This window comes from Lissotriton vulgaris, chromosome 4_1, assembly GCF_964263255.1.
Source record: "Lissotriton vulgaris chromosome 4_1, aLisVul1.2, whole genome shotgun sequence".
Lineage (NCBI taxonomy): Eukaryota > Metazoa > Chordata > Amphibia > Caudata > Salamandridae > Lissotriton > Lissotriton vulgaris.
Window position 1 is genome coordinate 571242759 of NC_141691.1, and position 1153433 is coordinate 572396191.

General features: G+C 44.8%; 1 protein-coding gene across 1 annotated transcript; it reads left to right on the forward strand.

The window, feature by feature from the left end:
• Positions 1 to 29830: 29830 nt before the first annotated feature.
• Positions 29831 to 914887, forward strand: ITGA9 (integrin subunit alpha 9). The gene is made up of 28 exons (XM_086964777.1): positions 29831 to 30295; positions 103219 to 103346; positions 121152 to 121258; positions 179354 to 179477; positions 187548 to 187615; positions 194449 to 194578; positions 199532 to 199617; positions 201131 to 201199; positions 204594 to 204731; positions 211727 to 211832; positions 219997 to 220091; positions 233469 to 233559; positions 242888 to 242933; positions 244277 to 244431; positions 255538 to 255692; positions 460148 to 460297; positions 503170 to 503246; positions 581544 to 581694; positions 665565 to 665651; positions 699519 to 699598; positions 721909 to 721998; positions 722988 to 723096; positions 734827 to 734934; positions 806577 to 806702; positions 814658 to 814777; positions 827730 to 827831; positions 858481 to 858600; positions 910452 to 914887. Exons 1-28 carry the CDS (start codon positions 30117 to 30119, stop codon positions 910545 to 910547), a joined length of 3093 nt encoding a protein of 1030 aa, XP_086820903.1. The 5' UTR covers positions 29831 to 30116; the 3' UTR covers positions 910548 to 914887.
• The last annotated feature ends 238546 nt before the right edge of the window (positions 914888 to 1153433 follow it).

Sequence of the window (1153433 nt, forward strand, 5' to 3'; positions counted from 1 at the left end):
GTTGCCTGAAAGCCCACGGAGACTCAAACGGAGAAAGAACGATCCGCTGCATTGCAGGCTGTCACAGCAATCTCTCAAGCGAAAGGAACGGCATCGTTGGGGGCAACAGAATGGGAGAAGGGCTCCTTGGGGTCAGAATCTGACGAGTCGGACAAGGGAAGTGTTCGATTGCCTCACATGACACCTGGAACAGCAGACAAGATTGCAGATGCTTAATGTCGCAGGATTTATCTATAAGTGCATGCAGGGGGTTTGTATTGTTATTTGTTGATTCCCCTCCCTCATGTGGGTGGCTATTGGATGAAGGTTGGGAGGGTCGGTAGGGACGGATGGGTGCTTGCAATGCGTGGTTCCTTTATATAACATTGTCTCAAGAGCGGTCAAGGCTTAATTATCACTGGGGGTACGGCGCAGGTTAATGTAGGACTGGTAGACAGGCCCTTTACGGCTCTAGGCTGCCTCCCCTATTTTTGTGTGGTAGTGGTTCCTCAGTAATTAGCGGAGGAACAATTAGAGTGTTAGTTTGGATGGGTACCAGAATTGTAGAGCCTGATCTGGGGTGGGGATGTTGGGGAGATTTTGGGTTGTTTTTGGGGGTAGCTCGAGCCACCGGTGTGTTTGAACGTTGTGAACAGTTTTCTTGGGGATTTCGGCTTTAGCATGGGAACGTTACTTGACTTAAAATGCATTACCTGGAATGTACGGGGGCTTCACACAATGATACGATGCCATAAAGTACATGCTTATTTGGTGCAAAGGGGTGTTCACATGGCCTTTCCCCAGGAAACTCATATTAATCATACAGAGGGGTTAGCATTGCAGCGCAGATGGAGGGCAACTTTTTTATACGACATACTCAGCTTTTGCGAGGGGGGCTCTGATATGGGTTAGAGCGGGAGTCCCATTTCAGCTGATCCAACAGTTGGTGGATCCACACAGGAGGTTTGTGGTAGTGTTGGGTCGCCTTAATGGAGTAGATGTGATGCTATTTAGTATATATGCCCCTAATGTGGACCAGATTTCCTTTTTTAGTCGCCTATCAGGGAGATTAGCACCGTATCTGACTGGTCCAGGATTGATGGAAGGGGACACTGAGATGGATAGGTCCCACTCCCCGTTGCCTGAAGCCCCTATACATAGACTCTCCAAGGATAGGCGTGAATGGCTAAATAGTTGGGGGTTGGTAGATACATGGCGCGTGCACCATCTGGAGGAGCGGGTCTATTCTTACTTTTCTGCTCCACACAAATTGCATGTGCGGTTAGACGCGATGCTATGTACCCCTGACATCCATGCTAAAATGGGCCACAGTGAATTGCGCCAGAACATTGTCAGATCATAACCCATTATTTGTTAAGATACACTGAGTTTGGGAGAGGTCCGTGGTACCGACCGGGCAGTTACAACCGGAGACACTAGAGGACCCTGTCTTCCGGAAGGAAATTGGTTCCGGTATAGCTCAGTATTTTACCGAGAACAAGAGCACAACATCAACATTGGCGCTGGAGTGGGATACCTTTAAGGTGATAGTACGGAGCCTATACATCACTAAAATGGTGGGGGTGAGGAAGACACTCTTTAATGACATAGAGACAGCAGAGCAGCGTTTGCGAATGGCCAAGAGAGCCCACCCAGAGGACCTGGATGCACAAGGGGAGGTTTCAGAGGCTAGGGAGGCAGTAGCTGCGCAGGTGGAGAGGTTGCGTCGCTTTGACAACAGGTCATATCTGGCGAAGGTGCATGCGGAGGGGGATAAGGCGGGCACGCTATTGGCATGGCTAGCTAACCCGAACCCCCAGGGCTCACCTATATTGGGTCTGATGGCTCTGATGGTAGAGTTGGTATATACACAACAGGGGATTAACGGGTTGTTGTTCTAATATTATGCTGACCTCGACTGCAGCAAACTGCAAGACACCAGAGATGCCATAGGGGATTTCTTGTCAGAATTGACGTTTCTATGGCTGGTTGAGGAGCAAGCGGACCAGCTAGGACAGGAGATCACAATAGGAAAAATACGAGGCGCAATTAAGCATATGGCACGCAACAAAACACCTGGGGTGGATGGGCTTCCCATAGAGTTCTATTCTGTGCACGTTGACTGTTTAGCACCACAGCTGTTAGCGGTATTCCAAGAGGCACGGAAGGTGGGGAAGTTAACGGCAACTACTCGGGAGGCTATTATTGATCCGCTACTGAAGCCTGGGAGGGACCCTTCTGATAAGACGGCCTATCGCCCATTATCAATGTTAACCACTGACTATAAAATCCTGAGTAGGATCCTTGCGACCAGACTCCTCCCGTACATGGTGCAGCTGGTCCACCAGGATCAGGCGGAATTCATCCCCCCATGGAATACGTCTATTAACGTGCGACGTTTACTTCGTATTTTGTGGGAAGATCACAGTCATGTTCCTTCTGCAAAGGTCCTTTTGGTTGATATTGAAAAGGCCTTTGATAGCCTGGAATGGCCGTATTTTTTTCAGGTTATGCGAGTCCTGGTTCTGGGGAAAGCTTTCGTGGGGTGGACAGAGATCCTTTATAGGTTGGCGACGGCTCGAGTGCGGACGGGAGCAATGGTTTCCCCTTCCTGCTCGGTTGAGCGGGGGCAAGCAGCAGGGTTGTCCACTTTCTCCTCTGCTATTTGCATTGGCCATTGAACCGCTAGCCACACAAGCCAGGTCCGGGAGGCACTACCTTGATCTGGAATTGCACGGGGACATGCAGTATATATATTGCTTTATGCAGACAATTTACTCATGTACTCAAGTGAAGTAGTGTGGCTCACTGGTTAGAGGCGGCAGACCCGAGAGCAGAGGACGGCCCGGGACCAGGGTTCGATTCCCGACGCGGCAGGTTTCTGGACCAGGGTCAGCGGACTCGATAATTCTCTCGCCTCGGTGCCCACTCTGATCAGCGATCACACTCGGCAACTCTGGGCATTAGCTTGCCTCATCTTCACTAACGGCCCCACCAGACTGCCGGGGATGCCTGGTCTCACCCTGGAGATACCCACTAAGGGACCATCTCTCAGGGAAGCCAGGAAAGGTTTCGCAGCGGTCGAAGCGCGGAGATACTCCTCCGGGAGTCGATCCTAGCGCTATATAAACCTGCAATTAATTAATTAATGTTCCTGGCCAATACGGGGGAAGCTCTGAAGGGGGCAACGTCTTATTGTGCACATTCAGCGCGGCTTCAGGGCTGTGGGTGAACTGGGCAAAGACCTGCCTGTTCTTTGTGGATGCATCGATGACGGGCCCTACTTGGATGGAGGATAGACGATGGGAACCTCGCTGCTTACCTTACCTTGGAACTAATATTTATCATACGCAGGAGGACCTGCTAGAAGGTAATATAGGCAGAGTTATGAGAGGGATTAAGGGTAGTCTGGCATTCTGGAGTACTCTGCCATTATCAGTAGCGGTCGGGTAGCACTCCTGAAGATGGTGGTTCTTCCCCGGTTGCTGTATTATTTTAGAACACTGCCGATCTGGATACTGAGCTCATTGTTCAAAAATGCTCCATTCTCTGGTAGGAGGATTCCTGTGGGGGAACGGCAGATGGCGGGTGGTTTTGGTTACAATGATGCAACTGCGAGCTGAGGAAGGGTGGGCGGTCCCAGACTTTGAACTGTATTATTTGGCAGCCCAACTGCAATGGCTTACTCAAGCAATGGCTAGGGAGTTTAGGGGCCCGGATGGCCTAGTGGGTTGATGGATTCCACATCATGTAGTATCCTTTATTATACTTCATCATCAGCGATTGCACCTTGGATCGCTATCTCATGAAGAGCGGACGCTGAGGCTGTGTTGGATCCGGAGCCGTTACAGAGGTGGGATTTCCCAACCATACGCTCCGGAAATTCCCTTGGGTGTGTGTACTGCTCTTCCACATGGAGGGGATTGGAACGCTCTGGCCTCATGGGAGGAGTTGGGAGTACAAGTATTGGGAGACTTATATGAAGATGGTGCTCTTTTACCATACCAGGCCCTGCAGGATAGCTTTGGCCTTCCTAGGGTAGATTTCTTATTGCATTCAGCCCTCGTGGCAGCAATTCAACGTTATTGGGGAGGGGGATTATTGGAACCGCATACGTCTATGGTGTGCCAGTATGTGGTGATGGCAGTGGGGACCTTCAAAGCTATTACATGTCTATATAGACGAATGGTGAGCGAGGGGACGAAACCCTTAAGCCAATTACAATGGAAATGGGAGGCAGACCTTTGTAAGAAGATTCCTGAGACAACGTGGGCCCGGCTAGTTGAGAGAGCGTGGAAGAGCATGCGCAATGCCAGGTTCCAACTGATTCACTTCTATATATTACATAGGGCGTACTTAACTTCGGCCAAGATCAATAGGTATTTTAAAGTGGATACAGCCCAATGCCTTCATTGCAATTTAGTAGGGGCGGAGTTTCACCATATGATGTGGAGTTGCCCGCAGTTGGGAACATACTGGGAAGAGGTGGTTGGCATGCTCTGTGAGATTACAGACAGACGATAGAGCCGGACATGGGTACGTGTTTATTGCACTGGTTTCCACATACATCTAGAACAAAAGTCACAAGTTCGTTTTTGGACTTAGTCTGATGCTAGCCAAGAGGGCTCTCACGATGCATTGGAAATCCAGGCAAGGGCCCAGCATTGCAAGATGGAAGGCAGAATTACTTAAATGGGCAACCAGTGAGAGCACAGTTTGGTTCCAGTAAGAGATCTAACAATGATAGAGCGCTGGAGACTGCAAAGGCATGGGGGCCCTTGGTTGTCTTACTACAGGCTCCTGGGGCGGAGTCAGATGGAGACTCGGTGCTGGATATGCTGATAGGAGCACCCTGAGCAGATGAAACACAGGGGAGGGCTCCTGACATTTCCAGGTGGGACTGCTGTAGAAATGGGAAATAACAGGTTGGGTTCAGCAGTCCGGATGTTGCTGAGCTGCATTAATTTTAAATAATACAGAATATTGGTTTTCTCCTTATATGCAAGATGGACACACCAGTGGCAAGGGGTGGGGAGGGGAGTAAGAATGGGACTGGCTTATTTCTATATTGATGCGAATTTTAGTCGAACCCCCGAGGCCTGTTTTGAAGGTGAGCATAAAATGACTCTAAATGCGATTGTAGAATATTACAAGGAAGAGGGGAAATGAGAAATGGACTTATGATAGTGGAACGTATTGCCATATAAAAGCATAAACAAGGATGCCAAAAGACAGTATTAAGGAATTGTGGTCATGGTGTGTACTGAATCACATTATTGCAATGTAAAATGCCAGATGTTTGTTGTTGAAAATAAAATACACAACAAAAAGAAAAAGAAAAAAAGTAAATAATATAAACAAAAGAGGACCTTTTAGGGGGGGGGGGGTTTCTCCCACATGCTCCCCTACCCAATGTGATTCTATTTTTTGTTTTCTTTTAAGTTTTCTTTTTTTGGCAGTGACCCTCCCCACCCACCCTGGGGAGCCCTCCCTACTAACTTGAGGTATATTATGAATACCTCGTATGAGCTCTCCTTTAGCATTGCGGTCAGAATAAGAAAACTATTATATTGATTGTGCCTTAATCTGCTCAATGAAAACGCTCACCTCGAAGTTGAGTGATTCGGAGGTTATTCTCATTCAGGAATGCCATCTTCTAAAAGAAGAATGGTTGGATATTTTAAAAAGTTAACAATGGATAGTGCTTTGTATGTGCGCTACGCAATCTTGTGCAGTAAAAGGGGTGGCTACCTTTTTTAAAAGATCCTCCCAAACTATTTTAGATGAAAGCATGGTAGATCCATTAGGTAGATGGGCAATTGCTAAGGCAAAAATTAATGGTGTGTGGCTCGCCTTTGTTACCTATTATGGTCCAAACCTGGACGACCCTACACCTTTGCACAACTTATTTTTGCACTTAGTTGACTTAAATTAACCTATTATTCTGGGTGGTGATTTTAATGTTCTTATAGATCTAGCTCAGGATACAACCTCCAAGAGGGCTTCAGTAGCTGTTCCCAAAATGAGAAAAGTCTTGAAACACCTAATTCAGGATATAGGCCTGGTTGATATCTGGAAATTTATGGGCGCAAAAAAGAGGGCAGAGGGGGGAAAATGTACCTTTCATAACAAAAAACACGTTCACCGATCTAGTATCAACTTTTTTCTTGGTAGCCCCTATCATCAGCAATAACACTAAGAGAGGCTCTCATATTCCAGAACATCTATCCAACCATTCAGCAGTCACACTTGAGATTTTGTTCAAAGATAAGGCACCTGAGAGATGCTGGACTATGAATCAAACCTTGTTCTCAGATTCTTCCCTAGATGATAATCTGAAAAATTAACGAATTAATTATTTTCCTCTAATCATGATTCTGCTCCATTAAGTATGGTATGGGATACATGCAAAGCTTATCTTAGAGGCATTTTAATAAGTTTAAGTACATTACAAAATAAAAAGGTTAGGGAGGAAATTAAAACCCTTGAAGAATCGAATAAAACATTACAAAGCAACTTAGGGTATACCTCAACCAAATCGCGATTAGAAGCGGAGCTGATAAAGCTGATAAAGGCAAGTACTAACCTAGCTGATTATCTGGAAGTCAGGGTGAAATGAAAATGGGAAGCCAGCAGACATGTCAATTATGAATATGGGGAAGGGTGTGGAAAACTTCTTGCCTGGAAGATCAAAGCTAATCAGGCCAGAAATGTCATCAAAGAATTAAAATGCCAAGCCACTGGGAATATTATCTTTGAGGATGGGGAAATTGAACTCGCATTTGTGCAATTATTCCATGACCTATATACAGAAGATATTGCTTTGAGTAAAGAACAGATTGAATCGTTCTTTTGGGATTCAGATCTTCCCTCCCTTAATGAAGAAACGAGAGGTGAATTAAATGCTCCTATCACATTAGAAGAAGTTTATAACATACTACATAGCTTAAAAAAGGGTAAGGCCGCAGGGCCGGATGCCTTACCCAATGAAATCTACTCTTTACTGAAAGAAGAGCTGGTACCAATCTTGCTTAAGCTTTTTAACTCTGCTTATATTCTAAATCAGGACCCCTCTTGGGACCTAGCCACCATAATAATTCTTCTCAAACCTAACAAGAACCCTAGGGTCTCAGAGTCGTACAGACCAATTTCTCTTCTTAATAGTGATTATAAGCTATATACGCAGATTCTCACTAAAAGGTTAGATCTGTTGGTAGGTCCATTGATACATAGCGACAACTACATGATTTGACACACGAGTTATTGGGCACAATAGATCTAGCAACAGAATATGGCAAACCCTTGATGTTGTTGACATGCGACGCTGCTAAAGCTTTTGACAGGGTCAGCTGGCCTTTTCTTCAAGAGGTGATCCAGCGTTTCAATTTAGGACAAACTTTTGTATTAGCAATTAAGGCTCTTTATAAAAATCCGATGGCCAGAGTACTGGTTAATGGGAATCTTTCCAAATAGTTAAAAATTGGTAGGGGTTCCAGAAAGGGTTGCCCTCTCTCCCCGTTGTTATTCAATCTTTATATTGAACCACTGGCATTAAAATTAAGAACATGCAGGAATATACTACCATTTTCATGCAATAGGTGGGGAAAAAATTGGGCTTTATGCCAATGACTTGTTTCGGCAAAATATCTGGTTATGCTGTCAATCAACAAAAAAACGAAATCATGCAATGGAATACCAACTACCAGGGAAATTGATTTAGACAAAATATCAGATATTTAGGGATCCAAGTGGTCCAACATTTGGAGAAATTAGCAAAAGATAACTTCAATCTAGTCACTTCTAAAGTAAAGAAACAACCTCAGCTTTGAGATTCCTTACCCTCATCCTTTTTAGGCAAATCTAACCTTCTAAAAATGTCTACTCTACCCAAATATACCTTCTTATTTAGCACCATCCCCTTTGAATTCAAGAAGGATTGGATTAAAAAAAAGGACAAGGACTTTTTTCTAGCTTTATATGGGGGAATAAAAGACCCAGAATTGCCTGGAAAGAATTAAGGGCGAAAAAGGAAAACGGCTGTGTAGCAAGCCCAGACCTCGTCCAATATCACAGACCTTTCCACCTAAAAATATTCAGGCAACTCTTGAGAGATACTCCTGACCTCTCACTACTTTTTCGTGCACTTACATTTGGCCCACCAAACATATCCAGTTTTTTTTTCTTCAAATTTGGTGACACTAAGTATTTTAAAAAAGTGAGACTAAAGATTCTCCAGTGGGCATCCAAAATCTGGCATCAAATAAGAGTTTTATTGCAGGTACCGTATTATAGTCACTATGCGCCTATTTGGAAGTCACCTGGCGCACCAGCCTTCTTACAAAACTACCTTGCAGTGCCTATGTCAATCAACAAAAAAACGAAATCATGCAATGGAATACCAACTACCAGGGAAATTGATTTAGACAAAATATCAGATATTTAGGGATCCAAGTGGTCCAACATTTGGAGAAATTAGCAAAAGATAACTTCAATCTAGTCACTTCTAAAGTAAAGAAACAACCTCAGCTTTGGGATTCCTTACCCTCATCCCTCAAAGGAATTCTTAGATGGGGCCAACTTTTTGAAGAACTGGATCTTATCTCTTGCCAAAAAATGCAGGAGATATCAGAAGGTTCTGTTTCTAAAGTTAAGTATTATCAACTACTAAGCTGGGCCAAAATGCCAAGGAAAGGTGGAAAGAGAAATTTGTTCTGGGAACCTAATATCGTCTTGCGCCCCCCCTGCGTGAAAAGAAGTGCCTGTATGGTACTGGATGCGGATTCAATCCGTAGATGACCCACAAGTCTGGTTGAAAGCGATCTGGAGGAAGGATCTGCCGGTGTACGACCTCCATTTATTATGGCAAGTATCTTTATTTCTCTTATAGTCTTGTGTGAAATCTGCACCACTAAGAAAAAAAAACACCTTATTACGACCCACAAGGCATATTGGACACCTCGAAGATTGGAAAAAATGAGATCTCTAGCTGTGAGGAGTTGTCCAAAGTGCGGAGAAATAAATACGGACGAGACACATATGATCTGGCAGTGTTCTTCCATCCAAGTCTTCTGGCAGAAAGGGGGTATGACATATTCAGGATTGTGGGTCAAGAAGTTAAGGTGAGCCTGGCTTTGGTTATTTCGGGGGTAATAGCGGTTGAGGAGAGTAATAGGATTTTGTCTAAGACATATAATGCGCTTATTTTTATTTTTATTCTTCTGCCGCGTAGAGAGTTGTGTATTTAAATGGATTTGACCTATTCCTTCTCTTTAAAGTGAGTGGGTAAACTCGGTACAAAGAATAGCTAAAATGGATAGGGCAACTCAGAACATGAAAAAGGCAGAATTCTGGAGTGTGTGGGATAACCGGGTTAAAATAGCTTATCCCTCCTTAGGCACGGTATAACGTGTATTGCAAATTTCTTTAACTTGTTTTACGTTGGTTTATTCTAAGTTGTACTCAGTCCAATGATTATCAACCAGAAATACAGGTTTTCAGGTATTACACGAGTGCTCGAGATTGATCGGCATTCTTGCTGGGGCAAATCTATATCTTTTCAAAAAGTATAATAGAAATATCTATTCAGCATTTCCTATCCAACCGATGGCAGGAGGGGAGATCAAAATCCAGGACAGAGAGGATGAGGGACAAAATTTGCTGCTTAAATTCTCCACTCCACCAGGAGAAGACCTGATCAAAATTTGCAAATCAGTAAAGTCAGGTTCCCCACGGGACCCATCATCTCCCAAACGGTTGGGCGATAGCTTGTTGACACTCGAACCATACATTAGGCATCTGCTGGATACTTCTTTCAACTCCAGCAGTTTGCCTATGGAATGGAAACAAGCTGTGGTGCTTCCCCTCCGCAAGAAGCCCAATATCAGCTTCGATAAGCTGGAGAATCTGCGTCCCATCTACCTTCTACCCTACTTCTCCAAAGTGGCAGAGAAGGTGGCCAACTTGCAACTAATGCAATTTGTGGAGAACATGAGTCTCCTACACCCTACCCAGTTTGGATTCCGGCCCCGACACTCAACGGAGTCGGCTCTTCTTATGGCAACCGAAACCATCAGACAGGGTGTTGACGAGGGCCACACCATGGCCCTGATCCTATTAGACCTGAGCGCCGCGTTCGACACTGTAGCTCATTCCATCCTGCTACAGTGTCTGAACAATGGAGGGGTAGGAGGCGCAGCTCTAAAATGGATCCAGTCGTTTCTATCCGGACGTGGCTTCCAAGTCAGACTGGGTGACTGTTACTCAGAGCGAGTGGCCCTCGATCAGGGGGTCCCGCAGGGCTCGTCTCTGAGCCCGACACTTTTTAATCTCTATGTTGCGCCGGTTGCCACCATAGTGGAAAGTCACGGCCTGCGCATGGTATCGTACGCTGACGATACACAGCTCGTCATCTCCCTATCGAGAGCGCCCGGTCTGTCGGCAGACATCTTCAGAGCATGCATGCAAGATCTCGCTGCCTGGATGTCTGCCAACTGTCTCAAGCTCAACGGAGGCAAGACTGAGGTGCTGGTGGTGGGGGGAGACCAAGCAGCCTGGACATCAGAGTGGTGGCCACCCTGCCTAGGACCCACACCAGTCCCATGCCAGGAGGCGAGGAATCTCGGTGTTTGGTTCGACTCTAAGCTCACTTTCGGACCTCAGGTCAACCGTGTGATCGGCTCATGCTTTGGGACCCTCAAGACCCTGAGGAAGGTCTTGGAGTTCCTTCCCATCAAAGCCCGCCAAACACTTGTGCACGCCTTAGTCACCTCCAAAATGGACTATGGCAACCTGCTCTACTTGGGGACCCTTGAGAAGAACTTAAACCGTCTGCAGGTTTTACAAAATGCCGCAGCCCGGCTGGTCCTCAGACGGCCTAGAAGATCAGCCTCAAAATCCGCGCTCCAAGCACTCCACTGGCTCCCGGTGAGAAACAGGGTGAAATTTAAAGCACTCTGCACGTGCCACCGGATTATCAACGGTAGGGCACCCCTCCCCTTGCAAGATCTTCTGACACAATATGAGCCTGTGCGTGCCCTCAGATCATCCGGCACGCGACGCCTGGCCATACCTAGGGTGTCCAAAGCCAGGATGGGTGGTAGGTCCTTTAGGTACCTGGCAGCATCCAGTTGGAATGAACTCCCTATGGAGCTCCGCCTGGAACCCTCAGAATCCACCTTTAGAGCTAAACTGAAAACACTTCTCTACTCTCAATAGTGTTCCTCCTCCCTCCCCTCCAGCCTGCACCAGGATCTCAGCGCGGGGACACGCCGTCGGCGTCACCATGCGCTCTACAAATCTCCCTATTATTATTATTATTATAAGTACCTGTATAACTAGAATAAAAGGATGGGCATTAAGGTTCTGGGAATCCAGAGATGTGATACATCCCCTCCTTTTATGGAGTGACCTGGTGTCTCCCTCTAATGAATCAAGAAAGCCCAAACCCCTTTTTATCTCCAACTATATACTGATGTGGACTTAATAAAAAAAAATTTAAAAGACAAAGCTCCAGGAACTCTTATCTGAGTAGTGATGCATTAGACCACTAATAAATCATCTTAAAGCCATCTTCCTATTCTCCATAACTTTCATCCTTCTTACCTGTGTGATAATATTTGACTGTTCTAATTGCTGACAAGAGACCAGTGAGCAGGCATACAGCTACATTATGCATTCACTGCTGTGTACGGAAGGATTTTTCTGATGTGGCATAGTAGATAGCATTGTGGGTGACCACAATGGATTATGCCAGGACATTGTCAACTGGCAGAGAGAACTTTTCCCTACAGAGCAAATCACAGTGATGATTCTAGTGCTAATGTATTTATGGACACTCTATTGCCTCCACAATTAAATTGAACATGCATCCCAAATTCAACCTATCCTCCAAAACTCATACAGGCAACAATCAGACTCTTTGTGCTCCTTTCTGTCGTGATGATCAAACAATCAGCAAGACTCGGACAGAGCATCTAATCACCAGTGAGGGTATCCAAGTGCTGAGGATTTTGCTGCAGCCATGTCTTGAGTCCTCTCCTGAATTCCAGCAGTGAGGGCAAGGTCTGAAAGTCGAGAGGGAGGTTGTTCCAGACACTGGCCATGAGGTAGGAGAAGGAGCAACCTCTGCTGTGGCTTCGACCTATATGAGAGATGTGAGCGAGGTGAAGGGAAGCGGAGTGCAGGTGTCTAGAGGGTTGATGGAAGTTCAGGTGGTAGTTGGTGGAAGTTCAGGTGGTAGTTAATGTATGCTGGTCCTTGGTTGTGCAGGGCTTTGCATGTGTGGAGCAGTATCTTGAAGTGGTATCTCTTCTGAATGGGAGCCAGTGAAACTTCCTAAGGTGGGGGCGATATGGGTCTTCTTGGGGAGGTCAAGATGAGCCTGGCCACAGAGTTCTGTATGGTCTGTAGTCTCTTCAGGAGGAGCAAGGTGAATCCTGCATAGAGTGCATAGCTGTAGTCCAGCTGGCTGATGACTAGGACTTGGGTGATGGAATGTCTGGTGTTGATCGAGAGCCAGATGAAGATCTTGCAGAGCATGCGACAAGTGAGCGAACAGGCGGAGACTGTGTTGATCTAATTTTTCATGGTGAGCTTGCTGTCCAGGATGATGCAAAGGTTGTTGGCATGGTTTGTTGGTGTGTGTGATGGTCATGGTTCTGAAGGCCACCAGGAGTCGTTCCACAGGGAGGCATTGTTCCCGACGATTGGTTCTTCCATTTTATCTGTATTGAGTTTCAGCCGGTTGTCTTTCATCCAATCGGCGATGTTTGTCATCCATATGTGGAATTTTGATCTCATGATGGAGGGCTCTTCTGATAGTGAGAGGATAAGCTGGGTGTCATTGGTGTAGGAAATTATGTGGGGTCCATGGTTTCTAAAGATATCACGTCGGTATTGAACAGGGTAGCTGAGGAATGTGCCTTGTGAGACTCCGCAGTTGATGCACTTGTGTTCAGAGATGTATGGAGGAAGACAGATTCTCTGGGTCATTCTGGTGAGGAAGGAGGTGATTCATCTGAGGACATCCCCTTGACTTCTAATGTGGTGGAGTCTCTTGATAAGGGTGTGGTGGGACACAGTTTCAAATGCTGCTGAGAGGTCGAGGAGGATCAGGGCCACCGTTTTCCCTAAGTCAAGTAAGTCTCTGATGTTGTTCATGGCAGCAATAATTGTAGTTTTCAGTGCTGTGGTTGTCGTGGAATCCAGACTTGAAGATGTCCAGAAAGTTGTTGTTCTCAGATGTTCCGTGAGTTGGTGATTGGTGGCTTTTTCATGGACCTAGGCAGGGAAAGGGAGCAGAGAGATGGGACGGAAGTACTTGAGTTTTCTGGGGTTGACAAACGGTTTCTTGAGGAGGGGTTTGGCTTTAGAGTGTTCCCATTCATCTACTGAAGAAATAAGGGCCACTCTAGATCAAGGAGGGAATGGAACCTTGATCATGTTGGACCTCTCTGCTGCGTTTGACACGGTCCATCACAATCTGTTGATGGACCGGCTGCATGAGATTGGTGTCACAGGCAGGGCATGGAAACTGATCAAATCATTTTTAGCAGATAGAATGCAGACAGTTACTTTTGGCAACTTCTCTGCAAACTCATTTTCCCTCCCCTGTGGAGTCCCGCAGGGATCATCAATGAGCCCCACTTTTTTTAATGTTTATATTCCCCAGCTTGCCCCCCTCATTGGATCCTTTGGGTTCAAGCTTACCTCATATCCCGATGACACCCAGATTGTTGTCTCTATGCTTCCAAATGAAACTCAGGAGCCAGCACATCGTTTCCACAACTGTATGACAGCTGTGGGTGGCTGGATGGCCCGGAATTGTTTAAAGCTCAACTCTGCCAAAAGAGAGGTGATACTGTTTGGAAACAACCCCCAGCATGGTGGTCAGACTCTCTGGGCCCTCTTCCAACACCAGTCAGGAAAGTGAAAAACTTAGGGTTCATAATTGATAGCAAGTTGTCCCACAAAGATCAAGTAAACTCAGTCGTTTCAACCACCTCTTACATTTTAAAATCATGCAAAAAAGTATTGGCCTATCATCCTACAGAAAGTCAGAAGACGGTTTTCACTGCCTTAGCTATGTCCAGGTTGGACTATTGCAATGGCCTATATGTTAATGCGCCGGAAGGTCTTTTAAGGAAACTACAACTCGTACAGAATGCAGCAGCTAGACTGCTGTCAGGCACTCCAAAACATGAATCGATTTCGGCAGAAATTAGAAAGCTACATTGGCTGCTTGTTAAGAAGCGAGCTTTATTTAAGGCCTTATGCGTGAGTCATAAATCACTCCATTCCATGGGTACAAACCATCTGATCCAAAACATCAACTGGTACGTTCCTACAAGATCCTTGCGCTCTTCAGAAGCCAAACTCATTCGCATTCCATTGGCAAAAAAAGCCAACTGGGGTGGCAGGAATTTTTCCGTAGGCGCCGCCAAAGCATGGAATTCCCTTCCTCTCTCTCTCAGAGGCATAACAGAGATGATTGTTTTTAGGAAGGCCCTGAAAACCTGGTTGTTCAACTAATAATGCTCAAAGAAACTCCATGACAAGGCCCTAGGTGGACATCTTACATAGCGCCAGGACGCACTTGGGTAGCAGCGCGCTTTATAAATGTCATTAACATTAACATCGCAGAAGGTGGCCATGGCGATGGATGCATTGAGGATGATGGTGAGTTTGTTGCTGATTGACTTCCTTCCGAGGTTGAAGGTGTGGTGGAGACAGGGGCCCATCGGTGCTCCTGAGTAGATGGAGTTCCTGATGTCAGTGATGCTTGAGTGGTGAACTGATTCCAGGTGGTTGAGGTTTGCCTTTGTGGTAGCAAAGACATTGAGGAGGTCAGCATTGGAAGGTTTAGACTTGAAATTTTTGTAGATGTCGTAGATCTTGTCATGGAAGAAGTCTGCCAGGGTGTTGCAGAGTTCCTGGGAAGGGGTGATGATGTTTTTGGAGCCTGATGGGTTGGAGAATTCTCTGACGATGTTGAAAAGTTCTTTACTGCAATTGGCACTGACCTCAATGTGGTTTTCGAGTATTTTACTTTTCATCTTTTTCAGGATTTGGTGGTATTAGTTGAGCAAAGTTTTGTAGGATGTTCGTCTATGGTGTGCTTGCTGGTATGCCACCTTCTCTCATGTTGCTTGCAGTTGCGCTTTGAAGTCTTAGTTCTGCGGTGTACCAGATGGCCTGTTTGGGAGGTCTCCTTAGTTTTGTAGGCTTGATGAGGGCAACTCTGTCGACACAATCGGTGATCAAGGTGGAGAAGTTCTTGACAGCCTGTTCTAGGTTGGTTGAGGTGTCCGTGTGGATGGAGTCGAGGGTGTTGGTCCATTGTCTTTGTGTTGCTTTGTTCCAGCTTCGGTGAGAGGGGCTGGGAGGTTTGGTGGTAATGCTGGGGGACCTTTGATGGTGAAGTGGATGATGGCCTGGTCTGTCAGGTGAGTTTGATGACGAGGCTGTATTTGACTCAGTCGCTGGCTGTAAAGATGGGGTCAAGAGTGTGTCCTCAGATGTGTGTGGGGTTGGTAACTAATTGAGTGAGACCAAGGGTGTTCATGCTTTCAAGGAGATTGGCAGTGTTGGTGTCATCAGGAATGTCGAGTTAGAAACTGAAGTCTCCAAGGAAGAAGTAGTGCTTGCAGTCGATGGCGAGCATGATGCTGAAGTCGAGAATTGCATTGCGGAAGCTGGGACGATATCTGTAGGTGAGTGTGCCTCTGATGGTAGTTTTGCCATCAGTGTGTAGTTGGAATTTGAGATGCTCCATGATTGGGGTGGCGTTATCTGTGGTGGTGGTGCAGTGGCTGGATTCCTCATGGATGATGGCTATCACACCTCCGTGTTTGTTGGCGCGGCCTCAATGTGTTATCTTATGGCTGCTAGGTGTAGCTCAGGCTATGATGGGCACCGATGCTGGGTTGAGCCATGTCTTGGTCAGGAAGACGATGTCGGGTGAGGGAGGAGATGGAGTCCCAGATCTCTGTGGCGTGTGTGCAGAGAGATTGTGTGTTGAGCAGGAGGCAGAGGAGATGTTCAGGGGTGGTGTAGTGGTAGCCTTATGAGCGGGTGCTCCGGTGTCGCAGGCGAAGAAGCAGTGCCGGCAGGTGAAAGGTTATTACCTGTAGATCAAGGTGAAGTTTGGCATCAGGGGTTGTTTGGCATTTCATGGTCAGGTGCTCGTGGCTCGTGGTGGGTGTTGTAGCTTTGGGTGGTGGGAGAGCCAGGGTTCCTGGAACTGGGTGCACTCCAGGCATGGATGATGACCTGTTAAATTATGAAAGGTCTAAACGCCATTGACAGAATCCTGGCAGAAAAAGGTATCTATTGTGCATGAATATATGTGCGTGGTAGGTGCTTTCACAAATACTTCTGGTATACCGGTTGTTACGTTTCCGCATAACACATTGAGAAAATGTTTCTTTAGAAGAATATCGGTCGCAAGATAATTGTTGCCAACAGAGAACAACTCCATACCCACTTTTCTATCCTCTACAGTTCTTTGTTTACAAATCTGTCTGGAGGGAAAACACACTAAGTCCCCACTGGAGCAGCACCCTCTTTTTGCTTTATTCTTGCCTTGTTTCAGGTATTTGTGAAAATGAGGGTCACAAAAAGTAACTAGTTTGTCAGCTGAATTGTGAACCCTCTATTTTGAAAGATCTTGACCGTGGTCATCTAGAAGTCACGATCATCTCTCAGTGTTACCACAGACCTTCTACTCTACCAAACAAAACAACACCAACAACAAGTATGAAGCAGACGCAAAAAAATGATGATTTACAAGGATGGCATTTCACACAACCGAAAAGGTAGAAAGAGAAGTGAGTACAGCTACCCCAAACTATTTACATTTAGCTGGTAATACAGTGTTCTGAACAGGGTGGCCAGGAAGGGAAGTTCCATACAAAGAATCTACTGGCGAGGGAGTAGTATTAACAGAACACTCCAAGTTGGAAATTGAAACATCAAAGTTACTAGCAATATATTTCTTTGCATTCTTCGCTACATTCCCAAAGGGATCCTCTCTGGTAAATTCTGTTTCATCTGGTTCATAGCGGTCAGAACCTTTTCCACTGGATTTTGTCTAGCTTGACAAACTCCACCATGTGCAATTATTTAGCAAAGCTGACGTTTTCCAAACACACATATTTTTAAATATGTTTGAAACCTTTGTTTCCCTCTTTTACTTTTGTGGGTTTACATACTTTAACAAAATCTCCCCCTTGTAAACGGTGACCTTTGCATTCCACAGAACAATTGTTCCAGTATTGTTTCCCTGGAACATTTTCTTTATCTTTGCTGTACATGTCATCTACGAAATATATCTGATGGAGTTAGTGAGCTATTCTGGATTCAGACTTGTGAGAGGCTTCTTCCAGGTAAATGAAATAGAGAGAAGCCAGTGGTGTCAAGTGTTGTGCAATGATACACCCAAATTAAATTGGAGACATGTTCTTCTGCTTGTAACCCAACTTGAGGGCAAACTGAAGACTCTCCACAACCTCCCTGTTGAATCTCTCCATCAATTGCTGTGCGGGTATGCACAATAGCCAGTTCTTTTACAAAAAACATATACAACTTGTGTGAGATTAATTGAACCCGATTGTCAGATAACACGCATGATAGAAAACCTTCCCTCCAGAAACATTCCTCCGAGAACTCTATTACTGAGTCTGTATTGGGATTGTTCAGCCATTTAGGCTCGATCCACTTTGAGAAATAGGTAATGACAGTGATATCATAATCATTTCTAGAAGATCAGCCTTTTTAAGCCCAAAGAGATCCATGGCAAGCCTTTTCCACTGTGCAGTGGGGACTGCATGAGGAATAACCTCAGAGGAAACCAGATTTTTTACACTGCTTGCAAGGTCCCATAAAAGTCCGAACTTGGTCATCCATAAAAAACACCTCCTCTTTTTAGTACCCACCTCACAGATAAGACCAAAATGGGCCAACGATATAAAGTGAGACCGGGTGGAGGCAACTGGAATAAAATAACACTTTAATACTATGTTTATTTACAAACAAATCTCTTCCTTCATCTTCCGCATCCAACTAAATTCTGTGTTAAAAAAAGGGTTCCCTTAGCTGTCCCGAAAGTATAAAATCCCATAGCTTTTCAACATCTCTTCATCCGTAGAAGCTTTAATCGGGATTTCTCAGCAATGACCTAATTCAAGTACAACCATACAACACAGCATATTGCACAGAACACCCAACACTCTCTTGATCTTCAAGGAAGAGCCTTTCCTGCATATTTTGTAATGATAACCTGAAAAGGAAATCAGCCATGGCATTAAGGCTACCTGGAAAATATTGCACTGTAAAATTATAGTCATATGTCTTTAATAGAATCCAGATCAAACAAGAAGCCAGAAAAGGCATTTCTGATCATGACACACTTTTTATGAGAGACATAGAAAAGTCTGAAAAGACAAGTGAAGAAAATAGAAACGTCAGACGAGATAAATGGTGGAAATAATAGAATCTAAAAGGAAACGATCGTAGTGTTTATGACATCCCTGGAATAACTCCTAAAGTAAACAGTAAACCTAGCACATCCAAGTGTTTGTGTACCTACTTGTTGAACATTTCTAAACTAAACAATCATTTAAATATTTATTCATTATTAATGTATTTTTCAGAAGCTTAATTATCAGCACTTCGTGACACTTTTACAGAACAGAAGAATATGTTTCAAATATGCATTTGATGGAATCACAGTTATTCACTTGATGCATTTTCAATAATTCACGTTTTCATTCCAAAACGAAAACGTTTCACTCTTGAAAAATATGTGGTCATCACAATTTGACCCCAAGCTACTATTAAGTAGGACCATATACTCTTAAACTTGATTGGTGTTCTTTTTTGGGGAGGAATAAAGTGTTATGCTATTCTTTTATTCATTCTGATCTTGCTACAAATGGATTCATAGATGTTCATTAAATTCATGGTGCCAGATTCACAACGATTCTGTTGTGAGTCTGTGTGACTTGCCCTCGTAGTATTACTGGCTTACTCCTAAATATCTTCTCCTGGCATACTCCTATCTTACTCCTGAAATGCACGGGTAAGGGAGAATTACTACAAGAATGGAAAATAGCAGCATCTTTGTGACTAGTGTTTATTTGAATATATTTTTTTAAACTTCATAAACATTGAAAGTGAGAAACTATGGATGCAATACAAACAATGTTGTTGGTGAACAAATTCAGACCACAAAGGGTAATTGCCATTGTAATTGTATTTATATAGTGCTTATTACCCCTGACAAGGCATCAAAGAGCTTTACGGCGAGTAGCACGCTACTCCAGAACCCAAGGTTAGTGGTTAATCTAGTGGTTATTGGTGCTTATTGCGGATAGTCATGTGCTCTCAAGAAAACATTGCATGCATTTAGTCAGTTACTTTGTGATAAATTAAAACCAGGTAGCTGACTGTGAGGAAGAGGCCGCTGGCCGCAGAGCTGAAGTCCGGAAGCAGTGTGAGTCCGGGAGACCTCTCTGCCTCAGTCGCTGCCTGGCTCTCACTACACCCTCTATATGCAGCTGCTCGATAGCTATACTGGTGGTCCCATGTTTGTAAGTCTTTGGACCCTATCTGACTTCATTTGCTGAGGCCCAGACCACGTGTGGGACCGTTTTTCACGCGTCTGGTCCACTACCAACAAAGGGCATGCATCAGGCCGCTTCAAGGGGGATAAACAGTTCGCCTCTGTCATGAAGAGGTGAAAGAGGCCCCTAGTTATGCTGTGCAAGGTGAAGGGGCTGTCCTTGATTACACTGTAGTGAAGGTCTATTTTGGATTATGTGGTGAAAGGTCTGTTTACAATGTGGATGAAGAGAGAGATGTTCTTGGGTACACTGCCGAGGGAACTGTCTCTCTTAGAGGTGAGGACCCTGTCCCTGATTATTCTGTGATGGAGTTAAGGCGTCAGTCCGTTATTAAACTGTGGGAGGTGAGTGGCTGTGTCCTGTTTACACTGTATTAGAGTTTGTTCCATATTACTCAGCGTGAGGTGAAAGTAAGTGTTCTTGAGCGCACAGAGAGAAGAGCAGTCCTTACTCTATGTGTGGTGAGGAGTCAGTAACTGATGGTCGGTGTGCCGCTGGATAGCCCCCGCCTCATGTTGGGGCCCCCCCTGGGCGATGACTTTGCTGAGGGAAGATGTGGACTTGCCGCTCTGGAGCCTGCTGGTTCTGCGAGATGTTGCAGAGGGTGCACACAGATTTTGTGGTAAATCTGGGGACACTGGTCATGTAAATGTATTGGCATTTATATAGCGCACTACTTACCCGTAGGGTCCCAAGGCGCTTCGACCGCTGCGAAACCCTTCCTGGCTTCCCTGAGAGATGGTCCCTTAATGGGTATCTCCAGGGTGAGACCAGGCATCCCCGGCGGTCTGGTGGGGCCGTTAGTGAAGATGAGGCAAGCTAATGCCCAGAGTTGCCGAGTGTGATCGCTGATCAGAGTGGGCACCGAGGCGAGAGAATTATCGAGTCCGCTGACCCTGGTCCAGAAACCTGCCGCGCCGGGAATCGAACCCTGGTCCCGGGCCGTCCTCTGCTCTCGGGTCTGCCGCCTCTAACCAGTGAGCCACACTACTTCACTATCGCTACACGCTCTTGTTACACAGCCCCTTGTCGGATTGAGAGCATCCCTTGGGCTTTGGTTATCTCACCCCCTCCCCGGCCCGCTCCTACATTTGAGCGTTATCTGACCACCGGGGCTACTACATCACCAACATCGTGGCCCCCTAGTGATGCGGTTTTGGCCTGGCATAATCTGAAGATAAGAAGCCGCCCGCAGCCATAAGGAATATAATTAACCCCTTAGCTAGAGGGTTATCCTGCTGCAACATAACTGTCCCTAAGCCATAAATAAATCGTTAACCCCCTACCTACAGAGTTATCCTGCTGCAACATAACTGTCCCTATTGGCCTGGCAGATGTGAAGAGGAGCGAGAACTGCCACTGTGGGCGCCACAGCGACGTGGCCGCCAGTTTTAACTATTTTTTCCCCCAGCTGAAATCTTCCTAATAATCCTACCAGAACTGTCCCTGACCTAATGATGGCGTCTGAAATTCATTCAGTCCATGGTTTCTCCCCCCCTGAAATCTAACAATCTCTAAGTACTCCTGATCTCCATCCTGACAGCGGAGTCCAAACACTATGTCCGACGCCCGGTGGAGCTGCTCTGTTCAGCTATTGAGGAGATCAGCCTGGGTTCATCCCATGACCGTCACCTACACAGCCGGACGTTGGGCACAGTTTTTCTACCCATCTTCCTGCCTCGCCCCCCCCCCCCATCGTATTTATGTAACTCTGCTTTTTTCCTTGTCTCCAATCTATCTATCTGTTCCCATTTAGCAATTTTTCTTTGTCCTACTTCCTTTACTCCTATCCCCTATCACCTGAATCTTTCCCCCTGCCCGCTACACCGCCTAGCCCCCTGTCCTTTTGTGCCCTTTGACTAAGCACTCCTTCTCCCCTTGTTGGGGAAAGATCCAATATTTCTACTCTGGAGTCTCAGCGAACCCATTAAGAGAGTCCACAGCGCCTAGGGAGCCACTCACAGTTGAGGTATGGTATGGCACCCCTTGCCAAAGCACTCCCTCTCCCCGCTTTGGGGAAGGATCCAGTATGTAGGCCTTGGAGTCTCAGAGACCCCTCTGAGAGAGTCCACTGCGTATAGGGAGCCACTCGCAACAGAGATGGGGAAATGATACCACTCCCTCTGGGATCACAGATTGCGGGAGTTTGGACGTCGCACTGACTCGTCTATCGCTCGGTTTGTATTCCCGTCACCCCTCCCTCCTCTTTTCATGCTGTGTCTCTCACCCTCCCCTCCTCCATTCTCTGTCTACCTCGCCCGCTATTACCCCCTCTTCTACTGAATCTCTCCCCTTGCCTGCTTTTTCCTTTACGTATATGTCCTTTTTGTTTGTCTCAACCTTACTTGTCACTATGTTGCCAGGCTCCAATAACTGTGTAACCTTTGTAACAATGTAACCTGCAATTATGGTCTGATACTCATGTAAAGCACTCTGATACCTCCGGGTCTAGCCAGCGCTATATAAAACCTTTAAAATAAATAAATAAATAAATTAGTGGGTGGCTATGTGTTTGAGGTGAATGGTTGGTGATATACATGGGCTGGTGGAGATTAGGTAATGTTAGATTTCAGGAATAGGCTTTTAAAGAGGAGCGGTTGTGATGTATGAAATGAGGTATCAGCAAATTGCAGAATTACAATAAGACTGATTGAGGCAGGCAGGCGTGAGACAAAGAGGAGGATATCCTCAGAAATAGAATGTATGCAGAGGATGGAAGGCAAGAAGCGGGTCACTCTAAAGAAAGAAAGCACATCAAGGTCAATTTTTCATGAAGAGTTTCAGGGGTATAGTGGGAGGAGGCTTTCTTAGATAGCAAGTAATCGGAGAATTTAAACCTTAGAAGGAAACAACATTATAAATAATACTCCATATCCGGGGCAGATGGCTTAAGCATTTGATTCCGAGTGTACACATCATTTATATCTGAAGAACCCTTGCCAACAAGTAGCTGCAAGAACACTCAGATGCATTATAACTATTATTTATTTTAGGCATTATTCCAGTGATGTCATAAACATCTGACTGTAAATGACTGTTCCCTTTCATATTCGATCAATTTCATCATGTGTCTCTCCCGGCTCTTTTATTTTCATCCCTTGTCTTTTCAGACTTTTCTATTTTTTTCATAGAATGCGGGACATGTGCAGAAATGCCTTGTCATATTTTTTCATTTCTTTTTAGCAGAAAGTGTAAAGCTCTTGAAACACAGACATGAAATTATGATATCACATGGGTATTCACTGTTTAGGCTGACATGAGTTTTTTTTAATGAATAATGGATGTGGACATTACAATATGGACCCTTACAGTGTAAGGTAATAGTTTACAAAGATGGATGCTTAATGTCAAATTTTGGATAAAACTGACACACGTTGTGCATGTTAGTTTAATCTTATAGAAGATTTACAGTCTCCAAACCTTATTTTATTTTGTAAATATTAGAAAAATCATTGGTCAAACCGTATGTAAACCTCGGAATTGATCATTATTAGGAGAGAAACTTTATGCGGTTGAAGATCAAGATGGGCATAGCACCAGCTTCTACTGCTTTACTATTTAATATTGTATGCACTAAATTAGGATTTTTAAAATAAATATTTTAAAATACATATATCATTTCGAGTGATCCTTGAGTGAGTTATATATTAATTAAAAATTCTTTGGAGTTCCACAGCTGACCCTGAAATTATCTTTTCAGACCTATCTACACGTGATTGCGGAGTCGGTTGTGTCTGCATCGCAGTCCAACTGGATTTGCTGGTTCAAGTTGGTGCGCTGAACGAAGTCCTTCCACCAGGGAGCTAGAGATCGGACCCTGCGACTCTGGGAACACTCTGCCCGCCCAGAACATGACTAGATGGAATGTTTATCACATCTGATCAAATATGACAGCTTCCAGAATTTGTTGGTTGCGATAATTATTGCCTCGCTTGAGTTTTGCACTGAAAATGGGTCATAACGTATATATTTTGATGCTTTTTTCCTGGTCCGTTTTACTCTTTATATTCTGGCAGATTTTACCTGCTGAATTTTAATGAGGGATGTGGACTTTATTGCACCCGCTAATTACTGGATGCGATAAACATTGCACTCATGTAATTGCTATAACTACTCTTACGTGTTTGTGCGGGGTTTGCAATTTACTGGGCAAATCATAATCAGGCCTTTAGTCCCACAGACATATTCACTCAAATCTACTCATTAATTGTTAAGTGCAAGGGTCAAAGAGCCAGATGTAGGTCGCCAAATACCAGTTGGTAACGGCCGATTTCGGCCGTTACTGACCGGTATTTGGGATTTGACATGTAGGGGGCCTCATATTTACAGAATCGGTATATTTACAGATTCTGTAAATTTACAGAATCGGTAAAATACTGAATCGTTAAATATACTGATTCTGTAGATCCATATGTAGGTGGCACTGTAATCAGTGCCACAGGCCCTTACTGAATAGTTATTTACCATAGAATACTATTCCATGGTAAATAACGAATTCCAGTGTACATGCACATCTGTGCATGTACACCTGTGCCATGTGGCACACAGACATTTACATTTTTTTCACGGTCTGTGGTCCTATTGAAAAATGAGTGCTTCTATTAGCGTCATAGCATGGACACAGAACAACCAACAACAAGATCCAGAGGACACATTTTAAAAACCTATCCTGAACTGAATTCTCACTTTAGTAACCAATCTACAAGATACTTGCATGAACCAAATGAGCTCTCGTAAATCTGTACAGACCTGTATTGATCCTGTACAATGATGCTGTACCAGGGGATGTCCATAGAGCCATATTAAAGGATAGAGAAACAGACAGGAAGTGATTTGACCCTATTTGAAAATCAGTGATGTGCCACTCAGGCCTAATTACAGGCTCATTCAAAAAGGCAAATCCACCTGCTTTTGAAACCAAATTGAACTACAATTGAACAGTGGTAGAAAATATTTCTTAAGGATAATATAGAACACAATTTAAAAAAAGTGACGTAACTGTGAATTGCCACAGATGCCCCACAGAATTATCACACCTCACCTTTCTTTGAGGAGTATGCCCCCTAAAAACATAAGCAGCAGAAGTTTTTCTTTTGCACTGCAAATATATGAATTTGGACAAATGCCCAAAAAAAACTGACACAAAAAATACCCATAAAAATGAATTAGGTGGAAAGACGCCTTTGGCATCACTGTAACAAGAAACTCATGAACCCTAGTTGTAAACTATGGTGTAGTTATATGCAGCTTATGTAACACACTTTGGCCCAGATGTAGGTAATAGCAAATTACCGAATGGTAAATACCGAATTTTACCGATTCAGGGCCATATGTAGGTAAATGGCATTTACCGATTCGTAAATACCCAATTTTACTGATTCAGTATTTACAAATCGGTAAATGCTATGTAGGTATATTTACCGAAATACTTACCGAATCGGTAACATTCGGTAATTACCAAATCGGTATTTACCGATTTGGTAATTGCCATTGATTCCTATGGGCCTTGAGGTCCATAGGAACCAATGGCAATTACCGAATCAGTAAATACCGATTCGGTAAAATTACCGATTTTACAAGAGGGACAGGGTGTCACTTTGACACCCTGTTGCAGCCCGGATTCAGGCTTGTGTGCCCTTAGGGCATGTATGTGTGTCACATGGCACAGGTTGACACACATACATGCCCTTAGGGCATGTATGTGTGCCACATGGCACAGGTGTACATGCACAGATGTGCATGTACACAGGAATTCGTTATTTACCATCAAATAGAATTTGATGGTAAATAACAAATTATTTAGGGCCTGTGGCACTGTTTTCAGTGCCACCTACATCCCATATTACCAAATCTGTAAATTTACCGAATCAGTATTGATTGATTGATTGATTCCTATGGGCCTTGAAGCCCATAGGATTCCATCTGCAAATACAGATTCGGTAATTACCGGATAGGTACTTACCGAATCTTACCGATTCGGTATTTTTACCGAATATTTTACCTACATAGCAATTACCGAATAGTAAATACCGGGGGCCATATGTAGGAGGCCAAATACCGGTCGGTAACGGCCGATTTCGGCCATTACCGACCGGTATTTGGAGTTTCAGATGTAGGGGGCCAAAATATTTCCGAATCTGGAAATTTACAGAATCAGTAATTTTACCGATTCTGTAAATTACCGATTCGGTAAATTTACAGATTTGGTAATATGAAAACAGTGCCACAGGCCCTAAATAATTCGTTATTTACCATTAAATTCTATTTGATGGTAAATAACGAATTCCTATGTACATGCACATCTGTGCATGTACACCTGTGCCATGTGGCACACACACATGCCCTAAGGGCATGTATGTGTGTCACATGGCACACAAGCCTGAATCTGGGGTGCAACAGGGTGTCAAAGTGACACCCTGTCCCCCTTGTAAAATCGGTAATTTTACCGAATCGGTATTTACTGATTCGGTAATTGCCATTGGTTCCTATGGGTCTCAAGGCCCATAGGAATCAATGGCAATTACCGAATTGGGAAATACTGATTCGGTAATTACAGAATGTTACCGATTCGGTAAGTATTTCGGTAAATATACCTACATAGCATTTACCGATTTGTAAATACCGAATCGGTAAAATTCGGTATTTACGAATCGGTAAATCCCATTTACCTACATATGGCCCCGAATCGGTAAAATTCGGTATTTACCATTCGGTAATTTGCTACTACCTACATCTGGGCCAAAGTGTGTTACATAAGCTGCATACAACTACACCATAGTTTACAACTAGGGTTCATGAGTTTCTTGTTACAATGGTGCCAAAGGCGTCTTTCCACCTAATTCAGTATTTATGGGTATTTTTTGTCAGGTTTTTTTGGGCATTTGTCCAAATTCATATATTTGCAGTGCAAAAGAAAAACTTCTGTTGCTTATGTTTTTAGGGGGCATACTCCTCAAAGAAAGGTGAGGTGTGATAATTTTGTGGGGCATCTGTGGCAATTCACAGTTACGTCACTTTTCTAAATTGTGTTCTATATTATCCTTAAGAAATATTTTCTACCACTGTTCAATTGTAGTTCAATTTGGTTTCAAAAGCAGGTGAATTTGCCTTTTTGGATGAGCCTGTAATTAGGGCTGAGTGGCACATCACTGATTTTCAAATAGGGTCAAATCACTTCCTGTCTGTTTCTCTATCCTTTAATATGGCTCTATGAACATCCACCTGGTACAGCATCATTGTACAGGATCAATACAGGTCTGTACAGATTTACAAGAGCTCAGCTGGTTCATGCAAGCCTCTTGTAGATTGGTTACAAAAGTGAGAATTCAGTTCAGGATAGGTTTTTAAAATGTGTCCTCTGGATCTTGTTGTTGGCTGTTCTGTGTACATGCTATGCCGCTAATAGAAGGACTTATTTTTCAATCGGACCACAGACCGTGAAAAAAATGTAAAATGTTTGGGATTGTTCAGTGGCGTAATGCAAAATGATGCCCCCCCCTGCAGAATGTGATGAAGGGGCCTAAGTCTCCCAAATCTCACAGATATGAGCTGATGGGTTTGGGGCCCCCTGGAAGGTTGGGGACCTCCCTGCACAGCAGGGGCTGCAGCGGCCTACGTTATACCCTTGGAGTTGTTGTATATTGTGGTGTAAGTGGTCATTATCCATGTATTAGTCTGTGTCCTTTTCTCTCTCCCTCACAGTGACGAACATACTTTCTACAAACTAAATAATACACCTCACATTTCAGGTGATCTTTTTTCAAGTTGGAAGAAATATAAGTATTGAGTCACGTTTAATTTAATTCTTTCACTTCACTCTTTGCAGTAGCATTTATACGTTTTTCGGTCCTGATGAAAGCAATGGACTTGTTAGTCCCCAGAAGTTTGCTGAAACATGTCGACCAATTTAATATCAGGGTAGATATTTGTTAAAACTACCTATGCTGCTTTTTAATGTTGGCGGAGCGAGCATATGACCTAATAAAGTTTTCTTATTATTGCTCACTCACCCAATTTTATACATCTTCACTCACCCTATCCACACACCCCTTTTCACAGCACTGCAAATCAGTCACCCACCAAACGAATTGATGGGTAGTTTGTGACACTCTACCACTATTTGGCCGCCACTTGGCTCTCAGGAGGTTATACCAACTGACCTCCCCTTGCCTGAGCCAGTGACGTACCAATGATTGTGAACAACAGGAATGCCAAATGATGAAGGGCGGTTCCGTGTGGTGACTGATGGATAACCTGTAAGTGATCACTGGTATCCAACAATTCTTCTTTCTGTTTTGGTTAGATGATTTGACACGGTTCTGTTAGTTTAATGACCCACACATAGATTAGCTAGACCCTCTGACACTCTTTTGTTTTTCTGTATATTGTGATGTACCTTCTTGAAAATGTAGCTGCTTTTGGAGCATTCAGATGTATTCTTGGATTGACATCAACACTGAAACAAAACATACTCATGGCAAAAAAAGACATGTTTCCTAACTTTTATGGTTCATATTTAAGTATGCAGGGTTTCATTTGTAGACAAAGGCAGTTGCCTGAATCCATCCATTAGGAATATTATAACTAGCCGGGTGAAATGTCTACTTCTATAGTTAAAGGTAGCTATTTACTTCTGAAAAGTGTAAGCAAGTATACCACCTCCCTCATCCCATGCTGCGATCTTAGTAAATTTCTAGCAGCTTGGGTTAAAACATTTTTATTGAAATGTGTGGTTCGTTCAGCTGATGCTGAGCCAAGTGTGGCAATTCCATAGTCATGCAGAAAGCACCGCAGCAATGCATACATTTAGATGGAAATGTTATATGTTTTTGCTAACGCATCCAGTGCGGATCCAGTTTACTGAAAATAGAAGATGCTTCGTGTCAATGCTTATCCAAAGCAGACAGCCCCATATCCCTGTAGATAGAAAACATCCGAGAACACAATGTGTGGTTCCGAGCGAGGTTTTAAAATGTATCTCTGAGGTCACATCTTTGGCCCATTCGTTACATTGAGATGTCCAGCAATTTCAGCTGGATTCCAGCAATCGAGCAAAACCCAGATTACCTCTGGCAAAACATTGATTTTTAAGTGTATTGCCAAATTTGCCACAAATATGAATAAATATCCCTTTTATGGCTTTTGTACGTTCTCTTTTATGAAATGATCTACCTTGTTGTACTTTCAACCTTTGTAATTACTTAGAGCTGTACTGTCTTTCTTAGATCATCTGTAACTTCCATGTAACAAAGTATTTCTCCTGTAGCGCGCTCTAGCACCTTAGGATAATGTCCACACTATATAGCTATATAAATAAATGAATTAACCCTTTGCGTGCTCGTGACGGAAGTGTTCCGTCACGAGCCTCGGGTGAGCTGTGCTGGTGACGGAACGGTTCCGTCACGGGCAGCTCGCGTGCCTGTGCGGCGTGAATTCCGCGCCTGCATTGACGTTCCAAAGAGCGGGCGGGGCCGTGACGGAACAGTTCCGTCACAAGCACAGCCCACCCGAGGGCCGTGACGGAGCGGTTCCGTCATGAGTACGGGAGCGCCGCGAGGCCCCGCCTCCCCCTTAGCGCTGCGGCGGAATAGCCGCCACAGCTAAGGGGTTAATTGGCAAGCAGTAAGCATGCGTTTTACAGTGCAAACTGTGAATACTGTGACAGCATCCCAATATAACTGCATCCGCACTGCCCTGTGTGTCTGTAGACATCTAGGCCCAGATTTACGGGCTTTTGGGACAGGGCAACACACCAAGTCACCTTGTTGTGCTGCCCTGCATCAGAAGGAAAGGGCAGAGATGCTCTGTATCTATGCAATACGGTGCATTCTGCAGCACGCATAGAAAGAGGAAAAAAGGATGAGAAATTGAAGTTCTGTCCCTTGACATTTTTGATGATGGGTTCATGGAAATTTGCATCAAAATTGCCCTGTTGACACTATTTAAACCACATTAAGACATTTCCATCAACCTGCACAGTTATATGTTATGTCGTGGTTATTTCTACAGTGCTACGTACAATGTGCAGGCTTTATATATTGAAATGTCTAAGTAATTGCAAGATGTTATTATTGGGTCTCCTGCCAAGTAAGTTGTAATGTCTAGCCTCTCTCTGTCCCCGCAGTCCCCCCGATGGGCACCAGAGGGCGCCAACGCTCTCGGGCTGAAGAAGGCCAGCAGGGTGGGTAGCTCTGGAGAGAAGCCCTCCCATCCGCAATCCGGACCACTGCAGACAGAAGTGAGGCTTTCAGAGAGTACGCGGGGAAGGGGCAGAGGAGAAAAGCCCGTGCTCACCACTTCAGTGAGAAGCAGCCAGTGAGCTCAGACACACCTCCCGCTCCTGCAGAGGCTGCGCATCCTCACGCACACCCCATCGGCTGCATTTTGGGATTCCTTCTTGTCTTCTTTTGCTGCTCATCCCCGCTCACACCTCGAGTGCACACTTTTCAGGGTGCTCAAGTGGTCTGAAGTTAGTTTTGAAACTTTCTGCTGCGTCTGCGGGGCTCGCGGTACAGGATGGCCGGGGCGGTGAGCGGGGGCCTCGTGGGCATCTTTGAAGTGATGCTGGCCGCGGTCTGCCTGGGAACGGGATATGCCTACAACATCGATCTGGAATCACCCGTGATCTATCAGGGGCCGAACGGGTCCTTCTTCGGCTACTCGGTGCTGGAGCACTATCACGACAACACCCGCTGGTAAGTGACGCTGCCGGGACACCCCTGCGCCAGGGAGTGGGCGATTCCTTCCTCCTCCGCGCCGCGAAATTCCACAGGGGCGTAATTCGCGAATGTGTTTTATCAGACTTGGTTATTTCGCGAACTAGCGTCTTCGCTGCCTGCTGCTGTGATTGAAGAGTAAGCAATGAATGGCAGATGTGCGTAGGCTCCTATCTCTGTGTGCAAAAGAGTGCTTATAGTGTCTGCTGAAAGGTAATTTCTCATTTCAACATGTGGGTGTGTTAGTGGGGAGTTCCGCTCAGAATCTCTAAAAATTGTTTTCGGCACAAGGGGGCTGACGCTCTTCTGGTGCCAGCCAATGATGACATGTTATCACAAGACGCAGGAGCCGCGCCAGGTCTAAAACACATTAAGTGATTGCACTCGGCCTGTTTTTTTTCTATTTTAGCATTTTAGATCTTTTATCACCTCCATTAAACCGTCCAGCGGCGCGTGACAGTTCGTCAAAGGAGTGCGTTATTCTCTTGAACCAAAATGTAATATATATAAATGTGGAAAAAAAGTTACAAAAATAATAGCTCTTCATGTAGTACTTGAGGTTGAATCTGTTTTGAAGACCAGGGTCTATGCAGTGACTTCTCAGTAGTACACCCTGGCAATGTTGAGATAGCTCGTTGGGTTAAAGCGCCAGTTGAAGAGATGTCGGGTACATTTATGTTTCTTGGCATTTAATGATTTCAGGTTATTGAAAGAAGGTACAGTGGCTTCTGTTTTTGTGGTACAGCACAATTTTAGCTCTATATTGTTAGGTTGTTTGTTGTTTCTGAGATGCAGTTGGGTGGATACTGCTTAGCTCCACACTGCTTGGCATTAGGGGGCGGGGATTTCAACCCACAGATAACTTCCTTACCACCTTCAATGTTATTCCCAAGAATGAGAGCGCCCACAGCTTTAGACACCATATAATAATGTTTACGTTTTGTAATTGTAGTGTGTAAAATAACAATCGTGATAGCCTTATTAGTCAAGGATGCCACACGTGTACCACGCTCTTTGTTTTTATAACGCCGTTTATTCCCAGCTGTCATTTTGAGGGCTAGGTGCCTGTGATAAGTCAGGTCCGCGCCCCTCCCACAACGCAGAAGCGTTGCTTTATGCTCGGATCTTCAAATGGCTGCCGACTCAGGCGTTAATGCTTCCTATGCCGATCAAACGGGCGGAGAGTAGAAGAGCCCCAGCTGCCCTTGGGAAACTCCCGTCTCTGGCGCATGCTGCATGCGTTGCTAGCAGCGCCGGTAAAAGTGCTGTTTGGAATGTGACAGGCATGGGTACCGCGTTGGCACAGGTGGCAGCCCCGCTGCGAATGTAAGGGAGCATGCACACACTGTGTAAAGGCACTTTTGACCCGCCTAGCTTCCAAGCGTCTACCGAGCACGTTAGGTCAGCTGACGTCACTCGGATGTGATGACGCTTGCACGCCCGACGTCTGAATCCAGACCAAAGACATTAAACCCACGCCTGACCCCGGCACGTCACCGTTTCGCCGTAGATGGAGCCCTATACCCGCCGTCAAAAACATGCGAAAGCCGGACAATAAGTGTTTATTTAATTGGTGTTAAAATTGAGAATAGGGATGCTGGGGTGCTGACTGAGCTGCCCTACATACCTGCAGAGGGTCCCAGGTCACGCTTGCAAACTGTCCTGCCCTTTCTGCTAACAACAGCAACAGCACCCTGAATCTTTCAAGTGCGGTCTTAAACATCCCAGCATGCAAAGACACTTACTCCCAGGCCACTTCACATTAGGTGGCACCTCGCTGCCACCCAAACGAGTGTTATGTAATAGTTTTGCCCTCTGAGAGAGCATGCACGCACTCTGACTCCTGGCCAGCCCCAAACATTTTAGTTCAAAATCTGAAATTAAGGCCTCAAGCTTTAAGCTAATTTATTTAAAAAAACATCTGTTTACTAGGTTTTATGCCACAAACAGACAAATAACCAAGCCATGACTTAGAAACCACGTTGTCCCCCAACGTTACGTTATCATAGTATATTTGGATCCACCAGGCGTCTAAATATATGTGGGAGTCTGGTGGGGGCGAGTCCCCATGTAGGGTCACTCCGGAAATGGTCATCCAGCCCCATACACTAGTTGAGGCGTGCCTCACTCCAGGCCTTCTCTTGTGTCCGGTCATGGCTTTCTCAAATGTGCAGGGGCAGCTGCAGGCTAGGTAAACCAACTTCTCGTTCATCATACACCAGCCCAAGTTCGTCTTCCCAATCAGCCACTTTTGGGAACATGGCAGCCCTCCAGTACCAGATAATGTCTCTCCGCACCCCCACCAATGGCACATTTCAGAATAGTAGGGCAGACCTATCCAGGGTGAGTTCCTCCCCCATTCCCAGCATAACCAAGCCAAGGGTCAGGACCACAGTACTACTGATGCCACTTTTCCTTCCCCAGTATTCCCTTATCGTGGGGCAGTCCGACTGAGTGTGTACGAGGGACCCCCATATGCACAGGTCGTCACCGGAACTCCCCATCGTTAACAGGCGTGTCTTGTTTGAAGTATGCCCTGTGGAGTATTTTCAGCTTTATCAGCCAGAAACCAACTAGTATGGCCATCTCCCTGGGATATCGGCAGGCCTCTTCCTATGCGTCGTCTTCCAGGACACCCCCAGGTCACCTTCCCATTTGGCTGTAAGCGGGTGGGGCTGACTGTTAGCCAGAAGGGTGGCGTAGATTTGGGAAAGTGCATGTTTGTGTAGCTGTGATCCTATAAGTCTATGTACCAATGGCGTCTCCTCCACCACCTCATTGAGTAAGGCCCCATAACCCAGGAGTATATGTAGCACTTCCAGATACTGGAGACATTGGCCCCAAGTTGAAACAAATTGTTGCCTTAGCTCTGCAAGTGGGATCATGTCCCTATGGTGGCAGATGCCCCCCAGCTTTGAGATGAAATGAGACCCCATTTCCCAAGTCACTCCACTGCCTGCAGCTCCCTCAGCTTCTGAGTCCCAAAGGGGCGTCTTTAACATTATCTTCCCCTTACACCCTACTAGGGTCATCACCCTGAAGAACTATAGCTTTCAGGGTTGGCCTATGAGGTGGCCCAGGGGTCCACTGCTCTCTTGCCTGCTAATAGAGAGGATTCCTGCTGCCTCACCAAAGCCAGTCATTCGCTACCACCAGCAGTTGTGCCGTCCAGTGGTATAAACGCAGGGTGGAGATGGCTATCCTACCTCATGGTCGTGTGGTTTTCTGGTCAAGGAACTCAAGGCAATATCCTGCTTTCATTTGTTGTGTTTAGAATCTACACACAAGAAGCAGAAGTGGGATAAAGCTCAAGACCAGGAAGCGTATGAGTGAATGGACCTGGTAATGATATATATAGAGCGCAAACCTAGAGGAAGGTCAGCACAGCACTGCGGCGAGTCGAAGGCAAAGATGCAGCTGTGTGGAGGGGAAGCTGGGCTCGTCCACAGGCGGTGGCAGTGGCCATGGTGCAGTGTAGTGGTGTAGTGAATGTTCATAGTCTTTTAGACACATAAGGCAGATGAGCTTTACTAAAGTAAACTTACCCCTAAAGGGCGCTGACGTTAATGAGACAAGCCACACTCAAACCATAACTAAGCATTTTTAACATAATGAGATCAGAGGGAAAACAAACCAATCTTTGAAATTAACCCCCATGTATTTTATGTTCTGCATTAGGTCATTCTCATAACCATGCGCTACCAGTCCTGACTAGTGCCATGTGCTGAATTTCATTATTTCCAGAGGCATGGGTGGTAAGATTCTGAGAAAAGAGGGCTGGACTGACCTCTGTATGTATGGGACAGTCTTCTAAAATCCAGGTTTATCTATCATACAGTAAGGGCTAAATCACAAGTTGAAGCGGTATTTATATCCCCTGATAAATACCTATACCATGGGGTATGCTTTTAATCGGGTCCAATAAATAACACCTATTATGACTTTATGGGGAATAACATGCAGTTTTTGGTGTTTAGTGCACCAAAACCCACATAATACAGCACATTCCGTATGTTTTCCCCCTTTTTTAATTTCAGCAGGTTTGACTTGCTGAAATGTAAGAAATGTTGGCTTATTTAACGGATTCGATAATTAGTGGATGCATTAAATAAAAACCAACTCGTAATTCCTTACTGACCCTAAACAGGGGTTTACATGTGGTACGAAATTAACTTCCCAACTTGTATTCAGGGCCATAGTGTCATATGTACCTCTGAAGTAGCACTGCTATAAATTTCCAGCAAGAGGCAATTGCCTTCCACAGTCAACAGAGGAAACTTACGCACAAGCCTAGAGACAGCCTCTTTACTACGCAGTGCACGTGGTGCCAAAATAGGCCCTGGCCCTCCTTATTGAGTTAAAGAAGTCGCAGTTGACGCAGGAGGCGAGAATGCAAAGTTTCTCAGTATGCTGTCAGGTATATCTCAGGTTTAAGAGCAGACCTCCTCCAATAAATGTTCTCAGGATTGAGAGCACGTCTTCTCCAGGATATGTTGTCTTAGGGTCCTTAGGATTGGGAGCAGGCCTAATTCAGGATATGACGTCAGTGAGTTTTCTGTGAGTGCTCAGGATGAGGGGCCAACAGTTCAGGCTAAAACGTCAGTGGGTTCTCAGCATGAAAGGAATAGCTGGGATAGGATACAGCATCAGACTCTTCTCAGGACAGAAATGATGCCCAGTCAGGACAAGATGTCAGTGGGATCCCAGGAAGAGTGAACACGCCTGGGCCAGGATATGATAGCGGGTGGAAGGGCACAATGCCAGAGTGTTCTCTTGAGGAGGAGTGTGGTTGGGTGATGTTAACACTGCTGGTGAGTTTTCAGGGCACAGGTGGTGACAGATACACTCATCAGGTTTTCGATGGAGAGAACAAACCTGGGTCCCTGGTATAACGCAACTAAGTCACAAGAGGGGGAGGATGCCTGCTCCAGGATACAGTTTTCATAGACTTTCAGAAATTAGACCTCAATAGGTCGGTTTTCAATGTCACCGGTTTCTAAGAAGGTGGTGGCGCACACCTCGATCGACGTGATACAATGTCGATGAGTTCTCAGGAAAAGAAACCATACATGTGATATGAAGCCGTGGGCTCTCGGAGTTGAGGCCACACTAGTATATGTCCCAATATCAGTAAGTTCAGGATGAGAAAGCCTACCTGGCGGTTTTGAAGAAGGTGCAATACAATGTCAGTAGATTCTCAAGAAGAGAAAGCAAAGTGTATTTGATCAATGATATGTCAGTGTTTCTTTAAGGAAATAGAGACCAGTCTTGTAATAAAATGTGAGGGGGTTCTCAGGAAGAAAAGCGCACCTGACCATAATAAAATAAGTGGTCTTTTAGGAGGTATAGACCTGTAATAAAATGTGAGAGGGTTCTCAGGAAAATAATGTACCTTTGATACAATGCCAGTGGGTTCTCAGAAGGGAGCCCACCCTCATATAGGTCACAAAGTCAGTGGGTTCCCTGGGAAGAGAACGCATTCCTGGTCTATGATACAATGCTAGTAGATGTCATGGGGGGAACCAACCCTGGTATGGGTTACAATGCCATTGGGGTCTCAGGAGTTAGCGCACTTGTCTCATGATACAATATCAGTGGTTTTGAAGAAAGAGAAATCCGATCTGTGATACAATGTCAGTGGGTTTCTCAGAATGGAGCCAATCCTGATATAGGTTACGATGCCTTTGGGTTCTCAGGAAAAGTACGGCGCACCGGGACAATGATGCAATGTCAGCATTTTTAAGACGGCACAGACCTGTCTTTATTAGTGCCATTGGGGTCTCAGGAAGATAACGCACCCTTGGGCAGTGATGCAAAATATATAGGTTTCTTCTAAGAAAGTCCACCTTGAGTACAATGTTAGTGGGTTCTGAGGATGAGGAAGTGTACTTGCTTGATGATGTGTCAGAGGTTCTTAAGGACATACAAATCTGTCATGTAATAAAATGTCAGTGGGTTCCCAGGAAAATAACTTACCTCTGCTATAATGCCAATGGGCTCTCAGAAGGAAGTAATAACAAATAGGAGGTTCCCCTGTAGTTTATAGCAGGGAGGGGGATCGTAACAACAGAAAAGGTTTAGAGTCCCTGTCTTGAAAGTAGCAGATTGGAATTGCTAAATTGATGTTCATAGACGGGGTCTAGCTTCAGTAGGATAATTCTCTATATCACAATACAAATAAACACACGCAAGGCAGAGTGAACAACTGAACCAAAAAATAAATTAAATTGGAACCACCAATGAATATACCAGGGAAACGATTTTTGTCATGTTAAAAATGATCATGACATTTATTCTTTACCTCCCAGTTGGGTTACAATCTAAAACATAATCAAAAAAAAAGTTATTAACACCTTAGCTGCTTGTAAACATTTCTCCCCAGTGCTGCGCTGTCCATTAGAACTAGTGCTGAATGGACGTTCAATGGTCGTGCGCAGCACTGGGGAGGTAGCGCTGCTGACGACCATTGGCCGTCAGCAGCACTTACGGGGTTAAAAACCACCAAACGTGGTAATACAATGGATATCTCAAACAGTCAAAGTTAAAACAGTCGACGCAGCGTTTCGGTGCTTTTTCACTCTTGACACCTTCCTCAGGACATTTAAAACATTTGACTCCGTATCTATAAATTAAATAGGGGTATTTTAGTGTTTGTTGTTTATTTTATTAGTTCATCACACTCGCCTTGTTTTTTTCTTTAAACCATTTAATGCCTAAAAGTGTTTAGACATGCTAGAACCCCTACTTTAAATCACCAGATCTTTAAAGAATCCAATATTAAGGAGCTAGTTTAGAGATCACACATGAGGTTCTCATTATATCTGAGACATATTCCTCTAGTCTGTTCACATCCACTATCTACATGAGTTCAACCCTTTAACATTTGGATGCAACTTATAACTCGTACTTGTATTTTAAATTTGATGCGATTCAAATAGTTTCCAATATGCTACGAGCTTCTCAGGTATTTCATGTGTCCTTGAGCTATATAAACAATAAGCACAAGAAGGCTCAACATAGTCATTTATCTACATTTGATCTTAGCCCTTAAGTTTGTGAGCAGAATCAATTTACCTCAAATGACAGAACTAAGATCTTCTGTGCGCACGGAGGGGCCACCGTTGGTAAGAAGGAGTAGCTTCTTTGGATCTTTAGACCTGAGTATATAAAGATCATACCTGTCTAAGTTATCTTCACATATATGGTGTTTTTAGAAAGAAGGTGATATTTGTTACCATCATGTCATAGACATGGTATACTAACCTGTTTTAATATCAGGCGAGTCTTTTAGTGAATGGGATTCATGATAGTTATATGATTCTTTGATATTTATCCAATTCTTCTCTTTATGGGTGGAAGCAGAAATCTGTAGATATACGACAAAGAAATACGTGAGGGGCTTATCAAATGACTAAAACAAGAAGCTAAATTTAAGAAATAACTAGCAGTCAGTCTATTTGCACAAGATGTATTTTAATTGTTTAAGCTTGACTCAAAAAAAGCCCAATCATCTGTTTGTATCTAAAGCTCCATATGGAAAAACAAAGATTTCAAGGGATCACAGGGATTATACTGACCGCTATTATCCAAATCTCCCTTTATATTGGTCCAGGTTGTTTTTACCGACTATCAATAGATTATGGGCAAGGCTCAACCCAACCCGCTTGTAGGGTTGGGTTGAGCCATATATGTGAAGATAGCTTAGACAGATATGATCTTTATATACTCAGGTCTAAAGACCCAAAGAAGCTACTCCTCCTTACCAACGGTGGCCCCTCCGTGCGCACAGAAGATCTTAGTTCTGTCATTTGAGGTAAATTGATTCTGCTCACAAACTTAAGGGCTAAGATCAAATGTAGATAAATGACTATGTTGAGCCTTCTTGTGCTTATTGTTTATATAGCTCAAGGAAACATGAAATACCTGAGAAGCTCGTAGCATATTGGAAACTATTTGAATCGCATCAAATTTAAAATACAGGTACGAGTTATAAGTTGCATCCAAATGTTAAAGGGTTGAACTCATGTAGATAGTGGATGTGAACAGACTAGAGGAATATGTCTCAGATATAATGAGAACCTCATGTGTGATCTCTAAACGAGCTCCTTAATATTGGATTCTTTAAAGATCTGGTGATTTAAAGTAGAGGTTCTAGCATGTCTAAACACTTTTAGGCATTAAATGGTTTAAAGAAAAAAACAAGGCGAGTGTGATGAACTAATAAAATAAACAACAAACACTAAAATACTCTTATTTAATTTATAGATACGGAGTCAAATGTTTTAAATGTCAAGGTGTCAAGAGTGAAAAAGCACCGAAACGCTGCGTCGACTGTTTTAACTTTGACTGTTTGAGATATCCATTGTATTACCACGTTTGGTGGTTTTTAATAACTTGTTTTTGATTATGTTTTAGATTGTAACCCAACTGGGAGGTAAAGAATAAATTTCATGATCATTTTTAACATGACAAAAATCGTTTGCCTGGTATATTCATTGGTGGTTCCAATTTAATTTATTTTTTGGTTCAGTTGTTCACTCTGCCTTGCGTGTTTTTATTTGTATTGTGATATAGAGAATTATCCTACTGAAGCTAGACCCCGTCTATGAACATCAATTTAGCAATTCCAATCTGCTACTTTCAAGACAGGGACTCTAAACCTTTTCTGTTCTCAGAAGGAAGCCCACCGCCGTATAGGCCACAATGTCATTGGGTTCTTAGGATGAGAAAGCTTGCCTGAATGAAACAGTATCAGTAGTGCTCAAGGCGGTGCAGACCTGTCTTTTGATACAATGTCAGTGGGTTCTCAGGAAGAGAAAGCGTGCTCGGTCAACGATACACTCCTATTGGGGTTCCCAGAAGGAAACCCATCTTGGCCACAACATCAGCGGAGTCTCAGGAGGCAGAACACACACCTGGCTCGTCACACAATGTCAGTGGGGTTCCAGGAAGAGAAAGCATCCATGCACTACAATGTCAGGGAGTTAGTCATTAGGGAACCCACAATCACCCAGGTGAGCTTGTCTCTAGGTTCTGAGGAATGGAACCCACCCTGGGATAGGTTACAATGTCAGTGGATTGTCAGGAGGAGAACGCGTACCTCTAATAACCTGTCAGTGAGTTTATCAGCATGGAGCCCACCACGGTCCACGCTAGCTTATCATGAGCTTCTCAGGAGGGGGCCCACCCTAATAGAGTTGACACTGTCAGTGGGTTCGAAGGCAGGGAGAGCCTGTCTTCAAAGGATAAGATATCATTTGTAGGATCTCAGAGAGGAGAGCACGTCTGCCCCATGACACACTGTCAGTGGGTTGCTAAGGTTGGAGTCCACCGCGGTCCACGCTAGCTGTATTTTGTTCTCAGAAGGAAGGCCGTGCAAGTCTGTTCTTGGGAAGGGAAAGCATGGCTGTGAAAGGGTAGGATATCATTTGTAGGATCTCATAAAGGAGAGCTCATCTGCCTGATGACACAATGTTAGTGGGTTCTGAGGCAGAGGTTACATTTCTGGAAATTAGACCATCTTTGATCCCTTCGTTGTCAAGCATTTCTCCAAAATTTAGGTGGTTTGTCCACTTGCATGCGTCACTATGAATCTAGAACAGAGGTCTTCAATCTGGGGGACACCCCTCCTTTGGGCCCCTTAATTGATCAAAGGTGAGGACGGTGCCAGGCTCTGTCCAAGAAAAGCATCATTCTGATAACAACGCTTTGTTTTAAGTGAATAAAGATGAGGGGCGGTAAGCCAGTCTGTAATGGGCCATCAAAAAATGTATTTTGTCATTTATATCCTGGCTGAGAGGGTGTCAAGGGAGAAAGGGCTCCAAATATTCCTCAAACCCTCACTCATTTCATATTCACACTGTGGATACTTTTAAACTAGTAAGGTCTAACTGACCAGTATATCATATTTGGAAATCATGTATGTGATTGCAATTTTTAAAAGATTAACATAACTAAAGTGCAATATTTAAATATGTTTAGACATATTTAAACATTGCCAGGTTTATAGAATAATTATGAATAATTGTGATTGGAGGGCGATATATATTTTTTTTTACACAGGGGGGGATAGCATTAAAAAGTTTGAAGACCCCTGATGAATGAAAGCATGCCGTGCGCTCTTGTGTCTGTGATTTTTTTGCTTAAGTATGAACCAGGGCACTCCAATCTATTGAGTTTCAACGTTTGCTGCTATTTTAAAGCTGCACATGCCGGTGCAGAAAGTGACCTAAGATCACACAGACTGTTGGCGAAGAGCAGGGACTCTTAACCATTCATTCAACCGCACCTCAGGGCTTTAAGTGGGATGAAAAAACTGGGGGGGTCTCCCAAAGGGGCGTGGCCAATGTAATTAAGGGCGTGGCTTTAAAACATGCTAAAGATCTGTGTTCAGCATAGTGTGCCGCCCGACTTGTATTTTGATGCTTCAGTCATTGCATCCAGATATGTGGTACAACAAGTAACATCATACCTACAACAAGTCAGGACTATTGGCTTTGTCAATGGTTATTAGTTGCATAAGATAAATAAGCTGCAACTATGGCTTGTATATAATATTGAAAAAGCTTCCAATTAAAGCCCTGGTTACACCACGACAGTGTTGCTGCTGTTGCGTTTTAGAAAGAGAAGGGCAATCCAGAAAGAAAATGACTCTTTAAAGGTTCTCCCTTCCCCCACAGCGCTCACCTGGCATGACGTTATGCCGTAACTTCCACTAGTGAGAAGTGAGCAGTGCACATCGATGTGCTTGCTGTCTCGAAACGGGTCTCTATCCGGCTGTTTTGCCCCCTGGCATTTTTTCAGGACTGCAGTGACAGCAAACTGCTGTCACTAAAGTCCGGGGAAAAAAGCTTGTTCCTGGGCTCAAAACAGAGCCCGATAGAGACCCGTTTCGAGGCCCCCTTAAAAAACTGCTGGTGCTCAGACCCCTTGAGACCCGGCCCACTTAAAGCCCTGCCGCACCTGGAGCCAGGCACGCCTGGCAGAGGTCTATAATAATGCATGTCTGAATGAATCTGTCGATGGGCAGTCATGAAGCGCAAGGGCTATGGCTCTCCGAAAGCAGAGGCCACGAGCAAGGCGGCTTTTCTTCCAGGGTGGGGATGTTCCTGTTATTGTTACCATGGTAGCGGAAAACAGTGGAAAAAAGGATAATGTGCAGTGACGTAACCCAAGCACGGATGGAGCACACCCCTCAGAAGGGACATCTCTAACTAGGATTTCTGAAGATTTATATGAGCTGGGAGCAGAGGGCCAGATGAGCAGCAGCTCTTCTGCACCATCGCCTCTTCTAACAGAGGCGCTGCTGTTTGGATCGAGGAAGAACACTACCAAGTGCATGGCAGAGTCAAGAATGTGTGTATTGCCAGCCTTCAGGGCCGGGCATTTCCCCTGGTGGGCTGGAGCCCTTGGAGGCCAGCTTAGAAAGCCCTTGGCCCTCCTGGTGCTTCTGTCGCTTACGCTAGCTCTTGAGATTAGGCACTGGGAGTTTCAAGGGAGAGAGGGGGAAGGTAGAGAAAGAGCGATCAGAGAGGAAGAAGCGAGGAAGAATGGACGGATGGAAAGAGAGGGACTTCACCAGTGCTTAATTTGAGCCGGTGGTTTCCGGGGCTCGGCACAAGCACTTATTTATCAACACAAGCGCTTCTGACAGTCTGCCACAAGGTGGTGCTGTCTGGCTGATTTGGACCACAACAGTTAATTATTAATTTAATATACATTATTAATGGTTCTCACTTGCAACCCAAGCCATTCTTTGGGTACGTGGAATAGTCTGAATTGTCACAGGTGTGTGTGATGGTTAGTAGTTGTGTTGTTACTATCATTGGCAGCACAGCAGTGATAATGTGTGATACAAGCTGCAGTGGCCTTGTAATGAGAGACCTGGCATTTTTTTTTTTTACAAATTAAGCACTGGACTTCACGAGAAAACAAATGGACCTTGGCTGGTTTGAGCACAGGGCCGGACTGGCTACTAGGCGTTTTGCTGGGGTGGCAGGGTGGGGTCTAGGTTCACTGCGGAGGGGCCGATTTTGTTGCTGGGGCGCTGCAGGCGCTTCTAAATGAACAATGCAAAACAAATAGCTTAAAAGCATACTTTTTAAAACATTTGTTTTGCATTGTTTATTAAGCAAAGCCCGGAAGCCAATCCGGCCCTGTTTGAGCACTTTTGCCAGGGCTACTTGTGGGTTCTGAATCTGGCCCTGCTAGCCTTAAACAAATCACTCAAACAAATACCCTGATCCTGGGTCGGTCTGAATGCCGCAAGCCAGGTTATTGTACTGCAATTCCATTTACACCCCTGATAAGATCCCGAAGCACATATGAGGAAGGATAGCACGCTACTCTGCGTGAGTGCAGTGGAGCTGAGATGTCCTCTAATTGTGATTTTGGTGCTGTTCTTAGGCGTGGAACTGAAGCAAAAAGGAGCGAGGGATGGGAGGCTGAACCATTGGAGCTAGTGCCTGGATGTGTAGAGTGTGTGACTGCGTAGTGGCCTGTGTGGGAAGGGTTTTCGTGTTGCATGCCTATGGCAAAGACTGCACACGTGCAGTTGTGAAAAGCAGCGAGTCTTCTAAGACCCCCAATGCTGCCCGTTGCAGGGTTCACCTTTTAATTCACCTTGGGTTCGCTATCAAAATAATGAGGCAAGCGCTGGAAACTGGAAGACAACAAAAAGGTTTATTTCTCATGAGGAGACCATGTCAACTGCAGACACCGGGATGTCTGAGGGAGGTGTTCTGCTGGCATCTCTTTTGGCAGGTTTTACACAATGCATTTGTTTCATCAACATGGTTTCACAAGCTTGGAATCCCCGCCCTGGGCAGGTTTCCACACAAGCCCAACAGTAATTCTCTTCCCACCCAGGTCAAACAGACAATCTTATCTTGCGGCTGGACCTTGCTTCAGGGTCTAAAACATGTGAGACCGGCCAGATATAAGAGTCCGATCTGTTGATAAAAACAGGTCCCATTGTTAGTAAAAGCAAGGCTCGCTGTTTGTAGTGCAATAAATCATGTTTGCAAGGGGCCATTTTAGTGCCTGGAACCGGTTTGAGTAACTAGGTGCGGTGAGAGGTAGATTGTTCAAAGGTTTGCCTGAAAACAGAGATGAAAGGAGAGTTTGTGGCAGCAAGTGGCGCTGAGGTTTGTCGTGACAATAGGGTTTATAGCCCCCAGCACACATATCTGGTTTGGTCAGAGGGTCAGATGGATGCTAGTAAGGGCAGGGTGAAACATAGGTGACCAACAGAGTACAAAATGGCTGTGATGGATAAAATGGCTGCAGCTTATGTGCACATAGAAATTTCCACTGAACAAGATGGCACAGGCAATGTTCACAATTGTCATTTCACTTTTAACAATTGCACGTGTAGTTTCTAGGCCTACAAAATGTGCTGCATTGATAGTGTGGCAAGCTGAAGTCCACCATCTATCTACAGATGATGTAGAACCTTCTGAAGAGGCAGTGCAAGCTTCCCAAACCATGATTTCCAGCTATGGAGAGGAAGTGAGTTTGACTCCTCCAGTAAACATTTTCATTCCAATTGGTCTGCCTGGTGATAGTGACTTTTGGTGGCATAGGTACCAATCTCTAGAAACTGGTCGAACCAGGGGACAAGCTGTCAGGAGAATTTGACCCTTCAATGCTACTAGGTCAGATGAGAATCTGGAATGTAGTGCAGTTGAGAAGCTCCCTTACTCCACTGACAATAATTTTTAGGTCTTTCCTAGAGACAGCTAGTTGTATCTTTGCAAAAGACCTCCTATGGACCATAACCATATCAAAAATGTACAGTGGGCTAGAGCCCGCCCATTGCTTACCCTTGTTTGGCTATTTTGTCACTCAATTGATTGCTTCTTATTGGATAGCTTTCCTTCCTCTTGTGTTTGTCTCTCCCTGGAGCATAGCCTCTTTTGCATCCTTCTGATTGGACGAAGTGTAACCTTCCACTGCTCACATCCAAGGAACTGCTTTTTTTTCTTTCATCACTTCAAGAGAGTGCATGTTTTTTTTTGCACTCTCCTTCATGTTTTGCTCCCCCTTTAAATACCTCCCCCACCGCAGGTGCTTTGTGTTACTCCATCCTACTCCCACCTCGACTATTGTATTCCCCTTCCCGTCTTTATTTCTTTTTAACATCTTTTTATTCCCAAATGCACCTCCATTGCCCAGGCTCCTCCATTGCGCAGTGATTCACTGGTACTTCCCACTCCCACCATCGACTTCTTCCAACTCGCTCTTGCCCACCAGACCCTTCATTACTCATCACCCACGATACTTAGGTATTAAAAAAAACAATGTATGGAGAGCCTGGCAGCATCAATTTCTTCCTCGCTGCTCCATTTCTGAAATTAACTTTTGTGCATGATGACATTTTTTTTTTACATTTACTGTTCCAAGTGTCATCTGCCATTTTGGATTGGTAAATTTGAAAGATGGAGGCTACATTATGCTGTATTGATACGTGGTGATGCATACACGCTCATATTGCTGCCTTTGGATTTGCGGTATTCTACGATTATCTGCAACCGTTTGGAATCGCTACGGTCTGGTACAGCCTTGTGTCTCCAGCATACACACGTTTTCAAGTCTGCCATTTTGTATAAAAAAGGACAGTTCCCAACTCTTCATTAAATTCTTTGGGCACACAAGATACGGTGGGGTAAGGGGGGCGTTGTTGCCGACCCCCGCATTAAGTTTGTCGTTCAGAATTAATATTTGGGAGGGACAATCAAACAAACGCATATTTCGAGTAGCCAATGCTAGCTCTCTAAAGTATGACTGTAAGTCAATTGAAACAAGGGTTGGCAGGTAGCCCAAGGCTTTAAAATCCTCCATGTTGTAGGACCCGCTGCAAACTGATCATATGCCTAAAGATAGTATAGTACATAACTTGGAGGTGCCAAGATATTGGTCTAATAAATGTTTGGGTCGAAAGGTCCTGTAGTGGCAGATTTTAGAAAATACATTTATTAATACACCGCAAAGAGCAACAGTATGTGCATGGGTTGTTTTTGTTGTGCATTCAGGCGCTCGTCCAACAATAATCACAGGGGAAAACGATTAAACCAACAAGGCATCTGGGAAACTCAACTAAACTAAATACAATGATGCCTATGGTACTATTTTTGCAAACTTCCTAATTTAGGACCGATACCAAAAATTATCTATCCTCTGTTTTTTTAATTACTTCTTGACTAAATCTCTATTTTCACTTCATTTTTATTCATCTAGTAAGTGAGAGAAAAGTAAAAAATAATTTTCCTTATGAAAAAAAGACTTGGTTTACTTAAAAAAAGGTATGCAAACCACTTTTTTTGTCTGTGTTGATTTGTTCAAGTGTCTAGATAGCTACTAGATGAATATTAATGAAGTGAAAATGGAGATTTAGTCAAGAAGTAATTAAAAAAACAGAGTTTGCAAAAATAGTACCATAGGCATCATTGTATTTAGTTTAGTACAGGCGCTCGTCCAGCAATATACACCAACCACTCTGCAGAATTGAGTTTTCTTCTTAACCAACTTTGAACTCATAGGTATAATAATACTGGCACGTGTCAGGCGCGATTGGCCAAGCGCATGCAAAGGAAGATGTACACTGTCAGCATGTAAGCGGAAGGTGTATGGTTTACAAATGGTAAGGAGTAAACAGGCCTTATACGTTTCATTGTGTTAAGGGAAGTGTTTGGAGTGCACATTGCAGAACAGCTGCATGGTCATCGTGGATAAGCTAGGCTCAAACAAAGGGAACGCAGGGGCTTACTGCCTCTCTTAAAAACTATTGGTGGTTAAGCGCCAATGGCAATAGCTTTACCATGCCCCGCCTTTAAATGGAGTGACATAGCCAACAAGCATTGGCATAGCCAATAGGTCTCGCTTTGGGGTCCTTATTGGCTATGCCAATGCTTGTTATGTCTCTGGTTGCTTAGTTTTGCCTGTGGTGCTGTGTCAAAAAAAATCTACAAAAGGCATTGATTTATAATATATTAGCACACATAATAACATGGGGATGTTACAGATGAGCAAGCTGAAAACGTGGCCACTATGACATTTAGACCTCACAAAACCGTTCACGTAGTTGTTCGTTTCGTCTTTAGAGCCTTCCAGGTCCTTGGTTGGACTCTTCAAATTAATTCTCTGGATGGTATTCTTCACACAGACAGTAACTTGCATACTTACCTCTAAAATGGTCACTTGCCAGACACAGTAACAGCTAATTATGCGCTCTAGTTGTTAAGTTGATGTATCTTCAGCAGTGGGCGGGCGAAGGAGGAGGAAGGCTTTCACAGAAGGTGAAAAATATGCTTAACCTACACCTTACAGAGGTGTATGTCCCAGAATGAGGAGGGATGGGTGAGCTAAGGATCGCACAAAAGAAACCTCCTTGGGAGTCTTGAGCCTCTGCCATGTTAAGATCAGGCAACAGAGGAGTTTACTGTACATTTGAAACATGAAAGTAGTGCCAAAGTGGCTGTTCATTCCATGCATTGGCACTGCCTCAATTAAAGAAGAAGCCAAGACCATTGATGCCTGAACACGGGTGTGATTGCGATATTTAGCGAAACGCTGCAAAACAGTTCAGTGTTTTAAACGGCAAACTATAGGGATTCAAGTGCACTTCAAACTATAGTTAAAGGAAAATGGGGAGTCAGGTGAAAAGTCGAAACGTAAGTGGGATAGAGGGTCTTGTGTAACATGGGATAAACGTGCTTCTAGGCAAACCCAAGGGGGTTTGAGTAAAGAGGGGCCGGCAACGCACTGTGGGGAACGGGGGCATGGCTTCGAGATTCTGTGTACAGCATTTACCTCGCGGGAGCGAGCAGCAGCGCCATCTGGTTGCAAGCGCGATCATTGCAAACCTTCCTCAAGGTAAACGCCGTACATGCACGAGGGCTCATTGGAAACTGTGTAGAACAGGCCCGCGTTTCCAAAAAAGTCCGGAGTGATTCCAAGAGGTCACTCCAAAGCAGAGTAGGCGAGACCTAAAAATGGCAGTCATTAGTCTGTCTGATTACTCTCTGCCAGACAACTTCTGCTAGATGATAGGCATAGCAATCAAGGGCAAGGGCAGAGCTGAGTTAGTCTTGGGCGCCATCCCCAGTCACAAAGTTGTTTCTCGTCATATTTTGTATTCAGACCTCATGCTCACCGACTGGCCTCCGCATGTTATTTCTGAGTGCCTCTTGCATGCGCTTATCCAGTACTCAGTACACAGAAGCAGATACACCTTATCCAGAAGTACACCCTGTGCCTATATGAGTTGGGGTTTGACATTCCATACTCAACTTCTGGATGTCGCACGGCCGGACAAACAGTGGAAGCTGCTCCATCTCCCATCTGGCGGTCAAGACTGGGAACGACCTCCCCTGCACCCCACAGCCTCACCATCACTCCAGCAATTCAGGAAGGACCTCAAGACCTGGATGTTCAACCAATAGGAGAACAGGCAGAATGATCTGAGAGTGCCTCGAGACCCTCATGGGTGAAGCAACTGCACTCTACAAATCCTGATTGATTGAATTAAAAAACTGTTTATCATGGTTAAGTGATGGGGCTCAATGGACCATACTTGCATCGTTGCTGAGGGAAGCTGAAGAGGTTTCCCCATTACAATAGGAGGTGGACCTGTTCGGTGCTCACAACCACTTCTACTTTGAACATACTGTGCATCTTTGTTGAACACCCTGCTTTGCGCCTCTTGAGTGACTGGATGCAGAACAGTGGCAGTTCGCTGGCACCATCTCTCGCTTCTACTAGGGACGCGCTCAGCACATTCTGTGCCTCACCTCTGAATGGCAGATGTGGTGACTCTAGGGCTTCCAGTGTTGCGCTGGTGGTGCTACCACCTCATGTTTACCGGAAGTCCTCTACAAGGCTGCCAGGGTGTTGAGAGTTGAGCCTCTTTCTCAGGGAGGACGTATTCAAATTCTTAAATGTTAAACAAGCACTGGCGTTGCCAATAGGTCTCGCAGTAGGAAAGTTGGAGCTATTACAATTGCAAATAACAATGCCTTTTATTTTTATTTTGCATGTTAAAAACATAAAGGGCTTTGTCATTTACAAAACCAATATCTCCAACTTTCCTACTGCGAGACCTATTGTGCACTGCACAGTGTGTGTGAAAGTGGCACTGCGTGGGTGTGAGTGGCTTTGAGTGAGTGTCGTTGCGTGGGTGAGTGGCGTTGCATGTGTGAGTGTTGTTGCATGGGTGAGTGGCGTTGCGTGTGTGAGTGGCGTTGCGTGTGTGATTTGCGTTGCGTGTGTGATTGGCATTGCATGGGTGAGTGTAGTGTTGCGTGTGTGAGAGTGGGCTTGCGTGGGTGTGAGTGGCGTTGTGTGTCTGAAAGTGGTGCTGTGTGGGTAAAAGTGGCACTGCGTGGGTGTGAGTGGTGTTGCGTGTGTGAGTGGTGTTGCGTGTGTGAGTGGTGTTGCGTGCGTGAGTGGCGTTGCGTGCGTGAGTGGCGTTGTGTGTGTGAGTGGCGTTGCGTGTGTGAGTGGCGTTGCGTGTGTGAGTCGCATTGCATGTGTGAGTGGCGTTGCATGTGTGAGTGGTGTGCATGTGTGAGTGGTGTGCATGTGTGAGTGGCGTTGCGTGGTTGAGTGGCGTTGCGTGGTTGAGTGGCGTTGCGGTGTTGAGTGGCGTTGCGTGGTTGAGTGGCATTGTGTGGTTGAGTGACGTTGCATGTGTGAGTGGCGTTGCATGTGTGAGTGGCGTTGCATGTGTGAGTGGCGTTGCGTGGTTGAGTGGCATTGCATGTGTGAGTGGCGTTGCATGTGTGACTGGCGTTGCATGTGTGACTGGCGTTGCATGTGTGACTGGCGCTGCGTGGTTGAGTAGCGTTGCATTGTTGAGTGGCGTTGCGTGGTTGAGTGGCGTTGCGTGTGTGAGTGGCATTGCGTGTGTGATTTGCGTTGCATGTGTGAGTGGCGTTGCATGTGTGAGTGGCGTTGCATGTGTGAGTGGCGTTGCGTGGTTGAGTGGAGTTGCATGTGTGAGTTGCGTTGCGTGGTTGAGTGGCGTTGCGTGGTTGAGTGGCGTTGGGTTGTTGAGTGGCGTTGCATGGTTGAGTGGCGTTGCATGTGTGAGTGGCGTTGCATGTGTGAGTGGCGTTGCGTAGTTGAGTGGCGTTGCGTAGTTGAGTGGCGTTGCGTAGTTGAGTGGCGTTGCATGTGTGAGTGGTGTTACATGTGTGAGTGGCGTTGCATGTGTGAGTGGCGTTGCGTGGTTGAGTGGCGTTGCATGTGTGAGTGGCGTTGCATGTGTGACTGGCGTTGCATGTGTGACTGGCGTTGCATGTGTGACTGGCGTTGCATGTGTTGCGTGGTTGAGTGGCGTTGCGTTGCTGAGTGGCGTTGCGTGTTAGAGTGGCGTTGCGTGTTAGAGTGGCGATGCATGTGTGAGTGGCATTGCGTGTGTGATTTGCGTTGCATGTGTGAGTGGCGTTCCATGTGTGAGTGGCGTTCCATGTGTGAGTGGCGTTGCGTGGTTGAGTGGAGTTGCATGTGTGAGTTGCGTTGCGTGGTTGAGTGGCGTTGGGTTGTTGAGTGGCGTTGGGTTGTTGAGTGGCGTTGGGTTGTTGAGTGGCATTGCATGGTTGAGTGGCGTTGCATGTGTGATTGGCGTTGCATGTGTGAGTGGCGTTGCATGTGTGAGTGGCATTGCGTAGTTGAGTGGTGTTGCATGTGTGAGTGGCGTTGCATGTGTGAGTGGCGTTGCATGTGTGAGTGGCGTTGCGTGGTTGAGTGGCGTTGCGTGGTTGAGTGGCGTTGCATGGTTGAGTGGTGTTGCATATGTGAGTGGCGTTGCATGTGTGAGTGGCGTTGCATGTGTGAGTGGCGTTGCATGTGTTAGTGGTGTTACATGTGTGAGTGGCGTTGCATGGTTGAGTGGCATTGCATGGTTGAGTGGCGTTGCGTGGTTGAGTGGCGTTGCGTGGTTGAGTGGCGTTGCATGTGTCAGAGGCTAAATGTAGCACAGGGAGACCTCCAGCGGTAAGACAATCAAAAACAACTTAGAAAACATTTCACAGTATGAAAAGATCAAACTCATGAACGAGCGTGATACACCTCAGCTAAAAATCATGATAAATAACAACACACATTAGGAGTGAAACTGCAAGTACAGAAGGACCAGCTTTGCTTGTTTAAAACTTAGAGGCAAAAGAAGAGGACATATGTGCTTATGACATATGCTCTCCCACTTCAGGCAGATGAGTGTAATGTGTAAAGCGTCTTGTGGAGCAACCATGTCAAATGAGCAGATCGTGGAGTCTGAGGACTTATGCCATCCCGCTAAGAGTTGTGGCAACAAATGAAATCAATAAATAAAACGCATACACCATGAAGCAGACACAAACAAGCAGCAATTGGCCACGGCCTGCCTGCGAGGCTCAAAGTGTTAGAAGGCAGGTCTTGGGCAGAGGCAGAGTACTGACTTAGGAATGCCTGTGAGGCGCATTGGTGTGAAGCACATCAAAGGGCTTCTCCTCCCCTAATTAGGTGAGGAGAAGCCGTTTCGGGAAACTGAAAGTACGGCCGGCCTGCGGCCGGCCATGAATAATTAGGGGAGGAGAAGCCCTTTGATGTGCTGGGCTGGCCCTGAATGCGCGTGCATGTTTAATCACGTGGTTCACGTGAACTGCATGAAAACCGCGGGGCTGAAAGCCCTTTGGTTTGACGATGTTTTCGCCACTTGAATTCTCGCTCCGCTCGATGCGCTTGCGCACATCGATAGGTAGCGAGACCTAAAAATGTATCGTAGCTATACGAACGTTCCAGTTATATTATACTTTATTCTCCTGCATATTCGTTTAAATCTGTATTTTCACTGGGGAAAGAAGGTTTATTTAACCCTTACATTATGGAGTGAGTTCAGAGCAGGTCTCAGCAACATGCCATGAAACTGTCTTTATCAAAAAGCATTCCTACGACCCGGATACAGTTTATGTTCCATTAACAATTGACAGTCTCTGGGAGACACTTTTTATTATTTTACAGCACTTCTCTATCCCAAAGGTAGTTATAAACTTAATTCGGAGTCTCTATTCAGGGGCTAGGGCTAATATTATAATCAATGCAGAGTCTGTGGGGCTAGTATCGGTTAAACGTGGTACTAGACAAGGCTGCCCACTGTCTCCGGTTTTATTTGCCTTCTTTATCGAACCCTTAGCAACTGCAATTAGGAAAGCTCCTCTTTTATTCCCCCCAATTAATTTGATGCCTAAAATCAAACTTTATGCAGACGACATAATTTTGTTAATTAAGCCGGAATTGCAATGCCAAACACTTGCACTTCAAATATTTGAAGAGTTTGAGGCGTTGGGGGGCTATAGGATAAACAAAAAAAAAACCGAAATCTTAGTATGCGGGGGTATTAATCCTGTAATTCACCCTGATTTAAGATCATGCATTAATAACAAACCGAAAAGATATTTGGGGGTTATGTTCTCTCCCGCAGTTTCAGATCTTTACAGCTTGAACTTTATACCATTGCTGCAGAAGGTACGAGCAATGTTCGAAAGATGGAATCCCCTACCATTAACTATTATTGGCAGGGTCGCAATAATTAAGATGTCGGTCCTCCCTTTATTTAATTTTTTATTTTCAACAATTCCTTGTGCTCTGCCGGCATCTTTTTTTTCCAAAGCTGAAGCCTTGTTCTCTTCATTTATTTGGGCCAAAAAGACGCCTCGTATTGCATTGAATACGTTATTCGAAGATAAGGGACAAGGTGGGCTGGCCCTTCCCAACCTTAAAGACTATTACAATGCATATTTGGCTCAATTCATGACCAGATTCAAGGATAATAATCAGCAACTCTTTATAAATTTTTTCTTTTATTTGATTTGTGAAGAATCCCAGATTCCCTCCCCACTTAAATTATTTAAATCTCCAAAAACAGTCAGGTATAAGGTGCTGCACTGGTTTTTTAAGAGACTCTCAGCACTCCTAAAGAGATACTCCCTTTCGTTTCTTAATACATCCTCTTCCCTCTGCTCGGCTTTTTCACTCTTCGGAGTGGATATCAGCATGGATCTACTAGAAAAATGGCAGAAGATAGGGTTTAAGATATTAAGCGATTTTATGAAAGATGGCGCATGGATTAGGATGTCTGATATGTCAACCTTGGTTCAAGGTAATTTCCTATTGCTGGGATCATATAAGTTGATTTATGGAATCTTGATCCAACTAGACCCTTCACTCCTCTTTTCCCCTGCTCCGTTATTTAATGATTTATTTTGTTTAATACAAGAAAGAAAGCCGGGGGAGTGGAAACGATGCTTAACCGTGAATGGGGACCCGGATTTGTGTCTAAAAGCAATCAATAAGTGGCAAGGGCAGGAAAACATGGTATTAACCCCAGCTATATGGAAGAGAATTAATGTTCTGAATTTTTCCGTATTAAGAGGTGCCAATTGGCGCAGAATGCTGTTTTTTAGTAAATGGCTTCTGTACTTCACTCCGGCAATGGTTAGTAAAATGTATCCTAACTGCTCTTCCAACTGTTATAGATGTCTGCATTATAATCCTGCTAATTGGTCTCATATTGTTGCTTATTGTACCAAAATTGTACCTTTTTGGGAAGAAATATTTGCATATATACAAAACCAGTGTAAAATATCAATCTCGGTTAATGTTAAATTGATTTTGTTTGGATTTGATCCTGAATTGATGTTAGAGGGGCAACTAGTTAAACTAATATACATAGCTATGGCTGTAGCGAGATCGCTAATTCTACAAAACTGGCGTTCACAATATTGCCCCAATCTATATGAATGGTGCTATAAAATGCAAAAAGTCAGAAATAGTGAACATTTGTATGCTCAAAGAGTTGGGGCGATTCGTAAATTTGAGAAAATCTGGGGTTCGTACTTCGATCTTAATGATTCAAATTGATTATGTTGGTTCCTTTTCTTTTTTCTGTGATTCATCTTTATGAGATGGCCTGTTGTGTGTCTTCTGATTTCATTTTGTTATCTGTATATTTTGCCTAGCATATGATATGTTAGTGTTTGATTTTGCTTGATTATCTAAGTCTTCAATAAAAAAATAAATAAAAAAAAAAACAATTGACAGTCTCCACTGGCACAGACGAACTCTATGGTCAAAGCAGAGAAGGTAACGCCCTTCATCAGTGCCACAAAGCACCCATTAGACCCCAGGGCCAAACCCACTAATTTCTGCTTGATATTAGACACTCATTGGCAACCACAGACTGAAGTCGAGCTCGTGGACTCATCCTCGTTAAATATCCGGGTGACCTCTGTAGTATTCTATAGTTCTGCATAAAATAAACACACTTGCGGTTGTACATCTGCTTTAAAAGTGCATTTGTGCTCTGGCCAGACCATGTGCTGGCAGCCTGCAGTGGAATTAATTGTAATTCATACCTTACAGTGAGTCATTCCATAGTAAGCACGGGTCTCGTCCATGCCAAAGAGCTCAGGAGAATGGTGCCTGCTCGCAGTATTCCTGGAAAGTCGCAAAAATGCCCCCCCCCTGCTTTTAATGCGCCAGAACCCCGCTGTGCGATGTGGCACAGGGTTCTAGAAAGCCTGGTTTATGAGTCACTGCTCTCCATGTCTAGGCAGCAGCATGTGTGTTACTGTAGGAATCCAGCGGCCACGGTGGTGCTGGAGTGCCAGCCAAGGTGGGCACTGTGCCAGCAGAATATGTCAATATATAATGTACCAGCTTGTTTTACCTCCTTAAGACCGTCGTGCAAACTTCTAATTATATTTGTTAGTATAGTGCAAACTGCAGGACTTAATTGTTTGTAGGCGCTTCAGAGAGCTTTAATCTGGGGTTAGGGGTCATTGTTACTATAACTGACCCTGAGCTTGAGTCTCTAAAATGAACAGCAGTTGTAGTTGCATCGAGAACACGTGTTTGGAGTGTGCAGACTTATTGTTACTACTATACAGCAGCTACAGATGTTGCAAAGAAATACATTTTGCATGGAAACATAAGACCAAAGGAGTCCGTGGGTGGGGGTGCTGCTGGGGCCCGGCTTGGGGGACTATAGTAAAGTAGGCGACAAATGCTTGTCCAAATTGAATAAGTCTGCAGGACTTTACCACATTTAATTGTTGTACTTATTTCCGCTTTTTATACAATTCTGGCAGCGACATATAGAATAGTTAATGGAATAGGTCTCAAAACAGTGGTTATCTGAGTAACAAATGGCTGCTGGGGCGAGAAAGCAACATCTGCATTGAGAAGAGAGGAAGTTGGAGACAAGGGAGGGACAGGAGATGGATGCTCCATGTGGGCCTGTGCGCACAGCAGGTGGTGGCTGAGATCTGAAGCGGAAGCAGGGGCCTGGTTAACAATGGCTTCTTCTGCATCTTTCAGCTGGGGCATGCGCAGTCTGATGTGGACTCTTGGGAGACAGCCAGAAAAGCTCTGATAGGGACACAGTATGCTGTTGTCCTAAAAAGAGTAAACACTGGAACTTGGCAAAAGGATGTTGTCAGTTTTGTTCTCTGTTTTGCTATTGGAAATGGATGATGGTTTATATCTGGGTGAGATGAATGAGGCCATTGGCCGAAGTCAGTGGAAAGTTAGTTGGCGCTCATGCTGCATGCTTGTTCTAAGAGGCGAGTATTTTATCCGTGCAGTCCTTTCTGAACTCTGCCTCAAGTCACAAGGACAAGTTACCTCACTCTTTAAATTAGTTAACTTCATTTGACCATCTGCCTAATATTCAAATTTGTTTTGCTGGGTCATTGGTGGTAAATCATGACTTTAGCATATGGACTGTGCGGGTTCAAGATTCAACTTCGAGCCTTTAGGTTCACAGCATAGTCAGCCTGTTGGTGTCTTACTCATCTCCAGGCCTGGGAAGTGGTCCATTCTGAGCTGAATGAGCCTGAAAAATAAGTCTTTGAAATACGCAGCTGGTGTGTTGGGATACACAGAAGAGAGGCTGCTGTTTGTGGAACCTTTAGGGTAGCCTGAAAGGAGTGGTTCATAGGTCAGATAGCAGAACAAAATGGCTGCACTTACGACAATTGATAAAAATGACAGTTCAATAGATTTCCCATTCTAGTTGCTAGCCCCCCACAACCACCATTCCCCTAAAAAGCACTTTGAATTGGTAAATTAGATAAGCAGGCTTCACTTTTTGCAGTTTGGGTACAACTTGGACTCACGAGTGGAACTGTGCAAATAAGTGAACATTATTTGTTACTGCCATTCAACTGTCCCCTCCCACACTCAGAACTCACTGACTTTGGGGAAAGGGCACTGGCTGCCTCTTGTGAAGCCTGAGAAAGGGGGCTTTACAATAGGCACTTGTGTGAAATCTCAATCGTTTGTTCCATTGTCCCAGCCTACACTTTTCTCGCACTTCTAAGGCCTTTTCTTGGAAGCCTGGGGAAGGCGGGGTTACTGAGTGTACGAAATGTCATTTAGTACTGGTGACCCTGGGCTACCAATAATAGTGTAATCCAACTGGGCAACCAAGATATCCCTTTGAGCACTTATCTATTTTCCTATATTTAAACTTGAATGTTGCTTTAAGCTGTCATTCTCTGGCAGCGCCATAAGAAACTGAATTCACTACCAGCAGCTCTTCATTCACGCACTGGTATTGCTACTTTGAAAAATGGACGTAAAACCCTCCTGTTCCATAGCCATTTGAGTGTTTAGTGAGAAATCGACTGTGCTTAAGAACTCCCTATACTTATTTAATCAATTTAAGTATCCATTATATGAAACATACTCCGGTCCTGTTGTGAAGCACTCCAGTGCCCCGAGGCCAGATGCACCATATAGCAAACCATATAAAAAATAAATGTGTTAGCAAAGGAACAGTGATACCTAACTAAAAGAGGCCGTGGTGACGGGAAGCTCGGATTCAGTAGGCCACAGTAAATAATACTGAAAAAGATCAATGTCCTGCCAGTTGGTTAAATAATGGGGTGTTATTTACAGGTAGGTAAACAATAGTAGTTAAAATGTGATATAAAGAGAAAACCAGAAGTTGTTAGCACCTGCTCATGAGATATGACCTCGAATGTTTTATAGCACTATGTACTAAGCACTATATTTTATATATATAAAACTTTATAAATAAAATAAACATTAGCTGGGGCCAATGATATCCTTCAACAGCAGTATTCACGCCGACTCTGAGAGCTTTGATATTGATCAAGTCTTTTACTACAGTCCTTTCATTATTTTGATGCGTCAGTCAATGGGAAAGAGACATCAGAAAAGAAATGTCAAAAGCAGCAGCCTTGCTCTGATATGTCGGACTCTTCATTTCATTGGTTTTGTTTGTGTATATAACAATGTTTTGCTGAGGTTCGTATCACAAAAATAGTGAAAAGATCCCAAAACACACAAGCCAAACAAACAATGCTCCCACCCACTGGAGACAGTGGTCACATTTCGAGTTCCTTAACAGTATTGGTGCCCCGGTCAATGGTGACCAGAGGCCTGGTTACTGGTGCCAGGTCAGGAAATAGTTCCAGTGTGTCTAAAACCAGTTAAGAACTATCTACTGGCTTTTAGTCTTTAGTAAGAGAGAAAATGTACCAGTGGGTAAGCAGCTGCAATAAAGTAGCTGTCTTTGGGACTTGTATCAATGAAACAAAACGTCAATGGTATGTTCTGATGGTGGTGTGGCACACATAGCACTGAAAGCATCTATTGGACTCCAAGACTTGTCCAGCTTCTTAGGGGAGATTGCGTAGACGCATAGGGCAACTTAAGGGTACTGGATGGGCTTAAAATGTGGAGTCACATCAGAAAAGATCGCTTAAAGCTTCTTTGCTGCCCAAAGGACTGTACAATGCTTGTTGTCTTTGTTGCATTAGGCTAGCTGGACTTAGGAGTTTTGTGGTCCTGGACAGTCTTGGTTGCTTGAGTCAACCTCCACTCAGATTTACTAGTCATCTAGACCTAATTGCACATCTTCCCAGGATTAGAGTATATAAATATATTTGCAGAGATCACCCAGCTCCATCCTCTGGCATGTACGCATCAGCTCTCTTAACAAAGTCAGTCCAGCAAAGCTTTTTCCAAGAGCCCAAGCTTTGGCCCCATCCTTAGTTGGAGACATGGAAACTAGCACAGGTTTGATTCCTGGTAATGCATTTTATCTGGACTTGTGCACAGGGTGTCATGGATGTACGCATGATTCACAAGTGACTGGGTCCCAGAAGGCATGTCCCTTTTCCCATACAATATGTGTGCCAAATTTGATGTAGATTGATTCCATTTGACAAAGTTATAAGCTGACCTAATTGAAGCAGAAGTGATTTTTCCCTCCCCCCAAAATTGTTTTTAAATTTGATACCTATTTCGGGGAGGGCGAGAGGGTGGGGGCAGTGGCGGCTCGCACAGGTAACGCTGGGGAGTCGGGCCGGGTGAGGGATAGTGGAATTCACATACGACAGGAAAGTAGAGAGTAAAGTAATAAATGAATAAAACCACTTACCTTGCGCCCGCAGACACTGTGATGCGGCAAGCGCAAGGTAAATGGGCTCTTTCTTCCTTTAACTTTCTGTCTCTTGACTGTACATTCAGGCAATCCCATCAGTTGTGCTTGCACGGCAAGTCAATTCAAATGTGAGTATTGGTACTACTTTGAAATCTTGGTAGCAAAATGAACATAGCTCATTCACGCCGGAGGCTCTTATGTGATGTTTTTGCAATCACCTATCTTAGCAGCTCCTTTTTTAAAGTTTGGAAAGCTGCAATAAATGGTATATAATTCAGTATGATGGGCCATGCTTGATAGTATCATTGTATGTAGACTTGGGTGATAAATGACATTTTCGTTTTGCTAAATTAAATTACAGTCTAAAATGGGACTGAACATGAAGCTCCCTCTGTGACCTCATCTGTGTAACCAACAAAGAAGGATTCTATGTTAAAAATAAATGTGCAGCGCTCTCCATAGATGTTTGCTTGAAGCACCCTAATTGTTGATATTAACAGCCTGGCAGAAGAGCAGAAGGCCAGGACAAACCATGGGTTCGGCAGAGTAAAAATAGCTGCATACTTTCCATTAGTAGGAGTACTATGAACCATCACGAGAAGAAATAGCTATAAGTGGCTTTCAGATGTTTTTCCAACTGGGTGGTGCATCCACTGGGTCTTCGGAGATTTCGACCACTGCTGTGTTATATCTTATGTCATAGTCCATGCCTCTTGCGTTAAAAATGCTTGTTAATGATTGTGGAGAGTCACCAAATGAAGCATTTGTGTCTGTTGCCCATCAAGCATTTTACAACACCTGGCTTAGTTTATCGCAAAGAACTTAGCACATTATTACACATATGTTTACATACATTATGAGGAAATCTAGTGTAGCTCCATTCTTTTTAGATCTCGCCTGCGGCAGCTCATGCACTACTTGCACATGCGCTCTCACTTGTGAGGTGTACTGTGTACAACTAGGGGCTTGCAACCTGCCCATTGCTTACCATTTGTTGGCTTCTTTGTCACTCTTGTTTCCTGCCTTGCAATTGGGTAGCATGTGCTGGCGTCACCTCCTTTTCTTGGGGTGGAACATGAACCAAGTACAGTTTGCTTCAGCATGATTGCTGTCCTTCCGTTGATCAGGGCACTATTTGTATCTTTTTTCTCTGTGTTGCTTCTTCCCCTTCCCACCCTCCTTGTGCTGTCCATGCTGTTTTTTTTTCTTTGTCCTCATTTGCCTTACCCTCTTTAAGGAAACACCGACCACCTTACGTGTCTTACATAGAGAAAACCAGGGATTTAAGTTGTTCCTCATTCCGGGACACGATTGACAGATTGGCGGAAGAAGAATCCAAAAAAGAGAGGGAGATGGAGGGCTAGCGAGATTACTCCATCAAGGTGTCCACAATCATAAGACCAGGGGGAGGAGTGTGTGGGGGCGGGGGGGGGGGAGGACGGAAATCCTACCTCCACTGTACCAAAAAGTCCCAAAAAGCCATTTTTTTTTGCTGCAAGATCTAGCCAAATCCACCTTAGATAGTTCATATAAGGACGTCAGCCAGCCTAGCCTGAGTGTGTTGGAACATCAGTGTCTGCCCAAAACTTGCAGATTTGTCTTCTTGCCAGAAGAATTGCATAGAAAAGAAAGGATCTTGCATGGCCGAAGATATTTTCATCTATGCCAAAAATAATTAATGGGAGAGTAATATTCAATGATGTATTAAGAATGGAGTCCAACAACGACTTTACTTCCTCCCAAAATAGGCAAATGGGGGGGGGGGCAATCTTTAAACATATGCACATCTGATGCTTCAAGCAGGTTACATTTATTGCATGTCTTCCCTGGCTGGAATTTTGATAACCTTAGGGGAGAGAGATAGGCACAGTGTGCTGTGAAGAAAGTGATTGCGCCTCCATTTTTTTGTTTGAATATGTTTATTGAAGTTTCAGTTTACTATCACAATGCAGTGCAATACATTGAGGATGACATTGGGTGATCCCTCCAAGTCCCAATAATGATCATATACAGCAATAACCTTAGATTTTACACATGTCTCATATCACAACCATTAGTGCGGGAGGGGGAACATTGATACTTAAGACAAAGATCATTTCCTCATTTCACGTATAACAGTAAAAGTGCTTCCCATCTCTACAGAGCAATGGGCCATCAGCTAGCGATATGTTAGTGCTCTGGAATTGGACGCGTGGTTCCCTTCGCAGTACCATGGTCTGCTACGTGGAGTAATCGCGCGCCCATTATGGTAACAAATGATGTAATGCCCCCTGGGTCAGTCGCAGTTATGGTTCAGGTTCTGCGGATGTATTAGGTAGGGCCCATCCTCTTATTTATGTGACAGCTCCGCTTTTCACATATCGTGCCTAAGAGACCCTTTATGTGGAGTAGCCCCTCAAATGCTGATGCAAGCATTGTGGATCGATAGATACCATTTTGTTCCAAACTTTTTAACTAACGTGTCCGCTAAAGAACTTGTCGGTGCATCGGTAACTCGGTCAACTGGGGGGGAGAACAAGTGTATAGGTCGGCAGTGAAAGGGACCTATAATGAAAAGAAGAAGAGGGAGGGGGGGCAGATAAAAAGGAAAAGGGGAAGAAAAAAAAGAGCTTTGTCTGAAGATTTTCTATAAATTGCGTGGGCGGGTAAAGTGTTCATACGTGCCGGTAGGTGTGCGTTATTGCTTCCAGGTGTTGGGGTCACATGGTGGTGATTGCGCCTCCATGCTGTTAATTGCTCCCTCCCTCCTCCCACTAGTGCCCATATATTACGAGAAATGCCACAGGTAATTTGTAACCAGTACTCAACCCAGCTGAGAAGTGCTCGTGCCCATACATTACCAGAATTAAAATCCTGCTAAGAAATGCTTGTGTCCATATATTACCAGTATTAAAATCCAGGTAAGAAGTGCTACTGCACATATATTACCAGTATTCCAGCCCAGTCAATAAGTGCCCAGGGGCGGAGTCTCCATAATTGCGGAGGAGCACAGCCCCTATGGTCAGAGCCTGTCACAGAAAAATAAAATGATATTAAAACAACAATATAATTAAATGTTTCTGTGAGGGACTCTGGCTGACGGTGCATGAGTGCGGGGCCGGGCCTTGACAGGCAGGAGAGGTGGGCACTTAGAAAGTGCACATGTAAGTTTGGCCGGCCGGACGTTTTATGCGGGCCAAATGGACATGCGCATTTGTATTTCTCCAACCTGACTTAGGTCACAGCCGGGTTGGTGAAAAGTTCCCAGGCAGTGTCTGAGCGGCAGACCAGGCCACTCAGACCAATCCTGACAGAGTCAGCGAAAAGCATTGGTAAAGCCAAAAGAAGAAACCTATTGGCTTTGCCAATGCTTGTTCAAGAACAATTGTGATGCCCATGCTTTCTCAATGCTACACCTCATTCTGAAATTCTATGGCAAGTGCCTTCTTGTAGAACTGTTACCTTGAGGAAAATCTTACAAGAGGAACTAAGTCCTTAATAACTATCCAAAACGTTAAACACTAGAAAGTCCCTTTTTACCTAACCTAACCTAACCCAACCCAACCTATCCTAAATCAGGTTATCAACTACAGCTATGTCTGTTTTGATGTCTAAGGGCAGATGTAGGCTTTTTCTACACGTAAGTCCAACATACATTTGGAAGAATGCGATTCCCAAAGTAGAAATGTCTTGTGTTTGCGCAAAAGCGGAACTTACTTATGTGCAAAATATCCTGACTGATTAACTGACTGGTATCACTAGTAAACATCACCCCACCTGGCTCGGACTTTTAGTGCTGATCTTACTGGCACTGCCTAACCACACCTACTAGTCTACACTTTTTGAAGATAGTCAAAAATGGAGCGAGCCTTCCATCCAATGGCAAGGCGTTCCAGTTTAGGGGCTTGAAGCTAAAGACCATCCTACCTGTGTGTAGGAAGATTACAATTAGAAACCCTTAGATGCGCGTGCCCTTGGGTATAGCCAGGATGATATGGACATAATGTAGCGGGTGGGTATGCTGAGACCAGTGGCTGCAGACATATTTGTAAGGCTGACAGACAACCCAAGAGGATGCGTCCTGCTGCAGGGAGCCAGCACAGAGCTCGCCAGGCTTCTGAAATCTGATCTGTTTCCCCTGAACCAAGGATGCTGTGAACTGCAGCATTTTGCACTCCCTGCAGCCCCGGAAGTGACGTTCTAGGGAGGCCAGCATAGAGTGTAAAGTTCTAGTGGTCCGAGGGTCTCGGCTGAGCCCCGGAACCACTTCCACACATTGTTGCACCTTCAGGCCAGGCGTGGCCTGAAGGCTATAAATAAATGGTCGGAGGTCGCTCGAGACTTCCGGTCCGACCAGAGCAGCCTTGTGTCCGTGTCCCATTATTTGCATTGAATAGCACGAGGCCCCTATGCATGCCTAGCCCCTGCCCCATCACCAAAGTGCACCTAAGCTAGAGCAAACCTACACTGGCGACGAGGGTGGGATAGCCCTGTCCCTACCTGAACACGACGTCTGCTACAGGCTCGAGAGCGGAGCATCGAGCAGGACACGGGTCCTTCCCAGGACCAACGGCGAACCTGTCCCCATCCAGGACCGCACAGGAGGCGACCAGAAGCTCCAAGCCCAAGCCCGGTAAGCAGCGGGGGAACCAAAGCTGCATTAGGCACCGGGAGGAAGGAGAAAGCGAGCGCGAGGCCCGAGAACGCTGCGGAGGCCGCCGCAGAGCCCCGCGCATGTGCACACGCAAGCCGGCACCACGAAGAGCCGAGCACACGCAGACACCGCGTGTGAGTCCCAGCGCAGGCCCAACAACCACAGGAAGCATCGGCAGAGCCGCCGATAGGCAGAGGAAGGTCGCGCCCTCACAACAGGCCTAAACGGCAGACAACCGAGAAAAAAAAAGAAAAAAAAACAAGCAGTGGCAAAGCCAAACGCCATCACGAGGGATAGGCACACAAGCCAACAAGCATTGGCAACAAACTTGAAATTAAACAAGTGAGACGTCGACACAGCGTGCAACACCACGCGCCACCAACCAAATGTCCAACAATCCAGACAACAATGCAGTGCAGCAACAAGCCGCAGCACCGGGCAACAATGCCGTGCAACAACAGGCTACCACAGCACAGCCTCCACCCCTGCAACATGCGCAACACGCTCAAGTACAAGCATTGCCACCCTTCAGTGGACTAGCAGACCCCTCAACTGCCGCGCCCAGGTGGGCTGTATGGCTAGGGAGATTAAACAACTACTTCATAGCCACGAGGGAGAAGGACAACGAGGTAAAACGCTCCCTGCTAATTCACTTCGGAGGTGAGGAGATATACAAGGTGTTCAAGCATCTCCCGGACACCGGAGAATCTGATGACTATGACGCAGCAGTCCAAGCTCTCAACGCGCATTTTGATCCTCAACTAAACCCACATTACGAAAGGTTCAAGTTTCGACAGTCTCGACAACGAGAGGGCGAAACCATGGATGCATTCCACGCTCGCCTGCGGGAACTCGTCAGCACGTGCACCGAAGACGATCAGAACAAGGAAGTCACCGCCCAACTGATTCAAGGATGCAGAAACAAACCACTGAGGACGCTGATCCTCAGACAACCCAAGATCACGTTAGAAGAGATCCTCCTACTGGCAAGATCTCATGAATTGTCCGATGTACGATCATCTGCGATGGAGGCAGCACTCAACACCAGCACAAGCCCTGGAGTGACGGTGAAGACGGAAAGAGTTGACGCGATCAGAACATCCTCAAGAAGCGGAAGAGGCCGATGGCCAACCCGAACACAGAGGAAATCACAGTGTGGATACTGTGGACGAGAAGCACATGACGCAGAAAGCTGTCCCGCACGTGGAAAAACCTGTTCAAACTGTGGGATCCCGAATCACTTCTCTAGCGTGTGCCGAGGGAGAGCCAGAGGACGAGGATCGTCCAGCAAGAAGTCACTGTCTGGAGCAGTCCGACAACTAGAAATAGAAGAGAGACAATCGCCACGAGACATGAGGCCACAATACCGACAGTACGACAGACTCGATGATTCATCTGAAGAGGAAGACGACGAATGCTACCTCGTCTCGTTCACGAGTGACCTAAAGCGGCGGCGAAGACCACAACCGAAGTGCAACATCCTAATAGACGGTTCCCCAGCCGTCGGAGTAATTGACACTGGCGCAACAGTCAACGTCATGGGAATCCAGCATTACAAGAACTTAAACCCAAAGCCAAGACTAGTTCCGTCAAAGGTCCGCATATTCACATATGGCGGGAAAGAGCCACTTCCGCTGCGAGGCAAAATGGTGGTCCAAGTGAAGGCAGAAGAACACGAAGTAACCACAACATTCCACGTGGTAGACAGAGAGGCAGACCTCCTCGTCGGCAGCCACACGGCGGAAGACCTACAGCTCATCGCGTTCGCCAACGCTGTCAAGAGCACTCAAGTTGACGAACTGTTACTGCAATTCCCAACCTCATTTCAAGGATTAGGCATGATCAAGAGACCGCCAATTAAACTACATATCGATAAGACAGTACAGCCCATCGCTCTCCGGCACAGGCGGATACCATTCCATCTCAGAACAGCAGTGGAGGATGAGCTAGAGAAGCTAGAACAACAAGACGTGATTGAGAAAGTCACTGGCCCTACCCCGTGGGTTTCACCGATGGTGATCGCCGAAAAACCCCGCCAACCAGGAAAAATCTGCATCTGCATAGACATGCGCATGCCGAACAAGGCCATCAAACGTGAACGACACCTCACACCGACGGTAGATGACATTTTAGCAGACCTCAACGGAGCCCAGTGGTTCTCTAAACTTGATCTTAACGCCGGATACCACCAACTCCGGCTGGCAGAAGAAAGCAGATATATAACGACATTCTCCACGCATCTTGGGCTGCGAAGGTATAAACGATTACATTTTGGCATCTCGTCAGCTGCCGAAATATTTCAGAACACGATCAAAGAGGTGCTATCCGGACTACAAGGGGTACTAAATGTCAGCGATGACATCCTCATCCATTCTAAAACCAGCGAGGAACACCACCAAAGGTTACGTGCAACACTGAAACGACTTTCAGAACACGGTGTCACATTACACCGAGAGAAATGCAAGTTCTTCCAAAAGACAGTGGAGTTCTTTGGATACATCTTTGATAACCAAGGAGTGAAAGTAGATCCACGCAAGTCCCATGCCATCAAGCATGCACCAGCCCCGTTAACAGCGTCTGAGGTGAGGAGCTTCCTAGGAATGGCGCAGTACTGTGCACGTTTCATTCCTGGCCTCGCAACACTCGCAGAGCCACTCCGTGCCCTAACCAAGAAGGATGCACAGTGGAAGTGGGGTTCCGAAGAGGAGCAAGCGTTTGCAAAAATCAAGGCAGCCCTGTTGGACACAACGACTCTTGCATACTTTGACACAGCCAGAAAAACTGAAATCCTAGTCGATGCCAGCCCAGTAGGGCTTGGGGCCCTACTCACTCAAGAAACAGAGCCGGGGGTATGGGCACCCTTAGCATTTGCTAGCAAGGCGCTGACAGCCACCGAAGCTCGCTACTCACAAATCGAGAGGGAGGCACTGGCAGTAAAGTGGGCCTGCAACCACTTCCATCTGTATGTGGCCGGGTGCCCGTTCCGACTAGTCACCGATCACCAGCCGTTAATACCTCTTTTCAGAGGAACCGCCCCACATCCGCCTCCCAGAATCGAGAGGTGGGCAATCCAAGTACAACAGTACCACATGGACCTGGTTTACCGGCCAGGAGAAAAGAATCCAGCGGATTTCCTATCCCGTCATCCAGCAGCGGAGACCATGGACTCAGGAGAAGAAGAAACGCTGTTTGAAGAAGAAATCAACCTCCTAGCACAGAGCGCGTGCCCCCAAGCCATGTCAATCCCATTGATATTGGAACACTACCGCCAAGACAAGGTACTACAGAAGGTGACAAATACCATCCAATCTGGAACGTGGCAAGGATTTCTGAAGGACAACCATGACTGGCCAGAAATCGATCGCACCAGATTAGGACACATATGGAAGATCCACAACGAGCTTAGCGTGGCTGAAAATGGACTAGTCCTCAGGGGACGCCGCATAGTGATACCCCTAAGTCTGCAAGAGCACGCCACCACGTTAGCACATGCGGGGCACCAAGGTATACGAAGGATGAAGAGTCGAATGAGGGAAAAAGTGTGGTTCCCAGAAATGGACGTCAGCATTGACACCCTAGTAAAGAACTGCCGAGCATGCCAACTCACCAGCAACCAAGAAACTCCGGCACCCATCGTCACTGAAGAACATGCCCCAACACCATGGTCATGGGTTAGCATGGACTTTGGGAGCTTCCCCGATGGGCGTACAACAGTCGTGCTCATAGACTCGTTTTCCAAGTATCCTATTGTGGAGCTAGCGGAATCCACCAGTTTCAAGAATGTCCAGCCCATCCTAGACAAAGTGTTCGCCATGTTTGGACGCCCTCAGATACTCAAAACGGACAATGGGCCCCCATTTCAGGGAGGTGAATTTCATGACTTCTTGAAGAACCTAGGAATCAAACATCATCGCATAACACCGCAGTGGCCGCAGGCGAATGGTGAAGCCGAGAGATTTATGCGGACCATCAACAAAGTGCTGAGAATAGCCGGAATAGAGGAGAGGGACCCAGAAAAAGCGTTACAACACTTCCTCGGTGAATACAGAAGTACACCACACAGCACAACACAAAGAACACCGTGGTCATTGATGTTTGCAGGAAACCGACAGGATAGTCTCCCGATGACTGATGGGTGGACAGCAGAGCAGTACAAGCCCGAAGACACCCAAAGGAGGAGGAGAGTAAACAACGACAGAGCAAATAGAAAGAGGAGAACACGTAGCCGAACACTAGCGCCAGGTGACACAGTGTTGCTGAGAACTCGACGGCCGGGAGGCAAATTCAGAACACCATATGAACCCGACCCCTGGGTCATCAAGACCACGAAAGGCACCGCAATCACCGCGCAGAGAAATGGAGAAGAAGTAACCCGCAATATATCCTGGTTCAAGCGGATCCCTGCAACGTCAACAGCAGATGAAGGAGGCCTTGAAAGCTACATGGACATTACGCTCACTGATCAACACGAGAATCATACCCAAGCAGCACAACATGAAGGGGATAAGACTCCAGCGACTGCAACATCACCAGTGCAATCCCTGATGCAAGCAATAGCCCCAGCGAGAGGAGGAAACATGTACCATCTGAGGCCAAACCCCAGGCCCAGTCAGAAACTGGCGGACTTTGCGTATGATTCATGAACAGCGTTGAACTTTGAGAAACAAGAACTAATTTGGGAAGGGATGTAACGTTCTAGTGGTCCGAGGGTCTCGGCTGAGCCCCGGAACCACTTCCACACATTGTTGCACCTTCAGGCCAGGCGTGGCCTGAAGGCTATAAATAAATGGTCGGAGGTCGCTCGAGACTTCCGGTCCGACCAGAGCAGCCTTGTGTCCGTGTCCCATTATTTGCATTGAATAGCACGAGGCCCCTATGCATGCCTAGCCCCTGCCCCATCACCAAAGTGCACCTAAGCTAGAGCAAACCTACATAGAGGTCATTGTAGAAGTCAAAGTGGTCCTCTGCATGGCGGCACTGACTGCAAGGCAACTAAGGTTCGGTTAGAGTGGGGTAATAGATTTCAACCTCCTTAACAAGAAACATATTTACCTCATCGTTTGCTTTAGAACGATGGAGGCATCGGTGCCTCAAATAACGCCAAGCTTCTGAAATCAGCCGCACCTAAGTGACGTCACTTTAGGGTCGAATAGAAACGTGGAAGCCCAGAAAACATCGGAAAGGGCAAAAATACATATATCAAACAAGGGGGATACAACTTTCCCCAAAGGGTCCAGGGTGCTTATTTACTGTCCTAACACCATTCATAGAATATTTTCCCCAAATGTGTTAAACAGATTTGAGATGTTACAATTTAGTGCCTCAGTCTAACTTTGTGAAACGTACTCAAGTTGAATATTTTACATCAATAAATGGTAAATTGAGTAGGCAACCACAACATTCATTGCACAAATAAGAAATAACTAAACGGGTAAATATTTGAGATTCGATTTTCCATTCCATGCTATTGGACTCCATGCCGGATACCACAATGTGTACAATGGGCTTTGTCGTGGTTGGGAGAGAACATTAACCCTTTCTGCTCTGCAGTGAGAGGCCATTGCTTATCTGTGATACAATACTGTGGCCGGAGCAGCAACAATCAGATCTTTGTCTTGCAATTTCGTGTAGAGATGCGCATTTGTGGCAAGAGTGGGTGTTCGCGTTTGCAAAGTGATATAAAATATATGGACATTATTCCTGTAAGAATGCTTGGCTACTGTCAGGGCCATTGGAATTATGCGGCAGGAGAGAGACAAATTATGCGGCTGGTACAAGTGCATTATGCGGCAAGAAAACACAAATTAAGCAGCATAATCTGCAGCACATTTTTAAATAATATTATTTCATATTTCATAATTTTTAAACTTGGTAACACTGTCTAGGCATTGTTTGCACCTTAATACCAAAATTTCGCAATGAGCAGCAGAAAGGTGACCAGTCCCGTTTTGCAAAGTGCCTTCCAGAGCGTGGCAACACCGGTCACTGCATTTTTAGTAGCTTTTGAACAGTTTGAGCTACAAACAAAATGTTACTTTTTTGGGGTGGGGGATCTGCCGCTTTTGTGGCAGGTAATGGATTATGTGGCAAATGCGGCAAATCCATATTATTGCGAAAATCGCCTGGGCATCACAGCAGCACAATTCCAGTGGCCCTGGCTACTGTGCAGCACTATGTGGGCGCGCATAACAAAGGCAATAAACCAGTAACTACAGTTATTTTTCAACAGTTGTAAGGATTACGACTTGCCCCGAGTCACAGGGAGAGCCTGGGCTATCTAAGGATCGCTTGCGTGCATTTGAATAGCAATTTCGATATATATGATCTGTTATTGAGAGTTCTTGAAAGATTCGGGTGTCTACGAACGTCATTCAGCTGCAGCAGAACTGATATTGGCGCCCTACGGAGAGGCAGATGCACAGCTGACAGGGCATGGTGCTCCTGGTGAAGTAGTGCTTATAGATGCATGCACCGTTTACGTCCTGGTTTCTTCGAGAGGGCGTCTGTGCACAAAGTGCTGCTTCTTCGCTCTAATGACTCCTTTGAAAGCTGGAGTCACAGGGGTCGCGCGCAGTCACAGGCACGTGAGCAAGGGTCGCAGTGCAACCCCAGGCAACCCATAAAAAAATGCTCTTGGAAAATGGCTCAAGTTAGTGTCATAATAGTTCTGTATTTATATGTAGCGCCTCGCGTTTTACTTCTACCGTTTCTAAGCTCTGTAAATATGAGGCATTGGTGTTGCCCAGTTTAATGACACTCAACGAATCGACATGTGAAGGGTGGAAGGCTGAGCCTGCCTTGCAGGATTTGGACTCACGGCCAACCAGCCACCACATGTTTCAGTCGCGGGTGTTTAGCAATTGCCCCATCTTGTCATGAATGACTGCCCCATTTGAGATTGTGAGGCATGTATGGAAGTCCTCGTGGTGTAGCAGGCTGCAGCGTCCCCATTCGTTCCCACACACACACCTGTTGCGGCTAAAGGATGCATTTTACATTCATATGCTGAGCTCTCTTTATAGTAATTACAATTTGTATTTGTCCACAAATCCGCAGAGCATCAATCTGTACATGATTTGTCTGGTACATTACAATTGTGATACATGGCACAGCATGATAAGCAATAATCATATATAATCATATCATGGGATTCCTCCAGCCCTGGTAATCTCTCTCTGAAGTCTGGTGCAGGCGCCTTCATGTGCCTGCACCAGCCATCAGGCAGAGACTGTTGTCGGACCCGAAGGAGGTCTGCAGCGTTCTATACATGAGTGAATAATACATTTTTATTTCACTCTTGGCATAATAGAAACAAACGACCATAAAAACAAGGAGGGCGTAGCTCCTGAGCCCATTAAGAGGAGCCGCCACTGCTATATGTTACGCCCATCAGCTCGTGCCTACTTCACTTCACTTTTGATTGAAGATGCGTAAACTTATTCTTTGTGCATTTTCATGTATTGTATAAACTAAAGAAACAGAAAATATTTTTGGACATATGCAAAGGAGACTAAAGAATTTTTTTGAGGTCATAGGATTAAATGAAAATCAGTTTTTAACATAGATGTTATGCTGCCACCTGTAAGGATCGCCTACAAGCACCTATTGATGATTATTTGTTCTTTATTTGATGGGTTAATGACTGTGAATTGGAACAATTTTCTTTTTTCGTTTTAATTTCAAAGTATTTAATTTAATTTTTTATAGCAAAGAAATTAGCATTTGTGTTACAATGTTAGCCAATCACAGTTTGTACAACAGCGTCTTGAGATACGTTGGCACATGTACTTAGCTAACCCCACATGACGTAATTGGCTGAGAACAAGAAAAAGGGTGAAAGAAAAAGGAAGGAGAGAAAGGGGTGAAGGGAGAGCAAGAAGACAGGCTCTGCGGTTATGAGTCTTTTGACATGCGACTAGCTTGCTTGTGGAGAGATTGGGAAACATGTTGGAACACCTACTGACCCATGGGGCCATACTAGTTGCGCTCAGTTACATTTACTTTACCACACTTAAAGGTGGACAATTGTAGGCACGGACTGAGGTACAAATTGACAAAGATTTTGCATCAGGGTTGCATCACTTTTTTGCTGCTGCGCGACGCAAAATCCTTTTTTGGTAATTACAAACTTTGGAATAAAAAGTAAAACAACACAACTTTGCATTATGCAGACATTCCCTGGGTGTTGCCTGGGCATTCCCGTGCATCCATCCATGTATTATGAAGCAAACACATATTTACAAAAGACAGGTAGAAATGGGTTTGTGTCAAAGTGGTAAAGAAGCTGGCATAACAAGGTGAAACGATTTTATTTTTCCTTGTTATGCCTCTTTGTGTTTGTGCTGCATTCTGCATATCTCTGCCAGCAGAGGGTGTGGACAGCCAGAAACGTCGCAGTGTCAGGAGAGAAACGTTGCAGTGTCAGCAACAGGACAGGATGGGCCTGCAATGAGGTTAGTAGGGGCGTTAAAAGAGGTTTGCGCTTCAAAGCAGGGAAGTGTATACTCTTAGAGGAAAAGGGTCATCACAGTAACTCAGGTACCAGGCTTGACAATGGTCAAATGATAAAGTGGTCCCATGGGGAAAGTGTAGCCCTTGACTTCCACGCAGGGCTTTAAGTTGGCCGGGTCTCACTGGGTCTGAGCACCAGCAGTTTTTTAAATGGGGCCTCGAAACGGGTCTCTATCAGGCTCTGTTTTGTGCCCTGGCACAGGCGATATGTTTTTTTCTGGACTGCAGTGACAGCAGGCACATCGATGTGGCGTGCTTACACTGCTCACTTCTCCCTAGTGGAGAAGTTAGAGTATGAGCGTTGTGGGGGGAAGGGAATACTTTAAATGGATTTTCTCTCTGGATTTCCCTTCTCTTTTTGAAACTCAGGAGCAGCACCATTGTTGTGGTGTCACCAGGGCTATAAGTTGAAAGCTTTTTAAATATTATATACAAGCCATGGTTGCTGCTTATTTATCTTATGCAACTAACAACCAATTACAAAGCCAATAGTCCTGACTTCTTCTAGGTATGATGTTACTTGTTGTAGCATATATCTGGATGTAATGATAGAAACAGAAAAATACAAGTCGGGAGGCACATTATATTAAGCACAGATTTTTAGCTTACACGTTTTTAAGCCATGCCCTTAATTACATTGGCCAGGCCCCTTTGAGAGACCCCCTGTTTCTTCATCCCACTTAAAGCCCTGCTTCCACAGCAATAGTGTTAAAGCAGGAATAGTAAATACTCCTCTAATGAGTGTGATTCATTTGTGCACTAACCACACAACCAAAACTTACTCATTAGAGGAGTTTCTTCTATCCTGCTTTAACACTATTGCCTTGGAATTCAAGGGCTACATGTCTCCCATGGGACCACTTTATCATTTAATCAAAGCAGGGAAGGGCAGGTGGGGAAAACTGCTGCGGATTGTGGTAGTTAAAGGGCATGTAGTGAGAGAGGTTGAGGAGATGGAGAAATTGGCACACACATCCTCAGGGAATAAAGGGGGCGTGGAGGAGTTTCGCACTAAACAGCCCAAATGAAAAAGTGTTTGGAGTGATTTCTCACACAGAGGTAAATGCGCGGAGGGGACGGAACCTAAGGCAACCGCCCTCTTCACACATTAGTGCTTCACTTTTGTACCACATAAAGAGATGAATGTGTGATGCAGAGCTCTCATTTTGATTCATGAAGCCATGCAAAGCCACCCTGCGTGGCTTTGAGTGACCTCATAAATCATGATTAAGGATACACAGTGCAAATCGCGGCGTCATCTTACTCCGTACCCGGGAGGCGTTCCATGGGCGTTGTGGTGGGTTTTCCCATGCAACACCCATGGAATTTGATGCTGCTCCAGATTCACAAGGTGATGCTAATCTGGGGAAGCATCAAATCCATACCTCTCCTGAGGTGAGGCGGAACAAGGAGTTTATTTCTCCTCGTTTTTAAGGTCTCGGCCTGATCCAGCTGGTCTGGCCGAGACATTTAGTAGCTGCTTTTAAAAGTTCTACCCTGCTGGCCTCCAGCTTGCTATTACGTGCAAAGCGCGCGTGCGTGCGAGTAATAGCAAGCAGGTGGCCGGCAAGGTAGCACTTGCGGTGACGCGCGTGTGCACCACTCGCGGTCGTAAGCTGTTCATTTCCCTTTCACTTTCGCAGTCCTAGCATTGCCTCATGTCTCTGGTCTCGGAGAGCCTCTTACAGGACTCGCTGTAGCCCCCTCACACTCTCCACATGCAGGTTCAAGTCTCCAGGAAGCGAGCCAGGCCGCCACCATGCTGTGCCGGTAAGGGCAGCTGACGCCCTTTCTCTTGAAGAAGTGACGGTGTTTCAGCCCTGAGCTGCTCCTGCCAGAGGCTCCTCTGGCGCTCCAGCAAACGCGCAGCTCTGTCCCGGTTAGCCCTCCTCTGCAAGTCTGTCACTGTGACCCATGAGACGTACTGAGACACCCATTGAACCAGCATCTCTTCTAGTACACTCACTACCCAGCTTTGCTCTGCCAGTGTGCATTTAGCCTGGCCCGAGCACTGCCTGCCTCCGCCCTGCGCTGCAGAGTCCCTCAAGGTGCAGCCCTGGAACCCACGGACAGTGCGCCAGTTCACCTCCAAACTGACCTGCGCCTCCTCCGCTTCCGGGAACCATGCGCAGGTCTGCATTGGATCTCAGGCAGCCACTGCATCAGCTTAGTGGAGATGTAGTATGACAACCACAGCTCTGTCCCTACTTCTCAGCCCTACTCAACAGCACAGCCATATTTGTGGTTCTTACTTGCCTCACCTGAATTAGTGCCTCGATTTAGCTGCCTACTTCCACTTTAAAGTAAGGAATAAGTAGGGTAAGTAAGGTAGTGTAAGTAATTACGGTGGCTCTGTCAGAAGGATTGTGTTGCATAGTGAGAATGTGAACAAATAATGCCTGGCGCCCCCAAGCCCCACGCCCTTTTTGCTGTTTTGTGAAAAGTCTGATCATCAGGTGAGGTGTGATATGAGAATGTAAGTATATTACTGGAATATACTCTACTGGCATTTTTTAATGAACGTGGAAGCGCAACCGTAAATGGATGTGTAAACAGATGGTCAGAATCGTCACAGCTGTACGTCACGTATTTTAAAGCCGACAGGTTATCAGGAATGTACTGCGCATGCCCATGAACAGCAGATATAAACAATGCTGGTGTGAAATACTCCCCTATTGAGATAATTATGGGTAAAGACCCAGCTATACTGCCTAGCCATATGCACTGCTGACACAAGCAAGTTTTTTTTTGTTTTTTTAAAAAGCTTTGTATTGTTTTTGCACTTGTTGCAATCTGCAAAGTTGCGTAAGGCTGCATGAGAAAAAAACTGCTGAGAGGGGAAAAACACTTCCAAAAAATGTCCACATAAACTTTTGTCTCGCTGAAATTTCCTACCAAAAACCTTTTATCAGGAGAAAGAATTTCTGAGATTTTGTTAGTTTTTCTTTAGCAAAACCATCCCTGGTTAGCCTTTTCACCATTTTTTTTATTTAAAAAAATATCTCATTGCAAACATTGTGAAGTATCACATAACATTACAACGTTGCCAAAAGGCTACTTGGTAAATTTCATCCACCACCAACAAATGCAGAATACTAATATATATATATATATGTTTTATTCGATCCAAAAAATCTGATCATCGACATCATTAAAACACAACACATCAAAATAACAATTATGTACATAAAAAAGTTATCAAATTATCCATTAAAACAAAGTTTTAAATTCCTGTAAAACACAGTAGGCTAAGTCATCGAATTAGACAAATTAAGGCTATGTAGACACAGTCATTTTCGTAGGCTAGATTACACATTTTAGCCTCCACCTCCACGCAAATAGCAGGAATCTTGAGATGGAAAACACTAGCCAACGTGTGGTTTCGGATTTAAAAATATGTATAGCTTTGGAATGACACCTAATAGAAAGCATACGACAAACTGGGGCTATCCAGGTTCTTCAATAGTCAGCAGAGGACGGGCAGCAAAATGCTCAAGTGTTTCGGGTACAGCAAGGCAGGGTGGACACAATACATTAACCACCACATTTCCCCAGGAACTTCTCCTTGTGTTTAAAGGAATCGTTCCATATCTAAGTGGGGTATACAGAGCACAAGCCTGTGGTGGCTCGATGTCGTCCAAGAAGGTCTCAAAGCCATAGCTGTCTTTAACATTTTAAAAACCTCACTGTTAAAGTGCCATGTGCAAAATGTTCAATGCTTTCCGAGATCATCAGTGCCCAGAACCTTTTTTTAAAAAAAGGGATCAAAGATTTAGTAATGGTCCAAAGTTCCTCCCAAAGCTGTCTGAACCCAATTAAAAAAAAACAATCCTTCATCTTTTTGAACCACTTGATTCGACCAGTTTGCCTATGCAATGCAATCAGTTCAATCATGTCTTCCTTCAGTGGGACCTTTGTGTTGCTTGTCCACACCCTTATCCAGAATAGGAGGGCCAGGAGAATGGCAAAGTGTTCAATAGGTTTTAAGCCAAGGTCTAACCTTAGTGGCAAAAGTGATGTATTCACTGGTAAGCTCGTAATAGCTCTAATTAATTTGTTCTCAGAGGTAGTTAGGTCTGCAATCCCCATAACTCGGCCTCATAAAGAGTCGCTCCTAAACCTTTTGCCTTATGCATTTCTAGGATAGGTGAAATGGGCCGGTAGGGGGAGGCCCTAGCCCTGCATACTAGGGCACAATCTACATGCTGAAAGGTCAAGTTGCTCTTTGCCAGCTGCACATTCCAAGTCAGCCTATTACTGATGCAAACCCCCAGATAATTAAAGGACTTAACTTGCTCCAAAACTTGCGTACCCAACGCAAGTTTGCCCTTACTGGATTTATAGGATTAAAGGACATATACTTAGTTTTGTAGATATGTATTTCTAAGCCCTTTTCTTTACAGATCTTAGCAAATTTATTTAGTAGGTTTTGAATTCCTCTAGGGGTTTTAGCAATAAGCAGAGTGTCGTCTGCAAGTAGCAGACACAGCACTGCTCTACCTGCCAGTTTCAGAGGTTCACCGTCGCAATGAAAGAGTTCACCAATGAAACCATTGATATAGAGGGTGAACAATGTCGGAGCAAGGACGCAGCCTTGGCGTAAGCCTTTCTGTACCAGTATGTTATTGGTCAGGCTGCCATCGGAGTTACTAATATTTTGCCAAAGGATATTTCATTATGCAGACACAGACTTAAAATAAGAAGTGAATGTGGCAGCAGTTTGTCGGAGAAGCAGAGCTGGGGGGAACGGATTGGCACAGCACTAGTTCTGTAAACTGGTGAGGTGACTTTGCACTTTGCATGTCATTTTGGGATTCTCCTGTTCCGGAAGTGTTTGACAGCCCATCAATCGCCGTGCATTCCTACACTGTGCACGCAGGGGGTAGAAGCTGTCCTTTCAGTTTCTACCTCCCAAGGGGAACCTCAGAGTGTATAGTGACAGGCTCCGGCAACTGTGGGGGTAAGAGCAGGCCCTTCAAGGGCGTCCTGCCGGAACAGGAGCCCTACCGAAGGCATCCGAAATATGAAGCAGAACTGCAAGGCTGCAGCTGGCTCCATCCTCGACGCACGGGCACTAAACCTGGTGCAAGCTCGACTCCGCGGGCCCTGGGCGGGCTTGGCCACATCATGGCCTGTTAGGATATGCTATATCATGTTATTGTTACGTTTTTTTATAGGTGTTTATATGTTTCTGACATCAACATGCCTCGGAGCATCAATCGGATTCGATGCCACACCTCTCTGTTTTTAAGGATTCCTTTGCACACCAGAGCCTGCTTTTTTATGAGCTGAGGTGGGTAGCAGGCTGTGTACGGGTTATAGGCCTTTACCCGGCTCTCCCAGACCTGCACTGGACACCCCTCAGTGTTAGGACAAACTCAAAAAGTATTTTTCCCCTTTTAACACAGGCCCCTAATAAAACAATCATTTGCAATGCAACAGGTCTCGCATTCGCGAGAGTTTAAGCTATTGGCATTGTAAATGACAATGCCTTTCATTTATGTTTTAAAAACCAACATGTAAATAAAAGGCATTGCCATTTACAATGCCAATAGCTCAAACTCTCACAACTATGGCATTGTAAATGCATGTTTCATCTTTCGATGTGTGTTGCAGTCAGTAGCACACATAGAAAGGGTAAAACAACTCTTAGGATTGTTTTTGTGTAGGAAGGTGCCTCTTCCTTCATAAAAACAATCCTGAATGCAATGGAGGCACCGTGCACCACGGTGCAAGGGTGCCTACTTTGGCGCTAAGCTGCCAAAATGGCTCCAGCGTAGGGAGAAAGGACAGGAATGGACTGTATTTCTTAACACCTTCCACGCTGGGCTAATTCCCCTGCAGTGCAGGGGGGGGGGAGGGGGGGGGGGGCGTGCGCAGCGCCGCAGTGCTCGTGACAAACCCAGCTCGTCATGCTGCACGGTGGAGCTGTGCTCATGACGAGATGAGCACGTCACGACTCCGCCCACTCCCATGGAACGCCCGCACAGGAGGGGAATTAGCCCCACGTGGGCGTTCTGCGGCAGTTATGACTAGCTCAGCTCGTCATGAGCACATCTCCACTGTGCCTTATGAGGAGCTGAGCTCGTCATAAGCGTCGACGAGGTTAAATGCAGTGTATTCATATCCTTTCACTTTAGTGTAGGTCAGGGCAGCAAGGTACCTTGCTGTGTTGCTCAATGCGAAAATCCCATAGATAAGCCCCAGGGAGTTTTGGAGAGAGACATGTGAGAGGGTGCGGGTAACCATGCTCTAATAATCAGAGCATGTGCAGAGGGAATTCCCTTTTCCGCTGTGTAATGATGGCACATCACCCACCCTTGTACAGGAAGGTTTTATGGATGCAGGCAGAGGGATGGAGTTTGTTCAGTTGAGATTTTAGAGTTAAATATGGAGGCTGTCGCTGGAGGCAAGTGGTAAAAGAGAGCTCAGGACAAGGCAGGGGAGCAGAAGACACATATAAAAGGGATGGAAATAGAGATACCATGGCAATTCAAGGGTGGGGTTGTCTGGGTCTAGTTCAGGCAGGCAGAACAGGGCGAGGTGGCAGGGACCAAAAATAGGAAACATAAGGTGTTAAAGTTGAAATGTTTTATAAGGGTGCGGGTGGGTGTGAGGGTAATTTTTAGGGGTAGGGCATGGGGTAGACTTTCTTTTGCTAGAACATTCGTAGGGAGGGCTAGAGTGTATGGCTAAACTGGAGGTTATCGACACAGCTCTGTTTGCTTTCAATCTAGTGCCCTTTATCATTAAGCACAAGGGCCCAGATTTAATAACATTTTCCTTCGTTGTTGCGCCACTTTACTAAGCAACACAAGATGTTCCATGGGTGGAGCATGGACGTTCCCTTGCACCCACTCATGGATTTTGAGCATCGCAGATTTACTAACGCTAGTAAACTTGGGAATGTGTCAAAATGCTATGCGTTACCCAGTGAGACGTAATGAGAAGAAATATCTTTATTTGTCCTCATTACGTCTGCTTTTTATGCGTGTAGAAAGAGGAAATTGCCTTATATGATTGTTTTTGTGAAGGAATCAGTCCCTTCCAAACAGAAAAAAATCCTGTCCATAACGCAGGCACTCCTGAAGCCTGGGTCAAGGGTGCCTGCATTGGTGCTAGGCAGCCACAAGTGTGCCAGCACCTGGCAGGAGCAGAAGAACACCATATCTAAGTGGATATGGTGCCTTTCAGCTCTCTCTCATTCTTGCAACGCAGTGCAGCAACTTTGCTTATTTTCCTACGTTGCATGAACGTTTGATAAATATGCCCCGAGGTGTCAAGAGCGGTTCCTTTCCAAATGATTAGTCAGTACAAATATAAAAGATGACAAATTACTACAAGGAATTCTGAGGCTCCACCGGATCTGACGTACACACATCCTACTTTCTTGACCCAATGTTCTATTGGTTTCTCTTATGTCCTATTCTCTCCACATGCAGTCACACACGGGTGACTTAGACTTGAGGTTATTCTCAAAGTTTTTAAAAATACATTATTTTTTATGTATCTTTTACTTACTTAAGTGTTGGAGTTTTTGTATGGCAATTGTTTGGTGTACCACATTGACAATAAATACAATCATTCAGGTACATAATCAGATAAGCATAAAACATTCAATGCAAGCTCATGTTTCTAGCTATACACATCATTTGGCTTAAAGATTGTAAACGAACACAGAGCACCTGGGATAGCGCATAGAAGTATAACATGGGTTTAATACATAATTAGCCAGGAAGCATTCACAAATTAAGCAAAGCAATTGCTATTTCAACAACTGATTTGATATCGGCATTACCTAAAATAAGGGTCTCCAAACTTTGTCTTTGAGCAATATTTTAACTTTGCACTTTGGGTTGACAATCTAAATTTTGAGAGTTGGCAAGCATGAAAATTTAAACCTTGAAGAAGTTACATTAGTAACGAAACATGTGTCGGCTGCCATCTTCGTTTGCCAACAAGGAAGATTCAATAATGGGACCCCCATCTGCCAATCTGTAACATTATTGTCTGATGTGAAACAATATATGTTTTTGGATTGTATTGTACAAAACTGGCTATTGCATTTTGAGTGAAACATTGTCATTGAGAAATAAATAGAAGTTTTGCAGAATTTATTTTCTAGACAGGTTTTCGTGTGAGCTGCCACTTTGTGTTTTTGATAAACAATGTGTTTTACTATTCATGAATAGAGATGTGAAATTTGAGAGTGCAGAATACCAAAACTATAGTTCATTTAAATGAGACTAAGTATACATGATTCTACGGCTTTAGTGGCCTTTAGGTTGGTGCAAAAACGACACCAGAAATGATTCATAAAATATGACTGCACAATTTAAGACATACATAAGCATTAGTATTTTCTTAGTAAACATAGCAGCATTAAGGCATATATGAACATAACTTTACTTTCTCAGGATGTTGCAATTTATAACTGTTAGAAAGGGGAGCTTAGGGGGAGGCAGAGGCTGTCTGGCCGACCACCCCAAGACCCACCTCTCCTTCTAGAATTAGCCGAGCGAAGTCGAGAGGCCTGGCGAGGTTCCTCTCCTAGGATCGTACAGACGAGTAATCACACTACTACAGATGGACACCACACAAAGTTAGATTCTTAACGTCTTTATCGGTAATCAAGGCAGGTTATCTCAGCAATACAGGTACAACTGGATCGAGGGATCCGTTAGGTCTTAGTCACTAAGGGAAGGGGGTAGCGGGACAGTCTTGGTACCAGCCTGGTACAGGGATACCCTACGCTCAGCTCTCAATCCTCGAGCTGGGGGGTTCCTCGGGGTCGGGCTGCGGCAGCGCCAGCAGGGCTCCGAAGATGGTTACAGCGAAGATGGGCCGCGGCAGCGCCAGCAGGGCTCCAAAGATGGTTTCAGCGAGGTTGGGCCGCGGCACCGCCAGCAGGACTCCAAAGATGGTTTCAGCGAGGTTGGGCCACGGCAGTGCCAGCAGGGCTCCAAAGATGGTTACAGTGAGGATGGGCCGCGGCAGCGCCAGCAGGGCTCCAAAGGTGGTTTCAGCGAGGTTGGGCCGCGGCAGCGCCAGCAGGGCTCCAAAGATGGTTTCAGCGAGGTTGGGCCGCAGCAGCGCCAGCAGGGCTCCAAAGGTGGTTACAGGTTCCACGTAGATGAGTTCGTCTTGGGGTCTCTCGACTCCAGGATACAACTGCCGACCTGCTCCAGAGCTGCCCCAGATATAGGTCTGGAGTCCTTTGATGTCCGGACCCTCGCACCTGGGGGTCGGAGGGGCCGGGATGAGAGTGTCCAGACACCCAGCAGGGGTGTGGAGCCAGCGCCCAGGGAGGCCGGAGGTGATCGAAACCAGGCGTCGGAGGACGGCTGGAGGGCCATCGAAACTCTTCTCCTCATTGATCCGTCAAGTGGCCGCTTTACCACCTGGTCGGATCTTGGTGCCTCGATGTCGGGGCTTTGCTGGGTCCAAGGCCGAGGTCGGACCGAGGCCACGGGGCCTGGTCGTGGAGGGTCCAAGATGGAGTCGGGGTCTGAGATGGTGGCCCGGGATAGGGGTCGGACCAGCAGAGTGGGGCGAGTAGGGGTTGCCGAGTTCCAGAGGGGGAGAGCCGGTGGTCACCAGGAGGGGCGGCTCTCGTGAAGTGTGGAGGGTGTTGCCTTAGGCCGGAGGACAGGGGTCGATGTCGTCCAGGTCCCGCCATGCGGGAGGAGTGGGACCACGCCACGAGGCCGGGTCCAACAATAACCTTTCAGAGAGGTACTCTGGTGCCATGTTTTATGATATTATATACTAGACAAATTGCTTTGCATTAATTTATCTCTGGGACTGCAATACATCAATATTATTAGGTAATATTTTCGGGAATCAAGAAAATTATATAAATAATAATAACTTGAAAGGACCTATGTGGTGGATATTAATGTCAATTTTCTACAACACAGAGAGAAGTGGACGTGAAATAAGACCCGCCCCCTTAGTTCAAGATGACATCACAGGATTGATCCATTGTCTGACCGCTAGTTCTCCATCTGCTCTCTCTTTGCCACTGAGTGTCTAGAGCAATGGCTCACAAATGTTTTAGAAACTTAGCCCACTTTTTAGAATGACTAACTTTTGCATCCCACCTAACTTTAATGGACTTGAGGTGGGGAGATATTTTAATGTAACAAATGAATTGTGTGGTAGCACATTGTCATTTACAGACAGCACATTTTCTATTGAAATAGCCTCTGTACAATTGCCTTACCTCACTACTTGGCCAATAACTGTCTTGAAGTGCACTCACTTTCAGATCTTATTAGAAATCGTCAACCGACACACAGGTCTTCTGCCTCAGGAAGTAACCATTTCTCAGTATGAGATGGAACTGTTGGGTAATTTGCAGATACTGCCTTTTCTCATCAACTGGCGCTTGGCGCCATTTTTCAGGGATCAATAGATCTTTTATACGAATATAGCCTATAAATAGCGGAGAAGGATTAGCCTGCTGGACAACACAAGCAAAGGATAGTGGGTAGAGTGGAGGGAACACGGGAGGGGTCGTGTTTCGCGGCAGGGGATGTTAGTAATAAAATATTATTTAAAAAAAGAACTTACCTGAAGCCGACGCCCGCCTCGCCTCCCGTGCTTTCTCTTATCTTCCTCGCAGCCTCGTTGACAAACTCCCATCCAATCCCAGCGCTGGGATTGGCCTGAGAGCAGTGCGGGGATGGGCCTGAGCGGGCTGAAAAGACGCTCCGCTCAGGTCAGGGAGTTTGTGGGGTTTCTCCAGCCTGGCTGCTCAATGCAGCCGGGCTGGAGAAACCTAAGTGTGCATGTGTGTTTTGATCGGCCTGAGATGGCCAGCTAAAATACATATGGGCACATAGCACTCCACTTCCCCATGCCATGCCTCGGCCCGTCCCTTCCTACAGCGCTGGCTCGTAGCCGGCGATTAAAAATCAAACGATGCTACAACATCGTTTTATTTTTCATTTGCTGGCTCTGAGCCAAGTGGTGAGGCGATGCTCCTCCACCATTTTGCTACAGAAATAGTAGTTTCTGTAGAGTTCAGATTGGTATCATAGCCTGTAGGCACTGTCACTTTATTAGTGTCTCTTATTGGCTGACAATGTCTTGCGTGCAGTCATCCTTCTTGTACATTGTGAAGAATCAGAAATAATTTGGCATAAGGTACATTTTCTGTGCCAATTCATGATGTTAATCGTTTTTGTATTATAATATTTGGAAATCAGTCTGCAACTAGGTAAGCCATCACCATTCGCACTCTCAATTCTTGATCACTTCATAATCTGATATAATTGGTTTTTGTTGTCACTCTACAACTTGGACGAAGTTTACAATGTATATTGTCTCAGGTTCACAGTGGCACAGGAGATGATAGTCCAGGCCTTCTTTGCAAAGGAAAACTCTCACTTAAAATGTGTTGTTTCTCAAAAGCTTGTTTTTAAACTGAACAATTATCAGCTTTGCTTGCATAAATGTTAGTCGATGAAACAATGTTTTCCAGAAAGAGTTATTACAAGTTTTCAGCTCGCGCCTGTGGTGGTGCTTCATTGTCGACTCTGCTGTGTGTTTTATCCCCAGCTTCCACCTATTGTCTGCTTCCTTCCTCAATTGCCAGCGTGTCTGTATATCCAAGCCTTGGGAGAGTTTTTGAAAGTATCCAGCAAGGGGAGTCTGCATTCATTTCTAATTTTGCCCTTATTTGGTCAATCAGATTGTTCTTCATTCAAATTGAACCTTTTATCCGATGAACTGTAGGATGCCCATTAACTAATTACTGTCTCTCTTCATTTTATTCAAATGCCAAATCCTTGTGAATAGTGACACTCCGAGGCAAGTATGAAAGCCCTGGTTCTTTTCCCAAAATGTTCACCTTCCTTTAAAAGCCTTTTAAGCTCACCACTATCTCTGCCTAGAAGCTGCCAGGGCGGTATTGAGATATTTTGGCAGCCCAGAGGTGGTACATTTTTTGAGCTCCTCACTTATTTCTGGCAGTCATCTTACTATATCCCTGCTGAATGAGTGTATGAGTGGCATGCCACAGCAGGTGGCATCACATATTACTGCCCTTGTGGCCTATGCCTAGAACAGGCCTAGACACCGCCTATGTGTATAGTGCTGCAGTTCATCAATACTGCTATTGGTTGACCCTGGAACACATATCTAATTCTCCTTATACTGCCTGAGATTGTGAGATTTGTGTACTCTTCAATTTTTCCACCTTGCACCTTCCAAGAAAATTCTCGGCCATAGCATATGAAGTGGTAGAGTGTAAAGGAAATGTAGAAAGAGGCCATGAAAAATGCTCAGAACTTGCCAGTAGCACCGACTCTTTTTAGGAAATTGTAAACCAGCTTGTTTAGGAAAATGCTCCTTTTCACCACCAATCCCTCTAAACGTTTATTGGGGAGGGCTCTCGCGGAGGGTCTCGTTTGTTCAGAACTCCATGAACTAAGTGGAACACTTTAGGAGTGAACATTCACAACCTATGGCTTTTTAGTGAAAAGCTGTTCTCTAATATGCACCATTTGCCTCATATTTTGCAACATTTACTCAGGGTGAACCCCTCCCTCACAATCCCCTTCCCAGATATATCTCGGGACAGGTTTTATGCCCTATCACCTTTGAAGGTCCTCAGCCACCATCGCATGTTTGCAAAAAGATACACCTACCTTTTGGATCCGTCTTGTCTTCTGTACTGTTACTGTGTTATGTCTCTTTTCTAGTTGCTGCAAGGTGTACAAACATTGGCAACACCACTTGGTCTAGGTGTAATGTGCTAACACATGCAGCATTTGCACATTAGAGCTGGACACTGAAGAGGGAGCAAGCTAGAGCGAACAGAGAGGCTTATAGTAATAAAGTATTACCTCATGCACTACAGTGCAAAAACAGTAATTGGGGAAACATCGTTTACATCGCATCCCATACATCGAAAGCCATCACAACGTGGTCATTACAACGACTGGGTTGTTACATCGCAAACCATTACAATGCAAGTTGTTACGACTTGCTGTAGGGGGCAGAAGGTGTTGGATTTAAATTCCAACACCTTCCCTACTGTTGCACAGACTGGAGTTGGAATGGTAAATTATACGATTCCAACATCCAGCGCCCCCTACAGCAAGTAATTGTAACAACTTGCGTTGTAATGGTATGCGATGTAAAAACGCTGTTGTTTTTTTATTTTATTTTTTAAACTCTGTATTCATAGCTGTACAGACAGTCGTTAGATTTGACCTCATTAGTTCGACAGCCCTTTTTCCGGTTTTCTCCTTCATACATAACTTCCCATCCCTGCAGGGTAATCATCAAGACATACACCCGGTAACGTGCAACCCACCAACATTGTATGCTTTCAACATGTTACATCAACTTATCTCGCGTTACAAATCGGCTGCGTGCCTTATTCAACATTTCCGTTGGAATAAACAAATAACTCACTCAACTTCCCACCTCCCTCCCTCCACCCCCACCCATGTTCTAACCCCTCCCCGTCTCCTGGTGGGCACGGAATCCTTCACGACTAAGCTCAGTCATCTCTGTCTCATATGTACCGTGTTATGTGCTGCATCTTAGTTTGTTGTGCGGGTACTCGGAAACTTCCAGATCCCTTCAGAGTAGCCCCCTTCCTGCCCCTCTCACCCCTGCAATCCGCGCCCGAGTCCCAGGGTTAGGTCTATGCCTTCCAGTGCCAGCAGCATAACCTCCCAGTCTTGAGATACGGGATATTTCCGTTGGCCCCGTGCCTCCTCCCTGCTGAGAGCTAATCCCTTTACTCTTCCCCATTTTACCACCTCCGCTTGCCACAGGGGTGTCCCTGGTGGTCTGGGGAATTTCCACCTCATTGTTATCGCCCTGATGGCCAATAGGAGGGCTAGGTGAAGTGGTTTTAATTGGGCCTTCAGTGACTTAGATCGCCTACGCAGCCCCAGGAGGCAGGGCAATGCTTCTTCCGGCACTGGCAAATGCATAACCGTCCGCAACGTCCGGCACAATTCCGACCAATACCCTCGAAGTCGTGTGTAAGACCAAACCATATGGAGGAATCCAGCCTCGTCCTCTCCACAGCGTGGGCAGTTGTGGGGGGAGTCCGGAAACATTTTATGTAGCCGTTTGGGTGTCAGGTATGCCCTGTGCAGAACCATCACTTGTATAAATCTGAACTTGACGTTTCGTGAAACTCGCCGGGAGTGTTCCAAGATCAGTTGCCACTCTTTCTCTGTCAGTATTATGTCCGTGTCTTGGACCCAAGTGTGCATAAGTGTTGTGATCGAGGCTGCAGCGTGCGTCCTAATCCCCAAATACAGCCAGCGGACCAGGTGTGCCCCTGCTCCCATGTAGTATAATAAGCGAACTAATTCATGTAGTGGAGGTTGAAGTCGTTGCGGCGCCCAACTGTTTCTGATGTAATGCGTGACAGTGGCATACAGTAGGTAGAGTCAGGGGGATCGCCCGTGGCCTGTAAGAAGGTGTCGTGATTGAGTAGGTTATCATCTCCAAAAAAGGCGCCTACTCCCGTTATCCCAGCTGCCTACCAGGTGTGCAATTATCTATCCGTGAGCCTGCCTTGCGGTGTTGGGATTCCCAGCAGAGGAATATTAGCCGCGTAGGCCACAGCCGATGACGTGTACGCCAGGGATTTCCGCCTGAAAAATGCTGTCGTTTAACAACTGCGTTGTAATGGCATGTGATGTATCGCATGCATAGTAACGTGCCATATTTCTGGAATTTCGGTGGAAGGATACATCCATATAGCTAATAGCACTAGGTTAGACATGAACACAGAGATGAGCTAAAACGTGATTGGGAAAGTCCGCTGTCAGTGGCTGAAAGAGGCTGGTCGAAGAACGCCAGAGGTTTAAAGGGGCGGATCCAAAGCTCGCTCTATGTTTATTGTTAGCAATAGGTCAATTTGCCAGCTGTGGTGTCAAAACGCAGACCTAAAAAGGCTAAATGTGGATAAGTACGATGACCTTATCTCTTTGCCATTTGAGAAGAATGACTTCACTGTTTCCACTGTGTTTCTAGTTTGAGATACAGACCATAACTTAGTCTCTTGCATGCTTGTTGTAAAAGCTTTCCTTAAAAATGCATAATAACTAAATAGCGTTCTGGGCTTGGAATAATCACCTTATATCAATAGGGGGATGTCATTATCTCTTTTTAATTGCAGGGACATTATCTATTGTAAATGGAATGATGTTGTGCAGGATATTTCAATAGCTGTTTAATAACGTAGGACCAACAATATTGAAAATGTCTGTGATAAACTTCCTTGCAGGTATCTGTATGTTGTTTTGGTTTGAGAAATAAACCATTTTTCACCTGGGCTCTGTTCAGGGCTGGACATACATAAATGTCTGGGGAGACACATAAAATTAATTTGAGCAAAAAAGTTGTGAACAGAGGTATAAACAACTTAAACGCATCAGTTCAGAACTTAGCATCAACTCCGAAAAATTAAAGCAGACAACCAGAATAATTAATCAACGATGGTTGTAAGTGTGTTCCAAAAAAACAGTGTTGGAGATGATGAGGTTGTCGACGTTTCGGTCTACATTGCTGTCGTCGAGAAGACCATCATCAGGACCAAGCTATTCATTGCTGGTAAACAGACCCCCTTATTGAGCAAAATAGAACCCTTCTGATGAATATGTGAGGTAGCAAACGTAGGTGGCAGAAAATCAATCTTTGCTTATGATGAAACAAAGTATATGATGTTGGGCAGTGGTCACCTCGAGCGTAATACTTGAGCGCAATTTAATTTCAATCGGTTCTTCGACGCGTATGCAGTCAGTCAACAGCGGGTTTCCCCAACATTTATGTATGATTTATATTTTCTTAAACTTATAAAAATTTTCTTTGAATACAGGTTCACACCTTCCGTGTTTCTTTGATTCTCCTCCTTCCAGAGATTTATTTCATTAGTTTAGAGTGCTCTTTTTTTATGATATCGTGTTGATACTCTGGAGTGCGATATTTTCCATACGACTCCCAACTGAGTGCATTTTGCTTTTTTAGAATCAAGTCCCTTGTAGCATTCTCTTGACCTCAAAGACAAACTGCCCAAGCCTACAAGGGTATATTGGGTTTCCCCTGCCTGTTCAACATTACAGTACTGAGGCTGTTTCTTTAAGGTTTATGGACCATATTAAGGTGTTGGTGGGGGAGGTTTTCCACAATGATGGTGCCCCCTATTGTCCTTTAAATCCCATTACAGAATAGGGAGTCCCATCACATGGATCTGGGAAGCAAGCAATGCCTTTTTTTGTACTTGTTTTTTAAAACCAATAATGTAGCCCCGGAGCTGAACGCTCACTCATCGGTAGAGCAAAATGAGGTACATCAGAGGCTTGCTTCTATCTCACCACAATATTCTCTGTCTTATAGGTGCACAATGGGAGCCTGTTGATGTAAATCAAACCCAATAATAGGGCTGAACATAGCTTGAAAGATACACTCTTACCTCAATTCCCACTAAAAATAGGATGCATGTGTATCATCACATGTCATGGCGGATTGAAATTGCAGTAAAGATAGTCCACAGAAAGAAGAAGAGAAGGGGGAGGGAAATGGCATGGGCGAAAGATGAAAGAAAAGACCAGAACCAGGAAGGAAGTAACCTCCTATCTCAATATTTTGCATGCAGCCAACTACGATATCATGGTTGATGTTGACAACTCCAAATGTTGTGTCCAGAAGGGCTAAGTCACAACCATCTACGATCGTCACAAATTGAGAGCATGATCAGTCAATAGTGTAGAAGGAGCCAACATGAAAACACCTACACAATCGGATGATAACAGGCAGACACAGAGTTGGACTGTGGGCACATGTTCCATATTCCTGACAGGAACAGAGACATATGTTGGCTTTTACTTCTAGTGAAAGGATTGATTAGACAGATCGGACCACGTGAGTCCGAAAGGATGAGGTCCCTATGGAAATAAAGGAGAATCCACTCAAGAAACCCCACAAGGAAAATCCACACAGGGTATGTTTCAAAATCCAAACAATGAAAGTGTATTTAAGATTAATAATCATTATAGAAAGCAACAAAAAAAAGACTAGTTAGGCAATAACATCAGCAAGAGGATAACAAAAGGTCAACCTTAAAAAGTATTCCAAGTACAAAGTCAAAGGGTAAACTGTCAGAGGGACTGCTCAGTTCAAAAGGCAAGGGACGTCTAAGTATGACTTTTACATAGATACGGATCAGGATGAAAGCAGGAGTAAGTTTGGCAACCTTCCCAAAACAGAACTTCTTATATGTTTACAGAAGTAGAGAACCATGCCCTTTGCATGGTGTGAAGTGGGACCATGAGCTGGACTAATAAAGAAACATTGACAGAAACCAATCCACACTGTAGAAATTATAATACGCAAAGCAGGCTACTCTAGAAACCCTCCTATAAGTAATAGTGTGCGGATCTCTAACCTACCTACTAGTGGAAATGACATTACACTACTGAACAATAGCTGTTTGTGGAAATGAATAAAGCACAGTTCAACTAGCAGTTGCCTGTCAACTTGAGCATTGAACCATTATGTATGTTCCTCCAGCAGGCAGGCTTCCTCTGAAGCATGTTACTTGTTACTGCACAAAATAAACAGTACTATGGCAAGAGTACAATTTCGTCTGTTTTATGAAGGAAGGAAAACACAGAAAGAATGAAAACATGCACTCAGTGCAACCTTTTAAAAGCTACCTTTCTTCAACTGTCAGTGCAACCTGAAGGCCCAGTAAAATATCTTTCAGCCTACTTATGCTAACTTAAACACACGGAAATGAACATACAGTTTTATTAATAGATCTCTGCACACAAGTGGCACAAAGGTAGCTGGATCCTGGGGGTCAGTAGAGACCCTTTTCAGAAATGGGGGAATTATAGCTGGCCTTTGGCTGTTAAAAAAATAATCATATGTGAAAAATGTAAGTGTAGTCATTTTCGCTACTGACGCTGACATTCATAATAGAAACACTTACTGTGGATTAAGAAAATACAGTGAAAGCAGCTGGCTCCCTGGTTAAGGTTAGAGAACAGCCCCGCTTTCAGCAGCAGTCTTTATTTTATTCAGCTATGGTAGAAGTTGTTTTTGTCAAAGGAGTTCAGAATAGGGTTCCCATAGGAATATAATATTATTATTAGATCAGGGGCAGCTGGGCGATCTTTAATATTTTAGCTCAACTGCAGACAGAGACATTGCATGCAAGCATTTCTTCTGCTGTTTCTTCACATGGCCCCAATTCTCGAGATTTATGTGTTTATTTTATGAGATTCTACACACACTGAATACTGGGATGTCAGTCCTTCATCACATGCCAGAGGAGGAGTGACTGACATTTGAATCTCGATCTGCCACAAGCCCTGTGGGATTTTGAAAGCAGCGGGGGGCTATTGTTCAATTCTCCATCGATCTCTAATGTGTTAGTGTTCAGGGCCTCGGCACTTTAGGTATTCCAGGCAGTAAATGATTTTCAGTTGTGAAAACAATTTTACCCCCCAGCCTGGCTCCCTTAGCGCCTCCGATTAGCTCTACATATGTGAGAGACCGCTGTTCCATCATGTGAAATTCTCATTTCTTGTCCCCACGTGGTTCGCATGTGTGTGCACAGATGGGGAAATTCAGAAAGATTGTAACAATAAATTAAAAGGGTTTATAAATACTTTTGAAAATCAAGAATAACAAAAATAACATTAACAATAAATAAACCTAATTTATGTTCTTATTACTGATGCATTCTATGGACCTTCTGTGACTCTTATAAGAAAATTATATCATTACTCATTTGTAATCACATATTACAGTTGAGTGTTAACATCACAACTTTTAAGTACTTTCACCACTGCCTGCTAGGTTTGGGAACTTCGCTGTTCTCCTCTGCTACCACACCCACGGATGGAAGGAGATTCCCAAGAGTAATCTATTTGAGATTCCCAACAGTAATCTGTTTTACAGACCTGGACTGTGGCTCACAGGGTCCAGGATGTAGCTGCTCTTCCCATTGTTTGGTAGCCAGGATCAGTGAGCGCTTTACCTGTGGTGCTCACGTGTCCTCCTCTCGGTCAATTATGATCATGTGAGAGGCTAGAAGGCTGGGATGAGTTGCTGGATGCATAAAGGACACAGGTCCTCCACCTGGAGGAAAGACAGAGGTGCTCTGCGAACATTCTGGGTTGGGGAAACAGATGTTGTGGCTCACCTTGGCCACCAGTGCCAGGGAGAGCAGACAGTATCCTCTAGGTCTTGGGAAGGCCAGGAGAGTTCAGGAACATACAACATCATCAGGGTCGGGCTGGCTTTAGCGGGCATCAGGCGTTTCCCCGGGAGGCTGGCAGCGCGGGGCCCGGTTTTGGCGTAGTAGGGCCAGTTTTGCAGCAGTGATGCAATATAGGCCCCTAGTAACAAAAGCTGCAGTGCTGGGGGCCGATTTAGCTAAACAGCAGTGCTTCCCACTTGCACACTCGCCCACCTCCTGCCCCCCTCCCCCGCTCGGGTGCTGATCTGATAATATTTCCGCGGCTGCTTTGTGGTCTCAGTCTAGCCCTGACCATCATGAAACAATGGCTTCCACTCAACAGCCCAAAGTCACGTCCCACATAGCCCCTTGGCCAAGAGGTCATGGGATTCATGGGATTAGATGTGATTAAACACCCCAAACTCTAGATTACAAAAATTACAAGTCCCCTTGGGGTACCTTGACTTTATAAAGGATATCTACCTATAACCTCTATGCAGTAACAGACTTCTCGATGACTTGCAGTATCCTTATAATGCACTTTTAGTATATACTGCCCGGTATATGATATAACACCTGAAACGAAGTACTGATACACCTCGGTTGCTGTCTGGCTGAAAGAAACTGATAATAGATGATCCCTGACATCTTGACTGAACTGTTAGCAAACACATGACATTAGCGTAGTTTTGCCACAGCATCGCAATACAGTCCTGCTGCACGGTTTGTAGAAGTGTTATTTATTTGGAGTCAAAGTACTCCTCAAAGATGTGTTTACAAATGAAACGACAACATTTTTAAGAGGAGGCAGAAGTATATGCAAAATAAACCTCTCAGAGCATTGCTGGCAGAAAAGCCTTGTGACATAAGCTGAACTGACCTTGCAATAAAGGTACTTTTCGGTCTGCATCTGGCTGGCTGTAAATGTTTGATCGTTTTTATTTGGTGTAAAGCAGGGGATGCTTAAGTACAGCAGCGGTTCCTCTGCTAAAACGGAGGAGCGCCGCCCCTTATCATTTTATATTTCTGTAATAAGTCAGTTTTACCGGGCGGGGCTGTCGTCACAGCCAGAAGGGGGGGGGGGGGGGGGGGGGTTGGAGTGGTTGGGGAACTTAAGTGCAGATGACGGTTTGGCCAGCTGTCTTGGGCCCGCTAAACAGTCATGTGCACTTAGCATGTTCTCCCTCCGGCTGTATTGCACAGCCTGGGTGGAGAAATGCACAGGCTCCCACTCCCTGTCTGAGTGCCGAACCAGGGAGTTCAGACCAATCACGACGCTGCTCTCATTCTGGTGACAGCAACGTTGTTACTGGCTTAGAGGAGCTTGTGTGCTTCCTCCTTTTGAGAGGAACAGAAGAGGATGGGGCGGGGAGGGGGAGCGGAGGCCGGTAGTCTATTAGATGTAATTTTGTTTTTCTACCCCCGCCTCACCTGTATTCCGTGGCAGCCGCCACTACTTAAGTACCACCCTAAGTAGAGGTGAATCCGATTTCCGTCACAAATCTCTCAAATGTCTTTTAGAGTAAATTGGCAACAGAATGTTTCGCAGAGAAAACATCTGATTCCTAGTATTATACAAGTGGGGAGGGTTTCCGCACTGGTGCAACGAAACTTGAGGCCCCCCTGCAGAGTACATGGAGGGGCCCCCCTCCGTACTCAATCAGGAGCTCTAGGACAGTGCTGAGGGCCCCCTAAAGCTTGTAGCCCTCCCGCACTGTGGAGGCTGCAGCCGCCTTTGCTACGCCCCTGAGTTCCCGTACCTATTCCATTCACCCCAGAGTCCCTGTCAGCGTCGGATTGGTAACACGGGCACTCCGGCAATGCCCGAGGGGCCGGTGTCCGAGCTCCAGCTGTGGGCTGCTTTTTTGAGCAGCCTAGGGGGCCAATTTGAACAGCTCTGCGTTGTTTGATGCCGCCAGTGGCCCAGTGAGTACATGGGCGTCCATTACCTCCCTTTTATCCGGCCCATTAATATATGCATATTGAGACGGGCAAGGGGGCCTGATCAAATGTGGCTTTACTTGTTTTCAGGTGTATTTCACCAGTATAAAGTGATCCGTGCAATTTTTTTAACGCCCCGTTCCCTCCTCCTCCCCCCCCCCTTTTTAATAAAAATTTCACTGAAGCAGTGTTTTGCAGAAAGTCAATATGCAAATGTGGGCCACTTTTTTGTGCGTGTCCGGGCCAATTTTTAATCCCAATCCGACCCTGGTCCCAGTGATGGAAACTAAGAAATGACACAGCACCGTCGATTTTTGAACTACTCATTCATGAACATTTCTAGGAAGCAGACGTCGTGTCTTTTTTGAGCACCTAGAATTTAATAAAAACAGTATTGGCATTCTTATGTTTATATAAATGTAAGTACATTGACACCATAACAGCATGTGTCCATATTCATCTATGCAGTACCATAGACCACAGAAATAGAAATATGATGAAGTGTAAGAACATTTATTCCCCACAAATATGTTTTCTGAGCACTATGCTAATGCAAATCATTTTAGGAACTTAAGGTTTACTGTGCTAAAGATGCTACAGGGAATGTGCATTATCTTCAATATTTTTATATTCTTTCATCAAATATAGAAGAAGGGGAGAAAAATGAATATGTAAGATGGGGTGTGAATTCAACGATGACGTGCAATTGTAGAATTTAAAAAAATGTATTGAATCACAAAGGGACTGCTGCGAAATTTGGAAATGTTCTAATACGTTAGTGAGAAAATACTCAATTTTCTTGGAAGTCCCATAGAATTTTTTTTCTATATAAATCTTTTTATTAGAGTGAGGCAGTTTATTCAAGTTCCATACAATTTGAAAAGTCTGTAATTCCAGTAGTATTTGAGTATAAAAATGTTCTGTATGTATATTGTAACTGGCACAAATTTCCTGTGCATTAAGACTCCGAAAAAAAATCCCCATAGAAAAACCTCACTCTTCTGCAGCCCCCAACAATTTTAGAATGAAGTGCACTTAATTCTGTTACTACCAGGAGTAAATGTGCATGCCTACCCAGAATGGGATTTGCCAACAATTAGCTGGTGACTATCCACAAATACAGGTTTGGGGGTGTTCATTAACTTTTACAGGTGGATGCACCCAGAAACACCCACAAAACTGCACTATCCCTAGATGGGAAAATTACCACTTACTGGCAGAATTCCCATGTAATCAATCCCTGTTTGGCAAAGTAAAACTCTGACCGGGTTCTGTGAATCAGGGACGGGGCTGCACCCATTGATATGTTTTTGGCGCCCCTAGGTTTTTGTGGATAAAAAAGGATTGTAAAAATGTAGCCAACATAGACGAGAACCCTCCATCTAAACCCTGGGCCACACCAACATGTAATCACTCTTGCTAGCTGCTTTCGGTTTCAGCCCACTTGTTTATGCATTACCTGTAAACAATATTGTTGTTAATGCTGGATTTAGCCTGTGTATGATAATGTCTACCTGCTTGGTATATCATTATGTTATTGTATTCAGTCTTTGCCTATAAACATGTACTTGTTTCATGTAAAGCATCATGGCATCCTTGCATAAGACAATGATGGCGCATCGAAAAAAAAGATACATAAATTACATTCTGCTGGGGACAATTACCAGCACCTCCATCTTCACTGAGCTATAAAACAAACATACTACCTCCCCGGCTAGTAACATAGGCAGGTCAATGACTGCCTCATCCACTTTCACCCACAATGATGAGGCCACATTTACTGAACGCCAAGCTCAATGACAAAGAGCGTATGTCTTAAATTAGATGGGCAGCACCTGTCCTATTTGTAGGATACATGTACCTGCATCCTTATGCGCCTGGCATGGCGTAGGCCCCTGCAGCCTGTGCAGCGCATGGGAGCCCCCAAGCCTTCTGTGGTCCCACAACTCTTCAGGGAGCCCCCTTTCAGCCCAAGGCCGGTAAATATATCTCCCAGGTATGGAAGACTCGGACCTCTATCACATTGTGCAGGGTGGAGCTGTTATGTTGCCTTTCGCCAACACTTATGCGCGACCGAGCCCTGATCATGGAGGAACTCTGTGGAATTAACATCATTGGCCACTGCCAGGGAGCATACTGTAACCTGCCTAATGCAGGGACATTAAAGCGACTACTGGGCAGACCTCAGATGCTTATGAGCTGGGAGCCACAGTGCCAGCCCACGTGACACCCACTCGCCTATGCTGCAGTCACTGTTTTTCCACTTGGCCAGAATTCCTTAAGGGCCCTCTTACCCAAGCCTTACCCTTTTTGATGGAGACCTGACAAAACGGTGTGAGTGGTGTAATTATTTTCCTGCCCCCACTCCTTAGGTTACTTAGGGCTTTGTTAATTTACCTGAGAGGTAGATAAACATTTCACAGCTCACGCTGCCATGTGATCCATTCTAGGCGCTCAACATGAGTTATAGGGGTTCGTTCATATAGTGGAACATAAAAGAGGTACATTTCAAAGCCAGTCTTGTTGAAAGAAAGGGAGTTCTTCGGTTGTGTGGCGACAAGCTGCAAACTTCATTCTGGGGCTGGAGAAGGTCTGCTTCAGGTCACTAGACACTTGGAAGACAATCTGTATCTATGACTAGGAGGTAGGGGCACGTTACAGTCAGAGGCCAGAAGACAGACATATAATGGTGGCATCCCCCACAGAACAGCCAGCCCTCTAGCCATGTACTGCTCCCCATACAAACCACAGGCACTTAAACCCAATGGAACGGGGTGAAGGGAGAGGCTGTACATGTATTCAGCTTGGGAGTGAAAAGGAGGGATTTTGTACCATACATTGCATATTGCTCTTTGAAATTCGCCTTTTTATTACTTGAGCAGCCAGGGTCAGGTTTTGACCTTGCAATAAAGCTGAAGGACGTGACTTTTCAGGACAGGGTATTGTTTTCTGCTACATTTGTTAGAGGGGGTAGAAGGCAGTGAATCTTTGTTGCTCTGATTTATTTTCAATCTGTTTTTGTTTGGGTTTTCATATACAGTGACATCATTACAGGACCAACATGAGTTACAGTAACCGTGAGCGGCCTCAATAAAAGTGGTCATATAGCAGTAGTAAACTCTACGTTAATTAGTTGGTGGGCGTGGGTGCAGCCACTATGGTCTTCCTGGGGAGGAATTATTTGAAAGCGTGGACGGCAGCTGCCTACCGCTGTGGCGACCCGCGCACATGGGGCCTAACTGTTAAACTGGGGAAGGAGCCTAGTGATTCGGACTTGGGGGCGGCACTCTTTGTTGCCCTAAGTACCAGCTCATATGGGGTTCATTGTGCATCCTCAATGGTCCCTCAGACGCAGCCCTACCAATGTCTATGCCTGCCTGAAACACGAGCATACATCACAGGTGCCCAAAGCACCTTCATGGAATGTTGTGTCATGTGTAGCGCCGTATTGCCATCAGGATTGCTACTCTGTGTTGAGTTTGGGTACCCTTGCACACTTGTGCTGAGGATTCCTTCACAGACATGAGTCTGTTTTCTACTTATCTGAGTTGGATGATTAGTTGTGAACTTGTGGTGGTGTGTTAAGCATACTGCTTTCATGTACGTGTCTTGTACTTGTTCTGGTATTTATTGTTGTTATGTGTCTTCACCTGGATGTCTTCACCAGTTTGGATGCTGGTCATCTGGGAGGATTGCTGTGTGCATTTCTTGAGTTACAGTATGTGTGTGAAGTGAATGAGAGTTGGGTGCATCCTTGGTGGTCATAGCAGGATGGGTGGACGATCGTTTTGTTTTCTAGCAGCCCAGTTGTGGGATTCGCTTCCTCAGGCACTCCGGCTGGAGTGTTCTGAATCCATCTTTAGGAAAGGTCTGAAGACGCACTTATTTCCAGCTTCTTAGTTATTGCCAGTTTTGGTTGCTGCTACTTTTTCTTTCTTTGATACCGCAGCGCGGGGACACACTGGCCTCAGTGTAACCAGGCGCTTTACAAATGTAACTATTATTATTATTATTATAGCATCACTTTAAACCAACGCTTTTTGGGGTGCTGGCTCTCTCGATTATGTTGCACTGAAATCCGACTGTTCGGCTCACTTGCTTGTACAAAAGGTATTTTAAGCAATTCAATTCACTGAACTGAACAACTGCAGGATACAACTTCCACCCAGTTCCACCAGCACTGTCATTGACTGGTCTGACCTTGCTTGCTGCTTCCGGTGGTTTATTCTCCTCTTCACTCATCGTGTTATTTCTTCTCCTCACATCAGTTGCCATTAGTAGCCACTATTTCTGATCTTGTCAATTCTGTGCAGTCAAAAAATAGTTGTACAATTTAAGCGCTTCTCTGATCCTGGGCCAACATATGTGCATGAGATTGGCACGACTCCTGCAAGGTCTATTTAGAATGCAAATGGGAAGAACTCCGTTTCCGCTTAAAGGACATAGCTTGGAAAATATCCCACTCATCTCCCTTAAATTCTTATTCTGGGCTGTTCTGGTCACATCTACATCTTATGCCGGCCATGTGGGTCTTCGGTAAATACTGTGGGGGTGCGGTCACGTCTCTTACGTCTTTTCCTCCCTTGGGCTTGGATCCTTGTGTATTAAGTCTTGGAAGGCAGTTCCTGCGGAGCTAGGAATCGAAGGGAGCCATCCTTACTTATGGCTTTGTCACATGACATTGGATGCATAGAGAATAGAGCTCCATGATATGTAATGGGTGGACTCTACTGCCAGCATGGTTAAACATTGATTAAACACTGAGGGGCTTCTTTACAAGCCCCTTGTGCTTGTAAATACGTTCCTGAGTATCAAAAGGTGAGCTCCCTGGTACAGAGGGTACTGTGAATGTAGCACATACACCCGTTGCTGGTTCTTCATTTCTCTTTTTCTTTAGAGGAAAGTAACTTGAAAGTCTACATAAAAAGGTGTTTCAGCCACTACTTTGTAAGTTATAATTTGATTTGGGTCACTCTAGACCATAACTAGACGTAGAAGAATGCAATCGAATAATAAATGCTCCATCCAGTATAACAAATGTGCCCAAATGTGTCATAAGCAGATCTGCAGGCTCGCGTGCATGCATATTTAGGCCCAGATGTAGTTAAAATAGATTTACCGATTTTTAATTACCGAATTTTACCGATTCGGTAATTAAAAATCGGTAAATCTGAGGGGTGGATATGTAGGTATTCCAGATGTGCTGGAATAACGATTCGGAAGAATTCGGTATTTACCGATTCGGTAAATACTGAATCGGTAATGCCCATTCATGCCTATGGGCTTTGAACCCCATCGGAATGAATGGGCATTACCGATTCGGTATTTACCGTAAATACCGATTGTCACAAGGGTGCAGGGGGTGTCACTTTGACACCCTCTGGCACCCCCAAAACAGGCTCGGGTGCCATGTGGCAGGCATACATGCCCTAAGGGCAGGTCTGCCTGTCACATGGCATAGGTGTGCATGCACACATGTGCATGCACACCGGAATCGGTATTTTACCATCAAATTGGATTTGATGGTAAAATACCGATTCGGTAAGGCCTCTGGGACTCTGAAGAGTCCCACCTACATCTGGGTGCCTCAGAATTGGTAAATTTACCGAATTTTTATTTTACCGAATTGGTAAAATTACCGAATCGGTACCGATACCTGTCACCCATTTACCGATCGGTAACGGCCAAAATCGGCCGTTACCGATTGGTAAATGGCCTCAAACGGCCACCTACATCTGGCCCTTAGTCTTATACAATTCTGCTCCTATGCAAATCTGCCATTGAACAAATATAAAACAACAGGCAGTATGTATAAAAAATCTTTCCCAGGGAGGGAGCAGGACAGAGGCAGCAACGCCATGTGCTATACCCTCTCTCAATTGCACTTTTACTCGCAAGTAACCCACCACCAACACCCCCTCCTTGCTGCTTGCATCCTGAGTCTGGAAGCCCACATACACTCGCCCACTTATGCAGGAACCACCTGATATGCGAGCCAACTAACAAGCCTTTCCTCAAAATAATTCAACATTAGTGTACTCTGAAGGGGAACGCCCATGATAATGAGGTCCAGCCAATGACTGAGCACTCTACCTCAAATTCCGTTTACGTACATTAGGATTAACATATTATACGGGAAATTGGGAGGGATCACCAATGCCACTGAATGTGTCAATAGAAAGGCTGGGATAATAAAACATTTATTGTGCTCTTCCAATATTGGGTTAGAGGCATAAGGTCCTCTTTTGTGCACTGTATTCTTAATGCAATTGGGACTGTTTAGAGCGATCATGTGCACATAGAGAGCACGGTAACGATTTATACTAATTTAATCATTATAATCAGCTTATGTTTTGCTCTGTTGATATGGTTGTCATGGGTTTACCCAGTAACATAAACTGAAACTGACTTGAAATAAATGCCTAAATAAATGACTTAATGTTTAATTCCTCAAAGCATATTCAATACTATTAAAATGCAGAAAACACAAGGGTACCTTCATTTGAGGGTGGGTGATGAGCGATAAAAGCTTCCTGGCACTCAAAACTTGTTCTGAAACTGCTCAGGTTCTGTGATTGAAGAATGCCCCACTCAGCTGGACTCATACGGCTTGTTTATACTCCGGACTGCATTGGATATATTTGCCCTCATTTGTTACATATGTTCGAGTGCTCTGAGGTTATCGTAGGATAAAATCGCTGCTTCATAAAACACCGAACTAAATAAACCTAATTGTGACTCAGCATCTCTATGAAATGGACCAATTTTACCAAACCTGCTTCAGAAACATTGTGGTTACCTTACATCACAAACATATTGCCACAGGTATGCCAGATACACCCATATTCAAGGAAATATTAAAGAGATATTATTTCTAATTGGACGTAACTATGCGTAATGCCCATTAGTCCAAAGTGATCATGGTCTCAAAGTGATCATTGAATCAGTTGATCAGGGTTGGCCTATCTTGGGACTTAGGATGTCTATCTATCTATCTATCTATCTATCTATCTATCTATCTATCTATCTATCTATCTATCTATCTATCTATCTATCTGGGCCACAGGAATCCTTTTACAGCGTGTTTATTTCTTTTTTAAGTCAAGTCACTCGACGTGTTTCGGAGGCGACAACCTTGTTCACGACGATATATATACACACACACACATTTAACTGTTTAGGTTTAAGGGTGGGTAGGGGTATAAGGTGGTAAAAGTTTTTTAGGGTTTAGAGATGGGTGGGGTATAGGGTGGTAATGGTGTTTTTAGACGTTAAGGGTGGGTAAGGGAATTGGGTGGAAACTGTGTTTTTAGGGTTTTGGGGTGGGTAGGGGTATTGGGTGGTAAGGATATTGGGGGGTTTAGGGGTGGGTAAGGGTGTTGGGTGGTAAAGGTACTTTTAGGGTTTATGGGTGGGTAAGGCTATTGGGTTGGAAAGGTATTTTTAGGGTTTAGGGGTGGATAAGTGTATTGTGGGAAGGGTAATTTTAGGGTTATGGGGTGGGTAACGGCATTGGGGTGTTAGAGTGATTTTAGGGTTTAGTGGTGGGTAAGGATATTGGTTAAGGGTGTTTTTAAGGTCCAGGGTGGATAGGAGTATTGGGTGGTAAGGGTGATTGAGGTTATTTTGGGGGTGGGTGGGTGAAAATGTATTTTAGGGTTATGGGGTAGGTAGGTGACAAAGGGTGGAAAGGGTAGTTTAGGGTTGTGGAGTGGGTAGAGACATATGGTGGTAAGGGTAGTTTAAAAAGCGGGGTTTAGGGGTTAATAAATATATAGATATATATACATATATATATATATATATATCCGCAATACCTCGCAGCGCTCCACCACTCAGGTGAGAAACAAGGCATGGACCACTTACTGTGTAGCATACAATTTATTCACCCCAACAGCTAGTCATGACGCGTTTCGGCCGTCCCTGCGTCCTTGGTCACATGACAATGCCATATACTCAGCCCCTTTTAAAGTGCAAGTGCATCACATGTACAAATGGAAATAGAAAAAATACTTTCTGTTTAAATACATTGATAAGTCTCAAGTATGCTGTCTCATTTATAACCGCATGAATACGTATACATAGAGAAGACAGTTAATCAACTGCTTGAATTGCGAATTTCTTATGTTTCGGACAAAGACAGTTTTCCGCCGAAAATCAAATTTGAACTAATAGCATAAATGCTTATTTCATAATCCAAAACATAATTCACAAAAACGATAACCATTTGCCATGTCTGTTAATTTTAACACGTGCTCACCCTAACGTGCACAACCTATAAAACATAATAAAGAAATCTTTAAGAAAATCATAAAGTTGCTCAGAATTAAACCCTATGTGATAAGGAAAAAACTGCACAGGAAATACCTTTGTAAGTATAGTTTGAGTCACTAAACAATATGAACGAGTCATTCTCAGTAGTATACATAAATACTTGTTATGTCTAATACATAATTGTTTAACTCACATAGGAGGGTCCCCTCCTATGATATTACTAAAGTGACCTCGTGCAAAAGTGCAGATCAGCTAAAGTGACTCATGCTTACGAAATTAATAAAACCACATATAACTTATCAATCGTCAGTTCATAATGGTATAAATTTAGTTCATTATTCAGTGTAACTTCGGATACATTTGGAGGGAAATTCATAAATTTGATATTCTTTTCAAGGACATGTTCAAATTAATTTATACAGTACTTCATGTGATTAGCAGTATGTTGAGTTTGCTGCTAAAATATAACACCATGATTTACCAAAATATAGTTGAGTTAAAACACATTAATACAATAAAAGGGTATCGGTGACACAATTAAAACCAACTATCTAAAAGACACACTGGATAAAACCTACCCTGATATCTAAAAAACAGCCAGAGTTAATTATGGGCCACTGCTAATAAATATTCTACACATGTACTGTATCTAAAAAACTGTAATAATTTAAAAGAAATAAATATTTTTAGTACAAAAATTGTGCAAATCTAGCTAGTTGATATCCCAATTATCCTAGTTATACTATACTCTATATTGGATGTTTATGTTGCTTAACTTCCCAACCCATTTCCTATTAGTGACCTCACATATAACTTTACTTGATGGTCGTTTACAAGTATGTGTGAAGGTCTTCTGTGGTGTTCAATCCCCCAGGCCACTTAGAATCGAATTCCAGGATGTAGTTGGTTTCAGTTTTTCGCATGTAGGCCTCCCTATCCCCTCCACGTTTCGTTGCCGGGATAGATTCAATTGCGTAGTAATTTAGACATTGAGGTTTACTGTTGTGACATGCCTCAAAATGCCTTGCAACTGGATAACTTTGATCTTCATTAGTTATAGCACGTAGGTGCTGCAGGATTCTTTTATGAACCGGCAGCTTAGAGCTGCCTACATATTTCAACCGACACTCGCATTCCTGGATGTATATACAATATTCTGTTTTACAAGTCAGGTGTTGTTTGATCTTCCTAGTTGTCTTTGGGATGACTGTGGTATATTTTTTGGTGTTCACACCATACTGACATACCTTACATGTAAAAAAAAAATATATATATATATATATATATATATATATATATATATATATATATATATGTCACTTACCTTATAATAAGATTTTTTTAAATTGTATATATATATATATACATATATGTCAAAACAATAACTTTTCAGGGCTAGAGTGCTGCATACATTATGCAAAGAAGAAGCAGAGAACTCTGGTTAGTGTCCAAATTTAGCTGGAGAGCAGCTCCGTTACAGAGCGCCTCACCAGTGACACTCTGAATCTGCTCACCTCAAGTGTCTGTTTCACTAGCAAAGTTTTTAAGCATGGGATTACCTCAGTGCCATCCACACCGAGCTAGAAAGGGACAGAGTATTTTGACATTTCTACAGCAAAGGCTTTAAGCTTAGGATTAGCACACTGCCATCCACGCCGAGTTATAAAATGACAAAAAGCCTTTTCCCACTTCAGGCACAGTATTACAGCTTTGGATTGGTACAATTCCATCCAAGCCAACATGGAATAAATAAAAGCAACCCCTAACACGTGTTTTGCTATCGTTATAGCTCTTCACAGAGGTTTCTCTCTGTCCAGACACTAAGGTGCACCAAGTATAAGTCAAAACAATACCCTTTCAGGGTTACAATGGAACTTAAATTATGTAAAAAAGAAGCAGAGAACAGGGTTTGCTTTTATCTCTTTCAAGCTCAGCGCAGGCAACATTTTGTAAAAATTGCGTGGTAAAGGCATGCATGGCAACTGACAGCGTTGGAACGTTGATCGACCGCCTATCCTATTGGAGTGGAGTGGTGTGGCTCACTGGTTAGAGGCGGCAGACCCGGGAGCTGAGGCCGGCCCGGGACCAGGGTTCAATTCCCAACGCGGCAGGACCAGGTCGTGGACCAGGGTCAGCAGACTCGATAATTCTCACCTCGGTGCCTACTCTAACCACGGATCACACTCGGCAACTCTGGGCATTAGCTTGCCTCATCTCCACAACTGCCCCCCACATACGCCGGGGATGCCTGGTTTCACCTTGGAGATACCCAGTAGGGACCATCTCGCAGGGAAAGTCAGGACGGGTTCCCCAGAGGTCTACTGCGCAGAGATACTCCTTCGGGAGTCGATTCTAGTGCGTTACAAACCCACAATTAATTAATTATCTTAAAACATAGTTAATCAATTTGTTTAACAATTTATGAGAATTAAATTCTTATTAAATTAGTTCCTTGAAGAAGAAATGGGATAGTGTAGCTTGGGCATAGAATCCAGATAGTCATATTAAATCTCTTGCAGTCAAAATAAGAGACTCCGCAACAATGTTCTATTGTTGAGCCAGTGATATAGCAACTTGTTTATCAATATGTGTTGCCTAGTTACAAAGCCTATTTGTTGTTGTGGAAGCTAAGGTTTTTGAAAAGAGATCTGTAGCTCAACATGCCAGATAGATTCAAGAACACAGGATGCCAGAGCTGCTTTTGTCAGTGTGTGTGTGTGTGTGTGTGTGTGTGTGTGTATTTAAAATGTTTACCGGTTTAAGATTTTAAAGCTTTTTTTTCCGAGAATGTCTCGGTAAATTGTCAAAGTTGTCGACTTGCTCTTTTTTTTAACAATGTTCTTTCTGTGTGTTTTATTTAGGGTGCTTGTTGGTGCCCCAAAAGCAGAATCTAAAATCAGCTCTTCCATGGAGTCTCCCGGCGTTGTCTTTAAATGTCGAGTCCACACCAACCCTGAAAGAAGGTGCACGGAGCTGGACATGGGAAGAGGTAGGTTTGGTTTAAAGAATCACCATGGTTCCCAGCGTGTCAACAGACAGCACTGCAATTTAGCACATCATTGACAAGCTCTTTGAATGAGGAGCACAATCTACTAGTGTTATCGGTGAGACCACATCTAGGACAGCAACAACAGTGACACACTATGATGGCCAAAAACAAGATGTTTACAACAAGGGGTGGTGAGGGACAGAGTCTCTGAATTAAGCAGAAAGCTCTCACCCAGTCAAGAGATCAGGGCTAGATCCAACACCGTTTTTTTAGCTCACTGCACCATCCCAGTTTCAGAACCTGGCTGTATGCAAATTAGTCTGTTCCTGTCCCAGTGCATGATGGGAGCAGGGCAAACCAAACTACAAAAGCCAATTCTTACACTGGGAAGGAAACAAGCTCCCGGGGACCGGTTTCTGGCATTACAGCCGTCTTCGGCCCGGTTTGCTTGAATCCTGATGGTGCAATGAGCAAGGGTCTCACATCTGAGAATACCCTTCCACGCTTAGGGTGGACAAAAATATTTACAACAAGGGGTGGTGAGGGACAGAGTCTCTGAATTAAGCAGAAAGCTCTCACCCAGTCAAGAGATCAGGGCTAGATCCAACACCGTTTTTTTAGCTCACTGCACCATCCCAGTTTCAGAACCTGGCTGTATGCAAATTAGTCTGTTCCTGTCCCAGTGCATGATCGGAGCAGGGCAAACCAAACTACAAAAGCCAATTCTTACACTGGGAAGGAAACAAGCTCCCGGGGACCGGTTTCTGGCATTACAGCCGTCTTCGGCCCGGTTTGCTTGAATCCTGATGGTGCAATGAGCAAGGGTCTCACATCTGAGAATACCCTTCCACGCTTAGGGTGGACAAAAATATTTACAACAAGGGGTGGTGAGGGACAGAGTCTCTGAATTAAGCAGAAAGCTCTCACCCAGTCAAGAGATCAGGGCTAGATCCAACACCGTTTTTTTAGCTCACTGCACCATCCCAGTTTCAGAACCTGGCTGTATGCAAATTAGTCTGTTCCTGTCCTGTGGCAGGGTATACTCAGACATGAGTCCCTTTCTCACTGCTCCATCAGGATTCAAGCAAGCCGGGCCGAAGAAGGCTGAAATGCCAGAAACCGGTCCCCGGTCGCTTGTCTCCTTTCTGGTGAAGAATTGGCTTGGTAGTTTAGTCTGCCCTGTTCCCATGATGCACTGGGCCAGGGACAGACTGATTTGCATATAGCCAGGTTCTGAGCTGGGATGGGGCAGTGAGATAAATAACGGTGATGGATCAAGCCCTGATCTTCGGACTGGGTAAGAGTGGTCTGTTTAACTCAGACACTCTGTTCATCACCACCCACTTTTCTAAATCGTTTTTGGCCACTATAGGTGTGGCAGGGTATACTCAGACATGAGTCCCTTTCTCACTGCTCCATCAGGATTCAAGCAAGCCGGGCCGAAGAAGGCTGAAATGCCAGAAACCGGTCCCCGGTAGCTTGTCTCCTTTCTGGTGAAGAATTGGCTTGGTAGTTTAGTCTGCCCTGTTCCCATGATGCACTGGGCCAGGGACAGACTGATTTGCATATAGCCAGGTTCTGAGCTGGGATGGGGCAGTGAGATAAATAACGGTGATGGATCAAGCCCTGATCTTCGGACTGGGTAAGAGTGGTCTGTTTAACTCAGACACTCTGTTCATCACCACCCACTTTTCTAAATCGTTTTTGGCCACTATAGGTGTGGCAGGGTATACTCAGACATGAGTCCCTTTCTCACTGCTCCATCAGGATTCAAGCAAGCCGGGCCGAAGAAGGCTGAAATGCCAGAAACCGGTCCCCGGTAGCTTGTCTCCTTTCTGGTGAAGAATTGGCTTGGTAGTTTAGTCTGCCCTGTTCCCATGATGCACTGGGCCAGGGACAGACTGATTTGCATATAGCCAGGTTCTGAGCTGGGATGGGGCAGTGAGATAAATAACGGTGATGGATCAAGCCCTGATCTTCGGACTGGGTAAGAGTGGTCTGTTTAACTCAGACACTCTGTTCATCACCACCCACTTTTCTAAATCGTTTTTGGCCACTATAGGTGTGGCAGGGTATACTCAGACATGAGTCCCTTTCTCACTGCTCCATCAGGATTCAAGCAAGCCGGGCCGAAGAAGGCTGAAATGCCAGAAACCGGTCCCCGGTAGCTTGTCTCCTTTCTGGTGAAGAATTGGCTTGGTAGTTTAGTCTGCCCTGTTCCCATGATGCACTGGGCCAGGGACAGACTGATTTGCATATAGCCAGGTTCTGAGCTGGGATGGGGCAGTGAGATAAATAACGGTGATGGATCAAGCCCTGATCTTCGGACTGGGTAAGAGTGGTCTGTTTAACTCAGACACTCTGTTCATCACCACCCACTTTTCTAAATCGTTTTTGGCCACTATAGGTGTGGCAGGGTATACTCAGACATGAGTCCCTTTCTCACTGCTCCATCAGGATTCAAGCAAGCCGGGCCGAAGAAGGCTGAAATGCCAGAAACCGGTCCCCGGTAGCTTGTCTCCTTTCTGGTGAAGAATTGGCTTGGTAGTTTAGTCTGCCCTGTTCCCATGATGCACTGGGCCAGGGACAGACTGATTTGCATATAGCCAGGTTCTGAGCTGGGATGGGGCAGTGAGATAAATAACGGTGATGGATCAAGCCCTGATCTTCGGACTGGGTAAGAGTGGTCTGTTTAACTCAGACACTCTGTTCATCACCACCCACTTTTCTAAATCGTTTTTGGCCACTATAGGTGTGGCAGGGTATACTCAGACATGAGTCCCTTTCTCACTGCTCCATCAGGATTCAAGCAAGCCGGGCCGAAGAAGGCTGAAATGCCAGAAACCGGTCCCCGGTAGCTTGTCTCCTTTCTGGTGAAGAATTGGCTTGGTAGTTTAGTCTGCCCTGTTCCCATGATGCACTGGGCCAGGGACAGACTGATTTGCATATAGCCAGGTTCTGAGCTGGGATGGGGCAGTGAGATAAATAACGGTGATGGATCAAGCCCTGATCTTCGGACTGGGTAAGAGTGGTCTGTTTAACTCAGACACTCTGTTCATCACCACCCACTTTTCTAAATCGTTTTTGGCCACTATAGGTGTGGCAGGGTATACTCAGACATGAGTCCCTTTCTCACTGCTCCATCAGGATTCAAGCAAGCCGGGCCGAAGAAGGCTGAAATGCCAGAAACCGGTCCCCGGTAGCTTGTCTCCTTTCTGGTGAAGAATTGGCTTGGTAGTTTAGTCTGCCCTGTTCCCATGATGCACTGGGCCAGGGACAGACTGATTTGCATATAGCCAGGTTCTGAGCTGGGATGGGGCAGTGAGATAAATAATGGTGATGGATCAAGCCCTGATCTTCGGACTGGGTAAGAGTGGTCTGTTTAACTCAGACACTCTGTTCATCACCACCCACTTTTCTAAATCAAAAACAAGATGTAGCATTGATTAACACTGTCACTACGATACAACACTACCCACCAAGGTCATTGAGACACAACCATTATAACACGGGGCCTGATTCACAAATGGTCTCTACACTTGTGGCGGAGGCCTGTAGTCATGATGGCCCCCCCAGTCGTGGCGGGACCTCTGCAATGAGAACCAGCAATGCTAATGTTCCGCCACGAGTGCGAGCCCCCCACCAGGACTGCGGGACTCCGCCACGAGTGCGGATGCCCTTTGTGAATAGGGCCCTGAGTTACCCATTACTATCATTGATACACAACACATACCAGAACTCTGACATAAAACAATGTCAGGCTGGGTAAGTGAATCACAGAGCTGACCAGCACACTATCTGGGAAACCACTGACCAGCCCTACCGCTAAGACACAACTCGGGTAAACACTAGGTAGCTTTACTACTGACAAAGCACTATCACTGATACACAGCACCAGTCCATGCAGGCCCTGGGTCACAACATTAGCCAGCGCTGTCCCAGCTACGCAACTTTACTCCCCGGTGGCTCTGAGGTACAGAGGTATCCAGCACTATCACTAAGACACACGGCGGATGAGAGAGTAAACATCTAAGATGCATGTTCATTATAAATGCTGTTCATCTCTCGATTCTGTAGATTAGTTATGTTCATTGATTTGTGTCTGCATTACTGCATTTCTTACTTTGATGCACTTCTCTGTATGTATGCTTGTCTTTTTGTTGAACGCACAAGCTGTAGAATGCAATGTAAGCATCTCAAAGACAAATCAGATTTTGTGATCAATGTTAATGGTATTTCTTTTTTAAACTCAATTCAATTAATTGATTCTGATTTATTGATTTTCATGTTTGATGGTAGTGTCAAGCAAGTAAGTGGAAGGGGGAATCAGCTTGAAGTGACTCAAGAACCCGGAGCAGTATGTTAGAGGCGATCTCCTCATAGGGTAGACTCACGTGCTCTGTTCCCTTACACATGCACACTTTTTGAGCTTCTCATAACCAGTCAGAATGTCTTTGTCAAATAGCATGGATGACCTTAGCGCGAGGTCAAAATAAAGCGACACTTCTAGGTTTTAGGTTTAGCCACTCATATTTGTTAAATAATGTTGCATGTTTTTGAATCTCTTCCGCTCACCGATTACCTGCATATTTCCAATGCTGAGCACTTTCTTTTGCAGAACATGGATCTCCAGTGTGGGATATGCCAGAGGGGGCCCTCCACTGAGGATGGAGTTGAATGCTGTGTTCTCCTTTAACAGTCTTGGTCCAAGTGTGTGTGGTTTGCACTGAGAGAGTTTCCCTTACAATAGTGCAACATATGGGGTGGGTCTTGTGACCTTCAGGCCAAACCTATGTGTAGATAAAGCTTGATGTGTTTTGTTTCTGTCATGTGGGTCGCTGTTGGACCTCAGGTTTCTGACACTCCACCTAGCCCATGTTGGCTGTGAAGCCTGTCGTTGGGATGCTTTTCTAATTAAATTGTGTGTGTGGTTATAAGAGTACTAGGGTGTTGTTGATGAATTGGCTTTAGTGTGGATGTTCTCTGACTGAGCTGTCATCAGGAGAGTGTAGGTGGAATCTGGCTGCTCATACAAGATCTGAACTATGGTTTGATGACTATGGGACATTATCGTAGGTTCTGCCTGGTGTGCTTTCTGAGTAATATGTCTCAGTATCCCGGTTCCAATGTTCCAGCATGGATGTCTTTTGCGTAAATCACTCTCATCTTTCTGGTACCCAGGCTCTCTGCTTTGATTATTCAAGTCCCTGTTGTATATTGTATATGTATTTTCTTTGGTCCATCTTTCTGGCACTCAGCTAGTTCCTGGGTCAAGAGGCCCCTATAGTTAAATGTAATATCTATTGGTGTCAGATAGGGCAAGGTCATATGCTGTTGCCTCAATAGATGTTACAGAATGAGCTGAAGAGCTGAGAATGGTCAAATGGTGTTTTCGATATGAAGTGTGTGTTGTATGGTGGTTACAGTGGTATTGTTTGGAATACTGAGCTGTAACTGTGTTGTGAGGTGACATGTTGTGTAGTGAGAGGAAGAGTCTTGTAATGGGGGACGTGTGGCGTGCTGCTGTGGTGCTGGGTGAGGAGTTGTCATTAATGTTGGGGTGTATTGGGAGGGGTGTTGTATTGACAGATATGTGGTGTGCAGTGTGATGATGGATGCTTATGTATGTTGTGTATCATGATGAGTAGTAGAATGTTGTGGTATAAAACAGGAAACTGCATCATACAAAAATCATCACTTCACCCATTCATTTACAGAATAAAAAACACAGCAGAATATAAAGGTTTATAATACAGCAGCAAAGCCCTCCACTAGAACGACATGCACCTGCATACTAACTCTTGCGCCCTAATTCAGTAAAACAAATACACGCCCACCACGATTCCACAGGTCATCCGTATTAAAGTGCAAGTGCTACAACAGCCAACCCTACATTAAAAGCAAGTTATAAAACCTTCTGTAACTAAAGATAATATTCACTATACACATAAATCCGCAATTACATTATATAACGAAGCCTCACAGGATGGACATGGGACACATAGTAGGATTAAAACAATGATACAACAGTTCAAGGGACAACACAGGCTGCTAGGGGACAACCACCCAGGTTGTATCCGTATCTTCCACCTCTGAGTGAGCCTGCTGCAAGTTGGTTTCATGTCTCAGAACACGGAAACAAACATAATCTATAGCGACGGGCGGCCCAAGTGTTTCCTGGTCACTCCCACTGCAAGTAGAAATCTACTCAAGCAAAAAATCGTCACCCTGCTCGTATCTGAACTGAGAGTTCAGAGTCAGAGAGCAGGGAATAATGCAGGAAGCCCATATTCCGACATAGGGTTTCAGTTATTTTGTTCCAGCACGTAGATACAAGGGGCAGCAAATCAAAATGATTTCAATGGTTTCCATCTGGTCCAAATATGAAATAATTTTTTTTTTGTCAGGGACCACCTTCTTCCATTTGCAAGTATAGCTGTTCAGTGCCAGGGTGCCACCACTAAACTTAATAAAGAATTTTGTGTCCCAGTGCGGAGTAACCTCATGAGGGTATACTTCAGAGAGGGTTTTTTTTAATTCGAAACCTGCGGGTGAGGCTATTACTATCAGAGTTCCATGTGTATTTTTTTGTATACCCCCAAAACGATTTCTTCGAAAGGAGTTTTGATGATAAGTTAATAGAGGAAAGATTGATCCTCATAGCTTCCAGGCCCAAGATATAGATCCATTTTTTATGTGGGGCAGCCATGGAATAATCAGCCGGACAAGTTACCCGGAGGCCTTGTCTGTAGGATTCCAATTCCAGGGTAGACCATATCCTAACCCAATAGACCAATCGTCTCAAAGCTGCCAGCTAACCTATCGGATTTAAGGTTAAATCAAAGTATACTGGGATAAGTGGTCTAGACTGAGGTAAACAAAGTAATGGTCTAATAAACTGTTTTTCTCTGGCTACAAGGGAATCTAGAGAAGCCACATCCCAAACCTCAGCCCTATACAGTTTAGCGGTCTGGGCAGCAACCTTGTACACTTCTACGGCTGGAGAAACTGTCCTCTGGGAGGTGGCCCTATGTATTCTTCCTTTAGAAGCTGATTATGCGAATGTGCTCTACTTGGGATTGCCAAAATTCCTTCTTGCGCGCCTTCAGCTGGTGCAGAACTCCGCTGCAAGGGCCATTTATGGCCTTCATCGAAGAGTGAGTGCAGCGGAGTTGCTTAAAATGCTTCACTGGCTCCCTGTCGCAAGAAGCATTACTTTTAAAGCTCTGACTCTTGCCTTTAAGGCGCTTCATCTCGCAGGGGCCAGATACACCAGGAGGCGCCTAGCCTTTTATCAGCCCTCAAGATCTCTGAGATTGTCGTCCCTTGCCATGGCTTCTGTTCCTTCCATTAGGCGGGCGAGAATTGGAGGCCGCTCTTTTCGATACTTGGCACCTCGATGTTGGAACTCCCTGCCCGTCTCCCTTAGGAAAATCAGTAATCTACTGGTTTTCAGGAAGGAGCTGAAGACTTGGCTTTTTACCCAGTAATTTTCTGATGCCCTGCATCTGCCCTGGATTTCTCTCTCTCGGGTCTTTGCTAAAGCGCCGGGACACTCCTTGGAGTAGCCGTGCGCTATAAAAGAGCCGCACTAACATAACATAACATTTATGCAAAGTAAAAGAGGTCCTCAGGTGAAGAAAAGGGTTTTCTGATGTATATTAATATGGAGATTGTAATACAGTTTGCTCGTTAGCTCCTGTGTTGAGATAAGCTGCTTCAAATGTATATGCAATTTTGAAATTGACATTTTACAAAATATGTGGTAGATCTAGTAGAACTGCCTACGAAAAATACAAGGGGGCCTGATTCCAAAGAAACTTTTGGAAATTCAGAAATCTACACATATACGGGCTCCTCCTCTGATTTGCATACATCTCTGGCTTTTGAGGTGTTTAAAAATAGGTCCCAGTTTTACCCATGATATTTTTTCCAAATAATGGATTTCCATGCAGCATCTTTCTCCTGCATACTAATTTTTCAGGCCCTCATTCCGAGTGAGCCAGAGTGCTATACCCAGACATGCAGGGCAAATACCAGAGTGGTATACCTAGACATGCAAGGGGAGTACCGCTAAGTGTGCTCCTGAGTTTCTGCACTCAAACTTACCAGTGACAAGAGAATTGGGTCCAATTTCACCCGACACCTACGGTCGGACTGGCCTATATATATGATAATCTGGCAGTGTCATAAGGGCTGGTCTGACAGGCCAGTGTGTGGGATGTTTTTGATGTTTGTGGACCGGTTTTATGGTCTGGTGGGCAAGTTTTTACTATTGATTTTTCTGATATTACCACAGACATTGCTTGCAGCAAACACAAATGCATGCAGTATCCCTTACTTTGCAAAACAGATTTTCTTTACAAGTTATGGCCCAATCTGCAAATGTAGCCTACTTTTTGGGCTATCTGATTCACTCATGGATGCCACATTTATTTTGGTGATTAGGTCTATTTTGTATCCCAATTCGACCCTGCATGTACCAACGTCTTTCTACAGCAAGAGTGTGCAATGTTTCTCCAGCAGCCTCTGAGGCTGCCAACCCCAAACACTTCCTTCACCCCCTGATTCACCCCTCATTGACCCCGCTCTATTTTACCATCTGTTTATAGCAGGCGGTAAGCAGGCGGTAAACAGGAGCAGAAAATCCTCCATAGTCAAGAATAACTACATACCCTTGCATAACAGGACCACTTAATCCTGGGTCCACAAGGCTATTTCCCATTCCAAGGACAGGAACTTTCAGAGATGTTTTAAGGTGGCGAGGCTCTGGCCAGAACCAGTAATTCCGTCTCTGGTATCTCCCATGAACTCTAAACAACTTGTAATGAGGCCCTAACTGTAGTCAGCAAGGAAGACAATCAGTAAGAGTAAGAATGGCAGAAATGTTCATTACCTCTCACAACTTTCTTCTTTTTCTTCTCCTCTTGAAAAATGTTTTTGGGTTGCAGACACCCCCTTTTGCCCAGTTCAATAAAATATGGGAGTGTTTGGGTGTTTAACACACTTAACTGGCATTATGTTTCCTGCATAAACTTGTGTCAAAACATTGTGAAGGTTTGTGAATACTCTGCAGATTTCAATAGCTGCCAACTGTATTTCCCCTGGGAAATCCCTCGTTCCCACCCATGACCCAAGTTTTCACCAGGGCCGGATTGTAGCCCAAAATGTGGCCTACCAAAAAAATTTAAATCAACCCCTCAATTTATAAGCAGTGGCGGCTGGTGACATTTGAAAGTGGTGAGGCGGAAACTGCTAATCATACTGCACCGTAGCGAGCGAGCGTAGCGAGCGAGCCCGAACCCCCTAAGGAGGGTTCGGGGGGATTTCCCCCCGAGAAAATTTTGAAAAAATCGTGGCAAAATGGTGCATTTTCAAGCAAATTTGAGAAAGCCGGAAGGTTAATAAAGCAATTGTGAAAGTGCAGGTATTACATTATTAAAGAGCTGTCATATAACATAGGTAGCTGCTTATTCAGTATAACCACAGAGCTTCATAACAGACTTCAAGATACAATGCTGAGAACCTCACATATTGTTTTGATTTAAACTGCAAACAACAAAAGAACCAACTAAACAGGTTCAGGTTGTCAGGCTTTTTTACCAGGTGCTGTAAATAAAAATATAACAATTTATTTTTGAGACATTGGGTAAATCAAACAAAGACTGGGGGGGTGAAACATAACGGTACCATTTTTACCTTGCAGTATTCAATAGCTAACTGTTGTATGTTAGGATTTTAACTTACGAACTGCAAGTGACAAAATGATTTCTCTGACAAATGCAGTGACTCACTGACCTATTTACAGCATTTTGTGATCTGCATCAGGTACATGTTTGGGCCTGATATATTTTTACTAAAGGGCTGCGATCAGTCTGTTACCCAAGCATTGAAAATGTAATAGGTCGCGCCTTTGATTAAGTTAAAGGCATTTGCTTTGCTAATGGTATTGTATAGCAAAGCAAATGGCTTTAACTTAATGAAAGGCCTATATTAATGCTGCTCTGCAAGCTGCAAGGGTGAACAGTGTGCCCCTCTATTAATTTTACATGTAAGCTAATGAATGAATGATTATAATGCTGCCTTGCATGCTGTGCTGTAGTACACACTGCTTCTTCATCAATATAAAAGTTAAACTAATGGATGAATGATTATTAATGCGGCTCTGCAAGCAATGGAGGGCCCCTCCATTAATAATCCATTTAAACTCATGCAAGGATGAATATCGAAGCTGCCCATCGGCTGGAGATGACACTGGGCCTCGTCGTCAGTACTAAAAGTCAAGCTATTCAATTAATATTAATGTTGTACTGCAGGATACCCTGGATGAATGACTAGGACAGTGTGCGTCATCATTAATATTGAAGGCTAATCAATGATTATTACATGTTCTCGTATGAAAATCAGTGTGTGCAGCCAATGAAAGCTATTGTAATCAATGCATATTAACGCTGATGTGCAGGACGCCCCACTCCTTCATGAATAAAGTTGGCTAAACCATGAATATTTATTCGCTCTTCGGGCTGCACTGGCCGGCGTGGTGCCCCTTCGTGGTAGAGGTCTGTGAATATTCGAGTGACCAATGAGGCTTAATGTTGCACTGGAGCGGTATGCCCATTTACTCAGATGCATCAATCGATATTAATTATATGATGGCTGCACAGGAAGGGTATTATCAATAAATAACAAAACAATGCATAGCAAATCATGTTTTCAGGATGCAAAGGGACAGTAGTGTGCCCAGATAGTAAAAGAAAAGGTGTGCTAATCATTGGGTATAAATGCAGCCCTGCAGGGCACACAGAAAAACGCTGTCATGAATAATATTTTAGACAGAACAATAATATGTATTCTGCTCTTCAGATTGTCTAGAGAAGACATTGCGCCCATCACAAATATTAAAGGTAGGCTAATCAGTGGATAATAATGCTGCTCTGCAGGCTGCATTAAAGGACGCATCAGCCCATGCACTAGTATTAAAATCAGACAAATGAATGAGGATATTCATTCATTCAGCCAAGGCTGCACAGGGATGAAACTATGTTAAAGTCAAACAATGCACATTCTTCTTTAGGCAGTGAAGAGACATGATTACAGTCACTAGAATAAAAGTTAGACTTATGGGTGGCTGCAGCGGTCACTGTGACTGGTGCGGTTTTGTGCTCGCGTTTTTTGTCAAAGTTTAATTTAACCTAAATAGACATTTAATTCGAGGCAAGGCGCTGGATAGAGTTCAAGTTCCGCTTGCCTTGGATGTATTGTCAGATTGTGTGTCTGCTGAGACAGGGCTGGTGCCAACACGAAAACAAACATGAGGGCAGCGGAGGGGGCGGTGGCACTCACTGGAGAGCATTTCTGCTGCTTGAAATAAATTGCTGTGGGCAACGGTTGACCTCTTTCACATCAGGAACAGGGATGATCATGTGAATCATATCATCCCTGTTCCCTCGGTTCAACTTCAAGGAACATATAATGCATTAGATGCATCTCGAACAGTCCAACTGGAGCTTCCTCGGCTGCCGGGGAAAAAGGACCACCACGTCCCCGAAGATTTCTCCCCGAGCAGCTCTCCCAGGAACTCCCCCTGCTTCTTCAGAAAGTTGCTGAGCATCTTGTAGATAAAGACACATCAAACATGGTCACTCTTTTAAATAACTTAGTCAGGTGCGATTTCCCCAAAAGTAAATACATTTAAAAAGCAAGCATTTACAATGCAATAGGTCTCGCATTATTAAAGTTTGAGCTTTTGGCATTGTAAATGGCAATGCCTTTTATTCATTTGTTTTTAAAACCTACAATCCGTGCATAAACACGCACTTTGAACATATAGTCCTTGCTTACAATGAGCAAGGCTGGCAGTAAAAGAGACTGCCAGCCTTGCTTCTCATAAGCATGGACTATAAGTACAAATCGCTTGTTTACGCACCAATGCAAATGAATAAAAGGCATTGTCATTTACAATGCCAATACCTCAAACTTTAATAATGCGAGACCTGGAACACGAGGGACTATTTTACTTCTGAAAAGTACGTGCCACCCTATGTTAAAATCGCTCTCCTTAGTACATTATGTACACAAAGGAACCCTTATTTTAATTGTTTTGCACTGCAGCAAGTATTTTGTATTGCTATCATTAGTGCTCAAGTGTGAGTGCCAAACCTATTGGCTTTACAAATGTTTGGTGCACAGTGAAAGCATAAGAGAGGGAGAGTGAGGTGGAGTGTGTGTGTGGAGTGTGTGTGTGTGTGTGTGTGTGTGTGTGTGTGTCATGAGTGTCTAGTGTGTGTCATGAGTGTCTTGCTTGTAACGGTATCTGGGCCTGTCAGAGGCTTTAAATTAAAGGCATAGGCCCTGTAGAGTCCCGAGGGAGTAAGTAGTGATGCCTCCTCCACTTCTGACATCACGCTGCCCCTCCCTGTGATGCGAGGGGTCAGTGGGAGTCAGAGCTGGATTTACTAGCACTCTCCCATTCATTCCCCTAGGTGTTATGACGTCAGAGAGGGCAGAGGTGTATGGGTTTGAGGATGAGCTCCAACAAGCATGCTGAAAGCACTCCATCAGCACTCATCAAATCTTAATTTGGACCGGGGCTAGACTGCTACAGTGTAGGAACTTGTCCTAGGTGGCCTCAGTGTGTGTGCAGAGTCTCGGGTGCTAGGGGAGAATGAGATTCTGGTATGTAATTCTGCGTGAGAGAAAGAGTGCAGATCTAGCGCTCTTCATCCAATACTGGGTCACAGTCAAATAGAAGCATTCTAGAATGTTATTTTGCTTGATTGCATCTGGTTCTGATCCGAGGCCTTCTGTGACACTAACATTTTAAAGGATTCCCCCGGGGAAAATATCCAAAGAGGGGTCTTAGTCCAGCACATCCCCTGCTTTTAATGTGTCTGGTTGGTTTTGAGGCCTCCTTTACTGAAGCGTCCATCCACTGAAAAAACAAGGAAAGGTGAAGCAATTTGCCTGGAATCACAGGGTGCTAAGCCAGCGCCAGGACTCCTGTCTGATTGCCTAGTTCCAAAGTCATCAGCTCTGTAATGACCCATCCTCTCCCAGCCAATAACATCGAGGGATTCTAGACACTGAGTCTGAGCACAGCCATCGCTCACCACAGCAAGAGAAAACATACCAGAGGGAGCACTTTACACAAGCACCAGTTAAATAATACAGGGACGCATTCATATTGTGAACAAGGGAAGGTAAAGCGATTTACCTGGAATCACAGGGTGCTGAGCCGGCGCCAGGACTCCAGTCTCATTGCCTAGTTCCACAGACAGCAGCTCTGTAATGACCCATCATCTCCCAGCCAATAACATTGAGGGCTTCTAGGAACTGAGTCCGAGCACAGGCAGCGCTCACCACATCAATGAAAACAAACTTGTGGGAACTTTTTACAAAAGCACCAGTTACATAAGACAGGGATGCATTCATATTGTGAACAAGGGAAGGTGAAGTGATTTGCCTGGGATCACAGAGTGCTGAGATGATGCCGGGACTCGAATCTGATTGCATAGTTCCAAAGTCAGCAGCTCTGTTATACATCCTGTCCCAGCCAATAACATGGAGGGCTTCTAGGGCACTGAGTCTGAGCACAAGCAGTGCTCACCACGTCAATAGAAAACAAACCAGAGGGAGCGTCTTACATGAGCACCAGTTACATAAAACAGGGACGCATTCATATTGTGAACAAGGGAAGGTGAAGCGATTTGCCTGGAATCACAGGGTGCTGAGCCGTGCCGGGACTCCAATCTGATTGCCTACTTCCATAGTCAGCAGGTCTTTAATGACCCATCCTCTCCCAGCCAATAATATTGAGGGCTTCAAGGCACGGAGTCTGATAATAGGCAGCGCTCACCACATCAAGAGAAAACAAACCCGAGGGAACGGCTTACACGAGCACCAGTTGCATAACACAGGGACGCATTCCACCCATTTCAATGTTTCTGTGCGCGGGGCCTGGTGTTAAAAGGCTGATTCATCGGACCGTTCCATCAATGTACAGGAACTGAAGGAATAACATGGGGTCGTGTCACAATAGGCACTACTGAGTAATTTAACACTCTATGTATGCACTTCTCAGCACCCTTGCAATACATTTAATGGGAGAGTGGCACTTCTCAGTAGCAGACAGGTAATCGAAATGTGAGCACCTGCACTTTTCTATGTCCATTTAAAACTCTGAGACTCGTGTATGTAAACTGCCATATATTAGTAAACAATGCCTTGCATGTTAATTGGCCTACCAGAAACCATGGTCTTTTAAAGCACAATTTAATACAAAAACTTAGCTGATGTAAACACAAATCTGGGCCGAGCAAGCATCGCTTCATTTTTAAACACGCACAAAGTTATCACACTCTGTGAATGACTGTGCTCAAATTAAATACATGTTTTTTCCATCACTGCACACAAATCTAAAGATGCCAGCCCAGCCACACCAACAAAAGTAAGAATATCGGGTCCGAAACCCCTGCACTTTCTGTCCCCGGTGCTTAAAGGGTGTTCAGGTGTTGGTGGAAATACATGCGAGTGTGATTCGAAAATTTGAGCAGCCAGCATTCGCAGTGAGATCTGCTCGGAGCGCACAATCCGTGCTGTGCATTGCTTATTCCAGCTAAATCCACAGAGCCGGGGTCTGCAGCGCTGCTCCTCGACTCAAGCTCAGGACGTGCCCGTAAGCCCCCCCAACACCCCCAACTCAACGAAGCTGCCCTCCTGACCCTGCCCGCGAGTCCCCCTGAGATCAACAGTTCAAGACTGCAAACACGGCCACGGGCCACCGACGAGCCACACTCAGGCGAGGGCCACACTGACACTTTGGCTAGCGGCACGCACGGGCACAGTCACTATAAAAAACTTACGTGGTCCGGACCCCCATAGCAACTGGGCACTGACTGGGCACACAACACAACTGCACTGGTCAGCAGCAGCAGGCAGGAGCACACCACAACGACGACGAACTGCGGAGCAGCGGAACTGGTCACTCACGCGTTGACTCTGTGTTTAGTTCTACAGTCTACTTTCACTTACTACTACTTACTTGTTGTAGTTGTGTTCTGGCACGCGCCATGCGCGGTGACGTCGAGACAGCGTTCAAATGGCCAATCACCTCGATATGGCTGGATATAGCCATATGGTGATTGGCCATACAGTGCGGCCCCTCAGCTGCCAACCAACACCCACACGCGGCACCATCCTGCTGCAGCAGCCAATCCTGGCGCAGCGTTACCAGCAACACTGCACCAGGATTGGGCTACGAGCAGGACACTATCTGCCCTTTTAGAGACCGGGGACCCCGGGTCCCTGCCTGACAGTGCCTGTGCTAAAGAGGGGGGGAGGGAAGGTCTACCACTGCAGCGCATGCGCGGGCCAGTCAAAATTGTGAGTACTCCTTCATTCCACATGCGTAGTCTGAGTCTCACTCTCCGACACTGCTCCCTCTGCCTGTGCGCTGCCTGTCACTCTGCCGCAGCCCCGCCCCCACCCACCACGGCCCACTTCCATATACCATGCCCGATTCTGTCGGGCTTGTCCCGGCCGGTAGCGCGCAGTGCGCTCAGAAATTTAATCAGACAGAATGCCTTTGAGAAAACATTCTCAAATGCTTGTATTGATGTAGTGCGGTCGTCCATGGCTAGTGGGGCAACGCCCCAACGCCCCCAATGGACGCACCGCCACTGTTTATAAGCAAAGTACGACATCTGTCCGAAGAGTAAGGGAAATTTGCTGGAAAAAAAACAGAATGTGCACAGCTTGCTCAGGTGTGCAGAATCTCTCTCTGTGGGGCGTGCCACAGGACAGCAGTTTTCAGCACTGTTTGATTACCTTGCTTTTATAATAGCAGACTTCAAACTAATTAAAATAAAGCAACACGTTCACATATCACTGGGTTTGAATTTGTTGGCATCTAGGCATCGTGGAAAGTTCATTTACTTGGAAAAATGTGTTTACTAGAAAAAAGCAACCGAACATGTGAACTGATATTAAAGCAAAGTGGTTTACGTTTTTGGGTATGGTGTCGCCCAATCTCGCATTTTTTGAGCCAGGTATGAACATAAAGAAGCTTATTTACAATCCCCTTGGGCTGCCTGTGCCTCACTTTTAACCCCTTTAGTGCTGCCGTCGGCCAACGGTCGTCGCGAGCACTACCTTGCCAGTGCTGTGCACGTCCGTTGGCCGACGCGGCCGCACCTGTTTCTTCGAACGTTCAGCACTGGCGCATAACGTTCGAAGCAACAAGCGGTTAATATGGGAAATAGTGACCTATCGACAGCGCAAGGGGCTTGTAAATTAGCCCCAAAAAGCCTTGCCTTCCTAAGCGTCACTGTAAACTTATATGTATTCTTATATACGTACATCTCTCAAGCAGACAAAAAGCAAGAGGATTTCTACGGGTAAGCATTCATTTTGATATTTTAGTCTTATCCAAAATGCTTCAATACTTATCCTCGTGCAAAAGAATCTTCTAACTAGCAGCCATTTTTGCCTAAAATTGGCATTTTTTTCCCCGGGGCATTTCCTCTCACCACCAAAGTTCCTGATACAGGGCCCCCCTTAATTCCAGAGAAGTGGAACTTGCGTCATTTATCAGATTTTGAGGAATACAGCGCAGGAATCAGTGTTTTTGCACCAACTTCTGAGTTTCTCATATCTTGTTGTCTCCATGATAGATAGAAGGGTATGCCGAATCTGGTGCCTCAGTGGAGTAATGTGCCCACTGCAGGGGACTGTATTTGACCTCATAGTCACAGGTTCAAATCTCTGAGGGTCCACTCTGTCTTTCATCCTCCTGAGCTCCATAGCATTTGTACCATTTAGTTGGGTAACAATAAATATCTGTTATCCAACACCAAGATACTAGTCTGGATGAATATGCGCCCTACACAAATGCATATGTTATGGTGTATACCATTCTTGAAATTATTTTTTATGACAAATATTATAGTTTGCGTCATTAGTACGTTGTTTCACAAAACAATATATGTGAGATATATGTGTGCATATATTTGTGCGACATGTATTCTTCGTGCAAAGTGGCCATTCGAATCGCTGTGTGAGGCTTCCAACTACTGGGAATCCTTTCTGAAGAGCCACCTCCATTATGCCTGCTTAAGAGTTAAGGACTGAGTTCTAAGTGTGACATCTGTAGCTCGACCGCAGCTTTGCTACTGCACACCTTCACTGGATCCCAGGCATGCTGGGTTATTGTGTTGGTCTCTAATGCTGCTGATGGATCAAGCCAAAGAAATAGCAATATAGGGATCCCTGACAAATATCTGTAACTAAAACATGATGTGGTCAGACTATCATGTCAAAAATATCGAGGACCAATATATCGGCTAGGTAGGCGCAAATAGGTAAGTATAAATGCACTATTCTTAACTCCACATCTACGTGGCATGACAATATATATTGTCAAGATGCATGTATGTGGAGTTACATATAGTAAAACTCTGCTTACCCATAGAAACGTACTTCTTGATATTTTTGTTCTTGATATTCTTGCAAACTATTTGGTCCACACGATTTTATGTCCCTGTTATTTTATTTAAACACCCAATATAACAAGTATTTTGAGCAAATGGTTAGTACTAAATGGAATTTGCAAAACTTGGCAAGATATGATTTGGTAATACAGTTGACACTACACATATTCTGGAGATATCTGTATTGTGTTTTACAATTTAATGTTATGAAGGTACGTTAGCTTCAGGTTCTCTCTGCATGCCTCTGTAGATAGATTTGTTGACCTGGTGGGCAGGCGCAGTGCAACCATCCTATTAATTTCCTACTCTTGTCCTGCAGGCAATGATCGAGGCACAACCTGTGGAAAGACCTGCAAGGAAGACAGAGACCATGAGTGGATGGGCGTCAGTCTTGCCCGACAGCCCAAGGCTGATGGCAGTGTGCTGGTAAGACTTAGTTCTCCTCAGTGTTCATCTTTCTGCTACAGTTTTTGTTGGACAAGTCAGACTTAATGGCTACTCAAGCGTCTGCCAAAGTGCTCCATTTGATGCCAATTCCAGCTTCACGTGAATGCCAAAGACTTCATTTAGAGATAGCTAAGGAATGAAATCACGAAAATGTACCACACTCGGATATATAATTGGCGTCTGATTTTGTGCACCTTGTTTATTGGTGTGGAGCGTTGCTCATGACGTTGCCCTGACACTTACTTCACCGCCTGTCCTTCCTTACCAAGAACAACCAGGTGTAATTTCTGGTGGGTGTTATTAAATGTCTTTGTGCAGTAACATGATTTGTCTGTGGCCGGTGTTACACTGTATTGTTCTCCGCCCAGGGTGTGGATGGAGTTGACATAATGCTTTGGCACTGTCTAGAGTGTCCTTCCCAGGTAGGCCCTGGTCCAAAGCTGACTCAGCTCAGCGTGGCTCGAAAGTCAGCAAATGTCATCCTGCTCCAGCTGCTTGCTTGGTGGTTGTTGCAAAATGTATGAGGGAACTCCACTGCAAGAGGGCGGGATGCCCTTCGCCGGTGCTTTTCACAGTATGTGATTGAACCAATCTTTTGCAACTAGCGCAAAACATACTCAGAGGCAATGTGAAGCCAGTTTGCAATGTACAAAAAGTACTTCAGCTAGTCTTTTGCCATGTTCCTTCTAATACCAGCGTGCAAACCGTGCTTCAAATGTTTGTGATTATTGCTGCAGTTGCAAACATGGAACGGCTGGTCCTGCATACGGTATGCATTAACTCACGGAGTGAAAGTTGACGCAAAGGACCTCTAGCTCTGCATTGTCAGCTTGTCCCTTTATGGATCACAGGGTGTATTAGTGGGTGAATTGCATAGTCCGAGCAGAAATTGAGGTTTTCATGGAGGCTTCAGCCCTGCTATAAAAGCTGTTGTCATAATCCGGCTTATAATAATTAATGATTATTATGATTATTAATGGTAAACATTTTGGCAGCTGTTCTCAAAAATTACTATCTGTACATTAGTTGTTACTAGTAACCAAGACAACCTGATGAAGGGAATAATAACATAGGTGTTAGCACTTTCCAAACCTATATACTCACAATATACCCAACTATTTGTAATTGCATAGGGATCTAAGTGCAAACAGTGCCTCTGTTTGCAATGAACTGATGAACACCTGCATTCTGTTGAAGCTGACAAATGATTTCTGCGCTCCTGTGCAATTTGTTAAAATAACATGAATGGTATTTGTCATCTTTCCTCTTTTGTCCTATTGTTCTTTTTGCATTTGTCACCTATAGTGGGGTGGGTATGCCCATACGTGTCCAGTGCTCACCATGCCTCTGGAGGATTGAGGGGTCATACCTCAAAACCAGTCCTAGGATGCTTGTTTCCGGTCTAGGGAGAACCTGGCTGGCAGTTCGGACTAGACTGTTCTTATGAGGAGCTAGGAGCAGGGTCAAGACTAATTTGCACATGACTGAGCCCAAATTAGAATTGCATGGTGAGCAAAACAAAATGGATTTAGGACGGGGTTGAATGTTTGACATTGTTCAGCATTCCGTCCATAAATTGTTCTTTTTGTTCTATCACAATGACATTAGATTTCAGACTATAAAATTAGGTGCAAAAAACTTGCTGAGCACTCTTAATATTACCTGAGACTTGAATATCGTGTCCATCTATAGGCCCATTCCAAATTGTATCACATTTATCATTGCATTTTCTTATAGCAATGACCTAATTGAGCTTCCAGAGGGTTTGGATCAGTTAAGGGGTAAAGCATTATAACCACACGGCTACCATAAAAACCTTAGGCAATCAACAAACATAACCTTAAGATGCAGAACTTTTCCATGGTTCTAACAATCTGAAAGCCCATGTCTCACCTTCAGGAAAACTGCAGCCATATTGCTAATTGGGGTGATGTTATTGTGTAGTAACAGACTAAACATTTGCCATGAAAGGCTTCTTAGGGCTACTCACGGTTAGCTAGTGTTTCGTTTCTGAATAATGAAGAAAGAGTCTGTTCAGCACACAGAATCGGTGTAGATGGTCCTCAAAGTTATATCACCAGTACTGACAATGCAATGGGACCATGTCTAGTTTATCTGCAAGAAAGTAGCAATTCGCTGATTTTAGAATATAATTCGGGCAATAGTCTATGAACTTCTGAATCAAGAACGGAGAACCCTTTGTATATTATTCCCTATGCATATAGATGAGTGTTATGTGTTGAATTATTTTCTAGGTGCCTTGCCAGAGTAGAGTTGCATAGTAAGGGAGATCCTCCAGTTTCAGAGTCAGTTATTTGTCAGATATTGTCCCAGAAGCATTCGGAAATTGGATTAATAACAACATTTCACTGTAGTTGTAACGCGTAACTATGAGCAAGTGTGCATTGGACTGGCGTTTCACAGGTGTATTATGGGGAAGGGTATGCAAGTTAGGTACTGGCACCACCTCTACAATGACGTCTATATAACCAGTACTGTAACCCTTTATTGACTGAGGATAGCCCTTGTGGCTTTGATGGTGATAAACACTTTGAAATCCTTCTACGCCTAAATCGATACCACATTATAAGCAAGCAGAGCTTTCCATGGTGCCAAAGTGCAAGGGGAACCTTTCCGTATGAAGAGGAAGACCTCTTACCCACAACAAATATCCTGTTCAGAAAACAAAGCCTGTTTCAGGCAGTTAGAACAAGTATAAAAACAAAGCTTGACAAACCTTTCAATGTTTATACTGCTCTACTGAGAAGTGAGTAAGTCGAGACAGCTCGTCCTGCTCCACACCACACGCACAATCCCTCACATATACCCCCTCTCCATATCCATTCGGTTCACAATCTTATCTTCCTCTTTTAGCATAACTTGCAGCAATAATGCACCAATCCCATATTTCTAACTTCCTCATCTTCTACTTGCCAAACCCAGCAAGAACACTCTGGGCAGGGCTACGGGAACATTCTTGACAGCTGTTAAAATATAGTATTGCAAAACCCCAAAATCTCACTAAAAATATTTTATTAAAATAAGTTGTGCTTGTCTACTGAGATCACTTGCTAGCCAAAGCAATACAAATGGCTTATACGCTCCAATTTAAGATACATTGTGGTGCTGATCTGAAACCTACAAAAGACAAAGATCTTTTAGTTATGGATAGCTGTGCAACCGTAGCCACTCCACCTGGCACTGCTCTTGACCTTACATGACATCAAAGTGACTTCTTAAATAGCATAGCTGATGTAGGAAATGACAAAACTATTGTGCTTTCAGAAAGGCAAGAAAATCTTGACTTGTTCCAGATTCAGACCCCTGCACGGTCTCTGATTCCCCTATAAAACTGCTCCAATTAATCAAACACGACAACCTCCTTCACAAACATTTATAGTTGCTGACTTTGATTGTTGTCTTATGAGAGGGCACCATTGGAATCACTGATGATGTCAGTGTGACATTGTGTGTGATGTCATCTATGAGTAGTATGCAGGAGACTGTGGTTTCATAGCCTGGAAGTTTTTGGGTGAATCAGTTCATAGTGTGTTTTATAGGTCGCCTCCTGCCTACCTTCACTGTGATCGCTAAAGTTGCCTTATAAGACAGTATGGTTTTTGGCAGTATGTGTGGCTAGTGATCAGCACCAAGTAGTATGATCAAATCAGAGGCCAGAGGAGGTAAAACGTAATACATCAACAATATGCCTAACATTCCCTTTCATAGATGCAAATACTATTGCTTACTGTTCCTGACCAGACAGAGCATCCTATGGTTACATATACTCAGGGGTGGCTCCTCTGTTGTAGTATAGGAGTGTCGCCCCACTTAAACCCCAACCCAAACTGCAATCTCCCAATGACATCCTGCTCCTGAACTCAACGATCAGATGCACCCAATCCTGGCTTGCCGACAATCACCTCAAACTCAATGCCCTGAAAACAGAGTTCCTTCTGATCGCACCTCCATCGAAGATAACCACCACTCAACATTGGCTTAAACTCCTAACCGCACTCAATGTCCAACCCACCATCGTGGAATCAGCAAAATCTTTAGGCATAACACTCGACACCAATCTCAACATGCAGCAACATGTCAGCAAAGCTACTAAGGGAGCGAACTTCCAGATCAATACTTTGAGGAAACTTAAACCCTACCTCCCAGCCAAAGACTTCCAAACAGCGGTGCAAACACTAGTCATCCCACGAATTGAATACGGCATCACCTCCCTCTGCGGACTCCCACTAACTACAACTGCACCACTAAAAGCATCTCTAAATGCTGCAGCGAGACTTATCACGGGGTCAAAAAAGCACTCCCACATCACCCCTGACTTGAAATCCTTGAATTGGTTGCCGTTTGAAGCCAGAATACATTTGAAAATAGCCTGCATGACACACAAGGCTGTACACCTAAACTCACCCGGCTACCTTGCTCAGAAATTGACAATCTCTGGGGGAACCAGAAACACGAGAGGCGCAAACAATCTTCTGTTGAAACCTCGAAGATTCCGGAAGGAGAAAACATACAAGCGCTCTTTCTCAGGAATGGCGCCTAGGATTTGGAACTCACTCCCTCCCGAAACCAGGCTTCTCTCTTCCACTACACTCTTCAAAAAAGAAGTAAAAGCTATCCTCATGGCTAAATTCACCTGTACTACTATCTCGAACCCTATCAACACCCTGCGATGATCTTTATTACTTGCTTGACCACTTATCTATTTGTACGAGCTGTCTTATCACCCACTTGACTGCTTTGCAGCCACCCAATTGTATTATTTGTATTGTATGATCTACTGATTTACGTATTTGACTTTGTTCCCTCATGTTCCCTTCTGTACTCTGTGAACTATCGACCTACCTATTTGACTGTGTTCCCTCATGTGCTCTTCTATGTAAAGCGCTCTGATATCTGCAAAGATCTTGTTCGCGCTATATAAAACTCTGAAAATAAATAAAATAAAATAAAGCCCCAGAGATGAAAAATAAAATAGTAATTTTTTACCATTTTAATTTTCGTGCCCCGTTCCGAACAGTGACAGCTGGGTTACAGCAAGCCAAAGCCTCAAGAGCGCTGTGAAGCGCCGAGTAAGGCCTCTCCCACCAATCCTAGGGCTGCTGTCATGCTGGTGAGAGCAGCCCTAGGATTGGCCAAGGGAGTTGCTGCTTCCGGTTCCAGTTCCAAAGAAGAGGTCGGGACCTTAGGATGTCGTGTTCGTGCATGGTAAGGTAGTTGTTTAGGTCTCGCAGACATAGTGCTGGAGCGTGCGTGCGCTCCTCGCTCTGCGAGTGCTTATTGTCATCAATACGCTTTCCGAAGGGGACTTGAAGCCATGCCCCTTCTACCCATTGGCTTGGGTCATAGTTCAGGGTAAACGCTGGCTTTCTATTGTAAAGGAGGCTCTTTAGTCCCTCCTTGATACCGCCCTGTCCACTTTTGGCCCCGCCCACCTGGACTGGATCTTTCATTTGCGGCGTTACACAGTGAACTTCATTAGTCACTACATTTTTTTCAGTCAGTCCCGTCAGCCCTCCGTCTCCTCCGCACTCTGATATCCCCTAGGGCCTATTTCTGCAGTTTGCTGTATTCCGGTTTGAATTAAACCAAAGTCATTCAATATTCTGAAATCCGTTGTGTGTTTGACTTGCTCCGCATGGAGATAAGTGCTATGTGAGCTCGGGACTGCCTTCAAAATCCCTGCAAACGGCTTGCTAGTTTGTGTGCACCCGTTGTGTCTGTGGTTAGGTTGTGTCTCCTAGACCCTTTTTTAGGTTTCGCCTGTCGAAAGCTGCGCACCACGCAGGTTTTCGGCGCAGGCAAAATCTTATGTATACAGTATGTGTGTGTTGTCCCGCCCCTCTGTTCGATTGGCTAGCTCCATAAATGGAGGCTAGCCATTGGAACAGAGATCTGTCCGTCAATGCCGGAGCAGATTCGTGGGCGTTCCCGAGAATTTTAGGCTTTTGCCCATGTCATGCGGCTGTGGGCGTGTTTTTATTTTTATTTTTAAAGCTTTGTTTTCGCCATTTTGGAAGTGTCCTTTGCAGGGGTGGGTTGCGCGATGTCCCGCTGTCCGTTCCCGCCCCCCATCCCACTGTCCGTGTGCCCGTTCCTGCCCTCCCTCCCACTGTCCGTGTGCCCGTTCCTGCCTGTCCGCAACCTCTGTAAGAATGGTTCAACAGGAAGCTGTAGCTAAATCGCTTATCTGTGAAGGGGTGAGAAGTACACACCATCCCAATAGCCCTTCCATCTGGCGGGCATGGAAGTGAGTTTGTGCTTGGAAGCAGTTGAAACCCCAAAATCGCATTACTGCAAGAAATTAGCTTTAAATAAATGTTTACGTATTGGAAAGCGGTTTATAACTGGGTTCAAACGAGTTTAAGCTGCCAGTTAGTATAATTTCGAAGCCACGTACTCAATTTTGAAACCTTGCCGTGACATAAGTTTAAAAAACGAAGCCAAAGTATGTTGCCATTTTTTTGTAAAATTTCTGATTTTTGAAACGTACATTAGAGTGTCGAGGCCACACAGTAGAAAAAAAAGTGCGCACTTTAGTTATACCTTTATATACCTACGATAAAAAAAATCGCGGGTAGCGGTAATCAGCAGTGATGGGTAAGAGCACTTCAGTGATGCGGAGGTGGTATGATGGGGGGCGGCACGTGATGGGGGACGCGTTTCACGCAAGATGGACCATTATCGCAAGGCAGGAGTTTCCATTACATGCTGGTGAATTTTGTACAGAGCGAGACATTGTATCGCCCAGGAAACATTAGTTTGTAGCAGGGAGCACTGTCCTTTTCCGCTATAATTTGGTAGGAGTGTTTACCTGCAGCCCGGTAACTCCTCCTGCATCCATCCCGCAGCTCCCGGCTCCATAACTCCGTTGGGCTCAGCGAGCACCAGAAAAGAGCGACACCTTCCACACCTTTATAGCCTTTGGTGGGTGGGCGGGGCTAGTCATTACACTAAAAGCCGGCTCGAGGACAAGTTATGTATTGTGGAAGAGGCGTGGTCCTGGATGCTAATAACACGATAAATGCCTTAAGGCATTTAGACGACTCTGGAGCACGTCTATTGGCCAAGGGCGGGGGACAAGAAAAACCGGAGCCCCCAGGCTCTTACCTTTACAGATCCGACTGCCTGTGATACATTGAATTTGAAAAGCATCCACCTGAAGATAGGCAATGGAAACAGTAAAAGGACTCGGCGGTGTACACCCAGAGAAATAAAAGAAGGAAAATAGGGCTCGAGCACCAGTTCTGCTAGAGAGCCGTGGGGTTTTTGAGCTCATTGAGTGTTCCAAGTCTGCGGAGCATGCTGACCAACGAAACCGGTTTCAACTAGAGAGAGCACTCTTTATTGTACAGATTGATGAATTTGTGGCTGAAAATAAACACATATTGTCAGTGCTGCGGCAACCAAAAATAGACCTAGAGGAGTCACTCAAGTTAACAAGGCAAATGTTGTTCAGTCTGCAAAAGTCGTTTTAAGTCGTGGAAATCAGTAATATTTTTAGGTTTCGCCTGGCGATCCGCTGCGCAGCAGCGTTCGCGCAGGCGAAATCTTTTGTTAGAACAGTTGTTGGCTTTGCACCGCCTCTCTCTTCCATTGGCTAGCTCCATAAATGGAGGCTAGCCATTGGAAGAGAGATCTGTCCTTCATTGTAAGAGGCGATTCGTGGGCTTTTCAGCAATTTTTTCTCATCCCGCCCCTTTTTTGCCATCACGAAGAGGTGGGTCCATTGTGGGTGTTTCCTTTTTTTTTCTTTTCAGGTTGTTTGCAGCCGCCATTTTTTTCTAGGAGCTAGGGCGAGCGGGTGGGTTCACTTAATGCTCCTTTCTCATCAGGAACCTCCTGCAGCTTCTGATCCGAGGACACGCAGCCGCGGCATTTCTCCCCGTTCCTTCCACCCCCCTCCCAGTCCGATGCCTTCTCGCTGATCACGCAGCCGCGGCATTTCTCCCCGTTCCTTCCACCTCCCTCCCAATCCGATGCCTTCTCGCTGATCACGCAGCCGCAGCATTTCTCCCCGTTCCTTCCAGTCCTGGAGCTGTGAACACTGCAGCCCTGGAGCTGTGAGAGGAGCTGTGAGAGTCACACTGCAGTCCTGGAGGTGTGAGAGTCACGCTGCAGTCCTAGAGCGGTCGGATGGAGATGTCTTGACCTACGACCGCCAGTCCATCGTTACACGTTCGTAGCGACGTTTACCTATTAAGTGTTGGGCACGTGTATAGCGCTGCCTTGAAGCGCTTACGGATCTGGGCGCCCATAATGGACTGGAGTCAGAGGGGTCATGTTACCCGCGATGGGATCCTGGCGCTGAGACGAGCATTATGTTTGTTTAGTGACGAGTCATATGGGATGTGATAATCTCTTTGCGTGCCCCCTAATCCCCCCATCCTGAAGACCTCTGTGCGCAGTCTGCCCTTGGTTCCAGGTGAGCGGGACGCCAGCCCATGTCTACCTGCCCCATCAGCGCGGCCTTATGTGCACTGAGTGCTTGACTCTCACTCGGGCTTAGCGCCAAGTGTCAGACTCTGACGGCTGTAGTCGCTCTCTGAGCAGTGCCCCGTGTCTCCCATTGCACCGGGCCTTGGCCAGCCCGGCCCTCGGTGGTCCCGTGGTGGGCAGGACACGGCCTGCCGCGCCTCTCTGGGCATTCCTCCCATCTCTCTGGCACAGTTGAAGCACCTAGCGCCCAGAGTGATGTCTCGGCCCCTCCTCGGAGTGGGAACCCGATCCCGGGGCGGCTTCTTCTTCACGCGGCTTCCAAGTCGTGCCACGCCGTTGGCAGGAAAAGTGAGAAGAAACACAAGCCAGGCTCTGAATACTGCCGCCCCTTGTGTGCCCCTGTGGCCCCCACGCGCTCCCCGCAGGGCATCCTTGTGTTGGACGGCGGCAGGCGCGTGCCTCTCATGCAGCTGTTTGTATTGCATTCTACTGTAGCATTTATGTAGCGCTGCGTACTCCGCCGAGGAGGCGGGGGCTCTTAGCACTCTGCAGCACGCGGAGCGCGTGGCTGGCACAGTGGGTTATGGGCTGTGCCTTGTGTAGGGATGGTGTTACCGTGGAGCGTGGGTGACCAGAGAGGCGTCTTTAGTTTTGTTTGATTGCCCCCATTCTTGTCTCTTTCGCCTTCTCCCCCCTGCTGACACAACCACCATCTGCGTGAGGCGGCCGGGCTACGGGGATGTAGGTGTGTGTGGCTCTGGGTGTGTGTGTGTGGCTCTGGGTGGGGGTGTGTGTTTGTGGCTCTGGGTGGGGGTGTGTGTGTGTGTGGCTCTGGGTGGGGGTGTGTGTGTGGCTCTCGGTGGGTGTGTGTGTGTGTGGCTCTGGGTGTGTGTGTGTGTGTGTGGCTCTGTGTGTGTGTGGCTCTGTGTGTGTGGGTCTGGGTGTGTGTGTGTGTGTGGGTCTGGGTGTGTGTGTGTGGCTCTGGGTGTGTGTGTGGCTTTGTGTGTGTGTGGCTCTGTGTGTGTGGGGGGGGGCTCTGGGTGTGTGTGTGTGTGGCTCTGGGTGTGTGTGTGGCTCTGTGTGTGTGTGTGGCTCTGGGTGTGTGTGTGTGGCTCTGGGTGTGTGTGTGTGGCTCTGGGTGTGTGTGTGTGGCTCTGGGTGTGTGTGTCTGTGGCTCTGGGTGTGTGTGTCTGTGGCTCTGGGTGTGTGTGTGGCTCTGGGTGTGTGTGTGTGTGTGGCTCTGGGTGTGTGTGTGTGTGGCTCTGGGTGTGTGTGTGTGTGTGTGTGGCTCTGGGTGTGTGTGTGTGGTAGTAATTGCTGTCTGCTGAGCTTGTCCGTAGGGTACAATAGGTCTCACATTTGCGAGAGATTAAGCTAATGGCAATGTAAATGACAATGCCATTTATTTATCTGTTTTCAAAACCAATACATAAATACAAATGTTGTCATTTACAATGCCAATAGCTCTAACTTTTCCAAAGGCGAAACCATTGCATTGTAAATGCTTGTTTGCTTTTTCTGCTTGTTTTCGAAAAGTCATAGTAACATGGTTTCTAAGGGAGTAAAACAGTTTCGGACATCTTAAATTTCGGGAGCTGCACGGTGGCGCATTAATTGTGCATTGCGGACGGAGCCTTGTGTGTCACAAGTGTGAATCCAGCAAGGCAAACCCAGCTCCCAGGCAGCATGAGCACTCTTAAAATTGGCGATGCCAAGACCTCAGGTGCACAGTGCTTGTGAATTGCACAACTGCCAATTAATGACTGTTTTCAAAAGCTAATTTTTAGTAAACCACCCTGTGTGGTGGGGCAAGAGCAGTACACGCATGTTCTGTGTTGCTCTGGTGGTCTCCAGTGACGTGATGTGTTATCTTGGGGAATCTCGCTGGCATGCTGTAAATGGATACTTCTTCTCTCAGTACATGCTGTCCTTCCCTGTTAATGTCTTCCTCTCCCTGCTCGTGTTGTTTTCAGTGTTTACGCACCGGTCCGCCATCAGTGTGCACTTGTGGCGCCCTTGGCTCTCTCAAACGCTGTTCCGGCTCTCCAGTACGTCTGAACTAGGCCTTGTGATGGTAGTTCAAAGTGTCCGGTCCAGGCCGAGGCCTGGTGGGGGTGATTTGTCTGCTTGAGTGCTGCGGCTGTTTTTGGTCGAAAGTGCAGAGAATGAGCATTCGTTTGGGGGTGATTTAAAATGCTGGATGGCCTCTGGGTGTACCACAGCAGAGAAAATAAATTGAAACCGTTTGCGCGCTAAAGCGCAACATTACCTTGAATACGTGCTTGTCTCACATTCTGAGCGAGGGTCTCTAAGATGAGAGAGAAGGGTGAGAGGAAAGCTTCTCAGCAGTAGCAATGTTCCCAAATCGCGTTAACTGTATTTATCTTATAAATGCTTCCTTCACCTGCCCCACCTTCAAAGCACGGAGCCCGGGGCAGTGCCCTGCCACACCTGCCCCGTAGGTGTGTGGTGAACAGGCTGACAGCAGCGTCTTTATACCCGATTGTGGAACTTTTCAGGGCTATGTGAATGGGAGTGCAAAATTACAGAAACTCACATGTTCGATTCTTCAAGAAACTTCACAATTTCATGAATTTTTCAAACTTTATCAGCAGCGAGGGTTAAAACGAAAATAGCTTTGTAAAACTGTCATAGGCTTAATTGTTTGAAACAAATGCTGATGATGTATTTTGCATAAGAGCTGTAGTTTCGCGCAATCCTAAATGTGTATATTCCTTTTTATGACGGGCACATGCTGATGAGCTTTGCGGGGGTCAACTGGGGGTAAAAGACATTGTCATTTACAATGCCAGTTACTACGCCAATAGCTGTAAATAAAGCAAATACGAGACCTATTGCATTTCCAATGCTTGTTTTATATATTATTTGCATGCTTTTTATATATATAATTTGCGAGCACGCCCGCCTCTCCTCCCTGTAGATGCCACCCGCCACTGCGTATACTCAGAACAGGAAACTTGTTAGCTCAAAGTGTGAGATAAATCCTATCATCTTCATCACTTCATGCACAACTATACGCTTGAGTTTGTGACTTCCTTCTCATGGCTGCTTCCTATTCCGGTCATATGAACATCAGTGTTGTCATGTATTTATGCTTCACAGCATTGCCATGGCACAGTAATTTTTAAATATTTTCATGGCCATTTCGCGCTAAGGTTCCTTGGTCTAATGCTTTGATAGATTTCTGCCCTTCTGCCTCCCTTTCTTTGGCATGAGAAGACACTCGAAGGTTCAAATAATTTGACACCATTTACAGTTAAGGGGCCTATCCGCAGACCTCTTCACTATTTCTCTTTCCCCTCTGACATCCCATGTGGCAAGGGTAGAAGCTTTAGCATCCTGTGTCATGTCCATGGGCTGCTCTGTTTCTTGACACTTACATATCTGTTCAACAAACAAAAGTGTAGAATTTGGTCCATTTTCTGGAGAACACTCTTGGTGTTTCCTGTGTTTCTGGAACACTCCCTTCTAGTAGAACTGCATGTCCTAAGTGAGTTTTACTGAGTTATGTAGATTCTTTTAAAATATGGATTACGTACAACAGGCATTGCAAGGCCGTGACGATGAGGGGTTTATGTCACTATGTAAAATTAGATCTCGATCCAAATATCCTTCTTTGGTTTGTGACCAACAGGTTCTCACCAGGGGTCACTGTTACAAAGCCCCTGCAGCAGTTTTACGCTGCCGGAGCGTCACTTTTGTGTGATGGTCCATATTTACAAGACCACGGAAAGCCACCCAGCATCGCTTTTCATGGCCTTGTAAATATGGAGTAAGCAATGCCTTACTCTGCATGGAAGGGGGGTTCCATGGGTGTTGCTGTGGGTGTTCCCACGTAACACCCATGGTTTGTGACTCTGCCCCAAATTTACAACATAGCATAACTCTGGGGCAGTGACAAAATTAGCACCTTCCCAAAGCAGGCATAACGAGGAGAAATGTTTACATTTCTCCTCGTGTTTTCCTCTTTCCATAGAATTATGCAAACACCTCCTTTGATTGTTTTTGGGCAGGAAGGTGTCTGTGTTGTTGGTATAATTGGTTTTGCACAGGAAGTAACTTCCTGTGCAAAACCAATCATGCCAACAACATATACATGGTGCAAGGGTGCATGGGTTGGTGCTCAGATGCAGTTTGTGTCCCAGCACTGGCAGAAAGGACAGGAATGTGCCATATATTGTAGATACGGCTCATTCCTGCCCTTTTCTTTTGACGTAGGGCAGTGCAGCTAGTAGGCTTGCGGCGCTGCCCTACGCCAACGTATTGTAAATATTACGCAAAACGAAAGCTGACTCAGATTGTGATGTATAGAGCTACAGGTCAAGGTCTGCTCCTGGACCAGTGAAACACCTGGTGCATGACGGTGAGGAGGTCTCCGAATACATTTGGACGTCTGAGGAAGAGACACTTAAACAAAGCACAGAATAGTGAGTAGCGCTGGTTACTGTGAGATAAAGTCTATAACAATTACCCAGTAACAAATAATTGTGTGTGCTTATTGAGCTACGGAGTTTGGAGGACAGACATCAAGCTCAAAGTGAATCAAGGAGTACGCTTGCAAACATACCAGAATTGTCAAATCATAGGAAGAAAACAAAAGTCCATGTGAGCAAAGGCAACTAATTTGGTAACAGGTCAAACCAGTTAAAATAAATCATGAGATTATTTATATGGTGACAATGACGTTTTGGATTCGTCCTGGAGTTCTAACCACGGGGAAATATATCTGTGTTTTGAATGGATGCTTAGAGGCAGTTTCAATATGTTGAATAATGCCAAAGAAACAAGTTGGATGGTGGAACCTTACTTTAAGAAGCACCTGACCAATATAGCCCAATTAATATTTCCCCTCTAAATTTCAACGAGGGAGTAGTGTGCACACTGACAACCACCCACCATCACAATGGTAGTTCTATATAGAACTTCGGGATACAGACGTACTTTTAAGCAAAGGTGCACCACAACAGGGACATGTGAAAACTAAGGTCTTCTAGTTTGCACAAAAGATATTTACAAAAGAAATTTCTCATATAAAACTGGACAATTATTTTCTCAAAAAAGATTTTTCTTTATTTATTCCAAATGTTAAAGGACACAGCCGACGCGTTTCGTCCCTACGGGGACTTCTTCAGGGCGAGATAAGTAGAGGAATCTCCTTTAGCGCGACGATATTGTGATGGAGAAGTCCAGACATTTGGAATAAATAAAGAAAAATCTTTTTGGAGAAAATAATTGTCCAGTTTTATATGAGAAATTTCTTTTGTAAATATCTTTTGTGCAAACTAGAAGACCTTAGTTTTCACATGTCCCTGTTGTGGTGCACCTTTGCTTAAATGTTGAATAATGCCATTTGAGCAGTCACAGTCTGATTTGCGTGGGAAATTGTTGGAAAAGTCAACAACATATCAGTGTTTTTGAAGGTTTGAAAGTCTTCTGCCAGTGTGTTAGCTGGAGTACAGTAGCTTTAGAGGGTATATAAGGTTTTAGATTGACAGATTCAATCACCAGCCTGAAATACACTTGCAGTACTGGGTTTGGTAAATGAATAACTCAATAATTGGAATTCAGTCTTTCCATATGAGAATCAGCCTATGGAAAGACAGGCTTGCAATTGAAGCCTTACATCTTGGTAACTCTTTGATACAGGCATAGGGCGGGGTAGCCACATGAATTGATAAAGATTTTAATTCCAAATTTGAATACAATGAGATTGAAGGACCTGGCTTTTTTCCCTAAGGTGAGGGATTTGATTAACCTGATTAAATGTGTGGTGTGAACGTGTGCAGAATCTGAATTCATGTACATAACTTAAAAGTTTGACTTTGTGATCTAAAATGTGTTATGTATTCTGTTGACTTCAGTAAAGTATAGTGTGAATGTGACAGCCTGTCTTGAAGGCTGAAATCTTTGGTCCCTACAATCTAAATTGATATTAGTATGAATATTTTTGTTCAGGCTTATTTTTCAGTTTAAATAATTTTTACTAGTTTCATTAAATAGACCTTAGTGCAACAGTGACAGGCATATAATACCGATCAAAAATTAAGTGCACTACATATACAATAATTTTATTTAAAAAGATATACAGATAATTATAATAAATAGATTAAAATATAGGTTCAAAATGAGAAATACCCAGGTAACTATAATTTACAGATTAAAAGTGATATCAATATATGTCATATGACATGCATCTACAAGCATTCAAGCATACTCCAACTGCTATATATTTCATACATATCTTAGGTCTACTAAAATTAGTACAATAAAACTATAAAATCCATCCCCCCACCCACAGTTACCCCTAATCAAGAAAAACAGTCATAAATAAAGTATAAAAATATTCCACATCAACTAGCATGTCACAGTAGTACCCATTATCACCCAATTTATCATTATTAAATTAGATTTCCCTTCCCTTCCCTGCAAGTACTCGGGAGCTAGTTGATGAATCCGTGTCTGCTTCCGGGGCCAATAAACTATCCACCAGGTGTTCCATGCTTTAACCCTTTCAATTTTTCCTCATCCTCTTTTTTAGGTCTCGCCTAGCGATGCAGCGCATGTGCTGCTTGCCTTGGCGAGACCTATTGTTGTCGGTGGAAGGGGAACAGGACGTGTGTAAAACAGGAGATGTGCACTCGTACGGCTCGCGGTGTTATCACAACTCCTGCTCGCAACATACGCGTGCACATCTCCTGTCCGACGTGGCGCGCTTACGTCAGCTGGACTGAGTAAAAGAACACACGGCGAGATGTGTGCCAGTGACCCCTGCTGACACCCCCTTGGATCCGCCAGCAGGACCCCCATGTGCCACCGCTGACTGCAGCTCTCCCGGTGACCTGCATGGACTGGTAGCCCGGGTCGCCGCCCTGGTGAGTCTCTGTAATCGGCGCTTCCTTCTGCGTTCGCATCAGATGGACCAACATTGCCATATGGAGCATAATCCAAGAATGGCACGTTTGCTGGTACTTGGCAGAAAACACATATCAATATCAATATTAAAAAGAATGTACAATAGGCCAGTTAGATTACGTTTCTATTAAACCACCTGTTTCACAGTGTTTGACCCCAGTGTTAATCCTCCACCACATAACCTACGGTTTTGCGGATTGAAAAATGTACAGTAATTGGGTGAAGCATGCATGATTTCACGATGACAGAACTCATTTAGACTGTAAATGTTGCATTAACCTCCCCTCCTAACCCGTTACCCCGGCTGTGCTTAGGTAATTCCCTTTTAAAAGGAGCACAAAGGACCATGATGTTATATAAATACCACTATGAGTAAATACAGCATTTACATCTATAATGCCTGAACTGTTTACCCAAAAAAACACACAAGATGATGGACGGAATGTTGCACAATGGCAAAACATTCACCCCCAGTCACAGATCTGGGTTTAATCCATCGTTATTTTGCTCACCAAGCCACCCCAGTTCAGACATGGCCATATGCAAATCAGTCTTGACCCTGTGCCTCATGGGAACAGTCCAGACCGAACTGCCAAGCCATGACTTCCCTGGACCGGAATCAAGCATCCTAGGACCGGTTTCTGGCTATCACCCGTCTTCAGCCAGGATAGCTTGACTCCAGTGGCCTAGTGAGCAAGGAACCCACGTCTGGGCATACCCTTCCCACATAGGGTGAACAGCAAAACACACAAGATGATGGACGGAATGTTGCACAATGGCAAAACATTCACACCCAATCACAGATCTGGGTTTAATCCATTGTTATTTTGCTCACCAAGCCACCCCAGTTCAGACATGGCCATATGCCAATCAGTCTTGACCCTGTGCCTCGTGGAACAGTCCAGACCGAACTGCCAAGCCATGTCTTCCCTGGACCGGAATCAAGCATCCTAGGACCGGTTTCTGGCTATCAGCCGTCTTCAGCCAGGATAGCTTGACTCCAGTGGCCTAGTAAGCAAGGGACCCACGTCTGGGCATACCCTTCCCACATAGGGTGACTGGATGTGAGTGTTTGATTGGTTCAGATGCTCCGTCCACCACCACCCCCTTTTGTACCGCTTTGTTTGCCATAAGTTGGCAGGGTATGCTCAGACGTGAGTCCCTTGCTCACTTTGCCACTGGAATCAAGCAAGCCTGGCTGAAGACGGCTGGAATGCCAGAAACCGCTCCTAGGAAGCTTGTTTCCGGTCCAGGGAAGGCAAGGCTTGGCAGTTCGGGCTGGACTGTTGCCATGAGGCACAGGGTCAGACGGATTTGCATATGGCCATGTCTGAACTGGGGTGGCAGAGTGGGCTAAAGAACGGTGATGGAATAAACCCAGATCTGTTGATTGGGTGTGAGTGTTTGATTGGTTCAGATGCTCCGTCCATCACCACCCCCTTTTGTACCGCTTTGTTCGCCATAAATTGGCAGGGTATGCTCAGACGTGAGTCCCTCGCTCACTTTGCCACTGGATTCAAGCAAGCCTGGCTGAAGACGGCTAGAATGCCAGAAACTGGTCCTAGGATGCTTGTTTCCGGTCCAGGGAAGGCATGGCTTGGCAGTTCGGGCTGGACTGTTCCCATGAGGCACAGGGTCAGACTGATTTGCATATGGCCATGTCTGAACTGGGGTGGCAGAGTGGGCTAAAGAACGGTGATGGATTAAACCCAGATCAGTTGACTGGGTGTGAGTGTTTGATTGGTTCAGATGCTCCGTCCATCACCAACCCCTTTTGTACCGCTTTGTTCGTCATAAGTTGGCAGGGTATGCTCAGACGTGAGTCCCTTGCTCACTTTGCCACTGGATTCAAGCAAGCCTGGCTGAAGACGGCTGGAATGCCAGAAACCGGTCCTAGGAAGCTTGTTTCCGGTCCAGGGAAGGCATGGCTTGGCAGTTCGGGCTGGACTGTTCCCATGAGGCACAGGGTCAGACTGATTTGCATATGGCCATGTATGAACTGGGGTGGCAGAGAGGGCTAAAGAACGGTGATGGATTAAACCCAGATCTGTTGACTGGGTGTGAGTGGTTGATTGGTTCAGATGCTCTGTCCATCACCACCCCCTTTTGTACTGCTTTGTTCACCATCAGTTGGCTGGGTATGCTCAGACGTGAGTCCCTTGCTCACTTTGCCACTGGATTCAAGCAAGCCTGGCTGAAGGCGGCTGGAATGCCAGAAACCGGTCCTAGATAGCTTTTATCCAGCCCAGGGTTGGCATGGCTTGGCAGTTCAGGCTGGACTGTTCCCATGAGGCACAGGGTCAGACTGATTTGCATATGGCCATGTCTGAACTGGCGTGGTAGAGTGGGCTAAAGAACAGTGATGGATTAAACCCAGATCTGTTGACTGGGTGTGAGTGTTTGATTGGTTCAGATGCTCTGTCCATCACCGCCCCCCTTTGTACCGCTTTGAACTGTTTACCCAGCAGCTGCAACAATATTCAAGAAAATTGATTCAGAAGTGGAAGGCTAGCAGGGCTCAGGGTTAAGACAAGAAGGCTGAACTGTTGTTTCCAATTAATATGCCATACGTCCAGAGCATGGCGTAAGTGATGGAAATGGGTAGGCTGGGACTGGAGTAATAGAAGAGCTACAGAGATTGAAAGTGGCACCCGGGGATGTAACAGCTTCAGTGCCTCACTGCTGTAAATAATTTTTAAAATGTACATTATTGTCGGCCAAAGGGATGTAACTGCTGCATCAGATACCTGCCAGTATCATTAGCATAGCTTGACATTGATGGAGAACTCAGCTTCACCCCCCACCAGCTGCTTTAAAAACACTTTTGAGAAGGACTTTTTGGGATGTATGCTGTTTCTGTATATACTACCCAGGTTCTGTCAAGTTACCCAATCTGGTAGTAAGTGGATTTATTTTAAAAGCTGTTGTAATAGATTTTAGTTTTCAGAATGTTTAGTTTTTTGGCATGTGTTTTTTTTCCGTCTGTCCTGTGTGACTTCCACTCTTTTAAGTAACAAACACGTCCTCCTTCCTTCTTTTCTAAGCACACTGCAGGCTCATCTTGTTAGCGCTATATATAGACGCAATTATAATTACAGTTCACCACATCCAGCCACAACACTTAAAACAAATGCACATGGGTAAAAGACATTACCATTTACAACGCTAATAGCTCTAACTCTCGCAAATGCGAGACCTATTGCATTGCTACTGCTTGTTATCTCATGAAACAACACAGCGTTGTCCTAACTTGACCATTTAACCATTTCTTTATGCCCTCTTGTAATTTGAGGACCATGCACTAATTTCCAGTGCATAGTCAATTCTTGTTTGTTCAGTCTTATACATCTAATACTTGCATACATTCTGGACTTTGTCCTCACCTAAGTTTGAAATGGTGCTTATATTGTGGGAGGAGAGGAATCTTGGTTCAATCTTTCTTTATTGATTGTCCTGGACTGTTCACCGACGTCCATCTGTCACTCCTTCACGATCTGATAAAATGATCAACTAAATAAAGAATCAGTTTAGGTGGTAGGGTTTTTTTTTTCAACTCATAAAAAAAAGTAGATGAAAGCAATCACAGTTTACAGGACCTTCATTCAATTCAGAATCCTTACCCCTCTAAGGCACAAAATTTGTGTTGACTTCTTCTGTTGACGAACTGTGGATGATGGTGGATGATTGATGGCACTGGAGGAATCCAGATATTCTTGGACCTCTTCTACGCTTAGGACACAATCGACTATTCATGTCTCTTGAAATGTCTGGCCACATTTGCAACTGGAGGCTCTGTTCTCACCTGGATAACATACTTTTCACAAACAGATCCTGTCTATTCAGCCTGGCCACCTATGTTCCAGGTCTAATCCCTTCTGTGAAGTTTCACATGGTGCTATAATTTCCATGTCACTGTTTCATCTAAAGGTATCTCCTTTAGGTTTCTGCTTCAACATTTCAAGGTAAAATCGTGTTTTTATTCTAATGACACCCGACTGATCTGTTGGTTTCCGAACTCAGCATCTGTGAACACCTTGAATTTCCCACTAGTGCGAGAGTGGATGTGCTCAAACTTGCTGAAACTTAATCCAACCAAAAGTGATGAAGCAAAGGGGAAACACTTCTCATCTATATTAAAAACAACAAATGTGAGCAATCTCTGTGGCCCTTGGCATTAGGTCCCTGCTCTGACCCAGTCCCATGAGTGTGTAATCTGAGAATCATCCTGAATTATAAATTCTCCCTGGAGTCACAGATTTCAGCACTTACCAAGTCATCTTTTTCATCCGCAAATTTTACAGAGAATTTTCTCTTTTCCATTCTTTCCCCATAATGTCAGTAACGAATGCTTTCATTAAATCCCAGGCGGGCATTGTTATCTCTGTCAATTTAGGCCTACCTAAAAAAGCCTAAAAAAGTATTACACATGGTGACACGGAGCAAATATTTTACCTCACTACTACCAATTTAACAGCCAGATACATTAATAAACTACTCTAAAATAGTCAGTCAACCTTCCATTGTGCCACCATATTTTTAGTAACTTTTCATCCGATTAAACTAGAAACACATTTTTTAATTGGTAAAATCTGCAGATTATGCAGCAGGAGATGGATTACGTGGCAAATGCGGCAAATCCATATTATACGGAAAATGCAGAAGAATCGCATAATTACAGTGGCCCTGTCTATTCGGTGTTTAATCTTGCGACAGTGCGGGTCTGAATAAAATAACACACTCATCCACCTCTGCATAGTTTTACTACAGACTGCCCTTCATAGAAAAAGACAGGACCAGACAGACGAGCAGTAACCTTGTGGTGATCAGCCAGGAACTTTGTGTGAGGGAAGGTTTGCGTTGTTTATAGGAGATAACTATGTGCAACAGGACCTATGCAAAATCACTAGAAGAATCTAGTGGATTCCATTTTATGTTGCAGTCTGGCGTGGGGTACATGTTTGTTTTCACAAAACCCTGGCATGAGACCATTCATTTGTATTTTCGACATCAAAAGTCCAATAATAAAAGGACAGAGAATGCATTCACACGCTGTAAAAAGAAAAAACAAATTCACTGTAACTTTAAATAACAATAAAGTAAATAGAAGGCTGAATAGGATAGGCTATTTTGAATTGTCAGAAGATTCCCGGTTTCTGAGTGATGGTGGAACCAAGGGAACGCCATAAATTCAAAAGCAGACGGTAGTAAATAACAGTATATGGAAAGCATGGTCTCTTTCCTTGTATAATGTATACAAGTTTAGAGTATATTTGGAGCAATGTAACTGAAAAGTCATTTTTTTTCCATTTGTAAAGTAGGTAAGGAAATTTCAGTGAGACCAGATGAAGGAGGGTAAAACCTCCCTCCGGTCAGTGTAGTGCTACTGGAGAGGCAGGGTACAAAGTGCCTAACAAAAATGAATGTGTCCTCATGTAATGGAACTGGTGCTATGTAAAGTTCTCTGATACCCGATTTGGGTCAAGTTTGCGCTATATAAAACTCGCGCGTAGCTTCGGGATGTAGGTGGTTGGGGTGTTACACCCCCTCTAATAGATGCATCTTCTGATAAATAGTTGGGCACATGTGCTTTAGTAGGGTGTGGTGAGGTGTCTGTCGGATTTCACCTGGGATTTGTGCATGCACATACTGACAAAAACACAACCACACTCTCTCTCTCATCTCTGTTTTGAAAGTCCTTAAAAATGTTGATTATTTTACAAAATATTGTGTCTCTCACTTAGTACTCATACCAATCCGCATTCCTCTCCCTTTCTGCTGTCCCTTAAGCCCCTCACATGCACCCTGCTTGCCATATAATGTATTTTTACATTATATGACAGCGTAATTGTCGGGAAATCTGAAGCTCACAGCCCTCTACTCTTACCGACCAAGATACACCCCTCTTCTTGCGGTCAAGTCAGGCATTACTTCCTGAAGAGGTCAAGGGCAAGAGCCACCCGTAGGCCGGGGGTGTCTCGCTGACCTGCCTTCCCCTTCCCACATATTGGCCATATTTTGATCAGCAAAAATGTGTCTAAGTTAGGGCGGTGCTGTGCTCTTATAATAACACCTGAATATTGGGTGCCAGTGTTGTGAGTTGGCATGGCCTGGCTTGCAAAGGGATGCTTTTATGTAAATCGGGCGCTTACACATCTGTGGGAGATGACAGATTGGGTCCTCAACAACCACCGTTAATTTTCTGCTGGCAGGAGGCCTTGTCTATCACCATTCAGGCGTCTGGAACAGGGTGGAAATGTCTGCCTAGCCATTGGCGTTTCATTATCTGATAATCGCCACTGCTCCTTTGCATAATTTAAAAACAGGAGTTAATCGTTTCCCAAGCTACGTCCAAATTAGATTTTTTAAATAATTTCAGAAAGGACAAAAGGTGGTATGTCACCAGACATTATTCTACCCTCTTCTATTACTTGCTGCCATGTTTGTATAACCAGGGCCGGACTGGGAACAGAAACCGGCCCGGGCACACTGTCAGCCAGCCCCCCCTGGGGTGAGGTGGAGTGCAGCAAAGCAGTGTGCGAGGGCCGGTTTCGGACGATTTTGTTACTGGGCGCCGATATTGCCGACCCCCGTAACAAAAAAACGGCCCCCACCCTAGCGGCCCACCGGGGAAACCCCCGGTGCCCGCTATGGCTAGTCCGGGCCTGTGTATAACCCGGCTCAGGGTGATCAAGTCAGTTGTCAATTTGAACACAGAATAACGGTGAAGAAAGAAGTAAGGTCTCAAACTGAGAATGGGGCAACGAGTTCAGTGAGAGGAAAGGAATGCAAGTGAAAATGGATTCAAATTTCATCATTTTCCTCTAGATTTTCAAGTAGTTTCAAATGTGTAAGTATGGAGGTGCTTCTAAACCCTGCACTTATGTATGCATAAGTGCTGTTTAAAAACTAAACGTGCATTTCAAATTTCAAAGTGCAGTGTGCACCAGGAGAAGATCATGGCTGATTTATTTATTTTGAAAATGCTCACCGTTTTGTATTATCCATCTACAGTTTAATGTTTGTTGTGTCAAATATATGAAAATCCTTATGTTGTTAGTCCGGAAGAATATTTCAGAACTGGTCAGCTTTCCATTCTCATGGAGGTGCTGTGAATAATCATCAAATCGACATGGGCGTCCGCAGACATATTTCCAGGGGGGGGCAAAATGTTAACTTATCCTTATCCTCTGACATGATGTGTGCCAGGTGGGGCACAAGAAACACTTGAGCGTGGAACTGGGATTGACTCAATTAAATGCCAGGAATCCAGGACATGTAACTGACCCTGCCACAGGCCAACAAACACCGCCTGTAGGGAAAACGCTAAACTTTCTGACAAGCTGCTTTACCTCTGTCTGCGAGGTGTGCACACTTCCGGGTCCTCGATCCAACACCAATCAAGGCTGTCTTCAGCATCGAATACTTTAAAACAGCCTATGATTAAAGCACCAGATTAAATATACTGTATGCACAGTGTATGTTAGGGATTATTTGTAGCGCACATATTTACCAATATTGGCTTCTTGGCACTAGAATTCATGATAACTTTTATCCAAAGTTAAAGCACAACGTCAAAGTCAGTAATAAACAATGCAGCAATCACACACGCTAGTGATTCGCCAAGGGGTGCTCCCTTTACTAGAATTCCCAGGAGATTGCTAAATTTTACACGCATTCAATTAATTTATGCAAAATAAAATGTATAGGTTCAAATTGTAGCTATATTTTTTTAAAGAAACCTAGTGTCCCTCTACTTGTAGTCAATGTCAAACTGACAACGTGCGCACGTTTAGGGATACAATAATGGCCAGCTCCCTTATGCGGAAGCCCTGCACCGTAAATGTGTGGCTCTACGGCGCCCACAGCAGCGGCACATCACAGGTCCAGGGATGCTGAGTCTTACACAGTGGTCGAAGTGGGGTAAAAAAAAGTAGGGGAACAGTGGGCGGAGAATCAGAGGGCCGGAACAACCCAAGGATTGGATCTGTGGGTGGAGCCAGAGGTGTGGCCAGAATGCGTAGACATCCCAATTTTTTGTATTTGTTTGGCATTTCACTGGCCAGTTTAATCAACCAATGGATACACATGATTATTTAAGGTGATAATGAGTTATTGGCATTAAAATATATTCACAAAGTGGGATATGCTTCTAATCACAGAATGTACCAAATACGATAAAATGTGGAAACACAAGCCATTTTTCTCTCAGCCATGGAGTTTCTGTCATCAGCACTTCTCCCTTTTTCCACAACAGCAGTTCAAACATGAAAGCAAAATATCCTAGTTTGCAAATGTTTTCTCTAACATTATGGCTCTGCCATATTTGCCTCATAATGCAAGATCTGAAAATTTAAACTAATAAATTGTTTGTAGCTCAAACATATCAAAAGTTAATAAAAAAGGTGACTTGAGTTGCTGCGGAGTGGATGGCCTATTGCAAAGGTTGACTGGTCACTTTTCTCACTGCTGCGTTTGTATGTTACACTGGTACTAATAAGGCAAAATCTTTCCAGATACTGTTAGCATGTGCACACACGTCAAAATATTAAAATATCGGAAAATATACTGCTTTACAATGCAGCCTTTTTTTTTTAAGCATAATTTAGTCAACACTACGGCATACTTTTGTCATCCTTTGCTGCATAATTAATTCTAGTAGCTCCACAGCAGGCAGCACATGTTCAAAGTGCTTGTAAATGAAGTAGGGAGACTGTGAAGTTTGCAAACCTAGTTTGGTGTGCGTGCAAATCCTGCATTGCCAATCCCTGGTGAGTTTACGCTACTACTGCTGAAACAAGGCCAATGGAGCTACCAATGGGTGAGGCAGACTGGCCTCAAGGGCAGGGCCAGCCTCAGAACTGGTGGTGTCCTGTGCATTAATGTTTGTTAGTGCCCCCCAATGACCACCTCTGCCATGGATTCCCTCACTACCACCCTTTAACTGTGCCCCCCAAGTCTCCATAACCACTCTCTCTTAGATGCATTTAATTTGATTTACAGCGCCACTCATACCATTGTAGGGTGTCAGAGCACTTTACATCACACACATTACACAGAGACAATCAATATGTGTGTAAATCACTGTATAGAAAATGTTACATAAGACTAAGGACTACAAGGTGTAGGAGTCACATGACAACCATACTTGTAGCCCGTATAGTTTTATAGTGATTGGTCTAGAGAAACACAATACCCGGAATTTAAAACCTAATACCATGGTTGGGGGTTCTACTTAATAATCAGAATTGATTTCTGTCCAAAAGAACACTTTTAGGGACATTAGGATGATCAAAGACTGGGAGGGGGGGGGGGGGAACAACGCTCTAATTTATACCTTGCAGTTTGTTTGCAACTCTTAGATGACAGTTAATAGCTCACAGTTCTAAGTTAGGATTTTAACTTATAAACTGCAAGTAACAAAAGGATCTCTCTGACAAAAGCAGTAGCCCACTGACCTATTTACATTATGTGCACTTTGTGATCTGCATGGCACATGTTCTTTGCAGCCAGTACATTAACCCTCTGAGCTACCTTTCCATGAGTCAAAACTTCCACTAGGCAAAATTCTGATCTCTCACTAGGAAGAACATTAATCACCAGAGTCATCATGACATTTTTATTGTTGCCGAAAATTGCTGGCAGCCAGGAAGGAGGCAGCAAGCATTTTTAAAACCATAACATACTTGCAAACATGATGCCTCCACCTAAAGTCAGCACCCGGTGCGGTCACACTAGTTGCACCGCCCTAGAGCTGGCCCTTCTCAAGGGTCCTGTGACCTCATTGACTGTTGTTCTAGGGTGTTCTGCTTCCAGGCCTGCCCGCAAGACTGGAGGTAAACTTTCGTATGGATAGTGGTGGACAAGCCTTGAAGGTTAACCTACACTTGCCATGCTAGGGTCCACCTGCTGGTGTGAAGACACCAGGGTTTCTAAGGTGTTGTGAAGCCTTCTAAGGTCTAGCATGTGATTGTGCTCTCGCAGGAGAGTGGTCTGGTGGACTGGTTATTAAGGCTGAACCTGGTTCCCAGTTCCAAATTCAGCAGCTCTGATCATAGTGCCACATCCTCTCCCCCACTGAACACCGTACTGCCCCACTGAGAAAAACTCCCACTGTCTTCAACTACAACAAAATTGTTGCCCGCTATAAACACCTGAATGCGGCTCAATTTAAATTATGCACTAGACAAGAGCAATATGCGGCCTACAAAAAAAAAGTAACAACATCCTGGTAAAAGCAAACACTTACAGGGAATGCAAAATTTAGCAAACCATGGGAAATGTAAGCAGGAACAACATGGTTACCTTACTGCTTTTACACTCACTATTCAGAAATCAGTGAGTGCTTTTGCCTGAAAAGTTAAGGACATGACTACAGGGCCCTGAATGGACCCATTTCAATGGCCATTGCTTATATCCTTACAAAACGTAAACAGTATGGTAAAAACACTGCATCCCTGGACGCAGAGCCGCCGCCCGCAGCACGCATTTTGTTTTTCAATCCACACATTGCAGTATCTCCAGGATTGGTGCACTAGTTTCAAGTCCAGGGAAAACAAAGACAAGAAAACAAATATAGTGCTTCACTGGCAAACTCTGTAATAGTGGCGCTAATGTGTTTCGGTGTGAATAAAATCAGTTTAGGCAGTTTGCTACCACTCTGTCTTACTTTATTTATTTATTTATCTATTTTTCATATTTTTAGCCTTTTATTCCCAATGCTGCACTTTGGAATTAAAATGTCAGAAAAATACTACATTTCCAGCAAACGCATCTTTCTTTTGTGGATCCATTTCACAGGGAAGCAAATAAAAGAAAGGAGAGGAAAGAGAGTGAGAACCCCGTCTTGAGGTCACGGTTTTCATGGGCGTCCGCAGGGGGGGCAAGGAGGGGCGCTCCGAGAGGGGAAAGGGGGGGGGCACGGACGCCCCTTCTTGCCCCGCCCCTGCGGACGCCCAAGCAAATCGACTCACCCAAAAATGGTGTTCTTTCATGCCATGGTTTGCACTTGAATACAACATTGTCCTCTATTGATATTCATTCTTTACATGTGCTCGAGCGCGAGCTTGCTCTCATGGGAAACAGATTTCACCTCACATGTTTTGTTCCTGAAATTTGGTGCTGTATTTGGCATATTTGGAGTGCTTTGGGTTTATAAAAATGAGAACAAAACTCACATTTTTTGTCTGCTATAAAAGATGCATGGAGTGATACACAAATACTCCCCCTGTAGCAAATAGGAGAAGTCCAGAGCATCTCAGATGTATGCTAGTCGCCCGTCACCATATTCATACTGAATTGCAGAACAGCAAGTGCAAAGATGCTTGGAGCATGGCATTTGCATTGCACGTGTGAGAGATGCACCAGTTATCTCTGGATTTGCTCCAGTGCAAAACTTTGCAAATGTAGGGAAAGATTGCTGGTGTAACTTGAACATGCTCACTGGCGTCTTCGAATCTGTGCCACAGCAAATCTTTGTGAACCAGAACCCTTATATTTCCTTTTGTGGTTTTCTACACCATTTGGATAAGATGTTTTTTCAAAATAGTTATTAGAGCGCCAAACACAATTACTGTAAACTACCAGTGGGATGAAACAGAACAATCCGAAAAATGTCAAGCGATTGCAAATCCATGAAAGTATGTCCTCTCTCATACTCCCACCCCAGCAACGAAATCTCTTTGGATACGTTGCAGGCAAAGGGCAGGCTTACGTTTCCTGGTGAAATGACCTGCTTTGTTGGGGGCCTGTAATTGGAGTCATGAGGCTATATATAAGAAGTAAGGCATCATGGGAACAGATTTGTTGATTTAAATCACTGGGCTGCATCTCAAGGCAGCGGTGGCCGTTTGATCCTTCAACTAACAAGCATGGCTTGACACTAGCCATGCCGACCACCTACTGAATGAGCTGCTGGAAGCTGTCCTGAATTAAAGAACTAACAGTACAGCTACATTCCAAGCGGACGTGCCTGCTCTTTGCACTTATTAGCTTGAGACAATAGTTTTGTTGGCACTCTTCGAAACACGTGTCTGTTATCCGGTCAACATAAGCCTATGGCTGTACTGGACAAATCACAGCTCTTGTTAATGATCTTACTCAACTTTAATTCTTTGCAGAAACAACTGCGACTGAAGAATGTTATATAGTGACTCATGGGAATGCACATAAGGAAGATAGAGGATGTAGCTTTACGGCTAGAGCGGTCGATCTGGAAGCTGGGGAACTGGGTTTGAGTCTCGGCAATGGAGCTCAACATCCTGTGATTCTGGGCAAATCACTTAATCTCCATATTGCCTAAAAAATGAATGTGTCCTCATGTAACGAAACTGGTGCTCATGTAAAGTGCTCTGATACCCAATGTCTCGGGTCTAGTTCGCGCTATATAAAACAAAACAAAAAACGTTAAAAAAAAAAAAACTAACGCCATGTTCATAGGTATCTTGTTTTATGAGAATCCCAACAGTGTTAAAGACAGTAGCAGCAGGCCAGGTCTAGCTAGTTAGCAAATAGGTGCCCATCTTGGGGAACTGTCTTCTAAATCCTACCTTATGAACTGGTTTCTGGTTTCTTTATACAGATGTTTGGACAGGTGTTTCACAAATTCCCCATTTGTCTTTTTTTGCTGTGAAAAATTGCATGACGGTTTAATGGATGTGGCCTAATGGCTAGACTGGTCGTCCTCGAAACTGGGGTTTGAGTCTCGGCAGGGACGCTCAACATCCTATGATTCTGGGCAACTCAGTTAATCTCCCCATGCCTTACAAAATTAATGTATCCATCTGTTGCGCAACTGGTGCTCTTGTAAAGTGCTCTGATACCTTCTGGTCAAGTTTGCTCTAAAAGAGCACCTCACCGGATTATATTTATTGCCTTGTTAATTTATGGTGATTTTCTGTACGTGGATATGGCCCTTAGGCATCAGAGCCCGTTACCGCAAAACAGACTGTATCAATAATATATAGGAGATATACATGCAACATTAAAAGTGGAGAGAACCCCCTAGTTACCCTCCCTGTGAGACAGATCACTTCATTCGTTTTCAACGTAAAACATTGCAGTGACAAGCAGGTCGTATAAAATTAGTGCTTTACAAAAAGCAGAACGTATCAATCAGTGGCGTAACACACGCTCCCGCAGCCCCTGCGGTGCAGGGGGGACCCCAGAAGGGGCCCCTCCATGTACCTTGCAGGGGGGGCCTCAAGTTTCGATACACCAGTGGTATCAATAACAAATAGAAGATATCCATGTAACATTAAAGGGGAAGAAAACACCAGGTTGCCCTTCCCATGAGGTGGATCGCCCTGCAATGTATCCTTTTAGGGCAAACAAACAAGGGCGTTTCCCATGAGGAACAGAGTAGCAAAATGGCTCCAACTCTTGCATAGGTATCATAGGAGCAATAGCTAATTAATCAGGGTCGCGCTCTCCCATGTTGTGAGGTAGCTGTCTTCCAAAAAACACACCCTTCTTAAAAAAGATATGCCTGTCAACGTTTCATGTCTGCTTGACAACTGGCCCTTTGGTTCTTGGAGAAAAAGTGGCCTTGTGTAGGAGGATACTCTAGACCTATCTTTCCAAGAAATCACACCCTGTCAATGCAATAGCATGAACACATAGTGCCTACCAATATACAGCATGTCATGCTTAATGTATGGTTTTCCCAGGAAACCTCAGAAAAGCTTTGAAAGCTGCTATTTTTCATTTCTGTGGGTGGGAATATAAAATATTCTCAGTTGGGCTGCAAGACAACTGAACTTTTCACTTTCTCCATAGCACGTTTACCTCTCTTTGCAGAGCGTACTGCTATCTGAGTGACACAGTTCTACACCGGACTTTAGATTCCTAAATAGAAACATTCTCTCTGTCCCACTGCCTCGTCGCCCTGTGTTCCAGGATCCTCTCTATATGTGTCCACATGGCAGACTAGCCATTATCATGGAGATTAGACCTCCTTCTGAAAACCAATGCCCGCCTTCACACATAGCATTGATTATTTTATTTTGTTATGTGCTCCTCCCCCTCTCAGCTGCGTTAAAGCATTTCTGGTGTCTTCAGCTCGATCCAGAGACTTTACACCAAGGAAAAAGGGAGGGCCATTAGTGGAAGCCAAGTCAGGACATTCGATCGATTGATCGATGAATTCATCCTATTTTTGCACTTCACGGAGACAGCTTCCAGGTGGATGGGAAGTGGGATTCACTTCAAAAGCTTGATCCTGTTTGTGAACGGATCCTCTCCCACTATTCCTCACAGGGCACATCCTTACTTTGTAATGGGCTTCTTGTATTGAGCATCTGCAAGGCTTAAAGCGAGGCCACTGGAAATATGCAACAATGGAGGATGATAGGATACGGGGAGGTTGACTACATTATGCATCAATCAATGCAAATTATGCAACATATTTGTCACATTTTGTGGAAGTACTATTACACTGTTTTGTCATTTTACATATATTAATATTGACTGGGAAACGGCTTAACTCCAGAATACGTAATCAGCAGCGGGAAAGTGACAAGTTAACCTTTGTGAGGCACCACTTTTTGCTATGTTTTAGTAACCTTTGATCTGTTAGAGCTAGGTGTCTTTTTGGTTGAAATTTTCAACTGGAGTTGGATTACATAGCAGGGGCAGTAAATGCTTGATAAAGCATGAAATCTCAGTTGCATAATTCCTGTGACCCTGATTATATTGCAGCAAATCCCTGTAGATGCATTTAGAGTAGTCTATAAAATGCTTTGTGCAGCAAATAAAGTTCATACATTTCTGCTTGTCGCTTGATTGGAAGCCCCTGATTCGAATACAGAGCTTCTCACGACGTAGAAGAGAGAACTGTGTGATTGCCAACTCTATGCAATCTGTCCAGATTCTTGGCAGGAAGCTCTGCGTGGGGGCCATTGCTGTCGTTGTAGTGAAAACATGAACAAACCACTTCTAAGGTACGAGTGACCTAGTTGGGAAGGCGCAGTGGGAGGAAGGGTTAGAATCTGTTTTTGTGACAGCTTAGAGTAAAATGTGAGGCAAAGGTTGAGATCTTTCACCATAGGAGTTTAGGGGCGTTGGGGTAGGTTACTGTAGTAATCACACTTCAATAGTTTATTGAAGATCTTGTTTATTCAGAGATAGCAAGATACATCCTATCAGTAACCTCCAGATTACAACTGCTCTCATTTAGAATTTCTGGTGATGTCACCACCTACATCATATAGTTCTATCTTAAAGTTAGACAGTAGTGCGTTGAGACTTTTTTGGCCATAGAGCAGGACTTCTATTTTTGATGTACTGAGACAGATACCGTTTTGTTGTACACACTCCTGGCCATGTGTGCATTTTTGCAGTAGTCCCGTGTTTTGCTTTCCTACAGTGGGTCTGTGAGTAGGAAGTTTACATGTGGCAGCAAAGGATGCAGTGAACAAGTCTGAAGGCCATTGTTGGGATGTAAATGTTGTTAGTGACACCTGAGAGGAAGTATGTAAACTTTACCTGGTAGATCCAATCACCATTGAGTGCCTTTCCTCAAATGTCAAAGGCTGTGACATGGTGATGGAGAGATACTTTGGGTTTGATGATATCAAAGGCTGCTGATCAGTCAATGAGTATCAGATCCATTCATTTCCTCAATCTCAGGATATCAACAGCTCCTGTCTGTTTTCAAGAGATTGGTTTTAATCCAATGGTGCGGCTGCAAACCGAATCATTAGGCACTAAAGGTGCCATTTACTCCAAGGTCAGAGGACACTCAGGATGCTACTCTCACTTGGAGAACATTTACGTTATATGGAAGTCTGGAAATCAGTCTGCAGATCAATAGACCCTCGGAGGAAATCACGAATTTGAAGAGGTGGTGATGATGTACTCTTTGACCTTCTGATGTAAACATCATAGTGCACAAGAGAATGCGTGCAGGTGTATTAGTCTAGACTTCCCAAATAAGCCCAGTGTATGCAGGTCTGTTTCTCTGTCAAAAGTATGATGAATCTGACACTCAAGAACAGCTCCAAAGAACAGTTCCAGGGGTACTGCCACTGGTGTCTGGAATGCGGTTTGAGGTGGCTACTGGGGCACAATGCTTAGTACTATTAGTGAAACATCCATAAAAATAGAAGTCATATCACAAAAAAGTAAAATATATTTGAATCGTTTCTTATTTTTTATTAATTCAATAATTGACTGACTAAAAATACCAAAATAAACACAAACACAACACCCACACACACCAATCAACCAAAAGAGCATCAGTCATCTCATAGAGGGCATTCACTTGATCTCTCCACGGCCAAAATGGAGGGTAGACAACTAACACATCCTTTTAGGTTATATGATCACCCAGGCTGCTCAGTATGAAACATCCACTGGTCTGTGAATGATGAACTGGTTATTGTCCTAGTTAGAAACTGATTGTACAAATCGGAATTTGGAGATAGGGGGAAACATTGTGGATCTGTTTACTTTGTATCCGCTGAACACAGCAAACATTCCAGGTGAAAGCCTGGCTAAAATGTGGAATTGCCGGGGGGAAGTAATGATCAGCCTGATAATTCCTCTTTTTTTAGTGGTACCTCCATGCCGAACTTGTACTCTGCCCCACCAAATTCTGTTTGTGGATGTAAAACAGTGTCTGCTAAATGAAGTAAGAACATTGAGGACAATATACTGTGGTTAGAGGTGGCAGACTCAGTGTGAATGAACATCTGAAAGGAACGTGTACCTAAAGAGAAACCACTATCTACAAGCTTCTATTATAGTAGTTGGTTTAATGGTACATGGGGAGCCTACCGTCTATGATGATCCATTCAAGGCTTTCAGAAACTTTTCAAAGCACTTAGCAAGCATGGACTCTTGCCTAACTCCACAAAACTGTGTCAGATGTGCAGAGATGAAACAATTTAACAGAGACTAGCTGGTCATTAAGGGCCACTGACAGCTTCAGTTATTAGCCCACAGGGCACGTGATTGATTATCATGGAAAGTGAAAAGAAATGAATTACGGAGCCGTGTACTACACATAATTACTATGCCAAGGACGATAAGTAACTACTGACATGAATGCCTTAAATAATCTTTGCAGTAACTGCCTGCATTAATGCTGGGTCAATGATCTGAAGCAATCCACTTGACAAAAGTCCTAATTTATTGAGGTATTAAGTGGCAGGAGGCATTAATGTTGTGAACTAAACGTTTAAAGCAGAGTGCAGTGTCAAACACAACCTCAGAAGAAAAAATGTATTAACAGATATGGTGCTGTGGCAATAAGTCAGAAAATATCTCTCACCTTCAGTGCTGAACTGTGGCGCCCGCAGAAATGGGTCAAGACCGACAAATACCTGATGAGTAATGTAGTCACTGAGAAACCTTGGCCATACATAGGGCACCCAAATTAAATAGAAACAGAGCAAAGATCAAGTGTCAGCAAATAGCAGATTTGTTAAGGGTAGTCAATTGCAAGCAAGTTCCAGGACTGTGAGTTAGCCAAGTGGAGAGAAAAAACAGCAGAGATAGTCATTTCGGCTCATGTCTGAAGTAGTCATTTAATCAATGTTTGTCATCGGAAAACAATGGAAATATTTGAAAGGATTCAGCGATACCCCTCTTCCTTCAAGAACCTTAAATGTGACATATCCACAGGAAAACTCAGGAAAATCATTAAGCCTTGTTTAGCTCATAGCCAGCCAACAGTACATATGTTATAATTGTACTACCCGACATATTGCTAAATCACAGTGCTACTTTACCTTACCACACAGCAACTAACTCAAAAGCATTATGACCAGGACCACACATTAAAAAATCAGTCATCTAATTAGAAATATTCATCTGAAATCTCCACCAGTCCAATACCGTGGGCAGATATACTTTGCACCTCCTTTAAGATTATATGATCACATCCTGGCTGCAATTTGATGCATCAACTTTGTCTTTGGAGGATGAACTGGTGATTGTGATAGTTTGAAATGAATATATTACAGTATTAGATGGTTGGAATCATGAGTGATTTAAGACTTCAGACTAAAATATTACCTGAAATAATAACCGTAACATACCTACAATTGATTAACAGGTGACTTTTAAATAGGCAAAACAACTTTAGATTTGTCCAAAGCACACGCTCAAATCATCCACGTAGTCATAAGAATACTCAATAGAATAACAACAAAACGAAAAACATGCAGAACATCAGAACAGTACAGAGAAATGTGGCACCCTACCAAAACCATTGTTATCTTGAACGTATATCATAGTTCTAACACCACAATGTAGTCTAGTAACCAGAGAGAGTCCCATTGGAAGCACTTGCGACCGGCAGTGACTGTACCAATCGATGATGTGTCCCCCTTACACTTGGGGAGTTTTTACAAAACCTACATTTGCAGTTGTGAGTAATCTTGCTGGCATTTGACACAGGCCTACTACTGATGTCTATTTTACTGAGGTATGGAGCAGTTTTTTAAAAACTTGCCATCCCGTTCTTGGACGGTGGCCATGAGCTTCTGCATCTTATGTATATTACAGACCTTGGATCATAACAAAGATATTGAAGAGGGCTCAGGTGTTTTCTATTGTGCTACAGTTAGGCAAAACACTGGAAGCAGTTGTGCTATTGGCCTCACTTACACTGAACTCATGGAATAAATGCTATTATCATTTTCACCAAGAGGGATCGTGCAGCAGGTAAATGTTAATCAATGTCACTAAGATCACGTGGATCGCGTGGATGCTGACAAATCCCTTAATATCATGTTCAGAACGTCTGCATTTATTCTCTAAACTGCAGGTTATTTCCTCAAGACCTGTTTTATACATCAGCACTCCAAAAGAACCTTTTGTTGCTATTTAAAAGCAACCACTTTCACCATCAGTTCAGAGGCGTCATGCTTCCACTCCATGGACAATAACTCTGTCTGGTTTACTCTTGTTTCAACTTTCTGCAGCAAGTGCTCTAGGTCAGTGAGAGACTGTGTGAAGCCTTGTACTAAGGCTGCCATATATTTCTTGAATTTGTGCATCATACTTTTGATATCAACCTTCATGAGGCCTGCAGATGTGTAGTGGATAATTTTGCCATCCGTGGACTATCATCATGCATCAGGTGTCCTGGATCCTAGCACCGCTTGTCATCAAATAGTGAGAGAGCATGCTGATCCCCTGTGCCACAACATCGCTGAGTGGGCTTCCAGGGGAGGCCTTCCTCCACCCATCGGTACCCATGTAGTAAATCAAAAACATCAGCATCTAGATACTTAAAGAGCCAAGTGCTTCGGTAGAGCTGCCCTCTTGTAATACATGCCCCGTGGAAGCAACAATTTAAATAATTAGGAATACGAAATATTGGTTATTCCTACTACTTGACTTGTTCGCATTTTCTGGAAAAATGACCCCATTCTATTATGTTATGTGCTATGTTCCGTTATGTTGTTATATTAATGATACATCATGCAAATGTCTGCCACAAGCGGCCTCTTGACATCTCGTGCTACTACCCTCCAGCTACCCGAGCACGAATACACTCAATTCTGAACGTGCACTTCGAGGCCTTCTGCTTTTCTCGGTAATGGTGTTCATTTGCCACACTCAAACCAGATTTCAACAGGCCCACTTGGAACAGGGGGGTCTTATTTCACAAATGCACCTTTTGAGGTTTTCTGCAGTCGTTGCATTGTCACTGCGGCGGGCACAGTGTACTTTCAGAGCAGCCGCTTGTTGTTCTAAGGCTCTGCTGGTCTGAGGTTTATGGTTTTTGGTTTCCTGGTTGAACTGAGCATGTGGGTCTCTCTAATCCCGCGTGTGTTTATCCTACGCACAACGTGCACTTGTGTGTGTGTGTCCTTACCACAGAACAGCCATTCCTGTTTAAGGAAAGACAAAGTGCGCCTTTATTATCCTCGAAATGTGATACATTTTTCATGTATGCAGGGCAGGTCATAATACAAAATCTCCACATTATTCCGAGAGTCAAGAATCTCAACTCTCATAAACAGTCTTTGCTTTGTGGCTCAAGATGTCTTTATCTTTGGGCCGCGTGCAGACAAAGGATGTGGTTTTTAATGGCATTGCCTCTCTTCTCGGCAAGTTAACTGGCAGTAGGATTTCAGACACAAACATTTTGTTAATTGTACTTTAATTTTAAAATAGTTCTTAGGGCTACTTAGCGCATTCTTATAGGCTTTGCGATTTGGCACAACGGGGTATGGGACCACTCATGCGGCTGCAGACCAGGCCGGGTGGACCCTATTCCATGCTAATGAGACCTGACTTGCGCAAAATACCCACTGTGCATTAAGTGTGCGCGCCGTATAATGTATTATGAAAGCGGTTCAAAAATGGAGGGAATCACGTTTCTGCAATTTTCAAAGGTGTACAGCAGAGTGTATTTAGTGGCACAAAGACGAGAACCAGCCTCTGTTGTGTAATAGGTTCTGTAGGCGTTTTCGACTGGTGTTCGAGACATGCGTGCTGTCAATGAGTGGCAAGAGCTGATCAAGTAAAGTGCGCACCTCGCCCTCTGGGAGCTACATGGATACATGGTGTCAAATGGAACATCGAACATCTGCCAGCCTGCAGTGATTTTCTGTCCCCTCCAGCATGAGCACGGTAGAAAACAAGTGGGAAAAGGAAGCTGGCTTAGTCCATCTCAGAATCGCAGACTACTCAATTACCCCGGTGACCATGTCCCTGTGGCTGCTGCCAATTAGTTTACTGGCTTGATTCTAAACAAACAAAAATGATAAACTTGCACAGAATACTCTTGAAGTTCAACATTGAGATTGAGCAATATGGCCGAAGCCCGGTGGAGCTGCCTAGACAGCTATAGAGGAGATCAGCTCTGGTTCACCCCCTTGGCCGTCACCTACCCAGCCGGACTTTGGACACTGTTTCTCCCTATCTCCCTGCTGTGTCCCCCTCCCCCCCCTTCCTCTGACTAATTACTGTCATATTGCTTCTTTTTTCCTTATGTCTTACTATGCTCTTGTAACGTATGTAATTTGAAACTTGTAACTCTCTCGGAGATTGAGCAATATGGCCGAAGCCCGGTGGAGCTGCCTAGACAGCTATAGAGGAGATCAGCCCTGGTTCAACCCCTTGGTCGTCACCTACCCAGCCGGACTTTGGACACTGTTTCTCCCTGTCTCCCTGCTGTGTCCCCCTCCTCCCTCTTCCCCTTATGTCTTACTGTGCTCTTGTAACGTATGTAATTTGAAATTTGTAACTCGCATATCCTCATGTAAAGCGCTCTGATACCTCAGGGTCTAGTCAGCGCTATATAAAACTCTTTAAATAAATAAAATAAATAAATCTGTCATAGAAACACTTGCCTTGCCGGTGTACGTGCGCTTTACAAGTTCTTTCAACATAACATTGGTAATCTGTGCTGTAATCCGTGCAGTATCCTAGCCGGCATCTATAAAAGTGATAGAATTTAGCAAGAGACCTGAAACAACTCCTGGGAACAATAACTGTCAGAAAGCATTGGCACAGCTGCAAGCCAAGGAGGGCTGGTGGCAAGAGCTGGCAGTAGAATGGGCATTCTAGCTGGGCATAACATCATCATCTGGTATTAGCATTTTTCAACTGGAGATCTTGCCATATTGAGCCGTTACAAAAGAGTGATCATTGAAACTCACCCATCTCCCTCTATGATGACGTCTGGGAGAGCCCCTCTTTCCGCCTTCAGCTGTAACTAGGAGAACAGAAACTGGGGCATTTTTCCTTAAGGGCCCTCTTCGCTCCTGAATCCAATGCATTTGGAGACCACTCTGAGAAGGCTGTGGTCAGATCTTCCTCCCTTGACTTGCCGCTCCGTGGCCGTGGGAGAGCTGGCTGGGTGGGTTTGTGAGTACCATGAGGACTGAGGTGCTCAGAGCAGATGGTCAGCGTGGCCTTGGCTGTGGTGGCACGTGGTCATTCACACTGAGTGTTTGAATATATGGCCATAATCCCATTGCTTGAACACTTAGGTAGTGCTTCAGATATTTACTACGAATCTCAATGGAGGTCTTAAGCAGAAATTGGAGTTATTAAGGAAATGGTGGCTGGAACATGGCCCACAGATTAGCAGTAGGAGGACGAAAAAACAAACGTGAATAAAAAGTGTGTCTAAGGCACCAAATTACATTGGGATTACTGTAAAAGAATAAAGGAAGATGTGGCACAGATTAGAAAGAAGGCTATCAAGAGTGTGTGAGTTACTGACTAAAACAGGTTTCACTACTCAGATGAGGGCACATGCCAACAAGGGAAACACAGTACCGATGCATAAGGTCAATTCCCAAAAGAAAGAATGCTGAGATATCGACCTGAGGGTTTAAAGGCTCAATTATGACGTGTGAGTTACATGTTTATCTTACTGCAGTCATCAGAACATGTTCCACCCTAGCCTTTCAGGTGCCCCCTTCCCACGTTCTCCTGGGCCCTCATTACAGCCACATGGCTGATTCCATTAGCTAACTCAATTTTAGGTGCAAACTTCCATTTGCGTCCAAAACAGAATTCCCAAGCTGGCAATATTTGGCCATGTACAAATTGCACATGGGCCTTTTGCCGAAGTACACACTATGTACTCTGCACTATTACCTATGGCTTAGACCTGAGCTTACTCGCAGGCCTATAGGTGACCGATACACACTCTCACTTGCAGAGACAGGCACTATTATATCCCGGGATTCTCTGCCCTCTTCTTAAGCTCAACATCAACCAGGCAGCATCTGATTGACAGTTGATTTTATCGTCGCAATTTTCACCAAACTTCTCACATTGTAGGACACACCATTCCCTGTCCTACTGTTCTCAATCAGTAAATGTATTAAAAAGATGTCCTACAAAGAGACCTCTTGTGCGGCCCGCCAGGCGTTGCAGCGCCAGCCTGGTGAGGAGCACTGCCCAATGATGAAGCATGTCACCTTTGGGTGAGTGAGGGTAACTGTTCCTAAAAGGCTCATGCTTCCCAGGGTACCTGCATTCAGCTAGGGATAATTTCTCCGGGGCTGAATCTCCTCGGAAATGTATACTGTGATTTGACTCTGCACTATTAGCCCACACGTTGCCAGTAGGCACAACCTGGTGAGAATCATATTGGCAAATGGGGCAGATTCCAATTTGCGCTCCCTGGCATGTATTCCTGAGAGTGCACATTGCAAAAAATGAGTTGGTAAATTCCATCCGATTTTGAATTCCTTTTCAGTTGCAAACAAGAGACAATCCATTACTTGCTATCAGCTCCTTAATTTAAGAAATTGCAGAATGTAGGCTTACTTTTCTGAGCAGTGACTAAATATGCTGTGTGGTAAAAGTATTTACTATTTATCATAAGTATTATCTTGCAGGAAGCAGATATTGCCAAGTGAACCATAGTGAAATATGTGAATTTGCTGCATCAATAAATGAAATAATCAACATGCACCATAAGTTACTTCTTTTTTTAAACACGGTGATACAGATGTCACACAAACACGGAGTTGCTGTACAATGACATGCTCCCACTGATTTGTACACACAACCACTGAGCTGGTGCTGCAATGCAGTGCTTAATTTGTAAATAAATATACGCCAGGTCTGTGATCAAGAGGCCCCTGCAGCTTGCACCACCCATTACCCCGCCCAGCGCTGCCCGTGACAGTACAACACACCAGGCCCGGCTCCAGGAATTTTTGTTTGGGTGGGCCAGGGGCGCATTTGGGTGGGCCACTGCGGGCTCAATGTGTCGCTTCTGGAGGTAGCCTACAAATAAAAAAAACTGTACTCCTACGTGTGATAGAAGGGGATAACAGGAGATTCAGGGCCCTCCATTATTTTCCAAATCTCTTTCTAATCGTTAACACTCTCAAAAAGTGTTTTGATCCCATGTAAGGTCCTTTTGATGGGCAGAGGAGGTTTCTGAGGTGGGAGTATCAGGCAAGTAACACCACTCAGCCTGCCTCGTTGCCAGCCTTCAGAGAGAATCTCTCTTCATTATTACCTCCATCTGACCCCAGACTCTGCAGTACACTCCCATCCAGGCCTGATCATCAATTTTCTACAATCTCTCTACCGTGCACCTTAACTCACAGCTAACCTTGGTCCCCAGCCCCATATCAGGCACCACCTGGTTTCATTCTCCATAATCCCACTAAAAAGATTTGTAAAATCACCTTCAAACTGAAAACCCTGAATATAAGAGTAAATATAATTAGCACACACTTTAAACTATGTTACACAGTGGCCCTAATGACCCAACTGCTAATTAAATAAGCAAAAACATTCCAGGGTCTATTATAGCGCCGGTGCAAAAGTATTTATTGGTGTCCCACCACTGACCTCTTACTCGATAGACAACTTTACTACCACCCTCCAACAGTGCACTTCATCTCTCCTTAGCCCCTTTCAGTCATGACCTCCTCATCAGACTCCCTCCCTACCTGCCCCCCACCAGTGTCCCTCATCACTCCAAAGCCCCTCCCCATGACCACCTCCTCAGACTCCCACACAAATACCCTCCACCAGTGCCCCTCATCGCTCCATAACCCCTCCCCCCATTGACCTCCTCCTGAGTCCCTCACTGCCATCCTCCACCAGTGTCCCTCATCGCACCAAAGCACCTCCCCCATGACCTCATCGGATTCCCTCATTGCCACCCTCCTCCCAGACTCCCCCACTACCACCCCCCACCAGTGCCCCTCATCTCTCCGTAGCTCCTCCCCATGACCTCCCCCTCCTTGGATTCCCTCATTGCCATCCTCCAACACTGGCCTTCCTCTCTCCGTAGCCTCTTCCCCTCATGACCTCCTCCTCAGACTCCCTCCCTACCACCCTCCACCAGTGCCCGTCAGCGCTCCATAGCCCCTCCCCATTACCTCCTCCTCAGACTCCCTCCCTACCACCCTTCACCAGTGCCCCTCATCACTCCAAAGCTCCTCTGCCTCATGACCTCCTCCTAAGACTCCCTCCCTACCACCCTCCACCAGTGCCCATCACTCCAAAGCAACCCCCCTCATGACCGCCTCCACAGAGTCCCTCCCTACCACCCTCCACCAGTGCCCATCATCACTCCAAGCAACACCCCCTCATGATCTCCTCCTCAGACTCCCTTCCTACCCCTCCACCAGTGCCCCTCATCACTCCAAAGCAACTCCCCCTTATGACCTCCTCCTCAGAATCCCTTCCTACCACCCTCCACCAGTGCCTCTCATCACTCCAAAGCCCCTCCCCCATGACCTCCTCTTCAGACTCCCTCACAAACAACCTCCACCAGTGCCTTCCATCTCTCCGTATCTCCACCCCTCATGATGCCCCCTCGGATTCCCTCATTGCCACCCTCCAACAGAGCCCATCATCACTCCATAGCCCCTCTCTCATATGCATTTTATTTCTTGTATAGCGCTACTCGTAGTGTAGGGTATCACAGTACTGTACATCACACACACATTATGCAGCCACAATGATTCATAAAAGTATCCAAATCAGCCTATAGGGAATGTCACATAAGCTAATGAAGATTACCAGGTGTAGGAATCACATCTCATCCATGCTGCTGGGCAATATGTATTAAGAGGGTTGGGTCTGGAGAACCACGAACAAAGGATTTAAAGCATACCCCAGTGGTTGGCTGTACTGATTAGAAATTATATCTGCCCAAACTCTGTATTGCAACATTAGAATAATGAAATACTGGGAAAATTCGAACTAACTAGCAATACAAAAAAAAATCTAATTATACCATTCTGGTTTGTATACACGTCTTTGATCACACTGTCCTATCTCTGTGACAAAGGCAGTAACCCACTGAGCTATCCACGTTAACTACAGTTCTATTGCATTTAAATACTACAAACCAAAAAAAGAACGCTCTCCAGCAAGATCAACAATCCCCAAGGTTATTTGGACATTTAGTTGTCGTGCATCCTTGCAGAAACACTCATGAATGATACCAACGATTTAAACACACGATGTAAATGAAAATGAAATACACACGGCGTTCTAAGTATGTCTTTCTCACAGATTTAAAAAACATAATAGCCACACATTCTCTTAACTGCTCCTTACGAACTCTGTCACAGCCGGATCGGATACACAAACAGCTCAAGGGGTCAGGAAGGTCAGGAAAACGAAACGGCAAAACAAACTCCTCTTTACCAGCAGAAAATAATTAATTATCCACAAATCCAGTTCCAACGAAAGGCTTTGTCCCCTTCGCAGTGCCCCTAATGTACCTGCACGAGTCGGCGGGGACACAGCCCACCTGCCTAATAGGAGACGCGTGATTGGGGGTGCGAGCCCAGGCCCAATCACGCAACTCCTAAAGAAAGATAACGTTCGAAGAACGTTTTAACTTGCAGTGGCCATATTCTGCTGGCCTTGCTGACGTCACTGCCAGGGCCAAAGTTTATGTTTGGGTGGGCCAGGCCAAAGTTTGGGTGGGCCCGGCCCACCCGGCCCACCCTCTAGAACCGGGCCTGCAACACACACCTACGAACATCAACTTCCCTCAAGTGTGGCACTTCAGACTATTTCAGGCCCCCAAAGCTATAAGATGCAACTCTTGTTGTGCTCATTTCTAAAACACACAAACGGCGTACCTATGTGGCATACTATCATAAGACCTGGTGTTGGCAATTAAGTGCCGGTGCTAAGCACCGGAAACCATCAGCTCAAATTATGCACTGGTGCAATGGTGGACTCAATCTAAGCTTTCTAAAAACAGAGTGATTCTTTGGAGCAGCAGACATGCTATTGGTGCCCGACTAATAGCATGTCTGCTGCTCACAGCAACACAGCCAGTCTGCTGGAGTCAGTCTCCTTACAAGTGAGGTTACTACTAAATGCAAGGGTGGAGCTCCAGGGGCGGTGTTTGAGGTGTTGCACCCTCCTTAAAAAATAATTTCTTAGCAAATAGTTGGGTACACGTGCTTTCAGTAGGGTACTGTGAAGTGTCTGTCGAAGTTCACCTGGGATGTTTACATGTTCACACTGACAAAAAAAACACACACACTCGTCCCTGGTTTGAAGGCCGTCAAATTGCTGATTAGTGTGCAAAACATTGTGTTTTAAGTACCTCTAACAATCCACACGCCTCGCGCCCCCCCGCCCCCATGTGCTGCTTCTCATATAATGTATTTTATTTAACAAGATATGCCAGCGAGATTTTTGAGGAATCTGAAGCTCACACCCCCTCCTTCCCCCAATGTTATGTGGTCTTCAAAACGTGCCCTGATAGAGCCCGCATGTCCCAAAACTGTGCTTGGAAAACAAACAACCGCAAACCGGGGTTTAAATAACTAGCGTTCTTCACTTTAAGAAGAGAGAGACATTAAGTGAAATGAAGTAGGCGTTCCAGTTTCACATGTACATTTGATAGCCGGAGAGACTGCCATGAAAAACATCCTCTTCAGCCTTTATGAGGGTTCGCTCCCTGCGGCATGGAATTTACAGTGCCTTTTCAGAAGGATTTGAGCTCTTTCTACTCGAGGATGTCAATTAGAAGCAGCCAGGGGTCGCACAGCCTGCCTCCAATTTATTACGCCTGGCGCAGCTCTTGCGCCCCCCTAGTCTCAGGAACTGAAAGTAAACATGGCCTTCCCCTTCGCTAACCACTTAAAAGCAAAAGGAAGCGGCTGGTGGCCTACGGGTGAGACAAAGAGTCAACCTGTGACGTCACTCGTACTGAAAGGGTGTGAGATGTCACTTTTGCTACTCCTCGCATTTTTGTAAATTGACAAACATTTTACACCGCTGCAGCTATCACTGGCACCAAAAGGGGGGCTTGTGAACTACACAATTACTCACGTCTGTTTAACAACATCAATTCTATATCATCAAATATGAACAGTGAGTAAACACCTAATCATTTCCAGAGCACGGTGATATCAGCATACAATATAAAACCTTTCTATGAAGATTACTCTGACTCCATAGCATGCACAATTAGATTCCATAGATTACGTTTAATCCTTCATGTATGTGGCATCATCATTCAAGGCCTCGTTTATGCTCAGGTGCAAACATGTCTTTGAGTTATTCACAGGGTGAAAATATTCATAATCATGGGTCAGAAAAGGTGCCGTGTGGTTTTTCTGCACTTCTCTTTCTGAAGATTAGTTGAGTAGCCTTGCATGGGGTTTCAGTGGCACTGCACCACCAATACCTACAACAGGCTCAAGTTTACCAAACTTGGTGTAGTTAAAGATGTATTGGCCACACCCTTAGTTTAATTAGGCCTCACCCCAAAGATTCTGAGTTATACTTCATGGCCGCAGCCCCAATAAAGGACATCCACCTTAGTCATCCCACTTGAAGTTCTACGTTATTGTGTGGGATTTGTTTGAAACCTCTATAAGCCTTAGAGCTGTATATGTGTGACTTGTGAACCCTGGAGCAGTCTCCCAGGTCTTAATTTGTAAAACAATAAGTGCCAGGGCCCTCATCAGGAGGCTACTGCAACTCGCACTAGCCATTGCCCCTGCCAGTGCTTCCAACAACAGTACCAACACAACTTCTAACAATCACAAACCTACAAGTGTGACAATTCAGACTCAGCCAGGCCCAAAGCTACAAGAATAGCTGGAACGCAAGGTATTAGTCATTTGTAATGTCTTTTAAATTAATAAACAACTGATGTTGTGCTCATCTCTAAATCATACAAACAGCGCCACCATGTGCCAGACAGACATAAGTGCTGGTGTTGACAATTAAATGCTGGTGCTGAGCACCACAAACCACCAGCACATATTAAGCACTGCAGTCTCCTATCATCGCTTGTACCATCTACTGTCTCACTAAGCAAATATTTAGTAGATCATGAGTTGTATGCAGCGGTGTCAAGCTCCAGTTCTTAAGGATTAGAGTGATGCTCCCTTTTCGGATACCCAATAAAAATACATTCGCATACAATTAATCTTAGAAGGAGTCATTCACAGAGCCAGTGGTGGCCCTGAAAGTTGCTCACTACATAAACATAATGTGCAGCATAATGTCCAAAGTACTGGGCATCAAAGGGACACTTGCAGGGTCATGGCGGCATGGCTGTGGCTAGATCTTCTTGTCATTATGCACAGTAATTGAGGTGGGCGGTCATCGATGGTAAAAGCATTTGGAAAGCATTATCATGTAAGCATCACAAGTGGAGGTGCATTCATGTTTTCAAAAACATTCTAAGATTTTTTTTAGAACAATTGATTTTCTTGGCTCTAAACCTAATTCCTTTAACCTCTGTCCCATATAGGTAATTACACCCCCTTAACTAATTACTGGAATATTATTTTTTGTAATCAACATCTTTTTAAAGCTAGACTATTCAGTGCAATAATGTTAAATATTTAGGTTTAAATCACTATTCTAAATGATATTGTCCTTATAAGGGCACATTGACATTTTGGCAGTGGCTCCTGGTCTACTGATGAGGACCAGAAGCAGAGCCATGGAGAAGGATTAATTACAGGGCACGTGTAATATAAGTGGGGTCCCTCCTATGAACATAGGGCACCTCCACCCACTTCCGCCCTCCTCTCTCTGCTACTATGGAGATGAAACGAGGCGTCTGTTCCCAGGGTTCACCGGGCGCCTTGGCCTCACACGACTGGACGAGGTCATAGAGCAGCATTACAGGGAGACGACCAATCACAGACCTTCTCCATAGCTGGTGGTGATAAACACTGCACACAAATTGTCACCAGGCACTTGAATAATAGGCGATATTAGTAATCAGCTCGAAGATAGTCCTTACAATAATATTGAACCGATGAAAGTCTTAAGTGGTCTCTGACCGGATTTAAACCTTTTGGCATATACGTCTCAGGCGCGTGTTTGCTTACAGTGCTGTCTCGTCAGCACAGCCCTTCTAAACTTGAGACTGCTGCCTGATTATGAAGATTATTAAGATTATGAAACTATGCATAATTTTAACAGTATGCTCTTGTGGGTTATGAGATTGAAATTCTTGGAATTGGTTTTGGCTTCCATATATTTCTAATCTCCTCCCGGCGACTGCAAAGGGTAACACAGATGTGACTGGTTTATATACATTCCTAATTCAATTCTCGATACCCAGAGAGCATCTCGGTGCAGTGTATATTTTGCTGAAAGCAGCAAGCTCAGCATTTGTGTTATGCATTAGATCTGCTCTCCTTTCAGAAGAAGCAGCCATGCATAATGCTCCAGGCACTGGAACAATGCTTTGAGGGCCACCATTTGAGGGCACTCCTCTTCAGCTTGTCGACATGAAGAAAGTTTAGATCTGCTTGAATGATGATCATTTTATTTTTGGGTATATTATTTTATATAACATAAACTTTTATAATTAGCATGGCCTTGTAGTGTTTTTTGCTACCTGTAAGAGCATCTAACAGTTCTGGGCGAGGTCACTAGAACCAGTAATGGGGCTCTGTCAGGAGGCAGCTTGCACCAGCCCATTTCTCCTGTGAGCGCCCCCTAAAACTCAACCAACTACTAATCATGAAAGTGGGAAGAGGATGTGGCATAATGGCCAGAGCCGACTGCTTCAGGGCTGGGGTACCAGGTTCGAGTATCGGTGTGGGCTCAACATCCTGCGATTTGGGGCAAATCACTTAATCTCCCCGTGCCTACCATAAATGAATGTGTACTTAACATGTGCTCATGAAAAGCGCCAGTGTTGATGATTAAGCGCTGGTGCTCAGCACCGGAAACCACCGGCTCAAATTAAGCACTGAGCTATACATTACTCTTTATAGTGTGGCTGCTCAGTTTGGAAGCTTCCTTGACAATGATGTACCTTTGATGCAGTGTTGTACACACCAGGGTGTGCTATATTTGAGTTACCTTTTTCTGAATGGTTAATATGTGAATTGATGAGATGTTATCAATGTGTTTTTGAGGTGGCAACCTCCTAGCCAACTACACAGCATACAGTTTTGAACTGGAGGAGACCGAGGCTGCACTAATTGCAAATTTAACCAAAACCAAACACTCAGAGAGCTTTTAGAATAGCCTTATAATATGTGTATACTGCCAGGCCGATGTCATGACAGGCAATATTCTGGGTGAGGTATATAACCTCTGTAATAAGTTTAATATCAGCCCTAATGCTATGGAGGCAACAGTCTGGGTGAGGTATATGACCTCTACAACAAGTTTAACATCAGTCCCAATGCTTTGGAGGCAATAGACTGGAGTGATGTGTATTGCCTATACAGTATATATAATGCTACACTTCATGCGTTACAGGCAATAGTCTGAGTGAGGTATATTACCTCTAGAACAAGTTTAATATCAGACTCAATGCTATGGAGGCAATAAGTATGGGGTGAGGTATATTACCTATACATTATATATAACGCCACACCATGCATGACAGGCAATAGTCTGGGTGAGGTATAGTCCCTCTACAACAAGTTTAAAATCACCCCCAATTCTATGGAGGCAGTAGCCTGGGGTGAGGTATATTACCTCTACAACAAGTTTAATACCAGACTTAATGCTATGGAGGGAATAGACTGGGGTGAGGTGTATTACCTATACGGTGTATATAATGCCACACTTCATGCATTACAGGCAATAGTCTGGGGTGAGGTATATTACCTCTACAATAAGTTTAAAATCAGACCCAATGCTATGGAGGCATTAGTCAGGGGTGAGGTGTATTACCTATACAGTATATATAATACCAGACTTAATGCATTACAGGCAATAGTCTGGGGTGAAGTATATTACCTCTACAACAAGTTTAATATCAGACCCAATGCTATGGTGGCAATAGCCTGGGGCGAGGTGCATTACATATACAGGTTATATAATGCGAGACCTAATGCATTACATGCAATATCCTGGGATGAGGTGAGCTATTTTAAATGTCCCTCAGCACTGTCTAGCATCCCCAGGAAAGAAAGAAGTTTTTCTTATGAGGTGTTTGTCTAAATTAAAATGCAAACAATGTTAAAAAAAACCTAGAATGTGCACACCCTTCAGACAGCACATTTTGTGTCTCTTTCTTATGGTACACACTTGCCAAACGTTCAGATCAGTCAAACTCCAGTTGATCACACAGTTCTGACCCCTGACGACGTTTTATGTTATGTTTGCCTTATCAGCATTTGCATAGAGCATATAGAACAGTTGTCTGACGCTTTAGTGCCTTCGGGCTCTGCACCCACTCACATGCTATTGTGGGTTATTTATTGACTGCTTGTGTTTGTAGTAGCGGCTCCTACCGGGCAGTAGTGGTGAGGCGCGGGGAGGCAGGGGCAAATGCAAAAAAAAACACTTACCTTGACAGCCGTTGCTTTTCTCCATTACCTCCTCGTCAGCCCTCCCCGTCCCAGTCCTTACTAATGAGCATAGCTCCTCCCACCAGAAACTCCCAAGCAACTAAAAACCCATCCCTTCCCTCCAGGCCACACCCACACCCTAAGGCATATAATCATGTGACCCGCCCATCCACATCCTGTTTGTTTTTTCTGCGGAATTCATTTCCTGGCAACTTCGTCGTGGGGGTACTGGACCATGCCTCCTTTCGGGTGAGTGTGAAACGGCCTGCTGGGCGGCCGTTTGTTCCCCTGTTGTACCTGTTTTGTCATGTACTTTTGAGTCCCTGCTTTAGCGGGACCGTGGGGTTGGGGGGCCTTGACTGCCTGGTGTGGGGTGGTGTCTGCCTGCTGCGGCCTCCCCTCTTCCGGGTATGTTCCCTGCCCTAGCGGGTACACCCGGGGAGGGAGGGGGGGGGGGGGGGGGGGGGTGTTGGGCGCGGCTAGCTTCTCTGCTCGCCAGTGGCGTGCCGGTTTGGCTCCTCCTGGGAGGTGTGTTTGGGGGCTCGGTGCTCGTCTCGGGCCCGTGTTTCCCTTTTTTGTTTTTGTTACCTGGGAGGCAGTACACGATGCAGATGTCGTACTGGATGCGCACAGAGCTTTGTATAAAGCGGCCGCGGGAACAGACTCTGCAATTTCCCTGCGGGGAAACGCTTTGTTCATTTAAAGGACGGGGCTCTGTCTACCGGGGCTTCGTGTCCTCTGGCCGCGGGTCGCTCCCTGCCCCTTTTTAGGGGGCGTCGCTTTGGTTCACACAGTGGGCCGTGGTGGCAATGCTGTGCCTGTATGCTTCCTTTGGAATGTCCGGGAGTTCGTGTTCCCGTGTCTGTTTGGAGGCAGGTTGCTTTACATGTGGAAGCTGCTCTCTCTTTCGGTCCTGTTTTGGGTTGCCTGTTCTTTCTAGGGCCCGCCTCGGCGGGTCTTGGGCTCAAACTTCCACGGACCCGATAGTTCTTGCCTCAGTGCCTTTTCCAACCCTTGCCGGTGCGTAGTGCGCTATACATGTGTCCTTATGCATTTAATTGCGTTCCGTTTGTCCTTCAGTTTGGGGGCGCCCTGGTGTTCTGGATATATTGGGCTGCGCCTCATGACACATGCATGGGGCTGGTACTTTTGGGGGTCGGGACTCTATGTGCTGGGGCTGCGTGTCCTTGGTTCCTCCCCTGGCCTCTTTCTCCTGCCGTGGGTCGCTCTCTGCCCTTTTTTGGGGGCATTGCTTTTGTTTAAGGCGGTGTCCTGTGGTGGTAGCGCGACTTGTCTTCCTGCTGGGGCCTCCCCTCTTCCGGGTTGGTTCCCTGCCCTGGCGTGTTCGCCTAGGGTGGGAAGGGTGGGGTGTTGTGCACGGCTGGCTTCTCTGCTCGCCAGTGGCGTGGCGGTCTGGCCTCCTTTCAGGTACGTGTGTGTCGTTCTGATTGGCGACAGTTTTTTTTATTTTTTTTATTCCCCTTAGATGCCTGTTGTTTCGGGTACATTTGTGTTACTGCTTTGGCGGGACCATGGGGTTTGGGGGAGTCCTGGGCTCCCTCTTTCTGTCTTGTTTGGACTGGCCTGCTGGCCTGGGGGGGGGGGTGTGGCATTCCCTGATTGGCCCTTGTGGATCTTGCATTGCTTGGTCTGGGCACTGCTTTCTCTGTTCTGGGCCCCTGTTCGAGATGTGTGGTTTTGGCATGTGTGGGCTCTGCTGTCACGGAGAGGTGGTGGTCGCTGGGTCTTCCGCTGCTCCTTCCTTTGGGCATGGTCAGGTTGCTTCTGCCGCGTGGATCCTGTCTTGGATTGGTTGGGTCTGGGGGGGGGGGGGGGGGGGCGAGCCTTCGTGGTTTTCTGTTCCGTGTTCGGGTCGCTTTTTGGTTCCATAGGCCCTGGGCGGGTGGTCAGTCTGTGGACTTTTTCACCATTCACCTGTTGTTGGGGGCTTGTGGGCCTCCCCTTTCCTCGATCTCTGTGTATGCTGTGCGGGGGGGGGTGTGGGGGATGTTTGGTGGACATGCCTTTCCCCGGTTTCTGGACGATTGGGGTTTCATTTACGGTGGTTCGCTGGGGTATCCTGGCTGGGTAGCGAGTGGATCCCGGTGGCTGGTGTGGCAGATCGGTGCCTGGTGGTGTCCGTGGTTGCGGTTCCTTCTTCTGCTGTGGTCTTGCGGGATGGGGGACCTTGAAGCTGGCTTGTGCTACCTCTGGTTTTGCGGTCCGTGCTGTGTCTTGCCCTGGCTTTTGGGTCGGTCACTTCGTGTGTCTGTCCGTTTTTTCTGTGCTGGTTTGCTGGTTGTGGGTCCCTCTGCCTCTTTTTCCGGGTTGGGTCTGCAGTTGCATTTCTGGGCAGACTTTTTCCTTTGAAACCCTTGGTGCGATGGCGACGGTGGCTGGGTCCTCTGTGTCTGCTCGCTGGGTTTTGCCTTGGAGGACGGTACTGCTTGGGGGACTCCCTTAATGGTGCTTCCCTTCGTGGGCTCTTTACTATTTTGGGATCCGTGGGATTGTGCACCTGCTTTTGGGCGGCGTTTCATTCTTATTTGGTGGCCCTGCCCTTTGGTGGTATGGAATGGGGCCGGGGTGTCCCTTCCTTCCTCTTGTCCCAGGGTCTACGGGGTGCTTCCTCTTCTCCTAGCCCTCCTGGTTGGGCTGGGCTACTGGCTGTGTTCTGTGCTGCCCCTTTTTCCCATTTCTCAGGCACTGTGGCGGGCTCTTTGCTCAGGGCTCGGGTCTCGTTTCTGAGGGGGCGGTGTTGTGTGTGCAAGTGTTTTGGCAGGGTCGGGGGTGTACTCACTCCTGTTTCTGTTCCGGGGCCCTTCTGGGGTCTGCTGTCCGGTGCTGGTTTTGGCAGCTGCACGCTTGTGTCTCCCTCGTTGATCCTTCTAGTTCTCCGGGACACGTTCTTCTTATGCCGGTTCCCGCGGCTTCTTTGCCTACTAGGGGGTTCCGGGTGTTCCCTGCCTTGTTCGGTGGGTTGTTTCTTCCTCTTCTTTCCTTCCGGTTTAGGCCCTTTCAATGGGTGTTTGCTGACCTCCTGCGTCGGTTTGGAATGTGCTGCTGTTCGTGGGGTGGTTTTGGCGCCTCGGTTGGTGGGGTTTTCCTGACGGTGCCCCGCAGACTACGGTGGTGGTTGGGGGCTCGGTCTTCCTCTACTCCCCGGCTGCTCCTTGTTCGGCGGCTGTTTCCTGCTGCTGTGAGGTTTGTCCTTGGGCCCGGTGGCTCTTGTTCCCCCTGGCGTGTCTTGCACTGGGCCTCTTGCGGGGCTGTCCATTTGGGTCCTGTGAGAAGTTGGTTCTCTGACCTGGGTTCTAGTGCTCTGTGGAGTGTTTTGTGCCTCTGCTGTCGCAGGCTCCCGCTGGACGGTGGGTTCATTTCCTGCCTCTGCTTTCTTAGTGTCCCATGGGGGTTTTGTGCCTTTGGCCTTGCTTGCCTGGGTGCACCTGTTCTTGTTTGAAGGATCTGGGGTTCTGCCGTTTCTGGCCTGGTTGGTGCCTGGTTGGGAGGTCGCCTGGGTATGCCGGGTGCTGTTGCGTTCGTGTGGTGCTTTCATGTGGCCCGGGGTGCTGTTGCTGCTCTTGTGCCTCTGGTGGCGCTGGCTCGCTCTGATCTGGGGTTGAATCCTGATTGCCTGTGCTTTCAGTCTGTCCCTTGGTCGGTTCGGTTGGCCTGGCCTCTTTCTGCCTTGGTTCCTCCTGAGGTTCGTGGAGGTCTAGTCGGGCTGTGGGCTGGTGGTGTGTTTGGTCGTCCGCCTTTGTTGTGCTGGGCTGGCTTCACTTGACGGTTCGGCTGTTCGGCCGGGAGGGGGGGGGCGTTTTCTTCCTTGTGGCCCCTTGGACTTTGTAGTCTCCCGGGGGGGTTTTCTTCCCGGGGCGGCTCTCCTGCGTGGGGTGTTTCCCTCCCTGTCCGAGTTATGCCTCTTGCTGTCCAGGTTCAGTGTCTCGTGGTTGGGCCTGTTTTGCTTCTCCGGGGAGTGCCTTGGGTTGAGGTTGTTCTCTGGTTTGGTCAGGCTCTGTCTGCGGGGTGGTTGCCCTGTCCTTCTGTTGTACGGAGGCTTGCTGTGTGCTTTCCCCCGTTTGCGCTGGTTCCGTGGGTCCTGCTGCGGGTTGGACTGGGTCGGGCCTCGTTTGTCCTGGTGGCTCCGGTTTGGTCTGGGTGGCCTTGGCTCCCTCTGTTGTGGTTGGCGGTGGGGCCTTGCTGGTGTTTGCCGGTGGTCCCTTGTTGTTTCCCCTATGTCTCGGGGTGTCTGGTCCACTTGCGGGTTGGCTGTGGTGGGTCTGGACCTCCTGGCTTTAGGGTGTTCTGGCTGAGTTTTTTCTCAGTTCGGGGGCCCTTCGCCTCTCCTGTCCTGTGCCTGTCATGGGGTTTTCTTTCCTGGTTTGCTGTCCGACACAGGGTGTGTCTGCATTGGATTCCGGGGCTTGTCTTGGGTTTCTGGGTGATTAGCTTCGACTTGGGTCGGCCTGTTTCCTCCCTGCGAGCTCTGTGGGCGGATGGTTGGCTTTTCGGGGTTCGGGCGTTGGGCTGGTGCGCCCCTTGGCGTCCGGATGGTTGTGGGGTTGTTTCCTCCTGGCGCCGTTCTTTTGTTCCTTTGCTCCTTGTTGGAGTTTCTGGTTCTGCCTGTTTTCTGTCCTGTACCTCTTACTGGGGTTTGGGTGCTGCTGCTCTGTTTGGCGGTTGTGCGGGCTCTGGCGGTGTGCCTCCTTCCTGCTGTGCCTTTTTTTATGGGGTGGTGTTCCCTTTTTGTTGCCTTTAGGCTGGCTGGTCGTGTTCTGGGGCCTTCTGTGGCTGCTCTCCGTCAGTGGCTGTGTTGGCTGTGCGGCCTGCTGTTGGGCTTGTGGTGTGTTGACGCCTGGGTCGGTTCGAGGTTCCTTGCCTCTGGGGTAGCTGCTCATTGGGCTTGCTTCCGGGATGGGGCTCCCTGGCCGTGTTCTGTGTGGATGCTGCTGGGTGTTCTCCTCGTGCTTTTATGTCCTGTTGTCATTGAGTGATATGTGGGGCTGTGTCTCCTGGGTTTGGGAACGCTGGCTTGCGTTCTGCTCGGGTTGTGTGACTTTCTGCTTGTGCGGCTTGAGTCTGTTTTTCTGCTGTGTGAAGCCGATTCTTGCTTTGGTATCTGCTCATTAGTAAGGACTGGGACGGGGAGGGCTGACGAGGAGGTAATGACCGTTTACTCACCGGTAATATTCATTACTACGAGTCGTAGCCCTCCCCGTCCCAGTCCTGGTTCCCATCCCTCCCTCCCTGTTCGGCTTCTTGTGCTTGGTAGTACAGGATGTGGATGGGCGGGTCACATGATTATATGCCTTAGGGTGTGGGTGTGGCCTGGAGGGAAGGGATGGGTTTTTAGTTGCTTGGGAGTTTCTGGTGGGAGGAGCTATGCTCATTAGTAAGGACTGGGACGGGGAGGGCTACGGCTCGGAGTAATGAATATTACCGGTGAGTAACCGGTCATTCTCGTGCTCTTCAGGTCGATGAACCAGGAAGCACCCAGGCTTCTGATTCCCCTGACCAATCACAATGCTGCAGTGCAGCGTTGTGATAGGTCTGAGCACCTTGGTTCATCGATCAGCCAGGGAATGGGAGGCTGGGCATGTTCTCCACCGGGCTGTACAAAATATTCCTGGTGGAGAACATGCCAAGCACGCATGAGGGGTTTGACCGGCCAGAGACTGCCGGCCTAACCCCTCATGCGCACTTAGGAGAGTGCCAGCACTCCTTCCCCTGCGAGAAGCGCGGCCCCTCCCCGCTCGCACCGGCTTGGCAAAACCGACAATGAAAAATAAAATTATAATAAAACTTTATTATCATTTTATTTTTCTTGTGAGGCGACGCTCCTACGCCTTAGCGGAGGAGCCGCACTGTGTGTTTGTGGTTGGTTAGGGAAGATTGGTTTGTTCAAATTACTACTCGATTACGGTTCTCATATTTTAGTTGCTGGAGGTAGAAGGGGCATATCTAGAATTGGCACTTATGAGAGGAGGACATTGAATCATTCAGGAGTGCGTGTTGCACTGTAACCCTGTGTTAAATCTCCACAACAACCCAGTAAGCCCGGTCACCTCGACTCAGGGCCGTACTGGAAACCAAACTGAGCCCTGACAAAAATGTTCAAGCCAGCCACCCGTTGCAGGACTCTGCAGGGGCGTCGCCTCTGTTATGTCAGAATAGCTTCACCACACTGCTCGAACCAGCAGACACATGTAAAATAAAGTGATAATAAAGCAATTAATAAAACTGCTGTTTTATCATTTTGTTTTACACCGGAGTCGCAGCCGAGTCTTGAGGACGGGCCATACTCTGAGAGACAGCAGCAGTAGGAATGGTGGGTACAGGGCACTGCAAGTGTGCATGTTGGTTTGTCCGGCCGACGGGCGGCAGGCTGCAGCTATGTTTTTTTTTTGTCCCCGTGCCGCCCACCACTTTTCACTGCTAATGGCCGCACTGGGACTCAGCAACGAGAATGGGACAGTGGGGGTCTTTCATGGGTGGATCAGGGTGGCCCATAAAGGGTTAAAAGCAGGTCCCCTAGCCAGCAGCCCACAAGAGTGGCAGAGTGGCCAGTCCAGCCCTCCTGCTAATTGACATAGATTCATTTGAGTTTTTTAAAAAACGGACTGAATGATGGCAGGTTCTGCTCAGATTCGCTAATCAGATTTGTAAATAAGCAGTTTGAAATGTATAATTTGTATGTTTACATGTTTATTGTTATAAATAAATACAAAGCATACCAAGAGTTGTCTTTTGATATGCTGCAGAAACCCCAAAACTCCAAAACACTTCTAATGATGCCTGCGCATCACATGAGCCATTTTTTAGTACGAACATTTTATAAGCTTGAATGTAAACTCCTCCCATGGCCCGAAGCATCTTTGTGAGCAGCATCGGATCACCACAAATGTTGATTTTTTTCATAATTGCATGTTATTTAATGTCATATAAGCGCGCACACATCATCACGCATGCTAGCACCTTCAAAATACGGCCGTGAATAACCCGAAAGAGGTCTGCTTTCAAGTCTTTGGCATTTGTAAAACCTCAGCACAGTATATTTTCATACAATAAATCAATAACTAATACGCCATGCAGGCACATCATCCAACAAGATGTTGCCAAGTGAATGGTGCAACGCTAGTTATTGTTTTTGAAGCAACCGTTTTGACTATAGACCCTTTGTAATGTTTGTAGAAGCAAATTGTAATTATCATGATTAGACATCCTGGCTCCTGCTGCAAAGGCCTTTGGACATGCGGTGCCTATAGAAGAAACTCTCGTAGTGTATTATTATTTTTTGTAACTTGTTTTTATTAAAGTTTTTACAGTTTACAAAGATTTACAGCAAAACTTGCTAACAGTATAACTCTGCTCTAATGCTTCATTGGTAAGCCATGTAATTTTCCAGGAGTCCACAAGCCTACACGACAATCACAGGAGGTGGGTGAGGAGGAGGTGGGCTCAGAGACAATCCCCTACACTCACACACCCTCAGCATTCACACCCCACAAGCAGCAGGTACAACCTCTCCTAGCCCCCGTCACCAGCCGCCACTCACACACTGCCCCCCCCCCCTCCCCATCGACAGATGCACTCTGTGGTCCTCACCGTTCTCTGCCCCACCAGATGTATCCACGCTCCCTCCAGAGGGATCAGGATCTGCACGGCCTCCCTGATCATCCCATGCCAGGCGCAACGGCATTTCACCCCCAGAGCTCTAAGTCACACTCTGCATGTTCATCCACTCTCACCTTTTCAGCCTGCATTGCTCTGCCACAGCTCACTCCCTGAGGTCTGCCAGCCAGTTCGGTGATGGTGGCGTAGGTCTAACACAGTGCATTGCAATACGTCTCCTTGCCAGTACCAGACCCAGTAAGGCAAAGCGATACCTCATCTTCCTCCCCATAGCAAGGGTCAGCAACAGCCCTAGCAAGCAGCTACTCGGGTGCTCATCACCCTGTGCAGGCTGTCTGCCACCTCCGTCCAATACTATCCCAAACTGGGGCATTCCCAGCACCATATGCATGAAGTGTGCCGGAGTCCCACCGCACCTAGGGCACCCACTGGCTCTAGTTGGGAAAATCCGGTGTAGTCGCTGTGGTGTGAGGTAGGCTCAATGGCATTTTGCATTTTTAAGTGATTTGAAGGCACCATATGGGCTTAGCCTAATCCTACCTTCCAAAATGGTTCTGGCATGGAGGATCTCTGAATTCAAACACTGTGCATCCCATTTGCTTAACAAAATGTAGAAGAATGGGCAGATAATTACATCTCTGACTGAGTGTATTTTTATGTTTTTTCTCTTCAGAAACATTCCTAGAAGTATGCCTAGAAAGCTGTGCCAGGTGTACTTTTCCAGGTGCATTAGTGGGAAAGCGATATGACATCGCCAAAGGGTTATTTTGTTCAAGTGCAGGATTATTCATAGCATAGAATTCTGCACATGGGGAACAGAGCTTCCACTTGCAATTAGACACTTTTTAGGTTTCGCCTAAGCAGCACTTGCGCTGTCTCTTGGAGACATGCTGTATTCAAGATATGGGCATGAAGCTCCACCCACTTTCCGCCCATCTTTTTAATTGGCTCCCGTCACTGTCCTTTATAAATGGTGGCTTTTCATTTATCAATAGGCTTAGTAGTCCCTCCTTAGTACTGCCTATTCTCTTCTTGTAACCTACCAAGAGGAAACCCCCTGTTACATGTGTTATTACTCAGTACTTTTTAATTACAGCCTCGGAATACTATTTTCTTATATAGCTTTCGCCTGCTTGCTGTTGAAGGCAGGACACATTATCCTGCAACGCTTTTTTTTTATTTAACCAGCATGGCACGCTGGAATAATGGTGGTGGCGCCTTTCTTTTGTTAGTTGTGATTGCCGAAATGTGGCTGCATGCATTTTTTTTCTGTTCATGTACTTTTGTTTTAATGGTGGCACCCGCCTTAACTTTAAACATCTTAAGCTAAAGCGCGGGAGCTGCAGTTGCTTAAAAAGTACAGAAAAAGAAAAAAATGCGTCGCCATGCCTTTTTTTCTATTTCTTTACTTTTAAACGAATCGCGGCACACAATTTTGAGCTTAAAATGTTTAAATCTAAAGCGTGGGTGCTGCCATTTTAACAAAAGAAAATAAATAGAGGAAAAAAAAGTGTGCTCCCACCATTTTCCATATTTGTTTATTTTGTTGCAATTTTACAATTAAGATATTTAAAGTTAAAGCGCGAGTGCTGCAATTGATTTGCAGTTCAATAACTCTTGCGTTACTGAAAGTTTGAGCTATTGCCGTTGCATTATTATCAGCAACGCCAATAGCTCAGACTTCAGTAATGGGAAACCTCTTGCATTGCAAATGCTTGTTTATTTTTGCTGCAGGGAGACCTTTTTTTCTTAATGGAGAAGGCCCTTCCTCTACACTGATACCAAATATGGGAATAATCTGTTCCACTTCCCGCCCTGGAAGGAGATTTACTTCAACCGTAAATTTATAACCATTTCTAAGGTGGGAAAGAGTTGGATTGGAGTTTGTGATGGGCCAGATACAAAAAGAATTGTGTCCATTTGCAAACTAACAAATCAAGCCAATCCTGGAATGCTTGCTTCCCACTCCATGACTGGGATTAAAGACTGTGGGTTTCTAGACCCTCCTGTCTAAGAAATCTGCAGTAGTAAATCCATTTATGCCTGCGAGGAATTCTTTTGTGAATTCCTCGCAGCCTTGATGGTGATATTTTCAGCCTTAACGCAGGTTACAGACCAAGATACCTTTATGACTAGTGCGCTGTATTGTATTATAGTGTATCATTTGTATAGCGCTTTGAATCACTGTTGCAGCCCTGAAGTGCTCTCCTTGTCAGCTGCGTAGGAGGTTATCCCATTTTATTGCGACTGGTTATATAGGGTTACTTTATAGTGTGAGAGGTGGAGGGGTGCTCTAAATGTGATACTGCAAACATGTATCTATGCAGAGGCATGAAGTGAGGCAGAAGGGTGTGAGGCAGATCGGGCTATGCCTGGGGATATACATTGCCCTCCCCTTGTGCAACATGTGGTTGAAAAGTTACCTTATGGATGAGTCTGCGCCTTCAGAACTCAAAGCGATACAAAAGGGGATGATGCTTGTTTTCGGTCCAGGGAAGACATGGCTTGGCAGTTCGGGCTGGACTGTTCCCATGAGGCACAGGGTCAGACTGATTTGCATATGGCCATGTCTGAACTGGGGTGGCTGAGTGAGCTAAAGAATGGTGATTGATTAAACCCAGATCAGTTGACTGGGGGTGAGTGTTTGATTTCCTCAAAACGCTCCGTCCATCATCCCCTTTTGTATCTTCAGAACTCAAGGCACTTGTGAAGGAACCTTGCATTTGCTCTGGGAGCTAATCATCAGTAGAGAAACATGTCCACATGTATAACTTTATAAGAAAGGAAAGGCAGTGGAATCAACAAGTCATATGGATAGTGGTTGTTAACATATTCAACTTTCTTTCAGGCCTGTGCGCATCGCTGGAAGAATATCTACTATGAGTCAGAACACATCCTCCCTCACGGCTTTTGTACCATCATCCCACCGAACCTGCAGTCCAAGGGGCGGACGCTCATACCGTGCTATGAAGGTAGGATCAGCCTTTCTGGCACACACATGTACACAGTGATATATACACCCCACACACACACGGAGCATGGAGTCCTTGGTGGTCTGACATTGAACACATAACAGATTAATAGCACTCAAATACCCCTCTTCGTGAGTTTTAAGCCTAAGTATGCTAATTTTGTGCATATTTACGGTCCATTTTAAAAATCAACTGTGCTCAGTGGCAGGTGTTGGGGAATTCAAGCTCCACCTCTTTTTTTCTTGTATTTTTTCTTGAGGTTTCCCACTCCCTGACCATAAGCAAAACAAATATAACAACATGTAATGCAAAAGAAGTGTTAATACTAAATTGCATTGTCATATTGACGCATATATATTTAAGGAAGATAGAGCAGAAATGGGAGCTAGAGAAAAAAAGAGTAGAGCAAACATGCTACTTCATGCATAAGATGCTTATGAGTGGAAGGATTTAATGCGGGTTACTTTTATCTATAGTTTTGGTAAGAGCAAGACGGGCTCGTGATAACAGTAGAAGAACTCTGTACAAATGCGGGTAAAATACAAAAAATGCGAACGCCCTATGGAAAAGTGCAAGACTATATCCAACAACAGTTACACCGAGGGTATTGAAATAGTACGTAGTCTTAAAAAGCACAGAAGTTTGTCGGATGGGGGATACGCCCTCATAAACTGTTTGCTCCATCTACTTACAACAGGGTAGCTTGGGGACGGGGCATACTGTCACAAAACAGACATTTATTTATTGTATTTATTCAAACAGTGATAAACTATTGCTTCTCCAACTGTTCTCTGTACAAAAACAGTATTCTCGTGCTGCATAAGTAAATGAATGTATATATCGAAAAGGTCTTGAAAGGGGTTTGGCCACAATATGTACTGAATGAAGCTGTCGCTGTTTCTCACCAAAACAGACCTCTCATTTAAACTTTGCACAGGCCTGTTTTGTATAAGCTAGTGCTATTTTTGGTCTGTGCTTTAGCATCATTTTTACTGTAAGGATGCATAATTCTACTTCCTTTATTTTGCAATATTTGGTGCTGCGTCAGCGTCAGAAATATCATTGTTCGAAGTTTGAGCACAATAGACTGAACATAGTGTTGATGCTACAAATTTGCACTGACACCCACGAAAAGAAGTTGATTAGAACAGCACACATCTTATAAATATCTAACATGTTGCTAAATAGCACCTAGGTGCAAATTAGCACAGACATAAAAACAAAATAATAATAATTTGCCTGGGCAGGATAGCCTGCCTGGCTGGCTTTTCGTCCTTTGTGGCTTAACAGAAAGGCAACTTCTTAATACACTCTATGAGCTCTCAAATACAGTTTTTCAATCTAACCAAACAATTGAAGAGTCACTCCAGTATAGGGCATAAAGGCACACAAGATAACACTGTAGTGCGGACAACGCTCACGTGGTTCTTTGTGTCAGATCCAATACTACAGAAAGAACATATCAGACATGTTGTCTGTATATTTACTTTCTGTGGTCAACGCTGCTTTTACCAAAGTAACAAAAAAAGTCTACCACTCAAAATCTCGTCACTGTGTTACATGCTTTTTGAACAGATAATACTTTCTGTCCCTCTGTTTTGCATTTTGAATTACCAGTCTTGCTGTTACTTTCTTCCACGCGTGATTTTCTGTTGAAAGAACAATAGAATGTGTGTAAATATTAACTGGACAGAAGCCATTTGCCATGATTGACAATTAAGACATTATCGTGCTTTAATCACTTTTAAATCCTGGAGTCTGTTCGCCTTCACTGACAAAGGAGCTTTTGATCAAAACATTTCCAGTTAGGCATTATCACAACTCCCCTGACAGCAACTGATAAGCACGTCCTTCCTGTTCCAGTCTGTGACTTCATTTCCTGTCACGTGACCCAATGCCTTAAATAATATCTGAAGCCCCATCGAGTGTCCATGTCATCTCAGGAGAGAAAGACAAGTCCAAAATGTTTGATATTCTGAAAGAATTCTGTTTTTTTTTAATGCATACTTTTCTTACATGAGAATATTTTTTACTTTTGTCTTCCTGTGAAAACGCACGTCTGTGTCTGTCTGATTTTTTCCCAATAACTAGGGAGATAAACCTGCGTTAAATGAACAATTTGCAGAGTTCCACGTTTTGTGGTGTGCAGGATGTTAGCTAGTATTTTTTAACACACCGGTGTGCACTGTGGAGAGGCTTCCGTGACGATGTAGGTCATGGCCGCTCATGTGGTTAAAGATAGCGATAGGCAGTGAGCAAAGGATTGCTTCTGTGCGTGTTTTCAGCCGGCAGTAAGCATCTTTGTGAGACTGCTTTGCAGTTGTTGCTTTCCCAATCGGCACTGTGTTTCCCTTAATGGCCATTTGATTTCTAATGTTGCTGCTTGCAAATGATGCGTGTGAGAGACCCCTCTGGGGGCCTCTTATGTTCGTCATAACTTCCTAGTGGGACCGCCGTTGTCGGCCAAGACTTTTGGCGGGGCTGTTAAAGCGAAGACGTCTGAGAGGCTGGGGCTGGACGCAGGATCGTGCCAGCGGAAAACCGGCCATTCTGATGACGTGCAGCACGGCCTCCAACTCAGCACGATCACAAGCAAAACCTCTCCCTGCTCCAGTCCAGTGCTAAGGACGTAACTTTTATGGGCTATGAGACTATATGTTGGACGGGCTTTGTGCTTTGACCTTCTCTTCTAGTCGTCACTCTCTTGTAACCAACCCTCTATCATTCAAATAGGTCAGTATTTCCCACCACTTTCTTCGAAACATCCTCTAGGAGGCAGGATACAAACGGTTAATGTTGTCTACATAGATTTTAATACGTGAGGAAAGTCTAACACGGCGCCCGATTATTGCCCTTCATATAGTTCCTCGAGTTTTTTTTTCTTCATTTCCTCATGTTTGTCATTACGCAGTTTTCCCTGCAAAATGACATTATTATTTCTCAGTGCAAGTTGGCACTGAAAGTGGTTGAACTCCTTTCTCGCAATTTTACTTCAAGACCACTTGCCTCGCGAATTTGAAGGATGTTGGAGATCTTTATTTCTCACGACATTTTAAAGGGGAAGCAAAAGTCCTGATTTTAATTGGAAAACACAAATGTAAAAAACTCTGCGTACTCCAGGTAGCAATCATGCATTCGCAAGTATTACGAAAAGTTTACTAGAGAGACATTTTGGTTTTGCACATCCCTTATTCAATGCATGACTACTGCAATCAAGTCTAAAGCCAGTTTCTGAGCTGTCATTGAAATAGTCAATTGTTTCAGAAACTAAAGCATGTAGTTGAGTGTGTAACATCCATGTCATTCAATACAACAGCCATGCTCTAGATCAGAAGCTTGCAATCCAAAAATCTCCCTTGATCTAAACCAATACAATGAGCTAACAGATCACTAAGTTATAGGTGGAGTGTGAAAAATAAAATATCAAGGAACCAAACCCTTATTACGCCTTGAAAATGGAGCAACACCCTTCTACACATAATGCTTGCACATCCATTTCTATAATTCAAAAAAATCTGAATACATCTTTCTTGAACATTTTCAAAAAATATTTCATCCATTATCCATGATTAAAAGAGCACCCATTTGCCACCTCGGAATCCACTTAGATTACATTTACCTTTCTTCTGCTATCATCTGTATTATGCACAAAGTCATATCACCTCTTCCCCAAGTTCTACATACGTTCATTTTTAGGCCTCGCGTAATGACAGCTCCTGTATGCACTGCTGAGAGGTGTATTGTTTACTATATGGGCTTGGAGCCCCCCACCATTGCTTACCATTGAAAGGCATTATTGTCACTTTTTGCTGCCTCCTAATTGGCCAGAGCATGCTGGGAGTCACTTCCTTTTCTGTCTGTGGAACATGGACAACCACAGATTGCTTTATTTTAATAAGTGTCTATCTGCTGCTCGCCCTGTGATTGAGGTACAATTTATTCTTCCCCTCCCACTCCCTTGTCCGTAATGCTTCTTTCCCGTCCCATCCAGTCCCTCCTCCATGTTGCTTCTCTGGTACGATATATGTTGCTCCCTCACCCACTAGCCCTCCCGGTCTAAAAAGCATTTGTAAACAAACCTATTCTCACAGAAGCATCTGCTTTCCAGATAATGCCACTGCACTCCATTCTAAGTCACACAATACCTCTCCACTCCACATAATGTCACTCCACGCCACTCAGTGCCACTCCATTCCACTTCACACAATGAATGAATGACTGCATAAATGAATTTGTAAAGTGTATGTAAAGTGTAAAGTGCGTGGCCACGCAATCAGAGCATCATTGCGCTAACTCACACACCATTCCTCAATTCAACCATCACAAAATAAATCAATCACAAACCAAATAAAAATAAACAAATGTAGAGGACAGAAAGAAAGAAGGCACCATAAGCAGGAACGATTTAAATTAGGCGATGACACAATTCATCCGGGGTCGAAAACTACCATGTTTTTAGGCTCTTCTTAAAGGTGGTTTAATTGAAGAGAACCAGGAAGTTGCCACTATACTTCACTTCACAGCACACAATGCTACTCGTCTCCACTGCACACAATGACACTCCACTCCACGCCACACAATACCACTCCACACAGTGCCACTCAACTCCACTGCACTCAAGGTCACTCCACTCTACTCGACTCCACTTCATGCTGCTCCACTTAACTTCATGCCACATAATGCTACTTCACTCAATACCACTCCACTCTAGTCTACGCGACTCAATGCCACTCCACACCACACAATGCTATTCGTCTTCACTGCACACAGACGCTCCACTCAATTCCACTTCACTCAATACCGGTCTGCTCTACTAAGTGCCACTTCATTCAACTCTACTCCACTTCATGCCTCACAATGCCACTCCACTTACTAACACTCCACTCCACTCTACTCCACACCACACAATGCCACTCTACACCATAAAATCGCACTCCACTCCTCACCATAAAATGCCACTTCACTCCATTCCACTTGACAGTGCCACTCCACTCCATGCCACACAATGTTACTTCACTCCACACAATGCCACTCGACTCAATGCCACACATGCTACTCACTCAACGCCACGCCACCCCACTCCACACAATTCCACTCCATGCTACATATTGGCACTCTACTACACACTACACAATTCCACTCCACTCCAAGCCTCACAATCCCACTCCACACCCCACAATTTCACACCACACAATTTCACAACATCCATGCCACACAATGACACATCACTCCACTCAATATCATTCCACGTCACGCCAAACAATGCAACTCTACTCCACACAATCTCGCTCCATTTCACGACACTCAATATGATTCCACACCATGTCACATAATGCCACTCCATGCCACACAATGCCACTACACGCAATGCCATTCGACTCCATGACACACAGTGCCACTTAACTCCAAACTACACCATGAAACTCTTATCCACTCCATGCCACACAATGCCACTCCAAACAATGCCATTCCACTCAATGACACTTCACTCCACTCCACTAAATGCAACTCCTCTTTTTGTAATTGTATTTATGTACCGCTTACTATTCCTAATGAGGCATTGAAACCCTTTGTGGCATGCCCACTCCTTTCCACTCAATGCCACTCCACTCAAAGCCACTGCATTCCATTCCACTCAATGCCACTCCACTCCACTTTATGTAACACGATGCCACTCCACACCACTCCATGCCACACAGTGCCAATCCACTCCACACAATTCTATGTCACATAATTCCACGTCACTCCACGCCACACAATTCCACTTCATGACACACAATTCCACTCCATGCCACCAAGTTCCACTCCATGTCATACAATTCAACTCCACTCCACATAATACAATTCCACAGCACTCCATTCCACTCCATGCCGCACAATTCCACTCCAATCCATGCTTAAGAATTCCACTCAACTCCTCACTGCTTTAATCCACAAAAGTCCACACCAGTCCATGCCACACAATGCCACTCCACTCAATGCCATTCCATGACACACAGTGTCACTCCACACCACACAATGCCACACATCATACACTGCCACTCCATTCAATGCCACACAATACCACTCCACTCCATGCCACTCCAATCCTTGCAAACAAAGTCAATAGATCTCATATAAGTGAGACCTATTGGCTTTGTTAAAGGTTGCTATTTAACTAGGCGTATGCTCTATAGATTACAATATTTATAAATGCACAGAGATATATTCAGATATCTTACGTTTAGTGTCTGCCACTAATATATCATTTATATGGCTATTAAAACCTGGCCATCTAGTGTCCATCCATGTCATAATGGCAAAAATGTGGCTTATTGAAGATGGCAACATCTAACGAGATTTCGGTATGGTTTTGAAAAAGGATTGTCATCAGCGTGCATGTGTAAACTGATATACAAAAAACCATTGAAGAGGGTGTCTCAAACACCTTAAAGTGAACAAGGACAGAAATAGAGTTTTGAGGAAATCCGTATGCGGTTCACCCTTTTAGTGCAATAAATAAATCCAAAATAATGTTATTTGACATGATTTACCTACTAGGTAAAATGGAATGAGATTGCTGATGCGAGTAACTGATTACCCATTTTCATTGCACGTCTGGTGGAATAATTATGAAAAAGTCTGAGTAATCTACGGAAGCCTGAATTTTGGCATCACTGAGGAAGATCCTTTCTCCCAATAGGAAATTGACAAATATTTTTAAAGAAAGGAATTCAGAGAATCGCTGTATGGGAAAGAAATTCTGCTTTCTATTGTCATCTATTTTGCACAGTACCTAAAGTAACCTATCTGTATCCAGTGTATGTTGTTGTGCGTGGAAGGAGCAACGGTTATGTGCCTGCCACATGATCCCTTTCAATCACTCTGATGCCAATTCATATTTTGTAGTGCTAGAGTGATGTGTACAGGATTGCGTGGTGTCCATGTTTTTGTTGGGATCCCGAGGCAGAATGTAGGAATTATATCACTCAGGCCCTCATTACAAGTTGGCCAGATATTGTCGCGGAAATGCCAGGAAACCAGAATCATAGATTCCAGCTGGTATCATTCCACATAAATTCAGCCATTAGTATTTTTTTATTTTTTTTATTAGGTCTTTTTTTTCCGTGCACATATACACATAAATAAAACACATATACATGAAACATATAGCTTTCACAGGTTATCTTTTTGATACAAGGCCCCCAGCCTGTGTTAGGTGGCTGCTGAGGGTCAGTACATATTTATACATTTCCCTGAAATAGGACATAATCACACGGATCCAAGAATACTGGGTTTAAATTTTGTTTGTTTATCCCCAATGTCAGGGACATGTCCTGCTTGCTCAAAGCAGGCAGAAAATGCCAACCTTGAGGGTTGGGAGGCCTTGGGGTCAGGATCGTGCAGGGCAGGGATGGATTCGTTGGAAAGAGTGATGTCCTCTCCTCGGGATAGCTGCACAGGTTGGGCAGAGGCTGGTTTTACTCCTGCCTTTGGCCCATGCAACGTTCTCGCCAGGTGTGCATCTGCACCCGGTGAAAACGGACCAGGTGTCTCCAGAATAAGATTTATCATGTCTAGAGACTCTAGGCTACTGTTAATGGCCCAGGGTAGTATTCAGTGGAGGCTCGCCGAGGGAGTGCTGTGGGGTGTGGTGTGGGGGGGTGGGTAGTGGAGTCCGACTTTACCTTGCACGCACTGCATCTCTAACTCGGCGATGCAGCGAGCGCAAGGTAAAATTTTTATTTATTTAATTACTTACCTTACTCCTGTCCGTCTTATGTCGGACTCCACTACCCCCTCACCCTGCCCCTCCCCCGCCCACCGCCCTGCAGCACTTTCTGGGCGAGCCGCCACTGGTTGTATTCGCCCCAGAATTACCCCCTCCAGGTGGGATACAGCTATTTTTCTTGAGGGTTTTCTGTGGAACAATGAACTTTTGAGATTGTACTTTCTGCGATTAGGTTTGTTGTCTTGAGGCTGAGCATATGAGGAAGTGTCCTGGTAGAATACCACCCTCAGAATCATGAGCCTCAACTGACTGGGATTTGTTTTCTCTCCCTCCTCTTCCCCCACCACACCTTCCTTCAGAATACAAGAAGAAGTATGGAGAGGAGCATGGATCGTGCCAGGCCGGCATTGCAGGTTTCTTCACTGAGGTTGGTCATGGCTGCTTCCAGGTGTTTCCTGACATTGTTGATTGTGTTTCCATGCCTGCTCTTGTTTTACATGTTGCACGTTGGGAATTTATAAATGGTTCTTCATGGCTACTGCTTTGGCCATTGTTTGTACAACAACCATTTACTATCAATGTGCTATACATTTGGGAAGCGCTATATTGCTATTAGTATGGCCAGCAGCACTGCTGGAGTTTAGGTACCTTCACACTGTGACCTCAGGGATGCTGTCACCGGCCTGAGTTTTTTTGTGATAGTTTGAGTTGGATCATCAGAATTGTGGATGTGGCTAACATTTTGCTTTCGTGGATTGGCTTTATTGCTTGTGTGTTTTAGTTATTAGGCGTGTGTAGCCAGAGGTCTTTACCAACTTGGGTATGAGCTATCTGGTAGAGTTGGTATGTGCATTGCCATGTTTGATGTATGCGTCTGAGGCAAATGAGAGTATTGTCTTATTAGGGTCCAAAGTATCTCTATAATTAGACGAGATATGTGATGTATGTGTGTTGGTTTAGTGTATTGTTTAGTTATGAGTTTTATATATTCTGGTGAGTGGGCACCTTTTGTCAGCTTGATGATTTCCAGCTATACGGTGCCTCTGAGCTATGTTTGCTGTGAGCGCGTTGTTTTGACTGATGTCTTTTGCAAGGGATTGTAATTGTTTATTGTTAATGATGGTTATTTGTTGTGATCTTGGTGCTACCCAACAATATCTAACATCTGAACTGTGTTCCGTGTGTCCTTAGTTCTCTAACATGTCTTGTCTGACGTTGTGTGCTTTCTAGTGAGTGTTTTCTTGCACTCATGGGGCAACCTTGTCCAGTACGCACTTTTGTATGCCTGTGGGATATTGCGTCTGGTTTGCACTTCAGCTATGCGGGACCTCATAGTACCTTGCAACAAATGCATTGGTCTGCAAGTCTTTTTTTAAACAAATCTTTTTCTTCGGCTTTCACAAACAGAATTATGAGGTGAAGTACACTCGTATACTTGAACTTTCATTGGCCACTGCAGTTTCAGCAAACAAATCATACCCACAGGGACCGCCTCTTTGCTGGGATTGGCAGCTACGAAGATAACTGTTTAACTGTTCATGCAGCACAGATAAGATAGATTCACACGTTTGAGTTCTTAGATGGCAAACCGTTTCTTTAACTCCCACACATCACTATCGCCTGTCTACAACCCAGCGCCCCCCTCTCCCCGGAACTCCTTACTTTTAATACTTCTGGATGAAGTCCATAAATCTTGTGTCCTTATCAAACTTCACTGACGTAAATCTCTTCATCTTACCCCACACTCTTCTGATCCCTGAAGAACCTTATCCCTCTGCCCAGCCTCTCCCCCTCCAGTCTCTCTTTATCAGGGCGTGAAGCCAGGAATGTTGAGATGGGTCACCCATTGCAGCCTCCCTGATATGTCCATGTACTCCTCCCAGATACCAGGAAAAGGCTTTGACAAAGTCAATAGATGTGGGTTTTGTACAGTGGAAATAGTTTACCAAGCTCAATTAACATGCACAGCGCATGGCCAGCATAACAGAAACAGTGCAAACTTTCCTGACACACAGGACATGATCGGCATCAGCAACAGTGCAAGCTTCCCTCACATATACGTTTGCAAACAAAATGTACAACGTGTAGCTGCTGTGCAGTATTACACTTTCTGCACAGAGCATAGACATGGGTTTGCATTATGTCATGGTTGTGTGGTGAACAAAAAGAATGTTGGGGTGCTGGATGAGAAATGATGAAAATGAAAGAGCCATAATCTTGGTTTTGTGTCAATGGGCTCAAGCCCCATTTGCAGCACCAGATTGAGTTCTGGGTGCCTTTTCTGGAGGCTGCTTCTTGAATACTGTTTTCCAATCTGCAGTCCAGGTTTGGGATATTGTTTCATACTGGAGGCCACACCTGTGGTGATGTATGTTGATCTGGACTCTACAACCGAGATATTAAGCCCGGATCTGGATAATTCTGGAGACCTCCTCGTTGGTATTGTGACCTGCTCTGGAGGTCTTATCTGGGGTGATGTGTTCAGTTCTAGAGGTCACTTCTTTCCATTGTGCTCTAGTCTGAAGGATTTTTTGGGGGCATTGTGTCCAGTTACGGAGGCCTCATCTGGAGTGCTGTTTTCAGTGCTAAAGGCCCTTACTGGAGCACTGATATTCATGAGCTCCACATCAAACAACAGTGTGCTACAAAAGCAACACAACCTTACAATAAAAGCAAATATGTTTAATTCTCTAGTTTCAATCTGTCTATTTAAGTAACCGCAGCAGGATGCCTGCTCTGTGACAACATCCCAAATGGGCAAATGGCAGAAGCTTTAATGTGGGTCCCTAAAGGGGAGAAAGATGGGGCAATGTCTATCTGTCCAACAAGCTGATACATTCTCTTGTCTCAAAGGAATTAATAAGGCACATTTTTCAAGGTGGGTTTAGGCAAAATGCATTGCTATTGGGCGCTATTTTATTACCTTCGCATCGGTCGAAGGTAGGGCCTGGACCAACAGCCCTGTCATAAACGTAAGCAGGATCCTGTTAAAATGGCTGTCCCTTTCAACGGCGAAGTAGATTACATTTATTTATTTGGATTTGTTGGGACTCTTCTATTCAAAGCGCTGCGAAAACACGAGAATGAAACAACAAACAGCAAAGAATATGACAGCAACCTGGCACCAGATTCAAGCATGCTGAGCAATTCCAAGATGGCGCCTTAAAATGGCTTGCATATAAACAGCGAGGGAGAGAGTCACGGGTCAGAAGGCCAGAGTGTGGGCGCCACACGTGTAAGAGTGGATACAAGAAGCAGCACAATGCGGCAGAGGCACAGATAAACTGTGATCGGCAGAGCGAAAAGGCCACGAGGGTGTAAACAGAGATAAGGGAACACAAACAAGGAAGGGTCAGGGATTCCAAAGAACATGAAGCAAAGAAAGTGAACTTAAAACAAAAGAGACATCGATCTAATCCATTTGTAAATACAGTGGTTGGGTTGAAGATTATAGCAAACTGTATAGCAAAGACTCATTCATTCTGCACAGGTAGGGCGGTTATGCGCTTCAGTAAGTCAGTGTCAGATGAGCAGTGACACAATGGATAAAAGACATGAGTTTCGAAAAAGTATTTTGTAGTTGAAAAAGGAAACAAAGTTTTATTCTTGCAAATATTAAAGAGGTGGTAACAAAATACCTAAGCTACAGCAGAGTTTTCATCAAAATGCTTCCAAGAGGAATTACAAATGGAATCTTGATTGTGAGTAGGAGTAGCAAAAGGTAACTGGTTAGCAGAAAAAGTAATGAGAAGAGAGATCTCAAAAGAAACTGGGAAAAAAGAACTTATGTATTCTTTGCACTGCCTTTAAATTTGAAAGACAGGTAGAAATATGATTATGAAGTGATCGGAATAATAAAGTAAGAAACCCTCAGTGAATCATTGGCATGGAAAGAATGACAGAGTAGAAAGGCATATGTACACCACAGAGAGTAAAGAACCCAGGAAAAACTCCTGGAAGCAGCCTGTCAGCCTGTCGAGGAGACTGATGCAGTGTACTGTGAAAGACAAGAATGAATCCATTCAGGCAACACTGTATTAGGTCTATGGGACCACCAGAAGCAGGAATGACAAAACCTAAGGATAATCACAGACACCACAGCAGATGGTGTATGGATTCCTTCAAGAGCCGAGATGCATATTACAAATTTAACCACAGAGGTGGTAACGGAGTCCAATCAGAAGCAGAGATGGCACAGCCCAAGGATGACCACAGACATGTGCCAGAAGGGCCACCAAAATGCAAAGATGACACAACCTAAGGGTAATCACTGCCCTCAAAGTAGTTAGTGTATGGGTTCCAACTAGAAGTTGAGATGTACAACCCAAACTTAACCACACAAGTGGGTCTGTGGGGTCCATCCAGAAGTAGAGATGACACAGCACAAGGATGACCTTACAGACATTACAGTAGTGTGCTTAAACACAGCTACATATCCACTGCAACCAGTTTGGAGTATACCAGCGGGTATCATGCACAACACTAAAGTTCTTCACACATAGGCCACTCTAAAAACCAACAAATGACCAACCATACATAATAAATGCAGTAGCTACTTGTTTGACTTTCCTGAAAGGCCTGTGTGCTTCATAATATGTAGGAAAACCCTATATGTCAAGTCAACATGGGACTTTGCAATTTGTTTGCTGAGAGTTTGGGCATTTGTTGTTGATAGAAAATGTGTCAACCAAACATTGTTGGGCATTTTTACTACTGAGCGAATAATACTTTACTGTTTAAAACGAATTGGTGAATGGCTGTGCGATTGATATCAAGGGCAAGCTTCTCCCTGCAGCCTCTGGTGTAATACATGAGCGCACACCATCTAACTACCTTACAATAGTCTAATGAAATTCATTCTTTGTCTACACTGCAAGATTGTTAAAGCGAAACACTAAGCTGATACTTCTCGCCTCTTTTTTCCTGCTCATAAATACTGGTGCCAGTGTATTTCTCTGTTGAGGGGAGCATAGAGATTCCCTCCCGGGGCACATACCCACGCTGTCTGCACACTTTCTGTGGATGTACTTCAAACCAGTTTGTGTGGACCCACTTTAAAGTACCCTATTCCTTTCAGGGTTATCACTCAAGCGATCTCAGCCTGCCTTATTCAGCTTTCCTTCCATCTTCCATTTGCCTTGTAGCCAGCCGCCATCTTTACAAGGTACTGTACTTGTGAACAGTGCTTACACAAGTGTGCTCTCCTTCATTCTTCTGGTAGATTAAAACTAGACTTGCTCATTTGAGTTCCCATCCTGGTGATGCTCTGACCTTTGGGCTGCACAGCCAGGAAGTGACCTTTGTGAACCTCGGGCTATGACTTCCGGTGCTCGTGAGCCTTTTCAGAAGTTTCTGCTGGCATGCAGAGTAGAGATGTTAGGCAGTGCTGTGTATTTGCAAGCCTGTAAAGTACCACGGGTACTAGTGCATCATTTCAGTTGGTGTTGTTTGCAATTTTGCATTCAGCTATCTAATGTAACATTTTAAATGAAATTCTTACAGTGTAAGGCGCAGAATACGTGGTTTATTATTGTCAAACAAGCCAATGGTATCCTTCCAACAAACGCATACCAGGCCTGGCCTGTAATGAGGGATGAAGATAATGACCCGGAAGGAAGGGCACGGGTGCCAGCCCGTGTTATTCATTAAGATATGCCCGGTGGTGCACTCACTGCATAGCGCTTCATGCCTCCTTATGAGGTTACGACGCACATTATCGGGCGGATCGAACTCCTTCATGTTTCAGTAAATGTACAGAGATGCGTGGACTCATGCCACGGCACAGTGAATATCTGCAAGGCCTTGGACAGGCACACCCAGGTGGGGCAGAGTATTTCGACCAAGAGTAACGCAGGAAGCAGGTGTGACTGCGGTGACCATGGTACATTGGCAGATAAGAGTTAGACTTGGTCAGCAGCAGCTGTTTCCTTGTCTGTGCTTGTGCAACTCTAGTACATTTATTTTCCTGTGCTTTTTATTTCCTTGTGTAGCTTAATTATGAAAGAAATCTGTGCTCCCAGTCCCGAGCCACAGAAGTATCACCTTGTTTGTCTGAATAGAATGTGTGAGCGCGCGCACACACACACCTACACACACACACACACACACGCGCACACACAAACACGAGCGCAAAGCCCCGCAATCCAGGGATGGCCTTTCTCATTTTTTGCCCCACGTTTCATGAAAAGGTATCTTGCAGTCCATGAAGTTCCTATGACAGTGTAGTCTTACCAGCTCCCGACGAGCACAGGCCACGAGTATGGTCCGAGGTGTCCTACTGTGTGCGTTACATTCTGTGGGACTTTCATGAATGAAGGAATTTGTTTACTTGCAATGCATCCCTCTTGGCGGTTAAATGCATGGGTCGCTTGCAATGCTCAGAATAGAGGGTCTCAGTAACCATTTTATGGATGGATGGACGGACGCATGGATGGATGGATGATTGGATGCACAGATCAAAAATGGATGGCCAGGGATGGACGGATGGGTGGATGGATGGGCGGATGGATGGATGCATGCGCAGATCAAAAATGGACAGCCAGGGATGGATGGTTGGACGGACGGATGAATGACTGGATACGCAGATCAAAAATGGATGGCCAGGGATGGATGGATGGACAGATGCATGTGCAGATCAAAAATGGACAGCCAGGGATGGATGGTTGGACGGACGAATGACTGGATACGCAGATCAAAAATGGATGATATGGAACGGATGGATGGATGGATGGATGGATGGGCGGATGAATGGATGGATATGCACATCAAAAATGGATTTGCCAGAGATGCAGATACACAAATGGATGGATGACAAATGGATGATTTGGATGCATGGATAGTTAAGAGCATTGCTAAAAATTATCATCCATATTGTTGTATTGCATTGCCTTCTTCCGTCATCCACTAGTGCTGACGTCATTTGTAAGTCTCTAGATTTTGAGTTGCTGTTGGAACAAATTTCCTGTGGATTAGCATCAATGCAGCAGCTCAGGTAGTCTTCACTGAGTGATCGGCTCTTGTGTGTCATTTGGTGAGCAACCAGGATCTTTTATTGCTTTCGGGACTGTGTAGCCTGTGGCGGCATAGGTTGGATTGTTTGAAGTCCACACGCCTTCCACTGTTGATCAATGCAGTTCCCTTTGTATCCGAAGTGAGTGGCTGAATAAATAATGTGCAATGCGAGAGCAGCATTTACCTTCTTGCCCGTCTTTAAAGTCACCATTTTGTTCACTATGTTTTCCTCTTTGTGTCTTTTTCCAGGAATTGGTGGTTATGGGAGCACCAGGATCCTATTATTGGACCGGCACAGTTAAAGTGTTGAATCTCACTGATAACATGTACTTCAAACTCAACGATGAAGCTGTGATAGCCAGGCGCTATACGTACCTAGGTAAGTGCTCCTGAGGTCCACAATGAACAACAAAAGGGTGTGCAGACTAGACCTTCTGCACTGAGCATTTGATAATTTTAAGATGATTTGTATGCCTGTTTGCGATAGTCGCTCTATGCATAAAGGTGATGGTAGTGGGAGAAGAGGGTAGTGGGAGAAGGAGCCCATCTCTTGTCTTCAGAAATCTTCTAAAACCTCACACAAGCAGAGGGGACTGTACTCCTTTAGCGGCATGCAGTGACTGCTTCTGCACATGGGCTGTTTACGGTCTTGGTGTGTTGTATTTATGAAACCACCTTATTGGACACATGTATACATTGTTTAAATTGTATTCCTGTAGCTTAAACCAGAAGGGATGAACCAGTCGGTCTGGCTCAGTGATAAAGTGTCATTTCTCCTCAGACTCCCAGATGAATAAATTGCATTACCCTCTGGTGATTGAGCGCTAGGACATGTGAAATGAGTTTGTGCTGGCCTACTTACCAGTGAAAAGGCACCAAGCATCACCATCTTATATAAAGTATCCCAAAACGGCGGGCTAGGTTGACAAACCTTCACTGGACTTCTCTCACCAAGAAACCAGAGATCAAGGTAGATCCCTGCCTTTTGTTTTTTGGAACTCTCTGTGTGTCCCAGGGGACACTAGCTTTTTTGCCATTAGGAAAAACAAATACAGCTTTTGAAATCCCGAATGTACTTTGGAAGAGGGCACTTGACGTAAACACATGCTTTTGCCGTTAGCTCTTCTCGTAGAACTGCATGCATGTTCCCTAGTTGACTACTCTTAAGATTTTTAAAAAGGGTGCCTGATGCCAGTAGCGGCTCCTATTGGGAGTGCTAACGGCCGGTGACGTGGGGCGGAGGAAGGGCAGGGTGGGGGGTAGTAAACACCGGAATACGGATGAATGCAGGTAAGTTGACAATAAAATCAGTAAAACAAATTCCATTGCGCGAGCTGCATCGCCAAATGTAATTCAGCGCACACAACGAAATTTGTTTTATTGATTTAAATGTCAACTTATCTGCATTCATCCATATTCCGGTATTTACTACCCCCACCCTGCCCCTTCCCCGGTCCAAGTCACCTCCCGGTAGCACACCCACCAGGAGCCGGCACTGCCTGATGCGAGAACAACACCAGACAAGTATTACTGACTCACCACACAGGCAGTTTTCTTCAGGCTCCCAAAAGCACACTAGACAATTGATTCCTACCAAACATGATGCAGCTGATCTGTAGGTGAGCTGGTCTCCCTACCATGCTTTAAGTGCTCAGTATTTCAACCATCTTGGAATTACCTAAAGATCAGGACTATTCAAGTTGGACATGGGACGCAGAGACTTACCATGCCTTGCACCCAATCTTACCTTCTACTTTGTACCGGAGCTCTTCATAGCTGTTTGGACAATGCTCTTTTTAAGAGGGATTTTGTGCAGTGGCAGCTGATGACATTGTGAAGTGGTGTGGCTAAAAGTTTGGGATGAGGGCACTATGGTGAGCGAGCCCGACCGTTGTAAGGGGGATTCTGCAGGTATCACCCCTACCCCGCCCCCCCCCGATTTTTTTTTTAAAAGAGTGGGCAAATTGTGTATTTTCAATTACATTTGAGAAAGCAAGGTTAATAAGGCAATTGTGAAAGTCTAGTTATGATATCAATAAGGGGATTTCATATGATAATGACAAAGGTACAGCATGAGGCCTGAGTTAATTACTGTTGCGCTAGCCACATTCTCACATTTACATCACAATACAAGCTACACTACCAGTACAGTGGCAAAGGTTTGCATTAATCAATAGAAAGTTCACCTTGAACCACAATTTCAATGTCAGAGGACAACGTAGGATATCCATTAAACATTTTACATGTTGAAGCCGTGCCAAAAACACCTGCCAATTAATATTGCAAAATTAAACCACCTAAGGGCAGTATGCAAGCACAGCAGCAGTCTGAAGTTAGCTGTATTGTCTGTAAATGGCATTCTAATGCACTTTTGAACAGTTCATGCTCTGCTGCTCAGTGGCGCTTCAAATATAACCCATATATGTTACCAAAACCAACATTCCCAATGCACAACTTTTTGACCTCCGAAGGTTGAATGGGGTTAGTGCAGGCTGGAAGCTGTCCTCAGCATGAGTGAATAACTCACTGTGATATATTATTAGAAAATATGGTGACTGCTGCTGGGTCAATATGGTGACTACCTGCTGGGTCAATTTTGAGTGAAACCGAAACTAGGAAATTGTTACAGGTGAAACCTGGCTCTTCGCTCCCGCAGCCAAATGTTACAATCTCAGCATGCGTGTGGAAAATTAATGTATATCAAAGAAAAGAGTGCGCCCTGTTACATATCGACTTATAGTGACCCTTTAAACGGATGCACTGCTGAAGGCCGATTAACTATATAGAAGAAAACTACCTCAGCATTTCGTTAACTACGGCCGCAGGCAAGCCCATTCCTGGAAATGTAAAGACTGGAGTGTGAACATTTTCATCAATTTATTTTAAAGGTTCTTCATAAAGTTTGCACCTTTGTTGCAAAATCTTGATTTTAATCCAAATCTGTTTAAAAAGGCAACACCATTTCCATTTGTATCACTGCTTCCATGCTGCTTATATTAAAAATCAGCATGAAAGCAGCGCCAGCGTTGGATGGAGCAGGCAAAGTAAGCGCCCCTCAGAAGACCAGTATGGGTGAGGCTGAAATCCTCAGCTCACTAACAATGCGGAAATAGAAGAGGCTTCAAGTGCGCATGTCGGGTTGGACGTGGAAAGACACCCATCCAACCTGACATGCACACTAACACTGAAGTTAAATGCAGACCCAGGCAACATGTGTCTGCTGTCAATAATTAAGCCCCACCCATGCACGCATAATGCACACTCATTAGTAAAAGTGTGCACCCAACCCAGTTAGCGGCAGTGGGAATTAAAGAAATTAATACAGCAGTCAAGGGGACAACAAACACAGGGGTGCGACGCTCCTACGCCATCATAGAGGATCCGCCCTGTGTCAATTTGAGATAATTTCGAACTATTCCCCCTCGCCTGATGTTTAGCAGAAACAAAGAATTGTGCCAACTGACCATTAGTTTTGCTTAGATGTGTATGGTTTACGTTTCCCTTAAAAAAATGCTCATATATGTTAAAATTCAGAGGTCCTCCTGTTAGGGAATTTTGTCAGAGTCTAAGGACTGTCCTAGGTAGCCAATGGCAGAGGAGCAGGTCGGAGAATGCAGTAATGAGGCTGATGGCCTATCCATTTGGAGTATTATCTCCAACGAATATTTTTTTCTTTATTATTAACTGGATGCTCACTCCAGAGATAGACAGGAAGGTGGTTTATAATGGCAACAGAGTTTGCTCTGCACACTGGCCCTGGCCCTAAGCCCGCCTCCAATAGTGACTCCTCCCCCACAAGCCACTACAATTACAAGACTATGAGGTGAGCAGTAGGCCCTCCAGGTACAGGGGGATGTATGACGTTAGAACGCATACGTTTACCACGACCTACCATTACAACGCGGTCATAACAACGAAAGTTGTTACCACGCATTGCGCTGGGGGGCGCTCAAGGATAGGAAATGATTTAATTTACTATCCCAACACCTTCCCTACTATCCACGGGGACTGGTGTTGGAATAGTAAATTAAATCATTTCCTATCCTTGAGCGCCCCCCAGCGCAATGCGTGGTAACAACTTTCGTTGTTACGACCGCGTTGTAATGGTAGGTCGTGGTAACGCGCGCGTTGTAAGCGTTGCATACTGGTACAGGGGATTGGTCAAGAACTTTTCTCTATCACAAGGACCACGATCAACAACTGCTGAGTTCTCGCAAGGTGGAGGAAGAGCGACCATTTTCTTTTATGCGCCACAGCAGTGGTATTGAAATGCCCCTTGCTTTAGAAGCTTAAGCTGGGGTTCTGTTATTACTATAAACACTGATTAGTTATTTATGAGCCTGTTTTGACTGCACCTCTACAAATAAAAGTGCTACAAAAAATGTAGGGAACGCCATAACAGAGGTGAGTGCTGTGAAGCCAACCAAATAGTAAAGGGGACCCAGAATGTGAAAAGATGAAAAAGAGGGAAAGTGAGAGAGAAGGGGAGTGGCAGGAAGGAAGAGTGAACGGAAATACAAATGTAAAGAAGGAAGACACTCATATGAAGGAAGGAGCACAAGGATGAAAGGATGGATGCAATGTAACAGGATTGATGGATGGAAGGAGAAAACAACATTTTCAAGGATGGCTGAAAGAAAGAATAGCCTGAAATATGAAAGGCTGGATAGATGAGTGGATGGATAGAAAACTGGATAGAGGCGTGAAAGGATGGATTACTAGAAGAGCGTGAAATGATGGATGAATGGCATAGAATGGATGGATGGGCAGATGTATGGATGAATGGTTGGAAGCGTGAGTGGAAGGATGGAAGTGTGAAAAGATACATTGATGTATGAATGGATGGATGAAAGGATGAAGAGATAGATGAACAGAATGAGCCTCTTCTAGGCTGCGTAGAGCTTGCTCACTTCGGTCACCTGATTACATTCGAGGTATTTTTGGCTACTAGTTGCTTCACAGTGTCATGGAACAAATTAGCAGGCAAGGCCCTTAAGCCTTCCTGGTAGATACCTACAGACCAATCAGAATGCACAGCTGGGTCGGGTTCTATTCAGCGGTATAGCAGGGATCATGACAATTCCATATACCGACCTGACTGTGTCCACATGGGTGCTCTCACGGAACAGTTGCAAATTGACTGACCTTTTGCCTGGGCTAGCTGCTGTGAGTTCTGGGTGGAATCACACCACCTCCTCCCTCTCCCTTGATGTTGGGATCTTCTCTCCCAGGGGACAATGAAAACCTGATTAGTGACATCCAGATGTCTGCTGTCTAATCTCTTGCCTTTCCTTTTGTCGTTTTTCTCGCCACCCCCACTTCCTCTGTGCAGGATACGCGGTGACAGCCGGCCATTTCTCCCAGCCTACCACCACAGACGTCGTCGGAGGAGCGCCGCAGGACGGCGGCATCGGAAAGGTGGGGTTCTGAGTCGCGCGGTATCAACCGTCCTCGAGCGCGTGCCCCTTGCGCTCCCATGATTCCTAGCGGCGATGCTGTGTTTGTCTGCAGAGGGATAGCCGCCCCGGCCTGACATGGCTGCCTGACGCCGTAAATGAACTGTCGCAGTCATGACATAAGCAAGTCTAAGGTCCCAGTTTAAACATTTCTGTGTTATTGTCATTCTGCTGTGGGTCAGTGCGAGGGGCCAGACAGAGCACCCGATAGGTTGTAAAACAGCGACCAGGAAGGAATAAAGCGATACTTGGGGCATTTTGAGACACTTGTAGTAACTGTCAGAATTTTTTTATAATAATAGTATTCTAATATCTGATTTTCATATACATTGTTTTTTATACTGCATTGATGCCGTTTCTCATTTCAGTTTATTATTTCAAATTAAACTGTATTCAGTTTATCTACCTGTTCTGCGTTGTCCATGTTGGAATTCAAACCTATGACAAAGAGGGCACAGCAGACATCAATGTTTGAACCATCTTACTAACTTTTGTGGCACAAAAAACTTTGTGGGAGGCAAAGGAACAAATAACTTTAGTGCTAAAAATGCAGATCGCCATAGCATTGTGCACGGCACAAAAGCCCATAATATAAGCATAACATTTAAGAGTAATTAAGAAAGATCTTCTACAAACCCTACGGGTGTCTGCAGCGAGACAGCTGCTTTCAGGCAGCGCCACGCAGTAATAAACATGGTGACAACACAGTGTCCCAATCAAGTCAAGGCCCGATGACCAGGGGTGTAACGCCTGGGGTGTAGGGGGTTCCCAATTATTTAAGAGGGACCCCATTGAGCCCAAGGTCAATGAATATCTTTGAGATATATGTGAGACTGGGGGGCCCTCACCATATCCTGCAGTCGGCCCCATCATTATGCCACTGCTGGTGACGTCAGTGGAGAGAAGATGCCCTCCAGGGAAGTCTCTTTTCGGCTGACTGGGACAGTTGTGAGAGCACCATGGTGCTGAGTTCAGCCTTTCTCAACAAACAACTTGATGCAAGAGAGATGAGCAGAGGCAGTATGCGCGATCAACATGTCAAAAACGAGGTGGACACAAAAGAGAAAAGTTCAAGTGTGATGCGAACACAGCATCCAGTAAAGTGACACAAGTTTATAAAGTAAATAATTTGCTAGCACATGTCTCAAAGTTCTGTTTTCTACTACCAGTTGGCATGCAAAAGAATTGAGTATACACACAGCTTTTTATGTGGCTAGCTGTACAGCTTGCATAAGTACTTCATTACGCTGCTTTTCTCTAATGTTTCCGTACATTAATTTAATGCAACCCTTGAATATACATATTAAATCAGAATAGTGTGATTTATGTGGCAGCCACATAGAATGAAGTGTGTAAATATTAATTTAAAATAGTGGCAATGTTGGCTTGGTGCATCTCTTATATGAAGGGGGCTTGTGTCTAGACGCTCACTAACAGCTCTGTTGATTTATTTAACCTCTTCTCATATTTTTTAGGTTTATATTTTTAGGCCTGACAAGCGCTCTGGGTCACTGATTAAGATCTTCCAGGCATCGGGCAAAAAGGTGAGTCATTTTTTTTTCAAGTAGTCACCAGTTCTATTAAACCTTTTGTCTTTAGGAACATTTGAGTGGGATAGAATTGCACCTGCAAGGCTCTGTTCTCCCACAGCAAGTGCTTGAATACTGTAAATAAATAGCTATTCTGCGGCTGCCTGTCTACTTACTGCGATGGTGAACACTAATTCCATTTAGGGCACAGATACTCTTTGGGGCTGAGAACTATACTTACTAACTTGTTGAGGGATTCTGCTCAGGAACAGACCTATGCTTGGGACTATAGAACATCAGTATGTAGGGACTGCACCACCATACCACCTCAGTATCTATAAGCCTGAGTCCGACTAGCTATTGTGCCTCACTTGCCCTCCTAACCTTTCCAAAGAAACAAGTGATTTGGCACCCCAGACCACAACACTTACGACCCTCTCAGGGATTGTGTAATAGGACACACCCTTCATTCTCTCACTTGTTCACAATAAGATAAAAAAGAGTCACAAAGGAAGTTTACAATGTTTATTTAAACTGTTGTGCTCTAAGATGCAGTAATTGTGCTTATCCAATGCTCTAACCTATTTCTCACCCTATACCACTCTCAATATATCCTCTACCTCAACTCTGACTCATCTCAAACCTCTTTCTATTACTCTTTCCAATGCACTACCCCATTTCTCACCCTATGCCTCTATCAGTATATCCTCTACCTCCTCTCTCTCATTCATATCAAACCCCATACCATTACTATGATCCCAAAAATTACCCTTTCAAGACTCTTCCCTGCTCTACCCCTCCTTATATCTCATACCGCTTTTACTATTCCTATCTCCCAAAACAAGCCTTTCTAAACCCTTCCCTCTGACTCTCCCCCTCTCCACCTCCCTTTTACTCATCCCTTTTCAATCCAAATAACAGGACCCTTCATGGGTAACAAGCGCTATATAAATGCAAACCTTTTTCCTTCTTCTATCCTTCCGCTATCCTTCTCAATCCAAATAACTGTCTAACATATCCACCACTCAAATTATTTTAATATTTCACTATACTAATTTACCACTAATACTTTATAGGTTCTGGAGTAGTGTGCTACATTCCGAAAAAGCGCTTTGATGCCTCATCAGGGGTAGTAAGCGCTATATAAATGCAATTACAATACAATACAATTAGAAAACAAATACATGTCAATAATGTCATCAGCATGGTTAATAAACTATACAATAAAAAGCCCTGTCATGTTATCTGACAGATCTGCCTAACCACCCCTGTTCTACTGAAGCTAAGTGGTTATATCTTATAGATCTCTGGGTTTAGTGACGGACCCCGTACCTTAACATACATAGGTGGATGTTCTACATCTCAGCTGACGCAGCACTCTTGTCTCAAGAACTTCGTTCTGTGTGTGTGTTTTTTTCAGAACCCCTGTCCTTAGTTATATGCCAAGATATGTGTGTTCAAAACAGCAGCTCCATTCTTTTATTATGTCTATGTGCTAGTGTCTGATCAGAGAGAATATCAAGGGGCTATGTTGTTTCACCTTCCTAGACTGTTCAAACTAAATCCCAGGAAAAGATGAGAATACGAAAACATGTCCTGGTTCTGTGTAAAAATACAATGTGGCAAAAAGGGAAGCTTGATATTTAGTAATGTGTACAAAATAAAAGCAGCCTACAAGGTGCACAATTAGGCTAACATAGGGAAAACGACAATGGGCCATACAAGAAACACACAACAAACTCATTGTAATTATTTGTGATGTATATTAAAATAGTGGCATCGTTTTAAAATATGTGATTATCGATGAGAGCATTTTTGAAGATTGATTATGTCATTGCTAAATTTCTTTAGTGTCTATGTGGCTCCTATACAGGAACTCTGATTGGTGCATCAAAATAATAGCTGTGCTAGCTGGGATGATATAAGATGCTGATAAAGCAGTTTTTTTCCCATGTGTTGCATGCAGTGTTTATAATATTTCCGCCCCAGTTTTAAACCTGGCTACTCTCTTACCTTATGTTTCGGTCCAGGCAATGTAACAACAGTTAAGTGTTTAACATACAACCACAACATACAACCACTAAGGCACTGATTACAAGTGCAGGGATAAATTCCTTTCCTTGCGGGGAGGGGAGAGGCCCGTAAAAAAAGCAAGTCACGGGGTATTCAGTGTTTTAAATACCAATTCTGCATGTTATGCTTCATTTGCAAGTTACAAAAGTCAGAACAGGAGGTATGTATCATTCTGGTAAATACCTGACTCCGTGTTAAATCTTCTGTTCATGTATGGTGAATACCTCACCTATTCCGCCTAACTTGTAATAAGGGCTCAAATATTCAGATACTAAGTAACAGCACGCCCTCCTGTCATATTTATAGGCACAAAATGCTAATTAATCTTCAAGGGGCTAGGGTACAAATGTCAGGAGCGGACAAGAGGCCAAAGTGAGAGGGTTGTTTACTAATTGGGCCGCAGGGGTTGTTGGGGCAGCCTTTATCCGGTTTTAGCCACATGGAACCACGTGTGGCGTCTACACTCTCATCAGTAGATTCTACTTTATCCATCTGCGGGCTCCAGAGGGTGGCAGTTTTTATAAGTCCCTGGGTCCTCTGTTGTCCTCATGCTCCAGGGCATCACCAAAAAGAAACATTTTCCTTGGCTTCATGCTGAGGAAGACTTTCTGTATGACCTCTCCAGGCTCCTTCTCAACAAGAAAGTACACACTGAGCTAAGACTCTGGTACAAAAAAACAACAACTCCATTAATAGTAGCGGCAGTATTTCTTAAATGAGCAGTACCAAAAATTCTCATAATTATCATCATCTTTTTATTCTTCAATAGCACTGAAAGCCAAAGATTGGCACCATAGTGCTCATAGTACAAAAAGAGAGTGCACATGAACTAGATCAAACGTTTGCCAGCAGAGTGAGATGTGATATAGTAGATTATTCTACTCTATGATCTCCTGAAAGACATTACACATAATTAGACATATGGTTTATTTCCAGCCTGTCTGAGCAGATACAACACAGGGCTGCTCGGCTACTTCTGAGATTGATCAAACTGTGACCCAACATGCCTGACACATCCAAAGTATGAAGATACCATAAACAGAACATGTAGGATGGGTGGGTTATTTGGCAAATTTGTCCAAAAAAGGTATGACCTGAGGGAATGGAATTATCAGCGGAGAATAGGATGGGTGCCCAGACTGAAGCTAAAATAGGAATTGTGAACATAATGTATAAAGAAATGCTCTGGAATCATTCCCACTTGTGCAAACGTTATTGTAATGAAATAAGATGGCTGCTAAATGTGAAGTGCGGCAGGGCCTGATTCTGAACAAGACGTGCGACTTCCTGTCTGGGCTGATACTGAATGCTTTGTTGTGACTCGGCTTGGTTACAGATGGGCTCTTACTTTGGCTCCTCCTTATGTGCAGTTGATCTGAACTCTGACGGTCTTTCAGACCTGCTGGTCGGGGCGCCCATGTTCTCCGAGGTGAGGGACGAGGGGCTCGTCACCGTCTACATCAATAAAGGAAATGTAAGTACTGCCAGTGGGCATCTATTTTACTCCTATGATGCATGGCTTCTTTGCAACAATGACCAATACATGTCCTTGTTATTGAACGTTATTAGAGGAGATGCTGGGAAAGGACTAAAATGATATTATTATAGCCTTATAGCCCGCCATAGAGGGCTATACCAGCTATTAATGGCCCTCGCCAGCGTTAAAGGCCCGAGCCGAAGGCGATGGCCTTTAACAAGGGAAAGGGACTTTAATAGCCGGTATAGCCCAGCTACGAAGGGCTATAAGGCTATTCGAATATTCTGCTACTAGAAGGCAGAATGTTATAACAAAAAAGAACAAAGCCTTATGGGAGCGTGAGGGGATTGGAATCCCCTCAGGCTCCCTGAAGCCTTTGTTCACAGCCAGAGCTGTGAACAAAGAAACATTGGAATGTTGGAGCTCCAGGCTTATACCAGCCATTATAAGCCCGGAGCACTCCATTGTTTTCAATGGAGCTCCCAACATTCCAATGTTCTAATAATGGTTAAAACTGTACTGGCTACTCTAGAGGCACAGTACAAAGCCTGAAACAAAATGGTAGTTTTGACTTGCCAAGGTTTACTTGTAATATAAAATTGCACATAAGCCAGCATTGCACAACTGTTCCGATAGCTATGGATAATGCACCATCTCAAATACAAATACTTAGGGTCTCGGTCAATGGCAGCTGACATGTCCCGAGTGGTGGGGCAGGGATTTAAAAAAATAAAAGGCTCTTACCTTTTCTAAAAGTGCATCATCCTCCTCGATCCTTCACTCCATGAGGCAGGCAGGCTCCGACTCCCAAGCCAATCATGGCTCTGCTCTCATGAATCATGAAAGCAGCAGTAGGATTGGTGGGAGCGGCCTCTATCAGCGCTCACAAGATCACTGGAGACCTTTGCTTTCTCTAGCTGGGTTAGAGAGGTTTAAAACGCGCATGGCTGGCTGGACATCGCAAGATGTCCGGCCAAAGAGACATGCACTTTTTAAACTCAAGAGCACAAAGCTCCCTGCTGCCAATGTGCAGCAGTGGCCCTGCCCCATTAAGACACTCAGTTTGGGATGGGTGGGTTGGTGAGAAATAATAAATAAACTTTATTGCCATTTTATTTTTCAGCTCTGGGGCTTTTGTTCGGGGAGCGACACTCCCCTGCTCAAATGGACGGGCCGTCTCTGGCCTCGGTGTCAAAACAAAGAAAGACACAGCAAGAACTGCATGCCCTAGGGGTCACCATTTGAGATTTTTGCCCTCACTGCCCAGAATCCTGTAGAATATTACCAGATGAGTCTTGATGTCGGAGCCTCCTCTGAGGGGTTTAATCAATATGTTCATCACAGCAATGCACACTGTCCTGTCAGTAACTCAGGCCAGATTCTGCTGTCTGGAGGGTTTCCAGATAAATCTGGCATGTAAGTCATCAACAAGGTATCACAAATTGGTAGTATAATTCAAAGAGCAGTCCATTGGCTCTCCTTTCTCAAGCTAGATATTGGGCACAATGTATTTGACTGCATCTCTATAACTACAGCCTTTTCTGCAGAGAGTACCAAAAACCATTTATAGCAATGGAGAATATGCCGAAGCAGTATCAACGGCCTGATGTATGAAGTGATTTAGCAGTCGTAAACCCTGGTTTGACAACTGCTAAATCGATTTTTTCTGATGTACTAACCCAATTTTGCAATTCAGAAATCTTTTTCCGATTCTCAATATGGGTTTAGAAACTCATACCAAAAAGCATTTATGAAGGGGTGTGCTAAGGATGCCCCTTTCAAATTGTGAGTCGGTAAGATACATATCAATAGTTTGTGACCATAATTCCAGTCACAAACCGCTGATCTGTTACTGATTCCCAATTTACGGAGGTAACTGATTAATAATAAGGGTCCCCTTTGGACTTCTTCCTCGTTGTGACTTGGGGTGTCAGCCTCGTTGGGAGGAGGAAGCAGTCCAAGGGACCAATGACTAATCTTACTGAAGTTTTCCAAACAGGGTTACGCTTTATCTTTTCAAAGGAGCCAGGCGCCTTTAAGGAAATCAGGTTTCTTTAAAAAGAATTGAGACCTATTAATATGAATTAGACAGGTCGTTCTGAGATCCTCCCGCGATTCAATATTTTGTGAACTGACTTATTTGTGCCTAGATCGATTCACAAAATCAGAGTGCATTTGCAATAATTTTGTGCACAATTTGCAACCCCTTTTTGTGAATACAATCTTTGTACACTATTCTCCCAGTGTGGCAATGATTTTCGATCATTACTGTAGTGAATATTGGCATGCACTACACCACTCACAATAAGACTTAAAAACAGTTCACTGAACATCAGCCCTTGCAGTTCATTTTGGCGCCTTAAAATAAGCTTTGCACTGCTCTCTTGCATTACTGGGAGTTTGCAACATCCGCTTACTGCAATATTTTCCATGTTCATGCAGTGGTTAATATGAGGATTTTCGAGTTAGGTAGTCCCAACGCCTTTATTTAAATTTAAAAAACTTCTTTGAGAAACATAGTTTATCAAGAATTCGTTTGTATATGGCTATATGATTGCAAAATATGTATCGTATTTGTCAGTTAAGTAATTTGATAAGATGACCACTAAGATAAGTAAATAATAAAAAATGAAATAAAACATACACGAACTAATTCCATGTAGTTATTCCTGCAGTAGGAGGTGGTTGGCACAGTGGATAGAACTATTGTTGTAAGTAATACAGGTCAGGTGGGAAATGTTGTTTCAAGATGTTTTGTTTTCCCCGTTTTCTGAGACCTAAAACAAATAATTTTTAAAGGGTACCTTATTTCCTTTTGTAGTCCTAGCGCCTTCACAAGACCCATTATGTGATTCTAGACACACGCAGCTTTACTTTCCCTGTTCCTTAGTGAGAGCTGCAAAAGGAATATTTTGAAATTGATCGATGCTGCTGTGCAGAAAATTATATAATGTAAGTTCCTTCCCTTCCCATGAGTAGTTTATCGGTACTTTCACACTCATTGTCTGTGCAAAATAGCGGCATATAGAGCAAACGTGCGATTATTCTTTCCACTTCATACAAATTTCTGCTCCCACAATTGGTACTTCAGGTATCAGCTGCAGTGCCACTTCCTGTATTCTCCATTCTTCCGAAGTCAGAGTCAGCTGCAGTATTTGGCTAGCTAGCAAGGAATTGCTAAGGTCATGAGAAACTCTTAATATGTATACCATATATTGCCCGAGACATACAAGGAATCGTGTTTTCCTGCCTTAGTTCATTGGGCACGTACAGGACTCTTAAAAACTATAATACAAATAAACACAGCTTGTGTTAAAGGAAAACCTGAATATAAACAAAGAAAGCATAAGATGGGCATTGCAGGTTGACTTGACCAGCAGCTCATCACCTCCCTAGGAACTTGCACCGACACTCTCTCGCTCAATATAACCACCAGTGAAAAGAAAAATAAAATTACTATACGTGTGTTATGTTACCAGCCAAGGGTGCCTGGCTCTGTCTAAAAGCAAAAGTAATGCCTGGGAGTCGGAGAGATTTCTGCACTATAGTTCAGCATTATACTCATATTTTAGTGTTCGACCGTATTTCCTTGTTTCCCAGAATGAAACTGCTCTTGTGGTCTGGCATTTGTAGAGCCCCTGAAATTGTTAATGTGGGAGGCCTGCGCTCGGAAAGCTGCAGCTCTGCAAAATGGACACCTGCACTTTTCACTCTTGAAAATAAATCGACGTCTGAGGCTAGAACCTCCAAGGAGGTGTAGGTGGAGTTAATAGACAGATCCCCTTCAGCATTCCCCGGCAGCAAAGCCTTGGAATGGGTCTGGTGGCCCAGTGCAAAGAGGTGGAAGTGTTAACTTCCCTTCCATTGATTTTGCATGCTCTGGCAGTCCCTCTATGTGAATCTCAATCCATAATAAGCCAACCAGGGTACAGAAAGAAGGAGGCGTCCTCAGCAAGGTTTCAAGAGGACTAGTCGGGCACTGGGTCCTCTTGCCATTTGTTCTAGGGACATTTTGGTCCTCTTTTGCCTTTCCAGGATACATTGTTATGATGGGCAGGTCCAGCATCACAGAGCGTATGGAATTTCCTGTGAACTTTTCTTTACACTAATAAGCATTATGAAACCTGAAGAATTGTTTTGACGCTTCCTCTAATAGAGGCAAGCTGAGTAATAACGTGCACTGTAACCTCCTTTGAGGAGACATTGTGGAGTGGATCAAGAAAGGGTCGGTCATTTAACTGGCAGATGTACGCAGGGCTGGTGTTTGTGGCCGGGATAGTCAAGGAGTGATGGGCCACAGAGGTGGACCAAGGCGAGCTAGAAAACTGGGTTTGAGCTGTCATCCCATAAAGTGCAGAATTTATTTTTTGTGGAACATTTAGGTAAACGTGCAAATCACCATCAGATTAGGTGTTTTGTAGTGTGATCTCGAGAACTTTTCCCTGGATCATGATATAGGTAGTACTTTCTGTGCGGTGTTGTGGTGGGTACTGCCATTTACCACAGACATTCCAAGGTTTCTGGCATTAATGTACTTCAAATATAGAACTGATTTACTCCTTTCTACAATTGATGCTCCAAGGGTAACTAAGTTGAGCAGTAAAGACCAGTTGGACTAGGACAGGAAATAGGCCCGGGCACCAAAATAAAAGTGGCCCCCATTTGGGAATTAAATATTTAAAAAGTGGCCCCTGTCTGCAAACAGGGGCAGTTTTGAACTTGTACAGTAAGAACAGGCCCACGAACATCAAACTGTAGTTCACACTCTTCTCTGTCAGACCAGCTTGCTGGGCACCACCTGATGGCCATATAGTCCAGTCTGACCCTGATAACGACTTCAGAAGGAATTAATAGGTTGGAACTCAGGCACAATAGTCACCGTAAATACACCAAATGAACTAAAGGTCCAGTCACAGTTATAGATTTTTTTAAACAGAAGATCGTTATTTACAAATCAAAAACGAAGATTCCAGCAAAGGTATGGCTCCTCTCCTTTACAGAGCTTATGATAATCTTTCACACTGTAGTTCAAGTAATCTTGGGACCCATAGGCTATGTTATCCAATGAGGGAGTGTTTCTGAGCTCTTGATTGTCTTCAGAATAACTCAGCTTTGTTTAAAGTGAGACAGTGTTTTTGTGTGTCATGATATGTCTGTTTTTATTCTGATTTTTACATATGACGATAGTGAAAGGGAAGTCAGCTCAATGTGTTTGAGCCCGTGCTATTGAGAGTCTGTCAAAATGTCACCAAGTCTCCAAATGTATAAATACCCCAAAAATGAACAGTTATTCCTAACCACAAAAGAGTTACAGTTTTGGGTGCCAAAGATCTAGCCCAAAGTCATAGTCAAGTGTTTAATTATCATGGTGGTCGGTGACAAGGGGTGTCTGGAGAAAGTTCAATGGGAAACCAGTTGCTGCTAAACTGATCTCCAAAATCAAAGATCTAAAGAGGATGTCTATTGCGTCTGGAATTCAGATCTTTAAGTAAGTCCTGAGGAGCGACAATACTTTAGATGTTTGCATCTAGTGAACATCTGGCTGCAGTTGGAATCTTCAGACGGTGTAGGAATCTGAATGATTGTAGGCACTCACTTCACCCACAGGTTTTTGGTAGGTTCTAGACTCAGGACAACTGTTCTCATTTCTCACTACACTACATTGACATGAAAGGTAGAAGGCAACATCTATTCTGATCCTGTTCAGTGGAACCATCATTTTGTGCTACATGCAACATGTCCTTGCAAACAATTATGGATATCAAGTGACTCCATGTCATCAAGGGTGCAGTGCTCCAGTCCTGGGATTTTTCTTCACTAATTATTATTTTTAGATGTGTTAGCGAAGTTGCATTAACTAGAGCAAACCAGGACCACAACTTCTAGAAAGCACACTATTGTTAAACAAAAATCCAGGCTGGGAGTACTGCTTCCTTGTTGACTTGGGCGTCATCTGACAACTTTATCCAAACCTGGTCTCCATTCACAATACTTATGAGCCAGAACTCAGAACACAAAAGCATCTTATATAACGCACAGCTACCTAGATACCTGCGGGTGGAGTAAAGCAAGCCATAGGTGGTGCACTGAGCCTTTTGTAGTACAGAGAGATGGTAGGTCTGCTGATAACCAGGGGTTCAGGCTGAAATAACCTGTGGCTGTGAAGTATTGGTTCAGTTGCCGCCAACCTTTGGTTTTCAACAAACCTGGTTTGAGGGAGTGTTGGCTGTCCTCTACTTAAGAGTATGCCCCCCTGGCAGCCTAATGTCCTGTTTTTGAAAATAAAAGAAAGAGCATCAGTGGTTTCGAAGTTTGTCGTATTCACTGTTAGAAAAACACAGTGCTGATATTGATATTGGGAACAGCTCTGCTTGCCATTCAAGGACATTCATCTCTGCAGTGGTCAAAGAAAACAGCAATTTCTAAGAATATAAAGTAATTTTATAGATTGGGCGGCCAAGGCTACCACTATTCTCTGTGTAAAGCAAATAGCAGGCTAAATCACTCTCAATGACAACACTGGGGTCTTCATTTGAGGGGTGTACTCTGGGATCCACCTCTATATTTATCAGAATTCTAACTTAGTGGAACCTTTCATAAATTAGATATTGAATAGACTTATCCAGCAATGGTTGGATATTGTACAATTTATTTTGGAATTGAAAACCTTCCAAGCATTCTGTGTGTAACTCATTGAACCCTACCAAATGACTCTCTTCACCAGTCATAGCTCATCTCCTAACGCCTTTAGAGTTTTCCGTAAAAAAGGCTGATGGTGAGAGAGTTGACTGTGCGACTGCCAGTTAGAGCCTTCAGCTGCCCAGAGGCTCTGGGCGGCGAAGGGGTGTGGTGGCAGTGACCAGGTGCTTCCTGAGATGTGTTTGTGCACTTGCTGTCTGGCAGCAAAGGGGAGGTATTCTTTCTCTTAGTATTGAACGTTCAGCTGCCCGGTCACAGTGTTTTTCTTAGCCTGTCCTATTTTCTGTTGCTAGGGCGTCCTGGAGGAGCAGCTCGTTCTGAATGGTGACAATGCATACAATGCTCACTTTGGAGAAAGCATGGCTGCTCTTGGCGATATCGATGATGATGGATACCCAGGTGAGCACCTTGTCTCGAACTGATGTTTGTTTGGGAATAAGTAGGTACACACCTTGAAATATAATACCTACAATTAAAAGTGTCAAATGGCTTTGCCAATAAGTTTTTTCCATTTTGAACACCAGCTCGGGTGCTGTTCAGCATGGCTAAAAGTTAGTGTGGTAAACGAGAGTGGCAAGGAGTGTCATAAAGTGGATTGTCGTGGAGTACACTGAAGTGTCATAGAATGGCGTGGAGTGGTGTGAAGTGGTGTAGAGAAGCGTAGAGTAGAGTTGAGTGGCATGTAGTGAAGTGAAGTGGAGTATCATGGAGTGACAAAGAATGGAGTGGTGTTGAGTGTTGAGGGGTGTCGTGGAGGGTGTACAGTGTTGTATAGTGGAAGGGAATAGAGTGGAGTAGAGTGGCATAGAGTTGAGTGGCATACAGTGTCAGAATGGAGTAGAGTGTTGGTGAGTGGCACAGGGTGTTGTGGAGTGGCATAGAGCAGAGTGTAGTGCCATGGAGGGTGTTACGTAGAGTTACGTAGAGTGGAATAGAGAGTTGTAAATTAAAGTGGCATAGAGTGGAGTAGATTGTTATAGAGTGGAGTGGCACAGTGTGGACTAGTGTAGTAGAGTGGAGTAGAGTGTTTGAAATTGGAGTGGCGTAGAGTGGAGTAGAGTAGAGTGTCATAGAGCAGAATGACATAGAGTGGCGTGGAGTGGAGTGACATAGAGTGGAGTAGTGTGCTGTAGACTAAAGTGGAGTAAAATGGCACGGAGTGACATAGAGGGAATTGCGTAGAGCGTCGTTGTAGAGTAGTTCTGTAGAGTGGCACAGAGTGGAGTGGAGTGTTATAGAGTGGAGTGGCATAGATTGCAGTGGCGCAAAGTGCAATGGCATAGAGTGGAATGGCACAGAGTGGAGTGGAGTGGCACAGAGTGGAGTGGAGTAGCATAGAGTGCAGTGGTGTAGAGCAGAGTGGTGCTGAGTGAAGTGGAGTGGTGCAGGGTTGAATGAAGTGGTGTAACGAAAGTTTAAGGCCCCCCTGCAATCTACACGGAGGGGCCCCCGAGTACTGTGCTTAGGGGGCCCCCTGCAGCTGTGGCCCCCCCCGCACCGCGGGGGATGTGGGAGCCTGTGGTACGCCCCTGGTTGAGTGGAGTGGCGTAGAGTGGAACGGCACAGAGTGGAATATAGTGGCCTAGAGAAAATTGTTTCAGAGTAAAGTGAAGTGGCGTAGGGTGCATTGGCACGGAGTAGATTGTCGTAGAGTGCAGTGGTGCAGACTATAGTGCCTTAGAGTGTAGTAGCAATTCATTGCATTGGCGTAGAGTGCAGTAGAGTGGCGAAGAGTAGAGCCAATCTCGGACTCAAACAACTTGTCGACACCCCCACCCACACAGCCGGACACACGCTAGACCCAATCTTCACTTCCAGCAAACACATCTCCTTCGATCGCACCACAGCTCTCCATTGGACGGACCACAGTTGTGTTCACTTCAGCTACAAAACCACCTCGACCCACAACACCCCACAACCTATTCCCCGAAGAAAATGGAACAAAATCACCACCGACCAACTCCTCACATCGCTCAACCAAAACCCACCGCCCTCTCATCTGACCCTAACCAAGCTGCCATCAAATTCAAACAATGGATCACTCACAGCGCTGACTAATTAGCACCCTTGAAAAACCATCACACCAAACAAGACAGCAAAAAGGCCCCTGGTTCAACGATGACCTTAAAAAATCCAAGAAACTTTACCGTACGCTCAAGAAAACATGGAGAAAAAACCCAACCACCGACAACATGACCACCTTCAAGGCAGCCACCCGCAAACACCACCAGCTGATTCGATCCACCAAGAAATCAGCTTTCAAGAATCGACTCGACAACAATGCCCATAACAGCAAGGAACTATTCAATATTGTCAAAGAATTTACCAACCCCACCGCAGCCTCAAACGACATCACCCCCTCCCAAGACCTCTGCGATTCGTTATCCTCCTTCTTCTACAACAAAATTGCCGTCATACATAACAGCTTCGAAAACAATACCAACGAACAATCCTACCCACCCCCCTCAGAACCTATACCGCCCTCCAACAATCTCAACTCCTGGAACCCAATCACCACCGAAGACACCATCCGCCTTATGAATTCCATCCACTCTGGCTCGCCAACCGAACCACGTCCCCACCACATCTTCAACAAAGCAGACTCCATCATCGCACCCCACCTCCGTGATGTCATCAACTGTTCCTTCAACTCTGCTACCTTCCCAGAAAGCTGGAAACATGCCGAAGTCAGCGCCCTCCTGAAGAAACCCACAGCAGACCCCTCTGAACTCAAAAACTACCGCCCAATATCCCTCCTCCCTTTCCCGGCAAAAGTCATCGAGAAAGCCGTCAATAGCCAACTCGCCACCTTCCTCGAAGCCAACAACTCCCTCGATCCCTCACAGAACGGCTTTCGAGCCAAACACAGCACTGAAACCGCCCTCATCGCAGCCACAGACGACATCCGAACACTACTGGACAACGGAGAAACAGTGGCCCTCATTCTACTCGACCTCTCCGCGGCCTTCGACACAGTCTGTCATAGCACCCTCATACAACGCCTCAACAATATCGGAATACAAGGAAAAGCATTGGACTGGATCGTCTCCTTCCTCGCCGGAAGAACCCAAAGAGTACGACTTCCCCCATTCAAATCAGAGGCTACCGAAGTCATTTGCGGTGTACCACAAGGATCATCACTCAGTCCCACCCTCTTCAACGTTTACATGAGTCCACTCGCATCCATCGCGCGTCAACACAACCTTAACATCATCGCCTACGCTGACGACATCCAGCTGATCCTTTCCCTCACCAAAGACCCTAACTCCGCCAAAACCAATCTTCACGAAGGTATGAAAGAAGTTGCCGAATGGATGAAAACCAGCTGCCTAAAACTTAACTCAGACAAAACGGAGGTGCTCATCCTAGGATCATCCCCCTCTGCCTGGGACGACTCATGGTGGCCTTCGGCTCTGGGCACAGCACCCACACCCACAGATCACGCACGCAACCTGGGCTTCATCCTAGATTCCTCACTCTCGATGACCAGACAAGTCAACGCCGTCTCATCCTCCTGCTTCAACATACTTCGTATGCTCAAAAAAATCTTCCGTTGGATCCCCTCCAAGACAAGAAAAACTGTCACCCACGCACTAGTCACGAGTCGACTGGACTACGGAAACACCCTCTACGCCGGAATTACAGCCAAATTACTGAAAAACTCCAACGTATCCAAAACGCATCAGCGAGACTCATTTTGGACATCCCTCGCCAAAATCACATTACCGCCCACCTGAAAGACCTCCACTGGCTCCCCGTCAACAAGAGAATAACATTCCGTCTCCTCACCCACGCACACAAGGCCCTCTACAAGCTAGGGCCCGAATGCCTCAACACTCGACTATCCTTCTACACACCCACCCGCCAATTAAGATCCTCCTATCAAGGCCTCGCCGCAACTCTGCGCATCCAAAGATCCACCATGGGAGGTAGATCCTTCTCCTACTTGGCTGCCAAGACCTGGAACTCACTCCCCACCCACCTCCGCCTTACACAGAACCACATCTCCTTCAGAAAAGAACTTAAAACCTGGCTATTCGATAAATAATGAACCCCATCCCAAGCGCCTTGAGACCCTCTGGGTGAGTAGTGCGCTATATAAATGCTTGAACTTGAACTTGAACTACTGGAGTAGAGTGCAGTGGCATAGAGGGCAGTGGTGCCGAGTAGAGTGACAGAGAGTTCAGTGGTGGAGAGTGCAGTGTTACAGAGTAGAGTGGCGTAGAGTGAAGTGGCATAGAGTGGAGTGGTGCAAGGTAGAGTGGAGTGACGCAGGGTAAAGTGCAGTGGTAGAGTGAAGTAATGCAGAGTAGAGTAAAATAAAGTGTAGTGGAGTAGAGTGTATTGGCATAGAGTGGTGTAGAGTAAAGTAGTACAGAGTAGAGTGCATTTGCATAGAGTGCAGTTACATAGAGTGCAGTGGCATATAGTGCAGTGGCATAGAGTTGAGTGATAGAGAGTGCAGTGTTGCTGAATAGATTGTCATAGAGTGCAGTGGTGTATGGTAAAGTGGTGTAGAGTGCATTGGCATAGATTGGTGCTGAGTAGAGTGGCATAGAGAGGAGTGGAGTACAGTGGTGCAGAGAAGAATAAAGTGGTGTAGAGTGCAGTAACATAGGGTACAAGGGAGTAGATTGCAGTGGCGTAGAGTGTTGCAGAGTAGAGTATATTGCCAAGTAGAATGCAGTGGCGTAGAGCGCATGGTTTGGAGTAAAGTGATAGGGTGCATTGATGTAGAGTGCATTGATTAGAGTGGAGTGCAGTGACATAGAGCAGAATGGTGCAGAGTGGAGTGGTGCTGCGTACATTGGAGTGGTGTAGAGTGCAGTCACGCAGAGTAGAGTGCATTGGCACAAAGTGGAGTGGCACAGAGTTCAGTGGCATAGAGTAGATTGTTTCAGAGTAGAGTGAAGTGATATAGAGTGGAGTGGTGTAGGGTAGAATGCAGTGGCATAGAGTGGCATAGATTAGAGTGGTGCAGATAGATTAGAGTGGTGTAGAGTGGATTGGCATAAAGTGCAGTAGCGTACAATGGAGTGGTACAGAGTCGAGTGGTTTGGCATAGAGAAAAATGTTGCAGAGTAGAGTGGCATAGGGTGAAGTTGCATAGAGTGGAGTGATGTGGCCTAGACTGGATTGGTGTAGAGTGCAGTGGTGAAGAGTGCAGTGGATGCATGGTAGAGTAGAATTGCACAGACACGGTTTTACTGATAAAAGTATACAGTGCCCAAATGATAATGGGTAGAAATGACATCACCTAGTGTATTGATTTGTTTTGATCGTATTAAAATATTTTTATCCACCACACTTCAAAATTATCGAAAATGTGCTTCATTTGTGCTTTCCTAATTCTGATATATTCTGCAACATCAGCACAGTTCATTTATAGACATTTCACTTTTGTTGTGTGCTAGAAAAAAATAACATCTTACAGCCTTCCTGCAGCACACTCCCAGTAGCCAGCATGATTGTCACTTAAATCCTCTCACTTTGAAGTCAGAGAAAGAAAAGTAAACACCAAGCTCCCTAGGAAGACAGAGCCTGACATTTGACCTCTGTCTTTGAATGCACAGCAAATATGACAAGATAAGAACAAGATTTAAAGGCCTGTTTACAGGAAGTGAGCTGTGGAAGAATACAGTAAATAAGGTATGGCCACGGAAGGGACAAACTCAAGCTGGACAGCCTAAACAAATAAAGCGAGCAAACAGAAAACAAGCAAATGTGAGTTACACACCACAAAGCCAATGGTAAGCAATGGGCGAAATTCATTCCCAGGGAAGCTTTCCAAATGTCCCCAAGATGTCATTAACAAACATGGCAGCTGGTCTGTCTGGTAGGCCTTGACCTAAAAATAGCATTCCTTTACATTTTATATATATTACATTTATATATTAATCCTTAATGTAACCTATGAACGACTGAAGATGTCCCAGTAACAATCCAGAGGTTTAGAGGAGCCTGTGTTTCTAAGGGAATTCAGAATGGGCATGGTAAAATGTAATTTCTGAAATTCTATATGCTTAGTCATTAAATTCTTTCAGAACGTTTTCCTAATCATCGCACAAAGAAAAAGCCCATGTTTGGCATTCTTTGCTCATCACTGCACTCCACCGTTCTGCTGCCACTCTTCCTTCCCAAAACTCTTCAAGGCTCGCGCACCACCCAATTATGTGACTGTGAGCATGTAAACGCCAATTCGGTCTAGGCACCGAGTACCCTTACCCACACACCAAGCAAAGCATCACCATAAAACCTGACTTCCTGAGCAGAGAACAACCTTCTCTTGAATGCCTGCAAACTTTGGCAAGCTGTCACCACGGATGCAACATGATTGCAGGTTATGAAATAAACCTCCATTAACGTTGAATTAGATATTTTATTACACTTCTGTTGCATAATTGTATGTGATGAGAATGAGCGAGATCTCCTGTCCACCTCTGAATAATTTAGAGCAGAAGCTTCCATCATACCGACTATTTCACCAGGGCAACATTTTATGGTGCCCTCTTGGTGCCAAAGAGTGAAACAAACACTTGCTTTTTCGTACCATGTTGCAATAACGTCCTAAACCAATTCCAGTTGAAATTCCTGGGATCTGAAGTTAAATCTTGTGTCTATATTCCATGCAATATCACTCAGTGGTAACGGCATCTAAATGTTTTATTGACATTTGTAAAGTGGGCATCTGCCGCTAGTAGTGTTCTTGATAACATGAGAATTACTACCAAATGGTTACAAGGTTTCTCTCGCAGAGGGGTGTCTGAGACCATTTTGTGGATGTGCGGTGAGTTGAGTGAGCGAGAGTGGACCTCTGTTAGGTGAATGTGTCAGATTCAATGGGCTGTGCGTTTCTGCAGGCTGAGACTGGAGGGAGATATCAAACGGCTTACACACCAACTCAACTTCAACACACACCTATTGCCAGGCAATGTATATGTGTTAGTGCAAGTGGTAATATGCTTGACTGGTGAGGTGCAAGACCATCTTTGGAAACCCTTTCAACATATGGTGATCATACATATAGTGATCAAGTAAGATCAAGTCACACTTAAATGACTAAATGAATGAATAGGCAGCTTCTAAAGCGCTTGTTTAACAGGATGTTGGGTCAGTGTTTCCGTAATGAACCAGAATGTAAGGTGTTTGCTGAGAAGAGTGCCTGGTTTTGCTCACTCTTGTCCTTCATCTGAGTCTTCAAAGGCAATTTAACGAGATTTAGGTCAGACTTTACAAAATTACTTTCCCCTACAAATCTTTATGTTAACGATCTACCAGAATGAGGAAGCACTGCACAACCTGCAAACTGAAGAATGAAAACAAAGCGACCACACCAGCTACCTTCCTTAGCCATGAAAAGACAAGTCCCACTTTCTCAGAGGCGTTGCCATTGCTTCTGTGTGGTTGTCGCTTGCTGCGCGGCCAGAACATGTCACAGATCTCCTCCGTATCCTGAATTTGCACTTTGCTCTGCTTTGTCCTCGTTATCTCCTCTCACAGTTTCATTCGTGCGCTCTGTTGTACGAGTGTCCCTTTTGATAAAAACCGGGTGAAAACGAAGTGATGACACAAGTCTTAAGAGTTTCCGAAGCTAATTCTTCTGGTTCTGGCTCGTTGCCCACTCTGACTCATGTCCCTGCGCGCTTTCTGAGTTCTCCCATTGTGTTCCTCGAAATCTATTGGCCCCAGTTTCCACAGTGGCACAGTGAATGAATGGTATGTTGAGTAATGCTACCCTAAGTTGTCTGAAGTTATGTGAAGTTGTGATAAGTTAAGTAAAAATATAGATAAATCGCACGGCTGTATGAAGTGATCATGACACTAAATTCAGATAACAAGTGCCCTGTTCACTAACAAATGCTGATCCTACAGGACTTTGATGCCCAGTAGGGTATGGCATCTCAGCATAGATAATCATTTCACAAGGGATGTGGTCGAAAAGCAAATAAAGAGTTTTTTTTTTACTGGAGTGCAAATGCAATTGATTGATCCTTGTGTACAATAAATCAGCTGACAAGGGGCAGAGATGGGATTCAGGCCTCGCCTTAACATATACATGTATGTCTCCTGAATTTCCTTTAGTATTACAGGCATGTGACTAAGCTCAGAAGCCTGTCTCGCATTTCACCCTCTTGCATGGAACTGCTTTTCTTAGAGGAGTGATGAAAGCTGTAGAGTGTACAAAAACCCAGATCTCTCCAGAGTGAACTTCATTCGCCCAACGTCAGCTTACTCCTCATCCCATTTGGTTTGGCATTTTTTTGCAGCACAATCTATTTCATTAGAGCCATAAAACGTAAAATATAAGGATATAAGAAAAGCCACATCAATCACCAGCTCTCTTGAAGGCCTGAGCAAGAGTACTGCTGACTTATGCCAAGACAAACGAGCAGCTCTTGGCAACAATTCTGAATTCAGCTGAACTGACATTTCCGCCCTCAAGCTTGTTATTACTTTTAAGGCACGGGATGGGAGGGGTGGGAAAGATGGGCGCCAATTGAAGGGTGCAAGGCAGCATGAATAACTGAACATTTCCTTTTGGTGGTTTTTAATGTGTATACAGATGTTGCAATTGGCGCCCCAAAAGAAGACAACTATGCCGGAGCGGTTTACATCTACCATGGCGATGCGGATGGGATTGTTCCCAAGTACTCTATGGTGAGCTTTTCCATTTTGGCAATTTTATGTATAAACTATTTGTTAGATAAATAGCTGGATAGAACGTAGATGGATGAATAGATGGATGGATGGATTAATGGATGGATGGATTAATGGAAGGATAGCTACAGCAACTGCGAGTTACATATATGAACAGGGATATCCACTTATCTCCGGGTAACAAACACACTATGTTTCTTATTTTACCTTAAGATCTTCGGGAAGCATTTAGGAAAGTCAATCATAAATGTGTAGCAGGTAAAGTGCATTTTGAATTGGAGTGTCTATGCTGAAGAAGTTTCTTTGATCTGGTGATCTTCCTCTTCTGTGACCATAAATGATTTTATGACATACAGTGGGCGATCAGGCAGCATCTCTTTTGCCAAAGATTTGATGCTGGTTCACAGGTATTGCCATTATCCTCCAGCTCATGCATAAATCTGCACGCGTCCTGAATATTTGTGTCATTGAAACTTTTCAAATCTGGTTGTAAAAAAATAACAAGCTTGTGGAAAGGCGATATAAATTACCCCATGCCACACATCTGTTCTTCTTAAGCTAGTGAAGTGCATCCTATTTACCCTGCAGAATCAAGCTGCACTAAAACTCCTAAATAATTTCCCCAAACCAGTTCAAAAAGGATATGGCATAATTACAAAGGACCTGTATTCAAACAAACAGGTTCAAAAAGTCAAAAATCTATTGCTAGAGGATTTCATCCTGTTTTGGTTTCGATTATTGATGTTCAGGCATTCACAATCGTACTCAGGACCAGTCCTGAAAATAGACAGCGGTCCTAGATTTGCCAGATTGCTCCTACTTGACCAATACTTACTTGTGCAGGTTTTTCACTATAACACAAACTCTTCTCACATCTTCATGTAATTTTAAGGTTGTTCACCATATTTCCTATCCCAACGAACACATTTCCTCTAGTATTTTTAGAAGCAACTTCAAGGGTGATTCCAGAGTGTGAAAAGGCATATAAAATATTTGTTAATGCCCACAAACATACGTGTTAGCCGTGTTCATATGCATTTTGTAAGAACGTCCTCCCTAGTTCTGTCCTGACAATCTTCCTTTCTTAGCCATAGCCCTACAAAAGCGACAATAAAACATTTTCCAATCTGCAGATTTTCTCCCATTGTAAATATTTTTAATGGTCCTAAAACTCCACTTATCCTGAGCCATGGAATCAGGACTTAGACTATAGAGCTCCCAAAGTCTTTCTTGGTCTCCGATTTTATAGTTAGGACCCCTTTTGCAAGTTGGCTAGTAACTGGGAGTGGTGATACAGAGCCCGGAGTTAATGATGCTGGATTCTCCAGCCATTTAGCAGCTATCACAGGTTTTTGGCCAGTATAGGGAATAACACATGGTCCTATATTTACCAAGCCCTTTCCTGATTGTGACCTCTGAATTCCTGTTCAGAGACCTGCTCTCTCTCCCCCAGCGCCTCTGCTGTTGTGCCGCTGCAGCTGACCCCGCCTCTGCACCAGTCCACGGCCCCACCGCGCCCAGCGCCAGGGGCCCTGGTTCCTCAACCTCCCACCGCATTGACTGAGCCACCCTCCTCACACTCAACCCCGGAAGGAACAACAACACCCACGGTCAGTTCTCCTGCAGACACTGCAGACAATCTTTCACCATCCTCCACACCCCCAGACCGCCGCACCCTCGCCAGACGCCAGCTCTACCAAAGCACTAATGTGTATTCTCTTCAACGTGCGCTCACTGTACAGACATGCCGTAGAGATCTAGGACCGCCTCGACACCTTCTGATCAGACACCGCCTTCTTCACAGAAACCTGGCCCAATGCTTCCTCCGCCCCAGACATCACCACCGCCATTCCTGATGGTTACAAGATCTAGAGGAAGGACCATCCTAACCGCCCAGGAGGAGGACTTGCCATTGCACACAAGGACTCCCTCCGACTCTCCACCTCCAGCACGAGCGACTCCCGCTCCACCACCGAACACCTTCACTTCCATACCAGACCTGGAACAACGTCTCATGGCACCCTCGCATACAGACCTCCAGGGCCTCAAACAGCATTCACCACTACCATCGCTGACCTCATCGCACCACATGCCAGTGCCTCCATGGACTACATACTCATTGGAGACCTGAACTTCCACTTCGACAACTTCAGCGACCCCCAACTCCACCACCCTCCTGGACAACCTTGCCAACATTGGACTGACACAGCTCCTCACCACCCCTACCCACAAGGCAGGACTCACCCTCGACCCCATCTTCGCAGGAGGGAACAACATCCACTTCAGCCACACCATGCACCCCCTCTGAATGGACCACCACTGCGTACACTTCTCTTTCAACACTGCCAAAGCTCACAAACCCATCCCACGCCCTCCGCAAAGGTACTGGAGCATGGTCACAGAGGAGGACCTCAACTCCACCCTCATCCACGATCCCCCGCCACGAACTATGCCACCTCTGTAGCCAAGAAACTACACCGTTGGATCACCAACTGCGCAGACAAGTTTGCACCCCTCCGCACCATCGAAAGACAACACCCCTGAAGGCCACTTGGTTCACCACGACCTCCAAGAAGCCAGACACTCCTGCAGACGTCTCGAGAAACAATGGAGAAACAACAAAACCACGGAAGACTTGACCACCTACAAGAACACCATGACAGAATACCACCAACTCATAAGATCCACCAAGAGGACCTTCATCCAGAACAAAATCCTCACCAACTCCAGCAACTCAAAGGAACTCTTCTGTATCATCCAGCAATTCACCAAACCCCCCAGCAAAGCCACAGACGTCACACCCTCACAGTACCTCTGCAACAAGCTTTCCTCCTACTCCCACCTGAAAATCAAGGCCATCTATGATAACTTCAATGAATAGACCCCAGAAACCTCCCTTCCCTCCAGCGACGACAGCCAGCCCACCATCACTGCCTGAACCCCGGTCACCACCGAAGATACCATAAAAACCATGAAGAGCACTCACTCAGGAGCACCCACAGCCCCCTGCCAGCCCCACATCTTAGACAGACCCGCTGCTGCCATAGCGCCAGAGCGACAACGCACCATCAACGCCTCCTTCGAATCCTGCATTTTCCCCAACTGGAAACGTGCAGAAGTCAGCCCTTCCTGAAGAAACCCTCTGCAGACCCGATGGACCTGAAAAATTACGACCTATCTCTTTCCTTTTGCAGCCAAAGTCACAGAGAAGATCGTCAACACACAGCTGACAAACTTCATCGAAGAGAACCCCATCCTCCATTTCTCCCAATCCGGATTCCGCAGTAACCACAGCACCAAGACCTCCCCCCTCGCTGCCACAGCCAACATCTGCACACTCCTTGACCAAGGACACACTGCTGCCCTCATCCTTCTAGACCTATCTGCAGCCTTCGACACCGTCTACCACCGTACTCTCACAGACAGACTCCAGGACGCCGGTATACACGGAACCGGCCACACATGGCTTCACTCTTGCCTCGCCAACAGAACCCCAAGGCTCAGACTCCTTCCTTTCCTCTCCGAACCCATAGAGATCAACTGCAGAGTACTCCAATGATCATCGCTCTGTCCCACGCTCTTCAACATCTAAATGGGCCCCCTCTGCGACATCGTCAGACAACATGGACTCAGCATAGTATCCTACACTGACGACACCCAGCTCATCCTCTCCCTCAAGGAGGACCCCAAAACCACCAGACTCAGCTCCTGAGAAAGAGTGAAAGACATTGAAGCGTGGATGAGCAGCAGCTGTCTGAAACTCAACTCAGAGAAGACAGAAGTCCTCGTCCGTGGACCCACCCCATCAGCTTGGGACAACTCCTGGTGGCCCACCGCCCTCGGCAAACTCCCCACCCCCATGGTCCATGCCCGGAACCTTGGCATCATACTTGAGTCCTCCCTCATCATGACCCGACAGATCAATGCCGTCCCCTCAACCTACTACAACACCCTCCGCCTCCACCCTCAAGACCTTCAAGTGGATCCCCCCCGAAGCCAGACAGACGGTCACCCACACACTCATAACTAGCAGACTGGACTACGAAAATGCCCTCTATGCTTAAATCAACAAATCCCTGCTACACAAACTCCAGACCATCCAAAACTTTGCAGCCAGGCTCGTCCTCGGCATCCCACGATATGAGCACATCACTCAACACCTGCGAGACGTCCAGTGGCTCTCCGTCGAGAAGAGAGTAACCTTCAAGCTACTCACCCACACCTACAAATCCCTCCATAACACCGAACCCAAATACCTCAACGAAAGGGTCTCCATCCACGTACCCAAAAGAAACCTCCGCTCTGCCGATCTCACTCTAGCAGAAACCCTGCGCATCTGGAGCCAAAGCCTGGAACGAGCTCCCGGTCAACATCACTGTGCACCTTCCGGAGGAGCCTCAATACCTGTTTCGGCTAACTCTGAGCTGCACCTCCCCAGCACCTTTTGATTGATTGATTCCTAAATCCAGACCCTTTTCAGTATACATTTTCCACCTGCATTGTGCAGGTGCAAAATGTGCATGGAAAGATATTTGGCTTTACTAGGTGAGTTTCAGCAGCCGGTGTGAGTGGTACGTTACTGAAAACCTTGCAGAATTAGCACAGCATAGTTTATTTGTATGAAATCATACATGAGGTCCATACGGTGCAATATTCTTCTAGTTACAGGGAGTTCTTTCACATTCCCAGCACACGTCTACTAGGGCCAGAGGGAAAATTGTTTTCTTATGAGAACATCATATACTAAAAATAACAATTATAAAGGGAACATGGTGTTTTGTAGGACAATTTAATCATTTCAGGATTCAAAGCCATACACGGCTTCAGACATGATATCAACCACTGGCTTAGCAGGAATGTAGTAAATGATGTTCCATCAACCTAGCTGGAAAGCGTTGGAGGAGGTAAAATTGATTTTATGTTGTGGACCTCCAACACAGATAATGGTCAAGAAGACGAGAGCGAGGGCCAGAACTATGTCATAATTGGGGAAGCGTTCAAAAACTCCGGGGAATACATTTTGAATGAGATTTGTGATATGTTGTAACCCTTCCATGACCAATTCTGAGTACTGTATGTGCATTCCTGTTAGCGCTGAAATTACATTTTGGGAGTTACAGAAATAGTTACACTAACTTTACCCCTGAATTGAATAATTTGTCCACAATACATAAAAAATAGCTATCCTGTGATATATGCTGCTTTAGTGTGGAATGGTTGAGAGCATAAGAGGCATAAGGGTACAAATCTTTGGGATACTGACTGATATTACTATTTCTCGATATTATTGTGAAACCATCAGATCACTTATAGAATTGGGGCCTCATATCTGACCCACCTGGGACTCTCGATTCAAACACAAATGGGAGTTTAGATCCGAATGGGGAATATGAGTTTTCCGGCGATCACCACACATTCAGATGTTTCCCCGCATGTTTTTATGAACAAAATGTATGCAGGAAAAATACTGCACATTCCGAAGTTTCAACATTGGCACAAGAGTAAAACATGTGGCATTCGCCCCATTTCTCAGTGCAGACCTCGAAATGATGTGGGAATGCTGCACATCATGCATTTCTACGGTGCAGTAAGGCTGCATCAGACGACAAGGCTATTGTTTAATGAGGCGCTAGAAAAGAATTCATAGTACATGTCTAGAGTACATGTAAGAAAACATAGCATTCACAGGACTGAGTGGCACAAAGATAGCATATATATTTAAAGCAATAAGCAGCTGTAGCCATACATTTCCAAAATGAGGACACAGGCAGTGTGAAACCTACAACTAATGTGAAAAAGTATCATAATAGTTGGAACTAGCCCCATAGTTGCATTTTGTAGTTAAACTGTACCTCCCCGTGTGTGAATATTGACTTTAAACCGAAAACCCCCCACCAGAAATGGTTTTAATTACCATAGAAAACAGAGTGGCGTGCAAGAAGAGGGGAAAGGGTGCAATAAGGGCTGATAATAAACTGCCAGCAGTGGCAGCCGGTAATGTGAGCACGTGGGGCGGGTGGGCACAAACTTCAATACTTACTCTCGCCTTTCTACGTTCACACCACTCATACCCACACACTCACAACTCATGCACACATACACTCACCATTCATAAGCACGTACACGAGCTCACACACCCATTCACAGCACGCAGGCACTAATACACATACATTCATCCTCACACCCATGCAACAAGCATTAAACCAAAAGAAATACTTACTGGGCTGCAGCGGTGATCTCGGGTGGTGGGACTCAGAGAGCACTGTGGAGTGAGGCTGCACAGTGGAGTGGAGAGAGACTAGGCTTTTTTTTGATAAAGGACTTTTGGATTACTAGTGTAAAGGGATGTCATGGGAACAGTGCGCGGGCTGAAGATGCACCAGTGGATAGTCTGACACATGGGTCAGAAGCTGTGAGCACTAAAGGCCCTGGGAGAGAGAAGAAGAGCCAATAGGGAAGCCGGGCGCAAGTTTGTAATGTCATGGAAGGTGTGGGGGATCAGAAAATGTCTATATGTGCTTTCTTGTACCCTTTCCTGGGGCTTCAGCCTATAGGCCTGATTCACAAGGATTTTGCTGGGACATCCTCATGGAGTACTTCTAGCTCACTCCTGAGTTTGATGATTTTGCCAGGAGTACTACAAGAGTAAGTCAAAACTACTCGCAATTAAATCTTTGTGAATCAACCCTGTATGTCTTGTGCAAAATTAAACATCTAGTGTTATGTGCCGTTTGAAATCATTTCACGTAGGCATAGAAATTGAACTTTCTGGATAATAAATACAATCTATTGCATAGTTGCTTGCTCCGACTAAACCAAACTGTAGACATCTGTTTCTCTTTTTGCATTGCCGAAGGAACATTAGAGCCTGCCAAACATTACAGGTCTTTCAGTGCTGTGAGGTAATTGCATTCAGTATTGAGGCCATCAAGAAAGCATGCATTCTACTGCAGATAACAGAGCAGTAACCCACACTGACCCGCAACCACACCATTGTATTGCACTGTGATTGACTGCTCTCAGTACCACAGTTCAGATCATGGAATGTCCTCACCATGGCACAGAATCTGCATTTCTATTTGGGATGGTTGTATGTCACTGTACTGAAGTCACCAATATTGACCTACATAAATATTGCATGCACTGCATTGCCTACTGCTATATTGTTGGTGTTACTACAAATGTACCATTCCTAACGCCACATGTGCTTATGTTGCCGATATCACAGATGCAATATTTTTGTTATGCGATATATCACTTGCGAGATAGTTACTCCTCCCTCACCATTATGGACGGATATATCCCAGGTCACAAGAATAGCGATAATTGAAGAGCTTTACCTCCACCCTGACTTTTTGAAAGGAAAGGAGTCCCAGCTCAGCTAATATTTCTTTTTTAGGAAGTTTGATATGGCACAACGAGTATCCATTAATTTACTCCAGAGCGCTTGACAGAGGTCCGGAATTGAGACCATTATGGCAAGGAGTTAGCAGTCCAGACAAATGACTGGTTACCTGTGTCTGAAAATCACCAGTCACCATCCCTCTTCTGTGCTCAGTTTAGTCAAAGACAGAATTAATAGTTTGGTTTTCTGAGGCCGCCTGCACCACATGTACCTGGCACGGATGTTCATTCACCAAAATGCCTGGGGTAGCATAAGTGACATCCAGCCGTGGCCTCAGCAGGTAAAAGTGATGGGGCTGGCTGAGGGGGGTTTCGAGATATGACCACAAGGGAAAATTAAATAAATACATGATTTTCCCTTGTGGTTGTCTCTCAAAATCCCTATGTCTGGCCCGGGCCATTGTCCAATGGGGACTGGCGAGCCCAAATAGAGCGAAGCCAATAATCCCAGGTCCTGCAACCCTCGATGCTTAATGCAGTTTTCCTAAAACAAAAACTGCTAAAGCACAGAAGATCTGAGAATATTCGAAGATAAAAGTGTGTTTTGTGTTGTAAGTGATTCTGTAGAAACTGGAGATCAAACACAGTGACAGAACAAGTGTCTGATGCCTTGCCGTACATTGTCTGCGTCTCACTAACGCGCTGTAACCAAAGGAACAAACTCTGTGGGGGCTCCAAGACCTCTGTCTTTTCTTATTTATTTAATTAAGGTTATTTAGGTGTTGATCATCCCCTAGAATCAGTCTGTTTGTGAAATTCAACTCAGGCACGCCAGCCTTACCATACGCTTACTATATTATATGTATACATGTATAATTATATCCAAAGCAACTTTATTCAGTATGTCCAGGGTCCAATTTCCTTTGAAGTGGGACACCCTGCTTGTAAATCGTCCTTTTTTATATAAAATTAAGTGTAAGGGAAAGCAGGCGATGGTATTTTTATGTTAATGGTACTGCTTGCTCGCCTGACTTGACAAACAAAACTATTTTGGGAGATGCTCAACAGCTCAGTGACTGCAATTAAATAATGACCAAACCACAGAGGTCTTGGAGTCATCCAAGAGTTTTCTCCTTGGGTTGCAGTTATCTCTTCAAGGAATAGTATGAGATGTACAGTAGGATTCAGACAGATATGTTCTGGAGAATCGTACCAAGCAAAAAAGAATGAACGCCTTTAAATCTTATGACTACCCACAGATATAAATGAATGTATGTCTATGGTGTCAGATTGACTTAAGGGTGTGATAAGTGTATTTATTAAACTCCGTTTGCTAATACTAGTTCATGAAATAATTGAACACAAAGCATTGACCTTTTTTGTTAAATGGAATAGAGAAGGATGTAACCCTACAGGGGCTAAACTGCAGAATATGGAACCAGGAAACTTGAACTCAAATCTTCACTTCTTTACTTCACCAAATTGTGTGATCAAAGGCAAATTGCTTTACTACATTATGTATGATTTCCTTAACCAATCGCTTAGCAAGCCCGTTGAAGTAATTCAGTTCAGGATCTTCACTACACAAAAAATGCACTTGTATATGGTTCATTTAAATAATGTTAATTTATATTTAACTAGCTTACCCGTCGCGCGTTGCTGCGATCTCAGAAGAAAGGAAATTTAAGGAAACTTGTTATGATAACATTCAATTTACATTGTGTCATTTGTATTGAAACATATTCATTTTAATATGGAAAACATTTGTTTTTAATATTTCTTTTTATTGAAACAACATCTCGTCAGGAGAAAGAAAGGGCAAGGGGGGGAAATCGGGAAACATGATACACAAATACAAAAACAATCAAGGTGATGTAGGAACATCAATGGGAGAAGCAACAGGTGGCACACATATGTCTCCCCTGTATTGATTCCACAGCCCCCATACAGATGCCCACTTACGTGGGCGGCCCCGCGCCACATAAACAGTTTTTTCGCGGAACATACACCAATCCATGTTCTCTTTCCATTCTTCGATGGTCGGTGACCTCTCTGATCCCCACCGTTGTGCTATATTCCTTTTCACTATCATATCACCCAGAGTTACCCGGGCTGTCTGCGCTGCATTAAGATCAGTGGGCTCCCAAACATTTAGGAGGCATCTCCTTGCTTCCGGTAACACAGCCACCCTCAAGACCTCTTGCATGACATCGTGAACCCCCCTCCAATATTAGGCTACAGAACGACACTCCCAAATAATATGGAGGAACATACCCACAAGACCACACCCTCGTCTGCACAAATCAGTGTCCGACAGCCCCATCCGAACCAGGCGGGGTCCCGTGACATAAATCCTATGCAATATTTTCAACCAAACAAGTCGAAGGCGTGCTGGGATCGCGACTACCCTCGGTGATGACACAGCCGCTTGCCAGTCCTCATCATCTAATTCAACACCATATTGCGACCATTTGTCCCTTAATGCAACCAGGAGATCCGCCCTATGATTGATCAATTTTTTATAAATGAGGGAAATAGTTTTTTCGGGCAGATGTCCATCTAAAATCCTATCTTCAAGAGGTCACGCCTCGGGCAGGTCCGCTGCCTCCGACATGGCCGCCGTCAACGCATGTCTGACCTGTGCATAGCGAAAATACTCAGTACTACCCAATTTGAATTCGGTTTGTAATTCCAGGAACGTTTTGAGCCTCCCCTTAGCCCAGACATCGCCGATAGTCGAGAGCCCAATCAAGTCCCATTTGTCAAAACCCTTCATATTCCAGAGCTTGCCTAACATGTCAGAATCCAACAGTGGAGTGGCCTGCGTCAAACAACCTTTCCATCCCAAAGAGCTAGTAGCATCACGCCAGATCTGCACCGGATGCTTAGTCGGCCCCGTTAAATTGTTTCCAGCCGTCCTAGTATACAATGCTCTGTTACAATTGCCGCCAGGAAGAAGCATCTATCCATCGCATATCCAGGGTCAGAAGGGGGCCAGTAAGTGCTAAGATTAACTCCTGCCAATTGAGAGGCCCAATAGTAGCGCCGTATATCGGGGAGCGCAATCCCGCCGTCATACCACGGAAGCGTCAGTTTGGCTAATGCGATCCGGGGTCTACCCTCCCACAACAGACTACGTTGTAACCCGTCGACCTCCCGAAAATAGCTAGCGGGCACTACATCTAAAGTGTTTTGTAGAGCGTAAAGAAAACGAGGCAGAGACATCATTTTAAAGAGGGTTGCACGCCCCAGCAGGGAGAGAGGGAGCTTCTTCCAACCCGCCACATCGCTCCTAAGTCTGTCCAAGGGGGGAAGGAGATTCCTTTCATTATGGAAAACATTTTAAAGTGTTGTTTTAATTCTGTTTATTTATTCAAGTGCTTGTGGATACACAGTATTTTTTGTTTTTCCGTCTGGTGCGTACACGAATAAATCAGAAGGTTTTCCGACGCGTGAGCTGGCCACATGCAGTTGTCCATGTGAGAAGCACGGATTCTCCAAATCTAGTCCACACACTTGCAGCGATTGTCCTTGTGCTTTGTTGATGGTCATTGCAAAAGCTAGTTGCACCGGAAACTGTAAACGTTCAGTATTGGAAAGATTATGAGGGCCCTGGGGGGGCCGGGGAGCCGATATTTAACAAATGTTTCTTTTTTTTTTGCCAGAAACCTTCGCGGGAGTGTACTCAACAACTTTTAACACATTTCATTTTGCTAGAAACCTTCGCGGGAGTGTACTCAACAACTTCCCAAAGTTTCATGGTGATTGGATGAATGGTGTAGTAATGCATAAAGGACAAACAGACATACTTACGTTTTTATAAATATAGATAACATAATAAGTCATATATACAGAGAACATGACACACTGGAACACATCTTGGGTAATTTGTGGCAACTGTTGTCAGGGCTTGGGGATAGTGTTGAATGTTTATTGTGTAAATAAATATTACTTTTAATAACTGTTGCTCAATGCACAGAGGATGCAGCCTAGCGGTTAGTGCTGGGGAACCTGGTTCGAGTCGCGGCAGGGATGCTCAACATTCTGTGATTCTGGGCGAATCACTTAATCTCTCTGTGCCTAACAAAAATGTATGTGCCTATCTGTAATCCAACTGGTGCTCATGTAAAGCGCTCCGATGCCTTCAGGTCGAGTTCACGTTATATAAAGCTCCCAAAATAAAAATGTTATCATATTGTATATAAATGAGAAAGTCAGAAATGTTGCCTTTTTATTTTTAAGTCTTCATCATATTTTTTCATGACATTTGTTGCCTAATTTAAATGCAGAATCTTTGGATGGGTTGGATTGTCTTCGGCCCAAAGTCAATCCAGCCCCCAAATGTACGCTGAGCCCAAGGCTGCCACAAGGATAGCTGTACAAAAGACTTCTGCCCCTTTCTTCTCTCAAAGGCTATGGCTACTTTTCCAAACCCAGAGAAAGATTTAGGTTAGATTGCTACCAGCTAGGGGTATGCCCGGGTACTGACTTCCAGACACGCGAGAACATAGTCTATCTAGGAAACACTTGCTCTGTGAGGATTAACATTGAACATAGTGTGAAGTGTTTGCGCTCTTAGTATGTACCCGTGGTTGCAGGTGGTGGGCACCAGCACTTATTTTTGAGGACCAAGACTTACATTTTATCATCAACTTTTAACCCAGAACAAGAAAGAGGAAGGCAGAAAAGAAAAGGGGAGAGACAGAAAAGGATGAAAGCAATTAGAAGAGAAAAATAGAAAAACATTGATAAAAGGTAGAAAGCAGGGGGTGAAATAGAACCAGCAAAAGTGAGATATGTGAGCATGTGTGCTTGTTTATGGGTGGAAGCGAGTGAGCGCCCGTGTGCTACCCCACTACTTCTTCAGGTTACCAACTGCCACTGATTAAAACAGCTCCAGTAAAATCTGCCTTTGAATTTCTCTACTAAGTACGTCCCAAGACCATAACATAGATTCACATACATTTAGATAAGGAAAAAATGTTATGAATGCCATTGCTCTTTAGAATGTGCTCTTAGTTACATAAAAATTGAAATATTTTGCAAACATCATTTGAATTCGAACATATAAGTGCACCTTCTTCTCGTCAGGCAGGGGTGTGCACACGTTATATGGTAGGATAGTTAATACCTGCTATCCTATATCTTTTATCTGAATGGTGCCATACTATTGATGTGTTTTTGTTGCACTGTACGGCAGCCATCATAACAATCCCTTATTATCGATGTAATGTGCCCTATAGTAACTGCTCATTGAGTTTCGTCTGGTAGTATAGAAAGATCTAGATGCATATAAAACCATATAACAGAACTATAAATGTATTTTTAATGCTTCCTAATCCGAACTTTGATTTGTAAACAAATGGGCTTATAATATTTGAGCACCTTTAGTCATCCAGACTTGAAGTTGTATTTATTTATTAATGTATTTATATTGCACGACCATTTCAAATCAGACACCAAAGCGCTTCCTAAATGTAAAAGGAAAGAAAAGAAAAGTGTGCTGGGCACATTTTTTTTTAAGCAGTAAGAGTGGGTAGGTAGTGCGCCCTGTACATACACATTCAGTTCACTGCTATGTCGAAATAAAAAATATAATGTATACATTAATGTTTTAAGGGAAAAGGCGGGCTGTATTACAGAGGCTTGAATTCAAGTCAGTTAAACACATAGGCAGCACTTCCGGTCATTGCATGATTGATGTGGCCTATAGCTCATTCATCCAAAGTAACGTTGGCTCCGTGCAGTCTCTATAAACACACTTTATTTTCCTGCTCAAGGTGGCATTACTTGTGTAATAAGAGCAGAAGTAAATTGGTAAGATAAAGTATTCCTAAAACTGCAGGATCAGCCCAGTGGTCCTCCTGCCGTGATTGCTTTTCCCTCAGCTGTTGCTTTTTAGGCGGGCATTAACCCCGCGCGCCTGAGCTGGGAAATGGCTGTGCTGATAAGCGAGATGTGACTGAGCCACTTTGAAGTGTTCCCAAAGCTTTGCTTCCTCCCGTGATTCGTGCTCTGCATTATCTGTTTCAGCGGCTGTCCGGACACAGCATCGACCCTGCCTTGCGGATGTTTGGCCAGTCCATATCAGGAGGGGTGGACATGGACGGAAACGGGTACCCCGGTACGTACAGAGAGGTCACTGAATCATGGCACTGCTCGCCACGCCCTCTCCGAGGAGCAGCTTTCCGTTGTTGAACATTGCTTGGTGTGTGATGGTTGTTACAGCGAGGGTGCCTGGGTGCGGGCCTGCTGTGAGTTTCCTCAATCAAGTGAGACAACATGCTACTTACAATCACGACAGGTGGTCTTCACCTCTTGGTATCATCCTGCCAGTATCATACAATTGCAGGTTGAATCCATCGGAATGGGGAATAACTGGGTGGACACGGAATTATAATGCTGTTTTGTGCATGGAATTTAATTTTCCGAGGGGTTTAATGCACACATTTGCCACCTGCTCTGAGCAAGTGGTGAACATGCACAGGGGTTTCTGTGTGGGATGGGGAGGAGGAGGGCTATAGATAAGGCGGGGGTGGAGGCCATGTTAAGTCCTAGTGGGGGTGGGCAGCACTGAGTGCTCTCCCCTTGCCAGAGGAAAAAGTGCAGCGCAGGGGACGTGGCTTGGCTTCTGTTGCAGCTAAATCCTGATATATACTGGCTGGAGTTGTAGGCAGTTAAATTAGTATGTTTCTTGCATCCAGGAAAATTGGGATTGGGAACAACGGACCAGTAGTGATCATGGAGCGGTGTTCCACCAAGGAACACAGCTCCGCTGGACTCGTAGTCCCACCAATTATTGTAGGACACTTCGGGCTCTATCTGGAGTTAGGCGGATGGGATACTCTGTCAAAAACACGCAGGATACCCTTTCCTCTGTATGACAAGAGCATTAAAGCCAAGGCGCTTGCAGTACGGCTGGCAGGCGATCTTTCACATCAAGATGTGGCAGCCCGTCTGCCAAACTCTGAATAAGGCCCTCTGTTTCTAAGAAGAAGAAGGTACATTAGGGCTCCCTTTGTAGAATGTCTAATTATTTATTTTGGCATTTTCTTTAGTGTCAGAGTGTGACCTTACACAGACGCATCAGAATGTTTTTGCACGTAGTAACATAGGAACACAAACAATCATCCAGTGATTACTTGTGCGCATTATAACGGGGCAATGTGACATACTACAAAGAGTGGAAGGGTGAATCTATTGGGATGTATGTCTGATGAGAAGAGGTTAAAAGGACAGATTGGTCGATAAATGAGCTGGAGAGCTCAAGGAAGTTCATGGTGCCTCCTTTAGGCGAAAGGCAGCTCTCACAAGTCCACATGAAGTCCTTAAGTATTTGCACTACTACAATGAGGGGCCTAGACTTCCCAGCAACTCTCTTTCCCTCGATTATCCGAGATAGCAATTTCTCTCTATACTATATTGTATTCAGTCTTTCAATTTGTCTTCAAAACTTTGTTGTACTTAAAAGAAAGTCCATGAGCCAGGTATATATTCCATGTAGGTTTAATCAAGCTTAGTTTCATAGTTCAGATTAAGATGTTAAGTCAAGATGAATATAAATATAACCCCACCAGGAGTGGCCTCCCTGCCACTCAGCCTGCCTGCCATCAACTGCCACTCCACCTAAGCCAGGCACACAGGATTCTACCATGACATCAGACATTCCAAGAGCCACACCAGCTGAGTAGCAGGGAAAACACAAATCTAAGTATAACAAACTTGTGATATCTACCTATAAGAGAGAGCAAAAACACAGGTCACGGTTTAGACCCCAAGTTTTTAATCTAGTCCGTGATCTGTTGTGTAATATTGTTGGTATTTATCAAATGGTCCAAGACTGATGCTAACTGGGGTGAAAATGGTGTTTTCGTCTGTTTGCAGAAAATGTTTTTCACAATTCCATTTGTTTGGTTGTGAGATTTGTTTGTGTTACAAAAATGTTCTCTAGTCAATTTGGTCTTCAGCACATATATTGCTTTTTGCGTGATGTGAATGAAGAAACGTTTGATCGCACACACCAGGGAGGAGTTCATTGCCCACAAAGAGGTATGATTTTGTGGAACAAGGAGCAGTTTAGAGAGTCCAGGGCATGCCCTCAATTTGCCAGTGGTACAAAGAGACAACACCCACATAATAGTCGCAAATTGCACGCCGACTATTTGCGACCTACCTCTGATTTTGTGATGGGACTAATGTGCATTATGTTGTGGCACGCTACATAATCTCCAGTCTCGCAGGGTTGCAGATCGACCAAGAAAATCCATTGCTAGTCAGTCGCTCCTGCTGAAAACAGATGCGTTACTAAAACAAAACAATAAAATCTTGCTTGGACCATCATGCTTCTTTAAAATGCTACTTTAATGTCTATATTTTAATTATATATGTATATACTTTTTTAGTCCGGCTCAGGAACTGTTCTATTTGACTTTCAAATATTTCAATCAAAGAAGGCCAATAAGGATCCCTTATGCTGAATCTATATTATTTTACATTTCTGGGTCGAGCCTTTTACCGTGTTTGACTAGTGCAACCTTCTGCATTTTCAACTGGCGACTGCAAATGCCACATACAGTAAGATGACTTGCTTTGATCAACTCTACTACCTTTCTGACTGACCAAGTACTTGGTTGTTGCAACCATGTGCCTAAAGTCACCTCGTAACCACTCTACAACGGGTCTTTGCACTTTAGACCACAATTATTGATTTTAAAACATCACAAGTTGTAATAAGGCAACACTGAAAACATTCACTATAAGAGCTCTTGAGGGATTCTGGAGGGATTGGCTGACTTTGGTCTTAATGTGGAGTGGTGAATAGAAGTAATGAAGCTGGCGACCGGGGAGGCCCGATATGAGGGTTGGAAATTCAATATTTTGACAATGTCCCAAAGCCTCTGCAGTACCTGCTACTTAACATACCCAGGTCAAAGGCAATGCAGGATTTATTGCATTGGGCTGCGCTTTGTATAAACAAGGTGGTATCATAACTCCTGATATGATTGTTTTCATAAATTAAACATACTGTGTGGCGGATTCCTCTTCCATTTGTGCTTGATTAAAAGGTCTCGACTCGCCAACATGCATCATTCGCTTGAAAGTGAAGTGGACATTTGATAATTAATTCATAACCCACGGAACAGGCGCGTGCTTCTTCTTTGGGTTGATAGGATTACTGTATGTGGCTCAATGGATCTGTAGTGCGTCTCACAGCTTCCTTCATTAGTCATTAAATGAAATTTTTAAGTAAGCTTAAGTCAGGGCTTTAGGTGGGCCGGGTCTCAAGGGGTCTGAGCACCGGCAGTTTTTTAAAAGGGGCCTCGAAACGGGTCTCTATCGGGCTCTGTTTTGTGCCCTGGCACAGGCGGTCTGTTGTTTTTCAGACTTCAGTGACAGCAGGCACGATGGACGCTGCTCACACTGCTCACTTCTCACTAGTGGAGAAGTTACGGCACGACGTAAAGGGAAGGGAAATCCTTGCTTTTTACATCTGTCGTGTCTGCTTTTTTAAACACACGACTCCGAGCGCTGGTACGAGTGAGGGAGCCCTATAGAACAGCGCATATTGCCACTTATCTTTTTGAAGGTCAGGAATAGCAACATTGTTGTGGTGTCACCAGGGCTCTAAGTGAAAGCTTTTTCACTTTATATGCAAGCCTAGTTGCTGCTTATTTATTCTATGCAACTAACAACCATTGACAAAAACGATAGTCCTGACTTGTTGTAGGTATTTTGTTACTTGTATCTTATATCTAGATGTAATGACAGAAACAGCAAAATACAAGTCGGGCGGCACACTACGCTAACCACAGACTTTTAAGCTTATGTGTTAAGCCACGCCCCTAATTACATTGGCCACGCCCCCTTGAGAGGCCCCCCCCCCAGTTTTTTCATCCCACTTAAAGCCCTCCTGGCTTAAGTTACGTGATGTTATTATGTAAGAGAGCTCTTGTTCTTTGATGCCTCCAGCTATGAGAGTGTGCTTAGTGTTGGTGGGGAAATTACACTTTTACCTACACAAATATTGCACTATTTGTATCATGTGTTCAGTCTGACCATGCATATTCAACGTTACTGATTACAAGTGCAGGGCTAAATTCAGATCCCTTCGCAAACACCTTTGCACAGAGATCGGTCAGAATTATGAATTGTGTGATATTTATCACGCCCTCTCAGTTTTTCCCTGCTCAATTCCTACTGGTCAAACATGCCGAAATTTATAGGAGAAAAAGGCCCATAAAAAAGGCAAAACATACAGAATTTGATGTGGTAAGTATCAATTAGCATGTTGTGCCTCGTTGGCAAATTAAAAAGTCGGAATAAGAGGGAATTACCACATGTGGTAAATACCTCACTCTGGGTTAGAAGGAAATGGGGCCACATTTGCAGGAAGAGGAGGCTGTATGCAAAAATGGCCAGAACCTCATGTCTGGCTGCTGTGGTCACAGGCGTGGCTTATCCAATTGAGCGGGAGAGCGTCGGCCAACAAGCCCCAGAGCTAAAAAATAAAATGGTAATAACGTTTATTTATTATCATTTTATTTTTCAGCAACCCGTCCTGAACTAAGTGTCATGACGGGGTGGAGCCAGCACTGCAGAGTGGCAGCAGCAAGGCGCTGTGAGCTTTAAAATGCGCATGTCTCTTAGCCCGCCGTCTTGGGATGACCAGCCAGGCATGCACATTTTAAATTTCTCTAACCCAGCTGTCCAAAAGCTGGGTTAGAGCATGCACAAGCCTCCAGTGCTCTTAGGAGTGCTGAGAGAGTCTGCTCTATCTGATCCTGGTGCTGTTTTCATGCTGTGAGAGCAGCACCAGAACTGCAGTTTACTGGTCCGGAGCTTCCAGGAGGAGAGAAAACACCTGAGGGAGGACGACATTGTGCAGCATGTTAAAAAGGTAAATCAATGTATTTTTTTTTTGTGGTGCCCTACCACCCTCGAGATTATATTTAAATGGGTGTTTTACGCTCTTGAGCACATCTCAAAACTATGGCTCTGATTCTAAAACACACATGGAAAGAATACCTACACCAAATAATGGCCCTTAGATGTTACTGACCCCAGAATGGGGAATAACATGCTGACCTGGGAATACAAGACCCTTTTGATCATGTCACTCCTAATTCTGGGGCAAATAGCAACCCTTTACCAATCAATCAATCAATCACGGCATTTATATAGCGCGCTACTCACCCGGGAGGGTCTCAAGGCGCTGGGGGAGAGGGGTGTGTCACTGCTCGAACAGCCAGGTCTTGAGTTGCTTCCTGAAGGAGAGATGGTCTTGGGTACGTCGAAGGTGAATGGGGAGGGAGTTCCAAGTCTTGGCTTCCAGGTAGGAGTAGGATCTTCCTCCGGCGGTGGCTCTGCAGATGCGTGGTACGGTGGCGAGTGCGTGGCTGGTTGATCGTAGCTGGCGCGTGGGCGTGTAGAAGGTCATGCGGTCGTTGAGGTAATTGGGGCCCAGGTCGTGTAGAGCCTTGTGTGCGTGGGTGAGGAGTCTGAACGTGATTCTCTTGCTGACGGGGAGCCAGTACAGTTCTCTCAGGTGTCCGGTGATGTGGCTGTGTCGGGGGATGTCCAGGATGAGTCGTGCGGAGGCGTTCTGGATGCGTTGGAGTCTTCTCTGGAGTTTGGCTGTGGTTCCGGCGTAGAGGGCATTCCTGTAGTCCAGTTTGCTGGTGACGAGAGCCTGGGTGACGGTCTTCCTGGTTTCAGTGGGGATCCATCTGAAGATCTTGCGGAGCATGCGCAGGGTGTTGAAGAATGAGGAAGAAACGGTGTTGACTTGTCTGGTCATTGACAGGGAGGAGTCCAGGATGAAGCCCATGTTGCGTGTGTGGTCCGTTGGTTTGGGGGCGGTGCCCAGGGCCGGGGGCCACCAGGAGTCGTCCCAGGCGGAGGGTGATGATCCCAGGATGAGGACTTCCGTCTTGTCTGAGTTCAGTTTAAGGCGGCTGCTCCTCATCCAGTCGGCGACGTCTTTCATCCCTTCATGTAGGTTGGCTCTTGCGGTGGTGGGATCGTTGGTGAGGGAGAGGATCAGCTGGGTGTCGTCGGCGTAGGAGATGATGTTGAGGTGGTGTTGGCGTGCGATGCTGCGAGGGGGCTCATGTAGACGTTGAAGAGGGTCGGGCTGAGAGAAGATCCTTGTGGTACGCCGCAGTTGACTTCGGTGGCGTCAGATCTGAACGGAGGGAGGCGGACTCTCTGGGTTCTTCCGGTGAGGAATGAGATGATCCATTCCAGCGCTTTCTCTCAGATTCCGATGTTGCTGAGGCGCTTCGCTAGGGTTCAGTGGCAGACCGCGTCGAACGCTGCAGCGAGGTCCAGGAGGATGAGGGCCTCTGTTTCCCCGTTGTCGATCAGGGTTCTGATGTCATCGGTGGCTGCGATCAGGGCGGTCTCGGTGCTGTGGTTGGCCCGAAATCCGGACTGCGAGTGGTCGAGGGATCCGTTCGTCTCGAGGAAGGCGGCAAGCTGTTTGTTGACGGTCTTCTCGATGACTTTGGCCGGAAAAGGAAGGAGCGAGATGGGACGGTAGTTCTTGAGGTCGGTAGGGTCCGCCGTTGGTTTCTTCAGGAGGGCGGTCAATTACCAATTACCACTTGCTCTGAGTAGGTGGTAAATGGCCATGCGTTGAGTGCTCTTTGTCGGGGCTGGGGACAAGGGTGGGGAGACAGCGAGAGGGATCAGCAGGACAGGGCAAGGGGAAAGTTTTATCTTCGTCTCCCATGATGCTTCACTGGTGGACTCCACCTATCCATGCAGTTCTTGCCTAAGTCATCTGTTTTTGGACTAAGTGCAAATTTGCACAATAAAAAATGTCACTTGTAGTTATCACTTGTAGTGGCCACTTCTAGTTGCTGGGAACAGTATTACCCTTGATGATATCACGCTGAGCAACTAGAGATGAGCTCACAATAATACTAGATCCTTTGGCACCATATTCTTTGTCTGTATGACCCGGCAGTGTCATGTAGTTCCTAAAAATAGATAGGATCTGCAAGTTTAGACAACATAAACTAAGGGATTGGTGTCTAGACTGATTCCGGACTCCCCCAAAGTATATGTAGGCCTTTAGACCAGCTCAGATGTATTTTTAGGAACTACATGACAAGGTCCGACGTTGGGTGCCATGTTGTGCATTTCCTAAAAATACATAGGATCTGCAAGTTTAGACAACATAAACTAAGGGATTGGTGTCTAGGACTGATTCCGGACATCCCCAACAGGTATGTTAGCCTTTCGACCAGCCAGCTCACAGTGCCACTATAGGCCCCCTAACCTTACCAAGGAGTGATAGTTTCTGGCAACCATCAAACATGACAACCCTTGATCCTTCAGGGATCGTGGAAACCGTGCAGTACCTTTTGCTCAGTCAATCAGACTCAGTCTCAGAGAGATACACAGAATAAACGGTGGGGACATTTTCAATAAGCATTTATTGAACCAGTGTCATTCTAGTATAAAACATGTCTGCTGCGAAAATCTCTAGGCAGAAGCAAATGTATGAGATTACAATCACCAACAGAGTAAATAGAAGGTAGAATTCTACCATGGTGCTAAAACAGTGAATATATGCAGGCATATATACATGACAGTAATCAAGCATACTTCTATGATGCTGATCCTACCTAAGTGTACCTAGTGTCACAGGGATCCTGCTCCTACACAGAACTGTGCATAGAGACTTGGAACCTCAGTGAATTAGGGTGTGCCAAAAACTCACCTTAGTATCCAAAATCCCCTACCAGACTAGCAATCAGTATCTCATTGGTTCTTACACACCCCCAATGATTAGACAACCCAGAACATGGGCTTAGAACACCTCAGGTAACGTGGAACACATGAACACTCTTTTGTTATACTAACATATCAGTCCAGAACGAGGAGTAAATGATGACACGTGCAAGTTTGAAATATTTATTTCTAATGCTGTGTTCTCAAGCGCAGTATCTTAGCTAATACAAGCAAACATATTATAAGGAACAAGGTTAGCAGCATAGTTACTATTCCATAAAATACAAAGGGTGAAAGCATGTTAAAATGCTAAAGGGAAAAGGTCTAAATAGAACAACAGTTTACCCTCCCTAGCTAGTATATTATATTATATCTACAGAAGGTCTCTTTGGGTTTAGAAGGGCGGGCCCATACCTCTGGTCTTAGCAGAAAGGGATCACATCATCTCCTGCACCAACTCTCTACATGCCAATATTCATCAAGTGTGTGTGTTCATGCTCTGTGCAGTGCATTATTAATCGCGCCTAAAACCCAGAGTTGGCCACAGCTGCATATGTATTATGTCTAGACCGTGCGCTGATCAAACCGAACAACAAGCGCTGTGTTGAAATAACCTTGAAGGCCTTGGCACTCACTGTTCAGACATAGCTTACCAAGCAAGGCTGATATTATAAGCAAACATATTATTCTTGTGTGAAGCAAAATATTCTACTAGGCAAAAAGTTTTAATAACAAAATGTGGCGTGTGCAGAGGCTGCAGAAAAGGAAAATGGCGTTTAAACTTCTAATAAGCTTATGCTAACATAACACAGTGTGAAGGCAAAACCGATCTACATGAAACTAGCATGTATGTGGGTGTAAAGCCAAGAATCCCCTAGGAAAGAGCCAACCCCATTACCTGTTGGGAGAGAACGAACGGCCCCGTCTTGGTCTCGAGTTGGACAACCCGCAAGGGATGTCAGACCGCTGCGTGTTGTAGCTTCTGCAGGCCGGGACCCCAGTGTCTTGTGTCAGCGTGGAAGCTTCTCCTCTGTCTATCTAGTGTAGGTATGGTTCTTTTATACCATAAAGCTGGCCTCGAGTACCTGACACAATCGATGTGTTGTGAGTACGATTATGTAAAAGTGCCTAAATCAATACCTGTAATCATGCAAAGCAGTTCTTCCACCCTAGGATAATGATGACCATGACTTTTATACAGAGTATGTTAATCCTGTTATGTACATCATGTGTAGGGGACTATTCTAAGAATCCTCATGCATATTAAATGAGGCAAGTTTCTAGGAAATCGATCGACATTTATTCAGCACATAACTGGGTAAAAGGTCAGTGCTAGGACCCTAATGCAGAGCAAGGTAGGACAAATGTAGGTGAAATGTCATCTAGCTATTTAGGCCTATATTGGGGTACATAATAGCAAGGCACCCAGCAAGGCATGAAACCAAAGCACTGTTCATCAAGTGATCCTGCTCCCTATTGTCAACTATTGAAGAGGCACATACGTGCACCGACTGGCTGACATACAAGCCTTCCCTAAACTGAATTGGCCAAAAGTTCAATAAGTCTGAAAGCACCAAAACTTTGCAAGCGTGGCTTGGTTGTATTAGATTTGAGTTTGAACATCACTTGTCAGTGCTCCATTGAAAGATGTGTGGACTGTATGCTCTCCTGCTGTTGTTGCACAACACTTACATAATTGTCTTTTTTTTCAGATGTTACCATTGGTGCATTCATGTCAAACAATGCAGTCTTATTGAGGTGAGATGGGGCCTGCACTCCTTATCTTATGTTCCTGCCCCTTTTTCTACTAATTCTTTTTTTCAGTTTCAGTGATTGCCTTGCCTTAGGTTTTCACCTGGGCCAAGTGAAACATTTAAACGGAGCAGGGTCATTACTTCCAACTTGATAACTTCAAAAAGTGCATCAAGTATCTTTAAGAAAATAAACTAAGCACAGTACCATAAAAATTGATATGAAAGCCTGCCTTCTCATTATGCATGGTCATGAAGTGATTAAATAGGGCTGTGTGCTGTACATCTACGACACAGGTAGTGTCAGTTCCTTGTGATTGCATATCATGCCATCAGCAGTGGAGTATGACATCTGCATTGCAGTCATCACATTGCCCACTCTTATCTTTTCACGCATAGTGAAGTACAGAGCTGAGAGTGGTGTATGCGTGGGCTGTGCTTCACAAACCTAGAGAGCTATGTAACTCATCATAATCAAGGCCACTGGAAATATGCAGAAGGGGAGGACCAAATTATGCGGCAGGGTTGTGTAAATTAAGCAGCAACAAAAAAAAAATTAAACCGCCTGATGCGGCGCATTTTTGGATAGTATTACCTAATTATTTTGTCTTTTTTGACATGGTAACACTGTATGGGAAAATATCTCACCTAATTAGTAGCAGTGTAATATCAAAGAATTGCAATGAGCAAGCAACCTTTGTGAAGGGCCTCCACTGCACAGGAAGCTGTGTTGCTGTTTTTAGTAACTTTTGATCCGTTTGAGCTAGAAAGATTTTTTTTTTGGTAAAAGCTCCAGATAATGCAGCAAAATATTGTTATGTGGCAAATGCGGCAAAGTCATAACTATGCAGAAAATGCTGCAGCCGTAAAATCGCATTATTCCAGTGTCCCTGGCAATAAAGACCATAAACTTGTTACTGAAAAGCTACTCTTATCAGTTGCAAATAGAACTGCTGTGAAGAGCACACACCTGTGCATACATTCACTCCTTAGGGACACCTGATGATGACTGAAATGCATATGGAAGCCCCCATCAATTATTAGGGATTTGAATGGACTTGCACGTCTGGGCAGTGTAGTGTGATGCCTGGGACCAGCCGCATGGATGGACCTCAACAACTGTTTCTGGAGTTTGTGTCTGTGGAATGAACAACTCATTCACTTGAGTATATTTTTCAAGCTACCTTTTCATTAAATGAAGACGCGCCCAAGCTAATATCCATCTTGGTTTCATTGCTTGTGGGTGTTAGAGTCCTATCATTGACTGCTTCAGAAGTTTAGACCATGTCCTGTTTCACCGTAATTGATGTGCTGTTGCTAAAGTACTACTGTTGTGTTTGTCTGCTTCAGGGCCAGACCGGTCATTACTGTGGATGTCTCCATCTTTCTTCCCGCTTCCATCGACATCACAGCCCTGCAGTGCCAGGACGACCTACAGAAGTACAACTGCCTCAACGTCACCGTCTGCTTTCAGTTCAAAGGAAAGCATGTACCAGGGGAAATAGGTAATGTACAGTGTTCTGGTGAAAAGCTCTCGAGTTTCCGTCACCTCTTTTAATATGATGAACACCTATGAAAGCTGGTATTCTTCCATCCACCATTTAACGTAGGCCTGTGTGTTTAAAATGGTCATTCAGCACAGCCAAAAGCAGATGCTCTTTGCAGATATTAATGTATATGTGCTATGGGCCAACTAAAACATCTCCTTATTAACGACTGAAATGGTGGCAAGCATGCTTTTTAAAGTTATACCGGTGGCCATCATGGTAAAGAGGAATATTAAGTAAGTGTTGTAGACTGTATTTGACTTTACACTCTCTTTTACTGCCAGTGGTATAATTGCATTGTCACTGCCACACCAACCCTCCCTTTTTGTGCTGTTTTGGAGGACAATTCTGGTCATTCTTATTTTGATCACACAGGCATCTGGTAATGTTTCCTTCATCCACTTTGAGTCCTCATAAGGCGACATTTTGTTCCTATGCTTTTCATCTGCTTAGTGCCTTTACTGTGACTCATTCCCTGCTCCCAGCCCTAGCAATTGCACCTGGACAAGTTTTGATATTATTGTATTTCCCCTTTTTTGCTGCTTCTGAGGGGTCGTGCGGTGAAAGTGGAAAAATAGCTGACTGTTGCAAATGTATTTGCCAGTTTAGTTTTATAGTGAGGAGCGTTGAGTTTTATTGCACCATCTATTAGGCTTTAACTGAAAATGTGTGCTGGCGGCCCCACTGGTGACCACCAGATTACATTAAGCACTGCTCAGCTGAATACACTTTGTCGAGCTGGTCTTGCTAAAATAAACATGTTCTCTGTCAAGTGATGCACTTCCCTTTGGAGCTCAGTTTAGGCCTCATCAAATAGGCGCCATATCTAATACAAATCTGAAAAATGTGCATGTGTTGTTGAACTTTGCTTCTTTTTTTGGTTAATATATTATGCATGTGTTGCTGAATTCTGCTTCTTGTATGTACTTCGTATTGTATGCATGTGTTGTTGAATTCTGCTTCCTGTTTTTTGTTAGTATATTATGCATGTGTTGTTGAATTCTGCTTCCTGTTTTTTGTTAGTATATTATGCATGTGTTGTTGAATTCTGCTTCCTGTTTTTTGTTAGTATATTATGCATGTGTTGTTGAATTCTGCTTCTTGTATGTACTTCGTATTGTATGCATGTGTTGTTGAATTCTGCTTCCTGTTTTTTGTTAGTATATTATGCATGTGTTTCTGAATTCTGCTTCTTGTATGTACTCGTATTGTATGCATGTGTTGTTGAACTCTGCTTCTTGTTTTTGGTTAGTATATTATGCATGTGTTGCTGAATTCTGCTTCTTGTATGTACTTCGTATTGTATGCATGTGTTGTTGAATTCTGCTTCCTGTTTTTTCTTAGTATATTATGCATGTGTTGTTGAATTCTGCTTCCTGTTTTTTGTTAGTATATTATGCATGTGTTGTTGAATTCTGCTTCCTGTTTTTTGTTAGTATATTATGCATGTGTTGTTGAATTCTGCTTCTTGTTTTAACTTTGTATAGTATGCATGTGTTGTTAAATTCTGCTTTCTACTTTTTGTTAGTGTTTTATGCATGTGTTGCTGAACTCTGCTTCTTGCTTTTCTTAGTATGTTATGCATTTGTTGTTGAATTGTGCTTCTTGTTTTTACTTCCTATAGAATGCATGTGTTTTTGAACTCGGCTTCCTGTTTTTTAAAGTATATTATGCATGTTTTGTTGAAGTATGCTTCTTGTTTTTACCTCGTATAATACACGTCGTTAAATTCTGCTTCCTGTTTTTTCTTGGTATATTTCCTAAATACTTTTAAAAGTGGCTATAAAAATAAATCAGGATATCTAAACTGTGACCTACCAACAGCATATAACACAAGGTTATAGATTAATTTTGAGTTAATCTCCTCTTCAGATTATTTGTAGTGTCTGAATACTGACGGTGCATTGTATATGTAGCTAGTGCCTGGCTTTCCCATACATTTGTGTCTACATTTTGAAGGAACATTGTAACTGTGTTCAAATCTGCTTGTTTACCAAGGCACTTTTATTGCCACTGTATTTAGTCCTCTGGGCTTGAAAGCGCAGTTTACATCTGTTATGCATTTCCTCTGTGTCAATGATGTTTATCCTGGCATTTCCTGAAACGAAAGAAGAGCTCGGTAGCCCAACTGGCTAGCAGGCAAATGCATCCTGATCAGGCTGGAAGAAGCTTATTCAATACTCTCCAGGCACCCTCAAGCCACTAATATTTATGACAAAGTGGTTCTGGTCCCCTCACCCACCGACTTGGAAACGTTTCTGGTGCAGAATTCCTTACCTCACATGCAGCCCCTCTCGTATTACCCTTTTTGTCTTGGACCGTGCATCTTACATCACAAGCAGTCCCATTTGAAATGTCTATGTGGGAATGAATATATGTGGAGTTATTTTGGGGTTCTTTGGTCTGATGTCTAGGGGTGTGCGGCATCCACATTTTAGACAGTAGATACTCTGTTTATGATTCTATGTTTGGTTGTCCAATGTTAATGTGTAACATGCCTGAGAAGCCAAGGCAGCAAGTTTTCAGAACAATCGCTGACTGCATAAATGTTGCTCATGTAGTTTTATTGCATTCCTGGAGTTGGAAAGAAGAAATGTGCTTTGTAACCTGACCATGGAGGCTGGGGCGCTGAGAGTGAGTGCTGAGGAGCATGCGCAGGGGGTGTGTCCAAGGGCGGGCAAGTAGGTCATCCTGATTGGCAGCAAATATACAGTGGGCTTCAGGAGCCCATCAATCTCAATCCAAGTGCATACTATACATTAGCAATATTTCACACCATGGCTGATAGATATGTTAGTGCTGGACAGTATTTGCACTTCTCAGTTGAGGTGCTGCACTTTCAGTGGGAGAATGCTGACGCTTTTTGCACGGCTGTCGTACTAGTGATAAACCGTCTCAGCACGTCTCCACGGGGATGGGTATGTCTAATGGGTCAGCAGGGGCTCCTGGCTCAGGACTGCCATACTTTTAGTGGGACTAAGAAATCACTTTCTTTAGCTCAATGGGAAAGTTTCAGCACTTCTCTGCACACCTGCAACACAGTACCAGTACCTTTCTGCATCAAGCGGGTATTTAGTGACCAAGTGATATCATTAATCTCCCATTTGAACGCCTGCCATGATCATGCACAAATATGACAAATATTTAAAGACTACATGTCATCTGAAGTATGATATCATGCGAGCTGTTTTGTAGATGGGCTCTTTTTAAAACTAAATCGCATTTGTTCTTAATTGGCATTGGTTTAATAAAACAGCAGAATACAGAAACGGAGAGGACCCGCCTCCCCAGCTCTCATTTGACTCACACTCCAGATACCTCGGTGGAATTAAACCAAAATGATCAACACCCTAACACCCGCTCTCCCAACCGCTTCAGGACTCAGGTACTGTACTGGGCAGCGAAGGCTCAAATATGGCCACACTGTAGGTAACTGTGGAGAGGACCGCGTCATATATTATTATTTCTCCATGACAAAGGTCTGGGTGCTGGAGACTGCTTCACCAGTCTCGTGGCCCCTATGTAAGGGAAGGCTCCCCGCAAGCAGGTGCGGCTCCTCCGTTTGAGCAATGGAGTGTCGCTCCACTTAAATGCCCCCAGTGAGAAAAAAAAATGGTAATGAAGTTAATGCATTGCCATTTTATTTTTCTTCACCCTGTCCTAAACAGAGCTTCAGGATGGGGGTGGGGCTGCTGCTAAATGACAGCGGCAGAGAGAGCAGGGCACTTTCAGTTTAAAGTGCGCATGTCTTTTTGGCTGGCCGTCTTGCGACAGCCAGCAACACATGCACACTTTAAACTTCTCTAACCCAGCTGTCTTAAGACAGCTAGGTTAGAGAAAGCAAAAGCCTTCAGAGCCCTGTGGAGCACCGAGTGAGGCCGCTCTCACCAACCCTACCATTGCTGTCATGCTGGTGAGAGCAGCGCTAGGACTGGTGAAGGGAGTTTGGAGCCGGCCTCGAGGAGAGAAGACCATCGAGGAGGAGGACGTCGTGTCGTGCTCACAGGTAAGTTATTTAAAAAAACATTTTTATGTCCCACTCATTCTACTACCCTCGGGACATGCCAGCCTCCACTGCCCGCAAGGCAGTATCAGAAGTGGACTTAGTCTCACCGTCAGAATCTTCCGTGTCAAGGCAGCCCTGTCCAGGACTAGCAGAAAGGAAAGGGCAGACTCAGTGCATTGACACTGTGCTCAAAGGAGGGGCTGTGTTTTCATCTCTAGGCTGTACTGGCATACAGAATGTGCAAGAACTGTTGACACATGCTGTTTGCTGGCACAGTTCTTGCACATGTAGTGGGTGGACATTTGGGCTAGCTGTGGAGGAGAGTAGTGATCACTGTGTGCCCCATGTCGGTTGCTAGCCACTGGGACAGTCCTGTGGACCATGTTGTGTCAATGTCTTTTGCTTCAAGTGTTTTTGCAGTCAGAGGACCTATGTCCTGCCTGTTCTGGCATGATGCCAGCACTGATTTGATGCATTAACTGTTTTACATGTTGTTATACTGAAAATCTGATATATCTTAAAATTGCCCGGCGTTCCACTTGAAGATTACTGGCAACACAATCAGGTTTTTTCTCAAAATACTATTCTTCGACTTACTTTGAAACTTTACCCACTTCTGATGTGTGTTGTGCAGTGCAACACGCACGCAACATGGGAATAGTTAGGAGAAATAAATGCATTTCTCCTTTTAAACACCTGCTTTGTGTCATAATTTTCATAGTGGCATTATTTTGTGGTGCAAAAACGTTTCTATTATTGTTAGTTAATAGAGTTTTGTGTCAAAAACCATGGGTGGTTGAATAGGAACCCCCATGTACCACCCATGGAATGCCACCTTGATTTTACGTTGAGGTAGTTTTCCAGCTGAAAACTAGTTTTGCAGCCAAAAGTAAACCCACAAAAACATTTTGTGCATGTTAGTGTCACATTTTGGTTGCCAACCCAGCGCAAAATGTTTGTAAATGTGAGCCACAGTCCTGGGGTCCAAAAAATTGGCACCTTTTTGCTTCTTGTGTTGCAAACAGAGCAAACTCACCTTGTTTTCCTTTTCAAAAGTGACATATGTGAGTAAGGTTTAGGCAAATTCATTTTGCTTCATTGCCCATTACGTATTAGCACACAATGTAGTAAAGTGCTCAATAGATAAAATAATATGTGTGCTAATTTTTTCCGCTTTGCATATCTTTATTCTTTAAAACCCCTTGCAAAACGTCCTGCTCCACTCCCTGTTAAAAATGCATCAATATAGTGCGAAACTATATTTGAACTAGTGGGACATGGTCTTTGTCACCCAGAATCCCACAGCAGACATCATGTTTACCTCGACTTAGGTATTATCCCAAACACTTCCATTTGTTATAGTGAACTGAGTCAGGGAGACATCTGTACCCTCCCTTAGAAAACAATGAACTCCGCACTGCTATTAATCACAGCGACATGTTAGGTTAGACATTCCAAATGTTTGTCTTTTTCTTGGGTTCTGTATATATTCTTTTTCTAGGGCGCAAACCTAATGGTCTTAGGAAAGGTAGCTTCGAATATAAATAGACTGCCCTACAATGCCCAATCACAGAGCCGTGCACAGCATGGCTGCTATTTATACTCGCTTCCAAAATTCTTCTTCTTAAAGTTTTTGGAAAGAGCCAGCTCTGTTGACTTTCCAAGCATTTTGAAGTCTGGCAGCCCCGAGCATTCTATTAATAGCCCTAGCTCTGTCTGAGCAGGGGATCTGCAGCCTGGTCTCTAGTTCTCTGTGAAACAGGGTTCAGATCTTTGTTGATAGCGCGAAGGGCGGTGAGAAAGAGAGGCTGGACGCCATGTTGGACCAGCACTAAAATAAAAAAAATCACAACCCGTAATCAAAGGCTTGTGCAGAAGACGGCGATCGCGATCCAACTTTGCCACCCCTTTTGACTTCCAAGTCTGAAATATGTAAACTAGCTTTGAAAATTTTCATGTGCACGCACATGCGCACATCATACACATGAATGTGTGGACTTGCAGTGTGTGTTGGATTACATGTGCTTCACAGTTGTCTGCTGCATAATCCCTACAGTTTGATATCCCTCACCACAACGAGTCCAGTGGTCTTATCGTAGCTCCATGATGGTGCGCTAGACTGCAGTCTGGAGCATCTTTACACACGCCTTCTGAGAGGAGGTGGCTCCAGGTCCTGTTAAGTGCTACAGGTGCTGGTTTTCAGCCTTGTTAATGTTTCATCGGATAGGGACCTGTGTGGACCCCTTCCCTATTACCAAAGTGGGGTCAATAAGGACCTCCGGAGCAAACAGTGCAACTTAGCACACTTTCAAGATCGCTTAACCCCTCTGTGGCATCAAACTATCTTTAAAACATGCATGGCTGAACTTCTCCTCCGCTTCATTAGCATTTGTATCCTTGCACATGTTGCGTAACTTGTGCTAGGTGCAAATAGGACTCATTTACCTGAGGTGCGTCTCGTTCTGTAATACTAAACACAAACCAAAGCAAGTTTGGTCTGAAAAACCTGCGACTCTCCTATTTTTCAGACCAAGCTATTTATATATTACAGTCACAAATGAAGGTATTGCTTTTTTAATTAAGCAAGGCACTTTATTGGAACATGCTGCCATCCTTCGTACTTTTCACGCTTAGTTAGAGTCCTTCCCCAAAACAACATCCTTCTACACCTCAACACTTTGACTAAAATCCAAAAGTGAATGTCACTCCACCAGCTACTATTTAACCCACGGAATTCCTATTAATCTCACTAAAAATCCAGCCTTCTTGTACAAGAGTAGAGTGATTCTACTCCCCATTTTCACCCCAGGTTACAAACCGACCACGTGGAGTGCTAAATCTCTGGGTTTCTTTCTGGATACCTGGCTTAACCTCTAGGAGCAAATCTCTGCCAAAGCGCCTATCACCACCTGAGACTTCTTATGGGTATCAGGCACTTCATTCCAGAGTCTGCAGCTCGGACACCTTTCCTCTTCAAGAGTAGATTATAGGAACTCACTTCTCTCTGAAATAACAAATATCAGTTTTGGATCCTTAGAGCAGTTGTGCATGCAGCACCATGATTTGTCACAGGCCATAAGAAATGTGACCACATCATCACTATCTCACTAACTCTTAAAAGACTCCCCATGGAAGCTATAGCTCAATTTATGACCACATGTATCGCTTGCAAAGCCTCTCAGTTTTCCTCCATCTCCTGCCTGACTGAACATTTTAAAATCTCTGGAGCCCAACAGAGATCCAGGAACTCGGAATCCCTTTCTCCTTGAGCCTCCCACATTCAAGCACAAACATTATATGAAACAGGCTTTCTCGTGAAGTGCAACAAAGAGCTGCAACTCCCTTCCACTACCCCTTTGTACATCCCTTTGTCCTGCCACTTACAAAAATGAATTCAATATCCTCCCGTTTGAAAAATGCTTTGGCTCACCCTTTAAACCTTCATCCACTTGAAAGACACTTTGGCTAGGGCTGTATTCACTTCATCTCCTTCCTCTCTTAGATCCATTGCCTGATTTCTTGTTGAACTGATCTGAATTGCCCCGCTTTGTTTGCTTATCCATTTATCCTTGACGATTCTTCCCTTTTAATGCATCCATATTTCTCTTGTAAAGTGCTCTAATGCCCATGGGCCATGTTCACATAACATAAAAACGCAAAAATCAATCAACAAAAAACATTGAAAGGAACTACCTACTGCAGCCTTGCGTTCCCCATTGGCTCACTGCTATTTTATGCTGGAATATGTTTTATGTTGTACTTCTCAGCACTCTTCATTATAACAGTGCTGCACAAGTCCAAACTGAAGAACAAATGACTAAATTCATGCAGTCGAACCCTTCTGATCATTGAGCCTTCCAGTAATCATGTGAAATGAAGATCTCATGGTCGTCATTAACATGCATACGGCACAGATGTCGTCCCTGTCTACCAATAGAAGTTATTCAACGCAACGAGGATAGATCGCTCTTCACGTCAGTCCTATGTTTTCCACACTCTCTACTTGATTTACTGCTCGTGGGAAACAATTTTCAAAGATGGACTCCAGGTGCTGATGACTGCTTGGAGTCCAGCTGACTGTGAAACAGGAAGCATGAGCGACTGAGAGGAATCCACACGTGACCAAACAACCAGTGTGGCGGTGTGCGACACAAGCGTGGGAAACCAGGCAGCGGATTCCGCCTTTCCTGGAAGATGACATCATTGCCATTAAACATGACGCTCAACTTCCCCAAATCTCATAGATGTTCAAACATGCTGTTTTAAATTTAAATAAAGAATTAGCTGAGAAGGCAATTTATGTCTTCTTACTACCTACTATAGTTTCATGCATAGTATCTGTTCACTGAATCAGTCACCTCTTGAAGCCTTATTTAGGGACTATTTAACGTCATCTTTAATAGGTTTGTGCCAAAAGGCAACAGTTCTTCGCTGTAGTAGTTGGAGTGGAGCTCCAGTCATGTTTTTTTTTTGATTTAAGAATGTAATCTGCACACTTTTACAATGCAAGCAGTGTTTTTTTCTTTAGGACCGAATTCTTTCTTTTTGCAATCTTCAGGTCTTGGAGTCTGTAAATAGCATCATTTGCAGAGTTTAGTTTGACTCTGACATGTTGGTTTGTCTACATGAAGCCACCATGATGCAATAACAGTATACGTATAGATCCATTGTAACTCTTGTTGCTCGACACTTGGTAATACAATTGTCTAGTTATTTCTCCTGTTGCACATGCTGGTCCTTCTGAGCGGCATGAACATGAGGTGCATGGAGAGTGTAACGAGATGAATGACGAGAAGAGTAAACAAGCATTTGCAATGCAATAGGTCTCGCATTTACGCACGTTTAAGCTATTGGCATTGTAAATGACAATGCCTTTATTTATGTTTTAAAAACCAAAACATTTGTCATTTGTCTTGGCCAGCCACGAGCAACAAGCTGTCTGTGTGAAGCCGAAGGGGGGGGGGGGGGGAGGGAGGGAGTGGGATATGGCCAAAGTGAAAGTGCACTGTGTGACGCCAGCCCTACACGGGGACAAAAGCAGCCCAGTTTCTTCATGTGTTTGTTTAAACGCATTTCAAGTCAGAGGACGTTCATTGTTGAGACCTATTTGGCTCGGGCCCTGAGTTCCGATTTCCATCAGCAGTTTAAATAAGATTATGCATTGAGTCGCAAATAAGAAACAACACTTGTTCCCACATACAAAATAGCACAAGTGAGGATAAACATGAAACTGAGGAGATGAATTTAGGAGATTATGAAAGAATTGATTTAACTGGGAATGATGACTTGACCCCCACCCCACAGGCTATAAACTAAGCATCATGCAGTTCTGAGCGAGCATTGGTCACTGGATGAACCGCAAGCAGGCAAACAGCGAGCGGCCGAGCAGTAATAAATCAAGCCCGCGGTGGGAGACGTCATGCTCGTGCACATCGCCTGTCCGGCGTCGGGCATGCACATGGTTTGTCTCCCTTCGCGAAGGAAAGCGACGATAATAGAGTCTCGCTGCATTCGCTAGGCGAGACCTAAAAAGACTCCTATGAGATTTGGTGGGATGCTGTGTGAGTGCAGTGCGAGTGGTGTGGGAGTGAGTGATGAATGTGTATCCGCTGGGAGTGCACCACACATCACTCATAATGCATCGGAAAACACACATGTCCACAATTCTTGCATTCATTCTTTGGAAAACTGCCACTGAAAAAGTTTGGATTGTGCAAATGAGTATTCGAGTCACAGTAAAAATACATACATGTTGGGTGCTAAATTCCCTAGAAGCACCATTTGCAGAGCCTATCTTTAATACGGTGTTTTTCGCTACATCCTACATCCGATAGGCGACGTTTATTTTGCATGTTTTTCTCACCTTATAGAACATGAATATTTTTGGTTCATTCGGCTGTGCTTCCTCCTGACAGGTAGAGTCGAATAAGCTGGAGCCAGACAACAGTGCAGGATGGCTTTTTATCAGCTATCTGACGACGCTCCGATGAGCCACTCTGCCTTGTTTGTGCTGCGGACACATTGTCATGGCGGATTTCTAAGCTTTAGAAGAGCAATTAAGCATACAGGGCCTCATTTATGAAAGCCTTGCGCCACCAGTGCGTCACTTTTTCCCATGTTAAAAGTGACGCACCGGCGGCGCAAGGCTTTCATAAATGAGGCCCACAGTGCGTAGAGCTATCAGGCATCAATCTCTGAGCCTTTTCGCCAAGAGGTGCATTGCCTCAGTGAAGGTGTCCTTTGTAATAAGGGTTTCCTGTTTTCAGGGTACCTGCTAGTTTCCTCTGGTACTTAAATTTCACAAAGCTCAGGCATGCAATTCAAATAGAAAAATATTTCAGAACAGGTGGTCGAAAAGAGAATATCATGTACCCAGTATACCTTCAGACAGCAAATAGTTCATGTATAAAAAAATGTGTTGGACACAATTTAGGCGTGGTGTCGTTCGAAGATGTGCCAGCCAGGCGCGGCGGGGCGGGGCTGGGTGAGGGTGGGGGGAGGGGGTGGGTTTTATTTTTTTTAATTGAAGTTAGCCTCGTCGTTGTGTGTCGAAACTCCCCCCATCCTGCGCCCCCTGCCCAACAGCTCTCACCTGCACGGGCTGCGCGTGGCTGGCACATCTTGGAACGGCACCACACCTCAATTGTGTCTTACACATTTTTTTATACATAAACAATTTGATGTTTGAAGATATTTCCTTCTTACCTGCACGGGCGGCGCCTGGTGCCAGCTACCCTTTATGACAATCATCTTGTGTTCACTTACTACTGATCATATCTCAATAAGGAACCTTTCTGGTTTAAAAATCGCAACCTACGATATACCATCCCATCATGAACACTTGTGTGTTTGCCAATAGACATGCACCAATCTGGATTTAGGATTTCCAATGTAGTATGTTCCTTGACATCCCAACCGGTGTTATTAGCCAATGATAACTCTGTACTCCGCCTCATACACATCTAGTGATAAAAGCAATGTGTTGATGTATGGTCTACGTAACACCAGGGTGGTGGTGAGTGTGGCGTTGACATTGACAGGTCTTTTGTCTGTTGCAGGTTTGCTGTACAACCTCACTGCTGATATAGCCCAGAGGGAGAAGGGGCTGCCGCCCAGGATATACTTTGCCGCATCTGGAGAAATGGCGGGCCAAGGCAAACTCCAGCTCTCCTACAAGGAGGAGAAGTGCGAGCACTACCTTGCAAATGTGAAGGTACGGTGACGTCTTCTCATCCCTCAAGCTATGCTGATTTCCATCTCACAACCAATGCATGCGACGGTCCCGTGCTGTTTCTTGTCCCTAAAAAGAGAAGCACAGTTAGTACAGGCATGGAGCTTTTGGTTCACTACATTTTCAGCTTGCACATGTAAATTGTGCACACATTCGTCAGCTCTGAGCTCGTTTGACTGATTTTACCAGTGTATGTTGTGTATTTCCCACTTCTGGAATGCAGCACTGTTCAGTGCAAACTGGGGTGCATTGCTGTTTAATATAATGTTGCTCATTGATCATGGCTTCTGAAATGGGGTGGGGGACTGTCTAATGATGACTGAAGAGTTGCTTACGTTATATCTCAGTTTCTCTGCCAGTGTTGTTTTGAATGTATTGCATGGTAGACAAGCAAATATGTCATACATAAGGGCCACGTGGTGCTGGTAATTAATAGGAGCTTAAATGCTGCCGGATCCTGCTATGTTGCAACTGTGGTTGTATTTACGGTTGTGTTTTCTGTGCCCATGAGCTGGTTCGTGGTTTGTTGATATAACTTTTCACTATGCAGATTGCCTGCACAGCGGCCTCGGTTACTAAGTGGTGGTAAATATGCTGTGTGGGAAATCCCTCTACAGTCTACATCATGGTGCACCATCCACCATATTTACAATGATGCAGCTCAGGGTGTAAGCGTACACCTTGAATGACGCTGACTCGGTAGGGATCAAATAATTGAATAAGAAGGTGAACCAATTTAAGTTAACACAACACATTAATACATACCAATACGAAATGTTTTTCCTCATCTGATCTGTCTAAAAACTCTGGGGTCTGCACGTTTTAAATGTAAATTTAATTGAAGGACATTTTGTTACATTTTTCAACAAGACGCATTTGCCCACTTCTTCCATTTTTGCATAAGACCTATTTTTTAAGCCAAAAGTCAGATTGCGTTCTTATGGAAAATTGTGGCTGTGGAATTGAGGCTTCTGAAAAAGGGAACTGTATCTGCGGCTAGCTTGCTACCATATAAAGCATTTCTACCAGAGCCTAATAACCAAGGCCCATGTTATAGGTTTGTGGTGTGTGTAGATACTTCACTTTCTGTTTTTCTAGAGATGAGCTGGGTAGCCACAGACCAAAAAAAAAGGATGTGGGCCCTGACCCACGAGCCACACCTAGATTTGCAAGAAGCTTGATGTGAAATGTTTTCAAAGTGCAAATGCAACTGCAGCACTTACACAGACTTGTAGGAAGCTCCTTTCATTGGTTGGAAAGGACATCCGTGATATAGTCCATGTGGCCAGTGTATCGCTGACCAATGGGCAGGACTACCGGAATTGTGCCGTAGGGAAAGACCAAATTATGCTGCAATGTTATCTAAATTATGCGGCAAGAAAAGCAAAAAATTGCAGAATTATGCATCACATTTTGTGATAGCATTACCTCATTATTCTGCCATTTTTTACATGTGTTTACACTATTTGGACAAAAGTTTCCCCTCACTAGTACCAGTTTGACACCCAAATACCGGAATATGCAACAGAAAGGTGACTAGTGAACCTTAGTGAAGGACCTTCCACTGCGCAGCAATATGTGTCAACACTTTTTTTTAAAAACTTTTGATCATTTTGAGCTGCATATTATACCGCAGATGATGGCTTATGTGGCAAGTGCAGCAAAGTCATAATTCCAGTGTCCCTGTCTATGAGATCCTGAGAGTGCAGCGGTTGCTTTCGCAGACATATTATAGTAGCTTTTCAGCTGCGTTTTACTTGGTTTTAAATGGGCCAGTCGGTGAATTGGTTTGCAGGCACAAGGGTTGTGCCTGGTGATTGAGCTATGAGAACTATTATGAACCTCAACACAAACATGCATAGGATGGATTTCATATGATATTTATGAATATACTTACTGCATCATAATCATTTTAAAACTGATTTATTTGTGATTGCACTTTCTGGGTCCCTGTTGACAGCATAAGGTTGATTTTGTTTTCAGCCTCTGTATTTTTCCTTTCGTAATGGTTCTGTCTTGCATCTGTTGGCCTTTGCTTTCCATGCTCCTCCGTGTCAAGATGCACTCAGCGTATTTTGGGGCTATTGTGTGGCCAACATGGTTTAAATTTAGAAGTGTTTATTTAATTTCCTCTGTTCTGCTCCGGTGGGTGGCCATGTTCTAGGAATATACAGTGATGCTGAACGTGCTATTGGGCCTGATCAAATCTTATTGTCAACAGCTTGGTGGCGAGCTTGTTTTTGTGAGCAGCGCCTCTTTAACAATAGGCCTTTGACGCGCTGAATCGTAGTTACGAATTGGAAAAAACGTGTCTATTTCTTTCTGAAGTGAATTTTTGCTACTGCTGTGTAATTATCTTCATAAAATGTTTTCCCCACTAAAATATGTAAACATGAAAGAAGGACCCATGAAGGGTCTAAAGTGTGTGTTTCATTAACAATAAGTTTGGTTGTTATGTGTTTTTCTTTTGTTTGACTTCATCTGTGAAGTATTTCTATTTGCATTATGCTTTTCTCGTTTCTTGGGTACTTCTGTCTTGAGTTTTTAAAACAATTTTCAGTATCCATTTGAGACTTTGTGTATATGCTGCCTTCCAAGATGGGAGATCTCCTGTGATATCCCTCCTGTGATAACCACCACCCCCGCCACACCACACTCTCTGCTGTTAGCCGCAATTTTTTCCCAAAGCATTGTAAGTGGTCCATTCCTTGCAGCGTCTTCCTCCCAAAACCTTTGTAAGTTTCAGTTGTAGGATTTAAATAATTATATCACTCCAGCTGAAAGTTTTTCCTGGTCATACTGCTGACTTTCGACACCTTTGCATTTGGGTTCACTGAGTTCACTGCCCTCCTATGAACAGGAGGGTACCTTGACTAGAACTTTAAGTGCTAATACTGGATATTGATGTGTTATGCTCAGGGCATAGTCACCATGACTTTGCAGTACACTGGGAGGTAGGGGGATTAAATGTGGCATCTTCTGCATCGCCTTGTGATGGTTACTCCTGTGTGTATAAGTCTCGATGTATATGCAATACCATACCTTGTGAATGGCTTTCCACTGAGTGTGAGACATCCTCCAACATGAGCCCCCAGGTTTCCTCGCGTTTTATGTTGTGTGCTTTTGTATAGCACAGTTACACCATGTAATTGACGTGAATGTTCCTGTCACGCATTAGAATCTGGTCACTTTTTAATGTTCCGAGGTTTTTGTTGAACAGAGTCAATGCTATGATGAACTTGTTTTTGGTTGTGTTTCAGAATGTTTCAAGGTGAATTATACTGGAAAGTAGCCAGCCAAGTTAGATTATGCTTATATATTGTGTGTTAAAGCATTATTAGATTTTTGGAGAATGGATTGATAGATCCTCCTATGGATCCGTCTAAAGTAGTACGTATATGAATAATTATGCCATTTATTTTGTTCTGCTCAGCTGTATGGTTGTCACTCATCTTGGAAAGGCTGCTAAGCCATGATGCAACTTGTGGCATTGATGCAGTGTGGTACATATGTGAGTTTAATATATTTAGGTTAAGTACTGAGTGGTTGAAATGTAGTTTGGTGGGAGGATAAGCATGTGTAGTTGAAGTGGAAATGCTCGGAGATGTGTAGTGGGTCAGATGATGCCAAGTTTATGCTGAAGCTATACTATTGGTGTTTGGTGAAATATGAATTACATGTTATTAGAAGTGTTGTTGAGATATGAATGGTGAGCCATCTCTGTGGCTTTGAACTTTTCTTTAGCTCTGATAGTGCCAATAGTTATGTTGAAAGTGTACTGTTGATGGAGGGTGAACTGTTAAAGCGATCACTGGAAAAACGAGATTGTGCAGCCGCAGGGCTTTCAATATAACTATAAATATAATGAATCACGTGCTGCATAAGTTGAAGGTATTAACGAAAAAGCTTTTGTTTCTACTTCAAATGGATCAAAAGCTATTAATGTTGCTGCACTTACGGGACAGTGCTATTCCAATAATTCCACTTAAAATAACTGGACACTTTCAGCTGTTAATTGCTCTATTCAGCCATTTAAAGAGGTGATTATGTTCTTCAGATAGTGTTTGTCACCGTTTTCCCACCCTCATATTTGGAAACGCTTCCCTTTCTTAGCCCTCTTGATCATTCTTGGAAAACTGACTGAGACGAGCCTAAAGGTACGCACGCTGTTAACCGTAGGTGCCACGATTCACACCTTTCATTTGCGCTCCCTTAATCCGAAAACCCTCAAAAATGGCAATGGAAAACAGTGCTGAAGGGACTGGCCTCAAACTGTGTGGCTGATCCATCAAGAGTGTCGTTTGGTGACTTGCAGGATTGGACAATCTACAGGAGCCCTGGTGTTTGACCCCTTGCCCTGAGTATGAATCCTTCAGTCAGGTCACCAGTTCTCTTTGCCCAGTGTGGTGGACGTGCAGCAAAATGTGAAACACCCCCATGCTTCAAGCCCATAGGATGAATTACTAGATTCTGATTTTTTTTTTTTATTTGCAAGAGTTTTATATAGCTCTGGCTAGACCCGGAGGTATCAGAGTGCTTTACACAAGGATCAGTGAGTTACAGGATTACAAAAACTACATCATTTTCCTATTAATAAGTGTAGGCATAAAATAAAAAAACATGAGATTACAACATCACAAAAGTTTTTAGCACGTTGCATAGCCAAGAACAACACATTTTATGGGGAATGGAAGGTATAAGGGGAAAGGTAAACAGGGGAAAGGAATGCAGATAAAATCAGGCAGATCAGAAGGGAGAAAGAACTTTGGGGTAGACAAAGTAGATGCCTGATGTCTTTTGTTTGGGGAAACTGTGGTACGACACCCATGAACTATCCTAGTATTACTGGGAACTTGTTTTGTTACTAATGCAGATGCTGCGCCCTGAATCGTGTCATCCAGGGTAACTATTCCTAAACCTCCTCCCTAGGGGCGCACATCACCTCTTCCACAGCGGGCCATGCTGCTCGGACTCTTGCCCTCTGGAAACAGGAAATTGTGTCTGCCACGTTGTTCTTCGCTCCATGACTTGCCGTGCCCAGACCTCCCTGTTCTGGTGTTAGCAGCTCCTGACTTCATCTACTGGAGGAAAAGGTGGAAGCTAGTCAGTGACCATTCAGGAGTCAGGGTGTGAAACTTTTGGCTGGATTCAGGGGTGAAAACTACCAGTGTGTGGTGGCAGGGGTGGTGGTGTGTGAATGGTCACCTGTGAATGTTTCCTGCGTATGGGGGCGTTCATCCAGACTGGATGTAGGAGATAAAAGGACATGCTTTGGTGGACAAAAGAAGGGCAGACATTTTGATTACTTAGGAACTGATAAGCAGCAAGAAAGAGCCCTGCAGTCAGGGTCTCGTGTTTAGAATTCTTGGCCAGGGTGTTGAAAGTGCAGCACAGCGTGTTTACACAAAAGGACACACCACTGGCCGCTTGACACTTAACAGTTGGACAAACAGCCTGCTAGGTGATCAGAGCCAGGAGGCCTGTTATGATTAGATAAAGATGAAAGTCTTTTTCTGAGTTTTGCTCTTCTTTGAGCTTTCTTTTCTGAAAACTCTCTTTCAAACATGGACATTACTGTCCATTGCAGCTTGTTCACGCAGCTCTATGAAACCTTGCAGCCCGAATTGTACCGGCTCACTTTTGAACACTACACTAATGGTGAATGTTCACCAAGGATGGGCTTGACATATTTGGCTTTCAAAATAATATACATCTGTCTGGCCATGTAGTTTTGAGCTGCCTCAGTACCACCACGGGAAGCACATGATGTGGCTCACCACACACATTCATGGGAAAAGTACGGCTTGGCAATCCCTATCATTGACCTGTACAGCGCTTCTTTGCCTTTTGGCTAGCTATGCTCTATCGAAATAATATATACATACATACATAGCAGTAGCGGTCGGCAGTAGGTGTTTCTATAGGGCGGTGACGTGGGCAGGAGGAGGGGCAGGGTGGGGGGAAATAATGTATGGATTACGGAGTTTTACAGGTAAGTAAACATTTAAATACATAAAACGAATTTCGTTGCGCGCACTGCATCACCAAATGTGATGCAGTGCGCGCAACGAAATTCGTTTTATGTATTTAAATGTTTACTTACCTGTAAAACTCCGTAATCCATACATTATTTCCCCCCACCCTGCCCCTCCTCCTGCCCACGTCACCGCCCTATAGAAACACCTACTGCCGACCGCTACTGATACATAGATACATACATACATACATAGTCCTGGGCACCTATAGGCTGGAGGGTAGCATCTAAGATTTCATGAAAGCAGCGCTTGACACATTGGATTAACGTGGTGTTGTCAGTCTGTGTGATGATCAACGCATCTCCAAGGGTGCTCTTGGGGTAAATTGTAATAACGTTTTCCTGCACTATTTTAAGAGGAGGTCAAGAATGGTCCATTTTAGGTGCTTACCGACAAGTGGAGGGGATACGAACCAGATCTCCAATCTCAGTGCTTACCTGAGTGAAAACGAAAGTGGGCAATGATAAGGAACACTTATTTTTGAGTGTTTTATAGAGCGCAAACTTGACCCGTTAGGGTATCAGAGCGCTTTACAGAGTCATAGAGTTGTACAAGAGGCATGGTATCACAAGAGTATAAAATATAAATTAGGGAGGGGGAGGGGTACTGAGTACAAGAGGGATGGGAGTATACAAAAACAGTCAATATTACAGTTGCTGAGGACAGGCCCCAGGTTCCTTGGTGGGGCGAAGGTCGAAGGAGGAAGGCAATAGTCTCTATGGTGGTTGTGGGACGGGGTTTAGCCGAGGAATTTACCCATGAGGAAGGATTTACCCTCCTTTTTGAAACGTGCGAGAGAGGGGATTCTTCTGATGGCGGGTGGGAAGGAGTTCCATATTCTTGGTGCAGCCCCAGCGAATGCCCGATTATAGGTTTTTTTTTTCAAAAGCGTGCAGGCTGGAGTAGGAGGGCACTGGCATATGGTGAGTTTCTGATTCCTCCGGATATCACAAGTTTCTGTGCAAGATACACAGGGGAGTTTGAGTGTAGGGCCTTGTGCGTGATGCATGCCAGCTTAAGTTGTATTCTGGCCTCAAGAGGAAGCCAGTTCAGTGCTTCAGATGAGGAGAGATGTGATCAAATTTCCTTGTGCCGGTAAGTAGTCTGGCGGCTGCATTGAGGCAGACTTTTAAGGGTGCTAGGGAGATCTTGGGTAAACCAGAGAGGGTGGAAACACCATATTCCAGTCTAGAAATGACTAGTGCTTGGACTGCAAGATTTAGGTCGGGAGGGTCAAGGAAGGGTTTCAGTTTCCATAGGTAGCTCAGGTGGAATCTGGCAGATTTGGCCATTGAGTTGAGTGGTTTCGCATGTTCAAGATGCAATTCAAGGTTATTCCCAGAGATTAGGCCGAGTCCACAATGGTCGGGGGACAGTTTAAGGCTGTGATGGCTTTAATCCATGTAGGGATCTCCGAGTTGGTTTTAGGCGGGGAAATTAGAAGGAACTCTGTTTTCTTTGCATTGAGTTTGAGTTGGTTGGAGGAGAGCCATTGGACGGTCAGCTTCAGGGCCTCATTCAGGGAGAGAATCTCCTCGACAGATGAGATTTTTATGTAGATCTGAGTGTCGTCGGCGTACATATGGTAGGAGATATTTGCGGTGCTAAGGACTTCGGCAAGGGGTTCTTAATAAAGGTTGAAAAGGGTGGGGGACAACGTTGATCCTTGAGGGACTCCAACCGTGACCAAGGAAGGAGCGGACAGGTTACCGTTGATTAGGAATCTCTGAGATTGGTTTTGGAGGAAGGATCTAAACCAGTCAAGTACAGGGCCATCTAATCCCATCCTAAGTTTGAGGCGTTCAAGTAGCTTCCCATGGTTGACTGTGTCGGAGGCCGAGAATAGATCAGGGAGGATTAGGAGACAGGTTTTGCCTTGGTCAAGGGCTTGTAGGACATCATTGACGATGTGGAGCATTGTGGTTTCAGTGCTGTGTCCAGGCCGGAATCCAGATTGGCAGTCATCAGGTAGGTGGAAGTTGTTGATGTGGTGACTTAGCTGCAGTTGCACACACTTCTCCAGCACTTTAGCTATATAGAGGAATGTTGGAAATAGGTCTGAAATTGTCTGGGGAGGCTGGATCCAGCAACAGCTTTTTCAGAATGGAGAGGACTTGGCCCGCTTTCAGAGAGTCAGGGATTGATCCCTGCCGGAGAGAGGCGTTAATTATTGCAGTCCAGCTAGGAATAATGGATCGGGATTCATTGGGGGTACCAGCTGATAAAACTGGCTTGCCCTTTGTTGCCTCGGGCACTACCCATGCGACCCCTGTTTGCAAGTGTGATGAAGGCAGTGACACAAACAGAAAACAAACTGGTCTCTATGAGTCCACCACTCAACTGTTAAGTGTGGGGGGCGTGGGTTCATGACGCTCCTGTACGTGATAGGAGTGTTAGAAGCCAGACGGGTGTGTGAAGGGGAGCCTGCTGGATAAGGTAGATAAGGACATGAACAGGTGGTGAAGGGCTGTGGGTGGTGTTTGAGAGAGAGACATACAATTAAGATCAAGATTGTTGCCTTGTAAGTAGTTGGCAAAGGGTAATGAGCGCTGTGTTTAGTTTTTTAGATTCAGGTTCAAGTTTCCACCTTGAATGTAGGGTAAATATGAGTTGACAAACTCTTTTTTTCCATGGGAGAATGGTTGCTGTGTAGGCAGCATGGGAAATTTGCTCTCACCAACAACAGGCTTTAAAATGGCCCTCGGTTTCCTGCGACCCAGCTATCATGACCTAGATATGTGAGAAGGTTGCTGAGTCTATGGAGTATAGGATTAGACTAGAACCTAAAAGAACCAACCCAGTGGATTGTGTAAAACTCCATGATGATCTTTTTGACCAGCTGGGCACCTTCGTGCATAAAGAGTATAAGGAACCTCCCATGGTCGGAAAAAAGAATCCATGATTTTCAACCAATGTACACTATCTAAATCAGCTGTAATCAACTCTTTAAAGCAAGAAGGGGGTATAAATAACAACTAAAAAAAGCAAGACTTGGGAGTCTGATGTGTGGGATGACCATGTTACCGCAGTGAGAGCTAGGGACACAAAATCTTTTTGGAACATAATAGATATTGGCCGTAAATCTGCTACAACCCATGTTGATTATTTCATGCAGCCTAAAGCGTGGGTCGTCCACTTTGAAAAGCTCTATTCCACTAACGATACATGTTTAACTGATGCCTCTTACCTGGGTCTATCCCAGGGATCAGCAAAACCTTCTTGAATCTTCTCTTGGTGAGTCACTGAGGCCATAGCTGCCATGGTCCCTGGGAAACTCCAGGCCCCGATGGCATTCCAGATGACCTATTTGCTGCAGAGCCCCAAGTTTAGGGCCCTTACTTAGGCATGTTGTCTGTCAAGGTACCAGTCACTCTATGCCAACTTGATGTTGGCGTGTCATAATGGTTTATTATATAGACATGCAACTGTTGTTTCCTTTAATAAGATGGTGCTGGACAGCTGTAGTTGGACTCCCAAAAATTGTCCACTTCAGTGATTGGATGTGACTATTAATTGAAGGATCACTGCAATGTTGTGTTCTGACATCCACTTCTGTGAATTTGTTTTTAATTAACGTCGTAATTTGTTTTTACCATGTACATTTTATTGCAATTTGAAACAATCAACCTGCTGCTACTTACTGCACTGATGTTTTAATATTTCATCTTGTTTTCTATGTTTTTTGTTTGTGTATTGTATGTGGTATTTAGGGATTCTAAAATCCAAAATAAGAGTTTTTGATTTGATTTGCGTTGGAATTGGAATTGCTAATAAAGGATTCTGTAGGACCAGGCAAGCCCATATCACTGAAAGAGGCCATGATCTTTGACAATGAGAAGTTTGAGAGAAGGGGAAGTAGGGCCAGGAAGTGAACTTTGGCTTAATCTGATTGATTTAATTATGAGGACAATATCACAATCCTACGGGAAAAGAAAATGGTCATTGCTTATTGCACTGGTGCACCAGGCTGATTAGTTCGTTTCTGAAGTGGCACACTGACCAACAAAATGATGAAATGGAATGCATCCAGAGTTATAACCAGTGGTTAAATTAAACATTAATTTTAACCTCCCATAACAACTGGACTTTTTACTCGTGTTGTTACAAGGTTTGAGTTTAGTGGCCGGAGAGCACTATTTTCTTGAATGATCTTCTCCTATTCCACCCACAACATCGTAGAGCATTGTACACTTTTATATTATTAGTAATGTATTTATTTAAATTACTGCATGGTCTGCTTTAACTATATTGTCTGCACTTATTTATTCATTTAATTTACGGCTCAGTTCACCTTCACTTTAGCGGCCACGCTTATTTAATTTTCAGCGCAGGCCTCTTTCACTTTAGTGAGTGCGTCAATTCATTTATTTAATTTACAGCGCACCGGCTTTCATTTTAGCGGCTCCGCTACAGAATCTCTCTTATACATTTTTTTTTTACTTTGGGAAAGTGTCCCATGCGTGCATTTACTTGAATGTTGGCCGTGTCCCTTTCTTTAGACGCTGCTCACTGCAACCTTAATACAGCGAGCAGTGTCCGATGAAAGGGGCGCGGCCACCATTAAAGTGAACTCACATTTGCGAGAGATAGAGCTATTGGCATTAGAAATAACAATGCCTTTTATATGTGTGTTGATTTTAAAAACGCATAAATAAAATCCTTTGTCATTTACAATGCCAATAGATTAAAATCTCGCAAATGGGAGACCCATTACATTGAAAATGGTTGGTTTTTTGATGTTGCTGTTTTTTGTGACACAAACCTTTGCCTGAGGGCTTTACAGCCCTTCTTTACAAGGCAACATTATGCATTTTTAGACACAGGGAATTTACGCGATTTACACACAATCCCAGGACGTTGAGCTGAGGCTAGGATTCGAACCTGATTATTTATTTCGAAGGAGAACAGCTTTAGCATTTAGGCCACACCACCTGCCTTTGCCAATGCTTGTTATATTTAAGTTTACTTGTGTCGCCAGAGGTGCCTCAGGCAGTTTTGCCGAATGTGTTTGTCTGCATGGAGCAGTCTCTGTTGCAAGTGACAGTGCTGATGACACAACACAGTGCTCAGGCACTACCAGGGTACTTGCCCAGTCAGCTGGCTGCAAGCACTGCATGTCTGCGCGAGAATCAAATGCACAGCACAGGAAATGTTTTAGTCTATTTTATTATTTTAAGGAATGGCTCCTTAAACAGCCGACTGAGCAAAAAAAACATAGCAGCCTATTGATGAACAGAAGGGCCGTGTGTTCTCTCTCAGTTGTTGCGCTATCAGCAGTTCTTATGCAAGCATTCTATACGTCTTTCTGCCAATGCAGGAAATGGCACACCTTCTCTTGAGAATGGCTGAATCTCCCGGGACAGGAGAAAACAAGCCTTTGCAATGCAATAGGTCTCGCATTTGTTAGAGTTAGAGCTATTGGCTTTGTAAATGACGATGTCTTTTACCTTTTCGTTTTGGTTGGAGTGCAGTGGCCTTTGGGACTTTATAGGTGTTTAGCGATGCCAGGAGGCCGTGTGGGGGGGGGCTACTGTTGTGCTAGTTCTTTACAGACCTCTGCCTGGTGAGGAGTGAGGATTCCCCCCGTTTACTGTCTTCAGCTTGGGGACGGAGGAGAAGGGCAGACTTATGTGAAAGGAAGATGGGGAGATTGCATGAAGAGAGAGTTAGGTGGGGTGAGGAGTGAAGAGAGGGTTAGGGGGTGAAGAAAGGGTGGGTGAGGAGATGGTAGAACGGAAAAAGGAGAACACGAATGAGCAAAAAGGTGGGACACGGATACAACCATTGTGGTCAGAAAGAAAAAAAAAAGAGAAAACACACAAACCCGAGGAGGGCCACAAGAGGCAGGAGGATTAGAAAGAGAAGAGACTGAAATGGAGAAGAAGAGAAGACAATTGAACAGAAAATGAGAGGAAGAGTGTGACTGAGTGACATCATGTGCACACGCCTAGGTGCCTCGAAGCCAGCAGCAGGGCAGAGATTGGTGACTAGCGGTCTCCTTGATGGCTGCAGTGCGTTTGTAAGTTAGTAGTGCACACTGTGACCGAGTAGCTGCCACACACTGCACAGTGTACTTCGTTACTGCCTCTAGGCACTGTCTAGTGAGTGTTGTGGCTTCCACAGCACGCTGTGGTAGTGACATTTTGTGCAGTGCCGAGAGTGCAGCTGTCATTACCGCAAGGTGCCGTTAATACCATGGGGCTTGTATTAGGGTGCTACGAAGGCTGCCTGCTATACAGTACATGACTGTCACTGATAGTACAGTTTAAATACTCTGATTTCTAAAGGGGGAGAAGTGAATCAGCTATTGGAAAATATTGAAGATCGAAGGAGTGCTTGAATTAATCTGAGCCATTGGTGATCACTCGGAGCTACATCCCAGACTATCATTTTTTTACCCACTGTGCCACTCTTGATGGTAACTATATGTGAATCAGTCTTGATCCTGTGTCACTAGAAGCATACAGCTCGAACGTTTGAGGCCTAAGTAGGCTGAAACTGCTCTGGTGTCTGGGGGGGACCTGGTCTGGCAGATTCTGCTGAACTGTTCCTATTTCAACAAAGCCAAGCTTGATTTGCATATGATGGCAGGCCTTGCCTAAAGTGGTTTAAGGTATGACAAATGATGGGCTGGCATGGAGCTCCGCATGATTGCTAGTTGCTGGGATTAATTCAAGGATTCCATTCATCACTATGTTCTTGTGGCAGTAGACACCTTAAGTGCAATGGGTATGCCCAGACGTGGGTCCGGTGCTTGCTGTGCCACAAGAGTCAAATTATACCTCACTGACAAGGCATAAGTAAGTCAAAACTGGTCTGGGGTTGCTTGTGTTTCCCCTGGAGGGGAACATGGCCTCGCAGCTCAGGCTGAACTGTTCTTATAGGAGTAGGACCAGTGCTGATTTGCATGTGACCGGTCACTGTGGCATAGTGTGTGAAAAACAATTGACTGGCATGGGGCCACGACTGATTATCAGTGGCTGAGATTAATGCAAGCATTGCATCCCTCACTTTGTTCTTTCAACAGTTTGGGTACTGGCAAAAGACATGAATGCCTGACTCACCTAGGCTACATAGTAAGAAGAGTCTGATAATTAGGGTAAAGATTTACTCATCCATGGATGGTGTGGTGTTTGTGACGTAAAACTTTCCCATAGGCCATGATTTATTTTTATTTATTTTCAGAGTTTTATATAGCGCGAACAAGATCTTTGCAGATATCAGAGCGCTTTACATAGAAGAGCACATGAGGGAACACAGTCAAATAGGTAGGTCGATAGTTCACAGAGTACAGAAGGGAACATGAGGGAACAAAGTCAAATACGTAAATCAGTAGATCATACAATACAAATAATACAATTGGGTGGCTGCAAAGCAGTCAAGTGGGTGATAAGACAGCTCGTACAAATAGATAAGTGGTCAAGCAAGTAATAAAGATCATCGCAGGGTGTTGATAGGGTTCGAGATAGTAGTACAGGTGAATTTAGCCATGAGGATAGCTTTTACTTCTTTTTTGAAGAGTGTAGTGGAAGAGAGAAGCCTGGTTTCGGGAGGGAGTGAGTTCCAAATCCTAGGCGCCATTCCTGAGAAAGAGCGCTTGTATGTTTTCTCCTTCCGGAATCTTCGAGGTTTCAACAGAAGATTGTTTGCGCCTCTCGTGTTTCTGGTTCCCCCAGAGATTGTCAATTTCTGAGCAAGGTAGCCGGGTGAGTTTAGGTGTACAGCCTTGTGTGTCATGCAGGCTATTTTCAAATGTATTCTGGCTTCAAACGGCAACCAATTCAAGGATTTCAAGTCAGGGGTGATGTGGGAGTGCTTTTTTGACCCCGTGATAAGTCTCGCTGCAGCATTTAGAGATGCTTTTAGTGGTGCAGTTGTAGTTAGTGGGAGTCCGCAGAGGGAGGTGATGCCGTATTCAATTCGTGGGATGACTAGTGTTTGCACCGCTGTTTGGAAGTCTTTGGCTGGGAGGTAGGGTTTAAGTTTCCTCAAAGTATTGATCTGGAAGTTCGCTCCCTTAGTAGCTTTGCTGACATGTTGCTGCATGTTGAGATTGGTGTCGAGTGTTATGCCTAAAGATTTTGCTGATTCCACGATGGTGGGTTGGACATTGAGTGCGGTTAGGAGTTTAAGCCAATGTTGAGTGGTGGTTATCTTCGATGGAGGTGCGATCAGAAGGAACTCTGTTTTCAGGGCATTGAGTTTGAGGTGATTGTCGGCAAGCCAGGATTGGGTGCATCTGATCGTTGAGTTCAGGAGCAGGATGTCATTGGGAGATTGCAGTTTGAGGTAGAGTTGGGTGTCATCGGCATACATGTGAAAGTGTACATTGGATTCTTGTAGCAGAGTGGTGAGCGGTTCCATGACTAGGTTGAACAAGGTTGGGGATAGAGAAGATCCTTGGGGGACGCCTAGCGTTACAGGTACTGGCGTGGACATCAGGTTGTTGCTCTTGAATTTCTGCGTCCTGTTGCGGAGAAAGGAAGTGAACCATTTGAGGACAGTTCCAGATAAGCCCATTCTTTTGTTTAGTAGTTCTGTTAGATTCTCATGTTTAACGGTGTCGAATGCGGAGGAGAGATCGAGAAGGATGAGGAGGCAGGTATCATTTTGGTCTAGCATTTGAAGTGCGTCGTCAATTATGTGAGTCATAGCCGTTTCTGTGCTGTGTCCTGCTCGGAAACCTGATTGGTGAGGGTTGAGGAGATCGAATTGTTCAATGTGTTTAGTCAATTGTAGTTGTGCACATTTTTCCAGCAGTTTGGCGAGAGTGGGGATATTGGTGATGGGACGGTAGTTGTTGAGATCCGCGGGGTCGGCTGTTGGTTTCTTTAGTAGAGGTGTGACCTGACCAACTTTGAGGGAGTCAGGTATGCTTCCTTGTTGGAGAGAGCTGTTGATGATTTTAGTCCAGAGAGGGAGAATCAGTGGGGTAAAGTCTTTTACTGCGAAGGCAGGGAGGGGGTCCGTGAGGTGATTGGAAGGTTTCAGGGTGCTAAGTAATTTGCCAATTTCTTCTTCCGAATATGTGTCAAAGGTTGACCATGTCGCATTGTTTTTTGGTTCAACGGGTGCTGGGCATTTGGGTTTGGAGTAGAGGCTTGCGTCAGTGAGGAGATCGCTTTTTATTTTGTCGGTTTTTTGGGTAAAGAAGGCAGCGAAGTCTTCACATGAGGGTACCACACTCCCAGTGTTGAGTGGTTGTGGTGGCTCTTTGGATTGTGATTTGATTAGCTCAAACAGTTTTCTCGGGCGGTTCTTTGCTTGGTTAAGTTGGAGGCGGAAGAAGTCCGATTTTGAGCGTTTTATTTTCCTGAAGTAGGCGTTTCTCTTCTTCTTCAACTCTTTTAGGTGCACTGCAGAGGGGGCTGATCTCCAGGCCCGTTCTGCCATTCGCATGTCTCTTCTATCTTCGTTGAGACTCCCGTCGTACCATGGTTTGGAGATTTTAGTGGCGACTCTTTTTAGTTGCATAGGTGCAGCCTCATTGATTATCGAAGTCATAGTGTTGAGATAGTGGTCAGTCAAGGTTTGGACGTCCGAGGCGCCTGCAGGAGGGAGTAGGAGATTGCAGCTGTTAGGGGGCAGAGAGCCAGGGTTGAGCTTTTTCGTGTTTCTTTTCCAGACCTTGGGCTTGGAGAGCTGCACCGGGTTGACTTTGATTTTTTCGTTGATAAAGAATGTGATAATGTGGTGATCCGACCAGTCACAAGGTTGGATGGATTCAAGTTGGATAGATTGCTCCTTGGAGATGATCAGGTCGATGATGGAGCCTTTCTCATGGGTCGGACTGTTGCATATTTGGGTGAGGTTCAGGGCATCGAGGAAATTTTTTAGACTGTTTACCACTGCGTCGCTGCTGTCATTCCAGTGGAGGTTGAAGTCACCAAGGTATATTTGGGTGAGCTGGCGACCGGAATTGGTTGAGATCATATCCATGATTTGTTGGGAGAAGGTGAGGTTGTCCCTGGGTGGGTGGTATATGCTGTGCAGAGTGCATATCGGTTTGCCCTCACTGATGATGTTGAGGCAGATGTATTCACAGGATGTTGGGGATGGCAAGGATGTGGAATTGACTTTCTGAACAGAGAGGTTGTTTTTGTATATGCATGCGATTCCGCCACCTATTTGGCCTGTTCTGTCGTGCCTAATAATGTGGAAGTTGGGAGGAACCAGAATGTCCATTATGGGTGTCGAGGATTCAGTTAGCCACGTTTCAGTCAAGATGATTAGGTCTAGGTCCTGCGATAAGAGGAGTTCAGCAATGGCTGCTGAGTGTTTCGTCGCCGATCTGCAGTTGAGAAGCGCGCATTTGATGCGGGGTGTGTAGAGGGTGTTAGATTGTTCTAGCGAGAGAGGGACTTCTCTAAGGTTAGTGGGGATGGAGGCTCTGCTGTTTGATGTGGGTGGTCTAAGGGGATTTGGGTGTATCGTGGGAATGTTGCGGTGTGGGGTGCTTGTGTGAGTTTGGGGGGCTGGTTCATAGGAGCGGAGAAGGGTGAGTGTGTCGAGGTCAGAAGAAGAGTTGTGGGTGCGGCGAGGGCGATTGTTGCGATTAAGAGCTGGGATTGATGTCAGCTTGGGGCATAGCTGAGTGCGAGAGTTGGCCTGAGAGGTGGGGGACACATTTGGCGGGGAGGTGTGGACGTGTGAGGCGTTGCAGGGGCGATGCTGAGGACTACGGGAATTGCTGCGCCTATGAGCAGGGTTTGAAGCCTGGTGTGGGGCGTGGTGAGGGTGGGGGACCGCCGGGGGGGAAGGAGGTAGGCTGGGATGGGGGGTGGAGGTGGCTGGGTGGTGTGTAGGACATGTGGAGAGTCGTTCTTTGATGTCCTGGATGTCTTCTTTGATCTGAGTGAGGGTGGCCATGATGAGTTCCATCGTAAGGTAGGTGGTGGGGGTGAGGGTGGCAGTCAGGGGTGATTGGCTGGCCAGGGAGCTCGTGTGCAGGCGAGGGGGAGGGCTGGTGTTCAGGCAGGTCTGCGTTGTGTTGGAGCGTGGGATAGGGTTAGGGAGGTGAGAGGTTCTGGACTGTTGGGGAGTGGATGGGATAGGGAGGAAATTGATGTTATGGGCGGGGGCATTGGTGGTAGGCGTGGGGGACAGCGTGTAGGCTGGGAGACTGGTAGCTGTGTTGGAAGGAGGATAGTAGGGGCTGAGAGTAGGAGGGGGAGTGTGAGTGGAGATGATCCTGTTAATGGGAAGGGGCGTTAAATTAAGAGAGGGAGTACGTTCTGCGCAGTAGATTGGTGGGTAGTGAGGACTGAGAATGGGGGGGGATAAAAGGGGGGAATTGTCAGAATGCGTGTGATTCTGGTGCTGGAATAAGTTGGGAGTGTTAAGTGTGGGGATTGTGCTGTCCGCGCCGAGCGAGGTGTTAATGCCCGCTGTAGGTGTGGAAGGTGTGTTGAGGGTATGTGTGGAGGTCCGGACGTTGGTGGAACGGGCGGCGTATGAGGGGGAGCGATCTATGTCTGAGATGGGGTGCTGAGTTGGGTTAGTGTGGTTGTGGGTGGGGGATGGGAGGTCAGGGGTGGTAGGTGTGTCCCTGATTGAGAAGTATGCAGCTGAGAGGTCATGGTTGGTGGAATTGGGGTAGATATGCGTGTTTGTCCGTGACTTGGAGAGGTGTTCTTTGAAGGTGGGGAACATGTTGTCTAGCAGTTCCAGGTTCTTGTCTGTGGATTGTAATAGGACAATCCCGGTATTGTAAATAGTGATGGTGGCTCTGCCTGGAAAGACCCGGGACGGGGAGATGGAGAGAGTTTGGCTGTGTGCGGATTTTCTAGTCGAGGAGACGGTGAGTAGGGTGAAGAACGCTTTTCTCCATTGAGCTCTGCGTGTGGTGTGGAAGATGATATCGGTGTGCAGGGATCCATTAACCGGTGAGAAGTAGGTGTCAGCGAAGGGCTTTTCCGAGTGTGACCTAAGGAAGTTGTGTTTAAAGCGTTTGGCGGCTTTTTTGGTGAGTGATGGTGGATAAATGATTTTGTATGTATGTTTGCCGATGGGGTCCATGATGCGTTGCAGGATTAGGTGGGTATGGGAGGATGCAGTAGTGGACTATAATAGTACCAAAGTGCAGAAAGACAAGCTTGCAGAAACGGGCGCAAACAGTTGGAAACACAATGATAAGTCACAGTAAGCAAGATGTTATAAAAAGTGACACTAGTACTCAGCCAGCCTTTCCCGGCTATGAGAGTGAGCAGTAGGGCAAATACATACGGTAATTAGTAAGGTACGAGGTGTAATAATAGGCATAATACTGATAAAATATAAGGGTGGGGTACAATGGGTGATGTGTTTGGTATCTTGTGTGGTCTACATTTAGGGACTGGAGCTAAAAGAACCCCTGGTAAACGTGTTATCCCTTTCTCTTCTGACAGACCTTATTTGTTTCATGAGATGCATCATCAGTGGAATCCCTGCCCTTTGCCAGTGCTTCTTTCTGCTCTATGAGCTATACCACCTTTCCGCTCCGTCTGTTCCCCTGCAGTGCTGCTTTGTCCCAGAAATGCTTCCATTTCTAACGATAATGGCATTACTTCTAGTCCTACTCCCTCGCCTTCCTTCAGTACAAGTGAGGCCCCGCCTCCCACCCAGACCCACCCCCAGCATAAAAACTCTGCCCGTCCCCACCTCCACCTGTACGTAAACACGCCGAGCTAGCACTCAGTTGAACCGCACCAGGAGGGAGGGAGGGTCCTCGAAGGAAGGCGAGGGAGTAGGACTAGGAGTAATGCCATTATCGTTAGAAATAGAAGCATTACCTCCCGTCCCTCCCTCGCCTTCCTTCAGTACACAAAACAGAGAGTGATAAAGAACACCAACATTTAATACAGTGCCCCAAACACAGCAGATCAACATCCCTGGTCCCGCATAGAGGACAAGACCCTGTGGCCCAGAACATTATCCAAATGCTCCAGACTCGCAATACGATAGTGACGGGGAAAAGTAGAGGGAGAAGACCAGGTCGTCGCCCTACAAATCTCCACCACAGAAGCCCCCTGCAACTCAGCCACCGTAGCCGCCATACTGTGCGTGGAACGCGCCTGAACCCCCACAGGAGGATCCACCCCCTTAAGATGGAAAGCCATCAAGACCGTGGACCTAATCCAACGACTCAAAGTAGCTGTGGAAGGCTTATCCCCCTTCCGAGCCGGACCAAAGTTAACAAAGAGTCCCCCACACGGAAGGACTCCACAAAATGGAGGTACCACACCAAGGCTGGTCGGACATCCAAACAATGCAAGCGAGAATCCTCAGCCGAGGAAGGAGCAGGACAGAATTCAGGCAAAATCACCTCCTGACTGAGGTGAAAAGCGGAACTGACTTTAGGGACAAATGACGGAACCAGAACCAGAACCACCCGATCCGAAAAGACTTTACAGAAGGGAAACTTGCAAGACAAGGCCGCCAACTCCCCCAAGCGCCTCGCAGAGGTGATAGCGACCAAAAAGCAATTCTTAAAAGTCAAGAGACGCAACTCAAGACCCTCAAGGGGCTCAAAGGGAGGACTAGACAGGACATCCAACACCAGATGCAAATCCCACTAAGGGAAGAGACGAACAGGGCGGGGAAACAAGTTGAACAGACCCTGAAAAAAATGAGGCATCAAAGACCCATCATCCCGCAAATCACGCCAGGAGCCCCGAAAGGCCTGAATACCCGCCCACTGCACCCGCAGAGAAGCCACCGACAACCCCAGAAGAGCCCCATCCTGAAGGAACTGCATCACCAAAAAGAGGTCAGCAACCGTGGGGTCAACACCCTTACCAGTACACCAGACCGAAAAGACCCGCCAATGCCTAGCATAGGAAAGCAGAGTGGAGGACCTACGCGAAGCCGGCAAAGTAACGGCCAACTGGGCAGGAACCCCCAACCCAGCTAAGCCCTGCCGCTCAACAGCCAGGCTGTCAGGTGTAAACTCTGCAGAGAATCCAGGGGAAGGGCCGGAAACACCAAAGGGGACGGAGCCACCGGAAGGACCCACTCCCGGTCACAACACAACTCGGTCAGGAGAGGAAACCAATTCGCCCGAGGCCAATAGGGAGCCACCAACAACACCTGAGCACAATCCCTCTGGACCCGTACCAGAAAGGACCGAAGCAGCGGAAAGGGGGGGAAGGCATACAGCAGACCCCGAGGCCAAGGACAGGTCAAGCCGTCGACCCCCAGAGACCCGGGACACCTGCCCAGAGAACAGAACTGGACCACATTGGCATTCCCCAGATCCGCAAACAGGTCCACCAAAGGGAGGCCCCAAGGACCAACCAACTGGAGAAACACCCCGGGAAGGAGAGAGAAATCCCGAGATGACATAATGGCCCTGCTCAACAGATCCACCCTCACATTGTTCACCCCCCAAATGTAGAGAGCAGACAGACCCAGCACCCAGACCTGAGCCCACTGAAAGAGGATGCTGGCAAGCAAGTTCAAGGACCTGGACTGGGTCCCCCCTTGACGGTTGACTTAGGGCTTCGCCACCAGATTGTCCGTCTGAACCAACACCCAACGACCCCTCAGAGAGTCCTGAAAGTGCACCAGGGCAAGCCCAATCGCCTTCAGCTCCCGCCAGTTGGAGGACCTCCGGGAATCAAGCAGGGACCAGAACCCCCGAACCTGCTCCGACCCCAGCCAAGCACCCCACCCGGACAGGCTGGCGTCTGTAGTCACCACAATTGGAGCCGGGGGAGCCAGTGAAATCCTCGCCAGAAGGTGACATAGGCTGGGCCACCAGGAGAGCTCCCCCCGGATCCCGTTCCGTCATGGGCAGCAGTGTCAATAGAATCTGAGACCCCGGGGACCAACCCATCAGGATCCAGTTGGCCAGGCGGAGGAGATGAAAACGAGCCCAGGGAACCAAAAACACCATGGAAGCCCCTGCACCCGTAGCCACTGGACCGCCGAAGGAGCATCCCGGGACATCAAAGCCCGAACCTACGACTGAAGAGATACCAGGCGATTGTTGGACAAGGTAACATGGCCGAGCAAAGTCTGAAAACGAGCCTCGATGAACACCATGTCTTGAGACGAGACCAAAGAACACTTTCGCCAGTTCACCAAAAATCTGTGTCCCTGAAGAACCTCCAAGGCCCTTCCCGAGGTGATAGAGCAAAAGAGACACCCATGCAGCATGCAACAAGAGGTCGTCGAGATAAGGATGAATGAAAACCCCTTCCGCATGAAGGTGAGCCATGAGAGGCGCCAGGAACTTTGTGAAAACCCGGGGCGCAGACCTGAGGCCGAAGGGAAGCACGCAAAACTGAAAATGGGCGTCTCCCACAGCGAACCTCAGGAAACGGTGAGAAGCAGCGGCAACAGGGACGTGGAGATAGGCGTCCTCAAGATTCACATGCCATGAAGTCGACAGGCTGAACCAAAGGAATAATGGCCTGAAGGGTCAACATGCGGAAGTGAATGGGCCGAACCCAGGAGTTGACCCACTTGAAATTGAGGACAGGCCGAAAGCCGCCTCTCACTTTCTGAACCAGAAACAATATGGAGTAGGTCCCTGTCCCCACCTCCTCGACAGGAATCCGGCAGATGGCATCCTTGGCAAGAAAACAGGACACCCCGTCCAGCAGAGCTACCCTGCGGGGACCAGAGACAGGCAGTGGAATCAGCCGAACCCCAGAATCCGGCGGAACCTGTATGAAGTCTATCACGTACCCATGACCCACACTGCTCAGGACCCAGCCATCCGAAACGTCCAGCTGCCATTGAGGAAGAAACTGCTGAAGACGACCACCCACCGGCAGGGAACCGGCCAGACAGCAGTTGTCAGGGACCCTTCTTGGCAGGGCCTTTAGGAGCAGAGGCAGCGTGCTTGGGAGAAAAACAGTGCTGATTACGCCGCCTGCGGAAAGACTGACGAGAATCACGCTTCGGGGAAGATCGAGGAGCCCTATTCCAGGGTTTACCAGATGGAGCCAACCCACCTTTATAGGGCAAGGCATGCTTCCGCTCCTTGAAAGTCTTCGAAATCATGGCAGGCAATTGGTCCCCAAACAGAGCCAGTCCATCGAAAGGCAATTTCAACAGAGCCGCCTTCTCCCCAGGATCAGCCTTCCAGGACCAGAGCCAGAAGGAACGACGTGCCACCACCAAAGCCCCAGTGGACATAGCCGAAGACTTAATCACGTCCGATGAAATGTCCGCCAGCAGCCTAGCCCGCAGCTCCATAGCAGCCAGGAGGTCAGAGCACTCAGAGCCCTCCTGAACCGCTGCAGTCAATTTCTAGAAATCCTGAACCAAAGACTGCGCCGAGTAGGCAGAGAAAAGGCTAGCTCTCAGTGCCAGGTTCCCAGCAGAAAAGGAGCGCCTAAGGCCAGAGTCCACCTTCTTATCCGTAGCATCCGCCGGGGTACAGTCCTCAGGCTGAATCAATCAATCACAGTATTTATAAAGCGCACTACTCACCTGTGAGGGTCTAAAGGCGCTGAGGGGGAGGGGGGGGGGGCTTGAAGGTGAACCTCTTGTTGACGGGGAGCCAGTGCAGGTCTCTTAGGTGGGTGGTGATGTGGCTGCGACATGGGAGGTTGAGGATCAGTCGGGTTGAGGCGTTCTGGATGCGCTGTAGGTGTTTGGTTGGAATTGCAGCGTAGAGTGCGTTGCCTTAGTCCAGCCGGCTGCTGACGAGGGCTTCGGTCACCGTTCTCCTGGTTTCAACCGGTATCCACTTGTAGATCCTGCGAAGCATGCTGAGGGTGTTGAAGCAGGAGGAGGAGACGGCGTTGACCTGCTTGGACATGGAGAGGGAGGAGTCGAGGATGAATCCCAAGTTGCGATTTCGACCACCAGGAGTCGTCCCAGGCAGACTGGGTAGGGCCAAGGATGAGGATTTCCGTCTTGTCCGAATTTAGCTTCAGGCGGCTGTTCCTCATCCACCCGGCGACGGCCTTCATACCCTCATGGAGGTTGGTTTTGGCGGTGTGTGGGTCCTTGGTAAGGGAGAGGATGAGCTGGGTGTCGTCGGCGTAGAAGATGATGTTCAGGTCGTGTTGGCGGGCCCCTTGTGCGAGAGGGGCCATGTAGATGTTGAACTGCGTTGGGCTGAGGGATGAGCCCTGGGGTACGCCGCAGATGAGGTTGGTTGCTTCGGCTTGGTAGTGTGGGAGGCGGACTCTCTGAGTTCTGCCAGAGAGGAAGGAGGTGGTCCAGTCCAGGGCTTTGTCCCGAATTCCGGCTTCTTGGAGGTGCGTTCTTAGTGTGCGGTGGCAGACCGTGTCGAAGGCGGCCGACAGGTCCGGGAGGATGAGGGCAGAGGTTTCGCCATTGTCTAGTTGGCATCGGATGTCGTCTGTGGCGGCGATGAGGGCTGTCTCGGTGCTGTGGTTCCGTCTGAATCCGGATTGTGACGGGTCTAGGATGTTGTTGTCCTCGAGGTGACGGGTCAGTTGTACTTTGGCGATTTTCTCGATGACCTTCGCCGGAAAAGGGAGCAGGGAGATGGGCCTGAAGTTCTTGAGGTCCTTGGGGTCCGTCTTGGGCTTTTTGAGGAGGGCGTTGATTTCAGCGTGCTTCCAGCTTTCCGGGAACGTCGCTGAGTCGGAGATGTTGATGACCTTTCGCAGTTGGTGTGCGATGGTAGCGCCTGCTTTGTTGAACGTGGTGTGGGCAGGGGTCTGCTGATGATCCTGAGTGGATGGAGTTCATGATCTTGCATGTTTCCTCGTGGTTGACGTTGGCGCAGGAGGTCAGTAGGTTGGTGTTGTTCGGGCTGGTGTCTGTCGTGGTCGGAGCTGGCGGGACGTTGAAGCTGTCATGGATGTCAACGATCTTGCGGTGAATCGCAGTCTTGCCAATCTGAGTGGCCAGGATAGAGTCCAGCTTCAAATTGTGAGGCAAGGGGTCCTCCCCCTCCAAAAGGTAAAGCTTCTGAAGCAACTTAGCAATCTCACGCCACTCCCTCAGCACCATGTCCTTGACCGGACCCTGAAAGGGCATGCCCAACCTGGAGGGAGAAGCATACTTGGGAAAGAGATTCCCATCCGTCTCCCTAAGCTGGAATGGAGGAAGACCAAAATTGTCCCGCACATGAGCCAGAACATCCCACCTCTCCTCCCTGGAGATATACTTCCCCCCCCGAGGAGGTAGAAGGACCCTTATCATCCGACAAGGAAACCGCCCTTGCAGGATCCAGCAAGCGTGGATGAGAAGAAGCTACAAGCCTGGAGAGCCTTAGCCACAGCCGCCTCAATCATGCCCTGCACCTCCTCCTTGGACATGAGAGGCACATCAACCCCAGAAAGGCCCTGACATCGAGGGCGCTTGGAGGGAACAGGAGAATCCTCAGGAGAGGAAGAAGAGGAAGAAGACACCACATTGTTCCTCTCAAATGCCTGCTTGCGACCCATGGTAGAAGCACAAAGGAGCAGAAAATCCCCTGCCGCTATATGAAGGGAAAAAACACAACTGGCAACCAATGACACCCCCGGTCTGAAAAACCGCCCAAAACAGGCCCATAAACCCCATCAAGCACCAAAAAGACAAGAAAACAAAGAAAACTGGCATAAACCTGTCCTACCAGGTCTTCCAGAAGAGTGCAATCCGGGAGGAGGCATCCACAACAGCCCGACCCAGAAACACAGCCCCAGCCACAGGAGGACCGCCCAACAACGCTGCGGCTTCTTGAGCCACCGCTCCGCCCCCATACCAGGAGGGAGACGAGGAGAGGAGGCACAGCCAGGAGAACGCTGCTGAGGGCACCGCTGCCGCAGAGAACCAACACGAAGACTCCCCGGCACCGCCACAGGGCGGAACTGAAGGTAAGTCTCACTAGGGCGACAGAAAAAAACAGGTGGAGGTGGGGGCGGGCAGCGTTTTTATGCTGGGGGTAGGTCTGGGTGGGAGGCAAGGCCTCACTTGTACTGAAGGAAGGCGAGGGAGGAACGGGAAGTAATGACCTTATTACTCTCTGAGTCTTCTCTCTCTGCTTCTTGTGATTGAACTCCATGGTGTATCCTCCCTTTCTTGCTCCCCCTAACAGACACCCCTCCCCCCACCTTCCTCTGCCCACCCAATGCCTCAGAGCCTAGCTTCTTGTCATCGAGTGTATCCTTCATCCACGGTAGGGGATTCTTGAATCTGTAAAGGGTGCGGTTGATTAAACGAGACGCTGATTGGTCGAGAGCTCACTGCTTCCTGCAGAGGCGTAAGGAGACTTGAGGGGGGCCCCTCTGCAGCGTGAGTACATAGAGGGGCCTACTTCTGGTCTTATTCAGGAGATCTCAGGCCAGGGTACTTCGCAAAGGGCGCCCTTTGCCCTGGATTCGCGCCGCGATGACCTTTGAGATCCTGAGCAGAGCCAGCCGCAGCTGGGCCGGCAAGGCACGTCAGAGCCTGGTTTATGATGCCGTCTCCGAGTCAAGTCTGTTCCTCGCGCTGGCTCGACGCAGCGCCGTGGGGTGAAGCCTCACAGCTGGTGCTGATGCTACAGAGGGCGGATCGGGTCCACATCAAAGGCCGAGACCCTGCAGAGCCGGGCACCCGCTGTGACCCCTGACCCCTGGCAGGGCTGACTTGCACACAAACAGAGCAACATAAACACACGCTTGACGGGACGGTGTTTGTGTTAGAGAAACGGTGTTAAAAGAAGGGGGTAAATAAATTACACATCGTGTCTCGCAACCAGATGCTGATTACAGTTCAACACGTGGGCTGTGGCGGCAAGGTGATAATACACATACATTGTGCTCATTACAGAGGGGCATAACTCACGCGGGACATTGAAGCCTCAACCTCTCTCTTCCCTCCTTTCTCTACAGAGTGGCAATTATCAGGCAGGGACTAAAAGCAGTCCTGACAAAAATGCTAAAAAGAACAGGCCCCTCCCTTCATCTCTACTCCCAGACTACTCTCGCTTACATCCATCCACCTTCTTGTCCTTCTCCAATCACTCCTTCTCTCTCCCTCCCTCCCTTTTTCTGCTGCCATTAACCTCTAGGATCTGCACCAGCAGCGGCCCTGGGCATTCAAATCTGAGCTCCAAGGGCTCCAGCCCACTGTGGAAATGCCTGGTGGAATAAAAGTTCTGCCTGGCCCTCTTTACATGTAGGGGCAGCTGGTATTCTTTGAAAGTGGTGAGGCAAGTGAAGTGCACCACCGCTTCCCAAAATACATATATAAAAAAAGCATGCAGAAAAAATAAACAATAAATCACTGGCATGATTTACAGTAACATTATCAATAAGATAAATGATCTTTACCTGGGCAGCGTCTTCTGTGTCCTCTGCAGTCGATGACCTAACTTCCCTAAGCAATCCAGATACTGCTCCCATGCTGTTAAACAGCATGAGAGCAGCACCAGGATTGGCTGACATAGACTCAAGAGTAAATCTGTGCCGGTCTGAGCTAAGTGGTTTCTTAATGGAGCCCACCAAAGCTGGATCCCATAGGTTGACCCTCCCACCTGGTCAACTAAATGTCAACTAAATTCACAGTTACTAAGTGGTAATATCTTACTCCTGCCTGGTGCTAACTGCTGCAGCTTTAGCTCTTGAGGTCTCTCTTCTCTTGGTAACTGTATCAGCGTCAGGTAAGGGGGTTACTTTCCTATCAGTGAGGGACGGAGCAGCCATTGAGGGTGAGATGTATGCTTGCATGGACACAGGGGAACTCTAAATATGCCTCCATCATGTTCAAAATCCTCAGAAAATACATTTGGGTTCTTGCTTGGGCAAATGGATCTCTAACAGACCAAAAATTCACGCTACAATATATTTTGTGCAGCTGGAAGAGAAAGAATATCCCATGTGATGAAGGGGTGGACCTTTCCATGCCTGCTTTGAATAAGAAGTGCAATGGACACATTCTGCTGGAACTACTTTCAGAACGTGGGCACCTTCTCACAAAATGTTTGTCACTGCGCCCAGCATACATAATGGAGATGACGTGGTAGAAGTGAGCCCCTGATGGGTTGTACGTGGAGGCCATTTTTAAAGCAATGATAAAGCGGAACAGTACCAGCAAGGCTAGGATTAGATCTTAGATTTCGTCCTGTCACAGACTGGCGCCAGTGGAGGCTTTTTAAACACACTTGGACTTCTTTTGCTGGTGGCCCGACCAGTGTGTGTTCTTTTATCACTTACATTCTCTTACTCTATATTCACTTATTCAATTGGGTACACGTTGCAGAGCTCACAAGCTGTCCTCACTTGAATGTACTCTTAATTTCCCTGGAAAAAAAGAGCAAATGCCATAATCAAGACGTCCACGGCATTTCAAGTTGAAGTGGGAACAGCATCTTCATGTCAGAGAAATCTCTTCAGAGCATTGACAACCTGAGAGCTGTGACACACTAGCTCTCTCATGCTCTCTTTGACTCTTTGTCTCTGACACAGGGCCTCCCTCCCTCTGACTCTCTCTTCCCATGACTCTTTCTTTCATACTTTCTCACACTCTCCCAAATGAAACCTGTCACTAGTCGAGTAAATTTACGAAGCCAGATCTCTCTTTCTCTCTCTTTTTGTCTCTCTCTCTCTATATATATACCTCTCTTTCTTTCTTTCTCTCTTATCTCTCTCTCTCTCTGTCACACACACACAAACACACACACATATACACACACCCTTTCCTTCCTCTCGACCAACCAGTAGACTATCATCCTTAACTCTGCACTCTCAGGATTGTATTTTTGGCTGTATTCTCACAATTCCCAGCGTTCTTTCCTCACATACCCCAGCTCCTTTCCAGTCTGCTTAGGAAATCAGCGGTGCAAACAAAACAAAAAAACACAACAAAAAGGAATAGGGCTGAGGAAAATACGGTAACTCACTATTGACTGGCATGCTGCGACAAAAAATGAACGGGTACACAATTTCCTCAAAGAAGACAAATGATTCTGGTTTAAAGTATTTATTAGTGCATGAAAAGATGGTGGTGGTGTGGACTGCCTGGCCTGCAACCTCATCCCAAGCAACACAGTTATCCCGGGCATCAGAACAGTGTAGGGTGAGTAGCCAGTGTGGTCTCAGAAAATTCAGTGGTGGGGAAAATCTCTTTCAACATCCATGCATTGTTCCCCGCTGTCATAGCGAAACCCTAGGGCAGGGGTGGCCTTAGGCATGTGCAAGCTGTGCACCTGCCACTACGCCAATATATATCCTTAATATAATAATCCTCTGAGGATGGATACATATTTGCGTGGCGGCCCCTGGGAGGGATTTGGCGGCCTCCGGCTCTGTTCCACTTCCAAACACCCTCACCCCCCACCCCGCCCACTTCGCTGGCCTCCGCGCTCCGCCCCACCCAGACCCCCTCTTCCGGGGCCCCCTACCTATGCTCCCTGCTCAGGGTCCCCATGAGCCTAGAGCCGCCCTTGCCTAGGGAGGTGATTGCACATGCACGGTCCTACTTGTTTAGTATCAGGAAGTTACATGTACTGCAGAGTGCACTGTAGCAACATGTACAGGCAGGGAAACCAGGGCCTTTCCATAATATCTATTGATTATAGAAATAATATATAACTGCGGGACAATGGTGTTCTTGATTTTATATTACGTGTAAGGCGAGTTTGTGAGTTTTAAAAAATCGGTATTGTTGAGAGTTGAACCTTTATTGGTAGTTTTGCTCCACAGCCCCACCCTCCCAGACGACCTCCAGGTAATACATAGACAATGAAAATATGATGACAAATAATGTATATTCTCGGGCAACGCACAGCAAAACTATCATTCTGGTAACAGATCTTAAAGGTATCAGCTCGTAGACTGTAGAGCCATAACCCTGGTTTTACAAATCTAACTGGCTCAACATCAAATAACAGGCTTATCCTTCAAGTGATCTGAAACATGCATGATTTGATTTTAGGCTACAGATTACAGACTGCAACTACTTAGATCTCATACTTAGAGAGCAGTGCTGTTCCTCAGGTTACACTTCTCCTACCGCTTGACTTTTTAAACATGACACAGAGCAGCTGTGTGTGTTTCCCAAGATAACACCAGGCTCCTGAAAGAGACAAGACTGTGCTACCTGCCGCCCTGCCCTACCTTACCTGTTTTCTCTCCTCTCCCCCCTGCCCACTCTTTAATGGATGCTGCACCTGGTATTTTCAGTACTCTTATAATCAATTATATTGATTATTTTAAGTAATTGTAATAATGCAGCAAACCTAGTTCTTGCATAGTGAGTTGATGCTAATGCTCAATGCACAAACCCTCTTCAGTTTTTCTCATCTGCCTGTTTATCTTCTCTCATTTTGTTTGACTCTGTCGACGAATCCGAACATAATGCTGTAAAAGATAAGGTTCTTTGCATCATTTCCCCCCTACACCTCTGCCTATGACCAACCCCTTCATGCTCACCATGGATGTTATCAAGTGAATTCCCAGGATCCACAAAACGCGACATTATTACTATGCGTAATATGGAGACAAGCTGATGGGAATTTTGAGAGTTTTCACATAGCCCTCAGTTCAGATTCACACTGGAGAGGCTACCAGCCCCCTGCCAGCTGAGTCGGTAATGCATGACGATCAACTTCACATAACTGTGTGTTTTGCACAGGCCCCCTGCCATGTTGCCTTAAGCAGCGTACGCCCTTCAGTCAAGTGAGGATAGCCAAGGCCTTATAGACCCCAAATATATGCAGTATTTGTGACAAACACATGTAAAGGGCAATAACCATAAAATCAAGCCTCGCTTTGAGTTCTTGACAAATTTTATGAGGTGGAAAGTGAGGCATGGTTGATCTTTCCTTAACTCAATGCATTCATAAATTAAATAGAGACTATGTCTTAAAAGTGGACATATCACCTGGGAAGTCTTGCTTCCAAAAGAATGTCTACTGCTGGAGGGCACATCTCTAGAGCAGTAGCGGCTGGCAGGTAATTGCGGTGAAGGGACTGAAGTGTGAGGGGGAATACTACTTACCTTTTCGCTGGCCACAGCCTCTCCTCCATCTTGTTCAGCTTCCTTCTTCCTGCAGTCCTGTCAGCAGGAAGCACCCAGCTCCCGGGCTCCCCTGAGCTAATCACAATGCTCCAATGCAGCATTGTGATTATTCTGAGTGCCGTGGTTCGGCTTTCAGAAGCGGATAGGGACGCTTTGCATGTTAATCACTGTGATGTGTAATGCAGCCTGGTGGGGACCATGCAAAGTGCACATGACTATTTGGTGGGCCCAAGAGGGCCAGCCAAGCAGTAATGTGCACTTAGGGAGTGCAAACCGCTCCTCCCCTGTGCCATCAGCCCGCCCGCCCGCCCTAACCCAGCCCCTCAGCTACGAAAAATAAAATCATAATTACGGCGTTATTATCATTTTGCTTTTGCTGCTGTGCTCTGAGAGCAATGGAGCAATGCTCCTACGCTTTAGGGTAGGAGCCGCCAGGGCTTTAAGTGGGCCGGGTCTTAAGGGGTCTGAGCACCGGCAGTTTTTTTCAGGGGGCCTCGAAACGGGTCTCTATCGGGCTCTGTTTTGAGCCCTGACACAGGCAGTCCGTTCTTTTCCCAGACTGCAGTGACAGCTGTTTGCTATCACTGCAGTCCGGAAAAAAGTGCCAGGGCGCAAAACAAAGCCTGATAGAGACCTGTTTCGAGACAGCAGGCACATGGATGTGCGCTGCCCACACTGCTCACTTCTCAGTAGTAGAGAAGTTACAGCATGACGTTATGCCAGGTGAGCGCTGTGGGGGAAGGGAAATCCTTTAAGAGTCATTTTCTTTCTGGATTTCCCTTCTCTTTCTGAAACTCAGGAGCAGCAACATTGTGGTAGGGTCACCAAGGATTTAATTGGAAGCTTTGTCAATATTATATACAAGTCATAGTTGCAGCTTATTTATCTTCTGCAAGTAATAACCATTGACAAAGCCAATATCCCTAGCTTAATGTAGGTATGATGTTACTTGTATCAAATATCTAGATGCAATGACAGATACAGCAAAATACCAGTCGGGCAGCACACTATGCTAAGCACAGATTTTTTGCACAAGTGATTTTAAGCCACGCCCCGAATTACACTGACAACGCCCCTTTGAGAGACCCCCCAGTTTTTTCATCCCACTTAAAGCCCTGGGAGCCGCCCTTGCTCTAGAGGGATTCTTAGGGGCTGAAGACACTTCATGGAAAGTCTAAGGGAGCAACGCAAATTTTAAGCCACAAGAACTGTAAAGGGATCTTCAACAAAGTAGGAAATGAAGTACTGAATAAGACAGAGACATTAAAATGTCTCGGCAAACAACACTAGCACCTTTAAGCCAAGATTAACCAGCAGTTTGAAACCAAATATATGGAAAGAGAAATTGCCCCACTGCCAAAGACCATCTCTTTTTTCCATGTTCTTCTGTCCCCCTGGAACACAGATTACTGCTATGAACTGGAATAAACCCAGAACCCTTATTGCTAGTGTTTCCTTGTCCCTCTTGTGTGTCAACCCTAGATGTTTACAATGTATTTACTCTTTTAGCTCCCCCGTCACTCTAGAAGATTCTTCCACAAATTACATTCTTTTTCGTGAAAACACATTTTGTTTATTTTTGATTCTTAACCCCTTCCACGCTGATGACGAGTTGGGCTCGTCATGGCGTAGCCTCCTCGCACGCTGATGACGAGCCCAGCTCGTCACGTAACATGCGCGTTTAAAAATCTCAGCGTACGAGCGGAATTCCGCTAGCGCGCATGAGGTTAATGGAGTACTTCTCTTTACCAAGGAGGTTCCATTGTGCTTTACATAACACACCAAGAGAGCAGAGACAGTAAAAAGTTCTAAGAAAAAAGATAAGTGAATAGGTAGGGGTGATATCAAGAATTTGGGTAAGAACAAAAATGAGATATGCAGAAGAGTCGAACAATGATACCTACATACATGGCCCTGACCGTTGACGTGCAAAACAGAGATGAATATGGAGGGGGGTTGGAAACATGAATCTTACTTCTAAAGCACACCCCAGTCACTTACAGGGCACAATTTCAGTCCCTTTCTTGTAATTTGATGCCACCTATTGGTCGAACTCTAAGGCTGATGCCTTACCTCTGATTTTTATGGAACCACTGAGCCCATAAACCACCATTTTCGTTTTTCTTGCTCTTTCTTATCTTTACACATGTGAATGTTTGCATCACTGTGTCAGTAAGTCATAAGATCAAAATTATCAAATATTGACTCAAGAAAATGGAAGGGAGGGTCTAGGGAAAAGGTCAGAGAATTGGTGGCAAGAACAAAAACACTAAATTAAATTAAAAGACCTGGCACACATAAAGGGAAGCAATAGCGTTACTGACTATTTTTAAAGCTGTAGATCATGGAGCTATATTATATGCAGATGCTCTGGACTGACACTGATCAACACATGCAATAAGGACATTTGTGCCAACTGTTCATTGCAAAAAATGCTGCATTTACGATTGTCCGTCTGTGCAAAGTATGTTTATTTGCTGGTCAGTTGGTGAAAATGTCTGTGTAGATTTGCCATACAGAGGGGCAAATGTATGTAATCTGCATTGCCCCCTCACCCCTCAACTACCTCGACTGACTACCGGGCGTTTTGGAATTCTGCCGAGCTGGGGGCTCATTTCACTGCGGTGGGGGCTGATTTCGTTCATGGAGACCTGCGTGTACTTCGAAATAATTAAAGCAAAACTAATTCTGTTCAGTACACGCTGGTCCCCATCAACGAAATCAGCCCCCAGCTCAGCAGCATTCCATATCGCCCGGTAGCCAGTCCGGCCCTGCTCAAAACTCTATGTATTGTATTGTATTGTAATTGTAATTGCATTGATATAGCGCTTACTACCCCTGACGAGGCATCAAAGCGCTTTTTCGGTGGGTAGCACGCTACTCCGGGACCCATAGAGGATTAGTGTTGAATTAGCATAGTGAAACATTCGAGTACATTTTAAGTGGGGGTGGATAGGTTAGTCAGTTATTTGGATTTGGAATGATAGCAGAAGGATACAGGAGGAAAAAAAGGTTTGTATTTATATAGTGCTTGTTACCCCTGATGGGGTGTTGAAACATGCTATTCAGGAAGCCCATAAAGGATTAGTGGTGAATTAATATGGTGCAATATGAAAGTAATTTCAGTGGTGGATATTAGTCAGTTATTTGGAGTGAGAAGGATAGCAGAGGGATAAAAGGGGAAGAAAGGTTTGCATTCATATAGCACTTGTTACCCCTGACGGATGTTGAAGCGCTTTCCTGGCGAGTAGCACGCCACTCCGGAACTCTTAAAGGATTAGTGTTGAAAATTAGTATAGTAAAATATGAAGTAATTTGAGTCGTGGATATGTTATTCAGTTATTTGGGTAGAGAAGGATAGGTGGAGGAATAGTGAAGGGAAAGAGGTTTGTATTTATATAGTGCTTGCTACCCCTGATGGGGTTTTGAAGCGCAAGTAGCACGCTACTCTGGAACCCATCAGGATTAGTGTTGAATTAGTATGGTGAAGCATGAAAGTAATTTTAGTGGTGGATATGTTAATCAGTTATTTGGCTTGAGAAGGGTTGGAGAGGGGTAGAAGGGAGGGAAGAGTTTAGAAAGGTTTGTTTTGGGGGATCGGTATAGTAAAAGAGGTGTAAGATGATGCAAGGAGGGGTAGAGTAGGAGAGAGTCTAGAAAGGGTTATTTTGGGGATCATAGCAGCGGTATGGGGTTGGGGTTAAATGAGAGAGTGGATGTAGAGGATATATTGAGCGAAGTATAGGCTAAGAAATAGGGAAGTGCATTGGAAATGCTAAATTAGAAGAAAGTGATAAACATATAGATGCAAAGTACATTAAAAGTATATAGATGCATAATGGAGGTATATATATATTGGGCAGCATTTCTGGCCCTGGTCAGTCTTGAACAGGCTCAAACAGGTAACTGCCCTTGACCTCTGTGCCCTTAACAGGCTCAAACAGGCAACTGCACTTGTCCTCTCTGCCCTTAACAGGCTCAAACAGGTAATTGCCCTTGTCCTCTCCGCCCTTAGCCTCGACGCCCGGGTGGAGACGCCTTAAGCCTGGCCTTTTATAGCCCTAGTTATCAGGTGACCCCGTCAGCCAATGGGAACCCTAGCCCTAACACTATCCAACCACAACACTAGCCCTAAAAATCTAGAACCAATAGGAGACTAGGACCTTACAGCCAATCTTAGCCCTAGTCCAAGCACCCAATCAGTTCAAAACCCTAATCTCTACGTACAATAGAGGCCCTAGCCCTACCAGTAGTCCCACCCTAAGTCCAAGCAACCAATGGCACAGGAAACCCTTGTTCTTACTTCCAATAGAAATGTAAATGTAAATGTATTTGAGCTTATATAGCGCACAGCTACCCACAAAGGGTTTCCCGGCGCTTGCTTAGGGAACCCGTCCTGGTATTCCCCTGTGAGATAACCCCAGCAGGGTATCCACAAGGTGAAAGCCAGGCATCCCGCCGCGAGGGGCCGTTGTGGAGATTAAGCAAGCTATTGCCCAGAGTCGCAGAGTGTGAACCCGTGAGTTGAGAAGGCACCGGAGCGAGAATTATCGAGTCCGTGGATTTTTTTGAGCCCAAGACTCGCCGAGGCGGGGAATTGAACCCTGGTCCAGGGCCGATCTCCGCTTCCGGGTCTGCCGCCTCTAACCCCTGAGCCACACTTCTCCAATACACAATAGAAAGCCTAACCCTACTCTTAGTCCCACAACCAGTTCAGCAACCAATCACACTAGAAGCCCTAATCGCTACTTCCAATTAAAAGTCTAACCCTAGCCCTAGTCCCACCCTAGTCCCAACAACCAATAACACAGGAAACCCTAGTCCCTACGTCCAATAGAAATCCTAACCCTAGCTCTAGTCCCAACCCTACATTGATTGAATCGCAGACCCAGAAACCAATCAGAACACTCAAATACCCAACCAATGAGGACACTAACCCTAATTTAATAGAAACATCAGATACAACCACCAATCAGTGTACACATGTACCAAACAACATCAGACCATATAAGGTCACAGCGACTTCAGACAAGGTTTGCTGGCCAGGGAGTTGGAAGCTGCTTTTCCTGTTCAGAATCTCCTGGGAGGCAGACAGGCTCAATCCACACGTTGGACTTCTGCAGGTTAAGTCCTCACTAACTTGAAATCTAACAATACTGTTTGAATAAAAGTTTACTCCCTCTCCTGGCCAAAAAACGAAGTGCACAGTCCCTAGTAAACACAGTTTAAACAGCTCACAGAAGCACCCTCTGATGTGGAATATCCCTTTTGCTGGGGGGATGCGTGGGGGCTGGTTTCACTGGCTTGTGAACCCAAAATGGTTGCTGGGGGTTCACTGTTTTAACATACAGGTCTTAGCACAGAGCAAAGGAGAAATTTGGAGGGAAAACTGAAAGTCATCAGCAATGAGAGGGAAAAACTACAGAGTTTGGACTGCAAATCCCACAATTCAACACGTTAAATGGAAGCAATCATGGGCAGGAAAAACTCAAGTTTAAAACACAAAACAGGTGATAAAATATCCAATCACAGGCAGGTTAAAACTACAATTTTTAAACTGTAACAACCACAGGCAAAGACAGAAATCATATGAAAGGGAAAATCGTTTTTTAAAAACTTTTGTTTTGGGGAAGAGACAGCACTAGTCTGCCTCCTTACCACTTCCTGGACTCTGCTCACTGCAATCATATAATGGTATCTAAAACATGTAATGTATTTTAAACATACCTGGGAGCATCAGGGGTTCAACTTACCCTCTCTTAGACCATGTTAAAAAAAAAAAGCAAACACGGCGTTGTGCTTTTGCAAAACTTACTTGATAAGCTATGTCGGTTAACAGACACGTGAGGGGCTACAATGACTATCTTCAGAAGAGTTAAGTAGCAGAGGAAACATTTTTGAGAGACATTCCGATTGGCCTGTGGGGCATTATGACATCACAAACCTCAGCATTGTGGAGGGCAGGCCGTTATTGCCAGTTAGTGCCCCCTTTCCAAGCAAGCTATTTGACTAGTAGTGCTGGATCATTCAGTTTGATGTTATCATGTAGTTCCTGCTTCAACCTCAGAAAGGGGCCCGTCGTTGGATGCAGACGATTAAGTTATTCATTAAGAAGTAAGCAAAGAACGCACGTCATTACATCACCATAGGCTGAATAATGTGCACCAGATTGACCAATACATATACCTCACATTTTTCGCCGGAGAGGACATGATGGATTCAGGTGCGGATGGATTGGTTTGTGCCCAGATAGCTTTCTGTAAGATGTGCATTGTGAGATATATTACTGTGTTTAACTTAATGCCTCGGGCTGCTTTTTGTGGTAGTTCCATTGATCAGCGGGCGCGTGGGTGTTGTCACTGGCGGCAGCGGCTGCACTAAGCTACTGTACTAAGAGGATTGCCCCTGCTGTCCGTAAGCTGAATAGAGAACGCCAATAAAAACATATTCGTACAGGGAGCATAGGGGGCTTCAGTGCCGTGACTGACAGACTGGCACTGAATTACCTCACCTCGAGCATTCTCAGGATAGCTGCAGCGTTGGCAGCGAAACAGCACACAGGGCCCTGCTTTGGTGTGCGCTGGCTACACAGTGCACTCTTTGAAGAGGTTGTCAATAACTTCATTGCCTAAAATGTCATATGTATTCGTTTCTTAGAAGTTGAAACTTTTCGAGGTTTAATTTGTGGGGATAGCTAATTCCCCCAAAATGATTAATTTAATACTTAACTAGAGTGTCACACACATTACCTTTTATTTATTTCTAGGCACAAAACGCATCACCGAGTAGCCAATCCGAATCGGATTCAATAGTGGATCTCCTGGAGGTATATAAGGAAAACAATTGACCGTTGCAAATGCACGCACATCCCTGGTGGCCATCTTTGAATGCACTTTGAATTAGTTTAATAAATCCTGTTCAGCAATGGCTGTCTGACGATTCTGCCACAGGTGGCAAAAAGTGAAAGGAACTCAATCTGGTGGGGGGCAGGAGGAGGCTGGTTGGGGAAAATGGTGAAGAGAAGAGGAGAAGGGGTACAGAGGTAGAGAAAGGGACCGCAAACCAAAGCTTGACGTTAAGCAGTGGAAGGATATTTCATTCAAGCAGTGGAAGGATATTTCATTCATTCATTTAAAACAACGTGAGAACAAAATGTTCCTTGGCAGGACAAATATAGAAATAGGGAGGGAAACCATCAAAGCAGGCGCAGAGAAGTGAGATACACAGCAAAGCCATTCAGTCATGAGCAATTCACTCTTTCAGTTCATGTATTGTAATGCAAACTATAGGTCTTACCATTATGCGGCTACAGCTGTCTGTAGCCGAAAGCGCTGGAAGAAGAGGATATCAACGAAAGAGTTATATGACATATTAGAGAAGGGTGATTGTTAATGTAACCTTTAATATCAGCTATTGACACTTGGTTGAACGCTGGGAAGAAATATTTCACAAACTTTCTACACCCAATATTATTATTGAAAATTACCTGCTGTCCACATCCATCCATCCCTTTTGGTAGTAAGTGGGGTTGAAGAGACTCAAAGATGAGGCCAGCAGGAGGATTTGAAGAACATGGCAATGGGTTATAGTGGCTCTTGGACAAATATTGTGAAAAAAGGGTTTCATGAGGTTAATTAGGGGTGGAATGGGGTTTTTATCTAATCTTTCAAGCTTAATTGCTATTTAAACACTTTGAAGTAGTGAACGTTTGTCACTTTTAGTACTGATTTATAATGTTGGCACATGGGTGCATATATGTGGTATTTGTGTAACACACACTTAGATGAAAGGGAGTGCTGTACAGGGTGAAAGGCATACATAAAGTTGCCAACTGACTGAAAAGGTAGCTGGTTTCTTCTTACTGCGTCATGAGGTAGTTTTCTTTAAAGAAGTGTATCTTCACCTCTTTTCAATGGTTTAGCAGACCTAAGGCAATACTGGTGGCATTGGTTAATTTTTAAAATGAAATAAGCGCTAGGGCTCTCGTCTGGCGGTAGCTTGCACCAGCCCATTTCTTCTGTTAGCCCAGCCTAAAGCAGAACCAACTACTAACTATGAAAGTAGGTAAAGGATGTGGTGTAGTGACCAGAGCTGCCGACTTCGGACCAAGGAAACCAGGTTCAAGTCTCAGTGTCGGCTCAACATCCTGTGTTTCTGGACAGATCACTTAATCTCCCTGTAAATACATGTGTCCTTAACTGGTGCTCATGAAAAGTGCCATTGTTGATTATTAAGTGCTGGTGCTCTGCACCGGAAAACACCGGATCATATTAAGCACTGCCTGGTAGATACATGGATGTTGTTCCAGATACTGGCTTTTTTGCACTTTTTTGTCTCCTGCCTGACGGGGTCCTACCAGTGAGTGTGCCAGGATACTCCGGAGATAGTGAGCTTGTTAGCCAGTCTGGCAGTGTTACCGGTCATTATGGCTGGAGAGAGAAAGCTGGTTTTGAAGTTAGAGCAGGTCAGTACGGGGAGCTTGTGGAGTTCCATCAGAGTTGGGGTGATGTGGTCATATTTCTTCAGGGCCTTGGTGAAGCATACTGTGGCATGGAGGATCCCATTAAAGGGGGCTAGTGTGGAGGGCATGAACTGCAATTCTGAAGTTGCTCTCTGGGAGGAATGATTTTATGTTCATTGGTATATGGAGCTGTCACCAGGCTGTCTTGGTTTTGTTGGCGATGTGTTCCATTATAGTAAGGTTGGTGTCCAGGATGAATCAAGTGTATACAATTCTTTGGTTAAAATAGAAAGGCAACCTTTCTCATTGTGTATACACATGGCTTTTGCCCATTCCACAGATGTCATTTTTATCAGAAGGCAGACAGAGGCCAGTCCATAAAATTTGGTTTGGCTCCATCTCTATAAACCATCAATCTGTTAATTGCTCCATAAATTGAAAATATTCATAGTCTATTATTGTCAGAATTTATATAGTGTGTTTTCCGGGAGTTATAGTGACCACTAATACATGGTACTCAAACTTACATGCTTTCATTATTCTGCCTATCTTATTCACAAGGGGAGGTCTTTGGAAATCTAATGACAGCGACGTTGCTGTACTGGATGCAGACTATGCTTAACTCTTGTTCGTCTATAGTCTCAAACTGGATATTTTTCAGGTTTCGCTGGTCGAAGTACCATGCAGTTTAACTTTTTCTGGACTTAGCTCTCTTTACCGGAAAAAAGCAAAATTAGCTATCCTTCAAATGATGCATATTCAGTACTTAATTTCTCATCCTCCAGAAAAAGCATCTGCCTTCTTCTTCTGTTATCTGGGAGATGAATGAAACTCCTACTAACAAAAACATAAAGTCCGGTATTATCTCTTAACGCCGGGTTAAAGCAATTTGAAGGGAAATAAATCGGACAATGGAAGACTGAAACTCCTACTAACAAAAACATAAAGTCCGGTATTATCTCTTAATGCCGGGTTAAAGCAATTTGAAGGGAAATAAATCGGACAATGGAAGAATCAATTATATAGTACATATTCTTGTCTGTTTCCCCCAAACTTGCAAACTATGGATCTATCAGCTCTATCCATCCATTTTGGTTCCATTTTTAAGAAGGAATGTCAAGAGTTGTGCACAAGCGGTTATGAGGCTGCCCCCCTAACTGTGCACATGCACTGGATATTTAAGTCTTCATCCTGTCTGTTTTGAAGGTTTCCTGGCCTTACAGTTATCTAGGTATTTTTCAGTACACCAAACAATCTGTCCCAGCCTGTAACTGGGGCCTGACATTCCATGTAAGGTATTATATTTTTCTCTGGTTTGCTTGAGCCGTGTGAGCTCCAGACACGTCTGGACTGTCTCTGCATTTCCATGTTGCTGAGCTGGAGCCAGTTTGTGGAGCAGAGGTAGGCCTGGGTCTGCCCCCATATGCTGTAAACCCAATGGCATGTTATGAAGATCAGTGTGGCAGCCAGACAAGGTCCTAATTACAAGATGCTTTGGTGCCATAAACAAAAAGACTGCTTGTTATCTCGCCATGGCCACTGGTACTGGGTTGTCTCTGTGAGCACAGTGGGGCTGTTTTTTTTAAATGTATTCTTTGGAATGATAATGCAAAACACATGTTGCCTTGAGGTCAGAGGCCTCAACCTTGCTCTGCCGGAATCAGTGGGATACAGATTTTATGATTTTGGGTTTGGGGGCATTGATTGTCTATGATTCTACTCTTATTATTGAACTTTTGAGTTCTAAATCGTTCCCAGAATTATGTTCGAGAAATAGCTATGTCCAAGTAACTACAAGAATGGTATTAAAATTGAGAGAATACACATATTGATTCTATCGGTAGTGTATGGGTTCCATCATGTGAAAACCTTAACTACAAAACAGCTTTTGCAATAACGACTGTCAAAATCTCCATTAATATTTCCTCCTACAACAATTTCCAGATGTACTTAGTTCTCCCAGCAAAATTCACTTCAATACATGTTAGGGACAGGTTAATTTACTATTCCAATTCCAGTCCTAGCATATTTGGGTGCAAGTGGTTGATAGAGGTATGGAATACAGATCGAAGTTGTGTAGGGGTATATTTGTGTAAGGCACAGATTTTGGTAGTCTATGCTTTGGAGTTGCACGGTATATATTTTGATGTCTGTTTTCACGTACTGGTGGGGTGTGAATGTGGCATGAATCTACTTTAGGGGTGTGCGAAATTCTTGTAATTTGCTTTTGTGTAATTAATGCACAATTCTGGAGAAAAAATTACGCAAAAGTGCATGTAATTGCGCGAAATGTGAAACCGTTATTTGACTATATTTTAGCACGAAACACACCATTGCATTAATTTTGGATGTAAAGGTGCATTTGATACAAAAACAAAACTTCAAAAACACAAGGCCACAAACAGCAGCTGTTCGTGTAATGGTTGTTCACATTATTCTCATGTGCTTGTATTACATTTCTACCACAAATTAAGTGTAATAACGTGATGTGGCGCAACAGCAAAATTTCAGGAATTTTGCATAACAAGTGTAATACAAAATTACAGAAATCACAGGACAGTACCGCAGCGTAACAGAAATTTTGCCTGTGCCCAATCCATTTGACTATATGTTGCAAAGGAGATTTTCCTCTGTTGTAACAATTTTTTCTGCTTGCCAAATCATTGTGGTTGTTTGATTGTAGCTAACCTGCAGCCTCACTGATCTCAGTGTATTCCAGCTACACCACACTGAGATCCATGCAGGCCAAAATGTGTCTATGAATGTTGTATCTCTTTCAAAGATGCCTTGTTTTGCCTGGCAAAGTAACCCTGCCTTTTGACTGTGCAGTCAATAAAAAGAGAATAAAAAGTGGGCATTGTTTTCTAAAATTTTGTATACCCATAGCTTTTGCCCTTGCCTTGAATGTAGTTTTACAGCCCCGAAAAACAGTTGTAGGGAGCGCAGCAATGGATGGAAATTTACTGTCCTTAAGTTGAGCCTGTGGTTTACGATGCTCTGCACTTAATTGTCAACACTTAGTCTGCCACATGTTGGTGGCCTGTTTGTCCAATTTAGAGACCAGCACAACAACAGCTCTTTGTTACAATATACCATAACGTGATTAATGCCTGTCTCCCAAGCTATTCTTATAGCTTTGGGGACCTGTACTAGTCTGAATTGTCACAATTGTTAGGTGTGATAGTTAATACTTGTGTTGGTACAGTCGGCGGCAGTGTTGGCAGGGCAATGGGTGGTGCAAGCTGCAGTGGCCTCCTGACAAGGGCCCCCCTTATTTTTTCACAAATTAAGCAAGCACTGGGAATTTATATTTTGTACCTGCACATTACAGAGTTTATGTATTCCCTTTTTGGGCAATTTATTTCTGACATTGTATTGTCAGTGTGAATTTCAGTGAAGGGCACGACCAACCAGTAAACCGGGGACTTCTACTTATCGTTTTGTCCTTGGCTGATTGATTATCTTTGTTCGTTCTGATTTTTTAAATGTCGATTCCGATCTTGTAAGGAAAGCATCCTGACTGAATCGGATCTGGAACGCTTTCCGGACGACTCGGGCGCTGGAGTCCCACCGAGCGAGTTCTATGCTTCTGTATTCTGACGGACTCGGTTCTTTCGGACTCTTGATTGAAGTTTATGGGAGTCTGTATACTGAACTTGTACACAGGCTCCCATAGCAAAAAGGGTGGGTGGGGAAAAGCGTACATTCTGTGGCGTGCACCTCATGGTGCCTGCCACACTGTGCATGGTTGGATCGGGGGACCCATGGGCACCCTGCTGTGACCGATTTGGAGGGCCCCGGGTAAAGGTGGGCCTGCTATGGGCCCCCGAAGACCGATTCCCACAGCAGTTTCGGCAGTCCGAATTGTGCATCATATTTACTTGTTCGGAATACGGCTCTCCATTGTGTGGCACGATACGGCTACGAATGAGTTGTACGGACAGAATCGGGTTCGGAAGTGATTCGGTCGGAAACAAGGGCTACGAATTGGATCCGGGAAAGTCGAATCTGATTTGTAGGCCTTCCAAATGACATTTGAATCAGGCCCCTAATGTAGGAGCATTGCTATTAAAACACAAATGCAGTAAATTTGTTAATTTCAGTCAGTGTTAGGTTTCTTCATTAAAAGCAAAAAAAGAGGTGTGCAGATTTCACTTAACATGATTTTATCAGTCTTCGGCCTGGTGCTCTGTAGTACAAAAGAAGTCATCATCTTATTTATTTGTGTAGTTAAACTGGCCCAAAGGCATTAGAACACTTTACTTGATCACTGGATTATGTTACATGTTTTTTAGGCCCGGGAAGATTATGTGATTTGCCCAGAATCACAGGATGTTGAGTCGACGCCGGGACTCTCCAGTTTCACAGTCAGCAGCTCTGGCGCTTAGGCCACATCTCTCTTATCCATGTTTTACATTTTGGACCTTTTAGCACCCTAACCCCTCTCAGCATAGTGTACAACCACCCTAGTAAAATGGAAACATCTCCATATCGTAGGTTTCCTCCTATGATTTCTGTAGATTTTTACATTTGGGAGGATTTTCAAATATCTCTCTAATACTCATAGAAATCTGCACGCAAATCATACATTTCCAGGTGCTCTCCTGCTGTTCTAAAATGGCTTAAATAGGTTGTCTGTGTCATAACCAATTAGGAGAAATGCGCATTTTCAATGTCTGTATACTCACGTACTAAGTTTTACTATTTTGTACGCCTTGTATTCTTGTGATGTACTGCCAGACAATATCTCGGTGTTTTGGTCTATTTCACTTCTAGTTTTACTAGGCTACACTTACTCCAGTCTTTTTTGGTTCTAAAGTTGTGAGTACAAATTGGATGTGAAACACCACTGGAGAATTGTGCGATACTCACAAAGGTATTAATGTGTGGATGTTTATCACCGTTGCAATAGCTGCCCTTCTTATCCTCCTATGGAGGCACCCATTTTCCAACACCTAATCCTACATTTACGTCTGCGGAAATGGTATCACATAAGCATTCCACCTGTGAGGGTGAATCCCACAAGATCTTGATTGTTTTGGAATGGAACTCCCATTTAATCCCCAGGAGAACTTTTTTCACAACTAAGATTGATGCACATTCACCAAAAATATTTTGCTGCTACTCCAAATCTATCCAATGAAAATATGGCTATTTAATTATCTACAAAAGTGCACACAAAAATGCTGAGCGCTATAGGTAGCATTAGACATACTAAAATTATGATAAAAACATACATATAGTGGGATAAATATTATAAACCAAAGGCATCGTTCTTATTATTACAGCCTGTATCAACAGTAAGGCCTCAACAGAAAATCTGTGTTACAGGCAGGGCCACTGGAATTGTGCAGCTGGGGAAGACCAAATTATGCAGCAGGGTATACTACTGGGGAAAGAAAAGACTAAATTATCCGCCATAATGCATCTTATTTTGTAATAGTATTACCTCACCAATCGTAATTTTTACCCAAATAAAGCTATAAGCAACAGAAAGCAGCCCAGTCAGCCTTTGCTACTTCCACTGCACAGCAACACATGCTGATGAGTTTTTAGTAGCTTTTGATGCGTTTGCACTGGAAACAACTTTTTTGTTAAAATCTGCAGATTATGCGCTGCCCGATCTCACTGCGACAGATGCTTGATTGTTTTTGTTGAAGTATAGGGTAGGGGGTTGGTTGGGGGGGTTTGTGGGGTTGGTTGTTTGCACTACACCACGCTGACGGGGTCTACGTATTCCTATCGGGCTTGTCCCTATGCCCGTGCAGTCGGACACAACATCACATGGCAAGTCGCCATTATAGTGATAGTAAGACACTGGGTTCAATTTGTATTCTTAGTTGGAATGTGCGGAATACCCTCAACAAGATTAAACATGGGGCCATACACCAACAGGCCAAGCAAGTTGGGGAAGATATCATTATGCTAGAGGAAGCACACCCGTTGGGGAATAAGGCTCTTTGCTTTCAGAGATATGGCTATCAACAGGTTTTACACTCTGGCTTTGTGAGGGGGTCGCGAGGAGTGGCTATACTAATTCATCGAAGGGTTCCATATGTACAGGGTAAGCAATGGATCGACACGGAAGGGTTGGAGAGGACTCCCTAGTGCTAGGTAGCGTATATGCCCCTCCTCCGTTACAGTGGAACTTGGTGGAACGTATTGTGACTGTTTGGGTGGATGTGCCAGATGGGGTAGCAGTGGTAAGGGGGGATTGGAATGATGTGATGGACATGGCCGCAGATCGATGAAGGGAGAGGGGGGGCACAGTGACTGGCGTAATCACAAAACTTCATTCTCTGACGACAGGTTTGACTTGGGTTGATACATGGCAACATCTACATCAGCATGATCGAGAATACACATATTTTTCGTCAGCGCATGATTCCTATTCCAGGCTCGACTATATTTTTACCTCACAAGTGCATGTGGGTAGGGTGGAGGCAGCAGAGATTCTCCCAAGAGGCCTATCTGATCACTCCCGGATAGCTCTAACAGTTCGGCTGGGGCGGAGAAGGCAGCCATTCCGGTGGCGTTTGTCGGTGTGGCATTTGCAAGATGCTGATTACAGGGAGTGTATGGGTACTGCCATAGATGATAATCTGGGGGTGAATGTTGGGTCGGTTGCGGGGGCCGATGTCGTGTGGGAGGCAATGAAGCCGGTTTTGAGAATAAGGGTTATAGCTTGGTGTCCGGTGGCACATAGAAAACATGGCGAGGTGGTACTCCGGGTGGAGATAGACATTGGAGCTCTTGTGTAGGGGTCGGACAGCCGGGGGCAGCTAGGCGACAATTGTTACTTGCACAGCAAAATTACACGGCGCTCCTTCTAGATGAGCCTCGGCAGGCGTGGCTGGCAATGCGAAGTAGGGTATACCAATGTATGTATGTATGTATGTAAATGTATAGGCATTTATATAGCGCACTACTTACCCGGAGGGTCCCAAGGCGCTTTGACCGCTGCGAAACCCTTCCTGGCTTCCCTGAGAGATGGTCCCTTAATGGGTATCTCCAGGGTGAGACCAGGCATCCCGGGCGGTCTGGTGGGGCCGTTAGTGAGGATGAGGCAAGCTAATGCCCAGAGTTGCCGAGTGTGATCGCTGATCAGAGTGGGCACCGAGGCGAGAGAATTATCGAGTCCGCTGACCCTGGTCCAGAAACCTGCCGCGCCTGGAATCGAACCCTGGTCCCGGGCCGTCCTCTGCTCTCGGGTCTGCCGCCTCTAACCAGTGAGCCACACTACCTCACTACCAATGGGGGGATAAGTCTGGTAGGATGCTCCATATACTATGTCTAGGGATATATCATTCAAAGATGCTCCCGGGCATCTTGGACGAGGCTGGTGAGCCACTTAGAGAGCCGCTGGCTTTGGCCAACAGTTTTGCAGCATATTATGTGGACTTGTACGCCCTCAAAGAATGCCTGTCCCCAGCGAGATTGATCGGTTTTTGGCTGACCTCCCGCCCAGGGCCCTGATGGATGCAGCAAGGGAGGAATTGGAGCTCCCGCTGACCGACGAGGAGCTGGGAACCGCCCTGGGGGAGCTCAGTTCCGGGAAGGAGCCGGGCCCCAATGGGTTTCTGAGCGGATTCTTTAAACATTACTTCTTTCAGCTTTTTCCTCTCTACCGTGGGGTGGTAGAGGAGGCGCAGGGACGCGGTTCTCTCCCCCCGGACTGGCGGCATGCGGAAGTGGTGGTGTTTCATAAACCCAGCAGGCCACCGGATCAGCACGCATCATATAGGCCCATTTCCCTGTTGAATGTAGAGGCCAAGGTGCTGGCGAAGGCTCTGGTGAATCGCCTGTTGCCTCATATAGCGACGCTGGTTCACCCAGACCAGGCGGGCTTCATGCCTCAACGGGCGACTAGGCATCATATTAGGTGGGCCCATGTTGCAGTGGCAGCCATCCAGAGTCTGGGCTCATCGGCGGCGTTGCTACTAGCGGACATGGATAGGGCGATTGATTCCCTCAGTTGGATATATCTGTTTGCATTGTTGCGTCGTTTGAATCTTGGACCTCGGTTCCTCTCTTATTTGACCCTCCTATATACAGACCTTATGGCTTCGGTGCAGATAGCAGGCGTGATTTCCTCTGTGTTTGCTATAGGTCGGAGAACGAGACGGGGTGCCCACTATCTCCGTATTTATTTGCTCTCGTGTTGGAGCCATTGGCTGCGTGGGTGCGCATAGACGCGCAAGTTCACAGTTTTGAATGGGCCAAGGGGTTGTCGGATAGAATTGCCCTACACAGAGACTATGTCCTCTTTTTTCTCAAAGAGGTGAATAGAACGGGACCTGGGCTCCTGCGCATCATGCAGATATTTGGGGAAACATCTGGACTGTATATGAATCCCTGCAAATCTACGCTGTGGGTACTTGGGGGCCGATGCGACCTGGGTGGTTGGGCCTCAACGATTCAATTGGCAACTGGGGCTTGAAATACTTGGGCGTATTTATAACACATATACCTGCAGTAGCTTGGGAGCGCAATTTGGTGCCGGCTTGGGAGCGAGTTCACGATGACATTAAGATCTGGGCCCGTATGCTACTGACCATCTATGGCAGATCGGCTATTTTTAAAATGGTGGCCCTCCCTCGCCTCCTATACCAGTTGCAAAATTATCCGTAACCGATCTCCCCTGTTTGTTACAGCAGGTAAACGCGGTTCTTGGACAGTTCCTATGGGAGGGGTGCAAAGTGTGTGTGGCCCTACGGACGTGTATTCTTTCTACATATAGTGGAGGGCTTGCGTCGTCCGATATCCTATCCTATTATCAAGCATCTCATCTACTCGTGTTGAACGAATGGTGGTACGGTGATAGGGGCGATCCGGCATATGCAGTGGAGAGGCGACTTATGGGGGACCATTCGCTACATGCGGTATTGACCTCTGCATCCCTGCGAGGGCCATTGTCCCCGGCAACACAGCTGATGTTCCGAATTTGGAGGCAGTCGCTGCGCAGAATGGGGTGGTAGAATGAGCTGAGGTAAGACACCTCCTTTTGGGATAATGGGCGTCTGCTGCAATTGGCTGCCCAGCAGGGGTTCAGAGGATGGGATCTCGGTCTTGGGGGATGTCATGAAAGGTTCAACACTGAAATAGTTTCGGGACCTGCAGACGGAGTTTCATATACCACAGTCCCAATTCTTTAAATATCTCCAGTTTCGGCACGCCCTGTCGCCTAGCCTGGTGGGGCTAGAGTCCGTGCCTGAGTTCAGCCCCTTGGAGGCAAAGGTCTTTATGGGGGATCTACAAGACCGTAAGATATCTAGTTATTCACTGCTCCTCTAAGAAGCAGAAACTTTGGGAGGTTTGGGAGGGGGATCTGGGACCCTTAAAGGAGGAGGACTGGGTGGAGGCCCTGGCTGCCTCGCGGGGGGCTGCCATTTCGGTGCGCCTATGCCTGGTTCAGTTTAAATATCTGCATAGGGTCTACTATACGCGAATGCGGCTGTGGAGGGCTGGGTTGTTGGCCTCCTCGCGGTGTCTTAGGGGCCAAGAGGGGGAGGGTACGCTGCTGCACACGGTTTGACAGTGTCTGTCCCTGGAGCAATTTTGGAGGGGAGTCTTCACCTGTCTGTCAGAAGTTTTGGGCTGGGATCTCCCCCTCTCGCCGAAATTCGCCTTATTACATGTCTTGGAGGGGATAGGAGGCAATGTCTACAAACGTCATCTTTTACTGTTGGGGCTCACATTGGCAAAGAGGGATATAGTGAGGGCATGGAAGGCTCTGAGGCCCCCTACAGTGACTGCATGGAAGAATGGGCTAGACTTTTGCATGGGACTTGAGAAACCGATTTTCCTAGCCAGAGGATGCCCTCTAAAACATTTTAAAATATGGAAAAGGTGGGCGGACTACCAGGGTTTATTATTGGATCCGGTTTCTGTAGAATGCGATTAAGGATTATAACAACGGGGATGCTCGGCTGGGACTTGGGGAGCACAGTGGGGGATGGGGTCCGGATTGGCCTCTTGACTCTCAACTTTTATGCAGCTTCAGTCGGGGCGGAAGGGTAGTGCACTTGGTGGGAGGGGGGTGGGGTGTTTAGTTTTATGTTGTATTTCCCTTACGTTCTTCTTGGGCACAGTGGTAGAAAATGTCAACGTCAATTCTGTATGTCATAATTGTGCAGAAGTCGCTTGGTTGCATGGCTTTGCTTTACATGTTCCATTTGACTAATAAAATTTGTTTTAAACAAATCTGCAGATTATGTAGCAGATGATGGATTATGTGGCAAATGCGGTAACTCCATAATAATGTGGAAAACGCTGCAAAATCACTTAATTCCAGTTGCCCTGTTTACAGGTAGGTGCAATGGAATAACACTAAAAAACAAATTTTTCTTTACCGAATATATTAAATCACATCTCATGGCTTTATTCTGATTTCCATGATAGAATCACATGGTAAAATCACCTGGTATTTCCAAAAGGAATTTGTATGGCCAAAACTGTAATTTGTGCCTGATTCATGACGTTTAATTAAGAGCTTGATTTCAGACTGAGTGTGGAACCTCAAAATTACGTCTTTATTAGAACTGTTGGAATGTAAACGAGTTCTTGTTTAAGAAAAAGTAAGTCAGAAGTTTACTCTCAGATGCTTTCACTCATGCTGGAATAAATGTCTGACTACGTGGAGTGGTGTGGCTCACTGGTTAGAGGTGGCAGACCCGGAAGCAGAGGTCGGCCTGGGACCAGGGTTCGATTCCCAACGCGGCAGGGTCTTGGGCCATGGTCAGCGGACGTGATAATTCTGGCCTCGATGCCTACTTCAACCATGGGTCCCACTCAGCAACTCTGGGCAATAGCTTGCTTAATCTCTACTAACGGCCCCATCAGCGCCAGGGATGCTTGTCTTCACCTTGGAGATGCCCAGGAGGGACCATCTCACAGGGAAAGCCAGGATGGGTTCCCCAGCGGTATACAGCGCTGGGACGCCCCTTTGCTGGGGCAGCTGTGCGCTACAAGTATACAACATTTAACATTTGTGAATACCGAAATAAATTCAGGCACGTAAACAGGTGCTGATGCATTAAATACTTGCCCCGAATATATTCACTCATACAGAAATGTAGCAAGTGTACCTTTCCCTATATGTAATAGAATTGCACCTGATAGTTATTCTTTGTTTTGTTCTCCTACAAATCACAGATTTTATGGTCTTGCCTCCCCTTTTATATTCTGAAACCTGTTTTACTCCTGCACTAGAGAAGAACAATTTCACAAATGTGCTCAGTGGGGGAAACGTGCTGCAAAACGTTTGTGAGCACCCATACAGTTGCAAGTCTGTAGGTATTCACCAGCTTTTGCGGAGTGTATACCACCATTCCTATCAGGAGATTTTCTCCCACAACACTGATCTAAGTCCATGTGCGAGTACATCCATTTGTGAATGCAAATGTACATATAGTCAATCTTAAAATTGAATTTATATTCACATAGGAAGTTACTTGCGAACATCAGTGCCAATTGGGTGTGCAAACGACTTTATGATTCGGGTGCTAAATGAATTAAAAAATGCCCTGGCAATCCTTAGGGGAACAATAACACTAAATAAACAAGCATAGTGCTGGAAAAACGTGGACTATGTTTCAAGAGGCAGCATAGTGGGGGAACTTGCTAGGTTGGTCTTATATGCCTTCACACTGTATGTTTCTCCATTGTGCTTTGCAGGAAAGATTTGATGACAGCTAGGAAAACACAAGATATTTTCAGTCCAAGGCCTCCTGCTGATGTAAATAGTTCTGCCCCTTCACTTCTCCCTCTGCTCCTCCGGGGCAGAACAAGCTGCAAAGAAAGTTGGGTTTGTGAAGCCCGGTGTGCTGATCTGAACCCATTGGAATGAGGCCGCTTAGTTTTGGTTAGCTGGCTCCCCTTACTGAAGCAATAAAGCTGTGTGGCAGGAGCTCGCCATCATGAATGGTAGCTGTTGTGTTACAGCATCTGCTCTTTACTGGAGCTCTCGAAGGCATTGTAGCCATAGGTTCCTTCATCTGTCAAGGAAAGCTGTAACATGGGCCATTGTTCTGTTCCATAAGGCTGTATAGTAAAAACTGTTTTGTGTCGGTCGTGTTTGAAGTGATAGGCGTCATGTCACATTATCAGATGTATCTCGGTGGTATTTGAATTTGCTGGTGGTATTTTAATTTGTCAGTAGTAAAATGCTCTGTGGTTGATGCTACTGCAGTACTGCACCATGCACTGTATTTTGTATTGTTTTTAGTGGTATTTCAATAACATTTTACTCACCAAGTTAAAATACCACCAACACATATTCTGCATATCTGTGAGACAGTATTCAGACCTGGAAGAAGCCTTGTATCACCACGAATCTCCCTCTAGAATGACCACAAGAACTCCGTTAATAGGCTCCAATTTACTTATCGACTTCTCATCGGTTTTTGAGCCAGTAGAACGCCAACTATTAGCACAAACAGTAAGGCCTATATTTACTAAGCCTTTATGTGGCCTGGTGTTGTACAAGCCCACGCAAGGCAACACAAAGGCATATTTGGAATTTACAAATCCACAAAGGCCTGATTTGCGTGGCCTTGTGTTGCTTTGTTAGGAAATATAACAGAATCAGCTGCTTGCACTGCATTATGTTACATTTAAACTTGGTTAGGCATTCCGATACTGGAGCATAGAAGTTCCTATGCATCCACCCATGGCTTTTGGCGCATTCACTGATTCACTAAAGCTAGTAAACCTGGAAATCTTGAAATGCTACACCTTCCCCAGTTCAGTGTAAGAAGAAGAAATATCTTTATTTCTGTTCGTTATTTCCTCTTTCCACATTCTGCAGCACTTGTGGAAATAGAGAAATTCCTGTAAGGATTGGTATGTACAGTAAAGTGTCCCTTCCTGCACAAAAACAATCTTGCCAGTAACGTAGACCCCCTTGCACCATGGTACCCAATCACAAGGAGAGAGGAGAAATGCTTATTTTCTTTGTAAATATGGAGAAATTCTGTTCTCTTTCTTTCACACAAACAATGCAGTCGTTTTGCTTTCTGCCCTGCATTGCGTGAAAGATGGGTATATATGCTGCTAAATGGTGCAGAGGTCTAGCGCACAGTCCTTAACTGATGATCGATTTGAAATTATTTCATTACATCTGTTCATCTATTCATGAGTCACTTGTTGGGTGCTAGACCCACATGGCTCAGCAATCACCCTCTCCTGTTCAATGCATAGCTATCCCCGTTTCATGATTTGTTAACCCCTTCAAGTTCACCTGATAGAAATATGCTGTTGACGCTGAGATCATCCTAAAGCTGGAAAGACCATCTAGGGTTAAAATATCAGAACTTGGAAAATGCCTTCTGGCAATGCACAAGTGCATACTAAAGAACCATTTTAAGATGAAATTCTTCAAAACTTAAGTACTCACCCATAGATGCTAACTCTTCAACCTCTCAACCAAGCCTAGGTTCACAGAGAATGTATGTTACTAAAATTGCTAATATCTTCGCTATAGAGCGCCATGCTTTTTGGGGTAATTGTATATTCGTATCATGTGTTGGCTGCAGACACACATGCTATGCACACTCCTGCTATCTAGTGTTAGGCCCAGACTCTGCACATTGTTTTTCCGAGGAAAGTCTTTATGGTCGACGTGCCTCGAATCCTCTCCTCCTCGAGGTATTGTGCATGTTCAATAGCTTCTTTGTTAGACTATTTTTTCCCGCCATCGGTCTAAGTTGGATTGTGTCGGAGCTCTACAGTTTCGTCACCCATAAGGTCTGCGGACAAAGATAAAATCAGTGATCGAGTATGAAGACCGACACATGGATCCAGCACATATTGGAACCATGCAATAAAAAAACTGAAAAAGACAATCTTCCAAATTGTCGACAGCCACACCCGTCAAGAATGTTAGTCTCTGGGTGAAGGAGGTGAATTTGAAGGCCTATTCAGGAAGTCCCTCGGTGGGGGGCGAAACATGCACATTCTGATTCACATAAGGTCTTTAATCTGTGTCTGTCACCAGAACATAAAGAGCAGGACTGCATGGCGTGTAGCCACTTTAAGGACAAAAAGGTCCTTCGAAGTAGAATAGATTGATGCATAGCCCACATGATTTAGATGGCAGCCAAGGTGGAATTCGCCCAGAACTAATCTTTCAGCGAGGGTGAGGTAGATGCTGAGGTACCACTGCAGCAGGGGTATGTCATTGCAAGCCACCACTACATCACCTTGGATGAAGACAAAGGGGAGGCAGAGCCGGACGTGCGGGTCTGTGACGATATGCAGCAGACTTCGCATCCTGGGAAGTGTCCGAAAATGAAGACCACGGCAAGGGCTGTGAGTACTTTTGCCCACTCCAAAGTTAGAAAATGTTACACCAGTTTCCCCCTCCATGCCAAGGTGCGCCACAGCCCTCGGGCTCTGGTCAACACAAAGAGCAATACTTGAGCCAAGAAGGCACAACATCATTCTCAATCCCAATCGGGCAAAGAGGACAAAAGAGTGAGAGGAAACAAACACGCAGCAAACATTGCTGCTGTTAGACGGGACCTGGAGGGTCGGCCGAGGACAAGGGGAGAGGCCTCCGGGGAGAGCCGTCTCCTAGCGATCGTATAGACAAGTAACTTCCCCCCCCACAGATGGACACCACACAGAGATAAGGTTTAACGTTTTTTATATATAGTTCTTGAAGTAAGGTAAGACGGTACAGTGAGATCAGGATACGAGGATCCTCTCAATTCTAGTCTCTGGCAGGGAAAGGGGGTAGCGGGACAGTCTTGTTACCAATCTGGGATGGAGGTGGAATGATGATAGCTCACAATCCTCGAGCTTGGCGTTCTAGAAGGTCGGGCCGCGGCAGCGCCAGCAGGTCCCGAGGAGGTCGTAGATAGCAACGGGCCGCGGCAGCGCCAGCAGGTCCCGACGAAGATGGTGGTTGCAAGGGGCCGCGGCAGCGCCAGCAGGTCCCGACGAGGACGTAGGTTGCAAAGGGCCGCGGCAGCGCCAGCAGGTCCCTACGAGGATGAAGGTTGCAGAAGGCCGCGGCAGCGCCAGCAGGCAGGACGACAGTTCACAAGGCAGGGCTGCGGCAGCGCCAGCAGCCCGTCAAGGATGAGTTCTTCACGGTGTCTCTCGACTCCAGGATACAACTGCCTTCCTGCTCTGGAGCTGCCCCAGTTATAGGTCTGGCGCCCTTTGATGTCCGGACCCTCGCGCTTGGAGGTCGGGAGGTCCGGGATGAGGGAGTCCAGACACCCAGCAGGGGGGTGGAGCCAGCGCCCGGGGAGGCTGGGGGCGATCGGCACCTGGCGGGGGAGAGCCATCGACACTCCTCTCTCCCATTGACCTGCCAAGTGGTCCGTTCACCTCCTGGGTGGATGGTGGTGCCGGGATGTCGGGGCCTGGCCAGGCCCAGGGTTGGGGTCGAGCTGAGGCCACGCGGCCTCGTGGTGCAGTGTCCAAGATGGCGGCTGGGCCCGGGCAATGGTGCTGACGGTGGCCCGGGCCAGTGACACCGAGATGTTCGAGGGCAGGCGTCCCGTAGGGGACAGGTTGCAGGTTGCTTCTGTGGGTAGCACATGGAGAGCCGGTGTCCGGGCTCCGTCATGCGGGGGGGAGCGAGCCCTTCCTAGGGGCCTGTCCAACATGCGTCCCCCCCAGCTGAAGGCGGGGAGAGTCACCCATCCTCTTGGGGACTCTCCTCGTCGAGGCGGAAAAAGCGTGACAGGCCATCCGCGTTGGCGTGGTCTTGGCTAGGGCGATGCTCCACAGTGAAGTCCATCCCCTGCAGGGAGATGGACCAACGCAACAGTTTGGGATTCTCCTCCTGCATCTGCATTAACCATTGCAGGGGGCGATGATCTGTTTGTACCCGAAAGTGGGTACCGAAGAGGTAGGGACGGAGCTTCTTGAGGGCCCACACTACTGCAAAGGCCTCCCGCTCGATAGTACTCCAGCGCTGTTCTCGGGCCAGCAGGCGTCGGCTGATGAAGGCCACTGGTTGGTCGACTCCCTCGAGGTTCAGTTGGGAGAGGACGGCCCCAATGCCATGGTCTGAGGCATCAGTCTGGACGATGAACTCACGGCTGTAGTCGGGGGCCTGGAGCACAGGGGCGGTGCACATGGGCGGCCTTCAGCTTCTCGAAGGCCGCTTGACAGTCCGGGGTCCAGTTGACTATTTTTGGGTGTTTCTTGGATGTGAGTTCCGTGAGGGGCCCCACAATGCTGCCATAGTCCTTCACAAAGCGCCGGTAATATCCGGTGAGCCCCAAGAAGGCTCGTACCTCGGTTTGGGTGACGGGGGGCTGCCAGGACTGGATGGCAGCGATCTTGAGCTGGAGAGGGGCCACCAGACCGCTCCCCACTTGGTGCCCGAGGTAGGTCACGGACCCCTGGCCAATTTGGCACTTGCTGGCCTTGATTGTGAGGCCGGCTTGTTGGAGGGCCTGGAGGACCTCTCGGAGGTGGCGGAGGTGGTCTGCCCAGTGGCGGCTGTATACCGCGATATCGTCCAGGTAGGCGGCGCTGAATTCTTCGAGGCCCGCCAATACCTGGTTCACAAGTCGTTGAAAAGTGGCTGGAGCGTTTTTCATGCCGAATGGCATCACGGTGAACTGGTAGTGTCCATCCGGGGTGGAGAAGGCGGATCGTTCTTGGGCCCTAGGGGTGAGGCCGATCTGCCAGTAGCCCGCTGTCAGGTCGAAGATGCTCAGGTAGCGGGCAGCCCCCATGCGGTCAACCAGTTCATCTGCTCGGGGGATGGGATGAGCGTCGGTTCGGGTGACAGCGTTCAGACCCCGATAGTCGACGCAGAATCGGAGCTCGGGGGTGGTGCCCGGGGCAGCCGCTTTGGGGACCAGTACGACTGGGCTGGCCCAGGGGCTGTCGGAGGGCTCGATGACTCCGAGTGTGAGCATTTTGGCGACTTCTTCTTGGATGCAGGCGCGCACCCGATCTGGTACTCGGTATGCCCGGTGTCGGATAGGGGGACTGTCCCCGGTGTCCACGTCGTGAAGGCACCAGGGGGTGACCCCGGGGTGAGGGAAAACAGGCCTGCAAACTGCAGCAGGAGGGCCCGACAGTCTTGGCGCTGCTCCGGGGTCAGGGCATCGGAGAGTCGGACCCCGTCCACTGAACCATCTTTCTCACGGGTCCTCAGCAGGTCAGGGAGGGGCTCGGAGTCTTCTTCCGCCCCACTGTCTGTAGCCATCAGTAGGCTGAGCTCTGAGCGCACGAAGTGTGGTTTGAGTCTGTTGGCGTGGAGGACCCGGAGGGGGTTCCGGGGGGATTCCATGTCGATGAGATAGGTGACAGGGCCCTTGCGTTCGATCACCTTGAAGGGTGCTGTCCATTTATCTTGCAGGGCACAAGGCTCGGTGGGGGACATCACCCACACCTGCTGACCCGGTTCGAACTCGATGGAGGAGGCATGTTGATCGTACCATTTCTTCATGTCCTCCTGACTGGCCTCAAGGTTGGCTTTAGCGATCTCCCTGAATCGCCTGGTCTGATTGCGGAGGGTCAGGAGATACTTATAGACGTCTGGAGGGGTTTTCAGGGGGGTCATTTCCCATTCTTCTTTCACTAGGCTGAGGGGCCCTCGGACAGGGTGTCCGTACAGGAGCTCGAAGGGGCTGAAGCCGAGGGACTTCTGGGGGACTTCTGGGTAGGCGAAGAGGAGGCACAGGAGTAGCACGTCCCACTGGCGGCGTAGGGGTTCTTCTAGCCCCATGATCATCTCCTTGAGAGTGCGGTTGAACCGCTCGACCAGTCCGTTTCCTTGCGGGTAATAGGGGGTTGTGAATCGGTAGGTGACTCCGCACTGCTGCCAGAGGGATTTCATATATTTGGAAATAAAGTTCGTGCCCCTGTCGCTGACGACCTCCCGGGGGAAGCCCACTCGAGAGAAGATCCCCATCAAGGCTCGGCCTACCACTGGTGCTGTCACAGTTCGAAGGGGAACGGCCTCGGGATAGCGGGTGGCGTGGTCCACCAGGACCAGGATGAATCGGTGCCCTTGTGCTGTTCGGGGGTCCAGGGGCCCCACAATGTCTATTCCCACTCTTTCGAACGGGGTGGTGACGACGGAGAATGGTTGCAGGGGTGCCTTGAGTTTTCGGCCGCTCTTTCCGCTGGCCTGGCAGGTGGGGCAGGCCCGGCAGTGGTTGGAGACGTCATTTCGCATCTTTGGCCAGTAAAAGTGGGTTACCAGGCGGTTGTAGGTTTTGTCTTGCCCCAGGTGCCCAGCCAGGGGGACATCATGTGCCAAGTTCAAAAGGAAGTCTCTGAAGCGGAGGGGCACCACCAGCACCCGACTGGCCCCTAATTCCGCTATTCTTTGCTCGCTGTACAACAGGTCATTGTCCCAATAGATCCAGTGGGCCCCTGCGGTGTCTCCCGCGCTCTGGGCGAGTGCTTGCTGCCGGAGTCCCTCGAGGGAGGGACAGGTCTTTTGCTCCTGCCGGAATTGTTCCTGGGTGGGCCCCCCCTCTTGGCGCCACTGAGCCAGGTCTGGAAGGTCTTGGGGCTGAGCGGGCCCTTCTTGGGTTTGTTCTGGGGGGTCAGTCTGGATGGTGTCTTCTTCTGGAGCGATCGGGGGAGGAGGTGCTGGCCATTCGGGTTCTTCGGGTCTGGGGATGGTGCGGGCGGCCATGGACCGGGTTGTTACGCACGCCCAGTCCGGGAGGCCCAACATCCCCAGGTGCTCTCTTCTTTCAACGGCCACCCACGGGGAACTCTCGAGATCGTTCCCCAGGTGGCAGTCCACGGGGGCATCATCGCGGACAGTCACTTTTAGCATGCCGGACACTCCTCCCCATTCGAAGGGGACGCAGGCCATCCGACACAGGCTCTCAGAATTGTCGGCCGATCGGACGGGGCAAAGAACGTTTGGCAGGATTTGTTCTGGGGTCACCAGGTGACAGCGGACAGCCGTCACGCTGGCCCCCGTGTCACGCAGGGCTTCGGCCTTGCGCCCATTTATGTTCACCCACTGGCTGTATTTTCTGGTGTTGGCGGGTAGGGGGACCCGCGGGATCATGTCTCTTCCCCCTAGGCAAGCTAGGACCATGGCGGCGGGTTCCCACTCGGGCTGCTCCTGCTCGTACTCTTCATGTTCTTCGGAGATTTGCTCTTCTCCTAGGGCGGCGGCAGCGACCTGGCGGGGTCCGGGAGTCTGGTTCTTTGGGCAGTTTGGGTCGCTGGCATAGTGGCCGATTCGCTGGCACCGGTGGCAAGTAACGTTGGCTCGGAACCCCGGGCGCATCGGGTGGTTTCCCCGACCGGCCGGGGGCGGGGTGGTGTTGGCGGGAGCGGCCTCCTCCTCCTCCTCGGGGACGATGGTGACCTTGGTTGGTTCTGTTCTGCTCGTTTGGCCCACTCTGGGCCACTCGGGTGCTTTCCCATCGGTCGGCCTCAGCGGCGAGCTGCCGAGGTTCAGTCAATTTACTGTCGAGGAGGTGCTGCCTGAGCTCGACAAAGCAGTTGTTGGAGAGGTGCTCCCACACAATGAGGTTGAAGAGTTGCTCGTAAGTGGTTACGTGGCTCCCCTTTATCCATCCCTCGAAGGCTCGACTGAAATAGTTCACATATTCTACCCAAGTCGTACCCGTGTGCAGTCGTGGAACCTCTGGCGGTACATCTCGGGCGTGAGCCCATATCGAGTGAGGAGAGCGGCCTTCATGTGGTCATAGGACGTCATCTGATGGTCCGGGAGCTGTAGCAGGGCATCGCGGCCTTCATTGACGAACCTCCCCCATAGACCGGCTCCCCAGTCACTTTGATCGATCCGGTGGGAGGTCATGGCGATCTCGTAGGCCTTGAACCACTGTTGTATGTCGTCGTTCCGATAATATTCTCGGACAACATCTTTGGGGATGTGGACCTTTGGTTCGGTAGCGCCTGGAGTGCGCAGTTGCTCGGGCACCCCTAGTTCTTTGTTCTGTTTCCACATTTCTATCCCTGCAAGCTTGCGCTCGTGTTCGTATGCCAGTCTTTTCTCTTCAAGTTCTCTTTGTCTTTGCGTTTCTTCTCGCTCTTCTCGGAGCCGTAAGTGTTCTAAGTTTATCTTTTGTTCTGCCAGTTTCAGTTCTCCGTCCAACTTGAGCCGTGCCAATTCTAATTCGTGGAGTCTACTTTTTTCTCGTTCTTGGATCTCTTCCCGGGAGAGACCCACTCTTCTTCCTTCGGTCGGAGTGGTGTTTGTCTCTGGTGCTTCGGCGTTTTGGTCCCGGGGTCTGGCGGTACCTGTTTCTGCCCAAGATTCTAGGGCGTGTTTGAAGTCCTCTTTCGTGCTCAGACCGGTGGTAGCAATGCCTAGTTCTATGCAAAATTGTTTTAGCTCTCGATGGCTGTACTCTTCTAGTTTTTCCATCTGAATTTCTCTGTGGATCCGCTCTCTTTGGTTGACATTGTGGTTTAGTCGTGGGGTGAGTTACCCTCTGTACGATTACGCGTTGGTTCGGATCGCGCCGCTGGCCACCAATGTTAGACGGGACCTGGAGGGTCGGCCGAGGACAAGGGGAGAGGCCTCCGGGGAGAGCCGTCTCCTAGCGATCGTACAGACAAGTAACTTCCCCCCCACAGATGGACACCACACAGAGATAAGGTTTAACGCTTTTTATATATAGTTCTTGAAGTAAGGTAAGACGGTACAGTGAGATCAGGATACGAGGATCCTCTCAATTGTAGTCTCTGGCAGGGAAAGGGGGTAGCGGGACAGTCTTGTTACCAATCTGGCATGGAGGTGGAATGATGATAGCTCACAATCCTCGAGCTCGGCGTTCTAGAAGGTCGGGCTGCGGCAGCGCCAGCAGATCCCGAGGAGGTCGTAGATAGCAACGGGCCGCGGCAGCGCCAGCAGGTCCCGACGAAGATGGTGGTTGCAAGGGGCCGCGGCAGCGCCAGCAGGTCCCGACGAGGACGTAGGTTGCAAAGGGCCGCGGCAGCGCCAGCAGGTCCCTACGAGGATGAAGGTTGCAGAAGGCCGCGGCAGCGCCAGCAGGCAGGACGACAGTTCACAAGGCAGGGCTGCGGCAGCGCCAGCAGTCCGTCAAGGATGAGTTCTTCACGGTGTCTCTCGACTCCAGGATACAACTGCCTTCCTGCTCTGGAGCTGCCCCAGTTATAGGTCTGGCACCCTTTGATGTCCGGACCCTCGCGCTTGGAGGTCGGGAGGTCCGGGATGAGGGAGTCCAGACACCCAGCAGGGGGGTGGAGCCAGCGCCCGGGGAGGCTGGGGGCGATCGGCACCTGGCGGGGGAGACCCATCGACACTCCTCTCTCCCATTGACCTGCCAAGTGGTCCGTTCACCTCCTGGGTGGATGGTGGTGCCGGGATGTCGGGGCCTGGCCAGGCCCAGGGTTGGGGTCGAGCTGAGGCCACGCGGCCTCGTGGTGCAGTGTCCAAGATGGCGGCTGGGCCCGGGCATTGGTGCTGACGGTGGCCCGGGCCAGTGACACCGAGATGTTCGAGGGCAGGCGTCCCGTAGGGGACAGGTTGCAGGTTGCTTCTGTGGGTAGCACATGGAGAGCCGGTGTCCGGGCTCCGTCATGCGGGGGGGAGCGAGCCCTTCCTGGGGGCCTGTCCAACAGCTGCCAAAACCAACATCGACCTCAATAGACGTAAATAATCACAAAACACAAGACCTTGGCATTGGACAAACATCTGGAGTCAAGACATTGATTGGAATCAACAAATTCCAAACAGAAGTCTTCCCGACAAAAGACAAGGGACACTCTTTGACATCGAAGATAACCTTGCAGACAACAACAACAAAAAAGACAAAGTTTTATTTATTTTTTTATTTAGGAGATTTGTAGAGCGCATGGCTGCCCGAGAGCGTCCCAGCGCTGACAAAATCCACCGAGGTCTCCAAGAAGGGGCCGGAGGGAGCGGGGAATCAAGGGAACAGCCATGTCTTCAGGGATTTGCGGAACGTTAAAAGATTAGGTTGAGCCCGGAGGGCCTGTGGAAGAGTGTTCCACAGCTTGGATGCCTGGACTGAGAATTGTCGACCTCCGGAACGAGATCTTTGGAACTTGGGTATCTTGGTCAGGTGGGCATTGGTAGAGCGTAGTGTTCTGGTTGTCGTGTGGGGGGATACGAGATTTTTGAGAACCGGGGGTGCTTTTCCGTGCAGAATTTTATGGGTTAGGCACATGGCCTTGAAATGCACCCTCTGTTCCACCGGGAGCCAATGCAGTTCTTTAAGTGCAGGCTTAGCAGAGCAGCGTTTTTTTGGTGCCAGTGAGGATTCTGGCAGCCGCATTTTGCACCACCTGAAGCTTAGAGATGACTTTCTTTGGGGATCCGAGATATAAGGCATTGCCGTAGTCCAGTCTGGACAGTATAAGGCCCTGGATGACCAGTTTTCTGGACTGGAATGGAAGGAGTGGAAGAATTTTGCGAATGGCGCGGAGCAAGCCAAAGCAAGTTCCTGCGGTTTTTTTGGCCTGGGTACTGAGAGTGAGTTTATCGTCTAGCCAAATCCCCAGACTTTTAATCTCAGTTTTGGGGGTTGGTGGTGGGCCCATACTGGGCGGCCATAGAGATTCCGGGCGGAAAAGGGACTGGTTGCCTAGTACCATAAGCTCCGTTTTTTCCCCGTTGAGCTTTAAATGGGAGTTGCTCATCCAGCTGACTATGTTCTCCAGGCAGGAATACAGATCGATGGAGGGGGGTTCTGACTGGCTCAGAGAAACGACCAGCTGTGTGTCGTCCGCGTAGGTCAGGAGTTTAATGCCATAGGGGACGACGATTTGTTCTAGAGGTGCCATGTATACGTTGAAGAGTGTCGGGCTCAGAGAGGAGCCCTGGGGCACTCCGCAACGTATCGGGGTTTCCTTAGAGATACAATCTCCGTCTGCTACCTGAAAGGAGCGGTTGTGGAGGAAGGATTTTAGCCACTTAAGGGCTGTCCCGGTGATGGCAAGGTTTCCTAGGCGTTGGGCAAGGATGTTGTGGTTGACGGTGTCGAATGCTGCACTGAGGTCCAGGAGGATCACTGCCACTGATCCTCCTGCATCGATGACTTTCCTGGATTCTTCGACTACCGCCACCATTGCTGTTTCTGTCCCTTGGCCCGGGCGGAAGCCCGTTTGAGAGACTTTTAGCAGTTCGTTGGATTCCAGATAGTGTGAAAGCTGGGAGTTTATGTGTTTTTCCGCCAGTTTACTGATGCCTGGAAGTAGAGAAAGGCACCTTCCTTTGCAACATCTTCGGTAATCAACCATCATTGTGTTCCCCCAACTGGTGGCCTCAAGAAATGGGTGTACTCCCCACTCATGTGCCAAAGGTAAAAAATCTGGGAGTACAGTTGAATGGAAAACTTTCCTTTGCAGGTCATGCCAATGTAATCACTTTTTCATGTTTCTTTACTCTTAAATCCCTTAGGTTTTTCCCTTCAACCCTTTGGACCTACATAAAGCAGTGAACACTGCACTGGTCTTTTCTGAAATTGACTATTGCAATGGGCTCTTTCTGACTGCCCACAAGAAAGCCCTGGACAAACTAAAAATAGTCCAGAATGCGGCTGCCAGGTTGCTTCTAGTGATCCAAAATATCAGTTGTCTCCAGGTCTCTTCCCTTACTCCACTGGCTTCCGATTAAAAAAAGGATTATGTTCAAATCCCTGTGCATAGCTTATAAGGCCCTCCATACTGAGGGTCCAGTCTCTATTAAGCAACTCTTCCATAGTTACATCCCTGCCAGAAACTTAAGATCTGCCTCTCAGGCTAATTTGGTTGTTCCAAAGTACAAAAGAGTTACCTGGGGAGGCACGAGCTTCGCTGTGGCCACCTCCAAACTCTGGAATACAATGCTGCTAACACTTAATACTTCAAAAAATCTGTTCACGTTTCGTAAGGCTTTTAAAACCTGGCTATTTAACTATTAGCTTAGCATCCCTTTCCATTTTTTGTGTCCCACTGATGTCTAGTGTTTCTTTCACTCTGGTCCACCCTTTTCTTGGAAGTCAGCGCCTAGACACCTGCGGGTAGTAGTGTGCTTTAGAAATCATCATTTCATTAAAGATGCCAGAGAAAACGGCAAATACATCACAAAAATAACCTCATATAGAAGAAGAGAGAATTGTTTTAGAAGGCTTGCAGAGAATTATGAAAACAAAATTCAAAGAGGCAACCAAAATACAAAGCCAATTATTAGGTGATAGACAGCCTAAATGGGTAAAACAATAAAAATCCCATGAAGAAAACACAAACTCAATCCACAGCACCTATATCTACTAAAAGAAGAAGTAAAAGCGCTAATACAAAAAAGGGCTATAGACCAGTTAAACATAAACATCAAGGGAAATGAGTATATTTCCTAATCTCCAAAAAAGGACGAACAATATGCCCCATCCTAGATTTACATACCCTATACCACTGCATACTATCAGAACACTTTCATGTGGTAATATTACAGGATATATTACCACTACTACAGGAAGGCAATTCATAACTGCTTTAGATCAGAATGATGCATACTTTCATAACCTGATCCATCTGACACACCCCTGATACCTACGATGAAGAGGGGATTCAACGCACAACATTGACCAAAAAGACTTTCCTTGAGAAAAACAACTTGCAAAGTTCAGGCCCAACACTAGATGACGGGAGTGTGCATAGCATGTGAATCTGCAGCACTACACACTATGAATAGATGCTTACAGGGTAAGTAACATACTCCCTTTGGAGTGTAGAATATCTAATACAACATTTCTGTAGGATTGGTCAGCCTAAAATAAAAGCTTTTTTGGGCTGGGAAGATGAATAGAGGACGTTTAAACACACGTTTAACAGAAACAACAAGATGCTGATTAAGGTAGGTTGCAGGTAGCATTATTTTCTCGTTTATGTATATTATGTGTACATTTTATTGCCCAGTCTTGTACCCCACTCTCTTCATGACACAAATCGGCTTCACCAGGGGCAGTTCTAGGCTCATGGCGGCCCTGGGCAGGGAGCGTAGGTAGGGGGTCCCGGAAGAGGGGGTCCGGACGGGGCGGAGCCCCCCCGGAGCTCAGGAAGGTACCAGTGGGCAAGCAGTGGGTAGGGGAAAAAAGAAGCCAATCAGGAACCAGGAGGAACACAGGCGTGGAGGCCAGTGAAGAGGGGTGGAGGGGGTCAGGGTGTTTGGAAATGGAACAGAGCCGGAGGCCGCCAAATCCCTGCCAGGGGCCACCACGCAAATATGTATCCATCCTCAGAGGAATATTATATTAAGAATATATATTGGTGTGGTGGCCCCTGGGGTTTGGTGGCCCTGTGCAGGTGCACAGCTTGCACATGCCTAAGGCCGCCCCCGGCTTCACTAATTTCACAGCTTCTACTTCATACTGTCTTCACGTCACGTGTACTTGTCTTTTACCTCTCAATTTCTTCGTACACAGTGTTAGATTTACTGCTTTGTGCTCTACCTCGCTTTCCCCTCACACTTTTCGCTTCTCTTCTTTAGCATCTTCCATCATGCTGTCACTCTTCTCTTATACCACGTGTCAGCATTGATAGCTTGTCATATTCCACACCTCTCTTTCTCCATACCATTCACCAGCTGCACACCCATATTTAGCTCAACCTTACTAACCCCTCACAAACGAAGTTTTTCTGACTTAACTTGCTGTACCTCACTAGCTCCTCAAATACTGTGTGTGTCTGCTTCTCGATTTCTTCTCTGGCTCACTGCCCCCATACGTCATTTCCTGCGGTATCCTGCCGTGCCCTCTCTAGTACAACCTTCTCTGCCTTGTAAGATTTTTATCTGTCTCATTAACACGTGCCACTCCCGCCCGTACAAAAGCAGCCAGTGTTGAAAGTCCAACAAGATTAAATCAACAAATTGCTTTTCCTCCTGGGAGCTCCGAATAAAAGTGCTTTTATTTTTCTAAAAGTTCGAGAATATACTTGCTCTAATGAATGCTTTTATTGTAACTTATAGTTTTAATGTACAACACGTGCTTCTCTTGGCTTATAATTCTTGGGCGCTGGCTTGGTTCCAGCAAGTCATTTTCGGTTCATCCTTTAGAGGCAATTAAACGGTTGGATTTACACTCACATGGCACCCCCTGTAACATCCACGCTGGGGGCCTGCAGGCTATATCTCTCTCTCGGTTGGCCTTCTGCTGCCCAGCTGCAGAGCGCCTGGAGGCGCCCTGTAGGAAGCAGGCGGGAGCTGCAGTCAATTATCACTCTTGTCAAGCAGGCCTCGCTGCTGGTATTGACAGAACAGGCGCCCTATGAGGGGCCAGCATGCCGGGCACAAAGATCAGTGCTGTGGAATCTGCTTCCTGCAGAGGGCTCCTGTGGCGCGAGGCCCTCCCACCCCCTTGCCCCATCAGTGCCCCCTTTGTCCCGGACCCCCTTAAACCGTGAAATGGGATTTCAGAGCCAATCCTTTCCAGCGTTTTGAAACAATTACCCTTATAGTTGGACTTTTTTCTCCTGTCACAGACGCTTGATCTTTGTATTTTACTGCTTCATTAATTCAGACAAAAAAGGCGTTTTACACCATTTCACGAGATGGGATTTACAAGGCTATGGTACATAAAATGTAAATCTGGTGCCAAAATAGAAAAATCCAATAGCTCTATTTTCGGACCTAATGTCATAAGCAAATAAAGTTAGATAGACTGATGGGCTGATTTTAAAGATAAATCCGTTCACTTCTGTCCTTTTTACATAACAAGTAAATATCGAGTAAAATTAATGTGTTCCATTATTGCCCACTGCATATTATTTACATAATATTTACATGACCTTCGGCTTCACCTCTTTGCTCCAGTCCATTCCATACACACAAAAACAGCAGAAAAAAAGTAAAGACTTGAATCTTGCTCCATATTTGCCCCAGTACAATCGGTAGGTCAGATGTCCCACAATATTTGGGTAATAAAAGAGAAGGGGTGAAAGGGTCCTCATGCAGTGGTTGTCCTGGGGCTAGACAGGAATGGCCCATCTCCCTTGTGACGTACAGGGACGATAAAAGAAGCGACACGCACAATGGCTCTCACTGTTGTCTGCCTGACGTCATGAATGGACAAAGTACCTTTAGATGGAGAGCTTTGAAACCAGCATTCAATAAAATAGAAAAAACAAAAGTCCTTTTGATTTTATACTGAAGAATAGTCTCGAGACATCGGATGTGTGGGTGCTCTATGACTTCCATCGACACCCATGTTCTGGTTGTGTTTCAGAGTTTGAGCTGGCATAGAGCCACAATGTCCCGGATGATATGTACCCAACACCATACCATGCGGGAGGGGGGGGGGAGGTGAGGAGTTATCGTCTAGTGGTGAAGCACAAGACTTAGGAACAGAAGTTTCTGAGTTCAAATCCTGGCTATGAGTGACCTGAGGCTCGACGCCCGTTCATCATGTGCCTTCTTTCACTGTTCTGCACTTGGTTCATATGTGGGGTAATTGCACATTCCCAGACGACAATCAGTGGCTTTAGTCAACTTAGGCCCATGACTAAAAAGCTCTAAACCAAATATGCACACCCACAAACCATCGTATATGCTTCTGTTTTTTTATTGAACGCGTTATATAGCGGTGGCCTGGCTCTCTTTTTTGTGGACCAGAACTTACTTTTCTTCTTCAAACTTTGATTTAGAACAGGAAAGAGAAAGGTAGCAAAAAGAGAAAGAAGGAGAAAGATATTAAAAGTGTGACATAGTGGAAAGCAGGGATAACAAGCTTTTGCAAAGCCAACAGTCTGTGCATTTGGAGCATATTGGCTTTGAGAATACCTTTTGGTGATGGGGTACAGCATTCAGGAAAAAGCTAAATACTTTTTCCAGATGGTGTGTACCATCAGGAGAAATAAAAGGACAAAAAGGAGCGATGGCAACAACCGTTGCTGGCGGTATCGTCTTTACTCTGGTGTGTGAATGCATGAGGATGTATGCACATGCATCAGTCATAGTGCATGTCAGCAGAGTGACACAGGCGCTATTTGCTTTGTTTTTTTATATACTGATTCAAGATGGAAGATGGTAGACAGTAGTTGGATCAGTAAGTTAAAAAATAAGGATTTATTTAGAGTGTAAGCTCGAAACAAAAAAATAAGTATCAATGTTGTGGGAGGGTTGAGTGAATAGCTTAAGGGGAGAAAGTGAAGGGGATAGCAATTAAAGAGAGAACAACCACAAGGGTCCGGGAAGAAGCATACGATGGAAAGAAGAACATGGAGCATGGGGCAGGAGAGAAGCGCACAATACAGAAAGAGCTAGCAGCATACAAGGGTGAAAGCAACACAGTGATGGGCGGAGAAGCAAACGGTAGTGACATCAACACTGAGGCAGGGGAATGAGTTCATGAGGGAGAGACCAACATGGAGCATGGGGATAAAAGTACATGACGGAGAGAGCAGCACATGTGTGAGAGAGCAACACAGATCGCTGGGGCGGGGAGAAGAGAGCACATGAGGGAGAAGGGTGGAAAACACACGCATGCTCGCTGGAGTGCTTAACCGAAAAGAAAAAAATTCTTCCTTAAAATGAGCTATGGTAGGGTACTCGTCATCCCCTCAAAGGGATGGTATAGAGGCTATTGCTGCAGCCGAGAGACAAACACAAAAAAACAAGGAAAGCCATGGAATAAGAAACTGGCAAATGAATGAAGATAAAGCCAACCAATGATAAGCAATGGATGTTCTGTAAGCCCATGTAACTCGTTGGGAAGCCCACAATAGGTATTTCAGAACCAGACCGCTTGCTCTGTCTTGTAGGTGAGACCTTAAAAACAACCTGCAAGAGTGGGATGTAGAATCAGAAAGTGTAGGTGGTGCAAGAAAGATTAATTTGGTCGAATCAAGACTAGGCAACCTTTGCATTTGGCAGTGCTGGCACACAACAGTACCGACAGTGGTCTCATAGGAAAATACTCTGTGTCCCTCCACGTATTATTATTATTATTTTTTACAATTTAAAGTGTCTGTTCCTTTTGGGGCTCATGCATTCTGAAAATTTTAATTCGTTTTTAATGATTTGAAACTGTGGAAAATTGTATTTTGTGCACCTGACCGTAATAGGTGCTTGCGACCCCCCTGTTGACCCCCCTTGCGCTTAACAGTAACTGAACCCCTGCTTTCAGAATCGGACCTGCTCTCGGCCGAGTATTGACGCCGAGAGCAGAGTACCGGTTTTGGCGGCCATCTTAGGTCAGGCAGCAATTTGTGACGCGATTTCAGGGGCCATAAAAACGGGCAGAGATGACTCCGCGCAGCGGACGCGATCAGCGGGGGCGCCGGATCTGCGCCGGAGTCGTGCCAGAGTCCTGCCCGTCTGCGCCCGTCAGCGCACGACCGGGCACAGGGCGTAGGGACTCTGGTACTCGCACCAGCTACTCCTCTGGGGATCTCCTAGTACTGAAATCCGGCAGCTATGCATTATCACCTGCTATATACGCCACCTTGGAGGAACATAACATCTTGTACACACCCAGTGGTAAGAATTCTAATCCTTCACCCCCCCTTAAGCTAGCTACCCTTAATACCAGGTCATTGCAGAAACATCACCTAGAAATCTACACTCTTTTACAAGACGAGACCATTGACTTCCTGACACTCACTGAAACTTGGCTGAGCGATGCCTCTTCCCCGGATATCATCGCCGCCCTCCCTAGTGGATATGATATGATCTGGCACAACCGACCAGAGGGGGCCCGAGGTGGGGGTGTAGCAACGATCTTTAAAAAGCAGTTTACGGTAACTAGAATCTTATCGGAGACTATAAGTACCGTCGACATTTTGGGGATAAAAATCACCATGAACAACTCCTGTTTTACCATTTTAACAGTGTATTGCCCACCCCAAAGCACCTCAAAATTCAATGACCTTTTTCTTCCTATACTATCAGATTTATGCACACGCTATAAAAACATCCTGGTAACTGGTGATTTCAATATCCACTGGGATAAAAGCGATCAAGATCCGCTAGCCCAGAAATTACAGACTACTATGACCTCTCTTGGTTTAGTACAACTTGTGGAAGCTCCAACCCACAAAAAAGGCCATATCCTTGATCTTATTTGGTCCTCCATGCCAAAGGTGGCCATTGCAAGTATTACACCCTGTATTTGGTCGGATCACCATTTAATACTGTACGACGTTCCGCTAATTAATATCCAGGCTAAACTCCCTTTAAAAACCAAAAAAGTACGCCAATGGAAAAAAGTAAACTCTGACACCTTGGCCAAAGTTCTGCCCAAATACAAACAGACTTCCATAGTCTCTCAAGGTGTCTCTGACCTTGACTCAATGTATGATGCGATTACGACTACTCTCAGGAAATCAATTGATGAGTTAGCCCCTGGAAAGGTACAAAGAGTAAAAGGTGCAGAGAAAGGAGCCCCTTGGTTCACCCAAAGCCTACGTGAACACAAAAGAAAACTCCGTTGCCTCGAAAGAGGCTGGAGGAAATCCAAAAAGGACACTGATAGGGAACTATATAGAATGTCGCTTCAAACATACAAAAAGTTCATCGTCTTAGCTAAAAAGGACTATTATGAGACACGCATAAACAATGCCACAAATATTCAGAGAGAAACCTTTCAAATCCTGAAAGAGCTAAGTGTGAAGGAGGAAAAGAATGACATCTCGATCGACTGTGATACCTTTCAAGGATATTTCCTCGAAAAAGTTGCGATTATCTTGTCCGATATTAAGAAGGATAATCCAATCTCACACATCGAACAACTGCCCCCTCTAAATTCCCCAAACCTTATTTTTACCAGTTTCCCTGAAATTGACCCTACCATCTTGAGACAACTGGTAGCATCCATCAAGTCAGGCTCACCTGCTGACCCGTGCCCACCCGATATCCTCCGATTAGCAATCCCGATCCTAGAAGATCAGATCTTACACCTTCTAAACACCTCACTAGCTACTGGCGCATTACCTACCTCCTTTAAAGAGGCACGCGTCAGACCCCTGTTAAAAAAGCCCGGGGCAGATCCATCCAGCTTGAAGAACTACAGACCTATTTCTCAGTTGCCATTTCTGTCAAAAGTGTTGGAACAGCACGTGCTAAAATCTTTGTCATCCCTCCTGGAATCTCACCATCTTCTCCAGGAGCGGCAGGCTGGCTTTCGTGCCCACCATAGCACAGAATTGGTAATGTTGTCTGTACTGGATGAGCTCAGATGCATGGCTGACAGTAAAAATCCAAGCGCCCTGATATTACTAGATCTTTCAGCGGCGTTTGATACTGTCAGCCATGCATTGCTTCTGGGCAGACTGGCTCGGCTCGGGATAGGAGAGCGAGCCCTCGAATGGCTAACAGCCTTCCTATCTGGGAGGACGCAGAGAATCCAGGTTGCAGATCAGGTCTCCGGTGAGGGTGTTTTATCTTGCGGAGTCCCGCAGGGCTCCGCGCTCTCTCCACTCCTATTCAATTTGTACCTGCAGCCATTGATAGAGTCCCTGGCAAATATGAACTGTAAAGTTTTTAATTATGCCGACGATACTCAGCTGTTGCTGAGTATCGACAATACATCATCGGCTCAGTCCACGGCCCAAGACATATTACGATTTACAGTAAACTGGATGTCGTCCAACTTATTGAAAATCAACCCAGACAAAACAGAGGTTCTCGTAGTTTCAACCTTGACCTCTCCCTGGAACGATCTGTTTTGGCCACAAGAACTCGGACCCACTCCAAGACCGTGTCCTAGCGTTAAGAGCCTCGGCATGAAGATTGATCAGGAACTCTCGATGGCTAACCAAGTGTCCGCTGTAGTTGGTTCTTGTACCAACCTTATCAGGAAATTGCGGAAGCTCGTTCCCTTACTCTCATGGAATATGCTGCGAACCATTGTCTCGGCTACAATAGTGTCGAGAATTGATTATGACAATGCGCTATATCTTGGCCTCCCAAAAAATCTATCCAATCGTCTTCAGGTTACTCTGAATGACGCAGCACGCCTGATATTTGGTGTGCCAAGGCGGACTCATGCTTCCCCCTTGCTCTACAGGCTTCATTGGCTGCCTGTGGTGCAAAGAGTTGAGTTTAAGAGCATGTGCATCTGTCACAAAGCAATCCATGGACAGGCGCCAGCCTATATAAAAGAGAGACTTGAATTATACAAACCCAAGCGCGCCCTACGATCCTCCGGTTCCTTTCTGCTGTCCTGTCCACGCTTCAAGCTGGCAACTAAAGGAGGCAGATCTTTTTCAGTTCAGGCTCCGATCATCTGGAATAAGCTACCGGAGGTGCTTCGTAGAGAGCCCAACCTTCTTCACTTCAGGAAGTCTTTGAAGACTCTACTCTTCAAAGATGCATTTACTTCCTAGTATCTGGTATTCTAGAATCCCTCTATAGTCATCTTGCTTCTTGTTGCTGCACTTGGTTAGTAGCGCTTTGAGACCTGTCGGTGAGCTGGCGCGATATAAAACCCAGTACAAATGGTAGTCAAGCCTTACGAGGGATGTGCGGTAGGTTGAGATCTTCCCTGACAATCCACTAAATGTTTCTGTGTCTCAAATGCTAGCCCACCAATTGAGTGGCTTATTTACAGTATTTGTTGTAGATGCTGTTGCTGTGATTGCTGTCCTTTCCTTCATTCATGATTCAAAGTACTAATGGCAATCAATAGTAAAGTAGCACCTCACAACTCACAGGATATTCTCATCTAATAATGTTTTGTGTTTAAATACTTCTATTGATTTAAACATAATTTTAAACGTGGCTATTATATTCAACATAGTCAAAGTTTCAATATTTTGATTGTGGACATTTACAATTGCATTAGCAGTTTGGGTACCAAAGGGAGGAGGCCATATGATGCAGCAAGAAAGGGAGGTTGGAAGAAGCAAAGGAAGTCAAGCAGTTGCCAGAGGTCTTTGAAAATGAGTACAGTAAAGACAACACCATTTGTCACTGAGCCCCTCCCAGATCTACCTTGCCGGTCAACTAGAATTCCTGTAGACCATAATCCTGTAAATAGTAACCTAGGTTGAGTTTGCAGAGACAGTTTATACTCCAGGAAAAGGTTTGGTAGTCCAGTCAGCCATGATGCTAGGAGCACTCTGGCATAATAACTTGCTAACAGCTATTGGTCATTTGGGCTGATTTGCATGGGCACTGTTTTGGCTGTTGATCTGACATTTCTACTCCTGTTCATAAAGTAGCTGGTATCTGGCTTTCTGTCAGGTCTGCAGCTGCGAAGGTACTGCCCTTAAAAGGAAGTCAGGGACTGCATGGCTTAGCTGACCTTATAGTCAAATGAACAATGGTGCACAATTCACCCTGCCTTCCATTCTAATAAAGGGACAGTCTTGGCACTCCTCAGCTGGCCTATCCTATCTTGAATGCAACAATAAGCGCCCTTGTCTTCCGGCCTACCTTGAATAGTAGGTAGGGATACTTTTCATTGGGTATGCTGTTCGATGATTGGGACTGTAGCTGCACTTCCTTTTGCGCCTACAGTATAAAGAATATTTTGAAATATTTATTGGGACAGTAAGAGCACTACTCATCACACCTGCTGTGGCAGCGCTTTTTGGCTACTCAATGATATCTTGAATGGGGCAGTAGAAGCACTTTTCAGCCAACCTATGATATATTGAATAGGACAGTAATGGCACTTCTCTGATTCTCTATGATATCTTGAATGTAACAGAGGCTTCTTATCTCGCCTGCTGCACCTTCATTGGGACAGCAGCAGCACTTCTCTGCTAACCTATGATATCTTGATTGGGACAGTGCCTACAAGACTCAGCTAACCTATGATATCTTGAACGGACAGTGGCAACTCTTTTCAGCTAACTTATGATATCTTGAATGTAACAGTTCGAACACTTTTTATTTGGCCTGCCGTACCTTGAATGGGATATTGTGGTACTTCTGACCTAGATTGTGATATCTTGATTGTGGATACCAGGGCACTTCTCTTTACATCTTACACCCCTGCCTGGATTTTTTTGACTATTTTATTTTGATCCCCTCCCCACACAGTTGCCTGCATTGCTCCCCCGGCAGATCACTCCCGGTAGTTTCCCTCAGCCTGCATTTTCTTCCAACCCAAACCAACCTCCATTGCTTCACCGTTCCTTGCGTTGTGTTCTTTCTTTTTGGAGGCCCCAGCAGCTGCCATTTGCTGCCATGCTGCTCTTTTTTTCGGAGTCGCTTGTGTGTGCTTCTCTCCCCTAGGCTCTGTATGGCTCTTTCTCGCCTGTTTGCTTTCCCTCCATACTTTGTTTTGCTCTCGCCCATGTGTTTCTCCATTCAACCCATGTTGTTCTGTGCTTTGTGTGTGCCTCCTCCTCCTACCCTCCCTGTTGCTCTTCACGTCTTTCTTTCCCTTCCTTCCTTCACCCGCAAACCCGTTTGCCCCTTACCACTAAATGCAATGCAAGTTTCTAGCCTTTTTAGGTCTCATAGAACCAACGCGCATGCGTTGTTCTGCGAGAGTTATAGTAAGGGGCATTCAAAAATGCTCCCAAAGTCTGCAGGCGGATCTGGCACAGTGCATTGCGCCAAGCGCGCGCACCATCTGTCCACCTGCAGGCTTTGGGAACATTATCGCAGCCGCTTTGATGTTCTCAGTGAGCCGCGCGGCCACTGAGAACATCAACGCGGCCGCGAAATTGCTCACCATTGGCCACCCACTTCCTTATGGGCTCCAACAACAAAGGTTATCAGTTCGGCTGGCCAGCCCGCAGCCAAGCACAGTTTGCCGTGGTTGCATTTTCCACTGACTTGTTTTTTTTCTCGCGTTTTTTTTTGTTCTTTGAGTCCCGGCCGAGCGGCTAATGCTTGTTTTAAGACGGTCCCCTCTCGCTTTTATAAGTGTACTGAAAGGTTGAGCCGACAACAGGATAAAGACTTGAAGTGTTCTAAAAGCAAAGTTTGCAGTCGGACAGTTAATTCTTTTAATCTTTAATATTTCTATCTTAACTTTTCCAGTAACTCTTTTGGGCGACTTCCTATTATTTAATTACCTGCTTCCCTTTACAAGGCCATAACCCAGAGAGAAAAAAAACATCTTGTGCACGATTTTTCATGCTTATGTACAAATGTACGTGTATTTGCGTGTGTGCCTAAACATGTGTGTCAATGCGTGTCTGCTGATGTGCGTGTGTGTAATTGCATGTCCGTATAAGCATGGTTGTGCGTACAGACATTTAATGAAGTGCGTGTATATATGCAGAATGTACGAATACGAGGGCACTAAGTATGACAACGATGACAAGTCTCATGTTTTACTCCCAGGTGAGTGGGGTGAATAACCTCAAAGTGACAGTCTCTCTGACAGAACATAATTCAATTTATATTCAGCCCCCTCTCCCGCCCGCACTCTGTGGATTTTGTCACCCACGCCCCCTCCCACCCGCACTTCGCTGACCGTGGATTTTTGCACCCCGCCTGCACTCCCTGGATTTTCGCAACCCCCTTTCCCCACCCGCAGTCCACTGTCCGTGCATTGTGGTTTCTTGGTGAGTGTCCTTTCAGTGTTTTTTTTTAATGTATTTATTTTAACTGCTCTAACACTTCCTATAGCACCAGCAGCTATAATATTGCTCAGTATGCAAAAGTATGCTAATTTATTTTTTAGCTTCTATTTTCGTTGCTGAAGTAACATGCACCTAGGTTTCCACTTTATAAGTAAATAGCTACCAGTTAGAGAAGCCATGTTTCAGATCGTAGCCCTGTTACTTTTGACACGTCGTCATTCGAAGCTTGGAAGAAAGCTGGCTGGGGTTCGGAGTGCTGACGAGGTGGTGTTTGCAGTCCCTCCTGGGCTGATGAAGGTGTAGCTCCTGTTAAACCATCTGCTTGTGCTCTTTGGCTATAATTCAGGGGTGGGAGCTGCACCCGCCATATTGGCCACAGATTGTGACCTTTTGAGGCTAGAAATACGCCAGCTATTTCCCATAACCTTAGCCGACCGTAAACTCCATAAATTGGTTTGTTATAACTTTTATTTCATGCTGAAAGCTGGGTCAATTAATAAATCATGCAGTGGATACACAATTAATTCCACCACCTACTGGTACCGAAAAGGACTTTTGTAACATTCGACACAGTGGTCGTTGACACACATTGGAGTGGTACACACAACTCTGTAAATTGCTTTCACTTTTTACATTGTTCATTTTTATTCGTTTATCATCTGTTGTACGAGGATATCTGAAAGAACGCTGACTGGATATCACTCCAATATTCTGATGAGCACTGGCTTGCCAGAATTCATAGGTTTTGTTTCAATCTTTGGAAATAAAACAAATTAAGCATTGCCTCAGCGTGCTTACTAATAAAATGTAAACACTGTGCTAATGATATTTGTTATCCCAACATCATACATCTTTTCTGTAGAGCTGGTCTTTGCCACATTAAGCATGTTCTTGCATTTTTACACTATTGAATAGCCTTCCTTTGGTGTTGCCAGGAGGAAACAGGGCACGCATGACGATATCTGCAGTTTCCTTAGTTGGTGGACTTGCCAAGATTGCTATAGTAATCTGCAGCCATACAGCATTTCCTGAAACCCTTGTGCTCTCCATAGCACGTCTGTATCTCGTTTGCCTTTAACCTCATCAGAGCGTCGAACGTTCAGCGCCCTGTGCTGAACGTTCGGATAACGAATGCTGGCCCGTCGGCAAACGGTCGTGCGCAGCACTGGGGAGGTAGTGCTTGTGACAACCGTTGGCCGACGGCAGCAGTTAAGGGGTTAAGTAACATTTATGCATTTCATTGTTGTGGTTGTAGTTTTCATGCGCCCCATGCTTCACTTTTTTATGTTAATAGAGGCCACGCCCCTTTCTTTAGAGGAGCTGTGTCTAAAGAAAGGTCCGCAGCCGCTAATAAAGTGAAACCGTGCATTGAGTACTTTTATAAAACAGTATTTGTTTGCCTTACGGCCTGTACTGCGCAACCGAAATGAGGTGAGTGGAGAGAAGCCCCCGTGTGCCGATGGCAGATGCCGAAGGGGGGGTGAGGGGGGGGGTCAGTAAAGTCAAAGGCTCCGCTGTCTCTGGGCAGCATTTCATGCTCCTATTTCTATACGTGACTTGGGCACAGAGTGCAAACAGGATGGAGGCAAGCAATAATGCAAACACGCCTCAAGACGTATCTTGTATGGGAACGGAGCTTGATTTTATAACCATACCGAAAAAATGTTGATCCGGTTTCATCCGGTGCACTCTCGTGTTTTTGTGCTTTGTAATTTAGCTGGAGCAGCAGCACTGTGTCCTTTATTCTGTTGTTCAGTGTATGCGAATAAGTTTATATTGTGCTGGTTCCTAACACTCCAATGACCCATTCCATCTCCCACACACACAAACACACCGGTGCCACGCCATCAGCTCCGCCATGATTTTGCTTCTCCACAGAGTAGAACCCACAGGGGAATTACACAAGCGCACAACCCTATTATGGCTTTTGGGTGTTACCCTGCGACGTGTGCCTAGGTTTCGGAAAGAGGTTCTGCTCACTGGCTCGAGCTGGATTCTCACAGAAATTAACACCTAGTGCGTTTTTACGTGTGACGTTTCTCTTTACAAAGATAATGGTGCGCCTAGTCATCACCTGAACACAAACCCTCCTCATCTTCCTTCTCACCAACCAGTGCTTAATTAGTGCTGGGTTCTACCGTAAGTACAGAAAATGTTCCGAAACCATTGTTTGGCCGTAGAAAATATAAAATAACAAAAAACTGCTAATATTTGGATGAGGTGCACACCTCATTGCCCCCTCCACTCTGCACTATTGATAGCTGAGCCACTGGTCCAAATATCCAGTAAACAAGCACTTAAAATACAATATGTATGGCCTTTTAGTGGGTTTCATGAAATAGCTCCACTAGGAGAAACAGCTGTCCATTCTGTATTTGTTGGGTGCGCTGCAAACAGTGGCAGCCACATGCTGATGAGCTTTGCGGGGGTCAACAGGGGGTAAAAGACATTGTCATATACAACGCCATTACTTGTTACCCTGGCCACTGGTTGCACTGCATTAGTACTAGTTGGACACCGAATATTGCACTAAGCAACAGAGGTGACCAGTGACCCTTAACCTGCCACTGACTGACAGATCAGATATGTGGTGCGTGATGAGCAGTACTTCCACGCTCGTGGGGTTAAGCAAGTAGCCTTCGCTGGCTGCCATCCTGTATTGTCTTGCACTGGCACTTTGTTGCTAAATTTTAATCATTTTATTTAGGGAGGAGGGGCAGTTTCTGTTAATTACATCTGATGCCTTAACAAATGTCTAAATAGAGCATGTTGTACTATTTCTCGAGTCCATTATAGGAATGAAGGAGGTGGCATTTATAAACGCCCAGTTACCTGAGGGCATCCCAGCACTGATAGTGACGCAGATTCAGACTTCGAGCATATCAAGGGAAGGGGAAAGTTTTCAGTTGCTTTCGGAAGTTCAAGTAGTTTAACTGTAGACTAATGCGAGGGGTGAGGTAGTTCCATAGCTTAGCTGTATTGTACGAAAAGAGGCAATCTCAACTTCGGGTTCGTTTTATTTTTGGGACTGTAGTAGATGTAAAAAAAAAACAAGCATTTGCAATGCAATAGGTCTTGCATTACCCCCAGGTCCCTTATGTCCTCGGCCCATTCAGAAACTTATGGAGATAATCATCTTCCAGACAGAAAATAAAAACGAGAGGAATGCTGGGATATCCCTACTGCCCCTCCCCCCGGGAGTATAAGGGTAGGATCTACCCAGCAGCCCTCCTGTTCTTTTTTTCTGTCTTCGACAGAATGGCTGATGGATGCTGTACTTGATGTTCGGGGCTGCACCGACTCCTGCTGGGCTTGAGTGGCTTGCAGTGCTCGTCTGGCTCCTCCTGCCCGGCTGCCTGGCTTCTCGGGCAGGGGTGTGGTTCCTGATGTGTCTCCCCCCCGGCCTGCCGGGCTTGCTGGGGGGGACTGACTTCTTTGCAGCCTTTTACCGGGTTTCCGGCCCTTTGCGGCTGGTGCGCCGCCTCCTGGTTCCTTCCGGGTCGCTGAGCGCGTCTCCCCGAGCCTGGCCGGGTGGGAGACGCGCTGCGCTGGTGTTTCGTTCCCGGATCCGGCTGTGGGGGTGGGGGCCTTTCTGGAGCTGCTCGGGCCCCCGCTCCGGGTGAGTCCCGCTTTGCGGTGTTTTTTTGCTCCCCCTGTCCGAGTGTGGTTTACTGTTCACTGCTGCAGCCGAGTTTTGGCAGGCGGCTGCAGCGTGTCTTGCCGGTTGCTCTGTTTCTGCAATGCTGCGCTGCTGGCTTTGTGTCTGTCTCCTTGCAGGTTTTGCTCTCCTGCCTCGGATGTCTCGTGGCTGCCACTGCGGAGTCCTGCCTGGGGAGACGGCGTTTCTCGGGAGATTTTTCTTGGGGTGCCTATGCAAGATGCCTCGGATGTCTCATGCCTGCCAATGCTGTGTCCTGCCTGGTGATGCGGCGTTTTTATCGGCAGTTTGCTTGTGGTGCCTGTGCATGTAACGTTCCTGCACATGCTGCCGGCTTTGGGGCTGGTGTCCCGAGTTCGGTCCTCGTTGGTTCCACATCCTGTGTTTTGCTGTTGTCATTGTGCTGGATTTACCCCCCATCTTGAGTTTGTCGTGTTGGCGGGGTTTCCTGTGTGTTGCCACTCTCTGCTCCCGACGTCGGTGTGATGTTGGCCTGTGGCTTTCTGTCCAGGGTGCGCACTGTACAGTTGATTGCTTTGTACTGCCTCACTTTTGTGGCTATGCACTGTTGGGAGCTACCTCTGTGGTGGGGCTGCTCTGTCCCTGACGCTCTGCCTGTCGTGCCCTTTCGGATTGGTCGGACGGCTTGGCGGTGGGTGGTCCAGGTTCTGGTCTCGGCGGGGGAGCTCTTCCTCCGGTGTTTCTCGGCGGTTCTCCTTTCTCGGGGTTCCTTCCGACTTGGCAGGGGTTCCTCGGAGTCTGGGAGTGGTTGTGTTCTGTAGGCTGCCTCTGCCGTCTTTGGTGCTGCCGCCCTTTGTTCGTGCCTCCCTTCGACTCGCCACGCTTCTTGGTGGGACGCTGGGCTTTGGGTCTCGGTTTCTGGGGTGATTTCCTGGGCCCGGGTCTGGAGGGGTGTGTGCGCTGCTGCCTGCCGTGGTGCCTGGTTGGGCTGTTCTTTGGCCCCTGTTTTGTTCTGGGTCTGGTGGCTCTGTGGTCCTCTTCCCTTCTGGGTGTGGGGTTTCCTTTGACCTTCCTGTGCACTTGTTGTGCGGGGGTCTGTGTGTGTAGCTGTGCGGGGTGCTTTCCTTGTTCTCCTTGCTGCCTGTTCCGCTGCGGCTGGGTGTGGGTGCCTTTCTCCTTGTCGTGGGCTCCTCACTGCCGTGTTGCTGCTCGTCCGCCTCCTGGGTTGCCTTGGCTGGCGCTTCCTTTCGCTGTGTTGGTTGGCACTTTGCCCTCTGTCGGTCCTCCGGTCCCCTGTGCGGCGTTTGGTTGGCCTCTGCTCTGGCGGTTTTGCGCCTCTGTTTGGTGTCGGGGCTTGCTTGTGGGCTCTGTGCTACCTTCCCTTTTGGGGTTTCCTGCTGCTGCTGTTTCGGGGGTCCGCGCTCCCTTCGGCTGACCCCGGTTCACCAGTGGTGGACGTTCCGTGGGTCTGTTCCCTTGGTTCTCTTCTTCGAGGGTTCCCCTGCTCTTGGCGCCTCTGGGGGTGTTTGCCCTTTCTGTTTCTGGCTTGGGTTCCGGTCGCCTCTGTGGTGGCTGGTTCTTTTTGCTGCTCCTGCCTTTGCTTGCTCGTGGGTTCCCTGTGTGGTTGGGGTTTCCCTGCCTGCTGGTTTGCGCCTTGCCCTCTGGTGCTCTGGTGCCGGTGTCTCTTCTTTTTTTGCTTCGGCGGCCTGTTTGGGTTGCCTTCTGCTCCGGCTCTCTGCCCCGTGTCTGGTGCTGGGTCGTTGTTCCTACTTCTTGGGCCGCTGCGCGGTGGGTCCTGTGGGCTCCCCTCGTTCCGGTTGGCCTGCCGTCCTGTTCTTCCTCGGTGGTCTTGCCTCCTCTGCGGGCTGGCTGTTGTGGCCTCTGCCCTGCTTGAGGATCCTGGTTCTTCCCTTCCGGGTTCCTGGTCCTGTCCCTCCTTTGCCTTGGCTGCGCCTGGTTCCTCTCGTGGGTGCCGTTGGTTCTTTGGGGTGCTCTCTCCCCTCTGCCTCTGCTTGGGTGGCTTTTGCTGCCTTGGGTCCGGCTGTTCTGCTCCTCCCGGCCTGCGCCTGTTGTCGGGCGTGGTGCGTAGTGGGGGCCTGCTTGGTCCTTCTGGTGCTGTGTCCTTCCCTTTGCTGGCTGTTTCCTGGCATCCCCTCCTGTGTCTGCTGTGCTGTCTGCCTGGGGCCTCCTGGCGGCTGCAGGGTCCTGTCATGCCTCCTGCTCTCGGGGTTGGTGTGTTGTTCCCACGCTCCGCTATCTGCTCGGTAGCTTGGTCTGGCCTGGTGGGTTTCTGCCTGGCGTCCTGGAGCTGCGGGGTGCGCTTGGCTTCTTCCTTTGGTTTTCTTCCCTGCCTCTCCTGGTTCTGGTGATGGTGCGGGGTGGCCGTTGTTGTTGCCTCTCCTGGGCCTGTGGGTTTTTGGCTCGCTAGTTGTCTGCTGGGTCTGCCTCCCGGCCTGCCGGGCTTGCTGGGTGGCATGGCTTCCTCCTGGCCGGTATTCCGGTTTCTCGGCCCTTTGGGGCGGGGGTGCCGACTCCCCGTTGCTTGGCCGTGTGGGAGGCGCGCTGCGCTGGTTGCTGTGGCCTGCGTTTGCTTCTGCTTGGCTTTCGGCCGTGGCTTTCTGTGGTGGCCTGTTGCCTTGGGCTTCCTCCCTGTTGGCTCCTGTTCTGGGCTGGTCTGCCTTCTGTTTGTGCGTCCTGCTCTGGGTTGCCTGGTTGTGCTCTTTCTGCGGTCCTGGGCTGCCTGGTGGAGTCTCTTCTGGGAGTTTCATGGTTGGCGTGGCACTTCTTTGCGGGTGCCCTGTATGCCTGTGGGGTGTCGTGGGGTTCCGGTGGCTTGTGGGTGTGGTGTGTTCCGGTCTGGTTCTTGTTTCTGGCCGTCACGCTGTTGCCTTCTTGTTTTCCCTTCTTGCCACTGCTGGGGTTCGTTGGGGCTTCGACTGGGCTGTTGGCTCTCGGGCCTGTGCTCTGTCGGGGTCTTGCCCTCTTTGCCCTTCCCTTCTTTTGGGTTGGTTCTCCGGGTTGCTCTGGCTTCGGCTTTGGCTTCCTGTCTGTATCCTTGGTTGCGGCTTTCCGCCGTGCGGAGTTCATCCCCTGTGCTGGCCCTGCCTTGAGTCTTGCCGGGCTGTGGGTTGTGGTTTGCTTGTGCTTTCCTCCCTGGCTGCGGTTGCTTCTGTGAGGTCCTCTGGGGTGGTTTTGCCTCTGTCTCTCTGGCCTCTGGGTTTCTGCCCCGGCCCTTTGCTTGGGCTGTTTGGGGTCTTTGTGCCTGGCCTTTTTCTGGTTTGGCTTGGCCTGGCTGTGGTTGTTGTGTCCTTCGTGGGTCCCTTGCTGTTGTCTTGGGTCCTCCGGGTCCTTGGCCCGTCCGGTTGCTCTCCTGATTTGGTGTTCGGGTTTGCCTTCTTCGGGCTGTTGGTTCCTGCTCCCGTTCCTCCGCTTTAGCTGGAGTTCTGTTTTGGGGTTCCTGGGGTTCCTTCGGTTCCCTTTCCTCTTTTTCCGGGTCTCTTTGTCCCGGTTGGTTGCCCTTGTTGGTTCTTCCTGCTCGGGTTTCCTGAGGGTGCTGGTTCCCTTTGCCTTGTGTCCTCGTCTTGCGGGACCTGGTGGCTGGGCTTCCTGGGGTTTGCTCTTCGTTCCCTGGTGTCTGGGATTTCTCTCTTTCCCTGGCCTTGGGCTCGGTCTTGCCTTCCGGGTCGGGGTCTGGTGGGCTTCCGCTGTTCTTCTTGGTTGGGCCTTTGGTTCCTCTGGTCCGCTTGTCTCCTGCCGGTTCTGGGGTGGGTTGTCTTCTCCTGCCCGTTTCTGGCTTTTTGACCTGGTGGTTCTTGGCCTTTCTCTTTGTTTGGCCTCTCTTCTGCTGTTGTCCCCTTGCCTGTGGTGGCTTGGGTGTCTGTGCTCACCCTGTCGCTGGTTGGCTGTCGGGTGTTCCTGCGGTGGGCTGGTTGGCCTCTGTGGTGGCCGGTCTGGTCGTCTGGCTGTGCTCTTGTTGGGTGTCTGCGGGTCTGGTGGGGGTCCCTCTTGTCGGGGGCTCGGCCTGGGGTTTCCCCGGTTCTTCATTTTTCCTTCTGCGGTTGCTGCCTTGGTGTGGTTTCCTGGGTTGGCTTCTGTTGGGTTGGGAAGGCCGGCTTTTTCTGCTTTGGTATTTCTCCATAAGTTTCTGAATGGGCCGAGGACATAAGGGACCTGGGGGTAATGCTCTATTACTTACCGGTAATCTTCATTACTCCTGGTCCCGTTGTCCTCGGCCCATTCATACGCCCCTCCCTCCCTCCCGGGCGGCCGGCCTTCCTGTCTGGGCTTGTTTATACAGGAGGGCTGCTGGGTAGATCCTACCCTTATACTCCCGGGGGGAGGGGCAGTAGGGATATCCCAGCATTCCTCTTGTTTTTATTTTCTGTCTGGAAGATGATTATCTCCATAAGTTTCTGAATGGGCCGAGGACAACGGGACCAGGAGTAATGAAGATTACCGGTAAGTAATAGAGCATTACTAAATGTTTCAGTTATTGGCTTTGCATTATTATCAGCAACGCTAATAGCTCAAACTTTTACTAATGCGAGACCTATTGTATTGCAAATGCTTGTTTAGGAGTATCCTGCAGTAAATTGCTGCCTGCCATTCCATTTTATTAACAAAAGTGCTTTCGCTGTACTTCATTTAAAAACTTTTTTACATTTCCGCTCCATTCTGGATCGGTAAATAAAAAAAATGGTGCATTCGTGTGTCTAAAAAATGATGAACGCAGCCCCATCATCTCGCCTTTTTTCCCTTTGTTCATGCAGTAGTATCATCATTTTGGCCCATTCTGCACGCACAGCACGTACAAAAGGCACTTACAGAGCCAATAGGTCTCAAAGGCGAGACCTCTTGACTTTGCAATGGTGTCAATACCACTAAGTCATGTCAATGATTGGGCCTGCATAGTGACATATGCACATGCATATGTCATCTGGGTGGGCCTTTATAGCATCATGACGAATTCATGCGTGTGTTACGAGACATACGCGCGTGCAAGTCATCGCTCTTTGTTAATTTTTAATTTTTAAACGTTGCTTCTTGGTTATGCTTAACAGTATGGGCAAAAGAAATGAAAAGTATAGATTGGGGGTCAATAGAGTCATTTTGTGACACGCCTGTTATTCCTTTAATGGAAGAATACTCACTCTAATTTCTTTGAGTTTTTCACCAAAGCACTCCTTTAAATGAACATGATCCAGAGCTATAAATGGTACAATGTTGGAAACTTGGAAACTAAATGTGCTGCGATGCATTTCTCAAAGTAGGCTGTCATCGCTGTAAATGAAAACGCGTTTAACTGGCATAAGCCCATTCTGCCTGGATAACTGCAGTTTTTGAAATCTTGGCGAGTTTAACTGTACTTTTTGAAATCTTGGCGACCCACCTCGCGGCCTGAAATCATGCAACCTACACTAGGAACAATATTATGAGCCATCTGTACTCTTTTTCCATGTGCATAGTTTCCAGTACATGAACAGACCTACAGAAGTATCACTACAATGATACCTTTGATTCCTTTTGGAACATTCCTTTTTAAAAACTGAAAAAACGGTTCCATTCACGCTCATTTCCTGTAAACCTGTTTTTGAGGCATGGAGAAAGCAGTCTTCAGAAAGTGTTCCTTCCGGGTTATGAGGGTGCCACGTGCCAGCGTGGGAAGTGGACTACAATCCGCGCATTTGAGACGTTTCCCCACCGCAGGTGTGCCGCGGTCGCGAGGACCTCGCTTGTGACGCACCTGCACATCTGTGGCACCTGGCACCCGGCCCTTCCTCGCCACTCAGCTGCAAATGCCATTGCGCGAGGCGGCTGCTTTGCGCCTGCGCACTCCGTCTCACACCTACTCCCCAACGCTGCCAAAATGAAGTGGAACGAATTCCATGAAAAAAATGGTCTCACGTATGAAAGCGGCTTTGACATTCTAGACATCAGAAGTAGGAAATACATTCTGGGGGTGGAGAATAACAGCTCCAGTCTGCGCGCCTCTGCTAAAGGAAACCCAGCTGTGTGTCAGCGCTACTTTTTCACACATTATATGACCAGTTTAAATATTTTTCATGGCACGCAGCAGTTCTGGGTTTCCCTCAGCAGAGTTTTCTTATTTGGAGTGAAAAACGACCATTTGATTGTTCAGGTTGTGTTTTCAGACAACCAAACCTAGACAACCAAAACCCTGCTGGGAATTCCAGTTGACCAGCTTCAAATGTTTTCTAGAGGATCCGGTGTACAACATGTGGATTTTTAGGCAATTAATAACTGGCCATCATCAAAATTTCAGTTACCTATTTGAAATGGTTACTTGTGTCCATAGGCATTCCTCCTGCTGGCTCTTTGAAGTCAGCAAGTCTTTCTTTATAGATCCCTCCTACAGAGAGTGTTTAGCTGCCTGTTGTCGAAAGACCTTGTGGACCATACCAGAACTTACAGTGGCTGTGGGCACGCCCCTTTCTATCCATTGATTGGCTGTCTTGGTACTCTTATTTGCTTCTTTTTCGATCCCTTTTCTTCCTTTTCTTGTGTTTGTCCCATCATTTGAGAAAAGCTTATTTACTATCATTTTGATTGTATGACTTGTATCCTTCCACTAATAATATTCTTTTTTTTTTTTTATAGACAGAGCAAGTTAGCTGGCTGCAAAAGACCTATTGTGGTCTTGCCGAGAATTTGCAGGGGCTTACAGCCCATCCAATGCTTACACGTGGTTGGCTTTATTGTTACTATCATCTGCTTGATTTTTTATTCGGTGGCGTTCTTTGTCCCAGCTTTTGGTTGTCCCTTTCCTGGAGCATAGCCTCTTTACCATCTCTCCCATAGGGTGGCTTCTTTATTTCCACTCCTCACTTTTAATAAACTACTTGTTTCTTTTTGCTTGAACATTCCATGAGAATGCATGTGTTTTCCAGCTCTCTCCCGCATGTGCTTTTCCTCCACTCACCAACTGCGTACCCCACTATCTGCTTTGCTGTCTCCCTCGTGTAGCAAGCTCTCTCTTGTTTACTCTTACCTCCCCGTGATCTGCTACTTTCTCACTCATGTGCTTCTCACTCTGCCCTCTTTGTTGCTTTCTCGCATGTGTTGCTTTTACTCTCTCCTACCACTCCACTTTCCTTTTTTCCTTTCCTCCACCCTTTCCTCTGGTGCCCCCCAGGCCTGGGGGGGGGGGGGGGGGGGCATAGACAGCAAATTGCTGTTTACTCCTCCGCCTTAACAAAAGTTGGTTACGTCACATCATCACACCTTTTTTCCTTAGACTCTGCTGCGCAGAATCTTGCCAATTCTGTACAGCATCTCCAAACTTTGTTGGCAAAGCCAACAGGTCCAAATGGTGAGACCTATTGGATAATTTGGATTTGCCAGTGCTTGCTTCTTTTCTTTCTCCACTCTATGAGAGTGCATGTGCTTTCCTGCTCTTTCACTCGTTTATTGCGTTCCCCCTAGAATATCTGAGCCTTCTCTGCATTGTACGAGTTGCTCCCCTCCGCCTCCCCAGCAGCTCTTCCCTAGCTTTTTCTTTCTCACCTCTCCACCCTGCCTCAAAGTACCTCCACTGTACTCCCACCTGGACCTCTCCTCGTGGCTCCTTCCAAGGCCTTCCAGGTGAACCTCCTGTAGCATCCTTTCTTTAAAAAAAAATAGTTTGACATTTTTTTACGGCCTACCAGCTGTCTTTTGCTTCTGGGACACTTATTTTTTCAAATGTGGATTTACACGTTGATTTAAAAAAATATATATATGTACAGCTTCAAGAGTGGCAAATGTCATCCTTGAATGAAGAATAGAATTAACGTGGGGATGCACGCATGGACATACACCAGCATGATGGGGTGCCTTATTGCCAAGATGCATCCGTGCATGCGTCATCATTCCTACATGATTTTAGTCTTGTCATGGTACTTTCCGCTGGTAACAGCTTTCTTTAGAACGAAGGACATTTGCTCAATAACTGGAGACATTTTAACTTTAAAGGGATGAATTTCCCTCACTTTTTTTTTTCGAGTGAGTGATGTAAAAACAAAGCCGTGGCTGTTCAACTGACAGCACAAAAAAGGCAAGTGTGGTAAACCTACGTGGAAACATGAAGTCACACACATGTCACATTTTACAACATACTTTGACCCAATAGAAAACACTGCGGCCTGCGCCAGGAGTGCTTTTATGATGAGAGGCTCGTGGCGCGTGCCGAAGATTGAGATTCCAGTCATGTTTCATGCAAGCAAAGCGGAAAGGTCAGTCAGAGGGGACAGCCTAGTCAAGGCTGGCGAACTTGACGCTACGCCTTTCACGCACTTCTGGGCGGCGTGAGGCCCCCGTACAGCGTTTCCATATGCAATGCGCGTCCTTGTGGAATGAGCCCACTGAACACTGATAAGCACATAAGACCCTCCCCCCCCCCCCCTCCCCCTCTCCCCTCCGTCTGAGGCTTTCCCTCTGAAGTTCTTTCAGGGATCGTTCATTCTTAAAGAACCTGTGACACTTTGAATTTATGGTTCCCGTGTTCTTGTATGAAAAATTGTGTGTGTCGAATGGCTGCCGCGTTTTGAGCAAAGATAGGCTCTCGCTTGGAGAGTCTGATAGATATGGAGAAAGAGGTCTGACATCCGGAGGCTATTCATTCAAGTAACCTAGAGGTTGTTTGCAAATGTGCTACATCTCTGGAAGCATTTTTATGCGTATACATGCCATCCTATGCTTCTACTGCGGGACCAATAAAGTGCAAGGATGTCGGCCATTTTAGTTCTCACTAGACAGAGCAGCTGTCTCCATGACCTATTGTTATCGGTTCTTTAAAATATGAATAGAGTGGGCTTTGTCGCCGCCCAAAGGAGTACTTCTCTTTCACCTCATGCTATGGTGTGCTTGGATATCTTCTTCCACCATTTATGAAGTATTTCCATTTGAATGCATGAGGACTATTTAACATCTAAAATGTAAACTCAATCACCACACTGATTGCCACTTTGCATTTTGTGCTCCTATATGCATTTGGTACAGAAAGCAATCTTGTATTGCTACTTATACCCACACTATGCCAAAGCCAGTCATTGCTAAATAGCATTTCTGAAAGTCTTTATTTATTTGCTTTTTACATAAAGGCAGCCCTACTGACTTTGGCCATGCTTGTTTGTGGATAATGTCTGTTTGGTATGGTGTTAGCAAATTACTTCAAATTTTCAAATAGGGGAATAACTTGAAATTAGTCATAATTAGTTGTGTGAAGCATGCTGTCCTTCTGCATAATGCAACACCAGCACCAGCTGCAGTTAGTGGTAAGAACATGTGTACCTGATTTTAAAGGTGCAGTGAAATTGCAAGGATAACCTGCAATGGGATATATTTTTGTATTAAACACGGGTGGTCCACAGAGACTGGAGACTGATTCATAATGTTTTTGCACACTGAAGTGGAATTTATGAGCACCAAAGTAATCAGTGAGCGGAAATTCCCCCATACTAGTTCACAGAATCCGAATCAGTGGACATATATTTCCCGTAGACTGGATTTATTTCTGAAAATAATTTGCCAATTTGGCAGATTGTTTGCTGGAGTAAATCTCGCGACCAACACTTCCTCAGCAAAAAGTTGTTGAAAACCCACTGATTGCTAAAATTGTAGAATTCATGACATTTCGCAAGTCCTTTCCCACCCGGAAAGATAGTTCAGCAAACAGCAAAAAGGAATTCCCTTTCCAGAATGAAAAAGGAATGGATAGATATGCATATTTCATACAGATGTAAGGAATTTGCGTAAAATAGGGAAAACAAAAAAGAATAGCACTTTTACACAGTTAAGGCGTGTATACTGAGTAATGGGATATAATGACACTCTAGTGTGTTTGAAGATCTGTGTTTTTTTGTAGATTTGTATGTGTACTTCTGGAGAGTATGAGGAATCACAAAATATTTGTAAACATACTTAAACCGTAGGCATAAGTCTGCACAGCATACTTGTACATTTTTGTGGTTTGTGTTGTATGAGCCTTGTTAGCATTGAATATGCACTGCTTCTCTTTTGAGGGCCAACCATTCTGCCATAAAAGGCCATTGGTGTTCTAATTCTGGGTCTGATTTCCTGGTGAACAAAAAAAGTAATGTGCATGAGATACATTGTTGTGCAGTGGTGAAGTTACGGGCACTTGACCATGCTTGACTGAATGTTGATATGACATAAAACAGAAAATTAGTACCACTGTTGCCTCAATTTACCTCTTCTTTGAGGGAAACAATATTTGTGGTTCTGATTTTTAACCATGTTTTGATTGTGCTATTATCTTCTTTGAAATAAGTTATGGGTTTAGTCCACTCAGGCCCATTTCTGAGACAATTGTTCTTGACTATTTTCTGAGGGGAGCATAATGTGTGAATGGGGTGAGCTAGTTGGGTGAGATGGAGATCAGATATGGTATGAATTAGCAGCGACACAATAAATAGACCACTAAACGACCTGGCCTTAAAGGATACCCTTTGCATAATGATGTGGGTAGTCTTCATCAGAAGCTATGTGATACCCATTCTTAATCTTGACTTTAATGGTGTCAGTGGCATACCAGAATCAAATTGTAACTATGCGGCAAAGCTTTCATGTGATCCTAAAAACCTACCTTCCCCCACTGGCGACCACATTGGCCAAGGAGAGTGATCTTTCCCTGACCTGAACAAAACAAGCAAGTTACCCCTACTGACCAAATCAAGCAAGTTACTCCTATGGGCTAGGAAGAAGGACATTAATGGCTCCTGAGAACAGCATCTCCTCCTCTTCGGTGTATGGCCAGAAAGTCCACCTATGAGTGTTGTGCCTCTGTGAATTTTCCTTCAACAACAGCTTCTCTGGTGGTGTTGCCTGGTGACTCGAGGACAACAAACTGAAAGACCTCTGGGTGCAGATACAAATAGCAACTGTTCTTCCCTCTTACATTCAGTTCTGATGTTAATGGCTGTAGACTCAAAACATCCCCAGGTGAGAAGTCTGTGCAGCAGCTTTAAGCGGAGTACTTATAAGAAGGCAAAAAACGGAAGCTGAAAAATGCTTATAGTGGGGGAAAAAGGGGTGTACGCGAGTAGTGAGGCATATAAGTCTTTCATTACCCCAAATGTGAGATCAGACTACATTCCAGAAGGTTTTCAGATAAAGTATGTCAATGTTACAGTTAATTATGTATCTTGGAGTAAACTGCCACTGAGGTATAGAGAGCAGACAAGTGTGGCCACCCATGGAGGATAGTTTCACGGAATCTGTGGACAGCGGTTGAGTTCACAGCTGGGAAAGCGCACCGGTATGGAAACCTCAAAGGCAAATATTAAGCGAGCCAATGTTTTCTTTCCCACTTATGGGCTTCTCAGAGGAATCCTTAAGAAGCACCAAAGGGTACGATTTGCTTGTTAGAGGACAGTATTTTTGGTTTGATAAAGCAGATGCTTGGGATGAAGGGCTTTCCTAGTAGGTACAAGGTATTTTTGCTGCCAGATGTATTCAATGGTGAGATCTTCTGGCTGCTGACAGATATTCGCTTCAGGCACGTTTCAAGAACCATGCAAGCTTATTTTGAGCTCGACTGCTTCTTCTTTTCTTTTTATTATACTGCTCTGATATAGAACATTTAATCATAAGGTTTCTTTGTCAATAAAGATTCTTTCCACTTGTGGTGTGTTTTATCTCTGTAGGTATTGAAATCCAATTAAACCTCTTCTCTCATACCTTTTTTACCTTCCTGAATCCCCTTTTGAATCCTTTTATCATAGCACACGTGGTTTCAATGACTAATAAACTAATCCATGTCCGCAAAAAAGAAATCTCCAGATTGTCTCCTGTCTGGAGATGACACCCCAGAGCTAAATCCAGTGCTTCAGTGTCAGTCGCAGCCGCACCCAGCCGCACTGCCCCACCGCTCTTACCTACACGAGCCGTGACTGGGCACTTAACATCACTCTCTCTGATGGTTGTTCTCTTCTTAGATGTTAGTCAAAAAGGGAGATCCCTGGAGTCGAATGGTCGACTAATAACTATTGGCCCTTCCTATTAGAGGAGAAAAGGTCAAAGAATACAATATGTATTTGAACGAACACAAGAATAGGTTTCCACACTGAAATAGAATCGTTTACACTCTATGTTTATTAAAATTACAATCAATTAAAAAACGCAAAGTAAATTCATATACTTTATACAACACAGTTTAAAATCCAAGTGAAAAATACCTTGGAGGGTTAAAAATAAACATAAATGTTCCACAATGTTACACAAACACAATATAACGATACACGATAACTAGGGACACAATCAAAGCATATTCACAGTAAATGGACAACAAACTGCACATAATCACAAAAACCCCTAATTCTTATGTGGCCAACCAAATATCTATGCCACTGTATTTCACCCGATCCAAAGGCCTGAATCCGTTTTGTTGCTATAAAGCTCTAGTGGAAGAATGAAATGCCCATCTAGAGTCTTATACGGCCCTCACTGGATTCTATTGGAAAAAACAAACAGTGCGTCAACGCGTTTCGGTGCTGTACTCTTGATTTGGTTGCACCTTCCTCAGGACTTCTTTTTTTCTGGGGTTTCGGGGAACGGATGGTTACACCATATCCTTTGAGTCGTGTGGGGGGTGTTTCAGGATGTGGTCAGCTTAAGATTTCAATTGACTTCTGCTGATAATGAAGTCTTCTCTCTCCTACAATGGGAGCTCCTTGTCTTGGGTTTCCTTTCTTTGAAGTTGTCAGGCGTTTGTTCAATTTTCGCGTATCTGGTAAAATTTTAAAACGTTCTTAGAACGGGCATGCAATTTCTTTGGTCTTCTCCAGAACTGGATATGTTCGGATTAGCGCTACGTCTGTGCTTCTGCCTCGTTCGTCTAATAGCTCTTCTTAGATGTCCCAATACTCCTCTTGATCATTTCTCATTGTTTAGCTCCTTTGTGGTGATAGGCTATGCAAACCTCAAGTTTGTTCTCCTTCTCGCCCACCTTTAAAGCCTCCTCTCCCTGCGTTTATTGCACCTTAAGATTGCACTGATCTCTATTCAAGTATTTGCACTTTCCAAGCTGCTGTACAAGCTATTCTAATTCACAGCTCATTTTTGTTATCCCTACTCTGCAATATCCAACGTATATCAGATCTTCACATCTACTAGGTACACCTTACCTACCGGTGCCTTACAAAATCAGTAATGGATGCATCAAAGGGTACTGCACCAAGACCCAAACAAGGTGGCACATCGCTTGTTTCCTCCTTGTTCTTGATCATACATCTGTCAGTTACCCATCCCGTCAGGACTCATCAGTCCTTGCCGCACTTCTACTTGAACGAGCACCTGACCTTTGTGAATTTAGTGAAAAATCTAAGGTTTAGTTGGTGGCTTCTTCTGACCACAGGATTCATGGCATGAGGATACCTGAATGTGCTCTGGTGTTCTGTATAGGAACTTGGACCAGGGCCAAGAGAACTGTCAGTACAAAAATGGATTTCTGTAGCTCCCTGTTACTAGATGGAAGCTTTTATGCTTTCAAGCAAACCCTTCTCTGCGACCTGCATAGGTAGTACAAGAAAGAGACCTTTCTCAGGGGGCGCCGCAATATTGAAAAATTTACTTTTGCATGTGGCTCCAAATGTTCTTGCACAGCTCCTGGGCTGTTCATACGCACCCCTAGAGTGACAGAGCAAAACAGAAGCAGAGGATTGACTCCACTGCCTTCAGCTGACAACCTAGCTCACACTGAAGCAGCCTCTCCACCACCGGCTGTTCCCACTGCTTATTAGTTTTCATTGAGTGACGGCGTTGACAGCTTACTGTTGCCTGTGTCAGATAAAATTACTTTAAAAACACTATTCGTTACTTCAACTTTGACCATTGTCAGCTTTGGAATGTGTCAGTAATCCTGAGCTTGGAACCCGTAAGATCCGGGTTTGTCCATTTTTTATATACAAAGTTTGGTAAACGTAGATTGCAAAATTGTAGCAAGTAAAACATATATTTTCCATTAATTTAAATATAAAAAGCCGTATTATGGCTGCAAATTCATTTAGGAAGTAGGTGGTAAATTATTTCCGCCTCAGGTGCAATCACAGAGACTCTTGCATGCTTCGTTACCATAGAGTGCAACGACCTTTAATGGCAAAAGTAGTACTGGGTGAGGAAATCCTTCAGTAATGCAAGTTCAGTGCCAGCTTTAGGAAACACTGTGTACGACCCCCAGCTAGGCTCTGTGAATGCCAGGTCATTGCTGAGCCACCAGAGGACAGCAGGCCTGCCCGCTCTGTTTACAGTTAGCAGCCATTATAGAGTATGAAACTTGGTGCATTGCCAAAAGCTTTTGACTGGGCTCGAACATGTCATGGACTATTAGGAGACAGATATATAATTTCAGAGCTAATGCAAAGATTACTATTGCTTTTCCAGAGGCTTTATGATAGCTCGAAAGGCACAAAATGGATGGCGTGGCTAAACATGATTGAGCTTGCTCGGGAATTGCACCAGTTGAATAAATTCAATTTGACTCGTTGCAATTGAGTCTTCAAAAGTCTGTTCCCTTAGGATCACACACGTGGCACATAAAAATAATCTGTAGTTTTCTTCGTGTATCAGAGAGTCTGGTTATGATAAGCACATCTCTGTCTTGTCTGGATATCTTGCTTGTGGATTACAGCATTTGATGATATCCTCACTAATCCAGTTTGCGTTATGGAGTAGCATGCTACCCGCCGAAAAGCGCTTCAGCTCTTCATCAGGGGTAGCAAGTGCTATATAAATGCACACCCTTCCCTCTTCTATCTCTTGACTATCCTTTTTCAATCCAAATAATAGACTCACATGTCCACCGCTCAAACTAATTTCATATCTCCCTATACTAATTTTCCGCTAATCCTCTTTGGGTTCCGCAGTAGTGTGCTACTCCCCGTACTGTTGCTTAAGGGATGCAAAGGTATGTATTGTATCACCCCCCCCCCCACAATCCCCAAACATCCTTGACTTGAGAGATTCCTATGAGGTTCCACTTATCAAATCCCTTGGATTTCCACAGGCTCCCAAGTTTCTCCGCGTTCCACAGGGTGGTGGCCAATGTTAGCTTCCCTTCCCAGGCGAGATACCTATTGGCAGCATCCCGTACATGGACTGCATGTGCCATTGGGCCCAGTAGCGTAACTGGCCGGGTCGAGCATAGAGCGCCCTCGTGATGTCTCCGCCTGGCGCCTGTACTTTCTTAGGTACGGCAATCCAATCCGGCCGTCATACCATGGGAGAGTGAGTTTGGCAAAGGCTATTCAGGGTCTCCCGTCCCAGAGAAGCTTCCTCTGAAGGGCCTCTATTTCTTTAAAAAAGGATACAGGCACCGAGTCCATTTTATTCTGAAACAGGTATAAAAATCAGGGGAGTGCCATCATCTTAAACAGCACTGCCCTACCAAGCAAGGACAGCGGGAGTGCCTTCCAGCTCTCCACATCCTTACGGAACCAGTTTAAAGGGGAACCCAGATTGTTGGCATACCGCAGTTTTGGGTCAAGTGTTAATTAGATACCGAGGTATTTGAACCCTACTGGCTCTATCTGGATCGGGCACGACGACGGGATCACCGGCGGCTCCCCCGGGAGGACGAAGAGCACCGACTTAACCCAATTTGTAGCAAATCCGGAATACCTACCAAATATGGCAAGAATATCCAGAAAATTACTCAAAGACACCCTTGGGTTGGTGAGATAAAGTAGGATATCATCTGCATACAGTGAGATTTTATCCTCCCACTCCGGCGTCCACCACAAGCCCCGTATTGACCAATCCCACCAGACCCACGCCGCCAGAGGTTCCAGTGCAAGAGCGAAGAGAAGCGGGGACAAAGGACATCCCTGTCTCGTGCCGCTCCCCAGCGGAAAGTCAGCCGACTTACAGTTGTTCACAACCACCCTTGCCAAGGGGTCATCGTACAATAGGTGTACCCAACCGATGAACCCTGGTCCGAAGCCAAATTTTGTCAATACCGCAAATAAGTAAGCCCACTCAACCCTATCGAAAGCCATGGTGGCATCTAACGACACCAGGACCGCAGACTATTGTATATTCGGTGAACTGCCCAGGATACCATGTACCCTCTGCAAATTCAGAGCCATGTTACAGCGTGGCATGAAGCCAGACTGATCGGGGTGTACCAAGGTACTGATCACTTTTCTAATCTGGTAGCGAGAAGTTTCGCCAGGATTTTAGGCTCAGCGTTGAGCAGCAAAATGGGTCTATACGAGGAACAAAGTGTCCTAGGGTTGCCTACCTTGTGAATAACCACAATATTTGCCACCCGCTGATCATATTAACATGGCTCAGACATAAAGGGTGAGTTTATAAGCATTCAATTTGTACAGCTCTATTGGTATTCCATTGGGGCCGGTAGCCTTCCAAGATTTTACCCCCCTAATCACCTGCGCAACCTCATCATTTGTGAAAAGGGAGTCCAAATATCCCCTATCATCATCCGACAATTCAGGCATTCCAATGTCTCCAATCACTTCACTGTTTTCTGCCTCTGACAGTGGTTTATACACCCCCCTATAGTAATCCGAGAACGCATCTGCAACTGCCTGCGGATCCGTAACTTTAGCGGAATCTGTGCCCTGCAACTCAGGAACCAACCTCAACACCCAATCCTCACGCACAAGCCATGCAATCAATTTACCGGCCTTGTCACCGTGCTCATATATCCGACTCTGGACGACATTGTTCTGGGCTATCGCCCTATCTCTAGCTAAACTTTTATATTCATCCTCCCGTAGTTTCAAAAGATGCAGGGCCTCCGGAGTAGCGGTTCTCACCACCCCCTCCTGTGACCGAATCACCTTTGCCTCCCCCTAACCACCTCTGCCTGATGCCTCTTTTTCTTTCCGGTCACCAGAGACAGGACCTCACCACGCATCACTGTCTTGTATGCCTCCCACAGTGATATCGCTGAGTCAACAGTGCCCACATTTTCCCGGAAATAGCGATCCGATGTCTCGACTATCTCTTTTTTGGTGGCTGGGTCTTTTAAGTGCCATGCATTGATGGGGGCTACTTTACCCACCGCAGGCTGCCCGAGTTTGACATGCAACCACATTGGGGAATGGTCAGAAATATCCCTACCTAGGTAGCACGCCTCCCTAACCGTTGCTGCAATTACCGCCGGTATCAACACATAGTCCAGTTTGGACAAGTTATGATGGCGGCAGACACGTGAGTGAAATGTGACTGCGTTGGATTCTGTACCCGCCAGCTATCTACAAGCCCCATGGTGTCAAGAAGATCCAGGAGCCACCTCTGCGACAGTCTAAGTATCCGCGCCGGATGCCGATCGATCTCACCGTCAAGTACAGCATTAAAGTCACCCCCCAATACCAACAGTCCCAAAGGCAGGGTCAGGAAGACTGCTGCCAGATCTCAAAACGTATCGGATTGGAGGCCCGGGGGCACATATATCGTCAAAAAGGTCACAGTCCTCCCTCCCCACTGTCCCGAAACACCAATATAGCGTCCCCTCTGGTCGGACCACGTCGCCTGGATCACCAAGGGGAAGGAATTTTTCATTAGAATGCCAACACCCTGTGACCCTGTGGTAAACCCCGCATGTGCAACCAATTTATACCCTCCTTTATGAAGGGCCATGCAGTGGTTCCCAATGAAATGTGTCTCTTGCAGTAGTACCACGTCCGGGGAGTGTTCTCTAACAAGCTGATTCACCATCCCTCTCTTAATTCTGTCATCCAGGCCGTTAACATTCCAGCTATGCACCTTTATCCCCGATCCCTGGCTAGCGTGCGACATTTGACTTACACAAGCATCTTTCAACTACCACCATGCAACCTGATGAATTAAAAAAAAGGAAATTCCAAGAAAAAACAAACAATGTAAGCAATGCTACGTACAAAAGGTTTTCAAAACAAAACCACAGCTCCCCCCCCCAAGTTGCCCCCCAGGAAGGGAGACAAGCCAAACAATACAAATAATACTACAATCAACAAAATCTCAAATACAAACCACACCTACCCCCCATCTCCCCCCCCTCTCTGCACCCCTGCATATGGCAAACGCCCATCCCCAACTCGCATTGTTCCTGTCGCCCAGTACCCCCCTATTGATTAACTAAAGGTAGTAACGAGGAGGTAACCGTTGCCCCCCCAATCCCCACCCCCCGGAGTAACATCTCGTGCCCTGGGCATAGTAACAACCCATATTAGGTCTGATGTGACAAAGAAAGCACTGCTACAAATTATCCCCAAAAGAGTTGAATCTCTCCAACAGTGCGTAAGACCCTGCGGCTACTACTTTACTGTTCTGATCCGTCCACCTCCACACTGATCTCGCGACCCTCGGCCCCAGCCGCAAATCTACTATCGAACCAATCAGACGCTACTTCCGGATTATCGAAGAACCAGGCCTTTCCCTCAAGTTCCACTCGTAATCGGGCCGGATACATCATACCATACCGCATTCCCCTGTCCCGAAGCTTCTTTTTCACCAGGAGGAAGCTTTGTCTCAGCCTCTGCACCGCCTGGGTGAAGTCTGGGAAAAAGGAGAGAGTCGTGTTTTCGTATCGCAGTGGGGGCCCCATCCGCGCTGCTTGCAGAATAGCATCTCGATCCTGAAAATTAAGCACTCCAGCGATCATCGAGCGAGGCGGGGGCGCACCAGGTCTAGGTCTCCCCCGACACCCTGTGGGCCCTTTCAATAGTGAAAAAGTTGCTGAGTCCCTTTGGCTTGAGATGGTTAAGGATGATATCTTCTATGAACAAGTCCTGCGCGGGAGCTTCTGATCTCTCGGGAATTCGAACATTATTGCGCCGGACTCTGCCTTCGTAGTCATCGAGCTTCCAGTCCACGGCGTCTCGAGATGCCCTGAGGGTGCACATCTCCCGCTGCAATTCTGCCACGTCGTCTGTTAAACTAGCGGTCTTAATATCCAGAGACTTTACTTTCTCGCTGGCCTTAGTGAGGTCAGCGCGGATCAGGTTTACCTCGATTGTGACCGCATCCAGTTTATTGTCCATGGACTCCATCTTTCCCCCTAGGGAAGTTTGGACCCTGTTTATTGCTGCCATGAGATCAGTCAGCGTTGGCTCTGCAGGGGTTCCACTCACGTCTCCCCCGACAACTGAGTTTTCCTAAGTTCCACCGGGGACCCCTTGGGCATCATGTAGCGATCCAGCTTATTAGATTGCACGTTTCTCGACCCCTTCGAAGTCTTGGCAGCGGACTTATCGGAATCGAGCTTTGTAGACATTGCTGTGCGTGCCACTCGCCCGCGGTATGCTGCGAACTTGGACTGAGCGCACCGTCTCGGACCAGCTATGTTCCGCCTTGGCTTTGCTTATACTGGAGACCCCGCAGATGCATGCTCCTTGGTTCTTGGACTCCGCCCCCACTGACACCAGTAAACGACAGACCACAGCCCAAATGTATCACCAGATGTCCCTGTCACCCTCCGTATCAGACATCTGTATTTCACGCAGAGGGGGACGCGGGCCTCCACTTCTCAGAGCCACACTCGCAGGAAAGAGATCAAGTCAGTTCCAGCTGGCTCCCCCTACCATCAATACCATGGCAGTTATCCCAGATCAAATACAGTCTGCCAGCTCTCTGCCAGCCGCCACAGTCTGCAAGTAATTCCAGACACGTCTGCCCCTTGCCAGTTATTCAGAGCACCTCTCCTAGCCCGGTCCGGTCCATGCCCTGTACCAGTCACCTCTTATGCTTTCACTGGGTTATGACCACAGCCAGAACTCGCCTCTCTGCCCCAGCGCCCTCCCTGCACAGTGGGGGCCTCCACTCATGGCCGCTCTCCTCGGTATCCGCTCCTCAACCGCCGGGCGTCCCTCCGTGCTCCGTGATTCACAGGGACCTGGCAGCTGCGGCACAGTTTATCTCGACGTCTCCTCTCCCCAATGGCAGCGCCTCTCCGTCACTCCGGGCGGCTCCGAAGCAGCACTCGCCCCTTGTATGCACCGCCGGGTAGTCTTTGTGCCGACCGCCGCCCTGCAGCAGGGTCAGGCTAAGGAAGTTCCGCGAGCGGGGCCGGACCAGTGGCTTCCGGGTGCCGGCCCCGATGTTGTTTCACTCGCTGCCGGGGTCCTGGCACACTACAGGTCCCGGCTCACAGGGTGGCAGGCCTCGATCCGGCGGACGGCAGAACTCCAGGACCCGACCTCAGATTCAGGTTGGAGTCGCCGCGCCGGGCATCGCTTCTCATCGGCTGCAATATCCCCTGTTCAGGGCTCAGGATGTCGGGCAGGATAGAGCGGGAGGTGGCTGGGGTCTCGGGACCCGAGGGCTCACGCGGCCATCATGGACTCGCGAGTGACTCCTCCCCCCCAGGCATAGACGTTTTAAGGCATGGGCAAAGTGGGCATTCGCCCCCGGCCGCCCCAGGGTTTTAGGGGCCCCCCTGATGGAGCCAGCTCTGTTCCACAGAGAGTCTTGCCTTGATGGCCTTGAATAATTGTTAAACCAATTGCTCTGAATACCTTTTTCCTTTTATTTATTTTATAGTGTGGGTGATGTGTGAGGGTCTATTACCAAACTTTTGCACAGAAATGTTGTGATATTTTTCATGCAACATCTATAATAAAGATACTTTAAAAAAATGGAGGGTGTCACTGAGATTATTTGTGGTAATGTTAGTGAGCAGTTTCTGTATTACAATGTCGATAAAACACATCACTGTCCCTGAATTTTAAAGGTAAACACATTTAGAATTTGGAGGAGTTTGTCATTGCACTGTCAGTGACCTAGCCTAAGAGCGCATGAAACAGCTGAAAATCGACCATAAATTCAAAGTTGTTCCGAACAGGGGTTCCCAAATACCGTTTGGCCCAGGGCCCCCAAAATCCTTAAAATGTCCCTGTTGCCAGGGCAGTACAGAGGCGCACAGGCAGAGTATTGCCACTGGTGCTGCCATCTTCTGAAGCTTTCATGTAGTGTATGGGGGTTAGGGGGACATGGGTGCAAATACTCAGTTTGACAGCGTGACCTGAAATCTGCTGGTTGTCTAGACTCCATTTAATTTAAACAATTTAGACAGACAAAACTGGGCAAATCTCCTGGTATTAGGTGGTACTAGAACTGTCCAATCTCGAGTAAAGACCATTAAGCTGAAAAACTGTGGAAGACTGAAGAAGTGGGGCAGTAAAAACACTTAATTTTTTTTTTTTTTTACATTTTACATTCCTTTACCCTCTGCTTTCTTTTATCTATAGCTCTCACCTATAATCTTTAAATGAATATATAGGACCTGTAAAGAGAAAGGCCCATTGGGAGACATCGTTTACATCGAATGAACTACAACGCATTCCATTACAACGTGGTCATTTCAACGACCGTGTTGTTATAACACGAACCATTACTTCACATGTCATTTCATCGACTTGCTGTAGGGGGCGTGCTGGTGTTGGATTTACAATCCAACAACTTCCCTGCTGTTGCACAAGCCGGAGTAGGAATAGTAAATGATACTATTCCTAAATCCAGCGTTCCCCCTACAGCAGGTCGTTGTAACAACTTGCGATGTAATGGTTCGCATTGTAACAGCGCGGTTGTTGCAACGACCGCTTTGTAATGAAATGCATTGTAGCACATTTGTTGTAAAGAGATATATTCGGCCCTCATCCCAATTATTCCTGGAAATTACCAGGCAAATTCAGCTCTTTACATGTTGGACCTCGAGGTGTCCAATAAGAAATCAGGTGTTAAGGGGAAAATCAGTAACTCCAGGGTTAATTCTTTCAGCAATTTCTAATTTTTTAACAGTCTTTCAACTGAAAATGTCGGCTGCTTTAAGCATCTGAAATCTCCAGGTGACAGTGAAGAGCTCTACGGTGTACCGCAGAGCTCACACCACGATGGGGCTGGTACGGGCCAAAGGGATTTCAGACCTGTAAAAAAGAGACCGACAAAGCTCTTGGTATTGCTATGGAATGTGCTATGAGCTGGGTGAACTGTGCAGTGTGATGTGCTGCACAAGCGCCCGCCCTCTCCAAAGATGCCCCCGTGACATTGGGAAAGCAGCTGCTGCTTCCGAGAGCTCAGCCTCGTACACATAGACCTCATGCCCCAAAATAAGCAGGGCCTTAAAATACTCCTCCATCTCTAAGGGTGGGAAAGTTCATGCAAGGAAAGATTCCTATTTATGTAATTTTGCAGCAACTAAAGTAACTTGGCAGCAAAGACCAAGGCTGTAAAATTCTAATTTTTTGGTTTGATTCTCAGACCGTGAAAAACTTTTCGCTTATGTCTTTTTTTAGTGAAAAATTCAGAAGAATTACATTTTTTGTTTCTAATGGAAAGATGAGAAGATCTACATTTACTGTGCAAGTCTCCATGTTTTCTGTTGGTGACGCCTGTTATCTAAGCTTATACGATCCAATCATCTGAGCAAAAAATGACACGAACATAAGTAAAATTCTATCCACTTCTGCTCCTTATAGTCATTTGCTTGCCTCCTCTGTCTATTCACCTGCCTGTCTTTCTCAGGCTATCGTTTTATCTGTCAAATTATCCACTCCAAACGTTTATCTGTCTGTCCGACCATTTAAGCGCCCGCCCTTCCTGCTTACCAGCCAGTGCTTAATTTGAGCTGGTGGTTTCCAGTGCTAAGCACCAGCACTTAGTCATCAACACCGGCCCTTTTCATGAGCCCCCGTTAAGGAAACATTCATTTATGGGTAGATTAAATGATTTGCCCAGAATCACAGGATGTTGAGCCGACGCTGAGAATTGAACCTGGCTCCCCAGCTCTGAAGTTGGCAGCTCTGGCCATTACACTACATCCACTCCCCACCTTCATGGTAAGTAGTTGGTTATGTTTTAGGTGAAGTTAACAGGAGAAATTGACTGGTGCAAACCCTCAGAGATATAAAAATAAAATGGTAATAAAATCCATTTATTACTATTTTATTTTTTAAAACCCTGTCGGGAGTGTCAGGACGGGGAGGGGGCTTTCTGCTAGTTAGGCTGCAGCAGAAAGCACACACCGGCACACAAGCAGTCAGTGTAGCTCAAACCCTTTTATGAAATACATTTGGATAATTTTTTACTTGCGTTGTGAGAGATTAAAACATACCACACCTCCAAGAAGTGCCACATGCGCCAAGCTGCACTAGTTTTCTAGCGCATCTTGTGTGTCAAAATAATCTCTAGAGACCAGTAATTCACTCTGACAGGCAGCATCGCTCAGTGCCCAGTTTAAGGTGGATATTCCATTAGCAGATGTGTGAACATTTTGTGTGATTTGTGAAGCATTTACTACAAATTTCGGAAATGCAACATAAAGCTTCTATTTTACAGGAGGAAACACTTTTTTGTAAATTGAAGAAAATTGGTAAAGCTAGAACTAGAGCATTGTGCAAAGCTGCTGGTGTTCGGTTCCTTTTCTGTGGACTGAACCATGTTTTAAAATTTTAACTCTCGTTTTCAACCGGGAAGTACAACTATTTTATCAAAAGTTGGAAATGTCTAAGTTTCCATTGTGTATGGTTTATTCAAATTGTCATTGTCTATATCACGAAATCTCATCTTTAGACTACGGAATCCTCTGATGTCCATAAAATAAAAAAAATGTTATGCTAAGAGTTTGTAACAATATGTTTGCCCCGCTTGTAGACTGATGGTGGATAATAGGAGTCTAGTCTGACACATTTTTACCTGAACGTTTGGCCCTGGCAAACGGTCTGTTCGAAGGGAGAAGAGAGCGGGTCTGGCCTGGGGGACATAACATTGTGGTGGCACAGGGCCAGGCCTCATTGGGTGCAGATGGCTCCTAGATTAAAAGATGTTCTCTCAGATTTGGTGCACTGGCACAGCTTTGACAATATTATTTTATTCCTGGCACACAAAGTGAAGGACACAAAGTTCATATAAATTATGTCTTTTAAATTTCCACCACTATGAACTCAAAAGTCTACACCCTGGCTGCCTTTGAGACCTGCGCATCTGTTGTTGACGCTGCAGTGACGTCTCCATCAGGTGTTTGATGCGTCCATCATGAAAATATTTGTGCAAGTCAAAGCTATAGGCAGTGTGTTATAGGAATGAAATTGATGTGGCCTGCTTACATTCACCACCAAAATCATCATTGGACCTGGCTGAGGGTTTCACCCTTGCAGCAGAATCTCTTCTGAGAGTTGGAACTAGCTGTTTTTCTTGGTGTCCTCTTTCCTCTGGCACACCTCATACTGAGAAGCTCAAGTTGCCTTATGAGTACAGCAGCCTCTCCCTTGATTAGAGTTGTACATGACCTCAAAGTCCAAGCACCAGCCACTATTGGCATAGAAGAGTAACCTGCCGCTGGAACCCTTGGCTACCACTTCAAGGCAGGGCCCAGAGCAGTAGGCCAGGTCAGCTCAAGGATTTGTTCCGTTTGTGTGATATTTTGCCACTTCCTCTACTTGCACTAAAGCCATGCTTTCTGTTTGTGGATCAGTGTGGTGCAACTGCAGATGACATTATGTTAGACTGCTGAGGGTTTACTTGCTATTTACTGCTAGTTTATAAGGCTAACACGCTCATGCCTTGTCTGAAACTGGCCCTGTAAGCAGAATTCCTAACGTAATAGATATGAAACAAGGATAGGTAAAGCCAATAGGTCTAGTCATTGGGACCTATTGGCTTTGCCAATGCCTTTTGGTAGTGCTGTACAGTTTTTGCAAAAAGCATTTTTTGCCGAAGCTGTGCGGCATGGTCAAAAGGAAAAGAAAAACGGTGCGATGACACGGCCGTCAGTGGCTTTGTTATTTTGTAGGTGTGCACATGTGTGATGAGTTATGCATGCACTACATCATCATGCAAGGTTGCCCTCCAAACTGAGGAAGAGACAATTTTTTATTTTCCAATCAGAGATGAATTTGTAAATAAAAATAAATAAAAATGAAGTAATGTGAAAGCTCTTTTAAAAAAAATGGATGGGTCAGCAGCAAATTAGCTGCATGCCCCGCCAAAAAATAGAAATAAGACGTGTACGTGGAGGGTTGACAACAGAGGAACAGATCAGGGGAGCAGTTGTGGTGGGTTAAAGTAAAGGGGAAAAAAAGGTGGTGGAGAAGTGGAAGAGGATGTACACAAACATTGTGGTGGCACAGGGCCAGGTCTCATTGGGTGCAGATGGCTCCTAGATTAAAAGATGTTCTTTGAGATTTGGTGCACTGACACAGTTTTGACAATATTATTTTATTCCTTGAACACAAAGTGAAGAACACAAAGTTCATATAAATTATGTCTTTTGAATTTCCACCTCTATGAACTCAAAAGTCTACACCCTGGCTGCCTTTGAGACTAGCTAAGGGAATAAAACGAAGTATGCGGGAAAACCATATGAGGGGGAGAACAGCACAGTGATGAGGGACGAAGCATAGGATGTATTGCACATGACAAGGGGTGGGGAAGAAGCACAAAGGTGATAGAGAGCAACATAGAGTGCGGAGAAGAGGGGGAAATGTAGCACATGAGAGAGACTCGCACCGGGATGCTTAACAAAACAGCAAGCGCTGTCTTGTAGGCATGACCTACAAAAATAACAAGAAAATCTAAGAATGTATTCAAATGCGAGGAGCAAGATAGAGTTGTATTCCAACACATCCAGGTTTGCCAGCTGATTTCAATCTGCACGTAGAAGTAGCACTTAAAGGCGCAGGATATCTGGTGAAAGGGCTTTGTTGATGTCATCACTTTCTTGGGCAAGCAGGGAGTTTCATTTTCCCTTGATAGGTAAGATAAATGCTCTTTAATTTTATTTACGCAATAGGGAGATTTCTTTATGACGCACCCCGAGTGCTTAGTTTCACAATCTTCTATATGCAGGAGGTGAGCACAGTTTGATTTACCAGCGTGCTCTAATGCTTCCTAAAGTGTGTCTTGCAGTTGAGGCAAGCATGGAGACTCATACCAGGTGCCAATCATCTGCAACTCTCTTAGTTATGCAGTTTTAAAAGGTACAGATAACCTGGCTCTTCGTATAGGTATTTCCGATTTGCCTGGTGATCACTGTATGATCTTCTAAGCTATTATTGGTTTCAGTTAAGAATAGTTGTACGGCGCTTATAGACTGAAAGCTCACCCACACATTTACATAAGCCTCTATATATGTTAAACTGGGATCATCAGCCTTCAGAAAGGCTGGTGACAAAAATATGGTGGACCAAGCGAGGCACTGTGAGACCTAAGACCAGCTTGTTTGTAAGTATTATGCTTAAGTTTAAGAGCACATCTGCATAATGTGAGCTTTGTCAGCCCAATGTGGTGAGTGTTGTAATACATGAAGCCTGCGGCTGTATGGGGCTCTCACAATCGTTGACAGATTTACAAAAAGGTATTAACAATAACATTATAAACAAATTCTAGTCATGGCGGAATGCCATGTGCAAGATGTGGAACGGCGCTCTCTCTCCTAAACTCTGAGGGAGAAACAGTGACTCCTTTGGGAGCCATGCACGCAACCTGACTGGAAATAGACCGTGACTTGGAAATCCGAGCGGATCCAGGGAAGTGTCCCCCGATCCAGTGACAGCAGCTGTGTCCTACAGGACCAGGCCGCACAGCTTTTGACGAGAGACGTCAACATATAATTATTTAAGGTAGTTCCGAAATCGTAGCATTGGTATTTGGGATGTAAGGGTTTGCGAAGACACAATATATAGAATTGTGCAGAGATGTGGGCTAAAATATGGAAGTTCTCCACTGAGAAGTTCTGGGAGTCATCACAGCTTGCAATAGAGCTTCTTGTTATTATACTCTGTCCCCTAGATAGGAGATACCTACCTTGTTCATATGTTCAAATTTATTTTATACACTGCACCCTACTCTGTGTGATCTTTTTGTGGTCTTTCTTTGGTAGCTCCTCGAGAACGCGACAGTTCTCCTGCTAGGGTCAGTTTGCTGCTATAGGCTGTTGGAGAGAGAGCTGAGGGTCCCACTTCCAGCTTACTTTGTGACAGAGAGAGCTGCAAAGGCCTAGAATAAGAGCTGAGTCAAGATCTGCAATTCATGTTGGTTCGACTTGTAGTGATACTACTACTGCTAATACTAGAACAATGATCACTACGACTACTTCCTCAAGAACACAACTACTGCTTCTAAAACAAATGCTGCCAGCTCTCCTGCTAAAGGTATAGTAGCCTTACAAGCGCTACTTTTAGTGCTACTACAAGTACTACTTTTACCAATGTCGATATTAGTGTCACTGCTGCTACAACTGTTTACTCAGCTATTAGGACTGCTACTTTAACTATCAAGAAGTACTTTTTCTGTCACTACTAAAATGCCTCTAACCACTGATTTCACACCCTAAAATACCACTGGTATCAATTATGCTACTTATAAGGCCGTATTAGTCATTACAAGTGGCATGGATTTTGTCCTGGCATTCACCCCACCCCCCAAATTAACACCTTGGCTGCTAGGTGTTTTCCCCCCCTGTGCTGGAAATTGCTCTTAGTATGTATTCATGACGAGCTCAGCTCGTCATCAGCACAGCTCAACTGTGCATCATGACGAGCTGAGCTCGTCATCAGCATCGAAAGGGTTAATATTCTTAATTACAGCGGTCACAAGGTTAGAAGGTTACAAGGCAATGGGGAATTAATAGGGGAAAGAGTACTTCCACATATGGTTCCATGGGTTCTTCCTAGTTTCGACCCGGAGTTTCGTTTTAGTTGTTTTTAGCAGTTGAATTACACACTGGATCTGTGGAGTACTGTGGATCTCGTAATTCCAAAAGTGTCAGTAACTCTTGCAGCGGGGCCCACCGGGATTATCTTGGCGCTTTGGCTCTCATAATGAGGTGTAGAATGTTGTGTGTTGCAGAGTTTGGAAATATGCCAACTGCACAATTGTTTCACCTACAAGTCTTTAAAAGTAGCATCCCACCATGCCTGTTGCCCAAGACAAAGGCACCTGATGGGCTCAGCATGACATGCATCGGATGCAACGCACGACTAGACGTTAAGAATTGTAGGAAAGTGAAGACCAGGAACCAGGACTTCTCTGTTATTCTCTATGGGCATCAGTCGTCAGTTTAATAAAAAATCTGCCACAGCACAGTCCCTCCCCATGGAAATCCATCCAGTATCATCTCTCTCAATTGAAATCGATCACGCACTATACCTCACAATCAAAATCTGCCAAGCCCTATGCCTCTCAATCAAAATCCACCAAGCACCAGCCCTCAATCGAAATCCGCCAAGCAATCATCCCTTTCAATCAAAATCCACCTAGCATCGTCCTTCGTAACCGAAATTTGCTAAGCACCATCATTAAGCACCATCCCTCTCAATTGAAATCCACCTAGCACCGTCTCTCTCAATCAAAATCTGCCAAGCACCACCCCTCTCAATTGAAATCCACCTGGCACTCATTCTCAACCGAAATTCGCTAAGCACCATCCCTCTCAATCGAAATCCACCTAGCATCGTACTTCTCAACCGAAATTCGCTAAGCACCATTCCTCTCAATAGAAATCTACCTAGCACCGTACTTCTCAACAGAAATTCGCTAAGCACCATCCCTCTCAATTGAAATACACCTAGCACCGTCCCTCTCAATCGAAATCCATCAAGCACCATCCCTCTCACTCGAAATCGGCCAAGCACCATCCTTTCAATCAAAATCCATCTAGCACCGTCCTTCTTAACCGAAATTCACTAAGTATCACCACCAAGCACCATACCCCCGAATTGAAATCCACCTTGCACCGTCGCTTTTAATCGAAATCTGCCAAGCACCATCCCTCTCAATCGAAATCCACCTAGCACCGTCCCTCTCAATCGAAATTCATCAAGCACTATCCCTCTCACTCAAAATCCACCAAGCACTATACCTCTCACTCGAAATCCGCCAAGCACTATCCTTTCAATCAAAATCCACCTAGCACCGTCCTTCTAAACCGAAATTCGCTAAGCACCATCCCCCTCTATCAAAATCCATCATGCACCATCCCTCTCAATCGAAATCCATCACGCACCATCCCTTCTCAATCGAAATCTATCACGCACCATCCCTCTTAATCGAAATCCATCAAGCACCATCCCTCTCAATCGAAATTGGGCAAGACCCATCCCTCTCAATTGAAATCTACCAAGCACCATCCCTCTTAATCGAAATTTGCCAAGCAACATCCCTCTGAATTGAAATCCATCTAGCACTGTCCTCCTCAACCGAACTATGCCAAGCACCATCCTTCTCAACTGAAATCCGCCAAGTACCATCCCTCCTCCAATTTAGCGCTTTACAATTTTTATTAATAAATAAATAAAATAAATAGAAAAAATGATTGCCGTTCTGATGGTCATTCAACATGTTGCTGTGTAAACATCTGCTACTGGACAATGTGAAGAGTGCCCACACCAGAGCTCGAAAGCTCCATTGCCCACAATACTGCACAGTCTCCACACACCCGTCAGTGTTGGCATCTCAGGCTCCCTTGCTGCTCTCCATGCACCTGGCATACCCCTACTATCCTCGCAGTATATCCTTACACTATCTATTCTGAGGCTCATGGCCAGTACCTTGTGGTGCTTGTCAGGCAGATCTGTTGCCTCTCCTACGTTGCATTAAGCAATTAATTTACCACTTTCCATACCTTATTTCTTCTTTCCTCTGTTACGCACAACATCGTGTTTCACATGTGCCACCCTCCTCTCTCCTTGCTTACCCTGTACTCTCTCTCCCTCTGCTGCTTTTTTAGCCCATTTTCAACTGCTGCACCTCTTAGTTTTATTCTACATTCCATCCTGGTCCCGACCCTCTCTCTTCCTCCTTCTGTTTTGCCTCTTCTCATGATCACCATCTGTTATGATGTTTGCACACTAGTAGTTGGGCGTGGGAGGAGTTAGGGGGCGAGAGGAAGAGGAGGAGTAGAGGCAGGATATGGTCAGTTAGAGTAGGGACAGGGGACAGAGAAGACACGATAAATAAAGCGCTGTTAGTAATCATCCCAAGCGTCTGTCTTTCATTGTAGCTGGACGCTACAACTGGCGACGAGGGTGGGATTAGGAGTGCCTGCCACCCGCTGAAGCCTGCAAGCCTGCAGGAGCGCTCAAGAAGTAAAGCGCCCGTCGGCGCCAAAACGCGAACCACGCGTGACGCGTGAGAGGTGGTGTGCCCCGAAAGAACAGAAGTCGGGAGCCCACTCCGACTCTGCCCTGAGCCCTGTCGTGGCGAAAATCGCCGTGGAGAAGAGCGCTGCCCCGGGGAAGTTTTGGCGCGCTGTCGCCGAGTTTAGGAGGCCATCGGCGGAAGAACGCGGGACTGCAGAAGCAAGTCGGGAGCCCACCCCGAACTCACCTGGTGTCCGTGGTGGTGGTGAAAAAAAAAAGAATCCTGGCGTGAGCTGCCTCAGAAACCGACCGCCGGTGAGTCCTGAATCCCCCAGAGTGAATGAGTCTGGAGAGCCAGCCTCGTGTGTGCCTGCAGGAGCGGCGGCCATCTTGAAGTCAGGCGCCTAATAAGGACAACTCTGTGCAAATCAACGGCGGCCATTTTGAAGTCAGGCGCTGGTGAGAAAACAAGCATTGGCACAATAAACAAGCATTGGCGACCACAGGAAACAAGCATTGGCAAAACAAACAAGCACTGGCGACTACAAGCAACAAGCATTGGCAAAACAAACAAGCACTGGCGACTACAAGCAACAAGCATTGGCAAAACAAACAAGCACTGGCGACTACAAGAAACAAGCATTGGCAAAACAAACAAGCACTGGCGACTACAAGAAACAAGCATTGGCAAAATAAACAAGCACTGACGACTACAAGAGACAAACCTTGGCAAAATAGATAAGCACTGGCGACTGCAAGAAACAAGCCTTGGCTAAATAAACAAGCATTAGCGACTACGAGAAGCAAACACCGGCTATTAGCGATTACAAGAAACTAGCCTTGACAAATAAACAAGCATTGGCGACTACAGGGACCCAGCATTGGCAATACAACAAGTGAGATCGCTGCAGAATGGGAGACGAAGATGCTCAACTTCCACCCAGTGGATCGCTCTTGCGAGCACCCGCCCCTCTCAAGGTAACAACGGAAGGAAGCATGGGCCCCAAATGGCAAGAGTGGCTGGAAGAGTTTGAGGACTATATTGTAGGTTCAGACGTCACTGATGAGGCAAAGAAACTGGTCATTCTGCGCAATTTGGCGGGGCGAGAGGTAGTCAAGATACTCAAAGACCTGCCTGCGGCTGACGTAGACACTTATGCTAAAGCGTGTGGGGTCCTGAACAAAAAGTTTCTTCACAAGAGAAATGTAGATTATGAGCGACACACCTTTCACTCCGCCAGGCAAGGAAAGGAGGAGCCCATGAGTGCCTTCATGGTGCGTCTGCGGAGACTAGCCAAGTACTGTGAATTCGATTCTTTCTCCACTGACGATGCTATCAAATCCCAAATAATAGATGGATGCCATTCGGATCAACTTAGGAGACGACTACTGAGAAAACCACATGGATTGGACGAAATAGAGGAGATGACACGAGCTTATGACCAGGCAGAGAAGTACGCCGCCATCATGAAAACGGAAAACAAAGGGAGTCATGAACAGGCACGACGTGTACACGCCCGGAATGACAGTCGAAGACACTCCAGAGACAAACAATGGAGGTCGCACGCATCGTCACGTCAAGAGCAATCAAGCTATCAACGTCAAGAACCATGGAAGAAGGAGAGACGACAGGAAAGAGTGCGAAAATGCTACCGATGTGGGTATGATTTCCCTCATGCGGGCAGTTGCCCGGCCTCGGGCCAGAGATGTCGAAAATGTGGTCGCACTAACCATTTCGAAGCAATGTGCGGGGAGTACCACAAAGAGCAACGAAGTAGCCACTCGGGTGCTACCCGATCTGACACCCGAAGCAGAGCTCCAAGAGTGTCGCGGTCTGACACCCGAAGACATCATGCGCGAGCTGTCCAAGATCAGACGGACCGGTCCCCTGAATCGTCACACTCCAGCAGGGAGTCACGTCGGTCTCGGTGGGAGAGGAGGTCGCCGTCCAGAGAATCCAGACCCTCATCCCGAGACTCTGTTTATACCATTGAATACTTGAACTTAGCAGCAGACCCGGACCAACTTAAGAGATACCCTCGGCTGGACATCAAAGTCGGAAATCACGACTCAAAGTTTGTACTAGACTCGGGTGCCTCTCTAAATTACATTCCAGTTACTGAATACGAGAGAATGAGTCCACGACCCCCCTTGACATTTGCACCTGTGAGAGTCTACACGTGGATGGCTAAGAAGCCCCTTCCTTGTCTAGGGAAATTCTCTACGACACTTACACACGACGGCACAACCATATCAGCAGTCATCCATGTCATCAAGGGCCCTGAAGCAGACTGCCTTCTGAGTCTACCAACTGCTGAACGACTCCACTTGGTGGAAATTCTCTTCAAAGTCAGCGACGTCCGGGACGTGACCCGCCTATTTCCCAGGTTGTTTCAAGGTTTGGGCAAGTTGAGAGACTGTCAAGTACGGCTTCATATCAACGAACAAGTCAGGCCTGTAGCCCAACACCCTCGGCGAGTACCATTTCACCTACAGGCCGCTGTGGAGGAAGAACTACAAGATCTATTGGCTGCGGACATCATCGAACGCACTGATGGCCCGACCCCATGGGTTTCGCCGGTCGTCATTGTTCCCAAAAAGGGCACGGCCAACAAAGTCAGGCTCTGTGTGGACATGCGGTTGCCCAACACTGCAATAGAACGAGAGCGGCACCCGGGGCCACACTTGAGCGACATGATCGCAGCATTGAACGGAGCCACTGTGTTTTCCAAATTGGATTTGAACAAAGGTTATCATCAACTGGAATTGGAAGTGGGGTCCAGGTACATCACTACTTTTGCAACTCACATGGGGTTGTTCAGATACAAAAGACTGAGCTTCGGTGTGTCCTCAGCAGCTGAGATCTTTCAGGAAATGATCCGGCAAGTCATCCAAAATATTCCAAACACGCTCAACTATAGCGATGACATTCTTGTCTATGGTTCTGATGTCAGAGAACATGACATTGCACTTAATCGTGTCTGCCATGCCTTAGTAGCAGCCAACTTGACTTTGAACAAAGAGAAATGCGAGTTTCACCAGGCTACGCTGAAATTTTTCGGTCACATCTTCTCGGGTGCCGGCATGAAACCTGATCCCGACAAAATCATGACTCTAAACAACACCAAGAGTCCCCAAGACGTCAGCGATCTCAGATCGTTCCTGGGAATGGCCAGCTATTGTGCTCGCTACATTAAGGACTACGCTACTATCAGCCACCCCCTCCGCATGCTAACCAAGCAGGGTCAATCGTTTGAATGGACTCCCCAATGTGAGCAGGCATTCAAGGAAATCAAGAAAGCGGTTGAATCGGCAAATCACTTGTCATATTTCAACCCGAAACGGAAAACTGAGATAACTGTCGATGCGAGTCCGGTGGGACTAGGAGCAATCCTGGCACAATATGAAAATGACTCGGATCAACGCCGCATCATTGCCTACGCGAGTCATAGTCTGACTGAGCCGGAACGAGCCTACTCCCAACCTGAAAAAGAAAGCCTAGCCGTGGTATGGGCATGTGAACATTTTCATGTCTTTATCTATGGGAAGCATTTCACTTTAATCACAGATCATCAAGCCCTCATCACCATCTATGGAAATCCAAGATCCAAAATGCCCCCAAGGATTGAAAGGTGGGGTCTACGGCTGCAGGAATACACCTTCACCATACTTCACAAACCAGGGAAGTCTGAAAATCCAGCGGATTACATGTCCCGGCATCCTGTCCCATCATCAGCTTCCAGATCCTCCATTGCGGAAGAGTACATTCACTTTGTAACAGATCAAGCCCTTCCTCCAGCTATCCCTATGGAGACCATTCGGGAGATGACAGCTCAGGACGTCATATTGCAGAGAGTCCTTCACAAAATCCGCAACAATCGATGGAAGCATGATCCTCAGGACGGTGTAACCGATTCATCGACTCAACGTGAACTACAAGCCTTCAGACATGTGAGTGGTGAGCTCTCCGTCACGACTGATGGTATATTGCTGCGTGATCAGAGGGTCGTGATTCCTACTCAACTGAGACAGGGAGTGGTCGCTCTTGCACATGAAGGACATCGAGGTATAGTATCGACCAAACGAGCACTAAGGGAGCGAGTGTGGTTTCCGTTCCTTGATCAACTAGTGGAAGTCACCTTGAAAGATTGTCATCTCTGCCAACTCACCAGCAAGAGTGATCCTCCCGCTCCCCTACACATGACCAACTTGCCTGGTGGCGTATGGCAAGAAATCGCCATAGACTTTTATGGACCTTTATCGTCTGGCAAATATGTGCTGGCCATCATTGATGAGTATTCCAGGTACCCCATTGCCTGTTTTGTGTCGTCCACGAACGCTGCCAGTACTCTCAAAATTCTTGATGAAGTCTTTGCAGCATGGGGAGTTCCCAAGGTCGTCAAATCAGACAACGGGCCCCCTTTCAACGGAAACGACTTTGCTGCCTTTGCGAAACACCTTGATTTTCATCATCGCAGGATCACGCCTCTCTGGCCACAGGCAAATGGGACAATTGAGAGGTTCATGGCTACTCTTAAAAAGACCTTCCAACATGCCACCGTGGAAGGGAAAGACTTACAAACAGCACTCAATGAAGTCCTTCGAGCTTATCGTACAACTCCTCATGCCACGACTGGCCAATGCCCGGCGACCCTCATGCTGGGACGCCCCATGAGGAATCGCATTCCCACATGGGATGGAGCCCTGGAAGCGTCATTATCTGAGATGGACTCGCGGGAGATGAGAGCCACTGATGAGCGCAACAAAAGGAAAATGAAGGCCTATGCCGACAACAGGAGGAGAGCACGGTCATTATCATTAAGTGAAGGGGACAATGTTATCGTCAAGCAGGAGACGCAGAAAAAGACCGACTGTCCATTCAAGGATGAACCGCTGGTTGTCACCCGAAGAAAAGGAACTATGGTAACTGCGGAGTCTGAGCAGCGGCGAGTTACGAGAAATATCTCGCACTTCAAGAAACTGCCAATAGACACCTCGAGAACCATGATGAGTGACCTAACCAATCCCCGAGTTGGGGAAACTCAATCAAATGATCAAGAGAACATTGCTCCAACCACTGATGCAGTGAGCACTGATGGTCCGAGAGTCCGGTCGCCTCGACCTCATCGGGACATACGTCCACCCAAGAGACTGATCGTGGAGATGGACTAAGAAGTCAGTATGTTCTGTTTTGTTCTGTTACAAAAGGGGGAGATGTTATGATGTTTGCACACTAGTAGTTGGGCGTGGGAGGAGTTAGGGGGCGAGAGGAAGAGGAGGAGTAGAGGCAGGATATGGTCAGTTAGAGTAGGGACAGGGGACAGAGAAGACACGATAAATAAAGCGCTGTTAGTAATCATCCCAAGCGTCTGTCTTTCATTGTAGCTGGACGCTACACCATCCACTGGCGCAAACTTCACTGACTCCACCCAAAGCAGTATGATGCCTTGTTGCTTTGCCGTTAGATTTCACTGTACAAATCCGCAAGTGCACTGCACTGAATTGCGACATGGCGATGCCATATGACTGTGACAAATTGTGACAGGTCTAGATTTCTTTTACCTAAAACAACCAAAACAGGTAAATATGGATTTCGTAGGCCTAACTGGCACTGTTAGGACTTTAATTTATTTTGGGCAGGTGAAAAACCAAGTTTTGATCTGTTGTTGGCAGGCAGGGCATTCCATATACTCGACGCAATGATGGAAAAGGTCTGATTGCCGAAACATTGCGGTGCAGGTCTTGTCACGAAAAGTTTGTGTATGTGTGGAGAGCGGGCCGATTTAAGGGATGAGCACCATTTGAATGTATGTGCAAGCAATTTAGAAGTACCCTGGAACCGTTTAAATAACCAGAACTTCAAATTGTTGATGATGTAAGTTTGGGTAATGACCCTTTTTTGTCACTCACTGGACGGCTCCTTTCAACAGACACAGCAGACTCCTCAGCTTCCCTGGTGGCTCCACCGTGGCCCACTTTGCAGAATTTATAGTTCTGTTTGCACTCTGTGTTCGCACTCCTCTCCCCTGTATAAACATTTGTCCTGCCGCGTACTGAAAACGATAAGCCAGCGCATACTGAAAGCGAGGCTCACAATACTGTCGTGGCTGCTAATTTTGGAACCGGGAAAGTGATCTGTGCATCTGTGACCCAGGGCGTGTGACGTCTCAGTGATATATCTGCCGCCGGTTACAGGCGGGCTTTACACCTGCTGCCAAATGTAAACTCGACTTACCTCAGAAAGTCCAGGCCGGCATGGCAGGCCTTTGCAACTGTCAGGACGTTTATATAGACGTGGGGCTGGGTAGCGTTACCAAAATACATGCAGCCCGTTGCCTGTTGACAATGGTAAATAATTAGGCCTTTATTTAGCCCCTCGCTGAGCAATCTCTTTTCTACGGAAGCTGCAGTTGGCCTTTCCCTCAATGGACCTTGCAAATGTGCCCACGTCACAGCACCGTGCATCAGTGCTCTTCAGTTTGATTGCGACATTAAGATGTTCTGGGTCAAATTATTATAAATTCACCTACATCTTATAAGGTGCAGAAAAAGTGAAAACTCTGCATGCAAAATTCTGATTCACGAACTCACAAGCGGCAGAGTTACAGCCTGATTCATCAAAGACCCGGTTTGCGAGTCTATAATAGCGATTCATAAGGAATCGCTATTACAGACTCGCAAAACGGGATTCATGTAGGAATCGCAAAATAAAATGCGATTCCTACATATTCCTTATTTGCGATTAGCAAATTGCTAATCGCAAATAAGGAATACTCCCCATTCATTCCTATGGGCCAAAAGGCCCATAGGAATGAATGGGGAGTATTCCTTATTTGCGATTAGCAATTTGCTAATCGCAAATAAGATAGCGATTTAAAGGGTGCCAGGGGTGTCCAAAGGACACCCTGTAGCACCCCTTAAATGCAAATTGAAACAGGTGTTGCGCACACACATGTCTAAAGGACATGTGTGTGTGCAACATGCAACTTAGAAAAATGCTTTTAAAAGCATTTTTCTAAGTTTTCGCTATTTACCACGAGGTTTGACCTCGCGGTAAATAGCGGGCCGAAATTGCGAATTCGCAATTTAAAAATGGATGATGAATTGCATTTAAGGAATCTCAAATAGAGATTCCTTAAATGTAATTCCTCGCAAAATAGCGAAATCGCTATTACTGATTTTTGCATTTGGGATGATGAATCCCAAATGCAAAAATCGCACTCGCAAAGGGCCAGATTCTCAGAATCTGGCCCTTTGCAAGCGCAATTCAGCTTGATGAATCAGGCTGTTAGTTTTCCATGCTACCGCAAACTTGCACGAAGCATCTAGAATTTTCTGTCACCATAAGACTTATGGTGACAGAAAATCACTCATCATCGCTTATGGCATAAGTGATGATGAAGTGATAATGAGGTTAGGGAAGAAGCAGTTTCCAATTGTGATGAACACCAACAAAACTTTGCTTTTGCAATCAATGACCAAAATATGCATTGTCTTTTGGACTTGCTTGCATGCCTGGAGGATGGGGCGATTTTCTCGAGAAAAATCATTATCCACGAGAAGGAAAAATAAAAATCATTCAAATTTCACATTTAATCTAACTCTATGCCTGAGGTCTTTTCTGCAGTGCAGGTATTCTGCACCCGTGATGCTAGGTAATACTGCTGCACGCTAGTGGACGTAAGATAATCATGGAATTATCTGCCTCATAGAAGGCCTTCTGTGAATAGGGATAGGAGTAGGAAATCTCGAGATGTTGCAGACGTACTCCTATGCCAGTGGGAAATTCCGATTTCTTTGTGAATTGCTCTTTACACCTGTCTGTGGGCTCATTCAGACGCCTTCCATGCTGCTCTGAACCTCTTTGTTCATAGGTGTAAATGTGTCTCCTTCTTAGAGGAGTTTGATTGGCTAACTATTCAACCTGCTTGGAATATAATATCAAGTTTTGGCTGTGGTTTCTGGCTTCAAATATTAAGAGAAGGCTGCAAGCCATAACCTACCATGATTGCATTGTGACAACAGAACGAAACAAGATTCAAGAAATCACACTTCTTCTTACAAGTCAGATGTCATTTGTCTCTTATCAATTATTGTACTTGCTGTTCTTGATTATAGTTCTATATTTACATGTGCATATGTTTCTGTATGCAAATCCTATCTATTAACCAGGAGGGGATGAACATTTCCTCATGGAAGTCGTATTAGAGAATTTAAATTGCTCTTCATAATCTTGATGAGGCAGCAAAGCGCTCTGATTCATATCGGGTAAGGTTCCTGGGCGCCCATTAAGTGGTAAAATATATATATTTTTTAAACATAACATTTTAGTGGTAATTTTATAAGACATCATCAATTTCTAAATATATACAAAAATAAGATTGTAATTATGTATGTACGATATCTGGGCTATACCAGCATTTCATAAGGAGATAGGGGCAACATTTTGAAGAAAGACACCGGACATATTCGTAGCATTTACCTATGGTGTCATGCAACTGTACTGGGTGCATTGTTGGTACAGTGTTGGTTTAAGGAGGATAGGATACGCAGTAGGTATTTTTCATACAATAACAGTGAAGTACATTTCTTCTACTGAATAGCACTTCATACATACATACGTTAACATAGGCTTATATTAATGGAAATCTCATCTTGCTTTTTAACTCCCCATATGCTGGTCCATCTGCTCAGCTGCTAGCCAGGATTTCAGGAAAGAAAGCACAATTGTCAGTATTTTTCCACTTTTGAAAATAAATACCAACAGAAAACACATTGTGTCCTTTTGTATTTATCTGTAAAAATCAGTAAAACCAGAAAACTGGGAGCCTTAGTCATAATCTATATTGCAACCCTAGTAGATTTGGCCAGCCAACAAGTGTTTCACCCCCTGTGTGGCATGCAGACCGTGGCCGTTTTCAAAGCTGTGTGATGTTAAAAACCAACACCAACAAGTATATATATTACATTCATATTCGATATACTGGAATATCAGGATATAAATAATAATGACAGGTGAAGCATAAATACGGAAGAGAAAAATGAAATGTACAAGCAACTAGTGTAGAAAATAAATTATTGGCACAATATTAGTGCTAGACAAGAAGTGATACAGAGCCGTGGGTATAGTGTATGGACCCTTATTATAAGGTATGTTGATATTGGAGTTTACATCTATGTAAGAACTGTTAGGTGCTGTACCATTACATCCATATTTAGGAAGGGGCCTGATAGATACCTAAAGATTTCTGTTGTCAATAATCGTACAAATTTGATACACTTGAGAGTGAAGTATAGCTGAGGTAATGCTGCAGTCCTGATAGTCAGAGAAAAGACACGTAAGCATGGTCTATAAAGTTGCTAAGGCTGGAGTGAAACAGACAGCAGTCTCTATGCCTTCCTCAGCCAATCATTCAATTGTAGTCCAAGCCATTTAGAGCAGAAGGGGTGAAGGGCATCAGGTAGTGGTATGATTATGATATGGAGTCTAAGCACTATTACACTATGGACGGTTTAGGCTGCGATGCTGCCGTTTATCTCCACGACGAGGATGACTATGAGGATGAGGTTGTCTAGCTCAGACTGTAGTCTTCCATACTTCACCTGTACCCTTGCAGCATCCATGGACGTCTGGTCTTAACGTTTTATTCTATTTCTTGTAAATGTGTACATTGGTCAAGCGTCTCCCTATCTATTCAGCGCTTCATACAATGAAGTAAATAAGTATGTGATTGGTCAGAGACACATGCGGGAAGAGCAGGAGCCCCGCCTCCAAAGCATTAAAGCTCCATTGACCAGAGGACAGCGTGTCTGTGTGCATGCGTGTTGCTCCAGTGAACATAGCAACCTGCTTGAGCGTTTCAGCATGCTACACATTAAGTGCATCAAAGCAAACTGTCAGAGACCTTGACACTTTTTTGATGGACTACAACAAAATACATTCCAAGCATGCTATCTGTATTATAGTAAACGATTAGCTAAAGAAAGAGGTCTTTTTGACTTTCGTGGGTGGCCTAATATAGTCTGAATAAAATAGGTTTGCTGTCATGTGACTATGCGCAGCGTGGCTGTTTTGTACTTTAAGTCGTGTTTATTACCATGTTGTCCCTTTTAGAGCTGAGTGTGAAACGGCTGGGCTGTTTCTCGAAAGTGGGGCAGGGGGGATGATATCATCGTAGGAGATGAATTTATCTTTTTGACGTTTTCATCTGTTTAACTTATTTAATTCTTATTATTGTCTTGGTAATGCTCTCTTTAGCAATATATCATTTTCTCGGTTTCGTCTTCTTTCCACAAGGAGTTTCCAAGATTTTGCTCAGCTCTGAGTGTTTTTTTTAGCAGAATGACAAGCGAAATGACACATTTTTCGGAGGAACGCAGAGCTGAGAAAAATCGCATCTCACGATGAGAGTGGCTTTGGGACGAACTTGAGATAAAAAGGGGTTTATTTATATTGCTTAAACTTCCCCTTCAGGTCAGGGCGAGGGAGCTGCCTTTGCACAAGATCCCGGCTGTCTGAATGCACTGCACCATGTCTTAGCTGCTCGTGCTTGCTTTGCATCTAATAGGGACAACCTCTCTAGTGCTCAGCCCCTACGACAGCCTGCAGGCCTCGGGGCATTGGGGGAGATAGCCTTTAGACTATGTTTAAAAGAGCAGCCTTCTTGGTGGCATCTTCTTGAAAGTGTCTCTAAGGTCTGATTTGCTCTTAGCCTACTTTGAGTCTGATTTAAAGTTCCCTTACGCCATATTGCAAGTGCCATTTTTATTCAATGCACTAGTAATATGGAAGACTGGACGGCGACCCGTCTGCAAAAGTCTATATCAGGCCCTTAGTTTGGTAGATGAAGGATGTATGCTGTTGGTTGGTCCTAAATACTGGTTGCTCTATATGAGCTTCATGCCAATCCTAACCCGCTGTTCAGGCATTTTATATTCTCTACAAATACATGAATAAAATGTCAATCGCGATTCAGTTCATACTTCAGTGTGATATGTGTAATGTTCAATTTCTGCAAACACTATTCAGAAGTAAAGCTGAGCCTTAAACTTCACTATTGTGTCTGACCAGTGCTTTCTTCATGACACTAATCAGCAATTAATTGGACATATGGATAAATAGTGGCGGCTCCTCCGCTATGGCGGAGGAGCGTCGCCTCACTGGTCGCAGAGCAGTGTAAAAATAAAAAATGATAAGAACAGAAGTTAATTCTGTTATTATCATTTAATTTTTTGCCAGGTTGGGCGGGTCTGGCACAGTGACGTCTGGGAGGAGGAGTTGGTTTGCACTCCTTAAGTGTGCATGATTGCTTGGGCGGCCCTCTCGGTCCGCCAAGCTGTAATGCGCATTTTGCATGTCCTCCACCAGGCTGCATTACACAACCTGATGAGGAACATACAAAGCCTCCCAGTCCCCGTCTGAGCGCCGATCCATGACGCTCAGACTAATTACTACGCTGCAATGCAGCGTAGTGATCGGTCAGGGGAGGGAACCTATGTGCTTCCTGGTTCCCGAGAAACAACGAGGGACAACACAATGGGGGAGAGGCGGCTGCGGACTAGGCATGGAGTTAAGTGTTTTAAAATTTTTTTTATTACCTCTCACCCGCGACCCCCTGTCCATCCGCCCATCCACTCTAATTCCCTGCCAGGCACTACGGTGAATAACCAGTCTAATTTAGAATGGAGACCAATAGTGCACTGTATATGTTTTTCTCCTACCTTACTAGTACAGCTGATTGTGTGTTTGCCACAAATATATAACACTCTTGAAACGTCTACACCGGAACCTACATCATCACAATACCTTTGGAAGATTGAGTGTTGGTTCCCTGGATGCTGAATTTTGGCATCAACATTTGGAGAGGGACTTTGAGTCATACCATCTTGCATAGATCAGTCTTAAAATTCTTAATTTGTGTATTCATTGCCATTGATGAACCAGATTAAGTAAGGGTATGACCTGTCCAACCATAAGCATTATCAAACATCAGTTTATTTTCGAACATGTGAGACCACACCTATGTTATTTTATAAGTATGTGTCGGAAGTATTAGTTCAAGACCATGTTTTGAAAGTCACATAATTCATGGCTCGAGCAGACAACAAATCCTCTAAAGGCACAAATGCATCAGAATCCAGGCAGGTAGAGACCCACATATCAGGGTGAGAGAGGCACCAGTAACATGTATCGCCTGAACGTATGGTTCTCTCAGGGACTGATATCCAACTGAAGCTGTGGATCTTTCAGTTCTTTTTCAGTTTCCAATTCCTGCATCCTTGCGCTGATGCTATGATAGGTTATCTTTTGCAGCGTGAATCTTTCTGGATTCACTATGCTGTGCATATTCCGCAATCTGGTGGTTGGGTCCGGAATCTGTAGGAACATGCTGCATTAACTACCCAGTTCTGGGATTTTTTCACTGCGCAGGCTACCAAAAGAAACTATATCTACACATCTGTGGGACCCTGCTTCTGTGTTTGTTTTAGCTTCATGAGATCTGAGTGTGTTCACTACTCAATGTTCATTTTACTGCCATAGCGCCATAGGCTTTTGAGCATTCACGACCCTTGTCATTCACTCGTGACTTTTTTTCCCACACATTGGTTCAAACTTATATTTCTTCGAAGTGACACTTTTGGACCATTTTACATCTCCTGTGGCAGTGGTTGTGGCCTTACTGTTTAAGAGCCATGGCCAACTTACATACACCACATACTGGTATGTCACGCCTCAATTTTGATTATATGAACATATTTTGTAGTCTCAGCCTGGCCTGTTCTCCTCTCTTTTCCGCGCATATCCTAGAAACGGATCTGAACTATTAGGGATTATTCAGACTGCGTCTTTGTATGTACAATATGAAGACTCCTCAGGAGAAGTTAGCACCCCCCTTCAGCTTTAGTCGGGCCACGTTAGTAATGTATTTTCCTTGCCCATGGTTAACCAGCTATGTGAAGTGACTTCTGTCGAGCTCTCTTCCATACGTATATTCAAGGCTACTGTTCAGTTAAATTGCGTAATGCAAGGAGGCCCCAGACAAAGGTGTGATATAGGATGACGTTTCAGTATTTTCAATAACCTGAGCCTTGTCTTTAACCCCACAGTCCTCTTCCCCTCTTTCTGGTACATGACCTCTCAGTAGTTATGAAATTTTGTACGTCACAGATATCAGGTAATGATTATGGTATTGCTGATCACGACTACAATATCCAGAAGTGTTTAATCTGACAGTTTTGGGTTTACGGATATTGATTGATCCCATGTTTGCTTTTCTCAAAGTTAGGATTTGGCTGAACGAGGCGGGTTAATGCACGTGGGAGTGAGTGGAATTTGATAAAAGATGCAGTCAAGCGAGGTTATAAATCTAATCATGTACATATATTGTTTTTGCGAGGATACCTCCTGTTATCCTGTGTTTGGAGCATTTATCACTATCCTTCATGAAAAAGGCCAAGCCAAATTATTGTAGTGCAGTAGCTTGAAAATAAAATAAATGGTCACTCATTTTTTTCTGATCATTAATTAAAAAAAAAATACACACGTTATCTCCAGTTTCCTAAAATCAGTAGGAATACAATTGTTTGTGCCAACCTAAAACATTCCCAGGGGCAAGGCAAACAAAAGATGTCATTCCAGTGCGTGTCTGGCAAATCAAAGGGAAACAGCTCCAAATAGGGGAATGTGCCTGGAATGACAGCACGTCTAGGAACGTTATCCTCATAAGAAATCAGCAGCCCCTAGACGGGCTTTAGAGCATGAAAAAAAGATTGCAGCAGAGGTCACCTCGCCCAAGCGTTATTCAAAGAAAAGCTTTCCGAAAATCTAAACAAAAGAGACAGACCACCAGACCACCGATGCCTGGTGTACTGTTGCTGCCTCAATTCAGGAAGGACCTCAAGACCTGGCACTTCGACTGAACCGCAGCTTTACCCCCACCCCTCAGCGCCTTGAGACCCTAACGGGTGAGAAGTCACGCTATACAAGTATCCTGATTGATTGAATATAAAATTGAACCCTTAAAAAAAAAAAAAAAAAAAGCATTGGCAGTAGGCTTGGCTTTTGTACAGAGCATACACACGAGACTCACCACATATACATATAGGCAAACATTCACACACAGGGGTCTCAGATCTTCTATGCACACTCATCAACAAACATGCCTATGTGAAGACTGACAGACATACAGGCACAGTGACTAAAAGACTGACAATTAGTAGAAACAGGTAGTGAAGAGCACCAAGAAAGAGGCATACAAGGGAATATTTCAAGTCTATATGGGCTGACACTCTTTATCCCTAAATCCAAACAAATATAGCCCAGTAGACTTTCAGTACTACGTTCGACTTCTTTAGGTTACAAGCCGACCGAGGTCGTTAATGCATCACGACTCAATTATGTAAATATAAAAACCATTGTTATGCCACTGGTGTACATTAATAAAACAACAGAAAGAAACGAAAAAGAGAGGCCAACCAAATGAGTAGTGATCACCTCACTGGAGCAACACCAGATGGGCTTCATCAGTAATCTTGGTCGACCACCTGTGTTTCTCAACATCAATGTTCATACAGATAGCAAGAGAAAGAGGGTCAGTGAGGAATTGCAATGGCTTATCTCCAGTGCTTAATTTGAAAAAACATAAGTGCCAGGGCCCTCGCCAGGAAGCCACTGCAACTTGCACCTCCCATTACCGCTACCAGCGTTGCCAATGACAGAACCCACACAACTCCAACCATCACACTGCTACAAGTGTGACAATTCAGTCTGTTCGAGGCTTCCAAAGCTTTAAGAATGGCTTAGGCAGCAGGCATTTGTTGTTTTAAATGTATATTAAATTAATAAGCAACTGTTGTTCTGCTTGTCTCTAAATCACTCAAACAGCACCACCATGTGGCAGCTGTCATAAGTGTTGGTGTTGACAATTAAGTGCTGGTGCCCAGCACAAGAAACTACCAGCTCAAATTAAGCACTGCAAATCCCAATATAACCTGCAGTGCCACTTCCTTACATTGGACCTGTCTATCCAGTGCCCTGTTCAATGTTTTTTGTGATGTTCAGTATAGATGTTTAGCGCCAAGACGCCCAAGGGTATATGCTGCGCTTTATAAATATTAAAAATAAATAAATAAATAAATAAATAGATCATACTGCCATAGTGCTGCCTGCCTTCCTCAGTCCTGTTATTTAGGTTGCCATATCAAAGTACTCATTTTATAAACTATTTTAATATATAATATATAATACAAAAAAGCAAAACTCAGAGTTTGCAAAGTAGTAGTGGCAGCTCCTCCGCTATGGCGGAGGAGCATCGCCCCACTGCTTTTAAGCAGTGCGAAGCAGAAACATAAAATAATAATAACTTTGCGGTATTATAATTTTATGCTGCTTCCTGCTGCTTTGTGGGCGGATGGGTGAGCGGGGCTGCACTGCTCTTGGGTTATGATTGGTCAGTGGGGCCTGCTTCCTGTTTCTCGATGTGCATGAGGAGAGTAGGAGCAGACACGTGGGACCCGGCCGGTGGCAAGGTAAGTTTATTTACAAAAAAATATATATATTTGTCCCAACGCGCGAACCCCCAGTGACCATCTCCCCCACGCTATCCCTCCTACCCGCCACCCGCGAGCCATTCCGTCTGCCCGTGCAAAGTAGCCGCAATGTATTTCATATCAAAATGTTCTTGAAACTCATCATCTACATCCTTTCAGATGTAGTTATGTAAGCGGACACATATAGTAAAGGTCAGTATTAGTTTGAACAAGATTTTTTTTAAGCGCAGGCCAACATTACTGTTGTGGGCCTATATGAAGCGGGATATTAATATCTTCATTGCAGATACTTCACCACACATGAATGAGATACATATAGAGTTGTAAAATGAAATGCAAAAATATTTAAAGTAATAGGAACAGTGTTTTAAAACCCGTAGGCCTTATGTAGTTATGTTTCATTCTCTTTATGCAGTGGGTGGCCGCTATCATACAAACATCTCAGTTTTCATAAACAAGAGATAAGATCTCCTGCGCTCTAAGTTTCAATGGCAGGTTTGGCATATTTTTAGTGGCTAATAGGCACATTTTCCTTGCAGATATAAACTTATGCTTCATGGTGCTATGACGAACCCAGGATGGTGATACACGTGCATGCGTCACCATGCATGAGCAATCTAAGCATTATAAAGACGTATCTGTCATTTTTTTTCTTTTTCATTCACTGTACCAAGGTAGTGGAAAAGCATCTTGGAGCTGAATATTAACAAAATATAAAGTGCATTATTTAGAAGGGAGTAATCCAGCAGGAAATTGCAGCTGCCAGGCCCTCCTAAAATTATTTTACTTTTAATTCACTGGACCAAGGTGGTGGAAGCGCATCTTGGAGCTGCAAATTAACAAAATATAAAAAGTGAGTGAAAGCGCATTATTTAGAAAGGAGTGGTCCAGCAGGAATTTGCAGCTGCCAAGCCCTCACTAGAAGATATAAAAAATAAAATGAAATACAAAAGAATGCAACAAGGATGGGCATAGGACAATGGTGTAATTGACAGGGTATGGGGAGGAGTAAATTGAAGTAATGGAGAGAAGGGAGGGGAGAGCAACAGAGGACATTGGGACTGTTTAAATATATAAAACAAGACAAAATAGATCAGAAGGATGTGGAGGGCTGGAGAAAGCAATGGATAAGCTTTAGGGGAGCAACATGGGGAATGCGTAGGGAAAGAGATATGATGGGGAAACAGCTCTTGGGGAGAGAGCAAAAACACATAGAATGAGGAAAGAAAAGAAAAACAAGCAATAGGCAAAGCTAATAGGTCTTGACTATGCAAGAGCTATTGGCTTTCCCAAAGTGTGTTTTAGCCATATTGCACCAGTGTTGCTGTTGTTCACCATGGACAAATGTTAGTGGTGGAGTGTAGTGTCATAGATTGTGGTGGCAAAGAGTGGGATAGAGTGGAGTGGCATAGAGTGTCATGGAGTGATGTGGAGTGGAAGGGCATCGAGAGGAGCAGAGTGTCATGAAGTGGAAGTGGCATAGAGTGTCATAGAGCGGGGTGGCTGTTCAGCACGGCTAAAAGTTAGTGGTGCAGACGGGAGTGGTTTGAAGTGGAGTGTCATAGAGTGGAGTGGCAAAGAGTGGGGTAGAGTGGAATGTCACAATAGTGTGGTACAATGGTGTAGAGTGTAGGGGCATAGAGCCGAGTGGAGTGGCATAAAGTGTTGTAGAGTTGAATGGCATAGATTTCAGTGGAGTAGAGTGGAGTTGTGTGTCATGGAGTAGAGTGGAGTGGCGTAGAGTAGAGTGCCAAGGCATGTTTGGCACGTTTTCATCGACAAAAAGGCAGATTTTCTATGCAGAGGTGAACTTATGCTTCATGATGTTATGACGATCCCAGTGTGAAGATGTTTACACATACATGCATCACCATGCATAAGAAATCTATGCATCATAAAGATGATGTTGTTTTTTTTTCTCCATTTACTATACCAAGAAAACTCATCTTGGAGCTTTAAATTAACAAAAAAATTAAGTGCATTATTGAGTGATCCATCGGGAACTTACACCTGCGAGGCCCTCCATAAATTCTTTCCCTTTTATTCACTGTACCAAGGTGGTGGAAGAACATCTTAGAGCTCTAAATTAACAAAATATAAAAATGGAGCAATAGTGGAATTGACGGGGATGGAGGAAAGAGTAAATAGGAGCAATGGAGAGAATGGAGGGGAGAGCAACAGAGGACCTTGGGACTGTTTACAATATAAAACAAGACAAAAAAGCTGAGAGGGATGTGATGGGGTGGGGAAAGTAATGGATAAGTGTGAGGGGAGCAACATGAAGAGTGCACAGGGTAAGAGATGTGAGGGGGAAGAATCAAATGGGGAAAGAGCAAAAGCACATAGAATAAGGAAAGAAAAACAAGCTTTGGCTAAGCCAATAGGTTTCGACTATGCAAGAGCCATTGGCTTTACCAAATTGTGTTTTAGCCATGTTGCACCAGTAAAGCTGTTGTTCAGCATGGCTAAAAGTAAGCGGTGGAGTGGAGTGTCATAGAGTGTGGTGGCAAAGAGTAGGGTGGCGAAGAGTTTTGTGGAGTGATGTAGAGTGGAGTGTCATAGAGTGCTTTGGAGTTGTGTAGAGTGGAAGGGCATCAAGCGGAGCAGTGTGTCATAAAGTGGAAGTGGGATAGAGTGCCATAGAGTGGGGTGGCATAGATTGGAGAGGTGTAGAGTTGAGTAGTGTGTCATGGAGTAGAATGGAGTGGCGTAGAGTAGAGTGGAGTAAAATGGCATGGGATGGTGCAAAGGGAATTGCATGGAGTGGAGTGGAGTGTTGTAGAGTGGGATGGTGTGGAGTCTCGTAGATTTTCCTAGAGTGTCGTAAAGTAGACCAGAATTGAGTGTTGGGGAGTGGAGTTGAGTCGAGTGGCTTAGAGCAGGGTGGTGTAAAGAGGAGTGTCATAGAAAAGAATGTCCCAGAGTGGAGGAACATGCCAGACTGCCTAAAACAAATAAAGCCAGCAAATAGAAATCAAGCAAATGTGAGTTACAAACCACAAAGCCAATGGTAAGCAAAGGGCAGATTGCATTCCTAGGTAAGATTTCAGAATGTCCCCAAGAAGTCTTTAGCAACCAGCTGTGCTGTCTGGGAGGCATCAACAGAAAAAATAGTTCCCTGAAGTAGAGCCAATGGAATGATGCAAGTCATCCAGTCAAGAGAATGGTGAAGAATATTTGCTCCATGGGAGGAACAAAGACGAGAAGAGGGAGGGAATCCATTGATTACGAAGCAAGTAAATGAGAGTGACAAGAAAGCCAAGTATGTGTAAGCAATGGGCTAACACATGTCTATGTACTGATACTGTACTTGATTGGTCTTGGACCACAAAGACCTGTCTTTATGAGAGACCTGAAAGTTTAGGATATCAAAATACAATTTTTGGCAATAGAACTGCCAATATGTGATTTTATTAATACAAATTTACATTTGAGGTGTGGAGAGTGTTTGGGTGGTGTGAAGGGGGTTGGACAAGGTCACATTGGTAGTAAATGATAATAGCAGATGAGAAGATGCAGCAAGATCACACCTTTGTCAAACATAAAGTGAAGGGATTAATTAAAACCTCCCTTGTTACGCCAAAAATATATTCGTTTTTGATTCAAGATGTAAAATCAATCTTTCTATTATCAAAGTTACTGCACCAAGATTTTAACATACATCATCTTAGCAATATTCAATCACAACACCATACAAAACGCCTGAATATGTACATGCATTTTGAGCACTGGCATCTTTTTCCATACTGAACAATCTGCTTAACATTTTGTCTTTTCGCTATTTAAGCTCACTATTTCCAAATTAACCTAACTGAGAAAGAAAAAATGATGACTCCATATAAGACAACGGGAAGTTCAAAAGTAAAATGCTGGTAAGGAGCATCAATTTAGGACCGGATATACTAACATTGGGAATAGTGATTTCCAAATTGCGATTTTCTCCGTATCCCGAAAGGAAATTACTATTCCCAATGCCTGAAATGCAACATGTATGCGCCTGCTACATTCTCAATGATCTACATATCTTGTGCTTAGGGAAGACAAGGTGGACATGCAGTTTTTGCAGAAGCTGGGGGTTTTTTAGTACAGGGCTGGTAACAGCTGCAAAGTATAGGAATAATGACGTAGGCAGACATCTTAGGTCTTCGTCTTCTTTTAGATCTGTAGCTGTATTTGGCAGTCTGCTACACTGTCTGTATGGCCAAAAATGGGCATAACGTGAGAGCATTTGGGGAGATTTGATTGATTCCTGCTGACGACCACCCTTGCAATAAGTACAGGCGAGCATTTACAGATGTTCATAAGGTTCATTTCATTCTTTGTTTCTCTGTGTTCTATTTAGTTTTATCAGTACCACTTTCTTGATGATATGGAGCAAGAATACCTCCGTTAAGTAACATGAAGTATATATTTAGAATAAAGATAGGCACCACAGAAAGAGACAATCTAAATAGTTCAGTATGCCCACAATTACGTACACAGCTTGTACATTCATATGTTTTTCTCAGAGCTTTTCCCAACATATTCTTCAACATTTTTCGAACGTCAAAATGTTTATTTATATCAATATTCACCATAAAGAATTATGGACCAGATGTGCAAAGTATTTTTGAGGTCACAAACCCACCCAGCGACATAAAAAATGCTTTTTTATGCACCAACATCAAACTGCGATTTTGCAGAATAGCAATTTCGATAATGGTAGTGGTATGTATCAATGATTTTGCGACCGAATTCTGGTAAAATAATAGATCTTTTACCACCTCCTAAAAGGAGATGGTAAGCCATTTGCAAACAGAAGGGGCCTTTGGGACCCCTTCCCCATTGTTATTGTTGACAAAACATGTTTTAACTGTCGACAGTGGACCTACAGATCCCTATGGACCACAACCTACTCTTAAAAAATGCAACTTACACTTTTTAAAATTTTCATAATGGATTCCATTTTCCTTAAAGAAAAATGGGATGCATTTAAAAAAAAAAAAGTTTTATTTATTTAAAAGCAGTCACAGACATAGTAGTCGGATGACCCCAGCAGCCAACATCCTTTTGATGGCTGTCACTCCTAATAGGTTGCAAACAGCGACCTACCTCATCAATGTTCATGATTAATTTCAATTTGTGACCCAGAAAGAATCCAAAAATGTAAAACTAAAAGTTTAATGCATTGGGAATTTCAATTTCCTTTTGGGATGCGGAGAAAATCGCAATTTGGAAATCACTATTCCCAATGATAGTGTATCCGGCCCTAAATTGATGAGCATTACCAGCATTTAACATTTGAACTTCCAGTTTTCTTATATGGAGTCTTCATTTTTTCTTTCTCAGTTAGGTTAATTTGGAAATAGTGAGCTTAAATAGCTAAGAGACAAAAAGTTAAGCAGATTGCTCAGTATGGAAAAAAATGGCAGTGCACAACATGCATGTACACATTCGTCTTTACAAAAGCAGAATAAGAAAAATGTGAGGTGAGCACTAGAGGGGATATTTATGAGAAAATGGCAGAGCGCGGAGCTTCGCCAAATTTGGCAGCACCGCGCTCCCAACATTTTCAGGGATGCAGCATATTCACAAGAATATGGAACCCCCCTGTATTTTCCCTAGTGATGGTGCAAGGGTGCCTGCGTTGCAGGGAATGATTGTTTGTAAGCTGGAAGGTGTCCCTTCCTGCACATAAACAATCACTAACGGCGATTTGTTACATCTATGTGTGCTGGAGAGTGCTGGAGAATGCAGCACACATAGAAGTAGCCAATCATCATTATTTAATGATTGTTTATGTGCTGGAAGGGAAACCTTCCTGCACATAAACAGTCATTATTGTAATTTTGCTCACTGCTGTGTGTGCTGCAGAATGCAGCACTCATAGAAAAAGCAAAAACAAGGAGAAATAAGTGCATTTATTCTCGATACACCATTGTAATGCCTGCTCTTGCATGCAGTTGGTTGGCAGTGCCTCAGATTTACAACTCCTTGTACACCTGTGGCAACTTAAAAAACAATGGGTGTTGTGGTGGAATGCCCACAGCAACACCCATTGTACGCCCCTTTCACACTAAGTGTTTTGTGCAAAGCGGACATATTTGCAAGGTGGCGTTAAGCCTCCAAAAGAGGCTTAAGGGCGCTTTGTAAATATGTAGAAGGGCATATCGCCACCAGAACATCACTAAAAGTGACGTTCTTGTGTTAGTTTTGCAGAACATTCCACTGGAGTGCTGGGTGGAATTACAACCACTGGGCAGACAGCTGCTTTGGCCATTCACTTATCCTGTGCAGGAGACTTTTAAGGCGCGCAGCGGACGCACATGAGGTAGCTGTACTGTGGTACTTGTGTTATACTGCTACACTACCAAGCACTAGTTGCTGATGCCTGCTTTCTTTTAAAACTGCTATTACGATGAGTAATTACCTGCCTGTTCACTGAGCCTCTTCTGCATAAACTCTTCCGGTCGCTACCCCGGTCCACCACGGGTCCCAATCCTGATTGAGTGGCGGGAGGCTACTTCCGGTAATGCGAGGGTTGACGGTCTAGTCCCCACTCCTCCCCACCACATAAAATCAGATGCAGAGCGGAGTGCGCAGCGGGCAAGCCCAGGGCCCAGAACCCCTGCATCATCCCCTCCACCCACCCTTCAATACTTCGGGGAAAAGCTGTTCAAAATTGGGGAAACCTCTAACCCAAACTGCAATCACTCCATTTCTATGGTGAGACTGCAAGACAAATGTCCACACTGCCCATATAAACTGCCTTTATTGGCAAGTCGCCACCCACCGGCAGGGAACCAGTTCAACATGATTCTGCTGATTTGCAGATCCATGCCTCAACAAGCCACGGAAATGTATTTACTATTACAAGATACCGAACCAGATGTTCTGTTCCTCACGGAGACCTAGTTATCACTGAGCTCAGACCCAGAAGTTGTTCAAGCACTCCCCCCTGGCTACCTTATTCAGCGCTTAGATAGAACTTGCAGAATGTGCGGAGGGATCGCTATCGTCTACAAAGATCATTTACTCTTCCACATTCTTGATAGCCCCCTTCTAGATTACGAAAACGCCCAATTTTGTATCGAACTTACCCACTCACTTACTTTTGCTGGTATTCTTCTCTATCGCCCCCCAGGAGCACGAGGACTATTCTGTAGCTCACTACTGGAAACTGTCCTAAACCTAGCTAGTGTGTCGCCCTATTTTAACCTTCTTGGAGATTTTAATTTGCATTTTGATGACGCTTTAGACAATGTGGCTGATGACCTCGCCCATGATCTTGCAGCCTACCAGCTGCACCTAAAGATTCATCAAGCCACTCATATGAAGGGCCATCTTCTCGACCCTATTATTTCAAGCATTTTAGAATTAAAAGGAAAGTAGCCCTTCCCCCTCCCTTGGTCAGACCACTTCCATGTCCCTTTCTCATGGCACCCATCCTCCCCGTGCACTCATCGGTTGGCATCACGCATCCAAGCCCGCCACTGGGCCAAATTAAGCAGAGGACTGGACCAGTGAATTGAAATCAACCATACCCACACACGACCCTGACCCGTCAATCGCCAACAGAAACTTCTCCTCGTTCATTGAGAACTCACTAGATGCAGTACTGCCCAGAAAAAACAGACTACAAAAAATTGGACCCAATAAATCTCCCTGGTTCACCCACAATCTTCACAAATTGAAACAATAATGCAAGAGATTAGAAAGAGTATGGAGGAAAGACTTTGCAAGCGAGAAAAAATTAGACTACAGGGCATCCATTACCTCCTATAAAGCAGCACTAAAAACAGCACAAGCTGCCTATTTCGAGGATTTTTTTTATCGTCCAACTCCTCTAAAGGAATAATTCTGATCGCAAAAACACTTTTGAAAATTCCCGATCCCCCCAGCTCCTGACTTGACTGGCTCCCGCTGTGAGGAATTCATTCAAAATATCCTTAGTATCCTCCCACCTGCTAACAATGAACACCTCCTGGAGCCCCTTGAAGTAGAACCTTAGAATAACGCCTTCCATCTAGAGTCATACGCCCCACTCACTGAGGAGCTCGTCCCTTCCATTTTAGACTCGATTAAGAGTGGCTCCCCGACTGACCCTGCCCCCCTTCAATATTCTGAAGCTGGCAACACCCACTGTCATCTCTTCCATCGTTAATTTAATCAACGCCTCTTTAGCATCGGGAACAGTCTCCCAGGACCAGAAGAACGCCATGGTGAAGGTGCTACTAAAAAAAAAACACCTAGATCCCATGGGGTTGGGCAATTACCGCCCCATGTCCCTACTCCCTGGAATCAGCAAGGTTGCCGAAAAATATGTTAATTGCCTACTTTCCGCGCACCTCGAAACCTTTAAACTGCTCCACTCCTCCCAGACTGGCTTTCGTCCCGGCCAGGGCACTGAGACTTTGATACGGTGAACCACTGCACCCTGATACATCGTCTCACAAAAGTGGGAGTGACAGGCAAGACCCTGTCCTGGTTGAAATCATTCCGGAAGAAATATTCTTCAAGGTATTTGAAGGCAACACCCGGCCCTAACCAGTGTCACTCCAATGTGGGGTTCCCCAGGGCTCCTCTCTGAGCCCCACACTCTTTAACGTGTACATGTCCCCACTAGCAGAGATAGTAGCCCCTTTTGGAATTCCAACTAGTCACCTACGCGGATGACACCCAGCTTATCGTGGCATTGAACCAGGAAAAGCAGCTCCCCACGAACCTCTGTTGCTCTCTCTAATAAGTCGCCAGCTGGATGAGCTCTTTCCACCTCAAACTCAACGGTGACAAGACTGAGCTCATGCTGTTGGGCAACCAAAGCGTTTTTTAATTCTAATATCCTGTGGCCGTCCGGCATGGGGCCTGCACGACGCCAAAACAGGAAATAAAAAGCTTGGGCATCTGGCTCGACCATGATCTTACCTTCAGAACCCAAGCCAGGAAAACCGCCGCCACCTGCTATGGTTTGCTCCACACCTCACGGAAAGTACTTTCTCTTCTACCCCTCCACTCTATAAAGCTCCTAAATCAGGTGCTTATTCTCTCCATGCTGGACTATGGAAATGCCCTTTATTTGGGCACCCCCAATTCAGTTATTTCCAAACTACAGGTGGTCCAAAACTAAGCAGCAAGGCTCCTTACGGGCACAAAGAACCACTGTTCAGCCAAGCCTGTCCTAAGAGCACTTCACTGGCTCCCAATACAGGAAAGACTACATTTCAAAGCCCTTTGCATCGCACACAAAAGTCTTCAGGGCAAGGATCCTACCATCATTAAAAAGCTCATCAAGTCATACAAAGCCACTAGAAGCCTCCCTTCAGACGAACTCCACCTGGCTGAGGTCCCCAGAATCAAGAAGGCCTGGACAGTATTCCGCCTTCTTTCCTATAACACCTCCAGACTCTGGAACTCCATTCCTCTTTCTATCCGCAACGACGCCAATCACTCTACATTCCCCAAACATTTGAAGACATGGTTTTTCCCATAATTCAACCTGCTCCTCTAACCACCTCTGCAGCGCTGGGATGCCTCCGGGTAGCCATGCTCTATACAAAAACATTTTTCATTTCAAGGCTCACTTCCTCAGTGATTGGTAGGGTACTACCGGGGAGACCTGCAGGTGCACCCTGCAAACTCTGCCAGACAGCACAGTAAAATGCTGTTTTCACTCTGTTCGGAGTAAGCGCAAGCATTGTGGTACAAAATGTGATAGCAGCACCAGGGAAGGAAGCACTCATCTGCAAGAGACACATGTCCATGCAAACAAGCTATGTCTGCTTTGCACCAGAGCAGGCACTGATAGAAGATGTGCATAACAGTTACCACCTGACACTACTGTTCTAACAAACCCAAAAAAACTTACTAGTCAACAAAATGGCCTTGTGCCACTGTAGCACTAATTGTAGGTGTCGCATGGACAAACAATCTAAACAGGAGGTTAATGGCGGTTCAACAGGAGGGTAAATTCGTGAACATCAATTCTCCAAAATGCCAGAGGTAGCTAGCGAAAGTGATATTGCATGCCCTTTGACCTTTACTTTGACTCACACACACACATGCTTACACCTACTAACACATTCAGACACTCAACGCACATAAGCACACTCTCACTGGCAAGCATGCATACAGCATATATTTAACAACTTTTTCACTTACTTTAGCTTCCAGATAGGGTCATGTTCCAGCTAATGTAACTCAATTTTTTATTGCACTAATGAATAATATTATTAACTATTTGTATAATAAATGTTTTACAGAAACCAGACGAGTGGGCCCCCAACCAGCGTCCATGAGGATGAGCTGCCCCTGTGTTCCAGGCAATGAATGTGTCACTTCTGAGGCCAGGGGTCGCACAAGCAGTGCCAGGGGTAACACGGGGCAAGCCAGTGGTTACAGCTGCGACCACCAAATGATGTCCATGGATAGTAAATTTCGGCCAGGGCCACCCTTGGTGGCTATCAGAATGATAACATAGAAGAGATAGCCTTCTGCACCTGCTTTTTTACACATGGACCGTGACTACGAATCTCACATTCCGAAGCCCAGACTGATTCCATGCCGCCATATTGGCCTTACTGATGAGATTGGACAGGGAGCCACCTGCTGAGGGAGATAGTAGTGTCCACCTGTCAGTGGGTGGACTTCACGTGCTTCAATGAAGGTTTCATGGAGGACACTGACTTGCAAGTAGAGAACGGCTGAGAGATGACATGACAGTGTCATGTCACCTTGGTTTATGACAAGAGATGTCTCGGCGTTGGAGATCTCTGCCTTAATTCAATTGTTTTCTCCCCAGCTGCTCTGTGTGCTTCGGGCGCTCATGCGCAGCACAGTGCAGGGGGTTTAAGGAAAGGAAGGGGGAAACAGGGTCACCAGCTGCTCTGCAGCCAGTATTAAATGCCCAGTTAAAGTCACTGTGTATATTCATGATCAATAAAATAAACAGCAGCTGCTCCCTCCAAATAAGGAGGGCTCTGCTTTTTCTCGCAGGCCTGGTGTCTCCATACTCAGTATATCAGGCATTCTTCCATAGCACTGCTGTGGAAGGCTTGGCCGCCAGAATGCTTAGTGTATATATAGCTTCTTGCTTGCTAGATAAATCATACAAAAAACCTCACTGAACGACTTTTCTGGAAATTCCAGAGGGAAAGCTTGACGGATCGCAGCCCTGTCCAAGGGTTTTCATTTTACGGCAGTCACCCATCACTTTGGGCTGTTGGCGCCTTCTGTGCAAGAGAAGCACTGCTGGGTACCGGCCCATAACTGCGAAATCACAGGGAGTCGACCACATGGCTTCATGACTTGGTGGAAGAAGATGTTTGAAGCATGCATGAAATCCAGGGTCGGCCTTCAGCATGGGCGAGCTAGGCCCAGGCCCAGAGTGCCAATATTCTCTGGTGCGCAAGGACCGGAGCTGTGTGCATTAAGGTTATGCCAACAGCAGCACCCTTCTCATCTTGCTTCATCCAGCCTTGTCCTTGTCCCTGCCTGTTCCTTTCTGTGCGCGTAGCCAGTTTAAAGTGATTTCAGTCCTTCATTGTTATAACGCGGCGATGTTTTTTGTTTTTGACACCCCTTTAGCCCACTTCCTTGCCCTCCCTTCACCCTTTGACCCCCGCTGGCACACATCAACAAAACCATCATCTGCATAAGACAGCGAAGCTATCGATGATTTGGGTGCTCTGGGGGAGTCCGGGGATGTTTGTGTTCGGGGGCAGTCCCTGCTTGTCCAGGTACTTACCAGTGGTCCAGGTACTGAGCAGTTAACACAAAAGGGGCCCGGGGCCCCCTTCTGCCTCATTTAATTCACCACCATCAGCAATGGCGTCAAATTTCTGTCCGTCCACGCCCAGAGCACTATCTTAACAAAGGCCAGCTCTGAGGAAATCACTGGCGGCCCCCGGGGGCAGCACCCGCATCTCCTGCTGCACTTCTTCAGCGGAGGGAACTTCACTGTCGTGCTGTAAACGGGGAAACGTAATCCCACCACGTTCTAGGCCAATGAAGAGTGCGGGAATAGCGGTGACAGGACATTATACTTCCGATCTCAGCACCTTTAGACACATCTAACTAACGTTTGCTGCTTGCATTGTTTTGGTAAATGAGGCAGTCTTCTCTCCCACTGGGCTGTGTAACCTCTCATTGCGCACAGGAAAAAACCAAGAACACCAGAAACCATCTTTTATTTTGCATTTCACAACTCTCCACATTGGCAGCAGGACAGAGGATATTATCTTCTATTTTTGTGTTTTTCCAAACAACAGCTGGTTGCATTGCGGGTCTTCTAGTTTTGCTTTAATCAGTTTCATCATGGGCCGAAAACCTCAGCATACAAAGTTCTGTTTGATAAAATCCCAAATTTGGCCACTTGTCAGCTATGTTTTAAAATTTTTACAGTTAGATATGTTTTAACATTTTGCAAAGTCGACTACTCCATTAAAAAAAAATGCTCTTTTCACACGTTAATTCAAAAGTAAACTCAGCTCACATATTTTGCTAGGGTTTACTCTTTCACTCACATCATACATTTAAACAAACATTTGCAATATGAATGTTTTTTACATTTGTCTACCTTCACAACACAATTGAGACACCACACCGCATGGATAGCACCAGCACATCCTTCTCTAACACTTTATAATAAGTTAAGTACACATGGCAGTAGTAGAAGGAACATAACACAATTCTCTCATACATACAGGACAGGTAAAATACAGGTAGCTAAGACACTAAAGAGTTAATGAGATGTTTTTCCATAAACATACAAGAAGTACAAAACATCAGGAAGAAACAGAAAAACCTCTTATGGAATTAACATACATTCATGAACTCATCCACGATGATTAACACTCACGTAACTAGTGTGATGCTCTTCATCAGTGAGCTCCTTATTTTGCTCTGAGAAGCATTCACAAGTACTACAGTTCACTGTTTGTACAGTCTCCTAGCTATGGGTTCCCTAGTTTGTGTGCAGTTATGTCATTTATGCACCAGGACCGCACCGGGCGCAGGCCATGCTGCCCAAAAACATCCCGTCCTCAGATATGACTCTAACGCGCTGCTCTCAATGCGCTCCACAATAGCTACCCATACCTGCAAGTGTCACCTCCCCACTGACTGTCTTTGGGGCCCTTTTTCATGCCGCTCTTGCAAATGGTCCTCCATGGGATCTTCTAGCGTAACTTCCTGCCCACTCCCCCCACCCTCACACAAGCCTATTACCTTTAATTGTGGACTCATTAATGCTAGATCCTTAGCTTGTCATGGACAAGATATCCACGACCTCATTCTTTTTCATGACCTCGATGCCCTCTTTATCACTGAATCCTGGCTAAATGATGCGTCCAACCCCGATCTGTCTACCGCTCTCCCTCCTGATTTTACCATTCACAGGCGGGATAGACCCGGTGGCAGGGGAGGAGGGATAGCTATCATCGTTAAGAAATCATTTATAAGCCACACTTTCGATTTGGCCTCTCTCAAAGACTGTGAGGGCATAGGCTTCGTGGTACAAATCAACCCCTCCTCCTCCTTTACAGGAGGACTCGTCTACCGACCCCCTGGGAATGCCACAACTTTTTTGGACTCCCTTGACGAGACTTTGGGATCACTTATGACTCACTACCCCACTTTCACCCTTCTTGGGGATTTTAACCTTCATTTGGAATCCCACACTGATCCTCACACTTCTAATTTCCGACAGTCACTTGACATTTTCGGCCTCTCACAACTGGTCACTTCCCCCACACACCGGGCCGGCCACACGCTAGACGGCATCTGCACTAATTCTGTTATTCTAACCGTTTCTCCTCCGATCCCACAAATATGGTCTGATCACTGTTTCATTCCTTTCTCCATCAAGGCAAACCCTTTATCGCCACCGAACACTAAGTGCGCCCCCACCCCCTTTTCAACCAATTGGAAGAAAGTGGCTGAGCGCATCAAGTTGAACCCCCAGCCCCTTGCCCCTCCACCTAATATCGTCGGAGACGTATCCCAAGACTCTAAAAACTTCCACTCATGGATTGACAGTGTGGTTTCTGCCTATTCCAATCCAACTAATCAAAAACCAGTTCCCCGCAAAAGTAAGCCCAATGCCCCTTGGTATACCCAGGCCCTCTCCGAATGTCATCTTAAGTGCAGGATCCTAGAAAGAGAGTGGAGGAAAACGTACGATCCTACTGCTAGATCCTTATATACCCTGCAGAGGAAACAATACCTCTACAATATAAAAAAAGCCAAAAAGGAATTTTTTACCACAGCTATAGAGGAAGCTAATCAAAAACAACACACTATCTTTAATATAGTCAAATCTTTCACCCACCCCAAGGCCCTTGCACTAGAAATCCCCCCATCTCAAACCCTCTGTGACCAAATTGCCGACTTTTTCATTGAGAAAATTAATAACATCCATAAGGATTCCCCCCCCCCAATAATCCATACACACGATGCCGAGACTACTCCATACTCCTTGTGTAATTTCACTACAGTCTCTCTGTCACAAACACAGAAGGCCATTATGACCTGCAGATCGGGAGCCCCCACGGACTCCTGTCCTCCGATCATTCTTCACCATCTCATTGAGGCTGTTAACCCCTCTATTAATGCCATTGTCAACGAATCTCTCAATTCAGGCATTGTCCCCGCTGAATGGAAGAAGGCCATAGTCAAGCCTTTAGTGAAAAAACAGAACAAATCCCCGACCGACCTATCAAACATGCGCCCAATCTCCCTTCTCCCGGCACTTGGAAAAATCACTGAGCAGTTAGTCCACGAGGAATTAAAAGTCTTTGTGGAAAGCAATCACATTCTACACCCACAGCAATCAGGTTTCCGCCCGGGCCACTCCACTGAAACCGCCTTGATTGAGCTATCGGATACCATTAAGTTCTTGCAGGATGAGGGAAAACAAGCTGTACTCATCCTGCTCGACTTAACGGCAGCATTCGACACCATCTCCCATGCCATCCTCATCAACAGAATGCGTGAAATCGGCGTGTCGGGTACTGCTTTAATATGGATTACATCATTCCTATCCGATAGATCACAAACTGTTTCTTTAGGTCCTTTTCTCTCCGGCGAGAGACCCACAACATCTGGAGTGCCCCAGGGGTCCATCCTCAGCCCTCTTTTTTTTAATATATACATGGCCCCCCTCCTCTCACTGATTGAATCCCACGGAACCCTTGTAACTTCCTATGCTGACGACACTCAGCTTGTCGTCACCATAGATAAAAAGCACCCCGACACGGCCCTCAGATTCCAGAATTGCCTCTCCCAAGTCTTTTCTTGGCTTAACCATAATCACCTTAAGTGCAATAGCGCCAAAACTGAAATAATACCTTTGGGCAAAGACATTCTTTTTTCCCCAAAAGATTGGTGGCCCCAAAACTCTGAAGCACCGCCTAGTGCGGTCTCCTCGGCCCGCAATCTCGGTGTCCAATTCGACTCGTCCCTCAGTTTTGACGATCATGTGCGCATTACTGCTGGGTGCTGCTTCAGCCTCATCAGACAACTGAAGAAATTTTTTGACTTCCTTCCTATTTCAGCCAGGAAATCAGTCGCGGTGGCCTTGATCCTATCCCGGCTGGATTATTGTAATGGCCTCTTGGCAGGAATAAAAAAGTCTTCCCTTAAGAAACTGCAGAGCGTCCAACACGCAGCAGCCAGGCTTGTACTTAAACTTCCAAGAAGGTCCTCGGCCTCTGCAGCCCTCAACACTCTCCACTGGTTGCCCCTCCACAAAAGAATTCTTTTCAAGCTTCTTGTCACGGTCTTCAAAGCCACCAGGAACACTGGCCCTTCCTATCTGACCAAGCGCTTTCCGCGCTATATTCCATCTCGCTGCCTGAGGTCATCAGGAGCCAATTTGGTTTCTGTCCCTCGAATAAAGCTAAAAACGAGAGGGGGTAAAACCTTCTCGTTCTTGGCGGCTAGGGCATGGAACGGTCTCCCTCTCGACCTCAGACACGCTCCCACTGAAAGCCTTTTCAGGAAACTCTTGAAGACCTGGATTTTCTCTCAGTCTAATTCATCGGTCCTCGCAGCCATTTGATCTACGCCTCGCTATGCGAGTCTCTCTGTTCTGCTCAGCGCCAAGATGCTCCTCCCGGAGCGATAGTTGCGCTATATAAATTTCAATAAATATCAAATATCAAATATCAAATATTATGTCAACATTTATGTTTTTCCTTTGTTACACTGTTAGATTTATATTAAAATTATATATGGGTGAGGTAAAATGTTTACCACAAGGTTAAATACAGAAAGGCAGAGCAAGGGACCCCAATTCTATTTTGTATCAACATGTTTTGGTGCTCAAATATTTCCCCTATCGAGTTAGGCTTCTTCCCCAGCAATATAGGTATCTCACATAAGGTATTGTGTAGGTAGAGTGGGGTGGGGGTAGAGTGGGATTAGAGTGGAGTACATTAGGCTAGATTGTAGTGGAGTCTAGTGGGGTAGATTGCAGTTGAGTAGCGTGGGGTAGATTTGGGTGGAGTGGGATGGATTGGGGTGTGGTAGAGTGGGGGTAGATTCAGGTAGATTGGGGTGGGATAGATTAGGGTAGAGTGAAGAGAAGTAGATTGGAGTAGAGTTGGGTAGATTGGGGTTCATCGGAGTGGGGTAGAGTAGATTGAAGTAGATATCGGGTAGAGTGGCGTGGCGTAGAATACCGTTCTTTGGAGTGGAGTGGATTGTGGCAGAGTGCAATGGTTTAGAATGGGGTAGACTGAGGTGGGGAGGAGTGGGCTAAAGTGCAGTTGTGTAGATTGGGGTAGAGTGGAGTAGAGTTGAGTGGGGTAGATTGGGTAACTTGGGATAGAATAGGGTGGGATGGAGTGGGGTAGATTGGAGTGGGGTAGATTGGAGTGAAGTGGAGGTAGAGTGTGGTAGATTGGAGTGAGCCAAATGGTGTCGATTAGCATGGAGTGGAATGGGGTAGGATGGAGTAAGATAGATTGGGTAGAGTGCAGTGGGGTAGATTGAGGTAGAGGGAAGTGGGGTCGATTGGGGTAAAGTGGAGTTGGGTAGATTGGAGTAGAGTGGAGCAGAGTGGAGTGGGGTAGATTTGGGTGGAGAGAGGTGGGGTATATTAGATGAAATGGCTTAGAGTGGGGTAGAATAGAGTGGGGTAGATTGGGAAAAATTGTAGTGAAGTAGAATGGAGTGGGGTAAATTGAAATGTGGTAGATTGGGGTAGAATGGAGTAGGGTAGATTGAGGGAGATTGAAGAGGGGTAGATTGGGTTGGAATAAAGTTGGGTAGCTTGTTATAGAGTAAAGTAGAGTGGAATGGGATAGATTGGGGTGGGGCAGATAGAGGTACACTGGGGTAAAGTTGATTGGGGTAGATTGGACTGGGGGAGAGTTTGGTAGATTGGAGTAGGATAGACTGGAGTGAGGTAAATTAGGGTAGAGTGTGGTAGATTTGAGTGGGGTAAATTGGGATAGATTAGTTTGGCATGGGGTAGTCTTGGGTAGATTGGAGTGAAGTTGCGGTAGATTGGAGTGGAGTCAAGGGGTATATTGGAGTGGAGTGATTTACATCAGAGTGGAGTGGAGTGGGCTAGATGAAGGTAGATTAAAATAGAGTGGGGTAGATAGGAGTGAAGTGCAGTGAGGTAGCTGCTTCAAGAGTGCGTCTCAAATATGCAGTCACACAGACTGCGTTAATAGCCTGTGTCATTTATTTGTTCCTGTAAAAGGAAGTGCTGAATTTGAAAAGAAATCAGGCAACCCAAAGTTGTTGGTAAAAGAAATCACGGGGAAAAAAATGAGTCCAGTAGAACAAAGTCAAAGGTAGAAAAAAATGCTGGTCACAAAAAAAAGTTTTAAAAAAATGCCTGAATCACAGCACGAGCAGTGGAAGGACACACATTCAATTGATACTTGGTCCATGCTCCAGAGAAATAAAAATAAGTGACATGGGGCGTATGGTGGCTAATTAGGAGGCAGCTAACAAGATTGACAAGCAAGCCAGCAAACGGTAAGTTATGGGCAGGCATCAATCCCTGCGTTGTTTACAATACCCCTCACAGCAACAGGCAATGCATGCTGTTAGGAGACACCTAATACCTCTGAGTGATATTCCTTTAACTTATGGTTCAGGATCATAAACCCAATGCGAAAGAGGTATTTCCTTCATTTGAACACACAGAGCAAATATAAATTCAGTGCTTTAAAAGGTAAAATTCACTTTCTTTGTGTCAAATGGTTCAGGGGGTTGTTTCACTTAATGAGGGTTAAATAACACCAAATGTGTTCTCAGAAGTTTCCTACAGAAAAGTAAAAAAGGTAGAGAATATAAAGCATAAGACAAAACCTTTGATGACTAACACTGGTCTGTGTTGTTTATTATAAATGTAAATGTCGGGGGAAATATACCTATTCTAGTCAACAGATCTGAGAGTCCTGACTGTGTAGTAGCAATGAATACACTAACCCACTCAGCCCAGAGGTCTGTTGAGTAGGTAAGAAACCCGTAGCCTGTATAGAGTACATGGATGACTATCCTTCCCATACACAACTATATTTTGGCCACATGCTCGGTTTTGAAATCTACATATTTGACATTTCTGAAGGCAAACTGATAGAATATTGAAGTGATCCATTTTAGAATTGAGTGGAGAGCTCAGCACAGGTTCCTTGTCCGCCAAAAGAGTAAAAGATATAATGCAATGCAGCTGGCACAAGTGAAAAGAGAGTGACTTCACAACTCCACAGATATAACTCAATATGGTTGTAAAACAAGACAATCATCCCTGGGCTGAGTTTGAAGGGCTGGAGGAGGCTACGGATGGGATAGGCAAGGAGAAGAGATATGTTGTAAGCAGGTTCTGACTATCAAAAAGGAGAACAGAAATTCAAGGGGTATAACATGCCGGGCCCTTTGTGCGCTTGTTTGACAGTCCGCATCGTTCGCGCCATGGAAGAATCAGAACACAAATTTAATGATAGCCCCAAAGATATGAAGACACTCACTCATAGCTGGATGGAAGCAGGAGAGAGACAAATAGCATCTTGCAGCATACCAAAGCAATATTTAAAGTGCTATAACATTTTTCAAAGGTTAAAAAAAACATTGGGTTGCTTTACTTAGGGGTGCTATTGCAGCTCTGATGCTGAACTTGCACTGCTACTTTTGAAGCATCCATGAGGCGGTTGAAACCACAGGGACTTTGTCTCATTTTTTATGGCTCAAATGCTGTAATGCTAGGGATTGTGATCGCGTTTAATAAGCATTGTAGGGCATTTTACATGAGATATCCCTAAGTCAACCAGGATCATTCCTCAGGGCACCTTTGAATCTGTTGGATTACCTAAACTGCTGGTCACAACTTGACTGGAAGCTTTATCACTGAAAAAGAGTGGCTACCAGATAATGAATGAGCTACAGAACCAGCATGAGCCCTAGGAGACTGTGTTGGGCGCCGCACGGCCATTAACAAATAGTTGCTTACCTTAGGCCTGAGTAAATATCAAAAAACTTCAGTGATATTTGAGTAAGGACCTCTAGTATGAGGGCAACCCAGCACCCTTGGGGTGAGGAGGTGGTTCTGTTGGTCCTCTACCCCTTTAAGAGTGACCACAGTGGCTGGTGTGTTCGTTGGAGCAGTTTGGCAGTATCCTGGGAGAGATAGTGCTACCCTTGCTTCTGGAAAACAATGGAGAAGTGTGGCTCACCATTTAGAGGAGGCAGTCCCTGATGCAGAGGTCCGACCCGGGACCAGGGTTCAATCCCCGACGCGGCAGGGCCTTGAGCTCAAAATGTCCACGGACTCGATAATTCTCGCCTTGGTGCCTACTTGAATTGTGGGTTCAGACTCTGCAACTGTGGGCAATAGCTTGCTTAATCTCCACTACGGCCCCACCACGATGGGATGCCTGGTCTTCACCTTGGGGATGCCCAGTAGGGGTAATCTCACAGGGAAAGGCCAGGACGGGTTCCCAAAGCCAAGCGCCTTGAGATCTTACGGTGAAAGGCGCTATACAACGTGATTTACGATTTATATTTACTCTGAGGTGCCATTTATGTTGCACTCTGGAGTGTGCAGATGTCAATATTTCAGCAGTCCGGAAAGACCTGCCAGTGAGAAGGGGTGTGGCGTTGATACCTTCGACCAATCTCAGAGCGTCAGCCAGCGCATCATCCGGCTGTCCTCTGTTCTAGAGCGAAGTTGACACATCCCAGCTATGCAAAGGACGTGCGCAATAGACATGGGAAACAAGCCACAGCTGGGCCATGTGTTAGTGAGAAAAGAGGCGGGTCAGCATGGTACCATCACGAGATGAGCAGGGCAGTTGCAACAGAGTCAGCAGGGAGCGGACAGAAAGCGATAGGGAACGCAGTGGGAGGAAGAGCAGAGCTGCACTGTGGGGAAGAAAAAAAAGGGGATTGTGTGGGTTCCCATGGGAATTCGCACAAGAAATGAAATACAAAGAAAAAAAATAGATTGACTCGCATAGGTCTCTTCTGTGAGGGAAAGTCGAATAAAATATGCTGTAGAGCAGGGGTCTTCAAACTGGGGGTGGGTGCTAGAGTTGCTTCAAGTGATCCGGGGGAGGGAGGGCGCCAGTCTCTAGGCAAAAGAAGCATTATGCTGATAACAGTGCTTTGTTTTAAGCTGAAAAAGATGAGTGGTGGTAAGCCACTATGTGACGGGCCATTACTAACATCTTTTGTCATGTATATCCTTGAAGGGAGAGAGTGTCAAAAGAGAAGGAACTCCAAATATTCTTTGAAACCCCCACCTCCATTTCTATTAATCACACTGAGGCCAATTTAATAGAATAATTGTAAAATATTGTAGGGGGCCTGATTTGTTGTTTTTTTACTGGGGGTGGCGGCAGCATAAAAAAGTTTGAAGACCACTGCTGTAAAGGGGCCTGAGAAACCAGTGGCCTGGAAATGCAAGATACCAGTCCCATTACGGCACAACCACCACGATTTGTCTCTGTTTAGATCTATCTAATATATAAATATATAACAGATTTCCTAATGCCTACAATATGCTAATATTGTCAGAGTTTATATTCCACAGGTGTGTTTGCTGATTTAGTAATGTTCCTTCCCGGGTACTGGCGGCGTTGAATGAAATCTAGACCTCATAAAGCGATCCATTCATTTATAAATCAGTTTGTCACAGCGGAAACGTGGCCCAGGGCATTACACTGCTTACTTTTAAAAGCAGTGTTCCAGGTGTACAGTGATAAGGGCATCAGCACACACCTACACACCCACATACCTGTCATTATGTTGGCACATGTTCGGTACAAAGGTGACTGTGTCCTCCTAGGGCACTGGGTGGGAAGTGAGCTCGAGGTTTGTGCTTGGAGTAGGCGATGCAGTGAAAAAGACAAGAATGAGCCAAGGCACCTTTCTAAAATTATTATTGAGTTTGTAGAGCGCATAGCTGCCCCAATGGGCGTTCCCAGCGCCAAGCAAACACAGGGCAGGAAATAGAGTTAGAAGAGCCCGAAGTTTACTAAAAGCACAGAAAGATTTACAGGCTCTCAAAAAGTCAGGTAGAGTATTCCATAATATGGGACTCGGGTAGGAGAAGGACTTCCCACCCTATGTGGCCGTCCTGAATCTGGAAACTGCCGAAGATTCAGATTGCTATGGTGATTGGAATAGAATATGAGAAGAGAAACAGAAACAGAGAACAGAAACAGAGGGAGAAAGCATCAAAAGCATACTGTTTGAGCAGGAGAGGGAAGATATTGTATTGACATAAGAAGAAACCAACATATTGGACTTGTACTGTGAGAATGGCTACATGGAACCTGAGCTGCATGCTGAGAACTGGATTTATACTATGAAGAGGAGTGACGCAGTGGTGAGGTGTGGTGTATGAGGATCGGACATGCGCTAAAGAGAGCCCAAACTAGGTCTTGGAGTTAGATGATCAGGAGGTCAATAACTCCAACACTTTCCACTTGGAATTCACATGTTGCAATGTGTACAACTACATATAGACAGTGAATTCTAAGTTATAAAGTGTAGTTCTGTGCTTGGTCCGAGTACTTCTGGTTAGAGCTGGATGCTTTATATATTTGTCCAAGTTAACAATATTCAGTACCCGTCTGTGGTTCATTGGTCTGTCCAAGCGCTTAGTTTTATGTACCCTGAAAGTTCGTGTGAAATTCCCATTTGGCTGGTGTAATTTTGCATCAATTTGTGTTTTTTGTGTTACGCAAAATTCCTGAAACTATGCCATCATGCAGGTGATGTAATTGTTTGTGGCACAATCTTAGCATACTAAAATATAGCACTGAATGCTATTTTTGTACTTTGCTTCGTTTTGTGCAAAATGTTATAAATGTTGCATAATTACACGTAAGCAAATACTATTATGACTATTCTACGTAGCTGTGGTGTCAGAACCTATTTCGAGGCAGCACAAGTCACATACTAACAATTTTTTTCTGCTTAACTACCAATATTTTTTAACGCTCCTGCACAGTAGCACCAGAAAGTGCTAGACTTTCTACAAAAAAATGTGATCCCTGTTTTGAATCTGCTTTCTCAGGCCCCCTCCTCTGTTTCATTTGGAGTCCTGCACCTTATGGTCGAATGTTCTCCTGTGTTAAAAAATAGGATAAATCCCTTAACGCAGGCAGAATGAGTTAATGAATACATTTCATATCAAACAGGTTTTTACACACTCTGAGCCTAATCTGCCGCTTAGCCCCTGAGACTTGCCCACGCACGCATTGTTCTTGCCAAGTTGTTCTCTTCCAGGTTTTAAGCCCCTGTGGTTGCTCAGAAGGATTGTTTGGTGTTGGCAGGTCTGCTGGAGCTCTCAGACACAGCTACAGCGCTGATCCAGCACTGATCTCTCTAGTACATGTTTAAAACTAAACATTTTATGGGTAATTAACACCTATATAGCCGTACCATTTTAACATCTTCTACTTACGTAGCCTAAGATGTACTGAACTTACTTCAACAGCAGTAAAACCCCATGAGATCTGGTCACAAATGGGTTGGAGTGTACATCTGCTACAGTGGTCCACACCAGTGAGCTCAAGTACAGCAGGGGTTTGGTTGTTGGTTTGAGTGGGATGTGCTGATCATTTGAGGCACAAAGTGTGGAGATTGACCTGATTTTCCTGTTTGCGTCAGTAACCTCCGGTCTAGGTCGAAGAGCCTGCCTGACAGTATTTCTGAGTCGAGGTGGATGGAGAGTTCACGATGGGTGAATTTTATAATAGTGAAGTGATTTCGTTCTTATGTGTGAATGTATCATTATAAACATTGGCACTCGAAATTGAGGCCTTAGTAGATCATGGTTGGGCTGCCTAATCAAGTAATGACCAGGTTGCTGGCCAGTTTTCCTCAGGAAGTGGTATCTAGAAGGGAATCACTTTCAGGGTAGAGACAGCCTGAAATTGAAAGGGAATGATGCAAATGACCTTCTGTTTTACTTAAAGAATTAGAACATGTGTTAATCAAATAAGGCCCACTACATGTTTACAATTTGTTTCGTGATTAGAGCTTTTTCCAGGTTTAACTTCAAGTGCATAGGGCCATATTTTCCTCTCCGCTGCTCAGTACCAGCCTCTGCTTTTTGACTTATTAACATCCATGTTCCACTTTTGACATTCTAAGCAGATGTTTTCCTGGGTTTCACTTATAAGCATTTGGGATCACAGGGGGTGCTTCTGAACTAAGTGTGCTTGCATTTATAAATCAAAAAAATTGACGTGTGGGTATGAAACCTTCGTGCAATCGCATGATGAACTTTCTTTGAGAAAATTCAGAACTTTCAATTCTGATTTGTTAGGTGAAGGTTTCGGCAAATACTTGGATCAACTGAAGGATATTGCTGCAGGTTCCTATCCTCTGCTGCAACCATTTAAACAGCATGACATGGTCTGATACATCATTGGACGCAGAGAGTTTGAGGAATCTCCTTGCTGACTGGTGTTCCTTGTCTAGAGAGATGAGTAGATCCTGTGCTACTCACTAGAGCCCTTCTGTGCATCTTCGTTGAGTAGGCAATGTGTTGCTGCCCAGTCTTTGAGGTGTTGCGTTACATTTCTAAGATTTGGTTTGAATATGGTCAGTGTAAGACAGGGTGTTAGCTGACTAGTAGCTTGATGTAAGTACTCAATCCCGTCTGGGAGAGGAGTAAGTATGGACTAGACCTCTGACTTCCTGGTTCCCTAGTTTTTAATCTGTATCAGTGCCCGGACACGTACATTAAGGGATGTAGGCTTCAGATGTAAGCTCAGGGTGGAAGCCATGCATGCAAATCCATGCAATGAAAAATGGCTTGCTCTGGTGATGGATTTGGTTCGCCTCTTCTTCATAGAGCCGGAGAGGAGCTTGCAATAAGAGATCTGTTAGATTCCACATAGTCCGTGCTAGATTCGATCTGCAGCTCCAAGGTGGATGGTTACAGCATAATTTATTTGAAAGGAATGGTGATTCAGTCTGCTCTGGGCTCTGCTCCCATGCCACTTTGTCCTTTCCACTAATTTCGAAAACGACCTCTCTCTTGCCCACTCACTGCGATTGATAAGACACATTCTTGAGTTCTTACATGTTGCAATCAACACTGTGCTTATCAGAACATATGTTTTTGGCGCAATGGGTGTGGAATTTAGTTAAAGTTGACTATTAATTGCAAGTCAGTGGTGCTACAGCCAGATTAGAGTGGTGCTGCAGCCAGAGGATTTCAGCAAATACTATTTATATACGATTTTATCCCAGAAAATAACAGCTATCTTGATTTTTCTTCTGGTTTCTTTTAGTTTGTTTACGTATTTCTGGCTGATGCATGGGGTTAAGAAATAGTGAATCTGACTTTGTAACTTAGTCTAGGTAAAGAAAGCCTCCCGAAATATTTCCATGTATGATTCAGCTCCTCAATATAAGACTGAAAGACTTCTTAAATCCCAGACACATAGTTAACATTCACATATTCAACGACTTTGCTCCAAACATAAAAGTGTATTATTGTTTGCTTACATGCGATTCTGGTTGGTCTTTCCAGTATTTGGCCCAGTGCAGAGAAACATTAATTTCTCTTAGGCCTCAATTTCCAGTGCCGTGGATTTTGATCATGACTGTACAAACATCTATTTGCACAACTAACCTTGCATCTCCGCTAATTACTGGGTGCGATAAAGTTTGCACCCCTCAATACATTTTGGTAGATCAAACTTGCTGAAATGTACAGTGGGAAAATACCCAGTAAATAGCAATACATGCTGTAGTTTGTTGTAGTGTGCACCAAAATCTGCTTGTGTGCACCAAAATCTGCTTGTTATGCCCCCTCTATGGGCAAACCTCAGAAAAGGTGCTCTTTTTTGCACCCCAAAATTATGAATCCCTTGGTGTAGGATTTTACCAAATGTGTTCCAGTGATCAAGGTTTGTAAAAATGAATGCATTATGTATCTCAGGGGTGTGCAGGACCCCTAGCTGTGCCGATGAACCCTGAGTTGTGAAGCTACATGCGCCCAACAACACATACCAGCCTTATCCAAACATTCTGTGACTTAATAGTCACCCAAGGAATCACTATTGATTACCCATCAGATGGTCAATACCGAACATGAATAAAAGCGTGTGATACTTTGATGATCTTTCCCAATCCACTTCATTCCGTATTGTAAGTCTTCAAACGTATTTTTTTTAGCATCCTCATTCTTAGTAGGCCTGACTAAATGAGGCCCTTCAATGACGTGGCATGAGGATTTGATGATTGAATCAGGTGGAATGCAGAGGGTTTGGGAATCCCAAAGAGCCGGAATTCTGCAGTGTGTAATTTTTCCCCCAACCCAGTGTGGTTTGCAACCACTTGCCCAACAACCCGAGCTTGTTAATGATTGTATGTTTGCAGATAGCCACTTCCCTTGGGACCTATACAAATGGCTTCCCATTGCGCAGGGATAGCAGTTCTTGAATGTATTATTCAAGTATTATATACATTAAGAGTCAATTTCACAAGGAAGATTTGCTGTTTCACTTATAACTAATTCCTGTACTACTTCAATCATGAGTACAGCCTTGTTTCAAGCATCCTCTCCCTTGGGAACTCTAGCTCCAGTAATCCGGAACTCATCATATAACTCCCTTTTATATGCAATTACCCTCAATTGTGGTTAATTTTGCTATTTATATACGCTGTGCCAAGTTCCTGGTTTGCCCTAAGGTTTGTGTAATGCCCCCCTGCCTTTCCCTAAGACAGTATGTGTTTACAATACATTAGTATTTTGATATAACCACTGTGTCTGTTGGTCTCTTTCAGCTGCTGGCCGTCTTTTCTCCCTGTAAGTTTGAACCCACAATAATTGAATTTTGCATTAAAAGCAAAGTATTGTGTGTTTGGTGTATTAGGTTTAGCCATATTTCACCGATGAGCCAATAAAACGTATGACAGGATAGTACTTAAATTGGCAACAAAATCTGGTAATATGTTATTTTCTTGCCATTTGGATTAGTGAACACATCTTGATTTTCAAAAGCCTAAAATAAAATTTCATTCAGGATGAAGTGAATGTGTAGCATATTGCAGTGACCATATTGAAATGATTTTTTCTTTTGCTTTACGAAACACTATTCCAGGGTGACAGCTGTGCTTGCTCATACTCAGGCAGCCATATTGGAATGGTTGAAAGCCATTCCAATATGGCTGTCAGCTGATTCAAAGGTGGAGCTGCAAAAGGAGTAAGGCAACTGGAGAGGCACAAGGGTGTTGGGGGATACATTTTACAATATAAAGAATACGAGATGAATTGTAAAGGAGGTGGCAGGAAAGGAAAATAATCCCTAGTGCACTGCAATGCCAGGTTGTCATGTCAGCAGTGAAAGTTTACAACTCACCCAATCAAGAAATTGTGACCCCGAAGTGGTCCTTGGCTGGAACAAGCACAAGAAAAGGGATGAAAGCCACTAAATCAGGAGCATGGAACTTAGATACAGGAAAGTCATTAAATCATAAGCAAAACGGACAAGAAAGCCCTTAAATCATGCATAAGGGATGATCATAAGCACACTCTTGCCAACAGTTAAATCTGTATGAAGCCAATACCTAAAAACTGTTCTAATCTTTTTAAAAAACAATAATTCAAAAGTATAACTGGGCCAAGTATCAGTAAATATTGACATTTATTCAGGTCTTCAGCTCTTTGGTAATGAATACGCATGAAATGATTTTCGACATATTGAATTTCTGTGGATCTATTTGCATACTGATTGGACTATTCATACACTTAATTCGATATTAGTATTTAGTGCTTCAACAAGCCAGCCCTAAAATGAATAACCACTCTGAAATACATTACCATTCCTACATTGCCAACATCTCTATTGCTCACTTCTAACATTATGATCCCATGCTCGAAATAATTTCAGAAACATGTACAGGTTCCTCGGTTTTGAGGACTTGTAAGTGGTTTTGTCATTAACACCAGCACCAAAAATATTTTGTTGATCGAGAAGCCAGACTAAAAACCGAGTATCTGACTCAGATAACGTACTTTATTGTTTTGCAATTCCGTATACATTTTTTTTCTAAATTGATTCCCTAGCAAACTTTGTTGAGTTGTATTGTAGTATTGACAGTATTTGTGTGGCACTTACTAACCCTTTATCGGGTGCTGAAGGTTTTATTCAGATGGTAGCACCCAACTCCACGTGGGTGTGTGGTGGAAAGAGTGTTGTCTGTGCTTTGAACCTTTCTGGGAAGTGTTTCCATGCCATACATGATGACCACCGTGGTATAGTTATAGTGTTATGGGATGCAGTGCTTAGCAATATGATGTATGAGAAAGTGTGAGACAGACACACATTTTTTAATTGTGTGTTATGCTGGCACCTATGTTTAGCTATGCATCTCCTTTTGTTTTGGGACTAGTGAATTATTCACGTTCTGGCCCTGATATCCCATGGTGTTTGGTCAGGAGGTCGTCCATTCTGTGATCTGATGCATTCACAAGAGGTGACAGGAGTCGTTAAAAATAAAGGTGGATCAGAGATCTGCCCAGGAAGACTGTGTTACAGTCACCCTTTATATCTCATAATGATGACCTCTATGAGATATTAGTTGAAGAGATTTGCCAGATAAACTGTGCTATTGCCATACGTTTTGTCATCATGGGAGGCGAGTGCTCAGAGTATGGGACTGTTTGGGACCTGCAGGGCTGACTTTGTTATACGCCTCTGTTGAGCAGTAATTTGTGGTAGATCGGTCTGATCTCGGGAGTCCTGTTTTGGTTAGTATTCAGTTAATTAATTGTGCTGGTATAGGCTGTATCTGTGCCATCCCGCCACCAGCTAAGTTCCACTTGTCCTTTCACACATCGTATGCCTTTCTTATTGACAACTAGGGACCAGGTAATCAATCGGAATATTATATTGTGACATGGATTAACTGTTGAAAGTCTCAAGATTGGGCGCAGAACAGTAGATCACTCACTTCATATTTTCAAAGAAGAATTTTCCTATTCGTAGCGAAATGCTCAAGTTTCAAATTAAAGCAATTCTAGTATAACAAGTAGAGTAACCAGCATAGTGCTGTGCCTTGATCACTGTATCTCTGATACTCTGATTGTGGCACGGCACTATGCTCGTTGATACACTGGTCGTGGCGCAGCACTATTCCGGTTCCTCTTCTTGTTATACTAGAGCTGCCCTTAATTTAAAACTTGAGCATTTCACTCCAGCTAGGAAACCCTTCTTTGAAAGTATGAATTGAATGTTTTATTGGACTACTCGAACTGTTAAATAGGACCTGATGAAACGATTATTATTGTGAAATGCATGTTTGCCAATTCATGCATGGACAATAAATGTATTAGAAAGAAATTTTTTTTTTGCTGATGATTTTCCTGTGATTGCCGCCCAGCGGCAAACACATAGAAAACCGTGGAGGGGTAAGGTCGTACCTAAAATTCGTGCAGTCAGGGGCGGACATCCCCACCGTCCCCCTTGCTACGCCACTGAAGTTCTAACCAGCCAGCGTTTAATGGTGACCTGCGAGGCTGCAACCCGCTGACGGATGGGCGGATGGGATACTCTGTCACAAACTTGGAAGATATCCCGTCCACAGTATTACAAGTGCCATAGGATATAATGCACGGGGTATCCGTCACATTTGTGAAGGAGCATTCCCTCTGTTAAACTCTAAACCAGGCCCTATGTATGTTACTTCCCAACTTCTGTTTTAATGTTTCACACTAAAGGCTGCACGAAAGCTTTACAGCTAGTAACGGCAGATGGAAATTTTCACAGCGTGACATTTCATGGCAGCGAACAGTTTCACGTCAAAACCAAGTGGAAAAAGAGAGTACTTCAGGACGTAGATTACCGTATATTTATGGTAAGGGGTTGTAATAGCTGCTTATCAATCCTTGGCTTTGTGGTCCAAACCTACTTCATAAAGCCGTTCCATGACGAATACAATTATGAATGAATGGATGAATAAATAAAAGAATTGTTGGACAGATGGCATGCTTTAAATTGTGCTTCGTCTGGCAGCGAACGTAGAGTGCATTGCCAAGCTGAAATATTACGCCAACTTCTACAAACCACATACGCAATGCGCCAGAACCAAGGTATATTTAAACTACTCCCTAAAATGGTTTATGTTCAATTCATATATAAAGCTATTCAGCAGCTCATTCTCCACACGTGGTCCTGTTTATGCCTTTTGACATGCCACCATCTGTCTAGATTTGGGGACTGAAAGCATTTGCACATTGATAAATGTAATAGATCTGGAACTACTGTCTCACCTTACAAGGTCATGAATGCAGTGCTAGCCAAGACCAGGTAGAGCATCGTAAATGTAAAATTAAAGTCCTCCTTTTCACTTTAACCTGTCCACGGATGTGGAGCACTGTATTGTTGTCTGATGAGTCAACAACCCCCAAGGTGGTAAACTGAGTCCCTAGCACATGTCTACCTCTTTGGTGCCTAAGTAGGACGGGCACTCTTCTCTATCATTGATGGTATATCTACCACAGGGGAATAGTTTTTGATGCATAATCCCTCCCTTCGAGTTTTTGGGCACAGTCTGGTTCCACGTACAATCGGGCGGTGCAGAAGTGTCCCTGCCATGTCCTTTACCAGCACCAACACAAATAAGACCTACCAGCAATCCAAATAAGACTGAACTAAACACTCACATAGGCACAAGACAAGCTTCAAAAGATAATGTAATTCAGTGTAGTAGGCAGGTTTGTTCAAATATGTAGATTAATTTAACTATCACGAGGGGAATACTGCACGTTGGCACACAACACAGCCTTTGCATATTCTACAAATAACAGTGGTAGATCACTGGTTTACTTTATGTAACACACCCATTCACCTTTCACCGATCAGGTACTGACTCATAAATTCTAGGGGATAATGTTGCAAAGCCCTTTACGCTTTTACAGACAAGGGCGTGGAAGGCTCACAAAGAACAGATACAATTGTCACAATATCTTGAATTGGAGAAAGTTCAAAGCTGTCCCTATATTGTTTATTATTGTCTCTTGTAGGTCATTTGTTCGAGTTGATTTCAATCCACTGACAGGTCAAGATTTCTATTGAGATACCTGTTGTCCACTCATACCTTATTACTTTGCAAGCAATATATAACTGTGTCTTTCAGTTCAGCATTTCTAACAACATGCAAATGTACACAGTTCATGCACATTGTCATCTTTTTGACATAAGTCCATCCCATGTGAATCCATGTTTGTACCAGGCTTTGTAGAAGAACCTGATGTATTTTTGATGAGTACAGCTACTTGTGATATTTTAGGCATTACATCCTATTTGAAAATAGGGATCTCTGCAATGTCAAAGCTGTCCATGAAATGATAGGCTCTGACTAGATTTTTTTGAGTTCTGGCGTTTCAGATGGAATTTAGTCGCAGGGTTCTAGAATTGCCAGCCTTTTTATTTGTTCCTCAGCTCCTATCAAAAGTCAATCATTCAAGAGTATTTTTTAAAGATGTACTTATGAAGAACCATGTTGTAATATTTGTACTGCAGAATAGTGGGAGAAGCATAAGGGAGGAGAACCAGAATCCACCCCTCAGACAAACAATTGGGCTGATGCACAGTGTAAGAAATTTGAAGTATTAGTTGAGGGGGGTGGGAATCCGCCTCACATGAAGATCACAATCCTTGTCAGGGTGAATCAGCAAAGTTGCTAAATAAATCTGTGCTTAACCTTCTGACAGTTTCTAACAAAGCAGTTGGGCTTAACGTAGAGACATTGCATTAAGTATTCATGCAGTACGCAAATAGTAATAAAGCAAAAATCAAAAACAAGAAAAATCAAAAACCAATTTAGAAAAATAGAATAAATGTTAATCTGTATAATGACACCAACACAACAGAGATCCAACAAGTAAACCCGAAGTTATGAATTAAAAAAGTTTGAATTGAAAGAGCGCCAAAAAGCACAAATCACTAACTGCGGTTATCTGGTCCCGCTGAATGGGGTAAAAGTTAAATTTTCAGGCCGACCACAATAGAGCATGGGCCAGATAACGGGACCAAGTTCATCCGGTGAAAAGTTTATCTTCAGACTTGGAAATTTTTATGGAAAAGAAAGTGCTCTTCAATGAGTTGTTGGCGGGACTGGCAGCAAGCTTGATCCGAAGTGGAGCTCTACAACAGCAGGTTGCTGAAGAGGTGTGTCCCGGTGCAATCATTGACAAAGGTGGAAAATATTCAACTGGGCAAAGTCTGAAGTCTGTGCCCAGGAAGGCCTCAACATTGACGAGTCATAGCGTCGATCTCAATGAAGCGCTCTATACGGACTTAGAAAAGTTACTGGTGGCCAGAACTCCATCACTGGGGCAAACCAGCAGATTGGGGCCAACTGGGGATTTATTGTCAATGGCTCTGGCTTTGACGGCGGTCCTGATGTCCAATGGTTCTCCAGGCAGAAAGTTGGCAAAACTTTCTAATTCCCAGATCTTGCATTTTGGGAACAGGAGGAATACACTCTAACACCAGCCAATGGTCTAGGACTTGTGGGGCACCCCTTGTGGGTTAGAACTCACTCCAACTGATGCCAGCAGCAGGCCCAGGGTCGGGCCAGTTGGTACTGTTCAGTTGGGCCGTTGCAACAAAAGCGTCTCTTGAAGTTTGTTGCATCCCTGTAGATCAAACAGGTCAACCAATGCACACTTTGACTCAATCCTGGGTTCAAGGCAAACAGGTCTAATCTTCCTTCAGGTTCATCAGACAGCAGGGCAGTCCTTCTCCTGATTCTTCACAGGTCCAGTAAGTGTTCTGAGGCTAAAGGCCTAGGTTCTTGGTGCAAACTACATCTGCTAGTGACCGGGTAGAAGGGGCTGGCATAGCTGGCAAGGTTTCAGAGTGCTTATGTGTGACATTTTCATAATTTCAGTGTAATTATGAGTGACATTCAAAGGCTATCAGTGGCACTCTGGCGAGCAAAAATCAAGCAATGAAGATGAGGGTAATATGTGTATATATATATATATATACATATATATATATATATATATATATATATATATATATATATATATATATATATATACATTACAGCCATTTCAGCAACAAGAAACTCTACGAAGATCTTAAAACTATTGCAAAGCTCCAGAAATGGAAGGGCACTATTCAACATGAAATACAGACTGCATAGCTGCCACGTTTTAAGAGTGCTTATGTGTGACATTTTCAAGGTTTCAGAGTACATATAAATGACATTCAACTACTAAATGTATGACACTAAGAGTGACACTTTTTAGTGAGCATATCAAGAAATTAAGTTCAAAGAAACAGTTAAACAGAAGAAATGACACTCATTTGAGCAAGGACAAGCTATGAAAAGAACTTGAAACGGCTGCAAAGCACCTGAACCTACTGACAAACAATTGTATACCCCCAATCCTACATAATTTTACACTTGTGTACACTACTGCTGCTTTCAGAACTACAGAGAAATTGCATGGGTGGTGTAAAACTGCAAGACCATGACTGGGGCAGAAAGGGCAAATGCTCTCTGCAGCAGTAGAACTTATGTAACAGTGTGCACTATGTGTGTCTTTTCAAAATAGCCTCAGTGTGACAGGAAACAAGTTGAGTAGTTCATTTTGCCTATGCCCTGCCAGGGTCACAGCAATGTCTTCCTGGGGCCCGGCTGGACTGATAAAAAAAATACTTGATCCTGTCTGGTGTTAGACAAGCGCTGTGCACTGACAGAGCCAGCCAGGCTGTGGAGGCATGAGTACATTAAAAGGAGCTTGACCTGCCAAAATTACCAGCCCCATATTTAACAGTGCCATGATTTACAAAATGAAAGAAGAGAATACCTCACTCCACTTACTCTTTACTGCAATTTAAAGCTGACGAGTGCGGCAATTCATAAGGGCTGCTCGTGGCCTCAAGCAGGACTTTGACTCGGATTCACCCGCAGGCCAGGGAACGCCAAGCGGGTGAGCTGCATTCAGGGTGGCTCACCGTCCTCTGCACAGGCTGGATTGTGATGTGCTAATCTGATGGTGGGCTATCGAGCCTGGATTCGCTGCGGTCGGTTCAGGCGCTCCCAGCTGGCCGCTGCCGGTGGGGTGACGGTCGGATGGGTCTGGTCGCAAGATGAGAACCATTTTAGACTTCTGGGGCCAGATGTATCAAAGGATTTTGCCCATTCTGCATCTATGGGGAAAGGTGTTGATACATATGGCCCCTGGTGAGCTGCCTGTACTGCTGCATTGCTAGCTGCCAACGAACTTATACTGACGCTTGCTCTGCACGTGCCGTGCCGTGGACTGCAATTTCGTTGCGCGCACTACCTTGCATTTGGAAATGCAGCACATGCACTAAAATTCGTTTTACTTATTTATTTGTTTACTTACCTCTGTTTGGCCGTATGCTGTAGTTTACTACCCATACCCTGCTCCTCCTCCGCCCCACCCTGCCTTACCGCCCCGCAGCACTCTCTCCACGAGCCGCCACTGAATGAATTCTAGGTACAATATACTGCTATGATTTCTTACTGTGTTTCAAGTGGAGATAATTCTTTTTCTAGCCATGACGCCTGGGAAACTGTTACTTTAGTTTAGAAGACCAAGTGCAGCCTTTTCCCCTGTGCTTACCAGCAGTGTGCAGTGACAATTCAGATTGTGATAAATGAATTTCATGCTGGTGAAATTCAAATCCACTGTGTGATTGAAAACAGGCTTGTGAATCAAGCCAACATCGCTACCTCCCTTGACCACACTTTTATCTTAATTCAAGAGTATTTCATGTGCCTGAATGGAGCTAAGACAGAAGTTTTGATGGAGGAGGCTGGCAGAATCCGCCAACAGCCACCAACACCATTCAGCTTGCCCTCCCAGACTACAGTAGCCCCACTCCTTTGAAAGTAATGAAGCAGGGACTCTTTTTGTACCCTGAAGTCTCTTTCACTCTCAGTCCAAATTGGGTAGTTGAAGGCTTCAAGTTGCACCACTCCATCTTCTGGGGAATTTTTCAACTCCTTCGAATTGACAAGAGTACTAGAATATTATAACATAATTAACAATGGGCTTCAAAGTCCTGATCACATACAAACAGCCTTTAAAATACCCGATTGGCTCGCAGGAGATGCATGAATGTTGTTTAAAGTTCTTCATGCCATACACAAGGAATCACCAGTAACTCACTAGGCAACCATAAAGCTTTGGGATATGTCATCAGAACTGGCTGTAAACCTATAATTTCTTTAATTAATGTCATTTCGCAATTAGGCTGTAAGATGCTCCATGTGGCCTCACTTTAAGCACTATATTTTCTTTGTTTCTCTGTATCCAGGAAGCATTTAAGCACTTTGTATTTTTCTAACATGATAATCCCTGGGCTCACATGTAACTGTTCTTCCCAGCGTGATGCCCACAATGGTCCACTTTTGTTGTATAGTAGACCATATTCATGGTTTTCTGGCGCCTTGACTTTCAATGAGTCTGACCTTTAACCCGGGATTTGGGTGAGCCCGGGGAAAATGATACATTTGATGGCCACATTTCTCATATATTGCATTACGTTACTTAATGAACTTTCTATCCGTAGGACACTTGTTTATACAGAAATGTCAGTTAGATAGTCTTTCACTGCTCGAGCCAGCCTCCTGCTAGTATCTGGCCTGACTATTTAATGTGAGGTATGTCCTCATGTAAAAATAGTCACTCTAGACTCAGTCAGACCATGTATTCATGCTAAAGGGCTAATCGCATGAAACTTTCATGAAACTATATGAAATAATACGTCATTTCGTAAAACCTCCAGCTTTGGGAGCTGAAGTTCATGTTAAATTTCAGTGGACCACTCTTAGATTGCTTCTATTGACAATGGTCTGAATTTAGCGGTGTTCAGGCGTTCATGGCCTCCCGCAGCATTCTTGACATTGCCGTGCAATTTCAGTTATGAAACAGTATTATAGGCAGTGACATTTGGAACATGGCTGTTTCCCATTAGTGCTCCCCCTTGTTCTAGGCACTTTTGATGAAGTGATTATTGCAGCAGCCATAGGCAGGTGTTGTGGGAGCAGATTGATTGATTTCTCAGATGTTAACCACAGTCTTTGGAACAGTTTTTAAGATGACTTCTGGATAGTCAGACTTCTTTTGGCAGATGGAAAATAATGAAATTGAGTGTTCGGAATGAGCAATGAACGGCATTAGGTTAGGCGCTAGCCTGACTGCTTGGGTTGGTTAAGTGAATTTCCAGCAGCGTTGCAGAGCGAGCTTTATTGTCAAGAACACTGCACTGTGCCCTCTTCTCAGCCAAGTAATCCTTTGCTTTCAGAGGAAATCCTTGTAAGTAAATGGATAGATGTGTTCCACCTGCCCTCTTCTGAACTTCCCTACTCAAGTTATAAAGGGCTGCAAACGTGTGAGATAATTAAATTAAATGCACAAAATCCACCCACCCGCTGCATTAGAGGCTAGTAAAAATGCAAAGCTGGTGCAGTGAAAAATTCCCACTTTGCCTGGTCCGAAACGGTAAACAGTCATAATATCGATTCCAAAATATAGAATGGACATAATATCGAAGTAAAAATATAGAATGGACAAAATATCGAATGGACACAATATAGTGGTTAAAAATATCGAATTTAAGGTAAGTAATATCGATTTTCAAAATATAGAAGTCAAAATATCGAAGTATACAATATAGGCATTAAATATATCGTTTTTTAATAATATCAAATTTTTTAAAGTGTTTTGTATGTTAGTATATGTGTGAAAAGTGTATATTAATTTTTGTAATGTATGTTTAATGTATTTTAAGTAATGAATTTTATGTTATTTCATTTTTGCGTAATTTAATTCTGTAGCGGGTTGTGGGTTTATAGGGGAATGGGGTGGGAAGTAATTTAATTATATTAAATTAAATATTAATTTATAGCAATTATTATTCATTTTTAATTAAATTTTGCTTTTTAGTTCTGTAGCGGGTTGTGGGTTTATAGGGGAATAGGGGGGAAGTAATTTAATTGTAATTAATTAAATATTTTTATTTATTTATTGGTATTCATTTTGAATTTATTGTTATTTTTTAATTGGTAATTAATTTTTATTAATTGCCAATTAATTTGTATTAATTGATTAATTGTTAATTATGTTAATTTTCTAAATGTATTTTCTGTAAATTGTAATTAAGTAAATCATTTTTTTTCATTGGTATTGATTTTAAATTTATTGTTAATTAATTTGTAATTGGTAATTAATTTCTATTAATTGACAATTCATTTTCATTAATTGGTAATTATTTTGTATTAATTAAACATTTGATAATTATAATTGTATTAATGTATTTTCTGTAGTGGGATGTGGGTTTATAGGGGAATAGGGTGGGAAGTAATGTAAATGTAATTAATTAATGTTAAAAATACTTTTTGTGTATTGATAATTAATTTACTGTTAATTTTTAATTGGTATTAATCTGTATTATTAATTAGTTTTTGTTATTGAAAATTAATTAGTTGTTAAATAATTATGAATAGGTTATTAATTTTTAATAACTAATATGTAGTTGTATTTCTAATTAATTATTGCATAATATTAAATTGGTTATTAATTTCAATTAATGTTTTATTGGGATTGATATTTAATTTATTTTTCATAATATATGAAATCATTACTTTCCCTACTGTTAAACTCACTGGAGTGGGAATAGTAATTTTCACCCTCCCGCTATCCAATGCTTTGCCTACTGTTGCACTCTCTGGAGTGGGAATAGTATTTTTTACCCCTACGCTATCCAACGCTTTCCCTACTGTTGCACTCTCTGGAGTGGGAATAGTAATTTTTACCCCTACGCTATCCAAAGCTTTCCCTACTGTTGCACTATCTGGAGTGGGAATAGTAATTTTCACACTCCCGCTATCCAACGCTTTCCCTACTGCTGCACTCTCTGGAGTGGGAATAGTATTTTTTACCCCTACGCTATCCAACGTTTTCCCTACTGTTGCACTCTCTGGAGTGGGAATAGTAATTTTTACCCCTACGCTATCCAACGCTTTCCCTACTGTTGCACTCTCTGGAGTGGGAATAGTATTTTTTACCCCTACGCTATCCAACGCTTTCCCTACTGTTGCACTCACTGGAGTGGGAATAGTATTTTTTACCCCTACGCTATCCAACGCTTTCCCTACTGTTGCACTCACTGGAGTGGTAATATTAAATGTTACCCTCCTGCTATCCTACAGTAAAATATTGTACATTTTTTATTAATAACTTAAATTAATTATATCTTAATTTTAAGGTTATTTGAGTATTTTTAAGTATGTTTTAGTTAATTATATTTATTATTTCATTAATTTTAAATTACTTTTAAGACATTTAAAAAAATTCGATATTTTGACTGACTATATTTTTTACAGACTATTTTTTGGATTCGATATTTTTGTACTTACCTGTTTGTAGATAGGAATTCGATATTTTGGCATTCTAGATTTTGGTGACTATATTTTGGTAAGTCTATATTTTGTCATTCTATATTATGTCAGTGATCCGTCTGAAACATGTCTTGCTTATTTTATTAGATATTTGGGAGTTTGAAAATGCTGTTTGACATGTGTTTATGGTCTCTATGAGAACGGGTTTGGGCACCAATTCAATAATACTCAATGGTTTTATGGATCGCTTTGCAATGACTAGTCCCATCTCAAAGGTGTCTTTCTCTAATTATTATTGGATCAGAGGAAGATCTAAGCAGTGACAACATTGTGGTCCAATTTGGGCTAATTCGAAGTTGTCCTGTGGCTTGCCAATGTAGTGGTCCGTGCCCTACATGGCTTATTTAAAGACTCATCCTATGTCCCTATTGCCTGACCCTTCCCATCAGAAGTCCTTACATGTATATTGGTTTCATCACACATTTAGGCTTTGGCATTACTGAGAGGCTTCAAGTGTAATATGAAATCAATTTCCCAGCCAAAAAACCATGTTACAGACAAGGGTAATGATGGGATCATCTTAGAAGATTCCGAAATATATTTTAAGAGGTAATGTAGAGGTACATATAGTTAATGGAAGAGCCTTTTAGGTATTTATAATAAATCATTGGTATCGCCTCAAGTTCTAGAAATAAGACCATGTCCTCCTCTGTTGGGAAGATGATACTGACATCATCTTCATGTATGGGACAGCCACTGAGTGATACTTCTATGTTCTCTGCACGTGTTGTTCAGTATGTTGCAGGAAGTAGAGCATTGAATGAATGTTGTCTCTCACTATCGCCCACCGGCTAATTCCACTATGGTTTACGAGCAGTGGTAGAAGAACCTTTTGTGCTGGTGTCTCATATGATAAAGGCCTTGAAGAACTCTGCAGGGCAGTAGAAACTGACTTCCACAGAGGATAAAAGAGATGCAGGGCAACATGCGTCATTCTCACCCCACTATCCAAGCTTTTTTAAATGAGAAAATGCTGAGCATTTAGAACTAGTATGTGGAACAAAACAGATGATGTCTGCTTTTATTCAGCCAGTAGCTGAATATGGCTCCTTACTGTTCTGTTAGTTATGCTCTTATCCCATTCTTTCTCTCTTCCTAATTCAGCCACAGTCACTACTTCTGCCCAGGGGAAACGTTCTTAGCACCAAGAAGCCTTTTTTTGTACAGGTGACATATGAAACATGAAACATGATAGCCTGTATGCCTGTTTCTTACCGCTGTTCCGATGAGCATCATAACAATGTTCTTGACTGATTGCCTCTATTATGCACCCATCACTCCATTTTCAAGTGATGGATAGTAGATAAACCTTCATGCAATAATTTGCTGTTTATTTGACTATTCTCACACATGACTTGGACATTACGTTTTACCTTCAAAAAATTTCCAGACTTGAAAAGGTCCATTGTTAGGAAACACGTCACCTATACTAGGTGTGGTACCTTTGGCTTGAACAAGTATCGAAAATTACCTATGTCATGTCAGTGTCCTATATATGACTAAAGTACAAAATGTATTTGTGTGTTTCTTTTGATCACAGCAATATTACAAAATGGCACTGCTCCATCACACGAGCTTACTGAAATGCCTATGTGGATCAACAAACACAACAAAGTTTGCAAATATTTTATATCTGTTGCCGATTATCAAAAACAAAGACTGTACCGGCTCAATCAATCAATCAAGACATTTGTAAAGCGCGCTACTCACCCGTGAGGGTCTCAAGGGGCTGGGGGTGGGGGGTTGGAGGGGCGTGTGCTGCTACTGCTCGAACAGCCAGGTCTTGAGTAGTCTCCTGAAGGTTAATAGGTCTTCGGTCTGCCGTAGGAGGATGGGGAGGGTATTCCAGGACTTGGCGGCGAGGAAGGAGAATGATCTGCCACCAGTGGTTGCTCTCCTGATGTGGGGGACCGTGGTGACGGCGAGGTCGGCGGAGCAGAGCTGGCGGTTCGGGGTGCAGAAGGTGAGCCGTTTGTTGAGGTATACTGGCCTGGTGTTGTGGAGAGCTTTGTGTGCATGGGTGAGTAGCTTGAAGGTGATCCTCTTGTTGGCGGAAACCAGTGCAGGTCTCTCAGGTGGGGTGGGATGTGGCTGTGGCGAGGGATGTCGAGGATCAGACGGGCAGAGGCTTTTATATTCGTTGCAGTTGTTTCAGTAGTTTGGCCGGGGCTCCCGCGTGGACGTTTCCGAAGTCCAGTCTGCTGCTGACGAGGGCCTGGGTGACCGTACTTCTGGTGCCGGTGGGGATCCACCTGTAGATCTTTCGGAGCATGCGGAGGGTGTTGAAACAGGAGGGAGAACATCGTTTACAACGCGGTGTTTACACCGCACTACCTTCACCACGCGGCCATTACAACGCAAGTCGTTACTAAGACTTGCGCTGGATGGCGCTGTTGGTTAAGGAATTTTGTCATTTTATATTCCAACACCTTCCCTACTGTTACGTGGGCTGGTGTTGGAATATAAATTTATAATGAATCCTCAATACGCGCCCTCCAACGCAAGTCGTTGTAACGACTTGCGTTGTAGAAACCACGTTGTCAAGTACCGCGATCTAAAAGATCGCGTAGTACTGACATACATCCAACAGGGGGATGAGATGGCGTTGACTTGCTTGGTCATGGAGAGTGTAGAGTCGAGGATGAATCCCAGGTTGCGAGCATGGTCGGTGGGTGTTGGGGCTGCTCCCAGGGCCTTCGGCTACCATGAGTCGTCCCAGGCTGAGGGGGTGGAGCCGAGGATGAGGACCTCCGTCTTGTCCGAGTTCAGCTTCAGCCGGCTGTTCTTCATCCATTCGGCGACGGCTTTCATACCTTGGTGGAGGTTGGTTTTGGCGGAGAGAGGGTCCTTGGTGAGTGAGAGGATCAGTTGTGTGTTGTCGGCGTAGGAGATGATGTTGAGGTTGTGCAGTCTGGCGACGTGGGCGAGTGGGGCCATGAAAATGTTAAACAGCGTTGGGCCGAGGGAGAATCCTTGGGTACGCTGCAGATAATCTTGATGGCTTTGGATCGGAATGGAGGGAGGCGGACGCTCTGTGTTCTGCCAGAGAGGAAGGAGGTGATCCAGTCCAGTGCTTTGCCTCAAATCCCTGCGTCGTGGAGGCGGGTGTGTAGGGTGCGGTGGCAGACAGTATCGAGGCGGCTGATAGGTCCAGGAGGAGGAGGGCCGCGGTCTCGCCGTTGTCCAGCAGGGGCCTGATGTTATCTGTGGCGGCGATGAGGGCTGTTTTGGTGCTGTAGTTGCTGTGGAACCCGAACTGGGACTCAGGCACCCCTGCACCACCGGAGCTGCGGGGGCTGTTGTTACGCCACTGGAGGTAGCATCCAAGTGATACTCTCCTGCTTGAGGTACTTAGTGAATGAAGCCAGAACATTTAACTGGGCAACACGTTGGCCTCAACAACGTTGAGCAATGTCATGGCCGTCAATATAGGCAATATCTGTGCCCAGAGTGCAAATGCCGTCAGGGAGTTTGCATCTTTCCAGGTTTCATAATCATCTCGTTTGAGGTTCAGTATAGGTAAGAAGTTCCTGACACTCAAATTAGTCAGACTTAACTAGGCCTAATTTGTCTTTGAAACCATCCGTAACCTATCCCAATCTTGGTTCATGAGATTCTTATACAAAGGGAGTGACTTTACTAAGAACCTTCATCTTTGATTTTCTCAAGATGACCAGAGGGGCAACCTGGCCCTTCCATACTGGGAGCAGTGAAAAGGTTGGTTTGAGGCAAGCATTCTGAGACAGGATTTTTCTAAAAAGCTATGCAGTATACAAACATAATATGTATCCATTACAAACATATGTAGTAATGAGTGGAAATTCCCACCCAAGTAGACTTTTTTTTATAGTCCTCATTAAATCTGTATGATGATATTGGTGTGAAACCATCTGTTCAATATTGCAAAAGAGGTCTAGAAGTAAACATGGTCCCTGAATATTCTTCTAACTATTTTATTTTTCAAGCAGGGTTTGCTCAAGTAACGGGCTTGATATAAATATCATATCCACTTCATGAGACCGTTCATGTGGCGGAAAGGCTCGAGTGCTTTCCATCATATTCGCCAGAAGAGTTAGGAGAACCAGGAAGCAGACTGAGTGAACTGGTGAAATGTTTATTGTAGACGTTTGGCCAGTATAAAAATAATTCCTTAAATGTTATTCCATTCCCACGGCTTTTGCGATGTCATCGTGACAGGCGCTTGAAGAGACACAGTTTGTATGTTGTCCAAGGCCCAAGTGGTGCAATAGTGATCCACAGATTTCCCTCCACACTGGACACAAAACAAAGAAAACAAAATGGCGATGATGGGTTTAACGATGCGTCAAAGACATGGCTGCATGCTGCTATCCAGGGGCCTTGTACACGTTGTCCCAGTGTTTCCTGCGAGACATGTTGCATTATCAAAGTAAAGAGACGAGCAGGGAGACTACTATATCAGCCAGATGAAAAATAAAGTATGTTTTAAAAAAGTACCCTAACTGTCTGACCAACCAAAAACACAAGTCTGCATAGCGAAGGAAACATTCTTGCATGGGCACACGTTGTCATATGATTATGGGAACAACAATGTGAACTAGTCATGGGATCCTAGTGTTGAACTATCACAGCACGTCACACTGCTAACTATATATTTTTCGTATGCTCTGTGATTGCTCAACCCTCCTTAACCTCACAGTTTTCAGGCAGGATTGCAGCAAGAGCTTGCATGACTGTAGCGCAGGAGCGTATGTAGTCCACCACCGCGACATGCCTTTAGCTTTTCCTTTCTTTACAGATGACAGAAGATATTGTTTAGAGAGTATAAAATTGCAGGCCCATTGCACAACAAGGACTTTTCTGATGGGATGCTCTTTGCTTTCCACCCTGTATCACCCATTGTAATGGAGCATAATGCAGGTGTATGCAGCAGGGCGGGATATTGCTAACCTCTGAGGATAGGCTTTCAGCCATGCTAGTATGTCTAGTAGAAGCATCCAATGTTAAAGCTCAATGTTTGTTCCCAAGCGAAGATACTTTACAGATTTGTGGTATGACATGGACCAGTACACCTCATGACTTTGAATGTATTCACCTTAAAATATCTGTGTAGTGACCTAGTACTGACCTGATGCCTTCTCTGACCAGTGATGAATGAATTCACCTTAATATATCTGTGTAGTGACCTAGTACTGACCTGATGCCTTCTCTGACCAGTGATGAATGAATTCACCTTAATATATCTGTGTAGTGACCTAGTACTGACTTGATACCTTCTCTGACCAGTATGTTGAAATTCCTGAACACTATGCAATGTCAGCAGCCTTGATATTCAAACCCTGAAAGTGTAAACACATTTAGCAAACCATGATTAAAAGTGAAGTATGTAATGCACCGTGGACCATATAATAAGTGGTCATGGGTCCTGGACCTGGTATTGAAGATATTAGTACAATTCTTGTATTTAATTAATTGTGATACACTAAGGCTTATCTTTCTTGAAGAACCAGAATGGATTGACACATTTGTAACTAAAAGGCATTGTCTAGTTCAGAAATAAAGATGGCTGCTTCATTCACGCTAACGTTAAAATGGCATTATTTAGATATATACTGTATGTAGGAGTCCTTTCAATGACTTATAGCAATTATCTTTGCATGTGAATCCAGAACTGAGAGTCCAAATTCTGACATGGTGCTGCTGTGACTGTGCTAGCATCACAATTACACCAAACAGGTCACATGAGCCACGGTATAATGCCCAGGAAGAGGAGAAGACACCTGTAGTCTTACAGATTTCAGAATAACTGAATTCCTACTCCAGGAATTCTGCTCACCTTGTTCATGCCCCAGAGCAGAACCGCTTCTATAAGGGATTCTTCCAGAAACCCTCCTTTCAACATAACTTGTGGCTGAGGCCATGAAATTATTGAAGAAGGTAATATAAGTGATATGGTAGGCTGCACAAATTGTTGCAAACACATTTTGATCTCATTGGATTGACCTAAGGAGGAATAGAGGCCAAATCAGCCTTGCCATGGCTGATAACCCTTATATCACGTATGGCCTTCTCCAGTGGATGCTCAAGTAACTGGGGCGTTTTACTGTTTGGAAGACAGGCCAAAGGGAGGGAGCAAACTTATCTTGTCTCACGTGGAAATCTTCTGAATCTTCTCTTCTCTATTGTGGGCACTAATGCGACTGCCTTCTAAGCCTCCCTGAAACAAACAGAAGAGACCTTCACAAATTCAGCCTGGGGGAAGAAATGCTGCCTTTCCCGCCTGACCTGGGAAATAACTGCAATTTGCATCTAAGTCTCAGATGTTGAAAATAGCACTAAGGATTGTGCCAAATCCAGCTGGAATCACCAGATGCCAGAATGTATTACGTAGAAGCGTTGTTATGTGGCTGACTGATAGTGACACATACTCAAGATATTGGATTAAGACTAGGATGAGTTAAAAAATAGAGGATCAACATTACCAGCAAATACTTTTTCACTTTCTTTGCTGGCTAGGTGCAGAAAGTCAGGTTTTTATGCCATCGAGCTGCTTTTTGAGGCTCTTCACATCTGGACTGTATCAGTATGTCAAGAAGGTAAAAGCGCACTTGGACAGAGACAAATGTGATACGCTTAAGAGCAGCACAGAGAAACTAAATAAAAACCACATCTTCAGCAATTTTTTTTTACCTTTTCTGCATGTAGGCTTTTATTATTTGGGGGGAGAAGGTACAGCGGAATGTAAGTAAAGGAATAGCCATGATTTGTCAAGCTTTAACCCGTCACGGTTGCTGTGGTCTCCAACCTTCATAGGAGAAGCCACGTGTTGCAGTGCCCTCTGATGCTCTCCAGAGCTGCGGAAGCGTTAAAGAGTCAAGGGATACAATTGAGTTGTAGGAGTGGATCAGTTCTCTTGGCCATGATCATGCTTTGCCAGCTCGTTGAAAGGATCTTTGCATTAGCAATAGGCCACATAATGGCCTCACTTTTTTGCCTCTTTCTTGTGATGCATTTGAAATGTGAATATAGAGTAACGCAGTTTTCAATTGACTTTCCTTGATGCGTAATTGTAGCAGGTCTATATACATTATCTTATGTTAATGAGATTTGTAGAGCTCTGGTTGACCAATGGCTTATTAGTGCTTAAATACCGGTGTTGTATTGAATTGTCAACATGAATCAACGTAGCTTGAGAGAAAATCAAGGTTTTCAAAGGAGCATCTTAAGACTTTGACACCGGTCACAAGTTCTCTGATAGCTCTTCCACAATTTGGCTGAACATTTTGGAAAACTTCAGCAATCTATTCTTTGTTTAGGGAATATAGGAATTTCCCAAAGTTGGTGATAGAGGAGTGAAGTACTTTCTCTAGCTCATATTTTCTAGCATAACCCCTTCCCTGACTGTGAGCCAATGAAGTTGAGTTAGTAGAGGGTGCACATCTCAAGGCCACAATGTAAGAAACTAGCTCTATATATACTACACCAAAATGAGGTGTAGTGTGTATAGAGTCCAAGTGTCCCCAGAGGCAGGCAGAGGTTAAAGTTAGATAGAACCTTACTCTCTAATAGTGGTAGCTTGGTCGAGCCGTAAGGCAGTATCAGAGGACAGTGTTAAGCATTTGATGTACACACTCAGTTAGCAAATGAATTCACACACTCAAGAACTGAACTCTAGGTCAATTGTTTTTGTATAAAAAAATACTGTTTATTTTTAGAACCAAGCAGGACTGGTACCGGTAAGCATTAAATATTTTTCAGTAAAAAGTTACTGGATATAGAACAGTTTGAAAATACAATAGAAATTGTAATTTGTTTGATTTACAGGGGAGCAGTAGTATGCAACACTTAGCAAATACAGTACAGTGAAATGAATAGGCTTTTTCAATAAATTGCAGGTAAGTTACTTTTACGTTACTTTTTCTAACTCAGTGCTGGATGCCTAGATTCAGCACTAGGACGTTTCCTGTAAACAGGTGAGTAAATGCGTTTTTGTTATTTGTGCGATTTTTAAAGAATATTTTCAGATTTCAAAACTCCACACGTAGAAACTTTTTGCAGCTGTACATTGAAAAAAATAGAAATTGTCAACAAATTTGAGGTAAGTTACTTTTACGTTACTTATTCTAACTCAGTGCTGGATGCCTGGATTCAGCACTGGGACATGTCCTGCAAACAGGTGAGAAAACACGTTTGGTTATTTGTACAATTTTTAAAGAATATCTTTAGTTTTCAAAACTCCACACAGTCGTTTTTTGGAGGGAACATTGTCAATGTTATCCTAAGGAGGAAAAAAAGGTTATCAGTTTGCAGGTAAGTAAACAACTGTGGGAGTTAAGGTTCTGGGGTTAGACTCAGGGGTCTCCCAAGGTCAGCGATGCACTGGAATTGCACCCTCAGCGGCACTAGGGCGGTCGGGTTCAGAGTGTTGAGGCCCAATGATATCCTATTGAAGATAGGTGGTCTCCGGTTGTTGACTGCTGACAAGCAGGCCACGAGGCTGTGGGAGCAAATCTCCTAGGGTTTAGCTCAGGGCAAGTTGGGGACCAAAGTAGCAACAAAGGTGCACCCTTAGCGGCACTAGGGCGGCCGGGTGCATGGCGCTGTTTTGAGGTCGGGTGCCCTGTTGTTTCCAATGGAGAACTTCTGGCACAAAGAAACACTGCAGGCTCGGGGAAGAGGGTCTTCCAGGCGCGACCACCACTTCGAGGGGTAAGTTGGGATGTTGAGGGTTGGTTAGGTACCGTTGGTTTGGGCACACAAGGCCGTGGGGCGTCGGGTGCAGGTGTGCCTTGGGACGTCATATTTTCTTTCCCTCTCTAGTCGTGGTAGGGGGGGTCCTCTGGATTGAGGCTGCATGCGTCGTCTGGAGGCTTGAGGCAGGTCAGGGGTCGCCGGATCTCGGGTCAGGATTGTTGGGGGGACCTCCTTATGGTATTTTTCCACTCGAGCTCGGGCCGGGTTTGGCCGGTGCAGAGTGGGCTGGATTCGCAGTTTCTGGCTGGCACCAGGAGCTGCAGTTTGAACAAGTCCGGTGTTCACAGGAGATTCAGTTTTTGAAGTGAAGGCAGGCAGGTCCTCTGGGGTTTTTGAGGTTGCTGGCTGCAGGACTTACCGGGATTTCACAGGAGCAGGTTCGAGGGGAGACAAGCCTGTAGGGCTGGGGCCAAGTCAGTGGGCGTCGTCCTTTTGTTATCTCTGCACAGCTTTTTATCCTTCTTCTTATCTTCTTTTCTTGTCATTTCTGGATCTGAGGAAGGGTGGTTCAGGGTACCCCTAAATACTTTAGGGGCTTTACAGGTAGGTAAAGGGCAGGGACCAATAGGTCCCTTCCCTGGGTTGGGTACACCCCCTATTCTGCCACTCCAGTGGGAGGGGGGCAGGAGCCTGCCCCTAGTTGGCTGGGCCCCCCCATCCTCAAGATGGCAGGGACTCAAGGTTGTGCTTCACCTCACCTCCCCACCTTAGGGGTGGAGTTGGCAGAGGTAGGCACACCTCTCTTCCTCACTTGTTTTTCCCACTGGTTCTCTCACCCAAAGTGGGGGTATAACCAGTGGGGACCAGTTGCTGAAAGCAGCAAATGGTCTGTAGAGTTTCACGACGGCAGCATGCCTTTGAAGCTTCTCCTTTGTGAACCCTGCCAATCCTGGGGTAGGAAGCTTGGCACCTCGTCCCAGGATGTGCATTGTTTCAGGCCCCCCAGAGAAGCAGCTCTCGACCCAGGGGTCCAGAAACATGTCTGGTGATGGCAGCCTAAGCAGCCACTCAGTCAGGTCACTAGAGGTTGGTTGAGTTTCAAGGGGGCATCTCTAAGATGCCCTCTGGTGTGCTTTTTATATTAAATCACACACTGGCATCAGTGTGGGTTTAATGAGCTGAGAAGTTTGATACTAAACTTCCCAGTCTTCAGTGTAGCTATTATGCTGCTGTGGAGTTCATAATGACAAGCTCCCAGCAACATATACTCTTAATGGCAGCTCTACACTTACAGTAACCAGGAATGGACCTGGGTACTGTAGGGGTACAGGGCTCATACACCTGTACCCTCACCACTGGCATAGGGTACCCAGCTAGAGGGTGACTGATGTATGCCAGGGCAGAGATTTGTGGGCATGGCACACAGGGATGTGCGCCATGTCGACTCTTCACTTTGTTCTGCACCAAGACATGCAGCCTGCAAAGGCAGTGTGTGAGTGTCAGGGTACTGGGCCTCTGAGGGTGGCACAATAAGTGCTGCAGCCCTTAGAGGCCTTCTCTGGTCACAGTGCCCTGGGTACCTGTTGTACCATTTACCAATGGCTGACATGTGGCCAGAGATGTCATTTGGGTTAGTTTTGGGGAAAGAACACAGGCCCTGGGAACTTGATTGGCAGGTACCCAGGGCACACCAAGAAAAAGTGCATCAGTAGTCTCGCAAAAAGTGGGGGGTTACTGCAACAGAAACCCACTTTCCTACAAACAAGCACCGATTGGGTAGGATGTTCAGAACCACCTGATTTCAGTTTAGAAGATGGGGAAGGAAGGCAAATCTACTAATCTTCGATAATCTTACACAAAAATCTTGATAGTACCTACCTTTATGAAAGCCCGCTGGGGAGGAAACAGTTTTGTGACCAGCACTATAAAGATCTGGAACACCCCTGCTTTTAATCTCGAAGCAGCCCTAAATCTTCTTCAGTTTAGGAAATCCCTGAACACCTGGCGTTTTAATCAGTAATCTCAGGTCTTTTTGCCCCTCTTATCTGTTCCCGGTCTTTACTCCAAGGCAGCGCCAAGACACCCTCGGGTATTCGAGCGCTTTACAAAAAATATTAACATAACATACAAATTAAATTCTGGTTCAGTGGCATTACTAGGATGGGGCACGTGGGGACCCATCAGTCACTGCCTGGGCGCCTTAACATGAGCAACAGCCACAGCCAGCAAAAACACAGACGCTGGCCTCTCAGCACGGGAACAGCAACATTGTTTACATTTCACGTTTTACTTTCCTCTTACATTTTTTTAAGAGTCTTTGCTTTTTTCAGGCTGATGTGTTTCTGTAGAGTTATTTTCATGCAACATGTCACTTATGTATGTGTATAGGTCTACTGTGAAAAGAGTCGCCTCTGTGTCTGTGTGAGTTCAGGTTGTGGGTTAGTGTTTATAAAACGAGCCACGATTGGGAGCTGTACTTTTCACAGTGCCTGCTCATCCAATCATTAGCCTTTCAGTAGAGCGCACAGACCAGGTTGCCCAATAGTAATTATTATCCAATATGTAAGTGTGTGAAGAAGGTACACAGATGTCACAATATTGGACGGGCGAAAGTTAGAGACAATGAAGCGTTTAAGAAGTGAGTGGATGAGTTTTTATGTGTGGGGTGGTGGTAAAGGACAGAGATACAAGGACGTGCGTGCTGGAGACAGTGAAAAGAGGGTGCTGAAGAGGAAAGAGATGAGGTGTAATGTATGCATATTGAAGGTTTTTGGACGGTACGAGTAGAAAAATAGCATAAAAGTGTCTGACGAATATACTGCAGAAGAGACCGGTGTGAAGAGCAGATCGAGACACTCCCATGACCACTACCTCTTCCAGTTTGCTTAAAATATTTAAATTACCTTCAGGTATGCGTACACACACACACACTTTTTATCACACACATGCCTACAGTCTGCATGATTGTCCGTTGTAGGTGGCCACACCAGTTTTACCTGTGACCCCATATGAGCCCCCCTCAAAGAATCGCTTCGAGTGATACCACTCAACGTAATGGTCACAAAGCATATAATACCTTTGAGGGCATCTTCAAAGCGCCACACGCGTAGAAGAGAATTAACCACATATGTATTACCCCCGTAAGAGCAACCGAACAAACACAGAATGCCCTAAGGTAAGTTCAGGGTAGCTACAAGGGGTTGCAGCAATCTGCTGATGCGACTGCCTCCCATTCCCGCTTAGCACTCGTTCTATACTTCAGGCCTTGCTGTGCAGAGACTGAGGTAGGGGAAATTCATGCCTGAAATCCCAGAATATTATGTGTTATTGTTTTACCACAAAAGTCAGGCTGCTATGTAAAACAATGTGGAAAGAAGTCATCGAAAACTGCCCTGGAACATTCCAATTGACCATTTGCAAAGGGTTGGTAAAAGAGATCAGTTTACTGATGTGCGAGGCTTAACCTCAAAGTTAATGGCTCGAATCCAAGAAGGTTTAATCAGCTTCTCATCTGTTTGGTCAACAAAATGAGTGCTGTTGTGTAACGGTAAGACCTATGAAGACAGAGCACTGACTCTTCGATAATATATCACTACATAAAGACCAAGTTAATAATTTCATAAATGGTTTCTTTTGAATGCAATTGGAGAATCTGGATGTTTCCAAATTGATTTATTTTTTTAATGCATACAAAGAGCAGAGTTTTTTTAATCTTCAATATTCTTTGTGTGTTTGTGCAGTGGAACAAACAAGGCGACTTCTTGTAACAATAATAACAAACACCCTTGAACACAATAACCATTTGCAAGATGCAACTGGATTCGAATGGGCTTTTCTCCTTTGCAGTTCTGCAAAAGTACAAAAACACACATCTAAGCAACTGGATTCGCTTCAAACCATTTGTCATTAGTCTGCCAGAATTTCACCTGGATTGGACTGATCAGGACCGTGCAGCCTCACACGGGGTGAAGTGTAGACTGCATTAACGCTCTGGGTGGCTTAATTTGTGACCTGCAATAGCTACTGCCATTAGTCTAGGATGGAAAACAGCGAATTTCACAATCTTTAGCGTGTGCCCTTCCTTTGACCACAAGACACAATCTCAGTGAGGCAAAAGTCTGTCCAAACTGCAAGCATGGGCCAAGGCCGCGGTCAGCAACCTTTTATCCACACATTCCGGGAGTCCAGAAATACTCTTCAAAACAGCAATGTAACATTATCTTTGTAAGGCAGGCAGACATTAAATGACTGCAATTTCACAAAGACCTCTTGAGACAAAAAAGTGGACAGGAGTGAGACAAAGACAGACGCATGGAGGGAAATACAAAGGACCGGCAGCATATGTGGGCGGATTTTTAGAAAGTTAAAGACAATGAGAGGGAGCTAGTACTAGAGAGTGCACAAGGAGTAATGTAGAGAATTGGAAAAAAATAAAATACAAAGAAATGAGAATCAGACAGACGATAAGACAGCTATTGGTGTTGTGCTTAATTTGTAAAAGAATATGTTCCGGGCCTAAAGTTTTGCTCAGGAGCCAGCGCTATCGAATGCCAGGGATGCGGAATCAAAAGCTGCAGACTCCAGATCCCACCTCATGCCTCTTTCATCCCCTGCCTGACAGTTCCTGTCTCTTTATTGCGCTCTTGCTGGTTCTTTTTCATCCTTGCTTTCTCTGTCACTGTTTTTCTGTTTTTCTCTTCTTCCTTCTTTCTCGCTTTTGCGTTTTTCTTTCTCTTGCTTTGGATTAAAGTCTGATGAGCTCACCTAAGTGCTGGTCCCCAGGAATGAGTGTTGGTGCCGCCCACCTACAACTCAAACTAAGCACTGTAAGGATGGAAGTTGAAACATAAGTAAAGAGAAGATGCGCAAAATAGATGGAAAGGGGATATAAAAAGCAGAAAAAGAGGTAAAAAACACAAATCTTCATTTACAAGACCTATCCAGCCAATAATGGAGATCTACAGCATGAAAGTGTTGGGCGCCTGTCTTTACGGATCAAAATTATGGGGCTTCACCAACTTGAGCTCATTAGTAGTTGCAGAAAACAAATTTCTTCGTCGAATAATTGGTGTCCCCCAGAGTACCCCCTCGACCCCGCTCCAATATGACCTCGGGAGGAAAAAGATCGAGGATACGGTCAGACTGCGTCCCCTCCTCTACTGGAGGCGCGTAAAAACTACTACTGATCTGAGTCACTACTCAGCTGCCCTTTTGGATGTTGTTAATTCTGACAGGTTTCATAAAGTACCCTGGCTCAAAGAAGTAAGGAAATTACTTCAAAAACTGCACCTTGAGCATTTGTGGACTGCAGTAGACCCACATGCTTTTCCATCTAAGACTTCATTGAAAAAAATGTATTGGGACATGATAAATAACACTGTATTGATTTCCAACCAACCATCCGTGTTGACATCCCAGTTTCTGGAATTTAAAACTACTCCAAAATTTGAACAGTACTGGGATTTGATTGCTAAGCCTCTAGACAGGAAATTGTATTTTCAGTTTAGAATTGGCTCTTTACCCCTCAATGCCTTCACGGCCAAATGGTCTTCCGGTAATGTAAATACTTGCTTTTACTGCAAAGCACATGTAGAGGACATCCCACATTTTCTGTTTGTTTGCCCATTATATGCTGCCCCAAGAAGCAGATGGTTAAAGCCGGCTTGCAGGGAATTTGGGGAAAAGGAAATATTCAGAGGCGCTAAGGATTTTAAAATCAAATTGTGCCCCCAATCTTGCAATTGCTGTAGCCAAATATATGGGGTGGGCTTGGATAATACGTACGCGCACTTTAAAACTGTAATTAACTATCTACAATGACAAACTTATTTTGCTAAGACCTTGTGCTGTGACTTGATTTTACAATGCATAATTTTATTGAGTTATTCGTCAACAAAGTATAAAATGTATGAAATTTAATATGTATCTTAACTTGTTCTTAAAATTCTAGCGTAGTATTTATTCTGTTTAGCTTAGGGATATATGCTTTTATGACAATGTTGTCGAATAAAGTATTTAAACTTGAACTTGAAAAAGAGGTACAAGAAGTTGTAGTTACATTTGAAACCTTGACACTTCCAATTCACAGTACCATTTATTCTGTAACACCATCTCTATATCATTCAGGAAGTAATGCACAATTACCTTATTATAAACGTTGAACCGACATTAGAAGAAAATATGATTGGCTGAAAGTATTTAGAATAAAGCAAGCAGAACTCTTTAAAAAAAAAAGTTTAGACGTTATTGAAAATGTTATGTTAAGTTCATAAACCTAATTGGAAAATATCAAGTGTAGCTTTTCACTACATTGAGTCTGATTACAGTGTTGGGCGAACGCCGTTGAGGACTGGAGCTGCCGCCGTTGAGGGCTGGAGCTGCCGCCGTTGAGGACTGGAGCTGCCCGACCATAGGTTGTGGTTTCAACCGCACATTCTGATGCGACTGCCCTACAAGCGGTCGGAAACATCCATTTTGCAATGGCAACTGGTGCGGAGGGTGGAAAAGGCCAGCAGCATAAGCTGCCATTGAAAGATTTATGTTTTTAAACATCCCTAACTGTGTGGCAGGCACCACGCAGTGCCTGCCACACGGCACAGGGATGTTTAGGGGGCACCGTAGGTGCCCCCCAGGCCCCATAGCGGAGGCCACAGAGGGGCAGGGCTTTGCTTGGGGCCCCCAAAGTCACTTTACAACAGCCAAGGCTGTCGGAAAGTGACATCATAATCCCGACAGTGGAACCGAGGCTGGCGCCATTATTATTTTTTTATGGGCCCTTCTGATGCTCCAGAAATACAGCGGAATCCAAAAAGCGGGTTTCCCTTGGACCACCGGCATCATAATACCACGGTCAGAGGGAAATCATTGATGTCTGACGGAAATCATCCGACAAGCTGTCAGATGGCTTTCTGCCCGACATCGAAATCGGGCCCACAGTGTTTTTATATTTTAAGCCACTCGAAGCCTAAAATTATATTTTACATTTGGTCATGATTGCCCGAGTTGTGATTCCAGATAGACATTGATTTGTAGAGAAATAGATTCTCCACTGACGTTTTTGTTCTAAGGTTCAATGACATCCATGGGTCACTGTGGATTGAGCATGAAAGAAACTAATTTCATTGTCAGAGTGTTGGACTTGGCTTTTTTCCCCCAAAATTTTTCGCTTTTGACCCCCTTACCTAGGATGTCTCCCCCATGGGATTAAACCTGTATAGGCCATGAGTGGTGTGAGACCCCTTTTGAAACATGTAATTACCTGACATAATGTGAGCACTTGTAAATATCCCCCATTTTGAAAACGCACCTGACTGAAATGTATTGCTTTTAAAATGGATGCCATGGCCATGGGTTTTGCCACTGGACTGACATAGGTCAGCGGTCTAGATAACATTACCCAGCTACCCCTAGCTTTTGGAGGGAAAGCCTGGCACCCAGGGTGCTCACCCCCTCCCCTAGAACCAGTTTAGGCTAGATGTGCCAACATTCTAGAAGGTCCTAGCACTGCCTGGGAGGAGGGTATAAATAGGGGGAAGTGTCACCAGAGGTTCAGTCAGCGCTGGGACAAGGAAGAGAGGGGACCTGCTGTGAGGTGCTACCGCCACATAGGCCTGTGAGCTGGGCCCTGCACCCCTATAAACCCCCTCCTCTGCTGTCCCCATGGGCCCCTGACAAGGGAGGGCCCCTACCCAGGTCCCTGACACTGTGGGAACCGGGAGTTACGCCAGCGCTGCGATGAAGAAGCGCCCAGGAGGTGAGAAATAGGATTGTCCACTCCCCCTGCTGAAGCTGTGACCCTGTGGAAGTACTGGGTCGTGAGGAGCTGCCTGAAGGAACTGTTGCCCTTGTGAGGTACTGCCCGGCAAGCGCTATTCTGAGGAGGAGTGTGCCCTCGAGGAACTGTGTCTATTAGACTGCCCCTGGACTGCCTATCAAGCGCTATCTGGGGAAGAGTAGGCTCCTAGGAACTGTCACCCCCCCCCTTGTAAGCACTGCCTGTCAAGCGCTATAATTGAGAAGCGCTAGGAACTCGAACTGTGCCCTGCATAGCGCTGTGTGGTGAAGCGCTGAAGAGCAGTGCGCTGTAAATAGCGCCATCTGCTGAGGAGAATCGCGCTGTGTGGGCTGAGGAAACTGTGAGGAGAAACAGCGCTGAGGAGCCTACCCTCGTGTCAGCGCGCTGTCTGCCTTATTATTAATTAATTACAAGGGAGCCTACCCCTTATCGCCGCTGGGATTCACCGCCGCGGTCCGGCGTGTGTGGGACCCCCCCCACTGCTGAGGGCCTCGTTGCGGCGGCCCCCGGTGCCAGGAGAGGGCCGCCGAAGTGGAGTGAGGGCCGCGCTGGGCCCTGAAGCCGCCGTCTACCTCGTCACGTGACGGGGGCCTGACCGCGTCATCGGCCCGCCCCCGCCGCGCACTGATTGGCCTGCGCGGCCGTGACCCCTGAAGGCTGCGCAGGGATTGGTTATCGGCCGAGAAGGCCGGGAGAAGGGAAATCGAAGCCCCGGGTCCCCGTGAGGTAGGAGGGGGACCCGGGTGAAGCTCCGTTGCGGGGCCCCCGTGACGAGGAGGGAGCCCCGAGAGAAGCGACCGTCGCGGGAGGCCACCCCGCTGGTCTGTGCCCCACGCGAGGGGCCGGTGAGGAAGGCGGGGCCGGGGCACGCTGTCGGTGCCGGCCCGCCAGAGCGAGGAGAGCGTCGCCAAGCCCTAGGTCCCCGTGAGGCAAGGGGACCCAGGTGAAGTGTTGGTGCGGGGCCCCCGTGCCGAGGAGGGATCCCCGAATTGGAGCGACCGAAGCGGGAGGCCACCCCGCCGGTCTGTGGTCCTCAGTGAGGGGCCGGGGCACATTGTCGGTGCCAGCCCCGCCCCCTCCAACGAAGCCGTCTGCAGGAGCCTTGAAACGTGGGAGGAAAGCCAGGCAGGCTTCCCCCACGGGTGCCCAGACACCGTGTTGAAGCCCCAGGCCCCTCTGAGAGAAGGAGGCCCGGGTGAGGAGAGAGTGGCCGTCCAGAGGCCGTTTTGGAACCCCTGGGCCCCGGGTGACGCCGCGGAAAGGGGGGCCTCGAGGCATATTGTCGGTGCCTGGTCCCCCCCTGCAGAGGAGACCCCAAAGGACGCCCCGCAGAACCTATTGAGCCTGGTGAGTGGGGCTTGGATTAAACTGTGTGGAGGTCGGGGCACAGGGTCGGTGCTCGCCACAGGACTTGTGCTAGGCCCTGGAAACTGTACTGAGTTTCATTGGCCCTATTGATCCCCTTTTTAAGCCTCTAGACTGGGCCGGGACATTACTGAGGCCCCCCCGGGATGGGTACAGGGACAAGTTAACCCCTAGCTAGGTGTTAGGCCCTGCAGAGTGAAGGGCTGGGTAATTTAGCCTGGTTGTTAGTGGCTTGTTTCTCCCTGGGTCCTGCAAGGGTTAATTGCCATGTTTAATCCTAATTAGGATACTGGTTGCCTAGGGTAACGCAGCGTCTTCATGTTACCTGTCAAGGTGTGGTGCGCCACTGCGCCTAGTGTTATGGTCTGCTGATTACCCTGCTAAGGTGGTTATGCAAATGTTATGCCTACACTAAGGTTATTGAGGCCTAGGTATACTGTGGTTTTACACCTGATGGGTGATCGTATGCTTTTGCGCCCTGTTAGTGCCGTGGTGCCCCTATGCTGGCCTGAAGAGTTATTCCAGGCCCCTGTTATGCCCCTGGTTAATGAGCCTGCCGTACTGATTTCTTACAGGTGCTCCTGACTAGTATGTGCTGTAATGCTTTGTTGTTGTTTTTCCCTTACAGGGGTGGGGTTGGCGTTGTCACGCATGAGGTATAGTTATGCTAATATGCAACTTACAATTTCAGCCAACCTCTCAAGGATGAAGGCCTGAGTAGGCCCTGCCTGATGTGTAATTCCCTAGGTGGAGGGGGGAAGAAACCTGATGTTTTATTACAGGTGTTCCTGCTTAATGTTAATGCCAGGTGATTCCTATTCTCTTTGCAGGAGTCGCCAATGCCAGCTATTTTGGGTTCTTACCCCTAATGTTTGGTTGCATGTTTAATGGGCGAATACGCCAAGTGCATTTTTCCCTGATATAGGTGTCATTGATGTTACGTGCCAAATGCTAACCTTTTGATATTACAGCATGGACTTTGGACTACTTCCTATGTAAATAATCCCCCCTTTATTTACTTGGCTCTGGTGCCAGTTGGCGCCGTGTTATGATGACACTGTTAATGCATTTTTGCCTTGCAGGTTGGAGATACTAAACTGCTTAATTTTCCAACTCAAATTGGTGTCCTGCCTCTTTTGTAGTGTGCCTGGTGTGTTGACTGTGGGTACTGCGTGAGTGCTTCACATGTCCTCCAAGTTTGGCCTGCCCGCTTGATGCCATGCTACCCCCTTTGAGACTTGGGCAACCCCCAATTCCAACATTTGGTGGCAGAGCGGTGGGATAGGACTTGTGTTTGCGCAGTACCACAGCGGCCACGGGTTACACTGCAAATAGAGCTTTGGAGGTAATCCGAGCCTTGTTGTGGGGATTATTGTGTTTTTTGATTGCTTCCTCCTGAAGAGTGTTCTGAATTGTCCCTTTGTTCCACTGGGAGGGTGTGTCCCGGGTGTACCTCGCCACGATGGGGTTGATCTACCAGGATGTGGAACTGATGGAATACACCGAACAGGAGGTGATAGACTTCCTCCTGGAGAGAGGGATACCCCCAGTAGGGAACATTAGGAGGAACCTGTTTCTCTATGAGGCCCTCAAGAGGGGAGAGCCCTTAGAGATTGATGGGGACTTATCTGACTACCCCCCCGAGGTGTTGAAGGGTCAGTGGGTTAGAGACCAGAGAGAGGGCTCCCCATCCAGAACCCTGAGAGGTAGTTATTCCGATGAGGAGGAAGAGTTTGAGAGAGCGGAGACGCCAGTAGCTGTGGAGGACACCGAAGATAGGGAGTCTCGCACTGGGTCCAGTCCCGGGGGCACTGCCCCATCCCTTTCCCTGTCCCCAGAAGAGTGGGTAGATAGGCGAGAAGAGAGGGAGTATCAGCTGGCGCTGGCAAAGCTCAGGCATGCCGAGGGCTTAGCGCAGCTGAGGGTAGAAGAGCAGCGCCTAGAGACTGAAAGAGTCCTAGCGCTGGAGAGGATGGCGGAGGCGGAGAGGGCCTTCGCCAGGGAGAGATCAGCTCAGGTGGGTAGTTTGACCCCTGAGAGTGGTTTCAGGAGTCTGGATTCACCGAGGTGGGTGGGATCCAGTGGTGGCAGCGAGTGTAGGTCCAGTGCAAAGAGTCCCACTCCCGAAGCCCGAGAGACTGTGCCTGATTCCCCGGAGGAGGAGGACGGGTTAGTGTTTAGGGGCAGGGGAAAGCTGTCCCATCAGTCCTGGGGAGAGTTCGAGGAGGAGTGTTGGACTGTACTGGAGGATTGGGTGGTGAGGAGAGCAGTGGAGGATTGGGAAGGGCTGTGCCATGCCGTTATCCGGGAGCACATGCTGAGGAGTTGTTTCCCAAGACTGCGTCACCATCTGTTGCAGTGCGGGTTCTCAGACCCCAGGGAACTTGCACGGGAGGCAGACCTCTGGGTAAGTGCCAGAGCGTCTGGGAAGGCTGAGGGGAGTGAGGCGGGGAGGTGTCCCAAGGTGCCCCAGCTGCGGCCACCAGGCCTGGAGTGTTCTTTAAGAGAACCCCAGCTTGGGAGGCTAGGCTGCCCCGATGTGTCAACCCGAAGGAGGGATCCCCTTATGTCAGGAGAACCCGGAGCATCATTAATCAGAGCTCCAGGGGTTCGGGGTACTGACCAGTCACAGGGTCTAGATCCTGGACTGGGGTTCCAGGTTCAGGGGTTGCCTGACCTGGGGGTGGGGTTCCTGTAAAGCAGGTCCCTACCAAATTGACTCCCAGGGGTACCACTTCCAGTGGGAGGGTGCGGAACTCTGGGAGGGGGTGCAGGGAGAGGGAGGACTCGTCCCTGTCACCGGTTCAGCCTGTGAGTTTCGACTCCAGGTTGGGGAGAGAGTTGTGTGAGGGTGTCCCCAGGCGTAAGAGATGGAGGAACCCTAGGAGGAGAAGTAGGGGGAGGGGAGCCTCGCCCCTAAGGGCTGGTCATTCCGAGGGTATAGACCCCAGGTGGGTGGACCAGTGGAAATTTGGAGAGAGGAGAGTGGTTCAAGAGAATTCCAAGCCTGAGGCTAGAGCCTCCCACTCTAGGAAGGAGAAACATCCCACTAGGGAACACCAGTGGGGTGGTTCTGTTGGTGAAGGGAGGGTTGCGAAAGAGAACCATTGGGTTCCAGAGTGGAGAAGAGACTGCAGGTGCTCCTGTAGTTGCAGGCCTGCGTCCACCTTTTTCCGCCCCAAGCAGGGAAGCCCATCAAGGCATTGATCGGTCTACCCTGGCTTTTGGCTGGGGGGGAGTCGTGTTGGACTTGGCTTTTTTCCCCCAAAATTTTTCGCTTTTGACCCCCTTACCTAGGATGTCTCCCCCATGGGATTAAACCTGTATAGGCCATGAGTGGTGTGAGACCCCTTTTGAAACATGTAATTACCTGACATAATGTGAGCACTTGTAAATATCCCCCATTTTGAAAACGCACCTGACTGAAATGTATTGCTTTTAAAATGGATGCCATGGCCATGGGTTTTGCCACTGGACTGACATAGGTCAGCGGTCTAGATAACATTACCCAGCTACCCCTAGCTTTTGGAGGGAAAGCCTGGCACCCAGGGTGCTCACCCCCTCCCCTAGAACCAGTTTAGGCTAGATGTGCCAACATTCTAGAAGGTCCTAGCACTGCCTGGGAGGAGGGTATAAATAGGGGGAAGTGTCACCAGAGGTTCAGTCAGCGCTGGGACAAGGAAGAGAGGGGACCTGCTGTGAGGTGCTACCGCCACATAGGCCTGTGAGCTGGGCCCTGCACCCCTATAAACCCCCTCCTCTGCTGTCCCCATGGGCCCCTGACAAGGGAGGGCCCCTACCCAGGTCCCTGACACTGTGGGAACCGGGAGTTACGCCAGCGCTGCGATGAAGAAGCGCCCAGGAGGTGAGAAATAGGATTGTCCACTCCCCCTGCTGAAGCTGTGACCCTGTGGAAGTACTGGGTCGTGAGGAGCTGCCTGAAGGAACTGTTGCCCTTGTGAGGTACTGCCCGGCAAGCGCTATTCTGAGGAGGAGTGTGCCCTCGAGGAACTGTGTCTATTAGACTGCCCCTGGACTGCCTATCAAGCGCTATCTGGGGAAGAGTAGGCTCCTAGGAACTGTCACCCCCCCTTGTAAGCACTGCCTGTCAAGCGCTATAATTGAGAAGCGCTAGGAACCCGAACTGTGCCCTGCATAGCGCTGTGTGGTGAAGCGCTGAAGAGCAGTGCGCTGTAAATAGCGCCATCTGCTGAGGAGAATCGCGCTGTGTGGGCTGAGGAAACTGTGAGGAGAAACAGCGCTGAGGAGCCTACCCTCGTGTCAGCGCGCTGTCTGCCTTATTATTAATTAATTACAAGGGAGCCTACCCCTTATCGCCGCTGGGATTCACCGCCGCGGTCCGGCGTGTGTGGGACCCCCCCCACTGCTGAGGGCCTCGTTGCGGCGGCCCCCGGTGCCAGGAGAGGGCCGCCGAAGTGGAGTGAGGGCCGCGCTGGGCCCTGAAGCCGCCGTCTACCTCGTCACGTGACGGGGGCCTGACCGCGTCATCGGCCCGCCCCCGCCGCGCACTGATTGGCCTGCGCGGCCGTGACCCCTGAAGGCCGCGCAGGGATTGGTTATCGGCCGAGAAGGCCGGGAGAAGGGAAATCGAAGCCCCGGGTCCCCGTGAGGTAGGAGGGGGACCCGGGTGAAGCTCCGTTGCGGGGCCCCCGTGACGAGGAGGGAGCCCCGAGAGAAGCGACCGTCGCGGGAGGCCACCCCGCTGGTCTGTGCCCCACGCGAGGGGCCGGTGAGGAAGGCGGGGCCGGGGCACGCTGTCGGTGCCGGCCCGCCAGAGCGAGGAGAGCGTCGCCAAGCCCTAGGTCCCCGTGAGGCAAGGGGACCCAGGTGAAGTGTTGGTGCGGGGCCCCCGTGCCGAGGAGGGATCCCCGAATTGGAGCGACCGAAGCGGGAGGCCACCCCGCCGGTCTGTGGTCCTCAGTGAGGGGCCGGGGCACATTGTCGGTGCCAGCCCCGCCCCCTCCAACGAAGCCGTCTGCAGGAGCCTTGAAACGTGGGAGGAAAGCCAGGCAGGCTTCCCCCACGGGTGCCCAGACACCGTGTTGAAGCCCCAGGCCCCTCTGAGAGAAGGAGGCCCGGGTGAGGAGAGAGTGGCCGTCCAGAGGCCGTTTTGGAACCCCTGGGCCCCGGGTGACGCCGCGGAAAGGGGGGCCTCGAGGCATATTGTCGGTGCCTGGTCCCCCCCTGCAGAGGAGACCCCAAAGGACGCCCCGCAGAACCTATTGAGCCTGGTGAGTGGGGCTTGGATTAAACTGTGTGGAGGTCGGGGCACAGGGTCGGTGCTCGCCACAGGACTTGTGCTAGCCCCTGAAACTGTACTGAGTTTCATTGGCCCTATTGATCCCCTTTTTAAGCCTCTAGACTGGGCCGGGACATTACTGAGGCCCCCCCGGGATGGGTACAGGGACAAGTTAACCCCTAGCTAGGTGTTAGGCCCTGCAGAGTGAAGGGCTGGGTAATTTAGCCTGGTTGTTAGTGGCTTGTTTCTCCCTGGGTCCTGCAAGGGTTAATTGCCATGTTTAATCCTAATTAGGATACTGGTTGCCTAGGGTAACGCAGCGTCTTCATGTTACCTGTCAAGGTGTGGTGCGCCACTGCGCCTAGTGTTATGGTCTGCTGATTACCCTGCTAAGGTGGTTATGCAAATGTTATGCCTACACTAAGGTTATTGAGGCCTAGGTATACTGTGGTTTTACACCTGATGGGTGATCGTATGCTTTTGCGCCCTGTTAGTGCCGTGGTGCCCCTATGCTGGCCTGAAGAGTTATTCCAGGCCCCTGTTATGCCCCTGGTTAATGAGCCTGCCGTACTGATTTCTTACAGGTGCTCCTGACTAGTATGTGCTGTAATGCTTTGTTGTTGTTTTTCCCTTACAGGGGTGGGGTTGGCGTTGTCACGCATGAGGTATAGTTATGCTAATATGCAACTTACAATTTCAGCCAACCTCTCAAGGATGAAGGCCTGAGTAGGCCCTGCCTGATGTGTAATTCCCTAGGTGGAGGGGGGAAGAAACCTGATGTTTTATTACAGGTGTTCCTGCTTAATGTTAATGCCAGGTGATTCCTATTCTCTTTGCAGGAGCCGCCAATGCCAGCTATTTTGGGTTCTTACCCCTAATGTTTGGTTGCATGTTTAATGGGCGAATACGCCAAGTGCATTTTTCCCTGATATAAGTGTCATTGATGTTACGTGCCAAATGCTAACCTTTTGATATTACAGCATGGACTTTGGACTACTTCCTATGTAAATAATCCCCCCTTTATTTACTTGGCTCTGGTGCCAGTTGGCGCCGTGTTATGATGACACTGTTAATGCATTTTTGCCTTGCAGGTTGGAGATACTAAACTGCTTAATTTTCCAACTCAAATTGGTGTCCTGCCTCTTTTGTAGTGTGCCTGGTGTGTTGACTGTGGGTACTGCGTGAGTGCTTCACATGTCCTCCAAGTTTGGCCTGCCCGCTTGATGCCATGCTACCCCCTTTGAGACTTGGGCAACCCCCAATTCCAACACAGAGTAAGAGTGAGAAACTCATATGCCCCTTAATAGAGCATCTGGATCGTAAAATGAGTACGGTTTATTAGTCTTAACAGGAAATGTAGCAGCTTCTGTCTGGTGCTATGTTTCAAAGTGACACCTCCACAATGACAGCACAGTAGGTGTGAAGTGTGCTTTAGGAATCCGAACTTGGCGACCATCCTCACCCAGTGGTGGCTCCTTGAGGGAGTGCTGCGGGGCGGTGGGGCGAGTGAGGGGTAGGGTGGGTGGTAGTAAACTCCGGAATGCGGACAAACGGAGTTGTGTATATAAATAAATAAAACTAATTACATTGCGCGCTGCAACGCCGATTTGGCATTGCAGCGAGCGCAATGTAATTCGTTTTCTGTTTATTTATATACACAACTCCGTTTGGAGCTCTTAAAGTGCAGATATTCACTATCCTAGAGCAGTAGTTTGCTACTTAGTCATGCTGGTACTCTTTGTACTCGGAAGTTAGCAGGAACTGTTCATTTAAATCTCTGGTGTGAGTACCTGTTTTCGCAATCACGGGCCTCAGTTGTGATTAGTTATGATCAATGTTTTGGATTCCTGAGACGCCACAGCTGACATACACTGTAAACCAGATCACATGACATATCACCTGTACTCCAATAAGTTGCTGATCAGACAGTGTCTGGGAGTGATCTAACCGCTCTAGTCCTGGTAGATATTGAGGAGTAGAAATCAGGTGTATCCCTCATCACCTGCACTCGTCATTGTGACAGGAGCAGGTTCCTACATTGCTGAAGGATGTCTCTGCTTCGTCCCACTGGTGCACAAGGAGGTGCCTGCTCTTGCGGCCTGTTGATTTATCCGTCCAGAGATGTGTTCTAAGCCATGGCCTACACCGACGTATGACCTTACCCAGTGGTCTAGGGCGCCGTGGCATAAGCAGAACATGCAGTTGATAAGATGTTGCATTCTACATATGTTATCCCTATGCAAAAGGAGAGGTGCAAACTGTGTTGTGTAATTCTCATAGAAGTTATAGTTATGCCTACCAAAGGAGCAAGGGTATGCATGCAAACCAGCCAGTTCTTCTTTCTCCAACCGCCACAAATAGAACAGACACAATTTAAGCAGTGGCAGCTGCCACATACTGAGGGTGGTGGGGATGAGGGGACACAAAAAAATTCAATAAAAATAAATCACTTACCTAGAGACACGACGCAACGTCCTCCTCCACCGGTCATCTCTCTATTAGGCATGCGGGACAAGGAAACTGTACTAACCAATCCTGGCACTGCTCTCACAGCATGAGTAGTGCCAGGATTGGATATAGCAGGCTCTCTCAGCGCTCCTAAGAGCACTGGAGGCCTGGGGTTTCTCTAACCCAGCCGCCTATCACAGCTAGGTTAGTGCACTTTAAAATGCGCATGTCTGGCTGGCTGTTCCAAGATGGCCGGCCAAAAAGACATGTTCATTGTAAAGCACATAGCTCCCTGCTACTACTTGGCAGCGCTGGCCCCGCCCTGTCCTGTCACTCAGTTCGGGACGGGTCTATTGCTGAAAAATAAAATGGTAATAAACTTGATCAACATTTTATTTTTCAGCTCTGGCCTGTCGGGGGACGCTTCTCCGCTCGAACCGAGGAGCCGCCCCTAAAAGTACTGTTGGTCACAGCACTCCAAATTCCACTCCACCTCAGCACTCCATTCATTATAAGCTCCACAGTACCTCACGGTTCAGCGATGGTGCTTTCTCAACAATCATGAATTGTTTTTATTTAGACGTTCTGTATATTACAATTTGCAACACATACTTAATATGCTAAATGCTTTCATGATCTCATGGCATGTGCTTACCCTTTTACAAACCTTTTGAAGTGTCCGATCTAGCATTTTGTTTTTATTATTCGCGATGCATCCATGCCTCTTGCATCTGCCAAGGAAAAAGACAGCCCTCGTGCCCTTGAGTTACTATGTCCTGTCGCCATGCATCAGGAGCCAGGCAGAAGGCACGTCATTTATTAGCCAAAGACCTGAACTGAAAGCCAAGTATCCCACACTTCTTCAGTGGTCTAGTCAGGAAATGGGAAAATCGCCCAAGTATGCTTGTGAATTTTTTATGAGAGATCTGGCAGAGTTTTCAAGGAATGGCACTTTTAGACCTCTGCCAAAGAAAATCAGCACACCTAGAGATTCCTGAAATAGATTGTGCAAGCACCCTGGGCTCACAAGGGCTCACTGTGCAGAGCTGAAGCAGCTCCTTAGGAAACAGGATTCTTGGAGGATCTGATTCACAATATTTACAGCTCAAGAAAAAACACTGTTGCAGGGGGTAATAAATGTAGGAAACCGTGCATTTATTTAGAATAAATATATACATCTCTGCGAAATGCATTGCAATTTTTCTCTACAGGTATATTTCATGGTGGAAGGGGAACTAATATGATTGTGGGAGGTTTCAGGATTACGTGGTAATTCTGTTCGGAATTCGAATCTCTATTTCCCCTATGTTTTTTAATGTGAAAAATGATCAGTTTGTTTGCACATTCTCCAGGAAAATACACAGTATGTCCAGGTCCAAGTGATTATACTGATGGCAGAGCTGTACAATATAGCCCTATCTGGGGCCTCGTTCTGGTGGTGCTATATTACTGAAAATAAGTAAAAGAATGGACTTTTTTTCTCAGTACGGAGGGGTGCTCCACCTGGCAAAATCCTATTTTGCCAGTGGTGCAGAATGTACTCAGACATTAACACTGATTGCAATATCAAAAATTACCCACTTAAGATACTATATACCGCTTTGTCATTATTTAAGTTAGTTGGTGGCTCCCTAGTCCTTTCAGTTTTCAGTGCTGTCTACTGTGACTTTGTGCACAAGACAAGGTTTGTGGTAATCATTCAATTGTAGAGGGAAAATAAGTGATGGCTGAGTATTGAAAATAATGAGTGTTAAGTGTGTGAGAAGTAGAGGTACGTTGGTGCACAATCAGGCATGACCATCACATATAGATTTTGAATTGGTTGTGATGGGCATGTGCACCAGTGTCAAAGCCTGTAATGTTTAGTAGCTCTTCTAAGTATATACATTTTTAAACATCTTCCTAATTTGAGGTTGACAGAAAGCTAGTGTGAGTGGCCATAAAGTACAAGTACTCTCCCTCTATTTATGTCTCTTCTTCTCTCCTCTCTCAATGTATTGAGACTGAACTATTTTGTCTGATGCCCGATGGAGCTACTTGTTTTAGCTATAGGGGAGATGGGCCATGGACTCCCTCCTTAGTCGTCACCTACCCAGTCGGCCTTTAGACAGACTTAATTTTGTCTCTCCTTGTTGTCTCTTCCCCTATCCTCCCTTTCTCCCCTTCCCTGTCCCCTCCCCTCTACGCTCCATTTATTTTGCCCTTTGTGTTCTTTAATTGTTTCCCATTGAGACCTAGCTATTTGTCCAAAGCCGGATGAAGCTACCCGATAGCTTTAGAGGAGATGGGTTTTGGGACTTCCCCCTCGACCGTCACCTGCCCAGCCGGACTTGGGGCAGACTTTCCTTCGTCTTTCTCCTGTATTCCCTCCCACCCCTTTACCCTTACCCCCTTCCCCTCTACACTTCACTTATCTCGTTTTCTATGCTCTTGTAATTGTTTGTCTAGCAACTGATGTAAATTGGAACTGATGTAATCTTGTAATTTTGTGGAACCTCATGTAAAGCGCTCTGATACCTCCGGGTCTAGCCAGTGGTATATACAACTCTTAAAATAAATAAAACATTTGCTGAGCCAACAGGACTGGTTAGCATATAGAACCCTGACTAAAATAGGCAAAAACAGGGGTTATGCATTGAAAAACACACAAAACTATTGTTTTCTGTAGACAATTTATCTATGAGATAACCAATTGAATGTGTGGCAATTCAACATACTTATAAGATGAAAAATAGTCTGCTATAAATTGCATTACAAACACTCAAGAAGAAGTGGACGGACACACTGACTAACGAATAGCTTAAAATGAGGAATATTTCATCTTATGGCTCTAGCTAAAGCTCGCTCTATGTCCATTCTAAATAATTGGTAACACTGTCACACCGGACTTAGGAGTTTGAACTTCATACACTTTGTTTTGAAGGAAGTGGTTACTGGTGGCTCTTGGATCAATTTCCCTGATCCTCCTAGTGCTGGTAGGCTCATCAATGCAAGTAACGGCAATAGGTTTTCTATAACATTTCAGCACTTTAGACTGATCTTTAATCGATATTGCTCTCTATTGTAAAAGAAGCCATTCCACCTTATGTGAGAACGCAATATTGATAATCTTAAAAATTTACTTTGAGCTGCAATTTAGAGCAGGCTACAGGTCACCTCAGATTCTCTTCCAGGGGCTGTATTACATAAAGTGCCCCAGGGGCACCACAGGCATTTGCGCCCACTGTGCACGCCCCGTGGCACTTTGGTAATACAGAAGGGGCTGCAGACGCTTGTGGGGCCCCTTCCGTAATACTGAAAGTGCTGATGTTATACAGCGCCAACGCTTTCTCAACAGGGCATTCCTGTATTTGAAAGGGGCGTGGCCCCATGCAAACAAGGGAATCCCTTTGCCTCTGCTATCATGCCGTATTATAGATGTGGGCGCAGAGGCAAAGAAGCTGTCAGGGGGCGCACTGACAGTGCACTACCTAAACGGTGGTGCATTGTCTATGTGCCCCCTGATAGCAATGCTCTGGAGACCCCCCAGACATCCCCTTGCGGACGGGTGCAGTCACTCACTGAACCCACCTATAAGGGGATCACTAATCCCCTTTATTAGTGAAGGCAGGTTGCTGCCTGCACAGTGTAACTCGGAGCAGCTATTTCAAAGCCACTCCGTTTTTCACCTGAATGCGCGGCCCCCAGGGCAGCTCGAGTTCGTGGCTGCCCTGGGGGCAGCACATTCTATGTAAAAGGGTGCACTTTTTCCCTGTTTACTGCCGGCGCACCTGTTTTAAGGTGTGCAGGCGCGATCAGGGAGAGTGTGCGCTATATATATTAATAGGCCCCATTTTGGCCAGCAAAAGATCAGTTGCAGGAGTTCCTGCAGCATCCTGTTAGACCCTCGCTTTGATATCAGGGACATGATTGTTGTAGAGCTTTGGAGCATGGAATGAAAGAATCATGGAATCAGCAAAACATTTGCTGCCACTGGTCAGAGAGAGCGGAGGACAGAATATCTCTGCAACGTGTCTTGTCAAAGAAAACAGACCTGTGAAATGTGCTTCCTTGGGAGACATGCAGAGACTGTTAAATTACATTATATTGTATACAGGCAGCTTGTATAGTGGGACAAGGTGACATCAGATGTGGCCTCCACATGCTAAGCCTTAAATGAGGTGCTGCCATATGTCATGGTTTGAACAGCATATACTTGAGAAGCCTCCAAGTATAATGCGTTCCCTACGCCATTAAAAGGGCTGGTATGGCTTAAATGACAATTGCATGGTGTTTTCTAGTTAAAAACAGAGGATTTTGCAAAGCATTTTTAACTAGGAGAAACAAAGAGGTGTTGAGTTTGCCAACATGTGATTATGAAGACAAAGTATTGTCCATAATATACCCATGGTAGTGAATGGATATAGAAGGTGGTGAGCTGTGCCAGTTGCTCGGCCATCATGAGCGCATTCAAGGATTAGACAAGTTGACTATAAAAATGACTTTCCTCTTATTAGCATTTGGTTTAAATTATTCAGACTCATCTGGTAAGACACTAATTGTAGGCAATTTTCAAAGGGGGTTTAACACTCAGAAAGTTGAGCATCCATGCTGATAATTAGTTGTGTGACGTTCTCATATCAATAAAATAGTGTCCCAAAGAAGTTGAACAAAGGGGATGAGCTGGATGATGTAAATATTAATAGAGCTTGGCTAGGGAAGATCCCTGAGATGTACCACATGTAGGTTTTTTATAGACTTGGACAGTAGTGCAAAAAACAAAGACATGTTTTATTTTCTACTTGAATTATCCTTCCTTTCTGGCTATTGAGGTAGTAGACTGTCTATAAATCAGTGAGCAGGAGAAGAAATACATTTATATTTCTTGGCTGATTGTACTTAAAGCAGGCAATATAACTGGCCAACTTCTTTTTCCTATATAAATATTGAAGCTCCTCTGGCCATATGGTCCATGTCCTCTTCTGTTGTGAACAAATCTCCTCTCTGCTAGACCTCAACCAGATTATCTCCATTATCACTCGAGACTCGTCTGATCAGGCTCCTTAAACTGCAAATCTGCTTTAATTTATTTAGCAGTACTAAAGGAAAAGCAAAAAGCCTACACAGTGCCTCAAAACTGGGTTTCCAAGAGTCATGACTGCCCTAATTTTGGCAGATGTGGTAATATGCAGATAAAAACTGTGCATTTCCCTGATTCCTGTATGTTGGCTTACTTCAAATATATTACGTGCCCAAAGCAATAGTTAACCAATATGATGTTGCAGTGAGAAACTCATCACAGTGAATGTTTACCAAGATCATAAAAATCCTATTCAAAGCAATGGTTTTCAGAAAAATAAGGATGTAAAAGTGGTTAAATTAACACACGTGAGTGATCCCTGATCTGCAACACTTTGACGTAGATTTAGTAAGATGCAGCAGTGATTAAAGTTTTGTTGCAGAAGCGAGTTGCATTATTACTTGCTAATTCATTCAACCCATTACCTAACTGTACTCTAGAGTTCCTTTCACTAGAAATATCTTTCAAAGGCACGTTACGTATTGACTGTAGACATGACTGTGAATTTTATTATGGGTCAGGCAGAGTTGTCTCCTAGTATTTCATGGATTTCCTCAAATAAACTGTTTGCAAGTTGACTATTCTCCTTTTGGGAATAGCACAGCCTGCAAACACAACATTTCTTATTTTCATTACCTTTACCATTGACCTTGAATTTCACATAGCTAGATGCATTAAGTTCAGAAAAGAAACTTTTGTAAAATACAGCAGCTTAAGTTCCTAAATTTGAATATGTGTGACACATATTACATACTAATAAAGCACAAAGATTGTGTTATTAGCATACAAAAGCACAATGGTGGCTATGCCATATGTTTGCACCTCAGTACATGAGCCAAAATAGGGGAGTGAGTGTAGTATTGAGCAGCTGCTATGATTGTCTATAAACTGGTGCTCCCATAATACAATCACCTCGCCACCAATGGTGAGATGCCCAACCTAGAACAAATACTCCCAGGTGGAAACATATAGAAAAAGTGTACCGAACTACACATATAAAACCAGTCTGATTGATCTGTGAGTCCAAGGACATAATCCAAGACGTAAGGGTGATCAAGAATTGTTTTCATTCTACAAAGTTCTCCAAAATCTTTGTTTTATGGTACACATGAAAAGAAAAGGCATCCGACACGTGTTTCGTCACTTAGACTTTTTCAAGGCTGGAACAAGTAGCAAATGTCCATTGAAAAGTATTCAAAGAAAGACTGCACAAAGTTCTGTACAAATTTCACTTTCGTGGAATAGTATCCACTTAAAATGTATACGATTACGTACTGAGTCTTTGGACTTTTGACTTTCTAAGGAGAAGAACACTACACAACCAGTGTATTTCGGCCCGCTCACATAATCAGTACGTATTGAGCAATTTACTTGTATGCCAGTTTCTGTTGTGGCGGTTGCCTTCTTTCATTTGCCAACAGTTTGTATAAATTTTATGTGGTATACCTCTCCAGGAGATTGAAATCTGTACAGAACTTCGTGCAGTCTTTATTTGAATACTTTTCAATGGACGTTTGCTACTTGTTCCAGGCTTGAAAAAGTGCAAGTGACAAAACACATGTTGGTGCTCTTTTTCTGTATTGCTTTATTAGCATTTTAGATGCAAACAAATGGATGTGACGCAGGCTGTAAGAATAACTCAGGCTGAGTAATAGGTTGCGATGCTGAGCACTGTCCTTGACTTGTTGTGTAGACCGGCCGCCAATTGTGTTCATACAGTTCAACCATCATCTGCTTTGGATTCCCGCATTTGAATGCTCGAGGGCTACTGCTACCCTGCAGATAGAATGGAAACAAGTCTTTCCATTTTTAGCATACAAACTCAGTGGTGACAGCTGTTATCCTTTTTTAATATGTATGTTTTTGTCAGAATGGGCGACAGTGGTAGGGTTTAATGTCCTAAGAGGGTGGGAACACAGTGTGTTTCTTTGTACTGAGTGAGTCCTCGTAAATGGACATCCGAGGCAATCAGTCATGTGAATATGGGGCTGGATATCCACCCCTCCCATTCTTACAAGGAGTGAAACATAACAATTTATTCTTTCTCAATAGACAAGTATCCTCAATCTTGTACAACAAATGCCGGCATCAGGAGCTCATTGTGGCATGGGTTAGGAAAACTTGGAATACCTCTGCCCATTTCCCCCCAATCAGCTCATATGTGTGCAACCAGTTAGCAAGTTCCAAGTGGGACTTCATACACAAAGACTCTAATTCACAAACACAACTTCAACTTTACCTTTGACTTCGATCATGCGTTTAATACCTCAGATGCTCTCAGTCTATCACTGTTCATCTGATGCATATCTCTGTTGTGACTTTATCATTTCTCAATTCTGTGTGCATTTGTTAAATGTATATTTGAAATGAATTACACTTTTTACTGCACTTTACAGAGTTTTCATTCACTATGTTACAAAAAACAATGCAATTAGAAAGAATTTTTAGCCACCCAGTAACATCACTATAAATCACACCTCCCATGAGTTTGCGGTTTTGGGTGGCAAATTTTGCAGCCATGCCAAAGAGAGAAGAATACAATATGACTCTTTTTGGCATCAAACAACCTGTGTTTGCAGGGCAGTGGGGTGGGGGGGGGGGTGTTAGGAGGTGGCAGTTGGGGTTGATGGTATATAAAAAAGGAATAAATAAAAAGAGGAGACATGAGGGAGCTTAGGGTTCAATAGGAGACAAGAGGGGGACGGGGGAGAGGAGTGCAGTGAGGACTTTCAAGGGCTTGCAGAATCTTCAGGGGGCACACAAACGTATGAGCGGCTGCAGGCTAATTGCACAGGAGGTGGCTCTGTGCATTTCAAAGGCAGGTGACAGAAGGAATTAGCACCTCTGCTGCCTGCTAACCGGTTGCTTACCCTCCCTTTACTGGCTCCAGTGCCTAATTTATAAAATATTAAGTGCCAGGGCCCTTCTCCGAAGACCAGTGCAGCTTGCACTACCGTTGGATACCCTGCAACATAACACCTAACTATCGCACTACAAGTTTGACTATTGAGACCATTTCAGGCCACACAAAGCTAAAATGACGACATGAAAGTCTCGTATTAGTCATTTTAAATGTATATTGACTTAATAAACATGGTTGTTGTGCTAATCTCAAAACAGCACCACCATATGGTGGACTGTCACTAGAGCCGGTGCTGACAGTTAAGTGCCGGTGCCGAGCCCTGGAACCCACGGCACAAATTAAGCACTGTCTGGCTCAGTGGCAGCACAGAGCCAGTAAAGAGAGGGTGAACACCGTGGTTTTAAAAAAATATATATTTTGAGAGCACTTGTGTAAAAATCACTGGATTTTTACAAAAGTGACGATTTCGCGATTTGTTTGAAAATTGCAAAATCGCAATATCCTGGGGGGTCTGGTAATTGGATGTCCCAGAAACCATTTGAAGAAAACCAGAGCCAGGGTCTGTGTATAAACAAGAGTACACCAGCCACGGCCGTCAGTGGGAGTACCTGCAAGGAGGTGACGTGGGGAGGGGGAGGGGCAGGGTGGGGTGTAGTAATGTATGGATTACGGAGTTTTACAGGTAAGTAAACATTTAAATAAATAAAATGAATTTCGTTGCGTGCACTGCATCGCATTTGGGGATCTATTTAAATGTTTACTTACCTGGGAAGCTCCGTAATCCATACATTCTACCCCCCCACCCTGCCCCTACCCCTCCCCACGTCATCGCCCTGCAGGTACTCCCACTGCCGGCCGAGGCTGGAGTACACTGCCACCTGTTCATCTAACAAAATTGTTTTCATCGACTGATCAAATAGCAGAGATATTAATTTATCTAAAAAATATTTGATCCATTTTGGTAATCTGCTGTGGACGCATGATTCCAAAAATGATAGAGAATGTATAGCCTAATTCACAAAGATTTCTGATTAACAAAGATTGTATCAATGTGTAGATGCATTTTAGTCCTTGAAATTCTGTAGTAAGTTAGGAGTAGTGTACATGTACGGGCGGAAGTACTTTTATGAGGCTCGGCCATTGTTATGAATTTGTAAAATGTGTTAAATTCACAAACAGGCAAATCTCAAATTAACGTTATATAGTCTTCATCCCTCTTTCTTCATTGATATTAGCAGATTTAGAAAATTAGAAGCACTCTCCAAGTTATAAGACTAGGTCAAATGCGATACTCAAATACAATACTTTCAAAAGCAAGGAAGGTAATAAATAACTGGTAGGAGAATACGCGACTGTGGCAGAATTTATATTCGGCTCAACTCTTTATGTTATTTTCATCTAAGATTACAAAGTATAACTCATATTGAAGTGGGTACCAACCATATTGCATTTTCTCTTCGAAATTCTAGGTAAGTTCAGTGCTTTCTTATTTCTCCAGGGTGCAGATTGTAGAGTTGATGGTCTGTCCTGTAAAGGTCTCCCAACCCATGGTATATGAGAATGATCAGTAGAGGAGCAGTTTTGATTTGAAGGCCTTTCTTTGTGGGAGGTTTTGAGCTTGTGTGGTAGGCACGTCTGGGCCACACCACATGGTATGCAATGTATAGGGATTTGAAGAAAATATGTCTTGGCATAGGGAACCTCTGTTGGCTTGAATGGCCGGAGTAATGTGATCCAAGTTTGAAAGTGCACTATAAGTGTGTCAAGTGGATCCACTGTAGTCTGTGCGGGAGAGAAGCTGGTGCCCAATATATATTCCATTGGTGTCATTTAGTCAGAAAAACTAAGGGGTATTAGAGTGTTGAGCATTGTTCTTTATATTTGAAACCATATTTGTCGAGCTATAAGGGCTCCTTCTATGAAACATGATAATTCCTTCCTGATTTATCTGGATGTACTTCTGTATCCTCATTGTTAAAATCTGCTTTTCCTTACAGTAAAAATTATTGTGCATTTCATTGTTGTTATGGCTTATAGTGTAACTGCTGAGCTGTGCTCTGCTACCCACAAGTCTGGGTTGGATTATAGAAATCTCTTAAGCAACAATCTAGGGAAAATAATTTATGTAGCACCATTGAAATGCTTTGTGGGATTGCTTTTTGAACCCAAAGGGCTTTTATAGTCAGGCAACAAGTCATAGTTCTGAAAGAGTTGTACTGCATGCATCCCTTCTTGGCAGTAGTTCCTGCACTGAATTATTGCCTAATTCTTCGACTGTAAATCTAAGCCTCTAAAGAAATGTATGGATTTTGCATGACTCTCTGCCTGGCTGTCAGCATATGTGTGTTATTTAGCACCTGTGCTTCCTTCAATCAGAACAGGAAGTGGGAAGGATCACGTCATTTCTATAGGGTGTACGCCCTACACTTCAATTCGTCTTTCTGTGGTGGTGACTCTGCCATTTTGGATTGTGCCTTGCACACTCTGAACTTTACCCAGCTCTCTGCTGCTCTGTCTGGGATAGGTCTTGGATTATTCCTCAGTCAGTGAATTTGGGGAAATCTGCAAGCACTCATAATTTAAAATGTCTGCACTCTCAGTTGTATTAAATTAGAGAAGTGCGGGGGCGCATTCCAGAAGCTGTAATGTCCCACTCAAGCGCTGCTGCACAGTCAAAGGAAATTATTCTTTCAAACCTAAATATTTTTTTCTTTATTTTGGGAGGAGTTTTCACTATTCTAGCAAAACAAAGAGGGAGACGTAGTTTTCCAAGAAAGCTTAAGATTTACTGGTTGTCAGGCATCTTTTAACGTTTACCTGGATTTCACAGCTCCCTTTGTGAAAAGTTTCTGAAGAGGAAAAGGGTCTTGTTTTCATCCCTGGGAAATGTTCTAAGTACTGGAACTTACGGGCAGGGGACAATCTTGAGCCGACACACCTTTACAGAGTACTGGCTTGTGGGGTTTTCTATGCTCTCTATTCATTCATGTTGGAGTTTTTCAAAGTATATATAACCAAAAAGAGCAGTGAAAAATGAGAACCAGGAGTCTGATGAACATTTGTATGTATATAGTATTTCTAGCCAGAAGGCAGCAGAGCGTTGCGCATGGTCAAAGACAAGCATAAAGTCAGTGAGCGACAGGAGAGGGATCTGGGTTGTGCAGGGTTATTACATTGTGACGTACTGTCCTTTAATGAGGCAAGTCGTCAACTCTTTCTTAAATTGGAACATCATTGGGGGGAACGCTTGGATATGGGGATAGTGTTCCAGATCTTGGGTGCATAGATGAAAAAGGCCTGCAACCTTTTTTTCTTATATTACATTTCTTAGTCTGCAGTCTCGTGGTGTCCTGGCTACTAATAGCCCTAGAATAACCAGAGGTGGTGAGCTTGTCTCTAAGATAAGTGGGGGGTTCTGGTCGTGTAGACTTTGTAAAGGAAAACATCGTTTACATCGCGGTGATTACACCGCGATGCATTTAGAACGCAGCCATTACAATGCAAGCGTTACATCGACTTGCGCTGGATGGCGCTATAACCTAAGGAATAGTAAGATTTACTATTCCAACAGCTTCCCTACTGTACGTAGCCTGGTGTTGGAATACTAAATCTTACTACTCCTAAGTCCAGCGCCCTCCAGCACAAGTCGTTGTAACGACTTGCGTTGTAAAAACTGCGGTGTTACATACTGCAATCATTTTGATCGGGTTGTAACATCACATATTCCTTTGTAAATGATGCAGCCAGATTTGAAGATGGTGCAGATCGGCTGGGGGAGTCATTGGAGTTCCATCAGGATGAGGGTAATGTGATCATATTTCTTCAAGCTCTTGATAAGTCATTCTGTGGCATGTTGGATGTCCTTTGGGAGATTATCCTCAATTCATACCAATGTGGAGTCTGTGAGTTCATGTAGCAGGGCATTACCACTACCCAGGTGCAAGAGTGCCTGAATAGCAGTTCTCAAGTCGCTTTCTGGAAGAAGTTTCTTTAGAAGAGAAAGCTTGTACCAGCCTGCCTTTGTTTACTGGCAATGTGTTCCTGGAGGGGGAGGCTGGTGTCCAAGGTGAATCCTACGAAATTATCAATCTGTGAAAATATTGGGGTTCGGAGCTATCAAGGTTCAAATCATTGATCCAGGTTTGTACTGTTTCTTGTTTGTTGTTTTTGACAAATAACAGGAATTCTGTCAGGGTTGTGTTGAATTTCAGGCACGTGCTGAACATCCAGATCTGGATAATGTGCAGGCAGTGTTTAAAGTGTTGGATGTCTGATTCAACAGAGAATTTCATGTAGAGTTGTGTATCATCGGTATATAAGTGAATCTTGATGATGTTTTCTGTGAGTAGAGCACCAAGCGGATCTGTGTAGAGATTAAAAATGACAGGAGACAGTATGGAACCCTGGGGGTCTCCCACATGTGATAATGTGATAGGTATCTTTTGGGACCTCGAGATGCCCATGTTAATAAGCCAATGTCAGAAAGATAGCTGGCGAACCCGTGAAGAACATTGTTTGTGAAACTCATTTGACACTCAAAAGGGTGTTTGACGGCGGGATGGCCAACTGTGCCAAAGCTGAGGAGACATCCAGCAATATAAGGAAGCAGAGGGTTAGCTTCATCTCTGTTTCAAGGGGGCATCTCAGATGTGTACGATAGCTGTCTCCATTATGCAGCGTGATTTGAAACCAGACTGGTAGTTGTGGAAGAGATAGCATTGATGTGATCTTGGAGTTGAACAAAGACCTTTCTTTAAATTATTCCTGCCCATGAATGGTAGTCGAGTAATGGGCTAGTACTTGGTGTAGTCTTCAGGGTCTAGTATAGGTTTCTTTAGGAGTGGGAGGACAAGGGAGAGGAGTTGGGTACACTGAGTTTGAAGAGGATGTCTTTTGTGTTTTTTTAGCTTATTGTGTCTGGGAAGTTGAAGATGATGATGTGGGCATGTCAGATGAACAAGGTGTGATGAGATCTGAGAATTCGTCAAAAAAGTCCTTGTTCTCCCGGGAGGCTAGTGGGAGAGATGGAAAATTTGACTTCCAGAGGGTGGTAAATGGCATGTCAGCAGCCTCATCAAGTTGAGTTTTACAAGGATGTGGGGTGAGCCATTTTTCTGTGATGAAGAGCGCAGCAAACGCGTGATGAGGTTTGCGATGTCTGGTGCATGGAATAAAGCAAAGGGAGTGTTAATGAACATGAGATGGAATGTGAATTCTGTAGTTTGAGGGTGTGTGGGAGTTAGTGGAATGTCTACAAAGTTGTGCCCATGTGTTGCATTAATGCTATGTGAGTGTCTGTGCCATCTAGACCTGGATGTGATTGTGGGGATTGGATGCTGGTTAAGCCCATGATTATATTAGAGCTTGCAAGTTCAGCGGAATAGGGTCTCTCTCCAAGAATCTTTCCTACCCTAACAAGCCCAAGCAGGCAATACCCTTGTCTATGTTCACTCTGCTGTGAATGCCTTGCTGGTGGGATACCCTGAAGAGCTAACTGAAGTAGAGAGAAGGCAGGAAGTAGTCACTTCCTGTTCTGATGAATGATGGGAAAATTAATATAAGGTAACAAGAGATCAAACGTTGAAAAACCTTTTAACAGGGCTTAAATAAGAACTTTAATTTGCAACTACAACTGCTGTTTGTAAGGCTTGCAGTGGCAGTGTCATTTTGAAATTGCCATGCTTGTATTCTGACATATACTACTGAAATCAGCACTGAATCCCACAGTATGAGCACTTAGAACCAGGTTAGATGATGAGGAAACCAGGAGATTGCCCCATAAAGACAGTGTCTCCAAAGGGCCAGTTGGGATGGACATCTGATCCTTCAGAAGCACTGGATCTTTGATACCTTATCCTAAATAGTAGAATCAAAGAACCAGTGCAGACCTTGACAGAAGATAGCTACTGATTCACAAACATCTGGGCTTAAGAGTTAGGAATTTACTCACATTGGTGTCTGCACTCTCAGTTGTATTAAATTAGAGAAGTGCGGGGGCGCATTCCAGAAGCTGTAATGTCCCACTCAAGCGCTGCTGCACAGTCAAAGGAAATTATTCTTTCAAACCTAAATATTTTTTTCTTTATTTTGGGAGGAGTTTTCACTATTCTAGCAAAACAAAGAGGGAGACGTAGTTTTCCAAGAAAGCTTAAGATTTACTGGTTGTCAGGCATCTTTTAACGTTTACCTGGATTTCACAGCTCCCTTTGTGAAAAGTTTCTGAAGAGGAAAAGGGTCTTGTTTTCATCCCTGGGAAATGTTCTAAGTACTGGAACTTACGGGCAGGGGACAATCTTGAGCCGACACACCTTTACAGAGTACTGGCTTGTGGGGTTTTCTATGCTCTCTATTCATTCATGTTGGAGTTTTTCAAAGTATATATAACCAAAAAGAGCAGTGAAAAATGAGAACCAGGAGTCTGATGAACATTTGTATGTATATAGTATTTCTAGCCAGAAGGCAGCAGAGCGTTGCGCATGGTCAAAGACAAGCATAAAGTCAGTGAGCGACAGGAGAGGGATCTGGGTTGTGCAGGGTTATTACATTGTGACGTACTGTCCTTTAATGAGGCAAGTCGTCAACTCTTTCTTAAATTGGAACATCATTGGGGGGAACGCTTGGATATGGGGATAGTGTTCCAGATCTTGGGTGCATAGATGAAAAAGGCCTGCAACCTTTTTTTCTTATATTACATTTCTTAGTCTGCAGTCTCGTGGTGTCCTGGCTACTAATAGCCCTAGAATAACCAGAGGTGGTGAGCTTGTCTCTAAGATAAGTGGGGGGTTCTGGTCGTGTAGACTTAGTAAAGGAAAACATTGTTTACATCGCGGTGATTACACCGCGATGCATTTAGAACGCAGCCATTACAATGCAAGCGTTACATCGACTTGCGCTGGATGGCGCTATAACCTAAGGAATAGTAAGATTTACTATTCCAACAGCTTCCCTACTGTACGTAGCCTGGTGTTGGAATACTAAATCTTACTACTCCTAAGTCCAGCGCCCTCCAGCACAAGTCGTTGTAACGACTTGCGTTGTAAAAACTGCGGTGTTACATACTGCAATCATTTTGATCGGGTTGTAACATCACATATTCCTTTGTAAATGATGCAGCCAGATTTGAAGATGGTGCAGATCGGCTGGGGGAGTCATTGGAGTTCCATCAGGATGAGGGTAATGTGATCATATTTCTTCAAGCTCTTGATAAGTCATTCTGTGGCATGTTGGATGTCCTTTGGGAGATTATCCTCAATTCATACCAATGTGGAGTCTGTGAGTTCATGTAGCAGGGCATTACCACTACCCAGGTGCAAGAGTGCCTGAATAGCAGTTCTCAAGTCGCTTTCTGGAAGAAGTTTCTTTAGAAGAGAAAGCTTGTACCAGCCTGCCTTTGTTTACTGGCAATGTGTTCCTGGAGGGGGAGGCTGGTGTCCAAGGTGAATCCTACGAAATTATCAATCTGTGAAAATATTGGGGTTCGGAGCTATCAAGGTTCAAATCATTGATCCAGGTTTGTACTGTTTCTTGTTTGTTGTTTTTGACAAATAACAGGAATTCTGTCAGGGTTGTGTTGAATTTCAGGCACGTGCTGAACATCCAGATCTGGATAATGTGCAGGCAGTGTTTAAAGTGTTGGATGTCTGATTCAACAGAGAATTTCATGTAGAGTTGTGTATCATCGGTATATAAGTGAATCTTGATGATGTTTTCTGTGAGTAGAGCACCAAGCGGATCTGTGTAGAGATTAAAAATGACAGGAGACAGTATGGAACCCTGGGGGTCTCCCACATGTGATAATGTGATAGGTATCTTTTGGGACCTCGAGATGCCCATGTTAATAAGCCAATGTCAGAAAGATAGCTGGCGAACCCGTGAAGAACATTGTTTGTGAAACTCATTTGACACTCAAAAGGGTGTTTGACGGCGGGATGGCCAACTGTGCCAAAGCTGAGGAGACATCCAGCAATATAAGGAAGCAGAGGGTTAGCTTCATCTCTGTTTCAAGGGGGCATCTCAGATGTGTACGATAGCTGTCTCCATTATGCAGCGTGATTTGAAACCAGACTGGTAGTTGTGGAAGAGATAGCATTGATGTGATCTTGGAGTTGAACAAAGACCTTTCTTTAAATTATTCCTGCCCATGAATGGTAGTCGAGTAATGGGCTAGTACTTGGTGTAGTCTTCAGGGTCTAGTATAGGTTTCTTTAGGAGTGGGAGGACAAGGGAGAGGAGTTGGGTACACTGAGTTTGAAGAGGATGTCTTTTGTGTTTTTTTAGCTTATTGTGTCTGGGAAGTTGAAGATGATGATGTGGGCATGTCAGATGAACAAGGTGTGATGAGATCTGAGAATTCGTCAAAAAAGTCCTTGTTCTCCCGGGAGGCTAGTGGGAGAGATGGAAAATTTGACTTCCAGAGGGTGGTAAATGGCATGTCAGCAGCCTCATCAAGTTGAGTTTTACAAGGATGTGGGGTGAGCCATTTTTCTGTGATGAAGAGCGCAGCAAACGCGTGATGAGGTTTGCGATGTCTGGTGCATGGAATAAAGCAAAGGGAGTGTTAATGAACATGAGATGGAATGTGAATTCTGTAGTTTGAGGGTGTGTGGGAGTTAGTGGAATGTCTACAAAGTTGTGCCCATGTGTTGCATTAATGCTATGTGAGTGTCTGTGCCATCTAGACCTGGATGTGATTGTGGGGATTGGATGCTGGTTAAGCCCATGATTATATTAGAGCTTGCAAGTTCAGCGGAATAGGGTCTCTCTCCAAGAATCTTTCCTACCCTAACAAGCCCAAGCAGGCAATACCCTTGTCTATGTTCACTCTGCTGTGAATGCCTTGCTGGTGGGATACCCTGAAGAGCTAACTGAAGTAGAGAGAAGGCAGGAAGTAGTCACTTCCTGTTCTGATGAATGATGGGAAAATTAATATAAGGTAACAAGAGATCAAACGTTGAAAAACCTTTTAACAGGGCTTAAATAAGAACTTTAATTTGCAACTACAACTGCTGTTTGTAAGGCTTGCAGTGGCAGTGTCATTTTGAAATTGCCATGCTTGTATTCTGACATATACTACTGAAATCAGCACTGAATCCCACAGTATGAGCACTTAGAACCAGGTTAGATGATGAGGAAACCAGGAGATTGCCCCATAAAGACAGTGTCTCCAAAGGGCCAGTTGGGATGGACATCTGATCCTTCAGAAGCACTGGATCTTTGATACCTTATCCTAAATAGTAGAATCAAAGAACCAGTGCAGACCTTGACAGAAGATAGCTACTGATTCACAAACATCTGGGCTTAAGAGTTAGGAATTTACTCACATTGGTTAACACCTATTTTGGTAAATTTCAAATTGTCCTGTGACTTTCAAAGAATCCCAACAGTGATCCTGGGAACCCGTGACTTCTGCGGATACCCAAGACTACTTATATCGGGACACATTTCCGTGATCAGAAATGTAATATGTCGATATTTCCTCATGTGTAAGAGACATGTAAATGCACGATGGACCATTAATGTTTGATTTCTTCAAGGGGAAAATATTTCCCCAGTTTAAAGCGTAAGCCTGGCAATTTTGAATGTGAACCCTCTATGTTCCGACCCTGAATCTTTACCTGCTTCTGTCACTGACAAAAATACATCTTCAACATTGTTGATGGCAATGTGCCCCACAAACATTGTGGCTACCTATTCTGATTATTCAGTATTCTGGGTCCCCTTAATTGAATCCTCATACATTCATGCAGCACCTCTCTCTAATAGTAGAAACTGGTACTGGAAGAGCATAGAAACTTGATAAGGCAGAGTTAAGACAGCCACATTACACTGTAAAATCTATACTTTCTTTTATTATTTTATATATTTAATCTTAGCGAAGTGTATCGTAATACTTGCATGTTGTTGCTTATCACAGAGTTACAACTATATACCTCTGTTGGCACTGTCTGAAATGTTCCTGTTTGAAATGTTCCGATGCTGAGTAAATAAATAAGCATATACATTTTTTCACCATGTCAATCCTTTTTTCTTTTATATTCAGAGAAGAGTCAAAGATGTGATCTCCCCGATTGTGTTTGAAGCAGCCTACAGTCTTGGAGACCACGTTGTTGGGAATGAGGACCTGGAGCTCCCTCCTTTGAAGCCCATCCTACGGTGGAAGAAGGGACAGACGATTGCCCAGAGGAACCAGGTGAGAACCAATGCTGCATGCAGATGTGTACCTTTTCTCAGGCTTTGTCTGGTAGGCTACCATTAGTAAGGAGCACATGTATGTTGGTCATTAAAACAGTGTGGATATAGAGCTAGAGATCATCTGAACTATGGTAACAGAGAGAGGGGTAACACCCCACCCACCTTAAACAATCAGCAGCATAGAAAAAACATTTGCAACGAAAACGACACCACCACATTTAGGCTAAAGCATAAAAAGTGGCTATTTCCTGGCTTCGTCTGTTCACTAAATTTTGCTTTAGCCTGGGTTTTCTTTTTTATTTAATTTGCAATTATCTTTCTGTTGGTTGAGTGTTTACTTTGCGGTGGAATTATAAGGGAATGGCTTTTCTTGTGGTCACTATCCTGTTTTATGTTACCTTCTGTTTGGGGACTGGTTGTCTTTTACTTGGGATTTTTCTGCCATCACGTTTTGTATTTTGCAGACTTAGGTCAAACTGGTTTTCTGTCAATTTCTCTAAGCTTCATAATTATTTTCCGATATTGTCGGTGCTATGTTTAGATGTTGCCTACCAGATAGTTCAACATGTCTGCTGGTGCAAATAATGTCAGCTTACAGTGGGTTTAGAGCAAACCCAATACCTATCATTGATTAGCTTTACTTATTTGATTTCTTCTTGCTTATTAACTTGTGCGGGCTTTACTTCTTCTTGTATTTATCCCTTCCCTGGAGAATGTGTTGCTTTACTTGTGTCCTTCCACTGCTAACTTATACAGTCACTACTTCTTTTTAGGTTTCGCTGGGGGACGGAGCCGTTAGGCTCCGCCTCCAGAGAAATCTATTGAGTACAGTAAGCACTCTGGAACACGCCCCCCGTCCCATTGGCTAGCTCCATAAATGGAGCCTAGCCATTGGACGAGGGGTCTGTCCATCAATGCCGGACCAGACACGGGGGCGTTCCCGAGATTCTTTGGCTTTTGCCGACGTCACGCGACGCCGGGAACGCCCCCGAGTCTCCTCCGGCCGGGCCGTGCTTGCTGCTGTCCTGCCTTGTGTCCCTCCTCCCGCCGTCCCCACGTTTCCCGCCTCCCTCCCGACGTCCGTGTCCTTTCCCGCCCCCCTCGTCCTCTCCCGCCCCCCCCGTGTCCTCACAAATTGTGGTATCCCGTCCCGCCCGGGGGTCAACCGGCCGCTGCTCGGCACCTTGGCCGAGGCACGAAGGGGCTGCGACCGCATTGGTGGCTTTTCGGAGGCTCGTCGGCAGAGGCGCGCTCTGATTGGCCGCTGCAGTGGGCCTGTCCCCGTGAGCTGCGCCGCCGTTGGTTGGAGCCTCGCCGCGTCATCAGGATCTGCCCCGGGAGCCGCGCTGTGAGTGGCTGACTCCGGGGGAACCCTCGACGTCAGCGGAGGCCAGTGGGAGCTGCGACGGGGGCCGTGCCTGCGAGGGCGAGTCTTCGGCCCAGAAGCTGGGGGAGATCGCCTTCCACCCCGCACCCGGTATTGACACCGGCTGAAGAGAGGAAGCGCTGGGGGGCTGTGCGCTCGCTCGCCAAACCGTCACGGACGTGCGCCTCGCCTCCCGAGTGCCCCGCATTGCGCGTGGGACCCGGGGATAACAGCCCAATACCCGATCTCCCTGATTTGAGGGGAGAAACCAGCTGAGGCAGGAGCGCTGCTTCTACAAATGAAGGAGGACGTTGCCGGGCAGGTGTTGCCGAGTAGGACAGCTGCAGCCCCGCGCCTCCGCCCACGGTGAGTGCTGTGTTGCTCGGGTGTTCACGCCGCCCTGGGATAGGTTTTTATAGTTATTCATGCTTCCCTGTTTAAGATGCTCATTTGGCTTAGAATTGAGGGTTAGTTTATTTCTCATTGTGATGTGTCTGACCCCTTATAAACGTTGTCGTGCAATTCCATCCCTGCACGAAATAAATATGTAGACTATAAACTCGTGTGTGCGGTCGTTTAAGGCGACTCATTACCATGGGGTTTAACACATTTTATTGAAGGGCGGGTAGCAGGTGTTTTAAGCACTGTGTTTTGCTGGGCTGTTTGTTTCTAGTCAGTGCATTTATGTAGAAGTTCGTTTCATCCATTCGTGCTCTCCAATATTACTATCGGTTGTACAGCAGACGAGTGCCTTCTTGGGAACTAGTTCGCATCTAAGTGTGTTTTTTGGAATCGTTGTTGTGGTCTAAGGTGTCCGCCCACAGTCGGCCCTATTCGTACACTGCACGTTAATCTGCTTAATTGCTCGTGGTCTTTCATCCTATTCATCTGGATAGTTTACTTTATGGTTAAGTTGTGTGCGTAGGCAGTGGTAGTGTTGCACACACACCGCTGTCAGAGATATGGAAGGAATCCTATGCCTTCAACTCTGGATGTGTGTAATCTACCTACCGATTAAGGGGAGGGCCAACTGCTTCCTGATTGTATTCAACTGTGCCTTTAGAATACAGGGGTTCACCAGCAACTCTTCAATTGGACGTTCATACACAATGCATTTCCCCCTGTACCCCAGGGATGATACTCAGTAACAGGTTCTCCAATGAGAAACGGCGCCCATTCAAGTGCAGCACGCACTCTTAGTATGATCGCTTTTATATTCGGCACCGCAGTGGAGCTTATTGTTGTATATTTATTTGACGTTACAAGCATTCCGTGGTGATATGTGGCAGGTTTCTATGTTTAAGTTAAGAACGCAGACTTCCCACCGGCAGTAAAGCACTTTGGTCGACGTGGCCTTTTTCGGAACGATACTGTGTATTCTATATATATATTTTCCTCACAGCAACATTAAAGGTTTCAGAAACGCCAATATTTTCGATACAACGTACTGCATAATGTTTCCTCATGCATGCATTGCATAGGCATCGCTAAGGTGTATGTTTTCGTTGAGGACCCCTGCACAAACTACTATCGCAGCTAAAACTCAGGGCCCCAGATTAAGAACACACTTCCGTGGAGGCGGCCACGCCATCTGCCTGCCTCTGGAGGAAGTAGCAGCTACAGTAAATCAGCCCCTTTGATGTCAGCCAGGGATCCTGGGATGGCATTCGAGCTTGAGCTTGTGACCTGGTAACCATAGAGACATTAACCCATTGGAATTATTTTGTCCTATGCTTTTCATGCACGGAGGACGTTAAACGGAACAAACAAATTCTCCTGAAAAGAGCTTCCTAGATTGCTGGAAGGGGCAGTCCCTCGAATCTGGGGTACACCTCCTCCACCTCTGGCCAAGTTCGACCCCCCGCCCCACGTATGGAGCTCTCCCTTCATTGTTTACCTCCTCTCTTTCATCACTTCTCCCTTACCCTCCCTCTATTTCCTCCACCTCCTCCACCTCTGGCCAAGTTCGACCCCCCGCCCCACGTATGGAGCTCTCCCTTCATTGTTTACCTCCTCTCTTTCATCACTTCTCCCTTACCCTCCCTCTATTTCATGCTAGAGGCTTCATGCGAGCCTCAGCTGGTGAAACTCTGCTTCTGTGCCACCCCTGACCTCTGCGTGGGGCTCTTTGCATGTGTTTGGGGCTCTTTGCGTGTGTGTGGGGCTCTTTGCGTGTGTGTGGGGCTCTTTGCGTGTGTGTGGGGCTCTTTGCGTTTGTGTGTGGGGCTCTTTGCGTGTGTGTGGGGCTCTTTGCGTGTGTGTGTGTGTGTGGGGGGGCTCTTGCGTGTGTGTGGGGGCTCTTGCGTATGTGTGTGGGGGGCTCTTGCGTGTGTGTGTTTGTGTGGGGGGCTCTTGCGGGTGTGTGTTTGTGTGGGGGGCTCTTGCGTGTGTGTGTGGGGGGCTCTGGTGTGTGACGGGGGCTCTTGTGTGGTGTGTGGGGGGCTCTTGTGTGTGTGTGTGTGGGGGGCTCTTGTGTGGGTGTGTGTGTGCAAATGCAATACGTCTTGCATTTGCGACAGAGTAAGCTATTGGCATTGTAAATGAGAATGCCATTTATTTATCTGTTTTCAAAACCAACACATAAATAAAAAGTTTGTCATTTACAATGCCAATAGCTCAAACTTTTCCGAAGGCGAAACCGTTGCATTGTAAATGCTTGTTTCTTTTTGTTTAAGCACTCCATGATAGTGCATGTATTTTTCAGATGTCTCCCACGTGTGCTACTCTTGCCCCCTTCGCAGCTCTGTGTTGCTCTCTCTCACTGTGTACCTCTCCTCTGAACTTCGATGCATTTGCCCAGGTATCCCCTGCACTGCTTTATTGCCTACATGCTTCTCCCCTAGCTCCATGTCTCTCTCTCTCTCGTTTTGCTTCCCCCACCCACCTCATCACTGTCGCTTCCCTCTGCCGACTGTCCATGTTATTTCCACCCTACTAACCTCTGTGTTTCTTCCACCCATGCCCAACCTGCTTTAAAAATATCACTTTTGCGCTACTTTTTTTTCTTTTTTAGTCTTTTTACTCCAACTCGGATTGGGAACTAAAAAAGAAAACAATCCACTTGTGTCATTTTGAAGACACGTGCATGCATCATAGATGCTGTTCAACATGGCTAAAACCCACTGGAAAAGCCATTAGGTCCCAAAGGCATTACCTATTGGCTTTATCAATGACTGTTTCTGCTGGGGCTCACCTCTGCCAGCGATAGGAGGAATAGTTCTGGATTGCAGAGGATGAAAAGGTTTAACATCTGTTCCAGCTGGGCAGGCAGTCCCCGTTTTATTGCTAAGAGAGCTGGACTCTGATGCATTTGTCTCTCAGACATGATGATGTGAGAGCTATCTCCACATTTTCCGAATAACTCTGGAACTAAATACTGCAACTTCATCTCTCGAGGGTCCCCTGCCAGGTATAAAGTTACCATTTTCTAATAGCTCTGTCTGCAAAATCAATTACCCACGAAGAAGTCTGTACTTTAAAAATGACATATTATAAAATCGGTGAAGTGCACCGCTCACACTCAGGAAAGACACGATTTATCACACTTACAGCTATAACTCGTCTTCGTGATTTTGATTCTTTCAGTGAGTAGCTCTCTACTTAGTCCCACACAGATGTGTTGCGCTTTGCAACTCATCCGCAGCAATCAGACTTGCTTTAAAGTGCTTTCTATATCTGAATGAGTGCTTGACAGGGCACCCCTGATGTAGTGGCCTTACGCCTTCAGTAGTGTGAACTCAGCTCGCGCACTCATTGCCTGAGATACATTTTATAGAATAAATGAACGGGAGATGTTTCTGACAGAGTTCCAGTGCAATGATTTGGCAAAGTGACATTTTGATGTTTTAGTGCCCTTTATTCGCTTGCAAAAGGGCCCTCAGGTCTTTTGTTACACTTCAGTGTCATGGTAAGGCGGGTGCCTTAGTCATTTTAATGTAGCACTGGCCATGGCCATACAAGCAGATACATTATGTCTACACTGGTGAACTTCTATTAAATGGGAGGCATGCAGAACAACCTTTCATGCAGACATATAAAGAGCTAACACTCCTGCCACTGTGGTGAGGCACTGCAGCTGACGCAGGCCCATTGCTTTCTTTTAGTATGTCATTACTTGTAGTATCAGGAAAGCCTCTGCGGGCTCATGCCTCTGACATGGACACACATTGTCCTACAATGTGAAATGTATGTGCCTTTTTCCGTTGTACAAAGCTAACTTTGGAGCAACGTCCTATTGTACATGGATGAGGGATTGGAAGACAATTCGGGGTCATGTGCTATATTTTTGCATTAGACACCTTTTTTTAAAACATTCTAAATGCTTACTATCTGAAGGACATGGAGATTCAGATTAAGTAATTTACCCTAAGTGACACGATTTTTGTCAAGTGACAAAAGTTAGAAGTAGAACACGGGTCTCTAGGCTTTAAAGTCAGCAATTTAACCACTAGACCACATCTCAGGACCGAGAAAATAACCACAATATAACTATAACAAGTTGTCTGATGAACACCATAAATTAAGTTGTCTCTTGCTGATATCTTAATGTGTTAGTGTTTTTACTTTATAAAAAGATAAAATGATGAGCCGGCTGTGCTAGAGTTTGAACCTGTGACCTACCGTTTAAATTTGACCCTCTAAATGACTTATGACTTGAGGAGAAAGTGTACGTAGTCCTGAACTAAAAAAAAAGTCTTACGTCACTGACCTTGAAAAGATTTACTGCCACTAAATGTAATATAGTATCTCCTTAGTCAGAGCCAGCGAATGCCACAACCCGTGTCCGGCCACATCCCGCCTCCAGCCCATGTGTCCCTGATGCACAAGGCTCTAGGTACTTTGGCCCTCAGTGCTTGCTCCCCAAGAATCTGTGGTGGACTCCAGTCACACCCTGCAACCTGCTGCACTATTATTGTTTTAACAGGTTGTACTTAGTAGTTGTGCTGTTGTTATGTGCATTGTTGTGCTTGTTTTATTGTGTTGCTGCTTTGGTGCTGTGTTGTTGGTTATGTGTTTTTGTATTCTTGTTTCGATATTGGGTCGTTATGTGGTGTTATATTGTTTTGTGGTGTATTATGCTCTTTTGCTCTATGGTTTTGTATTCTTGTATTGTGCTATCATTTGAGTTTATGTTGTGATATTGCATTGTGGAACTATGCTATTTTGTGTTTCGGCTTTGTTGTGGAGCTGGTGGTCATGTGATTTTTGTTGTTGTTTTTGTCTTGTTTCGATATGGGTTTGTTGTATGGTGTTTTATTGTGTTGTGGTGTGTTATGCTGTTTTGCTCTATTGTGTTGCGTTTTTGTATTGTGGTACCATTTGGGTTTGTGTTATGGTAGTGTACTGTACAATTGTGCTATTTTATATTGTTGTAAAGTTGTGTTCTGTATTGTTATAGCGTTGTATTGGTGTTTTGTGCTACTGTGAAATGTGGACAGAGAACGGTTAATAGTTTGTATATCTTTACCATTAAGTTCACAAATTAGTTTGCAAATTAATTCAAAACCGCTTTAAGAACAAGAAATTCAAGCAAAATACGAATTGGATTGTAAAAAATGTTCTCTAATGCTGACTTTGGTGTACATCCGTTCGGACGTTTTTGTCGCAGCACAGGGGAAAAAATCCTACATGACTTAAACTGGAAATTTGTATTTTTGGACAGCCATCAATACGACTTTGCACACCCTTGGCCAACCTGCACAGATTGAAACTGAGAACCTTAGTTAGTTAAACAAACTACGTGACTGCCAGATTGTGTGCTTATTTATCCAAGGGTACCAAGTTATTAACAAAAACATAGATATACAAAAGATTAGCCCCTAAAGCCCCAGGGCAACTTTTTTTTTACTGCAAATATCTGGAAAATTATTGAATGACTTTCAACCAAACCACAAAAAGGGCGTATTCTGAATACATTTCTATCTTCTTGTTTAGCTTTGTGTAAATGCATTTCAACCGTTTTTGCTGTAGCAGAAACCAAAAAAGCCTCTGAGACTTAAAATAATAAACACTGCTCTTCCTCTTCCCAATAAATAACTTGTTCACTACTAACCAATCGGCACAAAGTTTGAAATGAAAATTTCAACTTAAATGCATCATGTGCCTGCCACATTACATGAGGATTTGCCAAATAGTCCCTAAGTTATTAACTAATCAAATAATCTGTTTCCAGTAATAGTCTTCAATTAACCATTAATTGAATTGTTCTCATGGGTATGTGTGTGAGCCATGGTTGTGCATGAACACATGCTGTATTTAAACATGCGCATGCACACTCTACAATAGCATTTCAATGTTACACATATTTTAATAGCTTATAAATTTGTTAAAATAAATCAGTACACTAAAATTATTGTTTTAACTAATGCATTTAATTAATGGCAACAGGTATTCTCCGTCAGCCTGGTGAAGAACTTAGCATCTGTCCGGCCTCTGATACTCAGGGCTGCAAAATTTAGAAATGACCGCCAAGCTGGCAGTCATTTCAAAAGAATTGGCAGGAAGCGCAGTCATGGCGGTTCCTGTCAATGGTTTTTAAGTTTGACACACGGCTCCGTCAACGAGATGGAGCTGTTCGTCAAACGTACTTTTTTACTTTCATAAAGAAAATTCCAGAATCGGATTTTCTTTTTGAAAATAAAAAAAGTGCTCCCCTCACCATGGGAGTTATCTGCCATGACGAAGAGAGCATTGAGCAGTTTTCACAGCCCCATACCACCACGCTTTTCTTGGCGGTAAGGGGCAGTGAAAACACACCAGTATTTCCGCCTATCTAAATTAGGTGGGTAGACTTAGAGTTCGGCCTCTGACACCCCTTACTCCGTCAGGTCGTCACTGGGTCTAACCACAGCGGAGAAGTGGTAGTCTTCACCGTGGTTATACAAAAGGTCTGTCTGCATTCATATTTAGTGGGCGGACCTTTATGTTGGTGGTAAGGATACTCTCTCCCCATTGTGATGGAGTATCCTTACCGCCAACATACAAATCAAGCCCTAGATGTCTTTAATATTTTATCGTGTTCATAATGCGTTCATTCAGTGTTAAACCAATAAAAAAAATAGCGAACTGCGCTTGTTCTTTCCCAGCCAGGCAATTATGCAAGCCACGTTTCTCAATGGTCTTTTCAGTTAGCCCAATTTTATGGACGCTGTGTAAAAGTATTGTTTTCCAGAAACTAGCTAAAAGATCAAAAATATGATAATACACCAGACCACTACATCAGATAACAGAGTACTGCAAGTTTGTGTGAAAATCAAGTGAATCACATATTTTGGCAACGATTGAACATATGTAGCATATTCACTCCTCTCTATTGTTTCAGTTTTACTGACAGAAAAATTCTCCTCCCTTAGTTACTGGTTATGACGAGACCAGAGCGAAATGTACATTATGACAGCATAATCTCACATAACTTCCACACTTTCTTGTTAAACTTGTTGTGCGAAATGCCTAAAATCACGCCAGTACACCAGACTGCAAAATTTTCCATCTATTCGGTCTCAGCTTTCCTGCCCCCCAGACACACCAGCCAGCCCACCATCTCCACCAGGACGCCGATCACGGCCGAAGACACTGCCTCAACCATGAAAGGCATCCACTGAGGGGCCCCCACTGTCCCCTGCCCTCCACACATCTACCACAGAGCCGCCACTGCCATTGCACCCGAACTACAACACACCATCAACACAACTTTTGAAACAGGCACCTTCCCAGACAACTGGAAACACGCAGAAGTCAGGCCCCTGCTCAAGAAGCCCTCAGCTGACCCCATAGACCTAAAGAACTACAGGCCCATCTTGCTCCTCCCCTTCGCTGCCAAAGTTGCGGAGAAAACAGTCAACAGGGAACTGACAAGATTAATCGAAGACAACACCGTCCCGACCCGTACCAATCCGTATTCCGAAGCAACCACAGCACCGAGACGGGGTACTCTCCGCCACAGACGACATCCGCACATTCCTGGGCCAAGGCCACTCTGCAACCTTGATCCTACTCGACCTATTAGGAGCCTTCGACGCAGTCTCCCACTGCGCACTCGTCATCAGACTACACAACGCCGGCATACAAGGTACCGCCCTAGACTGGATCGGATCATTTCTCACCGGAAAAAGCCAAAGGATCAGACTGCCACCCTTCCTCTCCGATCCCAAGGATACCACCTGTGGAGTTCCACAGGGGTCATCACTAAGCCCCACCCTCTTCAACATCTGCATGGCCCCCCTGGCTGCCTTCGTCCGACAACACAGCCTCATCAGCTGACGACACCCAGCTCATCCTCTCCCTCACCAAAGACCCCACCACCGCCAGACTCAACTTCCCGAAAGGAATGCAAGACGTTGCAGTCTGGATGACCAACAGCTTCCTGAAGCTCAACGTTAAGAAGACAGAAGTCCTTGTCCTCGAAACCACCCCTTCAGCATGGGACAACACTTGGTGGCCCATCGACCGCCTTGGACCATGCCAGAAACCTCAGCATCGTACTCAACTCATCCCTCACCATGGACCGACAGGTCAACGCCGTCGACTCCAGCTGCTTCAACACCCTCCGCATCCTCCATAAGACGTTCAAATGGATCCCCCCGAGTCAAGAAAGACAGTCACCCATGCACTCATCACCAGCAGACCAGACTATGGAAACGCAGTCTACGCCGGCATAAACCAGTCCCTACTCCCCAAACTCCAGATGATACAGTACACCGCTGCGAGACTCATCATCGGCATCCCTCGGCACGAGCACATCAGCCAACACCTAAGAAAGCTCCACTGCCTTCCCCTGGAGAAAAGAGTCACTTTAAAAATCCTCACCCACGTCTACAAATGCCTACACAACACCGGACCCAAATATGTCAACAACAGAATCACCTTCCACATACCCAAAAGAAATCTCCTATCAGCCATCCTCGCTCTTGCTGAAACCCTGCACATCCACAGAGCCAGAGCAGGTGGAAGATCCTTCTCTTACAAAGTGACCAAAACCTGGAACGAGCTCCCGGCAGACATCAGATGTACCTCCTCCCTGAAAACCTTCAGGATGACTCTCAAGACCTGGCTCTTCGGCTGAACAGATCTGCTGTCCCACCCACTCCCCCACCACCCCTCCACCCTGTCTCCAGCGCCTTGAGACCCTCACGGGCGAGTAGCACGCTCACAATTCCCTGATTCTTTGATTGATTTGGAAAAATCCTACAGTGAGAGCACATTAACGATGTGAATGAACTGAAAGTGAGTGTCTCCTGTTTGATTCACCTAGAATGTAGCGCTATTTTTTTAATGGATGTGAGCAAACCTTTCGCACTAAAAAATAGAACTTAATGCTGGGTTTGCATTTTGTGTAATTTTGGGGAAAGTTCATGTGATTACACAAAAGGAAATTGCGCAAATTTTGCACAATGCTTATGACCTCTGGGTCACTGCATTATTTCAGCCGCGAGCATTCATCTCACTCAGCCTTCCTGCCAGCTTGTTGTTTATTAGCAGATGCACAGTCTGTGATTTCCAGGCTGTCATGTTTTTGTTCTGAAGTGGTGCTTCATGCGGGGGACTGCAGTTTAAGTTGTCCTAAATTTCAGAGGCACAGAGATATTAAGTGTTTTGCCAAAAGTTCACACATGGTGTAAGTGGGGACATGTGAGCTTAACTCAAGACCCTCTCACTCCAGGTCCTGTGCTTTGTTGGCTAGACGATTTCGATCAGGACAGTACTCCTTCCAGGTATCTGTCCTCCTCTCAAAGCATTCCTTTCGTGAGGACTGTAAAGATGAGTTCCCCTCAGTTTCTTAGTAATCTTCTTTATTGGCAACTCTGCTCCCAGATCATCATAACATCTTCACATAACTTCAACTCCTTTACAACTGTCCCCACCAAGATTCCCCTGTACATTCTGTATTCTACAAATAATGTTGTTGCATTCCAAACATAGAATGCTCCAACATGACACATCTTCCTCCTTTCAAACAAAACAAACACAATAATCAAATAAAACTATAAACAAAATAAGATACAAGGAAATAATTTACTCTAACATGTAATCTCTGAATTTGTGAGGAGTATTAATAACTCTACCAAATCTTCCCAGTCTTTTTGAACCTTCACAAATTTGTGATTCACACAATTCATTATTTCCTAAATCATCACCCTGTCCACTTCCTGGACGCTTGGCCACTTTTAGTCTTCCCGTCCTTCTTACCTCATTATTTCTTCAATTGCTTCATAAGTGTGTTTCTCCTTTTAATTCCTCCTCCGTGGGTCCACGCAGAGTTGCCTGTCCCACTCTCGTCGCCACTTTGTAAAGATGAGTTCCCCTCAGTTTCTTAGTAATCTTCTTTATTGGCAACTCTGCTCCCAGATCATCATAACATCTTCACATAACTTCAACTCCTTTACAACTGTCCCCACCAAGAACCCCCTGTACATTCTGTATTCTACAAATGATGTTGTTGCATTCCAAACATAGAATGCTCCAACATGACAAGGACCTTTTAAATGTAGAGTGTATAATGCTTGGAGATCCCTAATGTTGAGATCACAGGATTGGTTGACCTGCAAGCATTGATCGTGACCAGCGCAAGACAGCACATTCATTCCTCTGTATAGCATCATAAATTCAAATTTTTTGAACATTGTAGACGTCAAATTGTGCAGCAGCTGTTCTACCAACATGCGGCTTGGAACCATCCATAAAATACTTCTTTCTCATTGTGAGGCAAGAGAATGAAATGCTGAGCCATGCCTTCTCCTCCTCGGGCAAGTGGAGCATGGTGGCTGTTGCAATAATAAACACATTAGGTTAAAAACAGAGAGTGAAGATCACAGGCCTATTCTTTTTTTAAGATTCAGAGTTCTTATTAGTTTAATGTACTCAATCCAGGTTCCCTCTCAAACCCTTTATTTATTCTCTATTCAATTGTTAATTTAAGCTTGAACAAATGTACGCAGAAATGTTCATTGACACCAGTTAAACTGTTCAGAAGATTGGAGTAGCTCAACTGCTGGGCTAACTCAAAAGTATAGTGAAATGCATATAGGGCTCAGAGACAACCAGTTGCCCTCATATTAGACTATGAGAATTATTTGAGGGGAATGTTTCCTACATTGGTCTGGAGAGAATACAGTCAGTCATGTCCCAAGTTTACCATTTAGCAAGTCTCTTAATATTTTTTATTTTTGACCTCAGTACACACAACCATCATGCGTGTAAGCAAAGGTTCCACATTGTAAGGGATTGCGACCCAAAGCTGGCTGGCTCTGTGGTCCGAGAAGGCACACCAAGTACACCACTCCTTTTCTGTAAGCCTAAAAAAGTGTTGAGTGGATTTTGATAAGGCAAAAAATGGGTTGAAGTTAGATACATAAGGATATTGAAAAGCTCCACTTTTGTTATCTTGTCTTGCACACTTTGTGAATTGATAAACATGTTACATTGCTCTATAACAACCAAATTGTACATGTAGGAATATTTCATTATTCAGTTTGTTTTTAAGATAGTAAGAACAAAAAATGGTCTTATCTTTTGATCGATTTTCAACACATGATAAAGTCCTGAAATAATTCACACAGTGAAAAAGTGCCATCCCTCTTGTGCAAAACAATAAATAAAAAGGTTTTCCAATGTTCATGTGAATTGGTATACATAACAAAGATCCAGTAGTATAAGGATAGATTTAGGGGGCTATCACACCTATGCTTATTGTTGTAGAACACACAGAACCCATTCAAAAGGACTATGTTGAAGATTCATGTTGTTTGGAAGGAGGGTATGAAGGAGATGCCCTGTTCGTCAGTGTTCTTCTCAAAAACATCTTAGACATAGTCTTTCCTGAGACACAGTCAACGCGTTTCAACCTGTGTATGTAGATTGTGGATCTATTCAGGGACAATGATCTATCCTTAGTCTGTGTGTAAAGAGAGGGGAGAATCACATCCGTCTTCTGTACAGGGAAGTGTATTTGTTGAGATAGTGCACACTGCTGTGCATTAGAATAATATCAGCGCCTGGGGATGGTGGGGGGCAGGAGGACACTTTGAGTCACCAATACTTTGTGAATTAGATTGACTGTATCAACAGGTATGAAAATGTTATGTATGTGCTCATACCTTTCTTGTCTTGCATGGGGATACAGATATTATAAATCTGTTATTTGGGAAACAAACATGAGAGACAGAAGAGGAACTCTCTTGTGGTCTGCGTGTTACATTACAGTACTTTGTAATGAGTCAAATCTCACCTCCTCTGCTAGTTGCTGGTCTCTGATGTAGACGGTACCAGCACATCAGGAGTCACCAGTTTCTATGTTCTCTTGGCGCCTCGGTGCGTGGTAGGAATCAATCTTAGTGGAGCATTTAGCTCTGATTAGTTTTGAGTGACGAGGCTGTGGGTCCAAGTAGTGGTGTCCTGCGCCTGAGTATGCTGGTATGATGCTGGTCTGACTACAAGGATATTTTAGGCATACATTTGTCAGGGGAACTAATTATGTATTGGCTTGTTCGGTAGGAATCCTCATTGTGCTGGGACGTGAACGCATCATGGCTGTATGCACCATTCGGGAAGCGTTAATAGTGTGTGGGGCCTGGAACATCTGTAGAAACAACTGAAACTGGGCAACCAGTAGGAACTTTGAATACATTATTATGATAGCATTTTAATGGGTAAAAATCCAAGGAAATTGCTTCTGCTTCCTTCAACTTTGTAATGTGGGTCGGATGGTTTGGCAAATTACAACCTAAACTGGAATTATGGCAGGTATCAATCGATGTAAGTGTCAGGTGCATGTCTGAATGTGTTTCAAACTTTATATTCTAGTAACGTTCTGATGCTTTGTTAAGGCCTCGGGTTAAGGGTTTGAGGTTGGGATTTAGGATTAGTCTGGCTTCATCTTTCAGTAGATTTGTTTCTCTCTTTCTGCCTATCACATTCTATTTGATCACATCCAAGGCTGTTCACTTCAATTGCTCGCCTGTGTGTTCATTCTCTATGAATTGTTAAAACAGTAGTGCTCACGCAATGTCATACATAATCTTGAATTTACATTAGAAAATCCATTTGTGTAGTTCTTGATTGGTTAACTATGCAGAGAAGATAGCAGGGACAGATTATCCTATGTACCACATTTTTTGGTTTTGCAAGTGGAGAAAACGTAATGTTTTATCTTGATGTCATTATATATGAACTTGGTGCCTTGTAGAGCGGGTGAGCACTAACGAGTTTAAATTTCTCGAAAATTCAATCCCATGTTTCTCCACCCTCTATTCCTTGCCCCCAATCCACAAGAGAACTGAAAACTGCCAGGTTAACCAGTAGTTTCAGTATGTAAAAATAACAGCCCCTTATGAAGGCAATACACTACAAGAGTCTTTTGTGAGCCCGTACACCCTGCGTCCCCAGTGTGCCTTATCTGGTCCTTGAGTGAGACCCTCGTGTCTGGGCTGGGAGTGAGCGGCATTTTGCCACAAGGCTGAGCTAGTCATTGAAAGCCATACGAGTTCTACCTATAATACCTAAATGCAAAGCTCTTAAAAGTCAAAACAGTGACTGGAGTTTCTCCCAATTTCCAAGGCCCCATATGTGGAGCTCTGCGAAGTATGCCCTTGTGCTGTGCCTTTTGCCCCCAGGCACCATAGCGACCCAGGGCCCTGGAGAGTGGGCTGCAAGGGATAACTGTGATCTTCCTTACTTTCTGATGTGGCCTCCTTTTCGCATTTGGATGGTGACAGAACCTACAGTTGCAGCTGCTGACCCTGACTGCAGTTGCTCCTGGCTCCATTGTGGTCTTTTTGCAAAACCCCGAGTAATCCACAGGAAAAATAAAGCCAGGGGTACAACAATGGTGGGCCCATAAGGGAAGCACATTGCAACTATTGCAAGATAAAAGCCTCCAAGACACTTGAGCACAAATGGAATTAGCAAAAAAAAAAAGAACTGAATCCTCACAAGTCTGATATTCGTCATTTTGGGCACCCAAACACTATGGGCCAGATGTACGACCAAGAAAATTGTGCATTGCAAATTGCGACTCTTTTGCGAGTCGCAATTTGCGAGGCATAATTTCTAATGTACAACAGTGTATTTCACACTGTTTGCGATTCCCAATGGGGTCACAAATTGCTAGGCTTATTAATATTAATGAGCTTCTCGCAATTTGCGAGCCCATTGGGAATGACAGCCATCCCAGGAATGGTGGCCTGCTGGGCTCAGCAGACCACAATGTCTGGAGCTGCTTTTTAATAAAGCAGCTTTTTAAAAAAAAAATGCTGCCCGTTTTCCTTAAAGGAAAACAGGATGCATTTAAAAAAGAAAAATTAAACCTTTCAGTTTCATTTTTTAATGGCAGGCAGTGGTCTCTGGGACCACTGCCTGCTCTTAAAAAATAATTTCCCACATACTCACAAAGCCACCTACTTGAAGTAGGTGATAAACTGCGAGTATTTTGCGGCCTCAAATGCGGCCGCAAAACACTAGTACATAGCATGTTGACTCGCTATTAGGAAGGGACGCCCCTTCCTTATAGCGAGAAATGCAAATGCTATTACCCATTTTTGCGGCCGCACATGGGAGGTTCTTCCATGTGCGGCCGCAAAAAAGGGTCATACATCTGGCCCTTAGTGTATATGGACAGGCCTCGAAGTCAAAGATTATAAGCAGAACACTGTGCTATTCCAAATTCACTGTGAAGCAGCGCCTGTTATTTCTCAGTACGAGTCAATGCAGCAGTTAAGGAGAGAGAGTAGCCCATTGGAGCCTTAAAACAAGCATTGGCAAAACCAATAGCTCTCGCTTATACAAGAACTATTTGCTTTGGCAATGTTTTTGCCATTTTGTACACCAGTGTGCTTGCTGTTCAGTTAGTGGCATGGAGTGTCCTATGGTAGAGTGGGGGGGCAGGGAATAGAGTGTCATAGACTGGATTTGTTGGAGTAGAGTGTTGTAGAGCAGATTGGAATGGAGCAGATTGGACTGGGGCAGATTAAACTGGGGCAGGTTGGAGTGGGGCAGATTGTTTTGGATTAGAGTGGTGCAGATTGTTTTGGATTGTTGTAGGACGGATTGTTTTGGATTGAGTGGGGCAGATTGTTTTGGATTACAGTGGGTCAGATTGGTGTGGGGCAGATTGAAGAGGGGCATATTATTTTGGAATGGAGTGGGGTGGATTGTGGTGATTGGATTGTAGTGATGGTGGATTGGGCGGGGAGTGGGGTGGATTGGATTGGACTGGGGTAAAGTGGATTTGATTGAAGTGGGGTACACTGGATTGGGGTGGATTGGATTGGTGTGGGGTGGACTGGATTGGATTGGAGTGAGGTGGGGTGGATTGAAGTGGGGTGAATTGGAATGGATTGGGTGAATTGGGTGAGGTGGATTGGATTGGAGTGGGACGGATTGGAAAGGGGGAGATTATTTTGGATTGGAGTGGGGTAGATTGGAGTGGGGTAGATTGGAGTGGGGCAGATTGGAGTGGGGCAGATTGGAGTGGGGCGGATTGAAGTCGGGCGGATTGAAGTCGGGCGGATTGAAGTCGGGCGGATTGAAGTCGGGCGGATTGAAGTCGGGCGGATTGAAGTCGGGCGGATTGAAGTGGGGCAGATTGAAGTGGGGCAGATTAGACGGGGCAGACTGTTTTGTATTAGAGTGGGGAGGATTGTAGTGGGAAGGATTGTCTTGGAATGGAGTGGGGCAGATTACATTTGGCACATTGTTTGGATTTGAGTGGGGCAGATTGGATTGGATTAGAGTGGGGCAGATTGTTTTGGATTGGGTTGGAGCAGATTGCTTTGGATTGGAGTGGAAGCAGCTTGTAGTGGGGCAGACTGTTTTAGATTGGAGTGCGGCAAATTGTTTTGGAATGAGTGGGGCAGAGATTGGATTGGAGTCTGTTGAATGCTTTGGATTGGAGTGGGGCAGAGTGTTTTGGAGTGGGGCATATTGTTATGGATTGGATTGGGGCAGGAGTGGGATGATTCAACAATAATGATCATTAAAGTACAAAAACAAAATTATATATATCAGTGACAATGAGGCTATTGTAGAGTTTGAATGCAAAGGTTCTTGAGTTGTTGTTGTCCTTTGGTGATGGAATTTAGTTTAACTGGTCGGATTCTCACTTTAATGCTGTTACGGTGGAAAGAATTGAGATTATTTAGATGGGGTGAAGATGTACACGTCAGGTGAGCTATGGGCCTAATGCATGGAATGTGAAGTGTGAACTCAGAGATGTAAGTGGTTGGGGTAATGAAGTACTGACAGTCAGCATTTGTGTTGAAGGACTTACTGTCAGAGACTGCAGTGGTCCCTAGAAAACCTTGGTCCAGGAAGCACCCTGGGCTCACTGATGAAGCCCAATAAGGCTGGTATACTGATGGTGGTTGCTTCTGTTCCTGTGCAAAAGAATTAGGCTGAGCAATACATTCAGGAAATGCAGTAGAGTGAGCACTATCCGGTGGATTCCCTGAAGTAAGAAGTTGGGCCCAAACAATCCCACCCACTACACTTTTTTGCACCAGCAGTTCCGGCACACAGGACTTATTTCCAGTTTCAATAGGAGTCGGTATATCAGTTAGTCAGTCAGTCATAATAACTTTATTTCGCCGCAAAACACGGCATAAAACGTATTCTACAACAATCAATCATTAATAATAAAACTTTATAAATACAATAAGCACATTCCAATATAATTAAAAAATATAGTTAAAATCAAAAAAACTGAATTGTTTGTGTTAAAATAGCAGACAATTCATGAAGATGTAAACAATGTTGGCGACTTTCCCCTTCATATATGTATTTCACCCAAGCTACAAAATTAATCTTCTCCTTCTTATAGCAGACACAAAGAACGAAGCAACACAGTAACAGACAAAGGGGTTAGCTAATAACTGGAGATAATATCGTTTAATGACAGGACATTTTTATGTTACATTGTCCAAAATACCAATGTCTGGCTCAGTCAAGGGCAGGCCATTGAACGCTGCTTCTAGTAGAAGATAGATTTTTTAATTTTTTTATTTCTTTTTTATTAAGCAATAAAACAACAAAGAAACACATCAGGTGACATAATCATAGATCATCCATAGTTCTCAATGACATTCCATACATTCAAAATATTACACAGTTATAGCAGTTGGCGGATCAAGGGGATTCGTGCGCCTCCTCTTCTTCCTGACAGACCGGTGGGGCACAAATATCACCACTGTAATGATTCCAAGCATCCCAGATCCTACCCCATTTCCCTGGGCATCCCCTGGAAGAATAGACTGATAGCTCCCTACACATACACCAGTCTAAATCCTCCCTCCATATTTCAATCCGGGGCAGCTGGCTAGCTATCCACAGTTGGGCGATATTACGCTTTGCTAGCATGAATGCCAATGTTGCCCCTTGCGTTTTGTGTGCGATTAGGTCAGTGAGTTCCCAGACATTCAGGATGCATCTGTGGGCCTCTGGCCGCAGTTCAATCCCCAGGACCGCCCGCAGCGTACGATGACCCTCTCCCCAAAACGCATGTACGCCCTGGCAGTGCCACAGTATATGTGTGAACGTCCCCTGTTCCCCACATCCCCTCTTGCACTCTCTGCTCTCTGAGCGACCCATACGGACCAGACAAGGCTCTGTGACATATGACATTTGTAGTATCTTAAGTTGCACTAGTCTCAGCCTCATCTGGATAGCCACCACTCGCGTGGAGGAAACCGCCTCCTGCCAGTCCTCGTTGTCTAACTCCAAACCATCCTCATTCCAGTGTCGTCTTATAGTAACTAACGGATCCTCCATATTATTTATGAGTTTCTTATATATCAGAGAGATGGTTTTTTTTGGGAAGATGTCCATCTATAACTCTGTCCTCAAGGGGAGTAGCGTCCGGGAGTGTTGTGTCCCTGGGAATGTGTGTGAGCAACGCATGTCGGAACTGGAGGTAGCGGAAATACTCACAGTCGTTCAATTGGTACTGCCGTTTAAAGGAATCGAATGTGTGTATTGTATCCTCCCCTAAAATGTCTTTAATGTGTGTAATTCCTATAAGGTCCCACTTATCAAACCCCTTAGATTTCCATAGACTTCCCAACCTCTCCGAACTCCAAAGCGGGGCGTCGAGTGTAACCTTTCCCTCCCATTTTAGGTGCCTGTTGATCGCGTGCCACACCTGTACGGCATGTGCCATAGGTCCTGTGAGTGGAAACCTGCGGGGCCTCGTATATAGCGCTCTGGTATAGTCACCCCCGGTAGCTGCCATTGGTCCATAGCATATCCAGGATCACCTGGGGGTCCGTATACCCCGTGGTTCACTGCCGCCAATTGAGAAGCCCAATAATATTTCTTTAGGTTAGGCAATCCTATCCAAGTAGAAGATAGATTTATTGATAATACATAACACCGAGTTTAGGATTACTGACACCACAACTCGCGTGAGCGTTGCCAATAACATACGCCTTTTCTTCAATGCCTAGCTAGAGATGAACATTCAACTTTTTGTAAGAAATTAATAACACATGAAGAATAATAGTCTCACACGATATTTTTTCATCTCTTCTACTTGAAAGGAATTTTCAAAACCACTTTTGGCTTAAAAATGACATGGTTGATATAAAGATAGTGGGTGTTTTGAAGGCCAAGTTAAAATTAAATTACAGTGGCTGCCTACAAGCAAGTTTGCAATTTTTCATGAGCCTTCTTAGTGTTATTTTAACGTCGGAGTGCTTTCTGTGTCTGATACTGTTGGGGTGAAGGAGTCTGGCAGCCTAACATTGGAGGATGTTTGGTGTGAGGATTGCATAGATACTTTTGAAATATCTCTTTAGGTGTCAGCGTGGTGTAGGGGTGTTCACTGTGAATGAAGGGTAGGTGATTTAGGGATCTAGGAGTGCTGGCTATGAAGAGTAACGTTGGAGTGTTAGTAATAGCGGGTGCTCTTGAATTATTGCTTTAGCTGTCAAAGTGGTGTAGGAGTGTTGCCTGTAGGTGATTGCGTGAGTCAAACAAACACTTTTTAATTTATATTGAAATTATGGCATTTCATTCATCTGACATTGTTATGTGGCTAGTATTACTTTAAATATGTAACCCTTTGACTTGGACTGAAATGCTTTATGATGTAAAAATAAAAGAAACACATGCACACACACACACATACGTGCGTGCGCGCACACACACACACACCTATTTTAACGACGACCAGCGAACGACTTCAAGTCTGTATTTATAAGTCTAGTATTAGTCCACTTATCGCTCTTTATAGATAGCTATGCCATCAAAAAAGACACAAAGAATGGCTTTTACATACTTTCCATTGAATTCCTGATACTCAATTGTTATGACTCTGCCATCGAAGGCATCAAGAATAGAAGTCTTTGAAGAATGAAACCTTTATGGAAAAGAGCTTAGGCATCTACTGAAATTATTTTCTGTATGTGCTGGTGACATAGGAGGTTATTTAAGCTATGGCTGTTGCCCCGCCAGGTCAGTGGAGGCTTTGGCTTCCACTCCCGCAATGGACGATCACCTGTCACGTTAAGAGATCTCACCTGACCTGCCTGGTGGTGATCTCCCTGCCTTCAGAGCATCTGCCGGTTCTGTGGATGCACTAGAGACGGAGAATATACCGAGCAGGTGTCTGTTTTTTTTTGTTCCACTTGATATTCTTTCTTGTGGGAGTTTATTTTAGAAAATTAAAAAAACACAATGGCCATGATGTGGAGGGAGTGTTTTCCCTGTCAGGGTTAGTGTATGTTTTCCCAGTCTGAAACCGTCTCTCTTTGCTTAGTGGTCCTAGACAGAGAAATATAGTGATGGACACCCTGCTCTACTATGACAGTCGGCCCCTCATATAGATGGGGTGACAGTCCCTATAGCTTTGAGGCCCAGAGGTAGATGGACTGTCAAGTCCAAGTTTCTGCTGCTGCAGCCAGCTGAGGCCCTGCCTGTGGGAACTCTGCAGTTCCCCAAACTCCAAATAGCATTGGGGAAGTGAGGTTTTGAGGCACCAGGAAAATCAAATACTTACAGCCATTCTGGCATTACACCAAACCTTAATTCTCTCCCATACTTCATAGGATGGAAGTAGCAAACATCTCTCTAATTATGTGACATCACATAATAGACCCCATATGTAACCCTGGATGGATCTTCCTCATGACTGTGCAGTTTTCAACATAGGATCTACAGTGATGTAAGATAACAATAGAACTATTTGAGTTCTGTCTGTATCATTGAAGATGATGTGTGTATATCTAGTCTCCAGATCTGGACAAAAATCTTATGCAGATCTGTAGTTTGAATATGAAAGCACTTCAATAAGCTTCAGAAAGACTTTTGACTTTTATCCGAGTCTACGAGGAATACATTTATTACCTACTGTTGTGACTTGACTTGGTAGCAATGAAACATAACATCAGACTTAGTTTTCCTACTTGTGGTCAAATTATTGTAGCTTTGCAGAGCATCAGTCGTCATTCTCAAATGAGATATAGAAGTATTTCATTTGACCTATTTTATTCAAATTTGCCTTTATTTTACGATAATCAGTTCCCACTGTTGCTTATCACCAGATTCACCACCAACCACTCCACTGTCCCATGTTATTCCTATATCAGGGAAATTGGTTGTGGGCAGCTTCTTGGGCCATTGGTCCCTTTCATGGGGACTGGTGGTAGTGAGGTAGTCCCCACTTTGTACTATTGCAGTCCCGGTAGGCCATGAAATGTTGGATTAGTTGGCTAGTGCCACAAAAAAGATGAATGTGTAGATCAGAAAGACTGCCACCATGCTAGTTACTCTGATTTCATGCGAATGCAACCATCCACAGAGGAGCTTAGGTTCATTGGTCAGCAGGAGATACTACATGGTTTAATGTCTGGTTCCAGCTTTGTCCCATTTTGATGTTCCATATGCCACTGAAGAGCTTTTGGCCGCCATAAGTGTGGCACGGTATGCTCAGACGTGAGTCCCTTGCTCACTTTGCCACTGGATTCAAGCAAGCCGGGCTGAAGACGGCTGGAATGCCAGAAACCGGTCCTCGGAAGCTTGTTTCCGGTCCAGGGACGACATGGCTTGGCAGTTCGGGCTGGACTGTTCCCATGAGGCACAGGGTCAGACTGATTTGCATATAGCCATGTCTGAACTGGGGTGGCAGAGTGGGCTAAAGAACGGTGATGGATTAAACCCAGATCTTTTGACTGGGTGTGTGTGTTTGATTGATTCAGATGCTCCGTCCATCACCACCCCCTTTTGTACCACTGAAGAGAAACCTCTACATGCTTAGTGGGGGGTTATTAATGGACACACAGGAAGGACTACATAGAACATAAAAGTGTTACGGTTTAACTGTTCTTAAATCAGCATTTCTGTGTCACCAGTTCCACTGCAACAACTTCGCTTTCACTTTCTGCTTCACTAGCTGTTGACAACAATTCTAGTTTATTGCTACTGAATCATATTTTATACAATTAGGTTTTTGTTCTTATACGAAAGTCTTTCCATTAAGTTTTGGTGAGTGTGAGCTATGTTGTTGACAACAGAGAGATGATGAGGAATTGAATTGTGTTTTTCTTTTCTTTTTTTGCATAAAATACTTCCTTAGCTGATAGCAACTCAACTTTTTTTTAAACAAACGTCACAGAATGGACACTCTTATGAACGGCCTGGGCATGTGAACTTTCAGGAGGCACAGTAGAAGAATACTCTAAAACAATTTCGATGTAGAAGATCAAGTTAAAATGTAGCTGCATTTTTAACATGCACGCACATTTAGCATTTCACCAACTATTACACACGGTTTGACATTGTGTTTTCTGAGACATTGTGGAGGACTTCCTATTTGAACTGTTTGCCTTAGAACTATTAAATTGATTTGTATGTCAAGCTCTTCTCTCTAAAATCATAGTAGGGCTATATGTTTTCTCAAGCACTTGCAGGAGTTTCATCCCTTATACTAGGTATGTTGATTGATCAAATGCAATTTCAACTAAGTATTTAAACACCCCTGAGTGTTGCCCATGTTCGTAGCTCCTCAATCCCACTCTGTCTTGTAAGTCATGTTCTATACTACCTACATGGAAGTGATCAATCACTGTACCGACTTTAAGGATTTTTTGTACTTTATATCAGTTTATATCAGTTCATTTGATGGTTGTAATGTGTTCCAATCATTTACATATCATGCTAATTTCATTTGAAAAGCTTTTTATCTCTTTAAGGATCTGAGTGATATTTCTAAATGGTTTTGAAATTCTACTTGTCTAGAAACTTGGTGGTCTGATTTGGCTGTGTTTGGTGACTAAAGATCGATATTGTTTGATGCAATGTTTAGCGATGGTTTGCACTGGTACAGAGGAATGCATACTTTGTGTTAGAACCTGCAAGAGACTACCATGCATATTAATTGTCAGGTGAACCAACTTGTAATTTAAAATGAGTGCAAATGTTTGCTCAATTCAGGGATATAATTGGTTCATTGTATGATATTGTTGAGGATAACCCAGATGCATTTAAAAAGGAACATAAAAATGTATTTAGTTTTCGGTAGAATAGTTTTGAGGGTAACACAAACATAACTTGAAAAGAATGTTTAAAGTTAAATATAATATGTACAAAAAATATATGAAAAGAAGGATACAGAGACTGTTCAGAGTTGCAATGGTTGTAAGAACCTTGTAGCAATAATAGAACCATAAGATAACTCTGAGTTGTGATTTAGAGGCGTCCGTAGTTTCACTTGGGTCCTACACGTTTCACTGTCTTTGTTACTTTTCCAACTTGAAGAAGACACAGGTGTGATCCACAAAGAGCGCACGCATAACCTTCCTCCCCACAAGCCACTGCTACAAATAGCAAACTGGTTTGACCAGTCAAACGACAGACACATCAGTGGTACAAGGAGCAAAGAAAACTAACCAAGCTCCAACAAATCAGTTGCAACAATTACTGGTATGCTACAGTGCCAATCCAGATGTTAGAAATTGTGAACAGTGTGATTGTGCTCTCCAAAACCCCACCCAACGAATCATCAATTTGATACTTGGTAACAGCCATGTGGCCACTGTGAAGTTACAATGTACATTATATGCACTGCTGAATAGTGTATCTAGTTTGATGTGGTACATTGTGTAAAATGAGAAAAAAAGTGCCAAAAATTAGCTAGAAAGAACAATTGAGCCCATCCCGCTGGCGTCTTCTAAAAGGAAGAAAGGAGAAAACAATGAGGAGTGCGGAACACACAGTGTTTGATAAAATTTGCAAACATTTGACAAGAATTCTACTAGCTCAGCAAGCAGCAGAGACCGAAAAAGAGAACATGATCCCAGGCAAGCACATAAATGTCAAACCAGCATGAGGACGGTCAAACAGTGCTTTGCTTGGCTTCATGTCACCAGCTTAAGTTGAAGTGTGTGCATCATTATACTTTTGCTTCTTTTTTTTAAACTGTATTTGTGAGTTTTATATAGCTAGCACTTTCCAAACGGGAAGAGGATTAAGCTTGGAATTTAGAACAGTACCTGCGTCCAACATGGGAGGGCAGAGATGTATCTCTGGACCTTCACTGGTTGGTCTTCATTTAGCTGGCCGCCTGTGCCTCTAGACATTCCCCGCAACAACACCCAAATATCCCAAACTCCGAAGACACTGTCCTAACAGCACAGCGTAGATGAGCCTTCAACTGATGGCATGGCTGTAAAGTCGCAACACGTATAAAATGTATTTTTGATTAAAACTGAAAACAAACACGTCACAGCCTTTGGGTCCACGTGACTTTGACCATGGCAGTGATTGCTCTACAGCACTGTCAGGAAAGGACAATTCATTCTGGTGTAAGTCTTTGTGAGATTTCCACATGCAAATGCAAAGATGAAAAGAGCATTTACTCACCCACTATGACATTAATTGTCTTTGCGCATGAGCGTTATTCTGCAAGTGTAATGCTGTTATTTTGAGCTCCTTCATTGCCTTTACTCACACCGTAGGCTGTAAAATGTTCGGCATTTAAATGTAGATAACTTATTTTTCAAATGACCCAAGCCCACACACCATAAAAAACTTACCTGCTTGTAAATTCAGCTTGCAAGCACATTTATCAAAATAAACTTCCAGTATCCAGCCGCATCTGGTTACTGAAGAGGTTCAACCATATTCCTTTATCTAATTTATCTTTGTCTTCTTAGCGTCCTTTAACCCAACTATGATGGTCTTTAACATTGTTGTTGCTCTTCAGGAGTAACTCTAGAGACTCTTGTTATGAATCATAAAATACATTTTGATTAGTCTATGTTTCACTTAGAGTAAACCCATGCATGGTTAAGAAACCATTTTTTTAAATTCTAACGTTTGATTTCTTATTCTTTTTTTGCTAAGCACACACCCCATGAGAACACCATGGTAATTCCTTCACTTTAACACAGTTTCTTCTGCACGTATAGCTAAACATTTTAGGCATCATTTGAAAGCGGTAAACAGTATGTGAACACACATTTACACAATCCTGTGAAGCACTGCACGAGAAAAAATTGATGGGGTCCTCAGAGTGGTTAAACATAGAGTTCCAAAATGAAATCTTAAAAGTATATTATTCCACCCAACAGCAGGGATGCATTTACTACTTAAATCCCTTGTTATTTGAAGTCAGACATAAAATTTGGAGTTTAACACCCAGGCATAATTATCTACCATCAGCTTCTAATTATATTGAGCTTTACATAGAAGACAGAACTTCGTAGGCTCAAATTGGCGTGTTTCACCTTAGTTTATCTCTGATTGCTAATGTCATGTCCTCTTTTGCCACCTTACCACATTTAGTCTAATCTCATGTCTCAAGAAAGCATAACAAGCAGCCGGTTACTCTAAGCTTTATATTACCAGCCCTTTACTTATAAAAGTTGTAAGATAAAAGGGATTTACAAGAAACCAAAAACATCAAAGACTTATGGAGCACAATGTCAGTTCAGTTAACTGAAGAAAGTCTTCAGATAGGGTTCTAATAAAGCCACAGTGAGCTAAACTCTGCAACTCTTCTAGAAAACTAGGTAAATTATGGCTTAACCAAGCACGTTAGCGTACACACCCACACTACCGCACACCTATTGGACCCAATTTTATCCTCAATCAGTAGCATCACAGTGAACAAGCTAGCAACTATGACCTGGACAGGCGACACTTTTGTCAGTTTCAGCATAATCATCCACACCACCATCGGAAACCGCTGTTGCAGCTGGAAAAGCATCACAAAAGATATGTTAACTTCCACCCTCTGCATGCACCGACCGCATTACACCAGCAGGTCGCTGAAAGCCATCAACAACTTAATCTGGATCACTGCATGCACTGTCACCCTCACTCCCCTCAAGTGCAGCCCAGTGGCATGAACCCCACCACAGGCCAGTTGGTACACAGATGAGCTCCGGTTGACAAAACGCCATTGCAAGCACTGGAGTTCAAATGGAGAACAAGTCAAGACACCAAAGATCAAGATGTCTTCAAATTAGCCCAAAGAGGCAAACGTCTGCAGATACGGAACACCAAGAGCACAGGTCTTGTAGATCGCATCAATGCCACTGCTACCAGTATCAAGGAAATCTTCACCATCATCAAAGATTTCACCATGCCTACATCCACGTCCAGCAACATCTCCCCCTCACAAGACCTTTGAAACAAGCTCTCTGAATTCTTCTATACCAAACTCACCTCCGTATAGGGCACATATGACCCTCAACCAGACCCTGTCAGTGTTGCAACTCAACTTCCCATCATGGCTGAAGAATGAATGCTGACCTTGTGGTCCGCTTTTATCCACACCAAAATTGCTGCTCCTGTGAAGATCATCCACTCAAGTGCCCCTTCTAACCCATGCCCCCACCACACCTTCACCAAACGTCTTATACAGATCAGTGAAACAATAACACCTATCGTCAATGCCTCCATCGACTCAACCACATTCCCAGACACCTGAAAATATGCCATCATCACGTCTCTGCTCAACAATCCTCTGACCCAGCCACATTTTCAAACTACAGACCCATCTCCTTCCTGCCATACCTAGAAAATGTTTTAGAGAATCGAATCAACCAACACCTCTCTGACAACCTCAGCAACCACCAGCTCACCAATGCCCTGCAGGTCCGATTCCGGCCTAATCACTGTTCAGAAACAGCACTTATCACTTGTCACAGATGGCATCCGCATGATCCTTGAAAGAGAAGATATGGCAGGCTTCATTATCCTGGACCTCTCTGCAATTCAATGCAATGGACGTTGCACTGGAAATACTGTGTCTAGCTGCCTCATGCTCCACATGTTGGAATGTAATCATATGTATCACAACTTCTCCAGTCAAAGCACATAAAGGCATTTAAGAGGTGTAGTGTGCGCTGTGCAAAAAACACTCATCATACACAATAAACTTGAAATGATGTATTCACTTAAGTAATCACATGCCAGTAAAATGGGTCCTGTCGACTAGATCATCCTGTTGATTTATTGACCTGGCAGAGAATGGGAGCTCTGTGAGGGGTCACCAGGCCAGGTTTCATTGCATAGGGTAGAAAGCATATCATTTGCCTATTTTTGCATGTGTTCCAAGTGATCTAATGTCTAATACACAAATAGCGAAGAGTATCAGTGCCACACTAGAAACCTGAAATAAAATATTAACATAATAACGTTTATAGTGGAGCAAGTGTCATTTAATGTGTTGCTTATCTTTAAGAGTGAATAGCTCTACTGTGTTCACAGTTTGAAGACAGAATAATTAATTTGCTTGCTTAGTAGCCTTGGCGTCCTGTCTGGGAGGATTGGGGTTTCCACAAAATGTGTGATCCCTACATGATAGTAGAAGGACACATCGTACATTTTCAAAACCACAGTCAAACCACCTGGTATGGAAAATGGATTGGAGTGGATTACAGTGGAGTGGATTGGCGTATTGAAGTGCATTACAGTGCAGTAGATTGGAGGTTTTTAGAGATGATTAGAGTGGAATGGATTAGAGGAAATTGGTGTGGAGTGGATTGGAGTGGCTTGAAGTAAATTGGAGTGCAGTGGAATGGATTGGTTTGGAGTAGATTAGAGTGGAGTGAAGTCGATTAGACTGGAGAGGATTAGAGTGGAGTGTATTGGAGTGAATTAGCATTGAGTGGATTAAAGTGAAGTGTACTTGAGTAGAGAGGATTGAAGTTGCCCAGATAAAAACAAAATAGATATGTATAAAATCAAAGGCTCATCCACTGTTGCTCCCGAAACAAGTGTCTGTAACCGTTTACCAGACATAACAAGCATTGGCAAAGCAAATAGGTCTCGCCTATGGGAGAGCTATTGGCTTTTGCTATGTGTTTTAGCCATGTTATACAGCACTGTGGCTGCTGTTCAGCATGGCTAAAAGTTAGTGGCATAGAGTGAAGTGTTGTAGAGTGGAGTAGAGTTTTGTCTAGTAGAGTGTCGGCGAGCGGATAAGTGTAGACTGTCATAGACTGGAGTGTCATTTAGAGGAGTGGCATAGAGTGTCGTACAGTACAGTGGTTTAGACAGTTATAGAGCGGAATGGCATAGAGTCAAGTCCAGCGCATAGAGTGGAACAGAAGGAACAGAGTGTCATATAGGGGAGTGTCATATAGTGGAGTGGGAGTAGAGTGGGGTAGAGTGGAGTGGCGTGGAGTGGATTATAGTGGATTTTAATGGAGTGGATTAGAGTGGGTGGGGAGGAGTGCATTGGAGTGGAGTGGTTTATAGTGGATTGTACTTCAGTGGAGTGGAGTGGTTTGGAATCGATTAGAGTGGAATGGATTGGAGCTCATTAGAGTGCAGTGGATTAGAGTAGAGTGGATTAGAGTGGAGTTGAGTGGAGTGGATTAGAGTGGGATAGAGTGGAATGGATTTGAACCGGGTGGATTAGAGTGGAGTTGATGAGAGTGGAGTAGAGTTGATTCAAGTGGATTGGAGTGGAGTGAATTGGAGCGGAATGGGATGGATTAAAGTGGATTGGAGTGGAGTGGATCACAGTGGATTGGAGTGGATGAATTGAAGTAGATTAGATTAGAGTAGATTGGAGTGGATTAGAGTTGAGTTGATTGGAGTGGGGTAGAGTGGAGTGGATTGGAGAGGATTATAGTGAATTCAAGTGGATTAGATGAGAGTGGATTTAAATGCTGTGGATTAACCCCTTCGCTGCGGGGGTTATTTTCCCGCTGTGCTGGGGGATAGGGGGGGCGCGCACGGCGCCCGCATGCTCATGACGAGCTGAGCTCGTCATGAGGCACGGCGCTCCTGTGCTCATGACGAGCTCAGCTCGTCATGACCACACCCCTTCCCGTGGAACGCTCAGCACAGCAGGGGAATTATCCCCGCATGCGAGCGTTCCACGGCTCATGACGAGCTGAGCTTGTCATGAGCACCGGAGCGCCGTGGCTCATGACGAGCTCAGCTCGTCATGAGCATGGAAGGAGTTAGAGCTGAGTCGATTAAAGTAGAGTGGAGTAGATTGGAGTGAATTGGAGAAGATTGGAGTGAATTTAAGTGGATCAGAGTGAATTAGAGTGAAGTGGATTAGAGTAGAGTGAATAAGCGGGGAGTGGATTATAGTGGAGTGGATTAGAATGGAGTGAATTGAAGTGGATTAACATGGAGTGGCTTAGAGTTGTGTGGATTACAGAGGAGTGTATTCGAGGGGATTGGTGTGGCGTGCATTAGAGGGGATTGGAGTGGGTTAGAGTTGATAAGAATGAATTAGTGTGAAGTTGGATTAGAGTGGATTAGGGTGTAGGGGGTTAAAGTGGATTGGAGTGGCTTGAAGAGACTTGAAGTGCAGTGGATTGAATTGGATTGAATTTGATTAGAGTGGATTAAACTGGAGAGGATTAGAGTGGAGTGGATTAGCATGGACTGGATTAGAGGGGAGCGGATTTGAGTGGAGTGGATTGGAGATGACCCAGATAAAAACGAAGTAGATGTATATGAATTGTGATGCTCATCCACTGTTGCTCCTGAAACAAGTATCTGTAACCGTGTACTAGAGTGACATAGAGTGGGTTGGTGTAGAGTGGCATAGAGTGTCGTAGAGTGGAGTGTGATAGAGTCAAGTGATGTAGAGTGTTGTAAAGTGGAGTAGCAAAGAGTGTCATAAAGTGGAGTGACTTAGACTGTCGTAGAGTGGAGCAGAGTGGCGTAGAGTAGAGTTTTGTAGAGGGGAGTGTCATATTGTGGCATGTCATACGGTGGAGTGTCATAGAGTGGGAGTAAAGTGGAGTGGCATGCTGTGTAGTGAATTAGATTTAAGTGGATTATAGTGGATAATATTGGATTGGAGTGGAGTGCTTTATAGTGGATTAGAGTGGATTGAAGTGGATTAGAGTGGATTGCAGTGGATTAGAGTGAAGTGGATTCCAGTGGATTAGAGTGGAGTGGATTGGAGCATATTAGAAAGAATTAGAGTGAAGTGGAGTAAAGTGGAGCGGATTAGAGTGGAGTGGATTAAAGTGGACTGGAGTGGATTCAAGTGGATTGGAGTGGTTTAGAGTGAAATGGATTTTAGTAGAGTGATTAGAATGGAGTTGATTAGAGTGGAGTAAAGTGGATTAAAGTGGATTGGAGTGTAGTTGAGTGGATTGGAATGGATTAAAGTGGAGGGGATTGGATTGGACTAGATCTGATCCAGTTGGAGAAGATTAGAGTGGATTAGAGTTAAATTGATTAGAGTGGACTGTGTTGGAGTGGGTTAGAGTGGAATGCGTTAGAGTGGATTGAAGTGAAGTGGATTAGAATGGAATGGATGCACGTGGAGTGGATTGGCATGGATTGAAGTGGAGTGGATTGGACTGGATTGGAGTAGAGTGAATTGAAACAAGTATCTGTAACCGTGAACTAGAGCGACATAGAGTGGATTGGTGTAGAGTGGCATAGAGTGTCGTAGAGTGGAGTGTGATAGAGTCAAGTGATGTAGAGTGTTGTAAAGTGGAGTAGCATAGAGTGTCATAAAGTGGAGTGACTTAGACTGTCGTAGAGTGGAGCAGAGTGGCGTAGAGTAGAGTTTTGTAGAGGGGAGTGTCATATTGTGGCATGTCATACGGTGGAGTGTCATAGAGTGGGAGTAAAGTGGAGTGGCATGCTGTGTAGTGAATTAGAGTAAAGTGGATTATAGTGGATAAGATTGGATTGGAGTGGAGTGCTTTATAGTGGATTAGAGTTGATTGAAGTGGATTAGAGTGGATTGCAGTGGATTAGAGTGAAGTGGATTCCAGTGGATTAGAGTGGAGTGGATTGGAGCATATTAGAAAGAATTAGAGTGAAGTGGATTAAAGTGGAGCGGATTAGAGTGGAGTGGATTAAAGTGGACTGGAGTGGATTAAAGTGGATTGGAGTGGTTTAGAGTGAAATGGATTTGAGTGGAGTGATTAGAGTGGAGTTGATTAGAGTGGAGTAGAGTGGATTAAAGTGGATTGGAGTGTAGTTGAGTGGATTGGAATGGATTAAAGTGGAGTGGATCGGATTGGACTAGATCTGATCCAGTTGGAGAAGATTAGAGTGGATTAGAGTTAAATTGATTAGAGTGGACTGTGTTGGAGTGGGTTAGAGTGGAATGCGTTAGAGTGGATTGAAGTGGATGAGAATGGAATGGATGCACGTGGGGTGGATTGGCATGGATTGAAGTGGAGTGGATTGGACTGGATTGAAGTAGAGTGAATTAGAGTGGAGATTATTAGGGTAGATTTTAATGGATTGGAGTGGATTGGGGTGAATTAGAGTGGAGTGCAGTGAAGTGGATTAGAGTAGGTTGGACTGGATTAGAGTAGTTGAGTGGTTTATAGTGAATTGAAGTGGATTAGAGTGAATTGGAGGGGAGTAAAGTAGATTGGGGTGGATTAGACAAAGTTAATTAGAGTGGAGTGGATTGGTGTGCATTGGAGTGGATTAAAGTGGAATGGAATGGAATGGATTGTATTGGAGTGGATGAGAATGAAGTGGATCAAAGTGAATTGGAGTGGAGTGGACTGGATTGGATTAGAGTGAAGTGGAGTAGAGTGGAGTTCTGTGCAGAAAGGGACAAAACAAATGCACACACAAGAGTTGTCCTTGCACAGTTGCTGTTAAGTACAAAGCTTCCGGAACTCTACCCCTCCAAAAGCACATGCTAAAAGAAACTAAATGTGTCCTTGTGAAATGTAACTTTTGCTCATGTAGAGTGCTTCAATACCTTCAGGTCAGGTTGAGTTTGCACTCGAAATTTTTTTAAAGAAGAAATAGTACCTCAATCATAGCACGAGCAGCAGACAGCCACTGATTAAGAGAAACCAATTTGCACTTTGTCCCTACATCACAAAAAGAAAGGAAGTGATGCAGGAGCTGACACCTGGGATGTCTTGTCGAAATTAGAAGGCAAATTGAAAAAAATACAACAGCAAAAATAGTACCTCAATCACAGCAGGAGCAGTGGACAGACTCTAATTAAGAAAAAACAGTTTGTACTTTGTCCATGCACCACAAAAAGTACAAAAATGACACAGAAACGAATGTCCTGGACATGCTGCTGAATTAGAAGGCAGTTGAGAAGAGTGATAATGATACTGACGAATGCTAAGTAATGGGCGGGCTACGTATAAGCCCTTTTTAAAGTTTTTTTTTTTAGATAGAATAGGTAGCCAAGCGACAGCAGCTTGTGCGTGCTGCCTGCAAGTTCGACCTAGAAAGAACCTCCCACCCCTCAATAGGTGTGTTCACCATGCTTTTCAAACATTCAGAGATAGTACCATACACAGTTTAATTCTTCCATAGAGAATCATCTTCTGCGATGGGCATCCAGCCAAAACTTTCACTTCAAGAAGAATGTCTTCATCATGCCCAAACATCTGGATGCAGGCACCAATGCCTAACAATGGATCTCACATTTGAACTTTAGCTGTGAGGGATGGAAGAGCAATGCGCATCACTGTGAGTGAGTAGGCTACATAGGGTCAGGCCAGGCAAGCAATGCTCTGGATTTATAGTAGTAGGGAGAGACCAATTCAATTTAGTTTTTTACACTCATCTGGGTCACTGAAAATCTGTGTCAAAAAGACTTAAATTGCACAAATTCAGTTTGCTATGTTTTATCCTTTTATTTCTCCAACTTTGAGAAACTTTGATATTATGGTGAATATGAAGGGTCTGGCCTAGAGTTTGACAGACCAGATGGTTTAAATACTCCTTCGCCCTGTCTGACATCCATCTGCCAAATTTAGAGGTGCCAATCAGCCGCACAGACCTCTCTCTATATTGACAGGTACCGCTGCCATGGCAGTTCCAGTCAATGTAGGAAGCATGTGATGGACATTACCTTCAGACATGACGGCTAGCTGCAAAAATGTTTCCAAAGCGTTTTTTGTTTTTATAACCAAACTCTCAAAGCAAGTTTTCTTTCAGCATTTGAGGGTCATTTAATATTTTTCTCCTGTACCTCGGTGACGGACAGGAAAATTAAAACACTTAACGCTGTCTACCCTAAGTAGGGCAGACGGAGCTTCCTCCAACAACACCTATTCTGTTGGGCCGTCAGAGGAAGTATTCTGTTGATGAGCTGACGTAACTCTGACTCTAAATTGGGAAGAGTTTGGAAGACAGGGTACCCTGTCCGCCAAACTCTAAATCAGCCCCAGTATTCCTTTGCCTCATTATATCATAGGGATAACAAATTACCATTAAAATTGTTTGACATTGGCTTATTAATTGTATTCACTGCATTTCGGAGCTTCATGTAACCTTCTTCAGGGAATACTCGTAATTCAATCTCTGTTTATTTTCATACAATTGATTTTGTCAGCTAAAGTAATAATTCCATGTATCTTACAATGCACCTAATTTAGGTCGTCCCCTTGCGTGATACCTCAAACTTTTACATGTGGTTATGTTTTACCCATAATATAGTTACCTGCGCTACAATTTTGTACGCCCAATTTTATCACCGCTTAATTTGTAACCAGATTTTTAACCACTGGTCCACATGTTGTTAACATTTTATAAATTCCTTTGTGCCTGATGTTTCTATTGACACTTTTTGTGCTTTTCCCGATTGCAACTCGAGTGCTGTTGGGCATGCTTCAGAAGCCTTCAGTCTTTATTGTGCAGATACAGAGACTCTGAGGCACCCTATGTCCTGGCCACATGTGCTACTGTTGTTAGAGCAGTTTGTTCACCAAAATATTTGGCCATGGCCCGGGATGCAGTTGGTGGCCCTTTTAAAATGTGTCTAGATTATTTGCTTTGTGGATACTGATGCAACTCACTCTGTACATCCGCTGGCCGTAGTCAGGAGACAGCTCTTTGTTATGTTTACTGTCCTAATCTGTGTTTCAAGTGCCGAACTCCCATTTTTGGTGGTTTTTCCAAAACATTATATGATTATAATATTATTGTTGTAGCAGTTGCTATTCTAGAACAGGTGTCTCCAACCTTTGTTGCAATTAGAGCTACTCATATTTAATGAACATCATCCGGAGCTACTAATATTATTAGTGTTGTAATAGTAACCACGTCACAAGATTATTTGAGTGGCCACTCCATGCAAGATTATCCGTATGCTTCACCTGGGTCCAACAGGCAGTGTAGCCAATAGTAGTGCAAAAACATTTAATCAAGTTGGAATTCTGTACATGGGTAATACATAACAGCCATACCGGCACTGCACTAAGGTAATAAGTCTCCCCATACCCACATCCATTATTACTGAACTATCAGTGTTAAATATAACATACCGTGTATTTGTAAAGTGCACCTTCGTTCTAAGGTATCTTGGTGCTGAAGTAGCATATGGTACCCACCTCAATGCTTGGAATGGAAATTCAAATGGAAAGGTAACCAATTTTCTCCAAACATCATCTTTTGAATTTTGAAAATAAACCTTTTTATCTTGAAGAAACACTGCTCAATTTCGGTATACATATATCAACCCAACAGACACTTCTAATTTACTAGACTCGGCTGCACATAGGAGAACTACTTACTGGTAGCCGGAGAGTCACCAGTAGGTCAAGAGCTACTTATTGGATTAGCCTGCTCTAGAAGTGCCCGACCACTTAATGCAATGGCAGTCATTGTGCTTCCACCGTCAGGCAAGCATTGTCCTTTGTCATCAAGGGGGTGCTCTAATGATAGCCCTGTTATGGCCCATAGGTTGTTTCTGAAGCAGGTGCCCAACCACCAGTTGTTTTACTTGCCTATATATATATATATATATATATATGACCTGATTTACACGCATGAACTGTTGCGTGCCTCACCTATGTGCCTCTTAATGGTGCATCGTGCCCAGTTGAATGTCCTTTTTGCCTCTTCCGCTCCCTATTGACTAGGTTGTAATAGAGTGACAGGAGCTGAAACTTCACATGTGAAGGTTAGAAGTTTGCAAGGAGTGGTTGGAATATTGTGTGTGTTATTTAGCTGAATGTGAGTCACTCTAAATGGGCTACAATTCTGGTATCTTGGTCTATGCATCTTTGCCAATGCGGGACTGTCATCCGTAATAGCTCTGTCGTGCCATAAAGCCAAGGATGACTATGAGTATGCTGTGAAGCGTAGGTTAATATATACAATGGTTCTGTTGGGTATATAAACTGATTACTTCAAAATGCATATTCATTTTACAAAATTATTTCTTAATCGATCATCAATTACTTTGAACAATCATCAAATGAAAGCATAATCAAATAGCAAATCCCGTACCAAGGAGAAAAAATCTTTTTAATCAATGAATTAATTTCATTCATGAGTACTTTGTTTGGAATACAAGTAAGTTAATCAGAAATTACAAAATTACTTAGTAACAAACGGCGCATATAAATAAAGTGCGTGCATTGTGACATATAGTGCACTCGTGAGAAAGTGAATTATATACAAGTGAGTGAAGGAAAAAAGGAAAGGGGAGGGTTTGGGTGTTTGTCGTGAACACTTTATAGGCCAGTTTCGATATTTAATTGTAATTCATTCAGTAAGCCACTTCATTTGGCCATAGTAACTGAATATTCTATACTGGTCCGATGGTTATGATGTCGTCGACGTTTCGACCCTTGGACGCCTTGATTGTGGTTCTACGGCGGGTCTTCTTCAGGACTTAAAAAGATGGGGTAGTGAGTTGGCGCCTGTTGGTCAAAAAGGGGATAGACCATCAGGACGGGATTTGCGTGAGATTTAATCGACATAGAACTAATTACAAGTACAGTGAGCACCTAGTTAGTACTACACTCACCTATGGGCCCTTGGATAGGAACCCGGTGGGCGTTCGGATTAATCACCCTTCAAACTGAGCCATCCGGCTTCTCTGAAGTTCGTGTCTGTTAACTAAAATAATTCAATAAGTTATGGGCTCTTTGCATTACAAAATAACATAATATCCTCATTCAGTAGCACATGGTCAAGACTCACCTTGATACTTCAGAAAACTTCACCGCTGGTCATGTATTTAAAAAAAGACCTTGCAGCCAGATGATAATCAGGGCGCTCTTTTTTCTAGAAAGACAGCAGCAATGATTTGGGCGTTCTGGAAGAAAGAGGGTTGAACGAGCTGTCAGTGCGACATTCAAACTGGACATGCTTATCACACACTGTTGAACGCATCTACAAAGGAGTCAAAGTGCTGACTCAATGCTTAACAGGCGTCAGAGAGTCTCACCTTGTTTCTGACTAATTGTATTCAATCAAATGGATGCAGTTAACACTGGGTCTGAATCCGTCTGTGTGCTGCCGAAGTACTGGAATAGCAATTCAAGGAAGTGATTGCCGGTTTCGACTCGTATTTCTTCCCTCGAGGACGCACAGACGTAAATGCCTTGCCTCGTTGCTAAGCAACTGACGAGCTACGTACACGTGTAGGTACGTCCTCGTCACTGAGGCGACTCAGCGTTCCCGGTTGCCAGGTTACGCTAGGGTGCCTCAATCGTACTTTTCTAACAAATGTAGATGCTGAGATACCCGGGGTTGTTTCTAGGGAAAATGCGCCTACCCCTTGGGTCTAAAGACTGCTTATTGAGGGTTTCGACTCGAATTAATTCCCTCGAGGACGCAGAGATTTGGCAGCCCAGCCTCGTTGTTATGTAACTGACGGGCTACGAACATATATAAAAGCGTCCTCGTCACTGAGGCGACTCAGCGTTCCCGGTTGCCAGGTTATGCTCGGGTGCCCCAATTGTAGTTTAAAAAAAATTTAAATGCTACACCACACGGACTAGTGTGATATAGAGTTAATGGTTATTTCTAAAGCAAAGCCTTTAAGTCAGGGTCCGAAAGATAGCAGTAGCGTGCAAAGTATAAAGCATCTGTGACGAAGTGTATTATTATTAAAAACATTTGTAACGAAGAGTGACATTATTAAAAAATGCATTTGAAAGTAAGATGCCATTGTAAATAAGCACTTCTAAGACAGTTATACACAAATGATATGAGGTATCTGAGCTAGCATCACATACCATGTTATCACAGTTATGAGACACCATATCTGGATCCACACCAGACTGTTACTCATGTAACACCAATTTCAATGAAAAAGTGTATCAGCATTTACAAGTACAGTTAAACAGTTAGGCTCATAATAATCATGTAAATTCAGATCTTAGTGAAGGCTGACATACCGATGTATAACTTTCAGCGCATACATTATAAACTGAATATGGGAATGGAAAGATCTTATTGTCACAAGGGTGGCTAGATGGCTATAGTTGCCCCATTTGTTTGGCAGTCTCCTCCCTTTCATTTAATCCTTCCTGTACTGTATTCAAAGAGTGTATCCATCTGCACTCCTTATAGTTGAGTGATTTTGAAACGGACCCGCCTCTCACATTAGTTATTATTTTTTCTAAGACCCTCCACTTGATATCTTCTGGTTTGTGATTGTGAGTCTTAAAATGTTCCACAAAAGGCGCTCCCACAGTGTTACACCTGATTCTACTCATATGTTGTAGAACCCGGGTTTTCACCTTTTGCTTTGTCTGCCCAATATAGATTAGAGTACACGGGCAAGTGATGGCATAAATGACCTGTGTACTATTGCAATTCGTAAACTGGGTAAGTTCATAAGTTCTGGTTAAGTGGGTAAAGCTAGAGCCCTCCTGACAGTTTTTGCAGGCCCTACAATTACCACATTTGTGATGTCCAATCAGAGGTGGAAGATTCAGCAGATTTCTTAAGTCAGGTTGTTTCGGTGGTTCCAGAAAGGCTTTTACCACTGTGTCTTTTATATTTCTGCCCCTCTTGAAGGCAAATGAGGGTTCTTGTGTCATCTGTAATGCCCCAGCTACCAAGTTCCAATACTTTTTCACGATCTTCTTTATATCGTTGCTTCTTGTATTATACGTAGTGACACACACGATGCCGCTGTGTTCTTTGGGCTTTTCCTTAGTCTCCAATAGTTTGTCCCTTGGTTGGTACCACACAAGCTTCTTGGCACGCTTTAGTAGGCCGGAGGGGAGTAGAAGCGTAGGTTGCCCTCACATACCGAAGGCGCGCCTAAGGCAAACCCGTCTGCGCCCGTCCGCGACGGGCCGGGACCAGGGGCCACAGACCCTGTCTATTCTCTGGTGTACTCTTCAGCCCAACTCTCTGCCCATCCCGCTGCTTTTCCTCCCTCCCCTTCTTTATTGCATCGCCTTGACTCTCTTGGCATTCTTGCCCCCCGCCCTCCCTGTCCACCTTCTCTTACCCGAAGCCCCATCTCTCCCTCTACAGATCCTTCTCTCGTCACCTGCTCTCCATCTGTCCCTTTGGCAGCTTCTGCTTATTTGCTCAATACCCACTCCGCAGTCAAGCATCAGACGGAACTCTTTAATCTCTTGAACACAGACTCCCCAGACTACTTATTTCTCACCGAAACCTGGTTCTCCACTGATTCCCTTCCGGACCTCCTAGCCATTCTCCCCGACACCTACTATGCCCTCCGAGCAGACCGCCCGGTTGGCAAAGCTGGGGGTGGTGTGGCGATGATTATCCGCTCCACTCTGAAATTTCAACTTCTTGCTCACCCCCCCATACCCAACGTGGACTACTTGGTGGCCCGATCTCTCAATCTTTCCGCACCTCTCACTGTTGTTCTTATGTACCCTCTCCCCCAAGCCATGCCCTCATTTGTAGCGGTTCTACAGGATCTTTTGGCCACACTGGTGGTCAACAACTCCTCGGTTATCCTGCTTGGTGATTTCAATTTCTGGCCAGGTGACCCCAGGGAAGACCTGCCTTCTAAAGACTTTTCTGCTACTCTCCAGAGTTTGAACTTTTCATCTCACATCTTGGCCCCCACCCATATCCACGGTCATATCCTGGACCAAATCTGGTCATCACGCTGCGACGTTTCACCCCCTTTTATACTCCGCTGCATTTGGTCCGACCATTCCATTATGTCATTTCTCATTTATTCGGCTTCGGCCGACAAGTTGCCTCTACCTAAAAATATTCTGACTCGCAGCTGGAATCAAACTGACCTTAACTCTCTTTCGCTCTCGTTGGCCTCTTCAGTCCCGGATCTCACTGACCTCTCTTTGGACTCGCAGACAGATGCCATTAGTACCTGGCTCTCCTCTTCCTGCGATCAGGTCGCCCCGCTTAAGAAGGTCAAATCCGTCCGCCCTTATGATGCGCACAAATGGTTCACCAATGAGCTCAAAGATCTCAAACTTGGTCTTAGGCGGTCGGAGCGCCACTGGAGACGGAACTACTGCCCTAATCTCCGTGCTAAATATAGACTTCTCCTGAACGACTACAAAAGAGAGATCCTTGCGGCCAAAACCAAATACTTTACCGAGAGAGTTGCCCTCTCTGCCAATAAATCCCGAGAAATCTTCTCCCTTGTTCATAACCTAGCTACTTCCGACCGTACTAGCACCAGTCTTGTTCCATCTCAGACCCTCTGCTCTTCACTCAATGATTATTTCATTGATAAGATCGCTAACATAAAGGCCAATATTCCTACGGTGCTCCAAGCTGGCTTCCCTTGCTCCCTCCCTCTGCCCCCCTCCTCTCTGGATCATTTTCCACCCATTTCCATGGACCGTTTCCTTAATCTGCTCACAAAAGTCAAGTCTGGCTCTCCGGCGGACTGTGCTCCTGCACGGATCCTCAAGACTCTTTTTACCAGCTGTCCTGCTCCCCCTCTTGCCCTTCTTAATGCCTCTTTAGCTTTGGGTTCTGTTCCTTCATCTTTCAAATCTGCTATAGTTTTTCCCATCCTAAAAAAAACTGGTCTGGATCCCTCTCTTCCTTCTAATTTTAGGCCTATCTCTCTTCTCCCTTATCTGGGCAAGATCCTTGAAAGCAATGTCACATCCTGCCTGTCCAACTATATCGAGGAGAACCACCTCCTGGCCTCCCATCAGGCGGGTTTTCGCACAGGCCATTCTACGGAGTCAGTGGTCATTGCGGTGTTGGACGAACTCAAAGGGAAAGCTGACATTAATCTCCCCCAGGCCCTGGTCCTCCTCGATCTGTCCGCTGCGTTTGACACGGTCGATCATTCCATCCTTCTCGACCGTGTCAGCGCAGCAGGCATCCGGGGCGCTGCCTTTTCCTGGATTGCGTCCTTTCTTCAGGGCAGGTCCCAAGCGGTTCATCTCTCAGGCTTCTCCGCTCCTCCTCGCTTGGTTACCTGTGGGGTCCCTCAAGGCTCCTCCCTCTCCCCCCTCCTCTTCAATCTTTATATCCATCCCCTTATCATCTCTCTTCTCGAGCTGGGGGTCTCTGTGTATAACTACGCGGATGACCTCCAGCTTGTCTTTGATCTTTCTTCCCCTTCTGTCTCTCTTCCTAAGTTTTGCTCCACCTTAGTCTTTATATCCGAATGGATGAGCATCAATCACTTGAAGCTCAATCCGGACAAGACGGAGCTTGTCCTCACGGGTGGTCCCTCTAACCCTTGGTCTGCGGTACACTGGCCCCCTTCTTTTGGTTCCCCCCCCTTCACCGGTCTCTTCTGTTCGGACTTTGGGCATCAAGGTCAGCCATGACCTGACCATGCATGCCCAAGTCAGCTCCGTAGTATCCTCTTGTTTTCTTTCCCTCCGCCTCATTCGGAAGATCTCTCGGTATTTCTCTGCGGACGCCCTCAAAACCATAGTCACGGCTCTTATCACCTCTCGCCTTGACTATGGGAATGGCTTGTACGTGGGCATACCCGCCTATGAAACCCGCCGCCTTCAGGCCATTCAAAACCAGGCTGCTCGCCTCATTCTTCGTCTTCCCAAATCTTATCACATCACTCCTGCACTCAAGTCCCTTCATAGGCTTCCTGTGCACCTTAGATCTTTTTTTAAATTGGCCTGCCTGGCCTTTCGTGCCCACACTCACTCAGCTCCCCTCTTTATCGGATCTCTCATCACTCCCCACGTCCCCAGCCCCACTCTCCGCTCCTCCTCTCTTTCCCTCCTCCACGTCCCCGCTTCCGTAAATCCAGAACGGGAGGCACCCGATTTTCGGTTCTGGCCCCCCGGTTCTGGAACAGTCATCCCCTGTCCATCCGTTCTATTCCCATCTATACCCATTTCTGTAAAGCTCTCAAAACGTTCTTGTTTTCCCAGGCATTCCCCTGCTAGTTCCCCCGAGTCGCCTCTGTGAGCCTGGTTCAAACCCTCAGCGCCAGGAAGCCGCTTGGTCGCAGTGCGCTTAATTAAGTTCTTTTTTCATTTCATTTCATTTCATTTCATACCAACTAGATGCGAAGGCGGGTGTCCCTTTTTCACTTCATGGAGACAAATCTATGCCTGTGGGATTTTTTGAAGGCCGGTAGTGTGCCATGTGTGAACCTCAGTGGCGTAGCAGGGTCAGGTGGTACCCGGTGCAGAAAATTTCTTGTCACCCCCAGCTTGACAAAATGGCAAAAATATGTGTTTAAAACACATATTTTTGTCATAAACCAATTTTTTTTGCCATTTGGTGCCCCCCCCCCCCCCCCCTCACCCCTTTCAGTGATAATGCTTGTCACTCCCGGCTTGACAAAATGGCAAAAATACATGTTTAAAACACATTTTTGCCATTTGTCACCCCCTTCAGTGATGACACCCTGGGCGGCCCCCACCCCCTTCCTATGCCCATAGTGACCTTAATGGCATGGTGCAATCCACTGATGTCATGACTCTGTCACTGCGCTTGTTGTATCTACTGTGTGGTCTATGTAGGAAGTGGACATGTGGTGCCTCATGGTAATGGAATGCATCGGTGACTTGCCTCACAGCCTTCACACAGATGGTTCTAAACATGTCGAACATAAGGTGATGCATGAGGTGATCCAATGTAGCACAGTGGTGAGTGGAGTCTGATTGAGTTCAAGTGTCTGCCAGCAGCACGTGATGGGATCGTATAATGGAGCCAGTGCACTAAAAAGGTGCTACATATTTATTATTCATTACTTATTACACCAGAATCACACAACTGTTTTAGTCATTTGTCAAAACCAGGACTAGAGCCTGGGCTGGGAGTGTCCAACTCTAAATCAGGTACCAATTGCAGATGGTGTTGTAGCCCAGAAGTTGTGCTTTTAACCCAACCATTTCTTCAGTCTCTATATGCCAAAAAGTAAAAGTGTAATATTCTGTTTTATGCAGACTACATTTGAAAGGAACTGTAAATCAGATGACTGTGCGGCTGATCTGAACCTGAAAGGGAAGCTGCTGCTGTCGAGGTATGTGAACCCACTGCTGTCGTTAGTAGTAGTAAGGCATGCTGACATTGTTATATATGGTTTCCGATAAGTGTGTGCACAAGTCCAAAAAAACTGAGGCGTGGCCAGTATATATTAAGCAGCCTGGAACTACATCTGCAATTGTAAGTGTGGCTTCGCGGTTGTGGTACTGTGTTTGGAATACATATTTCTGTGGTTCAAGTGTTGGCTTCTAACACTGACTTAATGTGTGATCTTGGGTAAGTCTAACTGATCTTCAGGTAAACCACTTGTGAGCTGAGACAGTTGTGTCACATGCTAAGTTGCACCATTCAAACATTCCTTTAGGTTACTAAAGTGAAAGGCTATAGGCAATTAGCAAAACTGAGGGAATTCAATTGTACCATAAAATTCCTTTTAGTAGATTATTCTGGAAAGTTTCCAGCATGCATCAAAGATACCACAGAGCAGAGATGGAAGAAGAGCTGTGTGAAATCAATAAGAACTGTTCACTAGAAGGGCAAAACTAGTTGTTATAGTACTTCTTTTATAAAATATAAAATATAAAACTATATTCCAAAAGTATTCTCCTCTTTTGTCTCCCCTGTTCAATGACCAGTTACAATTGTAAACCAATGTGTTTTCAGATATGCAAACGTCCATGTGACAAGACGCAGACTTAACAAAAACAGCTTGAAGACGATTTTAAGTTGGGAAAGGTGTTGTAATTTATTCACTTGCCATTTGCAAATTACACCCTAAACAGAGATGAAGCAACAAAAAAGAAATTACATTTCACAGAACACAAAGATATTCCCAGGGACAACTGAACACAGCACTGTCAAATTCCACTGAAAAGATATGAACAAGTATTTAATTCAATGTAGCAGCACAGAGACCAACGATTGAAGGGGCACATAAACAGATTAGCCAACCTAGAGGCAAAGTGGCCTCTCCAGAGAAGAATGTTGGCCTGCTGTACGTGGTGGCGTTACCATTCTTGCTCTGTGACTACCCTTCCGCCCCTCTCATCCCGGTCAATGAAAAGCTTCCAGCCCTTTTCACAAACATTACCTCCACAAGTGTGCACTTTAAAAAATGGCGTCACTGGTAAAACACACGTGGCCTCATTTATGAGGCCTTGCGTCAGTTTTGCGCTGCTGATGCGTCACTTTTTGTGACGCATCGGTGGCGTAAAACATGCGCCTTGTTGCTCCATATTTAAAAAGTGACGCATCTAGGTAGATGCGTCACTTTTTAAACCCCTGCGCCACATTATACCTGCGTCAGGTATAATGTATGCAGAGCGGGCGTTCACCCGCAAAAAGCCTCGTAATAGTGACGCAGTGAAATCTATGCGATTTCACTGCGTCACTTTTAGGATGCTGTTGCGTCAAAATCTTGCGCCTGCCTCACAGCAGGCGTAAGACTGACGCAAGCCCTTTCACATGGGGCTTTCCCCATGTGAAAGGACGCATTGCTGGAGTTGCGTCACTTTTGTGACACACTCCAGCAATGCGTCACTTTTGCGCTTACAGATACGTCAGAAATACTGACGTATCTGTAACTCCTTGCGACATGATGCGTCATACATTAAATATGACGCATCATTGGTGGCGCAAGAAGTGCGCAGTGAAAAGTGACGCATCGCTGTTATCACGCAGCGATGCGTCACTTTTCATAAATGAGGCCCACAGGCTTTGACTATGCACAAAATGGAATAAATGAACAGAGCTATCTCAGCTGGTTAGAATTCACGCTATGCTTTGAAACAGCTTGTTTTGCTGCCTCCTATAGCAATGTTGATTGTGTGCTGCATGCCTGTATCCAACAACAAAACAATCTTTAAATAAATCCAGTCTCTTCTGAGCTGGAAAACTGAGGGTGTTCAGCACTGGATAAAGATAACAGTGTGGGAACTGAGCAAAAAGAAATATTCAATTATCTGCAGAACTCAGTACATCATTCCAAGGCATGCTCTTCTGAGCCCTCCTATGACACTGAATGTTCACAGAATACCAATGACATTGTTTGGCACATGAGCACGACTGAACGTCAAACAAAGAGAAACATTTCAGTAATGACTTTACAGCAGTATCAGTTCAACATTAAAATGGGCTGGGCCTTTTGTCAGTTCACTTAGCATTCAGTGCTGCCTAGGACTGCTATAGGATAATGCAGTTGTGTATCAAAATATATTTAGCTGTTCCCTTGTACCGGCGTGATACATGACAGAAAGTAAAGAAGCAGAAAGCATTCAGAGGAATTACATGCTCAGATTTCTTTACTTTCTCCTAGGAACGCATAGGTTGTTCAAATATATATCTCTGCTTACTTTACATGGGTTTATTTGCCATTTTCAGTATTTATTTATTTCCGGCAAGTACAAAAATATACACATTTGAAAATGTTGGGGTTCGTGATTCACATTTCAAATGACGTATTTGGTTGCTGGGAAAGAAAATAATTTTGAGTAATTTTTTGTGACTGCACTTTTATCATCTTGTAGTACCGCTTTTGACTGTCCGTGCCTGTGAATCTCTTTGTGGGGCGCCCCTTTCTTTCCCTGGGCATTTGTTTTCTTGGCATTCTGTGTTTTTTGGACTTCCTTTTCTGATGGTCTTTTTGACCCAAGTTTGATGGCAACATATAGTAATACTAGATTCTCTTTTAAGGTTTTGTGCCTTTTCCATTTTTGGAGATTGGCTCGTCTGTGATGGCCTGCTTTTTCATGTACTTTTTTAATGTGTAATAAGAAACACTTGAGAATTCAGTTTCTTGTTTGTGGTCTGTTTTCAGTTTTTTTTCATTTCCTCTCTTAGCAGCCTTTGTTGACCTGACTTCCCTGGTATTTTGACCTCCAAGGAGGTACTTTAGAACCGTTTCCTCTTTGAGCAAGTCCTCTGCCTTCAGGCCTTGCTTGATCATCTTCCCACTTGTCCTTGGATGTTGAGAAGAAAGGGAATTAGTTCTTACACACATTTCCTTTTCAGGGGAAATTTGTGGTAGATGGAGGTTCGTCCCCAAACAAGATTTGAGCCACCCACCGAAACATGTTTGCTCTTGCTTTCATAAATAGGAGTCTGTTTTATGTGACAGACTCCTCAGTAAGCACTTAATGTTGGTCCTGTGTGTAAAAAAGAGGAGCACAGGAATTCATCTCAACTTTGACTGTTTTTGATTCAGCGTAATATTTCTGTGTTGCTCACAGTCGGTTATGTTGACTATTTCTATCACAGTGAGGTATAAAACAGTTTTTATGATGCTTATCCCAAGACCGGTTTCCAGACTTTTACCCTCTTTACTCCTTTGTTCCTTTCAAACAGCGACTCTCAGCTTTTTGTGCTTCAGTGGACCCCAAATTCATTTAGAACCTTTCAATACTTACCTCCAAAATGTTCTTTGCAAAGTGATTTGGGGTGACATCAACATTTTTGCAATGACGATTAATTAGACCACATACATAAGTAGAGGAATTGTGCAGAAGGCTCTCAAGGGCTGAGCGGGTTGTTTTCACCCTTTCCAACCAAAAGTGCACCATGGAAATTTATATACAAACTTGGTGATTCCTCTGTGGATTTTTCTACACCGAGCCAGCAATATAAACAAGTAACTCCTAATATGCAGACCATAAGCTCCTGTGCTGGGCCTGAGTCTCAGGGCTGAGCGGCAGGATGAAGAGTGCCACTCATGGTTAATTCAGAGACCATGGCCCAGAGGAACCTAAGAAAGCCTCTGCCTGTGTGGGGCAGGTCCAAAGTCAACATGTCTGGGAATCCTACTTAAAATAATGCATAAATCCATATGAAATCACTATTGTCCATGTGCTGCGATAACTAGGCGTCTGTGCAAAGTACGCACCCCGCTGGAACTCTCGTGCACCTGTCCCCACGCGAGAACTGGATCGGCGTGCTGAATCGACAAATTCCTTTTGTCACACTAGTTGAATTTAATCATGTGCAGATCCGCATTTCACCGGGCGCACATGGAGTATGTTTATGTGGTCAGTCTGGGGCCCCCGGGAGTCGCGCCGCCAGAGGGTTTTGGAATTTGTAAGATGGCAAACGAGACTGAACTTGTGTTTCAGAAACTTCAGGAATCCCTGGAAGACAGTGCTTTAAAAAAATGGAAACAGAAAGAGAAGCAAAATCGCATCAGTGTGGAAAACTATGAATTCATCAAAACTGCTTCTAACTGGTTGAGCAAAGGCGACCATTATCATTTTGAACCAATGTGGACCCTGCTAGTATGATTTCCTCTTTCTATTTTAAAGTGTAGAGGACAACTTATTTCTTATTTCGCATCTCATAAAGTCATTCCTACTGCCGTGCCATTCCTGAACAGGGGCAATGTTTGGCTTGGCGGAAGTTGACACTAGTAATTACATTTTATTTCAAATTAACCTTTTTACTTTATGTCTTACCTTTTTATTATTTAAATCCTTTTGACAATTAGCCGTACGAGTTGAATCATTAGTGAGAATAGGAAGTTCACCGACCTTTAAATTTGTATTTGCTGAAATCCACACAGTGTCTTGTGCACATGGTGTGTGTGCATGCACGTCTGGCTTGATTCCAACAAGAATGCTCCAGGGCTGCTCGTGTTCTCCATCTGTGACAGGTGGACAAGTATTATTTACTCCAACACCTGTTCATTGCGATTTTCCTGGAGATCTGTGCCTTATGTAAGGAAATGCCAGTGTACATGTCTGCATTGATTCCCTATCATTTGATACCCGCACCACCAAGACGACAACATGGCTTTGGCTTTACTGGACCTCATAAATATCAATATGGATGTCCTGGGAGCGTGAGTGGCAACATTCACAAGTTCGTTGAGTTTTAAAGTTGCTACTCATCAACATGTCATAGGGGCTCATTATGATGGCTCATTATGATGGCGGCGGACATCAGTCCGCCCGCGATAATAACGGTGCTGGAACCACCTGCCAGACGTGCGGCGGTTCCACCAGTCCAATGAAGATGCGCCCGGGCAAATCCTGGCATTTTAACATTACAGACGGTGCTGCCGGCTGCAGCACCTTTTGCAATGCCAAAATGCCACGATGTGCATTTCCATGCACAATGTGGCAGGCACCACGCAGTACCTTCCACCTTATGCATGGGAATGTAGGGGGGGGGGTACCCACCTAGTGCACCTACATCCTCCGCCCCACAATGAGGGGGCCCATAATGGCCCCTCAAACCCAATCCCCGCCAGCCTTTCCATGGCGGCAGCGTCACCATGGAAAGGCATCTCCTAGGACACATCATAATATGGCATGAGATGCCTGCTAGGCCCTTTTCCGCCCCCCAGGCAATCGGTGCGATTGTCACCGGCAGAAAAGCAGCAGACGGACTTTGCGTCTGCCGCAATACCCACCGCATTCCTAATTTGGTGGTGGGTACGATGGTCATTGATGGCAGAAGGACCACCGGCCTGGTGGTGGCTGTCCTTCCTGCATCATATTGAGCCCGACAGTCTCTGCTTTGAATTATTTTGCTACAGTAATGCGAATATGTCTTCATCAATGTTTTGGGTGATGTTTTGTAGTGATGACGAACTACCTCACATACCCATTCCATAAAACATTTTAACTCACTCTAAGAATCTAACCTGAATTTCAGTGTTTTTATTTGTAAACTTTTATTTCTTGTTTTCTAAATTGTTTCTTTAACCTTATCACGGCTGAAGGTGGCGTGGCCCAAATGATTTTTGTTTCTGTTTTGTTTTTATGTTACACATCTAAACCTCAACAACGTTTATTGTGAGCTTTCTGCAGAATTATTATATATCATCCATGATACAAATGGCAACATTTGTTTAAGGTTTTAGTTTATTTGACAACAGATTATGAATTATGTCAAAAAACATTGTTTTTACAAAAAAATATATATAATTTTGCTTGTGGATCTTTTATTATAAATGACTCCGGTGGAAGTCTTACTGTACTAAACATTCCTTCCGGATTTTCTGAATGGAATGTTACCGACACAGTCAGACTTTGAGTGTGTGGGGGAATCGCCTAAAACCAGCGCTTGACCTTCCCTACCAAACCCATCGTTCCCGCGGCCAATTTAAAGGTTGGGGAACTGGTCAGAGCCTCGGGTGGCTCTACCAGTGCACAGCCTCCACCTGTTAGTCTGTCTGGCACTAGGCTGGCAGGTCATAGAACCATCCTTCTCTCCCAATTTAAGGAAATCAAACCACGATGCACAGGGAAACAACTACTTCCATTTCGGGGCCATTTTGTTTTTTCAAAAAGAAGCTCCAGGTTTGAGATTTTATTCTTGAAAAACAAAAACGTTAGCTGAACGGGTGCAGCAAACACAATGTGCTCAGCATTCAGAGCAACTGACGTAGCGGTGGTGACTCAGTGGCGGTGACTCAGTGGCAGTTGACGCAGTGGCGGTTTATTTAACGGCTTGCATATCTCTGCCTCCCTCTAAATGAGGGCCTTGCGTGGTTGCTCCAAACAGGGAAATCTTGTGATGGCTGACCACCTCTAAATAATGCTTTTCTGAGAGTAAATGCCTTTAATGAATGCTACTTTCCTCAACTCCTGCCTCTGAAAAGAGGGCTCGGAGGAAGCACTTTACGGCATGACTTGTATGTAATATGAGTGGAAGTCATGCAAAATCCGATGTTAGTGAAGTCACAAGGGTGTAGTATTTTATCTGATCAATGCTTTTCCTTATGGGAGGCCATTGAGGAATATTACGGAGAATAAATGCACGCTTTTTCCATCCCTAGCAATGGCCCTCCTCAGAAATGTGAGAATTATCCATTGGGGATACTGGGAAAGTTACTGTTGTGCTGTTGGGGGTCTCTTTTGCAGTTTCCTGATTGCACAAGCAGTAATTGCTGTGAACATTTGTTGCGAATACGAAGCAAATGCTCTCCCAAGGCACATGTTGAATTTTTTCCATTGTGCAGATATCACCGAAGAGCGATTGTTGTTGCTTCCCTGGTGGTGAATCGCGTCCAGCCTCATAAATCTGCAGGGAATCCCCAGCAGCAATAAAGGCTGGCTCATATACCCGCGGTGCACGTTGGGAGCGGGTCCTTCCATCTTCAGCGTTCCAGATGGCCACAGTTATGAAATCCATATGTGACGAACGAGCTGAGAGGGCAGAGTACTCCTCGATGAGCCCGAAGATGAGGATTTATGGACGCTCTCTCTGAAAGCCTACATTTATTGGTCATGTCTCTCTACAAATCATGACTTTAGCACAACAGATTTTGGAAAAAGCCATGCCCTTGTGTTTTGCGGTGCTATCCACTACAATGTATGGGTACATCGATGATTGAAGTTTAGAGCAAACACTTTTGTGCATTTTTGTTTCTCATGGGCTTTGAATATGCCAGGTAGTCCTTATTATTAGAAATAATATTAAACGTTTTTTTGCCCTATACATGGAAACTCTCATGTTTCTTTACACCTAAGATTAGAACATAGAGGACAGAAGTATGATAAATAGTGTTTAAAAGGCACAGTGATACAGTGATGATTTCAGCTATGGCCAGCAAAGGAAAGAGACTGTGTAACACCCCAATAAATCTGGAGTCACGAGAGTTAGGGTGGAAAACCAATCTAATACTCTAATTGAAGGTGCTATGGTGATTGTCTGCTGTTGTTGTTGTAGTAGATCAGAAGTTCTGCTTGTCCTGCCTGGACCCAGAAGATTCATGCACGAGATCCTCTGGCCAGCCGTGGCCAGAGGGGATCTGAAAAAAGGGTGTGGACCACACATGGTTACTCTGCCGTACACACAGACCGAGTCCGTGTGAATTTGTGGGATCCTTCGAGTGGGGCACCATCAGGTCGTACAACACATGTGGGGAATACACCCCTAAGACACTGGGGACGAGGGCATGACGCATCCCGCACTGCAAGGAAAGTTGCAGCCATACCCCATGCGCATGTCCTGAACAGCTCGGAAGACGGCCCATGCCCTTCCGCAGGCCTGTCTACACAGGAGAAAAGAACCAGAGCCGGCCTGAAAGCACTCCACGACCACCAGCGAGCAGTCTGTCCAAGCTGAGTAAGGCGCTGCCCCACGACATCAAAAAACCAAGAGGCCAACATGGCTGAGCTTGTTAGTACAGAATGTGCCGCCGATTGCACAAGAGAATACAGTTTCCGCCGCTGCACGCACTCGCATGAGGGAGCACAACAAAGTGCTCCATTCCCCTCTTGCCCAGCCAGAACCCTAAATTTGAAAACAGGGCAGAGGGAGAGGAAAATAAATCACAGATGAAAGGAAAGTGGTGTCTTAATAAAGACAATTCTCCCAGATCCAGTTCCATCATCTGAGAGAAAAAGAATAACGAGACACACCACAGGATCCACTCCTAGCCATCAAGCACTCTTGCAAACAAATCCAGATAGCCCAACCCTGGCAAATAGGCACTGGCACAATCAAAACCAGAGACAGAAGAAATAACAACCGTGGTCATCACCATGTCAACAAACACCATGGCAGATGAAGCACAGGTCGCTCCACAACAGCAATAACCCACCAGGAAACATGCACTCACTGGGGTGTTGCCGCCATTCAGTGAGCTGGCAGATCCGGCAACCGCGTCCCTGCGATGGAAGACCTGGATAGGACGCTTGGATAATTACTTCATCACCACACTAGAAAACAACGGCGCAGTTAAATGATTCCTACTGCTACACTATGCAAGGGAAGAAATATACAAACTATTGAAACACTTGCCAAACCCTTGCCCACCACAGACCATTATGCCACAATCAGAGCACTTAACGCTCACTTTGTCCCCCAACTGAACCCTGACTTCAAGAGGTTCAAACCTCGCCAAGCCCACCAGCGAGAAGGGGAATCTATTGACCCATTCTATGCGCGGCTGATTGAGTTAGAAAGCACCTACACGGCAGATGACCAGTTGAAGGAAATCTGAAATCAAATAATCCAAGGTTTCCGCAACGAAACCCTACGCAGCCTTATTCTAAGACAAGCGAATATCAGCCTAGATGACATTTTAATTTTAGTAAGGTCCCATGATCTCTCAGTGGCCTGGGCTAACGAGATAGATCAAGTCATTGCCCAAGCACCTGAAAAGACCACCAACATTAAACAAGAGTGGGTTGACGACATTCGCAAGAAGAGCAAAACCGAAACCACCAGAATGCATGGGACCCCACCCCCGAAGTCTCGGTGCAGATACTGTGGTCACGAAGAGCACCAATAAGCCGAATGCACTGCCCAAGGCTGCACCTGTTTCAATTGCGGCATCACAAACTACTTTGCCTTGGCGTACCAAAAAAAGACCATGTACAAGAGCACCAGGGGGGGAAACGCCAACAAAAGCTGTCCACCAACTATCCCTGACAAACATGGAACAGACGGATAGCACCAGGTCCACTCTGTGACAAAAACACCGGGCTGAAGACTTGTCCCCCAAAGCGAAAGAGGCATACCTTATTTCATTTGCAAGAGAGCTCAAATGTCGCAGGAGGCCACAGCCCACATTTATTGTCTAAATTGCAGGGTCAGAAGTCAAAGCCCTAATTGGCACTAGAGCCTCCATTTATGTAATGGGGATTCAGCAATATAATCGCATTAAAAGAAAACACGACTAACCCCCTTGCACACCAGAATTTATGTGTATGGGAGCCAGTCACCCTTGCCTCTCCTAGGGTGCATGATGGTATGAATACAGTCCAATGAACAAGAAGTCACAGCAACGTTTCCTACCATAGATAAAGAAGCGGACACACTAGTGGGGAGCCATACAGCTGAAGACTTGGGCCTAGTGTCAGTCTCCAGAAGTGTGAATTGCACCAAGTCGATGATCTTCTAGATCAATTTCTTGAGCTGTCTAGGATGCCTCAAGTATCCACCAGTGGAGTTGCACATCAACCCTACTATCGCGCCAGTGGCGCTACGTCATCGCGGCATACCCTTCCATCGGCAATCTTTAGTGGAACAAGAGCTCGAAAATCTTGAAAAGATATGGGTGATCGAGAAGCTGTTGAGCCGTGACCATGGGTCTCACCAATGGAGATAGCAGAAAACCTGAAACAGCCGGTAAGAATGCGGCTATGCATCGACCTGCGGCTCCCGAACCGCGCCATCAAGCGCGAACGTCATTTAACGCCCATTGACTACATAATAGCAGATGAGAACGACTCAAGATAGTTTTCAAAACTCGAACCCAACGCCGGGTATCACCAAATTCTCCTGGCCAAAGAGAGCAGGTATATCACCACATTCAGTATTCACATAGGGCTGCGCTGGTACAAATGCCATCTCATCGGCAGCCTTTCAGAGTTTGATACAGGAGACACCCTTCACACTCCCTGGTGTTATGAACATCAGTGATGACATTCTCATTCACTTGAAAACGATAGTTGAGCATCACCAACACCTACGAGCTACACTACGATCTCTTTGGTATCACGGAGTGACCCTACACAAAGAAAAGTGCCTACTCTTCCAATCTTCCATCAAATGTTTTGGTTATGTATATAACCAAGACAGAATCCAGGTTGTCCCCCAGAAATCGCATGCCATCAAGCAGTTGCAGGCACTGACCTCCGTCTCCAAGGTGTGCAGTTTCCTCGGCATGCCCACCTACTCTGGCAGATTTATTCTGGACCTACCCACTGTTTCAGAACTACTAAGAGCCCTCTCGAAAGTTGATGCCAAGTGGATGTGGGAAAAGAAGGAAGATGATGCATTTCAGAGTATCGAGGATGTGCTGCTCAACAACTTTACCATGGCGTACTTCGGATCGGCCCGCTAAGCTCCTCGTTGATGCCAGTCCCATTGGGCTAAGAGCGATGCTCGCTCAAGAGCAAGAACCTGGATGGTGGGCAACTCTCATATTTGCCAGCAAAGCATTGATGCTGACTAAAACACGCTGCACCCAGATCAAGAGAAAGGCGTTGGCAATCAAGTGGGCATGCGGACGTTCTCACTTATACCTGAACGACCAACCATTCAAAGTCATCACAGACCACCAGCCTTCGTACACTATTTTGGGGGTCTGCTTCACACCCGCCGCCAAGAATCAAGAGGTGGGCCATTCAGCTACAGAGCTACCAGATGGAGATTGCACACCCTACCTGGGTCGACAAATCCAGCTGATTTTCTCTCTCCCCATCCTGTACCATCAGACAGCCTGAATAGTAAAGGCGTCGATGCCATCGAAGACTATGTCAAACTGATCTCACAAGCAGCATGCCCTCGAGGTCTGAGTCTGAAAGATATCAACGAAGCTGTGAAGGCAGATTCAATTCTGGTAAGAGTCAAAGCAGCGGTCCATTTGAAGAACCGTTTATACCCACTTACTGGGTCTCGGCGGCGGGGGAACCGCCCAAGTCTTCCATACCCTCCTTATATAGAAAAAAGGAGACACAGGAGCCTTCGTCTGCAGGAGGAACCACGTTTTATTCGAATAGCCCGGGCTATGGAACAGAGTCCCAAGCTCGCCGGAGACAAGACAGAGGAGGCTGCTTCTTCACTCCGCAGCTTACAAGCCTTATATACACATTTCCCACCTTAAGAAACCAGTTCGGATGGGCCTGGCACCTCCGAGTTAGAATGCAGTTACGCCATTCTTTGTTCAGGCAGGACGGTGCCACAACAGATGGTACATAAGGTTACGGACAGATCTTGCAAAACAGGATATGTATGTGAGAGAACAGACAGATCTTGAACAACAGGATATGTGAAAGAAACAAGTTCTGGGACGGTGGTGTGGTCAAATCTTGCAAAACAGGGTGGGTGTGTGCAGGAGTTCAGTCCGAGGGTGGTGAGGTCAATTCTTTGTTCCCTTTTTTGAAATTGGCTCAATCAACCACAAGGAGCAGGAAGGGCAGGGGTGGTCTTGACAGTTAGAGTTTCGTCAGACATCAGCAGAAACGACCAGGAGGGTCGTGTAGAGGTGTTTGACATGAAATGGCAATGCAAAAATAATGGAGTCCTGACACAAAACAAATGCCGACAAGAAGGACACTTTTCCTCAGACCCTCCTTTTGCCATGAAGTCGCAAATACTTCAGGAAACGTCGATATTCATGAGATCATCTGTTTCTTGTTGGAGCATCATCTTCATATTGGTGTCGTGAATGTTAGAAGGTAGAGGCTTGAGAGCCTGAACACACATTGCACAGAGCATTGGCAGGCACTGAATTCACAAACAGCAGGAGACTAAGACAGCTGCTCCCAAGGCAAGGAAGATGAGGACCCTCCATCCCCATTGGGAAAGGAGGCCCCAGATCCAGCCTGTGGGGGACCAGTTGCCTTCATCCCGATGAATTTCTGAGGAAAGGTGATGCAGACGTTGGATGGTATCATATACTGTGGGTGCGTGATCTGGAATATACACACAGCAGTTGGAGCCTATCTATTTACATACACCACCACATGTCTCATGTACAAAAAGAAAACATTGTTTGTTATAATCAGGAATACCGAGGACTGGAGCAGTACACAGAGCTCTTTTTAAATCCTGCAATGCCTGCGTATGCTTTCCAGTCCATGGAAAGGAACTGTCTGATATGTCTTTAGTGGTGATGGCAAGAAGAGGTTTGACCATGGCCAAAACATCGGAAATCCACTGTCTGCAGTATGAGGTTAGACCTATGAAGACTCGCACCTGCTTTGTGTCCGTGGGGCCGCCATAGCATTGATAACGGCTACACGCTCAGCGGTGGGCTGTCTTCCCTCCTTCGAGAGGAGATGACCTAAATAGGTCACCTACTCTTGATAAAACTGAAGCTTTTTTAAAGAGACTTTGTGGTTATGGAGGGCAAGGTGGTGTAACAAACAGAGAGTAGCCTCTTTACATGTTGGGGCAGAATTTGCAGCAATAAGGAGGTCATCAACATACTGCAGCAGTGTGGAGTTATCAGGGAGTTCCAAGGAATCTAGTTGACTTTTGAGAGCTTGACTATAGATACTGGGGCTCTCAGTGAAGCCTTGAGGGGCGCGGCAAAATCTAAAGCTTTGCCCACCTAGTGAGATACCAAAAAAATGTCTGCTGTCAGGATGTATAGGAATACTGAAAAAGGCATTCTTCAGGTCTATGACATAAAAGTGCGTGGTGTCAGAAGGGACCATCGCCAAGAGGGCTGTAATGTCGGGGACAACAGGGTATTGGGAGATCGTTATTTTGTTAAGGGCTCTCAGGTCAATCACAAATCTGTATATTTTAGGGAAGAGAGCATCTCCATTGGTCTTTTTAAGAACCAGAATAATGGGACTGTTACAGATATTACCACGTGTCTCCTCCACCACGCCTTTGTCCATCAATTGAGATATTATTGTTAAAGGGCCTCTTCTCCTTCCGCGGGCAGTCGATACTGTCGAAGGCAGGGAAGGATGCACCGGGCTGAATACGTACCACATGAGGGGGTATATTGAGACAGCCGACATCAGTGTCTGATGATGGCCAGAGGGATACGGACAGATACATATAGGAGGCTGCTGTGGGGGAAATTGTTAGGGATACACCTTGGGGACTACATGATATGGTCGCATACAGAGCTTTCAGTAAATCGAGGCCTAATAAGTTTTCACTGCAACCTTTAGTGAGGACCAAGGGAGCATCAACATGTGCGGGGCCAATATTGAGAGGGAGGGGTTCAGAGACAGGGCTGGTCACGGGTGCCCTGCAAAATCCACGGAGACATTCATGTTGCGAGAAAGGGGTGCCTCCGGGACTGACAGACGTGCAATAGAATACCTGGTAGCCCCAGTATCCAGAAGAAAATTCTGATAGTTCCCCACAACTGACATTTGAACATACGGGCCCCTTTGATCCACTGAAATTTGCACTCTAGTAATACCCCTTTCTTGGCTGTCCTATGCTTGATAGAACCCTGTCTCATCAACTTCATCATAATCATCAATGTAATAAGTGCGTGTTGATTTGTATCCTTCAAATCGATTGGCCGGGAGTTGCCGACAGGGGCGTCATCCCTGTACCTATGCTCTTTGTCCTGCGGTCGGGGCGGGCCATGGTCCCTTGTTGGCCTCCACTCCCTAGGAGCACGAGGCCGAGTCTTCCCTGTTCGGATGTTTTCAGCTAATACTGGACACTCATCTATCCAATGGCCGTACCCTTTACAATAAGCACACTGATCTGTTTGGAGGGCTCCCATGCATTGAGGGCCTGAGGGGGTAGACTGGTGAGCCCTCGGAGGGGGTTAGGGCTGTGGTCTGAAATTCCTGCGGGCATCGGGACATCAAGGAGGGTAAGCCTGCTGCAGAAGTACCTCAGTCTTAAGATCCACAGCCTTCTTACTTTCCTTCTCTCTATCTACATTCTCCCTATTATTGTGATACTGTGCCATAGCCAAGATACCAGTCATAGTCTGGCAAGACCATGTACTCTCAACTTTCTTGAACCTGGCGGAAATCTCAGGAAGCAAGTTGCTGACAAACTTATCGACAAATACTGGGCTAGTGCCTGGGATACGGGCGTCCAAGCCACTATGTCCCTTGTATTCTGTTTCAAAATGAGTAAAGAAGTCAACCACACTTTCATCTTTTCGCTGCCTACAGGCATTTATCTTATCCCAGTTAATGACTGTTTCTGGCAAAAAAAAATTCATAAGCGTTAATATTTTACCGCGCAAAGTCAGGATGGCAGCTTCCGGCTTAGTCCCTCCTGCCCTTGCGTCTTCCATAGCTTCCAGATTAGCCCATTTACCTCCCAGCTCTACTTCATGGTCAGTATGTCGAATTTTATCCCAAATTTCAGTAGGAACGACCGTACCAAAGAGCAAGTCGATGTCTTCAAGAATAAGTGTACCAGCAGATATTATCTGGCCTAATTCTTTGTAAAAGGCAGCCAGATTTTTTCGAGGATCTGGTAACTGCCCTTTCAACTGCATTACCTCTGACCTTTTCCAAGGGACAGGAACCCATAGCCTACGCCAGTGGGCTTCAACAGGCCCTTAGCCATTATTTTGGGCATCGGTGAGTGCGTTAACAAAGACAGGGGCCGCCTCCCTCATTGGCATAGCTGTCTCTGGAGGGGGTTTGGGGAAGGCGGTCATATCACGGTAAGCTGTCAAAGCAGACATAGCACCAAACAACCCCTCTCCTTGCACATCGCCTCTTTTCATTTGTGACCTGAGGTCCACTAATCCGGCGGGTATCTGCATAAATGAATTCTCGAATCTCTGCATAACCAAGGTACACATGTTTTCAGCCCAGGTGGTCTGTTCCATAATCATCCAATGGGAAAAGGTGGACCATATTTCTTTAAATGGATAAATATTCCCGCTATTCATCCAACATTCACACTGTTGCTTTTGCAGGTCATCTTCTCAAAGGGACGAAAAGCTGACTACAGACCGCAAGGAAGCCAGTCGGAGGGAATTCAATGATCTATATAAATCTTGCTTAACCGTAGACCACGGGGAAGAAGGGAAGGGGCTGGCAGGAGTAAAGCTGCAGGAATATGGCGGATGGGGACTCATTGTCATTCCTGTGGAGAGGACAAGGGTAGTGTGCGCAGTCCTTGTCATAGGCATCAAAATAGGAGGGTCGGTGTGACGGGGGAACAGTAGGAGGGGCCGTGGGGGCAGGAGAGTGCAGCATGGCTGGTGCAGCTGCATGCGGGGCAGGGGGTGTCAGCGCAGGGTACATGGAGGCATAAGCAGGAGGACTTTCCAACATGGTATCGAGCAGGGAATTGCTCTCTTCTCCCCCTTCCATAAAGCCTTTTCCTTTCTATTCACAGGCCGGGTAGCACTTCTGCACCCGCGCCCTATATTCCCTATCAGCTATATCTACAGATTTTTCCAGTCGGTCCTGTAAGTGCTTCCTAGCATGGTCAGCCATTGACATCCGCTCCCGCTTCCTTTGTAGTGCCTTTTCCTTCTTTGCTCTCTGCTCAATTTCCTTCCACCACAACCTGACAGACTCAAACATCGAGGGACGAATCTTCAGTTTTAATAGCTGTTCCTCTAGATTTGCCAGGACTTACGGGTCAAAAGACCCATAAGGCGGCCATTGTAATTCTGAGTTACTTTGTTTAGTGTATTTGGTTCAAAAAGGGGAAACATTATAGCAGAAGGACCATATTTAGTATCCATGGTGTGGCCAAGGGTCCCCTCTGGAGGAAGCAGACAGGCCGCCTCCAGCTGGGAGTCCTGCGCACATATACAACAACATAATTTCTTAAACTTAGTACTGGCTGGCAAGTTTGTAAACAGATAACAGACAACAGCGGGTTTAAAAAACTCACCTCGCTGGCTTGGCTTTTGCAAAAGTCAATAACAGCAGAATCACACGGACTTGGTGGATGATCAGCCCACCCTTACCTGACAGGGGTAGTTCTCTTCTGCAGACGTAGGGCTGTGTCCTGTTCCAGAAATCACTTTGTTAGGGGACCCCAGTGAGGATGCGGTTATGTGGCCCAGACCGGGCGGGGAGGAACAGCGGGCGAGTCTTTTGGCTACTGGACTGCTAGAATCCCTCGGGTAGGGTACCTCTGTCGGAGTCTCTCCGTGCACCTCCTCTCATCCACCGGGCCTGACCTTTATGCTTGTGGGGTCCCTATTTGGGCACCATTTGAAGAATCGTTTATACCCACTTACCGGGTCTCGGCGGAGGGGGAACTGCCCAAGTCTTCCATACCCTCCTTATATAGAAAAAGGAGACACAGGAGCCTTGGCATGCAGGAGAAACCAAGTCTTATTCGAATAGCCTGAGCTACGGAACAGAGTCCCAAGCTCGTTGGAGACAAGACAGGGGAGGCTGCTGCTTCACTCTGCAGCTTACAAGCCTTATATACACATTTCCCGCCTAAAGAAACCAGTTCGGATGGGGGCCTGGCGCCTCCGAGTTAGAATGCAGTTACGCCATTCTTTGTTCAGGCAGGACGGTGCCGCAACAGATGGTACAAAGATTGCGGACAGATCTTGCAAAACGGGATATGTACCTGAGAGAACAGACAGATCTTGAACAACAGGATATGTGAAAGAAACAAGTTCTGGGACGATGGTGCGGCCAAATCTTGCGAAACCGGGTGGGTGTGTGCAGGAGTTCAGTCCGAGGGTGGTGAGGCCAATTCTTTGTTCCCTTTTTCGAAATTGGCTCAGCCACAAGGAGCAGGAAGGGCAGGGGTGGTCGTGACAGTTAGAGTTTCATCAGACATCAGCAGAAACGACCAGGAGTCGTCGTGCAGAGGTGTTTGACATGAAATAGAAATACAAAAATAATGGAGTCCTGACACAAATTAAATGCCCCGCCTCCCCGACGAGGAGCAACGCCTATGATGAAGCATGACACCCTTTCGGGTGTGTGAGGCAAACACGTCCAACATAATGGATGCCCAAAGGTGTAACACACACACCTACGGTCACGCCAGTCTGTTTTATCTTCTTTAGGAACAGTTCAGCACCCTCCCTTGTTGTACGTGTGACTGACACGGGCACAAGCTGACACTGGACCTTCCCCCCTTTTTGGGTGGTAATGTGTGCCCGTCTGATCGACTGATCTCTCTCCCTCCTTCTTGACGACTGCTTATGCACGGTGCGAACCGTGGGAGCCCTTTCCTGGCGGGTTAGATTATTCATATCCCCCACCTCAGTGACTTTTATACCACATTGGTTAGTCACGCACCATACCCCTTAGTGGGTATCGTACTTTTCTTTTCAGTCCTTTCTACTATCCTTCATTTTTGAAGGACCCCTCTTCGACCAGGAACACGTCCCTTGACGCCACCAATATGGAAGGTCAAGGACTAAGTTTCGGGGAAGAAGACGCAGCGGCAATTATGAGAACTCCATCACTCTTCGGTATAGACGTAGAGACAGCCTCAGTGAGCAATACTGCTGAGTGGCAATCATTGACAGATCTCAAACGGGAATGGATAAGAATCACAATACACGGGACAATGATGGCTGAATACTTCAAAGCCAAAATTGCTCCCAATGGCCTGATAGTTAAGAACTTCCCCAGAATTTTCTGGGAAGATGGACAGTTCAAAGTCGAGTGGTCGCAGGTGTCATGGAAGTGCACCCATGACCTACTTATCCTCATTGTGAATACTGCAAAACGCCTAGCAGATGCTCTCTTAGTCCGCATTCAAGCGGCTGAGGCTGCTTTGAAGACTGCGGCCCAGAACACAGGTTTTAAGACCAAATTGGCCGAATTGAACAAAGAAATGGCAGAACATAAAGAGTATCTTTTGAACCAAAAAGTGGCAAAACTTCAAAAAGACAATAAAAGGTTCTCCAAAGAAAAGGTCTATCCTTACCTCAAAGAAGACTATGTCCCCCCAGGAACCAAATATAACTCTGACTCGAGTACAACCTCATCTAGAAGGGGCTCAAACAGTGGATCCGAAAACAGCGATGATAATAAAAAGCCCAACATACCACCGAGGGCTAAAAGAGGCAGGGGTCGGGGTCAACAGAACTTTCATAATATCCCCAACTTCCCCCAACAGGGGCAACCTATGGGCCCCCCTTTTTGGCAATACCCACAATTCCCACAGTTTCAACCACCCTTCGCTCCACAATATCAACCCTTTTTCGCACCCCAAGGTTCTGCACGCCCCCCTTTTTTAGGCAGAGGCTGGGGCAGAGGGCGCGGGCGAAAGCGAGGCAACGCCTCAGAGAAGAGAGTGCAATGGGAGGACACACGCCCCCAGGGGATGGACACAAGGAGCACGAACAGGTCAGGACCAAAATGAGCCTTGTCGTCAACCTTTCAGATCGCCTCCTAACAGAAAGCGAGAAACAAGTCCTTCAAAAAGGACTTGGTTTTGTTCCTACACCCAGAGTTGACCTATTTAACCAGACCAGGGAAATCCAGTCCTTCTTTAGGAAAGTAAGACTCAAGGCCTTCTTTGAAGGGAAGCCCTGTGAACCAACAGAAGACTCGGGCCTACATAATCCATCTACCTTCACACCCCACAATGGGATGGTTCCTAATGAGGTCCTAACATTTGAGCAAGCAGTACTCAAAGACATCGATGCACTAGATCGACAAGCAAAACACTCCAATATTTCTCGTAAAGAGATGGAGGTGTTGAGATCATTGTCAGAAGACCCCCTGATCACTATAAAACAAGCAGACAAGGGAGGTGCCACAGTTCTGATGAACACTGCAGATTATGAACTAGAATGTTCAAGACAATTGAATGACCAACGATACTATACTCCCATTCCCAGCGATCCTACCCCACGCCTACAAACCACGATCACAGGCTTAGTGGAGACTGCGGCATGCGAGCAATGGATCAGCAAGAAGGAAGCAGAATTCCTTATGAAAAAAGATCCAAGGGTGCCATATTTTTACATACTGCCCAAAATTCATAAGGGAACTAGACCAGTACCCGGGAGACCTATAGTCTCAGGGATCGATTCCATATTGGAACCACTTTCGCAGTTTTGCGATCACTTTTTGCAACCACTTGTGAAACGCATTCCCTCCTACATCCAAGACACTACCGATGTCTTGCGCCTTTCGAACTCACTCCAAGATATGGGACACATTGATCTCCTGATTACTCTAGATGTGGAGTCCCTCTATACCAACATCCCCCAGAGGGCCACACTAGAGGTAATAGAGGCACGGCTGGGACTGGAGGAGTGGAACTCGAACACCCTTCCTTCATTTATCATGGAATGCGCCACCCTGGCCCTCACAGAAAATTTCTTTGAGTTCAAGGGCAAATATTTCCATCAGACCCAAGGGTCTTCGATGGGCAGCACTTTTGCCCCGTCAGTGGCATGTCTGTACATGGCCGACTTCGAGGACAAACATATACACCACCAATCGAATCCCTTTGCAGACAATATCAAACTGTGGAGACGTTTTATAGACGATATCCTCATCCTATGGACGGGCCCACCCAATTCACATGAGGCTTTCTTTGAATGGGTTAATACACTCAACCCTTATCTACACTTTACTATGTCTTCCTCAGCGAATGAGATTGCCTTCCTTGACCTCATGATAAAATTACTGGAGGGGAGAATTAACACCACAATGTTCAGGAAACCCACAGATCGTAACAGCTTGCTACATTACGAAAGCCATCACCTGAAAGCTCTACGCTCTAATTTACCTTTCGGGCAATTTCTCCATATCAAGCGAAATTGCAGTGATGTGGCAGACTACAAAAAAGAGTCCACCATCCTGTCTAGGAACCTACTTGACAGAGGTTACCCGAAAAGTGAGGTTGCTAAGGCCAACAAACGGGCCAGGAACAACAACAGAGAAGCCCTACTGGAAAGACGGGAAAAAACACCTGCCGAGAACCAGCCTATCACCTGTGTCACTACTTTTACCCCCATATCTAACAAAATTAAGAGCACAATCAAACGCCACTGGGGGATCCTTAACACAGGCAATATGAACTTTGAACAACCCAGGTTCGCATTCAAAAGGTCACAAAACGTGAAAGACATCCTCATCAACACTAGACCTAAAACGACAAAGAAATGCACCCAGCAGACCCTATGGAATCTACCTCCCGTCACCGGCCATTACCCATGCGGCACATGCGGGGTATGTAAATACACCACACCTCAAAAAACAATCCAACTTTCTGAAACCTTCAAGTGGGAAATCCGGGGCCACACTAACTGCAACACCACCAACTGCATATACATGCTAACATGCCCATGTGGTCTTCAATACATTGGGATGACAACCCGCCCAATCAAAACACGAATCATTGAACACCGCAGTAATTTTCGGTGTAAGAAAACCCACACCAAAATGTGCAAGCACTATGTTGAAAAAAACCACAACGCAGACTCGATGAGGTGGGTGGTACTTGAATCCAGTCCTAACTGCCCCAAGAATGCCCTATTCCGAAAAGAACAAAGGTGGGTCCACCGCCTCTCAACTGATAAACAAGGGCTCAATGAAGATATCCCCTGGCACTCTCTATAAACTAGCCACTGTCTGACTGGCCATCCACCATCTGGTTTTACATAAACCTTTTTGTTGCTATGCTGTATATTACTTTTCTTATACCACTCCCTTTGAGCTTTACTGCCTGTCCTACATACCTCTGGTATTATTGACACAACGAAGTTTGGCTCTATAGTTCAACTCTACTTACCACCACTGAACTATGGCCGTCACCTTCCCATCAGTTAACATGTGATCCACACAGTGGGCGTCCACTGGCGCAACCCTATGACGCGGTCACCTATAAATAGCACACGCCCCCGAGCGTCTTTACCTATTCGAGCTCGGCGGTGATGGGTAGGTGATTCCGCGCGGACACGGGAAGCTTGAGGTAAGACAGTCCCCTCCCATCTAACCCCTGGCAAATTCTCTGCCGGAGTCAAAACATCCTTGACCTCCTTAAGGGTTGAATTGACTTGTACCTTCCCAAGCTAACAGTTCCTTCCTCTCCCTCAGCCAGAACTGTAGGCACAACCCCGTTGTACCGACCCGCCGACTACTCAGGTGGTAATTAATTCAAGACCATTAGGTGAGTTGTGAGTCAATATCATACCACCACCACTGTTGGCTCTCACATCCCCATAGTCATGGTATTCTCTATGAAATTGCTGCTGCGGTTTTTAACAACACTGGTTTTAATTTCACACCACAATACTCCTTTCACGTTACATAGTGTGGAAGAGTGTTCACTATACACTACACCCGACGACAACACAGGCATGTTTTGGTCGTGTGAGTATCCCCACACTGCCGCTATTTCACTGCACTATGTTGTTGTTTTGGCTGTGACCGTTTTACAAGAGAATGTTGATAATGTTAACCTTGTTGCTTTTTTCTCCATTGTGTAGGCATAGGATTAATTCTTGAGGTAAAACCTCACGAAACACATGACACCAGCATGTTTTTCGTTCTTCCTTTTTAAGCTTCACCTTCACTAGGTCCTGACGAATCGCGGGAAATTCACAAGCGAGAAACATGTTGACCAACCCTCACTCTATGCTAATCAAATGGAAGGGGGAGAATGAAAGTGCTGATCCCTCAGTTTCCTTAGGTAATTACAAATAATCAAGAGGAAGGGATCACTTGTCCTGCGTGAACCAGGGTATGCAGGAGATCGAACAACGGTGTCTCCAAATTAAACCCTCATGCACGTGTAGGGTAGCGTGGTAAGCGGTATATCTTGATTCTCCGCTTTTCTGACACGTGTGTGCATAATCATCGGGTTTTCGGTATGCAGCCTCCACCAGGAGGATCTTACCCTCGGTAAAAACAGTAGTGACCCAGTGATGTGGAGGGAGTGTAGGACGATAAAAATCCCCCGGAGACCCAGTAGTCGGAATTTTATTAAGTCTGGGTTCGGGTGGATCCCATTAGGGAAATGCTCCAGTAGTGTGCGCTCTATTGAAAAAGTTAAGTTTTCAGGACGTACTAGCATTCAAAATAATTTAAAATGGCCAACATGTTTCAGCCCTCTATGCCGTGAATCGGACTTTAGGGCTTTCTTCAGGACCCGTGATGAAAGGTGATAGTGATGCTCGACTACTATATTTATAGCAAGCAGGTGTGTAGAAAAAAGGGAAATTATCAACCTGTTTCTTATTAGTTACACCTCCTTCGGGTGTGGCAAGGGCTTCGAGGGGGCTAACGCTCCTGTCCTCGCGCTTCGCGTTGCGCTTCTGCTGCCTCTTGCGACCCGGAAGAAGCGCAACGCGAAGCGCGAGGACAGGAGCGTTAGCCCCCTCGAAGCCCTTGCCACACCCGAAGGAGGTGTAACTAATATACATCTCAGGTACATCGTGACCTCGAGAACAAAGAAACAGGTTGATAATTTCCCTTTTTTCTACACACCTGCTTGCTATAAATATAGTACTGGAGCATTCCCCTAATGGGATCCACCCGAACCCAGACTTAATAAAATTCCGACTACTGGGTCTCCGGGGGATTTTTATCGTCCTACACTCCCTCCACATCACTGGGTCACTACTGTTTTTACCGAGGGTAAGATCCTCCTGGTGGAGGCTGCATACCGAAAACCCGATGATTATGCACACACGTGTCAGAAAAGCGGAGAATCAAGATATACCGCTTACCACGCTACCCTACACGTGCATGAGGGTTTAATTTGGAGACACCGTTGTTCGATCTCCTGCATACCCTGGTTCACGCAGGACAAGTGATCCCTTCCTCTTGATTATTTGCAACCCTCACTCTAGTCTCGTCTAGGGTTACGCTACCTAACCTGCCGTCACCCAGCGAGCTAGTTCCACGTTTTTAACTGCAGTAGGGGGACCCCCAGAATAAAGTGTTTTCCGGCACCCCCTGCTACATTTTAATCACTTTTTCTTCAGTAAACCTACTGCCCTGACCCACATACCCGCACTTCACCAATAGGCTGTTGGACAAAAAGATCTCCGCCAAAGAGCCCCTCTCTGAGGTGAGCCCGTCGGGGATTGCACCGCCTCCCCGACGAGGAGCAACGCCTATGATGAAGCATGACACCCTTTCGGGTGTGTGAGGAAAACACGTCCAACATAATGGATGCCCAAAGGTGTAACACACACACCTACGGTCACGCCAGTCTGTTTTATCTTCTTTAGGAACAGTTCAGCACCCTCCCTTGTTGTACAAATTAAATGCCGACAAGAAGGACACTTTCCTTCACATTGCAGCACAAGGAAAAACGTCCTACTTGATGCCAATAACTGGCCTAGCCAAGACAGAGAAAGGTTGGTGAAAATGTGGCAAGTCTAAGATGAATTCAGCACCAAACAAGGAGGGACCCGCCTGAGGGGGGTCTGCATCGTCATTCGTGCCAGCCTCCAGTGACACGTGAAGATATTAGCACACAGAGGACATCAAGATACCATGAAAATTAAATCCCATATGAGAGATAAAGTCTGGTTCCCTGGGCTTGAAGCTATGGTCGAGGAAGTCATTCGACAATGCCAAGGATGCCAGCTGACAAGTTCACCTGAAAGGAAAGCACCAGTAATAAATGAAGACCCAACTACTGTACCCTGATCCAAGCTGAGTCTTGATTTTGGGAGCTTCCTGTATGGGAGAGCCACAATGGTTCTAATCAACAGCTACTCAAAATACCCCATTGTTGAGGTACATGAATCGACTGCATTTGCGCACGTAGCCCCCGCATTGGAAAATATCCTCCCCACCTTTGGATTGCCTACCGAGATAAAGACTGACAATGACCCACCCTTTCATGGAGCCAAGTTCAAAGACTTCCTTGAACAACTAGGGATACAACATCTCCGTATCACCCCCCAGTGGCCTCAGGCGTACAGTGAGGCTGAGAAGTTCTTGGGAATATCGAACAAGTCCATTCGCATCGCTGTGGTTGAACAAGCTAATCCGGAACGCCACCTCCAACAGTTTCTCTGAGAATGTCGTGGGATGCCTCACTGCACTACCCGCCAAGCACTGTGGACCCTAATGTTCAATGGTGCCTTTTGAGACACCATCCCGGTCTGTCCCCGGTGATCGCCTCCACTGCCGGAAATCTATAGAACCCAAGCTCGGCGCTCGCAGCCTGAGTGAGCCAGAAATGAAGAACTAAAATAAGCTCCATCTCACCAGGAGACCAAGTGATCATCAGGGACCGAAGGCCAGGATGTAAAGTTCCAGACACCATACGAACCAGGGTTACAGACAAGAAGTACTGATTGAGTTGAACTGGACTTGTTGACCCTAGGTGTTGTTTTCTAAATAATTTACTTCTAAACAGGTAACCAATGCAGTTCTCTCAGGGTAGTAGTAAAATGGAAATTTTGAAGTATTTTCCCCAAAATTTTCAGAAGGCAGAAACATAGTAAAGAAGGCTTGGGGAATTCCATTCAGATTCGGAATCACTTGCTAAAAAGGATCTTTCTAAATCTAAAGCTCCTGAGTTTACAATGCTACAATCAAAAGGCATTATGGGGCCATTCACAAAAGGCTATCAAAGTTGAAAGATTACAAGTCGAAGCTTTTGATAGGAAAATAAAAGTTTGCACAGCAAGAATTCCTCAATATTGAAAGAAAAGACATCTTAACCGATATAAATCCAAACACCCTGGAAAGAAAACACAAACATTGAATAAATAATCCCATCTTTCAGGATCCAAAGGGAAGGCTACTGGAAAAGATTTGCCAAAAAATGCGGACCTCACTTTGCAGATTTCTATACTTTGAAAAGAAAAGAAAAACACTCTGAACTGAATTCAGGACGTGATAGAGTTTGGAAATCCAAAAAAAGGTTCACTGGCTTTGACTTCAGAGCATAATCAAGATCAAAACATTAAAGAAATCCATCAGCACCAACAAACTCACAAACTCCTTATTCACAGGAGGTTATTGTGGCAAGAACGATTATAAGAGCCTGTGATACAGAGATTGCTGAGTTAATGAAATATAAACAACACTTCGAGGAAGCTTTAGGTTACTTTAAAGTTCTTAAGCCACTAGATATTAAGAGATCTCCAGAAGATACTGAAAGCTTAGAACAGAAAGAAAAGATTACACCATCTGTTGCAATGTAATTTCAAGAGGAGGACCATACAGAGAGAGAAAACCTCATATAGGAGGAATTAAACACAGTCTACTGAAGACTCTCAGGTTTACAGTTTAACCCGTTGGCTGCTGCCGTCGGCCAACGGTCGTCGCGTGCACTACCTTGGTAGTGCTGCGCACGTCCGTTGGTTGACGGTGCCCCACCCGTTTTTCGAACGTTCAGCACTGGAGCTGAACGTTCGACGCAGCCAACGTGTTAATAATTTAGATGAATAGGAAGAACAGATTTAGCCTGATGTTGATGCAGAACTCCCCAGGAAGAGGTAAAATGCTCCTAAAGTAGACCTTCAGCCCCAGATGAAATTTCTCTGCAGACACTTTAAAAGTTCAGGAGAATGCTAGATGTTTATTAAAATTTAGTACTCAGCATAGGAAACATCAATACCTTCCTATGTTGCCATCTATTATTCAGCAAGGGTAAAGAGGTGTTCCTAACTCCAGCCACAGTTAGAGCAGTAACCTGGAGACTATAGAAAAAGATAAAGTTTCTATGCAAGCACCTTAATACATAAAATCATATGTAGAGGAAGATTTGTTGATAGTAGCCACTGTCAGAAAAAGAGCACAGTCAACAACTACACATTGCCATCTGTCTGACAAAGATAGCAAAAGATTTGAGGTGGATAGCCAATTTATAATGCCTTACTAAATACATATGTGCACCGATTATGGGAATAAGTGGAAAAGTTGATCAACTATCTTCCAGAAGATTTACAAAAGAGTGGGAAACAATTATGGACAATGGAATAAAATGCAAATACGTACTTAACATCTGGTCTGGACTCGGGCCCGTTTCACTAAGGTACTTATGACTTGTAAAATAACGAGTGCGGAATCTCCGCACGGGGAGCTGAATCTCCTCACTCGTGGAGGAATCTCCTGACTTTGGGGTGGATTCTTCTCAATGAGCACTGCAGTGTGGAGAATCTGCCGCAAGTGTGAAGATTCCACACTCAGAACTTTACAAATCATAAGTGCCTTTGTGACTCGGGCCAATAAGTATACAAAACAAATAGACAGCTAATAACTGGAGCAGACCGATGAAGACATGCTTTGTTATGCATTTAAGGCTTTAAGCAGACATACAGGCTAATGTTCATATGCCTACTACTGGTGAAACGATGTTTGGAGCTCAGGTAGATGATTCACTCAAGCAAATAAAAAAGGCCAGTGACATTACCAAAGCAAAGGGGGCTGTATAAATGAGAGCATCTTCTAAAAGAGGGAGTTCTTCGGATTAAAGAGGTCAAAGAAGTCAGTGGTTTTCATAATTTCTCCAAATACAGCTACAATAAACGCCTTTTTTCAAACATGGTCATGACAGCGTACCACCCAGAAGAAGTACAACTTTTTGTGGTAGAGGCAAAGGTAGTGATCAAGCTCCAAAAGGCCCAACACTAGCTAGCAAATGACTCTTAAGGTCTGCCGTGCAGCATAGATAGAAAGAGACAGGATACCAAACTCAACCAAATGGACAAATGAGTATTGAATTAGTAAGAACACCACTTACAATAAAATCAAAACATCAAAGGCACAAGACGGACAAAGTATAAATCATACAAGAGGTTCAAGAACTGCTCTTTAAGAATGTAAATGCCACAATACCAATACTTGAACAAGACACAGCAGTGTGTTTGGTATACTTCTTAATTCCAAAACAATACTTAACGACTTAGGCTGGATCTGCATTTTGTAAACAGGTTTACCAAGATGCAGAAGCTCCAGATGCCAACTCTTCTAGACATGATTAACCTTCTGAAAGTGAAAGACTTTTTTATTAAAATAGGATGCATATTTTCACATCTTAATACATCCATCGCAGCAAGTACCTATGGGTTTCTAATAAACAAATTACCAATTCGCAGGCAACGTAGTGAAATCATCATCAACACTAGAGAAGACAAAGAGCTTTCTAGTTGCGACATTAGACACATCAACTCCAACTCTCTGAGTCGAGACGAGCACCACCCAGACCCGGAACTGAAAGGTCTTGGCCGAACACAGACTCACTCGCCTGTGTTCACTCTCTCATCCTTTTCTGCCCTACCCCCGGCTTTTCCTCAAACCTGTTGACCGGGTCAGAATTCTCACCGGCAATTCGATCCGCTTATCACGCTAATACAGCCCTGAAGAGGCACAGGTTTTACCCTGTTGACGAAACACGTGTCGGCTGGCGTTGTTTGTTCTGAAGAATACTATCTACATTAACAACTTGTTTATCATACCACCGCTGTCGACTTGCCTTAATGTAATCTCGCTGTATAAATAGTTAGTGGAATTATGAACAGCATGTCAATCTATAAAAATGTCAAGCTGTAAAACTACATTTGCAGGAAATCTACTGTGGTCTGCTACAATAGCTGAACCAGGATCCCATATTTGCCCTTGTTGTTGCTATTTTTGTCTCCTCCAAAAGTGGCTTCAGTTTAAATACATTTTAGATACAACACTACCGTTTTTCAAGAGTGTTGATGTGTTTCTCCCTAAGTAGTGTTGGATTTTACAAGTTGCTTACTTTTATTTCATCTATAATGCATTCTTTAAAATCTGAAGGGATTTGATAGGCCAGTTTAAGCGCTACTTTTTCTCTATATATGGTCAATCAGTTCTTAAACACTCAGGGCCAGATTCATCAATATTTGACGCAGCTTCACAGCGTCAAATGGAGAGAAGAGGATTGTGCTTTATTTAGTAGCATATGCGCGTTCCCGCTCTTTATCTGCTCTGGCACACAGTGTGCCGCCTCGTGCTAATGCATAGAATAAACAAACAGTATCTCAACTGGTGTTATTGTAGAAGGCGATTAAATATGTATGCGTAAAGCATTACGTGGACAGAAACAAAGAAACTCAATTAGTTTTTGAAACATGCTCATGGCATTGTATAATTAAAGAACAAAGAAAATTAGGGTATACAGTTGTAACAGCACTGTACGTAAATAAATAACAAAACAACCCGAATTGGACTTTGTGCTCGGCATGTGTAAGTGACACAAAAGGTGGCGACGCAATTGACAATTGTGATCAGCAGGAACGGCGCATGGTATCAAGGTGCCTGAATATATACAGTGAATCAAGTGAACAATGTGGCTCCAAATGAATGACAATGCGAAACCCACCCTGAGTGCATCCACAGCACCCATCTTCTGACCCTGCTCTCAGTAACGTCCTTCTGCCCTGCTCCCCCTACTGCGCCTCCGCTCCCCGCCGCCCCATATTTCATCTGAATGAGTCACTTATTCACTGGAAGAGGAGCCTGCAGGTAGACGGCAGCGCTTGCCCCCCTCAGACCCATTCTTTCCCGTCTTCCGGGCATCCGTCCGATAATCAGTGGCGCAGCTGCGGGCAGGGTCCGGGCGTCGGGGTTATTATATCACACAGATGTATTGGATCATGTGTGCCATTCTAGGAGCCGAGGCGGATTTATGTCTCAATGAGCAGAGTTTAAAACTGCTATGTTTCGCTTGGTAACTGTGGCCAGCGGTGGGAACGGACAGACCGGAAGCCCATCAAGTCCCGCCTCTCTCGCTGGGTCCTTTTGACTTGCTCCATCCCTCTATTTGTGTTTCTCTGTGGTACGCTGTTTTGGGAATGGATTCTTGCCTGGTTAGTTCTTCACGTTAAATAGGAAAAAAATATGGGATAATGAAGTCTACCCTAGGAAGACCTAAATTCCACCTCTGACGTTCCCCGTGTACCGACCTATAACCCCGGTAACCCCGGGGGATCCATGGGAAATTCCCCATTTGCCAGAAGACTCCTCATTCAAATTACGGAACACGCCCCTTCATCAGTAATCAGACGATGCATGTTTTCACACTGGCTGTTTTGCTGTGTATCTATCTACTGCACGGATGTTTGTGTCTATCTGTCTATCCGTGCACCACCCACCTTCTTCCCCACCAATAATTCTGTCAGCCATGACAATCGTCTGAGTAATTTATGGCCGATAGTAATTTTTATTATCTCTAATGATTTGCGGGTGCAGGGTCCGAGGGAGCTCTCCCGAACTAAGGGAATCACTAGCTACCCGTGGGTGGTCTCTGAGAGGCCAGGGGCACGCGGACTAGACAAGACACGCCCAGCAGAAATAAGCCCCCCAAAAGCACTGTCTTGTGGCATGTGGATTCGCACAGCGAGCATAGCAACGTCGTCTCCTTCTCGACTGTTGGCGGAGAGAGAATGTGTGTTTTGCTGTTGTCTCGGAGACCCAGCGCCAACAGCTGTCTTAATCGGCTCCCAGACCTTCTATTTCCCCTCCCACCCAGGAGAAGGACTTTCAAATGTACGTCTACTAAAAGGACTGGTTTAAAAGGGGGTCAAAATACAGATTTCTTCAGCAATCATCCAAAATACACACTGTTTAGTTTGTGCCGGCGGGTTTACTTAAGGTTTTTGTTCTCATTTCTGCGCGGTTCGTGCTTTGCATTAACTGCAGGAGTGTGCACAGCGCTGCTGTCTGTCCCGTTACAGGGACCCATCAGGCTCCAGGGGCTAGGGTGCTTTACTACGTCAACATGCATCCGTTTAAAGGGAGAGGCGTTAATGTTTTGTGGGAGGGGCTGTTTGCATATTGATAAATCTTCAGAAATATACACGTGCCTCTTTCTGCACCCTTCCACGCCGTAACTTCCTTTGCGGCACCCAGTAAGCTGGTGTCCCTTCTGACAGGATCTACCCAGGGGGAGTGGGGGTTTCGAATGTTTTGCCTGATGGGGCGGAGTAAAACTCGTCATCTCCCCCGCACTCCTTTCTGCCTCTCTTGTAAGCTTACACTTCGCCAACAGTTTATTCTTACCCCAGTGGCCTCTGTTCATTAATCTCGTCCCCTCCCTTTACTGTCCGCTCTTCTTTCCCTGGTGATCTCATCCTTTCCTGCCTGTCTTCACTCCGTCCCCATCCTCTGCCCGCCGTTGGCTCTCTTCTTTCGTCCTCTTTCCTGTCTGTCCCTCGCGTCTTCTTCACCCATAAGACTTCCTCCCCAGCTCCTCCCCCATTCATCAGTCCCGTTCACACTTTTTTAAATGTCCCCCTACCTTCCCTCTCTTCTGCCCTCACTCACCCCTCTGCCCCAGCCGTTCCCTCTCGCGTTTCCCCTCTATTTCCTCATTGGTTCCTCGCTCTGCCTTTCCCTCTCTTTGTTCTCCTCGCACCCTGACCAGCTCAACCTCCTCCATTCGCCGTCCCTCCTGCCCGCTCACCGTTGTCCTCACACACCCCTCTCCATTTAGGATGCCCCCTCCTTTCCTTTCTCCCTCCCATCCTCTCACATCTTCCATTGATACATTGTACTCGCCCTATCTTTCTTTTGCTTTCCTCTTTCAAATCTACCTCTTGTTTTTAAAATGTATATTGCCTATCCACCTCCTGCCCCTTTTCTGTACCCCCCTAACTATCGCCCTCTCTCCCTTTCGTTTTCACCCTTCCAGACTCTCTTCCCCCGTTCTCTCTCTGTCCCCCATTTCTCTCTCTGTCACCCATTTCTGTGACCCATGGCGTTGGCTGCAGGTGGGTTGGCACAACTCCTGTCAGAGAAGTGTCTCAATCCTGCTGTGGATTAGGGGCACTTACCCCTGCTTGGTCCATGGTGAGGTGCTTTTTACACAGAAAAAGGTGTCTCTGTTAAACCGTAGTTTGAGAGTATTTTTAGTTATTGTGTTTTCTTACTGTACAAAATGAATCATGGTGGAACCGGGAATCTTATGCCAGAGCATCCCGGAAAACCCAAAAAGTGAAAGTGAAAAAAACATTTTGGAGAAAAATCACGTGATGTCACAGAAATCGCTTCATCTCTTAGTGGTGTTTAATGTAGGTGGATTTACAAACCCCAGCCTTCACATAAGGTGTCTGAAATGACTCACACCTGGCAGATTCTCTTGATGCCCATGAGCAACAGTAAAGAGCATGTTCACCGCTGAAGAGAGTGACCACTTCACCATTCATCCCTTTGTGCCTGCAGACAGAGCTGAATACTTCACCTTTCACCACTTTGCATCTGCAGACAGAGCTGACCACTTCACCAGCTGAGCATCATTTGCACAAGCGTCATTGACACCCCATACTACCGATTTCAAGTACGTATGTTGTGATCGGTAGTCTCTGTCACCTGCTATACATTCCACCATACAGTTTAAGATTCTTTTTTGTATTTGTATTCATCAATTTACACCCTTTTACGTTAAAATAGCTATAGCTTTACTGTATAGTTGCTATAAAAGCTTATAATATGGTATAGTGTGCACTTTAAAAAAAATCACTCCACTGCAAACAAAAAAGCATGAATAAAAAACATTGCCATTTACAATGCCAGTAGCTCCAACTCCAACAAATGTGAGACCTATTGCAATGTAAATAACAATGCCATTTATTTATAAGTAAAAAAAAAAGAAATGTCATGAACAATGCCAATAGCTCTAACTTTTCCAAAGGCGAAACCATTGCATTGTAATGCTTGTTGTTTAAGAGGGATACCATGGGTGGTACATTTCCATGCACCCGCCAATGGATTTTAATGCAAATTCCTATCAACTAACTTTAATAGAAATGTATTTGCATCAAAAAATTACGTCTCTTCGAGGCAGGTGTAAATTTGCAACAAAAAAATTTCTCCAAACCCATATTATAGTAAAACAAACCATGGCATAAAGACTATCTAGAGACGTGAAATCTTTTTTTTAGAACAAAACCAAGAATAATGGAATTCATGTAAAAGTAACAGTAAAACATGTATGGACAAGAAATGGTTAATAGGCTGCTATATAGAAGGGAGCATCATGTGCCCTATCAGTGCATTGGCACAGTTTCCTTTCAACATATAGCTTGAGTCGTGTCAGCTGTGTGCTGAAGATTGCTAAATGCCACTGCGTCTCAGCAGCTGCAGGCAGGGGGAGTCCTCTTCCTGTTGAGTAGTGTGGAACAGGCATTGGAGGGAACGCCTCAGGGTTGAGCCTCTAATAAGACAGCATAGATGAGCTTTTATTTACCCTTCTAGCTTCTGGCGTGATTCCTGCGTCGAGGTAACCCCAAGACACTGAGTTCCTACAATTAACAAGAGGCACACTGTTCTCGCTGCTCCAACACCTCCTTATCGCTGTTCAGTTTCTACTCTTAAAAGTGGATTTCTTTTCACTTTTGGCACAAAGATGATCCAAGGTTCACTTAATTGTAACTTCACATGGTTAACATTGTATTGAAGTTGACTGTACATTATTCATGCACGTTTGTAACTACTGTTGTAGCTGCGTCCGCATTGCTTAGCAATATTCTAGTGATTTGCAATGAGATCATGTTGACATTGGGCTGATACCAGGAATGACGTTTGCTCGCTACAATGTACCATGCTGTGCCGGTATTTCAACTCTCTTTTAGATTCTCCATTCAGAGGATTGTAGAGCTTGAGTCAAGTATTGCTAATATTTTGAGGACATTCGGCCAAAATCCTGTGGCAACTGGTAATTCTAAATAGTTAGCTCCTGGAGACGTTGCACCGCTCACAGCCAGTAATAAAAGGCATTGTTTATGTACAGCCTATGTACAGATTAGTATATTGGTGATTGGTGCAAAATTAAGTTTAGTCAAGCACTTATCACTTAGGCTTCCAGAAACACAAAAAGTGTTTTTGGGACTTTTGATGTCGACTCACTCATTGAGGGTAAAGCCACGAGGAGCTTTGGTTCCTTACTGTGCCTCTACTTAGAGAAGGCATCGTGCAATACAAGTGTTGTCATTTAGTTTGTTGATTTTTAGGCTGTGTCTTCAGCTTAGTTGTCACTATTGAGTCGGAAATTTGCAAAAGGGTTAATAGTGGACAGTGCTATGATTTTAGTAGGAGGGGGCTAGTCTGAAGCCCTGTGGTGCACTCCAGGTCTATTGGTGTGCTTAGAGCAGAAATTGTTATGCAGGCTCTGCAGGATGTTTTAACGTTGAAGGAGGATATTCAGTCTAGTACCTGGATTCTGACTCCCATGGGGGTTATTTCTGTGGAAGAGTTGACAGTGTCAAAAACTGTAGAAAAACCGAGAAGTGATGCCGCTCCTTCTGAGTGTGCCTCTTTTATGAGTGCATCCAGCTTGGAGGTTAAGGCAACCTCAGTACATCTTGAGGTTCTGACACCCAGTAGCGTAACACTACTGGGCAGAGGAGACGCCAAGTCTCCCACATCTCACATTCATTCATTGGCTGTGGTCTGAATGGGGTCCCTCTGAAGGGTTGGTGGGGCTCCTGAAGGTTTGGGGGGGTGCCCAAAACCTCAGGGGCTGCAGGGTTCTGCGTTACAGCCATGCTGACATTAACCGAGAATTGATGCATTGGTAATAAATCAATCAAGAGACTTGTAAAGTGTGACTACTCACCCAAGTGTCTCAAGGCGCTGGGGGGGTTGAGGGGGACTGCTGATCTGTTGCAGACACTGTGGTTCAGTCGAAGAGCCAGGTCTTGAGGTCCTTCCTGAATTGGGATATGGGTTTTTTAATATTTCTTCTTGCTGATCTCGGGTGGATCACTTCTACAAGATGTTTTACAAGGAAGGGAATGTTCAAGATAGGTAGTTCCATAGCTCTTTGACCCTTCAAAGTAAGAGCAGCTTTTAGTAGGGGTTTTCATGTATGAATTTTTGCAAACAATGGGTACTTTGCTGTTTTCAAGAGGTCGGTTTTGAGTTTGAAACAGTTGTCTTTCATTCATTCAGCAACATTTAGCATGCTGGTGTGGAAGTTGGCTCTGGTAGTGGGGGTCTTCGGTCTGCGAGATGATGAGCTGGGTGTCATCGAAGTAGGAGATAATGTTGAGTCTGTGTGATCTGACGGTGTGTGGCAAGGGAATCATGTAGGTGTTGAAGAGGGTGGGGTTGAGGGACGATCCTTAGGGAACTCCACAGATGATCATATTGGGCTTTAAGAAGGATGCAACTGGTTGTGAAGATGGTGTGAACCAGGAGGTGGCACCAATGGAGTTCCATCAGGATGGAGTGATGTGATATTATTTCTTCAGGTCTTGAATGAGATGTGCTGTGGCATATAGGATGCTCTTAAAGGGGGCTGTGAGAAGTTAGCCTGGCATATGATGTCCACTATTCTAGTGGGCACCTTGCACCAGTCTAATCGACCCTTATTGATGGTGGTTGTAAAGTCAACCTTATAGACAAGCTATCCTAGTGGTAGCATGGACCAGCAGTCATAGGCTGAGACTTCAGAGGGCGCCGCTCGCAAACAGAGGTACTGCCAGCATTGTCCAGCCTACCTGACACTCGCTACTGGAGTAGCAGCACTTCTGCCAAAGACATTTTGCCGTTGAGGAAGGAGTAAAGACCAGCGAGGCCGCAGAGGAGGCGAGAGGCGCGGCCCCGGGACTGCGAGGTACAGCGTTACTGACACCAGCTGTTTCCTCTTCCCGAGGGTGCCGCGCCCACTCCCAGTGCCCCGCCCCCAGCCTTTCAAAACCTCTCGCGGCCCCCGCTCCGCGGGCGCCGCTCGCAAACAGAGGTACTGCCAGCATTGTCCAGCCTACCTGACACTCGCTACTGGAGTAGCAGCACTTCTGCCAAAGACATTTTGCCGTTGAGGAAGGAGTAAAGACCAGCGAGGCCGCAGAGGAGGCGAGAGGCGCGGCCCCGGGACTGCGAGGTACAGCGTTACTGACACCAGCTGTTTCCTCTTCCCGAGGGTGCCGCGCCCCCTCCCAGTGCCCCGCCCCCAGCCTTTCAAAACCTCTCGCGGCCTACGCTCCGCGGGCGCCGCTCGCAAACAGAGGTACTGCCAGCATTGTCCAGCCTACCTGACACTCGCTACTGGAGTAGCAGCACTTCTGCCAAAGACATTTTGCCGTTGAGGAAGGAGTAAAGACCAGCGAGGCCGCAGAGGAGGCGAGAGGCGCGGCCCCGGGACTGCGAGGTACAGCGTTACTGACACCAGCTGTTTCCTCTTCCCGAGGGTGCCGCGCCCCCTCCCAGTGCACCGCCCCCAGCCTTTCAAAACCTCTCGCGGCCCCCCCTCCGCGGGCGCCGCTCGCAAACAGAGGTACTGCCAGCATTGTCCAGCCTACCTGACACTCGCTACTGGAGTAGCAGCACTTCTGCCAAAGACATTTTGCCGTTGAGGAAGGAGTAAAGACCAGCGAGGCCGCAGAGGAGGCGAGAGGCGCGGCCCCGGGACTGCGAGGTACAGCGTTACTGACACCAGCTGTTTCCTCTTCCCGAGGGTGCCGCGCCCACTCCCAGTGCACCGCCCCCAGCCTTTAAAACCTCTCGCGGCCCCCGCTCTGCGGGCGCCGCTCGCGAACAGAGGTACTGCCAGCATTGTCCAGCCTACCTGACACTCGCTACTGGAGTAGCAGCACTTCTGCCAAAGACATTTTGCCGTTGAGGAAGGAGTAAAGACCAGCGAGGCCGCAGAGGAGGCGAGAGGCGCGGCCCCGGGACTGCGAGGTACAGCGTTACTGACACCAGCTGGTTCCTCTTCCTGAGGGTGCCGCGCCCACTCCCAGTGCCCCGCCCCCAGCCTTTCAAAACCTCTCGCGGCCCCCGCTCCGCGGGCGCCGCTCGCAAACAGAGGTACTGCCAGCATTGTCCAGCCTACCTGACACTCGCTACTGGAGTAGCAGCACTTCTGCCAAAGACATTTTGCCGTTGAGGAAGGAGTAAAGACCAGCGAGGCCGCAGAGGAGGCGAGAGGCGCGGCCCCGGGACTGCGAGGTACAGCGTTACTGACACCAGCTGTTTCCTCTTCCCGAGGGTGCCGCGCCCCCTCCCAGTGCCCCGTCCCCAGCCTTTCAAAACCTCTCGCGGCCCCCGCTCCGCGGGCGCCGCTCGCAAACAGAGGTACTGCCAGCATTGTCCAGCCTACCTGACACTCGCTACTGGAGTAGCAGCACTTCTGCCAAAGACATTTTGCCGTTGAGGAAGGAGTAAAGACCAGCGAGGCCGCAGAGGAGGCGAGAGGCGCGGCCCCGGGACTGCGAGGTACAGCGTTACTGACACCAGCTGTTTCCTCTTCCCGAGGGTGCCGCGCCCCCTCCCAGTGCACCGCCCTCTCCTCACATACTCATAAGCTAGGGTTATAACGCGCATCGCGGGACGCGCGCGGGTCGCAGCCCGGGGCGAAGCCCGGGCCAAGGGCGGGCCCGTAGTTGCCCGTTAGTGCCCGATAGAGTCCGGTCCGGGCCATCCCTCCTTCATAACCGTACCCGCAACTGGGTAATCACCATGCCACCAAAAACAAGGAGCTCCACGAAGCCAAAATCCAAACACGCACAGGAGGTAGCTCAAGTAACAGGTCCTATCGACCTATTCATCTCGCGGGTAAATGAGACAATAAACCAGAGCATAGCCCTGATGGAAAAGAGAGTATCACTAGATCTCATGAGTGCTAATGCGAAGCGCTCCTCTCTAGGCGCTATAGCAAATGCCACCTCTCTGATTCATCTTAACACACAAAACTGCTCACTTCCAGTGACTCTGTCAATACCAGACTCAAACACAGTCCCGTCGGTAGTAAACCTCTCCGTCACACAGTCCGAATCAGATCTCTCCATCACGTTTGACGATCTGGAAGCAACCCCTGACCTAGCTGCCCGTCATACTCAGGGGGACGTCCAACCACACGACAACTCGCTTCAACAAGGGGAAAGGGAGGGAGCAATCTCAAAAACTCATCGAGTAAGCTCCGGAGAACTAGCAACCAATGCCCCGTGTTCAGAACACTCGCTACCCCATTCAAACCCCACAGCGTCCCACAGCATACTATTTCCTCCAGTAACTAATCAACCGCACAAGGCTATTTCCAACGTTCATCTTGAAAACCAATGCAAAACTTGCAGAGTTACCTCGCAAGTTCTCACGACAACAAAAGATCTGTTATTTCAATACCTAAAGCCCATTCAACTCAGCATCAGGAATCTCGAAGCTCAGTTAACTATAATCTCGGCCACCCTTTTAGATACAAACACCCGCATAGAAACAAAGGGTCAGCGTAACATCTCGCAGCCACCCAAAAAACAGCATCAAGTACACATACAGAAAACAGCCACTCACACAAATTCAACGTTGTTAGCACAGAAAAACACCAAACAAAATACCACTTTACCTAAATCTGTAGTCAAAACGCCTCAACCTCAGAAACAGAAACCCCCTGCCAAAACAAGTCAGCAAACAGCAAACACAGATCTAGTCTTGGTAGGCACCCCAGGCCCAGCGATAAACGCAGACAGCAGTAGAGCCTGCCCAGAAAAAAGGCCCGAAAATCTTCCATCAAAATTATTGCCTCCTCAAACAACTCCTAAAAACACATCCAAAAAACCTTCAGCAGCTAGACGCCCTGCCCATTTGCCTCCGGAAGCCACCCCATACACAATAGTTCTCACAGGTGTACCAGAGCTAACCGATGACACACCAGAAACTGCATGGTCTCTTAAAAACAAAGCCATGCAGTGGTTAAGTATCAATAGACCGCTCGAATCCCACCTATCTGGAGGGATCACTGCAGCCCGTAGGGTAGCCTGGATAGGTAAAACAACAAAGACAATCCGCGGAGACTGCATTATTGTAACATGCAGAGACCCCTCAACAGTGGACTACATCTGTGCCTGGCCTCAGCTTGATAAAAAAGGGGGGATTGACGCTCGTCATCTCTCCTTCTTTTATCCGCCAGCAAAACACCAACGTAACCCTCCACCCTGGTCATGGCACCAGCTCCCTAAAGAACCATGGAACCAGGAGCCATGGTATCAAGTGCCATGGAAACAGATGGAATATTCCTATGACTATGTAGGGAGGGGTGGTCTGAGAGAAAGGCCCAGAGAACGCCAGAGGCCCTACTGGCAAGAAAGACCCTATCAAAACTACGAAGGATGGCAGGGCCTCCCAACCCAAAACCGTTTTGACTGTCTCGAAATGGTCGACTGACCATTCAGGGACAAATCGAGACACCCTAAGCCCAATGACACATCGCAATCACTGAACGCTAAACAGTACCCCACAGAGTCTCCACATAACAGCCACAAAACCATTTTGCATGAATCATATAATTTTTCCTTCACCAAAACCGAAAATCCTACTCCTACCCGTCAGGGTCTACCTAATGCTCAAAACAAGGCTCCGAGCACTATCCCCTCAATAGAAGCTAATACCAACTCGGGCATACGTCCTCAGCAACCACTAGCCTCTAATAACAACCTGACAAAACCATCACACACTGCAACGGATTCTTTAACCCTAAGTTTGACTGTCGCTTACTGGAACGTTGCAGGATTAATTACAAAAATAACCTCTTCCTCATGGCTCGACACAGCAAAGAGCCATCAAATTCTGTGCCTGCAAGAGACCTGGAGCACAACTCCTCTTCACTTAGTGGGCTACAAAACACTGTTTACTCAAGCAGTACCTAGTAGAATGGGCAGACCAAAAGGTGGGCTTACGACCTTTATCTCAAACACTCTTCCACTCAAAGTGAAACTCTTAAAGGAAACATCCTCCTACCAAATAATACAAACCACACAGTCAACAGTAACGAAAGGAGATTTACACATATACATAAACTATTACAATAACTCAGGCAATGTTGAATGCTGCTCACACCTAGATGAAATAGCCGCATACTTACTCTCTTTCCAAAAAACAAACAATAAATCCACAATCTACCTCATCTGGGGAGGCGATTTTAATATCACACTGTGCTCAAAGCATACAAATGGGAACTGCGGGCTCCAGAACGAACATGGAAATCCCATCCCCCATTTTGTGCATACGCCAGGGGGCAACAAACTAAATGAAATTCTCTTCACCCTAGACCTTGACTTTGTCAACGAAATAGTCAATCCGGAGCAGGACTTCCTACCCACCTTTCACGGGCGAGGCTGTCTCTCAACCATCGACTTTATCTTAGCCTCAAACTTCTATAAAGGGCAACTATGTAACTTTAAAATTGGGTCCAACCCAATCAGTGACCATTACCCACTCAGCGTGGAAATCCACATGAGGCAAGCTGGGATACCTTCTCCAAAAGCTAGTTCCCTAGACCAACAATCGCTCACTATGAAGAAGCTGAACGGGTATGCAATCAAATGGACAAAGATCGACCCAGACGAGATGACACAGAGGGTTCTTGAAAAAACACACCGGTGGAGAACCAACTGTCTGTCCCCCGAGGCACCCCCAGAATTAATAGTCACCTCCTTTCAAAAAATCCAGGAAGTAATAAAGGACGAGCTATTCACCAACCCCAAAAATAAGTACAAACCCCCTACTACAAGATGGTTCGATACCGCCTGCCGAAAGGCCCTCACGTCTCTCAAAGAATCCTTACGACAGCAACCGAGAGACCCTCAAAAAATCTCTCAGCTAAGGAAAACCTACAACAATGCTCGCAAAAATCGTAAAAAACAGATAAAGTCAGATCTATGGCTTCAACTACATGAAAGTGCATCAAGGAAAGACAGCACTGTCTTCTGGCAGACCATAAGATCCCCTTTCCTGGCCAACACCAACGACCATGACCATCTCGATGTGGCAATAACTGAGGATGAATGGGTCTTACACTTTACAAAAATCTTCGGAACACCATCGGGTGCTGCACCAACAACCCAAACACAGGGACCTGAACGGGTAAAGAGCAACACCTATCCAATCAACTTACGCTTTACCCTAAATGAGGTCAGAAAGGCAATCAAGGCCTCAAAAGCAGGAAAGGCCCCTGGCCCAGACGGGGTCCCCATGGATCTGTTCCTACATGACGTCGACTATTGGTCGAAATTTATTACATGTGTGATGGCTGCTGTTGTCTCAATCGGTCTCTTCCCTTCATGGTCAACATCGACACTATTGCCCATTTTCAAAAAAGGGGATCGTAATGACCCAGCGTGCTACAGGCCGATTTCCCTTCTGGACTCCATGGGCAAGATTGCAGGTCGAATACTCCTGGACCGACTACAATCTTGGGCTCGGGAGAACAACATCATTACTGACCTGCAATATGGCTTCCAAAAGGGGCTCGGAACGGTCGAGCAGGCCTTAAACCTTGTTCTCTTGGCTGGAAAGTACGCACGCGCCAAAGGAGGTAACATCTTCCTGGTCTATGTAGACTTGAGCGCAGCGTTCGACTGTGTACAGCACGCAAAGCTATGGCAGATCCTATTGCATCTTGGAGTGGACCCACCCATACTAGCATTCCTACGAGAGCTATACACCAATGCAGAAGGTCGAGTTAGATTTGGCACTGGCGGTGAACTATCACGACCCTTCAAAATCTCAAGAGGAGTTAGGCAGGGTTGTGTACTGGCTCCCTTCCTGTTCAACCTATACACAAATGGGCTGGAACAGGCTATGCTGGAAGGGAGCCAGGACCTCCCGCAGATAGATCACCGCCCGATACCCATTTTCCTGTATGCCGACGACTCTGTCATCCTGGCACGGACTTCGAACCAACTCCAACGGCAACTTAACAAATACGTGACCTTTATGGACGCACTAGGCCTCAAAGTTAACATCAAAAAAACATTTACAATGAACATCGGCCCAAGGCAAAGAGTCTCCAAGTCCATATATATTAACAACAGCAAGCTAGAGAAAACATCGGTGTACCCATACCTGGGCATCCTAGTGGATGACACAATGACCTGGCGTAAGGCAGTGGAAGCTAGAAATCTTAACTTCCGCCGTGCTACATCAGCACTAACTGCATTTTCAAGGAAACTAGGTAAACCAGCCCCTGCGGAACTGTTAACCATATACTATGCGAAATGCCACAGTGTGGCTACCTATGGAGCAGGTATCTGGGGCTATGGATGCATTGATCAACTCCAGATCACCGAAAATGCTTTCATCAAATACATCCTAGCCCTTCCCCAAAGTTCCCCGATTTCAGCTTCACACCGGGAGCTTGGTATGGAATATATTATCGATACCATACGATGCCAGCCTATCCTACTGTGGCAGCGTATATGGTGCAACCCTGAAAGTCATATTACTCGTTCCCTCATCACGGATTGTCTTGGTCTAGCGCATTGGCGGAAAATCCCGTGGCTTACCTACATCCACAAATTTTTTGTAGATCTTGACTGTGAGCACTACTTCCTTGAACCACCCTCAATTGAAGATATTTCGAAGAGACAGCTGAAGCAAATATGTATGGGCCACCTAAGGGAACTCCGCAATCAAGCAGAGATCACCAAAGCACAGAATGAAAAAATTTGCACATTACAGACAGGGAACCTCATTCAGCCCTATCTGACATACTTCCTGTCGAACTACGAAAAATTCTTAATCACTAGATTCCGGTTCGATCTTTTTTATCGTTTGGTGTCATTTCCGGAAATGAAAAACTGGTCCCGAAATCTGATGAACTGTCCTTGTGATGGAGTTTCTCTACAATCCACGATCCATGTCGTACTTTTTTGCAAATACTATAGACTAGCAAGAAAAACATGGATTCTCCCCATTCTGAGATCTAGCGGTCTAAGACAATCATATACTGCACTTTCCCGATTACAATCCCCGAAAACCTTGCACGAGGCGAAATTGATAGCAGCTTTTCTTAAAACAGTAATATCAACTCGACGCAAAGTTTAAACTCTGATTTCTTTACTCATTGTAGAAACAGTACCACCATATTTGAAACTCCTATCTTACCCTAATAGTGATTCAAGTTTTGTGTTTCTTTGTTTATTGATCTTTTTAATTGTTGATCTATGTTCAAAATTTCCTCTTTTTAAATTATATAAGTCTATAATCGAATAAAAGTTGATGAAACTGACTTCAGAGAGCATGTGAAGCAAGCTGTTTTACCAATTATAATCCCTTGAATACCAAATGAAAGGACACCACACAAGGTATATATCCAATATATATGTATTTATTCTTTTTTTGTAAAATTTTTTATTTAGTATTTGCAAGGAAGAAAAGAAGAAAGGAAAGCAGAAGGAAAACAAATACAGGCCACATCCACAATGGACCCCACACAGGGGGTGCTGAAGAACCTTCCCTCAAGGGCGGCCAGAATAGGTAGCATAGCACAAAGTTGGAATGCAGGTTCTAAAGTTCTAAAGTCATCGTTCATCTGGAGCAAATGAAAAGTAAAGCTCAAAGCCCATGCTGGTCCGCCAACCTGCAATAGTCCTGCTGTGAGAAACAGAAGTTCCAGTTGGGGGATAGCGCTACTTCGGAACTCAGTTAGCTAATCATCGCCATAGGCCATGTGGTGTCGCAACCAAAGGAAAATTACCCAACAACCCCAACTGTGGTCCCCCTCCCACTCCCCCCTACCCTCCCCCCCCTTTGGTGGTGGCGACCCTCCCCTCATGCATACCAGTCCACAGTCAAACCATCCAATGAAATCTGAAATAGATGTAAAGAGCGAAGCGCGGACGGACATACCGCAGAAGGCAAGCCCGAGATATAAAGCGGACCAGAGGGCCCCATCTGAACAAAAAGTTTTTGAAATCGCCCAGGAATATATCCGACAGCCTCTCCAGGCTCAGTAATCACCATAATCTCGCGTGCCACAGTGATATGGCCGGGGCCGCCGGCTGCATCCAGGCTGCCGCCAGGCTTAACTTGGCTGCTCCAAGGCAGAGCCCCAGGATACGTTTGTCCGCCTTAGTTTGATGCTCCAGCATCGGGTCGCGGAGCCCCAGCAGGACATATTCTATAGACTCCGGGATCAGATACCCCAGAATGTCCTTGATGTGGGATAAAATCTCAGACCAGAACGGGCGGATTACCGGGCAGTCCCACCATATGTGGCGGAAGTCCCCTAACAAACTGCAACCCCTCCAGCACCTATCCGAGGACGCGGGAAATATCCGATGTAGCTTGGACGGGTAGAGGTACCAATCAAATATAGTTTTCAGGTGAGCTTCTCTGGGGTCTACTGAGTAGTTAAGCGCCGCTATGTCCCGCCAAAGGCTCTTCCATTCACTATCAGCGATGTCTCTGCCTATAAGAGCCTCCCAGTGTTCCATATAGCGGGGACGTGGGGACACCGCAGTGTCCAGCAACAGCCCATACAAGAAGGAGATTGCCCCCTTCATAGTGGAAGTGCGAAGAATAAAGGCCTCAAACGATGTCAAAAGCCGCGTGGCAGCCTCCGTCACGCCCGCCGAAGTTGCCCAGTGGAGGAGCTGGTTGTGGCGGAAGCGTTCAGTGGCGGGGAGCCCATAGTCTCGCATACAGTTGTGAAATGTGAGAGGTGCCGTGCCGTGGAACAGATGCGTGAGGGCCCTACATCCTCCCTCTCTCCATTTGTTAAAGGGTCCCTCCTGCATAGCCGGGGGAAGGCCGGATTAAAGTGGATGGGCGTAAAGGGGGACGGGAACATGGTCCAACGGTCATCACTGCTGACCGTGTCCCACACCTTCAGAGTCGTGCTGGTAGGTGTGCTGATGTAAGCATTCCTGGGCCGGTCCACTTTAGGCTTCCAGGCCAGATCCCATATCGACCTCCCCGCCACACTTCTGTCCATATGCAGCCAGTGTTTCTCTGAGAGTTGCTGGGACCATTCTACCAGAACCTGCAATTGAGCAGCTTTATAATACAGGAGCATGTCCGGAAGACCCACCCCACCATCCTCCGCGGCCGCCTCAGGGTCGCGAAGGAGAAGCGCTCCCTGCCTCCCTGCCACACAAACTTCAGCATGAGGGTCTTGAGGCGCCGAAAAAAATCCAACTCCACCGGAATGGGCAAAGCTTGGAAGAGGTATAAGAATTTAGGAAGCAGGACCAACTTAAGAGCATGGATCCTCCCCAGCCATGAGATGTATTTTGGTTTCCACCTTTCTAGGTCAGCGCGAACCGCCGAGAGCAGTGGGGGGAAGTTTGTCGAGAACAACGAACCCAGAGTAGGTGTCAACCGGACACCCAGGTACAACAGGGATGCAGACGCCCACGATAAAGGTGTGAGCGTGCGAATCCGGTCTACTTCCGCCGGGGGAAGAGTGAGGTTCAGTATGTACGATTTATCAAAGTTGACCTTAAACCCTGCCACCGCCTCAAAGTCAGAGAGCACCAGCTGAATATGGGGTAACAACCGAGCCGGGTCCCCCACCGACAACAGCACATCGTCAGCAAAAAGAGATATCTTGTGCTGCTCACCCGAAAACGGAAGACCCCTAATCTGTTCTCTCTCCCGAATCGCGAGGGCCAATGGCTCGATGCTTAAAGCAAAGAGGAGAGGGGAGAGAGGGCAGCCCTGCCTTGTCCCGCGCGAGTGAGGGAAGCAAGGAGACCGATGTCCATTGATCATTACCCTAGAAGTGGGACTACTATAGTTGGCACGGATCATTTTAATAAATGTCTGTGAAAAACCAAAAGTGCCCAGGGTGCGGAACAAGAAGCCCCAATCCACACGGTCGAAGGCCTTCTCCGCGACGAGCCCCACCAGAATCGCCGTAATACGAAACCGGTTGGCCTTCTCTATAAGATATATCACCCGCCTCAGGTTGTCATGTGTCTGTCGCCCCTTAATGAACCCGGACTGATCCGGATGAATGAGGGCCGGCATCAAGTCCTGAAGTCTACTCGCGATGATAGAGGAGTACAATTTAGCGTCTACATTGAGGAGGGCTATCAGGCGATATGATGAGCACCTGGTAAGGTCTTTCCCAGGTTTAGGGAGTACGGTAATCATGGCCTCAGCCATTGTCCCAGAGGTCAGCCCAGTGGCCGCCATCTCATTGAAAAGGGAAACTAGACAATCGCACAATTCCGGTGTGAACGTTTTATAAAACAGGGCAGTGTAGCCGTCTGGGCCCGGCGCTTTGTGAAGCTTTAAGGCCCTGATCGCGTCCATCACCTCCGTAGCAGAGATAGGGGCAGACAACAACTCATTCCATTCCCTGGACACCTGCGGTATGGGGAGGCCCGCTAGGAATCCATCTTGAGCGTCCTGATCAAAAGGGTCGCCCCGATAAAGCTCGGCATAGAATTGGCCAAATATATCTGCCTTGTCCCCGTCACGGTGCTGCACAGACCCCACAGAAACCTGTATCCCTCCGATGTAGTCCCTCTCTCTCTTATCCCGAAGCTGTCGGGCCAAGTGTCGTCCTACCTTATTTCCCTGCGAGTAGGAGACCCGTCTCAGTCGCAAAAGGGTGAATTCAGCTCGATTGCTATAATGGGCCTTCCGTTTCCCCCGTACCGCTGTCAGAGGACGAAGGGTTAATCTGGATGGATTCGATTTGTGCGCCTGTTCCAATCTCTCCAGTTCCGCCTCTAGGTCCTCACGCTCCTTCCTCCTCAGTTTATTGAGGCCCGCATTGAGGCCCAGGCACATACCCCTCAGCGCAGCCTTACAAGCATCCTACGTGTTAAACACTGAGGTGTCCGATGTCGGGTTCAAAGCCAAGAACTCCCCAATGGCCCTCCAGAGCTCCTTGCAGGAGACCTCATTTCGGACCAGTGCTGCCGGAAAGTACCACTTCCTCCAGCCACCCCCCCCCACCGGCCAATGCATCCCGAGGAACAGCAGGCTATGATCAGACACTGAAAGTGGAAAAACGCTGGAGTCCTGGACATCCCCCCTAAGGCCTTGGTTCACAAAGATATGGTCTAAGCGGGAGTAGGAGTGGTGGACGTGGGAGAAGAAGGTGTAGTCCCGGGTTTGGGGGTGCAAGAAGCGCCAGCTATCAATCAGTCCCAATTCACCCACCTGTCGCTGCGATTCGGCGGAGAAGACCCCAGCCCCCGTCCTCTGCGCTGTGGAACTATCCAGGTCCCTGTCCCACACCATGTTGAAGTCCCCCATTAAGAACAAGTGCCCTTCCAGAAAGTCCCCTATCCTATCCAACAATCCCTGAAGAAAGCTATTCTGGCCAGCATTGGGAACATACACCACCACAAAAGTGCACACTCAACCATACAGCGCCCCCTTCACCATCAGCCATCGACCGTCCTTATCACTACACACCCCTATAGGCTGGAAATGAAGGGACGCCCCAAAGAGAAGAGCCACACCCCTGTATTTGGTGGAAGCAGAGGACCTGTAGATGAGAGGAAAGTGCCTGTGCCGGAGCCGCAGCTCATCCCTTCTAGCCAGATGGGTGTCCTGGAGGCCCACCACATCCAGATTATGATCAGACAAATATTTCCACACCTTCTGGCGCTTCTGCGGGGAGTTGAGCCCTTTCACATTCCAAGTGCCGATACTAAGAGGCATGAGGTGTCAATAGGCCCCAACGCTGTACACTTGGTAAGGCAACTGGACGCTGTCCCTCCCCCCCCCCCGGGTAAACAGGCGACCTCCCACAAACCAACCACCTCCCCAAGCCCTCCTCTCAGTCCACCATCTCCCCTTCCCCACCTCCAGACCCATGCTCCAAGGACCCTCAAAGACCATCCGTACAGCAGTAGGATGAGGGCCCCAGTCCCTACAAGGATCATTGATAGCCACTGCCCCCTAGGGTCGCCTCTCATGGCCCCCAATTCGCTCCGCCAGTGAGGACGCCACTCTTCACAATCATCCATAGGTCGCCACCACCCCCCTGCCCACCCCCCCTCCAAACCCCAATCCCCCCCGTGCAGTCCACCCCCGCAATCCCCCCACCCCCACCCCCCAACAAACCAGCAAACCAAAAAGAATACTTAACAGTCCCAGATCGGTGCAGATCACAGAATAGTCACTGGGAAGGGGACGGAAGACCCCTGATGGGACTCCCAAGGCCTCGGTCCGGGGTGTCTTCTCACAAAGTACCACCATACCCACGGAACCTGAGTGCACGGGCCCCTCCGGCGCCCTCCGGCCATTGGCCCGCAAATCAGGCCGCCCCGGAGTTCTGCTGCGAAGACATCAATGTCGCTGAAGCAACGGAGGCCTCCGCGTCTCCCCTCTCCTGCAGGCTAGTTGCGCGGTCAGGCCGTCCGCGATCCGACGCCGAACCCACTCTATGCCAAGAGGAGGATCGATGCCGCCTCCTCGTCGTAGGGCTGCCGCCCCTGAAGCTGGAGACCCATCCTCGATGCCCAGAAGTTCTTTCGCCACCTGGAGGGAGCGGATCTGCGCCAGTTTATTCTGCCACCGGAAGACTATGCGGAAGGGATGGCCCCACGAGTAAGGACTGTTGTGGTCTCTCAAAAAGGCCGTCACCGGTCTAAACTCCCGCCGCTTCTGAAGGGTTGTTGCCGCCAAGTCCTGATAGAGCTGAGGGCGATGCTCACGGAACTGCAGAGTCGGAATGCCCTGCGCCTTCTTGAGGATCCTCTCCTTCAGCTGAAAATCATGCACACAAACTAGTATATCAGGGGGGGCCCTCCGCCCCGCCGCGGTAGACCGACTCTGTGGACTCTGTCCATCCGGATCTCATGCACATCCTCCTCACCCAGGACCTGCAGGAAAAGCTCCTGCACATAGCCACGCAGGTCACCCGCTTCGCCATCCCACGGCACCGCTCGTATGCGAATGTTGTTCCTACGGGAACGGTTCTCCAGATCTTCTGCGTTGGATTGTAGGTCCAAGTTCTGCTCCGTGAGCCTTAGCACGTCCTGCTGCAATTGGTGTACATCATTCGCCATGCTGAGATCATGATCTTCCAACGTGGCCACTCGCTCCCCGATTCCGTCCACATCCCTCCGCACCTCCCGGAGATCAGACGTCAGTTGCGCTCGGAGGTCAGAGATATCCTCCTTAATAGACTTAAAGAGATCAGTCATGAAGGCCTTGGTGACAGGAGCTTCATCATCAGACTTCCTAGGCGAGGAGCTCGGGCCAGGGGATGCCGGCTGTTGGGTGCTCTTGGGTTGGCCGTCCTTGCCGGGCTTCCCTTTGCGTGACGCGTTGGACATCGTGGCCCCTCTTGCCCTCCTGGAAGACACTGCGGAGGGCACCTAGCACGACAGGACAGAACCTCGTCGACGTAGCCGCCTCACTCCCTCGGCTCGGACGCTGACCCCAGGGTGTTACCCCAGTTCTCCACAGGGGGCCAGGTAGACCGGGCATAGTGGATGCGGCCCCCCTGTCTCCAGTCTCTCTCCCAGTGCTAGGGGTGCGATCGTACCATCAGCAGCAAGTGCAAGGGCGAGGAAAAGTCCAAGAATCCAGGGGTTGTGTACTCCCCCTGGGGCCCCCAGTTCAGGCGTCCTTCACTACCCAGCCAGGCCCCACTCCGATGGCCTCTCCGCCACACACCCCAGTCCGGCCCAGCTCACCACCGCCAGACAGCAGCGTTCCAACTCCAGAGGGGGGGGGCAAGCTTGTTCCAGGACCTCGTCTGCGTCACCAGCAGCCCTCACGCGGAGCAGGGGTCCCTCCTCAATGCCCCCGTGGTGCCTGTATCACTGCCCCGTGCTCCCCAGCATCCCGCGTCAGCCCCGGTCCAAGCACGGTCCGACGGGGGGTGCCCCAACGGCCCAGCGCAACACCGGCGGGTTCAAGCCCACTGTCGAAGGCTCCTTAGTGCAAGAGGTACAGAATGCGGCGCAGGGAGAGCACACCTCTCAGCAATGCCCCGAAGCGTCTGCCTCCTCACAGCCTACTTCGTGGGTCCCCAGGTGGTGTAGGGCCGGTTCCCAGTTGCTGTAGGCCCTCGAGCCACGGGCCCAATGTCTGTACCGGAGGCCTCCACTTCAGCAGTCCCACGAGGCGCAGGGGCCCCAGCGTCACCACGCAGGGGGGATGCACTCACCGCAGTCGCCTGGGGTGATCGACAGTTCTGTTCCACCCCTCGCAGGTCCCCAGAAGACACTGTCCTGATTCTATTGCCGCAGGCCCGCGATCCCCGGGCTCGATTTGCTCCCAGGACCACACAGGCTCCAGGTGCGCCTATGCTAGGGAGGGCACTGCCTCTCTGGTTTCACAGGCCGCCCCACCTCAGGAATGGTGGGGGAGTGAGAGGCACTTCAGGAGGGCCGGTCGGGCCGCCAGCAGTCCGCGATGTGGATCGGGGTGTCCCAGGCCAGAATTTCGCGCCCCTGGGCCGGCGCACGCCTCCCCTGCCTCGTGCCGTCCACCGCTCGTTTGCCTCCAGCCGCGGCTCCGTAGGTCTAGAGAGCCGAGTTGTCGGGTGGGCTCCTCCTTCCGGCAGCCACCACCGGGAAGCCTAGGCCACAAGCCTCGGGCTCGCGTGATTCGCGAGGCCGGAAGTCGCGCCCCACCTGGGCCGGGCCTCCGTCACACCGTCACCTTCAAGGCCCGTCGCTGGCCCAATGCAGCACTGCTCACCGTTGGGCAACTCCCGGGTGCCACCCGAAGTGCAGCCTCAGCGCTCAGCTATTCTCAGCCGAGCCGCGGCCACAGTCATCTCCGCCGCGGCCCGTGTGTGTGGGCCACCAGCACCGATCTCGTCGGGTATCGCTCTCCGCCCCCGGGGCACAGCGGTAAGACAGCGAGGGGCCGGTAGTGGGGCAAGGAGCACCAAGAGATGTGGGGAGACTCTGAGGGCAAGCACTAACACTGGGGTTGAGTGCTAAAACAAAGCTGTAGAAGGCCAGGCGCCGGAGGGACCGAAAAGCACGTCCTACTCCGCCGCCATCTTGGCCACGCCCCCTCATGTATTTATTCTTAACACAACCCCTCTGCACTCTTTATGAGGTCAGAGGTAAAAGTACATCACAAATTACTCAATTAGCATACGATAAGTTGCACAAATACAGTTATGCCCTTGGGGCCTCACAAACCATATACTAAAGAAGTGGTAGAAGAACCACGTTAGAGATATACAGCAGGCCTAGGGCCTGTACAATCGCTAGGACTACACTAAACAACTGAAGGTTAGGAAGTAGGAGGCCCACGGGAGACGCGTGCAGTGTCTAAACACAGTCGCGAGTTACCATTGACTTATAATGGGAAACGAAGAAGTTGCAAAGTTACTGTTTTAGGACACTTCCAGATGGACTACGATAAAACCCCTTCAGACTAGAACACTTCGAGAGTCAAGATCCACGGGAGCACCGGAGTACTCGTGTTACCTCACCCAGGGAAGCCAGGTGCACAGGTGCCGTTTGGTGTCGGATTTCGTCGTCATTTTCTATAGAGATCTGCAAAGAAGTGCTACAGGCGACCAGAGGAAAAGTGTCCGTGTGGATCCTAGGGTGGATCGACGATGTGAAGAACCTAAAAGCAGAGGGGACAGAGTCTGGGTCACTAGCCAGTGACCAGGAAGGAACCAGGCGATGTTGCGTGCTTGAAGTTAAAGAAGGTGAGCTTGTCTCTTCAGCCACGAGGTCCAGGAGGCATCGACGATGACCAGGCGCTGGATTCGAGCTGTCCCACGACGGATCTAGTTGACTGCGGTGTCGGTATCCGGATTGGACACAACAAGCCAGGGCAAACCGCAACCCACGCAGGAGGTCGTGATTCGCTCTGTTGCAGACTGTTGCGTTCTAATCTAGGACCCTGATCGATACTGTAACCTTATGCCCCTATACGGCTATAATCCCTTTGTACCCCTATATTGGCATAACCGATCAAATGCAATATTCAGAAACTCGTCTCTGGCCTCACACGAACAGAGCCACATTTCAGAATCGCTTCCTCTGCAACTTCCTTTGCAGCTCATTAGTGCAAATGACACAGCGGAGGCCACTATCTAAGATTCCTAGATTAACACTCCGAGTTCTTCAACAAGATAAAAACTCAGCAACCTGGGAAAGCCCCGCTTGCTATGTTTTGATTAGTAATAGAACTCTAATGAGCACTGATAGACGATCACTTCCTAGTGACATCTTTATTGACGTCTTATGTCCAAAAACTTACGTCAAACAAGGCACCTTTCAGGTATAAATATTACCAATGTTGCCTTAAGCAAACGCTGAAGCTGCTGCTGATGATACCATCGCTGATGCTACTATCGCTACTGCTATCGCTGCTAACGAGCGAACGATGGTGTGGTGAACATAGGAGCTGAACAGCCGTCCCCCTGCAAGAGCCCAGCAGATGCAAGCTGCCCGCGGACGCTGCCCCTCCTCTTCCTCGACGCGCTGAGAAAGACGCTGTCTTTTCTCCTGCCGAGAAAATCCAGCTCCGGCGTTTCCAGCCTACTCTTGCGAGTGACTGGGATATCGAGTCCCTGGAAGGAGATACCAGACCTCCAACATTCTATTTCAGAGGTATGGTGTTGACTAAACCCTTAGAGAGAATTCTTGAAGCAAACCTTGGCAAAACCAATTTAACTAAAACTGCTACTTACTTCCTCCCTTCCAAGTATTAGGCTTAGGTCAGGTACACTGGGGTAGGCGTAGTTAGAAGCACCGGTTGAGTACGTTAGCTAAATGTATATATGAATGTATATATGTTTTATTCATTTTAAACCATTGTATGGCTAAGAAACCATATCAATGCTTTTACAGTATTATTTCGCAATACTCATTTTACTGTACGTACTTTTTATAATAACATGTCTTGCAATTGTGGCAATTCATTTCTCTTGTATGAGAAGAAAGACTGTTCAATAAATAATACCTTTTATTGAAAACGCCCGTCTCTCTATTCTCTACATATTGTGAAAGTAATCTGCACAACAACTGACTGAGTAAAATAACTGTCTATTGTTTCACACGACCCTAGAGACTGACTCTTATCTGAGGAGCAAAGTTGTCATGTTGCACGGTTGTTGGAAAACTGAATCCCTTCTTGGCTGTGCCAGGGAAGCTGATCACTTCCTATTCAGTCAGGAAAGTTTCCAGTGACCTCTGAGCTAGTTGGTAACAAACCCAATTAAGTTTAGCATAGTCAGTAGAGGCCTGGAAGATCCGCACTTCTACGTCGATACTACTGTTTATGTTATTCCAATGCGCAGGGCCTATTGGGAAAATAGGAACTACACTACATGGCGCCCAAGCGTTTGGTAAGGCGATAAACTAATGCAAGACGTTAGAGTAACTCAGTCGTGCATATTTCACACAGACCCCTTTCTCCCGTAAACACTCCAATAGACGTCTGGAGTGGGTGAAAGGTCTGTGGCGCTTCTCCTTTGAAGGGAAGCTGGAGCAAGCCTGAAGCAACCAGGAAAGCAGTTTAGTTCAAAAGGAAAGTCTTCAGGGGGCTCACTAGCCAACGGGCAAGGAACCAGGAAGACACTTCGAGCTGAAATGAAAGAGCGGGCCCCATGGGGCACTCGTGGAGTGTGGAGGGCTGAGCTTCGGTGCAAATGGCGCCCGGGTCTGGGGCTTCTTATACCCCAATGCACAACTGCGAGGGTACCTCCGTAGTTGAGCAGTTAGCAAAATGCAGGATGTCCAGGTGTCCGGTCCCACGTCTCCCGTGTCCGCCAAGGGTCTCAGCTTTGCGGTGGATGTTGGTCGGAGTTAGAGAAGTCTGAAAGTCCAGTTCCTGTGTCGCTGAGTTTTCGGGTTCCGGCGGAAGCGTCGACAAAGCAGACCGGCAAGTTACTGGTGGTGCCTGTTTGCACAGGGTGGTCACTCCTTGACCACAAGGGCGATGTCTTCCATCTTCTAGTCAGAATAGAATGTCGAAGGTCCAAGAGTTATGTATCAAAGTTTCTTTCCAGGATAATCTAAAGTCCTGGGGACACAGCTCCTGAACTTATACTAAGCTAAGGGTCTGGATTACCTGCCTAGGTCCCTCCTATGGGTGCACCTGTGGGGTGGTTACACCCCTTTCCCTTTGTCCAGTTTTGCGCCAGAGCTGGGGCTGGAGTGCCCCAGCAACTGGTTTGAACCGGGCTATGCATGGAGCACCTTGTGTGCCACAGGCAGTGTCTCAAAAAGCATCTGCTGATGCAGCCCTCCCTGTCCCAATACACATCTGCCTGTCTGGGGAGGTGCTGGCACCTCCCTGGACAGGAAACCTATTGTCCAGGCCTCCCCTGCCGGAGTTTCGTCCAGCAGCAGGAGGGCATACTTTTATCTGCGGCAGCAGCATCCATTTTGTGATGCTGGGGTTCTGTTTAACGGGTAAAGCAGTAACATGCATGTCTTTTCCCTCTAGATGGGTGACATGCTACCCCCGCAGCCAGAATTGGCGGGGGGTTGGTAGTATTCCAAAGTGTTTGACACCTTACACGACATGTTTTGATAAAGCCAAACCAAAGTTAGCATTAACCCAGAGGATTATAATGCATTTAAGATTATATGGTATGGCTATATCATAGAACAGCTATAAGGATATTGTTCCGAAAGCTGCAGAGGGGCTCAGCTCATGCTAGGGCACCCTCTCACATAAAACCAAGCACCCTGCCTCCAGGATTGTCGAGGCCTACCATAGGAGTGACTTATAGGTGCATATGTGTCTATATATAAGGTAGATATAGGTAGAATCTGGTATGTACCTAAAGTACATGGTATCAATTTAGAGAGAGAACAACTGGGCTGTGGGTCTGATTAGCAGGCCCACAGCCACACTAAAGTCGAAAAAACAGAAAATCACAGCAAAAAGTGGGGGTGACCATAGGAAGCAGACCCTACTCTTCTACAGGTGCCAGTGATGATTCTGGGAGGCCATGGAGCAAAGCATTATTGCCTTCCAGATGCAAGAAAATGAGGAGTTGAACAGCAGTTCTGAAGTCGCTTTCTGGAAGAAACACCTTCACTTTCTTGAGATAAGAAGGATGGTACCAAACTGTCTTTGTTGTTTTGACACCGTGTTGCTTGAGGATGATGTTGGTGCCTAGGGTGAATCCAATTGACATCGGGCCCCGAAACCGTCGAGGTTCATATAATTGAGACAGGTTTGTACTGTTTATTGGTTGTAGTTCTTCATAAATAACAGAAATGTTGTCTTAATTGGGCTGATCTTCAGTTAGGTACCAGACAGCCAAATGTGGATGTTTTTTCTTCAGACAGTGTTTGAGGCATTGGATGTGTCAAGCACAGGAGTCTTTCAAGTAGAGTTGTGTATCATCAGCATTTTGGTCAATTTTAATGCTTTCATCTGTGAGTAGAGCACCAAGTGCTAGCGTCACAGTCCCTGCACGTCTTAGTTCTGTATCACCTCCATGTGCTTCTGACGTCATTTCCTCCCCTCAATTTTAGAGAGTAGTGGGTATGCTGATCAAAGAAAAGCAAAAACATAATAAAAAACCCACGTACTTATCATGTTATCACACGTCGGCAATATAAGCTTTTCAGTATAACTCTTACTGTCTGGCACAAAACAAGCTCATATCGATTAAAATCGGTGAGGGGGATCAAGAGATATGCTTGTGGAGGTACACATGTGAAACCGGTACTTAATCAAACTGGGTTCTTTTTTTTTGTTTTTTTAGAATTGTTTTTATTGAAAATAATTAACAATTACAACAAACAAGACCATTATGCAATGGACATCTGCAATACATTTTCCGACAAATCAGCGTTCCAGCGATACAGAATCATGCAGGAGTATCCCAATTGGGTTCATGCTGCCTCAGTGTCCTCATTTACTGGATCTGGTTCTGGTGGTGTGCAAATATCTCCTCAATATACATTCCAAGCATCCCAAATCTTTCCCCATTTATGGGGTCTCCCTCTGGCCACATACACAGCTCTCTCCCGAAACATACACCAATCAAGGTCATCCATCCATTTCCGGACTCGGGGAGCCCGACCGGCCCCCCATAATTGTGCAATGTTACGCTTGGCAATCATACAGGCCAGTGTTACCCAAAGCCTGTCATAAATCGAAAGGTCGGAAGGCTCCCATACATTCAGCAAACAACGGCATGCCTCCAGTGCGACCTGCACACCCCACACCTCACTCATTTTCTCATGAATCTTGGTCCAGTATCTCTGAATTTCCGGGCACTCCCACAGAATACGCATGAAGGTACCTATCAACCCACAACCCCTCCGACAGTTTGCACTTGAAGCCAGCCCCATTCGACACATCCCGGGGCCCGTGGTGTAGGATCGGTGGAGAATCTTAAGTTGCACCAATCGAAGTCTCATGGAGATCGCCACTTCTTGGGGGGAGGACACAGCCTCCACCCAAGTCTCATCATCCAAAATCAGACCATCGGCAACCCATTGCTCACGGACTCTCACCAGGGGATTTTCTGTGTGATTGACCAACTTCTTGTAGACTAAAGAGATCGCTCTGGTGGGGAGATACCCATCCAGGATTCGATCTTCCAGCGGGGACGCCTCCGGCTGTATCACATCACGAGAGACAGCTGCCGCCAGATCATGTTTAAATTGCAGATATCTAAATCTCTCACTCTCATTCAGATGGTGTCTGGCCTGCAGTTCCTCAAATGTCAATATCCCTTTCTTGCCCCATATGTCTCTTATCTGGGAGATACCTATTAAGTCCCAACGATCTAAACCCTTCGACTTCCACAGGCTGCCCAGGGCTTCATAGTTCCATAGTGGAGTGGCCATAGTGATCTTACCATCCCATTGGAGAGCACGGTTGGCATCATGCCATGCCCGTGCCGAAGCCGACACGGGACCCAACAAAGGGAACCTACCTCGCTTGGTATACAATATCTGGGTATACTCGCCCCCTGGCGACTGGGCTCGATCCATTGGGAACCCGGGGTCGGCTGGGGAGCTGTAGATCGTGTGATTTATAGGAGCCAGCTAGGAGGCCCAGTAATATTTCCTGATGCTGGGTAGTCCAATCCCAGCATCATACCAGGGTAACATAAGTTTAGATAATGCGATACGCGGCCTCCCAGCCCAGAGAAGCTGACGCTGTAGCAATTCTATTTCGTTGAAATAAGAGGAAGGCACGGGATCGAAGAAGTTCTGCAGAGCATACAGGAACCGCGGGAGCGCCATCATTTTGAACAGAACCGCGCGACCCAGTAGGGAGAGTGGCAGCTTCTTCCATTTTGCGATATCCCTGCGGAGTCTGGCCAAAGCGGGAACCAGGTTAGCGTCAAAACGCTATTTAGGGTCCCGGGAAATGTAGATACCAAGATAGCGAAAGCCCACCTGTTCCACCCTTACCAGACAGGTTTCTGGCACTCTAGGGGGGTTGCCGCTCAATACAAAGAGAACCGATTTCTTCCAATTAATGGCGAAACCCGAATATCTACTGTATATCGCCAAGATATCCATAAAAACTATGAGGAACTGTCGGGGGGAGGTCAGGTACATCAGGATATCGTCCGCGTATAGTGAAATTTTGTCCTCCCACTCCGAGGTCCATCTCAGCCCCCTGATCGATCTATCCCAGCGTACCCAGGCCGCGAGCGGCTCCAGTGCCAGAGCAAATAGAAGTGCGAGAGGGGACATCCTTGTCGGGTGCCTCTCCCAAGCTGAAAATCACGGGACTTGTGGTTATTCACCACTACCCGTGCCAGTGGCGCGGAGTACAGGAGCCGGATCCATCGTATGAATTCCGGGCCGAACCCGAATTTCTCCAACACCGCGAATAAGTATGACTATTCCACTCTATCGAACGCCATGGTGGCATCCAGCGACAAGAGTGCCGCTGGCTCATGAATGCGAGTCGAACCTGCCACTACCCCGTGGAGCCTACGAAGATTAAGGGTAGTGTTGCGGCGCGGCATAAAACCGGACTGATCCGGGTGTATCAGTTCAGTTATGAATTTCACTAGCTGATTCGCGAGCAGTTTGGCCAGAATTTTAGGCTCCGCATTTAAGAGAGAGATAGGGCGATAGGAGGAGCATTCCAGATGCGGCTTACCATCCTTATATATAACAACAATGTTGGCAATACGCTGGTCATAAGGAAGCACACCGTTTTCCCTGCTCTCGAGATACATGGCCTTCATAAAGGGAGCTATGCGGTCCGAGTGGAGTTTATAGAGCTCGACGGGAATACCGTTCGGGCCCGAGGCTTTCCTTGAGCGTACCCCACGGATAGCCATCGCGACCTCGTCATTTGTTATGTCGGAATCCATAAACTCCCGATTCTCGGCTGACAAAACGGGCATTTGAATGTCCCGGATGACCTCCCCATTCTCTTCCACCGAGTGCAGCCCCGCTGAGGTGTACACCTCACCGTAGTAACTGGCAAACTCGTCCACTATGAGCTGTGGGTCTGCCGTGATCCCGGAGCCCGCAGTCTGCAGCTCCGGGACCAGACGTGACCCCCAGTCACCCCTCTCCAACCAGGCTCTTAATTTCCCAGCCTTGTCCCCATGTTCATAAATTCTGCTTTATGTGTTGGTGTGCTGTTCCCTTGCCCCCTCTCACGCTAGGTGCTTGAACTCGTTCCGAAGGAGACCGAGGCGATGTTTATCGCTCGCGTCCCCAGAGGTGGATACCTCCCTTTCCGTCGCCAATAGCTCCGCCTCAACCCTATCGATTTCCGCTCTACTCTTCTTCTTCTGCCCCGAGATTAGGGAGAGGGCTTCCCCCCTGACAACTGTTTTGTAGGCCTCCCAGAGAGAGCAGTCAGAATCAACTGTCCCAGAATTCTCACTAAAATAACTATCAGTGACACGTACCAGTTCTTTTTTGGTAGTGGGATCTCTCAACCGCCAAGCGCTAATTGGTGCAATTCTGGCGACATTATCCGGTCCGATTTTCAACTGCAACCATATGAGTGATCGGACACTCCCCTAGCCAGATGTCGCACTTCCTGGACAAAAGCCGCCTGCGACGCAGGCAACAGCAGATAGTCGATTCTACAGAAAGAGTGGTGTGCCGCGGAAGTGTGCGTGTATTCCAAGTCTACAGGGTGCCTAAGCCTCCATCCGTCCACCATACCCGCACCAGTAACGAATTCCGACAACCACCTACTAGAGGGAGGTAACAAACGGGAGGGGAATCTATCTACTTCACCATCCATGACTGCATTGAAATCCCCCCCTATCACCATGATGCCAACAATAGGTAGCGACAAGAACATCCTACTCAGGTCACGAAAGGTGTCTGTCTGTAGTGTGGGGGGTACATAAACTGAGAGGAACGTAATTGTTCTGCCCTCCCAAAGTCCAGGAACACCGACATAAGGGCCACGATTATCGGACCAGGTAGCCTGTTTGGTGAGCGGGAAGGAATTCTTGACCAGTATCCCCACGCCCCTGGAGCCTGAGGTGAAACCGGGGTGAGCAACCAATTTATACCCACCCCTATGTAGCGCCATACATCTCTTTCCCATGAGATGAGTCTCTTGGAGTAAGACCACATCTGGCAACCGGCGCCTGACCAGCTGTCCCACCATTGCACGCTTGATCTTGTCTCCCAGGTCATTGACATTCCAACTGAGAACCGACACACCCAAACCCCGTCTAGCTGACGCCATATTCGTCCCCGGAAAATCCTAAAACATTACGCAACATCCATTGCAAGCATAGGTCATAAACAAAACACAAGTCAATGAACAAATGTCCCCAAAACCCAGCCCCCGACCCCCCACCCTACACCCCTGCATGCAACGTGTGCACATCCCCAACCAGCAGTGTGCCTGTCGCCCCAAAACTAACTATGGTATCTAAACTTAGAAAACGGAGGAGGACCTTACAACAGGCCACCGGCCCACCCCACCCCAACCCGCATACGAACCCCCATCAGTGTCAATAGAATCCCCAGAATATTAACAAAGTCAGCGGGGATTAAGCGATCTCCCCCATCAAACCAAATCCCTTGCCACCGTGGACAACTGCTACGACCAGCACGGGATCAGTGTTCCTCATTGTCCATCGGGGTGTCTCCTTCGGTGTCGGGCCCCTGGATACGATTCAACCAGTCCGATGCCGCGTCTGGATGATCAAAGAACCAGGCTTTTCCGTGCGTTCTATCCGGAGGGGGGCAGGAAACAGCATAGAGTATTTGAGTTCCGAGGCACGCAGCCTTCTTTTAATGTTTACAAAACCCTGCCTTTGTTTCTGGACAGCCTGAGTAAAGTCGGGAAAGAAAAGGAGAGACACGTTTTCATAAGCCAGAGGTCCAGAAGACCTTGCGGTTTGCAGAATAGTGTCCCGGTCTCGAAACTTCAAGATGCGGACAATCATTGGGCGAGGAGGCGCCCCAGTCTTCGGGCGACTGCCAGGTACCCTGTGGGCCCTCTCAACTGTAAAAAAGTTGCTGAGTCGCTTGGGTTTTAAATGGTTCAGGATGAGGTCTTCCACGAACAGGTCCGGGGCCTGCCCCTCTGACCGCGTCGGTATGCCAAGGATACGGACGTTATTGCGCCTCGCCCGTCCTTCGTACTCGTCCAGCTTGCGAGCAAATTGAGTCCGGGACTCCTTCAGCTCTCTCACTTCTCGCTGGAGGTCCGACACGTCGTCTGTGAGATTCGATGTTTTGATCTCGAGTGATTTGACTTTTTCCGGGGTCTTATTCAGGTTTGCTCGAATTAGGCCCACCTCGATGTGGACAGTGTCCAACTTGGTGTCCATCTTACCGAGGGATGACTGAATCCCGGTGATCACCGCCATACGGTCTTTCAATGTCGGGTCTGCCCCGGACGGGCCTTCATCGTGACTACTCACTTGCGTGCGTTTCTCGTCCACCGGAGACCCTTTAGAGAAACTGTACTTTTCCAGTCTATTGGACTGGACCGGTTTGGTGTTTCTCAGCGTCTTTAGAGTTAGCTTCTCGGGATCCCCCCTCGCCGCCATTGTCAGCTTCTGTACGACCACCAACTCCGCCACCCGAATAAACCCCTATTACGCAGGGGCAATCGGTGCCTGGACAGGTTGCTCCGTAGTGGCATAGGTGGGAAAAGTCAGTTGGCTCGAGAAGGGGGTCCGGGAGCCGCTTGAGTGGGACGCGACTTCCACGGAGCGAGTGCCACCGTGCACTTCCGGTCCCTCTCGCCGTTGTTGTTGAACTCCAAAGCGGGCAGTGCCATACGCTGTGTCCCAGTGGCGCACTCAATAGGCCCCAAAAGTTCAAGACGATGAATTTAGGTCATCCGATCGCCCAAATCGTCCGGAATTTCGCCCAGTGGCTCAGGAGCGGGTCCCCCACCAGATGGTAGAAACGGGGATCAGGATAGTGTGCCGGAAGGCAAGTCAGGATGTGGTGGCCAGCGGAGCCAGTGCTCAAGCGGCCATCTAAGTCGCCGGCTCGGCTCCTCCAACTGGGTTCTTTTTAGAAGACTTACAGTAATGCTGCTTGACATAGAAACAACAACAATGGATACAGTGGTGACTTGAAGTCCGTAAAGAGTCTGTTGAAAAGACAGAGATGCGGTCAACTAATGCTCCCCCAGTGGCCTACGATGTCATCGGACAGCAGTAACGAGTACACAGTCAATTTACTCACAGTACCTTGATTTTGATATCGGAGAAGTTGTGGTGGCCGCTGCAATGTTCAAAACTTAGATGGCTGGGGTCTCCTCTCTGAAGCGCGCGACTACCAGTCGGTAATATTAGGGGCGAGGCCAGCCATCACCATGGAAACTCGTGCCACAGAGGAAAGCCACAAACGTGGACGAAGCCTTTTTTCTGTAGTTCCTGTTGTAGTATGAAGCATTGCTTGTTCCTCCACAACTCTCCTCTCTCAAGGGGCGCACTCCAAACACAAAGTGGCAATCACAGGAATGGGGTCTGTGTGTTAATGGAAGAAAAGCAGAAACACGGATGCTGGTCTCAAATCACAGGCTGCGCTGGGTAGAGTTTCAAACAGTGCCCGCACTTCAGCGTGGCCCCAATGGAGCACTCGCCATGCGCTGGAGAAAAAGAGAAGCATTTTGCATGCACTAGACGTTGAAAGCACTCACCACGCTCTTAGGAAAGGTAAGCCTAAAACAGCGCTCCCTGGAGAACATTTGGGCACAAGATGTGCGGTAGGCACGCAGATCAGAACAGCAGGGTCTTGGTTAACAAATTGGTGGTTCTCCTTGCAGTCCAGCAAGCAACAGGTCAGCACAACTAAGCAAACAACTCCAATGGCAGTTTCTCCTGGTAGCACAACAGTCCTCTGGCAACGTGTAACCTGTAGAACCAAGTAGTCTAGAGTCAAGGAGCAGGACAACAAACAGAAAAGCGAGTCCTTTAGGCCATCCAGCAAGTAGTAGGCAGCAGGGCAATAGCAGAAGAGCTATTGCGATAAGTCCTTTGTGCAGCACAGCAATCCTGACCGAGGTTCAGTCCCAGTTCCAAAACAGATCTGAGAACATGGGGTCAGAGCCCCTGTACTTATGCACAAAATGTCTTTGATGTAGAGGTGAGTTCAAAAGAAACATCAGAAGTGCACAACATCCCCTTCCAACTCAGCCCTGGCTCCAGACGTACACGAGGGGGTAAACAAGCCCTTTGTGTGAGGGCAGGACATAGCCTTTATAAACGTAATTGCGCCTGTCTCCCTCTCTCCCAATCCAGGAAGAGATGGCAGCGCTACTCCTTTCAGATCAGGAATTACCACATAAACATATAAGGGAATCCCCAATGGTAGCCTATGAGAGGAGACGGTCTCACAGTAGTGAGAGACAACAAAGGGTGTTTGCTACTACCAGGACATGCCACACAATAAAGGCACATGCCTTACCTTTTACCTACACAGCACCAGGCACATAGTGCTACCTAGGGCCTACCTTAGGGGTGATGTTTATGTCATGAAAATGGGAGTTTAAGACTTGCTAAGTACTTTTTTTGAATGCTAAGGCAGAGTGGCAGTAAACTGCACACTAAGTCTCTGCAGTGGCAGGCCTGACACAGGCTTGAAAGCCTACTTCTGTGGGTGGCAAAGTAGTGCTGCAGGCCCACTAGTACCATTTAATTTACAGGCCCTGGTTATATGGAATACCACTTTATAAGGGACTTGCAAGCAAATTAAATATACCAAACAGGTGTAAACCAATCATACCATATTTTATGGGCGAATGCACGCGCACTTTAGCACTGATTAGCAGTGGTAAAGTGCCCAGAGTCTTAAAGCCAATAAAAGAAGGTCAGAAAAATAGGAGGAAGAAAGCAAAACGTTTGGGGATAACCCTACAAAAATGGCCAGGGCCAACAGTTGTGTATCACTACTTTCTCTGTGTTCTGTATAATAGTCCCGTTTGGTGGACAAATTAACGCCCACCTCACACACCTATGTGTAGATTTACACATACAGAAATATTTTGTGTGTTTTTAAATCATGCTTACAAGTACACAACTGACCTTTATGAATTTAAAAAGTGCTTTACACTCATAAACATCGGATTCTTATATTTGTGAGCCAAACTTTCATGTCCAAAACTTTCTGTGAATCGGGACCTATTTGTTAAGGTGATAATTCATTGGAAATATGAAGTCCTTATTCACAAAGTTAACAGGCATTGGCAAGGCCACTAGATCTCACCTATGCATGAGCTATTGGCTTTGTAATACTTTTTAGCCATGTGTTGCACCAGATAGGCTGCTTCTCAGCATGCCAAAAGTTAGAGGGGTAAAGGAGAGTGGTGTGGAATGCAGTGGAGTAGAATGGAGTGTTATGGAGTAGTGTAGAGAGTCATGGAGTGGCATAGAGTGCTGTAGAGTGGCTTAGAAGGAGTAGGGTGTTGTAGAGTGGAAGGGCGTAGAGTGGAGTGTCATAGAGTTGAGTGGAGTAGAGTGTTGTAGAGTTGAGTGGCATAGAGGGTGTTGCTTAGAGTGTAGTAGCGTGTTGGAAAGTACAGTGGCATACAGCAGAATAGACTGTTGTAGCATGGAGTGTCATACAGTGGAGTAGTGCAATAGAGTGGAATGGCATACGGTGGAGTAGAATGTTGTGGAGTGACGTGGCATTGAGTGGAGAAGAGTGTCGTGCAGTGGAGTGGCATAGAGAGGCGTGGAGTGGCGTAGAGTGGAGTAGTGTGGCATAAAATATAGTGGAGTTAAGTGGGATGGAGTGGTGCAGAGGGATTTGCATAGAGCGAAGTAGTGTTGTAGATTGGCATGGAGTAGAGTGTCACAGAGGAGTAGAGTGTAATTGGGTGGAGTGTTATAGATTGGAGTGTCGGTGAAGTGTTGTAGAGTGGAAGAGTGTCTCAGAGTTAAGTGGCATTAAGTACAGTGGTGTAGAGTAGTTTTGCATAGAGTGCATTGGTTTTGAGAAAACGTGGTGAAGAATGCATTGGCATAGAGTGCAGTGATGTAGAGTATGATGGCGTAGAGTGGAGTGGCATAGAGTAGAGTGGTGTAGAGTAGAGTGGAGTGGCGCCGCGTAGATTGAAAGCATGTAGAATACAATGATGTAGAATGGAGTGGCTCAGGGTGGAGTGGTGAAGAGTAGAGTAGAGTGACATAGACTGGCGTAGAGTAAATTGTTTCAGAGTAGAGTGAAGTGACGTAGAGTAGAGTGGTGCAGGGTAGAGTGCAGTGTTGTAGAGTGGAGTGCAGAGGTGTAGAGTAGAGTAGCGTAGAGTGCAGTTACATAAAGTGTAGAGTGGTGTAGAGTTCAGTTTTGTGGAGTGCAGTGGTGCAGAGTAGATTAGAGTGGCGTAAAGTGCAGTGGCATAGAGTGGAGTGATGCAGAGGAAAGTGATGTGGAATAGAGCGAATTGGCATAGAGTGTAGTAGAGGGGCATAGCGTTGAGTGGTGCAGTGGCATAGAGTGCAGTGGCATAGAGTGCAGTGACAGAATGTAGTAGTGTAGAGTATAGGGGCAGTGAGTGCAGTATTGAAAAGTAGTGCCTTGACATAGAATGCAGTGGTGCACAGTAGAGTGGTGCAGAGTAAAGTGGTGTAGAGAACTGTGGCATACAGTACAGTGGTGTAAAGTACAATAGAGTGACGTAGAGTTCAGTCCCTTTCTGAAGTCGTCGAGTGAAGGGTTGGTCGGAGGGGGAGTGGGAGGTCTTTCCAAGTCTTTGGGGGTGAGGTAGGAGAAAGAATGACCTCCACTGTGGCTCCACCGGATGCTGAGGATGTGAGCGAGAGAGGTGGATCTGAGTTGTCTGGTTGGCTGGTGGAAGGTCAGACGATGGTTGATGTAGGAGGGCTTGGTGTTTGGGAGAGCCTTGTAGGCGTGAGTCAACAGCTTGAACTGTCATCTCTTCTGAACGGGAAGCCAGTGGAGGCTTCTGAGGTGGTGGGTGATGCTGGCCCATTTGGGGGAGTAAAGTGGTGTAGAGTGCATTTGTGTAGAGATCTGTGGCTTAGAGTAGAGTGGTGTAGAGTGCTGAAGTATAGATTGCAGTGGTGTAGAGAGCAGTGGTATAAAGTGCAGTGGCATTGAGTAGATTGTTTCAGAGTGGATTGAGGTGGCGTAGAGTGGAGTGGTGCAGGGTAGAGTGGAGAGGTGCAGATTTGAGTGCAGTGGCCAAGAGTAGTGGCATAGAGTGCAGTGGTGTAGAGAGGAGTGGTGCTGAGTAGAGTTCATTGGTGTAGAGAGCAGTGGCATAGAGTACAGTGGTGCAGAGTAGAGGAGAGAGGCGTAGAGTGAAGTGCCATAGAGAGCAATGTCGTAATGTGCAGTGGTGTACATAAGATTAGATTGGCAGTGGCATAGAGTGCTGTGGTGTAGAGCAGTGGCATAGTAAGTAGTGGCATAGAGTGCATTGGCGTAGAGTGTATGGGATAAAGTGCAGTACAGTAGCGTAGAGCAGAGTGGTGTGGAATAGAGTTGCATTGCATAGAGTGCATTTGCGCTAAGTAGAGCAGCACAGAGTAGAGTGGCATAGAGTTCATGGAGTAGAGTTTAGATTTGCAGAGTACAGTGTCACAGAGGACAGTGGTGTAGAGTAGAATGCCGTAGAGTGCATTGGTGTAGAGTAGAGTGGTGCAGAGTAAAGAGGCGTACAGTGCAATGGTGTTGTGTGTATCAGTTTAGTGTAGAGCAGATAAGCGTAGAGTGTATTGGTTTCGAGTACAGTGGTGTAGAGTGCATTGGCATAGAGTGCAGTGGTGTTGAGTGCAGTTGCATAGTGTGCAGCGGCATAGAATGGAGTGGCATAGAGTCGAGTGGCATGGAGTGGATCAGGATAGATTACAGTGGCGTAGAGTGGAGTGGCATAGAGTGGAATCGCGCAAAGTGGAATATAGTGACAAAGAGTACAGTGGAGAAGAGTAGATTGTTTCAGAGTACAGTGAAGTGGTGTAGAGTGTAGTGGCATAGAGTAGAGTGACAGAGTGCAGTGGGACAGAGTAGACAGATTAGAGTGGATTGGCATAGAGTGGTGTAAAGTGTAGGTGGCTTACAGTGTATTGGTTAAGGGAGCAGTAGAGTGGCATAGAGTAGAGAGATGCAGAGTAGAGTAAAGTGGCGTAGAGCTCTGTGGCGTAGAGTGCAATGTTACAGAGTACATGGCATAGAGTGAAGTGTTGTAAAGTGGAAAGGTGTGGAGTGGTGCAGTGTAGGGTGCAGTGGTGTGGAGGGGAGTGGCGTAGAGTGGTATAGAGTAGAATAGTGCAGAGTAGAGTGCAGTGGCATAGAGTGCAGTGGCATAGAGCGCAGTGGTATAGAGTAGTGTGGCATAGAGTTTACTGGCAGAGAGTGCAGTGTTGCAAAGTAGACTGTCATAGAGTGCAGTGGTGTATAGTAGAGTGGTGTAGAGTGTATAGGCTTAGAGTGCAGTGGCATAGAGTAGAGTGGTGCAGTGTAGAGTAGCATAGAGAGAGTGGCGTAGAGTTCAGTGGTGTAGAGTGTTTCAGAGCAGAGTATAATGGTGTAGAATGCAGTAAATCGGTGTAGAGTGCTTTGGTTTTGAGTAAAGTGGTGTAGCTTGCATTGTTTAGAGTGCAGAGCTTAGAGTGCAGTGGTGTAGAGTAGAGTGGTAGGGAGTGGAGCAGAGTGGAGTGGCACAGAGTGGAGTGGTGCAGAGTGGAGTGGCTCTAAATGTAGTGGCGTATAGTGGGTTGTTTCAAACTAGAGTGAAGTGGTGTAGTGTGGAGTGGTGCAGGGTAGATTGCAGTGGCATAGACTGCTGTGGCATAAAGTACAGTGGCGTTGAGTGCAGTTGTTTAAAGTAGATCAGAGTAGCAGCGAGTGGATTGGCATAGAGTGCACTGGCTAAAAGTGGAGTAGTAAAGAGTAGAGTGGCATAAAGTGCATTGGTATAGAATGTCGTAGAGTAGAAGAGTGCAGGGTAGAGTGCAGTGGTGTAGAGTGCAGTGGCATAGAGTGCAGTGGTAGAGAGCTCAGTGTTGTAGAGTAGACTTATAGTGTGCAGTGGTGTATAATAGAGTAGTGTAGAGTGCATTGGCATAGAGTGACGTGGTGTAGAGTAGACTGGTGCAGAGCAGAGTGGCATATAGAGCAGTGGTGTAGTGTACAATAGTATTGCAGAGTAGATAATAGTGGTGTAGAGTGCAGTGGTGCAGAGTAGATTGGCATAGAGTGCAGTGGTTTTGAGTAAAGTGGTGTAGAGTGCGGTGCTTACAGTAGAGTGCACTGGCGTAGAGCAGAGTAGTGCAATTTAGAGTGGAGTGGTGCAGAGTGCAGTCGCAGAGTGTAGATGCACTGAGTGTAGTGGCATAGAGTAGATTGTTTCAAAGTAGAGTGAAGAGGTGTGGAGTTGAGTAGTGTAGGGTAGAGTGGAGTGGCTTAGGGGAGAGTAGAGTGGCGCAGGGTGCAGTTGTGCAGAGTAGATTAGAGTGCTATAGAGTGGATTTGCATAGAGTACAGTGGTGTACAGTGGAGTGGTAAAGAGTAGAATGCAGTGGCCTAGACTGGAGTGCTGTAGATTGCAGTGCTGAAAAGTGCAGTGGTGCTTAGCAGAGTAGAGTGGGGTAGAGTGCATTGGCAAAGAGTAGAGGGGTGGAGAGTAAAGTAGAGTGGCATAGAGTGAAGTGGCGTAGAGTGGAGTGCCGCAGAGTAGAGTACATTGTCACAGTGTTGAGTGGCGTAGTGAGAAGTGGTGCAGAGTAGAGTGCAGAGCCCTGGAGTGGTGCAGAGTAGAGTGGAATAAAGTGGAGTATGCATGGTGTGGTAGTGCACTGCCATTACAGAGAACAAATCTTCAGTTGAAATGACCATTAAATTTGCGCAGAAATACAGTTTTACTGATAAAAGTATAAAGCGCACAAATGATAATGTGTGAAAATGTTATCACATAGTGTATTTGCTTTGATTGTATTAACATGTTTGTTTCCACCACACATCAGAATTACCCAAAAATGTGCTTCATTTGCGCTCATCTAAATCTGATATATTCTGAAATATCTGCACAATTCGTTTACAGATTTTTAACTTTTGTTGTGTGCTAGAAAAATAACATCCTACAGCCTTTCTCCAGCACACCTCCAGTAGCCATCATGGTTGTCACATAAATCCTCTCACTTTAAAGTCAGAGAAAGTATAGTAAACACCAAGCTCCCTTGACAGAGCCCGACATTTGATCTCTGTCTTTGAATGCACAGCAAATGTGACAAGAGAAGCAGATTTAAAGGCCTGTTAATAGAAATTCAGTACTGGTGGAAGAATACAGTAAATAGGGTATGGGCCACTGGAGGACAAACCGAAGCTGAAAGACCTCAAACAAAAAAGATAGCTAATATAAAGCAAACACATATGAATTACAAACTATGAAGCCAGTGGCAAGCAATGATCAGAATGCATCCCCAGGGATGCTTTCCAAATGTCCTAAGATGTTGATAGCAAACCAGACAGCTGAGCAGTCTGGTAGGCTTCGACCTAAAAATTCCAGATGCCATATGTTGTGTGCTTTTTAAGTGCAATCTAATCAAGATTAAATATGACATTTTCTCCAATTCACTTGATGATAAGGATATTAAACTGTTCACCTTAGCACTATATTGTCCAACGGCAGTTGTAGGAAGCGAAAATGTGAAAACAAACGAATAATGTCTAAGTGATACTTGTATATAAACTTGTATGATAAACGTCATCAATAGAGCAACACCAACACAGAGCCACAAATAGATAGTAGTGCAGATCATCATTCAGGGCCAATAGCATTTTTAATGCACATCTTGAAACCTTGAAATCCCTCTGATGATTCTTCTCGAGTGTGGCATGTCAGTAGCTGATGGGCTGAAACCTGCCATCCAATCGCCACCTTGTAAATCACCTCACCCTTTCTAAAGGAAACCCTTGGAACAGACCTGAAGATGACTCGGGCTTTGATCTCCCCTTGCATCCCATATATAAATGACTGACATAATGGCCCTGTTATTTCCCTTCACCTCTTTCTGTCCTGCCTCTTATTAGTTGCACATGTTAATTGATTCCTCATTGAGTTCATGTCTTCAAGATGTTGAAAGCAGTGTCAATCAAATGCCTGAAGAAAGGTTTTGAGCGTCTTTATTTATTTTATTTCAAATGAATATCCCGATGCTTGGATTACAAAGGTACGTTTTCTAAGCAGTGCATAGCAATAATGAAAGTGAAAGGAAAGAAATGCAAATCATATTTTAATTGAGAATAGTTTATTGCCTGCGTGTGCGTTTTTATTATTTTCCTAGCATTTGGCAACTATGGTTTGACCCTTTTCACATCTTTATTCTGCACTACCATTAGATTTCAGATCCGTGCATCGCAAACTATTCTGTTTGTTTTGGACTCAAAAGATAGGCCCACATGCATCAACAATGCCATTTGAGATTCCTTATTAGCGAAAAATAAGGATTCGCTAATAAGGAATAGCAAAAGGCTATGCATGAAGAACTCGCTAAAAAATAGCGATTTCTTAAAATTCCTTAATTGCCACTCGCAAATTGCGACTCGCATTTAAGGAATACCTCCCCATTCATTCCTTTGGGCCTAGAGGCCCAGAGGAATGAATGGGAAGACATTCTCAATTTGCAATTCTCAATTAGAGAATCGCAAATTTAGAATGCAATTTCAAGGGTGCCAGGGTGTCAAAAGGACACCCTGTTGCACTCCTGAAATCTGCCTATAAGTACATCTTGCACACACACATGCCCCAAGGGCATGTGTGTGTGTAAAGTGGAACTTTGAAAAATGCACTTTAGTGCATTTTTCAAAGTTTTTGCACATTACCATGAAGTTCAACTTCATGGTAATTTGCTCCCCCTATTAGCGAAATCGCTAATTGTTTTACTTTGATGCATTGCATTTAAGGAATCTCAATTTGAGATTCCTTAAATGCAATTGCAATTTAAGTAATCGTAAGTTTGCGATTTCTTAAATTGCGATTTTTGCATTTGAGATGATGCATCCCACATGCAAAAATACTGGTCGCAAAGGGGCAGGTTCTGAGATGCCCCTAGTGTTTAATCAACCCTAATAAGGAAACATGCAAGGGAAACTGTACTGTCACTGTTTGAAGAGGGCACACCCAAGCCATTGTTCTGAGTCTGTGAGGCTGGACACTTATGTGGTCACTTATACCAATATCCTAGTTACAGGTGCAAAATACACTAGCACAAACATTCACTTTAGGTTCGGCCAATTTTTATGTCCAATTTACACATTGATGGGTCGAAAAATGGGCAGCAATATGTACAAATGGAATTTACACCCAAATCCCGGACATTAAAAACCCATATTTAGTAAGAATGTATGACGTTACAATGCATACATTTACAACACATGCCTTTGCAACGCAGTTTTTATATCGCAACATCCTTTATAACGCACTCCATTACATCGCATGACACTACATCGCATTTTTAGAAACTACCTTTACAACGCATTCCATTACATCACATTATACCTTTACAAGGCATACCATTACATTGCATTTAAGGTAAGTATTGGATAGTATAGGGGTAAAAATTAATTACTATTCTAATTCCAGGGGGTGCAACAGTAGGGTAAGTGTTGGATAGTGTGGGGGTACAAATTACTATTCTAACTCCAGGAGGTGCAACAGTAGGGTAAGTGTTGGATAGTGTAGGGGTAAAAATTACTATTCTAACTCCAGGGGGTGCAACAATAGGGTAAGTTTTGTGTAGTGTAGGGGTACTATGCGTTGTAATGGCATGCGTTGTAATGGTATGCGTTGTAATGCCTGCGTTGTAGTGACATGCGATGTAGTGTCGTGCGATGTAGTGTCATGCGGTGTAATGCCTGAGTTGTAGTGACATTCGTTGTAAAGGATGATGCGATGTAATGACTGGGTTGTAAATGTTGTGCGATGTAATGGTTGCATTGTAAAGGATGTTTCCTGTTTAGTAAGTGCCTGTGCAAAAACTGGAGCAGGACGATTTTGAGCTAAGCTCCTAAACGGTCTTTAGTACTAATTCAGGTATAAATAACACCATGATGGTCCAATAAAAATGACTTTATACAAACAGGCCCTGGAATATATTTTGGTGCAGTATGTCATGGGGCCTAGTGCAATCTAGGAAATGGGCCATGTGCCTGCTGGTTAAATAGTAAAATACAGCAATAATCCGGATTTGGTTTTTCCTTCAAGATTCTGGGGCCTGGCGCCAATGCTCCTGCTGCACGAATGGAAGTTATGCCCCTGTTTCCCGTGTTAGGATATGTTGTACACATTGACAGCATTGATCAAAGCCTTTTGATGGATGTGATTCTTAGCAAAATTACGCTTCCCTGCTTTGATTATTACTTTGCATTTTTGGTGGCTAGTGATGTGGGTGTTCATTCATGTGCTGTGAAAGTATATTCAAGTATAACATTCGTCACATTTCTTCAACATTGCTGTTGAAGTGGTACTGTGTATCTCACGTCTCTTGCCGCTTGCTATCATCATTCTAAGGCTGATGAAGACATCTATTTTCTAACTGCAAATATAAGTTATGTAGTGTCAAAGGCTGCATCATATTACGCTTGTGAGCCTAGGATGCTAGCATGCCGCAGGTATGGCCGGATGGCGCCAAACATAGGCAAACTTCTAATTCCTTCAACGGTTGAGTTCATATTTGAATAAATGCTCACCTTCGGAGGATTCTTCAGAGTAGATAGTAGTGTTCAACTTGTCAGAGAGACAGAGAGTCCCCAGTACTGAGATGCAGCAGCATCCTTTGCTGACTTAAGATAAGCAGGAAACTACCAGAGGAATGATCTTGTTGAGCCAAAGACATTATGGAAGTAGCCTAGTGGTAGAAACTGAATAAATACACCATTTTCAACAAGAGGGGATGAAAAATGTCACTATCTTGCTACCTTGGAGCCAGTGTAGAGTCTTAAGTGCAGTAAGACATGAACAGAATGGTCAGTGAGGACGGAAGCTGAGATATTTTGCAGCCCAGCACTGAAATAGTGCCCACCCCCTAGAAAAACAGGTTTGAAGTAGTCGTGGTATCTTGTTTGGAGAACATTGGTGTTGCCTACTTAGTTTGGGAAGATTGAAAAGGGATGATTCTTTCATGCAGGTTTTGGTTCGAAGAAACAGTTCCTCATATCTGATTTCAACAGTGACAAAAGGGGGACAAATTCATGAACAAAAACAATTGATATGGAGCAACACAAAAATCTGCAGACCGCAGTACTTTGTCCCAGAGATGAGTGTGGTCAATATAACGGATAGGAAGCGCACACATTGAGAGAGAGTTGGCATTCCATGGGTAAATAATAGTTGTTTCAGAGAGGGCTGCGGTGAGCAGCCGCGTAATGTGCTACTCCTCATCCATGCCTTCTTTGAATGACGTACTGACTGAAGCTCGATAAAGCCTTGGACATACTTCCTTGAACAGATGGAAGAATGTGATGACAAGACAGGTTACACCAGACCCATGAACAAGAGTGTTCCTCATGACCCAGAGAGATCTGTAAGAGAGAGAATTTGACATTTTAAACTTCAGAGAATGGATGTCATATACCACGAGGCTATGGAGGGGAGGAGAAGATCCTTGACGTGTAGTTTTACAGAGGCCGGGAAGCATTGGAGATTGTGGGCTGAGAGAGGAGAGAAGCCATACATGGTTGGGGAATCCAGAGAGAGCCCAAAGCCTAAGGTGTTTCAAAACCCCTGGAGCTGAAAGAGCCCAAACAGACAGCATTTGGATTAAAAACTCAGATAACACTCATTTTGCCCTGTGCTGATCCCTATGTAGCTCTCTTCTTGAACAAAACCTAATTGTGAGACTTCTGCCGTAAAGAGGTGATGACTGTAAAGATGTGTGAGGGCGAGAGTGGTGAGTTTAGAAGAGATTCATCTTCAGCCATTGTCACGTCATCCATCCATAAATCACTTGTAAGTTTTGTTCTGGATCATATGGCTCTCAATTTTCTCTTGAATTTTTGCTTTGCCATGTCTTTAGACACTCTAGTAGCACATCCGTAGTCATACTTCCTCAATGATTACGTAAGGATAAACGCCCCCCAGCTCTATAGTTCAATGCATGGCTCCTTCAGATGTCCAGTGCCAACTTCCAAAAGAGTTCAGCTTTGACAGAACGCTGTGCATAATCTTTAGCAATTCATCCTTACATATGGACCTTCATGCCAGCCATATGATTCCAAATGTAATACATTTCTCTTTGTTTATCACTGCTTTCAGAAAACTGTGATGCAAAGTATGCGTTCATTGATTGGGGGACAAGGTGGTCGATATACAAATATAAATATAAGTGATAAATAATTAGTGTAGACTGTATAAAACATGTGTGCAATTTAGAAAAAATAAACTAAAATGTGCACTGTTGTAAAAAACACAACCATAGCACAGGATTGTACTTTTTTGTACACATATACATTGAGATCATCTTGATGTGAAACTCACCTCGACCCTAGTGCAGCTGCTATTGTTCATCATCTCTAGATCCATGTCATGGTGCCTGTTGATTTGATGTTGCCTTGCCATCATAGTGCATAGCTGAGACCAGATGGCAAAACACTTTCTGTCTCTGCTTTCCTTTCTCATTGATTTCCGGTATGGTATTTTTACTGGTTTCTTTCTGCCTTCAGCTAGGTCACTAAATTCACTCACCCACGTGAATATTATAATAAATTGAAGGACGGCCACAAGAACCTGGTTTTTTCCAACCCTAACCTTTCTTTTTTTTCATTTAGTGGCCCGTAGCTTTCTTCCAGTATTAAAGGGTCCATCCAGTGAATGGGGTTACAATGACTCCCAGTTCCCAACCACACATCGTCAAATAAAGGTACACTCCTAAATTCTTGTTGTCAGTAATACCAGGATTGGTAAACAAAACAAGCATCTTTCTATTCATTGGAGTATTCCTTTAAATGTGTCTGCCAACCATTGTGTCAGTAATTGTGTTGGGATGAGATCCGAAATGATATAGTGGACAATCAATTATTAACTTGTAGAACAAGAAACAGTGTGTTATCAGATTAGCTCTCTCTTGGCTGGGAAGTGCAGGCATTAGCCCCTGTGCCAACAGGTTACAGGCTCTGAGCCGAAGACACAGAGGAGAGGAGCCGGGTACTTCCAAGATTGAAAAAGTAGCACTCGGACAGCAGTTCCTTCAGAGGTCTTATGAATGTAGGTAAGAATGAACACATTTAATAAGGTTCCAAGGAGGAAGGCGAGGGAACCAGTGGAAAAAATTGACAAGAATATCAGGGGAAACAGGGAACTGTGAAAGTGAAAATAATAAAGTGCGAAGATGCAAACTCTACTCCTATTGCTCCAGAAGTCCTACCCTAACCCAGACATGAGAATGATATAGTTCTCCTGCTAGTTTCCATGTTCCCGTGTTCCATATATTCCATGTGTCACCTCATCTGATCGTAAATGAAGATCAGATCCCCGGATATTGGACTTTAAATACCACAGTCTACAGTCTCCCAATCTCCATTCCCATTGTTGAAAATGGGGGGGATGTTTCAGACACAGATCTCAAGAGTCTGCAGACTGTGCCTAAACCCTTGCTCCTACCAACCATCATCCCGGCCAATGCCAGGCATCTCCTGGAGCATGCTACCTGAGATGCTTTTCATTGTGCCACATCTGTTCGTATTCTGCAGATCTTTTTTCAACATAACCCATAGCCTTGATTGATGGCTTTCCATGTCATTCCAAGTTTACTATTTCTATATTACATTTTATATGCTAACGAGCAATGTTCTTGCCCCATTTTAGCGATACATAGGCTTGCATTTCAGATTAGTCTTGGGTGCAGCCAAAACACAGCATAGACTTTTCAACGGTATCATTAATCCACATCAAGTGTGCAAATATACATGTACTGCTCATTAATTCACTTTATTCTATTGTATGGTGACAGGAATTCATTTTAAAGGCTTGTGTGGTAACTTTGAAACTAGCCTGGTTAATGCACACCATATGCTGGGCCTAGATGGTACAATATGATTGGTCAATGGGCTGTTCAGCACAGCAGATGCTGTTAAATTACATCATGCACAAGAGGTGGAGGAAAAATCCAACTTTTAAACCCCCTGTGTAGCCAGCTGGGCGGGTTTCCGTCAATCTGATTCATTCAAACATTTCCCAGTCCTCTTGTGACTCTGCCCACGCCCGGCAGATTTGTTTATTTATTAGCAAGTTGTCTAAGGAGCTACGTGTCTATCTGTACAGGAAGCTTCTGCGGTTTTGAAGCCGTCTTCTCTCACGGACTTAAGTGCGAAGTAAAGTGCTGTGTCAGCCCCCAGCGCAGGAAGCTCACTTTCACAGGAATTTGTAGTGAAACTTGACATGCCAGAGAGTGTGAATGCCCTAAAGCAGAAAGGGCTGGTTTCACTTTGAATAAACTTCCTAACAAATGAATAAGTACAAACATAGATAGTGTAACTCGGGACATATATGCACTTTAACAGTTTGAGATGAGGTAGTGATAAGAAACCAAGCGGTTTCATGACTTCACACAAGGGAAGCCAGAGGCGCACAAACAAACACACTCTCACAGATTGTTGATATGACAGCGGGGCTATCTTTGCAGAAATCTTTGCATCTGATTGGACGGATAGGAAATGAGCAGTGGGTTTCTAGAGAGCTGCAACATCCGCTTCTCATTCTGATACATATGCCAGAATTTTGGCTAGATCAAGCACTAGAGCAATGGCCTTGGCATCGTGTGGCTTGGCTTGTGCTTTTTTATAGCACCTGGTAAGAGAAAGACAAGGAAGGTAAAGTATAACAAGCACTGGTAATGTCAATAGGTCAGCTTACAAATGCATAGTCAAGCCAGACTTAAAAATCCATGTAGGTTAATGACTACCCTCCTCCCATCTGTGCTTCTGCCAGAGAAAAACATAGATTATCTATTTATGTAAGACCCTTTAATAGCATTACAATGTGGTGTGTGCCCCTGAAGGTTCAACATTCGCCAGCTGCAAAAATCAACAAAATCTTAACAGCTGTGGGAGGGAAAACACTCTTTTTGTATTATATATAAACAATTTTTATTATTAACTGCGAATAAGCGGGATGCTTTCACCAATGCGTTCGGAATGAGCTGCATTACAGGGCCTCACATCGTGCTGAGCAATATCGCTGTCCTTGTCTGGATCCTCCTAGGTGTCCTCATGCATGATTGAGTGGCCAAGCAACATGTTAAAACCAAGAGTATTTATGTAACTCATTCCCTCACTCATTCCTTATTTCACTCACTCGCTTCTTCACTCGCTCAATCACTCAGTCACTCCTTACCACTCATTCTCTCGCTCAGTCAATCCTTATCTCACTCATTCACTCCCTTGTTCCTGACCCGTCTCACTCACTCCCTACCTCCCTTACTCATTCACTTGATTGCTCGCGCACTTAGTCACGGTTGCCACCAAAATGCAGGGTGCAAATAGCTGAAGTGAGAGCGTTCAGACCAATCACGATGGACTTCTGGAGTCCGGTGGTTGTCGCGGTCAAGAGTTCTATGGTACATGCCTGTCAAGAGTGAAAAAGCCAACCTTGCAGTTGCCTGTGGGTCCACCCTCCTAGGCCTCCAGGAGGTTGGAGAGCAAAGATGGTGGACCTGAATACCATAGCTCTGGTGAAGGAGATACAACCTATGTATTCTAGTTTTGGATGAGTGAACATGAAGCCCTCCGTACCAGTTATCTCCGAGGTTTAAAAATTGAGGTTTGATGCGCTGATGCCTACGTTACATGGATGAGAATCTAAAACACATATGTACGAGTCCATTTTTACTTTCTATACATGCACACTGCATTTATGTGTTGTCAGTAATACTGGTAGTTGAAAAGGATAGTCAATGCCAGGAGCCACTTGACCTAACATTCACTTAAACGTGTAATCTTTCTGTCGTGTAATAAAAAGGTCCCTTTTACGAATTGGGGAAGAAACACTCCTATTTTACTTATTACATTATGGGCTCTTTGAAGTGTCTTTGTTGGAGACTCTGAATTATATTAAAAGATGTTAGCTCTAACGAGATCAGACATGGGATTTACTAGCTACTAAATTTAAGCGCCTCTAGCGGCAACTAACATGATAATGTGATTTATTTGAAAGCTTTTTCTAATTCAGTGGTTGGACAGTGAAAAGTGGCACATGTTTCCAATATGGAATGGAACACAGTTAATCAATTACATAAACCAGATGTAATATGGCCATCCTTTAAATGTGTTATCTCCTTATCGGTGATAGACTATTATCTAATATGGGAAATACATATTAACCTGTAGTGTATTCATACTCTGAGCATGGTTTTGCCTCTAAAGACATGGCTTACCCTACGCTGACATAATATTTATGATAATGTGTAAATGTGTAATAAAAGAGCACCCTCTCTTTCAGAAACCACTGCTAAATAACATTACACATCTGTGTGTTGTTGACGTATAAAATTCTTTGTAAATGCATCTACATAAAATGTATGTCTGCAATATATGTATTCTGAAATACATTTAAAAATATACATAACATGGTATACATGAACAACATTATATATCTCGATAAAATATAATAATTGCTTTACATGTTATACTAATTTAAAAATACCAAACTATATGTAAAATATAATATTGTATATTCTACAGACTGTAATATAATCATTATGCTAAACATAATAGTTAAGACATTATTTGGCATAGTAGCTAACAAGATATACCATTTAATGTATGTATAACATGTAATGCATACTTTTCAATGTCATAACAATTGTATGCAATATTGTGTCATGTATGCTATGATAGACGTATGAATGAAAGGCATATCATGTATAAAATGTTCTATTTGTCTAAGACCTATGTAGTTATATGCTATATACATGTCTTATCATAATTAGCTTACATGTGTTATTAAATGCTAACTGGACCTCAAGTTTAGGGATTATAAGGCAGACGTTGTTGTGAATAGACCACTCTGAATGTAGCTGACTTGGAAAACTAGAACTTACTTCTGTTGTTAAAATTGAGGCTTGATATGAAGGAATCTGACTTAAACAAACAAGAACATTACATTGCATTGCATTGTAGCAGTTGTAAAGTGCTTACTACCCCTATGTGTGTCAATGAAGCACTTACCCTTATGGATAGCAAGCTACATTGTGGAGGGTGTGTTGTTGGGAGGGTTTGTTTTTGTTGTGAGCCTATATAGGATGTGTTATCATGTCCTGCGTGATGACCAGCAAGGTGAGGTTATTATGTTATGGGACGCAGCGCCTGGCAGTGTGATGAGTGAGGTTTGTCAAAGGTATATGTATTCATAATTATTATAATAAGGACTAACTAGCTTAACCACAGGGGCATTGGGATGCCATGTGCCCCAAAAGGGGTGTAATCGGAGAAGGCCCTTTACAAATGGCCTGGGAAAGTGGCCTGATTTCCCCTTCCTTGGAGTTGGCGATAACTGGAGCACTGTTAAGGGGAGGAACATGTGGCCACAATCTGCCCCATAGCCTGTTGGACTTTGAGGGTCTACTAATAATTAAGGAATTACCAGGGTGAATGGTAATTCCGGGTCCAATTCCCTTTGAAATTCCTAATTTTTAGCTGTACTTTGACCCAGAGTTTTCAGCTGCTTTAAGTAAAAAATTCCAATGGGGCTATGTCACAGCATAACCTTTGTGAATTGGTTGACAACACTATTGCAACTTGATTGGAGGCACTACAAGAGTTAGACAGGCCTGCGTATTGCAAAATCTCTGTGAATTTGGGCCCAAGTTGTTCAACGCCAGGCAGGTTCCACATTAAAACATGAATAACCAGCTCTACCAGACAAAACAGTTTGTCGCTAAGCATTTCTATTTTGTTTCCAGAATCTGGCTTTTTTAAATTGAACATATACCAAACCAAAGTATCTTCGTTGATATATATGGTAAAGAACCAGAACTGGATGGGTCTGACAAGTCACTAAGCATCTCCTCTGGTTTGTAATTGCAGCACTACTGAGAAATTCAGCTACCTGGCACTGGGAGCCGTAGGGAACATCTCAGTGAACATCTCCATTACCAACCTGGGCGATGATGCCTACGACACCAACGTCGCCTTCAACTTCACCAGCGAGCTGTTCTTCATCAAGATGTGGCAAAGGGTAAGAGAGCTCAATGTATGGACACAGAGCAACAGGAAAACACGCCAACTGATTGTTTTCTAGCAATGGCACGAAAATAGCATATGTTGTGTATTGATTCAGCGTTGAAACTTCCTGCACCCGTAGAAGGTCTATATTGTCTCACTGTTATTGGAGCCAGGGTGAGTGGAAAGATTTTCCTAAAATCCCGCTTGGCTTCCCTTTTTTGATGAGACTGAAGCGTGCCATGCCCTATCATGTTATGTATTTTTAATGATTTTTGTTCCTTCTCAAGGATTTTCCGTTAAGGCACTTTTAGGTAATGAGTCTTTATTCCGGTGCAAGTTGCGTGGGCCCGTCTGCTCTTCTTCCTCATGCGCTGCATCTTTTTCCTGTTTGTCAGGTTTTTAGCCGAGCACTATTGTCTTTTGTCAATTGTGTTTTTCTTTAGGGTAGGATGCAGGTGATTGCAGCATGTTTTTCTACTTTTTGCAATGGTGAACAAAGCATATTTCTTGCAGAACAACACCCGCATTTTAGACACTGAAGCTGGTATCCCAGTTATGGCTGCAGGATTAACTGTTTGGTCTATTTTGATATTTCAGATTTGTAAGCCTTATGTCCTGTAGTTTAAGCTTTCTAATAAGGCTTTATGCTCACTTGTATTAACCCTTAACCTTTTCCTAATGATCGCACCACTGGCTTCCCATGGCTAAATGATCTTCTTAAAAATGGGTACAAATGTAAAAAAAGGTAACTGTAATTTTCCACTGGGGAAAATCCAATTAGATATCAGAGCCCTGTCTCATGTGTTCCAATCATTACCACTAAAGGTGCATAAAAAAGGTTGACGTCCATTTGCGAGTTCTGCTGAAACTGTCAAGTTCAGATATTGTGGAGTATGGAGACATACTGCTCCCCGAGCCCTCCTATAGGTCGAACATACAGATTTGGGATGGTCATAGGATGCTTACCAAAACTATGGTCAACACAAACATTGTTTTTAAAGCAGATTGAAATTGTCAGCCAGCATGGACTCCCATGTACCTGTGCTATGCTGTCAATGTCCCTCAAGATTCTGATATTTCTGGCTCCTGATAACAACTGTTTCTGAATCTGTGTACACATTGCACAACTTCGAAGTATGATGGGGTCTACTGTGACCAGAGCCTGAACCATGGTGACGCAATAGGATTGCCTAAATTCTCCAAAATCATTCAATTTGAAGAGACCTATACGTTTTAAAAACACTGCTAGGCTTTCAGGAAACCTGCAGCATCTCCAGAACCATGTCATAGGACCTTTAGGGTCAGTTCCTTACATCTCCTAAGTCAATATCTATCAGCAGACCTTTTTAACATGGAGATATTCTGCTTCAATTATCCTTGTTAAAGAAGTGGAACCACACCAGTATATCATCAACTTCATTGAACGTAGGATCAAGTAACATCAATGTGTACAGTCTTAAATTATATTGTAGAATGTTTCACAACTTGGTTATTGGGTGTATGTTCATTGACTTGTCTGCAGCTTCTGTCACCAAAATTAATTCTCGCAGGTGCATCAGTGGTCAGATGGTGTTGGTGTCATAAATCACTTAAACTAAGGTATCAGACAAAAAAGGCAGATTCATACCACTTGACATCACCATCAAGGCCAAAACAATCACTAAAAGGCTACTACAACTACAGGGGGCTGCTTGTGATACTGATGGGGCTGGGCAGCGTGACAGGAAATATCTAAAGTACAACCAGATGTTATCAAAGGCAGATTAGGAATTTAGTCTAATGGATTATTCCAAGCAAGGCTTCACAAACATTGCCAAAAATATTGCAAGTTTGCTTCACAACAAGCTGGTGTTGAGTCATCAAGCGTGCCAGACACCACCATGGCAGATTTAGAACAACAGCATTGTTGACAATATCTCTGATGCTGTACGTGAGCCCTATTTGAATGATTGGTCTTCTTGTCTTCACATCAGGGCAAGGAAAACACACATATGGTGTCTAAGTGACAATTAGGTCTTTGAATTGTGAGCTATTGAATAATTCAGTCCCTCACCTCACATATCAATCTGTAAAGAAAGAATTTTTCAGCTGTTGCAAGGTACACACTGTTTTCAAAGGAAAAGATGGATATAGCCTCATGTGGTCAACAAAGGTCAACCACAATATTTACAGACAGTGAAAATAAATGGTGGGAGTCCGGAAAACAGAAACTAAAAAAGTGCACTAACATCACCCTGTTACTGCTACACATTTTAAATCTTGACCAATTAAAGAAAATAAACATATTTGAGGAAAAACAATCTTTGGGGGGCCTTTTTCCAAAAATGTTAGAGGTGGCGGAATATGATGTAGGATGTCGGTGCATGCCATCTTGGTCCATTTCTTTGCCTTTCTTTCTTTATGTCAAAAGTATCTCTCTTGTCTATGGTCCTGCATGAGTGTGTCACTGACTGCGTTACCTATATTGTAGGATAAATTATGTGCATCTAATGAAGCAATATGTGTCGTTGACTTTGTTTGCAACCTGTGTGTGCTCTTGTTGCACTTGTTACAATTAAGTTCTTAATTAAGGGTGTTTTCATTATGTTCAATAAAAGAAAGGCATGTCATGAAGGCTTTCAAAGAGCAGCAAAACACACAAGATGATGGATGGAATATTGCGAAATGGCAAAACATTCACCCCCAGTCAAAGATCTGGGTTTAATCCATCGTTATTTTGCTCATCAAGCCACCCCATTTCAGACATGGCCATATGCAAATCAGTCTTGACCCTGTGCCTCATGGGAACAGTCCAGACCGAACTGCCAAGCCATGTCTTCCCTGGACCAGAATCAAGCATCCTAGGACTGGTTTCTGGCTATCAGCCGTCTTCAGCCAGGATAGCTTAACTCCAGTGGCTTAGTGAGCATGGGACCCACGTCTGGGCATACCCTTCCCACATAGGGTGAACAGCAAAACACACAAGATGATAGACGGAATATTGCACAATGGCAAAACATTCACCCCCAGTCACAAATCTGGGTTTAATCCATCGTGCAGTTCGGGCTGGACAATTCCCATGAGGCACAGGGTCAGACTGATTTGCATATGGCCATGTCTGAACTGGGGTGGTGATGTGAGCTAAAGAATGGTGATGGATTAAACCCAGATCAGTTGACTGGGGCTGAGTGTTTGATTTGCTCAAACGCTCCGTCCATCATCCCCTTTGGTATGGCTTTCAAAGAGAGGCATGGGTTTTTTGATATTCCTATTCGTATACTTTTTTCTAATTTAATCTTAATTCTACTTTTAACCTTGCTTTACACATATAGCTGAGTCTAATAAAATTAATGCGATGCATATTAAGTTACAAGCGGCTGTGCACTTGCTAGATTATTTGTGTTCTCTGATGTGGATTTTGATCATGTTTCCGCTATAATGTTATTGCAGTCCGTGCTGTCACTGCAACTGTGGAAACACCGTTTGATGATAACCAGAGAATGGCAGTGGTGTTTTTTACACAAAGTCATCCGGCACCAGTATTCCCTCTAGGTCATGTTCCCGTGTTTAAAAAAATAGCGTTTTTATTATGTAGGAAACCTTTGAACTTTCTCAAAAGTTGCCAATGTTGTTTTTTTTTTATCAAACTCTCCAAGTTCCTGGGAACTTCAGTGAATTTAATAACCAATATTAGTTTAGAGAGTTTTTGTGTAAGTATTTATTTTTCAGGTTGAGATGCCAATTATTTTTATCACACTTTTTCCTTCTGTAGAATGTCAACGATTCACACAACCCTTTGATTGAATGGGCTGTCCCTCCTAAAACCTGTCCTGTTTTCCTCATCATGTAAAATAGCCACTAAGTACATTTATGTTTGCACTTGGTCCCTTTTCATGCATTGGAAATAATCACAACTAAAGTAATTGAGGTAAAGAGGGGCAATGATTTGTGCAGGATCGCACAATTTTGACAATTGGCGAAGGTGGTCTCCTTTTAGCACAACTAACAATTATGCCAAGTTTTAACTATTAAATGAATGAAGGCAAATCTGCTGATCATTATATAGAGCTATGCCAATGCTCCTTTATATTGGGCAGTGCTATCATTTGCAAATTTTTTTAATTTCAAAACTTTTCATTGAAATTTGCATTGGTTCCACAGAGAATACTATACCTCCTGTACTGCTTTTGTGGTTACGGCGGTGTTAGCGAGTGAAAGTGAGGCTGAGTGCAAGTGTCTGGTGGGTTGGTGGAAGTGAAGGCAATTGTTAAGGCATGTTGGTTCTATGTTGTGCAGTGCCTTGTATGAGGAGTTTGAATTGCCACCTTTAATGTATGGGGAGCCAATGGAGCTCCCTGCGATGTGATGTGATGTGGGTGCATCGTGGGAGTTCTAGGATTTCTTGCTGCAGCATTTTGAATGGTCTGGAGTTGGTGGTTGGAGATTCTGGGTTACAGTGCGTTGCTGTAGTCTAGTCTGCTTTTGATGAGGGCTTGTGTGATGGTACATCTGGTATTCTGTTATATCCATTTGAACATCTTATGAGCTTGAGGAGTATATGGAAGCGGAAGGGCCTCACTGAATTGACATGTGCTGCCCTGTTGAGTTAGTGGTCGAAGTGATTCCCAGGTTTCTTGCATGGTGTGTGTGTGTGTGTGTATGGGCCCAAGCACTGTTGGCCACCAGGTGGAGTCCGTGTTCCAGAAGTTCAACACTTCCTTCTTGATGGAATTGAGTTTCAGGAAATTGTCTTTCATCCAATCTGCTACATGTATCATCCAGGCTGATGAGTTGTTTCTGTTGGTGGGGGACTTGACACACAGCAATACGATGAGTTGGTCAATCTGTCAGAAGATCAGTTGGATTGCGTTGTATAATGTCTTCTGCTGTGTAGGTTCCTAGTGAGGCAATTAGGGATCAGTGTTGAGATGAATGATGAAAATTTTTGTATGAAATATTGTTTTTGGCAATCTATCAGAGATTTGACTTGATAAGTCCTAGTTTTTAGAGTCTCATCAGAGTCCAAAAAGTACTGTGTAAGGACCACAGTCTGGTTTGTGTGAGAGCTGGTGAAAATTTGCTTTTGAGTCTCTGAATAGGGCCACTAAAAGCCTTTTCTGGCCGAAAAGCTACTTGGTACATTGGATAATCTGGAAATTTTACCCCAGCCTTATTTTGTCAAGCATATGTTTGTATAGTGATATTATCCTTTTTTTTATTTTTCCAAAGCAAATCGTATATCAATTTGTCTATTGTGTTATAGAAGGACAGTGAAAATGTAATGGGAGCATGCTGGTTGTGATGTTTATTTGTGGCGTAATCATCATATTTATGGTTTCCATTCTTCCTCACCGAGTTTTGAATTTTGGGGACCAATGTATTAGTGAATCCTCGACTTTGGCTATAATTATGTTTTTGTTTAATGACAGTGTGTGTGTTAGGTCCCTACCAAATCAGACACCCGGATATTTTAAACTGATGTTTTGCCATTTTAGGCCTGTATTTTGTAAAATAGAGGAGTGGCAATGACCATTCTGAGGAAGGACCTTAGTTTTGTCTTTGTTAAGGGAATATCCTGACACCCCTAAATATGAGAGTATCATATAGATTATGAGGTGTATCACTCTGTCCGCCTCTTCTGTGAATAGTAACACATCATCGGCATATGCTGCCACCTTTAGTGTATCAGCTTACAAGGTTAGCCCTTTAATCTAACTATATTCTTTCTGATTGATTTGCAAAGAGGTTTAATGATTAATAAGGATAGAAGGGATGACAAAGGACACCCTTGTCTAGTGCTCTGTTTTAATGAAAAAGAATTTGACAGACAACTGTTAATTTTAATGGTGGCTTCTGGATGATTGCAATAAAGATCTAGTATTATTTTAATAATAATGTGCACATCTCTATTATGGTTTTTAAATATTAGTAGTATTAGTATTATTCATGAGTGACAAACACTTGGTAATTTATATTCTGGATCATAAGCAACAAAGAAGCAATGGAGCACATTTTATTGACAAGCGTAAATAATTTAAGAATAGTTTATATCTGACCAAATACAGCACTCTGCTGCCTTTTGGCTAGATTTGCGCTATAGAAATGCCATATAAATGCATACATATGCACATATTGTATTGTATTCTAATTGCATTTATATAAAGCACTTACTACCCCTGATGAGGCGTCAAAGCAATTTTTCTGCGATATATTGTAATTGTATGTATATAGCGCTTACTACTGCTGACGAGGCATTGAAGTGCATAACGACGAGTAGAACGATTCTCTGGAACCCAAGGATAGCAGCTAATCTAGTGTTTATTGAAATTAGTCACGTGCTTTCAGGAAAAAATTGCATTAGTGGGGGCTATGTGGTTTCAGGTGAATGATTAGTGAAATAGATAGGCTGGTGGAGATTAGGGAACGTTAGGTTACTGGGATAGGGTTTTAAAGAGGAGAGTTTTTGATCTATGAAATGAAGCATCAACTAATTGCAGAATTACAATGGGAGGAATTAAGGCAGACAGGCATGGGAATGAGAGGTGATTATACTCAGAAGTAGAAGGCAATGCAGAGGATGGAAGGTCAGAATAGAGCCCCTACATATTCTGTCATAAAATTGCCAGAACCTGGTGGAGTTTGAAGAAGACCCAATCCACTCCTTTGGGTCACACATTGTGGTTGGAGAAACATTAAATACAAATGGGATTATACTTCTTGAAATTCTTAGATAGAAGTGTAGGCCATTGTTCATAAAAACTGAATTTCTTTTTTATATGTAAACCCCTTAGCAACCGAATACCACTGCCTGTTGTTAGATATAGGCAGAGATGTGTTTGGGCTAGCTTAATGTCAGCAATATCCTGGCAGATGTAGTTTAAATCATTTGAAGACAATGGATATACTTCGATAGAAGACAAAGGTAAACTGCATTAGCAAAATCAATGTACCGGTGGACAAACACAATGAGCAGGATGCCACAATGAGAGAAGGATAAAAAAGTTAAAATGCTACACAAAAGGAACAGATTTTAGACTCATAACGTAGAAGCAGATGACATTTGATTATCAAAAGTACGATTGGTGTCGAGCAGAGCGGCTGTGTTTTTGGCTGCCTCAGATGCTCCTGAGGAGTTGCCCATAGAAATGGGCCTGAATCTGGAGTCATCATGAAGATGTTCCTTATTGATAAACAGAACCTCAGTTTTGAATCAAATGATGAAAAAAACTTCTTTCCGTCCATGATAGAGTATCTTCTAAAGCTGGAAGAAGTAGCTCATGATTTCCATTAACAAGGTCTTGCAGGTTAAATGATTCTGCATTTTATCCGCGTATATATACATTTATGTTATAATCGTGTAGCAAATTGGCAAAAAGGACATAAAGATTAAACTGTAGGGGCAAAATAGTCGATTCTGGTGGGACTCTCTACTGCACAGCCGAGAGCAGATTTGAATTTGAACAGACTGGGTTCATTTTGAGAAAAGATTTTATCCAGGCCATTGTTGATCTTTACACATTTAAACAATCGAAAACAAAGTGTATTATTAACGACGGTGTTGAATACAGCACACAAACTGAGTAATATTGCCAAAAGATCGAATAACAAACCATGCTGGTTCTAAAGAAGGTCTGTTTATTATGGAGAAAATTATAACATTCCACAGAGTTTTGTAACAATTAAGACAAATAAGGGTGGAGTGAAATGGGTCGAAAATTAGACAAAGTCGGCTTGGCAGAACTTCCTTGGCTTGAGAGTAAGTGGAGGCACCATGAAGGGTAGGGTAGTAATATCATAAATCCAACAAGGATCCAAGTGCGAAGCATGCAATAATCAAAATAGCCAAAGTAACTTAAGACTCAAAAACAGCAATGCTGCTGGACAGGTAACCCATTGTGCGAACTGTACAGACAGCAGGAACCCCTGTAATAAGTTAAGTTGCCAGGCACTGGCCATCAAGCATCAACATCCTAAATGCAGCAATTCACAAAGTAACACGCATGTTCCTCCTAGTAACTCGTAAGTTACGTGGGTTGACATTGAACATAGCACCATTCTAGCCGCCACTCACTGGTAACCGAATGCTGGAAAGTTAGTCGCCAGGCGATCATGCCCAAAAACCTGCAATACTAAAAGGACCTTTTTTTGACAGCAGTGCTGACAGTTCAGGAGGTGCAACATGGACATGGTGAATGTTGGAATCACATCTACTTTTTGGGGGCTGTCCACTGATCACAGGCTTCAGTTTTGCGGTACCGCTGGCTAGCCCCCAGTCCATGTGGCAAAATGGCAGTCTTACTTTATTGCTGTCATTTTACAGGAGACAAGAGGCTCTGCGAGAGCTAGTGAGTAAAGGGTTTAACTCAGATTTGATCTGCCAGCATAGTAGTCGGCTCTTTACTAGATCTGTATCAGTCATGCCTGGAGAGTAAAAGTTTCAGTTGACTTTATCATGTAGCAGTGCCTTCTCTACTGATGTGCTGCACACCTGAAACTGATTGTTCCAGGATACTATTGGTGTACATTATATAAAGGATAACTATATTTTGTCTTTTGTCCCTGTCTCTCTAGAGCAAGGACAGGTTACATCTTTCTACTATGCAAGTGTCTTTACTGTATAGCACTCTGAAGCCATTGGTGCCTTGCCCATGTAATATAAAAATAAAACAAAAATGAAACCATTAAAAACAGCTTTCTCCTAAAACTGCAATTTGAAATGTGGACATTTGTCCAAGCCTAACACATGCTTCAACTGTCCTTTTTTAGTAGATTTGTATTACTTCATTTACAGTTCAATGGTCGGGGTAATACCACCCTGAGAGTGAAAAATTGTTTTACAACCTAATTAAAAAATGTCAATTGAAATGGAAACTATAAAAACATATCATTCCCAAAAATAGGTGTGGTCTATTTAGAAGCTGCTCAAACATTTAATCTTTCTGCTGTATATTTTACGGATGAATTTTAAATGATTTACAGCATGTGGGTGCTAGTGCGGTACGTGCTTAGTAGGAGGAAAGGATACCTTCCATCAAACTAAGTGACTATAAAATCCGAGACGTGACGTCACTTCCGTGGCCAGGACTTCCTGGATCTCACATGACTGTGTGGGTCATGTGATGTGTGAGATGGTCGCTTGGTGTGGGACATCACTTTATTCATGTGACTGGTCACGTGACGGCAGTGACATCAAGACTGAATCATGACCCAGAAGAGCATGTGACCCTGGTTGTGCCAACACGTTATTAAGCTGACCATGTGACTAAGATGTGATGATGGGGTATTTGCCCCCTTTTGCTGTCTTAACATGCCCGGGCTTGTTGCGACCCCCTACTCCCTGAAGACCACAAGACTAGGCTTGGGATGTAGAGGAGAACACTCCCTTTTGTTGTAGGGAATACACATAAGAAGCTCCCTGTGCAGCAGCCATCATACCCCTACTCTCCTCCTGGAAAGAGACCCGGTCACCTTTATCAAGAGGTACAACTACATTGCCAAAAAGATTCCCCTTACAAATGGAGAGAGCACCATCGATGAATATTAACACAGCGTGACACAAGCGCCGATGGCCCAAGCGTTTTTGCGCAAACCGTTCTAATGATGCTGGTCACAAGTTATAATGAGAAGTAATGCCGGAAGTTTGCTGATCTTAGCCTCAACAATTTTCAGCAGTTTACATCCCGTTAAGGGATCCAGCAGCTGCGTGGCCTCCAGTAACAAGGCATTGGCTCAAAGCAATTTTGCTGAGATGGATGAAGCAGAGGATCTATATTCACCTGTGTATGAAGATATGGGGTCTCTGGCCTGAACGTTGTGATACGTTGTGAACGTTGTGAACGTTGCGAGAGCAGGATGCAAGCCCTGACCGCGATTATAAGTTGATGTATCTGAATAACTCTCAAGACTTCGGAGGTGTTTTTGAACAAGTAGCATGCTCAGAAGTGAGTAAAAGATTTTATTTAGCGTTTTTTAACTGTATGCGCATACATATTTCATGTTAACTAATAGAATGCCTTTTTTTCTCTTTTGAACCGCAGAAAGCATCATCAAAAAGAGCAGGCAGAGGGTATGCCGCTATTGCCGCCGGTTAATGCCATTAATTTTTACTGCTTATGCTGTTCAAACAGAGTACTGTGTCAGAAATATGCCTGTATCCATAATATTGCTGATTTTGAAAAGAAAACCTGCAACTTTTGAGGACATATGGCTGGTTAAAGGTATTCCAGCCTCTCTTGTGAACACCTGTCTCAAACATGACTTTTTTGCTGTCACAGACATCAAAGCAATGACCGACAGTGGGAGGCTCACGAGTGTCTACACACCTCGTACACATCAAGAACTATCTGCCATACATGTTTTTCATTGGATGAAGTATATAATCTGCGAAAACTGCTGTATCATTTGACAGGTGAAAAAAGTGTTCATCCTGTAGGATCAGGGTCTTGTCGAATACATAGAGAGATCCAATGTGTGTGTGAGTGCTCACAAAACTTGAGCACATGCAAGGGCAGTGTCCAGCATTTGTCAGAAAGATGGTTGAAAGAGCTGTAGAAAAACATGTGTGCAGTTTTAAAATATCTAATACCTCATTAAGGGGGTATTATCGTGTTACTTAACCTACATACTTACCTACTTCTAGGACAAATTACAGAATGACCATCTGCAGGCTGACAAATGCATTGCAGAATTAGTATACGTGTTGCTTAAAGAAGGAATAGCCAACATTCATCCAGCAATTCTGTGGTAGTATTAAACTGTTCATATAGTACTTATACACATTCCAATATTCATTCCTGCAGGTTGCATACGTAGGACTATCACATTGTGGTGCTTTTAGCTGAACAAAGACCTTCAAAGAATACAGATTTGCTGAATGTATTTTGGCTACTCTTTCTTTAATCCCTTGCATACATGCTTCGGCCAGCTGGCGTCGTGAGCACAACCTCGGTAGCGCTGCGCACGTGCATTGGCTGACGCTGCCATGCCTGTGCATTAGAACGCCCACACCGCGGTGGAATTGCTGCCGCGGTAGATGGGCTAAGCAACACATAATCAATTCCGCTATGCATATGTATTCAGGCCTTATAAAAGTGTCAGCCTGCGGATGGTCATTCTGAAATTTGTCCTGGAAGTAGGTAAGTATTTACAATATGTAGCACGATAATGCCCTAATAATGAGGTATCAAACATTTTAAAGCAGCTTTTGCAGGACTAAAGAGCCTTCCTGTTACCTATTTTTACAACACACACATGTTTTTCTACAGCTCTTTCAACCATCTTTCTGACAAATGACGGGCACTGCCCTTGCATCCACTCAAGTTTTGTGTGCGGCTCGCACATGCATTGAATCTCTCTCTCAATGTACTACACAAGACCCTGATCATATCTGGATGGACATTTTTTTCACCTCTCAAATGATACAGCAGCTTTAGCAGATTATATACTTTGTGGGGGGTTAACAAAAAACATAAATGGCGGATAGTTCTTGACTTGTACGAGGGGTGTAGACACTCCTGAGCCTCCTGCTGTGCGTCATTGATTTTATGACTGTGACAGAGAGTATAAAAGTCATGTTTGAGATAGGCGTTCACAACAAGCTGCTGAACCTTTACAAGGCATATGTCCTCGAAGGGTAAAGCCGGGTGTTCCTTTTCAAAATCAGCAATATTATGGATACAGGCACATTTCTTACACTGTTCTGTTTTGACTTGTGGAACTTTCAGTCGGTTTTGAACAGCATAAGCAGTAAAAGCCTAACAGCATTAACCAGCGGCAGTGGCAGTTTATCCTCTACCCAAGCCCTTTGTGATGATGCTTTCTGCGGTTCAAAACAGAAAGAAAGACATTCTATTAGTTACCATTTAATATGTATGTGCATACAGTTTAAAGATGTAAAATAACATATTTTACTCACTTCTGAGCACGCTGCTTGTTCAAAAACACCTATGAGTTCTAGAGAGTTATTTAGATACATCGACTCATAACCATCATCGAAGCTTGCCCCCGGCTTTCACATGCTGACAGCATCAGCAGACAACCGGGCTTAGACCCCATATCTTCATACACAGACAAATTAAAAGCTGTTAGAGATCCTGCTGCTTCATCATCTCTGCAAAATTGCTTTGAGCCTTTGCTTCGTTACTGGAGGCCATGCTGCTGCTGGATCCGTTAATGGGGCTATCAACCATGGCGAATCGTTGAGGCAAACCTCCGGCACAACTCTTCATTAAAACATGTGACGTCTTGACCGGTGTCTTTAGAACCAGTTTACGGCAAAGCTTGGGCCATCGGCGTAGGTGTCACGCTGCGTAAATATTTATAGATGGTGTTTACTCCATTTGTATGGGTCGTCTAATTGCTAATGTAGTAATGGTGATGGGGTCTCTTTCCAGGAGGAGATCAGGAGTTTGATGACTGCGGTGAAAGGAGCTCCTTATATGTATTCCCTACACCAAAAGGGGACGTACTCCTCTACATCACATCCTAGTCACATGATCTACAGGGGATAGGGGGTCGCAACAAGCCCTGGCATGTTTAGACAGCAAAAGGGGGCATCTGCCCCTACATCACATCTTAGTCACATGGTCTTCTTCAGGGCTCAGCTGACTAAAGTGATGTCACAACCAGGGTCAGGTGCTCTTCGGGGTCAGGGTTCACTCCTGATGTCACCGCCATCATGTGACCGGCCACGTGACCACCCCACAGGCCACGTGATTAAGGTGATGTCACACCCCATTTGATCATCCCACAGGTCAAATGACCCACACAATCATGTGACCAAGATGAGCATCCCCCTTGAGGCCCGACAGTCCCTGCCACAGAAGTGACGTCACATTCAGGGCAGAATAACTGTCACTTTTAGTTTGATGGAAGGTATAATTTCCTCATACTGTGCTTGTTAAAAATGAGGAGTGAAAAAATGCTACTTTGAGGGCAAAGTTGTTAGTGCCAGGCCCTCATGCCAGCTTTTTAGAAGAATTACACATTTTTCCTTTGTGGGGACAGGCGCACACCAAAAACTAGGCAAATTTATACTTGCTCCACCTCACACATTTCACACATTTCCTTTGGACTTACATCTAAATGTAGCCACCTCCCGAATACCTGGTGTTTCTCTAATATGTATCTGCTTTCTACTTACAGTGTTCATCTGCTCTTCAGGAAATACTAAACTGCCCCCAGGGTACTGGAAAGTAGATTACACGTAATGCACAATGATATGATTAGAGCTGCAAAGCAGGGGCCGGGAAGGGTGAGCAAAGGCGAGGCAGCTGAATCGAATCCTTAAAATGTGTTATGGAAAAATTTCTCATGTGGTTTATAAATAGGCTTTTTACTGGTTGTCTGGGCACTGGGTCAAAATAAATTCCTGAAGTAAATATTTTAAAGGCAGTTATCTTTTTATGTGCAAACTACCCTACAGGAGAACTCTGTACTATGATCTTAAATGGCTTTGAATGTGTAAGAAAACTATAAATGTGCCCTATTGATCAGACTGGCATGTCACCCTGATAGAAACCATTTGACATAGCTAAAGCGTTTTTTTTTTAAATGTCGTATAAGGCCATCTATGAAAGCTTCACCGGGACAAGGCAACTTTTATTATTTCTGGATAGACGCTTAAATTAATCTTAACCACTGGTGAACTCCCGGGCAGCATTCCAGCCCATCATTTTCACCTCTATGCACTCTAGACAGAGATCTGCCATATAAAAATCAGTTTCATACTTCTCCAATAGGAACAGTCCAGCCCCACCTGCCAGACTATCTGTCCCCTCCAGACGGGAAGCAACCTCAGAGCGGTTTTGCTCAACTTAGGTCTCGCAAGTGAGTTATAGTTTAAGTCCTCTTGCACTGTGAGCAGAGGACCCATATCCATCACACTTCAAGCATCAACCGCAACAAATATTGAGTTGAAGTCCACTCTGCTCCAGTTCAGAGTGGACCTGACATGGCAGTTTGGGCATGACTGTTCTAATTGGAGCAGAGCCAATGCTGATTTGCTTCTGGCTGGTTCCTGTCTTAGGTGGCATGTTGAGCAAAACAACACAATGCACTGTGTTGTGGCCCATACTAATTACCAGTGACTGACATTAATTCAGGAAATCCACCCATTATTTTTTAGTTACCCTCAGTGCGCTGCCTTAAGAATAACAGGTATTCCCAGATAAGGGTCCCAGGCTCATTGTGATACAGGACCCAGGCGGCATCCTACTGATGAGCCCAAATAGGCCAAACCCTTCTAAATGTGAGCAGTCAGTATGGACAAGTGGAAGCAACCTAAGCATGGCAGGTGTACCGCGAGTACCACTACAGTTTTAGAATCATCACATCATTCAAGAGCTGACTGAATAGAGCACCATTTATTGATTACATTGCATTTTCTAATGATTGATGTTATGACATGAATACTCTATACACTTCATTTCGTTGGGATCAGGCCCATTATATGAAGAAAAGCACAAGTGAAGACAAAGCAAGCCCTAAATCATACATACAAAGAACAAAACTGCAATATCAAGTTACGATCAAGACATTACCAGCTACAGAATAAGAGAATGTCCAGGTACTGGGTGTTCACCTTTTGAACGTGATGCACCTGAAGTAGGGAACCTTAATCTGGGGTATTAATCTGCCAGACGAGTGGGGCAGGCATTTACCACGGAAACGCAGGTTTGCGGTATTTTACTACCACTCTGGCATGGCATCGGTACACAATATCTGAGTACAAAGTACCCTATAATTTTGTAACTTCCTATTTCAGCTGTGCACAGCTACAGTACTGGCGGATTCAAACTCTTGATGTAGGGTCTTTCTCTATTTCTTTATCACTCTGTACCCTGCTGAGAGAGATTTGCACACTCTTCCTTGGTGGAGAAAACACAGTTTCCAACCTTTATGCTATATTAATTTCCTGCTTAAGAACCCGAAAACAGTTTTCCCCCTTCTTACCCACCTAAAGTCATCCCACATTTTATTCCAGAAACAGTGTACACAGTGTGGTGCTTTTAGTGTACTCCTGCTTGTCGCAACGTACAGGGCCGTTGGGCTTACATAGGAGAAAGTAGAATGCCCGTACATTGCCCTTCTTGAAATGCACAAGCACAAGGCACTTCCACACCGAAGCACTTTAACTACCCACAGTATGCATACATCAGCACCCAAATAATAATCTACACACATTATGTACCATTAGGTCATATGTAGCATCCTGTGTGTTCCCATTTACAGTAATGCCGAGAGTGAATGATGTGATGGAATGTTGTGCATCTGTGTAATGTGTAATTTGGAAGGGAAGTAAATCTTTACAGCATGCAGTAGTGGCTGCTACAAAACGGGAGTGGTGGAGCAAGGGCGGGGGAATGATTTTTTTTAAAAACTCACTTAACTGTAATCAGGCTGGCAGCTGCTGCCTCTACCCAGCCCTCTTCATCTTCCTCAAGTTTGGCAGCAGGAAGACCCCAGGCTCCGAGGCTCCACACAGCTGTGGTTCGGCGCTCAGACAGGGGCTGGAGGCCTGGGCATGTTCTCCACCCAGGCTGTAAATGCAGCCTGGGTGTAGAACATACAAAATGCGAAGGATGCTCAGGCCGGCCGAGAGGGCCTGGCAAAGCATCATTTCATAGCATTGAAGTTAATTGACCCGTTTCAAAACTATTTGTACTGCTTATTTTTCCTTAGGAGAATTAAAAAATAGGATCCGTACCAATACAGGCAGTAATAGGCGCTGAGAAGTTAAAATGCAGGTGTCACTACATAAAACTCATTTTTTTAGAGGTTGAAACAATTGTTAGTTACTATAGATTTACAAGCCATGGTCACGGGAATCTAGATGGTGAAGTTCAGAATGTGGTAGTTCCTCCTTCTGGGGTTGTGCTATTAGTTAGGGCCTTGTGAAAGGCAGTTTAAAAAAGTGTCAGCAGATTATTGCGCATGTGGTGGCTTCTCGAGTGGTTCCCGCTTCAATAGTGTCACTACAGTTGGAGGAGAAATGAAGCCCTTACAGGACATATCAGACTGTTGCTGTACCCCTGGGGCTAACATGAAATAAAGACCTTACGTCTACCTGAATGGCTCCAGACTCTTATGAAACCTCTACCCGGCTTACAACGAGAACAACTTGCAACTTTTAACAACTTGAAAACAAAGCGTTGGTCTCTGATTAGTAGTTTTTGATGTGATAGGCTCAGCTATGTTCTACTTTTTTACACAGATGGCTAAAAGGCCCCCTCTGCCATTTTTTTCACCCCCCCCACCCCACCCCCCTCTGCTATTTTTGCAGTTTCTGTCATCCGGCCACGTGACTTGTGACTGATTGGAGGAGTGGGTAACCCAATATACCCTTGCGGGCTCGGGCAAACAATATGGTTATGGCGAAGTACCAGCAAGGGATTTATTTCGAAAAACAAAGTTTTACAGTGCGATAGAGTCTATATTACTAAGACCTATCAGCTGAAAAAATCAGTCACTGTTATGTTTACTGATATCTGTTTAAGACCTCATGGAAGCTACCACACTAGCCCTGAGGAAGTCAAACAATGTTAAAAGTAACAATTCTGTTCAACAAATGAGATTCAGAGAAAAATGAGAAGCAGCACAGGAAAATTGTTTTTCAAGGAAACTTATTATTTATATTTTCAAACCAAATTCAAATTTTGCAAGGGTTCATAATCAAAGTGATTGCAAATAAATCTTAAGTATAAGGAAACGACACCAGTCCATGTCTACACCCTGCATCTGACTTTCTGTTTATTTCTAAAAGGAGTCAACTTTCTATTTTATTTACAGACTGGATTGATTTTCTTATGTATTAATGGATTGATTTTGTCGTTTCCTTATACTTAAGATTTATTTGCAATCACTTTTGATTATGAACCCTTGCAAAATTTGAATTTGATTTGAAAATATAAATAATAAGTTTCCTTGAAAAACAATGTTCCTGTGTTGCTTCTCATTTTTCTCTGAATCTCATTTGTTGAACAGAATTGTTACTTTTAAAATTGTTTGACTTCCTCAGGGCTAGTGTGGTAGCTTCCATGAGGTCTTAAACAGATATCAGTAAACATAACAGTGACTGATTTTTTCAGCTGATAGAGTCTATATTACTAAGACCTATCGCACTGTAAAACTTTGTTTTTCGAAATAAATCTCTTGCTGGTACTTCGCCATAACCACGTGACTTGTGAGCCATGACGCAGCCGTGCAATGGAGCACGAGAGTGGGCCGCTTATTCTCAGCCAAACGACTCTTAGCAAAGCTTCTGGAATGTTCATGTCGTTCGTAAATAAACAGAAAAAACAAACTTAAATACACTACCACTGTGCAAATAATGGCTAAATCGCTCCTCTGTGGCCCAACTGAGCTGATTCTAAAGACGGTTCTTTGTTTTGATAATTGCCTCACAGTGTACAGTGAGCATCCTTCATTTCCCGTTCGCTTCAAGCCTACGGTTCCAAGCCTTGGTTGACACTGATGTGAACTCACTGGCTCACGACAGCACAGATAGCTCCAATGCAAAAGCCCTCATATAAAGCACCAGGAAAGAAGAGCTTCAGTTAGAAAACTATGGTGGACAAATCCACATTCTTATCCACGGGATCAGGACGTGCAAACTTTTTCCTACTCATGGAAAATATCGACCTTCGTCGTTGAATTTTATAATGAAACCCAGTAGTGGTCAGACTTTTGAGGACGTGGGGGCATATTTTCAAGGGGGTTTATTTCCGCTTTTTTGGCTTTAAAAGCCAAGAAAGCGGAGATAAAATTATCTCCCTATTACCTAGCTGTCGCTAACACCAGTTAGCGACAGCTAGGAGGAGATAGCGACCATCTTGGGCCCCACTTTGCATGTCAGTGATATTTATCACTAATGACATGCAAAGTGGGCGTGCCAAGATGTTGGCGACTGCAAACAGTCGCTAACATCGCTATCTCCTATTACCAACTTTTGGAGATATTCGCGCTAAGCGCGAATATCTCCAAAAGCTAACACCTGCCTTGAGCAGTTCTTAGCCATGTTATCCAATGGGAGGTGGATAACATGGCTAAGAGCATTAGCTCGGTAATGCATGAATATCGCTGACTTTTCAGCGATATTCATGCATTGCGGCCGATTTTTATCGCATTTGCGATAAACCTTGGTAATACCAAGGTTTATTTGCGATAAAAATCGCTGCAGCTTAGCGGTAAATTTTTGTCTCTAACCAAGCAATAGCGATAATTATCGCTATTGCTTGGTAATATGCCCCAAGGTGTTTACACATGAAAATCTATCAATGCCATTGATTTCTCACTGTAGGTATGGGGTATGCTGCGCTTTCCCTAATAGGCGCCTATGGTTTTACGCAAGATTACAAGATCACTTTTTTAGCAGGAAGCTGAAACACTTCTTCTTAAGCTGGGGCTGCAAAACAGAATAAGAGAAAAACATTCCAGATGCCTGGTAGAATGTAATCTAACTGACGTAGACTGCGTACGACACGAGACGTGAGTTACGGGCATTGAGGGAGAGTGTACATTGTAAGCCCTCTCCGGATTAAACCTTGAAATACTTCCTCCTGTGTCCATGTATCATTTCAAGGATGGATCCGGACATTGCATACACCTGGGCTTAAAGGGAAGGGGCTTCAATATTTTTTTAATCAAATCTCTCATAATTGGCAGGATGTTTCTTCCTCTTTCTACAGATCAATCTGATGAGACAATTTTGAGTGGAGGAGTTTCCCTTTAGTTGTCATTCAAATCAGGAAGTCCAATCATCTTTGACATATTGTGGCCATTACAGGCAACGTTTTGGCTCTCCTTGGCATCTCATTAACCCATCCTTGACGTACTGTAGACATTCTTGTTAAAATTCTGGCTATGCCCTCCATGGTGGTGGCCCATGTTGATATATTGTCGCCATTCTACAGAACATTCTGGCCACCCACAACGTAATAGTGGCTTATCCTAGACATTTTTGGGGATTTTTGACAAAATGCTATAACTTGGCAGAATGGTGCCATCGGTCATATATAATTAGCATGGCTGGCAGTCTTCTGGGTATCCCTGGCTGACTACTGGGCTATACTTGTCATATTCTGGGCATTCTTGAAAAAATGATGGCTATTGCTGTCATAATGATAGCCTTAGAGTAATGGTGGCAGTACTGGATATACTGTAGGTTTTCTTATCGTAGTTATATGCATTACATTTTCCTAGGGCAATGGTGCAATTTTTTATCTTACTGTAACCTGACTTGCCTCTTAGTTCACTTGTAGCATTGTCGCCAGGGTAGGGGAACATAAATGTTTCTAAAATCAAGTTTAAAAACTCTTCCTTTTAATAAAGTCCTCTCAATGCAGTAATATAATCTAATGTACTGAGGTGAAACACTTCCACATGTTAAAGGAATTAGCTTTTTTGAATCTTGAAGAGACTTTCTACATGAGCGATAAAGAGACTTTTTACACAGTATTTGTTACATGATTTACATTGTAAACATTTTCATGGCTTGGCTCGTAGACAGGATCTTAGAGCCAAACCAGATACCTTACTGTTCTGGCAAGTTCTCCCTGTTAATTGGTTGGTCACCCATCTCTAGTCCCGTATTAACAAAAGGTATTATTAAGAATTAGTAGGCATTACGCATCCCAAAACAATTGACCATTCACAAAACAGTGCTTAAAAAAACCCAATTGCCTTGTTAGATTTCCAAAGTTTTGAACAATCACAAACATCTCGAGGAGTAGTGTTTACAGTCGATGACAGGTACAGATTTTCAGCTAAATTCACCGATATCTATATAAGTGGATTTTACACAATGTAAAAAAACTGCATAATTAGGTCGTGCAGAAATGAGCATTTTCACTTTGATTTTTTTTCTTTACACTGGAAACACTTTTCCAGTCTAAAAGGGTGCCTTTTCGATTACGTTGCAGCTGATCCCTATGCATTCGTATCCTAGAAACACAGTTCCTCTTACCTGTATTGGGAGTAACTGTTTAAGTGCACCCATAGTGGGAAAGGCAGTGCTAAATAACCGTGAGTGTCAATCGATTACACTCTGTCTTGCCTGCCCTAAACTTAAACTCAAGATGGTTGTAGATCAACATTTTATAGCATCATAAATGCACGTAAAGGCTTTAAAATACCCTGAAACAGGATGTGGAATTTAGAATTATAAGTGGATTCTTTTTGTTTTTGGACAGAACGTTTGTCAATAAGGGCCTTTAGAAGTTTTCTTGTCTTAATGGATTATACATAACCATAAGCATTAATGACATGCCCATTGTTTACATAGGGTCAAGCCTTTGCTCAACTTTACTGTCTATTAAAAGGATGTGACTGTTTTCAGAATTAAATAAAATCAGAGAAAGAGAACTTTCCTGTGAGAATGTATTAAGAGGAACAACAATTCAGTGAGAGAAGCCAAAAATATCTCTGGCTTGGTTTGTTAGCTTACAGATAAAAAGTAGGAAGCTCTTGCAGTGTTGTTTTCATGTGAAGGGAAGGTTACTGCGAACCGCTGATGTTCTCCTATTTACAGTAATATCAACAGAGCAATTGCAGTCACGTTTGAGGTCTGAGCCAGGCTGGTTTACTAGGCCGCAGAATCCATGCTGGTGGCGCTTCCTTGGCATGGGACCAGGAAACCCTCTCCAAACTCTGCTATATCAAGCACGACTGTCCGATGACCACTGAGTCGGTTGTGTGACTCAATGGGAATTGTCGCGGGCTGCCATGGATGGGTTGAAGATGGAGGTCTAAAGTACACTTATGAGAGGTGGCCAGCAGACCGGCTAATATTGAGCCAGACCTCTATGCTGGCATGTGTCCAGTAGTGTTCTGACAATGAAAAGCAGTCATGAAAAAAATTTGTTCATACCACCCCCATATGATGCCGAATGAGTGTAGCAAGTGAGCTCGACCCTCCCTTAAGAGTTTTGTTGAGGTGGGAGAGCAAATAATGTATGTGCCTATAAGAAAATGGAAAAATAACAGTTGATGGACAGAATGCATAACAATGTCATACATTCACCCCAGTACAGAGATCTGGGCCTAAATCCATCGTTTTTATGCACTCCACACCACCCCAGTTCAGACATGGCCATATGCAAATCAGCCTTGACCCTGTGCTTCATGGGAACAGTCCAGCCCGAACTGCCAAGCCATGTCTTTCCTGGACTGGAATCAAGCATCCTAGGACCGGTTTCTGGCTATCAGCCGTCTTCAGCCAGGATAGCTTGACTCCAGTGGTGTGGAGAGTATGGGACTCGCGTCTGAGCATACCCATCCCACTCGGGGTGACAAATGCAAAAATAACAGTTGATGGACAGAATGCAGAACAATGTCATACATTCACCCCAGTAGAGAGATCTGGTCCTAAATCCATCGTTTTTTTGCACTCCACACCACCCCAGTTCAGACATGGCCATATGCAAATCAGCCTTGACTCTGTGCCTCATGGGAACAGTCCAGCCCGAACTGCCAAGCTATGTCTTTCCTGGACCGGAATCAAGCATCCTAGGACCGGTTTCTGGCTATCATCCGTCTTCAGGCAGGATAGCTTGATTTCAGTGGTGTCGAGAGCATGGGACTAACGTCTGAGCATACCCATCCCATTCGGGGTGACAAATTCAAAAACAACAGTTGATGGACAGAATGCAGAACAATGTCATACATTCACCCCAGTACAGAGATCTGGGCCTAAATCCATCGTTTTTATAACAAAATGGAGCCAGTCTCTCAGGGCTGTTTGATGGGCTGGATCACAGATCATCTCTCTGGCCCTAGCAAACAGACCGGCCCTCTGTTGGTAGCACCACTCCCGTCTCACTGCTGCCGCTTTTGTTACAGGGGGCCGATATTGCAGCAATGTTACAAAACCGGCCCCTGGTAACAAAAACAAACCCCCAGGGGTGAAAAACTAGCCCCCACCCTGGGAGCCTACCGGGGAACCATCCGATGCCCACTACAGCCAGTCCTGCCCTGACTGACCCCCAATAGCCGCTGTCTATCCTTAGCCTTCTGGGGGTGTTACTTGTGTCTCATACGGCCTCTCCAGCCTAGCACGTATTTGCTTTGGATTGAAGTAAGGTCTAAAAGTAATGTGGCTAGAAACAACATAAAGTTTGGGCCTGATGTTGTATGACTCCTACAAATCCCGGACATGACGAGAGTGGTGTATGAAAGATGCACACAAAAAATGCCTAATTTGTAAATCTTTATTTATTAAAAGTAAGACTAAGTCTTGATTATAACGTTCTGAAGTTCAGCCTATATTTAACATGCCATCCAAGCACATTGATAACCAGGAAGAAAGGCATGACTGTCCACCTGGGAAGTGTTTTAGTTTAACAATTGTTGGCTTGACAAGTAATTGCCCTATTTCCTGCAACAGTTTATTTAGAAACATATTGATGAAACGTTATGGACATATCAAGATTATCAGGTCCACCCTGTGTCCCAATTGCTCTACCTGTTGCATCAGATATGCTATACTGAATGGTAGCTTGTATGCCGTTTTCTTTATATTCAAGTAAGTAGCATCTCTGTAATAATAATGTAGAGATTCGTACCAATGCCAAGACCATGTACTACTTCTATCTGCATCCGGTTCCATGTAGGCACCCTTCCAAGTATATGATTGAAAGGGTGTTGGTTGTTTTTCCATCTCTGTCTTTGTGTTTTCATTATTCTACAATGTATACCCTGTGCCTCTACCAATTTAGGTGTGAGGTAGCAGACGGCCCTGGCAATGTGTTGCCTTTCCTGCCATTGTGCTCAGCTGCCCTTCTCTGGGCGTGGGTGCTGGAAGGGTCATTTGCAGAAAAAAATATGTTTTCATCTTTTGCTATTCATTGGATGCTGACATAATGCTCCTTCCTGTCTCCAGTGCCAATCCAATGGGAGTGAGATGTAGCGGACCGCGATCTCTAAATTTAAACTGAAAGCAAAGATAGAATTTTAATGAATTATATTGCTAAATCCCATGGAAAAATTGAATTTTAATGAATTATAATCCCATATCCAATCGAAAAATGTAATAAAAATGAATTCTAAAGCCATATCCAATGGAAAAATTGCTGATCTAACAGACTGTATGATGTGATTCTATCACACCAAGTTGCGCACTGCCTTTAAAGGCTGCACGCTCTGGGGGAGAAGCAGACAAAGAGAGACCACTAAGATCCAATTTCACAGACCACTGCAAGCTAATTTTTCACATTTCTGTTGAAAGTGATCAGTGCCATAAATTATGTGAATCTTCTACAACTATGAAAGTAATATGTCATCTGTGATGTGCAATTTTTATATATTAATATGAGCTACATGGGATGTGTTGTTTTGTCAGCAAGTCCATCATCCTTCTTGCCGGACTGCAATCTGACATGGAAAGGCTACGATTAGCCAACAGGCTTGAATCCTAGATTGAGATACTCAAGAAAATTTGCTTTTTTCTCTGCTAGTACACTAAATGTAATATCTGAGTGGGGGGAAATCTTAAGGCCCCCTTTAGAAACCTGTAGGTTTCTACCCTTCTTTTGATGCCAGGAACCCTCCCTCAACCAAGGCTAGAGGTTATTATTTCAAGGATAAAAAGATACATGGGTTTTTCATGTTACTTCTGGGCAGGTCATCAATACCACCATTGATAAAAGGTTTGTTTATATATATATATATATAAGGACTTATTTTTACCATAACACAGTTGTAACGTGGAAGTTTTACAGCAAGAGAAATGCTTAATCAGTGCACAACCTGAAAAGATGCCAAAAGTTCCACAGTAGATTTGAGAGCATCGGGCATGCGATGGTCAGTCTAGGAACGTCTTCTGGTTTTAGCCTCAGAACATAGGGGTGAGAAGACAATGAGAATATAATCAAAATGAGTGTGAATTATGTTGTCAGTCAAATAAAACAAAATGTTTCGTACCATTTCTTCTCCCCACTCTCCGTCCGCTTTTCCCGTTCTGTTCTCTATTGAGCTCATGCTGGCAAGTATCTTTTTTTAACTACATATGTATGGACCCTATCCATATTTAACTCCTTAGTATGATTGGAGCAATTAACCTATAAAAGTTGGGGCCCAAGCTTGTGTTCACTGCCTTAACAAGTATTTATCGTAAAGTAATATGACACCTCCATACCAATTGTCATTTCCCACCACATCAGTTTGGCCAGTATGCATCAATTGAGTCTGCCTCTCCTTTGTCTTCGCCCCTGGTCCTGCTGTCCTGACAAAACTGAACCCTTCTACCTTCCGTCACCCATCTTCCAGTCTGGCTTTACATTCTGTCCCTTTTGTATAATGATTTTTTAGGTTTCGCCTGCAGTGCTTGCAAAAATCTCTTGTAGTAAAAAAAAAAAATCTTAAATGGGGCGTAGAACCTGCCCAATACTCACCCAAACTTACCATTTGTCAATTCCAATGCAGCTCTAATTTACCTGCTTCTGATTGGCCAGCACGTCTTCTGCTTTCACTTCATGATTTGGTTTGCTATCCATGCCATATTGTGGAGCTCGGTTGAAATACAACTTCCGGTCACTGGCCACTGGCCAGCGTCCTTCCCCTGGCTACTCACTTTGAAAGTACTTTCTAATTTAATTTCTGAATGAGCCCCCACTCTCTTTACCAACACACAGCACTGTCAATACGAACGCCCTCTTTTTTAGGTCTCGTGACCTATCAATGCGCGCAAGCGCATTGAGCAGAGCAAGAATTCAAGTACTCTTCCAGCGGGACATTTTAATAAACACCGAAAGGCAATCTTGTCATTTCACCGACGTACATTGGCCGCTCATCTTCTCTGCTGTCACTCCTGATCGCTTTCACAAGTTTGCTTTTTTTACTCTTACCTTTCACTGCCTCACTAACCTCACCACTTCCTGTCTTCGCCCTACTCTGTTTTCACAATCAAACTTCTCTCCCCCACTCCCCTCCCCGCCCTAGTCTGGCCTTTAGCATCTATTCTCTTTACACCCACGGTGTTCACTTTCTGACTGCTCTCATCTTCTCCGGCTTGTATAACAACCCCCGCTCACCAGCTCTCCACGTCTGCCCCCCTATCGTTTCTTCTCGTGTTGCGCTCGCCTCAACTAATCGCTTTCACAAGTTTGCTTTTTTTACTCTTACCTTTCACTGCCTCACTAACCACACCACTTCCTGTCTTCGCCCTACTCTGTTTTCACAATCAAACTTCTCTCCCCCACTCCCCTCCCCGCCCAAGTCTGCCCTTTAGCATCTATTCTCTTTACACCCACTGTGTTCACTTTCTGACTGCTCTCGTCTTCTCCGGCTTGTATAACAACCCCCGCTCACCAGCTCTCCACGTCTGCCCCTCCCTCATCCTCCTCCTCTGTCTGCCTACTTCCCTCATCTTCCTCCTTTCTTGTGCACCCTTCTCCTCCTTTTATCCTCTCCTCTAAGTTTCTGCCTCTCCTTCCCTCTTCTATCCTGGTTTCTCCAACCACTCAGTGCCTCCATCTTACTCACACCTCGCCCCCATAGACTCAGTATCTTTTTCCAGGTCTCTCAGTTTAAGGTTAATTCAATTCCCTTTATTGACATCGCCTAAGACAATCCAATTCCCAGGACACTCGGCTGCTAATACAACCAATAACATGCAAAATCCTTACAATTCATATCTCACGGATAATGAAAGCGTTATTTCCCAGAGACCTGTGCCACCCTCCATTTCTATTCCTCCTGGTTCTCCTTCCTTTTTGAAAGTCATTCTATTGTTTTTTTCTTTTCCATCTCTGCCTATCCCTTTTCCCTCCATACTGATTCCACCTCTTCCCCTTTCCCGCAATTACTCGTCTCTTCTCCTTCCGCTTTCCTTTTTGCTGCCCCATTTAGTCCCGTTTTTAGATGTATCTAAATGAAGGTTACTTGGAGCATCCATTTTTGCCAAATATTTTTAAGATATAAGACGCAGGTGCACTATGGGAATTGTAGTTTTTGTGATTGAAGCAGCAACATAATAATTGATCATTTGTGAGGATAGAGTTTAGCTGTTGCCGCATCAGCCTCTGCTGCCATACTCCCCCCGCCCCAAGTACAGAGAAAAGCCTGTGCATGCTGCCTTTCCTCAGACAGTTGTCTTTGCCACAAAACAAACAAGCACTGGCCTTGCCAATAGGTCTCGCAGAAGGAAAGTTGGAGCTATTGGTTTTGTAAATGACAAAACCCTATATGTTTTTAAAATGAAAACAAAAATAAAAGGCATTGTTATTTGCAATTATAATAGCTCCAACTTTCCTACTGCGAGACCTATTGGCAACGCCAGTGCTTGTTAAACAAAGGCAGTTCAAGGCAGAGCTTCAACCACCACTTACTTACCCCTTCTCGCATAGTGACACTCGGCTTTCCTGAACTTCCATGGGTCAGTGCAGCCGGGCTGCTGTTTATACGGCTCTGTAATGAAGATGCTGCCATTAAATAAATATATTAAGAAGGAAATAAAACAAATAAATGTCGTTTTAAAGAAAGGTGCTTTAATGTTTCTTGTCTAGGGGGGTTTTCATGTTCGCTAAACACAAGGGCTCGTGTGCAGCTTTCTTTCCACCAAAGTACTGCACCCCTCGCCTTGAGCGCTCCATGTTGCTCCCCTCGCCCCATTTGCTCTCTCTTCTTCGTCTGCTGCACTTTATTCCACTCACCCAGACCTGGTCTGTGTATGTTGATCTCTCTTCCTGCCCAGTGCTTCTTCGTCCTTGGCTTTCTTTAGATTTTTCAAAAATAATTCTCCCCCCCCTCTGGCCTCTTGATCTGCGGCACGTTGCTCTCCACGCCTGCTCACCATTGCTTCACTCCCAACCACTACTTCAGTGCTCACCCACAGCCCCGCAGCTACCATTTGTTTGCAGATCGCTTCACTTTTTTTTTTATAAAATTTTTATTTTGATTTGCAGAAGAGAATAAACAAAGGGCTGCGGAAGAGCCGCACATTACTCAAGATCAGGACAAAATCAGTTTTCACACAACAGCAGGGTTCCAATATATAATACAAGCATATCCAGTCCAGGAGTGAGACAACACAGCCATTAGGACCACTGTACAAAGTGTTCGACATGCCTGTCAGGAGGCCAGTTCAGCTAGGAAAGCCAGTGCTGCAATATGCTGGACCCCAATCCTGCATTTTCCACGCAAGCGGGTCAGACAGCCAGTTAGAAGAACCTCCACAGCCCAAAAAACAACAACAGAAAAACTCCCCCACCCCTCCCTCCCCCCCCTGGTGGTGACGCCATTCACTCAGACACTCAGTCCACAACCACATTACACTTGAAAGAGGTGCAGCGACCTCAATGAAGCTGGACACACAGCAGAAGGTAACCCCTTAGAAAGGAAGTTAACCAGGGGGCCCCACTGATATCGGAAATTCTTGAATTGGCCAAGGAAGATGTTCGCCACCCTTTCCAAACTGAGCAACCTCCAGAGTCGCGCGTGGCTTCCTTCTTTTTCCAGGCTGCAGCCAGCGTGAGCTTCGCTGCGCCGAGGCACAGCCACAAAATCTTTTTATCCGCCCTGGTCTGATAAGCAAGGCCAGGGCCAGGGTCACGCAGCCCTAGCAGGACACAGGCCATGGAATCCTCAATGGGATAAGTCAATATGTCCCTGATATGTGAGAGGATTTCCTCCCAGTACGGTCGGATCACCGGGCAGTCCCACCAGATGTGGCGGAAGTCTCCCAGAAGTCCGCAGCCCCTCCAGCACTTATCGGAGGTCGCCGGGAAAATGCGGTGGAGCCTAGTCGGGCACATATACCATTGCATGACCGTCTTGAGGTGGGCTTCCCTCAAATGCATGGAATGGTTAAAGGTCGTCAGGTCACGCCAGAGCGCCGACCATTCCACATCCGAGATGTCTCTCCCCAGCATTTCTTCCCATTGCCCCATATAACGAGGTCGAGGAGCTATCGTCGATTGTAGCAATAACTGGTACAGGAAGGAAATGGCCCCCTTCATGGCGGACGTCCGTAATATAAAGGCTTCAAACGGCGTCGGCGGTCTCGTAGCCGCCTCCAACACTCCAGGTGACGTAGCCCAGTGAAGCAGCTGAACATGCCGGAATTGTTCAGTCTGGGGGACCCCATAGTCTCTCATACAGTTAGCGAAAGTGAGGGTGTCCAGGCCGTGGAACAGATGGGTCAACGCCCGACACCCCCCCTCCCTCCACACCGCAAACGGCCCCTCATGAAGCGCCGGTGGGAAGCCCGGGTTGTAGTGCAAGGGCGTAAACGGCGAAGGGAACGTAGTCCAGCGGTCATCCGCAGCTAGTGAATCCCACACCTTCAACACCGTGCTCGTAGGAGTGCTTATATATGCGTTAAGGGGGCGGTCCTTCTTTGGTTTCCAGGCTAAGTCCCATATCGACCTGCCGGCCACGCATCGGTCCATATGGAGCCAATGTTTCTCGGAGGTTTGTTGCGACCACTCTACCAACACTCTCAGCTGCGCCGCTTTGTAATATAACTGCAGGTCAGGGAGCCCAACTCCACCCTCGGATCTCGGTCGGCGTAGAACCGCATAGGAAAACCGTGCCTGACCCCCCTGCCACACGAAGCGCAGTATATGAGTCTTGAGCCGCCTAAAAAAGTCGCATCTATGGGGATAGGCAATGCCTGGAATAAATACAAGAATTTAGGGAGGAGAACCATCTTCACGGCATGGATTCTGCCCAGCCATGACAAAAATTTTGGTTTCCACCTGTCCAATTCCACCCGGGATTTCGCCAACAAAGATGGGAAGTTGGCCTAGAACAGCCCGCTCACTGTCGGAGTCAAATGGACCCCCAGGTAGACGACCGAACCTGTGGCCCAGGCCAACGGAGTTAGCGGTCGTACCCGATCCATTTCGACCTGCGAAAGGGTAAGATTCAGGATGTATGACTTGCTATAGTTGACCTTGAAGCCTGCCACCTCCTCAAATTCCAACAAGACCTCCCTAATGCAATGCAGCGAGCGTTCCGGATCAGTAATAGAGAATAAGACATCGTCCGCGAAGAGCGAAATCTTATGCTGTTCCCCGCGAATGGCAGGCCTCGAATCCCATCATGCTCCCGTACCGCCACTGCCAGCGGCTCGATGCTCAGCGCAAACAATAGGGGGGACAGAGGGCAACCCTGTCTAGTGCCTCGAGTGTGAGCAAAGAACGCTGACATATGACCATTCACCGCAACCCGGGACCGGGGGCAGCAGAAATTAGCCTTCACCATAGTGATGAATGTCTCCGAAAAACCCGAAGGCAGTCATGGTATTGAACAGGAAACCCCAGTCCACCCTATCGAAGGCCTTCTCGGCGTCCAGACCCACTAGTACCGCCGGTATACGGAATCTGTCCTCCTTTTCTATTAGATGCACCAACCGACGCGTGTTATCATGCGTCTGGCGCCCCTTGATGAAGCCAGATTGGTCCGGGTGGATAAGTGCCGGCATAAGGTCTTGTAGCCTACGCGCCAGGATCGCCGAGTATAGTTTGGCGTCTATATTAAGAAGCGCTATTGGGCGAAAGGAGGCGCATTGTGTGGGATCCTTCCCCGGCTTTGGCAAGACTGTAATCATCGCCTCCGCCAAGGAGCCAGTAGAGGAACCGGAGGTGGCCATGTAATTAAAAAGTGTGACCAAGAAATCGCACAGCTCGGAGGCGTAAGATTTATAGAACACGGCGGTGTAACCGTCCGGGCCAGGAGCCTTGTGAAGCTTCAAGTTCGTAATGGCATCTAGCACCTCCTCCCTGGCAATCGGGGCCCCTAAGAGCTCGTTCCATTCCTTGGATACCTGTGGAAGGGGCAGGCGCCCCAGATACTCCTTCTGGGCAGCTGTTTCCAGCCCATCCCCCTTGTATAGGTCCGAGTAAAAGCGGCCGAAGATGGCCGCCTTTGTTTCGTCCCGATGCTGCAACTGTCCCGCAGCGTCGCGGATCCCCCCAATGTACTCACGTTCCCGTCTGTCACGAAGCTGACGGGCCAAATGCCTCCCCACCTTGTTACCACAAGAGTAGGACTGTCGGCCCAACCTCAGAAGGGTGAACTCTGCCCGGTTATTATAATGTGCTCTCAGTTTTCCTCGTACCGCCGTTAGAGTCCGGAGGGTCACCCTCGAGGGGTTGAGTTTATGCGCCTGCTCGAGAGAGGCTAGCTCAGCCTCCAGGGCCTCCCGCTCCTTGCGCCGCAACCTATTGAGTTGTGCATTGAGGCCCAAGCAAGTGCCCCTGATGGACGCCTTAAAGGCATCCCATGTGTTGGAGACTGAGGTATCGGACGCCGGGTTGAGGGCAAAGAACTCCCTAATGGCCAACCGCAGCGCCTTGTTAGAAGCCTCGTCCCGAAGTACCGACGCCGGGAAATACCATTTCCGCTGCCCGGTGTCGGTCGATGACCAGCGCAGGGTTAGCACCAGCATGCTGTGGTCCGAAACTGAGAGGGGCAGAATGGTTGAGTCAAGGACATCTCCTCTAAGAGCCTGGCTAAGAAATATATGATCCAATCGCGAACAGGAGTGGTGCACATGAGAAAAAAACGTGTAATCTCTTGACGTTGGATGAAGAAACCGCCACCCATCAACCAACCCCAGCTCCGCAACCTTTTGCCGTGACAACTCAGAGAACACACCAGTATCCGCCCTGCGAGCGCCAGAACAGTCCAACGCCCCGTCCCACACCAAATTAAAGTCCCCCATGAGGAACAAGTGCCCTTCAACAAAATCACCCACTTTGTGCAGTAAGCCATGCAAGAATTTATTCTGGCCAGTATTGGGAAGATACATCACAACAAAAGTACAAAGCCTCCCCTGAACCAGCCCCTTCACCATCAACCAGCGGCCCTCCCTGTCCGCGCGTATCGCAACAGGTTGAAAATGCAGCGCAGCACGGAAGAGGAGGGCCACCCCCCTATGCTTCGTGGATGCAGAGGATCTGTATATTAGGGGATATGCCTTATGCTTAAGACACAGCTCATCTTTGCGTGCCAGGTGAGTCTCCTGAAGCCCCACTACATCCAATTGGTGGTCAGTTATATATTTCCATACCTTTTGCCTTTTCTGCGGAGAGTTCAGCCCCTTAACATTCCACGTCCCTAAGCTAACAGGCATCGTAAGACATAAAACAAGAACCCTCTATAAACTCCATGACATGCCCCCCTCCCTCGCCAGAAGGTCCCCTGGTCACAACCCGTATCAAAATCAAGCTCCCACCAACCCTCCACCCCGCAGTCCCATCCCTGAGCCCCTTGCCAAATCGCCTTGCATCTCCCACACCAACAGCACACCCCACCCTCCCGCTCACAGCCACGTGATACAATCCACAACACATCCGCGTCACCACCAACACCCCCCCTCACCCCCAACCCCAACACCCCAAACTGACCCCCCAAGGCCCCCCCCCCCCCCGGAAATCCCCAAACAAACCATCAGAAGTCCAAAAGAGTCCTCCATGGGATGGCGAGGAGACATCAGCCGATGTCCCCCACAGACCCCGTACCTGGGCGTCTCCTCACAAAGTACATACGAACCCACGGTACCTGCATTGGTGCGTCCCTCCGACGCCAGTCAAAACATTCTTCAGAAATCACGCCGCCCCGGAACCAAGCTGAGAGGCAGATAGCGTGACGGTGGCAACCGAAGCCACCGCGTCGACCCGTTCTTGCAGGCTGGTGGTCCTGTCAGGCACCCTCCTCCCCCCCTCCCCACCAACTCTGTGCCAGGAGGGGGACCGTCGCCGGCCCCTCGCAGAAGGGCTCCTATCGCCAGGTGAAGTTTCCGGCTCGTCGATTCCCAGGAGATCCTTTGCCACTTGAAGGGACCTGATCTGTTCAAGCCTATTGTTCCACCGGAATATGATGCGAAACGGGTGGCCCCAGGAATAAGCGATGTTGCGCTCCCTCAAAAAGGCAGTCACAGGCCGGAACTCACGCCGGTTCTGCAGAGTGGAAGCAGCCAAATCCTGGTACAATTGCGGATGATGTCCACGAAACAGGAGAGACGGAGCCTCCCGTGCCTTCCTCAGGATGCGCTCTTTCAACTGAAAATCGTGGACGCAGACTAGGATGTCTGGCGGAGGGCCCCCCCCGCGCCTAGGAAGACCAACCCTATGTGCCCTGTCCATCTTGACGTCAGTAATTTCTTCGTCGCCCAAGACCTGCTGGAACAGCGCCAGGACATAGCCTCTCAGATCGCCTGACTCCCCGTCCCATGGTACCGACTTGATACGGATGTTGTTCCGCCTGGAGCGGTTCTCCAGGTCCTCCGCATGGGACTGCAGGTCCAGATTCTGTTCCCTGAGACGCAGCACATCTTGTTGCAGCTGATGGACATCATTTGCCAGGTTAAGATCATGGTCCTCCAGGGTGGCCACCCTCTCGCCCACCCCATCCAGGTCTCTTCTCACCTCCCTAAGGTCCGATGCGAGTTGGGACCGTAGCTCGGAGATATCTTCTTTGATGGACGCAAACAGCTCGGTCATGAATGCTTTGGTGACCGGAGCCTCATCTTCCTTCGATGCGGACGAGGAACTCGCCCCAGGGGACGGCGGGAGTTGGGAGCCCCTGGTTAGGCCATCCTTGCCATTCTTCCCCCTCCTCCCGACGCCCGCCATCTCAAGATCGATCGTATGCGCTTCCCCAAGCCGATCGCAATCCACTGATGATCACAACCCACTGTGCCAGTCGTCGTCTGCGAAGCGAAGCAACCGAGATGGGCCTCCACACCCCTGCTCCACACCGTCGTCCTCACCGAGCCCGTCCTCAAGGCGCTTTAGCCGTTGTAGTAGGCCTGCTCCCCTTTACGGCTAGCACATTCGAGCCATCGACAGCCCCCACTAGGTCACTGTCCGTCAGGGCGGGGGCCCCCAGGAACTAGAGGACGCCCCACGAATCCGGGCCACTGCGGACGTGCCTCCACGCGATCGCCCCTCACCGCTCGAGCACTCCGTGCCAGTTCTCAAAGCGCTGGGGCCGCTGCCGCGGGCCTGCACCACTCTTCTGTCTCCACACCCGGGCCTTCAATAGCCCCCACCAGGACACTGCACTTCAGTGCGGAGGGCCCCCAGAGACAAGATGGGGCCACGCGAATCCGGGCCTCTGCCGGACCTCCCGCCCGATGGCGCCAAGCGCGTAGCTCCACGCAGTGCCACCGGCCCGATCCACACTCGAAGCTAGGCCTAAATGACGGCCCCAAAGATCTGTGCCCCCTCTGCTTCACCAGGGCATCCGCTTCAGCTCCATCACGGCAGTATGGCACTCTGACCCAGGCGCACCACCCGCGGCCGCAGTCCGCCACGGGCCCGCTCTGAAGTCCGCCCCGCTGAAAGAGGCACACCGCTACCCCCAGTACTGCCCTTCTGCACGGCCAGGTAGAGCGAGATGCCTCCTCTGTGCGTTCCGAAGGCTCCCTCCGCTCTCCAGATCGGGAGCCCGTGTCCTCCCCGGCCCCCTTCAGGCACTCACCTCCGTCTTCCCAGCGGCTCCACTGCGCCGCCGAGTCTTGCCCAGCTCCACCGATCCGAGCTCAGTCCCGGCAGGCCACGGCACCCTGGGCCCCGCACCGCTCAGCCCCACGCGGGAGGGTGGGCAAAAGGAGGGGGAACCACCCCTCGACCGCTCCGCCGTTTACCCCAGGCTCCGCGCCAGTCAGCGGACCCGGCCTGCACCTCGCCTCGCCTTCCGCCTGCCCGCACTTCCGGTGCGGCGTCCTCGCCTACGCCAGTCCGGCGTCAGTCAGGCCTTCACTCGTCGCAGCCTCAGCAGCGCTCTTCTTCGTGTAGGACGCTCCGGGAAGCGAGCTCGCCTGCCCGAAGTCTGCCCCTAAGCACTGGTTCCCCTCAGCATCGAAACCGCCAAGCAAGGTACGGTTCCGGGGGTGCTATCCGGAGCTTTATCGAGGTCGGCGCCGGAGGGATCGCAAGGTGCGTCTCACTCCGTCGCCATCTTGGCCACGCCCCCCCGATCGCTTCACTTTTAAACAAGCAATGGCACAGCCTATATGTTTCACCTCTGCGAAATCTATTGCTTTTGTCAATGTTCTTTAGACATGCTGTGAAGCATGCCTTAAAGTTTTTTTAAAGTGCTATGATGCGATCAACGATGGGCTTGTCACAGAGCTTTTTTTAAACTTCAAGACATGCTGCACAGCCACTCGCGCTGTTGTGAAATATGTATAAAAAAACATTGACAAAGCCAATACATTTTGCAGGTGCAAAACCTAACGGCGTTGCCACCGCTTGTCTTACCGGCTGCCTGCACCCTTTGTATCATCACCTCATACTTGCCTGCCCTATTTGTATCTTCATTGTAGAAAGTGAAACGACCATGATACTACTTTGTCATGTAGTGGCAGTAAATAATGTTATTATCAATACTGAAGGCTTTTTGTAACTGTGGCATTTTTGTCATTTCGTTTTCTTTGGAAATCAGCTTCAGAAGTCTAGTTTTTAAGTCGAGTATAAATGACTAAAGTATTTCCATGGGCTCCGATTCACCAAATTCCAGGGGTAGCAGAAGTGACATCATACACCCTTTGACCCTAATGATATCACAGGAAGTGGTGCCACATGATCTTAACCATTATGACTTCACAATATTTGCACTCACTCTTACTCACTCATTCACACTCTCTTACTTACTCTTTCTCTGATTCACCTTTAGTTTCTCACTCACTCACTTTCACACACACCACACACAAACAATAACACACATACTATCCCACATGCCCGTAGATACATATGCCCTTGCCCCCAAACTCTCTCACTACTCACATGCACTCACATAACATATATTGAAAATCATTTTATCTTACTTACCTAAGATACCAGTGAAGGTCCCCTTCCAGATCCTGCTGCACACTTTTAATTGCATTTATAGTGAATAATAGATTAGTATTCAATATTAATGTAATTACAAAATTAGCAGAAAAGGAGGCTGGAGCCTGGCGCTGATAATGCAAGCCACCCCGCTGTTCTAGGCACACATTTTACTCCCTATGAGGCCAGGGGTCACCAATTCAGTGACAGGGGTCGCAAAGAGCAAACCAGGGGTCCATCACATCCACGAGTGTTTCGTCTTTACATATTTTCTTTAATTCATTTTTTGAATTTGTGCGAGGGACTCCCATCAGCCATCAAATGAAATATGTGACCAAATTCCAGGGTTGGTGGGCGTAAATTTAGTAATATGATTGTAATCTCTCCAAACTGAATTCTTAATTAATATAGAGATGTTCAAATGTTGAAAACTGCATTTCTCCTGACTGTTGAAAACTATTGGGTCAAAATAAAGTACTGTTCCCAATTTTTTCTTTATTCTTTCGCTGTTGGTACTAGAAAGATTTCATGCCGACACCTTCCCACTGTAAACACATACACCTGGCAACTCTATATTTAGGGCCATTGTAAGTGCCTTTCAGCAGGACTTGTTTTGCGGCCTTCCTTCCTTCCTCTTCCAAATGCTGGAGTACCCCAAAAGAGCTGACCACACACATCACCTCCTCTGCTGCTCCAATCAGAAGGGCAAGTGCTGTACCCAGGGCAAAGTTCTTATCCATTCAACCCCCTGTTTATCCTGTGATGCAAATGCCTAGTTCGAAGCTCAGAAAAGAGATTGGGAGTTTGCAAGCCTTGTCTGCATTGTGGCGTCCAGTTGTTTGTTGTCCTGGGAATATATTTCTGGACAAAATGTCACTCTGCCAAAAACGCTATTATTTCCGTATAAATCTGTGACAGAGCAGCTGGTGAAGCTCCAGATGGACGATCTGTGCACGGCCTTTTACCCTAGAAACGTCACTTCAGCCTTTCATCATTTCATAGCAGATAGTGAAATTGAATTCTTGAACTAAGTAAAGGCTAAATAGATGTATTGCTCGTGAAGATGAACAAACACGACTTTGTTTTTAAAGTTTTGCATTCGAGTCTCTTGGAACCGATTTTAATACTTTGTTTTCATGCACATCAACGGTTTTGCATATTGGCCTTTCTTGGCTAGCATGAATTTTGTGAGATTATGAAAAGCAATTCTCAAAGTAGATTAATTGGATTTAGAGTGTGCACGTGCTCTCTGTAACAGGCATATCTTCTCAAGTCTAGATTTAGACATGAAAACTGACGAAGCGTGCAGCAAAATTATTATTTAAAAGGCATGTCATTTGGTGAACTTCATAATCCTGTTAGCAATGCACAGGCCTGTGTTTCTTTCTCTGGAACAAATCTGGCAATATGTGTTTGACTTTCCAGAGATCAAGAATCAACATTCAGATTCTTCAACCAGTTACTGAAATTATTATCTAGGATGCATGTCATTATATTGCATACAGAACTATAGTTTGACATAAATAGTGTGCCCTAAATATTGTATGCAAAAATATTGGGTATAGAATTTCTGTTATTATTTCCAAGAGGGCAATATGTTTGTAGACATTGTTTAGGACTCAATATTTATGTCTGATGATATAGATTATCAAAGCAAACACAAAAAGATGATGGACGGAGCGCTGAAACTTTTCAGTCACTCACCACCAGTCATAGATCTGGGTTGAATCCATCATCGTTCTTTAGCTCACTTCGCCACCCCAACTCAGACACAGCTATAAGCAAATCAGTCTTGACCCTGTGCCTCATGGGAACAATCCAGCCAAACTGCCAAGCCATGTCTTCCCTGGACCGGAAACAAGCACCCTGGGACCGGTTTTGGGCTAACAGCTCTCATCAGCCAGGCTATAGATTATCACTCATTTAAAATAAAGGTGCTTGGATAAATGGAGACAGTGAGAGCCTGAGTCCCATTATTGGATACTTTTCAAAAGTACTTTTAATATATATCAAAGGTTAAATTGACAAAACCACTGAAATTCACCATTTATAGTTATTAAATCAGGTAACTATAACACATGTCCTAAAGCAACTATAACACGTGTCCCTGCCATGCAAAGAGTTGTCATCAATGCTGTCATTTCAGATAGTCAGTGTTGTTATCAACGATGTCATTGAAAATGACATGGGAAATGTAATATGGGGGCTAATTAGCAGTGCATGGTGAGGGTGAAAGTTATTGTTACTTTAGGGCACGAGATATAGTTAGTTGAGATAACTATAACTGGTGAATTTCGGTGATTTAGTTCTCAGTCCCTACTGGGTAATGTATTGCACTCAACCCCCGCTGCGACAAATAACCTGCTCCCCAAGGTCTTTGGCCAACTGTGGTAGATGGTAGCCACCAGGGTCTGACCTGTGGACAGGCCATACACCCATCCCCCACCCACGATGGCTACCAACCCATCCCTTTTTCTGTAATTGCTTTCCCAATCCCTCTGGTCTCTCCCGGGACTTGCAGGAGCCAGAGCAGTTTCCTGGACTCCTGCAGAAGTTCCGGTGGCTGTGCTGGCTCCTGTGGGCCTCCGGTGGGATAACGGCTCCCCCAAAAATACAAAAAAAAATTATTTGACTTCTAGTGGGGTTCTTCTGAGACACCCAAAAATTGTCCAGATGGGCTTGCCCCCTTATATCATATTTATTTATTTATTTTTCAGGACACAAAGACCAAGTCTCCGATTCCTGTAATGGTGGCCACATTTCTCTTCATGTTGTGGCCAGCCAATCAGTGCGCAAGCTCCCACAATATTTTTGGACGTTTTTTGCTCTTGTGGGAGCAAGTAGGCTGAAGGGGGAAAAAGCCCCCTCAGCCAATCCGATTGCTCTATTATTAGAAGATTTGTCCCGCGAACCAAACCATCAAGATATACATGCATTTCAACCTTCATTTCTCCAAAACTACTGAGTTAATTGAAGCCATATATCAAAAAGCACACCTTTTGGGTAAAGATGTAGCTTTCTGCTAAATCTAGTGTAATTCTGCCCAGCGGTTTGGGCTGTAGCGCGGTTCATGAATCCCTATGGAAATTGCATATGAAAATTTTGTTTGAGGCCCTTTCTTTTTTCTTTGCCCTTCCCTCTCCGCTTCATGGATCACCCCAAAACTTTCAAGGAAGGAGCAGAGGTGAAACTGCCCCAATGGAATTAGCAAAACAAAAAATCCAATTCCTATGGAATTTAAGTTCTAACTATAACTACAGAGTGGTGGCTGCCACTGTATATGTAAGCCACTGAAATTCACCAGTTATAGTTTATTGTGCTAACTATAATTTGCGCCCCTGCCATGTAATCCCTATAACCTCACATAATATATCACTCATACACTTAGCTTGAGCATGTAACAGGTAAACCACCTGCACTACCCTTCTTTCATGCATGTTGCTGGAATACAGATGTGGGTGATGGTAAAAGGATTTTAAAGAACTAGGAACAAAAATGTATCAATCTTTTCCATTTCTTACTGTTGAATAAATAGGCTGCAAGGTATGGCATATAATTATTTTCTGTTTGCTGCTTATCTGTCACCTCATCTCAAGGGCGGATTCAGGGCCTAATTCAAGAAAGCCGTCTCAATACATGTTGATTCCTCCTACTATGCGGCTGAACAGACATTAAATAGTACATTTAGCAAAATGGGTCACGCTTATTAGGTGAAAAATTCAGGGTTCCGATTCACAAATTTGATTTTTAAAGCAAGAAATCTACTGTTCGTATGGTAATTAATTTGAGAAGATTTGGAGAGTCAGTACCTCAGTGTGGTCATGAAAATGTAGTCTACCATGTACCAAGTGTTTCTCCTTTTCTACCCTTACCCCTGAAGGATTCTGTGGTTCACAGAAGTAGGTATGAGCATCAAATGTTTCTTTTTCTACCAGGACAAGCATGTTCCACTTTTCCTACACCACCATAAATATTGAGGTTTCCTTTCCGTTCTCCGCCCAGGATTACACTTTGTGGTGTTCCCTTGCATTTTTATGACACAGATGATGTGAAATTATACCTTCAACTATTTTTGGGCCCTACTTCGTAGGTGAAGTGGGAAAACATGGTTCCAATTCCACTTTACAAGGTAGAAGGCTAATATTATGAAAATAGCTTTTACCTGCAATTCACTGTCACATTCAAGGTGGAAACATAAAAGAAGCAATCAAGGTGGAAACAGCCATAGCAACAAAAGTATAAGCACAATTATAAATTAGCTTCTTTTAGTCATGTTCTCGACTCTCTGTGTCAAGGATTGAACTTGATAATCTTCTGTTTATAGTTCTTATTGGGGTGTACTCCTTTCATATAGGTGCATTATATGCTTATACGAAGACTTCTTTGCTTAGACTTGTTGAAAAAAATTCTTGATTGACGCTTAGTATTTCTTTCAAATTGGTGCCAGATCACTACATCAGACAGCTGTTGGTCTTAATCCACTTGGCCGTATTTCTATAAAGTGGACATGTTAAGCAAGATAGTAATGTTGACGATTTATTTTACCTCTTAAGGAATCTGTTAATGAGAGGCCCAAAATTTCACAAGGAGAGATTGGGCTGTATGTCTAATGTTTGTGTGACAAGTATGATATTAACCTTTAAATTGCTATTTTAAACTCCTCAAAATGTTAGCTTCTGATGCTAAGCTCTTTCGTTATCTGTTTTTAAATGTTGAAATCGACTAATGGACCAAATTTCCTGTTTTTTCAATGTGATTGTTTGTATTGTGTAGTCATTACTGTACCCGTATGATGTATTAAAGCTCTTTTGTACCACATAGCATTCTACTCCGAAACCCAAGGTTAGTGTTTTCTTTCAGTGGTTATTGCTGGTTGTTGGAATTAATCTGTTCCATGCATTTACTCTAGTTTCAATCTAGTAGATTAAAATAATAGGATTTTGGTATGATCTTGAATGAGAGCGGGTATGTGAAATCATCCAAATGGTGTGTGGTATTAATAGATAAACCACAGAAAATTAGCATTGCTAGTTGCAGGGGTATGCCTTTCATGGGAGATGGTGTGATCTTTGAAATTAGTTAAAGACAATGTGATCTTTGAAATGAGGTGTGGGCATAGCTGCCAAGGCTTCAGATTGCTATGTGTGAATTTTTCATAATTTCAGTGTAATTATGAGTGACATTTCAATGACTATGAGTGACACTTTCTCACGAGCAAAATCAAGCAATGAAGATTGGGGACACATATAAATATCAGAAGTTACACCCATTTGGGCAACAAGAAACTCCAAGAACATCTTAATACTTCTATAAAGCACCAGAAATGGTCTCTGTATATGTGGGACCCGGCCCAACAGGAAGGATGTGTGAGGGCCCAACATGAACAAGTTACACACAGAGGCATCTGAGCTGCCTAAGTGTCACACTCTCAGCTGATTCGTGTACAGACAGGCTTCCGAGAACCATTTTGCATTATCCTCACAGGTTGAGCTCGGTGCAGTGATCTCCCATACAACGTAGCCTAAAGTTAATGATTGTCAGAAACCTGTTTTAAATTACCCCCGGCGGTTTTGAGAAATAAGTCATCACATGACATTAACTGCAGACTATCTATGCATACATTTGTAAACGGTGGAGGGAGAGGGATGAGAAGGAAGAAGAAAACAACAGGAGGAGGGAGAGGAGAGAGAGGGAAGGAGGGAGACAATTGGAGTAGGGATAGGGGTGAGAGTGAAGGAGGTAGACAAAAGGAGGAGAGAGTTGAGAGAGGGAAAGAGATAGAAACAAGCATTTACAATGCAATGGTCTCGTCTTTGTTAAAGTTAGAGCTATTGGCATTGCAAATGTCATTTTTTTAATTTATTGTTTTTTTTTAAACCAATAAATATATGGTATTATCATTTACAATGGCAATAGGTAAGCATTAGAGAGTAATAGCTTAATCTCTCGCAAATGTGAGACCTATTGCATTTGCACCCACACACACACAACCACACACACACACAGAACCCCACACACACACAGAGCCACACACACACACACACAGATCCACACAGAGACACACACACAGAGCCACACACACGCACACAGAGTCACACAAGATTCACACACACACAGAGCCACACACACGCTAGCTCTAAAGTAATTGAAGTGAAGTGCTGATCTTCTATACCTAGTTTTGCTATTTGTTTTATATTTCGCATTGACGTACATGCACTTTGTATTGTCAGAACTGTCTCCAGCTAAGACCAATCAACTGTTTTACATGATTATATTCTTTCACATGCACAATCAGGGGGGCAGAGGCAAGAAAAACGAGCACAATCAGGGGGCAGAGGCAAAAAAAAGCCAGCACAATCAGGGAACCGAGGCAAGAAAAACAAGCACAATCCGGGAACAGAGGCAACAAAAACGAGCACAATGAGGGGGCAGAAGGCAAGAAAAGCGAGCACAACAGAATGACATAGTAAAAGTGCGTGGGTAAACCCAGATCCCGCTCACCTTGATCTGCTCCACGCCCGCCTCCATCTTGAGCTGCTCCACCAGCCTCTGCATGGTACCAATGCTAGAGTTGGACATGTTGCTGCCGGGACTAGCAGAGAGAGAATGGAGGCTAAAGAGAAGACTAGCGTGATGCCGGGTGGGTGAGGGCGGTAACAGTCGGCGGCGCTAGGACCACAAGGATAGCCTGACGCAATAGAAGAGGGGAGAGGGCAAAATAAGATGGACCCCATTCCCAGCCAATCACGTCAAAGTAAAATATACAAAAACATACAAGCATACACTTGGCGCCCAACACTGCGAGCACAGTAGTTAAAACATATCAGGCTCAGACATGGCAGCATCTGGGAACAATCGGATGAGTGATATTGCGGCAGAAATAAACTCAGGACCGGGCTTGATGGGTGGGAGGGAGGACATGTAGAGGTAGAAAAAGGACACCATACCAGTGAACGTACTAAAAAAAACAAGCGTAAACACGAACAAACTAAGCCACGTCCTTTTCAGATTGGGGGCGTGTTTTGGGCTGATGACGTCACGGAGAGAAAAGACCGAAAAAACACGCCCGCCCAATCCAAAAAAGACGGGGCTTAAATTGAAAGACAAACCTCTTCTCCAATGGCTGGTCGCCATTTACGAAGCCAGCCAATGGAGAAGAGGGGCGGGTTCAAGCCCCACTACTAGAAACATAAAATCTCACCAGCGTGACTACGCAAGTGCAGCCTACGCTAGCCGAGACCTAAAAAGAAGGGGCCTAGGTGAGATTTGAGGAGAGATAGATAGACAAAAGCTGAAATGGAAGAGGAAAGGCAAATGTGAGGCCCATGACATGGCTATTGCAGCAAGTAAATATAGCCAGAGGTGCGCTGGCCAGCTTGGTTGATTTACACATAAGATCTCGGTAATGGGATGTAAAACTGATGTGCTCTGCTGTAAATTACTGTACTGTTGCTGGGCGAGCGCCCTGTACCTTCCAATAAGTAGTGTCAATGAACCCCCAAATGTGAGTCATGCCACAAGTGTTCCATCTTTGCTGAGGGACCCTGTCTTTATGGGCCGCACAGGTTCCGCTGTGCATTTTAAACTAGAACATGCATGCTAGGATAAACTAAATGGTTCTAAACATTGAGGTTGCCAGGGAGTGGTTAGCAGAAATAGTTCAGGTGCAACAAGTAATGCTTTATATGTTCGCTTTGTGCTCTGCATTTAAAGAGACAGTGGGCAGTCTGAGTTTCAGACTCCTCTCCTTCGAGCCTGTGGAAATGGCCCTCGCACTGAGCTCATTCCTCGCTTCTGAGAGGAAGATCCAGGGTTACCAGACAACAGAATGCCGATTATTTCGGAAAGCAGGCTGCATGCATTAAAAAAAAATCCTTCGCAGCCCTCTGGGGGTGACAAGGGGTAGTAGCAGGTTGACAGGTGAGCGACATGCAGGCACCATTGGGCACGCCATGGCAGACACTCACCCTCAGACTGCACCTGAGTTTCTTCTGCTGTTATACTTTTGAGCGTGGGGCGGATGGGCCAGGAGGCTTCCAGACTGAGAGCTTCTGGCAGTTCTAGGCCTGTGAGAGGCAGCCCCAGGACCAGAGTGTAGCCTGATCAGCCCTGTACCTGCAGAGAAAACCTGGAGGGGATCATGGGAAGGGTGCTCCGGGACTGGTCAGAAGGTACTGGTCAGCTCACTGAGCCTCCCTCTGGGCATGGGAATGAAGGTTAGTAATTAGGGAAAGTCTTCAGGGAGGAAGACGGCGGGCAGGTACAAGTCAGCTCACTGAGCCTCCTCCTAGGCATGGCAGTTTTAGAGATAAGGGAAAGTCTTCAGGGGAGAATCCAGCTGGGTGGGTATGAATACACATGTGACATTTTCAGCCATGGAGAAGAGTAAAATTAAATTATTTACATAGTAAAGGGTGTCGATCAACATTATTGCCAGAACATCAACATGTTTCATATTTCATTCCTATGTTTGTAATCGAAAGAGGCCCACTCTGCATTTCATCGCAATGAGGCAGACAAAAGAACACTTTCAAATATGGTAAATATATGCAAAATAAATTAACAGTAGTGGAACATGTAGCCATGCCAGGACACTACAAACCTTCTAAGCTTCATTGAGTTCTGTACACAACTGGCACTCACTAACTTCAGGCAGCTGCCGATTGCACGTTGCCTGAAGGAATTATTTAATCACACACAGTAGGGTGGCTGCATTGCACCACTTTCTCACTTACTTCTCTGCTAGTAATTCTTGCAGTGACTCTGCTCTGTGAGGTAGGCTCAGGCAGCAGGCCTCTAGCCACCATGGCAATTGCTGTTTGCCTCCTCATTCCTCTGGGCCAGTCGACCTGTCAGGTCCAGTGACAGTCCTGGCCACTTCTGCTGTAATGGTCACTCCAGAATGGCTCTCTTTTGCAATTTGAATTGCTGTGGGCGGCGCAGCTGTGGCTCAAATATTTACTGCAGTTCCCATTGAGAAGCTGAGCCACGCGGCGGCCGGTGTTGCCCGCAGACAGCGCTGCTGTGCCATGGCGATTTGACGCAAAGTAGCCCAGCCCCTCCCACAAGTTAACTCGCCACAGGACATGACGTCCCGTCCTCACTCCACACAAGTCAGTGGTTCACTTTCTGCGACTAACTCAGCCAGCGGAGCGAGCCCCAAGCATGATATGGGAGCAGTGAGTGCTGCCAGCTGCCACTCCATTTTAACAGTTATAGGCAGCGCTAATGGTGTGAGTGACAGCTGTGGCGCTATGCCTAAATGCGTGACAAGACATTTCAGTGCGATGATGTTAAGCACTGCACTGAAATAGGTTAGTCTAACACGTGATGCGTGGTACTTGGTAGGGCTGCAGACACCCCATTCCCCCTCCCCTCCGAATGCCTCAAAGCCTAGCTCCTTGTCATCGAGTGTATCCTTCATCCACGGAAGAGGATCGCTTGAATCTGTAAAGTGGGCGGTTGATTAAACTAGACACTGATTGGTCGAGATCTCACAGCTTCCTGCAGTGGCATAACGATACTTGAGTGGGCCCCCCTGCAGAGTACATGGAGGGGCCTCCTTTTGGGCTTATTCAGGAGCTCTTAGGCCAGGGTACGTTGTTAAGGAGGCCCCCTGGAGCTCGCGCCTAAATCTTCCCCCTGTGACATTTGTTAACCACTGGCTTCCTGCCACGGTTTGTGAGAACCGGAGCTGTGATCTGCGCGCGGACACAACGAGCCTGCGAGCCAGCCGCAGCAGGGCCGGCAAAGCACGTCAGAGCCTGGTTTATGATGCCGTCTCCGAGTCCGAGGCAAGTCTGTTCCTCGCTCATGGCTCGACGCAGCGCCGTGGGGTGAAGCCTCACAGCTGGTGCTGATGCTACAGAGGGCGAATCGGGTCCACATCAAAGGCCGAGACCCTGCAGAGCCAGGAACCCGCTGTGACCCGTGACCCCTGGCAGGGCTGACCTGCAGGCCAGCGCACACAAACAGAGCAACATAAACACAGGCTTGATGGGCCTATCTGCCAAGGTTTAAGATTGTTATGTGTGACATTTTCATAATGTCACTGTAATTATGAGTGACATTTCAACGGCTATGAGTGACACTTTCTAGCGAGCAAAATCAAGCAATTTAGACTAGTAAAAAATTTAACTATAAGAAATTATACCCAACTGAGCAAAGAGAAACTAAGAAGATTTTAAAACTGCTATACCTATCAGAAATTGGAGGGCACTAACCAGAGACAGATTGTATGAGTGCAAAATAGGCAGCCATGTTTTTAGCTTATGGGTGGCTTGGCTATGGTATTAGTAGACTTATGAATGACATTTACCTACCAAATGTGTGACACTTAGAGTAACACTTTCTCATGAGTAAAACTATGTTATGAGCTGGATAGAGAAATATCAAAAATGTTACACAAGTTCTAATAATATCTTGCAACTAGAGCAAACCCCATGAAATGAAAGGTTACACTTGCTTTATGATGCACTCTAAATGTCTGCAGTTTTTGTGGCAGGCTATCTTATGCTATACGCAATGCAATTTTGAAACAATGTGCATATTCATGTGCCTACAGTCGCAGAACGGCTCCTCGTAACACTATAATAGGAAGCAAATAGCACTACTGAGTCAAGAAGGACAAACTTCTATTCCTCTGCTCTGTGGTTACAGCTTGCCCAACATAATTTATCGCATTTACAACATGAATACAATTCGTCCTGTGCGTGAACAAAAACTCCCAGGCATGCTCATTCTGAAATGAGTGGTGTGCACTAACTTGCATTGCTGCCTTGTATTGATAAGGAAATGCTGCAGAGATCACTGAACGGGACACACAGAGCCTGTAGACTCGCCTGACAACTGCAGGTAAACAAGTGCTTCTGCATGTACCAGTCAGAGCGCTTCACCACTTCGACTTTGTTTCTTCTTGTGGCTGAGGTCTTCGGTTGGCTGGGCAGGGGCCAAGGGGGCACGGGTTGCAACAGCAGTTGAAGAGTGTGCCTGGGCAGAGAATTCACCGGAACTAAACAGCAAGTCTTCACTGTGAGACGTGCTGTATTCTGGCTGGTAATGACACTTAATGACTTCTATTCGCGTGCTGTTAGTCCGGCTGCCATCCGTGCCAGCCTGAGTCAGAGAGTCCACAGCCCCTACCCCCCTAACTAAAACAATACAACAGTTCGCTGCAACACTTAAATTAGTTTCTGCAGGGAGAGGCCCAGCTGATTTAAAGGGCTCTCTCTAGCACCGTTCTGTGCCCTCTTCAGCAGCGGCAATTATTAATTCCTCCAGCGGACCACCTGTCTGGTGTTCCAGTCGCGGGGTAATTTCCATTTTGGATTTAGGTAGAGCTGCCTGTGCCACTGTCTGCATTGCGCAAAAAACACAGTTGGTGGACAGAATGCAGAACAATGTCTTACATTCACCCCAGTAGAAAGATCTGGGCCTAAATCCATCGTGTTTTTGCACTCCACATCACCCTAGGTGCAATTTTCCCCCCGAGTGGGCTGGGTATGCTCAGATGTGAGTCCCAGGCTCTCCATATCACTGGAGTCAAGCTATCCAGGCTGAAGAAGGCTGATAGCCAGAAACCGGTCCTTGGAGGATTGATTCCGGTCCAGGAAAGACATGGCTTGGTAGTTCGGGCTGGACTGTTCCCATGAGGCACAGGGTCAAGGCTGATTTGCATATAGCCATTGTCTGACCTAGGGTGGTGTGGAGCGCAAAAAAACGATGGATTTAGGCCCAGATCTTTGTACTGGGGTGAATGTAAGACATTGTTCTGCATTCTGTCCATCATCTGTGTTTTTTGCAACTGTCTGCATTGCGAACAGCCAAGGAGCTTAAATTTACGCATGCTGGGCAGGCGCCGCAGGCGCAGTGTTGCTAGATTTTGAGACCCATCCCAAAGCAGCTCAAGAATAAGCTCAAATTAAGCCCAACACAACCATTTTCAGCCCAAAAACCAGACCAAAGTAGCAAGTCTCAAATTATGCAGAAATAGTAATCAGAAACAATTTTAAGGACAGATATACATTCTATTCAATATACAGACATTGGGAGAAATGTAAGAATGTCAGATGTGTTGGTCTGCCCAAGTATTTACACAAAATTTAAATATAATATTTACACAGAATTTAAATAACTCAATGTTATTTCTTTAATAGCGCTACTCAACGTAATGCAGGGTGTCAGAGTGCTTTACATACCATACACATTGACAAAAAATCATGCATGTGTGTAAATCATTGTACAAGATATGTTGCATGTTACAGTGAGGTTTAAAGATGTAGCAGTCACATATCCTACATAGCTCACTGCGCAATAATAAAAGGCTTACAAATTATGAACTGCAAGTAACAAAAGGATCTGTGTTCAAAGCAGTAGCCCACTAACCTAGCTACATTAAAAAATAAATCTGTAATCTGCATATTACATGAAGTGCTTAGCAGGAGACACATTAATCTTCAAAACTACTTTGATTAAGATCTCGGACTACACAAAACCGAGATCTCTCCAACAAATACTTTAACCTCCAGAGTTCTCACCAATTATTATTCCCTGATATTTACTGGGCACCTCTGCAGATGCCTTAACACCATAAAATGTTTGCAACCAATTATTCATAACAGATGTACGACCATGTGCATTATCACCTTGACTGCTTGGGATATTTGCCTGCTGTGCTGAAGGTCAATAGAAACGGGTGTGGTCATGACGACCTCAGCTCATCATGAGCACACGAGCACTGTGTCTCATGAAGAGCTGAGCTCGTCATGAGCATGGAAGGGGTTAAGAGATTTAACCAATTTTGCTTTAAACTTGTTCTGAAAAAGTGGCCTCACCGGGTCGCCTGGACTTGCCCCATCACACACACTAAGGGACTCACTCATTTATGCACAACAATCCGTTCCGACACGACTTCTCTGGCTTGTGGTGCACTAGGCCTGACGGTGTGGGGAACACACAACTTTTAGCTACCCCTATCGGTACGACCACAGCAGTGAGTTTGTGCGTGGTCGCCCCTTCCTGGTGGCCAGGCAGAGTCCCCATCTCCAGGGGCCCCTCACCCTGAGATTGCATTGGCACCTAATATAGCCTCTGCAGGATGGGAAGGTGCTTTGATGCCAGCAAGGGAGGTGCTGCTACAGAGGGAGGGGAGAAAGAATGATCTAATGTGCAGGAGAGGGAGTGAGGCAGGGAAATCGCTTATATATGGATTGTGGCAGGCTGAGGATGCCTACGAATGGAGGAAGAAAGCAGGGACTCTAATTTTGTGCGATTTGTTGTGTGAGGCAGGTTTGGGAATGTGCGCTATCCTTATCTGTGCCATTGCCTCCACCCTGATCAAGCTGTCACCTTGTGCTACGCTAATGGCGGCGACGTGCTGCGCTTTATATAATTTGATGATCATTCCTACCTCGTCGTTGGCCGTGTACGTCCTCTTCACAAGACATGTTACACTTGTTTTGGACTCACTTCTTCACTGCAGGGCCCCGGTCTCTCGGTCAGACTGCTCTGTCAACTGCCAGTACCACCCACTTCTCAAAGGTAGCAGGGAAGGATGGAGCCGGGGCGTGACCTCGGGGCCACAGCAGCACGTAACACAGGCCAGGGAAGGATGGCGCCAGGCCCAGGACACGCCCGCAGGGCCACAGCAGCACACAGGCCAGGCGTCGGCGGCCAGGCCAGTGCACGCCATCTCCGAGCTCGCGACTCTGCATGTGGTGTGAGTGGGTTGAGGGTCAGGTCGGTGAGCGTGACTAGTCACTAGTCTCTGAGTCCACACACAGTGAGTGAGCTTCACTCCGGCCGGACTCGGGGACCTCAGCGGGACAGGGCAGCCAGGAGGAGGACTGTGTGTGTTGCAGGCTCGCGGCAATCAACCAGAGCAGGCACCGACGACAGTCCAACGCATCCTCAAATGAGTCTGGTCCACCACCGCACGCTACAAGATTGACAGCCCTGGGGACTCACATCGGCCTGCTCACACTACTACCAAGCTAGGTGGTGCGTGGTGGTGATCTGGTGCAGCGCTGTGCATGTGCAAGTGTATCAGGTGCGCTTGGCTGCACTTACACAATTTCACGTGCAGGCTGCCTGCAGCCAGCCGCCTCATGTGTCACTCATGGGATGGAGGGTACAGGGTGGGTGGGGGCATGTGTGCACAGGCAAACCCTGGCAGGTCCTCCTCCAGTGATGTTAGCACACACTGCACGCTCATTTGCCAATGGACCTTCTGCGCGACTGTGATAGGCGCACGCCACTGACTTATCGTGGTGGGCGCCCTCCCAAGCCAGCAAATTGGGCACACAGACTTAATACTAGCCCAAAAAGGTGCCCCCCGCCGGGCATGGGTTTATCCCGTACAACTTGGAAAAATGTCACACAATTGTGCGGGAAATAGCCCAATCTGGCAACATTGCGCAGGCGTCAGGATATCCTGTCACGTGGCCTACCAAAGTCAGTGGCTACCTGACAAAAGACACCCAAAGGTGAAAGTAAGCCTCGCTACTGCGCTGCCTTCGATTCAATACAGTTGATATACTGTAGCAAGAGGGCAGCTCAGACCAGCCCCCATTGAAAAGTCTCCCATGCAGCGCAGGCTGCCTGCCTCTGACAGTGACTGACACTAGTGTTTTATAATCAAAGCGCTTAATGGGCACAGGCCCTTGTATGCGTGACGTCACATTTCAGTGCGGTTATGCGGATCACCTCACTGAAATGCGTTAGCATCATGCCTGATGCGTGATACTTGGCAGGGCTGTATGAGCAATTTATAGAAAGAGTAATCGGAATGAAGGCAAACATTCAGGTGACACAGTAGGCTGTGTTCAGAGAGAGAGAGCATGCAAAGGATATTAAGTAAGGAGAGGTAATATTCAAAAGCAAAGTTTTAAATCAAGGTCAGTTTTCAAGGGAACAGAGGAGGCTTTTTGACACTGCATGCAATGTGAGGATGTAAAACTGTAGAAAGAAACAACATTATTTGCATGCCAGATAGTGCTGTATTAGGTACCTTTGATAAGCACTAGAATCAGGCAAACAGTCTATCCCATGGAAGGCAACCTGTAGACCACCGCTTTTGCAAAAACAGCTGATCAGCTCAAGGGCTGGAAGTGTAAAGTAATGGCTGGTAGCTGGAAATATTGAGAGGTGTAGGCTGAGCATAGAGGCAGTAGCAACCTCATTATCATAGCAACGTTAGTGAGTTTACAGGGTAAATAACGCTAACATCCTAAAGTAGATTCTGAAAATGCTGGAGCAGATGTCTTCTGATATTCACCCCTAAAGATTGTGCCTGTTTTATGGGCTATCACTACCTTTTGAATTTAAATGGCAATAATGACTATTCCATTCAACAGAAAAACATTGCAAGTATGTGTAAGAGAAAAAGAGAGTGAAAAAGATGACAAGTCATCTGGTTACCATGGAAGGATATGATCTGAGAGAATTATGGCATGGTCACATTATGTGTTGGTCACAACAGATGAGGTCATTTAGACCCTGACGGACAGTCTGCAGTTCCACAAAGGGGGGGGGGGGGGGAGCAATTGCCTCTTCCTTCTTAGCAGAGAACTGTAAAACCTAATCTGATAGAGACATCTAGCCACAGATTCCTTGATATCTAGAGAAAACAAACCCCCAAAGCAGGAGTTTGTTTTCCTTACTTGTTTTCTGTAAACAAAAAAACAAATAGCCCCAATGTGTAGGGAGTGTTCTTCCTTTGATTGGCAGCCATTCGACATTTTCCCTGCCGGTATTTGCAATTTTTGGCATGGCAGTCACAGGCAGGGAAAATCGGTGACAGATGATCCACTCTTAATGGGACAGGGCAACCACCACTATAACCCAGTGGTCATGTGGAGGATGGACTGCTGAGTCAGGGGTTACCATCAGGGGGGCAGTGGATGCTTGGACAATATTAACCAGACAATTCCTCCCTCCCTAAATAGGGACATGGGAACCAAAGTTTTGGAGTGTTGGGATGGCTGTCATTTTGCGGTTGTCCTCATGCTTTACCAAACCTTAAATGAGGTCCATGGTGGTGCATCCTCAGGGCAACTCTTTTCAGTATCCTGTGGCATAGACACATAAAACAAATATACATAGACGCTGACATAAGACTTATCTAGTCTAAGTAAGTAAGTAAAGTTTATTTGTTGATTAATTAAAATCATTACAAGCAGCAGAAAACATATTCAATTTGAGATCTAATTAAAAATATACGTAAACAGCGAGCTTTTAAGTCCAAGATGAGATCCACAGGTAAACTTTAACATAATTTGTTCAACTGCAATAAGTCAATTTACTAATAAATGATTTAACAGCAAAAACAATAAGAAAATAAAGTGCATTGTGCACTCTGAATCAAAAATTAAAAAGCCTTAAAATAAACAGCAAAGATTACTGATAAGCCGTTTTAAATTGGTAATAATACATAATATACTACCCACCAACCAGAATTAAAGTGCTTTGTACTAGCAGCATTGGGTTGTTAATAAAAACTTTCGAATTAGGAAAAATTATACATGATGAGCCGTCCATCATTATGAATTTACATTTAGGTTGGAAAAATACATGGAATAACAGTTAAAGTGCCTTGTGCGAGCAGCAAAGGTTACACCTTAACTTATACGTAACAAACAATATACTAAGAAAAATTATTAAGGTGCCTTAACCCATCAGCTTATAATCGTCGGGTAAACTATTTAAAATAATAAAACAGAATTACAAATAAAATAATGTAATACATAGGTTAAAATCAATCAAGTAGCAGCAAAAATTAAAGTGACATATGCTAGCAGCTAATATTATCCGAAAAAGAGAGCTTTCCAGAAATAAATGAGATGTAATCCACTGTAAAGAGGTAACATTAAAGTGCTGGACAGTATATTTATAGTAGTTAAAATTAAACATACTTTAAAATAGCCCACACAATCCCTAAAAGCGTTTAAAATCATTATATCTTTATCAATTTTTAGTTAGCCTTCATATCAGAGATTTCATCAATTGTGATATCTACCTTACATAATTTCGTTTCAGCTATAAGAATAAACTTAACAAATTGATGAATAAAACGAGTATTAATACCTCTTAGACATACAATAGTTGCGGTTCTGCAAGTTCTTACTCTCATTTCCTTAAAAATAGGCTTTAAAATCAACTTCCGTTCTTCAAGCAATTTTGGACACAAGGTTACTATGTGCTGTACGGTTTCTTCACTCTTCGCACATAACCTACAAACATTATATGGCCACTTTTTCTCCCATTTTGGAATTCCATCTTTAGTTGGGTACCTCCCAAACCGTAATAACATAATTGTATTCTTAATCAAAGGTTTTAAATGAAATAGCAAAAAAGGTTGCGGATACAGTTTGATAAAAGAGTTAGCTGTTGACCATAGATGTCTTTTTTCCTTTAGATCATCTTTATCAAGTATGGTAGACAGCAGTGTTGCTGATTGATTAATTGATTTTTTATAAACCATTTTACTCCTCGTTTCATCCACTAAGTTTGGGCATTCAAAGGTACGTAAACACTCATTTAAATAGATTTGCCAACTTTCCACATGTACCCCTCTTTGGATCTCAAGCCAACACAGGTTTGCTAGCGAACCTTCATCGGATCTGGATAATGACAATAAGAACTTTAAAAATGTAGATTGTCTAACTAAAAACTGTTTCTTCAAACCAAATTCAAGTCTTACATTCGCACGGCTAATATGTCTGGGAATCCTAAAAAACGATTTATATGTCCCTAATTCAATATCATCAAGTAATTTCACATCTTTGCCCCGAAAAAGAATAGAACCATAGTCCAAAGATGGAATTCATTTCGCTTTCATAGCTTTCATCAAGTGATCATAGTTTGGGCATAATAATTTATCTCTCAGTTTTCTAAAAGCAAATGCAAGAGATGTGCCTTTAGCTTCAAGGTTATTAAAATGTTTCCTAAAGGACAAATTATCATCAAATGTAATTTCCAGATATTTATAAGATTTTACACAATCAATAACCAGACCTTAGATATTCCATTCTTTTACTCCTAGTTTACCTCTTCCCATGGTCATTATTTTCGTTTTTTTTGTATTTATTTTAAGACCATTTCTAGTAACATATAGGTTAAAAAAGTCTATTAATCTTTTAAGACCTATAACAGTTTGACTTAGTAGAATGGTATCATCAGCGTATTGTAAATATTTAATCTCTTTACCCATCACAGAGGGGGAGTGAGCCTTAACATCTTTAAAATGGGCTTGGAGGTCAGACATAAAAAGGTTAAAAAGGCAAGGAGCCAAAACACATCCTTGTTTCAAGCAGATATTAGTTTCAAGGCGACGAGTTGTGTATCTACCGTCGCCTATTTTGATCTGGACCCAAGTATCGGAGTATAGTAATTTGATCATTTTTAAAAGTGTATCAGATATACCCCAATCCGCTAACTTTGACCATATATGTCTCGGGGCACAGAATCAAAGGCGGCTTTTAAATCAATAAAGCATATATACAATTTTTGTTTCCTATATTTGGCTCTTTCGTCTAATAATGTTATTAAAACCAAATTTGTATAAGTTGATTCGCCCTTTCTAAAACCAGTTTGTAGGTTTGGTATCAAATTTTCTCTTAAGGCCCATGATTCCAATTCCTCTCTAAAAGACAGCTTGCAAATATTTTCGCATCAACATCTGTCAGTGCTATTAATCCATAATTTGCTGGGTTGTCTTGGGGACTACTTTTGTAAATTGATTGTATACTACTTCCCTGCCATGATTCTGGAATTTTACCGGTTCTAAGTACATTGTTAAACAGGAGCGTTAGTACCTCTGGCCAATCTTTTAAATTTGCTTTAAAAATGGCATTCGGCATTCCGTTGGGACTGGGCGCTCCATTTGATCGAATCTTATTTATCACTTTTTTAACTTTGTCAACAGTCCATGGCTCAATATCCGGGGCACTTTTTGGATCTTGCCCGGCTATTTCTATTATCTCTTGTTGGTTATTGCAAGTAAAAATAATTTTACGATCATCTCACTGCGGGCCTAGAGGAACAATTTTAAAATTATTTAAAAAGTTTACCCAAGATAATTCATCAATGTTGGCACTATTACTTCTATGGTTTCCATTTTCTAAATTGTTAATAATACTCCAAAATAGCAGCGGGTTTTTCGATTTACAAGCATAATGTCATTTGGACCAAGTAGTTTCATAATATGCTTGTTTGGCCTTCCAAATTTCTTTCCTATATCCTTTTTTCGATTTCTTATCTAGTCGTCCATTGTTAGACAGTGCAAGGTTATTTAAATATGACACACAGCAAATTGAATTATCTTGTGGTGCATAAAAATAGGAATTGATTATTACACAACTCCCTAGTAGCTCAGAAAGTCAAATGTTAGGCAGGAAAGTGGAGTAGCAAGGATGGGATGCCGCCTCAACCTTCCCCTCTCATTCTTACCTGTGGCTGTCACAGGACAGCAAATGCAGGAATCGCCAGCATCCCCCCGCGCTCTTACGGCTGTCGTGGGGCAGCAAGCAGCAAACAGTAAACGCTGAGACCGCCACAGCAAAAGGCCTAACTACGCCACTGAGGATTCAAACCAGAAACCTACAGATCACAAGCACATCTCAGTAGCAGCTGCTGAAACTACTGAGATATTTAACTGGCTAATTACTGACGAGTCCTCTGCTCTGTGGTTTATGTGTATCACGCCTATCTTAGTTCTGAATTGGACCTCACCCTGGTCGCCGCGTTGGGATACTGCCAGTACAAAAGTGTTGCTACTTTTTTACGCCCACGTCATGTCTCGAATTTACTCAGATTTTACTGCATATGTTCATTCCCAAAGAAACTGAAGGACATGTTTTTTTTTTAAAAAGAAACTGCTTTTTGTTGTACTAAACAGAACATCTACGTGGAATGTGAAAGATGCATGTGCATGAAGCTGGCTCCAGCCATGAGCAGGGCTCTGGCCAGAAAGCTGGAACCGAGTCTGCAGTAAAACACCACGGGGACTGGAGACTTTTATCTGAACCCTTCTTGTAAAGAAAGAGTCTTTTCCTTTTTTGGAAGAGATTGGGTGTGCAGCCCTTGTGAAGATAATAATCCGTCTTCCACTTTTTCTCAGCTGTTTATTCAGTTAAAAATAGATAGTGCTACAAAAGAACACATTTTATGAGCTGCTCAAATTTCATTTCATTGCCAAATCGTGAGGTCTTTATTTCGGCGTGTTACAGATTTGAACACATATCAGCCTGGCCAGATGACCAACTGAAACATTTTCAACTGATTTTGTTTCACTTTCCCTGTACAAGACATAACAAATGACTCATTGATAAATAATTTCCAGCGATCGTTGAGATTAGGTAAAATCTGCTGAAATATACCATGGGGAAAAAAAGCTTGGTTAATACGAGGACAGGAGGATTTTGGGGTATAAAACATGAACATCCACGTTAAGCAAAATTATAGGGCAAAATACTTAATAGGTGGAATTTATTACTCCCGATAAATTCTGAAACTCGAGGTATCAGGTTCTGTTGGGACTTATTTTTCATGATCAGCCTTTGGCCCAGAATGATAGAGACAAAGGCAGCAAAAGGAGGAAGAAGGAGGAAGCGAAAGAAAGAAAAGCAGTGACAAAGGGAGAAAGCAGAGAAGAAAAAGACCCACAAAAGTGAGATAAGGGGTCAGGGAGAGTATACTGGTGGATGAAAGAGGTACGGGGAGGCAAGATAAGAAACCCTGAGTATGCTGCAGTCCCAACATTTATTTTCTCCAGTGGTGGGTTCTGAGAAAAACTTTGGGCCCCGGCATTTAGTCTTTTACAGATTAAGCACTGCCTCCAGGGAACTCATAATGGTCGTCCAATAGTTCGGACTAAGGCGTCGATAAGAGGTTTATCGAAGTAGGGGGTGGTATTTACTGGACCTGGTAAGTACTATTTTCCTGAGGTAGTATATTTCCCAGGTGTGGTAAATAACTCCTTTTTAGGTCTCGCCCTGGAATTCGCATCCGAAGGATGCGTCCAGGGTCGGAGACTTATAGCTGCCTGACACCGGGGAATGAGGGACACAAAACTGTGACGAGCGTGGATTGAGCTGCGTGCACGCGCGTCAACATTCACGCATGCGCACATCACAGCCGCGCACATCACAGTCACAGCCACACCTCCTCCCTCCCCCCCCCTTCGCCGCCGCCGCCGCACCTACACACACACACACAGAGCAGGCTGTTCACAACACATGCACACGCAGGCAGACACTAGCGCACACATACAGACACACACTACACCTCCCCAGGCGGCCCCCCCCCCCGCCCGCCGCCGCCGCCGCCCCCCAGCCGCCGCCGCCCCCGCCCCCCCAGCCGCCGCCGCCCACACACGAGAGTACACGCACAGACAATCCCCCCGCCCCGCCCCGCCTGCAAGCTCTCACTTACCGGCTCGGTGTGCAGGTTCCTGGGCCGTCTTTTGGCACGCCGCAGGGGTCTCCTCACCACTCGGGAGCCCCGTGTTGCCTCTGTTACCATGCAGTCTGCCCTCGCTCTTTCGCCCGGTCTCTCTGAAGCGCCCCGGGACTTCAGCGTGAAGCCTGCATGTTTCGGACGTCCTCCTCGGCAGTTACTTCCTGTTTCTTTGACGAGCCCCGCCCACGTCCAAACAAAGGCTGCCTGACTTCCAGAGTGCGCCCGCGATGAAGAGACGGCCATTTTGTCAGCACACAAGCACCTAGCACTGTGTTTATTTGCATACTGGACTGTCACTGTGCTTTCGGTAACGACGTACAGCTTCGGAGACTGCACACGTTGTAAGCATATTGTGGTGCACGTACAACAGACAGCTGAGTGCATAATCAATCTATGTGAGCAAAGAACATGTTTTCATAACCCTTGCTATCCTTTCCATTTAATTGTTTTGTTCCATTATTTGATTACATTTCCTGATATTTGACAAATGATTTCCGTGTACATGCAGAGGATTAAGCAATTGCAGTGAAAGGACACGCTTATGATGCTATCGCTAATTCTGTGGTTTTATGTATGTCCTGGTGAAATTTCTGTTACACAGTGTAATCTCAGTTAATTTCTGGCATTTGCTTTACATTTGTGATGAAATCATGGCAATTACGTGATTACACCGTGACCAGATCAAGTAAAGAAGCTTCTGTTCGGGTCAATATCCCATGGCATAAACACAGGAAACAAGGTTTGCAAAGAGAACGTGTGCAGATGCTGTTCGTGCACGCGTGATTTTGCGACTTTTTCTTAGTGCAAAATATGTCCTTGTATCCAAGAATGAATGCGAGGATGTACATGGCAAAACAGCTGCCAAATGCTGGACCGATGTTTTTTTGTTATTTCGTGTACTTATTGAAGAATTCCATGTATTTTTTGCAAAAGAATTTACGCAAATATCGCACACTCCTAATATTATATTACATTTCCTATTAATTATCACACACCATTTGCACACAATTGCTAAGGTTATTCTTTCTGAAGGATTTATCTTCATGTTGGGTTTTTTGTTTTCATTATGACGGAAATGAACCTCAACTACGCAGCTAGGGCATGTTTAAAAAAAAATTATTTCTGAATGCAGTGCACATTTTGTGCCTTGCTTCTCTTGGAGCGTGGGGACGCAGAGCCTACATGGAGTGGCTGTATAAAGGACATAGCACCACTTTTTATTGAATAGAAGGTCAATATTTTATTAAGCGTAACATGAGCATACGTGCATAGAGGATGGGCTGGTGGAAGGCTGGGAGAGAATTACAGGCAGTGATGCGGAGAATTTCCCCGTGTTCGTTGATTACAGTTTCCAAGCAGCTGTGAGCACCAAGAGATTACGGTGCGTCCGCTCTTGTTCCTTGAAGACTCTTACTCTAGCGCTCTCTAGTTTGCTGTCTTGCCTGTGGGCATTTGTCCCCAGCCAGATTGCATCTTTAATCTGTGTGGTTTCTGCATGTCGTAAACTCTATCCCAATATTAATAGCTTTTTCGTTTTTTTTTCCTTTCTAATTTACATGCGCTTAATTTATTTCATGCCAGCCTTTTAAATCAGAAACGCGCTCCGATTAAGGTCCATTGAGAGCTTTACATTACTGTTGCATGTGTGAGTGCAGAGTGCGTGCAGAGTGACAGTGAGTGCAGAGTGCGTGCAGAGTAACAGTGAGTGCAGAGTGAGTGCAGAGTGAGTGCAGAGTGACAGTGAGTGCGGAGTGACAGTGAGTGCGGAGTGACAGTGAGTGCAGAGTGACAGTGAGTGCAGAGTGACAGTGAGTGCAGAGTGACAGTGAGTGCAGAGTGCGTGCAGAAACAGTGAGTGCAGAGTGTGTGCAGAGTGCAGAGTGCGTGCAGAGTGACAGTGAGTGCAGAGTGACAGTGAGTGCAGAGTGACAGTGAGTGCAGAGTGACAGTGAGTGCAGAGTGACAGTGAGTGCAGAGTGCGTTCAGAAACAGTGAGTGCAGAGTGCGTGCAGAGTGACAGTGAGTGCAGAGTGCGTGCAGAGTGACAGTGAGTGCAGGGTGAGTGCAGAGTGCGTGCAGAGTGACAGTGAATGCAGAGTGAGTGCAGAGTGACAGTGAGTGCAGAGTGAGTGCAGTGACAGTGAGTGCAGAGTGACAGTGAGTGCAGAGTGACAGTGAGTGCAGAGTGACAGTGAGTGCAGAGTGACAGTGAGTGCAGAGTGCGTGCAGAAACAGTGAGTGCAGAGTGCGTGCAGAGTGACAGTGAGTGCAGGGTGCGTGCAGAGTGACAGTGAGTGCAGGGTGAGTGCAGAGTGACAGTGAGTGCAGAGTGACAGTGAGTGCAGAGTGACAGTGAGTGCAGAGTGACAGTGAGTGCAGAGTGCGTGCAGAAACAGTGAGTGCAGAGTGCGTGCAGAGTGACAGTGAGTGCAGAGTGCGTGCAGAGTGACAGTGAGTGCAGAGTGCGTGCAGAGTGACAGTGAGTGCAGAGTGCGTGCAGAGTGACAGTGAGTGCAGAGTGACAGTGAGTGCAGAGTGACAGTGCGTGCAGAGTGACAGTGAGTGCAGAGTGACAGTGAGTGCAGAGTGACAGTGAGTGCAGAGTGACAGTGAGTGCAGAGTGCGTGCAGAGTGACAGTGAGTGCAGAGTGCGTGCAGAGTGACAGTGAGTGCGGAGTGACAGTGCGTGCAGAGTGACAGTTAGTGCAGAGTGCGTGCAGAGTGACAGTGAGTGCGGAGTGACAGTGCGTGCAGAGTGACAGTGCGTGCAGAGTGACAGTGAGTGCAGAGTGACAGTGAGTGCAGAGTGCGTGCAGAGTGACAGTGAGTGCAGAGTGTGTGCAGAGTGACAGTGAGTGCAGAGTGCGTGCAGAGTGACAGTGAGTGCAGAGTGCGTGCAGAGTGACAGTGAGTGCAGAGTGAGTGCAGAGTGACAGTGAGTGCGGAGTGACAGTGAGTGCGGAGTGACAGTGAGTGCAGAGTGACAGTGAGTGCAGAGTGACAGTGAGTGCAGAGTGAGTGCAGAGTGAGTGCAGAGTGACAGTGAGTGCGGAGTGACAGTGAGTGCGGAGTGACAGTGAGTGCAGAGTGACAGTGAGTGCAGAGTGACAGTGAGTGCAGAGTGACAGTGAGTGCAGAGTGACAGTGAGTGCAGAGTGACAGTGAGTGCAGAGTGCGTGCATAAACAGTGAGTGCAGAGTGCGTGCAGAGTGCAGAGTGCGTGCAGAGTGACAGTGAGTGCAGAGTGACAGTGAGTGCAGAGTGCGTGCAGTGACAGTGAGTGCAGAGTGCGTGCAGAGTGACAGTGAGTGCAGAGTGCGTGCAGAGTGACAGTGAGTGCAGAGTGACAGTGAGTGCAGAGTGACAGTGAGTACAGTCACTCAGCACCACCACATTATCACTCAGAACCACCACAGCACCACTCAGAACCACCACAGCACCACTCAGCACCACCACAGCATCACTCAGCACCACCACAGCACCACCACAGCACCACCATAGCACCACTCAGCACCACCACAGCATCACTCAGCATCACCACAGCCCCATTCAGCACCACCACAGCCCCATTCAGCAGCACCACAGCATCACTCAGCACCACCACAGCACAAATATGTTCTCTCAATGTTTCAAGCTTTATTACAAATGTCACAAAAAGATGTTAATATTTCACTTCTGTTCTTGGATTTCGTTACAATAAAATACACTGAACATAATCTTCACAAAAGTTATTTACAAAAGTTTAAGCTATTGCCATTATAAATTACAATCACTTTTATTAAGTATTAAAAAAAATTAAAAGCCATTGTTATTTGTAATATCAATACATCTAAGTCACGTAAATACAAATGTTGCATTACAAATGCTATAGGTGTCACATTTGCGAAAGTTATAACTATTGGCATTGTAAATGACAAAGCTATTAATTTAGCTATTTTCAAAACCAACACATAAATGAACATTTGGTGAATTACCATTAAAATATTTGACTTTTTTACTAAGATATTATTGTACTCTTTTATGCAAACAAAATTTAGATACTGCATAAATAACTTTAATAAAACATATTTTATATATAGCTTTTTATGTAAAAAAATAACTATAGCACAAAGCAAAAAACAATTGCCATTTACAATGCTAATAGCTCAAACTTAAATAATGCGAGACCTATTGCATTGCAAATGCTTGTCTAATTTTATCAGGGGAAAAATGAGGCACAACATGTGGAATCAGTGTTTAGCAAATTAAATGCAGCATGTTTTGACTTTATTCTAGCTGTTTTTCCTGAAAAGGTTTGCCAAGGTTTCCCAGGCAGAATCTGTCAGAGCAAAATTGCTGGGTGCTGCAATCACTGCATTTGGTAAATACCCCCACCCTGGGGTATATACACTATGTGATATTTACCACATTACCCTGAATTCTGTTCTCTGTGCAAACTCCTATTTTTCAGGGATAAGAATTTACCACGTAACTCATTACCAGGTCTAAGACTGTCTCAATGAAAAACTACTCAAATCACTTTGAACTCTTGTTGAGATATAAAGGCGAATTTCCTCACCAGACAAAGCTGAATTCCTTAGACTTCATTAAAGCACATATATTGTTAGAAAATCTGATAACATAAAAATTTCCTTGGACGCCCATTTAGTAAAAAAGATGTGAATGAGTCATTGTCATACATTCCCTTGAATACCATCCCCAAGTCTGAGTCAGACATCATGACTCACCCATTTTTGTTACGCCCATGAAACCCCAATGTGAACCAGAACATTGAGGACAACCCAGCTTTGCAATTCCACTTTTCTCCTTTTCCCACTTCTTCCTCCTCCATCTTCTTTACATGTTGAACAACAAATGGCAGGGTGAACATCTGAGTGTGGTTGTTCCAGCAGTGGTTATTGCTGTCCAGAGAAACTAGATTTCCAAAGTTCTCTCCTGGTGATTTTTGCACATTGTATTTTTCAAACCAGCCTTGCTTCTTTAACTCTTCTTCCCCTCTCATCCACCCCACTTTCCGCACTTTCCATCTCCATCCATGAGACGGCACTCTGAGTCTTCTGATCCACAGTGCGTCGGCCAGTCTCAGTTTTGATATTGAGGGAGGTGCTGCTGATCCGCTTCTGTCAATGTTGTTAGTTCCTTGTCAGCCTCCGTGGGTTCCCACTGACTTATTGTTATTCCAATTACCAGAATTAATACTGGGTGGCAACAAAATCTGTCTGCTTCTCCCTATGTTACATTCACTTCTACAAGTAGCTGGAGTACTTATTCTCCATTCTCAATGTGGATTTATGTAAAGTCTGAAATTTCTTAGATATTGAGGGCCTGAGTAATTTAGTTTTCATAACACCATATGGCGGGTCTCATATTGTCACTCTGCCTTGTCCATCGACACTTCTTTTTGGTTCCTGTTTGACTTCAGCAGCACTCTGCTCTTCTGCCAATGCGCAGGAGCATCTCACTAATGCTACTCCTGAGGGGAAGCAGGCCAGGTTGGGAAAGTGTCTACGTGAGTGGGCAGAGTAGGCCTATGATGCAAGAATTGATGTTCCCACATGCTGCCATTTTGGTTGCTATGTTATCTCTCTCTCTCTCTCATCAGCAGCTACAGCCACGCCTCATAACCAGCAGTCTCCAAGTAAGACAGGTTTAGGGTGGGCTCATCTTCCTCCACTTAAGGCTCTTCCTTGCCCATCTCCCCTTTGGCTTGGGACCTGCAGGTGCATTCCTTCCTCCTCCATGGTGAATTTACTCCAGTTTGGTATTAAAGCATTGCCGATATTGCCAAAATGTTGATTGCATTTAGAGTGGTGATGTAAAATGGACATGCAGTTCTTTCGCAATCCCTTTAACTTTCGAAAATCTTTGAAAAATATTTGTGATTATAAAGAGGAGATTTCTATACCTTGACATTTGGAAAGCAGGCCCATGCTCATATTTTTAGATGGTTGTTGATTCCTATAAACCAGACTTTACAACCAATGAATTTAAACATTTAGGATCATTGTTCTCACCCAATTCCATGATTTGTTTTTGTTTGAATTTTTTACTTTTAATCAAGTAAACAAACTTCACTAACTTTGTAGAAGGCTTCATGCGCCTTACCTTTTGTGAAATGGGATTTTCTCTGATTTGCAGAGATGGTGACAGTACTTTGAGGTGCTAAAAGATGTTTTATTATCTTTTTGGTCCGATTGCTTGTGCGTACTTCCATTGTTTGCTAGGTACGGCCTACCCCACTGTTCTATTTGCCCTGGTCACAGATGGATGTGTGAGTGCAAAGAATCCATTAATGACATTAATGAGAATTCATTAGGACAAGTATCCCACTTCTCACTTATTCATGATCTGTTGCCCTATGGTAGTAGCCTTCTTGATTCACTTCCATCAGGGTGGCTTTAGCCATCCAAGTCGGATTCCACTTAAATTAGCTGTGTGTGTTCTGGGAACAGAACAACTCTTTATTCAAAGAAACTGCATATCTTTACCTCAAAAAAATACCTCTGGCTATTGATCTCCACCGGACATATTATCTCTGTCCCGGGATAGACACCCATAGCAACTTTGAGCACCGCACAGAGAAACGCAGCTTATTTTTTCTTTTAGAGACCACTCTGACCACCACTTCTCTAACTTCCGCAACTGCCTGGGCAATATTTGCTCCTGGATGGCTGCAAACCATCTGGTACTAAATGCTGATAAAACGGAGGTCTTATTTTTCAACCAAAAATCTCCCCCCCCCCCCCCCCCCCTCCACCCTTTGGTGGCCTGCTGTTCTTGATCCGCCTCCTACACCAGTTCAGTCTGCCCGCAATCTGGGCTTCCTTTTTGACAATACTTTGTCCTGTAAAGCCCAGATCAACAAGCTGACATCCGCCTGCTTTGGTAAACTGCGTATGATCAGGAAGATTTTACCTTTCCTCCCTCTAGACGCTCGCAAGACTGTTGTACATGCCCTGATCACGTCGCATTTAGACTATTCTAATAGTCTCAATGCAGGCGCCCCTCTCTACCTTGTTGAAAGGTTACAAGTGATCCAAAATGCAGCCGCCAGATTAATTGGTAATATCCCTTACCGCCATTCTGTTGCGGCCTATCGGAAAGAGCTGCACTGGCTTCCCATCTCCAGACGCATCCAGTTTAAAATCCTGATTCTAGCCTTTCGTGCCATCAATGGCTCTGGCCCTGCCTACCTGAGTACAAGACTTAAACTTTCTCGCTCTGTCCGAACTTTAAGATCTAACAGCCTACGTCTCCTGGTGGTGCCCAGATTTCGACGCGCCAGGTGTGGCGGCAGATCGTTTGGAGTGGCTGCTGCCAAATATTGGAACTGTCTCCCATTGGACCTCAGGTTTATCGACTCAGAGCAAGTGTTCCGCCGTAGACTTAAGACCTGGCTGTTCACTCTCCCTTAATTCTCTCCCCTTCCTACCTGCTTTGGTCCTTCCCCCTCTGATTGACAAGTACTCTGTAGCACCGGGACACCCCCCATGGGGGTAGCTGTGCGCTTTACAAGCTTCTTAATAAATAAATAAAAATAAAACCTTACCACTTCTTGCCTGTTCATGTAATCCCAACCTTCTGCGGTGTTGCAGTCCTTATTGAAGGATAATTCCCGTTTCCAGGGAATTCTAGAGAGTCTGCTGTACTGTAGAAAATATGTGAAGCATAGAAATGAGGTGGAACCCTGGATATCAGCCAAAACTGTGATTCACATGAGCAAAGTCTTCTTGCAATATTGACATCATGCAGAACAGTGCCGGACTGGTCATATCGGGCACCGGGCGTTTCCCCAGGAGGCTGCCAGGGTGGGGGCTGATTTTGGGCCCCTGGAGCCCGTTTTTGTTACAGGGGCCGATATTGCAGCACTAACTCACTGCACAGGAATATCTTGAAATCCTTCTTTTATGCATCACCATATTGCTTGAGGGAACTTTTGCTGTGGAGAGAAAACTGCTGCATAATGGCTAAATCTAGTCACCTGGAATCAGTGAGTGCAGTATGAAGAATATGGCCAAAGAGGTGACATGGCTAGATTAAAATGCTATAACAAACACTGAGGGAATAGGGTCCAAGGGAATATTTAAAGACCAGATACACAGTTATAACCCCTTAAACACACTATGTTAAACAAACAATAACTGTGGGTCTAAGTGAAACGTAAGGTCTCTGTATTCAACTGGTGTCCACTATACTGTGAAGTACAAAGGGACTATTCACAATGTGATGTATGTACCCATCAGTTATGCACTCTGAACAGCCCTTGTTGTCATAATTTGGGCGATTTCACAGGGTGGTATGTCCACATTGTACATACTGCTATTCAACACAGTGGTAACTGGAAGCAGTGCTCAAACAAAAAATCTGTGAGTGAAAGTGTTATAGATAAAAATTAATAGTGGATGCACCAAATAACTTTAATAAGAAGGCAACCACTTCCAAGATTAAAAACCTTAAAGTGCAAAGTAACAGTAGTTTATAACAAATATCTACTGCATGTTTATAAAGGTCAAATTTATAAACATGCAGTAGAGGCAGTAGTAGCCAGTACTAGGGCGGTTCAGAGTGCGTAACTGATGGGTGCATACATCACATTGTGATTAGTCCCTTTGTACTTCACAGTATAGTGGACACCGGTTGAATACAGAGACCTTAAGTTTCACTTAGACCCACAGTTATTGTTTGTTTAACATAGATTAAAATGCTCCCTTGTCCCGACACTTGTGCTGCAGTAGTGATAAATGAAGGCACAACAGAGACTTAACCCAGCTTTCAGACAAAATATGCTCAGTCCTTACAGAGCAGGCCAATGGGGGCTATAGCCCTGCTTTTCGAGCTATGGGGACCTTCATCCAGTGCAATTAATGCAAATCGTATGACTGCTTTTCAAGGAATTACCAAAGACTGTAGTCTGAATACATGCTGCAAAACTGCAGAATGCACCACTCAGTGTCTATCTGTTTTGCAGCAGAAGTGGTGGGGAGTGGGGCGGGAGGAGGGGGTAAACAAAAGGTAAAATCCACTTACCTGCAAGCTGTCTACTCTTGTCTGTCCTCCGTCCGAAGCAGAAAACCAGGAAACAGGAAGCCCCCAGGCTTCCAGACTCCCCTGCCCAATCACGACGCTTCGGTCACCAGCATATCAGTAGCGCCGTGATTGGTCGGAACGCCGTGGTGCTGTGCTCGAACAGGGACTGGGAGCCTGTGCATATTATCCACCCAGGCTGTTCATTACAGCCGGGTAGAGAACATGCTAAGTGCACATGACTTTTTGGCCGGCCTAAGACCGCCATCCATTAATCATCGACGTGCTACTGTTCAAGCATTCTTAGGGAGAGACCAAAGGGTGATCGGTGCTTGCAGAGACTGATGGAAGAGAAGGTGCCAAGGTCACAAACGACTGAATATGAAATGAGCGCACCACAGCAAAAAAAACGGAGCAAATCAGTTTGCACCATTATTGCCGCTTGGCTTTGGTTACAATGAAGTTTGAGTTGAAAAATCGTGGATTACATTTAGAATTGTAGGAGAAATGTGTATTTTGCATGTGCTACAATAGTTTCATACCTGTTTCATCCATTTTTACTTACAGAGTTAAATCTTTTGTTATATTTTCATAACGCACTGTTATTTAATTGGCATCTCTTACATCTCAAATCAAATCAATTGTCAGGTCTAACATGGTACTGTATTGAATGTTCAATGTTTCTTTATGTATTATTGCCACTTTTCTTACACGCTCTTTAAAAAAATCCTATTCATATTTTCAACTCCAGATTCACAAATCTCATGGGATGAAATGCTAAAAATATCCACAACTAATAAGTTTATGCTTCTGTGTGAAATGTATTGACTTATCTCTAAATAAAATGATCTCGAAATAAAATGAGTATTTTTTAACTATTTGTTTCTTGGGTAAAATGTTTGAGAAAAAATTTGCCTCCCCACTGTTAAAACTCTTCTAGGAGTTTTTTTCAATTTTGACTTTCTGAATTAACCTAACCATGTTGCGCATAGAGCTGTATTGATCAACAGATTTTCCATTTCATTGTCATTTACTCAGTGCTATTTAGCTTGGAAAATACTTCTTCTGACAATGGTCCCTGAGAATCTAATTTCAACGTACGCAGGGGAGTTGTCAAACCATTTCCACCCTCTCTAATAACGTGCACCAGCGCTTAATTTGTGAAAAAATAAGTGCTGGAGTCCTTGTCAGGAGGCCACTGCAGCGTGGCCCACCCATTGCTCCTGCCAGCGCTTCCAATGACAGTACCAACACAACTATTAAGCATCACACTCCTCCATGTGTGACATTTCAAACTATTCCAGGACCCCAAAGCTATATGAATGGCTTGGGAGGCAGGCATTAGTGATTTTTAAGGTATATTGAATTAACTAAGAACTGTTTTTGTGCTTGTCTCTAAATTAGACAAAGAACGCCACCACCATGTGGCAGACTATCATAAGAGCCGGTGTTGATAATTAAATACCTGCGTCCAGCACCGGAAACCACCTACTCAACTTAAGCATTCAATTGTGTACACAAGAAATCAAATGATGGAATGGCATGCACCCAAAGTAATTACCAGTGTTATGATTGGTTCACGCATGAATTACCAGTGGTTCAGATTGATTCACACATTCCAGCCTATACCTTTTGTGGGAAGTAACCCAGTCTAAGCATGCTGCTTGCTGTTGAAATGCTGAGCACATGTACAGTTTTTTACGTGTAAGAAAGTCCTTTATGAATAACCTTTGACAACTGAAGCTCGAGGGCTCCCTCCAAGAGGAAGTCCTTGCTGCACTTTATATTCTTCATGAAATTGTATCTGAATGTAGTAAACTAAGGGGCATATTTACAAGGCCCCTGCACCACCAGAGCATCATTTTTTTTAGGCTCACAATGCTGAGCCATATTTGCATGGCCACGCAAAGCCACACTCCGCGGCTTTCCATTCCTTGTAAATGTGGCCCACTTTCATGCATTAGTCTGTGTGAAAGGGGCGTTTCATGGATGTTACTGTGGGTGTTCCCACACAACCCCCTGGATTCTGACACATTCACAGATTTACAAGGTTTTGTAAACCTGGGAATGTGTCAGATTCTAATGCCTCCCCAGGGGGGTGTTAAAGTGGTGAAACAAGGAGAAATGCCTTTATTTCTCCTTGTTCTTTGCTCTTTCTATATGTGCTGCATTCTGCATGCACACATAAAAGGAGAAAAACGCCATCAATGATTGCTTTTGTGCAGGAAGGTGTACCTTCCTGCACAAAAACAATCATGCCTGCAACGCTCCGTTGGCTCTAGGTAGCCAATTTTTTGCGCCAGTGCAGAGGAAGTCACAAAGGTGCATTGTATTGCTGTAAATACGGGGCATCCCTGCACTTTCTCATGATGGCTTGCATCGCCCTGTCATTTTGTAGTAAATATGCCCTTAAATCTCTCATGAAAATCCCTGCGTTTTACCAAACCTGTTCCTGAGTTACCGGCAGATGCCAAAGTGTTTTCGTAAATGATGATTTTAAACTTCCTTGAAACTATTAACCTTTAGCCTTTTTGTCTTCGTCATCCTAATTACATACAGACAGACAGTGGTCTTTCTTTTACTAATGAAAATCCAGCAAAGGGGGCATAGAGTAAACAGCAAGCACGGACAAGGAGAGCCCTCTTCCCTTTTCGGCCAGAGATTTCCTGTGCTGGCCAGGGGCTATGATTTCACGATCCACAAATAGCCACAACTGAGCAGGGGTGAGAGAGGGGCCTCAAATATAAGGTATCGAAGGAGTGAGCCTTCCAAAACAAGCAGCAGGGAATCCGTGGTCCCTCTCCAGAGCTGCCAGAACGGGGGCGTGGGGTGCGCCTGCTGCATTTAGTCATGAGGTCATAGAATATCACAGGAAATGTGCGTCTGAGGCCAAAGAAACAGCAATGCGTCCAAGCTTTTTTTTTTATTATTGGCGCTTATCTCTGTCGGCTTTGAAATGTATAGACAAGCTTTTACAGTTGCGGACTGGTAGATTGATAAATTAGAAGATTTTCTGAGTGGCCCTTGGGTCTGAGAGGCCAGTAGGGCTGCGCAGGGTCAGTCACATTTCATTCTATAGCCCAGTCTGAACAGCCATGCTGGGTTCTCTCCTTGGCTGCAAATCTTCCCCTTCCATATTAGGCCTCTCTGCCTCAGTTTATAAGGTACTGCATTTAATCGAATGCAATTCTGCTAGTTATGTGAAGGATTCGGGCCCCAACAAGAAAAAAAAATCACATTGGATAAGCATGACTCACCCTTGTAGAGATTTATAACTCTTGGATAGCCCCAGAATTACCAGCCAGGTTCAGACTGGCTTATAGGGCAAACAGGCAGTGCCTGATGGGCTAGTCTGACAAATCAGTATGTGGGCCATTTTTCCAGAAGTTTAGGGGTCTTTTTTATGGCAGGTGGGCCCGTTTTTATTGTCGATTTTTCTGATAGTACTACAAACATGCCTACATCAAACAGAAATGAGCACGGTCTCCCATACCTTGCAAAATACCCATACAACTGTCTTTACAAGTTCAAAACTGACCTGATTGCACACCTTTTAGCTATCTGGTTCGCTAATGGGGCCACTTTTATTTTGGTGCCTGGACCTATTTTTGTCCCAGGCCGACCCTGTTACCAGCCATATGAAAGGTCAGTGCACATACTTCATAACTTTCCGGGTGTACACCGATCTGCCTTGACCACGCCAATCAGACCAACAAAGGAATCAACTGTGCTTGTGAAGTTGGGAAACAGAAGCCTTACAAAGAGGTCAAAGTTGCCTGACATTAGCCAAGGTGAAGTTGTACAGCTGCTGAGCGGCACCAGTCCACCCTCTGCTCTGAAAAGCAGCATGAATGGTTTTTAGCTACCACTACGGTCTGATAAAAATGAACCCTTTAAAAACATGCTCTGAAATTTGCACATTTTGAAGCTTACAAAGGTTTCGAACAATGATGTGAAGTTGAGTCACCCGACATTGTAACTTCACACACCATTACATCTGTGGGTACTCCACATTGCTGATAATTTGCAATCTTAGAATCAGCATATTTATAGAATGTCTCAATTTTATTTTTGTTTCTTTTATTTTCTCCCAAGCCCCTATAAAATAATTGTTGGGGGATAACTTTCTCAAATTTTCTGATCTACTTACCCCTAGGTCGGCCAAGTTCGGAAGTGGCAAGAAGTGTGAGAGATACATATTTGAGAATACCCACAGAGACAGCTCTCATTTGCACTACATTTTCATTCCCTTCGTCCTCAAACCGTCTTGATTTGAGGAGGTAGGGCATGGAAGTGTACTCTATAATGTCGTGACTAGGCCCCACACATTAACAGAAGGAGACCACACGTGTGCTTTGATAGTGGTCAGTCAAGTGCCTGCCACGCCCAGGGCCCCGGGCTTTTTATTAACTATGTAGCGTGACCTCCGTCCCTACGTCGGGCGGAGCCACTTGAACATACGCTTAAGGGGGGGAAAGGTGCTGTAACCCAACTCGTGGGCTAGAGTGGTTGCACCCACTCCTACAACATTACATTCCTCCTTTACCCTAAGGAAAGAAAAACAAACACAGCACTACGGCTTCAAATGCAAACTTGCGTCTCCAGTCTCTTAAGTTCTCAAAAATACAAAAGGAACAGTCTTACTTCTCAGGTGGTCGCGAACCAGCTTGAGACCTCTCAGCGTCTGCAACAGGCTACGAAGTCCTGGTACTTCTGGGATGGCTTCGGGCAGGGGCGCAGATTGTACCTGCTCTGGCTGCGCTCGCCCGACTGGGTGGGAATTGGTTCTTCAGAGTTTTTAGTCTCCCCAGCTTCTGGGTGGTTCGGTATCGCCTGCGGTTCCTGCTCACTTCTGATTGGCATGGCCGGACCTGTTGGCGGAGTCTCTTCTTCTTCGCTGGGAGTATCTTCTCTTTCGGCCTCTCGGGGGCCTCGGGTCATCCTGGGGTGATGGTCAGCTGGATCTGGAAATTCGTCGTCCACTTGATGCGACAACCTTTTGAAGAACGATACGTTCCTGGTGACTGTCTCTCTCCCTCTCACTGCAGTGATCATGGTACCATTCACACCGGTGACTGTCCAGGGGTGCAACTCAAATGGGAGGCGGAATTTCCCACCTGGGTGGCGGTCTTTCACCAATACTCGGTCGCCAACCTGGATGGGGCTGTCAGCAGCTCTTCTCCGCCTGGACGCTTCTTTGTTAGACTTGGTTCGTTGTTCCATGGATCGGTTGTTCGGGGCTGGAGTTGATGCCCACACGGGATGATGAGGGAGAGTGTCCACTACGGCTCTGTTGAAGCACAAGCGGCTTGGAGGGACTCCGGTGGTGCAGTGGGGGGTCAGCCTGTACTCTCGCAAGAACTGGAAGAGGGCTAGTTCCAGGTTTTGGCCATCCGCCATAGCAATTTGGATAGTCTTATTCAGAGTTCTCATTAGTCTCTCAACTTCGCCGTTTGCTTGCGGCCATCTTGGGGTTATCTTCCTGTGCTTGATGCGGTGTGACTGTAAATATTCCGCTAGCTCACCACCGTTGAAAGGAGGTCCATTGTCAGTACGTAGCTCCCCAATGAGGCCATGGGTCGCCAGGATCTTCTCTAGCTTTGGGATTACTTCGGATGCTGCGGTGGAGGGTAGTATTTCAATTTCCGGATACCTTGAGTAGTCGTCTACCACTACAAACATGTACTTCCCGCCTGGGAGGCTCCCAAAGTCGGCGCTTGCCCGGGTCCATGGGGCGGTTGGCCCTTCTTCCGTAATTACTGGTGCAGGGGGGTTGGGCAAACTGGTTGCTATGCACACTGGGCACCGTTGGATGACATCTTCGACCTTCTTGTCGAGTCCTGGGAACCAGAGTTTGGTCCTGATGCGATTTTTCGATTTCACAATGCCCTGGTGGGCGCCATGGGCTAGGAGGACTGCTTGCTGGGTGAGGCTGTCGGGTAGAACAAGGCGGGGGCCTCTCAGGAGGCATCCTTCGGGCGAGACAGAGAGCTCGCTCTGGACTCGGTAGAGTGCTTTGAGTGTTGCCTGGGCTTCGGGCGTGCGAAACGACGCCGGGCTCTGGAGTGGTTTCCAGTTTCCCGATTGGATGGCCTGAATGGCAATTTGCAGGCAGTCGTCGTCTTTGGTGGCTCGAGTCACATCATCCAGGGAGATGGGCAGTGGCCTTGAACGTTCTACGATCATCCTCACATACTCTTCCGTGGCGTCGGCCTCCGCGGCTTCTGTTTCCGTGGCCGGGCGGGCATGCCGCGACAGATAGTCGGCCGGGTTTCTGGAGCCTGGTCGATACTCCACTGTAAATTGGTATTCTTGGAGCTGGAGCACCCATTTCTCGATGCGTGGAGGAGGACGTGAGGAGGACCCTTGGAACAGTGGGAGGAGTGGTTTGTGGTCTGTGACCACCACAAATGGGTGTCCGTACAGGTAGATGTGGAAGTGACGGCACCCCCACAGGATAGCGATGGCCTCTCTTTCGATCTGTGAATATCTTTGTTCTGTTGCCGTGAGAGTTCTGCTTGCATACGCGACCGGTGCCCACTCTCCGCAGGGTTGTTGTTGTGCCAAGACTGCGCCAAGGCCGGTCGGACTGGCATCTACTACCAGCTGGGACTCATACCGAGGGTCGAAGTAGGCCAGGGTTGTGTTTGCAGAGAGTGCTGCTTTGGTCTTTTGGAAGGCTTCTTGTTGTTCTCTTCCCCACTCCCAGGTAGCTGTGGATCTTGTGAGGTCGCGAAGAGGGCCGGTGAGATCAGACAGATCTTTGATGAAACGTCTGCAGTACGTCACCATACCAAGGAAGCTGCGGACGGCTGTTACAGATGTGGGGGCGGGGGCTTCATGGATGTCCTTCACTTTGTCCGGGTCTGGCCCCACACCCTGGTCGGAGAATCTGTACCCGAAAAAGCTGATGTCCTTCCGGAGGAATTCACACTTCTCCCTGTGGAGGGTTAGGCCTCTCTCTTGCAGCCTGGTGAAGACAGCCTGGAGGCGTCGGATGTGTTCATCCAGAGTTGCCGCGTGGACCAGAATGTCATCGCTTACATTCAGTACGCCGTCTAGGCCTTGTAGGACGTTTTGAATGATGTTTTGGAAAACTTCGGCGGCACTGGATATTCCGAAGTTGAGTCTGGTGTACCTCCATAGGCCTGCGTGGGTGGAGAAGGTCGTTATCGGGCGGGAGTCCGGGTGCAGAGGGATCTGGTGGTATCCGGACCTCAAATCCATCTTCGAAAACCACTTCGAACCCGATAGCTCACCGATGATGTCGTCGATGGTTGGCGTCAGGTGGCGTTCCCTTTTGATCGCGAGGTTCGGAATGCGCATGTCCACGCAGATCCGCACGGCGTCAGGTTGTTTCGGTTTCTTGGCCACTACGATGGGTGACACCCACGGAGTGGGCCCGCTGACTCTTTCAATGATCCCGGCTCTCTCGAGTACCCGTAGCTCTGCTTCTACTTTGGGCCGTAGGTGGAACGCTATGCGCCGGTGTCTGAGGGCTACTGGGGCGACTGAGCGATCTATGTGAAGACGGACTGCGGGTCCTCTTAAACAGCCAATCCCGTCGAATAGTGAGGTATGTTGTGACACCAGATGGTCGAGGTTGTGGGCTTGGACCGTGAGGGCGAAATGGATCAACCTCAGGTCTTGGGCGGTCCGGCAGCCGAGCAGGAATCCGGACCCTTCTTGTGATACATAAATCTTGGTGTGCACGTGGTGGGAGTCGTGTGATACTGTTGTTCGGAACACTCCGCAGAGGCGGAGGGGGCGACTGGTGCCATATGCATATACTTGAACTCTCGTGGGATGGAGTTCCGGTGGTTCGCTTAGTGTCCGGTATACACTGGCCGCCATTAGGTTGATCGTGGCCCCGGTGTCGATCAGTGCTGCGAGTCCTTGGCCTTGCACATTTACTGTGCACATGGGTTCTGCGGATGGGGTGGCGGCTAGCGTGTTGAGCATTCGCACCACGTGGACGGACGCCGCATCCGCTTCATCGTCGTCCATGTCGCTGTTGGAGGCCGTATCTGGCATCGGCTCTATTTGTCGTACTCTCCGGGGTGGGCCATTGGGCTTCTTCCTTTGTGAGGATAGACACACGCTTGCGAAGTGGTTGGCCTTCCCACAGGCGCTGCAAATTTTTCCATGTGCTGGGCATGCCCCGCTGTGGGGGGTTGCTCCACCGCACCACATGCAGGGGCGGCCGTGCGATGACTGAGCGGGGCTCGGCCGAGGTCTTCGGGGCTGTTTCGCGCGTGTATCCGAGGCGGTCGTCTTGATGGCGCATACGGGTTCAACCTTGATTGCGACCGTTGGTTTTGGCTCCATATGTGCTGCTCGAGCTTTTGATAGTTCTTTAGATCGTCCAAGCGCCAGTATGTCGCGCATGGGCATGTTGTCTGTCTCTAGGACTCTTTCCCGCAATTTTGAGGAGGCGCAGCCCTGTATAAATTGAGCGCGGATTTCGTCGTCTACATCCGGAAGGGTGCATGTGCTGGCCAGTTTCTTGAGTCTCGCGTAGAAGACATCGACGGACTCCTCTGGGAGTTGGCGGGCTTGGCGAAGTAAGAAACGTTCGTAATCTGCACTGGCGAAAGGTTCAAAGTATTCGGTTATTGCGTCGCGCAGCGTGGTGTAGTTCCGGGGCGGGCCGCCTTCCACCACGTCCTTCGAGATGTCGTGAATAGCTTCACCTCCAAGATGTAGGAGCATCGCACGCCTTCGCTCAACCGCAACGTCAGCTGCCACGAAGTAGTTCTCTAAGCGTTCCACCCACTTTTTCCACCGGGCGGCCTGGGAGGGCGGTGTGCCCGTGATAGTGAAGGGCTCCAGCGGAGGCACCGTAGCCATCGCCATCGTGGAAACCGGGGGGTTCAGCAGACAGAGGAGGTCCGGTCACCAGAAGGCCAGGAGTCCAGACACGCGCTGGTGGCAGCTGTAGGGAGGTCCAGGCAGCAGCAGCAGGGCACGGCAGCGTTGCACGCGAAATGCGTGAGGAATGGCAGGCCGACCTCACGCGAGATGCGTGGGATATGGCAGGCGGGCTGCAGCGGTGCACGCGGGAAGCGTGAGGAATGGCACGGGAGGCGCGCGGCAGGCCCGGCAGGCCGCGTGACGTCAGACGGGATGCAGGCGAGGCCAGGGACGCGGCGGTGGAGCTGGGCTCGCACCGGAGGCAGCAGGGAGGCACGCACTGGGGCGTACGGGCCGGGAGCACGCACCTGAGGCCAAAGGCAGGTCCAGTCGGAAGACTGTCGGCTGGCAGGAGGACAGCGGCGCTGCACGCCGGAAGACACAGAGAGGTAGGCGGCTGATTGCAGGGTCCCGGTTGACGCGGTTGGGCCACCGCCGGCAGGGCACAGAGCGGGGCGTTGGTGGGCCGGGAGGGCCTTGTGGGACGGCGGCTCCGGGGCTGGGGGGCTGCACCGCAGGGGCACCACCGCAAGACGGTCTGGTCAGGGTGAGTGAAAGCTGTGCTGTGCACGCGGTGGGGTGGCGAGACCACCTCGTCACCAGTATAATGTCGTGACTAGGCCCCACACATTAACAGAAGGAGACCACGCGTGTGCTTTGATAGTGGTCAGTCAAGTGCCTGCCACGCCCAGGGCCCCGGGCTTTTTATTAACTATGTAGCGTGACCTCCGTCCCTACGTCGGGCGGAGCCACTTGAACATACGCTTAAGGGGGGGAAAGGTGCTGTAACCCAACTCGTGGGCTAGAGTGGTTGCACCCACTCCTACAACATTACATACTCATTCCCTCGTTGACACTTAAGATTGTGAAAAGATCTGTATACGTTATAGAATGCCTACAATGCAGGATGCCATTTCCAGATAGAACCTATGGCAGTCATGCCTTTTGTCAACATGTACGTAGCTCTGCGTACAGAATGTATACCTTGTTTTTCACATTGGTTGGACTTACACACGAAACAAGTTTAGTGAATCAGGCCCAATTCCTTCGATTTAAAAGGTGGGTATGTGAGGGACATTATTTGGTTTAAGTGTACATGCCTTGGTACTACCACCTTCTTAGAGACACTGGCATACATTTTTGCTCAGCATATAAGTTTATTAATCACCAAAAGACTTACTAACTTGCAGAGTACGAGCAGTGTGTATTTTGGAGTTTATTAATTGGCAGCCTTGCTTGCTTATTGCTGTTGCTAAAGATTGGTTAAGCAGCATCACTTGGACATTTCACTGCTTTCTGAGCAGGTGTGACTTGTTTGTCTCATCCTTAAAATTGCTGTACATTAATTAAGACATAATTGAAGGGCTGGTGCATTTTCCAGAATTCCTGAGAAGTGAAAGATCTTGGGCCTAATTCACAGCGGTAAACTTACACTTTTGTGTAAGGTTAGGATTGTTAGCTACTCACAAAGGGATTTACAAGTAGTATCTTTATGAGTGTGGAGCCTGCACCAAAAGAAAAGGTAGGTCTTTTTATGTGTGGAGACTCCACGCTTGTAAAGATACTACTCGTAAATCACTTTGTGAGTAGCAAACAATCCTAACCTTGCACAAAAGCGTAAGTTTACCTTTGTGAACCAGGTCCTCAGTCTTTGGCATTTGTTCTAATAGGAGGCATCGGAGCAGAGTGATGCTCCAATGAATTTTAAACAGTGCTTTTCTGTAAGATTAGCAGGCTTTCCTTCCCACTGCCTCTGCCAAGCTGATTCCATCTGAGGTGCTCTTCAAGGAGCATCAATTTTAATTTGATGATAAAATTGATTACATTGGAGCGCGATTACCTGAGCAGTTCCTCTCAATATGAGACTTAACTCTAATGCCCCTTATCCTGAAGATGCTCATTGTAGTTTTATTAGTGGATCACTGAATGGCCTGGTTGGCAGGCAACATAGATCCAAGTGTACAGGCCTCCTTTGGGAGGCATTGAGGCATATAGTCGCTACCGTGGAAATACTGGCTAATTCTTCTTTCTTAAATGGTGCAAACGCCTAGCCGATGTAGGCAATCATTTTAGGCAATAGCAAACAAGGACCGCGTGAGAGCATCAGATTTGCTTTTTTTAAACCCTGCACATCTGCTTGACTCATTTTGTTTTTGTAAAATGTCTATGAGACAACAAACACCCTCACTATAACTCCTGAGTTTTCATTTGTTATTACATAGTATATTCCTTTAGCACTTGGGGTTCAGGTACCGTGGGCGGAGAGGGAGTGTAGATCGTCCCTTTTATAAGGCACAATACTTCATTGTACCAGGTCATTGCTTCCCATCCATGTAGAGAACTCTGGCGAAGGATTTACTCAAGAAGTGTGACTTGAAATTGTCTAGCTTTGAAGTACCCCCAATCTTCAATCTTCTCTTTCAAGTAAAAGAAATGAAGGGATGTTGTCTACTGACAGCTAGGATCCTCTCGTGGATTACTGGTTATATTCAACAGCAAGCAGTCTGCCTGCTTTCAATGGAGAGGTCACTGGTCTTGCTGTGCGTTAACTCTTCAGGCCATATACAGGGGGCTGCCTGTCTCTACATCACATATTGAGTTTTTCTGAAGCTTTCAAAGGCTAGGGATCAATAGGAGAGATTGTCCCACTCTGAGGGACAGAACATTAAACAAACTATAGGACTGTACACACCCGTATGTCTACTTTTGTACAATCTCTTACTCAGTAACACAGGTTTTAATATATTCATGATTACGTCCTGTTGAATGTACATGTAAGACTGTTTGTTAGCACCGTCCAAATCCAGGAGATGCTGTCTCAAGCTCGAAGTATTTTCACGCACATTTCATTTCTTTCTGAATAACAATCGTGAGAAGAAAATATTCCAAAATACGTCTGCGCTCTCTGCTCCTCATCCTCTGGAGATATTGTATCAACATTAATTGAAGAAAGAGCATGCCTACAACTGCACCCTGAAAGAGGTTTGGAATATGCTCTTTTGATGATTGATAATGATTGAGTGCCCATAAATTCATTTCCAGCACAAGCTGATCAGTATTGGGACTGCAACAGTATATAATATAAAATCACTTTAACAATCACAATGACTCTGTGGCACAAAGCATCCTCGCTTCTTTAACCGAAATAGACTGAGAATAATAAAGACTCCATATACCAGAATGCCTAGGGTGATTTTTCAGCTGTGTCTAATAGAGTACAATTGCTGATAAGGAGAAGGACTGTGCTGCCAGAATCAGAAATGTTTCTTCTTATCCCACCCCACTCTTTGCTGTCCAGTTCTATGTATTAGGCAGTTCCTATCCAGGAGCATAGTTTGGTGAATCTAGGGTGATGTTACGTTTTCTGCAGTTACTAGAACACTGGCCCTGGCAATCGCCATCGTCTGCAGGTTTGTGACCTGCTTCAGCATATAATAGCAGACATTTGTATATTTTAGGCAGTGCCGTTCTGTACATTTGATGCACCAGAGGCTTTGTGTCATGTGCTGTGGAAGTGTCCTCTCTAGGCCCTTGTGTCCTGTTAGATGTGCATCGAGGGTTGGGTCGCCATTTTGTGTTTTTGTCTTGTAGATTATGCAGGTCTAATATTGCCTCGTCTAGGGCCTAATGTGATCTGAGTTAGACCCATTGTAGCAGCTACAGTCATACCCTGCTCCCAGCAGCACTTCCACAACTGCGTGGCTGATTTTCCACCGGTTATATTGGCTCTGAAAGTCCTGCGAAGAGGCTGGCTGACCGCAGCACATTCATGCTTTTAGCAACCAAGGATCCTTTTTGAATATATGCATTTTATTTATTAGAACTTTGGGTTAATGTTCACTAGTTTCAGGGCGATTTCGGTTATTTTTGATTGTTTTTCAAATACATTTAATATAATTGTATTCATGTTAGTGGAATGTGCGCGTGTCAGTGATTGAAGATTGTTGACCTATCTGGGAGGCAGGCTAGTCCTCAGTGCCTCAGCTGTATGCAGACGTGTAGAACTCAGGGGCAGTGGGCAAGAAGACTTGCCCAGGCTGTGGCTCATGCAGAACATGATACCTAAAACATATGGAGAGTAAGGAATTGCGTCCGTAGATCTTGGACGGGGAATACTCCTGATCCCCTGGTCAAGAATTTTAAAGAACAAATGAAGGAGTATTACCCGATGAGAGATGAAGGCTTTCCAAACGTGGAAACAGTGTTCCTTGTTAATAAACCCCTCACTCACCACCTAGTGGTGACTTGCTTCATCATCGGGGCCCACCCAAGTGGCCTAGCGTCACTTGGGTGTGCTTCGACACCTGAGTTACAGTGGAGCAGGTCGTGAAGTGTGGATGCAAACAAAAAAAGTGTGAGTGTTAAAAATTGTCCTGGTTTATGACTTTATATTACAATTTTATTAAAAAAGCAACTGGACAATGTTAAAATATAGGTGAGATACTGGAAGGGGAGTTACGACCTACGTATCTCAATTATGTGTTGGTCAACATGTTTCAACCATTTGGGGTGATCCCGGTATTCATCAGGACCAATGAAATTGGTCCTGATGAATACCGAGATCACCCCAAATGGTTGAAACATGTTGACCAACACATAATTGAGATACGTAGGTCGTAACTCCCCTTCCAGTATCTCACCTATATTTTAACATTGTCCAGTTGCTTTTTCAAATGGTTGAAACATGTTGACCAACACATAATTGAGATACGTAGGTCGTAACTCCCCTTCCAGTATCTCACCTATATTTTAACATTGTCCAGTTGCTTTTTTAATAAAATTGTTATATAAAGTCATAAACCAGGACAATTTTTAACACTCACACTTTTTTTGTTTGCATCCACACTTCACGACCTGCTCCACTGTAACTCAGGTGTCGAAGCACACCCAAGTGACGCTAGGCCACTTGGGTGGGCCCCGATGATGAAGCAAGTCACCACTAGGTGGTGAGTGAGGGGTTTATTAACAAGGAACACTGTTTCCACGTTCGGAAAGCCTTCATCTCTCATCGGGTAATACTCCTTCATTTGTTCTTTAAAAATCATGCAGAACATGCCCATCATTGCTTGTGGTGGGAGTGCCCTCAACAACCGGTTGCACTGGTCTATTATGTGTTTCATAGTCTAAGCTCCCCCAGTTCATCTCCAGTGCCCCTTGAATCAACTCTGGTGATTTAAATGCGCACCTTATATATTACGGTTACTGTGGCATTACTTTTCTGTACTTTTAGCAAGTGTTTACTCAAGAGTGTTTTACCCTGTGTTACTCTTCTTGTCCCTACAAGGCTTGCTGTGGGATCCACGGCATTTGCTGGGATAATTAGGTGTGTGTTAAAGATTCACTGTTCTTGATGCCTTTGCGTAAGCAGAGGGTACACAGTAGTGCTGTAGTAAATTGTTTTAATTTTAATTTCCATGTGGTTATTTCAAAGATGCAACCAAAAGAAGGTTTCAGCAGTGAGTGCTTAACTCACTCAGCTATCTACAAATCATAAGCTTGAGTCCTGGCAAAGACAACTCAGTTGTTTGTCCTTCTAAAATTGATTAATTATGCATTACTGAATTGATTAATAATATCATGTACCACTACTATCCCTATGGACCTACATAATGTATGCAGAGTAGACAAGATATTCTATTTTATGAGAAAGTAGTGAATGATAATATTTGATGTGTCAGTCATTCAGTCACAACTTTATTTTGGTTCAAAGAACCATGAAAGTGCACAATATAGAAATTAAAAGCAAGATAAATACAGATAACAGTGCAAAGATTAATTACAATCATAATACATCTATTAACAATAAAGTGCCACGAAGTTGAGAAGAACAAAAAACATCCAAATAGTCCATAAAGAAGGACTCATAAAGAGTTTGCTATGTTACCCGGGGTGTCTTAACAGTTCACTAATATGGAGTCTCAGAAATTGGCTGTCTCTTCTCTGAAACTGTCATATATTGTCAGGGATAATTTTATGGAAAGGGTTTAAAGTCCGTCAGTGCTCCATTGATCTCCTGTAATTGTGGTTGTAGTAGATAGCTAGACTTATATTAGGTTATGATTATAGTCGATCTTAGTTGACCCAAGGGCTCCTTGTAAGTGGTCGGGTGAAAGACAGAGGCTGGCAAGAGGATATTTTTATTTTTCTCAATGTGTATTTTCAAAATATGCATACAGCTAGGTTTTGTAACGGGATAATAAAGTAATAAAAAAGCAGTCCTGCAGCATCGCATGCAGGTCATATGTATGTAAAGGTCATTGGAGGTTGATCATGGTTGCCCACAGCAGGTGGCCAGTCTGCAAGTGAGTGCACTTGCTAGGTCGAAAGGGCAGTTTAAAACTGCACACACAGGCACTGTAAGTGGCAAGCCTGAGATATGTTTGCAGGGCTACTCATGTGGGTGGCACAATCAGTGCTGCAGGCCCACTAGTAGTATTCGACTTACATGCCCTGGGCACACATGGTGCACTGTACTGGGCACTTATTATTAAATCAAATAGGTCAATCATGGAGAAATCAAATACCATTACATTTTAGACAGGAATCACGTGCACTTTAGCACTGGTCAGCAGAGGTAAAGTGCCCAGAGTCCTAAAACCAACAAGAAACGAAATCCATCACACAGTCAATAACAGGACGTCAGAGGCAGAAAGACTGGAAACCACGCCAAAAGATGCCGGGCCTAACAGGGTTGACACTAAGTAGTATAGGAACCACGGCCAGCTTTTCTAAACATGTTTTTTCCGACTTGGACCAAAGAGGCTTTAAAACACAAAGCATAGGAACACTAACTAATAGAGCAGCACAGTGTTTAAATCTTGCAATCTTTTTGGTAGACATTTGCTATTTGAAGAGTATACATTTCCATAATTATCAATAGGTAGAAGATGTAAGTCTCACTCAGACAATTCTACGTTCAATGAGACTGTGCTTCATCACTATGTTGGTGTAGCAGAGACAGCATATGTCCTATTGATTTTCTTAGTAACTAAAAATGGGGCATGTAGCACATACAGCAATGCAATTGTGCTCTTTGCTGGAAACTTATCTGAGTTTGACTGACCAGTACCATGCAGCCAGAGATGGGCGCACAATTCTTACAAAAAAGTGACCATATGCACTACACTTCTGCCACTCTGCGGCCGGTTGTGAGCCTCGCCTGCCTTTCGGCCCCGGTGCCAATGCACAGACTGCAGAAGTTGTAGATACGCCTCAGCCTGGATACCACAATGTTTTGTTTGGTGGATGCCGGTTTCCGACAACAAAAAGTTTGAGTATTTCCCTAAATGTGCATGGTGTGAGCAATATCTCATCTAGGCGAGACAACATTTGTAAAAAGAGTCATGGACATGAAGCAAATAAAAAAAAACGTTTTTTCTTCTGTATGGCGAGAAAATAGACCCAACTGGGTGTTTTGTAGTAATAATCCAAGGCTGACTGTAAACCATATTTCCAATCGGACATTACAGTAAGAACACAAATGTAATGCTGGACAGTAACACTTTACTCTGAAAAGTACGATTTAAAAAAAGAAAACTGGCCCATTACACACGCTAAAGTCCATCCAAACTACTGTAATTCTGCAAGTCTCCTACACCGAGCTCTCTTCACTCACAGGCTCTCTTCATTGCCTCCGTCTCTTGAGTCCTGCCTGTCTTCACTGCAGTTTATGCGTGAAAGAGGCGTGCAATGCATGTTGCTGTGGGTGTTCCACAGCAACACCCATTGCTTTCTGATGCTGCTCCAGATTTTCAAGGATTTGTAAATCTGAGGCAGCGCCAAAAACTAACACAATGCAAGAGCTGGCTTTAGAATGGCGAAACAAGGAGAAATAGTTTTATTTCTCCTTGTTTTTGCTCTTTCTTTGTGTCCGGCATTCTGAAGCACACATAGAAAGAGCAAAAAACAATCATAAGACAATTATTGATTGTTTATGTGCAGGAAGAGGCACCTTCCTGCACATAAACAATCACTCCTGCAACGCACAAGGGTGTCTATGTTGGCGCTAGGCAGCTGTTTTTAGCGCCAGCACAAGGGAAAACACAGAGGTGCGCCGTATTCCTGTAAATACGGCACATACCTGCTTCTTTGAAATGACAAAGTGCTGTGCTGCAAAATTTGCAGCAGCGCCATGCTGCACCATTTCCTCGTAAATATGCCTCTCAATTCAGTCGCCTCCTTGTGCTGGCGGGCTAGCGCTGATAAATATTTTACTTCTGATCAGCTAAGGGATGCTTCTTCTCCTGTAAGGATGCTTCTGCTGCTTCTCCTCAAGGGATGCTGCTTTTCCTGAGGGGTTGCCAGGTACCACTGCTGCCCATTCGACCAGCGCTGTCATTCCCAATACTTCATAGCGTGGAAGGAGTTTCCCTTCCACTAAATGGCTTCTCCTGGTGCCACAGGTCTCCTACCAGAACCATACCAGGACAGTGTAAACCATATCATTGCTAATTTTCTTCAGATTAAGTAAAAATTGTGAGAAATATCATGATTACATATGTTCATCCAAAACAATCCTTGAACTAAGTCAGTAGAATTGGATGGGAGTAATCAAACAGCGGCTAGACACTACCAGGCAGCCATTAAGGGCAATGATTGACACCACCCTCTGGGGCCGGCTCCCCAAAAAATAATACACCTTTATACATTGCATCATGTCTTACCAACAACATGGAGTTAAACGGTGTAGCAAGAGAAGACTTGGAATACAACAAGACATGTCTGAATGCACTTTAAAATAACCCTTTCTCCCCACTTTCTACCCCCTTGTGTTTAGATTGTAGCTTCCAGCAAAGACATATGCATTGTGAAATATAATTATTTATGAAAATTGAGTCAAATGATTTTTGCAGTATCTGGTAGGGAAGATTTTTGATAACTTAATGTAATTGGTTCAATCAATCAATCACTCGACTTTTAGAGCGCAGCTAATCACCCGAGATGATATCCAGGTGCTTGCAGGGTCCGAGTGACTCATTTGAATAGCAGGTCTTGAGATCTTTTTAGAATCCCGGTAGGGAAGGGGAGGTCAGAAGTTGGAGGGAGAGACTGTTCCATGTCCTCACTACGAGATAGGAGGAGTGTCCTCTACTTGTGCTTCTGTTGAGGAGGGGGTGGGGTGGTCAAGCAAGAGGGAGGCAAAGCTTAGTTGTCTGGGAGGTTGGTGAAATTTCAGGCCATGGTTTATGATGGGCGGTCCAAGGTTGTGCAGGGCCTTGTATGCAAGGGTCAGTACCTTGAACTGGCACCTCCTCTAAACTTAAATGACAGTCTGTGACCTCCGCTATTGACGCAGTTAGAGGTGTTCCAGTTCCACCAACCTTCATTTTGTTTCCAGATGTTTCTCAGGTTGCAATATTAATGCTGGTCGCCTTGATCCCTTCAAGTTCTTCTCTTTCCCTTTCCTGAAGATGAAGTTATCCTGTGTGAGCGCCATATTCAATTGGGCCTTTTTATCTCTTAGTGCAACAATAGATACACGCTTATTTTCCTTCAAGGCAGATTTATCAAGTACATCATTTCCCCTGTTAAGGCCTTGTTTTGTCTTGGATAATCATGTTGGGGTTGATGGTGACCACATGATGGTGGCGGGATCTCCCCAGGACCTCTCCACTCCTCTGACTAGTTTTTTCCCGCTTGTCATCTACTGCATTTGCACTAAATTGCCTGTTATCGCTTAGTGCTGTTCAGCTTCCCCTAAAACACTCACATTTGTTATTGTTTCTTTCCTTGTCAGGAAGAGAAGGGCACTTCCTGTGAGCTGCTGGAGACGGACTTCCTGAAGTGCAGCGTGGGATTTCCTTTCATGCGACGCAACTCGAAGGTACAGTATTAATTTCATTTGTGCTTTCGCATATAAGGCAGGTGGGCTTGCGTGCATACTGACTCGTACCTAAGGGTGCCACTTGGCAAGTATTTCAAAAGTCTGGGCAGCATTTTTAAGTCAAGGTCGGACAAAAATTGAGAAAACCAGTGAAATCTATAGTTTTTTTCCTTTTGAAATATATATTTCAAACAGCAGATACATATAAAGACTAATTTTAATAATATTGTAGAGCGCTTTCAGACAAAGCAGCTGTGAGGAGGGTATCGCACATCTGTTATCAAATGCACAAGTAGTCACACAGTTTAGAAGCATTAAATGTGCTGAACCCAAAGAAAACTTGCTGCTTAAATGTTCCTCATTTGCCAGCTTTTGTAGCCCACCATATGAAACCTAAGAGGCTCAATTTTTACAATGAGTTTGGATAGCAAAACTATGTAAATTAAAGTGCTTGATGACTAATAAATTCGAAATCTAAGAACCCAGAGAATATCCTTCATAAAGTATAACAGCATTCTTCATTTTAATATTTGTCACAGAAATATTTGTACATGTATGTTAATACAACCGTTACATGTTTCATCAGGACAACTTTCAATGCTGCAATAACATTTTAAAATATAAAATGATCATATTCATTCTTAGTAAGAACTATATGACTACCCTTGATAAACTGATCTTCGATCACATATGCCAGATTGGTATCACAGACGATGTGCTCAGATGGATGAGAACCTTTCTCACAGGACGCACCCAGAGAGCCCGCCTCTCTCCCTTCACATCGCAAGCCAAGCACACCATCTGCGGTGTCCCCCAAGACTCATCTCTCATCCCAAACCTCATCAACATCTACATAACACCACTCACAGACATCGTCAGATCACACGACATCAACATCATCTCCTACGCTGATGACACTCAGCTCATCCTCTTGCTCTCAGCCCACCCCACCTCGACGAAGAGCAACTTCCACAACTGTATGAAGAACATTTAACTCTGGATGAAGCTCAACACAGACAAAACTGAAGGTCTGATATTTGGCAAAGACACTGCCGTCTGGAACGACTCCTGGTGACCATCGGACCTCTGACCCACCCTCATGCTGAAAGACCACACCCACAACCTTAGCATCATCCTCGACAGCAAACTCTCCATGAAACGTTCGGTCAACCCCATCTCCTCAGCCTGCTTCCACATGCTCCTCATGCTTTGCAAACTTTTTAAGTGGCTCCCCACCAGCACCAGGAAGGCGGTGACGCAGGCCCTCATCACCAGCCGACTAGACTATGGCAATACTCACTATGCAGGTACCACCACTGAACTTATGCAAAGACTCCAGACGATCCAGAAAGAAGCTGCCACACTGATCCTCAACCTGCCCAAGAGAACCCTCATCACCCAGCACCGGAAGGACCTCCACTGGCTCCCGGTCCTGAAGAGATGTATTTTCAAGCTCCTAACCCATGCCCACAAAGACCTCCACAACCAAGGAACCATCTACATGAACCATCACATGCACTTCCACGACCCCCTTTAACCACCACTCCACACTGCACACCTCACTTTTACACAGACCCCTTCGCATTCGCTGCTGCCGTGCCACACTGCACACCTCACTTTTACACAGACCCCTTCGCATTCGCTGCTGCCGTGCCAGAGGACACTCCTTCTCCCACCTCGCTGCCGAAGCCCGGAAAACCCTCCACCTACGCACCGCACCCTTGCTGACCTACTTCAGGAAAGGGCTCAATACCTGGCTGTTCAACTGAAACATGCAGCAAGCGCCTGGATACCCTCTCAGGTGACAAGTTGCGCTCTACAAGTATGACCAGATTCAAATTGCAATATATTGTTCATCTCTTATAAAAACAAAGAACCGCATTGTGCGATGAGTGAATAAAAAGTAAGAAACAAAAGTAAGACTCATTTTTGTCTGCTCTGATGGATGTTAGACCTCCCCCCTTTTTTCTTTCTCTGTTCTTTTCACCTTCTTTTGGTTCTTACTCTTTCTTCGCAGAATATGGTTCTTGGTGTTGGTGTAATTTGCACATAGTGTCGTCCTCAAATACTTCTGCAAGGTAACTTAGTTATGACTCTTTATCATGGTGAACAACATCGCATGGTTGATGGATAATATTGATGGTATTTGAGAATTGAACACATGGGATTGCATGGGAAATGTAGTCATAAATTTACATTGAGTTTGTATTTCAAAGCTGTACTGCAGTCTTGAAGACCTTGTGACTAAATACGTAACAGCTGCCTTAACATATATGTCCAAATGTTTATGTGACCGGGGTTTTAACAAGGAATGAAAGAAGGAATACTGTTGTACCATATGGAGGATACTGTCTAAATTACTGAATTCCAATGTATTTGTTAGTAACCATTTTAATTTGCAATTAGTGTTGTAAAAATAAGATTGTGGAGCTGTGTATATTATTTGTAAACTATTATTTGAGTTAAGAGAGAGAATTGTGAAGTTGAAAGATTTCGGAGGATTTCACATAGATTCTTGCTCCACTGCAAGCTCCTGGTGCATTCATAGCAAAACATAAACTGGTACTTTTTTTCTGAAAAAGTTGACAACCTTACTCACAGAGTGTGTGTGTGTGTGTTTGTGTGGGTGTGCCTGTGTGTGTGTTTGTGTGTGTGTGTGTGTCATAGATGTAATTTAGGGGCCGCCTGGCTTGCTCCTGGAGTCCCCAGGCATTGCCTTTGCAACCCCTAGCGTCAGAGGTGACAAAATCGGTATCAGGAACACAGTGGCAAGTCATCCTTATAGATGTCTGTTGGGGCTCCACTTTCTTTGTTTTTTCTCCATTTTTTATTACATTAATAGTAAATAGTGTTTCATCATTCACTATAAATGTAATAAAAAATGGAGTTCAATTAGTTGGAATATGGCATTCTGTTGCAGCTGAAGGTATGTGAAAATGCTTTTGAATGCAGGTTGTGTGTTTGTTTGCTGGTGATTGTGTCTTTACACGAAAGAGACAGTGTATGAGTGTGAATGTTTGTGCACCTGTAAGCATGTGTGTGTGAATGAAATTGAATGTCAAAGGCATGTGATGTCACTTGCTCTACCACTGTTATTATGCTAAATGGTTGTTTCTGGTGTGCATGTGTCTATTCATTTATGTAAGAGTTTTAAGTAGCGCTGGCCAGACCTGGAGGTATCGTAGCGCTTTACACCAATTATCATGATGATAGCAGACAAACATTAGTTTAGCAAACAGCAGTATCATGAGTCGAATCAAGTAAAGGCCTAGAGGGGGATATAGAAGGTGAAACAAAAGTCATGTGGTGTAGAAAACCATTTTACGTTTTGTTAATCATCTGGATGAGAGGCCTGTTGCAGAGACACCCTATCTCGATGGGTGGTTGCTTTCCGGTTGGTTGAAGTGTCGATTGAGGAGGAAATCCTTAGGCTGTCTTTTGAAGTTTATGAAGTAAGGGTTAGTCCTGACATACAATGGGATGGAGTTCCAGATTTTAAGGACATTGCCCGAGAAGGAACGCACCAGGGTTTCTGTTTGGGAGTTTTGGGCAGAATGAGAAGTACGGTGAAGGTGCTCCTTAGGTTTCTCTTCTGACCTGCCTTTTTAGGTCGCCCCTGAGACAGAGCATGCGCTGTCTCTTCGAGACATTTAGTAAGTGGCTTTTAAAAGTGCCACCAGTGGCTTTTGCTGGCCTACAGCTTGCGTTCACGTGCACAGCTGCCATCTGTGTTTTATTGCTGTAATCAGGCTCCTCTGCTTGCACTACCTTCCTCCCTTTCCCCCTTCCCTCCTGATCAGCTTCATTTGTGTCTTCTAGCTATGAATCATGCTCCCTTGCTGCACTCCCTCTCCTCCCCCTCCTCTTCGGCAGTTTCATTTGTGTATTCTATCACTGTGTATGCTCCTGCTTCCACCAGTCACACACACCATCAGTCGTACGTGCACGCTTCCACCAGGCACACACACCGCCAGCCGTGAGTGCACGCTTCCACCAGGTACACACACCACCAGCCGTCAGTGCACGCTTCCACCAGGCACACACGCCACCAGCTGTCAGTGCACGCATCCATCAGGCACACACACCACCAGCTGTCAGTGCACGCTTCCACCAGGCATAGACACCACCAGCCGTCAGTGCACGCTTCCACCAGGCACACACACCACCAGCCGTCAGTGCACGCTTCCACCAGGCATACACACCACCAGCCGTCAGTGCACGCTTCCACCAGACACACACACCACCAGCTATCAGTGCACGCTTCCACCAGCCACACACATCACCAGCAGTCAGTGCACACTTCCACCAGGCACACACACCACCAGCCATCAGTGCACGCTTCCACCAGGCACACACACCCCCAGCCGTCAGTGGACGCTTCCACCAGGCACACGCACCACCAGCCATCAGTGCACTCTTTCACCACGCACACACACTACCAGCCGTCGGTGCACGGTTCCACCAGGCACACACCACCAGCCGTCAGTGCACGCTTTCACCAGGCACACACACCACCAGCCATCAGTGCACGCTTTCACCAGGCACACACACCACCAACCGTCAGTGCAGCAGGCAGGCTCTTCTCAGTGTTTCTTGGTAAATATGTGTTCGATGCCTGGGAGGGAGTGGGTTGAGTTTCCTTAAACCATGCTTAGTATGCAGGTGCAGTCCATGAATTCCGGTGTGAGTGAGTCATGCTGCCTGGGGCTCACTCACTCCACACTTGTAAATTGCGCCTGCACCAGGCTTTTTCTCATTTGCAAAGTTCGGTGCATGTGCACAGTTAGGCAGCCCCCACACCCCCAGGAATGACTGCTTCCTACAACCAGAATGGAAACAGCATTCAGAGCAATGAAAACAAGTTCATTTGATGCAAAGAACTGTTAACAAAAATCATGTCCAGCTATTGTAGATCTGGCAACTTAAACAAAACAGCAACAAAACCAAACAAGCATTGGCATAGCCAATAGATCTTTCTTTTTGGACCCTATAAGTATTTAGTTATGCAGCAGAATATCCTTGGTGCAACAACACCAACTGTTGCATGGCTAAACCCTTATAAGGTCCCAAATGCGAAACCTATTGAGTTTGGACGCAAGGTAAGCTGGTTTGCCTGTGTGAAGGACTTTGAGGGTGAGACATGCAGTTCTGAAGTTGGAACGAGCTTCATTCGGCAGCCACTTTCGTTCTTTCAAAGAGGGTGATATGAGGTCATATTTTTTTACTCCAGTGACCATCCTAGCAGCTGCATTTAGAGTGTTTCTAAGAGGCGGCTAAGTGGGATTGTGCCATGCCTGTGAGGGTTGCATTCCTGTAGTCCAATTTGGACACAACCAGAGATTGCTTGGCAGATTTAAGATCATTAGGAGGGAGAAAGGGTTTGATTTTGTTGAGGAGTTTTAGGTTGTAAAAGGCGCTTTTCACAGTGTTCTTTATATGTTTGCTCATGTTCAATCGTGGGCCCAGAGTGATTCCCGGGGATTTTGCGGAGCCAGCCAGGGTTAGATTGCAGTTTAAGAGCATGAGTGGATTTTAGCCATTCTTTAATCTAAGGGTCTGTTCGTTGTTGGATATAAGAAGGATTTTGGTCTTATCTTGTTTGAGTTTTAGGTGGTTGTGAGCTAGCCAGTGTTGCACTTCTCTGAGAGTTGCATTTTTAGGCTGCTAAACTCCATTATATTCTCTGTTAGTCACTTGTGTTGGTTCCATAAGACAGCGCTCTATAGAGACCTTAATGTTGCACCGATGCTTCTAAAAAAATTTGGCACTCAATATTTGGAGTGAAACAGTAGTGTAATGCAAACTAATGATCCCACCATAATATAGGGTAAGGTGTCACCGAGAACACTGACACCATGGAGTAACTGCTCTCTTATGCCCCTCAAGAAGACGTGGATGGTTTTATTGAGAGTTTGTTCTGGCCTGCTGCCAGTGTCTTCGGTCCTGAGTCAGCAGGCTGAGGAACTGTCTCTACCTGCACCTCAGGGGTTGCAAGGGTTATGATGTAGGTCACCGTAGGAGGATACATATGGTTACATTATGGAAAGAAGTTAAAACAATTTTTAGGGCACCCGCAGGGTATACCTCATCATGGCGGATAATTATTCAGTAGGATTTTCAATGTCACCAACATTGGTAAATTCCAGGGGGGTGGGTATAGAAATACCAGACCCATTACCGGGGTAGTCATAATTTACATTTGTGTCAAAATTCTTTCCCAGGGGTTCATTAACACATGGTTGAAATACATCCACTGCATTGCCCTCGATCATGAACATTCTAACCCTAGCCCAGTTTATTCATTTCACCATCACCCCATCTATACTTCTGAAAAAGGATGGGAAACTTCCTTTTATACTCGGGGCTTTACATCTTAATCCCTTGGTGACATGAGTTATTGCTTTTTTTTGTCAAAGGTTAATCCGACCGCAACCTCCATCGTGCTCTCTGCATTTCCCTGGATTTTATTGCAACCAACTGTGATAGCAGTAAAACAGCACGTCCACTTTTGACAGGACAGACATTTTTATTGTTATAACAGGAGAATTGTGCATGCAAAATCCACACACATCTTTTTCCTTTCATGTTATAGCTGAGTGCTAACATGGACACTGCGCTATAATGAATAAAAATGGAATTAAATAGGAACTGGCAGCCCTTTTATGAGTGGTTCTCTGCTTCACGAAGAATGAGAGGCCAATGAGAAAAAGCCAGGAAGCCTCGTATTGTCAACAGAGCAGATAGATAGATTGATCGATATTTATTTTTGCTTGATTAATTAAAATCTTTGCAAATACATAGCAAAAAAATTCCCATTTGTCCACAGATAAATACAGTTAAAAGCAATTAAAAACCACATACTATAAAACAAGGTCGTCAATTGCATATTCCTAATTTATACAATTTAGCTGCTTTTAAAGGAGATTCTCGTAGACTCTTACATCTTAAAAAGTACTGACAATAACTGCCTCAACTTCTCAGAGCAAACGGCACAGCTTAACCAAGTCCATTGTCCAAGTTAGAGGTTTGATGATTAGAGTGCAAGTACGACTAAAACAAGATGGAGAGTTAATATTACATTTAAAAAGCATATTAGCGTGTTTCAGGTAGCAACAGGGTTTTAAGTCTCTTCGTTGCCATCTCAAAAAAATGTGTTAGCCGACAATTGAGCTGGACGTCAGTGGGGTTAAAGCAAAGCTTCACTTCCTGCCTACATGTCAGGATACCGTAATACCTAAAGAAAGGACGTAACAACAGAGCAGACATGCCCTGTGGCTCGAGCAATCCCAGAGGCACCGATAGAAATTACGCGCCTCATTGAGGTGTGGCCATTATAAAGACGTTCTCTGTTAGCCAGGCTGCTGATTGGCTGTCACAAGAGATTACACAGGAGAGTAGCACATCCGCCCTGACAGTGAGGGCCATACTGGGCCAGTGTGACATACCTCGTGGTTGTCGGCAAGGGTCCTATGTAAAACCAAGCAATGGAAACCAATGAGAAAGAGCGGCGGAGTCAAAATAGTGACAAAGGGGCATTTTCCTGTAATGAAACAGGATTGAAAAATGCAGAAATCAGGGTTCAAAGTCGGTGTAAAAAGGAGCAAAGTGAGGGACATTTGAATCTGTATTTAGGCATATGGCAAAAATTATAGGAAAGTTAGGGATTTTACTGAATTGAAAATAATTATCAGACGAACGGGAAAGATTCACAGGACTGAACATGTGACATTTTGAATGCAAGCATTGAACTTTGAGAGACAGACTATATTAAAGGGTTATTTATTTACCCGTGGTATTTTTTTGTATGACACATCATGATCCTGCGTATATAACAGGTAACTCTCAAACGATAACTTTACCTCTCTCTCGCTTCCTCTCTCCCTCGCTCGCCCTCGCTCTCCCTCTCTCTCTCTCTCCCTCTCTCTCTCCCTCTCCCCCTCTCTCTCTGTCTTCCAAAACCCACCACTCTTAGAAACTTCCTTGGTAGGAAGTCGACGGGAAGTGCACTATAATTATACAGAGCTTTATAGAAGAACATGTCTAGAGGCGAACTCTGAGAATAATATGGGATAAGTGCTCGAGAACCACATGCTTGCACTTACTTTCTATATTTTTTTAGCATAGCTCATCAAGAGTGTTCCATATACTTAAAAAAAAAGAAAAATCAGAATCTTCATGCAACCGTTACAGGTTAATGTGAACTGGAAGAGTCCAAAATGTCACACGCATATTTTGTGATGGTCAGTACTTGGCAGCTTTGGCAGGGCCATTGAGTTTTCCAGCCTCAGCGAACTCCCGAGAAACACCTCGGGCACCACCACTTATATTTTTACAAATTAAGCACCGTAAAGGTCACTTTGTAACAAATCATAATTTCAAAGCTGAAGGCGAGAATTTCCACAGAGTGTTTGCGGATTCCTTTTGCGGTTGTGGTGTAGTGTGAATGCAGCAGGGCAGCTGTGGGTTGATACTTGGATATGAATCCTTAATTAGTTTTTGGTCAAACTCCCCCACCCCCCGAATATCGGGAAGTGTGTGATTAGCAAAATAATCGCAAAATCTGCACTTTTGTAAAATTCCAGTGATTTTCACAAAAACGCCCACAATAATACCCATTCAAAAAACATTGAGGCTGATCCTCTCTTTTATTACCTTTGCGCAGTGCTGAGCCAATAAAACAAGGGTGAACAGGCTACCTGGTGGCAGAGGTGTTACATTTCTCTGCCGCCTGCCTGTTAATCCTTGGAAAATGCACATGACCCTCCTCCTGTTCTGACACGCTGCCCCCGCTCTCTGCTTACCTGCCTGGCGCTGCCATTGTTTTGTGTGACCAGATGCAATTTCATTCTTTATTTCTGTATTTACTTTGTTGCTTTATAGAGCACAAGCTCTAAAAAACTTTACAGGAGGACACGTTACACGGGGACATGAGGGGATTTACCCAGAATCACAGGAAGTTCCAAAGTCAGCAGCTCTTGTTTTTTTTAAAGGACTTTTATTATATATTTCCATAAGACAAAGCTACATGCCTACAACCCAGGGGCCGGCAGCAATATTCAGATCAGTATCCACACAACACAGCCCATCAGCCGACATCCCTGGGGTCCGGCGGCGCAATAGGAGAAGACATACTCAAAACCCCCAATTCTTACAAGGATATCATAGTGGCCCATTTTCATTTTTATTTTAACTGAAACAGTAAATGAAACAAAGAAAGCGGAGTCAAGAATCAGTCACAAGCAGTGCACAATCAATAAAATTATACACAAACACTCACATCCGAATCACCGTAGATGTCTTCCCACAGGTCCGTCATGGGACATGGCCAGTTCCGCTGTTGGAGAGTCGCATATTTCCACCCGATATGCATTCCAATGCCCCCATTTCTTGTCCCACGTCTTTGGACATCCTCGGACCTTGTAAACTGTCTTTTCAGCAATAATACATCTATCCATCTCAGCTACCCAGCCCACCACCAACAGCCCGTCTGGCGATCCCCACTTCATTGCTATTGCACGTTTAGCCAGCAGAAAGCTTAAAGCTGACCAGTGTAGCTCCTGATCATTCAGGTCATTCGCACCCCATATGTTAAGAACACATTCCTTGGGACCCAGCAAGAGCGGCTTACACAGGGAGTTACTCATTTTTCGAAGTATTCTGTTCCAAAACTGTTGCACCACTGGGCATTCCCACAAGATGTGGTAGAAGGTACCAGGGAGACCACAACCTTGCAGACACTCTGCGTCTGGGCGCCTTCCAATTCTGGCCAAAGAAAGGGCAGACATATATGCTCTATGTGGCACTTTCAATTGGATCAATCGAAACCTGTGGTAAATGGCTGATTCCCTCGGGGACATTAAGGCCGAACGCCAGTCTTCCTCAACTAAGGGGCCCAGGTCAGGGGGAACATCGTTTGCGACGCGGTTTTTACACCGCAGTGCCTTTACCCCGCAGCTATAACAACGCAAGTCGTTACTCCGACTTGCGCTGGATGGCGCTGTGGGATAAGGAATCTTGCAATTTTGTATTCCAACACCTTCCCTGCTGTTACGGGGACTGGTGTTGGAATATAAAATTATAAGATTCCTAAATCCACACCCTACAACGCAAGTCGTTGTAACGACTTGCGTTGTAAGACTTGCATGGTAAAGGCATGCGTTGTTACAACATGCGTTGTAACAACGTACATCCCAGGTCAGCCTCCCACTTGGATCTCAACGACTGGAAGGGATCAGGGAGGTTATTACAGAGCTTACGACATGTAAGGGAAATGTCCTTCTCGGGGAGGGGTTCAGACAGGAGCCTGTCCTCCAAAGGAGATGACTCGGGTATGGTAGCAAGATCCGGGACTGCCGCGCGAATAGCGTGTGTAATTTGCAAATAGCGGAAGAATTCAGTGGGCGCTAAAGTGTATTTAGTCTGGAGATCGCTAAAAGACAGCAGTTTACCATTATGAACGACGTCACCAACCTCGGAAATCTCAATCATGTCCCACCTGTCAAAGCCCTGAATGAAGCAGAGGGAACCCAAGCTTTGCGCCAACCACAGAGGAGTTGCCCTAGTGAGTCTGTTCGACCACCCCAAACATCTATTAGCTCTGTGCCAGATAGCTACTGTATGTGCCATCGGCCCCACATATTTAGCCTTTGCAGGTTTACTGTATAGAGCTCCCAGGTAACCCTCTCGACCAGTCTGACACCTGTCCAAGAGGAAGGCCGGATTCAAGGGCGAGCCGTGTAGCCAATGATTTACAGCCACCAACTGCGAAGCCCAATAATAGAGGCAGAGGTTAGGCAGGGCTATGCCCCCGTCATACCATCCCTGGAAAAGTTAACAGAGGGCAATCCGAGCGGCACCCCCGTCCCATAACAAAAGTCGGAGCTCGCTCTCTACCGACCGGAAGTATGAATCTGGAATCAGGTAAGGGCAATTCTGCAGGACATATAAGAAGCGCGGGAGCGCCAGCATCTTAAACAACGCCGCCCTCCCTGGGAGCGACAGGGGGAGTGAGCGCCAGTGGGCAACATCACTGTGGAGTCTACGCAGAGGGCCCAACAAGTTGCGGTCGTGAAATATTTTGAGATCTGGTGTAATGAAGATACCCAGATACAGAAAACCCTCCTCGGCCATCGCAATGGAAAACCCCTTGGGTAAACGGGGTGGGGGGCCATGTAACACATAGAGCACCAATTTAGTCCAATTTATGGAGTATCCTGAGTACTTCCCGAAATTAGTAAGGACGTGAAACAGGCTATTAATAGAGGATCGGGGGATGATACGTATATTAGGATGTCGTTCGCATAGAGGGAGATTTTATCTGTAACGTCCTCACTCCAGTGCAGTCCTCTAATAGAGACGTCCGTGCGGACCCAATGAGCCAGGGGCTCTAGCGTGAGAGCAAACAATAATGGGGACAGGGGGCAGCCTTGCCTGGTACCTCGATGAAGTGGGAACATCCGAGACGTGTGATTGTTGACTCGGACTTGACCTCAAAGGTCTGTATAAAGGAGTCGGACCCAGCTAATAAACTGAGGCCCAATGCCGAATCGACGGAGGACTTCAAACATATAAGGCCATTCGATCGAGTCGAACGCCATCGTGGCATTGAGGGACAAAATGGCCGCGTCTTGTTGCAGACTGGATCGGCGGCTCATTACATTATGTATCCTCCGAAGGTTCAATGCAGTGTTGCGACCTGGAAGAAAACCGGACTGGTCATCATGGATCAGGGAGGGGAGCACTAGGAGAAGGAGAGTTGCCAGAAGTTTAGCCAGTACCTTGGCCTCCGCACTAATTAAAGAGATAGGCCTGTAGGAGCTACAGTCAGAGGGTGGGTTGTTGGGCTTAAGGAGGACTACTATGGAGGCGAGCCTCTGGGCAAGCGGAAGGATCCCGACCTCACGACTCTTTGTGAACATATTCTGAAGTTGGGGAATTATGTCGGGGACTATGCCCTTCAAAAATTCAACTGGGACTCCGTCGGGGCCCATAGCTTTGCCGGAGTTAACTGCAAACAGTGCCATGGTCAGCTCCTCCGCTGTGATGTCGGCATCCAGGGCCACCCTATCCGCATCCGATACAGCTTGGAGGCGCATCTCCTCCAGAAGTTGTCTGGATTCATCTGAAGTGTAGCCCTCGTCAACCGTATAGACACGTTCCAAGTGGTCTGCAAAGGCCTCCGCTATGTCTTGTGGATCTACAATTGTGGAGCTGTCCGGCTTGATTATAGATGGCACCCACCTGGACCCCTGGTCACGACGCTCCAGCCAGGCAAGCATCTTACCCGCGCTGTCTCCAAACTCATAAACACGATGGCGCGTGTGAAGCAGTCGCGCTTGCGCCTTTTCCTGTGACAAGGCCTTATAGACCAGTTGTTGGGCACGAAGCCCAGCAGCACTAGCCTCTGACGGAGACGCGTTATGGGATGCCTCAAGGAGGATGAGGTCAGATTCAGCCCGATGAATCTGCTCGTCGTGTTTCCGCAGATAGCCCATCTTAATGGCCAGTGCCTCTCCTTTTATCACCACCAAGTAAGCCTCCCAGAGTGTGACCGTCGAGTTCACAGAGCCAACTTTTTCCACAAAGTATTGTTTAGTGCGTATTTGCAATGCTTCTCTAATATCAGGGATCTGCATCAGCCAGGGACTAATGGCAATTGGGCCCCTCACGGATTGGCGGTTATAAGTGAGGTCCACACTAAGAGGTGAATGATCGGAGATGCCCCGGGGGAGGCCCCTCGGGCGAACTAAACTACCCATGTCCGCAGTAGGGCAAAATAAATAATCAATTTGCGACATACTGTTGTGTGCATTTGAATAGTATGTAAAGTACGGTGTGTCTGGATAGTGACGGTGCCAAATGTCTTCCAGCCCCATGGCGTGTGCAAAATCTGCCAGGCCCGAGCTATGACGATGGGAGCCCCGTTGGGGTCTGCGGTCAATGTCATCACACATTGTTACATTAAAATCACCGCCAAGCAGGAGTGTCCCCGGGAAAGACTTAATAATTGAGTGCCTAGCTCCTTAAGGGAGTCTCGAACAAAATGCGGTGGAAGGTAAGCTGAGATAATGTTCAGTGGGCGCCCCTCCCACGCGGCCTCAGCCAATGCAAAACGACCCAGGGGGTCTGCCCAAGTCCTAGTGGAAGTGAGTGCAAGCGTCTTTTTGACCAGGATCCCGGTACCACAGGAGCCAGAGGAGAAACCCGCGGGACTAGTAATTTGTACCCTCCCCTTTGGAGCGCCCGACAGGTGTTGCCCACTAGGTGTGTTTCTTGTAGCAGGACAATGTCAGGGGAGTGGCGTCAGAGAAATTGGAGGACCACGCTCCTCTTTATTTTGTGGCCCAGACCATTTACATTCCAGGATAGGATAGTAAGGGTTCTAGTGAAAGGCTGCGCCATGTTGGTGGAAGTGGTGGAGCCAAAAGGAAGAATGACTGGAAGGGGACCGCCCGTGACGGCGAGACCTCAAGATACATCTTGACGCTTGATCAATAGGATCAGGAAGTTTGTGGACCTCCCGGGAGCTAGATAATATCAAAGGTGGCCAACCCACCCTCAGTGGACCCTGAGTGAGCAGGAAAATGTGACAAGAAAGGACTCCGCTGCAATTACAAAAAAACATAAAAACAGCAACAAAACAAACCCACATCGAACAGTACCGTCCTCCCCCCTCCCTGCGTACCTGCCCGCGGATTTAAAACTATCCACACCCCAACTAGGCAGAGTGCCTGTCGCCCTCCCCACCATATCAGGAGTACCTGGTGAGCCATTGAGGCCTCTCGCCTGAGACCTACAGTGCCGTATTGGATAGGTATTATGCATAACAAAACAATACGCAGTGCACCTCCACAATTTATGAAAAACATTGTTCTGACAGTCACCAAACCTGGACCAGGCCGGAGGAAGAACTCGCCGAAATAAGAGGTGGGTGCCGAGTTGTAATCATCTGCTCCCATGCAACATCGCGCGTGGACTCCGGCACCTCAAAGAGGACTCATTGTTCGTCTCCGTTGGTGGCGGTGAACAATTCCTGGCTGCCTGGCAGTGGATCATGGACTGCGCGGCTGTCCGGCTTACCATGAGGTTTTGAAGATCGTTCCGCCTGTCGCCAGCTCTCCAACCAGTCCCACGCCTCATCTGGAAACAGGAAGAACCAAGCCTTGCCATCCGATTCTACCCGCAGTTTTGCAGGAAAGAGCATTGAGTACTTAAGGTCTTTGTCTCGCAAGGCTTTTTTAACTTCCAGAAAGCTGCGTCGCCGTGCTTGCACCCTCATGTGAAGTCCGGGAACATAGGGATTCGAGTGTTCTCCAGGAGTAGAGGAGGCCCGGACCGGGCCGTTTGGAGGATGGCATCACGATCGCGAAAGTTGAAGACCCTCGCGATGATGGGACGGGGAGGAGCTCCCGGTCTCGGCTTACCTCCCGGGACTCTGTGCGCCCGCTCGATGGAAAAGTAGCTGGAGAGGGTCTACGGCTGGATGTGTTTTGTAATTAAGTCCTCGACAAAGAGGTCCGCCGCCGCCCCCTCAAGCCGTTCCGGAACACCTAGGATGCGTATGTTATTACGCCTCGCCCGCCCTTCGTAGTCGTCCAGGAGGTCACCCATCTGTTTCTGTTGTTGCTGGAGTTGGGCAACCTGCTGCTGAAGGGTGGAAGTGTCTTCCATTAGAGCAGCAGTTTTGACCTCAACAGCTTTGTCTTTCGAGTCCATTTTGCGTAGGTCCGCGCTTAGTAAAGTGACCTCTATATTCACTGAGTCAATGTGGGTTTCAAGGGAGGACCGGACTCTAGCAATAGCCTCCATTACATCTTCTAGGGTGAGAGACGTCGCTCCTGAAGAGGGGGACGCAGTCTTTGGATCAGCGGACGTGGCAGTGTCCTTGGCCTCTCCCCTAGAGCCCCATGAAAGCTTGTTAAGCTGCCGTTGGGTTGACGTCTTGGACCCCTTACTGGACACCATCAGACGCGAGTACACCTGTAGTCAGGAGCAGCAGTCGTACACCAGAGCAGGCAACAATAAGGAGAGCTCTCCTTAGGACCAACAGGAATCGCCGCTCTCCCAACCTAGGATCTGGACTGTGTGGCGGAGGCCCCAACAGGGAGGCACCGAAACCCCTAGCCCCCCGCCCGGATCGGTCACGAGGCAGACGTCCACTCCACCATCCAACCCTCACCACACAGGCGGCAACCAAGTTGGTAAAGTTTTTTTTAAAGTGGGCCCCAGCACATGTCTATGCAGTCACTCACCACACATAGAGGCAAGGGGACACAAAGCTCCTCCCGGGCCCGGGGCCCCAAAGTGCAGTCTCCGTCCTTCGCGGTGAAGCAGGGGGGGGGGGGCGCAAATTGACCGGGCCCCCGGGGTGCCAAATCTGCCTTCCGAAGAGCGTCCACAGGGCCAGTCCGCAACTGTCGCAGTGTGGGGGGGCAGGTACCAGCAGCGTCACCCCCAGCGTCTCCCCGCTTAGAGGCCCGGAAGTCCCGTGTAGTAGATGAGGGGATTACCAATGTTGAACCCTCTGAGGGCGGTGCGTTGCCAATTCAATCCCCTCAATTCCAGGGCATAGGGGAGGAGATGTAAGTGCCCAATGTCCGCCGCTCCGTTCCCCGCAAGAAAACAAAAAGTACCTTAATTCTGGGATGACAGGGGGAGGAGTGGGCAGCAGTCCTCACTCAGGGCCAGTGAATGCGCCTGGAGACCTCCGGAGCATGTAAGCCCCTAAGCCGGGGAGTCCAGTGATTGTAGCTCCGGGCGTATGGGCGCCCGTGATGGCTCCACCCCTGTGTCTCCGCGGGCCCCAGGACAGAACGGGTGCAGGATTCGGCCTGCGGAGGGCGTCCGCTCAGCTCCGGTATGCTCCGGACTAATAGCAATCGCTCCAGTGGGTCGAGACACAGCTTAGGCTCCGAGGGTCCGCCAGGAGTCAAGCCGGAGCCCCGTAGCAGGCGCCATCTTGAGGGCGCATGGGGAGCATACTTTGTTGGGCTCGCACTCCTCCACAGCGGCTCTCCCCAAGGCGGTGCTCGGCAACGGAGGTGCACAACAGGTAGGACGGTGGGGACACCCCGATTTCAGAGGGATCCCACAGCAACAACTCTCCTTTGCACGCCCGCCCCATCCATGTCTCGTCTGCACCCCCCATCAACCAATCAATCAATCAGGGAGGTTTTAGCGCACTACTCACCCATGAGTGTCTCTAGGCGCTCGGGGGAGAGGGGGTAGAGCAGCTACAGTGAGTCGAAGAGCCAGGTCTTGAGGGGCTTCCTGAAGATGTGCAAGGTAGTGGCGCGTCTGATGTTGATCAGCAGCTCATTCCAGGTCTTGACCGTGATGTAGGAGAAGGTTAGACCACCCATTCTGGCTCTGCGGATGCGCGGATGTTCAGCGAGGGCAGTGGATTGGAGGTTTCTCTTCGATACTTTGGTAAGAGATTTTGTTGTTGAGGTATTGGGGTCCTGTGTTTTGGAGGCATTTTTAGGCGTGGTTGAGTATCTTGAATGTTTCTCTTTTCTCGACTGGGAGCCAGTGGAGGTTACGCAGGTGGTGGGAGATGTGTTCGAGCGAGGCATGCCGAGGATGAGTTTGGCTGCGGTGTTCTGTATAGCCTGGAGTTTGTGGATCAGAGACTTGTTGATTCCGGCGTAGAGGGCGTTTCTGTAGTTTAGTCTGCAGGTTATGAGTGCATGGGTGAGAGTCTTCCTTGATTCGAGAGGGATCCATTTGAAGGTCTTTCGGAGGATGTGGAGGGTGTTGAAGCAGGTGGAGGCGACGGCGTTGACCTGTCGGATCATGGAGAGGGAGGAGTTGAGTATGGTGCTGAGGTTTCGGGTGTGGTCCGTTGCGATGGGGGAGCTGCTGCGATGGGGGAGCTGCTGAGATCAGTGGGCCACCAGGTGTTGTCCCATGCGGAGTGGGAGGGTCCAAGGACGAGGACCTTTGTCTACTCCAAGCTGAGCTTCAGGCAGCTGCTGCTCATCCAGGATGCAATGTCCTTCATTCCTTCCTGGAAGTTGAGTCTGGTGGTGATATGTCCTTGGTGAGGGAGAGGATGAGCTGGGTGTCGTCGGTGTAGGATACTATTCTGAGTCTGTGCTGTCTGACGATGATGGCGAGGCGGGCCATGTAGATGTTGAAGAGCGTGGGGTTGAGTGACGATCCTTGAGGTACTCCGCAGTTGATCTCCGTGGGTTCGGAGAGGAAGGGTGGAAGTCTGAATCTTTAGGGTCTGCCGGCAAGGAAGGAGGGGAGCCGGTCGAGGGCGTTTCCCTGTATACTGGTTTCGTGTAGTCTGGTGGTGAGTGTATGGTGGGAGACGGAGTCGAAGGCTGCTGAGAGGTCGAGTAGGATGAGGGCCTCTGGTGTGCCCTTGGTCGAGGAGGGTGCGGATGTCGTATGTAGCGGCGAGTAGGGCGGTCTCAGTGCTGTGGTTGCTGCGGAATCTGGATTGGGAGGGGTCGAGGATGGAGTTGCCTTCAATGAATTTCATCAGTTGGATGTTGACGGTCTTCTCAGTGACGCTTGCCGCGAAGAGGAGGAGGGAGATGGATCGGTAGTTCTTGAGGTCCATGGGATCTGCTGAGGGTTCTTGAATAGGGGTCTGACTTCTGCGTGTTTCTAGTCATCGGGAAAGATGCTGGTTTTGAAGAAGGTGTTGATGGTGAGTCGTAGTTCTGGAGCGATGGCGGTGGTGGCTCTGTGAAAGATGTGCAGGAACAGGGGTCCGTGGGGGCTCCTGAGTGGATTCCTTTCATGTTAGATGCAGTGGCTTCAGTGGTAACTGGGGTTCAGCAGGAGATGGTGGGCTGGCTGGCGTTGCTGGAGGAGGGAGTGGTTTCAGAGTCATGCGTCTGGTCGTTGAATTGTTGTATAGGCCCTTGATTTTCAGATGGAAGTAGGAGTTGAGATTGTTGCAGAGGTCCTGGGAGGGGGTGATGTCTGTGGTTTTGCTGGGGTGTTTGGTGAATTCCTTCATGATGCTTAAGAGTTCCTTGGCGGTGCTGGAGTTGTCCAGGATCTTGTTCTGGAGGAAGGTCCTTTTAGTGGATCTGATGCGCTAATGGTGTTCTGTCATGGCGTTCTTGTAGGTGGCGTTGTCTTTTGAGGATTTGCTGTTTCTCCAGTTTTCTCGATATGTCTGCATCCATTCGCTGCTTTATATAGCGCCACCTCATTTCATATTGGAGTGATTTACGCGAGTAACAGTTCCACAGGTACATGAGGCGATTTATCCAGAATCACAGGATGTTCCAAAGTCAGCAGCTTATGTTTTACCGACACATCCTTTCTCACCTGCCGCTCCCTACCTCTGCACCCTTGCCACCTCCGTCTCTTCTCTGCACCCCCCGCTACCTCCCTCTCCACCCCTCCCCCATCCATTTGCTGCTTTATATAGCGCTAACTAGGCCCATATTGGAGCGCTTTACATGAGTAGCAGTTACAAAGAGACATTAAATGACTTGCCCAGAAAGAATGTTGAGTTAACTCCAGGACTGGGCCCTGATTACACACTTCCAAGGGCGGCAGCTTTTGTTTTAGTAGCAGGGTTGGGTGGCAGAGCAGCGTGACACAGTAATAAACACTGTTATTTGCTGAGATTCAGCCTATAGCAGTGGCCATTTGAAGAAGATGCTACCTTACTCTTGACCGATGGACCACTCTAAACTGTGGACTGCAATATGCATCAGCTGGACATGTTTTCTCTAGAATCATCCTGGATTGTAAAAGAGAGGCCAATGATCGACTGGGCATGCAGGTGGTCTCTCCTGCTGCAGAAAGCTGCAAGCCATGCCACAGTGCCGTACAGATTAAGTAAATGATAAATGGAAGCTTTCATTGCTGTTTCTCTCAAGCATTTGCTAGTAGTACTTGTTTACTGACACATCAACTTCACAGCAGAGCGTCGATGTGTTTCGCTCGACCGTTAAGGTTATATAGGCCTTACCCTATGAGTTCAGACAAAAAGATGCCAGTTTACCTAACCTGAATTGAATTTGGAATTTTGTTTTTGAAAGAATTATGGCGTTTAACTTCTTCAGTGACGTGGGACGCATGGAAGGGATGGCTTATGGCTGATGCATGGACCTCCCCCCATAGCCTGTTTCTTGCTCCTTAAGGCTGTGTTCACGTGCATTCCAAGTGTTAACAGGTATAGGGGTCATAGGACTCTCTTCTGAGATGGTTTAATGTCTGTGTATAAATGGAAGATACAGTCTTAAAGTTAAATTGCGTTGCACTATGCTTGCTGTAAAACAGCAGCCAATATGCAAATTAACGCAACAGTCTGTGGTGACAGACAGCAGGCCCCTCTACTATCTCAAAGCACATGAATGTGTCGAAAAGCATCAGAAGTGGAAGCACATGATAGCCACAACCCAGCCCTGACATCAGCACACAATGTCATATGCAAGCATGGAGGCTTCTGGCTAGCCAGGAGAATGGCTTAGTGGGCTGAATGCTAGTCATTGGCAGAGTGGGGTGGTCTGGAGGCCATGAGTTGGTATCATGTAAAGACAGGTTCTTCCTTTTGAGGTGAGTACCATAAGTTGTGCAATAGTGGTCATCTCAGCAAACTGCAGAACTGCACTGTTTAGCGCTATATAATACCAAGTTAATAATATTATTCCTTTTGGCATTCAATGATAAATCCAGAACTTATCAGCACAGGCAAAGAGCACGGGCATGAAAAATGACATAGACGTAGAAGGCTACAATGGAATCTTCAGGGTATGGGTGGACATGTTAAACAAAGCAAAGATAAGGAGATGATGGACGGAGCGCTGAAACTTTTCAGACACCCACCCCAGTCACAGATCTGGGTTGAATCCATCATTGTTCTTTAGCTCACTGTGCCACCACAGTTCAGACCCAGCTATATGCAAATCAGTCTTGGCCCTGTGCCTCATGGGAACAGTCCACAAACGCAAGGAGATGATGGACGGAGTGCTGTAACTTTTCAGACACTCTATCCCAGTCACACATAAACACAAGGAGATGATGGACAGAGCACTAAATGTATGACATTGTTCTGCATTCTGTCCATCAATTGTTCTTTTTGCATTTGTCTCCCCGAGTGGGACGGGTATGCCCTGACGTGGGTCCTGTGCTCTCCATGCCATTGGAGTCAAGCTATTCTGGCTGATGAGGGGTGAAACCCTGAAACCAGTCCTAGGATGTTTGTTTCTATTCCAGGCCGGACTGGCAGTTCGTGCTGGACTGTTCCCATTGGGTGCAGGGTAAAGACTGATTTGCGTATGGTTGGGTTCAAACTGCACTGGCCTGGGGAGCAAAAACAATGGATTTAGGCCCAGATCTCTGTACTGTGGTGAATGTATGACAGTGTTCTGCATTCTATCCATCAATTGTTCTTTTGATATGTTAAACATGCCAGACGTCAACCTAATCTATGAACCAGCTCACTTCACAGATGTTTGGGGACATATTGACAATCATTAGACTGAGTACAGTGCTACCCATGAAAAAGGCGCAATCTGTCATTGGTTCTGGCATGCCACACTGCTGTGGTTCAGTAGAATACTTGTAATTCAATGGTGTGATGTGTTATCACTGGTGGGGTGTATGACACTACGGCCACATATAGAATCTGTGAATGGACGTTTACCAAAAAGATACAGAACCATAGTTTTATGTCACACACAATCCTCTTCTGAACACACGTTGCCAAACTAAACAGAAGTAGAACTGCCAGAGGAATGATGACCTTGTTAATTTGACAACTTTTGTTGATCATTTGCTGATAATGTGGCCCCCGATTGGCCGAGTGGTGGGGGCATGCTTCGGAGTTTTAAGAACTCTGAGGAAGGTCTTGGATCTTCTGCCCATTACTGCTCGTCGGACGCTGGTGCATGCCTTAGTCACCTCACGCCTGGACTACGGCAATTTGCTGTATCTGGGGGCCACGGGAAAGGTTCTCAATCGCCTCCAGGTGCTGCAAAATGCTGCTGCTCGCCTTATTCTGAGGCTTCCTAGAAGATCATCCTCAAAGGCAGCACTCCAGGCCTTGCACTGGCTTCCTGTTAGGAGCAGGGTGGAATTCAAAGCTCTTGCCACGTGTCACTGAATTCTGGGTGGCAAAGCCCCTGCCCCGTTACAGAGTCTGGTCACCAGGTATGAGCCCACAAGGACTCTGCGCACCTCCTGCACAGGTCTCCTGAAAATTCCAAAAATCAAGAAGGCGCGTATGGGGGGAAGGTCTTTCAGATATCTGGCAGCGAAGCAGTGGAATGACCTACCGTCAGAGTTCCGTTTGGAGTCCTCAGAATCCATGTTTAGAAGGAAACTTAAGACTCACTTATTTAGACGGTTGTGATGGCTGCTTGGACTGCTCACCCCACTTATCATAGCGCTGGGACACGCCTGTGGGCGTAAACCAGGCGCTTTATAAATCTCCCTAATAATAATAATAATGTGTACCGATGAGAGCGAGCACAGCCCCTCCAACACACCCTCCCTCTGACGGTTGCCTAGCCCTTACAGGAACAGGCTTCTCAGTGTGTGCAGTGCTAACGGTGATCTTTGGCATGTAGATTTACACTCCACCACCCTTAGTTTTGGAGATGCTTGGATTCTGTGAATTCTGTTGCTCTCCTGGTGTGTTTAGTGTATGCCGTCTGTATGCTATGCTATGCATCTGCCTTACCGTCTGGGGAATACTGCATACGTTGATGGTGGTGAGGTTAGAGGTACCAACCAGACGTGTTGATTCCTTTTATGCTCTCCAGAAACAAAACAAATGATGAAATGTCAATGCTTCTACATCACTGGCCCCTCTTTTGGTGAGCATTTATATCATTGTGTTCTCCTTAAAGCCGTTTCATTGGTGTACTCAGCCTCATTATAATCAATCTAACCTGTCCCAAAATGTGTTGTCCGGCCTCAGCTCCTAACCGATTTCCATTTTCATGCATAACAAGCACCACCACGTGTCTGTGCCTGAGTGGGGCACACTCTGAACCTCTAGGCACAAAGAGTAAAGTGACCGTGTTTGGTCCTACCTGCTACACTCTCAGAGATTCATTAAAAGAACAGAAATAATAACGCTTGGGCTTCGTTTCTGATTTCCACCTCCATATTAAAGACTGGGGGCCTCATTTACAATTTTTTGTTCAAGGGCAGCACCCTAAGCCTTCCTTCTGTGCTGCCCTCCATCAAGAGAAAGGGGCAGGAATGCCCCATATCTATATGATACAATGCATTCTTGTCCTTTCTTTCTGCACTGGCACTCAAAGGACTGCCTTACACCAATGCAGACGGTGCAAGGTTGTCTGCATTGTAGGGATGATTGTTTTTGTGCAGGAAAGTGTCAATGGAGTTGATTTCCTCTTTCTATGTGTGCTTTGCAGCACACATAGGGGCATATTTACAAGCCCCTTGTGCTGCCGTTGCATCACTTTTTTTGATGCACCGGCCGCGCAGTGTGGTGCACCATATTTACAAGGCCACGCAAAGCCACCCTGAGTGGCTTTTCATGTCCTTGTAAATACGGCCCGTTTTTACACACCACTTTGTGTGAAAGGGGAGTGCCATGGGTATTGCTGTAGGTGTTCCCATGCAACACCCATGGATTCTGCCACATTCCCTGCTTTACAAAGTTTCATAGACCTGGGAATGTGTCAGAATCCTACGCCTACCAGGGAAGGCATAAGGAGTTGCAATGAGGAGACATAATGTTATTTCTCCTTGTTTTTTCCTCTTTCTATGTGTTCTGTATTCTGCAGCACGCACAGAAAGAGGAAAAATCCTCTTGTGTTTGTTTTGTGCTGGAAGGTGTCACTTCCTGCACAAAAACAATCGTTCCCGCAACACAGGCACCCGTGCACCATGGAGCTAGGGTGCCTACGTTGTCATGTGGCTGCCAATTATGCCCCAGCCAGGGGACAGCCAGGCATACGTCATTTTGTTGTAAATGCAATGCTCCCTATGCTTTGAAATTAATTTAGCACGGTGCAGCCACATGGTTTGCAGCATCGCACAGCATTACTTTCTTGTAAAGAAGGCCCATAGAAAGAGGAAAAATTGAGAAGAAATGTTATTTCTCCTTGTTGCACCTCCCCTGCACCTCCCCCTGGGCAGACATAGGCTTTTGACACATTCCCAGGTTTACAGAACGTTGTAAATCTGGGAATGTGTCAAATGCCATGGGTGTTACGTGGGAACACCCACCGTCACACCTATGGCATGCCCCCCATCTTAGTGAGAGGCAACACAGCAGCGCAGCAACTTGCGCTGCATTGCCTCACTCCATATCTACAAAGCCATGAATAACCATGGAGGGTGGCCTTATGTGGCCCTGTACATATGGCTAAGCCCCGTGTGCCACTGGAATGTCACAAAAAAGTGACGTTCTGGTGGCGTACGGGGCTTGTAAATGAGCCCCCTGGGATTGTTTCCTTTCAATGTTCTGTGTACTCAAGTCCCCAGAAGCCTCTCTCTTTTCAGAGCGGCCCATGTCAATGAGACAGATTGAAAACTATGGAGGCTTTGATCTTCTGCCATGGTGCTGCCTCCCTGAGCCTTTCCTTAGATGCACAATACAGGTACACCGGACAGTGCTTGTACAATCCCATCACCGACTCTTGGTGAGGGCGACTTCTTTCCCATGATCATACCAACTTGTAGCAACAGATGTTATGTCCACACTTGATAATGATTGCCTTCTGTTCACTTTCTGCTTCTCTTCTTCCCAAATTGCCATACATTTAAGATTCTGCTTCTTCCACGTAGCCTCAACATATCACATTATCCTCTGGTCGTTGGTATCATCTCCAATAATTACTTTAATATAGAAAGCTGCTTGAAGGTGCTCTGTGTTGATATGGAGCCACTACTGCTCACATCTCCTGTGCTACTGATGCTGCTAATGAACAAGTCTCTATTAACTGCTGCTGCAAAAGGGAACCCGGTGTGAACATGCAGAGCACCCCTCTACATCCTGCCTCTCGGGCCAGGCTTCCGGCTGTGACATTCTATGAAAATGTCCTTTGAAATCAGGACGTCCCTTTCTTAAATGATCTATATTGAGAGCTCGTAAAAACGAGAATGGACAGGGCGGGCGCGTGGGCCCTGGAGGGAGTCCGACAGAAGGACGAAAGTGCCGTGAGAGAGAAGCAGAGGTGACGCTAGCAGAAGAACCATGGAAAAGGAGCGATTAGAAAAGCAGAAGATGTTCTGAGAATGGAAGTTGAAAAGAGCAAAAAAACAAAACAAAGAGGGGTGAATCATGAGGCGATGGAACAGAGTCACAACAAGAAAAACGGCACAACTTACCTGGAGTGGCAGCGAGGCTGTTCCAGGAAACAATGGCGGCCGCAAGCTTCCAAAAATTTTCGGATTCGGGGGCGTGTTCGGCGTTCTAAAAAGGGGCGTGGCTAAAAAGTGGAAAGAACAGCACGAACACGCCCCCGAATCCGAAAGAGACAGAGCTTCTTTCGAGGGACGCCTCTCTCCTCCAATGGCTGGCCTCCATTTAGGAAGCCTGCCAATGGAGGAGAGACGAGGAGAGAGGCGGGTTTAAGCACCCTCACTAAAAGACATTAATTCTCCGGACTTCCGGCTGGCAAGCCAGCCTACGGTCCCTCGACCTAAAAACTTAAATTATGAAGGCGTGAGATATACTAATCACTATCAGCATCATTTTCAGTGTCAGCAGCAATATCACCATCAACACTATCCGCATAAACATCAACGTCATCAGGTATAGCTACACCAACACGATTGACAAAATCGACAGTGGTTACCCTTCGCACAATTTCTACAATTAACTTCCAAATCTGTCTGCTTATATGTGCGTCCAGTTCCTAGGATCTGAATATAGGCTCAGGTTTTGAAATATTCATTGGTCTGCTCCAATTCCGGCTCCACCACTGCCAGATGTGTATCGATATCACTTCCAGGATGAACTAAGTGTAAGCAACTGGGGATGGTGCTGCTCATTTAAATAAAAAAGTTGCTCCCTCTGATGCAGCACAGGATGTGATATGTGTGCGTGACTGCGGCACTACTGATAGTAGTGCAGTGATATTTCACGCATTTCCGTCTCATCACTTTGGGTCACATCCGGGATATTACTTGCTGGCTGCTATGTACTTCCTTACAACTTGCATGTTTATTTTTTTCTGTAGCATAGTCTAGTTTTTTTTGCAGCTGTTAAAAGCCTTGAACAAGTATTGTAATAACTGCTCAAACATTGGATCCAGTCTTCCAGTCGTTCTTGTCTAGGGCCTTGTCTAGGGTCATGTTCAAGCTGTCCACAATAACATAAAGAGGTTCCTTCTCCTCAAAGGGCAGAGGTGCAATTTCCCAGCTTTTCCAGTTTCCTTGGCCTCCATTGTATTTAACCCTTTCATACCTTTTGCCTTACCATAATCAACTCTATGGTCTACAATGGTGTAGAAATGGCACTATGGCAACTGCATTAAATCCAATGGCGACCTTTAATTTTTTTTGTCAGGCAGTTAAGATTGACCATTATCAAAACAGTAAGTACATTCCCATTGTATACCCTTAAATATGTGAAACGTTTCATATTTTAGTCAAAAACTCTCTGTGTAAATCTCAGCAATTTTACCATCATATATTCAATTCTTGGATTGGAGGAACAAGAAATAATTGAAGCACGGGACAGATAGATTAACAGTGATACAAAAGGGTGAAGTTCCTCTCATACTCGTGATTAGTGGCGGCCTGTGCCGGTAAGCTCGGAGGGGTGGCGGTGTGGAAATGACAAACGAAGGAATAGTGAAAATAAAATAAATACATGAAACCACTTACCTTGCGCTCACCACATTGCCAAGTCTGCGAATGTTATGGCGTACTAAACAAGACTTTTGGCTTTGTCAATTACTTCAACATAGTTTATTCAAAACTTTATTGATGGGGAAGATGCGTGGACCTCCTCATTCTAAAAAAAAAAAAACATAGGGTTAAAAGCAAAAATATAAACTGCCATTGTGGTTCTTGACACCTTGTGTGCTGGTGTGCTCTATGTAACTCGTCATTTTACGTGGAAAACCGTGCAAAAGGTGCTCTTGTCCGAAAATGGAAAATTCCAGATCTCAGGGTATAATATTGTACAGATTGTGGGTAACACCAATCCCGAGCCCAGAGCACGTGCAACCAGCCACTATAGTGTGCCTGTCTGTAATTTGGCGAAGTGGCTAAGCGTAGGTCCGCTGAGGTGTCTATCTGAGCACAAGGGCATCTCCGTGGCTCCACCAAGATGTCCCATCTGGCTATCACGGACTGAGGGGCAGAGGGCATGGTTCCCTCTGGGCCCTAGAGAGCCAGTCACACTCCACTGGCACCCGCGAGGAAACTGGTAATGGTAATGCCGTTCCTTCTCTGGGGAGATTGGAGACCGGGGGAGGGAGCACGAAGCCTGCACGCCCATACTGGAATTGTAAAGACCCCTAAATACTTCACAGCTAATATATTTTATCACTCTGTCATAAGGGTGTCCTCTCCCACAATGCATCCAGACACTTGAACTCCCATTTAATAATGTGTTTATCTGTTAGGCTGGCAGCTGTAGAGCTGTCAATAAGCTTGCGCTTGATTAATTGGAGTGGACACCTGGGGCTGAGACCCACGCATGACCTTCATGACGTGTGTGACCTCGCGTGACCACGCAGTGCCGGACGTGTGGCTTTGCTCCACCCTGGCGAGAAGGGCCAAGGCTGGGGGCAGGCACTTAGCTCAAGGCTAATTCAAGTTCATGCTGGGAGATTATGGATGGAAAGTAATTTGCATTTACTATTTGATTAAGCCAGAGGTAAGGAAAGTAAGCACATGGCTCCTTACACTGTGGTTTTTCTTAAAGCTTGTAAGGGAGCAACAAAATGACATATTTGTAAATAAGCCTAGGATAGTGCTACTTACTTGTCTGCCCAATACCAGTAAATCTTTACATCTAAACCTTGACCTTTTACTAGAATTTAAGCTATTAAAATAAAAGAAATCAGTTAGTGGTCGGTGTCATGTATTGCTTTTTGGTGACGACATCAGTTAATCCATTATATAACACACTCACAGGTCAGAGAGCGAACAGTCTCTCGTTGTTATTATTTGTCTGGGAAATAATGGATCCATTAATTAACAGCTTCTCACAAATAGCCCTCCCAGCAGTCCACTCCAGGCCTCCATTAGCCTCAAAGCAGACTTCAGTCCTCTCTGAGATTCTCTGCTAATAGCCTCTCATTTCCTTTTTTTCTGTCTTTAAACGGAAATGATATTTCTTCACTTATGGTTTATTTTTCTAACATGCCATTCCATCGAATGTTTGATATACCGGCTACTTGGCTTTTGGACAACTTCTTCCGCCACCACAAAGAGGGTCGTTCTGACAATTCTTCGATTCTAAAGATTAAAAAAGAAATGTGGGTAATCAGGTTACTGATTATAGTCCCCTGCAGAAGGGTTGTACAATGGAACAATGTAGGAAAATACATCACATGCCTTAACAACGCGTTTTCTACCCCACATTTATTACAGCCCATATTCTTTTACAACGTATTTTATTACCACATATTATTTGTACATATAAAAACCATGTATTTGTGAGGGAGATCCCCCACAACTCCAACTTTCCCTAAATGCGTGATAAAGGCATGCGTTGTAAAAACATACACATGGTAAAAATATGCGTGCTAAAAAATGCATGGTGAAGGCACAAGTGGGAAAACCTTGTTGTAAAGGTTGTTTTGCTGCTGAAGAATAACAAACATCAGCCTAGCTGTCTTGAATCGCATCCGAGTTCTCCAACAGCCCTTTGCTCCCACAGGAGGATGGGAGGATTAACCATTCACTCAATCTTGACATCCAAGGAGGGGATTGACTGCATTGAAGACTTTGGGTCCTCTCTCATGCTGAGTTAGGGTCGCCTCTATGTAGGTGTTCAGCTTGGGCCTTATGCGCATCAATGTTGCGAAAACCTTTTTTGTTGGACACTTTCTGCATCTCAACTCCTCGCACTCTGTCACTTTGTAAACAAATGCTGGTGCCTTCTCATGGTCACAGTGTGCAGGGCTGTAGAGGAACATGCAGACCTTGACATTCAAGGTACCTGCTTAAGGCATCTCAGCGTGTCCATACAGACTATATTTGAAGGCATGTCAGAAGCTGTTGTGGGGCATTGGACGATAAACTGAAGTGGGGTCCTAAGGAAGAGGAACTGCTTTTAGGTTTAGAATATAAAGTTCTACAGGTACATATAAACATGCCAGAAGCAGCATTTGGAGCCATCTACTCATGTTATTATACGTGTTAGCTGTCCCTAATAAGAGCAGACTAAAATCTATAAATGTTCAGCATGAGCGCGGGGTCTTCAAAAAGCGCCGGCCTGGGGAATAATAGTCCCTCTGATTCCATCCTCCCCATCTGACAAGCCTTGAGATTTGCAGATGATGAGGCCAATGGAATTGGGACCTAACAAAACATTCCCCAGAATATCAATACTTGTTTAAAATATTGCACGAATGGCTGCCATCATTGGCAATACCGGTCTTGTCATTTCTGCAATATTTCACAGCATACTAAACATGGGGCCTAATAACGAAAGGCTAGCATTAAGCTGTGATTCTTGAATGGAGCAGTTTGATTATACACCTACATACTATGGGTTTTCATTAAATGAGGTAGTCAGGTGTGATTATGAGGAGCAAACTGCTGTGGTTGTTCAGTGCATCACTGCACTTCAGTGAAAGAATGTGTTGCGATGCCCTCCACAGCCTCACCCTTTCCCTGCCTCACTTGGTGCCATTTATGTTAGGATTTAGGAACGGTGACATGTGGGATTGCTGAGATTCCGGTATTTCGCCCATAACCCTAACCCTTATCTGTAACTTGCAATTTGTTGACGCTCCCTAACGCGCTTAAGGAGACGCGTCGGAATGTAGCCATTGCTTGGCTTACTGTTCCAGTGCCACGCCCCCCTCTCCTCTTCCTGGTTCCTGTCAGCGTCCTCCGTGGCGTGCTGCAAATCCCGCTGGGCGTTTATGGAGATTTACCTTCCTGCTGCTGTTCTCCTACCCTTTCCTGCATATCTCACCTTCTTTGAACGCTGTGAGATAGGTCTAGCCGGTCCTCTGCATTTCTTCGTTATCGCTTGAGAGTGCCTGGTTTGTTTCCCTACCTTTTCTCACGCATTTGGCGGGCGTCTAGCTCGACTCCTTTCCCTACTATTCCTCATGCATTTTGCAGGCGTTCTGCTCGAAACTATTCTATACCTTCCATTGCTGTGTCACTAGCATCCTTGCTTGTTACCCCGTTGTGTTTGCTACCTATTGAGAGAGAGCGCTCCGCTCTGGGATTAACTGAGGGCCGGGTGTCTCGCCTCCTGAGAGTGTTACTGCTCCGCTGTTCAGACCCCTATACAGCCGGGTGGTTCACCTCACTCCCTCTATTGTTTTCTTTTGAGTGTTTGGTGTGTGAGTCCTTCGTGAGTTCTGACTGTTCTGGCCTGTCCATTGAGTCTTCCAAGTCCCTCTTCCCTGAACTAATCGATAAGGAGATCCCGACCTTCATTTGGGGTAAGAATACCTGGTGCAACCACACATGCCAATGTTTTAACCAGTTACTGCATTGTCTAGTTAGAGTGTGTATAACTTAGTGTAACCTGGTTTTGTTTCCTAGCCTGGACCCCCATCTGAGACTCTTCCTCCTGCAAGCTGACCACCTCGTATGAGGAGAGTGGTGGACACTCCTTGGGTTATTTCCCTCATACTTTTAGGGGACAGGAGACAGGAGTGTGTTTCATACCGCATCCTTGCTTCTGTGTCCTGGAGGTGGAGGGATTCTTCTTCGTTCCCGTGGAAATTGGTCTGTTTGCTAACAATTTAAGGACCATCAAAGCTTTCACCAGAGCCATCACAAGGTGAGGGCAGCTTGGGCTTTTCAGCCCAAGACCGTCACATTTTGGGGCCCTTCTCGTTTGCTACAAGACGTTTTTACTCATAGAACAGAAAACCTGGATTTTCACCCTTTAATGCAGCCAGTGTGGCAATACCACTAAGTGGCGACAAGTACTGTTTTTTAACTTTCCCTATCCGATATGTCTTCCTAATTAGGAACTTTTTCTTGGGACACAAACCCAAAAAAGACCCAGTAAAAGTTTCCCCCCCAGCCCACCAAATCTGTCTGGGATTGGTTGTAGTAGTATTATTAGCTGCATGGTACGCTATTGTCAGCTGGTGTCCAAGCAAACCTATGTTTACCGTAGGTTTAATCTGTTGTGCAAAGAACACATTCCCTTTTCAGACTTAGGGCCATATGTATCAAGCTATTTAGCATTCGCAAAGGCTGAAATTATGCGAATTTCGGCCTTTGCGAATGCTAAATACCTAAATGGTATGTATGAAACATTTTTGCATCAAAATAAGGAATCGCAAAAATTGCTATTCCTTATTTTGCGATTGCACTTAAAGAATCGCAAATTTTGCGATTCCTTAAATGCAATGTATCAAAGAAAAAAAATGCAAAAATGCCATTAAGGAATCGCAAATTACCACCAACTTCCAGTTGGTGGTAAGTTGCAAATTCTTTTAATAATGCTTTTTTAAAACAAACCAAAGGTGCCATATGACGCCCATACATGCCCTTAGGGCATGTATGTGCGCCATATGCCCCCAAATGTCTTTTTCAGGGGTGCAGCAGGGTGTTCTTGAGACACCCCTGCACCCTTGAAAAAATTCCTAATCTGCGATTAGCTAATTGCTAATCGCAAATTGCACCTTCATTCCTATGGGCCTCCTGGCCCATGGAAATGAATGGGTAATTTGCGATTAGCAATTTGCTAATCGCAAAATAGGAATGGTACAGAATCGCTATTTAATAGCGATTTTGTACATACATACCGTTTTGCGAATTCCAAATAGCGATTCCTTAAAATTCGCTATTTGGAATTCGCTAAACGCCAGTATGATACATATGGCCCTTAGACTCCTCTGTTGCCTAATACTTCCACTCAGCAGTGCATCTGGTACAGCACAAACAGTTTTGAATAAGAACTATTCTTAGACTTAAGATGCACAGCACTGGAAAAAATATGCTTGAGATTGCCTGCTGTGACAATTTTGGGTTGTGCATCTTCACTACTATTGTCCAAAAATATTCTCCTCTGACAATGCCCTCACTTTTCACCAATCATGGCCCTCTCTCTGATCACTGCAGTACAGCCTCCTGTATTTAGCTGCAGGATCTCTTACCCTGCCCTATTTACTCGCAATGCAGATGCCTTTCCACCGGTCATAAAACCCTCCAATTTCCTTCTTGTAAACCTCATTGAGAGATCAGAAACTTTATTGGCCGTAGTTCAAGTGTGGCACAATTTGCCTTCAGTTCTGGGTTTTTGGCACATGCAATGTCATCCTGGTAATAACTGAAGGAAATTCACTAGAGGACCCCAGGGAGTACGAATTCTTCACTAGAAAATCTAGGGTTGCATCAGCATCAATAGAAAATGGGACTTTAAGGGTAAGCACTCTGACTCTGGGCACTGAAGATCCCAGCTCCATGTTGTTAGTTGATAACTTTTGCACCATGATATTTAGAAATTATTTTCTGAGCAACATACTTTTTTGTGAATGGATGTTGCTAACCATGGTCCTGTTGCTTAACCTTTTTTTCTTGGATATGCTCCTCATAAATGTAAAATCAGGTGTTCACAAGAGGTGTTCTTTAGATTGCTTTATACCCAGATCTATATGTAGAGTAGGTCTCACGTTTCACACATCTTGCTAGACGCAAGTTATTTCAAAGAGCTTCATCAGTACTAGAGCCAACCCTTAATTGTCCATGTTTGCACTCTTTCTCCATTACACTGTCTGGAAGGCTTACTGTGATGGACATACAACACAAAACGGGCATAAAAAGCGAATTCCAGGGTGCGGCCTCTTCTGCTTCCTATGACAGACCTCCAAATGCTGCTCTGCGGATGTCCCATGATCCTGTTCACTCACATCTCTCAAACTGGGCGCGGTAGGCCCACCCCACATTTCTGCTTCTTAAGTTCTCTTTGGAGCGCTCTTAAGCACCTGAAGCCCCTCCAATGGTTTGGTTTAGATTATCAACATAAAAACACAGTGTATTTCTGTGGCTGAATCTAGAATAGGTTGAAATTAGATGAGCCCCAAACTGTATGCATTAGTACTGATCCCAGCCAACCCGCTTTTGAACAATCAAACCTTCATTATGATCAAATCTGCTGCTATAGTTATCTATGGTGTAATGTGTTTCAACGGCACACTCTGAACGTTCTAGTCTCTTCACCAGATCACTGTTGTGCCAAAATCAGATTCAAGTTCACAATCAAATTATTCACCTTCCTTGTGTACAGCCATCAGATGTCAGATCATGTTTCCAGGTGCAGTAGTCAGATCACCCTGGTGCAGAGACACTCTTTCTCACAAGTATTTGCTGATGTTGTCTTGATGACACTCGTGGCTACGGGGTGCTGTTGACCCTTTGCACTCCTAGCCCTCCGGCTCGCTGCACCTACTTTATTAATAATAGATAGGTCTATATTTTACTCAGAAAGGTTGTAGTAATGAAGTGTATAGGGAGTGAAGCGGGATACCTTTTACCTGCTCTGCTGTATCACAGATTTCGAGCAGTTGTTGAAACTATGTGGCAAATGGATCCAATTATGTAAATTGGGAAGCAAATGGTGATCGTTTGAAGAAGTTAATTGCTGCATTGTGGTATCTGTATAGTGTATATTTGCGTATGCTTTTCTTAATATTAACTAGGTTGATATCTTTGGATGGCAGACATCATTAGCATATTGGTACCTTTGATTTTCTAATCTGTTTTCTTCTGAGAAAGGGAATTAAGCTTCACAGGTGAAAGTAATTATGGTAGAGGGTTACTATTTGTGAATAGAGGCTGTATTGCCTAAAGTGACAAAACGGTGCTAATTTGCTTCAAAGTGTTATTTAGAACTGCATTACAAACTATTATGATTAAAAATAAAACCTCAATATTGCAATTTTTTAGGCCCTGTCTATGAGTGGGCAAGTAATTATTTGCCCTAAAGTTACCAAATCTGGGGTAACTGGTAATCCAAGGTGTAGGAAAATCCAGCCATTACCAACAGAGACCATAGGGTCCACTAAGAAATGAGGAATTACTAGGAATTTGTAATTCTGGGCTCAATTTTCATAGTAATTCTTATTTTGTCCTAGATTAAACAGATCCTTGGTGTTCCTGTAGATCTCTGAAATCTGGTTACTGACTACACTGACATTTAATAGCCACGTGAAATGAGGGCCATGGTGCTGTAAATAAGAGATGGTACTACCCCTCAACGTAATCGTACTCAATTTACATTTGACCGGATTCGTATTTGCGACCTTAAGGTCTTTGAACGTGTCAGCTGACTTGTTAAATTGTTTTATAATCAATATTTTATGTCTAGTAAATACAAAAAATGATTTTACTGGGACAAAAAGTTGACTTGACCTCCGTAAGAAATAGACAAAAATACTGCACAGCTTACAAATTTGTAATACGGTGATGAATAGCACTTAGGTAGAAATGATCGTCAACCTAGTATTTTATATAATCCGACCTTGGAACTTTCCAGTTATATGCACAGAAACGATGGTTTTATTTACTGTCATGTGCATTCTATAAAATAAGTAAATTTTATCACAGTAATTTAAAAAAACGGACAAGACAGATCATGGGGGCATGAACTAAAATCAAATTCTGTGACTGCAAAGCATTGAACAACGCATCAGAGTGTGCATGCTATTATTCATTTGTTGCTCCAATTTCATACGTTGTGATAACTTAAGTTTCTGCAAGTAGCCCAGTGCTGCAACTGAAAGAGAATGCTTTATCTTTCTACAGTACGAGTTTAGTGTCATCTTTGATACCAACCGCCTATCTGGGGACGAAGAGACACTCACTATTTTGGTCACTGCTCAGAGGTAAGGAGAATCAAGATAGTGTTTATTTTAATTTTCTTTAAATTCTGTCTGCAGCGATGCATTGTTAACAGAGAGCCTGTAAACGCACTCCTTGGTGTAAATCGTGTTCGACAATAGCGTCACGAAAGACCTTATATTCAATTATTTGAGCGTTGTCGAAGAGACCCCAACATGTGAGTTGAAACTTTCAGTGAGTTGAATGGGTCATATTTCAATACTTTCTTATGTCCAGTGCACCTGCATTTTTCCTTTGGTTTGTTTCATTAATTGACACTGTGTTGCCATCATCATAGCAAGACATAAAACCACTATGGCCAATGGTTTATATAAACTCAATCTCTTGGTATTACTTCACCACAGTCTGTAATCCTCACGTTTGACATATATTTCCCTTCGATACGTTAGAACCAGAATATATACATATATACTCTGCATTCAAACTAACTCTGAATTCTTCTTACTGGTATTATTTTATTTGCTTAACCCTCATTAACAATCACAGTTGAATTAAGTCTTTTTGCACTATGTGCATTATGCACTTAATCAAGAATAACAACTACAGATTTTCAAAACCTTTAAGAAATACAAACATTTTCTATTACCTGTCAACCTTTGGCAATTCCCTACTTTTGTGATATCTCGTTACATCTACCAAGTATTTCATAAAGGTCAGTTCCAGAAGTTCGGTGCATTCGTAACTTTTAAAATGTTGTAATTGTTGGTTGCAATTTCTCATTACGGCTGTGAAGTGTTTTCTAGATTTCATTGTGTTTATTGTAATAAATGTTCCCTGTTTTCCTGGAGTAGAACAATGCCTGGCCTAGAACTGTGAGTGAGAACTGTCTCCTACTTTGTTTGACTAGAAACTTTGCGCCTGTTCTTAGAAGTTAGCGAGTCAGTTACCTGCCTGTGATTAGCACGGACATTTGAATCCTCTCTCTTGAGTAGATTAAGCTTGATTGTGAAACCTGCTCATATAAGCCTAGGTGTTGTGGAGCTGAAGAACTGAGAATACCCTGCCTTCCTGCGGGAGCCTGCCTGTTCGCACATATTGAACAAGCATTTGCAATGTAATAGGCCCCGGATTGCTGAAAGGTTGAGCTATTTGCATTGCTAATAATAATGCAGCACCAAAAGCTCAAACTTTCAGTAATGCAAGAGCTATTGCATTGCAAATGGATCACAGCACTCGCGCTCTAGCTTTTAACATCTTAAGCTAAAGTGCGGGTGCTGCGATTGTTTCAAAAGTAAAGAAATATAATTTCTTTTCTATTTCTTCACTTTTGAAACAATTGCAGCGCCCACACTTTAGTTTAAGATTTTTAAAGCTGAAGCGCCGGTGCTGCACTTGTAATAAAAGTAAGCAAAAAGAAAAAAAAGGTGGGGGCACGCTTTTTTTTCAATTTGTTTATTTTTGTTACAATGGCAGCACCCACGCTTAGGCTTTGAACGTCCTAAGCTAAAGTGTGGGTGCCCTGATTGCTTCAAAAGTAAAGAAATTGAAAAAAAAAAAAATCTATTTCTTTACTTTTGAAGCAATTGGGGCACCCGCTCTTTGGCTTAAGATGTTTAAAGCTAAAGTGCGGTGCTGCCATTGTATGAGAAGTAAAATAACTGGAAAAGAGGCATACGGCTGCACCAGCAATCGCAATTAACAAAAATAAAGAAAATCGGGGCCACCATTATTAGTGCCGAGGCGTGCCTGCCGCACTAGTTACATAAAAAAAAATGTTGCAAGGAGAGTTTGTCCTGCCTACAACAGCAGGCAGGAGTATGGCGTTTACGAAAATAATGCTAATGGCTATAACTGAAAGGTACAGAGTAGCAACACATGTAACAGGGGTTGTCCTCATGGGAGGTTACAAGAGGTGGTACTCAAGAGGGCCTACTAAGACTATTGACCAATGAAAACCCACCATTTACAAAGGACATGACATGAGCCAATTATAAAGATGGGCGGAAAGTGGGCAGAGCTTCATGACCATATCCTGAATACCCCATGTCTCGAATAAACAGCGTAATCGCTGCCTAGGGGAGACCTAAAAAAGCACCCTTGCCATGGACTCAGGAAAGCTTGACTCTGGAATAAACTGCTCTTTAGAAAGACTGAAAAAGTTATACAGTTTCAGTATAACTAGTACTGCAGACATCCGCATCATGCATTGGGGGGTTTGCTCATAGTAGCTCTTGGTCAAACCTTTGGATCAGCATCACCCTCACTGTCAAGTAGTGAACAATTCAAGCCAGACTCGTTGAAAATGCATCAAGCAATGATGGAATGCACCTGGTTAGACACTTCCTCACGACCTGAATCCCAAGCCTTTCATCGACTTGCATCTGGGTTTGATCCCACTTTAAGCAACAGTATCGTGTCAGGACTGGTTTTCAAAACCACCTTCCCAGACCTTGGAGGAATCCAATTTTAACGTCTCATGTAATACTGGTGTTTGCCGCTTTGTAAGTGCTCCACATTTTATTTAATTTCTCCTAATGCTGAACTTTTAATGAGGCAGGAAAAGAAGGGACAATGAAGAGCCAAGGTTGACATGTTATATCCGATATGGGAGGTAGGGCCCTGTTTGGACGGTTATCCTTTCTCAAAGTTTGTGGTACAGAGCAAAGTTCCTCGAAGCATGTTAAGACTGTAGGCTGAGGCCTGGGAAAGTTCCACACCCCTGAACAGTCTTAGGGGCAAGGCCCAGTGAAGAAAGGTTTAATTGACATAAAATGCTTCAGGATGAGATAATTGTCTAGCAGAAGCCAATACTCTGTGTGGCAATTGTGTCTCTAGGGTGTAGTTCCCTGTTAGGTTCTTGTTTTGGACTTATGGAGCTCAGCAATGACCATTGGCAGTTGTCACCATAGTAAAGACATGGAAAGCTTTCATAAAGGAGAATCAGAAGAGCATGAGCTCGCAGTGCATGTTCGGACAGTACAGAAGATGCTCAAACTGAAACAAAACAGTTATAAAGGCTTGGAAAGTCATGTATTCTCTTGACTGGTTTCAGAATGCGACCTTGTCTATCTCATGAAGAAGAGAAAGTGCATAGGCCACTTAGGTAATATTGCTTCACATCAGATGCTGAACTAAGGATATTCCAACATGCAAAAGGCATAATTAAAAAAGTTATTTAGAACTGCTTGACATAATCCAAGTTCAACAAAACACCACTGTTTTAGCATCACACGTAATCAGCCCTTCCTACCTGTCAGGCATGGAGTCTGAAGATGGAGTTCTTGCGCTCATATCCACCTCTCAGTACTGGGCCGCAGCTGAAAGACAGGACAAAGGTTTCCAATCACAATTGGGTTTTGCAGTTGCCTATTAGATGAGATGAGGGATGACTTTCTCAGCCTTGCCAAACAACCTTCTGGTTAACAAATATGCATATCAGCTCGTTGCAGTGAGGCACGTTAGCTTCAAGAGCCAGAATTAAATGACTGAGATATTGGCACAGTATAGGAAACCTACCTTTCTGATTTGTATAAGTTTATTTCCCTTCAGTCTCAATTCTGGCAACTATGTTCCCCTTCGGGTACTGCAGTGTGCTGTGAGGCATCACCTAAAACATGAAAGATAGGTAATAGCACTAAAAAGCTCACCAGGGATTTTTTACCAAACACATTTGATACTGAGGGGTTTAGTAAGCCAGAGACCTCTCCTCGCTGTGATTTAATGTTGGCATCATTAAAAAGGCATGCCATTTAACACTTTGTTCATTGGTTACTGTAGGAAATTGAGATACTGGTTGAGGGGTTTGAAACTCTACTTAAACGACTACCACAATTCTTGTCAGGGGAAACACAAGCACACCCCAAAATCACATGTGCTTAACCCTCTGATATCCTGGCAGAAAAGCAGTCCGGCTCAATTTAGAGGCAATATGTAAAGTATTTATTCAGCACACCAAGAGTAATATAGTGAAGACACAACACAAGAAAAATCCCACAACAATTGGGTGTAACCTAATTTTGCCATGTCTGAAGGAGAGAGCACAAGTACATTAGCACTGGTTTGCAGCGGTAGGCTAGCAAAAATAGGAGGATCGAAGCAAACAGGTTAGGCAAAACCACTCCAAGGATATCAGGTTCAACAGTTACCGACTTACATTTCAATGTTGCATTTAAAAACTGTTTGTTTTCATAGTACCACGTTTAGGCTTAATATAAATTAAATGCAGTAGTTTTAGAGTGCCTGAGAATAGTGCACAGCCAAGTATTCCATTTTAGTTTAGTGATCATTTAGGGACACGCACATTATCACTTTAACTTATGGTTATCATATTTGATGTATGTTGACACCCCATGGCTTTAGCAATTACAGAAAGTATTAATTATGCCATTTTATGGTAAATAACTGCATATAGTTAAGATGAGGCAGTCATGAGCCCTCATCCCTAGAAAGCAGTGCTATGGCAACACACTTCATGCCGAAATCCTCATCCAACTGACCGGAAGACTTGAGACAGTGCAATACTCAGCAACCAAACTCACCTTCAACCTCCCACTTCAAAATCACATCACCTCCCACTGCAAAGAGCTCCACTGGCTCCCAGTCCTCAAACAAGCCCTTGTCAAACCCCTCATGCACACATATATTACGCCTTACATAAGATTAGCCCTACATACCTCACCAACTGTATAACCTTCCACTAACCTGCCAGACACCCCCCCCCCCCAGCGCCTTGAGACCCTCGCGGGTATGTAGTGCGCTTAACAAGTGACTGATTGAGACACCTCTGTTCAGCCAGATTCCTACTTGCAACCACCTACAGCCCTTGCACACACAGCACCAGATCTATTGGTCATGCCTTCTCCAACTTCTTGCCTAAAGCCTGGGACTTCAGTTCTTCCTAGAAACTAAAGACCTGGCTCTTCAACTAGCCCTGGCTCTGGCTCGGCCAATACAGCTCCTGCTTCCACAACTAAATAGTCTCCCGGGTGACTCGTGAGCTATATAGAAATAAACATGACCTAACATAACAGTCTGTGCAAGTATTATACAGTATTATACTGTGCCAGAAAATATTTTCGGAAAGAATTCTATCTAAGGATTTATGGTTTCCTTTATTTCCTTTTACAATGTTCCAAAATGATAGTGAGGACTCACTGTGAGCTGTTGTCACCCAGAAAAGTTTGACCTGAACTGTACATTTTAATATCCTCAGGTTCTTAGCTTAGCTGTTAAAGTGGTAAGTACACAACAAAAGATAATCCTCTTAAGTTGTGGACATTTCTTGCCTTCTAGGACTAAGTGTGCTTATTGCACCTGTTGACTGGGACTCAAGTGACAGTGATTTAGGTTGAGATCCAGTGCCAGAGAGGAAGGGCTGTGTGAAGCCTTCTCTGTGAGAGGAGCGCTTGAAGCTGGTCCTCTGGCAAGAACCATGGGTTATTGGCAGCCATATCAAAGCACAGTCCATTCAACAGGAGACTGGTATGTGTGCAGTCAGCAGCTGATGCTTTACATATTCACTCCCCAAGTGCTGTCACCTGTGAAGAGGCTCAGCATGGCAGCTGGATTGCATGAACTGCACACAGAGCAGCAGACGCCCTGTCCAAGACTGGAATACTTTATCTGGCTGTACAGGGTTAGGATAATATGATGGGAAAATAGAGTACAGTGTGTCTAATTTGGTTTTCGTTTTTACAGTTGTCTTAAATAAAAAAAACACAGAAAGAAAGCTGCAACTAAAGAGTACTTCTTTGGCAACTTTCGTTTTTGGGTCTCAAATAACCGGAGTTAAAAAGGATAAGGGATGCTGCTGAAAACAATGAGACATAAAGGGTAATACATCTACGATTGCCTGAGTGGATTCAAGCAAAACTTCAGAACAAAGTCATAACTGTAATCAACAGTAGTTGCTGCTGATTTGTGAAAGTGGTGGTGCATAACACTAGCTCCAAATTAAAGCAACGTAGCCTGACGTCTTTTAGGAGTGTTCAGAGGGCTTTGTGGTGACCGTAGTGGCAGTGATACGCCTAGGCCACGTAGTTGGGCCTACCTAGACTTGGGCCACAATAAACCCCACACTCTGGCTACTTGCTATGGGCTGAAGACCCCGAGCGGTCTCGCGCCCTTTTATTTATACCCAGGGGCTAAACCCGCCCCTGAGGTGTTTGCGTGCGTGTGTGCGTGCAAGGACGGGCCGGAAGGCTCCGTTACTACATCCCTCCAAACACACAGATCAATAGTCCAGGTCATGAGACCTTTTTGCGGGAGTCCAGTTTGCAGGCATAGTCTCCCAGTCTTTGGCTAGGCATCGGGTTGGGCCTTAGATGGTACCTCTGGCTCTGTTGACTCTCCGTCACTCCGTCACCTTTGGGTTGCTCTGCCTGTTCCCGGGCCTCTCCTGGGGCACTGTCCGGGATGTCCCTCCTTTCTGGTTCAAGTCTCTGCAGGGGTGTTTCCACTTCCCGCTGGCTTGTCGGCATCTCGTTGACCTCCTGCTAGTTACCCATATGTTCCGCCTCCTCCAATGGTTGACTGGCCTTCTCGCACCCGCGGGGAGCGCGCTTGAACCATGACACATTCCGTGTCACTGCTCTCGTGCCTCGGGTTGCGGATATCATGGTGCCTTGGATGTTAACGATTTCCCACTCCTCGTGTTCATAGGGGGTGTCATACTTCCAATTTGGGTGTCTATGTTTGAGGACAACCTTGTCGCCGACCACCAGAGACCTGGGCTGGGCTCTCCGAGCCCGTCTGGCCTTTTAGTTGTTGCGTCTTCTCCTCTCTTGCGTGGCATTTTGGTCTAGTTCTGGCGGGTACCATGACGGTACCATCGGCACACAGTCTCTTGGCGCTTTCTTGAACAGCAGATGCGCCGGAGCACACCGGGTGGTGGAGTGTGGTGTTTTCCGGTACGCACTCAGAAACTGGGACATGCATTCCTCCGCGTCTTCTCCTTTCTCGACACCGATTTGGAGAGCGTGGTTCAAAGTCCTCATAAATCTCTCGACCTCGCCATTTGCCTGTGGCCATTGTGGGGTGGTGACTTTCCGGTGGTGTATTCCTCTTGCCATCAGATACGCCTGGAAGTCCTTTCCCTGAAACGGTGGACCGTTGTCTGACTTGATTTCTTCCAGTAGGCCCATCATGGCGAAGATCTTCTCCATCGCCTTTTTCACATGCACAAATGCCGTGGAGGGTACCACCTCCACTACCGGGAATCGTGAGTACGAGTCTATCACCACGAGTGTGTAGCGTCCATCTGGGAAGGACCCAAAATCTACACTGAGCTTCGACCACGGCACTTGACAAGGGTCTTCAGTGATCACCGGATGAGAGGCCGGGTCTTGACTTGTGATGGTGCACGAGTGGCAGCTACTTATTTCTTCTTCCACTGCCTCTGACTTGATTTCTTCCGGTAGGCCCATCATGGCGAAGATCTTCTCCATCGCCTTCTTCACGTGCACAAATGCCGTGGAGGGTACCACCTCCACTACCGGGAATCGTGAGTACGAGTCTATCACCACGAGTGTGTGGCGTCCATCTGGGAAGGACCCAAAATCTACACTGAGCTTCGACCACGGCACTTGACAAGGGTCTTCAGTGATCACCGGATGAGAGGCCGGGTCTTGACTTGTGATGGTGCACGAGTGGCAGCTACTTATTTCTTCTTCCACTGCTGAGTCCATGCCGGGAAACCATACTTTACTGCGCAGCCGTGCTTTAGTCTTTGATACCCCTTGGTGGCCTTGGTGAGCAAGGTGCACTGCTTCTCTCTGTAGACTGTGTGGGATCACAATTACTCTGCCCCAGAGGACTATCTCGTGTGGCCCCACACTGAGTTCACTCTGAGCTCTCCACATTTGCTGTCTTGACTGCTGTTCGGTGGTCGTGAGGGCACTGACCCCATCCAGGAAGTGCTTCCAGTTGCGATTCGTTACGGTGGCTTTCACTCGGGTAAGGCACTCATCTTCTTCTGTGGCCCTCCCGATGGTTTCCAGCGTGAGGACCACGGGGCACGCCACCTGCGACAGCATCTTCACGAATTGCTCGGCCTCTTCCGTGTCTTCCACCCCTCGGTCCGTGGTGTCTAAGCCTGGGTGCCTTGACAAGAAGTCCGCCGGGTTGTCCGCCCCGGGGCGGTAGATGGGGAAACATCACTTACAACGCATTTATTACAACGCACTACCATTACAACGCAACCATTACAACGCAAACCATTACAACGCATTGCGCTGGGGGGCGCTCTAGGATAGGGAATATATTTAATTTACTATCCAACACCTTCCCTACTATCCACGGGGACTGGAGTTGGAATAGTAAATTAAATAAATCACTATCCAGCGCTTAAAAGCACTATGCGCTGTAGTGGTATGCGATGTAAAAACCGCGTTGTAACAGCAGGCGTTGTAATAGCCTGCGTTGTAACGACACCAATCCGGTAGATGACCTCGAACCGATAAGTCTGTAGCTGCACGGCCCACCTCTCGATACGGGAGGGGCGAGTCTGGCTGTCCCCGCAAACAGTGGCACCAAAGGCTTGTGATCCGTGACAACCTTGAACTTGTGTCCATATAGATATAGGTGGAAGTGTTGACACGCCCACTTGATTGCCAGGGTCTCCCGTTCGATCTGTGCATACCTCATCTCGGTCGCAATCAACGCCCGACTGGCATAGGCCGTGGGCACCCATTCATGTGCCTCCGTTTCTTGCATGAGGACGGCCCCAGACCAACCGGGCTGGCATCTACGACAACGTCCGTGCGCCAATGTGGTCGGAAGTAGGCCATGACCTTGTCATCGATCAGCGCGTCCTTGACGGCTGTGAACGCTTCATCCTCCTTCGCAGACCACGTGCAGGGTTGTCCCGTTTTGGTCAGCAAGCGTAGGGGTTCCGAGAGGGACGCCAGGCAGGGGATGAAACGGCCACAGTACTTGGCCATCCCTAAAAAGCTTCTGACCTTCATTGCTGATGTTGGTTTTGGTGCCAACCTGATTGCTTCTGCCTTTTTCGGGTCCACCTGGAGCCCCTCCCTCGAGAATATGTACCCGAAGAATTCCACTGATTTTCTGTAAAAGGAGCACTTGGTCCGGTTCAATGTAAGGCCATGGTCAGCCAGGCGTTGTAGGGTGGCGCGGAGGTGTATATGATGTTCTTCGATCGTCTTTGAGAAGACTAGGATGTCGTCACTCAGGTTTATTACTCCCGGCAACCCTGACAGAGTCTCTCTCATTGTGTTCTGGAAAAACTCGGCGGCCGACGACACGCCGAATCTTAACCACTTGTACCTTCGAAGGCCGACATGCGTAGAGAATCTGGTTATGTTGCGGCTATCCGGGTGTAGCTCGAGCTGATGGTACCCGGCATTCAGATCCAACTTCGAAAACCACTGAGCTCCGTTTAGGTCTGCTACAATGTCGTCCATCGTGGGCGTCAGGTGTCTCTCCCTCTTCACCGCTTTATTGTCCAGGCGCATGTCCACGCATAGGCGTATGGCACCAGGCTGTTTAGGTTTCGGCGCAACCACGAGGGGCGAAACCCAGGGCGTCGGGCCTGACACCTTTTCTATAACTCCCAATTCCTCAAGCTTCCACAGCTCCTCCTCCACTTGTGGTCGCAGGTGGAAGGGCACCCGTCTGTGCCTCTACGCGGTTGGTTTCACCGTGTGGTCCACATGGAGCTTAAACATCTTCCCTTTCAGGCGGCCAAGTCCTTGAAATAAGGTAGGGAAGTCCTTCAGCATCGCGTCCGTGTGCAGCTCGTGCACTTGTCGTGCAAAGAATACTAGTTGGAGATCCTCCGCTGTGTGGCAGCTGAGTAGCGTGCCGCGTCTTCCTCCAGTCACGTGGAACCTTGTCTTCACCTCCTGGTCATTGCATGCGGCCACTACTTCTATCACCCCTCGCAGGGAAAGTGGGTCATCGCTGCCGTAGATTTTGGCCTTTGAAGGCAATAGTGTCGGACGTGGAGTCAGTTTTTCGTATTGGGCGCTATCCATCACATTCACCGACGCCCCCGTGTCGATCAGCGCTTGTACTAGGGAGTCGGCAATGGTGATCTCACACATGGGGGGCGGCCTCCTCCTTGACCCTTCCATTCCTACGAATGACACGAAGAAAACGTTGTCGTCATCATCATCCACTTGAAAAGCCGATCGTGCGGTGTCACTGCAGGGACCTGGGTCTTCCAGCGACAACTGTTGCACGGCCTGTGCGGGGCCTCTTGCACCTGATCCTGGGCGCCGACCGCCGCTGCTGCAGCACACTTTCGCGAAGTGATTTGGCTTCCTGCAGTTCGAGCATATCTTGCCTTTCGCGAAGCATCCCCTTACTGCCAAGTGGTCCATTCCGCAGTTCCCACACGTGTTCGCGCGCGGTGTCGATGAGGTGTTCCCTCTCTGGGTTGACGGCTGTCGGCGGCGAATCACATCCACCTGTTCTTCCTTGATGGTTGGGGCCTTTGCCACCATTCCTGGGTGGTGCAGGGCCGCCTGCATCTTATCTGCCCTGGCATTGGAGAGCTCGTGCGACCTTGCTAAGACGAGGATTTCATCTAAGGATATCCGCGGTTGCCTGAGGATGAGGCGTCTGAGTTACACCGACCTGCAACCTTGAATAAGTTGTGCGTGTATCTCCAGTCGTTGGTCCGGCAGTTCGCAGGCTGTCGCAAGTTTCCTAAGCCTGGCGTAGAAGGTGTCGATGGATTCTGATTCACCCTGGTGTGCTTGGAGCAGCTTAAACCACTCATAGCCAGGATTCACCCTCGGGTCAAAGTATCGATTCAGCGCGGTTATTGCCGCATCGTAGTCATTGGCTTCACCTCTGTCCGGCAGCGTCTCGAATAACTCATAGAGTTCATCGCCTCCATAGCACATTAGCAATGAGCGTTTGACCTTTCCATCCGTCTCTCTGACCCAGATGAAATAGTGTTCAAGTCTCCCTATCCATAAGCGCTAACGTGCCGCCGCTGTGAATGGGTTGGAAAGTTCACTGAAAGGCGGGAGGGGGGCTGCTAGCCCATGTCGGGAGGGGCTGGCGTGGCGGCCGCAGCTGGGCCTGCTGCATTGGCGCCAGCTTGAGGTGGTGCGGCGGCCTGAGGCCCTGCCTGTTGTGGTGCCTGTTGAACTGCGGGCGCCGCTGCAGCTCCTCCATTATCCCCCGGTTGCACCCTCATGTTGTCTGGCGGTTGTCGGGTGCCGGTCGTGCTGAGATATGCCTCACTCTGAGGCAGGTATGTGTGCTTCTCTGCCACGTGTCGCTCTTCGGCTCGCCCCACGTGGCGTGATGTGTGGTCTCAGGGTCCACTGTGTCGTGGCTGGTGCCGGTCGTGATGTAGGGCCCGTGCAGGCCAAACCGGGCTGGGGTGCAGTGGAAATGTTCCTTTGTGCGCTGCTGCGCACTTGCTGTGTTAGGTGTGGTATGCGCCGCGCAGTGGCGTTCTCCTGGCGTTCCAGGGTGTGGGAGGTCAGGGGCAGTGTGTGCTGATGCCTCCTCCTCAGCAGGGCCCGCGCAAGGTCTGTTCTTTTCCCCACGTGTGACGGGGTTTTCACGGTCCCGATGTGCCTCCTAAATCTCCCTGCAGGCACTGCCTCACACGTACTGTTTTTTTTCCACTCTTCCCTCGCCGGGCCTGAGGCAGGTTTCCCCGTGCGGGGGGGGGGAGTAGGCCGTCCAAGATCCCCTTCCTTCCTCCAGGGCCGACAGGTGTGTGGGGGCGTGCTCGCGCGCGGGGGCCGATCCGTCTCCCTGATGCGCGGAAGGCACGAGAGGCGGCTGGTGGGCACAGGAGAAACCTGTGGGCGAAACCCACCCTCCGATGAGCTGACGACGTCACGGGCGCAGCGGCCAGTGCGGGCTTGATGCTGCTTGCTTCTGGGCGCGGTCGCGGTGCAGCCAGTACCGTAGAGTCAGCAAAGGTAGGGCCGCACACCCTCCGGGGCTCACCTTGGCGCCACGGCCTGGCGCAGAACTCCTCTGAACGCTTGGCAGCGCGTTAGACAGTCGGCAGCTGCGGCAGCGGGGTGGGCACCCGCGGCGCTAGCCCTCCAGGCAGCAGGCACGCACGCTTGCACACGTCTGTGGGGCAAGGGGTGGGATGGGACCCGCCTCGTCTCCAGTGTGGTGACCGTAGAGGCAGTGATACGCCTAGGCCACGTAGTGGGGCCTACCTAGACTTGGGACACAATAAACCACACACTCTGGCTACTTGCTATGGGCCGAAAACTCCGAGCGGTCTCGCGCCCCTTTATTTATACCCATGGGCTAAACCCGCCCCTTAGGTGTATGCGTGCGTGTGTGCGGGCAAGGACGGGCCAGGTGGCTCCGTCACTTCAGGCTTCACCTGGGAGAAAAGTTTGACAAGAAATGGGTCAAATAGTGCATCTTAGAGCACAATGTTTACACTATTTGCTCAACAGCCACTGGTGTGCCAAGGCACTGAAGCCAGTCCTGAACCTCTACTTTTTTCAAAATGTTCGGTGGGTGCCCCCCACGTCCATCCGCCCCTTTGTCAATTATTACTTCCATTGTACTAGGGACAGCATTTTCTCATGGGTACAGCACCATGTCATGGTTAGCATTTATGCCAAGATTACACCCCCAATTACCTCCAATATGCTGATACCAACAATTTTCCATCACTGCTCCTTATGTCAAGAATTATGTCCACTACGCCTGTGGCAGTATTTTGAAACATGTATCCCATATGGCTAATATTACATTCAGTGTGCCAGCATCATCATTTTACCAAGAGTACCCCTTGGCTATGAATTTCCTCCAATGTACCAATGCTGGCATTTTGCCTTGGGTACCCTATATGACAAGGATTACCTTAAGTATGCCAGGTCCAGAGACAGACTCCCAACAGTGACACAAACACACTCTCACTCATTTCTACTGATTTACATTCTCTCATACTTGCACTCACTCAATCTCATTTATTCTCCGACTCACTCGTTCCCTACTCACAGCTATACTCGCTGTACATTTTTTCATGCACTTCCCTTCATTCACTCACAAACACACACACAAAAACACACACAAACACAGGAACATATTGCCCCTCTTAACCACGTGCATCTCTGTAAATTTGACCTTGCCTGCCAATGGCATAGCGTAACGGAACTGGAATTACTATAGGTGAAATACAGGCTTTTTGTTTCTTAGCTAAGAAGGAAGCTTGGTCAACATTTTACACCTATCCTAGGTGTACACGGTTGTCTGAAGACTGAACATTTTAACAATACCAAAATCTCAATAAAAACAAGCATTTGCAATGCAATAGGTCTCACATTTACAACATTTAGGAACTATTGGCGTTGTAAATGTAAATGTTTTTTAATCATGTGTTTTGGATTTGAGTGCATGTATGTGGTGTATAGTGGAATTATGTGGTTTGATGTGCAGTGGAATTATGTGGATAGTAATTATGTGGTATTTAGTGTATAGGAAAAGTGTGTATTGGGATTGAGTGTTTCGGTGGGTAATTATGTGGTATGTTCGTTTGTTTGTGGAGTGTTATGTAGTGGAGTTTAAGTGTGTGATGTGCTATTGAATTTTGTGGTGTGATGTGGAATTATGTGGTGTGGAATGTATGTATGTTGTGTGTAATGTAATTGTGCTGTTTTATGTGGGGTGTGTATATATATGGTAGTGAGTAGAGTGTTATTATGTGGAGTTTAATGAAATTGTGCTGAGTGGTATTATGTATAGTGTAATATGCTGGGTGGTTTTGAATTGTGTAGTGTGGAACTTTGTCTTTAGCGTTGAATCTGGAGCCTTAAATATAAAATATAAGCACACACATTATTACAAGCACAGAGTAAGAGCTTAAATAGGTGGAGGGAAATTAAGTGTCCATCTCACACTTACTGCATGGGTAAATCCAACTTATAGTATCTTTTTTTAAGTTTAAGAACTGAAGTCTTCAAATGTGTTTTATTTGATGGTAATTGATTACGACAGCGGCTAAGTGAAGTGAGCCTTTTTTGGGGGGAAAGATGTTAATTCCATTTAGTAAACAAAATTAATCACAACTATTTTCCCTAGGGAACTTTGTGGAGGATGGGTATTTTTGTAGGAAAAAAACAGGGTGCCTTTTCCTGAATGTTATACCTTATTAGGTGTGCCTCTTCCACTGGAGGTGGCCACCTATGTATGTACCGGGATTGTGCAATCTTATCTAGGTTACCAAATTTACAACATAAATTATCAACCTTTCAGTATCATAAGGGACCATGTATGGAGCATAGACTTGTTAAAAATTATAATGCATTTATTGAAAAAAGTTTAAAAAGTCATAGTATTACAAAACTGTTGCGTTAAAAACCGTTTCACGATATATATTCAATGTATATAGACAATATTATTAACACATTTCTTAAAAAACAATATCCAATGTATTTAAAAAGATTTTATACAACATAATTTTCAAAAAACATATTCATAAAAAACACAAATGTTAGGAACAAAACTGTCGACGCGGCGTTTCGGTGCCCCTGATGTTCTTGCACCTTCTTCAGGACTTGTTCCCTGATTGGTCACATCTACAAAGACATATATCATAATATATTCCATTAGGTCCCATCTTTTATTATCAGTTACATCCTCTATTCTCAGTTGCATCTACTCATTACATCATTTGGTAAATCTAACATTTGGTAACCTATATATTCTTTTCTGCACACCCCAACTTGAAATTTGTTACAACTCTGTTAGTATACTTCTTACATTTATCTGTAAATTTAGAAGCTTCCAGGCTGTATTTCCTTGCCCCAAAAAACAGGTAACTGACTCAGTTTCTTATTTGCTTTACTGGACAGTCTTTCAGTTGTATCTTGCTTGCGGTCAGTTAATTCCCACCACATGGTCTAGAATAAGATTCATTTCACTTTGGTTTTGTAGATCCCTACTGGTTTATTATTTAACTTACCCAGGTTGAATTCCCTGGCTCTTTTTGATCATATGAGTCTGTTTGACATCTGCTCATATCCTCTTTCCCTTCTTTTATATGGGACTTCTTCTCAATCAGTGTTTTTGGTTTCTCTTAAGAGACTATGGAAATCTAACCACTTCAGTACTGTAAAGTAAAGAAAAAACTTTTATGTTTCTTCACTTCTATGATTAACTCCTATTTGATTTTAGAAGTAGGTCTGTATAATCCTCACCGGTTTTTATTTCCACTTTTTACTTTAGGTGTCAGGAGGATGCCTCTGGGAGCTCCCTTTCTTATTGGTTGAATCCTTCACACCCCTGCTCCGTCTAAGGATAGGATAATCTTTGTTAGTGTATCTCTATTACTTATATGTTTCATATAGAATTGTTCCTTTTTTGTTTTTTCTTACCTTATTGGATCTTTAGAGTTTACTCTTAGTCTACTTCACTCATGCGGGTGATAGTCTTTAAGTAGATGCCTTTTAACTTGGCTTGAGTTTCTAAAAAGGGGATAAATATTAAGGCTGAGTCAGAATTGTCTGTTTCTTTTTAAAGAAACAATCTTCTCCTAGCAGCGTAGTCATAACCCTATCTTTACTTACTTGATGAAGGGAGCTGAACTGCGTGGCGTCCTCCTTGCCTCTTGAGTCTTCTCGCTCTAATGAGACTGACTCCTGCTTGGTATTTATACTGTCACAGATTGGTTCATTGTCTGTCCTATCACTCACACCTGGTTGTTGTTTGTAGGTGCAAATGCATGGTGACCCGATTATGGCCGCCATCTTGTAGTGGGTTTAAGCTCTGTTTGCTTATCACCATTATGTATTGATCTTGTTAATATTCGAACTCTCTCCGCTTTTTTACATGTATACCTCTTGTAACCTATTTATGGGACTTTGCTGGGTTCTTCTGCTGTTTATTTCTGATAGTATTAATTTTTCTTTATATTATTTGTATTTGTGCCATATTTATTTCCTAATGTGTCCTCGCTAGTTCTTTTCCCTGTTGTAGCGTACAACCTTCCTTCGCACGTTTATTCCTCACTCGGTTTTAACCCGATCGATTTTCCGCTCCTTCCGTGAGCGCCATTTTGGATTGGGAGACCTATTTTGTTAACTGGACCCCTGCATAATTTCGATCTTGGATCTCTGGTATTTTACTAGAGTGTTCTGAATGTTTATGCTGGGTCGTCGCTGGTACTTTTTTCTGTTCTGGCGAACAACCATGTTTGTTTCTCACTGGGTTTATCTCTATCGAGTTACGCTCATTACGCGAGCGCCATTTTGGATTGGGAGACCTATTTCAATAACTAAACCCCTTCGTGGTTGCGAGCTCGGACTTATTTTTCCTATAAGTTCAGCTCTTGTTATTTTAAACCGCATTTTTTCGATCAATCTGGGTTGTCCCTTAATATACACCCGTGTAAGAGCTTTTGAAAAAAATTTTTCAAAAAAAGAAAATTCTTTCATTTTTTCAACCACTTTAGTTATAATGTTGGCATTTATACGTAATGCATTACAAATACAGTGATAGAACCTATTGTCCAGTTATGTCCCATGTATCAAGAATCTTTGAACCTTGATATTTACACTACAGCTTAAGAGTCTACTCTTTGCCAGATCCCTTTTTTGGTTTCGATACATAATATTACTACAATATAGTAATATTATGTATCGAAACCAAAAAAATTTTGAAAGAACCTGAAATATCCCAGTAGGCAAGGTAATATAGGGTAATATGAAGGGATCTGGCAAAGAGTAGACTCTTAAGCTGTAGTGTAAATATCAAGGTTCAAAGATTCTTGATACATGGGACATAACTGGACAATAGGTTCTATCACTGTATTTGTAATGCATTACGTATAAATGCCAACATTATAACTAAAGTGGTTGAAAAAATGAAAGAATTTTCTTTTTTTGAAAAAAATTTTTCAAAAGCTCTTACACGGGTGTATATTAAGGGACAACCCAGATTGATCGAAAAAATGCGTTTTAAAATAACAAGAGCTGAACTTATAGGAAAAATAAGTCCGAGCTCGCAACCACGAAGGGGTTTAGTTATTGAAATAGGTCTCCCAATCCAAAATGGCGCTCGCGTAATGAGCGTAACTCGATAGAGATAAACCCAGTGAGAAACAAACATGGTTGTTCGCCAGAACAGAAAAAAGTACCAGCGACGACCCAGCATAAACATTCAGAACACTCTAGTAAAATACCAGAGATCCAAGATCGAAATTATGCAGGGGTCCAGTTAACAAAATAGGTCTCCCAATCCAAAATGGCGCTCACGGAAGGAGCGGAAAATCGATCGGGTTAAAACCGAGTGAGGAATAAACGTGCGAAGGAAGGTTGTACGCTACAACAGGGAAAAGAACTAGCGAGGACACATTAGGAAATAAATATGGCACAAATACAAATAATATAAAGAAAAATTAATACTATCAGAAATAAACAGCAGAAGAACCCAGCAAAGTCCCATAAATAGGTTACAAGAGGTATACATGTAAAAAAGCGGAGAGAGTTCGAATATTAACAAGATCAATACATAATGGTGATAAGCAAACAGAGCTTAAACCCACTACAAGATGGCGGCCATAATCGGGTCACCATGCATTTGCACCTACAAACAACAACCAGGTGTGAGTGATAGGACAGACAATGAACCAATCTGTGACAGTATAAATACCAAGCAGGAGTCAGTCTCATTAGAGCGAGAAGACTCAAGAGGCAAGGAGGACGCCACGCAGTTCAGCTCCCTTCATCAAGTAAGTAAAGATAGGGTTATGACTACGCTGCTAGGAGAAGATTGTTTCTTTAAAAAGAAACAGACAATTCTGACTCAGCCTTAATATTTATCCCCTTTTTAGAAACTCAAGCCAAGTTAAAAGGCATCTACTTAAAGACTATCACCCGCATGAGTGAAGTAGACTAAGAGTAAACTCTAAAGATCCAATAAGGTAAGAAAAAACAAAAAAGGAACAATTCTATATGAAACATATAAGTAATAGAGATACACTAACAAAGATTATCCTATCCTTAGACGGAGCAGGGGTGTGAAGGATTCAACCAATAAGAAAGGGAGCTCCCAGAGGCATCCTCCTGACACCTAAAGTAAAAAGTGGAAATAAAAACCGGTGAGGATTATACAGACCTACTTCTAAAATCAAATAGGAGTTAATCATAGAAGTGAAGAAACATAAAAGTTTTTTCTTTACTTTACAGTACTGAAGTGGTTAGATTTCCATAGTCTCTTAAGAGAAACCAAAAACACTGATTGAGAAGAAGTCCCATATAAAAGAAGGGAAAGAGGATATGAGCAGATGTCAAACAGACTCATATGATCAAAAAGAGCCAGGGAATTCAACCTGGGTAAGTTAAATAATAAACCAGTAGGGATCTACAAAACCAAAGTGAAATGAATCTTATTCTAGACCATGTGGTGGGAATTAACTGACCGCAAGCAAGATACAACTGAAAGACTGTCCAGTAAAGCAAATAAGAAACTGAGTCAGTTACCTGTTTTTTGGGGCAAGGAAATACAGCCTAGAAGCTTCTAAATTTACAGATAAATGTAAGAAGTATACTAACAGAGTTGTAACAAATTTCAAGTTGGGGTGTGCAGAAAAGAATATATAGGTTACCAAATGTTAGATTTACCAAATGATGTAATGAGTAGATGCAACTGAGAATAGAGGATGTAACTGATAATAAAAGATGGGACCTAATGGAATATATTATGATATATGTCTTTGTAGATGTGACCAATCAGGGAACAAGTCCTGAAGAAGGTGCAAGAACATCAGGGGCACCGAAACGCCGCGTCGACAGTTTTGTTCCTAACATTTGTGTTTTTTATGAATATGTTTTTTGAAAATTATGTTGTATAAAATCTTTTTAAATACATTGGATATTGTTTTTTAAGAAATGTGTTAATAATATTGTCTATATACATTGAATATATATCGTGAAACGGTTTTTAACGCAACAGTTTTGTAATACTATGACTTTTTAAACTTTTTTCAATAAATGCATTATAATTTTTAACAAGTCTATGCTCCATACATGGTCCCTTATGATACTGAAAGGTTGATAATTTATGTTGTAAATTTGGTAACCTAGATAAGATTGCACAATCCCGGTACATACATAGGTGGCCACCTCCAGTGGAAGAGGCACACCTAATAAGGTATAACATTCAGGAAAAGGCACCCTGTTTTTTTCTTAGTGATTAACCCAGTCCTTTTCCTGACAGGAAGGGTAGCTCCCTACGCATAACTTTTCTGATAACATATTTTTGTAGGAAGCCACAGTGACCCAGTATAAGACACTAGATGTTTGCCTGTAACATAAAAAATATGGGATCCGGGAACATTCCATACATAAGAAAAAAATAAACATTGACACAGCCAATTATTTCTGAGTGATCATAGTGAATGACACAACCGAGAATATATGAGGTAGGGGAAGAGAGCAGAGAGGGATGCAGTTTTAAATTGGAAGAGGGTACAGAAGAAGAGGGTCTGGAAGAGGGAATACTGGGTTTGAACTGATGGAGGCGAAGCAGGTGGGGACACAGGACCCTGAGCAGAGATAGGTCAACAAACTGGGAAGTGCACCTCGCCTGGAATCCGTAAAACGGATCAAACCGAGCTCGCAATGGGTTTTATTAACTTAGATTGAGTCTACTTCACAGAGATGACATCATCTCTGGTCCCCCACTGCTTATATATTGTGAGAACAGTTTTTTTTTTTTTTAAAGCTGCAGCAAAGGAGCTTTGCATTTCACAAATGTAATTTCAACGCTGGCAGGACAATAGTGAAATAGACAGATTTCCAGGCAAGCCGATTTCTTTGGAATTCTGGAGGAGCTGAGACAGAGTCAGTCGCACGTGCAGCTGGCACCTTAGACGTTATTTGCACGATCGCATAATATAGACAGGCCTTATAATTGAGCCTTCCTGTCTGTGTTATGAAGGAAAGCTTTTTTGAGGTACTGGCTGCACAGTTTTAAAATGCAGTTTGCCACAGTAAAACACTGCGCAGCCCAGCTATCCACAATGCTGCATTTTGAAGATTTACTGCAGTATTTTAGTAAATCCATCTCGAAGCAAATAAAGCACCGTTTTAATTTGGGAGAAACAAATATTTATACTTAGAAAACTATTTCCCGGAAACAACATATTTTTCAATTTTGAAAGGGTGAAACATTTATTGAATAGATTTTTGGAGGGTGGATTTTGCACGGATGCTGGATAAGCTGTTTTATTGTGTAAAAGCAAGAACCCGTTTCCCGCGGCTCCACAACTTATTAGTGACAATTATTGGAGAAACACATTTTAATTAGGGACAGCGGCATGGCTTCCACAAGGGTAAATCCAAGCTAATGAACACGGTTTACTAGAGTCTTTTTACCTATCTTTTAAGATACTTTACTGTCCAAGACTAAAAGCACTACTCCGTCCTCCGTACCACACAAGCTTTCAGAATAATTGGTGCTTTGCTGTTGGCATAAATCAATGTATAGCGTGGCACACTATTAAAGGATGCTATTTTGTGCTGGTTTATAGCCTATGGGGAAATACGGGCGTTCAGTGTATAACGTGAGCTCACTCACCACGGGGTGAACTGATTGCGTTTCGCACATACATAATAGGGTTTGTCATAGAGTAAATGAAACACGTTGTGCGTGTGGTGGAGATGTTTTTTTCTGTTTGTTAGAAATAGACTGTCCTGTTTGCCTTTAATGGATGGCTGCTGTAAGTTCAATATAAACATTGCCCAGGCCGGAATGACCCTTTGTGAGGGGTTTACGGAAGGTGGGTGACAAGTCTGGCTCAAGAATGCAAGATGCACTTACCTCAGGGGGGTTCATGGTGTCAAATCGTGCCCGCTGGAGCAAGGCTCTGATAAGGAGCAAATGAACACTCTTTGCATGCAAAACAAATACTTGAGTTTTATCTGAGTATTATATTGTTTCAGGATTTTGGCTGTTAAAACCTTCCTAAAACAAATACTGCTGTTGCATTCAATATTACGAAGCAAGACGTTACATTACATACCAATCAAGTGCGGCCAATCAACTTACAAATATATGCCCTACCTTTTACTTTCACTGCACCCTGTCCTTAGGGCTGCCAAGTCAAATTTGCAGTAAAATGCACACACAGGCCTTGCAATGGCAGGCATGAGACTGGTTTGAAACGCTATTTGTGTGCTTGGCACAACCGCTGCTGGAGGCCCACTAGTAGCATTTATATTACAGGCCCTGGGTATATGGTATTCCACTTTACAAGGGACTTATAGGTAAACTAAATATGCCAATAATGTATACTCCAATGTCACCATGTTTAGGGGAGAAACACATGCATTTTAGCACTGGTCAGCAGTGATAAAGTGTTCAGAGTCCAAAGGCCAACATAAAGACTCAGCAAATAGATGAGGTAAGCAAGAAAAACGTTTTGGGGAAGACCACCCTAAGGATGCAGGTCTAATAGTAATATCGCAACTTTTTCATGAAAACAAATGATCCGTGAGATTGTTTGTTTTAATTTAAAATATGCACATGCCAAGCAATTAGTGACAGAGTGTGTTGCTGGGTTGACACCTTGGTTCCCCCTTTGGGTGATCTATTACTGGTAATCAAGGCTATTTAAACCATAGATTTGTGACATGGACCTATGCATTTGCATTTCACTGTGTGCCAATGATTTGTTAATAATTTCTATAATTGGCTTCTGTGAGGCCTCACCTTGTACTTTGAGGATTGTGGGATATGGGTTTTGTGGCCCAGATGATAGACGTATGCAGAACGTCTATAACTGTTACTTTTTCACATGTAAAATTGGGCAGTGTACCATTTCTGAGTACCTCTGATTGTGTCCAGATGCTAATGCTGTAATAGTTAAATTACCCTTTCAATCAGGCCTAACTGGTTTACATTATTTGTTGGTTATATGTGTCTCTTTCATTCAATTGCCCTTGTCCTTTGACAAATAAATAGATACTTTTCCCTTCCAATATCTTCTTCATGAGAACTCTTTATTGAACCATTACAGTGTTGACAATCAAATAATAATGCTACACCTTGCTTTTATTGAACAGCCACCTCTATAATCCTGGTTACATTTTAAAAAACCAGTCCTTCTCTTACAAATCTCAAATATGCTCATTTTATGAATTCAGAAGGATGGGGCCGAAACGGTTGATATGGGTCTGTGGCATGTATCTAGCACACAAAGGTCTGCGGCAAGCACAATTCTTATTTAGGAATTTAGAGAAATTAGAACATTGCCACAATTTGTAGGTGGTGAATATGGGATACTGAGATATCTTTGATGTCCAAGCTCGGCACCCATGCTAGTGGCCTAGTTGCTTTTGTATGCCAAAGATATACTGTATTGAATTAACACATTGTTTTTTTCTCCTAGTGGAAATCTTGAACGAGCCGAATCTCTACTTGACAACACTCTCACACTGACTGTGCCTCTGATGCATGAAGTGGACACGTCAATGACTGGGTAAATATCTGGGTTGAAGATGCTGCTGCAGAAAACATAAATCCAACATCAGTGAAGAAGACCTCAGTGTTTTTGCCTATCTGGTAGCCTATCCATGGTACATCTTTTATTTGTGATGACTTCCATGGACTTTATAGCAAATGGATTGCATGGGCTTTGAATCGGGACATAAACAATACTACTAGACTCTAAGGTCTGAAATACTAGGAATTTCTTTACCTGATTAGTGAGGTTGTAACTACAGAAATTTGCTTAATTACAAAATAGTAAAATTACAACAATAATTAGACCCTCTCCAAAGGCCACAATGGGTACATTCACATATTGATCCATGTTACATTGAGGAATGTCGCAAAGGCAGCACACTGAATGATGATCTAAAATGCCATTCAATTAAAAGCACTAGCCAAACAAACGGCAGCTGACATTATTAATTCAGCTTCAAAAAGGTTATAATTTTGTACTGAGCAGATTACCATAATTCATAAAAACAAGCTCCTTTACCTGTTCTTGTTAAATGATAGACCCACATTATGATAGACTGCTTCTGGAGTAGCATGTTGTGGGGGAGGTGAAAGGTCACGGAGGATCCTAAATAATAGACCCTATAGGAATCCATTTCCAATCCAATCGGGTCACATATTATGGAGTGCAAATTCCCCTTAAAATTAATAAGGAGGGACAGATGACCGGGTTTGTTTTAAACTGGGTACAGAATACAGTGTATTATAAGGAAAACGTGACTCCATTATCACTAGATTGCAGTTCTGTCACTTTATAAACATTCCCTGGCTAGGACCTTTATGTGGTCAAGAAATTTCTAAGGGACAGCAGTTTCTTTATTATTCTATGTATGTCATGGATCTCAAGAGGGTCGTTTTGGGAGGGGTGACTCTAGAAATGAGATGTGAATGCAGAACATGGCGCTCTTGACTCATTGGTTTCTAGAGTGGTTCTCTGTGTTGACTTCACTCATGTCTTCCTTTCAGAATCGTGTCTCCATCCTCCTTTATTTATGGCGAATCAGTGGATGCATCAAACTTTGTTTTGTTAGAAGATCTGGAGTGTCATTTCCAGCCAGTCAACTTTACCTTTCAGGTAAGGCAATTTCATCTCTCTGGGATGATTCTCGCATTGCTTTGCCCTCACAGCCTAGAAAATATACATCTCTTTCTGTTATTGTTTTGTAACGTGAACACCCCCCCACCCTTTTATTTTCGATCATTTTATTCTTTTAGTAGGGTTAAGTATGGGTAGTGTGCTTTGTTGGTTTTACAAATTATGATCACATTTTCTATTGAATGTGACGCTTTCCAGATTCCTAATAAACAAGCAGAATACCAATTATTGGTTTCACAGAATGAACCTTCCTAAAAACGCACTCAGACTTTTGTGCCAAAATCACCATGTGTGGAATGAATGGAAAATAAACGGAAGGGATTGCACTGCGTGGGAAAAAGGAACAGAGAAATGCAAGAAAATCCATTCTTGCTGGAGAAGCTTAGCCTCAGGAGTTCAAAGTTAAGGGAGCAACTATGGCAGATTATGAGTTTGTGGCCACACAGGGACTTTGTCTGTATTCATTTCAGGGGTAGTTTGCACGTCTCAGAAAGGCACTTGGAGAGGTCACTTAAGAGAAACTGTCACAGAAGCACAGGATGATTCCCAGACCTATCAACATATCATTGAAAGAAATAAGCTTTCTGGTACTAGGGAATGGCAGGGCTCCCTTTGTCTCATGAAATGATTAATTTGTATGTGGAAAAATTGGACAAACCATTTACATGAACTTTTTTCTTGGTCTTAATGTCTGATTTCGATTCTAGCAGACGGGTTACTCCGTCATAACATGCCAAACCCTATATAGGACCTTAGACCTCATGACTCGAAGCTGCAAGACTTTTGGAAGTTTCTTGAACAGCATGGCTGCTATGACCATATAGAGGCTTGCTTTTGTGGGTCTAGATCCTCATAATGGACCTTAAAGTTATGTTTTCCTGAAAGGGTCCTTGATATAACTTCTATAGGCATCTCCTATTACTCTTAAATGACTGCTAAAGGGTGTTAAAAATAGTTGTGTGCCACCTTAGTACAGTTAATGGTCGTGTCTCACCACAACACAACTACAGGTTGTGTGTCACCCTGGTCCAACTTAAGGTTGTATGTCACCCTTGTGCAACCAAGGGTTGTGTGTCATCCTAGTGCAGTTAAGGGTTGTCTCATCTTAATTCAGTTAGGGCTCTTGCGCCACCTTAGTGTAGTTAAGTGTATCAGTCACATTAATGATGTGAGAAGAGCAGTGTGAGCAGCCCACATGAATAGGAGAAGAGCAGTGTGAGCAGCGCACATGGATGTGCAAAGTGAGCAGCTCACATGGATGTGAGAAGAGCAGTTTGAGCAGCGCACCTGGATGTGAGAAGTGAGCAGCGCACATGGATGTGAGAAGAGCAGTGTGAGCAGTGAAGAACCGGAATTACCCACTTACTGGGTTTCGGCGGCGGGGGAACCGCCAAAGTCTTCCATAACCTCCATACTTAGTAAAAGGAGACACAGGAGCCTTCCTCTGCAGGAGGAACCCAGATTTATTCAAATAACCCGGGCTATGGAACAGAGTCCCAAGCTCGTTAGAAACAAGACAGAGGCGGCTGCTGCTTTACTCTGCAGCTTACAAGCCTTTTATACATTTTTACTCCACTCTTTTGGCATTCAGTCCATTGTTCAATCAGGTCGGTATTTGCAACTGATAACCTGATCAAGGCAATGTTTGTAGTTGGTGACCTGGTCAAGGCTCGGCTCTCAGGTCATTGTTTAATCAGCTTGATCAAAGCTCGGTCATTCAGTTCATTGTTCAGTCAGCTTGATCAAAGCTTCGGTGTTCAAACCAATTGTGTACTTCCCCCATAGCTGTTACCTTTGCCTCAAATTGTAAAGCGCTCTGATATCCTTCGGGATCAAGTTTGTGCTATATAAAACTTTATAAATAAAATATATAAATAAATAAATTAAATAAAATAGTTTGCCCTCAAAACAAAATAACTTTTCTTTTCTCTCTCTCTCTTTCATCTCCTGTCCTTAAAATAAGTAACTCCCTTCTAGACGTCAGCGCTGTATACACAAGTGCATGCTTTGCATAGCTTTTCTTCAAAGCTGACTTAACACTTTCAAGGGAAAGGTGTACAAAATCACACTTGCGTACAAAATGATTAAAATGGAGATGATGCAATATTTTTGTGAAGTCCCATTCACTAAGAACTTTGCACCGGTGCATATTTTTTGTATTTTTAACTAGCAATGCATGATAGTTGAGAAACGTACTGAGTGGCACACCTCTTATCAGAAGAGAATCTATTTCTCAAAGAAAAGCAACACAGAAGGATGATAGAAAAAATCACCCAAAAAAACTAATAGTCAGAAAATGATTTGTAAAGGGAGTTTTTAGAACAGAAGTAGTAAACCTCTGTTCTTCTTTCAGTAGGAGACATCTTTTCTTGAGCAAAGGGTTTAGCAGGAGAAGGTTCCTCAGCTCCTTTACGCTTATGTTCCCTCAAACCAAAACGCAGAACCTTATCTTGTGCAAGCTAAATCACTGTAAATAATGCAATATGTTCAGGTGTCTTAAAGTCAAATTCTTAACTTTTTGTAAAATGCATTTCGAAATTTAAAATGAAATATAAAAGATACATATCAGGAAACCACTGGTTATGTTCTTTAATGACATAATAGTTTTACAGTAACATTTACTAATTATTTGTCTCAATGGTTCATAGAAGCATAATACATAGTACCCATTGTACAGTGGCGTAGCAAGAGTGTCCTGGGTCTTAATACAATCAAGAAACAAGGGACTTCCCCCACGCGGTTGGATAGTAAAACTATTGCCTTAACTGGGAAATTGTGGACTCCTTAAACTCCTAGGCCCCATTTCTCCTGCCCCTGCTGCACTGATTAAAGATATATTCCTGGCATTATGTATTCTGTCCATGTCTTCATCTCTGTCTTTTATTCTCTCTCTCCTTCTCACTCAGTCTGTGCTCAATTCACAAAAAAGTTCAAAACTTACACCTGTAGTTTTACTCCTTCATTTGTGTGTAGATATATGATTTTTAGAATTTTGAAAGGATTGCAGGTACTTCTAGACTATGCATTAGTTCCATCTTACCAGAAGTACCCTCAGTCTTAAGCATTTGCACCCGTACAAACTGTACACATACACATGTAGATTCTTGCTGACATCACATTTGCTCATGTTAACATTGTTGTCTTTTTACTTCATGGGGAATCATATTTCCCTTTTTGAGAAACACTGTTTCATACACACCCATCAATTTTTGGGATGTTCCTTTCCCATTCCACGTTGGAAAGGGAAGTACTCCTGTCCTCCACTAAAGTAATTCTCTGACCTTTTTCAGAGGAGAAGGGGCCAAGAAAAAGTGTGTGAATAACTACAGCTCATGAGTTTTTTTTCCGTGTGTTAAAACTTTCCAGAAGATCTCCACCCTGGAATCCCCGCTCCCTGCCAATCAGAGCTGACTTCCATTTAGCATCCACAATATTACTGTAATATCAAGTCTTGCTAAATGGATTTAGAAGTGTAAAACGATTATTGTGATTGCCAACGGACAGTCACACACGTCCAGCATGTGTACTGTGTATAAACGGCTCCTTCTTTTGTGTAATTTCAGGGGAGAAACAAACATGCTCTGTAGTCTTTTAGAAAGTGTATTTTTAGTTGCTACGACAACTGTTCTCATGGACATGATACGATCTCGTTTATAATAGCTAACATATGTCTCGGTGCGCATTCATAACTTTACAGTGAAGCCCATAGTATTTGCATTTTTTCTGTAGAAAAGGCTGATGTTTTCCACACACATGACAGAATGCTCTAAAATTCAGCTCCGGGATTTAAAAAGATGTGTTTAGTTTAAATCTTCTGGCTTATACAAAATGTAATGATTTCTCCAGAACCTACACAGAGTGGTTTTAAGTAGGAAAGACGTGATGAGGACCAGATGTACAGTGGTTTTAACTTAAGCATCCTTCAGCTAAAAGCTTGTGAAATAAAGTACTAGGCAAGATGACCTATCGACATATATGCAGGGTGACATACTGAAACACACGGGATGTTAGTAAAGAAATAGTGATGATAAACCAAAACATTTGTTTCAAATTACCAACATTGCACAATAGTTCAATCATTTAAAATGGCTGAAAAGCCCTTGAAAATAATTCATTATGGACCAGGGGCCAGATGTGTAACTGTTTTTAGCGGTCGTAAATGGGAAATTGGCCCATTTGCGAAAGCTAAAAAGGCTTGTAGCATGTACCAAACCTATTTTGCGAGTCGATATCCTGTTATCAACTCGCAAAATAGGTTTCCTGAGTTGCTATTAGGAAGGGGTGTACCAAAGGCGTCCCTTCCTAATAGCGAATCGCAGGAAGATGTAAGATTGTTTTGCAACAGCAAATTTGGTCGCAAAAAAGTCGTATTTACCACCAATTTCAAAGATGATTAAGCCAAATTAATCAGGCCTCATCACTTATAGCCAAATTGAAACGGCGCCTAGAAAAACGAATGAATCATAATGGATTCTCCTTGGATCAGCCGATGGATTGAAAGTCTAATTGAAAGTCGGATCGGATGACCTAGAGAGATTCCATTATGATTCATTTGTTTTTCTGGGCGCAGTTTCAATTAATTTGGCTATAAGCGATGAGGCCTGATTAATCATTTTTGAACACCCTACATGTATCCTATGTGCCCCAGCCGATTCATACTTGTTAGCTGGTTGTTGAGAGAATAATTGAATTACATCAAAAAATTTTAGATTAGGAGGCTTGGGCCCCCTCATTGGTGTATCTGAGTTGGGCCCCATTACTTGCCACCCGTGCATGTGCACTACTATAGGTTAACTTTCATTTCTTGACTATTGTCCTGATGAAGATCTGCAGGCAAGGGTTAAATTCACCTCATGCATCTGTCGGGTCTAAACGTCGACATCGTTTTTCAAGTCTAGATTGAATACAGAGACCCATATGAATGGTGCATTAGGATTCAGTTACCACCAGTTCCTAACTATGGACTATTGCTTATGCGCAGATAACTGGTCTTTCAAACAGGCATTCTTACATTGGCGGACACGAGGTCCTTGAGCCAATGCTGTAAATTGTACAAAAGTATTTTGTGACAACCATTCTTTTTCTTTTCCTTATCACTTTGACCATGAGCACTTCTATAACACTTTCCTATGCACTCTTTGGAGCAAACGTGATACAAACTTCTTAATATATGTATGTAATATTGCAAAGTTTTTGAAAAATGTAAATGTAATTAATTGTTGAAAATCTCATGTGTGATCTTTTCCTTTTTTTTCTCTCTCACCCTTATTGCAATACCTTATTTAATATCGTATTTTTCCTTTGAAATAATTGTAGTACCATACTGTTGCTTTTATCGTATGCTACCCAGGTCCTGTAGCTTACCTTGGGTTGCCAAATTAGTTTATAATGATCTATATTAAAAAATAGATGACACAAGATGATGTGCCTAAACAACATAATTAAACAGGGTTTCAGTTTTTTTCTCTTGGTTGTTAAGGAGGGAATGGGGTTGCAGAGTTTTGTTGCTTGGACTGCAAAGGCACAACCCACTTTCTCCACAAGTGTTCTGAAAATTATTATCTTGTAAAAGAGTTTAGAGTCTGAGTGAAAGTTTTCTGCTTGGCACAGATCCTTCAAACAACTTGGCCAGAATAGCTGGACCAATCCCTAGTTGTGATCTCTGCACCTCCTAACCTGATTAGAGCTTGATTCATGTCTAACAGGGTATCAATCAAGATTTGCCAACAAAGGAAAATATATGGACAATGATTCATACTGGTGACACCCTGTTTTTAGTTGTTTTATGTGTTCACTTGTCCTCACTTTCTTTGGTTACCAGTAGGCTCCTGTCTCCATGGTAGCCTGAGACAGGAATCGGGGGTTGTGGGACCCTAGTTTTTTATTTATTTATCAACTTGTTTTTAATTATTCTACTTGGCGCACATAGTGCATGCAAGCCATGCCTGATGCCCCGCCCCCTATCCATGGAGGGCTATTTACACAGACGCATAGAGCATGAGTCCCACAGGAGCCCGGAAGGCGCGTCTAAGGCATGCCTGTTTGCGCCGGTCCATGCAACAGTGTCAGTTTTGGCACAGTGCCAGTTTTGGGTCAGTGGCTTCACCATTTTTAACTTACTCATGCGAGGCATTACTAGCTTGCAGGCGCTCAAGTGAGTCCTCTGCCTGTATTAAAATTTGACCTTTGATATTTGGTTTCAAATACATGCTGCCCTGGTTGTGGGCTCATTTTAGCGGGTTAGTGTCTGAGCGTTGTTTGCCACCATGTCCCAATTTGAACAAATCAACCACCTTATCCACTTCTGAGGCTGTCATACACAAAAGTAACACCCACGTGCCTTGTGCACTCATTAATGCTAGGCCTCTTATTGAACATGGAGATGAATTTTCCCTTTTCTGTGAAATTCATACTCCTGCACTAATCTTTATTACGGAGACCGGGGCTGACTCCACTTCTAATCCTGATTTTCTTCATATTACTCCGGCTACAATTTGCTTAGATTGGGGTGTGGTGGAAAACGTGGAGGCGGTATTGCAATTTTGTTTAGATCCGAGCTTGTGGTAAACTGTATTCCTTTTTCGTCTCTGCTTTGCGAAGGGGATCCTTTCTGTGCTAGTATCTGCGATCCAGTGTTTCAGAGGTATCTTGTTATACCGGGTTCCTGACCCAAGTTCTATTTTTGCCTGGGAGATTAGTTGCTTATTGGAGGAAGAGAGCTTGCTGAGTGTTTTCACTGTTCTGGGTGATGTTAACTTTCACTTTGATCCCCATTCAGATCCTGGGGCTTTACTGCAGATGATGTGCTCGCTCGGTCTGACCCAATGGGTGGAAATGCCGATGCATTGGGCGGTGCACACCCTTGATGGTATATTTTCAAATTACTCCTTTCTGGGGAATATAAGTATGCTTCACCTACCATGGTCAGACCACAGGGCTGTTTTCTTTGACATCTTTTTTAAACATTCTCTTCAGGGACTTACAGCCAATCCACCTTGGACCTACTCTCATGCCTTGCAAAGGAATCAAGCAGATGAGCTTTCTCAACTGCTGGTACAAACTATGCTAGGTCCTTCCATTGACGCCGAGTCAGCAGTTGAAGATTACTCACATTGGCTAGATTCCGTTTTCTCGGCTTTGGCTCAGAGAAAAGGGTTAAGATGAAGAGGAATCCAACAACCGCCCCATGGTTTCTAGAGGAGTTAAAACCCCTTAAACAGGCATGTAGGATGCAAGAGAAACGTTGGAGAGTAAACTACTGCAATTCTGAAAAGGCTAAATATAAGACCTTCTTGTCAAGCTACAGGGCCTTGATCCACATGGAAAAATCATCATAATTTACCAGGAAGATTGAGGCTGCTGGTAATTCATCTGAGGAACTGTTTTCTTAAAAAACTCGCTACCATTAATGTGCCTTTACTCAATGGCTGCAACCAGTCTTTTTTGTAATTTGATGAAGGATGCTTTCCGCCTTAAAGTAAAGGATGTTTTTAACAACTTCTCTTCCATGAATTCAGCCTCCTAGGAGGACGAGTCTCATTTTGTACCAACATACTCTGGCACCTTATTTAGCTCTTTCTCACCTCCATCCACTACTGAGGTTATCAATCTGATCAAAGCTGCTAACTCAGGCTCACCATGCGACCCTTGTCCTCCCTCTGCTGCCATTTTGGCAGCTGAGGCCATCAGGACTGAAGAGGCAGACATCTTCCAGTTCATGTGCCATTCAGGTTAATTTCCCTCTGCTTGGAAGAAAGCTTAACCTTCGCTTAATTTGAGTCATCCAGCAGCTGTCAGCCTATCTCCTGTCTTCCCCTGCCTGCTGAGATTTTTGAAAAAGTGTTGAATACACAACCGGGGTAATATATTCACACCAATAATCCCCTGGACATCACACAATTTGGTTTTCATGCTGGACAAAGCACGGAGACTGCTCTCATTGAGGCCACTGAGGAGATTAGGCTGTCTCTTGATCAGGGCGGAAGAGTCAGACTGATCCTGCTTGATCTGTCAGCAGCCTTTAGTACTGCGAATCATGGGCTGCTGGTGTAGCGTTTGGGTAGGATTGATGTAACTGGATCAGCTTGGGAGTTGCTTAACTTCTTTCTCTCTGGTTGTGAGCAATCGCTCTGTCTGGGAGACTTAATCTCGCCTTCCTTCTCTCTCCCTTGTTGGGTTCCCAGGGCTCTTCTATCACTCTATTGCTGTTTAACATCTATGTTACCCTCTGGCTGAACTGATACGATTGTTCGCATTGACATCTTATGCTGCTGGCCGCATATTGTGGTGTCATTGGCAACTGAGGACAGGGGATTGGTGGCAAGATTCTGTAACTGTATGAAATCAGTCAGCCAGTGGGTAGCTTTGAACTGCCTCAAACTCAATTCCGCGAAGACGGAGGTGTTGGTGTTTGGGGCTCAGCCCTCCTTTTGGTCCTCGGAATTGTGGCCATCTGAGCTTGGCTCACTTCCTTCACCTGTCAGGTCCATTAAGAATCTGTGAGTTCTTATCAATGACAAACTTTCTTCTTGGGCAAGGTTAAGACTGCGACTTCAGCGTTTTTTTCATCCTTAAGGGGATTAAGAAAATCCTCCCTTTTATACCCTTGTTTTATCAAAGATCAACAATTGTATCTACATTTTCATCAGCAGGTACTTAATAAGTTGCAAAGTTTGCAGAATGCTTCAGCCCTGGTGCTGTGTAAAATTCATAATTTCAGTCTGTCTCGAAATATATTATGACACTCCATTGGCTCCCTGTGAGACAAGGGGTAATTTTCAAAGCTTTGTGCACTGTGTTTAAAGTACTGCATGGGATAGGACCTGACTTCTTGAGGAGAAGCTTTACCTGGAATATAGCAGGCAGAACTTTACACTCAGCCTTGGCCAAATGCTAGCAATACCCAGAATCAGATAGGCGAATACTGGAAGGAGAAGGTTTGTGCTTGGAGCATCCAAAGCCAGGAATTCTCTTCCTTTACACATCAAAGCTATGTCTAATCTCTAAGTTTTCAGGAAAGTGCTGAAAACATGGCTTTTCTCTGTAGGTTAATCTCTTTTCTTGGGGTCGTTTTTCTTTTGCTCTCTCACCTAGCGCCAAGACTCATTTTGGGTATTTGAGCGCTTTACAAGAATACTTAACATAACATAACAATGTGTACTGCTACATTTTAGGGTCCATGGTGGTGTGATGTAATAATCTACAAAATCCATTAGTCTAACCACCAATGGCCTCACAGGAGCCTTGGCGTTCAGGCAAACTTGATGGACTGGAATATTTCTAGTGTGGCTGCATTGGCCACATACAGGCCATCGGATTCCCATTGGTCATTTATACTAGTGGCCATTGTGGATACTTTGAAATACTTCTAAGAATAGCAGACTGGCGCCATCAGGGGCTTCAGTTACTTGGTGATCCAACCACAAAATATCAGCCATGGGCAGCTGGTTAGATGCCCTACTCCAAACACATCTGCTGGCATCACAGGTGTTCTAGGATTACTCTTTGGATGGTGAAAGCACACTTTAAAGACTGACAGGGTGATCAATAAGAGTATATCTGATCATGTTGGTGGGTTGGCAGCGATGTGAAAGAGATGTAATATTTTGCTAGTAAGTGTAGCTCATCCTTTATAATCTTCTAATCAGAACTCACAATGTTGAATTCTGTATACCTCCCACTACCTGCTAACCTAAAATCTGTCCCTCTGTATCTTTTGGTTTCTATGAACAATGTCATTCAGTTAAAACACACCATTTAAGGCGTTAAGTATGATTATTGTCTCTTTCCACTTTAAGCGATAATTTCTACTGATTGACCCAACCTCCTAACACCAAGATCCTTCTCAAGTCATAATTACCAAATGAGGGACCAGGAAGAGATGTGGACTAAAAGTTTAAGGGCCCGATTATGAGTCTGGCGGTCCAAGGACCACCAGACTCGTGGGGGCACAGCTGTGTCAATCCAACCACCGCCGCACCGACAGTCTGACTGCCTTATTACAACTTTGGTGGTCGGACTCCCATTGCGCCGTTGCAACCACCAGGGAACTGTGTTCCCTGGTAGTCCCATGGTGGTCAGGGGTTCACAATATGCTAATGGTGCCACTGTGACACCGCCATGCATATTACGAGTTTCAGGACTGGCAGCGGTGCCATGGAGGTTCTTCCTCCATTAAACTGCTGCCGGTCATGAGTTCCGGGCACATGTTGTGCCTCCCTGTGTGCATGCAACCCCGTTCCAACAAGGCATGGACTTCATAGTCAATGCTGTGCTGGAACGTGCTGTGGCGGTCCTGCGGTGGTGCCTTTCTAAGGCATACTTAAATGGCTTTAAAAGGCACCGCCGTGCAACGCCACGCCACACTGCCCACCTGCCCGCCAGGCCACGAAAATTGAAATCTGACAGGTGGTGTCAGCCCAGTTTGGTCGTTCTGAAGGGGGGCGCTGGCATGGCGGCCCGCTCCAGGACTGCCAAACTCTTAATCGGGCCCTATGTATTTACTTAGCAATCCGTAGCATTGAGTTGTAAGGCCAACTTCAAATTTCACCTTTATTGGAATAGATCTGGGCATATCACTCTGTCTTGCCTTAGCTCATATATATGTAAACATGCTGTGCTCTTTACAGTTCTCCTCCCAATGTTGGGTGAGTGTGAATAACCTGGACTTAATAAAGTTTTGTGTTCCTCTGTAACTTCTTCTGTGCGTGCTCCATCTCCACGCTCATTTCCCCTTTTGTTTGACTCCCTGTTATATCTTACAAACTCTCTTGTTATCTTCCCAGGCTTGTTCTCTCATGTCGCTGTAGAGCTGTTTTTTTCATTTCTTTCTTTATAAGGTAGCTCGTTCTCCATCCTTTTCTTTCAAACCTGTTTATTAAAAGATTGCAATCTTATATCACTGAGTAAAAAATATTTAACGAGGTTCAATATAGTATACAACAAGTTCGGTATTAGCATTGTCACTGTTTATCATGTTTCTAGAATCATAGCAGTTATGGGCACAATTGTGCCTTGCTCAAAGCCGTCAGCTGTAGTGATAGACAGGAAACAAGGAATTGATACAAGAGGTAGGAAGAGGGGAGATAGTATCAAGAGAAGGGGGGTTAGGTGGGCCATTGTTCTCCATCCTTTTGTAGTGCAGGTTTCAGCTCTGGCTCATTTCACCTATGATTTTTCATTCACCCCCTGCTTACGACCCATGTAAATTCAGTATCCTTCCACAACAGCTTTCTTCTCCACTGATACGTGTAATACTGTTCCCTCCCGTGACACGCTCCTGTTAGGTTAATTCGTTACTACTGGCAAATGACTTTCTGCAGTTTATTCCCCAGCTCACTTCCAGAGCCAAAATATGATCTTCTTACTGCTACCCCACGACATCCCCACACGAGCCAAGTCATTGTGTTTCCAGGGAAAGGATTGTTGATAATGGAATTGTTTTGCTGGGATTTAATATATTTAGCCGGGCTAACAGGATACATCAAGAACCCTTTTTTCCACCACTGTCTTGTTTCTCAGATACTTCAAGAGCTCCGTGCAATTTCCCAAAACAGCGAAGAACCAATACTTAACTAAAAAAAGAATTTCATCTGAGAATATGTGCTCTGTTTCTCCATCCACATTGTTGATGGATTCCCATAACTGTTAAAAATGCAGTCCTATCTGCACAATAAGAGTAACTTCTTCATGTTCTTCATTTCCTTGCAGATTTTTAATGCTGGACCCAGCAAATTACCTGCTTCATTTGTTAATATTTTGGTTCCTAACCGTCTCTCGAGCAGTGGCGCAGAAATGTTTCATATCCTGGAGGTGATGGTAAGTACTCACTGAAATGTTTCAGGCAGAGTGATTCGGCCTGTGGACTACCACAGGTCTAATATGTTTCCAGATGGTGGAACTAGTGGAAGAGGGAGATGTTGACAGGTTGGTTGGGAGGCTTAGCAGATTACTAGATCAATCTGAAAATCCATGTAGTTATTTAGACCCTTGATTTAAAGAAAATAAATGTACTCTTGGGAGCCACCATTAAAAGTTGTATTCTACAAATACTGATAAACAATCGCACTAAAGCTCCATTAATATTGATGTATGATCAGAATCTGTTACTGTTCAAAGAAAGACATTTTGTGGCATGAATTTGCATCTCTGATGTCTCTACTCATGAAAAGAGGATCATGCAAGAGTCACAATGATGACCATCACATACAGCATTCAGTGCAGTGTACTGTAAAATCAAGACGTGGGGTAGTCACTGTGCACTATGATATGGTTACAACCTTCCTCAATGAGCCTAACTCTCACAGTTTCTTTTCTGGTACATCCTCAATCTACTCGAATAATACCTTATTCTACTAGAGTTAATGAAACAATGTTTGAGTGTTATGGAAAGAGCTCTAAAGTTCCACTATGACAAGACATGTTTTCTTCACCTTTTAAAACTTGGATGATAATGTTCATGGCAGGCACACTCCAATGGTTTCTATTGCTCACTCGATTGTTTCATTCATGTCGTGATTCGGTGAGGTATAAGGCATAGCCATATGAGAGGGTGGTTCGTGATTATTAGGGCAAGCCATGGCAGCACCTGTGGGCTCCTGGAAACCTTTTCCAATAATGCAGATTTGTCTCTCTCTTTCAAGTTATTCTTTCTAGATCTCTTGCTCAGATCCATACTAATAACTCCAATCAGTAACTATAATGAATTCTCACATATTTAGACTAAAGGTGAGCGCGACAAAGAATGATTTAAGGCAGTTGCAAGCTAGGCAGCAGATATTGTCTTTAGTCTGCGCTTCAATGGGCAGCCAGTGTAGTGCCTCGAGAATGGCAAGTAGAAGCACTGTTGAAAGGAGGACTGCATTCATAGTCACAAGTGAGGACTGAGGAACAGCAGCCAGGATGGAGCTACCAAAACCTAACTAGGGGATGACTAGAGTGTATGCAGAAGTTTTGAGTGTTAGATTGAAGAAGAAATCTTAGCGGATTGGCTGTTATGTTGATGTGTGTGATGAGTAGCCTATGGGACGAGAGTGTAAAATACATGAATGGATGATGTTTTGCAGCGTGAATCTTTTTGAATTCACCATGCTGTGCATTATTCCGCGGTCTAGTAGTTGGGTCCGGAATCGTAGTATTTTTTCTGTTTTTATTTTTTTCCGTAGCCCAGATGGGCGTCGACTTCCCACTATTTGGTGTCCTCCCGTGATGTCAGGGCACTTCCCCCGGAAGCTCCCACCTTTGGGCGCCATCTTCAGATTCTTTTTTCCGCAATTGGGTCTGGACCGTCACTGAGAGGTTCCAGAGTTTTGGGAGAAAAAGGAGAAGATAAAGCAGAAAACCACAGAAAAAGTTGGTGAATACATCTCAAAATCAAGATCACAGAGCCGGGACGATGAAGAAGGAGAGGAAGATCGAAAACTTCGATGTCCAACAGAGAATGCGCATACAGGGGCCCCCTGAGTGCAGGAATGGACAGGACACCTTTTACATTTTGCTGTAATGGGCACCACAAGTATGCGCAGAAGGACCAGCACCCGGTTTGCAACCTCTGTCTGCGTATCGACCACGAAAGCAAGGAATGCAACTCCTGCATTACCCTGAAGATCCTCAGAGTAAGAAAAAGACCGAGGATAGCCAACTACAACATGTAAGGCCCAGGTCATCCTCTGTCGCTCCGGCATTTGGGCCTCTCCAGTGGAGAAGAGGACAACATCGCTGAGGGACGAGAGGACTACACGGTCGTAGAGACCGATATGAAGTCGACAAAGGTAAGAGAGACGTCGACCCCATAAAACCCGACAGAATCTCCAGAATCCGACTCAAAGTCCTCGAAAGGAGCACTGGTGCTGAAACAATCGATGGTGGCAGCTGCATCCAAGGACAAACAGCCCAGCGGATCCTTCGAAAAGGACTCGCAGACGGCGAAAACCCAAGAGAAATCTAGGTCGTCGAAGCATATCCCCGAAAAGGCATGCTCAATGCCAAAGGAAAAAGACCAGAAGGCAACTTCGGCGTCGACTTCGGCATCGACAACATTGAAGAGACCTGCCGAAACCCTCGACGCCGAATAGGCCGCCGAAATGGAGAGGAAGAAGAGAAATCTTGAGGCCAAGATGGACAGTATCCTCCAGAGAAAGAAGGATTTTGATGAATGGATGAAGAAATACATCGAGAAAAATTATAAACATTCCTCTTAGGACCCACCATACACCCAGGGATCCGTCACGGCTGACTCCATCATTGGGGCAACAGCCAGAAAGAGGGCCAAAATTCCCACGAACTCAGGGCCACCCCCAGACAAAGAAAGTAAGAGAATAGACCTCACAGGAAGGAAGGAAAATAGATAGGAATGCAGCCATTCACTGGCACATTGCTAACTCTAATGTCCTACTCAACAGGCATACGATCCAGCATTGGGAGGAGGTCGGACAACTACTCAATCTCCTCCCTGAACATCAACAGCAGGGAGCAGCACATCTGGTGGAGGAAGGCAAGAACATGGCAAACTCCTGCCTCAAATCAGCCCTGGATGCTGCAGAAACATCCAGCAGGCTCATGATTATTGGGATAACAGAAAGGAGGCATGCCTGGCTGAGAATTTCGGGTTTCAAGCCAGAAGTCCAGAATAATATTCTAAACACATCCTTCAATGGGGAAACGCTGTTCGGTGCACCAGTAGATGAAAAACTGACGCAGCTGAAGGAGAATTAAACTACAAAGTCTATGGGAGCGCTGCAGCTCAGAGGTATGAGAAGGAGCACCCCAACACGGAGACCAAACGGAAGAGGGGGAACCAGCCGGGAGCGTCACACCAGACATTCCAACAAACATACCAGGACAACAACCAAGCGCAGCAGGGGCAGCAGCAGCAAACGTGGCAGTACCAACCTTGGGGCAAGTCCTTTCGCGGGCGATTAAATGGAAGAGGACAAACAAGAAGAGAGGGCCAGCAACCCACTTCAAAGTAACCCCGCTGCACCGAACATGCCCACCCACACAACACATCTAGGGTAGGGGCACGACAAAAGACCCAAAAAACAATTACACACACTCAAATCAGGGATTAGAGAACACGTAACACCAGTAGGAGGCAGACTAAAACACTTCTTCCTGGAGTGGAAGAAAATAACAACAGACAAATGGATACAGAACATCATACAGTTCAGATACTGTATAGAACTGGAAAATAAGCCACCAAACAGAAGGTCAAAAAGCAAGGCACGCTCTGCAAAAGAACTCTTGCTCCTACTACAGGAAGCACAAGAACTCCTCCACAATGAGGCGATAGAAAAAGTACCGGTCAAAGAAAGAAACAAGGGAGTGTACTCAAACTACTTCCTCGTACCAAAGGTGGACGAGACGTTAAGACCCATCTTGGACCTACGTTCCTAAACCAATACATAAAGACTCAGAAATTCAAATGACATCCCTACAGGAGGTTATTCCTCAGATAAGGGACGGAGATTCGGTATTCGGGAGGTATTTCAAGGGTGCCATGGTGTCCAAAGGACACCCTGTTGCACCCCTGAAATGTGCATGTGTGCACATGTGGCGCACATACATGCCCTAAAGGCATGGATGTGTGCCACATGGCACATTTCAAAAAGCAAAAATGTGCTACTTACCCCCAACTTGAAGTTGGTGGTAATTAGCGATTCCATAAGGCTCAAAAGCACTCTTTAATGTGCTTCCTACATTGCATTTAAGGAATCAGTATTACCGATTCCTCAAATGCAAGAGCAATAAGGAATCGGTATTAAAGAATCAGTATTCACCGATTCCTTATTTACCGATTCCTTACCTACATTAGAAATGGCTAAATACCGGTCGGTAACACTGAAATTTACTGGATTTCGGCATTACCGACCGGTATTTAGCCACCTACATCTGGCTCAGTGTTCTTTGCCCTAAAAGCCTTCCTGAAACAACTGTACAGACAGAGAGTGTTGATACAAACCGACAACACCACAACGATGTTCTACATCAACAAACAAGGAGGAACACAATCAGTAGCACTATCCAACCTCGCGTAGGAGATATGGAGGTGGGCCATCAGACTAGAAATAGACCTCCTGGCAACACACCTACCAGGAAAGGACAACGTGGAGGCAGACAGGCTCAGCAGACAGACATCCGCATTCCACGAGTGGGAGCTCAATCCACAGGAAATGCAAAAGCTATTCAAGAAGTGGGGGACCCCAAAAATAGACCTATTTGCAACACACCAGAATGCAAAATGCCAATACTTCGCATCCAGACAACCAGTGGAACAATCCCAGATGAATGCCCTATGGATAAGCTGGTCGAAGACATTTGCCTATGCTTTCCCCCGATACCACTGATACACAGAGTGCTCAGCAAATGCAGAACCAGCAGCATGACACTGATTCTGGTAGCACCACAGTGGGCCAGACAGTCCTGGTTCTCACAAATAGTGGAGATGGCACAGTGACCACCACACAAGTTTGGAAAAAGAAGAGACTTTCCCTCCATGCAAAACGGGAGGGTGCTTTACCTAGTACCAGAGAGCCTCTGCCTAGCAGCCTGGCTCCTGCAGACGTAGAGTTTGCACACCTAAAACCCCCAGAGAGCACACTGTGTGTGCTGCAGGAGGCAAGGAGGCCTACCACACGGAGGCAAAATTGAAACGATTCACACAAAGGTGCATCAGGGAAAAGCTACACAAGAAAATCACTAAGGGATCAACAGTGTTAAAATATTTAACACACTTGCTAAAAACAAACCTAAGCTGTACCTCACTGAGAGTACACCTAGCAGTGATAGTAGCCTACACAAGAGGGGAGACTAGAAAGAGCTTCTTTACATCCCAGGTAGTAAAGAAACTCCTAGAAGGGCCTAAAACGATCGCCCCCCAAAGAGGATGCCACCGCCGGCATGGAACCTTAATATAGTTCTAACAGAGCTTATGAAAGCGCCTTTTGAACCCATCCACAAGGCCTCACTACTGATGCTCACAATAAAGACAACCTTTCTGGTAGCAATCACCTAGCTACGCAGGGTAAGCGAGCTACAAGTGCTAACACTACAAGAACCCTACATTCAAATACACAATGACAGGGTGGTAATGAGAACAGACCCACACTTTATGCCAAAGGCGGTGTCAAGTTTCCACATGAACCAAACAATACAGATACCAAGTTTCTTTCTGAAACCATTCACAAGCGCAGAGAGGGCACTGCACACTTTAGACGCAAGAAGGGCAGTAATGCATTACATTGAAAGAACTAAAGATCACAGGAAAACAAAGCAGTTCTTCGTGTCCTTCGCAAGCAGTTTCCTGGGAAGACCAGTAACAAAAGGCACCATCGCATGATGGAACGCACAAACTATCCAATTCTGCCACAAACAGGCAGGTCAAGAACTACTAGGAGGGGCACAAGCCCACTCTACCAGGAAAAAAGGAGCAACAATAGCTTTCCTAGCAAATACACCCACCCAAGACATCTGCCTGGCGGCAACATGGGCTTCGGTGAACACCTTCACCGAGCACTACTGCGTGGATATACAAATGAACAAGGAAGCACAAGTAGGACAAAAAGTGCTTCAACATATATTCAACAACCAACGCTCATCTTCCACCCAGCTGCCACAAACATAACAAACTGCTACAAAGTCTATGCATAGCATAATGAATCCAGAAAGATTCATGCTGCAAAACGAATAGTTTCTTACCTGTCAGTGTAGTTTTGCAGCTTGAAGGCTTTCTGGATTCACTAGCGAACCCACCCACCTCCACCAGAAAGATGAGGCAGGAGGGGAACAAAATATGAAGATTATACTATAATCAGACTCTTTAAGAGACAAAATTACAGTTCCTTTAAATGAAAGAAGGGACGTGAGAAGGATGGAAAAGGATAAAACAAACAGGGCACAAAAACAAGAAAAAAAGAATCCAAAGATGGCACCCGAAGGTGGGAGTTTCCGGGGGAAGCGCGCTGACGTCACGGGAGGACACCAAATGGTGGAACGTTGATGCCCACCTGGGCTATGAAAAAAAAAAGCCAGAAAAAATACTACGATTCTGGACCCAACCAGTAGACCGCGGAATAATGCACAGTATAGTGAATCCAGAAAATCTTCAAGCTGCAAAACTACACCGACAGGTAAGAAACTATTCGTTTTTATATAAAGTTGAATTCCACCTTCGATATAGAAGTAAATTGACACTCCCCTCTTTTCAAACATTTTAAGAAACATTTCCCATAACGAGGTAATTGAAGAGAGCCTTAGGTCCAAAGAGACAGCAATTACTGGTGAAGTTACATCTCTTTTATATTTAGTGAATATTTACCATGTGTATGGACCAACACAATTTAATGGAGTCTCGCCTAACCATTATTGTATTTGTAATAAGCTCTGTAAATGAACTCTAGGCTGGGAGTGGGTTGTACTGCCCAGTGCCGTCACAGGTCAATATGAAGTGAACTCAGAGGTACTACTTCCAAGTTCAAATCCACTAACTCAGTGTAAGCAGAGGTGTCACAGGCATGTTAGTGGCTGAAAAATGAGGCTGATTGATTTCGATTACAGTGAACATAAATGAGGGGAAAAGGAGGGGGAGGGGAAAGGGGATACAGGTATAATCATGTATGGATGGAATAATAGGCAAGTACGCAGCACAGGTTCAGAAAGGGGTCAGCAGTCATTTCTGGTGTATTCACGGACAGTGGTGTAGATTAAGTCCATGTGGCCAGTGACTGACCCCAGATTGCATATTCGGTGTACCAACTGTTATAAGGACTACTGTTAATATCCATACAAGTCAATGAAAATGGTTCACCCTATCTCAACTTTACACATCTACTACTGCATCTGACTATAAGGCTCAGTGCCAAATTGTGTCAAAATCAGATACAATTTGTAATTCTCATAAATCTCCCCATTAAACATAAAAAAACAAAGAAAATCGTCGTCACATCATCAAAAAACGAGGCTGATGGATGGTGACAGATGCTCACAGACATAGCTTTCTAATCCCCATTTTTGTCATACAATTCACAGATAGGTTTAAAAATGTTGATATTCACTTCCCTTTTTTAAGGGTCCAAAGGAGCCTGCCTAGAACACATAGTGAAGTGTAACAGTGAAGAACATAGCATCAATCAGAAAAGCTGACATGTTTAATTAAGGAAACGCGTACTGTTTTGTTTAATTAGATTGTTATTCCCAAGATCACTAAGCAAGGCAAAAAAGTCATATAACCAACAGTGTAATGAGGCTCATGCCCTGGAAAGGTAATTTTCCATCCAGTGTAAAGAACATTTACAAGTCTTGAGACAGGCAAAATAGAGGGCAGAGTCAAACCTAGTTATGGTGCATAACATAATTGTCAATTTGTCATTTTATATTCCATAGAATTCTGGTGTTCAGTCAGCTGTTGGCACCTCACTGTTGTCAACAATACCGGACACATATTCCCTCTGTGACCATATATCTAACTTCCACAATCAACAAAGACTTCCTCTGTTTATTGCTTTTGTGTTTCAAGCTAATGAGTTTTCACATAAAAAAGAGCACACTTGCTTCTGTGTTTTCTCTTTGCATTCATGAGTGAAGTTATGAGCCTAAGAAGTTGAGTTTGCAGTCATAGTTTACAAATTCTGTGCACTTTTAGTGCTAAAAGTGCTTATTAAGGGCTTAGAAGGTGCGAGAAAAATACCCGAACGCCCAAAATGTTCTGCAAGTGCAACTGAAGATCTTTCCCCTATGTGGAAATATAGATTGCAGGTACAAAAGAAAGGAAAAAGGGAAATTTTGGAAGAGAATGAGTATGGACGCAGGAGCATAACTGGAACCTGGCTTTCTAGACATGATGTTAGATGGCAAAGGGAGGATATATAAATATGCATTTTATAGAACCAGTAAGCGATACACATCTACGAGCAAAAGGAAGTACAGGATTGGTCTATAATGAGCATTTTGAGCATACAAAGAGGGAGGAAGTAGGAAAACACAAAGAAATAGCACAGGACCAACCAAATTAGGGAAATATAGGAACAAGAGGGTTCTTACTCATAGATTGATGATAAGAATTTCCCAAAAATGTGGTGGAAGATCACAGCAATATACATGAAACTCAGAGGTCAAGCCAATGGGCTCTTTGAGGTACACCAGCAAGGTAAGAGTTAAGCGTAGTCAGCAGGGCAGGAAGTGCAAGACTCAGGCTCCGGTAGGAGACATATGGCTCACTTAAGTGCATTCTAAACAGTTATGTTTATTACCACCTGCTATGGAATGCTGAGATTGGCTGAGCCAATGAGAAGTCTTCGTTTAAGGGCATAAACGTATGTTGTCTGCCATCATTCTACATTCATTCAAAGTGCATAGCTCGAGCATATCGCTCAACAGGTCAGGTTTCATGTGAACCCATGCATGGGGTTTGCAGTTCGAAGGGGATTTTTTAATAACCCTAATCTCCACATACTGGTGAGTCTAAACAGCTTTTAATTGACTCAGCCTTTCTTATCCGCGAGTTTGTAAGGTAGGAACATCATGAGATACCAGGTACTAAGGTATATTTGAGCATGCAAAAGGCCTGGAAAGCGAGCTTTCTTTTCTTCCCCTGAAAAGAGGGCAGCGTTTTTAACTTTTAGAACTCAGCTCAAAGAATGTGCTTCTTCAAGAATTTTGCTGAGGAAGTTGAAGAAAAGCAAACATTGATGTATTCCAACTCAAACACTGTAACCCCGTCAAAATTTTCGAAGTAATGTGTGCAACAGAACAGCTTGTAATATTTGACAATGATTTAAATATTGCACTCTCTTTGGATACAGGATTTACAAGTGACGAAAGATGTAATCGTTACTGAGATGAGAGGTCAGTTGTGGAATACTCGAGCGCTTTCCGTCGGTGGTGGGGTGCAGAAGGGAAATTATGTTCCAGGCCCGGCTCTATTCAGGGCATCGCACACCTTCAGCAAAGTGTTTTATTTCATTTTGTTCTCATTAAAGTTAACAAAAATAAAAAATGTATGTATGCATACCACTAGATGATGCTAGGTGCCAAGTTTTCTCTAACCCTAGAGTACATTTTGGGCCTCATTTCAATGTCGGTCTGAGTTGCCTCTGACCGGCACTGTTTTGATTGAGGAACCAAACTTCGAATTACAATCCGACCGCACTCCCATTTCTCAATGGGAGCTTGTGCGGCAGACGGACACTGCCCGCAGCACAACCTCCCAGTGAGAAATGGGAGTTTGTGATCATTCTTGTACCTCATGGTGCCTGCCACACAGTGCAGGAAAGTTTAAGGGTGCACCATAGTTGCTCCCCAGATGCGGAGGGCCGGGGGGGAGGAGCCCATTCTAGGGGCCCCAATGCCAAGTTCCGACAGACTTTCCATGTTGAAAAAGGTTAATACGGAAAGGCGGCTGGAAACCGACATCATAATCCCGACGGTGGATACGCCGTCCATAAGAGATTATGTAGAGTTTCCGACTGACTGATGGGCTCCATGAGCGCGCCGGAAAGCATTGGTTGGTCTCTCCGACTCCTGCCTCCGACCGCGTGCATCCTAATGTATCAGTCGGACCGCAGCAATAGATGCAGCTCGGATCGTGACCGACAAGCTGTCGGTTGCCGTCCGAACCACATCATAATTAGAACCTTTCTGTTTAATACTAACGTGCTTAGAGCATCTGGCATATATGGAAGAGGCATTCAGAGGGCCCAGCAGTAAGTTTCTATCCCAGGTCTCACAAATACTGCTGTCAAGTCTTGCTTGCTCTCCAGTTTTAGTCTGTATACGTCATGCCTACCCCAGTATTACTAACTGTGCCAGTTTGACATATCTCAAGGAGAGCCAGTAAAGTTTTTTGTTATTGTCCAGGCGCATACTGACCATTGACCTTCAAATGCCTGTTAATGCCAAGTAACTTACTAAGGCTCAGATAAACTTTTAGAAGACATTAACCATTGCCAGGGATGTAAAGAAAATATTCGAGGCATGTGGGCTGCTGAATTCATATCTTAGCATAGATCTCTGCCTAGTGTTGGGTCTGGATGTTTGCACCTTGTTGTCTTAGAAGAGTCTTCGCAGTATCACGAGATAGGTGACTCCTCCCCTGGACTACAGTGCGCATGGGCATCTTCTCCATCTTCAGATTGATTTTCTCCGCCATTGGGTTCGGATGCACTTTGACAACTCCAACTTCGAGACCGAAGTTTTTCAACTTTCCAAGGCCAAGAACTTCACACTTTCAACGGTATTGTTTCCGCTCAGTACCCCTCGACTCGACAACTCTTTTCATCTATATGTGGTAATCGACGCGGGCCGTTGGGCCTTTTCGACACCACATGGGCCTCCTGCTGATGGAAAGGACCCTGTTCAAAAGATGCCCACAATGTCGATCCAAGTTTCCACATAGCGATAAGCATACAGTATGCAACAGGTGCCTATCTCCGGAGCACAACAAAGAAAACTGTCCAGATTGTGCTCAGTTGTGGTCGAAGAAAACCATCTGGAACCGAAGAGCTGCTCGACAAGAGATGCAGCGACAGGCACCTGAACCGGAAAACATTTTCACCGACGAACATGAGCTCCCAGAGGCAGCGGACTCCGACCTAGAGCTTGTCACAGTCGAAGACGAGTGGGACTCCGATGACGACATCCCACCGGGTCAAACCGTGAGTACCAAAGCCCCTACCCTGCTCCACCTCCAGACAAGGCTCCGGTCAAAGCATCGCCCAAATGCCTTAGCTGCGACCGAAACACCGCTTCAGAAGCCCCGCCTTCCGGCCCGTCTCCGAAGACCATACCCAAGCCTTCCGGTACCCCGGGATCGGGCAAAACACTTCCAAGAAGGCCGTAGACTCAAAGAAGGCCTCAGAGCCAAAACAGGGCGCCGACAGTAAAAAAAGTCGTTGACCCGAAAAAGGCCGTCGAGCCGAAGAAGGTCGTAGATCCGAAATAGAGCGTCGACCCGAAGAAGGTCGTCGACCCAAGGAAGACTGACGACCCAAAGAAGGTCGTTGAGCCAAAGAAGATCGTCAACACGAAAAAGGTCATCGATCTGAAAAAGGGAATCGACCCCAAGAAAGTCGTCGATCCAAAGACTGCTGCCGGGCCGAGAGCAGTCGAACTGAAAAAGGCAGTCGAACCAAAAAAAGTCGTCAAGCCGAAAAAACACATTGAGCCGAAAAAGGTCGACCCGAAAAAGATCGTCGTACCGAAGAAGGTCGGCGAGTCAAACAAGGCCGTCGAGCCGAAAACAGCTGTCGAGCGGACAAAGGACGTCGAGCCGAAAAAAGCTCAACAGAAAAATAAAAACAAGCGACTGATCCAAAACCATCAGCACCGAAGCCACGGACAGAAGGAGAAGAACTTTTTCATCTTGATCCAGTGAGCCCAGAACAAAATAGACTGTATACAGACCCTGATACAAGACACATATCAGTTTATAATTAAAAAAAAGAGAAGACTCGACATTGAAGCTCCTTTTCCTGTTCCTCCTAAGAAAAGGGACTTTGGGACATCCCCTTCAAGACCTTTCACACCTTCTCCTTTCACTCCTGACATGCCTTATGTTCCATATTCTCCTACACCACCCATCATAATGTGGTGGTGTAGATCCTCAACAGGATTTTATAGACCCTGATAATCAAGGAAACCAAGATTACACATGGGACGATCAGAATGACCCTGGTGACCCATATGATACACAACCCATACCCGATCCCTCAACATACCCCACAAAGCCATCTAATACTGACAACACTGTCGCTTTTAACCAGCTACTTGAAAGAGCAGCTCAGTATCAAGTGTAGAAATGCACACTGACCCTGTAGAGGAGGATTTCCTATTTAACACCTTCCCAACATCAGAGAAGAGTGTACGTATACTCCCTATGCTGAAGGGAGTATTCAAGCATTCACCAGACATCTTTAAAGCCCCAGCCAGGGCACGTGTCCTCAATCCTAGAATTGAGAAGAAATATAAACCAGCCCCTACAGACCCCTCTTTTATCAAGTCTCAGCTACCACTAGACTCCCTAGTTGTTTCTAATTCCAGGAAAAGGGCAAATTCGTAAATAACAGGTGATGCCCCCCCCCTCCTGACAAGGAATCAAAAATTTTAGAAGCCTCAGGGAAAAGGGTGGCTTCTCAGGCGGAAAACACCTGGAGAATTGCAAATACACAAGCTCTCCTGGCACGCTATGATAGAGCACACTATGATGAACTGGAGGGATTATTACAACACCTACCAGAACCCTTTAAGGCTAAAGCAAATGACCTAATACAGGAAGGGAAATTCATCACTAACGCATCTATAAAATGCGCCCTTGATGCAGACTAGTGTGTTGCTACGCCGGCATGCCTTGCTCCGCATCTCGGGTTTTAAAAATGAGGTTCAATCTACTATACTCAATCAACCCAATAACCAGGATTTCTTGTTTGGCCCTGCTGTTGATACTATCTTAGAAAAAATTAAAAAAGATACTGACACCGCTAAGCCCATGGGTGCACTTCAATTCCAACAGTCCAGGAGCGCCTTTCGTCGCTCCTCTTTTCGAGGCTCAGGCAGAGGCAACACATCCCAACCATCTTCATCATTTAAAAGTACCACACAAGGCACCTTTAATAGAGGTTCCAATAGAGGGGGTTACAGAGGAAACAATAAAAAGGGCAGAGGACGCGGTGATAATAACACCAGAGCCTCCACCACCAACAAACAGTGACTTGTTCACACTCCCTCCAGACCACTTAATACCAGTCAGAGGCAGAATAACACAATTCCTACCAGTCTGGAACGCTATTACCACAGACAGGTGGGTGAGACAAATTATCCAGTATGGTTATTGCCTGGAACTCACTTCTACTCCACCCAAAATACCGCCCAAACATCATCCAATGTCCAAAGAACACATCACGCTGTTACAGAAAGAGGTGCTATCTATGCTGGAAAAGGATGCCATAGAGCCAGTCCCATTCCAACATCAAGGGACAGGAGAATATTCTCTATACTTCCTCATTCCCAAAAAGGACGGATTCCTCAGACCAATATTGGACCTCAGACCTCTAAACCAATATATACTCTCAGAGCATTTCCATATGATCACTCTACAACAGGTACTCCCACTACTCCAGCAAGGCGACTTCCTTGCTACACTAGACCTCAAGGATGCCTACTTTCACATCCCTATACATCCAGCTCACAGGAAATGCCTCAGGTTCACAATAGAAGGTCGCCACTATCAATTCAAAGTTCTCCCCTTCGGGGTAACTACAGCACCAAGGGTTTTTACAAAATGCCTAGCAGTAGTAGCAGCATACCTCAGAAGGCAACACATCCATGTGTTCCCCTAACTAGACGATTGGCTCATAAATGCCAACTCATACGCACAGTGTGCAAGCCATACGTCTCAAACAATACAGCTACTGCACAGTCTAGGATTTTCCATAAACTACCCAAAATCACATCTGCAACCCTCCCACATACAACAATATCTGGGAGCAACAATAGATACCTCAGTGACGAAGGCATATCCAAACCCAGCCAGGATGGCCAACATACAGTCTCTCATTCAAAGATTTCAAATCCAACACTCCCTGCCATCTCGAGTGTTCATGCAGCTTATAGGCATGATGGTCTCCTGCATATTCATTGATCCTCATACTCGGCTTCACATGCGTCCCTTACAGGAATGCCTAGCACGGCAGTGGAACCAAGCTCAAGGGCAAGTATTGGTAGACAGTCGCACTTACAACTCTCTGCAGTGGTGGCACCCACAAAACCTTTCCAAGGGGCGACTGTTCCAAGAGCCAGTTGCACAAGTAGTATTAGCAGCGGACATATCACTGACAGGTTGGGGAGCCCATCTCCTTCAATATACAGTCCAAGGCCTCTGGACAGTCAAGCAAAAGACACTACATATAAACCACTAAGAGTTACTAGCAGTATTTCTAGCAATAAAAACCTTTCAGAAATACTTGTGCAACAAGGCTGTCTTAATCCGGACGGACAACATGACCGCCATGTACTACATCCAAAAACAGGGAGGGACACACTCTGCAGCTATCTCACCTAGCACAGAGCATATGGAAATGGGCAATCCCCAAAAATATTTTTCTCCTGGCAGAACAACTCCCAGGAATACACAATCAGATAGCAGATCTACTAAGCCAACACAGCCAACAGATACACAAATGGGAGATTCACCTTCAAGTTCTCCAACCATTCTTCCAAAGATAGGGTCATCCAGAAATAGATCTGTTTGCCACAAACGAAAACTCAAAATGCCTGTCCGTTGCCGCCAGGTTCCCACACCCGTTGTCACAAGGCAATGCGATATGGATGAACTGGTCAGGCAGATTTGCGTACGCTTTTCCACCAACCCCACTGATTCAGTTAGTGGCACGCAAACTAAGGCAACAGTCACTCACAATGATCCTGGTTGCTCCTGCTTGGGCAAGACAGCCATGGTACACAACGCTCCTAGAACTCTCAGTAGTTCCTCACCAAAGGCTACGCCTTTCGCCACCATTGCTAACACAGAACCATGGAGAAATCAGGCACCCTGAGCCCAATCAGATGAACCTAGCGATCTGGCTCCTGAGGTCTTAGAGTTCGGATATCTTAACTTGCCTCCAGACTGCATGAACATTATCAAAGAAGCAAGCCGTCCCATACCAGAGCATGCTACGCAGCTAAATGGAAAAGATTTGTAATTTATTGTAATAATAACCAAATCAATCCATTAGATGCCTCCATACAAAACATTATCTGTTACCTGCTACATCTTCAAAGATGTAATCTAGCATACTCATCCATAAGGCTACACCTGGCTGCTATAGCAGAATATCTTCAAAACAGACAACATGTGTCCCTGTTCAGAATACCACCTATCAAAGCTTTTATGGAAGGACTTTAAAGAGTTATCCCTCCAAAACATCCACCTTCGCCAGTCTGGAACTTGAACGTAGTACTTACTAGACTCATGGGACCACCCTTCGAACCACTTCATTCTTGTGAACTACAATTCTTAACATGGAAGGTGGCATTTGTAATTGCCATTACCTCCCTCAGGCGAGTGAGTGAGCTGCAGGCACTAACCATTCAGGAACCCCTCATGCAAATACACCACAATAAGGTAGTGCTTCGTACAAACCCTAGGTTTATGCCAAAAGTGATCTCCACTTTCCACATCAATCAGTCCATATAGTTGCAAGTTTTCTTTCAGAACCCGCAATCAGTAGCTGAAAGAGCTCTACACACACTAGACATTAAAAGAGCTCTGCTATATTACGTTGACAGAACAAAATCATTCAGAAAGACAAAGCAACTGTTTGTTGCCTTCTCACCACAGCATAAGGGTAATCCCATTTCTAAAACAGGAATAGCCAGATGGATAGTTAAGTGCATTCAAATATGCTATCAAAAGGCAAAGCGCACTTTAACAGTTCCCCCAAAAGCCCACTCAACGCGCAAAATGGGGGCATCCATGGCTTTCCTAGGAAATATTCCCCTAGAAGACATATGTAAAGCAGCTTCATGGTCTATCATACACACTTTCACTAAACACTACTGTGTTGACATGCAAGCTAAGCAACAAGCTGCTGTAGGCCAGGCTGTCCTTAAGACTCTTTTTCAGACCACTGCAGCTGGTACAGGTGGCCACCGCTAGAGGAGGAACTGCTGTACAGTCTATGCTAAGATATGAATTCAGCAGCCCACATGCCTCGAACGGAAATGCTACTTACCAGTATGCATCTGTTCTTGGCATGTAGGGCTGCTGACATTCATATCGGCCACCCTCCTCCCCAGTACTTGTCGCAGTTGCAGGGTTATCTCTTCTACATACATTTACAAGGTCATCTCTTACTTTCCTATACTCCATCTTTGCCACAATGGCGAAAAACAATCTGAAGATGGAGAAGATGCCCATGCGCACTGTAGTCCAGGGGAGGAGTCACCTACCTTGTGATACTTCGAAGACTCTTCCAAGACAACAAGGTGCAAACATCCGGACTCAACACTAGGCGACGATCTACGCTAAGATATCAATGTCAGCAGCCCTACATGCCAAGAATAGATGCATACTGGTAAGTTGCATTTTCCCTATGTTGCCTGAAATGTTCACAAGTATAGCTAGTAACGGCAAACAGTTGGTGTTCAGACAAAATATCGAGGAAAAAATCATAATATGGTAATATCGTCAGCAAGAATATCGTTGTCAAGCATATCGAACTTAAGGTAAGTAATATCGTTTAAAAAAATATTGAAGTCATTAATATTGTTTACAAAAAATAGTTGGTTTATTTTAAATGTATATGATATTCTTTTTTTGTGTAATTATTGTTTGATTTTTAATATAGTTGTTAATTTTTTAGGAGTTATTAAATTAAATGTAATAGATATACATGATTTGTAGTACCGTAGCGGGTTGTGGGTTTATTGGGGTACAGGGTGGGAAGTAAATTAATTATAATAAACTAATAATTAGAGGTTAATAAATATTACTTAATTTATAATTAATTATTTAATTGTGCAATTCATATTTTTTACATTTATTTTTTATGTGTGGGTTGTGGGGTTTATAGGGGTACAGGGTGGAAAGAATTTAAATTTCATTTAATTATTAATTAGTTGTTAATTATATATTTGATAATTAATTATGTTAATTGTGTAATTCTATTTTTTTAGGTGCAGGTTGTAGGGTTTGTAGGGGTACCCGGTGTGGAGTAAATAATTCAATTTATTTAATCATTAGTTATTAATTAATATTAATTAATTGATAGTTAATTATGTGAATTGTGTAATTAATTAATTTGTATTTTAGGTGTGGGGTGTAGGGTTTATAGGGGTCCAGGGAGGGAAGTAAATTAAGTCTAGGGTTTTTAATGTTTATATATTGTTAATGAAAAATCATTATTTAAATGATAATTCATTTTGTTAATTGTGTAATGAATTTTTTTATTTGAATCTTAGGTGTGGGTTGTGGGTTTTGTAGGGGAATATGGTGAGAAGGAATTTAGTTTTAGTTAGGTAATCATTTTTTTATTGATATACATTATTAAATTGATAATTCATTTCCTTAATTGTGAAATTATTTTTTTGAAAGTTTTTTAATTGTGGTGTGTGTTTTTTGGGGGTATATTGTGAGAAACAAATTATTTATATTTAATTAATAATATTTTTTTATCAATGATAATTAGTTTGTTGATAAATATTTATGTTGTTAATGTAAATAATTAGCTTTTTAAAGTTATATTTTAAGTGCAGGTTGTAAGTTTTGTAGGAATGCTTATTTCATGACATGTATCTTCCCTACTATATCAGAATTTGGTTAGGTAACTGAGACTGAGCATTACCTCCACTTGGTTAATATTTGCTGGGCATTGGATTAGAGTTCAGTTTTCTTTTCCCACACTTACTGCCAGTAGTTTTTTTGTTTCCACATACTTCAAATCCTGGCAAAAAACAGCAGCAGAAAAATATATTTTTAAAACTATTGCCCAAGAGCAAACAATCTAGTTTCTTGGGGAAACCAGGATTAACAACCATGTCCCCTGATAGCACAGTTTCCAACTTGACCACCACACGACGACTGGTTGGGGGTAGTTGTGCTGGCAAAGCCGACAGGCTGTCATTTGCAGAAAATGCCCCTGTGATGGGAGACTGTGATGGGAGACTTGCACATATTTTTTTATTTTTTTTATTTAAGTAGCTTATACAGCGCGCAGCTACCCCCGGAGGGGTGCCCCGGCGCTAGAAACAGAACCTCAGGGAAGGGGGAGTGGAACAAGCTAATTACAAGACAGGAATCATAATCTGGAGAACAGCTAGGTTTTTAATTTAGCACGGAAGATGGATTCAGACGGGCAGAACCTGAGGTCGAGTGGGAGGCAGTTCCATAGTTTAGCAGTGATTACGCTGAACCCTCTGCCGCCCATTCTGGAACGTCGAAAGCGAGGTGCAATCAAGAGGCGTAAGTTGTTAGATCTCAGTGATCTGACAGATTGAGATATTGACACTCGCTTTTTCAAGTAGCTAGGTCCTATGCCGTTGATAGCTCGAAAGGCGAGGGTGAGGATCTTAAATTGAATGCGGCTTGCAATGGGAAGCCAGTGGAGCTCTTTGCAATAGGCGGCAAGCGACTGACGGTAGGGGATGTTTCAGATCAGTCTGGCTGCCGTATTCTGAACGATCTGGAGCCGATCGATCAGATATTGAGGAGCGCCGGCATATAAGCTGTTGGCGTAGTCTAGGTGAGAGGTGATGAGGGCCTGAGTGATTGTTCGGCGGGCATCCAAGGGAAGGTAAGGAGAGATCTTCTTAATCATGCGCAGCTTCGCGAAGCAGGCAGAGGTGACCTTGTTGACTTGTGCTTTGCAAGAGAGTGAGTCATCGAACTGATAGCCCAGGTTACGTGCTGATTGGACAGGGGTGGGCGCAGGGTCAAGTGCTGTGGGCCACCACAGGTTGGGGGAAATAGGAGTTTTCTGGTTAAAAAACAGGACTTCTGTCTTGTCAGCATTCAGTCTTAGGTGATTGTTGGTCATCCAGTCACAGATGTTGTCCAGACATTGGCGGAAGTTGGCAAAGGTGGAGTCTGAGTGGTCTCTAAAGGAGAATATCAGCTGAGTATCATCAGCGTAAGAGACCACTCTGACTCCACAAGACTCCACCACTGCGGCCAAGGGTGCGAGATAAACGTTAAAGAACAGAGGGCTTAGGGCAGAGCCCTGCGGAACACCACACAGCAGGGGTTTAACCTCTGATTTGAAAGTCCTAAGCATCACCTTCTGAGTTATGCCAGTGAGGAAGGATTCAATCCAGGCGGAGCGGAGTCACCGATTCCGACCTGCTTTAGACGGTTTAGTAGGATTTTGTGAGAGACCGTATCAAAAGCGGCGGATAGGTCGAGGAGGACCAGCATGGCCTCCTAGCCCCTATCCACACACTCACGAATAGTCTCAGCCACTTCCAGAAGAGCAGTCTCGGTGCTGCAACCTGCTCTGAATCCGGATTGGGAGTCGTGAAGCAGGGAGTTGTCTTCCAGATACTCCGTTAATTGCAGCTGCACGGCCTTTTCCAAAATTTTTGCGGGTTTGGGGAGGAGGGAGATGGGGCGATAATTGGAAAATATAGTAGGATCGGCATCAGGCTTTTTCAGAATGGGGACCAGCAGAGCTTCCTTCCTTGAAGTTGGGAAGATGCCATGATGGAGGGAGGCATTCCAGATAGAAAGAAAAGGGTTGACCAATGAGGGGGCTAGGTCACCCATGGTCTTGGCAGGGATTGGGTCGGAAGGAGAACCAGATCTGCATTGGGTGAATAGCCTGAGTGCAGTCTCAGGAGTCAGCTCGTTATAAGACTGTAAGGAGGCGGATTCCGGGGCCCTTACATGGGGGATCAGGGGGAATACCTCAGTAGGGAATGAGGGACATATTTTATTAATTTTTTCAAGGAAATAATCCGAAAGTCCATCGCATAGTGCCTGGCTTGAGGGGTTCTGCGTGGCCCTGGCGGGGGGATTTACAAATTCTTTGACAATATTAAAGAGGGTTTTTGAGGAGTTTTTAGCGTTGGATATTTGTAGTGTGAAGTAGTCTCTCATGGTGGCTTTTTTTTGTTTAAGAAATTTTTCAGAGCGGTTTTGTAGATAGCTTTGGATTCAGGGTCGTAGTTCTGCCGCCACTTGCGTTCAAGTAGTTTGCATCTGCTTTTTTCCTCACGGAGGGTTGTAGAGAACCAAGGGGCAGAGGGGCGGGTTCTAGCAGAGGAGATGGGTTTGAGGGGGGCGATGGAGTCGATGGCAAGGATCAATGCAGAATTGAGTCTAGAAACATTTCCATCAATGTCACTGGATAGAGGATCTGGCTGAAAGTTGAATAAGGGGTCTAAGGTAGCACAGGTGACTTTATGCCACTTTCTCCCAAGCTCTTTCCTGAGGACAGTAGGGGCGGGTCTCGAACTTAGCTCTAGGTTAAAAGGGACAAGATGATGATCAGACCAGGTGAGAGGGAGGGAAGGAAAGACTGTGATATTTGAGAAATTAGCAAAGATTAGATCAAGGGTGTGCCCAGCAGTGTGTGTAGGGCCCTTGACTAACTGAAGTAAGTTCAGGCTCTGCATTGTTTCTAGCAGGTTGTTAGCTTTCGAGCAGAGAGAATTATCCAGTGGAGGTTGAAATCTCCTAGCACCAAAAAATGTTGGTGTTTGAGGGAGAGATCCGCCAACAGGTGGGTGAGTGGCGTTAGAGAGAGAGTTGAGGCAGTAGGAGGGTTGTAAACTAGTGTACCCGCCAATACTACTGCCGCGGTATCCGAGATAGTGAAGTGCATAGCTTCAATCATCCCGATGTTCGTCAATTTGGTGATAGACAAATTGAGGTGGGATTTTAGGATGATGGCAAGACCACCTCCTGATTTGCCCCATACAGTTAATCCATAACTTTGCTAAAATTATACAGCCTGGATTGGATACCAGGCCTCATAGTTCCATTTAGTGGTGGAAGTGTAGTTGGAGGTGCTACCTATCCACCCCAATGAATTGCCCATCACATTGATGCACCATATGTTTTTAGCACTCAGTTGTTGCAACAAAATAAACCCAGTGTTTGCAGGTAATGAAATAAAGTCAGAAGAAGATTGTGAGCTCTTTTTCGCTTGGTACTGGGGTAGCAGAGGGTTTACTGGGCAGTATCCATGGCAGAGACTGTTCATGGCCCCAATTTATTCCATCTGAATAACTAAGTCACTCACTTTGCACACTTTACTCTGTAAGTGTAGCAATAGTGAGCAGTAATGCTAACTACAGGAAGAGATAGATAGAAAATCAGAAACAGAATGACACACTCATCACACTCCATAAGATCAGTATCCGGTGAGCGTTACCCATTTAAAGCAGACTGGAGACCTCTTTTAGAGGAGGGTGGTGTAGAATAATGCACCAAAAATGCACTCAGCGATTCACCAACCCACCAAATAAACATTGCTGCATGTGCAAAGTGTCTCCGCGTTATGGACGTATCACTCACCATTCCCAACAAGAATACTATAAATAATGATGATAATGATACTGCTTGTGCTACTGCAACCACTGCTAGTGAAATTGCTGCTACCACAAGCAATACAACTAATCATGGCTCTAATCCTCTATACTACTACTACTGTTACTTTTAATAATAATAAGAGCTGTTCCAGTCTGATCTGTTCTCTCGTGTGCTTTCTGCTTGTCTGGATTAGGCACATACCTCCTTTGTACGAGTAATTCATTCTCTCTCGATGTGCATATTTCAGGTGAAATGCATCATAATGATGCGATTCTATGAGTGCCCAGTAGGCATTTCCCTGGGCTCAAACATTGTCTATATATGCGACCATATAATGACTAACAGCGCACATTTAATCATTGCATGATCTGCTCATTTATGCAGGCTCAAATTTGTGCACCCACTTAATGAGTTGGACCCAAGAAAGAAGTTTCTTTAAGGTAGTGGGACTATCACACTGAAAAATTTATAGGATCTCTCCTTGGAGAAGTTTTGCACAGAGTTCTGCTGGGGACAGGAGGTCTGACCACACTCTCACATGAAATGAGTGAATGGTTTACAAACAGAAGCATTGCATTCTATGGGTAAGCTAGCCTTGATCTCTAGGTTAGGCCACACCCCTAGTGCAAAAAGGGTTCAGAACAGCCACACATGAGCTTGAAACCTACTTTGTGTAGAAGGTTTCAGCTCATCTTGTGTCCATCAGGTGATATGAGCTCTTCACTATGTGACAATATTGTGAGACACACTTTGACATCTTGTGTGTTGGTAGGTCTGAAAAAAAGTAATGCTTCGAAAACCATCTTTTGATCGCTGTTGGAGCTAACTATCTAATTCAATGTGTTGTGCAGAATTGACAGGGCCTTTTGAGGCTGGAACCTAAACTCTATAGAAACACACCCAATACCACATTCTTATTAGTAAGTTCTCACGGAGACATGGCTTAAAGATCACTCAGGCCCAGACATTGCGGCCGCTCTCCCCGACAACTACACCTATGTGGGGAAAAATAGACCAAAGAAAGAAGGTGGAGGTATAGCTATAATCTACAACAGCAGGGAACCTTCTGGACCCCATTCTTTCTAACTTGGAGACCATAGACTGTAAGGCTCCCTCACCCATTATATGGTCTGACCATTACATGGTGACATTTACCATCAAACTAGGTCAGCAATTTAACAACCCGCACAGCCCCGCAGAACCCAGGCAATCCAGAAATTGGAATAAACTGGACTTAAACCAATTTAACACCTGTCTCAAAAATACTAGACCTCCCATGGAAGATACCAGCACTGCAATGTCTGCCGTTGTAAACACCTGGCTTACACAGGCTGCTGATGTATGCCTACCTCTACGTATGCCATCGCACAACTATCATAATCCACCTGCACCCTGGTTCACCGAAGCATTAAAAAAAGAGAAAACCATTTGCAAAAATCTAGAGCGCAAATGGCGCATAAAATATGACTCATGCTCTAAACAGCGCTATAAAGCTGCTTTAAAAAAATACCCCTCCCTATGTAACGATGCTAAAGTTGAATATGTTAATCACACTATCCTTGAAGCAAAAAATCGCCCAAAGACACTCTTCAAGGTAGTGCAAAAACTCGTGGGAGCACTTTGCCAGCCCAAAGCTCCCTGTCTCAACACATCTCAATGCAATGTATTTGCTGAATTCTTCAACGCTAAATTGACACCATCTACTCCAATTTTGGAACCTCATCCCACCGTCCTACTTCACCCAACTCACCAGCCCCAACCTCATTCCCTGAGCAAGAGACATCAGATGACAACAGCCCCATTCATTCCTTGCCGGCTCCCTCCCCCCACTCACGCCTTCCCATGACTCAATGTTTACGTCTGACACCTGTTCTCCGACTGCTCCGATGATCCACACATGGGATCCACTCAACATCGAGACCCTCTCTGATATAATTAGCAAAATTAAATCTGGATCCCCACTAGACCCTATTCCTCCCCAAATTTAAAAAAAACTGGATAAAGCCTCCCTTGAACTCATCATGGAGCTTTTAAACTCCTCTCTAAGAGAAGCTACGGTACCCTCCGCATGGAAACATGCGATGATAATGCCTCTACTGAAAAAAGCTAATGCTGATCCCAGCATTTTAGCTAACTTTCGCCCCATCTCGCTTATCCCAGTTTTTTCTAAAATCTTAGAAAAACATATTAACTCTCAACTCTCCATCCATGTTGAGCTAAATTAAATCTTACATCCATCACAGTCAGTCTTCAGAGCCGGTTTCTCAACGGATTCTACCTTGCTGGGAGTCTCAGAAAACATCCCCTCCCGAGTTGACAGGGGGGAAACCGTGGCACTCATCCTGTTGGATTTGAGTGCCGCATTTGACACGGTTTCCCATCCCATCCTCATTAACGCCCTCCGATCATCAGGAATCACCAGCTCTGCTCTCAACTGGCTCACTAGCTTTCTATCCAACCGCACCTTCCAAGTTTTCTCTTCCTCAGCTGCTTCCCAAACCTTCACATCTGCGTACGGAGTACCACAGGGTTCCATCCTGAGCCCCTTGCTCTTCAATTTATACGTCAGACCTCTGGCGTCTATTGCGGAGCAAGCTGGGCTCACAATTTACTCCTACGCAGATGACACCCAAATCATCTACTCCCTCTCCTCTGACCCTCACACCCCTTCATCTGCTCTCTGTTCAGGACTAAGTAGTATTGCAGCCTGGATGTTGGACAACAAACTCCAACTGAATGGGGGAAAACAGAACTCCTTCTGTTTGGACACAATACCACCCTATGGGGACCCCAACACTGGCCCGCCCAAATGGGCACCCCACCCACTCCCTCTAAATCAGCCCGTAACTTAGGAGTGATTTTTGATGATCAGCTATCCATGAAAAGCCATGTGATCAAAACCTCTTCCGTATGCATCACAATCATCAAATAGCTTCGTAAAATCATCTGGATGCTGCCTGCTGATACTCAGAAAACTGTGGTCCAGGCTCTAATTACCTCTAGACTGGACTACAGTAACATCCTCCTCCTGGGCGCCAGCAAAGAGGTAACCCGAAAACTTTAAACCATCCAGAATATGGCGACACGACTACTCTGCAAACTTCCTAATACCGCCCCCACCTCTAACTCCCTCCGCTCACTTCACTGGCTTTGAATTGAAAATCGTTCAAAATTCAAAGCACTCTGCATTATGCACAAAATCAACAGCGGTTTGGCCCCACCATATCTCATTTCCTTGGTCCATCACCACTGTCCCCCCGCACTTTGCGTTCATCCAACCAACACCTTTTCTCAGTGCCGAGAATCAGAAAAGCCAGAATGGGAGGTCGTTCCTTTGCCTGGCTAGCCCCCACGCTCTGGAACTCTCTCCCACTTCGGTCACGAAAAGAACCCAACTATCTTAGATTCCGCAAACAGGTTAAACATTGGCTATTCAACATGTAAGCTTCTTCCCTCTTACCATTCCCTCTTTGTTTTCTGAGTTAGCGCCGGGAAACCTACGGGTAGCTGAGCGCTTTACAAATTTAAATATAATAATAATAATAATAAAGTTGAGGTTACGGTGCAGACTTCCATCAGCTGAAAAGCAAGATGGCACAGAGAAAGGGTGTAAGGGCACAGGCCTTCTTGCTAAATCAACCAGAGGACTGTCCCTGAGTCAAACCACCAAGGCATATACTTTCAACATACGAGGGGTATCGCAACTTTGTCCACAAGCTTCCCCTAATACCATCTGGTCTTAATGTTGTGGTGTATCCTTGCTAAAATATAGTCAAATACACTACCATCAAAGACCCACCCAGCAACTTAAAAAAGGTGTAGGAAGTAAAGAACACCAAGGGGGCTGCTGACTGGTACTCGCCAGCAAGCCGACTTCTCATCATTGGTTGCTTTCTTTCCAAGAAGAAGAAAATGAAATGTGTGTGTTTTTGATAATGAAAGACCTAAACCCAATGAAATTAAACTAAGATAGAGTAAACTCAGTGTGAATATACTATCTATGCCTGCTGCAATCATGCAGGCCTTCTTGCCCTGGATAGCTGGTTGAAGTGGCAGATGTTTAGTACAATATAAAAGTCCTACAAATATATCTGTGATGGATTGTTACCCTGTCTGCGATGCTTACTTAGTTTGAAAGCTTACAATGATGTCACTAGATGCAGTTCCGTTTTTGCTTGGATTTCAATATCATTGAGGACCTGAAACAGGCTTGTAAAGTAGACTGGACAGTTGGATTGTTAACACCCTCAGCAACGCACAAGAAGGCTCATTTGACAGTTTTAAAGTGGAAGTGGGAAGTAGCAATGTGCCTCGGATCACACAGTGTATCAAATGAATCCCTGAGTAGTAGCCTTAGAGAGGATAACTTTGAGAAACTCACGATTTATTTTTTTTCTGATTACATAATACAAAAAATGTATTACAACAGTCTTTATTGCCAAGCCAAACAAATGTTTTGTGTATTTCACATGACATCGTTAAACGACTTCTGCAATTAAATCCAACATGGTGGAAAGACACTGCATTTACATGTGTGATTTCAGGTAGTTAGACAGGGTATAAGTTGGGGGTACACAACGAACACCCACTATTTTCACAGGGTGGATGCTAAAAAGTTGGACCCTTCATTAGTATGCTGAACTTGTTCCGGTATAATTTTCAGACACCGGGACACGTTCAGGGGCTTCTGAAGGTTGTCTGCTTTCCATTCCCAGCAGCAACGTGCAGACAGCGAGGGAGCCTTTTTTTCACCTCCAGGTGGGCTGAAGTTAAGGGGCCATCAGGCCTCCTTTTGTTTGAATATCCTGACTGGAGGCGACCTGAAACCTCACACTTGAATGTAAATGCCACAGACAGTCCCTGTATACAAGAGATGCATGCACTGTAAGAATGTCAGATGTGTTGGTCTGTATCAGTAATTACACAAATAATTTCAATAGCACTATTTAATTTCTTTTAAAGCTCTACTCAACCCAGTGCTGGGTGTCAGAGCTGTTTACGTAACATACACATTATACATTGACAATAAATCATGTACATGTGTAAATCAATGTACAATTTGAGTTACATGAGACAGGCTTACAGGGTGTAGGATTCACATGCCCTTCATAACTCACTGTGCTATGTCACAAGGATTCAAATGTATGAACTACAGGTAACAAAGGATCTCTGTGTTCAAAGCAGTAACCCACGTACCTATCTACATAACATAATCTGTCGTCTGCATGTTACATGAAGGGTTTTGCAGGAGACACATTAACCAGCTATACTACTTTGATTCAAACCCTGGACTACACAAACACAGATCTCTCCAACAAATGCATTAACTTCTAGAGTTATCTCACAATTATTATTATCACCTGAGATTTACTGGGCACCTCGCTAGCAGGTGCCCACGCCCCGTAAAATATTTTAAGATGTAGACTTTGCAGCCAATTAAGCAGAACAGATCTACTGGCATGCTTCTCCTTGTTGCCAATTTCATTGTGGCAGGGTTTTTAAAAACATAAATGTATTAGTTGAGGCCCAGATTTTGCGCTGGGATTGCGTCACTTTTTGCACAACCCCGACGCCAAATCTCATTTGTTAAATCTAATAAGGCGCTTAAATGTACTCATGATATACCTTATAAACATATCTGTGAAATCTTAATATCTGATGTCACTTCTTGTGATGTCACTTCTTGTGATGTCACTTCCACAGAGGTCACTTCCTGTGATGTCATGTGCAATGATGCGTGTCGTGACATCATGAGCTGTGTTGGCATGCGTCATGATTTCACTTGCATACTGCCTAACCTGGTTAGTCCCCACACTTCTTTTTTTAGAACTTGAGCCCTGAGCCGTAAATTGCGTAGTAGTACAACCTTTTCCATATGAGGCGAGGCATTCAGGGAACTGTGATGAAAAGCGCACTTCTGGTGATGCTGGAAGGGCATGTGAGAAGAACCCCATGCACCCGGCACGGCAGGAAGGGGGGAGGGTAACTGTTCTCCTGAGGGCGACGCGTTCATGATCTATCTGTGTTTAGCTTTGCAGAAGAGGTAGGAGGTATGAAGGGGTCATGTCACTGGTGTTTGGGAAGCCTTGGCTTGCTCCCTTGGAATTGCAGAATCCACATGGCCCCTTAGCCCTGTATGGCGTTGTTATATTCGTGAGCAGTAATAAATTAATCGGGCGGCATTCATTTTTTTGTATCGCACCTTTATTTAATTTAATATAATTAATGCGTCAGCCACAGTGGTGTTTCTGCTGAGGGCATGGTTGGCTTTAGCCCTGGACATGCACCAGGAATGGATCTAAATTTGGGATTGTTGATTCTCGGAACCACTTGTGTACAGTAACTAAACAAGTCTGCGTTCCCTGTTCCACTTAGTAGGAGTCATTGGTTTTGTTGAAAGGTTATATTTAAATAAACAGTTCGAGGTATTTAGCCCTGGTTCTTGCCTTACTTCTGACCAAAGAAAGAGAGGTTCAGGCTCCGAAACATATGATGTGTGTCTTCTGTTGGATACATATCACGGGAAAACATCGTAATAGCTCAGTGGGAGGCCACCATGATAGAATTGAGAGTTGGGCACTGTGAAACTTCATACCTAAGGGTCCTTATTTATATACCTATTGTTAACATATAAAAGCCACTATCAAATGCTGAAAGATTAAAACAGGAATTAAACTAACTTTCTTTCTTTCTTGCTTTCTTTCTTGCTTGCTTTCTTTCTTTCTTTCTTTCTTTCTTTCTTTCTTTCTTTCTTTCTTTCTTTCTTTCTTTCTTTCCTACGCTGCAATGTCACATTTGTGAGCACCTTAGACTGCCTGCCCTCTAGGCAGACTAGAAGAGTACGGTTCTGTCTAGAGGTAGATGACATTAGTCCCAAAGCATTTTAGGCATGAACATTTGACTAATGCAAGCAGATACCATTCTTTATTGGTGTAAACCAACTTTCGCAACTCACAAAAGTTGGTCTCACATTGGTGGAAGGAGTATTCAGGGCTTCTGGCAATATCGGTAGGCGAAGAGGACATTTTCCACCCTTCAGATTGTTGGCTGGGATTGGGGGTAGGTGCTCTTTGGATATGTTGGTCATGGCTGTAGGTCCTTGCCTGACAAACAGCCATTCCCCTGCCAGTTGAGGAAAATGCAGTCTGAAAAGCCATCTTGATTGGGAATGTATCAGAAGACTATATTAAGAAGCCACATCAAGATGGAGGGTGGGAGCAGCATAGCATCGTTCAGTCATTCAAAGCACAGTTGCATGTGGTCTTCACTGGGAGCCATTGAAGGATTTTCATTTTGGAGACATCTTCTGTTTTCAGTGGACTCTGCAAACATCAGACACTGATTTTATAGTTGTTTTATAGAGACCGTCCAGTATAGAGAAATAAATTATGCTCTTTGCCCAGGGCTGCACTTTTATCAGTCACCAACCACAGGCAATCTAGAAAAACTTGTCTGAAGATACCGCCTCAGGTTTTTAGACCTATTGTGATATTATAAACTAGATGATCTCTTTAAAACTCAAAGAAAAATTAAAAAGGTGACATTTTTACTTCAACCTTTACTGTAACTCGGCATCCTTCACAGGGCCAAGTGCCTAAAGCACCACACATCACTTGTGAACCATTTCCATCCTCCTAATGTTTAACCTTTTATTTCTGAAAGAAACATGAAGAGAAGGTTTTGTTTAGTTTGGAGTGTATTTATAGTGTGGCTAGGGATGGGGTTTAGCATGCCTGGTTGACAGGGGCATTGCCTCCCCATCTCCTGGCAGAAGAACTCGCACTGTATTTAGAGATTTTTTGTTTGGCAAAAACACCCCACTCCCCCTAAAGTGTAGCCGTTCTCATATCCCACCAGGCTGTAAATGATCCTCCGTATATTTATCACAAGATACACTCATTCCACAGTTCACTTTAGACATCAGCACAGCCATGAAGATTTTGATATAAGTTTTTGGGAGTGAACAATAACATTCTTTTACAGCCAGTGTATTGTTTTACTTCTGCAACGATATGTATAAGTTTAATCTTACTTCATTCAGGACTTTCTCTCGCCCGTCTTAAAATGTAATTAAGTTGTCTAAAACTTAGAAAATAACGTAAAGCAATTTTACTCTGTGGACAAAGGCAATAGCTGGCACACAGACTGTAGAGTGGCATGCATTCAATTGACTGGCTCCTTAGGAGTGTGCCCAAGAGACCAAACCCTTTCTCAGGGCCCTTTAGACCCCAGTCTGAGGCAGGCAAGGAGGGTCTCTTCGTTATTTGCTAGAGGTGTGGGCTGCTCCAGCCGGCAGGTAAGAGTATCCTTTAGTGGGCACAGCACAGAGTGTGTCAATGTCTGAGAAATGTCTGGAGAGGAATGAAGAAATAATTCTGGTTTCAAAGAGGGCTGTGCTCAATCTCCCTTCAGTGTCAGAATTCACACAGAAGGCTCACCTGCAAATGGCATGCACCTGCATTGCTTCATGCTAACTGAAGATAACATAGGGCTGCCTCTTGTGCCGCCTTGAGCCTGCCGGCTCACGCACACTACTGATGTCATGGCATATAGTGGCAGAGCAATGACCACATTTCTGTTCTGAGATACAAGCCACTGGTTTGCAGGGGAGGTGAATGAACACAACAACAAGTGAGACTGTCTCTAGGTGTAATCTTTTATTGGCAGACTCCTCTTAAGGACTTTGGGGGCTCTGGGCAAAGCATATTTTTCAGTGGCATTGCTAGCTTTAGCCGCCCGGTGCAGTCCCTGCGTTTGCCGCCCCGCAACAGCCACAGGTAAGAGCGGGGAAGTACTCAATGCATTTGCCTCCCCATGACAGCCATAAGTAAGAGCGGCGGTGGTTGGGGTCGCTGCCCACCCCTGCTACGCCACTGATTTTTGGGGGACTCCGAACGGAACACATTTGAATTGTATTGCCCTTTACCTGTTCATTTAAGCCTGCATGATGCCAAACCATACTAAATGATGGGTTAAACCTTAACAGGCTCACACAGAAAAGTTGAAAAATGTCTTGTCCAGGAGTCCAGCCACTGGTTAGAGAGGTACAAATAAGCAGAGAAGCAGAGGTGTTTAGGTAGTGTAATATAATACAGAGAGGTCAAATAGACTGACAATTTGTTTTCCATGGGGCCCTTTGGAAGATGTGAGCCCTGGGCAATTGCCCACTTTGCCCATGTCTTAAAATTACTTTGTGTATGGAGGCAGTGATACCTCTTTTGTGACTGTGGTTGCCAGTTCTGAGTCAGTATGCCCCCTGCCACCACCTACACGTGGGGAAGACACCAGAATAGATGTGTCTCAAGTCACACCTACAAAGAATTCTATGAGAGAGTCTTAATTTTATTTCACGTCTGAAGTTTCACATAGTGTTACCCAACACTTGCCTGTCCACTGGCAAATTTTATGGAGTTTTATGGAATGTTATGCTATTCACATTTGTACAGTGCTAGTCCCCGTTGTTATGGCGTAGTAGCCCATTCTCTTTGTGGGCACTCTTCCGTTCAGATCAGAAAAAACTTAAATTGAACTTGAGGAACATCGTTTGATAGTGTCTGTTATTTTATCTGTGTTTGTGTTTGGCTGGAAAAGAGTTTACTAGGTGTTAGGTTTTGAAATGGTTTGAACAAATCATTTTGAAAGTAAAACAAGTAAGATCTTTGTGGTGTTTTGTGTATGGGGGTTTGCTGAAGGGCTTTGCATGTTTCCTTCTATTGTAGTGTGTCAATTATCCATTGCTTGTTTTACTACCATGCAATGTTGGGTGCTTGCATGTGAGTTATGTTTACCCTTCATTTTTCTCCTTGTTTCTAAAGTATGTGCTGGTGTCGTGTGTGACTGTTCGGTATTTGAAATTAATACACTTACTGATGGTTTTATATTGATAAACAGTCACAGGGAAGAGTACTGAAGAATGAATGATTGGTTGGGGGCGTTTGATCAATCTTTGCAGGAAATCCTGAGAAAATTCCTGGAAGCAATTATATTAATAGCTGGGAATTTTAATGCTCAATTGTATCCTGGCCAGGCAGACATTCAGATGGAAGACATTCTGGACTGTTATAACATAACCCCAGCCTCTTTCCCAGCTGGCTCAATAAAGCGGGAGGCCAAGGTATTGAGCCAATGGCTGGTAAACAATGGCCTGGTATGCATGAACGGTCATTTTAAAAATGACATACCAGCAGCTGTAACATTTCGACAGAGCCAACTGGAGGACCTGATTGACTATATGTTCACTCTAGCCTGGCAGTTTGGTCTCTTTTCAGGTTTTCAAGTGGGAAATATATGAGGAAAATGATCATTGGACCACGTCGGCTGTCCTATATTCCACCAGCACGTGGCAGCAGGGAAGGTACTGTTCCTTGAGGTATATTTCCCTCTGAGGCTTACAACTCGTCTCAACCTAACCCACCTACAGCTTTTAGCGGCAAATCAACTCACGGAAAACACAGAGTTTTTTTTTTGAGCCAAGAGAATAGTATGTTGTGGTTTAATGAGATTGTGGCTAAAATGTTGGACTGTATACAAGTAAACGTAAAAAATAATGTGGGGTAGATGCAGCATGTTATGTTACTGGGAAGGGTTGGTTTGATTCCACAAGCAAGCAAATAGAAAGCCTGTTGAGAAAGACCTCTAAACAATCAAGGTTGAGACCTAAGGGTTATCCCAATCAGGAGCTGGACAGCCTAAAGTGTCAATATAGGCAACTGAAAAAAGAGTAAATGTCCACTTTCTACCATAATAGGTGGGTCAATATGTAGATGGTCATTCAATCAGGGTACCAACAATAGGTCTGGATGAAAGTAAATGAATCCTGCAGCCCTCATGGGGGCTCTAACATGTATGATTGCCAAGGGTATCTAGGAAGCGTACTTAGATGGCCTATATGGTAGCCCTCCTATGTCATACAGTCTTAAGTATACTACTGTTGAGAATTTGCCCCCCACTTGGTTTTCTGTGTTACGGCGGTAATTGATCAGGATAAACTATCAATATAATATCCTGGCAGTGCTAATCAAGTCAAATAACGCCTGGTGGGCAAGGGGTTTTCCCTGCTGTTCTGTTGAATAGCCTCAACTGGTCACTATCCCCTGTCAAGGAGGGGTTCTATAGTGAAACCCATATTACAAAAGGGTTAGGCTTGGACCCCTCACATTACAGATTGATCAGCCTTTTGGACACCTCGGAGAAGGTGTTCTCAAAAATCCAACTGTCATGATTGGGTGATTTGGCATATGAGCATCAGATCATACCGATCGAGCAGTGAGGATTTTGGGGAGGGTCACTCAACTGTAGTCCATTGCTTTGCTGTCTGGGCCATCATGCGCAAGGCTCTGGAAGTGAACCAAAGGCTATGCTGCCGTTTTATCAATTTCTGGACAGCCTTCAACACAGTCGACAGGGGACTGCTATGGGGGAAACTTGATTCTTGGAAACTGCTGATTGAGCTCATTAGCACATTACAAGCATGGCATACAGACAATTGGGCTGATGTTGAGCTCCATAAATCTGGGAGATTATTGAAAAATATTCCAATTCGGAACAGCCTCCGTCAAGGATGTGTCTTAGCCCCCCTGCTTTTTAGTTTATTTCTGTCCGACCTCCCAGCAGCCATAGATCTAACTAATTAATTTTCTCCTAAAGTTAGAAAACAGCATATCCATTCTCTGCTATATGTGGACATTTTGGTTCTTCTGGACTACACGCCTATTGGTCTGCAAAGAAAATTGGACTCTCAAGAAGCATACTGCAAGCACAATTTGCACAATTTGCTGCAAATTAATTTGGAGAAGACCAAGGTGCTGATCTTTGGAAAAAAAGTGAATAACTTCAAAAGGTAGTAGTGAATGTTTATAAATATCTAAGGCTGTCTTTCAATAGGAACCTAAAGGGGGCATCCATATGGGGTTGGTTGAGCAGACGTCCATGTTCCAGGCTTGGTGTTTGGTCAAATTTAACGGGAAATATGGTGGCTTGGCCCTCACACCTTTAATGAAGGCTTATGAAGGGAAAATTCCCCATTTGGGGTTGTACAGAGCAGAGGTGCTTGCCCTTGACCACTATTGCAACTGTGGATCCGAAGGAGGGGCAGTCCTCAGAAGACTTCTGTTATTGCCACCAGGAATAAAGGTTCATGGTAGAAGGAGAGGATTGAAGCTGGTTTCCTGGAACTTGTTGGCGAACTCCCATGTATTGAGATTTATTAATAAGCTATTGGTGGATAGCGATGCCCCAAAGGTGTCTAAACTATGCTTGAAGAAATTCTTGGTAGTGAAAGGAGATGGGCAAAGGAAGTAAGAAACAGGATAAGGGGCTTCGAAAAAATGCTTTCTCATTGGGGTACAACCAAAACCTGGTCTCCCTTCCCCAGTAAACCAGCCCTTAGAGAATCTGTGTAAAGGTTGAGGGTTTTATGGACCTGGCCTATGTGAGCATGAAGTCTTCCATCAGCTTCTCTTTAAATACACTTTGCCAGGACAAAATCTTCCGCTAGCAATTCATGCAGGAGTTGAAAACTTTGGGGGCCACTGTCCAGATGAAATTTCCTGCAGCACTTAGAATCATGTGGCGGAACAAAATGCACAATATCAGAGAACCTCTAGAAGTAGAAGAACTCATAAACAAGATAAAAGACCAGATTCAAAGGGAAAAAACAAACTAATTCAAAGAGATAACCCTCTAGAAAAAGGTAAACGAAAGAAGGAAGAAAATCTTAAAAACAAACTCAATTAAGAAAATGGTGAATCGGAGCTCGAATCGGGTGGAGAATTCCATCCAAAAGAAGAAGGGAGGCTTCCTCAGGGGGGGGGAAACGAACCTTGCAGAAACACTATAATGTAAGAAGAAATACACGGGTGGGGAGCAAATTAGGGAAAAAAACAGAAAAAAATTATCCTCATAATCAAAAACTGGAGCTTCAAAGGATGTATATACAAGATTGCCTTAACACAGTCCCCTATATAAAATTTTTTCCAAAGAAATGACAAAAGAAAAATTAATAAAAGTTCTCTCATGGAATGTTAACGGACTAAGAACCCCCAATAGAAGGAGAAAAATCTTGGAGTATATAAAGGAGACAGAGAGTGAGATCATTATACTCCAAGAAACTCACCTTGTTGGTGCTGAGTGGGAACAGATAATAAAAAGATGAAACTGGGTGGAGACGTGTATATATACTACACAAGATTGTAACGTGAAGGGGGTAGCAATTATTGTTAAAAAATCTCTAAAGGCTAAAGTCATAAGCAAGACAGTAGACAGTAAAGGTAGATGGGCTGTTGCAAAAATAAGAATAGAAGGCAAGTTGGTTAATATAGCAGGATACTATGGCCCAAATATAGATGATCCTGTACCACTCCAAAACCTATATTCGGAACTTCTTTCAACATCTGATCCCATAATAATAGGAGGAGATTATAACATAATACTGGACCCAAAAAAAGATAGATTACCCCCAAATAAACACCTTAATCTACCCAAGATGAGGGAATGGCTAAGCATATACAAAACCGACTTAAACCTGGAAGACATGTGGTCACAAAAAGGAGATAAAGTTTATCCTTTTACTTTTCAGAATAAAAAGCTAGGACACAAATCAAGGATAGACTTCTTCCTCTTAAACAGATCCTTACAAAATATAGTGAAAAAAATCGAACACCTTCCAGCACATTTATCTGACCACTCAGCAGTAAAATTAACTTTATCTTTACCTAAGGATATTACTCCTTCTAGATGGACAGTAGATCGATCCTTACTAAGCAATCAACAATATATCAGCCAGCTAGAAATTACTTCATCACATTATTTTGAAGACAATGCAATAGGCACCTCAAAACAAATAACTTGGGACGCCTACAAAGCCGTAATAAGGGGTAAATTACTTAGCTTAGGAGCACATAAAGCAAAAGCTAAAAAACTAGATATCAAAAAGATGGAATTAAACATCAAAAATGCAGAGCTTCAGCTAGAGAACGAATCCTCTCCAGGCAAAAAAGAAGAACTAGAGAAAAAACATCGAGAGTTAAAAGAAAACCTAGCAAACTACTTAGAAAACATTGTGAGAGAAAAATGGGAAAACAGTAAACTAGCAAATTATGAATACGGAGAAGGGTGTGGGAAACTATTGGCATGGAAAACAAAACGCGAACAATCTAGGAATAATATATCATGCATTCAGACATCAGAACAATCACAAGAAACCTCCGAAGACGATATAATAAGAAAGGAGTTCTCAAAATTTTACTCTGGTATATATGAAGAAGACACAAATCCAACTAAGGAGCAAATTGGTAAATACTTGGAAGCTGTTCACCTTCCAAAACTAACATACGAAGAAAAGACAGAGATAAATCAAAGGATTAAACCGGAGGAAGTTAGAGAAGTGATAAACAACTTAAAAAGAGGAAAAGCCGCTGGTCCAGATGCACTTCCGAACGAATTCTATATAACATTAAAAGAGCACCTAATCGATAAACTAACAGACCTAATGAACGATATACTTATGGATCATGGGAAAATTCCAGATACCTGGAATGATGCGATAATTAGTGTTATTCTAAAACCCGGAAAAAATCCCAAAACATGTGAGTCATATAGACCAATATCGCTACTTAACTGCGACTATAAAATCTTCACACAAGTTATAGCAAAACGACTTGCAAAAGTTATGCCTGGCTTGATTAATGTAGATCAGAAAGGGTTTATAAAAGGAAGGCAAATTCACAAAATTACTCATGAGTTATTCGCAGCAATTGATATTGCCTCTTCTAAAAATCTTCCCCTTACTATAATTACCTACGACGCTGCCAAAGCATTTGATAGGGTAAGCTGGGATTTTCTAAACGAAGCCATAAGAAATTACGAATTGGGGGAAAGTGTCGCCCATGTGGTAAAAGAAATATATAGGAATCCAAGAGCTAGAATACTAATCAACGGCAACTTGAGTGACAACATCAAAATACAACGTGGAACAAGGCAAGGTTGCCCGTTGTCACCGTTACTTTTTAATCTTTATATAGAGCCACTGGCTACGTTAATCAGGAACCATACACAGATCTCTGTATTTGAATATCAAAACTGGTCAAAGAAAGTAGCATTATATGCTGATGACCTAATGGTATTTACAACAAGCTATGAAAGCTCCTATCAAGCATTGGATGAGTTGATGAGTGATTTTGGTAAAGTCTCAGGCTATCTGACGAATAAAGAAAAAACTGAAGCAATGAGCTGGAACTGTAATCCTCTCACACCGTATAGCAGAGACAAACTAAAATATTTAGGAATTACCTTGGTAAAAGAAGTTGAGAAAGTCCCGCAACTAAATTTAACGATAATAGCTAAAGAAATGAGAAGACTACTTAAAACATGGTCAAGCATACCATTAACTTTCTTGGGGAGATCCAACATAATAAAAATGTCTATTATTCCAAAATTTACATACCTCTTCAATACAATACCATTGGATTTTAAAAAAAGAGTCCTTGAAGAAGATTCAGGGTGAAATGGCAAGTTTTATTTGGGCCTCAAAAAGTACGAGAATAGCCTGGAGTAAACTCAAGAGGAAGAAAGATCAAGGTGGGATAGCAAGTCCTGATTTATTTGAGTACTGTAGGTCCTTTCAATTCAAGAATTTTAGGCCATTATTGAGGAAGTATCAAGATTACCCAAGTTTCCTGCAAAACATGACTGAAAAAACAGATCATTTCTTGTTTAAATTTGGACATCCAAAATTTTTCAAAAAAATAAAATTGAAGATTTTATATAACGCCGCGAAATTGTGGTTTCAAATAAGAACTTCGGTAAATATACCATATTACAGTGGAAAAGCACCTATATGGGACTCACCAGGGTCACCAGAATGCTTAAAAGATTCTTTAGCAGTACCACTTAAAACATCAGGAATTATGCTATGGGGACAAATCCTAAAAGGAAATGAGATAATCCCATGGAACTCGTTATATGAATTAACAGATGATAAGATATCAAAATTCAAATATTACCAGCTATCAAACTGGGCGAAGTCATTACAAGAGGAAAATACCGGAAACGAAACACTTGAAAACGAAATGACAAGAACCACAATAATAAGAAAAGAAATATCAAAGTGGTATTGGGTACTCATTGAATCAGGAGAGGAAGACTTTACAATCCCGGAAAAAGTTTGGAGAAAAGACATACCGGATCAAGAGATAGACTTACAACTGATATGGCAAGAATCAATGGGGAAATGCTGGTCCTGTATAAAGTCAGCACCATTAAGGAGGAACCACCTGTTTACAGTTCATCGAGCATACTGGACTCCAAAGAAACTGTCCAAATTTAAAGGATCCAATGTTAAGTTATGCCCCAAATGCGGAGAAGCAAGTGCGGATGATATACATATGTTTCAAAAGTGCCCTGTAATAAATAACTATTGGGAGGAGATTGGTAAGACAGTGAATACGATACTAGAAACCAACATAACTGTAAGTACTTCTTTAATATTTTTCGGGATATACAGAAACACAGGTGATGGCAGAAATAAGTTAAGTAAAAAACAGGAAAGTTTACTTTTCGTATTAATGCTGTTAGCCCCAAGAGAGATTTGTATTAACTGGGTTAAACCGGTCGCTCCAAGTTACACAAACTGGTTAAATTATACCATTAAAATCAATAATATTGATAGAAACAGGGGATACACGAAGAGAACAAACTTCTGGGAAATTTGGGAGCAGTATTTCCAAAGTAATTAATATCACTTACCGGGTCATGAATAATAAATCCAATGATTATATGCGATAAACCATAATACCAGGTAGAAATGATATCTGCCGAGTAGTCAAACTGGCTAGCTCCCCCCGATCATCCAATGGTATTATTGGAAAAGATAAAGGGTAAGTGGAGGAAAACTGATGGATCAAACAATGAAAGGGATACACCCCGAAAGGTAACCTCGGAAAGTGATGGGGCTGTGAAGGCAAAGTTTTTCATCAGACTCCAGAAACCTTTTTATTTATACAATCGCAAAATGAGGATGTAAAAAAAAAAAAAAAAAAAAAAAAAAAAATCTTCCGCTAGCAGGCTCAGATATCTGACCCTTGACTACATATAGATATTTTAAAGGTGAGAGTAGGCTGCAATCACATCTTTTCGTCCTGTAAATAGTGTTATGTGGTCCTGGATGGGAATAGATTCTGTACATGCTCAGTGAATGCAAAAAAGCTCTTTGTCTCTTGTACTTATCGATTATGCTTTTGATATTTGTGCCTGTATTTTGTCGGGGGAGTTTTATAAAGCACAAACTTGTCCCAAAGGTGTTAGACTGCTTTGCATGAGCACCAGTTGCGTTACAGACGGGCACATTAATTTTGTTAGGCACAGGGAGATTGAATGATTTGCCCAGAATCACAAGATGTTGAGCATCCCTGCCAAGACTTGAACCTGGTTCCCCAGCTTTGAGGTAAACCACTCTAGCCGTTAGGCCACAGCCTCTCCCCCAATTAAGTTTCTAAGACCCGTTTTTAAAATATCAAACATTTCAAAGGCTGGAGACAATGGAGCTGCTGTCTGAAATGTGCTATTTTGATATGGCATTAGGAATTGCACGTTTTTTTCTCTGTCAAACAGAATTTTAAGGATGGGTTTAAATAGGCTGTGCTCCTGCCTTTGACTTGACTTGCTGATGGAGTGAAGCTTGTTTGCATTATACCCCTTCTGCAATACTTAAAGTGCAGCTAACTCTGTGTACAGATCAGGATTTTGCACTGTGATGGTTGCATTAATTCCTGCGCCCTGAAGTTCTTGTAACAGGCATTTAGCATCCATTAGTGCTTGAAGTAGTAAACTATGTAAACACTTTTTTTATTAAACCTAGTGATAAAAAACATTTTCATTCTCTTCTTAGCCTATGCTAATTTAAAGATGTTTGTTATAAAGAAGACTCACTCAGTGGCCATCACTTTTGCTGGACGTGTAGGTGAACTGCAGGGTCTGTATTCCGCAGAGGGATACAAAGTGCTCCATATCAGTAGTCTAGTCCTCTGTACTTATGGATTTATCCTTTCAAGGAATTCTTGTGTTTTCAGTGTCAACCAAACGTATTTCCCCCTGCCAGGCCTGCCTCTGTCCCTGTTGATCATTCTTCTTTGAAATGTAGCATATCTTTACTTGTCTGCATGGCCTTTATCAGGGAAATGACACTTTGGCCCGGGTTATGTTCTGCCCAAGATGTATCAACCTCATAGCAGCACACTTTTGTAATTGGCAGAACATATTGAGTCATCTCTTTGTTCTGCCCTTATAACGTTCAGTCCTTTTATTCCCTTAATAGTCCACCAGCATTCCACAGCAGCAAGAACAAAGCTCTGGCTTTCCAAACGCTTATTCCTTTAGGTGGATTTGTTGGCCGGCTAGCAGGCCTTCTCCCAGTGAATTCTGTCAGCTGTATTGTCTGGAATCCAGACTCAGCCCTTCCGAGCATATAACCATCAAATGTGGTTTTGGCTTCCAAAATGCAGCGCCATTTCCCATTGTGTTTTTAGGTCTGGTCTAGAGACAGCTTGTGCTTTTTCGCAGCCTCTTGTTTAAAACATATTCACAATAAAAATACCTACATACATGTAAACATACAGAGGTTTTCGGTCAACACCCGACATCCATTCGCATGTTAAAGGGGCATTTACATTTGGCTTCCGTCCACCACAACTTATAGCATGGGACAGTGTGCCAGCACACGTCAGCCATTAGCTCTTTGTGAGTATTAGCATTTTGCTTGTCTACATATGCACATCCATCTAAAACTAGTTCACTTCGGTTCCTAGACTGGCAGGAGACCTGCTTTAATTTCTGTTTTAATTTTATGTTTTCTTTATTCAATTTTACAATGGTTAATTGTTTATTTTTTAGTAGAGATATGAATTTCAACTGTATACGTTAGTATTTCTTCATTACTTTTAATATTGTAATGCCTATTTCATATGATTGCAAAGAAAGACTAATCAATTGCAGGCTTGCCAAGGGCAGACCTGTTATCAATTTTTGGGAAAGTGAATGGAGTAGAAGTAATTATAAGACATTTTCACAACATCTAAAGTATTCTATTCATGTGCGTTGTTCTTCACCAATGCTTATTGTCCTTCCTCTCTTCAGTTCTTGTGTGGATTTTCCATTCCATTGCCTACAGATGGCTGAAATCGAGAGTTAGGTGTTTTGAGACTTAGATGAGCTAGGGAAAAAAAATAGAGATTACTTCCACATACGATCTGACCTTATTGGACCTGTAGCTCTTTTGCATCACTAGTAGGTTTAGGAATCTCTGATGAAGTGTGTCCAATTGGCAGTACGAAACCTGTGGCGTAAGTGTTCTGGAATTACTTCAGTGTAAAAAAAATCCTTTCATGAACTATATCCATACTGGTAAAATAGATCAGAAGTTAAAAGTGCAGAGCCACTGCGAAGAAACAGGGGCCAAGCGTTTCCATTGATGATCCTGACACTGCACATAAGCCCTAAGTGTACTCCAAAATTATGTCCTTATGTGTCTGTGAGTTTAAATAGTGCACACTAGGCACTAAGTCACATCTAGGCTTGTGCGGTTATTTAGGTTTTGAAAATAAAACTCATAAATGATGCAATACTAAGGTTATTGGAGCCTGAAAAACTCCAGCGAAGCGCGCTCTTGCACACTGTACTATGGAGTAAGCCCCAGGTCTTCCCAGAGAGGTTAGAAGGTATCTGAGTTCAGCCACTCTGATGCGACTGTCAACATGGGGGACCTATTATCATTTTCTATAGGTGGTTTCTTATGAACTTCACTCCTGCCAAACTCACATCTACCACCTTCACTTACCACTTGCAACCAAACAAAACATCAAATGGTCACTCAACATCCGACTGATCAATAATGAGCCCACCCATGAGAAGGGACACCTACTGGATCCCGTCCTCACTAACGTGACAACCATCACTACCAGGCCACCTGTGATCCTCCCATGGACGGACCACTCTCTTGTCCCTATCTCCTGGGAAATACCCACCACCAACCCTCTAACCACTAAAACTCAGGTCACTGACAGACGGTGGCACAAACTCCCATCCGGTGAATGGGCCGCCGCCCTTGCAGACTCCTCTCCTGAGCTCTCCACCGACCCTGCCACAGCAGATAAGCAGTTTAAAGAGTGGATCACCTCCTCTCTGGATGCACTTATTCCCAAAACATCCTCCTTCAAACATCTTAAAAGAGTTTCCTCGGCCCTATGGTACACTCCCGAGCTAAAAGCCCTGCGCCAAGAGTGCAAGAGAACGGAACGCTCCTGGAGGAAAGACAAATCGAAAATAAACAAAGACGTTTATTCCACCTCTCTCTCAAATTACAAAACTGCTATCCGAAAAACTAAGAGCTCTTTCTTCCAGGAAAGAATAGAGAAAGCAGTATGCTCCAGCAAGGAATCCTACGCCATTTTAAAAGATCTTCTGAAAACCCCAGTACATGGACCGAGACACCTCACAGACCCCAAAGATGACCAGATAAAATGCCAACAATTGGTGGACTTTTTTCATGAAAAAATACGAAAAATTCTCGATTCAATTCCCCCCGTGATCCCGTGCGAAGAAAACAATCTTCTGCACCTTCCTACAACTAGCTGTCTCTCCTCTTGGGGTCAAGTCACGACCGAAGAAGTGGGAAATACGTTAAAATCCATAAAAAGCGGCTCTCCCAGGGATTCCGCCCGCTCCGAATCCTCAAGGAGGTAGCCCCCACGATTATTCCCCCTTTGACCCATCTGATCAACACCTCACTCCAACAGGGAGTTGTACCCCCGAGCTGGAAGGCGGCAGTTGTGAAAGCTCTGCTAAAGAAACCCTCACTTGACCCCGAAAACCTGGCTAACTACAGGCCCATTTCCCTACTCCCAGGAATCAGCAAGATTGCTGAAAAACTGGTTAATAAAAAACTTTCCCAGTTCCTGGAGGCCAACAACATACTAAAAAGTTTCCAGACGGGCTTTCGCGCAGGGCACGGACATCGCCCTCCTAGCTGCGGTAGAGGAGGCCAGAGCGCTATTGGACGGAGGAGGATCAGTGGCAGTGATCCTCCTCGACCTAAGTGCGGCCTTCGATACCGTCAACCACCAACTCCTCATTAAAAGACTCAAGGGAGCTGGTATAGACGGCTCGGCCCTAGCCTGGCTCTCATCTTTTCTGGATCAACTGACCTACCAGATCTGGGAGAATAACGCCCGCTCCTCCGAAGTTCCCCTCCAATGTGGCGTGCCCCAGGGCTCCTCCCTGAGCCCCACATTATTTAATATCTATATGTCCACATTGGAGGAGGTCATCATCCCATTCGGAGTGAGCGTCGTCAGTTACGCTGACGATACACAATTAGTTGTATCACTATCTCACCCCAGACAACAACCAGCAGACTTATATAACTGCCTTGCGCAGGTCCAAAGCTGGATGAACACCTCAGCCCTAAAATTAAATGGTTCGAAAACGGAGGTTTTGCTCTTCGGCTCGAAAGGACTCACACTCCCCCCGAATATCTGGCCAGCCTGCCTGGGCCCTCCTCCCGAACCTAAAGAAGAAGTGAAAAGTCTGGGAGTGTGGCTTGACACCGACCTCTCGTTTGCCGTGCAGGCAAAGAAAGTAGCCGGGACTTGCTTCGGGCTCCTGAAATCGCTAAGGAAAGTCCTGCCCCTCCTGCCCACCAACTCCCAAAAGCTGTTAATTCAAGGCCTCGTACTCTCGAGGCTTGATTACAGCAATGTGATCTATCTGGGCGCCCCCGAAGCGACGCTGAACAAGCTCCAGAGAATCCAGAACACCGCGGCTCGGATTCTTTCAAAGACCCCTGCCAGAGCCTCGGCCAAACCGGCCCTCAAACTCCTCCACTGGCTTCCCATAAGGGAGCGGGTCAAATTCAAGGCCCTGTGTCTAGCTCACAAATTACTACAAAATCAAGGCCCCCCTGTTCTTAGGAAACTCATCACATCCTACAAACCCTCAAGATCCCTCCGATCGGACATGGAAAACTTCATCGCTATCCCCAGATTCAAGAAAGCCCGGTCCGGAGGAAGACGTTTCTCAATCCATACCGCACGACTCTGGAATTCGCTTCCCCGCGACCTGCGACTCGAACCACAATATCTCCGCTTCAGGAAACGGCTTAAAACTCACCTTTTTCCCCAGTGAATCCTACATCTTCCTTAATTCTGATCCTCTCTGCCCCCCTCCCCTTCCTCTTTCTCTTCCCCTTTTTCTCCTCTGTTCCTCCTAATTCAGGAGATAGGATCTTGTTAGCGCTGGGATACCTCCGGGTGACTATGCGCTTTATAAAAATAAATAATAATAATAATAATAATAATAATTAGGACGCGCTGGCCTTCTTGGATAGGCTCAAAACCTCAACCTAAAGGCGAGCAGCTCGGTAAACCACTGCCAAACTTTTTAACCACCCAGCTGATTTCACACTACTCAATCCCTCCCGATTCTACCATTATTCTCTACTGTTAGTTCATAGCTGTCTTCCTATTCGCTGCTGGCATGGTGTGTGTGGGATCCATGCTTTCTGCAGATGTGTGGATAAACTTGGAAATTATCATCTCTCCGTAAGAAATACGTGTGGTGAATGAACCACATGATGATATTTGATATTCCCTGGATTTTTCAAAGGTGCAGTTACTGCACATATATGGGTTGTGAAATCCAGGGCTCTTTGGCCTCCTAAAGCAAATGATTTGCTACAAAAAAAGAGAGTGCTGTAGTCTGGCTTTAGCTGAGCTCATTGATGTTTCTTGTCCTGCGCCCTTGCTCTAATAAAACTTTACAGGAATGCAAACGTCTAGTGGAAGGCCTATGGGGATTGCTTGCCATTGCTAAAGCCCTATTCCCGCCGAATGAAGTAATCCTATTTTTTGTGTGACTTTTTTTCTTCTGAATGGTCACATCCTGTCTTCTTGGAAGCATATTGTTCACGTTAACCTCAAAGCTTTGGCAGAAAAATGAGGTTTATAAAACAACTATTGCTTCCAGCAAGTTTGCAAAGAAGCGGATAACCCTCCGCGGCCCAATGATCATGAAAGATGAAGTACTTTTAAGAGACGTGATTTTTACCTGTCTGCTGTGACGTCCAGGTCTTGATGCTAAGCAGTGACTAGGATCGGAAAAGAAAGAATACACACAGAGGGAATAGGACAAACGTCAAGGAACTATTCAAACAAGTGAGAGAGGATGACCAAGGCAAACAGACACATTAATGCATCGAACATTTATAGCTATGTGTGTATGGGCATGCGTGAGCTTGTGCAATTGTGTTTGCCTTTATGTATATCCACACATGCATGTGGCTCTGGAAGATCATCCATCAGTCTCCGGGAACCATCTTTTAATTGTGCCGGGAACAGAGGTACAGATAGTAGGTGTTCCTTTTTTGCATGGCAAGTTACCAATCTGCCCATGTGCCTATTGCCTGTTCAGGCAAGTGAAGGGGTGTTGTGATTGGCCCTTAACCCCTTGCATGCTCATGACTGCCCTTGGACATCATGCGTCACGGTGGGCACATGAGGAGGATGGCCGGGGGACGTCCAAATACCGCCCACTTTTAAGAACGCCCGCACAGCTCGAAAATTCGCTGCGCATGCGAGGGGTTAATGGGGAGAAAGTAATGGAAGTCTTTCTGATGCCCTGTGGCCAATTGCCTTCTCAACACATACACAATCACAAACATCCCTAAGCTTGATAGTAAGGTGGCGACCGGTTGTCCAAGCCAAACCCAATCATCACCATAAGACACAATGAGACTCTTTGGGGCATATTTACAAGGCACTGCACCACCGAAACGTCACTTTTAATGAAGTTACTGCAGCGCAATGCCTTGCTCCATATATACAAAGTGGTGTTAAGCTTTATAAATAACGGTACCCTTTCACACAGGTATCTGCGTGAAAAGGGGGTGCAATGGGTGTTGCAGTGGGTTTTCCACCGCAATACCTATTGCTTTTTGACGCTGCCCCAGATTTGCAAGGATCTGTAAATCTGAGGCAGCACCAAAAACTAACGTTTTGCAGCGTGAATCTTTCTGGATTCACTTTGCTGTGCATTATTCCGCAGTCTAGTGGTTGGGTCCGGAATCGTAGTATTTTTCCGGGTTTTTTTTCGTAGCCCAGGTGGGTGTCGATGTCCCACCATTTGGTGTCCTTTCTATGACGCCGGCACGCTTTCCCCGGAAGCTCCTACCTTTGGGCGCCATCTTCAGATTCTTTTTTCCGCCCGTTGGGTCTGGATCGTCACCGAGAGAATGCAGAGTTTTTGGAGAAAAGGAGAAAATAAAGACAGAAAACCACCGAAAAAATTGGAGAATACATCTCGCAATCAAGACCACTGAGCCGGGACGACGAAGAAGGAGGAGAATATCGAAAGCTTTGACGTCCAATGGAGAATGCGCATACAGGGGGCCCCCTGAGCGCAGGAATGGACAAAACACCTTTTAAATTTTGCCGTAATTGCCACCACAAATACGCGCAGTAGGACCAGCATCCGGTTTGCAACCTCTGCCTGCCGGTTGACCACGAGAGCAAGAATTGCAACGCCTGCTCGGCATTTACCCCAAAGACACTCAGGATAAGAGAAAGACTGAGGAGAACCAACTACAACATGCAAGGCCAAGGTCAACCTCCGTCGCTCCAGGACTTGGGCCTCTCCAGTGGGGAAGAGGACAACATCGTCAAGGGACCAGATGACTACACGGTCGTAGAGACCGATATGAAATCCACAAAGAAGGTAAGAGAGACGTCGACCCCTAAAACCCCAACAGAATCTCCAAAATCAGAGTCAGACTCTCGAAAATCAGAGTCAAAGTCCTCGAAAGGAGCACCGGCGCCGAAACATTCGACGGACGCGGCTGCATCCAGGGACAAACAGCCCAGCGGATCCTTCGAAAAGGACTCCCAGTCAGTGAAAACCCAAGACAAGCCTAGGTCGTCGAAGCACGTCCCCGAAAAGGCGCCCTCGATGCCGAAGAAAAAGGACACAAAGTCAACTTCGACGTTGACTTCGACGACACCGAAGAGATCGGCCGAAACCCTCGATGTCCAACAGGCCGCCGAGATAGAGAGGAAAAAGAGAAGGCTTGAGGCCGAAATGTACAGTATCCTACAAAGGAAAAAGGAATTTGACGAACGGATGAAAAGGTTCACCATCCCGTCGAAGCCGACGACGATCGTCGAGGTTGCGGACGAAGAGGAGTTCGACGCTGAAGAGCCGCCGAAAACTCCAGATCCCCAGGAACAGCAGGAGGAAGAGGGCCTATACTATTATGAGGGAGAAGGCGAGGAAGACCAACAAACAAGTTTAGGGTTGGCCTCCGCGGTGCCAAGCAGGACCAAGATTGGCAGGACCTCGACGCCGAAAGCCCGGAAGAGGCCGTAGAAACGTATCCTTCGAGGCCTTCACCACCAGATGACATTGGCATCTACAATATGGTCATCAAAAATGTGGCAGCAGCATATGGGGTGAAACTGGAGGAAGAGAAACCAAAAGCCTGCTTCCTCTTAGAGACCTTGCTCCCCACTCAAACTAGGAGTCAATTCCTCCCCATGCCCCCAAGTGTCCTGGACCAGGGAAGGGAAGCATTCAAGGAACAATTAAGCTGCAGATCTGTCACACCTAGGACAGAGAAGAAGTATAAACATTCCTCTAAGGACCAACCATACATCCAGGGATCCATCATGGCTGACTCCATCATTGAAGCAACAGCCAGAAAAAGGGCCAACATTCCCACAAACTCAGGCCCACCTCCAGACAAGGAAAGTAAGAGGATAGAGCTCACTGGTAGAATAATAGAGAGGAATGCAGCAATCCACTGGTGCATTGCCAACTCTAATACCCTACTCAACAGGCATACATACCAGCATTGGGAGGAGGTTGGACAGCTACTCAAACACTTCCCTGAACAATACCAAAAGAGAGCAGCACACCAGGTGGAGGAAGGCAAGCACATGGCAAACTCATGCCTCAAATCGGCCCTGGATGCGGCAGACACATGCAGCAGGCTCATGATGATTGGGGTAACAGAAAAGGGCATACCTAGCTGAGGATCTCAGGTTTCAAGCCAGAAGTCCAGAATAATATTCTAAACACACCCTTCAATGGAGAAGCACTGTTCGGAGCGCCAGTAGATGAGAAACTGACGCGGCTGAAGAAGGAAAATGAAATTGCAAGGCCCATGGGGGCTTTGCAGTACAGAGGTATGAGAAGGGGCACCCAAACACGGAAATCAGTCGGGAATGTCACATCAGACATTCCAGCAGAACTACCAGGGCAACAATCAAGCGCAGCGGGGTCAGTAACAGGAAACCTGGCAATATCAACCTAGGGCCAGTCCTTTAGCGGGAGGGTGAATGGACGAGGACAAACAAGAAGAGGGGGCCAGCAACCCACCTCAAAGTGAATCCACTCCACCAAATGTGCCCATCCACACAACACCTCTAGGGGAGGGGCACAACAAAATAACCAAAAAAGTTTTACACTAACTCAAATCATGGATCAACGAACATGTAACACCAGTAGGAGGCTGACTAAAACACTTCTTCCAGGAGTTGAAGAAAATAACAGACAAATGGATGCTGAACATCATACAGTTCGGATACTGTATAGAACTGGAAAAGAAACCCCCAAACAGGAAACCAAAAAGCAAGGCGCACTCAGCAAAAGAACTCGCTCTCCTCCTACAGGAAGCACAAGAACTCCTCCACAAAGAGGCGATTGAAACAGTACTGTTCAGAGAAAGAAACAAGGAAGTGTACTCAAACTACTTCCTCGTACCAAAGGTGAATGAAACGTTAAGACCCATCCTGGACCTACGGTTCGTAAACCAATACAAATAGACTAAAAAATTCAAGATGACATTCCTACAGGAGGTTATTCCTCACATAAGGGACGGAGACTTTATGTCCAGCATAGACCTCAAAGATGCCTAGCTACACAACACAAACATCTACTAAGATTTGCCATCAACAAAGCGCACTACCAGTTCACAGCCCTAGCCTGCAGACTAAGATACGCACCGAGGGTCTTCACCCATTGCCTCGCAGCGGTAGCAGCACACCTACGGAAGGAAGGAATTCACGTATACCCCTACCTCGACGACTGGCTAATAAAGTCAAGTTCATACAAACAATGCCCACTACATGCACAGCGGGTCACATAGACGCTGACAGGACTGGGATTCTCAATACACTAGGGAAATCCTCAATGGAACCAGAACAGGTGAAGATCTTCATGGACGCACAGATCAACACCATCCAGAGCAAAGTGTTCCCCAGCGACAAGAGAACACTCGCCTTGATGAAGGAGTCACGTCAATTCTAGAAGGGCCAAGCTCTGACAGTGAGGACAGCGAGCAAGATCATGGGAATGATGGCGTCATACATACACCTAGTCCCCAATATACGACTCCACATGAGACCATTCCAGGAATGACTCCAACAACAATGGCCACAAGCTACAGGGAGTTTGGAAGATCTAGTGGTTATAATGCACACAGTGCAAGAGGAGATAGCATGGTGGAACAAGGAGAACATAACAAGGGGGAAGCCTTTAACAGCACCAAACCCAACAGTGACCATCACCCCAGACGCATCCCAGAGGGGATGGGGAGCACACATGAGCCAGCTCAAGGTGAGGGTCTGTGGACTCCAACAGATGCGATCAGGCACATCAACTACCTGGAGCTAAAGACTGTGTTCCTGGCCCTAAAGGCCTTCCAGAAACAACTGTACAAGCAGAGAGTGTTGATACAAACCGACAACACAACAACGATGTTCTACATCAACAAACCGGGAGGAACACAATCAGTTGCACTATCCAACCTAGCACAGGAGATATGGAGATGGGCCATCCCACTAGAAATAGACCTCCTGGCAATACACCTACCTGGAAAGGACAACGTGGAGGCAGACAGGCTCAGCAGACAGACATCAGCATCCTGCGAGTTGGAGCTCAATGCACAGGAAACGCAAAATCTTTTCAAGAAGTGGGGGAAACCAAAAATGTACCTATTTGCAACACACCAGAATGAAAAATGCCAATACTTCTCATCCAGGCAACCAGGGGAACAATCCCAGGGGAATGCCCTATGGATAAACTGGTCAAAAACATTTGCCTATGCTTTTCCCCCCGATACCACTGATACACAGGGTACTCAGCAACATGACACTGATTCTGGTGGCACCACAGTGGGCCAGGAAGTCCCGGTTCTCACTAATAGTGGAGATGGCGCAGGGACCAATACCCAAGTTTGCAAAAAGAAAAGACTTGCTCTCCATGCAAAACGGGGAGGTACTTACCCAGAGCCAGAGAGCCTCTGCCTAGCTGCCTGGCTCCTGAAGACGAATAGTTTGCACACCTAAAACTCCCAGAGAGCACACTGCGGGTGCTACGGGAGGCAAGGAGACCTACCACACGGAGGTGCTATGTGGTGAAATTGAAAAGATTCACACAATGGTGCATCAGGGAAAAACTACACAGGAAAATAACTAAGGAATCAACTGTGCTAAAATATTTAACACACCTGCTAAAAACAAACTTGAGCTCTACCTCGCTGGGAGTACACCTAGCAGCGATAGTAGCCTACACAAGAGGGGAGACGGGAAAGAGCTTCTTTACATGCCAAGTAGAAAACAGATTCCTAGAAGGGGCTTAAAGGATAGCCCCCCAAAAAGGATGCAGCCCCCGTCTTGGAACCGTAATGTAGTTCTAACAGAGCTTATGAAAGCGCCTTTTGAACCGATCCACAAGGCCTCACTACAGATGCTCACAATGAAGACAGCCTTTCTGGTAGCAAGCGCTGACGCTACAGGAACCCTACATTCAAATACACAATGACAGGGTGGTAATGAGAACCAACCCACACTTTATGCCAAAGGTGGTGTCAAGGTTTCATATGAACCAAACAATACAGATACCAAGTTTCTTTCAGAAACCATCCACAAGCACGGAGAGAGCACTGCACACTCTGGATGCTTGAAAGGCAGTAATGTATTACATGGAAAGAACTAAAGATCACAGGAAAACAAATCAGTTCTTTGTATCCTTCGCATGCAGTTTCCTGGGAAGACCAGTAACATAAGGCACCATCGCACGATGGATCACACAAACTATACACCCATCCAAGACATCTGCCTGGCGGCAACATGGGCTTCAGTGCACACGTTTACTAAGCACTACTGCGTGGATATACAAATGAACAAGGAAGCACAAGTAGGACAGAAAGTGCTTCAACATATATTCAACAACCAACGCTCATCTTCCACCCAGCCGCCGCAAACATTACAAACCGCTACGAAGTCTATGCACAGCATAGTGAATCCAGAAAGACTCACGCTGTAAAACAAATAGTTTCTTACCTGTCGGTGTAGTTTTGCATCTTGAAGACTTTCTGGATTCACTAGTGAACCCTCCCACCTCTGCAAGAAAGATGAGACAGGAGGAGGAGAGAATACAAGGACAGTATAAATCAGACTCTTTAAAATATTTGTTATGCAAGAGCTGGCATTAGAATGGTAAAAAGAGGAGCTAAACGCCATGAATGGGACACCTTCCTGCAAATAAATAATCATTAAATAATGAGTATTTGCTACTATTTGCTACACGCTGCACGGCTCCTCAGCTGCGAGCGCGTCTCTGCCCTCGGCGCCGCAGGTTCGCCCCTGACCTCGGTGTCCCCCTGCCGCTACCTCATCTTGTGTTTTCCCGCCGTTTGCCCACTTGGGACTTGTTTTGTGCATTTCTCCTGTATTTTTAGGCGTTTTATTCCTGTATTTATAGGCGTTTTATTGTATTTTGTGTCCCTCTGCCCTCTGGTGTGCCCCACCTGACCCCCGCTTCCCGCCCCTGCTCCCTCGCGGCCCTGCCCCCTTTTCTTCTGTACCCCCGCCCATTGGACGCCCCGCTCCCGCCTCCCAGCTGCTCCTCCCTCCCACTTGGCCTCATATGGAGGCCACACGGCGCAGGTGAGTGTGTCCTGACCCCAGGACACCCCCCACGCCGCTCGGTTCCTCAGCTGCGAGCGCGTCTCTGCCCTCGGCGCAGCAGGTTCGCCCCTGACCTCGGTGTCCCCCTGCCGCTACCTCATCTTGTGTTTTCCCACTGTTTGCCCACTTGGGACTTGTTTTTTGTATTTCTCCTGTATTTCTAGGTGTTTAATTGTTTTTATTGAATTTTGTGTCCCTCGGCCCTCTGGTGTGCCCCGCCCGACCCCCGCTTCCCGCCGCTGATCCCTCACGGCTCGCCCCCTTTTCTTCTGTACCCCCACCCATTGGACACCCCGCGCCCGCCTCCCAGCTGCTCCTCCCTCCCACTTCACCGTATATGGAGGCCGCATGGCGGCCGCGCAGCGGGCGCGCCTAAGGCAAGCCCGTCTGCGCCCGTCCGCGCCTGGACCGCGCCCAGCGCCAGGACCCCTGGCCCTCGACGATGCCAGCCCACACGACAGACTTACGAAGCCGCCACCCTCCACGCACTCAACGCCGGCCGGAACCCCGCCTGCTACCGAGCCACCCGAAACGCACCCACGGACCCTTCACCTGCCAAGCCTGCAAATTCACCTGCCTCCGAGCCGGCACCGCACCCGCCAAGCCAAACACCAGCAACAACCACCTCAAGTGCATCCTGCTCAACACCCGCTCCGTCCACAGGCACGCCCTCGAACTCTGGAACCTTCTTTACTCACGGAAACCTGGATGAACGCCTCCTCAGCCCCCGACATTGCCATAGCCACCCCGGAGGGCTACAAGATCACCCCGAGGGACCGCATCAACCAAAACGGAGGAGGCATCGCCATCGTCCACAGAAACACCATCCGCATCACGACCAACTCCGACGACCCCCTCACGGCCGCCGAGCACCTTCCCTTCCAGATACACACCGACCCCAAGACCACCCTCAGAGGCCCCCTCATCTACAGACCCCCGGGACCACGCACACAATTCAGCGAAGCCATCGCAGACTTTGTCAGCCCGCACGCCCTCACCTCCTCAGACTACATCCTCCTCAGGGACCTCAACTTCCACCTGGAGAACAACAATGACAGCAACACCGCCACCCTGCTGGACAACCTCGCCAACTTCGGACTCAAGCAACTGGTGAACACCCCCACCCACTACACCGGCCACACGCTTGACCCCGTCTTCTCATCCAGCAAGCACATCTCCTTCAGCCACTCCACCGCACTACACTGGTCAGATCACAGTTGTGTCCACTTCAACTTCAGGAGAACCACGACCCACCACCACCCGCAACAGGTTTCCCGCAGAAGCTGGAGCAAGATCACTGCCGACCAGCTCACCACCTCCCTCAGCCAGAACCCCCCGCCAACACGACGGACCCCAACGAAGCAGCCCGCAACCTCACACAGTGGCTGACCAACTGCGCCGACGACCTCGCACCACTGAAGAACCCTCCCAGCAGACTCGGCAGCAAGAAAGCCTTGTGGTTCACCAACGACCTCAAAAATTCCAAGAAAAACTGCTGCACCCTCGAGAAGCCTGGCGCCACGACCAGACAACAGAAAACATGACAGCCCTCAAGTCTGCCACCCTCAAACACCACCAGCTGATCCGCACCACCAAAAGGACAACATTCAGAGAAAGACTGGACAACAATACCCACAACAGCAAAGAACTATTCAGCATCGTTAAAGAGCTCTCCAACCCCAGCGCCTGCAACAACGACATCACACCCTCGCAAGACCTCTGCGACTCACTCACCTCATTCTTCCACCGCAAGATCGCCGACATACACAACAGCTTCAGCGCACAGACCACGCACCCAACCACTGAACCAACGCCCCCCACCACCCTCTGCACCTGGACCCTGGTCAGCACCGAAGACACCACCCGCATGATAAACACCATCCACTCCGGTTCCCCAACCGACCCCTGTCCACACCACATCTTTAACAAAGCCGACTCCATCATCACACCCCAACTCCGGGACATCATTAACAGCTCATTGGCATCCGCCACCTTCCCGTAGAGCTGGAAACATGCCGAGCTGAGCGCCCTCCTGAAGAAACCCACCGCAGACCCCACGGACCTCAAGAACTTCCGACCCATCTCGCTCCTCCCTTTTCCTGCCAAAGTCATCGAAAAGACCGTCAACAAACAACTCTCCGCCTTCCTCGAGACAAACGGATTCCTCGACCCCTCGCAGTCCGGCTTCCGAGCCAACCACAGCACCGAGACCGCACTCATCGCAGCAACCAACGACATCAGGTTCCTGCTCGACAACGGGGAAACAGCTGCCCTCATCCTCCTGGACCTCTCAGTAGCCTTCGACACCGTATGCCACCGCACCCTGATACAGCGCCTCAGCAACACCGGTATCCAAGGATCAGCCTTGGAGTGGATCATCTCGTTCCTCGCCGGAAGAACCCAGAGAGTCCGCCTCCCCCAATTCCCTTCCACGGCCACCGAAGTCATCTGCGGCGTTCCGCAAGGATCCTCGCTCAGCCCCACCCTCTTCAACGTCTACATGAGCCCCCTCGCAGCCATCGCACGCCAACATAACCTGAACATCATCTCCTACGCAGACGACACCCAGCTGATCCTCTCCCTCACCAATGACACCACCACCCGCCAGAACCAGCCTCCAGGAAGGAATGAAAGACGTCGCGGAATGGATGAAACTCAGCCGTCTGAAACTGAACTCAGACAAGACGGAAGTCATCCTGGGACCATCCCCCTCCGCCTGGAACGACTCCTGGTGGCCCCCGGCCCAGGGCACCGCCCCCAAGCCAACGGACCACGCACGCAACCTGGGCTTCATCCTGGACTCCTCCCTCTCGATGACCAAGCAAGTCAACGCCGTCTCGTCATCCTGCTTCAATACCCTGCGCATGCTCCGAAAGATCTTCCGGTGGATCCCCACCGATCCCCACCGAAACCAGGAAGATGGTCACCCAGGCCCTCGTCACCAGCCGTCTGGACTACGGGAACACCCTCTACATTGGAACCACAGCCAAACTCCAGAAAAGACTCCAGCGCATACAGAACGCCTCAGCACGACTCATCCTGGACATCCCCCATCACAGCCACATCTCTGCCCATCTGAGAGACCTGCACTGGCTCCCGGTCAGCAATAGGATCACGTTCAGACTCCTCACCCACGCACATGAGGCTCTCCACGACATGGGCCCCAAATACCTCAACAACCGCCTCACATTCTACACACCCACCTGCCAGCTCCGATCGGCCAGCCTCGCCCTCGCCTCCGTGCCACAAATTCCCTCCCCATGGAACTCCCTCCCCACCCACCTACAGCTGACCCAGGACCACCTCTCCTTCAGGAAACAACTCAAAACCTGGCTGTTCGAGCAGTAGAGACTACCCCCCCTCCCAGCACCTTGAGACCCTAGCGGGTGAGTAGCGCGCTCTACAAATTTGTTGATTGATTGACTTCTCTGTGTGCTGCAGAATACAGGACACATAGAAGTTACAAATCACCATGATGAATTGTTTATGTGCAGGAAGGGGCACCTTCCTGCACATAAAGAATCATTCCCTGCAATGCAGGCACCCTTACACTATGGTGCAAGGATCCCTGCGTTGGTGCTTGGCAGCTATTTTTAGCGCCGTTACTAGGGAAAAGACAGGGGTGCGCCATGTTGTTGTAAATACGGTGCATCCCAGCATTTTGGAAATGTCAGAGCACTTCGCTGCCAAACTTGACACAGCTCCACGCTCCGACATTTCCTTGCACATATGCCCCCTTTTCTCTCTGATCTGAGCTGAGATTTTTGGAGGCTCAAGTACAATATGGATCACTTGGGTGACAAGGGTTCATTATGATCTGAAGGAATCGAATTGTAGCTGAAACTATTTATGAAATTTACTGGAAAACAATGTCCATCTCAAAGACATTAACATTTGTCATGTTTTTCAAAAATGTGGTTTGCAGCATGTGTTGTTGTTTTGTGCAAACCGTGGGAAAACAGCTGTACGGCTGGGCATTGGTAGTCATTCGGAGTAGGAAATAAATACTTTTGCTCTCAAAGCTGATGGGAGCGACTTCATGTGGTGGAGCATGTAAAGGGTCTTCCACAAATCTCCAACAGTCAAAGACATAATTGAAGCACAAGGAACAGGTGAGTATATCCATGTATATAATGTATTTAACACAAACTCTGGCGCTGGGGTTGGCTCAACAGTTATGAACCTACAGAACGTCCAGCATCCAGGCTGTGGTATCAGTCCTTTGGCAACGCAATTGACGGCCTAGTCACAATACTCCAGAAAAGTAGATGTAGGGCTGAAGAAAGTACACCAGAAATAAGTTTTAGCAGAAATGATGCTACCGTGCTTCATTGCAGAACACTAGTCTAATATCTCCTTAATCGTGAGTGAGATCCATCTGCAATGATGCATTCTGCCATGGAGACTCTAACCCTGAAATAGGTACTAATGCAACACTTCTTGGGTGTTGTAAGGTACCATGGCATGGATTATGGTACGAGAGCAATGCCCCTTGTGAATGTGCTTAATGAGTGATCCCAGTACAAACTGGGGTGAAGGGCCCCGCTGCCTGCTCTGTTGTGCGCTGCAGGCACCACACAGCATGGAAAGTTGAAACTGATCCAGTGATCAGGGACTAACAAATTTTCATTACCAGGGCCCAATTCATTACCCAACAAGCCCCTTCACGCTGGGTGAGTGAATACCAACATGTACCAATTTCCAGTTAGTATATCATCCATGCATATACTTGGTGGCAATGCAATCTTTATTTATGTAATCAGGGTTTGGCAAACTAATACCTGGATCTAGAAATACTCTTTATAAACCACACATTTCCTCCATTTCGGTCATTTAACAACTTTTATGCCTCGATTGTTCAATTGCGCCACTCTCTAAGGAAGTGTGCCTCTTCTGAAGATTATTTTGTTTCTCCACGCAAATTTTGGCAGGCACACAGGACCCGTGAAGGACGAACAGTTTTCCACCTTCCCTTTCTTGCTCAGATTAAATGCGCATTTATTTTCTAAAATGACACTCGGGCCTTATCCGCAGAGCAGAAAACCATACTTCTACTGAAAACAAACACAATCATTATTAATCACTTATAATGCTATACCATAGCGCACCCACCCTGTGTATTGCATTTACCCATGCACATCCCAGATTAATGTTATTTCCAACGCATATTAGTATAGAACAATCAAGCAGTATTAGTCCTTTTATTTTCCATTAGTCATAAGCATTTGCGGACTACTCCAGCATTTTAGTTTGCACTTGCGCAGTTTCATTTTCCCTCATGTTAGCCCGTTTTGCATTTAGTTTACACAGCACACGATTAATGATTTCCCACTATGGGGGTTAAATCCGAGGAGGTTTAATTTCGTTAAGACCCAGTTCCTTCAGAGCAAAGATTTACCAGCCAATTTGTGCTTCTGTGCGGGTGCCTCCTGATCCTCGGGGTCCTGAAAGACCCACAAGGGTGAATTGAAATGTGAACTATATTTATACTCATGGATTCATTTGCGTGCTTTCAAGACTGGGATGAGCGTCCATCTACAAAGCCTCTGATGGTGCGGCGACACTGCACTGTGTGCGTCAACTCTGCACTGTCAACGTCTCTGAAGAGGCGCCACTGGTCTCCCTGTGAAAAGGGCCATGGATCTCTCAACCACAGTCCATGTGTATTCTGTTACTGACCAGCCGTCTGTGGTTTCTTGGAGGTTTCCGCTTAAGTACTCCCTCCCAGATGGCATACTGGTGGGACACGCTAACAGCACGCTTCCCATGTTCACAAGTCATCCATGTCTGTGTGTGCATAGCTCTGCCAGTATTCACCTGGACCAGGAATGATTATCCAGGCAGGACTCTGTGATCAATGTGAGTATAAAAGATAGTGGTCTTCCTCAGTGACTCTGGACTGAAGCCCCTCACCATTGGAGCAGTGGAAACAGTGTATACATCACCTGGTTTTGCGATGTTTTGCTTATTATCATTATTATTACACTCATTTGTAAGGCACACAAATCATCCCCAAGGGGATCTCTCGGTGCCCGGGAGGAGGTCTAGTGGAACAAACTCGCTTAGAATAGCCATGTCTTAAGCATCTTCTTAAATTGTGGCAGGTTGAGGCAGGCCCGTATTTGTTTAGGGAGCTCTTTCCAATATTTGGGGGCTAGACAGGAGAAGGCACGGCCACCCATTTTGACTTTCCTGATTCTCTGGCTACGCAGCAGGCACTGGTTACTGAACCTAAGACAACGTCCAGGTTGATAGCGTCCTATTTTGTTTGTCAGGTAAACTGGACCCAGACCATGTAGAGATTTGAAAGTCATGCACAGCAGCTTAAAAAGGGCTCGTTTCCTAACCAGGAGCCAATGGAGTTGGTTTAGGAGAGGCAGGGAAGGAGTTAATGATGGCTTATTGAGGGCAAGCTGCGCTGCTGTATTCTGTACTACCTGTAATCTAGATATCAAGTCTTCCCTAATTCCCACCAGCAAAGCGTTTCCATAGTCCAGACGACTAATTAGAAGTGACTGGATGAGGGTCTTTCTGGCATTTACCGGGATCCAGGGAAAGATCTTTCTCAACATCTGCATGATCCTAAAGCAGGTCCCTGTAAGAGTTTTCACCTGTTCTTCCATGGAAAGCTTGTTGTCGATTCTTACTTCTAGGTTCTTGGCCCATCCTTTAGGGGAGGGTGCTTCTCCTAATTCTGGTGGCCACCACTCCGTGGTCCACAATTTTTCTGCCTTGCCGAACAGGAGTATCTCAGTTTTAGAAGAATTCAATTGTAGGAAGTTCTTCCTCATCCAGCTTGCAATGTCCGTCATGCAGTTTAGAAACCTAGCCTTTGTCATTTCAGGGTCGTTTTCTAAGTATATGATCAACTGTGTGTCGTCAGCATAGGACAAGGTTTTAAACCCATGATTTCTGACGATAGAGGCTAGGGGGGATACATATAGATTAAACAGTGTTGGGCTCAATATAGAGCCCTGTGGAACCCCCTTATTAACTGCAGCCGTGTGAGACACGAAAGCGTCCAACTGGACGCATTGTGTTCTGTGAAGAGTATTGCTGGGCTTCTGCTCATTCACCCCTGGAAAACCAGTCCCTGTTGGCTGATTAGCATTATTTGAGCCTGGGAGGGCTCTGAAGATGTGGTCTTATTTCAGGAGTTTCAGTGCTCTGAAGATGTGGTCGTATCTATGGAGTTTCAGTACTGTGTCTCGTCTTGCTTCCACATTTGAGGACTGAGAAGGTGGACTGAATGACTGCTTAGTACAGCCTGTAGCCACCACTCGCCTCTTAAGTCATTATTTAGTTTATTGTGTTTTGGGCATTAAGACATGAAGGCATTGAGTGAACATGAACATGTGACCACAAAAAGACTCCTGTCTTCTCTCCAGATATCCTGCTTCCAGACTTTCAGATCATGTGAAAGAAACTGGTATGAATTCCTTAATGGCTGTGAGGGCACACCTCGTTCAAAAGGCTTTCCCTTCTAGTTTCATCTACGTTATGGGCTCGCAAAAGTTGTGTAATGCTCGAGTGGTGAAGCAGGTTAGCAATGCTTTGGGAGTAAATGATGTATCGGTACCAGAGGATTCAGCCTAAAACTATAGGCAGTAGAGCAGAGTTCGAACGAATCCAGAAATCAGTCCACGAAAGTGCACAGAGGTTGTCAGGCTAGTGTGCTTGGCCCTCCCTCCCTCCTCTGTGTGTTTTATATTTACTGACTGTGGGGATTTGAGATGACGATCACAATGTGACTTTAACACAATTGTCGCTTTGGTAAATAGGTCAATTAAATTAGACAAGGTATACAGATAAGGCCAGCTACTCACCAAGGCCGAGCAGGGGAGGGGTTTCCAAAGACAGCAACATCATGGAAAGCTGGCACCAGCCGTCTGATCAAGAGATAATGAACTTAGCTTTTGAAAAACTATCAAAACAAAGGCAGGTTTGAACGGATGCAGCACCAGACACCCAGGAGCAGGGGATTCTAGCAGCAGCAAATATAGACTGCATTATCTGCCGGTGTTAGAGAGCAAGAGCGCGAAGGGAAGGCACAAAAAGAAAAAAACACACAAATGAAATACAAGTTTGAACGTGTGCAGGGTAGATGGGTATGACAGAGATAAAAAAAAAAATCAGCTTGCCGCATTAACCCCCCTTTTCTATCACAAAGGCGCCGGTTGCCCGGTGTGGTAACCTGGCATTTACTGTAGTGGGTGATTTGCACTGTGCTCCAAGAGCGAGCAGGGCATGCCCCGATGCTAATGGCGGACTATATATGTATGAAAAGAGCATATGTCTGTTTATCGTATAATGAAAAGGATACTTAATGACAGTGCTGAAGTGAACAATAGTTGATTTTTTTTTAAATATTCAGGTGCATATTTTCTTGTAGAATCATTTCAACAGTAGAAACTTCCCTCAGCACCAATAACATGGACTAAGTCTGCCTTTTGTTTAGAGACCACTGCTCTTATTTTGAGGGTCAAACCTCATTCAATCCTCATTTAGTCTGAAAGTAGGATCAATTTCATGACCCTCTCAAATAGTCATCTAGTTCAACGCGTTTCAGTGAAAGGTTGATGTATACGATCACCCTGTCTATGTACCTTCATTACAGCTTTAGGTGGTGGAGAGAGTTCATTCTTTTAACCTCTGCACACATCCATTTCGAAGAGGAGGAGGTCAAGCGTGAAGGCCTCCTACTGTAGAGAGCCTCTTCTTCGGAAGAAAGCAACTGTAGGCGCCCTTATGAGGTGAATATCTAGAGCAAGGGGGCATCTGTGGCAGCCATTATACAACTCCAGATACCTGAGCATCCTGAAGGGATGCTTCTACATTATGTCCTTCAACTCCCTTTTCAAAGACCCTGCATTGGATTGCTGTTGAAGCCACAACATGTTTCTAGGTACTCTACCTAGTCACTAGAGCACTGTTTGTGGTCGCGTCTCTGTTTCCGAATAACCTTCGTGATTGCAATATCCCTTCACTGTCCTTGTCCTCCATGAACGTGCGGTCACCATCAAGAGACTGGACAGCCACTTCTTCTTCTCTCTGCTGGTACATACTCTCTAGACTTCCATGTCTTTCTCTCTCATGTTGTATTTCACAATTGTAATTTAGCTTATCTGGATTAGAGATTATGTATCCCTCTTGCTGCCAGAAAACTCTTCAGATTATGAAAAAGTAACTGACTGTCTCTCCCATTGCATCCTTCCAGTATGATATCAAAGATTTCAGGGTTCGTGTGTTTGTGTGATCAGTGTTTTGTTCCATTACCAAGCATTGGTTCATAATGCATTTTAAAAGTAAGGTTTTTATACTTGACAGCACTGAGTGTTCAACAAGATATTTCTTGCTGTGTAGAGATTCCAAAGCCTCATTGAAATTCTTTTAACAAATGCTTAATCTTCCTTCAGTAAAACATCATGGTTAGAGGATTAAAAGAAAGAGCGTATCTTCGCTTGCAGCCCCACACTCTTCCACCTTCCCATGGCGCATCTTACCTGCCTGAAAAAGGAGAATGAAAAAGAGTAACAAGAGTTTGACCTTCACTTGCCACACCACGACTGCAAACTTGGGGCATATTTACTAATCGTTCACACAGGGCTGCAAGCGAGGTTGCTGTCCTGCTTTGCAGTAAAGGAAGAGGGCAAAACGTGCCATATTTACAAAGATATGGAGCATTTCTTCTCTCTCCATGCGCTGCCACACTGTATGCAGGGAAAGGACACCGAGATTCTGAAAATGACACAAGAGCATACAAATAGCAAACTTGTCTGGTATACAAATGATCATAACATAAGATGATGCTTTTTTGGGTGTCACTCTTGTGTTTCTTGGCTCTTGCTAAACAGTCGGGAATGTCCTCCTTGTACCCACCCTTAAGATGTCCCGGTTGGTAGAGGGCATGCCTCCTTGTCATCTATCTTCAAGTGTAGTGCTGATATGGTGTTGTGGATGGTGTTCCCCATTTAAAGGGACCCAGACACATCCTCATACTTTGCTGCAACTCTCCCTTCTTGGTGGCACATTAGACATCACCCCGCCACGTTACCTTCCATCATCTCCTAATGGGAAGGCTTTCTCTACCCCACTGCACTTCCTACACAAGGAGCTTTCTCCCTTCAAATTACCCTGCTGCCTTTGAAATGCAGGCCATAGCTCTGAATGCCCCCATAAATAGAAACATATGGAGCTCTTTTTAAAGCCTCTCGGGATCACAAGGATTTTGTGCGAAGGGTTCAGAGTGTTCTAGAGTTTGGGTCCCAGAACTTTGATGCTCTTGGTGAAGTTTGCTTTTACAGCAGGCTTGGTTGAGCACAATCTTTGCATGCATGCATGAATGTACTGGGGGAATTGATTTTGCAGATGGTCTGGCACTTTGTCAGCAAAGTCTTTTTACACGAGCCGTAATGCCTGGAAATCGGGTCTTTGGTGTACTGGAAGTCAATTGATTTATTTTAGGGCGGTATAAGTTGGCCTAAGTTCATCAGATTTAGACATCACCTTGCACCGCAATTTTGAATTCTGTGCCGTTTTTGAATTTCCTTCTTCAATGTGCCAGCGTACACTGTTTATAGGAATTCTTCCTGGATTGCAAAAGAGTTCAAGTGAGTGTATTCAGTACTGTGCTTGAAAGGGAGGGAGACCCTTCCTGAGCATCAAAAGCTGGGAGTTGCTGTTCTTTCTGACATCTGAGATCTGGAGTGAAAATGAAAGATCCTGCTCAAACTACACCCCAGATCTTTGTCTGAGTCTCAAAAGCCTGTTACTGGAGGGCTGCTTCTTTATATAGTGGCACAGCAATGCTTACGTTCTAATAATCAAGGAAATGGTTTTCAATGCTTTATTTGTTATAGGTTCTTAGAAGTACCCATTCTCACCATCTTGTCAATTCCTAAAATATGCCTAATAAAGTGCTTTTCTTGCTTTTAGTTTTCTTAGCTGCCAAACAAATCAGCATATGCAGGCCTAGGGGCAGCGTATTGCCCATTAATGGAACCTGTGTGCATTTTCCTATGAGTCCCATAATCTCCTTATGCACAAAGAAGACCCAGTGTTTCGTGGTCATGCAGCGGTACATAACATCCTTCTAGAATTGTATTGTACACTTATCCTTACCATTGTTCTGTATTATTTCAAGTCAATGCCTCGTAGCCACAGTCCTTGTAATTCGTCCTTCCAAAATCAGGGGCATCAGCTATATTTAAGAAGACTTCAGGGATGGGGAAAGAAAACAGAGAAAAATAGTTCATTCCATCTGAATTCAGCTTTGAAGTGGTAGTTTCAGTGGATTTTGCAGGTGCAAAAAGATCACAGCACCAGTAGCCTTTGCTCCGAGAAGTGAGTGTGTATCTGCATCCCACTAAGATGGCGAGTAACATGCAGAAATGCTTTTTTTTACACCCATATTGAATGTGCGATGGTCCTAATTGTAATATTTGCACTAATGGTAGAATGTATTTACAGGGAGTATGTACCTCCAGTCTGAGGTTGAAACTGCTGATGCATTCCAGTGGCTGATAATATGCCACATAGATCCACATAACACAACACAACACAAAACAGCGCAACCTATAAGCAATGGGTTTGGACAAGTCCAAAATAATAAACCATAACAAATACATCAGACTGGTTTTGTCACTCATCCAGTCACAAGATTCCCCTCTAAGATATGCAACTGAGTTGTGTAAGCCTCAGGTTTCAGTTCACAATCTTTATCCGGGGAGAGGGACAGGGCACAAGTAGCTCGTGCTCTCGCTTTCTGTCGCCTATCCTTGCTAAGGTTACAGCTGCCTCCCAAGAGCCCTGTGGGTCTAGTAACCTGTCCTGTAAGCCAGCATGCTCCCACCCATGCTGCTCGTGGGAGCGGCAGTGACCAGCATAGCTCTTAAAGGGGTCGTGAATGTCAATGCATTCAATCACATTTCTATCCACAATAAGGGGTGCAAAAGTAATTGGAGTGAAGTCACATGCATCGCTGATAGTGGAAGGACAGTCCCTCGGCCCTGCACCCTGTTAAGACCTTGACAGCGGAATCAGGTTGCACACAAATAAATGCATATCACTGCATCGCTTGTGAATAAGTGGCGAATCAAGATATGTGCTTGTGCCACCCCGCGAGTGTACAATATATGCCAGAAGCCATTTGGGTGAAAAATGCAAATGGCGCAGCTGAAGCTCATCTCGCATTTTGATAAAACACTCATTTTGCCCATCTGCACCAGCGTAAATGGGCCAAACAATATTATGGATTCGACCCACGGAAGCGATCACTAAAAATAGTTGGATGGCAGATTTTTTTTTTTAACCTATTTGTGAAACACTTGGACTAGAACAGTAGACAGGAAACCTGTAGGCCTAAACTGCCCAAACCTGTGTTAGGGCAACTTTCTTTATTGATAAGTGTGAGATCGGAAATATCTGCATTTTTCCCAACTATCTGTAGCTCACAGGGAAGCCCGTTTGCAGGATTTCTCTCCGTATACATTGATGAAACCAGTTCCTGCTGGAGCCGAGCGGGACACCCTCTAGGACTGGCTGTAATGCAATCCCCACCGAGTGAAACCTCCCCCCAAGGCTCAAGCAGGCTGCTTGCATGTGCCAGTTGTCTTAGCTTGTCCTACTTGATTAATATGAGAACTGATGCAGAGGGTCTGCGAGTAATTAAATTAAACTCAGATGTAGGCTCTGCCCCGGGGGAAAGGTGAAGTAGTGTGTGCTCGAAAGTTCTCCTGGAGTTTCTCTCTCATCATGTGCTCTTTTAGTCTCCCTTCCTGAGGCTTTGGTATTTCATCGCTGAGTGCTGTGTTGTTTTCACTTGCACCCCTTCTCTCTCGGGTGTGGACCTGTCACTGCACCGGCTCCTGTTACCAAGTGAGGGAGGATACCTGTGCACCCAGCCGGCATCTTCTCAGTATTCTTAGAGCTGCCAGCTCAGCAGAAGAACAATCGGAATCAGAAAGCCAACCCTGCTTTTCTACTTCATTTTCTTTGGATGTCATATCTTGTATGTCGCGTGCAGTAAGTTATTCTAGCCTATATATAGGTATCCTCTGGGAAGGTATTGCAGATTTGCAGGGCACCTAGAAGCAAAAAGCTTCAATGATCAGGCTTGTTTTTATCAGGACTGGTTGCCCTTCTTTGTTGCTTTAAATGGTATGGTTTGGTTTGTTATTGTATGAGCTTATGGAGTGGTGTAGCCTGCTGTAGCATTTTGTGTTCTATAGCATTGTATGTTATGAGGCAATATGTTGTGTAATGTAGTGATATGATGTTTTATGTTGTGGTATGTGGTTATAAGTTGTATCATGTTAGGTGCCACATCCTGTATTCCCTTATGCTCTTGTAAGCCACAAGTTAGCCTCTCAGTACCTTGAGCGCAGCTCTTTACTCCATAATTCACATCAGCGCCAGTACTAGTTAGGCCCTACTAATCAAAGTACTTCACCAGGTATAAACCCCACACCAAGGTGGCTAAATCATGCCACATATTACAAACATGGGGCCTTATTTAGAGTTTGACTGATGGGATATTCCATCAGAAACATGGCAGATATCCCATCTACAATATTATAAGTGCATTAAAACCTAATGCAGATAGGATATCGCCCACATTTGTAACATTGTCCTAGTCAGAGATTAGTAAACCAAATAATTCACTGTGGACCATTGTTTCATACTCTTTGTACACTTAAACAGCAAACTAACTGAGGTTGAAGAGATGCATGCACAAAAGCATAAACTCTTCCTTCATAAAAATACACACAAAAATGTGTAATTAAAACCATTATCAATGGAACCACTCCTACAATATCAAGTTGTATTGTCTGTACATGAAGTGCAGGGCCTCCATTCTTAGGAAGATTATTATTTCATTATTGTCCTATGACTAGGCCGGAAATTGCAGACCTGTAGGGTTGAAGCTATGTAGTGCAACATACTTTGTGTGTTCCTGGGTATACATTGATGCTGCATCTAAGGTTAGGGGTTCTGGAACTGGTTTGACATTGGAGTCCTTTTGAGTAATATCCCTCCTTCACTGAATCGCTAAATGCGCAGCCAGTCAGTGGATGGATTCGTCGATAGAATTTTGTGCATCTAACTGATATGGCCCCTCTTTTATTTTCTTCATCATTCTTAAGAACTGCTCCTTGAGCATTATTTACATTGAAATCACATATTAATTGGTAGCTAGTAAAATTGTTTAAGGCGCTGTGAGATAGTCTTCCATAATGAGAGTCTGGCAGCCTGGTTTTGAATAAATTGTATTTTCTAAAGCTAGTACTTAGGAAGAGTAAGAGAGAGTGAATTACGATAGCCTAATTGGTACCCAACAGTTGTCCGAATGAATAAAGCATCAGAATGTAAAAGGGTAAGTGTTAAGGTCTTAGATGAAAAAAAGATGAAGGATTAACTTTAGCAATTTGGGCTGAACAGTCAAGCTTCTCATCAACGATGAAGTCTAAGCTGAAGCTTGAGCAGCGTACAGGCCTTGAGATGGCTGCTACCACAGTTGGGAACAGATCAACGACAATCCTCCTACAATTAAGACCTCAATCTCGTCTAAACTGAGTTTCATACATTTTCTACTCATCCATAACACTAATACGGACACATTCAAATGGAAATTAGTTTGTGCCACCTGAACATCTCAGTCTAATTTGATAACAATGTGGGTGTAATCTGCGTAAATCCTTCTAAGCTTGACCAGTGGTGCAGCCTAGTCGTTAAATGACATTGAAGAAGATCTTTCAGAAAGCCATAATAAAGCTTTAGAAATGCAGAGGTGGAACGGCGATTGGAGACAGCCAGGACACATCTGTGTCGAAATGATCTAATCGAGCCAAGCCGTGCCGCCAACACAAGTCTTGGGGTCTTGGGGACATGGACTAGGAGCATAGAATGTACCACTGTTTGAAAAGCTGGGGACAAATCTAAGAGTGTGAGAGCAGCAACACCTCTCATCTTGAATTATACGCAGCTCTCCCCTCCCCAAAAGTGCAGTTAAGGTTCTACAAGTAGCTCTAGGAATAGCAGTAGTTATATTTGATTTAAAAAGCAACAAAAAATTGTAAACATGAATGATTACAAAAATGTTTAAATTGACATACCGACACAACATCTCACAGTTAACAATTCATCATACAAGGTTGCATACTGTGGTTTGTGTAACTTAACATGACTGCATGCTGATTTATTTATCATCAACCCACATCATATTTCAGAGTGGACAAGAGAAATCAAATGTTATAGTAAGTCTGCTTTTAGTAATCAATGTCCTCAATAACCCCTTCAATGGGCTAACAATACATAAAGCTCAGATCAGCAAAACCCAAATGGATCCATAGTACACTCAAGGGTTCCTTGTAGTCTTAACGTCATAGGTCATCATGTGTCAGACTCATTCACATTAAATAATATGATAAACCATGTAGATTCAGATAATCATATGCCCTGCGTCCTAGAGAGCTAGAGATGCGCACAGGCCAGACACAAGTTGCCAAGATATCTATCACAGGTCTTGTCATTGGCTGAGAAAACTCAGACTCAAATTGACCTTTCTCCTTCTGTCCAATAACAAAACCAGGGGAGATGGTTGAACAGTACATCATACCATCCTACTGGATCTACACCTGAAAATAGAATAAGAATTATTTTAAATTCATGTCATAACTGTCCATTTCAGACTACAAGGCCCCACGCCTGGCTATATTGTTCATATGTATCTTTATAGCAGCCTGCTTCCCATCTGCTAAAAGAGTGCAGGTGGGATTCCCACTCTGTGTTTTCTTTCTGCATCCATTATGGAAGAATGATCGCTGCAGCTTGGGCTGGTCTTCTGCCCATAGCCATCAGTTGAGCCTTCTATTCATCCAAACCTATGAAAAAAATATAGTCATCATTATATCAATCAGCATTTGTAAAGCGCTTTAATCACCACGAGGGTATATAAGCACTGTGTGGGAGTGGGGAGCTACTTGAACATCCAGTTCTTGAGGCCGCTCATGAATTCAACGAGGGAGGCAGAGGTTCGGAGATGAATGTGGAGGTCGTTCGTTCCAGGCTTTAGCGGCTAGGTGGGAGAAGGCGGGTTCTCTGGCTCGAGTGCGCTGGATTTGAGGGATAGTGGTAAGGGCCATGGAGGCCAAATGCAGGTGTCTGGTGGGGTGGTGAATAGTGAGGTGGTTGTTCAGGTATTCAGGTCCTGGGTTGTGGACAGCTTTGTAGGCATGTGTAAGCAGTTTGAAGTGGTATCTCTTCAGTGCTGGGTGCCGAGGTGGCGGGTGATGTGGGATCTTCTTGGCAGATCCAGGATGATTCTTGCTGCTGTGCTCTGTATGGTTTGGAGGTTTTTGAGGCAGGAGGGTTTTGGTTCCTGCGCAGAGGGCATTCCCGTAGTCAAGACAGCTGGTGATCAGGGCTTGTGGGTCCTGGTGTCTTTTGGGATACATCTGAAGATTTTGTGGAGCATTCTGAGGGTGTTTAAGCAGGTGGAGGCCATCAAGTTGACCTGTTGTCTCATGGAGAGCTCATTGTCGAGTATGATGCAGAGGCTCCAGGGGTGAGCGGTGGGGGTGGGTGGTCGTCCTAGGCTGGAGGGCCACCAGGAGTTGTCCCATGGTAAGGGGGGTCTTCCAAAAAGGAGAACTTTGGTCTTGTCGGTGTTCAATTTGAGATAATTGGTTCTCATCCAGTCGGCGACATCGATCATAGTGTTCTGGAAGTTTGCTCTGGTAGTGTCTGCGTCTTTGATGAGGAAGAGTATGAGCTGGATGTCAGTGTTTGAGATGATGTTGAGATTGTGGCTGCGAACGATGGTTGCTAGTGTCGTCATGTAGATATTGAGCAGTGTATGGCTCAGTGAGGAACTTTGGGGAGTGCTGCATATAATGCTCTTGGGGTCGGAGATATGGGGAGGGAGGTGGACTTACTAGGTGAGGCCGGTGAAGAAGGAGAATAGTAGTTTGAGTGCGTTGCCAGAGATGCCGAGGTGGGGAAATCTTTGGTTGAGAAGGTGGCGGGAGACTGTATCAAAGGTTGCTGACAAGTCAAGGAGGATCAGGGCTGCTGATTTGCCGCAGTCCCTAATGTTTTTACTGCACTAGAATATGTTTGGGTTTGTATCTTTTTGGCGAGTGGCACGCTACTCTGGGACCCATAGAGGATTAGTGTTGAATTAGTATAGTGAAACATGCAAGTACATTTTAAGTGGTGGCTAGGTTAGTCGGTTATTTGGATTTGGAATGATAGCAGGATAGAGGAGGAAAAAGGTTTGTATTTGTGTTTTTTGATTATGTGCCTGTTTCTGCAAGCATTTAAAATGTGCACAAAAAAGGCATTTGGTTTCACAGAATCATTCCTGCACCTGATAAGGACTCGAGAAAGGTGGTAAAGTAATGAGGGCCTAGATCTGGCACAATCATATATCTCTTTTATTAATATCCTAGTAGATAAGTGTTGCCGTCTATGTCGTGAAGTAAGTATTCTACAATGCTTGCCAATCAGGATTCCTTCATTTATAGGCCTAATTCCTGGTAGTCTAATACAGATACTTTAATGAAGCATATGTGTTCGATTTAATTCTTAGGCAGAACATTTTATGACCAGTGACTCAACCCTACATAACTTCCCAGCTCGGGGGAGCAAGCAGGATCTGAGGATCTTTGACTTGGGAAACCAATCGACTCCTCATTAGTGAATCACTTTCTCTCCATCAAAGGATGAAAGTACTTTCCTAGTGTGTTTATGTTGGTAGTAGTTTGTAAAACAATCATTAGCAAAGCTAATAGGTCTTGACCGTGAAATCTATAGACTTTGCCAATGTTTTTTTAGCCATGCTGTGCAGCATTGCGGTTGCATTACAGAATGGCTAAAAAACAAAAAGATGTGTGCACCCCTAGAAGAGGACACTGCCTTTTTATCTTTTCGTTTGCTGATCTGTGGTGGATTGGTCAATTTAAAAATTCCTTTTTCAAAAGCAGCACAAAAACTCCTCATAAACAAACTTTAAAATTGACAGAAAGCGCTGGTTGTGGGAGCATGTTGTGGAAGGGGTGCGCGTGAAGCAACACAGTGGGCCAGGGAAGATGCAACAAAGCTGGTGGGAGGAGAAGCAAAATTGAGGGAGAAAACACGGGGCACTGGGAGAAACATTCAGGCAAAAAAGAACAGCATGAAGCTCAGGTAGAAGCACATGGACACGAGAGAGCAACACAAGCATGGGTGTAGGAGAGAGGAAAATGGATGGGGGGAAAAAAGCACATGAGAGACAGGGATGGAAAGCACATGCACTCTCATGGAGTGGATAAACAAAATGATACAATATTTCCCTTAGGAGAGCTTGCAAAGGGTGATATGTTTCCCTGGTCTCTGTAGAGAAATCAGAAGTGTCTGTGGGCTTTGCATGAATTTTACAGTATGAGTTGAATCATCAGGAGGCAATATGTCATCAGGATCTGATGTGATCATGTAGCTCTATGTTGGGTTGGTGGGTGTATCTGTGTCTAACCCCATATGCTAATGCAGCCTCATATAAAGAGAATGTTGGCCTTTGAGAATGTTTCTGATTTTTAAAGATGTCCACAACATTGGCTTCATATCTTTCTCATAAACATGTATTGTTTTTTAAATCTTAGGCTTTGGTTTGGTCTCCTTTTCTTATGTATTGAATACTGAAAACGACCAATAAAGTAGCTTTCTAACAGGATTTTTTTTGTTTGTACTACTTTGCAAAGACACATTGACAAGTAACTAATTGCACGGTGTTAGACCCTGTTCAGGGGTACACAGGGTAGAAGCTACACCCATGGTGGGTAAGGTTGTTTGCTGCTGGTGTGCTGGGGTCTGTCCTTGATTCTAAGCGTTTACAGCCTCTGCAGTGCCCTTTACCTGTTCTAGGAGCTTTTCTAGTCTGCATGAATCTTCTACCCTAACAAGGCATTGGTATAGATAAGGCACAGGTGCATTTCACTGCACTGTTTGCTAAATACCCACAGGCACGGACTGGCCGTAGCGGGCACCGGACAATCCCCCGGTGCGCCGCACAGGTGGGGGCCGGTTTTGGGCCCCTGGGGGCTGATTTTGTTACAGGGCCGTTTTTGCAGCATAGATGCAAAATCGGCCCTGTATCAAACTCGTCCGACACCCGGCCCTAGCAAAGAGCTCGGCGACACCCCCAACCCCCGGAGGGGGCTGGGACCGGCCGAGCTCTTTGCTAGGACCGGCTTTGGTTCCCAGCCCGGCCCTAAATACCCATGGGGCTTAGAGCATCCCTATCAGCCCTATCTTGGCCTCTTATGCCCAAGCACCACAAAGTTAATTCATAGTAATCATGTGCTACATGATCGAACACATTTTGAAAATGTTTAGAGGCACACATTCATTATTACACATCTGAATGAGAAATGTAATGGTACATAAAGGTAAATTAACGAGACGAGAGTGTGAAGAGAAAAAATATATATTCATTTTTGTTTAAAATTTTCAATAGTGGCCAGTTACCAACTTGTGTGTACTTCTGAGTAAACAATCACATGTCAATCAACCAGTTAGGTGATACAGCTTAGAAATCACCAGGGAGAATTTACGCTATTACGAAAGAAAGTTCCAAATGGATGTGCAGTTCATCTTCAGGATGAGGTCGGTGGCCTCATCCCGAAGTTGCATAAAAAACAGAGATAAACCGAACATTTTAAATGTGATTTTAGAGTTGTATACATACTGAAATGTTAATGCTCAAGAAGTTTTGTAGTGAGTAAAACTCAATGCAATCAAATATGTTTTATGTTAGTAATTTGTGTTCTGCTGATATTTGGGCTCGAATAGCCATAGCATGTGCAACATAGTTGGTACATGTGTCTGAACAAGGCTAGTTCTATTGGCATTTCAGTCAAAACTGACATAAAGCTCTCAGGCAGCACTGGGATCCTCAGCACTTCCCAGTGCTAATCTCAACTAAAGGGACACCGGCTTTCACGGTGCTTTAGCATGCCGCTAGGCAATTGGCTGGGGTTTTGTGTTTTACCACCAATGCGGGACATACAGATACCACAAGAGGTGCCTTGCCCTGCCCTGTGAACTTTTACCAGTATAGTAATATGTCACATCAATAACACTAACCATGTTGAAGTGGAGTACTACGTCTAGATCAAACCATAAAAGGGGGATATGGTAGCTCCTAATGTACTAAGAAGAACCAAATCACGGATGAAAGGAGCAAAAAAGTAATAGAACTAGTTCAAAAATGGTTTGAAAATATCCCTTATTAAAGACATTTTCAAATAGCTAACCTAGGTTTTTGGATATTATTTTCCCTTGCAGCTCTTCATTTTATAAAGTATGCATATGGAGCACACTTCACTTCAAAACATAAACACTCTGACCAGGGCTTGAACAAGCCAATAATCTTTGTTTAATACATCTCTTATTAGGTTGGTCAAGAAAAAGGCAACTGCTCTTTCCAGAAGAACCCGTCTCCATGCGTCATTCCTCAAGAAAAGGAGAGCATCTTTCACACAATATTTGCCTTCTTTACGAAATCTGGCAGAAAAGTGTTGGTACGTAAGCACCTCATGTTAGATTTCTTTGCATGTCTTCAAAATAGAACTTGAAAAATGAGTGCATTTGCAATTGCTAAAAGTAAATGATATATTTCTGTGAATACGAGACAAGATTCATTATGCGCCGAGGTCTAACTCCATCAGTGTTCATTTCACATGATATTAGTGTTTCTTTCATTTAGATGATTTCTAGCTCTTTTTGACATGTAATAGAAATTGATGCCCTGTTTTGATATTTACCCGTTGTGATTGATATCACTGTTTTTACTTTCGTGTTTTAATGACTTCCAGTTGAGACATTGTTGATTGTTGCGCTATTTTGATATTTGACACTTCTTCGACTTACCTTTTTCTGAGAATATGTGCTCTGTCATAGCCCTTTTCCTCTTCTTCCCCCCTCATCTTGGCATCATGTATATATATCTCTGACCTCCCTGATATGACAAAACAACTAGAACACCGGTGGATAGCGACCTCCCATGCTGTGGCTAAAATCTGCATCCTCAGGGACCTGAGGCAGTCCACGCCGCCTACAGCTAATGAACGGAGGATAGAACTTCATAGGGTGGCTATTCATGCCCATACTACATCTAAAAATAATTATAAACTTGACACCTTTAATGCAATTTGGGGCCCTTACCTTGTGATGGGTCAGACCGTTCCGGTGTGAGAAAGTACAAGCCCAGTCCCTGCTTCCCATAGCTACTGTTCCACCCCATTCTACCCGCATCACGACCTCTACTGACACCAGCCGACTCCCAGTATTATAGCCGTGTCCCTTTCCTCCGTGTCCCAACCAACAGGTTAGATTGCAGCTTGCTTGTCTCCTTTTCCTGGGCTCCTATACTCTCCCCCATCCCCCTCTTTTTCCACCCCACCACCCACTCCCATCCTTTACTCATTATTTGTGCTGATGACCCCTAGTTCTACCTGTTACCCGTTATTCAAGCCATCTAGTTGTTCGGCTCTGTGTTTCTTTAGCTGTAGTGCTTGGTTGTTGTGCTTGCCTTTAAATCACTATGGATATCGTGCTTATGGCCCGAAATTGTAGAAGTGTCTTCCTTGAACTCGGAATCATTAACCTCGATTATGCATCTCTTACATGAGGCTGAATGCCTGTTTGTATTGTAACTTTTGAAACTCAGTAAACAATGAATGCAAAAAAAATTAAAATAAAGGAATGCATCCCCCCAAAAACATCAGCTAAAATATTTTCTTTTTATGAAACCGAGAATACAATGGAAAAAATAAAGAAGCAATCATCCACCAGGTTCTTTGGGAGACATGTACAGTTTCCTGTAGCTTAACTATCACCAACCTGTTCCAAAGTGAGCTGCAACCCTGTAACGACAAGGCGGGATGTTGTATATGGTATGTTATATGTTACAGAGATTGGGGAGGCAGCCAAGAATTATACTATGCAAACGCCAACATGCTCCATACCCAGTGTGAGCTGCAACCCTGTAACGAAAAGGCGTGATGTGTATACGTTGTATGTCTGTATTGTTGGACAAAAACGTTTAAAAATACATTGAAATAAAAAAAAGAAAATATGGGCATATTTTTTGTATGTTTGGAAGTAATAAAGAAGCGATTTACTTGTCACAAAAAAAATCTTCCTCAAGATAAGCAGAAAGAAGAGAGCTATGAGGAACAAATTAAATATAAATAAGCTTTCATTCTTCAGAAAGAACATGAAAGCAATAATAAAGAGAAGTTATAGAAATGGAGTAGTTTCTACGAACAGTTTCTTCAAACATTCTTAGTAGAGTACTTGAGAATTAATTGAGATAACTAAAGCCAGATGGATGAATATAACAATAAATCTGGGCTAATCCTGCCATTCTTAACATGTAAACAAGAAGCGGATATAATTGCTCTACTTAATGAACCTGTCAAGTAAAAGAAGTGCATAAAAATCCCTGATATGTTGTCGGTCTTTGAGAACCTCTGTCAGGAAGAACTCAGACAAAGTAGCTGCTAAATTTACATCAGATGGTATGGATTCTAAATCAAATACGACCATACCTGGATCTCCATACCTCATACAGAATACATTATGATTTCTGTAACGCTCAAAGAAATACAATACTAGGGCCTAATCAGACCGCCATAGCCACAGTGGCACTACGAGCACCGCCGCACCGGTGGTCCGATCGCTCTATTACAAGTTGGGTGGTCGGACCACCGTGGTACAACCGCAACTGCCAGGCATAATACGAGGAATACAAGGAAACAAAGGTGGCCCTTCAGGGCCCCCTGTTGCTTCTGGACCATGAGGTGCCTGCAGGGGGTACATGCTGTGCCCCCTGTGTGCATGCATCTCAGTTCCTGCATGGCATGGACTGCACCAGTCCATGCCGTGCAGGAACTGCCTTTGACGCTCCCATTGCAGTGCCTTTTTCATAGGCGCCACCATGGGACTGCCAAAGAACCGCCCGCCAGAGTCTTAACCCCTTAAGCGCTGCCGTCGGCCATCGGTCGTCGCGAGCACTACCTTGCCAGTGCTGCGCACGACCGTTGGCCGACGGGCCAGCGCTCGTTATTCAAACGTTCAGCACTGGGTGCTGAACGTTCGACGCAACAAAGGGGTTAAAAGTCGTAATGTGTAGGGCGGCGTCAGTACGGTTTTGGCTGTCTTGGAGCAGGGCGGCGAAGGTGGCCCGCTCCAAGACCTCCAAAGCCGTAACTAGGCCCTAAATCTTAATATAATGGTACAACTCCAGGTTTCTACGGTATTTGCAATACACTTATAACGCAATAACATTTTTCAATAATCTCTGACATTTGTTGTTAGGTTTGTTTCAGACAGTTATTTGAAGATCACTAAGTTCTTTAAATCGTAAGTGCCCTATCACTGTGTTCAACTCATGGAGAAGATATGGCCTAGCGGCTAGGGAGGTCGATCTCAAATCTGGGGAACCGGCTTCGAGTCTCTACAAAAAAGCTCAAAACACTGTGATTCTGGACAAATCATTTAATCTCCCCATGCCTAACAAAAAGAAAAACGAATGTAAAGCGCTTGATGCCTAATACCTTCTGGTCAAGTTCGCGCTACATAAAACTCCAGAAAAAAAAAGTTTACGCAGACTCCAAGATGCTAATTAGCCAGCTTCCAATAATTCCGTCAGATATTCATTGCAATCAGCAGGGTTTTATTTCTCAGAAAAAAATCTCTCATCATACCGTTGAAACTATCATAAACCAAGATTATGCATGTGCATTTCTTCATTGTATTGTTTTGCATGATGTAGGTATAGAAGACACCGAATTGGGCAACAGAGACCCTTTTTGTCAGCTATTCTTAATACACTTGTTTTTCTACAGTATTAACTGTTTAAATCCAAGATCTAGATCACAAAATCTTTTTTTTTGTAGTTTTTTGGGTCAGGTCAGCTGTTTTTCCATTGATAGGCTTTACTTGTTAAGCCATGCACATAGATTTGTTTTAGCAGCATTTGATTTTATTGGTGGTAAAAGCTGATGGCAGTATTTGCATTTTAGACTAAATGTCAGGATTTATAAATGTCAAACTTTCATTATCTTCATGGGTGACAGAAAGTAGCATGTCCACTGATAGTAGTCTCGGTTTTACGAATAATCCAGTTGGGAAGTTCTTCAAGTATATATGTTCATCAGTGTTTTTGTTTCTATTTTGAGCTTTAGCCTGAATCAAACCAATACAGTAACTGTACTTTAAATGTGAAACCAGTTTCTCAATATCATGCTCAAGTCAGATCCACCACTTTATGTTTAAAATTTTCCATGCTCTGGATAATATATTCAATGTCACTCCATAACACCTTACAATGGGTTGATAATCTACTTAACTTGCTGTTCCTTTTTCTGCTACATTAATGAAGTTCTGTTCTCAATAATACTGAAGTTCTGTATTCTTCTTCAGCCCAATTCTGTTGGCACGCCCAAAACAGTCACTAAGATACTCAATTTAATTACCACAAAATTCCATGCTGACCTGCTGTAAGAAAGTAACACACATACTTAGCAGAGGCTGAGCACTTCTAAATCTCCATTTTAAATTTTATACTTCTCTAATATTATGCACAATGGTTTTTACTATGACAACTTTCACTTTTGAAAAAAATTTCTCTAAAATCAATGATTTCAGACTCCTTCATATTTTTCATGTTTTTTTCATTTTAGCCTCCGCCAACCCGGCTTCCTTGTATTCAGATACGGTCTAGCATAGCTTTTATACTGGAAAGGTACAAAATACTTTGCCTAGATAAACTTTAAAACCTTTCCCACTTTGGATGTGTGATGTACAGTGCAGTATATGAGAATGCACCACAAATAGACTAATGAAAATATGGGTATTTCGGTGAACTATGGGAGACCTGTTACTTTTCCTAATTGTTCACTTACCAAATAAAATATGTTCATATAGACATTAGACAAGTCTAAAAGCAATGTTAACCTAAATATTTTGTCCAACTATTATAGTCGGGGGACTTAGAAGCAGTGTAGTGATTCCCCATATTACACCTCAAAGGGTCCTACATAACAACACGATAAAAATAACATATACATCTGTGGCGTATTATTTCCGCAGAAAGGTGGCAATGTTTCCCAGTAAAATGGACAGATGATTGATACTCGACAAGCCAGAAAGTGGTTTGGGCCTCATCAGGGTTATAAAGCACTATACATGTTCTTCAATAGAAAACATTAAGAAACAATGAGCCATTTCTAATTAAAGGCCTTTAAGGCATTGTGGTGGGTGTTTATGGACACATTTGAAATGTTTCTGCTTTGATGAAATTGTTTTTCACAGACAATAACTTTTTTTCGGCTGTATATGGAACTGTTGCAATATCACTAGCTTTGGATTCTGGCCCAGCTCTTACTACCCAGGGCTAATATATTGTGGCAAGAGCGTTGTATTTGACCATTTGCCTGGTGTCCACACGTCCATTGAATTGGATGATAATCAAAAAGAAAAGACAGAGATTAAATTAGGAAATTGTGAAATTATTCATATACATTTTATGGCAATTAAAGATGTGTGAAGAGCTTTCCAAAAGCATGTATTTAGCACATTATAATTTTTTCTAATCGTACTGAGAAAATGTTCGTCTGATAATAAAAGTGTGTATTTCCACTATAAGGAAAGGCATGTGCCCTGCTTTATTATTCAAACTATGGTCTAGGTGTATCTCCAATCAAATCCATGAAAACAAGTGATGTCTTCTACCACTGTTCAACGCCATTGTATACTAAAAAAAAAATCTACTGGGGCCATTTCATGCAAAAAAATTGAAAAGTATGTGCAGAGATTTAGATCTCCACCAAATGTATTTTTACATTTTTTTCTTACTTACAAAATTTCCCTGTGGTATCCTTGGAAAGCTGTGCCAGGCACATACAGGTAGATTCATCAATGAAAAATCGGCTCGCAAAGGGCCAGATTCTGAGAATCTGGCCCTTTGCGAGCGCAATTTTTGCATTTGGGATTCATCATCCCAAATGCAAAAATCGGTAATTGCGAATTCGCTAAATTGCGAGGAATTACATTTAAGGAATCTCTATTTGAGATTCCTTAAATGCAATTCATTAACCATTTTTAAATTGCGAAATCGCAATTTCGGGCCGCTATTTACAGCGAGGTCAAATCTCGTGGTAAATAGCGAAAACTTAGAAAAATGCTTTTAAATGCATTTTTCTAAGTTGCATGTTGCACACACACATGTCCTTTGGACATGTGTGTGCGCAACACCAATGTAGATTACATTTCAGGGGTGCTACAGGGTGTCCTTTGGACACCCCTAGCACCCTTGAAATCGCATCCTTATTTGCGATTAGCAAATTAATAATCGCAAATAAGGAATAACTCCCCATTCATTCCTATGGGCTTTTAGGCCCATAGGAATGAATGGGGAGTTATTCCTTATTTGCGATTAGCAATTTGCTAATCGCAAATAAGGAATGTGTAGGAATCGCTATTTATTTAGCGATTCCTACATTAATCCCGTTTTGCAAGTCCTTAATAGCGATTCCCTAATAATCGCTATTAAGGACTCGCAAAACAGGACTTTGATGAATCTAAGGGATAATTCCCAGTTTACTACTGGGAATGTCATGTGACATGTTCCATGAGGTCATATTCCTCATCCATAAATTTACATATCAGTTTAACATTTTTCCATTGGGAACATATTTTTTAATTGAGAAAGCTCTTACTTTGCACCCCAGCAAATATATGGGTGCTCTACTACCCTTTCCATCCTTAAATGAGGGTTTCTCCAGCCCTTTGCTGGAGTACATCTCTGACCTTTTTCACAGTGGAAAGAGGTTGCTTTTCTGCACTGAATTGTGGGAATGCCTCCAAACATACATTACATTTTTGTGAGTGTTCCCTTTTTTCAAGCGACCAGCCCTATTAAGTAGACAAACACGCTGTCTAGCCAATTATTAGTTTGACATTTTTATCTACATGCTAAACTCAAAAGAAATTGTGATAGCTATGGAATAAATACACAAGGTTTTAGAGTGGTCATACAATTTATTTTGAGTTTACATGTAGATAAAAAAATACCCCAAAATGTGCCAAAGATTCAAGCATAACTAATAATAAAGCAGAAATTACTATAATACCATCGTCCTAAAACCGTTAACATTCAAAGAAAAGAAAATGGAACAATACATTCAGCAGGTAAAACACAACACAAAAAGTGATTCAAACCAGACATTTAGGAGCTTTCTAAATTACAGAAACCACATCTCAAAGCCAATATGGTTAAGACTAGGGGTGGGCGGAACTTGCGAAGTTTCATTACATAAATACTCTAAGAGATTCCGCAGAGTTCTCCAAGTGGCAGGATTTCAGCACATCACGCTGATTTTAAACGACTGGAACTTGTTCCATGCTGTAAAATCAGCGCAAATGGCACCATGCGCCACGTCAGATGGCACTGCATCTTTCTGCTGCTCAAGTAGATTTTCTACTCGAGCAGCAGCATTCTCAACATGAACTATAGCGACTTGCTGCAACCACCCACATTGAGAAATCATCAGGGACTCATCCTAGAGCTCAATTTTTCTTGCTCGCCAACTTAACATTGGTGAGCTGCATGCGAGAAAAACTCAGCCATGTGGAGGTTCATGGAGTTTTTCCAGAGTTCCGCACTCCAGGTGGAGCTCAATGTGGACACAACTCTGTAAACTCTGCTAGCGGAGCAGAGTTTACTGCTCATCCCTAGTTAAGACTGGGTTTTGTGCAACATCAGAGTTGGCATAACATTCTTCTTCAAACTAAGATGATACCAGAGAGAATATAGTCTCCATTTGACGGATGCATGTTCTTTTTTGGATCTACATCCACTCATTGTATCTTTGAGGAAGGCATGCTTTACATTTTTGCCCATATGTTACACACCTCCACAGCAGAACATTATTGATCAACCGGGTGGATGCTGGTCAGGTGAAATTTGAAGCCCAGGCCTATTTAATTTAAAGAACTCTTATGATGTGTTAATGTCACGTATTGGAGCATAGATTCGAGTTTTGACTTTCCCTGCAATGGGGGCTCTGACTTTGGTCACTGCTGCCCTATACCTCTCAGACTAATTTGTCTGAGAGGTATAGAGCATTTTGTGTTTGGTACGTATGAAAAAGCATTTTTGGAGTCAGAAACTTCCCAATTCTACGAATCTGGTCATTACCTACAGCAACAATGGTAGGACTATAAGAATAATAAAGATACCTTACCTTTTCTCTTTTTTGTGGGATGTGAATTTTAACAGCGTAGAACTTTTTCAGTGTGAAACTGGAAAAGAAGCCTCACAGCCTAAGGTCTGTAAGTAACTGCTTGAATGCACTGACCCACAGTTGGCCAGTGACTTCCCCGGACTGCCAGCTGCTCATAGTCGCATTTGAAAATAACTATTTGTTAGAACTATTAAAAGGTGTCTGATCTGATGATTTCTTTTTAGGAATGCGAGAAACCTGGCAAGATGTGTTTAACTATAAACTGCTATCTGGGTTCACTTCCAAAAGATGAAAGCCACAATTTGGATATTTATACCTTACTGAATACTGAGATATTAAAAAAGGTAAGCTATTTTATTGTTGTTTTGGTGATCAAAATAATGTTATTTAAAAATGATGCCTCCTGTGCAAACATTTAGCTCAGTTTCCAGCATTAGTTAAAGTAGATTCTGTACTACGCAATTCGTAGCAGAATATGCTAGTGTTGTATTATCAGTCAATATAAATGTCATGATTGTGTGCTGCTCACCTCTGGTTTAAATCTTAGTGCCCATTGTGTTTTAGAATTAAAAATTACTAGTTCCGTTAAGAAAGTTAAACTATACAGTGATGTGTGTTTAAGAAAAAGCTGGAGGCTTGTAAAACAATATTATATATCCACCCTTTTCCTTTAGTGTGTGCATGTTTGTATATGTATATATATATATGTGTATACTCTATAATTTCCATATGAAACGTGAATTGTATGTTGTGAACAACTACACATGTCTTTCTGCTGCTGCACGTGACGCATCTCACTCCATATATATCCCACATTCCTTTTTTAAGTTACCCCTATCACATGGTTGTTGATATGTAAGTCACTTATTCCCCTTTTGTTTATAGGCGATTTGGACTATGTATTTCATATGGGGACATTAGCCGATCCACGGCTGTATGTTTTTGTCTAACTCATGACGTTTAATTTTGATACGCCACGCTTGGAATAATGCGTCTGCCCATCTGTGGGCTTAACCACTTTAGTCTATCTTATGTATAATGTCATTCAGTGTTATATATATAACACACATTACAAGATGGCCGCACCTATTCCAAGCAAGGTGTAAGTCCCCTTGTCTTTGTCCATGCCTCATTGAATGTGGGAGTGATCATCATCTGTTTAAAACAATGTCAGGAGTAAACACAGTGCATCACACACTGACGAAGGCAGACCGCCGAAACGCGTCTGTGTGCACCCCTCCGCTAAATAAAATCTAGCGCGTTGAAAACCTTCATCCTCGAGTGCTGTCTTATTCTTTCCGGGAGTCGGAGGATTTTGGAGCGTTATATATATATATATATATACATATACGTGGTTTTGAACTTTTTTATGCATTTTTGGTATTAGATGTGACACTTTTTTATAAGTAATTTTACACTTGGTTTTGATATTAGTGTGCTAGTATTTATTTGCAAAGTTTGCACACATTCATTGCACTAGATTGCTGTTTGCACATTAAATATAGCCCACATGGGCTTTATTCTTTTTGAAAAATGCAATGATTTATATAGGCGCATTGGACAGGAATGAATAAAGGTGGAGGAGACATGAGAAAGGGTTCAATTTTATTTATAAGCTGGGCCATGTTCTCCACCTATGTCCATGTTGAGCTGTTTGCATGATGGATAATAACACAGTAGCGAAATGATTAGACATGTATATATTGATTTTAACTAGAAACTGAATTTATTCATGAACTAGTTTTTACATGTTTTTATCGATTGCACTGTTCTTTTAATCATGCATATCATCTGCCGTTTTATGATTGTATTTTACAGTTATTGTCCTTTTCATTGCATTGAATTCAAGTGTATATTTTATAGTACAGATAGGGAGACGTTAGTCTGTCTTCCATGCTTATGCATTTTTACTAGCACGCTAGCACTTTTAAAAGGTCACCTTACCTTTTCAGTGTTTGTCATGTGATCAAGGCCCTTCGCGGGCTGAAACGCGTCATGGTCGACTTGGTGCTTGGGCTTGAATAAATAATTTATGCACCAGCTAAGGGTTCGTCTCGTCTTTTGCCCAGCCGCTTTTAAGACGTTGTATGCCTCATATATATATATATATATATATATATATATATATATATATATATATATATATATATATATATATACAGTCCTGCTCCCAAGGAAGAAGGTGCGTACACAAGACTGTTAGAATAAGGTTTTTTTATTTTCTTGGGTCTCCCTCGACCCCGAGATTAGAGAGACGCGTTTCGGCTTTGCAGAAGTTTTTATCAATACACACACACACACACCTTCCAAAAAAGGATAGAGTAACGTTATAGCTGGGGGAATTTGTCAGTGACATTAACTTTTTGAACTAAAACAAAGCACAGAGACTCACCAGTTACAGTTAGCAGTGCTACTTGCATCCCCATTTGTCATTTCAGATGTCATAGAACATGTCATGAGTGATATCCTATGAGAGGTCATAAGCAGTGCATGGCGGGGGCACAATGTTATAGCTCTATAATTGGTGAATTTGTGTGTTTTTTTAGTTCAGAATGTTAACGATTCACTAACAAATTCACCTAATAATAACAATACTTAAACCTTTCATTTTTTATCAGTAGATTTCTAAGGTTTACTAACTATAATGTTACTTTAACCTATGTTTTTTCTATTTTTTTAAACGTAAAGTAAAAATAGGGCCTGACTCTGGGCGTTTTTTTTCAATAAAAGGGGAGGGGGGGCTCACAGAGCCCCCTCACTGAACAGTTATCAGACCCAGAGACCCCATCCCTGTGCCACTTATTTAAAAATGTGCTCCCACCGTGCCATGGTTACCTATGCAATGTTCATGTATAATACAATTACAACCAATGCTATGCGTTTGTAAGATTCCTGCCTTGGGGTCTCCTGTAGATGTTGTAGGAGATCCCCTGTGTCATGTAGGTATAAGCTCAGGTTCTTTACTAAAGATGGAAGACAGTAATCCACATAGTTTGAAACGGGTTCCCACAGTGAACTCCTTGCGAAGATAATTGGTCATCTCAGTAGGTTTGTCTGATCCTTGTGGATCTTTGGTAAGAAGTATATTGAAGGAATGAGGGGGGATTCTACTGTCAAGTGTCTTGCTTCATCTAAATCAATCAAATCCATTGCTATCCATTTGTTCAAATTATCTTGTAGAACATTTTTGTGCTCTTGAATGGGGTTTACTTAAAGTTTTATGCATCAAGTTTCCTCTGATAGTGAGCGATTAGCTTCTTTAATGTAATCCCTTTGAGAATGATGATGTTGCTGCCTTTATCTGTGGGTTGGCTGTATTTTTAATGGGGAGTGGGACCCTCTCCTGGGACGTTTTTGGCTCTGGGGACCACCATTTCCCCAGGGCACGCCCTGAAAAAATAAAGGAGGGGATGTTGTGCTGCCCCCCTGCTTGAGCCATTAATGGCCCTAGGGACTATCCTGTGGACTGCCACCTCCAGGCTCCGGCTCCCTATGTCCCAAGGTGCCCACCCTCGGGACATGGTTGTTTGCTTTTGTTTGGCTGAAGCTTCGACAGCGCCCATCAAGTGGAAGCAAACCGTCAGTGTGCTCTCAGCGAGCGGTAGCAGAAAAACTGTTTCCGCCTCCTGGGAGCAGAATTTGTGGTTGTTTTCCTGCCCATTGTCATGCAGGAAGGAAAACTGAAGAAAAAAATGCTCCAGCACTCCGCGAGCATCATTTTTTGCTGCTCCCTGAGGGTGGAAGCAATGTTGGATACTGCTGGAGGTGGCAGGGACCGCAAGGAGATGTATGCTTCCCCCGCGGTCCCCAACAGTGCACACTGGGTGCCCCACCCATCAACAAGTGGCCGGGAACAGGAGGAGAGAGTACCCGGGGCCAAAACAGGAATCAGCGGAGGATATAGAAACATTTCCAAAAGGTGTCCAGTAGGGTAGCAGCTGTTTGACAAGCTCTTTGCAATGGTTCCAGCACAACATGCTGTTGGTTGGGTTGTTGGATGATGTGGGAGTGAGAACTGTCTATTGTTTACTTTCTTAGAAAGAAAGTTACAAAATCCTCACACTTGGTTTCGGTTTGCAAATTACTGATTCCTAGAGGGTTGCTATTGGACCCACCTCATGAATGTTAATGAGCTGGGTTGCGAGTTGCAACCCACTAGTAATCATAATCATCACAGGGATGGTGGCCTGATGGGGTTAGCCCACCACCACATCTGTAATTAATTTTAAATTTCTTTTTAACTGGGAGGAGCTTCGCGTGCAACCAAGATGGCTGCGTGAGCACAGGGCTCCCGATACCCTCGCTACCTCCCGCATCAATCCTGTAATATATCCTGCTCTTCATTGACGACTTTGTAGAGAAGAACCTCGGGTGAGGCGGAACCTGTAATCGGATTTTGAATCGGACTCCGGGAACCGAAGTTACGGTGCTCTGAGTGTCGCTGCCTGCTCCGGAGCGATGCCTGGGGCTCGAGTTGGCATGATACCCGAGCTGTAATTGATCAACATCGGCCTGAGGGGAGATGGACTGGCGGTCCGATTGACTTTCGCTTTCATTTCTGGTGATCTCATCAGATGACTTCCCCCTGGGCTGGAGGCTACGGCTATGTGTGGCTTGTTAGAGTGCTTTTCTGACTGCAGTATCGGAAAAAAAGCCTTCCTGTCCCCTCTGACTACCACTGCTCCTTTGTCTTACTGATATGGTGTTGCCATATTCCACCACGACACACCTGTCTCTACCACCTGGTTATTCGCAATGGCAAGCAAAATTGATGGAGACAAGTCGAAAGCTAAGACAACTCGGCGAGGTGGATATACCCAATCCAACAATATGGATCGGTTCGCTCAAGCTAAAGGATCCCCCAGCGGACTGGGTAAATTGATGGAAGACTCAAGGGGCACTCCCCCCTCGTCAACGGAGCTAACTTTGCAAGACATAATGGCCGCCATTGATAGCAGTAAAGCCTCCCTTGGACAACAAATGGAGACCCTCGCTCTCAAGTTGGAAACAGTGGCTATAGACGTCAACCTGATTCGAACTGACTTGTCCAAAACAAACGAGAAGGTGAAGTCCTTGGACATCAAGACCGTCAGCTTGACGGGGGATGTCACTGACTTGCAGACCGAGGTCCGCAACTTACGAACCTCCAATGATTTCATTGCTCGTCGTCTGGAGGATTTTGAAGGAAGAGCTAGGCGTAATAACGTCCGCATTATTAGGGTTCCGGAAAAAGCGGAGGATCCTGCGGCTGATCTCTTTGTAGAAAATCTTATAGTCTCCCATCTCGCACCTAAAGGACTGAGTACGTTTTTTACAGCTGAGCGGGGCCACAGAGTTCCGGGTGGTAAACCAAAGTCGAGGGCCCCACCGCGGCCTATTTTTGCTAGGATTTTCAACTTCAGAGATCGAGATGCAATACTGCAGGCCTCGCGGATGGGTGGGCCCACGAAGTTTGGAAATACTACTGTGAGCTTCTATCCGGACTTCACGCAAGCGGTCCAGAAACAGAGACTTAAGTTTTATGGGTGTCAAAAGGAGACTGAGAGACATGGGCCTAAAGTACCCGATGCTCTTCCCGGCCAAACTGCAAATTGAATCCGAGGAGCGGACATGCTTTTTTGATCGACCTGAAGTGGTGGCGGAATGGCTGGACAATCTGCCTAATCAGCGTGGCCAGGATGGACATTCTGGAGGAGCGAAGGGCGGATCGGAGGAGCAGCAATAGGTGCTTGGCCTTCGATTTCTGGATCATGTTGGCCTCGGACAGTGGTTCGCTAAACTGGCTGAGTGAACTAAAGTGACAATTTGGGGGGTGGCGGGGCTATTGGTGGGTCTTCTTCTCCTCTGTTTCACTTTTTGTAGTTTAGTTTGATGTAAGGGCGACAGGCACACTGCAAGTTGGGGTGGCTTTTTAGGCTTATGCAGGGGTGCAGGGTGGGGGGTTTTGTAACAGGGTTTTGTTGGTGGGTGGGGGATCCTATTTTGGGTGTTTGGGTTTTTTGCAAGGCAACGTATTGTTTTATCGTCTGATGGAAGTGCTGAGTTCTGGAGAGGGATGGATCGATCTACGTTTCCGGGATGGGGGGTAGGGGATTGAAACTAATTAGTTGGAGTGTGAATGGGCTGAGGGATAGGATAAAGCGTGGGGTGGTGATGCAATTGTTGAAACGTCTTTCCCCTGATGTGATACTCCTCCAAGAAACGCACTTGATAGGCCGAGGTTAGACATCTGCCACGGGGTGTATCCAACCACTCCCCAGTGGGGCTTCAGATGGAGGTACATGCGGGTGTTGAGGGCCGGGTGAACCCGATCAACCCCTGGTATCTTCGGGACCTACAACCCGTTCAGCCCTGGTTAAGTCCCTTGACCAGTAGTTTATGGAAAATGAGGGGTCTGTTTCATCCGCTGTGTCGCTTTGGGAGGCTTTCAATACTGTCATTAGAGGCCAGGCATTGTCTTTGATTGCGGGGGTGAAAAAACGAAGAAATGAAGAAGTCGTAAAGATTGAGTCTGAGATTGTGGAACTGGAGTGTGACCTCGAGCAGGGGATTACCCGTGCGAAGCTGCATGTTTTGCATCTTAAGCGACTGGAATACAAGGCATTAGTTACGGATGCGGCTAAGATTATGAATAGAGAGCAGCAGGGTTGTTTGTATGATGTTGGAGACAAGGCAGGTAAACTAATAGCATGGCTGGATAAGAGAGACGGGGCGAATCGTGTTGTGCCGGTGATGGATTGAGTGAATGGTGAACGAGTGACCGACCCTGATGTGATTACCCATTGCTTTGCGGAGCACTTCCAGACGGTCTATTCCCCAGTGTCAGAGCGGCCGGAGGAGGATTCGCATTTGTTATTACGCGATATAGCGTTGCCGTGCCTGTCTGACGCAGATAGGGAGCAAATGGAGTCAGCGATAACTGTGGATGAAGTGGCTCTTGCTATTCGCTCTTTGCGATCCGGGAAGGCTATGGGACCCAATGGTCTCCCTATTGAACTTTATAAATTGCGCCCGACAAGATGGCTCCGTACATAAGGGATATGTTTGTGGAATCGCACGAGAGGGGCTCCCTTCCCAGGGATTAGCATCTAGCTACCATTGTGGTGATCCACAAGGAAGGAAAACCGAGGGATCAGTGTGCTTCCTATAGACCGATATCTCTTTTAAACGCTGAGCCTAAGATTCTCGCGAAAGTATTGGCTAACCGATTAATAACTGTGATTAGCGAGTTGATTCATCCAGACCAATCCGGTTTCATCCCGCACAGGAACACGGTTCTGAACCTTAGGCGGTTGCATGGTGTTCTTGCGTGGGCGGTGACGTTACGTGAGCCGGCCATCTTGGCCTCCTTGGATGCCACGATGGCGTTCGATTCCGTGGAATGGCCGTATTTGTGGGCTGCCCTTGCTAAGTTTGGATTTGGTCCAGGTTTTATTGGCTGGGTGCGGCTCCTCTATGAGGACCCCCTGGCGCAGATTGTTGTTAACGGGCGGGTTTCTAAACCATTCGGTCTGGGGAGAGGTACGAGACAGGGTTGTCCCTTGTCGCCGTTACTGTTTGCTCTGGCCCTCGAGCCCTTGGCTCCATGGATCAGGTGGGAACCCTCGATGAGGGGCATTCAGTGGTCCCCTGACTTCGAGGATCGTATCTCGCTTTATGCGGATGATATCCTACTGTATCTAACGTCGCCCCGGAAATCACTGATAGTGCTGTTCGATGTCCTGACCTCCTTTGGTAGGAATTCTGGTCTTGTCATAAATTGGACCAAGTCCTGTTAATATGTATTCTCGGGTGAGGCCGCCCCTCTTCCACGTAACTGTCCCATCCAGGTGATGCTTTTGGGGTTTAGGTATCTCGGAATTTATATTTCATTGGACACTATGGCTCGCTATGAGCAGAATTTGATCCCACCGTTAAATAGGTTGAAATCGGAAGTGGCGGGTTGGCGTAAGCTCCCGCTTTCGCCGCTCGGCCGGGGAAGCTCTCTTTATAATGATGTCTTTACCACGTTTCCTCTATGCACTCCAAAACACTCTTGACATAGTTCCAGCTAGCTATTTTCATGCAGTGGACGGTCTCCAGAGGAAGTTGATTTGGGACGGTAGATCCCGTATCGTGCACGCCAAGCTAACACTCCCTTGGTACGATGGAGGTATCGCTCTCCCTGACATTAAGCGGTATTACTGGGCGTCTCAACTGAGCGCTATTAATCATTGCATGTATGGTCCTAAATCTAACCCCGCGTTTACTATGGACAGGTGGTTGTTGCCTGGGGGCGATTATTATAGAGCGCTGTACTCTAGGTCAGCTGGTAGGGATCTGACGGGAGCTACGAGGATTGCGGTGCGTCTGTGGTGTAATGCGAATAATGCGATAGGGTGGAAAGATCGCATGACTCTGGCAACCCCACTTTTTGCGTTTGAGAGACTGGGAACCTGTGTAAGACCAAGGCTTCGAGAAGTGGGACCTGATTGGCATTAGTAAGGTGGGTGACCTATGGGTCAAGGACAGTATTAAATCATTTGAGGCGCTGAAGATAGAGTTCCAATTAAATGATAGGGAATACTTTCGATATCTTCAGATCCGCCATGCCTTGCAGTGTAATATCTCAGATGGTGAGAAGAACCCGGAATCGTCCCCGCTCGAGGATAGGGTGCTGGATTGTCATGTGCCGGACAGTACTATCTCTTTGATTTACAAAGAACTAATAAACGATAGGACTGACCTATTGGTACAGCTCCGGGACTCATGGACCCAGGATGGTCTAGAGTTGGATGACGAGGACTGGCAGTCGGCGATCTCCTCTCCCAAGGAGGTCGCGATTCCGGCTCGTCTCCGGTTAGTGCAGCTCAAGATACTCCATAGGATCTATGTTACTGGCCCCCGTCTGGTTCGAATGGGATTCTCTGAGGATGGATTGTGTAAGCGGGGATGCGGGCTGGTTGGGACGTTTCTCCACATTCTCTGGGAGTGTCGTGCTGTGACTGTCTTCTGGAATGAGGTGCATAAAACTATGGAGGAAGTTACGGGGGTTGCTCTTCTGCCTGAGGCTAGGCTCTGTTTGTTGAATGTGTGGGAACCAACGGATCACAATGCGGCACAGACTCAGTGGGTGACCCTTGGAAACATGATCTCTAAAAGAGACATAGCACAGTTATGGGGGTCCCAGAAACCACCTACAGTTGAAACATGGAGGGAAAACCTGGACTGGGCGATGTTTCGGGAGAAAACTGTATACGTTGCCAGGGGGCGACCCCGGAAATGGAATAAGATATTGGGTTCCTGGAACAGTTACCGTGGTGACATCTGCACTCCTCCCATGACAACTAACGCCGAGGCTCCATTTTCCCCCTCACCTCACGTTCCCACTGCAGTATTATCTTAATGTCGCACTGACTTGCTCTTCCCTCCTCTCCCTTCCCATTACCGATTGCAAATTATTCTGTACTGTGTTGTTCCTTCCTCGTTTTAACTGGTATTTTGTAAACTGTACTTCATTGCCTTGCTTTGTTTATAACTTTCAATAAAAAGAAACAACAAAAAAAATCTTTTTAAATTAATCTGTTTACTTTAAAGGAAAAATGGGATCCGCTAGAAAATAAACATCAAACAGTTTGTTTAATTTTTAAGAGAGAAAAGATTTTGTCAACATTTACAAAGGTGAAGGGTTCCTTTAGGAACCACTTCCAATTTGTGAATGGCTCGAATTAACGTTTTGCTAACTGAATTCTGTCAGAAAACATTGATACATACCAATGCAAATTGGTTTTTGGAAGGGACACCTTAAATGCACCTCTTCCAAATACTTCCAAATACCAATTTGGACTTAGTATACAAACCCAAATTGGTATTTGGTAACATGTTACCGAAGAGCAATGTTGGTTTATACATACAGAAAAGCCTTATTAGGTCACAAACTGCCTGATTCTGTGAATATGACCTTTTGCACACAAAGAAAGGTTACCTACAACTTGCCTTTTATTATTATTATTATTATTATTGTTATTATCATTACACTCATTTGTAAGGCGCACAAATCATTCCCAAGGGGATCTCTTGGCGCCATGGAGGAGGTCTAATGTAACAAACTCGCTTGGAATAGCCATGTCTTAAGCATCTTCTTAAATTGTGGCAGGCTGCGGCAGGACCGTATTTGTTCAGGAAGCTCATACCAATGTTTGGGGGCTAGATAGGAGAAGGCACGGCCACCCATTTTGACTTTCCTGATTCTCTGGCTGCACATCAGGCACCGGTTACTGGACCTAAGACACCGTCCAGGTTGATAGCATCCTATTTTGTTCCTCATGTAAACTAGACCCAGACCATGTAGAGCTTTGAAAGTCTTGCACAACAGCTTGAAAAGGGCTTGTTTCCTAACCGGGAGCCAATGGAGTTGGTGTAGGAGAGGCAGGGAAGAGTTAATGATGGCTTATTGAAGGCAAGCCTTGCTGTTGTATTCTGTACTACCTGTAATCTAGATATCAAGTCTTCCCTAATTCCCACCAACAAAGCGTTTCCATAGTCCATGCAACTAATTAGAAGTGACTGATTGAGGGTCTTTCTGTTGTTTAGTGGGATCCAGGGAAAAATCTTTCAAAACATCTGCATGATCCCAAAGCAGGTGCCTGTAAGAGTTTTCACCTGATCTTCTTTTGCTCTTAAAATTTGAGATTTGTAGCTTCTCTTGAGCAGCCCAAAGTCTAGACAGTTTGAATAGAGAGTGAATTTGCATCCGAGTTTTCTCATACATTTACTTTTAATGTAAAGATATTTTGAGAACCAGGGAGATATTTGACCATCTATGATCAAAAATAACAGGGTGCCATGTTAAACATGTATGTCTCGTTTTCCGCCTCCCCACTTTGACCTCATAGCCATGAAAAAAGAGCTTTGGAAACTACTATATGGATACCCCTAAAGGGGATTTCTTTAACCTGTGGTTGATGTACATGTAATTAAACATCCTAAAGACAGGAGGAAAGACAGAAGGAAAAACTGTCTGTAACTCCCTATAAAGCAAGTTGTTAATTAGTTAAAAATGAAAGACTTGGGTTGGCTTAAATCCTAGTCCACAGCCTGTGAGAAAACAGAACCATTTCACTGAGGAATTAATAAAGCACACACTTAAATCACCACTGTATGTTATTTGTGCTTTCTATATCTAAACTCAAAACCATAATAAAGATCGAAAAAATAACATTTTAGGGCAGTCTTATCCAAATGGAAGAGAACCCCAAAACAGAAAATTGCACACTAAATGAAAAATATTCTTAGGGCCACATTTGGGGTCACTTGTTTTGAACGAAAAGGCAAGACCTTCTCATATAAGTATAAACATCCAATGATACCAACAGGCTTTAGTTCTACAGCCTAAATGATGCGTTTTATGGGAAATTTTTAAGCTCATAGTTCGTTATTTTGTTGTTAACATTGATGAGACTGTTATGGTTTTTTAAATACTGCCTTGATTCTTCATTTTAATACAGAAACACAATTTTAGTATTGTCTTCTTTTATTTTTGAGAGTATTGTTGATGTGTATATATTTGCTGTTCTCTAGCATCTTTGTTTAGTCTAACTTTAGCACAGTCAGCCTTTGTGGGGAGGAAGGGGGGGGGTGCAATATATACACGTCTCTGAAATTTGATTTCAGCAGCACCATCAATCACGTACAAAGAATTATAAGTAAACCAATCCTTCTCGTAGATTGAATTTACAGGCACCCCCTCTAGCGGCGGCAATCAGCAATGCAATAAAAAACATAGTCCCAGTTATAGAAATGCAGGTTGAGCACAGCTACACCCAGGGCCACTGGAATCATGCGGCAGGAGAGGGCCGAATTATGTGGCAGGGTCAAGTAAATTATAAGGCAGAAATAGGCAAATTAGGCGGCATAATGCACATTTTTTAATAGTATTACTTCATGTATTTGTCATTTTTAAACTTGGTAACACTGGCTGGGCTTTGAATGAACCCCATTAGTACCAATTTAACCCCACAATGTAACAATTAGAAACAGTAAGTTGACCATTCCAGCTTTACAAAGCGCCTTTCACTATGTAGCAACATATGTTGCTGCATCTTTAGTACTTTTGAAGTGTTTGAACTAGAAACTGTTTTTATTTGGTTAAAATCTGCCGATTATGCAGCAGATGATGTCTTATGTGGCAAATGCCTAATTATGGGGCAATCGCCGCAACCACACAATCGTATAATTCCAATAGCCCTGCCTATACCCATGCACAGAGACCAGTAGAAGGACAGTACCGCACCCTCCAGAGGCAAAGATCCACCACATCTTCACTAATGAGAGCAGTCAGATCAGATGTTGCCCCTCGTAGTCAGGAATATCTTTCTCAATGCTAGACATGTGTAAGTACCCCATGGAGACACAGTGGTGTTGTGAAGGTTGATCATTACATTCATGCTTTGTTGTTCATGCTTCTGCCAAACTGGGATGCACAGACTGATAGGAGTAAGCTAAATATATTTTGCATCCTCATTTCCACTGTCATGTTGATGCTGAGGAAAAAGGTGTGTGGCCTTGTAGCATAAGATGTTGTGGTAGAGATATTTTTAAGAAGCTGAAAGATGCTACCACTTCCACATTCAAGGATTCTGCAGTCTTTGCAAACAGAAGCAAGATGAATAAAATGTAAAATGGCCATCAGTAACTGGAATGCATAAGAGTCCACTTTAACAAGCAGGGAGCAGAGCTTTGAAAAGTTGTATAATATAAGGGTATACCTTTTTCATCAGACTCAAAAGTAAGCATGGGTTGTGTAATGTGACAGCTGAGCTCACAACGCATCAGAAGACATTCCATGCATACACTGGGAAATACCGTATTTTAATGTTTTTAGTAACTAATCGATAACTTAGAACATAGCGGAAAAGGTTAACACACAGAATCAAAATTCTTTAGTAAAATATTTTAGCAATATTTAATTGTTTATTCTTCTCTTGGAACCCTACTTTTTAACTGTACAAAGTTTGTTTTTAACTTGGGATCATTCTTAGTGTAATTCTGCTCCTCCTTGTCTCACTGTGATCAAAGATACCAAAGAGAAAATCGTCATTTTATTCATTAAAAATATATATTCTTTCTCAGATGTCTAGCGTTAAAGTACATGAACAAAGAAACTCACACCTAAATGCAAGTTTGTTTGTTTAAATATTGTGTTAAAGTTCCTGTGGTTTGGCTACGTTTTATGCAGCTTCGTTTTCTTTTGTGTAATTAAGATGAATGATTTTGAGTGGGTCTTTTCCTTAACTCTCTGTTCTTGTCGCCTTACAGGACAGCTCCTCTGTCATACAGCTCATGACAAGGGCCAAGGCAGAGGTTGACACCAGACTGCGAGCTGTGGAAGTATTGCATGGCAATTCTGAAGCCGCCACGGTGAGTGAGCGCATTCAACATGGAGGGAGGCCGCTGTTATATAACGAGGCCCAATTCTAATGACAGTGACTTCTCTCATGTGCATTTGTTTCCAATTATTCTGCATTGTGACTGACATGCTATTCCTATGTTTAGGCTGTAAAGCAGGGGCGGCTCCTAAGCTATGGCGGAGGAGCGTCGCCCCACTGCTTTTAAGCAGCGTTAAGAAGAGAAACATACATTTATAATAACTTTCTTAATATCATTTTATGCTTTGTGACGTGTCCTGCGACTTTGCTTGCGGGTGGGCAGGGCTGCTCTGCTCTGCTCACGGAGCAGGGGAGGAGTGTTTTGCCCACTCCTAAGTGTGTAATGACTATTTGGTCAGCCCTTTTGGGGCGCCCAAACCTGTCATGCTCACTTCCCTGTTCCCCATGCAGGAGGCATTATAGCCTGCATGGAAAACATGCCAACCCCTCCAAACCCTGGCTGAGCGCCCTGTCATGGTGCTCAGACCAGTCACAACGCTGCAGCCTGCTTCTTATTAGTCGGAGACAGGAGAAACAACGCGAGACCGGGCTCAAGGTAAATTTGTGTTTTTTTGGTTTTTTTGCCCCCGCGCTACATTACCTGCAACACAACCCCCACCCCTGACCCCGCCCCCCTCGGCCGACCGCCACGCCTGCCCCTCCACAGCTGCAAGGTAAAAAAAAAAATTGCCCGCTGCCCACTCTGTTGGGCTTGTTATAGCTATGCTCGGGGATGGGAAAACAAACAAGATGCACATGGGAGGATACCCTCATCCTGTAATTCAAGGGAAACATTTGTTAATATTTTAGGGTCAGCCCCTGCTAGGTAGGCGCAAATAAACTGAGCAAGCCTCCTTGATTTGGTAAAAATGTTAAGGAACAGCAAAATGCAAAGGAAACTACACAGGACTTCAATGATGGCCTTCAAGGTAGCTAAGTAGGTTGATTCTCCATTTGCGTCAATGGCTGTGCTATCAGAGATTTAAATCCAGGTAGACATATTCAGCCTTTCATTGAAATTAAGTAATGCCAGTGGCGGCTGGTAGGGAACGTGGTGAGGATGGGGGAGGTAAGGAGGGAGGGGTTTCGAAAAGAAAAAAAGAACAATTATTACTTGATGGTCGCCTTTGACAGCCACTGCATCTCCTCCAGCAGGAACTAGGAAGCACACAGCTACCCAGAACCCCCTGACCAATCACAATGCTGCCTTACAGCAGTATTGTGATTGGTCTGAGTGCCGTGGTTCGACACTCAGAAAGGGACTGAGAGGCAGTGCATCTTCTCCACCCAGGCTTACAATGCAGCCTGTGGAGAATATGCAAAGTTGCTCATGACTGTTTGGCCGGCCCGAGACGGCCGATCAAACTGTCATTAGCACTTAAGGTGCAGCCACCACACCTCCTCCCTCGATGTCAGGGGAGTCCGGCTCGCCCCGCCTAACAACCTGGCTGCAGTGCAACTGCAATACTAAAAATAAAATGATAATAACTTCCTGTTACGATCATTTTATTTTTCATCTGCACTGCTTTAAGCAGTGGGGCGACCCTCCTCTGCCTTAGATGAGGAGCCGCCGCTGAGTTGGAAACACCCTACACATTAGCTGCACTCTAACGAGCAGCAGCCATGCACTATTTAGGCAAAGGTTTAGGCCAGCAGCTGTGAATTATCTTCCTCTCACCTAACCATGAAGGGTACTCAATCAGTCAGCAAAGATACTCAACCAATCTACATGGGTTGCCAATTATCCAGCCCTGGCTCTCAAAAGCCAAGCATAGATAATCAACTAGCTCAGGTATGCAGTCAGCTCGGGCATGCACTCAACCAAAAAAATTAGGTAATCAGTCTCATGCAAATCAACTACCATAGGTCCTTGAATAGCCAGTACTGATTGTCACCCAACCAAACAAGTAGCCAACCAATCCAGATACTCAACTAACCAGCACTGCACTCCAGCCACAATAAGAATCTATTTATTTATTGTTTATCTATTAAGGAGATTTATAGAGCACCGCATTTTACTTTTGCTGCATGATAGTGTGAGGGGCACAAATAGCAATAGAGAGGAATACATTTAAAAGTTGAACCAGGATTGAAGACTGGACTCAGAATTTCTCTCTGTGTTTTTAGAGTTTCTGAGTTGTGCTGTCTGCAGCTCACATTCGCAGCGTTAGGACGTGTTACAAAAATATGACTATCCGTTAAAAATGAGTGCAACGATTCAGTCTGCACTTGTGTGCAGGCACAAAAGATGTTCATGTGCAGGCACAAAAGATGTTCATGATATAACGCCTAAACATCTTTCCCCGCATTTGTTTCCCTCTCTCGTTTCCAGAGTCACGCACTGGGGACAGTGTGAAGCTTGCGGTTTTATCCGGGCTTGGCCATCTTTTCTTGGTCATACCAATGGAATAAATCCCGAACACTGGTTGACACAGACCACAATTATTCCATAACCAGAAACATTTGAAAAACGACCCTTTCAATAATCTATTTAATTTCCTTTACTTTCCCTTTTCAAAGTCCCTTTCTGTTTCCCTCTGAGTATTATAGCATTTCCTTTTGGCTCTGAGCTCCCTCTGAAGTTGCGGATGCTCTTGAAGTCAGCTGGCAGAGCATGTTCTCTGGCACCAAGAGCTGGCATGACTACAGATGCACCTCCGCTTGCAGAATTGCAGTATCACGGCTAGCGCTGCTGGCAGGCTGGCCAGTTTTTCCCATGTTAGCTTGGCAATCCCTCAAGTCTTGGCACAGCATATTTTCATCTTCCATAACGCACATGATGCCTCCTGTGAGTCGCCCTCCCAAGATCCAAGTCGGGGAAATTATACTCAAACTCTGCTAATTATAGAAGAATGGGCTGAAATGCTGGACGCAATTCTGGGTTACTTCGGCAAACTCTGCTGGTTTGCCACTCAAAAAAGAAGAAACGACTTTATAAAGATCCCCTAAATTTTAAACTAGACTTCAGCTCCTCTTGGAACTTGGACTCCCAATAACCCTTTGTTCATAAACCCATTTATTTAGTGCACTTCATACACTATAGCACCAATAGACATTTTCCTCCCTCTCAAAGTAAGGATGACATGGGTAATTAAAACATTTATTTTAAAGTGCTGTGAAGTATGAAGCGAATTCTAGGGTCTTTTGAAAGTCAGCATGTCATTCAGTTGATGGAAAGTAGAGTGTGGGTAATGTGATTTGCTGCAAGTCTTTGAGGGCCACAATACTAATGCATAACTATGTTTCCCCATTGGGGCATTTGACTCTCTTACAGTAAAGGGGGTCAGGCAGCCAAAAAACGATGTTCAATATAATAACAGGGGTGGTTGGAACTTAGAATTTGTCTCTGTGGAATTCTGCAGAGTTACAGAAAAACTCTGTGAGATTCCACGGAGTTCTGCCAACAGGTGGAAATTATGCAGCTTGCGCTGCTTACACTGCAATTTAGCACCGGTAGCTCAAGTCGCACTAAAAATCATCATGAACAGCACAATTCGTTGGGAAGGAGTGCGCAGCCATTGGAGTTGATTTTGCTGCCACTCGAGTAGAAAATCTACTTAAGCAGCAGCAAGTGTACTCGAACCGCAGCCCTCTGACCGTGATCGCTTGTGACTGCTCATGACTGCCTGCTTTAGAAAGTCACACTAGGGAATGCCAAGTCCCGCTCAGGTGCGCCAGCTTACATTTTCTGGAGCCTCGTGGGAGGAAAATTCTGCTACTTGGTGATTGGGGGAATTTGGTTAGAATGGCGCATCAAAGAGTAATGAGGAATGGCCAAAATTCTGCCAACTTTGTGGGCAGACTGAAACATTCTGCCCAACCCTACAAAATACAGTACATAGTACTAAATGCCAATGTTTACTCAGTGCTTTAGAGAAAGAAAATCATGTTATCAACGAGTAAATAAATAGTTCTGCTCAAAATAAGATAAACTTAGAAAATCAGAAGGTGCTGTCACATTCGAGGACTGGAAATAAGCCTACATTTTCTATAATGTTTCAGCTCTGTGTGGCAGAAGCTGATAACATTGGCTGCTTTGTTCAAGTTGACGGAAGAAACTTTAGAACGTGTTTGGATTATTTGGTTTACTGTGCGCTTACTCTTGAAATCAGTGCTCAAGAATGGGTGAGGAGTCTTTCTTGATCTTTGGTCCACACTGGTACCACCACTGGAATATAAGGTGCCACCCCTAAAAATGAGTGGGACTAGGATAAAAGGGATCCCCACTAACAATGTACAGGCAAAAATCCACTTTTGAAAAGGCTCAGAACCTAACCTAAAAAGACTTTGATTCTCTCTGTGCAACTATTTGTGATGTCCAGGTGACCCGTTGTATAGGCACTAGTCTTCAGTTATGTACACAGTGCGCAAATATTGAGTAAATACTATTGCGTTACTATTTCAGGGCCCAACTTGAAGTCCTTGCTTTCCATAGGCTTGCTGACAAATGAGGTGGAACCTATTGCCTTGGTACTAGGGTTCTTTTTTTCTCTTAGTGGGTTTCAAAATCTACCAGCTACAGTTACATTTTTCAAGCTGTGTGACGCTCATGTGAGTCACTGGGCCAACCAGGGTCATCTTGGACCATATCTGTTATGATTCGAACTACAGCCTGTGATATATGTGGAATCTCTGGGCTAAAAGTGTATTTTTTAAATGATTACCAAGAATGAAAACATTTTCTAGGGTTATCAAAGGGAATGTAAAGGCTGAGTGCTTCATGATTCTTCGTGGGTGGAAGAAAGGGAAATCTAGGCATCCTGGACACACAGGATAGGTTAGGTTGAGGATAGTGCATGCTTACTACTTCAGTCCAGAAGTAGAGTTCTACAGGTGTATTTTCCTTTGAGTAGCACCTTGTGATGGCTTCTCCTGGCTGGTGCAGGCCACTTCCTTGTTCAAGTAGGTTACACTCTCCATCTCTTCACAGGTCTTCTCAGTTTCCCAGACTTAGGTCCATTAGAGGGAGGGCTGCTGTACAGCAGTTATGATACCCTTGACCAGCGTCTATTATCCTACATTGGTGAACAGAGTCAAGATGACAAAGAATGAACTATATCCTGGCTTAGGGCTCCAGTACCTATTACTCTATGGTGGTCAAAGCTGGGTGTTTTGCCAACCATATGGTCAACCATCAAAATGTGTAGGATCCTACCATCCTGGAGAAGCATTATGTCCCTGTTGCTGGCTAGATTTCGCGGACATTTGAACACAAAGTTTCCAGTCAGATAATTTGTGTGCTGGCCTCAGACTGAGACACACTTCTGATCTGTTCTCATTACCAAGGGAGATGCCTGTCGATACACATGCTTTGCATAGACTGTTAAGCACTACTCTCCAAAGTGGTTAGCCAGAGTATGTTTCATAGGATTAAAAGAGAGTTTCTTTGCCAACTCTAGCCTGTTGGCATGATCAAATATCCAAACAGTAGTGTCTGGTGAATGTGTGTGGAGTACACCAGGTAGCTCCCTTATATATGTCAGCTATGGGTTGATGAGGAAAGCCATAGTGACTTCTTTTTTGTGAGTAGAATGAGGCCTGTGTGGGGCAGGCAAAGTCCTTTTAGCCTTAATGTAGCAGGTTTTGACACGTCTGACAATCCATCTAGCTCCGCCCACCTCTGAAAGAGCATGTTGTTTGTGTGGCTTGGTAAAAGCGACAAATCGTTGGTGAGCATTTACAAAAGGGCTTGGTCCTATCAATGTAATACATGAGGGTACGCTTGACATCAAGGGTGCAGAGGACTGCTGTACCAGTATCTTTTGCAAAAATTAAATGCTAAACAGCGCTGCTAGTGCTGTGGAAGCCGTAAATGTGAGGATAGAAGAAAAACTGGATGCAGGGAATCCCTGAGTACTCCCAGGATGCAAAATAAGCATATCTTAGTGCAGCAGCAGAAACTGCTTGGGGGATGACTATGTTGGGGGTTTCGGTACAGCAACACATTTGAGGTTTAATTAATGTTTTAATGAAAACATAAATGGATAGAGAAAACAAGTAAAGTTATATTTATTAGAGCATATTTAGTACTCCATCCAATGGGGTCGCTAATCCTTTTTTTAGTGTAAACAACAGTTTGTGCCCTAAATGGGATTACAATCTGTTCACAAACTGTTGGTGTTTGCTCCCATCACTTAAGGCATGTTTGTACATCTTGAAATGGGGAGTAACATGTAATATCTCTGTGTTATTCCATCTTTTGAGGTGTCACACTGGAATGGGGCTTGATTTATGCAGCTGCTAATTTGCATACCACCTATTAATACAAAATAGCAGGTGCCCAATTTGCATTGTATTTTGAGGCCTGATTGTTATCAGAGCCTCAGTGATGTATTAGCACTTGGAAGACACAAATGGTTTACTCCTAGTCATGAAGGTTCTGTCATTTTTAGGCCTTGGTTTTGACAGCACAGTTGTCAAACAGACCCATTGGTAGCACTATACATAGAATGGGTTTTGGATCGACCCCATTCAATCATTGGTTTACTTCAAAAAGGCTCTTTCAGCCATTGGTTTAAGATTTTGTCAATCCTGCTTTGGCTCATCCCAGCAGAGTACTAATTTCTCACCTAATGCTATTGGCTATTTTGATGTATTATTCCTTTTCCACTTGAATGCTTGCATTGAACTACATTATGGGTTACTTTACAACTAAATCCCTTGTGCCTTGCTCTAATGTGGCAATGCTGTATGTGTTAGCAAATAACCCCAGACATATTTGCTTTTCTAAAGCTCTTTCTATTAGTGGTTACTTAAGAAGAATGGAAATATCACTGCTGTGTTAAACGTCAACACACCCCAACTTCCAGTGGATATTTATCTCTGGTGGAACAAATGGTATGAATATGTTTGGGAAAAATCATTAGATGAAGCAGGGAAGGTCTCTTCGAAGCATCCCCCTGTGTCATCTTGAAAATTTCACAACTTCTAGCAACAGGCAGTACAACACCCATACCAAACAATCACAACATTGAACTTCTAGCCAGACAATTACAACAACCAGTGGCAACAGAAGGCAACCATTTTGAACCTGTCCCACTCCTAACAATTAATTCAGATAGCTAAAACACTTGTGAAAGTATTATCAAGAAGATTCAGCCATGTGCAGAAATGTTTGCATAGCTCATTCTAGAAAGACAGCATTTACTTAAAAAAAATGTCCCAAAATTATGGTTTGTTAACATTTTTTGGTACTCGAATGTTTCAGGCCAGAAACTATGCGTAATCAACTATACAAACAGTTGACTCATCAGAAATATTTAGTTTTTTTGCTTCATTTTAGTAGTAACTGAGACAAGCTGCCCAATCCTGAGTCTTTGTTTTGTCTGCACTGCTTATCCCTGTAGAATCCATTACAAAGCGGACCATGAGTTTTGTCTTGTCTAGGCATAAAAACACACAAAATGCTAAAACTAAAATATAGGCATATATATTTATTATTTTTAAAACACAATTATGAACCATTACCGCCTGGTATGCTGATGGTACTACAGCAGAACAACATGATGCGAGAGCTGAGTAAATTTAGAAAACAGCGTTTTAAGGCCTTTCTGTAACACTGCTTGGTTTCTGATCCAGATGAACTGAAGCAGCGCGCCATGTAGGGGTGAGAAGAGGACTAATAAGGCTTTGGGCTGGATCGCGAAACATTTTTCACTGGTGCCATCACGTCTTTAATAGTAACTGAGGCAGTGCTTAGTGCAGACCCCTCTACTACTGGTGGCCTAAGGCCTAGATACGACTCTGAGATAAAACTGTGCATATTTGTTGTGTGACATTTTGTTGTGCTGGTGATGTGTTCTGTTCTTTTTTGTGCTTCTGTGTTTTTTTGCTGCAATGTGAAGTTGTTAAGTTGTGCGCTGTTTGTCCGTTTAGTTGCGTTTCACACTGCCTTGTTGTATTTATGATGTGACTGCTAAAGATTGCTTGACCAAGGTCTGGAATGGAAAGATACATTTCTATTTCTGAAGTTAAAAATAGTAATTGTCTCAATTATGTTTTCTGAGAAATAAGCGAACATTTGTCATTAATCTTGAAACCAGTGTTATTTATCAAAGGTAGAACACATGCCCTTGTTCATGGGTCACAGGTAGTCATTTCTGTGTTTCTGTCCTGCCCCATCACCTTTCCAAATGTATTTAGTTGGTACAGCTTTTAAATCTAGCAGCATTTATAACAAACAATTGAAGTTTTATTCTTTGGTTGAGCTCGGTTGAATTGTCCAAATTTAAACGATTGAAAGACTAAAATGTAATTACATTATTAAATTATGCAACCGTTATGTTGCGCAGGAATCATGAAATAACAAAACATTACCATTTTTTGGCAACCATTTTATGACTTGATTTTTTAAAATATTGTGTCATGTCATTCACTTCCATATTGTGTCTGTGTTCATTTAAATGTATAACAGATAAAACCATGCTTATTAAATGCTGATAACAGGGGCCGGATTAGCATGACTCAGGGGAGATTGTAAAATTATGAACTTGATTTTCCCTGTGCATGTTAATTCTGTCATTTTACTGCTATCCAATATGCAATATTAAGAAAATATATGAAATAAGGAAAGCCCCGGTAGCTTAGTTTGGGGAAGTGCAGTGAGAGGCACTGGGTATAGGCCTTGTATTCTCCTATGGTATTTACTCTTGGTAAGGAACCATTTTATTGCATTCACAATATGATTAATGTCTGCTGGTGCCAAAGTGCGATCAGAACTCTTTTTTGGCAGAGCAGAACACAGCAGAATCTGCAGTTATTTCTCAGCCTTGGCCTATTAAACCTCAGTAAGTAAAATTCATGGGATTTACCTCCAGCATGCACATATATTTTAGATCCTCCTCTTGTAGGGCCTGGGGCACATGAAAGAACTAGAAAAGAGTGTGGAAACTAAGCATGAGGCATTCGAACCAGGATAAAAGTGCAGTGATCGCTTTTCTCTGGCATTTATTGATGGCATGAGAGACACTCTTTATTCTTAATTTCTACGTTTGCTTTCCATCATAGCTTTCTACTGCCACCTCCTACCTTTCAACATCAGTAATGGCACTTATTCATTGTCGGGTATAGTGCAAATTCCTTAGAGTATTGAGTGGTTTTATGTGGCACATTGCATGGAAGTGTTTCTATAGTAGTACAGAAGAAGCGCAGGAAGTCTGTGATGCCCACAATTAACTACTTTCTTACCAGACGTCGTTACCAGCAAGCAACCAAGTGGAAACATACCAGCGTTAAAAATCCTACAAATGATTTGATGGCAGCTCAGAGATGCAGTAATAGTGAAAACATGTCTCAAAGTGGAGAAACCACAACAGCAAATATTCTGCCTACTTTGAAAACCAGTGGCACTGAGCAGATAGCGATTGGCTAAACATATGGACTTCTCCAGATGCCCTTAGGTAATATTGTTGTGCAAACTGACCCCAGCAGCAAAATCTTTAAGGCTAAGTATGGTAGATTAGAAATATCAAATAAAGAAAGTTTAGTGAGGCGATGAACTGAAATCCAGTGGGATTCCAGAGGTGAGAGAAAATGTGTTCAAATAGGACAGGTCTCACAGAAGCCATGCTTTTATTGAGCAATCAAGTGTTTTTCTACGTACAATGAGTTGCTATAATGAAAGTGAGAAGCAATGACGGCCAAATTCGTTGGAAAGTGGTACTCTTGCATAATAAATTTTAACTATTTTCCTTGAGATCTTATTTTAATGAACGCAGGACATCAAGAAGACGATAGAATTATGACCAAATTTAAGATTGGAATCATTTTTGAACACTCCACATCTGTCCAAATATGTTGGTACAAGCTTGTCCTCATTGAGCATAAGGAATGGCCTCTGAACTTGTGTGAAATTAGGTTGGTAACTGGGTTCTTTATAGTCCAATTAGGTCCCTAGCCTAGTTCTCCAGATCCTTCAAGAGCCCCAGCCTTTTGGGGCCAAAGCTATTCTCACTCCATATCTCTGGTAGCTCTCCGTCAGCAGCAGAAGTTGGGCTTATTCATATGTCTGGTCTTGTATTCTCCCATGTGGTCCATTTGGAGATGTCCTTTATTGTTGGGCCAAGCATCTAAGTATACAGGACATCCATGGGCTTATGAGGAGTAAATGCCCATCTGACAACTACATTTCCTATCAAATCTTTTTTGATTGTGGCCTGTGTCTGCTATTCTACAAAACATTGCGCCCAAGTCTTGCACAATTCTAGGTTCTTCATAAACACAAGAAGACCTGTTCTGGAGTATAGACTTTCGATCTCTTCTGGTAACCCAGACTTCTAGTTTAAACATTGACATCATTGGAGAGCAGGGTTACCAAGGCTGTCCTCAAACTCAGGATTATTAAGACCTTTTTCCAAATGTCTACATTGGTATGAGGTACCTGCAACATTTTTCATTTATGGCTGATACATTACTTCATTTTAGAAGTCTCAAATGATGCTGAGGAAGTGGGATTTTTTTCTCCTTAATTAGAAGTGGGTGAGACAAAATTTAAGGCATGTGTTAGAGTAGAACTGGAGAATCTGTGCGGTCAATCCATTACCGAGTTTGCTATCACATTCCAAATCAAAATCAGGCCCTTAGTATTTGATTGAGGGGAAAAATATAATCTCACTCATTTGCCCATCCAGAGGGAGTTCTGATATTTACCACATGTGGTACAAATCGAAGTGACAGTGGCAAAGCAGACAAAAAGTGCCTGCAAGGATTGTTCAACGCGCTGGTGATGTGACCTGCTTTCTGCTCTTAGTCTCTCCTTCCTTATGAGATGGAATCTGAGACGTTGCACTTATTGCACTTTAATGTAGAGTTTATGCACAATGTTGCTAATATCACAAAGCCTCAAAAGACAAGCTTCAAGACACTATCAGCCAGAACTGTTTCATAACACCGGCGCTGGAAAGATAGACATCTGTGCTTCTTTTTTTCCATGTATTTGTACTTAGGAATACATACCACTGCCATTGTTATTAGTTCTTTACATGGGTGCAGTTGTAATAAAAGACAAGTGGTTGTTTTCTTTTCCATTTATTGATCATTTATACATTTGACAGTTCATAAAAAAGGCATGCAGAATGCCACGGTTGTCAGGGCACCAGTCACCAGGCTGTTCTTTCAGTTCCATGGCAGATCTAGTTGCAAGTCGATGCCACAAGCCATCTTTCAATCTATCGCCACTAGGCCTACAGGCCATGCCGCTTTGGAATGCTATGCATTAGACAATTTGCACACAAGTGTGACTGAAACAGATCTCAGAGTGGGCCGCTGATAGACTGCTCACCACCTCACAAATTACAGCCAACCTTCCTAAGCTAACTTTGTAAACTGAGCCGTTCTTCTGACCCCGGCTCAAGATAACAAGCCTTTTAGCCTCTTAAGCACGAGCACGAGCAACTGACTAGTTCTGAGATCAGGAAGGCGCTCTGTTACTAGGCTCCTGCTCTCATCATTCAGTGATCTCAGTGATGAGGCGCATCATTGAACTAAATCCTCCCCAGAAACATCCGCGTTTGGGCGAAGGTTATTTGCAGGTGACCGCAATGGACACTGTGTGCTGTGATGGGAGGAGCCAGCTGCACTACGTCTCTTCTTCTCAAACTCCTGGCTAAGCAGAATGTTTTTCATCAATGTTAGAACATATCATGAACACTCCAGGGTAAAGTGGAAAATATAGCTATTACTCTAGTTGGTGACACGCCGCCGTGTTGTGTGTTGTTTGCGACTGGCTCAGGAGCCGCTGAACAGCTGTTGAAGATACTATATCCCATTCCAGCAGTCTGCAGATAATCCATTGCAGCACCTTTTCCAACTGCTATGGAGGAAGTGATCAATGTTTCATTTCAGAAATCTTCTTAAAGGGGCGTGGTCTGGCCATGCAGGGAGATGGCCGCCTGAGGGAAGAGCTTCGCCAAGGGACGGACCCCTGACGAGCTTCTTGCCCTTACCTGGGGGTCTCGATCCTGCCGTTTAAGCTCCTATGCAGGCAGGGGCTTTGCTGAAGCAGCGGCGGTCTTTGTTGTTCACCGGCACCGCTTCCTTGCATTTTCCGGTGTATCGGCGAGGTGCCCGTCTGCCCTGCAGCGCGCACCGTGAACTACGCACTAATGAGGCCGCGCCTTTCCTCAGGGTAAGCCGGGCCTCCTCCAACTCCAGAGCCGGGCTTCTTCATGTCTTAGGCCGCGCCCCCTCAGACGACGAGGCCGCGCTCCTCAACTTGCAGAGAACAGGATGAGTTTAACATTGGGTGTATTCTTAATACACGGCGCCCTCCTTTAACCCTTTCGATGCTGATGACGAGCTGGGCTCGTCATGGTGCACAGTGGTCGTGTGCTGATGACGAGCCCAGCTCGTCATAAAATAAGGAAAATAGCAATTTCCAGCACAGGAGGGGAATTGCCTTAGCAGCGAAGGTGTTAATTCATTTATCAGGGGATTTCTTCAAACGTTAGTAGAGGAGTCCTTTGAGAATTGCTTCTGCACGACAGTATTCACTACCTGGAGGCCATTTGCAGTATTTTTTACAGGAATTGCTGTTCTGCCTCATTGTGCCTTTTATTGACCCTTCTCCAATGAGCTTTATATACCTCAGTGTGCTGCCTTCCAAGACAGTTGGTGACTTTACTTAACCCCTTAATTGGATTTTGACGCTGTATTTTTGCTGGTTCATGAGACATTTGGTGCAATACTACTTACCTTCATCGAATTCCTGACTTTTTCTTCATTTTTATTATTTCAGGCTGTCTCTCTCACTCTAAACTTATAATGCGTACCACCTTTGAGACTGCCTGGAATTTATTTATCGTCATTACTTTTCGCGCCAATGCTCTAAGCTTATGTTTTATTCTACCTGCCTTTTTGTGAGTGGGCCGGGGTTTCACTTTCATGTGCTGCCTTTCTATTTAGAGATGTACTTTCTCAAGATGTATAGACCTTAATGCTTTTCTACAATTTAGTCCCATAGTATTGTTGGTCTGCTGCCACTCTCCTTTACCGCACTCACATGCTGTGTCTCTAAGGTAGTCTTGGTATGCACATTTATTACTTCAGTATTGCATTGGATTGGTGCAACAATATTTGTTGTTTGTGACAATTTTGTTGTGGTTTTTTTTCCAACTTCAAGCATTAACTGTACGTTTGATGCACCATTAGTTTCATCATTGCCTCCTATTCCAATATTTAATCAATTCGATATTGTAGACCACCACTACGACGGTGCACCGCAATGCCTAATAATAGAAATGGTGGTCGTGGCCCTAAGCAGACGCTTTTCACTGATGTGGTAAAACAACCTACTACTTCGTCAATTAAAGGTAATGGCTCTACGTTGCCTCCTTCCTCACATGCTGCATCCCTTCAGAGCAACAAGTCCTTGTCAGATACTATGCAACGCATTTTGCAAGAACTTTCTGGAGGATTTGGATATTACCATTACGTCAGTGGCTGCAGAAACTAAGTCTATCAGGGCAGATCTCACTACTTTCCATACACGGATTAACACCATTGACTCTAAAATAACGGATATGGAAAGTCGACTGGATTCTGTTCAGGGTTCAGATCAAGACCTACTCTTTCTACATAGTAAGATCATCGATTTGGAAGATCGCAGTTGTAGAGATAATATCCGTTTTTTTTTATTTCTTTTGCTCCTCCTCTTGAGATCCAACGTGCTCATAGGTTGGGTCCTCCACGTCCTGGTGCCTCTGCACGACCCAGACCAATCATTGCCTGTTTCCTCCAGCATGAACAAACTAGACAGATCTTATCATTGACTCGTTCACGTGGCTCCTTTCTATTTCAAGGTCATACCATTCATATGGCTGCAGACTTTTCTAAGGAAACAAACGAGCGACAGAAGGCGTTTCTTTCCATACGGCCCCAATTACGTCATATAGAGATCAAATACAGATTATTTGAGCTTGCACGTTTTCGTATTACTAGAAATGGCGACTCCAAGGACTTCTACGATCCTGCACTTCTCCAGCAGTTTTTGGATGATATTATGATATTAAATCCAATGATATGGAAACTCAATCTTCTTCCTCTGCTCCACCTCCTCCCTCCAAGACTTCCTCTACAAATTTACCAACGTCTCATTTCAACACCTCTATTGATTCCAGGCATCGTGGCAGGGATATCACCCATCTGCCTCGCTCTCAAGATGATAGGGATTCAGCTCTACAGTCTGTCTCCTCCCTCACTAACACACAGCAAAGAGATAAGTCTAATTCGCCAGTTGGGATTCAATGCATTGCATGATTTGGTCACTTCTACTTCATGTTATCTTTTGTGCTCTCGGCCTTTCTGTTCTTCTATATTTCCTAATTGTACTACATTTCCAGTTTTGAAGATGTTTATCCATTTCCATGTTCTACTTATTGTATACTGCATAGGTATTGCCTCCTCCATGGGGGCGGGGGGGGCTTCTCCTTCTCTCTGTTCATTTCTATCCCTATGATGATGTTGTTGTTGTTACGCTTGTTACTGTATGTTTCATTCATTAGTTATTACGTTCTTGCATGATATCCATTTGTTTTCTTGTTTCATGTGTTTAGGTTAAGCTTCATCATTTTCTTTTGCTTCTCTTCTTCTGCATCACTTTCTGTGTTTCTCTTTCTTCCTCTACTTTTTATTTCTTTTCTTCTTTTTAAATGGCATTGTTCGATTTGTTTCTTTTCGTTCTTTCTCTTTCATATTTTCTTCACTCTATTTTTCTATTAGTGATATTTTTGATGTTCGCCTAGCTGTTTGAAGATCTAATGCATTATATTATGTGGTTGTTTTTTGATTTATGTCTTACATTATGATCTATATCTTCTTGTTATTTTGTAATTTTTTCAAACAAAAATATTTTTTTTGCATTATTTTCAAAGAGTATTCAGCCACTTTCAGGCCTTGCTTCTCATGTGTTACTTACGTAGATGTTGCCTCTTGCATAGGGAGTGATTATTTTTTTTTTCGTTCGTCCCCTTCCTTATGATGCTGTTAATACTGTTAAGCTACACACGGTACATTTATTTTTTCTATGTCCTCCCCCATGCACTATCATCTGTGTTTACTCCCTCCTTCTTCTTCTGTTCCCTACCTCTTTTCCTCCCTTTATTTGACATTATCGTCTATGTTTCCCTTTTTATATCTTGTTTTTCCTTTTCTATTTGATCTTTCATTTTTCTTCTGTTGTGTGCCATGTTTTTCTTATACCTCGCTCACCTGGGGGGGGGGGGTTCATTCCTTATCATCATATTATTCTTGTATCCTGTGATTCTAGCAACGCGTTTTCATGAATCTCTCTCTTTCCTGACTATGTTTCATGATGTTCTCTTGGGGTTTATTTCGACTTTGATAACATAATTTTAATCCATTGCGATTCATATATTCCATATTATCCTTTGCCCCCTAGATCCTCATTTTTCTTTCCTCTGAAGGGGTCCCACCCCCTTGGCGCTGCTTTTGGTGCGCCCAGACCCGTAGTTAACAGTCTAGGTTCTCTTTTCCCTTTTCTCATTTTTGTTCTATTCCCATCTTTACTACTTGCTTCCCTCTATTTCTACCTACTCTATCTATTTCAGATACTCACTCTGCTTTTCTAAATTACCCTTTTTTCTTTTTCTTCTCTTTTCCCTTTCTTTTTCTTTTCCTCTTCTATCAATATTACCAACCTCTACACGCTTTGTTTTCTATTTCCCAGAGTGACATCTTCCTTCTTCTTTTGAATCTTATTATCATGTCTTCTACTCATCCGTTAACAGTGGTTTCCTGGAATGTCCATGGCCTTACTCATTATATAAAACGCAAGAAAGTCCTTTCATATTTGCACTCTAAACATCTGGATGTTGCTTTGCTGCAGGAAACACATTTGGATGATGTTGAATCTAGTAAACTCAGCAGAGATTGGGTTGGTAAAGTTATTCATAGTAGTGTTTCCAAGCCTGATCCCGCCAACCCTAACCCTGTTCGTAAGTGTGGGGTAGCCATCCTTTTTCGGAAGTCACTCCCTTTCACGATTTCCAAAACATGGTCTGACCCGGAAGGTCGGTATGTGTTTGTTAAGCTGAAAATTGGGAACTCTTTTATCTGTCTTGGTTCCGTTTATGCACCACTAGGTCCCAAAAAACAAATTTTCCTTCGCCTGAATCGCCTTCTCACAGAAATAAATGCTTCTCAATTCCTCATTGGAGGAGACTGGAATCTGGCACTAGACCCTGTCCTTGATAGAACAGGTTGCCTTGACACTGTCATTGCTTCTGATAGAGCCATTCTACGGGATATTCTTGCTGACATTGGTCTTGTTGATCATTGGAGACTCAGTCATCCCCAGGACAAAGAATACACGTTCTTTTCTTCCACACACGGCACATTCTCACGTCTTGATTATTTTCTTCTTTCGCCACAAGCAGTCCAATTGGTTACACGGTCACAGATCTTGGACGCAGCCATATCTGATCATTCTCCTGTTTTATTATCTCTAGATTTGGGTCTCTCCAGCCCGGGACGCAAGCCATGGCGCCTGAATGTAAACAAACATAAAACTCCAGCAGGTAAACTTCTTTTACAATCGCACCTCCAAAATTACCTCGCTATTAACAAGGACTTAATTTCCTCTAAGAGAATGGTTTGGGCAGCTGCTAAGGCTACCATTAGAGGTCAACTCATGCAGGATGCTGCTCTTCATAACAAAAAAAATGCTATTAAACAGGCTGATCGGGAGAACAATATTCGTCGACTCTCTCAATGATATGTTTCAAAGCCAACTCTCCAGAACCATGAATTGTTAGAGCAGGCACGTATGTCCCTTAATAGTCTTTTTACCTCTAAGGCTGAATATGCCTTGCAAAAGATGAAAGGACGTCATTACGAACAGGGGGAAAAGGCTGGCCGGTTATTGGCTGCGCAACTCCGCCAGAGGGAAGCCGCTATGGTGATTCCAGCTATTAAATCAAGTTGTGGAGATATAATTACTCGGCCACAAGAAATTGTTGAAGAATTTGCCTCATTTTATATATCTCTTTACTCTCCAAGCACTCATATAGATACACTTCAAATGTCCTCGTTTCTAGACGCGGTGCATCTCCCACGACTCTCTGATGAAGGTAGAGCCCTACTTGATGGTGTCATTACGAAAGACAAAATATCCTCGGCTATAACTGCCTTACCTTATCATAAAGCTCCGGGTGATGATGATTTTCCTCCTGAATTTTTTAAGTGGACTGGTCACAGTATGATTGACACTTTACATGCTGCATTTGGGGAAGCAGTGGAGCAGTCTTCTCTCGGATCTCTTTCCAACAAGGTCATTATAGCTGTTTTACCAAAACCTGGTAAAGATCCTTTGTTTATGCGGCAGTTATCGGCCCATATCTCTTTTAAATTCTGATGTTAAGATACTTGCTAGTATTCTTGCATCACGGCTTTGTAAAGTATTGCCTTCTTTAATCCACAACTCGCAGGTAGGTTTTGTTCCCGGTCGGTCATTTCGGAATCATTTACGTACTCTATCTCATGCTTTATGGTCAGCTAAACATCTTGCTGATGATGCCCTACTTCTGTCTCTGGACGCTGAAAAAGCATTTGATCGCATTGAGTGGGAGTATCTTTTTACCATCATGCAAAGGTTTGGATTAGGCGATCAATTTATAGATAAAGTGCGACTGCTTTATGATAATCCATCAGCTCAAGTCAACTGCAGCGGTTTCCTTTCTACTCCATTTCCAATCTGACGAGGTACTCGCCAAGGCTGTCCACTTTCCCCTCTTCTTTTCCTTCTCGCAATGGAACCTTTAGCTGCTGCAATACGCCAATCTGCGGCAGTGGTAGGAGTCCCTCTTCCAATTGGTCATTCTAAAATGTATTTATATGCAGATGATATTCTTCTTACACTTACTGATCTTCCCCGTTCTCTTCCTGCTCTCCTTATTATCATCAATGATTTCTCTTCCTTCTCCGGTTACAAGATCAACTGGGATAAAAGCGAAGCATTACCCATGTCCATTGGCACTACCAAAGCAGCAATTTCTGGTTTCCTTTTCATTGGCAACATTCCCGGCTCAAATATTTAGTAATTTTAATTAATAGAGGATTGGATAATATAGTTACGGATAATTTGACTCCTTTAATCGCGCAAATGCAAAGAGACTTCGATAAATGGAAGGTTTTGGGTCTATCTTTATGGGGACGGGTTCAGGCGGTCAAGATGGTTACCCTCCCTCGATTTCTTTATGTTTTAGGAATGCTCCCTCTTTACATTCCCCTAACTACTCTTCGGTCTATTGACTCCAAAATAAAACTTTTTGTCTAGGGTACGGCTAAACCGCGTCTTATCTTGGCCAAACTTAAATCTCATCAATTGCAGCGGAGTGTGGGTCTTCCCTCTATCGAACACTACTCACTTGCTCTTCATCTTTCACAACTTACTTTCTTTCAGCCTAAGTCCAAGGACATACCTCAGTGGGTCCCTCTTGAACGTCATTTGTTGACTATTGGTCCCGCCTTGTCCCTTCTATATGGTAAGGGTACCAGTCCTTCCGATCCAAAAAACCCTATATTATCTGCCATGTATAAATCTTGGCAAAGAAGTCACTGCATATTTAAATTTAATTCACGAGTTCATATCAAAGCTCCTCTATGGCTCAATTCTGCTATTCGTATTGGAGGTCGCTGGTATCCACACTATAGATCAACTGTTTCATGGTGACGCTTTTAAATCCTTTTCTCAACTTAATGAGGAATTCCATCTACCACCCACTCAATCTTGTAAATATATTTAGCTTCAACAAGCTATCACGAAACATTTAGGTCCTCCACCTGACTTGTTATCCGTATCTCCTATTTTGTCTTATCTACAGTTGTGGGGGAATCTTAAAGGTGTGACTTCTGGTCTTTATAAGACTTTTCTACATCCTCTATTTTCGCAGCCTCTGTCACTGGCTCTCCAGTTGAAATGGCTATCTCGTTTATCAGTTGTATGTTCCAATACTCAATGGGACCAAATCTTAGAACAGTTATATAAGGGAGTTCGGGAAGCCCGTCTCAAATTTTGCATTTTTAAAATTGTACATGAATGGCATTGATCTCCAGTCAAATTGCATCATGCTAAACTGCTATCACACACTTCGTGTTGGAGATGTTCTACGTCAGGTTGTGACTTTACACATATCATATGTGAATGTCCCTGTACTAGATCCTTTTGGCTTTTTGTACGAAAGACGTTGGCTAATATGATGTCCCTTCCTTTACCCTTAACTCCTACAAACATTATTTTGCATGATTTTCGCAGCCTTCCGAAGCTTTCTAACCCACAAATTCGTCTTCTTCATACTTCTTTGGCCACGGCCAAAATTTGTATACGGCGTCACTGGAAATCTCCCCTTCCTCCGTCCCAGGAAGAGTGGTTGGTGGCGATGGTGCAAACAGCCTTACATGAGTGCACAATCTATAATTTGCATGATCAGGCTTCCATTTTTCTTAAAGTATGGTCCCCTTTCCTGGAAACCACTGTGGATAATGACTCTGTCTTCACTCGTTCTTCTTCGAATATCATTCCTTCTTAATCCTATTCTCTTGTGGTCCTTTTTCCAGTCAATCTGCTCTACAATTTCTTTACCTTCCTGGATGCTACTTCTCTTCATGTTTGTTCTTGTTGCTTTTCTTTATTTTCCCTTCTTTTCCTCTCTCTCTCTTTTTCTTTCTCTTTCTTTTCTTTTCTTTGTTTTTTGTGTTTTCTTTTCTTTTCCCACATTATTCTCTTTCTGATATCCCCTTGTTATCATTACATTCAGGATTATGGAATATATGCTATTTTTGCTTCCTCATAGTTGTTATATCTGGTGTACTTCCTTTTCTCATTTGTACTACTTTTCATTTATTAATATTTTATTCTGCGTTATTACCAGAAATCTTCTTATAACAGAACACTTACCTGCAAACAATTGCACTGATATGCAGGTGCAAACACCAGTCTGATATATCTGTAGCAATTCATTAAAATTATATCAAAATAAAATAGAGCATTGCATTTAATCCATCAAATAAATGCAAATTAAAGTGGATGGCCTGGTAGCAATTAGAATGGAGACAGACCCACAGTATAATGTTGGACCTGTCTTGGTCAATTTAGTAACATTCTCCAAGATCATAAATAGGGCAGGAGTTTGTTAATAAATCGGGGCAGGAGGAAGGTAGAAAGAGAGCTCTTTAGAGATAGTTTCATTTGCTTTGGATCTGTTCAATGCAGCTAGAGTTATGGACAATGTTCTAACTGCCTGGGGGGAGAAACGTTCATAGGACATTTGCAGCACATGACAAACTCTGGTCAATCAGTGCGATAAATGAAAATAGGGAGTCCTGTAATGTCTAAGGTGTGAGCTCGTCAATAGGGGGGCAGTAGGTCTCCCAGTACTACGTAATACTCTATTCAGATGAAAAGGACATGCATGCTGTCTCGAGTGAGCTATTATCCCATCTATAACCTCTCGTTAAAATATTATGCAAATTCACCTCCTGCCCTTTGACCAACTGTGACTGAAAGGCCCACTTGCAGCTTCCTTCTGACGTCAAGAAGGTCCTGGCCTACAACCCTGTCTTCCATCATAGTCCAGATCTTGACTCTAGCACCTGTGTTAAATGCTGGCCAAAGCCCCCGCAAGACACACACCAGCATATTTACACCAGCATATTTAGTAGTAGTCTAAATCTGAAATACACCTCTGATGAAGATGTGATACTGTTTGCTCTATCTTGGCGGCATTTCAACAAAAACTTCATTAACAATTTGATCTCAGGAGAGTTGGGACGTCAGAAAGTACCTAAAATAATTCGAAGTGACGTAGTTAGTCATTTGTAGTAAGTTATTGCACGTGACTAGTGAAATCCATGTGCCTCCTCCTCTTACACCTGCTGTCACTAGTTTCAGGGCTCCTCTCCACCTACCTTCTGTTACTTCGCACACGGAAGGAGGGAGTCCTCACACTATAGAAGTGCTCCTAGAATATGCACAAGCCGAGACCTCCCAATCCACACCGCCTCCGAGTGCCTGTCTGACTCTGTTACTCAAACGGAACGCTTCACCTCAGGGGTCAAAGGAATCTGATTGGCTCACAACTGGCTATTCATAACAATGGTGGGTTAAAGGTCATCACTTTGAAACCTGTTAAGGATGGCACATTTATATTTCCTGCACATAGTTTAATTAAATATTTGTAAACATTTTATTTCAGCTGTGGTTGTAAAACGCATTTTTATTTTCCAAACTACAGGCAGGGAGAAAGCTCCGATTAAAAAGAGTCTGACAGTGTGAGATTGAGAGAGAAGAAGTGTGGGGTGTTGGAAGAATGAGCCATGAGTTGGAGACCATTTTGATAGTGAGCAACAGCAGTGTCGGCTTCTACAAAGTTTGTGAAATAAAATGAATGAAATTAAAATGGTTTTTGTAGAGCGCACATAGCTGCCCTGAGGCGTCCAAGCATTGAGACTGAGAGTGCTATTTAGATGAGACATATAAGTCAGGGAGGTGCTCTACTTGTTGAACAGGAACGTTTTCAGTTGTTTATGAAAAGAGGTCAGTTCCGGATTGGACCTTAGATATTGGGGGAGAGCATTCCACAGCTTGGCCACATTAAAGGAGAAAGACCGACCTTCTGCTCTTATTCTCTTGATCTTAGGCACTTTAGCCAAAAAGGCATGGGCTGAACGCAATTGTCTGCTGGGGTGATACGGAGTGATTAGAGAGAGGTTGATTGCCGGGCCAGTTGCCCAGAATGCCGGATGGGCGATACAAAGGGACTTAAAACTAATTAGATAGTGCAGAATGCTGCAGCTCGGTTTGCCCTGGCCCTCCCTAAATCCTCCTCCGCTACTGCAGCCAGGAAAGAACTTCATTGGCTCCCTGTCCACCACAGAATTTCTTTCAAAATTCTGTGCTTGGTTTACAGAGCTTTGGCAGAAGGCCCCTCGAGCGCCATTGGCTCCCTTCTCACGCGCTATGTCCCCACACGAGATCTTCGTTCCTCGGGACTCTGTCAACTGGTTGTTCCACGTGTTAAATTAGCCAGATGGGGAGCCAGAGCTTTTTCCGTGGTTGGCCCGAAGCTCTGGAATTCTACCCCTATCCAAATAAAAACCCTTCCCTCAATTGAGACATTTAAAAAGGCTCTTAAAACCTGCCTTTTCAAGAGGGCTTACCAATGAGAGAAGGCTGTAGAATGGGAGATTCTGCTGCGATATTTGACTTAGGCGCCTTGATGCCCATTGGGCTAAGTTCGCACATGATAAGATTCGGTTCATTCATTCAACAGGGAGCCAATGTAGGCTTTTTAGCCCGGACTTAACAGATAGCCTACGAGGGATTTGCAATAGCGTACGGGCAGCACAATTTTGGATTATTTGCAATTTACGCAAGGTAAAATCAGGGGCTCCTAAATACAGAGCATTCCCGAAGTCCAGACGAGATTGGATCAGGCCCTGTATCACAGTTTGTTTTTCTTCAAAAGGTAACAGGGGGAGAATCTTTCTGAGGATTCTGAGGAGACCAAAGCAGGTGGCAGACAGTCTGGTTGCCTGATAGTCAAACGTCAGGGACCTATCTAACCATATTCCGAGACTCTTTATGGTGTCCTTGGGTGTCGGTGGCAGACCCAGACAGGGGGTCCAGATCGAGTTGATAGAGGCTAGAGCAGATCGGCCCAGCAACATAAGCTCAGTCTTGTCTCCATTGAGCTTGAGACAAGACTTGGTCATCCAACTTTTGACTTTCTCTAAACAACCCGCCAGATCCGCCCTGGCTGAGGAGCCGTCCTCTTGAGCCAGGGAGACCACCAGCTGAGTATCGTCCGCATAGGTAATGATCTTAATCCCATATGGACGGACGATCTCAGCCAGCGGTCTCATGTAGACGTTAATTAACGTCGGGCTCAAAGATGAGCCCTGTGGGACTCCACAGCCCAAAGGTTTACTGGAGGAGATGGCGTTTTCTTCATATACCTGAAATGTTCTATTGCTCAAAAAAGATTTGAGCCACTCTAGAGCTCTGCCTGATATTCCTATATCCAGAATACGCTGCACTAGGATTTTATGGTTTACCGTGTCAAATGCAGCGCTTAGATCGAGGAGGACTACTGCCACCGATCCTCCTCGATCTAAGATTTTTCTGGTTTCCTCCGTGACCGCCAGCAGAGTGGTCTCTGTCCCATGTTTGGGGCGGAAACCAGTCTGTGCGGGGTGAAGCAGCTGATTACTCTCAAGAAAGAATGTTAAAAAAACATTTATGTATTTCTCTAAAATTTTGCTAGCCCAAGGAAGCAAAGAGATGGGACGGTAATTATTAAGATTGTTAGTGTCCATATTGGGTTTTTTCACAAGTGCCCGCACAATAGCCTGTTTCCACGCAGGTGGAACAGTACTTGTGGAGATTGAGGCATTAAGTACTTTTAACATGGTAGGTAGAATGGTACGGGTGGCGGCAACCAATGTGCGAGGGGGGGCAGGGTCACTAGGGGAACCTGATTTCACTTGCGTCATTAGAGTGGCGAGTAGTTCGGAGCCTAACAGGGGAAGTTCATCTAACAAGGGCGGCAGATTGCACTAAACTTCCTGCGAAGAGGGCAAAGATAAATCCACCGAGGCAATCAGATCTGTGGCCAGGAATGATGAGTAGATAAGATCGATTTTACGGAAGAAAAACTCCACCAGATCCTCGCATCGAGATTGTGGGTTATAGTCAGTTGAAGGAGGTTGAGGAAGCTTAGTGAGGCTTTTCACGATCTGATAGATCTCTTTGGAGTTGGATCCAGCTTCAGAAATTTTTTGTGTGTAATATATAGATTGGGCAATCTTTATCTCTTTTTTATAGGCTCTGATAGCCCCTCTATAGATGGTTTTATCCAACTCAGCATACCCTAAACGCCATTTCCTTTCAAGTCTATTACATTGACATTTTGTCTCCCGGAGCTCAGCCGAGTACCAGGGGGCCATGATCCTAGATCGTTTTAAAGTAGTTTTCTTAGTAGGAAGAATAGCATTGAGAGAGTTCTTTATCCAGTTATTAAACATGTCATTAGCTACCAAAGGATCCTGATTAATTGGTGGTTTTGAAATTTCTAACTCTTGTACCCATTGGTCCAGCGGGAGTTTTGACCAGTTCCGTGCTTCCCAAACTACAGATGTTAAGGCCGGGTTTTTATAGGTCTCCCAAACGAGGGGGATTAGCAGGTAATCTGTCCAGGGGAGAACAATCGGAAGATGGGCCTTCAGATTGGGGCAGTTGCTGAACACTGGGTCTAACAGATGTCCTTTAGTGTGCGTGGGAGATGAGACAAGCTGGTCCATCTGTAAAGCGGAGAAATCTCCAATTAGCTCTCTGGCGATGTTGTCGGTTATGTCATCGAAGTGAATGTTCAAATCGCCTAGCAGCGTAAGATTGGATGGGGAAGAGGCTAGATCCGCCACAGCCGGGGGCAATGATACATAGAACTGTCTGGCGGGGCCTGGTGGACGGTAGATAAGCGCCCCAGAGAAACTAATGTTCGGGGAGAATTCAAGACAGAAAGACATGCTTTCGCAGTCCATAAAAGGGTTAAGGGAGCAACGGCAGGCATAGTGATCTCTAAATATAATTGCGGGGTTAACCACGTTTTGGTGAGAAAGACTACGTCCAGCTTAAATTCCTCAAGCAATAAAGATATTTCTATACAGTGTTTAGGTAAGGACCTACAATTAAGAAGATACATTTTAAATGCTTGTTGTTTATCCATAGGGGGCGCGGGTTTGAGCTGTACGTTACAATGCAAGCACTGCATAGGCATATCTAAGGTATAATAAAGATGTTGACATGTCGCTTTAGCTTGTGTTCTTACCCTAGTCAGTTAAATAGAGCTATAACTCTTGACATTCCCTTTAGCAGATGCAGGGGTTGTGGCCCCTAGCCCCGGCCGGTCGCGGACAGGTGCAGACGGGCTTGCCTTTGGCACGCCGCCGGCGCGCCCGCTTCGCCGCCGGGAAGAAGCAATAATTTTATAGGCGAAGAAGAGAGGGTGGGAGGCAGCCAGCAGCTAGAGCGCTACCCCTCCGTACTCCCAAGATGGCGTCCACCCCTCTCTCGCACCAGCCCCTAATCGGCTGTGCAGGGAGTAGGGGTCAAGGAGTGGCTTGGACGAGGATGAGGTAGGGAGTGATTAAAATGCAAATTTTAAGTATGTTAAAATCCACATACAGTTTCTAAATACACAATTTAAAAAAAATAATTCAATCAATCAAAGCGTATTGCGCCGCAATTTTAAAATATGCACCGTTTAAAAAAACGTATTCTGTAAGCCTTGCGTCCCCCGGCTTTCCGCCTCAGGGGTAGATAACACACTAGTCTGTGCGCCCGCGTTACAAAACGGTTTAAATAATCAGAGAGGGCGGGAGGCAGCCAGCAGCTACAGCGCTACCCCTCCATACTCCCAAGATGGCGTCCACCCCTCTCTCGCACCAGCCCCTAATCGGCTGTGCAGGGAGCAGGGGTCAAGGAGTGGCTTGGACGAGGACGAGGTAGGGAGTGATTAAAATGCGAATTTTAAGTATTCTAAAATCCACATACAGTTTCTAAATACACAATTTTTTAAAAATAATTAAATCAATTAAAGCGTATTGCGCCGCAATTTTTAAATATGCACCGTTTTAAAAAACGTATTCTGTAAGCCTTGCGTCCCCCGGCTTTCTGCCTCAGGGGTAGATAACACACCAGTCTGTGCGCCCGCGTTACAACGCAGTTTAAATAATCAGAGAGGGCGGGAGGCAGCCAGCAGCTAGAGCGCTACCCCTTTGTGGGCCATTGCACTTCACTGTACTTTACTAAACAATTTTTTTTCGAATTTACGTTTAAAAAAAGTGTTTCTAATGCTGCAGTCTCTTTGCAGTAGTGTAAACTCCTTTCTTTTATGGGGGGGGAAGGGGGTGGGGGAGGTTTATATAGCACAAACTAGACCCGAAGGTATCAGAGCGCTTTACACAAGCACCTGTTGTTGCGTTACAGACGGATACATTAATTTTTTTCGTTAGACAGGGAGATATTAAGTGATTTACCCAGAATCACAGGATGTTGAGCATCCCTGCCGAGACTCGAACATGGTTCCGCAGCTTCAAGTTCGACCTCCCTAGCCTTCAGGCCCCATCCCTCTCCTTCCCTTTCGTGTATCCCTCACACCACCTCCAGTGTTTATCTTCATGCTAAAGTACTGCAGTTTAGGTTGAACATGGATGTCGGCTACTAAGGTAGAGATGTGGCGCAGCAGCCAGAGTGGCCTCCTCTGGAGCACGCTGCTCACGGTTCAGTCCCTTTAGCTAGCGGCAGCTCAGCTCAGCATCATGCCACGTTGGGCAGTAGCTCACTTAATCTCCCTGACGGCCCGCTTGGATACCCTTAAGCAGGATAGCAACGCCCATAGGGCTCAAGGGTTTCAGCACCCAAGCCCCCACCAAACTTCCCCCCCCCCCCCCCCCCCCCGCCCCCCATCCACACCAATGAGTGTGTCAGCCCGGGCTGAGACAGCTTCCCGGGCACACACACGGACAGTTTTTGAGCTGCTGTAGGCTGGCTGGTCTGGCATCCATATTATTGCAGCCACACCTGAGTACCCGAGTACTTCACAGGTCTTTAAAATACCATTTACTTGTTAAGAAGGCTTTGTTGTTTTTTTGCCCCTTCTTAGAGCCCCTGCATCTCCACTCTGCCTATTGCTGGAAGAATTGGCCCCTCCCCCCGCAAATTTTTATTCCCCCACCCCTCCAAATTTGGCTCTAGTTACGCCTCTGCCCTTAAGGGTAATACGTGAGCGCTTTACAAATGTAGAAATATTATTATTAGGGACAATAATAAGCGAACGGGTAGTAGATGTAGATCCTTTAATTTTCAAGCATTTTGGTCTCGATTAGATCCGCTGACATGGAGACAAGAAGCCCCGGCCTCCCATTTGCCTTCTTACTTCTTCCATAAAGGTTCATTGCCCTATCAGATCATGTGCTTGAGGTCTGAAGGGAAAATACACACACAGTTTCCTTTAGCATTAAGCATTTTATGGATTTGATGCTTACTTCCCAAGATGCTAAATTTTTGCTGAATTGCTCTTCTGCCCATGGCTCCTTTATGAATTTCTGAGCTGTGGTCGAAGCTAAAGTAAGAGGGATCTTGCCCCCTACCGCTGCACGCAGTGCGTGGGAAGGCGGGAAAGGAAGACCTCGTTCTCCTCGTGGCTTCGGGTCTGGGAACGCACTTTGAAACATTCGCAACTGATTAAAAGCCAGTCTGTTTTCGTTAGCATGCCAGCATGCTTCGTGTTTGCCACGGTCCAAACTGCGTGGGGTTCGCACGTCCCCTAGAATGAAAGAGTTGCTAACTCGTGTAAAAAAGTGCACTGGGAAAAAAAGGTGTGATGTGAAAAGTGTTCAAGTCCGTCATCAGCCCTGAAGAAGCCGCTTTTACTACAGCAAACATCTGCTTTAGTTTGAAGTGAATTCCTGTTAGGTCATGGAAAATTGCGCACAACTGTACACATGCGTGTAGAAATGGCTCGAATTGTCATTGTGTTAGTTCCCTGTGGTTGCTCGCGGCGTTATTACGATGGTTACGGTAATGTTAAAATTAGGCACAAACTATGTGTGCCCCATATTTCAAATTACTCGGCGTGCACAATCTGTGCGAGGTTCGGGATTGCTTTTCACATTCTTACAGGTGTTAGGGGTAGGAATTTATGTGGACAAAATTGTGTGGAAAGTGGATCAATGTGTAGTTTTGTTTGTTCCAAAATCAATGCCATATATTATTCTTCATTCTCACAGTACAGTTTCAGAATTGGATGTTAAAATCATCAGGGGAGGCACCACAACAATCCAATAACAGCGTTTCTCTGAACACCTCCGCCCCCCAGGCCTAGCACAACACTCACAACGAGGCTTTCAGACTTTTGCATAAAGAGACAAACGATCAGATGGGCTAATAACCCCTGGAGAGAAAAGAACACCCAAATGTTCTTAGGTTTTTTAAAAGACAGTGACGCATACATTTTTCTCTCACTTAGGATGCTGCCTCCAATAGTATTGAGCACTTTTTGTTTCACTGCACTCACACTTTATTATATCCAAAGAATTTATATGTTTTTTAGGTTGTATGCCTTTGATGGAAATGCGCATTGTTAACATCTTACTGTACTTGCTATTTAATATTTTCGATTAATTTGTTGATAGATTGCTGTGCACATGCTTTTTTTTTATATATTGCACGTTCTGAAAATATTGGAAGGCTGTTAGCTGAAAGAATAAATAAATAATTGGTAAATGGACAAAGGATCATGAAAGAGGAGGAAATGCAATCAGAGGTTAGTGTGATGTGTGATAAAAACCAGAGGTAGTGCTTCACAGCTTTAGGTCAGTGGAATAGTTAGTGGGGGGAGGCAAGGGTAAGCATTCCAACCTGACTTTCTACTAGCAAGAACGAGAGCACTTTCAAACCTCGCTTAGCAAAATGCATTTGCAGTGCTCCAATTTACACCTGGACCTCTACAGGCACCACTGGGGACATTTGGCAAATTGAAGCATCAGGCTTCATACAATTATGATCCCCCCATGTGAAATAGTCATAACTGTAAGGTGATCCTGTGCCATTTCTGACACCTTAACCCCACTCTGTATTAAATAAATGTCAGTTTGCATTCTGGGACTTTTAGTTTTTTAACATTATAATTATGGGCTCACACATCCAATCCCAGATAAAAAGATAAAGAGTATGGGTGACTAAAAGTCCAGAGATGGCTGAAGGTGTCACACATAACATGGAGTCAGCACGCAGCTCTGAAGAGTCTTTAGCGCTGAAAGGAAATAATGTACGGTTTTTAAAAAACTTTATTTTAAAAAAATGCATATAGAGGAATCCCCCGCAATTTGGGGAACATTACATTATCAAATAACGTACGATTTGTAATGGGAACATGAATCCAGCTCTTTCGGACTCAACAGCAAGGTTTATTTCTGTAATGGAATGCATGAAACCTACACAACCTGAAGAACCCTAACCTGATAACAGTGGTCGTCAGCAGTTGGTCTTGTTTTGTATGGCAGATGAAGGATTTCTGACTCTGTATGAGCCTGATCCAATGACATCTAAGCTCATGAATAAGTTCATGACATGTAGATTTCAATTATTGAGTTTTCCTTGTCTTAGGTCATTTGTGTTTGTTTTACTCTTGTGCTTTGTATGTACGTTTTGTACAGGAGAGACACAGAACAGATATCTCGTGTGACCTTTGTATCCGAGACATTGCCTAAAATCCAATTTTCATGCTGGTGACTGCTCAAAAAAATTCACTTGGCAAGTATCGTTTATGACGTTTGTATTCGAGGCCATACCATTTTCAGTCAGACAACCACCCTAGTGTAATTTGCATAATGTGCTTTATTTTCACAAAATGAGATAGGTAAAATGTATGCTAATAACACGACTCCTGCTCAGGACTTTAAATTGATATGCAAGAGAGCTAGGTGATTGCTCAAGAATGCAGTGACCTGCACAGGTACCAGTGTTTGTTCTACTCATCTCTACATTTTCAAGTACATCAGTTGGTATAATCACAGCATTAGGATAGTTACACAGTTATTTACTGGACAGTTCCTGTCACTATGAATAGATGTATAGGGAATGAAACAGGAACTCTCAATATTCTGCCTACTGGTACTTTTACATTTGTCTGTGTGCCACGCCCCAATGCTAATCAGGGAACGCCCCCTGAAGAAAGCGCTGGTGCTCTATGTGCATTACACAAGAGGGTGCCTAAGCATCTCTGCATTCTTCTGTAATACTTCAGTGTTCGGGCTGAACACGTCTGTTGTGGCCCTGGGGCACTGTTTATGACACAGCCCCTGGATAGCTAACAGGCACAAGTGAATGGTGCGAATTCCTCTGTTTCACCCTTACTGCTACAGTGTCTTCATTTGTGATCTCAATCATCAGAGGACATCTTGCAGGAGATGACACAGCTTTGGTTGGGCTGTGAGAGCTTGGAGGAAGCGGAAATGTGAAACTATCTAACGAAAAAGAAAAAACATTGCAACATGCTGCAGAAATAGCACTGTTGTATTATACACTGGCAATTGCCTAGGGACCTAGGCCAGATACTTAGCTAGGAGCAATATGACATTTATACAAAAACACTAATTCAAGGCTACAAAATCCTTCCAGCTTTTAAATGTCAAAGAAGTGTCCACTCAAGTACCTGGTAATGCTCAGAGTGCGGGTTCTACTCTAGAGAATATTTCTTGTATATAAGTAATCCATGATGTGGTTCATGGTGATTAAGTTGTTTTGTTCGCCAGCTATGAGTCGCTATCAGAACATGAAGGCGGATGTGGGTTTTGGATGCTCTGACTAGCTGGAACAGCGCATTTATCAATCGCCAAGAAAAATGCTTGCTTTTTGTTCTCAAGGAAATCTGTCTTGATCTTGAAAACATTTAACATTTTTTTAGCCTTACGTGATTCCAATCCACATTTTTTACTAGTCTTACACTTGAAGACAGCATCCATGTGTTGTTCTTGTAACTTGTGTCAAGGACGCGGTGCTTTGCTAGAAACTCATCTGCTTCCAAACTGTAAATGTGATCATACCTCTCTCTCGAATTGCCTTCTAGGTGGTCTTCGAGGCCTTGCACAACCAGGAACCGCGTGCCTACGTTGTCGGATGGATCATAGCTATAAGTTTGCTAATTGGGATCCTTATTTTCCTATTGCTAGCTGTGCTTTTATGGAAGGTAAGCTATACATATCTTTGTAACTCGTATATAACATTTATGTCTGCAAATCTGTATGATATCTTTAATGGTCTCTAAATCTGAATCCAGATTCCATTTCAACACTTGACATGTCAGTTTATAGAAAGTATCCATCAGCATTTTCTGAATTCATCACATTATTCAACATACATCTGAGCACAGTACCATTGTAATAGTTTACCCTCAAGCTGTTATTACAGTGCTTAGAAAGGAAGGACTTGACACCACTCCTTTGGGTTATTGCATTTGGAATGCAGCATGCTTACAATTATTTATTCAGTCTGATTTTGAAAAACCAGCGTAATCCTATGCTAATAAACAATCAATTATTAGCCAGAAATTGGAATAAATCCATCATTATTTATTTCTTTTCAAGAAGATTTTTTGAAAGATACAACAACCACAAATCAAAACTTTATGTATATATATGACAGACAGTGAAGGGAAAATGAAGTTTTTTGGGGGGTAAAGACAGATACTCTAAACAATAGACGATGAAAGCATGTGTATTTACATCCTCACTCAGACATCATACGTGAACCAAACATTCTTGCACTCCTTTCAACTCACAGAATACCAAACATATAACACAATAGACAATATAGAAGGGAAAAAAAGAGAGGTCAGTGAATTAATCCATATGCTATTTACAAGAACATCGAAGAAAAAACTGTTTACAAAAAATACTTAATATCAACCAGTTAAAAATTGCAAATATAAACAATTTTTGACAACAAGCCAGACAGATAAGGTCGACGCGTTTCGAATCGGACCCTTTGTCCGATTCTCATCAGGACCAGACAGAAGATCTGAAAAATCAAAACAAGTGTCCTTTTAGTATAACTAGAACTACGTCAAGCGGTGGGGTAGGAAGTGACAAGCCAAACAATGCAGAGATCCCTACCTGAGTGGTGCAATGCTTGAAAGAGGGGTAAGTATCTGTGAACAGAAGTTAACCCAAGGTTAGTTGACAATATACAGCATTTTTGTGTAATGAAGTCAAAAGCAGCTAAACATCCGTTTACCTGTACACAATCTGTGCAGTTGTGTGACTCCTGATTAATGCGTTATGGGGGATTAGATCTGGGGGCTGCAAAACTCGCAGAGGTGGTAGAGAAATTGCGGCTGCAATGCAAGAATAGAAATAGCGCTAAAGGAGGGCTAAAGGAGGGCTGTGTCCAAAATCAGACTCAGTATTGGCATCTCTTTGTTAATTTGAATACTAGACTCTGCCTTACTGTTGGTGAGTCAAAGCCCTTGTTCGTTGTCTTGTACAATTATTTATTGCCATCTGATTCTCATTATTTTTGTTGTCCTGTCATCAGGGTTTAGTGAACTCTTTTTGTGCCGATATATTGAAATTATGTAATTACTCCATTACTCCTAGCATTTTCATGGAAAAGGAACAACCTAGAAGTTATTTTACATCCTTTCCTGTTATTTATTTAATTCTCTTAGTTGGCAACTGCGAGTTACCTCCATTATCTTCTGGGTGGCCTGCTTCCCAGTGACGATTTAATCTGCTACCGAGGTTCCACTCATTTGCTCCCGGTTAAATTTCCTGTTTTCATTGCCCTCAAATGTGCTCAATTAACCAAAATCACAGAGGTGTCATGATTGTAGTAAATGCTTAAAGCGCACTGCATGTTCCAACTCTAAGACATAGGGCCCGATTCACAAAGGTAAACTTAGGTGTCTGGTCTAAACTTAGACCAAACATCTAAGTTTAAGATTTTGCGACTTTGGGAATTCACAAAGGGCATTTGCGAGTGCTATGTTTATGGCCACACTCAGGCCGGATCTTAACCCGAGTGCAAACATAAAGATAAAGATAGTACTCGTAAATGCCCTTTGTGAATTGCTGAAGTCGTAAACTTAGATATTTGGTCTAAGTCTACACAAATATCAAAGTTTACCTCTTTGAATCGGGCTCATTTAAACTACTGTCAAGGTTGTGATAGTCTTTGCCTAAACGAGCCTCGCACACAAATGCAGCATCAGTTATGAGATTTTTGAACTTCCAGTAGTCACCAAGACTCTCTTTCATCTCTGGCAGCGCCCTACTGTCTATTGAATATGTTTGTATAACTTGTTAGTGAAATTCACTTAACATTCTTAAATTGCTTTTCATGCAATTCTAAGCACCGGCAGTAAAGGGTGTTACTATTACCTAATTTATTGCTACTAAATTATTTGACTCAGAAAAGATGCAAGGCTGATTGACCTTCAAGCCAGTCGCCTCCAGATTATAGGGAAAGGAAGTGATAATTCTTAACACTAACATTCAGAAAATGATGCCACGATAAATCTCAAATCGCCAGCTAACATCATCAAACAAAGCAATAGTCTAGAATGCCTATTGTTGCTGATCGTTAGAGATGCATGACTGGGTAAAGAAAACAGATTTTTTCCGTTTGCTATATGGCGGCCATTATGCTCACTTTAGCCATTTTGGCTGCATCACAGGCTCATGTAGCCATCTTGGCAGCATCACAGGCTCACGTAGCCATCTTGGCAGCATCACAGGCTCACGTAGCCATCTTGGCGGCGATGCTGAATATATGAATGAATTACTGTACTGCCCGTATGGTTGGTTTGATCCAGGGATATGGATTACCATAGACTTTATCCTCAAGGTCACTGTTAAATGATTGCGTCTTTTTAAGTCTTTTTTACGCCAAATCATTTGGTGACATCACTCATCGTGCCACTTCCTCTCAGTGAGAGATTCTGCTACAGCTACAAGTACAGCATAATTTACTGAGTATTGCAAAATATGGCATGCATTTTTTAAAGTTGTGATTGATGGAAAGGTTGTTGTAATTTAATTTTGAAATTCTAGATCCAAAATAGTGTATTTGCTTTTCTTTTTTCAGAGAAAGTCTAACCTCATTTGACAGCTTTGACTTATGCCATAAAAGCAGATAATATTACAGTGTGAGGCTGGGAAGACAGAACACCATTTCATCATTTTAAATCATTTAGACACACATCTTTTAATAGATTTAGATGTTTTGTATTGAAAGATTTGTAGGTTTTCTAAAACTAGATGCGGTAGTTCAACTCACTTATAAATTCAGTCCTATCTGAAAAAAGGAGCCTTTAATTATGCCTCTATTACTGAAATTCACGTGATACTCGAATCGTGAGATCATCTTAAAGCCACAAAAGAGAATGTTTGCACTGATCAAAAATAAGAAGGGCGAGTCTATTTTCACAATTTTTGCTGCTTGTAAAAGATACAATGGTGCAAACAAAGGTTTTTGCCACAGTTCACATTGCTGAAAAGTTTATGCTGCAAAGCAGCAAAAGAGGAAATGGTATGTGAAATCATATGTAATACAGTATTCCTTATTAATCATTTGAACTCAGTAATAAAGATCTTAACAGTCCTGCTTTAAAATAGAGCAAACTAATTTTGCACTATTTTTACCTAAAATAATTCAACACGTACCAAACTGTACCCCTCCCTCCCCGAAGCACAGTTCATTCTTTTATATGTGAAAAGTGAAAAAAAGCATTTTCTATATCTTATGATGCACACACAGAACAAAACACGAGTGGACACAATTTGGAGATGCGTCTAGTTTGTAAACAGGGTTCTTAAAATGTTCAGGAGGATGTTTCAGCATTTTCCTTCTCCTGTAATGTTCATTATCAAGCTCTTGGTCTCTAAATCAGTATAATGGAAAATAATTTACTCTTTGATTCCAACACCACATTTTTATTGATTACCGTTGGAGTCGGAATGAGAGTTCTGGGAGTTGAAAAAGGTGCATATTTCTCAAAGAAGTGCCTAGTCCCAAGGAGAAGCCCCTGTTGGAAGTTGGTCCATCCTAATTAGGCCATTAAATATTCCATTAGTTATGATATTATTGGTAAAGGGTGGTGGTAGATTTATGATGCGTATTTGACGTCCAGCACATATATTTGAACACAGTTTCTGTCCGGGATTTTACTGTATCTTCCTCCATTTCTCTAACAAGTGCCCATTCTCCCAGGCAGAGCTGACTTAGTGAGGGAGGGAGAGCAGTCTCTGTGGCAACAATAAGGAACGGAAATCTCAAGGTCTCCCAAATCATGTGACTATGTGCTGGTAATGGGCGGGGGGTCAAATTAATAAACTAAACTCTTTTCTAAAATCAACCAACCACAAAGTTAAACAGAACCCACCCTCTCAAAGACCATAATACTTCCTTCCAGAAAGAGATATGAGCTAGACTATCATTGAGTTAGTGATGCAACATACCGTAAATGACCATAACGTGTGAAATGATCCTCGTTCACACTCCTGACAATTACTTCATGGTGAAAGAAAACACATCAAAATGTCACAACTGATCCGGGACCATGAAACAGAGGAAATTCGGATCCTCTTTCCTGTTTGATATGTGCAAATATCCATCCTGGAGGTCTGTGGATTCAAGAAACTCTCCGGGTACCACTATTGCCCAGACATGCAAGCTTCTGTACCCCAGATGTGCAGTATACACTAGCTCAAAGCCACAAAGTAAAAATAGGAAAAATTGCGACAATGGAACTCTTATGGTTCTACTACATTGGTTAGGAAAAGGTATGGTGGTGTGGGGGAGAAAAACAAGGAGTTTGGAGTTATGACCGACGACTACTGTCTTTTTGTCATGACGGGGCAAATCCCATTTAGTAAGAAACTGCATAAACTCCTTGAAATTTAAGAGGGAGTATGTCTCATTCCATTGCTAGAACACAATTGTTCAATCACATATTTGGTTTAACCTTTTCGAGACTGGAATAGGCATGCACATTACTCGTTAATATTCAGGCACCTATGGGTTTTGTGGCTTGTCTTGAATTTTGCATGACCAACCCCCATTTTGTATCCTAATTTCAAAGTTAAAAAGTGACATACTGTTAGATTTTATATAATTGTGCATGCTTCTAAATTTGTTTATACTGGAAGTGCAATAATAGGGTTATCTCGCATTGGTAGTTCCCCAGATTTTGGGTCACAAAAGTGAGCAACGCAATAGGTTACAAATGACCAATTCAAATGTTCATAATGTTGACAGAGGGCAAGTGAATTTCAATGATAAGCATCTGTAGAGGCACTATTTGGGCTGTTCCCTCCACATTCAGACAGCATTAATAGGTTGCAAGTGAGTGATGATTCTAATTTGGGTTTTGTCATTTAACAATAGATGCTTTAGACTTTGGTAACAAGGCATTACGGATAGTACTACATGACTGAATTGGTGTTTATGTAACAACAAAGAAAAGTCTTATAGGAGATGCTGAATCTCGGATATTATGTGATTTAATCTTACTTTGTGCTCATAGGTTGAAATACCCATGTTTGTTCCTGTCCTCTTAAGGGCCTGTGGCACTCTTAGGAGTGTCACCTACATGTGGATTTACAGAATCAGTATATTTACCGATTCGGTAAAATACCGAAGTGGTAAATTTACCGAATTGGTAAATATACCGATTCTGTAAATTCAGACCCACCTACATCTCAAAAGCCAAATACCGGTCGGTAACGGCCGAAATCGGCCGTTACCGACCGGTATTTGGCGACCTACATCTGGCCATTAGTAAGGAATAAGATAAGATGACGTGAAGTGTAGTGGGGATTAAAGGTTATTAATGGCAGCATTCAATACTGCTCTTGCAGCTGTATGGCCCACACTTGGCCAATCTGGGGAAATACTCCATATTTATGACGTGAAGTGTAGTGGAGAATAAAGGTTATTAATGGCAGCATTCAATACTGCTCTTGCAGCTGTATGGCCCACACTTGGCCAATCTGGGGAAATACTCCATATTTATTTTCTTCAACATCTTGCTTTAGAGTGTACTTCTCAAGAGATAATATATGCAACTATTAATATCTGGGCTATCACATGTTTGGTTTGTGTCTTTCTTTCTTTAAAAGACTATCATGGATTCTTTTTGTTATTTAATTAATTTCATTTCTGTTGTGATGCAAGAGAAGGCTTTATCTCCTCTCTGTTTCTTACTTTCGCTGTCTATTTCCTGTGCTTCTTAATGTTTCTTTGCCTGAATTTTGAAAACTAAGGCCCTGATCTAGAGTTTGGTGTACATGTTACTCCATCACAAATGCAACAGAGTACCCTGACTGCCAAACCCTAGGTTTTTCAGCCTCATTTAGAAGATGTTAAATTTTCCTATCAAAGGAGCCCTCATTAGCTCCATCAATAGAAAACTTCCTCCGATGGACCGACGTAGTAGTGGCTATCAGAGGAAGGTTATTACTCTTCCCACCATATGTAGGGTGGATGGTGTAATGCCATTTTTCACGTCTATTCCTGCCAAGAAAAACCTGGTAGTAAGGGATAACAAACATTAATGACCCCAATATCCCTGGGAGAAAAAGGTCTGGGGTGATTATTTTTTTGTTTTTTCAGAAACAAGCTCTCATAGTTTGTTTCTGAAAGACAAAGGCTTTGAAAACGTTTGGTGAATGGCTGTAAAAAATGGCATGTAGCAGTCCACCAAACTTTGCATATTGAAAGGAAATGCCATGTACAGAGAGGACTGCCGGGCTGGCATTCATCTCAAAATCTGACAGATGATCGTCTGTCAGGATGGCAGAGTTAATGTCCTCTGCCACTCTGACGGATGGAGTACTGTCCGTCAAACGACAAATTAAGCCGTGAAATAGAGAAAGTGTCTTTCGCTTAACACCTTGTAAACAGACCTTATGTTATGGTTCTTGTTTTGAAGACTTCGTTTTGAAAATAAGGAGATAATTATGTCAATATTTGTGTGATAGCAGGCCTTCCCTTAAAAGGTACCACATGGGAAAAGAAGAGGCAGCGACCCTATTCCACTTGGTACAGGGAATAGGAAGGGAACCCAATGATACATCACAGCCTGTGCTGAGGGTGTCAGCTGGCCAATGTTGTCTTCCTCCTTTGTAAACAGAATACAGCAGAAGAATCATTCGTCTTCATTGAAATTAAGTTTTGGGATCACAGCTGAGTCTGAATTGGATTAGGGAGATACCATTTTAAAGCTTGAATGTAAATTCGATCATCACTATATGTTTGAACAGTTACATTGTCAGAGGAACTACATTGGGTAAGGTGTAAGTTAATGTCCAGTTAAGGTGTTGAGAATTTCATTTGTAAAAAAAGACACCAGATATGACAGCACAAGTTCAAGAAGTACACAAGCTGGCTGGGGGCCTCTAGTTCCAGGTGAGGAAGGGGTTGGTAGCTCTGTTGAAGTTACTAGTGCAGAGAGCCTGCGTAGGACCAGAAGCGTCAGGGAAGGAGGTAACTTCAGTAAGGCCTGTTGGTTGGGGTAGGGTGCAATTTGTTAGAGTCCAATAGGAAAAGTTGGTTTTGCTGAGGAGTGGAGGGTGCTATAACCAGGGCCACAGAAATTATGCCACAGGGGAGCACCAAATCATGCGACAGAGGAGCAACAAATGATGTAGCATGCTTGACTAAATTATGTATCAAGAAAAGGCAAATTATGCAGCAGAATGCGGCTCAATTTTTGAAAGTCTTACATCAATATTTTGTCATCTTTACACATGCTAATACTATCTGGGCAAAGGTTGCACCTAATCCGTACCAGTTTAACACCAAATACATAAATAAACAACTAAAAGATGACTAGTTAACCTTCGCAAAGGGACTGCCAATGTGTATGAACACATATCACAATGTTTTAAGAAACTTTTGATCTGTTTGAGCTATAAAAACATTTTTTGTTAAAATCACCAGATTATGCAGCAGATGACTGATTATGTGGAAAACGTGGCAAATCGTTAATTATGCAAAAAAAGCCACAGCCGCTGAATCACATAATTCCAGTGGACCCGTCTATAACAAAACTCATGTATCAAGTTGATGATTTGGTTTCAGGCCAAGGTGCTGAAGACAAGGACGTAGTAAACAGTTAATTCTTATCTTGCCTCACCATTAGCAGCGAAGGGAGTTAAGACATATGTAGGGCCTCTCATCGCCATATTTCTCTACTCACTTCCCTCCAGGAGATATATTAGAAAGTGTGGTAGTTAAACTGTGAGTCAGCTGGGTCATCGTGGTCAGTGGGATATCATAATACAATTCCTGTCAGAGTGCACACAAGTATTTCTAAAGTTTAGATGAGGACATTCAATGTAACATTAGATACAGAGCAGATGATCACAGCTGTTAAATGGGTTGTATGGGAGTGGTTCTTGAAAAAAATCACACCTAGGAATAGTCAATTACTATATATCCGGAATAAAACAAAGTGGCTGCTAACTTCTGAGAATGGCAGAATTTAAGAGGACTTTTATTAAGGTGAGAGTTTACAGACCAGTTTGAAATATGAACCATTTGTACTAAATAGGGATAATGAAGTGAGTGTAATGCACAGACCAGTGCAGTTGGGATCACACAGCGTTGCAACCAGCAGAGCTGGAGGTTCATGTTTGATTAGAAATATCAGAAAAAATTATTCTGCTGCTGCGCTTTTATCGATGAATAGTTTAACTTTTGTTTGAAAATCTTCTTGTGGTTGTGAAATATAGCTATGTAAACGTTTCTGTTGAATAGATTTATTGTAGACGGGTTAAGTGATGAAATGCACCTATGAGTCCTTTGCTTGATGCATTTGTTGTTAGCTCTAAATACACAGATCAATGCTGTAGACATTCACGCTACGTATTATTGGAGGAGATGTGCAGAATGCAGAGGTAATAAGCCTAGACTAGTTTTGAGGGTTTGACTACGTCTAGCTTTTGGGGTACTTGTTACTTTTTGTAATGTGACTTTTGCACATGGTGACAGTAAACAGAGAGAACTCGTGTTGTGAAGTGCAATAATCCTACCTACGTCTTGTGTTTTATGCTGTTATCCTGTCTTGAGTTCTCCATTGAATATATAGGTTGTATCCAGACAAACTAAACACAAGCCTCATAACCTATTTGCGAAGCTACACTTAGTGATTCACAGTCCGATTCAGCTACACTCAGTGATTCGCAGTCCTGATTCATGAAACTTACCAACCGTACAGTATTTCATGCCTGTGAAATATCTTCCATTGACTCCTAGGCTGGAACTCTAGGAGCTAGACAGCCAATCAGGATTTTTCATTTTGAGTACTAGCAACCCGCATAGGATTGCTTGAAGAAATAATGTGGCTGCGAGCTTCAGATATCTCTTGGGTGTCCTGTTTCGGTGGGCTCAGTTACCCCGCCAATCTTCCAAAAAATATATTCTGACTTTAGCCCCATCGGTGAAGGCAGCAGTCAGCAGTGGAAAGCCTTCTTAACTTTTCTGTTTGACTTGAACTTATATTCCCTGTCAACGAAGCAAGGGGTGAAGAAGGTGCATAATGGGTGCATGCGTGGGTGGAGTCTTGGCTGTGCATCAGTATGAAGAAGACCGTTTTTGTGGTCTCGCCTGAGTCGGCGCATGCGCTGCTCTGGCGAGACATTTAGCATGCGGGTTTTCAACGTACTACCCACAGGCTACAGGCTTTTTCCTGGCCACCAGATTGCTGTTACGCGCACAAGCGCGTACAACGTGCACAGCTGGCATCTGGCTTTCTCACGTGCATCCCCTCCCCTACCCCCTCCATTCTCCCACTCCCTCCTCATCAGCTTCATGCCTCTGCATGCCTCGCGATCACTTTCAGCAATTTCACTTTCATCAGCTTGCAAACAGCAAAATCTTGTTTATATCAAGTATACTATCTTTTCTTTTTGGTTATGAGTTAATCTGTTGATTTAATCACAATTTGGACCCAAGGGTTTTTTTTTGGCATAATTACTGGGCCACATATATGTTTTGTATGTTGTTGCTCAATGGAACGGTACTAAACAAATATATTTTTTGTATTTTGCTGCTCAATGGAACGGCATTATTTTTAACAATATCACGACGCTCCATCTTTCCATATGTGCGCAGTTATACGGTTTTGTCTTTATGATTTTTACTCCTTACTATTTTCTACACGTGCGGTAATGATTCTCTAGACATTCTGACATGGCGACCGCTTTTACAACACCAAGGGAGTAGCGATTCTTTTCCCAGCGGTCTGACATCATGACGCTGGGGCGTCCTACAGCGCCGGGCTTTAAATTTGGTTTTCGGCATGGCGTCAGGCTTACACTTCTATTGAGCGTACTTGCCGGCTATCCAGAAAAAGAATTTCCAGGGCACAGGCTGGACTGGGGGTTTACGTTGTCACACGGAGAACCTTTTTTGAGGTTGTAGTGACCCGCGGTGCGATGCATGTATATTTATCATTACCGTGTTAAGTGTCCAATTACTTCAGCACGATAGATATTGGTAATTTGGGGTCATATCGAAGCATTTACCTAGCTTGGTTAACTTGCCATAACGGCTTTAGATGCCAAGCATATAATTCAAGCGGTGAACATCCTTTGGTAGATGCTAACGTGGGTTTAGGATGGGCACAGCTGTGTGCACTCACTCGTGTAGTGTCCGGCTGCGTTGCTCATGACTTTGTTTGAGCTGCAATATGTATTTAAATCTTTGATATATCCCAACATATGTTGACGGTTTGGGGGATTGTTAAGATTGTCAACCCTGCTACATTTTTTATTATGCTGCCTCCTTACATGATTGCCCACTTAATGATATGTATATGAACTTATAGATATACACCCTTGTGCGCTCGCATTATCGATTTTTTGCCAGGTAGTTTGTGGTCCTGGCGAAGCCCAAATGTAATATTGGACATTGCTGGCCATGCCTCTTACCCAGTTTTATCTTTGTCCACCAAGTTGAGGCGATATACTGCAGAACTTCATCATTGACTTTGCCAATGCTTTTTCTATGCACAATGCCATTAGAAAGCGTGTACCAGTAGATAAGCCACATTAGAGTACTATCCGCAAAAATAATTAGTACATGGTACAATATAATGAAAGCTGAATACAGAACCTCAAAATGTGATGTACGAAACAACACCAATGTAAAATAGCATCTGTTTTTATCCAGAAGTTAGGACCAAAGGCACATCATAGCTCTGATAGGACCTTCACCCTACCCCTACCATAATTAACTGCCAGGCCTTCCCCCAACCTCACTGCAAATAACCGCCATGCTGCCTATCTTTATATCTCATTTCTTTCTCTCACACACCAATATTTACACGTCTTCATTGGGATGACTCACTCCTGCAGCAGAATGTCTCACTCAGCATTCTACTGCAGGCTCAGAACCTCCACTCACATATTACCAAGACCGGACACTACTCTCTCCTTGACTTTCTCTGCGCGCTGTGCCTTCTCTTCCCCGAGCCTTCCTCTGAGATGTTTATAAAGATGAAGGAAGCTGCGCTGTGTACATGAAACAGATATTGCTTTGATCATTTGTCAAACACCAGAGCATGCGGAATCTTCAGTAAAAATCGCAATATATAGGCAATAGGTCTCGCTTTTGGCACCTTATAAGTATTTAGTTATACAGGATAATATCCTTGGTGCAACAACATCAACTGTTGCATGGCTAAACACTTATAAGGTCCCAAAAGCGAGACCTATTGGCTATGTCAATGCTTGTGATTCTTGTGAAGATTCCTTCAGTTTAGCCTGCTTCCCTCCATTCCCAGTGAGGCCTAGCTCTTGCTCCCTCGCGTTCACATTTTAGGTCTGAGCTTTGACAGCACAACTTTGAAAGAGATCGTTTTTTTTCTAATGCACTTACAGCAGGCTTTAGGTCTGACTCCTTCAACCATTGGCTTTCTTTAGCCAGCATTTTTTCAGTCGTTTGTTTGAGACTTTACCAATGACATTTTAAGATAAATGGACTATTTCTCTCCCACCGTAATGTTATTGAGTATTTGTGTGCATCCTTCCAGTTCAATCTATTTAACATTTCCAAAACTCGCTCGGTATATCACACTTTGTCATACTAAACATTTTATCTTATACCTCCATTATGCAGTCAATCAAATCATTTTAAAATCATTTTAATGCATTAGGTTTTTTTTGTTGCTTTTGTCAGCACTCAAGTTTGAGCCTGACCTGTCATGGCTGCTTTGTGCACTTTTCTTTTTGACATATTGCGACACCTTACCCTAAGATGGCCATCCCTATTTCATGAGAATTTGGTGCCTTTTGGAGTTAGTCATTGCAATATGTCAAAAATTGAAAACAATATACCCGTTTGTCTTCCCCAGTGTGTTGTTCTTCCTGCCACCATCAAGGAAATAGCCATTGCAACATGATCATAACAAGTGTGACCATTACCATGAAGCCATTACCATGCATATGCCTTTACCATGCATGGTTTTACCCTGAGTATGCATTTACAACACATGCCTTTACAACAAATTTTGTTGTAAAGCCATGAATGATAATGGCATATGCGTGGTAATGACTTTGTGACTTAAGTACTTTACATTTGTTTTTAGGGATTAGTGTTGGAGTTTAGGGGTTAGCATACACGCACAGCTGTCAAGACTGAGAAGAAGAAACTACAAAAATGAAGGCAGTAGCACACCAGGAACTGCTGGGCATGTTATTGCACTGGTAAGTAGTGTGGTCAGGGTTGTGGAATTTGAAGAAGTGTGGTCACAGGACTAGCAGATCCCTCATCTTGGGGTGTCCACATCTGTAGCAGCCGTATGAAGATGGCAGAGGAGGCACTGGTCACCTGTGGAGGGAGTTGTCACAAGACAGAAGGAAGAAAAGATGTGGTAGTGGGCCACCGAAGGCAGGTGGCAACAGCAAAAAGGCGGAGCTTGTCTCCTGTGCGTGGGTCGTCTGATGCCGCTATGCCGTCAACACAGGGTTGGCCGTGCACACCAAAATAACAAGAGGGTAGGCGGAGCCTCTCTACAGGCCCGCACAGACAGCAAGTCTGAACACAGTTCTGCTGTAATATAAGAAAAGCTAGGGGATGCAAGGGTAAAAAATAGAACAAACCAGCCTCGGCTAGGTAAGCCAGAGGAGAGTGCGAGTGGCGGGGACTTTGAGAAGGGTGAATGATGAATAAGTGTTGGGTGCATCGGCATGAGCGGGTAGCACGGGGCTGAGATTGCATATTTGCCTTCTACCACAGTTTTGTTATAAACGTTTGAGTGGAAGTGGTATGCTTGCTTAGTGTATGCGTTTTTAAGGCACTTTCAATGTGTCCAGATGTAAGCACATTGTATTGGTATGCGTGGTAATGGGGTGCATGGTAGTGGGTCGTGCATGGTATGGTACGTGTAGTAAAAGCATGTGTAATGAATGCGTGTGATGTTCCATCATACAACCCAGCATCATTTGTAGGCCTATTTGTCCTCTGTTTCAAGCCATATTTATTTTCAAAGCTATTTAAGAAACCACTTGCAACATGAATGCTGCAAAATGAGTTTTCACCTCTTCAGATTAGTAGCTGTTGTCTGTGCTATTCATCACTCTGTCATATTACGTAAAGTTGCAAAACTGACCGAAGAACAGTTTATTCTAAAATGCACTTCACAATTTTCTGCCCTGGATTTATCTATTTCATTTAATTATGTATGGTTTTATATATCGTGTCCCAGACCCAGGATGTATAGCAAAGTATCTTACTTAGGATGAGTAAAAAAGTTACAAAAGGATGCAAGAACTAATTCCTACATCATAAGAGCAGTGAACTGGAAAGGACACAGGGTAGAAATATATATTAACAAGGGTTCAGCGGGTCCATGAAGCTACTTTAGCAGGAACTAATACTTAAATTATGTGGGGAAATCTGAGAATCAGCATGCTCAAGGCCCAAAGATACGTTCCTGGAATTACTCTTGGCTGCACTGTTGAAACAGGAGGACCTTCAGCTCATTTTAAAAGCTCTCAATCCAAGGTTTGTTTTGAAGGGAGGGGTGGCTTTTTATACCTTGAATGCGGTCCTCGAGAAAGAATGTTTGAGAGTTCTTCATTTCTAGAAGGTGGAAGCTTCGAGATGCAAATTGCCAGAGCAGCGTAGAAGCAGCCCCCTCCTGAGATGTTGACATTTTCATCTCAGTAATGTGGGGTGCCAGATTGAAGAGCTTTGCACACTATGCAGACCAGTTTAAAGAGGCTTCTAGTTTCCATGGTGAGCCAGTTGAGGATGGTCTTCAGAACTGCCGTGAGGGTCTCAGACCTTCTGGTTGTAGTCCACCAATCGCATGGAGGTTCACCTTCAGAGGGGCCAAGTGTATTTTGGGAATGCTGGCCACATGGAGTTTACCATGGCCAGTCCTGGAGTGGAACAGAGATTGTGCCACAGATGTATGCAGAATTATGTAGAGTACACCCAAGACAGCTGGTCTGATGGACTCTCTTTTAGTGTGCACCTGCAGCCACTACACTGGAGGCACCAGCATGGAGTTGGAGCTTCCCTCAATTGGAAATATAATAATAACAACAATAATAATCACAATGTTAATGATGATGATGATTATAATAATAATAATAATAGTGCTGTTTTCTTGTAATAAATACAACGTTCTCTTGTGAAGATCATTGGTAGTTGCTGTATGGCGAAGTGGACGTTCAATGAAACACGTTTCAGCTGGCTGTGATCTGGGGTTTGTAATAGGTGTTCTTTGTATAATTACTAGTGATCCTTTGTAATAAACCTTTTTCCCTGTATTTAAAGTTGTATATTGCCATCAAATTACTTTTTACTGTTAGGTGCTACAAAGAAACACGTGTAAAATAATTTGACAATTACATGAGAAGGGTATCTGGAGTTAGGAAAGCACTACGTATCGCTGGGCCATATCCCAATTGTTCTCTACCTACAATAAGATAAAAGACAGATATAAATATGAAGGAAGAAGTCATATGAGGATGGCATGCAATAACAGTATTTGAGCAACCTATGTATGAGGTGGAAAAAGAGAGAGCTGAGAAGAAATAAACTATAAAGAATGGAAAGTAAAAGAAAAACAGGAATTCACAGTTTGACAGAGTTTTTGAGAAAGAGAAGATTGAAATAAGCTAGAATCTAATAGGTTAGAACAGAAATAAAATATTCTTCTTTTATTATTAGGATGAGAATAGAGTTGACTTAGTTGGATTTTCTGTCTTTAATTACAGCTGACGGTGTTTCTTCAAATTTCAAATATTACAAGCTTAAGTTCATCTCCTCATAAAAATGACTGCTGGTGCACAAAGTGACGAGCAGATTGTCAGCAAGAGTGACATTGCCATTTTCATTGTTATGAAGGTGGCGCAGTCACCCACACCATGTGAAATTGCCATTACTTAGGTGAGATGAACAGGCACATTTTGAGAAGCATATTGATTATGACCACAATCATATGTGCTTGGCAATGCAGACCTCATTTGTTGACTGAAGCTACTTAGATATTATCTCTTCACTCACAATGTAATGATAGTGATCCCTATGCTATGGTTATACCTTGGATGGTAATCGTTTGGGGAAGAAAAATTATATGCATCTACCAGTGACCAACATCTGACACTTCATCAAGACATGTGAGTTACCAGTCCAACTCCATTGTAATACTCTACGACCTTTTACTATTGACTATAGTATTTCAATGCGTTTATACACTCTCCCTACAGTAAACTGATGCTTCCTTCAAAGGTAATTTGTTATCCCAAGTAGAGAGAAGTGCCATTTCACATAAACAATTCCAGTAGCTCCATCAGCACATGCACAACTGCATCTCCTTTACGAGAAGTTGCCTCTTACGTATAATAATAATGAAGTGGATTATATATGGGATAAAGTACACCGTAAATATTTGAAATTCCCATGGTTTAATGTTTATTTTTCGTTTTGAATTATTATGTGAATACAGTAGATTACAGGGTTGATTTATCTTTGAGTCTTACTTTTGAGTTTTGTGAAACCTTTGGGACAAGGGTTGAGCATCTCACAGACCAGGTGACACCTGGCCTCGACAGTGTATAAAGTACACCGTGCCATACAGTGTAAGAATATTGCAAGTCACAGAGGACTTCCATGACTATATAGAGAACGAGGCTAACAGATGAGTTCCTTTAAAAGGTCAAGGAACTCCGAGTACATGTGCAGGTAGCTTGTTCCAAAGCTTGCATTTTTGATAAGCAGAAGAATGGCTTTCATATTGATTTATTTTTATCTTTGCTATACTCAGGTTGCAGCAGGTAGCAGATCGAAGCACAATAGATGACTGGTAAAACTAATCAATCTTAATTACTGTCCTAGTTCTAGGTTGACTACTTAACTTTAGGACAAGTTTATTTGATAACATTTGTTGAAAATGCCTCTAACTTTGAAAATGAAAACGGTGCTACTTAACATTATTTTGGTTTGGTCAAAAAATCTAAGATTCCAGACAGTTTTATACAGTCATATCTGGGGCCACATTACACAAAGCACCGTGGGGGTGTGCAGTGGGTGTGTGCATCTGGTTTCAGTGCCTGAGGGCAGTATGGTCTAACAGAAGGGACTACAGATGCTTGCTCAGCCCCTTCTGTAACACAAATCACACCAATGCAATCATAAGTTAGTCTGCCCTCGTCTGCATGTGGGGTTGGCCTCATGCAGATAAGGAAACACTTTGTTTCTGTGCCCTCTCATATTATACATGCGGATGCAGTATTATAGATGCTGGTGCAGACGTAAAGAAGCTGTCAGGAGGCGCACTGACCGGGCACCACAAACCAGTAGTACACGGTCAGTGTGCCCCAGGGGTTGCCCCTTGAAAGGTGGGATAGTGGGTCACAGGGAGCCCCCTGCTTTCAAACATCCCCTAAAGACTGGTGGAATTACGCATTGCACTCCCTGCCCCTTTTGCAAAGCAGGCCGCATTGCTCCTTACATGGTGAAAAATGGACTGGCTGCTTCTAACTGCCCACAGGCCAGGTACAAGTCTGCGGCTGTCCTGGGCACACCACGTTGTCTGTACTAAGGCCAACTGATCAGGTCATCACCTGGCCCCGGTTAAAAGTGCCCCATGGCACAGACCATGGCACCGGCTTATTTTCCATATTTTCTGAACTGGAGCAATGGTCTTTCAAGTCTAGCGTTATGAAAGCCATTGAACAGGTATTTAGCGCGTGTCCATGCTTTCTCCAGAATGACTTGTCACATCACTGATATACAGTATTGCACCACTTTTTCTATCTCACCATTGTGTGTTGAAATATATATTTTCCAGACCTATCACTCTTTACATAAACCCACAATTGATTAAAATGGAGAACAGGGTAGAATATTTAACCTCAGATCATCTCCGTTCATTAGTGAATAAAACATGAGGAAGTATTACCATCCCTCATCAAGCAGTCGTTATTCTGCCATTTCTAATTGGCCTGCGTTTCTAATTGACCTGTTGCCTCTGGTGATATTGTCTGCTTTTGTTAATGTCATGGTTGCTTTCTATGGAAGCAGCTATATTCTGGCCATTACAAAGACAATTTATTGATTCATTCACATAGTTTTGATTTGTCATTTGTGTTTTTCCTTGTGGCTATAAGAATCTGCTCCATTGGATTTAGCACTAAAATCAGCAGGATTAATATACTTTCCTGGGCCTTGTTCCAAGATAAAACTTCCTACAATCTTTCCCACACAAAAACATTCAAAGTTAATGAAGTGACTAGTGTTTCTAATGAGGTACTTTTAGGGAAAAGTGAAATCATTTTGGATTTAATGATGTGAAAATGATAGCATTGATAAGGCAGAGTATGATAGAGAATGCAATGGTATTTTGTTATAACATTTCCATAAGGTATTTGTTAATTAGAGAATTTTGTATATTTAAATTTAGATGAGGAACATTTAAATGCCTGTCAGTCACAAGATAAAGACCATATTTGGGGCTATTCTGTGATCAATTAACCTCTAGGAATGTGCAACCTCCCACAATAATACTCTCACAAAAATACAGTTGTACTAACAGCTGAAGTTAACATTTTACTTGTATGCTGTGAGCCAGGTCGAAGATATATACATATATATTTGGACTGTGCTTTTGAAATATAAACCCTTTTTCTTCAAGTAAATTGGCCTATACTCATTATTAATAATAATGTGGTTGATTTAGGAGCGGGTAAACAAATTGGTGTTAAACAATAAGGAATGTGATACAGTCTACTTTGGTGTTAATGTAGGCAAGGTCGAAAAATAGAATAAGGGATGGATACATTTTAGATGAGAGAATGTGGAAAGGAAAATGAGACCTTAAGAGACAGGAATATTAGGTCAGTAACAGGATGAAAATGGACGGATAAGACATAGAGATTATCTGAAATTATAGTGATGTTAGGATGTATTATATTAACTCCTTAACCGTGGTGCGAATTCCGCAACGGTGCAGGAGTTCTAATGAGTGAGCGGGGCTGCGTCGGCCAACGGACGTGCGCAGCACTAGTGAAGTACTGCTTGCGAGCACGGAAGGGGTTAAAAAGGTATATAGGAATTTAAAAAGATGTATCTGAATTCTGTGACTTCTGTGAAATAGTTTTGTATTGATATATGACAGAGAGAATTATAAATAAAAGCAAGGTTGTTAATATATGACTGAGAAACAAAACATTTTGCTTCATGCAAGCACCATCCAGCAGAAATCATTTGTTCTCAAGGTGTTTCTGGCGTATATTGACTCAAAAATAATTAATATTATGGTCAAAATATTGTGACATAACACAATGAAGGAGTGAGCAGTGTTAGTGTAGGCAGACCATCTGCCTCCAAAGCTTAAGTATAACAACACTAAGGGCTTAATTGGGAGTCTGGTGGTCCACGGACTGCCAGACACGTGGAAGCGCAGCAGTGCGGTCTCCTGACAGCCATATTACAATAAGGGCAGTTGGACCACCTTTGCCACGTTCCTTGGTGGTGTTGCGGCACTCAGGAGGCAGTAATATGTTCTGCGGGACCACCGCGGTCCATGCTGGAGGTGAAGGGTGATGCTGAACTTTTTGTTACTCAAGGTGAGGAAGTTTCTAGTTCAGGCCTGCCCCTGTGTCTGCCCATGATTACTAGGCTGATGGCAGAAAACTTTGGTGGATTTCCTTCAGTTGAATGTTTTGGATTACAGGCCGGCAAGGAGGTGTTGGGTAAGAGGTTTCATCATCCCGGATGCTATTTTTGAGGAGAAGAAGAAAAGAAGCCAGTGCAGATTTTCGTTCATGCATGAAATCTGTAGGAATAAGCCTGTATACATTGAAACTATAATTTGCATAGAATTATTTGCATACTCTGGGAGATTTTAGGGAGCCTCTGTGTTAATCTTAAAAGGTAACCCACAATATCCAGAGTCACAATGCATCTCTGGTCTTTAATGCCTGACATTCACTTTTATGCTCTTGATGGAAAATGTTTACAAAATAAAACATCAATGCAATCCAATCATACATTTTGCAATAGAATGATTAAAGGGACTGACGTTGTTAGAGTTAGACCAAGCAAATACATCTGAAAGGTGGTTCAAAACTAGCCGAAGTTTGATATTTTGCACCTTTGGACTCGAAAGCTGTTTTCCAGCTGGAGCAGTGCCAATAAATAAGGAGATGAATTGAATTGTTTGTCGAGTTTGATCTGATGCATTACATTTAAACCAGGCATCTGCGTCAGATACCTTGCACAAATCATGTCAAATCCATCCTGGAATACAGATGGAGTAGCACAGAATCATGACAGATTTATATCTCACATATTCACTGCGTAAACCAATGCGTCTACATCTATGCTCGCTGAGTCTTTACATTCCTTTTCCTGGGGCTTGGAGACAAGAAGCAGAAAGTCCAGGAAATAACTTGTTTAAGTACATTCAGGAAGGAGTGAAACAGTCCAGAAACCTCAGCCTGTTCTTTTTCATTTCCAGTTTTTTTTAACAGGGAGAAAGGTTTTGGGCACGTTTTTCTCACATAGCCATTCCCCACTTTTGGCTCAAAAAGAAAGCTTTAAACTGCGCCCACAGATCAGTGACATCGCATGGGTGTAATCCTAGAGTTTTGTGAATTGATTCTTGGCCTGACGGCTGACAGCTTGAAATGTGTGGGTGACCTCATGTCATCAATTCTACAAAGCTGCCCAATAACTAATACACAGAGAGAATGAACTTAGGGCCAGTCCCCTAAAACATTGGCCTTCATGTGTTTTTGATGGTTTAATATTGCTGGGAGAGGTAGTCTGTCATGGCCACTGCATTTTGTGGGTGATGACATTGTCCTATTTGTTTGCCACTTGGTTTTGTTGATGGGAATCAAGTAACCCGTTTGTTAGACTTCAAATGTGATATGACTTGTAGCTTGTAATTTACAGCCAGTGTGTGACCTTTGATGTTCTTACTTTGCTGGTATGAAGGCATGTTATTTGCTGATTTATGGCTTTTTTGTTTAGCAGTGGGTGGGTTTTGTAATCCTTAGTCCTCTACTAGGCAGTGCTATTCACAAATTACCATAGCGCAGTAAGGTATTTTACTTAGCTGTCATGATAACGTTGTTGAATCTATGGATTTTTTGTTCACAAAGTAAAGATGTGTGCATGTACGTTTTGTTACATATGTTATGAAAATCACTTTGTGAGTCTGATCCATTGTGATTTTCGGCATACAGCTGGGTTTCACATACGATAATTGTTATTAGACTTTAATTTCAGGAATGTTTCCATTGATATTGACAGCACATCAATGTCAGGGATAGCTTGGTCAAAGACAACCACTGCACAGGGTCTGTGGTTAGAAGTAGGCTCCACCATGCCAGTCATTCGGTACCCTTGGAGCGTAGTGGTCGAACAACCTCTCTTCGTCTCCTTTATTCTCGAATCAATCACTGCATCGACATTGAGCAGATTTGCAGTAGAAACTGTAAATGATGCTTTAAATTACATACTATTGCCTGATTTAGCTGGTGATTGTTATTGTGTATATAATATGTAAAACAATTTAAAATAGTTTAATAATGATGATCGTATTGAAACTGTATTAATTTTAAACTTTTTTCTTTTTCTTAATACTTAATTTTTTTTATGTATGTTTGTAGCTCTCCAATTGAGCTCACAATCAGTGCTTTCTTTTCATGCATTTCTCCTCCCGTTGCAGAGAAACGGCCCCAAGGGTTTCAGTATATGACACGCAGAAAGATGAGGTACAGAGAAAAGTACAGCTATGTCTGAACCCACTCTGTTTCCATGTGGTACAGTGCTCTCCTCGAGGAATGTGGATTAAGGCGTTTAGCAGTTGGCTGTAAATATTTAGACTGAATTGAGAATGGCCTTGCAGAGCTTTTTCACAGGGGGTGAGATACCTTCCACCTGGTTCTAAACCTCTCTGGCCCCAAAGAGTCTGTCTTAGCTTGACTGTACCTTGTAAAGCCGTTCAAGGTTTTGTTTTTAGAGATGTGATAGATTCAAATAGACAGGGGCCAGTACGACCAATGAAATGTGCGTATTATCTCCTCTTTTAGGAACAGCTCTTTATGACTTTAGAACTGATCTTTGCTGCTGCACATAGTTGAAGCAGAGATTTGTGATGCAATGTGTACTAGAGATGTATCTCAGCAAGTGCATATTGTTCCTATTTGGTGAGTCTGGCAGCCCCTAATCTAAAGACTGCTAGCTCCAGTGCTCCCGCAGTGGAACCCTGTGCCGCTGCTGGGGGAAACAAATGTATCTCAAAAGCATCCCCATATTTTACCTGAGGTCTTTACCCACTTTCATCCTTGATAAGGGGCTTTTTATTTTGGTGGTGGGTCAGACATTGTGCTGTAATCAAGGATCGAGCTTCACTGACCCCTTCATATGAAATCCATGCACCTCCTGTAATGTGAACCCTCATACACCAGACATTGAATGTATAGTAGAAAAACAATCTTTCATATATGACATTTGAAAAAAAGGCTGGGTTGCAAGCACTGTGGGCATAAATGTTCCTCATCCCCTTTCCATGTAGACCCTAATGTCACACATTTCAGTTTGAGGTTAATACACAAAACCTCCTGCCCGCCAACCCTCTCCAAAATAAGCAGGAAGCTACACACAACCATTTTGTGTCTATCATAGTATAGAATTATGTGTCTGAAGATGTTTTCTGCTCAGCCTGAAAGAGAGTATGCAAATGATTTCTCTCTTCGCTGGGCTGTTGCTTAGGTGCTGACTGGAGCTCTTGTCCAGCAGAGCACTTTTTAAACTTAATGTTAGCTAACTCTTTAGGCCTTTATTTAAAAGCCTGTCCAACCAGCATGGCTCTTGGGTACGTGCTTCCTGTGTCCTAGAACTGTCAGTTTCCATTTGCACAGAGCCTAAGAGATTCTATGGAGGCCTTGCTCCTGTACATACATGCCTGTTTTCCTGAAGACCGGAACGCCTCCTGCAGCACTAGAAAAACAATGAAGAAGACCCTCAGTTTCACTTCTGAAACTCTAATAAGTGCCCCAGGAAGCAACCAAAAAAACATGCATGACCCAAGAAGGACAATTAATGGGGCAGGTGAGGTAATTCTCAGAACATAGGGGCTGATTATGAGTTTGGCGCAGTTGCGCCGACTCTCTGCCGGCTCAGCTGTGCCAAACCGCGCAAGGACCGCCCGCCGTATCACGGGTTGAGCTCACCTACTATGTTAACATTCCTTATGAAGGACAATGTGCTCTCTTACGAAGATACTCTGCAATGCTTCCTGACTCACTGTACATATTATTGTGTAATTTTATCTTATGTGTGACAATGCTGTAAAGAGCTCTGATACCCTCAGGTCTAGCTAGCACTATATAAAACTCTTAAATGAATAAATAAATAAATGTACGGCAGCCAGCCCTTTGCCTTTCCCATGGTGGTGCCTGAAAAACAGGCACAGCAGTGAGAACGGCAAAAAAGCTGCACCACCGCATGGACAGTGATGTCCATGCCGTGTTGGACCTTTGGGTGAATGCAGACAAGTGGGCTCATGTTGTGCCCCCCCTGAATTTATCCCCATGGCAGGGGTGTCATGGGCGCCCTGTAGGGCCCCTTTTTTTCCTCCACCACTAACCTGTTCATGGCAGGGCTCCTGCCATGAAATGACTGGAGAAACTTGTAATATGCACTTACATTGTGGGGCAGCTGCGCACTTGCCAGGGAACAACTGTTTCCTGGCACAGCTGGTGGTCTTCTGCCACAAAGACTTTCAAAGTCATAATGCAGCAGATGGTGGACTGCCAGACTCGTAATCAGGCCCATAGACTTCGCCCGCTGAGGAAGCTCTCCTGCCCCAACGTATACCTTTTTCTTAGAAAAAGTGCCTTCTCTCCGGTTGGCGCTGTACCACAGCCTTAGTCCATTTGCATACATGCCAACATTTTGGAAAAGGAAAGTGGGACATTTAAAAAAAAGAATCAGGAGAATGTATTTCCCCCATTCATTTCTGTTGAGGCCTGCATCGAGCCTATTGGCAATAATGGGACATGCAAGTGTGCTGCTGCAGGAGCACAGAGAAATCACTATAGCAGGAAGAGACAGCGTGTCAAAATGTTGAGCACTGGCCTGCAGAGCAGGTTACTACTAGCATTGCATAATTCTAGTCACATAAGACCAGTCCCTGCAGTCTGAAGCCCGTCGAGGGATCGGGTTTTTGCATGCAGGAACCGGGAACCGGGAGGCGGGAGACTAGCCTTGAAACTGGTTATCTCCTGCCTGAATCGAGAGGGTTGGCATGTATGCTTGTGTGACAGTGAGAGAAAATGATGTTGTCTATAATGAGCGGCAATCTGGCCATCACTTTACCAGCCCTGGTTACAATACACGGAACTAGCAATTGGCTGCCCCCTGTGCTTCTGGTATTTTATATGCAACACTGGTTCTCATTGGTGTCATTCACAGGAAGTGCATAATTATTTAGAGACAAAATAACCACATGCATTCAATGCATTACAATGAGAATGAATGTATAAATACCTCCACCAGTTAGTTGAAAACAATCTCATATAATTTAGTCTAGCAAAACATAAAAATAAATAGCAAGGACAAAGCGAACAGTCAAGATAGTGTAATGTGACCCCAACTTGAAGCTCAACACACAATACACAAAATAAGTAAGAAAAATTCAAAGCGGCTAATCAATAGGTAACAGACAACCCCAAAAAATATCACTTCATTCCTTTAAATAAAAGTTCCTAGATTGGTCTGTTTGCCACTTCTGTTTGTCGACAGCTGTTCAACCCACACATAGGTAACATATGCTTCCACTTATAGGATTTTGATCTAACGTCTACCACCACCCTGTCTAATTGTTGTTCAATTACTTATTCTAGATGTCCCCATATTATATTCGTACTGATGACACCATTGTTTGTGGTGTGGGTCGAAATGCCCCTATGTATTTATCTTACTTATTTTTTTGTATTGTTGTGTGTTGAGCTTCACGCTCGGATCACGTTGCACTATCTCAACTGTTCTTTTTTTCCACGCTTTTTAGTTTTCATGTTTTGCTAAACTATATTACATGAGATTGTTATCGACTAGCTGGTGGTGGTATTTGTAAATTCTCATTGTAATGCATTGAATGAATGTGGTTATTTTACTGCTAAATAATTATGCATTTTTTGTGAAATCACCAGTGAGAACCGTGCTGCTTATGAAATACAATTTACCCAGGGTCCCATGGGTTTAAGGGTTGTTCTTGTAGCCTACTGAATCCCTGTACTTCCTGATCATGGACTTAATGGCTGGGTCATGAAATCCACCCTTGACTTTAGACTAATCATTATTGGCGTTGGACTAGTACACCCTTGAAACTAATGACCACTGCTCTTCATTTACAGTGGTTACACGATCAGAATCTCCTTACTGTAAGACAGATACAGCTGCCATTTCTAGCAGGCCTTCAGTGTTGCAAAGCTTTGAACCGCAACAAGCATGTCTTTTTCTTGTGGTCACCCAAAGAGGGAGTTATCCCAATACTCTAGTTCCCAGAGGACACTAAAATCTTTTCAGTAGGGACATGGCACAATAATATGATATCATTTGTAGCCTCCAGAACCTAGAAGGCCCTGGTGCCCCAGGGAGAAATCATTCTTTTCCTGGCCAGTAAATCCAGGGGTAAAACTATTGAACTTTGACCTAGATCCTGTACAACACGTAAAAGAAGCCTCATACCCCTCTGGGGACCATAAACATCAGAAACTGACAGATCCATCAGAATCTGCTACCTAGTGGAATTGAGCCATGGCTTATGTTTAAAAAAAAACATAATGCACGTGGGACAGCACAAGAGCTGTCCATGGTGCTCAGGTCTCTTAGGAAAACAGGGTACATTAAAATGCACAGCGACTGTTTGATGAAAGTGACCACAGAATGAACCAAAGCCTGTCTGTGTATCATGACCCGACCCAGAAGCTATTTCCTCCAATATCTTTTCTACAGTTTGTGATAAACAATTTGGACTTTTACTACTATTTCTCTATTTTACTGTATTATCATTTATAGATACATATTAATGTGCTCTTACGAATGCCCTCTTGTTTATCGAAATAGTAATTCTCACTGGACATTCCTATGTATGCGTGTGGAAGTGAACTGAGATTTCCCATATATGCTTCAACCTCAACACCATCTCCCATGAGCTAGGCCTTCTCTGCTCGATCTAGCAGAAAAAAGCTCAGGATTATAGGAAAGTTATGCTTAACATCTGTGGCAATATATAATAGATGACATTTTGGACTGGGATAAATTGGACACAACCGTAAATTTTCAAGTCCTACAGAATTTGCACACTTAGCCTACATGTCATCTTTTTCTGTACTGCCACATCACAAGTCTTCTCTTCTTCCTTTGGCGAGATGTGTTGTAACCCCTCTGTTGATTGGCATGGTCTTCTTGCTGATTCATTTGTCTCTCAAGATTGTCAGATCAATGAACAAAGACCCATAATCAAATCAGGATGTGCAATTTGCACAATGATGTCTTTTTTTTTAAATGGGTATTCATTTTGCCATTGTACCTGTGCCCTAATGAGCCCATTTTGCAAATTGTGCATTTGTTGGGGATTGCAAAAAGACCTGCTACCGTATTAATTAGGCTGGTCTCAGTTTGTCACCCAATGTGAATGACTACTAAGTCAGAGGTGGTGATTTGTAAGGGACAGTAGACCACTATCCTTGCGTTTACTTTTTTCTACTGTTAAAAAAGTATATGACATTTGGGAACATATTGAGGAAAGCATGCTGGTCCCCCTGGCCTCTGCTCCCTGTGAGACTGCCCAACAAGATTCTTGAAGGAGGTACTGGTATCTGATCAATGGTTTGCAGCCTCAATTTGGGTTGCAAAGCATTGAGTTGGAAGGGGGTGTCTATTCCATGCCCCAGCAAATTTTGATGCACAGTGGCAGTGTGTCCATTGGGGGCGCAGGGGCGTTGCCCCACTGATGCCACGGCCCCATTCAAATTCTTCGTTCTACTTCTCCGCCGCTAATTCCAATCAGGACTCCTGATTGGAGTGAGCGTCGGAGAACTAGAAGAGGGGCGCTGAAGGGGGTTGGGGCAGGGCTGTGGCAGCACTTAGGGAGTTGAGTGACAACAGCGCTCTAGACAGTGACAGCAATAGTGCACATGTTCGTTTTTGGGCTTGTAATTTCTACGATCAGCCCGAGCATGCCGCAGTCCCCGGTCTCCAAATGGGCAGGGAGTATCCCTGCCCTCAGCCAATCCTGGTGCTGCTGGAGCAGCGTCAGTAGAGGGGTTGGCAGTGACATCGCGGCTGTTCCTGTTTGTTGAAGAGTACGGGACCCCGGCCCAGGAGCTGTCGAGCCTAGGCGACGCGGACCGGTAAGTTTTCTTTTATTATATTTTAATTTTAAAGTAGGGTGCTAATTTGCCCATGAATTCACACCGCTGAGGTTTCCTCTGAGGTTCTTCTTATATCATGACTTCAGTATTTACTGAGCTCACTTCTGCCATGTATTTATCCCCATAGCGGTTCTGGAGCCTGAGCTCTGTGTATATACGCATGTCTAGTCCAACCTTTTTCCGGCGACTGTACTGCTGCCTTAATGCCATATTACAGATTCTGTTAAGATCAGACTGTACGGGTTCGGATTCTTGGCCGATCTCAGCATTTATTTGGAGGTGTGATTTGGGCTCCAGGGTAGTGGCATCAGTTGACTGGTGAAACTGGACAGTGGGAAGCATACAATCAAAGTCTGGATAGGAATTGGGCTCAATCCTGGGTGTCTGTTTATTTATTTATTTATTCAGAGTTTTATATAGCGCAAACAAGATCTTTGCAGATATCAGAGCGCTTCACAGAAGCAGGGGGTGAGGGAACAAGAGGGTGACTAAACATAATATTGGGTACATTATATGCTGCCACTTCTCCCTTAGAGCTCTGTTGCTCGCTTTTGACCCCTATTAGCGGCTGCCTACTCTCTAGTGAGCTTCATTGCAGCAGGGCTCTCCTGCACCCTTTTGTGCCTTGATTGATAGTCTGGGAGGGGGAATCCCCTCGAACCCCTCTTGCTACATTGCGTTGCTTGTGAATTTTATGCCTCACCTCTTTCAAATGTAACCAGCCGTAACTGATGATTCGGAATTTGTGCAAAACCCCTTTTAGAAGTCAGAAAGACTACCGCCTTTTAAAAGGGGTCTTGTACATGGCAAACTACTGTTTTGCAGTTACGAAACGTGCTTTTTTATTGGCAGGCTTTACGATGTCAAAAGAACTTTGCACTTGAGGTTTTATATGTTTTGCCTGTTAGTTCCTTCTTAGTACCTTGTGTTCCTTGCTGATGACCCTGAGGTGCATTTTTCAGCTTTGTTTTATGTGCATCCATGCTTGCAAGGGAGTCGATAGTTTCAAAAGGGACAGTATTTTCGTCAGTCTCTTCTCTGGTTGGTGTGCAGTTATATAATAATTCATAGTAAGTAGGTGTGATTGCCCCATCATTTCCAACACAATAAAAAGGTTAATTTTCTGACCGTTGTCCCCTGGGTCTTCCTGCAGTTGCTACTGTTTTTCAATCAATCAAGGGTTGGTAAAGCGCAACTACTCACCCTTGCGCCTCTCAAGGCGCTGGGGGGAGGTGGGGACCAGAACTGTCTTCAGCACGTGCGTAAACCTTCCAGCTGAGATCATGAGGTCTTAAAAGCTGAGCTTATGGTCACTTTACATCATAAGGTTCCACACACAGATTTCACTCACCAACAAACGTCACACTATACCTGCCTAGGAGAAGTTCTCTCTGAAAAGAGACTGACTTTAAAAAAAAGAAAAATTGAGGTTTTACACAATTGAACAGTTACAATGTAGTCATGTCATACTTTTGCCTAACAGTGGGAAGGACAGAAACAACACAGAATGATGTCAAAACTGTTATCATTCTTTCACCAAAGACCCATCCTTGTCTACTATCACATTGCGTTGGAGTATATTTACATCGAGGTGTATCAAAGTATCCACCTATATAATGTCCACTGTTGTCAGAATTTATCCCCACTTTTTAGGGCAACACGGTCACTCCCAATAGTTTGGCTATGTGCCTCCTGGCCACCAAAAGGACTAAACTGAATAAGGTTTTCACGTGTTTTGGTAGGGTCTATTCTTCCCATATTTTCAGGAGGTGTGGATTTTATTTATGTAGTGTGGTAATCTCTGTGGCTTGTGTCAGATGCTCGCACAGCCTTTTTTAGAATGACTCCAGTTTGGAACACGACCACAGTGTGTGCATGAAATTATCTTGTTGGTTCCTCCTCCCGTTACACCTCTCTTGGGTAACTTTTCCTATTTTTGCCAGCAGTTCTCTGGTTTAGTGCGATTCATATAGGATGGCACTGACATATGAGCCCCAAGTGCATCCAGTTGTTGCCAGTGCATCTAGCTGTAGAATTATCACACCTTACATGGTTTTCAAACAGGAACCCTCCCTTACTATAACAGCTGCTATTCTATCCAAGCATGATTCAACTCAGAAAACATGCTAACCGTGCACTTCTTACTCCTGACTCCCTCCATCTTGTGTGGGGCATAGTTCAAAACAGTTTACCTAATTCACAGTTTTTAGGGTTTTTGGGCCCCTAGTACCTACTGGTTAACATGCAGATACCGTCTCCTCATTTAACATCAGTGGCAACAAAAGCTGCATATTTTCCCCAGACTTAAAATGGAATAGGCCTGGGACACACATGGGTAGAACTGGGTGCCCAATTATAGCACAGTTTGCTACAAGGACATTTTGATCTTAATGTCCTCAGAAAAAATTACTATCAAAGCAAAAACTCATCTCGTTCTAGTGACTATTAAGTAGTTCTCCTCGCAGCTGCTCTCTACTGGGATCAGGAATGCGGCATTAGGCACATCCTTGTGCTCTCAAGCGGCTTACGTGGAGCGCAGTGCTTAAGAAAATCACGTTCACATGACATAACGATCTGATCTTATGCAGTCTTCTACCATCAAAACTTCCATAACACCGCTGCATAACTATCTTCTGAGTTGCACTGTAATTGAATAAGAAAGACCACCAAGCATGTCCCTGTGCCGGGTAGTATTCTACTTTGCTCTTTTGCTTTCCTTAGTTGTGCTTTCTGTGGCCTATTTGACAGCACGTAGGACAGAGTTCGGCATCGAAAATTGATGGCAGCTACCACGAGGGGTCGAGTTGTAGGGTCTGGGTCCTGTGGAAGTGGGTTGGCTACCTTTGAAACCAGTGTCACGGAGAGGGATCACTCCTTTAAGGCTAACTTTTGTTACTGGTATTTAAGTTGCTGCTAAGTAACTGTTTCAGAGGCATCCCTCCAGACCTGGTGTGCAGAGGGGGAGAGTGCTGACTCAGGACCTCCACCCTGGTTTCTAGAAAATTTTAAAAAAACATGTATTCAGCTTAACGTACCATATACCTGTACGCCAGCGCCGCAGATCCATGCTTCCTCTGCCCAAGTATCATGGCTAGAGTAAGGATACATTTTTTACAGTGCTTAATTTGTAAAAAAATAGAAGTGTCCGGGCCCTCATAAGAAGGCCACTTCCGCTTGCACCGCCCATTGCTGCGGTCAGTGCTGCCAATTACAGTATCACCATCAGTACTAACCTTCACACTCCCACATGTGTGACAATTCTGACTAGTTTAGGCCCCCAAAGCTACCAAAAATAGCTTTGGCGGCAGATATTAGTAATTTGTAATGGACATTGAATTAATGTTACTGTGCTTGTCTCTCAATTAGATAAACATCACCTCCATGTGGTAGACTGTCATAAGTGCTGGTCCTGAAAATTAAGGGCCGGTGCCGAGCACCTTTAACCACCGGCTCAAATTAAGAACTGATTTTACAACACAACCTTTCCTCGGGCTCTGTACCGTAGCACAGGTTCACAAGTCAGTCTCAGACTGGATGACATGGCCCAGCAATCTGCCAAGGAGGGTGTGGCTACTGGGAATGGTCATGGAGGGGAGTATGTGCCTAAATGCTAGCACCTCACTAACTCTACATAAATTCTGGGACAAATCCCTAGCTCTGTGCATAAGTAAACTGCTCTTGCCTTACAGAAGACAGTGTTTCTCCTGAAGTCATGTACCTTACCAATATGCAGAGTGAAATCGGAGACTTGTATATCATAGCGGTATATTAGGAACCACTCCAGCTGCAGCCCTCCTGCCTTCATTAAAAACACATTCTGCGCACAATGAAACGGTCAGAGATTTGCGATCTAATCCATGCTCCATATGTGTGCAACATTTAGGCTTGTTTCAATTTAATTCAGCATGTACTTTTATGAGGCTTCTGAATTTTGGAGCCGTGAGACATTTTAGATTTTTTATGAATACAGGCTGATGTGTACATTCTTACCAGGCTGCACCTGTCGTAAACACTTGGAGAGATTTAAGCAGAACGTCCACTATAAATCACACGTTTTTAGAGAGATCAAAATATTGTTACCTAACTGATTTTGGCCTCCCTTAAATATCTCCAGATCTTTCGACATACCATGAAACATTCACAGCATATGTTTTCTCTTGACCTGTTTTATACCGGTGACTTGTGTATTATACGTATTATACATATTGTTTATTGTGTGCGCAAGCCTGTTTGCAATCTCCATCTTTTAAAGTGATTATCCTAATCTTCCACCTGGTTCTGGACAATTACAAATGTGGTATCATGACTTTTGTGAATTTATGCCAACAAGTTGAAACATATTTTGATAAAATATTGTGCTGTTCTTACTATAGAAACATTATTTGCATTTCCATTATTTTTGTCTGTGATACTGTAAAGAGGCTTGTATGTTTGATCCATTGTTTAACATTGTTGTGGATCTTTATTTATACATATGGGTTATGTCCCCACTTTATTTCCAGCACTCATAGGGTGTGGAAGCAAGTTGGTAGATAAATTGAACCATCAATCAAGACACTATACAAAGTTCAAGGTTCAAATCCGACCACTATCCGAAGGCAACAGGCCACAATTCATTCAACATGCAAAGCATCTTGCAAAATGCAAAAAGCCTTACAAGTATTCCATATTTTATGCAATAATGCTGATATATTAAGCAGTAGTGACCTTCAAGGTGCCCAGTCGCAATACCAGTGTGCAGTTCAAAGGTCAATACCAAGCAATAATGGTTATGTGAACGATTTGATTGAAGTTTTCATTTGATAAGTTGTAGTTTCAGATTAATGAAGAGTAAAATAGGGAGTAGACTGTAGAGAAGGCAATAAGAAAATGATTGTAGGCTAATAATAGTAATAATATTAAAAATAGCAATAGGAGAAGTGCTTGAAGTTTGAGGCAGAGATACTGGATGAAGTGTACTTCAGAAGTCAAACATTAAATAAAACTTTGTAAACTCATCATCTATCTGAGCTCATCTAATCTCACCACGCTAGCCCAGCCAGGATTCCCCAAATTCTGCCAAGATGAATTCACTAACAGCAGGCAGCAGCCATTCTTAACATGTCAACTTGAAATGGATGAAATTGACTTTTTGTCACCATAGAAAATAAACCTCCTATAACCAGAGACGATAGAGGATTTTAAGTGTACTGCAAAGAATTAAGTATAACAAACTAGTTACTTTAGAACTCCAACACGTCCGATCATCACGCACCCTGTTAAGTTATGGAATCCCTTAATGACTCTTTAGAGTCATATTAGGACTATGTTTGGTGAGGGCATTCATGGAAATGTCAGCAACTTCCACTTAACTTCCTACTTGATAATTTGCAAAGAGGATCGACTTTTTTCAGTCTGTTTCTAAAAAAAGTGTATTGCTTTATATTGATATATATGTTTATGACGATATGAAAACATGTATGCTTTGGAAATGATTTGACCAGTTGACCACAGTGATTACAGGGCACCCTTAGTTTCTTCTTCTATGAGTCATTAGAAACAGAATATGCCATATTGGGGGATCAGCAATTCTTCAACTGCTTTATGAGTAAAGAAACGTGGGAAGTCAATTTGAGTTTCCACTTTGTAGGTAACCTGGTGTCACCTGTCAGGAAATGTTTACATACACCTCTTTCCCTTTTGCTAATAATAACCCATCTCCAACATAGGGATGCACACTGGAAATAGACTTTGCAAAGTTTTCAAACTTTGTAAAGGTTACCCAGTTTTGTAAAATTCGCTTCATTGGACCTGTAAAATTAAACGTTCCGTAAACAAGGTTTTGAAGATAAAAAGCACTGCAAAAATCAGTGCTACGTGAGAGAATTCTTCCATGACAAGTCATTTTTTGCTGAGATTTCTTGTGGTAAAATGTTCGTCGGTAGCTTTTGTTTCTCGTAATTCGATCTTTGCAAGAGTCACAACCACCTTAACGTTTTGAAAGGTTGTGTAGACAATTTTTACGGCTTTGCCCACATCTACTCTAGTGTAGCATTGTGAACTCGCTCAATATCTTCACGTTTGATGGTTGGATAGTCTAGGTTTTTGTGCTGTATACAAATCAAGGACCGAACCATGTTATCTCATGATCCCTATTTTTGCCTTTCTCAGCATTTCACTAGAGTTTGGGGATGAATGTCTTCGAAGGTTTCTGGGAGGGAACACTCCAGCCTTTGCTGATTTAATATCGAATGGCTCCCTTTTGTTCAACTGCCTTTTTGTGCTTTTACAAGCTCAGCTCAAACACATCTTCATCCAGCAAAACAGTCATAGCGCAGTGGAGAAAATTAGTTCTGTTCTGCACAGCTGCTAGGTCCAAAGTTTAAAATCACAAAAATGATATTGTTTATTTGAACATTGCATTCTGCTGTTGCAAGAGTCCTATCTGAAGCTTAAATCCATTTTGTTTATTATAATTTCAAGCATTTGTAATAATTTGTTGTTTCAAGGATGTGGTTTTATGGGCAAAATAACATTGCGGCATTCAAATTCCGCACGTTTCAAAAATCGCTGTTTTAACAACCACTAACTTAGTTTCGATTGTTACATTCCTTGACAAGGAGAAGGCTTTGCCCACATGAGTTATCAAATGCTATAAACAAAACTAGGGCTCTGCCACTCTGGAGCCTGTGGCCTCTCTATTTGCTCTAGCCTGACTGACCTTTACTGTTAGAGTTGTGAAAAACTTCACTTAAATAATATGACTTCTGACCTCCAAGATGTAGATGCCACAAACACATGTTCTAATTTGTACTATTTTTGTAGAAAAATTCACTGAAGTACAGCTACTTATGCTTTAATGAGAATTATATTTTGTGACTGCGTAAACTATGCTGCAGCCATTCAGCTACTTCTGCTTTCCCCATATGGGGATCTCTGGGGAGTGGCAGTCTAGGGTGTCTGACCATCAAAAAGTATGCTTATCCCAGACCAAGGAACACCTGAAAGTATTTTTTTAATCAATGTTTATTAAGAATATCAAAGAATAGTTTAAAGGACATACCATAATAATTATAAATATTACATAAAGACAACCCAGAAAGCGCTTTGGGCCTCAAATGAGGTACAATACACTTAAGAATTTAGATTATCTGATTGACCTGAAACAGGCACACATATACACACACAAACACACATATGTTCCACTGGCCCTTTGGTCAGATTGTGCAGCTTATTAGGGGCCAGAAAGCCTATCAGTTGCAGCTCAAACACAAGGAAGAAGCCATTGGCCATGTGTGGACCACTTCAATCTCCTATTTATTGAAGAGATCTGATTCATTCTGAACAGATTGTCCTACCATGGCAGCTCACAGAGTTTTGCATTGCAGACAATCACCAATATGCTGGATCGATGTTTTCTGGAATTTTCTGGTGGAGAACTTTGTCATAGTTGGAAAAAGGAAATTTGTGAAACTGGAGATCCTGAGATTCCTCAATGTCTTTTTGTAATATAAGCACGATTTTCCTGTTCTGCCAAATCTGTGATTGGAAGTTCGTTGTCAACAACGAACATTCTATAGGTATGTTCTGCCTTTCAAGAATCATAATCTGAGGATTGCAACACATGCTTGCTGTTTAAGCCCAAAACTTTGATTCATATGGACAAGGTGTTACTTGCTCATTGGGAAGGGGGGACATGGCAGGGCTTTCTGAACTGCACATATATAGGAGAAACACTCTGTCAATTGAGGAGATGGCGAACTTCCTGATTAAGACTCCAAAGTTGAACCCCTCAAGAAAAAGCATAGAGACATACAGACAAAAGCCCTTGGCGCCAAAATAGTCTACAGTACAAGGAGCTTGAGATTCTTGCCATATTGCTGGACTCAAGACAAGGTCACTGAAGTATCGGCTCGACATCTGAGGATGATATGGAGAGGTAGGCAGACTTGAAGGAAATGTCCCATTGGGACAAAAAGATCTTAAACAACATCAAGGTCGAGAGGAAGAAACAGACACTTGAGGCAGAAACTGAACACACCTTATCTAAAAGAAAAGATTTTGTGTGTCTGAACACAAAGTTTCTTACCCTCTGGGGATCAAAAAGCCCAGACAGGTGACAGAGTTTCCTGATAGCCATGAAATACCACAGGAATCTCAAAAGGACAGTCATACAGAGGAAGGAGCGTGTTAGTTCACACAGACTGAATATGAGAACTTAGAAACTCAATGCTCACGAAGAAGAGGGGATACTACTGGAGGATAAGAAGGCAAACTCACCATTACAGGAAGTTTGCATCTATCCTTCCATATTATTTGCACGTGATGATATGTCCATGATACATGAGCTAATGACGAGAACAGGAAAAGGCTTTTGAGTTTTGGATTGAGGTCAAGAGAGAGGACACATTTCCTGCTAGAGACATTGAGCCCTGTGTGTAAAAAGAATCTGTTTTTGCTGATGTTTCCTAGCACCCTTCAAAAGGGAAAGGGGGTTTCTGCCAGGTCATTAATATCTAAGACAATCACACCTAGAGTAGAGAAGTGCAAGGCATCCTCATTGAACCTGAAATAAATTTAATCCCATGAAGAACCCGTCACCCTCATAGTGTCTACAATTAGGAAGAGGGCTATCTCACCCTCCTATTGCCCACCATCAGTTAAGGACAGCAAGAGATTGGAGGTGATGGCGAGAAAGATGGTGAGGACTGCAGCCACCCACTGGTGTATTTCAAAACTCAAATACCCTTCTGAATATATACACCCATCATACTTGAAGAATATGAACAACATCATGTCCCATCTGCCTAAAAAATATCAAGGGAGAGACAAGACATTGATTGAAGAGGGCAAGAACATTGCCAATTTGTTCTTGAAGTCCGCAATAGACTTTGCTGATACAGCCAGCAGAGAGCTATCCCCTGGCACTGTTCTGCACACGCATACCTGGCTAAAAAAATAAAAAATAATAACTTTGCGAAGGATTCAACTCGCCGCCTAACTCAGCACGTTTCTACGTTCCGACGTAGGTTGGCAACCCAGCAATGAGGTCTGGCAAGGAGAGGCGAGCCACAACCGTCGCTGCCAATACCAGGAAAAAGAAAAGTAAAAACATCAAGGGCACAAATACGTTGACCAGTAGTAATCCTCAAATATTAACCCTCTCAACTTAAGGGATAAGGCGACTTACAATCCCTGCGCAGGACCAGGAAATATGCTTGTAGACTTCCTAGATCAGGCCCAAGCCCCAGGAGTAAAAAACGCCTAGAAGAAAAACCAACAACTCAGGGGAAAAAACAAAACCAACCCAAAATCTACTCCAAATTCTCCTTCATAAAAGACGCAGGAGCGTTATTAAACCTTAATCTTAACAACCAATTGAATCTCCCCTCGCCATTACACCCTGAGCACCCGGAAAACGCACTTGCACTATCAACCCCCGGCTCATCCATCTACTCAACAAAACCAGGGGGGACAAGCTACTCAGAGTCCCACAAAGAAAAAGAAAATACAGGGCCACCGGTGGTTACTGTAACCCCCATAACCTGCCCCGAAAATGCCATTGGGGATATACTCGAACTGAGCCCAATGCACCATGAAATCGTCCTTTCTCAAGCCTTGCCATCTCTTCAGGAAGCGGCAACGGAATCGCCAACTGAACCATCTACGATTCCCCTGGAGCCCAAAATCACAGTACTGTCTCACTATCCTCTAGCTCTGGCACCACTACTGCTTCTGCCCTAACGTCAAAGGTCTTGCACTTTACTGGCTCTATGACCATGTCTACTCCTTCTCAAACCTAACAGACTTAAAACCACTGAGAGCAATACCCACTTTGCCTCAGCTGAATCCTAATTTTATTGATCGCCATACAGAGCCCAACAAACTGGACTGTAAAGACAGTAAGAAGGAAACTGTAGCAACAGAGACAACAAAAGACGATATAGCAGTCAAGAACATCATAAACCATAAGCCTCTAAAGCAAACTCTGTCAGAATCTGCTTCAGCAGTCTCCCCACCCAATCCAACTAACATAGCAAAGACGTTGGTGGGAGCCCCCGAGGAATCAACCCTTGCAGGTAATAACTATTCTGGCCTTACTAAGGACGAATGGGAAAACCTGGTTACTACATATACATCTGGGGGAAAAAAAGAAACTGTCTCCCAAGGACCAGGCAACACCCCCAAAAAGGCAGATGCTAGTACCCCGCAAACTGAAACAGGAATATGGGCCTCCCTCTTAAATACCATGCAACTTTCTACCAAAGCTCTGGAATACCACTACGACAAAATGGACATCCAGCTCACCCTGCTCAACTGCCTAGCGCTACACATTACTAGCATCGACAGCAAGCTTTCAGACATGAACAACTTCATAGAAAAAGCCCAATGTGAATCAGCCATACTTCCACCAAGCTGTACTTGCCACTTAATAGTGGAAAAAATTGCAACTCTACCGACTGTAATAAGCAATCTCCTTAACGACCTTAAAAATATAGGTATAAGCTCCAAATTAGACAATGACTACGTAAATTCCAGCAATAGAGGTCCCGATTCCGACAGGCCAACTGCCCCCACCAGAAGGGCACACAAAGAGACGCAAGAATCGGCCGTTCAAAACCCCAATCCAATTACCACCTGCAACTCAATAAGGATAGGCAAAAGGCCAGTTAAAACAACACACAAAGAAGTAAACCAATGCTCGACTCCAAACCTGGACAAGGTAGGACGAGAGGCAGAAGCAGGACCTAAAGGCCCATCAGAACCATTCACCTATTCTCTCCCTATACCCGCAGGTTGCGTAGAGTCTACGCATCTCGAACCAACAGCAGCAACTACCAGCAGCCACAAAATACAAGAAGCAACGATCAAAAAAGAAGAGGCTACACAGAATAGCGGGCAAAACTCCAAGCAACTAAGGAAACAAAGGAGAAAAGGGCGGCATAAGAACTCACCCATAAAATCCTACTTCCAAAACACACCAAATCTAAAGACCGGTTCTCAGCAGGAGCATATAGGAGCCAGCGCGTCAAAAATCGAACAATCAGATCAGTCTTCAACCAACGATGAGGCGCCAATAAATTCAGCAGGAGCAGCTGGGACCCTTCTCAAGGAGCCAACCAATATCAGCTTAACCAACAAGAAAAAGGGATTAGTAACCTCCAACTAAAGATAAAAGGAAGCAAAGATCCCACAACGGATGGACATCCAATAACATGGGATATCAACCAGCATGCGTCCTGGGCTGTCAAACCAATCTTAGAAATAAAAATCAAAACGACCTCTCCCCCCAATGAAGCACCGGGGAAAATCTGATTTCTAAAGAGCCAAGTCAAGCCCATTCAAAGGCAAAGAAGCAGAAAAATCACAAACAACATCTGCAAGTAAAGAGCGAAATTGCAAGCGTTTATGCAGCAGAAGTGCACTGAATAACTGTCAACCAGCAACCTCAAAAATAATCCTGTTCATCCCAGAGTACAAGTCAAAAGGATGAAGGGATACCTTAAACCATGGGAATATTCTGCAAATCTTAAATGTAATCGGCAGCTTGTCAGGGATCAGAACCCAAGATCTGCTGTCAGTAAAATTTGAAATCTTCAAACATCTATCCGACCAAGAGGTAACTAGGACCGAATGGGCAACACTAGAATTAGCGGAGAAAATTCTTAGTGAGGAACTACAACTAGAAGCTTGGGGGATCCGAGTGCAATATCATCGACTAGTTGGTTACCCTGTCCCACTGATTCAACACCATTCCGTCTCCACCAGGAGGTCATCCACCAGCCCGAGAGGGCGCGGTCATTCCAGTCCTTCAAGGAGCCCGCAGTACCTCGCCAGCAGGCCCAGACACACCAAACCCCCCAGATGGGGGACGTAGAAGTCAACAAGAAACCATCTCCTATCCGACTGGTCCTGGTTAGCTTAAACTATAAATCTAAGACCAGAGAACCCATGACCCAACATCGAACAGGGGATTAAGAAGGGAGTACTAAAATTTGGTTCATGGAACATAAACGGCCTTGGGACCAAAATTAACGACCACTTATTACAGTCATATTTCCAAAAATTCGATCTGGTACTCCTACAGGAAACTTGGCTAGAGGACCCCCTCCATCTCGAAGGTTTCAAGACCTACCACCTCTCCGCAGTTCGAAATTCTAACTACGGTCACGGCAAAGGTGGACTAGCCATCTACGCCTCGATCAAAGCTATATCTACAGCGAAAAAACTAATTAACAAAAAAAACGCATCCCTCGAAATAATGGTAATTCGGTTCCAAACGCAAATACATAGTAACTTACAGGACTTAATCTTGGTAAACATTTATATACACCCACAGAGCAAGAGGAACGGAGTAAAGCAGCTAATAACCGAACTGATCAAGCTAATCACGGAGGTGGATCAATCGAGTTACATTATAACCGGTGACTTTAATATGTCTCTAGCAATCGACTACACCCTTGTCGCTTTTCCACTTTTTGTCCTAATTAAGGATTTTAGGATCGGCAATTCAGACCATAGCGACCACCAACCGCAAGAACTCACCCTTAGCATTCAGGGCACCGCTTTAACATATGCAAATCCGGTCCCCCACCTAACAACAAGATACCAACACAGAAGAATCAAATGCAACATTCGCGAACCTGAAAAACTATCAACTGCGGCAAAAACCTTGTGGAAGGACATCAAACCCTTACAAGTAAACATTGTTCCCGCCTGGGAAACTTTTACCAAAACCCTAGGTCTACCTGCCTCTTCAGTAGCTTCGCAAGTAGCCAAAAGTGAGTACCAACAAAAACAGGAGTAAGGGCAGCAAAAAACCACCGCTTCCACTTCTCCCCAACCCAACACGCCGAACTAAGGCTAATAAGGGGAGACATAAATCGAGCAATTCGCACCCTCCGCCAAACCGACATGATCGATGGAGCTGCAGAAGAACTAAGGAAGCTTCGGATCAGGAAAAACAAAATAATTTGGTGCACAAAGAAAGACAGCGCAGAATCATTATGGGCAAAATTATTGCACGACGCAAAAAACAACGGCGCACGATTTTAGCAAACGGTCAAGCGCATTGAGAACCCACAGGCACCAGGGATCAACTCGTATAGAACGGAGGACGTTTGGGCAAACCATTACAAACTTACTTTAACTCAGAACTACACAGCAACCTGCAAAATCAAGCCTAGCTGTATTGTCCCCAACCATCTCGTGACCCCCAAGGGAATGTCTTGCCATTGTGTTTCCCTCCCAAAATGATCGAGAGCAGGATCAACCAAAGCCGAGGAGAGGGAGCACCAGGGCCAAATGGTTTGCTCCAATATTATACAAACAAGACCCAAAATATTGGTCCACGGAACTACTACCACTCTTTGACAGCATCACCAACACTGGAATAATACCAGAATTGTGGAAAGGCTCAATCATATCCACCATCTATAAAAAAGGCTGCAAGAGCGACCCAAAAAGCTATAGGCTTATAGCTCTTATTGACATTGGGGCCAAATACTATGCAGGCCTTATATTGGCCGAACTACAGGTTTGGGCCAGGGAAAAAAGATTAATCCCAATTAACCAAACAGGGTTCCAGGAAAATCTGGGGACCACCCCAAATATTCTGGCCCTCTCTCTGCTAGCCGACTCCGCAAAAGCAACCAGCCAATCATTATTTGTTTGCTTCATCGACTACAAAGCCGCCTTTGATAGTATCGACAGAGGAAAATTATGGTCAAAACTAGCCCAATGGGGAATTCCTCCTCCCCTCCTGAACCAACTCATTTTATTACACACTGAGACATGGGTCCAAATAAAGCTGGGGAGCGGCACTATCGTGTCCAGGCGGATTCCAACGTCCAGAGTACTAAAACAGGGCTGCGTCCTCGCTCCAACTTTATTTAACCTTTTCATAGCTGGTCTCTCGACGGAATTAGATAATTGCAACCACCACGCGCCAAATCTGGGTGGCCTTTCACTTTCAAATCTACTGTATGCCGACGATCTGGTTTTAATCAGCCAAACCCAAGTAGGCTTACAGCATTTACTTAACACCACAATTGACTTTGCCACAAAGAATGGGCTGGAAATCAACTTAGACAAATCAAAAATTATGGTACTAAACGAGCGAGGTGCAAAAAAACGAACAAAATGGCAGCTGAGAGATTGTAATCTCGAAGTGGTCAAAGAGTACAAATATCTAGGGATCATTATTGACAACAAAGGTTTTTTCGACCAACAAAAAGAGGCAATACAAAGGCGAGGGACCCTCCTAGCTATCACCTTGAAAAACCTTAAAAACAAAATAACTGTTCCAAACCTGCTCCCGTTGCTCGAAGTACTACGAGCTAAGCTCCTCCTGACGATAACTTATGGCAGCGAGGCCATGAGAGGGAAGGACGAAACAACCTTAGACAAAACAGTCTCCAAAGCGCTGAGAATAATATTCAAACTGTCAAAATACACCTCTCTAGCTCAACTAAGACTAGAATTCGGATTCCCAAACCAGTCAATAAACCGGAAAGGCGCGTACGTTAAAACCTGGTACAAAAAAAAGAGTTCCGCGGCCGGATCACTGAACTCATTTCTTTGGAAAGAAATTATACGGAAAAACAACTCCCCGGCCAAGGCTTACCTTCAACTAGGGATCAGCGAGTTAGCCTTTCAGAACATCTGGGAATCTGGTCTACCTTACAATAATGTCAAACCCCTGGTTAACAAATCAATAAACCTCCTCTCTACTCAAAAAGACCGAGCAGACCTAAACAGGAGGGCACACAGCTGGTTTGTGATTCAAAGCTACTCAAAATGCTTACCACAACCGTATCTAGGCACCAGCCTCTCCAGAACGTTGAAGGAACTCTTTTTGGCAATGAGGATGGGGATTCTACCTGCTCAAACTCATATGCCCCCTTGGAAACGCCCACCTATAACCACCCTCTGCAGACTATGTGGAGAAACCAAAGAAGATGTGTTGCACATTCTGTGTATCTGTAAGACTCTCGATCCGGAGAGGAGAGAACTGTTAAAACCACATATAAATTGACTGCATATCCGGTCCTGCAGACAGTCGATGAAGGCGTGTTTCGAAGGGGCCAACGCAAGGTTACTCTGCAGCTTTGTCCGTTTTATGGAAGAAGCACAGACAAAACTAGGCGAAGAAACCCGAGCAATTCAACACCGCCTGAGGCTCCTCGCCAGGTGCTCACCCATGAACCCAATTAAGACCTTTGGGCCCAGGAGAAGACGAATGCTCTGAATTTGCACACAGACTCAGCTTGAACTAACAAAGTTTAATATAACTTTAGCACATGCAATTTTAACCAGTTAAATTCTAGTTTTTTAGAATATATTTTCTTAGCTTTTAACACTCAGACTTGCACCCAGACTCTGCCTTAACTAATGAAGTTTAACATAATTTTAGTACATAATTTCAACTAGTAAAATTATAGTTTTTAGAATACAGAGTCTTAGCTTTTAAGGGAATATGAAATTGTGCTAATTACGTATTTTATTTTACCGACTGCTAAGATTTTAATTAATCAAGCAATAAAGATTACTTACTTACCATACCTGGCTATGTTTTTCAAGCCAGAACTTCATATGAATATTATAGACATGCCACTTATCAGCAACTAGCTATTTTAAGAGGGGTGGTATCACTCAGAATAGAGACCACTCTACACTCATCCAGTCACTCTGCACTCCTCAAGTCCAGAGTCAGCCGCAGGGAGCAAAATCAGTCATTCTACACAATAGCTGCAGTCTCAGGAGCCAAAGACATTATTTTGAGGTGGGGACACGAAGACACAACGCCTCTAAGGAATTAGCCCCACAATCTAGCAAGTGTCTTGTTGCAGGTCCCCTATACACATAACCTCAGTAAGGGAAATGGATAAGGGACTTCCTTAGCACCTGAAAGTCTATAATGAGAGACAAGCAGATGCTACGCCTGATAAAACATGGATATTGTATACAGTTTCTGAAAAACACACCAACATGAAGAACAAAACACCAAAGGCTCAGGAAGGACCAGATCCAAATACCTCATACAGAAGTTAAGAGCAGAAGGATAAAATAGAAATAGTACCCCTAGAGCAGAGAAACATTGGGATCTAAATGTGTATCCAACCGTAGAACTTCGGTTTGTGCATAAATTAATCAAAACTCAAGGGTTCTAAGTGACAATGTTCCAGGAAGTCATACCTTTACTGGAAGCTGAAGACTACCTGATGGCTATAAATTAAAAGGACACCTCGTTCCACATCCCAAAACAGCCATCGGACAGACGATATCTCAAGTTTCAAAGCATTACCTTTTGGCATAAAATCTATCACCATCTGATACAGGCAAACTCATTTGAGCAATGTCAAAGAAATAGTCAGAAGGTGGTGAGCCTGCTGTAATAGCTGGGAATCACAGTAAATTGGAAAAAATGTTCCCTAGTTCATGAGATGAAAGATTTTTCTGGAGACTGATCTAGAAACAGTAAAGACAATGGCATATCCTTCCATGAAAAGTGTTCAGGTATTGCTGGATCCAGCTCACCTTTACCAAACATCTCTGTCTCTGATGGTGAGGAGTTATGAAACTGTTGGGAATTATGGCTTTTTGCATACAACAAGATTAACCATAAGACCCATTCAGGGCAACGAGTACTCACAGACAATGGGAAAATGGGAGGATCTAATGGATGTAACAAACAAGGTCAGCAAGGAAGTAGAATGATGTAAATGGTATATTTTACCATAGGGAGACCCCCTCTTGGAGCAGAGATCTCTGCATGGTAAAGTATGGAAAAAAATAATATGTTTATTAAACTTGGAAAGGTTTGTAAAACTATTCTTTGTTAAATATTAATATGAATACATTTTATATATTTATTTTAAATATAGAACTAAAGAAAAAATGCTACAACACTATTAACTTAATTTTGAATTATAACTTTAATGTAGATAGTTAAAATAAATTGTGTTCATTTTTCTGAAGTTGAAGTAAAAATTAAATTCCCACCTAAAGTAAAAAAATACATTTTGATTATGCATTAATAACTAAAACATTATTATTATTATTATTATTATTATTATTATTATTATTATTATTATTAATAAAAGTGATGCATAGCAATAAATATATGTATTTTTATGTTATGGTAATGACATTTATTTTCACAATATTCTTTTAATTACAAAATTTATATATATATATGTTATAATTTAATAATAAACATATACTATTTTTAAGGTTAGACTCTATATTTATACTTATACCTACTTCATATAATTACATTTAACATTATTTCATTGCAGAGTTTAAATTCAAGTCCCTACATCCATTATTTTATTTAGGAGGGTGTTGCAGTACCAGTGGTTGGTCATGTAAGGTGCTCAAATTAAAACAGGGTTTTTTCTGTAGTGACTTACATTCACAAGTTTGTCTGCATCCCCTTTTTGGAGGGTTAGAGACATGTAAGTCTTTACGTAACTTTACCCTCGAATTTTGTGAATTAGCTCTAAGTACTACATTGCTCACAAGTGTAATTTACCTTTATGAATAGCCCAGTTTGATGTTAAGGAAAGCCTGGCACTCCAGTGCCATTGATGTGCAAATATGCTCTTTAATGAAAGGCTTGAAAAGTCTCTGATGGTCGTTTTGCAGTGGGGAACATCTGCTACACACCCGCTGATGCCCACCTCGAGGTTCTCTTGCTTCATTCAGAGACAGGGGATCTGCCTGGTTTCCAGTAGTGGAGCCTGAACCAAATCTGCTGTTGGAACCTCTTTGCCAGTAGCCCATATGCCACGGAGCTGCTAGCTTAGATGCATGGGCGGCCGATCCAAATTCCGTTCACGACTGCCATGAAATGCATGACAATCTCGTTAAAGAAAAATCAACAATAGCCACTATGTGCAGGGAGAACATTCCAAGTTTATCAAGGCCATTGCTATTTTGTTTTGCGAAAAAACACAGTTGGGGCCACAATACCATGGGTTATACATATTTTGACATAAAATCTCTTCGAGCTACACGTATCCCCATATATGGCAGTCCCTTCAGGTTAAAAATGACCCCTCTGGCTTCTACATCAGAATGTCAAAACTACTAGATCTTTAAAGCACCTCCTACATTTTTCACGTGGAAATGATGAGACTTCTGTGGAGAGAGTTCTGGTTTTCTACATCCTTCTTTAGTAAAGAGGAAAACATTTTGCAACCTCAAATTGTTGTATTTTTGTTTGGTGCCAACTTTTTTTTATCCAATGACTCAGTAAATTCCGTCTTACTGTACAACCATCATGGATGATTTGTGACTTATAGGAGTAAAATTCATTGCCATGCCCAGCTCTGTATGGGGGAAAACAAACTTGGCACCGACATAGGTTCAGGATCTGAGTAATTAGTCTTGGATGGAAACCGAAATTACATAATAGCAAACATATTTTTTCATCCCATTTTAAAAATATCTCCTCTGCTGCAGAATGTTCTCTAAACTGCTTGTCCAGATGACGGAGAACTAGCTTTTGTAAAACTAAACAAGATGACGCACAGTTCATTAGCGTATCTAATTAATGACATCCTTTGCACTGATTATAGCAAAAGGCCTACTCTGTTTTCTGTTCCGTGGAGGGAAGCATTATTCAATACTGTAGTCCAGGATACTGTCAACTTCCAGGTAAAACCACCTAGAATCAATAAAACAAACAGCTCGAACACGTGTGAGGGCTTTGCAATGCAGTTTTGCAGCTCCAAGGTATTTATCCTCCTTTTTTTGTTGAATATCTGTTTTATTTTTTGGATAAAGAGTAGAACATTGGTCCAGATATACACAGCATCAGGCCCACAACCCTCTTTAGGGCCGGCCGCGTTCTATAGGAGAGCTTCCACGAGTATTAAGAGTAGCAAGGTAACTTGAACACAGCATGTCGCCTACAACCCTTGTTGGGCCGGCCGCGTGACACATTATATATAACAATATTGGTCTATTGTGGGAATTCGCAGGACCCTTTAAAAACAATTAGCCTCCTTTTGAAACTTAATTTGGAACATTGTAAAGTCCATTTTCAATGGCAAAGGCATGACCGAGAGCACTTATATAGCCGTTTGACAACTTAGCAAACCATTCATCCGTGCAGTTTATAAGCGCTTGTGCAGAGTAAAAAAGCCAGAACATTTTCACTTGTTTTATAGATGGTGCAGGTGGTCACAGAATCACAGCAAATTCTGAGCTCTTTGTGTGAACAGGTATTTTGCCCATATTGGCGGACAAGGGTCACTCCTGAACTGATTCATTTTCCATAGTGGTTCGTAAATTCTGTCTGTCAAAGATATTTATGTCAACACTGGATGGTGTGAGCCAAGTTTTTACTTTTGATACAGGCCGCATGTTAAGACAATGTCTTAAGTGAAATGTATTACTCAGAACAAACCTTCTGGATGAATACTTTTATGATACACTTTTGTAACACACCTACGTGCATCTACTACTTGCCAGTGGTTTTGCATCACAGTCTTCAAGCCAAATTCACCCCCCAGTACACATCCCTTCTCCCTCCACAAAGATTGCACACAGTGTGGGAATGCGGTTGAACAGCCAAGTCGTCCTGAATTCATGAATAGTTGCCACTGTTAAGATGGCTCTCAGCGATGATATCAGGCCACCTCTCTAAAGTGGCTTTCTCCACCATACACTCTCTGGGGATGCTGATGCACATGTTCAGTAGTCTTCAGGACATCTTTCAAGAATAAGGAAACACATCCTCATCCACCCTCAGTTACAAAGTTTCCAATCGATTCCCTGGATACAATGAGCTGCTCTCAGACACATCACCATTGTCCACCACTACCCATGTTCAAATACCCGAATATGCCACCAAAGCTAATTTAAAGTTCAAACACAGCAGCTTTCCTGCCCATGATCCCCAGCTCCGGAGTTTGATTTCTCTTATCATCTGCACAAAAGTGAATGTGATCAGTAAATGTAAAAACACTGAAGCCCCATGCCAGATGGCTTGTCAAATGCCACTTTCCAGAGAAATTTCCTGATTGGGCCATAATATGTTTTAGGGCGCAGTGGTGAACGTGAAGGTCCACAAGACTTGAAAAAGTAGTCTCTTCTGCCCAATTCTGAAAAAAGGTACTCCTGGACACCCCTCACTTTACAGACTGGATGCCTTTCTAAACATTTTGGCTAAAATAATTGATGATCTTCTCACCTTGCAGCATGGGCTGAAAGGACAGGCCAAATCCCTATTAGCAATGATCTGTTACAACAGAGAAAATTTCGTGAGTGAGGGTTAGACAAGGAAATACTGAGCAATACGCGAAAAAAAGTTACACATCATCAAGCATCATAGAGGGGTGTGCACAAGCACCAAATTAACATTATACAATTTATTTATTTATTTTATTTTCATATAGTGTGAACATGACCCTTGCAGGTATCAGAACGCTTTACAAAATTACAGCAACAGTGTAATAATAATAATATCAAATTCAGGAGGAAAAAAACCAGAATAGGCTATTGGTAAATACCTAGGGGCTGATTTACAAGCCCGTTGCAACAGTTTTACGCCGCCGTTGCGTCACTTTTGTGACGCCGCGGCGACGTAAACCATGCACCATATTGCGCCGTAATTACAAAGTGAGGCATCTAGGGAGATGCGTCACGTTGTAAACTCCTGCGCCACATGAAACCTGCGTCAGGTTTCATATGGGTGTGCCCGCACAGGGTGGGCGTTCCCTCGCAGGTACGCCTCGTAAAAGTGACGTAGTGAAATCTACAAGATTTCACTGAGTCACTTTTACGGCCATGCTGCGTCAAAACCCTGCGCCTGATTGACGCAGCATACTCCCTTGGCGAGAGACGAGCAACGACGTGGACCCTGCACATCAAGGCTCCACTCCACACGGACGCACCCGCCCGTTCCTATCTTTCCATTTCCGGACTGCCACACTCGGCTGTCTTGATAACCCACTAACCGGGTTGGAAGTATTACAGGTCCTTAAATTTTCGTGACACGCGCATCAAGCCCTGAAGAGTCACAGGCATTGACCTGTTGACGAAACACATGTCGGCTGGCGTTGTTTTTCTCATGAACATCTTCACATAAACATCCCCTAAGAAAACCACTGGTGTCGACTATATCACTTTTCATAATTGTACTTACTTTTGAGTTTATACATGTGCCCAGGATTTGTTCATGTTTGTTTGGCAAAGAGCTTTCAGCTCTTCCCTCATTCAGGGGTTTTGGGTCCACCTCTGACCTGGTAGCACCACTTGCTTTTGTTCACTATTCTGTCAATACCGACTAGGTTACCTGTACGAGCGCCACTCTCCTGCTACACTAAAACCCTGTGCAGAACCAATCAGTAAGGATTGACGCAGCATGTTAGGCATAGGGCACCCCTGAGCCTTGATGGAGCCGCGTCTCCAGCAATGCGCCGCCTTTCCGCCGGGGGCTGCGACACGCATCTGCCCATCCGTGCGCCCCGGCGCGCCGCATTGTAAATGTGGCGCATCAGTGGTGGCGCACGGGAGGTCTGGCGTGTCACAACTTTTCTTGCGCATCCCTTCTGATTAGCAGAGATACGCCAGAAGTTGTAAATCTGCCCCCTAGTCTTCTGACCTAGAAACATAGGCTTTTCCATTATTAACCTCTATCGAGGATACTGTCTCACTGTCACACACACACACACTGTTGGGTTTTCAGTGTGCATCATTCTGCTACAAACAAACTTATCATCAACTTTAACAAACCCAAGTTCTATAGTTTAACTCTGCCTAGCTTTGTGGACATTGTGATGTAAAAAATATATAATTAGAATAGGCTGTTTACTATATTAAATCAATGGTTCGTTTTCCTGCCATTTTTATTCTCATACAAAAACTAGACTTCTTCATTCCCTTTGAATTTCGCATGCCCCCAACCTTTCAGCCAAACGCAACTTTTGATGTAGCGGTCCTGCTACTCTGACAAGAGGAGGGGTCGGGAATACTTACTGAGAGAGGCCATCGAATACTTGGTCCATCCGCATCCGCCTTTACCTACTCATGACCAACTCATACCTAATTTGTTCATATGCACAAAGTCCGCGGGTTCCTGTCAGCAGCCAGGAGTAGGAGCCATATGTATTCATGCCCTTTTATATGGCTGGACTACGCAAGCTCAGTGGTGTCAAGAACCATGGAGCTGTAGAGAAAGCAGAGCTCCTTTTTTAGAGAGGGCGAGTCTCAGTCTTCTTGCAAAATCTCTGTTCAAGAGCAGAATTCCTTGTGCTCTCCCGATGTGCCTATCCCCATCAGGCATTTTTTGAGCTTTGGAAAGCAAATGCAGAGACTGTTTCTGCTGTCCCTTGAAGACCCCCCTTCTCTACATTTAAAGATGATCACAAGGATTTGAAGAATGAATACTGCCTCATGAATATGGATATGGTAGGAGTTCTACAAATCCTTGCAGACTGGCTGATTCCCAAATCAAAGCACTTCTATGCAACCGAGCAATTGCTGCTTCAGGCCCACAGTTACGCCACATTGACTGACCACAAATTTAAACAAGCATTTGCAATGCAATAGCTCTTGCAATTGCGAGATTTTGAGCTCTTGATATTATAAATGACATTGCTTTTTATTATAATAAAAGGCATTGTCATTTACAATACCAATAGGTCATAGTTTGGAACATGTGAGACCTAATGCATTACAGACAGCGACGGCCCGTGGAGGGAGTTACGGTGGGGCAGGAGGGCGGGGAGGGGGAGGGGCAGGGCGGAGGTTGCTAAAAACCGGCATATGGATAATTGCAGGTAAGTAAACAATTTAATTAATAAAACGAATTTCGTAGCTCGCACTGCATTGCATTTTGCGATGCAAGGCGCACTACGAAATTCGTTTTATTAATTAAATTGTTTACTTACCTGCAATTATCCATATGCCGGTTTTTAGCAACCTCCACCCTGCCCCTCCCCCTCCCCACCCTCCTGGCCCACCGTAACTCCCTCCACGAGCCGTCGCTGATTACAGAGAGTGTGGTGCCCCTGAAGCGAGCGCCGTGCTCACCATTCGAGTTAATAAAAAATAAAAATGAAACAGAGCATGGTGTCCCTGAAGCTGACGCTGCATCCAGCTTAACATTTTTAAAAACAAGAAGCACCCACCATTGTCCTCATTATGAACAACATAGTGCTCACCGACTTACAAAGCATACTGTGTAACTAGACAAGTAAAAGGTCTAGTCGTTATGGGAGGTAACAAATGCAGACAAGGCAGTACCAAGGAGGGACTAACAAGCAGGGCCGGTCCTAGCCATGGGCGGTATGGGCAGCTGCCCAGGGCCTCGCGCTCAGGGGGGCCCAGCTGCCGGCCCCGCAGTTGCGAGCAGTGGGAATAAATACATTATAAACATCGAGGGAGAAAAGCGCTGCGCAGTGCGCACAGCACTCTCGTCGCGTCACTACCTGATGGTGCACATTGTTTTGTGCCATTACCTGTAAATGTCCTTCAGCTACTTATCTGACAATCTATCAGTTTCATAGTAGCTCAAAGGTGATATTTTTTTCCATGGGAAGGTCAAAGAACAGAGTAGACTGATAATTAACAAAAGTCAACACTGGGCAACAGAGCTTGTCGATTGGTGATTTCGATGGGAGTGTCTTGCCAATTGTTTGTAGTCACAGAAACCAGGATAAACGTGCAATCACACACCAGACTCAACTGTGACTATATAAACGTTTTTCTGAACTGTATTCATGTTATATTTTCTACACAGATTAACTGCTTTCTATTTACTCTTGCTAATGTTCTTGTTTTGTGTAGTAAAATTTAAATTATTATTCTTAACATGACAGCCATTAAATAGCCCCAGTGTTGCTGAATGGCATGAATGAATAACTGGCTGTCACAAATTCAGGATCATCGTCACTTCCAACTCAGGCTATAACTCGCACTCTGCCTACCAGGAAGGGGCCCCACACAATGGCAACACCCCACCAGTCCTTGTGTACCCCTGCCGATCAAAGTGAAAGAAATGCGTCTCTTTACAATTGGGCTCATGGAGCCTCTAAGGGATGGCGTGGGAAGGCCTAGGGGAGGGAGACACCTCTCGGGCTGCCCATTCAGAGACTCCGCAGGGTGCCCATTGTCAGCACTTTAACCATATAGGCTTACCTCAGCCCCCAAGCAATTCTCACACCTTCAGTCCGAAATGGGCTGTACAAGAGGTGTTTGGGGTGGCTTAGAGGAGGAGCTGGGGCCCAGTTGGAGTCTGCACAAAGCAGCTTCCCGAGATCAGAAGGTGTCACTTATGTAAATTTCAGGGGCCTCGCACATTCCCTTTTGCCCAGGGCCCCGAAAATCCTAGGACCGGCCCTGCTAACAAGTTTCATAACGAATTGGAAGCCAACGTTTAGAAAGGACAATGACACAAGCCAATTAAAAATATTGGCGGAGAGTGAGCGGGCTTCAATTCCATACTCCAATATTGCACACCTTGCAGCAGCGCATGCGCTGCCCAGGCTCGACATAAAAGCAGTGTTCACAATTAGCATAAAGTGTCCAGTCACCAGATCGTGTTTCAAAAAAGCAGTGTTCGTAATTAGCATAAAGTCTCTAGTCATCAGATTCTGCTTCCGAAAAGCTGTGTGTTTCTAATTAGCATAAAGTGTCCAGCCATCAGATCCTGCTTCCAAAAGCAGTGTTCCTAATTTGCATAAAGTGTCCAGTCATCAGATCCTGCATCCAAAAGCAGTGTTCCTAATTTGCATAAAGTGTCCAGTCATCAGATCCTGCATCCAAAAGCAGTGTTCCTATTTTGCATAAAGTGTCCAGTCATCAGATCCTGCTTCTATCACAAGTCCGTGATTTGCAAAGTGTACATGGAAGGAGATCTGCATGTTACAGAAGCGTCTGACGGGGAGGGCAATTACTTCACAGGCCAAACAATACAGGGCTCAGTGAATTAACCAATCCTAAACTGCAACAACAGTAGACCTCAAGGCTGTATTGGCTTGATCAGCTTGTTATGAATCGTTAGAGTAGCAGATTTTTGCAGTGAACTGTCTGACACATCCTGTACCATTCTTTTTGTTGTATGCTAAACTTCATTTCCCAAATAAGGTATTGAATGTCTTCAATCTAACAAGATTTCGTTGTCTTCAATTTCCAGATGGGCTTCTTTCGCAGAAGATACAAAGAGATCATTGAGGCCGAGAAGAACCGAAAGGAGAACGAGGACAGCTGGGACTGGGTCCAGAAGAATTAATGCACTGCCGGATCACACCCAGTCATGTGGCACACATTTGCTAGCCAATTGGCCTTGCTCTTGTATCTTCCATATGTGGAAGAAAAGAATCTTCTCCATATTTTTCGGAGGCCCTTTGATGCTGTGTTCTTTATCATGCTAACAAGTGCGGGAGCATATCCGGAGGCAACCACTGCAGCCATGTCTTGTGATTGGAGCAATTTAAACAGAGGAACTTTGAACTTTGGTAATCCAGCTGCAGTGCAGGGCAGTATTTATGAATCCAACTATGTGGTATACCCTCAGGGTAAAACTGTTACCAAAAAAGTATTTTTTTGTAAATGTAAGCCTTTTATATTGATTGTGTCTTTATATTTGTATCAATGATTTACAGTATTGTTTCATACTGCGCTACACCGTTCACTCAAGCACTGATATTACGGAAAAAAACTCACATATATATATGTGCACATTCAATTTCAGTGAATAAAAGGCTTGCTAAAAAAAAGTGGAAGCACCTTCACATAGCAGATGTCAAAAAACTGCAGCAATAAATCATTTTACAGTTTAGCCAAATGACATGTGAATTCATAATTAAGATGCAATAATCATGGCAAGGTTTCCATATTGGAAGGCATCCTTTGCGTAATAGCAAGGGAACATCCGCCAAAGTATATAAAGCACGAACTTCTATAATAGAAGCACAGGCCTTGACTGGTGAAGGGATGGCATGGTTTCTCTTTACCCAGGGGTGAGGGTAAACTTTGTGCTAGCCCTATGGAAAAGTCATGGTTTGCCATTTGATGACCGAAGAAGTTGTCGGAGAACGGAAAATTGAGGTAACCAGAAAATCAAGAAAAGCTAAAGCTCTGCCACATATGTACAGAGTAACATCCTCAATTTATAGAGTTAATTAAACACAACAGTGGAAGGATTAATGCTACTACAAATTTTACTACAATATTGAGTATGACTGTCTACACGCTTTTGCCAAACTTCTAGAACCGGCCAATCTTATGTGCTAGCATAAGTAAATTTTGGTATGTGAAGGAAAAGCAGGTGGAATTTTGTGGTATGAATTTTCGAAAGCTCGCGTTTGGTTACTGACTTGTATCAGTGCATATTTTCTTTAAAACATCTTAGTTTGTGGGTAATGCGAACAGGCTTATATTCGAATTATATACTTGGGTCTCAAAAGGAGAAATGCTCAAGAACGACAAATGCCTTTATTTACCCCCAAAGCTGGCAGTATTTTGTTGGATAACGTGAGTCCTAGTTACAAAAAGCATATGTTGCATGGTATTGAAAGCGACCTGCACCGTCTATTATTAAATCCTTATTAAATACTTCCTTAACCCTTCAAACTTTTTCTAAGCAACTCACTGTATATTCAGGTATTCTAGATTGCAAAAATCAACTTCCTTGTGGCAAAGAGCATTGATTTCTAAGGGTAAACCCTCATTACTTGAATTTTTTTATAGCATAAATGATAGCCTGTTCAGAAACAATTGGTAGTCTGCAGGCTAATTTAAAGAAATCATGCAGTCAAAGCTTAAATGCAGAGATTGTGTGAGAAATGTGGACAGATGCTTGCTGTATCCTTGCCTTTTTATGTGTGTTTATATTCAAGTCTTAATATAAACAACTCTTTGTTTTGCTTACATACTTGTTGGCTCCTTCTACAGAATATTTACATGATTTTTCTGTCGTTCATTTTGTTTATTATGCAGTGAAAATGCACTATCCAATGCAAGACTATTAGCGTAACGAAGACAATTTATCATCCAAATATTTTGTAGAGTGTAAGCAATGATCTGCGTAACCTTGTGAGAACTAGGCTAAGAGGATAATCGATGAACAAAGCAACACACTGAAATTCCAATTCAGACGAGCAGAGAAACTAAAAATAAAGATGGTGGTCATCTGATGTAGAATAGAAATGGAGGCTACATGGTAACTTCTAAGATTACATTGGTGTGAAGCTTATCTAAGAAAGTTGATAACCAAAGAGATATGAATGTCATGGGCGGGTTTACAGTGGCTTCTAAGACTAAATCCTAGACCTGCCAAATCGGCCATCTTGAAAAGAGCACACCTAGCTAGCTAACATCATTTGAAGGGTGATTATTGCTGCTCCCAAAACTAGTGACACTGAGCCTTATCAATATAGAAGGAAATACAAAATTGGATCTATTCATGGATAAGTGGAATCAAGGAAGGGCACTGTTTAGGCTTAGAGAAGTATATTGTTTGATTCTTACCAATTCAATGGAGTTAGGATTGTGAATTGCAACACTAAATTTAAGTGGAAAAGGGTGCTGTGGACACGGAGACATTGGGCTTTGGTGATCCTTTTTAGTTGAGCACCTGATGCTGACATTCGTATCTGAGATCCTTTTAATAGAATCAACCAAAAGCAATATATTCTTTAAAAAATTGCCACTCTGCCTGAATGGGTGAATGGGATCCCATGGGCTAATTGTGTGCAGAGTCGGTCGGGTGATTAACTATGTCAGTTACCTTAGGGTACAAGATAAAAAGTGTGGCATGGCAAATCCAGCTGTCAATACTGGACATTCATTGCTAATGTGAGGGGATGGTACAGCATTAACTCCCCTTTGGTAGAAAGGTTCTTGCCACAGTCCTGGGTTTGGACTGTGCATGATTTTAGTTTTTGCACACATTAATAATCTATATGGAAACAGATCAGTCTTCCTAGAACCAGACCCAAACGGGTAACCTCTACTGAATATGTACATTGTGCAGTTCAGCAATCGTTCGTGGGGAATGCAGCGATGACAGGCTCTTTTTATACATTTTTTTTAGTTTCACAGTCCTTTTACACTTTGACAAACTATTGATTTGGATCTGACGTGTTTTTCCCTGTATGTAGTTATTGGCGTATGAGGATACGCGGATCATTGCTATGGATAACGAGCCAATGATGTTGAGAGCTGAAGGTTTGTTTGGTGACGGTAGTGATAGCAGCCTATTATGCGCTATTATGGTATATGAGGGCAAACAGTGAAAACTACAGTCAGGGCCATTGCTACATGAAGAATACAGCAGGCCATAGGGCACCACCACAAGGGGGAGCCACACTGCAGCGATAGGCCTCGAATATGGCCCTTTCGCAATAGGATGGAGTGCACCAAACAGCAGCTGGAGAGAGTGTGACTGTACTATAGTACTGTAAGCGAACAGTTGAAGGAGTAACATCTCAGTCTAGCTGCACCATCAAAGTGTGGTACTTAACGGCACTGTGCCTGCGGTCAGTGCATGTGCAGGAGTATGTAATTTCTTTAATCAAACACAGGACACAAGGATGTGTCTTACTGAACATGGTCTACAGTCCCACTGCACGAAATTAGGTTGTGCAAACTAGGGATAGTCAGTCTGGCAGCACAACTATGTGACGTCAAAGTGCAATGACATTTTGTACTGATATTCGGTCCTGATAGAACCGTCGGTTGTCTTCACTGTGGGGGAGTGTCCAGTGAGCCTCACAGAATTCATCCCTTTCATAATATTTATGCGGTGTCAAAGTGGATGCCCCTGATGGACAGCAGCCACTGGTGCTATGGCAACCGGACAAGAACAAGACCACAGTGCATGGATAGGGTTTGCCCTCTTACAATCATGCACCCCACAGATTTGTAATTGCACTGAAACATATGCTTCTGAGTGGTGAGCACAGAGACCACTTGAAAGATGGCTGCCTAACTAGAATGATGGCTGCCCAACTAGGAAAAAGGGCTGCCAAACTAAGCGAATGGCTGCTAAATTAGGGAGATGGTCGGCATACTATGACGGTAATCAACACACCTGACAAAAACTGTGCATCCTAACCCCTCCAGATCTGTATTGGCAGTCTGCGTGTACCTACTGCAAAAAGACAGGATGCAACCCTTTTCAATCAGACATCCTTGTTCACATCTTATGAACCCGACGATAGTTGGAAAGATTGCACCTTGATTAGGATGCCATTTAATCCACAGCATATGTGGAGTGTCATGTATATTTAAGGTTTATCAGCTAGGGAATGTAAATTTATTGACTAATCACAAAGGAATATGAAAGGCATATGAGTCAAAAATTCTATGCAATTCGATTGCTGGAGTGCACACACGTTTCTTTTTTAGAATGTTATAAGTTTTCCTTTCAAATAAACCACACATGCTGTTTTTTTAAAAATAAGATTGTACATTTCTTTTATGGCTTGTTTTTGGGAAAGTCATTCACTTTTATTATGTCACCTTTATTATCTACCATGTGTTCACCTGTATTTTTGATCCATTGTGCACTGTCTTGGAAATGTCAGGTTTACAAAATGTATTAGCATTTGTGGAAATAAAAAAAGATCAATTTTGTTCCCAGAGTCTTTAATGTCAAAATAACTGAAAAACATTTTTGAAAAGTAGGGATTAACTTTATTGGAAAATAAAGTCCTGTTGCTGGTCAAGGTGAATGAATAATTTCAAGGGGACAGACCACTTGTGTCCTATCCATACAGACCACATATTGTTGTCTGATTTGGAACAAATCAGTCAGTCACTTTTAGTGCCCTGCAAATTTTATTTTCCATAGGGAATGTGAATTACAAGGAACACAAATCGCCCCTCCATATGTTTATTTCATTTAGTATAATTTGAAGGAATTTTTATAGCATTGCATAACCACGCGGCAAGATATCATCTGTTCGCATTTCTGTTTCCATAAAAAAAAGTTGTCAGATAAGCAGAGTTTAACAATGGAATAGACTGCGCATGGGTGCAGCTTGTGAACCTGTATATCCAAAGAGGTGCCAGTCAGAGAAGAGCGCACTCATTTTTAGGAAAAATGGATGCGAACAAACACATTAAAATTATTTAAATTCAGAGCAGTTAATAGCACATTTGTTGGAGACCACAAAAAGAATCTTTGACCGGCTGCCAGACCGTCGCCAGGCCCCTCCTGCTGGGATAGCTCGACCACTGCAGCCACTGTGCCAAAGATGGTGGCGGCATCTTCGATCTGCCTGGCTTTTCCCATGAACGTCCATGGAACAGGCCATTGTGGAATGGAGTCTTTGATCTCTACCTTGGAGACCCTCTGCCCCAGACTCCAAGGACCCACACCAGAGAGAAATTTAAGGCTTTAAATGGGGTGACACAAGTGGGGGGGTTCTCAAAAAGGGCGTGCTGTATGTTATTAAGGGCGTGGCTTAAAATGTAAACTACATTTCTGTGATTCCCATAGTGTGCAAATGAACTAGTATTTTGCTATTATTGCATCCAAATGTACAACACAACAACTGACATCCTCCTAAAACCAGCCAAAACTATTGCCTTTGTCAATGATCATGTCCTATTTAAGATAAATGAGTGACAACAATGATTTTATTGTAGATAATTAATATTGAAAAAAATCAAGTCTGACATTGTGAGACAGTGAATTAAACAGGACTGAGACCTGTAGAAGGGGTAATGGTCTACAGAGTGTCTCAATCACTCCCATTATGTTCATTCCATGTTAGAAATGTATGCTTTTCCTCTCCACATCTCCTCCATCTGCATATCTTACACCGCAACTCTTTCCTCTTCAGGTCCCTCTTTTCACGTTCTCCTGAATGCACTCCCTTGAATCTCCTTCACCACCCACCAAACACGTAACGCACCCACCCAAATACCTGTATGCTCTTTTACTTTCGACTTATCAGTATTGTCAATATTTTGGCAACTGTATATGTCCTTCACACACCTTTGCATAACCGCAATTGGAACTGGAATATGTGACCATTCTTGTGTGTGCTCTGCAGAGAGGCCAAGGATTGGATGAGCATGTATTCTGAACACCTTTTTAAATGACTAATAGGCACTGTGAAAAACTTGGTTCATTATGACGACGCAGTTCGAAGTATACACTATAGAAGAGTAATATTCTACATAGAAAAAATACAGAAAAACATGTACAATATAAACACGAATTCCATCGCTGACATGTATAACCTTATCGTTTTATACATTCATTTTTCAGAAATTGATCAGTGTTTTTTCCTGCAAGGTTAAGGACGATGGTATAGGGCCCTATAGGGACCAGATTTTGTGTCCGATTTTAATTTCTGCGGGGTCTGAGACCCAAGGTCATGGTAAACTGTAATGTGTCACTCCTCTAAAAAGTAAATGGGTTGAGAAAGAGGTTGTAAATAAAAGGTAGTCCATTGGATACAAATGACGAGCAATGTGCATCAAGGGGCAGATGTACTAGGCGCAAATTGTGTACCAACTTTTTTTGACCATTATCTGATTTTGAAAACTGATCTATGTACTATTAGGTGGCGTTGCAAAATGACGATTTGCGAATAGAAAACTTTTTTTTAATGCAGTTTTTGTTCCTTAAATGAACTAAAGGTTTCCCATTAAAAAAAACATCCAGGATAGCAGGCAACGGTCTGCTGGACCCCCTGATGCTCCCAGCACGATTCAAAGGGGAAGGCGTCCTTTTGGGATCCTCTTCCCTTTTGGGAATTTATTTGCCCCCTCCTCTGAGGTTTCAGTCAATGGTTTGCGACTAGAACTGCTGTTCAAACGATCGATACATTGCATAATGAATCACAATTTGGAAGTAATGTCCCTGTTATGCCCCTTCCAAATTGGAATTCGGTATAGGTAGCAAAATGCAAGCCACGAGTTGAAAAACATTACAGAAAGTAATTTTGTTCTTGCAAACCCAGTGATTTTGCAAATCACAGAGTTTGGAATCGCAATATTATTTAGTACAAATGGCCCTTACTCCTTAAAAGGTAGCTCCTATTATGACGCATCACACCATTTAATTAACTATGGCTCCAATCTATTAAGATCCCAATTATCCACTATTGCCCAACTATAATTCTCTATATTGTGCTAGTACTAATCCTGGTACTAGATGTGATGTAGTTTGGTTAGCCGATCTAATATTTAAACACACGGACTGACTACCTAAATATAAACTGTCAGACAGACTCACTGACTCTCTCGCACATCCCCCAATTGACAGTGTGCAAAAGTACTACAGTATTCTGCACCAAAAGATAGTCTCCATGTTGCTGCACTACCCAAGGTTTATTGCCTTCCAAAGATTTTTTAAATACAAGTTTTAGAACAGTACCAGAACTGTACATAGGTTAATTGCTCGCTGTGTCATAGTATCCACACTACACCTCACTGAAGAAGTCTAACCAGATGAACTGTTCCCATCATGTAGTAACAAACTGCAGGAGGTTACCCGAAAACCCGATAGAGACCAGGGTAATCATTGTATAACATATTTCAGTGTCTCAAGGGCTATTGTTTCATAGGAAATTTACAAAAGATGCAAAATTAATTGCCAAGCACAAAGGGAGGGGAACAGGGAGACAAAAGACCGGGAAACAAAAGATTAAGGATTTTATTTATGAATATATATTTATGTATATGGTCAAAAACAAGTAAACAATCTTAAATGCACTGTGTTACATTAAATGTCATGTAACCTGTGATATACTGTGCACTAGTGCTTGTGAGAAAGGGATTGGGGCAGGTGACACGTGAAGAAGTATATACAGCGGGAAGAAAGGCGCAAAAGGTGGGTTTTTATATACAATGTGCTCTTAATGATGCCTGTGTATTCAGTACAATATGAACAATTAATTCTTCTGGGCAATCACGAGGGAGGCGCTATATATATATACATATCTGGCGAACAGAAACCACCGCGAGTCCCAAATTATCAGGCAAGTGTTGTTTATTTCACCAGTTACACAGCACAACGGTCTGACACGTTTCGGGCGGATGCCCTTGCTCACAGATAGTCTAGCTTGTGTGTACCATTTTTTTAAATATAGTAGTGGACACCATGTGATCATAGACACTAAAAACATACTACTTAGCAAGTCTATGGTTGTCAGATTCGTAATAGAAGGGCATAGGTCTAATGTTGCCAACCCATCAAATAACTCATATGCTGAATACATTCAGAAATTAACAGAAAAGAGAGACCATCCTCCCTACTGAGAATTTCACAAGACAAATATAACTGCATGAATGCAGGTTATTAGCAAGGTAGTCTGAAGTGTATTTGTGGAAAAAATGCAGATGTAAACATATAACAAGCGTGCAATATATATCGCAAATGTAAACATATTGACTGTGTAAATATACGCATTTGATAATATATTAATTTGGTTAAAAATCAATAAATAGTATAGAAAAATTATCAAAGTTAAATAACATATTAAAAAAATGAGCAGTTAATATGTGAATGTAAACATCACACTTGTACAAAATACATAAAATGGTATAAATACTAAAACAGACTGCAGCAATAAATATAAATATCTTATTACTATGAATGGAAGAAGACAGTAGGGACATCTGTGACGATGGCAACCCTTCTTTGAATCATAAAAGACCATATTGAAGTGTATGTTAAAAACTATATATATATATATATATATATATATATATATATATATATATATATATATATATATATATATATATATATATATATATATATACTCATATGCATCCAAACAAAAAGTCCATAACCCACGCTCTCAGGATACAATGAGGAGACACCAATATCAACCAGTGCTCTTTAATTCACAACGCGTTTCACCGACAAACGGCTTGATCACGTGAATTACTGCTCGCAAATCATAGGTATATGACACAACATATACATGGACTAGTGTCGTAATCATCATCAGTCCCTTACACATTAGTGAAACATCATGATATGTGTACAAAAATATTCGTTTTTTGGTTCTCTCTGTGTTCATAATAATGCCGTTACAATAACCAATGACAAAGTAAAGTTATACGGAAAATTATGCAAAAGTCACTCAAGGTTGGGTGTAAAACACATAATTCATATTCATAAGTGTACATATCTATGCATATAATAGAAAAAAGGATTATACATGGGATTCACTGAACTCCCGAAGGTGAATCTGTGCCCGAGTAAGACGTAACTTCACCCCTTCTCACGCAAAATGCGTGAGGAAACACTTATGAGGAAAAGCATAGTCCGTAAAGAACAGGAGACTTAAATGTCACGGTTCACTTGTTGAAACCTTCAAAACCAGGTGAAAAGAAGGTGGAGAGATGTGCTGGCAAGTGTCTAATAGTCTCGCCAAGTGTTAGAGGAAAAGTATCGAAAGCACCACACATGCAACGTTTCAGCTGTTATATAGGGTGTTGCTTCAAAAACATGGGTGCTTCAGCTGACATTCAATTTCCACCAATGTAACTCCCTTTTTAAGCAAAGTGCCTAAAGTAGCACAATGCAGTGCAAAGTATTAATTGCCCTGAATAAAAAACACTTTTTTAAGCTAAAAAATGTTTTAGGATAGAAAGTAAATACCCTTTCAAGCCTTTTTTGCCACTTTGCTGCTGCACTAACGGGCATATTTACAAGGGGATGCGCCACTGGAACGTTTCTTCTTATGACGTTCTGGTGGCGCAATGCCCTGCACCACATTTACAAAATGACATTAAGCCACTTTGTGTGGCTTAACTCAGCTTTGTAAATATGGTACCAGTTCACTGAGTTTTCTGCGTGAAAGGGGCGTGCCATGTGTGTTGCGGTGGACGTTCCACCGCAACACCCATTGCTTTTTGACCCTGCCCCAGATTTAAAAGGATCTGTAAATCTGAGGCAGCACCAAAAAGGAATGCCATGCAAAAGCAGGCGTTAGATTGGCGAATGAGGATAAATACTTTTATTTCTCCTCACTTTTGCTTTTGCTTTTTCTATGTATGCTGCATGATGCAGAACACATAGAAAGAGCAAAATACCTTTAATGATTGTTTATTGTTTATGATTGTTTTTTTATTCAGTAATAGACTTTAAGCTCTGCATCTATTCAATTGGCTCCTTCTAATGCCCTTTTTCTTATTCTATTCTGTTCTGAAGGCTCTCACTAAAGCAAGCAGCAGCGGCTCCTCCGCAAAGGCAAAGGAGCATCGCCCCAATGCTCCTGCTTAGGTGGGGTAGGGCTAGGCTGGCCAGAGCAGGGCGGTTTGGCTGGCCGTCTTGGGTCGGCCAAACTGTCCTGAGCACTCTGCATGTCCCCCACCATGCTGCATTACACAGCCTAGTGGGGAGCATGCACAGCCGCCCTCTCCCTGTCTGAGCGCCGAACCATGGCGCTCAGACCAATCACAATACTGCTGTAAGGCAACGTCGTGATTGGCCAGGGGATTTTGGGAGGCTGTGTGCTTCCTGTTGTGGCACGGAAAAGATGACAGAGGAGAGGCGATGTCCAGAGGCACCCAGGTAAGTACATTTATTTAATTTTTTATTTACACATCTGCTAGCCCAGGCCCCACCACCCACATTCAGTAGCAGTTGCTACTGCATTTAAGTCCAGTTCTCCTTCCATGAAATGTTCCCTCTCTCCTCATTTCTGTTTCCCTGCTGTCCTAGCTCACTTGACTTCGTGTAGGGCAATGCTGTACTGCAACATTCCTTCATACAGGCCTCTGACTTCCCACCTCAGTGGACACAAAAAACTATACACCCATATCCAAGAAGATTACGTTTTATCATAAAGGAGTTCACTGCTGTTAAAATGGACTTAAAATGAGACAACTCTTCACCCACTCAAGGTGACATGATTCATCATAGAGCTGCTTATCATCTCAAACCCAAGTCCAAGACTGACATAATTAAAACTCTTAAGATCCCTTCTTGCAGTGTTATCTTTTACAAGTGTTATACCCTCGAGTTAGGCCCATGTTGCAAATCAGCTTATTTCTTACATTGCCCTAGAAAATAACATTCCTGCTGTGAACTTTCGCACACATTTGCAGGCACGACAATGTTGGATTAGTTTCTCTGAAACTACTTTGTTTACACAATCTGCTTCGCACAACATTGTCATGATGGCTCGAGCATCATGTATTAGGCCTCTTTATGCACTGGGTACAAAAGTCATATCATAAAAGTCTTCATATCCATAACATCACTAATCTAACGCGCACATCACAAGTCTGCCAGTAGCGGCCAGTGGTGTGAGTGCTGCCGGGCGGTGACGTGGGGTGGGGAGGGGCAGGGTGGGGGGTAGTAAACTACAGACTACGGCCAATAAAGGTAAGTAAACAAAAAATAAATAAAACGAATTTCGTTGCGTGCACTGAGTTGCAAAATGCGATGCAGTGCGCACAACGAAATTCGTTTGATTTGTTTTTATGTTTACTTACCTGTATTTGGCCATATTCTGTAGTTTACTACCCCCCACCCTGCCCCACCCCTGCCCCACGCCACCGCCCAGCAGCACTCCCACCTCCAACCGCTACTGGAGGCTGCCTTTTATTATAAATATTAAACGTCCCAATAGATTAGTAGAGGAGGTACGTTCGCTGACACTGAGGGTCCGTGCATGCTGAGAATCCACCACACACCTTGTCTGACATTTCATGAGGGGTGTCCAACTCGAGACTAAGACAGGGTCCTTCACTCTATCCCATCAGGTAATGGGGTTTAATCGTCCCTTGTGGGTATTCTTGGCTCTACACCTACACAACTCAAGGTACTCTTAGAGTAGGGTTTGCATAGGAGTACGCTAGATTACTGCCTTGTTTATATACCTACATATATACAATTGTACAGCACCATGGTAGAACAATATACTTACTATTTACGCTGTTGGTGCTTGTAATCACGTTTATTTGCTTCTTTCTACTGCTTGTTGAAGCATACATATTTCATGCAAGAATAACGTTGGTTCAATAAATATTGAGAACGTCCCACTGTGCATTCTCTGTATATTTCTCTGAGAATAAGTAGGCATGAGTGACTAAGCGCAAAGTTCTGTACTGTTTCCACGATTCCTGAGGAATCAGGGTTGTCATGTTCAGTGGTTGCCAGAAACCATTCGCTCCCTGGTAAGTTAGGGGGCTTATGGTGGCACTGTGAGATAACTGGTCTATAGCCAACCAGCCGCGGCCGGCAGTGGGAGTACCTGCAGGGCGGTGATGTGGGGAAGGAGAGGGGCAGGGTGGGGGTAGTAATGTATGGATTATGGAGCTTTCCAGGTAAGTAAACATTTAAATGCATAAAACGAATTTCGTTGAGTGCACTGCATCCCCAAATGCGATGGAGTGCGCGCAACAAAATTCGTTTTATTTATTTTAATGTTTACTTACCTGTAAAACTCTGTAATCCATACATTACTATTCCTCGCCCTACCCCTCCCCCTCCCCACGTCACCGCCCTGCAGGTACTCCCTCTGCCGGCCGCGGCTGAGGCCAACATATCCTGCTGGGGTGTCTGGAATCAGTCAACACCAAGCCCCTACTTTATCTTGTCCGAACAATGCACAGGTCCTATGGATTGGTAGGAACTACATGACAGAAGGGGTTACGTCTTCATTATACATGGGCATGTAGGGCCCCATAAATATAAAATTACTTAGTGGTGGGTTAAACCGTATCTATATGTTCGGGGCATATGAGCTGCAGATAGTACACTTTGCATTAGATCGCCATCTGATGGTGGACTTGGATGGTTGCACCTTGTTGTTGTATTGGAAGAAGCCTTTGTAGTCACGAGATAGGTGACTCCTCCCTTGGACGATAGTGCGCATGGGCATTGACTCCATCCTTAGATTGTTTTTTTTCCGCCATTGGGTTCTGATGTAACTTTTTGCGCACCGATTAGAAAACTTTGGGGCATATTATCAAGCCTGTGCGCTAAAATTATCGCCGCTTTATCGGCCGAAAACGGCCGATAAAGCGGCGATAATGGGCTTGATAATATGCTCTATGGAATTCTAATCGAAGCACATGTTAGATGTGAAGACATCTAACATGGGCTTCGATTGGAATTCCACAGAGCATATTATCAAGCCCATTATCGCCGCTTTATCGGCCGTTTTCGGCCGATAAAGCGGTGATAATTTTAGCGCACAGGCTTGATAATATGCCCCTTTGTTTTTATAACTTTTTCGACGCCCAAAACATCTACAACTCTTCAAATCCTATCCAAACTTAGACGCAACCTTTAGCCATTCGATTCTGGTCGTCGACCCGGGCTGCGGGGCCTATCGACGCCGCTGGGCCTACGGCTCATGGAAAGGACGCTGTTCAAGAAATGCACACAGTGTGGAGCAAAATTCCCACACAGTGACCATCACAAGGTCTGTAACCTGTGTCTCTCGCTGGAACACAATGAATCCAGCTGCCAAGCCTGCGCCTCATTTCGATCGAAGAAGACTATGCTTGATCGCCGGGCTTGATGACACATCATGGCGCAGAGATCAGCTTCGGAACCAGTGGACATCTTCGACGAAGATTCCGAAGAACTCGAAATCATGTAAGAGGCAGAGGACTCAGATGACCCTATCACTCCTGGTCAAAGAGTGAGTACCACTGCCCCTGCCCCAACCCCACCAACACACAAAAAAGGCACTAGTCAAGACTTCGCCTGCTGGCCCCAGTCGCCACCGAAAACATGTTTCAGACGCCCTGCCTTTGAGCCCGGCTCCGAAGAGAAAATATAAACCTTCCAGTAGCTCAGTGCCGAGCAAACTGCATGTGATCGTCCCACAGGCCCCTTCGATACCGAAGCCAAAGGAACACTCAGCTCCGAAATCGGTTTCGATTCCGAAAGACAAACCGACCTCAAACACATCCCGGCATAGTGATAAAACTGCTTCGAACACATCACCATCCGGCTCCGAAACCCAAGTCTTCGGAACCTAAAACAATGCCGAAGGATTCTACCACGTCTCCTAAGGACAAAGACCACAAAACTAAACCACGCTGGGACCCAAAAAAAACGGCGCCGAAAGCCGTTATTGAGGAAGAGGAACTGTTTCATCTTGATCCTGTGGATCCCAAACAGAAGAAAATCCTCATTTATCCCAACACAGGACATGTCATAGCTGTGCCATCCAACAGTTAGAACTCACATACTCCTGTAAAGAAGAAGGACTGTGCCACTTCACCCATGCCTCCTTCTTCTTCTGTACATCCTTCTAATCCACTTCCTCTCCCTAAACCAGCTACACCACAACCTGTACCTTCTCCACCACATACACCACCACAAAATAATAATGATGATGATGATGATTTGGGGAGGGGGTGACCCCATGGACCCGTTCACAGATCGAAAGCCTATACAACAGGATGACTGGGACTTCAATGACCTAATAAACCCAATAAACATCCCAAGCCCGCAGCCATACCCAACAAAACCATCTCCCCCTGATGACAATATTGGTTTGGCCAACTCATACATAGGGCTGTGTTTGTTCATGGTGTGACTATGCACTCAGACACACCAGAGGAGGATTTCCTCTTAGACATGTTTGACCAGTCCCAAAGATCAGTACACATTTTTCCAATGATCAAAGGGGTCATACACATGCCCCTGAAGTATTTAAAGATCCGGTAACAGCCAGGATTTTAAATCCTAGAATTGATCAAAAATAAAGACCTGCCCCAGAAGACCCTGTCTATATCAAATGACAGCTGTCTCTAGACTCACTAGTAGTGTCTAATGCTAGAAAGCATGCTAATTCACAGACATCAGGAGATACACCACCACCAGATAAAGAATCCAAACTGCTAGAAGCATCGGGCAAAAGGGTAGCTGCGCAGGCAGCCAATCACTGGTGCATAGCTAATACTCAGACATTACTGGCTAGATACGATAGGGCTCACTACGACCAATTAGAAGCCCTATTACAGCATTTGCCAGACCAATATAAAGCCCAAGCAAGAGGGCAAATTAATAACAAATGCCTCAATTAAATGTGCACTTGACGCGGCAGACACTGCTTCAAGATCCATTAACACGAGTGTACTGCTCAGACGACATGCCTGGCTACGCATTTCAGGCTTTAAGCAAGAGGTCCAGACAACAATTTTAAATTAGCAGTTCAATCAAGAACACCTTTTTGGACTGGCTGTGGACACAACGCTTGAAAAAATGAAAAGGTCACAGAGACTGCAAAGTCCGTGGGAGCCTTACAGTCTCCACAAACACGTGGTTCCTTTTGTCGCTCCTTTTATAGAGGAGCCTCTAAGAACATCAGTACAGACACTTCATCCTCATTTAAAACTACCACTCAAACATTCCCCAACAGAGGATATTTTAGAGGAGGTTATAGAGGAAATAATAACAAAGGCAGAGGACGAGGTAACAATAACACCCGTACCTCTCCTGCTTCTAAACAGTGACTTCCCTCCACTCCCCCCAGGCCATTCCACTCCGGTCGGGGGAAGATTATCACAGTTCCTACCTGTCTGGAATTCCATCACAACAGACAAGTGGGTAAGACAGATTATCCAATATGGTTACTGCCTAGAACTTACAGCTACCCCCAACATACCACCCAAGCAGCGTCCCATGTCCACAGAACATCTTACGCTGTTAAAACAAGAAGTTCTCTCGCTGCTTCAAAAGCAAGCTATAAAGCCTGTCCCCCTGCTCCATCATTGAACATGAGTCTACTCTCTGTATTTCCTAATCCCCAAGAAGGATGGGACTCAAAGACCAATACTCGATCTCAGACCCCTCAATATGTACATACACTCGGATCACTTTCACATGATCACTCTCCAACAAGTGCTTCCACTGCTTCAACAAGGAGACTTCCTTGCCACACTAGATCTCAAGGATGCATACTTCTATATTCCCATACACCCTTCTCACTGGAAGTATTTAAGGTTTGTGGTGGGCAGACAACATTATCAGTTCAAAGTCCTTCCATTCGGGGTAACCACCACACCCAGAGAGATTACCAAATGCCTGGCAGTGTTAGCGTTGTGTAGATAACTACAGGAGCATGACCCATAAACCACGTTGGGATCAGGGTAGGTAATTACAGCGCGTAAACAATGACCCAACTGGTATTATTGTATTAACAATTACATATGCATGCGAAAAGCATTACGTGGACAGAGACAAGGAGACTCCAAACGGTTTAGGAATGTGCTCATAGCATCATATAATTTAGAAAACAAAGGAAGAAACACAGTTGTCTCTAGTAAAAGAGAGAGGGACCCCAGAACCAAAGGGATAGGGTTCCACAAATGACGCAAGTCAAAAAGTAATTCCCTTTGGGCGAATTAACCTAATACATAAGTACTTACACACATAAAATGAACTGACCAATACCAAACATATAACAGGAAGCAATGAAAATAAGTGAAAAAATTCAATACATGTGAAAACACTATGGTGAAAATCAGGTATAAAACAATTTATTAGCATACATTACATTTATTAAAAGTTGGGAAACACATACAAGATGGAACAATACTTAATAAAAATCAACATTCCATTAAAAAAGGGAGCTACAGGGAGACAGGACTAAACTCAAACAAAACAATGATTTTGAATTTTCCTTAATATGTAATCCCAGATTTACTCCTATAGCATCGACGCGTTTCGGCGGTTTACTCAATCTAATGCCGCCTTCATCAGGACAGTGTATACAAATGTTTCCCAATGTTTCTCAGGTAAGAAAAGAATCTCTATCTCATAAGGGGTATGCTGCCTCCTTGTCGTTAGGTAGAGATAATTGTCCCGCAAGTTATCTTCCTGCTCTAAATAGATTTCTGGTTTAAAAAAGGTGACAAGTACATACTCGTACTTTCAATAGCGGCGCATCCAGCATAATGGCTGACAAAAAGGGGTTAAAATTGCTGCGTCCAACACACGCGGTAGTAATATTTTCAATAATGGACCCACTCGAAAATAGAGCGATTTTCACCGTTGTTGCTATCCCGTTTCCGATTGATATGCCAGTGTTGTGTATTTGCTGTGTTCCTTAGCAACCAGTTTGCCATTGCTACTACAGCTTTCAGGATTCTCAAGGCGTTTCCGCAGTACTTTCTGTCCTCCTACCTTGATTCCGCCCCCTCCCTGCCTGTTACTCCTCCATCCCACACCGCAGCCGCACTCACCTGAACGTCACTCCGGACACGCCCCCAGCGGCCCTCCCTCCGGATATACTATGGGCTCCATCGGCCGCACGCACAAACTACTTCCGGCACTCCGCACAAGCTGGTGGCGAGGACCAGTCGTTCAGCGCTGCTTCACTCAGCACAAGGTATGCTCCTTCACCCGGGCGTTATTCTGCAACCCCCCCGGAATGCCCAGGGCCTAACCTCTGGTTAATTTTTGTCCCTACAGACCTGCTTGATTCGTGACCCTGACCCCCTCCGGGACCCCTTTTTCCCGTTGGATACACTTGATGCTTCCGTAGAGGTTGGACGCCATCCTCTACAGGTAAATGGTTACCGTGCCCTCCGTTTTTCACCGGCTTTTCCCGCACCTGTTCTCTGACCGGTACTTTCTCCTGCCCAATTAGATTTGTTCTACTCGAAGTGCTCACCTCCGATTTACCGACAACGGGACCTCCAGGCCCCCGGGCTCTCATGATGCTTGATCCTCTACAGGTATATTGTCCCGCATCTGTCTTCTATTTACACCACGGATAGTGTTTGCTTTCACTCGTCGGCACTCCCCCTCACGCAAGTTCAGTTTCCCCCCCCTGCCTGGCCTTGTCCCACAGGAGCCCAACGGCCCTCCGGCTTCGCCATCTCTTGCCAGCCCTCCCCACCGGTGGACCTTGACGTAAAAACCGGCGGACTCCGTTGCTCACTCGCTCACAGGCGCCGGTCCACACTATGGTTTACCACCCCGCCTGAGCCCTGATCCCACCCCCACACCCCTGCGTGTTTCTGCGGCACTTGGCCTTTCAGTAGTGACGCCCCGTGGCACCTCCAGCTGTTCACCGCCGGGTTCCAATCACTTGCAGGCCTCACTGCCCACGCTCCATACCCTATCCTGGTCTCATCACCAGAGCAACGCCCTCCGCACACCCTCCCGCTGCCCACACTCGATCCTTCCCACCACCGTTCACCTCCCCATCGACCCACATGCCTCCCGGTCCCGCTCCGCTTGAAGCGCCCGCTTGATTCACACGCCCGCGCCTTGTCGCCTTCTTTCTTTCACCTTCCCTACCCTTGCTGATCTCCTTCTTTCCTTTCTTGTACAGCACCATTTTCTTAAGGCAACCCTGACCTGAAGATGATCCTGACTAACAAGGATTGATGCGTCGTCGACTCCTCAGCTCATTTAATGGCGTATCCCCCATTCTGGCTCAATTGAATTGTTCATTCTAAACGGATAAACCTTCGCATTGTTATATGAGCCATGCCGTTGTTTTGATTCATGGTATATATTTGCACACCTGCACTCCACGCGCCATTCCAGCTGATCACAATTGTCACTTGCGTCGTAATCCGTATGTCACTGTCACATACCATGCACCAAGTCCAATTCGGGTTGTTTTGCTATTAATTTTGTACAGTGCTGTTACAACTGTGTTTCTTCCTTTGTATTCTAAATTATATGATGCCATGAGCACATTCCTAAACCTTTTGGAGTCTCATTGTCTCTGGCCACGTAATGCTTTTCGCATGCATATGTAATTGTCTATACAATAATAATACCAGTTGGGTCATTGTTTACGCACTGTAACTGGCAGTGGTAGCAGCACACCTCAGAAGACAACACATTCATGTCTTCCCATATCTGGAGGACTGGCTAATAAAAGCCAGATCATCCGCCCAGTGTGCTCAACACACTCATCAAACCGCACAAACACTCCACTACTTGGGATTCACAATCAACTACACCAATAAGCACCTCCAGCCCGCTCAGATACAGCAATATCTAGGGGCCACAATAAACACTTCTACAGCTATAGCATATACCAATCCAGTCAGGATAGCCAGTATACAGACTCTCATTGCCAAATTTCAGATACAACACTCTCTCCCAGCCAAAGTGTTCATGCAACTAATAGGCATGATGGCATCTTGCATCTTTATTGTACCATATGCAAGACTTGAAATGCGTCCCTTACAAGAATGTTTAGCACATCAGTGGAATCAGGCTCAAGGACAACTTACAGATCTGGTGTGGGTGGACAGCTGCGCACACCTCTCTCTGCAGTGGTGGAACACAAAAAACTTAACCAAGGGGTGGCCGTTCATCGAGCTAGTTCCACAGATAGTTCTAACAACGGATGCATCACTCACAGGATGCGGAGCTCATCTCCTCAATCACGCCACTCAAGGCAAATGGACCACTCAACAGAAAGTGCTCCATATCAATCATGTGGAACTATTAGCAATATTCCTTGCACTGAAATCATTTCAACTCCTTGTACAAAACAAGGCTGTCCTCATCAAGACGGACAACATGACAGCCATGTATTACATACAAAAACAAGGAGGCACACATTCTCTGCAGCTGTCCCAGCTTGCACAGAACATTTGGAGGTGGGCCATTCCACAAAACATATACCTCCTGCAGAACATCTTCCAGGAGTTCACAATCAGACTGCAGATCTGTTAAGTCGACAGACACAACAGATTCACAAATGGGAACTACATCCACAAGTTCTTCTACCATTTTTCCAAATGTGGGGCCAACCAGACATAGATCTGCTTGCCACACACCAAAACGCAAAATGCTCAACCTTTGCCGCCAGGTTTCCACACCAACTGTCCAAGGACACTGCGATATGGATGAACTGGTCAGGCAGATTTGCGTACGCTTTTCCGCCACTCCCACTGATCCCACTAGTGGTACGCAAGCTCCGGCAACAGTCTCTAACATTGATCCTAGTAGCTCCCACATGGGCACGTCAACAGTGGCTTACCACGCTCTTTGAACTCTTGCTAGTCCCACACCAAAAACTACGCCTCTCTCCATCACTACTAATGCATAACCATGGAGAAATAAGGCACCTCGATCCAACTCAGCTGAGTCTAGTAATCTGGCTCCTGAAGTCCTAGAGTTCGGTTACCTTAACCTTCCGCTGGACTGTATGAACATCATTAAAAAAGCCAGGCGACCAAAAACCAGAGATTGCAAAGTGGAAAAGGTTTAACATTTACTGCACTAACAATCACATCCATCCAGGACATAATTTGCTATTTGCTACATTTGCAAAGATGTAACTTGGCATACTCATCCATGCGTCTACATCTAGCAGCACTTGCTGCTTACTTACAAAACAGACAACACTTGTCACTTTTTAGAATACCAGCAATTAAGGCCTTTATGGAAGGCCTTAAAATAATCATTCCCCCTAGATTACCACCCTCTCTGGTGTGGAATCTCAACATTGTAGGTACTAGGCTCATGGGACCCCCATTTGCACCTTTACATAAATGTGAACTTCAGTTCCTCACATGGAATGTAGCTTTCCTTATTGCAATCACCTCTCTTAGAAGAGTAAGTGAGATCCAGGCTTTAACCATTCAAGAACCCTTCTTACAAATACATCGTAACAAGGTAGTTCTCAGAACAAATCCAAAATTCCTCCCTATAGTCATCTTAACCAATCAGTAGAATTACCAGTGTTTTTTCAAAACCCAGACTCCGTAGCAGAAAGAGCTCTTCACACGCTTGAAGTCAAAAAAGCTCTACTTTATTACATTGACAGAACTAAAACCTTTCGAAAAACAAAACAATTGTTTGTAGCTTTCTCTCCACCGCATAAAGGTAATCCAATCTCTAAATCAGGGATTGCAAGGTGGATTGTTAAATGTATACAAATATGCTACCAAGAAGCCAAAAGCACATTTACAGTTCCCCCTAGGGCACATTCAACACACAAACTAGAGGCTTCCATGGCATTCTTAGGGAACATTCCCCTAGAAGACATCTGTAAGGCAACAACATGGTCTACAACACACCCCTTCACTAAACACTATTGTGTTGACGTGCAAGCCAAGCAACAAGTGGGCCAAGCTGTTCTTAAAACACTTTTTCAAACTAATGCAACCGATACAGGTGACCACCGCTAGGGGAGATACTGCTGTACAGTCTATGCAAAGTGTACTATATGCAGCTCATATGCCTCAAACGGAAAATGCTACTTACCAGTATGCATCTGTTCTTGGCATGTAGAGCTGCAGAGTAGTACACGCCCACCCGCCACCCTGGGACCTGTATCCGTTCCAGTACTATCTTACTTAGATATACACACATTGACATCTTTTTCTTTTCTACTAACTCCATCATTTCCCATCATGGCGAAAAACAATCTAAGGATGGAGTCGATGCCCATGCGCACTATCGTCCAAGGGAGGAGTCACCTATCTCGTGACTACAAAGACTTCTTCCAAGACAACAACAAGGTGCAACCATCCGAGCCCAACACCAGATGGCGATCTAATGCAAAGTGTACTACTCTGCAGCTCTACATGCGAAGAACAGATGCATACTGCTAAGTAGCATTTTCCTTATTACTCTTACTGTGTCAAGATAAAAATATTTTTTTTAGGGTTGGCAATATGACCCTCACACTCTTTAAAAGCTTCAACATGTTTCTGCCTTTATTGCCTGGGATCACTAAGAATCCAGTCTTTGTCGTAATCTAATGTGATGCTAATCTGTATCTGGATAATAAGTGTCCTACTCAAACCTACAATACCTCTGACACTCGTCCTGCTGACCAGTGGTTCTCCCAGTTACCATGTATGTTCACTTTATAAAGCTCACAACTCCTTGGCAGCAGTTGGGTTACACACCAATTCCCTCCGTAGAGCTGATGCACTGCGAATTCAGGGCCAACTGGCCAGGTTAATATAGCTCTCAACTCAAAAGGTGTTGCAGCCTGAAAGCCATGCAGAGTCATTAAAAAATATTCAGCTTCATTCACATTTATAATAGTGGTCTGTAGACAGCTCTAGCACAGCTGTAAACTAAATTTGCATGGGAAACACTGATCAACAGACAAGCCAGCCCCACCCTGTCTGGTGTCTGTGGTAATTTGGTCTCTCACACTCTATTAGGTGTAGATATAGTTTTCTTTAATGGTATCTGCCGGAAACGTGGCTGCCCTCCTGCCAGCTGTGGAGCAACTGCCAGTGAGTGGAATACACCCTCTACAACACTCTACAGAACGTCCCGGTATGTGGGAGATACAAGTCATAACAGTGTCCATGCCTCCTGCCCTGTCTTGGCATAAAAGTTAGAAGAGGCGCACTTCCTGATATTGACATCTCTCAATAGCGAGCATGTGTTCAGTCAAGTAATGAAGATCGCTATGGAAGGAGGTGTAATATTTAAGTGGAGAAAGGTTTGTACACTATACCGCAATGAAGAGGAATTGGTGATGCCCCTGAGTAGTAGAAACTTGGGGACTCTGCGTGAGGGTCTGGAAATTCTTTGGATGTGTTTGCATTGGAGATGGCAACTTCACTGTCTTGCCATTTTGGAGAGGCTCTTTTTTTTGGAGAGCTAGCTTGTGGTAGGTCATATGAGGTAGGGATGGATGAATCTGTGCTGTAGGTCACAAACAGAAATGTCTGCAATAATTTCTAAAATATAAATGTAAAGGGAGGAGGGGCTTAAATGAGTGTGAGAGTGGAACTGAACAGAGATGATGACAAGTGTATCCAGGAGAATACATGCAGGCCCTTTTCCTGGTTCAACTATCCATTGAGGAAACTGACCCCACAATTTTCTGATCTTTCTTGTTACAATGAGCAACCTGGAAAGCAAGATCTAGATTTCCAGAGTCCAGGTGGAAACATTGAGAGCTGTGGAGAAATTCAGGAAAGTGGAGCTGAAAGGGATATATTTTATTTATTTATAAAGTATTATATAGCGCGAACAAGATCCCAAAGGATATCAGAGCCCTTTACAAAGGAGGGAATCTAAGTACATAAATCCAAAATCGACAACAAGTAAGAATATACAACAGGAATAATCACATAAGTCCCAGACAAATAATTGCATAATTCCCAAACAAATGAATCAAGGAGAGTAGTGCAATAAACAGGTATGTAGCAGGCTACAAAAGGGGGTACACAATGCGGAAAAGAAGAGCATAGATCCAATATCGACATCAAGTTGGAACACACAACAGGAATACTCACGTTTCCCAGACAAATGAATCAAGGAGACTAATACGATAAACAGGAATGTAATGGGCTACAAAGGGGGATATACAATGCAGTAAAGAAGAGCAGCATCGCATGAAGGTACAATGGTTGTAGGAACAATGATTTCGAGCAAGTGATCCTAGCTCAAGTTAAGTTAAAAATGTGTTTATTTGGAATCTTTTGGCTTCCAGTTTGACAGCAGTTGTTGAAGAGATTCTGCATATTTCTGGTGGAAGAGAGTTCCTAATACGTGGGGCAGCGCCGAAGAAGGCTCAGAAACCGGTTCTCTTTTTGCTAAAGATGGATGGTTTGAGGAGGAGAGTGACACCGCAGGATAATTCAAGCTTTTGCACTAGGTACCTGGGAGTTTGGAAATGCAGGGCTTTGTGCGCCAGAACGGCAATCTTTAATTGAATTCGAGCTTCATAGGGTAACCATTTAAGAGAATAATCATGCTGAATATATTTTATCTATAGGTGCCAAAACAGATCCATGAAGTCAGCAACTCCATGCTCCTTTAACAAGCATTGCTATAAAATATGAATGATGACATGCTTATTTCAATTTGCCGAACTCTACACCCAAGTTCTGGGACAGGCAATGAAACAGCAGTTAGTAATGTGAACACATGGATACTTTCAGAGGGGGAGTTGGGGTTGCTTCTTAGTAATGGGGGTTAATAGGGCCAGGCATGTCACTAGAATAGTTTTCAGGGTTGATTTCTGGACGCTGACAATGATTTGAAGTGTTTATCATGATGATAGAGGTTCCTACTTCTGAAGGCAAGTGCTCCCATGGGACCCAAGAGGCAATTGTACTGTAACACTCTTACTCCTAGTACATTTTGGGAACTAATCTGATTGTAAGCTCTCCTCTGCTACAGAAGGTGGAGTCATTTAGGGGGATATTTATTAAAGTTTTGCATTGTCCTTGCACCACGCAAAGTAGCACAAGGGCGACGCAAAACCTGGAAAGTCATTCAAGGCCACCTTGCGTGTCCCTGCGTGGCTTGGTCAATATAGAGTACCGCACGGCAGTGCAAGCCACTGCCTTGCGTTATTCTTCCCCCTAGGCATCCCATTGGTCGAGCATGGCTGTTCCCATGCATTCAACAAAGGATGGTGGTGCATTTTCAGATTTATCACGGCTGGTAAACCTGGGAATGCATCAAAATGCTACACCTTCCCAGGGAGGTGTAATGGGGAGCACATGTAAAAAGAGGAAAAAGCCTCAAAGATTGTTTTCCTGGACAGAAACAGGTTTGCCTGCATTGGCGCTAGCCAGCCAAATGTACACCAGCACAAGGAGAGAGCAGAAATGTGGCCTATCGTGATAGATCGGCTGTGTTCTTGCCATCTCCATTCCAAGCAGCACAGTACGGTGTCTTGCTGCATTTTGTTGTGTGAAATGATGATAAATGAGGCCCTTAGCATGATAAGATTGTGTGGTCTAGTCAGATGCTTGATGTGCTGGCGTTCATGCCCTTTATGTAGTGACATACTGAATGTTCTGTGATGACATATCCAGTTTTCATGAGAACTTTGGGGTGGCCGAAGAAGACGGAGTGAAGCCTTTTGACCTGGATGTGTACTCTTGTGCTCTTTTACTGTACAGCTCACATTTATGCTTATTTGATCAATTTACACACATTGATCCACCTTCTGGTGACTTAGAGGTTTTAAAAAAAAAAGAAAAATTACATTTATTTTTATTGGTATTTGAAAAGGTAATATGACATTCCAGCTTCACATCACATCATGTGCACTATATAATTACAAAGATCAAGAGGCAGGTTAATAAAGAGGAAAACAAAAAAAAAGAAAACGGAGCACTTAAGTCAAGTACATCATCGCCATTCCCCAGTTACCTATCAAGCAAAGCAGTCTTATACATGGAATCTGCAGCTCCTCGAACCTCTGTAGGAACTTTAGGACCAATAGTCCTGTGCACTTAGACCATATGGCATTACCATATGCATAGTCCATCAAGTTACAAAACAGAAAGAAAAGAAAAATAAGAAAGTAAAAGGCAATCCATGGAACATCACAATTGTGTGTCTACTGTCGGCCACCCCTCCAGGTATTTCGTGTATTGGCCGGTGTGCTTTTATACACCAACTCTGTGTCTGTGCAGGTCTCCCTCCCCCAGCTTTCATGCATCTGAGGCATCACCTGACTTGCTGAGTAGGTATAATCTCAGGTGTTCCCAGATGTCCCTTGGCCGTGAGCTGACAGGTAACTCCTCAGCATACGCATTAAGAGAGTCCTGACAGTAAACTAGATCTGACAGCCATGCTTTCTGGGTAGGCTTAGATCTACCACCCCACGTAATAGCCACCCTACGTGCAGCCAACAATAGCGCCAGCCTCACAAAGATTCCAGCCACATCCACAGTGACCATCTCTAGTATACTGTCCACAATCGCGCTCCAGAATTCACTCACCTTCCGACAGTTCCAGGTCAGATGCCTAAAATCTTCCCCATCTTGCCCACATCTAGCACAACATGCCGTCTCGCGCAACCCAAATCTGCGTAACCGCGCCGGAGTATGATAAACTTGATGTATATACTTAAAATAAATGATCCGGAGGTTACCATTCATGGTTAGCTTCCCTGTCAGGCCACTCACATGTTTCCAATTCTCCTCTGTGATGGAGTCAACAGACAGTTATTCCATCGTTCCCAACTTTTATCAGGCGTCTCAATAGTTTCATCCTTTATCAACGCATACAGTCTGGATACCAATTTTTTATTTGTGGGAGTAGAGAGCACAAACTGCAATGACAGCAGCTCAGGGGGATCCTGCGGATACATGAAATAATGCATCCGGGCAGCATGGCGCAATCTATGTATTGCAAAGCGAAAGAGGCGCCATTGGTTAGGGACATATTGTGTCGCTTCAGGTGCTATAATCGAACCTTGCGGGTAGCTGTCCCTCATGTGGCTAATTCCGGCTTCCCGCAGCAACCTCGTAGAGGGGCCCTCATGTGTAACTGACAGCGCCGCATGGTATTCCAATTGCATCTGTGAGGCATACAACAGTAGCTTCCACGCCAGGCGCCCCACGTTGTTCCAAGCTGTGATCGTAGCATCTACTGCATTTATTTCCGACTTAGGGGTGCCACGTGCGGCATGAGTAATGATGCTATGAAGGGGGATCGGGGCAGCATCGCCTTCCTCAACGGCAACATGTGGGGTGAAAGCATGTGGCCTGTACCAGTAGTAGGCATATTGGGCCTGCACGCTCAAATAGTAAGCGTAAAAGTCTGGAGCTGCAAAGCCCCCTCTATCATATCCTTTCATGAGGACTGACCACTGCACTCTCGCCGCCTTGCCCCCCTATACCAGCCTAAGCAGTTGGCTCTGGAGAGTCCTGAAAAAAGACTTCGTGAGTATCACTGGTATGTTCACAAAGAAATAGAGGAACCGTGGCAACACTATCATCTTAATTAACGCGATTCGGTCTGCCAATGATAGCAGCAGCGTAATCCAGATGTCTATCCAGTCTGTCAACTTCGAGCATGCCCTGCCATAATTTTCACGAACCACTACTACCGGGTCACGATGGATCCAGACCCCTAGATATTTAATTGGGTCAGCTGTCCACACCAGTGGGAATTCTACGCTAGGTTTAGCAGTGCGCTCGGTCAGCGGAATTATGTACGATTTTCCCCAATTTATGTGGAGTCCCGATATATAGCCAAAGCGGATATATTCTCGAAGCAGTTGTGCTAAGTATGTGGCCGGTTCCCGCACGAAAAGTACCATGTCATCGGCATACAGTGAGATTGCCACTGGGCGGTAATTAAAGTTAAGTGCCGTTTCTCTGTTTCTTTGATGTATCACGCAAGCAAGTGGTTCTAGAACTATCGCAAACAACAATGGCGACAGTGGACAGCCCTGCCTTGTGCCCCTCTCGATGCTAAATGACTCGGATGTTAGCCCTCCTACCCGCACCCTCGCCTTTGGCGCCGTGTACAGCACTTTAATCCACTGCGTGAAAAGCAGGGGTAAGCCCACACAGTGCATATACGGCCATTCTACGGAATCAAATGCCTTGGCTGCGTCGAGTAACACGGCTGCCGCCTCCAAATTAGGGTCTAAAACATGGAACATAGAGAAAATCGTGCAGAGATTGTGGGAAGTGGATCTTTCCGGGATGAACCCCGCCTGATCAGGTAATACTAGCCCATGTAACAACGGCTGTAGTTTGGTTGCCAATATCTTTGCCAAAATCTTGGCGTCAATGTTGATGAGGGACAGCGGACGGTAGGACTCGCAGCTCTCCAGCGGCTTATCTTTTCTAAGAAGCGTAACGACCAAAGTCTCTCAGGGAGGGAGGCAGCTCTCCATTCTCATACGCCTCAGTGTACATCTCCAGGAGGTAAGGAGCGAGCAAATCAGCATATTTCTTATAGAATTCAGCTGTAAGCCCATCTGGACCGGGCACTTTCCATTGGATAACGCCGCTATCGCCATTTTAATGTCTTGTTCGTCTATGGGTAGACATAGATATTTCCTCTGTACATCAGAGAGCCATGCACAGGCAATGTCCTCTAGATACGCCTCAAATTCATGTTTGGTTGCAGCACTACACGATTTATAAAGGTCTGCATAGAAGCAGCGGAATTGTTCTACAATATCTTCCGGTCTGTAGTGCTCGCTCCGAGGTCATCCACTATCCTGTCTATTCAAGCTTGTTCCATTCTCTCCCTAATTTTGAGCACTAGTGTGTGTCCTGGCCGACCCGCTTCCCCATAACGTCGCGCTGCATATCTTCTGGAGATATACTTTCTTTCTGTGTCAGCTAAGTCCTCGTATTCTCTGATCAATTCCTGTATACGGGCTAATGTTCCCGCCTCTGGGTTGACCGAGTACTCTCTCTCCAGTTCACGTAATCTACATTCAGTGTTTTGGAGTTGGGTGCGGATGTCCTTAAGGATGCCCGCTGTTGTCCCTATGCAGACTCCCCTGATTGTGACTTTGAAGGCCTCCCACAACGTAGAGGGCTCCCTCACTGATCCTTTATTTAATACAAAGTACTGCTCTATGGCCTCTCACACAGTCGATTCATAGATCGGATCAAGTAATGCTTCAGAGCGCAGCCGCCATGTGAAGGGTCTCCTCACCGTCCCCGGGACCGCCACCTCCAGTATCACCGGACTGTGGTCCGATAGTTTACGGGCCATAGGCGTCACTTCTAGCACCCAGTCCATAACCTCACCTCCAATCAGCCAGTAGTCCAGCCGCGACCAGCTTCCATGCACAGGAGTCGCATGCGTACCCTCTCTGACCTGTGGGTTCCTTTCCCTCCACACATCATATTGTCCAAATTCCTCCATGGCTCTCACTACACACTTAGCCACCTTGGGGGTACAATGAGAGATGGGGCTGGATTTATCCAATGTCACATTCAGATACGTATTTAGATCCCCTCCCCATACCACCAGAGAGATCGGCAATTCTCACAACTTCCCACATATGCGGTCTACACATGCCGGATCATCTGCTATTGGTCCGTACATATTGACAATAGAAGCTTGCCACACACCATCGCACATCTCCCCTCCTCATCCGTGTATGTGTGTAGCGGCGTAAACTCAACTCTTGCATACGATGAATACGATACAGTCAGACGGAAGCCCTCCCACCTACGCGCTATCCCCCGCTCAGTGTATGTGGTCAAGTGTGTTTCTTGCAATAGGGCAATATGTATCTGGTGTCTATTCAGATAAGCCATCACTTGCCTCACTTTCTTGGGAGAGTTGAGACCCCGCACATTCCACGTTAGCAGCCTACATCTACCTGCCATCTAACTGTATAATGTCCATGGTCAACCAGTAACTATCCAGCACTAGAGGGCGCCTAGCACAGCAGCCCACATCGGCGGCACTGCACTACTCAAACAACTGAAAAGCATGGATTGCCAACACAAAAAAAGAATACACAAAGCAACCAACATCAACCCTCTCCCCTCCATCCCTTCCCACCCACCACCCACTCCAACCTCCCAATCAAGTTGAGCCCATGTACCCCCCACCTCCCCATCCCCACATTTCTAGTTAACCCAGGTACCAAATGGGGAGCACCCACATCAGGGAGAGGCACGGCACGTGAACCCGCGCCGAGATGGGGTTGCCAGAATCACTGATTCTCCCTCCACTTGCTCCCTGAACGATTCTAACAACAGGAATTCAACACTCCACCCAGAACACAATAATGTCATGTGAAATCTGATGGACTCATGTCTCCCATGGTGCATCCTCCGCACAGAGAGTCAAACAGCATCCATGCCACCATCAGTGCGGTCATTTTGTCAGCTCTACAGTGCAATCTTGCAGCCGCCTCAACTTCACTCCGTGTCACCCAGCCCCGATTCAAGCATGGACATCTCAGCTGACTGCTGCTTGGGCTTCGCCTTACATATATGTTTGGAAAATTTCAATGCCGATTTCGCATCTGTAAAGAAATGTGATTGTTCCTCATGGGTGACCTTTAATTTTGCCGGATACAGCATAGCATATGGTATCGCCGCTTCTCGCAGGAGCTTCTTCGCTGGCACAAACTCTCTCTGTGCAGGAGTGTAATCAGGGAAAAATGATAGCTTGTCTCCCTTGTACATCACAGGTTCTTTAGCTCTGGCTTCTCTCAGAATGTCATCTCTGCCACGGCTCGGACTTGCCCATTATTGAGTGCGCTCAGACCGGGCCCTCTCACAATGCCCCACCGTAGCTCTGCTCTGCGTGGGTGCACTAAGCCTGTGTCAAGTTCATAGGCCTCGCTCGGTCCGTTGGCGCGACCTGCAGCTCCTCACTCCACCGGCACCCAAAGCACTAGTATCCTCTGCTTGCTATGCCCTTGCGCCACGCCTCTCAGCTGTCTCGGAAGGCCCCTCCCCTGCTTATCTATGCCCCGAGTTCGAGCGTTCAGCCTGTGCTATGGCCCAGGTCCAGCCTTTCAGTGTGTCCAGGTAAAGAGGGCTATATTCTGTCGCCCAGCACGGGAGGTGTGCAATATGTGGTCTCGTGCCCAGGCCAGCGCCCCCGCCGGTCCTCCCTCAACCCAAGTGGCTCGCCAGGGCCCTCCACCCCCCCACGCCCCACGATGGGGGCCGTAGCGGGGCAGACACACTCCCGGGCGAGATACCAGGTCCTGGGGACAGCACCGGGGCCCGCAGTAGGGGTCAGGAACGCCACCAGAGCCGATGCCCCACCCCAGCCCCACCGCACGGACACTGAGGCACCGCGCCCTATACGGGTTTAGCACCCCGACTGCCCAACGCCGACAAGGCCCGATGGACTCAGCTCTCACGAGCGCCACACTCACTGCTACACTCGTGCCTGCCCGACCGGGGCTCACAGCAATCCGCTCGCGTGCTTCTGTTGCAGGAGGCTTCTTCCAGCAGCGAGCGCCTCTCCTCCCTGCCCAGGGCTCCTGTATTTCACTTGTGTATCGGGCTCCTCACCAGTGCGGGTGTGCCTCCGTTAAGTCGGTCGAGTACTTCAGCCCATAGATCAGTGTCCGCACCCCATAGGCTATGCAGCGCCCCTCGGCATCTGCCGTCCAGCCACCGCTCAACAACAGTGTTCGTATCCACAGGCCTCTCCGCTCAGCAAACCGTGCGCCGCCATTTTCTCTGCACCACCTCATGCTCAATGTCGGCGGTTTTCAGGGCAGCCACGGGGGTAGACTCCACCAGACTCCGTTAGCACGTGCCCCTCGCCACTATACATGCCCTGGGGGGGGTCGCACCGCAAGTGAAGGGGGTATGAGGATGGTATTCGCTCAGTATTGATTCCGGCGTGCGGAGCTCCCTCAGAAGGCAGCCCTTCCACTACACGCCTAAGCCACGCCCCGACTTAGAGGTTGACTGCACATCAGAGACTGTTTACTCTGGGAGCAGGTGGTAGGCAAAGGAAGAGGAGAATGACGCAAAGAGATCTCTTTGAAGAGGCTGAACCTTGAGACAAGTCTTATTAGGTGGATATTGCACTAGATACAAGCATAAGAGGTGTGTTCATGGATGTTATCCGTGTGTCAGTAATATGTTACAGTGAGGAAGAATTATAGTGTTATCATTCTGGAATTATAAAACATTCTTTATTGTCAAACAGCTGGACACTACCATACAAATGCTGTATTTTGATTGGCTCCTAGCCAGTCAACATCTTCTCAGGAGATTCATTGTCTGTACCCAAGGCAATCCTCATTACAGTTTCAATTATCATATATCAAAACACCTGCTACCTCTAAAAGCTGTCTATGAACCTCACTTAGGGAACTCGAATATTCACATAGCTCATAGAATGTTCCTACAGTGGGAGGCATTCTGCGGATGAAGACATCTTTAGCATTTTTCATTTTCCTGTGCCAAAGGCTAATTATAAGCATGAACATGTTGCTTAATTCTGCCTCTAAAAGTTCCTTGCATCAGTCCCTGAAAATATTAATTTTCATTGTTTATGTTATGTGTAGATCATGTCAGTTTTCATTGTTTTAAAATAGGAGCCTCATATTTCTGTCTGATTTACAATCTGACTTATTTTCAATTTCTTTCCGTTAATTAACCTTGAACGCAGTCGCAACACAGAATAATATTTTAAAGACGATATATATATATATATATTTAAATGTGTTTTGTCATTTCCTTATGTTTAATTCACTAGAAGTCAGAGCATACTCCAGCAGGTAAGATGTGACTGCTAACTAGAGAAAGTGGGAAAAATGAAAAGGAAAAAATAAATGTCCACACAGCAACACCTTGGAGGTCATACTATCTATTGGAGCACACGTGTGATCATTTTAAATATGAAATCTGTCTGTAAGTAGCTTACTGCACCTCTAAAGAAATCTAACCACATACATTTGAAGGGGAACATTAAAATAAACTTACATGTCTATCAAAACATAGCTTTTTTAAATTAGGAAAGTTTAAAGCGAAAAAGAAGATAGGTTGCCTGATTAAACATATGGTGTAAGGCCATGCTGGACTTATGTAGGAATCTGTCCGTTAAGCTATTTTTAGTCCCTTATTTATTATGTCTAAAACTAAAAACCCATATTGCCTTTACATTTATTTTAAGTACCTGGTTTCATATATACAGGAAAGGCTTTAAATTCAACATCTCCTGTTCCAACAAAATGGCATTCATGAGTGCCTCGTTCTGATGGATACATCTGTCAGTGGATTCCTCACCTTGTGAATATCCCCAGCGCCAGCAGCATTAGGACATTTTTTGTAGCCCTCCACTCCAACGAGGACGACGTCACAGAACCATGGCTCCGCTCGCGACTCCGCTGATAAGAGAGCTTCATCGGCGTGATGACGTCAGTTCCCTTTTTTCCGCGCCGTCGACGCTAATGGTTTTCTTAGACTCTCCGTGGTTTCACTTGCTACTTTGTGTTTCTAGCTTGTATTTCTGGTCTTCTCTTTGTTTCTTTCTCGAAGATGCCATTGAGCAAGTCGGGATTCAAACCCTGCAGGGAGTGCGGAGGACACAAGTCCATTACCGATCCTCACGAAGATTGTGTCTGGTGCCTGTCGTCGGATCACGACGTCGAGGGATGTGCCTGTTGTAGGAAGATGAACCCAAGGTGTTAAAAGAAAGAGAAGCTAAACTCTTCATGGCGAAGTTGAGAAAGAAGAAAAGAGGTCGAAGAAGGTCGAGGTCACGTTCCAGGTCGAGTTCGAGGTCTGGCTTGAAGTCGACGTCGGGGCATGCTTCAAGATCTAAGAAGCATAAGAAGAAGAAGAGGCATGGATCTCAATGCCGTTCAGAAAAGGACGCAGCTCCGAAGTCGACCTCTCCAGCTCCTCTATGACTATGTGTCACCTTTTCCCTCGATTCAGGGTCCTCCTGTAAGATTGGCTTCACCTGCGGCTTTACCAGCACAGTCTCTGACGCCGGCTCCATCTCCGACTCTGGCTCATTCTCCAGCTCTGGTGGAAGAAGCTCCAGCGCCAGATGAGTCGTCCAATCCAGTGGCTCCACTGTCGGCGTAGATTGGCCCGAGTCTGGTAATGCGTACGCCTGAGCCTTCTCCAGGTGCTTATCCACCTTTCCCTTGCCCGGGGCAAAATCCATCGCATTATTTTAATGCGATGTATGAAGTCTTTAAAAGGGCGATGTGCCCCTCTGGAGCACCTTCGTGTCCCATGGGTTCTATAGCATTTAATCTGGGGGTTCCTCAAGCTTATGCTCAGGCTCCCTTTATGCCTTTTCTTCTAGCGGCGCTGTCCTGGCATTTCCTAGTGCCGAGGACATCAACGCCATTCCCTTCTTCTCCGGCACCGTCAGCCCGACCTCGTTCAACTCAGGCTGTGCCTCCGGATTTGTGTTCGACGCAGGCGCCAAGAAGGATGGCAGGTTACGTCCAATCCTGGATCTCAGGCTCTTGAACCTTTTTCTGAAGCAGGAGAAATTCAAGATTCTCACACTTCTGCAGGTTCTTCAAGCGCTGCAACAGGAGGATTGGATGGTGTCGATCGACTTGCAGGACGTGTATTTTAATATCCCGATCCTGAAGTCGCACAGGAAGTATCTCCGTTTTACGGTAGGGTCACAACATTATCAGTTTGCAGTTCTCCCGTTTGGACTTACTACTGCCCCTCGAGTCTTCACCAAGGTGATGGCAGTGGTGGCAGGTCATCTCAGGAGGTCGGGGATTCCAGTTTTCCCCTATCTGGACGACTTGCCGATCAAAGCAGAGTCACCAGAGAAGGTGCTTCATCATCTGCAGGTTACAACTCAGCTGTTGTACAAATTGGGTTTCTTGATAAACATGCCCAAGTCTCACATGGTGCCCTCTCAGCACAACCTGTTCAGAGGGGAGGTACTGGACACTACTGTGTGTCGAGCATTCCCACCTCCACAAAGGATTCTCGACATTCAGGAAATGATTCCTTTGTTTTACAATGGAACAGTCGTTCCAGTCCTGAGGGTCCTTCACTTGCTCGGTCTGTTTACTTCCTGCATTCTGTTGGTCAACCTTGCACGCTGGCACATGAGGGCGTTCCAGTGGTGCCTCCGCAGGCAGTGGTATCATCACTATGGAGATATCAGGGAGTCTGTGAGGATCTCCAGAGAAGCTGCAGCAGATCTGTCTTGGTGGATCATGGAGGGCAATCTGTCTCAAGGAAAGCCCTTCCATCTACATCCATCGATGGCCACAGTGATAAACGATTCATCCACTCTAGGGTGGGGTGCTCATCTGGGGGACCAGGAGATCAAGGGTCTTTGGTCTCCAGAGGAAAGGTTGCTTCATATCAACCTTCTAGAACTGCGGGCGATATGTTTCCTCCCTTTCCTTCGCGGTCAGTCGGTTCAAGTCCTGACGGACAACAGTACCGCGATGTGGTTTGTCAACAAGCAGGGAGGAGTGGGGTTGCATTGTCTCTGCAGAGAGGCTCTGTGTCTCTGGTCCTGGGTTCAGGCCCATCAGATTTGTCTGATGGCAAATCAACTGGCCGGAGTCCTGAACATGCGTGCAGACAGTCTCAGTCTGCAGTTCTCTGTCGACCACGAGTGGAGGCTTCATCCGGAGGTGGTTCGTCACGTCTCTCGGACGTAGGGAACTCCTCAGGTGGACCTATTTGCCACTCACGAGAATGCTCACTGCCCGTCATTCTGCAGTCTCCAGTATCCGATGCAGGGAGCTTTGGGAGACGCGTTTCAGTTGAGTTGGGGCTCACAACTCCTTTACGCATTTCCTCCCATACCCTTGATTCCTCGGATTCTGAGGAAGATTCGCCAAGACCCGGCCCAAGTCATATTGATCACCCTGGATTGGCCAAGAAGGGTGTGGCACACATATCTTCTCCACCTCTCCTCGTGCCCTCCACTCCGTCTCCCTCTCAGGGCAGACCTCCTCTCGCAGTCGCAGGGGCAGTTTCTACACCCCCACCTCCAGAGCTTACACCTTTATGCCTGGAGATTGAACGGGGCAATCTGAATTGTTTCTTTCTTCCTTCTGACGTGGTGGACGTTATTTTGTCCGCCAGACGTCTCTCCACCAAGTCTATCTATTCCTATAGGTGGTCCAAGTTTGCTCATTGGTGTGGGAAGAAGTCTATTGACCCTTTGAGGGCTTGATAATCCAATATCCTTCAATTTGCTCTTTCTCTAGCCCGGCAGGGCTTTGCTGTGGCTACTGTGAAGGGCTATTTATCAGCTTTGTCGGCATTCCTTTGCTTGCTGGATCAGCCGTCTTTGTTTAAATCACCCATTGTGTTAAGGTTCATTAAGGGCCTTACTAATAAATTTCCGCCCACTCCCTTTATTGTGCCTCAATGGGACTTAAATCTTGTCTTAACTTATTTGATGTGTTCTCCCTCCGAGCCCTTGCAAAAGTGTTCCTTTATACTATTGTCTTTAAAGACTGTATTTTTTGTTGCCATTACCTCGGCAAGGAGGGTAAGTGAGCTTCAAGCTCTGAGTTCAAAACCCCCATTCCTGACTATTCATGCTGATAGAATGGTTCTCAGGACCAGGGCTGCTTTTGTGCCTAAGGTGGTAACTCCCTTCCATCTGGGGAAGTCCATTCCCCTTCCTTCCTTCTATCCTCCCCCTCACCCTTCCAAGGAGGAGGAGCAACTTCACCACTTGGACCCTAAAAGGGCGGAGAGTTTTTACCTTGATAGGACTAAAGACTATCGTGTGGATGACCAGCTCTTCATGGGCTTTGCTGGCTGCAGGAAATGCAGAGCGGTGCACAAGCGCACCCTTTCCAGATGGATTATCTTGTGCATCAAGATCTGTTACTCTTTGGCCGGTAAAGATCCTCTGGAGGGTATAAGAGCTCACTCTACCAGAGCAAAGGCTTCAACATCTGCCTTGTCTAGAGGTGTTCCTGTAGAGGACATTTGTAGAGCAGCAACTTGGGCCTCCTTCCACACTTTCACAAACCATTACTGCTTAGATTCCGAGGTGAGGATGGACGGTCACTTTGTGCGTTCCGTCCTACAGGACTTTTTGGTATAGAAGGGTGGACACCCTCCTCCGGGAGTGGGGACTGCTGTGGGACTCTATTCACAAGGTGAGGAATCCACTGGCAGATGTATTCTTCAGAAGTACAAGCTACTTACCTTCGGTACAGCTTTTTCTGGTGGATACAGTATCTGCCTGTGGATTCCTCACTGACCCACCCGCCTCCCCGTTGTCCACCCTTGTATACCTACAATTATGTAGTTTTATGTCTGTTACTTTCAATGGAAGTGTTTAATTCTTTTTGCTTTACTACATTGGTTTCACACTTTGTGCGTTAGTTTGAATACTGTATATATTTGTGTCGGTCCGTCCGTGTGCCTCGAAGGCACGGAAAAAAAGTGTGGAACTGACGTCATCACGCCGACGAAGCTCTCTTATAGCTCCAGTGACGTCAGCGGAGTCGCGACCGGAGCCATCCTTCTGTGACGTCGTCCTCGTCGGCGTGGAGAGCTACAAAAAATTTCCGAATGCTGCTGGCGCAGGGGATATTCACAAGGTGAGAAATCCACAGGCAGATACTGTATCCACCAGAAAAAGCGTTACCGAAGGTAAGTAACTTGTACTTCTGGTCTTTAATGCAGTAGGCTCATCACTCTAGTTTTTCAGTTATTAAATATAACTCTTTGCTGAAACTCCAATAGAACACTGGGGAGTCATCATCATCATCAAAGTTCTTTATTCGGTTTGAAGATAAACCATAAAAGCATGCAAATCAATTTGAAACAATAGATATACATATCCACATAAGAATGTAATCATAATCTAAGCCAAAGTCTGTCCTTCTCATGAGTTATAGGCCGGGCAGATGTTCTTCTACTTGCAATCATATCATCAGTCCAGTCAATCTGTACTTGACACAAAAGAATACCGGTAGTGCAATAATCCATATTCAAGGCCAAATAACAGAATAGGGCTTGGTGCAGAATTCCTCAATTTACAACTAGTTAATAGCAACATTAATTAAAAAAAGAATCAAGGAGGGTTTGTTCTCTCTAATTAACATTAGTGCAAAAAAACATGCACACGAACCCAAACATGATTTGTTCATTAAAGTGTCAATAAATCCTATTGATTCCTGAAGGCCATGCTTTATCTCTGGTAAATCCCTAATAATTTCAGGATTATCAAATAGCGCAGGTCGACCCATTTTCTCCATCATGGTTTTAACATATCTGAGCCAGGGGATACGAAGCACACACCCACGCGACATACAGCCATTTATAACTAACTGGTTTAGGGTAAAGGCAGGATTAATCCATGTTCTAAGCCATTGTATTAAAGGGGCCAGTGCTATAGGCTCTGAAAGGTACCCTCCCTATGCCCAATTCTTTGTGCACCACAAAGAAAGGCGTACCTGTGGAGACAGCCATGAGGCCTCTCAAAAACATATTTTCTGTTATTTGGAGCTCTCTGGCATCTTCATATCCCAACAAATCAGTCCCATAGCCTCTCATGGGGATTCATGTTTCTTGATAGACCTTAAACAGAGCCTGCACTGGCTTTGCTCTTAATCCCCTAGCAAAATGTGCAGTAGCAGCTGCTGTGCTTTTAAAGTCTTCTGAGGGATTCAAGATCCCTGCTCATCAAAGAGTACACCCAGATAAAGGAAGGTGGGAACTCTAGATGACTCAACCCTGTTACCCTGGTATCCTGTCTATCTTCCTTTGACCAATCACCATGGTATGCAATTTAGAAATGTTTGTCGAGAGGTCAAGAGAGTCCATGAAACCAATAACGGCATCCGTTAAACCCTGAAGACCCACCAGGGTCCTTGCTATTAGAATCACGTTGTCTGCTGTGTGGGGACTGGCTTGATGCCTACCTTAGGTGTGTCCCTGCAGATGGCCAATATTTAGTCTCCAATTGGTTTACATAAAGGGTGAATATGAAAAGGGGACAGAATGCACCCCTGTCTAACACTCCTTTGGATTTCCAAATAGGCAGGTGAACTGCCATCTCCATTATACCTCTCTGAGGCCGAGAGATTGTAGTGAAGACAAGTAAAACATTCACTAGATCATGCTCCACTCCCAGATTGATAAGGGAAGGCCACAGCTTAAATCTGTTTGTTCAGTCAACGTCTGAGGTGAGGTCACAAAAGCCAAATAAAGACTCCCCCCTTTTTTGCATGGTATATTTGCTGACAATCAATTGGAAGTTTATGCCCTGGTCTAACGTCCCTCTCCACTCCCTAAAGCCATATTAGAGGTCGGAAACTACATTGTTATTATGTAACCCGGCTGTCATTCTGGCCAGCACAATCCTCCCCATAATTTTTACAGCTGTAAAGATGGGACGGTATCAAGGGTCGACCCTTGACCCCTTTTTTATCTAGGTACAATAATCAATTTGGACCAGGATGGAGGAAGACCTTTGTTGCATACTGCATTAAAGACCCACGCCAAAGTGTTTGCCCAAGTTTCGGGGTCAATCTTGTAAAGATCAGCAGGGACTTCATCTGGGGCCAGTGCTTTTCCCTCTGTCGAGGCTAAGATGGCCTTACATACCTCACCTTCACTAAAGGCCAAGGGAGAATGGTCTTTACCAGGCTCACATGTGGTGTCACTGCCCCCCACCCTACTGTAGGTCATCTGAAAATATGATACCTATCTATCTGGGGCGATGTTACAATCCAGCTTGGTATTTCCCTTACATGAGAAGAAAGGTCTATTCACTGTTTCCCTAAACTTTTGCACGATCATCGATGACATTAGACCTCAGCAACTCATGCCAGGCTTGATTCTTAATTTCTTGTTTGCGTGTTGCTATAGCTAATCTATATGCTTTCCTGCATTCCCAGAGTTTTATCTTATCACTTGGAGTTTGATTCAGGTTAGCCAACAGGTTTCTATGTGCTGTGGAGCAGTTACCATCAAATTACTTCTCACCATATTGCCCCCCATTTGCCATTTCTTACGTGGGTCGTGAGATGAGCTGAAGTTTGCTCACATAGCCCCTTGAAGGCCACCAAGACCGTATCAGCCCTTGTGACTTTTTCTGGGCACAAGGCAAGATCCATGGCATTCGCAGAATAAAAATTCTCTAGAAAAACATCAGGGATCACCTTGTCCCATTTTAATCTCTGTGCCTGGTCCTTGGAAATAATGTAAAGTTTTAAGGGTCCTCTTCCTTGTTTTCCAACTGAGTCTAATCCCCTCGCCAAGTCTAAAATTACGGGATTGTGGTTGCTGGAGTTATTGCATTCGGCCTTCATACACTTAAATTGAGAGGCCAAGGTGGCTGATAATATGAAGCAATCAATAATAGAATCATAACTTCTACCCATGAATGATGGAATTACTTCAACTTCCCCGTCTGCGCAATGCAGAACAAACTAAAGCTGGCCATGATATCCTCCAGCAGATCACCCTTCATAGAGTGTTCAAAAAGTGTACAATCAGGGCTGCCTCCAGTAAACCCATTGTGTAGGACACAGCCTCGTTGACACTAATGGATATTAAAATCGCCTAAGATTAGAACAAAAAATGTTGAGGTCTGTTTTTCCCCACAGCCTTCCAAGACCGTTGGTTCTCTCCTCACAAAATAATTATACAAATTAACCACCAGCAAGGATAGGATGTTCTTAAAAAACAACTCAAGTGCCAACAGGCTTGAGAACCTGTATCCACAAGGGCATACGGTCCAGGGATTTTGAGGAAGACTCAAGTAAGTAAACCACCATTTGCTCTACCCGATGGTGAAGGTGATACGGTCTTATGAAAAGAAGAGAAGCAGTCGAAGTAAAAAGATCTATCCCTGTCCCAATGTTTCTTGCATAGCCACAATATGATTCCCAACGACGGCATTCCGCCACCGAGTCTCGTCTTTTTTAGCTGCCAGTCCAGCAATAGTCCAGCTCAACATTTTAGAAATGGCGTTTCCCGCTTTCGGGCTGAATTGCGACTTACTGAGTCTCCTCCTGGCACTAGGTGGGGGGGGGGGGATTGGAGCTTACTTGGGGTAAGCCAAGTCAATTGTTTTCATTCAGCCCACACTGAGTTGCGAACCAGTTCTCTAATGGGATTTCCCTAGTCTGGTCAACACCCCGCCTTATTCATAACGATCGGAGGTGAGTGATAGACAGAAATATTGCAAAGGAAAGACCCTAATCCTAAAGGATATTTTGTGTGTGACTATCTTGCCATTAATCAGGTCTTTAGTAAATCTAGGGTGCCTTAGATTCACTACCACACGGTCCCCATCAATGCTTTTCTCCCAGTCCACTGTTCTATCCATAATTATATGGGGATAGAAAATGGACCTATTCACTACTGTTTTATCACACCAATGTTTCACTTTGCCCATTACATCAAGTGTAGATTCCCTCATGCCTGCTTTAATAGGAGTACTATTAAGAACAGTCTAAACTTGATTGTAGCGGAAGTCGAGATTTATTGAAAGTATAAGAAATCACCCACAACCGGAGCCGTCCAGTTGTGAAGAAGCCAACGTCCAGAGTGGCGTTGCTAAAGAATCTTCCCGACTGGAAGGCATCACTCTAGAATGCTGGATGAGGCATGAATTTAGAAAGAACTAGTCACATGCTTTCACGTGACTCGCAACACAACATAGACAAAGTTACAAGCATGTAATTATACAATATCTTCCCCTCTTTGAAGGGCAACAAAATAATAAACCAAGTACAAAGGTTGAAACAAGAAGAAAAACCATGTAAGGCAAAATGGGAGAAAGGTACATTACTATTCCAAAACAAAGTCTCTTAATTGCAGGAAATCTGTCTTAGACAGGATGCTCTTTTTGCAGTCGCCTCAGAAGATTCACCAAAAACGATATCCGAAGGTAATGGTGAATGGTCAATGGCAACAGATTCAGTGAGTTGACCTTCAGGTGTTTCTAAAACTCGACTAGAAGAAGGTTGCTCATGAACCAAATCAAACCAGTCACAATGTTCTAACTCTGAAGAGGCATGTTTTCTGATGACGTTGGCCTGAAGGGGGGAGATCTTGACAAAAGCCATCTTGTTTCACCACCCTTTGTTATCAAGAAGGGCAAAACCTTTACTGACCTGTGTAACTAATGTTGGAGAAGAGAAATGCGATTGTCCTTTCTGGACTTTTTTTGGACCCAATCCCCTTTTTGTAAGGGCTGATCTAAGGAGTGTTTACTAAGCCTGGGCATAGTGGGCGTAGTGGGCTTCGCGGAGCTACACGGAGTGGGAGAGAAACTACGCCCACCCCGGCACTCCGCGTAGCCCCACTACGCACCTCCCTCCCGCTCTCCCCTACATACATTATTTAAGCAAAAGAGCATTAAAACAGCAAGTTTAAAGCACTTACTGTGTCCGGGGCTCGTCCAGGGCTCCCTCTTGGAATCGCGTCCGTCATAGGTACCAATGCGCATGCGCGGCCGCTCGCGCATGCGCATTTCTCCCGAGAAATGCGCATGAGCGGTTGGCCGCGCATGCGCATTGGTATCTAAGATGGGACGCTATTCCAAGAAGGAGCCCCGGACGAGCCCCGGGCACGGTAAGTGCCTTAAACTTGCTGTTTTAAATCTCTTTTGCTTAAATAATGTATGTAGGGCAGGGCGGGAGGGAGGCGGGTGGCGGCCGACTCGGCTACGCTCACGGAGTGAGCGAAGTGTGGCCGGCTACGCTGTCGACGCAAAATGCGTAGGAGGCAACACTACGCCTACTCCGTGAGCGTAGCCGATTCGGGCGCCCAGGGTTAGTGTTTACCTGCATCAAAGCGTGATTTCATGACATGTTGTTTAGCTTTAACATGTTCTTGGATAGAGTGAGAATTACAAGAAAAATTACTATTTTCACGTAACCAACTGGGATTAACATGTGTAATCACTTTTCTTTTTCTAAGTAACGGCACAGGAACGCCTCCTAAAAGTGGCTGAGTGAAATCTACAAGAGTTTACTCAGTCACTTTTAGGGCCATGCTGCGTCAAAACCCTGCGCCTGCTTGAAGCAGGCGTAAGGATTGACACAGCATGTTAGAGATAGGGTACCCCTGACCCTTACTGGAGCTGCGTCGTGCTTGCGACGCAACTCCAGCAATGCGCCGCATTTCCGCCGGGGATGCGTCATGCATCTGGCCATTGTAAATGCGGCGCATCAGTGGTGGCACACGGGTGGCCAGATGCATCGCAACTCTTCTGGCGCATCTCTGCTGATTAGCAGAGATGCGCCAGAAGTCGTAAATCTGCCCCTAAGTATGGTAGGCAACCAAAACAATCAGATATTTGTTCTCAGTTGGTAAAGTATCATAAGGGCCAGAAAAGTCCAAACCTACTTTGTCCCATGGACCTTCAGGAAGTGGTACAGGACATAAAGTAGTGGAGTTTTCCAATGTTTGTCGGAGAGGAGACGTGTACAATTATCGATTATTCTCCTGACATGTGCATCCATGGAAGGCCACCAGTAGAATTGTTTGATGCATTGACAAGTTTTGATAACGACCAGGTGTCCTAGATGAGCTGAGCAAATAATCAGATTTCGTAAGGATTCAGGTGGAACAAATAAATCATTGCGCATTACCAGGTTGTTAACTAAAGAAAGTTCTTCCAATATGTTTGCAAAAGCTTTTAAATCTGGAGAAAGGGTTCTACGCTCAGGCCATTTGTTAACAATAAAATCGTTGACCTTGGAAAGTGTGACATCATTATTGTGAATGTATGACATAATATCGAGAGACAGAATATCTACATACAAAAATATCGACACAAAAATATCGAAATCAAAAATATCGGAGTCATATCTTCATAAAGGTAAGTACAAAAATATCGAAAAATTAATATCGTAGTACAAAAATATCGAAATTAAAAATATCGTTTTTTAAATGTATTAATGATAATGTAAAAATAATTTTAAAATACATATAATTTTACAAATATTAAATAAAAACATTAAAACATAATTAAAAAATTAAAACTAATACATATACATTTAAAATAAATTAAAAACGTAATAATTTAATGTAATTTTTTTTAAATTTCATTTAATTGATTTAATTTAAATTTATTTTATTTTTACCCTGTACGCCTGTACCCCAAAAACCCAAAACTGACCCTGAACCCTAAAAATATCCCTGTACCACAAAAACCCAAAACTGACCCTGAACCCTAAAAATACCCCTTTACCCAAGAACTGAAAACTGACCCTGAACCCTAAAAATACCCCTTTACCCAAAAACTGAAAACTGACCCTGAACCCTAAAAATACCCCTTTACCCAAGAACTGAAAACTGACCCTGAACCCTAAAAATACTCCTTTACCCAAAATTAATTAATATTATTTAATTACCAATTAATTATTAATTAACAATAAAGTAAATATATTAGCACATTAGCTGTAATTAATTTAATTTAATAATTAATATTATTTTTCCCAATTAATTAATTAACAATAACAAAAAATTATATATATAAAAAAATTACTCTAATTAATGTAATTAACTAATTATTATTAATTAATTACCAATTAATTATTAATTAAAAATATGTACAAAATTATATTAATTAATTAACTAATTAATATTAATTAATTACCAATTAATTATTAATTAAAAATATTTACAAACATATATTAATTAAATAATTATTATTAAATTACTTCCCACCCTATTCCCCTATAAACCCACAACCCGCTCTGATACTGAAACGCAAAATGTAAACAAATTTACAAATTTTCAAACATACATTAAAAAACATGTTTAACAAACATATAAACAACATAATAAAATACATAACCCTAAACAAAATTTCGATATTAGTAAAATTTGATATTAGTAACATACATACCTTAAAAAAACGATAATCTGTCTGTCGATATTGTGGACATCGATATTCTATACTGTCGAAATTAAAACATCGATATTATTTTATATCGATATTTTAATTTCGATATTTTGTCTGCATACCCATTATTGTAGGCTGAATTCCATTCAGTCTCAGAAATGGGTTGACATTCTGCAATAGCATCAATTGTAGCAACAACACATTCAATGTCATCATCAACAACAGAATTATCATTTAAAGACATTTTTTAAAGACAATCTACCTGAAATTTTTGCCCCCAGGAATATGTTTGATGATAAAGTGGAATTCGTGAAGTTTTGACAGAAGTCGAACAAGTCTTGCAGAAGCCCTGTTAGAAGTGCTGTCAGAAAGCATGTGCATGAGAGGTTTTTGTTCGTATAAATTTCAAACTTGCGACCCCAAATATATGATTTGAATTTCTGTATGGCCCAAACACAAGCCAGGGCCTCTCTTTTTATTGTACTGTACCTAGTTTCGGCTGGTAGAAGTGTTCTGGATGCGAAGTCAACCTTATGTTCTTTGCCTCCCACCCATTGTCCCAAGACGGCTCCTAAACCAGTGAGGCTGGCTTCAATGGTGATAAAACACTTCGAACCATCCGAAAAAGGATGCAGAGCTGGTAAATCCTCAATGAGTTTCTTTACATGCTCAAACACTTTTTGTAAATCATCTGACCAGGAAAACTTCACTCCCTTTCTCAAGAGCGCCCTCAAAGGTTCGACAATTTGGGCATAGCCATGAACAAATCTGGCATAATACTCTGCCAGACCGAGAAACGAGCGAAGGGAATCCCTATCTTTGGGAGACGTGGCATCTCTAATGGCTTTCATTAATGACAACTGAGGTTTGATGCTGTTGGGTGAAAGTGAAGGACCCAAATAATCCGATTCTTGGACGCCAAACTCGCATTTGTCATGCCTGACAGTCATTCTAGCTTTCTCCAAAACTCCCAACACTATAACAAGGGTCTGATCATGTTCAGAAATGTCATTGGCAAAAATTAGAATATCATCCTGGGAAGCTTGTACCCCAGGAATGTTTTGCAGTAAATTATCCGTTAACTTTTGAAAAATGCTAGGTACTGAAGCTAAACCAAATGGTAGTCTCAAGTACTTAGTCTCCAAATGGCGTAACAAAAGTTGTTAATTCTTGAGACTTAAGGGACAAAGGAATTTGATGATACGCAGACTTCAGGTCCAGAAGGGATAAATATTTGGCCCCACCAAAATTAGCTAGTAGATCATAAATTTTGGTTAATGGATGGCAGTCCACGATTATATTATTATTCAGGGAGCGTAAGGCGGCACATAATCTAACCTCGCCAGATTTTTTGCGCACTAAAACTATGGGAGAAACCCATTCAGATGAATCACAGGGTGTAATAATCCCCTCATCACACAAGTTTTTCAAAACTTTCTTCAATTCATCCCTTGTGCTTAAAGGAAGGGGACGAACTTTGTGGATGATGGGTTGTGCGTTGGGCTTAAGGCGAATTTCATGCTTGAAACCCAACACCGTGCCTACTTTATTCTGGAAACCATTGGGAAATAAATTGAATAAGTTATCAACTTTATGATTAGGTAATGACAACTCTGCAACATTAAAGTTTCCATGTTCGTGACTAGTGTAATAATCCTGGGGAATATCATCTAAAGCAATGGGTTGGTCAGAACCAGGTTTGAGAATTAAACCCATCCTGGCATGATCCAGCCAACCTAAAATATTTCTGCCTTTAAGAGCAACGTAGACTTTTGTAAAAGTGTATCTGCCAAGACATGCAATATTGGAATGAAAGTAGGCTAACATATCTTAATCTTTTTCGCCAAATGCTTTGCGATTGACATCAGGCTTACAAAGGGTAACACTACTACCCCAATTGGCATAGAATGTAAGATCTGATAAAATGGTGATCGATGAACCTGGGTCAGCTTTGACTTGTAGAAAAATGGTAGAAGAAGAATGAGAACCTTGGTCAATCATATGAATATCAGGTTGAGAAATGCTTTCTTGCAAATTTTTGGACGAAATTGTTGCTCGTTCAATGCCTTTAGCAATATCTTTTGTTTCTGCTAAAGTGGGATGTTTTACAACTTAGCAAGCGTTCTTGGATTTTCTTTGAAAAACAGTCACAAATGAATTGATCTCAATAGAAGTGTCTGTACTTAGACCAAATTCACAAGTAGAGGCTAGAATTCTGAGTTGAGCAATGTAGTCTTCCATGCTTTCATCTACGTTTTGTTTACGTTTGAAAAATTGTGACGTTCTAAAACAATGCTAGGTTCATATTGCTTATTGAGGCGTGCAAGAGCTTCTTGGTAAGTATCCCAATTATCACCTGAATCGGGAGGAGAATGAAATACTGGAAGGTTCTCAAAAACTAGTTGCGCTGCAACACCCTGACAGCCATAGAGAATAGTGACCTTGCGAGCTGGAGAGTATTTGGTAGCATCAATGGCCACTAAGTAGTACTCAAAACCTTTTAACCAGTTAAGTATTTGAGAGGAGGTTTACCCGGAGTTTGTAAAAATGGAGCTGGTGTCTGAATTGTTGTGAAGAAGCCATGACGATGAATATAAACTTGTGAAACAAAGAAAACGTACTTTATTAAAAAATTGCAAAATGGTGAAGGCATGCCTAACACTTGAGGGTGGAGACAGCAGGTTGTGAAAGCGTGCCTATCGCTGCAATGAAAATGCTGATATGCGATAGGCAAGTTTATAATATAGCGTGCCTATCACTGTAGAAACAGATGTAATAGTGTGCCTATCGCTGTGATGCAATATGCAAAATGCTGTAAGTGTTGAAAATTGAAGATGTAATGAGGAGATGAGCTGATGTTTACTCTGAAATGCGAAGTTGAAAAGCGTGGCTATCGCTGTGAAAACAATGAGAAACTGCAATAGGCAATGATAATATGGAGGAAAATGAGGAAATGACTGCGCTGAAAAGCGGAGTTAAGAAGGTTGTAGAAGCATGCCTATCGCTGTTGTAATGACAAAGAGTTTGATAGGCAATGTCTGTGATAAAGCATGCCTATCGCTGTAAACAGGGAAAAGCTTTGCTTTGATCTATGTTTTTTTTTTTTAATGGCCGACTGACGCTGTGACCAGGGTTATGATTGTGCGTAACGTTTGAGAGTCAGTGGCCTTGTTTCGAAGAGTGGAGCTGGCACTGTGATGTGATAAGGCAGGAGCGCAGGGTGAGCATGCATGAAATTTGAACAACACACTGTGGAGCGCGAGGAGCTGGATGGAGTCAAATGCCACACACTTCAGGTAAAGAGAAGTAAGGTAAATACAACCTTGTTGATGCGAAGAAGTCTTGAGAATCAGGTTCCCTGATGGATAGCAGCAGTTACATCATCTAAAGGAAGCGAGCTGCTCGGAGATGATCGGCTGCTCAGGTCCGCAATGGTTTCTGTGAAGAGGGGCTTGGCTCTTGGCGGTGGGTGCAGAGAAGTTCCCGCTCGTCGCCAAGTTATTAAGAACAGTACAAACTTGATTGTAGCTGAAGTCGAGATTTATTACAGGTATAATAAAGCACCCACAACCGGAGCCGTCCAGTCGTGAAGAAGCCAACGTCCAGAGTGGCGTTGCTAAAAAATCTTCACAACTGGAATGCATCACTCTAGAATGCTGGATGAGGCATGAATGTAGAAAGAATGAGTTGCGTGCTTTCACACGACTCGCAACACAACAGAGACAAAGTAACAAGCATGTTAAGACACTATTAGTGGCGTTGAGTCAGGTGGAAGATGTAGTATGGTCGAATCACCTCCTCCATGATTTTGACCGTTTCTTGAAATTTGATGAGTGCAGTCCATTGCCGCACTCTGTGGCTCAGACTGGGGGGTATTTTAACATTTTGCACACCAAGATCCGCCTCCCTGCTTCCCTGCAAAGGTGGAGGCGCACATGCCAATGTCGACCCTTCTGTCATCTCCTTTTGACCTACCTGCAATCCCTCCTCACTGCACTGGTTTCTCCACATCTTACCTCCTTGTAACAACAGACAATTGGGCAAAACAGGCAGATACTCGATTATGGCACCCCCCCTCGAATCACTCGTGCTTTCTCTTTGGCAATAAGAAAGCTTTGCCTCAATCCCATCCAAACGAGTTACTAGTGGAGTAAGCAATTCTTTTTACAGGTTCTCAAACTTCATGAAGAGTGTGTCCAAGGCCGTTTTGATTATAGCAGCAACACTAACCTCCAAATTCTCAAGTGAACCCTTGCAATTTGAGGCCAACTTCTTACCCTCCTCTTATTTTTGCACCAGTGGTTCCGTGAGGGGAAAGAAGTTCACATGGGCATAGGCCTTGATCCAGCGGGCCTAAAGAAATTCTGTCTCATAAGCGTAACCTTACACCACAATACTCACCATTAATCATAAATTCATCACTAGGCCCATAAATGTTTGAGACAAGAATTGGCCAACTGAATCATGAGACCTAATTAATTAGAACTATTCACAAAACTATTTATATTTATGTACAACTGCAGTTTATCATCATCATGTTTATAAAATAGTATCATTTAATTAAGTCACCTAGGCAATGGATTAACTAATGGTAACTAGACTCAAAATAACCAAGAATAGCTTGTCATTTTATTAACTTTATTATCAAGTATAGAGTTTTTCAATTAATAAATCTTTATTAGCATTAAATAAGCATCATTTTATTAAGTAAAGGCACATTAGACTGTCAGTTTAAAACGAAATCAACATGAAAAGTATTTTAGCAGAAAGAATCTCATTCCCTAAACCCTAATTCCCTGACTAAACTAAATGGAACCTAAAGGGAAACGCATAAGTTCAGATTATTCTTACTTGAGTCAAAAGTCCGTCAGCATCTCACGCTCTCAGGATTCAGGAACGAGCCAGCCAAGCTCCTCCCAAGGGGCCAAGTTTTTTACCTTTTCTCTATCTTAAACTAGCTAAAAGAATACTTTTAAAAAGGCATCCTGCGAAATGATTGGCTGACAGCCGTCAGGCCACATCAGATCATTGCCTCTCCATTCAAAATCATATTCTTCTATAATGGCATTGTCCTTTGTCTACAAGTGACATTAGCTTCGGAGGACCTCTGCAACATTTTATTGAATAACAGTTCGTTGCTTCGTCAGCTTTGGCCTTTCTGCCATATCCCGTCCTTGGAAATGTTATACAACGCGGGGCACATCCTGCACAGTTCCTCATGTTTTGTTCACTGGAGATTATGAACGACAAACTTTTTTTTATTCATTCTTTTCTGTGCTCGGCTCATCGTGACTTGATTTTCAAACAAATCCAAACACCCTTAAAGGCTAGGCCTCAGGCCCCTTTTTCGAAGCACTAGTATGCAAGAAAACACAAGACACTAATAAATTCAAGTAATGAAAGTCATTCTGTTACCCACCCCCTTTAATAATGTTAACCCATTAGTCTATGTTACCTAGCTTTAAGCACAAGAAAGCAACAAACCTTTGCCACATGAAAGACACGACATAGACAAAAGCACATTTAAAAATAAGCACATGCTATTATTTAAACAGCCGCAATTTAATGTTGACAAAACGAAAAGACAAAGTTAATTTATTATTTAAACAAACTGGCAAATGCAACAAGAGCACATAATGTTAAACTCACATGTTCATGAAAATGCACATTATTCTAGGTTGAATTAATACAAATCATGCAACACTCATTAATATTATTATTTTATTATGGAAGTTCAACTCAGCAAATGAAAACAAAATTAATTTTTCAAACTCGCTTCATCAACTCCCTCATTTGGTGATTTTAAAATCACCAAACAATACCCAAAAATTTTACCAAAATTTTAATTTAGAAGACATCAAATTTTGAACACTCTCTGTGTTAGTATTTCTAAACTCCTGTCTCATCAGTTTGTCTGGAACTCTCATATTGAGCTCTACGAAACTCTTCCATTTCTATCTCCTTCTCCTGAGCTTTTCTGTGTTTCTAAATCCTTCTCTTGTCCCTCACATGCTTCTTTCTCTTGTGAATCATGCAACTAATTTTTAACAAAGTGCCACTATAACTATGATTATTACAGGATAAAGCACTTCGCCAATGATTGAACTGCCAATTTCCCTAAACCATTTCCCAATTGCCTCAAACTTTTTGCTCAAACGTTCTGAAAAATTGTCACTTTCCATGGGTTCTATTTCTGAGTGAAATTCAGTGATATTTTTGATAAGCTTCTCAATATTCTGGCTCTTATCTGGGATATAAGTACAGCAATGCTGGACATGTAAAATCCTGCAAACTCCTCCTTCTTTTGCTAACAGAATGTCTAAAGCAAGACGGTTCTGCATAACCATACTTCTGGTGGCAACAAGTTCAGTATTGACTAATTGGAAACCACTTGCAGTGTCTGTGGACAATCTATCTACAATTGTAGAAACCTTTCTCATTTTGATTGCATTCAGGGTTATTCCCACCATAGGAATTATTGCACCAAATATGTCACCCATAATTTCGGAAAAACCTTCTCTCTTGTACCTCTTCAGGTGTTTGCCAATTTCGAATGAACCTTCTGCATTTCTGTCCACATGAAAGATCTTTGGAAAAACCAACCCAAGATAGCACGTCCCATACCAATGGTCTGGGAGGTTAAAGTAAGCTTTGTTCCCACAAACAAAATAAATTCCAGTAAAAATTGGATCTTTGCCACCTTTAAATCCCCATCCCCCTATGATACGATAAGTATCCTCGCATTGACTAGCACCGACAAAATAATTATCATATAGTGTGTTATCTCTTCTAATACAGAATTTTCCACTAACAGGATCATCTATGTGAATAGCAGCATAACTATTTCCACCATTGAGTTTCTCATCCTCCATCTGCCAAAATTTGGATTTTGTCTGTTTCAGCATCTCATTTCTCTTATAAATCGCCCTTCTCTCCTCAACCAACTTGAGAAAAGTTCTTTCTTCATCTCTCATTTTGCAAGTTAAGTTATTCTTGTTAGCATATTCATAGGTTAATTCATTAGTCATTAAGAAAAAAGCCCTCATCTGCTTAGCTGGTTTTAATTTGTTCAAGCTATTTACAACCTTCAGGTTTGCAAAAATGTCGTCGTAGTCTGAGTAATAGTACTCCAGACGACCTGTTTGATAGAACAAGCTAGCTATCACACTGCATGTAATGCCATATGTAAGGGGTAGCATGTTATATTTGACTCCTTCTGAAACTGAAGCAGGAAGCTTCACACAGACGTAACAATCCTTCACATCCATGACTTTTACATATTCTGTCAGAAGTCTAGAAAAATAATTAGTAGAAAAATCACCAACAGCTCTATCTTGGTGGATCTCTGGTTTATGCTCAATGACTCTATTAGTGTTGCCTGGAACATTATGAACAGCTTGTTTAGATTCAGCTTTGCTTGTCATGTTAGTTTTATAATCCTCTTTGTCAATGCCAAAGGGAAAGATAACTGCCAAAATTAGCCAGACCAAGAAAATTAGAATCACACAAATAGAAGATATTTTACAACATCTTCTAAAGATAGCACACCTTGAATTGTCCGTATTAGGCATCTTGCTTCTTTTTTTTTTTTACAAAGTTTTTTACTTAAAACAAAAAATGTAAAATAGTACTATATACACCTCCCCTTTTTTTTTTTTAAGACCTTTATTGTACCTCTAATAGTATACACAGCTTCCAGCCTACAACCCCCTGGGCCGGCCGCGATTTAGTCAGTAACATTCTGTAATATTAGGATAACACAGCCTTTGTTCCGATATCCCAGGGGTACAGCGACGTTTAGTAACAATGTGGGTACATAATTTACAGTATGAGTAGAAATCTGGATAGGTCCGTGATTTTTCTTTTTTTAAAACAAACTTGTTGAAATTGCATCAGACAGAATAGATGACATGAGCAACCATGTGTGTAGTATTTGCTTTACCTATTATACTTAACACTTGGCATTTCGGTTCAGTCATAGGATACAGGCATAACTTCTTTGCAACATACTTTCCGTTTCATACATCAAGTAAACTTCATTACTTTTCCATCTAAGGCAAAAGTTTTCTCCATCATATCGGGCACCGGTATCTCTGACATTAGATCCTCACAGAGGAGTGCTATCTACTGAACATAGTCGTTTGCTATCCTCTCATCTCACCAGTCAAGGGGTATATATGGTCTCTATCCCTCCCTCCCTCCGGCAAATAGAACCCTATGTCAACGTACAATAACATTTCGGGGCGTCCCCTTCATGGATTACTTTCAAGATCGGATAGGTCCTGTGGTGGGTCGCATAGTTGCCCTCTGTATTCGTTCCACTTCCCCCATACCCTAGTCCATTTCTTGGGGCATCCTCGATGCACATACACTGCCTTTTCTGCCAGCATGGCTGTGTCCATATCTCTTCCCCATTGTGCGCGAGTGGGTCCTACCCCTGAGCCCCAGTTCCTGGCAATGTTTCGTTTAGCAAGGGCTAGGCCCAATGTTGCCCATGTCTGCATTCCCGATTCATGTCAGTGGGCGACCAAATATTCAGTAAACAACATCTAGGTTCTCTTGGTAATTCGATACCACCTGCCTCTGATATTTCGGAGAGTATTCGGTCCCAATAATATTGGATCTTGGGGCAGTCCCATATTATGTGAAAGAATGTGCCCGGGAGACCGCACCCACGCAAGCAGATAGGTTCTGGGATACGGCCTAGCCGGTGTAGGAGTGTGCGGGAGTAGTATATTCTGTGCAATATTTTCAATTGCAATAGCTTGAGTCGTGAAGGGATGGAGGCCTCCCTGGGAGATGCTAGTGCGTATAGCCAATCTTCATCCTCTATGTCCCCCAGGTCTATCTCGCATTTGCTCCGGAGGACAGCCCTGGGGTCGGGCATGTTATTAATAAGTTTGCAATATGTGAGGAGATCGCTTTTTTGTCTAGGCATTCAGTAAGGAGTCTATCCTCCAGGGGGGAAGATTCAGCCAGTCGGGTGCCTGTTGGAATCGCCCCCTGTAGTGCATGCTTGATTTGTGCGTAGCGATACAGTTCGGTGTCCGCCATCCCGTATTTTTCTTTAAGGGCTGGGAAGGTGACTATTTCACCTTTTTTCCATAAGTCCCCGATTTTGGACATACCAATTAAGTCCCATTGCCGGAAGCCCTTTGTGTTTGCTAGGGTACCTAGTCGCCGTGTGTCCCACAGTGGCGTGGCGAGTGTGAGCACTCCCTCCCACCCAAGGCTCTCTGTGCTGCGTACCAGATCTTGATTGTGTGGGCTGTTGGGCCTGTAAAGGTGTGGCGTCGTTTGTTCGTGTATAGTGCCCACATGAGTTGGTCAGGCGGTAGCACAGTTCGGTCAAGGCGGAAGGCCGGGTCCATTTGTGGGGCGTGTATCCACTGATTAACCACTATTAATTGTGCTGCCCAGTAATGCAATTTGACACAGGGCAGGGCGATCGCCCCGTCATACCAGGATCGGAGTAATTTGGCGTGCGCTATACGGGCCGGCTTCCCATCCCACAGGAGTGTCGAGATTTCTGTGTTTATGGATTTGAAATAGGTAAGAGGGACTGGAAAGGGCATGTTTTGCAATGCGTAAAGAAATCTGGGGAGTGATAGCATCTTAAATAATGCGGCCCTCCCTAGCAGCGTAAGCGGTAAAGATCGCCAGTGTGTGACGTCGGATTTTAGCCTCTGTAGTGGTTTCATTAGGTTTTCTTCCATAAATAATGGTTCTTATGGCGTGACATAGATTCCTAGGTATTTGAATCCCCTGGTGACCGTCTGTAGGGTGCAGTCTGGGGGCAGCGTCGGTGTGTGGCCTCGCAGGACATAAAGAAGCGATTTGGTCCAATTGATGGTGTATCCCAATACCTCACCGTAGGCCCTGAGCAGGTCCATCAAAGCTGCCAGTGACTGGGAGGGGGACATCAAATAAACCAATACATCGTCCGCGTAGAGGGAGATGCGATCTTCCCATCCTATCCCCCATGTGATCCCTCTGATTGCGGGGTCCACTAGTACCTGCATCGCCAGAGGTTCAAGTATGAGTGCGAAGAGTAGCGGGGAAAGAGGACATCCCTGCCTCGTTCCGCGTCCCAGTGTGAATGTGCGGGAACTGTGGCCATTTGCTACCACTTGTGCCATTGGTTTGGTGTAGAGAAGTTTAACCCAACTGCAAAATTTAGGGCCGAAGCCTACCTTTCTGAGGACCGTGAACAGGAACGGCCATTCCACTAGGTCGAAGGCCATTGTAGCGTCAAGAGAGAGGATGGCCGCATCTTCCTGTAAGAGGGGAAAACGATGTAGGACTCCATTAATGCCCCGTAGGTTAAGTGATGTATTTCTACCAGGCATGAAGCCCGATTGGTCGAGGTGTATTAGTTCTGTAAGGTGGGGCTGTAGTCATAGCGCCAGAACTTTCGCCAGGACTTTAGCATCCACATTAATTAGGGGGATCGGCCTGTAGGAAGATGTTTGCTCAGGTGGCTTACCGGGTTTATGTATTACTACAATAGTGGCTAGTCTTTGGTCAGCCGTGAGCTCTCCATTTGACAGGCAGTCATTATACATTGGGAGCATGTAGGGGATTATCTGTCTTGATAGTGTTTTGTAGAGTTCAACGGGTAGGCCGTTCGGCCCCATCGCTTTCCCAGTATGCATTGCTGCTATAGCCTTCCCCACTCCTTCCCCTGTGAAGTCGCCCTCATGTGTCTGTGCATCTTCCTGTGATAGTGTGGTTAAGGGTATGTCCTGCAGGTACTGCAAGCAGTCTTCCTCTGTCTTCCCACCCGAGCAGTGTATACAGTCTCATAATAAGTGGCCAATTATTCTACAATTTGTGGGGGAGCCGTCACGTGTGTACCATCTGAGCGTTCTACTGTGGCAATCCATCTACTGGCCCTTTCCCTACGTTCCATCCATGCGAGCATCTTTCCAGTCTTGTCACCCAACTCATAGATCCTATGCAGTGTGTTAGTCAGCTTTGTCTTGGTAACGTCCTCTACGTATGCCTTGTATTCCTGTGACGCTAGTGTTAGTGCATGTGCCGTGTCTTCCGTGCTATCTGAGGCATGGGCCAATTCTGCTGTTTAAACTGCTGTTTCTAATGCTTCAACAGTAGCCCGCTGTTCTCTTTTGTGCCTGGAAATGGTAGAGATAGCCTGTCCTCTGAGCACTACCTTGAATGCCTCCCATAAAACTGAGGGCGAATCTACAGAGTCTGGGTTTTCCCCAAAGTAATGTGTGGTAGAAGTCTTTAGTGTTTTCAAAATAGCTCTGTTTTTGAGATAGCCGGGGTATATCGGGAATAGTCTTTGTTGTCTGGTGGGCTGTGCCATGTAAATGAGGTGTACAGGGGAGTGGTCTGATATCCCTCTTGGCAGGTGTTCCAGAGCTGTGATCTTTTCCGGGGCAGGATCGTCGAGGTTAGTATGTAGTCTATCCTGGAGAGACTATTATGTGACCCTGAATGAAACGTGTAATGATGGTCATGGGGATGTTTAAGTCTCCACATATCCACCAATCCCATTGCTTCTAGGAAGTCATTAACTATTTGGTTAGGTCTAGTGGTTTCATGAGGAGGGTGCCGATCAATCGCTGTATTCGATACCGCATTGAAGTCTCCTCCCATGATTAGTTCACCTTCTGGGAATTCAAGTAGTAGTTTACCCAGGTCTTGGAATGCCCCTTGGTGTAACGTAGGGGGAATGTAGACTGAGATTATATTATATGGCCTCCCCTCCCATTGACAGTGTATCGCCGCAAATCGCCCTTGATCATCCACCCAGGTGCGTTTGATGAGGAGTGGAGCGTTTTTTTGGGCCAGGATACCAACCCCACGGGAACCCGCCGAGAATTCTGCGTGTGTGACCATCTTGAAGCCCCATCGATTAAGAGCCTTTGAGGTAGTCCCCACCAAATGTGTTTCCTGTAATAGGGCTAATGTGGGCGCCTTTCTCTTGAGATATTGGAGGACTAAGCCCACTTAATTTTATGGCCTAGACCATTGACATTCCACGATATGATTGTTAGTGTGGGGGCAACTAGTGGTTGTGCTTGGGGGGCTGGTGAAGAGATATCATGATTAGCCATGGCCATCGGTAAGCTTGTGCATTAGTGTCATCGGATTTAAAATGTGGACCGAGGTCCGAGGTATGTGGGAGTGTAGAACGCATTCCCGTGTGTCTAGCAGTGTGCTTATGTTGTGAGTGTCCTGTCGTGGAGATCGTGACCGAAGATACCCAGCTGGTCGCTTCGGCCAGGCCGATGTACCTAAGTGGGTGATGAAGAAACGGTGCCTGTGTTGCAATATTCGAACAAAAAACTCTGTATTTCTAACTCCCCCCATCCCATAACACCTCCCCCCTCCCTGCCTCCCTGTCCGGCGGACTCAGAACTGCCCGCCACCCCAACTCAGCAGAGTGCTCTAACCCATGTCCCAACAGTGTACTTGCGTGTAGGGGTTACGAAGTCCGAGGTGAATGTGACCCTTCCTCTGCGGATGGGCCCGTTTCCGCCCCATATCCAGAGCCGGCCTCTAACAATGTCTTTCTGCATCTGCAGGCCCGTAGGTGAAAGTCCTCACTCGTTCCATCTGATTCATTTCAGGCCAGAGCCTCCTTGATCCGGGTTCTCTGAGTCCTCCTCGGTGGGAGTGAAGAGTTCAGGACTACTTATCTCTGCTTCATCTGAGTGGCAGCCGATGTCTCTTCCATTACGACGGGGTCCATCCTTCTTTCTCCAGCCTTCGAGCCAGTCGTACGCCTCCTCCGGAGATTCGAAGAACCACGTCTTCCCCTCAGCTACCACTATAAGTCTTGCCGGGAACAGCATGGAGTAGGGTATTTCATGGGACCGCAAGACTTTTTTGACTTCCAGAAAGCTTCGGCCCCGTTTTGACACCGCAGCAGTGTAGTCAGGGAAGAAGGAGATCGATGAGTTCTGGATTCGGATTTGTGGGGAGATCCGTGCTGTATGGAGAATGACATCCCTGTCTCTGAAGTTGAAGAGGCGCGCAAGCACCGGTCTCGGGGGCGCCCCCGGCTTAGCCTTACCACCTGGCACCCTGTGCGCCCTTTCTACTGAGAAGAATGTGGAAAGCCCCTTGGGCTGTAGCCTAGTTTTTATTAGGTCTTCCACGAATAAGTCCATTGCCTGGGTGCCCTCACTTTCCGGAATACCTAAAATTCGCACATTATTGCGTCGTGCACGTCCTTCTTGGTCGTCCATCTTCTCGGCCAGCCTTTTGTTCTCAGTCTCAAGTCGAGAGACCGTCTTTGCTAGCGTTGCCGTGTTGCCCACAAGTGATTTTGTGGTTCGCTCCACCTCCGTCACTCTGGCGGTGATTTTTTGAAAGTCTGCACGGAGCAATGAGACGTCTGTGGAAATGGAGCCCACAGTAGTTTGTACTTCGGCCAGTGCCGCCATTATGTCCTCCAGCGTGACTTTTTTGGGCGTTCCTCCACCTTGGCTCGCTTGACGAGGTCCTCCCTTCTTGCAATGGGGGAAAGTCTTTATTATAAGCATACTTGTCCAGTTTGGCCTGCGTCGTGAGGTTTCTTGAGCCCCTGCCAGACATCCCGGCACACTGGGTCGGCTGTAGTGGGAGGATGCGTCGCTATTCACAATTCACACAGGTGGGGCCTGAAGCCTTGGCAATGCGTTGCCTCTTTTTCGTTTATGCGCGTTATAGTCCTGAGCTAATGACGTGGGCAGTCAGATGCCGGTGCTTTCAGGGGTCTTGTATGAGTGGGCCCTAGAGCCTCCTTAGCGCCTGGTGCGCGTGAAGAGTACGGGTTGTGTCCGGTCTTTACACTGAGTTCACCTGAACCCACCTTGCAGTTGTCTGGATATAGTTGTGCGGCCTCCACCATGAATATGGCATATTGGGTCGATAGGGGTCTCTTATGTGCATTGCGTCACAGTTATGCCGCCGATTTCGGAGCCTACTTGGTGTGCGTAGGCACCCAGGGCCCCGGCTGCTGTCTCCGGTCTAGGCCTTTTTCTGGTGACTGCCGGGATATGCCGTGTGGGTTGGGGGCTGTTCCAATGCCGGTTGCGGGTGTGTTTGTTCTCCACACTGGCGTGGGTGCCTCACTGTGTTTTTCGGCCGGCGCCCGGTCCGGGCCCGCGGATCGCCTCTCCGCGCCCAGTTACAGTCCCGCGCTGCGGGACCTATTTCGCGCTCCCACCTTATGGTCACGTCGCTACAAGGGGCTGCGTGGGATGAGCCTGCTTGCCTGCCGTGTCCAACTCTCCGCTCGATGTTGGGCGGTGTTCCTGCTGCTCTTCGCCCCGGCGGGTCTCCGAGCCTGCGGATCACTTGAGGCCCCGGCTTCTTTTGCGATGGCAGGCCCTCTTCCTCCGATCTCGAGTAGTATCGGGTCTGGGCCGCAGATTTTTCCCAGACTTGCTGTCGGCGATGTCGCTCGGTCACGGGCGGTCACTGGTGCCGTCACCTCCCAGAAACTGTCAGAATAAATGATCGGATTTTCTCCGGAGGGTCACTTCAACCTCGGAGCTCTCCTAGCAAGCGGCCATTTTCGTCGGCTGCAAGCCACGCCCCCACACCTCACCTTTTAATTTTTTTTTTTTGTAACCCTATAACAGCCTTTCTTCGACCTTGCGTCTTACATCAAAGTGTTTTTCCAGCTAACACATTTTCTTCGACCTTGTGTCACCTAACAAAATTTCTTCAGCCTTATGCCAAAAATAAAACCTCAACCAGAAAAGAAAATAATTTCAATCGTTGTCACTGGTTTCTTCCAAATCTTCCTGACTACTGCTACTGATTTCCACTACTGGTGGAATGATTATATAGGTCCATTCAGGGGACTTATACTTTTGATTTGGTGTTAATGGTCTTTTTCCCCTGCTGCTAATTACTTCAATTTTCTTTCCAGCTTGACTTCTTTTATCAGAGTCACCTTTTTGACTTGATATCTCGTTAATATGCTCTTTTGATTTGTTCACCAATTTGAATTTAAGATTTTCTTTTGGCCAATCATCTCCTTTTCTTAAGAATTTCTTCTTATGCTCAGTTTCGTTACACTCAGCTTTCCAAGCCCTTTTTCTGAATTTTCTTATTTCAGACTCTTCATCACTTTCATCAGAATCTGTCTCTGAGATTTCAATTTTATATCTAGGAACTTCTTTACTCAGCAGCTTCACTCTGTTAGGAACATCATCCTTGTAGCTGGTACTCGGTAATTTGTCTTCTTCTTCTTCTTCTCGAATTACTTCTAACTTCCCAACTTCAGAATTCTTGTTCCTGCTTTCAGAGCTTTCAATCTGCTTTTCAATACTCTCCTGATCTTGAATCTCTTTTGACTCTGATTCTTTTTCTGCTTCTTTTTCTAGAACATTTTCATCATTTTCTGAATCTAGAATCACAATCTCTAGATCTTTTTCATTCAATGCCTGATTCGCATCCGAATCTTCCAGATGTCGACCTTCTTGTCGATCTTCAGAATCTGGATTTTCAGGTTCTTCTTCAGAGTCTGAATCAGTTGTTGTGTCATCACTATCCTCGTCAGGTGGTACACGATTGGTGTGACTTGCATGCACCCACCTTTTCAAACCTTTGCATTTAACTGCATTAGTTGTGACTAATATCACCTGTCTTGCTTTTTGCCACCTGGGTACTAAGCAGTTTCTTCTCCGGTGAACTTTTGTTCTGACCCAGTCTCCTGGTAACAGATCATGAGCTTGCTCCTTTTCTTTTGAAATCACATCTGTTCCCACCTGATGGAATACAGAAGTTACCACATCAGACAGGTTTTTACAATAGTCCATAATTGCATTTTCATTAATGCTCAATATTTTTCCAATTGGAATAAATGCCTGTCTCATTACTCTTCCCATAAGTATGCCATGGGGGCTTAGACCTGTCTTTTTACCTGGTGTGCTTCTCAAAGACATTAAGACAAGTGGAAGTGCATCTGTCCACTTCATTCCTGTAGCTAGGCACATCTTTCCAATTCTGTTTTTAATTGTTCTGTTAATTTGCTCAACAACTCTTGATGTTTCTGGTCTGTATGCACAGTGTAGCTTTTGTTTTATGTTGAAAGCTTCACAAATCAATTTTAGCAATCTGTTTTCAAAGTGTGTGCCACGATCACTTTCAACAGTAACTGGAAATCCATACCTTGGTTTGATCTCCCTTAAGAGCAATTTTGCCACAGTAATTGAGTCATTGTGATGAGTTGGGAACGCTTCCACCCATCTTGAAAACAGACAGGCAATCACAAGGACATATCTCAGTTTATTGTGGGGTGGCATGTCAATGAAATCCATTTGCAACCTGGTAAAAGGACCACCCTCCCGTCCTATGGTTCCCATGCTTACAACTGTTTTTTTGTTTGGATTGATTTGTTGGCAGATCAAGCATCTCTGGCAAAGTGACTCTGCTATAATCCTAAACTTTGGATTATACCAAATCTGCCTGAATATCCTTATCATAGAATCTCTTCCTAAATGTCCTGGACCATGGTACATCCGTGCCATGTCAGCAATCATGCAATTTGGCATTACAGGTCTGCCATCTTTGTAAACCCAATTCTCATCTTCCTCCCTCTGTCTGCAACCTTCTTTCAACCATGTGTTTTTCTCATCATCTGCCTCATCTTGTAGATCTTTCACTCCCTGTCATGTTTCAACTACAGATATAGCATGAGAGAGTTCAGAATATGATCATTGTCTTTTTCCCAATTAATTGAAAAATTGTTTTTCGCACAGTAACGTGCAGTTTCATCTGCAAAAGAATTACCTTTAGTAATATAGTCCTCACCTTTCTTATGAGCTGAACATTTCACAACAGCAATTTTCTCTGGTAACTGAATGCCATCAATCAACCTCTTGATCAATTTTGCATTCCTGATTGGTGTTCCCGCAGAAGTTAAGTAACCTCTTTGAGACCAGAGCTGGCCATAGTCATGGACTACGCCATATCCATATCCATACTGACTATCAGTCACTATGGTAACCTTTTTTCCTTTTGCTCTTTCACATGTACGAATTAAAGCAATTAATTCTGCTACTTGAGCAGAACGAATTCCTTCAAGAGTTGAACCTTCAACTACCTCTGCAACTGTGCAAACTGAATATGCTGCTCTCAGAATGCCAAATGTTAACAAAAGGGGAGAGAGAGAATTACCTTGAAATGGATTCGTTCTCCCAGAGTTAGTTTTATAAACAAAAGGAATCCATTAGGAAGTGGGAAGGAGGTGTCCCTACGGTGTCCCTACGGTGGGTGGGAACACACTATGTGTTTTTGGGTACCCCTTCACACACCAACAGGCCCCTTGGTGTCATGCTTCATCATTGGGGTCCTCGCACCCCTCTACGGGATGCGGCGTGCTGCGACCGACGGTTACGTGGGAGCATTTACATTTTTTTTAGGTGGTCCATTCCTTAAAAAACCATAGGCATGTTTTCCCATGGATACAGTCAAGGAAAGGAGTGCGGTTCGAATTTTTCAAGACACGTTAGTGTCATTCTACACATGAAGAACGTGCCTATGGTGAAATTTTTTTTTACATATAAAAAAGACACATACAAGACAGACACACATGTAACATAAAACACACACTCTAATGTTTATGGCAAAATCGGGTTGTAGTCAGCCCATGTGATACTTGCTGAGTCATAAACCTATTGTGAAGAATAAGAAAATTCTGTGAAGCTCACAGTGGGCATAACATACTGTTTTGTTAGGAGTTTACTACTCCATGAGATCGTACTAACGTAGGGGTTACTCGTGCTTCCTTGCTACCTGTGAGGGAGAAATACAAATACTGCTGTTCTTCTTGGTACTTACATATTTGCAGGGATAGTAAGTTTGTTTGTTTTGGGGTGGTATTACTCACGAGTCTATAAGGAGAAACCCTCTTCGCTGCCCCTTTGAATGCCCTCATCTGTTCTTAGACAGGAACCATCAACAAACTAAACAATGTCTGACCCCGGTAAAGGCACGTCTTTTATGTCCTTTCTAGGTTTAGTACAGTATTCTAAAACATCCAAACACTCATGATCAACATCAGTTTCATTCTTGATTTCAGTAATAACACCATCAGGCAATAGTGTAGAAGGGTTAAGATTCACGCATCTAGCAATCGAAACATTATCTGAACCTAGAATAACCTTTTCATATTTGGTCAAACTGTTACTCGATAAGTGTTGAGTTTTGCTTCTGGTAAGAAGAGTTTCAACTGAATGAGGTACATATACTTTTACAGGAAACCCTATTATGATTCCTTCACTTTGCTCAAGGCTTACACTTGTTGCAGCCACTGCTTTTAAGCGACCTGGCAATGCTTTTGCAACAGGGTCAAGAACAGCTGAAAAGTAAGCTATTGGCTTTCTCATTTTTCCATGTCTCTGAATCAGAACTGATAATGCACAACCTTCCCTTTCACTGCAGTACAGCTCAGATTCCTTGTCATAGTCTGGCATCCCCAATGCTGGAGCGTCACACAGACTTTTCTTTAGTTTTTCAAAAGCCTGTAACTCAGTTTTTGTCAAAGTAATTGGGTCCTTTATGTCTGCTTTTGTCAATCTTTGTAGTGGTTTCGCAATTACTGAAAATCCACTAATCCATTGATAACAATAACCTACCATTCCTAGAAACATTTTGACTTGTCTCTGTGTTGTTGGAGGTTGTATTGCTCGAATCATTTTGATTCTTTCAATTGTCACTTGTCTGATTCCCTTTGCAATTCTGTGACCAAGGTATTTTACTTCTTGCTTGCAAAACTGTAATTTTGCAGGTGACACTTTATGCCCTTCATCTGCTAAACAATTCAAAAGTGTAATGGTGTCTGTTACACAATTTTCTCGTGTTTTTGCAGCCACTAGATCATCAATGTACTGGACCAATGTTGATTTTCCAGGCAAGTCTAGATCTTCCAAAGATGTCTTAAACAATTGATTAAAGATAGATGGACTCTCAGTATACCCTTGAGGGATACAACACCATGCTAAGATGCGATCCTGGAATCTGAACGCAAACATTTGTTGGCTCTCTCGATGCAGTGGAACTGTAAAGAAGGCATTACACAGGTCTATGACCGTGTACCATTCTGCATTGTGTAGAGTCTGCTATAGAATTACTGCTGGGTTTGGTACAACTGGACAACAAGGAACAACAATTTGATTAACCTTTCTCAGGTCATGAACTATTCTGTAAGTTCTGTTTGGCTTTTTGATTCTCATAATCGGTGAATTACATGGGCTGCTCTCAATTTCTTTTAAAACACCTTGTTTTATGAATTTCTCAATCACAGGAATGACACCCTCAATAGTTTCAGCTTTCATTTTGTACTGAGGAATGTTTGGAAAATCTATTCCTTGCTTTACAGTAATTTTTACTGGGTCGACATGTTTCATTAAACCCATTTCATCACCAGTTAAATCCCAAATTTTTGGATTAACCGCTTCTTTCAATCTTTCAGGCAAATTGTTTTTATCAAAAGCGGGAAACAGTTTATTTTCTTCCTCAACCATTAACATTGTTAATTTTTACAGACCATCTTCTTCTAAAGTTTGAAGCTCAATACCATCCAGTGAGCAATATATTTTGCAGTTCATCTTACACAATATGTCCCTCCCTAACAGATTAACTGGACTACTGTTACAGACAACAAATCTGTGTTTATCTTTGAAATTTCCAATTTCTATTTTGACTGGTTCTGTCAAGTCTGTTTTAATTTGCTGATTTGCTACACCTACTACCTGGATTGACTCACCAGAGAGAGGAAGATTTTCAATTTCCACTGATCTAACAGTAGAACGGGTAGCACCAGTGTCCACAAGAAAAGTGATTTCTACATCATTCAGTTTACCATTTACAAATGGACCTGACTGATCTACCTCAAGAGTGGCTCCAAGCACACACTCTTCTTCCTCTCTCAGGCACCGTCATGAGTTATCCTCTGAATCACTCCCCCCGTTCAACCAAAATTGCTGAGAAACATTTGGCACATTCACTCTTTGTGATCTGTTTACCTGGTCACCGCAGAATCCCGTCTCTGGACTGAACCTTTGCGCATTCATACAATTTGGAAGTGGTGGCTGTGGAATTTGGCTCTGCTGATTCAATTGGCTCTGCTGCTCACTAACTGTCGCTGTCGCTGTTGCTGCTGACTTATTTCATTTAACTGTTGCTGTAGCTGTTGCTGCTGATTTATCTCATTCTGCATCTGTGGATTTAATGATGAATTTTTAAAATTTCTGGGCGGATTCTTACACTCCCGCTTCCAGTGTCCAATCTCGCCGCAATTAAAACATGGGAGCTTCTGCTTGAGCTCTTCAATATTAACATTAAATTTTGGTTTGTTTAAATTCAAATTTTTCTTGAACTTGCCTTGATTCTGGTAAACATTTTTGTTTTCTAAGGTTGCTATTTGCTGTTCAGCTACCTTCACTTGTGCCCACATAGCCTTTTCCTTAAGCTTTTTCTGCTTAGCATCTATCTCATCACTACAATATTTTGCTTTTCTCAGGATGTCATCAACTGTAAGTGATTGCCAACCGACAATTCCGTTTCTAATCATCTCACCAATTTCAGGTCTCAAGCCATAAACAAATCTGTATATGAAGTGGCTCATGTCCTTTTCACTTAATTTTTCATTAGCCACTGTATTGTTTAAATAGCAGCAGTAATCTTTCATAAAATGAATGTACTGACTCTTTTGGTTCTTGATTTGTTCTGTCAATTTTAACCCAATCCACTTCTTTTGGAGGAATCTTGTTTTTCAGCCACACAATTACCTTGTCATAGAAATCCATGACATCAGCTGAAGGAGCACCTGTTATTTTATTTCGAGCTGGTTCTTCTCTGGGCCAACCTACAGAAATTTTACATTCTGTCCAAAGATCCGATGGGACAACAATGTCAAAGAACCCATCAAGATCAATCCACAGAACTTTTGACACTTTTATGAATCTGTCTACCTGACGATACCATTCTACTGGCTTTTCTCTCAGCCAAGGAAAATCATTTGTAAAGAGCAAAATATCCTGTCTTGTTCATGGAACATGAACATAACCTCCGCCAGCTATTTCCCTCATAGGAAACTCAGTTGCAACAACTTCCCCTCTTTCTCTTTTTTCTTCTTCTCTTTTCTTTGTCCATTTCACTCTCCATTTACTTAATTCAACAAATCTTTTTAAAAACACAATTAATTCTTTTACATGGGTTATTCTGCCTGTAGTATTTAGGTTTTCAATGTCGTTTTCAGAAAAATCCACTCTGTAATGTTTTTGTAATTGTTTCTGTCTGCTCAAATCTATGTCTAATTCAGCAGCCACTTCTTCAAATTGATCATATTTGTTTTTCGTTTTCCATTGTATACTCTTACAGATAAACAGCAATTCTTCATCCTGATATTGTTTCAAACAGTCAGTTCCAATAGTGCCAATAATTAATTCTTCTAAATCTGCTTTTAATTTCGCAACATCAAGTTGTTTAGACTCAGGAACTTGTGTATTTAATGGAATCTGTGTTAAATCTGTTTTGTTCATGCTCTTTTCTGAAGACCAAGAATCAGATCCTGCAGCTGATGGTTTCTGACCATTTGACAAACTTTGATTAAAAGTTAAATTTGGCATGGTTTTTTCTCTATGGATTTCTGATAATTCTGAATACAAATTTTCAGCTACTTTTTGAATTTCTGCATTTAATGGAACAGTCAGAGCTGAATGCCTATTTTCAGCTTGCTCAAAAACTGGTACAACAGGACCAATGGTTACTGGAACTGTTACTGCTTCCATCCCTTTCGTAAATTGCTGTATTCATTCTTCTTTTGCTCTATAATATTCTGAAATATTTGGTACAATTTCAGGTCTTTCTGCTCTCTTTTCATTTCTCGGGAATTCATTTCTCTGCTCTGGAATCTCTGGATAATTTCTGTTTTCTCTTGGAGTATTAGATTTACTTCTTGACCTTGCTCTTTCAGGTAATCTCAAAAATCTGGGTGAATTTTCATTAGACTCTAGGAGGTGCACTAGGAGAGGTTCCTGAAGAAACTCTCGGGTAGACTGTGAACAACTTGGATTATAAGGTGGTGGATTAATAAGAATTTCTTCTAAAACCGCATCATCTAATTCTTCATCAAGATGACCTCTCCTTCGGGTATTCTTTTGACCTGAAGTTTCAACAACCATCTCCCTTACTGGGTACAAACCATCATACATGTCTGCATTCTTCCAACGACGCACTCTATCCTGATGAATTTCCCTATTTATGTCTAATTTTGGGCCTCTTGATATTCCCCTGCTCTCTCGCTCAAGTACCATCATTTCAATTTCCCATTCAACTAGCGCTTCAAATTGTGTAGGTCTAGGCTTTGGCGTAAGAGCCATAATTTTTTCTCTCAGGTTTTTCAAAACTTTAACATTAAATGATCCGTCTTCCGGCCACGCTAATACACCATCATCTTTGGTATATTGCATCAAATTTTCAAACCAGTGGACAGTATGATAACCATATTCACCTTCCATATATGCCGCAGGTGTTTTGTACTTATGAAGTAATTTTCCAGCACGCGTTTCAATTTTCTTATCGGAGTTGAATACATTTTTAAATTTCTGGAACCATGAAGGCTTCTTTTCCTCCTTTCCGTACCAATAACTCATGATTTAAAACTTTTCCGTTTAATTTAGAAAAGATCGTAAGTATTTCCTTGTTGTTCCGCTACTCGGGCCAATCCGTGCGCGAAACTCACCAACACGCCAATCAGGTAAAGCCACGTCACCACCTTGCTCAACCAATAGAAGTACTGCTTTCAGAAAGAACCAATCAGCTAACAGCTCGTTTCAGTCACGTGAACCAATCAGTGTGCTTGCTATGATGTATGTCAACCAATCGCAGCGCGAACCCTGTGACGTATACTGCCGCTGTAGCTTCGCTGTCTCCGCTCCACAAACTCACCCCTCCTTTACAAAATATTTTCACAGCGCCATTTTAAAACAATCTTTTCAATGAATTTCAGTTAGTAACTACAGAAAACAAACCATTTGTCTATTTCGCTAAACAAAGTGATAGTTTTTATCAATCATTCAAATTCTCACTCTCGTGAAATAGGCGACGCTATTTTCATAAAATCATTTTTATACATTCAAACGGAAAACCCTGACCATGTATTCATGAGATCTTTGGCAGGACTTTAACCAGCCAATAGAAATCCTCAATCGCCAGTAGGAATAGATGACGCTTCCTTACCCTTCACTCAAGCTTGGAAAAATCCTATTACTCTTTTCACAGTGAGTTTTAAAACGGGCTCCTAGTCCCTATGCTCAAAGTTACAATTTCATAGACAATCCTTATTATACATACAACCTGTCATACCTAGAATCCCTAAACTTGTGTTGTACGTCCACAACACTAGTGATATATCAATATCACCAATTTGAAACAGAACAAATGAACTGTGTAACTTCACCTGTCACACTACTCTGCCGGCAACTTAACTAGGAATTTTCACACTGCTGGAAAAAACCTTTCGACTACATATAACAACTGGACGAACTTAACATGTGTTAAACATGTATCCTATGTATCTACGTGTAGCATGTTAGTTACCATAGTAACCATCCTCTGCTACCAGAAAATGGATCCAGCGGGCCTAAAGAAATTCTGTCTCATAAGCGTAACCTTACACCACAATACTCACCATTAATCATAAATTCATCACTAGGCCCATAAATGTTTGAGACAAGAATTGCCCAACTGAATCATGTGACCTAATTAATTAGAACTATTCACAAAACTATTTATATTCATATACAACTGCAGTTTATCATCATCATGTTTATAAAATAATGTCATTTTTTAAGTCACCTAGGCAATGGATTAACTAATGGTAACTAGACTCAAAATAACCAAGACCAGCTTGTCATTTTAAAATCTATTTTATTAACTTCATTATCAAGTAAAGAGTTTTTCAATTAATAAATCTTTATTAGCATTAAATAGGCATAATTTTATTAAGTAAAGGCACATTAGACTGTCAGTTTCAAACGAAATCAACATGAAAAGTATTTTAGCAGAAAGAATCTCATTTCCTAAACCCTAATTCCCTGACTAAACTAAATGGAACCTAAAGGGAAAAGCATAAGTTCAGATTATTCTTACGTGAGTCAAAAGTCCGTCAGCATCTCACGCTCTCAGGATTCAGGAACGAGCCTGCCAAGCTCCTCCCAAGGGGCCAAGTTTTATATCTTTTCTCTATCTTAAACTAGCTAAAAGAATACTTTTAAAAATGCATCCTGCAAAATGATTGGCTGACAGCCGTCAGGCTACATGAGATCATTGCCTCTCCATTCCAAAATCATATTCTTCTATAATGGCATTGTCCTTTGTCTACAAGTGACATTAGCTTCCGAGGACCTTCGCAACATTTTATTGAATAACAGTTCGTTGCTTCCTCAGCTTTGGCCTTTCTGCCATATCCCGTCCTTGGAAATGTTATACACCGCGGAGCACATCCTGCACAGTTCCTCATGTTTTGTTCACTGAAGATTATGAACGACAAACTTTTTTTTATTCATTCTTAGCTGTGCTCGGCTCATCGTGACAGGATTTTCAAACGAATCCAAACACCCTTAAAGGCTAGGCCTCAGGCCCCTTTTTCGAAGCACTAGTATGCAAGAAAACACAAGACACTAATTAATTCAAGTAATGAAAGTCATTCTGTTACCCACCCCATTTACTAATGTTAACCCATTAGTCTATTTTACCTAGCTTAAAACACGAGAAAGCAACAAACCTTTGCCACATGAAACACACGACATAGACAAAAGCACATTTAAAAATAAGCACATGCTATTATTTAAACAGCCGCAATTTAATGTTGACAAAACGAAAAGACAAAGTTACTTTATTATTTAAACAAACTGGCAAATGCAACAAGAGCACATAATGTTAAACCAACATGTTCATGAAAATGCACATTATTCTAGGTTGAATTCATACAAATCATGCAACACTCATTAATATTATTATTTTATTATGGAAGTTCAACTCAGCGAATGAAAACAAAATTAATTTTTAAAACTCGCTTCATCAGCCTCAATGACTGTAGACTGCAAGCCAGTTGGTGAGTGAATTGGCCATGGCGATGGTATTTCAGTTGCAGCTATCTCGCCGTAAAGGGGTGCGACTTAGTCCCCTCTGGCTATTTCAAGGGACAGTCTTGTTAATTCAATTTCTTTTGAGATGAGCCCAGCAGCCTGAACCAGAAAGGAGACAATGATGGTAACCCAGAACAGTTACCTTAAGGACCAAGATGGCTGGCCTCTTCCTTCTGATGATGGGTGCAGATGGGCGCGCTCTTGGCCCTGTCTTCGCCCGGGCGTGTGCCAGGATGCGTTCCATGCACATCCTGCGCTAGGGGAACAGCTTTCTGTTTTTTTAAAAAAAGCAATGCTTCTGTTCACAGCTACACAGTGGGCAGTCTCGCTGGCCAGGGGCTGCTGGTGATTATAGTGCCCCCACTGTTGCCAGTAAACACCTCACGGCCCCTCAACATTCCCACGCTGCCGTATTAGCTTGCTGGTTTTAAATGCAGCACCTTTGTTCACAGTTGCACAGTAGGTGGATTCCTGGCCCAGGGCTGTTAGTGATTGTAGTGCCCTCACTGACTCCTGTAAACACATCACGGCTCCTTAACACTCCCCACTGGGGAGCCAACTGTCAGACTGCTGCTGGTGTTGGAAGTGCATATTTCATTCAGCATGCCACTAAGTCTCTGACAAGCATGAGGAAGATAGTTGAGAATGTATATGAATGTGCCATCAGTTTAGCCACTTAGAACACCAACCATAATGTCCATTACAGAATGAAGGGGCATATTATCAACAAATAGCGATATTTATCGCTATGTAGGCTTAGCAGCTATTTTTTTATCGCTGCGCATCACCGGATGTTATCGCTCAGATTACCTGCTATTAGCAACGTGATAGAGGCAAAATCCGTGAATATCGCTGAGGATACAGCGATATTCACGCATTAACGCTAACAGGGTCTTAGCCAATATATCCACCTCCCATTGGATAAAATGGCTAAGAGCTGGTCTGAGCAGGCGTTCGTTTTTTGGGGATGTGCGCGCTTAGCGCGAATATTTCCAGCGCTAAGTCTGTGTTGGTAATAGGCGATAGCGAGGTTAGCGACTGCTTTCAGTCGCTAACAGGTTGGGAACGTCCACTTTGCATGTCATTAGCGATAAATATCGCTGACATGCAAAGCGGGCCCCAAACCGCTCGCTATCGCCTACAAGCTGTCGCTAACTGCTGTTAGCAGCAGCTTGCTAATAGGGCGATAGAATTATCGCCGCTTAGGCGCCGAGAACGGCCTCTAAAGCGGCGATAATTTCCTATCGCCACCATTGATAATATGCCCCGAAGTTCTTCACTCTGTTTATTTACAGCAGTCTCCTATGTATGAAACGCTTTCAGGTGAACAACTCCGATTTCAGCAACATGGTGTTCAGATGTGTCTCATATTCGATTAATATAGAATGTTAGTGTAATAAATATTCATTAGAACTCAGGGGTGAAGCTCTTTTTCTCAGCATGTAAGACTTCTTTCAAGTGGCTGAGGAATATATGTGTGAATTTGTAGGAAGTGGATCATCAGTTTAGCTTCTGAAGCACCTTCCATAATTTCTATGAGAAAATCATGAAATGTTTTGTCTCAAAAATGGTTCAACAAATCCCAGCAGAGCATCAGCATTTCTCACAAGTTAAAATCACATTGGAGCGAATCCAATTAAGATGAAACCACACATAAATAATGTAGATTATGACTAAAAACGACTATAATCCTTTCTTTATGCACCTTTTTGTCCCCTCTAATCCTGGAACATACTACAATGTATTTCAAGGGGACAAAAGAGGCAGAGTAAAATAAATCCAACAGCTATGCTTGCAAAACAATGAAACAGCGAGCCAATACAGCAGTCACACCTCCCTCCTTATCCCCCCAAGTAGAATTATGCCCAAATATATATTGTAGAAGGCAGCGTTGCGTGCACATCCACTGCACCTGCTGTTTCCAAGGTGTGAACTCGAAAGATCAAAAGTTCAACAGATAAATGTGAAGTGCAAACCACAATTATAATTCCGCATAAAGGTAGTCCATTCTTTGCATATGATGTCCAAGAAAATCTTTATTTGTTTTTCATAGAAAATGACACAGAACAGCCACCGCATTTCGTCCAGTACTTGTGGACTTCATCAGGGCATACATTTGTCTTTCAAGGTATTGGAACCAAAGGCGAGCCGTAATTCATCATATTAGGACAGTGTAGCTTCCTGGTATGGACATTAACCATTTGTTCATCAAGACCCCATATGGTTAGGGGCAAGCAATACTCATCATTATCTCTGAATATAGAGCAGAGCGGCACCTTGATCCGTGCAGTCTCCCACCTCCCTAGCTGGCGTCTCTCCGTGAATGCTCAATACAATCAAGATGAAACCACAAATAAAAAATGTAGATTATGACTAAAAATGACTGTAATCATTTCTACATGCACCTTTTTGTACCCTCAAATCCTGGAACATACTACAATGCATTTCAAGGGGACAAAAGTGGCTGAGTAAAATAAATTCCACAGGTATGCATCTCATAACCTTCCCCCCAATTAGTCCAAAGAGAAAAAATAAATAATAATAATGTTGTGAGCCGCACCCTAAATGTAAGGGTTTTCTGATTTACAGCAGTAATAATATAAAAGGAGGAAGGCATCCCTGAATAGTTATTGACTGGATTGGAGTGGATCAATAACGGCCTGGGAGATATTTCCACAAAGCATTGCTCAATTGTTACATACTTGTGATAAGAAAGGAATAATATATACTAAACACATTACATCACTGGTGACATTTTACAAATGTTTGTGATTTCTTTGTATACATGTGTGCATTGCCAGTTATATACCATGCAATGTTTCATAGAATATTTTATGGTGTCATTTTTGGGGTTCAGTCTAAATCAAATGGCTGTATTATGTGTCAAGGATTATTTTACTTCCTTTTCCTAAATAAAAATACATCCCATGCGTGCATTGTTGCAAATGCACATCAGGTCGCTGGGATCCTGCATTGGGGTCGCTGGCATCCTGCATTGGGGTCGCTGGCATCCTGCATTGGGGGGTATTGCTATGATCACCAAAAATGACATCTCTGCCAAACTTATCCCTATAAATGAAATTCAAGGGGCCGAAAGTCTAGGCTTTCATTGTGTCTTATTTGCCCTTCTAGTCTCTGGCAGGAGTTCTGATTTATAGACCCCCGGGATATGCAGGTCCTTTCTTGAAGGGTCTAGTTGATGTACTGACACCTCTCGCCCTCAGATTTAATCACTGTCTAGCCCTAGGAGACTTTAACGTCCACATGGACAGCCCCGAAAGCTCAGAAGGTCTATTACTCTATGAGGCTTTAGCGTCTCTGAATATGCTGCCCCTCATTATAAGTCCCACACACGAGAAGGGGCACTTATTGGATCAAGTCTTCTCAAACACTCCGGTCCAAACGGATGAACCAATTCCACTAGTATGGAGCGATCATTTTTTAATAAGTTTGAAAATGGCCAAAATCAGAAAGACTGGTCGCCTTATTACCAATCACCCCGCACTTAAATCAAGACCTTTCCATAATATTCTCCATGGAACCTTGAATACAGTGCTTTCAGCTCAACCCTCCTCCAGAAGTAATGAGGTAGAGGAAGATGCAAGGAACCTGGAAAACTGGATAAAACATGGCGCAGAGCTTCTGGCGCCAGAATCCCTACGCCCGCTATGGTCAATGAATAGATCTGCCCCATGGTTTAATGAAAATTTGCGCGAATGCAAAAGTGCCTGTAAACGGCTTCTAAGAACATGGAGGTGGAATTTTAGTCCTAATTGCAAGGTACTATACAAACAAGAATTAAAACTCTATCGCTTTGATATATGGTTTTTTTTTTAAATGGCCGACTGACGCTGTCGCCAGGGTTACGATTGTGCGTAACTTTCGAGAGTCAGTGGCCTTGTTTCACAGAGTGGAGCTAGCACTGTGATGTGATAAGGCAGGAGCGCAGGGTGCGCATGCATGAAATTTGAACGACACACTGTGGAGCGCGAGGAGCTGGCTGGAGTCAAACGCCACACACTTCAGGTAAAGAGAAGTAAGGTAAATACAACCTTGTTGATGCGAAGAAGTCTTGAGAATCAGGTTCCCTGATGGGTAGCAGCAGTTACATCATCTGAAGGAAGCGAGCTGCTCGGAGACGATCGGCTGCTCAGGTCTGCGATGGTTTCTGTGAAGAGGGGCTTAGCTCTTGGCAGTGTGTGCAGAGAAGTTCCCGTTCGTCGCCAAGTTCTTAATAACAGTACAAACTTGATTGTAGCTGAAGTCGAGATTTATTACAGGTATAATAAAGCACCCAAAACCGGAGTCGTCCAGTCGTGAAGAAGCCAACGTCCAGAGTGGCGTTGCTAAAGAATCTTCACGACTTGAAGGCATCACTCTAGAATGCTGGATGAGGCATGAATGTAGAAAGAACGAGTCACGTGCTTTCATGCGACTCGCAACATAACAGAGACAAAGTAACAAGCATGTAATTATACAACAGGTACACCTGTTAAGACACCTATTAGTGGCGTTGAGTCAGGTGGAAGATGTAGTATGGTCGAATCCCCTCCTCCATGATTTTGACCGTTTCTTGAAATTTGATGAGTGCCGTCCATTGCCGCACTCTGTGGCTCAGACTGGGGGGTATTTTAACATTTTGCACACCAAGATCCGCCTCCCTGCTTCCCTGCAAAGGTGGAGGCGCACATGCCAATGTCGACCCTTCTGTCATCTCCTTTTGACCTACGTGCAATCACTCCTCACTGCACCAGTTTCTCCACATCTTACCTCCTTGTTACAACAGACAATTGGGCAAAACAGGCAGATTATCGATTATGGCACCCCCCCTTGAATCACTTGTGCTTTCTCTTTGGCAATAAGAAAGCTTTGCCTCAATCCAATCCAAACGAGTTACTAGTGGAGTAAGCAATTCTTTTTACAGGTTCTCAAACTTCATGAAGAGTGTGTCCAAGGCCGTTTTGATTATAGCAGCAACTCTAACCTCCAAATTCTTAACTGAACCCTTGCAATTTGAGGCCAACTTCTTCCTTCCTCTTATTTTTGCACCAGTGGTTCCGTGAGGGGAAAGAAGTTCACCAGGGCATAGGCCTCAATGACTGTAGACTGCAAGCCAGTTGGTGAGTGCATTGGCCATGACAATGGTATTTCAGTTGCAGCTATCTCACTGTAAATTGGTGCGACCTAGTCCCCTCTGGCTATTTCAAGGGACAGTCTTGATAATTCAATTTCTTTTGAGATGAGCCCAGCAGCCTGAACCAGAAAGGAGACAATGATGGTAACCCAGAACAGTTACCTTAAGGACCAAGATGGCTGGCCTCTTCCGGCTGATGATGGGTGCAGATGGGCGTGCTCTTGGCCCTGTCTTCGCCCGGGCGTGTGCCAGGATGCGTTCCATGCACATCCTGCGCTAGGGGAACAGCTTTCTGGTTTTTAAAAGCAATGCCTCTGTTCACAGCTACACAGTGGGCGGTCTCGCTGGCCAGGGGCTGCTGGTGATTATAGTGCCCCCACTGTTGCCCGTAAACACCTCAGAGCCCCTCAACATTCCCACGCTGCCGGATCAGCTTGCTGGTTTTAAATGCAGCACCTTTGTTCACAGTTGTACAATAGTTGGATTCCTGGCCCAGGGCTGCTAGTGATTGTAGTGCCCTCACAGACTCCTGTAAACACATCACGGCTCCTTAACACTCCCCACTGGGGAGCCAACTGTCAGACTGGTGCTGGTGTTGGAAGTGCATATTTCATTCAGCATGCCACTAAGTCTCTGACAAGCATGAGGAAGATAGTTGAGAATGTATATGAATGTGCCATCAGTTTAGCCACTTAGAACACCAACCATAATCTCCATTATAGAATGAAGGGGCATATTATCAACAAATAGCGATATTTATCGCTATGTAGGCTTAGCAGCTATTTTTTTATCACCGCGCATCACCGGATTTTATCGCTGAGATAACGTGCTATTAGCAACGTTTATCTCAAAAGCAATAAAATTCCAGGTGATAGAGGCAAAATCCGTGAATATCGCTGAGAATACAGCGATATTCACGCATTATCGCTAACAGGGTCTTAGCCATTATATCCACCTCCCATTGGATAAAAAGCCTAAGACCTGGTCTAAGCAGGCGTTCGTTTTTGGAGATATTCGCGCTTAGCGCGAATATTTCCAACGCTAAGTCTGTGTTGGTAATAGGCGATAGCGAGGTTAGCGACTGCTTTCAGTTGCTAACAGGTTGGGAACGCCCACTTTGCATGTCATTAGCGATAAATATCGCTGACATGCAAGGCCGGCTCCAAACCGCTCGCTATCGCCTACAAGCTGTCGCTAACTGTTGTTAGCAGCAGCTTGCTAATAGGGCGATAGAATTATCGCCACTTAGGCGCCGAGAACGGCCTCTAAAGCGGCGATAATTTCCTATCGCCACCCTTGATAATATGCCCCGAAGTTTTTCACTCTGTTTATTTACAGCAGTCTCCTATGTATGAAACGCTTTCAGGTGAACAACTCCGATTTCAGCAACATGGTGTTCAGATGTGTCTCATATTTGATTAATATAGAATGTTAGTGTAATAACTATTCATTAGAACTCAGTGGTGAAGCTATTTTTCTCAGCATGTAAGACTTCTTTCAAGTGGCTGAGGAATATATGTGTGAATTTGTAGGAAGTGGATCATCAGTTTAGCTTCTGAAGCACCTTCCATAATTTCTATGAGAAAATCATGAAATGTTTTGTCTCAAAAATGGTTCAACAAAACCCAGCAGAGCATCAGCATTTCTCACAAGTTAAAATCACATTGGAGCGAATCCAATTAAGATGAAACCACACATAAATAATGTAGATTATGACTAAAAACGACTATAATCCTTTCTTTATGCACCTTTTTGTCCCCTCTAATCCTGGAACATACTACAATGTATTTCAAGGGGACAAAAGAGGCAGAGTAAAATAAATCCAACAGGCATGCTTGCAAAACAATGAAACAGCGAGCCAATACAGCAGTCACACCTCCCTCCTTATCCCCCCAAGTAGAATTATGCCCAAATATATATTGTAGAAGGCAGCGTTGCGTGCACATCCACTGCACCTGCTGTTTCCAAGGTGTGAACTCGAAAGATCAAAAGTTCAACAGATAAATGTGAAGTGCACCCCACAATTATAATTCCGCATAAAGGTAGTCCATTCTTTGCATATGATGTCCAAGAAAATCATTATTTTTTTTTCATAGAAAATGACACAGAACAGCCACCGCATTTCGTCCAGTACTTGTGGACTTCATCAGGGCATACATTTGTCTTTCAAGGTATTGGAACCAAAGGCGAGCCGTAATTCATCATATTAGGACAGTGTAGCTTCCTGGTATGGACATTAACCATTTGTTCATCAAGACCCCATATGGTTAGGGGCAAGCAATACTCATCATTATCTCTGAATATAGAGCAGAGCGGCACCTTGATCCGTGCAGTCTCCCACCTCCCTAGCTGGCGTCTCTCCGTGAATGCTCAATACAATCAAGATGAAACCACAAATAAATAACTTAGATTATGACTAAAAATGACTTTAATACTTTCTACATGCAGCTTTTTTTCCTCTAAAATCCTGGGACATACTACAATGCATTTGAAGGGGACAAAAGTGGCTGAGTAAAATACATTTCACAGGTATGCTTCTCATAACCTTCCCCCCAATTAGTCCAAAGAGAAAAAATAAATAATAATAATGTTGTGAACCGCACCCCAAATGTAAGGGTTTTCTGATTTACAGCAGTAATAATATAAAAGGAGGAAGGCATCCCTGAATAGTTATTGACTGGATTGGAGTGGATCAATAACGGTCTGGGAGATATTTCCACAAAGCATTGCTCAATTGTTACATACTTGTGATAAGAAAGGAATAATATATACTAAACACATTACATCACTGGTGACATTTTACAAATGTTTGCGATTTCTTTGTATACATGTGTGCATTGCCAGTTCTTTATCATGCAATGTTTCATAGAATATTTTATGGTGTAATTTTTCGGGTTCAGTCTAAATCAAATGGCTGTATTCTGTGTCAAGATGTTTCTGAGTATTTTACTTCCTTTTCGTAAATAATTAATAATACATCCCATGCGTGCATTTTTGCAAATGCACATCAGGTCGCTGGCATCCTGCATTGGGGTCTTTATTAGGACAACTCATAGACTTATTATGTGATTAGAAAAAATAATATGGAGTAGCGATGTTGCTACGGTGAGGGGTAGCTCAATTTCTGATGCTACCTTCCGATTCCTCACTTGTAGAACAATCCCAAGCGTCATACTGGATCTGGGAACTTCAGAGCTCTTGCATTGCCGATAACGGGCACTAGTTTGGTATCAGTGCCGGAAGTGGTGTTTGGTGACGTCACTGAAGTCATATAGCGCCTGCCCAACCATACTGACGTCATTTCCCTTGTTTTGTGGATTCTTTGTCATGGACCCAAAGCTCACTCTCTCTGAGTAGATTTTTTTCTCACACAAATGTTTTTAAAAAGTGCAGCACTATATTCTACCTAAAAAAACTCATTATTTAAACCTTGATGGGACTATGAGGGACAGATGTCCATTATGGACCCCGACACTGTTTGCCGCTTGCGCAGGGGATCTGACCACAACTTCTGGACCTGTTCCTCATGTCACAGCACACACCCCACTGCCATAAAGGAGTGCAGAACAAAGCTCTCTATGGCCCAGGCAAAAGAGGACAGATGGAATAGGAATATTTCCACGCATCGCTCCAGCTCTCCATCATCTACATCAGGAAGCAAAAGGAAGAAGCATAAGGAGACCAAGAAACATTCCGGGGTAAATCACCTCGTTGCTCATCCACTCCCAAAAGATATTTGTTCTCAGAGATGAAGGTAGTTGAATTGTCACTAGTGGCTCCCTTCCTAGCGGTCCCACTCTGATAATTCCTTTGGACCTGGCCCTGGACTGGCCTCAGACCAGAGTGTAGGTAACAAGGACCCCCTGAATTAACGAATTTTGTAATTCCTAGGTCAGGGAAATAAGCACGATTGAAAAGTAACAACCTAGGCAATTTGACAATAAAAAGTCACATATAGATCAAAGAAATATATAAGAGTAAACTACAGCTGGCTAAAACACAAGTTTTTATTAAACAGTTAACACAAGTAAAAACAGGTCATTTATATGACATCAAATAGCAGTTAAAAAGTCACAGTATATAATTGACATTTACACATTATTAAATTAACAAACAGTAAAAAATGGGGGTTGCTGGCATAAAAATTCGGTCTCTACGCGCGTTTCGGCGGCCAGCGCCTTCTTCCTGGAGCAGCCACACAATATCTATAAGGTGAAGATGCATATAGAACATAGAATTATATCAATTCCAAATCACAAATTAAAAATCAGTTTCTAAACATTATTTTTTAAAAAACAAAGAATTTAACTTTATAGCAGCTGTAGAATATTAAAAAGCAACTTAATGATTTATATATATCTCTTGTCATTTCCTTGCGGAATTTAGACTGTCTATTGAAGGACAGAAAGGGTTCTCAGACCAGGACAGGTGCTTCTTGCCTTCCCAACACCAGCATTCCCCAAGTTTCTGATGCAATGGTCGGATCATTGGTGTTCTTAAATGCCATGTATTCCCTTTTTTCAAGCGCATCTTTTCCATCCAGCGTTCCTGTGGGCTCAATGGTTCCATCAGGACAACCAATGTTCCTCTCTATGACCCTGATGCCACCCGCACTGCACCATTGACCTCAATGCCGACTACGCAGTTTCTTTAACCAGTCCTCCGATACACAACACCTTAGACAGCGCCGCTGCCACTGGCGCCACCTCTGCCTCCACCTTCACCTCTGACATTGGATTCTACACCACCAGTGCCGCTAACTAATACTGTTAAAGAGAACAGATCCGGCAGAGAGACCCAATGTCTCTTTGAGGAAGAGGGAGACCGAAATAGACGTAATTACATTTTCTGAATTGATTCAGACCCTGTTGGGGACACTGGCAAGGATCCTCAAGGGCACTTCCAGGGTTTATTCTCTACTAGTCGTGTTGACATCACTCCGGAAGTGGCCATGGATTTCCTCTCTGGCCTCTCAAAACCTGAAGTGGTCTCCCTACATAAGATTATGCTGAAGGCTGTGGAGGTATTAGACCTACAGCTTCCAAACACAGATGCCACAACAAATTTCCTTATGGATGTCATCTTGCCATTGGCTCCAACAGCAGATGTATGTATAGGCATTTATATCCCCTGCTTCCTTTCAATAAGGCCATTTTAGCACCATTCATGACAGCATGAAAGAAGCCATCTTCGACTCTGGCAGTCAACAGACCAGTGGACCATTATTACTGTTCTGCTCCAGGTGATCCAGCATTCCTCTCAGTTCACCCTTAGCCAGATTGTCTTGTCATATGAGCTTCCTTCCAGCCTTGGTCAACTAGGAGAAGACTTCCTGACAATCCTTGCTGACAGGGAATCAAAGCAACTAAAGGCCTAGGGACAAACATCTTTTTTCCGTGGTAAGCAGGTCCCTGAAATCAATTAATGCAAGTTGTCTCCTGGCACATTTCAGCCATGCTTTGTAGGTTATGGCCTTATGTGCATGAGGCATTTCCAATGGATGCTACAGTACATTCAAATACCTCATGGCATGTAATAAAATCTGAGCTGGACACAGCCAACTCAGTGGCCTGAGTGATGGGTACCGCAATCACCATCCACAGAGATGCCTGGATCACATTTTCCAACTTTTCCCTGGACATTCAGGCAAACCCAATAAACCTACCATTCAACAGGTCGCACATCTTTGGCGACAAGGCTGATTCAGGGCAGGAGCATTTTAGGATTCGCAAGTCCACTGCCCACTCCTTGGGTCTGCAATTGCAGACAGTTTTGAAATTTTGGAAGTTCCAAAAAAAGGATTTTACTTTTGCCAGTGTTAGCCATACTAGCCGCAAACTCAACAGCAGTCATAACCATTGAACAAACATTTAAAAAAGCAGAGACAGGGGCTGCTGTGGATCCACCCAGCAAACCTTCACTCCTCTCCCACACCACAAGTTTGCTTCCTAAACCAACTCAGAGCCTGTGGAAGGGCTGGTGTCCTACTTTCTTCCAGCCTGGGAGGCCATTACTTCGGACAAGTGGATACTACAAATGTCCATTCTCTATCACCCCTCCACTCTATTAACTCCCTCCGGAATACCTTGCTGTACTGCAAAAGGAGGTGGTCGCTCTCCTACAGAAAGGAGCTGTGGAGAGCAGGAAAAGGGCAAAGGAGGTTATGCGCATTACTTTCTGATACTCAAGAAGAGTGCCAGAGGTGGTGTCACACCATTTGCAGCCAGCAGTATCCGTGCTGTTTGACCTGGGCTTTTCAATCAACAAGCCCAAATTTCACCTGCAGCCCTCCCAATAACTGTAGTTAATAGAGTTTGCTCTGAATACCACCATTTCCATGCCTTTTCTGCTCCACAAAGGGTCAGCAACATTCAGTAAATGTTTCAATCTTTCCACAAAGGTGCTAGGGCTCCTGGCTTCCTCCATTCTCCTAGTCACACATGCACACTGGCATATGAGGGCCCTGCAGTGGTGACTCCGCAGGTAAAGGCTACAGTATACTGTTGAGACCTATCGGACTCCATTTTGAACCCCCCAGCTCCGCGTCCAAAGTGGTTTGGGAGGGAATGAGGCAAACCTGAGCTGCAGGATGGCCTTCACCCCTCCCCACTGGCAGTGACAACGGTAGTGACAGATGCCTACACCCTAGTGTGGGGAGTCTGTCTGGAGGATCTGGAGATCAGAGTCCTCTGGTCTCCAGAAGAACAGCTACTTCACATCAATCTGTTTTAACTACAGATGATTTGCTGCCACTCAAGGCCTTCCGCCTCTCCATCTGAGGTCAGTCCATCCAGATCTTGTCAGACATTATGACAGTGATGTGGTATGTCAACAAGCAAAAGGGGCAATAGGGTCTCACCTCCTTTGCCTGGAAGTGTTGCAACTGTGGACTTGGGCAGACTGCCATGGAATATAGCTCACTGTTAATCACCTAGCAGGGTGTCTGATATCAGTGCTGATAGCCTGAGCTGACATTATCTTGCTGACCATGAAGGGTGTCTTCTACCACAGGTAGTCCAGGAATATTTGCTCAGCGGGCACTCCTCAGATGGGTTTGTTCTACTTCTCGGACAATGCTCTGGGCCTGCAGTTTTGCACCCTCCAGTATCCATTGAGGGGAGTATTTGGGGACGTGTTTCAGTTGGGGTTGGACTTTCAGCTGACTATGAGCTTTACCCCTTACCCTTGATTTCTTGGGTTCTGAGTAAGATTCATCAAGACAGGGGCCAAGACATTCACATAGCCCTTGACTGGTCAAGAAGGTTTAGTATGCAACTTTCCTGCTCTTCTCCAAATGTCCCCCTCTCAGTTCCTGTCTCTCTTTTATTTCTTTTTATCCTGACAAATTGGTGTTATGAACTAGGCCTGCTTTCTTGCCAAAAGTGGTGGCTGGATCTACCTGGGGCAGTCCATCACCTCCAACCTTCTATCTCTTGCCCCACCCCACTAAGGTTGAGTAGCAGTTGCATTGGTTGGATCCTATGAGAGTGCTCACTACTATCTGAACCATACAAAGGACATATGACTGAATGACCAGCAATTTGTTGGTTACTGCACAGCAAATAAGAGAAGAGCAGTACAGAAAAGGACCCTCTCAAGAGGGCTAATTCATAGCATCAAAACCTGGTATTCCTTGACCAAGAAAGACCCTTGAGGAAGACTAAGGGCTCATTCCACCAGATCCAAATCTATGACTTCTGCCCTTGCCGGAGGAGTGCTTATTACAGAGATCTGGAAGTCGTAAACTTGGGTGCCCCTGAACACTTTTTCCAAGATTTTCCAAGATCCTGCCAAGATTTCAAAGTGCAAAGAGATGGGCACTTTCTCAGACTAATTCTACAGGATTTCCTTGTCTATTTGCCAATCAACCCTCCTCCAAGGGTAGGCTGTTGGTCTGTAATCTGTGCTACAGGTGAGGAAACTGCAGGTGGAAGTACTCATCAGAAGAAAAATATATTTATCTGCATTAATGATCTTTCTTGTGGATACTCTACCTACCTGCAGATACCTCCTTGACTTGCCCACTTCCCAATTTGATGGATGTTTTATAGTTAATGCAATTCCACTTTAGGTATTTGGTACTACACGATCTCATCAATGTTAGTCTGACACACGCCTCCAAAGCTGGAAAAAAAGAGATGGAAACTGACATTCTTACACCGGGGATGGTGCTATGTCTTCGATGACATCAAAATGGCACTTCCAGCACGGAATTGAAGCCAGCCCTACTGGCCATGTGTGAATTTTGTAGTTTCTGGATCAAGTCTGACACCTGGGGTTGTTCTACAGGTGAGGATTCCGAAGTTGATTAGAGTATCCACCAGAAAAGCTGTTACCACAAGTAAGACATTTCTTCTTCTGAGGCTGACAACTGAAGTCATGGTCTAGGGGCATGATTCTCAAACAAGCTTAAGGGGTTACAGTGATTTCCTTGGGGGGATTATATTTCATGTAAAAACGAATAGAAAGGAAGTTTAGGTCGTGATATGGAAGGTGGGAGTCTTAGAGATAGCGCCAAGACATATTTCCTGGAACTGAATGATAGTAGTGTAGAAAAGGAAATCTTTGGCTGTTTTGCACTTTTAGTGTATATGAACAGTCTTCAGAATTTTTGTTTAGAGTGATGCTGATGCATTTCTGGCTGTCTTCTGCCCACATTTCAGGCAGGATTGTTTTTGTGTAGGAATGGATCCCTTGCTGTATTGTGTTGCGTGTGATACTAGTAAATCTACCTCCCACATTTTCAAAGAGCCACACGCTTTACAGAGTAGGGAATTTAGAGGCATATACAACTTGTGCAATCCACTCTAGCATTGTTTGTGAAGAAATAACAAAATATTTGAGGGGTCAAGAAACTGGCTAAGTAAGTAACCATTTATGACATGATAATAAACAAAATACCAGAGAGAGAAAAAGACTGCTAAAGCAAGAATCCATTTGTGATGATAACAAACACCTGTATTTTACCAAAAACATTAGTGCATAAAATCCTTTGAACTTTACCAGACAGAGATATTTCTTACTGATTTTGTCAGGAGACACAGGTCTTGAATCAGCACAGGTCCATACACTGGGGAAGGTTCAATATGCTTTTTTATTTACTATGCGATTATCACATATCAAAGGAGTGTGAAGGCTGACCTGAAAGGGGGCATGTCTCTCTGCCTGTCCCATCTGTGTTTCCCTTAGTTCTTCACTGATTATCTTGACTTGCATCTAAGGTGGATTTGGTGGAGTACGGACATTGATAGATGCAACACTTTTGCCCCTGCAATTTTATTCTAGCCTTACAGGAAATGAGGATGTGCGTAGGTGTACTACTCAAATCCCCAGTAGATTGTAAAACTTGCTTTGCCATGAGCCTGTGGCAGTCATCCATGAACCATAAGAAGGAATATGAAGGTCCTGCTGCCATATGTACTCTCAATTCCCCTACTGGTGCATCTGGAGTGAAAGATAGCTACTACAGTTTCTGCTAGACCCCACAATGGGAGTGGTCCAGATTGCCTAAGTGAATGCCTTGAACCCCCAAAACACTAATCCCTTCCGCTATTTAAGGTCGTTTTGATTATGTTTGTATGAGGTTTAACAGCAGTTAGGATTTGCCAGAAGGATATGGTCACGATCATATTTGGTCTGCTCAGGAAGCAAGTGCATAGGCAGCGGCTGAGACTCCTGTCTGTTGCAAATAAATGATGTAAACAATTGCACCAAAAGACATTTAGGCTGTTATTTAGAATATGGCACTCTAAATCATTGGTGCCTGTCTAACCTGACATTGAGCTGTCAGTCAATAGACAGCAGACCCTCCTCCCTAATGAGGGCTATAATTTTAGCTTGAAAAGACATCTTGAGGACATTCTGAAAGCTTCCCTGGGAATGCATTCTACCCTTTGCTTACCATTGGCTTTGTAATTCACATTTGCTTCCTTTCTATTTGCTGGCTTTATTTGTTTTAGGCTGTCCAGTATGTCTTTTTCCCGCCCGTGCAGCATAGCATGTTCACCATCTCTCCTTATAGTCTTCCACGAGTGCTTGCTTTCTCTACAAAAGTCTATAAATGATGTTCTTATCTTGTCACATTTGCTGCGCATTCAAAGACAGAGGTCAAATGTCAGAGTCTGTCTTCCGAGGGAGCTTGGTGTTAACTTGTCTTTCTCTGACGTCAAAGTGAGAGGATTTATGTGCAAATCCTGCTGGTACCCATGTTAGACGAACAGCTATAGGATGTTATATTTTCTAGCCAACAAAACAATATAAATGTATGTAATAAACTGTGGATATATTTTAGAGTATATAAAAATTAGGAAAGCACTAATGAATAACATATTTTGTAATTTCGAAGTGTGGTGGGAACGGATATTTCAATACGATCAAAAGAAATCAAAAAACACTTACTTGTGCCATTTCCACATATTATCGCTTGTGCGCGGTATAGATTAATCAGTAAAACTGCATGTGCAAATGTAATGGTCATTTCAAGTGAAAATGTGTTATCTGTAATGGTAGTGCTCAACCACATTATGCATACTCCACTCTACACAGCTCCACTCTACGCCAGTCCACTCTAGAAAGCCTTACTCCAAGACTCACTATTTCCCTCTATACTACCCCACTCCACTCTATGGCACTCTATGCCACTCCTTTCTATGACACACTACTCCCTACGCCACTCTATGTCACTCTTTTCTACTCCACTCTACACAACTCTACTCCACACCCCACCCCTTCACTCTATAATACTCCACTCTACTACACTCTACACCGCTCTACTCTAGGCCACTCCACTCTGCTTCACTCTATGCCACTCCACTCTATGACACTCTCCATCACTCTATGACACTTCACTCTATGCCACTCTACTCCACTGCTACATTTTCTGACACTATATGCCACTCAACAACACTCTACTCTACTCTATGCCACTTGTGTGGTCAACCTGTAATCTGTACGTGGCTATGCGCCATGTGTCGACGTAATGCAGTTACCCTCTTCGCTACAAACATGCAAGTGCCTCGAAACATTTGTAAGGCAATTATCGCTTATTAAGGTGTGCAGTTGAAGGGCTGTATTGGGGAGAGGTTGTTGGGGAGCACCCATGCGGTCCATAGCTGGGTCCAGTAGTACATTAAAAATCCCCCCCCACCCACATCACAGAGCCCGGCCCTATATTGGAAATTCTTGCCATACATCTGAAAAAACTCCAGCAGTCGGTGTTTGGACCATAGATAGAGACCAGTATAACCATGTAACAGTGTAGTGTCCCTGCTAAGATGACATACTAGCCCTCCGTGTTGCTTACAGTTTGGGTCGGGTGCCAAGGTAAGCCTTTACGTATGAGAATGGCCGCCACTCACGCATAGATTGAGTAGAGAGCTACATGCGTTTCTGCGCACCAACCCACCTTGAGGCGGGAGATGTAGATAGGGTAAGATGGAGTCCCTGGACGATACATATGTCAATGTGGTGTCTGACAATGTAGGCATGCACCAGTCTGGCTTTACGCTGATTGTTTAGCCCGCGTACATTCCAAGTTAGGCACTTAATGGCTAGCATCATGGAATCTGGGAGATATTATCAAGAATATTAGGGGCTGGCCTTGGTGGGCCTGTATAGGAGACCTGTGTGGACAGTAACAAGAGGCGTGCCAAGAGGTATGAGAAGGGGAAGAGGAGTTTAGAGTGTAGCAAGTTGCCAGCCTGGGGAATAATGTACTATCAAGTGCTGTGAGGAGGACATGCCAGAGGAAAAAACAAAAGCAAAAAACAAGAAGAGGTAAGAAAATTCCCACCCATCCTACTCCAACCCCGAACATAGCTAAGCACAATTACCCACCGCGACCCCATATCTATCCCATAGAAAAACAGAGGGGCATATTTACAAGCCCCTTGCGCTGCTTTTGCGCCACCGTTGCGTCACTTTTGTGACACAGCGGCGGCGCAAAAGATGCGCCATGGTGCGAGGTATTTACAACGTGACGCATCTGGGAGATGCATCACGTTGTAAAGCTCTGCGCCAGAAGGAGGCGTTCCTGCGCAGGGGGGAGTGTTCCGGCGAAGAAACGCCTCCTGAAAGTGGCTGAGTGAAATCTACAAGATTTCACTCAGTCACTTTGGGACCCATGCTGCGTCAAAACCCTGTGCCTGCTTGAAGCAGACGTAAGGATTGACGCAGCATTGGAAGAATAGGGCCCCGAGCATTGCTGGAGCTGGGTCGTGCTTGCGATGCAACTCCAGCAATGCAACACTTTTACGGCACAGATGCGTGACGCATCTGTGCCATTTTTGCCCCATGGTGCGCCACATTGTAAATGCAGCGCAACCATGTTGGTGTAGGGATGGTGCACAATAAGTGGCAGATCCCTGCTGATGTGCAGGGATGCGCCACTTATTGTAAATATGCCCCAGAGTATAGGAATCATCCCTAAGGGTGGTGACGAGCCAAGTGAACTCCCCAATCAATAATAGACTTAGTAGTAAAAGGGGCACAGGAACCCCAGATTGCTGTCCAAGGGCATTAGTTGTAGCTTTGAGGAAACATTGGGTATGACATCCGATGAAACTGCTAAGCCTTGTCACATATTCGACTCTCAGGGACGCCGGTATGATGCCCCTGCCAGCGAAGAGATATTTGCATAAACATTGACAATGGAATACTCGCCAAACATATTGCCAATAGCCTTCTTGGGCTCCTTCCTAACATAGTACGCCAAGATCAGTCAGGGTTTGCTTTGTTACAAAGCATAAAGCCCAGTTTGGCCGATGTTGCTGATTTGCTGGATGCCACATAGGCACTTGACTTGCTGGAATGGCCCTTCTTATTCTTCCTTCTCTCTTGCCTAGGTCTCAGCTCACGTTTAGTGCACCTCATTGCTGATCACCATCCCAACGTCCAGACTACGCTTAAATGGGATGATATCTGACTAATTTCCAATAAGTTAGAGCACTCCCCAGGGCTACCCCCTTCTTGGGCACCTTCCTAAAATAGTACGCCAAGATCAGTTGGGGTTTGCTTTGTTACAAAGCATGGAGCCCAGTTTGGCGGATGTTGCTGCTTTGCTGGAAGCCACATAGGCACTCGGCTTGCTGGAATGGCCCTTCTTATTCTTCCTTCTCTCTTGCCTAGGTCTCAGCTCACATTTTGTGCACCTCATTGCTGTACACCATCCCAACAGCCAGACTATGCTTAAACAGGATGATATCTGACTAATTTCCAATAAGATAGAGCACTCCCCAGGGCTACCCCCTTCTTGGGCACCTTTCTAAAATAGTACGCCAAGATCAGTTGGGGTTTGCTTTGTTACAAAGCATGGAGCCCAGTTTGGCGGATGTTGCTGCTTTGCTGGAAGCCACATAGGCACTCGACTTGCTGGAATGGCCCTTCTTACTCTTCCTTCTCTCTTGCCTAGGTCTCAGCTCACATTTTGTGCACTTCATTGCTGTACACCATCCCAACAGCCAGACTATGCTTAAACGGGATGATATCTGACTAATTTCCAAAAAGTTAGAGCACTCGTCAGGTCTACCCCCTGTCCCCAGTCCTTTTTGCCATTGCGATGGAACTAATGGCAGTCGGACTGAGACAACACCCTGCCCATCGAGGTCTCAATGTCACAGCACGTAAAATGTTAAGATCAATGTATGCTGATGATATTGAACTATATATTCTGGACCCTCAAGATAATCTTGAACCAATTATATGGGAAGTCATCAAATTGCGCGGCCACTCTGGCATCCATATAAATTGGGCTAAATCCATCCTTTTTCCAATTACAGGCAACACACTTCCGTTTGAATCTAAATTTCTCCTGGGGAAGTCTCAGCATCTGGCTCAGTCGTGACATGGATGAGCTCAGGCGAGCTAACTATGGGAGAGCCATATTCTAGCTAGAGGAGAAAATTCCAACATGGAACCGACTCCCCCATGTCCTTGACAGCATGACTAGTGATAGCCAAAATGGTTGTGCTGCCCAAATTCCTATATCTCTTCATTAACTTCATCCATACCGCTCACCTGATATCACTTGAGTGGGCTGGGAAGCAACAGAGAATTGCATGGGAAATACTCACACTTTCCCTGTCATAGGGTGGCCTTAATGCACCAGACATGACACTGACTTATTCTGTGCTTAGGCTCAATATCTTCACTTCTGACTATATCCTACATGATTCCAGCCACATACGGTGATAGAGACAGACTTGGTGTATCCCTGTTCACTATCTACCACACTATACCAGGAACACAAGCCTTCATGCACAGAGATTGATACAGTTGAATGTGTTCATTTAGCGTTCGGTGGCCTACGTCGTTGAGCCAGACAGAAATGCACATACACCCCATCTATCCTGTTACTGCACAACCTAATGCTGCCTGCCCTACAGGATGATAGCGCTAGAGCATGAGCCCACAAGAGGATAATATTCGCCTTTGCAGATCTGGACCCTGAAGGCCACTTCCTTCCTCCTTTCACTCTTATAAATCTCCATGGCCTACTGCGCTAGACACCTTGCTTTACCACCAGATACACACCACATGTAGGATACTGCATGACATGTACCCGGAGCCTCCACCCATGCTACACACTCTTGAACACATGCTGACAAATACCTCCTCCCATAAATTAGTCATTTGACTATATGCTATTATGCAGGACAACGCACCCAACCATACTCTAACAGCTTGCGATACCTGGGCCCGTTATATTGACCCTCCTATCACAGACGAGCAGTGGACTAATTGCTGTGAGCAGACTGCAGCTCTCTCGCCTAACTATAGACTAAGACTTATTTATTTTAAGTTCCTTCACCAATTATTTCATACACCGGCACAACTACAATGTATTGGATTGGTGACGAAAGGGTGCTGAGTGAGGTCTGGCTCCTCAGGCCTCTTTTTTGCACCTCGCCTGGGACTGTCGACGGGTGGCGGACTATTGGCAGAAAGTGCATCATACCCTGCAACAGATTACTGGCCACCCTGTGATGCAGACCCCACTGGTATGCCTTTTGGCCTATGCCAGGGACCTGCCGTCTGAGATCTCGAGGCTATGATCTTGCTCCTGGCAAAGCTCTAGTTGCTATGCTTTGGGGGAGGAGACCTACACCCAGAGTCAAGCCCTGGCTGCAAGATGCTGTCTACTGTCAGGTACGATTGGCCAACTATTGGGAACAAATGCCGCTGACATCTTGCCGTAAATATATTTTTAAACCTCTGCTTTCATGTTTACATCTTCAGGATTCCCCTCCTAGATTGCCTGCAGAGGCGGGCCTAATAGTAGGTGCCCGATCCCTGGAATTTGTGGCAGCAGCACCCCTATTAATGCATGTTCATCACTGTGGAATGCTTGATCCCTCCCCCCGCCCCCGCCACCCCCCTATGCGATTGAATTAGTAGACCGCAACAAAACCCTATATCTTGAAGTAGGCCAGATTTCATTAAGCTCTGTCTGTCCTTAACAGACTTAGCAATGTCATCATGTCTTTATTTCAGCTTTTGTCAGCATGGGACACTAAATTGCTTAATTAGATCTGCCCTGCTATGCCTCTCCCCGCTCTCCAGTCCTCCTGCCCCCCCTTTTTTCTGTTTTTCTCATTGTTAACTGTTTAGAGATATTCGCCTTTATGATATTCGTTATTTTAAATGCTAATAAAAACAATTAAAAAAACCTCTATAACACTCCACTCTATGGCAACCACAACACTCCCCAACATTCCACTCTACAACACGCTTTGCCACTCTATGCCACTGAAACTGTACAACACTCTATAGCACTTTACTCCACTCTATGCCAGTACACTCTATTACACTTTATTCTGCTGTATGCTATGCCACACCACTCCACTGCAGTTTATGGCACTCTACAGCACTCCACACTACTCCACTCTACAAACCTGTACTCCACTCTATCCTATGCCTCCTCATTCTATGACACTCTACTCCACTCCATGCCACTCCCCTCTATGTTGCTTTACCCTGCTCTGTGCCACTCTATGCCACTCTATTCCACTTTATGACATCTCCGCAACACTTTACTGCTCTCTACTCTGCTCCACTCCACTCTTCGACCCTCCTCTCTAAGCCCCTCCACTCTATGCCCCTCCATTCTACTTCCTTCTTCACTATGACAAGCCACTCTACTCCACTCTACGAGACTCTGCGACCCTCCCCTCTATGACCTTTCATGGCACTCTACTCATGACACTCTATGGTACTTTATGGCACTATACTCTATTGCACTGCACTCTACACCATGCCACTCTCCACCACTGTATGCCACTCTCCACCACTCCACTTCACTCAAATCCACTCTACTCCACTCTACAACACTCCACTCTACGACACTCTACAACCCTTCCCTCCACTCTACAACACTTTACTTCACTCTATGTATACTGTACTCTATCCCCTCTTGTCTATACCCCTCAATTCTATAACAATCTACTTTACCTGCAAAACTCCACTCCACTATACCACAACACTCTATGCCCCTCTATTCCATTATTTGTCCTTCCACTCTATGCCCCTCCACTCTACGCCTCTCCACTCTACACCCCTCCAATCAATCAATCAATCAATACATTTATAGAGCACGCTACTCACCCGTGAGGGTCTCAAGGCACTAAGGGGAGTGGTGCTGTCATTGCTCGAATAGCCAGGTCTTGAGGTTCTTCCTGAAGGTGAGGTGGTCCTGGGTCAGTCGAAGGTGTGTGGGGAGTGAGTTCCATGTCTTTGCGGCCAGGTAGGAGAACGACCTTTCTGCAGCGGCGGTTCTGTGGATCGGTGGAACGGTGGCGAGGGCGAGGCTGGTTGAGCGGAACTGGTGAGTGGGAGTGCAGAACGAGAATCGGTCGTTGAGGTATGCGGGTCCTTTGTCGTGGAGTGCTTTGTGTGCGTGGGTCAGGAGCCTGAACGTGATCATCTTGTTGACGGGGAACCAGTGCAGGTTTCTTAGGTGGGTGGATATGTGGCTGTGGCCGGGGATGTCGAGGATGAAACGGGCAGAGGCGTTTTGTATGCGCTGAAGTCGTTTCTGGAGTTTGGCTGTGGTTCCTGCGTAGAGGGTTTTCCGTAGTCCAGACGGCTGGTGACGAGGGCCTGGGTGACGGTCTTTCTGGTTTCTGTGGGGATCCACCTGAAGATTTTTCGGAGCATGCGCAGGGTGTTGAAGCAGGATGAGGATACGGCGTTGACTTGTCTGGTCAACGAGAGGGAGGAGTCCAGGATGAATCCTAGGTTACGTGCGTGGTCCGTGGGAGTCGGCGCGGGGCCCAGGGCTGTGGGCCACCAGGTGTCGTCCCAGGCGGAGAGGGATTGTCCGAGGATGAGGACCTCCGTCTTGTCTGAGTTCAGCTTCAGTCGACTGAGCTTCATCCATTCTGCGACGTCTTTCATTCCTTCCTGGAGGTTGGTTTTGGCGGTGGCTGGGTCCTTGGTGAGGGAGAATATCAGTTGGGTGTCGTCAGCGTATGAGATGATGTTGATGTTGTGTTTGCGTGCGATGGCGGCAAGGGGGATCATGTAGATATTGAAGAGGGTTGGGCTGAGTGAGGAGCCCTGGGGTACGCCGCTGATGATCTTGGTGCCTTTGGAGCGGAAGTGAGGGAGGCGGACTATCTGGGTTCTGTCGGAGAGGAATGATGTAATCCAGTCCAGGGCCTTTCCTTGGATCCCAGTGTTGTAGAGGCGGGTTATTAGGGTGCAGAGGCATACGGTGTCAAAGGCTGCCGAGAGGTCTAGGCGAATGAGGGTAGTTGTTTCTCCGTTGTCCATCATGGTCCTGATGTCATCAGTGGCTGCGATGAGAGTGGTTTTGGTGCTATGGTTTTCTCGGAATCCGAACTGGGATGGGTTGAGCGAGTCGTTTGTCTCGAGGAAAGCGGTCAGCTGTTTATTGACGGTCTTCTCGATGACTTTGGCCGGGAAGGGAAGAAGAGAGATGGGGCGGAAGTTCTTGAGGTCTCTGGGATCCGCACTGGGTGTCTTCAGTAGGGTGTTGATCTCTGTGTGCTTCCAGATCTCTGGCAAGGTGGCTGACTTGAAGAAGCTGTTTATGACGTTCCGGATGTGGGGTGTGATGATGCTGTCGACTTTGTTGAAGATGTGGTGGGGGCATGGGTCAGCGGGGAATCCGGAGTGGATGGTGTTCAAGATGTGGGTGGTGTCTTCCGTGCTGATGGGTGTCCATGCGTTGAGGGTGATGGTAGGGGTCGTTGGTTCTGTGATTGGAGGCGGAATTTGGCGTCCAAAGCTGTTGTGTATATCAGTGATCTTGCGGTGTAAGAATGTGGCGAGAGAGTTGCAGAGGTCTTTTGACGGTGTGATGTTGTTGCTGATGGCGCTGGGGTTGGAGAGCTCTTTGACGATGCTGAAGAGTTCCTTGCCGTTGTCGGTGTTCTTGTCCAGTCGCTCTTTGAACAATGTCCTTTTGGTGGTGGGGATCAGCTGGTGGTGTTCGCGGGTGGCGTTTTTGAGGGCTGTCATGTTTTCTGAAGTCCGATCGTGGCGCCAGGTTTTTTCGAGGGTCCGGCAGTCTACTTCTCTCAATTCTAGGCCCCTCCACTCTACGCGACTCTATGCCCCTCCACTCTGTGCCACACTACAGCACTCTACACAAATCCACAGGTGTCCTTTCCTGCACAAAACAACCTTGCCCCATAACTCATGCATCCATGCAGCCTGGTGCAGTGGTGCCTGTGTTGGCACTCGGCAGAACACAGTCTATCAGTGCAGGGAGAGAGCAGAAATGCTCCATATCTTTGTAAGTATAGAGCTCTCATGCTCTCTTCCTTTCATGTAACTCAGCACAGCAACTTCCCTTGCTGCACTGCATTGCATGAAAAAATTGTAAAAGTGCCCAAAAGTGCTTAAAGTACATATCTGTTTTCTTTGATTTGTCGATCAGACCAAAAAGAACTACTGTAGGTTTGGGTCGAATAACAATTTCTAATTCATAGATGATTTGCAAAACAATGTAGTCTCAATATTGTGTTAACTCCTCACAGGACAAGAACATTTCATTTGTAGCCAGTCACCCACACCAGCAGCAGTTACCTGAAATAACCGTAGATAACTTAGGGCCAGATGTAGGTAAATTTAATTTAGCGATTCTTTAATAGCGAATTTTAGCGAATCGCTATAAAGGACTCGCTAAATTGAATGTAGGTAGCAATCGGAAAAAAAATGCGCGATTCCTTAATATTCCTTAATTGCGAATCGCAAATTGAGATTCTCAATCAAGGAATATCATCCTATTCATTCCTATGGGGCAAGAGGCCCATAGGAATGAATAGGATTTGGACCGGCTATTTGCGAGTAACCAAGAGGCACTCACAAATTCCGGGCGCAATTTCAAGGGTGCAAGCCTTCCAAAAGGACACCCTGTTGCATCCCTGAAATGTGCATGTGTGCACATGTGGCACACATACATTCCCTAAGGGCATGAATGTGTGCCACATGGCACTTTAAAAAAAGCAGAAAAGTTATTTTTCAAAGGAAATCACCAATTACCACTAACTTTAGGTTAGTAGTAATTAGCGATTCCTAAGGCTAAAGTGCACTTTCTTTTGTGCTACTTACATTGCATTTAAGGAATCGCAATTTGCAATTCCTTAAATGCAATCGCAAAGTAAGGAATCACAACGTTTTGTGATTCCTTATTTTGCGAAGAGGTTTAATATTACTGACATTGCTCAGAGCCAAATTGCGATCGCAAAGGCTGAAATTCTGCGAATTTCGGCGTTTGCGGTTGCTATTTGGCTTCCTACATCTGGCCCTTATTTTTCTACTTGTGATACATTATCGCATCCAACCATAAGAAACATAACCAGTATTGGAAATGTACTACTTCCAAACCAGAAAAACCAAAGAAAATATATTCTTTCCAGTCGCCATATCTAAATTAACTCCAGTGTGAATTAACCATTTTTCTTAGATCTCTTTTTCTACCTTCAATAGTGCTGTGTGCAGATCTTTGTACCCGAAACATTATGAAAAATGTTGTGCAATAGAGGAAAATCATTTAATAAACAGGTCTGCTAAATTTAGTATATCATCACCGCTTTAGCAGTTTTTAAAATAGAAAAAAAAGATGTGCTGTGCATGCACATTGAACATGGCTCTCACACAGGAAAGCTGCAGTACATTCAGAGGAGTCATTGTGATGGTGGCTCCTCTAAAAGAACAGAGATCTCCACATGCCTGGCATAGAACTCTAGTTATGGCAGTCTGTTGTCTTCCAGGACAGCAATGTGCATCCCTCAGTTGACATGGTGCAATGGAGTACTGTCTACCAACCATTAATTAAGCCCCAATGGCTCTGTCAAACACATATACAGGCACTTTAATAGGTGTTTTAAACTGGGTCTGAAATGAGTAAAGATTAGAGTCTGTCAGATAGTTTCTGACTTGCTGCTTTGAAAGTGCTTCCTGAGGTCATGTGCTGGTCCATTAAGCCACTGTTGTCTGATCTTGAATTCCTTTCAGGTCATGATGTCAAAGGCAAGATAGACTTGTGGGAAAAGAACTGGCCTCACTGAAGTTCAATGGAGTGTCAAAAGCGTGCATGCTTTATGGAGAATGTGGTTGGCTATTCTGCCAATGTATGTTTTATTCATCTCATCCCAGGGAGCAGAAAGCACACCATTTAACGAATTAGCAGGAGCCCTAGGTACGAGGACTGCTACCTCTCCAGTGGAGCATGCATATTAGTGTTCTGTGAAGTTGAGGGCCTACCATAAAAGGGTAAATTCCAAGAAAAGGAAGGGTATGGTGCCTGGAATGGGTGCATTATTTCAGGAATGAGTTTTGGCAACATGCATTCAGCTCACAGTGGAGGCAGGACATTTCATGGTACAGTTCAAGGAAATACCTTATAATCAATGTCGCTTTGGTTTTGACCAGTTACTCCATGTTGGCCCAAAGGTTGGGGCAGATGTCGATCATGCTACTGAGATTAATTTTCTGTCCGACAGTTAGGGTAGTGTCACAGTACTCTATCTAGAGGGATATAAGAGCAAGCTATATGTGTAGGAAGCTCGCTCTGTATAAACTATATCAAAGTTAGGGATAGTGTGCACAGAGTCCAGTGGAACCCCAAAGGTATGAAGAGTTAAAAGTAGAAAATACCTTACTCTCAATTTGTGGTAGTGTGGTCGAGCAGAAAGGCTTTATCAGAGGGTAGCGCTGCGCATTTATTGTACAGACTCAAACAAGAAATGATTTCACACACTCAAAGACTGAACTAAGACCAATTTTGTTTGTATCAAAAATATTATTTCGTTATTTTATTTCTAGAACCAAGCCAAGCCTGGTGCAGGTAAGTGAAATAATATTTTGCAATCGTTATGCAATGTATTACAGTTGAATGCAGGTTCAAATGCATTTGGTTGATTTACAGGTAAGTCTATAATCATAATTACTTTTCAGTTACTTTGTAGATTACGGTACATGTTACTTTTTGGATGACTTTTTAAGCTACTTTTGCAAATCAGTGTAATATGCCTAGACATGACACTGAGACATCTCCTAGACAAAACGAAAAGCAGTCAATGCAATCCTACGGGAAGAAATTAAGTTATTGGTTTGCAGGTAAGTACTTGTTTGTGGGAGTTGGGTTTCTGGTGTTAGAACCAGTGTTCCCCCAGTGTCAAGGATGTAATGTAATGTAATGAAAATAAAACTTGTAGAGCGCAACTAATGCCTGAGAGTGTTTTGGCGTACTATTGGAACACCCTTAGTGACACTAGGGTGCAGAGTGCTGAGGCCCAATGTTAGCTAATGGGGGATAGAGGGCCTCCTGTTGGTGGCTGCTCACGAGCAGGTCACAAGGTTGTGGGAGCAAATCTCCTGGGCTTAAGCTCAGGGCAAAGGGGGATCCGGTTTAGCAAACAAAGTGCACCCACAGAAGCACAGGGGGGGCTGGGTGCAAGGTGCTCTTTTGACGTCGGGTGCCCTGTTTTTCTCATTGGGAGTTTTCGGTTTTGGATTTTTGCTGCAGGCTCGGTCCAGGAAGTCTTCCAGGAGGAACCAACAGCAGGGCAGGTAAGTAGGTGGGCTTGGGGAAGTAGGTGCACCTCAGGTCCTCTTCTTCAGGGCGGCTGGATGCAGGGGTGTATTTTGAGGTTGTATTTCCCCTTACCGGGCCACTCGCAGTTGGGGGTGTCTCTGTGCAGAGGCTGCAGGCAACCTTGAGGAGTCCTGGAGGGGTCAACCAGCAGTGGACTCTGACTCTGGAGTGCTGGGGGACCTCGCTGGGGCTGGTGGGCCACTCGGATTTGGGCCATAGGCGTCGGGCGCAGTGGTGGGTCCAGGCATCTGGTTTCTTTGTCCTCAGTAGGCTCTGACTATTTCCTTGGTGTTTCTTTTTAACAGAGCTGCTGTTCACAGAAGATCTGGTCTTTGCTGAAGGCAGTCAGTCCTCCCAGGGGTTCTGGCTGGCTGCAGGACAAGGCGGTTTTTGGTGCAGTATCTCTAGAAACTGCAGATGGGCCGATGGGGATGGAGACAAGTCAGTTTTTCTCTGCAGTCTCCTCTGCGTGGTGTCTTCCTTCATCCATATGCTTCGTAGGTTGCGGGAATCTGTCTTCTTGGTTCAAGGCTGCCCCTTAAATACTCCATGGAGGGGGCGTTTTAGAGGTCTCGAGGTCAGTGGCCAATGGGCTACTGACTTTAGGGTGACTACACCCTTGAAGTGCTCACCTCAATTGTGGGAGTGGGCACAATCCCTAATCCTGATTGGAGAGTGTCTGCCATGTGCAAGATGGCGGGCACTGAAGAGTGGGTTTCACCTCAACGCCCCCACCTGAGGGGTGGGGTTGGCAGAGATGGGAACACCTTCTGCGCTGCTCTAATTTTTCCTGCCTGGCTTCCCACCGAAAAGGAGGGGAGACAGGAAGGGGTGCTACTCCTGATTGGAGGAGAGGCTTGGGGTCGCTTTACAAAGGCCGAAGGCCTTTGATGCTCCCCTGTCACATATGGCTCTTTCTGACCTGGGTGTGACCACCTCTGCCAAGGGCTCAGGGAGCGAAGGCTCCCACCTCAGGAGTCCAGAAACATGTCTCATGGTGGCAGGCTGGTGTGTACCAGTCAGGGAACCTACCAGAGGCTGGTCGTTTTTCAGGGGGCATCTCTAAGTACCCTCTGAGTTCATTGAATAATACATCCTACACTGGCATCAGTGTGGGTTTATTATGCTGATAAGTTTGATACCAAACTTCCCAGAATTCAGTAAAACCATTATGGTGCTGTGGAGTTCGTAATGACAGACTCCCAGACCATATGCTCTTTTATGGCTTTATTGCACTTACAATGTCTACGAATGGACTTAGACACTGTGGTGTCATGCAACTGTTTCCTCACCAGTTGTATAGTGCACCCAGGGTGTCTTGCCTATACCATAGGCAGTGGGTTGGAGGCATGGCACCCAGGTATGGGTGCCATGTCCACTCTTCACTTTTCTCTGCACCAAACATGCAGCCTGCAATGTCAGTGTGTGTGTGTTAAGGTACAGGACTTCAAAGTGTGGCACAACATGTGCTGCAGTTCTTAGAGGCCTTCCCTGGTTACAGTGCCCTTGGCTCCCATGATACCTTTTACACAGGACTTACATGTGGTCAGAGAGGTGCCAATTGGGGGTACAAAGGTACAGTTTTAGGAAAGCACACAGTCCCTGGGAACCTGATTGGCAGGGACCCAGGGCACATCAAGTAAAGTGCATCAGAAATCTGACAATAAGTGGGGGGAGGTTACTGCAACAGAAACCCAGCTTCCTACTATATGGATAAAACTTCAAACGGTAGCCCATAATTATTCCCCTGGCCACAGTAAAACTCCAGTGAGATAGAGGAGATGGCATATATAGGGTTCCCTAGAGGTTGGAGGAAGACAAGAGTCAACTATTTCCTAACTTCTTTGAGCCTGACTACTTGGATATGGCAGATGTGAGAATAGAATACTTCAGCTCGTCATGAGGTACACCTCTCGTGTGCTCATGACAAGCTGAGCTCGTCATGAACAATGGGATTCAATAAATATCAGCACAGGAGGGGGAATCAGCTTAGCATCCAAGGTGTTAAACTGTATGGACAATACATTGAGCTGGTTTCTCGCATGCCTCTTGTAGGCAATATGAAGCCTAGTGTATGATTTCCTGCAGGTGAGGCCCAAACATTATACGAAAAAAAACATTACTCTCACAATAATTATGCGTGTTACCTCTAAAAAAAAGTTTGCAGTTTAACCTACCTTGAATATCAACAGAACTCTCAGCAGGAAGGTAACCATCAGTTGTTCGGATTTCCTTTTCACTTAAACACAAGTCTAAAAACACACATTTGGGTACATGAGCATGAACATTTCAGGTAAATCTGCAAAGCCTGCATCAGGTCTTCGAACAGTAGGGATCACAACGTGGAAGAACGTATAAGTTGGAAGGGAGAGGTTTAGCGCTGAAGGGAGCCTGAAGACATTCTACCCACCCCTTGCCCCTTCACCTGAGAAAAAAAGCTTCTACAGCTGCTGCTGATGTCTGGGGGGCTTTTCACACCTTATAATGGACATTGGCTGTGCAGGACCTCCAAGCACGAGTTGGAAACTCACTCTGTGAAGATGTTTCCAGCTCATCTTGTGTTTGACTGACTACTTCCCTTGGAGGAATAATAACCTCAAGATATCCAAGAACACCTGTTCAAAACTTATTTTCATGCTGTTCAAACTATGCTCCTGTACCAACTCTTCCACATGATATCTTCTAGGGAAAACTAATGAAAAGTAACTTGAAGCCACCCAATTTCTCGGTATATTGAAATAAGCATTTTTTAGTAGACATAATAAACACCTCTTGTTAGGACTTGGAGGTCTCTAGTTGGCAATGATGTGCACCTTTGTCCAAATAGGGACCCTTCCTTTGAGGTTCCGTGACTATTGTAAGTGGTGCTTCCGACTCGCACGAATATGGTCGAGTCTGGTATCTATGAACCGCAAATAACGAGTTTAGTAAGTGTGCGCGGTTTCGCTGTGCTAACTTAACTCGTTCGTTTGTTACGTGGGTTTTTCATCTGTACCCACGGGTTCCATCTTAGATACGGCATCCATTTTGTCTCTTGCCCTCAAGTAGCCAGCGAACGGACGCTGTCCGCTTCGCGACCCTGGGACTCCCGAGATATTTGCGGAAGACACATGTTCTTTGTAATGACGAGGGGGATGCTACTGTAAGGCAAATGGCGCCGCTCGAGGCTCATCTTGCCGCACGGACTTATTGTCTCAGCCGTGCATCTCATTAGGCACGTCCCTTTGATGCCTGTATCTCGTGTTTCCCGTTACCTCCCTTTTTTACACCCTTTCCAATCTCCCCACTGTCTCCGTCTTCCTCTGCACCTGTCTTCATTCCTATTTCGATCTGTTTTATTGCTGATTGGAATTTGCTAATGGTGGGAAGATGGTTTTTACAGTTGGGAACCGCCAAATGTTTCCGCACTTATGTTCCGGACCTCATGTGTTTCAAAGTGACCAAAGCGACCCCTCTGGGGGTTAATTGTGGGAACTGGGTTGTAAACTTTTGTGTTCAATGTTACCCTATGGGTAAAAACTGTATAAAAGGAGCGATTCACAGAACCAATTTGAAGCAGTCTCCCCAAGTTGCACGCTGTGTACTTGTCGTGATCTCTGTGTTCCCTGCAGCAAATAAACCTTGAATCTTTGACGTCAGAGGAAGTGTCCCGTGTCTCTGTGACTTGTACGCCGGAACAGGTTACCCACGAAGGTTTCAGGTGTTGTGCCCTGGCACCGCTGGGTCCAAAAGAACCCAGTCCTTCAGTTGGCGCCCAACGTGGGGCTGCATCAGTGGTACCGGTCCAAGCCCGACGATCGTGAGGAACTTCGTGTGAAATCTCCGAGGGAAGGTGCACTCCGCTTCATCGATCCTGTTGTCGAAATAAGTGGCCCGAAGACTTTTCCCGCGAAGATTCCCGCCTCCGGACGGCTGCGACGGACTGCTGCCCTGACTGTAGACCTGTTTTGGCGCCTGGCGTAGACCTTGGTATAGCGAGACGATTGACGGGCCTTCCTGGTGACGCCATCGATTTTTGAGTTAAGTATTTGTGGGTCGCTCCCATAGCTCTTGGTTGTTGACACTTTAGCGAGTGTTTTTGTTGTACACGCTGTGTGAGTGTTTTTGTCGGTGACACTTTGCTAGCGTACTTTGTTGTTGTATTATTTGACGACTGCAGCCGCCAAAAACCGAGGGTTTTGTTCTTTGCTGGGACCTGGTAAATCCCGTAACCCTTGAAGTTTGTGAAACTCGGCTAGTGTGCAAGATGCCTGGTCGCAGTACTTTGTTTAGTTGTTTCAGACCTTGTGGTGCGGATTCCCTGCTGGAGGACTCGTGTCCGATACCTCCGGTTGGAACTCCTACTTATGATCTATATAGCAAACATGGGCTAGGCCCGATTACCTTTAACGATTATTGGATTAAATATACAAAGAAAGACGGCGACCTTCGTTGGCCACCTCACGGTAGCTTCGAAGCGTCGATCTTAGATAATCTAGAAATAAAGTTGTTCGAACGTAAATCAAGGCCGGCCATGTTTGATGCCTTTCGGTTGTGGCGCAAAGAAGCCCGGCAGAAAGAAATCAGACAGAATAAACGTAGTCAGCGAGATAATGTTGCTACCATAGTGAAGAAAGCTGAGCAGTTTCAGCATGATAAGGAGGATAAGGATAAGGAAGTGTTTGAGAGACTACAGCGTATGACCATAGATAAATGTTATCCTGCTTTACCTACGGAGTCGGATAAGAAGGAAGAGGCAGTTGAGGATCCTTTAATGTCCTATCTAATGAAGTCGCCACCTCCGTACGTTCAGGGTACCGCAGCTCCTGTGGTCCCTACCGTACCTGTTCTTCCACCTATTGTTCTTCCGCCTGTTCCTCAACCTGCACCCGTTCTTCCGACTGTTCCTGCTCCTTTGTCTGTTTCTATTCCTACTGCTCCTCCGCTTCCACATACTCCTGCTCCCGCTACTGCTCCTGTTCTGTTAACCCCTGTTGTTGCTACTGTTTCTACTCCTTCTCTTGTTAGTCCTGTGTCTTATCTTTCTCCCTCTACTCGTAGTCGTAATTCTCCTATTGCAGCTAGTTTCTTTCAGTCGCTCGGACCTGTTCATGGGTCTGCTAGCTCCGATGGTCCTCAGAGACGTAGTCAGCTTCCTGGAAACAGAGAACGCGTTGCGCTATATAATATGGCGATGGGTTGGATGGTAAACCCCCTTAGAAATCCACCCCGTGTTGTTCTCGAAACGTTTCATCAATTCAACATACCGACCCAAAGGTATGTGTTTGATGAGATGTGCAAGTTCCTACATGACCAGATAGCGGCCGATGCGCCTGACGAGGTGCTGACCGCCCTGTCTGAACTTCGGCTTCAGTTCGCAAACGGACTGATAGTAGATACTAACGTCCGACGTGCTATTGAACGGTTACTATCTCTTCGTCCTGCTCCCATACCTCATGCATTATTTGTTGAGGATATTGAGAAACAACCAGATGAGTCTGGTCAATACCCCATGCGAGAAGTTCCACCGGTTTGGATGCCAGGTAACCCTCAAGCTGCCCCTCCGGTCCCGCCGTACTTCCAGAGAGTCTGGATACATCTCCCATGGAAAAGATCGGAAGTGTTACAGGTGAAGCAATCATTGCCTGACCCTCGCAAAAATCCTGCAGGGTATTACAAAGAATTATCGCAGCTTGTAGATGCTACGATTATGAATCTTGCCGATATCGATATGTTGTTTGGCAACGTTGTACCGCAACCGGTATGGGCTAAGATTCGCCAGCAAGATCATGCAAATGAATTAGGTGGTGATTGGGCGGCCATCTTGGCGGCAGATGCTTTACAAACTGGTGGAGCTAAACCTGAGCAGTTGATTGCTGCCCTTCCCCAAAGAATTATTACGTTAATGAAAACGCTTATGCCAGCTATGAGAGTAAATTGGGACAAACTGTCCGCTTGCAAACAAAAGAAAGATGAGAGTGTTTCCGACTTCTTTACGAGGTTTGAGGAAGCATTCATTGACCATAGTGGACAGGATATGGGTACTGAGGGTGGACAGAGGTTGTTTGTGGATAAATTTGTGTCGAATTTGTTGCCCGATTTGAGCAATAAATTGAAGAATTCAGAGAGTGCATGGGCCGTTTCTACCTCGGCTCAGATATTGGCTACGGCACAATATTACGAAAATAGGGAGAAAGAAGAGAATGACCGTGCTGACAAAAAGACAAAAGAGCTGAAAACTAAAGTGTTGCTGCAACAAGCGTATCCGCCGCGTTCTAATCAGAATGCGCCTCAACAGAATAGGTCGCAGTCGCAATCGAATAGATCACAGTCGCGTAACGATTCCTCCTTCCAAAGGTCCTCGTTAGGGTATAATCAATGTGCTTATTGTAGACAAGAGGGACACATCAAATTCAATTGTCCTGCTCTAAATGAACGTAATAGTGGTAATTCGTCTAAAGGAGGCCGTGGTGGTTCACAGCAGGCATCACGTGGTAGAGGTCGTGGTGCTCAAAATGATCGTTCAGACAATTCATCTAATTCTAATAATTGTTTCGATCAACGTGGATCGTCGCAAGGACGATCTGCGCAGTACAATGTAGACGATTATTACGTCGATCAGGGAACTGACGACAGTAATTACTAGGACAGCCAAAGACAAGGAGAGGGAGTGGTATCAGTTCCGGTTGATCAGAGAGGGCCTTACGTCGCAGTTGCTACATCGGGCGTCGTTGAGCCTTTTCTGTTGGACACTGGTGCAGCGAAAAGTTCTATCATGCATTCGAAACTCCCTGGCGCACTTTTGTCTGGCTTAACAAATGTTTCCGTTGGATTCTCTGGCGCCCCCGTTAGCAATCCAGTTTCACGCCCTTTGCCCCTTCAAATTGGGCCACGTGAGCTAGAAGCTCCGTTGATTTTAACCACGGGTTGTGGTGAAAATCTTTTGGGTCTGGATTTGCTTAAACGTTTGTATGCAACTTTGTACTGTTCTCCTGCGGGTGTAAAGCTTACGTTAGGAGAGAGAGTTGTCTCTCCCATGTACTTGTCTCTCGACAAGCTCCCACCGGAATTGAGTTCTCTTCCTGCGTCTTTGTGGGCGACGGGTCCAAATGACGTGGGCCTACTTGATATCTCCCCTTATGTTGTTCAGTTGAAATCGAATGTGCGATTGCCACGTATTCCTCAGTATCGTATCTCCCTTGATGGTGAACGAGCTTTGTTAGCGATCATTTATGATTTGATCGAGAAAGATGTTATTGAAGAGACTCGGGGAAACGTGTGCAATAGCCCTGTATTGCCTATTCTTAAACGCACGGATCCTACAAAGCCGCCTGTTTATCGTTTTGTTATCGATTTACGGGAGGTTAATAAAATTGTGGTTCCTCAATTTCCTGTTGTGCCTGATATCACGGCGCTACTGACTCTGATTCCAGCTACTGCATCATGGTTTTCGGTGATTGATTTGAAAAATGCGTTTTTCAGCATCCCGATTGCCGAAGAGAGCAGGGACCTTTTCGGTTTCTCTCTCGGTGGGCGTAGCTTCCGGTTCAAACGCGCTCCTCAGGGCTACTGTGAAAGTCCATCGATTTACAGTCAAGCCTTGAAGGGTCAACTGGATGCGTTTCGGTTGCCGGCTGGTGCGGCCTTAATCCAATACGTCGATGACTTATTGGTGGCTGCTGATACTAAGGACGTTTGCGAGCTTGCTACAGTGTCGTTGCTGCAACATCTCTGTGAGTTAAATCACAAGGTGTCGCCTTCTAAACTCCAGTATTGTTGTCAAGAAGTAACCTATCTAGGTCACTTATTGTCAAAGGAGGGAAGGAGATTGACCCCAGAGAGAATTGCAGCGATTGCGCGAATGGCTGTGCCACAAACCCAAAGAGATGTGCGTGCCTTTCTAGGTATCACATCGTACTGCAGGCAGTGGATTCCTAATTTTTCATTGCTAGCGAAACCATTGGTGGCTCTTACGTGCAAGGATGTTTCAACTCCTTTACCATGGACGGAAGGATGTCAGAAAAGTTTTTCTGAATTACGTGATTCATTGTGTTCGGCTCCTGTGTTAGGTACCCCTGACTACAGTAAGCCGTTTACACTATATGTTCACGAGAGGGAAGGTTGTGCTTTGAGTGTCTTAACGCAACCTTTTGGTGGTAAGCAACGTCCATGTGCATATTTTTCCTCGACCTTGGACCCAGTAGCTAGAGCATTGCCGAGTTGTTTACGAGCAACTGCGGCAGCTGCGGTCTCCATCCGACAATCAGCAGGATTGGTCATGGATAATATGCTTACGGTGATGGTTCCGCATGCAGTCGATACTTTGTTGAATCGTACGAAAACTCAGCACTTGACGAGTGCGAGGTTGTCTGGGTACGAATTGACGCTCTTGGCAAGCCATATTCAGATAAAACGTTGTAATGTCCTAAATCCGGCAACTTTGTTACCAATTAGCCCAGATGCAGATGAAGTAGCAGAACATGACTGTTACTTGCGGACAGAAGAGGAAACGAAAGGTCGAGTGGACCTTAAAAACACCCCATTGGAAGATCCGGATGGCACTCTGTATGTGGATGGGTCATGTTTCAAGTTGCCGAATGGCAATGTGACTACCGCTTATGCTGTTGTAACACTGAACACTGTTGTTGAAACTGCAAGATTGAATCAGAATTCTGCCCAAGCTGCGGAGCTGATTGCGCTTACTAGAGCATGCGTGTTAGCGAAAGGGAAACGTGTGAATGTGTACACTGATAGTCAATATGCATTCGGTGTAGCGCATAGCTTTGGACGATTGTGGCGAGAGCGTGGTTTCTTGACGTCGCACGGTACGAAGATACAGCATGGCCAGCTTGTGAACGATCTTTTGGATGCATTGACTTTGCCTACGCAAGTTGCGATTGTTAAATGTAGTGCACATCGTAAAGTGACGGATGATGTTGGTCGTGGTAACGCGTTTGCAGATGAGATTGCTAAGGAGACTGCCCGGAACCTTGGCACTCGAATGTATGTGACGAGTTCGGTCAGGTGGCCTACAGAATCAAGTATGTGTGAAGATACTGTTGAGAGCGTGAAAGCAATTCAGAATGAGGCCACCGACACTGAAAAGACGAAGTGGAAGGAAAGTACGGGAAAGTTGGATGCAAATGGTTGCTGGATTGATTTGTCGGATCAGAAAAGATGGATGTTGCCTGACGCGTATGTACTGGCCGTTGTGACAATGGCACATGGGTTGGCACATATTAGCGCGAAAGGTATCTGTAAGTTGTTGTCGCCTGTGTGGAAGAATGATGGAATTACTAAATGTGCTGAACGGTTGGTGAAGAATTGTATGGTGTGTATAATGTACAATCCTGGCAAAGGAACCCCAACTCCCCCTGGCAGTTTTGCTCCTCCTTCGTATCCCTTTGAGGTGATTCAATTGGACTTCATCCATATGGAGCGATGCAATAACCTGAAATACGTTTTAGTTGTGGTTTGCGCATTCTCTCGATGGATCGAGGCCTATCCCCTCAAAGACAATACTGCTTTGTCTACTGCGAAAATACTACTGAAGGAATATTTTCCTCGGTATGGAATGCCTAGAGTCGTGTGGTCAGATAATGGAAGTGAGTTTGTGGGAAGTGTGATGAAGAGTGTGTGTAAGGGCCTTGGAATTAATCAAAAGTTCCACAGCGCCAATCATCCCCAGTCAGCAGGATTGGTTGAAGGGTACAATGGCACCCTTAAACTAAAGCTAGCGAAGATTCAGGCTACGACTGGTCTTTCGTGGCCTGACGCTTTGCCTCTAGCATTACTGTCAACTAGGGCGACTGTACACTCCCGAATAGGGCTTAGTCCCTACGAAATAGTGTTCGGCCGTCCTGCGAATGTGTGGGGGGTTCCTAGGCCAGGGATATTTTCTGATCTTGAGTATCCAATGCTGATTGACTACTTACATGACTTGACTGCTAAACTGAGGTTAATTCACCAACAGGTTTACGACGCATTGCCGACGCAGACGGAGGGTCCAGGCCACCAGCTCCAGCCCGGAGACTGGGTGGTTACACGCAACTTTTCACGAAAGAACAACCTGGACCCCCGGTTTACCGGACCTTACCAGGTGCTCCTGGCCACGAGGACTGCCGTTCGTCTTGAGGGGCGGAAAAATTGGGTACATGCTACCCATTGTAAGCGAGTCCCTATTCCTTTGCCGGCAGACCCGTGGGTAAGGAAAGGCCTTGCATCATCAGAGACAGAAACATTGCTGGCGTTTGTGCCTTTCAGCGACGCACAGCCTGTTGGAGAATCCTCAGCGCAGCAGACAGCCACTGTTGAACACTTGTCAGCAAAAGACTCGAGACCGGATCAATCAACTGATCAGCAGGACGCTGTCTCTTCAACAGATCCTTTGTTCAACGAACAGACACGTCCCGGGAAACTTCGATATTCTTTGCGATCTCACACTAAGGACAAATAAAATTTTCTTGCTTTGCTGAGATAGAAAACTGCATTATCCCCGTTTCCCGTGATCAGTTCTGAACATTCGTATCACTGTAATTTTTGTACATATATTAAGCTTCCTCCTTGTACCCTTTTTCATTTTTCAGCAGAGAGACTTTTGTGCTTGAATATACGTATTGTGTATTGAAGGCCGTAGGGCCGCGCGCGTACTTCCTTCTGGACAGCAGGTCTTGACGCCAGGTTAGAGGCCGTCGGTTCCTAGGAACTCCTAGGGATTGACTATTGCTGCACAGAACGGAGTGCGTCAAGAAACGTTGCGGACGGTCGTAGGGAATGGCATTCTCGAAGCTGAATGATTTGGAAGGAGCTCAAGACTATAGATTCAAGCTGCAGCAACTCAGTCGTACTAAATGCTTCATATTTCAATTGTTTATGTTGTTTCTGACTGCTTCTGCATTATTGGCGGGTGGGGTGTATTACACTATGTCCTACTTCTTACCAGCTGCACCTACTCCTACTCCTTACCCTAATCTTACCACTACTGCTTCTCCCCATTCTTTTCATATGTTACCGGAACACGAGCAGGCTAGACGTGTAGAATTCCGCAATAATTCCTTTATTCAGCTCCTTCATCAGCATCAGTTAGTGGTTAACACTACTAATTGTTGGGTGTGTGGGTTGATGCCACATACTACAGATAAGGGAATTCCATATCTGGTGTTACCGTATAGTTCCCAAGGGTCAGCTCGAGCATTTCAAACCATGTTTCGAAGTGCACTGGGTTTCCACCCCATTCGAGAACCACATTCCCCCTACTCTGGCCCTACCTCGTATCAGAAGCCTTTATCGATAGCAATAGAGGATATGGAGAGTGAGATCCATGACTATTCGCTTATTCCTGAGGAAGAGGTACAAGCCTATAAGGTCCTAAGTAGAGGTGAATATAGTGTGTTCACTAGTGAAAAACAGCTTAAAAGCTCACCTCCAATATGGGTCGTACCCCACACTGGTAATTTTTGTATCATGGGTCGTGGCCGAAGATCGCAAGCCCGACTTGGAGCAAGTGGTTGCATCGAAAATTACATTTTGCCGATGTTTTCATCCCCTGTGTTTCTGGCTGCCAAGGGTACCTACTTTATCTGTTATGATCGTGCATATACATGGTTGCCCGCAGACTTCATGGGCACATGTTTTATTGCAAATCTGTTGCCTCCGACGTTTACTGTAGATGCCGATTATCATAGGACTAGAGTTGTGCGAGGCGTAATTAGCGGAGAGGACACTGCCGGTCAAGAGGCAGGAGACTTTTTCAAGGGTTTCCTCCCGTTTTGGGGACCTATGGTTAATAGTAGGAACCTGAGACAGTTGACTCGAGTGGTAGAATCGACAGCTAATATTACTGCCAGTGCCCTTGGTAATATCACCACAGAACTTCAGGCGGAGAGGCTTATGACGTTACAAAACCGAATGGTTTTAGATGTCATCCTAGCAGATCGCGGTGGCGTATGTAAGGTGATCCATTCGAGCTGCTGCATTTTCATTCCAGATAATGCCCCTACTGTCTATCAAGCCATCTCGAGGTTGCATAAGATCTCCGAATCCATACACGTGGATGTAGGGGATTGGACGCTACTTGGATGGTTTTGGGGCCTGATGTCGACTTGGGGTTGGAAAATTCTGATGATCATTGGAGTTGTGGTAGTGTTCCTGTTCACGTGTTGCCTTTGTGTACAGTGTGGTCCTGCCTTATGTGGCCTCTGTGCTACAACGTGTATGAGACAACCATCTGTTACCAAGGGGACTCGATTGGACAGAGCTATGCTACAACAACATCTCGAGGGTCTGATGAATATCGAATATGATTCCGACTAGTGCTTGCCTACATGAGGGCAAAAGGAGCGTCTGAGGTTCCGTGACTATTGTAAGTGGTGCTTCCGACTCGCACGAATATGGTCGAGTCTGGTATCTATGAACCGCAAATAACGAGTTTAGTAAGTGTGCGCGGTTTCGCTGTGCTAACTTAACTCGTTCGTTTGTTACGTGGGTTTTTCATCTGTACCCACGGGTTCCATCTTAGATACGGCATCCATTTTGTCTCTTGCCCTCAAGTAGCCAGCGAACGGACGCTGTCCGCTTCGCGACCCTGGGACTCCCGAGATATTTGCGGAAGACACATGTTCTTTGTAATGACGAGGGGGATGCTACTGTAAGGCAAATGGCGCCGCTCGAGGCTCATCTTGCCGCACGGACTTATTGTCTCAGCCGTGCATCTCATTAGGCACGTCCCTTTGATGCCTGTATCTCGTGTTTCCCGTTACCTCCCTTTTTTACACCCTTTCCAATCTCCCCACTGTCTCCGTCTTCCTCTGCACCTGTCTTCATTCCTATTTCGATCTGTTTTATTGCTGATTGGAATTTGCTAATGGTGGGAAGATGGTTTTTACAGTTGGGAACCGCCAAATGTTTCCGCACTTATGTTCCGGACCTCATGTGTTTCAAAGTGACCAAAGCGACCCCTCTGGGGGTTAATTGTGGGAACTGGGTTGTAAACTTTTGTGTTCAATGTTACCCTATGGGTAAAAACTGTATAAAAGGAGCGATTCACAGAACCAATTTGAAGCAGTCTCCCCAAGTTGCACGCTGTGTACTTGTCGTGATCTCTGTGTTCCCTGCAGCAAATAAACCTTGAATCTTTGACGTCAGAGGAAGTGTCCCGTGTCTCTGTGACTTGTACGCCGGAACAGGTTACCCACGAAGGTTTCAGGTGTTGTGCCCTGGCACCGCTGGGTCCAAAAGAACCCAGTCCTTCACCTTCTAGTCAGGATAAGGGGGATACTCTACTGAAATAACCCCTGCTCACTTCTTTGGTAGCTTGGCACGAGCAGCCAGGCTTATCTCAGAGACATTGTTTGATGCATTGCACATAACCAGCAGTAATACAGTGAAAACACTACAAACAAAAGGACACCACATCAGTTTTAGAAAAATAACCAATATTTATCTGTCCAAACAAGACCAAAACAATAAAAGACCAACATACAGTAATCCAAAATATGGACTTTGCAAGAATAACTTTAAAATGCAGTTCCTTGAAGCCGGTTGCTCTGTCAGGGGTTAACGTGGTGCTGAAAACAACAGAATCCAACAATTCCGGTGGACCACGTCAGTGTGGATTGGCATTAGTGCCAGCAGACTCATAAGCAGTACCTTTGGTTCCAGCCATCTGAGTCGGTGTGGGCCGGTCATGTTAACCATCACAGGCTGGATGTAATGCGTAGCGGTGCGGCGTGCATTTCCCTTAAGTCGCAGACCAGGCAATGGCTCAGTGACGATCGTCCAGCGGCACCGGTGAGACCAGGACTTCTGTTTGGAGTGAGGCGGTGCTCTTTGCAGTGCTGAAAGGCCACAGTGCAAGCAACAGTGTTGGTTGATGGGAGCTGGTGTCGGTCATTGAAGTGTGGGTTGGGGCAGTGCGTTGTGTGACTTACGAGCAGTGCCCCCAAACCACAATCAGCGTGCAGCGGCATCGTTTGTGAGACCTGCTCGGCAGAGTAAAGAGAGGTGGTGCAGAGTGCGGTGCCCACAGGTTGGAGTGCAAGCAACGGCACGGTGGTGGCAGTCAAGTCAAGTCAAAAATATGTTTATTTAGACCATTTGATCTATAAACCACAGTTCATCCTTTATCATTTAAAATCACATAACACAAATTCATATTCTTAACAGTAAAATTTATCCTTAAAACAACCTTTATACAATTTAAAACCAAATTTCATTTGGATTATAGGACTATTGGCTATTTTGGGTCTCCAGACAGATCAGGAACTTATATACCCCCTGCATATATTTCCCGATAGCTATCGCAATGTCAAGATTTTCCATGTCAACTAAAAGCTCACGTGCTTTAGTGCAATCCTCAACCTCATATTTTAAAAATATCGGGCGGAGAAACTGTTCACGTAAATTTAAAAACTTATAACAATCCAGCAAGATGTGCAAAATATCACATTTCATTCCTAGTTTACACACACATTTACCATCCGGATGCATTAGGGCAGTTTTTATTGCACTATTTGTAAATATCGGATTAATACCTATTCGTAATTTAAGAACTTCTGCTCTTATCCAACGGTTTGGTAGCAAGTCTATATATGGAAAGTTAGAGTCTTTCTCCCATCCTGAACTCATAAACTTTACAGAGTCTTTCTTTCTCAGATACATTTGGTCTGTCGCCCTAGAAATTTCTTTACCATGCACTTTAAGAACATTCTTTATAACATTAATTTGGAGTGTCATAGGGTCGATTTTCACATTCAGGTAATCACAAATGGCCAGGAGTTTCCTTTTTGTTGCCTTCGCCCACTTTAACTCACTAGTCTGAATTTCTTTCATACACCATTGTGATACCTTAGTGACTTCCCCCTGACCCAAACGGTTCCAGAATCTGAGGAGACTCATCTGCACCTGAACATTCCATGCGGTTAGGCCCAATTCTACTCTAACTGCCTGGATCATTGCCGACCCAGGGAGGGACAGCAAGGCTTTTAAACATTTTCCCTCCTCTTTATCCCAGGTGCTTTTCCCATCGAAGCAGAGAACTTCAGCCCCATATTGGAATTGTGGCTGAACCATAGCTTTGAAGGCAGTCAAGAGAGGTTTATGTGACATATCGCCATAGCTATGGTTGAATCTTTTCAACCCGCATACCGCTAAATGCGCTTTTAGTTTCTGCGCTTCCAAATGGGAATCCCACTTCAGAGACCTTGTGAACCAAATCCCGAGGTATTTATATTCACTTACAGTTTCTAGCTTGGTTTGGCCCAAGTACCAGCTAAACTTCGTGCTCTTCTTCCCAAAACATAGAATTTTTGTCTTATCCATGTTTACTGTAAGTCGCTTTGCGATAGAATATTCATTGAATACATTTAACTTCCTCTGAAGCCCCACCTCTGTTTGATCCATTATTACAAGGTCATCTGCGTACAACAGACAGGACAGATGCTTACCATTTATTTTAGGGCTCGCTCCTCTGGCAGTACCCAGGAGAAGGGGCAAGTCTGCTAAAAATATGGCAAAAAGTAACGGGGCCAGAACACAGCCTTGCCTCAACCCATTGTTTATCGGTATTTCCATTGTAAGGCCGCCAGAGGTATCTTTAATCACCCGTGCCCAGTTATGGCTATGCAATTCTTGGATAATTAACAAAAGATCCGCCGGAACATCATACTTTCTCAATGTCTCCCACAAACAGTCCCTATCCACCAAGTCAAAGGCTGCTCGAAAGTCCACGAAGCAACAAAACAATTTGCCCTGCTGCTCCATGGACTTCCTGGCTACAGCCCAAAGTGCGAAGCAGTGATCAATAGTGGAGTGCCCCTCCTTGAAGCCACCTTGCTCTATTGGAACTATTGACTGCCGCTCCACCCATTCTTTCAATTTTCCCAGGACTATTTTAGAGAATACCTTTTCCCCGATGTCTAATAGGTTAATTAACCTATAGTTCTTAGGGTCTTTCTTTTCTCCTTTTTTATGCAAGGGTCTAATTATGGCACATCTCCAGGATTTGGGGAAATGACCTAAAGCCAGAATTGCCACAAACATGTGGGAAAAAAATCCAGCCCACCAATCTATCTGGGTTTTAATTAGGATGGCGGGAAGATTATCTGGACCTGCTGCACGTGATAAGTTTAATTTTTTAATAGTTTCTCTCACTTTCTCTATAGAGAAGTCTGGTATTAAACCTTCTACATCCCTTATCCGAGTTGATCTATTCTTCTCGCTTTCCGGGGACTTTTTAGCATTATAAAGGTTACTTAAATAGTCTACCCATGCTGCCTCCTCCACAACGCAGCTCATAGTACCCGGTACCCTTCCTGCAGCATCCTGTATCAACCTCCAGAATCCTTTTATATTTTTATTTTCAATTGTTTCTAAAAGGTTTACCCAGCATTCTTCTTTAAAAATCCCTTTCTGCTTCTTTACTAGGGATTTATACTCCTTCTTCAACCCAAGCAAGAGCTCCACATTCCCAGGGTCATAGCTGATCCTCTGGCGTCGCTCTAATTTTCGTATCACACTTTTTTTACTCTGACATTCCTGATTAAACCACTTGGACTTTCCTTTCTTGGGTTGTGCAATTGCCTTGACTTGTTTCTTATCATTTAGGTACACTCTTATGCACTGCACCGCCTGTACTATTATATCCTCATACCATGCCACCTGATGCCCTTCGATCCTTTCCTTTGATAAGTTTTGTTGAAAACCTACCAGTTTCTCCACATACTCATCCGTCAGTCTTGTGGACATGCGTTTGGGACACCCGCGTAGCTAGGGGGGGGCGAGGGGGGTGGACCGCCCCAGGCGGCACTATTTCGGGGGCGGTAGCACAACCCTAGTGGTTCTTTTCTATTTTATTATTTCGATTTAGTCGTTAGAGTTTATTTTTTATTTGCTGTCCCCTGCTTCATTCAGCCGTCCCGGAATTATTACCATTATTTAGACAAACGGGTCCAAGTCTGTTCTCGCTTTGGAGCATTTCTTTGCTCTGATCGATATCTGCCTGTAGTCTGTTGTTTATGGCCAACACGTAGGTAACTTTTTTATGCAGCACGTTTATTTCCGCGTTACTGGCGCCAGTCTCCACGGATGTCGAGGTAATGCCGCCTTTAAATTAATCTCCCAGGCTGGTAAGCATCATTTTGTGTGTTTTCACAGATAGAAGTCGGGCCGTTTTAACTCTGACCTCCCCATCTTATTCAGTTTCCCTTTTCAGATAACCCAGTTTGGAAAAATTTAAATTAACACGGGGAGCAAGTACATTTTCAATGCTTGTGATTAGTGGAGCAATGAAAATTGGCCTGCCAGTGAATGTTTTCACTCGGGCCAAGTGAAGGAGGTTATGAACGAACATTTTTGCTTTACATTTCTTTTGTTTTAAATTACTTTTTCCCATGCCTTCATGAGTTGCCTTTATTGTTTTTCAGAAGAACACCTCTCTAGTTGTGTCGTGCCCTGGAACCTTCCTGTATTTGCATACCTGTATTTGCATACTCTAACAGTGCCATCAGCAATTTTTAGAGGTAGCTACATACAGAAGTACTCTGTATTTCAACTTGCTCTTTTGTTTTACCCTAATGATTTTAGAACCACTTTATTTTGGCAAGAGTTGTAGTATTTAGGAATGTCAAGGTCTTAATCTCACTCTTTCTTTGAATCTTTTTTATTCTTTGGGCCTTTCCAACTGGGTTAGTCCGACATGGCGATATATGAGTTAATAGAATATCAGCCTGTCTTTATACACACTCTGTACATTTTCATGCTCTGTGTTGCCCACAGGAGTATTTTCAGTGGTATGAATTTTCTGCTGGCCAGTTTTTGTGATTAGCTATATCTCCTATGAGAATCAATTCGTATAGATTTGCATATAAGTGTATATATGTAAATATGAAGATCTGTACCTTATTGTGTTTTAGGTTTCCTTTCCGCCCCAAGTCCTGATGAGGCCCAGATGAAAAGGGCTGACACAAGTCAACATAATCATAAAAGAGAAGCCCACTGAGATTAAATTGTTCAGTAAATGAGAAATACAGTACCCTGCGATAGTGTATAGGGCGACAGAATAATTATGCCCTCCATTGGGGCTGTACTAAGGGTTCTCTCTTTAAAATGGGTTGCGAACCATAATTTATGAAAAGAAAGTGTTCCCTCGCAATCCCTTAAGCAGTTAGGGCTACAAGGATTCTTTGTTTGTTTATGTTCATGTGATATTGTGTCTACGTATGTTAAATGTATGTATCGATGTATAACAAAAAACATTTGTTTGCATTATGTTGCCGTTTGTACATTCAGATAATTGGTTTTCTGTTGACAAATGTACTGATTTATAACTAGTTCATTGACTGGTGTGTGTTCGTCTATACTAAGAATACATGTTTTTTTGGGGAGAAATTTTCTCTTTTGAGGGATTAATTAAGGTTTCCTTTATTGTTAAAACGCTTGTCCCTGATTGATTTCGCAGCATCCAAATTGTTCCTTTGCCCTAGTGCCACGTGGCGACAGCGTTTATTATTTGGGGACACTTACACACATGTCACCGACCCACCAAAGTCTGTCGCTGAGGAGCCCTGTCTGCACATGTGACGTGCAGTTATGTAACTACAAGCGCACTGGCTGCAGGGCACCCATGCACCACCAAGCATAGTGGTGGTGGTGCGGTGCGCGGCGTAACCTTGCATGTGGTTCCCAGGGCCGTCAATCATGTAGCACGCCAACGCTACCAATGACGGCCCTGGACATAACTTTGGCCAGCCCTCGCGCAGACTAGAACATAGCTGAGACCCTGGCTGCCATCACTGTGGAGTACTGGAGGCTGAGTGAGGTAAGAGGGAGCTTAAACAGGTTTCGGAGGGGAGGAAAGGATCTTTGGTGAGTGGCAGTTCACAAGTCCTATAAAAAGAAGTGTGGGGGGGTCAGAACTTATTTTCAAGGGCAAGATTTAGGCAGTAAAGTGAAAGATGTTGTTTCTTCCCTGTGCTGTGCAGAGGATCCCAGCATACCTGCTTCACTAGCATGAAAAGTATTACAAACCTTTCAACTCCAAAGTGTTCAGTGGCTAGAGCTAGAACAGTACTCTGCCTAGAATCAAAGTATTTGTTGGAAACTATTTACTAAATATCCTCTGTTTTGTGCTTGAGAGTCACTTTCAAGCCATTCTGTCTATTTCAGAGGGAATGAACACACAGATGATGAAGAAAGGTATTAAGGTGCAGCGCAGATTTCAGTAGCCAACACTGTCCCTCATTAGGTTATTTTGAACACTGCATCCTTCTTTGTCCCATGCTATGTCCAATTTTGCTTCCACATCCCAAGTGTCCCTCGGGCACAGTTGGGGAACATCAGAGCTTGTTATACTCTCAAACTCTTTTTCAAATTATTATTATCTATTGCAGATGATGGTGTGTCAGCAAAACAGAACGCGCCCATGAGGAGCTTGACACCCTCCCTGCTCCTCCTCTTACCTACTACCACAGGCCTCACTGCCCCAGGGCAGAAGCCTCCACTGTTCCTCTTTGGGGATGGCTGCCTATGGGGGTGGTGAGCAGAGACAGAACAACAGACAGGGACATAAACAGTGCCACAACAGGTCAGAATGCTTCCAAAGATCTCAGTGCTCTCTCAGTGGAATTTACCTCTTCGGTAAAGCTTGCATAGAGAGTGAGGCAATAATATTATTTACTGGCACTGACTGAATGGTGCCAGAAGCAAGGCCATCCTTCAATAGAAACTCAAAGATTCTACAGATTAAGTTATTTTTTTGTAAGAAAATGTTATTGGCATTTAGCTTGACAAGTTCATACAATAAAAAGGACAACATCTACTCCACAAACAGCAGAATAAAACCCTGTCAGGCTTATAAGGCGTCTCCCACTCCTCCCCACTTAAGACAGAATAACAAAGCAGCTAAGTTGCTATTCGATGGATAGTGAAGACTAAAGTATACCTTAGTGAACCCACTTTGCTTAGCACTTGTGTTTTAGGAAGACAACAGTGCTTTAAATGGGCAGGTACTGAGTACCAGAACTTTTTTATTTTGAGGCGGAGAGTACATGCACTTCTCAAGAGTGACGCAATATGGTTAATTGGAGAGTAGCAGCACTTCTCAAGAGTGACGTAATACGTTTAATTGGAGAGTACCGGCACTTCTCAAGAGTGACTTAGTACGTTTAATTACAGAGTACCGGCACTTCTCAGAAACAAGCAGGTACTCTGGTACAGGGTGCCTGCTCTTCAAGCTTCCATTTCTAGCTTTGGAAGGCATGGGTAGGTAACATGCCTCAAGCTACTGTACATTTTTAAAGGGCAAGCACAGGATGTGATTTGTTTTTGCTTGTTTCGTCCTAAGTAAGTTCTTTCACACCCAATTCTAGAGCTCAGCTTAGCAGTGGGCTGCCTGTGGAGGAGAAGTTGTGAGCTTCACCTGACTATTAGTGGCGATACTACATGTCTCTCGGACCTCTCTCAGGTGCTCGCCGTCCTTTTTCCCCAGCACCCTGTCCAGGGGCGGCAATCTGAAGGATAGCCCCGGGCGCCACAAGCTCTAGCTACGCCTCTGGTTTGGGATACTCCACACTTTCGGGGATTACCCTTTCACAAGTGCCCAATATCCCACCTACAATTTCACAAAACAATGCATTGTGGTCGCTATCTCTGCGCTTAATAACATAGAATTGTTTTACCAATACATAGTTCCACGCCTGGATAAAGATATAATCTATAGGGCAATGTTGGTTTCCCACTCTAAAGGTCTGTGTAGCAGGTCGATCAGTATCCTTCCTGCCGTTCAGGCATATTAAACACTTTGACCCCAAGAACTTTCCCAGAACTTCCTCCTGGCTAGACGTTGGACATAATGGGAAATTTGCTGGATCTATGTTATAGGCACTCAGCATATCCTCGAACCAATGATCCAACCTTCCAAAATTTAATTTGTGATTAAAATCGCCCATTATTACCAAAGTATCCTTCCCATACTTTTCTGTCAAGTCAATTATATCCTTTTTAAAGAGGCTTAATTCTCTCTCATATTCTTTTTGAGACCCCCATTGGATATATACGTTTATGATAATCAGATGGACATCCTTCCCATTGGACCCTAGATGACATACATTACAAACCAACAGCCATTTACAAAGTGAACTGATTAGTTTGGACTCTTTTACAAAACTGGTTGAAGCAAGTGTTCCCATACCCCCCGGAGGGGCGCCCAAATTTTTTATTTTTGCTAGCTGGTTTGTGAAAATGAACGAAACCTTCAACTACCTGGGTGTTGCCGCATAGCCATGTCTCCTGTAGACAAATAACATCAACACACTTTGCAAGCTGGTTTAGACTATCGGCCTTTGTTGTTCCTCCCAGCCCGTTTATGTTCCATGAAATTAATTTCAGGCTATGCGGCAACTCAGTAACCTAATCGATCTCGCTGAGACACCCTGACTCGTTCAGGCCCCATGAGCAAATACTGCTGTCCATGTCCCAGCTACCCCCAACTGTACTGGGCTTCACATTTTCCACCGCTATGGTGATATTAGCCATCTCCCCCTGTCCCCTGGTTACCCACCTCACCTGCCTTTGCCCTAGACCTGCATGGAATCTCAAGAAGCCTCCCTTTCGCTGTTTCCCTGCATCTACTTCTTCTTCCGAGATCATCCTTATACCTTCTTTTAAGATTTCTTTCTCTGCTTTCTGAATTGCCGCTTTAACAAGGCCTGAGTAGACTAGCACCTTTGTGTATTCTGCACCATTGTTATCACTGCAGAACCCTATCTGTCTCAAGTCCTTCGTCCCAATTTCTTTTAGGGATGGGCATTTTGCAAATGAAAATAGGAGCTGGGAACGATTCAGTGGGACTAACTTTCTTTGTTTTTTCCCTCCAGACATTTGTTCTTTGGGTTTAAAGTAAATCCACATTTTATTATCATTGCTTTTATATGGGGTTTTTGCATCCCAGTCACCTCTTCCCTCATGTATGTTCATTCTAGGGCGTGTGTCTGCTATGCTACCTCCAGTTGCTACGCTTCTTGTGGGTACTTTCCCTCCTAACTTGTTATTAATATTTTTAGGTCTCACCACCTCCCTAAAGGGGTTATGTATAGTTTTCCGTCGTGCCCTTTTCCTTTCAGCATCGACTACCGCTCCTACAAAGGCTGATTGCCTCCCTATATTGCTACTTTCTCTTATCTTGTTTTTCCGCAAGGCATTTCCTTTAGATATTTCCCTATCATGCATTTGTTTGCCATTCACTTTATTTTGAGCCTTCAGCCTCCCCTGGGTCTGACAAGGCCTTTTATGGGAGTACCTATTATTCTGATGCCTTAAAGTCTCTCCTCGCCTCCTTACCAACATAGGCCATCTAGAAATATAAACATTATTCTGTGGACCACCTTCCACTACTGGTTCAATGTTCTCATCAATCTGGTCATCTGTCTCTGGGGCTTGTACTGTTCTAACCATTGTTGGCATCAGTTCCCTTATCCCCTGCAGTTCTTGTATCATTTTCTTAAACTGTAATTCGTGATTATTTAACAGGGTATTATTTAACACAGAAACCTCTAATAAGCCTTGGAGCATTTTTTGTAGCATCAACATAATGTCCAACATCGAGGCAGAGGATGAAGTTGTAGTATCCATACCCAATGTACCATTCCGTAAAATTTCATTTAGAGAGTCTAAGGGTTTCGGGCTTTGAAATTCGACTTCATCCAAACTTCTGTCAAAAATAGTTCTTTCCGAGGGGTTGGACAAAGTGGAGCAATCCTCCTTATCTATGGTCCCGCAACCTGCCAAACCTTCCTCCTCTGCCCTTGGCGAAGAGAAAATCCTTGGCGAAGAAGAGAGTCTTGGTTCTATGGGTAACATCCTCTGGTATAGGTCACTCTGTGTAAGGGAGGGGTCCACAATCTCCACAACCTCTTCTACGCTTGGTAGCTCTTTATTAATCTCTTGGACTTCGACTTGGGCTTGAACCAGGGTTTGGCCTTTGCCTGGAGTAAGTGTTCTCTTGAAGTGCTTACCCACAAAATCTATTATTGATTTAGACACAAGGCTACCATCTTTCTCGCTGCCTTGTAATGTATTCTCCACTGTGGGCTTCTTCTTTTTCCTCTCCTTTTTATCATTTATTTTGGAGGGTTTCATTATAGCCGCTTCAGGCCCTTCTGCGACTGTTATAGCGTCAAACTCGTCTGCTTTTTCCAATGGCTCTGGGTTTGTTTCCTTTTGTTTTACCCTTCTTGGTGCCATATTCAAGCTTCTTGCCTGTTCCGTGGATTTTACCTAAGCCACGTAGATCACACAGGGTAGCCTTTCCTTCCCTCTGACGGGGTCTACCGCCCTCGATTTTTATAAGGCCCACTAATCCAAATACTTAAAACAAAATTAAAAAATGATTTAAAAACACTTACCTTCCCTGTGAGCTAGTTTGCTGACTGTGGCAGACCTTGGATCCTCTTATTATCTTGACCCTGCCTGGACCTCACGGGGCCCCTAGACGGGCGTCTCCCCGGACCTTTAGGCCACAGGCTATAAGTAACTCTGCCAGTACCGTCAAATAGCAGACTTTTCCGTTATCTCCAAAAGCTCCTCCGCGCCGTGTACCAAGGGCTCTGTGCACCCAAACGACCCCGTCCACACCTGCAAACAATGACACAGGCTCAGGGCAGGGGGCGGAGCCCTTTGCCGTGGTAATCACAGAGGCGGCGTTCTCAGCCGATTTCAGCTGGGCAGCCCTCCGTCTTCAACACCCCCCGGGCCAGCGCTTTCCTCCACAAACCCCCCGGGGAGGGATTATGACCCGGTGTAAGTCCGGTGTAAGACTGGACTTCGCTCCTCGATCCGGCTTGCACTTTCTCTCCGTCTCTCTCCAGTAGGCGTATTCCGTATCCCGTATCCCGTACACGTCCACACGTCAGCACGACCTGGTCACGTCAGCTCGCTACACAGGGAAGACCAGTGGTGGCAGTCATTATCGTCACTGTGACCAGAGTTGCGGTGCGAAGAGCGGCGGTGCCCTCTGTGGTGCCTTCAGGACACTGAGCCCGCAGCAGTGTCTGTGATGGTGTCTGCTGATTTCCCCCTCTGTGGCAACTGAAACCCACAGTTCCAGAGGCAGTACGCAGAGGCAAGTGAAGTATTTGCTGGCCCTGGGACTTCATAAACAGGAGGCAAGCTCTATTTCAAGCCCTTGGAGATCCTCAATGACAAGTGAAGAAAGTTCAGTTCAGTCCTTTCTCTGCCCAAGGCTGAAGCCGCAACTGCAGGCCGATCCAACAAAACAACAATACAGCAAAGGGCTAGTACTACTCCTGGCAGTCCTTCCAGTTCTTTTTCTTGGTACGTTCCTTGATCCACTGTGTTCTTTGATGTCATTTATCTCCATGAGAGTTACAACAGGAGGGAATCCCTACTTCAAGCCCTTGGAGAAAACTCTAACAGCAGGAAGATGAAAGTACAATTCAGTCCTTTACCTGCCCAAGGCAGAAGCAACAAGCAGCAGGTCAACACAGCAGGACACACAGCAAAGTGGCAATTCCTCCTGACAGGCTTTCCAGCTCTTCCTGGCAGGTTCCTTAGTTCAGCAGTAATCTAAAGTTCTGAGGTCTGGGCCCCAATATTTATACCACATTTTCCTTTGTTCTCCTGTGGCAAAGGTCTCTCAGCTCACTCCAAACCAGTTCTGTCCTCTCTGGCCCAGCCTCCCAGTAGGAGTTGGAGACAGCATTGTGCAAGGGAGACGTGGCCTATTCAGGTGCAAGGGAAATCTCCTCCCACAGCTCTAAATGCAGACCAGGCCTATTCACGTACTAGTGAAACTCCTCCCACTAATCTGAATGTGGCTCAGGTCTATTCAGCCTAGCCCTGTTTCTTAAAATGAAAGGCAGGACACACCTCTACACCACCAATTGCTGTCTGAAGATAATGCACATCTCCAGACCTTGTCACACCAAAGCCAGACTGTCAATTCACAAACCAGCAGAGGCACACAGAATGGCTAAGCAAAAAAATACCACCTTTCTAAAAGTGGTACTTTTCAAACACAGAATATAAAAACGATCTTTACTAAAAGATGTATTTTTACATTCTGAGTTCAGGCATACTAAGCTCTATTTCTTCATCTTATACTTGTAAAATGTTACCCAGTATTTCCCTATTATATCCTATGGGACAGGTGGCCTTTCAACAGTGAAAAATGAAATATACTATATTTCACTATCAAGACATGTCACACACCCCAGTACATGTCATATCTTTCAAATACACTGCACCCTGCCCACAGGGGTACTGTGGGTCTACTTTAGGGGTGACTCGTGTAATAAAAGGGAGGTTAGGGCTTGGAAAGTGAGCGTACTTGCCAAGTCGACATGACAGTGAGAACTGAGCACAGACATTGCAGTGGCAGGTCTGAGAACTCTTTGAATGGCTGATCATGTGGGAGACACAATCTGCACTAGCAGCATTTGATTTACAGGCCCTGGCACAGACAGTGCACTGTACTAGGGACTTAATAGTAAATCAAATAAGCCAATTATGGAAACACCAATCCATAATCGATATCGAAGACTCCTGAGGCACAGCCGGAAGTAGCACTCGCTTTCTGTTTTAAACATTGTATTCTGTTAGCAATTTTAACCGTTTGTTACCTGCTTCTGTGCACTTCCCCCAGCATTTCCTGGCTAATATCCCCCCGCGTAGCAGGTCATAGCGCTGTAGCGGGTTGAGGAAAAAACATTGCCGCCATTACACGTCAAACCCGTGGCCATGCCCACTCACGGGAGGCCACGCCCACAGCGCCCCAGCCTATATAAGTCGCGCTGACAACTAGTGCGCGTTAGGATATCGAAGACTCCTGAGGCACAGCCGGGAGTAGCACTCGCTTTCTGTTTTAAACGTATTCTGCTAGCAATTTGAACCGTTTGTTACCTGCTTCTGGGCACTTCCCCCAGCATTTCCTGGCTAATATCCCCCCGCGCAGCAGGTCATAGCGCTGTAGCGGGTTGAGGAAAAAACTTTGCCGCCATTACACGTCAAACCCGTGGCCACGCCCACTCACGGGAGGCCACGCCCACAGCGCCCCAGCCTATATAAGTCGCGCTGACAACTAGTGCGTGTTAGGATATCGAAGACTCCTGAGGCACAGCCGGGAGTAGCACTCGCTTTCTGTTTTAAACATTGTATTCTGTTAGCAATTTTAACCGTTTGTTACCTGCTTCTGGGCACTTCCCCTAGCATTTCCTGGCTAATATCCCCCCGCGCAGCAGGTCATAGCGCTGTAGCGGGTTGAGAAAAAAACTTTGCCGCCATTACACGTCAAACCAGTGGCCACGCCCACTCACGGGAGGCCGCGCCCCCTACATCAATGTGCATTCACCGGACGCCCAGCGGGCGCGCCGTCAGCGCGCCGAAGGTGCGCCAAAGGCAAGTCCGTCTGCGCCCGTCTGCGACCGACCAGGGCACGGGGCATGTCACTCTGATGACACCACCCAATACTCCTCTGCAGACCTGCTCGACCTGCATGCCCCCTGGCCCCTAGCCCCGACCGCCCGCTCGCAGCTTGACCATCTGGGCCTGGGTCACGTTCGAAACAACTTTCCTGAGCTTGACGCCTGCAAAATCTCTACCCCTCGTCAAGCCACCTCTCACCCCCCTCCCCGTATCACACCCCCCAGTCTCGAGCTTAAAGTGTGCTACCTTAACACCCGCTCACTAGCTAAACATCAGCCGGAAATTTATCACCTTATAGAGACCGACAGTCCCGACATACTGTTTTTTACTGAAACCTGGCTTCACTACGGATCCTCCCCCGACATCTTGGCTGCCATTCCACCTGGCTACTACATCCTTCAAGCCAATAGGGCTTCCGGCAAACCCGGAGGGGGTGTGGCAACCATCATCAAGCTTTCTATCAGATTTTCCATCCTCACCGTATCGTGTATTCCTCAGGCCGACTGCTTAGCACTCAGACTGGAATCCTCAGTGTCACCCCTTACTTGTGTCTTAGTCTACCGCCCCCCTCAATCCATGCCCGACTTTTCGTCTATGTTCGGAGATCTTCTATCTCAGGTAGTCATCAACAACTCTAAAATTCTAGTCCTCGGAGACTTTAACTATTGGCCCCAGGATGAGAAGGAAAGTGTCTGTTCTGTGGCCTTTTCCGACCTGCTGCGCAGCTTGAACTGCTGCCAACATGTTAACACCGCCACGCACACGAAAGGCCACACACTGGACCAGGTCTGGACCTCCAACCAAGAGATCTCGGCCCCCTTCATACTGCCGTGTGTTTGGTCTGATCACTTCCTTATTTCCCTCTCCCTCAAAACTCCCACCTGTCCCAGCAGGCCCCTGGAAACCAATTTCTTAGCCCGTAACTGAAATAAAGCTGACATCAGCCATTTCATTGACCTACTCAGTACCCCTCCCCACCCCACCCCCCGATTCCGATTCAATAGACACTCAAGCCTCAAACTTAATCCACTGGCTTGAGTCTGCCAGCGACGTGGTTGCCCCCTCAAACAGGTTAAAATCAGACGCCCCCATGACGCTCAGAAATGGTTCTCGGAGGACCTTAAAGTTTTAAAACTCGAACTCAGACAAGCCGAGCGCCGCTGGCGCAAAAGCTATACCCTTGAAGCCAGGCTTGAGTTCTTAACCCTACTCAAAGGGTATAAATCCTCCATTGCGCTAGCGAAAACTACGTACTTTTCCAATAAAATAGTGGAGTCAGCTAACAAAGCGAAAAACATCTTTTCGATTGTGGAGGAGTTATCTCACCCCGATAGGGTCTCCATCAAACCCCTCCCTTCTCAGGGGCTTTGCGATTCTCTCAACCACTCCTTCGCTGAGAAGATTGCAAAAATTAAAAACAGTATCTCGGTGCCGCCCCTATCCGACTCCACTGGGCCCCCAACCAACCTCCACGCTGACCCCATTAACCCTCACTCTCTCACTCAGATTCCTCTCATTTCGGAGGCGGACTTCCCCGCCCTCCTTAGCAAAGTCACCTCAGGATCTCCTACCGATTGCTGTCCCCCCAAGATCCTACGGGAGGCCTTTACTGCCTGCCCTGCTCCCCCCCTGACACTTCTGAACAACTCCCTCACTTCCGGCCTTGTCCCTAGTACTTTCAAGACAGCCGAGGTAGTACCTATCTTAAAAAAAACGACAGCTGACCCCACGATCATGAGCAACTTCCGCCCCATCTCCCTCCTCCCTTACCTCGGTAAGGTGCTCGAGACCCATGTCACTAACATCCTGAGCTCGTTTGTTGAGCAGTCTCATTTTCTTAACTCTCAACAGGCCGGGTTCAGACCCGCCCACTCTACAGAGATGCTCATACTCTCTGTCATGGAAGAACTGAGCAGGGGAGCTGACTCTAACACCAGTCAGGCTCTGGTGCTCCTGGACCTGTTGGCCGCTTTTGACACGGTCGACCACGTCATCTTGGTCGACCGTGTCAGGCAGGCTGGGATAGGGGGTACTGCCCTTGACTGTGTCCGCTCGTTCCTTACCAGCCGCCAACAAGCGGTCCGGCTATCCCAGTTCTCCGCGGACTGGGTTGGGCAGACTTGCGGTGTCCCACAGGGATCCTCTCTGTCCCCACTCCTTTTCAACCTATACCCCACCCCTCTGATCAGTTCTCTCTGTCACAAAAATGTCTCCGCATTCAATTACACGGATGACATTCAGTTAGTCTTTAACATCGACTCCTCGGACCAGTCAGTCTCCGACTTTCAAACCACCTTCTGCCACATCAGCAACTGGATGGGGGCAAATCATCTGAAACTCAACCCCGACAAGACCGAATTGGTTCTTGTCGGAGGGCCTTCCAATCCTTGGAACTCCAACTTCTGGCCCACCAGCTTGGGCGTTCCCCCCCCCCGCCCAACTGACTCGGCCAAAAGTCTGGGGGTCAATATCAGTAAAGATCTCTCGATGAAACCCCAGATAAATGCCACTGTCTCTTCCTGCTTCTTCCAACTGCGCAAAATCTGGAAAATTGCGCGCTTTCTCACTACCGAAGCCCTCACCTTGGCCCTCTTGGCTTTAGTCATCTCCAGAATTGACTACGCCAACTACCTGTACGTAGGCATCCCTGACTACCAACTTAAACGTTTGCAGCTTGTTCAGAACTAGGCGGCTCGCCTCATCTTCCATCAACCGAGGCACCACCACATCTGTCCTTTGCTAAAATCCCTGCACTGGCTCCCTGTCTCTGTACGCTGAAAATTTAAGTTGGGCTGCCTTGTCTTTAAATCTCTAGCCGGCCTAGGCCCCACGTTCATCTCCTCTCTCATTCACCCGTATGTCCCTTCCCGCAACCTGCGCTCGGCTCACTTGGCTCTTCTCGAAGTCCCCAGAGTCAAGCGTAAGAAATGGGGCGGCCTAAGATTCTCGTTCCTAGCTCCATCTCTCTGGAACGCCCTCCCCCTGGACATAAGGTCAGCCTCGCCCCACACCTGCTTCAGATCCCTCCTCAAGACTCATCTTTTTCGCTCTGCGTACAATTAAAATCCTAATTTCCTCCTCTTTTCCGGTCCCTCTTGCTCCTCTTCATCTCCACCCTGCTCCTGCCCTCTTCTCTTCCCTCTCACTGTCCAGCTAGGTGTCTTCTGTCCTTTTGCCTCAGCGCCAAGAAACTGTACAGTGTATGCTGCGCTTTACAAATGCCTTTCACATCACATCACATCACATAATAACAATTTACACAGAAAGCATATGCAATTTAGCACTGATAGCATTGGTAAAGTGCCCAGAGTTCTAAAACCAACAAAAAGCGGGTCAAAAACAGAAGGCCTAAAAGCAAAATACTAGGGGTAAACCTGCTGAAAAAGCCAAGTCTAACACCTCTCATGATAGATTCTCCTTCAATCAAAAGATCTCCAGAAACCACATACGTTTTGTCACATATACTCTCATTAACAAATTATTCTCACTCACTCTCTTTTTGCATGGAAGTATACCTTATCATACACAGCTCATCTTTCCTCTATTGCTCTAACTTCAACCTTAGATGTATGCCTGTAAACCCAAATTCTTCTTCCTCTTTACTTTCTTGCAAAGCAATTCTCTGCTTTCCCAGATTTCTCATTCACCTTTACAACTCTTTTATTACATTCTCTAATAAAATCATGCTCTTCAATACTTAGTAAACATGAATACATTCCACCCATATTAGAATTAGCTTTCTTTTGTGCAATCTCTCTCACATACATACCGTACTAAATGTCCTTATCATTCTCACTAATGAATTTATTTCGCAAAGGCATATTAAAATCACTCAAATAAGGGGAAAGAAATTGCTCATAATTAAAGATAGCTACAAAAGCATTATAGGAAATGGAATCCAGTAATCCAGTTGAGTATAGGTAGCCCCCCACCTGCTATGTAGGAAGAAAAGTACATATACAACTTTTATTAATCTTCATAATTTCAACATATTCTTTAATGACTTTAGTGTACACTTTATACCTAAAACCACTATTCAAATGTTTGCATGAATTGATATTATTTGCTCAGATCTATTATGATTAGTCCTATTTGTAACTTCACTAGTTATATGATTTGAAACATTTCCCATAGGGGTCGGTAAGCAAACTAACAGGCCAACTAATACTAACAATATCAATGTTAATGGCACCATTCCAACAATTTCACAGCATCTGATGTTTCCCACCTTCATAGTAGAGGCATAAAAAATTAAAGAAACATAAGAATCGAGTGTCAAAATAATTATCACTTCTCAATACTTGCAGAATAACACAAAGAAAATTAAATATAAAAATACAAAACATCAGCTTCATCAAAAATGATCAGCCTCTGTATTTTATTTCTTTCAGTTATTTTGGTCATAATTGATCAGTCTCTAAACAAATTCCCCTGTTCCACTATTGTGATTTTCATCAACACTTAGGGCTTCATTATGAGTCTGGCAGTCCTTGGACCGCCAGACTCATGGGGGGCCAGCGGTGGCGGGCTTCTGACTGCCCTATTACAATTAGGGTGGTCAGACTGCCACACCAAGCATATTACAAATTTTTTCTCTACCACAGTTTTCATAGCAGTTCCTCCTCCAAGAAAACCGGTTGCAGGGTGTCACATATAGCCTCCCCCTGTTTAGATGAACCCCAGTTCCTGCACAGCATGGACTTTATAGTCCATGCTGTGCAGGAACTGTTTATGGCATTCCCATTGCGGTGCCCATTTTCTGAGGTACAACCATGGGAACATCAAAAAAGCCCACCAGACATGAGAAACACTCAATCTGGCAGGCGGCCTTCCCACAGGTTTGGCGGTGTGTCAGCTGGGCGGATCCGCCACTGCACCACCAAACTCACATTAAGGCCATACCATTTCAAAGTTTCTATTTCACCCTCAGGGTGGTTCTTCTTCCAATTCAGTCTCTGGACCTGATCTATTCTCAAAAATATTATGGCACTTTTTTATTTGAAAATAAACTTCATCTGTGTCTTCCTCCAATACTGTAACTGGATATAACCATTTTGGTGAAGCACACTTTCAGTTTGGAATGCTCTTTCTAGCTGGCTTTTTGGCAACTGGCAATTCACTTGTAGGTTGGTAGCTACAGTGGAATATTTGCTTGATCTTAAAAGCTGCACCGATTATCTGTAACACTTCATTTCTGAAGTGTGTGCTATGATCAGTCTCAATAGAAGTCGGGAGTCCGAAACATGGAACTATTTCCCTCTACATCAATTTTGCAACGTTAAGGATATCTGCTCTCCTGATGGGAAATACTTTGGCCCATTTTTAGAAAAAGCAGACTACCACTAAGATATACTTCAAACTAATGTAATGTGACATCTCAGTGAAGTCTACTTGTAGTCTCATGAATGGACCTTCTGATTCGCCATTGTGATTCATAATGGTAAAAGATTTCTTTCCCTGATCATTTAGTTGACAAACTAGACAGCAATTTCATACATCTTCAGCAACATATCGAAATCCTGTGTTTTACCAATATTTTCCTGAACAGTTTAACCAGACTATCTCTTCCTACATGAGTTTGATTATGTAAATATTTACACATGGATTGCAACATTGAAACTGGCAAACTGTATTTCTGCTTTGAATTTACATACAGATCTTGATGATTCTTTATATAGCCTAATTTTCCCCAATATATTTTCTCATTTTCAGGAGTATCTTCCTGCAATCCCTCAGCCCACCCAAAGATGTCTGCATTGAATCCGTAAACACACAAATTACCTAACATTACATACATAGCTTTGCATAACATCACTCTAAGCTTCTCATTTAACTTTTCTTGAATAATTGGCTCTTTTTGAAAGGTGCAGACCCTCACTATATTGTCAGCATCTGTATCTCCTAATCTGACTACATCCTTACCAGCATTATGGGCTTGTCACTTCACAACTCCCACTTCAATTGATTTTTTAATTCCATCTACCGACTCCATTATGTAAGTAATAATTTTAGTTGGAGCACCTGAAGATGCCATGAACTCTCTTTTTTACCATAGTTGCCATAATAATGGACAACACCAAAACCATACTGGCCATGGGCGTAGATTGTCGCACCCACATTTTCTGACAATAAACAAGCTCTAGTTAAAACAACCAATTCTGTCACTTGTGCTGATGTCACATTTGGTAAATAGGATACCTCTAGGGTTTCTGTAATAGCGCACACTGCAGAAGTGGTTCTCAATCATCCATATTTAATGTAATTTATTTTAATTGTGGGTTTCTAACGTGCTAGAATCGACTCCCGAAGGAGTATCTCTGCGCAATAGACCGCTGGGGAACCCGTCCTGGCTTTCCCTGTGAGATGGTCCCTACTGGGTATCTCCAAGGTGAAACCAGGCATCCCCGGTGTATGTGGGGGGCCGTTGTGGAGATGAGGCAAGCTAATGCCCAGAGTTGCCGAGTTTGATCCCTGGTTAGAGTAGACACCGAGGTGAGAATTATCGAGTCCGCTGACCCTGGTCCACGACTCTGTTGCGTCGGGAATTGAACCCTGGTCCCGGGCCGTCCTCTGCTCCCGGGTCTGCCGCCTCTAACCAGTGAGCCACACCACATATTAGTCTCTCAGACAAGAACCACCCAAAAAATTATCTCAAATCTAACAGTTCTAATGGAATTTCTTTTATGACTGGTCTTGTGCATAATTTGGTCACTTCAATGCAATCGTGCTCTAATTTGTCATCAATTACAATTCCCAGGTGTCCAGAAGCAGTGTCACTGGGTTCAGGACATTGCCTTTCAAATGGAAACATTTTCTGCTCTGTGATTTACTTGTTCATATCACGTCAACTTGCTTTTTGTTATATGGTGTGTTCTTATTAAAATTATTTCAACTGAATGTGGGGCATAAACAATTAAAGTAAGACCCATCACAATTCCTTAACTTTTTTCAAAAGCTGCTACTGATTTTAAACATCCTAAAAGACTTACAGCAAATGGATCTAATTCTCCTGAAAGATATGCTACTGTAAGCATATGTCCTCCATGCTTTTGTGTGGGTATTGAAAGTGCACACCAATATTTTTCATGACATAACAAGTAGAACATCATATTTTAATTAGGCATCCCGAGTGTGGGCGCATGGCAAAAAATCTCTTTTAATTTTTTTAAATGCATCAAGGCACTTGTCATCAAATGGTAGCGGATCTTGTATATCATTACATGTTATCCTTACTAAAGACTTTGCAATCAGGGAAAGGTTTGACATCCACTGTTGATAATACCAAAAATTCCAGGAAACATTCAAACCTCCCTCTTGATGGTCGGGGGTTTCAATTTCAAAATTGCAAAAACACGTTCTTTCTAAACATATTGCAAACCCCTTTGAATATGGTGTCCATAAAAACAACTTCATTTTCACAGTACTGCATTTTTAGTTGGAGAGACTTTATGCCCATTCTTGGCCAAATTATTAAACAATGCAATGTTATCAAGTTTGCAATCTTCTTTAGTTTAGATGCTATGAACAGGCCATATATATACCATATATATATATTGGACAAGGATTGAATTACATTACAATGTTAAACTCTCCAGATCTTTCTTTAGAATTTGGTAGACTCTTTATATACCCTTGTGGGATCCTACACATTGCAAGAAATGTATTAAAAAATTGGAATGCAAAACAAAAGTGAGAATCTTTATACATCTGTATCAGGAATGCTTAACACAAGTTGATGACTGAGGACCATTCTGCCTCTTCTGGAATTTGGAACAATGTTACTGCTGAAATTGGTTGCCACAGGACAACAAGAAACCACAATTTTTAATGTATTTTTCGATGATCCTGAACAATTTTCTATTTGCCATTCAGCTTTTTAATTCCGATCACTGGAGAATTGCAAGGAATACCAAGCACTTCCCAAAGGATCCCCTGTCCGACCATTTTCTCAATCTCTGCTTCCCTTGCCTCTTCTGCCTCTTCGGTTAGTCTTTATTGTGTGGTTCTGGGAAATAGTGCATCTGGTTTTACCTTGATTTTTACTGGTTCTGCTGTTATAATCAATCCAATTTCTTTTCCCTTGAAATCCCATACCTCTTCTCCAACAGAATGTCTTAAATCTGTAGGTAGGACTTCTTTTGTAAAAACAGGGTACAGCTATATTATTGTGTCTTCTGAACTTAATATAAAAACTGAATCCTCATCTTGCAGTTTTAGTGCAACACCATCCAGTGTGCAATAAATAACATAATTCATCTAGCAAAGAAGATCCCTTCCAAGCAAGTTCACCAGGCTTGAGGCACACTGAATAAACTGATGTTTATTCTCCATATGTCCTTTTTTAACTGGTATATTTGCTGAAGCATTCTTTTCCTGAAAGGAGTAGGTTTGGAACTTCCACAGAATAAACCGTACAATTGGTAGCCCCGTATGAGTCAAAAATAAAATGAGATAGCCATTGATCTCTCCATCAATATATGGGCCACTTTGGCCTACCTCCAGGATTTCTTGAAGTAAGGAATCCTTCTGCCCCCTTAGGCACCATCATTGGTAACTGCTTCCCGGCATCTCACCAGTAAGAATCATGGCCTTCTTTTGGTAGCCTACATTATATGTTATTTTATTTCTGATGTTTTGTGAGAAGCCCTATGGCTGTAGGCATTGACTTTCAAAATATTTTCTGACTTTGCATGTTCTGCTCTGAATTCTGCATATTCAACATCACATTGTTTCTCTGCATGTGTTGATTTTGTCCTAGATTGTTGTGAACCCTATCTGGATTCGATCTACATTCCCCCTTCCAATGCCGATCTCTCTACAAAAATGGCAAGATGTATTAATTTTCGGCAACTCAACATTCCCTATCATACCATTTGCCCAACTTACTAGCGCCAATTGATTCATTTCATTCAGATTATTCACACCATTTTGCTGAGAAATTCATATTTAAACCCGTTTGATTTTGTGATCCTTTTTCAAACTGTTTAATTTGAGCAATCATCAGTTTCCCTTCAATGTCTTTTGTTTCTTTTCAAAATATTCCCTAGTATTCTTTGCCAATTTCAAAATATCATCAATGCACTCTGTCCACCAACCCGACTCCCTCTGATGAATATGATTGTAATTTCTGACCTCAATCCATTCAGAAAAGTAGAAACAAAACCCTCTTCCGCATCTTTCTCTGGAGATTTGACTCAGATATGTTTCTTGAACACATGCATCAATCTCTCAGAATAAAAATGTACTGACTCTTTAGGTTCCCGTGTCATTCTCAATATCTTCTCCCAATTTATATATATCTTTTGAATTCATTTCTTGAAATACTCCATCACTGTCTTGTATATCTCAGTCACTTCTGCTGATGGCGCATTATTAGGAGCAAGTATAGCTGGCTTCTGTGCTGGGTATCCAACAGCTGCCTTACACTTCAGCCATAAATCTTCCAAAACGGTAATCTCAAATAAGGTATAAAAATCAGCCCACAACATTGGAGAAATGTGCATCAACTTATGAATCTCATCATACCATTTTGCTAGATCTTCTCTCAACTTTGGAAAGCTATGTGTAAAGGCATACACATCTGTTCTTGTTCATGGGATATGCACCACATGTCCTCTATATAATTCCCTTAAATTAAATTCCGCTACTACATTTGTTTCTACTCCAAAATCACTTGCTGCATTTCTTATTCCATGTCATTCACTACCCTTCATTTTCCTTTATTCACTGTCCCTTTGTTCCATTTTTCCCAATATTTTTTCCATTTTCAAATCTTTCTAGTCTCGAGTTTCCTCAATTAAATCTTTAATGTGAGCCCTCAAAGTATTGAGACCCATGATTTCGTCATGTGTTAAATACATTTTGTAATTTAGATTTTTCATTTTGCTATTATCTACTTCTAACTCATCATGCGTATTCTTCCAAATAGTAATGCACTCCATGAGCACATCTAGCTGCTTCTATGATTAAATACCTCATTTCATTAGCATTGTATGTCAATGGTCTGTTCAAATCCACATTTCGCTTGAGCTTCTCCCCAAACGCTATCTTCAGAATTCCAATATAAACGTCTTTAAGAGGTGGGTCTACCACCACTATCCTTTCAGGGATTATTTTTACCTGACCCACCAGTGCACTGTTTCGACTTGTGCTAGGTATTGTCATTGTGACTGAAACGCCTGATGGTGCACTTGGTACAAATCCTGCTGCAGTTTCTCTCCCTCCGGTGGTGGTGGTCTTGCATCGGGCTTGTGGAGGTCTGATCGCAACCTCATAATCGGGCTTTAGGACCGTTGAGGAGGCACCGGTCGTACTTGTAATCAGGTCCTTAGTCACTATTTTGGGAGTTTTTCACTCAATAGGGTATCTTCAGCAGTCTAGGTTTGGGTTCGTCGACTGCAGGTTGGTTCAGGTGGATGGATCAGTTGACTCCTGAAAGTCATGTTGAAGATAAAGAGCTTCGCAGCTTCAGCAGAGCAAACCAGCATTTCAGACTGAATTGCAGTTCAAAGTCACCGGCATAACTCTCGACGACGGGTCGTCAACTTATAGATCTTTTTGGTCAAAATGCTCCAAATGGTTTAAAACCTCTGGAGATGTGCCTCCAGAAGGTCCTTTTGGGTTCTTGATGGGTCCATACCACAAACCAAGGTTCCAGTAGCTCTGAGATCCTCCTTGGAGAGTCGGGACTACAGTTTCCACAGTGAGCCATGTCAAATCCTTTAAAGTTGAGCTGAAGGTAGTCAGCTGGTTTCTTCTTGGTATAGATGATGCACATTGAGTTCTTTTAACCTGTTGCTTTCAGGGAGTCCACTCCTTACATGTTAAGTGGCAGGCAAAGTCCTTCTTTTTCTGCTAAAAGTGTGTAGCAGGTGCAGTCATTCAGAGTGTAGGCCTCTTGGTAAAGATCAGGGGTTCCATCAGAACAGTCCTTCTTCTTGTTTCTTCAGGCAGGGATCTGAGTTGCTGGGCAGCTCTCCCATATTTATCTATGTCTTCTGGGCTGGCAAGCCGGGGAGCACCCATGACCAATGGGGTGCAGGGTGCCAGCGTCAATGATTTCCCCTTCCCCTGAAGTGTGTCAAAGTCTTGTACCAGAAAGCACTGTTCTTTAAAATCCAAAATGGACAAAATATGTCCTGGAGCTTAAGGTCTGATTAACACAAACTACAGGAGTGGCTAACATTCCCGAACACTCCCCTTCCAGCTCCTCTTCTAATTCAATTACAGGGCTCCCATCAGGCTGGAAGCATAAGAAAGGGGTGTGGGCCTGGGTCCTGTCCTAAATGTCTTTCCCTCTTTAAGACCAGGTTGGCTACACAGCCCCCCTTCCTGCCTTTTGATCTGCATTTCGCAGACCTCCTCTCACCAGAAGTCTCTTTGTTTCCTCTCAGGACACTTCACACCTCATCAGAGCAACTTGGTTCAGCATGCCAAAGCCCGGCCAATCAGAAGAGGCTACTCTAGTGCTGGATTTAGGCACATCAGAAAAATAAGTTCTATAACTTATTTTCTGTCATATTTATAATACATCTAACCTTGACAATTCTTTGGATTTATTCAAACTATTATTTAGACACTTCGAAGTATCATTTTAGCTCACTTCTGTCAATAGTTAGAGTTTATTTAATTTTAATAAAGCCTTCAAATGTTAGCCTATGGACCTAACGTACTCCAATGGGTAAAAACAAAATTGTCAGTTTTTCACTGACTAGGGCATATAAAACATGTTTTATAATGTCCCTGTTTATAGTTGCAAGGCACCCTATCCCTGGGGCATCTAGGGGGATCTTAGGGGTGCCGAATATGTACAAATAAGGTAGTTTAAGACTTTGGAAGTACCTTTAATTCAAAGCAAAGCAGGATTGCCTTTAAAATGACAGCAGGCACACAGCAGTGCACACTTAAGAGCATTACATCTACTGGACCTCTAAACCTACATGCCGTTCCATATACTAAGGCCTTACAGGTAGGTTTTCATACCAATTGCAATTAACCTCATCCATGCGGTGCCGATTTACCCAAGGTGCTGGGCCCTAATGTAAATGGGTGTGGTCATGACGGAACGGTTCCGTCATGAGCACAGCGCGACCGATGCTCATGACGGAACCGTTCCGGATTGAGCATCGAAGGGGTTAAACCTAATTGCCATATACTATTTAAACAGAGCACTGGCCTGAGTCTGGTTTGCAGAGCGCAGGGCACAATCAGAGTTAGTAACCACCAGTATCAGTCAAAACATGGGGGTGATCAGGGCAAAAAGATTTAGGGGCAGATTATCAAGAAAGGTCGTTACATTATCGCCGCTTTTATCGGCAGGAAACTGCCGATAAAGCAGCGATAATGGGCTTGATAATATGCTCTATGAATTGCAATCGATGTGAAGACATCTAACATGGACATCGATTGGAATTGTATAGAGCATATTATCAAGCCCATTATCGCCGCTTTATCGGCAGTTTCCTGCCGATAAAAGCGGCGATAATGTAACGACCTTTCTTGATAATAGGCCCCTAACTTTCTCATATATTCTATTCAGAGATCCAGACACATGTAATACCCAACCTCTTCCATAATTTCATATAGTGGCACGCCTTCACTCAGCAACTTCTGGTCTGACCCTCTCTAGGTCTAAGTATATCCTCTTTCTTGGGTTTAGGATTTGTAAACACTCCACTGAAACAAACTCAAAACAACCCAAGTAGTCAAAATAACATGATACACAAATGTATCGAACAACCACCAATAACGTAATGGCTCTGTCAAAATTCAACCTATCACTGCATGCCTATGCCGGCAAACAACCATACAGAGCACAGTTAGCAGTGACATCACACCAACCCCAGCACGAATCCCTGGCTGTGCAGTCAATCACAGCACAATTTCTTCGTGAACAGGAGGAAAATTTCAGACCCACATTAAATTGCATCAAATCCATAAATCCTTGTCTGTTTACCCTAGATAGGAAATAAAAGTAAATATTTAATAAGATACCTCTCTCTCAACTGTAGAAACGCAAACTCAGACAAGACAAAAACAATATCGAGAAGGGAAAATAAATAGCCTATAAAGTTCTTGTTAGGCAAAACTCTGACCAGCAGAATTCTACCTCCAAGTTAATGAACTTCACCCCTTGTACACTGGGCAATAATAATAACTCAAGTCAGACTCACAAAACCAAAAAATTAAATTAGTTCAATTCAATTCAAGGAAACTTTATTTCGGCCATAAAAGTACATATAGTAAAAAGTGATGGATAAAAACATAAGTAATAACATTAAAAAGGTAAACAACACAAAAGCAGCAATTCTTATAAGATGTATATAAAAAGTACATTAATAGGTATATAAAAAGACAAACACTTACAGGTAAAAAGCTTCATACATAGCATAACTATAAAAACAGACATATCATGTCAAGGAGAAATATGCATTTCTATGAACCATCCAAATAGCACTACAAATTTGGCAACTGCACAAGCATGTAATGCCCGACAGTCAGATCTAAGTATGCAAAGAGCAGTGCTATAGCTTCTCATACCTGACTACAAAGAGGCGAAGGCCAGAATTAAAGAGCACCAGGACAAACAAAAAACAATGAGTAACAGTATCCCTCAAAAGGTTGCACACAGGACAAACCTTAGATTCAGAAGGCAGCCATTAAGTAGTAAACGATTTCAATGGTAGGGTGCCCACTCTAAACTGGAAGTACATATTTCAATCATTGGCACTGTAATAATGTCCCAGAACTGCTCAAAGGCACATGAGGTTTTAATGTCGAGAAACTCGCCTGACAAGGTGGCACTAGCTGCTTAGTGGGCTTTGACAGATAAAGCTTTTGCCCAATAGAGCTTTTTCAGAAGTTACTTTGAGGAGATGGAACCCACAGATGGGTTTCTCTCATAAGACAATTAACAACTGTTTAATAGAGTAAAGCCAGTGAATTGTGTTATGACAATCTATTTTAATAACCTCCTGAAGTGCATTACCATAATGGGGTAGATCATAGGCGCCTCCAAAACAGGAGTGGGCTCAAATGGCATTTACCCTTTACCCTTTTAACACCCATGTCCAATGTCAGGGGGTAGGACGAAGAGCTAGATGACAGAAGGGCTACCGTTCTAAGAAATGTATTTTCAGATCTAATAAACCCATCAATATCTGGAGAGGCCCCATACCTCCACTCCATAGAGAGCAGAGCATAGTGCCTTTGCCTCATGGACTCGAAGAGTTGGTGCTATTGGTTTACTTAAAAACATTTTTTTTATTAAGCCAGCAGACACTTACAAAGATAAAGACAGAAAAAAAAGAAACCAAGGCAAAACATTGAATCATATGGTATGTTCAAAATGACAGAAAATGAACAGCATTTAAAACTAAAAGAGAAAAAGACAATAAATAAGAGGCAGTGTAAACAAAATATACATACACCTCAATATAGCATCATACACCAATATACTACTAGATATACTATTATAATATACTATTATAACCCTCATATGAATCTGCCTATTTGACAACACTTCCGGGGGTGCGTGACCACCTACAGATTATTTACACAATATTTACATCCATATTCCTGCTTGACTTGCTAAGAATCCGGCATACTTGGCATAGGGCAATAAAGAGAGAGTATTTGCAAATGAAAGGAAAAAGAATAAGGTCTTTCCCTGCCGTGCAAGGTTTAACTAGTTTCTTGTACTGCCGGTGACAGAAAATTTGTTAAAGCCCCCCAGATCTTCTCACCGAGTTTGCATTTCCGTGGACTTTTAATGGCATATAAACTAGTCTCAAGTTTACAGATAGCAAAAAGCGTGCCTCTCCACATCTCAAATGTAGGGGTCTCTTTCTGACGCCACTTTGAGGCTATACACAGTCTTGCTACTGTGACTGCAATATATATTAAATATCTATATGCATACATTCCTTGTGTGGGCGTTTCATCCTTTATAACCCCCAACAGAAGAGCTCAATCCGTGCTCCTGTCACCTCAGTTAATAATACCTGCATCCTATCTACCAGTGTTTTCAAATCTGGACATGTAGCACACATGTGAACTATGTCTGCCTGTTCTCCCCCACATCGAGTGCATTTGTCCTCGTTTGCACCGCCCCAACGTGCAATTTTAGTAGGTGTATAGTATAGATTGAGCACAGTTTTATATTGTTGCGTTTTCAAATTTGAGGATATTAAATGTTTTCAGCTAGATAGATGGATTCTTGTAGAATATTCCCTTCTGCCAACACTCTCGTATTTCATTTAACATTCTGTGCCTCTACATCATCTTTTTGTAGACCAATAAGTGCCTGATATATAATATCAATTTTGTCCCGAGCCATCACAGTTTCTAAAAGCTTACTTTTTTCAGCTAAGCATAAGATATCCCTCCTCCTACATAAATAATCCCGGATCTGCAGGTATTTAAAAAAAATCAGATTTAGGGAGATCATATTTACTCATCAATGAAGCATATGTTTTAACACCGTTATTGTCTACCAGCATGCCCAAGGTTGTAATACCTTTGCTTCTCCATCTACTCATGATACTATCTAAATAAATAGGTGAGAGCAGTGCTACTGCATCCGTAGGTGTGTAATAGTTTATTTTGCAAATATTTAGCTGTCTCTTAATTTGGCGCCAGGCCTTATAAGCAGCCTGAAGCACCTTGAAGCGGGTTTTCTTATTATAGCTTGGCTCTAAAATTTTAAAAAAGGTTCTTTCTGTCCATGCACCCAACAGTAATTGATATATGTGAGGCACCTCCCCTAAGGTGTCACTATTAGTTCCCACCAATAGTATTCCTATGTGCTGTAATAAACAAGCCCAATAATGAAATTGAACGTTTGGTACTGCCCAACCCCCTCTATCCCGTGGCAGGGTCATACATTTAAGTGCTCGCCGGGGCTTTCCCTGTGCCCATAGAAAACATTGCAGATCGATTGTAGTCTCTGCATTTGTTTTCTAGTAATTTCCAGTGGTACTGCCCTAAAGAAAGAGAGGACCTTTGGGAGCACATTCATTTCCCATCCTATCCAAATCTTTTTTAATCTTACTAAGCAGAGGTTCCCAATTAATTTTAACCATCGTATCTAGGCAAGCATTCAGGCGTACTCCCAAATATAGGGCCTCCTTTAACACTCTCTGGTCTCTAAATTGTGTTTGTTCAGTACAGATTACTTGTGTCTTGGCTAAATTCAATTTATAACCCGCACTCCTCCCAAATGTTGCTGCCAGCTGTTCCGTTTGCTCCAGCGTAATTGCAGGATCCGGTGACACTATTGCAATATCGTCTGCATAAGCAAATATATCAACCCTCTCCAACCTGGGGCTTTATAGTTGTTCATTTAATCTATTCTCTAACAGGTTTAGGAACGGGTTGATATATATCGCAAATAGCAGGGGGGAGCATGGGCAGCCTTGATGGGTACCTTTTGATATAATTAGTTTTGATTCTAGCCCTAATGTCTATATTTTTGCCTTTGGAGATCTATACATTGACCTAATTGCCTGGACAAACCCCGCACCAACACCATGCCCCCTGAATGTAGCCCATAAAAATTCCCATGAGACCCGGTCAAACGCCTTTTCCGCGTCTAATGTTATGTTATGTTATTTGTACTTATAAAGCGCACTGCTACCCTGGGGTGTCCTGGTTTTGACTACTGGGTTACCTGGGAAAGCTGTGAGCTGTTATTGAGCGAAACAACAGGTTTTCAGACCCTTGCGGAAGGAAATTAAATCAGGAGCATTTTTTAGTTGGAACAGGAGTTTGTTCCATGCTTTGGAGGCACAGTGAAAGAAACTTCTGCTTCCCCAATTTGTTTTCTCAAACATGGATGTTTGAACTAATTTGGCACCAGAGGAGCGCAAGGTTCTGCTAGGGACATACCATGTGAGTCTATGCTTAAGAAACCCCGGGCCAGTACTATTCATTGCTTTAAAGACCACACAAAGTGCCTTAAACCGTGACCTAAGTGGGATTGGGAGCCAGTGTAGTTTCCTCAGCTCTCCTTTGATCAAGGCAAACCTAGCCGTTTCCGACAGCAATTTAACTGCCGCTTTCTGGACCAGTTGCAACTTGTACATGTGTTGTTTCTGTACATTAAGATAAGGGCTGTTGCAATAGTCCAGACGGGACAAAATCAGGGCCGTAACGACCGTCCTTAGGTTGCTGGCTGAGAGGAAGAGCTTGATTTTTTTGATTATTCTGAGGACCATGAAACAGGTTGAGGTCACCTGGTTCACTTGATCCCCCATGGTGAGTTTGTTATCCAACAAGACTCCCAGATTCTTGGCTTCCTAGAGGGTTTTGAGCAGGACCCCAGCTCTTCCGCCCACCAGTCCGGTGTCCAAACCCGGGGATTATTGCCAAACTTTATCACCTCCGTTTTTGCTGAATTGAGCTTTAGACAATTGGCTGACATCCAGATGGAAATGGAGCTCATACATTTCTGAAACCTGTCCCCTGCTTCCCTTTCCGCTCCCTCCGTCAGCGACAACACAATTATATCACCCTGCATGGCATCTTACGTGTATTGGCAATATCTAGCAGTGTTGTTACTCTGCTTATATAGTTGACCGTGCCTCTACCTGGTATGAACCCTTGCTGGTGAACTGAGACTAGGGCCTTAAGAACCTGCGATAGATGTGTTGCTAAGATTTTTGCATACATTTTGCAATCACAGTTTATTAATGATATTGGTCTAAATGACCCTGGGAGAGTAGGAGGTTTTTCTTTTTTTTTAACACAATAATGCTTGCCTCATCCCAAGATAGCTGAGCAGCCCCCCTATGTGCCTCCTGACAAACCACTAGCATATCTACCTGAATTTCAGGCAGGAATAGTTTATATATCTCTAGTGGGAGTCTGTCAGGCCCTGGAGCTTTACCCATGGCTAATGCACCCACAGTGTCTATCAGCTCCTGCTTTGATATTGGCTCCTCTAATGCCCTCTTATCTTCTTCCTCCAAGATTATCCTATAAGGGTCCTTATATAGTTCTTCCAGACCAACTATACTCTGATCATCCTCAGTATACTGCTTTTCATAAAATGATCTAAACACCTCTAGGACACCCTCTGGTGTTTCTATTGTGTTCCCTGCCAAGTCCTCAATTGCCACTAAAGTGTTCTTCACCTCCTTACATCTAATCTTCTTCGCTGGGCACCTGCCGGTTGTTTCCCCGAACTCAAAGCAGTCTTTTCTAAAAAGATGGTATTTTTGGCGATATCTTTAGCCCATTCCTCATTGATCTTAGATTTACCCCAAGCCACCTCTGTTTGTGACAGTGCAATGTCGGCTATATCCCATACTGCCTCCATTAGTCTACGTTCTGAGTGGCGTAACTCCTCATATAATTGCATCTGTTGTTGTCTGAGTTGTTTCTGTATGCGTAGGCCAAAGCCCCCCTGAGTCCTGCTTTCATTGCATCCCAGATCATCCCTATTCCAGTGGAGCCACGATTTATACCTAAAAGTTCTGCCACCCATTTAGGAATATGTTCAACAAACTCCTCATTTAGTAATAGCACCTAGGGGGTTCTTAGGGGTGCCGAATATGTACAAATAAGGTAGTTTAAGACTTTGGAAGTACCTTTAATTCAAAGTCCAGCAACGCAGGACTGCCTTTAAAATGACAGCAGGCACACAGCAGTGCACACTTAAGTGCATTACATCTACTGGACCTCTAAACCTATATGCTGTTCCATATACCAAGGGCTTACAGGTAGGTTTTCATACCAATTGCAATTAAACCTAATTACCATATACTATTTAAACAGAGCACTGGCCTGGGCCTGGTTAGCAGAGCACAGGGCACAATCAGAGTTAGTAACCACCAGTATCAGTCAAAACATGGGGGTGATCAGGGCAAAAGGATTTACTTTCTCATACATTCTATTCAGAGATCCAGACATGTGTAATACCCAACCTCTTCCATAATTTCATATAGTGGCACACCTTCACTCAGCAACTTCTGGTCTGACCCTCTCTAGGTCTAAGTATATCCTCTTTTTTGGGCTTAGGATTTGTAAACACTCCACTGAAACAAACTCAAAGTAACCCAAGTAGTCAAAATAACATGATACACAAATGTATTGAACAACCCCTAATAACGTAATGGCTCTGTCAAAATTCAACCTATCACTGCATGCCTATACCGGCAAACCAACCAAACAGAGCACAGCTAGCAGTGACATCACACCAACCCCAGCACGACTCCCTGGCTGTGCAGCCAATTACAACGCAATTTCTTTGTGAACAGGAAGAAAATTTCAGACCCACATTAAATTGCATCAAATCCATAAATCCTTGTCTGTTTACCCTAGATAGGAAATAAAAGTAAATATTTAATACGATACCTCTCTCTCAACTGAAGAAACGCAAACTCAGACAAGACAAAAACAATATCGAGAAGGGAAAAGAAACAGCCTATAAAGTTCTTGTTAGGCAAAACTCTGACCAGCAGAATTCTACCTCCAAGTTAATGTACTTCACCCCTTGTACACTGGGCAATAATAATAACTCAAGTCAGACTCACAAAACCAAAAAATTAAATTACTTCAATTCAATTCCAGGAAACTTTATTTCGGCCATAAAAGTACATTTAGTAAAAAGTGATGGATAAAAACATAAGTAATATCATTAAAAGGTAAACAACACAAAAGCAGCAATTCTTATAAGATGTATATAAAAAAGTACATTATTAGGTATATAAAAAGACAAACAATTACAGGTAAAAAGCATCATACATAGCATAACTATAAAAACAGACATATCATGTCAAGGAGAAATATGCCTTTCTATGAACCATCCAAATAGCACCACAAATTTGACAACTGCACAAGCATGTAATGCCCGACAGTCAGATCTAAGTATGCAAAGAGCAGTGCTATAGCTTCTCATACCTGACTACAAAGAGGCGAAGCTCAGAAGGAAAGAGCACCAGGACAAAGAAAAAGACACATGAGGAACAGTGTCCCTCAAAAGATTGCACACAGGACAAACCTTAGATTCAGAAGGCAGTCATTAAGTAGTAAACAATTTCAATGGTAGGGTGCCCACTCTAAACTGGAATCACATATTTCTATCCATTGGCACTGTAATAATGTCCCAGAACTGCTCATAGGCACATGAGGTTTTAATGTCGAGAAACCCGCCTTACAAGGTGGCACTAGCTGCTTAGTGGGCTTTGACAGATAAAGCTTTTGCCCAATAGAGCTTTTTCAGAAGTTATTTTGAGGAGATAGAACCCACACATGGGTTTCTCTCATAAGACAATTAACGACTGTTTAATAGAGTAAAGCCAGTGAATTGTGTTATGACAATCTATTTTAATAACCTCCTGAAGTGCATTACCATAATGGGGTAGATCATAGGCGCCTCCAAAACAGGAGTGGGCTCAAATGGCATTTACCCTTTACCCTTTTAACACCCATGTCCAATGTCAGGGGGTAGGACGAAGAGCTAGATGACAGAAGGGCTACCGTTCTAAGAAATGTATTTTCAGATCTAATAAACCCATCAATATCTGGAGAGGCCCCATACCTCCACTCCATAGAGAGCAGAGCATAGTGCCTTTGCCTTATGGACTCGAAGAGTTGGTGCTATTGGTTTACTTAAAAAAAAAATATTAAGCCAGTAGACACTTACAAAGATAAAGACAGAAAAAAAAGAAACCAAGGCAAAAAATTGAATCATACTGTATGTTCAAAATGACAGGAAATGAACAGCATATAAAACTAAAAGAGAAAAAGACAATAAACAAGAGGCAATGTAAACAAAATATACATACACCTCTATATAGCATCATACACATTTTAGTGCTTGTCGGGGCTTCCCCTGTGCCCATAGAAAACATTGCAGATCAATTGTAGTCTCTGCATTTGTTTTCTAGTAATTTCCAGTGGTATTGTCCTAAAGAAATAGAGGACCTTTGGGAGAACATTCATTTTCAAGACATTGCATCTTTCCAGCAGTGACAGATGTAAATTTTCCATCCTATCCAAATCTTTTTTACTCTTACTAAGCAGAGGTTCCCAATTAATTTTAACCATTGTATCTAGGCAAGCATTCATGCGTACTCCCAAATATAGGGCCTCCTTTAACACTCTCTGGTCTTTAAATTGTGTTTGTTCAGTACAGATTACTTGTGTCTTGGCTAAATTCAATTTATAACCCGCACTCCCCCCAAATGTTGCTGCCAGCTGTTCCGTTTGCTCCAGCTTAATTGCAGGATCCGGTAACACTATTGCAATATTGTCTGCATAAGCAAATATATCAACCCTCTCCAACCTAGGGCTTAATAGTTGTTCATTTAATCTATGCTCTAACAGGTTTAGGAACGGGTTGATATATATCGCAAATAGCAGGGGGGAGCATGGGCAGCCTTGATGGTTACCTTTTGATATAATTAGTGGTTTTGATTCTAGCCCTAATGTCTATATTCTTGCCTTTGGAGATCTATACATTGACCTAATTGCCTGGATAAACCCCGCACCAACACCATGCCCCCTAAGTGTAGCCCATAAAAATTCCCATGAGACACGGTCAAACGCCTTTTCCGCGTCTAATGTTATGTTATGTTATGTTATTTGTACTTATAAAGTGCACTGCTACCCTGGGGTGTCCTGGTGCTGAGTACTGGGTTACCTGGGAAAGCTGTGAGCTGTTATTGAGAGAAAAAACAGGTTTTCAGACCCTTGCGGAAGGAAATTAAATCAGGAGCATCTCTTAGTTGGAACATCAGTTTGTTCCATGCTTTGAGGCACAGTGAAAGAAACTTCTGCCTCCCCAATTTGTTTTCTTAAACATGAATGTTTAAACTAATTTGGCACCAGAGGAGCGCAAGGTTCTGCTAGGGACATACCATGTGAGTCTATGCTTAAGAAACTCCGGGCCAGTACTATTCATTGTTTTAAAGACCACACAAAGGGCCTTAAACCGTGATCTAAGTGGGATTGGGAGCCTGTGTAGTTTCCTCAGCTCTCCTCTGATCGAGGCAAACCTAGCGTTACCAACAGCAATTTAACTGCCGCTTTCTGGACCAGTTGCATCTTGTACATGTGTTGTTTCTGTACATTAAGATAAGGGATGTTGCAATAGTCCAGACGGGACAAAATCAGGGCCGTAATGACCGTCCTTAGGTTGCTGGCTGAGAGGAAGAGCTTGATTTTTTTGATTATTCTGAGGACCATGAAACAGGTTGAGGTCACCTGGTTCACTTGGTCCCCCATGATGAGTTTGTTATCCAACAAGAATCCCAGATTCTTGGCTTTCCTAGAGGGTGTTGGGAAGGACCCCAGCTCTTCCGCCCACCAGTCCGGTGTCCAAACCCGGGGATTATTGCCAAACTTTATCACCTCCGTTTTTGCTGAATTGAGCTTTAGACAATTGGCTGACATCCTGATGGAAATGGAGCTCATACATTTCTGAAACCTGTCCCCTGCTTCTCTTTCTGCTCCCTCCGTCAGCGACAACACAATTATATCACCCTGCATGGCATCTTACGGGTATTGGCAATATCTAGCAGTGTTGTTACTCTGCTTATATAGTTGACCGGGCCTCTACCTGGTATGAACCCTTGCTGGTGAACTGAGACTAGGGCCTTAATAACCTGCGATAGACGTGTCGCTAAGATTTGTGCATGCAATTTGCAATTGCAGTTTATTAATGATATTTGTCTAAATGACCCTGGGAGAGTAGGAGTTTTTTTATTTTTTAAACACAATAATGCTTGCCTCATCCCAAGATAGCTGAGCAAGGAGCCAAGCCAGCGACTGAGATGGCCGCATAGACGCTCAGCTCCGTGAGCCCTCTCACCCTGCGCATACATCCTGGCAATTATCCTGAGCCGTAACGGCATATTTAAGTAGGCGAAGGGAAACTTTCACTTACCGTTTGCTCCTGAGGCTTCTACGTGAGGCGGTCCCGGAGAAATGTCCCTGACTGTTTTGCGGTCCTCGCGGAGCTGGGACCGGGGTGTCGAGTAGGAGGAGCAGCCGGCCGCGACTGCGACAACAGCGGCCATTGGTGGAGGTGCAGAGTCGGCTGGAGGGCGCCGGTGAATTGATGGACCGGTGGCGACAGTGACGACCCAGTCCACCTAGCGGAGTGCCTCATGGGGATGCGTGGCAGAGCAGGGCCGAGGGGAGTGCACGATATTTGGCCCCCCTTCCCAGTTTTGTGTCTGGGCATAATCAAGGATTACCCCCGGAATCGGCGGGCGGCTCCCGGGGAGCGGCAGAGATTTTGTTTAGCCCTTTGATGACTCCCCTCTGGGTAGCCTGCCTTGACTTTCTGGGTCCACGCTGTTAATCCTGTTGCGTCCTGGTGGTGAGGTGGAGAAGGACGAGGCCGGATCAGCTAAGATGGCGGCCAGCACCCTCCTACGCAGACCATGTCCGGATCGAAAAGCTGCCGTGCGGTTGAGATCAGGGGACTGGCGGCACGAGAAGGAGCCCACGTCCAAAGATATATTGGATGCTCTAAAGACCCTGCATGATACCCTGATCTGTAATGCCCGGGACCTGGGAAGAAGGATGGCCACCATTGTTGTCCCGCGGTTCCATACGGGCACAGTTCAATCTCAAGGGAGTGCCGACGTGCCCGCCTCTATATCCGTGAAGAGTGCTCCAGCTACCCCTGGGTTCTTGGAGACGCTGGAGGACCCGGCTCCTGTGATCACTCTGGACAGATCTGTTGTACATGCGAGTGTCTCGTCGGGGCACATGTCTAAGTGGCAGCTGGGGAAACAACGCCGATCTATTTCTTGGGCTGCCCCGGAGACGCCTCGGCGCTTGCCGGATTGTGTGACCCTCTCTCCTTGGATGGTGAGACTGTGTTCGGACTGAGGATGTTTTCGGGGTCGACACCGACTCGGACGGACTTCCGCCTTACATGTTCGGCTGGATTTTGGTTGCTGAAGTCCCATGGAGCGGTGGCATGGCCCGGTCCGCCCAGATCACTTGGACCCTCCACGCCGCTCTGTATGCTGATTGATGAGTGGACGTATGTTGGTACTACTGATAGACAAGGCCAGGGGTAATATTGTCTAGAATCCAGTGGACTTTTTGTTGACAGACGGTGATTGGGGGACATTTGGTGGGAGTATATTGCTGGCGTGATTGTAGATTAATGATTTCCATAAATATTCTGATCTTGCTTTTAGGATGGTTTCTGGGCGCAGGGATGGGGGGGGGCGGGTGGTAAGATCGAGGGCCCTTCTCCACTTTTTTCTTCTCTTCTTCTTTCTCCTCTTTTTCTATATTTCGGGTCTCCATTAGGGCGACAGGCACGCTGCTGGGGGGGGGGGGGGGGGGGGGGGGTAGGCCGTGGCCTTCTGCAGGGGTGCAGGGTGGGGGGTAGGGGGATTGGTTTGTTAATTTGTCCATTATTTGTTTCTATGGCCCTTTAGTCTTTTTTCCTTTTTACTTTCATCGTTCTTCATGTTTCCTACAGTATGTTTCGTTTTGAGGGGTGGGGTTCAGCTTTGATACGGAACGGGTTGGTGCTTCCATTTAGTCTGACTCGTGTACCTTACCCCCAATACTTTAATTGTATTTGTACTACTTACTGAGTTCCTGATTCATGCTTGTTATTGTAGGACCATGTATGACCGTATGGCATTTATTCTTTGTTTTTTCTTTACTGTAAAATGAACCTTCATAATCCTGAATCTCGGCCAATGCGCTGCTTGAATACAAGTCATATCCTGGACATTTGTTAGACCCCGGTTTCGAACTGCTATGACTTTCCACATTGCTTGCTGTACTTACGATTTGACTAGCGGCCGGCCGGGGTGGTTGTAGGCCCATGTTTATAATTGCTTGAAGTAATAATAAAGGTTCCCCAAAAATTAAAAAAAAAAAAAAAAAAGATAGCTGAGCAGCCCCCTTTTGTGCCTCCTGTCAAACCACAAGCATATCTACCTGAATTTCAGGCAGGAATAGTTTATATATCTCTAGTGGGAGTCTGTCGGGCCCTGGAGCTTTACCCATGGCTAATGCACCCACAGCGTCTATCAGTTCCTGCATTTATATTGGCTCCTCTATTGCCCTCTTATCTTCTTCATTCATCCTCAGAATACAGCTTTTCATAAAATGATCTAAACACCTCTAGGACACCCTCTGGTGTTTCTATTGTGTTCCCTGCCAAGTCCTCAATTGCCACTAAAGTGTTCTTCACCTCCTTACATTTAATCTTCTTCGCTTGGCACCTGCTGTTTTTTTCCCCGAACTCATAGCAGTCTTTTCTAAAAAGATGGTATTTTTTGGCGATTTCTGTAGCCCATTCCTCATTGATCTTAGATTTACCCCAAGCCACCTCTGTTTGTGACAGTGCAATGTCGGCTTTATCCCGTACTGCCTCCATTAGTCTATGTTCTGAGTGGCGTAACTCCTCACTCATATAATTGCATCTGTTGTTGTCTGAGTTGTTTCTGTATGCGTAGGCCAAATCCGAGTATCTGCCCACTGAGTCCTGCTTTCATTGCATCCCGGATCATCCCTATTCCAGTGGAGCCACGATTTATACCTAAAAATTCTGCCACCCATTTAGGAATATGTGCAACAAACTCCTCATTTAGTAATAGTTTTTTATCAAAGGAAAATGTACTTCTAGGCCGCGTTAACCCAGACATAGCAAGTTTCAGTATGACTGGATTATGATCCGAAGTTATACGAGGATAAATCAGCATTTGTGCATCCTTTAGAAGTGTTTTAGCTGTGAAAAAAATAGTCTAATCTGGTAAACTTTTGGTGGGGGCATGAATAGTGCGTATATCCTGGTTCAGGGTGATTTAACCTAGGCCATACATCAGTTAAACCATGTTCATGGAGGAGCTGTTGTAGAGCTTTATAAACTTAGTTTTTTATATTTGTCACCTTTGGGCCCTTTAATGACATCCTCAAGCTGTGTAGTAAAATCACCAGTCAGAATCAGTGGAGTTGCCCAATGGGCTAATTCCATATTGAGGTATGTAATAACTTGTTCCTCATCATGATTAGAGCCGTAGACAGAGCATATTGCGCAATTCTTATTAGCCACAATACATTCCATCATGGCCCATCGCCCGTATTTGTCTGCAGCTGTTTTAGTCGCTTTTAGGAGACCCCTTTTGGACAGTATAGCGACCCATCGAGTGGTGGTCGCTTGTGGAGTACAGACCTGCATCTCCAAGCCAAGCTCTCTCAAATAGTTTATGTTTCTTCCAAGGGACATGTGTCTCTTGGATACAAACTAAGGGGGTCATTAGGATGGCGGACGGACCTGCGTCCTTCCGCCACCCCGAGGTAGAGGGACCGTCCGCATGGGCAGCGGCGAACCCTCCATGCAAATGAGGATGTGACCGCCACCCTGGCGGTCACATGCCGTAACTTTAACCTTGCAGCGGGTGCTGCTTAAAGCAGCACCCGCCGCAAGGATAAAAATGCATGTATTGCATTTACATGCACAAAGCGGCAGTGCCTGCCGTTTTGTTCATGTAAATGCAGGGGGGTACCATAGGTACCCCCCATGTGCACCCCCCACCCCCTGACACCCTGGGGGCCCGCAACGGGCCCCCAAACTGAAAAGACCACATGCTTTTCCACGGCGGAAAAGCCACCGTGGAAAAGCATGTTTCCTGCCCCATCCTAATATGGCTGGCGGTGTCTGATAGACACCGCCACCATATTAGAGCTTTTCCGCCACGGTCGGAAGGCGACCACGGCGGAAAAGCGACGGACAGTTTTCCCGTCTGCCGATGACCCCCCCAGCTATCTTAATCTGGCGGGGGGTCTTTGGAGGCACTGCTGCGGTGATTCCGCATCCTTCGGGCCGGCGTGGCTTCCCCGGCCCGGAGGATGCGGAATCACCGCAATCCTAATCAGCTCCTATATCGGATGACATGTCCTTTATTTCATAGGCTACTCTTTGCCGCTTCCCCCTATCGTTGAGTCCCCACACATTCAATGTACACACTATTAGCCCTGCTATCACTCTGTTTTGGGTCAACATGCCGTCTTCCTACCCCTCTTTAATGCCTCTTTCTCTTTTCTTCTCTTTCCATCCTTCCTTAATAAACCTAAAATGGCTACTGACTTTTTCCCCCAATTTTACCCCCATACACACCCCCCTTCTGGCATCCTCCCCCTCCCCAAAGCATGAGCGCCCTCCCACCTCCCCTATCCTGCCTTCTCTGCCAGTGGAAGGCCCCCCCTTCTTCAACATGTAGGCTAATAGACCCCACGGTCTACGGTGATGGAGAGCCTCAGTGCCGCCCCTACCCCAGTGTTCCCACAATGCATTCTACTTTGCCTCACCCATATGTAATTCCAAAAAACAGCACTCTTTAAGCATTACAATAAAGATTACAATAGACATACAGAGAAAACTTATTTTATACTTAGTTATCTTAGAGAAGCAGTGCCAACACCTTTTTACTTATAGTATCTGCATATAATCATCAATGCATTGCATAAATTCTTTCCTTAATGCGGATACTCTTTTGCTTTCACTTCAGAGGAAAAAAACGTGTTTTATCTTTATAGAGAACTTTTAGTTTGGCAGGAGCTAATAGAAATGCCTGTGCCCCCTTCTCTTGAAAAGGCGCAATTAACTGTCTGAGTTGCCATCGTTTTTCCACAGTAGTGGGACAAAAATCAGGGCGAACAAAGATTTAGACTCCCGCAGATTTCCTCTGTCTGTCTGGCCTAGCTAAATCAAATAGTGCCTGTCTTGCCAAGTAATTAGAAAGGCATATCTATATAGCCTTCGGTCTTGTATTAGCCTGGTTGTGTTTTACTTGAAACGGGAATCTATGGACCCGTTGTATCTCAGTTTCCCATGACCATTGGGATAACTCGGGAAAAGCCTCAGTAAAAAGTTTAACAATGAAACTGCTGGGATCTGCCCCCTCGACCCCTTCAGGCACGCCAAGAATTCTTAAATTGTTCAGTCTCAGACCGTTTTTCATGTCCTCGATCTTCCAGGATAGGTCATCTCTATGCGTTGTTAATGTCTTGGTTGTTGTCCTCTGTACCACAATCTCTTCTTCTAAGGTGGATATGCGGGTCTCTGCCTCCGTTATTCTTTCCCCGATTTCGGAACACGTTTTGGTCATCGGCCAAACAGAATTCTGTAATTTTCTACAGGGGCCTTGCGCTTTCAAACTTTCTGCCCGGCTTTCTTCCCTATGGGCCATCATTGTCTGGTATATGAGAGTTAGGGAAATACCTTCCAACTGTTCTACAGCCCTTCCCACAGAGTACTGATCTGGGTCTATTTGGCTACTACTTTGGCTTGATATCTGTGGCATTGTTTTCTTACGTATAGTCCCAGTAGCATGTACTCTATCCGTTCTTCTCAGGGTTTCTTCTTCCAAACATATACTACTAGTCTCACTCCAGCGTCTATTTGACCGGTTAAGAAGTTCCTCGGATACCTGCAGAGATTAATCCCCCGAAGAGCTTGAGTGATCTTACAGTGAAAAGAAGGGACCCTCTACATCTGAGTCTTGTGCATTGGCTGCCACTAATCCCTCAGTCACTGGCTCGGCATTATTGCCTCCTCTCCGCTCCTGGGGTAGCACATCCTCAACTGCTGTCACCACTCCAATTTCCGGGGCCCCCGATTCTCCGGGTCTCTCATTATTGCCAAGCCCCCACTGTTCTGATGATTCATTACATCATCAGAGAGACCCTCGGATCCTTCCCTCACTGCTATCATTGTCCCTTCTTTTATTATAACAGTATGAGTCATGCTTAGCTCTGTGGCCCGCTCACCTCAGCAGAGTTCTGATTTTGGGTTCCTCTTCGCTTCGCCGCCAGAAATATTGCAGGGGTGATTTTTTTGGGGGGTTTTCAGCATTGCTTGCCAAGCTTTCTTTTGTAACCGATCCACATCGTTGTTTATTTGGATCATTTTGGTCACTTTCCAATCCTTTGCTTCGTAGCAATGTATTTCCCCCCGCAGCAGCAGCAGCTCGCGTTTTGCCTGCCCTGGAATTCTTAGGCGGCATCCTCTCATGTATTCCGGCCAAGGTGCACCTTCGCAGCACCAGGAAGCGCCGTAGGGCACACCAAATGCCACAGAACCGGGACCGCAGCTGTTGCGGAGAGCCGGCCACTACAAGATGCCGTGAGATAAGGAGCGCCCACAGCATTCGCGCAATGTCAGAAACCTCGCTCTGCTCTGTAAATTGCCTTTAGTCTCTTTCGGTCTCTCTTACAAGTATCAGCATGCCTGTATGTCGATCCGTTTTGCGTTAGGGATCAGACACAGGCAGTAGGCATCGAGAGCTCACTCGGCCGAGTGACCAGCTGCCATCTTGCCTCCGCGATGGTGCTATTGGTTTACTATGAGAAACTCAATGTTCTTTGAGAAAGGCCTTCACTATCTGTTTGTGCTGTAACACCGCCTTACTAACATGAGATTTCCATGACATGGAAGTGGACAGAGTGACACCCAAGTAAGCAAATAAATAAACTTCCTCTAAAGGTGCTATCCAAATCCAATTACTAATTCAATTCTGTTTTAATAATGAAATAACTTCAAATGCATTTTACAAATATGAATAATACATCCTCACAACAGTAATCAACCCACCAATTAAACCCACAATTATTATTACAAATCCAAGCTATTCAATACAGAAACAGAAATCCATTATCATCATTCATTTCTCAAAAGTCATTCACAAACACAGGGCGACATTTATCAGAGTTGCATTGCCCTTGAGCCAAGCAACAGGGTGCAAGAGCTATATAACTCCTAAATTAGAATTATCAAGCCGTGCAAGGCCACCTTGCATGGGCCTGAGTGGCTTCAAAAATCTGGAGTAACGCAATGCAGCGCAAATTGCTGCGTTGCGTTCCTCTGCCCCTGGGAGGCGTTTCATTGGTAGAACATGGGTGTTCCCACACATCCACCCATGCATTTTGACATATTCCCAGATTTACCATAACTGGTAAACCTGGGAATGTGCCAAAATGCTAGGCCTTCCCAAGTGCGGCGTAACAAGGAGAAATATCTTTATTTCTCCTAGTTTGTTCCTCTTTCTTTGTGTGCCGCATTTTGCAGCACACATAAAAAGAGGGAAATACATCATGGGATTGTTTTTGCGCAGGAAGCTATTCCTTCCTTCACAAAAACAATCCCTCTTATAATGCAGTTACCCTTGCAACATGGTGTGAGGGTGCCTGCTTTGGCATTAGACAGCAGATTGTGAACTATCTCAGGGAAAAGACAGAAATGCATCTTATAATGTTAAATATGGCGCATTCCTGCCCTTTTTTCCCGGAGTTTTATATAGTGCAAACTTGACCTGGTAACAGGTATCAGAGATCAGAGCGCTTTACATAGCACCAGTTGCGTTACATGAGGACACACATTCATTTTTGTTAGGCACATGGAGATTTAGTGTTTTGCCCTGAATCACAAGATGTTTAGCGTCATTGCCGAGACAAACCCAGTTCCCCAGATTCGAGGTCGACCGCCCTAACCATCAATCAATCAATCAATCACTACATATATAAAGTGCGCAACATACTCATGAGGGTCTCAAGGCACTGGGGGGAGGTGGTGCCGCTACTGGTCAAAGAGCCAGGTCTTGAGGAGTCTCCTGAAGGCCAGGAGGTCCTGAGTCTGTCGTAGGCTGGTGGGGAGAGAGTTCTAGGTCTTGGCGGCGAGGTAGGAGAAGGATCTGCCGCCGCCGGTGGTTTTCTGGATACAAGGAACTGTGGCGAGGGCGAGGTTGGCTGAGCGGAGGCTTCGGGTGGGGGTGTGGAAGCTGAGACTGTTGTTGAGGTATGTGGGTCCGGTGTTGTATAGGGCCTTGTGTGCGTGGATGAGGAGTTTGAAGGTGATCCTCTTGTTGACGGGGAGCCAGTGCAGGCCTATCAGGTGGGGTGTGATGTGGCTGCGTCGGGGGACGTCGAGGATCAGTCGTGCTGAGGCGTTCTGGATTCGTTGAAGTCGTCTCAGGAGCTTGGTTGTTGTTCCTGAGTAGAGGGCGTTCCCATAGTCGAGTCTGCTGGTGATGAGTGCCTGGGTGACGGTTCTTCTTGTGTCGGGAGGGATCCATTTGCCTGGTCATGGAGACGGTGGAGTCGAGGATGACCCCCAGGTTGCGTGCGTGGTCTGTGGGTTCCGGGGCTCTGCCTAGCGATGTGGGCCACCAAGACTTGTCCCAGGCTGATGGGGTGGGTCCGAGAATGAGGACCTCCGTCTTGTCTGTGTTCAGCTTCAGTCTGCTGTCCTTTATCCAGTTGGCTACGGCCTTCATTCCTCTGTGGAGGTTGGCTTTGGCGGTGTGGGGGTCTTTGGTGAGGGATATGATCAGCTGGGTGTCGTCGTCGTAGGAGATGATGTTGAGGTTATGTTTTCAAGCGACGTGGGCGAGCGGTTTCATGTAGATATTGAACAGCGTCGGGCTGAGGGAAGATGGCCAACTACAGCAAGGTGGGTTGCTATGTTGCATGATTTTATGATTTATATGCCCCACAGTTTCTCCCTATTCATATTTACACTCCAACTACATTCAGGATTGCTTAATAATACAGCTTGTCACTTCACATGAGGATATGGCATCTGGAAGTTGGGCCGCTTCCAAAAATGCTTTTCTACTTAAATTCAGGCACAGATGGTTCAACATCTGTAAAACAATCTTTGGGTTCCCTTTGAAGAGGAGTTGCGCTCATGTGAGCCATCCTCTACAATCAAAGTTGTGGGAGCCACACCCCAATATTGATTTGACCTCCAATATTTGAGTACCCCAAAATATTACCTTTGTAGGTAGTTTTGGCTACAATTCCTCAGTTGGTCTTGTGGTAAGAGACTACACTCTTCATCAAAAATCGCACACTTTAGCAGAGTTAAAACAGAATCATATCAAAGCATTAATAACGCTCCCCTGATACCCTGTCTTCTCTTATTCAAGCCAAAATGCAGTTTAATAAACACTCATGGGACTCCGCCTCTAATAATCTTCTTAAATTTAACACAAAAATGTATGGCGGTCGCAATAAGGCGGGGAAATCGCTTGCCAATTATCTTAAAATTAAAAAGCAGAAGACCAATATTATTTCTATTAAGGATTCTCAAGGTGTCTCTCACTCTTCGGATGCTAAAATTCTTGATTCTTTTGTTGATTATTATTCTAATCTTTATACTCCAGAATCCACTCAGTCTCCAATACAGATTGATTCCTTTTTCCAATCCATACCTAAATCCTCTTCAGATACTGTTGATCTCTCCTCTTTAGACGCCCCTATATCTGATACGGAAATTCTTAAGGCCATTACTCTTTTACCCAAGGATAAAACGCCTGATCCTGACGGTTTTACTGTGCGTTTTTATTTGCATTTCAAATCTATTCTCATACCACACCTACTTTCCTTAATTAACTCCTTTCTTGCTAAAGGCGAATCACAAGGTTTATTTACTCAGGCCATGCTTTGTCTCCTTCCTAAAAAAGACAAAGACCCCTCGTTATGTAAAAATGACCTGCCTATTTCCCTTATAAATACTGATTGCAAAAATTATGCAAAAGTCTCAGCCTTGCGGATTAATCAAATCATCCCTGGTCTCACTAACATATATCAATCTGGCTTTGTTAAATGGCGCTCCATTACGGATAACTCAAGAACTCTTCTCAACATCATTAATCTCGCTTCTAAAATGAAAACCCCTATCGCGGCTATTACATTGGATGCCGAGAAGGCTTTTGATCGTGTTAATTGGGATTTTATGTTCGGGGCCTTAAGATGGCACGGTTTTAGTCCTCATATCATCCGTTATATTCATTTACTATATTCTGCCCCCTCTACTTCCATTTGGGTCAATGGCGCACAATCCAATTACTTTTCTCTTCATAGAGGCACCCGGCAAGGTTGTCCTCTTTCACCCCTTTTATTAGGTCTCGCAGAGAGACCTATTGCCGCCCATCCACAAAGCTGACTTTTACTATGAGGATATTCAACAGTTCACGTGAATCACGTGACCACAAGCTCCTCGTGCACGAGCTTGCATTTGATCATCAAAGGCAGCCCAGTCTCCCTCACACAAGCTTCTCCCAGCAGGCAGCCCACCCCCTTCCCTTTCCATATGGTCACTCGAGTTGCAGGCAGCCCACCCCCTCCCTCTAATCTGACATGTGCCCCGAGCCTTCTGCCTATCAGCCTCCCTCCCACCTCCCCCCTAATTTCTTTAATTTTCACGGCCTCAAGGCCGTGAGCTACTTCAAAGTGATCCGCTCCGCAGCTAATCAGCCTGCCCACCCCCTCCCTGTCTGTGCCTTTAAACAATGTGCCTGCATAATACAGTACTGCATCATTTGCCTTTTCTTGTTAAATTAAAGCCGCCAGCGTCTGTGCCCGTTTAGCCTTTTTTATTTTAAATACACAGGATGACTTGCGATATCTACACAAAGCAGGCACAGCTTTTTATCGCTAATATGAATACACGCTGCCTGCTTACTGTGCGTTATTTATACACGCAGCAACATCGCTGAGGCCCTCCACGCATGCACCCTTCACAACTTGTGTTGCTGCGGGCAAAGCCCCTCACCCTATTAGGGGTGCCCACGCAACATATCCTGCCTGGAGTTTCAATCTATTTGCTGCCTGGACTTCCTGCCCACAGCTATCGGATTCCATGAGCCCCAGCCGGCAGTGCAGATGGCTCCTAGCAGCCCTCTTTTCATGCCCCTCCCCCTGTCTGCACATCCTCGCCTGCTTCTGCGGGGCAAACCCTCCACAACTCGGTATAGAACTGCCCTTCATGCTTCCAAATTGCAATATATTGCTGCAATGTCGCCCTGCCCCTGGAGGCATTTAATACCTATTGTTCCCAACCCCTCCCTTGTGATCACGACCCTTCTTCCCCGAAAGCCTCCTACAAAAACCCCTGTCCACCAAGAACGTCCGCTGCAATTATTCCAGCATGTGGCTGATATGTTATTTTATCCACAGAACGCAAGCCTCCCAGGACCGGCGGAGTTTTCATCTGCCACGTGCCCTTGTTCGAAGTGTTATGTACTGTCTGTGCGCACTTTAAGGACACAGGCAGCACGACTGCATCTCACCTCGCCACTCTTCTTGGTTAACTTGTGAACACACTCATAAACACGGGGTAGCATCCAGTGTTACACAGCATGTGGTTAGCTGTCGGCATGTCGCGTTAATTAGCTTCTTGCTTTCCTGTTTTGTTGTGAAGACATGAGCGGCCGTCTCACTGGCGCCATGTTCCAAAGCCCCTTTCTGCCACTGATACTCAGCTAATATTGCAAGGAGTGGTAAATACAAACTACACAGGCTTACAGTGAAATTGTGTAAGCATTTATAAATTGCCACATAACTCAGCAACAACATTTGCAGATACTTGCACAATATCTATCTTGATTTTGCACTTCGTTCGCCCAGAACGGATTTCCGAATACAGTTATGCTTAATCTCACTGTGTTGCGCGAGAAAAGTAAGTACATTAGCGGCTCCCACCATCTTCCAAAGCCCTCTTGTGTTACAAATACTCAGGATATTGCAAGGAGTTATAAGCTACTGCTGACAAACTTGTGCGGCAACAGCGTGTACCAAATAAAAACATACGCAGGCTTATAGTGAAATTGTGTTACTGTACATGGATTTTGTCTGCATTATGTTTGGAAATCTTGCGGTTATTTATTTGCTAAAAGTATTCCTTTTGCGGAGCCTGCCGTCAATATATGTTATAGCTTCATTCAACTCTATCCTTAACATCACTAATATCGCAGTACTATACCGTACTCCTTTTCTGTATTCTCACTATCACTACTATCACATTATTACACCGTGCCCCTCTGCTCTACTGTCACCGTCGCTGCTATTACATCACAACGCCTTGCCCCTCAGCTGCATTTTTAGCATTACTGCTATCACAGTAGGACTTCGTGCAAATTCACTCTGCTACTGTTTTTCAATTGTGGTCTTTACAGCTTTCTATAGTAGGCATGTAATATGTTAAAGCTTCATTTTGTGTACTTATTAATACATTCAGCACATTTCCAGTGTGGTCGGTATTGCTACTGCTTTGGGTGTCTCTCAAACTGCACTGTGATTCAAGGCGCGCCTTTCCTGTGCATTGAGAACATCAACAAACTCTGCAGCTGTCCGCACAATATCTATCTCTCTCCTGCACATCGTCCCCACGGAGACCACCGCCCACTAGTGCCATATGCCTAACCCCACTGGGTTGCGCAAGCAAACCAAAGACACTAGCGGCTCCCCCCATCTTCCAAATCCCCCTTTTGCCAGAGATACTCCTCTCATATTGCAAAGAATGATGTAAAAGGTACAGCTAACAGACTCGTGTTGCAATAGTGTGAATCAAATAAAAACTGCACAAACGTATTGTGAAATTGTGTAAATGCTTATATATTCATGTTCTATCATGTTTAGAAATATTGCTCTACCCTCGCAATAGCTGCTATCGCACTACCACAATGGGCCCTGTGCTGCATCTTTGCCATCACTAATATCACAGAACAACACTGTGCTCATTCGCTCTATGTCTGCCATCACTGCTAATATTGTTATGTTATGTTATGTTATATGTTGTTTTATATAGCACACGGCTACTCAAAAGAGTGTCCCGGCGCTTTTATTGAGAACCTATAGCAGAGTAAACACAACACAGTAATATAAAAACAGATCAAGAAAACAGAGACACAGGGTAAGTAGCCTAAAGGGCAAAAAGCCAGGTTTTAAGGCCCTTCCTAAAGGTAAGCAGATTAGTGGCGCCGCGTAGGGCCAAGGGCAAAGAGTTCCACAGCTGCGGCGCCAGCAGGCTAAAGGAGCGGCCTCCAATATTGCAACACCATGCTCTACTGCTTCATCTCCACCATCACTGCTATCAAAGTACAATACCATGCCCCTCCACTGTATTCTCGCTATTACTATTATCACACCACAAAACACCATGCTCCTCTCTATCCCCGCCATCACTGTACTCGCACTACAACACTGTAGCCCTTCGCTATATCCTTAACATTACTACTATCACAAAACAAAACACTGTGCCCTCTGCAGTATCTCCGTCATTGCTGCTATCACCCTACCGCATCGTGCTCCTTAGCTGTATCCTCGCCAGTACTATTATCACATAACAAAACACTGTGCTCCTCTGCTCTATCCCCGCTATCGATGTTATCATATAGCACCACCGTGCCCCTTAACTCTATCCATCACATTACTGCTATTATACTACAAGATTAGGCCCCTTGGCTCTATCCCCACAATAACTGTGATTACACTGCAACAACGTACCCCTCTGCTGTATCTGTACTGCAGTGGGGGCTAGCCTTAATAAAAGGCCTGTGATGGGATATTAGACAAGTGGTCCTGTTAAAATGCTAAGGGGTATCTATCTATCTATCTATCTATCTATCTATCTATCTATCTATCTATCTATCTATCTATCTATCTATCTATCTATCTATCTATCTATCTATCTGTCGTCGCAGCATCACTATCTGTTGCCGCAGCATCACTATCTGTCGCCACAGGCCCCTTGGCTCTATCCCCACAATAACTGTGATTACACTGCAATAACGTACCCCTCTGCTGTATCTGTACTGCAGTGGGGGCTAGCCTTAATAAAAGGCCTGTGATGGGATATTAGACAAGTGGTCCTTTTAAAATGCTACGGGGTATCTATCTATCTATCTATCTATCTATCTATCTATCTATCTATCTATCTATCTATCTATCTATCTATCTATCTATCTGTCGCCGCAGCATTACTATCTGTCGCCGCAGCATCACTGTCTGTCGCCACAGCTTCACTATCTGTCGCCACAGCATCACTATCTGTCGCCACAGCATCTGTCGCCACAGCATCACCATCTGTCGCCACAGCATCACTATCTGTCGCCACAGCATCACTATTTGCAACAATTCAACAGCAACTGTTTCAAATATGTTCTCTCAATGTTTCAAGCTTTATTACAAATGTCAAAAAAAGATGTTAATATTTCACTTCTGTTCTTGGATTTTCGTCACAATAAAATACACTGAATATAATCTTCACAAAAGTTATTTACAAAAGTTTAAGCTATTGCCATTATAAATTCCAATAACTTTTATTTAAGTATTAAAAGAAATTAAAAGCCATTGTTATTTGTAATATCAAAACATCTAAGTCTAAGTCACGTAAATACAACACATATTGCAGTACAAATGCTATAGGTGTCACATTTGTGAAAGTTATAACTATTGGCATTGTAAATGACAAAGTTATTTATTTCGCTATTTTCAAAACCAACACATAAATAACAAATTTGTCATTTACAATACCAATATCTCAAACTTTCCTAATGCGAGACCTATTTCATTGCAAATGCTTGTTTGTCCTTGCTTTAGAACCATTTTTAGAAACAATTCGTCGATCCTCTTCCTATTCTGGTTTTCTTTATAAGAATGTTGAGATCAAATATACAGCTTATGCAGATGATATTATGCTAAATGTCTCCAATCCATCCACCACTTTACCTGCCCTCTTTTCTCTGTTACAGGCCTATTCCCTAGTCTCAGGTTATAAATTAAACGTCGATAAATATGAAGTTCTACCTCTTAATACATTTTTTCTTTCTCCTCAGTTTCATGGCTCTGGTTTTGAATGGACCCCTACTCACATTAAATGTCTTGGTATTCTTTACGCTAACATCATCAGGGAAACCATCAGACTTAATCATAAATATGTTCTTAGCAAACTTACTTCTCTTATTAATGGTTGGTCTCCCCTCTTTTTATCTTGGTGGGGTCGTCTCGAAACAGTTAAAATGATGCTACTTTCTATTGTTAATTTTTTTCTTTCAATGCTCCCTATCTCTCTTCCACTTTACTTCTTCAAATCTATAAACCGTTTGCTAACCAAATTCTTATGGAATAATCGTAAGGCTCGATTATCTCTCTCTCATCTACAACAGCCCAAAAACTTGGGCGGTGTAAACTTCCCCAATATATCCCGTTTTCACTCCGCTTTCGTTCTTAAACAGATTTGGTCGTTTTTGGATGATTCAGTTTCTCTCCCCATAACTGCTTGGAGCTCATTGGAACTTGAGCAAATTGCTCCCTTTTCATTCCTTAATGCCACTCATCTCTCTCACCCGCCGGCACGTTTTCTTGCCTCTACTCTCAAACATTCTAAGACACTCTCTTTATCTCTTTTCCGGTCTTTTTTATCGCAAGCTGAACTACACTCTCTTACTCCTATTTGGTATAATAAATCCCTTAAACTCAATAACAAAGCGCTATTCTGGAAGAAGTGGATTGATAAAGGCATTATCAATTACACTCAAATATCTAAAGACAATACCCTTCTTACTTTTCCTCAGCTCTGTGACACTTTCCATATCTCTAATGCACATTCCCCTCAATATTCTGCTCTCACACTTCCTCTCACTGATTTAATTTCTCAGCAATCCTCATTATCTACATCTTCCCCTACTTCTCTTTCTTCACCAAACTTTTCCCTTCCCCTCAAAGCAGCTGTAATTTATAAGACACTCCTTTTTTCCAATGTTACGAGAACAAAAACTAAACTGGAATTACTCTGGGAATGGGACCTAGCTCAGGAATTTTCATTTCAGTCATGGTATGCTATTTGGTCTAAAATACATACTGTATCCCGTTCCGCCAGTACCACACAGACATGTTATTTTTTCTATAATAGAATCTTTTTTACACCTCATGACTTATGCAGATTCAAATTACTTTAGTCTCCAATTTGTTGGTCCTGTTCTCATAATACCTCTGATCTTATGCAAATGTTTTTTCATTGTCCTCTTGTTCACTCTTTTTGGTTGAAAGTTTGGTCGCAATTGAACAAAATCCTTAATACTACTTTTCCTTTTGAAATTGTACACATTTTCTTAGGTGGCTCTTCATCTATTTAGGATGTTCATTGTAATTCTCGCAAGTTCATGGACCTTGCCTTGGCAATTGCCTTTCAAGTCATTACCCCAAATTGGAAGGATGCTTCTAAAATCTCATATATTGCTTGGTGGAACTTGCTTTGTCATCATCACAGACTTGATCGTGCCTTTGCTACCACAACCACTTTGTTAATCAAAAGGGATTTAATATGGCTGCCATTAACTGATTTTCTTTCTAAACATGTTTGCAGTTTTCTTGCCATGTGATGCACCTTTTTCTCTTTTATTTATCTTCCTAATTTTTTTTCTCTTATTATATTGTATTTTCATTCAAATGTATGGGCTATTTTGTTAGGCTATTCCCTTCTTCTCCTCTCTTCTTCTTTTTCTCTTTTCCCCTTCTTTTCTTTTCTTTCTCTTTTTTTCTCCCTTTCTTCCTCTTTTCTCATTCTCTTCCCCCTTAAACAAAATCTTTAAAAAGCTTTTTCCCTTAGTAATGTTTTTAAGTCCCTTTTGGGACACTTTCTTCATTGGCATATTTTATTACTCTTATTTTAACCCTATAATTATGTTTTTTAAAAATATTTTCTGTATTGGTGTTTACATTGCTTATTTACTTCAATAAAGCTTTCTAAACTTAAAAAAGCATTAATAACTCATTTCTAGAACAGAAATAAGGAAAAGATAGGTTTATTACAGAATTATTAATAACTGTGGTACAGAGAAAAATGCATTAATTGCCATGAAGGCCCAAATACAGAAATACAAAGTAATAAAACTTAGTTAGAATCCCTAGTTGGCAACTCATTCCAAAACCCCAAGAGTCAAACTCATGAAGAGTACTGACAGAATCCTAATATGTCCTAAGCCGAAGACCAAAATCCAAAAAAGCCTAAAAGTCAGAGAAATCACAAGCTAAGCCAACACATTCTCAAGAACCAAAAACTTCCTTACACAATTCACATAAACTATTAATAGATTCTGCAAATTCAGCATAGTAGAATCATGGTTAGCGTCGCATTGGCAAATCAGAAACAAAAACACAATACTTTAAGGTGCACATGTATCAAAGTTACAATTTGCGATGACCAACTACCGATTATTAAGGAATCGCTATTTGGTAATCGCAAATGCCTATGCATGTAGGAGTCACCAAAAAATGTGCGATTCCTTAACATTAGCTAATAGTGATTTGGAAATTGAGAATCGCTATTAGCTTATGTGACTCCATTCATTCCTATTGGCCTAAAGACCCATAGGAATGAATGGTTGTGCATTCGGTAATTTGGATTACCAACTGTAATCGCAAATAGCGAATGCAAATCCAAAGGTGCCCGGGGGCCTAAGGCCCCCCTGAAGCACCCCCCAAAAAAGGTAAGTGTGCACATGTAACTGACACACATGCCCTTAAGGCATTTGTGTACTACATGGCACTTTAAGAAATGCATTTTTGGCATTTTTCAAAGCATGCACATATTACCATCAACTTGAAGTTGATGGTAATTAGCATTACCTAATACACAATTCGCATTTAGGAAAGGCTACATGCATCGGCATTAGGGAATCGCAAATTGAGATCCCTGAATGCATTCGCTATTTAGGTAATTGAAAAAAAATGTGATTACCTAAATTGCGAATGACAAAACCTACATGCAGTGGAAAAGGCTTTTTTCCATTCGCAATCAGCCCGTTTGCAAACGGAAAAAGGCTTGATGCATGTGGCCCTAAATATTTAGCACTACCCATTTCTTAAGGTAAAATACATCTTCCACCTTCTCCCTCAGCACTCTGGAGATGTACAACACAAAATCGAACATTTGTCCAACACTGGCCCGTAGAATTAGTGCACCTACAATTGAACTTCCAATGGAAATTCTTTAAAATTATACTTTGGGTAAACGATGGAAGCTTTATTCACAATACACACTTCTTAACACAAAGGTATATTTTCAGATCTTTAACATTATTCATTTGGTGGTTGATGGAAACCAAGGAAGAGGTGACCTGCAGCAGGACACTGACTGGGAGGGGATATGAGTCGGAGTGAAATGAGCAAAAAGACCAGAAACTGCATTCATTGTATTATAATAATAATAACATCTAACACAAAAATGTGGCATAACTTCTTCACTGTAATAATTACACTTCCAAGTTATATAGCAGTTCTGTTTTAAGGAATATGTAATTAGTTATGACTTCATGCATCATTTAAACCATTAACATTCAAAAATTATTTTCACAGAGTATTTGCACATTTTCTAAAAAGGTTACTTTACCACTATTGCTTTGTGTCACCTATCTGTTTTACTTTACATCTGTCAAACACTCAATGACCTCTAGAAATGAGGTTTCTTACATTGAGTTGCAGGGATAATCATAATTCGATATAAAAGCCTAAGGGGGATATTCACAAGGACTTATCTCCGATTTATCTCCACCTTAATGCATCAAAAGTGGAGATAGATTTAACACCCCATTCACAAGCTGGTGCAAACTGCAGACATCGCCAGCATTCCAGTGAAAACTGCCCCAGATTTTATCTCCACGGTGGACACCACCAACGAACCCTAAGGAGATGCAGAGTAGGCAATCCCGTACAAAAACACACGAAAAAAACCACAAAATCACTTTCACAATGAACTGCCAGATCTGCGAAGCGAACCAAAAACAGGCGATATGCCCCGGTACCACCAGGGAAGGAACACCTGACTTTTGCTGGTGTTAAGCAGGACGACTACCTGCAGCATAAAAGGGAACCCAGCCAAGAGCCACACCGGAAGACCCGCAGATGCCATGGAGACGATGAGCATGCAACGCAGATACCCATGAGGGCCACAACACCCACTGCAACCACCCCAGGCCCGCCACCATCCACAGGAACCGTCCCCCCTCACCCCCCTCCCGGGAACACGACAGAGGCAGCATACACAAAGACAGTGGACCTACCTGAAACGCACCTACAACCCAGACGCAATGCCAGAGGAGGACATTGCCCACTACAGGCCCAAATGGAGAACCATCCACCACATCCAGACCCACATCCTCCACCTGCTGACGGTCCCAACCCAGCAGACAACCAACATCCCTTTCGCAGACGAAGCTGCCGGCTGCGCTGCACATGCCGGCCTGTGGTACCATCCAACCCACAACTGCCAGAGTCGGAGGAGTCACACAGTCAGCCCCATCCAAGGACACCACACCTGTCTGGGATGCCAACATCAGCCTGGTACCCCAGCACCCCCAAGTCACCCACACTGCGCAGAAGCAGCTGGACACCAAGCAAGGCACCTACGCCACAGCTGGATTCCCTCATGTGTCAGGGACAATCAACTGCACACATGTACCCCTTGTGCCCCCTGCCCCCACTGCATACAACTACCACAACAGAAAGCACACACATACCATGAATGTGCAGGCAATAGTGGACTGCCCAGGACTCCTCCACAATGTCGTGGCCAACTCCCCAGGCAGAGTGCATGAAACTCACATCTCCCGACAGTCCATCATCACCCAGCGTTCCCAGGATGGCACACATGGAAATGCAGTGCCCATGGGTAAGTCCAAAATGACACACCACACACCTCCAGTCCACAGTCATTCAACACACAACACTGCCAATGGGCACGCAGCACAACTACATTCAAGATGACACACAATATGCCAACCGACAAGACACGACAACACAACTCCATTGGCAATCCGGCCTTGCCATGCCCACAACCCAGCCATGGCATGGTACCAAAGACACACAATAGCAGGATGTGAGGAGAGGCCTGGAGCAGGCATGTACGAGATCGGCAAGTGACTAAGGAATGTGAACCTACCCAATGCCAGGTGTGGCGTGGAGGTGCCGGACAGACCATAGAGGGCAAACCCCAGAAATGGCCTTGTGGAGATCAACTGCTGGTGCATGGAGTGAAGTGGCTAGTGGACGCTACCAAGTCCCCACATGCCATCGGGCAGAACGTGGAAATGTCGCACGTTACCTCCGCCCCTAAATGCGCATGCGTAGTGGGTTGGACCTGTGTACGCCAGGCCTGTGTAGGGGTGTGAACAAAAAGCCCATTGCACTGGTTGTGGTTCTCATTTGGAATGGACAACGCTTCTGCCAGGGCGGCACCTTTCAACCCACCATGTGTCTGGCGCCGAGTGCGGCGGGGCCTGCGTCCCTGTGCACCTGTTGCTCCCTGGGACGATGGTCCCCAGACCCGTCATGCCTGCCCCAGCGCACTAACGAGGCTCCGTTCACCTGACTACACCGGCATGTGTCAATGAGGGCCCACCATGTGCTGGTGCAAGCTCCAAGCACCAGTCCCGCAACCTTTGTAGCCTCCGCAGACCATCGCTGGCCCCCAAAGCTCTCCCACATTACTCCTTTCTCATTGATATACTCCACCGGCGTCCACTTTGGCCCAGTTGATCCCACATGTGGAACTGTGTCTTGAGTCCTGAATGGCAGTGACCCCAAGTCCTTGGCAGTGGCCAGAGCACCAGACTCCCTTCGATCAGTGAGGCATAATTCCATATCGCAGGCCTGCGACATGTGGTGCCAATAACCCTGTTCAACGCAAGGCGGCGACACGTGGTGCCGATATTCCAGTTCAACGCAAGCCGGTGACACGTGGATGAGGGCCCAGGCCTACCCTGCGAACCAGTAGGTCCCACATCCAGCACTTAGTCGCAAATCATGAATGGCAGAGTCCACACCAGTGAACGCATGGAAAGGAGTAAAAGGAAGATGCAGTTCAGTCCAGACGAAAGCCCGATCAGGGTCATGGAGGTGATCGAACACTATCAACAACTGACCTGGTGCCATCAACCCTGTTCACCGCAATACCACGTCCAGTGGTGGCAGGATCGTGCAGGACGCTGTGCATCCAGGGCCACTGACTCTGTGCAGCACAAGTCATGGGGCCTTTATGGTTGAATGGTTGTGTCCTTTACGTTGGTCACTGTTGTCGATTTCTGACTGCGCCAGACAGCCCTTAACGGCTGGTGTGCACACACCCCACACACATCCAACACAGGTGTCACTTGCTATGTGTGCCTGCTAATAAATGTGGCAGTGCGCACGTGTCTGTAGCCATTCACACCATCTGAGCAAGTGTGTCCGTGTGGTCATTGTGTCTGAATGATTGGCACGGGCCCTGCAACATCACAGTGTGCTGTCTTCAGCGGACGTTACCATGTCACCTCAGCGTTGGCAGTGGCCCTGGACATGTAGCTTCGCACGCACCCGCCTGCATGCACAAGCGACGTGTGCTGGTCCGGCGTACGTCAGGTCAGCGCAGGGTTGTGCTGATTCAGCAGGGGGTGAACAGCAAAATACACAAGATGATGGACGGAATGTTGCACAATGGATTCAGCAAGGAGAGCAGGGTCCGGCTCGGACCTGGCCTTGGGCAGGAAGTGCGGTAAGTGTGTCTCTGTGTTGGGGTGTAGTCGCCACCAGGCCCACAGTAGTCGATGTTGCAATGTAGCATGCACCAAGCGGGTGGGCCTACACATATGGGGACATGTAGGAGCGCAAGACCACTTGGGGTCTTGGCACATGCATGCCAAGTGTTCTGTGTATCAATCCTGCGGATGCATGAGTGAGTTGCCTGGCCTCATTCACAGCGCGATCACAGCCAGCCATGGGCTGCACACCTGAGTCCACCCTGTCAGGACCATTGGTCTACACTCACGTGGCCGCACACCTTCAAAGGCCAGCGTCATGGTGTTCCCAGGATCCTAGACAACCCACCACACCCTCACAGGGCCAGGCCTCTGTACATCACCTGTATGCATGCAGATGGTGAAGTTACTGTAGGGATGAAAGGTCCTTTGTCTGAACTATCAGGCAGTAGCACATATGCAGCTCCGAGCAGGAACTGGCATGTGGCCAGCAACCCCTGACAGATACGATGGCATTTGCTTGCAACTCCCACACTACGCACTGCCCAAAGTGAGACCAAAGTGTACAAATCCCACACACAGAAGTCCTTGATCGCAGTTAACGTGCGTGAAATGGCCTTCACACGTACTCCCACCCAACCCCAGGCATGCACCCGTTGCATGCAGTCACTGCTCATTGCACCGAGCTGTGCCATTTCATCCACAGGACTGGCTTACTGCCGCTTCAAGAAGAGCCACTGATGCAATGGCAGACCATCCCGGACACATGTCCGACTCCAGTCTTGTGGACCTGTACCGTGCACGTCTGCTACATGTACTGGGGTACTGCAGTTGGCAGTGCTGCGGATCAGTTACCGGCTGAGATTCCGCCTTGCGGACGTCACCTGCGTTCAGCCTGTGTTGCATTGCCGCACATACATATTCGAGTGGCTCATGGATGTCTGCCTCCCCAACATAACGGTAGCTGACCTGGATTTCGACATGTGTGTGCGCCCCCTGTTGGCCCACGACCAGGAGTGTCACCGTGATGCCCTTTTATGGCATGCATGGATGTTTGTCATGCAGGCTGGAAACTGGACCAGGGAGATTGCATGAGATGTCGTGTGCAGTGAGCACATTGAGCCACTACCAGATTGGGCTTTGGTGCACAGTGGGTCCAGTGGTTGGAGTCAGCACATCTGTCGGGGTCAACTGATGGATTACAATGACGACATGTCAGAAGTGGTGGACAACGATCACTCATTGGAGATATTGGCCTATACTGCTGCAATCGCGTGAATGGACGAGTGACAAGGTACCTGCAGCCACAACTGGATGTGACCCATTGCACGTGTCCCGACACCTGGCTGCATGTTGGGAATCTGGTCACATTTCTCAAGACGACAGTGGACATGGCTGCATTGGCCTGGACTCATGATCCAAGCGCGGCGAACCAACGCGGGTTGGCACTGACTTGTGTTGGTGATGGACCCACCCCCGAGGTAGACAGGTTCCTCATTCAGGCATGCTGCTGCATTGGTCTGCATATAGTGTCACTTCTCTTAGCCGTACTGACACGCACTTGTTGATAAAGTTTCTGCACTTTCACTTGTCTCCAACTGTGTTGTATCTTGATTTGTATGCCAATGTGTATTTCACAGACTCTCTGGCTCCCTGCCATAAGTGCATTGCTACCCCATTAGGACTGTGGGTTTGAACTTGTACATTATCATGTCCCTGTTTCATGCTTTGCTAGAGGAGTATGGCTGTTTACCAGCCACAGGGGGGTGCACTTGTGTCCTGTGTTCGGTTGTGCACGTGTTGGTGTTTGTACCACATTGTGTTTGATGTTGGGGTGCTCTGCTTCCTATGTGTGTGTGCTGCATTGTGTGTGAGATGTTCCTTCAGCTTTGATTTGGCTCACCCTTCTCCCTTTCAGGAAGTGTGGTTTTCACTTCTGTGCTTGTTCAGTGGCTTCTATCACCAGGCCAGGTATTTTTTAACACCACTTATTTATATCACCCCTGACCCCACTGACACTCACTCCAATTCACTCACATAGCACTTACATTAAAAAGGTGCTCCAGCGTAGTCGCTTGTCGCAGCACTGCCCCGTCCCGCAGCGGGGCGGGAAGACCCCGATGATGAAGCATGACACCAAGGGCCCTGTTGGTGTGTGAGGGGTATTTTAACACATTTTCTGTATTCCATCAACAACAGGATACACACTGACCTTACGTGAGGTGGACCTTGTTGATTAATAGTACTTTTGTAAGAGGAGGACGTGTCCACCTAGGTGCCACCCAGCACCACCTTTTCACTCCACCCTTTTTGATTTTCCTACACCCAAAGGAAGAGCCAGGAGACCCAGTCGAAAGTCTTCTATGTTTAAAATCATACCAACCGAGCCTTCGGCAGCAGAGGCGGCCTCCAGGGTGGTTATTGCTTTATTCATGTGTGAAGTTGTATCATGTCCCCGGAAAAAGCCATGCTGGTTTAAATCGGCAAAGCCTGTGATGACTGCTGATAACCGGTTGGCCAGAATATGTGTATAGATCTTCGAGTCGGCATTGATTAAAGAAATTGGCCGATACGAGCCACAGAAAGTAGGGTCTTTCCCTTTTTTGGGAAAAATTACAATATTAGTCTTATCCCAGGACCCCGGAACCTGACCAGATGCATCGAAGGAATTAAACATAGCCCGCAGAACAGGGGCCAGAATGCCCAAAAAAGTAGCAGGCATCTGGTCTGGAATGGAAGCCTTACCCTTGGCCAGAGAACTAATGGCAACTTCAACCTCAGAAAGCGTTATGTATGCCTCTAGATTAGCCTGCTCAATGTAAATCAACTTGCAATATAAGTACCACCAAACAAATTGAAAGATAGCTTTGACAGAGGGAAAACAGTCCTCTTGATAGAGATCCTGGTAAAACTGCAGGAAGACTTCTCTAATACCAGCCAGATAGATAACAAGCACCCCTTTTTCACACCTAGTCTGCTGGATGGTGTTGAGGCTGGACCTGTCACTCACTCTGAAGGAGAGCAGCTACTCCATCTCTTTACTGTTCTCGAAACATAACATTTGCCTAGTATGGCAATTTTTAAACACCTTATCCCAAATTCGCTTCCTAAGAGAAGCCCTAACGACGGAACAGTCGACGGTCCCACAAGAGCTTTGATCAGAGGCCCATCTCTAGAAATTGTACAGAGTCCCAAATTGGTCTCCAGAATACTAGGAATCCAACGGGCCTCAGCCTCCAACGACATTGCCAATTCTCCATTGACAGACAGCAAACTGGAGTGTTTGACCCTGACAGGAAGCCTTAGGTGCATCCCAAATAACAGGGGGTGCTACTGAGTCAACATTAATCTCCAGAAACTCATTTAAATGAAATTTCATTGAGCAGACATAACCTTCTCTAAAAGCAGTCTTCACTCAAATGTCCATCCCTGGAGCCCAAATGGCTGAAAGAGACCACTGGATTGAATGAACAGTGATACAGAGTTATGGTCTGATGTAACTCTTGGATTATGTACCATCTTCGAAGATGAAACCAACTTGTTACTCATTAGGAACATATCTAAACATGAGAGAGTTTTATTGGGGGGGGGCAGAATAGAATGTAAAGCCAGGTTTGGTAGGTCCCTCAAGATGCTAAAGTTCAACCAGTGCCTATGAAGAGATAAGTTGTTGCAGAGACCCCCTAAGTCAATACTTCACCCAGAAAATCAGGCTCTGCCGGCCCTGGGTCTGTAACGTAGAATCTTTATTGGAGCATAGCGTCTCCTCAGATGATCAAATTTCTGCCCAGACACCCCCTGAATATATTTCCACAAATCAGTAATCACCACTGTACCCCAGCAGACCATTTTTCCTTAAAATTACACTTTCTACTTTTTCCACCCCTTCAGCCTTAAAACAACATGCCAACTCAGACATACACTAGATGAGCCCACCCCCATCCCCAACCCACCCTCCAGGTTCCAGATTGTGGAACCATCCCACCCCTTGACATGCCCTAAAAGGAGTGCAATTGACCCCTGTGCCCAGACCCACCAGCTATTTTAGCTTATAGGCGAGGTCAACCCTGGGTCTGAACCCACCCCCCAAGTACACCAAAAAGCTTGTACCAAGACCAAGAATTGATGGTAGACCCACTGCTGAAAAATAATGGGAAACACATTTTTCAACCATGATGACATGCCCCTAACCCCTCAAAGAGAAGTCCCAGCCATCCTGAACCTGTGACAATATCCTGCATGACCATACCCTTTATCAGTAAGAAATGCCCGTGCTTGAAGCCACTCTACCTAAGGAAAGGGAAGCACAATTAAACATAAATCACATAACGACACACGCTCAGTTCTCTGGCTACAATTTTGTAAGCAACTCCTAAGCCTTTGAACCATTGTAACAAAAATAAGACGTTCAAATCAAATTTGCAATGTGGTGGGTTCCATAAGGAAGACGATTGCTCAAGCTTCTAGAATGCTGGAATATGCTCCTGGAGCTGTCAGTGCCTCACAACAGTTTGATGACAGAAATCTGACTGAATAAAAAACTCCACTCCACAGGCCTTGATAGATGACTTTGGTGGAGCTGCTCGATAGAGCTCCTGTAGCAGAATGAAATTCCCAACGTAGATAAGAGTAGCCTGGGGGGTATTGAGAGACACCCCCTTGTTGGGACGCCTAAATGGAATATGATGTACCCCTTGAATCATACAATCTATGTCCCAGTCACTCAATGTAGGAAAGGCTTCTCGGACCAGGCAAACATCAAAGCCTCTAGTATTGTCTCCTTCAGTGCCTTTGGGGACCCCCAAAACTCACAGATTATTTCTAAGTGACCTGTTCTCCAAATCATCCACCCTGGATGAGAGGCTGGAAAACTGGGAGTCATGCTGGGTGATCGCTGAGTGATTTCGTCGACAGCCATGAATTACAATATTAGTCTTATCCCAGGACCCAGGAATCTGACCAGATGCATCGAAGGAATTAAACATAGCCCACAGAACAGGGGCCAAAATGCCCAACAAAGTAGCAGGCATCTGGTCTGGAATGGAAGCCTTACCCTTGGCCAGAGAACTAATGGCAACTTCATCCTCAGAAAGCGTTATGTGTGCCTCTAGATTAGCCTGCTCGATGTAACTCAACTTGCAATATAAGTACCACCAAACAAATTGAAAGATAGCTTTGACAGAGGGAAAACAGTCCTCTTGATAGAGTTCCTGATAAAACAGCAGGAAGACTTCTCTAATATCAGCCAGATGGATAACGAGCACCCCTTTTTCACATGTAATCTGCTGGATGGTGTTGAGGCTGAACCTGTCACTCACTCTGAAGGAGAGCAGCTACTCCATCTCTTCAAAGTTCTCGAAACTTAACGTTTGCCTAGTATCCATATTTTGAAACAACTTCAGTAGAGCGACCTGAGTCTTTAGATGCGTGGCCTTTAATGTTAAGAAATCCTTCCAATACTCTTCCCTGTGCTGCAAGACGAGATGATAGATAGAATTCAGGGTGGGAGCATTCTGTACCTATGGTGATCCTGATTTGGGAGGGGGGTTTCCCCCAGACTCCAACCCTTGGAGAATGACTAGTTGGCAGGAAATAGAGTGATAGGGGGCACAGACACAGGTGGAGAGCAGTTGTTGAGTGTTAGCTTTGTCCCATCTGGATCCAATAGTAGCTCCTCTGCGCATCCAAGTGAAGAAACGGCTGCATTTACAAATAGAAAATAGTGCTATTTGTAAATGCTGACAATGTTCAACTGTGACAGGGAAAGGGGGCTGATTAATGTGAACTCCCTTTCACTATTTTCCATAGCTATTTTGCAGGTCTGTTCAAGAACGAAGACTTCAGATTTGATAGAGAAGAAGCGAGACTGAACTGTTCTCCATTAGTCTGAGTGCATTGCTTTTGTGAGGTAAGGGTGGCATCATGATTAAACATCCCTGGGAGCACCCTTCTATTGTTTATTCATTAATAGCTGGGTACTACCATGACAAAATAGGGACTATTTCTAATGTTCCATATATAGAAATACATTATCTAAAGAATATTCTGCATAGGCTCTTGAGGTATGATGTAATACAGTTCACTGCTTGGACATATTGCGTTCTTGTACTATTGTCTTTTTAATTGTTTCAGAATGCACAAAAACTTCAAAACGAATTGAATTAATAAATACGTTGTGCACCTTCTCCTCCATTCTAGAGGTAGGTTACTGTGTGCACACAAATTAGTGTCATGAGGAATGCTCCTGAAGGCTGGGCTGCAACATGTCCTGAAACATGTCTACATTAACGCAACAGGTCAGTAGCATTTCTGGCTTTTTAAACATGTAAGAGAATATAATTGTGACTATGCCTAAAGCAATTGTAATATTTTGTTCATGTTTGCACATATACAGGTACTTACGATCGCTGTGTTGAATGAGGGGCTTAGCACTTCATAGGTGGTACATTTGTATCTGGGGGTTTACTAATAAGATCATTAGAAGCTTCTATAACATCTGTATGAGAATTCGAAAAAGTCATATAAGCAGTGTATTTGCTATGAGAGAGTATGAATGAATCGATTTGTGACATTTGTGACATCCATTGATAAGGTCTGTCCAGAAAACAGATTGAACTGCCACCCACTTGACCACAAATGGCATCTACCCTCTGGGCAGCAGGTGTATTCCAGCTGGGTGGTAGCAGTTCCATAAAGTGGAAGCCTTCAAATCAAATGATGTTCTACACCAATGCTCTACACCAATAAAATCCCCTTCAGTTCAGAGAATTCACATAAGATCTACTGCACAGAACAAAACTTCAGACGAGATTTGTAGTAGATCGCAAATTTGTATTATTTTCTTTTAAAGTGCTAAATATCCTTTCATCAGTAATCAAAGATTAGTCACACCAAAAGTGCATATTTCTAATACACACAACGTCCTTTGTAGGCTATCACAGGTGCCAGTGTACATTCATCAGGTGTAATCTGTTACCACAAAAACTCACCACTGCAATGTGTAATCTTTCAAGGTCGCAGATACCCATGAGACAATAGTTTGTTGCCTCATGGCATTTGCATTTGGAAAATATTTCTTACTTCATGGTGCTAATTCTTTCATCTTGTTTACTATCCTATACATTTGTTCAAACTTACTGCCAGTCTTTAGTTAACCAAGTGATACCACTTAGTCAGCACCCTGAAAGGAATCATGCCAATCCTTAAACAATCATATATTTTGGGGGTTGCCTCTTAACCAAAGGTTTCAAAGACAATGGTGGTGTGGTAATCAGGTATGGCACTATTCACAAACTGCATTTTGTAGTATATTTTGTAGTACTATAAAACGCACTACAAAATGCTATTCACAAACCTGTGTAGAGTTTATGCTGGGGCCTCTCCTGTCATTTACTGTGAGGAGATCTCTATCCAGAGCGCAGAACCTCCACAAATGTAAGTGTACATTTTAGTAGTAAATGTGGGAGCAAAAGAGGGAGTGGATGGAAAATGGGGACTCCTTTACAGTAAAGGGGAGAAGAATAGGGAGGAGTAAAGAGGGATTAAAGAAAGATTAGAGCGGGTCTAGGGAGGGGCGTGTACCACCAGCAAAAGAGTAAGTCCATTTCTATTCGCAAAGTGCACTTCTCCTACAGACAAGAAAATGTCTCCAAACGGTAATACATTTCTCGGGCTAAGCTCCAAACATGTCCAATCACTGGTACTGCAACACCCTCTCATAGAAATCAGTGGAGTTAAGGACTTAAAATAAAACTCAATAGGGAAAAATGTTAAATTTAATTAACCTTTTAAAAATAGTTCAGAATATACATAATTATAATTATGATTGCGAGGTTGGCGGTTCGGGAGCGGCGCAGCACATCACTGCCACACTCCGCCAAACTCGACCGCTGGCTGCCCAACAGATTACGAGGTTCTTCCTATTCTGGCTGGCAGTCCTTTGGCATTCCCATGGAAGGCACAGCAATGGGTATTTCAAAGCCCATTCCTGCACGGCATGGATTGTGAAGTCCATGCCTTGCAGGGAAGGTGGGAACATGCACACAGGGAAGAACTATAAAACATGTCTCAGGCCTGCCATTGCAGCCTACAGTTCAGTTTTAATGTGCCCTTTTGACCTGGCAAAATAAAAATTTTGGCAGGCCTAAACTTTTCTTTTTAATACAAATGAGTCACCCTTAGGGTAGGCCCTATAGGCCCAAAGGTGAGGGGGAGAATTTTATTTAATAAAGTAGGACATGTAGGCTTACGTTTTACATATACATGCCCTTCCCTTTCCATACACATAAGGCACCCCTATGGTAGGTCTAGGGTACCCCCTGGACAGGGTTTAGTGGATGTGAAAGGTGGAACATGTACCAAGGTGTGTGCCATTTCCTAGCAGTGAAATAATCTCCATTTTGTTTTCCTGCTGAAAGGCCATCTTACCCCTTAGAATAGAATGGGGAGGCTGTGTAATATGTTTTCCAGCCTAGCTCCCCAAGGGCTTAAGATGGAAAGGTGAAGTTTAGTATGCCTGAACTCACACTGCAATAACACATCTTTTTATGAAGATGGTTTTTGCATTGTGTGCTTGTAAGCTACTCTTTTAGAAGTGGCTGGGTTGTTGTGCTTTAAACATTTCTGTGTGTCTCTGCCTGGTTGTGTATTGACTGGATGGATTTGAAAGCGATAGGATCTGGGGAATGTCTTGACTTAGACGAGGAGGTGAGACAGCCCAGGCGGACTTTCATCTGGTGTGTAGGAGGAGGGGTGGGCCTAGAGGTGAAGAGGCCAGGGCTGGGGTCAGCGCCTCCTGTAACACAAAGACTTCATAGCCATTGAGGGGTATAACTATGCGAGCTGAAGCCCCTGAACTTTGGAGATGGCTGGCTCAAGTGTGAACAAGACTGGAGCTACTTTGTGGATCAAGAGGAACCTTTGCCAAGGAAGAAACAACTGAATAGACTGCTGGATAGGACTGCTCTTTCTGTGTGATCTGGGGCTGGCTTGCAGTTTGCTGTTTTAACCACGGAAAGGCTGTAGGGACTTTGCTGTGTGCTGGGTCCGCCTGCTTGAAGGACTTTACTGTGTGCTGTGTCCCCCTGCTTGAAGGACTTTGCTATGTGCTCTGTCCTGAAGTAACTATCCCCAAGGGCCTGAGGTGAGCTCGCTCCCTGTTTGGAAACAAAGGAACACAAAAGTTTCCAGCGAAGACTCTCAGATACGCCGTGGGTGCGTGTGCTCTGTCTAGCCTGAGACCTTCGCAAGTTGTGCCCAGTGATCTTGGGCACTGGGAGTTCCAAACGAGGCTCTGAGATGCAGTGTGAATGTGCTCTGTCTAGCCTGAGTCTCTCGAGAGTATCGTCCTGTGAACCTGTGTGCCGAGGAGCCAAGTAAGTCTCAGCGACGCTGTGTGAGTGTGCTTGGGGGCAGCCTGAGACTTTTGTGTGGATTGGCCCATGATCATGCACACCAGAAGATCGAGTGTGCCTCAGCGACGTTGTGTGCATGTGCTGTTCGCAGCATGAGACCCTCGTTGGAGGTGACCAGTGATCGGTGTGTCTCATGCGTCGCTGTGTGCGTGTACCTTCTTCTGCGTGAGGCCTGCGCAAGAGGTACCCTGTGATCGGGGACACTGGAGGATTAAGTGTGTCTCAACAACGTAGAGTGCGTGTGCTTTCTACTACCTGAGACCTGCGCAAGTTGTGCCTTGTGATCGTGGGCACAAGAAGATCAAGTGTGTCTCAGCGACGCTGCATGTGTTTGTCATGCATAGCCTGAGACCGTGGTGAGGAGTTGTCTGGTTAACGTGCACCCGGAGTGCGGGTGTAGTGTGCAGCCTGTGATCTTCTCTTTGCCCGGAAAGTCGAGATTGCATTGGAGGCCCAAGTCGCTAAACGAGGAGAGGAGAGTGGGTTTGTGCCCCCCCAGGTAATGTGTGTCGACCCCTGGGGTGGGGAGCGGGCTCGGAGGGAGATGCTCTTTGCCTCTCTCTCTGTTCTGCAGTGCAGGCCTCTGCTTCAGCTCGGATTGGGGCCAGTGTGCCAAGGGAGTGGCAGCATCGGGCCTGAGTGGGCAGCTGCAGTTACTGTGTTCTATCTTACCCGTGTGGGGGAGTAACTGTGGCCGGAGACTAACCGCAAGCCAGCTCAAGTGGCAGCGAGATGGCCGGAGGCACCATGAACAGTGCTGGAGTAACTTACGATTTGCATTACTTCCACGTAGCGGAGTATCTGATGATTGTATAACCCATTGCTTTATTTCTGCACAATGGACTGCCTGTTTTGTTGTATTGCCCATTGTATTAGTTTGCCTAACAAACTGCCTGATAGGTGTGTTATGCATTGCACTAGGCTTGCATAACAAACTGCCTGATAGATGTGTTATGACTTGTCTGAATCCTGCACCACTATCTGCTGGATTGTCGTATTACACATTGCATTAGTGTTGCATATCGAACTGCCAGATATATGTGTTCCAGATTGCATTTGTTTCACATAATGAATTGCCTGATATCCGTATTACACATTGCATTGCTTTTTCCCACCAGAGTACCTAAAGGGGGACCGTACGCATTGCATTACGGGGGCATAACAGTTTACCACTTTGTTACTTTACGCATTGCATTACAGTGACAGTACAATTCGCCAGATAACCGTATTACAATCTACATTATTCTTATGTTATGAAGTACCTGACTGTTGCATATAGAACTGCATATTACGACATTAGGATTGCGTAGGATTGATTAGTGTAGCTCAATAATAATAATAATTTTATAAACATATACTCATATACGTTTTCTATTAAACTCGTTTTGAGCCTATTTGTGGTGTCATCATTGGATTGCTGTGCTTGTAATTGCAAATACTTTACATATTAAGCCTTGAGGATAAGCCTGGCTGCTTGTGCCAAGCTACCAAAGGAGTGGAGCGGGGGCTATCACTTGAGGCGACCTGTCTTTTCCCTAATGTTGGGGCTCACGGGTCCCTGCTTGGCCTGCGGTACCTACCTCAGCCAACCAGGGATCTTGGGAATTCTAACAGTGACCATGAGCAACGACTGGCAACACAAGTTCTGCAGAGCAACGATAGCCTGAAGTGGCCGCCAATGCTAAGCTTCAGCAATGACCACCTGTGACTCCCAACTCATCCTTCATGTTACAGCAACGACAGCCTGCGCCACCTGGTTTGCTATACACGCTACAGTGATGACCATTCCGTGATGCTCTTCCTACACCTCGCAGCCTTCTCCACTTAATCAGAAGTCTTCGCACAAACTTTGAGAAGGTAACTTGTGCAGTGGAATTAACCTGGTGCCAGTACCCAGCCCACACTCCATCGCAATCGGCCTGAACTTGGGACTTCCCTCTGGTCTTGCATGGCCAAATGACTGTGAGCGTTGCTTTGTACTTTTAGGCACTAAATCTACTTAAAATACATCTGGTTCTAGTGACTGGATTTTTTTTGTTCTGCTCTCACTTTATTTATTAAAATTCACACTATTTTTCTAAATTGTTTTGGGATTTTTCTTGTACTGAGTTTACACTTTATTGCTGTTTGTATGTCACATAAATAATTTGGACTTTGCCTATAGCTTAAACCTGACTGCTTTATGCCAAGCTACAAGAGGGTTACGCACAGGTTAATTTAGTGACGTTTGAGGTTTACCCTGACAAGGACTGTGGTTATTGCTTGAGTGGGGCTCCCACTGCCTCGACCAATATCCAGGTTTTCCTGCACGAAGGATTGTTGTAAAATATTCAACTTAAAATAACTGTTCTACAAAAAAGTTGAACCAGAAAAGTCAAAATGTTCTAAATAGTGTAACAATTGGTGGATACTAATGATCATAAAATGTTGTGCATCGTAACAAACTGTAAGTTATTGTAAGATGCCCATTACTAAAGGAAATTTGTGCGAGGGTCTTAAAATAAAAGTGAGCTGCTGGAGAATTTGAAAAAAAAATGCAATGTAAATGCCAGTAGGTATGGCATTGGCTGACAATCTTTTGGCATGCCCATTCATATATTTCCATTGTTTTTGAAAAACTTTACTGTTGTGAGGACTGCCAAGTGGGAAACGATGGGGAGTTAATTGTGTGAAGCAAAAGCAGTAGTCGAGGGAGAAGCAAGTGAGTAAAAGAACAATATTGGGATAAAAGTACAAAATGGCAAGCGCAATATGGAGGAGAAGGGGATGAAACACACAGGAGAGAGAGAGAGAGAAACACAGAGACCAACTGAGGTAGGGGAAGAGAAATAGTCCAGGGAGACAGCTGAAAAACAGATGTCCTCTCATGGAGTGCTTAGCCAAAGAAATATAGGGGCATATTATCAAGGGGGTTTATCTCCACTTATTTGGCTTTAAAAGCCAAGAAAGCGGAGATAAAATTATCTCCCTATTACCTAGCTGTCGCTAACACCAGTTAGCGACAGCTAGTAGGAGATAGCGACCATCTTGGGCCCCACTTTGCATGTCAGTGATATTTATCACTAATGACATGCAAAGTGGGCGTGCCAAGATGTTAGCGACTGAAAACAGTCGCTAACATCGCTATCTCCTATTACCAACATTTGGAGATATTCGCGCTAAGCGCGAATATCTCCAAAAGCTAACACCTGCCCTGAGCAGTTCTTAGCCATGTTATCCAATGGGAGGTGGATAACATGGCTAAGAGCATTAGATCGGTAATGCATGAATATCGCTGACTTTTCAGCGATATTCATGCATTGCGGGGATTTTTATTGCATTTGCGATAAACCTTGGTAATACCAAGGTTTATTTGCGGTAAAAATCCCCGCAGCTCAGCGGTAAATTTTTGTCTCTAACCAAGCAATAGTGATAATTATCGCTATTGCTTGGTAATATGCCCCCTGGTTCCTAAAAAATAAGCAGTTGAAGGGAATAAGTAAAGAGGATGCGTTCTAGAAGAGGGAGTAATACAGAGGAGGAAGCAAATAAAAAAACAAGATAATGAGAGTGTCAATAAAACCAATTCTCTAAGCCCATTGTGAATCCACAATCGGTCTTTTTCAGCCAGAGCTTGCACTGTCTTGTAGGCAAAAACAAAAAATACAAAACTGTATGTTAAAGTACAAAAAAGGATATGTTAATGTTAAATGAAATACTGTTGAGATTGTAATTATTAGTATTAAAACCAATGCGAATGGTGAGAATTTTAAGTTTTATGAAGTTGGCTTACTGCAGCAAGAGATTATTGCATACAATAGCTGGAAATGTGAATTTAAACCTTATGGTGTTGCGCAGAGATGCCCATTGGGCTGCATCCTGCAACATCAAGACTTCCATTTGGATTTGTTCTGTCAACTTGAAAGCCCATAAGCCCATAGGCCCACAAATGCCCATCTCACAGAACGTAACTGAAGGTATGACAAGCTCTTGGCGGGAAACAAAGGCAAACACAATGAGGTTAGCGATTCTCCCCTGTTGGATAGCAGTTTTTACGTTGAGCCTGGGCAGCGCATGCGCTGCTCTGCGAGGCATGTTGTAGTGAGGTATGGATTAGAAGCTCCGCCCATTTCCTGCCCTTCTTTTCAATTGGCTCCTGTTACTGTCCTTTCGAAATTGGTGCTTTTCATTCATGAATAGGCTTAGTTGTCCCTCCTTGGTACCACCTTGTCTGCATTTGCAAACTACTATAAGGACTGGACATTTTACTTGTGTAGTTACACATTCTGCTTCATGTCAGTCAGTAAGCACTATGGGCCAGATGTAGGAGCCCTAATACCGACCGGTATTAGGGTTTTCATATGTAGGGGGCCCATATTTTACCGATTCTGTAAATTGACCGAATCGGTCAATTTACAGAATCGGTAAAATATTGAATCGGTATATTTACTGATTCAGTAAATCCATATGTAGGTGGCACTCCTAAGAGTGCCACAGGCCCTTAAGAGTCAGTATTTTACCACCCAATCCTATTGGGTGGTAAAATACCGAATTCAGGTGTGAATGCACATCTGTGCATGCACACCTGTGCAATGTGACACATAGACATGCCCTTAGGGCATGTCTGTTTGCCACATGGCACACAAGCCCGGAATTGGGGTGCTAGATGGTGTCAAAGTGACACCCCCTGCACCCTTGCAGGATTCGGTATTTACCGATTCGGTAAATACCGAATCGGTATTGCCCATTGATTCCTATGGGCTTCATGGCCCATAGGAATCAATGGGCAATTCCGATTCGGTATTTACCGAATCGGTAAATACCGAATCCTACCGATTCGGTAATTCTTAATTTCGAATTACCTACATCTCCCCCCTTCCTATTTACCGACTCTTAAATACCGAATCGGTAAAATTCGGTATTTAAGAGTCGGTAAATAGGAATTACCTACATCTGGCCCTATTTTCTTTAATGATCTTCTCCTACTCCGCCCTTATTTATTCATTTAATTTTAGGTGCAGTCCGCCTTTACTTTAGCGGCTGCGCTTATTTATTTATTTAATTTACAGTGCAGTCTGCTTTCACGTTAGCGGCCATGCTTATTTATTTAGTTAACTTACATCGCAGTCTGCTTTCACTTTAGCGGCCGCGCTACAGAACCTGTCTTTAACTTTTTTTTTTTTTTTTGTGGAAGCTCCCCATACCGCACTTTCAGTTTAATGTTGGCTGCGCCCCATTCTTTAGACGCTGCTCACTGTAACCTGGATACAGAGAGCAGCGTCTAAAGAAAGGGGGCGCGGCCACAATTAAAGTGGTCTCGCATTTGTGAGAGTTTGAGCTAGTAGCATTAGAAATGACAATTACTTTTATATATGTGCTGCTTTCAAAAACACATAAATAAAAGGCATTATCATTTACAATGCCAATAGCATGCCGCCCGCCTTTATGTTGTTATTAGTAATGTATTTATTTAATTTACAGCACGGTCCACTTTAACTATAGTGGCTGTGCGTATTTATTTCTTTAATTTATGCGCCATCCGCATTCACTTTAGCAGCTGTGCTTATTTATTTAATTCATTTACAGCACGGTCCACTTTCACTTTATTGCCCGCGTTTATTTATTTAATTTACAGTGCCTGCCACTTTAACTTTAGCGGCTGCGTTACAGATCCTTTTTTTGGTGGCGGTGGAGCACCCCATACCACGCTTTCAGTTTAAAGTTGGCTGCATCGGTTTCTTTATACTCTGCTTACTGTAACCTGAATACGGCGAGCAGCGTCTAAAGAAAGGGATGTGGCCACCATTAAAGGGTTCTCGCATTTGCGAAAGTTTGACCTATTGGCATCAGAAATGACAATGCCTTTTATATATGTGTTGGTTTAAAAAACACATCAATCAATCTGAGAACTTGTAAAGCGCGCTAATTACCCGTGAGGGTCTCCAGGCGCTGAGGGGTGCCGCTACTGCTCGAAGAGCCAGGTCTTGAGGAGTCTTCTGAAGGCAAGTAGGTCTTGGGTCTGCTGTAGGTGGGCAGGGAGGGTATTCTAGGTCTTGGCGGCGAGGTAGGAGAAGGATCTGCTGCCGTAGATTGTTCGTTGGATGCGGGGAACAGCGGCGAGGGCGAGGCTGGTGGAGCGGAGCTGGCGGGTGGGGGTGTAGAAGCTGAGTCTGCGGTTCAGGTAGGCTGGTCCAGCGTTGTGGAGTGCTTTGTGTGCGTGGGTGAGGAGCTTGAAGGTGATCCTCTTGTTGACGGAGAGCCAGTGCAGGTCTCTCAGGTGGGGGGTGATGTGGCTGCGGCGGGGGACGTGAGGATCAGTGGGGCAGAGGCGTTTTGGATGCATTGTAGTCGTGGTAGGTGTTTGGCTGGGATTCCTGCATGGAGTGCGTTGCCATAGTCCAGTCTGCTGCTGACGAGGGCCTGCGTCACCGTTCTTCTCGTTTCGGTTGGGATCCACTTGTAGATCCTGCGTAGCATGCGGAGGGTGTTGTAGCAGGAGGAGGAGACGTTGCTGACCTGTTTAGACATGGAGAGGGAGGAGTCCAGGATGAATCCTAGGTTGCGTGCCTGGTCGATGGGTGTCGGTGCTGTTCCCAGTGTGGTCAGCCACCAGGAGTCATCCCAGGCTGAGGGGGTGGGTCCGACTGTGAGGACCTCCATCTTGTCCTAATTCAGCTTCAGACGGCTGCTCCTCATCCAGTCAGCGATGGCCTTCATTCCCTTGTGGAGGTTGGTTTTGGCGGTGTGTGGGTCCTTGGTGAGGGAGAGAATGAGCTGGGTGTCATCGGCGTAGGAGATGATGTTGAGGTCGTAGTGGCGGGCCACTTGTGCAAGGGGGGCCATGTAGACGTTGAACAGCGTCGGGCTGAGCCCTGGGGGACGCCGCTGATGATGTCGGTGGCTTCGAATCAGAAGGGCGGGAGGCGGACGCTCTGGGTTCTGCCCGAGAAAAAGGATGTGGTCTAGTCGAGGGCCTTCTCTTGGATTCTGGCTTCTTGGAGGCGTGTCTTTAGGGTGCGATGGCAGACCGTGTCGAAGGCGGCTGACAGGTCCAGGAGGATGAGGGCTGATGTTTCACCATTGTCTACTTGGCACCTGATGTCGTCTGTGGCGGCGATGAGGGCTGTCTCTGTGCAGTGGTTTTGTCTGAATATGGACTGGGACGGGTCTAAGATGTTGTTGTCTTCGAGGTGGTGGGCCAATTGTATATTGACGATTTTCTCAATGACATTCACCGGGAACGGTAGCAGGGAGATGGGCCGGAAATTCATGAGGTCCTTGGGGCCCGCCTTGGGCTTCTTGAGGAGGGCGTTGATTTTGGCGTTGATGACCTTCCGTAGTTGGGGGGCGATGGCTGCGTCTGCTTTGTTGAATACGTGGTGTGGGCACAGGTCTGATGGAGATCCTGAGTGGATGGAGTTCATGACCTTACGTGTCTCGTCGTTGTTGTGTTGGACCAGAAGGTCAGGTGGTTGGTGCTGGTGGTGTTTGCGGGGGAGGTGGAGTCTGGTGTAGTTGGGGCGGTTGTGGTGTTGAAGCTGTCGTGGATGTCAGCGATCTTGCGGTGGAAGAAGGCGGATAGCGAGTCGCACAGTGCTTGTGAGGTTAGGATGTCGTTGGCATTGGCGCTGGGGTTGGAGAGTTCCTTTAAGATGCTGAAGGTGAAATGGATGCAGCGGTGGTCGGTCCAGTGGAATTGGGTGGTGTGGTCGAAGGCGACGTGGATGCGTGTGGAGAAGACGGGGTCCAGCGTGTGGCCGGCGGCGTGGGTGGGTGCGGTGACGAGTTGCCTGAGGCCGAGATTGGCGAGGTTGTCGATCAGGGTGGCGGAGTTGGCGTCGTTGTTGTTCTCGAGGTGGAAGTTCAGGTCCCTGAGGAGGATGTAGTCCATGGAGGCGAGTGCGTGGGTGCTGGTGAGGTCGACGATAGAGTTGCTGAACTGGGCCCGGGATCTGGGGGGTCTGTAGACGAGTGTTCCTCTGAGGGTGATGTTGGGGTTGATGTGGAACCGGAAGTGCAGGTGTTCGGCGGTGTTGAGGGTGTCATCTGCGTGGGTGGCGACCTTGAGGGAGGACTTGTGGACGATCGCTATTCCTCCTCCGATTGCGTTGGCGCGATCCCTGTGGGTGATCTTGTAGCCGACAGGGATGGCGATGTCGGGCATTGAGAAGTTGTTCCACCAGGTCTTGGTCAGGAAGGCTATGTCTGGGGCGGAGGTGTTGAGCAGATCCCAGAGATCAACGGCGTGTTTGCGTGCGGAGCGGTTGTTGAGGAGTATGCAGCATAGGTGGTTGGGTCCAGTCCATGGAGGTTTGGTGGCTCTGTTGCAGGTGAAGCTGCAGGTGCAGCAGGAGAAGGGTCGGTGGGTTCGTTTAGGGGTGGCCTGGAGGCAAGTGTGGTTTTGGCCGGTGTTGAGTGCGTGGAGGGTGCTGGTGTCGTAGCGGAGTCTGGTGTCGTGGCGTTCGCGGGGTCCAGGGGTTCTGATTTTGGGCACGGTCCAGGCACAGACGGGCGCAGACAGGCTTGCCTTAGGCGTGCCTTCGGCGCACACTCTCCACGCGTCCGTGCAGGGTCCAGGATATATGGGGAGGTGGGAGGGGGAGCAGCTGGGAGGCGAGAGCAGCAAGTGGGCAGGGGGCGGGGCCGCAGGGGTCACAGCGGCGGGGAAGCAGTGGAACAGAAGCAAAATGGGGCACAAAAGAGGACAAAAGAGTGGTATAGAAGGCAAAAGGGGCACAAAAGGGGGGAAAATGAGTGGCACAGAGCACAAAAACGGGGCACACAGGCAGAGGGGCAGAAAAGGGGGGAGAAAAAACGAGTGGCACAGAGCACAAAAATGGGTCACAGAGGGGGGAGCAGTGGCCCAGAAGCCAGAAGACACTTACCAGTGAGTTGGCAGCAGCAGAAGGGGCACACAGTCGGAGCTGCGTGGAGGGAGGGCGACCTACCAGGAGGGTCAGGGGTCGCTCACCTCACCGCGCAGGCGTCCAGCATATATGGGGAGGTGGGAGGGAGGAGCATCTGGGAGGCGGGAGCAGCGAGTGGGCAGGGGGCAGGGCCGCAGGGGTCACAGCGGCGGGGAAGCAGTGGAACAGAAGCAAAATGAGGCACAAGAGGGGACGAAAGAGTGGTATAGAAGGCAAAAGGGGCACAGAAGGGGGGAAAACGAGTGGCACAGAGCAAAAAAACGGGGCACACAGGCAGAGGGGCAGAAAAGGGGGAGAAGAAACGAGTGGCACAGGGCAAAAAACAGGGCACACAGGCAAAAGGGGCGAGAAAGAGGGGGAAAAACGAGTGGCAAAGAACACGAAAATGGGTCACAGATAGGGGGAGCAGTGGCCCAGAAGCCAGAGGACACTCACCAGCGAGTTGGCAGCGACAGCAGGGGCACACAGTCGGACCTGTGTGGAGGGGGAGCGACCTACCAGGAGGGTCATTTACAATGCCAATAGTTTAAACTCTCACAATTGCGACAACTATTGAATTGAAAACACTTGATTTCTTTTTGCTTGAGCGTGCAAGATAGTCATTAGCTCACGCTGTGTGTAAAGCCCATGGATGTGATCTTTAGATGCTTCACTGAGCATATCGGTAGGACTGCAGAAGTCAAAGGCTCCGGATCTGATATCTGAGATCCCAAGTGATCCATTTGTCATATTTATTATAGCAGGGGTGTCTGGCTGCCGCCCCTACAACTCATACCGCCTGGGGTGGACCACCACACCTGGCCAATGAACTTACTTGTCTATAGTGGTCACCGTCTCACAATACTCTGGCAGCTGGAACTAGTGTATCACGCTCTCTGAGTGAGCCGGACGTGTCAGGGCCGCACATCACTGCAGGCAGCTCTCTCCCAGGCCTCTCTCATGCGCGGCCATGATTATTAACACGGAGAGCTGGCGTCGGAGATCCAACGCTGCATTGAAAGCGGTGCAAGATCACAGGCCCCTGCTTTCCCTCCGGCTGATGATGTATCCGGTTCTGTCTCCTCGCTTGCCTGCTTTCACTCTTGTGCAGTGTGAGGCCTATCACTGTTAGTTAGTCACACTTCTCGAGCGCGCAACGCCAGGCGCCAAGACCGGACGCACTTTTTTTTGCTCCCCAGGCCGCCATCCAATAGGCCAATACTACTACAGTAGTGCAGGCAGTGCCGCGCGGTAGCGGCCACCCCTAAAATACTGCCCCCCCCGCACCCTCCTAGCTACGCCGGTGTATTATAGGAGCTAAGCCTGAACGGAACACATTTAGGATGCAGGGAACAATTGAAGACGAAATAGTTTATTTTGCACACATATTTAAACAGGGCCGGACTGGGGACTGAAAGCAGCCCTGGCAAATTTTGCCAGAGCAGCCCACATCCGGTGGGTAGCGAGCTCGAGCAGTGAGTGAGCCTGACTACCACTAGGGGGTTTCTCTCCCCTAGAAAATTTTGGAAAAAGACAGCCCAAAATGGAGCATTTTACAGCACGCTTTTCATTGCAAATGTAATTGTATTAACTTTTAAAACACTGTAAATAGTAGATGATGACCTTGAAGAGCACCAGGTTATCCAGTCATTATGCCTACAATGAATGAATGAATGAATGCAGGTCAGGTGCCTCAGTGCCTGCCGGGCCACGAGGAGTGGTAGTGGTAGACAGTGGGTGTTACGCCGAAAGTAAGTGTATGCAGGCCTGCAGCCTGCACGCACCGGCCGCACAGCACGCTGTCCCTGCGCATGCACAGTGCAGTAGCTGGGTGGACTGGTATGGTAACTTGGGTTGAATTTATTAGTGTGTGTGCGAGGCACACACACTACTACATTCAACCCAACTACTGCACCACAGCACCTCTGTCTATCTGTGCAGGTAAAAAGCACGGTAAAAAGCACCACTGCCATTCATGAGTGAGAGGTCACCTCACTAATGGCAGTTGTGCCTTTTCTCTGCAGAGCACAGGCAGGAGTGCACACTGCACTCTTCATAGCTGCCAATGTTTCAGATTGCTATGTGTGAATTTTTCATGAATTCAGTTTAATTATGAGTGAAATTCAATGACTATGAGTGACACTTTCTTGCTAGAAAAAATCAAGCAATGAATATGAGGGAGACATATAAATATCAGAAATTGCACCTATTTGAGCAACCAGACTATCTAAGATCTTAAACTGCTGCACTAGTGCTGCAGGGAAATTCCATCTGTAAGTGGCTCTGTGTGAGACTGACTGCACCAAACAACACACTCACTGTTCTAGTGGTCTCAAAAGGCTAGAATATAAAAAAATGTCATTGTCTGAAAATACAGACAATTACAGCTTGTATGATAGCGGCTATAGTTAGTGGAGCGCTGTAAAGCTAGGCAGAACAATTGTTTATCAAATTTCTAGGATTTCATTTCTGAAATGGACTAAAAAGTGCCCAGATGCATTTTAGCTTCCAGCACAGTGCTATAAAAATTTCACAAATAAATACATTCCACAAAAGTGTATCATAATCGTTATGGGAAATATTAATTCTAAATAAAACTTTAAGGTGAGGCAGGGCAATACAAGAAGTTCAGGCAAAAAGCAAACAGCAACTGGTGGTGTTGTGGTTTGTGTTTACTCTGCTTATGCCTGACCCCTTTCCCAGTGACAGACCCTTAGAGAGAACAGAATATGCCCGCGGCACCTTGAAGAAGTGAAGGATTTAAAACTAATAATAAAAGCATAGACAGTCAATAACTAACACACACAAATGGGGAACGGTGCTGTCAGGAAACTGCAGGTAATTTATATACATGCCTTGCATGGGCACCCTCAGGACACTTCAGCTTCAGTGCTCCAAGGCCCGACACAGCTTTAGCGAGCTTTAGGCAGTTATACCTATTTCTTGGTGCATTTCCACGTAGCACTTCGAGATGCCCCCTCAGCCCTACAGGCCTGTATGCTGCCCCACTTTCTCTTGTTATAATTGCCCCATCTAGGCTGCCCCTTCCTCTGACCCCGCCTCAGCAGTGGAGCCCCCCACTTTACGATACCTCCAGGTTCTTTCATAGTCACACTCTGTTCACATCGGCCACTTACTTCTGGCTCTATCAGCCCTCACTACCGGCCCCTCTCTCATTCAAAACAGCCTTCCACGTGAGGATCAGGGCCGCGCTATTAGGTAGATTATGGTGGTGCTCTGGGGTGTGTGTTGAGGGGTCGAGGTGAGAAAGGGACAACATCACTGCCTTTTAGCGCGCTTCAAGGACACAGAAAGCGGGCAAAGGCTTTTCAAGGTAACCGAAATGAGGGAAGTGAAAGGGTCACGGGGATCCAGAGGTGGTGCTGGGAACAGTAGGTGCAGTCCTGCTAAGTACCACGCATCAGGTGTTAGTCTAACGCATTTCAGGGTGGTGGCCCGCAACACTGCACTGAAATGCATGCATTAGTCATACATTATAGCTGTCAGTTTCCGCGGGTGGTTGACTTGTGACGCAGATCAGTGAGTCCTAGGTTGCCCACTGGCCGGTGCGGTGTGCCAGTGAATTTTCAAATAATACAGCCTGCAGTCGGGCAGGTTGTATGTGTGCTTCAGTTAGTGGTTGAAGTGGGGGGGGGGGGAAGTAGGAGAACTGTGGGCGAAGAATCAGAGGGTGGGAATAACCCGAGGATTGGGTCAGTGGGCGGAGTCAGAGGTGTGGCAGAAAGAGCAAAATATCCCAATCTTTTTTTATTTTTTTCCCATTTAACTAACAGGTTACAGCATATTACATTATTTAATTCAACCAATGGATACACACTTTTATTTAAGGTTTAATATGAGTTATTGACATTAAGATACATTCACAAAGTGGAATATGTTTCCAATCACAAAACATCCCAAATATGTTTAATAGTGGAAGCACAAGCCATTTGTCTCCGAGCCATGGAGTTTCTGTCATCAGCAATTCTCCTCCATTTTTCCACAAGAGCAGTTCGAAAATGAATGGCAAAATATCCTAGTTTGTAAATGTTTTCCAGCTAATTATGGTTCTGCCATAGTTGCCACATAATACATCATCTGGCACATACTACATCATCTGCTACATAATTTGAGGATTTTAACTTATACATTGTTTGTAGCTCAAACGGAGCAAATGTAACTAAAAACGTGACTGCTGTGACGTCAAGGGCCCTATGCAAAGGTTTATTGGTCACCTTTTTCACTGCTGCAGTTGTATGTTCCACTGGTACTAATAAGGAAAACTCTTTGCAGAGACTGTTAGCATGTGTAAAAATGTCAAAATCATAAAACATCATAAAATGTACAGTGCCATTAATACCAGTGTAGTTAGTCAGAGCACTTTGCATCACACATACTACACAGAGACAATCAATCATACATGTGTAAATCACTTTATAAGAAATATTACAAAAGACAAAGGACTACAATGTGCAGGAGTCACATCACAACCATACTGGTAGGCAGCATAGTTTAATAGTAATTGGTCTGAGGAAAAACAATCGCAGAATTTAACAAGCATTTGCAATGCAATAGGTCTCGCAGCATTAAAGTTTGAGTTACTGGCATTGTAAATGACAATGCCTTGCATTAATTTTTTTTTTAATTTGCAATTGGTATATAAACATTGTTTGTGAGTGGTTAGCTGTTGCTAACAGACACCCTCACAGACCTAGAGCACTGCACGGCTCATATAATCGAATATGCACTGAAATTGGAAGGCTGCAATGCTGATTGAATGTATAAGGCCCAGGGCCCATGCACACCTGATGTGCAGCCGAGGCCTACTTTACAGAGGGCCCCACAGAAATTAATCAGTAATGCCAGAGGCCATGGTGCCAAGTAACCTGAGATCAAACAACGTGTCACGTGAGTGGATGCCTGTCATCAGCTGTGGCCCAGCACCACACTGGCACGAAATACAGCACGCAGGCCTAGAATTCGGCATGGCCTCTTTTGAGAATCACTATGCATCCAATCAGTGGTGCTAAGAGGTACCTATGATTAAAGTCACAGGAAAGCAGCTTTGGCATGCCGGGGAAAAGCCCTATGAAGATAAACTCACACTTTGTTTTGCTTTTTGCAGTTTTATATAGCACAAACTTGACCTGAAGGTGTTGCTAGGCACCGGGAGATTAAGTGACTTGCTCAGAACCACAGGATGTGGAGTCCAAGAAGAGGCTCGATCCGGTAACCCAGCTCCAAGGTCGGCAGCTCCGGCCGTTATGCCACATCCTGTTTTTACTGCAGCGTCCACGCACACATTACAAGAAGCAACTAACTTCATGTACAAAATGCACATTGTATTTGGGAACGTGTGGGCTGGCGCCTTCGGCACTTACTTTTGTTGCCTCTGGTCTTCCTTTCTAGCTGCTGCTTCCACATTGGTCTGTTATTCCTCCTTGCAAGAGCCCCTGTTGGAGGCCGCTGCTACCATGACGAGGCCCTTCCCAGGGTCACGGGGTTGTTTGTTGGCGTGCTCAAGGACCACAGTGCGCGGACCAGACTTTCAACATGTGCTGATCTCTTCCTAGCCCCTTCTTCACTACATCGTCGTGCTGCCTGACCACACACATTCCCATCATGCCTGGCCGGTCATAATTTCATGTTAAATAGTGACATGTTCATATAGTGTCCTATGTTCCACTGGGTAGGCCTCTTTGTGAGACGCATACCATCTACGGGGCACGGTGGCTGGGATGCCACCACAGAAGCTTGGTCTCTTGGCGTGGACATCAATAGAGGGCATGGGGGGGGGGCAGCTATTAACCCTGTCTAGTCCTGTGGTACTCCTGGCACTAGTCTCACTTAAAGGCCTGTTTTCACCCTCTGCCCCCATCTGTAAACAGAAAGGAGGAAGCTCTTCCAGGCCTAAGGGTGGGCATGGGGGTCAAGCCTGTGATGTCATCGGTGGTGAAATGTTTTTGATGGCGCTCCCCGACGCCCTTTGCGTCTCGGTGAATAGACTGCTCGGACCTCTCTCAGAGGGAGCGCATCTCTGAGGCGGTGCAGTAAGGAGTCCTTAATCCAGGGCCGGGGCCGCGAGCTGCGTGTAGGGATGGCATGTTCTAGGCGTCGGAGCACCCCTGTGTTGGTTGCAAGCACTTCCTGCTAGTCCCAGTGCCTGGCTCAGTCTTTCCGCCCTCTCCTGGGATGCCCTCTCTCTGAGGGGGAAGAATGGCGTCCTTGTGACAGGGACCCCAGTGCTAACATGGGAACGGGTCCACGCACCCTCTCACCACAGAGGATGTGCAGCTCTTACTCACACCTCCATCAACATGCCGGCTCACCCTCTGTGCTGAGAACAGGTGCAGCTGCCGGGTCCCCACAGCCTCCCTCCCGCCCCACAGCATGACTGGGCTCCATACTGTACTCTTTGTTTGCACTGTCACGCATGTTCTCTCATACCTTTTTTCCCTTCAACCCCAGCTTCACAATTGGCCCAGAAGTGATCCTTTGAGAAGAGGCCAACGCTTGCATGGGCGTGTCATCAGAAGTCCTGCTCATGCTTGAAGCATGAGGCCAGTGGGGGCTGCTGTAAATCCTGACTTGTCCCATGTGCCTTCCCTAGGTGAATCCTAATTGAAGTCCTTGACCAGAAGATGTGTGTCCGTGGGTTAACCCCATTACTGCATTGAGGGATAAGCAAGTGATGTGCAGAGTGTGGATATTGCCCGGAGGGATGCTGTGTTATAGGACCGTACTGTCTGTGACCTGCTCGTACTCTGTCTCCGGGCGCTGTCTGCATTATAGAAACCCCTGTAATAAGGAAATAGAAATGTGTGCCTCAGTGCCGGGTGTTCCAGCAGGTCCGGCCTGGTCCAGTCTGTGTGAACTCCGTCCCATAAAACAACCCGTACCTGTGCCCACCAAGAGGGCGGGTAGTTTATTTAGCACACACCTTATTGCAGACTACAGTCCTGCGTGGGACGGGTGGTGTTATGATCCACACCCGGGACGCTGGGAATAGATCCCTTTATGGTTTTGGTAATATTGTCCATGTATGTAGCACACAATCCAAACGGAATATAGTCTGGGCTCTCTAATAACATTGTTAGAACTTCGAGATGATGAACGCCTGACTCGGCCTGCTAGGATTTTGGATCTGTAACCAGCATATAACATCCAGATTTCTGCAGTGGGCGCTCAACCCACTAACCTATCTATACAAGGGTTCTATGTGTGACCTGCACGTTAAGCCGCAGTGCGCTGAAGTGACCCGGACATGTATTTGCCATTAGGATCGCAATAGATAGCCTTTGAACTCTTATGAGTCGCAAGGAAGGAGCGAAAAGCGAAAACGAAACTTACCAGCCGCGCGGCTGTCTACAGACAAGGTAGTTGCGAAAAGCGAAAACGAAACTTACCGTCTACAGACAAGTTCACGCGCGCGACCCAATCCGAAGGCGCGCGTCGGAATCCGACGCTGCCATAGACAATGCTGCGCGCGTGGCCAGCTCTTGTCTCCCCTCGTTGTCGGCTGAGCAGACAGCTAGAGTTTTCTCGGCGAGAGCGCGCTTTCGCCAGGGCGAGACCTAAAAAGCAATACCTTGGTTGGGGGATCTCTTTAATTATCAGAATTGATTTCTATCCAAATGAACCCTTTTTTGTAACATTAGGATAATCAAAGACTGCGAAAAAACCATAACACTCTAATTTATACCTTGCCGTTTGCCTGCAAATCTTAGATACCATTAATAACTCACTGGTCTATGTTAGGATTTTCACCTATTAACTGTAAATATCTGTAGGGTCTCTTTGACAAAAGCAGTAACTCACTGACCTATTTACATTATATGCACTTTGTGATCTGCATGGTACATTCTTAGCAGTAGACACATTAACACTCTGTGCTTTCTTTCCATGAGTCAAAAGTTCCACTAAACAAAACAACATCTCTCTCTACTAAGCACATTAATCACCGGAGTTATCATGACATTGTTGCTGAAAATTGCTGGAGGCCAGGCAGGAAGAAGCAAGTGCCTTTAAAACCATATTATACTTGCAAGCACAACACCCCCACCCGAAGTCAGCACCCTGTGTGGTCGCACTGCCCTAGAGCCACCCTGCTCAAGGGTCCTTTGACCTCAGTGACAGAGTCACTGTCACTCTATGGTGTGCTGCTTCATAGGCCTGCCTGCAAGACTGGAGGTGAACTTCAGAATGAATTGTGGTGGACAGGCCTTCAAGGTTAACCCACACTTGCCACTGCTAGGGTCTACCTGCTGGTGCTATAACACCAGGGCTTTTAAGATCTTGTGGGGCCTTCTAAGGTCTAGCATGGGAATGTGCTCCCTCAAGGGGAGGGATCTTGTGGACTGGTCATTAAGGCTGAATCTGGTTCCCCAGTTCCAAATTGAGCAACTCTGACCATAGTGCCACATCCCCCCCCCCCACTGAACACCATACTGCCCCACTGAGAGAAACTTGCACTGCCTTCAACTACAACACAATTGTGCCTGCTATAAACCCCTGGAAGTGACTCAATTCCAATTATGCACTAGACAAAAGCAATATGCTGCCTAAAAAGAAATTAACAACATCCTGGAAAAAGCAAACACTCCCAGGGAATGCAAGAAGTAAAGCATGTGAAATTTTAGCAGGGACAACATGGTTACCTTAACGCTTTTACACTCATTATGCAAAAATCAGTGAGTGCCTTTGCCTGAAACATTAAGGACAGGACTAAAGGGCCCAGAAGGGACCCGTTTCAATGTGCATTGCTTATATCCTTATAAAATGTAAGCAATATGGTTTCAAAAGACCACATCCATAAACACAGAGCAGTGGTACACATTTTGTTTTCCAATTCACCCATCAAGCAGGTATTTCAGTATACCTACAGGAATGGTTCACTTTCCCACCCAGGGAAAACAATGTTGTTCAAAGCGAGACAAGAACACAAAAAAACGTTTAACTTGCAAACACTGTAAAGTTGCGCTAATATGTTTGGGTGTGAATAAAATAATTGTGGCCACTTTGCGACCCCTCTATTTTGCTTTAGTTATTTATTTATATATTTTTCATATTTTTAATGTTTTATTTTTATCGATCCCGAGGCTGCAGTTTGAAATTGAAAAATGTCAGAAAAAGTGGACGTTTTTCCAGCAGGTGTTTTTCTTTTTTGGATCCATTTCACACAAGAAGAAATAAACGAGAGGTAAGAGAGGGTGGGAACCTTTTCTTTAAATCACGGTTTTCAGAGAATGAGTACTAGGAGCGAGACAGAAAGAGGAAATAAGAGGAAGAGAGAGGGGGCAGCTGACAGCGGCGACAGGACAGGATAAGTGGGCACTGTCTTTTTCATCTCTGGGCAAGAAGGAAAAGACAAGAAACACTACACTTGCCACTTGTTATGCCGTAATTTAATTTCTGGGAGAGCCATCAACCCGGGGGCGGTGTTCAGCTCTGCTCTCCCACTGCAATAGAGCAGCCACTCACCTGCACCTCGCTCTGATGGCCTGGTGGTCGAGGCTCCGTATGGTCCGTGTCTGGACACCAGCAGAGGCCCGGTGCTCCTGGATACCAAATATTACATTGCACCGGATTGGCAGCTAGACTTGGCCTTGCTCTCGAGTCTCGACCGTAATTGAATTCCCCCTGCCACCTTTCGTAATTACGATGCTGTCACTGTGAGTTCTCTACAAACTGAGCGCCACTGCAATGTGAACGGGCCCCACTTAAAGGAACGTGCAAAGCACACGTGACTAAACAAACTCACACGACAGCGGCATCAGCTGCACATTTGGACTGAGCACCACTCTCCGTCTCCAGCTCAGCTGTGGGGGTCCACTCCAAATCATTACGACGGGGGTGCCACTAACTTTAAACTATGCTTTGTACGCCTGCTCACGCTGGCCTGTCTACCCTGATTGGCCAATGACACTGAGGCCTTACGACCGGACGTCAGCTACTGCTGCCGATCTATGTTGTGAAAGATTGTAGCACTGCACTGTCAGGCGCGAACTATACCGAAGCCTTATTAAATCTGCCAGCTAAAGGATTGGCAGTCAGAAGAGGTGCAGTGGTGGAGTGCTCCACGACGCGCACAGATGTTGGACACAGGCCTGGAAGCAGGAGGCCTTCTGATTTTGTTGCTGGGTCCGATTTAAAAAAATCAGTGGACCCAGTAACAAAACCGGCCCCCTGTGCGGAAACCGGCCCCAACCCCTACCGGCCTCCGGGAGGGGGTTTGCCCGGTGCCCGGTATTACCAGTCCGGCCCTGTATTTAAATGTATGAACTTGAGTTTAAAGAATGACTTTTATATTATAATTAATTGAAGATTATATTGTGTTGTTTTCTATGAGTTCTCTGAATAGCTGTCCTTGGTAATATTACGTGCTACTTCTAATAGTTTCAACTAATTCATAATAAAATGCTGCTACAGAAAGAGATAGGGGTACTGGAATTCCCATAAGCAGCACGGGTAGGATTCTGAACGTGGAATAAATTCCAGGTTAGGATCTGTTATAGTGCAGATTGTATAATAGATTGTATAAAGCAGAAATACTCAAGCATTGGGAAGTGACGAAGAGGAATACACGGGGTGATGGGAATAAAATCTAAACAAAATAATAAAAATGGTCACGTCCCGGCGTTCAGTAGGTTTTCTTGAGTGAATATTCTGCTTCATCAACAGAAAAGCTCGTTCAAGGCCGTGTTTTATGTCCTCACAATGACTCACACGCACCCCTTCCAGAATAAAGCTTGGGAAAATATCACACGCAGGTCCTTGCCAAACAGGAATGATGTTGAAATCCCCTCTTAATGATGTACCGCTCCCATCACTGGTGGTTTATAAACGGAACTTGTGAGGGAAAGGAACTCCTGCTACGCTTTACGGGCCCTGTGCAGACCCTACATGACGGGGCTTCACCCCGTTGACCCCGCCGCAGGCCTCCGGAAGTACACATGAACACGACTGCCGAGAGGGCTCCTCTCATGCATGCCGTCTATCATCTCGACAAGACTAAACGCACTTTTTCTGACAGGGAGGGATCTGTGTCGAGTAAGACCATTAACACTGCACTTTGGGCACCAGCTAAAACAATAACCATAAGTATTTAAACCTCTCACATCCTCGCTGCGCCAAACACTGAATTAAACAAAATATGCTCACCGCTTGCTTAATGATGGCACGATTTAGACAAAAATTAATTATTATTGATCCAGTGGTGCCCTCTAGGGACCATTTTTTATTATTCTGTTTCAAAATGTTTTAGAAAAACTATTTTAGGACCTATCGAGAAAATGCAGTACGTTTGATAGTACTACAAAAGTTCTATAAAACGTACTATAAAATGCTATCCACAAACTTATGTGCAGTGGTCTCCGACTCTCCTCATTTTTCTGTGCAGAGGTCCCTGCCCTGGCTGCAGAGATCTCCATACATGCAAAGAAATATACCCTTTGGTAGTAAATGTGAAAGGGCCAGAGGGTGGTAATGGCTTCCACAATGGGAGTACTTACAACTAAAGGGGTTAAGAGATGAATAAAGAGAGGTTTAGAGAGGGTTAGGGAGAAGTTTAGACAGGAACAAACATCCACCTTCAAGGTAATACACCTATTGTCATTCACAAACTGCCCAACTGCCTTTCTATGTAGTTACTACAGCAAAACAAGCATTTACAATGCAATGGTTTTGCCTTTGTTAAAGTTAGAGCTATTGGCATTGCTTTTGACACTCTGCACTCTGAAGCTCCACTCTGCACTCTGCATCTGCACTCTGCATCTGCACTCTGCATCTGCACTCTGCATCTGCACTCTGCATCTGCACTCTGTATCTGCACTCTGTATCCCCACTTATTTTTTTAGGATTTGTTCCCTGACTATAACCCACCACCAAGCAATGCACATACCAGTCTGCTCCCAGCCTGCCCGCCTCTCTGAGGGACACATTTCTACACACAACCGCATTCACGCCAGTGAATGGGCGAGCCGGACAGGGCACGCGGATCCTGAAAGGTTGGGATTGTGCGATTCAAGTGCATTCAACGTAACATCATATTCGCATGCAGGGTTTCCGGATTTTTAGAGGTACAAGCTGTCTTCATGACTAATGAATGTTATGCCCTGTACGTTTCCTGTTAACCGGTATCTTGGTCCCGTTTGTTTAATTGAAACTGGCCAAGACTACATCTCCCACAATACAACAGGTTGATACATGAAAGCTCAACACTGAGGCCGTCTTGAAGCCCTATATTTTAACAAGCCATAACTGTAATGCTTCATTTACTATAGAACTCGAGATGCCTCATCGCACCCCCGGGCAGAGCTGTGGGTGGGACCTGCGATCACAGGCTCGAGTCCCGGTTCTTGCTTCGGTCCTCCCAACCCCAAGGCTGGTGACATTTGCAGCGCTTTGAAACTGCCCTTGCGTTGAACAGGCACTTTACAAGTAGCTAAGATATTTGCAAACTTTCCAAATTCATACATTTCTATGTCAAACATTAAGTAGTCCGTCTCTTCGCTAGTTTGCTCGTCAGGACTTTGCCAATGCTGTGCACTTGAAGGTGGCGCGAGTACTAGTACATTCGGTAACTTGCAATGCGCAGCTTGTCGTAGTGTTAATGAATGACAGATATAATGGGGTTGACATTGACCGTACCACACGTACAGATTGCGATCAGGCCTACTTGGAACAGGGCATCAGTGCAGAAGATCAAGGAGGCCCTACTGAGGGCATGCCCTATGGGTACTGGCTGAAGGTGAGTGGTGCTCTCTGCCAGTGAAGCATTGCCATGCCCAGAGATTACCACGAGCAAGGGAATTTTGGCTACAAGGCATGTCTGCAGTGTATAGGCAGTGAACTTGGGAAGGCAGTGGTACCACTGCGAACCACAAATAGGCAAAGTGCATGCTTTTTAAGGTTTTGGATACTAATTATAGCTTCAGCAGTTGTTTCTCGCAGGAATGAGTTCATAGTTACAAATTACGTATTTTGCATAATTTGCAACCAGTTTGAATTATGGATTTCAACAAAAGAGAAGCTAGGAAGGCGTATAGTACACTCCAGGATACAGCACTTCATGCATTATGGTCACGTTTGCAAAGCACTCACAAAAGATCAAGGGAACATTCTAGATGATACACCACATTTTGTGGCCAAAAAAGACTTCGGTATATGACCACATAGAACTGAGAGAGTGCCTAGTCAGTGTCATGCTCGTGTAGATGAAGCAGTGATGATGGTGAGTGCGTGTCGGAGAGAAGCAGATATGGGGAAACGCACACAGTTTGTTTTCTTACCTCTACCAGTACACCACAGCGCCCCAGCACTTACTTTAGTAATGTGATAATTTATCTTCATTTAACTGGCCGCAAAGGGAGAGGGTGCGTCGGCAGAGCGCTGAGATGCCAACAGATCCGCGGGCTTGGCTTCCGCTCCTCTGGTGGATCCCACCCAGAAAGACCCGAGGTGCAGTACAATTTTGAGTGGGACAGCGGACATCAGAAATATGGATTGCTACATACATTTGAGATCGCTTGGGCACAACCCCGCGGGCGCCGCCATACTGCTTGCCGTCTTCCGCAACCCTGGCATACCACAGCTCCGAGGCTGGGCTCCTTAGAAAAACATTTCGCCCCAGCACTTACTTTAGTAATGTGATCATTTATCTTCATTTAACTGATCGCAAAGGGAGAGGGTGCGTCGGCAGAGCGCTGAGATGCCAACAGATCCGCGGGCTTGGCTTCCGCTCCTCTGGTGGATCCCACCCAGAAAGACCCGAGGTGCAGTACAATTTTGAGTGGGACAGCGGACATCAGAAATATGGATTGCTACATACATTTGAGATCGCTTGGGCACAACCCCGCGGGCGCCGCCATACTGCTTGCCGTCTTCCGCAACCCTGGCATACCACAGCTCCGAGGCTGGGCTCCTTAGAAAAACATTTCGCCCCAGCACTTACTTTAGTAATGTGATAATTTATCTTCATTTAACTGGCCGCAAAGGGAGAGGGTGCGTCGGCAGAGCGCTGAGATGCCAACAGATCCGCGGGCTTGGCTTCCGCTCCTCTGGTGGATCCCACCCAGAAAGACCCGAGGTGCAGTACAATTTTGAGTGGGACAGCGGACATCAGAAATATGGATTGCTACATACATTTGAGATCGCTTGGGCACAACCCCGCGGGCGCCGCCATACTGCTTGCCGTCTTCCGCAACCCTGGCATACCACAGCTCCGAGGCTGGGCTCCTTAGAAAAACATTTCGCCCCAGCACTTACTTTAGTAATGTGATAATTTATCTTCATTTAACTGGCCACAAAGGGAGAGGGTGCGTCGGCAGAGCGCTGAGATGCCAACAGATCCGCGGGCTTGGCTTCCGCTCCTCTGGTGGATCCCACCCAGAAAGACCCGAGGTGCAGTACAATTTTGAGTGGGACAGCGGACATCAGAAATATGGATTGCTACATACATTTGAGATCGCTTGGGCACAACCCCGCGGGCGCCGCCATACTGCTTGCCGTCTTCCGCAACCCTGGCATACCACAGCTCCGAGGCTGGGCTCCTTAGAAAAACATTTCGCCCCAGCACTTACTTTAGTAATGTGATAATTTATCTTCATTTAACTGGCCGCAAAGGGAGAGGGTGCGTCGGCAGAGCGCTGAGATGCCAACAGATCCGCGGGCTTGGCTTCCGCTCCTCTGGTGGATCCCACCCAGAAAGACCCGAGGTGCAGTACAATTTTGAGTGGGACAGCGGACATCAGAAATATGGATTGCTACATACATTTGAGATCGCTTGGGCACAACCCCGCGGGCGCCGCCATACTGCTTGCCGTCTTCCTCTCCTTCTTCCCCCGGGCTGCGGGGGGCGGGCACTTCCGGCCGGCCGCGCTAGGATTGGCCGGCCGGCCAGTCACGGGGCAGGAGAGACGCAGAAGTGCCGGCAATGCCGGACCAGACTCGGGGGCGTTCCCGGCGTCGCGTGACGTCGGCAAAAGCCAAAGAATGTCGGGAACGCCCCCGTGTCTGGTCCGGCATTGACGGACAGGCCCCTCGTCCAATGGCAAGGCTCCATTTACGGAGCCAGCCAATGAATGACGAGGGCCGAGCCAAAGCACACTACAATTCTCATCAGGTTTTCGCCTGCGCGAAAAAGCTGCGCAGAAAGCGCAGCTTTCGCCAGGCAAAACCTAAAAAGGAGAAACATCGTGAATATACTCCAGCCACTGGCACTGCAACACCCGTCTGCAGAAAATAACGGTAGGAACTTAACATAAAACCGATTAGGAACTAATGTTGCAATACATTTATTTTTTTAAACTTGAAAAAATGTCTATACACAAACCATAATTATTATTTAATGTTTAAATATTTAATAACCTTTTTTGAATGTAAAAATTAATGTAACATTAATATATATCACAACTAAAAACAATCCTTTTGATTAATATTATTCATCACTGTTAATACTTTTTATTGTGCAACAAAACATGTATTTTTCTTACTTTTGTCGGGGATTTGTTTATTTGAGCTTCAGAATTAGTTTTAATTTAATACATTCAAAATAATTATTAAAAATTAAATTACTAATGCTGCAACATTTTATCAATGTTCTAATTTAAAAATAAATATATAAAACGAATTAATATTAATATTTAACATACAAGTATTTTTTTCTAATTTATTTTAAATTGTTTATAAACTTGTACATGTTTTCCTATACTTTACTATTGGGAGATCTCTGCCCTATAGCGGGGATCTCCACCAAGAATGCAGGATGTCATTTGTATCTAAACACTCACAAATGGTGAATAGTCAAAAGTAGTGAAGTTATTCAAAAGCATAAGAGTTAATTTACTTGTAGTAAACCTACATGTATGCATTTACCTTTGTGAATAGGGCCTTGTTTCAAAACTTAAAAAGGACTTCTAGACCCACCTAGGGTGTCCATTTTTCCACACCCTTTCCATAAAGACTCTCTGGGGTATGTATATTCACAAGAACGTGTGCTAAACATCACCAAAAAAAGCTAACGCACCTTTACATATCGCAGCCAATCGCGGGAAAATAACCCTAAGTCAACTTGCAATTCACAACAAGGCGATAGCATGAGATAGTCTGCCGAAACCCCAATGCGAAAAAACATGCAATGGGCCAAAGCGCGATGAGGAAATTAGCGATAAGCAGCGCCAGGCATGCAATACACACATGGGAGGCGGGAAACATCAAAATAAAAGGAGGAATAACACCCAAACACAAACTGACCAACACCCAAGCACCATGGACGCAGCTGGAGCAAGTGCAGAGGACGGGCGCAACCCCACAAGCACAACGGATGATGGGGACAGGGAAGGACGAGGACAAGAAGAAGAGGTAGACGAAGTTCAGTCCGCAGGAAAAAAGGATCTTAGTCACGGAGGTGATGGAAAACCATCAATAACTGTTCTTCACCTCCAACGTGTCATTGGGAACAAAAAATGGGATATGGCGGAACATCGTGGATAAGGTGAATGCCGGCGAAGGGCACAGGAGGTCAATGGACGAGGCCAAGAGGCAATGGATTGACATCAAGCGAAAGACCAAGAAGAAACTTGCAGCCAACCAGAAGGCAGCAATGCGGACTGGAGGTGGGGGCCCAGCGCAACAGCTCGTGCTGGGTGACATATAGGAGCTGGTGTCAACAGTCATCAGTGTGGAGACTGTGGCCGGAGTCGGGGGACTGGACACTGCTCGACAGGACACAATACAACTGCAACAAGGTGAGTGACCACCAGGTAATGGGGGATTGGTGAAGAGGGCCACAATGGCACACATGCACAATCAAGCAGAGCACAGTGCACACCCACAATGACTCTGGGTCATGGCCCTGATCCACACACTGTCACCATATACAATGCCATGCTGCCTGAATGTCAGCATGTACCATGTGGCTACATACATGTGGACACATTCTAATACACCATCTCACCTTCACATTGCTGGGGCACCGTCAACACACTCTGCAGAGCAGTCCCAGCCACTCTTCACTGATGACGAGGAAGACACCACCAGCATCAATACCCAAACTCTCCAAAACATCATGGACCTCATCCGCAACTCACCTCCAGGATCAGGGCAGCCCAGCTACATCGAGGAGACCCCATCCACTACCCAAAGCACACAGCAGGAGGCATACACAGCCCTGGCACTCTCCCAGGACCCCCAGGAACAAACCATGGCCTTCCAATGCCGTGTGCTGGAGGGCCAGAGGGAGATGGCAGAGCAGGTGAGGGTGGGGTTCGGTCTCCTGGCTGCCAAAATGGACGCCATCCATGTGTGTCTAGGTCCCATCAGGGACCATCTCCAGTCCTTAATGAACACCCACGGCCCACTGCATGGCCTCCAAGGAGCCCTGACTGACATCGCTGGAGTCATGACGCAAAGAGAAGAACACCTGTCCACTCAGAGTGGCTCCAGCGATACCAGCCGTGAGCTGGCACAAATGCGGAGGCTCATGGAGGACATAGTGTGAATGGAGGCAAAAGGATGGCAGCCACTGCTGCACATCAGCAAAATGTAGCTGGGATCTACCAAGCCCTGCAGATCCTCATCATGGCATTGCTGCCACAAGGCGTGGCGCTCATGAATGCTGCTGCCCCCACACCGTCCACATCTCTGCCCCCTGGTGTGTCAGTGGGTGCCTCACAGTGCGTCAGGTGTAGCCACTCCGGCACCTGATGTGCCACTACCACACAGTGTGGCCGGCAATCCACCTCCAGCCCCTGATGTGTCAGTGGCACACAGTGCCACAGACGGTACTGCAACACCCACAGGTGGGGCAGAGCACCCATACGGGGACGAGTACGTGGATGGGATTGTTGTCAGAAGGAGGCAGTAGCATTCTTCTCCGCCACCTGGCCTGTTTCTGCTTGGTGTCGCACATGGCCTCATGACCTTCCACTGAGCCCAAATACACTCCGCAGCACTCACCTTGCAATGCAACATGGACTGCCATAACCTGTTTGATGACCAATGACACAGCGACCAGACTGAAGATCGTTCCTTCCTCTTCCGCAGTACCTGTCATCCCCGGATGGACTCTGGCTGGCCCTCCATGGGCCCATTTTGTGTGCTGTGCTTGGCATGGCCCTGTCATGTCTTTCATCATTCCTGCATGAATGTGGGGACAGTGATTTCCCTTACGTCAATGATGCTCATCTAGTGGGATGCCTGTCATCGTGTGCTACATTGCCAATTGTGTTCCGGGTGAGTTGGACTCTACAACAGGGACACATGCATTAGTCACTTCCTTGTCCGGACATGGACTGAACCACACCCAGAGCCCCCGGGTCATTGTTGCAAGCCCTGCTCTGGTACGGCGTACGCCACACCAGACCACTGATAGAGAGCGGGTTCACCTGCCCAGAATTTTACCATACTCATCTGGGCCCATAAAAACATACACACTTTAAACAGGTAAACCCTACGCTTAACCAGTGATTAATGTAACCTTTTTTAGGACCTATACCTTGAATTACCAATCCTTGTCATCGATACCTAGAGTCCTAAGGGATCAAGGGAGTTAGCAAGAAAATAGGTAGTAGATAATCATTTGCACTCATAAAATAACCACAGACTCAGGAAAGATTTAAACGCTTTATCTAAATAATTCTTTAAATGACAATGTCCATACTTGATTAATCAGAGCTTGGTCAATTAACCCTTTCGATGCTGATGACGAGCTCAGCTTGTCATCACCCAAAGGTGTCGTGTGCTGATGACGAGCTGAGCTCGTCATGGTGCCACTAAAATGGCATTTTCCAGCACAGGGGGGGAAAACGCCCAGCAGCCATGTGGTTAAGAATAAAATCAAAGCAAGATGATGTGAAAATATCATGAAACGTTCTTTAAGCATTGAAACATAGGAAGGGTAAAAAAGGGAAACAGCACAATGACACCCTTACAACCTTTATATTTACCTAGAATGGTGTGAAGACCAACCCTGGCCACGGGCTGGGATAAAAGATAGGACCCCCGATGTGCAGGTGCCAACAGGATAGAACAGGTGCAGACCAGAATCAGGACAAGTACGGACCAAATTGGATCAGGACAGGACCACCGCAGGTTAGGACCGGCACCCACAGCTAAAGTGCAACACCAGCGTCACACCCCTCTCTGCAGCTAACAGTTGGACCCCGATGGGGTTGAGAATCTTCTCCCTCAGGAAACCCCGATTGGGTTATCGAACTCCTTCCCAGAACCCTGATTGGGTTATCGAATCTTCTGACAGAGTACTCCGCCAGCAACTCTGCTCTCGAATCTTCTGACAGAGTGCTCCGCCAGCACCTCTGCTCTCGATCGCCTATTGAGTGCGTTGGGTCAGTGACAGGTCAGCTATTCGGAAAATCTAACTAGCTAAGCCTACCTTAGATATACCATTTTCCAGGGCAGTGTACCAACCCCCAATGTTGCAAATGTGTGAATTCCCTCAATTTGATTGATCAAAAGACGAGGAGAGGTCATCACACCATACCAGTTATGAGGTCATGCTTTTCAATATTCAGATTTATGTTCCCGCCCAATATTTTATTTTCCCATGCACTTTTATTCCACCCAGCAGTGAATGTTTCAATAAGAACTACAATGTAATATAACAATTCGGTTCAGCTTCCTCTCCAAGGTTCAAGAGGTAAGGTTCCCAAGAACATCTAGCAAGTCAGGAGTTGGCCGGGTTTCAATGTCAGTGCTTCTGGAATTTGAGTTTCTCTGCAGAGGCGCAGTTCCTCCAAAGATGGAGTTCAGAAGTACATGTCTGGCCCAAAGTATGATACATGCAAAGTAGAAGATAAACAGTTTTAGAACAAGAAATAAATGAATGCACTGTATACCACTTATCTCTACTCTATTCCCTTTACTTTATTTTAAATAAAGCATTAGAGATTATGCAGAACGAAAAACTTAGTAAAAGCAATAGTGCAAGCGTTAGCACGTTAAGACACAGAGTAGCCAGCTTAGTTCCAGTGCGCAGAAGCAAGGTTTTCCCACCAAGCAGAGAATACGTCATGTCACGTGAGTGTGACAGACGCATGCGCAGAAAAGTTCCAGTGTTGCGACGGCCATTTTAGATTATTCGAGTTACGGTTAGTAAGAAGCACATAGAAAAGCTTCCCCTAGATACTAGAAATGTCGTGTTTTGCATGATTAATAACACGAAACCTGTTTATTAGTGTATTACAGTTTATTTCGAGAGGGCTGAGTCCAACCAAGTTGCTTTACATGCAGAACCTTGCTCCATCAATCCCCTCTTTGATGATATTTTATATCATCACAAATTACAGAAACAGATGCCAACTTTTCAACATTACTCATTTCTATTTCTTCAAACAATCTTTTAGGCTTTTCTCCATTATTCATGTGGAAGTTTTTCATTTTCTTGTACAAATCCCATTTAATTCTTCAAGCTCGATTTCACTGAAATTTATTTTCTTTCCTTTCTTATTTACTGCATATGTCTTTTTATGCTTGCGACATTTGCAACAAATTATTATCCCTAAAATCAGTAGGGCCACTCCCACCATTGGCATCCGTATTTTACCTATAAAGCTCTTTCCTACGTTAGTGAACCAACTACCTATTGAGGAGAGACCACTAATTAGTCTCTTCCATGCACTGTCAACGTCCAGTGGTTTCAATTCTTCCCTCAAATTTGTAATGTTTCTTGCATACCTTTTAATTTCCACACTTTCTTCTGCATTCTACAGACTACAGCCCTCTTTTGCCAATAATATATCAAGAGCAAGTCGATTTTGTAAAACCATTGATCTTACCGCAACCAGCTCGGTATTGATCATCAAAAATCCACTAGCAGTGTCAGTCGATAAGCGATCTACCACTGTTGACAATTTGCTAATTCTTTGAGTATTTGGAACTACTAACACAGAGGTATTATTGCACTAAATATGTCACCTACAATTTCAGCAAATGATGCTCTTTTACTACAAGTTAGTCCATTTGTTTCTTCATTGCTTCCAGTGATTTTCTCCACATGGTACACCTTTGGGAAGACTATTCCAAAATAGCAACTCCCGTACCAATGATCAGGCAATTTAAAATAGGCCCTGTTCCCACAAATGTAATAAATTCCAGGATAAACTGGTTCAGTTCCATCTTTGAAATCCCAACCCCCAATAACTTTGAAATTATTTTCACATTCACTGGAACCAATGAATATATTGTTATAATAATCTGTTTTCTCCCTATGGAGACAGAGTTTCCCTTTCTTTTCGAAATCCAGCAACATAACTGCCTGAGTCTTGCCATTAGAGGTAAACTCTTTATTTTCAGCCCATTTAGGAATCTTTCGTTTATGATCAGTGACTTTTCTATGGAAATCCTGTCTCCTTTTCTCGACTAAATCTAAAAACATCTTTTCTTTCTCTTGTAATATGCATGTTAGATTTTCTTTGTGAACTTTGGCTATATCTATTGATCCTACTGTTAGAAAATAATCTTCCATGAAGTGAGTGGAGTCTCTAGTACTAGAAATACGATTTCAATTTCTACGTAAAGGAACTTCAGAAAAGATTACATAAAAATTAGAATAATAATATTGTAATTTTCCAGTTCTATAAAACAAACTAGCTAAAATACTACATGAAATACCATAGGTCAGGGGTAAATGATGGTAAGTGACCCCTTCAGCTACTGATGTGGGCAACTTCATGCACACGTAGCAATCACTAATTTCCATAGCTTCTACATAATGTACTAACAGATTAGCAAATACATTTTAATGAGTTCTATTCCTAGCTCTCCTATAATGTAAGTCTCCCTCATCTGGTGCTTCTACATGTACTCCAGGATGCTTAAAACTAACTGCTTTCTCATGTGTATGTGTATCTACTGTCTCAGGTGAATCTACTTGTTCAGGTATATTAGTGTTATTCTGTATTTCTTTGCTCATTAGATAAGGTATAGCTAGTGTCAATCCAAACCTTACTATAATCCCTAATACAATACTACAAGTGCATATTCTACAACATGTCTTTAAGCAATTTCTTTTTGGTCTTCCGTTAACATTATAATCAGCCATTTCTAACTAAGGAGACTTTATCCCCTCTTTGTAACTTTTCACAGACTTTTAACCTGTGATTCTTTTCTCAAGTTGGTCTCACTTCTTCATCACTCTGATCAACAATCAGTTCGTTATCACTCAGTTCTAGATTTTCGAAATCTTCAAGTATGACGTATGTCCACTCAGGTCCTTTGAACTTGTTATTCAGTCTATTCAAACGTGGACTTCTCTTTCTGGGTTACTCTATAGACGGTCCAGCTTGGCTTGATATTTTGTTTACTTGCTCTTGTTCTTCATGTATTGTTTTAAGGTGAAATTTCAATCTTTGACAATACCAGGCCACTTATCTCCCTGTCTGAGTCTTTTAGCTGGCACTGTGCTGTGATTTTCTTCACATGCTCTTTTATTTTCATCCAGTTGTGGCACTATTTGTTCTTTGTTAACTTCTGAATTTCTCTCTATCTGACTTGGTCCAGGTCTTATTTTTGTTTCTTCTGCCTGGATACTAATCTGGCCTTGTTCAGGAGTTTGCTGTAATTGACTTTGACTTTGATTTTGTTTGCCTTCTTCTTCCTGAACACACTTTTCTACACCTATATGGTCCTGCTCAGGTCTTTGGATTTCTTGATTGTCTTCTGCCTGAGCTTTCGCTCTAATACCTATCTTTCCCGCAGACTCTGGAATACTGGCTGGATTTTCAAATGTCTGAGTACACCAACCTTTCCTTATCTGGACCTTCTCAGAATCACTTTTGACTTGGATTTCTATAATCTGAGTACCTTCTCCTATTCCTGACTCATCCTCACTATCACTCTGTCTATCTAGATAGGTTTGACTTCTGGTTCTCACATAATCTGTAGGTATGTCAACTACTGGAATCCATTCATCCTGACCGGTGCTCGGTTTTTCTTCATCAACTACTTCGAGATCAACTTCTTGAGACCCCTCAGCTGCACAACCTTCAGCTCCTACATCATCATGTTCAGTCATCCTTTTGGTGTGACTCACGTGGATCCAGTTTGGAATTACCCTGTACTTTACAGCTGTGGTAGTAACCAATATCACTTGATGTGGCTCTCCCCACCTTGGTGCTAGGCAAGATTCTCGAGTATGTTCCTTTATCACTACCCAGCCACCCTGATTCAGTTCATTTGCTGGAGTTGATTGTCTGGCGACAGCGTCTTCCCCAACCTGGTGAGAGATAGAACGCACCTGGTCAGCCAGTTCTTTGCAGTACTCAAGCACTAAATCATCAGATATATTTATCAGCTTGTGTCCTGGTATCCATGCCTGCCTCATTGCTCTTCCCATGAGTATTTCATGGGGACTCAAGCCTGTGTTTCTGTCTGGATTTCTTCTGAGTCCCATCAGAACAAGAGGTAAAGCATCTGGCCACTCCAATTGGGTAGATTCATACATCTTTCCCACTTGTGACTTGATTGTGCCATTCAGTTGTTCTACCATTCCAGAAGCCTCTAGGCGGTATGCACAGTGCAGTTTTTGCTCAATTTGGAATGCTTCACAGATCAGACAAATTATTTCATTATTAAAATCAGACCCTCGGTCTGATTCAATCGTTACTGGAAAACCGAAACGTGGTATGAGTTCCCTCAGTAGTAATTTAGCTACAGTGATACTATCATTCCTGCGGGTAGGGTAGGCTTCCACCCATTTTGAAAACAGGCAGACAATGACAAAGATATACTTCAGTCCTCGGCAAGTGGGTAATTGGATGAAATCAATCTGGAGTCGTATGAAGGGACCTTCAGCCTTTCCAATCTTTCCTGGTGACACTATAGTTTTCTTACCAGGATTCATTCTTTGGCATGTTATACACCTCTGGCAAAGACTCTCTGCTACATTCCTGAATCTATCATTGAACCAACTCTGTCTGAACTGTCTTATCATCGTGCCTCTACCTATGTGTGAACTTCCATGATACATGATATAGGAGCAAGAATACAAATTGGTAACACAGGTCTCCCATCAAGGTAAACAATAACACCATCCTCAGCCCTTCTCCGACATCCTATTTTCTCCAACTCTTGATTTTCCTTCATTTCTGCCTCATTTTGCAAATCTCTCACTTCTTCCCATGTTTTCACTCTTTCAAGCAACATAAGTTGGCAGCTGGTTCCATCTGCATCGATTTTCTTATTTATTGCCATCTTATGTCTGGCACAATGCTGGGCTAGTTGGTCAGCATATCGTTTACCTGCTGTCACTTTGTCATTTCCAGATTGGTGAGCAGCACACTTGACCACAGCCACTTCTTTTGGTAATTGAATTGATTCCAGTAAGTCTTTTACATAATGTCCATTTTTAATAGAAGAACCTGAAGAAGTCAGAAACTCCTTTTGCATCCATAGTTGGCTAAAGTCATGCACAACCCTGTAACCATACTGACTGTCAGTGAATATGGTTACTTTCAAATTTTTCCCAAATTTACAGGCTCTTGCCAATGCAACTAATTTTGCTACTTGTGCAGACTTGGCTCCAGGTAAATAGGATGCTTCCACTGGACCCCACAAAGTACATACAGCATAAGCAGCACTTAATCTTCCTTCCTCATGTCTCATGCATGAGCCATCCACAAACAGCTCATATTCAAATGTCAACAATGGCTCTTCTCTTATGTCTGGTTGGGGCTTTGTACTATATTCTGTGAGGCCGATGCAATCATGCTCGACTTCCCCTTTCACTTCTGTGAAGTGTGAATCAGGTAACCGTGTAGCTGGATTTAAGATAGTGTATCTGGCAATGGTCACATTCCCTGCACCTAGAAGAATTCACTCATACTTAGTCAGCCGACTAGGAGTCACATATTGAGATCGTGTTCTGGTTAACAGAATCACCACTGAGTGTGGAACATACACGGTTACAGGGTGTCCCATAATGATGGATTCACTTTGCTCAAGACTCATGCAGGTTGCAGCTATTGCTTTCAGACGTCCTGGCAATGCAGATGCCACTGGATTTAGTGTGGATGAAAAATATGCCACAGGACATCTCATTAAACCATGAGTTTGGGTCAGAACAGACAATGCACAATTTTCGCGTTCATCACAGGATAATGCAAATTTCTTCAAGTAGTCAGGCATCCCTAAGGGTGGAGCTAAACAAAGGCAGTCTCACAGCTTCAAGAAGGCAGTCATGCTTTCGTCATCCCTCTCTACTGGGTCTTTTGCTCTTTTTTTGTCTTTTGTATCAGAGGATAAGCTAGGACTGCAAATCCCACAATCCACTGCCTTCAATAACCTACAACCCCAAGAAACATTCTGATTTCTTTCTGTGTCTGATGTAGATTCATGTTTCTGATTATTTTGATTCTTTCAGAGGTAACTCGTCTAACACCTCTTTCTATTTGGTGCCCCAGATACTTTACCGATGTGGTGCAGAATTGCATCTTTTCAGGTGACACTTTATGCCCTCCTTCTGCAAAATGATTCAGCAATGCAATGGTATCAACAACACAGTCATTCCGAGTCTTAGATGCCACCAACAGGTCGTCTATATATTGTACCAGCACAGACTGTCCGGGCAAGACCAGAGATTCAAGAAATGTTTTCAAAATCTGATTAAAAATCAATGGACTTTCTGTGTACCCCTTAGGGACACAGTTCCAAACGTAGACATGGCCGTCGAATTTGAACGAGAAAATATATTTGCTATCTGGATGTAATGGTATGGAGAAAAATGCATGGCATAAATCCATTACCGTGAACCATCCGGCTCCCCGCGGTATCTGATAAAAAATCACTGCAGGATTTGGCACAACTGGACAACATGGGACGAGAATTTTATTAATTTTGTGAAGGTCTTGTACGACCCTATATTTCCCGCTCGGTTTCTTTATGCCAATTATGGGTGAATTACATGGACTGCTCATTATTTCCAGTAAAATGCCCTGTTCAACCCCAACGCTTTATTTCTGCTGCAACACCTGATTTTATTTCTGGGCTCATTTTGTGTTGTCGAATGTTTGGGTAAACTGCACCTTCTTTCACTGTCACTTTTACCGGGTCAACATTTGCCATTAATCCTACATCTTTCCCAGTAAAATCCCACACTGCAGGCTTCACCCTATGCTGTAATTCCTTTGGGACGTCTTCCATTAGCATCTTTTTAATTTCTGTTTCTTGTTTGGCCAACATTAATTTATAAACTTCATCCTCATCTGGAGTTGGAATTTCAACACCTCCTGGGGTGCAAAAGATTGTGCAATTCATTTTGCACAGCAAGTCCCTACCTAATAGGTTCACTGGACTGGAGTCGCACACTATAAACTTGTGCAGTTCTTTGAAATTACCTATTCTGACTTCCATGGGTTCTGTAATGGGGGTACTAGTTTGTTTATTGGAAACACCCACTACTTGGATCACTTCTCCTGAGAGGGGTAGGCCTGGAACGTCTGCTGTTCTCACAGTAGAACGGGTAGCGCCAGTATCCAACAAAAAGGTAACATCATTTCCCTCAACTTTTCCCTCAATGTACGGACCTGACTGATCTACCGGCAAGGATGTGCCAAGCACGCACTCCTCGTCCTCCCTCTCAGGACCCGTCAGTAACTATCTTCCTCAAAAAAATGCGTCACTCAAAAGAAATTGTGATGTCACTGCGTCTCTCCTTCCACTTCCCTCCCAATTTGTGGTATCCACCTTGTAATTTGCTTGGCTCCCAGAATCTGGGAGCCAAGCAAGTGGTAACTGGTTCTGATTTATCTGTTGCTGTAGTTTCCTTGACACCCCATTCTGCGTCTGCGTCTGTGGATTCAAATTATCGTTTTGTACAGGGCTATTCAGTACAGCCTTACACTTGTTTCTCCAATGCCCCATTTTTCCGCACCCATGACAAGGAAATTTCTTCTTGGCCTCCTCTCTGTTCATTCTACCTCTTGTTTTACCCCCATTTCCGTCTCCTTGATTCTGATTATTTTTCGATTGATTTAACAGCAGTTCCTGTTGCTCTGCTAATTTACCTGTGCCCACATTACCTTTTCTTCTAAATTCTTTCGTTTATTGTCAATTTCATCCCCACAATATTTTGCATACTCAAGATTTCATCTATCGGCTTGGCCTGCCAACAGACTTTATGATCTTTAATCACTTCCGAAATTTCTGGTTTCAACCCTGACACAAATCGATAAATAAAATGGGTCATGTCTTTCGTGTCAATGCTTTCCAACCCACTGTACTGCTTGAATACCTGTAAAAGACGTTCATAATATGCATGTTCTGATTCATCTTTATTTTGGGTTGTTCTTAAGTATAGTATTACTTGATTATATTTCTTCATAACTTCATCTGATGGGGCTCCTTCTCTTCGGGTCTCTAGGGTACTCATCATTAGGCCAATCAACCTATCTTACATTCTGTCCATAGATCCACAGGAACCACAATGTCAAATAACCCAGCTAAATCTTTTAGCAGTACTTTTGAGACTTTTACAAATCTTTCAACCTGCCTGTACCACTCTACAGATTTCTCTCTGAGTAATTGACAAAATATCCTGTCAGGACCATGGAACATGCACATAACCTCCTCCTGGTACTTCTTTCATTGGGCACAACCTTTCCACTTTTTCTGGTTCTTTTAATAAATATTCATTTGCAGTATGTTTCGCTTGGGCTTCCTCCTTTTTCTTTGGCCATCGAGCTTTCCATTTATCCAAATCACCCCACTTCTGTAACAAGGACAACAGCTCCTTGATCTGCACTTTACGTCCTGACACTTTCATGTTTTCTAAATCCTTGTCAGAAAATTCAGCTCGGTAAGGTTTCTGTAAAAATCTAGATTTTCCAATATCAATTCCCATTTCAGAAGCCAGACTCATTAACTTTTCATGAAATGTTTTAGTATTTCGAGTGATACTTCAACATAAAAAACAACAATTCATTCTCATCGAGAGTGTTTAACCTGTCTAATCTCACATTTCCAGCCATCAGTTCTTCTAATTCAACCCTTAATTTGAAAATATCCAATACCTTCGACTGGGATTTTGGCTTTTCTATCTCTCGGGACCATCTTTCTATCTTCTGGGGTTACTACAGTAGCATTTCTTGTACCTGAGGATGTTTCCATCCCTACCTCTCTAGATGTTCTAGGAGTGTTTTTCCTGACGGAATCATCCACCGGTTCCCTTATAGGTAAATCCATCAGGGAAATCACTGACTCACATGCACTTGCTTAGTCATCAATTATCAAAGGTTCTTTTCTAGATCACACTACAGGTGTAGTCAGAAGAGGAGGTTTTGGACAGGACTGTTTTTCTCCATATATTGGAGCATGGTTACCGGAATGGTCAAAGGTTCAGGACTCGTATTTAACTGTGAAATTTTCTGAATGAATTCACTTCTCTGTTTATTTATGGCTTCTTGTTCCCTTTCCTGTAACACTTTTTCTAACGAGGTTTCATGCACTACTTGCGGAACCAAAGGTGGGTTTAAGAACGGGGCGCTGGGGTTAACTCTTTTTGCTTCTTCATGGTAAGGTGGCGGATTTTTCGTTAACAAACCCTTCAAATAGTCCATTTTTTTCATTTTCTCTATGCATTTGCTTCCTGAGACTTCCTCTACAGTCCACACAGGATATAATCCTTCTACTAACATAGACTGTCTTCATTTCTTCATTTATTTATCTCTTGTCTCTTTTGGAAATCTGGGATAAAATGTACTCCAATTTCTGTCGCTTCTGGGTCTATCTCGCTCAAAAGCCTTGGTTTCCCATTCCTCTAATGCTTAGTACTGAGTTAATTTAGGTCTGGGATCTAATTCATTCATGCCTGTTCTCAAATTGTACAAAACTCTACCATTAAAGGTATGTTCTGGAAATGCCCAAACACCATCATCTTTTGTATACTCTGTCCAATTCTCTAACCACACACAGGTGTGGTAGTCCCTTTCTATAACTATGTATGATGCAGGCGTATTTGGTGGAGGAATAATAATCCCTTCTCTAGTTTTAATCGTTTTGTCCTTTTTAAAGAAATTCTTAATTCTTTTAAATAGCAACATTTTTCTCTCTCCTCCGTACATGATATAAGGTCCTCCCCGTATGTACTGCTCGTGCACAAAACCTAAGTACCTCCTATCGGGTCTATTTCCTATAATTGTTGGGTCTAAATGCCACATATAATTTGCACCGATAAATTTAATATGCAGCTAATTCACTTGTTTACTGATGCTTCACTAATACCAGTGCGTTTCTTATTTTCAAAAACCAATCAATAATTTGAATTCAAATAACTTTTGACCAATGATTGCGCAGCTTTTCTCATGAGACAAGTTTCCATGCTCCTGCACTCACCCCTCCTTTACAATTCCCTCAGCTACACACCCGCTGTCTCAACTAATAACAGCGCGGCTCTGAGTGACGTCAGCGCAGATCCGCAACTGACTCCCTCTTTTGCAAGTTACTACGAGAACTTATTTCTTTTCACTTTTAAATGCAATATTTATTAATTTACAATGTAAAAACATTCGCCAATGTGCCTAAGTGACTAAATTCAAAGGAAAGAATAATTTCTCTCACTACAAGTAGATCCCTTCCGCCTACTCTTCACACAAGCATCAGAGAAGCTGTTACTCCCTCGGGCTTACGCTTTCTAGGTGATATATGGCCAAAGTTTCACCAGCGAACTCCTTTGCTATTATTTATTGACACATTTATACAGAAAATTCCCTAATCAGTGCTTCCAGTTTTACTTAACCATGCACTTACTTGCTTAGGCAAGTGACCTCAATGCAAAGAGGTTTCTATTTACCACCCGCTATTCTGTCCCCGGGGATTCCAAAACAAACATAGAACAATACAAACAGGTTTTGGTTAATACATAAAATCAATGCAATTTCAAAAATAAAAATAATCAATACACGACTAACTACCTATCTTAACTAAACCCTAACCATCAAACTGCTACCAAAAATACTGATAGAGCGCGGGTTCACCTGCCCAGAATTTTACCATACTCACCTGGGCCCATAAACACTTACACACTTTGAACAGGTAAACCCTACGCTTAACCAGTGATTCATTTAACCTTTTGTAGGACCTATACCTTGACTTACCAATCCTTGTCACCGATATCTAGAGTCCTAAGGGCTCAAGGGAGTTAGCAAGAAAATAGGTAGTAGATAATCATTTGCACTCATAAAATAACCACAAACTCGGAAAGATTTAAATGCTTTATCTAAATAATTATTTAAATGTCAATGTCCATACTAGATTAATCAGAGCTTGGTCAATTAAGAATACAATCAAATCAAGATGATGTGCAAATATCATGAAACGTTCTTTAAGCATTGAAACATAGGAAGGATAAAAAAGGGAAACAGCAAAATGACATGCCCTTACAACCTTTATATTTACCTAGAATGGTGTGAAGACCAACCCTGGCCACGGGCTGGGATAAAAGATAGGACCCCCGATGTGCAGGTGCCAACAGGATAGAACAGGTGCAGACCAGAATCAGGACAAGTACGGACCAAATTGGATCAGGACAGGACCACCACAGGTCAGGACCGGCACCCACAGCTAAAGTGCAACGCCAGCGTCACACCCCTCTCTGCAGCTAACAGTCGGACCCCGATTGGGTTGCCAATTTCTCCCTCAAGAAACCCCAATTGGGTTATCAAACTCCTTTCCAGAACCCTGCTAGGGTTATCAAATCTTCTGACAGAGTGCTTCGCCAGCAACTCTGCGGACAAGACGGACAATCTAACTAGCTAAGCCTACCTTAGATATACCATTTTCCAGGGCAGTGTACCACCCCCCAATGTTGCAAATGTGTGAATTCCCTCAATTTGATTGCTCAAAAGTTGAGGAGAGGTCCTCACATCATACCAATTATGAGGTCATGCTCTTCAATATTCAGATTTATGTTCCCACCCAATATTTTATTTTCCCATGCACTTTTATTCTACCAGGCAGTGAATGTTTCAATAAGAACTACAATGTAATATAACAATTCGATTCAGCTTCCACTCCAAGGGTCAAGAGGTAAGGTTCCCAAGAACATCTTCTAGCAAGTCAAGAGTTGGCCGGGTTTCAATGTCAGTGCTTCAGGAATTTGAGGTTCTCTGCAGAGGCGCAGTTCCTCCAAAGATGGAGTTCAGAAGTATATGTCAGGCCCAAAGTATGATACATGCAAAGTAGAAGAGAAACAGTCTTAGAATAAGAAATAAATGAATGCACTGTATACCACTTATCTCTACTCTATTTCCATTACTTTATTTTACCTAAAGCATTAGAGATTATGCAGAACGAACAACTTAGTAAAAGCAATAGTGCAAGTGTTAGCACGTTAACACACAGAGTAGCCATCTTAGTTTTAGTGCGCAGAAGCAAAGTTTTCCCACCAAGCATACGTCATGTCACGTGAGTGTGACAGACGCATGCGCAGAAAAGTACTCGCATTGCGGCGGCCATTTTAAGGTTTTCGAGTTACGGTTAGTAAGAAGCTATTAGAAAAGATTCCCCTAGATACTAGAAATGTTGTGTTTTGCATTGTTAATAAGACAAAACATGTTTATTAGTGTATTACAGTTCATTTTGAGAGGGTTGAGTCCAAGCAAGTCGCTTTACATGCAGATCTTGCTCCATCACCACTCCGCTGACGCTCCGAGGGGGGGCCCACCTAGTTACCTGTCGCAGGCCTACTCGTTGGTGGTGCGTAGGTCACTGGTCTAGTTGTCTAGCTCCACATTTGGTGCGTTACAGTGGGGATAATTCGGAGTTGAGTCCTTGTGAATATCCCCCTCCGTGTTCTGTTCAAGAAACTTGCAGCCCCTTCATCCTCTTGGCTGCATGACAACGGTTGTTCTCTGGGCTGTTTCTAAGTCTTTAGTGCATCTAATATAGTGTAGTGCTTGGCAGCAAATCAAACTTGGATTGTCTCATGTCTGAGTTTAAATTGTTCATCACATTTTTGACTCAGGAGAACACAGTTAGTATTGCTAAAAATGCCAAAAATGTAAATTTACTGCATGAACTAAATTCAAAATGTCTGTTCTTTTCACAATTATGAAGTAGATTGTGAAGTCAAGACACTTGTACATAGAAGTGATATACATATGTAGATATTCACTGAAAAACAAAAATTATGTTATAGTTAAAGGTTGAAATGTGGTCAACACTAACATTTGAGAACACAAAAAAACACTAAAATTCACAAGTTATAATGAACTCAGCTAACTATACCTTGCACCCCTGCAATGCACTTCTTATGACCTCTCATATTACACCACCCACGTCATTTTAAATGACATCACTGATGATATCTCAAATGGCATAATTGATATTATCACTGATAACATCACTGATAACATCATAGTCATGCACACCATAGTCAAGTACAGTACATGTGTACTGTAAGTACAGAGCATGGAAATAGTGTAAGCGATGGAGGTGAGAGTGGCTGTGAAAGCTGAAAGTTCCATTGTGCATGGTACACAAACCAGTTAAGTTTTGGAAGCACATAAGTGCACCAGGATAAACAAGATAGAGGTTTAGCACACCCGAAGTGGGTTGTAGAGGTATGTTTCAAAGTAGTTTGTGGTTTAAAGTCAAAGAATTTTGCAAAAAATCTGAGACAAAAGCAGAAGCTTCTGTTAACAATAGATTATCCACCAGCAAGTTTCTGGGTATGTATCCATGTTAAATAGTTGTAAAACAGTGCTATAGACAGATGCTATGTAACAAGGATGTTTATAAGATGTGGATGTTTTCCCCACAACTTTGCTGAACATTTTATGCATTGCTGATTGTTAAATAATTTAGCATGTAAGGGTGAGCCACTTAACAGTTGGTTTAACTAGTACTGGAGTTGAAAGCATGGGTATAAGATTATATGCCATTGTACTCATCTCTATAAAGTGTGTAGTGCATTTTAGGAAAATAGGGTGTAACAGAAGATGCATTTTCAGTGGAAAACGCAAATCTGTCAACATTTTGACCTTAAACTTTTGGTCATGTGATGTGTTTAAAAGGGTGATTCTATTTACGAAGATAGAGCACCCACTCTTTTGGGGAGTGTTTGAGGTTTAAAAAGAGGATCAGAAGATATGTTTTAAGCCATGGGCAAAATGGCTAATAACCCAGAGCTCCCCTTTGCAAGGCCCCCCTGGGAAAGTAAATGTTCTCTATCTAACACACCTCTATCTATTTCCTGATCTTGACCTCTCTCCTCTCTGCCTTCCTCTACCTCAGAGTCTGTCTCTCTTTGTCTAATTGCAGCTTAACGATTTTAGGATGACACTGATGGTGACCCCGTTAAAGCTTATTGAGGCATTCAGTTTGTATGGTGTTTTTATACCAATAAAAAGCGTGTAACATCCACCAAATGCATGTAACATCACAGATATGCTATGCGTCAAAGGATTAGCCCAGGGCTATTTTTCCTTGGGCCAATTTGCTCCTATGATTGGCTTACTGCAACATGAAGAAAAATGTTGAGGCAGTCATTACATCACTCAGGGACCAAGTGCCTGATCCTGAGTTAAAAAAATAGATTTAATGGGGAAGAGTAGGGATACCCTGCACTCCTAGCCATTATGGAGGGTTCCAACAGGACCCCAGGGGTAATTTTTTTTTTTAAAGTCGCAATTCTGTGGGTCTCCCGCAGGACTCCCGTGGGATCCAACTTTTATAACAAAAGTAAACGCCTGCTGGAGATTTCAAATAAATATATTTAAAATATGGGGACTGGGGTCTGAGTTGACTCCGCTCCCTGATTCAGGCAGGGCCCTGTGCTGGAGCTAGCTGGAGAGCTGTCTGGGGCCACGGAGAACCTGGTGCTCCCCCAGTGGCCCCCAACGTACTGCTTTGTGAGTGCCTAAGTTTGGCACTGGGGCACCCATACTTGACCCGAGGGATGGGGTCCCCAGGGCGCTAAGGCTCGGGATAGGGATTGCATGTTCCCCTTAATTTTGAAAATAAATCAATGCATCCCTGGGGCCCTTGCTGGTTTGGGAAGGGGGGCTGCATCACCTTTGTCAAAGGGTTAGTACACCAAAATAAAAAAAATTGGGTCTACTGACTTTTACAAGGGTCAGAACATTTAACATATATAAAGAAAACACATTTGCTTTGTCAAAAACTCACTAATAATCATAATCAAATTTATATTTAATATATTCACACATTGGAATGATTATTAATAGTGATAAAATATTTTCAATAAAGCCTTTTTAGGAAAACATGAACCTATTTTAGGAAAGTGCCTTTCGCATGGTTAGCCCCCACTTTTTGCCTGATGTGATTTCGAACTATAAATGCACTGGGTCCCTGCTAACCAGGTCCCCAGTGCCAGATCTCTTCCCAAAACACTGTACCATGATTGGCACAACTTAAGCCACCCCTGTGAGTCCCTAGTAAGTGGTACTCCGGGAACCTAGGATATGGGTACTGTAGAGGCTCCTCTGGTGCTGCAGCAGCAGCACTGACCGTGCCACCCCAAGGCACTATCACCAATGCTATGCACTCTGCCATTGCAGGCTGTGTGTTTTGGTGCAGGAAAATCCAAAGAGTCGACATGGCACATCTCCTTGTGTGCCAAGCCAACCACACTCTGCTTAAGATACAGGTAAGCCACCCCTACTGCAGGCCTTTAGCCCTAAGACAGTGTGCACTATATCCCATGTGTGGGCATATCAGCATGTGTCCCTACAATCTCCGGTCCATTAGGTGATGTTGTAAGTGAGCAGGGAAGCCATAAAGAGTACATGGGCTGGAAACTTGTCAGAATGAGTTTTCTAGCTCCATGATGGTGTCACTGATTTCTGAGATGTTTGGCACCAAATATCTTCTCTTAATAAATCCTCATTGATGCCATTGGTGGATTTATTAATAACTTTAAACAACTGATACTTTTAGAGGGTTCCCTGAAACCTAACCAAATTCTAGTGGGGTCTCTGGCCTGTTTTACCAGCCTACCACCACCCGCCCTGTTTCTGACCTCATGGGGTGAGAGCCAGTGCTTGGCGGGGGTGTTTCAGACCTCTTCCAGGACAGGATGGCCTTCCCGGGCAGGGAGCTTCAAAGGCTTTGAAATCCAACCCAGGAACCCCCAGATAGTTAGGGAGGCCAAGCCCTTTCTCCTCTTTAACCTTTGGCGGGAGAAAAGGCAGGAAAATTAGTTGGATGAGGGGGAGGTGAAGAACCAGGGTTTATCCCAGCGGCGTCAGGGGCACGCCTAAGATCTTCGAGTTCACCTGTCTTGGTATACAGAGACACGGAATACTTCTGGATGGCATCAGAGACCAAGTTTATTAGCTGCAGCTAGTAACAGTGATCCTAGAAATACATCACGGTGTAAATTCTCAGGAGACTGCTCATTTTACTAAGTCGAGACATCTCCTTTTATACCCAATATTCACATTATAAATGTACACCCACTGCACAAAATTGTAGCCAATAAGGTACATTTTCAAACAAAGTATCACATAACAAAAACTCAATTTACAGTATCCCAACCCAAAAGTTAATTATTAGGAATGTCCCAAATTCAATCACCACAAGCCGGACAAACCTATAATTGAAAGCATAACCCATGTAATGAAGAAACATAAAAAAGAAACAGTAACAGATGCTGAACAAGATAAGGCATGTGCAAGGAAACTAAAAGTTAACGATGTCCTGAACATTGATTGGCAATCTCAGACAAAGATCGATCAGGGAAATTGGCTTTGCGAGGTCAGTTTCAGGTGAAGAGGTCAGTTTCTTACAGTTCATTTCAGAGTCAAAAAGAAACCTAGTTAATGTATACATGAACTAAGAAGGACAGGCCACTTTGTTCGCCAGACTACCTTCACAGGCCTACGTGAGGGCAACACAAAATGGGGGCACAGAACAAAATGGAGTCAGACTCGAGAATTACAAAACCTCAGACCCTCCTTTTGCCATTACGTAGGCAATAACCTAAAACTCATGTTAATCTGAATCTAGGTCTATGTCGATATTCATTAGGTCATCAAGGTGTTACTGTAGCATCATCTTAATATTCTCTACTTCTCTCGGGACAGGTCTCCGAACACACATAGTAGCACAAAGACTACAAATGGCGGGACCACACTGGATGCAAAGACAACAAGAGAAAAGGATGGTTAAAACCATACCAAGGAATGTCAGAGTCTTCCATCCCCATTTGGACAGCAGTCCCCAAAACCATCTCGTCAATGACCAGTCTCCTTCGTCTACATGGATAGACTCAGAGATTTCATACAACCTAGAGATGGCTTGGTACACTGTAGGGGCATTATCTGGTATGTAAACACAGCAACTGGATCCAATCAATTTACATACTCCTCCTCGATCTGCAAGTATGATGTCTAATACCATACGGTTCTGCAAAGTCATAAGGCGGTCCGCTTGAAGCTCAGCTGTAACATTACTAAGAGCACCTGCTGTCTCATTAATAGTAGCTTCAACAACGCGGACAAGCTGTCAAATATGCCTACTATTGATCATAGGACCCCAAAAGGGCAGGAAGCCCTTGAAGAAATCTCCTACTTCGTGTGCTGGAGTATCTTCCTGATTGAAGACACCTCTACCATATCTCGTTCTATGATAGTCTGAAGCAGTAGTGTATGTAGGGGGAAGCAGAAACGCCACATAACACGTTCCTGAAAAATCAGGTGGCAACCATGTGTAGGCTCTGTCATGACAAACAAAATATGTGCCTTTAGCTGGCACAAACGGTGGAGAAGTCCGAGATGAATAGACATAGGTTTGAGCACACACACTCTTACCTAGCTGAGCTTTCGGATTCCGACCATTACCTTGCAAACAAAAATGGCCTTGGTGGGGTACAATCCAAATAGGGGGAGACCTTTTTCATCTCTCCTTCTCTGTCAAGCTGGTACTATATCCAGACACGTTCCAACCAACGTAAGCCTACACCTCATCCTTAGGGATAGCATTATATGCATCAATATCTCGGATCATAGCTACTATTCCCCTTATCAAGGCACTATTGCTCGAGTTATCTTTAAGGGAACGTAAGGGGCGTACCTCATTTGCATAGATAAACATGGTCTGAAAAGCCCACACAGACCCATTAAAAGAAAAAGGCAAAACCAAATATGGCATACCTTTATCTGTCGTATGAGGCATAAGACCACAAGCCCAACAATTAGTGGTATTTACGACTAACTGACGCCGATGCAACAACTGTATGAACGAGTTGTTGACAAATTCTGATCTCCTTGTCTGTTCATATTCAGGCAACGTATAAAACTGGTGCAAAGAAACAGTAGTGAAAGAAAGCATAGGTTGGGAGGTGGGTGCAGATGTCTGTTGTGTAGCATAGACAGCCCAACCCACACAAGCTAATGTGATACTTAAAAACATCAAAAAGCACAATATTATAAAACATTTGCTATGTATCAATGTACAAAATCTTGTCTTAAGATCTATTCTCTCAACATCTCTTTCAGTTACAACAGACTCCATCCTCTAACGTGCTACTCAAGGCAATTTTCCTTCTACACTCAAGTGTGCGTCCAGGCGTCCTAGACGTCCCTAGAACCGCAGACCTTTCGTCAATACGCGGGCCACCCCTTAAGTCTTATACCGCGACCCTGCAGCTGAACCCGGATGGTGGTTCGAAAAAGAAAAAGAAAAATAGTCTCTTGTCTGAAAGAGTGTAATTCACACAAAAATTCAGATTTTATTTGTCCTTTTTAGACCTTAAGTTGTAGCGTTCTTTACCAGGCACAGTTTGATCCTGAAAGAGTGTCTCTGGGTGCATAGTATCAAGTCTCAAACACGGCGGCACAGCTTCTTGCAAGACTTCATCATCCATACGTTCTGTCTGAGTCCATTCCAGATGTGTATCGCTAAAAGGTACAAATCTCGGAACCCTTTCACTCTTGGAATCGGCAACACCTTCCCGTACCCACTTATCGTACGGTAAGGGCAAAGGTATCTTCTTGCAATGGGTACTATGTACCCAGTTTTTCTTGCCGAACACCTTAATAGCAGTCCGAGATGATAACAGTACTTGGTATGGACTGGTCCATCTTGGTTCCAAGTTCTTTGACCTCTGGAAATTACTGGTTAGAATCCAGTCGCCGGGTTGAATCGTGTGGCCTGCGTCTACAGAAGCTGAAGGCAAAGTGTCATGGACCTGTTGGTGAAGAACACGCAATTTAGCAGTCAAATCATGTAAGTAGTCAACCAACATAGGGTACTCGATATCAAAGTACTTCTTAGGCCTCTGCACAACTCAGACATTCGCCGGACGTCTAAAAACAATCTCGTATGGGCCAAGTCCCACGCGAGAATGTACTGTCGTTCTCGTGGACAAAAGTGCCAATGGTAAGGCATCGGGCCATGTAAGACCAGAGCTCGCTTGCACCTTGGCCAACTTCAACTTCAGAGTGCCAATTTAGCACTCGACCAGGCCTGCTGACTGGGGGTGATTCGCAGCGTGAAATTTCTGTTTGATACCCAGACCCGCACATACTTTCTTCATAATCTGACCCACAAATTCACTTCCATTATCACTCCATACCATCCTCGGCAAGCCATATCTGGGAAAGAATTCTTTGAGCAAAACCTTGGCTGTAGACAAGGCAGTATTATCCTTTAGGGGGTAGGCCTCTATCCATCTGGAAAAGGCACAAACAACCACAAGGACATACTTCAAGTTATTGCATCTTTCCATATGAATGTAGTCTATCTGCAGCACCTCGAACGGATACGTTGGAGGAGCAAAATGACCCGCTGGAGTTGGGGTTCCCTTTCCAGGATTATGCATCAAGCAAATCATGCAGTGTTTAACCAAATTCTCAGCACACCTAGGAATTCCACCATTCTGCCATACCGGAGCCAACAACTTACATATCCCTTTTGAACTAATGTGAGCCAACCCATGAGCCATAGTAACCACCGGAAGCACACATGCATCCGGCAACAACCATCGCTGGTGCTCTGACAACTCAACCCAACAGCCTGTTGAATCCAACATTCCCGTACTCTCTCTCCACATACTCAGTTCTTCCTCAGTAGCTTCTGCCTGAATCATCTTCACACTTTCTGTTGTATCTTCACACATTCCTCCTTCCTTAACCCATCTGGCAGGACCTGCAACATACATCCGACTCGTCACATCTTTCGCCGTTTCTCTCGCTACTTCATCTGCAAACGCATTCCCTCGACCCACATCATCCGTAACCTTCTTATGCGCACTACACTTCACTATCGCAATTTGGGTCGGCAAAGTAAGTGATTCAAGAAGTTCACTCACAAATTGTCCATGCTGAATTTTCGTACCATGGGAAGTAAGAAATCCTCTCTCTTTCCACAAGTGACCAAAACTGTGAGCAACGCCAAATGCGAATTGGCTATCAGTATAAACATTCACTCACAACACACACGCTCTGTCAATGCTATCAACTCCGCTGTTTGCTCTGAATTCTGTGCAATACGTGCTGTTTCAACAATCGTGTTCAAAGTTGTGACAGCATATGCTTCAGTCGTCTCTCCATTCGGAAGCTTAAAGCACGAACCATCTACCCATAGGGTTGAATGGACTTGGCAGTGGTTTCAGCACCGTCAAATAAATTGGCATTCTCATACTGTGTAACATTCTAAGAGGCGCCTCAAAACCTATAACAAACCACTGCCAAAACCATTCAGTTCAGAACCTATAGGTGGCAGCCCTAGAAACACGATGAATTCTTTCAATAATGACAAAAGCCAGAGAGACAAAGAAGCTGAAGACCTTTTTAACAATATGAGTAATCAAGATCCCGGTACATCAGCACAGGGAGGGCAATCATCCAAAAAAGAAGGATTAAAAGAAAAATTCAACAGATTAGAAAGGTTACGAATGAATGAACTATCCAGGTGGTGGGATGCAGCTACCCTAAAACAATATTTGAAGGTTAAACGATTTCCCAGGGGCTTAAGGTCTCAGATTATGCCAATCTATGAAGACCTGGAGCCAGACTTACTAGCGGACTGGGAAAAGGAGCTCACCAATAACTCCAATAGACTGATGGTAATATTAATTGAAAACTGCGAAGGAAAGGTGACCCAGCTCCAGAAAGAGATAGAAAAACTAGATTCAGAAATCAAAGACTTAAACCTACCAGAAGTAACTGAAAATAAATACGCAATCTTAAAAGACGTTCTACTGACATTAAGGAGCGCAAAAGTAGGAAATTAAAGAGAGATGAGAGAGATGACACCAGTGGCTGGGTATTTACTTTTGCTAAAAAGTATGATCACTTGATACCAAAAAATGTGTCCCAAAATACAGGAGGGGCAAAATCAGCTAGTTCTAGTACAACATCTCTAGACACAATAAATTCAAGTGAGAGCGATCCGGACAGAATGGGAGGAGCTAGCAGCACACCAAATAGTGAGAACAGTTTTTTATTAGAAATAAAACGAATAAAAACTGGCAACAGAGAGAATCGCAGACAGGCCCCACCAGAAAAACAAGAAGAGGCAAACGGGGGGGAGGGGGGGGGGATGCAAGAAATGTAAATCATCCAGGAATGAGAACAAGATCTTGGAATCAGAATCAGAAAAAGTAAATAATGTATCAGTGATGAATTTCAGTGATTTTGATTTAACTGATGATATGATATCTGTATTGCAAAAGGTATGAGTTTTTGTCCCAATGATGTTGGTGATTTATGTACCACGAAGGTGGATCTTTTCAAATTTGTTCGACGACTTAAACTTAAAAAACATTTTGAAATGAACATAACTGCGAATAAAGAATTGCAGTCAAACCTTGGTATGTTAATATGTCATGAACAATCTATAGAAGACATACAAAATACTAGACTATTGATGTCCATAACTGACTGTGAGGATGAGGTAATAACAGACATGATCATGAGAGATTTGGGCATCAGCACTGATTTTACCATCTCTAGTAATCTTAAAGACAAATCCAAGTGGACACCTACACTGACTGCAGGCCATAGCATAGACTTGTTTTTTAAACTAGTTAGTGCAGACCTTAACAGACATGAAAATAAAGAAACAGCAACACATATCCATAGGGACAATCTAACACCAGAAGAAAGAACAGCCCTCAAGAAACTCAGTAACAACAGTGAGTTAACTATAAGAGAAGCAGACAAGGGAGGGAATATGGTGATTATGAGGACTAATGATTATGACCAAGAGATATTAACACAACTAAGGGACAATGAATGTTATGAAACATTACAGTACAACCCAATATGGAAACTTACAGATTACATCAACAAACACTTAAGAAAATGGCATGGAACAAGTCTACTGGATGACAACGAATTAACATACCTTAAAGTGGACCGTCCAACCTATCCATGCATTTATACACTACCAAAAGTACACAAGAAGAGCACATTTCCCCCAGGGAGGCCAATTATATCTGGCATAGGGGGTCCGACTGAGAGAATATCGGAATATGTGGACATTTTCCTTAAACCACTGGTAACAAATCTCCCATCATTCATAAGAGACACAAAACATATCCTAGGAATTATGTCAGATCTCAACTGGGAAGACAACATGCTTATGGTCACCCTGGATGTAGTTTTACTATGCACCAGTATAAAAAGAGACATTGGTCTTACTGCAATAAAGAAAATGCTTAGCAGAAGAACAGCTAGCTCGTGGTTACATACGGAAGTGATCCTAGAAATGGTAGAGATCATACTAGACAACAATGTATTTATGTACAAAGATCAATGGTATAGACATAAACAAGGAGTAGCCATGGGCTCCAGATTTTTGCCCTCATATGCCAACCTTGTGATGGGTTGGTTTGAGGAAACGAGAATCTGGGGACCTACAGGCATGAAATGGAATGATTCTATCCTATTTTGGGGCAGAGATATAGATGACTGCATTATGATTTGGACAGGCACAGTTGACAAACTACAAAGTGTTCTTATATATCTCAATGATACTGATCTAAACATTAAATTCACCATGGAACATAGCAATACCAAAATACCATTTCTTGATGTGGAGTTTTATATACACAGTGACAAAATCCACAGTATCGTAAACCCACAGCCTGTAACTCATTACTCCATGCAACAAGTGCACACCCCTTACATCAGATTAGAGCAATCCCATATGGTGAACTCATAAGAACACGCCGTAACTGCAGTAGGGATGAAGAATTTGAAATTAACAAAAAAGCAGTACTGAACAGATTTGAGAGCCGAGGATATAACAAGAAACTTTTGAGAGTGGCTGAACAAAGAATAGACAAAGTAAAACGGATTGACACACTGAGGGATAAACCTAAAGAAAGACACAAGGATGAGAATATCAGAGTAGTGACTGTCTTTAACACCTTCGCTGCTAGGTGTTTTCCCCTCCTGTGCTGAAGAATGCAGGATGCCAGTGTTTCATGACGAGCTCAGCTCGTCATCAGCACAGCTCAACCGTGCATCATGACGAGCTGAGCTCGTCATGAGCATGGAAAGGGTTAATAACTGGTCTGGAATACTGAGGAGAAGCCTCAACAAACACTGGCACCTTTTGAAAATGGACACATCACTTACAAAATACATAACTGGAACACCGACTCTGACCTACAGGAAAGGAAGGACGCTGAGAAATATATTAAGCCCGAGTTACCCTACAAAGAAACCCATAGAAACATGGCTTAACAGACACACAACAGGGTTTTACAGTTGCAGTAATTGCAGTGCCTGTAAATGGGCCTACAAAAAGAAAACTGAATTTGAAGGACCAGATAAAAAACAATATCGAATACATACTAACATAAACTGTCTGTCCAAATACGTAATCTATGCTTTAGATTGCAAATGTGGAAAAAGATATATAGGCAGCACAATAAGGACACTGAGGGAAAGAATTAATGAGCATATAAGAGTGGTCAAGCAAGGTGACATGAGGTACCCAGTGGCTGCACATATGCCAATCTGTCCAGCTCAGAGTACAAACCGATCATTTGAATATTTTGGATTAGAACACACACCAGGACACCCGAGGGGTGGCAACAGAGAATTAACACTGAGACGCAGAGAGGCTCAATGGATCATGAAAATGCGAAGCGTAGAACTGGGCCTTAACATTGACCATGAGCTACACTACTTCCTAGGGAGCTAGGTAAACTATGGCACACAACAAATGACAACTATGCATTCATATTGTCAAGGGAATGAGATGACGACAGGTGTATCATGTCGAAATGTCAAAATGATTTGTATATTAAATATGACGCATATCGTATTAACATATGAATAATATTTATATTCAATGCAATTTATCACTACAGTGCAATTCAAGATATATACCTTTGAATCGTATGAATATGCTCTAAATGTCAGTAACATAATTCTGTACTGATCCTTATTGGATGGAGAGACTATTAGATCACATGACTCAAAAATAATCACATTTTGCAAATATAGCGCCTACCAAACTTGATGGACGCCGCACAGAAGATATTTATAAAATCATGTCAAAGCTTGATCCACAGACACGTAATTAAGAATATAAATGCATGTTTGCTCATCACGAATTTCACAACTGAATGTTTTACACTCAGAACTATTTCACTAACCTAAATAACTAACTAATATTACTTAGCAAGTATTCTTTAACCTATCCATGGTCGTGTAACATGGTTTTAACACCATTTTACACACTTTGTGACAAGTTTGAAACGTTATCTACCGATAGATTCTTTTCCTCTATCAGGGGTCTCCAAACCGGTCCTGTAGGGCCGGATCCATGCCAGATTTTTAAAATTACTACATGTATCTCAATGGGGATATCCAAAAAATCTGGAATGGATCCGGCCCTCCAGGACCGGTTTGGAGACCCCTGCTCTATACCATTAGGGACGCATAAAAGCTTTTATTAGTACTAGATAGACATTACAAGATGGCCGCCATACAAACCAAAACATGAGACCAAGTATTTACAGTCCTTTTCATTTATTTTATTTTCAGTAAAGAAAATACAGATCTGAAAATAGGTATTTAATAGAATAGTAATTCACTTTAAATTAACAGACTTCTTGCATGACTGTTCACCTAATATTATCACTATAAGTTTACCTGGATTATACTATCACCCCCAAAACACCGTTCTAAGTATATAATAAATGGCACGTAGTCTCTCCACCTCATGCCAGGCTCATAGACCTTCTGATTACTCAGAGGTACATTCTGTGTTATTCTGTGAAGGATGTTATTCACTTATTTCTTTTCAATACTGTATCACCGCCACGCACAATAAGCTCTACAATGTTGTGTTTAATTCACGGTGAGGGTATGTCTCTAATAAAGATTAGAGATGTGTAACAGGTTTAAAACCCACTGTAAATAACAGTATATATATATATACATATTGCGACATACAACTTCTTTCTTACTTTGTACAGCCTTGAAAAAGTTGTGGGTTACATTCCCAATTACGACGAAACATGTGTTGGCTGTGTGAACGCTTTCCAGTTATCAGGAATAAAACTTGAAATTGAATTAGGAGAACAAGAACTTTTTTTCTACTTTTCCTGCAAGAACCGGTGGAAACACTGATACACACGAACTATATTATATCTGTACGTGTGCTAGGGAGTGTTGTACATCTACCCATAGAGTACCGTCAGGATTCGAAAGAGGAGTAGCTTTCAGATCAACTCTACCCTTCGTTTCCTCCTCTGTCCGGAGAAAACAATCATGCCGTTCCTGAGCATCTGTCTCTACAAAAATCGGCAACAATGTAGCTGGATTCAATGTGTTGCACCGCTTGATGTGCACATGGCTAGCCAAAAGCGTCAACTCATGACCTGACAAACGCGCACTGGTAAGATGTTGAGTCTTCGTTCTATTCGTTAGGGAATCCACTGCGTGTGGGACCATCACAATCAATGTATTATTCAATACCAAACCAGCAGACTGTCGCATAGAAACAGCCGCTGCCCCTGTAGCTCTTAGACAACTAGGCAACGCCCTAGCTACCGGATCTAAAGTAGCTGAAAAATATGCACATGGGCGCTGCTTGTCTCCAAATTGTTGCGTCAACACTGACAAAGCACAACCTTCTCTCTCATGTACATAAAGTGTAAAAGCTTTACTGTAGTCGGGGGTACCCAACACCGGAGCAGAACACAATGCATCACGCAATTCAGAAAAACTCTTCTGACATTCGTCAGACCAAGGAAGAGGGTGTGGTGTGTCCTTAAGAGTAAGTGCCAACAAAGGTTTCGCTAGCAAAGAAAAATTCGGAATCCACTGTCTACAATACGAGGTGATACCTAAGAAGGCACGCACCTCTCTCTGTGTGCATGGCACAGTCATTTGGGCAATCGCTTGAATACGCTCTGGGGTCAATCGTCTTCCCTCCTTTGACAAGAGATGACCTAAGTAGGTCACTTCTTGGCGACAATACTGCAACTTCGAAGGTGACACTTTATGATGAAGGTCAGACAGGTGTCGCAACAAAGAAAGAGTAACTTCTTTGCAAATCTCTTCATCATCAGCAGCAACCAACAGATCATCAACATACTGGATAAGAGTAGCACCAGAAGGCAATGCAAAAGTATCAAGCTGAGTTTTCAAAGCCTGACTATAAATCGAGGGACTCTCACAATAACCTTGAGGAGCGCGCTTAAACCGGAAACTGCGGCCTCCTAAAGAGAAGCCAAAAATATCCCTACTTTCCTCAGGAATCGGAATACTGAAGAAAGCGTTCTTCAGATCAATAACAGAAAACCAAGCACCTGAGGCAGGGATCATAGTCAATAAAGCAGTAATGTCCGGGACAACAGGAAACTGTGGCACAACGATCTTATTGACCTCTCAAAGGTCGATCACAAACCGATACACAGGTGGTTGAGAAGAGTCAGTACGCTTAAGGACAGGCAGAACAGGACTGTTACACACATTACCTCTTGTTTCTTCAACCACACTTTTCTCAACCAAATCATAGATAATCGCTAAAAGAACTCTTTCGCCATCACTGGAAATTTTGTACTAAGGAATGCGAGATAACTTAGCATTCGACTTAAGGGTAACAACGTAGGGTGGAATCTGCAAGAGACCAACATCATTGGGACCTGTAGCCCAAAGTGTATCAGGGAGAGAGCGCAGTTCCAGTGGAAGGTGATCCTTAGACAGATACATCGGGGAAATCACTTTCTTACCCACCGTAAGATGTACTCCCGAAGGAGAACAATGTAATGTTGCATGCAATCTTTTCAACAAGTCCAAACCCAACAGATTCTCGCCACAGCCAGTCGTTAGAATAAGGGCAGCCTCCAATTCACAGGGTCAATAGAAAGGGGCAAAGGACAAGAAACCGGGTTACGAACTGGGGCACCAGAAAATCCTACTGAAACATTGGTCAAGCCAGACAAAGGTACGCCAGGGAGTTTAGAGTGCATGATAGAACTCTTTGCTGCACCAGTATCCAAAAGAAAAGGTTCTGACACACCTGATGTAATCACTTCAACATAAGGACCACTCTGGTCTACTGGAACTGACACTACTCCCTCCCTTTGTCCATGGCTGTCCTAACTATCATTAAAACCAGCACTCTCACTTCCACAATAATAATCATCAGTGTAGTACTGAGGGGACTGGACGATCGGAACATTCTGTTGGTCAAAATAATTTATAGAATTCTGAGGGGAAAAGGAACGTTCATTCTGGGGAAACGTACCACGGCCCCTACCCCTAGGTACTTGTTGGAAACCACCACGACCTCTCAAACCAGACATACTATTCGCACGCTGTAGTAAGATCGGGCAACTCTTCTTGAAGTGACCTTCTTCTTTAAAATAAGCATACTGATTAGGGCCTAGCGGGAGTCGCGAAGCAAAAGACTCAGGCTTCTGCAACAGTTTCTGAAACTGTGGGGGTTGCTGAAACTGGGAAGGTTGCTGAAACTGATGCTGATTAGGGCGAGGCGGATAAGCCTGCTGCAGAAGAACTTTCGTTTTTAATTCTCTAGTCTTCTCTACTTTATCCTTCTCATCTTTATCTCTATTCTCATAGTAATTGTGCAGTAGCCAATATCTGGGCCAAAGAAGAAACAGCCCATGAACTCTCAGAGTCCTTTAACTTATTAGAAAGTTCAGGAAGTAATTTAAAAACAAACTTATCTACAAACAACCTCTGACCACCTTCTGTACTCATGTCCTGACCACTGTGATCAATGAATGTTTCCTCAATCCTAGTGAAGAAATCAGACACACTCTCGTCTTTCTTTTGTTTGCATGCTGCTAACTTGTCCCAATTTACCCGCAGAGGAGGCATCATAGTTTTCATTAAATTAATAATCCTACCAGGTAGTTCTGCAACTAAGGGTTCAGGTTTGGCACCTCCTACCTGCCGACCATCTGCAGCAGTAATATTAACCCACGTATCTCCTAACTCTGGCGTGTGATCTTCGTGACGGATCTTCGCCCACAAGGGTTGAGGAACTACATTACCCATCAACATATCTATGTCAGCTAAATTCATAACACATGCATCACCTGTCTGAGACAACTCCTTGTAATAACCAGCAGGATTTATACGGGGGTCAGGCAAGGTCTGCTTAAGAGCCAGGACCTCAGCTCTCTTCCAAGGGACATGCACCCACACTCGCTGAAAATGAGCCGGTGCAGCCGCAATACCATGAGCGGCATCAGCCACAACTGCCTCTCTCCATACAGGGGGAACCTCTCTCATAGGATACTGCTTCACTTTTCTCCTAACAGAAGGGTCAGGTTCGAACAATGACTGAGGTGGAAGTCTAGACCTAAAAGTGAGTAGTGTCTCTACCGCTTCCTCAACATCGGAACCCACTATCGTCCCTTTAGCAAATTCAGACTGAACATTAAGCAATTCCAGTGGGATTGAACCCAACTCATTATCTTCCCACTCCTGATGAAGGAAGGTACACATGACATCAAAAATATACCTTTGTTTTGGTGCCTCCCACTGTAGGAAGATATCCATAACCACTTGTGGACTGTACTTGGAGGTATTCGAAACCCATCTACGAGCAAGGAGATCTAACACTGCCCGCTCTTCGGGACCAGGGAGCTGACTACGTCTCTGCTTACGTTCAGAAACAGGGGTCATATTCAGTGACCCAAAGAAAGGAGACAAAAGACTAGTGACAGTCTCAGTCATTCGTTGCCGAGCAGAAGGAGAAGAAGTTGACATAAGGACAGGAGACAAAGTGTTTTGAGGTGCCAGAGACGTAGGGACAGAAATAAGAGAAGTCGAAGATAAGGGAGTGTAAGGCAAAGGAGTTTGAGGCAAGGCTGGTGGCAAGGCTGGCGGCCCTGGAGGGGGCTGCGCCGGGGGGAGGAAGAACCACGTGTGAAGCAACGGGTGGCTGAACAACATCAGGGGGTTGAACGACAACAAGGGGTGCAACAACTGGAGGTAACGGAGGTGCAGTAGCACCCTGCACATAAGGGGGTGGTAATCTCAGTAAATGTGACATCAAAGGATCCTTTTCGGGGTCTTCAGTCACATTTGAAAGGGGAGGTGGCAAAGCCGGGTAACATTTGTCAATGGCCATGCAATGTTGTCTATCTGACACTTCAATCACACGATCTTCTTCATCTTCCTTAAACTGCCTAACACCTTGCATTACCAATATATTCCTTTCCTTCCTATCTCTTTTAGCCTCCTTAATCTCTCACTGTTTGGCTTCCTTACTCCACAGGCGGAAAGAGTCAAACATCGCCGGCCGGGCTTTCTTCTTAAATAGCGCAACTTCTAGGTTATCTAAAACATCTGATTCAAAACTACCATGTTGGGGCCATCGTAAAACACCATCTTTCCTTGTATAACGGACCCATACTTCATTAAAGGTAATGGGACCTACACCATGCTTTGAATAGAGCTCATAAGTTGGAGTTCCAACCGGAGGTATCGGACACGAGTCCTCCAATCGGGAATCCCTTTTACAACTACAACAAAACCATTTCCTAAATTTGCTAAAACCAGGCATCTTTTAGCTCACTAGTCTTGCTTCAAACTTCAAGGGGTTATCAAAAACGATACACTCGCAAATATACGAACCCCTCGGCTTCGAATATTGCAATGGCCGAATCAAAACCAAGAAACAAAACAAAGTTGTGGGAGCGACCCACTTATACTTAACCAAAATGTCTGTCACGCCACCAGAAGACCGTCTAACGTCTCGCCTTACAAATCATCACAAGAGGGTCCAAGACAGGGCGACAGTCAGGGCAGCAGTCCTTCGCAGCCATCGGAAAGGGGAAGCCTCGCAGAAAAAAACCTTCGGTCCACGTCGACATGCAGGGGTCGATGAAGTGGCGGCCGTCCTCCAGAATTTCCTTGGAGCAAAGAAGACCATGGCAAAATAAGACCTGCTACGTGAGAAAAGAAGCCCAGCTGCAGAAAAAAAGGCACCAAACCCTGATACTGCAAGAAGGACTAGGCAATTGCTGCTGCTTTGTCGTCCTAAAACCTGAAAAGGCTCAAGGGCTCCAACAACCCTGGAGCACCTCCAAATTTCTAGAAATTGCCGAAAGGCTCCCTTGGAGTGAAGGTATCACTCGCCTGCACACAGCAGCGACTGACCCCATGAAGTCAGGTTTGTCGACTTGCTGCTCCCGACAACCTTGATTCAGCACGAGTGCAAGAAGAGGTACAACAGCTCTGGAGGGTCAGATCCACCTTTCCACTAAGTTTGGAGCTGATCTATTCTTGAGTGTGTGTCTCATGTATTGACTCTGTGAGTACAACAAATTCTTAGCAAGTACCCTCTGATAAGCCTAACTGCTCGACCACACTACCACAAAAAGAGCATTAGAATTATCTGCTTTTACCTCAGTGTAACATTTGGGGATTCTCTGGACTCATTGCACAGTGTACTTCTTTTTAGTCCACTATATTAAGATCCAGCTTCTTCACCTGTCTTTTGAGCCTTTTCTGGTAAAGTTTTCCAGGCTACAAAGTGCTGCCATAGAATCAACAACTACAGGCCCCTGCACTCCAGCTGACGAGCATGAAGCTCCAGCTCTGAATGCTTTAAAAAATATATGGTAAGCTCTCCTGGGGTAATGAATTCAATGAACATGAATACTTACTGTATTTGCTTTTTAATGTTGCTGGTGGGCTGCTGTTCTCCCTACAGCCTCCACAACACAAGAAACAAGCATTGGCAAAGTCATTAGCTCTCGGCAATCCAAGAGCTATTGGCATTGTCATTGTCTTTCAGCCGTGTTGAATAGCAGCACAGCAGCTTTGGTGAAATAAAATATTTGGCCAAGAATGCCAAGAGCGCACTGTGTTGTATTCTGAACTTACATATTTGAACGTGATTTCATGCACAATAATGAAGCAAAATTTTGTGGTGAGAGCTATTGCCATTGTCAATGCCAATGTCTTTTAGCCATGTTAAATAGCAGCACGGCTACTGTTCAGCATGGCTGAAAGGCATGTGAAAACAGGCTATTATCCAGCCTACGCTGTATTCTTAATTCACATATTTGAAAGCGCTTTCATGCACGATAATGAAGAAAATAAAAGGTTTTGGTGAAATAAGTACTTAGTTCATGTTCTGGGGAAGAGGCAAAACGCATTTATGCTACGGAGAAACAGGAACAAAGGCTACAAGAGGACCTATAAAGCAAACAAATGGTAAGCCTATGGGTGGGTCAAAGCCCAATGAATTGTAAACAACCTGTCTCTTCATGACAGCTCGTGCACGGTCTAGCCGAGACCTAAAAACTCTGATAGCTTGCCCGTCGCAATCTACAGAAGGCAAGTCGCATGGACCTGCATTAGGATGTGTGTTTATACCAAATATAAGTTCATTTAAAATTATTTGTAGTAAATGAAAATAAAATATTAGTAAAGAATAAAAGGCTGCACAACTGTCAATGCACCTCAATGAACTAAAACTCTGCTTTTATAAATTATTTTATTTTTGAGTGTTTCCCTTTGCTGGTACTATGTTTCTTATCACTGAGCGTCATAATGCCACTTCATGCAAGTTACAAAATTATGCATTGATGTTTCAAGCCAAAGCAAACTTTGAGAACTTGCCAAAAGTCTTTCTAAACTGATCAACAGCAGAGTGTTTAATCATTCCTCCCTTTTTAAATGAAGCCTTTGTGCTCAGTTTCCTAATAACTGCTTTGTAAGAAATGAAGCCCTGGTGGGATGAGACTGGTCTTGTAAAAACATGAGTGTGGAGTGCTCAAACACCAAGAAAAAAGTTGCTCCTAAAATGGGAGCAGTGGATGGACAGAAGTACTTGGTCCACGCTCTGGGGGAGGGATAAACACAAGAAGAGGCATGACAAATACATGCTATGGACAAATAAGGACAAAGAATATTAGTAAATGGTAAGCCTATGAGTGGGCTGAAGTCCACAACATGTCTCTTCGAGACACCACATACTCTGTCTGGCCAAGGCCTAAAAAGGGTTGGTGGTGCCACAGCTCTTCTAGGGGCACTACCAAGATCCAAAAATATGTCTAATATACCCTTGCAGGACATAATAGGGTGCTCCTTACTGGAGCTGTGACTTAAATAGGCGGCCCCTGCAGCTCATTTATTATTCTTTTTTTGTATAATTTTTGTATACATTTTTGAGTGCCCCTGTACTCACCTGGGACACCAACACTCAATTAAAAAAAATGTATAGGTTTAAGGCATAAAGTGTACCGAAAGTGGGGTCGTTCGGACAGTGCATGTAGATGGGCCCCTGGAGGATGGGGTCTCTGGGACCGATCAACCGCTCGGGAGGGGGGCCTCATGCCCTCCTCTTAAAACATGTAATACCAGCCCCAGGGAATGGGGTCCCTGGGGCCTCAAAGAGGCGCGGGGAAAGGGGGTGCATGCTTCCCTCCCCTATTGGTGATTATCATCTCTGGGGTATGGGTTCTCTGTGGCCTAATTAAGGCTCTAGGATGGGGCCTGCACGTTTCCTACCTTTTTTTATGTGGCCACTGGGTAATATAATATATTCAAATAAAGGTGCTGTTGAAACAGCATAAGATGCCAATTTCCATATTCTCAAAGTGAGTTCGTCCTCAAATGACTGGAGCGTTTTGCTTCACTAGACCACCGATCAGAGTACAGTATTATGACAGCAGAGGGCGCTCTTGCATAACACAACGTTTGAATCGCAATAACTCCAATTCTGAAATACCAGAAAACACACACAAAGCCGACTAACATTTCTGTCTAGCGCCACATTCCGTTGATATACTCTGAAAGAGCTAAAGACAATAACATAATATATTTCAGAGTCGCTGCACCTGGGAGGGGTGGGGGGTCCCCTGTTTCAGCGATATCAGTTGCCCGATTAATGGGGGAAATTCTTGAAGAGAAGGATTTGTGGAGAAGTCAAGGCTTTACCTGGGCCGGGTCCAGCGGGGGATCAGCACCGTCAGTTCTCAAAAGCAGGTGCTGAGAGGGGGCCCCTATTGGGCTCCCCATTTTTGCCTTCACCTTCAGGATGAAAAACATTTCTTACATCTGCAGCAGTACCAACCTTCACTGATTTGATGGAAGTTCAAAGAGACTCGCCATAGTTCTTTCAGCCTCATCATTTTAAAACTGAACCATTTTCAATATATATATATATATATATCCACACAAGTTACTACTAAGCCATTCTTGTAGCTTATTTATCTCATGCAACTAGCAAATATTGGCAAAGTCCTGGCTTGTAACAGGTGTAATGTTACTTCTAGTATATATCTTGATGCAGTGACATAAGCAGCAAATTACCAGTCGGGCGGCACCCTATACTAAGCACAGAGGGGCATATTATCAAGCCCCTTATCGCCGCGTCATCGGCACTTTTCTGCCGATAACGCGGTGATATTTGCATCGCTCTACTATTAAGGCAACGTTAAGTCAATTAACGTGGCTTAAAGCCACGTTATTTGACTTAACGCTGCCTTGGTAATAGGGCCCCTTTCACGATAAACTCATCGTGAAAGGGGGCGTCCAGTGGGTGTTGCGTTGGGCGTTCCACCACATCACCCTTTCACGTCGACGCTGCCACCTATTATCAAGAGCGGCGATAATAGGTGGCAGCGCCAAATTTAAGAACAGGAAAGACCTGTTCTAAGGTGGCGAAACGAGGAAAAATGCTTCATTTCCCCTCTTTTTCCAAAGTTTGTTTATGTACAGGAAGGTGTCCCTTCCTGTACATAAACAAACCTTCCCTGCCTGCTCTGGCGTTAAGTTGTAAAACTTATCGCCATTGCGGGTGGAAACGCTAGGCTGCACCATATCCTTGGTAATATGGTGCAGCCTAGCGTTTCCGAAGTGGCGAAGAGAGGAGTTAAGCCAAGGCGGCTAACATTTTTCTTCACCACTTTGTTGGTAATATGCCCCAGAGTTTTAATTTACGTGTTTTAAGCCAGGTCCGAATTACATCGGCCACGCCCCTTTGAGAGACCCCCCAGTCTTTTCATCCAACTCAAAGCCCTGGGAGAAATGCATTGTGTATAGACGTGAAAAAATATAACACAATGTGAGGAGGAGCAAACAGAAATTGATGCAGAAGAGGGCTTTACAAGGTGTGGTATACACCACAAACAGATCGTGAACAACGATTTCCCTCGTAGCTCATACATTAGGAGCAACACATTTAGGGGTATATATATCAAGCAATCATGCAGCGGAGCATGCCACCTTGCTGCCCTGCATGATAAGGAAAGGGAAGGAATGTACCGTATTTAACATTATACAGCGTGTTCCTGTCTTTTCCATGCACTGACACACAATGTACGGCCTAGCGCCAGTGCATGCACCCTTGCACCATGGTGCAAGTGTGCCTGCGTTGTAAGCATGTGTGTTTTTGTGCAAGAAGGGACACCTTACTGCCCAAAAACAATCCTCTGTGGCGTTTTCCTCTTTCTATGTGTGCTACAGAATGCAAGAATGCACACATATAGCAAGAAGAAGAAAAAAAAAAGGATAACAATATTTTTCCTTGTTACGCCTTATCTTAGTAGGTGTATCATTTTGACCTGTACCAGATCTACCAGTAATGGTGAATCTGGGAATGCCCCAAATTCCATGGGTGGAAGCACGAGGGACAACCACGATCCGCCCATGGAACGCATCACTGGGGCAGAATAATGTAGCACAGGGATTTCCTCTGTGTTGCGTTACTATTTATCAAGTTTTGCAGGGCCACGCATGGAGGTCTTGCGTAGCTTGATAAATCGAACTTAGTATTTATGTCGCCTTTGTGCCCCATTGCGTGGTGCAAGGACATCGCAACTCTTTGATACATATGTTCCTTAAAATATAACTCATTTCCATCTATATGCTGTCCGAACTGAGCATCTGAAAGAGCGTGCTAAGTTTGCAGATATAGAAAGATGCATTTAATTGCCACACACTACAGCTAGTGTCTTTACATGCAGACATTACAAAGTCACTCCAGATGTCGACCTACTCAAAGTCAATTCGTACGTGACAGGACCATTTCCCAGCCACTACTGAGATTTCTTTTGGACAAAGATTTGAACTCTGGAACGTACACTGTCTCCAATAATACATTTGAGAATGTACCAGATATACAACTGTGTGGATATGCTGAAAAGAGAAGTGTTGAGCTCAATTTACATGATTGTGTTTGATGCAAGGTACACAACTTCATGTAAGCAAAGTGAAGAATGTAGAACAGTGTGACCCAATCTGAAGTGCAGTCAAATGTTAGATAAACACTACTAGACACAGGTGAGCCAAACAATTAACAGAGCGAGCCGAGCCAGGAGTGTGGCTTTGCTCTTACGGTCCATGCATGAGCCGGGCCCTGAAAATGCTTGCCATATAAATAATACAACAAAGATCACAAAAAATATGATAAAGTCTCTCTAAAAAAAAGTGTATTTCTTTAACATGTGGAAGGTTTGACGTGTATAGGTCATATTATAGGACAGCACCCAGAAGTACTTATCTAAAAAAAGTTATAGTTTTTAAACGTGAACTTAGAACCATGATTGTCCTGGCTTTCAACCTGGGGACAGTGCCATGCCTTTAGAGAACTAAGAGGCAAGATATTTGCCATGTGAACCCTGTACGTGGCCCACTTTCTTATAGACAGAATAACAGCAGCGATCTGTGGAGGGATCTCCGGTGGGGCAGAAAGGCGGGGCGGGGGAGGGACAGGGTGGGGGGTGCTAAAAACCGGAATATGGATAATTGGAGGTAAGTAAACAATTTAATAAATAAAACTAATTTCGTAGCGTGCCGTGCATCGTACTGGTGTCCCTTTGTACAAATCAGCCATGAAGCGGGTATCCGTTTCTCTCCTTTTTACCTTACATGTTAATGCTGCATTTTTTTTAACCTCTTTCTGCATAACTGTAAAGCGAGGGTGGCAGGCAGAAGCCACTTGAAAGTTTGGCTTTTTATGGGCTCGAGGTTATAAGCAGCCCTCGAGCTGAGCCAGAGTCAGGCTTCAGGCCCACTTCTAGAACATACTTAAAATATTCGATACCCTGAAAACTTCTCTTTAGAAGGGGCTGCTCTGCTAAGTGTCACACATCGCAGCTTAGATTAACACATATTGTTATTGTACTTGCACTCTCTAAAGTACTGGTGATTTTCAAGCAAATGCATGGCACTTGGCAGAGCTGAGCTGAGCAAATAAAACTCACCATGCCTATTTCTCAGCTGATTGCAGGTGACAAGCCCCGAAGTCTTTTGCTTACCTGTGCCCTCAGTGCAGATGGGTGTTGCCCTGGAAACTAAGTGAGCATCCCTCCTTTCCATGTACTGAAGTTACTGGCATTGTCCACAGCTGCTGCGCAGCTTTCTTAGTACCCACCATAGTACCTAAGGGACGCTCTTGAGACCAAACGAAAATCTCTGAGGAAAGCTCCACCTGACTCTGTCCGATCTATGGATGATCATTCATGATCCCGAGCTTCCGGATCTGGAATGTTAAAATACCCGCCTGGGCCTCTGAAATAAACACAATCACTGCCCAAACTGGCAGCAGAAATTTGGAGCCTGATTCACTGCAATTTTCAGTATGTTAGAAATTGAGGTTTCTGGTTGGCAGAGCATACAACCTGTCCAAGTAGGAGCCAATCAAGGCAAGTCAGATACACACCCTAAATTAACCTGTGCTCACCCTCTGTTAGATTGGCACAGAGCAGTCAGGCTTAACTTCAGAGGAAATGTGAAAACTATTTGTGCACAGTTTAGTTACAGTAAAAACACCCCAAAAAGACTCCGCACTAGTTTTGATATACCTGAGTAAATCAAGACCAAAATGATAAGAATACAGTAAGTTGAAGTAGGGATATGACATTTTGAAGATTAAATAAAAAAACAGTGCTTAGAAGTCAATAGCGCCAAAAGGTTTCTTAAGGACACGCTAGACCGGGGTAAATCCAAAGTTCAGGCAGACCACTATGGAGGGCAGGCTGGCTACAGAACCCACACAGGGCCACTGAAAAAGTACCTTGTATTGAGCACGTGTCTCAAGGACTCTCTGCGTCTGTTCCAAATTCACACAGTCGTGTTGATGTGTCTAAGTTGCACCTTGCAGTCGGTGTCAACAGGTCGGTGCTGCGTCAGAGTCTACCCTCGCAGTGAGTCCCTCATCATCATTGAATCAGCACAATGTCAGCATCCTAGGGCACTGCGTCGGTTCCAAGTGGCGCTAAGGCGTCACTGCATTGATTTTTGCAGGAAACAGCTGCAGAACCCACTTCTGAGACCCAGGACTGGGGAGGGCACCTCAGGCAAGGGTAGGACTCAAAGATGGCAGAGTACATCAGCAGAAGCAGAGTTGCAAGTGCAAGAAGTCTTTAGTGGACCCGAGATCAGAGAACAGAAGGCAAGTCAACAATCACTTCTGTTCAAGCATGTAGAGAGCAGGCCCAGTTCATCTCACTTCCAGCAAGAAGCAGCAGGCAGCAGGCCAAAACAGCAGAGATGGTAGCAAAGTGACAGTCTCTCCTACAGCACAGCAATCATCAGGTGGCAGGCCAACACAGTAATGCAGGACGAAAAGTAGAAGTCCCTCCTACAGCACAGCAGCTCTTCCTCATGGCAGAATGCCGTTGGTTCCAGCAAAGTTCTGAATTCATGGTGTCAGGGGTCCATAACTTATACCGAATTTGACCTTTGAAGTAGGGAGACTCCAAACAGATGCTTTGAAGTGCACAAGGTCCTGCCTTTCCTGCCCTGGCCCCATGCTCACTACAGGGGGCATGCAACTCTTTGTATGGGAACAGGCATAGCCCTACTGAGGTGCAAGGGTCAGTTCCTCTCATCCTGCATCAGGATGACCCATCAACATTCAGATGACGGCTCCATCACACCTACTCTGCTTTTATGTGCAGCTGCCTAGAGGGAATGTAGGAAGCCAGCGTCACCCACCCCTGACGTGTATTCATGGGACAGACAGAAGGCACCAAATGGTTTAAGTAAGAAAATTACAACTTTCTAAAAGCTGCATTTTTTTAACTACAATTTAGAAACCAACTTCACCATAAGATGTGTTTTTAGATTGTGAGTCCAGAAACACCACATCTGATTTTCCTATCTTGTCCCAATGGGAAACTACACTTATAGAATATTATAAAGCAGTTCCTGTGTTAATCAAAGGGAGAGATAGGACTTGCAATAGTGAAAAAACAATTTTAAAGTATTTCACTACCAGGACATTTAAAACTTAAAAGTATGTACTACATTTCAAATACACTGCACACTGCCCTTAGGGCTGCCCAGGGCCTTCCTTAGGGTTGACTTACATGTTATAAAAAGGAAGGTTTGGGCCTGGTTAGTGGGTAAACTTGTCAGGCTGAAATGGCAGTTTAAAACTGCACACACATGCTCTGTAATGGCAGGCCTGAGCCACGTAAAAGGGCTACTGGTGTGAGTGACACAATCAGTGCTGCAGGCCCACTAGTAGCATTT

Bases quoted from the DNA above. Each gene is read 5' to 3' on its own strand.
- ITGA9 (XM_086964777.1), top strand. From the start codon at position 30,117: ATGGCCGGGGCGGTGAGCGGGGGCCTCGTGGGCATCTTTGAAGTGATG. The intron at 255,693-460,147 runs GTACGGTGACGT...TTTTATATTCAG, and splicing joins ACTACCTTGCAAATGTGAAG to AGAAGAGTCAAAGATGTGAT. The intron at 699,599-721,908 runs GTAAGGAGAATC...TTTTTCTCCTAG, and splicing joins ATTTTGGTCACTGCTCAGAG to TGGAAATCTTGAACGAGCCG.